The 926310-nt window shown below is 34.5% G+C and overlaps 16 protein-coding genes and 2 long non-coding RNA genes across 42 annotated transcripts; 8 read left to right on the plus strand and 10 right to left on the minus strand.

Moving 5' to 3' along the window:
* Nucleotides 1–20: 20 nt before the first annotated feature.
* LOC143145028 (cell division cycle and apoptosis regulator protein 1) lies at nt 21–10673 on the minus strand. The gene is made up of 15 exons (XM_076308013.1): nt 10535–10673; nt 9783–9910; nt 9142–9413; nt 8802–9056; nt 8397–8660; nt 8100–8325; nt 6962–7239; nt 6007–6262; nt 4960–5025; nt 4679–4882; nt 4387–4566; nt 3950–4300; nt 3491–3860; nt 3070–3413; nt 21–2989 (listed from the first exon to the last, which is right to left on the minus strand). Exons 1-15 carry the CDS (start codon nt 10590–10592, stop codon nt 2705–2707), a joined length of 3537 nt encoding a protein of 1178 aa, XP_076164128.1. The 5' UTR covers nt 10593–10673; the 3' UTR covers nt 21–2704.
* Nucleotides 10674–13129: 2456 nt separating this feature from the next.
* On the plus strand, nt 13130–16343 carry LOC143145030 (peptidyl-prolyl cis-trans isomerase). Its single transcript, XM_076308016.1, has 3 exons — nt 13130–13428; nt 14860–15213; nt 15432–16343. The coding sequence occupies exons 1-3, from the start codon at nt 13225–13227 to the stop codon at nt 15501–15503; spliced, it is 630 nt and encodes a 209-aa protein (XP_076164131.1). The 5' UTR covers nt 13130–13224; the 3' UTR covers nt 15504–16343.
* A 1235-nt stretch (nt 16344–17578) lies between these two features.
* On the plus strand, nt 17579–20526 carry Stck (LIM zinc finger domain containing stck). 2 transcript variants are annotated; one of them, XM_076308014.1, is made up of 7 exons: nt 17579–17812; nt 18487–18600; nt 18746–18858; nt 18975–19167; nt 19265–19406; nt 19500–19758; nt 20029–20526. In XM_076308014.1, the coding sequence occupies exons 1-7, from the start codon at nt 17805–17807 to the stop codon at nt 20226–20228; spliced, it is 1029 nt and encodes a 342-aa protein (XP_076164129.1). In that variant the 5' UTR covers nt 17579–17804; the 3' UTR covers nt 20229–20526. The 2 variants fall into 2 exon arrangements, with proteins under 2 accessions (XP_076164129.1, XP_076164130.1); XM_076308015.1 differs by having other exon boundaries at nt 17579–17886; nt 20029–20525.
* Nucleotides 20527–23035: 2509 nt separating this feature from the next.
* Hspc300 (haematopoietic stem/progenitor cell protein 300) lies at nt 23036–24740 on the plus strand. Of its 2 annotated transcripts, none has more exons than XM_076306449.1 (4): nt 23036–23170; nt 23978–24146; nt 24403–24485; nt 24622–24740. In XM_076306449.1, the coding sequence occupies exons 2-4, from the start codon at nt 24026–24028 to the stop codon at nt 24646–24648; spliced, it is 231 nt and encodes a 76-aa protein (XP_076162564.1). In that variant the 5' UTR covers nt 23036–23170; nt 23978–24025; the 3' UTR covers nt 24649–24740. The 2 variants fall into 2 exon arrangements, with proteins under 2 accessions (XP_076162564.1, XP_076162565.1); XM_076306450.1 differs by lacking the exon at nt 23036–23170 and adding an exon at nt 23552–23661.
* LOC143144229 (uncharacterized) lies at nt 24722–26586 on the minus strand. Of its 6 annotated transcripts, none has more exons than XM_076306444.1 (3): nt 26476–26586; nt 25481–25768; nt 24722–24987 (listed from the first exon to the last, which is right to left on the minus strand). In XM_076306444.1, the coding sequence occupies exons 2-3, from the start codon at nt 25755–25757 to the stop codon at nt 24812–24814; spliced, it is 453 nt and encodes a 150-aa protein (XP_076162559.1). In that variant the 5' UTR covers nt 25758–25768; nt 26476–26586; the 3' UTR covers nt 24722–24811. The 6 variants fall into 6 exon arrangements, with proteins under 6 accessions (XP_076162559.1, XP_076162563.1, XP_076162558.1 ...); XM_076306448.1 differs by having other exon boundaries at nt 26485–26579; XM_076306443.1 differs by having other exon boundaries at nt 26448–26577.
* A 1170-nt stretch (nt 26587–27756) lies between these two features.
* On the plus strand, nt 27757–35140 carry LOC143144713 (spermatogenesis-associated protein 20). Of its 6 annotated transcripts, none has more exons than XM_076307407.1 (13): nt 27757–27814; nt 28626–28797; nt 29266–29635; nt 30299–30442; nt 30688–30777; nt 30875–31129; nt 31276–31455; nt 31983–32192; nt 33249–33441; nt 33533–33701; nt 33770–33978; nt 34279–34478; nt 34564–35140. In XM_076307407.1, exons 2-13 carry the CDS (start codon nt 28655–28657, stop codon nt 34822–34824), a joined length of 2424 nt encoding a protein of 807 aa, XP_076163522.1. In that variant the 5' UTR covers nt 27757–27814; nt 28626–28654; the 3' UTR covers nt 34825–35140. The 6 variants fall into 6 exon arrangements, with proteins under 6 accessions (XP_076163522.1, XP_076163523.1, XP_076163524.1 ...); XM_076307408.1 differs by having other exon boundaries at nt 27769–27818; XM_076307409.1 differs by lacking the exon at nt 27757–27814 and adding an exon at nt 27948–28092.
* Nucleotides 35141–36182: 1042 nt separating this feature from the next.
* Nucleotides 36183–170713, plus strand: Ca-alpha1t (Ca[2+]-channel protein alpha[[1]] subunit T). Of its 4 annotated transcripts, none has more exons than XM_076306879.1 (35): nt 36183–37536; nt 73972–74084; nt 79701–79834; nt 82936–83033; nt 88422–88593; nt 113088–113191; nt 114376–114551; nt 115113–115205; nt 115868–116046; nt 117428–117600; nt 119575–119876; nt 120582–120803; nt 122835–122964; nt 124012–124316; nt 125649–125800; nt 126723–126926; nt 143721–143877; nt 152791–152946; nt 155383–155517; nt 156416–156706; nt 156819–156970; nt 158141–158287; nt 159014–159179; nt 160223–160569; nt 160878–161070; nt 161150–161299; nt 162011–162391; nt 163152–163344; nt 164415–164676; nt 164776–164906; nt 165050–165199; nt 166766–167058; nt 167139–167415; nt 167959–168215; nt 169594–170713. In XM_076306879.1, the coding sequence occupies exons 1-35, from the start codon at nt 37149–37151 to the stop codon at nt 170458–170460; spliced, it is 7650 nt and encodes a 2549-aa protein (XP_076162994.1). In that variant the 5' UTR covers nt 36183–37148; the 3' UTR covers nt 170461–170713. The 4 variants fall into 4 exon arrangements, with proteins under 4 accessions (XP_076162994.1, XP_076162993.1, XP_076162992.1 ...); XM_076306878.1 differs by lacking the exon at nt 143721–143877 and adding an exon at nt 132132–132252 and having other exon boundaries at nt 36184–37536; nt 119533–119876; XM_076306877.1 differs by having other exon boundaries at nt 36184–37536; nt 119533–119876.
* LOC143144671 (uncharacterized) lies at nt 49409–55958 on the minus strand. 3 transcript variants are annotated; one of them, XR_012991478.1, is made up of 7 exons: nt 55840–55958; nt 54859–54929; nt 53528–53742; nt 53205–53415; nt 49911–50190; nt 49670–49839; nt 49409–49437 (listed from the first exon to the last, which is right to left on the minus strand). It is a non-coding gene; the product is annotated as an uncharacterized LOC143144671 (long non-coding RNA). The 3 variants fall into 3 exon arrangements; XR_012991477.1 differs by having other exon boundaries at nt 49670–50190; XR_012991479.1 differs by lacking the exons at nt 49409–49437; nt 49670–49839; nt 49911–50190; nt 53528–53742 and having other exon boundaries at nt 53111–53510.
* A 795-nt stretch (nt 170714–171508) lies between the features above and the next one.
* On the minus strand, nt 171509–175153 carry LOC143143999 (uncharacterized). Its single transcript, XR_012991316.1, has 2 exons — nt 173851–175153; nt 171509–171848 (listed from the first exon to the last, which is right to left on the minus strand). It is a non-coding gene; the product is annotated as an uncharacterized LOC143143999 (long non-coding RNA).
* Nucleotides 175154–177112: 1959 nt separating this feature from the next.
* LOC143143998 (tetratricopeptide repeat protein 39C) lies at nt 177113–194910 on the minus strand. Its single transcript, XM_076305921.1, is given in 16 exon segments — nt 177113–177437; nt 177507–177599; nt 178098–178265; nt 178830–178945; nt 179028–179159; nt 179245–179365; nt 179437–179540; nt 180132–180299; nt 183485–183754; nt 183827–184025; nt 184398–184566; nt 185202–185402; nt 186519–186729; nt 192105–192306; nt 192428–192565; nt 193532–194910. Coding segments are annotated over 16 exon segments (2571 nt in total). The 5' UTR covers nt 193688–194910; the 3' UTR covers nt 177113–177314.
* On the minus strand, nt 181192–183627 carry LOC143143997 (tetratricopeptide repeat protein 39C-like). The gene is made up of 3 exons (XM_076305920.1): nt 183489–183627; nt 182558–182766; nt 181192–181944 (listed from the first exon to the last, which is right to left on the minus strand). The coding sequence occupies exons 2-3, from the start codon at nt 182735–182737 to the stop codon at nt 181831–181833; spliced, it is 294 nt and encodes a 97-aa protein (XP_076162035.1). The 5' UTR covers nt 182738–182766; nt 183489–183627; the 3' UTR covers nt 181192–181830.
* A 156-nt stretch (nt 194911–195066) lies between the features above and the next one.
* On the minus strand, nt 195067–196825 carry LOC143143996 (apyrase-like). Of its 2 annotated transcripts, XM_076305919.1 has the most exons (5): nt 195968–196825; nt 195684–195887; nt 195558–195603; nt 195446–195468; nt 195067–195348 (listed from the first exon to the last, which is right to left on the minus strand). In XM_076305919.1, the coding sequence occupies exons 1-5, from the start codon at nt 196581–196583 to the stop codon at nt 195257–195259; spliced, it is 981 nt and encodes a 326-aa protein (XP_076162034.1). In that variant the 5' UTR covers nt 196584–196825; the 3' UTR covers nt 195067–195256. The 2 variants fall into 2 exon arrangements, with proteins under 2 accessions (XP_076162034.1, XP_076162033.1); XM_076305918.1 differs by having other exon boundaries at nt 195446–195603.
* A 2191-nt stretch (nt 196826–199016) lies between these two features.
* LOC143144603 (apyrase-like) lies at nt 199017–200890 on the minus strand. The gene is made up of 5 exons (XM_076307190.1): nt 200874–200890; nt 200036–200804; nt 199752–199955; nt 199514–199671; nt 199017–199416 (listed from the first exon to the last, which is right to left on the minus strand). The coding sequence occupies exons 2-5, from the start codon at nt 200643–200645 to the stop codon at nt 199204–199206; spliced, it is 1185 nt and encodes a 394-aa protein (XP_076163305.1). The 5' UTR covers nt 200646–200804; nt 200874–200890; the 3' UTR covers nt 199017–199203.
* Nucleotides 200891–202731: 1841 nt separating this feature from the next.
* On the plus strand, nt 202732–818642 carry Stet (stem cell tumor). Its single transcript, XM_076306653.1, has 10 exons — nt 202732–202800; nt 210508–210749; nt 211230–211253; nt 211341–211505; nt 611351–611463; nt 685678–685795; nt 776684–776826; nt 793094–793206; nt 814097–814252; nt 816996–818642. The coding sequence occupies exons 2-10, from the start codon at nt 210570–210572 to the stop codon at nt 817235–817237; spliced, it is 1254 nt and encodes a 417-aa protein (XP_076162768.1). The 5' UTR covers nt 202732–202800; nt 210508–210569; the 3' UTR covers nt 817238–818642.
* On the plus strand, nt 334350–335393 carry LOC143144525 (uncharacterized). Its single transcript, XM_076307030.1, has 2 exons — nt 334350–334491; nt 334564–335393. The coding sequence occupies exons 1-2, from the start codon at nt 334350–334352 to the stop codon at nt 335244–335246; spliced, it is 825 nt and encodes a 274-aa protein (XP_076163145.1). The 3' UTR covers nt 335247–335393.
* Nucleotides 818643–843959: 25317 nt separating the features above from the next.
* Nucleotides 843960–920244, minus strand: LOC143144056 (uncharacterized). Of its 7 annotated transcripts, none has more exons than XR_012991338.1 (7): nt 920139–920243; nt 915825–916914; nt 864471–864811; nt 862997–863160; nt 853850–854034; nt 846829–849108; nt 843960–844193 (listed from the first exon to the last, which is right to left on the minus strand). XR_012991338.1 is itself a non-coding variant. In XM_076306059.1 (7 exons), the coding sequence occupies exons 3-7, from the start codon at nt 915927–915929 to the stop codon at nt 848812–848814; spliced, it is 1092 nt and encodes a 363-aa protein (XP_076162174.1). In that variant the 5' UTR covers nt 915930–916210; nt 916310–916914; nt 920139–920243; the 3' UTR covers nt 843960–848811. The 7 variants fall into 7 exon arrangements, 4 of the variants coding, with proteins under 4 accessions (XP_076162174.1, XP_076162176.1, XP_076162172.1 ...); XR_012991337.1 differs by having other exon boundaries at nt 844364–849108; XR_012991336.1 differs by having other exon boundaries at nt 844298–849108.
* LOC143144054 (uncharacterized) lies at nt 868006–872277 on the minus strand. Its single transcript, XM_076306056.1, has 2 exons — nt 870259–872277; nt 868006–869346 (listed from the first exon to the last, which is right to left on the minus strand). The coding sequence occupies exons 1-2, from the start codon at nt 871192–871194 to the stop codon at nt 869110–869112; spliced, it is 1173 nt and encodes a 390-aa protein (XP_076162171.1). The 5' UTR covers nt 871195–872277; the 3' UTR covers nt 868006–869109.
* On the plus strand, nt 868879–908770 carry LOC143144057 (uncharacterized). Its single transcript, XM_076306062.1, has 2 exons — nt 868879–869760; nt 908548–908770. Exons 1-2 carry the CDS (start codon nt 869342–869344, stop codon nt 908627–908629), a joined length of 501 nt encoding a protein of 166 aa, XP_076162177.1. The 5' UTR covers nt 868879–869341; the 3' UTR covers nt 908630–908770.
* Nucleotides 920245–926310: the final 6066 nt, after the last annotated feature.

Consider the following 926310-nt stretch of genomic DNA (forward strand, 5'->3'; position numbering starts at 1 on the left):
CGTTGAGGGGGTTCGACCATTTGTTCACGTTCCGAACCCAAGAAAGGAAGCCCTCTTCGAAAAATCTAGTCCAAACTTACTCTAATCCATCTTAAACGTATTTGAAACTGGAATTACAATATATAGTATTATAAATATTTCCGTAAGTATCTCGGAAACTGTGGTCGAGCAGCGGGTAAATGTATAGGGAAAGATTAGTCCGGTCACCCCTACTGTAAATAATTATCAATAAAATTTTTATAATAATCATAAAAAGTAAAATGGCAAACTGGAAATTTATAAAAACTTATTTGGTATATATGTTGCAGTCCTCTCCTTGGACTCTGGTAAAAGGAAATTGCATTAAATACTTGAGATATTTATAACGAAAGTAAGTCTTTTTTTTAGTAAACAAATATCACCGTTCCGCATCTTTCTGTAATAAATATATACAAAGGTAAAAACAAAAGTAGCATACACTGTTTAAAATTTATTTTGTTCGCGTATACCTCCAAAGTTTAAAGTACTGCTTGCCAAGGAAGCAATTTTACAATTTGCATCATTTTTATTTTACATACATATTGTTCATCATTTTGCATTTATAAATTTATTCTTATTAACAACTTGACAAGAATGTAATTTTCTAATCATGAACTACAAAAACGATTCTCTATAGTAGATCGTTATATACAAAATAGTGTCCTTGGCATCGTGTGCTATTTGATAACGCAACACATAAGACAACTAATGTTTCAGGAACGCGTTTTCCTATGAATCCTTTTTTATGAGTATTCAGGACATTTTATATTCACATAATGAGCAACGTGTATTCAAAATGAGGGACATCATGAGCACTCATCTTTCTATCTCTATGTTGTGTCATTATTAATATATAAATTCATGTAAAATTTATATTGAGTAATGTTAATGAAAATCATACTTGTATCTACACAAACGAAGTGGTATGTATGTACGTAATGTTTTTTTTTTACAATTTTGTAGTTACTACACTTTATACATATTAATGTATTCACTTGAAACTAAATTGTCTACAGATACTTTGGTGTTGAAATTACTCTTAGGTACCGTTTTCATAAAAGTATTTACATCAGTTATAGGAGTAGATAGAGTAGATAAAGTTTCATTTTATACGCAGCTCGAGAAAAACAATGCTAACGATATCCCTTAAATCAATTATTACTGTCTACTTTGTGATTGGTGTTATGCATATCGCATAAAAGTTTTATTTCATACTGTCTTCTGTGTACAAAACAATAAATACGTTTACAACATAATACAAACACATTGCTACTGTTAAATGTGTTAATCGATTGCTGCTTCGAGACAAAAGTACCCATGATAAATAAAATTTATCTAAGGTCACTTAATGGATTATAAACATAATGCTTACGATCCATGTACAAAAGCAACAACGATAACGTTGTAATTCTAAATACAAACTATCCAAAGAAAAAAACTGCATTGTGATAAATGTTTTCTCAATAAATCACAGTTTATCATTGAACAAAATATAGAAAGAAAGAATATTAAGTTTCAATGAATTGGCCAATGATTGGATTCATCTAAAGATACGATAAAAATTTGAATGTTTTACTGGTCAAATGATGACAATGTTCAATGTAAACTTATTTCGAGACTACCATATACAGGAGATCCTCATTATAAGATCGTCACTTGAAATCGGGCAGAACCTTGTATCGTAAATAGCGTAAGTGATTGGCACCTCGTTCGGTTCGAGCAGATATTTCGTTATGCGATATCGTTAGCGATTATCGGGTCCTTCTTGTACTTTGTTAATAGTGGCAATTGGCAGTCGGAAAAAAGCACAGCGAATGAGTGCAAATGAAAAAAAAAAAGTAAATTCGAGAAAATGAGAGCGAGCTAGATAGATTTTTCATCTATTCTACCTATTTAAAATCAGGAATTGAATGAAACTGTCAACCTTAATAACCTGGAAGTCATTCCACGTTAAACCGATCATTTTTTGAACACGGAATAAGCTCTTAAAAACAGCGATGCACCTAATTTAGGTAAACGTCTAAAATTTCTGGTATCAATGATACAAACGATTGCCAGTAATAGAGGAATGCGCAGCTGGCTTACGATATTAATTTTAAAAATTTTATCCTAAAAAAGTGATCGTTTCATATGGACTATGAAAGGTAATTTTATATTGAATGCAAAAATAATCAATTTAACGTGGTTAGTGTATTTTTATCGAATAATTCTCATGAAAATATAGATATTTAAAATATAGAAAATATAAATATTTTCATGAGAATAGAAACAAAAATTAAAAAATTTCATTTTTCATTGTGGTTGTGATTTCTAACTGCTAGCTATTAATTTCTTATAAAGTTACCAAAAAGTGTGCTGACTTGTGTTATATTTCACACTTCATTAGTTCCCAACAAACAAAATTTGATAATCTTACAAGGAGGATTTACTGTACTAGTTAAACGCGCGACCTTTCTTCGAACGTAATATGCACAGAAACAGGTTTACTACACATTGTCACTGAGTGAAAAAAGTTATAAAACAGGTTTCTTCAGAGTCCTTTACTTTCATATGGGCAAACATTATCCCATTCACCTTCTGTGCTATCGCCACTAAGCACATTTATAGTTTTCTTGTTGCTAATACAGTTAGAATTTTATATCGATGCATTTGCATCTTTTACAATAAATAAAGAATGTAATATCTGTTACTTCTTTTCTTTATCAGTTTCCGTAGCTTCTTTTTTAACTGAAACTTTATTGTCACATTTCTTGTCTTTATCTGTTTCTGCAAATTCTTTTTTTATCGCAACTTTATTATCCCCCCATCTGGTATCCGTCTTAAATTTGTTTTCAATTTCTGATCCATTTACTTCGCCAACTTTTTCATCTTGTATTTCTACAATTTCTACTTTTTTTGTGTCAGACTGCATCATTTTCGCTGCTATGTGATACATATTTTTTACTGCAGTGAGGTATGTATGGCATTCAGTCTACAAAGAAAGAGAAGAAATAAAACTTCAATGCTTTGCAATCTAAATATATTTTTTTAAAGGAAAAAATCAATACTTACCGATACTTTTTTGAGCTTTTCATCTGTACTCCTCAATTTGTCTTTGTACATCTTTAAGTCTTCAGAAAGAGCTTTAATATTATTTGTTTGTTTTGTAGATTTTTCATTTACTATCGTTAATTCATGTTGCAACTCCATCATGCGTTCTTCTGTATCCAATCGAGCTTTTTCTGATCTTTTTAATTGACTTACAAGTTTTTCTACATCTAATAAAGAACCTTTATACATGACAAAACCTTCTGATATGATTGGTTCATCAGACTGTTCTGCAGCTGTATCTTCCCTTCGTGCTCTCTTTGATGGTGGTCCACTTCCAACAAACACAGGTAACAATTTTTTATTTCCTAAACAATAAATTACAAAATATTAGTACTACATTTGTATAGTAATAATATTCAAATCGTAGAGTTTGAAAATATACCAAGTGCTAATGAACGTAGTATTTCTTCTTCACTTTCTGTCTTAGCAGATTCATCCTTATCAGTATCTTTTTCGTCTTTCTTGTCCTCTTTTGGATCATCTTCCTTGGATCTATCTGTTAGTTTACGATAATGCAAAGAATCCCTCGTTACTACCTTTTGTACTAATTTACGAACTTGAGCTCTTGATAAATTCAATCCTAAAGTATAAATAAGTTCTTCTATATCTTTGTCGAATATATATCCACAATGAGTTTGATCAAAATAAACAAAAGACAGTAGAAGGTAAGGATCGTGTGTATACAATTTCGTTTTCCTCTTCCTTCCATCCCTTTCCCTATCTTTCCTACCATCTTTAACTGAATCATCATCCTACAAAATACAACCAACATAATAAATTTCCATAAAAAATTTAAAAACATACATATGTTCACTAACATATACAAAAATATAATCATTACATCGGATTCGTCTTCTTCATCGTCATCGTCATCATCGTTCTTTTCCTTTTCTCGATCTCTATCGTCTGTTTTAATTTTTGTATCCTTCTCATCCTTCTTATCCTTACTTCCTTCCCGTTTCTTGTCATCCTTTCTTTCATCTTTTCTAATACATTTTTTCTCGTCATCTTTTCTTTTATCGTCTTTTTTTTCATCTCTCTTATCATCTTTTTTATCTTTCTTCTTATCTTCATCCTTTTCCTTAGGTTTCTCAGGAAGACTGCACAATGATCGATAAATTCGAAAACCAAAATCTCGCATTAACATCTCATTAAAAAGTTCCGCAAATAATGATACTTCAAAAGAATGTTCCTAAAAGTAAATACAATATTATTTACGTATATAATAGTATTGTCTATCTAACTTAGATTTGATCTACGCAAATATAAATGTAATACCTTTGTATCTTCTGGTCTATAATCTAAAAGAACACTTAAAGACATAACAGTACAATCAAACTTTCCACTTTTAGCCATTCTAGAAGGATGAACAATAATGTGAGACGATTCCGGTAAAGTATACCGTTTCTCAAGAGCAGCACGTTCGCGTTCACAAAGCTTTCTCCTATCTTCATCGTGCTACACATTAATTTAATATGAATTAATTTATTATGCTTAAAATATACATACCACATATGATTGGTTTTTAAATTTAATTATTGAAATATTCATAATAAATAAGAAACCTTACATCTTTATTATCTCTGAATTTTTTATCATCCTCTTCCTTTGGTGGTGGTGAAATATCTTTTTCATTTTCTTCAACATCATCTTGTCTTCCTTCCTCTTTAGCCTGTTCTGAGGTCATTGCCTTCATAAGTCTTGCAAGCAACTGAGATTTCAAGCCTTTACAATTTAAAGTACGAGCAGCTAATTCTTGACGTAGTTCGTTCACCTGTACGAAATTAATGACATATAAATACATGTAAGCAATAATAAAGCACTTCAGTATCTGTAGTAAAAAGTACTGACATTCATAGATTTTGGATCCAGCTCAGAATAATGAGTGGGGTCCTTCTTTTCGGGTACTGGATCATCCTGAAAAGAAGAAATCACACATTATGTCACAGAAGTAAAGAACAGGATAAAAAACTACAAAACAGAAGCAGCCCCTATAACGAAACGAAACCACTCCCTCTTCATTCTTTCAACACTCTCTATTTGACCACCACTCTCTCACATTGTAATGATATTATACACGGTTCTTCATTCACGATGACCTTCAAGTATGACTCAAGTAACTGCTAGATTCTCATAGTGTCCTGGCTCTGGTGTCTGTGTGGTTGATAGGTTATGGATAATATCAATAATGTTGTATATAACGATTATCAAATGAAATTTCTGAATGATTTATCAATGATGGTGAAGGTTTCAGGAAAGGGAATGGCTCAGCTGCGCTCTTCTCCGAGCTAGGCTTGCTTGCTTCTCTTGTTAATGCAATGTGACTGCCAGTGGCTAAGGGAATACTTGCAATACATTACTCATTGATCTTTCTTTATGATAGCTCAAATATTTCTTTTGACAGTTTAAAAGTCCTAAAAATATTGTAACTTACAATCTACTATTATTATATCACTTTTATATTATTAATTATCTAAAATCTCACGTGGATAGTAGCAAAGAAGTCACTGAATCATTAAAAATTTAATTTAATCATTATGTACTGTGAATGTGTGTATAAATATTTACTATATTAAAATTATAACATCATCGATTATTTTAGTGTCAATACTATCTTCTAAACTGAAATTAATTTTTACTCTGTAGCGATAAAAATGTATGTATTGAAATACAGAAACTCAGTACTTATACAATGCAATAATGTTCTCTAAGAGAAACAATTTAAATTGCCTAATTTAATTATAAATAGCCAAATGCCTAAATATAAAAAATACTTGAAGATGGGATCAATGAGTAAGTAGAGCCTATTGAAAATCCAGTTTAGTAATGGGAAAACAGTTGCACGATTATATAATGTAATAAAAAGGTAAAAGTAATATGGGATGATGTTGGCAGTGCCTTTTGATCAGCGACGGCAGCCTCATCAGTGTCATTGGCAGCATCCGATTCGTCGGGGTTAGAGACAGCACGCAGCAATTTTCGCTCCAGTTGTTTCTTATAGTTGAGTTGCAGGCCATCCCATTCCAATCTGGTAGGTACACAGCTCCAAACATCTGGGAGAAATAGTATGACGGTTTCAACGCGAGAGGGCACCACTCGCCCCGACTTGTGGGTCGTTTCTGCACGTCTGTAGTAGAGTTCCAGGAAGCGGTACCTGTGCCGCAAGGAAAAACAATACCCAAACGTCAACTCAGGTTAATCCCGCTTAGCTTTGCCTTATATGCTAAGTGTTCGCTCGTTTGTTCGTAAAGCCCACGCACTGCATACAAAGCCACACACAGCGTACAATGTAGACCATTTGATAAAGCACGACTGAGTGGGTCACAACAATAATAGAACAATAGTGATGATTTGTCTGCCACGACTGCTTGTATATCATCATCTGGGTGCTCGATACAGGATCCAGTGCAGCAATTTCCATCGGTCGGTCGTATATAGTACAAATACATACCTCCTCTGTAGAGATTGAACTACAACCTTAGTTTATCAAGTCAGAACTCGCATTAGAAGTTACTTTCTCTCACAGATGATACACCTGTTGAATGTTTCTTAACGCTATAACATCCTATTCCAAGTCTTTAACACAGTTAAGTTACATGTCGCCAAATATTATGCATACCATATATCTATACTATGTAAAATATTGAACAGAGTTCATGAGTTTAAAATTTTCGAGATGAAAATTCTTAAGTTTCGCATTGATTTTTACTGAAGTAACTTGATAATGTACTGGCGAGTAATGAAATAATAACGGGCAGAGGAATTAGCATCACGTTGCTCTTTCAATGAAGTGTTTCGAATTGTACTCTAAAAATAAAAACAAAAAGAAATGTCAACATTTGAAGAATCGTACCACTGAGTGCAGCTGGACAGATCTATCCCCGTAAGTGCTTTACAAGTCCTCACTGCAGTTCTGATCAAAACCGATGGATCCTTGTCCGGATTAGGACCATCCAAAGAAGGACTCCATGGCCCACCAATAGCCATTGTTTCATTTTTACCTCGTAAGCCTACCAAGAAATTTATTAAGCGCGTGGGATGTACATAATCGCGATCTGGATCTCTATCTTCAGAAACGCCACAACAGCGTTTATATATTTCTTCCATGGCAGGCATGGATATCAGCATTACCTACAAGATGTATATACTTTAGTAAAATTGTATAAAACTTAAGTATGATTTTTATGCTATTTTAAAAAAAAATATCTGTTTGTAAGATAATTATTAATTTTAGGTAAAGAAATCAATTTTTACAATAAAATCATATAGATCACTTGGGACTCAAGAATATGCAGCAACTTCTACACATAAAAAATGGAGCAGAAATAGTGGTACAATTAACAAGAGGGTAATTCTTTATGTAAAAATAAAGCAAAAATTTTGAATAAAATTTATTTATGTAACACTACGTTCTCAAAGAAATCAATTTTGAATAGTCATTGAGTAAGTGTATAATTAACTACCAATAACGAAGTTATTCATGTATGAATAAATGTGATTTTACATATGTAAATAAATATAATAACTGTAATAATAACTATTCTTTGACAAAATGCATTGCAGTTAACTATACGCATACTCAACAAATTTCAAAATCGAGTTTCTTAAAAACGAAGTTTTTGTAAAAAAAATTATTCTAAATTTTCAATTTATTTTTATATGTTTTTCGCCACTTACTACCAAGTTCATAAAGTACTCATGTCCAAAAACTATTGGACTTTCATACTGGAAATATGGTTGTCCCTAGTCTCTTCGCTTCCGATATTCAAATACGTTATCATATTTACAATACCTTCAAATTATCCTTATTTTTAAAGTTGTTTCCCGTTCAGTATCATGTTAAAAATATCATTTAATTTTTCTGAATGAGAGTTCTTTATATGTGTATACAAATTGCTACATACTCTTAAATCTAAAATGCCCTATAAGAAATTAACAATCTCCTCCTTCTTATCAATAATTTCAATCACTAAAGATGTAATGTGACAGACCTTTGCAGAAAAAAGATAATCAGCATCTGAAGGCTCTAGTACTGCTGTATTTTCAATACAAGGATCCACATCCTTATGCATGACATGGAAAGAACACGGTTTATTAAGAGCAAATGGCATGTGTGGTGGAAATGCATCGACCCATCGAAAATTAGTAGAAAAAAAGTCGCTAGGTATATACATATTTTGATAGCGTCGCCTTATCTCAAGTACATCTGCTTCAGGCCTAAAGTAATAAATGGCAATAAAATTATAGTATAGAAAGAGTATATCATAAAATGAAAGAAATATACTTACAAATCAAGTGCTATTTTTGGTATTTGTACCATGTAGCGTGGTACAACTCTAGTACGTCGTCGTGGTCTTGGGGATTTACTTCTTCTAGTTCTTGATGGACTACGTTCTTCTTTTTTTTCGCGTTCTCTAATTCTTTCTTCACGACGTCTCTTCCTTTCAATTTCATCTTCTTCGTTTTTTCGTTCTCGAGGAGACCTTTCTCTTACTCTTCCAACTTTGTTGCGATTACTAACAGTATTAGCACTTGTTGCACTAGTAGTAAATCTGCAAATAATTATATGCTTGTTTGATGAAATTGTATATTAAATGTGAACAATGTTCAAACCTTATATTAATTTTAATGGATATATAATGCTGACTAATATCGCTAATATTAGATGTGTAATAAAAATTCGTATTATTCACCTATTATTAGCATTTTCAGCAGGTGGAGGCACAGCATTGTATGTTCCTGAAGTTCGATTTTGTTGTGGCTGTTGTTGTTGCTGCTGCTGTCGGGCAGTTTGATTACTTTGCTGTGTATTAGTATTACTATTATTATTCCCCATAGGAAGTACTTGTATTCTAGTAGCACTCCATTTAAACGGCATAGATGGATTGTACGATGCTTCCACAAGTACACGATCACCAACAACTGGATTGGATCCCTTAACACATGCACTGAAATAAAAATAATATTACACAGTATAAATCATAAGCTATGTATATAATATACATATTAGAGATTATTACTCTATTTCATTACTTTGTTTGAAAGAATACATCTTCGTCTACAAAACCAAAGTTATCATATACTTGAGTCACTGTGCCAGTAAAAACCCTTTGCTTAGTAGATGATGAAGGTACATTTTGTTGTACTTGCTGTGGTACACCAGCCACAGAAGGTTGAAATGCATTTGTATTTAATGCTCTTGGTGTTGGATACGAAACTGTAGCAACTTGTGGATATAGTTGTCCTGCTATACCTGATGGTAAGTTAGATCCAAGTGTTGCCATTGAAGCCATGGTTATATTAGGCTATTTTATAAAACACGTATAATACAATATACATTAGCAAATACTTTAACATAAATAAATTCTTAAATATTATGTTTCAAAGATTAAATATATATTTCTAACAAACTAATAGGAAGTTATAGATTGTAACAACTAAAATAAAAATATATCATATTAATAATAACGACTAAATTAATAACTAAGGTTAAACTGAAACTGATGAATTAGACATCATTTTAGAATTACATGTCAGAGTAGTTAATATTTAAGAAAAATATTCTATCGTTAAAATTAAAAAGTGAAAATACATTAAAACATTTATTTAACATTAAAAATTTATGCTGTATTAATCCTTTACTGAATCATTAATCATTTATTTTTAATGCTGACCTGTTGTAATCCCAAACTTTGTTGATAAACTTGTTGAGTTTGTTGTTGATATTGAACCATAGGTTGTCCACCTATACTACCCATTGCCTGACCTAACATTTGCTGTTGAATATTTTGAATTCCTTGCCCTATATAGAAATAAAAATAAAATGTATGCTAAGTATACATTTAACAATTAGCTATTAATGTTTATAAAAATAAATATATTATTTAAATTATGTTACAAATCAATTGCATAATATATATATTAACTAATTACTTCATCAATGTATAATATATTTTAAGAACATTTTAAATTTATTTGTGTATATGCATGACTCAGAATATGTTTTTGCTTGAAAAAGTTGTAATTATAAAAATTTGTATAAATGAAAATACACACAGGTACTATTTTCTTCTTTTTGTATCAAGATCAACTTTTTATCACATTTATGTATAAATTTTATGTATACACAAATACATATTTTTAGTAAGATAGAGAAAAGAAAATTCATTTCTTTTAACTATGATTGCAAATAAACCTAACAATTTTGAAAGTTTTCTTCCGTGTATGAAACATATTCAAGTTCAATATTGTCGAATAGAAACAATGAATTATTTTTTAATGCTTTGACAATGTACAAAGCATTGTTAAGAATCATTTTATAAATACATTCTACTGGCTTGTGTAAATTGTAATAGAAACTTGGCAACGTTGTTGTCTTGCACACGGGACGACGATAAGACATACATTAATAATAAAATCAATTTACCTGCATTGCGAACCCATGGTGGGTTTTTACCACCTCCAAATGGTGAAAGATTACTCATTTCTTAAAAAGTACGCAATATTATTAATAATACAAGTTTAACAAGATCCTGCACACTCTTAATTGAGCGTCCTTCATTCGGGCGCCATCTTTTCAGCTGTAACTACAGAAATCAAATGTTGCCCTCTGCAGGAAGTGAATAAATTTTAAATTCCGAACGAATGTCTCTTTTAAAACTTTCCATAACGAAGAGATACTATCTTAAATTCGCCCAATAATTAATTTTTCTAATATGTTGTCAGTATACTATGAATGACATTTAAATAATTGTAAAAAGTATTGAATAAGAATTTAATTTGATTGTGTTGTATATGTCACAGACGTATATATAGAATAATTCCCTGATGTTACCTGATGGATTAAGATTTGTTAACAGCGGTAGATGAAACGTATCTTTCAAATAGTATATAGTAAATAGGTTATTGTATTTCCAAATCTGATCCATTGAAGTAAAATATTATTTTTTTACATTGTTATAAAAATAAAAATACCATTTCATTACCATACCATTTTGAATTAATTCGAAATAACATTTTAAATACATATCAAACTTATATATTAATTAAAATATTATTTCAAATATTAAACGCCAAAGTGAATGGCAATAAAGTAATATTTCAAATAAATTGCAAAAATTTAAGAAATAAAACAGTTTTATTTAAATTATTATGAAATTAAATAATATCACTTATTTTAATTTATATTTTTTAATATCTAAATAAAACATTTTATTTTCAATTTTGAAATTTTAAAAATACCTTGTGATGGTGATAATAAGATTAAAATAGATTGTGAATTAAAAAGAAATCAAATTTCTGAATAAAATAATTTTTTTCTTTTCGGATTGAATTTAAACTTGGATTTGAAACTTTGTGTTATTAGTAGGATATAAACTTATGAGATCTGTTTTGTTTTTTTACAGTGAGTTGTCAACCGCTTGATTTTATTGCATTTCAAAGTAGTAAACCTTAAGATAGTACAGTAACATGCAAAATTATCATTAGGATATATATTCTTGAATATTACTTAGACTTAAAAGAATATTAGAAGAATTAATACTACTTTGTATATTATACTTAGTCATTGATATATTACCTTTTCCTTATGTTTTCCTATTTCATTTTCACTTTTATAAAAAATTTTAAGTACCAAAATGCTGTTTTATTTACATTTACCTTGGTGTTTATTATTAATGATAGTATTTTAAATAAAACAGAATGAAATATTTTAAATATAAATTAAAAAGAAAATATTTGAAATAGCACTGAAAATGCAAACCAAAATAAAAAGTTTTCATTTTACTTTTTGACTATTCAAATAAAAATATTTTATTTTTTAGACTCATACTACATTTAAAGTACCATCTTATTTCTACCCAATTTAACATACATCATTAAATATTATACCTTAAATATAAATTTGATTCAATTCTGCTTAATAAAAGTGTACATACATACATTACTTATTCTAAATGAATACTCTATGAAAAACGAGTCTAAACACAAAATGTTTGACTGTTTAATGTAATTTAATTTAAGATAAGTCAAAATCGAATACTATGCATTTTATTCGTTGCGAGAACTATCGCAATGGTGATAACTGAACGTCATGTCCGGCGCAAATGCACAATGGAATTGAACAGAATCGTGATTGGTCCACAATCAAGATTATCAAGATCCAAGGCAATGCATGACATAACATCCTTTGGTTATGTCAAATGAGTTGCATGGGTATAATTGTATGGTTCATTTATACTATGAATTAAAATCAAATTCCTTGTGTAAGTTATTATTTAAAAGAGAATATTGAAGATTAAATTTGAAATATATATACATATAAATAGGTATTCGTAATATTGTATATAGTGTTTTAAATGGAAATAAGAAAATAGATGACCATGATTCGAGTAATTTCATAATTTTCATGCACATTTCCTACAAAATATACTTTATCTTTAAGATGTAAGAAGAACATCTTTCTAAATTGCCTACATACATACATATATGAAAATGAATATATGCACCTCCCTAAACAGTATAAGAACTCTAAAAATGTATATAAATATTGAATCGTAGAAAACTTATTATAATATGAATATGAAAAAGAAATATAAAATTTTCAAATAAAAAATTACATGTACAACAAATTTTCCTTCTTTCTGTAATAAAACTAAGAGCGCCATCATATAAAATCTGAAAATCTCATGAATTCTATAGGCATATAAATCCATTGCATCAAATTTCGAAAGCACAAAAGTATTGTTACAAAAAATTAATTTATAAATATAATCAATGTAATTTATATATTTTATGTTATTTTATGGTTTTTATTTATATCATAATTTTGTTTACAATACAATTTACGTATTTAATTTACTGGTTGAACTACGAGCGTAGCATGTGATTGGCTATTTCGCTTGAACCCAGGCAATGTACACTGATTGGTCGAAAGTAGAAAGCACGTTTGTTCGTTCAATAACCGTCAATGCCAGAATTAAAATCACTATTGCATTACATAATAATCAAACAAAATAATAGTTGATTGTTTTAAATATATATTTGAGGCTATATTGCAGTACAACGATAAAAGATTGAGTCATTTCAAATTGATTTCTGAGGCAAGAATATTTGAACATGGCGTTGAGATTGATCCGCCGGCTGTCAATTGATTCGACCTTCAGCCATTTGAGCCATTTGGGAGCCACCGCCCGCTCGAGACGATCGTCTTTTGCATTGCTCGCACGAACATTTGCTGCTATTGCCGAGAAAATGGGTTTGCCGCGCGTTTTCTTTGATATGACTGCAAACGATAAGCCTGTGGGTCGGATCGTGATGGAGGTGAGTCTGACTTTTCCCAATTAAGGAATTTTTCATTTCTTAAACGCATTGTCGCTAAAATTCCGGCATGACTGGCCATCTTGGATTTTCTTGGAAGCCGGTTATGCGATTTGATTTCCGGCTTGAATTTTTCTCAAAACCGTTTTAATACGCATTTTTTAAATTACTAGAATACATACAGAAAATAAAATATTTTTATTATATAACGAGTAAGGTTTAACAAAAACATGCGGCTGGTTAGTTTGTATCATATTATCAACGCACTTGAATTCCTACTTAATCACAAAATTTTCCATTCACCGATTGCTGCTGACATGTTTGATTACGTATCCCCTACAGGTGAAAATTAAGGATGTAATTACAATATATGGTTCCTATTAGTTTTTGTAATGCCTTCAAAAGTATTATAATAAAATAAAATAGTACTATTATATATTTTTTGTGTACTTCCATTAAAAAAAGACAAAAAATATAAGTAATCTATGAATAAGTTAGAAATAAAATGTGGTGGGAAAAACTGATATTTATTTAGGCTTGAAAAGTTAAATACTGCATAATATAAATTTAGTTATTGGTAATTTGCGTGCACGCGTGTATGTATAATTATATTTATATACATATTGTATATATATATAAAATCTCTCTCTCTCTCTCTCTCTCTCTCTCTGTCTGTCTGTGTGTGGGCGCGCGCGTGTGTTATATAAATAGTAAATTGTCTGCTTCAGTAAGCATATTATATTCACATGATATGCTTTAAAAGATTCATTGTTTAAATTATATTTGATACATTCCATTAAATCAAACTATATTACATTTGTTGTCACAAGTTAAATTTGAATAAAGCAATTTCTATTTCAAGTGTAAAATGAACATAATTGATACAATTTTTTTCAAAGTACGTCATAATTCACATAATCAAGTAAATCTGAATAAATCCAAAGTGAATTTAAATGAAATAGTCTTCGATGTATAAATATGTTCGAGAAGATTATTCATGTTGACAATCGTTGTAGCATATTTATTTAAAATTATACCCAGTTTTGGTTCAATGTTTATTTTAGCCTTATATTTATTATCACAAAATATTCTACATATTCTGAACTGGGAAAGTATAAAAAATGAAAAAATATAATAATAAATAAAGTAGTTTTGATAGTTTCAATATTCAAAGAAATTTGAATTTTATTTTTTATGTTCTTACAATATATTTGAAATAGTATTGCATTAATCTTTACTTTAGTTTTTACCATTTCAAAATGATGAAAACATTTTCACTGCAATGAAGATAAAAATATTTGATACAAAAACATTAATATTTCATTTTGATTGTGGTAGATTGATAAATGAATCTATTTATTATTTTCTATTTGAAATTTTATCTTGCACTCTGTTTTGTACAAGAACAGAAAGATATACTCATTCAATTTTTAGTTGAGAAGTGATGTTGTTCCAAAGACGGCAGAAAATTTCCGTGCTCTTTGTACTGGAGAGAGAGGATTTGGATACAAAGGAAGCAGCTTCCATAGAGTGATTCCAACTTTCATGTGCCAAGGTGGTGATTTCACCAATCATAATGGCACTGGTGGAAAATCTATTTATGGCCCAAGATTTGATGATGAAAACTTTATCTTGAAGCACACAGAACCTGGTATTCTTTCTATGGCAAATGCTGGTCCAAATACTAATGGTAGCCAGTTCTTCATTACCAGTGGCAAGACTAGTTGGCTTGATGGCAAACATGTTGTATTTGGAAAAGTTGTTGAAGGAATGGATGTGTTTAAAAAAGTATGTGATTACTGCTTCATCTCGTACTTTTTATTTGTATTTATTTTGTTAAAATTAGATTTTATTCTTATTTCTTTTTGAAATTGTAAATAATTGTAAATTCGATCATTTTTTGACTATAATAATATATGTTTTAGATAACTGAAAGTATTGATAAATTTGCATTGTACACATCCATTGTGATGAAAAATTCAATATTTGTTTATTTTTTACTCTAGTTGGAGGCAATGGGATCTGAGAGCGGGAAAACATCAAAGAAGATTGTGGTAGCTGATTCTGGAGAACTGTAGATCGTTCAACTAGATACTGTAATAACTGCATTTTTATTTAGCTGTTGCATACAACTGTTGCTGTCTTTATTGTATGACTCATTCATTCCAGTCATTATCTTTTTTCTTCAATGCTCCCAATTTAATTCTCTACATAAAGAAATATACTTTTTCAAAATGAAAACAATAAATCACCTGCATTGTACTATTTTTGATTATAGATAATTGAGGTTCAAATACACTATGAGCTAGAATTCATAATCATCTTTTTTCAGAAACGATTATTCAATTTCATTTTCATTATTACTTATCTCTAATAAGTAACAACATCTCGTATACTGAAGTAAAATATGAGACAGTTAAAAAAATGTTAGATCTCCATTCTTCCATATAATATTCTTCTTTTAATGGTATTAAGTGGTATGGCACATTAAAATGTACATATATGAAAAGTGCATTTCATAAAATAATTGTTTGTGTGTATACTATTCAAATTTTAATATCTATTAAGAATAAAACTAATAAGCATTTGTGTTTCTAAAGTCCATAAGTAGTAAGTGTTACATAATTACTATGCAATGCATTTGCTGCAAGGTTTCAATATTTTGTCTTTCTTACTGTGCTTTTATATTTAGAACCATGAAAAAAAATGCTCATTATTTAGAGCACTATTCGTTTTATATGTATACACTTTTTTTTCCTCAGGGCAGGATAATTGATAACACCTGTTTAAGTAATTTGAATTATAATATCCGATAATGCCTCTAGATTATAATTCCATCTTATACTGATGTAACACGCCAACGTTGAACGAAGAATGTAATTGCAACGGGTTTCTATGAAATAAAATTGTTTTCAGAAGTTTTGTTGTCATTTGTCATACTTTACAACCAATATACTTATTTAATACGTTAATAACATTAATGTTTTATATCTTTCATCAAATGTCAACTGCACTTTAAACTAATATATTATGATTGTTTGATAATGCATTTTAAAGAAAGTGTACATGTTTATTTTAAAAAGGAAAATATAAAAATGTAATCTAATATGTTAATTTGTATACGTCTAAAGTTCGATAAACTGCATGGAGGAGACTGTACTGAAGTGAATTTAAAAAACATATTTAATCGTAAGTTAGAGAAAATTTAATAATTATGGAAATATATTTTAACCATTTTTTATTTCATATACATAATTTCATATTTGAATTTGTTCTTTTAATTTTACGACGATAAATTGATGCATAATAAGTTAATAAAAATACGCATTAGAATTGTATTATTATATATATTACTAATATATATGTTTACTAGTTTTTAAAAAAAACTATATAAATGCAAATATGCTGTAATCGTCTTCACCAATTAGCTTGGACGTGTAGTCGCTAGTGTTTATATACATAGATAATGCTTTATTCATATACATTCGTTCAAAGATTGTGCAAACAAAGCTTACCATATAACATGATCGAAACGACAGAAAATATATTCCCTAAGAAGACAAACATAATAGAATTTATATAAATTAATATTTGTATACATATAAATAGTATTATTTTAGTTCATTTTGAAAGTTCTAGCAATTATAACATTTTTGTATCAGAAATGATATCAAAAGTTAAAAAACCGTTTTATATTAAATGTTTCGTATTTCAATTCACATATTTGATTACTCGAAATCAAGAGTTGAATGAATTGCAATATAGTATGGACAAGTACTTTTGCCTCAAGTGTAACAAATTTTATGGTTGTTTACTTTTTTGAAAAATATTTGAAAATTATCATATTTTAGAAAATGTAGAAAGTGATAATTTTTTTACAAATTCATGTTATACTAGTGAAATTAGTTGAAATAATAATAATATTAAAATAATTTGGTGAAAATATTGTAGTTTGAATATTTACTACTTTCCACTCTAAACTATTTCCTTCGTTTAAGATTAATGCTTCGCAAAAGGCAATTCTGTATTTCTATCATCTGATTGGTCGGTGCAGTTAAATGATACGGTCAGTGTAGAAAAGGCGGTGCATTATTTGATGACGTAATTTTTATTCTAAGTTTATAGCGAATCATCTTTAGTTTGACATAGAACCACACTTGTGTCAATGTGTACATCTTATACACAAAATTTCGTTTCAAATATAAAGTGAAAATAGTGTTAATGATAAATAACAGTATTCTTTAGTTTATAAAAAGACTAAGTACTTTTCTAAATAATCTCTAATGGATGAAATTGAATATTTTTAAAGTTATTAAAAGAATAAAGTAATACTAATAAGACTCGTGAGATTTAATTAGCTCTTCCTTATCATTAAAAGAATGCCAGGGTAAGCACAATTATTTCTCTTGCGAAACATACTGTTATAGGATATCTCTTCCATCGTCAAAAATTGATTTACAGGTATATAAATTTAAATCCGTTATTATGAAGATATTTAAAATTTCCTTGAAATACATAATTGATATAAATATTATATATTTAAGTAATCCTGTATAATTTAATTTAATACAAAAAGACGAAACAGAAAATTTAGAATTAATAAACATAATGTATCATAAAATTAAGTAAGCATTTATATTTATCTAAAAACAGAACATAAGAGTGCATGAAATGTGTATTATGTACATATTTGAAAATGAATTAATAAATATTTAAATAATAAATTAAATTCATTAACTTGTAATGATGCTCGACTGAAATTTATTTACAGTTATCATGTTTATGATTGGTTCATTTTTATTTTGTATTATTGAGTTTCTCTAAAATCATAAATATTATTTATCTACAAAACTAAAACATAAGGATTGTATTAATTAAAACTACTGTAAAGTACATAATATTAATTTATTCATTATATAATTTATGAAATTGTTATAAAAATAGTTTAATATTTTATGGTATTATTCGATTTTGTTTATTGACTGTTACCAAAATTTAATATACATTATGAGTTTTCTTTAAAGCTAAAAATTATTATTAACAATATGAACTTTACCAAAGTGTTACAGAAATGTCTTTGGATCATATGTTTTGTTCTCGATGCAGAGATGGTTTTGTAGCTCATGAAAAAATTCTTAATTCACATGGAGAGTTATGGCATCCTCAATGTTTTGTGTAAGAATACTTAATTATGGCTTAATTTGACGAAATATTGCATATTTTAAATAAGTTTTAATTATGAAATATTCATTTTTTTATAAACAATTTTAAATTACATTTGTTTAATAAAATTAATTATTTCAACCTCTTTTTTTATTAGATGTGCACAATGTTTTCGTCCATTTCCAGATGGAATATTTTATGAATTTGAAGGATACAAGTATTGTGAGCACGATTTTCAAGTATTGTTTGCTCCTTGCTGTGAAAAATGTGGTAAGGTACTTTTAATTTAACTAAATATGATATTATATTTTAAAATTATGATACATATTGCGATATTACAAACATCTAATTTTTTGGAAATGATATTTAAACTTTTTTGTGCATAGGAGAATTTGTTATTGGTCGTGTAATAAAAGCAATGAATGCTAATTGGCATCCAGGATGTTTCCGTTGTGAAGAATGTAGTGGTGAATTGGCAGATGCAGGATTTATTAAATGTCAGGGTAGAGCTTTATGTCATACCTGCAACGCACGTGTAAAAGCTGGAGCACTTGGAAAATATATTTGTCATCAGTGCCAGTATATATTACAATTTTATTTGTACAATAAAATTTTTTGTATAACAAAGTTGTAGTACCATGTAAGATAATTTTACATATTACATGTATGTTTTCAGTGGAGTAATTGATGATAAACCTCTACGTTTTCGTGGTGAGCTTTATCATCCGTATCATTTTAATTGTTCAGCTTGCGGAGTAGAACTTAATTCTGATGCTCGAGAAGTGAATTCTAGACCAGGATATGCTGCCAATGAAATGGTATTTATGTGTTACTCTATTCTCAACATACAAAAAGATAGTTTTATTCTTAAATATAATGTTTGAAAATACATTAGCAATTAATATTTTTAGAATGAGTTATACTGTTTGAGATGTCATGATAAAATGGGAATTCCAATTTGTGGAGCATGCCGACGTCCAATAGAAGAACGTGTAGTAACTGCTTTGGGTAAACATTGGCATGTTGAACACTTTGTTTGTGCAAAATGTGAAAAACCATTCTTAGGTCATCGGCATTATGAAAAAAAGGGGTTAGCTTATTGTGAGACGCATTACCATCAACTCTTTGGAAATCTTTGTTTTGTATGCAATCAAGTAATTTCTGGTGATGGTATGTATATTATTGTGTTTAACGTATTACATTCAGAAAATTAATTTAATATAATATTTACTTTTGAAAATTATCTTGAGTATGGAAAAATAAAATCTGCAGTTGTTAAGATAGGATATTTTTATATATACTTTTTGGTATGAAGATAATTGAATAGTTTACTATGAATCCTTTAAACTGGAAATATTGAACAGTGAAATCCTTTTTCATGTATCTTTTGCCAGATTTAAAAAGAATAATATTATATCCTGTATATATTGTATTTTTCAGTTTTTACAGCTTTAAATAAAGCATGGTGTGTTCATCACTTCGCATGTGCGTTTTGTGATCAAAAAATGAATCAAAAAACCAAGTTCTTTGAATTTGATTTAAAACCAGCCTGCAAAAAGTGTTATGACAAATTTCCACAAGAATTGAAAAAACGTATGCGTCGTATGTACGATTTAAACCCTAAAAGAATACCAGCTTAAAGATATACTATTCTTGTGTACTTATAGAGATTATTGGAAATGAAGTAAAATAATTTTCAATGCTCGAATGTTATTAGGTTATTTGTTTATTATATATGTATTGTTATCCTCGTGTATTAATTGCTAATATTGTTTTATTTTAAGTCATATTTTTATTTTCTACTTCAAACTTGGTAATTAACTCTTGAACAATAGTTCTGGTGACTATTCAGATTTATAGTATCTTTTTTTATACACTTTTCAAAATAAGTTGATGAGGTATTATATTGATTTTGTTTTGATTCCTTGACAATTTCTTTTAATGATTGTAATATGTAAGAAAATATGAAAAACAATTCTACAATATTTGGTACTACACTTTAATACAAACAGAAAAAATAGATTTATGTAGTATAAGTAAACAATATTTATTGTAGTTTCTTAAAAAATATACATAGAATACTACTGTTTTTCCATGTTTAATGTGCATTACATATGTGTTCCTAACAATAATGGAATTCTCAAAATGTATAAATCGACAAAAATCTTTTAATTCGTCATACAATATAATTGACATAATGAAGTGATTTCGAAAATGTTACATTTCTACTTTATAAATCGTATTTGCTTTTGTACAATTTTCTAAATATCTAAATCATTAACATAAGAGCAAGAAATGCATTCATTTAAATGTGGTAAATCTACTGGTTTCCATATTTTATTCATTTATATGTTGTAAAATTTTTGATATTTTGTTTTGTATATAAAATAATAACATCAGTATTGATTAATAAGCAGATGAAAATAATACTTTACTATATGATTGTCTTCAGATTTTCCATTTAACGTAGAAGGTAGTGAAACATTGCAGAGAAAATATACCTCTACATATGTTTAAAAACAATTTGGTTTCTATTATTTAGTACAATTTTCTATAGCAAATGTCATAATTCCATAATTCTTTATCTCAGGTATGGCGTTACTACATGAGATGACTTCGTTCAACCAAAATTCGTCTTTTAGATAGCTGAACATATTACTTTCATTTGTTAATTTTTCTTTCCTCTCGAATATTGTAAAGTTTATATGACTCAAACACAACTTGTGTAAATCGAATAATTATTTAGAGATCTTTTTCCATTCTGTTCCATTAGCATAAACAGAAACATCAGCTGAACCCATGTTACATCTGTGTACCCTACACAAATATTGCATGTAAAGCAAGTTTAAGTATTGTAAGAAAGTTTGCTTGTGAACAACTTTTAGTATTAAACGGTTGAACGACAGAACAAACTCATCAGCCAAAGTGTCAATTGGTTAATGTGTTCACGGGCCAAGGTTTTCTAAACACGTTATAATGTTTTATTTATAATTAATATTTTAGTCGCTCTTTGATTGCTGCAAATGGTTTATGAACGTCCGACTTTTTTGAATACTAGTAGAAGATGCATTTTTTCTTGCTTTGACATAAATAATGGTTTAAATATTGTATTCGCAAAGCAGATATCGTCGCATAGGAGTAATGTACACATGCAAATAACATTTATTCTCTACACGACCTTTAAGGTGCCTTATTATTATAAACAAATTGTTTGAATACAATTATATACATAAATATGTATTTTTATGCCAACAATGTATATATTGAAAACCAAATAACAATGGACAGTCGTATTATAAAAAGCAGAATGAGATTTTAACAAGAAACAAAAAAAAAGCTGTTAATTTAATACATTATATTTATCATTGTTTATATTAATATTGTTAATAATAACCATGAAATAATTTTATTCTGAAAAAATTTCTTGTGTTATTCTTTAAGTACATTCTTTTGCAACTTTTAGTTACACAGTTTTACGTCTTCTAGTTATATCATTAATATGTTTTTATGGTAAAGATGTATGTATGTAATAATTAATTCAGTTACATTTTATATGTAATTGCATTAATTCAATGCCGTAACTGATATATGCAATATAACATGACTTAATATTAATACTTTGTTTTTTGTTATATATTATATATCTAATATTCTTTCTCTAAAGTTTTTTAATAGATTGTACTTCAATATATCATGTAAATTGTAATGCAGATATAGTAAGAGAAATAAACTATGCAAACAATGTGAGTATATCCTTTTGTACGCTACAAAGTTATTAAAAACTTTTGATATTTATGAATAAATTTCACTAAAGTTGAAAGAATATTTATAATACTTTTAAGTTCCTATGCTTGCCACTATGGTACAGATACTGTTGATTAGGATTCGCTCTACTATTTGAGTATACTTGCTTAAGCGATTTTTTCAAACTATACATTTATTTTTTTTCATAATTAGCTAATCATCTGTAACTATAATTTTGGTTACGACTGCTATATATGTGATTTATGAATCTACTAAATGTCATTCAAATCGGTGAGGATCAGTACTAACATCCAATAATAATACGAATATAACTTTAGTGTGTTTCGATAAATTCACGCGTATAATAAAATGTAAGAGTAAATTGATGTATTATCAATAAATTCATTTCGAATAATACGAGTAGCTTTCTTCTCCTGCCTTGCAGGATTTCAGAATAGTGATCTAGGAATAGTTGAAACTTGGAACATTTTATTAAGCTGTAAAAGTAGCTGAAGCTTGAAAATATTCTTACAATTACCTAGTTTCATATTGCTAAAACATTGTATGCTCCATCTGTGGGAATAAATTGAACTTATTATTTCAATATTTTCTAAGATTGAAAGGTTCGATAAAATCTCATATGATATATAGGAATTAATTTTCTACATTTACCAACTTTACCGACTTTAGTAGTGTAATTGAAGATAGTTCCTAGAATTACCTTTCTTAAATGAAGAGGTCACTCGACGGAAAAATCCACATACACCTTTCTGGATTCACCGAAGCTAACCAAAGTGCTGTGTTCACGGACACACTGCTTGCATTAATACATGGAATGGTAAGGGAATTTTCACGATTTGTTGTAAAGCCAACATAGATGCTTTGACCACTATTGGTAGCGAAGTTGTTGGAAAAAATTGCACGCAGCAAATAGTGGGTAAAATTCGGTGACGGAAAGAGAAATAATGTGTGTTATATTATATTGTTTGAGACCTGAGGTGGATATATTGGCTCGAGTGAATTTTGTCCAATTTAGTTCTTCGTTTAATATTACATTTAAAAAAGCGTATTAAATACATACGTATGTGTATCAATCGAAATTTATTAACATGGAATTGAGATATACTCTTGAACGCATACGACTGTACAGTTTATGAGCAGCCATATTGAATTTTAGTTTAAAAAAAGTTATAGTTGTCCAGATGGCAGTTAAAACATTTCCAAAAGTTAAGTAGATCTTCTAGTCTTAGATCATATGGTCCAAGGTTGTAGCTCCCTGAATTGAAGTTTAGTGACTTTCCCCTGAATTGACCAAAATCCATTTGAACCGTATGTATTCAGAATCCTTCCGAACACTCTCGTCCATAGAATATGGTCTTTTTTAACCACAATTTATCTTAATATTAAACAGATAATTCATTCAATAAAAACAAACATTTTTGCATAATTATTTAATAATAAGCGTTGATTGGTCGCTTCAGATCGATTTGCACCGATTATGATTTTTAATTTTATGGTTTGAAGAATCTATTTATTATAAGGAATTTTTAACTAGAGAGTTCCATTCGAAGAGCGCAATGACAATTGTTTATAGATAATGCTTTTTTGCATTATTACTATTTTTACACGATACATATCTTTTCAGAATTAACAGATCATATTAGTTGCACTACGCTTAAACGTAGTATTCAAAATGGCCGCTGTACATCGAGAAGCTATTCAAAAGCAAATTCAACAGGATTGGGCAAATCGAGAATATATTGAAGTTATAACTGGCAGCATCAAAAAGATAACCGATTTTCTTAATTCCTTCGGTAATTCGATTGAATTATTAAGTGAAACTTCTACACACGTAACATGTTATTTTCGATGTAGACATTTTGAATTTTTATAGATTGTTTGATAGAATATTTAGGATTTTCCTAGTAAAGTAAAAACAAGCAAAATTAAACAAAATTTTCAAATTTTTTAAGTAAATTTAATATTTGTAAAGTGCATTCTCCAAATTAACTAGAATGTAAAAGTAATTAAACTGTTTAAAAATAATTTGTACATATTTTACTTTCTTAGATATGTCCTGTAGATCAAGGATAGCTGTTCTTAATGAAAAACTTACTACCCTTGAAAGAAGAATTGAATATCTTGAAGCATGTGTAAGTTAGAAATTATAATTTAAGAGTTTAATGTGAATATAAAATGATAAACATTCAAATAGGTAATATCAATATACCAAAATATAAATATATAATATAGTTATAATTTATATATGTACAATTACTACTTCTACAGGTCACAAAAGGAGAGACATTAACATAAATTAAATATTGGTGAAACAACTATTTTTAGTACTTTAAGATTTTTATATTTAATGGAATTATATATCAATAAATACGAATTAAGAACAATAATTGTATATTCTATATTTTAATCCAGAATTCTATAATATTTTGAATGACTTGCTATGGTGTTCCTATTTTTATTAGACACTATTCTGAGGAAGAGCAATGGGTCTGGTCTTGATACCATGCATATCTTGGAAATCTTCTCTAAAACCCTTGTTTAAAAATGCCACGGAGCCTAGTATGACTGCTATTTGCACGGTAGTATGAAAACGCAATTTAAGCCATGATCGAATTATTTGAGTAGCAGCAAGTGCTGTAAAAAAGAACATCCATCTAAGATATACTATTAGTTTACTGAAAAATTAATTACATGAAACAACAAAATAATGTGTATTACAATATATACAAATTACTTAAGTTGCATGTAAAAAAACATGACATGGAATATTTTTTAGTAATTTTATATTGTGCATTGGTTATCTATTTTAGATATTCTTAATAATTTTACACATGTTACATATTCATTGTTCCTATCTACATAAGTAAATAACATTCAAACATCTCATGAAATGATAAAATTTTCATAATAATAAATATTCTATCTCCTTTTGTAAACAATATGCTTCACTGCCCGTGCAATGTAACTACATTATTTAAATTTAATAAAACCATGAAATTAATTGTATGAGAGATAGTTCTAAATTTTGCAGACTGCCAAATCAAAAGTATTCTGACCCAAATATGGATCAATGAACAATGAACATTTTAATCATCTAATACTACGTATTAAGTATATATTTACATACCACCCATAACATGATTCAATGGGTCGTTTTTTCCTCTGATTCGTGTTGATATTAATGTAACAGTTGGAAAAATAAAACCCATACCATTAATTGGTATTGTCCAAAATAATAAACGTTTGCAAGCACTTGATAATGTTGTACATTGTGACTGTATGAATATATCATGACCAGAAACCATTATGCTAAATGGTACAGTAAATTTGAGACAACTTCCAATTTTTCCTACAGGATCCTGTCCTTCTGGTTTAGCTGTATATTTATAATTTTTTAGCCACATAGTTAACGAATCTAAAACAGACATAAGTAATAAAATTGACAAAATATATGATTGTGTGTTATCATTGATATAGAGTTGGGAAACTTTCAATAATTCATTAGAATTTGTTAAGTCAAAAAAAGAAGCATCGAAATGTTCAAACATTGAAAGATATAAAATTTATATGTAATTTTTGTTAAAATGTAAATGTTTCATTTATTGGATTTTTAAAACATTTTTAACAAAAAATCACATGTAATGTTCCAAATAAATTTTGTCAATAAAAGAATAGTACTCTGATGTAACAATATTCTGTAAATGTACTGAACATTTATTTCATTACAATACAATTTAATTAAATATGAATTAAATACGAATTAAATACGATTAAATATGAATGCAAATACAATATAATCAGTCTTTATACGAAACAAACTAAATATTGATATAAATATAATATATACTATAGATGTATAATACACAGAATTTTAAATTTGTGAAACGAAGTATTATTTGTTTGACACCTATATAACCTGAGAATACTTCACAGTTATATAACTTTAACCAATTTCACTATAGATTTGTAACTAAGTTGCCCGATTTATCCCATTTAGAACTTTGATATATTTTCCCATAAATGTACGATATAACATATCAATTAATAACAGAACAATTTTTTCATCGTTGAAAGTTCGTATTTCACACACATACAGGTATCAAATTATTCTTAAAATATTACGCTATGTACACGTAGAAAATTTTAAGTTAGAGAATCGTTTTCTACTATACGCAAATATTTTCGCCGTCAAAATCTGTCATCTACTAGCATAGCACGGAAGTTACGTTTCATCTTAGTTTTGCTAGATGTCACTTAATTGACTCACAAGGATAGGACCTAATTCTTGACGTCGATTTTTTGATCGAATTTCGTTTAGTGCTAGGATTTGAAAAACTAAATTAATATACCCAGTTTCAGAGGCAGACGGCTTATAGTTTATGAAATATTTATTTTTAAATGTAGAACTAATGTTTATTTAAAAAAATGTAAATTTAATAAAATGTAACCACACTTGTCAGAACTGAACATAGCGAAGTTGGACAATACAATGGTTGAAAGTTTGATCGTCTTGTTGAACTTTTTTTCTATAGAAATTTTTTAATCCTTTTTTCATCATACACTAATATATATGTCATACTTGACTTACCTTAAAATACATTTTTTTTAATAAAACGTAATAAAAAATTTGACACGTTGAATGAAACAATTTGGTAAATGTCATTATTATGCGTATCTAATCAAAGATCGCAATCTATATTTTATTGTGTTTCAATCATTCTACAATAGTTTCTATTAGATAAATATTAACTTTTTATTTTGTATGAATTAGTTATGTTTATTTAGTTTTTTAATTACTATGCTGTTTTTCTGAATATGTGTAAATACATTTGGACTATAGAAAATACTTATATATGTATTTGATAAGTATTGTACGAAAGTTTGACGTATAAATTACTTTGATAGACAAAAAATGATAAAAAAATTGTTTTTAATTTTTTTTAAGTACGACCCACCAAAATAAAAAATATGAACAAAGTTGAGGATGATTGTTATAGATATTTACTTTAAATGTACAATCGTAGTTTCGTGATTGCTTCAATACAAAATTCGCATTTTGTACAAATGAAATTTTTAATTTAAAAATTTGAGAAAGTTCCTTAATACGTACATTTGTAATGCTAGTAAAATGGAATTTAAGTACAAATGTTATTTTTGCCCTTTAATATTCTGTAAGTCGAGATAAGACACAGAGACTCTCCTTCTTTCTATAGAAACTGAGTATATACTTATTTCTTTAAATAAGCTAAATTTAGCAATTTGAATATATTTCTTCAATTACGTATAACAAGTTTTACAAATAAAACTGAAATACTCAGATTCTTTATATGTTAACAAAAATTCAAAATTCCGGACAAATTAGTCACGTGTTATGTAGTATTTTGCCATCTTGCGGTGAGGGAATGTCACTAAAGCCTACTTACAAGTGAATGTTTGTGCACAGGACAAATCTGTTATTTTTGTAGGTACATGTGTTTGGAATAAAGTAGATTTTTTCAACAATTGTAGTACTTTTCATACTGTTCATTTGATTTCTTAATATCATAATGACACTTATTATCTACGATTTTGAAGCAATTTACTTATATTACATAGCAAATTATTGTATATAACGATAAGGAGGGATTCGCCATTTTTACATACATACGTATTTTTAATTGCGTGTCATGTAATATCAGTTTTACACGTTTTATTTCAATTGAATATGTAAATAAATGCTTATTGATCGCGATTAACTGTGTTTGTATAAATTTATCCACTTATTACTTTAATGCACATCAAATGTAATTTGGTTATCTTAATTTTATAAATGCAAATTATTTTATTTTGAAGGAATTTTAAATAAATTCAATTAAATTTTGGTGTGATTTTATTTATCGGAGAGAAATTATTTTTGTTTTAAATTTTATTATTGATAACTGTTGTCGCAGTTTCTTATGCTGTGTCTATTGTTCCTTTATTTTTTCTTTGTACGAATAGATACAACGCAATTACTAAATAGTAGATGATTGAAAAGTTCCCACACAATGTTGGGATGGGTTTAAAGCTCGAAAATAAGTAAAATATTATGCAAGTTTTATTTATTAAAATAATTTATGTAAATGGGTAAAAAATTGACTAAATCGTTTTTTGTTAGTTTCTATTTTACAAAAATGTATGTAATGTATTATTTGGAATTTATATTCTCAAATGAACTTTTAATGGGTTTTCATACGAATAGATTTACGAGTAGTCTTTATAGTAGTAGCCACTGAAACTTAAATTTTTATCAGGTATATACCTATTCCATGCCAAGCTTGTTATGACTCTGGGAAGATGCTGTTTTTTGTCAATAGTTCGCTATACATCCGAATTATCTAAAAAACGGTGCAGTCAGAATCGTGGCGCGAAATCACATTTACTTCAAGGTGCTTCCTTATCATTTGGTGTGCATCGACCAGGCAGGTAGTGCAATCAAATATAAATTTATGTAATTTTTGTGTTAATCTATTTCATTAGAAGAGAATTCGTTGTATCTTGTTTATTTTAACGTATAACTTAATTTCTTTTAAAAAATAATATATAAAAGTGTTTTACCAGTTTAATATTTAAATACACTATTTTTCTTTATCCAACTAGTGAAATTTATTTAAGATATATGAATATTTGAGCTGTATATAGTAGATTTGTTTAAAAAGCAAGCTGGTCTTGGATATTTAATTTTTTATTTTGCATGAAAATATTTCTAAAAATATTTTCTTCCTTGTTTTGCAAAATGGTTATTATTTACTGAAATAATAATTTTAAGTTGTTATTTAATTTTACTTTAATTGGAAATCTTTTTTTATAATTTTTATATCCATCATACTTATAAAAATCCACACGAAATTCCAAAGTATGTAAACAACTGAATAAACAATTTTAATTTCATAGAATAGGTGAAAAGTCATTGACTTTTCTGTCGTTCTCAGCAAATATGGCTTCAACAAGTAATTCAAAAAACAAACAAGACGAGGTAAAGAATCGACTTGCTTTAGAAAAATCCCCTTATTTGCAAGAACATGCTACAAATCCAGTAGATTGGTATCCATGGTGCGATGAAGCCTTGAAAAGAGCAAAGAATGAGGATAAATTGATTTTTTTATCTGTTGGATACTCTACATGCCACTGGTGTCATGTTATGGAAAAAGAATCATTTAAAAATAAGGAAATTGCTGAAATAATGAATAAGAATTTTATTAACATAAAAGTAGACAGGGAAGAAAGACCAGATATTGATAGGATATATATGACTTTTATACAGGTAACTACACAATTATGCTATACTCTAAATAAATACAGTGTATGAAACCATTTTTTGGTCAAACTTTGGCAGCAAATTGTATGGTTAATATTACACTTTGAACGGTCCTTTGTAAAAAGTTTATTACAAGAATATGAAATGAAAAGGGAGCAATAATGTAGCTTGTCGATAGTAAAGTATTTAACAAGAATAGGTTGACAATATGTTTCTTATTTGTTGGTCTACATTGTATTCTCTATGTTTGAATTAATTCAGTGTTACTATTAATTATTAAATTGTAAGCAGTAATACGTAGTTGGTAATGGCTTACTTTGAGTTGCATTGTAATTATAAACTAATAATTACAAATTAGTGAAATAATTATATGTAAATTGCAACACAATATGTTATATGACAAATTCAATAATGTGCTGGTGCCACACTTGTATCTTTAAAGGCAAATAACATTTTGAAATGCAAATTAAGATACAATGTTTTCTTTGTATTTCACATTTTTTTCATAAATTTTTAACAATTTTTAGAAATATAATTATATATTTTAAATCTTATTTTTAGCTGTAAAATATGTTGTCAAAGTGTGATTGAAAAATTGTCAAACATCCTGTATTAGAGATGATAGTAATTACTAAGTAGCTACAAATTGAGAATTATTACTTAACAAAGGCAATGACTGGTCATGGTGGATGGCCAATGAGTGTATTTCTTACTCCTGATTTAAAACCTATAGTTGGAGGGACATATTTTCCTCCAGAAGACACACATAGACAAGCTGGATTTAAAACTATCTTACTCAATATTGCCCAAAAGGTACAGCCATTTTTATTTGTTGATAATAATGTAGAAAGGAATAGGAATATATAATTTAATGAGCGATTTTCATATTTCAGTTATTTCTTAAAAATAAAAAATAATAAATTGATTCCTATAAGTATATTATGTGCATATTATGTTTAAAATATATTAATTTACTTCCAACTGAAAATGTGCATATTGTAATTATATTATGATCAATATTTCATTAAGATGTAAATTTTGTGTTTTATGTTTTGTAGTGGAAACAACTTAGAACCAAAATGGTAGAATCTGGCTCTCATAATCTTGAAATGTTACAAAATATTTCTGAGATTCCATATGCAACAAAGGTGAGACAATGAATGGTAAATTTTTGAATTTTTTTAATATTTTGTTTTTTGGTAATAAAGTTATATCTATTATTGCTTGGAAATTTTTTTTATGTAGATACATGAAGTACCTTCGTTGGAGTGTAGCACTTTGTGTATTCAACAACTTACAAATGAATTTGAACCCAAATTTGGTGGATTTGGTTCAACGCATATGCAGTCCCCTAAATTTCCACGACCAGTGAATTTTAATTTTTTGTTTTATATGTATATGCGTCAACCCAATGAAGAGCTTGCTCAACATTGTTTGCATATGTGTACATATACTTTGAGAAAAATGTCCTACGGTGGCATTCATGATCACATAGGTCAGGTAAGAATTTTAATTTTAAATTGAAATATAACATTTATTTAATTAATAAAGTCCATCACTGTCTAAAAGCAGCTGTGAAAATCTTTAATTTTTAATTTTAATTTGCGACATATATAATTAATAACATAATATTCATTTTTAATTAGGGTTTTTCGAGGTATGCAACCGATGGTGAATGGCATGTTCCTCATTTTGAAAAGATGTTATATGATCAGGGTCAATTAATGCAATCCTATGCAGATGCATATCTTGCAACGAAAGATGTTCTTTTTGCTGAAATGATTGATGATATAGCTACATATGTAATAAGAGATCTACGTCACAAGGTATAATGCTTTTCTGCTTTTTAAAGATTGCAACTATTTTTGTTTGTGTATATAGTATATTATTTTCTCTTTACCAACAAACCAAAATCTGTAATACAATATGTCGTTGATCGTAGAGAGGATGAAGTAAATTGTAAGTGTATAGTTTGAAAAAGTTTATTTCAATGTCATAGAGATATATAAAATTTTCCTTGTTTCTTAATTCAAGTAAGTTTATGGTTTGTTTTAGTTTTAATCAATTTTCTATATTCCTTCTTACTATTTCCAAATTACGTGTTTTAATATATAAGTTATTAATATTATTCATATTTTCTAAGAATATATTACACAAGAAAAGTTATTATTTTATACTCTTTGTTTAATTATTAATCATAATAGATGTTTCTTTCATAATCTTAGATATTTTCTCTGAAATGGATCCACAAATAGGGTTAAAATATTGAATTATGTTATGCCCTTGGTAATCAAGCTCTCTGTCATCTACTTTCTTTCTTGTCACTGTATAATGTTCATCTTATTTATTTTAGGAAGGGGGCTTTTATAGCGCTGAGGATGCAGACTCGTACCCGACACATGATGCATGTGCAAAAAAGGAGGGTGCGTTTTACGTGTGGACTGCTACAGAAGTTAAGTCGCTTTTAGATAGAGAGATTTCTGATAAGAAAAATGTTAAATTGTCCGATATTTTTTGCCACCACTTCAACGTAAAAGAGTTGGGAAATGTAAAAAAGTATCAAGTATGTTATACACATATTTACAAAATAGCAAGATTACACAGACCATTTAAAGAAAAGGTTCAGAATTTAGAAGGTGCATATTAATCATCAAGTAAATAATATCTAATTAATATAGGTGAAAAATGAACCATATCAGAGTAGAAGTCACTTTTCAGTTTTGATAATACAAATGACTTATCTTCTTTTGTTCTTTACATGCTGTGTATAAACAAATTGTTCTTCTTTCATTTTCATACATGTTTTGCATCTTCTTATCACGGAATTGCATACTCTTCTAAAAATTCTGTTTTTGTTAAAATAAGGTATAACACATTGACTGCCATGTTATGCATATATGTATGTATGACATTAGACCTGAGAAAAGTTTATTCGAAATGAAGATAAGAAATAACTGTTTGAAATAATATTCAGTTCTTTATTTGCCACAACATTATTTAAAAATAATCAAAGTTTGGAATTATGTAAAATAGTATTTTGTATAATGTTACTTCAACAGTGCCAAGGTCTTGTGCGACATTGATGTTTCGGTTACTGTGATTTTATTTTCGAAGGCATGGTAAACAAAAACGAATAGTGCTATATAAAAATCCAACGATTGCTTGAAATAAAAGTGTTGCCTCTGCAAAATGTCTTGCTTAAATTGATAAAAATAAAGATATCGGATTACAATTATAATATATGAAGTGATTTAAAGTAGTGTTCATGGAAAGTTTTATGAGATTTGCTTAGCAATCATTGCAATATAAAACACATTACTACTAAAATACATTACACTCTAATATTACAATATAAAATTGTAATAAAATAATAATAATTATCAATTGCAATATTAATTATATTTAGTTATTTCATAATGTAACAACATTATTTTCAATGTTAAACATGCAAACAAGTTACTGACATGAAAACCATACATTATTTTGAACTTCAACAAAAATAATCGTTTAATGTACATCATAATGTTTTTTATTCAGTTTTGCAAGTATTGAAGCACTCTAAATTCTAAACCGTTTTTTTTTTAACACTACGGAAGGTGATAAATTTGTTTGCTTTTAGGATCCTCACGGAGAATTAACAGGAAAGAATGTACTGATGGTGTACAATGGAATTGAAGAAACCGCTAAACAGTTTAATTTAACTAATGAAGAAACGAAAATGTATTTGAACGAAGCACGTTCCATTTTATACAAAGCTAGGTCGGTAAGACCGCGACCTCACTTGGATGATAAAATTATTACGGCATGGAACGGTAAACGGTTATAAATAACGTTTTTTGTTACATGGCTGTATACGATTTTGAATTTTTCGAATCTTTACGTCAATAACGATCTTGTTTCTAGGTCTTATGATAAGTGGTTTGGCACGTGGAGGAGCGGCAGTTGGTAATAAGCAATATATCGAATATGCGGCAGATGCGGCGAAATTTATCGAACGTTATCTCTTCGATGAAACTAAAGATGTCCTACTTCGTAGTTGTTACCGCAGCGATAATGACGTAATTACACAAACGTGGGTATAACATTATTATTTCGAGAATTATGTAATATAACGCAACACTCTTAATATCACATTTTTAGGACCGTGCCTATATTCGGTTTTCTAGACGATTATGCGTTCGTAGTAAAAGGATTATTAGATTTGTACGAAGCTAGTTTAGAAGAACAATGGCTAGAATTTGCCGAAAAATTGCACGATATTCAAGATAAACTCTTTTGGGACAAAACGAACGGCGGATATTTTTCAACAACGTTGGAGGATCCCGCTGTAATTCTTCGACTTAAGGAGGGTATGCTTAAGTACTTTTGCGATAATTTTAGCTCGACGTTTAAAATTCTCATAGTTTTGTACGGTATATGTGATAGTTGCGGTCACGTTGAGCTATGAAATCAAGGAAACTCACATTCCGTAGTAACGTCGAGCGTGTCCAAATATTTATAGCACGGTCTGTTCAGTGTTTCATTACGTCCAGCCATTAAGTCCATCAGGCTGTGGTAGTTTTGCTCGTGGCTTTGATATTAGGTTAAAACTTGAATGAAAGAGAAAGATATGCTATGTATCTTGAGAAGATTTATAACCTTATGTGCAGCCCACGACGGAGCAGATCCATCCGGCAACTCGATTGCCGCTGAAAATCTCCTGAAACTGGCAGATTACTTGGGTCGTAGTGAACTCAAGGATAGAGCCACGCGTCTTTTCGGAGCATTTAGACATTTGCTGATACAAAGGCCCGTCGCGCATCCACAACTAGTATTGGCGCTTGTTCGCTATCACGATGATGCAACACAGGTGCGTGTGAACTTTCGAAGGCGGTAGGTATTCTCGGAAGCTTGATAAATTCAGAACACGAGCGCGTGTAAATTTTGTTTTCTAGATTTATATAACTGGAAAACGGGGCGCAAAGGGTACCGACGATCTACTTCGCGTCGTGTACGAACGTTTGATACCTGGACGGATTCTTTTCTTAGCCGATCACGATGAATCGAGTAGCGTATTATTCCGTAGAAACGAACATCTCAGCAAGATGAAGCCTTTGGATGGTCAAGCAACGGCTTATGTTTGTCGGCATCATACATGTTCTTTGCCCGTTACTGATCCTAGACGACTAGAAACGTTGCTAGATGAGCAGCAATAGAGAAACATTTTACCAAATAATAATTTAAGTTTATAGACGTTTAAACTATTCCATGACTCTTCTTATGTTTGTCGAGAAACGTCGGATGTTACGTTGCAATAGGAAAATAATATTATTGTTATGCGTTTTAGCGTGCCCCGCAGGCATTTACATGTATCGTAAAATGCAATAAATTTGACCAACTTATATGCATCCTGCATTGTACAATAAAAAATTGATCGTTATCTCAGAATCGAAGGAAGTAAATAATACTTGTTACATGCGATTGTAAATACTTGATTTTTTGTTTAATAAAGCGAAGCTGTTGAAATATGAATTATTTATTTCAAGCTGGTTATCGTAATCCAAACAAGGCGTGCAATAACGTATTATGCTCGACTGTTTTGAAAACACTTGACATTTTATTTCCGCCAACCACGCGAGTCCATTTAGGTCTATGGTAGAACACATTTATAATATCGAATAAACGCGACCGTTTTTGAATTGTGCCAGCATAATCTATCCTTGGGTATTGGTTTTTGATCATCGACAGACTTTTGTCGAGAGCGATGTAGTGCGGTGCCTACCGCAAAATCTCGTGTCGAATTCCAACCGAAAATAGACGCAGTATATAAACCACTAGAGGAAAAGAGAGGATAAAAGAGTGGGTGAGAGAAGAAAGTGGGAAGGAAGCCGGAACGAAGAACTCCCGAATCTTGGTTTTAGGAATTTTAACCTGTATACTTGTGAAATTTTTCGTAGAGTTTTAAACCGGGCAAGACATTTTCGATGTTTCTTGTTCGTAGCTGGACCTCAACGGACCGCGCGAGTGAATATAATTTGCAATCGACTGTGTCTTTGGCAGGTCGTTATATTTAACGACTGGTAAGAGCTTGAAATCACGATCGTGTCGTATACGGTATCGAATAAACCCGTCACCTTGAAAGGAGAAGATAAGAAAGCACGTCTGGCACTTTGTTGGCAATAAAAATGAAAATGACAAGATCTCGAGGAGCTCTAGAAGCAGCTTCTTGGTTGCTTGTTTTTCTTCTTGTCTGCTTGTGGTTATCTTTTCCCTTTTCCTTCGGTTCGAGCGTTACGTGTAAAGATGTGCCGAATGAACGAATGAACGAATGAACGAATGAACGAAGAATCGAACGTACGAACGAACGAACGAACGAACGAACGAATGAACGAACGAAGGGGGTAAAGTAATGAGGAGGAGGAGGAGGAAGAGGAAGAGGAAGAGGAAGAGGAAGAGGAAGAGGACGAGGAAAGTAGAGTAGGAGGATCTTCAGATCTTCTCGAGGGAGGATGCAGGAGGTCATGGAGCAGATGAGCGAGAGAGGTGTGGACGGAGGGGTCGCGCATGCGTTCAATTTTGTCGACAAGGATGTTCGACGTTTTTTTCAGTCACCGGTCGACGCTGCACCGGGCGCTGTCGACTTGTACGTTCTCGGGTAATTGATAGAGGCCGCAGTTTTTCGAGTATTTCCTACGGAAAGGAACTAATTCGAGCAGACATTGCGCACGATCGGTGCATACGAATTATAAACGAACGAAGAGATTCCTTTTCGGTGGAGGCCAGTTTCTGACACGATTCCTTGACCAACGGAGAGCCACGCGATACACCACGCGCCATTCGCACGTTTCGCTTTTTCCATCTTCCTACCAGAAGTTTCTCTCTTCCAAAGGGATCGAATTTCGTACGTTTTATACGGCAGGTGCTTCCGCCGTGTCCTTTTTTCCCCGTTACCCTCGATGTGCCCAAATATCTTAAATAACCTCTCTACCGTTCGTTCGCGTTCACGTTCCCTCCAGTGGGAGCGAACCTGGTAGCAGGTGAGCTCGAACCGACCAAGACCGAACAAGAGGGCACCGAAGGTGAGAATTGCAGGTGAGAAACTGGGCAAGCGCATACCGCGAGGCTACGCACCTGGATTTCACTGCTATCTCTCCGGTGTAAAATGCGGCCAGTGGATGTGCGACGACTCGTTCGATCTCGAGACCGTGGACAAAAGCGCGATAAATGTCTCTACCGGTAAAGCGTACAAGAAACTCGTTCGTATTGCTCGAGCTATCGGAGTGACGATCAAAAGGGTAACCGAACGACTGATCGAATTACGAGTTCTCGATGTCGGTGTTATCTTCGCGGTTGGTTTTGTCGCTTGGAGCAACGGCATCAACGTTCTCGCAACTACTCGGCCAAAATCTTCCCCGTGATAAATCTTCCAGCGTGTCTTCTCTCTGGATAGCGTCTCTCGTTCGTCGTTGAACGTTACCTGCATCTCGATATTTGGAATCCATCGCCCGATCGCGATCGGACCAATTCTCAGCCCACAAGTATGTCGTTGCACTACACTCAAGGATATCGGTACCGTTCCGCGGCTAAAGCTGCTGGAACAGGGAACGGTGAACAAGGCTCCGACAGTGACGTAGCCGAACTCAGCGATCTCGAGGACGACGAGGACGAGGACGGGGACGGCCGTTCCACTGTACGACGCGTTGTCGCTCAAGAGGACGACGACGATGATGACGACGAGGACGAGGACGACGACGACGACAAGGACGAGGACGACGACGACGACGACGAGGACGACGAGGATGAGGAGGACGAAGATGACGAGGAAGAGGGCGATGGGCTACCCTATCCTGGTTTCGTGCCGGTTGTTATGCGATACCTCGACCAGAATACACGACCGCGCAACTGGTGTCTAGCACTCATCACTAATCCATATCCTTTTGGAACGAAACGACGACTCTATCGTTCTCAAACGGTGATATAAATATTTCTATCCCGACTAACTCGTGTTTGGAGCTTCATCGCGGAGAATAGAACCGTACACGCTTACTTCTCCACGATTTATGGTTTCGCGTTAAAATTATTCCACCTCGCGCGACCGAATAGGTAAGTTTCTGGCTGGGAATGTCTGACGTAAAGTTCTCGAATATATCTCCGTTTGGAATTTATCTTCGGGTTAGCACGAATTCGAAATCGCGTGTATTCGGTAAATTACTCGTACGGATCAAATTCGTACCTCCTGTTTCTACATACCGCTTGTAAAATATTTTTACCGCGAGTTTCGAATATCATTTTCTTTCACGTTCTTGCTACTTCCTTTCGCGTTCAACCTTTTTAACTCCGAATCGGTCGAAATTACTGTGCTTTCAACTGCTTTTACAAAGAAATTTACTTTAAATTCCATAGCACATTCTCGAAAGACTTTACGATTTTTTCTATTCTGTAGATATAATCAATTTTGTAATTTTTTCAATCAACGATTTTCTCGAGACACGCACGAGGAACATTTTAACATAGCGGAATTAATCATTAATTAATCAACTGGATCGTTAAAATGATTTGTATCGATAGAATACAGGGTGTATTTTACAAGTAGATGTTAAAAACACGTTATTCAAAAGTTACGACAAATCGAGGAAAATAATTTTGTTTAATTTCTATTCAGAAATGCCGTGTACTCTTCCTTCGAGAACAATTCTGGCATTTGTTATCGGATTAGGTTCCTTTCGATACGTTTGTTGTAACTCTTTAATAAAGTACTCTTCAACCAATGTCTACTCGTTCGATACAGTTTGAACATTTAATTTTTTTTTCTTTATTACATCATCTATAATACATTGTTTCGAGTATTTATTTGTGCGCGTAATTTAATTACGTATTATCATGTATCGTAGTACTGTACCGATCTTAGAGTTGTAATGTAGGAGTAAAATTCACGGTTGATATGAACTGCCACTTCTTAAAATGATCAACGTCTCAATTGATATGCAGGGTGTTTACATTGTTGTTACCCGGTGTTCTTCTTTTAAATCAATGGCATGGAGAAGAAATTTTAGAGAGTTTCACTACTTTTACAAGGAATGTAAAATATACTATATTTATTATAGTCACTATATTTACAGTTTCACTATTTTTACAAGGAATGTAAAATATACTATATTTATTATAGTCACTATATTTACAGTTTCACTATTTTTACAAGGAATGTAAAATATACTATATTTATTATAGTCACTATATTTACAGTTTCACTACTTTTACAAGGAATGTAAAATATACTATATTTATTATAGTCACTATAGTTACAGTTTCACTATTTTTACAAGGAATGTAAGATATGCTACATTTACTACAATCACTATATTTACAGTTTCACTATTTTTACAAGGAATGTAAGATACGATGGTTCCGGACATAAATTTTTCAAATTTGCAATAAATTTCGAATCACGAAGGTGACTTCAAGTCTTTTCACTTACACGCTATAGGGTACTTTGTAATATTCGAACGTGTCGACGTACAGCGCGTCGCAATTGTCAAGGTTACACGTAGTAAAAAATAAAGGATAGTAAACGAACAAACTGCGGATGTTTATGCAGTAAAGCGTTAAATTGATAACGTTGTGTTGAACGTTTCTTATTTAGATGTTGTAATTTAAATTACACCGAGTTACGACTACTTTCCAGGTACTGCAAATTAGAAACGTTTACCCGAGAGAGATGCAATTTTATTCTTATCGAGATCACTTCTGTGATTGTGAATTGCTCTTGACACGACTTACAACTTTATTTCTTGCTTCTCTATATTCGACAGATATAGAGTACACGTACACGTGAACACGTATGCATGTACATACATACTAGGTTGTTCGATGAATTTTGTCGATAAAACTTATCGAACAATATACTATGACGTAGACATGAAAAAATTGTAGACGATTCGACTACATTGAAATTATGAAATTACCGAATCGTATGAACACATGTATGGTACTTACATATATACGTTATTATTTTTGGTAAATTTAGGCATTGCAATTTGTTCGAGACAATTTTTAAATAATACATATAGATTTCACTGAACGTACCTATGTATGTAGAAAATGTGTGAGAAACATTCTTGCATACGTTTTTCAATAAACATATAGGGTATGAAAGTTACTAATCGAGAAGATAAAAAGTACACGTACTTCTATAATTCTCGATCGTCGAAAAAGTTTTTAGTCTCGTTTCTTTCTCTATAGATAACTTTGATGAAAATATATATTTTATTACTAATAAGGATTCGACGCATATTGGAACCAGAGTCGAGCTTTATTTGATTTCCAATAATTTCTACATTCTCTTCGTCTTCAATTCTGATAGCTCGTGCGATCGCAACCACATTATTTTGTTCCACGTTCGCAAATGTTTACCCTCTAAGTATGTATAAATAAATCTGTACTATTTTGATGAGAAAAATGATTATAGTTGCCTTCGTGATTGAACGTTTATTGTAAGTATTCCGGTAAAATAAATTCTGCCAGTGTGTTTCTCCCGAAAAAATAGTGCGACTTTTTCTTCTTCGATTGTTTTCTCGTTCTATTCATTTGCGAGAGAAACTTTAGGTATCGATAACGTATACAATCCTCTCTCAACTCGAGAAGAAATCGAAAACACGATATTAAAGTGTTCTCGTACGAGTCTTCGTTCCTAAGATAATCAATATTTATAAAAATATTCCCATTTCGTATGCATCGTTCGATACAATTAATGCAAAAACTTTCAAACTCTCGTAAACGCAATTTCTAACGGTTTTACCGAACGAACGATTTTTCCCGTGTAATTGTAAAATATTTACACCGCATCTCTTTGAAAAATTGCTTTCGGTTGTAAATTATCACCATATATATATATATATATATACACACACGTTAAACGCAAAAATGGAGACCGTCGGTATTATCGAAAGCATTTTCATCGTTGGACCAATTTGGCTCCAAATACGTTTCGTGTGTGTACCGCGTGTTTGACAAAAGAAAAATCGCTTATTTCGCAAACCAAGGCAAGTAAAGTTTATTTCGTACCCGCGACTCATTTTTCGGACGAGGAATCGTCTCCTTCTCGGTTCCAGTTACCATGACGAATTGCGAGCCGAATGCTCGTTTCGAAGTGTCGGTTTCGGGATAGTATGGTAACGGTAATGGTAGATTGTGCGAGGTCGTTCCGAAGGCGCCTTAAATAGGTCATTGATTGACCTATCCCCGGGCGAGTCCTGGTGTGCTTGTAGGGACACCGACCGACACGTCCGTCTCTACGTATTTCTGTCTCCTTTTTCCACCGTTGTACCTCTGTATGCTTGTCCGTTTGTGCGCGAAATTGCGGGGTGTGCAGGACGCACGTGGCCGATGGGCAAAGTTTAGTCAGTCACCATTGGAGCAACAAGCGTTGGTAGAAAGATTCCCATTGTACCCGCGGACAATGGACCGCTGGAACTACCGCGAATGCGGGCCAAGCATTTCGCAATTCTCCGCCGCTTTTATCCCTCTCTCGTTCGCTCGTAGAAATTGAACAAATGTTCCCTGGTATCTATACCTTTCCCCTCCTACGTCTAGGTAAGAATTTCTTCGTTTTTTTTCTTTTTTCCGGCGGGTTCGTTTGCCAGCAGTTTTTCAACGACGTTTGTAAACGGTACGGCACATTCGAAAAGATCGTTGCACGGATTCGTAAGTGCACAGACAACACGCATGTGTGCACACGAACGTGAAGTTTGCTCATTACAAACGGGCAGGTATTATTTCTGATAAGCGAACGAGAACTTTTCTCTCTGGGTCCGTTCTTCGTACTTGTTCTTTTTAAAGGGGTAACGCGTTAATTGTATACGACGCGTTGATCCTTATACGATCTTGAACGATCGTAAAATGAATGCGTAAGAGAGTTACGTGTTTAGGTGCCAGTACATACGGTGGATGAAAAAAGTATTCGTACGATGTATTATAAGGAAATTTTCTTAACTTGCAAGCTCGATTTTAATGGAAGTTTGTGCGCGTGTAAAACATACCGAGCATATGGCACGATTTCTTTCTTGTCGACGTAAAATGTTCTCGAGAAGATAAAATCAAGATCCGACAATTCAACAGATTTGTGTACAGTTGAACGATCGAGTACTAAAAACTGAACATTTTTCGTAAGAAAATTTTCGCACGATTACAAAGTAATAAAGAAGATGAAAGTTGGTGCAAGCTCACCAATCGTGTGAAATCGGTTGAAATTTTACAGTGCTTTTACTTCCTTTTCGATTTTTCAAATACAATTTCGTAATGGTGCGAAAAATAGAGCAAAGCTTTTCACATGAAAAATCTTCAGCTCTTAGTGCTCTATCACTCTGTCGCAAAAAAGTCCCAAGTTTAATGCAAAAGTTGCATTAAAAGAATAAAGAAAACATTAAAATTTTCAAGACTTGATTTCACCTTCGTAAAGAAATTTCTCTATATATACACTATTATGCTTTACGTGTACAAAAATTTTCATTAAAATCAGTCTTACAGGTAAGAAGAATTTCCTTGTAATATAGCGTATAAATACTTTTTGGAGCAACTGTACATATATACTATGCGGAGATTGTAAGTTGATTCAGTTTAGTCGTCCCACCTCCAATTACACGCATTTTCGTTATTGGCTAAGGTGATCGCGTACACGTACATACTATATATATGAATCTATCGTGTAACGAAGTCACGAAAGAGAGACATCGAAACAGAATGAGACAAAGCCATAACTAGCGATGACTTTAGGATTTCTAGCTGTAAACATTAACTGAGAATATTAACTATCAACGAAACAAAAAAAATTACCATACCTTTCGTAATATAATCCAGATCAATTTTATGCGACAACAATCATTGTCAAGAACAAGTATTGTAATTAAGTAAAATTTTCTTATTTACTCGTATATTCGTCATTGTTTCTTTAATTGCTACTATCTCGTATTACTAATGATAAATTATCATTTTCGTAATAATTTTTCTCTCTTTTTCCGTACGATTATAAATGTTTTGTTACGCAAGAAAATCGTATCCGCGATTTTGTATATCTCTCGCGGATATGAAGATTCTATTACGTACAATGCAATGTAAGCACCCATGCAATAGCGATCGTTTAACACCTAAATGTGTGGAGAATCCTAGTGGTTATTGAGTGGTGCAAGGGTCTAGCCCCCTTTGCCTCACTGTAGTTCAGTCTATAGAGGCTTGGTAACTTACGATCTCTACATAGTATAATGCTCGGTAAATTTTCTCGTTCGATAAGAAATGTAGCTATTCGGTTCGTCGTTTTATTTTTCTAAAGATGTTACTACTGTTTGATGAGCATGTGTGAAGCTTCACGTAGATCTGTCGACTTATTCGTATATTTACAATTGTTCAAAATCGAAGTGTCGTAGTATTTTTCTACAAAGGCCAAAACGACATTTTTGATTTTACAATGAACGAAATGATCTCGCAATGGAAAAAACGACAAAACTTATCGAACAACCTAGTACATATATGTACCTAAAATATTTCGAACTGGGTTCAAAGTGGTTGCACATGATTAAAGATAAATGTTGACAATTCTGTCGAATCTTCTGAAATGCAAGCCTGTAAAGAATCTTTATCATCGAAACGTTTGCCCCCTCGAAAGGTACGGTTATTCATTTTTCCTTCGTTTCGTGTTTCATGGAGGAAGAAGATTCAATTTTTTCGTCGCTCTTTTGGAATAGCGACACAAATTACACATCAAATCAATGAGTTTGTCTACATACATCGGGCTCGTTATTGTCTGACATTTTCGTTTCTCTTCGGTAGATCGCAAGTAGGTGCAACGTGTCATAGTTATCAAAGAGATATTTTTCTCGTAGGAGATACATCGAGCTCGGACGATGTAGAATAAGCTTTGGACGACGCGAAGAAAGTTTTCATTGGGAACGAAAGTATTTCTTTGGAGCGAGAATATACCGCTGAAAATAATTAACAAGGAACATCACTTGAATGTAAATCGCCGATTTGAATGAAACTTATGTATAATATAGTTTTTAGAAAAATATTTGACACGTATTTTTTTTAATCTGCTATTATCCATATCTAAGGGCTGAAATTAGCCCTCAAAGTTTGGGAAGAAACACACTCGATGAAGTTCACTTTTGTGGAAATAAAACATATATATGAGGAATATTTAACAATCGTTTCGAAATATGTTTCTCTCCCCCAACTTTGAGGGTTGATTTCACCCCCTGAATATGAACAATAACAGACAAAATAATAAGTGTCAAATATTTTTCTAAACACTACATTGTACGTAAGTCTCGTTCAAATGAACGATTGACACTCAAGTGATGTCCCTTGTAAGTGATTGTCTAGCAAAATGGTTTCATCCACGATTGCACGTTGTAAGAGTTCACCAATGTTCGATCGATTCTTGCAATATTGTTCAAAAACACGATTCTTCAATTGTCTCGAACAGCGTTTGGCTAAAAGGGATTAGTACACTACGATCGAGACGATGTGCCTTCACGATCGAATTTTCGTGGAGGTTCGTACGTTATAACGTCTTAGTGTTGTCGCTCAGAATTGTCTGTTATCGATCGGTCGTACGCTGGACAGGGACCGTGTAGATCGCAAAAACGAGAAGAAGAAACGACAAGGTAATTTGATCGAGAACAGTGATGGAGTCAGAAGCGTCGTCGTTCGACGAAACAATATAGCCGTACGTAAGTAGTTTGATTCGGCGTCTGGCATCTTCCATCTTTTTCGTGCGCCTCGGTTACAAACGGGTGAAAAATAATCGAACGACTACACCGGCAACGAGGCAATCTTCGACAGCCTCGAATGCCGCCGGAAGGTACAGTCGATCGAAACAATTTGCCCAGCCGCTTAGGCCAGTTGATTGTCTATTAAGCGTCTCGTAAATGAGATTCGAAGCGCCGATGAGAAACAGAGTGACAGAAGTGGATCGTTAAATAGACGGAAGCAATCAATCTCTCAACTTTGTACTATCAAAAGTAAACTACTTTCTAAGGAAAATATCTCTGCATCGTTTGGTTGTACACAAGAAACTTGGCGCATCGTTTAGTATAGCAGCGTGTTCCGCAATAACGTGGAAAATATGTCTGGTATCGATTTATCACCCGAAAACAATCGACGAAGTTTCTACAGATGTAGAAGAAGCTTCTATTCGATTTTCTTTTCGAACTGTAGCCATTTTTCTATCTCGATACTGTAGAAGTACGGTAGAACTCCACTTATACGAACCCAACGGGAGACAAGTAGTTCACATAACCGGGTAGGTTCGAATAACCGGAATTCTCATTCGGATAAGTAGATTCGATCGTAAATTTAATTCGTGTTTCGGATCGTTGCAATGCTTCTAAAATTTCTATGAAAATTTTGTCCATTCAGTGTTACCTCAGTTTCGTACTTTGTTCATTTTTTAGATTCGTTTCGCTCAAGGTTAGATATTGTAGATTTTCCAACATAGAACACTGTAGACAAATGAATTATTATCTCGCAACCTTTCAATTCTTTCAGGATTCCAATTTTTCCTGAAATACTGAGCTGATTTCTCTCAGGTTCACGTGATCTCTTTTACGAAGCCAGATTCTCAAAATACAATTAAATATAATTGTTGGAGAATGTAATCAAAAGACGAAATATTTTTTGTCGAAAGATTGCTTCGTGACCGATGCAGATGTTCATATAACGGGAAGTTCATTAAATATAGCATCGATAAGAATTTTATTCTAATAAATCGAGTTCGTATAAATGGAAGTTCCATTGTAAATCCTAATCGCAAACCTTGTCGATTATTTTGTTCCACGAGTCGAACTATTCGAATTCGATTGTATTTGGCGATTAAATTTCATCCCCGTAAAATGGCAAATAAAAAGGGTATCTACAAAAATAGCTATAACTCAGAATACATAATACGTTTACCATAGGTACTTGTTTGTCGGTATCTAAAATATTCCCATATACTGCGGGACACCCTGTATTTAGAGCCAAAGCTTTTTCACCTCGATAGAACTATGTACTCTTTGCGAATCGTGTATGTATTTCCCTTTGAATCTTTTCTTGCGCTTTCGAAAGATTTCGTGCACGAGTTCGTCTTAGAAGAATCTCAATTCGGTCAACATCTGTTTCATTTTGTCCCGTAGCGACACCATCTGTATTCGTTGTCAAAGGGTTATCCAACCGATCCCTTCCCCGTAAGTTTACGACCCGCCATCAATTCTTATCCACGTATAGGTTGTTCAATAAGTTTTATTGTTTTTTCCATTGTAAAAAAATACTACGGCACTTTAACTTTGAACAACTGTAAATATACGAACGAGTCGACAGATCTACGTGAAACTTCACAAATGTTCATCAAACAGTAGTATCATCTTTAGAAAAACGACGAACTTAATAGCGTCATTTCTTATCGAACGATGAAACTTATCGAGCAACCTATTATATGTACAATAGATTCCATAAAATCTACACCTTAGAACCTTAAAATAAAAAAAATAATTTTTTTGCCACGAACAATATATATCTTTGACCGTGGAAAGACCGTAATCTATTCTGGCTCAGCAACATGCAAGCTAGGACTACATAATGCAACAGGAATTATTAGAATCCTGCTATCATCGATCGTCAAAAGCAGAATACTTTTTCGTGGGATACCAAAGATCTGCGACTTTCAAAACATGGTCTAGGTTAGGTAGTTTTATCAACGAATCCAATACCAGGCTCTTCCGTGTCTTTTTTAGCCTTTTATCTTCCAGCTACACTTGGTTTGGAAAAAAGATTAGAATCGGATATACCAGATTTCAGGATTACGCTTGTTAGTCGGAACTAGGGATTGTCTTTTCCTGTGTGCTCTTCAGTCTTTTATTTTCCAGCTATAGTTCGTCGGAGGAATTATTAGGATCGGATGTACCAGATTTCAGGATTACGCTTGTTAGTCGGAACTAGGGATTGTCTTCTCCTGTGCGTTCTTCGCTCTTTTATTTTTCACGTTATAATTCGTTGGAAAATCTATTTGGATCGAATACGCGAGATTTTAAGATTACGTTTGTCAGTAGGAACTAGGGAATGCGATGTCGATAAATGGTAAAGAATTTCTTCAATTTGGGATATCAATAGTAAAATGTAATGCATGTGATACACCTATTTCTCGCGTGAACGATAATTGCATCTAGACGCATAACTTTAGACACGTTGTTTATTGTTAAGTCACTTTCTCAAATGTAAGAATATTATAAGAAAATGAGATATCCTGCGAAGGATCAATTCTGATGTAAAAGGAACCGAAAATCCAATATAGGCTTTTAAACAGGAATTGACGTATTTTTGAGAAGAAAATTGAGAGGGAAATACATTCGTGTGTATATCCATCTCGGGAATTCGGTGAGGTCAAGGTCACGTATGGCATTCGGTTCGAATTTTAGTCTTTCTTTGGCACGAAATAAACCTATAGTATAGGTGACAGTTTTTATTCAAAATGATCCGCTGAACGAGTGGGTGAAGTTTGTCTAATACTAACTAGTCGACCAACATGTACGAATCCAAGAGATCTTGTTTTGGAGCTAGGTTAATTTCGACCAAACTTGGTTTGTAATTAGAGGATCATTAAGATCGTTAGTTTGTAATTAGGTTGTACTTAGAGGATTGCCTGTTTATGTTTCAAGAATAGCTAAATAAAAAATTGTTTTTGTTTTCAAAAAGAAAACATTATTCTCTGTCAATTTATTACATTTTATTATATATTACATTTGTTTGGAATCAAATTGTTCAATGAACGATGTTCGAATTCCATGCTAGAATTATGGAAGCAGAATCATGTCACTGGTAATAGTGCTCTTCGATGACCATTTTTTAAAAATTTTTCATGTACTCGATGTGTCGCGACGAAGATTACTTTTTTGTTACGTAGACGATTTATTCGATCGGCGGTAAATTCGTTAGCTTGAAATTAGCGACCGGATGCTCCAACATTTGGCCACGACACGGTCACCATTATCGTTAACTCTGCTAGATTTTTCATCCGTGGAACCAGGTCGTACGCAATAAGGTTAATAGGAAAAATAAAAGTTTCTCTTTCCACAGAAATTTTAAAATTTATCAACCCTTGTATGAAAAAATAAATGCACACATATATATATATATATATATATATATATATAACCAAAAGATTATTTTACAATGTTTTGGTTATAATTTTGGACGAAAACAAGCCGTTACAACTCCAGCATAAGTCATTACGTCCTGTTTAAATATCGTGGGTCAACGGTGACCCATATAACCGATGGAATGTGTTAAGATTAACGCGCAAAGGAGTTTTTTTTTGCGTTGTACCAGCGTTTATTTTCCAATCCAGTATTTGTGCGTTTCGATTGGGTCGATTGTGGTGAATCATTCACACAACCAAGGAAACCACGAGTGGCCCGAGGAAAGCGCAGAACGAAAGGAAATGGAAGAGAGCGAGTCGATAGAAGGGTGGATTTTCATCGAGATTTAGGTCTCCAGGCTCACCAGCTTCGTTGGATCGATCACCCATATCTTCGGTATAGTGAATCCGTAAAGGAATCTGGTCTCTGATCGACAACCCTGACACTTCCATGGCTTTTCTTGGCTATGTCTGTCCAAGGATCCTTGTCGTCTATTTCTCTAGGTTCCCTTTTATCTTGTTTTTCGTTCGAATCGACTGTGGATTCATCATTCTGCCAGCACTTTGTCCGATAACGTGTTCATCGAACCTTTGGCTTGCTTCCGCGTTTTGTCAATTAAAATATCCGTGATTATTGATCTTGATAGAGTTTGCGATTAAAATACCACGCATGCGTTGACGTACGAACAATTGCAAGTTTATGCGATTGGACGTATAGAAGAGGAGAAGTAGTTTTCATAATTGTAATAATTGATCGATTGGGCTATTTCTTTTTAAATGTCCACGCAAATACACAAATCGTCACTAGTAGTAATCTTTTTGAGTGTTCAAGTTACTAGTTTTTTCGGGAGGTTTTCATGCTACGTTACTTCAAACACCCATGAATCATTGTTTTCAAATTATTTCAACTAGTTTCGACGACAGATACAATGTGCAAAGGATGATAAAACGATGTTACATTAAGAAACATATTAACTTGACAATTACGAAGAGAACAAGTCCAAAGAAAAAAGTTCAATACTTTTCGCGTTTGTTCTAACAATAAGAAACAATTTGAACTGTGTTTTACACATATTTTTGCACCTTTAACTCCAAAAGAGATATTAAAGTGTTCCATTTTTAGCAATTCATCCAATATATTGCCATTTTTAGATACTCTCGACACTTTTCAAGATTCAAATTACCTTGTATATATCTGTATATATATATACCATACACATTCGTATTATTTCTACCAATACGGTATATGTTTTAATTTCGATACCATTATTATACTTATATTGCAAATTTTATACGTATTGTTACGATAAGAATTAGTTTTAACCGTTGTACAAGTTGTTTTATTTAAAGCGTGACAAGCTTCCTTCAGAACTATTGAAAATGGCGATAAACATTTCTTGCATATTTTTATGATTTAGTTCTTCGGTTCTGGGTTAGGTTTTCTTTCTTTGGAATTTGGACTTTTTCCCCTTTGGTAGATTTTTTCCATAATTGGTATCTTACTTGTCACATAAAAGACGCTACAGACCAATAGGAATGGCAAAAAAATTACTGGTTGTATATTCGTAATTATTATCATCTTCATTGAAACAGCGAAAACATACTTGACGTACATTAATTGTGAAAGTGTCGGGTTTTTTTTTTAGTCGTATTTATACCTCTATTATATCTATAAGTAATATCTTATATAAGTTACAAGTTCAATTTAATTTTATCCATCGTGATAAATGTTTAAATACGTTTAAATTCGATGTCACGTAAATATTTTGAAAATACATTCTAACAGTCCGATTGAGACTGTTGCTCGACCGCAACACCTTCGAATAATCTCTTTCGTATCGCATTACCAACGTGATCGAATGTAAAACTAATTAAACATTCCAACTACAAAATATACATACTTTGTACCTCGAAAACTAATTTATTTTGATATTAACATTTGGTCCACTATGACACGTTACGCGAGATTTTCCATCGCTGTCGTAGATGAAATACTGCAGAAGAACCTTTCAGCGAGGAAAGGATTGCGATAGCACGATGGTTCTCAATCTTTTCAAGCTCACTGCACTGTCTAAAAATAAATTCTTAACTGGTTACAGCTCAGGACACAATTTAGAGAAAAAAACCCGACACGCTTCTCACTCTTGAGTAATTGTAGCAACGATTTCGAGAACTGTAAAGAATTCGGAATTCGTCAAATCCGCGTGCTCTGGCATAGGTGTGGTTAAGAATCACTGCTGTAGCGGGACAATGCTTTATTCGGATAATAGAACGTTTGAATTGCAGAGCATTTAAACGGAGATACCGCTGATAACAGTAGGTGTAACGTTGTTCTATTTACCCCATCTTGTTTCTAATCGAGGACCCTTCATTCGTTTATCCATACATGCATCTTATCGGGTTGCGTATCAGCACAATCACCCTAGATAAAGACACTGCCCTGAATGTTTGCGGGTGCGAAAGATAAAAGGTATCGGTGTCGTTCTTCTCGCTAAAAGACTATAAATCCAGCGCGTTTCCCTTCTCGCGTTAACCGCTCGCAAAATGACAGAATGTGGGGATTATAGGGGAAGGGTGAAATCGTTCTTCCGTGAACGATAAACCTCTCGAAGCTGTAGTTTGCCTATCATCGTATCGAATTGAAAGTTTCTTCGGTACGCGAGCTTGCAACTAAGTTGGAATTCAGTTTGTCGAAATAAATTAACTATCATCGTTATTGCGATGGAAGAGAAACGGAAAATAAAGGGATTACGAAGCATCAGGGATTTGAATGAACGTCGAACGAGCACGCAGAATTATATTACCGGTAGTTTCGCAGGTACGAAACAAATTCTCGTAAACTTTTAGAACGAGGGTGTTATTATTCGTACGGTAGAATTAATTACCTTAATTGGATCAACGCCATTGAAACACTTTTAGTCGGTGGTTCGGAACCCGGGTAAAACTTTATACCCAGAAGGGGGGTACGAATTTGAATGATCTACATGGTATCGCATCAGAAATATAATAGAATACTCGATTATCTTCTTCTTATTTTCGGAACGGTTCCAAAGGACGAACACGACACGGTAAAAGAAAAAAGTTCTTTTCACAGTTTCTAGGTCACTGAAACTTTTTTACTCGTAAAAACATATGTATCTTTGTCTTTTGCATCTTGTTGCGCGTTATTAATATAGGGTGTCATAAAAGGTGAACAACACAGAGACGCGTATTATTCATGAAAACAGTCAAAAAGGTTTGGTAAACACGGACACAGAAATCATTGTTATTTCTTAATATTTTTTTCCTAACCCTTATTATCCAACAGTAACAATTCTATTATTTATTTTGACTGTCAAGTACTATCGAATAACGAGAGTTATCGAATAATTAATAGTCTCGTACGTGTATGTGACCATTGAAGATGTTTCATTCAAGCTTGAAACAAATGATTTATGGATTCATAGTTATTAAAAACTTATCGTCGGTTTTGATGAGTAATCCACGTTCCCGATGTTTCTAGTTTCTAGATCCAACCATTCTTTATCATTTGTAAATACGTATTATTCATGAAAACAGTCAAAAAAGTTTGGTAAACACGGACACAGAAATCATTGTTATTTCTTAATATTTTTTTCTTAACCCTTATTATCCAACAATAACAATTCTTTTATTCATTTTGACTGTCAAGTACTATCGAATAACGAGAGTTATGGAATAATTTATAGTTTTGTACGTGTATGTGACCATTGAAGATGTTTCATTCAAATTTGAAACAAATGATTCATGCATACATAGTTATTAAGAACTTATCGTCTGTTTTGATGAATAATGTTTCTAGTTTCTGGGTCCAACGACTCTTTATCATTTAAACGACAAGGGATACGTATACAAGATAGTACTAAATAATAAAAACAGCACGTAGATAGACACGTGTTCGACAACTTTGTGCTTTTCAGTTCGAAGAGATTGAACGTACATGGTACATACAAACAGAAAGCGTCTACAGAACTGAAACTTGACTTACATCACCCATCTTGCTATGCTTGCTGAGCGCCGGTATGCGCCGCATCAATATTTGTTTTGCATTGCATTCGATATCCGATTTCGATAAAAGTAGAAATACAACTACCCTTTGTGTGCACAGTAGACGTAAGAAAAAGCCAAACGTGGAAGAAGTACAAGCAATGGAGTTAAAGCAAAAAGAGGTCTGCGAGGCCTGGACAGAACTCGTATGTTTTATTACGATACTAATCTTAGAACGTTCAGTTCCACGGAAGAGTTGGTCTGTTGCGCATCCGTCATTGTGTTCACGCTATAATACAACGTTTTAAGGAATTTGACCGTGTCAATCAGACGTTGATAATTTTACACCGACCAGTCACAGTGATTGCAAACGAGCAACAGTTTCGAAGTAGTCTCTTTTCAGCCGAGACTCGTAAAAGGAATCTACCGTCTTGACAATTTTAACGAAATCGAATTTGTTTTCGAATTTTTTCGTCGGTCAAGATTCAAAGGATACTTTTCCAAAATATTTATAACGCATCCACAATATATAAATTGCGTCACGATCGATGGTAAAGCACTCGAAAATGTTTTATGTTGCTAAAAAAGAATGCATTAACCGCGTTGAAAAGTGGGTACGAGGTTACGGGAGCGTTAAGAAGAAAATGCAGGCCTAGCTGCTGAAGGAGAACTCACCGAAGTTGGGCAAACGAAAGAATCGTCTTGGATGAAGAAAAAAGTTTCAGGAGCGAGAGCCTCCAAACTCTACCTAACTTCGATCGTCTCGGTCGCCTGTAGCGAGAGGTATTCGAAATATTTTACAATTTCATGGTTCGTCGAATAGCGTTATCGTTGATTTTATCGTCAAACATTTCGTTAACAATACATATTGTTCTCACGAGTAATACGATTAGTATTATACACGTATGTATATATTTATATAGGTACATATGTGTGTGTCCTGTGATGGATTATCCCTTTTAGTAAGTTTCCTTCGGATATTTTTGAAATTATCGACGATAATGGCAAATATTTCGAGCAAAAGTTAAATGATTCGAAAGAAGATGTAATTCGACATAGTTAGTTTTTTGCAAGTGGTTAAGTAAAGGGTACGTGAAGGTTTATTTAATTTTTTTAAACGGCACATCGATCGATGCAGTTTGTCAATGCCTATGAAAGTTTTACTTTAATCGATATTTTTATTTCAATAGTACGGAATGGTTCCCGATTCAATCACTGAATAAAAATCGTTATGTTTTATTATATCTTTATGGGAATATTATCAATGAAAATGACTCTAAACATTTCGTTCGAACTAGTGTTGGAATTATTCGGATAATCTATGTAATATTCGGATATTTACATTATGTGTAAATGACATATTTACATTACGTGTTATTAAGGCGCAAAATTAATTAGGAAGTACAACGATTTGGGAAAATGGTTTATTACCGGTGCAGTAATAAAGAAGCGCCACTGCTGCACATTTAACTGGCATATTGGCTGCATCCTGAGAAATTCCCAAGTCTCTATTACTGACTGTTACCTGGACGTTCGAGTGACACACACGTTGACAGGAATCTTCTCTATGGTCGTGCAATCCCCGTTCACCCCATAACTGCCAGTCCTGTGCTATTTTTTCCTTCCACACCATTAGCCAAGACTATGAAAAAGTCAACGTGGAAGAAGACGAAATAGCAAATAGAGAGATTCAAACAGTACACATCTATTCCATTAGTCCAGTCTCTTCCTAGAAATCTAAGTATAATACGTACCAGTCCAACTTAATAAATCACTCGTACTTTAATTAGGCGTGTGAGGATGCGCAGCACTAAGATATCATTTCAAAGCTGCGCGTTGCAATAATGTGAATAATACGGATACTGTTGACGTATTTAAATATTACATCGGCCGATTATCAGGTCACGCATATGGATGAACGTTGCGGTGAGTGAAATCGATGATTCATGCATAGAAGATGATCGATAATCTGTATTTATATAAATATATAAAGGGCATATTTAGTAACTGTACTGAACTATAATTCTGTTCCTATCGAAGATAGAACAAAATTGTAGAGGAAAATTTTACATTGTTTAACAAGTTCTATGATTTCTTTCAGGAGTGCATCGGTTAGGATACAGTGACGAAACAATTAATACTCTTCAATAGATTTAACTTTATTCTTAACAACAAACGCTTCAACGTTTCACCATTACATTATAAACATTTTTTCACGTGTTCTTTTACATTTTATTACTTTGTTTAATTGTTTAGAACTCATATTTAAACAGTTTCTATTTGAAATAAAAGGTTGCGAATAAATTAATAAATTAATTCTCAAAAATTTTGGAACTCTATAAAAAAAAGTTAACGGGGTTTAAGTCGAATGATCGTGCTACGATTGTAAATACAGGATTGGGACATTCGATGCATTTTTGTTGCATGGTTTGAATATTGATCGCACATGATGAAACAATAAACAATGATGCGATTTAACGCAACTCTGAGCATTGTAATGGCTAATAACTGAATAACGTGTATGCGAGTTTGAATATCAAGCAACGTAAACAGGACATAAGAATACCAGAATTCTTTGAAATTTTAAATATCTCAGGAAATATTAATTTTTTTGACACTACTAATTTAACACTTTTTTTATTCAGTACGATCCGAGGAATCAATTCGTGCAAAACAAAAAGAAAAGGAAAACGAATTGTAAGATTCCATTTGAAAAACAATTGCACTTTGCAACTGCACCGATGCACTTCTAAAAAAGGATCTCGCGACACGACGATAGTACTTATTAAACAATGTAAAATCTTCTAGTCGAAAATACAATATCAAGTTAAAGACATTTGAAGGTCAAGTTCTGTTTTTTTAACGGAATCGTCTATGTTTTTGCAACATAATTGTAGAGAATTCGAAAACGAATCGAATGGTGTAAGATTATGAACAATACCACGTCGATAGTCCGATTCAGGGTTAATTCGATTAAGATTGGAAATTTGCCGCGGCATTTTGTGAAACTGCATAGTTGAGCCTTATTTCTTCGATACAATTTATCAGAAACATTTATCGATTTAACTAGAAGATATTGACTTACGTATATAATAGCAAATGCAGTTTCAACAAGGAACTCTTCCACATTTCTCAAAAATGTTTAAGGCCTTTAGTCTAGGAAAATAAAATGAAATGAAATTATTATACATTTATTAAAATTCTTTACGATAAATTTACGCGTAATAAGTACTGATACGCGTAACAAGTTTTTCTCAAATTTTGTATTATGATGTAACGTGTAAATTGATTATCATTCTTTAGAAAAACATTTTTATTGGTTCAATTTTGCTCTTCGTTGTACACGTATAAGGGAACTGGGTTAGGCCTGGGTAGAGTTAGGGGGAATTCGCCTATTACCGGATACATAAGGTTTTTCTAAATAAATAAGAAAAGATAACTTTATGTACCTTTTCAACCCCTTTTATCCGCACATACAGCTGTTGCGAAAAGAAATATGTAAGACTAGCATGTAAGAGTGCTCGTATGTCTTACGAAGTAAAGTACACACATAGTATGAACACCTACATATGTGGGGAGTATAAGCAGTATGGGTTGAATTGTATTTCGAAAATATTTAACGTACGTTATTTGATCGTATCGAGCAAACATTGTGTATTTAATAGTCGTTAAACGGTTGTTGAACAATTATTAAGTACACGACGTTCGTTCGATAGATCCAAATAAACTACGTCAAATTTTGTTCGCCATATCTTCTATACTTACAAGAGAAGAAAAAAGAAAATTGGAGTATTCTAATTTAAATGTATGTATTTCGTTAAGAATGTAATGTAAAATAATCTTAACTATTGTTATTTGTTTACTATCTATTTATCTATCTTGTTAAAATTTATTATCGAATTGAAAAATTGACGAGTGGATTATCGTATTCAATGCAATTGTCCTGGTAAAAACTCTATTTCTCACGTCCAATTCAGTTGGCCACAAAATGAGTTTGTCATGCATACTGCAAAAATACTAAATATCTAACACGTACCACATAAAAATTTTAATAATATAAACATACCACGCACACATTTCTACAAACACCCTCTATAAGAGATCTTCTTCGTACCACGTTTCATTCAAAGAGTTTCTTCCACAGAAACTGAAGAGCTTGTATCACATTTTCAATATCGACCCGAACATGTAGCTTTCTCTCGTGTAACTTATAGTATTATCTCAATATCATCCATTGCCAAAGAGGTCTACCAAAACCGAAACGTTGCAATAAAATTATCTATCTATATTTTGCTCGCGGTAACCAATGGTACAAACATCCGTATCTCCTTGAATAATATTTTACTCGTACGTAAACACGTTGATGCAGCGTAAACATCCACATAGATTGCGCTCAATAATTGCGCATCGTGACCTAGAAGAGACAAGAGTAGTGGCCTCGGTGCTCCAACATATATAGTACGTGGAACCTGCGTGACTAACTTTATTTTTCTTTTCGGTCCGTTACATCGAAACGTACATATTTCACCGCGTTACGCGTTTAATTGTAAATAGAGTGATCCGATACTTTCACGGGACCCTGGATCGAGAAATTTTTATCGTCGACCAGGTCGAAATTGTTCGATAGAGTTCTGTTACGGTTTCATTTTCCGGCTGTAGGGTAGCGGAAGAAGAGCGCGAGAGTTCGAAGCAACTGTTGCTCATGTTTTCATTCAGTCGTGACGTAGACGTGCGGGTATCGAGGTAGAAATATTGTAAAATGCTCGCGGTTTATCTTAAGATCGTTCGAGCCTTGTATGTGTTTTCACAAAGTGTACGGATTAAAATTCTAGACTCGAAGGACCACCTTTCCACTGGAAGGACTGAGTGAACTAAACGAGGTTACGCAAATGTATTCAACAATAAACAAATCTTCTATAGCTAGACTGTTCTCAAAACTACGTCCACGGTTACTTTGGCGAGGGTTGATTAAATAACCCAAGACGAAATGCGAACTATTGCGAGTTAAACTTTAACTCGAGTTGAATGCAAATTGAAGTCGGCTCGAAAGGCAAATTTAACAACTGAATCGAATCGATGCAAACTAAAACCTGAGTCAAATCATATCGCAAACTAATACTTGGGTCGAATCGAGATGCAAAACTGAGGGAACCCCGACGATGTCATCTCGGTCCGCTCCACCCTTTCAAATTAACACTAGAACTACCAATGGTGAACGTATCACTATTTGTATTACACTATATACATATCTTCGAAGTTAGATGGGGAAAGGACAAATTTACTAGTAATATTAGTTATCTATTTTGATAATTATTCACGAATATTCTAGGGAAAGATACCGTTAATAATTGAGTAATTTTAAAATGAACTTTGAAACAAGTCAAATTGACCCTTTTGGTAGTTCTAGTGTTAAGGGTGGGATGCAACGAGTAAATGACAAGATAGCACCTAGGGTTTGCCAAATGTCCGCTACAATTGGGCCTAGGAGGGCATGTTGCGACACTACCAGGGTGCGTAAAGTAACCTAGTCACAGTTTCACAAACCCAGTATGAAATTTCCAGCACCTGGAAACTTCTATAGTGATGCTCTCTCTAGAATCTGCATGTCCAACCGTATTAGGAGCCCACTGTAAAACTAAAGTGAAGGCTAACCAAATGTCCGTCATAATTGGGCTTAGAAGGTTATGTTGCGACGCTACAAGGGTGTCCAAGGTAACCTGGTCACAGTTTTACAGACCCAGTATGAAATTTCCAGCACCTGAAAACTTCTATAGTGATGCTCTCTCTAGAATCTGCATGTCCAACCGTATTAGGAGTCCACTGTAAAACTAAAGTGAAGGCTAACCAAATGTCCGTCATAATTGGGCTTAGGAGGTTATGTTGCGACGCTACAAGGGTGTCCAAGGTAACCTGGTCACAGTTTTACAGACCCAGTATGAAATTTCCAGCACCTGAAAACTTCTATAGTGATGCTCTCTCTAGAATCTGCATGTCCAACCGTATTAGGAGCCCACTGTAAAACTAAAGTGAAGGCTAATCAAATGTCCGCTATAATTGGGCCTAGAGATCATGTTGCGACGTTACCAGGGTGTCCAAAGTAACCTGGTTGCAGTTTCACAGACTCGGTCTAGAAATTCTAGCACCTGGAAGCTTCCACAGTGATACCCTCTCTAGGATCCGCGTGTCCATCCGCGTGACCAGGAGTCCACCGTGAAACTAAAGTGGAACGGTTTATGGCAGGGCAGTAACAAGTACGTACCATGAGCTTCGGGCTGGACAAAATTAAATTTTCTAATTATGGCTGACAGGCCCAGTCCGTAGTCGTGCAATTCTCTCTGCCAGAGAGCGTATACTTTGAGACGTCCTCGTTAATTAGCATAGTGGAAGATTTAGTCTTAAGTTCTATTAGATATTACAAATCCTACCAGCAATTGATTGCAAAAATTAAATTTCCACAAAGTAAACATAATAGATCCATTTTAAGATCGTACTTGATTTTAACAATGACTAAGCGTTATTATCCATAATTGTTTCAACTATTGTATAATTAGCTGTTTCGAAAGTTCAAAATTATAACTTTATACGCGTAAATGCCTTACAAATAAGTTCTGTTCTAAAAATCTCGTTAAACTATATGGTTCCTTTCAAATAATCGTTTCTATCATTGATAAGTAAACAAACTATTAAAAAATGTTCTCCATGTTTTATCGTAGATGTAACGCGTTTGAAAAGTAATCTCTCATAATGTTCCGTGTAAACGAAAAGTCATTTCTTACGTTCAAATATTTTATATCTGGCCACATCGGTCCATAATACTTTATCTCATAGATACGTGTATTAATCAATTTACACATTCCCTTGTCTATGAAATTATTTTTGTTTTCTCAATGGAGATACATCCTCGCAGCCCAACTGGTAAAATTATAGAGATCGGCCGATAGGCCCAGTTCGTAGCCATTCAATTCTCTCTGGCAGGCCCGAAGCACATGGGTACACCATAAAACGTCGATGCTAAGTCTCCGCAAACATGCTGCGGTGTATGTTGCTTTCTGCATTAGGAAGCGCGACTCGCGACACCCCAAGATTCGTACAGTGAAGAGAGTCTGGCGGAGGCCAGCCGTTTATTGATCGAACACGCTCCGCATGTTTGTGGAAAGTAGATAACGCAGCAGATTACTCGCGATCTGTCCAAGGAAACTTCTCTTGTCCAGTTCCGTTTTCGTCCGACCTTGCTTCAATTTGGACTTCAGGGACGAAAAGGCATTTAACAAGTTAAACGGTCGTCTCGAGATCAGATAGTGTGATACATCGTCGCCCATGAATTACCGAACACTTGGCAAACGAATAGCTAACCGACGACGGTCGTTATTACGTGAATTTATTATATACATTTATTATCTCAGATTTTTTCGGCCAAACGGTAGGAATAAGAAAAAAGATGTCATATAAATATAGGCACAAAAATGCTCTATTAAAAAATTATAAGAAAAATACGAAATAACTTTCGACTGATTTTTATTCGATGCAGAAGTATGTTAGTGGTATTTCTCTTATCTGTATTTACTTATTCAGGCTGTATAAGCTATATTTACTAATATAAGCTGTTTCAATGCGGATGGTAACAATATTAATAATGCTTAGTGACCTGTACGATATCGCATTATCAACATGCCGCGAGAGTTTTGAAATCGAGACTCATTTTAGAAGAGACTTCGAAAAATAACATATATAAGTCCGTTATTATTTTATATTAATTTTATAATTTTTTAATCAAGCAATTTCGAGCCGATGTTTATACGACAATTTTTTTTCTTATTTTAGTTTGTAGAACGTGCTGACACCATTTAGCCAAAAAACCTGTGACAGTCTTTCTGTGTGTGTGTGTGTGTTATTTACTTTGCAATATATTGGGTAAAAACCCAATTATACATGGTGAACTATATAGCTCGGCCATTTTGATTGTTTCTAGCGTTGGTGGACCGATTTAAATTTCTTTTATTTTGAGTAGCTTAGTTCAAGAGGGTGTACAAGCCGATTAAAATACATTCTTTATAAATCATTCTTTTTTCCAAGTATTTTTTCAAGGTGACCTGGTTTTTATACAAAATTCGATGAACTTAAATTAGTTTTTAATTTATTACTTGTAATTTTATGAGTGTGCGACCTCCAAAAGAAATCGTTTTACCGAAGGAAATCAAAAAACAATGGTTGAAAGCTGTGATAAACTATTTATTAATGCGACTAACAATAAATATGGAACTCGATTCGATTATAATACAAATTATCTTCCTAATTATCTCTTCTCTTTATTTTTTGGTAGATACAAATTCTGCGAGTTCATCTTCAAAATTAAACACTAAATTATACACTAGAAACAAGTATTTAAGACGAACATTATAAATCTGTATACTTTTTAGAATTCTTTTAGATCATTAATATAGTTGTTATTGCTATATAACGTGTAATCTTCGCTTATTGGAAGTTGGTGTAAAATTATGGAGATCTGTTTGAAAATTTCGTAAACCGAACAGCTACTGAAAACTATACTATAATCAGCTTGGACACTATACTGTTCACCTCGTATACATAACGTAGGTGTATATAGTATTATTCGAAACATTCGTGATATCATATTGTATGAAAATATACGATTAAGAGGATCACGAATTCAACTAGTTTTACAAGTGAGTTTCATAATTTAAAATGTTTACAGTGGTGTAGAGAAATTAACAACCTGTAACAGAGGTGAACATCCAATAATACTGTTAACGAGTTTAAAGACAAAGTTAAATTAGTTACACCGTTAACGAGTTTAAAGAGAAAAGTTAAATTAGTTACTAGTCTACGATTAGTCAATATCGTCATGCCAGACATACTGAGTATTTGGAGTATGTTCGTGATCTAAAAAGGGAGATTAGAGAACTCGGAAATTCGGTAAATTTTGAAATATTGTACAAGTAGAGTAGTTCATTCGTAACACAAAGCTATACTTTATTGATGTTATGATACGGTCTAAAACAGTTATAATAATCCTTTGAAAAATGTGCTACTTTCTCGCAAAATGCTCGCAAAATCGTGAGAAAATTGAAAAAAAGATACGAATAATTACCGAAAAATTCCATTACCAACTCTTATAATTGGAAATTGATCAATATTATTATTCGAATATTATTCGAGTATTACTATTTGAATAATGTGAGCTACTCGGATAGTGTATTTAAATATTGCAAGTTTTCGTCAATTAATTATTATGGTGAGCGAGTTCGACGATTCTTAAAAAGATGATCAATAATCTGTATCTTGTACATATAGAGTTGACACGAACGTAGATAAATAATGTAGCGGCTCATTTAGCACAATATCGCATTTGATGGTTCGAAGCTATTCAAGTATGCAACGAATAAGATTCCATTTCATTTATTTACCATTTAAGATTTATTTAAAATATATTTTCGACGAAGTAAACGTAACCGATCCATTTTAAGATCGTATTTCATTTTAACAATAACCAAGCTTTATTATTCATAATTGTTTCAACTATTGTGTAATTAACCGTTTGCTAAATATTTAGCAAATATTTAGGCTCTTAGCAGCCTAGCTGGTAAAATTGTAGAGATCTGTTTGAAAAGTTAAAGTTTGACAATTTCGTAAAATGAATAGCTATTGAAAAATATACTACAATCAGATTGTATACTATACTGTTCACCTTGTATACACAATATAGGTGTATATTATTCGAAGTATTCGTGACATCAGATTGTAATATTTTGTACCGATACGTTTATCTTGTATTTATAACTGTGTTTATTCGAACGCTTCCTAACATCGATCACTTCAAATCACTAATCATTTCAAAACATCTCTCAGGTCTTATACTTGAGTTAACAACTCCTCCTAGTTAACATCTTGCCCCTTGAACATGTTATTTGGAGTCCGTCTCTCCAAGTTAGTTAATCCCTTGTCATTCCTAAAGACATGTCTGTATGGACCATCGGTAAACACCTTGTCTATGTAGGATTAAAGTGTTTGTCCTCGGTTTGAAGGTCTACAGACACGGTCCCCTTGGGCCTGAGATTGGAATACATCCAATCAGCGTGTCTACGGAGAGTACGAACTACCAGTACGATAGTGGATAGTAAGCTCCATGTATTCACATTGATTGGTGCAAAGCTGTTCTCAGCCGTCTATGCAAGTCGATGCGCGAGTGAATTAATCGTTACTCATAGCGATATGATTGTCCCACGAATTGAAGCATGGGAGGAGCTAGGGAATGGTCAACGCTGTTAACAATTTCCAGTCGAACTATCTTGCTGTTCTTACTACTGGTCAACTGATACATCATCTCGGATATGCAGAGTTCTATTCCTAATAGCCATTAATTTCGAAAATGGTCTTATAGCACACACCATTTGGTTAATCATTTGATTGATCATATGGTTGATCATTTGGTTGATCATGTGGTTAACGGATAAAAATGGGACATGTCTATTTTTTCTGCGCGGAATCATAGAATCTTAACAGTTCCATTTTTTCGTATTGTTGACGAATTTTCCTTGTTGATGGTCCTGTGTCTGTTAACACAGTTGTTTTCGGTTGTCTTGATAATTTTTCATAGAAAAAAATGTGGAAAAGAGATTGGAAAGGAAGGAGAAGGAGAGGAAGGCGTTTTGTCCTTGGCCTGCTCGTGTACTCCTCGGTACTGCTATTTAGCAGGCTCTATCTTAGATGTCGGGTTATTCAATATATAGTCTTTTTCGACAATTTCTTCCCTTGCGTTCTCTGCGATACCTCGGGAGGTTTTGCCTATTATTTCTTTGAAAGGTTGCTTCTTAATTTCTCGTAGATTGCATCTCGCAAGTTATTTCAGAAAAAGTTTTTAAAAATCTGGTTAGTATGCAGTGTGGAAAAATAAATTAGGTTATCTATAGCTACAACTGAATGTTTATTACTAATCGGTATAATTACTTTGGATGTTCTTCATTGTTCTCTTGTTTTAAAGGGAGTGTTTCTCATATCATATCGGTTCAAGTTTCTAATTAACAAATTTAGATATATATAATACATAGAGATCTTGTTAAACATTATTTATCTACTGTTTCACTGCTTGGAGTAATATGCTTGTTGAATAGTTTCCAGATTTATTTAAAATTATTCTTAGAAATCTGTTTGGGCTTTTTTTGTATTACATCGATACGTGTTTTGGTTGTTGTGCTCTATATTTGTATAGCAGCACAATATATGTTGTTTTTTGGTTCTATTGTTACAAGGATCTATGACGTATTTGATGACAAAATATTAGACGAAGATACTACGTTGAAATCACCGCTATGAAATGGTAAGATATTTCAGTCGATCGTACGTTTATATGTTACTTGTTCTGGGAGCTTATGATGGCAATGCCACTGTTGCAAGTAGACTCTACGTTGAACGATTTTCTCTATGTCGATATCCCAATCGGAGAGTCGTACAAAGAGTGGAGTAAACGGCAGCTGAAACTGGTTCGTTCGTATCATGTCATAACAATCGTGGCCGGATTCGATGACGTTACAACAACTTTGAAGATAGAGTTCTCCAAGATGTACAATTATACACCTAGGATCAGTATGCGTAATTTAAGTTCAAATCATAATGTTAGCAGAGAAACTATTCTTCGTGTTCTACACAATAATCATATGCATTCGATACCACGCTACTCGTGTTTATAATCTTCGAGAACGTATTTACGTACCACGAATGAATATTTCACAGTGGTTACTTGAATATCATGCTGCGGATCAGCAATTCCTATCGTACATTTTATGGACCGATGAATTCAAATTTACGGGAGATAGAATTTTTAATGCAATACATGATACTCATTGGTGACATAATAAAATACATATTCCATGGATAGCTCTCTCAAGAGTACTGACAAATGATAAGAACGTAACATAAACGTCTATACTTTAGAATTGTAAGATAAATGTACACATTGGTTATATTCTTTTACTTAATCATTCGGAAAGAGTTCAGTTGTTAGGTTGTAAACAATTTAGGGTGAATATTTACGTTTAAGATTATCTTAACCTCGCATTGTTATAAGCTATTGCATTTATATCTCAAACAGCTACAAGATATGATAGGAAATACTATGTCTCGCTAAATAAGGAGAAGGAGGATACCTTGTCAACTCTTCAACTAATCTATGAAATTTATTTTTCGAAATAAATATTTTAATTTTTTGCACTTGGAGGCTTTTTCACTGTAGGAGATTAGCAACTCGACGCGTATTCGGCAGATATTTTTACTAATGACAATTAATAAATTATGAAATGAATTACACATATCAAATATGTTTTTACATATATCAAACATAATAGCTATTACGTAGTAGTTAAAGTTTATCCATAATTTTTCTTCGTTTCGTATTTTATAAAACATTCATCGAAGTGCATTCTCGATTTATTAGGATAAGTGTTAAGAAATTAAAAATATATAATCACGTTTTTTTCTTTGTTTAGTCAAAACAAATTTTGCAATCTTTCTCCGATCCAGTAAGAATTACACGAAGCTCACTTCAATCACTTACGAAAATCACTTCGTAGTTGGTCGATCGATAATTTCTGGAATTTTTAATAAAGAAGAGAATATTTCTTTTTTTGCTCTTTTACTAATTTATATAGGATATAATAAGTGATTATACATACTTCTACATTCCAAAAAACTAACATACGCTACCACTGGAGAGCTTTTCTCATGAAAGTGTATGTTGTTGCATACTGATCAGCTCGATCAATGCTGCCCACAAATTTTATATAATTTAGCACAGCATTAGGTTTCTTGACAATAATTTCAATACCACCTCGTGTAATGCTCTTCACCGTCCTAGCATCGCTGGGACCGTCCTAGCATCGTTGCTGACAATTATATTTAGAGATTCTGAAATTAATCTTTTACAGTAATTTAGTTACGAATAAATTATTTTTTTTTAATGGATGTATTCGTATGTGTATATACGAATTGCACTGTATAATATGAAATTTCGTGATTGTAGAAATTAGAATATTCGATAAGATGTAAATAAAGATTTAAAAACAAGAGGTTACACGACACTAAGCGTAGTGATGTGAAGCTTGTGTGTATCCTATAAATTAAAACTTGTTAATTACTTCTTTGGAGTTGCAGACAATTTAGAAAAACAAAGTATGTTTCCATTATCTTCAAATATCGAAAAGTATTGATACAAGTCAGATTAGTTATAAGAATTAGACATTAATAAAATTCTTAAAATAGTATCTGTAGATGTTATAAAATTGAAGCCTGTTAATAGACCTGAATAATTTCGTATTCTGAAGAGGGAGTCGAGAATGGAAAAAAAATTTAACGAAGCATTGTTACTAATGATCTTTTATAACTTTGGAATTTCGTGCGTTTACATACTTTCACATGAAGCGACGATAATGCTTTGTTTTAAGTGACCTGTAACTCATGGATGGTAACATAGGTACCTGTTTGCACGTGGCTGGTTTAGTGTCGTTGTCCAAAGTGATGGATCAATGCCACGGTTATACACACTCGTCTGTGATTAGTATCGAAGAGCGGTTGATCGTGTTCTGTATATAAATTGTGTAGGCAGTACTGCAAGTTGAAGTTAATTCAAGGTTTTAGCGATGCTAGTCCATCGGTTACCAATCTTGGAACGACTACCCTACTATACTTATCGAGCAACCTAGTACTGTTCGATAAGTTTTATCGAACGACCTGAACTTATTGAGCAACCTAGTACTGTTCAATAAGTTTTATCGAACGACAAACTTTATTGAACAATCTAGAAATACATTAGTTTCCCTTAACAAGTTGCTTTTGTTGATATTCGAGAGAGAGAAAGATGGTCAAGCGATTGAAATTTTCAGTTTGAAAAATACCTAACATAAATTGCAGGTACCATTGGCCTACGAATTATTTAGCTTCGTTCCAGATTCCGCTGGGATTTATTTCCCGAGCGGTAAAATGGATAGCTTCTCTTGCTATAACGCGTCGGGCCTAATTCATTTGATGTATGTCCATGGAAATGAAAGCCGGGAAGTTGATTTTTTTTTTAACAACAGCGAAGGCTATTAAATATTTACGTTGGGAATTCTATTGCTTTCGGAATGGTGTCAGATCTAATATTAGGGTGCACTACTAGCTGTCATAAAAATTGAAATATTTAATCTCTCAAGCGATACGTTTGTTAATATTTTACATTGAGAATCACTTTTGAGTTGCAAAATCTTTGTAAATTTTATTGTCATAGCACTTATTAACGTTCCGATTGTTTTCTATATAAAGAGTACAAAGTGTGAATCTACAAATGGTAACTGATTAAAAATTTTAAAGGAAAGAATGAAATAATAAAGTTACACGTTTAACAATGATAAGATAATCTGAGAATTAAGTATGCATTACTAGATTACTAATTAATACTTGTTCGTGGTTTCCGTAATTATGTATAGATGTCCTCTTTCTTACAAACAATAGGATATATTATTTTAAAACAGAGATTAAGATGAATAAGGATGCAAAGTAATATACATACATATGTGTATGTAAGGGTAAAATTGACGTCACATTTAAATATGTGAAATAAGATTTCGTAGCACGATACTTTTAACAATACATGGAAAAGTATGGAAGAACATAATTATGTATTCGGAAATTTTCTAATTCCAATTTTATGGACGGTATTGAACTTTTTATTACATTTAGAGATTCTGAAATTAATCTTTTACAGTAATTTAGTTACGAATAAATAATTTTTTTTTAATGGATCGTTTAACATTGCATCAGCTACTACCTTATTAGCAATGACTAATGGGGAGGCTTCAGTGTGGTGTTTCTATAGAATTTTGTTAAATAGTTTGGGTTTGAATAGTTTCAGAACTATTTAGTGAAATAGTTTTTCCACGAATGTTAGTAAGTTATAACTTTTTTCACTAACGCGTATTTCCTTCGAAATGTACTGTACAGTGGGCTATCAAATTATTATTTCAATATCGTTAAAATTATTTTGGCAATTACTATATTACGAAAAAGGTTTTTAATTCTGATATTAAAGTTTTTACTATATATTTGTAGTTATGTTCTTTCGGAAACCTGAAAAGCAATAATTTCGTTTCTTCGATATAAGTTGCCTTGAAACTACTATATTTTATTCCATATGTAATTTTACGTTGAATGTTGACATATTTTCCACAACGCTTAATTTTTTAATTACATGCTATCTTGTCTTTTCAAAAATATTCAGTAACAGCCTGTAAAGCAGCAACCACGCTACAAAATTATGCATGACTTGGCCTAATACCTCGAGCATGCATCCATACGTCTCTTCTAAACCACCTGTCTCTTCCAAACATCCAAACAGTCTCCTGCGGGATCTACGCGAAATTCTTTCGATTAATCATGTCTTTTCGCAGACTTCTGTGTAACCACCCACGAAAATTATTCTATTATTCGAAGGAAGAAATAACACATAAACATACTGACACATAGCGCGGGAATACTGTAAAATATAAATAAATGTAGAAACGAAATGAAGTCGTGTATTCGAGAAGCGTATGGTAGTCTCTTTGAAACGATAGCTCGCTGATCCGGAATGTCCAGATGTTCACAAGCGTGGGATGAAAGGGGAAAAAGAAGCAGAGTTCGTGTCAAAGCAAAAAGTCTCCAACGCTTGTGATGAAATTCGTGACAGAACAAATGTGCACTTTGCAACCAAAGGGCAAGCATGTTAATTGTTTTCGCGTTGTTTGCAGAACAACGGTGACCGAACAATTATTCTGTATGTATTGCTCGCGATAATGGAGTAATTCTCGCTTTCAAGTGACAAAATCGGGACCGTTGATTCACTTAAAAGTAGAATAGATAGCAGTTTTTATCTCGAGCCGATGTTCAGCTCTATGGCTACCATCTGACGAGGGAAATGAATAGAATATACCAAGTTATAGAGTAGATATGTGAATAGAATATACCAAGTTATAGAATAGATAGATGAATAGAATATACCAAGTTATAGAATAGATATGTGAATAGAATATATCAAGTTATAGAATAGATAGATGAATAGAATATACCAAGTTATAGAATAGATATGTGAATAGAATATACCAAGTTATAGAATATATTGATGAATAGAATATACCAAGTTATAGAATATATTGATGAATAGAATATACCAAGATATGGAATAGGTGGATAGAACACAATAGCAACAGTTTGGTTACAGAAACATCAAAGTAAGAGTATCGATGTGTCAATATTAATACAAAATAAAAATTTATAAATATATAATTTTGTATATTCTTGTATCTTTATTAAAGTATTATTAATGGGCTAGCGCAGATTTCCCGATGAAAATAAGCCCAAACAGAACCTTATTCGGACGACTTTTAATTGTATGTAATTCAAATTATTTTAAAAAAATTTTTAACTACGTATAATTGAAAATAGACTGAGTAAGTATTTAGACTTATTTTTATCCAAGAGTTCACTAATTCATTGATCATACCCCTTGTGTGTATATAACGATGAAATTCGATTCTCTGTTCACATTTTATCATCCTATTACTGTTTGTCTGGGTTCATAAGCCTTAATACGAGTCGACGAGACGCTTTGCGTCGAAGAAGTATAAACAGTTAAAGAGGATGGTGATTTTCTTAATTGAATTCTCTGTGAAAATTATCACTCGAAAGCTAGAATTTCTGTACTTGTATAGAATTAATAATGGTATGAAAATGGTATGAATTACATTTATGTTGCAACTTTCAGCAGGCATTCTGATTCGTATCTTAGCATAGTTACTTTTCAATTCCCATTATTTCACCAATTTTCTATTTGAATCTTCTAATGTCTGAAAATTTACGAAAATATGAAAAAATTGATTCTTTTCGAATTTTCAAGCTAAAAGACTCTGTCAAGAGGTCCTCCTATTCTAGAGGGTTCAAAACAATGAATTGTTTTACTATCTTAAAGTACAGAATGTAAAAAAATAATTTCAAGACATTTTGGAAGGCATCTGGGTAAAAAAAAAGAAACAATTCCTACGCCAGAAATTTATAGTTGATAAATTTTTGTTACGTATAATTTATTTAATTGAGAATTAAGTTGTTTCGGTTGATATTTATTGATTGAATTATTTACTCATTGAATATACATGGTTATTTAAAAAAAGCTTTTGGCCAGATAAATTAAATTTAAAATCTAAATAACATACTTTATAACTTTCTTAAGTAAAAATTTAATGTTGGAGACATTTAGTAAATGAGATAAGTTGTACACATCACCTCTTACAGATTATTGGTAAATAAGTACGTATACCTTTAACTTTTAAGTTATTTTTAGTACTGCAACAGGGAAGTAATAGCTACAATTGTGAATAAATATTCGTAATTAAATTTCCGAATGATATAATACGGCAACATCGTCGTAAAATTGATAGACGTTACGGATCAATAACAGTTGCAAAACGATTCATTCGCGGAGAAATTTAAACGATGCTGACAGATGTCATAAATCGTGCGATGACTATCGTGTTGAAAAGAATCTGCGTAGGGCTGTCTTTACGATGTGAAATATATCATCGTTTCAGTATTTATTTATCATCGAAAAAAAAAACTTAAATCAGGCAACGAGAAGGATAGTGTTTAGGTAGTAGTCACTTGGCAACCGTGATCGATCTGTAAGATTACAGTTATGTCTGGTCTTATCGATCGATCGTTTGAATGTTATAACGTGAGCTAAATTGGTGCGTCAGGGTGGCAATAGAATGGTCTCGAGTGTATAAATTACACTGACAGTGGCAAAGAAATAACTCGGTAGAAATACAATCAAAGTAATCGGTTGCTTTTATCGTTTTGATTGGATATAAGGGAAACGGAAACATAAACAGGCATTACACGATGAGTATATCACCACAAATGCTACGAAAGACGTTAAATGCTTTATGACTTCTGATTGGTAGAATGCACTGAATGATGCGTATTTCATTGCACGTATAATAATATGGACAAATTTTTTGCACCGGTCGAATACGATATGCAAATTATAGATACTAAATGGCTCTGGTAAGATGTTATAATAGTATTGACAAAATTGAAAAAAAGTCCTAGAACTGGTCATGGTTAAGAATATATTCTCTTAGATGACCTTTATATTCCATAATCTAATTGACCATAACCCGATTGCTTATAATTAAATTAAAGTGCTAAAAAATATTCTTCATCTTTTATATTTGAAACGACGACTTTGGGAATCAATGTATCGGTTTATTCTGTCCTTGTTCTACCTCCTCGAAAACTGTCCTGGCAATTTGTTGGCAGTGACCCAGACCTTCATACTATCAGGAGGTGGTGGTTTCTTTTCGGTGACTTTTATCTAGAAAATCAAATCTAGAGGACACTCATTCTTTTTATTCAACGACCAGTAAACATGTTGTTCAGCGTTTCTATACCCTTGTGATCATAATAGGTTTTGTAAAAGATAACGTTTAACGAGAAAAACTCACCACCCCTGACAATACGAAGGTTCGGATCACTGACAACAAGTAACCAGGGCAGCTTTCAAGGAGGTAGAACAAAGACAGAATAAATTAATGAATAAATGATGCATTGTTGTCCAAGGTCGTATTTCCAAATACAGAAGATAAAGAATATTTTCTGGACAATCAGCAAAGTTGACCTTGAAAAACCAATGTATCCTAAGTAAATAAATTTGTTTTAAAATCAGAATGAGGTACACTCGTAGTTAAACGAAAAGATCTAATAGTATTTAAAAAACGGACGAGTCACTTTGAAATCTCGGAGGCATATCCTCTTGACAATACTTATTGTTAATTAATTGTATCCATCATGAGGTAACACCCTTAAAATACAATGAAACATTTTTTTAATTAACAAATATTTCTCTACTTTTTCGTTCAGTGGATATTGTTTAGTACAGAATTTTTCTATTTAATTCGTAAACTCAGAGTACGAAATTAATCAGTAAAATCTTAAATAAGACTAATAGATTGACATATGTCACGATTCAATATTAATTTGAATGTTTGTTGATTTTAAGTAAAATAATTCGTCTCTGAGGAGGTTAATTATTTTTTATTTTTTGCAATATTTTTAGAGATTTCGGTAAAATTTTGAACCACACTACCAATAGTTTAAGCTTAGGTATTATTACTTAATTTAAAAAATTTTAAACGATCTTATTTTGATATTAGTTGCTAAACTATTTCTTCCTATCAATATTAAATATTTTATGTTTTACAGTCGTTAATCAGTTTCATCTCGTAAGTTACCCTTAAACTTACGAATGTACTTGAACGCTTATAAAAACGTTTAATTCTGAAAAAATGGAGTTATATTTAGATTTTCCAAATATTTTTATCGTAGCAGTAATATACAAATGTCAATTTTGTACATGTAAAATTTGAAAAGCTTGAAAGTTGATATAAACAATATTTACAAATCAATATTTGGGAAAATCGACTATATGAACACCACAAAATTATTCTAACGGCTAAGCAATAACATCTGTATTTATTAAATAATTAAACTTACGAAAGTATTCGAACGCTTGTGAAAATGTTTAATTTCGAAAAAATGAAGTTATATTTAGATTTTCCAAATATTTTTATCGTAGCAGTAATATACCAGTGTCAATATTGTACATGTAAAGTTCGAAAAGTTTGAAAATTGATATAAACAATATTTACAAATCAATTTTTGGAAAAATCGACTATACGAACACCACAAAATTATTCTAACGACTGAGCAATAACATCTGTATTTATTAAATAATTGAGTTTAAAATTGCGAGCACACACTACGTTTTGTAAACGTTATTACACGTTATAGATAAATTTCTCAGTTGTAGTTTGGTATATGCAATTTTAAACTTTTATGATTTTATATTTTTATTAATGTGTGTATTATGTTTTAACAAAATTCAGTCGTTTATGGTGATTCACCTTATCGGTGCATAGTTTCCTTCGAAGAACTCAACTCCAAAAATAGTTTTTTTCTGTGAATTCTTCGATACAATTGAAGTTGAACTTGTTATCCAAATCTATCAACGATAATTCCTTGAAGATGTCTATGTATACTTTTTTCTCCTTTCGTTAGTTGTAGATTTTTTAAACATTCTGAATACCACATTTTCATCTTTGCGTTTTGTTAAATTTTTCGCGATAGTAACCAATATCTTACTTTCGCGAACTTTTCTGAATTTAATTTAGAGCTGCTGAAACGCAGTATGTGAAAACAATTGCGCAGTGCAAAGGATTAGGTTAGGTACGTGCTGTTGCTAGATTTAGCATACTACGGTTCGAAGGAAGAACTCGAACAGCCTACCATTTTTTTCAAAGATATAAGCATTTAATATAAAATATTTTCAATTTTGATCATTTTCTAATATTTTCATGTTTTAAAAAATTTTACGTTTAAACGTAAAATGTACTATTATTTAAAATTCGGTTACTAATCAAATTGTCTCGTGTGTACTTTTGACATGCGTGCCATAAGTTTGTCAAACTTGGACAGATGGTAGATTTGTATCTTCCTAACATACGTACATGCGATTTCATTATAAAAGTTGTCTTTATTATGCCACTTATTCATAAATTCTTCATCATCTGTATGTGTTTTTATTTTTAGATATATTAATCATGGTAATTTCAATTTGATCAAAATTAAATGTAAATGTTTCCAAGGAAAGCATTGCAACCATTATTTACATTGATCGGAAGTTCTCCAAATTTAACATATGAAATATATACACTTGTATTGTTTGATCAAAGTATTTTCAAGATCATGATGTAACTTCATTGTTTTAAACATTAAATGTTTGATTTGAACACTTTGGCGAGCCACTATATAAATCACAGTGGATTAAATAAGTGTGCAACTTGTAAACAATCGTAATTCTACACCAACTGAATATTACTCTGAAAAAATTGAACTTGGTTCTCTTTAATATAGACCGTAAATGGTAAATGATGCTTTAGTTGCCTCTTTTAATGTTCTCATTTTAGTTTAAAATATAACGAGTAATTTCAAAATTTATGATTCCAGCTGTTTCAACCTTTTGACTGACAAACTCCGAAGTTGAACTGTTCATATCGTATAATAGTATAACTTTTGCGGTGTATATGAAGTGCCTTAGTTCATGATCGTTCGAAGTATTCTTCTGAACACACATTTGCGGATTTCCTCAAAGATCCTGTTAATTATTAACCTATCTATCGAACAACCTTTTTAATTGTAAAAGTCAGTTCGTATTGGGTTAACGTTATTTTAGACAATCCTCTAGACGTATTATTCAATTTATTTTCAAAGTACAGTGATACCATTCCAAATACTCTAGCTTTGATTCAAAATTGTCATTTTCAGTGTTCGTTCGTTCTTCATTAGTGACGCAAGATAATTGTGTTTCGTCCTAGTTTTGTTCGAAGGCTTCGAGTTTAAACGGTGCAGGTAGAGGGCATAAAATTTGTGTAAATATGTTGACTAATACAAAAAATACAAGGTGTACACTTTAACACGAGGTGTTATATTCGAGTATGTCGCAGATTAGAATGGAAAACAGTAAGAACGATTGAGATACATACTATACAAAGTAGTGGGGGAACTACTCAACAGTTACAGAGGCAGAGATCGTGACAGTTAGAGGTGTAACTTTGCAAGTATACCTGAATAACTCGCCTAGTTTTGACGATAGAGCAGTGAAAATTGGACCAATCCTGCTTGATTTCAAGGAGGACATAATCTGGTATCAATAGTTTCTTGTAAATGGTGATATAAATCGGATTTGTAGGTCAACTTCGTTTTTTCTCAATGGAATTAAGAATTCATTCCTAAAACAATGAATGCATAATATTGGGAAGGTATACATTATACATTTTGGAATATATATATATATATAATTATATGTAATTACATATGTGTATGGTATATATAAATATAAATATATACATATATAATGTGTATAAATATAATTATATATATATATGTATAATATATATATAAATATAATTGATATATATGTATAATTTTCTTCGTATAGATGTAGACAATTAGAATTTTATTGTATAATTGCTAAGAAACGAATACAGTTTTAACACAATATTTAGTTCTCGTTACAAATTTTATGTTAGAATATGGTTAGATTATATTCCTTAATACAGAATTACGTGGTTCGAAAGAGTGAGCATGATGGTAATTCTCTTGAACTGCATTACACTGGGGATGTATCAACCGTGTGTGGACGACCAGTGCGTGACAAATCGCTGTAAAATATTACAAGTACGTAGGTATATATGTATATGTATTTGTTTATGATCGAGTGTGCACACATTTCACAAGCAAATCTATTACGAGCATCGAAAAGCTTAATAATATATTAAATCACGCTTATTATCGCATATTTGTTTCCACTTGTTATAGCCTTAAATTTAGATTTTTGCAAAGTGAATATGTTACAGTTGCAATTCCATGTGTCGTAATTTAAAGCTTTTAGTGATTTTAATTGCGATATGCAGGTTGATATTATAATTCTTTGAAATAATTTTAATTAATGGTACAAATTAATTTACCAAGTCGTATAGAAATTGTATACGAGTTGCGATGTTAAATCCCAATACTAAATTTAGTGATGTGTACTTCGTATAATTGCTCACGGTTGTAGAATTATAAAGATGTCTCCGATTTTATTTTTCTGTTTACTATAAGATTTTAAACACGATGATACCTTAATTGCTTTTTTATAAATTCAAAAAGTTTTTAATGAGTAAAGTAAAACAAATATTTAAAAAAATGATAATTTGTTATTCGATAGCCAAAGATTTAGATTTTAACGAGTTCGTTAAAACTTGTACCAGCATTGAAGCAAGGAAAACTCATCTTTCTCCATAATTCATGTTTAATTTATATTTTTACATTTTCATATCTTTTAAAAATTCTTTGCAAATATTTGAATGCTGAAAATATCATGCACGATATATTATACGCAAATAATGAAATATATGTATGCATAAAATATTTCTGTAAAATTATTTTTTTTGTTAAGATACATGTAACAAAGAATAGGAGTTAGGGAAGGGGGAAGGGTAAGGGGTCGTATTCAAATTTTTCGCACAGAGCGCCATAATGGTTAATATCAACTCTGATTAATTTCTTTAATTAGGTATTCATTTTTTATCTTTAATATGGATCAATATCAGGTTATTCCATAAGTAATATGTTATATGAAAGTGTCCAATGTGTCTTTGAAGAAGCAAATTTTTCTTCAGTCTATATTAAGAAGCATAAATATTCATTTCTGAAATGTGTGAAGAGGTTAATCCGAATTAAATCGATACCTCAAAAAAAAATAACCGAAATCATGGAATAAATTTTGCTCACAAGGGCTTCATTTTCGAAAAACAAATGAGTTTAAAAATCAATTGGATGTACGTGTAGCTGTTATGATTTCCTTTGCACACAATACAAGGTCGTCATTTGTTTAGTATACTCACTGTTATAATACTGACGACAATAATTTATTGTAACTCCATCAAATGCTTTTAATGCAAGGCGTTTGTTCGTGTGCTCTTTATTATTATATTTCATCGAGGGTGAAATTTTACATCTTTTGGGGTAAAATCTCCTTTTTCTTGGTTGCACAATGCATTTTACTTTATCCTGTATATTAGGTGTTTCATTAGCAACGAATCACTTTAATATATTTACAAACATAAATAATAAAAAGATGTAGTACGTGCAAATATGATATAACTTTGAGAAAGATATAATATCATCCTAACAGATTTTTTGTGGAAAATTTAAAAGTTTCCTTTGGTCTTTTTAATGAAATATCCAATTTTTTATGATAGAATTTGACAGAGTCATGGTTGTTAGAGATAAAAGTATTATGTTACGTTTATCCTGAAGCTAAAAGTTTTTGCGAAACTCGGTTAAACAAATGTTTAGAATTATAATCTTCAAAGTTTTATGCAGCATGTAACATTGCGCACTGGACAATATAAATTCTTGTTGTTCGAGAGAAACACGGGCCACCAACCGCCATATTATTTACTTTTCTGGGTAAGTTTTTAGTTGTTGTGCGATTAAAATGCTACGTGGTATGTATTATTATGTTTTCAGAATGAATCCTGATACATGTAATTTAAATACGAGTACTCACAAAATATGATCAATACACTATCAACTGTTCTGTGATATTTAATGTTTAAATTAGGTTATCAATCCGAAGATTAAACTATTATTTACTAAATACGTATTATTGCATTCCGAAAATACATTTCGATACATCTAACCTACATACTACTACGAGCCGCATAAATGACTGTGAAATGTCAATACTCTGAAAGTTTAAAATGGGTTATCAATTCGAAGATTAAACTATTATTTAATAAATATGTATCATTGTATTTTAATATGTTTGGGTGTACATAATTTGAATAAAAACTTGGATACAATCGAATTAGGGAAGAGCGGAAAATAGTGGTCATTTTAAAGAATTACACGAAAACAGGCGGTGTCGTCAGAGATGCGTATCTCAATTTTTTTTTTGTCAGTGGAAGGCAAACTGTGTTCGTTTCTTCGTGTTAAAATACGAAATGTATCAAGGTAACTGTTTAAGAGCAATATTAGGAAATGTGAATATCAAGCTTTAATCAAAATTATCTTTTTTTTCGTGCATGTAATTTCTTTGCTTCACTTGGACTCTAGTTATATAGTAGAACAGCCAGGGATAGCCGAAGTGGCTCTTCTCTTTTCGTTTTATTCGTCTTTTTGCATTCTGGTTCTTCTTTCTGTGGAGTCACAGTTACAATTTCTGAATGTCGGTTTGCTCTGGTCTTACGTTTGGTGTCAGAAAAATTTGTAACCGGCATTTTCCCGCTGCCTTTGAGCAGGGTCACCTGACAAGCATATTGTACAAATGACCTCAATTGTACCAAAACTGTTCCACTAAAATAAGGCAGACACAGTGTAACATCTAAAGAGTAAAACCACCTTTTAGATATACGAGTATAGCAAAGCCAAAAGTAAAATAATACATCAAAGTAGTACATATATATTGCTTACTAGTAGTACTTATATATATTTATTTCGTTGACGAAATTATAACATTTAATCAATTGGTTTCAAAATAATTCACTTGATACGAAGTATGGTAAAGATTTCTCAACGATCGGTATTCCCTTACGTTTCCTTAATTCTCAAAATGTTAAGATACATGTTTGGTAAATGGTAGTCTAATTCTTGAACCTATTCTTGGTAACCTATTTAAGACTTTAAATATCGCGGGGTAAACGTCAGGGTAATGTCGTTTCATAGCGATTCGTGCAACTCGGAGAATATAGGTTAGATTTACCGGATTGTATTCCCAAATCACAATGGTACATATTTAGTACATCTTAAATTGCTAATGTATCGCAAACTTTAAATATCGTTAAACTGTTGATAGAGCATTTTTCTTATTTTATAGGTGTTTGTTAGATTGCACGTATCGTGTTCAGTGTTTCAGCCACATGGCAACAACAATAGAAACTTATTCACAAAGAGAAGGGAACGATGTTTAAGCCTTCCGTAGCCCCCTCAAATGGTAAGAGTTAATGGACTCGAGTGTACACTTGGATAGGTGTGCAGAAAATGCAGCAAGAGAGGTGATCCTCTTCTAAAGGTGCGTGTGCACATAAATATTAAAGCCGTTTAAAAGCTTCGACAGTGTGATATTTTCTACCGGTGTTTTTACGCAGTTTTATATCGTGATACGTGTTACTATAAACATGGCGTAGAGTGTTGCAACTTTGGTAGCTCTTCGCATTCTAGACGAAATTATTTATACAGAGAGAGAAAGAATTAGCGGAAAATGATGGAAAAGATTTATATACTAGATTGTTCGATAAGTTTTATCGAATGACAAAACTTATTGAATAACTTATTACAATGCATATGTACGTAGATCCAAAAATAGATTCTCGTTTGGAATTCGAGTACCATTTCTGTAAATTTTTGGAGTTCTTTAATACACCTGTGCTCAGAGTACTCGGTAAACATTATAACTACTGAAACGTACGAATGTTTTAAAAATAATTTTCTCGAAGATTCGAGGCTCGACCATCCATTTCTTAAGAAGTCTAAACGCGTTTAGAAAAGGACTTTGTTCCTTGCTGCAGTGTTTGTGCACCTGACAGAATCGTTTGAACCCAGGGTACGTTTTATCGTCTTGAGTATAAACAAACGGTGAACAATTCAAATACTGACAACTTTAAAAAATATCTCAAAAACTATTAGTTTCAAGATAAAGAAATTGTAATATTTGTTCTATTGAACTTTGTTGCAGAAACTGGATGTTCCATTTAAAAACTGTGGGTGATATTTCCTCTGTTTCCACTGATTAAGAAACAACGAGGGTCGTCTGAAAAATAATTCGCATATACGATATATCGAGAACGAGAAGAAGTTTTTAAATGCAATTCATTGGTTTTAGAATGATGCGTATGCATCATTATTCTACCGGTCGATTTTTAATCGAGTATACCACTGTCCCCTTTGCTTCATTGTCCATGGTGAAACGAATGCTTTTAAGGTCTCTCTTGATAATCTTCGACGGTCACGAAAATGGGCCGTTCATTGTGAGGTCTATCAAAAACTTCAATTTCACCGATATCAGATTCACGAAATCTTGATACTGAATGAGTTATTATATCTTCGTCGACAATTTTGTTGCTATAAACAACTTGTAAATGACAACGAACGTTGGATTAACATTTTTAGCGGTTAAAATTTCAATCGTTGCTCTTTGTTTTAACCGAAATGTTATCGTGTTCTTACTCATCTCCAATGTGAAACATACTAAACATAAACGATTAAAGTGATTAAACAATGTTTTGCACATTTGTAGAGGATGCTGGTTACTCGTGTTGCTCTCTAAATTCTTTCGTTCTTGAGTTTAACGCGAGTGAGTATTACTCTTCAGTCGACCCTCGTACATTATGCCCAATAGAAACCACACAACTTTCCTAAAAGTAATACTGCTTCCTATCATTTAATGTTGCGAGGATACTTAAGGAAGATAGAGTTATTTGGCCTTTCTCCATCGGAATCGGGACGTGGATCGATACCTAGGGATCAATTAATTAATTCCATGGTCCTCTACTGATCAGTACTTGAAATAGAACCAGACTATTACGGTTGACATCTACAGTCAACAACTTGATAGATTACGTACACCATTCCTAGAAACGTAACCATCGTTGGTTAGCCGCAGAGGGATCAGGAGATGTTAAACAGTACAATTGTTCAATATTTCTTCAATCTGATACAAACAGATACATTTTAACATTGGTTCTACGTACCGCAAAACTTTGAAATAACAAAAACTTATCCGATACAAACCGTTTGGAACTGAAGTTAAATCAATCACAGAATTCAAAGAAACAAATATTTTCGGAAGGAGAAATTCAAAACTCACCTAAGAGACATCAGACGATCACAGATTGCAACGATTAAAATATATGGTGTATTCAAAATAACAATAATTATCGTTACTTTTACGCGAAAATCTACTCACCGAAATAACATTATTTATGGAATTACCTGATACGATCATTTTACAGTTGGTTAAGTTTCTTTCGGTAGGAGGACAAATAAATCCTCGGTAGAAATTCGTGCAATACTTCGAGGTCAAATTAGACTCAAAAGCTGTGGAGCAGGGGATTGATTAATTGCTCTGTTTACCTTGCTTCTCGCTTTGGAATTTGCACGTAGCGTTGAAAACGGAGGCAAACATGAGAAACTAACATCTGGTGTCGATGAGTAATGGGATTTGCGTCGAGTATCCTTGATCAATTACGTCCGATAGAGTTAAGTGTACTGTGACCAATCAGTCTGCCGTTTCACTCTTGTTTACAGATGTTCGATGACATCATTTTCGCCTTCTTCTCCCTGGAGATGACAATCAAAATGGTTGCGATGGGTATATACGGCAAGGGTACTTACCTAGCAGACTCCTGGAATAGATTGGACTTTTTTATCGTGGCGGCTGGGTGAGTATTTCTTAAATATTTCTTCCTCTGGAATTGTCATGGGCGCGAGATACGTTTTCACTGGGGACGGTTGAGACCTTTGCATTGCAAAAATTTTGTTCTTTATTTTTTAATTATATTTTCACGAGATGTTTCCCCTTGCTTGGTTATACTACTCGTTCCAACTCAATCTGTATTGACGAATAGATAGGCAGGTAACTAATCAAATTTAAAGAGTGTTTTATTTATCTTACCCATCTTCGTATCTTTATTACTTTTGATAGTACAGAAACGATGATTTCGAAGTAACAAATACGATAAATAATTTTTTCGAGTTTCTAAGGTAATCTTCATTATTTTTCGGCAGTAATAACATTGGATTGTAGTCGATAGAAAAAAAGAATTTAACTATGTTCGACACGTTGACCTTTAAATAACCTTGAATGAAATAAATCATGATAATTTGAGGAAAATAGAAAAATGATAAATTAGTTTCATTTCCGTGGAAAATGTTTTTAACAAGGCCATAAGAGTTGGAGGTATTTGAACTCCTAAGTCTCTGCTTCGAATAATGATATAATTATTCTTGAACACTTTAATCTTTCATTAATTTCTACATGAAAAATTTGCAGGGTGGTCCACTTTCGTTTTCATGGATTCAATTTTAAATGGCGCGTAATAATTTTAAGTGACTTCCATTAACTTCATCGTATTTTCGAATTGATAATTAAAGTGTAATAACGCTCACGTAAGGTTAAATACATACATATAAGGAAAAATTTTGCGTGGATATGTGTGTATTCTAGCATTTGCTCAACAACGATCGAAAATATATCCAAGTTGATGATTATCATTTTAAACATTTTTCGGAATAAGTATTGTGCATGAAAGTATAAAAATTGTCAACATTTCTATTTTCCTCAAATTATCGTGAATTTGTTGGTTCATTCGAAGATTAACATTTCGTACATGGTTCAATTTTGTTTTTTTATTTTTATCAGTTGCAACGATGTAATAATGCAAATATGTAATTACCGCGAAAAATAATGTCGATGATTTTGAAAACTTGAAAAAAAAATTAATTTGAGAAAACAGGTCATTGATTGTATTCTGAAACAAGCAACTTTCTCCTGAGGTATTTTTGTTGTTGTACAATTGAAAGTAATGGAAATATTCAGATGGTCAAGATGTATATGAAATACCTTGTATAAAATAATACTGTGCGGTAGCGACAATGGTAACAGTAGTAATCATGATAGTGAATATTATTAATGAATATCATAAAATATTTCGAACAAGTATTCAGAAGTTAAAAATAAAATAGAGAGCGAAGATACTAGACTGTAGAACGTCCTCCAATCAAGGTCAATTTTTGTACAGATCAAAGTATAGCCGTTTACAATATAACGAAATTGGCATAAAACAAAGTAGACAGTTGAAATAAATGATAAGCATTAATACCAAAGACACATGTATAAATAAGTGACGTGGTATTAAAACATTCCTCGATCTCATTATTTTGGATGTATCCTTGCATCGTAGTTGTTAGGTGTTACGCAATTGATAAAATCCTGTCTCTCCAGTTGTAAACAGATATGGAAACGTTGATTCGCTAAAAGCAAATTGAAACGTTGTGACACGTATTCACTGCGAAACAAATGGAATGCAATCGTTCTAAAACAATTTTCAGTTTCATACATCGCTGATAAAATCGTATTTAAGTTCAGTTTAATTCCGTCGATGGTGCAACAGCCGAGGCGAAATACATTCCCGAGAAATTTTTCACGAAATAAAGCTTCATACATCGAATTCTACTTGGCAGACTAACAAAAGTTAATTATGCATGTACAAAAATATTAAAAAATTTCTAAACACCATGCAGCATAATATTTACTTAATTTTACACAACGAGCGTGAATGATATGTATATATATTAATCGCGTTTTATATTAACGTGAAACTTTCCTTTTGTTAGGGTAATCTCAGTTTAATATCTGTTAATGTTAGGACCTTTTTAATATTCATAATCATACTTACGTGTTTTGTACAAACGTGTTGCATGTATTTATATATGCGTGTGAATACTTACATGTTACAAATGATAAAGAAACCTATAAAAGAATTATTCAACGAAAACGAATTTTTACAAATTATATCCTTGATCTCATATGTTAAGTACAGTACGAGGAAATGCTCTTATTTCGAAGGTTAATAATTTATTTTATTTGAAAACTTCTTTGACAGTGGCTAGACACAATAATTGATATTTTACTTGCTCTAATTCTTAAGCTCTACTTTCAATAGAATCATGATATGCGTTATCAGTGTTGTACACAATTGTATTATTTATGTTAAACCAGATTTATCTATAGCCTCTTATCCATGCACAATGGTTATGGTTGTTGTAGATATGATTTTACTATCAAAGATTATCGAAAAAAACTTTTGGTAGTGAATTGTTTATTCTATTATGATTTGTTAATTACGTAGACAACTTAAACGTGATTTAATTGCTGAAAGTTGGAGTCAAAAAATAGTATTGCTTATATTTAGAAAACGAATTAATAATTTGGAACATTCTGACGGGATCCTGACGTATATAAAATGTGCAAAAATAATCGAAATAAATGATGCAAAAACTGTAAATGCTCATATGTCGTTTTATTTAAAAATAATACATCGCATATTATATTGTAGAAGGCCTTGATAAACTCCAAAATACCGAGAAAGAATTTTATCGCTTTTTCTAAGGACTATGAAATAAAATGAAACATTTACTATTTAAAAGTTATCTGCAAAATTGTATAATTGTTTTTTAAAAACAACATAAGCGTAAAATTGATAAAAGTCCAAAAGGATGTATACTTATATATAACTAAGGATATCTTAGATACTGTTTAACCGGTTATATTTAAAAGATATTTAAAAAAATTATTTATGTTTAAAAGTATTAACGTTTTGTTAATCCTTGTTCAAAAAGTGAGTTACGTGACTTTCTATATACTGTAGTTAATCGTATTTTGATTATACACAATTATGTGAAGTTCAGAAACAATTTCTATAAACAAAGTCAACAGATTTATGTTCAATAACAAAAGGAACTTTCCTTGATTTTATTGCAGTGCTCTGGAATACTGCTTGAACGTGGAAAACATGAATTTATCAGCGATACGAACAATAAGAGTTCTGAGACCTCTACGTGCCATCAACAGAATTCCGAGTAAGTAAAAAAATAATTATACAATCTCATTTGTTAAAAAGTGTCGACTTCTCTAGTCGCGTGATAAGTCCTTTGCATTGATTTTACAATATGTATATTCTATATATAGCAGTGTTTTTCAAAGTAAGATGCATGGGAGAAAATTTGTAACACTTTACAGGCAGGTGTCAATGTACTTTTACTCTTTTAAGAAATTGATTTTTTAATATTAAAAAAAATTTCTATAAAGTTGAAATATGTCGCTATTGTTGTCCGCATAAAATTACGAGGGAATAAATCATCACTTTACTGGTTTGGAATTTCGAAGTTTGCGATTTTTGTCTATTTTGTTGTTGGTCGAGTTTTGTTGATCAAGGTCGTGGTTGCTTTTGTTGTTGCGCTTTATATAGTAACTTAATGACCGAAGGGCGCACCCTAATCAACGATTAGCACTTTTTCAAGGAAAAGTATCTTACTCCTGAGTATTTTTCGAGACTTGCGTACGTGAAAGGCCAGGTGTGATCCTTTTTTCTTCCGATGGTCACTTTGATCATGTTTTCTTACTGTATTATTTAAAGATTCTTAGAATTTGAATAAATTGAACTATTGAAACCGTTAAAGTAAATTGCCCTTTTTTTCGTTGAACGTTTCGCTATTTCTATGAATTTTTATGTTGTTGCATCGTAACATCTCATTAACAGCTGATCAAGATATTAATTATGAAATAACCATATTACAAATTACATATTTCATAGTGGTAGCATCGAAGAATCAGATTATATTTTTTTCAATATTGCTAGCACCTTTGACTAGAAATTTGCAAAATAAGAATTAGTTTGTGATTCTTACGTTTCAAAAATGATCGTTCAATTAATTTGCAAAAAGAATCGATTTTTCTCAATGATAAAGAAGAAATTTCGAAATTTCGAAGTTAAAACTTTTTGTACTCATTCGTGTAGTCTATTTTCATGAAAAAAAAGCAAAAGTTGTAAACTTACATATCCTGTACTTTTACACAACGCGATAATTTACAACCCTCCCCATTTATATACGAACTGCAATGTATTTTAACTTGATAAAAATCCCTGAATTTGAATGAAATATGTGATCGATTTGAAATGTAATGATCAACAATTTATTAAATTAAAATAAAATTTATACATTTGATAAAGTAATTTTTAGTGTACACGATAATTTCCTGTTCTGCCTAACGTTCGCGCTCCAAAATGGTGGTTCGTAAAAGTTGTAAAAAAATATGAATAATTTAAACATCTTTTATTAATACATTGATCATCAATGCAAGAGTACATTTTTCTTGTTTCATTTTAAATCTACCATATATCTCGAGCGTAGAATTTATTTTCTTTTTCTAGAGGATTGTCTACAAAAAAGTGGTAACTACGACATTTTCAAGAATATTTTCAAAAGTATTCGTGACCTCGAAAAATGTTATTAGGCAAAATCGAAACGTTTACAAAGAGTTTACTAAATGTTTTACAATATGCGAATAGCTCATATTCAAACAAATTCAATTGACATAATCATTCAAAGCTACTCAAAGTTAAAAGTAATTAGTATCTTTTCAATCGCATTTACATGCAAAATTTTGGCGTGAGTATTTGTTTATCATTATTTAATAAAATTTACGAAGAAATTGATCATCAATTTGTAAATATTTTGTATCTGATTTTTGTTCGACAACATGCTTTTTAGATTTTAAAATATCGATTTCATTAACTGTAGTGTGCAACAATGAATAATGTTTTCCATTCAAGAAAAGTAATCAATGAAAATGTTTTCAACAAATGGAAAGCCTCCGTTAACTCTCCTTGATTATTTCCTTTGGGAATATGCCAAACGACGAGTAATGTCACCTTCCATAAAAGAATGTCACGAAAATTGGGTACGTCAATTTTGCACCGAAGGTAACGCCAGAACTTCTTAGCAGGGTGTTATTATTTCTTTGCCATTGAGTTGTGAAATGTATACAAGTTGGAGGTTAACACTCCGAACATCTCCTCGAATGATAATAAACAGAAAATATCAGAATGCTAGACACATATGCTATTGGAAAGATACAACTGCTCTTTTAAATCTGCGGCCTTGATTAACCTTGATCGACTAGAGCCATTGAATTCGTCCAATAGGGATTACATGTATGTATACTGAAACACATACAGTTTCGTTTAAAAATAGTAATCGATATTGAAATTTCATTGACACTTTCGTCTAGGAAAAAATAAATTAAGTCGAAAAGTATCACTCCAAAAATACTTCGACTTTGCATAATATCATTTTTTTATATTAACAATATTTTCAAAAATATTCAGCTGTTTTACTCGCTGTAACTCAATCTGTACAGAGTGTAAAGAAAGATTTTTCATGACTATCATCGGTATATTCTATACCTCCAGATTGGTGAAGATTGGTTAAAAAATCTTTCCGCAAAAGTGATCTTGAGAATTCTTTTTCAAGGTTAACATTTTTACGATTACACGGTATTTTACTCATAAAGAAGAATAAACTAAAGAAGAATAAAAGAATAAACAAGTTGTAAACTTTCATAGTTATTCCTACTTTCGTGTTATCTTTCTTTCCCTACTCGAGTCCAAAGAACAGATTCATTTTCGTTTAGATTCCACAGCAATCGTGCTTGTACTCCAATTTCAATATGGCCACCATTATTTTGCGAACACATTTGTAACCTGATTGTTGCGTTATTGCAGATTCTTTGACGAAGACCTGACTTATTTCGTAATCAATGAAACTTCATTCATACGTTGTTTCAATTTCGGTATAGTCCTTATTCGAGTACCCGATTTATATACTAATGCCATCACCCCAAAGGAAAAAATCAAGCGAACTTAAATCCAGTGATCGTGAAGGTCACAATTTCGATGCAGGTCTTCTACCAATCCAACGTGATCCGAATGTGCGATTTAAAAATTATCGCGCCAAAACACTAAAATGCTGGGATCTGGGGTCTATCATTCGGTATTATAAGATTATACTAATGCTTTCAACGGAACGCACCCCAAAGGAAAAAATTAACTTAGTGGACTTAAATCCGCTTTACATAGGTCTTTGACTTATCCAACGAAGCCTGATTTCCAGCGTGTCGAAGCAACGATATAAACAAACAGATCTTACTCAACTTTTCTGTTCAGGGCGATGGTCTTTCTTGTACCCCAAGTTTAGGGGCTACGTGATATACGTCACGTGTCTTGGGGATGCAAAAAGCGTGAACCGGATACACTGGCTCCCTAAGGTAGTCGCCAAACGTAAACCAGACGATGGGTCTGCATTGTGTCATACTTACGAAAAACTCGACAGTCCCATCGACTAGTCGTTTGTTGTCATACTTCAGGCGGTTACAAGCCTCCGCATACATACATACACTAGTGTTCACTAGTATCCTATATTTGTGAATGCGTGAAGTATGCTCGGTACTGGTGAATGACCTACAGAAATGTTTGAGACTGTGAGGAATAGAGCAGTGTGCATCTGTTTGGAAGGATTGGGTCAACAGTACGGGTTTCCCAAGGTATGAGAGTGCGTGTATTCGTATGGATTAGAGTTTAAGGATGAATTCAACGCAGTGTCAGAGTGTGTCAGTGTACCAAAATCAGTATCAGAGTCAGTGTCAATTTGTCAGAGTATGTATTAGTTTGTCAGAGTCGGTTTTAGTCTTGAGGTAGCAAATTGAACAGTACTGTGCTTTCGTTTACATTTCACTATGGTTCGAAAGTGCATAAATATTCGACAAATGCTTTTCGACAATTAATGAATCATTGGGTAATTACAGTTTGGTGTGTAATATCTATAGAGAGTGGATGAGACGCATTGGAAAATGTCTAAGAGAAGTTCTTGATCGAAGAGATTTTCAACGATTACATCATCGATTTGAAGATGGAGTATCAATATTGAACTTCTTCAGACGATCTGGAGAGGTCGATCGACCTCGTGTGCATTGGAGCGTAGAGGAACAAGTCATTGCACTTGCACATTCCTTTCCTACGATGGGTTTACGCAGGTTAAGGAGATAGTGTATCCCCACATTTTAGTGCATTAGTATAATCTTATAATACCGCGTGACAGACGTCATAAAAAATCTCTGCATTTTAGTGCTCCGATACGACAATTTTCAAATCGCCCGTTCGGATCACGTTGGATTGTTAAAAAACCTACACCAAAATTGTGACCTTCACGATCACTGGATTTAAGTCCGCTTGATTTTTTCCTTTGGGGTGCGGTGAAGGCATTAGTATATAAATCGGGTACTCGAATAAGGACTATACCGAAATTGAAACACCGTATAAATAAAGTTCCATCGATTACGAAATAAGCCAGGTCTTCATCAAAGAATCCGCAATAACGCAACAGTCAGGTTACAAATGTGTTCGCAAAATAATGGTGGCCATGTTGAAATTGGAGCACAAGCACGATTGCTGTGGAATCTAAACGAAGATGAATCTGTTCTTTGGACTCGAGTAGGAAAATAACACGAAAGTAAGAATAACTACCAAAGTTTACATCTTGTTATTGCATTTCACTTTTTATTTCTTTGATTATATTTTCAGCAATGTGAAGTGATAAACACTAGAAATGAAAAGGAGAACGGTTGAATTCCGATTCAAGGTTTCTTTATTCAAGTTTATTCCTCTCTATAAGTACAATACCGTGTAGTCGTAAAAAATGTTGACCTTGAAAAAAAAATTGTCAATTTTTAACATATATCTATCGTTAACGACGTTGATAAAATTATACGACAAATTTCACATGTACCGATCTATTGAGCTTTTTAATTTTCAGTTTACTTTCTTTTTCTATTTTTACTACGAACAAACCAAAACCTTTAACGATCTATTTTAATTAGAATATAGCACTACGAAAGTTGTTTGTTTCATTTTACCAGACAACATGTTTCATTTTTTTCTTTTAAGAGATTTCACAGATCCGTGAACCACATTTTGGAAAACACTTGTACAGAATCTATGCAAAATGTACCGAAGAAATGTTGTTCATTTGATTATTACAAGCCCACGTCAATATTATCAATAATTGACACGAAAATAACATTAAAAATTGTAATAACACGCAAGATTCGTTTACTCTATTCCATCTTTTTATTTATTATTTATAATTTTTCATAGAATACTCGTTAACATCGCATGGAACATACTTTGGGAAACGCTGGTCTATATACCCTATACCTTTCTTACAGTTTGCTATTAATATTAGAGCGCCACTTCCGGTTACGGCATAGGGGTGACATTATTCTTCCCTTGTGACGTAAATAGAGTAGTTCTTTATTTATCTAATTCCTTCCGGAAACTACGTCACTGTAAATTACGCAAATGTAAGATTTCGAGAGATAATTCTAGCTCCGCGGATGTTTCCTTTCAACAGGTATGAGGATACTGGTGATGCTTTTACTCGACACGCTTCCCATGCTGGGCAACGTGCTGCTGCTGTGTTTCTTCGTCTTCTTCATATTTGGTATCGTCGGCGTCCAATTGTGGGAGGGTATCTTGCGTCAACGATGCTTCCTGAAGGCTCTACCCAACGTCAAATATCCTGAGTAAGTCAGCAATGATGCACCTGGCGACATACCTTTCTACCGCATCATTTTACCGTACGTTTCTCTACGTCAGTGCGTCCATCTTGTCTGTTTATTATTACGCTTCACTTGCATAGATTCTGCATTTTCTTCGTTTCTTTCCCTTGATCTTCTTTTTACTCTTTACACAACTGTCGAGTCAACGTTAATCTATACACGCCGCATCGAGTCGGAATAAACATCGATCGTAACTCTATTTCAAGAAGATGGCGCAATACACGCGACTGGATGAGTATTAACCTCAGCCGTGAACGCGCATGCTTGCGAGTTTGAAATTTACCGAAAGGAAACAATTTCTCAATTCTGTATATTTCTAATTATTTAATCGCGGTGAATGGAATTTTTAAACACTTCCGTTAAAGTAGTTTCGCTTCGAATTATCATTCAATTGCCGAGGAATTCACGATACAAGGAAACCAGATTATTTACGTTATCTTTTCGAGTATTTTGAAATTAAAATTAAGTTTTTGTACGAAAGACAAGACCATGACAGTTGAAATGCAAACACTTTTTAAGAAAGTATTTTTCTCCGACTTGTAATGTTGCGTGTAGCTATACAATTTTTATAATCGGAGTTCTTTTTTTCAATGAATCATCAATTTTTCCGAGAAGAATTTATATTTGTGAAATTTGTTCGTTTTACCTACAGGACTTTGCATTCTTCATCGGATATATTGCATTTACAGTTTTCTTCGTTCTTTTTTCGGGGGGGGAGTTACAATTAACCAATGTTCCTTCGGCGGTTCACGTGATATTTTTCCAACCCTGAAATACAAAACGTTCTAAGGCTAAGGATTTACTTCTTTTCCAAGCGCGATGAGATACCTTGAGTATTTTTGGCTAAAGTTTAAATAGCTTCTGTATATTTTTAGCATCAGCTATATGTATCGCTGATTAAAACAATTATCAAGTATTTTCACCATTTTCTGAATTCATTATCGATTGAAATCGATTGAATTTCAGTTTCATCTAGGTCAATTAATTTTTCAGCGTTGCACACCTCTTGACATTATATACAGTGGCTCATGAAAGTTTTCTTACAGTTACAAATAAAAACGTTAATGAACAAAATGCAGTGAATGATTATATTTTTGTTATGGAAGAAGACAACATCCTTTAAACGTGAATTGAATATTTCTCGTGACTATACATTTCTTGTCATTATATTTTTATTCTACATCGTGCAAAGTTTATTTTACGATCTGAAGGTTTTTCTATTTCACTTATATTAAGTTAACTAAAGTTTTCAAAACATGTTTACGCCTGTAATAAAATACATGTATCAGGATTATATTGTTAGAACTTGAAGAAAATCTAAAAACAAATGTATTAGATACAAAATAATTTTTGCTATCTCATTGTCAATTCTACGAAGATCACAAACAGTATATGAACCATAGAAACAATTACATTTAATCGTAATTGTTCAAGTATAACAACAACGAGTCCTTAGAAATCAGGAACATTAAAAAGTAAAGTAAAATTTTATTTAATATTTAAACGATGACACGAATAAAAATAACAGCAGGTCTACAATGCATTATAGATTAAATTCTATTCTAGAATAATTAACAAAAGAATAATAATTTCATTACCAAGATTCCATCACAGTTTACGGTTAAATAATCGGTTTACCTACCTTTTTAATGAAATTCGATCGAATAAAATCTGGTAATAAAACAAAATTTGTACATTTAAAAAAATAAGGAAAATTTGATGACAGATATATCACCTTAAGCAAGTGTGCTAAAGTAAACAAGTTAGGTGTATCAAGAATTTTGGCAGAGGTTTTGTCTTTTTAGTGTTTTAGCCCTAAACGATAGAAATTTTCTACTTACAAAGATAATTCTAGTTTACACAATACAGGGATATGTACTTTGTGTACAAAGTATTAATTTATTTACTTACTTAATAAGGTTAAGTCAATCGGTTAACTACAACTTGTATAATAAATTTCTGACAGAATCAATAATATCCGATATATCGACTTGAAGCTTCTTGCGTTTAACGAAATCCTGTAGGGCATATATAAATTATTTTTTCCATTCAAAAAATTCACACGTTTTTTGAATAACGTCAGGTAAATCGGTTACTTTATAAATGTTATGAATCGTGTTAGACTTGTATCACATTCTGCCAAAAATTTGTTTTTAAATTTTCTTCAAGTTCTAACAATATAATCCTGATACATGTATTTTATTATATTTTAAAAAGTTTCGTTTAATTTGCGTATAGTGTTCAAACACTTTCGTAAGCTGCTGTATCATAAAAATCGAAATACTTGCTCATGCGAGCTGCAGACGCATAGCCAGTGATTATATTTACATACAAAAAATGTTTACGTATAGTTCGTTTATGCAGTACGCTGAAATGCATGGCGAAGTAGCTCAAACTGTCGCAAAGTATTGCTTAAAATAAATTTCATTTTCTTGCAAATTCTTCCGCTGTGTTCTTTTTGTTTAATTATTATCTATCGTTTTACAAATCTTTCTACATTTTTCTCTTAATTTTCACTCATATTTATCGTTATCTGTTCAAAGCGCATTAACGATATCAATACAAGAGGGCAACTGGTTATAGTATTTACAAACAACGCTCAAGAATTTTAATCCAAACAACTTCAACAAAATTACAGTTCACTTTACGCACGTTCTACGTAGTTATTAATTCATATATATCCATAAAAAAATAAAACGAAACTACTAAATGAAGTTTGCAGCTAAATATTTCCAATCACTTTTTCTACGTTTTATTCCCATCTTTAAATAAATTTCGTATTAAAATATTCTTTACAGCCTGCCAATGACGTTTATTTTTTGTATTCGAAGACATTCGTATCTTTCATTGAAAGTTCTGATTTTTCTTATCGATAAGAATTAAGAATGGAAAGTAAATTTGTGTACCGATAAATTCGTAAATACAGTATTTCCTTGATGAGAGCTGAATGTGGCGGGCACTCCTGGCAAGGGACGTCACTTAATTGTAAATCGTCGATTTTAACGAAACTTACATATAATACAGTTCTTTGAAAAATATTTGACACGTATTTTTTTCATCTGCTATTATCCATATCTAGAGGGTGAAATTAGCCCTCAAAGTTGGGGAAGAAAGACATTCAATAATATTTAACAATAAAGACACTCATAATATTTAACAATCGCTATAGAGAGTTTTCAAGTAGTTGTGTTTTTCAGTGTAGTTTTGGTCACATGGTTATAAAAGTCTTCTCTACTTTTTCAATCAGAAGCAATACCGCAAATCGTTTCTACCTGTGACGACAAGTTTTGACTAATTAACAATACGTGTTCATAATATAAACAACTACAATGTCATATATTTTTTACAACTGTACACTCCAAAAATTCACGTTCCCCATTGAAGCTGATTTTATTGTATTAACTGTAACTTTTATAGAAAGTATCAAACAAAAATTTTCGAATACATTTATTTTCCATACTGACAAATTTATAAAAATGCGAAGCAATGAATTGTATAAAAGAACTACAAAACGAGAAAATTTGATTCAATGCATTGCCATTATTAAACATAGAAGACGACTCAGTCATAACGACACACGTTTCGATCGTATCGATTTTAATTATTTAATCAATAAGTTTGCAGAATTGAAACGTAGACGTGAAAAGGTTAAAATAAATACTACGAAATATTTACAAAAATTAATAAATTTTGACAAAAATCGCTATCGAATCTAGTATTTTAAGAGTTTACCATCTCCCCTTTCTGCTCTTTTCCTTTATCACGAGGAGACAAAATATGATAATTTAGGATGTCAAATCCGCCAGTGGTCACGCAACATTCCTTATTCGCTTTCACTCGGCAAGAAAAATACGAGAAACAACCGTTTGGAAATTGTATTTCGTTTGCTTATGTTGTATTGCACGCGTTGGTCTCGTGCTACCTGTTCTCATCGAGGAAATACACCGTATTTGTTGCTTTAATGTTACTTCGATTCTAAGACGTAAACAGTATACACGTATACACTCACCTCACAATTACGTTCCTACAATTGCAGATACACGGGAGACGTTCTCCGCTTTCCGATTGGTAGAATGGAATTCCTATTTACCAATCGGTAGTCGGAATGCGTCCAGAGTCTTTCTGTGGCAGTATGGACAGAGTCGTCTGAGGCGAGCGTACAAGGGTTGTATAAACCTTGAACAAATTTCAAGGTTAGCTTCGTCAATTTTCGAAACTGTTAACACTTGCTGAAAATGTTAACAGAACTCTGGCTTTTCCTTCAACGTGTTCCCACAACGAGGAATTGTGAAAATCGACGAAACGTATAATAATCATGCGGTCAGCTAACCCTATGTCTTTTACTCCCTCTCTGTCCGATAAAATAACAAGCTAGAAATTAGATGTAAGTAAATGACCCTAGGGAGCAGTGACAGGCTATTGTTTCGCTGTTGCAGGTTACTCTCGGACGAGTACTCGGTTCGATCACGCATTTAGTAAGCTCTAGTAGAGAAAAATATGCTGTGCATATATCTATACACATATCTAAATCTATACGAATTATACATAGACACCTAATATGGATAGACGTGCATCCGTGTGTGCATATATGTATATACATGCATACGTCACGCGCATATGTATATGTCTGTCTCTCTGTTTGTTCTTGATCATGGTACGAGTGTACAAATGTATTTATAGTGTGTACCAACATAGAGCATGCTATCATGTTCAGAGGTGAATAAAATATTATTTCGAATAACGGAGACATTTTTCATATTTCTAACGAGAGAGCTTCGAGACGTTCAAAATGTCAAACATCACGCGGCTTTTAATCCGTGGGACTCGGAATAGCACGCGCGTACGTATTTCGAAACTGTATTTTAGTCGTCTCTGCATTTAACCTGTCGTGTACCGCCGTTTTGTATACTCGTGTTATGACCTGACGTTGCGGTTGCCGCAGTCTTCCGCGATTGTGTGCATGGGGTGTCCTGTTTCGATCGATTCACGCGGATGTCGCTGAAACCGTTAACAGTACCGGTAAATATCACGAGCGAAGGTTCAAGGATTTGGAGGATGATGTCGTGTAGTAGGTTTCTTCGTGGAATCTTGAGGATCTCGAAGTCACCGTCATTCTTTCGAACAAAGTTACGTATCGTTTTCCAATTTAGTATCGTGGTTTCAGAAATTGTTCGAGATTAAAACGAAACATGACACGTGCAGTCTTGATAAACAAGAGTACATTTATATTATGATACTCTGTTTCGGGATTATATTCAGAGTTTTACGAACGATGATTTTACTCCAGGGAAATCTTCTGAAAATCTTCTGGTTCCTTAAGGTAGTGTCAAGGATAGTGTGGGATTCCCCTGATATACCAGGTGAGGAGTCTATCCACTAAAACTCCTACATACATACATCGAGAACTGCAAACAGTATAACATCCGGTGCCCCCCACGCCCCACCCCTGGTCATGCTGCGCTGTGTCTGCGCGTACTCCGTTTTTCAGTTGAGAGGAAGACATTTACTATTGTAGCCGCACCTCCTAGATTCGCCACTAGAGAGAGTACCAACTCTGATCAACATACAGAGTGCTATCGAATGAGTGGTATTATCGGGCAGGTGGTGATTTTACGTGCGAAAATAAGTCGAAAAAAAAGGAATTACATTTGTCCCTTTGAAGCTTCGTGTTTCGTTTTCACACGGGTTCCCTTGTAGGTAGCCAAAGGCTGCACCTCCAACGAGGTGCGTAGTGTCAGTAACGATGTTAATGACGTTGGAGAGATTTTGAAGCAATACATGTAAACGAAGATGGACCAGCTAGATAAATAACTATAACTGTATTTTATCTATGGTACACGATCTTGTTGCGATCGTGATGTTAAAAAGTTGTGTAAGGCACTTTGGTACGATCTCATGCGCGATCATGCTGTTGCATTATGTTCTCATCTCGTCCGGAGGTGTACACCGTGACGAATACTCGCTCAGGGTGGAGTCATGATTTCAAAATTGTAAATTAGGCTATCACTGGTTTAGACTTCACCCTGCCCTTTCCCGAAGGCGTTATCTTTGTCACCAAGAAAATGGCAAGAGAAGTTGTTCAAGCTGGGAAAACTCGAAATTGTGTATATCCGGTGCCGATTTCGGAACTCATAAATTAGACTATGTCCCGGTCGAGGCGTCTGGATATTGTCGCGCCTAAACGCGTGCCCGAAAGCTATTTACAAGGCGCTACAATTCGGCAACCATCTGGTCGTTTCCTAACATTCACTTGCATATTCCGTTGAGGACGGAATACTTCATTTACGGGAAAATCGAGTTTAAAAACGTGCAGATAATTTAACGTTTATTATTGGATCACATTAGGTGAACTGTTGAAAGTGTCGACCTTGCTGTCGTGTACATAACCTCGCTCTTCTTATCAATGAATCATGGACTAATGCCACGTCATTCTGTTGCTTTACTTGAGGGAAAGCATTTATTATTCTTTCCTTTAGCTGTGAAAGATTCTCCTCGACAGATTAACAATAAGAGAAGCCTGTAGACGTACTGCTGAAGACAGAATGTAGACATTACAGAGAACAACGAATGTGAAAGTATAAACGAAAATGATTGTGCTGTGTGCAAACTTGTAACAATCTTCAAACTCCATTTTCTCGTAAACGAAGCCCCAAATGGAAAAATGTTATTGCTTTTTTGCGACTTATTTTCCAACCTAGAATCACCATCTGCCCGATGGTACCACTCGTCCGACAATACACTGTATAACTATGCAATCTCTTACCGACTACCTAATGTCCCAGTGTATAAAGCAGGGCCTGCTGGGATGTCTTAGTGACGAGTCCACTAGCAGGGCCACTGTGAAACGTTTTCCCTCCCTTTTTCTTTACCATCACATTTAAAAAGTCGTTACACCATCCTTCTTCCTATTTTTCGACGTCAGGATGCCCAATATCTGGTTAGGGCCACGCTACTGCTGCTACTGTGTGAGTCCCAATTTCACAATCGTATAGCATAGGGATGGAGAAGGCTGGTCGATGTCCCATCTTCTGTCCGTGTGGCCTTTATTTTATATTCGGGAGGGGGAAGGGGTAGACCCATCCCAGTAACATGTATCATTCGACTGTGAAAAGAAGGCACAGCGTGTTTACATCCTCGCTCCGCCAGTAGTCGGAGCAAGAATCGCCATTGGTCGAAGACGGTGACAAAGACCGACGACGGTGATCCCAAGTCTGAGCAAGAACGAATTCGTAGCAAGGTACATTGTCGTAATCTCCCAATAAAGCGTCAAGTATTCATAAACAGAAAAATTTGCTTATATTTTAGGTAATACCATTGATTCGATAATCTGCTCGTAATGAAAAAATGAATAGAATTTAATATTTGCGTAATAATCATTAATACTTTAAAAATTATTTACAGCGAAAAGAACTAATTCGTATTTATTAAAAATAATATAAATCCGCTTATACTTATTTCTAGCAAGATAAACTCTATGTAATTACAATTTACACAAAAACAGGTCATGCTAGTATTAAAACAAATATAACTTTTATGATTTGTAATGTAAGAATATGTAAAGGTTATGCTTGTTTTAATTTTCGTATGACTTGTTTTTGTGTAAATTGTAATTATATAGAATTTATTTAGACAGAAATGAGAATAAACGGATTTATATTATTTTTAATAAATACAAATTAGTTCTTTTCGTTATAAATAATTATCAAAATATTAATGATTGTTAGTCGTAATAAATTGTATCCACTTTTTCATTACAAGAAACTTACCGAATCAGTGATAGTATTTAAACAGAAACGAAATAATTCTGTTTCTTAGGAGCTAACATTTGATTAGAAGCCTACGTCAATGACACAGTATTCTCTTTCACTCGGTCTCGTTACGGTCGCCATTGGTCTTTGTCGCTGTTTTCGGCTAATGGCGATTCTTGCTTGCGATCGTAGAAGCTATGGGCGGAGCAAGGATGTAAATACGCTATGCCTTCTTTTCGTGGACGGATAATACTAGGTTGTTCGATAAGTTTTGTCGTTTTTTCCATTGTAAAAAAATACTATGATACTTCAACTTGGAACAACTATAAATATACGAACGAGTCGATAGATCTACATAAAACTTCACACGTGTTCATCAAACAGTAGTACCATCTTTAGAAAAATAAAACGACGAACCTAATAGCTACATTTCTTATCGAACGACAAAACTTATTTAGCAACCTATTGTAGGAGATTTCTGAACTATAGGTGTAAAATTAAATGATCAATGCAACTCATAAAAGTAAGTAAAAATGATTTTGAGATATTCAACTTCCAACTTTGCGAATAATGGCGGATCTACCGCGAATCATACGAAGTTTTAGAATAATACTCGAGACCTGAGACTAAAAACAAAACTGTAAACGATTGGGGACTCTACTGGCTTATGTACGTAATTATTTATGGAAATTAAACCTTTTTTGTAGAAAAAGAAAAGAAAAAATAAAATAAGAAATATAAGACATACATAGAAAAACAAAAGCAAGTGCAGTAACATTATGTTTATATTGCAAATGTTACTACCGTAAATCGTAACACGCATATATCGTTTTAGTTTTGTTTCTGTTCGAGTTAAATCGTTAAACGACTCTCATTGCTTCTGAAGGAGAGAATTTTTCATAAAGGAACTCGAGGAATCTTCTCAATGGAGATAAAATAAACTTTATCCTTTATCCTGTGTATAATACACATCAAGCACGCGAAATATATGTTGTTAATAAACAAATACTCGTTGTGACATTCGCAAACAATGTTTACGGAAGAGTCCTTCGAAAATACCAATTCTAAACTTTCAAAAATACGTACTTAAGTACTAATATTTCAAGAGATGAACATTTAAATTAACGGGTGGATCCTTGAAATTAATTGTACGCATGATATTTTCTTATGGATTACCTTTATTTACATTTTCAGTTTTATGTAGATTTGAAAGAAACTCGATCCGTATAGTTGTCACATTTCTAGACAGTCATAGATACGTTCGTAATGTTTCTCTTACTTGCAGTAATTTTTCATGGTTTTCACTTTGCTAATTTAAAATAACTTCCAATGAATGCAATACAAACGCGAGACATTAGCCATTCGTTGTCATTCAACGGTGACAAGAACCTGCCACTTTAATTAAAATCGTCACTGTTGTTTTCGTTGGAATCAGATATTTTGGTATACAGACGGATTTCCTACGACAAATTAATGACTGTTTCATTCGTGGAGATTGAATGGCGACACGTTGTGTATAACAAATGTAAACACACTGTCACAAATGGTAGATCTATAACAGTACAGAATTTACAACCGTGAGAAGTACGTGTTTAGCTTTGCTGTGTTTGTATTGCTAAAGCGTTTGATTAGTGGGTATGTTTTCGATGAGTGTTTAAGAGTGTTCTCGATAAACGTTTCAATGTTTCTGTTACGAAAATGGATTACGGGCTCTTTGTGAGGTGTTAATTCACTCTTAGCATTAATACGATTTTTCCTCGATTGGTAATAGTATTAGAGATATAGATGGATCGATAGGTTTTTATTCGTAGGCACAAGAAACGGAGCAGCGTTCTTCTAAGAGAGGGAAATGTTGTTATTTGTTCCTTTTGAATGTTTAAGAATTACTCGGATATTCTCAGCATCGGTAAATTCAACTGCCCACTCGAGGCCACATTTTCGACCGTGAATAATGTCTCACGCTACTTCCTCTCTTACGACATCGCTAAATATAAAAAGATACGATAGAATATTTATCTGTTAAAGCAAACTCGTTACATCCTGTACCATCCCGAAGAAAGAATATTTACGACCTTCTTGTGGTTTACATTGAGTAATAATTTTAGTGTTTGCGACGATATGTGTCGTTGACAAATACTGTGTGTTCTCAATACTTACCGATCGTATTGTAAATATTTATTGCAATGGGTTTATCTTTACGTCAATTCTTGTTCGAGCGCTTGCAGCAATCGCGTATTCAATATAACATTCGGTGCTATAGGAGTTTAGATTCTACCTAATTTTTTCATGGTTAATTCGTTATTTGTCTTAAGAAATGATCTGCATTAGTCTCCGTTATTAATGCATTTACGAAAAAATGTCGAAAGAAAAAGGTAAATGGAACTTTCTTTAAATGGAAATGCATATTTTTTTTCAGCACAGATCCATTCCACTGCCCATTCTACGTGAAAAATGGTCAAGGTATCGTGGCAAAGAAATATTAATTTTCGAGATATTTTCAAAAAATATCTTCGTTGAAGAAGATTCTCAAACGCTTCTCTACTACGTTGCAACATAAACGGTGCTCACGTTTACGACATGGTCGTGAAGCGTTTGAGAGTCCTACAGATGTAGTGCTCTTCGAGCCATTTACCTTTTTCCTTCGACATTTTCTCGTAAATGCATTAATAACGGAGTTATGATCTGAAACAATTGCGTGGACCACCCAGTCTAATACCAGCTTGTTCGATAAGTTTTATCGTTCGATTAAACTTATTGAATAGTATAGTACTAGGTTGCTCGATGAGTTCTGTCTTTCGATAAAACTTATCGAACAACCTGTTACATATATAACGCTCGATATAAGGTACTTCTACCGATAAATCCGTTGTAAGTTCTGGTAGACCACTTACTCTTTTACAGTATGGTTATGTGTTTTCATGTTTGAAAGGCAGAAAATCCGTACATGTATAAATTTGCACGAGAGGATAATATCTTTGACCAATTCGTGCAATACACACCGTGCAGATTGTCATCATACTAGATACTCGAAAGAGTATGCCCCTTTACTTTGAATACAAAGATACACTGGATATCAGAATGTTCCGTCAGCCATATCGAAACTCTTGTTAGAAATACTTTGGCATCTGTTGTGTGTTCTCCGTTACGAGTTATCAGGAGTAGTTCTTCTTGATACACTTTCGTTTTTATGTCTCGGTTCGTCTAAAGGTTAAATTCGTTGGAAATAGACACTGTGATCTCGTCCAAACCAACCAATTAGGGAACGTGTCACTTGATACGACCCCAATTCTACAATGCTAATGAGCAACATCACTGTGCTGAAACCGCACTCGTAACCCGGGTGTGTAATCAACATCTTCCTGAAATCTCAAGTAACTGGTGGTTCGAGAATATCCTGTTTATTTATAAGCGTACTAACCATTTAATCTGCCCAAAGTCTTGGAAAATTATTTATCACGGACAACACTGCGGACCTCTTTAACCGTTTGTCGCGGTATCATTTCTAGGATTTCTAAAGCAAATTAAAGACAATTAGAGAAATTCCCTCTCTTAGAAAGAGTGTTCAATTTGTTATACGCACGAGCATACAGAGTTGCCAATGAAATGCAGCGTACCACTTTTTTATTATAAAAAATCAGTCAACGAGAAGTAATTACCTATCGAAGAGAGTAGGTCTAAATCAGTTATTCGTAAATAGTCCGAGACTCTGTGACACGTCGACTACCTGCATTAATTAAGAAAGTTGAATGTATAATACATACGTCCAACCTTCTCAACTTCGTGCAAAGTTAATTAGGTGTGTGAGGTGCGCGTATGAACTTTAATTCGTGTAGAAATTGAGAGGAAATATCTATGACTATAATCTGCAGTTGTTGGTGAGTGACACTAAAGAAGTAATAAACAATGTTATATCCAGCATGGATAATTAAAAGAAATGCTGATAATAAGTCTTTAATTTAGGATCGAATAAAATACAATGTGTAGAAATAAAGAAAAGTATTCATTTATGGTGTAAACGTGAAAAACATCTATATCTTGTAATTAACCTAATCTGGAAAAGAGTACGTAAAAGAATGACGGTAGTCTGCAATACCCTACGCGGTTCCATTTATGATCTACAGTACGTGCGCGAAGAGAATGCATCTAGAATTACATTGGGTTCTATTTGTTAAGAGGTCACCTCAGAACCGAAAAACAATGCGCGTATATCCAAGGGGATGGCTCTTGAACGAACAGAACAGGTCATAACCTCAGATGTAATCTCTTCGCGCGCGTATTATATAAAAACATTGCGTCCAACGTGTAACAATGCGCTTTGACTTTCGTTCGAAACGTTTCCGACATGGTTAATAATTTCGACGATATTCGCTTGAATCGATTCGAATGGGACATCCTGTATATATATATAACGATCGTATACAACGTACGACAGGAATGCGAACGATAAGAAATTTTTCTGAAAATTATATATGTGTACTTCGCACGGTGTCGAGCTCGAATGTCTTTTTTTCGTCTTTCAGCGACATTTCAACTGTCTTTGCATCCTTTCGATGCACGAATCGATGTTTTCTATTCTATTCGTCTCGATGATCGTGATACTCTCTTCACGTTACGTCTCTCTTCACCTCTTCACTTGTCTCTTTCTTTTGATCTATCTATTTATCTGTTCGTCCATCTTTGTTTACTTCACCATTTCATCGCCTTTAATCGACACATTCTACGATCTCTGTACACAGTCTGTTGTTATTAGTTGTTTGATGAAATCTGCGGCAAGGACGCCTCAGTTACGTTTTCCCAATTTGTTATTCACTCCTCAACGACGACCAGTCGCTTTGAACGTATACCAAATCCCATTTATTTTCCCAACGCTTTGTTCTCATCGTCCTCTATTCGCGCTGGTCATTCAACCACCGAACAATAGCAAACGTTCGCGAGAGTTGGATGAAGATTATTTGAAAAGATTCAGTTCTACTCTCGTCTTCCGCGGCGTAGATGCGCGCTAACGATTCGATTCATTTCCCTGATAAACAACTGCACAAGATTCACGCTTGGCATTGATTCGAATTTTCCGTTTGATACGATCGATCACCTAAGATGGTGCTCGTGGACGAGACCGATCCTCGGGGCTAATTAAACGTACAATGATTGCACGATGGTCTGTTCCAGTTTATATTATGGTTATTTTCGACTGTTGTACTTCCGACTTCTGAAATCGGCGGTACACTTCCTCTGTTTAACAACGTTGCTCCCGCGCTGGAACTTTGCGAAGTTTACTCGTCGAGTAACCGGTGCACGTACAGTCGTGTTCCGTATCTGCAGTATGTTTCTTCGGAGTACAGGTCGATTTCATAGTCGCGTGTTTAACTCGATCAGCGCGGTCACACGGTGCCGTGGAATTCAAACGCGCGATACGACGCGTCAGATTAATTAGGTCAGAGTGGCGTGTCAATACCGATATCACGAAAGTCGACTAGCAAATGGAATTTAATTTCGCTCAAAGCGAAGAAATGCACAATCGGCCGAATTTGATTTTGTTTTATTTAATGCTCTTAAGGGGAGACATTGCTCCGAGGTGTCGAAAAATGGGTAAATCTTGCGAATTTTTTTTTTTAAGTAGTTACCGGATGAAAAACGTAGTCTTTTTTAGGGAATATAAATATAACTTTCGGCTTCGTTTTGCAATTTTGAGAAAGTAAAAATCGTACAAAATGGCGAAGTTATTCACTGTTCCCAGACCACCTTCTGGTGAAACACTGTTGTTGGTCACCACAGTTGACGAGAACTGGGAGGTTTGAAATTAAAAAATGTTGTCGATTCGTAAACCAGAGACTATTGCCTAAAATGTAGCGTACGATTTTTCGAAAATTTTAATTATTGTAGAAATGGTCGAAGTTTGAAGGAAGAACAATCATTTTTATCCAAACAAACGACTATGAACGTTTATAAGAAATTAAATAATTAACATATTTAAAAAATCGTATGCTGCATTGTAGAATATTCTATGCAGAATATTTTTATAAAATTTGAAGTAAATCGGATGTGTAGTTCCGGTAGTAACTTTGCTAAATGTTTGAACTTCGAAGTATCTTTCTGACGTAACATTCCAGACATTTTAAACTTTAAGAAAAAAAGGAATTCCATTTTTTTCACTCGTCAAGAGGGTGTTCTCCCTTAAAAGATACATTCACGATCTCAAACATTTTTAAGCTCTTCTCTTATAGGTATTGGGAACAACGAGGAGGTTTTGATCGTATGACGAATTATTTAACACTAGAATTACCAAAGGGGTCAATTTCATTTGTTCCAAACTTCTTTTCAAAGTTACTCGATTATTAACGGTGTCTTTGCCTACAATATTGGTGAACAATTATGAAAATAGACAACTAACGGTACTTAAATTAATTTACCCGTTCCCCACTTAACATCGAAGATAAGTATATGGTCTGATACAAATAATAACACGTTCACCATCGGTAGTTCCAGTGTTAACTCCATTGGGTCATTCGATAAGTTTTGTACTTACTTTTGGAAAATCATTATTTATAGGAAGTAATCATTTTTTTATAATCTGCGCTTCTCCTAAAGTAAACTCGGTCTCTAAGATGTTTACACTGCGCCGAGACGAAACGTATTGTTCGTAGAACGAAATTATTAATTTTTCAGGGATCGTTTTATTATTTCAAAGATTCTAATGCTCAATAATTATGTTTGAAGGAAAACGAACTTAATCTCGTTCTGTTGGGTGATGCAGATTGTTAATGGAACGTATCGCGATTAATTTTTAAAGGGCAATAGTAAGTTGCACGGCATATTGGACTATACGAGCGTACGACGATTGTTATACATTTTTGGAAAGTTCACACTGAAAGGTACACTTTTATTAATTCTTTTTGTTGGAAGGAATACGCCAATCCTCCATCTCTTTCATGACAAACTTCCAATTGTTGCGCGGTTAAAATGCTAAATCAGTGTTTTTCTGAAAATAATCTGAACACTAGTTTCCTTCATGAGAACGATATTCGTTACAAACAATTCAACGATATTTAAAGTTTCTGATAAATTATCGATCCAAGGACTATTATTTACTAAATATATATCATTCTACTTTAAGAATAAATTCTACTTTAAAAATAAACATGTGCACAGTGAGCTAAACGATGATCCCAGACACAAACTATTAACAAACTGAAGGTTGATACAATCGAGAAATTTCTGTTTTGTGTTCAGTAACTGTGACTATCGTTATGTATTAGGTCGTTCTATAAATTTATACCGTTTATTTTTCTACTATATAAAATTTTAATCTTACCTATGGAATTAATATACGTCCAGATTTGGTATCATTTCCACTATTTTCAAATGTCTATGTACACATGATTTTGACATGTTTAGCATTTGCAACATTTCTCACACTGACAAACTCCTCGTTTCGTTCACCAAATTACGAATTCTGTCTTCGATCATCTCGTGACTCATCTTCCGGATTAAAATTTCCCTTCAGCAATCGATCAAACTACTTTTTGCGTGAAACACGTTCCCAATAAACGTCACATATGTTATTTGTTGCACTTGTTGCAATATTCCCTTTTAGAAATTCATACAACACGAAATTACGAAAATGGACACGCGTTTCATTTATTAGTTTACCCGGTATTAACAATAAAATTCTTCCAACTTCACGATCTGTGGCTTTCGAATGCCTTCTGCAGACTAAACTGAAGCATAGCAATTTTGCCACCCGAGTCCTTCTAGCTCTGTATGTTTATAAAACCTATCACAAGAAGTATAAACGCACTGCGGTTTAACGAACTTAGAAAGGACCTAATATATTTGTATACTGTGCATTTTCGAATAATTTGGTGGAAATATTTTTAAAAGGTAAGTAAAAAAGTATTTTTTTTTAATATTACTTATAGTAGTTGGTTGCAGTATTTTCATTTTTGAAACAAAGATCTCGCAATTCACAGATTGAAATGATTTACTTTAATTTTTGTTTCTATTATTTCTTCGGTTTATTTTAATTTTGTGCAAAATCAACCGCAAAGTCCGGCAAATAATTAATATACAATACTTTCTTAGACGCCATGTTCGTATCGAGAAGAATTCCACAGTTTTGTGTTTTGTTCTGAAGAAATAAGACTTGAATGAAGAAGATCGAAAGTATCAACATGTGTGTACAGTTGTGAAAAGTTTGAACAGCAATTATCCTGATAAGTGGACAAAATGAAATTAATCGCTACAATTGTCTTTTATGCGACATAACGAATGGTTGAATAACAATGTAGCTTTTACGCTTACCACAAAAGTAAATTCGTTGCCAAAAAGGATCAACGAAGTTAACAAAGAAACGAAGAGATGGAAAACCTCAACTTTGGTTGAAAAAGGGACGTTTCTACCTCAAATAAATGGACACTGTTATAATACATTCCCCGAAGTATGCAATGAGAGTGTGACAGGGCAAACTCCAAGCTGTCACTTATTGGTGAAGGATTCGAGTCACGCTCGATTCGTCGAAGTTAAATATAGTGAGGATTGGTGAGAGTCGATGATCACCTAATCCAAACTAAGAACTTTTACTTGAAATTATTCAGAATCGAGAAATAGTGGGTTAAAACGGACAGCGTAACAACGTGGCGACAGGTAGACTTCAAAATGCAGACTGCTTTGTTCGAGAGCTTGGTGGATTTATATACATATCGATGTCTTAAGGAATGTTCTATGGAGCTATGTGAAATACAAGCTGAAAAGTTTCACACGGCTAGTTTTCGAAGCAAGTCTTATCGGGAGGGCGTTCATCGAATTCGAGCTTGGGAATCGGGATGCACTGGCAGCATTCGAGGTGATGGAGCCATTCATTAAGAAATTAAATATCGAGAGTCATTAGAAGAACGAAAAAAATTCTTGTATCATCATCGTTATCTACTCTAATTAAATATACTCCAAAAGAAGACTTACCTTTGTATGTGGATGGACATTATACAAAATTTACTTGTAATCATATTCTGTTTTATACAATAACAACAAAGAATAATTGATAATTAAATTTTGCACTTTTTATGATAGTAAACATCAATTTGTATATTAGTAAATAATAAAGGACATAAGAAGCATATACACATTAATTTGAATATTTTGAATTATTCGTCGCTGGAATGGTCCTTTGTCCCACTGTGTATATATGGTTTACAAGTCGTGCTTTAAAACAGTTTAAAATAAAGTTTAAAATAGATTATCAATCCAAGGACTAAATTATTATTTATTAAATCTGTATGTATTGCTACATTTTGAGGATAAATTCCGATGCGTGGACATAATTTGGATACCAGTGTTACGAAATAGGAACTACTGATAGCTCCACTAATTTTGTAATAAATGAATAATCTAATAAACAAATTTCTATTAAGAATATATTATAACATTCCGCGATTTAAATGCAATGACATATATTTCATAAATAACTCGTTCATTGGATCGGTAACCTATTGTATCTGGTGTTACGGTTGAATAGGAGATGGATTTGGCTTGTATTCCCCTGAAATAATAAAAATGAACGTATATTAGATGGAAATACTATTAAGAGCGAGGGAAGATAGCGAGAGCTACCTTACTCATCGTAAGAGGGCTATCCAACCAGTTCTGTTCTTCAAGTTCTTGCTCTGTTACGGATTTTTATCTTATACATAGGTATACTTGGTGGAAGGGATACAGTGAACTATTTCAGGCACATACGAGTGGTATGAAAAGCGATAACCTTAAGGCTACAAACCGCTAAATGTGTTTTTCGCCGCAAAGATCGTGCTTTCCTTCGCATACCAGTCTCTCGATATAGGGCAACTGTACTTAATATGAAATATCCGATTCTAAAAGCTTGCTAAATATAGTGAAATGGTTTTCTTTAATAAGACTAACATCAAAGCAGAACGAGATTAATAGATACGCGCCTGTAAAATAGTCAAATATATAGAAGTTTAAATGTTTTTAAATTATTATGAATAAAATAAAAAAGACACAGTCGGTGATGTGAAAAACTGGTAATTAATACGGCACACCTACGAAATTTGCGAAGAAAACTCAATTAACTTAATTTTTGCTATTAAAAATGAATATTTGTCTAAATAAAAGAGACAAAGAAACAAATATTTGTCATCTTTTTAAACAAGATCTCGTCTGTAATAATACTTATATAATATTAGCGATAATAATACAATAAAACTGGGTAATATGTTATAATATAATATACTTATAATAACAGTGAAAGAATTAACAGGTGTCTGTTCTGCTCAATTTTTCGTAGCGAACTGATTTCTGCCATATTCAGTTAATTTTTTAATTGGTCGATTCTGAACACGTGAACACCTCAAAAATGTTTACTTCTCTGGTCTATCTATTTTTTTCAGGTTTGAAAAAGATCTACGATAAAAATTCCCACGAATTAATTTATTATCGTGAATCTTTTATTTTTCTTAGTTTATATGATGCTCTTGCAAGTTTTTGGATAGAGAAAATGGCTCGTGATATCATTTGTGTTGGACAGGCTAATTTTATAGTGATTCTTGTATTGTCGCATATAACTGTTTAGGTTAGGTTTGAAGAGCTCGAGACGTTCCGTCTTGCGATTAGTGGCATAATGATTCTGCGCATCTATGTCGCGCAGCCCATGTGATATTATAGCGCCAGTCGTGGAAGAGAAGGGGTAGTGTCAAGGTGGCCATATTCCTCTAATTTGGTAGAAATTTCGATAACCTAATCTTACAACTCGTTATAAATATGTTCATTTTTATTGGATTTATTGTTCTTTCTACTTTCATTTTCTGGTTGTCTTCTATTTATGTATATTTCAGCTGCTAGTAACCTAACTTTAAGGACCGAAAATTGTAAATAACAATGTCTGCTGATAAGAGTAATTAAACGTGCAAAATTATATGTAGCAATATACGTATAATTCTAAATAAGAGTCAACTTTCGAAAGTAGTACAGATAGAAAGTAATGGAGCAAAGTTAAAAATGTAAAAAATAATGAAAATGTGTAGCAGTGGTTGTACACTTGTTTCGTCCAGTATGCTGCGTAATTTTAGGTTAACCTTCCCAGGATTTCAAGAGGGAAAAGGTTACTCGATATTGAAATGGTTAGCTCGTAAAAGTTGCAAGTGTAAAATGTAATTGTTCAATTATGACAAGCACGATTGCACGATTTCGCAAGATTCAGCACTCGCACTAGTACGCATTCGATGCAACGTCAGTCATTAGACATTCGATTAGCTGTTTTTCAAACGAGAAGCACGATCAACACACCGCAAGAGCACCCACAAGCACGTACAGTAGCCCAGACTGAACATCGTCCAGCAGTCATGCTAACGCATTGATCTGCACAAAGTACACAACGTACACATACGAGTATATAAATATATTTACTATTAATGTAGAGATATTAAATTATTATTATTACACAATGAAATACAAAAATGCAATATTTTTCAACATAATAACAAAAATACATTTGTATCCATAGATAAAAAGAATTTTATTAATAGAAACTGTCCAACTATTATATCAGAAACCCGAATACTGAGATTATAAGATATTATAAACTCGATATTCTTTATGATATATTTTATTATTTTATACTTCTCTAAACCTGTTGTTAATCGATTTTACTAAGTTTTCAGTGTATAGGATGAGTCTTTGTAAATTACTCGTACCTTAGAGTAAAGAATGTCTATTGGGTGAGGTATATTGAATAGTTGGAATTAATTAATTTATTTATTTGTACATAATTTTATAGTTGGTGTAAAAATCAATTTTAAATTAATATTCAATGATTTTCAATATGGTGTTCTTCGGGTGACCTTGAACCTAGCAATTCGCGTCTTTACAACTAAAAGTCTATGTAATAAAAAGCATGTGACTATATATACTATATTTTAGAGAATTTCACGTATTTCACAATTTTTGATCATTCTTTAGATTGGAACGGATAGTCACACGGTATAAATATTCTTACACTTAGTGATAAAAGTATCATGTCTATGCAGAGTGCTCTGTATAAAAAATGCTCTAGAATGTATAAGAAAAGTTATGCAACTGAAGAGAACAAATATAACGATGGAATAAATTTTTCTTTAACGATGTTTTTTAAGAGATTTTAAAGTCTTCGATATTTTTAAAATGGAAACACTTGTTTTATTTACGCAACACCAGAGCTGGCAACGAAACGAACTCAGCGATTTATGATAACACGACCTTGAGCACAAAAAACTTATAAATGTTGACTATCGAAGAAAATAGGAAATGTGAAAAATATTTAAGTAACATTGGTAAACTGAACATGAAAGTTTGAAGATCGAAAGGGGTTAATGCTTAATGAAATGAAGGAAACCAAAAATGTAACAAACACCCTGCATTATTGAAAGTGCTTTAAAATATATTTAGTATTATAATAGTATACGAACAAAATATAAAACTGCTTTTGTAATTAAAAGTAACAAATGTCGACTTAGAATTTTACTAGATATTCTTCGTTTTCAGCTATTAGTATACGAACGAACTTTATTTTCAACCGTGCCATACAAACTGAATCTATTTTTTCTGTTAAAAATCGTTCGATTCCTTTCATTTGTAATCTTTAACTTAATATTACTTTTTCATTAACAACAAATGACTACCGCAATTCTTTCTAACTAAAATATGGACATTTCTCGTTTTTCTTTGATAATCCACAAATGTAGAATTATTTAGGAAGTGAATGAGATTGGAATACACCAATATTGGTCCTGAAAGTAAATAAATAATCAAAGACTCATTTATTTATACTTTATAAAAATGTATCAATGATATCGAACACCTTCTAGGTTAAATTTATAAAATATTTCCAACGTAACTACGTACTTGTATTTAATTCTTCGTATCATATTTTATTAGTTTTTCAGTTTGAATTATATACAGTTCTGATACGTTAAAGTTATCACAAATTTTTGAACTCGTCTTGATACCAGATTTTATGTTACATAAAAAAAAAAACATATGACTCCATTTAAAGAGAAACGTTGTTGAACTCTAGATCTCTTAAAAAATAACGTCTAAGGAAACAATTTTTTCTATAATAATTTCCACGTGTCTACATAGATCTGTGGAAATTTTTGTTCAGGGATTTTGTTATAAAAATTACGGTAATAGGTTTTTAACGAAACGTATTTGAACGAACAACCCTATATATTATAGTTCACGAACAAAAACAAAGAGCCAAAAATGATGGACGATTTTGAGTGCGAGCTACTGTAATTACATAGTTATGCTGTATTATAGAAGCGGTCACGTCCATTAGGGGTAGCCTGATGGGTGCACGAGCGCCATTGCTGGTGCGAAATAATTCAGCGCGTTATTATGTTAGAGAAGGATCAACGCTTAAAATGCCTTAGACATTAGACTCTTGACGTTAAAATGCGACACTAAAAATTGCATGGTTTTACTTTGTGGATTAACAGGTGATTCGAATGTGACTCGCAGTATTTCTACTATACACGGTCAAATCTGGTGTTAAATATTATAATTAACTAAATCAAACATATTACCGAAGAAATATGGATTTGCGGTTTACTACTTTGTCTACGCTGGGTTTTGAGATACGAATTCCGTATCGATCTAACTCGTACGTACCAGGTGTTTAAAAAATATATTTTTACGATATCGCGTCAACATTACTATAAAATTTATACCAGGGTTAACATTAATTGTATCAGTAATAAAATGCAAAATGCGGTACATCGAGAAGGTTCAAATCCGATTAATGTCTTAACAATTATAAGCTTAGAAGTCAATTTATGTTGATTTTCGTTGCAATTTTTGTTCGGTTTGTAACATAAAGTCTTTTTCTTTTTTTTATAGTTTGAAAAGAAATGGAGATCAAAATTACACGCAGTTATTTGTAACAACAAAACTGCGAACAGAGAACATTTTTCAATTGTCAAAAGTAGATTGCATATTTTTGCAAAACATAAACATATCTGCAAGCCATCTATTTCAAACGATAATTGTAATTTTAGAAATGTATCTCTAACGTTAAATATTCAGTACAACTTTAATTTTTAAAACAATTCAACTTATTATATATATACATGTATATATACGTTACAAAGTTGATATATTTTTAGACGATAGCGTTAAGATTTTTTACGACCGACTAAATACCACGATTTATTGACAAAACAGTAAATTTCAATTCATTTGTAAAATCGATCAGAAGGTTATTCTGTAATTGATAGTACAAAATCGAATTTTAAAGTAAATTCGGAATGTACTCAAAAAATGTCGTGCTTTTACAAAAGGATGTACTTATTATGAATGTATATACAGAAGAAAAATAATGAAACAACACCATGAATTTCCTGTTGTGCGAAGTGCGTCAATAGAGGTAAAAGATATCGATAATACGCATTTAGTATCCGTGAATACTATCCAAAGAATAACAGTCAGAAGCATTTTTGTCGATGAAAAAAAATTAATGAAATCCGTCTTTGAAAAAAGGTGTCGCGACGATATAATAATTACGTTACAGTAGTTTATAGTGGCTTGCAGTAACAAGCCGTGTATAAGTACGTGGTCGTATCGGATGCATCTCTATTAAATGTTTTTGTCGAAGTAACCGACATTGTTTAGTGGTTGCGCTACATCACACGATGAGAATGAATAGCACACCGATAAGAGCAACCCTCGAAGCCGAACAAGGGCGTTTACTTTCTTGCATCCACGGGGCAACACTGCAACGGTATTCTTAAAGGGGCGTTAGCAGTTTCTTTCCTTATCGTTTGTTCTTTGATGCAACGCCAACTGCGTGCACGCAAACTCGATATTTACGTCTGTTCTTTTTTTTTTCTTTTCTTATCGCCGACTGCTGTGCACTCTACGTTACATACATAGGCATATGCATATATAAAATACCTATGTATATGTATGTATATATATATGTTCAGAGAGTTGCACATGTATTTGTATAACGTAATTGTTTCACTTTGAACGATTTGCACATTGTGAAAGAAAATATGAAGAAACTATTAAGGTGACAAAAGGATAAAAGTGTTATCCGACGAATAATATCTACTTTATTAATGAAAAATTAATACGAAGAAAATATTAAGGCGATAAAAGGGTAATGTGTTATTTGACGAGTGATATCCACTTTATTTATGGAAAATTAATGCGATTTATTGTGATTAGGATTTTTAATGTACCATATGGAGACTGTAAATATTTGATACGGTACGCAATTGATGGTTACAAAATTAATATCGTTTCCATCATTTTCTGGAAATACTCGCACGAAGCGAGTCTGCGCGTTATTAACGATTCACGTTCGATAATCAGATAATTGATAATACAGTAATTTCCGATTTCAAATAACATTTATTTCCACCCTGTACAACACAATACACGATAAAAGAAACGAGATCTATAATTTACTTCGATTGTCTACATAAGAATACATATAAATTAGTTAAGAGAAGGGTACAAGAAACGCGTAACAGTAAAATTGTATTTTGTGTTCTTCTTGCCTAGATAAAATGAAAAGGTCAGTATATTTGTAAAGATTTAGTGAGTTATTTTTAAGAAACGAAAAATGTAAAAATGTGAAATGTTTTCGTTAATGAAAATATTCGTATATTTGTGACATCTAAATCGTGCATCGGTACATAGCAAATTAATCTAAAAAGTATTTTTCATTGCATTTTAATAGTAACAGTTAAAAATTTAGCATCGTTTTAAAAGCGCGCCTCTTTCCTCCTCTCCAAAAAGTATTTTTCTTTCACAGATCTTAAATTAAATGCCACCATTCCTTTTCTTGTTTTAAATTTTTATCGTTAGACGGCTACCAGCAATTACGTTTCTCCATGCTAATTTTGGTCTAATTTTCCTAATCTTAGAAACTGGGTTATTTGAAACGATCAATCGTATCTGAAGCAAAATATGCTAAATAAACAGAACTGAAGAAATGCACTAATACTGTTTTTTTTTTTTTTACAAAAAAATTTAACTTCCTATCCGAATGAAAAATATAATTATAAAAGGAATAAGTAATATTTTAAATTACATTTAATTGAAATATGTATGTTGTACATATATATCGTATTATTTCTTAATAAAATAGCTATTGAGCGAAAAGTCAGATAATCTATACACGTATATTCCACCTTAATATTTCTATCACATTTCTTTCTACAATATACGTACTAATCATTTAAAGTGGAAAGTTCATGGAATACGCATACTTTTGTAAGTTACTCTATGTTGTATATTTTATATTATAGGTATATCACATGTAATATATATATATATATATATATATATATATATATATATATGTATGTATATTTATTTATATATATTTATATATATTTATATATATATTTATATATATTTATATATATTTATATATATTTATATATATTTATATATTTATATTTACATTTATATTTATATTTATATATATTTATTTATATATATATTTATATATATATTTATATAGTCTCTAGATATAATATATCGTCAGACACACTGCATATACACGGTGTACGCATAAATAAAGCATGTGACGAGTGCATCCATGCATAAAGCATACATACGCAACCTTTTAATTATAAGAAGCGATTCGAAAAAGAAACAGCCAGTGTGTACGGTGATATTTCATTCGATGTTAATCGTAGCCCATTGATTTTCCAGCGATCTCGAGAAGTACTTCGAATATCAAGGTCAGGACTACATTTGCTCGCGTCCCGACGACAACGGAATGCACTCTTGCAGTAACTTGCCGCCGCTCAAGTTCGGTGAGTACAACTTCGATAATTTTAACGACAGAATTTTTTGACACGCCCACGATCGGCGTGTATTCAATTTCAATGAAATATTTTCCAAAGAATGAAATCTTCCAATGAAAAAAAATAGTGCTTCTCCCACTACAATCTGTTATAACAACGACTCCGACATGTTTAATTTCTCTTCGATGTGTTTATCATCGTGACAATTTGGTCATTTTTTCTAATATGTCTAAAAAAAAAGAAAACGCGTTCTCAATGCTCATGACTCTCATTTAGATTTACCTTTCAACTGTGATTAATTATTTAGCGACATTTATCATTTTGCGTTTCTTTTCTATGTCAAATCAAAGTATCTAGTTTGCTCGAAGAACAAACCCAAAGCTAATTTTAATAAGCCTAATTATTCCTTAATAATAAATTACGTGAATTCTGGTAAACTTTAAGAATTTTGGGCTGCGTGATAAAATCATCTGTAGACCTTAAGGTTTATTCTAAAACCTTGAAGGTACTATCCTCTGTTCCAATGAAGACTGTTTTCTTACTCGAAACATTTATCATCTTTGAAATATTGCCTTCTCTATTGCTTCTTTGGAATATGTCCAACACGAATTTCCATACTATTGCATATAAATTTGAACAATTTATACCAAACACATGTCATGTACGTATATGATGCGATTCTCAGGATTCTAGGATAACTCTCTTTGATAACACTTGCATAGCATAAATTTATAACTAACTTATTGTTTGTATTTAAGGAATCGAATGATCATATTTTCAAATGTTTTAAACGTAAAACTTTTCTAGCATATTTAAACATTTTCTCTCCTTTCATTTAGTGTCACGTATTAAATTTTTCTGTAAATAATTTGTATTATTTTCTTCACTATTTTCAATTGATTTCCTTTTGTTACTATCATTTAACAAAAGATCGAGCAATGTTTTTACAAACTTCAAGGAGACAAACTTTTACGATTATAAAGTCCAGAATAATCGAATTAAAATTATTTTTTACCACATATGTATAATCGAGATTCTGTTGTACTTCTAAAACTACTCGTTAAAATGAAAAAGTGAAGATAGTTTTTTGTTTTCGAATTTTTTATATACACAAGAAACAGATTTATGGTTCCATTGTACTTGTAATTCGAATGACGACACTGTAGGAATTATTGAAGTGTTTTCGCTTTTAGGAAATGTGATCTGCAACAACACAGCATTGCCGAATAATAATACAACGTTTATCAGCAACGATACCTGTGTTAATTGGAATTACTATTATACGGAGTGCAAGGGTCAGGGTAACAATCCATTCCAAGGAACGATATCCTTTGATAATATCGGTCTTGCTTGGGTGGCAATATTTCTCGTGAGTATACTACTCTTTTTGCATTTAGAAACTAAATCTTTACGTTAGATCAATTTCTAGATTCGTTTCCATCTTTAAAACATTTCTCAAATATCGATGCATTATCACATGCTAGAGATTTGAATAAAAGTGTACGGAGAAACGTATAATGCTTACTATGATTAAAGTCTTAGTCAAGTAGATTGACCAATCATGGACAGACCTTTCCACTGACAAAGATCATAATTAAAAATTGAAAAAAAAATGTAAACATTTTTTTATTTTCTTGAAAAAAGAAAATAAAATTTTTAGAAAATTGTGAAAAATAGGTAAATTTTGAAAAATTTGTAAAAATTATCTAAAAATTAAAAAAAGATCATTCTCTTTTATTTCCTCTCTTTCGGTGTCTCGACTATTTTTTGTAGTATAATGATATAATAATTTTGATATAATAAACAGAATAATTTTCCTTTTCCTGAAATACTTAATTACAGAAAGAATATCTAATTCATTCATTACCAAATTTTCTGAATAGTACATTCAAGTTATAATATTATCAATAAGATGATATTATTATCACAGGTAATCAGTCTCGAGGGATGGACAGACATAATGTATTACGTACAGGATGCTCATTCTTTTTGGGATTGGATATACTTCGTCCTATTAATTGTGGTATGTTTATAAATCCCAGAAAAAATAATCGATGTTTGATTCTGTATTTAACGTTAAGATAATACCACAAATGTGAATCTCAGCTGGTAGTAATTCGATGTGTTACTTCTGTTAAGAAAAGCTTGAAACTATTAGTTTATCAGGTATTTTTTTTTGAAAATTCAGTAAAAGGACATTGTTATTCCTAATCTTGTTAGCAAGTAAATTAATCCAGTAAATTCTGCCTTAAATGTAATTGATTACCTAGAAGTTTGAGTTTATTGAAATTTATTTGTTTTCAGGAAAACTTTTTGTAAATTTCCTTTTAAAAGAGTAACTCGTCAAATAACCAGTTTCTAGAATTCCTATTCGTGTTATTATTGTACAATTTGTATTGTAAACTTAGTCAAATTGTCTAGATTTAAGTTTATCAAGATCATATTACTTCAAAAGTTAAAGATTCATCGGGGAACGAAACTAAAATTTCTTGAATTTTCTTAACGATGTATTTAATTGGAAATAAATAAGAAAAATTATAATTAGTGTCGAAATTAAATCAAAGTGCTTCGAAGATAGATTCTTCGACGAGTTTATAAACGATAAAATTTCTAGATAAATGATAAACCAAGATCTTTTGACACGAAGAAAGAAGTTATTAAATTGCAAACAAATTTGATTCACAGATAGGATCCTTCTTCATGATTAATCTGTGCTTAGTCGTGATAGCAACTCAATTCTCAGAAACAAAAAAACGGGAGATGGAAAGAATGCGATTAGAGCGAGCTCGTTTTCATTCCACGTCAACCCTTGCGTCGTCGACGAATACTTCGGAACCAACCACATGCTACGCAGAAATTGTTAAGTGAGTACACTATCATCGTTCTGGTTATCACATAATTATCCCCATCATTTCTTAAATCCTGTTTTTCGCTTTCATTTCTTGTATACATGTTACACTTGAAGCATGAGCTGTAATAGGTTGTTCAATAAGTTTCGTCGTTCGATAAAACTTGTCGAACGAAAAAATTTATTGAACAACCTATGAACATATGCCTCGTAACGTGGAAACTATTTAATTCTAGAACAATGTTTACTAACTCGTTTTTGTTTATTTCAGTGAGTATTATATATACTTTAGCCCATCAATTTTAACATGTATAATATAATTATTTCCGTATAATTTTCGACTTATTTTTGTATAATACAATAGTAGACTTATTTTCGTATAATATAATAATAGACTTATTTTATCTTAACATTAAAATGAATTTTCTAAAGGAATTTGAGCTATTGGTTTTTAACAACTTGTCGTATCTTTTCATGTTTTCCACTTTTGGTCAGAGATGTATCGGGCCAATTCTTTTTTTTTTTACAGTTACATGGTTTTATTTCTCTAGTCTTGGTTTCAAGAGATTCTCGTAATATTATTTTCTGTTATAGAAATAATACACCTACATATGTGCTTCCAATGTATATTTATCATCACCTTGCTATTATTTGATGCTGTCGTAAAAATAATTTTAATTTACAACTTCTATACACGGATTTTAACATATGTATTATTATGAGATCTTTAAAAAGAATGTTTTTAAAAATGAATACGTTCGTTTGGAGTTTTTGAAATTACGGCACAGTTTAGCCTCATTAACTGTCACGATTACTGCCTCATTAGCTGTCATATATTTATCCCCACCATTTATCACCATTTCATTCTCGCTCACTGTTTCTTGCTCATTAACAGTATCTCTCTCGCTCTCATTGTTTCTCACCCCTTGGTGTACTCTGAGGCTAGCGAGTCGATTAGAGATAACAACGTTACTCTCGGTGACTGTATTATTGTTCAAGTTCCATTTCTAGGGTGTCTAAGATGTGTCTTTCATTTCTGACCTGGTTGAAATGACCTGCTATCGAATTCGTCTTGCTGGTTGTTTTTATACGATAAAATAAACGAATTTTGTACAAAATAAAAATACCGAAACTTAGTACAAGGCATACGTTAAGAAGATTTACTTATTTAATTTTTCACTGGGAAATAATAACGCGAACATCCTTTATCTACGATTCGATTTATCGACAAATTTCAATGTACGGATCAACCATTTATTCAAACAAAGTTCTTATACGTGTACGTAATTAATGAAATTTAATGTTAAACGAAACAATCTAGAGGAATCTATTTAGTGCCCACTTTACGAATGAGGGCCAACGCTTGAAATTGTCTTTCACTGCTTCGTTTCATTCAGATATATCGCACACCTGTGGCGGAGGGGAAAGAGAAGACTAATGAAGAGATATCGACTGCATTTGTACAAAAAGCAGCAGAAACGTGAGCAAAATTTACTTAAGGAACAACAACAACACGGACATTCGTTCCGAAGAAGTGCAACCGGCTCTAGTCCGAATAGATTACCTGGAGGTAAGATTTTCATACTTTCTGAATAAGATTTAGTCTTTGGTAGTATATTTTCGTTAGATTAGGTATTTCAAAATAAGTGTCAGTTGAATTAACGCCTAAACTACTTACACGTATCTTATAAAATAATAGAAGAGACAACATTCTCACAATACTCCATCGGTCGATTTAAAATGATATTGCAATAATTTAACGAATTTATATTTTTCGTTGGCTAACATAATATCAAGAAAAGATGTAACGTTTCATTTGAACCGATTAAATGGACCTCGAAATTATTTTTAACGGAAGAAAATCAACGTATCATTTTCAAGTCATTTGACTTTTGTGTTAAAAACAGAAGAGTTTTATCCTGGGTTATAACTTTGTAAAGCTAGTAGTTTAAGGGGGAACACCACCCTGGTGTGTCAAAGAAATCAAATTTTTGTTTTTATTTTCTTAAAGTTTAAAGTGTGAAGAATATTATGTCAAAAAGATATTTCGAAATTCAAACATTTAGCGAAGTTGCAGCGATAAATAAACTTGTTTTACGTTTTTCTCAACAATATATTTTTCAATCTGGCCGATACGAAATCTCCGGAACTACGCATCCGTTAATTATTTCATTTTTCGTAAACGTTTAAGGTCGTTTGTTTGAATAAAAATGATTGTTCTTCCTTCAAACTTCGACCATTTCTACAATTATTAAAATTTTCGAAAAATCGTACGTTACATTTTAGGCAATAGTCTCTAGTTTACGAATCGACAACATTTTTTTATTTTACACATCCCAGTTCTTGTCAACTGTAGCGGCCAACAAACAATGTTTCACCAGAAGAAATTCTAGGAATAGCGAATAATTTCGCCATTTTGTACGATTTTTACTTTCATAAAATTGTAAAACGAAGCTGAAAGTTATATTTGTATTCTCTGAAAAAGACTACATTTTTCATTTAGTAACTGCTACTTTCTGACGTCTCAGAGTGCTGTCTCCCCTTAAGCATTATTCCAACTATCATTTATCTCACAATTGGAGTAACCCTATACAGAATGCTCCTAAATTATTCGGCCAAACTTTACTAGGAATGGAGAAATGTTGTACAAATATGGCTTCACAATTATTATACTTTCTTTTTCAGTTGTAACGATTGAAAGTTGTACTTTAGGGTGAAAATTCCAACCCTCGAATAAAGTGTCAAGCATGTTAGAATTATTTGATATTATTAAGATATGATTGGAGAAAAACAGAGTTGAAAATCGCTGAAAATATCGACATCGAACAAAATAGCCAATTCAATAAGAGGAAGATCTATTTACATAGTATATAGTAATTCCCGCTTTCAAGCGATAATATTTACCCTGAATTAAAATAATGAAATCACTCCCTATGTTTTTTCAACGTAAGAACGAATTTTATCCTGTTATGGTAATAACAATTTATGTATGTTCTACTATGCCTTCATGATAACATTATTAACGGTACAGTTTCTTTGATGAAAATGATTCCAAGTACGACTTATTCGGTCTACTTTTAATTATACATATTAGGAAGATTTTCAAAAATAATTCCAGTAACGTATAATTAAGAATAGTTCAAATTATATCATATTCAGAGTCAATTTCATCGAAAGAAGCTCATCAATACTAACAATTTTATTCCCGATAATGTTACGTGACAAGGTTATATTACGCTATTGTAAATCTTACATAACAACGTATGGCATTTAGTTTTCAGTGGTTGATTATAATTACCCTTTGTACTCAGTGAGGTACACGACTATACTTATTCTTCGAAAGGGAAAATATCGATTTTGATTATATACATAGGAAAACATGTACTTTTCCGATACGCATTTCAACCACATTTTTTCATCGTTACGATCAATATGCTGGTAAAGTTTGGCCAACCAATTTTGGAAGTTGCAAGTTATTTTCAATTTCACGATCATTTATCAGACAGAAGATTTCATCATGGAAGATGTCCCCGACTTTTGGCAGCTATCGATTACGCGGAACATCAACAGCATTCTCAACAACAAGGAATAGGCAGCGGTGGTGGATCGCTTGCAGATTTTACAGCGACTAGCCCACCAACGCAGAGTGGAATTCTCAGTACCGCCGTTGCCAATAATGGTGGAAGCAACGGAAATTTGGCAATTGCACCGCACGCGAGTCCTGAAGTTTCCGAAGCAGATGTGTCGTCGAATGTGTGCCATCGTCTGGCTCTTCATCGAACTTCCTCGGTGTCCTGTAATGGAAGCGACAACATCCTTTCTAACGCAACTGAAGCGAGTATACAGGTACCGTAGTCACGAGACAAATTGTTTAATGTACACGTTACATTTGAGGGTAATATTATTATACAGGTACCGTAGTCACGAGACAAATTATTTAATGTACACATTACATTTAAGGGTAGTATTATTATACAGGTACCGTAGTCACGAGACAAATTGTATAATGCACACGGTACATTTAAGGGTAATATTATTATACAGGTACCGTAGTCACGAGACAAATTGTTTAATGCACACGGTACATTTAAGGGTAATATTATTATACAGGTACCGTAGTCACGAGACAAATTGTTTAATGCACACGGTACATTTAAGGGTAATATTATTATACAGGTACCGTAGTCACGAGACAAATTGTTTAATGCACACGGTACATTTGAGGGTAATATTATTATACAGGTACCGTAGTCACGAGACAAATTGTTTAATGCACACGGTACATTTAAGGGTAATATTATTATACAGGTACCGTAGTCACGAGACAAATTGTTTAATGTACACGTTACATTTGAAGGTAATATTACTAATGATACAGCATAATATAACTGTAACTACGCAACAAGCGTATTTCTCATCTGAATAACTTCAAATTTTATCAAGTTTAAACTGTACCTGATTTAAACGGCTTTACGAATAGACCGATATAAAAAAAAAAACAATTTTAACGACTCGACGTTCAATTCTCGAAACTTTAATATTATTTTTCAGACAAACAACGCATTGTTAAGTCCACCTTGCACACATTATCGTAGAAGAAGTAGCGTGATGTTCAGTGATGTCGTATTACTGCACGGTAGTAACAGCGTTGGAAACGCATTGCAAGCTATTTCGACAGTATCTCCTGGTGAGCGTAACGTATGTTCGAGCGAAAAAATGACACAGACCGGTGATGGTAACGTCTGGTCGAGTCCACTGGTAGATCACACACAGGTACTTTTTATTATTAAATATAGATGGACAAGTTTGAAAAATTCCTACTATGAAAGAACTGTGATTCTTCTCCCAAGTGTTCTCATTGGCTCAGTTTCCTTCTTAATTCTTTAACAGTATTTTACCGGATCTGGGAAAGTAGTACTGGAATTGAAAAATAAAAATATTTGCACATATTATTTTACTCATTGGGTAAAATATATATAAAATATATGTACATTTATATATGTATAACATTTACGTACAAATAACCTTTTATTCTGAAATGTGTAAAAGAATGTGTGTTCAAGTAGACAAGTTAGGTATTATTTGAAAAGTCCTGACTCGAATTTTTCTACTTTTGCTACGGAGCAATTGTTCATTTCGATTAAACTTTTACAAATTTTAAACGAATGTGTACAATATATATTTCTCATTAGTATCTTCAAATAACAATTTGATACCATTGAATTGTTTAAATCGGATATAAATATAAATATCGTTTATGCGAACAAGTCAAAGAATGAATGAGTCAACATTAATAATAACACACCAGACAATTTTATATTTACACTCTTCGTAGATTATATCTTGAATTAAAATGATATAGTAACACTTTAAGTGTTACAAAGTTAAATATACTTCAAATCTTATTTTAAATAGAAATTATTGATTGTCTTTACAAAAGCATTTTCAGATAAACAAGAAATCCGTCGCTTTTTTTTTAAAGAATATACACAAATATGAGTAACATCGTTCATTTTGTGTTAAAAAATTCAGTTTCTAATACTACAGTTACTAATAGTTGGTGTACCTTATAACACAGACTTTCGACCTGAAAATGACTATACATAAAAGTTGTTATTTTTTATTCTGATATCTTAATATATCAAAATATCCGCTAGAAGGTAATATTTTGCATTTTGCAGTAAGTACTTTTTCAATGTTACGATGAAATCTTGTGAATTTAAACGAACAAATGAAACATAGAGTTACACTATACAATATGAAAACCTTTACGAGAATCGTCTGGAATTGATCGTTTCATCCCCATCACCCTCCCACACCCCTCAGGCCACTATATCAGAGAATTTTTCACACTTGTCGAGTCAAACAAAATCAACTGGCTGCTCAAGGTCGCTTCTCTAATCGTAAAACATGCTAGGCACGATTACTATTTTTATGTCATACCAGCTAGCCTCTCACTTTGACAAGGAGACCACACTTCGAACACCATAAAGTTATCCTACAAAATAATAAATACAGATCAAAATGTAAGGTTGCATAATATAATATATCTGAAAAATTTGAGTCAAATCAAAAAAATATGAAGTGAAATATAAATATATATAAAATGCAAAAAAAAATTGAAATGTAAGGTTACATAATATGACCTTGGAGGATCGTACACAGTGGTTAGCAACAGATATAATATATATATGAAGAATTTGTGACAAATCAAGAAATGTGAAACGAAATATAAATACATATAAAATGAAAACAAATAGAAAGATAAGAAAAACTGGGATCGGAAGATTGACTACTACGTACGACTAAATAAAAATCAATGAAACACAGTGTGGTGTATTATCAAAACATTTGTAAGGAATCAAAATATTGGTGCAAAGACTGCAGAACAGAGCTTTATACGATTTTATGTTTTGTGATATAACACGCGAAAGAATAAATTAGAATACGACGAATGTAATTTATTATAAAATAAAGATTCGTTGAATTCCAATAATTTTCTCGAAATAACAGTGTTTCAAAATCACAATACGGTCTTTACTATCTGATATTTTGTGAACCACTGACTACCTATGTTAGCAGAGCATAAGTCAAATGGTATTATTTTGGGTGGACTGTTTGCAAGAGACAGGTAACGTATGCTTACAGATGCGGGTGAAGGGACGAGAGATGAAATGGTGCGATTAATCAAACGGTTGGGTAGAGATAATCCTTAAATGACCTTAACCGACCGGTTGATTTTGATTCTATTTATCGCGCGTGTCTATCAAACTTGTAACTTGTCACGTGCACGTGTCACCACAGATGCAAGCAGAACTGGTGGGAAGCGAAGCTATGACCTGTCAGGAACTATTGGCGCTAAGTGGTGCTTTAAGTGCAGCATTGCCAACTGGTCAGCTGGCACTGGATTCTTTTCTGAATTCACTCACGAAAGGTATGATACAAGTTTCGTTCTCTTTCGATGAAACGAGACGGGAAACTTATAATTTCTTCTTTCCCGTAGATTGTTATTACATCTTTTACTCATTTTCTAATTAAATTTCTTTCTTTTGAGTATATTTTATACTCGTAAATAGCATAATCTGCGAGTATATTTTATGCTCATTCGATAAAATGACTAAACCTTTTGCAATTGTACTGAAATTTTTTAGTTTTGTTTTGGTTCTATCTTTTTGCATTTATCTTTTCAGTCAATAGTACTATTAGTAAATTTAAAATCTAACTATGTATTAATAAAGCGGTAATAATAATAATTATATCTTGAACGAAGACAAATACAAATCGTCTCTAATTGTCGTCGTTAATTAATTTCTATCTCAATTTTTACCATTTTTATATATTAATACTCTATTTCAATACGTATGTATTAACCCTCGCAGGACGAATATGGGTCACTCGAGACCTTACATTTTTATATTCAACAGAACGGTCGAAATATTTCAAGAATTTTTCCACACGTTTAGAATTACCAACCAACAGCTGCATAAACATGGAAGATGTTTTTCGAAAAATCGATAACAAATATACTTCTGCGTGTAAAGATTGTCAACGACACATTTGTAACGATCGTTGTATTCGCGAGAGATACAATTTTGCGTAGAAATTTTGCAGAAAATTAACAAATATTATTCATTTTCTAAATATCCTGGTTTTTTTCATCTCTCTATAATAAACCTATTTTTTCATAATAATTTACGAATTTTGTACAATAAACCTGTATTTTTATCTCTATGATAAACCTATTCATAAAATTCAAGGAAAGAATTACACTTTTGAAATCTGTTTGTGCGCGATTTTGGCATGGGTTAGAAATTACCCATATTCAGTCTCCACGAACTCCGTCCTCCGAGGGTTAATAATAAATTCGTCATCAGCATTAGAAAATGTTGCGCACTTTAAATGCAACGAATGTAACTGGAAATCACAGATGGATGAGATATTCGACGTCGTGGGTAGATATATATAGGAGTATTTATTTTAGGCATTAGGGATCGACATATTACCTTGGAGGATCGTACACAGTGGTTAGCAACAGACATTGATAATTGCTCCTGTTGCTGCGAAATGCAGGGTGGTACTGATCAATGGCCAGACGAGGGTGACAAATGGGCAAAATCGTCGCGCGCGAAAAGGTTTCTAAGATCTTGCGGATATCGCTGCGTTAGCGTGGTACGCTGTATAAGACAATCAATCAAAAAGCTGGTCGAACACAAATACTTTCAACAGGGTATTTTAGTGGCAATTTTGATCAATACTTTGAGCATGGGCATAGAATACCACAACCAGGTCAGTATTTCAGTTCACATGTACGAGATACATTTTTTATACACGGTGTTCTGGTAACCATTAGCGCTTTAATTATTCCTAAAACTATGGTAATTAAAGAGAGAGAGTTCCACAAAAGTGCATGATAAACACGGGGGTTCGCATGTAGTGATAATGGTTGTTTGTATGCAAAGGTCATTTTATCAAACACCAAAGATTTTCTGTTATTTATTTTTTTTAAAGAAATTCTATATTTATATACAGATTTTCTGATAGCAGTGGTTAAGAAGAATTTAATAATTTATAACGCGAGGTCAGTGGAAGTCAGTCATTACAATGTGAAAAGATTCGCGAAATATATAGTGCACTATGCTCCTACATAATCATTTAATTGGCGATACACTTTTCTGCAATTTCAAAATTTATTATACCATAGTAGTAATTGTTATTATTAATCAGGGAGGGGAGAAGAGAGGCAAAAAGTACTCCATTTTCAATACGTAGGTACACTTGGTATTATGGTATAAATTTCATATAAAGATGGGAAATAGTAACTAATAAATGTCGTAAATAGCGACTATTTAATATAATACAAATAACAATATACTGATGCACTCGTGTTTAGTTTTTAAATTATTTTACGTGGGAGTAACAGCTAAGAGTACAATTTTAAATATTGTTACGCGAAAGTAATCATTAAAATTGTACATAAATATTATTAAATAAATTTCCAAATAATATAATACTATAACATCATTATAAGACTGGTAGATGCTATGTGTCATTATCAATTTGAATATTTGTATATTTTAAGTAAAATAAATTCTCTTTAAAGGAGTTAAATGATGTAATAATTAAATCATTTACCATAAATTGTTTAAATAATAAATGTATTCGTCGCTTACTTTATATATTTTATTATTTTATATTTTGAGAATATATTGACGCTGAAATTACAATTATAAAAAAGAATTGACCTGAAAAATGTCTAGAGGAACTTTACACTTACATATGTGCTTCAAAATTACTTTCTGTACTTTCGTTTATGTTTTAAATATTGGTACAATATTTAGCATATATTTTAGACACTATATACCTACTAATAAAAGATGTAAGAAAAAAAGAAAATTGATTGTTTTTGTATGAAAAAAAAAAACAAATACCTTCTTAAAAGGAAAACCAACGTGACTTTCAATTAACGAATGTTTCTTTGACTACTATAGCCAAGGAAATAATCAGTGTTAATAGTTACTGGACCACTTTCTTACTAATGTTACGAGTAGACTGACAATTTCATGTTTTTTAAATACACGTATCGAATGTGGTATTTTTTTTCTGTTTGTTGGTCAACAGCCAGAGCAATTAACCATAGTGGTTGAAATAAGCAATATTGTGTTTTCGGCCGTTTTCGCCGTGGAAATGTTACTCAAGATAATAGCGGAGGGTCCATTCGGCTATATCAGCAATGGATTCAACGTCTTTGACGGGGTTGTTGTGGTACTCAGGTACGTCAGCAAAAGTATTTCTCTTTTATCAACTGTTCAACATTTCGAATACGTGTCACAATAAAGAAAAATTCTTTCTATTGAGCATTTTGGTAATTAAGAGATTGCAATATATTTCCATTAAATGTTACACTCAATGCCAATATTTGTCATTTATCACTCACAGTTTACGAAAAATCTAAACAGAATGTATTATGAATTATATGCAACTTCTTTTTGACCTAAGTGATAAATTACCATAATTTGAGGCAGACATGCCAAATACGTGACTCGATCGATTCAATTTTGCAGTGAACTTCAACTTTTCATTATTTCCTTCATTTATATTCTTTTTTTTATTATGCAAAGCTTTGTCACTTACGTAGTATCTATGTTTGGTGTACATATTTATGTGAACAGCTTTTTTCAATAATACAGGACAATAAAACACTTAAAAGAACAAGTCCAATGGATTAACACCTTTCTTCAATTTGAAAAGTAGCATTAGTTGAGAATTTTCAACTAAAGTTTTACATTTTAGTGTCTGCATAATATTGTCAAGTATCTTAAAAAAGATGAAAAATGTTACTTAACAAAAATGTTTTTCGTTTAATATACCTACGCTTTCTTTTACAACTGTCTCTTTTTGCCTATTCCCTTAGAAATTACTATATTCTCTTACACGATTTTACTTACGATGTTGATACGATTAAAAATAGTCTATATATTTGCTGTCCACAACATAGTAGCAAAGGGTAAATTAATTCACGTGTTCAAATGAATTTGACATGCCTAGACCAGTGAGTCTTAACCGTTGATGAATGAACCTAAACTGTTCCGATATTCGCCTTGACAGTTGTCCCTGGCCATGTGTTAATTATAATGATTTCGTATTGAATGTCAATTCCAAGAAACTGAATGGAATATTATTTCGAATTCTCAGCGTAGTGGAGATTTGTCAAGCCTTCGTCGAGGAGAGAAGTGGTAGTTCCGGGCTGAGCGTACTGAGGACATTTCGATTACTGAGGATTCTGAAGCTGGTGCGATTCTTGCCGAACCTGCGACGCCAGCTGTTCGTGATGTTGCGAACCATGGATAACGTTGCCGTATTCTTTTCCCTTTTAGTACTTTTCATCTTTATATTCAGGTAAGTCGCTTCCTTTTCCCATTGGGCACGGAATTACCACGGTTCTTGTCGTATCGTCGGTTCTCGTAGTCGGAAGTGCACGTTCCAGGATCGCGGTTCGCGTGGATCCAGGGATCGTATCGTGCTCGACGATAGACGCGCATTTCGTGTTCCCGGACGCGGAACTACATCGCGGGCAATCTGTATCGGATAATCACCTCATCAGCCTAACGTTTGCATGATCGCCAAATGCGGATTGAAGTCGTTGGATTATCGATGGATATTGCGGAGAGACAATTTCGAACGAAACGTTAAGTGTCAACGAGACGTAGCCTGTGTCCATCGTCCAGTGTTACGGTCATTAACTAAAATAGAATCTTTACATAGTATTTGCGGAAGTCTCATTGACATTTATATCTTGGAAAGAGCTTTTTGTTCGCTTCCGGGCTTCTACAGGAGCTGAAACTTGTGTATTATGTATCACTGCTCTTCGAACACGAAATGTACTAGGTGACTATGTCTTCCGTTTACTTTTGTCCTTTTCTGGTTTATGCGCTTTTACTTTCTCACGGCATATGGATCGTCGCGTAAATGCATCACATAGATGATCGGGTCTCGCAGCAATTCTCGTACATACTACCAATTCTGTTTATGAGCAGCGTTTTCTGACGTTGTAATGGTAATGGCGATAGGTGTTTGTTGGCACGTCTATGAGGGATGTCTTGTTGGCTCTTTCTCATGGCTTGAGGCATCGAACGTGTATTACTTTACCGTTTTATTAGAGGACACCTGTTATACATATGAATATCGATAAATATATATATATATACATACATATATATACATATATATATATACATATATATACATATATATATATATACATATATATACATACATATATATACATATATATACATATATACATATATATACATATATATACATATATATATACATACATATATATACATATATATACATATATATATACATACATATATATATACATACATATATATACATATATATACGTACATATATATATATATATATATACGTATATGAACGTATAATATTCTCATGTGTGCATGGTGCTTTTACCTAGTGACAAGTATAAGAGCTATATGTGTGTGTATATGTGTATATATACATATATATATTTATATATTTATATATACGCGCGCACACATGCATATATTATATATATGTATACTACTACCTATTGATTTTTTCGTGTATTCGTACGTCTTTCTCACTGTCGCTACGTTTCCTATTTTTCTTTCTGCTATGTACCTTAAGTGCCTACAAAGTGCGTGCGCCTCGGTGTGGTCATCGATATTAGACAGCTTGCGAATGAACGATATGTACCTTTTCCGATTCTGATCTGATTATGCTGCGTACACGGCCTCTCGCTATTCCGTGTTTTACGAAGCATTTAATGACCGTCCGACAAATTGATTGGCCGGTCGCTCGCCACAATCGCCCTTATCTTCGTTTGCTCGTTTTTTAACCACAATTACAGTCATCGGGTCGTCCCATAAGTGATATCATTTTGCAAATCAGTTTTTCGCGGCAAAACAGTGTTACCGTTACATTTAACCGATCATGTACCAATTTGTGTTTAATGACTGCCTCTTCCATTCCCTCTCTCCTCTCTGCCCCCCTCCCCCTCTTCCCACCTTCTTAAAGTCAACCGTTGATAAGGATTAGAGTACCAATTGTCGAAATTTGGATAGTTTGGAGTTAAAAACATTTTCTGTCTGATCTAAACGATATCCTGACGGGAGAAGGTAGGGTTTGTTGCTGAAATCATACAGAGTAAAGCACTAACATTCTTAAAGTCAACCATTGGTAAGGATTGGAATACCAATTGTTGAAATTTGAATAGTTTGGAGTTGAAAACATTTTCTGTTTGACAGAAACGATATCCTGACGAGAGAAAGTAGGGTTTGTTGCTGAAATTATACAGAGTAATGCACTAACAATTGTCAGCTAAACTAACTTGTTATTTAGTAATTTTGGGAAAAACTAAATGTTGATGTAACAAACGCTGACTCTCAATAGGGTAGTGCATATTTTCTCTAAAACTACCATACGCGTCCGAGAAGAATGCCTCTACGAAATATGTCAACAAATAGCACTAACATCGACTTGGTAACTAATCATACTTATTCGTTTGCACCAGGATTCGATTTCGCGACAAATTAATCACATTTCACACTTAATTCGTGTGTTTTTTATTTCTATCTACATTTGAAACCCTTTCAAACATATTATTTATAAATTTACAAACTTTACATATTCTTTACCAATTTCGTTCAATCTTGTAAATTTGTTACAAATTCATAAATATGTTATACATTCATGAATTTACACTGTATTACTACGTATCATTACATACCATATGTATCATTAGATATATAGAAAATTTGAAATTAATCGAAGATAATAGTATTCGTCGCAAAGACACCGTTAATAATCGAGTTGTGTTTAAAACAAGTCAAATTGACCCTTTTGGTAGTGTTAATACACAACTGACACAGGTACACACAGACACTATCAAAGATCGAACTAGAGGCTCGATTGTGTTTATATTATTACTGTAACCTAATGGAAAATGCATGGAATCATTTCTTTATCTTTCATGGTACCGCGTAAAGGCATTCACCATAGACGTATATGATATCTTGCGTATCAAACATCCAGAAATGAATTGACACTATTATTACAAGTATACCGATTTTTGCTTATAATAATAATTATCGAGTGAGCATTAAGTAGTATATTGTACAAAAATGCAGAGTGCTCACCAAATCTTCATAGTGCTTTCATCAAAATGATTTACGTCTCTTATCTTGTTACCTTTTTTTCTATCTTTAAAAGACACTCGTCTTCAAAAGGATAATGATGCACTAATGTTCAGTTAAAAGAACAAGTATCTGAAGCTGTGAAAATTGATCTAAATACTAAAAAACATCGTTCTCATTGTGATTAATAAAAACTCAGCACTTTACATAAGTTAATTTTTATTTACATTGCGCACGTTTTAATAACAGCGTGCATGTGTACCGCAGAGGCATTCTGGTAAACAATCGCTTCTTTCTTAACGGATTTCGTGTATCTGGAGATAGTATGAAAAGTTTTTTCCGACAAGCGTATAGTAAACACCCTCATTGTCCTGAGATAGTTATCTGTCCTCAATTTATTCCTGTACTTTCAAAATAACCAATACAACAAGAAGAAATTGTTATTACCACTTCCAAATCCATTTGTTGCCAAATAATTGGCCACTATTCGATCGATTCTTTTCCCATGAATTCTCGAACCGTGGTTGATATAATTGATAGATTATACATCTATCAATGTTCCGATGATTTTGCTAGAGACAACAGAAAATTATTATCGGATATTTTTTGTAAGAGTAAATTAATACGCGAAGTTTTTTTTCCACTATTCAGAGGAAACACGAATCCCTGAGGTCCACAGACCACAATGTGAGAAACACTGGCCTAATTTAAAGGCAGTCTTTTCAAGATGGGCAAATGAAAAAATTGACTTGGCAAAGAGGAAAAGTTTCTCTAGGGATTTCTACCTTTTACCTAGTTTTTACTGTCTTGGTGACAGTAAATCTTGGTATACCAATAACTTGGTGACAATTTTTCATTAATCTTATTATTGTCAATAATTAGAACAATTTGAGATTTCACGAAGAATAATGAAATACCAGAGACCTTTTCTACTGGAAAATCAAAATAAAAATAGTTTAGTGTATCGTCTCTTGATAGACGTTTACTTTTTTATTAATCTTTTTAGTAATATTGTTTTTCGCACTTTGCAGATGTTCCTTGTAAGTAACAAGCCCAGAAAGACACACACGATCCATTGTATCTTATTTCCACCTTTCTCAAGTGTTAGCCTTTATACCATACACTTCTAGATCAAAGAAGGAAATGATATTACTTATGGGAAATTTTGCGATATCCGATTTTAATGGCTTGACATTCATCGATACATTAACGAGGATCTAAATGCAGTTTATTTGTAAATTTTTGTTGAAAGTATTGCACTTTTCACATGGCATTTCTTCTTTCTTTTTTTCTTTCTTTTATTTGTCAAAACCGAACTATCGACGAAGCATTAAGTGACATGTACGCTATCGGTATTCAAGTTAGTTCGTTACATCTATAATTAGATGGGAATGAAATATTGGGGTCAATGGGCGTCAAAATGATGATTTAATGAAATTTAAAATATATTAAATTTTTTGCACATAAAATTTTTCTTGGAGTACGTTAAAATTTTAAATCTGTAAGAAATTACATATAACGATTCAAGGAACTGAAACATACTATCGATCGCGAAAAAATAATTCGTACAGATTTTAGTTTCCAGTTTAAATAAGTAATTATTGATCGCCTTTGTTGGTCGGATATAAATATTTAATAAATGTTTCTAAATTCGTTGATTTAATATCAAACTTTTATACAAAAACGTGACCTTACAAACCTTATATTTTAATACAAATCTATCAAGTGCGAAGATTTCGAATGTATTTAATTTCCAATTAAACTACTGCGTACTTGGTAATACAATTATACCAAAAATTGAAGGAATTCTAATTGCAATCGTTGCAATATGTTGTCAAACTTTGAAAGCCAATACTTTTTAAGTAATTTGATTTTACTTAATCGAAATAAGCTTTTTTAATTATATTCTTAAGTTTTACTCTCGTACATTCTACTTTTCTTTCCCTGTTTCTGTCTCTCTTGCGTCCATGTTCTTACTTTATTTCTTCAGGCATATATCCATGTATCCATGTATCCATGTATCCATGTATCCATGTATCCATGTATCCATGTATCCATGTATCCATGTATCCATGTATCCATGTATCCGTGTATCCATGTATCCGTGTATCCATGTATCCGTGTATCCATGTATCCGTGTATCCATGTATCCGTGTATCCATGTATCCGTGTATCCATGTATCCGTGTATCCATGTATCCGTGTATCCATGTATCCATGTATCCATGTATCCATGTATCCATGTATCCATGTATCCATGTATCCATCTATCCATGTATCCATCTATCCATGTATCCATGTATGTATCTATCCATTTACCGATCTATCCATGTATCCATCTATCGATCTACTTATCTATCTATCTATCTATATATTTACGGATAAGGAAGTACATTGCACGTTTCGTTGTGTTGTAGTATTCTCGGGATGAACCTGTTTGGTTGCAAATTCTGTGAAACGATGAAAGGCAGCTCTGACGTCGAGTGTGATAGAAAAAACTTTGACTCGTTACTCTGGGCTATTGTGACGGTGTTTCAGGTACCTACAAAGGATACTTTTTCACGTATCTCTCGAAGGCTTTTTTCCTCTATATAATAGTGTATATTATACATATATTCGTATATACATATATATTAACGCTACACACGCATCTACATATGCTAAGTACCTATATACAAGCGTACAGTATATACATATATATATATATAAATATATAAATATATATATATATAAATATACATATATATTTCATATATATTTATATTTATATATTTATATATACACAATTATTACGTTTGTCAACGTTCGAAGCTAAACTCGTACGACCGCGGACCGTACATCTGCTTTTATGATATCGCGAGGCCTAAGGTAACGTATGTATGAGAGATACATGAACACCTATGGCATGTCGCCGTATCGAGGTAGGAGGAGGCCACGGATCATTTGAACCACCGAATTTTCCTAACGTTTCTTCGCTTCTCTATTCGCAGTCTACTCGCAGTCACCGCTTAGCGAGTGCAAAAAATGTTTGAAAGCGTCCTATAACGTGTGCATACCGCCATAGGCGCGCATCGAGTTGGCCGTTGACATGCTTCTGATTTTTATACTGACTTTTCCATACTTTATGTCTGTTGTGCTTCTACTATGTATTTTCGTGAATTTCCAATTAGCCGAGCGTGCAAATTCTTCCGACTCTCTTAATTCGTAACAAATTTCGTTACTCTGTGTACGAAAGTATTCAAATGTATATTTATTGCAGAAATGAATATTTTACGAGAGACTTCACATTTTACTTTGAAACATTACGATATCTTGTTTACCATGGAATATTTACAGAAACGAATAAAAGTGAATGTAAATAGCAATCGGTTTAAGAAATTTGTGCATATCAAAGAAAAACGTATCAAAAATATATTAACACGCTAAAATCCTTAGCCTGTTTTTATTACATATACGGGATATTTCATCCTTAATTGCCCAAGCAAATTTTTGGTAAATAGTTGAAGATACGGATTTCACATTACGCATTATATATTATATACTATGCATTATATATTATATATTATGTATTACACATTATGTATTGTATATTATATATAATGTATTGTATATTATACATTATGTATTGTATATTATATACAATGTATTATATATTATACATTATATATAAAGTATTATGTATTATGTATTATCGTCAAGATACGTATATATAATTTATCAAAATAAAGTGTGAAATATTTTGTGAGATATTAACTTTTTCACAAAACATACTTTTGTATGTAACATTATTTAGTCAATTTGGTGAATATTATATGTCCTTTAAGGGTCCAACTCTCATTTCAAATACATTGGAAGGATATTCTAATAATTCATCATGGAATTTAAATAAGACATTTCGTTCAAGGTGCTCTTTTCAGCTTGGTAATTCTTAAATATCGTGTAATAGTTACAAACATTGAGTGTTTAATCGGTGTAATAAATATTACACCGTTTAAATTTTCGTTAAACTTTGCGAAGCGTAACAGACATAAGTGTGAGAATTTTACGAATCGTCCAAACAATCTGCCGATAGACGCCAAACAAGAAAGATCTTACATCACACATTTCAAAAGTACAGTAACTCTCGCCCGCAAGAAATATTTTATTAATACAATACTGATTCGTCACACTTGAGACGAACGTAACTCGAATAAAAAGTATCCCTTTTCCATTACGGTATACTTTTAGTTATCGCGCAATTGAAACACTAGGTAGCGTCATTATGACGTTACGATATTGATACGCAGAATCGTTATACCACTAATCGAGTGAGAGAACAGCTGAACTTTTTTTTACCTTATGAAAATCTTCAAAGGATACCCTATCTTTTGGGAGAACGATGGTAGTGTGAAATTCTGCGCTTCCTTCCCCTCGTTCAGCCTTATCGCACCTGTCTCTTTTTATCAGTGAGAGAACTCTGTTTCCCTTGCATCGCGTTTCTTGTCACCTGGAGGTTGAAGAGGATCACACACTACCATTGTCACCCTTCTCAAGGCTGCAAAGAGGAAGCCACGAATCCCCCAGAACAGCTGAATCTTACAAAACACCTCGATGCAATTAAGCTATGTGCAAATCACACGAATGAAATAGTATTTCTATCAACTATTCATTCATTCAAGTATTCAGTTTGTTATGAAATAGCAATGTTCTATCAACAGCCTCGCGATATATAAAGATTCATAATTTGACAATCCAGCGAAAAAACTATTCTTTAGTAAATACTTATCGTTACATTTGTTAATAAATTTAAATATGTATAATAAATTTGTGATATTTAAAATAGTCCGCCAATTGTCTTAAATTCGAGGTCAGGATGAGGATGTTTTCGAAAACAATCGAACTGAAACGGATTGCTTCAAAGGACGAATCCGCATCGGTGTGTCGATTATAATGTAATTTAAAATTTTGTATATCTGTGATCGAATTATATAATAATTCCTCGCTTAAAGATAAAATTTTTCGAATTTTTCGAAAATTCTAATAATTGTAGAAATAGTCGAAGTTTGAAGAAATTTAAATTAAAATTTTTTGATTTTTTTCAATCAAATTATTTTTATCCAAAACTTTAAACGTTTATGAAAAAATTAAAAAAAATAACATATTTAAAAAATCGTACGTTACATTGTAAAATACTCTATGAAAAATACCTTTATAAAGTTTGAAGTAAATCGGACGTATAATTCCGGAGATTTCCTATAAAAATAATCGAGTTTATTTATCGTTGCAACTTCGCTAAGTGTTTAAATTTCGAAATACCTTTTTGACGTAACATTCTGCACACTTCAAACTTTAATAAAATAAGAAAAAAAAAATTTTGATTTTTTTTACTCGTCAGGGTGTCGAGAAAACTTAATATTTCAAAATCTGTCGGTAGTTTTAATGTTAAGCGAGGAGCTACCGTATATATACAATATTCACGTCGAATTAAGGTTAAATATTTTGAGAAGTTTAGCTACTCGATTGTGCGAGTAGTGATATAATGATTCTGCGAATGCGATATAACATTTCAATCGCGCAATTAGTAGAATAGTGCCGTGAAGGAAAAGAGATATCATAAACCGAGGTATTGTCAAATCAAGTGACACGAATATATGTCAGCGGGTATATGTTCACAAATGCACGGCAAACGTAGCAGAAAAAGTTCTTACCGACCCATAAACAGTTGAGGTGTATGGAGGTTTATTTGCAGGTATAATCGGCCAGAATAGGTTAATGAGTCATTTCCACGAGAAAGACAGTTGAACTCATGGACGAACCTTTATGCGAATGGGTCGTTTTAGCGCGTTCCGACTTCTATGAGATTGGCTATGAGCAAGGTAGGTGCGCGAAAGAATTCGGAACGCGCTTAGGAAGGAACCCTTTCTCCGACTGTGTTTTTCGTGCATTTGCAGTTCATTAGGCAAAATTGTTTAAATCAGGTATTTACCGGACCGCTAGAAACACATATCTGCTGTTGCGGATGAATACAAATCGTCAGCAGAGAAGTGACTATTATCTCGAGTAAAGCGCAGGGTCGAACACAGATGCTGTCAAGTTGGTAATCTGTAACTGATCCACCAAAAAAGTCTAAACTAGAAACTTTATGCTGCAATTATTATTTGTGAACAAGAGAAATACATTGAAATTTGTAATATTACGTCAGGTTGAGCGGATCATTGTGCGAACAAGAAATACAGTGCAAATTAATAGTATAGAAACTTTTTAATAACATTGCGGTATCTTGACGTTACCAGCGTGTCCTCTGTTTCCGAAGTTACTACGAATATCAGGGTAGACCTTAGTCCGTTCACTTTCCAATATACTTTCATTTCTCTGGCATTCTGCTGTTTTTTGTTTTCTGTGTTTCATTTCCCAATTTATGTGATTCCTCGTTACTTCTCTCGAGTTGTCTTGGACGCAGGTATCTGGCGACCAGACTCGCACGAGAGTTTCCTACCTTAAAGCTTTCCTAAAATTGTCTCCACTTTCTTCTCTGGTCCTGTTTTCTATCTTTTGCTATTCTATATCTGTCGTCGTTTTTTCTTACTAGTTTTAAGAAGCAGAGATCAAACTCCAGAGTTCTGTCTATCAGTACCGTGACATCCCGCATAACCATAAGATAACCTAAGTATAGCTTACCGCTGACTTCAAGTCCCGTGGCAGGAATGCGAGAAAAGTGGAAGAGGTACACTTATTTTTAAGCACACATTCAATTATAGTTGGTTATTAGTCGCAACAGTTACAGACACATGTGGACTGACAGACGAAGAAGGTAGCGAGATAGAGAGAAATAATGAGAAACACGCGGCAGACAGAGTCCCATTGGCGTAGACGCGACATATTACTACTACACAATAGTTATAATATATCTAATACAGGACAACAATTTTTAGTTTTTTACAATACTCCAGGAAAGCATTGGTTATATAATTACCAGTAGGAGTAAGGAAAATTCTTTCCAGGAATAAAAGTGACAAAAGTAAAAACTTTTTGTTAAAAAGATGTATACTTTTCTTTAAGAAAAAACTTAATTTTTCTATTTTTATTATTCCTTTCGCTCTGTATTTCTTATATGCAATAATAGGAATGTTAAATTTCAATACCTTTGGAACATTGTTCTCTTGGGAAACATGGCTTAATACTTGTTTGTTGAAAATGACTAGAGTTAAGTCGGATTGCGTCGTACAAAATATTTGATTACTCCTCCTATGGGAAAACCGTTAATATTACATAGTATTCTATTTTATACTAAATAACACTTATGAGATAAAACATACGTTTTGTACATTAAATATAAGCATAAACTAAACCTCGGTAGTTTATAGTCTTCGTAGTCTTCAAGCTTTAAATTTGTATATATATTGAGATAGAGACGCAACTGAAATCTATTCCTACTACTATGGCAGTAGGCGTGGCTAAGGTTTAGAACGTGCGGCTCGGGTAGGGATGGGTGGTCCGATTCAACTTACACTGTTGAATAAATTGGAGCCTTTTTAAGAAGTGAAGGTACAGTCACCTTTAACAATCTCACCTTCCTCGCTTCAACATGATGACTTGGAGGTTCGAGTCGTCTTTCCCTTGTTAAAAAATGCAGCGTAAAGTAAAATCATGATGTATCGGCTACCGATTGCCTAACTGACGACGCACGTGTTCATCTTTGCGACAGTTGACGTAATAATGGATAGACAATATTCTCTTGCGCATCACGCGCTCGAGTATGTATATAATATGAACAAATTGTTTTAGTCGCTCAATATACGTTTCAACTGATTAGTCTACTCTCGGTGTAGTCTGTTCACTTTCCTCGTCAAACGGTAAGTCGTACGGATGAGGAGACGAGATCAATGGGTATCTGTGATTAGGAGATTCGTACACGCTAGCTTTATAGTTGTGCAGTGAGACCAAACAGGGTTAAAGTATTTCGTATTGGGCTGAATTAAATTAAGTTACTTAGGATATTAACTGCTTATATTAATTAGTAAAAGATTATAAAACTACTACTAATTCTGCTTGAAGATTTTATGCAATACAATACCATCAAATGGAGCTTATCATAGTATGTACTAGTTCGATGTTATGTAAATTTTTAAATGTACAAGTACTTTTCAAAAAAAGCTTCAACAAATCAGTCTATTTGTAGATTTTAAAAAATGTACCTTCGTTTCTAAATTTGCAAAATATAGATTTCTTTGCAATTGTCGCATAACGAAAATAACTACTATACATAGACGTAAAGGTTGCACCTGGGGCAGGTAAGGACACGTTAGTTGCGTTTCTGTAAGATAAGATGGCGCGATGATCAACGGATAATTCTTTAGAGAGATATCGCTTAGACGTCCGTATGGCCAAGATTATGCGAATCCGACCAATAAGATACTCACACCTTCCAGGTCTCATATTCTCATCCGTCCGTTTTACACGCAAGTCTCGACTTCAGCTTGGCCCATAAAAATGGCCGACACTTGGGAAAGAAGCGCTACGAGTATGTAAAAACCAGCGGACTCAAAATTATAATTTAAAAACGAGTGTTACTGTACTTGTTACTTTGTACCGTTGCACCGCGAAAGAAAATTAATTGGACCGAAAAATGACAAATATTGTGGTATGGACAGTAGATGAAATCTTTGTACGATCATTTTCATTCGATGAAACTGTGATATAAGTTCTTTGATGGAACGTTATATCTTGAGAATAAGCATTATTGCATCGAAGCTTCGCATTTTTCTCTAATTAGGCCTGTTACTGTATTGTTCTTGTTATCGTTGTGTGGTCGTCGCAAATGCACTATTGATATCGCCTGCTGCTATATTTTTTTCACTTCTCCTCCAAGGAAGCAACGAAACTTTTAATCTGTGTCCTGGTAGAACGTTGTTGTTGTATAAGAATTTTCGATATTGGAGTTGTCGCATCGACATAGTAGATGGAGACATTGACCTTTTTCATGTCGGCGCTTTTACAGTCTTATATCGCTTACCTCGATTGGTCGTACGCTCGAGCCGTGCATGTTAATTGTTGTTTGTACTCTATATATAAGCTTTGCATGCTGATATGCGTTTTTAGGTATTCGTTGTTGCTTCTCGTTTCAATGTGCACACATATTCTTACAATAATTACATTTGATCATACAAACTATCGTTACACTGTAAAAAAACGGCACTAAAATTACAAATAAATTTGACAGCAATTTTAGCGATTATCATGACAGGGATCTCTAACTTTCACGCTATGGTACTTGACGTTACCACGTTATCGCGAACGAGACGAAAAATTACAGTGCAAACGATGTATATTTTTACACGTTTGCTCCAAAAATGAGAATTCTGGAATATTAAATAAAATTCAGCCATTTTGATAAATAATAGCTTTGTTCGTTAAAATTTCAAAGTCGTCGGATGAACTTTGTTTTTCTTCTTCTTTAAATTATATTTTTCGATGAATAAAATAAAAATGATCTAGACATCGTTGCTTTAAGATTAATAATTAAGACAAAAATTTAGTTTTTTTTTTATCATGAAACATAAGGTGATCCAATAACACCGTCCGCTTAGAATATCGCTTTGCTATTTTAAATAATGGGAAAAGTAATGTTGGTTGTAGAAGGTGTATAGTTTTGTGGTGGATATATTATAGCAACATGGTTTTCGTGGGAACCAATTTCGTTATTTAAAATGTAATGTCTACTTTTTTTGAACAAACTGCGACAGAGTGGTAAATTTTTTAATGAAAGTACTCAGGTGTCTCTATCGTAAAATCAATTCTTTTGAACATATCCAGCCATTACAGGAATGTTTTGAGAAACCCAAAAGATAATTTTTATTCCAACAAGATGTCGGTAACTGAAACATTTTTTTTTATTAATGCAGCGATCAGTAGGAGTACATGTTTCTTAGATCGCTTTAAATTTTCCTTTTTACCGAAAACGAGAGGTGGAGGGCTTTTAAACGATTTGAAAACCACCGATACGGAGTATCGTTATTTCCTCGAAAGGCAAACGTAGAATTTGAGATTGGAATTAAAAAAAAAAAAATCCATTTATGATACTTTTGTAAGCATCGATTTTTCTATTGTTTCAAATAGGGAAGAAATTGAAGGCGGACAGAATTATTGGTTGACTCGAAGTGAATGTTGAACAGTTGGAGCTCCCTGTATTGCAGTACCAAAGAAATAATATACACGATCTATAAATAGTAAGCAACAAGAACGATTTTAACGATGATAGAATTTCTATGCGCGAACAATAAAATCACTGTTCGAATATTAACGACTCCTCGGGCTACGCCATGTAGTTTTAACAGTGTAGCACATATCTCGATTTCCGTGTCATTTTTCAATACATTCGATGTCATTGGTGTTAAAATATCTACACGTTCGTTTACCTATTTTAAGTCTACGGTTTCATTCCGTATCTTTCTTCCATCTGTTTTCTCTTTCACTTTTAATCGTCTTTCACCTTGCGTTCGAATCGTGTACGGACATTCGATGAGAGAGTAATCGTATCGTGAATAGGAACGAACGATCGATTATTGATAATCGTCACGGGACGCGTACGAAATACGAGATAAAGATTACTTTAAACGAAACAACCATTTCTCACACGTAATTGCGTACAATTAACGTGCTATTAATATACCTCTGCGTTAACCGCTGTAGATAGATATTTTTGTTCACCCGATACCTCTACCTTAGCTACTCGATTCCAGGTAGTCAATTTAGAGGCAGGTAGTCGTATAAGGTTCGTTAACAACAATATTACAGATACCGCTAATGTCGACAGTTAGTGAGTACCTGTGCAACCATTCGTTGAGAGTTCATTCAAGATTTTTAACCTTACATTTAGAAATTACATTTACGCTTCGCCGTTTTTTTTTTTTCTTTTCTTTTTTAATAAATGACCACCGTGACATTCTGCAAAGGCAGGTACACTTTGCTGCATTTGTTCTACTACTGTTAGACAGGAACTGATCCAGTTCGAATTGAAAATTACAAATTGTATATTTTTCGTTCGCCCTTCATTGTTATATAGGGTGGGTCACGCAATGGGAATAGATGTTGTTTGTTGTCTTTTGTTTGTTCGGAGGTAGAAAGAAATTTTCAATATTCTTCGTAACGAAAAATATTGAACATTAGAAGAAGATGTATCTTCTCATGATCTAAGTTTCTTCGTAAGTGAAACATAGAACTTGCAATGTGCAATTACGTTTTTCTTTATAAATGAGACTACACGTTTTCATTTAGAAAAGTATTTCACCATTTTGTAGAAAACTTATCGGGGATGGTAATTTGAAAAATTTATATCACAGGCTACTTTCTTTCAATGTTCGTAACGAGGCACATGCTTTAATAAACGCGTTTAATATCCAGCCGCCGTTTAACAAGCATTTTCAAATCTTATCTTTCATTTGAAACATTTTGGGAAGTATTCATTTTTCGAACAACGATGTCTCTTGACATTTTTATACGCTGAGTAGCTAGAAAAATAAAAAAAACAAAAGACATGTGATTTCATTTCGAAAGAAGGATAACTATATTGTACAGGTGTATTTGGTGGCATAGTTTCTTGTCAGCGAGAATTACACGATACTGCTGATTCGATGATGGAACAACTCAAACTGACAAATTTCGCATATTCGAGTATATTAAACATGTCCAAGGTATTTGTGAACGTGTCATTTACTCATAAGACAAATTGTTTGAATCTTTGATTATCGCTAAGTTATTGACAGAGCATTATTTCATAGTCTTTAATGCGACATGTTGCATATGGGTTAACTACTCGAGATTAGATGTTTCGAATTAGCTATATAATATACACTCTGTGACACATATTTATAGAAACGTTATCTAATGTCCCAATTGCGAATTAACCAGAAATATACCATAAAGGAAAAGGGATACCATGGATTATGCGAGCCATGTGCTCCTGAAGCAACACGTGAAAAATGAGGTCATTGGAAGATAAATCTTACTATACCATTTAGTTGTTTTTCTACCTCTTCTTTGTTTTTCATGAAATATACGATATGTTCCAATTGCGTGACAGTTTGACTATAGAAAATATTTTAGATAACTATACATAGTACTCGTTTTGAATATAACTTCACTTATACACTCCGTAACAATGAAATAAAACATTTGAACGTTCTAAATACTTCTTAAAATTAACGCGTTGGTTATTTATATTAAGAACTAAAAATCATTGTTAAAGATGATTAGAGAGTTGTTTTCAAAATTTCATTTTGAAAATGTAATTACGTGGTAACATATTGATCCATTTGTTATTACTATCTTATTGCTTTCTCATATTTAGTTTATTACTCCAAGTCATTCTTTTATAATTTAAATAGACATACATATACGAACCACTACGTTAAGGATATTATTAAAATTATTGGATAATACACGAGACCTTAGTTAAAATACTATGATGTTGCTAGTCTCGTAAAAGACATTATTAATGTGCTTTTTTCGTTTCATGGCTACTAAAAAAATAGATTATAAGTAATGGTCTCTACGACCGGTGATAAAAAAAAGTTAGTACGTTACGTAAATTTTAAGAAATAGAGAAAACCTTCAAATGTCCCGTTTTATTATCACGGAGTGTATTCACCAGGAATACGGTTACATAAATAACAGTTTCTTACGAACATTTCTCATCTTCGTTGATGTCAGCTACAAACGTTGATAACATGTAAAATTTCTTGTCATTTGGTGGCAACTCTACTTTTGCAATTTTAGTACCGTCGTCGTACTGTTTCTTACAGTTACACACAGCTTACGTAACATTCGCTTTATAGCAACATACGAGTATCTTATACACGTTTGCCTATTTGTTTCTTATCTGAATACAAGACATATGTATTTGTATAAGTGGACAGACACGCCGATCTTGCAGAATGTGACTGTACAAGCTTCAAGTGACAGTTGTTTTCGCTGTCCACTCGACATACCTGCTTAGTGTCTTCTGCGAAGTGTCTTCAGTCTACTGTAAAAATCTTTATTTATTACGGTGTCAATTGTTATCAGTTCGATTCGACTGCTTTACGCTAAAAAATTACCATTAGTTCTCTGTTTTAAGTTAAATTTAAGTTAAACGTCAAGTTTTTAATCCACCAATTACTTTTTAAACACTTCCCAATTTTCACTAATTATTTATAATCCTTTCCTTCCCCTGACAATTTTTAATAAAACGTGGAAAAGAGATACTAAAATGCTTTTTAATTGTAAATACTTGAAGTTTGCTTTTTTCGTTACGGGGGAATCTGAATAACCATTTGGATAGAAAATTAAATCTTAGTTTCTGAAATTAAGAAATGTTCGTCGTTTTCAAATACGATTTTATTCTTGTCTAAATATTGGGAGTTTTCGAAGAAATAAATAATATTGCAATTGCCAAGCTAGGAATTCATTTCCAGTTCAGAATTGCGACGTAAAATATTCAACGTTATATTTGAACTTCGAAAGCGTCGTTTAAAGGATTAAACATCTATGTCTAACACGAGTATGTCATTTATAAATTTACTTTGAAATCGATGACTATTTCTGGTAATATGAAAATTTCATTAGAAAAAGATTAATACGACACTATTTTGATGCGTAAAAATCTGGACGCGTTTAAAATCAATATTTTCCTTCCCTAAATTACCATTTATCAGCCCGTTTAGCGTTGCGACGTAAATTTCACACAGTATGTGGACAATTTCTTTTACAATGATAAATAAGTCAAGATATCGTTGGGAACTGATTGGAGAAAGAATCAGTTGCAATTGAAAACACCGAAACTCCTAATCGCCACAATGATTCGAAATCAGAACGAGACTGAAGACTAGATTAAGTTGAAACAATTGCACAGTGATGCTATTCGAATAATGAAATTGCACCTAAGACTGAAGACGCTTCGCAACGAGTGGTATCGGTATCCCGGTCCCTGATCCTTACCGTCGATTTGAATCGCGGTAATACTTTAGGCCGGCGGATTGTCTCGGTTGCAGCATCCTAGGGATGTACCTGTTCGGGGGTAAGTTTTGCATGTGGGCGGACCGGAGTCGGCCCTGCACCTGTGCCGAGGTGGTCTCGCGGCACCCAATGTGTCGCTGTGATCGCAAACATTTCAACGACATCGTCTGGGCACTTGTCACGGTCTTTCAGGTACCACTGTTCCTCCCTTTTACACCAAAAACACTGTGTATGCACTAAGTATTTTTAAGCACATGATATCCTCCCTCCTTCTATACTTATAACCATACCTTTAACTGTATCTATATCTATATCTATATTTATACCTATAACTGTAGTTACGTCTATATTATGATGCCTATGATTATGTCTATACTGCATCTATGCTTATATTATGATGCCTATGATTATGTCTATGCTGTATCTATGCCTATGCTTATGGCTATGGCTATGGCTATGCCTATGCCTATGCCTATGCCTATGCCTATGGTTATATTTATGTCTATTTCTATGTCTATGTTTATATCTGTGTCTATGTCTACGTCTGTGTCTATGTCTATGTCTATGTCTATGTCTATGTCTATGTCTATGTCTACGTCTATGTCTATGTCTATGTCTATGTCTATGTCTATGTCTATGTCTATGTCTATGTCTATGTCTATGTCTATGTCTATGTCTATGTCTATGTCTATGTCTATATCTATGTCTATGTCTATGTTTATGTTATATCTCTGACCCTGTCTATGTTTATGATATGTCTATGTCCACTATGTCTGTGCTGTGTCTATACCTATATTTATGTTTATATCTATGTCTATATCTATATCTATGCCTATGTCTATGTCTATATCTATGTCTATATCTATGTCTATATCTATGTCTATATCTATGTCTATATCTATGTCTATATCTACGTCTATATCTACGTCTATATCTATATCTATGTCTATGTCTATGTCTATGTCTATGTCTATGTCTATGTCTATGTCTATGTCTATGTCTATGTCTATGTCTATGTCTATGTCTATGTCTATGCCTATGCCTATGTCTACATCTACGTCTACCTCTACGTCTACGTCTACGTCTACGTCTATATCTGTGTCTGTGTCTGTGTCTGTGTCTGTGTCTGTGTCTGTGTCTGTGTCTGTGTCTGTGTCTGTGTCTGTGTCTGTGTCTGTGTCTGCGCCTGTGCCTGTGCCTGTGCCTGTGCCTGTGTCTATGTCTATGTCTATGACTATGTCTATATCTATGTCTATACCTATGACTATGTCTATGTTTATGTTATATCTCTGTCTCTATCTATGTTTATGATATGTCTATGTCCACTATGTCTGTGCTGTGTCTATGCCTATATTTATGTTTATATCTATATCTATGTCTATGTCTATGTCTATGTCTATGTCTATTTCTATTTCTATTTCTATGTTTATGTCTATGTCTATGTCTATGTCTATGTCTATGTCTATGTCTATGTCTATGTCTATGTCTACATCTACGTGTATGTCTGTCTGTGTCTATGCCTATATCTATGTTTATGCCTATGTCTATGCTATGCCTATCTATCTCTATACCGTGTCTACCGTGTCTATACCTATGTCTATGTCTATGTCTATTCCGTGTCTATACCTACGTCTATGTCTATGTCTATCTCTACATCTACGTCTACATTTACATCTATATCTACTTCTACGTCCACATCCACGTCCATGTCCAAGTCTATATCTATGTCTTTGTCCATTTCTAAATCTATACTTCTTTGTCTTTATATATATATATATATATATAATATATAATATATATATATATATATATATAATATATAATATATATATATATATATATATATATATATATATATACACATAAGTATATATGTATGTGTATGTATGTATATATATATATGTATTGTATCTATATGTATGGATCTATACCTGTGTCTATATCTGCATCTATATCTGTATCTATATCTGTATCTATATCTGTATCTATATCTGTATCTTTATCTGTATCTATATCTGTATCTATATCTATATCTATATCTATATCTATACCTATATCTGTATCTATATCTGTATCTATATCTGTATCTACATCTGTATCTATATCTGTATCTATATCTGTATCTATATCTGTATCTATATCTGTATCTATATCTGTATCTATATCTGTATGTATATTTGTATCTATATCTGTATCTATACCTGTATCTACACTTGTATCTATATCTAATTCTATATCTGTATCTATATCTGTATCTGTATCTGTATTTGTATCTGTATTTGTATCTGTATCTGTATCTGTATCTGTATCTGTATCTGTATCTGTATCTGTATCTGTATCTGTATCTGTATCTGTATCTGTATCTGTATCTGTATCTGTATCTGTATCTGTATCTGTATCTGTATCTGTATCTGTATCTGTATCTGTATCTGTATCTGTATCTGTATCTGTATCTGTATCTGTATCTGTATCTGTATCTGTATCTGTATCTATAACTATATCTATATCTATATCTATATCTATATCTATATCTATATCTATATCTATATCTATATCTATATCTATATCTATATCTATATCTTTTTCTATATGTATATCTATATCTATATCTATATCTATATCTATATCTATATCTATATCTATATCTATTTCTATATCTATTTCTATATCTATATCTATATCTATATCTATATCTATATCTCTATCTATATCTGTATCTATATCTGTATCTATATCTGTATCTATATCTGTATCTATATCTGTATCTATATCTGTATCTATATCTGTATCTATATCTGTATCTATATCTGTATCTACATCTGTATCTACATCTGTATCTATATCTGTATCTATATCTGTATCTATATCTGTATCTATATCTGTATCTATATCTGTATCTATATCTGTATCTATATCTGTATCTATATCTGTATCTATATCTGTAGCTATATCTTTATCTATGTCTTTATCTATATCTGTATCTATATCTGTATCTATATCTGTATCTATATCTGTAGCTATATCTTTATCTATATCTGGATCTATATTCATGGCTATATCTATATCCATGTCTATATCTGTATCTATATCTATATCTATATCTGAATCTATATCTGTATCTATTGCCGTATCTATATCTGTATATATATCTGTATCCATATCTGTATCCATATCTGTATCGATATCTGTATCCATATCTGTATCCATATCTGTATCCATATCTGTATCCATATCTGTATCCATATCTCAATCCATATCTGTATCCGTATCTGTATCCATACCTGTTTCCATATCTGTATCCATATCTGTACCCATATCTGTATCTATATCTGTACCCATATCTGTACCCATATCTGTACCCATATCTGTACCCATATCTGTATCTATATCTGTACCCATATCTGTATCCATACTTGTTTCCATACCTGTATCCATACCTGTATCCATACCTGTATCCATACCTGTATCCATACCTGTATCCATACCTGTATCCATACCTGTATCCATATATGTATCCATACATGTATCCATATCTGTATCCATATCTGTATCCATATCTGTATCCGTATCTGTATCCATACCTGTTTCCATATCTGTATCCATATCTGTACCCATATCTGTATCTATATCTATATCTATATCTATATCTATATCTATATCTATATCTATATCTATATCTATATCTATATCTATATCTATATCTATATCTATATCTATATCTATATCTATATCTATATCTATATCTATATCTATATCTATATATATATCTATATCTATATCTATATCTATATCTATATCTATATCTATATCTATACCTATATCTATATTCATTTCTAGATCTATGTCTATATCTATATCTATATCTATATCTATACCTATACCTACATCTTTATCTATATCTATATCTATACTATATCTATATCTGTATCTGTATTTATATTTGTGTGTATATCTATGGCTATATTTATACTTATATCTGTATCCATATTTTCATTTATGTTTGTAACTGTATAGCTACACATAAATCCGTAGCGAAAAAAGATGTTTTTTACACTCCATTTATTTGGGAGAATAAGCAACGCAGAAAATAATGACTGCAAAGTGTTTTGTTCTACTTTTAAAATAACTCATTTTATTTAAAAAATGCATATATTACGGATTACGTTACCATTCTAAAATCTACTTTTCTAGAGACTTATACACTATGGATCTTAACTTGTGGTACAAGTAGATTGAGGAAAATTCTATGATACAAAATAATTTGAAATAATATAATCACTTTTTATCGTTCGAAGCTTCATTTTTCAAAAAAGTAAATTCGAAAAGCATTTGAGTGCGATCTGGCCGATGCATAGCAAAATGAATTTTACTAAAAGCTACTACTACTTTCATTGCTTCTGTACACTGAACAATATTAGTGCTTGTTTACTGTCAATGTATCAATTTGTTCTTAAGTTTTGCGAACGAACTCTACAAACATATTAAGTAACAATAGTTTGTACATAAACCAGATACATGTAGTTAAGATATTGTTCAAAATATGCACACTGATGGTATCAAAGTATTCGTATCATGTCCCCTCACAGATAAAAAACGAAGGCCATTAGATTCAATGATAGTGCAAGCCAAAGTAAGCACTGTTCCATCACGGCCGATGCAACATTTATATTCGTTAGTTAAAAGCTGACGTGCATTTTTTATGAAGTTTTATCATGTTGGAAAGTAAAAGTTCTTCTAACAGATAATGCAAGATTTTCTAACAGAAATAGTCCGTTGGGTAAACACGCTTCGAAATGTTTCGTAAAATAAAAAGTTATTCTCTCATTTCGACTTAATTTGATTCATATAATCTCACTTACTTCCGTTAAATTACAATTTATGATTCATCGTGTATATAGAAAAAGGTGGTTGGGTGGATGCAACGAGATCATTTCAATGTCACATATTTTTAAACGGCAAATATGTAATACATTTGTTTACAAATTAATAGAGATCCAAGCAATTATCTGAATTTATTCCACTTGTATAAAATTTCATATAATTTAAATTAATTGTGGTAAAATTTTCGATTATCTTTTATTTATCGTATATAAAATATTTTACCATCCATGATTTGATCACCTAATCTGTATCCAAATTTCCACATAATTAGTCCAGGGTTCTTTGAAATAAAAACTAAAAATAATATTTTTTACATAATACGATTTCATAACGACAGTTTAAAATCAAAGTTTTGTCATCAAAAACAATTTTATTTAATCCTCTAATTGCGAACAATTTCTAAACAAAACGCATGCTGAGTGTAGAAAACCTTTTGTATTGAGTATGTATGTGCACATATGTAAATACATGCCTAACGCTTATAGGCGTTTATTGAACATGATCAACTAATCGACTGAATGCCTGTAGATGCTGATCGCAGTCAAAGGGTTAAAGAAGAAGACGTCGGTTGTTTTCATAAATCAGTAAAATTCATAGTATTTTTTGAATTCTGTAAAAAATTAAAAGTAAAAAATAATTCTTGCGAATAAATTAACTGTATTGTTGTATTAGTTTTTTATGTTTGTTGCATTAATTTAGTAATCGTGTATTATTTCTTATGTTTAAATTACACAATTCGTACTGAGATCAGATTTAAAAATTAACCGAAAAATCAACGGGAAACAAAACATAATGTTTAATTTGAACTACAATTATATAATACTTTGTTGCTACATTAAAATTTTTTTAAAATATTTCAAGGTTACTGAAAAAGAACATGTTTATTTTTGTTAGTCCGTATTATATACCCACGCAGAATGATTCAAAAGAAAAAAATTTCTCTCAAATACTATTTCTAAATATGCATTTGAAATAGAAATATTCTATTTTTAAATTATATACTTACTTTCTTGTTGTAAAGAAATTTGACTGTATTAAGTTCATACAATAAGTGAGTTAACTTCCTTAACCACGTATTTATTCATTCCAGGAAAAAGAAATGTATAAATTACAGTAAGACAAATTTGTCTTAATGTTTTCTTGCTTTTTGAAATTTTTTTACTTCAAATTATTATTGTAAAGAAGCCCCAGAACGAACACGAAACATTTGCAGATAAAATGTGAATTTTTTGCATAAACTGATTTTCATTTGAATTGATATATACAGTATAAATTCTGTTCTATCTGATAGTCCTGGCTAATGTGACTTAACACTGCTGATTTAACACATGGTTTTATTCATACACGCTTTGTAATTATAACAGAAACAAAGATTCTACTAAACGTGACTTAAAATGAAATGTTTTCAAATTCTTCACGAATATTTTCGAACGCAAATGGATTTTTTCTCTCCGAAATATATGTTTTTATTAGATAAAAAGCACTTTGCAGCAACAACTTCATATTTTCTTCAATATTATTCCGAAAAATAAGTGCGATTGTTTACTCACTGTACTATAATCTTCCAATAATTGACACGATTATTCCCTGGATAATTGAAACGAAATGTTTTTCACCACCATTTATGTTTATTCCCATGCATAAAGTTAACTTTCATCCATTAATGAAAATTGAAATTTGTGCATTTGTCATTGTATTTTTAGATATGAGAGTACATCGATGAATTAGTGAGCTTTTTCCGGTGAGAATGAAACCAAACACAAACTGAGTCAAAATATGTTTAATTATACGTTATTCGAATCACTTTTGAGAAACTTCCAATCACGCATAATTGAAATTAGTCCAAAAAAGTTCGTATCTGGACTTATTTTTACCGGAAACAGCTCATCAATTTATTGTCAGCACCCTCATGAAAATATAATGAAAAATATAGAAATTTCAGTTTTCCAGTTTTTGTTGCTTTTTATCCCGATCGTTCTCGATATGTCCCGTGTAAATATAATATGTACGCTGACAATATCTGCATAGCTCAAACATGGCACAAGATGAAAGAAATTTGACTTCTGGATACTAAATCATAATTTCGATTCAATTATCGAGAGATTATTGTACATATATAATTATATCTGCATCTATGTGTAGGGTGTTTCTAAAATAAGAAATCAAACTTTAAAAGTGCATTCTATGCAATTGCATTCATGATAGAAATGATATAAACATACTTCTATAAGTGCTTGGTTTCGAGTTTTCAACGATTCGTATTACAGGAGCATACGATAGCATAACGCAAACAACCATAAATAGGTACCAAATTACGATAAGAATGATAGTATTCAATTCTGATTAGTCTCTGTATCATGGTATGTTGTTACTCTAAGGCTGAAATTGCAGATATTTATTCCACGTATTGATGTGTGAATTCACGTATTAATGAGTGTTGCACAGAAGCCTAGAGACGAGTACATCTTAAAATTTCTATACAATATTTATTTTGAAATATAACTAATAAGTATAATATTTTTCTAAGTATTGCACATATTTTATACGTTGAACAAAATTACAAATGTACGTTGTACAAGAAAATGTATTTATTAACAATATTAGAAAATGTAGTCAAAATTCTTATATTAAAATGATAGCATCAGTTCTTACAAGTATTAAACCATTTACAACAAATTGTTCTTAAAGAAAGATGCTTATAGAATGATAAAACTTTGAATTTTGAACTCGACTAATTGAATTTTATAATTATGTCGCGCGTGTATCAGTATAGTAATCATAGCATTACTGCAAATTAAAAACTCTTATATCTCGTATTGTAGTTTCATGAGAGTATTATCAATTAACTAACGAAATTCTCTCGATGCAAATGAAACCAAAACAGGACTATATTTGGAGGATATTTATTCTTTTGTTCGTGTAGATATTCAAGATGCATGCGATTGACAAGTCAATTTCACTTATAACTTGAAAGAATCACGCACTCCAACAGTCGAAACGTTTGTTGTTAACAAATAATTTTCTTACTTCGGTTGATCAATTTCATTTAATGTATCGAGTGTGAACGAGAACGACATTTAAAGAAACCTTATACTTATTAATACAAAATAAAGATTGTATAAGAATTTCAAGGTGTACTATTATTTTGTAATCAGAGACTGTAACTAACATCTTCTCTAACACGAAACTTTGGAAAACTCCAATTCGAAAGAAGTATTTAAGATTTTAATTAGGAAGAGTATTCTAATCACTTATGTTAAGAACACCCAGTATGCCACGAATGTACACGTACGGTTTGCACGCGAGGAGATTCCATTTGAAGGTATGACAGATTCTATTCGTTCCAAGACAATCCTGTCAAGTGTGAACTCCTCGCTTGTGTACTATACGTGTTGTTATATATATAGTGTTGTGTACAGTTTTACCGCTTTCTTCACTCCTTCGCGTTCTACTCTTTTTTCTTGATATTATATGTCAAGTAGACACAGACCTTTCTCTTCCTCGCTTCGTCCATTTTCTTTACTTCCATCTATGTCCGCCCTATATACAGCTTAATGGAGCATCGTTGCAGATTATCAACGTGCTAACGAGTTTCTCTCTTTTCCCTTGTTTTCTTACACTAATTTTTGTTTCCTGCAATAAAATAATGGTGTGAGATAGCGATATGTTTGTCGCGCGATTAACACGGTACGTTGTCAACTGACGGAGTTAATCGATTACACGGAGCACACACGCGTGTTGTTATCTTGTTTTTTTTTTTTTTTTTTTTTTTTTTTTTTTTTAAATAACCGCATCTCGTTGTCATATTTGTTGCTATAAATGGAAACGTTGTGACGAAAGAATCGAAACAAAAGCACTACAGTCGAGTAACCACTTTAAGCTTTTATTGTATACTGAACACAGAGAGAAATTCGTGGTGAAATTGGTACAAATATATCTAATGATTGAAAGAAAAAAAAATACGAGACGATACTGATTGGTATTGTCTATAACTTTTTTTGTAAAGTTTCCAGTCGATAGAACTAGTTGACGAACAGATACAACTAGTTTCCTGATAGATACCAAATGAAATTTGGAGAGATAAATTATCGATAGTAATAGAAAAATTGCTTATTAAAAGTTTATCGTAAGTTAGAAGCCTTGCCTATCGTTCGTCTCGTGAATCGCGATGAATGTCATTTGCATAATGTACAGTGAGGATTTTTCGTTTTCCTTTTTATATAGATCTTGACCCAGGAGGATTGGAACGTTGTACTGTTCAACGGCATGCAGAAAACATCACATTGGGCAGCTCTTTACTTCGTTGCACTAATGACCTTTGGAAATTATGTTCTCTTCAATCTTCTCGTCGCCATTCTCGTCGAAGGATTCTCTTCGGAGGTATGTCGATTATAGTTAAATTAAATTCAATTTTACACGCAAAATCGCAAGGTATAACGATGAAGGTACTTAAAGGGTAAGATGGAGATAACTCCTCGATGAACATAAACGATCATTTCGTTTTGATACTCTTCAAGCCTGCAAATCGCAAAATTTGTCCCGTTTTTGTACAAAATTTCATTCAAAATTTGTCTACTTTTTTTCTTCATTGTTTTTTTTTTTTTTTTTTATAAAAAATGGGATTAGGGGATTCAGGTAAAGGAGATTAATGTTTCTTACTGTTTTATTTTTATTTTTAGGAGAATAATATTAATCGATTGACGAGATTTTCCTCCTGAAAATAATTCTGAACACCACTTCAATTCGAACTATTTTTAACTATAATTTATTTGAATCATTTCTTAATAATATTCTAGTTTGTTGATCATTTTCTCATTTGAATCATTTTTTAATAATATTTCTAATTTCTTAATCATATTCTCATTTGAATTATTTCTTAATAATATCCTGGTTTGTTGATAATATTCTCATTTGAATAATTTCTTAATAATATCCTAGTTTGTTGATAATATTCTCATTTGAATTATTTCTTAATAATATCCTGGCTTGTTGATAATATTCTCATTTGAATCATTTCTTAATAACATCCTAGTTTGTTGATCATTTTCTCATTTGAATCATTTTTTAATAATATTTCTAATTTCTTAATCATATTCTCATTTGAATTATTTCTTAATAATATCCTGGTTTGTTGATAATATTCTCATTTGAATAATTTCTTAATATCCTAATTTGTTGATAATATTCTCATTTGAATCATTTCTTAATAACATCCTAGTTTGTTGATAATATTCTCATTTAAATCATTTCTTAATAATATTTTAGTTTATTGATCATATGATCATGATGATACGATTGAGAAATAGAAAAGTCATCAATTTACATTAGTAGTTATCACGTCGATACGCGCGCAATATCGGTTCGAAGTTCGAATTCTTCTAATTAGTGATTAGGGTATTTCCTGATCTTGAATCCCTAACGCAGACTTGATCTAAAAGCGAGGTATGTATTATACTCTGTTCAAGCGCATCATAAATACGTGTATTTTGTAATGAACGCAAAATTGCTTTGTCTTCGATAAATTGTACTTTATCTTGTTCTGTATCATTCTTGTTACACATTTGTAACACCTTCCTTTAAATAATTGGTTCCGTGTTTTTCATCAATGTTTTTTTTTTTTTTTAAATACTTTTTGCAGTGCTTATAACATACTTCTACAATTCACCAAGTCTATTATCAATGTGCTTTTTAACAAATTCAATAGTTGGCTTTTATAAAAATATTCATCCCTTGTTCGTTTTAAAAACGTTCTAATCTGGATAAGCTGTATAAATAGAGAACATGCATATCGGGCAGTTATACCTACTAATGTATATGTATAATGTATATTTTTATACTAATAAAAGCCAACTTACACATTGATATGAATACGAATTTTCGTTTATCAGTATTCTTAGTAAATCACTATTCATTTTTAAATATCAATCTTAAAGACATATGTAAACAACAATAACTAATATTTTGGAGATATTTAAAATAAGAGGAATAACATATTTTTTTTATTATTTGGCTTAACAGAGAGACCTCAATCTTTTTAAATATTAAAGTACGAATAATTACATCATTATATGTGGTATAGGCAAATTAAATAATCGGTACAAGCATAATACAATATTAATATAAGAACGTATTAATGTTTCGACTCTGATTTTCAGACCTCCTTGATATGTAATAAATTCAAAAAATAAACTAATATAGCAAAAGATTGGTAGAAGAAAATGAACGATACCATATATTTTTAAATGAAATTACAATAAGAATCTAGATGATGACATACAAGTATATTAGTATGTCATTATGTCACAACAAAAAGTTATTTCATTATTGGTTTGATTTCGTACCACATAAATTAATGACTAACAAAAAAATGAATTTCTTTCATATCGTAAATGTCCCTCAAGGGCATTCTATACAGCTCGGTTCATTTTAGAAATCTAAAAAATTCCAATGTCCCTTGTGACTACAGTGTAAACCCCGTCACGTGTCTTTAACGTAAGCCTTAACAGTTATTATGTACCAATATGTTGAAATGATACAAGACAGACAAGAAACGAAATTTCGAGTGGAGTTTAACAAACGATATATTAGGAATAATTCACTAGTGGTTTTGTGCGATCAATTGATATTGATCTGATTATATAATAGTTTTCCCGTTCCTGATGAACCATTAATAGCTCTATTAATATTGCAATTAATTGTTACGTAAAGCAATCAATAGTAAATTAACAAGTACGAAATGAATAGTGACGTAAACGGAGCTAACTATATAGTAGTAATTTTGACTAAGAAAGTACAAAACATTTATGTATTTTTTAGAGGAATGAACGAAGAGAGCGAGAACAAAGAGAGATGGCTAGGCTTGCTGCAAAAGAAGCAGGAATGGGGAGCGATGAAGGATCATCTAGGATATCAAGGTCACATTCGATCACGGATAGTGATACTTATACTCAGGTATAGAGATGCAATTAGAGAGTTTGTTTAATATCAATTTTCTGGTAGAAGCAAACAACTTCTTTACGTATTCCTATACATTATAAACAGCTTGAGAATTTCATAAATCTTTGCGTATTTTCGTTTCGGTAAATTCAATTTCGAGAAAATATATACACATACAGAGAAACTTCACCAACCGACTAACTTATACGATTTTTTCGTGTCACGCTAAATTAATTTATCGATGCTTCCCTCGTAGAAATCAGTCAGTTAATTTTTAAAGGTTCGTTCACGTACCAGTTTCTACATTTTTAAATCGTAAAAGCCTTTTTAAAAAATTACCCCAATTTCAATATGAACGTTATTATAAATTTTATTACTACTCGTCACAGTTTGCGTCAGCTTCTCATTTATCAAATTCGAGAATAGAGAGCAGTGTTGGACAGTTAACCGATAGGACTATGTTTGTGTCTATTTACATTGAGCTAAAACTTCGCATAATTAAATACATAAAGACTTACGAAGCCATGGAACTGTTAACCACGACACTTTTTCGTACAATAGATGATTCACGTTATTCAAGGTGAGCATGTTAGGCGTCTTGCACTATAGGAATGCATACTAATATTTTTCTTTTAATCGTCCTCTCTTTTGTGACAAATTTGTTTCTATTTCCATGCAGTTGGATCTCATTTTTTGGGTTAGTTCAAAACATTATAAACCTCTCCGTTTAACAAAAGAAAACGATATATCTCTTCGCTTCGAATTAACAATAAATAAATAATAGGTTGTTCAATAAGTTTTGTCGTTCGATGAAACTTATTGAACAGTATAGTACTAGGTTGCTCGATCAATTTTGTCGTTCGATAAATCTTATTGAACAACCTATTATAGTATAAGTATTCCCAAAATGCAGGATCGAAAAAATTCCTGGCAGAGTGCGGAAGAGCTACGTAAATATAAAGACAACAACAGCAGAGAGAAGCAAAACACCGTTTGGAAGCAACAGATGGAGGAACCAAAATGTAATATACAGAAAGAAAATAAAATGATGGGAAGCACAGGACAACCGCCAATTATTACCCATACAGCGGCCACTCCTCAAGATTCACCAAATACTACCCTCGACGTTGGCTACAGAGATTTGAATTGTCAAGCTGTTTACCCAACTGCAGCGCTGTCAATCGAGTCTATCGATCGTTCGGGTGTATGTATAATATTCAAGTATTGTTTAAATCGAATGAATAGTATTAAAAGAAATTATTCAAATTCAAGACGTGGATTTATTTTGTTTTTCCACGAAAATGTTCATTTTGCAGAGCCAGTGTAGTATACCTTCGGGATTATTAAAATTGCCAGATGTGGGGAACAAAATACCAACTAAGAATCTTATTGCCGGACAATTTCCCAGACGAATAAGTCTAATCACAGCTGCTGTTAATCCTGCAACAAGGGAATCATCTAGTTCGAGGTACATCTTAATTTAAGTTCTAAATATTTAGTTTAATTTCATTTATTGCGGAGGATTCATACGCAGGTGGGAATCCTTTTATGGGGTGATTCTGCATATCAAAATAAAATGAAAATCAAAAATGACAAAATTGCGTTTGAGGTTTTGGTTTCGAGTTATTAATTGTTTTGTTCTCAAATACGTTATAGAGGATCAAAAGATACGTGTTTTTATATATCTCGTTTTCATATTGAGAGGGTGAAACCACCACTAAAGTTAATAATACGAGATACGAAAAATAGCTTAAGATTATCTCAAAGTTCATTATCTAACTTATAGTATAAATTTATTATCAATAAGTTTGCATCTTATATCGGTGGATGAATGATGCCCATACCGTCAGACACTTTTATCAGAGGGCAAATTATCTCCAATCGTTTAAATGCACATTTGAAAAACTTGAAACCTGTAAGAAGACTCACAAGATCTTTAAGAAACCTTAGGTATAATGATTGTATGACAACAGATTAATGGTTTTATGATCTTTCAATCCTTTTTGAAGTGTGAACCACCCCTTGGTCAATTACATTTGCCTTACTAGACTGATCAAATTCGAGTAAAGACTATTTCTTGGAAAGTGACATTGCATAATAGTAAATCATGAAACAGAAACTTTTAGATATTAAGATCGATAACTTTTTTTAACGTAGTTTAATAATTCTACGCTAATTTTTATTTGCGAAATTGTACCACTAATCTTTGTCGATGTAGAAGAGTCGAGAAGAAGATGAAAAAAACAGTTTCAATGTAAGAAGAGAATTTATATTAACACATTGCCAGTACCACCCCATTTCATGACACATCACTGGATGACTTAACAGAGAAACCTCCATTTACCATATTTATAGCAACCTAAAACTAAAAATAATATCAACAGATACTATTTGAGACTTGATTTTAGAAAGACATACTATATATACGAGGTGTGTGTTTTTAGTTTTTTACAATATGCTAGGAAAGCATTGGTTATATAATTACCAGTAAAAGTAAGGAAAATTCTTTTCAGGAACAAGAGTGACAACTCTTTTTTTAAATGGTGTACACTTTTCTTTACGAAAAAACTTAATTTTCTGATTTTCATTATTCTGTTCGCCGAAAATGGTTACAATTTCATTTTTTGTCTCGTTACAGTCCATCGAAAATACAAAGGGGTTACTCGTGGAAATTATCACGGCCATCCTTGAGAAGAAAACATTGGTCCCAAACGGAAGATGAACTTCCTGGAAGAACTACTGTTTTAAACAACGGTCGAAGCACTCTGCTTGGCGCCAATTCAACGTAAGATATAAATGAATTAACATTATGAAATATTTCACCGAACATTATCATTAAGGAAAAACTCTTCTTGGCTTTTGGTAATAGAAGAAAATAATTAAGATAGAAATTGTTCAATCGCAAAAGACAAATCTTATAATTAGCACTTGAAGATTTCAAGGTCATCGAGATTTTTTCAATGGAATTATATTTTTTTGTCCATTGAATTCAGTAGCAATGTGACTTTTTAAAGTACTCTATAAAAATTTGTATCAATGAAACATTAACACTGTTTTCAAGAATCCATTGAAGTTCCAAGTTATCACTTTTGACGTCTGTTATACTTATACAAATAATACATAAAAATTAGACGATTTTAAGGAAGTGACAATAGATGCCTGAATATAAATTCTTTTTAACTCGAAAAAAATGTTTTAGCTGATAGAAACTGAAATTTTTGAGCTCCATCGGCTAAAATATCGTATACACAAAGGTAAATAGTCTTATGTAACAAATAATCGATGATCTTCGAATCTTGATCTTTAATACAAATTACGAGTATATGTCGATTATATGTCATATAATATTTGTCGCTTCAAACACCAAAATTTTTCTTCTAAAGACAAAGCTACTATTTTCTCATTTTTTATAAAACTACAATATAATAATACGTTAACAATATAATTAATGAATACACGATCGTTCCAATTTCTCTTGTCTCGTCATAAACTTTGTTCAATAAATTTTCAGTTTCAATGGCGGTTATTTGCACGGTTCGATAAGAAACGATACGCAAAGCGACACACCGAATAATCGTGCCACTATCTTAATGAGTAATAATCGTAGCCTCAGTCCTAATAATTCAATTGGAAGTCGTAGCTCCTCCATACGACGCTATACAGCAACGCCCAATCAGGTAACTAGATCAGGTTCAAGAAGTTACGTATGGTATACTCGGGATACAAAAACTTCTCCATAATATCACGAATACACGAAAACTACTGGCGAAGAAGTAGTGGCCCCTTCCTAAGTGCGTGTTGAAAGCACATAAAGTTATTATAAGTCACAAGAAATTCTTTCAACAACATTTGAAGACTGCAAAAAATCAAATACAATTTGATAGATTTTATCTTCCAATTTTAACTTCCTTTTGCAAATCGATAGATTATAGATTTCTGTTGGAATGTGCAGAGATAGAATGTAAATGTAAATGTAAATATTCTGTTGGAATGTAAATAGAAATACTCGATAATTCTAGACACGATCAAGATCGATACGATTCAAATATAAAATTGTATAATTATTTTGTGTACTTTATCATACTAGAGCGAACAATCCACAGAAACGCATACTCTTCTTGAAAAGGTACAGCCAAAATTCTTTTGTTTACAAGAAAGAAATAATTTTATTTGTAAATAAAAAAGAAAAGTTATACAATCACGGTGACTTCGATGCAACATACCGACATTTATAATAGATATATAATGCAAGTAACGTTCTACATAACTTTAATTATCTGTCTTAACAGTTATCGAATGTCCTACAAAAGTACGGTAAAATTATATTTCGAATGAAAAATATAAGAAAACAGTTTACGTATTTGAACATCTTTTTGAAATATATTCAGTTTTTTAAATTTGTCCTCGAATGCGTAGAATTTATGCACAAAACGGAGAAAAGAACTGATTTATTCAAAAAGAATCATTCCGTTAAAAAAAGACTACCATACTTATTAGGCGCATTGATGCACTTATGAAACAAGTGAGAATGTAAGAACACGGATTATATTATACCATTCGACTTTTTCTTGTATGATTTTTTTTCTCTCTTGGACAGAAAACCAGTAAGTAACATCTGTCCCAATTATGCGACATACCCTGTATTTCTTCCATTAAGTATATTCGTGTCGTGTATTAAGTATATAAACGAGTCTAACGTTTATAATTAATATGTTTTAAGATGCGTTGGATCGGCGACATTTCACGTAGAAACTCGTTGCGTGGATATGAAAACGTTCAGTCGCCGACAAGGAAAACCTCACCTTTAGACGAAGTGCCTATACAATGCTCAACGGCACGTACAATCAATAATTTGTCAATGGAGACTGGTCCACTACCCAGAATCAAACAACTTCCCGATCAAGCAGATGACAATCCGCGCGCAGACGAACAGCCACCTCCTCTGAATGGCCATGGAAGTGCTAGTAGTATCGAAAGAATTAAAAAGATATTCATGTTTTTCGAACCTAAAGGTTGCCTTAAAGAGCGCGATGATTATTCGCTCTATCTTTTTCCGCTGAGTAACAGGTACGTTCTTTTCTGTAGTTTAATTTCGTTAATGATAATCATAGTTACTTTTAATAAAGTGTAGACTTATTCAAGAACAACGAGAATTGTATACTTTTCCTTTCGTGAAAACTAAAATAACCAAAACCTCGGATTAATCGCATAACACCGTCAAGATATTTCATTTACGAGTATTTGTTACTTTAATCTTTGAACTGAGCTAATCATTTAATAAAAATGTTCATTATTCGATGGGAATAGTCTACCACATTATTGCAACTGTAAATTGTATCACCATTACTGAAATCGATGTAATATTTTTGTTTCAGGTTTCGAGTACTATGTAGATGGCTGGTTGATCAAAGATGGTTCGATAATGTAGTCCTTTTTTTCATTGGTCTTAATTGCATAACCTTGGCAATGGAGCGTCCGAATATACCACCTGATAGTGGAGAAAGACTTTTTTTAGCAACCGCGAACTACATTTTTACTGGAGTATTTGCCATCGAAATGTTCATCAAAGTAGTTAACTATAATTTACAAGACAACGCTATGTTCTCTCTGGAAAATTAATTTTTACAAGGATCGTTATTTATCTTAGGTTGTTGCATCTGGCATGCTGTACGGTTCGGATGCTTACTTTACGTCTGGATGGAACATTATGGACGGCGTCCTCGTAATCATTTCCATAATCGATTTGTCAATGTCTCTACTTTCGTCAAGTAGTCCGAGAATATTTGGAATATTGAGGGTACGTCCACATTTTCAAGTTGACAGTTTTCCAATACAAAGTACTTGTGTCAGTACACCGACCTCAAGAACCTTATGCATGCAACATACTGCAGATGCACGAACGTTTCTAAGAGAGAAGTGTATATCATTAGATTTACTCAACGTTTGAAAGTGGTTACTAACGATCGATTAATAGTTTAATTGACTAACAATCTAAACTGCTCTACTAAATACTTGATACTACAACTAGTGTAGTAGTTTTCTTGTAGTAAAAAGTTAGGTGTACATAGATATCACTATGTGCCACAATCTAGACGTTGTCGTAGCAGTATCCCTATCCCTGGTAGTTCTCATAGAGCAAATTTTCCGATCCATACTATTCATTCTATATCGTACATTCAATGGAATAGTTGATAGGTGAGAAAGTTTCCACTGGTTATGCTTTCATTGAGAACCATCCTCCCTGATTTGGGTGATAGTAAGGTAAGTGAAGCTCTCCTTCCTCGATATTCTCCCATTGTAACATAATCACAGCTTGATTCGTATGAAATGCATATGAATGTTATGAATTATACAATGTTTGTTAAAATCTATATTGTAAAATATGTATCTGTACTAAAACAGATCGCTGTCTTCTAATACATTCTTTCAAAAATTATATATGAGATAAAATTCTCTTACATTTTTGCTACATTTTTATATCAATTATTTGTTAATTGTTATTTTGCAGGTTTTTAGACTTTTAAGGTCACTGAGACCATTGCGGGTTATTAATCGAGCTCCTGGTTTGAAGCTTGTTGTTCAAACATTATTATCCTCTTTACGACCTATCGGCAACATCGTTTTGATATGCTGTACTTTTTTCGTAATCTTCGGTATCTTGGGCGTGCAGCTCTTTAAGGGTGCCTTTTATTATTGCGATGGGCCTGATATAAAAAGTGTACACAATAAAACGGACTGCCTAGCTGACAAACGAAATGTTTGGCTGAATAGAAAGTATAACTTTGATGATCTCGGGAAAGCTTTGATGTCGCTATTTGTGCTCTCGTCACGGGATGGATGGGTAAACATCATGTATACTGGACTCGACGCTGTTGGTGTCGATCAGCAGGTAATGAATACGGTGCAGCTATTTTTTTTATATATTACATTACTATTTACTGAGCTATTACTACCTAAACTATTATCTAATAACAGTACTATTTAATAGTATTATACAGTTGATATTTCACCAGTATTGAAACTAGCTATATAAATAGCTATATAAAAGATCTAACAACGCACTAATGTGTATCTAACTGTTAGAATGTATTCAAAGTATATTAACCTATATTCGTGTTATAGATCTTTGATCACCACTATAGATTTTTCTGTAACGAACGCAAGATTCTATACGATGAAATCAAAAATAGCGCAGATAAAGCATATTTTTCTGGAGAATACATAGAAATAAATGAAAACACCCTGGTAACGTCATTAGAGACACGATCTTCTAATTGATCATCACCTAAAACCAACCTCTTCCTAATTTTTGAATCGATTAATTGACCAGTTAAAAATCTGTAGTTGGTGATCAATAAATTGTATCACGAATGTGTATTTTTAATAGGTGATAACTAGAAGATACACATCATCAATAGTGCTATTGAAATGTTTTTCAAATGTCGGGATACTTCTCGAAAAGGATGTTTTACATCTAGTAGTCTTGAATTAATATTTTGCTAAGGATAACTAACAATTTTGAAAGTATATTATGTTTAAAGAAAATAAAAGTATTAACTAGCCAAAGACACTCGTTCTCTTGCTAAAGAATAGAACGAAAAATCTAAATTTGTCCAAATATAAACTATTCCAGCTTCCTTCTGTTGCAGCCAATCGAGAATTATTCAGAGTGGCGACTGCTCTACTTCATAGCTTTCATCCTACTCGTCGGTTTCTTCGTGCTTAATATGTTCGTAGGCGTTGTGGTGGAAAACTTTCACAGATGTCGCGAAGAACAAGAAAAAGAGGAACGTGTGCGAAGAGCTGCCAAGCGGGCCTTACAGATGGAAAAGAAACGGCGAAGTAAGAAAATTAAAATTTCATTTATCACATACCCGAAATATCTTCATTTAGTTATTCGTAGCCGGATCAAATTCAATTGGCCATTTAAGGTTATTGCTTCCACTAGACTGGGTGGTCCACGCAACTGTTTCAGATCATAACTCCGTTATTAATGCATTTACAAAAAAATGTCAAAGGAAAAAGGTAGATGGTTGGAAGAGCACCACACCTGTAGTACCTTAAATTTTTTTCAAATTTAACAGTGCATGTACAATTAAGAATTGCATCCTTTTTTTAAATGGAAATGCATATTTTTTGTAGCACAGATTCATTCCTCTGTTTATTCTACGCGAAAAATTATTAAGATATCATGGTAAAAAAATTATTAATTTTCGAGGTATTTTCAAAAAATATCTTTATTGAAGAACGATGTTTACGTTTACATCATAGTCATGAAGCGTTTGAGCATCTTCTACAATAAAGATATTTTTTGAAAATATCTCGAAAACTAATAATTCTTTTACCACGATACCTTAATATTTTTTCACGTAAAATGGACAGGGGAATGGATCTGTGCTACAAAAAATATGCATTTCCATTTAAAGAAAGGATGCAATTCATTGCACATGCACTGTTGTATTTGAAAGAAATCAAAGGTTCTACAGATGTAGTTTTCTTCGAGCCATTTACCTTTCTTCTTTGATATTTTTTCGTAAATGAAACAATTGTAAATGAAACCCAGTATATCACAACTAATGCGACTAGTACTTTTACGTCATTCCAACTTGTGTCTGCAAATTTGCACAAAGAGAAAAGTGGTCAGGTGCATCCAAACAATGTGGTGGGGATAAGTCTCTAGTGTCCTTGAGCGGCCAATTAATTTTAGCTCGATTTAATCTTTTCCAACGGTATTACGTAGGCTCAATCCGAATTTGAAGTCTGGATCGGTTATTTGTATATGAATAATAAAAATACGAAACTTGCTTTTGAAAATGAATTTATTTTTGTCAATTGCTCTGACCGACCAATTTTTAATTACAGCCCCCCCCCTTTTTTTTTAATTATTCGCAATATTGACATTTCCTTTTTAGAAATGCACGAGCCGCCTTATTACACGAATTATTCGAAATCCAGGCTCTTCGTTCATAACGTCGTGACATCTAAGTATTTTGACCTAGCAATCGCTGCGGTAATCGGCCTGAATGTTGTTACAATGGCTATGGAGTTTTATATGATGCCGAAAGCTTTGACTTACGCCCTAAAGATATTTAATTATTTCTTTACCGCAGTCTTTATCCTCGAATCCTTTATGAAGCTTCTTGCTTTGGGTTTGCATCTTTATCTTAAAGACAAGTAAGCGATACTTCATTGTTTTGTACCTCTTCGATGATACAAAAAATGATATTTAATTTTATGCCTAGCGTGATGTTGAAAATAAATATTTCGTTTCAGATGGAATCAGTTAGACGTAGGAATCGTGATACTGTCGGTAGTTGGCATAGTTCTCGAGGAAGTTGAGTCAAAAATCATTCCGATTAATCCTACCATAATTCGTGTGATGCGAGTTTTACGAATTGCTAGAGGTATACCGAAAGAAGCATAATATGATAATTATATATCGATATAATTTGATAAATATTCTAAACAAATTAATCAAAACATATTGTCTCGAAATACTTTTATTATTTTCCTATCTACTTGGCTAACGGACATTCTTTTTGCATAGTTCTAAAGCTACTGAAAATGGCAAAGGGGATACGAGCCCTTTTAGATACGGTAATGCAGGCATTGCCGCAGGTCGGAAACTTGGGTCTACTATTCTTTCTGCTATTTTTCATATTTGCAGCTCTTGGAGTAGAACTGTTTGGTCGTTTAGGCAAGTACAGTACAGATGTTTGCATTTATTTTAAAGAATTTCATGATTCCATCATTTCTAGTGACAGTATCCTCATATTATTTTAGAGATCAATTCATAAGCATGTACTTTTTAAATGTGTATCGTTTGTTTATGGTACTATCCAGTGTGACCTCTGTTGCTAAAACTTTTTAAAAATTTATTAACTTCATATGTTTTATATGTATCCTTCGTTAATTTTGTATGAATAGGTACACGAATTCATACATTTTTAAAGCTTTTTAATTGATGAATCTCTAAACGGTTTATAAATTATTAAAAAATTTACAAATTTGATTTCTAATTTATTTATATATAAAAATATTATAAAGAATATGTAAAACAATTTAAAACGAATTTATAAAATTTATAAATTATAATATATTTTTGAAGCCTAAAAATTTATAATGAATTCAGAAGTTTACAAATTATTATGAAATATATGAAAAATTTGTATTGTTTATAATGTGCTATTTGTGTGTGTATATATATATTGGATTGTTCGGAAAGTCATTTCGTTTTTTTTTATGAAAATGAAACACGATTTTTTTAGAGTGTATAAACACTTTATTAAATTACATATTCTCCATTTTGAAAAACGAAATGACTATCCGAACAACCTAATTATATATTAAAAATTTAAAAATACACGAGCTACTACTGTATTGTTCTACTACAACACACACACACACACACACACACAAACTAAAATCGTTACAAAACCAAGTGTTCAGCATACAAGATGTCCAAAACTTTAAAACATGATTCTATATGCAAAAATAGAACGAAAATAAAAAATGACAAAATTACGTTTGAGGATTAATGTCCGAGTTATTAATTGCTGAGTATACGCATAAAAGGTGTCAGAAGTAACGTCTAGAAGGACTAATTTATTTCATAGTCGACGTAATAACTTACGATATAACGCGGTACAGCTTTATTAAAGCTTATTATGTCAAGTCAATTAAACATTTTTTAAAGGAACAATAACAGCAACGTGTAATGTCACATATAATTCAACTATGAAGTAAATAAGTCCGTTTAGATGGCTGCGTGAGTTAACTAACATTTACGCGCCAGCAGTAGTATAATAGGTTGTTCGATAAGTTTTATTAAACGACAAAACTTATTGAACAATCTAGTACCGTACTGTTGAATAAGTTTGATCGAACGACAACACTTATTGAACAACCTAGTATACCTATATAGTTCCTCATTTCTGACGTCTTTTACATGTACTTTCAGCAATTGATAAATTAAACCAAAAGTGTCAAACGTAATATCGTCATATTTAAGTTTTGTCTTATTAGACTTGTAAAATCGTCGCTTAAAGTTTTGAACACCTGTTACCGAACACTCCATACGATTATTGAAGAAGTGATAGTTTGTGACGTTATTCATACTCGCGAAAGTGGTCTTGATCAACCAACTGAATTTACGACCACTGTAGATATAAAATAAAAATGATTAATTCGTAGGATGTTTCGTCGTGTAGAAAATGTTTACACTGAATAACTGTTTTTGTTAATATGGAGTACTTCATTGTAGAATGCAACGACGATATGCCTTGTCAAGGACTTGGTGAACATGCCCACTTCAGTAATTTCGGTATGGCATTTTTAACTCTCTTTCGAGTTGCTACGGGTGACAATTGGAACGGTATCATGAAGGACACTTTAAGGGACGATTGTGACGAAGCAGCAGACTGTGTAAAAAATTGTTGCGTGAGCACTATTATCGCTCCAATTTTTTTTGTCATTTTCGTGCTGATGGCACAATTTGTTCTTGTAAATGTCGTCGTTGCTGTGCTCATGAAACACCTCGAAGAAAGTCACAAACAGGTAATGGTCCAAGGAAAAAATATTGAATCGGTTAGCTTTTGCATTTAACGTGGGACGTTGATTTAAAATTTTATTATCAGATGGAGGACGAACTTGACATGGAAACGCAACTAGAAAGAGAATTGGCCGCAGAGCAAGAGGAACTGCTGGAAGTGGAAGAAGAGGAAGATGACAATGATAACGTGAAAACAGATCGAGATGGCGATGGGGGTGTAGGAGATGACGACGAAGTTAGGGAGCACGAATCCATTTTAGTGACAAACGAAAAGATTCCAGTTACCAGGCCTGGTCTCGCTAAAGTCCGTTCTTTGCCTGCAAATTTCATTTACAATCCGCCACGAGAGAGAAATGCAGATGGTATGTTTGAGAACTGTATCGAAAGGAGTAAGATCATCGATTAAGAATCGCTCAACCCTAAGTTTAACGTTATGTATATTGGGAATGTAAGAGGAGAATAATAGATATTACAATTTATTAATACTTTATGACCGTTGAGATCAATGTGGCCACAAACACAAGAATTATAAATATTTTAAAACCAAAAATATTAATCTGGAGTAGACCAAGTTTCGACGACAAATTTAATGCAATTTAAAAAGTACACGTATTTAAAGATTGAAATGGGTCAACCTGTATATTGACAAAGTTGTAGATAAAACTGGAAGATATGTACATATGCATTAAATGTGTCTATTAGAAGTGAAAAAGATGCACATGATTCAAAGAGTCTTCAGTGGTAGGGTGTTCAATCCGGTTGATGTTTCTAAATGCATGAATGGGTTTGTAGATAAGAAGGAGAAACCATCACTCTCGGAAGAATTACAGATCAGGATCGAATTACAACAGTTTCTGCTGTTGTATGTACTGCTAAAACAATACAATGTCACAAATGTGTTTCAGATGGATCTGCTACGTCACTGTCGCGTCGCAGTTCATATCATCGTCCCAATTCGAGACCGTCCAAGTTCAAGTCAAAGCGTCGACAAACATTTCATTCGGGGCACCAACAAAGAAGATCGTTACTGCCGATGCATTTCGAAGTCGCCGAAGTTTTCGAGAAACCTGTGAGCAACTTAAGTGTGCCTCGAATTATTTCGCAACACAGCTACAGCACGATCAGTCGTGATCTCAGTCATGCACAACATCAACGGTTACAGGTAAAGTTTCCTGAATGAAAATCAAGCTAACAAATTTGTAATGCAACCTTTGAAAATGTCGATACGATAATTCCCGTTTTCAAACAATAAGTTTTTTTACCAGATTCGTAAAATATGCACGCGAAATCGACTTTTCAACTACCGAGTGCATCATAATGCATGACCTACCCCGCTTTCAGGAAATTTGGTAGTCTTAATTTTATCACTTCAACGTTGGAATTATTATAATAATATTGTTATAAAATATTGGACGTCAGGCTATTTACGACAAGATGTTGTTAAGCAGACTGAATTCGCTTCTCGTCATCGGTAATAATCTATAACAAAATATCCTTCCTTTGCTATCTATATATGAATTAATTATATTCATCTGTTTTGAATCATTTTCCATCCTGCGGTACTTTCCCCATACATAAACTTGTTCCGACATGTGTAGGTGTAACGTGCACTCCTAAGTGATTTACAAGCTGTTACAGACTCACCTGTGACGAATCTTTAGGATTAGGAAATTTGTTACGTTCTTCAGGGTATGGACATATTTATAAATATTACGCGCGAGTTTAGAACACAGGGAAGTCTACTTAACTTCCACATTTTTACATTCCAATTATACAAGTTTACTTCTTTCTTTAGATACAATTGTTGTTTCTTGGCAATATGGAGTTCCTTGTACAACTGTGAACTTTTTTCTTACATGGAGGAAATCTTCCAAAGACTTTCTCAGAGTTGAGAGTAGTATGGGATTTTCTGTATCCAGACATACCAAGTAAAGAGCCTACCCATTAAAATCCCCATGGATTTGTCCACCACACTTGCACGATTTTCAAAGAACACCAAGAACTGCAAACAGCATCATCACATTCGGTCCATCCTCTCCCTGTCTCTCACGACCCTACCATCGAGCTCATGCTCCCATCTCACGACCATATTCGTAAAAGGAGTTCATACGCAACTTTGACCCGCTTAACGAACAGTATTCTGTCTGTAAACATAATTCGGCATCAGTCTGTATTTGTGCATCAGAGTATTTCAAAATTGTACTAAAAAACAAATATTATTAGTACAACGAGAAGCTGGGATTCGATCCTACTGCCGATTTATCAAAAATTTGCTCCGTTAAAAAGACAGTAATTCACATACTATGTGCGTATTAAACTTTGAATCAAAATATTGGTATTAAACAAAGGCCGATTTTGAAGAAACTTATTCGAATTTTTCGCTACTAAGTGTGTATTCTAAGTTGCACCTACTACCGCTTCAAAAGTGACTTTCACAACCGTGAGATCTACAGACGATGATTGTGTCAATGCACACCTTTGTTATATTCACCATAAAATGAAGCTTAAGTTGACGTCTAATGGATGAATGGTATTCACAGGTAACCAACGACGGGCAAGAGAACAAGGCCCTATTGAGCACGAACAAATCACCAGCTTCCCAAATGACTCCGGCCGGATCAGTCACTGTTCCAACCTGTCCTAAATTGAGCAGCGAACGTTATCTTCTGCCAACGGCCAACATTTACCCGTCCAAGGCAACAATAAGTCGCAGGGTATCGAACGATACGCAGTTGCAATCTGACGCGTACGTCCGCGCTGGTACCGCTGTTAACGCCTCAAAATCGTCAGGTGCAGCGAATGGTTGTGTCGGAAACGACGTAGCAACGAACAATGGTAAGTCGGACGATAATACGAAGGTGAAAGACGAGAGACGGGTATCTGTTCCGCCGACGGACGATCTCGACGTGCAGTCCGTTATTAACGAAAGAAGACCGTCCAAGCTGAAAAGCGGAAGTACAGCAGTGTTAGGCGATCAATACGGTCTATCGACTCGGGCTGGCAGTTACGGACGTATTTACGCTGCTGAAGAGAGATCCGAAGAAACGTTGCCAATGTCGAGTAGCAATATGAGCGACAGCATGATCGGAAGCACAAGCAGAAACGGGAGTGGAAGCGGAAGTGGAAGCGGTAGCAGAAGCGGAAGCGGAAGCGCGGTTGTCTATGTTCCCGAGGGAGTTTGCGCCACTATCGGTTCAGACGTTAGAATATACGTCGACGATACCGATTCGACGAGTAGCAATAATCATCGTAGAAAAGTGCACAGCGACGAGACTCCGGATGCATCGACAATGATTTCCTCGGTGACCGAGATGCGCGAAGACACCGAGGAAACGGAAGCAACCGAGGAGAACAAGTTCGAGAGATTCGAGAGACCGTCCTCCGCTGGACCGTTGGATCCTTCTTAATCGATCATGCGAGAAACATCCTTTTAAACGTTTAAATGGTTCCCTGGGAAGAAAATTATAAAATTTTTATGCAACAACTGCTAGCCAACCATGGTATCCACGGCGAAGTACCATGGAGAGTGCTGCGAGGGTTCAATTGCTGGACTCTAAGAAAGACTGTAGTGCATGACAATATAGTCGTTATATTCTAGTCACTTTGTCGCCGTGAACTTGCCAAAAAGAAAAAAAAAAAGAAGGAAGAAACCGCCGAGAATTTACGAAAAATAGAGAATTTTAGGGGAGGGGGGTGGAGAAGGGCGGGGGGGGGGGGAGAGATACGTTACCAACGCACCTTTACGATCGAAAAAGCGCGCGAATACGGAAGTAATAATTAAACTATCGATAAATCGTGGGCGGCAGCTCGTAGCTCGAATACAGATCATCTAATGAAAGCGCGCTAACGATAAATGCAAGTATAACGCACTTAAAACCTATGACAATCTATTATTGCCAGCGGAACTGGTTTTACGTTCCGAAACGTTACGAAACGTCGTGGAAGTCGATTCGTAGGAAGTGGTAGAAAGAAGAACGACGTAGTCTTGCGCCGATAAAATTAGTGAATATAGTAGCTCTTAGGTAGAATATGTCGAGTCTACGCGACAATTGCAATTAATCGGACCACACTTTCTCGCCTTTCCTTTTTCTCCAGCTCGTCAAATTAACGCGTGTCGTTCGCAGGAGAATTTCGAGATCCGCGGCGGATCGTGGTAGCTCTCGACGGAGGAACGAAAGGTGCCAAAACTCGATGAAAACGGTCGTTACCGAAGTGCCAGAAAAATCTAGATAACAATTTTCGGAATAAACGTAGCGTAGTCTTCGCAACGGAAGATCTAGCTGTAAAGAAGAGAAAAAGAAAAAAAAAAATGAATCGTTGAAAACATTAGACGTAAGACGTACCTTCGTATTGAATATTTTCAGAACCAACGTACAGTCGAAGGAAAGAGGGGTGAAGGGTGGGAGGGAGGGCTGAACAAATATTGTTACGATTGGCTAAAGTAATAACAGCCAGTTCATAGTTTAGTCGATTATAATGCTATTTTTGTCTCTTTCGCTACCACTGTACATCTAGTCGAGTTCGAGGTATATGCGATTAGAACCTTAAGACTAATCCGACGTTGTGATAATCTTTAATACAAATTGAAACTCGTACAATCTTATCTTCATGTCAATTGGTTCATTCGACGTGTTTTCGTGGAAAGCTATGTCGAGCCAGGTGCCGTGTACTTCCGGATAATCCTGCGGCGACTAACGATCGTGGAATGCTCTCAGTTTCCTCTTGATTTCATTTACGCGTTCTAGAACGTTCTTCTCGTTAACATCTGTGATATACTTTAATCGTAGTGTATTTCCTATAATGGCAACAAAACATCAGTAAAATAGCAACAAGTAAACAACAACAAGGAGCTGCAACAATTAGAAATGTAGCTGATTTTTTAATAAAACGAAAACACGTGTACGCCTCTGGGTAAGAAGTAAGAAAAACACAAAATGTATAATATATTGGGTGTAAACGAACTTTGGATATAAGTTTTGGAGATTGGTAGAATTCGTTCGAAAAGAACAGGAAAGACTGTTGGTAAACACGTGTCTAGAAATAAATAATTTCATAGGTATACGACCTTTAAAATTCGCTCGTTTATAGTTTGTGATCATCGCCAAAGGGCCATCCAAACAATCCAAGTCTCTCGATACTCTACTCCTGCAATGATTACTATGTGCATTTGGCAACACAAACTTATTCGACCATTTTAGAAAACTCAGTAATGCTAACTGGCTGCACTGGTTTTTTGTAAACGTAACATAAATTGAGAGTATAATTCCGAGGATGAAGTTAGCTCATAAAAGTGATAGAGAAACGTATGTAGAAATATTTGTCCCATCCGACATCTATACACAGATTGTAACTGTTTTTAATATTTCAATAATTCTCGTTTCAAACTGAGATAGCAAAGTTAAATCTACCCAATTATTCCCGATCATGTCTCGCACATGATCTTGTTGACTGTCTGTAAACATTTTCTTAACATCTTGTGTGACAATTTACTAATAAAAACAATACAAATCAGAAATTTTTTAACAATATTCTCTTTCGAAACATATAAACTAATAGTGCTTTATAAAAATGGTAATAACTTGAAAATAAAGTAAGATGGAACAAACGTTTATACGAACATTTTTTATTATTTTTATATACTAAATTCATTCTTGATGTTGTCTCCATTTTGTGAAACATCCTGTGTGTGCATATATATATTCAGGTGATATACATAGAAGTAAGTTATAAAATACTAGAGACACGTTTAATGGATTCCTCCCTTGGTGTACCCAATGTCCTAATGTGTTAATGTACACAAAGTATACAGAAGTCGTCCCTGAAATCTTGATTTTCGACATTCAAGTATACTGTCATCTTCAACCACCACTGTTCTTCATACTTCGTTGTGATTTCCTGCCAAATCCTTTGACCAACCCCCAACTGTTCCATAACTAAAACAAAATCTCATAATAAGGCTACTAACAGACACGGTATGAAATCTACACCTTCGATCGTTCCTTTACTCTCTCGTTTATATTCACATTGAACACTTTGTTTTCAAATTATCTCACACACTAACTAAAAGAAAAAGAAAAATGATTCTAATTTACATTAACTAAAATATTCTTGATTTTTTCAATGAATTCTACCAAACTGTAATGTTCGTACCATAGTTAATTTACACCCATACTATATATACATTGTCGGTGGAAGAGATACGGTAAACTTAATCGTGGAATATTCAAGTGGCGCGTAGAGTGATAACCTGTTGGGTACAAGCGACCCAAATGTGCTTCTCAGCACTCATTACAGGGCTGCCTTAGATAAATATTTCTGTTCAAGCCCTTCGTGCCCTACATTTGGAACATTTATCAATTGTCCGTTAAGGCCATTAAGGTCACTGCTACCAAACTTGCAAGCACACGCATTCTGACCTACAGTCGAACAGGCAAGCAATTACATGGTGTAAGAGTAATGTGCAATGCCTGGCGTGCTTCATACTCGTGTTTAACAAGACTATAGTGTAGGAGAAGTATATCGAACTCGATCTTGAGCTAACTCTAGTCATTGAAGCAATCTATACGCCTCTTCCACCGGCAATAGGTATACATGTAATAGAAGCTCTATTGTACATACATACACTTACGAATATTCTACATACTCTACACTTGGTGTGGTTTATTTTGATACTACCGCATGCGGTAATATTTAACGATTGTCGGAATAAATCCAACAAAAAAAAAAAAACAAATAATAATAAAGTAAATAACTCTATGCCTTCTAACGTTGACGAACGTTGATGAACGTTGACGAACCTTCGTGCGGTGGTGGTGCCCGCGCTTCGGACGATCAATGGCAACGGGTGCCTTCTTTTCGTTGACTCGAAGTTACAGGTTGTCAAACGTTAACAAGCGCTGCGCGCCACGTGACTATTGACGATAGTCGCGACAGTAGATAGTGAGAATCGATCGATCTGTGTTCCCGTTCTAGGATCTATCATCAGCTGTCTGTATTAAATGTAACCTTGGACAGTTCGATAATCATAGCTATAATAAACTATTACTAGCTCGTAGTAATAGTTACTTTGTATAACTCATTGAATTATTGATCGAGACAGCTGGTAATCGATACCGTGGAATGGTCGATTCGTTTTAATGATCTGTTAAATTTATTTATCGCGACAAATCCATCTGACTTTCCTTTCGATTGGTCAATCGTATCGTCTCGAACACAGTGGACGGGAATAGTCGCGGTTACTCCGTTTAAAAGGTCCAACTTGTACCAAATACCATTCGAAAAATGAATAAGAATACGAGCTTTGCATCTCAAAATGAAATTTTGGTTAAATTGCTGGAGTATCGATAGAAATTTCGTACGAAAACTTTCACTCGGCGTATCCAGATTCCCCTCGGACCTTTCAATCGGATTTCTTAGACTCCAGTGTATTCGTATAATCGCATACATATACAAATATACGCATAAAGGCGCGTCTCTTTGGCACCACGACCGAATCTCGATAGCTCGATAGCGTTAGACGACTGATCTCCGAATTATAGTTTACTCTAGCCACGGAATGATCGTGTAAACGTGCGCAGAATTCGCCGATCAGCTGCACATGTATCATTAGTAAGACAAATGAACAGTATGTAAAGGAATAAGAAATTCTATTATCTATGTTCGCACCACAGCCGCGGGATACTTCTTATCCGCGAGAAGAAACTAAACAAAAGAAGAAAAAAGAAGTATATAAGAGAATCAAGGTTATACGCAACACGTCTCTGTGTTGTGTATATACATGTGCATATAGTTACGTGAATATAAGTACAAGAACATAATCAGAATTATAACGTGTTATTCAGTGTACTTGTTGCCGCGTGCCTCTCGAGTCTGTTCTTCGCCCCTAGGGAAGGCAGTGCGTAATCGTCTATTTAAAAAGAAAAAAAAACAGAGCAAAGAAAATAGAGGAAGAGAAGAAAAATGTTTAAAAGCCGACGGCTGGCTGCCTTCAGAAGTAACGTGCTATTTTAAATACAGCAGTAACTTGGTGTACCAGGCATAGTTCACACGATCGCCAAGAAGCGTCCTTTTTGTCTGCCTGATGCTACGTACGTATGCGTATACACGTTCTTGGAAAAGTCTAACCCACATGGACTCGAAGTGAGAAAGTGAGAGAGAGAGAGAGAGAGAGAGAGAGAGAGAGAGAGAGAGAGAGAGAGAAAGTACGAATGAGAAACGATTGGCGGTGGAAGAAAAGAAGAAAAAAGGTGTGTGTGTGGGTGTGTGTGTGTGGGTGGGTAGGTGAGTGGATGTATTGGGTGGGTGGGTGGGTGTGTATGTCGCGTGCGTGCGTGGGAAAGAACGAAAGAGCACGACATAGAAACGTAGAACAAGACTAAATATGTACAAATGTAATAAATTGAATGACAATTACGTTGAATTGACCTATCGATTGTTCATTTATACATTTCTTACCTCACCACTTTCACTCGTTATTCGTGATAGACGTTGGCAACAGATAATCCTTTCGTATTGGAGTAAAATTATGAAAAACGATTTAAAAAATGTCTACTTCTTTTATGCATATCTTGCCTAATTTTTCACGCCAATAAATACATCAAGTATAGTAATATACAATCCACGACAAAACCATGGCACACCTTAAGACTCTTATACAATTTTTATTTTGTAATACAATAAGTTTAATGTTTTTATAAATATTCATCACAGTTAATATGTTAAACAAAATATGTTAATCAAAATTACTAATATACGTTGTACAAGAAAATGTATTTATTAACAAAATTAATAAAAAAAGATGAATTTGGTGCAACAAACCGATAACAGACTTCCATGAATTACATTACCTGTAAAGAAATGAATGCATATGAACTTATTGTTATTTCTATAATAATTTTTCTTCTTTACTTTCTATCATTTTAATCATCCTGTTTAAACCAAATTTATAGCTTGATCTTATCATCTTTCGTAAAAATTATTCACTCTAGTTAGTACAAAGTACATTTCTCCTCATCAATAAAAATGACATTTCTCCACTTTTAACAGTGACAGTAGCGTTGCGTTGTCAACGCGCATCGGTGAGAAAATTCCAAATAGGTGTAAATAATACACGTTTCCAAATTACGATACAAATACTACGAACCGGGTTTTAGCGGCTGCGAAGTCCAGGATTTTTATTATCAGAGACTTTAGACCAATTGGTACCTAGCCAACACCAAGAACCACTGAGGTAAAATGTATAAGCTTCGTAACTTTTATAGCACGATATATTATTCTGCTGCGAAAAGAAGGCACAAGTTGTTTACATCAACGCTCCGCCCATAGTTCGTTGCCCCTCCTGCGATCATAAGCAAGACGCGCCATTGGCCGAAGACGATGACGAAGATCGGTGGCGGTGAACCTAAATTCGAGTGAGAACGAATTCATAGCAAAATACATCGGCATAGGCTCCCAATAATGCGTCAAGAATTCATAAACAGAATAATTTGCTTACGGTTTAGGTATTACCGTTGATTCAATAAGCTGTTCATAATGAAAAAATGAATATAATTTAATATGCACAATAATTATTGATATTTTGAAAATTATTTACAGCGAAAAGAACTAATTTGTATTTATTAAAAATAATATAAATCCGCTTATACTCATTGAAACTTCGAACATAACATACCCCACTCCGTGGCGTCTGCGCCTGCTCCACGTCTTTACTGAAAGGAGGGTGGTAAACGCCCCCTTCCACTCTCATTGGTATCGGGGCATGAAGGGCGATCGTGAGGGAGGAGCCAGCCATTCTCCTAAGGTAAACGACTTAGGAGAGAGGTAGCGGCAGCAAGAGTAACTTGCTAGGGAGTCTTAACCACCCCTATTGGCACGTTCGCGCCACCACCCCACAACCCTCTTCTGTGACATTATGTGAATACGTAGACCACGGTTATATAATTTCTCTCGCTGCTAAGCATGGCTCACCACGCTCAGCAGTGAGAAAAATATTAAGAGCTACGAAACTACGAAAGAAATATTTGAACGTAACATAAATAATAATGAAAAGAATAATTATATAAAAAACATGTCTTTATTTACTACTTAATAAAGTATACATAATACATACGCATGAAAATCCTATCCAAAGTAATATTATATTATTAATTACACTACGTTGATAAGTGAACTTCGAATTCTCTTGAAGACAGTCTCTTTTGTCGCAAAAATCTTGCCGAAATTTTTATTCTTAATTCAAGGTCGTTAAATCATTAAGATAGAATTATCTATTGTTTTGACGTAGTGTCCCGTGAACCCGTATTCGATAAATGCAGGTGTATTCATTGTTACCGCTATTAGAGTGAACCTTTAATTCGACTATTTCGTATGGTTTCTTCGATTCTTTCTGCAAATTACAAATGTTTACGTATTGCAGAAATGTCATACTGTATTGACCTGATGATTCTCGATATACCTGAATCTCAAAATATTGTATAGAACGACCAGTGTTATCGTACGTAAAGTCGCCAAAGAAAAATGGGTTTGTATCGTCTACGCAGTCTAATCCCTGAAAACGGGTAATACATTTTTGAAATTTACTTTACAATATAAATTGATAATTATCCGGTTGCCTCATTAATATATCAACGACGAAAAAAACCAACTTCTTAAAAATATTTTGGTAATTATTGATTGTAATTATTGTGTAATTATTAATGACAATGTGTAATATGTTTTCACTTGAAAACGGTAATTATTGTACTGTGTAAGTGAGACTTCCGATTCGATCGATTATCTCAATATTTTCAGAAAACTCTAGCCTTGTCGTCATAAAACTACTATATAAAATATTTTTATAATTTTTTCGATGATAAAACAGTTTATTTATATTACCAAAAAGTCGATTCTCAATATAACAGGTATCAGAACCATTTTGTGAAACTGAAATTTACATGAACAAAAAACACTTCAAGAAAACACATGTCATGAAAGTTACATTATCCATAATTATTGTTTTAGTAAAGTTTAAAATGTATTATAAACAAACAAATTCGCTATAATTTACCCAAAAAGAAAAATCTTTAGGGGCGGTGCTTGTTTCTCCTGTGGGTGATATCATTTCTGAAATGTGTTCAAGGCTGATGCCAGAAACATATACAAAACCAAGTAATTGTATAACAACGCTGCCAGTGCTGCCTTTGAAAGCCCAGCATTCGCCCGGAAGAACACCAGTCTGTATAATTAACAAGTATTTATAGTACAAAATCTATAGTATTACTCAACTACAATACATGGTGGACTAAAATATCTGAGCAAAGTTTGAAATGCAAAATAGGTACATAAAAATAATGAGGAGAGTTCATCCAGGCATTTGTCCTATCTGATAGTGTTTCTAAATTACAGACATTTTGTTATTTAATAATAATTCTATTTACTATAAAAGCTTTACATTTATATGTGTGTTCTGTAATAGTTTCTAGTTCAATTGGTAACAGACTACAGAAATGCAGACACGGTGGATGTCAAAAAAAATATTTTTTTGAGAACTCAACGCTAGAACAATAACATACAGAAATGCCTGTTACTCGAAAACATATATAAATGGAGTCAAATATTTGTATAAACCATTTTCAATTTTTGTATATCAAATCCATCCACTGTGATTTGACACACTTTAATATAAAAATAATGTAATCACGAATGGATAGGTATATACATAACATAGATCTTACGATTGCAGATTCATTTGTCGTATATACAAATACAAATCGTTAAAGTGGAAATGGTTTCTAGCAACCTGAATTATAGCTTGAGGTGTGTTTTGTTGTTGGCAAATAGGAATTCCAAAAAGTTTCAGTACTGGTGCTCCAGCTGAGTATGTTTCCGTATTCCTTGTGGAAAGGATTGAACCACCTAAATATCCCAAAATAAAGGAAAGAAATTTGTTGTAATTAAATGTCAAACATATGGAAGCTTAGCTTTCTCTTTGAAAAACCTGAACTTCCAAGAGCAAAATCAGTTCTTCCAGTTTTGTCAGCATCATATGTTTGCAATTCACTTTTCACCAAATCTCTCACGCTCTCTGGAGACATGGCTTTTAATAAAGCCTTCGTGTGAGTATCCATTCCTATTTCAGGTCAGTGGTCAATTATAATTATTATGATAAAAACGAAACATATAGTGTTATAACTGATACATCATATCTTTTTTACCCTCGGATACTTCGTTTCTTAAATAGAGAATGGCTTCAGACATTTTTGGAATCACGTAGCCAACTTCTTTCAACTTACTCTTTAAATCATCTCGCATTTCCATTACATTCTTTACTTCCATCTAAGTGAACATCGCTTAAAGATACAATTTGGAAAGTTTAGAAACATATTTAATAACGATATACTAATTACCGAAAGTGTATTCAAATGGGATCGGAGATTTACTAAGTCAGCTCTGATTATTTTAAAGGTCCTGCTAGCTGAATATTTGTCACAAAGATGAGACACAGACATGGCTGAAATTTTCAATGGAGGACATTTTATTTCAAATTATCTAACTCTTTTCTTTAACCTTTGAATGCATATGGTTGCAAAATGGCAACATATTTATTTTTTATTTATATAAATGTTAGTAGGTATCAACATGTTTCTCACCTACTATTATATTTATACAACATATTTTTGTCAATTTTAAATTATTTCTCAGACAATATCTACTTATTGCAATGAGTAAAATTACTTTCTTTCTATGCAATTAAGGGTTAAATTTACAATAATGTTCTCTATACACTTGTAATCTTTTATCAATAACTCTTAACCCATAATTGGGATTATTGTTACACACACGAAATACATCTAGGTTGTTCATTCAAATTTTTCTATAATATTATAATTTATAATAAATATTAAATGCATAATATTTTCTATATTCATTTAGTATACAACGAAACATGAATTATTAATCAATAGTTAGTCATAAGATGACACACAAATGTCAACATTCGTGAAAGAGTAAGCAAATATTTGTGGAAACAGTTTCCAAATGCAATGTGTTCCAATTATGAGTTACTTTACAATTGTTTATTGTTAAACGCAAAGAAACGTACCTAACAACGATGTAATGACGCAAAATACAAATGGTTTGATGAATTTACAGTACCAAGGAGATGAACGAGAGGAATTTAATATAGCTGCTGGACAGGTTCCTCCATTAGCGCAGTAGTACGTGTTTCGAGCGCTCATCGGATCGTCCTCATAATCACAGATTTGATTTTCTGAAGAACCAGAATAGACACTCTGTAGTTCGTTGATTTCTTTTAAATTTTGTCGAGGTTCTGTCAGTTTGCCTAATAAAGGTACAGCTAGTGGCTGAGTTCCGCTAAATAGGTTTCAAAAAACTTTCAAACTTCAGGCAGTTACAATACCGAGCGAAATCTTGGACGTCCGTCACTATTGTTTAATGAAAACTGACTTTCATTTTTAATGCATCTGTTTTCGAATACTAAATGCCAAGTTAAAATCAATAAATTATGTTTTCTCTTTGTTCTGCCTCATTTTAATGTAATCGAAGGAGAACGAAAATTCCTGTTCTTGTAGCTGACGAAGATACAAATTTAATTATTTATAATATATCCATCTTTGACTTTAAATAAAATTACGATAATTTGAGAAAAACAGAATTCAAAATTCATGTATTACCATTTAAAACGGCAAGTTTAAGTAAAACTTAATATTTCAACATTTTCAATAGCAGTACAATCACCAAATTTAACATTAGTAGGTTTTTTTTTATCAAAAGACTATGGCATATGATATATTTCTTTCATTTACTTATGACTTATGACGTGACGAGTCATAAGTCAAGTTAATAAGTTTTAATTAATTTGCTGATTTCTATTTTAAGTAAAAAATTAATCATGTAAATAATTAGTGACTATGTTAAGTAGCAATAGTTTTTAAAAATGACACATGTATACTTGTATGAAAAGTTATGTTTATATTTCTTTAAAAAATACATAGCTACATTTCCAAGTAATTTAAAATGTGCAAAAAGTAAATGAAAATTGTACAAAAGAATTCCTTTCAGAAATTTCTAAATGATTAAATCAGAATTATTTATTTATAGTCTAAATTAGGTGCAACTACAACTGCAAAAGAAAAATTCTACTTTCTTTTTAAATTTTAAGCGGTATATCGATGAATTCGTTTTAACGACACTTATAACATGTGAGAGTTGAAAATATATTCTTTCGTTTAAAAAAACTGTGACATTTTTGAAAATTTTGAAAAAATATGATATAATTTTGAGAAAAACATTTTGTGAGTATATTTGCACCTTTAAACAGTTCAAATGATGACTAGAACATTTGTCACACTTTCAAAATTGACACAAATATTTCAGGTGTTTTGTTTCTGGTGAACGACCTTACTGTATGTTATAATAAAGTGAATATAGGTTTATGAACATTATATATACATATACTAATAGGCTAGATACTTTTTGCTTTTATATAATTATATGCGATCAATAATTAATATTCTTACAACTTCTACATTGCGCAGATAGAACACCAGAACACACTTGGTACAGTTCTTCGTATTTTAAGAAAATGATGTGACAATATTAAGGTTTATATGTTCGCATTTAAATCATTGATGTATATTGGACGTTTTCGTTGAATCATATAGACGGAATGACACAGAACAAAATATCATAACATTAGGTATGCATACTTATCATCACGAGAATACTACAGGTACTATGTACAATAAATATAAACTTGTTTTCGAAGTTTTCATTCGTCGTCAGTTAAAATTTTTCAACGTAGCATGTATTCGCACGTTGAGTCGGCTCTCAAAATCGTAATCTCTGTATTGGTTTTGAGCTCGTAAAAGTAGTGTCTTCCCTTCCTCAATATTCTGAAACAAGGTGTGTGTATATATATAAAACTTATGTTTTGTCATAAGTTCTGTTACAAGAACAATAACTACTTTATAAAACGTGTAATGACGATGTAGAGATTTTTAATAAAGAATAATAGCGAACATAAATTCTTAGAATCAACTTCTTATATCTCAAGCTGAGACCCAGCCATGTGCAAACCATCCACGAGAAAAGTGAACAAGATACACCAAAAGTGAGTGCGGATCGATAGTCAATTGGTATCACTAGCTATTTCCTATTGATCTTTTATTTATCCTGTACTTTTTCGGCGCTATCGACTTTTATATTTTATTTTGAAGGTCACTTCGGTCATCTAGCCCCTCGATTGGAAATGATAGTACGACACATTGGACCAATTTGGGGCGATGTCTGTTTTGTCAATACTTTTCACACTGGGTTTGCTCACGGGCTCACATGCGGTTTGCTATGTAGCGAATCTCTCGCTAGTGGATTCAAAGGTAGTGCTTTTAAATTAGAAATTCCACTAATAATTGAATCACTTTTTACTTTATCGATTTGTATGAAAAGCTACACTAAAATATGATAATCATATTATATATTAGTTGTGTATCTTCTTCTTTCACTTACATTAGTGATGCAAAGTGCATTTCCAAGTTCATAAAGCGCAAATGCACTAATGTGCTGATCATATGCATCATTGGACGGATTACGTCGCCTTAGGCAATGTCGGTAACACTCGATCGATGCATCTTTGTCACCGAGATAGGAATAAGCTGCTCCTTCAATTAAATTGGTTATCCCAATCATTGGTTCATCCAAATGATTACCTTTGCATTCTAACAATAAAATCACAAAAAAATAGTGTTTATATTATCTGTTTATGAATTCTTTAGAATTGCGTCTACGTTTTTCAATGTTTGTTTTAATCAACTGTCACCTTCAGTTACTGTATACTTTCAACGTATCTAGCAGGTCATACTGAACCAAGAAAGTTATGCACACTTTTGATTTATTTTCTTTTGTTATTAAGTTACACCAAGAACAAGATACTATACCGGGGAATAGAAATTTATACGTCTCCAAAGCCAATACTCATGTTCTTCCACTATCACATATTAGCACACGACGTAAATTACTTCTATAGATAATAAGAGATATACAAATAATAGAAAAGCTGTACTTAAGATTGAAATAATTGCTATATATTTAATACGATTAGTCGTCAAATGCAGATAATTTTTGATATCGTAAAAGGGATTGAACATAAAAAATATATTGAAAATCGCCAGCTGTGGAAAGGAGACAAAATGAAGGTCTAGCTGAAAAGTTGAGGAGACTTAGAAAAGCAGTTTGATTTTGGACAAGTTTAAATTACTATTCCCTACAATACAACTACTTACAATGAAATGTCCATCCTTTTTATTTCATTTATTTTTACTTTTATTTTAAATTTTGACTTCTCATTGTAAGATCCTTTGGATTATTTTAATAAATGCATGCCTCAGTGGATGAATATCTAAACTTGTATCGTCTTCAAAAAATTATATTTCGTACCTACTTATTTCTTATTACCTAGAAGTATTCCTCGTAATGACTCCGGTGTACAAGATGGCATCGCGTTCCATAAATAAAGTAGTTCGTACACTAACAACCTGTAATACAAAATCGTATAAGGTTGTCCAGTTTCTTGATCTACCAGTTTAGGTGCCCGACGTAAAATAAATACACCGAGTTGCGTCTCTCTGCTCATCCTAGTAGCAAAATGAAGAATTTTTCCATAAGTCGCAGCCAAGGTGTCGAATTTACCAATTGCTCCACAACAAACTGAAGAACAAAGAGATTCAAAAGTAACTAATGAGAACGAATAATAAAATTGAAATAGCATATATCGTTTACCAGTTCCTAAGTAAGCGTAAAAGCTTTTCGACCATCTAGATTGTTGTCGTAATTGCGTTAAAGATCGGTAAGCCTCTTCATAACTGAGGCGAATAAGATGACACCAAGCCACTTCGTGTAAACATAACAACTTTATTTCCCTTTGGTTCGAAGCTTCAACAGCCCTTCCATATGCTTCTAGAGCACTATTCACGTTCGACTGCAATAATTAAATAATTCGTAAAGAATTTACGAAATTTGTGACAACTGAAGGATTTTATGCAGTAAAATTCATCCACCCTGGTATGACTTCTGCTGATTTTGAGAAAATGTCCCGAACAGGGCTCAAACTTACGCGAAAAAAAATAGCGGCCTACACTACGACCTCAGCTGTCAACCAAGTAGATAAACGTGCGCCGAAACTTTGATGTTAACCATTACAGGTGGAAAACTTGTATGTATACAAACAAAATAGAACAAAAGAATTAATTTTATTTTAAAAACATATTAATTAATTAAACGATTGTACATTACGAATAATGTAGGAATATGCGATGTTGGAAGTCATGCCAGAGTTAAGAGACATTTTTACCTCGAGCCTTTCTATTCGACCAGTGAAAAAGAGGAAAAGAGCCGAATTATTGAACTCCGGATGACATTCCGCGATTAATTGTTTTGCAGCATTTACACCAGCTCGCAGGTTGCTTCCATCAAGAGCGAAAAATGGGCGAACGATTGTGTGGTACCAGAGTAAAGATAAGCTACAACAGATGACAGATAATGTAGCAATGTCTTAATATCGAAAATATAAATTGGAATAATTGGAGAATAACACATGTCGCACGATACGCGCACGAAGAAATTGCGTCTAGAGTGATGGCAGGTCTTATTCGTTTAAGAACGATCTCCTCAGACGCGTATGGGACAGACATATACACATCTTGTTCGCACCTGACAAGTCCTTGAATGAATAAGACCCATCAAAACTTTAAACGCAATTTCCTCGTGCGTGTATCGCACACTTTGAGAGAAATGTATATGAAGTATTTAAAATATTGAATCTTTATAACATAACTACTAAAAAAAGTGTGTTAAACAGAAGCTGGTTGATTTTGAGAAAAATATCGCACAATGTAAATTTTCTAACTCAAAGTAGTTATATCGATGGCTGTTTAAGATTGCTACTTCGTTTGTTGCCTTGAGTTAATGAATGGAAGAAGATGGTCAATTAGCAACGAGTGAATCTAGAGGTGAAAAGAATAGATAGGAGTGACTAAAGGTGGTTGGAATATATTGTATAAGCGGGATTCTATCGTATTGAACTGGTTACCATGGCCATAATATGAATCTCGATACTTACAGGAATGTTGGCGTAACAATATCCAAAAAGACTTACGTTGCAAGAGGAGCACGCATATCTTCGCTGAGTCGTGCGTTCATCAGCGCAGTAAGCCCGGTTTCTCTGTCACCTTCGAAGCCCAAAAAGTGGATCACTTTTAGAAGAGAAGGCGGCAATAAACTGACGCATAGTTGATAAATCCCATAACCGAAGCTAACTGCTGACATCAATCGGGAGACCTCGGTAGGTTCCACAAAGCTGTAAAATATAACCTTTTCACCTTTATTAACTTTCAATGAAAAGCATGTAAACTCACTACCAACCAAAACAATAACAAATTTACAAAATAATTAGTTTATTTAGTGTGTCATCGTCGAAACTTAACACTTTGACAGTCACTGTTTATTACCACCAGTGCATTATTTCACTTTTTCGACCGAAAAGTTAATGTTCACCCAAATAATCGCACGTTTATATAAGCTTTAGATCTTATGTTATGTTTTCAGTATGTTACTTAGCTTTCTGTTTCTTTCTAATAATATTTCTACCATTTTCTAGAGTGCACCCTTTGGTATAAAAAAATATATAAGTTACATCGTAAGTGAGCAAATTTTTCATATTTTTCATTGTATCTTTATCGAAATTGGTAAGGATTTTTCAATGAAAATGGTGTCTGAACCACTTATTTGAACGCGTGCGTATTTGGGAAATTCAGAAGTGTTTTATTTCACACATGATTAAATTAGTTCGAATAAGACTGTGTTTGGACTCATTTACTTAAAAAAAAACTCACCAATCTATTGGTAACACTGTCATAAAGATCTAATGAAAAATATAAAAATGATGGATTTCTGATGGGTTAAAATTCGATGTGAGATGTGACGAAAATAGCTCTTTGCAGTCAGATGTCTTTTGCTGAAAAGACATTTAAACAAGTGCTCGGTGTTTTAGATGAGAGATTGCTCGAACTGAAGAGATATAGTGGACATGCACCACACCTTGAATCCGAGGTAAAAATTCAGTTTTGGAAGCGGATACATCCGTATCGCATATTACAATTAATCTCTATCTTTTACAACATTATTCACTGTGCATTACCTTCCGTGGAACATCTGACCACTACTATAGTGGGATTCTCGTGAAAAACGCAACAGACTGAATTTTCTACACAAAACATGTGCCTGTCAAGGTGTTAGCAATTCGAGCATAGAATGTATAATTTTCAATATTTCCGGAGAGTATAGATATGCGAGTGGCACTTAATCGTAGAAATAGAAACAATTCGCGGCAGTTTACTTTGTATAGAAGTAAAATAATGAGAAAGAATCCCATAAAGAGGAACGCGCAATGTTTATAAGAAGAAGCAACAATTACGGTGTCTGTTGTTCGGACGTGATGCCGGTGAGCGAGAAGAACATTGATAGAGAGCTTCGCAGACCTGATGAAGACGATATTGATGTTGCATTGCTTGTTGAACCATTGCAAGACGGTATAGACCATTCCGAAGAACCTGGACTCTGGAGACTTTGTAGAGAGTAGGAAGATCCGTTGCACGATGGAGTGCTGCATCTTGTATCCAATTCCACTATAAACAAAAATCAGAAAATTCACTTTATTTCGCTATTATAATAATTTATGAACATTGTTATATAGGAGTGCTTTGCATTTATTAGATTGAATCATAAGTAATTTCTAATTTGGACATCTAACGAGTGCTTCTGTCATTATTACTAAATATGATCTGAAGTATTATAATAAACACAAGTTTAATCAGCCACTTATGGCCTTTGTAGGGTAGTAGCTGTAATAGTACAGTAATTCCCACGTTCGATCAACAAAATCAGAATAGTTAATTCACTTGAAAGCGCTTGACAAATTAGTCGCACTACGTAAATATAAAAGGAGTAATTTCGTTACTCCCATATAATAATTGTCTCCAGAAAACAGGAATGATCGTTGTTGTAAATGAAACTTTGAGGCAATAGGTGCCCCTACCAAAATCCGAAGGTGACTTTTCTTAAAAAGAACATTATCCATGACATAGCTTCCGTATTTTTAATACCCTTAGGTTTTTTAGGTCCGAGTTGAATGAAATGAGGAACCTAATTACGTATGAGGAGGAAAAGTCAGGCCTAAACCTAACCCTCCTAGAGTGAGATGACATTTATGGTGTCTTTAAACATCAGTGCTTTTAACACCCTCGAAGAGTATGAAGTTCCCACATATATAAGGACAATAGTCGAGGACTACCTCCGTGGTAGATGGATAGATCTAGAGCCAGACCGGACCGAGATGGAGCGGAGAGAGTTGATTCTGGGGTTCCATAGGGGTCCATACTAGGAATCTCTGTGATTCTCGGGTATGACACCGTCCTACGAGTCGTATAACGCTGACCACGCGTTAGTCCTGTTCATCGAAAGCCGTTGTGCGGGATACGTTTGGCGAGTCGAAGACAGTGTAGAGATTGATTTAGAGATAGCGCTCCAAAAGCGCTCGTCGGAAACCGCCAACTTCCCTGATCCAGATAAGTGAAACTAGCGTCGCGGTGAAGTCCCAGATGAAATATCTGGGATCAATCAGCGGCCCACCATTAAGCTGTTTGACTAGTCCTGCTGGAGTAACCAGACAGAAGTTTTGGTAGACTCATCTACCGAATGGTGCAGGTACTGTCCGAACATGGTTGCTTCGGACGATACTTGTACAGGAAAAGAAGCGATAACGCGCTACTGGCACTGCTCCGGAGACCAGAACATAGTCCAGCATACTTTGGAGGTGTACCACGTCTGGGTGTGTGAGCACCATGTCCTGGTGGGGATAATTGGGGGATCTCTCACTGCCAAGCGCGATTAAAACCATACTTGTTAGCAAGAGAAACTGGATGACCGTAACCTCCTTCTGCGACATTACATGTTCATGAACATGTCGCAGAAAGAGACATAAGAATTAATTAATATCTTTTAAATTACGTTACTTTATACATTGATTAAACTGATAAAGATTATCTATGAATTAATTTTATAATTTAGATTAAAAAATTTATAGATGCAAAAAATATAGAAATATATTTTGAATAAAAAGTTGACAATTACTTATGGCTCAATCTAAAAATATGTACAAATATTTATTATGAATGCTTTTATCCCGAGAAAATCATGTTTTCTTTTATTACAAGGAAAATACAGTATTGTCTCGTTATACAGTGACTCATACTGAAAATCGTCCAGCATTATTTTCTTTTTAGTTTTGTTTATAGGATACTTTTTAGACACATATGATTGCTATAACTTGTACATAAATATTCTAAGTAGTTTATATAATGATTATATGTAAAAAAATATATATAGTTTTCTATGAAAAAACGAATGAAAATCCATGTCTTCAATGACATGTATAAAAAAGAGCTATTAACCCTTTGCACTCGAGGGCTCCGGAGCGGAGCCATTTAAAATTTGTCTTCAAACTCGAGGGCTCCGCTACGGAGACAATGGAAATAATTTTCAGTTTTTAACATGAGAACAAAAACAAATCGTAAAAATTAGTTATAGGATATTTCGCTGTTGGTGACAAATGACGGTCGCGGCTCGCAGATTGTTATGCTCTCGATAACAGCACACAATCGCGGTTTGAGCAACATTCCGCATTCCGCACTTGGATGCAAGTGAGTTAAGTCGTGTTATTCAGCAGTAGAGTGTATATCAGATTCTAGTTTATCTGTTGTTTTTATATTTTGAATTCATATTTATATCCCCGATATGGCAAATAAAAGAAAAATTTGTGAAAATTATAGTGATATTGAAAGTAGTAGCGACGAATTAGAATTTGAAGTTCATGGTGAACATTACAGAAATAACATAGACGCTCTTGGCCGTGATGAAGCAGACAATATTGAACTAAGCCATGAATCCGATTCTAATGATAGTGATATATTTCCTGCAGTACGACGACACATACCGAGAATTGAAAGTGATATTGAGGGATTTGAAAGTGATACAGAAGGAAATGTAGAAGACACAACAGATTCAACTGGAAATGACGAATGGATGGATGTTTCGGAAGTGGATAATATTCCATCTCCTATGGATTTCGATATTTCACCTCGAATTGCCGGACCACAAATTTCCAACGATATAAAAGAACCGTTCGATTTTTTTCAATTATATTTTACGGATACATTGATTGATTCCATAATAAAAGAGACAAATGATTACGCAAATTCAAGACTGCGTGGAAGGCAATTGTCAAGGAGATCAATATGGAATACATGGAGTGATGTTAATCGGAAAGAATTTCTGGCCTTCATCGGAGTGATCTTGAATATGGGAACCATGCCGGTTGCAAATCTCCAGGAATATTGGTGTACCAAGTTCACCAGTAAAATTCCATTCTTTTCAGACGTATTTACCCGAGATAGATTCCAGCAAATATTTTGGATGCTTCATTTACACAAAAATGCACCAGTAGGCAGAAATACGTGCTTAAGGACTCGCATTCAAAAAGCTAATAACTTTTTACAATACATCAACTCAAAATTTTCCGAACATTTTATACCGTATCAGTCGATTTGCGTTGATGAATCCGTTATAAAATTTAAGGGGAAAATATGTTTTATGACATATAATCCAGCTAAACCCACTAAATGGGGAATTAGAATTTACGTTCTGGCCGACTCAACTACCGGTTATGTTTATTCGGTTTTGCCTTATTACGGCAGTATTACTTCTGAAAATCTCATAAGACCTGATCTGCCTGTCAGTTCCAGAATTCCTTTAGACCTGTACAGAAAACTATTGGACAATGTTCCTAATGCTAAAGGTTATCGTATGTATACCGACAGGTATTATACAAGCATACCCCTTGCTGAAGAACTGCTAAAAATGAATTGTTTCCTCACCGGCACAATCAAAACAAATAGGAAATATTTACCAACGACAATAAAAAAACCGCAATTTGTAAGAGACAGGAAAACAGTGGCTTACAGAAAAGGCAAAACCCTAGTTCTCGCATGGAAGGACAAAAGGATTGTCACTTTGTTAAGTACTCGTAATGAAGCGGGTTTGACATCGGTTGATAGAAGAGTACGTGGTGGTGAATTGGTCAGAATACAAAAACCTAAAATTGTTATCGATTACACAAAAAATATGCGTGGAGTAGATCGGGCCGACCAATATGCTGCAACATATTGTTTTCTGAGAAAATCCCTGAAATGGTGGAGAAAACTATTTTTTTGGGGGATGGAAATGTGTACAGTAAATGCATATATATTGTACACTTCTGTTAAAAAAATAAATAATGAAAAACCAATGACACACTTGAAGTTTGTAAAATTGTTGGTGGACCAATTGATTGGGAATTTCCGACAAAACAGCACATCTCGAGAATACAGTTACACACCAAATACGGAGGCCAGACTCAACAACCACCTACATATTATACGTTCTGGAACCAAGAAAGATTGTGTAGTGTGTTCGAATAGAAAAATTCCAGGCGAAAGACGGCAGACCCATTATTTTTGTGATACCTGTCTAGAGAAGCCAAGATTACATATTGGCAATTGCTTCGAGAGGTATCACACTTTGGAAGATTACAAAATGTAATAATTTTATAATTTTTTTTATATATCCTAACATTTGTATCCATAAACAATTAAAAAAATAATAACATACAACGATGACTTTTCTTTCAATGCGTATATCATGAACTTACATGTGAATATGATCTTTTCACTCAAATGGCTTCGAGTTGCTGGTAATATGACTCAAAAAAAACTTCGAGTGCAAAGGGTTAAATATTATCTACATGTGATATTTTCTAAAAAATATTTTATAAACAAAACTAGAAAAAAGATGATGCTGGATAATTTTCAATGCAAACCACTGTATATATTTCAATAGATTTTTTCACGATTATGGTAGAAATAAGACATCTCTAATGTTACTTAAAGAGAAGAGAAGTTATGTTTAGTGTTACTTAAACAGTGAAGAAGAAAGGAATTTTAGCTTCGAAGCAACAATAGAAATCAAAAATTTTTTTTGTTCTACTTTGTATGGAAATGTAAACAAACCTCAAGTACACACCAGAGAAGAATAAAGTCGATATAGATATATGTCGGTAAATATGTAATACTAATACAATAGTAAAACTTTATTATTAATAATAAATTGTTTTTCAATAAAAATTTCATTCTCATATTTATGACACTTTTCTGATTAAAATAAAATAATATTTAATGATATTATTAAGATTATATTTAATTATTTAATAACTATTTTTACTAATTTAACATATAAACATAGTTCAAATTACATAATTTGGTCTTATTTTATTCAAGAAAAAGCCATTAATATGATATTAAAATTTTCGTTAAAAAGTAATGAATAATAAAAAAATTGTATAATTAAATGAGCGAGTCTCGCCGATGCACCTTTGATTTCTGCCGGCTACCTCGAACACTCGTCCTGTCTCTTTCTTTTTGCTCATTGTCCTTTTCTAGATTCAACGTTGCCAGCAAAGGAAAAAAATGCTCTCTTCTCTTCTCAATATGTAACGTTTGAGCCCCGAGACTTTACTGTACTTTGATATACATTAGGTTTTTATCTTGATTTATTAACCTATTCGTTAAAAATATCTTTAAATATTTATATGAATTTCTCTGCTACTCACGGATAAGAATATGGAATACACATTGAAAATCAATTAATTTCAAGTATTACTCTAACACCTAATGGAGACAAGAAAGAGAAAAGGAAAAATGTATAAAATTGTTTTTTTTTCTTTTTTTTTTAAATAAAAATAGTAAGGTAAAAAATGCATATTCAGATTTAAAATTAAATTACAACCATACCTTAAACAACAAATTGTTATGGTTGTGCTCTATATAATACAAAACAATTGAAGCCAACAGAGTACATTGGAGCATAGATTAATAGCATTGATAAATAACGATTAAATGAAGTTGCATACCTGACGGATTTGCCCCAAATGTGCGTTGATATAACTGCGAGATTTGCGTGTGTGCATGTTGATAAACTCGCCAGGCTTTACGTAACATCCAACCACCACGCACGTATCCAGTAAGTTCTTGTTGTAGTAATGTTAATATAGCTGAACAAACCTGTGAGTCTGCTAAAACTATTTGTCTTTCCAGTCTATTGACATAGTCTTTCTACAAGATTCATTCTTTAATCAGCATTTGTCACATTAGCTATATTTTAAGCATTTTAGTTCAAAATAGAAATAAATAAATTTTATCAGAAATACAACTTAATACAAGTAAGAGTAATTACGCCTGTTTCTTCTGCTTTGAAGACTTTACTCTTCATGGACTTCAGCCATCCTATATCGCTTGCACATTCTCTTTCCATATCTTTTAGCAACAGAATGGTTTGTTGAAGTTTGTCATCTTCAAATGTCATTAAAGCATTCTAAAAATTTATTCAAGAATATTAATTTCTATGACCACTTAAAAATCATCAGAGTATTTTTAAACTGTATGTTTATTTTGCAAGATGGGACATGTAATTTAATCTGGTCATATTTCATTTATGATTGGCCATAGGAAAAAGTAGAACAGGAACAAATTCAACAGTTTAATAATACCCAATTTCCTATAACATTACTTTTTTAAATAAAACACGTCTCTTTTTCAAGTATTTTGTAAATTTTCACTTTTCAATACCAACACCTTAATACTTTTATATGAAGAATAGCAGGATCGTTCTTTATAAAAAAATATATAGTTTTATTTAAGAAAATAGTATAATTTGACCCTGCAGGTACATCATTACATGTGTGAAAAAAGTGATGTAATACAAAGTTTTATTAAAATATTAGTAATACAAATCATTAAACCGTTTAATTTTTTCCTTTGCCATTTTCTTCCTCTATTAACCATAAAAAAGATGATTTAAGCAAACTGTGTGATTTATTATACAGTAATGAGAGACAAAGTTAGGGAAACACTTCTCTATCAGATCTGTTGTACAATTTGCTTAGCTAAAAGTTTAACAATATTTTTTAAAGAACTGTTTATTTGAAAAGTATAGAACATACATTCACCCTTTTATTGTGTTGAATGCATAGAAATAAAAAACTAATTGACAGTGAATTTCAAGGCTAAAATGAATATTGTGGCATATGTTTTAAGAAAATCTTCATTACCATTGCATATTAAAAACCATAATTACGACAAATACTTAAATAGATTTACAGTCAATATATTGTCAGTGTGTACATGATAGTACACGATGAACAATATGCGAATATGCGATTATGTGAATGTTATTCCACTACTTGCAAGATTCATTATTTAAAATAAAATTAAATATAATCAACAATTTTCTACTCTTACTTTAAAAAATTATAATAATTATAAGACGTTACTCACATACCATGAATAAAACGAAGCAGCGACCGGCCTTTATATGAAAACTATGCGGGTATCTGGTAAATAAGACTTCAGCTTCCTCAGTTTTATTATTCAAAAGAAGAGAAATTCCCAGTCTAGCGATACTCCACTCCTTCATGTCTTCAGTTTTTTTAGCCATAATTTTTTTATATATTTCGAATTTTTATCATCCAAATTGACTTTACTTGGAAAAAGCAAAGGGTATAATGGCATCTGCGACCTCAAACACGTGTGCAACAAATCTGGGTTAAGTACCGAACTCAAATAATCGAAGTGGCTTTCTTAAATTAAATAAACGGTGACAATATTTCTTTAATGTTAATCACAAATTTGGTAAATTCATAAAAAATGAAAGGATTATTAATGCGTACAGTTGCGATGCACTTTGCGTCATGGATCAGTCAAGCGCGTTTCGACTACTGTGTTATTGTGGATAAGTATACGAAACTTTTTTCTCACAATTGTATCTATTTTCCCCATTATAACGCACTGCAGAAAAGGAAAATTAAGGGTGAAAATATTCATCATAATCTGGTAAAATATTTAATTAGGAAATAGAGACTTTTCCTTTTAATACAATGCACTAGGTCTGTCATGAATAGCAAATTTCAATCACATCGAACAAGTATTAAATGCACGTTGAAATAGGAAAAGGTACATTATTTGTAGGAATTTTGTCAGAAAATACTTCCGTGTTGAAAATAAAAGACAAGTTTTTATAATAATTCGCAAATTTTGGAATATTCATTTATAAGATCAAATAAAAGGCAATCTTCGGAATATTTATTTCGATCCAAGGTCTGGAGCTTTAATTTTATTTTTACTTTAAAAATATCCTTTATAATAAAAAAATTTTTAATATAAAAATAACAAAACTTTCATATCTTTTAGTATCGCGTAAGACTGTTATGAGAAGCTGTGCATTACCATCACTATTTTAAATAAACTTAAATAACAAACGATTTTGAAAAAATTCAAGTTTAAAGTTTAATAAATGCAACATTTTCTCAACGGTGCTACGAGTTAACTAATCCCATCTGCTAGCACAATGTTACTGCTACAAACTTGCGCGGGCGTGCGCCCGTGTGTAGATGTATGTACATGTGTGTTTATTTATATATATACATTATTGATTTCACGCCATACTTATTACGGCCCTGACACCACATCACGCTATTAAAAAAAAAATGAAACTATTATGCTGCAGGTACTCTAAAGGTTAATGTATAAAATAGCACAAAAAAATTTCCAGGGCACAATTTCTAACTAACAATGGTCTCCTCTAACATAGCGAATTTTGTTTTACATATTTATAAACGATTAACTTTGTAAAACATTTATATATATTACTTGTCATCACATGATTGTTATATAAATAGGTATGTAAGTGTACTACAAAGTCTGATGAATCTTACAGCACATTTAATACTATTGTGCTTAGGCAGAACAATACTGATGTTTTAAGAGAATTGTGCAAAGTAATTTACACATTTTTTTTAGATATGTTTTATACGAATATAGAACTATAAAATCTGTATATTTATTTACATTCTTTTCAATTCAATACTAATATTCCTAGGTGGAATGTTATATAAATTCTAAACCCTCAAACTTCTTATCTACCACTTTAATTTCAGACATTAAAATCACTCCTTGAATTGTGAATGCCATAATATATGTGGCAGTCTGTCCTCGATATTCTTCAGTTTTAAGAGCAACAATAACTGAGTCTTGAGATCCTGGTATAAATTTGAAGCTCGAGAAACCTCTCATTGGAGTTAAATTTCCAATTTTGACAACCTGAAAATACTACTTTATTAATTTACTGCTACATTTTTCAAGTCAAATTAAATACAATAGAGTGTAATATGAAGATAAAGAATAGTTAGATAAGAACCTCGATATCTACAAAATTTTCGTCTGCAATTAATAAAACATTACAACTCATTAATTCATCCTTCGTTCCAATATAGCGTTCATAAGAACATCGTCTAGGTAAAAAGAACCACCTTTTGTGTATATCACTCCAGGTTCCTGATTCATGAATCATATAACCTGTAAAATCAGTAGTACATAGCAATTCATTTCTACAGTTGTATACAAGAGAAATGTGTATAAAATAAAAAATTACCCACCTGGGTACTCAATGTCAATTGCTCGCCTTAACTGTTCATAATTTGAAATCCAATTCAAAGAATGAATTTCACCACGAGGGGATATTATTTTTATCCACAATGGATTATTGTTTTTAAATTCTCCTGAATGTGTAGTCCATTCTTTGCCAGAACTACCAACATATAAATATTCATCTTTAACAGTTGCCCATTCAGACTTAAATCCTAGAAATAATTTCATATATTTAATAGCAATGCAGAATTCTTTTTATTAATAAGATTTAAAAACCATAAGTATGAATTACCTTTAGAAGTTTTGCCGTTACCATCCATTAATATGACCCAAGGATATGCTTGGTCTCTTTCAATGGAATATACTACTCCTGTGCGATCATCAAAAGACAATAAATGTCCATCAAAAGTAACTAATGCAGATAATTCCATGCCACGTCCTTCCATTGTTAAGGACGATGTTAATACCTGGTTTGTATCATCCCATACGATGGAAAGAGAATTTGTCATAGGATTCCAAATAAGAGTGCCAGTTTTCATGATACTATGCCACGCATTCTTCTTGTCTAAACTTTTAGAATCATAATCGAGATCACTTACTATTGCTATTTTATAGGTAAAACCTTTTGAAGTTCTAATTGGAGTCGATAACGGGTATGTTTTATTATATTTGTAATATTCGCACTGAGTTAAAATCTGATTTGATATTAAAGAACGTTCACTTCCACGCAACAAAGGAAATCCAAGGAAAAATAGAGGAACCGTTAAGAAAAGGAAAATTAGTGCTAAATATTGATTTTGTATTTGAAAAATATTATTAGCTATTCTGTATACATGCGGAACTAGTAATGCTTGCCTCTGGTTACGTGAATATTTCATCGCTTCTATATTACGGTTCTGCATTCCCATTCGTTTTATACCATATTACGTTTAAAAATTAACATCGAGATTATGTTTCAATTTGACAACTAAAGACTTAACCTAATATAACCTCACTTCTTTCTCCGCCATAATTAACGTCGCTAAAGTGGAAACACAGACAATTGCATCTACGCCATCTAAACAGATTAAAGAATTTATATTATGTTAAATATAAAGTTATGAAATGTAACTTTCGTAATTCTATATTTATGTATCATGTAATGTTGGTATTAAAACGCTTTATCGACTGAGAGCCTATTAATAGGCTTTTGGAAACTAACATTTATCGACTGAGAGCCTATTTATCGACTTTTCGATTGTCATGCTTATTGATCGATAGTCTCTTAATTACTTTTTAGCTGTCGATAATATCGATCGAGAGCATCTATTACTCAATCTCCTTTTTTTCATTAAATTTGTATTAAAACATTCATTTCTTAGTAATTCTACAGTAACTTTTTAATGTTCTTACAAATTTAAAAAATTGTCGCCGTACCAATGGATCAAGATAATGGAGGTGAAGAATTTTGTTTATACAATGTTAGACTATAGCACTAGTGTATTTAAAAATTGGTAGCGGTAATAGTAGTAGTAATGATAACAGTGATACTATAATTATTCGGAAACGACGTTTAGCATTGTCACTGCAATCTAATGTTTCACAAAATGATAATGCTGAAGATATTGAAGTAAATAGCAATACATGGTCAACAATAGACAAATGAATTATTTTGGAACCTTTCAAAGACAACTTCGGTATTAAAATTCTAGCAAAATTTCAAAAAAGTGTAACGAACATTATACATTTATTGGAGATGACTTTTTGGAACATATGGTTAAAGAATTCAATAGATATTACTACAAATAATAAATAAATATTAAATTGCCTTCAAGACTAAGAAATTGATGGATCATTAAGAGAATTAAACAAATTTTTGTGTATAATTATTCTAATGAGACAAATAAAAAAAGACAGATTTCACATTAATGGTCAATTGATCCCAGCATAAAAACTCCATTTTGTTTTAAACTAATGAGCAGGAATAGATTAATACAGATACTGGAGTGCTGGCATTTTTCTAATAATGATCAGGTATATTTATAATAATAGTAAGTAGTGCACTACTGAGTAGTGAGTAGTGTAAAAGCAAAATCCCCTCAAATCAATCTAGAATATACGAATCAAAAATATAAGAAGCAGAACATGCTTTGTTTGTAAATTTTGTGATATTCTGTTACATAAGGGTGGCTGTTAAAAGCACTACCACATTTTAAAGAAATATTAAACAATTTTATTATTACTTGAAGAATACTATTACGTTTAATATACAAATATTAGTTTACAAGTAGTACTATTAGATAAAATAAATATAATAATGGTTTTATGACAAGTATAAATGACAATAAATTACACTGCTTTAAAACAAAAGAAATTAGAATTATATAATGAATATTTTTAAGATATAGAGCTTTACAAATAGATACAGATGTATGCTTCTGCAATACAGCTAAAACCAAGCCTATTAGTAAATAATGTGTTGTTTCACAAATAGGATTTTTTATAAAATATTTAGTACATTAAGAAAAATATGCATCATAACTTTATTTAATGTATATGTGTAGTTGTATTATCTTATAAAAGAAAGAAAAAATACAGAGAAAAGAATATAGAACAAAATTAATGAAGGTAATTTATAGATCAATTGAATCGTATACAAAAATTTTCATTTATTTGTTATTTTAACTTTCCCTGTGATAAAATTTCTTATTATAAAGTGACCAATCCTTACGAGAGTTTGAAAAAATTCAATAAAATATAAAGCATTTTTAATACATACGATTGTTGGTGGATTTGCGTCACAGTATTGCTAAGTGTATTATGGTCGCCACATTACTCTAAAGAAGCATATGAAACACTTTTTTTACAATTGTACCTATTTTCCCCATTATAACACTCTGTAGAAAAAGAAAATTAAGAGTGAAAATATTCGTCATAATCTGGTAAAATATTTAATTAGTAAAGTTGATTCATCCTCTGCTACCACCTTGTGGGTTCGCAAAGTGTGTTATTTATATATATACATTATTGATTTTACCCATTTATATTATGAATCTGAAACCATATTACATTACTGAAAATGAATGTTCCAACATGATTTTAGAAAGTATACATTTAGGAAGAGAAATAAAATAAAATAAGTAAATCAATAAAACAATATTCTATTGCAAGTACTGTAATGATCAACATATAAAATAGCACCAAAAATTTCTATTGCACAATTTCTAACTGACAATGGTCTGCTCTAAAATAGTGATTTTTGTTTTACATAATTATAAATGATTAACTTTGTAATGCATTTATATATATTACTAGTTGTCACATGATTGTTGTATAAATAGGTATGTAAGTGTACTACAAAGTCTGATGAATGTTACAGCACATTTAATACTATTGTGCTTAGGCAGAACAATACTGATGTTTTAAGAGAATTGTGCAAAGTAATTTACACATTTTTTTTAGATATGTTTTATACGAATATAGAACTATAAAATCTGTATATTTATTTACATTCTTTTCAATTCAATACTAATATTCCTAGGTGGAATGTTATATAAATTCTAAACCCTCAAACTTCTTATCTACCACTTTAATTTCAGACATTAAAATCACTCCTTGAATTGTGAATGCCATAATATATGTGGCAGTCTGTCCTCGATATTCTTCAGTTTTAAGAGCAACAATAACTGAGTCTTGAGATCCTGGTATAAATTTGAAGCTCGAGAAACCTCTCATTGGAGTTAAATTTCCAATTTTGACAACCTGAAAATACTACTTTATTAATTTACTGCTACATTTTTCAAGTCAAATTAAATACAATAGAGTGTAATATGAAGATAAAGAATAGTTAGATAAGAACCTCGATATCTACAAAATTTTCGTCTGCAATTAATAAAACATTACAACTCATTAATTCATCCTTCGTTCCATTATAGCGTTCATAAGAACATCGTCTAGGTAAAAAGAACCACCTTTTGTGTATATCACTCCAGGTTCCTGATTCATGAATCATATAACCTGTAAAATCAGTAGTACATAGCAATTCATTTCTACAGTTGTATACAAGAGAAATGTGTATAAAATAAAAAATTACCCACCTGGGTACTCAATGTCAATTGCTCGCCTTAACTGTTCATAATTTGAAATCCAATTCAAAGAATGAATTTCACCACGAGGGGATATTATTTTTATCCACAATGGATTATTGTTTTTAAATTCTCCTGAATGTGTAGTCCATTCTTTGCCAGAACTACCAACATATAAATATTCATCTTTAACAGTTGCCCATTCAGACTTAAATCCTAGAAATAATTTCATATATTTAATAGCAATGCAGAATTCTTTTTATTAATAAGATTTAAAAACCATAAGTATGAATTACCTTTAGAAGTTTTGCCGTTACCATCCATTAATATGACCCAAGGATATGCTTGGTCTCTTTCAATGGAATATACTACTCCTGTGCGATCATCAAAAGACAATAAATGTCCATCAAAAGTAACTAATTCAGATAATTCCATGCCACGTCCTTCCATCGTTAAGGACGATGTTAATACCTGGTTTGTATCATCCCATACGATGGAAAGAAAATTTGTCACAGGATTCCAAAAGAAAGTTCCAGTTTTCATGATACTATGCCACACATTCTTCTTGTCTAAACTTTTGGAATCATAATCGAGATCACTTACTATTGCTATTTTATAGGTAAAACCTTTTGATGTTCTAATTGGAGTCGTTAAAGGGTATGTTTTATTATACTTGTAATATCGACACTGAGTTAAAATCTGATTTGATGTCAAAGAACGTACACTTCTATGCAATAAAGGAAATCCAAGTAAAAATAGAGGAACTGTTAATAATAGGAAAATTAGTGCCAAATATTGACTTTGAGTTCGAAAAATACTATTGGCAACTCTGTAGACATGCGGAGCACGTAATGTTTGCCACCGGTTACGTGAATATGATATGGCTTCTATATTATAGTTCTGCATTTTTATTCGTTTTAGATCATGTTAAGTTATAATATTAACATCAAGATTATAATGTTTCAAGTTGACAACTAAAGACTTAACCTAACATAACCTAACTTTTTTCCCTGCCATAGTTAACAGCAGTAAAAGGAAAACGTAGGCAAATGCATTCTGCGCCATCTAAAAGAAATTAAAGAATTTAAATCATGTCAAGTATAAAGTTACGAAATATCTTTCATTACTTCGTACTTGTGTAACGTGTAATGTGGAGATTGTTTCTTTAAAGGATACTTTCTAATACATTTAGTACACGAAGAGAAATATGCGTCTCAACTTTATTCAATGTACCTTTATTGTCTCGTAAAAAAAAGAAAACTACAGAGAAAAGTATATGAAACAAAGTTAGCGGAGATAATTTATGTGCGAAGCAAATCCTTCACAAAAATTGAATAGTAATGATTTTTACTTGTTATTTCATTTTTTCCTGTGAAAAAATTGCTTATCTTAAAGTGACTTATCCTTCTGCAGTAGATGTTATTACAGCTTTAGTTACATATACACAATTATTAACTCCACACCTTATCTATTTTTCTTCATTATGATAATTTACAGTTACAGCAATGTCTATTATTCTAACTTCTCTTTTCTTTCGTAATCAACTTTTTTAAAATTCTACAGTCGCAAGTCATATAATATACACGGTAATTGTTAAATAATTTCAAACATGTTTTTGTCGTAATATAATAACCAGTATTTAAAATTTATTAAGGCATTTTGTGATTCTTCACTACATTTTATAAGTAAAGTTATGAACCAGTTAGTAACAACATTAATGAGAAATAGTAACGTATGTTTGAAAGAATTGATGAAAATAGAGCCTTATCTAAATCGCTTACTTTGTATTGATAATATTACGTAATACCATTTTAAAATATAAACGATTATTTATGTCATTAATCATGACATAAGATATAAAAGTTTATGTTTAATAACGCGAATAAAAGTTAATCAAGAACATCGTGAACTTTCTTGTATTGGAAAAGTATCAATTTGTATCGTGTCAATAGCCATATAAGCATCCGCTTGCATATTCTTGGACGTTGGGGTTGAACGAACGAGTCTGGGGTGAAACGAATCGAAGGGGTAGAAAAGGGGGAGGGGAGGAAGGGGAGCCTATGAGGGTGGCAAAGTATTCGTCAGTCGTGTAACGCGATTCCCGCCGACAACATCGGTTATATTGCCAATATATTAAATCGTGATCGCATCTCCAGTTTCCACGTGTTCCTCGCGTGTATCTTATGGAATCTGATTGCTATTGGCTATCACAGTTCCGCGGCAACCTGTATTATCGATCGAACCCGTTTTGCGCACGTTGCCGCAGTTACTTGTGACACCGCACTACCATTGTATGTACAACACTAGCGTCTTGATGTGACGTATCGTCGTACACCAGGTTGACTTGATTTGCGATTTGAAATTTCGTTTTGGACAGTGCAGTTGTACCCACATTTCGAAGATAAAAATGATTAACGCCTACACACGTTGTTCCTCTGTACACGCTTGCTGTCAAAATCACCGTCCAACCGCCATGTTTCATTTCAAATTCTACGTCACGCGCATCGGTGAAAAAGTAAACTATCTGACCGTATCGAATTGTTGACATAATAAAGAAAACACGTCTTTCGTGAACAGTATGGCAAATTTGTTGATAATTTTGTGTATTGTGAGGATTGAAACGTAAGAATGTTATGGCTATTTTCATAAAATTATTTCACGTGTTTCGCGATCTTTAATCGATTTTGAAACTGCTTTATCGATGTTACGTGCTCGTAATTCCTCTACGATGTGACTCTAAAACAAGAAGAATATAGTTTTCTTATTATACCGTGAAAATTAAAAGGTTGCACAAGAAGAAATGACTCTTGTTTCCGGTAATTACGCTCAGTGTTTACGTTCGAATAATTAGTACGATTAGTGGACATTTTTTATATATAACATAAGAGTGCCTTTACTCAATTTATCGCGCGTGATTTTGTTAAAACGTATTTACTGTGAATAGAAGTTTTTGCGAGATTATGGTGTTACAGTTGACAACAAGTGATATTCTCTTTTCTCCGTTTGTGGATACACACTTATGGAAAGCTACTTCAAAATTCCCAAATTCATATTGTAAAAGGTAAACTATAATGTATTGCATCCTATCAGTATTATTATGCTTTTGCTATAATAGTTTCGATTAAATAGAATTAAATAATAAAGTAATGACGTTCTCTGATAGATCACAAAAATTACAGTTTTCTTTTTATCAACGTTGTAATCTGTACCAGTAGTCTAAGTTGCAAGAAAGTAGTTATGAAGTAATTAGTAAATAAATAGTTTAAGTAGAACCAGTGTAACATAGTTTAGCTAACACTGTGCCAGTTTCTCTCAATAACAAAGCAATTAGTTACCGTAAATTATTGCGAATTAGAATTGTGTTGTAAGCATCGAATAATTTTATGGAAAGTATAGAATATAGACGGAAGGTAGATTCACTGTGTGGTCCTTCATTATAAGGGTCCAAGGTAATCTAACGCCGTGGTAGGGTTAGTCGTAAGAAGATACCGGGGTATTACGTAGAAAGCATCGTCCATGACGTTATGTTGCCAAACGTTCTTCAAGGTCATCGACCTTATGAACGTCTCGTATAAATAGTTTGTTTGCACGAGACATAATTGTGCTTAGAAGATGACGCAGGAGCAAGACAGATAAACGAGATGGGAAAAAGTCAGAGCAAGTGTGCATCGGGGTTAGGGGCATGACTTCGTGGGGTTGGTTGGACGACAGTATAGAGGGGTAAGTTTTAGTGACGTCGTACCGAAATGGAGGGTAACGAATGAACGTTGATGGAAAGGAGTTGGAGAGGAAAGGGAAAGTGACTGTATAGAGGTGGTATGGGTAGTCACGTGGACACATTGGTTGCATTGCAGTTATATAGGTTTGTGCATTCTATTAGGTTTTATCTTATTAGACTGAAGACACATTTACCGCGATAAAATTTTATTAAGGTTATCGACTACAAAAATATATCTCGTTGAACGCCGACTGTCAAACCCAGTTCACAAAAATTTTTCTGAGTACCATTCAGGAAGTTTTTTTTCATAATATATACTTTCAAGATGGTATTTTTATTTTGACCAATTGGACCAAAAGTTTCGGTGGATGCTATACTTGCAAACGTCCATTCGACTTTTATATAGAGTTACTCGTATTTGAATCTTACACTTTAAAAAATGAAACTACAGTAACCAAAATGTTAGTGTCGTATATATGTATATATATTTTATATATATATATAGTGTTTTTTTTAACTTGAACATTTAAAACAGGACTGTCCAAGTGAGGATTCGTGAGACCTCTGGTGCTTTCGCACTTCCGCCTGAACGTGACACCATTGTGCGTAGTGTCTGTGAGCTTCTTTACGATGAAACACTGCCTTTTAGATATACAGTGTGGGGGAGATGAACAGTTAGAAGGGGAAGTAGGCATACGAGGAGCCGGTACGTTGGACGGTGCTGATTTAGAATAATATTGTTACCCGTATTCAAGTATGTTTGTAACATTACTCAAATAATCCATTGCTGAAATATTAAAAATCAAATTATCTATGTTTATAAACGAATTCGTTACTATAGATTTAGCATGACGAATGTTTTTTATACGTACTTATTTAATAATTGAATTGACAAAATAACAGTTTTGTAAAATATTTAATTCTAAATAGACAATGATTTGTATTTACTATAGTGAGATTAGAATCAATTGACTGCTTAAGACTTTTTTGATTGAGAAATACGTTAGGATCTCAGATTCCAACTTTTACTTTGCAACACTCACCTTTCTGATTGAAAGACACAAAACACGTGTATACAAGTTGCGTGACGAGACGAGAAATAGAACAGCGATTGAAGCAATACAGTGGGAATAGTCAGACACAATAGAGTGGGGATATATACACCTTCAGTAATTTTGAGCTGTCATAATTTATAATATTCGATACATTTAATGTTGTCAAGTTTCTAGAGAAGAAATTGAAAAAGTATATAAAAAGTCTCATCATTAAGTATGAAAGTTTTTATTTTTAGAGTTTTATTTAATAAATTAAAATACACGCACATAATTAATTTTTATATTAACGTTTTATATTGTAAATGTAACGAAAGGGAAAATAATGTTTTAAATCATAAGATGACAAATTTTTCCCAATCAATATAAATTTGTATTGAAGGAACAAGTTTACAAAACTATATATCTTGTGTTAGAAAAATAAATATTATCTATTAATATCTAATGAGTAACTAAATGTCTGTAGATGGCACCTAACAATCCACACCATTTACCTTTTGAAGACAATTATTTTCACGAAAGAGAGTTTTTATCATCAGTTATTTTGTTTCAATTTCTTATTTCTTTGTTGGAAGTAGTAAAAGAAAAGAATAAATTTTTCTAAAACATTTTTTTTCACGGAATAAAATTAAAATTTGTTAAATAATTCGCAATAAAACAGAATTTAGTTATGATAAATGTATAATAATTAGAATCAAGTTTTGATTTTATTAGAAACAATAATCTTTTAATGCTCTTTGTGTACAATAGCCAATGTAATGTATACTGGATGACTGGCCTGTACCCAGACCTATCGACGATGCATTACCATGGAAACGGCACCGTCGTCGCACAGCCGTATTATACTGTATACTGCATAGTTCGTTGTGTGATAGTACATATAGTCTATCCAAAGGGACGAGATGCCAATGTTTACTAGGTTTACTAGGTCTATTTTCTTAAGCTCTAGAAACGACTCATATTTAGTTACAGAAGATTGTTTCTTTCGAGCCTCTTGGCTCAATTCGAATCGTTCCGATTTTCCTTAAGTAGCCTGATTTATTCGAATGGTTCGATCTTTTTTAAACGAGCCGAACATTATTTAGAAATAGACTGTAACAAATCTTTTGTCAGTTTCTAGATTTTGATGATACAACATCATCAAATATAGGGTGTTTCACGAAATAGAAATATACTTTCAAACGCTCTGTATGGTACATACAGTTTTTAAGTTAATGAATGATTAATAATTTCTTTACCACGTCCTAAATATTTTTTCGTTTGCATTTTGATATTATTTACCAGATCAATCACTTGGTTTTCAGTAATTTTGTCTATTTCTGACACAGTGTAACTTTTATTTCTCGAATAATAAGAGAGTTCTTACAAGTAAGTATGTTTCATTAAAAAAGTTGAAATATTTATTTTTTAATTATTTAACGTTAATAGTTTTATACACAGGCTTATTCAAGAAAGAGGTTTATGTAAAAAAAATTATACACATCCATTAAAAACAATGCATCTGTACTTTACAACAGTATAAATGCACAAAAATACGTAGGAGTGATATAAAAGTGTAAAATATATTATACTATTTGAATCTGTCTATTAAAATTTGTTTTTAACCTCAACGGTTTTGAACATACGATTACGCCTAATTATGCGAAATACTCCATTATATTTTATGGTACAATTCCTTAAGGGAGTCGAAATGTTTATTTGTTATTGTTCGCACGTGTAAGATTAGAATTATTATTAATAATGAGCCGAAGAAATTAAGCAGGTTTATGGTATTACTAGATAAACATTTAATATAGTAATATGGTATTACTAGATAAACATTTAATATAGTAATATGATATTACTAGATAAACATTTAATATAGTAATGTGGTATTAATAGATAAACATTTAATATAGTAATATGGTATTACTACATAAATATAAAGTTTAAAAACTGTAAGGTATTGTAATGATAAACAAATGGGTGACCAACGTTAGATTTCTTGTTCACTGCCGCATCGATCATCGGTAACCGACAGTTGACCGACGCAAAGGTTAAGATTGAGCTTTTCAGACCTAAGCTTATCAGGTTTAACCGCAGATGAGATATAGGATAGGACATTCAATGGATCATCGAGTTTTCACGATCCAGGAGCTTATGAGTAGCGGTGGGTTCAAGATTGCATTGAATCTGTGACGACAAATTCGAATTGCTTCGAACATTATTTGATACAAGATCTTGAAAAGCTTGATAGATTGTGAAAATTTTGATTGGTCCTAAAGTCTTGATGAACCTTAAAACTTTTAACGAGTCTCCAACGTTTCAAAGCTTGAATGCTTTGGTACAAACAGTATAATTTGTTTATGTAAACTATTAGTAACTTTGTTAACATTCGACAGATTTGTAAGTAATGCATAAATTATTTATAAATCTTTTATAGACAAATAATTAACATTGCCAAGCTTCAAAAAATTTATATGTAATTTAAAGATCGGCAAAACTGCCGTTTGTATTTACAAATTTCTTAAATATTAACGAAGTTAATTATTTGTTTTTAAAAAATTATGCTCTTTTATTATACTAATTATACTCTCAGTCAGAATTCGATCAAGTTATCGTAATTACAGAGATTTCGATACAGGGGCAAAAAAACATTTTTTAAATTTTTACATGTACATGGACCTTCAAATTTTCTGCGTATGTGAATTTTAATTTATCGAAAAACCCCAAATTTATCAAATGTATCTACAATGAAGAACGTACATGTGCTGTATAACTCTAGTTAGTTGAAACTTGGGATGACACGTACGGCTACGCAACCATAACCAGTAGGTGTGACCAATTTGGCCAATAGAGGAAATACGTGTGACTTTACTCTATATGCAATTCCGTGCATTAGATTGGCTTATTTCGTTATGACCAATCTGATTTGCATTCCTTCCAGGTTCCAATTTACCAACGCTACACAATAAATAAATAAATATATATATACACATAAATATCTATCAATGGTCATTGACTGTTCGTCGTCAACCAATTAGTATCGTATCGCTTAAGGAAATAAAATGTCGGCTCTATCGTGACGTCAAAAACTCAACGAATCAGTATCAGTAGTCAGTAGAGCTGCAGTAAAGGAGGTATCAGAAATTTAGTGAAATTCAGATTTAGCCATCTGACGGTGAAACCAATATTTGTAAGAGTAACGTTAAATCAGAATTTTGGAATTTGGAAAATTATATATTTTTTGCATTCAAATCTGATTAAAATTGTTCGGATGATAACAATTTTATCGTTTTATGACCGAAAGTGAACGTACTTACACGATTAACCGAAACCTTCCCAGAACACAATTAGAACAAGACAAATCGATCTGAATCCACTTATTCGAAAATTAAATTTCATTCCATATCGTGTACTACGGCAGTGCAGAAGTAACTGATCAATTCACAAAACGTGCACGCGTTGCCGACGAATGTTTCTTCGACCTGCTCGAAATGCAAATCGTTCCGCATTGCAAGGCAGGAACTCCTTCAGAAATGTTTACAGAATCCAATTCTGGGTAGGGTTTTTGTGCTAGATAAAGATTTAGCATTTTTCGTAAAAATACGAAAATAATGCGAAGCAACTACGCACATCGACACTTTTTTAAATATTGACATTAATTTATAACTATTTAGGACCAGAAACAATTAATAAATCGTATACACTTATATTTGGGAAACTCTCCTCTATTCTTTTCAATTGAAACATTCTACTGTTTTCATTTTTCATGTAATATTTCATTTTGGTCGAAAATTCTGGGTCTTTATAAAAACTTGTTTTTTTCGAGAATTGTAGGTGATGTAGAAATTCACCTTCCAGATTCTTGTTTACAGAGCGAGGTTCTACAAGGATCACTCGGTGGTTATTGAAAGGTAAAGTTCGTGTCGGACAGTGTTCTGTTATGATTTGGGTAATTGGACGCTTCACGGCGGCCCAAATAAAAGAACTGATCCGAACTTTATTCAAACCGAACTATTTTACCTAGTAATTAGTCAACAATATTAGTTAGCAATTAGTTAACAATATTAGTTAGTAATTAGTTACCAACACTAGTTAGTAATTTGTTAACAACATTAGTAATTAGTTAACAAGATTAGTTAGTAATTAGTTAACGAGATTAGTTAGTAATTAGTTAATAACATTAGTTAGTAGTTAGTTAATAACATTAGTTAGTAGTTAGTTAATAACATTAGTTAGTAGTTTGTTAATAACATTAGTAAGACTATTCTATCTAAAAATTAGTTACTAGGTAGAATAGTTAAGGTTAAGTAAGGTTCAAATCAGTATTTTTATTAGTTAATCAAATCGTGTTTTTAAGTATATCTATTATGCGGGTCCATTGCCGATCACCTCAAAATATCTCTTTGAGCGTTGAACACTCGTGGTCAAAGAAACAGAATATATTTTTGCTAGTATAAACTCTGTTGATTGAACGTTACAAGGTGCAACTATGGTATAATTGTAATACGTTTATGTGAAATTAAATAATACAAGAGAGTTATTTTCAAGTATATATTCGTGCATAGTCCACACCGTTAGCTTTTTCTGGATGCAGATATGCATCGATAGTCTATATTGAGAGCTCTTTCTGCACCCACATATCCATAGTAGTCAAGGGCACATAGAAACTGTAGACAATAGGCGACACTACGCTTAAGTACGTATACATACGTTGCAACGGATGCGTGGCTGTAGACGATATACATTGTAGCAGTACTAGTTTTTGTAAAAATCTCAGAAACTAAAACCAAGCGGTGGTTATATGTACAGGAAAAAGGTGTTCAAAATGTTGATTTCTTCATGTTCAAAAATCGTCGAAATCAGTGAAACTCCCCCTTCCTCTTTTTTAAACAATTATCTTATCGTAAAAGCCTAACCTTGGAAAGAAATAATGTTATTGTTACACACGTTCTTTCAAATAGTGCAATTTTGTTCTGAAGAGTTTTTTCATAGAACCATAAATAACAAAGATTTTAAATGTTCCCATTTAAATGGTCCACTTTGTATATTGTTATAAAGCCCTATTAATCTTTTTAAACCTAGCAGATTTTCAGTTCAGTTCTAATAAATAAAAAGAATTGAATTTTGATCGCGTTTATGTAATTCACATTAGTGGCAGAAAATAAAGGCGACCGATAATGAGAGAGAATGAGAGAAGAGGGATTGAGAAAGATTGAGAGTTATGTACGAATATAAAGATTTGTATTCTGTACTATTTGCTAATTTCATTGATATCAGTGGTCGAGTTGAATATAGTACCCAGAATTGCCGTTTTTAAACGAAGAGGTCGCTCTGAAACTACTGATATATTACTAGGTCGGTATTTCAGATCCTGGAATACCAACTCCAGTAAGATGAAAGATTTATTCTACATCTTGTCTGTGGTAATGGGACCAATCTCAGATGAAGAATCGTAGCTGAAAAATAAGTACAAGTACAATAATGTATTGAAAGCGGACGGGTCCTAAAGTTTAACACCATTGGCCAGTACGTTTCGCATTTGTACGAACATCCGTATTTCAGACATTGTCGATCATCGTTTCGATTAAAAATTGTCCATTACTGAATATATATAATTTATGTAAGGTTACCTATCTAAGCATTAAAAACTAAGCGAATAACAGCTTATAGCTGTACTTCACTTTTGTACTGAACGTATATTTAATTTTACTTACTTTTTTTAATAATACTGTATTTTTCTTTTTCTCTTTTTAAAGTATACAATTTTCGTATAATAAAGACGTATGATTATTATTATTATTATTACTACTACTACTACTAGTACTACTACTACTACTACTACTACTACTACTACTACTACTACTACTACTACTACTACTATTATTAGTACTACTATTATTCTTCTTTTTCTTCTTCTTCTTCTTCTTCTTATTATTATTATTATTATTGCTATTGTTATTATTGTTACTATTATTATGTGTATCGGTAGCGATGCGACGCTATTGTGTTTCAGGAAACGGACGAAAGAGGGTGAAATGAGGAGATTTAAACGGTGACCTTGTGCCACGCGCGGTGATGCTACTGGCAAGCGGTATTCCGATACCGACCATTGCCGGTACCGTCGAGGAGGAGGAAGAATATGCACGTAGTGAGGCGAACAGCGTGCACTACGATGGCTATGTTACCGATCATACTGATCTCGCTTCTGAAATTGATATCGACGAATCCGAGTATAGGCGGGAACTTCTTAACGATGTACGTACTCTCGCGTATATACTTGCTACAATATTATTAATTAATTGTTACCAATGATTCTTCTATAAAGAAACTTTACAAAAAGTTAAAACTTTAGAAAATAATGCCTTTAGAATCATTAATATTTGTAATACGATTGCATCATCAAAACTCCTGTACAAAATTCCATTACTTTCTCAATTCATTATTTATTGAAGAATAAAAATGGCTTCTGATGGTTCATTACTCGACATGATTATTCGTCATAAAATGGTTATTATTGTGATGATTGGTAATTTTTAGAAAGCTATTTATAACGTTTATAAAATCCACTTATTTGCTTTTGTGAACAAGTAATGGATGGTGGTGAATTTGAAAGACTACTATTTATACGTATACAGTCAGTGTCAATTCTCGCTTAAAAGCTCAAAATTCAAATGTTGCACAGTTTGAGACATCTGAAATGATCGTCTACATTTCTTTCCTTTTATTTGATTACAGAAATGGCGGGTGCTATTTGATAAGGTACGTATACATACTTTTCGGCGTATCTATTATCAAAGTACGTTTAAACGATGCATAACTCGAGCGTGACTGATTTCGCTTCTTCAGTTTGATCCGGAGGGGTTTGGCGAGATTCCAGTGGAGGATTTTTTGTCGGCTCTGAAAAGTCCCGAATGGAAAGCCGAGATACCGCCAAATAAACGGGATATTCTCCTCACCAGGGCAAAGGAATCACGTGTTCAAGCGGTGACGTTTCAGGATTTCGTCAATGTGGTAAGCGGTCTAAAATTGAAATTTTTCTATTCCAGTATAATTCCACATTTTCAACCGCCGTAACTTTTCTGTAAAATATTTTTCGATTCGACAAATAGTTTGGGATTAATTGCGTTATGTGACTATTTAATACAGCCGGTAAACGTTTCAGTTTTTTTTTTTATTCTTCGTAAATCGATTATTAGTAAAAATAATCAAATATGTGTACCTTTGTAAGGTGAACACTTGAGACGTGTAGGGTGACATTTAGATATGATAAAAAGGAAAGGTAGAGTACAGTTAAGAAATATTTTTGTTATTATTGATATATTTGTTATCACGAGATATATACGAATGTGACTATTCAAACGAGAGACCATGACGCTTACGTTTGATAAAGATGAATTTCTATTTCATGTTCGTACAAGAAAATGAAATTGGAATTATAGATTAATGACAAATTATATATAACCCATCATTCAGAATATTGAAGTTGCGTAAATAATACATGCCATTTGTACACCGTTAAGAGCGTACATCACATTAAATAAAATTATTTCAAATATAAACTGATTCATGGCGTATGATTTTCCAATTGAATGATGGTAACAAACTTATTAATATATAATGGACAAATTATGACTTGAATTTGAGACATTTTTTACTTGTCTGTGAAATAATTATCTTTATATATAATTATATAAGACCACAAACTGAAATCACTGATATATTACTATCATGGAAAATTCCATCAGAGAGTTGTATTATAAAGTGGTGACAGGATAATAAAACTAAATTTTCCTATGTGGCAACAATGACTAAAAACTTTATAGGAATTTTGATCGCGTAAGGCTGGCACTATTGTTAACGATTGCTTCATTTATTGTAAAATAAAAGAAGTTGTTTATCATTTAGAAAAGTTGATCAAATTTTTTTCTTAGCAGCTTTTATTAAAAAGTTTACGTAGTTTATAAGTTGCAACAAATCTCATTCTTCAGAATCTGTGCGTTGGTTTGCTTCAAATTTCAAGCTCTTTGAACAATCAAATATTATGCCATCGCTAATGCATGTATCAACATACGTCCATATGTAATGTTTTACATATGTCCAAAAGATTGCCAACATATTTTCTACTCGTTACGAATGTATCCTGTGTATTGTTAGATAAGAAATCTTTGTATTTCGTTCGAATATTTCTTAAATTCTTCCCAATTTGTTAAACTATCCTACAATATAAAATTTGTGTCGAAACGTGTGCCAAAAGTAATCTGCAAACTGACGCTAGGTATTTATCGGATTTCTTCAAAAATTTGGGTCGTTGGAAGCAAACGGGGGAAGTAAAATGGAGACTAGAAAAGGTTCGTGACAGTTAAATAGACTTATTCCATTCAATGGACAAGTTTGGAACTTTTCATTGTCCGTTTATTTGTCAATTCGAAAAATGCGACCACTGTTTGGAATTTCATTTTCACGGTACCAGAACGACAGTGAGGAGACAAAGTGCATAGGGGAAGAAGGGGGACAGAATGCAACCAGAAACTGGTAGATAAATATCGGAACAATGATAATCTCGTCGTTTAAAAAGACGGTACACCGACAGGCAGCCCTTTGTTCACATTTAAGCTTGCTGACATGTTTTTGGCGGTTTTCTTCTACTCCCTCTTCCTTCGATCCTGGGGAGGTAAGCAGATCCGACATTGAGTGGCAGAAAATTGTTCGCGTGCAAATCGAAATGATTCGAGCTGCAAGTTAAACGACGTGTAAAACGAGTGCCAAGGAAACTATGTTCACTGGCATTGATATTCTGTGAAAATGATACTTTTCGTGGTGTATTCCAAAATTATCACGAGCTATTGAAATTAATTCCATCCTATACGCAAACTATGTACGCAGTATACTAGGTTGTTGAATAAGTTTTGTCGTTTTTTCCATTGTAAAAAAATACTATGGCACTTCGACTTTGAACAAGTGTAAATATACGAACGAGACTACAGATCTATACGAAACTTCACACATGTTCATCGAACAGTAGTATCATTTTTAGAAAAATAAAACAACGAAACTAATAGCGCCATTTCTCATCGAACGACAAAACTTATCGAGCAACCTATTATATTATGTTCAATATGCAAAATGCTTTAAGAAGGCTATAGCACTTTTTCATCTTGATTTAGGGTTACCATTCTTGAATCGTGAGAAGAGAAATGCATAAAATAGTTTTTAAGGGATGAGTATAATATTTTTATGCGAATAAAATGTAATGGGTATTGAACCGAATAAAAATATTCTGGAACATCATTTTTATTATCGTGGATAAAGTAGAATATTTTGATCGATTGTAAGAACAATGTGGTTTTGTTAATTATACAAAGTTTCGGTTATAATAATTACTTTTTTCCTAGCAATCCTTAAAAAATACATAGATAATTTGTAGCACAATAAAAATTAGTTTGACGATAATACTGGAAATTATTTTTGCGTTTTGCTTGATTATGTTGCTAATTTAACAATTTTTATTACGTTGCCATTTAACAAACCCATTGTTCTTACAACTAATTAAAAGATATTATTCTACCCAAGAAAATTACATTTAAAGATAAATAAAAATAATATTATTAAATTTAATGTATTATTTAATTTTTATTATTGTAAATGTACAATTTGAATTGGATGATCAGAACTTTCAAATAAGCGATAATCAAGCACATTGCAAGTATTTTTGTAATAAACGTACATTACTCGGTAATATAAATATTAAACTTAAAATAATAAGTTAAATTAGGTTATATAATCTGATTTTTTTTATTCCATCATTTAAAAAAAAATACTTACGTAGATTTGATTTCGATTAGTAAGGAGACGTTGTTTTATTATCTAAAAGAGAATCAATTGGTAATTCTATCTTGATTTATGATTTATTTATCATCACAAATCCAAATCAAGCATTGTTCTTGATCGACGATTCAGGGGCATTAATTTTAAAACGAAATAAGGTAGACCTATATATACTGTATTTAATCAGTGTTCTCGATTCGTGGTTGCTGTTTTTATACCACCTTTTTTGTTTTTTCCATAATTTTCAAGATTCGTGAATTAATTACTTATTACAAGAGAACTACAAATAATTCTTCGATCGATTTTTCGATTACAGTGACCGTCTGCTTTGAAAATTTTTCAAATTTCTTTAGCAGTTGTCTACTAGGCATTTTGTTCAGTTAACACAATTGAATACCATAGCACGAAAAAACACTTAAGAAAATCGATCTTGTGGCTTCAAAGTCGGTAAATCGTCTAGTAAAGTTAAACAGTTCTTGGATGTTTACATTTGTCAAAGGCAATAAAAAATTCTTAAAGGACTTATAGACCTCAATAAAACGTTGGAATTGCCATAACCGTTTATTCGCCAGTAAAGATATTTACCATAAAAATATACACTAATATACTGCTCTCAGGTAATGAGGTTTAGGAGTATACCTGAGTGAGGTCGAACAAACGTCGCGGTGTGTATGCTACTTCTGTTTATGTTTATAAACGATATTACTCAGGATTTGGTATAATTGTAAACAGTGCAGTAAGTTTTATTGATTTTAATAATTTACCAAATATTGAAAATGTCGCTCTCAATGTCGCAGACAAATTCTTCTGGTGATTCACACAATTAAAAATATGTGAATAGCTTTGAACGCCTGTGTGGTACAGTACTCTCTCGATGAGAGCAGACAGCAACATAGTTCAGAAAGGATACGATTCCCAAGCGGTCATTTCACATTGTATGCGAAGGATAGAATATCAGACATCCATAAGACGAAACGAGACAAAGTATCGATACTTTGATTCTATTGTAGAATTTCTCATTCGCTTTCAGCCTCTCTGATCCGTTCTCGTTTCATTTCGTTCTCACCTTCGCAGGATAGAAGTGAATCAGAAATAGTAAAGAGAGCATCGAGCAGTTATCGGGTAGGACAAATTTATCTCTAATCGAGAGAATACGCCATTGTATTTTTATTGAAGACGATTTCAATTATCTGTAACATAAATTATTGCTTTAATGTGAGACTTTGATGTTTCTTTAATGATCATGAGTGCTGTTGCCACCTTGCGATTAAATAATTTTACCGCTGCTAGAAGGATCAGAGTCTTGTATGTTTCGATCAACACTTGGAGTTTAGCATCCTGGTTGTTTGACGCTAGAGCTTTCATTATATTTAATCTCTGACAGCAATCGGCTTTAAGGTTTTTAAGAAATGGTTTCCAGGTAAGCTTCTTATCAAAGGTCAGACCAAGGATTTTTAGCGTGTCTGTTGCTTTAGTCTCTCGTGACCAAGTATAATTGTAGACGATAGTTTTTGGATGTGTTGCATTTGAGGAAATGGTTGTTGTGGTCTTAGTTCTGGAGAATTTAAAGCTAGTTTGTGATGTGAAATCTTGGAGACGGTTTAAGGTATTTTGTAGAATTTGTTGGCTGGTATTTATACCAGTTTCTGTGACAAATATTGTGCAATCATCAGCAAACAAGGAGAATTTCACAGGCTTTTTAGCGATGTCATTAATTGCTATTAAAAATAGAGCCACACTTAAGACCGACCCTTGAGGAACTCCATTTGGGATCACTGTTTTTTCTGAGAGGTGTCCACTGACCTGGAAAAAGATTGATCTGTTACTTAAAAACCCATTTATGAACTGAGACATGTTTCTACCGATGTTCTGTTGTGATAAGAGTTGAATAATTCGTTGTCTCTATATCATGTCATAAGCCTTCTCAGTGTCTAGGAATATTGTGTCGTTTTTTATGGATTGCTTTAAATGTTACCAGTTGTCCTATATGATGCATCGTGACTTATTTCTGACGAATTACAAATGTAATTAAACAAATATCAAACAATAGGTACCCGTTAGTCTTATGTCCAATATCTCTGAAATTGTTTGAAGACATTCCTTGGAATATTTGATACAAAAATATAAATTTCAAACGTATACATATTGATGGTTTCAAACACATCTGATTCGATTTCTATTCATTATACAACAAAATAGAAGAATTCTCCCTATAAGGCAGAGATGAGCAAAATTGTTATCCAGTATCAAAAATTCGAACACTGAATAAACAATAAACAATTTTTCATTCGCCATTTATTGAATGTAAATTTGAATTTGAATTATAGTATTAAATATTTCACCAGAAACAAAAAAGACGTAATTGTCCAGTTGAATAAACATCGTGAATACATCGTTATACATTGATTTTATTCGTTAACCAGTATTTGAAAAAAATTTCACTTGTAAGTCCCTTTTGTTTATAAGTCTTTGATGATCTTATTCATTTGATTTCTGAAAAACAGTTAGGTATTATTTTACTAAAACATCGTACACGGAAATTCATTAATCTGAAATTATTTATTTTTGTACGTTCTGTGATTACTAATGTATTATTTATCTAGGAACTGTACAGTCATTTACTGGTAAAGAAGATTCATTTCTTTTTAATTATTTTTAATTATTGTAAAAAATAGTCCATTACACATTGTCTAATTTAGGGAATAATATTTGACTCGCAAGAAGAATTTTGAAGAATATTTTTTACTATACAGGTAACGAATCGTGAAAATTTGTTAATACGATTCGTAATCTACCCTAGTGCATTTTTTCTTTTCTTTGAACAGACATAAATCTTTTTATCTGGTTTTCTCGGTTTACTTGGATCACTGGGATAAAATTCAGTTGAAGATCACCGATAAATCTAGGGTTTGCAAATACCTACAATAAAGGGAAAAAGAAACCTTTCTGCTATTCCTTACATGAATGTGTCCCTTGTACGAATAGATTTCATTTTATGAAAATATTTTTCAGAAACACTTGTCAGTTAAGCTTGTTATTCAAACATTGTTTCGGATTGTTTTTCCAAGGGTCTATGTTAGCTATTTTTATTGTTAAAAGTAAAAAAAATATTGAGAAACATAAAAATTATTATTTGTCAATAAATAAGTCAGTTTAAATCTTATTTATAAAGATAAAGTTAATTCCGTGACAAAAATATTGAAAATTGAAAATACGTGAAACAATTCTTATTCCTCAAATGTGGAATTAAAAAATTACGGTGTTTCATCTTAAGAAATTATGAAGTATTGTATTTATTTTGTTTGTTACTTTGATCGAAAAGATAGAAACTTGAGGTTGTAACAAATTAATAATTAGTTTTCCTATTCGCTACGAATTATGTAAAATTTAATTTGCGAATTTTTTCACCTAAATCTACTTAATCTTGTATCTTATCTATATTATAACTTGTTCAATTTTTTATTGCTGGCATTTAGAAATGTGATACGAACTAAAAATTTGTATTCGAGAAGTTATTGATTTGATCGAAATCACTAACTATATTTTCTTCAATTTACAATTTCTGTTATATTAATCGAAATAGCTACAGAAGTTATCGATAATCGTGGAAACAATAGTTTCGAAAATAAAATTGCCAATCATATTTTTGAATTGAACGTTGTGAAACATATTTTTTAAACAGTTACATTTATTAAACATTAAAAGTACTGTTTCTTAATATGTACTTTATCCAACGATGTATTCTAAAATGTTAATATATTTTCTAATCGTTTCAATGCAATTCTCATTTAAAATCCAATAGTAATTAAAATCCTAAAATACCAATTGATTGTTCGATTACTTCTAATGAATTCAATTTCGCGGTCTAAAGTAATGAAGCGAAATTTACTTACGTTTTGCATAATGAGTGCTATTTTCTGTTTAATTCGCGTTTCGAGTGTAGTTTAGTATCTTTTAACAATCTGTGGCGATTACTATCTTTTTCATGACGATCGCACTGAAAAGTGAACTGTATAGATACATTCTCGGTCTGTTTGCGTTTGTTATCAATTCATGGCTGAATACCAGGAATTTCGTTCTTTTACGGGAAGAGACGACGCAGGATGATAGGATTAAACCCGCAGGTGGTTAAAGGTAGACGCAATTATTCAGGAGCTTGGAATCGCTAGCATTCTCTGTACGGTAGTATGATTTACGGTCGACAGGATCGAACGACGAAACCAGGATTTCCATGGCATGCGCCTCTCACGCTGCACTATATACCGCTTGCATACTTATTATTTCACACGACCATGTACGAACGTGATAATCTTGTTTGTCGTGTGATCAAGACTGCACATATTTTATGCCACACAACGTTTTAACAATTATAACGCGAAAGTTCAATGTTTCTTCGAGTTATTTTTTTTTTATTGCTCGCAATTACCGTACAATCAGCCATTATACGTACTCTATTGTTTTTTACAATTATTTCCGCTTTCAACTGACAATTTTGATACCGGATTCAAGTAACGGAATCAACCACTGTTTATATTAATTTATTCAGCGCGTGTTTGGTGTTACTGTTCGAAGTAATACAAAACACAACTCGCATTATAATCTATATAATTAATAGGTAATAATAGCTATTTTCCTTTACCACGATGAAAAATTTACAAAAATATAAATGAAAAACTATTCTTAAGGAAATATATTTTTGCGGTGTTTTCATTATAATTTAAAGATTGATTAAATCAATCGTGATTCTATAACGATTAAAATTTTTAATCGACGATTGACGACTAATTTTATCAATGGATTACATTAATCGCTATTTTTGTACAATTAATTATTTTAATTGTAATTTAATCAATTGACAGGGATACAAATAGGGCGAGTCAAAAGTCATTGTTCATTTTTATTCGAATATTTCCCTACGTCAGAAGTTAACTAATCTTAGGACCTAACTAAATCCAAATCCTACTTATATCTCTTAAGAATCCATTGTTTATCCCTCAAATTTAGCTTTTTATTTTACCGTTCTTTTCATTCGCTCACTAAGTAATCCTCTTCTCGATATCATTTCATTATGTTAGATTGTACCTCGACTTACACGATCATCTCGCATCTTTATTTTTTTATTTTTATTTTCAGAATACAATGACATATTTTGAGGGGGATGCAGTTTAACAATGACGACTATATTCATACGAACATACGTACATACAAGTACATACGTTGATCGTGGATGGGCAGTTTTTTGTATCTAAAGAATCAGTATGGTACTGCAGAAGAACACAAATGCCATCAATACTAATATATATATATACATAAAGATGATTCCAATAGAAAAAATCAAAACCTAATAGACTGCAAATTTTCTTGCTTGCATGATTTTACTTGTATTTACATCCAAGAACTTGTACAAATAATTTCTCAAGTCACAACTAAGACAACAAATAACGTTAAGCACAATGACCTATGGTCCTCTTTTATCGTATTGCTGGCATTTGTGTTCTTCTACAGTACCATACTGATTCTTTAGATATAAAAAACTGCCCATATATATAAACAAAACAGTTTTAAACAAAACCATTACAAATATTAAACAATAATTAAAGAACAGAAGCTAAAAGAAAATTAAAGGAAAGTAAGAAAGGAAATTTAAAAATATAATTCAATACAGGGGAAACAGAATTAATTAATAATGAGTGTATAATTCCATAAAGGAATCAGGTAACTAATCCATTGTCGAATTTAAACAACTCTGTATTAGGGCTAATCAGGAGATCACATTTTCTTTTTTGCCTCGTTTACACTAGTATTGTTTTTTGCTGAAATTTAATATAATTCGTATGATCTGTTCCTCAATTTTTGTCGTTCGATCATTGTTATAATACACGGCTGTCGTGTATATCATTTCATTGAATAAATCGAAATTTCGAAGCGCGCAATATTTTTCGCATCGCTCTACACATCCTTAGGAGATAAAACAACACGCAGTTGTGGAGGTTTCGTTTTGACAATTTATCGCAATAGTTCTTGAAAGTGCGAACTGTCCGATCGATACGACAATAAATAACACGTGTCCAAACACGTATGGGAGTGCATGTGAACGAAGACGTACGAAAAAGAGAGATAAAGAGACGAAGGAGGATCCTTTGGTGAGCTGCGATTAGCAATTAGTTCGGATGTAGGTGGTCACTGGATGTTTGCGCAGCGCTGAACCAGCCATTAAAGAAAAAGAGGTAGAATCGGCTCTTAGCGAGAAGAGAAAGGAAAGACATAGTCGGCGCTTAGGTGGGCTTTGCCAGAGTTTCGGCAAGTCGGCGATTCTGAACACGATCTCGGTGGTCCTCCGTCCTTTTTCCTTTCGTACCGGTTACCCTACGTAAGGTAATTTTTTCCTCTTGGTCTCCACCACGTCCAAAGAGTCCTCCAGGTTCATTCTTCTCTCCTTTGCTCTTCCCGGATATCAATTATGTCCCTGTGGGCCGCGCGCATTGCCACGAAAGACCTATTGATGTGTGTCTCACCTCCACGAAGAGAGGACCCTGAGTTCGCCTCGTTATCCCTCGCCGTGGGCGTCGAAATCCCTGTGTAAGGTCTCTCAGGAGCTACAAAGTGCAATTTAAGAAAATTCTCTCCTCTCCTTTCGCCTCCACTTTTGGTTCTTTCGTCTCGTTCGTCTCGTTATAGCCTTCGCTATAGTGCTCTTTCTTATTCGTAAATCTCGACGATAAATTTTACTACTGTCACTCGTCTACGAGGAGACTTGTTTATTTAGACCTATGGAATTTTTTCACTCGCGTTCACGTCTTTCTGGAAGATTCCTGCCTCGCCGCCGTTCACACGGCAGCTGTTTTGTACCGTACAGCCAACCGAGAGAGAGTTTCATTCAATTTTCTTGCTTTCTTTGGGTTCGATTCGTAAGTCGATCACTACAGTTTGCATCAAAATGTCGTTAAATGCAATGTTTGTGTACGGTTCTGTTGCACGATAGAGCTGGGAAATGAAATACCGAACGTATGGGAATACATATAGAGAATCATTGATAAGGTAGTGAGATTTTGTTCTTCGATGCTCGATGCCAATGATGTTGTTTATTGGAGTAAGTAAGGAGTAAGTGAGCAACGATGCTGTATAATTTATTTGCGTAAATACATCGTGGTTGGACGACATTTCTGATCGTCTTATTTATGGTCCTCTTCGGGTGAAAAACATACAGAAAGATACTTAAAATTTTAAATATACAAATATTAAAAGTGTAAATTATAAATTGTAAGCAAACATGTTGAATAGCAGGAGAGGGGGAAAAAGAATAATGAAAAAGGAACTTACATATATGTAGACAATGTCTAGATAAACGTATGTAAGTGTTTACTACTATTATATAATATAAACAGGATGTATTGTCTTTAAAATTGAGTAATGTGTTAGAACTGTGAGCATAAAATAGCGTCAAAACAAATTCATATGTTAGGAAAAGATTCATCTGTAAATTAACATCTTTAGATTAAAAGAAGAGAAGTACAATAGAATTATTTTAAGCAATTTTGTCACATGTAAAACGAAACATAGTTATAATATGGATCATTTTCTTCGAATGTGTTTAATAATTTATTCAAATAATAATTGGGTCTAACATTAAGACGTTGATATACAGTCACTTATAGTGAAAATCGTATAGATTTTCGTAAGAAGTGTTTCCTTGGTACAATAACAGGATAAGGATTTTGATTGAAACAAAATTATTATTCTATAAACTAATACTCAGTAATTATTCATGGAGAAAATAAAAAATTAAACATTATTTTTTATTGAGGAAAAAAATGATAATCACATCGTTCGCTAAATCGTTCTCACATTTAAAATTGTTAGCATAGTAATATTGTACTTCTTTAAACAAATGTTACATAATGTTTCGCTCTTCATCTGTTTCTTCATTTCCTGGAGTTAGTCGAATGCCATTGTATTGGATGAATTTGTATTTTCGATTAAATAATTCAAATATGAGAAAAACGACACTAAAGGAACGTAAACTTATAATTCGTCACTATAATACTAACATATTGTATAAAAATATTGCTGAAATGTTAAATAGGAGTATTTCTACTATACGATATATGTAATAAAACGCTACAAAAGAGAAAATCGTTTAAAAAATAAAATAAGAATTAATCCAAAGAAGAAATTCACCGAAGCTGACGGGAGGTGCTGTATTGCGATTGACGCTAAACAATATCTGTAATAGAGATATTGAGTAATAGAAAACAAAGATTAGACTTCGCTAAATGGTATGTCAATAAAGACTATAGTTTTTAGAAAAACGTCGTATTTACGAACGAAAGGAAAATTAACTTGTTTGGAAATGACGATGGTAAAAAAATAAAATAAGAATAATCCAAGTGTCAGAAATAGAAAACGAAGATCAGAGTTCGCTAAAGGTTATGTCAATAAAGACTATGGTTTGTAGAAAAACCTCGTTTTTACGAACGAAAGCAAAATTAACTTGTTTGGAAATGACGATGGTAAAAAAATAAAATAAGAATAATCCAAGTGTCAGAAACAGAAAACGAAGATCAGAGTTCGCTAAAGGTTATGTCAATAAAGACTATAGTTTTTAGAAAAACCTCGTTTTTACGAATGAAAGGAAAATTAACTCGTTGAAGGAAATTACGATGGTAAAATAAAAATTTGGAGGAAATCGTATCAACAGTGGAAAATACAAAACTTGAATCCAAATATTAAGCACGGAAAAGGCAACGTTACGATGTAGGGCTGTGTTTCATTGATAAATTTAGTTGGAAGTTGGAAATTTAGAATTCATCGAAGAAAATATGAACGCTAAGTGGTATTATTTGAATATTTTGAAAACTCAGTTGAGAGAAATAGTACGCATAAATTAGGATTGTTGGATTCGTTCGTGTTTTACGTTGACAACGATCCGAAACATGAATGAAGGATCTCTCAAGAATGCTTAAACATTATTCTTTATTGAGGAAAAAATGATAACCACATCGTTCGCTAAATCGTTCTCGCATTCAAAATTGTTAGCATAGTAATATTGTACTTCTTTAAACAAATGTTACATAATGTTTCGTTCTTCATCTGTTTCTTCATTTCAAGCTGTTGTGCACTTGCACCAAAGTAATTCACACACTGGCTCAATCGCCGGACTTAAATTTAATTGAGAATATTTGGCGCGAATTGAAATTACAAGTGAACATGCGCGAAACATCGACCAAAGATCAATTAAAAGCAACAATACAAACAGCATGGGAAACTATTGATCCAAGTGTTTTAAAAAAGTTATTCCGATCTATGCTATGGTGATTGTATGCAGTTATAGATAATAATTCCTTATCCTGTTATTGTACCGAAGCAGCACTTCTCACTATACAATCTGTACGATTTTCACTGTGAGTGCCAGTGACTCGAACAAGTAGGATTGATTTAGTCGTGTTACAGTATTAATTATTGTTACCCTAGAGACAATTCTCCATACCGCAATACTTAACTTTATTCGTTATTCGAAGCTTCGACGAACGAAGTTACGTACCTAACTCAGATTATTCAACGCCTTTGAGGGTGACGATGAACGAGGTAGGGTTCTTCGGTTTTTAAACGGTTGAAAAGCACCGTGGACTTTCCTTTACGAAGCCGCCGATTATGGCTTCTAATACAGAAGCCATGTTGCTCCAGTACAACCAAATTTCAGCGTGAGTAAATTCAAATACAAAATTTGTTTATTTTAAATCAGTTACGAGCAAGAGTCGTACCAATTGGTCTATGAAATTTGGATTGTTTTTCAACCGTTAAAATTGTCAACGTGAATGCATACGTATAATACAAATACGAAACTGTATACTTTTTTAAAGTAGCAATGTAGACGATAACGTAATACAACGTATCAAGTACTTTGGTATCGGGTTGCTCGAGTACCATCGATACCTAATCGTATCGGTTCCATCGCTGGTTAAAACTCTGCTTTATGACGATAAATTAAGCGCAACTAGCGACAACGTTATTATCCATTATGAAAATTCATCCGCTTGAAAAGGGTCTGGAAACCCTTTGTTCCATTCCTGTTCCTCCGAAGGAACAGCGAAGAAGAATTCCGCGCGAGGCGGTGCCGACCTACGACCCCATTATGCACGGCCTGGACAGGGCGCGTGATTCATAATATTAGATTCGAGCCAGGGCCGAATAATGTAAATGCCACGTAGAAGGGTCGTATATACGTGAGGGATCCCCGTTGGAACAAGCGCAGGGGCGTCACGTTGGCGGCGAATGTAACGATGCGGCGACAACGATGAGGACGACGCCATCGGCAGAAACCCTGCAGCCACCCACACCCACATCGGACCCTTAAATCTCCATTCTCAGCCGCGCCTCGATCTCTTTGAGCCTCCACCGTGCCTCTCGCTGCGGTCACGTGATCCTGCCACAGACTCTCGCATGCGTCTCTGCGATACGTTCTATCCGTCGGTGATTCGAATTGTGAATACTTTTCGTTCATTTGTAAGCCTTTGTCTGTTCGACCGACACGCTCCGAAGCGTTATTAACGAAGTGTTGATTTTTCGACGAATACTGCTAACCTTGGTCCTTGGTCGTCAGCGTTATCAACGAAACAGTTGATTTTTCGACGAATACTGCTAACCTTGACCGTCAGCGTTATCAACGAATCGTTGATTTTTCGACGAATACTGCTAACCTTGACCGTCAGCGTTATCAACGAATCGTTGATTTTTCGATAAATACTGTTACCCTTGAATGAAGATTACAAAGTCGTTTACAATGGACCCTCGATAGTTTTAGAAAAACGGAGATGAAATGTGTTGCAAATTGCAAAAGATGTCGAGTAAAAATAGATACCTATTTCGATAAATTAATCTCGTCGAATAACATATTTCGGTTATTATTCACACGTGTAAAAAGTAGGAAAACATTGGTTAAGACTTTACAAAATGTTAATATTAATTATACGTTGAATTGTAGATTCGTCGTTTACGAATGTACCGAATCATTGAGAGTTACAATCGAGAAAAAGTTACAATCGATATTACCTGGCTGAAAATATTAATTTAATTTTGAAAAATGATAGCGCTAAAATTTACGTTCTTTAAATTTTGTGGTTCATTTTTGTTTCATGTTTAAACAAAACATGCATCGATTAAAAGCTCTCCTTCGTCATAATATAGTATTTTTCTATGGAAATATTTAACAGCTCTGCAGATTCAATCACTTATTGTTTAGTTTGGATATCTAGAAACTGATCGCGTTCTATAATTTTTGAAAAATAATACGAATTGTTTACAATAAAGGATTAAACTCTTCTAACAGATAATAAGCATTTCTCACTCGTTCCTTTTTTTTTTACGTCTTTTGTTTGAAATATCTTGAAAAATACATACATACAGTTTCAGTAATCTATTCATAACACTTTTATACGTGGAAAAACGAAAAGAATCGGCATATCATAATAAAGCATGGTTTCGTTTAAGAAGTGTAATGGTATATCGCAATTGTATTATTAAGATTAAAGATTTATATATAAATTTTATGTATAGGTTATTATATATAAAAATTTCAAGATATGCTATTATTTTATATATATATACAAAGAATGTATTGAATTGTATTTACACAAGTTGTACATTGAAACTGAAGGAAGGAAAAGAAATTGCCTCGTAGATTCATATAATTGCTTAGCAAACGTGCAACTCCAAACGAAGAGCCGATCGTTTGAGCACGGACAAGGTTCTCCTATTAAGGACAATTGACTCTCGGTGTCTTGGTAAAAGCATTTTTAAATACGCTACTTTATCTTTGTGGATCGAAAGCTCCGTGGTCATTGACTCTTTCTTCGTTTCTCCTTTTGACAGAGACTTTTGAACGACCACCCAGACCTTTCAACGACGCGCTACGTATAGGGATTGAAACATTTACCCCGTGTATATCCTAGGAGTGGAGTAGACCGTGAAATTAAGAAATGGTATCTCGACCATCGTCGCGTCTCCTTGTTTCATCCTATCGTTCTCTCCATCGGGTTCAGTCAAACTTCATTTGGGCCGACTTAAAACTCCAAACGACTTCTAATTAGGGGACAGTCGAAACAAACATGTCCAATTTCGTTCAGGAACGTTTAAGATAGGGGACATCGATCTGTTGAGTCGCATGCTACATAGTTCTTGAAACGAGAAACGTTCGATAAGGTAACGTTTCTTCTTGACCATTCCTTTCACTACTTTTCATTTATTTATCAACTATCGATTCTTCGGTTCCTATGGATTGTCTCAAAATACATACAAAGCGTACGTATGTAGGTGATCTCTTTCGAAAAAATATTAAATAAATGCGAAATGTAAAAAGAATTTCATTGTGGAATTTGCTGTCTTGAGTAAAGAGTGTCTCTTGAAATTTTCTGTACGTATCTTTCTTTTCCAGATAATCTATTTTGATAAATACGTAAGACAAATACGCACATTGTTAACAAACTTGTTGAAGTATGTTTCGATCAATCGAATGTCACTTAATATTTAATTTCATCTGTTCAATTAATTTGCGATCTCTTGAAAATATTGACAAGTCGACAGGTCGAACACCATTTTTCTTTTTCTTTTTTAGAGTTTTAGCATTCGTGTCGTAATCAAAATTTTTTATACGTCTTCAACTGTCGTTACTGACTCGCGAGAAATTTCTGAGAAATTTATGGGAGCAAAGAATCTGAACAACACTTATCTAAACAAACCCAACGCAAAAAGTTTACAAAAATGGTATTTTTCGATATTTCTAGTGGATTCGGCAGTACAGTTGACAGCACCTGATTTTGGAGTGAAATTAATTGCTCGAATAGTCTGTTATTTTGTAGAATTCTGAACAATGTTACCATCGAGGAAAACATCTTCACAGTAACCGTTTAATTTGTATCAACTTTAGTTTATTTTTGCCGTAAAGCAATTTCAAACGCAATACGATACACATCCACTTTCTTGGAGACTACCGCAATTTCTTCTCTTGGAACAAATTTATCGATTTCTCAAGGTTTAATAGGTTGTTCGATAAGTTTTCTCGTTCGATAAAACTTATTGAGTAATCTAGTGCTGTACTGTTCAATAAGTTTGATAGAACGACAAAACTTATCGAACAACCTGGTATATTTAAAGTTGTCCCATTGTTCCTCGAGGTAACCACCATTTGGACAAAAAGCTTCCCAAATTAAATTTGCAACATGTCTGTTATGTACGGTTTCACAGTAAAAGCAACTATAAACGAGTTACTGTATACAGGCCTGTTTGAGGGTTATGTAGCTCACACTATAAGTCGAGTTACTGTCTAGGTACCCTATGAACGTGTATCTTTAATCACGATCCGTTCCTAATAGTCTTTACGCGGCAACAAAAGCGTACATGCAATCAATTGTAAGTTTTATTTGTATATATTAAATGTACAATACAATATTTCTTTGCTTCCTTCTCCTTTCTAAATTGTTTGGAATCCGTTTGCGATCCCTTAATTATATCGAGCAGTTCGATGAAGAAAAAGGTACGACTACATACCGCGACTAAACACTTCTGATTGACTTATCTTCTTACCGACGTAGCATTCTTATTCTGACACTTTACGATACGATGCGTCGATGGAAGTATAACATGACTTTCCACCTTGCAATTCGCTTGGAACGTACGGTCAAATCGATTTTAGCCGGTCGACCGGTAATAGGAAATCGTAATAAAGTCTGTGAAGCAAGACCGAACAGGGCCATCTGTTGTCGGCGCGGCCTGTGACAAAACAAACAGCTTGCCAATTACGAAGTGATTTTGGGTCCGCTCGACATAATTTGGACCGGCGAGGAGGACAAAGGCGGCTCGTTTCTTCCACGCCTACCGTCGTTAAGCCTCACGACGAGGAGGGCACGGTCCGTAGCTACCACTTTTCTATTCTTCCCTCATTTAGTGTCTCTATTTACGCCCTCTCACCGGCTACTCCTTGGTTTCTTTTACAACCTCCAGAGATGGAACTGACTGCACCCTATTCGATGAATGACCAATAATACGTACAAGAAAATAAAGTGTTACGTGTTGATGAAAGTTTCTACGTATTGTAGATAAAATGGTTACTTTTTGGTTTCTTCTACAACCTCGAAAACGGGACTGACTGCACCCTATTCGATGAATGACCAATAATACGTACAAGAAAATAAAGTGTTACGTGTTGATGAAAGTTTCTACGTATTGTAGATAAAATGGTTACTTTTTGGTTTTTTCTACAACCTCGAAAACGGGACTGACTGCACCCTATTCGATGAATGATCAATAATGTGTACAGGAAATAAAGTGTTACGTGCTGATGAAAGTTTCTACGTATTGTAGATAAAATGGTTACTTTTTGGTTTCTTCTAGAACCTCGAAAACGGGACTGACTGCACCCTATTCGATGAATGATCAATAATGTGTACAGGAAATAAAGTGTTACGTGCTGATGAAAGTTTCTACGTATTGTAGATAAAATGGTTACTTTTTGGTTTCTTCTAGAACCTCGAAAACGGGACTGACTGCACCCCAGTCGATGAATGATCAATAATACGTACAAGAAAATAAAGTGTTACGTGCTGATGAAATTTTCTACTTATTGTAGATAGAACGCGGAGAAATATTAGATTAATGTTCAACCGTTTGCGAAACCACTGGAACGTTCACGGAATATTTAAGAACGAAGAGTCATCGATCTGTGTCTAGAGTGTAACAACTGTAGGAGTATATTTTTCTTGTATAATTTCAAATCTACCACTCATTTCGAGCGCAAAAATTTCTTTCTACTTTACAGATGGACGGGCAGGGGGGAGTGATTTTTCAAAAAATTTGGGTACCATTGAACCAAGCATACAGGTATCTGCCAGTATGTCCGATGAGGTGAACATCAAAAATAAATATTCTCTATTCCACAACCTTCGGTCATAACGAAGAGGTTGTCTATCTCCAGTACTAGGTTGTTCAATAGGTTTTATTGTTCCATAAAACTTATCGAAGTTTGGTTGTTCCATGAAACTTATCGAACAGTATAGTACTAGGTTGCTCGATAAGTTTTATCAAACGACAAAACTTATCGAACAACCCATTGCACAAGCAATTTTCGCCATAGTGGCGTCGATTCGTTGGATCGAAAACCGTTTACTAGGGTTTGTACATTTAGCTTGAAATACTGCAAAACGCACGTAAGATGATTTAAGGCCTACGACAGAGGGACAGTAGAGGCACCAGCAGCATCCATTGTGCTATTTTGTCCCGTTGTTAAGGTAGCCATATACAACGGCCGCTCTTTGGGGTAGAAAATCTGTTTAACTTATTTCCAATCACGAATCTGCCATTATGGGTTTATAGGAGAGTCCGAGTGACCGGCTAACGGAGGGACAATCGCATTTACGCGGGGGTTAGTTTGTAAATTTATGTTTTTAACGGGTCGTTGAATGGTTACGAGAGAGGATCGAATCGGCTTGACCATTGAGGAGGTCGTACACGAACCTGAAGGACTACCTACTGTCGTTTTCGGTCATTTGTGGCCCCGGCAGCCGGCCTGGATAAACCTGCAAGAACGTGTAGAAGCAAGAAAATCGAAATGCACCTGAGCCACGGGACGGGGCTAGGTGAACGCGGAAACGATTGAGAGAGAAATGGATGGGTGTGTATAAGAATGGGGCTTCGGACGACCTAAAGGCGACCAAGAAATCGTGAGAATATCTATATAGAATTCCGTGCGTGCTCGTCGCCCGCTTTCGGGGATTACCCGGGATACGACGCTGCAGGGAATCTGCAATGTATAATATATACACGCCTCTGTATAGTGAGAGCTACGGAGGTGTGAGGATGTACCTGTTCGGTATTTTCGAAAACTTTTGCATCTTTAAATTGTATACGCCACACCTTTACATTTCACTGCTCCCGCCCTTTCTATCGACTTCAAATATTTTCCGACCGTCGATTTCTCATCGAATTCTGCGTATGCAAAATAATTGCACGTGTTACGACACTTCATCCTGTCGCTCAAAATTTCTCACCTTTTTGAATAAAAATTTGATTTTTGATGGATCAGAACATTGAATTAACTTCGAATCTCGTCATACAAAAATTCTCATCATCGTACGATGTCTCCTGATCTACCATACACCTTTTGGAGACAAATTTTTGCAACCAGTTTCAAAGACACCGAACGTGCCAATTGGTTCATTCTGTGTATTAAATTACGTTTTTTCTTTTCATTTATTTCCTTTTGACAACACGATATTAACACGATCGCGTGTAAGTTTCGTCGCTGTTTCATCAAACATCGTCTCTTCTTGTTTTTTGTTTTTTTTTTCGTATTTTGGATGTATCCGGAACCGTTCGTTTAGCGGATAAAGTCGTTGGACGAACGTGGCCTGGAAAATAACTCATCGTCCTCGTGATGTGCAGCCATCGCTCTGCGCTTTCTTTACTACTCCTTCTTTCGCCCCCGTTCTCTTCGAGGAAATTGTCAGCCATCACGAAAACCCTTTTGTCGACGACGAACTGCACGCGCGATGGAGTAAACAGCTGCGAATGCCATTTCAATAACAACTAGGCGGCTAGATAGGATTTTGGACTTGGTTCGCTTTCGGGCACTCGTTTCCTTTGATCGAGCGCCGAACCCTCGAAACCACTCGAAGAATAAATTTTCCACCGGTCCTACACTCTCTCACATTCCTCGTTTCCTCTATTTCGTTGACCGCCGTTTGTACTTACAGCCTCTGCTCTGTGCAGCTGTTCCGCAAATCTGCATAAGCGTCTCTTAAGTTCCACGGCTACGGCCAATTTCACGCGTCGTTCACTGTTTATCTGTAGATTCCTCTTCGATACGCGTGCGTGTGTGTCCTTGTATAAAGGATGCTCGAAAACATGTGGGAGTAAATTTAAAGGCGAACACAATAGACTAAAATGAGAACGAAGTTCGTATAAACATATGCTCCGTACGACCTACGTTCCCAGTTTCAGGCGTTTTTGTCTTCCAGTATTTTTCACCATGAACCGAGCTCTTCCTTCAACTGTTTGCAACTTAACGTTTCGTGTTTCGTATTACGACCAGTGAATTCGAATGATACTTGGTACTTTTGAACGAATAGGGACGTCGGTAATAAGACGTTTGCAAGCTTCGTTCAAGTCGAAGGTGATCATTTTGTACAATTTGTGCGAAGGTAGTAGACCAACTGGTACTGTACAAAACAGCTGCAATTCGGATACAAGGTCATATCGAACATATGTTTACATGTTTAAAGGAACTTTTTTTTCTTATTTTAGTGTGCTGAATTTGTCTTTTAAGTTATGCCCATATGTTGTTGAACATCTTGTGTGTATGATGTATATGTATCTTCATATGTATCGAATTATATATGTGTGTATGTGTGTGTATATATATACGTGTATATATATGTATATATATATATATATATATATATATATGTATATATATGTATATGTTATATATATATATGTTATATAATATGCATATATACACACACACATACGCACAAATAAGAACCCTATCGTTCAATTTGCATTAAATATACTGTACAAGTGTATACGTATATAATACGTTATATATTGAACATATATTGAATATATACATATATTGAATCCTCCAAATGCTTCTCTCTTCTGCTATGTTGATTGTTTATTTTCCTATGATCTTGTTTTTTTCATATATGTAACGGTGCAACTGTAAAGTACAATTGTACTTTCTTTCTTATAATTAGTATGAACACGTGTTGTAAACTACAATTAGCATTATAATTATCTGAAGATAAATGCTGCTGATCACAATCACGATTGTAATTGTAATTATTAAATATTAGTGTTGATGGTTATATTATATACTATGTATTATATACTGTACTGTAATAAACTGTACATTATTTATTATATACTAAAAATATAATGTATACTATATTGTATATATTTTATATGTTTCAAATTATGTAATTGATGAAAAGATCGAAGGTTTCATCATTTGCAACTGTTTAGTACCAGCTATGATTACAATTACCATTCAATTTGTCCTGTAGTTGCAAATCAATTGCAGTTACATTTGGCAATTGAAACTATACGTCGGTCTGCAGCAATTAACACAATTACGATTAAAGCGATTGTTAATGCAACTCTGCCGTATAGTTTCTTTCTTTGTCATATGTTGCTATCTTTAACCGAATTGAGAATCTTTATTCTCAATGCTGATCACTTTATGTATAAAATTGAACACTGTATATATCACGAAACGATTGAACTATTTGGTTCATCTATTGTACATCTGGGATGATTAAATACTTCACGGTTCAATTCCTAATTTTTACGATAAAAAGTAAAAATAGAGATTTGCGATCCTTAGAAAATAGTTCTCTATTTTCATATTTTTTATATCCATAGGTATAAATTATTGAACGTAAGTTCATCTCGGAAAAAGACGAAGTTAGCTTTTTATTTAGATTTTAATGACTGTATTGTTACTTTAAAATGATTTATGACTAATTATTAATGATATGTGGAGAGAATGGAGAGGAAGAAGTGTAAAAAAAACGAAAATTGAAAATTGTAGCGAAAGAAAACAACCGATTAGAACATATTGGTCAGTGTTTTAACCAAAAACTGAAAATAATACAAAAATCAAATGTCATTCTGTGAGAATTAGGAAAACACCAAATGGATTAATTCAATATTTTAAACAATTTCTCTCCAGTAGAGAAAAATAATTTGCTTCGGAATTACTAGGACCCAGTTTTGATTAGCGATGGTTTAAATAATTTTCCAGCGACACGAGAAGGGAAATAGTCGAGAAGCGTGCATTAAGTTGTGTGTGTTGTAATGCATTCTTTGTGTTCGTAATGCATTCTTTCTACGCACGAGGCCTATGTGATCGTTGTCTATGGTAGTAGCACATGGATTCAATTCAAGAGCGTGCATTCTTCGTCTATTGGGAATCTAACGAAAAACGATGAAATTCAATGAAAGTGAACATTCTGGATGGTTTCGTGGGAGCCTCGTACGTACTTCGGATGATTCGGTGTAGGGGCGAGGGAACAGATAAAAAAGAAAAAGAGAGAAGAATCCAATCTGTCGGCACTTTTGCACCGACATTGTACCCCTGTTTATACCGGAGTAGGGAAGAAGAAAGAGCGCGCTTTATTGCCATACTGGCATATTGTCGCAAACCAGCCGTCGGACGTTTTTTTCGTCTCTTTGATTACAGGATGGATTCTATCGAACTTTTTCACGTATAGCATAGGTGCACAAAGGCCTGTACACGAGCCAATTTGGTCTTTCATCAACTTTACACGGCTCGCGAAACAACGTTAAAAACAGATCCAAAGATCTCTACAAAAAGATGGTACTTCTATTGTATTATATTTGTTTCGATAGTATTTCGAGTATTATTGGAAAATTACTAGTATCTCACATGGTTGAATCTCTTGTTTTGGGAGCTATGATACGTTATATATTGAACATATATTGAATCCTCCAAATGTTTCTCTTTTCTGCTACGTTGATTGTCTATTTTCATATGATCTCATGTTTTTCATATATGCAACTTAAAGTATAATTGTACTTTCTTTCTTATAGTTAGTACGAACACGTGTTGTAAACCACAATTGGCATTATAATTACCCGAAGATGATACTATGACGATCAAAACTCGAATATTGACCTCTTTGAAAATTTTCGACGATCTCAGAGTCAAAGATTTCGATGATCTCATCGAAATCTTGAAAATTTTGATTTCGAGAAATAAATACTATTTGAAGTAACGTCTCTTCTTTGGAATTAAAGATTTTTTTACATATATTTTCTCCTGGCATCGAAAGCAACAATGACAATTTAAGTTCTTATGTGAAATGTCTCGCCCTGTGTAGTGCCACAATGTTACCTTGCTTTAAAACAAATTAAAGTGGAAAATCCTTAAAAAATGTTATTACTTCCAGACTTCGCGTCAATGGTATTGAGAATGTAAATAATAACTTGACTCGCTACTTTTACTAACACTTATTAAATATTATTCACATATCTTTGTGTTAACGACAAGATAATCGGAACAATATTTGTATATAAATTTTCCAAGTGACAAAATTCGATAACCAATTGATATAAGTAAAGCAAATTGTCGCTGATGGTAGTTGTGCAGAGAATTTTGTGTCTTACGAGAGATTTGTCATCTCGTGTTTTCTCTTATGGTCAATTTCATTTTGAAAGGAGCCTGGAGCGTACACACGTCTTTGAGTAACGCAGAAATTTTTCATCGTCATCTTCGGGAGAAAAAACTTGTACAAAAACATCGCAAGGGGCTACTAATACGCAACCCTTTGCAGTCCAGGTGGTTTCACTCCTGTTGGTAACTAGATACTGGGGTGGATTTAAGGGGGAGTGAAAACGGCTAAGAAAGAAGGATGAGGGGAAGAAAGACGAAGCTGAAGAAGGCAGGAACGGGCCACGTAAACTGGGTGTATGCAACCTGCCTGCTCTTTGGCACCCGAGACAGATGTTTCTCTCGTTTCAGCTAAGAAGCCTGAACGGAGAAGTCTACACTTACAGAGTATCGTCAGTCTGGAACGCAGAAGGACTTTCTGTTCTACAGGGTGGGCTGGAATTCGTAGTACAACCGGACAGGGGGCAGATTCTACGTGAAAAGATAAGAAACAAAATTTAGCGCAATATTTTTTCTATCCAGGACTCTGTTTTCGAGAAAATCGACCTTAAAGTTTGCTCATCTTTGCGAACGATTTAGTTTGTCGTCTATTCTTCTATCACGGTTGCCTACGTTTGAGATAGGGTTTAGAAAGATTGTTTATGGTACAGTTAAAGCAGTTCGATGTGTTTCCACTGGTAATTAATTTTTTATTCCTTATTATTAATTTCGTGTTCGAAACTTATACTCCTTAGGGTAATTAAGGGTACATCCTCTAACAACGAAGGCACTTATGAAATACTTCAATCTTCTTGAACCATTATGAAAAATAACTTTGAGACTGGCTCTACTTTATATATATAGTCTAATTTATGCATATATCAGAAGTGATATAGTCTAATCTGTGTATATAATCGTTGATTTTTCATAATAATAAGCAAAACCCAACTATTCATTCTAATGTAAATATCTGGATAGTATTAAATATGTTTCACTCATTGTCAGTTCTATCTCTAAGGATTGCGTTCAGAACGTCTGCACGTATTTATAGTCGTTGATAGTAATTTTCTTCTAGCGTTGTTCATATAAAATGCTAAATAACACGATACAAGACATTGCGTTTTACTTCGTAACGATTCGTGCGAATTCATTCTTAGATTGCAACGATATATATTTCGTAAATAATAACCGAATTCTTGAATTTCTAAGTTATTTTAATTCCTTGTATCCCGAAGCATTCTCAATTTTTATTTCATAGTGATTCCTGCAACTTGTAACTTATTACACATACATACGTGTGTATAATACATATATGATAGGTTGCTCGATAAGTTTCGTCGTTCGATGAGAAATGGAGTTATCAGGTTCGTCGTTTTATTTTTCTGAAGATGGTACTACTGTTTGATGAACATGTGCGAAGTTTCGTGTAAATTTGTCGACTCATTGAAGTGTCAGTATTTTTTTATAATAGAAAAAACGAACAAACTTATTGAACAACCTCATCGTTAACATACCAAGGCTAATCGCAAACTGTAGTTTACTTGGTCCATACGTCTTAAGGTCTGGGCATAAATGAAAGATATTTTAAAAGTAATTAGCAACTTTCTAGTTTGTACAAAGCATTTGGGGATGCCTCGAATAAAGTTTGAAGGAAAGTTTTTGTAATTAGTTTACACCTTGCTTGCAAAGTCACGCGTAGCGTTTATACAGAGAATGGAAATTAGCCGATTAAAGAAACTCTTTTACCGAGAATGTTGTGTTAAGGGATACAGTTTTGCGAAGTTTGCGAGTTACCCATGACGCAGTTATGAGCACGAGACGTGTTTTTTGATATTATCGATACATTTACGTTTGAAATTGAAATTTTCGTATCACAACACCCTAAGCTTATTAGGGGCTTATTTCAGGCTTATTTAACATTGCAATTATCGTATCGATACCTATTAATTGTGTCAAATTTGATACCTGATTAATTTCATTTCCCATTATGGAAATAAATACATACTCGACGACCATATGTTAAATATAACTAGTAATTTTTTCAGATTAGAATCTCATTAATTGTCCAAAGTAAACAGTAACAACTACAACAGTAAGAACAATAATTGTACCAATATAATGATTAGTAAAAAAAAAAGATAATTTGACATTTTTGGAACCGATTATATAACGTAGTATGGTACGTTTCCGTGCCTAATATATTTCATATTTAATTTTTTGCTCGATTGTTTAGATTAAGATTTATATTGAAGTTATTCGAATATAAATCAGAACACTGATAGACTGGCTATATCGTTGTTATATCGAGATCTCAACGATGTTCGATGTTTTCGTTGTATCGATAGTACAAAAAATATAAAAAAATACATTTGACTAATATCAATAACATACGAACATCGATACATCTCTGATACAACAATGCTGGAGTTCTGATACATTTTAATATGAATCTATGTGATTGTCATTGGATTGGTCCTATCACTGTCTAACATTGAAGAATTTTTATTTTCGATTCTTTGTAATTTTCATAACACTTATAATGTTCAAATAAATCACGTTTAGATACTAAAGAATCAAAGTTCTCGTTTAAGTGCCATACGTGTGCAATAGTAGTGATAATTATGTCTTTGACATTGAAATTACGAAAGTTTAAATGGTTTTCATTTTCACTGAAACGATAGCTATCGAGAAATGTTACTTTTGTAATATAATTTCTCATAGTATCGTGTCTTTCGAATCGGTCATACATTTTCCATTGGCTGCTGTGTAAAGTCGACTGTCAGTTGGGTAAAGTGAACGATGTTTTGCAGCAAGGAAATCATGACGAGGGTCCTTTAAATGTTTTCAACTCCATTAAAGGTGCCAGCTGAGACACGAAGGGTCGAAGAGTTATTCCGGTGCCATTTGAACTCGGAAACCATCCAATACTCGTTGATCCTTTTCTAACAAACATATTAGCCTTTAGGTAAATCTGGAATATTTATACATTAATTTACTTTCTAGGGAATAATTAATGTTAATGTAGACTAGTGGTTCACGAATTTTCTTAGGTCTATCATACCCTTAGTTTTATAGATTGTTCTTTAATGTCCTCTATCTATTCATCTATAATACATAATATTATGTAATACACGTGTGTGAACCTAATGTAAAACATAAATTTTGTTTACTTTCCTTTATATTATATTTTTGTTAGAGTATTACCAGTCAGATTGGCGAAGTATAACCGATGAAAATAAGTCTAAACAATACATTATACGGATTATTTTTAATTATATGTTGTTCGAATTATTTTTGAAAATATAAAAAATTCAATTTTTATTTAAGAATATAAAATTCATTTTCGCTTATGTATGTAATGCTCTCGCCTAGGACGATTCGCTTCCTCTGAATAAATACTAACTATAGTAGGGATAATTTCGAAACTTTTAACAAGGAGATTCTATACTATGATATCACGTGGTGAAAGATGAGAGATTTTTAATCGAAATTGTAAGTTGATCCTTAATTTAGGGTAGGTACTACATAATCATTATTTCGGCATATTCATTATAGTCGAGTATTTTATTACAGAAAAATGAACGTTTTCGTTGTTGTTACTATTTACGAAACAAATATTAAATTGCAGTACCTTTTTAAATAATTTTCACGTGCACTTCTTGATAAGTATTTTCTCCTTCGTATTTAATTTATCGATTTATAGAATAAAAATTCACCAGTAATTGATAATTTTTTACACATTAAATTTGATTGTCGTGCAAGTTAATTTGAAATCTTTGAAAAATGTATGATTTGTGTAAATACAAAGTCAACTGAAGAACACGTAAGGGTAAAGACATGGCATTCTTGCGATTCTGCACCGGTCTACGATATATAGTATGTACGTGTATGTGAACAGGGTAAACAGGAAAGAGCAAAGAGAATATTTATCGAAGTCTTTTATCGTACTCTCTGGCAGTGTAGGTATCTAATTTGCGAATTTGGTATTGCGAAGTTCCTTTAATTCGATGAAATCGTGGTAACGTTTCATAGGATAACCTTCCATCCCGTTTAGAGGCAATCGAGCTAGTGAGCAAAGGACAATGAAGGTTGCACGCAGCATTGTCTTTCGGGCAACGAGACGGTCGAAAGCATTGCGTCGCGGAGATTTGAGATTGCGCTCGTTTGACCCGAGTCACCCCGTAGACGAACACAGCATCGAATGCTGCAGCCCGACTCGACCGAATAAAGCACTCGAACAAACAATACGGCTTCACCCCAGATGCTTCCGGTCTCTTATTTCACTGGATAGCCACGCGAACACGTGCTCCATTTCCTCCTCTTCCTTTTTCTTCCGCCCAGAGGGCGAGTTCGTTTCCTTTTTCTTTGCTGTTCCTTTAATGCATTCGATAATTTGATAGCGAAACGACAAGAAATATTCCACCGTTTTCCAACGCATCCTGTTGCATTCTTGCGGTGATTTGCTGTAAACGGTGGAAGAAACCGGTGAACTTTGCGATCTTTTGTAACAAAAAGCAATAATGAAATTGTCAGTTGATGCGTTAACGATACACGCTTTGAAGATTATATAGAAATAAAAACGTGGCAAAACGTACCTCCTTGATGAAAAAACAGGCTGGTTGATAGAATATCTCTGCAACGAGTTAAACGAAACAAAAAGATCGATTATGATTTTTAAATACAGATTTATCGGTACACTGGGTCGAATTTTAGAAACATTTTAAGATTTCGATTTTTGGCGCGAGTTTGAAGGAAAAATATCGAATTTTTTACTACGAAATTGATCACTTTTTGCGGATAAATATATACTTTTTCATTCAAAAGAAGATGGCTGGATCTATCATGGACATTGTACTTAAACGTGTAATTACAGTCGAGTTATGCAGCTAATTAGAATAAAAACATGGTTTTGTATAATTTACTGCCCTAATAACAATACCTAAATGCACGCAACGATCTAAACAAATTTAATAACTTTTTCCACCTTACGAGCGCGTACACAGAATTAACCCAGTAAGTACCGAGTTTCTTCGTTTAAAAATTGATGTCTACAATGCTTGTATAAAAATCATGGGATATTCCAAGAAATTTTAAAACAACAGTGTCACATCCTTTCCCTTTTTTCATTCAATGCCCTGTAAATAGAGCAGCACCAGTACTTACTGGATTACGTTGTACGTATTGTACAGAGAAAGATTGATTGCTCGTCGAAGTTGATCTTTAAATCGCACGTGTCTTAAATAACTTGCAAAACAGATGCAAAACCGACACCGAGTCCTTTGTTCGCGCACCATGATCGTGTACACTCCGCAACTATGCACACCGAGAAAACATTGGTCCACCTGGAGGATGTTGTCGCGTGCCATTACGAGGTCCCGTTGGCAAACGTTTAACGAAGATATCCTCGGAGCACGTGTCAGGACGTGGTTCTATATAGCAATAAAAGCCCCCTTTAGACTCTGGTCTCTTTGGAAATACTCGAGACCCTCCCCCGCTCGTGTTTATGCTAGACGCTGAAGCAACCAACGGTGCACTCTTCCTTGGTAGGATCGGGCTGCGTTTCCTGCGGGGCACGCGACTCGATGGCCAGCTGTTTCCTGTCTGCTGTTTCTCCTCCTCCTTCGCTTCCCGTTGCCTCGAATCACGCGACACTATCCTTCTCCGCCAACCGACTGTCCCCACATCTGATGGAATTTTGACGCTTTCGACATTTCTGTTCCAATCACCCGATAGGACATTACTCGATGGAATTACGTTTCATCCGACACGTGTAATTGAACGCCACTTCAAACCGATCTGACTCAACTTTCAAACGGTCTTCAACACTAGATTTACCAACTCGGTCAAACGACCAACTGCTTTCGGAATGAAACGCAGTTTAAATTCCGTAGCATGTTTTCTGGAGATATCACTTTTTCTATTCTACACGTGTGATCAATTTTGTAAGTTTTTCTTTTTTCTCGTCAGTTGGTGTTTCTTTGTTTTGAGATACATACCAGGTATAGTATAATATTTCGAAATCTGTCGGTAGTTCCAGTGTTGAGTCCTTGATCTACGATTTCAGTTTTGATAGTGCGAGTCATAATCAACAGCAAGGTCTTCGCTCTCACTGTTCCAATGAATGCTAAATTTTCCTTTTATATAGTCCACAAATATAATATACCTACATTATAATGTAAACATTCACTTTTTCATCTTTCATATAGAAGACAATATATAAGAATTTCATTCCAATATTTTTAAGAAAATATCCATCTTAGATGGAAATACTGTTCATCTACAGTTGAAATTGTTGGTATTTTCGAATCTTGTACTTCTTTTTTCTTTTTTCTTCGAACTAAAGCACTAGAGCTTTCCAAGTTCGCGTGTATTTGAACGATCACGATACGTGTGCAAGTATTATCATAAAATTCGCGAATTGTACCCTGCACAATTAATACTAGAATTATCGGCATATTGATGAAATCTAATATGAGAATTATCTACTCATTTAGTCTCTATAAGGACTAGAGTCATCGACCTTTCTCCACAAAATACTTTAATACCCATAAATGCGATCTAAAAGCTGAAGAACATTTAATAATTTCATTCGTACATTGAATTTCAATATAATACTTAAGGCTCATATTTTAGGTACTATATAGTCAGAAGATATGCAAAGAAGGAGAATCGATTTTTTTATCCAAAAAAAAATAAGTACCCCCTTAAAAGTGATTAAACCGCGGAAAGGTTGTGTCATCTTACCATTTATGTATTTTCATAATAAATGGTATATTATTTATGTATTTTCATAATAAATGGTATATTATTTATGTATTTTCATAATAAATGGTATCATATTCTGTATTTTCATAATAAATGGTATCATATTATGTATTTTCATAATAAATGGTATATTATTTATGTATTTTCATAATAAATGGTATCATATTCTGTATTTTCATAATAAATGGTATCATATTATGTATTTTCATAATAAATGGTATATTATTTATGTATTTTCATAATAAATGGTATATTATTTATGTATTTTCATAATAAATGGTATCATATTTATGTATTTTCATAATAAATGGTATATTATTTATGTATTTTCATAATAAATGGTATCATATTTATGTATTTTCATAATAAATGGTATATTATTTCTGTATTTTCATAATAAATGGTATCATATTATGTATGTATAATATTTTCACAATAAGTGAAATCATATTGTCTATTTTCTGTTATGTATTAACGGTCTGAGAATAGAATGTTTTATTTAAATGGAGATAAAAGAGGTGGAAAGTCGCAGCACTAGAGAATAGAGCAACGTATATACACGAGTAAATACACGAGTCGGTGGTGAGAGGGTGGGTAAAGAGCTCAGCGTAGGAAAGGACGCCCCAACGTAAAACCGTACAACGCGTAGAGTTGATGTTCTCTGCGGATCGCTCGTGTTGTTGGTGTTGTCTTTGGTGGGGGGTAATGTAACAACTGCCGTTATCTGCTGCCGCGGCAGGTGGCGACACAGGTACGTTTGGCACGCGCCGTCACACTTGATTATACGATCTTTCAAGGTATTCGCCAATGGCGTAGAAATTCTACTTAAAGCAAGCAACGCACTGAGAATGAGTTGCATTTAACTTTAGAGTGGTGACGTACGTTAAATTGACTTCTAACACCTAGTGGTGATGTACGTCAGATTGACTCTTTATCGCTACAGTAGTAGTGACTTGACGTCAAATTGATTCCGTATTAATAGAGGTGACTTGAAGTTAAGTTGATTCCCTATCAATAGTTGTGACGACGTCAAATTGACTCCGTATTAATAGAGGTGACTTGAAGTTGAATTGATTCTCTATCAATAATGGCGACTTAAAGTCAAATTGAGTCTGTATCAATTATTGGTGACTTGACGTCTCAAAAAATCTTGTATTAAAATGTATTGCTTTATTATCGTTAAGTGTATCGAAATAAAAGTCATTTGTTTATAAATTGTATTCAAATTATCATTTTTAGTTTCGAAAAGTTTTGTTTATTCGTTTTTATTGGAACTCATAGCGTGAAAGAAACTTCTATAACTTTTTAAGCGAAGGCTACAGAATATTAACGTTTCGTCGATGTAAACACTCGAAAATCATGACTTTGAACTTAACGTGAAAACAACTGGTTACATATGCGTTAAAAGAGGTGATTTTTAAACAATTCGTTGCAATCTACAATTATGTATCTATGTTATTTCCACCTTTGGTTTTCTTTCCCTATCCGTGACTTTAATATTGCATATGTATAGCAAATAGAAATAGAAAATCAATTATTGTCTCGAATTTGAGCTGTAATGTAGCAGACTTCTGCTTCATATAATATTGTACTCGTTATTCGACTGAAAATAACCTAAATGGAAAATCCTTCAGTGTCTCTGATCGAGTGTTCGATTGTCAATAATTGTAGACAACAAATATTTTACACTGTGCATCTATAAATTAACAAGTTATAAATTAACAAGTTGGGTTTTTCAAGACCGCGGATGAAGTTGTAATAATCCGTATATATATTCTACATTATATAACTATAGATTAACAAGTTATAAATTAATAAATTGGGTTTTTCAAGACTGCGGACGGAGCTATAATAATCCGTACGGATTATTGGATTTTCAATTTTGGAGCCCTGCCATGTTTGTGGTTTCGCAATGCTCGAAACATTTGATACGGAGGTAAAATTAACACGAGAACAGCAGCGCATTCGTGTTATTATTTATTGGTTGAAACAGTCTGCCAATAAAAATTTCAACCCCACGGTGCAAGATGACTGAACGATAATTGACATATTTTACACAAATGTTTAACTTTCGCAGAAAATCTTACAAAATACTTCTTAAACGTAACGACAAGTATACTTGCACCGTTCTCCAAAATGATCGCACTTCGAACTCCATAGTAAATATTTCATTTTTTCCTGAAAATAACCAGTTCTCTGAATTTGTCATCTAGCCTACGTTTTATCGCCCGTCGTTCCTTCCTAAGACAGAATTGCTTAAAATAACAAAAAAACAAATCAAACCCTGATTTGTCGATGAATAAAAGCAATCGTAAAAACGTGTCGTTCAACACCAGAACCAAATACGTTCGATCCAATATTTCCTAATTCTATCTATCGCAACTGTTTCTGTTGTTTCATTTAAAAAAGTAAAACAGTTACGTTCACCGTTGGAGAGCAAAATAAAAATTTGGTTAAACTTTTGCGTCTATTATTTCGGCTCATGAACCGTCCTCGTATAGGATCCGAATCTGCGAGCATCGAATTTCGATACTGTTCTCCGCAACGAGCTTTCAAACACCTCTCGTGGCTCCCGCGAGCTATTCTAATAGCTGTTCCAATGAAAATGTTAAAAATCGTCCAGCTAAGCCCTCGACGTTAGTTTTGTGGGGGAGGGAGAAACAATTTGTCGGGCATGGTCTCACCCTGCCAAGACGAAAGTTGGTCGTTCGTGTAGGTTTGATCCTCACGGAACCCGGTCGGTGTTTTTTCCGATCAGCAGCCTGACGGTGGGTACGTGGCTCGAGCCACGGAGGTAAAGCGCGTGCCAGCAGGGTGCGGGAAAACGATTAGTTTTTAATTTGGTTCGGGGCGATTCGATCGCGTGAAATTGCGGCCGGGAGGCTTGTTCGTTCTCGCCGGATTCGCTTTGGATTTTTGGCAGCTCGGCGAGACCGGGCGTTGGCTCCTTTTTTTTTCCCTCCTTTTTTTTCTTCCTTTTTTTTTTCGTTATCGACCGTTCACGTTCGACGTTTACCTGCTGGCGCTGGGATCCAGTCGATTGAAATTGCTTTCGACTCCGCGCTTTTATTCCGGCTCTTTTTATTCCTGCGTTTCGTTTCTCCGCGATCAAGTGGGTGCACCTTGTGCCGGTCGCATTATTTTCAGTCGCGGACCTTACAAGATCGATTAGTCGCGAGGTTTTACGTCCCGCTACATTGTACGGGACAGTCTAATTGAAATTCTCGCCTCTTCACCTTGACGATTATTTACACGCGTTCTTGTTCCGCGAAATTCAATAAATCTCGCACCTTTTTGTTTCGTTTATCGAAGAAATTTGGCCCGTAATTAAGCGGCAAATAACTTCCTACCTGCGCGTACAAGAACGCCGCGTGAAAAATATGTGACCCGGAGGAGGTGCGAGGCTCGTCCTCGATTCCGGCATTCGAACACGACGAAACATTCATAGGTGAAAGAGTTTCTCTTCAACGAGAGTTCTCATTTTTTCGACAAGCCCTTTGTACGAGTTCGAGTATCGATAGTCCATTGTACCGTGACGTTTATCGAAACGAGTGGTTACCAGTTTGAAGCTGGATACAATGTAGACACGATGGCTTGGAAAAGTGTTGGGAAACTATATTATAAGGAAATTTCCTTAACCTACGAGTCTGATTTTAACGAAAGTTTCGTGCGCGTATAACACAATTCTTTTGTCGACAAAAAATGTTCTCGACAGGATAGGATTGAGATTCGAAGATTCAACATTTCTTTATTTTTTTTATACAATTTCTTCGGGGGACATTTTTCACAGTTGAACGACAGAGCACTGAAAACTAAACATTTTTTGTAAACAAATTTTTGTTCTATCTTGCACGATTACGAAGTTAGAAGGAAAATGAAAGTTGTTGCAAGTTCTCCAATCGTCTGAAATCGGCTGAAATCAGTCTTTACAGTGCCACTTTTTATGAAAAATGTTCAACTCTTATTGGTTTATCATCCTATTGCAAGAAAAGTCCTTAAGAAAGTTGCATTAAAAAAGTAAAACAAAATCTCAGTAGTTTATATTCGCCAAGCTTTATATAATAGGTTGCTCGATAAGTTTTGTCGTTCGATAAGAAATGGCACTATTAGGTTCGTTGTTTTATTTTTCCAAATATAGTACTACTGTTTGATGAACATGTGTGAAGTTTCATACATATCTGTCGACTCGTTCGTATATTTACAGTTGTTCAAAGTTGAAGTGTCATAGTATTACATTTTACAATGGAAAAGATGACAAAATTGATTAAACAACCTAGTATGTATAATATATTGAGATAGGGACACAACTGAAATCTGTTCCTACTACTATGGCAGTAGGCGTGGCTAAGGTTCAGGTGGGGATGGGCGTTCCCTCTTTGCCCCCTGTGCTGTCCCATGGGACTTCAAGTCAGCAGAAGGCAATACATAACTACGTATTTACATCACGTTGCATCGAATCGCTCCACTCTTCGGATAATTAGTTTATATCGATCTCCCGTCGCTCGCTACACTCTTTGTAAAAATTATACTTTTCGTAGTTCTCGTTCGTCGTTGCGAGTATATGGGTAATGAATCGATATATTTAAACGATGAAATAATACAGCTATTGGTATGTATACATTTTGGTATATTTATTATCTTTAAAACGCGATGAGAAATCTTGCACGAGATTAGCAAAGGGTGTGATTTGTATTATGGTATCGAATAGGTGTCATCGTTGATCGTACACGAGGATGAGATAAGTGGAAGAAATCGCATGTTATGTTAATTTTAATTTTCTAATCGTAAACCTTGATACTGATACTTTACAAATATTTCTTGCATTAAATTGGCGCGTATTTGTAGATATAGGTATACCACGTAACAATTATAAAATTGGAAAGCTTTGAAGAAAATGAATATCGATAATGGCTCGAAAAAGTATACAGATATTATTTTTCCAAATATCTATAATTCCATTCGATTGGAAATGCAGATATTTATTTAAATGTAACTTCTTCAAATAACATTTTGACGATTTTGATTTCACTAATTTTTAATGATCATACTTTTCGATGTTCTAAGCAATAAATTACTCACTTTATTTTCCACGGTCTAAAGACCGTGTGGAACATTAAGCAATTTTTATAATTTGACAGTCTCCTCCTTAAGAGGGAATTTTATCCTTTGGGCACTGATCAAAATGAAATCTGTGACAGGAATCGAAAAAGTAAACGGTTGAAACTTTAACTTTCTTCCTGTTACAAGTTTCCGATGGATATTAACAAAGTTATGGAACTTCGAAATTTAACATTTTTTCAGTAGTATTCGAGTGGTCCTACAGTGGATCAAAAAAGTGTTTGTACATTATATTATGAGGAAATTCCCTTAAACTACAAGTCTGACTTTAATGAGAATTTGCGTGCGTGTAAAGTATACTGGGCCGCACGTGACATAATTTGTTTGTCGACGAGAAATATTCTCGACAAGAATATTCTAAGGGATATTGCAGGAAACGGTCGGTAGTCGGTTTTCCTCTGGTGGCGAGTACGGGAAGTAAAAGAGTATGCCGCCACAAAAGAGTATTGGCTACCGTTGTGCTTCGAATGATCGAACGAGTTATCTCACTGTTAATAGTAGAGAGGAGGAAGCTGCAACATCTTGTTGTGTTTTGAACGATCGAACGAGTCATCTCACTGCTGATAACAGAGAGGGGAAGCTGCAATGTTATGTTTCAAGAACCCAAGTATCGTCAAAGTAAACAAAAATGTGTCGTTCCTCTTACTTGATGCTACAAAGAATATTAGCTATCGTTGTGCTTTGAATGATCGAACGAGTCATCTCACTGCTGATAGGAGAAAGGGGGAGCTGCAATGTTATGTTTCAAGAACCCAAGTATCGTCAAAGTAAACAAAAATGTGTCGTTCCTCTTACTTGATGCTACAAAGAATATTAGCTATCGTTGTGCTTTGAATGATCGAACGAGTCATCTCACTGCTGATAGGAGAAAGGGGGAGCTGCAATGTTATGTTTCAAGAACCCAAGTATTGTTAAAAGTAAACAAAAATGTCGTTCCTCTTACTTGCTGCTACAAAGAATACTAACTATCGTTGTGCGTCGAATGATCGAACGAGTCATCTCACTGCTGATAGGAGAAAGGGGGAGCTGCAATGTTATGTTTCAAGAACCCAAGTATTGTTAACAGTAAACAAAAATGTCGTTCCTCTTACTTGCTGCTACAAAGAATACTAACTATCGTTGTGCGTCGAATGATCGAACGAGTCATCTCACTGCTGGTAGGAGAAAGGGAGAGCTGCAATGTTATGTTTCAAGAACCCAAGCATCATCAAACGCAAACAAAAATGTGAATGCATGGATCTCGCGAGACCCGGTGTCCGTCGGTGAAAGGTTAACAGATGTCCATCCAGTCTAGTGGTCGAACACGGTTCGAACAAGGTCGACGTTCGTGAACGTTTGCTTCTCATCTTCCGCGGGTTTTGCTCTTTGACTTCGGTTGACTGGCCTCGTGGCTCACGGCGTGCAACATGTCGCGTGCAGGCACGTGCTCCGCAATGTATAATCTGACCCATGGACGAAGGCAGCCTCCAGGGTCGATACAAACTCAAAACGCTAGAGAGTGGGATCGCTGGATAGAAAGGAAGAGAGAGAGAGAAGCCTGACGGAGAAGAGAGATAGGACTTGGGGCGAGATTGACGAGTCTTCGTTGAAAAGATACGATCTAATTCCTCGCTAGTTATAATACACGGGCATTGTTAGCTCGCAGAAAGTCGATTTTTAACGGTTCCATTGGGCAGAAAGGATGTATCGTGTCTGTCGCGTGCACTTATCGGTATATGTACATAAAGAAACTCGTCTCGAAGAATTTCCTTAATGCTGGTCTATTAAACATCGCATGGAGAAGTTGTTCTTAATAAGTAATTGCGAGTTAAGAGCCGATCGACTGTAAATTACAGCGAAGCTACGAACTTAATTTTTGTTCTTTCTCCGCACGCAACGGATGTTACGTGCTACGAGACTCTCGTAAGAGAATCGAAGTACAATTTACGTAACTTTGCAGCTACACGTTGGAATATTTATTGTCTTGGAAACGCAATGGGAAACCTCGCACGAGGTTGCCAGAGGGTAATTTCTATTACATCGACAATAATTTTTTCGAATTAATTACACGGTGTACGTCGTTTACCTCAGACCTTCGAGTACTCGTGAACTGTTCCTTTATCGAGATACGTAGGGCACTTACGGTTTTTTAGTAGAAAGAGAGTTAAGGAATCAAAGTTCAGAAATGAATACTTATTTCGAGATCGAGATATTTCTAGGCACAACAAGAATTTTCGAAGATACAACACTGAACGTAGCTTCTTTTTCTCGTAAATAGCAAAATAGTTGTCTCGAAATGATTTTGAATTGCGAAGTAAATGAAAATTCGTTTGAACGGAACTATAATTCTGTAGACCATTTAGATCAAGATATTAAATCGTGATAAAAACATAAACGAGTAGTTAAAATTAAAATATTAAACTCTTTATCGAATCCAATTACCGAAACGAGTCAGTGTTGTAAGACAATGGTGTAAAGCGATCGAAACGTTGAGAATAATAAATAAATTTAATTTTATAAAACCATTTTACTGTTGACGATCAAGTAAGGTGTTACACTTGTTCAGAAAAATTACTAGGATAATTAACCTGTTTTTTCTCAATTATTAGAAAATAAGTGTTACCCTTTATTAAGTACGTTACATATTTTCCAAACACTGTAACTCCACTGGATGAATTAGGTGTAACCGACTCTCATGAGTTACCAGCTATTTCCTTAGACAAAAATAAAGCGATGAGTTAGGTTTAAGTTCAATCGAAGAAACTGCAACAGAGCCTTTGTATCTCTGTAAGAAGAACAAATTAGTAAGAAACTAATTATTGTTTTGGACTCGATCCTCGATCTAACATAACTTTAATACGAAATAAAATATTTTTGCACATAGAACGTACGGGTAACTGTTTGCTACTTAGTTAATACACCTTGTATACATGTTGGTCTACATAAACTGTTACAAGCTGTTTTCTCCCAAATTATTAGGAATGACGTTTTGTTTAGATTCTTGTTCTTGATCTTTTTGTACGATGTATGAGGCATTGCAAGTGGGCATCTGAAGGGGACAAAGGGATGTTCGCACCAGATGTTCTTAAATGACACGACAATTTTTGCATTTCTAAATCGTTCGTCTTAAAACAAATAACATTCATTTGAAACGTTTCTTACTACAAGGGGTACATTTGAACGCGTTGATCAGAGATTAGAACATTGTACTTCGTACTAGAATTAATCGCATAAGCATTTATTTTTCCGAATGCAATATTTCTCTGACTCTTATTAACTTCTTTATCGACGTGTAAATCATGTTTTTTCCCCATAAATGGTACACGCAGACATATTTATTTAATGCGCTGAAAAAATATTTTATGAGAAATTTAATTCTGTAAAATGTATTTCCACCAAAAAAATAGGTCACTATAAAAAATGCAGTGTGGAACAAAGCACATAAATTTGTTTAATTGCTATCTATACAATAATGAATAATTACATGTAATGTTTGACTTTTTTGAAGCAAGAGATGTTCGGACAATCGCTGCAAAACGTCACTCTTTTAGTTTTTCGTCTTGTTACTTCAGTACCGAATTTTTTTACATTTTATTTACAGCAAGAAGTGCAAAGTTTTCTAACTGTCACCACTTTGTCCTCTTGTTTTTTAATTTCATACATTAATTTCAACGTGTACCTTTTCCTAATCGAAGAGTTTCGATCTGACTTTTACAATCGAACCGATCGCAGTGCCACGTGTACCATAAATTGTACACGATGTGATAATTACTCTAAACTAGCTAATTACTTATCGATCGATGATGTATGAAATATGTATAAATGGTACACGGTGTGATAATTACTCTAAACGAGCTAATTACTTATGGATCGATGATATTGTCATCGAAATATTGTGCGATATTATATCAATCTTTAGTCAAAACATCAAATGGCCTGGACGACAAGTCGGTCAAAAACGGCTTGGCACGGAACGTGTGTTAAATTCAAGTTGCTGCTTGCATTTAAAAAAAAAAAATGCATAACTATTCTTTATTTCTTGTCGTCCCACGATCCTGAAAATGTTTCGCGAATATTGAGAGTCGATGGTCCCTTTGGTAGCTTGTCGGTGGAACAATTAGTATCTCTGTGCATAAAATAAAAAATGCATAACTATTCTCTATTTCTTGTCGTCCCACGATCCTGAAAATGTTTCGCGAATATTGAGAGTCGATGGTCCCTTTGGTAGCTTGTCGGTGGAACAATTAGTATCTCTGTGCGATATCGTAATTTTAGCGACGGGTGAGATCACCGGTAGCCAATTTCCAACCGGAAGCGGGTATCGTGAAATGCAAACACGAGGCAGTGGTTCGAAATCGACAATCATCGGTTCATTCACAGCTCGCCGATGATATGGTATCGCAAAGCAAAGTCATTTACGGATTCGCGAGGCGAAGTATCACATGGCTCAGCGGTTTTCGGTTCATGATGGACTCTAGAACAGAGCATGGTAACCCTATGAGGGAAAGAAGGAAAGATTTTTAAGGTAAATACGAATATGTATCGACAATGAAGGTTAATCGTAAGAAACAAAAGCAGTAAGGAGGGTAAAAAAGAGAACGAAGACAGTCAGAGGGCTACTTTTTTATAAATGCAAATGGTGGATCGTTTGAATAAATACCTACAGTCGATAATTCAGAAGAGGCAAATGGCACCAGCACGTGCACGACCGATTCGAAAAAGAAAAGTGTACGCGTGTGTGTTTTACACGGAGATGAATAAAATATTTCAGCGATTACAGTATATTGACTGCACAAATATAGCAAAATCGGTATTATTTTAATAATTGAAGGCTTCTATGGAAGAGTAAATGAAATATAAAATTGAATTTAAAATTTAAGTAAAAGTTCTTAACTATATTTAAAGGACGAGAAGACCGTATTGAATATTTGTAAATATTTAATTATTTTGATAGAAGGACGTTTAAATGAAGTTAAATATATTTTAAATAAAGATTCAATCATTCTTATAAAAATTCAAAAAAAAATGTATTCTTTTAGAATAAATTACCTTAGAGAAAGCAGCGTAATATCTTTGGAAAGAACATATTTGTAAAGATGATTGCGATTTCGATGTTAAATTAGAATAATTTTTAAAACTTTACATGATTCGAGTAGATGAGTGTATTTTCAGGATAAGATGCAATAATCGATTCTTAGTTTCTATTATCGAAGAATTCGAATTATTTTACATACGAATTAATTATTTACATACTCTACGATATGTCTAATGTCAATTTGCACGGCACAGAGTTAACATAAATATAGAATAAAACACAAAGTTTAATCAAACACAAATGACCTTCAAAACCCAACAATACACAACCTTTGAAAGAATTTCGCATTTGTAACTTTCTTCTTTCGAGGTTTTTTCACGTTAGGTGAAAAATTTATTTACATTAGTTTGTGCTCGAAGGTACACTCCGAACACTCCTGGGACCGAACAGATTGTTTTCCAGAACCGAGGAAAGAACAACGGTACGTTTCGGGATCGAAAACAATACTCAATTTTCGTACCTTTGGATAGATACAGTTACGTGGTAGACGATGTATTTTTAGCGCGTATCGTTGGAAAGCGATTGGTGCAAACAACGATAAGATCGCGAGCCACACGGGGATAAAGATCGAGGCAGAGGTGTGTGAATAGTCGCCGGGTGCTGTGGTAGCGTGTATCTTCGTGTACTTCTAAGAAGGAACGCTTAGGAATATTACGCGATGAAAGAAGATGCTGATGGCTTCTTCCTCGAGTGAAGCTAGCACGTGACCATACTGTTCTTTTTCTCTAGTTTTTTTAAATTCCATGCAAACATTGCTGGTACGTGACCACGGTAGCCGAGCCAAACTGACCCATAAAGCAAGCATTAGCACCGATCCGTATCTCACCAGCAGCCGACGACAACAGCGTCGCGGACGAGGACACCGGGCGTCGTTCAACCTGTCTCATGAATCTCGTTTCGTCTCGTTGCACCTAGAGCTTGGCATCTTTCATGAATAATTTCTTCCATGCATTTACATGTTACGGTGGGCTACGTCTTCACCGGTTTTTCCTTTACCTCCGCGCTTCCTTTTCTCCGTTCTTTTTCGTTTCTCTCTCGTCGCTATGTTGGATGATTGGTATTCTGTTACACGTGGCCATTGAAAGGTCGAACCGATAACTTCGTTCCAACAGTTGTTCTCCAGTAGCGTTGCTCGTCACTGGTTTTAGTTTCTACTTGAACGTTTGTATTTTTGCACAGACTCTTTGGTGTACGCTTAGTAATCAAGGGTTGAGCCATCATTTTACTTTCAGTGACTATAGAAACACTCTTTATAACATTGTGAGGGCGGATAATAATGAACCACACTGATAAATAAGATGAAGAGTATAATTCGTGAACGGAATAATTAAGTTGTACGATAACACAATAGTCTACTTCTCTTATGCATAGTTTTATTGCGGACAGTAGAACAGTAAAACAGTAAAAGTTTTACTTCTCATTTTATAATACATAATAGATTGTGTTTTGTATTAATGAGTTTTCTCGTTCGATAAAACTTATTGAACAATGTAGTACTAGGTTGCTCAATAAGTTTTGTCATTCGACAAAACGACAGTAATAGTACTGTTCAATAAGTTTTATTGAACAACAAAACTTATCGAATAACCTAGTATATATCCTCTCGCTGAACACTATGTGACAAGTGACGCTACGCACATTTCTCTCATTCTGATTCTCTTCACCTATACTGTATGCAAAATATCTAGACTATATCACACTATTTCATTATCATAACATGAACTTGAAGCTAAAGTTGCTCACACAATAATTCCATATAAACTCGCCACACTTATCTTTCCATACAAACATTATTCACTTTTACATCTAAATATATCATGTTCTATGCTAACCAGTATCACAAATACTTTCCATTGATTTGGAACATTATAATTTCGTTCATTCGTGCTTCTTATTGACTTTGAATTACTAGTTGTAAAATTTTCCTTGAAAGCTGTTTCTTAGATATTATATCAGTTTAGATTATACCATATTATGTATATAAATCAAGATGATCTTCATTCGTTCTTGATATTAATATTGAAAGTAGAGAATTAGTAAAGGATAATAGAAAGTTAGGTGAATATGGATGTAGGGGGAAGTTCCTTAAGGAAAGACACCACTCTAAGGCGTCAAAAAATGGGTAAAGTTTGCGATTTTTTTTACAAGTACTTATTAAATAAAAAATGCAGTCATTTCCAGAGAACGTAAATATAACTTTCAACTTTATTTTACAATTTTACGAAAGTAAAAATCGCACAAAACGATGAAGTTATTCGCTATTCCCAAAATCCCTTCTGGTGGGAACATCGTTTGTTAACCGTCACAATTGGCAAGAACTGAGAGATCTAAACTGAAAAAATCTTGTCAATTCATAAACTAGGAACTATTACATAAAATGTAGCGTACGATTTTTCGAGAATTTTAATAATTCTTGTATCACTGATTTTTGAACGATCTACCTACCCTCTTCTACCAGGTATGGATAATTTTTTAATTTACTTCGCACAATGCATAGTTTTGAAAGGCTTTCGGGAGAGTCTTTGGAGCTAAGAGCGCGAAGCGTCTTGTAGTTTCGTACGACGTCGGGAATAATAGTATCGTTGATGAAGACACGAAACTAATTTTAGAGAGTGGCTACGAAAACGACAAGAGCGAGCGTGCGGATAATAGCCGATCACCATATGGACGCGTTGCATCGTCGAGCTGTAATTTGCATGCACACAGCTGATGTCTGCCGACTGGCCCGGTTAGTCCTCTCTAGTCGACTCGATTTTAAGAAGCAATCCGATAGCGGCAACTCCAGTCTCCCTGGTGGTAGGGGTAAGAAGAGGTAAGGCGTGTAAAGGAAAATGGCCGGTAGTTCGAATCGGCAGCTCGTTGTAACATGTGCAAGACGAGCGCACGCGAGCGCTTCGATTTTTCGATTACTGGTATTAATGCTGCTTCGCCTGGAGGTACAACTTGCGAGCCATGCATCGGCTCATTAAAATCGCCCGATTCGACGCCACCGAGACCTCGAAACGTCTCCGTGACGTATCCTCTGCCTTCGTCTACCTCTTCGTGTATAACTACTGTACTGTTGCGAGTTGACGAGAATGGTCCCGAGGGGTACCATGGGCCAAGTGGGACGCTTCTCGATTCCGTTTATGGGTGCTGCCTTATGCTCGACTGACGTAGGGAGTTTACGATGTAGAGGGGCGTTTTGTGAACAGGACCGAGCTTCACGCTACAACTACCAGATCAATTCGATTCGTTTCGAAATTCTTTTTCAAATTACTCAATTAATAATTATGTCTTTTCCAACAATATTCCTGGATAATTATCAAAATGGACAACTAATTTACTTAAAAAAAAAAAATGTTTATTTCGCAGCTGTTGCATTTTAAGGAATAATAATTCTAAATAATAGGTAATAACCTAATATTACGAATACTAAACTTAATAATATGATATTACGAATTTGGTCTTCTTTGTTTTGCTCTTCTTTTATTTAATTAACACTACGACTACCAAAGAGGTCAATTTGACTTGTTTCGAACACCTTTTTAAAGTTACTCGATTGTTAATGGTGTCTGCTTACAATATTCGTGGACAATTATCAAAATGGATAATTAATGGTACTCTTAAATTAATTCCCCATCTAACATCGAAGATACGTATGTGGTCTGATAGAAATAGTAATACGTTCATTATGGGTAGTTCTAGTGTGAAATTGTACGGATCGATGAGTATAAATAAACCGTAGAACATTAGTCGTATTTGTCATCAACCGTTTTTATATAAAATGCATTAAATATTACAATTTTAATGACCTTTATAAAAAATTCGCACTAATTACAAGAACTGCGTTTTCTGATACGCTAGCATGACTTGTAATTAAAAATCTAGCGTAATTTTTGCTGCCTATTGCGTTTATTTAATGTTTGTATCTACCGATCCTCACTTTCTGTTGTTTTGAGCGTCAGAGAGTTTCTCTGGGAAGAGAAGGCCCCGCGATAATTTTGGTAGCAAATAAAAGGTTGCATTGAATAATTCATTGAGTTCCAGTTCCATGGTACACTGTCTGTATATTCAAGTCTTTGTTTATATCACTCGGTAATTCATTCTTCATTGTTACATCAACGAGCAACTGAATCTGAAAAATTCATTCCATGAGTTTTACCCAGTTGCGAAGTAAATTTAAATCTAGAATTGCACGAAGCGTTAAAACTATTTTTTCGACAATTGAAAATCTCGATTCGATACCCTTACTTTGATCAATTTGACAAGTTTCTCCAGGGTCTATCCTCTCGAACACTCACTGTATTTTTACACGACCGTATTCGTATTTAAATGTTATACCTTCAACAATAACGGCGTAGTAACAGAAATATTAGTGTTATACCTTCAATAATAACGACGTAGTAACAGAAATATTAGCGTTCTACCTTCAACAATGGTGGTGTAGTAACAGAAATATCAGTGTTGAATGAATTATTCAGTTTAGTTCACTTTTTTATCCATTATTAACGTGTTCGATGCAAAAGATAGGAGAAATAGGAATTTAATAATATATATATATCGCTCAAATGCCTATCAGAGTTGTCTTCAGGCAAGATCCAATACCCGAAGGAAATGAAATCATTGGAATCCAAGATCGACAGATTTAAATCTGAGTCACGTGAGAATCGGTTGCCCGAAATTCGTCGATTTCGATCAAAAGCTACGATAGTCTGTTACCTTTACGCGAGGTATGATAGTTATCTCGGTGAGTTCTCTTGTTTGAGATGAAGCAGTTGCGCCCCGTGGTGCACGAGAATCGTTGAAATCGACATCAGAATGTTGCCTCCTCCTTGCGTCCTTTTGGAAATCCTCGTTGATGGGACTACCGGCATTAGGCAGGATCCGCATGGGCGTGGGCCTATTTTTATTTGACTCATTGTCAGAGCTAAGTGGTTCCTTTTTGCGTATACAATAAGCCTTATTTGTCGTCCTCCTGGATTAGAACGGTCTCGTGACCAAGCGTCCGTTTCTTGTTCAAGTTATCCTAAGTCCAAGCTAAAAGATCGGATACTTTTTAGGTCTGAGCATACACTTTACAAAATCCCATGAAAAAATTGCAGCTATCGAGTTTTATGAAAAATTCAAATTGTAACTCGATCGTCAAAGGAATGTGCTTCGTTTTCATCGATGATCTTGACCCTTAAGGTGACAATTTTTATCAACGAATCGTTTTAACTAAAAATCGCTTTTTCATACGTCATACTCTACCATCGACCCAGTATAGTACTCGAACGTTCTATTAATTGAATGTTTGTAAAAGTAACGTATAAACTATGATATACAAATTTCAACACTGCTTTTAGATTTTCCTCGATATATCGATCTAAAAACGGAAGAAACAATTACGCGTAGTAAGAGACGAACAATAAGAAACGAATACAATTTGATTACAATTAGATTGTATTTTAACTTTATACCGATAGCGTTGAATGTTTTATTTATGTAAGAAATTAGAAATTTTGTCTTCACTTTGAACTTATTACGAACTTAATCATTTGTTTCCTCGATATATCTAATTTTATTCATTTCTTTTTGTCCATATTTTACTATTACTACACTCACTATTTTACCTCCATCACTTAAACCGATGTATCGAGTAGGTACCAAGGAAACTTATTAGAAGTAGAAGTATTCTGCATTCTGGTAAGAACGTTTACACTGGACTATAATCGATAATGATATACTTTGACGACATATAACACAGATTCGATTCCCAGCTCTTATTTATCCAAAACATTCGTCTCTATTTGTCCTCCCTCGTTCCACTTTACTCTACTGTTACCTACGCTTTCGATTTTAGAGAATCTTTTTGTAGGATATCTTTTTCGATTGAAATATTTTTCTACAACGATTCAAAGTATTTCTGATCATCGATTCAACGTAAAATTCAGAATATTCGTGCTCCCGTTTAGTCAGAATCGTACAAATGACTATTTTGCGAGATAATGTTTTCCTTGCTGAAACTTCATTTCAAGCATCACAAAAAGAGAGGTGAAACATCGATTCCTTCAAAGGAAACCTTGGAAACTTGTTCCAAGATATAATACTATACATATATCCATATGAACATTCATTCAAAAATATCGTCGATCTATAAAATTCTTGTCACGCAGATGTTTTGATACTGTAAAATCCTTCAATTACAAAACTAGATTCGGTTACAAATTGTAACACTAACTTTTGAAATCGCACTGATACGCGAAATCATTTCGTGTACATGGAACAGGGTGATCGTTAGTGGATTTTCGCGTCTATATAAGAAGCAACAAAATGTGGTCTTCGCGATATGTAATTTATTATAATTGTTCTAGATTTAATTTTTGATAAACAGGTAATAAAGACGATCTGTAAGAGTAGCCGAGAATTTCAAAATCAATTTATTCCGGGGAAGAGAAACCGGCCGTAGAAAGCGAAGTAGACACGAAACGAAGCCAGACCAGACGATAGAATAAAAAGAATAAAGAGATCAAGAAGGCCTAGCCACCTAGTGTTTTTCCCGCACGACTGCACGTGATGCGGCCAGTCGGCGCTGACGCGAATATAATGAGCCACAGTGGCAATTTGGAGGTTTGCGAAAGAGCATGTCCGACACAAGCTTCAGCTGGACCACCTGATCGAGGCCTACAGGCATTTCCTTTGTCCCATGTCTTATATACGCGTTTGGCTTCCGAAAGTAACTGTAAACGTGCTCGGTTATATATTAATAATATTTTTGATTTTTTTTCTTCTCTTACTCCTTGCTTCCCTTCTTATAGATTTAGGGGACAATTCATCAATCCACGAGTGTGCGAAATTTGAAGCAAATTCGTAAAGAAGGGTGTTTTGCCACTTTTTAAGTCTCTTTTTCGTTGATATAAATAACACGCAAATGATATTGCCACTAGATCGATAAATGCGAATTTTCAATTTTTCTTCGTTTTAAGGAAAATTTATTCCTTTGCGAAGAGCTTAGGTTAAAGTTCAAATATTTTTCAATTTCGAACGATTCACGTGGATTTTTTAATCTATCAAAGATTTTTATCGAGTAATTTTGTAGATTGCGAGACAAATATTAATCATTTGAAAGCGAAGGGAATGATGCATATCTCTCCAGTGTGCATGTTTCTTATGACGTTCTAAAGTTACGACATCGTCTAATTTTTTTACTGGCACTTTTACGAAGTTTTTTCAAGTATAATCTCAATTGCATCTAGGTCGTTATTAGCGCGATGGTTAAATACTTTCAGTTTAATTATTTATTATTTTAATATTATCTTGTAGTATTGTGACTGACGTAGAAATTTTCTTTTAAGTTTATTTCGGGAATTTAGAGTATTTATTGCAGTTAAGGGTAGTTTGTTATACTGTAATAGCACTGTTGTCTTCGTTATAAATTTGGTTTGATTTGGAAGTTAAGTATAAATATGTGAGTACGGTGTACGAAACGTCTATGTACGTTTCCTCTTTCCAAGTAAATATCGCACTGGTTTTACTTTTATTTCTACCGAAACTCTTTTTCGTTTACTTTCAAAGCAAATGGGAGTGGGAAATTTTTTCATTCGTCTCTTCATTGATTCAAAAGTTGTACTTATAGTGTCTTTGGTGGTCATTGGAAGATATTAATGAAAATTAGTTCTTTAATGATAGGTTAGAGATTTCTTTTGCAACTATAAACCAGCATGCCTTTAATAAATAGAAAAGGAATAACATCTTGGTCGAATCAAATTAATTTAAGAATTATGAAACCGTATTCTGGACTTTTAAGTTGTAACTTTTGTCGCTGCAAACACAACACAGGGTCAGTGGTGTAGATTCCTGATTTTGTAACAAACAAATAAGAAACACGATGTCGGTAAATAGTGAATACGAGTAAGTCTTAGATGTATTTTGTATGAAAATTTTGTTTGCGAAACGAATATTATTTTGTATGTTCTGTTGGTTACCTATCCTTAATAATTATTAATATTATAGATTTAAAGAATTAAATTCCCTCGAAAGAGGGCCAATCGTAAATTTTAGCACGCAGAATACAGAATTAATGATTACGCTATTGCGTACGGTGATATAATTTTGACAGCTCTTCGCATTTTAGAGGAAATTATTTGCATATGGAGTAAACAAATTAACAGAAAATGGAGGAAACGTATGTAGATCCGAAAGTGGATTTAACTCGAAAATGTTTTAGAGATGTCCGTGATGCTGAGAAAGGAAGTGGTAGCGGAAAATTTGAAAAGTTTTTCAAATTAATTGTTTCGACGTGTTTTAATTTTATTAAAAGCGTACAACGTATTGTAGAATATACAATTTCGCGTACAAATCATCCAATATCACTCTGCACAGTTAGTGCACTTGGCTTGGGAATGGAAATATCCTTAAAAATTGAAGATGGATGATCTTCGGGACACTAAAGTCGCAACCATAATCGGAATGTCACGATATTATGATTTTCAATTTTCACGATGACAAATTTACCATGGTGGCAATAAAAATTGTGATTTACTGTCACTGGAACACGAACTTTTAAATTCCATAATTATATTTGGAGTCTTGTTTATGCAGAGTTTGTTTGTCCATCATGATGATGAAATAAAATTTACTTTTCATTCACTAAGGATTGTATCAACTCTGCATTGTTCCAAGCTGACATCGGTAAACTTCACCATTTATAATTTAATTAGTTTCTACGTACTACAGAATGGTTGACGATTAATCAGGATGTTCTTATTCCATCAAACAAACAAGAGAATCGTTTCGAGTTGCAAATCCTCTTTTGTTGATAGTGTTGGTTTTTTCTATTTATCCGTTTTATAATATTTCATTTTTAATATTTAATTTGAATAAAATTTAAAAGCTCCATTCTATTTATCGTGTTAGAGAAGCTTTTTCTCATATTTTAAATAAAAAAGGAGAACTTGAGGTGACCTATCGTCTTCTTTAAAAATTAGATAGCTAAATTTTTTTTTCGAGAACATTATATAAAGGTATCTTTCTAATATTTGCAAGAAAATATATTCGAACGTACGAATGTGGACAAGATTCACCCTTGGTTTTTATGTTCGGTCCGACTTTTTTATCGCTATTGGAATTTTGGGTTATGGGTGCGATTAAATAATAGCTCGGTATTTTTATTTGATCAATAAATCAAACTTCATTAATATTCCAGAAGGTATATCTTTTCTGTACGAGGTTGACTTTCAGACTAACTGTAAATCTCTGTTCGTCATGCTAACAAATAAATTCTTATTTTGTTTAATAATCACATCATTTTATTTCATCATCATGATGGATAAACAAACTCTCTATAAACAACGCTCCAAATATAATTGTGGAATTTAAAGGTTCGTGTTCCAGTGACAGTAAATCACAATTTTTATTGCCACCATGGTAAATTTGTCATCGTGAAAATTGAAAATCATAATATCGTGACATTCCGATTATGGTTGCGACTTTAGTGTCCCGAAGATCATCCATCTTCAATTTTTAAGGATATTTCCATTCCCAAGCCAAGTGCACTAACTGTGCAGAGTGATATTGGATCATTTGTTTAATAATTACATCACGTATCCGTGGACTCTTCTACGACACTCTAAAAGATTCTAGAAAGACACTCTATATATACGCATGCATATATACATACATACATTGATAAGTACACATATATACACATGTATACATGCGGCTACCAGAGATAATTGTTGTATCGTCCGTAGATGGTATTGAAAATTCAACAACCATGAGTCCCGCATGATATTGTCGACGAAAGGATTAACATGTACCTCGTATGTATTCCAGAAAAGTCCTTGTTCGTGGAAAAAGATGAATTCGCAAGATCGAATAAAAAAAGTCGTAACGTTTCCGAAAAATGTGCCACTCGAAGTAAATTACTTTATAAAAGCATTCGGAGTCATTTTTACTGGTAAGTCTAGTGTTAGAAGCGTGAAAAGGAAGCGTTCCCTTCCCGTAGGAGATTTAATTGTTCTCCTAAACGCGACTCGACGCGACTCGACGCGACTCGACGCGATGTAACGTGACGCGACGCAACGGTGGTCTTCTGTGGGCATAGGTGTGGTCGAGCAACGGCCCTGGCTTACCACCCTCGTCCCAGACACCCTCCTTTCCCTTCGAGTGCTCATTTATAACGCTCACCTGGGAAACACAAAGGAGCTTCTTTCATACTCGCGCTTTAATGTTTTCTCTCCCCGACGACTCGCGCCTCGCTGTCCTTTTTTGTCGAGTTGGTTAGTCGTCACCCGCCCTCCCTGTTGCTTATTTTTCCCCTTTATCCCGTGGCTCGGGTCTGGTATCCTCGTATCCTTATTGGGTCGCGGTCTCTCGAAGTATACACCTTTCCTCCACTGGAAGGTGTGTTCCTGACCTCGTGTACGAAAGGCACACGCGTGCGGCATAAATCCGTTCAACTCCTCGGAGCTACGACGCAATCAAAGGTGGAATTTCTCACGGGGAATTTGCGTTTCTCCGCCCCGTGCCTCCTGGCTGCCTCGACTTTCTGGGGAGCCGTGAAATTAAGAGGGACGGAAGAGAATGAAGATTTACTTTTGCTCGCGGAGTAAGCTGCCCTGGCGCATGATAAATAATGAGAGAACCCCCTTGGAAAATATAAATACCCGACAGGAGAAGAAGCCTGCATATTAAAAGATACTCTTCTGGGGATCTATTAGACCGAAGGAGGTCTCATTAAAACGCATTTTCTAAAATTCCCGAGGCAAAAGTCTTACATTTATACCGGTATTAATGAGAACTTCTCGTGTACGAGCGTCGACGATACGTACAACTGTGCTCGAACAACAAGGGTTGAATCTGCTTGTTACGGTTTTTATAGCGGGTTTTCGCTTAGAGTTTTTACAAGTGCGCTTAAAAGTATCGTTCTCCTTGGCTCTCTCTCTCACTCTCTCATACTTTCGTATCGTACTTACGTTAGGTATTAAAACTTTTCCGAACATCGTGCAAAACGTGCCACGACAACGATGCAATTGCGTTTCTCGTCTCGCTAAACAGGAACGAATAATAATGCGAGTGACACAGGCCGTGTCACTTTTAACACTCTAGCCTCTTTAGAGGTACCGATGTGCACGCATCCGTTCAGTTTGCTGAATAAATATTCATAATATGGAATAATTTATTAAATTATAAATAATTAATACTTTGACAATAGCTAGATAATGGTAAATAACTATTATACCACTCTCTACAACGCTCCACGACTCTCGACTCAACACTCAATCTTTTAGAAGGTTCTATTCTACGGATACGTGATGTTTCTTAAACAAAATAAGAATTTGTTTGTTACCATGACGAACTGCAGTTAGAATGCTGCGGAATATTAATAATAGAAATACCGAACTCATCGACAGTTTCTTAAATGGAATATCATATTATTATTCATGCAACGATGTACACAGTATTGATCGATTATCGTCTGAAAGTATCAGATCCGCTTTCGGGATAATAAAAATCAAACCATCGACTAAAAATTGAAAAGAGTCTATTTTTTTCTTGAAAGAAATACATTATCAAGGCTAGATAAAAAGCAACAACTTCTATCCATTTGTCAAAAATGATACGAAATCAATTTAGAAATTTTCCATAATCCAAAGTTCCAATAATCGAAAAGAAATCTCTTTAGTATAATTTGTTTCATTCGAAATGCAAAACAATGAAACAGATTTATTATTCGAAATATTCGAATCTTATTTTAAACAGTTCTGCCGAGTGTCCCTCTGTAATAAGGGGACGATCGCAAATATTAGAAAAAACGACGGTAACAGATTACCTTATTCCCCGAACCGTTAGTTTTCCTACTTGAAACTTCGAACGCATCGCACACTGACCGTCCTTCGATTAAGATGGATCCCTCGTGCGCGTATGCAAAGCGATGCTGTAACTCCTCCGAAGGGTCTGTCACTTTCTCCATAGAAATTACGTAAATCGTTTCCTCCGGCACTCCCTCGAAATTCGATCTTGCTCAGATAGAGCAAAAACGCGCGTGAAGTCGAACTTCACTCGCGAAGATCCTAGATCGTATCCGAATTCAGAAACCGTTCGGCGAGGGTGCTTACGCTCAACGCTCTTTCGCTTTCCGTTTAACCGAACTGCATATTTACATTTTAGAAACTGAACAGCATATTGAGTAGCGTTCCCTTCGACGGTGTGAATTTCTAGCGATGGAACAAATCCCATGAAAATGTCATTATGTAATACGAAGTGGATTATCATTGATAGAAAGTTTATAATCTTAGAAATGAAAAGTCACACTTGTACCTGATTTTGTATTAGATGCGACACTCGAGGAGGGAAATCGTGTCCCAATAAAGCAGTTATTTAAATTATATCGACAGTGGTGTGCGTTTCACACTTGTTCTAGTTTATACGTAATATGTAGTGTAAATTCTGGTGGGGTATATTTTTTACTTAGACTTTCATGTATCATGAATGTTTCATTTTGTTACACCAGTTCATATTGAGAAATCAAATTTGAGGTTAGGACGATATTAATAGGCATACGAGGGGTAATTGGTCTCACGATACAATTTGTTCAGTGTTGATTTATATACGGTATTTTATAATTTTATAAGTAAACATATTTTTATTCGAACATAAGAATACAAAATTATTGATTATAAATTAAAATATCTTGGTCTTTCCTATTACTAAATTGTACTGGTTGAGTTTGATTTCTTGCAACATTGATACATACCGAATATGAAGTTTCGTTGGGACCTGAACAAGGCAGTAATGCAATTAGTCGATTATCGAAACAAAGCACCTTTAAAAGTACTTTTTTCCATAGAAAACTGGAGTCACATTGTGTTTTTGAAATAGCAGTATATTCTTTTCATATTGTTAAACTACTTAAAAGAACCAATTTGGTAACAATGTCATACATCATTTTAATTATCTGATCCTAAAATAATATAATTTATATATGAAGTACGATCCACGAGTTGATGGCCGATGCATAATAAACTGAATAATATTATGTTTCGTAATAATAACAAAACACATCCCTTTGTTTACATTTCTGTCTGAATACGGTGCGTCAACTTTGTGTATTAGCGACCAACTCGTGGATTGTACTTCGCATATAAATTAAATTACTTTGGAATCAGATAATTAAAATAATACACGATAGTATGTTACAGAATTTGTTGTTTCGTGCAGTTTAAGAATATGAATAGCAAACTAGGTAGATATATGGTATTATTTAAAGAAAAAAGGTGACTCCTGTTTGTTATGAAAAAGGATACTTTTGAAGATTTTCTTTCATAAAAATAAATACAAGTTTTCATTGACACATATTTTTTCTATTAAATTATCAAAATCGGTACAAATATTGTTTCGAAAATAATATTCCGAAAATAATTTTAATCTTTGAAAACTGTTGTACGGTAACATACCTATTGTGTAGATTATTAACCGACTAATAAATATTTCTATTGTTTTTATAAATGTATACTTTTATATTTCTACAAATTATATTGTTGATATGGATAGTGAGTTTATCTCTGCCACTGATGATCACAAAACTATATTCTTAATTAATTCCAGTTGAACCCTTATCGTTTTACATATCTGATAATTTATTAACATGTATTTTGAATTCAATTGACGTAAAAGGAATTACTTTGAATTACTTAATAGTAACATTAAGATGGGAATAAATTTCCAATAAGTATGTATTTTTTCAATGAACTATTTAACATTTATTTTCTTCTGTTTTAGGTAGGTCTAACAGTAATAATTTCAAGCAATTGCAACTTTATTTTTATCATCAGATGTGAGTATATAAAATAATATAAATATGTAATTAAACAAAATTTTTCATTTACATCGTGTTAAGTCTAGAAAGAAGTTCAATGATTCTTAACGCTTGAATTTAGTTTCTTTTCATTAATTTAGACTTCAGTGATATTTGAAGAGAGCCTAAACTCGAAGAGTTTACAACGTTTATTGTTTATTTGTTATAACTAATAGACGCATTTTTTTTAAATCGAGCTGATCTGATTTCTCTGTATACTATCAGCAACTACCTACTGCAATTAACAAGATTTCACATAAAATATCGAGTAACTTACCAAGCTTTAATGAATTCATTATCATTTTCGTTCATCGTTCATTATATTCTCTCATAGCTTCTAGCACAGAAGCCTCAATAAGATTCCTCGATGAGAAAGTAACGAAAGTATCGTTTGGTTACTTGCGTCAAATGATGCTGTGCATATTTTCACTTGCACTTTGTATAATAACTTTCCGTTATCTGGTCTGTTATAAATTGGTAAACTTACACGAAGTTTTATCTGGTATAGATACAAGGTAGATCTATATATTATAGTAAATAATTGGACCGGACTAGAAACTTGTACCTACTGAAGTTAGGAAAAACAGTATAGTGCAATTGTTTTCTGGAGTGCATCAGTGCAGTTGCAAAGTGTAGTTGCACTTGCTTTTGAAATAAATTTCTACAATTTTTTTATACGATAATGTGTAAACATTATATATTTAAAAAAAATTGATTATAGAATAGACACGTCTCAAACTAAATACTCTGTTCGTTGTGTACTCTCTCGCACATTGTTATCAACTGTTCACTCTCTTTTCAAAACTGGTTTCTTCACATTCTAATCATAAGATTGTTCTCTCGCGTATGACATTTACAAATTAAAATAATTTGTAGTTCCTTAAAACAAAATTGCATTTAATACTTCGAAGGTGCCATTTGTTTAAATATAAGGTATTTAAATAGATAATATTGATTTTAATTATTAGTTACTACAGTTGAACTAAACTCTGTTAAAGCTGTTAAAGTATGACATATCTTAAACATTATATATCAACACATAAAATCGCTCGAGCATACGTATTCACACTCGTACTTCACCATCTCTCACCATAAAATCAATTCCACAATTTCACGCACTACATTTTCTTCTCGTTTCGTTAGATTTCTTGGTCAATCAAAATGGATGAACTATATTCCAAAGAAGTCCTTAAGCTTTGAATTTTTTTCTCTAACAGCAGAAATTGTCGTGTTTGCTTTTTTATACCAGTCGTACGATTTCACCTTATAATTTACTTTCATTGTGTCATTTATTTCTTTATAAATACTTTCATTGGAAATAATTTCAGTTTTTTTATCATTTTCACATTATCCATCATTGGAAGAATATAACATCAATCGATCGTAGCAATGTGTATATTTAACCGTACTAAACCAATTTCATGTAAATTTTGTTTTGTAATTCATCAAAAGATCGATCTATATGTTTCTATAATATTCAATATCTAAATTCAATGAATTCAATATCTAAAGTTCATTTTGTCAAAATATCACTCGTAGAACGTTCAATTCTATCGTTATTTTCATTGAACGAATGAAATGAATCAACTGGAGAAACATTTTCCACATAGATTTCTTCTCTGACTCCAGCCTAAGTGAACTGGTCTTGATCAGCTTTAACAGAGTTTAGTTCAACTGTAGTAACTAATAATTAAAATCAATATTATCTATTTAATTACCTTATATTTAAACAAATGGCACCTTCGAAGTATTAAATGCAATTTTGTTTTAAGGAACTACAAATTATTTTAATTTGTAAATGTGCTAACATATTTGGTAATTCTAAACGTACGGAAAATCTCTTGAAATACTTCGTCTGCTCTTTTGAGTGTTTGAAAAACGACTAACGTAAGGTCTCGAGTGATCCAGGTTCGTCCTGCGAGGGTCAAACGAATAGTCGTAAAATTTTAAAATTAATTTAATTATCGAAGTTATCTTGAAAACAATGAATTTTGAAAGTGCCATCACTGATCACACGAATTCGGTTGCATTCGTAATCAGTGATTGAGATAACGAAAACGCCATTGGGTACAGCTTTATGACATCGACCTCGATTCTTCGATCGTAATTCGTCTCTAAAGGCCGAGGTCTGATAGAGCCCCTATGCACTTACCCGTATAATGCATATCGGGAGAACCACGTAACTTGCCCATCCTGATTACTTTCGTTGTTAGAGGAGCGACCTAAATTTTCTTGATCTTGGATAATTTCATTTAGAGTAATTGCTATTACTCTAAGCTCGTACAGTGAATTTAAGGCATTGGCAAATAGTTAAAGTTGAAACAAAAATTTCACTTGTGTAAAGAAAGAAGAATGTATTTTCTCACGTTTGTTCTTTAACTTCGTAGTGCAAAAACTAAATTCTAGTTACAGTAACTCGTTGACAACTTACAGGTACACCTAATATAGCATGTATTTTTCTCTGCTCGAAGTTAGGTTGATCGAAGACTATCGGTGAACTCAGGTAATGTCCACAAATATTTATTTTCAAATAAACACGCTTTATTGTTAAAATTTTACTAAAAAAACAAGATAGAGATATCGATATCAAAAATATCTATACTGCACGATCTCGTTTGTCAATATGGGAAGAATTTTTATTTTTGTCCACAGTTTGAAAAGTAAAATAATGATTTCTAGCGAACAATTTTAATTTTCTTCCATTTTTAATCTTTAGATCGATAGTAATTTGCATTTAGCAAAATATAACCAGCACAATTCATTCCGATGAAAATATGATCATTTCCTACTTTTTCCTTAGATACGATCATTTCCTTTGCGTGAATTATGCCAGGTAGTCAGTGATTTCCTGCTTTTCACTATAGTATGCTGGATTACTTCTCCATGTGAGACACAAAGATCCTATGCCAAGAAGTTTACGTAAAAAGATAAGAAATAAAATGTTGAATATTGAAGTATTCGAAAGTCACTAATTGCGATATGAGAACTCTGATTATTAAAGTTAACAATTGGTATACCATGCTCGTTCTTTTTTGGAACATTCTTATCGTGTACTATGGCACGCGTATGTGTGTGCCTTGTAATTGTTAACCGTCAATAGAATTATTCTGTGAATTATACATTAAAGTATTAAACGTTCAAAGTGTGTAAATAATCAATATTGAAGATTATTAAACCGCACTCTGCAACCACAAACATTGAAAATAATAGAAATGTATATTGGGTAATATTTGGGGACAATTTGGGTGAGTTTTCGAACAATGTTTATAATTACTGTATATATACTGCAACCCAACTACATTGAGTAACCATATGTCTCGTAAGAGTTCCATGAACCTATGTTTATCGTAGAAACATATACTAGGTTGTTCAATAAGTTTTGTCGTCTTTCCATTGTAAAAAGATACTATGACACTTCAACTTTGAACAACTGTAAATATACAAACGAGTCGACAGATCTACATGAAACTTCACACATGTTTATCAAACACTAGTATCATTTTTAGAAAAATAAAACGACGAAGCTAATAGCACCATTTATTATCGAACGACAAAACTTACCGAGCAACCTAGAGTAGCGAGTTCGCTATACCTCTTGTAACCAAGCGTTTTTTTTTATATATAACACTTTCGTCTGCTCTATATGTATTTACTTCAAATACAGAGAGAAAAATTTCATTAAGCTTCTGTAGAAACATTGACCTCAAATCTAACCTTGAAATCTGTAAAAAAAGAAGATCGTGTAGAAATTGTAATGTAATCTTTACAGATTCGTGGGATCGAATTATTCAGAATGAAAGAAACTTCAATCATCGCACTAACAAGGAAAATACGATACTTATACGTTGCATAGATCACCCTGTATAGTCGATGTGATTTATAATAATCATATCAAATAATCTGTTCAGTAGAACAGGTACGAAATCTTTAAAGAATGTATTACTGTACATAAAATCATTCAATATCACCTATAATTCTCGAAATTCGAAATTATGTTTTTCTATTTGAAAACACCACAATGACTTTAACAATTGTGTAGAATATTTTTCTATACCACCAAAATTCAAAATAAAATTATATCGGCTTTCTGTTTCTTATGGACTGTTCTGTATAATGGCGAAGATAAGACAGATTCTAGTTTTTTATTAATTCAAAAATATTGTAATTCGAAATTACAAACGTAAAACATATTTAATTATGTGAACGGCCATTACGTATCGCGAACGATGCATATTACTATATGACCACAATAATGAGAAACGTGTATCCAGAATTCTCGTGCGAAAGAAAACTAGAAAGTGTACGAGGAAACATTTCGTCCACTGGTTAAATGGGACTGAAACAGAGAAATGGTAGAGAAGGGGAATAAAAGAAGCTGTCGGTAAGCAAATAATTGTTCAGACGATTATTTCGTTGGAGTAAATGGGTAATTGTGGTTTTCCAAGAAGAGGTCGCGTGCCGTTGAGAAACCACGTAGACCGGATGGAGGTCAAAGGAAAAGTCAGTGTAGGAGAAGCGATTGTGCTATGTAATAGAATAATTTGTTCGCCTCATTGGTTAATGTCCGTCGTGGCGCCAGCCTCTGATTGGCTTATATGCGCGCTTCTCGTCGCTTCTCTATAAAACTCAGGTCACAATTACACGATGGCATTGTTCTATACTCAAAGTCGTTGCATAATCCATATATATGTATGTGTATATATATATATATATATATATACACATACACACACACACACACACATGTTATTTGTAACTACATATATATTACGTAATTTATAACAACTTGAATAGCTCTATTAAAAAATGATTAAGATAACAATGTAAGTATACTAGTGCATGTATAGAGAAATTCTTTTGTACTTGGAAAATTTCTTTAAGAAGGTAAAATCAAGTCTCCAAGGTTTTAATGTTTTTTTTATTTTTTGAATGCAATTTTTCTTGGGAGTTTTTTTACAACAAAACGATAGAGCACTAAGAGCTGAATATTTCTCATATGAAAAGTTTTGCTCCATTTCATACCATTACGAAGTTGTATTTGAAAAATCGAACAGGAAGTGGCACAAGACTGATTTCAGATAATTGGAGACTTCGTAATTGTGCGAGATATTATACAACAATATTTTTCGTATAAAAAATGTTCAGTTTTTAGTGTTCTATTGTTCAATTGTGAAAAAAATCCTCCAAAAAGATTGTATTAGAAAAATAAAGAAATGTTGAATATTTGGGTCTTGATTTTATCCTCTGAAGAACATTTTTTGTCGACAAAAAAATTCTCATATGCGACTCAGTATGCTTACGTACACACAAACTTTCATTAAAATCATTATAAATTATAAATGAAATATTATAAATAATTATAAATTTTACATAGAAAATCCTTCCAATACCTAACCGCACCCATGACAGGGTCTACTAAACTTTATCGAAGAATGAACCTGATATTTTGTAAATAAAGAACGAGAGTATTTTGTTTGTGAAGATAAGTACATTTTCAACTGTTCTTACCGTCCATTTTCGAAATTAGATCAATTTTGTCTTTTTCTGTCCTTTGTCCATTATCAGCCATGTAAGAGCTAAGCATCGAAAATTTTGTCCTAGGATTAGAGTCTTTATTATAGAATTTAATAAATTGCAGGATTTCGTAGAGTGATACGAGTTTTTACAGTCGTGTTTCACCTTGGAAAAATACATCGAATGCAAAGTAAAGAGTAAAATTTTAACTTTACGGTTGACAAAACTGCTTGATTATTCGCGCGTAAAACTTTGTCTATTTCTCGGTGTCTTTGCGGACAGTGATCCTGGTCGATCTCTTGCTGATTGGCTCGATCATGGTTATACACTCTTTCGTCCTTCTCCACGTTCTGTTTCTTCGCTGACTCATTCACTCGGAGAAAATGTAATTATGATAATGAGAATCTTCGATGGGGTATTGGTGTAGCTGAGTGAAGCGCAACAGATATAATTGAAGCGCAGCGAAAGTTACGGTAAATTATAGTTAGAACTTATGAGGCGTGAAGCAAAGTTTGTTTTGTCAACCATCGAAAGAGTCGCGGATTGGAATATGTTTCTTTTGGAACTCAAAGATTTAACTTACAAATGGATAGAATTGAAATGGATGTAAGAAAGAGTTTCCACAAATTTGACACATAAGATAATTGTAACAATAATGTTCATATTCCACGACAGATACAAGAAAAAATACATAAAGATCGTAATAGACGATGTACAACTATGAAGTTATTAGAAAGCCTAATGTTAATAATATACGTAGGAAATGAATAATAATTTACACGAATGTAAATTAATATTTTTATAATACATAATTTTAGAGGCCTTGTAACAATCTTCATCCGTTTTGTAGTGTTTATTTTGAAACCATCTTCAGATTTGTTAAAAATTATTTGAACGTAAAATGTAAATTAAAGAAGTAGTACAAGAATCATAATATAAGAATGATTCATTAAAAATAAAAAAAACGAACGATATACTTACCCTGCGTAATTATAATTGCAGCGAAACAACAGTAACTTCGACCACTTTATTTTATTCTACTTTTTATTATATATCAAATTTACAAGGAATATAATATCAGTCATGGATAAGTGATTTTTCATGATGAAAATTTCATTCGATACGAAATAGACCTATATAATGTATATATGATATTTTTGTGTTTAGAATTACCCGCTGAACAGGTAACACACCTCCATTTTGTATACAATGGTTATAAATGGCAAAATATAGAGTTTGTATGCTGTATTCGCATTATTAACACAACATTATTGAACTTAAACAAAATTCATGATAAAATGATAAAGATAATTCGAAATAAACCACTAAAACCATGAAAATATGAAGAATTTACAGAGAATGTACGATTGCATGAATAATATGTGCAATTTGCTACATCGTGCAAACCTTACTCAAACAGACCGGAAGTGAACGTTACAATTAACCTATAATAGGGGCAGCAGCATGTGGTTCGCTACGAAATACGTAGCGAATTTAAACTAGAACCGTTGAACCTAATTCTAATACAAATTAAACTATGTGGCTAAATATTTCGTACCAATAACAATATAAATGCAAATGTAAAAAGCATGAGAAAGCATAAGTTACACGAATATGTATATATGTATGCATGATATTAATATATTCATTATAGAATTAATGATGAAATGTACGTGATTAAATCTTGTATATACTTAATACCACATTAACATAATAAATCTACAACGAAAAGTGCCAAATATCGATAAAAGTTTGCAAAAGACGTAGGGTTAAAATGAGATTTAGGGTTAAAATAAGCTTTATCGAATAAACTGTGTATAACATCTATTTTGTGTTGTATTGGTTGGTCAGAGTAGTGATCAATGATTACTTATTACGTGATTAATAATCGCTATATATAATTGATTATAAATTACTGATAGTAGATATACAATGTATAGTAGATCTAGAAGACATTCATATTTGTCACTGTATCCTTGTGATGTTGACAGATTGGTGATATTTTTCCGATGAAAATCAATGCATACAAGACCTTATTAGAATTATTTCTAATTACACATTCATCAATCATACATTCAATGTCTCTTCGTTAATTTCAGAAACAGTTGACTAATAAATGTCCCGACAGCACATCTATTACGAGACTCATTTACTATTGTTCTACTCGCTCACTATTGGTGCATCTATATTCGTTTTTCTCGTAGGACGGTTTCCACGTGACTGGGTTTTAGCTCGAAATAAAAATCATCACCTTCTCATCGTTCATATGAACGATAAAGCGATAAGGAGATTTTGATTTTACCACTTGAAGTGTGAATAAATATAAATATTTCATACAAGGATACTATAAATATTGATGGGATTCGAACTATCTTAGAACATCTGACGTCGTGGTGCAAAATTTGGAAAGTATCGGCCGTTTAGCAAAACTATTCTGATTATTAGCAACTTGAGAATGTTCTAAATCTTCTGCAATTTTACAAGTCTCGAATATCTTAAATATCGTTAGTATACAGAAATGATTAAAGATCTTGATAAAAAGGTAAACAAGAGTACAAAAGATTTACAAGGAATTTAAAAAGATTTTATTGATCGTAGTACATTTTAATTTATATACGGGAAATTTTTCAGTGATCGTAACAACAGTGTCAAAATTATCAAAAGTTTAAATGTACTCAAGATATTCTCGTAGAAAGTCATTCTGCTTGAAAATTTAGAAAGAAGAGGCTTGGATTAATTTCATTGCTAATTATATAATCTAAAGTGCTCTGAACCACCTGCATAGTTATTTTTAAAAGATAGCTCAGTGACGTTCGACACGATAACAATCGAATGCTGAATTCACTCTAGAAATTTGTAAGGAGAGTTTTTATAGCATTTTGCCAGGCATTGAAAAGAGGTTAGTCATACGTTGAGATCGTTAACCTTACTATAAAATTAGGTTTGTATTGGTGAATATTCTTACCCTTAACTGAATCTGTGACGATTCTGAAAGTTTGTTTAACAACGTGTTTGCGCGTAAAACAGTCATTAAGGAACCACAATGCCTACTGCATCGACCACATATATGCAGTCTAATAGCGAGGCTCCAGGTGGTAGCACGTGCGTTTGCATCGACAGGTGGCAAGCGAATCTGCATTTTGGTTCATCTTGCAAAAGGATTCTGCCTGTATCGGTCTAATCTAGCTCATTTCTCAGTAGTCGGTTGTAAACTCAATAAGTTGATGGTTATCCAAGTATTGGACATACTGTAGGATGTCTACCATTAAATAGCAACAGACCACTTCTAAAAATTTATCCTAATGTTATTATTACCGAATTGAAGTTTCTACAATCATTTTCATCGTTTTGTAAAGGATCGGTTTTCGTACAATTTGTACGAAAAGGGCACGGTCCATTATAATACTTGTTATTCCATAGCATCTGCCTTTTCGTGACGTGCACACGTGACATGAATTGAGTAAACAGCAAAAGAATGAAACTTGGTACGTTTCTGTGGTACATTTTTTTAAATTTCGACTCATTTTTTAATTGTTAAGAACATCTCCAGGTCGTGAAATTATAGATCATTGAACTCATCTCGATGCAAACAAGAATATAAATGTTAAAAATAAAAAATAAATGTTAATGTACAAGAAATGTCGATGATCTTGATAAAATCCTTAAAATGACCTTGGTAGAACGATTCTTTGTTACACATTTCGAAACTATTTAAATAACAAAACTATTTTTCATTTTTCCTACCTTTCATAATAACAGAAGTAACTTAGATGTTCGATTTAAGTGAATCATCCTCTATACGAAGTTGATATCCAATCTTCAGTCATGCTAAATTATACTTTCTTCCGTGATTTCATTCGTTGGATGTCTGTACATTTATCGTGAGTCGATTTCAAATCGTTTTCGGTTCCTTTTTTCTTGGTATTAGTTGTTTGAATCGTGGTCAGCTGGAAACATTTCTTGATCCTGTTATCCGAGTGATTAACAACTCCGCCATTAGTTATACGAGCTACTTGTAGCGAATCTCTACAACTCAGTTAGTTTTGCGCCAGTCTTAGAGAAATTTCTGTGGAAACTGAGTACCATCAATTAACATCTGGAAGTTAAATATATCGAAACTTGTTCTTGAAACTAACTTTACTTATTTAACTTTAAACTTTGTGCATTCGTTGCCCCAAAGTGCCATGTAAGTTCTTCAATAGTTACAGTACAAGGAACTGAACCTGGCTCTAGATATTGAATTTTAATCTTCCACCAACTTTTAAACAGGATTACCGTCTTGGTAATTATCGTTGACAATCAAAATCGATCAATTCTTCTATTTTCTAAATCTTTCTGTTCGAAATGTCTCAAGTACGCGAAGTAAAGGCTTTCTAGAAGAGTCACGATCATTATTTCTCTTTATGTCTCCAAAGTCCAAGATAAAATCTAGAGTAAATTCAAAGATTTGCTCTAGCTATATCGAAGCTGTATTGATTTCCGAGGGAAATGTATTCGAACCAATAGTCAACACTCTGGAATGCAAATTAAATTTTCTATAATGTTCCTTTCGTTGATACGAAAGAAAATCAAAGGAGATGACCGCGCTCCTTTCGAAGGTGCAAATATTTTAATAACCAAACCTCTTTTATTTTCCTAACTCAAGATCAATTTTGAATTTCCAATACATATAAGAATTTCTAATATATATAATGATTTTCTAGAGTCTTCTAGAAGATTCTATTCTACGGATACGTGATGTTTATTACACAAAATAAGAATTTATTTGTTACCATGATGACCTGCGATGGTCTGAAAGTCGATTTCGTAAAGAATACACGTAAAAGATGTACCTACCGGAATATTAATAAAAGTTGATTGATTGATAAAGTAGAAATACCGAGCTATTATTTAATTGTATCCATAATCCAAAATTCCAACAGTCATGCGAAATTTTGAGTTCATCGATACTTTTTTAAACGGAGTATTATTATTAATGCAATGATGTACACAGTATTGATTGATTATTGTCTGAAAGAATCAGATCCGTTTTCGAGATAACAAAAGTCAGACCATCGATTAAAAATTTAAAAAGTTAATTTTTTTTCTTCAAAGAAATATATTATTAAGACTGTATAAAGAGCAACAACTTGTATCCATTCGTTAAAAATGATATAGAATCAATTAAAAAATTTTAAATATTCGAAGCCTCATTCGGTTAAATCAACCACAATATTTGATATTCGTTATTAGATGAAATGTAAGGAAACACTTGGAGAAAGGAAGTCACGGTTTTTGAACGTCACGATCGAAAGTGCTAACGCGTTAAACCGAGACGTAATACGCCGAAAGTATTTGATGGTCGATCATTCAGAAACAAATAATCCCGTGGGGGATGCATTTATGCTCCCGTCTCCTTTCATCGTTGGTCTTCGCCGCGGTAACGGTAGCGGTCTGTGGCAGATGTTTTTAACGAGACCGCCTCCCTTATATTCGTCCGGCCCTTGAACCTCCGCAGACGGCTGGTGTTTAACCACAGTGGCGGCACAACTTTTATGCCACCTGCCGAGACATCGGCTTGGATTTTCCCTCGTGTCGATCCGGACCAGATTCGAGAACAAAGAAATCAAGGTCGATTGATTTGCTTTCGAATAAGGGCGATTCACTCTATTCGTCGAATGCTCGCTATTCGTTACTCCTCTCGAATAGTTCAAGCTGTCGCATTATTTTTCACGTTCCTCCTTTCGAACGGTTCAAGCTGTCGCATTATTTTTCACGGTAGGTTAATAATACCGCGCGGTTTTGTTTATCGGACCGATGTGAAATAATGACTGTTCCAGAATTCTTCAAGAATCGTGTTCCTATGAACTTTGCTTTTCTTTCTTCTTCCTGGTTGTAATTTATTACTTATCATCGAAACTCTATATTCAACGAAAAAAATATTAATTTATATAACGATTAAATATCTTTACTTGGTAATTATATAGAATAGGGGTCACTTCATCTATTTTCATTATCTTGAAATATATTGTCAAGGTCAATTTTCTATACATATTTTTTCCTATACATATAATTGTCGTACAGCGAGGTACTGAGATGTCGAACAGGGTATCCAAGCTGTTGAACATCGTTGGGAAAAGTACATCGATCTAGAAGGAGATTATCTAGAGAAACAAAGATATTTTTTCCCAAATTTTTTGCGTTATCTTTCTTAGGCCAGATACTTCTGGGACTGACATTTGGTGTAAGCTTAACGTAAAAAAAGAAATAGTCTCGTTTCGATACAATAAACCGTTGTTTCGCAACGCGTTGATTTTCTCGGTGTCCGTAATTTCAGTAATACTCGTGCGAGACAGGATCGCTATAAGCTCTTCCCACGGGTTCCAGGAATCCTGGGATCAGAGGGAAACGCGATATCGATTAACGTTTCGGACCGATCGCCGTTCTACGTAACGAATAGCGCGCGATTATGCATTTCAGAATGCAAGGAAGAGACGAAACGATTCCATACCTGTTCGCTGGAGGCATATATCATCTCATTCTGGAACACTCGTGGAGTTATGTGCTCGACTGAGCGGTAGGAATCTGACGCGGTTGTGCTCCTCCCGTGGGGAGCCCCCTTTGGAAACAGGGGTTGAAGGGGGTGAGGGGGAGGGGGGAGGGGGGAGGGGGGGCGTCTCGACCTCCCACGCCGCGACACCTCGATCGGCAGGTGCGGCATCTCGTTGACTTTATGTAATATCCGCAAAAGGCTCGTCAGTTCGCCTCCCTTCTGTCTCGAATATTTTTCCTTTATCGATCATCCGCTTTCGAGAGTCTACGTTATCCGTCTGCTAAATTCTCGGTAGAACGAACCGGTGCACAGTGGAATATTTGCACCTAGAAACTAAACGGAATTATTTTTCCACGCAAATCACATTTAATTGTGGTATTACTCGGTTTTGACGCAATTAATGCAAGAATACGTACCGGAGGACTTTTCGATAAGAAAGTATTTCACATTCATCGCGTTAACCCTAGATTCGTAAACACACGTCTCTCACACACCCTCGACTAAAAGAACTCGACTAGAAGAGATGCAAATACATGCGTAGTTTGTGCCCAGAATGGTCAGATTGATTTTTTCAATTTTTTCTTTCGTGTTTAAATTGTCAATGAAAGTTGTTTCTAACTAATATTTGTAGATTTCTATTAATATCTTCCGTAATACTTGAATCAGGTGACCTTAAAAGTAAGGTGTATCGGAGACATATGTTTATGAACAATGTAACCGTAAATATAGTTTATGAATCTAGGGTTCAACCATCTCTCTATAGCAAAATTCGATACCAGCTTTGATACATAGAAATATTGTAACGACAGTTAGTTCGAGTTTCATTGGTTTGGAGAAATTTCCATTTTGATGTTGTTTTCTAACAGAGTAGTGTACGTGTGTACGTGGCAAATACACGGCTCTAGATTTTTCAAGGGTGCACGGGTCCCTTTATGTTTTGGCCGTTTGCCCGGTGCTCTAACAATTCGCTATTTGGTTCACCACGGTTTATGACTCCTTGTGTAAGGACGTCTCTCCTTGTACAAGGATCCCTTGCTGATAATAAAATAATTTAACTAACTTGCTTTCCAAAGAACAGTAGCAAATTAATTCTTTCGGGGTGAGTCGTAAACAGTACTCGGTTGCAATTATACGCCAGGAACTAAGCAGTTTAGTACGGAGCAGTGTTTAATAAATAGGAAACCTTCGGCAAATACCAAAACTCGATTCGGCTGGGAAGCAAACTTCTCGCTAGAGTTTTTCTGGGGATTTGAAAGGAGTAGTGTGCGTTAATCTTTTTCGTGAACGAAGCAGAGCCATGTTGGTGCTTCGCGTCAACGAAAGAGCTCGTACCACTGTATCAACTCGACAAATTCTGAAAAGATTGTATTGGAAAACTGTTAAGCATGCATCGTACTACTTATTCATCATTTCTTTGGATCGCTCAAAGAATCATTAAGAAGAGACGTATTAAGGATACACAAACGGAAGAATCCATACGTAATTGGCTTAGTATCCTCCCTACAAGTTTTTCTAATAGAGACAAGCATTTAAAAAACTGGAAATTTGCTAACAAATGTGTATACAAATTAATGTAGACTTTGTTAGTTTGCCAAAATGTTCAGTGACTAAATTTATAGAAAAAGAGTATCGTTCATGTTTCAACCACCCCTGTATATGAATCGATATCTGAATGCTATAAGAAGAAATTATAGAAGGATTGTTGCATAATGAGTAGATTACTAAAATGTGTTGTTCCCTCTATCATGTAAATAATCACAGTTTTAGGAAGATCGTCACAAAGTTATCACAACCACTTCCTGTTACGTTTATACGTACAATGTGCAAAGTTAGACAATTATATAACATTTCGAATGATAAATTACTAGTCAATATTGCGAACGAACGTGATAGACATTTATAGTGTAATCCATTGTCGGTTTTTCTAAAAGTTATTTTTATAAAGAGAAACTTTTTACGAGATAATTTTATTCTACGCTTTCGATTTAATTTTTAGGGTTCAATCCTAATCCCGGATTAAAGTTATTCAACTTAAACACGGAGTACATGCAAATAACAGGTCGTCACGCGATTAGAATCTCATTGATCGGCACATCGCGTCGTTTGAAACATGCGTGTATTGTATCTCTGATGCACAGTATGTTGAACGAATGTGACATACGATTGAAAAATCGATGTGCAGAGTTTCCACAATAAAATTGTTGCAAATATTCGAGCGTCAGGAAAGACTAAAATATTATTATTTACATACATAAATATTGACATGTACAAATTCTATTGTCATGTGGTTTTGTTTACTTGCTTCGTTCACTGCGGTGCCTCTGTAACGAGTTCTGTATTGCATGTTTTTAAATTTTTACTTTTGCCCGTGAACCAAAGGTGACACTGTTCATACTGCGATACTACTTATATGTTTACAACTCTTACGATGAAAAATTCAAACATGCCGAAACGATAAGTATAGCATTTAGCCACGAATCAAATTATTCGAAAATAGGACGTCTATAGCGTTTGCGGATAGGAAAACGAGAATAATGTGAAACTTTTAAATAAAGTTATTTTTGTAAGCGTCGGAGTTGAACATTTTCAGAAAAATATCGATACATCGTTTTCAAATCTCTGCCATTTTGCTAAACGATTAAGAATTTTTCATTTTCCTAATTTCATTTAATTCGTACCCTAGTCATATTCATATAGATTAATAATTCCTTCGGTTTTTCTTAATCGGTTTATTGGGAGGGCCATAATTATGTTAACGGCGAGAGACATTTTTTTTTTACAAAGCACGTGCAAGCAGCGTATATCTTTAATAGTAACGTGTTCTTTCGAATGAAAAAATTCATGTCACATAACAAGATATTTATAACTTGGGAAAGAATGCAAAATTTGAAATTATTATTTCAAATAGTTTCGTTTTATAAATTTCCAAAAATGCCTTAATTTTGTTGCATTCAGACAACACAGGAATACCCCCTTAATGTAAGATATAAAAATGTCACAGTATTATGATAGTATTATTGCATTACTTTGTTGGAAAGAGACTCTTCTCATTCTCTTTAACAATGGGTATTTTTTTAAACTTCATACACGTAAAAAAGGTTAGGGAAATATCGATCATTAAAAAGATAAGAGTGTTACGTTTGATTAAATAAATAGCATGAAACCGTTCGTTATTATAAGCTTAAGGTAATATACACGAGTAAATGTTTTTAAGCTACACGTTGTCATTTCTGCAACAAAATAAAAAGCTCGAAGTATTATTTTTACTTATTATTTTCCTTTTAGCTTTATAATATATCCAAAAGGTAATTTTACTTTGTAGATTCTACACTGTTTGTACCAGTTTAGTAGAATAGTTTGGCACAATGAGGTTATTTGTGGAATGTGCTTGTCGGGTAACCCCAGTTACGGGGACTAATGGGGAAATGCTGGTTGAGTGACCACAATTTTCTTCTATTGTTACAAATTTTACTAAGACGAAACACAAGACTAGAAGAAAACAGCATTCAGAAATGTTCAGTTCGACTCTAGAGAAAGAAAAACTACAGCAAGAAGAAAAAGAATTAAACGAAGAGAAGAACTCTTATCCATGGCATTTCTACAACTAGAGTGAAAGCAAAAAAGAGAAAATTCAGGAAGTATTTATTTTCGACGCGCTAATATTAGTAAACTATCCTAATAGAATATGAGAATTCCATTATCATCACTTATTCTAATATTGCTTCGAAACGGTTAGCTTGATATATTTTATATTTTGTTACGAAGAAAGAAGACACAGTATCCTATATATAATCTAATAGTTGACAATTAACATATCCCTTAGAAAAATGTGCAAACATTTGTTGTTTCTTGTTGTGCGAAATTAGTTTGAGTTTCTTTTACATACTTTCCATTTAATTAAATAAATACTTAACGTGAAGATACTTATTAGTTACGAAGTGTTACATAAATGACAGGAAAAATGCTTGAAAAATTATTTCTTATGTAATACAAATAATACAAGTAATTATATATATATATATATTTATATATATATATATATATATATATATAAATATTTTAATAATTATTTTATTGTTAATAATATTTTACGAAATGAACTCGCTGCAATATATCGATTGTAGGAACACTTTTAATTGGTAATCGTTCAGTAAGATCATCGAAGCGTTCAGTTTCGAAACGGGCTAAAGAAAAAGAGCTAAAAAAGCGGAAGTGTTACTCTTAGTTCCCACGTTGTCGGCTTCTTTATTCCTCTTTCTTAATTTCATCTCCGTATCAGTGAGGAATTCGTTCACGCTTGACCAACTTCTGTCATCGAATCACGTTATTGCGTGGGAATTAAACGTCGTAATTAACGTCAATTCTCTCACGCTGATAGTCAACAATTTCATAAACAAATCGAGAGATACCTTTCTTTTGCGAACCAATTTTACAATTTTTTAAACTCTCTCGGTTGTGCTTAAAAAATCTTAATTAGGGACTTACTTCTGTATGGAAGAATAAACTTTCGTCATCGTTGGAAACTGCAATTGGAGAAAATTTAGAGACAGGGAACCACATTTGAATTGTACATTGTCCGGAGAACCGAACAAAATGATACGCATGAACATGGAAAAATGATATGCATGTATTTGCATTTTTCAAATGCATCGTTGCACTTGGGAGGAAAGTGAAGTCGCAGAAAAACAGACATTACTACGCATACAATTCAATTTTTTGTAATTTTATTACATCAGTATAATTGAACTATTGATCGTTTTACATTAGTGTACCATTTGTGAACACATTGAAAGAAACTATTAGAAAATATTGAAATATAATTGAAGCTACACCCTTGGGCATCTATAAGGTGCAATTGGGAGAAGTTACATTGCAAATTTGGTAAAAGATAGAAAAAAATTGTACAGGAAAATATTGAATATTATATGTAGTTGATGTCTATTTTTCTACAACTTCAAAATGCAAATAGACGCGTACCATTTTCCCATTGAACACACTTTACGTCTAAAAGATGAAAGTTCGTCGCATACAATTATGACAACTTCTTTTACGGCAAGTAGAACACGATTAAAATTTTCTTTAAATAGTTCTATGAACAAAGGAATGTACATTTACAAGTAATGAAATGTTCAATAGGCATAATGAACGCGCAGATGGCTACAGAAAACCCACGACTTCAAAGAAACAGAAATAGTCAAATACGTTTTGGTATTAAATACGCAATATATTAAATATCACTATTGTTGATCCGTATTTCTTCACAAATAACATATTAAATGGTAAAAAATATCCACACCTTTTACAATTCGTACTACCTGATTTTCTTTACGATCTTCTCTTTCAAACACGACTGAATTTGAAGTATTCTCGACCTAAATCCTGTGGACTTCTTTTAATATGGTTACTTACAAGATAGTATGCATTCTCGTCCATTTGTATCTATGGAAGACTTGAAAGAACGAACTAAACTACATTTTTCAAACATAAACCAGATTAATTTCATTATGAAAAACATAAAAAGAACTTTAATACTTTTTCACGTAGAATGTTGAAACGTTCTTTGAAAGGGACACGAATCAAAAACAAAGTATGCATACCGTAAAATAATCGATTACCGTTATTATGCTAAGTAATTCCCTGTGCATTTTTATTATTTGTATTGTTCAATACAAATTCAACCAATATAAACCCGATGAAACTTAAGTACGAGATGAGTCTTAAATGACGTTCGACGTAATACTCGATAGAAGTTATTCTGGGGTTCACAGTAGCGACTTGATTGGTAAAGTGGTATAGTAATCACTGATAAGGGAGTAAAAGAGTTAGAGACGCTTTATTCTTGGCAAGGTTACGCCGTAGTTGTCAGGGAACCGGCAGATTGCGAGGAAATCGTTTCGCTACGAAAATTAGGGTTCTTTGGAAAAATTGCCGATAGATTTTATACTCGTGAACACGACTGCTAGTCGGCACGTACACGATCAGGCGGACAGATCAACGGGGAGTACGTGACACGTGGAATTTCCAACGTTTTCGGTCCCGTTGTTCCTACACAGAGTATGCTCGCCCTTCATTTCTCATACATGGTGTGCGTGCCAATGCACCGTCGAATGTCACGCATTATTTTTAACGTTTTCGACTATGCCGGTCTCTGATATTCGATTTAAAAAATTCGCGACGACAACGTGGGTAGACTCTGATAGTTGGGTACATTGGCGAAAAATCCATGTGTCTCCTTAAGTTTAACTTACAAATTTTTTCATTTTTCTTAAATTTAACTTGCAAATTTTCCAATTTTCTAATTCTTCTTAAATGTAACTTATAAATTCTCCTAATTTTCTAATTTTTCTTAACTTCAATTTACAAATTTTTCTATTTGTCTAATTCTTCTTAAATTTAACTTACACGTTTTTCTGATTTTCTAATTCTTCTTAAATGTAACTCATAAATTCTCCTAATTTTTCTTAACTTTAATTTACAAATTTTTCTATTTGTCTAATTCTTTATAAATTTAACTTGCAAATTTTCCAATTTTCTAATTCTCCTTAAATGTAATTTATAAATTTTCCTAATTTTCTAATTTTTCTTAACTTCAATTTACAAATTTTTCTATTTGTCTAATTCTTCTTAAATTTAACTTGCAAATTTTCCAATTTTCTAATTCTCCTTAAATGTAATTTATAAATTTTCCTAATTTTCTAATTTTTCTTAACTTCAATTTACAAATTTTTCTATTTGTCTAATTCTTCTTAAATTTAACTTACACGTTTTTCTGATTTTCTAATTCTTCTTAAATGTAACTTATAAATTTTCCTAATTTTCTAATTTTTCTTAACTTCAATTTACAAATTTTTCTATTTGTCTAATTCTTCTTAAATTTAACTTGCAAATTTTCCAATTTTCTAATTCTTCTTAAGTGTAACTTATAAATTTTCGTAATTTTCTAATTTTTCTTAACTTTAATTTACAAATTTTTCTATTCGTCTAATTCTTCTTAAATTTAATTTACACGTTTTTCTGATTTTCTAATTCTTCTTAAATTTAACTTACATATTTCCCTGATTTTCTGAATTATAGAAAATAATTCTTATCTTCGTTATCTATTTCTTATCAGTTTGAAACTTTCGAAGTAGAAAATTAATTTGTCACTTCGTTACAATATACAACCAAAAGTGGAAAATAAAAAGCACATTTATTTAGTAACAGAACAAAGAAAAAGAAGCACTCGGTCCTAAATGTAAGATTCATAGTCTTTAACTTCTCTTCTTATTATCCTGAATGAATCTTTATTTAAACACAACGATAAATTTGTATTTAACCGCTATCGCGGCTGAACGACGGACCAAACAAATACATTCAAAGAAATGATTGATTTGCCAATCCTTTCTCTAAAATAAAATGAAGTATTAATGGACGAATGTATTAAAGCGAAGGAACGATGCTCTGGGCTTCATCTGTACTTGACAGATAATTCGCCATTTTGATAGCGATGAAAATGGATGAAACAACGAACAATATACGTCACCTGATATTCATCGATGAAATCATTCTCGAACATGCCTGAAATTATTTCTCCGGTTTCTCGCTTTGATGCAAGATAGCAACTACTATTTTAAAGCCCATAAATCGAGAAACATCGAGTATCTACATTCAATAATTTACATGTTCCAAAATGGACGTATACTTTACCATTGTACAAAACACGTTAAAATCGTAAAGGAAAAAATTCACAAAAAATACTTTTTCGTGTAAGTGTTATATAAATTCCTCCTTCGTGCACTATTTATTTTTGAGTTTTACATTGCATTGTATTTTTCTTTGTAGAAAAGATTATCGAGTTTCGAGTCGAAAGAATCAACATGGACGATCTCGCTATTTTCCAGTACAATTGAGGCTTATATGGCGCAGACATGGCTCCAAAAATGTTTGTGCATTGTACAAGGGAAACTTTATTAATAAATTGATAATTAGTAGGTGGTACGTCTGCTTTCGAGGGAGCTATTTTGAACACCCAGATGTTCTTCCCCGAGTAGAGAACAGTGAAACGATCCGAGAATTTGCGGAGCAAATGGGACGTCCTCAGATCATAGTTGTCTGGTAACTCGAAGCAGTGGAAGAAATTCAAAAGCTCGACATACGGACTACAGACGAACTCGACCAAAATAACAAGAATTCAAGAAGGACACTTCGTCGAACTCCACTGGACATCCAGATCGAGGAGAGTTGTGTAGTTCTCAAATTGCGTTCTCGGAAGTGGACAAATTATCTACGAATGGTACTTTTAACGGTGAACTTTTCCCCATAGGTACCACAAATATGTCGCGTCTGCGCCATTTGAGCCGCGATTAAACTAAAAAGAAAAAGTAAAGTATCAGAGACGTTTATTCCTATTGATTTGAAGCGACATAATTGTTTTTTTACAAAAAGAAAAGATATTTTATAACGCGCAATTTAAGATCAGCCGTTCAGAATAAGGAAACAACTATCTTTAAATTTAAATGCAACACTCGATCATCGAAGTTTATTTCTGATAGGACAAATTACCGTTTAACGATAAAACTACCAAGGGAGTCAATTTGATTTGTTTTAAACTTATTTTTAAAATTGCTCAATTATTAACGGTGTCTTTGCCTATAATATTTTTAAAATGTTGGTTATTTGATTCTTTGTAAACGTTTCAAGTCGCTTTTTTCGGATAAAAATTATTGTTTTTTCTTCAAACTTCGACCATTTCTACAATTATTAAAATTTTCGAAAAATCGTTCGTTACATTTTAGATAAGTGTCCCTAGTTTATGAATTAAAAACATTTTTTTATTTCAAATCTTCCACTTCTTGTCAACGGTGGCGGTTAACAAACAATATTTCACCTGAAGGGGTTTCGGGAATAGCGAATAACTTCGCCATTTTGTACGAATTTTACTTTTGCAAAATTGTAAAATGAAACTGAAAGTTATATTTGTATTCTCTGAGAAAGACTACATTCTTCATTTAATAACTATATAGAAAAAAAATTTGCAAACTTTACCCATTTTTTGACATCTCAGAGTGGTGTTCCCCTTTAAACATCGGTAACAAAACTTATGTATACCAGATATTTATATGATACCTATTTAGGAACTATACAAGTATCGAATGATTGGAAACATTGGAAAATAAAATAAACAAACACGCAGTTGGTTCTTTTTATCAAGCTCTGAGGAGTATCGTAAAGTTTGGGATTTACAAGGTATGTTATGCTCGCTAAACAAACATTGTGAACAGAGAGAAGATCGGTTAACATTAATTCGAAGAAGAAATGAATGTTGAAACTATCTACTTGAACAAGGAAAAGGCAAATTAATTTAACTAAAAACCATTACTTGTTTATTTCGATATTTGTTCACGAATATTGTAAGAAAAGACACCGTTAATAATTAAGTAATTTTAAAAACAAGTTCGAAACGGGTCAAAGTGACGTTGGGTAGTTTTAGTGTTAAGAAAGTGAAGGAAGAAATAATTTCTCTGTACAATAGAAGCTCAATGGTTTGTTCTTAGTCAGTATCGACAATCACGCAAACTTATCGTTGTAAGAAATTCAATCCTAAGTTCGAGAAATCGTGGTACCTCTTTCACCTTGAAAATTGGGAAATATTCTATCGGCGACGGAAATACACTGTGCCACATGTACGAAGCAGACGTAGGAAAAGCGTGAAACGAAAGGTAATCGTGCGATTTCATTTTGAGAATGGAGAGGACGATCGAGGAGGTTCGATCCTCCGCGACGAAAGTGACTCGTTCCAGTCGTTTCGGACCGTGACTGGAATCTTTTTCTTTCAACGGCGGATACGTTTTAGGAATCGGTGACATACAGTGGCTCCAAAAAGTATTCGTACACTATATTATAAGGAAATTCTTTTTACCTGTAAGACTGATTTTAACGAAAGTTTGCGTGCACATAATAGTGCATTGGTAGAGAAATTCTTTTGTCCTCGGGAAATTTCTTCAAGAAGGTGAAATCAACCTCGAAGGTTTCAATGTTATTTTTTTATTTTTTGAATGCAACTTTTCTTGGGACTTTTTGCAACAGAATGAGCTAGAAGAGTTGAACACTTTTTATATGGAAAGTTTTGCTTTACTTTGCACTATTACGAAGTTGCATTTGAAGAATCTACGAGAAGACTGATTTCAGACGATTGAAGTGCTCGCAACTTTTATTTCCTGTATAATTTCTACAAATAATGTTTTTAGTATTCTATCGTTCACCTGTGAAAGAGAATCCCCTCAAAAATTGTATTAAAACAATGAAGATGTTTTCATTAAAGCAATGAAACGTTGCATTCTCGAGACGTGATTTTATCCTCTCCAAAACATTCTTTGTTGATTAAAAAATTATGTTATATGCAGTCCAGTATGCTTTATTTGCACACAAACTTTCATTAAAATCGGACTTGTAAGTTAGGGGAATTTCCTTATAATATAGTGTACGAACACTTTTTTGATCCACTGTAGTAATCTAGGATCTTCTATCTCGGTGACAAGTGTGCTCAACTATGTAAGTACACAGAGTTTTGCAAGATGCAAGAATAATGGCCACCTTCATACCTTCGAAAGCTTATCAAAGCGAACGAATTTTTTTTTAAATAACCAAGAAGCCACAAAACGTGCAATAAATGATTCGCTGAAGCTACTACCATCCTCACAAACTTGCTAAAATATTGCTCGAGAAATCATCAGCCACACGTAGACTCAAACGTTTCAAACCACCAAACATAAAAAAACGACCTTAGAAAAAAAAATGTTTATCGCAATATAACGGTTTCTTCGAACTATTCAAGAAGGCGTACAAACTATTTGTTATACTCCCACAACCAGAGAAGATACTTAAGTGGACCACTTTTTACACATTATACTCATTATTACACAAATATTTACACACATACAATGTCATTGCGTTCGTACAACGAACAAATTTTTATTTTCCTATCTACGCTATAGAAATAAACTTTTATAAGAAAATAATATTCGTTTCCCAGATAAATATATGCGCACATTTAATATGTTGTTCGATAAGTTTTGTCGTTCGATAATCTAGTATATTATCTCGAGTTACATGGAAACTTATCTATATTTACTCTCGACTTCAATTTGGATCTGTACTCTCCACTCGTGTATTGCTTATGGTTTCGGACGTGAACGTCGGACACGCACGAGGGCAAAACCGTCTCCATTTACACACAGAGGGGTGAGGGGACGATATCGTTATTATAATGCGTAATTCCATTGTGTTCGTGTCGGTTTCGTTCCCGTAAAGCATTCAAAGATCGTAGCCAATGATCGTGCGTTTACTTTTGCTTTCGAAGGTGTAGGTAGATCACGTAGGCACGAGCGGAACTTTTGTCGCGTTACGTGGGACGCGTACATGTCTACAATCGTATTTTTCGGTCGAACAATAATAGCTATTGTACGGCAGCTTGTTAACGCGATACCTGAGCGAAAGAGGGTCGAAGGGGAGCGCCGTTGGCAGTGATCGTGATGGTGGTGGTGGTGGTGATGGTAATGGGGGGGCGACAACGACAACGACGACGACGACGACGACGACGACGACGACGACGACGACGACGACGACGACGACGACGACGACGACGACGACGATGATGACGACGAGGACAGAGACCAGAACGACGCCCATGGCCTATTTCATTCGCCATTCTGAATACACAGATTTTGCGCTGGAAATCAATCGACTTGCTTTCAAGTTCCTGGACCTCCATTGTTTTCACGTTAACTATAAGTAAACGACGATCGATCATTACCGACAGGTATAGTTCGTGAAAATAAAGGCAGGGATATCAAGCTGTGCCTACCGAAGCTTTTGTAGTTCTTAAAGACGACAGAAAAACTTCATTCGTGATCTTCAATACATTTTCTGAACCGTAAATATCGTGCGTATGAGTGCACTATAGAATGCACAAGTATATAGAAACAGAAGGGGGAAGTAGTTTCTGAAATTTAATATATTCCTCGTAGCTAATGTTGAATGTCAATTGGAACTTTATAGAATTTTATTAAACACGAAACGAACACATTCTGTGGCTAAAGATGTGGCGAAAGTATTGCACGTTTTGTTCAAATATTGTTTTCGTGTTGATTATAGGTATAGGTTGTGAAAATAGAGATAGGGATATCAAGCTGTGTCTGTCTGTGAATTAATACCTAAAAGTGTTTCGAGCTAAAGTTTTGAATGAATTTCGTGGGAACGTAACGAAATGCGTGTGGTCCTGAGAAAATGTGAAGTGTCTGGGATAGACGAGCGAGTGAAGTGTTTCCAAAGCGTGAAAGAAGAGTGTTTGAAAGAAACGATAGGGCGTTTGAACTTTTTTTAATTTTTATATTTCATTACAATCAATTTCCAAAGGGAATTATAAGTAATTCTAATGACGAACATGATACGAGATGTAATGTAGATTACTTCTGAAACGCTAATGAACGTTAAACCGATTGTTCAGGTTCAGGGGGTGGTGTCTTTTCAGTCTTCTGGTATGTTCAAGACTGTTGGTGAGGTAGGGTATCAGAGGGTTTGGATGGTTAGCCAACCGTGAGGTGTAGCGTTCACTGAATCTGAAGATTTTTTCTTTGATTGTTGGAATCTTCAAGTTTTGGTGAATTTTTTCGTTGAAGATTTACCATGTGGCTTTTGTGACGATTCGAAGGGGTTTTTGACTGGAATCGTTGGAGGATTTCAATATTAGAGGTACTCGCCATAATCCACAGCTGAATTCCTTGCGTCTAAATAGGTTTGAGAATATATTTATATATTGAAATTTTGCTGTTGAGATTTAGATTAGATCGGAGTAACCAATAGTATTTTTTAATTGTTTTATTTAAGGGATTTCGTTTAGATTTATCGTGGTCTTTTCATGTCGGTTTCCTGTCAAGTGTCATTCCTAGATACCTAGTTTGTTTATGCTGAACAGTATGCCGAGCAGTAGTGTTGTCAAATAAAACTGTCTGTGTGCTCAAACTTGTAGCGGTAATAATTTAGTTACCGACATCGCATCAATAACTTGGCGTTTATTGAATACGAAAATAACTTTCGTTACTTGGTTAACGAAAGGTTAGCCTATTCTAACACGTGTCAGCGCATAATCTCTTCAATCACGCGCCGAACTATTTCAGAAAAAAAGTATCTACCTTGCAAACAAAGTTTCAACTGTTTTCACAAAGAAACTTACTTTAAATTCCATAGCATATTTTCAAATGACGTTATAACTTTTTCTATACACATAATCAATTTCACAAGTTCCCCTTTTTCCTCAATTATCGATTTTCCAGATATACATACGAGGAACACCTCAATATACTGAGATCTATCGGCAGTTCTAGTGTTAAACGCGTAACTGAAGTATGTATATACGTGACTCATTCTCTTATGCAGATAATCGGTTATTCGGATTATCGGCATTTAAATAATCGACGTTCGGAAAATCGTTGGTTGAGTTAGACATTAAGGTGCTTAAGTTAGATACTAAGTTAGTTAAGTTAGATACCAAGTCATTTAAGTTAAATACCAAGTCATTTAAGTTAGATACCAAGTCATTTAAGTTAGGTATTAAGTTAGTCAAGTTAGATACTAAGCCGGTTAAGTTAGGTACCAAGTTAGCGAAGTTAGATACTAAGCCGGCTAAGTTAGATACCAAGTTAGCGAAGTTACATACTAAGCCGGTTAAGTTAGATACCAAGTTAGCGAAATTAGATACTAAGTCGGTTAAGCTAGATACTAAGTTAGCCAAGTTAGATACTAAGCCAGTTAAGTCAGATACCAAGCTAGCGAAGTTACATACTAAGTCGGTTAAGTTAGATACCAAGTTAGCGAAGTTAGATACTAAGTCGGTTAAGTTAGATACCAAGTTAGCGAAGTTAGATACTAAGCCAGTCAAGTTAAATACCAAGTCATTTAAGTTAGATACTAAACCGGTTAAAGTATAATAGATAGCAAGTCAGTGAAGTTTCTCGAGAAGTTCGAATGAAGTGACTGTCTTGGCGGGGCAAGCGGCAAATGCGGCGTAGTGTAACGTGGGAGGCGCGAGAATTTCTTGGATGACTCACGCCATGAACGGAGGAAACGCGTGGCGCGTAGGTGAAGGCGAAAGAGTTGTGAATGAACGCGAAGCGGAAGCGAACAGACACGATCGTTGCTCGGCAGGTACGCCGGTTACATACCTGCCCGTACAGACATACCAGCGCCCGTGAAAGCCTGCACGGCGAGCTGGCTACCTTTCCTGATCGGCGAGACGCGTTTTCCTGCGCCGACACCGGACGTCCGGTGCGTTCAGCGGAATAGTAATACGCGTCACGACTACTGCCGTTTCTACGCTCATTCGCGAGCACCTCTATTCACGCGTCCTTTGACCACGTTTCGATATTTCCTAGGCAGAGACGACAAACAGATTCTGAGGTGGGTTCACAGAGGTAAATTTCTTTTACCACAGTTATAAATAATACTTTTAGATCGTTTTCAAGTAGTATCCATGTCAAAGAAACTCATTAACTCGGGAGTAAATAAAAGGATACATTCGGTTTGGATACATTTACAGAAAGGCGTAGATACTTGTTTACATTTGAAAAAATCGGGAATAAGTAAAAGAATGTATTTACTTTGGATAAATTTGCAGAAAGGCGCAGATGTTTGCTTACATTTGAGAATAAGAGAGTCTCTTTTTTAAGAATAAAAGAGACAGAGATTTTTCGTCTCAATTTTCGATCAATTTTTGTTTAGGTAATATTACATATTTCGAACGCGATTCTTTCAACCACTGTAGTCGAACGTGTAGTGCATTTATATTCTCAAATTGATTTTAATTTTAGTTTGGTTCGAAAATCGAATTTATTTATTAACGACAAATGACCGGTCTGATAAAACGTCAGAAACTATAAAATTCACCGTTATTAAGAGAATGATACGAAAAAAGAAATTACAATTTTAAAGCAAGTTAAAGTACCGAAAAACTCTGGAAATAATAAATGAGTATTTATTATTTAGCGATTGGCTCTATTGCAGTTTTGTTTGTTTTTTGTAAATTTTTTGTTTATTGTGTATATACACAATTTTGTATTTCTACGGACACTACGTATATAAAAATACGATACTTTGTGATTTAAGAAAAATTTAAAAAATAGTTAAACATTATTGAAGGGAAACAAAATATTCGCAAATACATTCCGGTAAAAATATTTCAATAAAATATATTTAAACAATACTTGTTTCGCTACGTGTATCATTGTTGATTCGTCAAAATATTATTATTACTTTATTATCGTGAACCTTTCCATAATAAGTTTGTTTCCAGCAAAATTGACAAATAATACGATGAATATTACAAAAGAGGGTTGCGTACCTCGTATAGTTACGGAAATCTGCTGAAAATTGGAGGAAATTGTCAGCTGTAGGTGTTCACTCGATGGCTCGAGTGTTTTACGTTGTTTGCCGTGGTTTGGTTCGCGAGTTGTGTTCGATTAGGATTATCGATGCCCCGATTACTCAGTGTCTGAATATTTGAATATTAAATCCGACTAATATTCACAACTCAGTGCACAGGCAATGGTTATATAACACAGTAAATATTCACGTACACAACGCTTGCGATATTTTGTGTATTGTTCCATTAAATTGTGCTGTTTGGTTGCGTTTAACGGAATCGGTTTCGCTATGGAGGCAAATCGTGTCATGCTGATACATTCGATGGTAAGCCGATTTAACAGTAGATAAATTTTTTTGTAACATTGCAACGGAATAACAATCAATCTCAAAGCTTTGGAAATTTTTCAAACTAAATATTAATTAATAATGTTTGTCACGATGTGCTGCTTGTTCTTTCGATCGTAAGAAACGTTCAAGTAACGAACGTTTAAACTAACGAAATAAAGGAAAAATGAAATAGATATTTTTCTTAATAGCCTAGTGGTGATTATTCGTTATTTATTGTAACAAAGAAGAATTAAGGTAAAGAGTTTGAAGTTTGTATTTTGTACTATATTTTTGGATTTATACAAGGCATATGGAATATAATTCGATCAAAAATAGCGTAGCTTTTAACTTTAACATCGTGTTTTACTGATTGTGAGAAAATATTCTAACTGGTCGTCTACTTTTGAGCTGCATTTTTGATTTTACAAATTGATACTTATCGATGCCAGCTCACAAATTATGATACCGAATCGAATAGTATCAAAAATATCGATACGTGTTTGATACTTCACAAAAGTATTGATATCTGTTTGATACTTTATAAAAGTATAGATACCTGTTCGATACTTCACGAAAGTATCGATACTTGTTTGATACTATTCAAAAGTATCGATACTCGTTTGAGACAATCTATAGGGATTTCAAATACCCGTTTCATATGCTTCGAAATGTTCAATATCCATTTGAAATTTCACCGAAACATTTAAATTAACGGAAAATCGAATGGTCATGACGATATCTTATTATTTACATGGTGCATTTGTAAAACAAAGGATAGAATGCGAAATCGTTGCACTCATCACTGACAATACTACAAACATGACTAACAAACATGAAATACGAAAATGATTACATTAGTTTAATATTTCCTCGCTGTTATTATTTTAATAACTTTTAATATCGGAAGAACTTTCAATATCAAATAAATATAAATGTTTTAGTGAAATGTCAAATAGATATTGAACGTCACGAATGATACGAAGTAGGTATTGAAATTTTCATAGAAGTCTCAAACGGTTATCAATACTTTTGTGAAGTCGTAAACAGAAATCGATACTTTCATAGACATGTTAAATAGGTATCGATACTTCTGTAAGGTCTCAAAGAGGTATCGATACTTTCATTGAAGTATCAAATAAATATCGACTTCTGAAGTATCGTTATCTTTTGTAACAAATAATAAGTAAGTATTGTTACCGAGTACTTGAAACATTGATACATATTGATAGTTCCTACCGAGTACTTTGGTATCGAATTAATTGAATATCATTAGTGGTGTCGATATCGATTCGATCACTGTTAACGCTATGTGTACCATTGGCGTACGAGTTGTCCTGCGTCCTATAAGCTAAAACGGCGATGAAAAAAAGAGAATCGTCCACTCGCGTCGCTCTATGCAAACACATTGTCACTATTGGCTAAACTGGGCAATCGTAGAATTATACCGTTGGAAGAACACGAACCAAACAAAACCCGACAAAGTGAAATGCAAAATATATCTGATTGTGAGATTCGTTCGCGAACTCTATCGTTGCATCTCACTTTGTCGTGTTTTGTTTGGTTCGCGTTCCTCGTCACGTTATACACGTGTCCAATTTAACCAATATGTACTAACAATGTATTTGTTACAATAGGTTGTAGCGGTCACGTGTCACGTTACAAGCGATACGAATGAACGATTCCTCTTTCCTCTTTTCAGCTTATAGGATCCTGGCCAACTTCTCGCACGCCAACGGTACAAACACAATTGAAGGCAACTTTCGAAACGTAACGACAATATTGAATATTATGAATAACGCGACAACGTAGGAGAAATATTCAATATTTGACTTCAAACCGATGCAAAATATCGGCAAGAAATATTTTTTCAACAAAATTTATTTTAACAAAATTGTTCTCAATCCGTGTACTCAAAGATAGAGTCACTGAGGTAAATTATAAAATTTGTTTCCTTATTTCATACGATTCGTTATTAGATTCTTTTTTTTTTGCCAATTAAGATGGTATGTAATTAGCCACAATTTTGATATATGTATCATTAGGTTATGGATAAAGATTCATTGAAATTACAGAGTCATCCTGAAGAATGATTTCCAAATGTTACTTTAGTTTTAAACCTGGAACCTTATCGTAAGCCCTGAAGTTCGATCAGTGTTGAGGCGGAAGGGGATAGTCGTAAAACGAACAAACGCAAGTGAACTTTCCCGACACAGGTGAAACGTTGCATCGATACTGCAGGAGCGCTGATGCGGAACAGCGCGTGGATACCAGTGGAAGCAACGAAATTGTTTAATAACGGATGAAACTTCCGGGTTACGTTTATAGCGCACCGGATGATCCGTAGTAGAGTTTCCGCGCTGAGTCGGAGGGACGTACGAATGCAGGAGATCCGCTCAGCCGGCGACATTGTGTAAAATATCATTGTTTGATAGGGCTACTGGGCCAGGGGGGGACACTATCGATGACCTGACTGCTTCCGCCGCCATTGCGAAACGTTGATAATCGAGCTGGGGGTCGATCGACCGAGATAAACGAAAGTTTAAATTTCGCTGCGAGAGAGTGTTGTAGGTACCTGCAATAGCCCGAAAAAGTATTCCTGCGCTATTTTATAAAGAAATTCTTCTTATCTGTAACACTACATACATGCAAAGAAGAGTTTAGAATATTTATGCTTTCGTAAACAGTTCATGATTTGGCAATACGAATAGTTTCAACGATCTGTTTAATCGAATTACTAGGTTACTATAACTTATTATATATCGATAAACTGTTGACCAATTGGAGATTGTTCAACAAACGATTAAATAGCACCACGTCTAAGATAGTATCTATTATATAAGCCATATCGAAGAATTCAACTAACAAATCCAAAATGAAACGCTGTAATATTGTTCTTTCTACTAAAAATATTTTTTACTATGTAAAACAGAGTTTTTTTTATTAATATACCGGGAACCCCTAAAGTGTTCTACATTCCATTGTCGCAGATGTAAACAAATAGTTGACAGTGTTTTAATCTCGCGTTAGAAGCAGAGAATACATAGCTCAGAATCTATTATTAATTTTAGAATACATTTATTAATACGAGTTGTTGTTTCTTTAAAAGATGACTGGTCAATATTGTTTATACTCATTAACTTCTACACTCGAATTCTTTTTTCGATCGAAGAGTTCGTATTCAGATTGTGACCTTCTCTTGATGCAACTTGGCATAGCATGCAACTTGGCTCTCCTTACTCGTTCATTTCTTGTCACTTTGAGTACACTTGAGAAATCCGCACGTTCTCTTTCTCTCAGAGATGCAAGCAGAAATGGTGTAATAGTAGAGGTTATGAATGGTGTGATTCATGGTAAGGACAGTGATCTTTAACGTCAGTGTCGACTCGTATACTATATTTCATTTCTTTTAGGGTATCTATGGAAAAAAAGAAGTTTATCGAGCTGTTTTGCAACAAGCTGCATCACAAATACAACGAGTACTTGGTATTATACATAACCAGTAAATTCAAACGCAGCGCAAAGTATGTAATTAATCCCTCAGTATCCTATTCGTGTTTCGTTACGCTATCATTTGTAGTTGCGAGAGTTGTTCATAGAACAATAAAACATTCTGTATGTCTGTAAATAATTTACAGATTATTTTCATTATTTTAATTCAATCTAAATTATTGGTATTAGTAATGCAAGTAATTCGGTGTAAAATTACTTTTGTAACTTGAATAGCGTTGGCTGCGTGCTTTCAACAACACCGCGTCTCGAATACTATTTGCGGTTCTGGAATAATGTTACGGCCACGTATTTAACTTTACACAGGTACGCATGGTGTGCAATACACGCAATAACGATTATACAGGTAATGTACAAGACACGCGGAATAATTTTGCGAATGATGGTTAATGAAATATCGGTAGGATCGATTAATTAACTACAGAGGAATCGATGAAATTACTCTGCAGAGAATCGGTTGTTTGCATTTAATTGTGAACGTGAAAATAAATATTGATCAAATAAGTGGAGTAATCGAACGTTCAGTTCGGTACAGAGATTACTTAACAGAGTGAGGTCAAGAATTATGCTGCACAGTAAATATAATTTATCTTAACACGATTGGTCTCCACTGAAACATATCAGTGTTTCAAAGCAGAAAGATCATCGATGTTAGATGCTCAAAAATTATTTGAGCCTGAGTTGATATTTGTACATTATATAATAGAAAGTTAGAAATTTTAAAACAAACGTTGCCAGTGTGCTTGTATCTTTAGATACATTTTAGACCGACCATACCCTTTAAGTTACTTTTCATAAGATTTAGTAACTTATTTTATCTATCTCGGGAATATATTCGACTTAATTTTATTTTTTACATCTTATGTAATTTCCACATTTTATTCTAGTACATTTGTTAATTTTTAACGATTTAATTAAAGTTTCATACGTTTATACTGACAATGAGGAGAGATCTAAATACAGGTCGGAACGTTTAATAAAATAACACTTGCTTTGACTAAACACCTGAACATTTATATTAATATATGAACTGTGAGATCTTAATATAAGCTATAATTAATTTCGATAGTAGATTAATCCGTTCTCTAGAAATGGATATTCTAAATGGATGTCTAAATGTCCTACTCTGTTGGGGGCTTAGAGATTTTCTCAGAGTGGTCCCTTTCTCAAGTATAAAAGTTCTGCCGATAATTCCAGAGTTAAACTTGAGCTGAAATAGCTTGGACAGAGTTCGTCGATGCTGCAGGAACTAGAAAATAGACTCTAAGTTGGTATAATCTATTTATGACATTCGGACCCTCTTTTCTTTGCAAGGTTTGTGAGTAACAACAGCCAGGAGGAGGGGGTGAGTGAATGGTTGTCTGCTCTTTCGAGAAATTTTTCACGTAAATATTCAGTGAATAGGAGTGATCTAAAGGTATGAAAGTTTTTTAAGAGAACACTCTCCATGGTCTGGGTTAGGTCCACTTGTTGACAAATAGGAGGTGAAAAATTCAGGTGTAAAGTTAATGCAACTGAAAACAGACTGTAAACGTTTAGCACAATATTTTAATGTATATCGTAATTGTTATTTGTCAACGATAGCATTTCAAAAATTAACCAAGATAAGTAAAAATCGTTCAGAACAAATTTTAAGTCCACGCAATCTAATGACGTATTTGAACGACAAAATTTTATTTTTTGATTGTTTCAAATCGTGAAACGTTTAATTTTAACGATTTAACAAAAGTATGTGTACAGTACGTTCAATTTATAGCATAGGAATTTGTTTAATTATAGATACATGTATTAGGTTGCTGAAAACTGAAAATGCACTTTTCATGTTACTTTTCCATGTGAAACAGTAGAATTGTCAACAATTTAGGGAACACCGATTAGTATTGTCGTGACGTGCGATGCGAAAATAATAGTTGCTACTTTGCAAACCAATCAATTATTAGCATTTTTCTGCAATGAAAACTGCTTACTTTATCGGTCTTTTCCTTACTTGCTTACTTTATTATACCTGAATTACTTCGATCGACATGTTCCGGGACTGTATTGTTTTCAAAGTTTTTGTAATCTATCAAAAATGTATCATTGTCGTTATTAAGGCAATTTTCAGCGCTGAAACACTCGCTGTCTCTAAGAATCTTTTTTTCTATTGTTACGCCGTAACAATTATATATAATAAAATATCCTAGTTATGCGAGGGTTTCGTTACTTATAATAATTCCCTCTCTTAAGTGACATAATCCGAACCATCAGTTTCCATGACTGTAGAGTAGTTACCGAGTCTTATCTGGAGTAGAGGTTGAGCTACTTGTTACCATCCAACGAGGACAGAGAATGAAATTCATCGAGTGTGAACGAGATAGAGTAACAGCGAACAAGTCTTGCATCACATGCTCTTACTGGCCATAACTTCGAAACGATGTAACGTCAACCATTAGTGCAAAATACAATTTTGTACGGTTTCCATTATATGCTTATTTCAGACAAACAAATTTTCAACTATGTATAATTAAAAATAATTCGAATAAGATTAGGTTTAAACTTATTTACAGTAAGAAAAGATGATTAATTAATTGGTAATGCTCTCATGAAAAATCAAGGAAAAATATAAAAGTTTTCATTTTTATTATTAAAATTCGAACGTGAATGAGTATCGAATTCGAACGGTATATTATTTTCTTTTATCTCTAATATTACATTAATTTATAATTTTCCTTATGTTCGTTTGAATTTTTTATTTATATAAGAACGTAACATTACATGAAAAATTTTGTTTCATCAGTTTCAGCATTTACATTTTAGTAATATATTTTCTGGTTCGATGACAATCTCTTGTGAGTTCACTGTTTCTGAGCTCTTTCATTAGAAATGCTTCGTATCGTTGCATTTTATAATAACTAGATAAAGTAAGGAGGAGCAAATAACTAGCGAGAGATTTTATCACGATAAAAATGGAGAAGAAAGTTACATTCCTTTTAATCCATCTATTAATATATTAAAAGAATATCTTCTTACTGCTTACAATGAGCGAACGAGATAGAAATCTCAAGGCAACACAAAAATATGTTTGTGGTATAATTTATCAGAATGGAAAACGTATAATGAAAATATATTTAGAAATTTTATTGCAATAGAACAAATTATTGTAATTACACTCTTGACATTTTCCAAATTGACATGAGAATACTTAGGAATTAAACCATTGTAGTTGATGAGTTATAGTGAAAAAATAGGAAAAATAATTCAATTACATGTAAATGAAATATTACTGAATATTTGTAATAAATATTTACATTCATAAAAAATAATTCAAATACATCTGAATGAAATATTACTTAATATTTGTAATAAATATTTGCATCCGTGGAAAATAATTCGTATACATCTAAATTGAATATTACTTAATATTTCTAATAAATTTTCCTGTGGCACGCGGTACGTCGCTAATTCTTTTAAATCAATTTTTCACCCACGATGATAAAAAGGTTCGCCACCACGGCCCTATTGCTTCGAATAACGAAAATTTCGGTGTTTTTCGTTTACCGCTATCACTTCCATCGCGAGGACACGATGCAGCGTTACACGGAGCAATGTGCTTGTGGCCATGCGAGTGATTACGATAAAATTAGTCCGGTCAGCTGTCAGCGAGCATAAACCACTGTTCCACAATAAATCCGTTCTCTTTCGTTGCACGGCAGTTCCGCAACGTTAACGCAGCACTGTGAATGAAACGAAGAACAAAATCCTAGAAGAGAACATTTGAATCCTAAAGGATCGGCTTGTGGCTAATTAACGGACTGTAATTAGAATTCGGGATCGAGATGCATAGAATGCTCGTGGGGCGTAGCGCAAAATGCTGGAGGATGTTACACCAACCGACTCTGTTGGTTTGCTCGAAATTGGGTTTGAAATGAAATGGTCGAATGGAGAATGTATAACTCACTTTGTATTTCGGTTTCCTCGTCCGTGCTCCTATCTGCCTTCTCGTCTTTTTGATCACGAACAAGGCTGTGCATTTTGCTATTTTATGCGCCCCGAGTGTTAACCATAATTTGTTGGATACACACACATTGTTGGATAATTTCTCAACTTTCGAGGAATGCTGTGTGGTAGAGGTACAGTCGTGAAGAGAAAAATTCAATTAGCAGAGGAGTAATAGTTGAAGGAATAATAGACAAAGGAGTAATAGTCGAAGGAATAATAGTCGAAGGAATAATAGTCGAAAAGGTAACAATCGAAGGGGTAATAGTTGAAGGAATAATAGTCGAAGGAATAATAGTTGAAAAGGTAATAGTCGAAGGGGTACTTTGCTACTAAATAATGTATGCTGATACATTGTTTCGAATAATTTTCATTTCTTTGTTGGTCACGACATTGTTGAATTAATTTTATTTATCTTGATCGTTATTTCTTATTTTAGTATTTATTAAATTTAAAATAATAATCATTTTTCTGACTCCACAAAACAACATTCTAAATTAAACCATTTCAATACATTTCTTTACTCAAACTTTTGTTCTTTGTTATGATTTCTCTATGATTATTTATTCATCCTAAGTAACTAATTATATTTACGATAGTTTTTTCTATAATGAATGCAAATTATATATATATATATATTTTATTTATTTAGTTATAGTTTTATATCTTTTCCAGGCAGAATTAGTAACATATTATTATGTATCATATACATATTATTTTAAACACGTTTCGCTATTTTAATGATAAATAAATCCTTAAATGGCCAAGGTGTAATCCTGGTGTAAATTATAATCTTTAAAGAAAGTTTATCGCGTATTGTTCAATACCTACATTAAACTATATTAATACACATCCATGTGTACACACCTACATACATACACTTACTCGTTGATGGAATGCATATCTGTGCTTCGTAATAAATCAATAATAATAATTCTTAATTCTTAGTATACATTTTTCGCCTTATTAAAATCAAATTTATTCTGCTTTATATGTATATTCGATATTTAATCGATATAGAATTCAGAAACTCGTATTTCATCGCGTAGTAAATACAGTGTACCGAACACACCATTAAATATGTTCCTTTCTTTTTGAAAATATAAATGTTAAATCAATGCGCGTATAATCTCAGAATAACATCTAATTTGTAGCTAGACGCTTGAAGTTTCGTTGGGTTTCAATTTGGCGAGGGTTTTTCACGATTTCGATTTAATGGAATTTCGAGTGCTCGGTGTCGATCAATTCCCAGTCAATGTCTCCGGAATGGCAATGCTAGTTGTTTGATATCAACTGCGAGTTGGCTGGCCAGTGGCCAGTTCGGTCGATTCGACTGTATTTCTCCAACAATTTCAGTCGTTGCTCTCTAAAACTCTTAAAGCGCGAACCCGGGGAATTTCTCGTTCCAGGCGATATCACGGGCATGTCGTAATTAGCGAATCAACCGCATGGAATCGGCCGGGCATCGAATCGCCAATAAAATATCGACTGGCCACGGTATCGTAATCGCGATTACGATAACGCGGCTCGACTAACGATCGTCATTGATGCTACGTTGAACGTCTCGTTTCCCGATTATCCATGAAATTGCCCGTTTTCGAAAAGGTTCGGCCGGTCTGTTATGGCCCACTATATTCGTTGCCACAGGATGAAGGAACTCGAATTGATTACGCAATGATTTACGTCCAGGCAGGTGAAGACATCGAGAAATTCGCGTTACATCGACAGAGCTTTTATGATTTTCTTTTTTCATCGAAAACCGTAAAGTAACCGTGTGACGTGATTTCTTTGCGGAAAATATTTGAATATTTTACGTGTTCTGTACGAACTTACGTACTCGGTGATTTATTTATTTCATTTTTCTTCGAGATTTGTAATATCATGAAAATTTCTTCCGAGAGCAGAACAAACTTATATTTTTTAAATAAATAAGTTGCAGTAAACGGTAAAGTAATTGTGTTGAGCTCTGTAAGAACTTACGTACTCGGTGATTTATTTATTTCATTTTTCTTCGAGATTTATAATATCATGAAAATTTCTTCCAAGAGCAAAACAAACTTGTACCTTTTAGATAAATAAGTCATTTTAGTTTTATTTGTATCGTATAGTACGATGTACACATAAATTGTTATAAGCTGCTTCTCGCGAACAGAAGGATAAGTTTAAATGATAAAACAATAAATATGTTTCAAGGAGCACGTAGGAGAGCATTAAATAAACGGTTTTCTGTAGTTGGATTTTAATTTATTAAATGCTCAAAGTGCTGTTCATTTATCATCCAATACAGTGATAGAAGCACGAGACATCCATGGTTTCAAATTCATCTCAGCCATCGCTTTATGTTTAATAAAACTCCGCAATGAAAGTCTGCAAATGGGAGACTCGGTGTGTTTTCATCCAAGAAATAATTTTCCACAACATCGAGTAATATCAATATCAATGGCAAACTCAACTATGTCGAAAAATCATATCGATAAAAATCAGTATCGATTTCGTGTACTGGCACCTCACAGATTGGCAGGGAAAAATTTGTCAAATGAATATTGTTCGTTCAAAAATTGTTTTAATTATTTTAATCTCAAATCCAGTTTTGTTATTAATAATATTTTTGATCTTTTACCCGAAGAATTGCATTGTGCAATTAATTGCTCTCTGGAAATTATTATATATGCATTTGTGTTTTTCTTCGGTTCTTTTCTTCTTTTTAATTTCACATTTTAATTCTAAAATTAATTTCGTTACATTTGCTGGAAAGATGTTACACCTTCACCACTTATATAATGATGATTTTTCGTTCTCATATTTCGTAAGTATACGTTACGAAAATTTTAAACAGTTTGCTTATTACATTGTAAATAATAAATTTTATTTTTGTTACATTATACGCAGTATAAATATGTTCGATATGTAAGTTTTTCTTTATACATAGTTTTATATATAATATATTAAATAATTGTTCTATATATATTTCTCAATACTTCGTATTACTTTGTATAGTCGTTGTAGTTTACTATACTTTACTGTACTATAGTTTTGTATTACTTAACGTAAACGTAACACCGGAAGCCAACGGATAAAATTGAAAGTTTTGTAGACGAACCGGTGTATAGCTAATACCGGAAGCCACTAAAATGGAGTACACAGGTAGTAAGTCTCGTATCTTTATAACACGATATACTTCGAGAGGCGAAAGTAATATATCGATGCAAATCCTTTCGAGCCATCGTTCCTTGTAATTTCTTAAGGAAAAGATTACTCAAATTACTTTGATTCGTGATAATAGTAACAATATTAAATTACATCCAGTTAGACCAAGACGTTACAAATGATTCGTATCACGGTCGTTAATCAAGTGAGAAACTGCAAATGTTCGTGTTTCGATTGTTAAAAGCAAGAATCTAGTCCTTCATGGTTTTTGACGCAACGAGAATTGCGGAAGTTGCTCAACAGTGTTGTGTAGCTCGACTGTAACATACTCCACTGTACGATAATAAATAAATGCTCGACTGGAACCAGGAACTCGATTTTGCAGCGTTTCACTTTTTCGAAATTAAACTCGGAATAAACTCGTCCGTTTCTTTCGTATCAAAAAATCTCTATGAAAAGTGATAGGATAAAAGTTTGTTACTCTGGAGAAGTTATGTCATGTGTGTGCAAGAAATTCTGTTCGAAAAGGAAGTTGTAATTGTCCATAAAATTCGACGTAATAAAACTCGATTGTACTAGGTTGTTCGATAAGTTTTGTCGTTTTTTTGCATTGTAAAAAGATACTATGACACTTGAACTTTGAACAACTGTAAATATTGATAAATACATATGAAACTTCACACATGTTCATCAAACGGTAGTATCATCTTTAAAAAAATAAAACGACGAACCTAATAGTTCTGTTTCTTGTCGAACGACAGAACTTATCGAGCAACTGATTACTTACATATTAAGATGCACGCACAAAATATGCGTTCGTTTATCAACTATTTGATACAATGATATGGATATTGACACAGATGTCAACGACAGCTCTATTAATATAACCGCACAAATATTTCTCGATAATCTTTTTTACAGTATTCGAACGTCTGTAAAAAATACTGGCCAATGGTTAAGAGACGAAACCAATGGAGTGTTCTCTGAATTTCGTACTATTTATTATCGACTTCTACTCATTTTTCCTCGCGTGCGAAAAAAAAGTTCAACGTTAATCCTAGAACGAAATGGAAGAGGAGGTTTTGACTAATTTTTCAAAAACTCGCACCATGGGCTCCACGATAATCCCAAATGAAAAAGTGAAGAGCGAATTTCTCGTGACTATCGTGCAGCTGGATCAATATTATCCTTTTTGTTTAACGTATAGGGTTGATTTCTTTTTAACTTCCGCAACCATAGCTCGTCACGTTTTACCATTTATCACGCATAAAAAAAGCGAGCGAGGGTAGAAATATTGAGAAACGATAATGAGATCGTGAATGCCTTCTGGAAAATTTTAATTAAGTGTAACCACTTGATCAGAACAGTGAATTCGAAAATAATTGAACGCAACGTGTATTATGTTTTCACTATTTTGAGAAGTTATTCGAATTACATTTGAAAGTGTAGTATAAGTTTTGTTTTTAAAAAGGCATTACTTTTTGTAATAAACGTGCTGTCCCAGGTTCGTGTTAATATGTAATTCGAAGAGAAAATTAAATTTATTCGCTTTCAATTCCATTTTACCGGCTCGTACGTTCACCGATTAACAGTTTCTTCTCTATTTTTCAATTTAAGTCGCAACATTATTATACTTACACGTTAAATCGATTTTTCAAAAATATAGTTCGAAAAACCATTCGTTGAATAATAAAAAGGTTTTTTTGTTTCATTGGTTTCGTTACATGCGTTTATCGAAAAAAATTCATTGTTCAACGTTACATAATTTCATGCTGAATTTTTCATTTTGTGTATTCGGCATATCCGATCTACATTGATGTTTTGAATCGTTCGAAATTTTTCACGAAAGGGAGGTTTAATTCGTTAAACGAAATATAAAATTTGGAACTAAAATATAATTACTACCTTTGATAAAAATACAAATATAGAAATGTTGCTATTATTTGAATCTCTATGTTCTTTTCACTGAATTTCATGTACTACTCTTCATCTTTTTATTTTATTATTGCATTATGCTAATTCCTCATTTGATGGTGTTTCGTTGATAAAACATACACCAGTACCAGTTAATAACTTTAATAACGACAAAAATATTTAACAAGGAACAATAAGAGTGGGTAGTGAAATTAAGTTTCTCTAGGTTAGATAATCCTGAGATTTGGATTATTTGATCACCATTTCGAACACTTAAATTAGAACTTAATAATCATATAAAGATACAAATGTCTGAACCGTTACATTTCTCTCTGGAAACAAAACATTATACTTTGTAATTACCGTTGGGGATCCTGAGAGACTTTTGTCGTGGGATTTGTTTTTCTATGCTCTACAAGAATATTCAAAAATATAGGATACTATTTAAAAAAATATCGGTGGTCCTAAATTTTCGAAAAAAATGACTTTGGGAAAAGAATAATTCTATTGTTACGCGTGTTCTTCCGAACAGTTCAACTTTGTTCTGAAAAGTTTTTTCAAAGAACCATACTTAACAGAGATATTTAACACTAAAGCTATCGATGGTTATTTGTATCAAACTAGATACGTATTTTGGAAGTTAGTTATTTTGTACCATTAATTGTCTATTTTGATAATTGTCCATGAATATTGTAAGCAAAGACACCGTTAATAATTGTGTAATTTTAAAAAGAAGTTCGAAACAAGTCACATTGACCCCTTTGATAGTTCTAGTGTTAAGTATACTCATTTGAATGGCTCACCTGTACGTATGTATGTTATCGAAAGTGATCGATAAATTTGTTCCACAGCTTGGCATGACCAAATACTTTCTTCCGACAATGGTGGTTCCACCGTATTTAGAAAATAATAAAACGGTTTCGTATTTATATATTTATATATTGTCCTATTTACATTTCTCCGTTTATGATTACCAAACAACACGATGTTATGAAAAATAGCAACGAGAGTTTGGAAGTCTGAATAGACGATAGGGATGAGTGATGTTAAAAAGGAGCGAAGAAAAGACGGAGTATAGTCACGTGAATTCAGAATTGATAAATTTATACGGATCAAGTCTGTAAAGTCTGAAAAATAGCAGAATAAGCGAGCTGGAGGAGCCGCTTGGGCGAGTATAGGGAATATGGAAACTCTATTTTATTATATATTGATTCACGGGGAAAATTCTGTCGTAAAAGCATTCTTATGCTACTTGGATCTTTCGTGTGTTGCCACTTGGTCGAAATGTCAACGAAATTAATTGAATTCTCGCAACCGTTTGCGTTCTAGTCTTTCAATGGGGGTAGCAGTAAACTTTGAAGAGATCACTGGTCCACGTAGCGAATCTGATCCGAGATGGAAAGGTATTTTTTATATTCTGCTGTCACAGACGATCATAGGGACTGGGAACTTTGAAATCTCAACGATCCTCGTAAAGGGACAGGACGTTATTACGCAAGACTTTCCTCGTTGAATTCTCGAAATCACTTGGCGAACTCTCGATTGTAATATACAATCTCGCGATGCAGTTTAAAACTTGGTCCATCTAGGGAATGGCCCTCGTCTCCTTTGAAGAGTTACCCGCACCAAGTGACCACTCCGCGAAGGATTTATCGTTTCTAAACTACTTCTGCAATTTTGCGATACTTTAACTTTCCAAACGACGAATACTCTGTCCGTGAACGCGTCAACGTATGCGGAGGTAATATTCTTCCTAGAAGAAGATTAAATGTTCTCAAAAATTTTAAATTTCCTCCCGCTGTAACTTACGATCGAAGCGTTCTTACAATTGCGCGGATCAATTGGAACGAATACAATGGCGACTTCATAGCAATACGTACTTTGGTCACTATTTTACCGTGAACTACCGGTATTCATAAAAAAAAAATGTAAAGTTGACAATGCGATTGAATTTTAGTTAACATACAAGTACGTACACGATGATACTACCAGTGTACAATTCTAGAAGCAGAATTCTAAAGTAGAAGACGATACAAAGTTCTTCGATTTGTTTCTTGAAGTTAAATGCGTTCCTTTGTATTTGAACGATTTTGAACATCTCTCGACAACAGATCGTTCCAAACGCAAAAGGTAATTGAAATCGGTGATTAGCATGTTCTATGAATCTTCAAATACTTCTTTAAGCGACTAGGTTTAGTTCACTGGTACGTTACTTAGGCTCTCTTCATAAATTCTGGCTAAACAGCTTGAAAAATACGTTGACATCGAGAAAGTAGATACCCGATGCTCACCGGCGGGAATTCATTAAAGTCGAAAGCGAACGAAGACGGAACGAGCCACTGAGGGCTACCGCGGACAACTTGGGATTTTTAAAAACACCTGTCGAAGTGTTTCACACTCTTCCGAGTCTAGATGTACTTCCAAACATCGCTCACTTGGAAAATATCCTCATCTTTCGGAGGATTCACTCGTATTCCTGCGCGTTCGTCTTCCAACTGGTCGTGGTATAGGGGAGTGGGTGGGGGGGACTTTATGGCTTCCGTGAGAGTTACTTTCGCGATATTTTGAGCTTTGAAGGAGGCGTGGCGAGGAGACGCGAGATTCTCAGCCGTGCGGGGTACCTCGCGAGAAACTTTTTGCAAAGAACTCCATGATGCACACGACCTGATAGCGCAGGATGAAGTGCTTCGTTCATACTGTCTACCCTTTCACGCCGTATCACGAAGAGAAATGTTCGTTTCTTTGCCAGGGTGACGCCAGTTGTACCTCCTTTATCGGAGATTCCGAAAGCTTCTCTGCGCGAGCGAAGATGCCTCTGTACATTTCAACTTGTACGAGCAGCTCGCGTCGTTTACCGATGTACAATACTTGTAACGCGGTCCCGTGTCTTTTTTCCCCCATGTGACTACAAGTTCTTCGGTGGTGAGCAGATTATCGCTTCAGATTTCTCAACGGTGATTGCTGCGACGTTTACGGAATGCAATGGCAGTTGCAATCTGGAAGCTGCATGCAGCAACTTAAGTCGATGTTTTGTAGATTTAGACGAGAGAAAGAAGCGGAACAGCACTGAAAATAATACTGAATGTTGAATTTCCAATACCGTTTAAATGTACGACGCAACAAAAATCATCTTTGGTAGCCTAGTATGCATGTTTGTGTATATGCAAGTGTGTATATAGAATGTCTCTCTAGAATTTCTTTCTAGAAGCATCCGTAACCTAAAATTCTAATACTGAAAATGTACATAAAAAGCATTAGAAGCTAGAAAATTATGTCGATACATGGATGTTATTTATCTCGTGGCAAGGGCAGCGATTGACAGTGTTGACAGTGTTGCGTCGCAAACAGCGAGAGATAAAAGTTTCATTTCTAAAAATCTGGCCAGCAGCTACCTACTCGAGTTAGGCCACATCGTAAACTGACCATTCACGTGGCAATCTTGCGATACGTGATCGTTTATAGTTTAAACATTGTAGACTACCACCACCATCACCGGAAAGTCGCATAATTTCCTTTTGGCGGGTCTTAGTAAAAGTATACGCCCTCAACACCAACAGAATTAACCAGTAACAGACAATCATTGAAGACGACCGAACTTTCCTCAACGAAACCGAGTCGAGATAACAAAATCACCAAACCAACAAGAAATCTCTACGGTAAACACTTGGTCGTGATTAAACCTTCCTCTCAACTCGACTACACTTCGTTAATTCGAAGTACAGTCATCAGAGGGACACAACGCTCAGCATTTCGAGTTTTCAAGTCGAAGTAACCTTATCGCTCAACAAATAGTGACATTTAGAAGGATTTACCTCGTAGTCGAATATAGTTTTTTATAAAATTTTATAAAAGACCTGCATAGCAGCAACTTTTGTAGTAGTATTGCGTAATATCGCAAGTTAGTGCATCGACTACGAGGTAAGTGGGTCCTTGTAGGTGACTACGGCATATTGGCTACCTCCCTTGCCGCAAGACAGCAATTGTTCCTGAATTTTTTCTCCTTTTGCACGCATTGTCAATAATTAACAACTACGTTATTCTCGATTTTCGTCTCATTTTGATATGTAGAAGCACCCTTAACAGTTTCATCTAGGTACTGCAGATGATCTTAACAATAGATTTGGGCTATCTCGTAACCTTTTCTAGAGCTATTACAAAGATTTTCTTCTTGACTCTAATTTTGTTCCAAATTTTATAAAATAGAAGACTGTCCGAATAATTAATTGTAACTGAGACCAGATTTGTCGAATCAGGTCCACCAGCAATACCTGATGGGGTATTGAATCATTTTGACGAGATGTCAATTTTATTTTTATAATTTTTGCCCTGAAGAGACTGAATAATTGCTAGGTAACTGAGATACATCATAACTTTAGTTAAGGGGTTGGTAGAAAATGTTGACAAGGTTGAGTATTTCCTAGTTTCTCTCAAACTCTAGAGTTGACAGGGTACTTAGTTGGATTATTATGATGGCAACAGTTGTCTCCTATCACAGGGTACAGTTTTGGCTTGTCGAGTCGCAATTAATCAACGCATAGTCCAGGAAGAGACAGTAACGGTCTAGAAAGGCTTTTCACCGACCAATATGGATATCACCGATTTGAAATCCAATATCATACTGGAACTTCATACTACGGTGTAGATTGGCTGATTGGGTGTATCTTTATCTCGATTATTATGACCGGGCAGGAGGTATTTCCTGACGTACTCTATTTATGCCATACTGTGTTCGTATCAGCGTGTATACGTAAAGCACTGTATATACCCAATTTGTGAAGGACATATGATACATCCTGTAGATTTCATTCTTTTACTCCACAGCCTGAAAGTGACGACGAATTTCAAGCTCAAGACGAATTTTGCGACTGGTATTTCGATCAAGTTCACTGCTTCGTCCGTAAAAGCTACGGTAAAGATTTCTTTTACACTTAATGCAGAAAACCTCCAGAAGCCAGCTACATTTCTTGGTAAATCAACATAATCAGACACTTTAATTGCAACTTCGTTTCGATTCGCGGGATACAAATCCCACCGAGTCTCGGCAACAAAAAAAAAAAAGAAAAAAGAAGAAGAACCAGTTGAATCTAATTTACGAGGGGTTTGGAGTCTTGAGTGTATCGTGCATTCGACTTCCACGAGATCATTGTCGGTATCGGTGTACACAGGCCACCTCTACCAACAGACACAAAATCGTGGCTGTAATATTTCTTCGATGCGGCTTCTTTTACGATTCTTGCGGGACACCGTAAGGAACGAAGGGGGTAGCTGCACGGGTATAATAAAGCGTCGCTCACCCTCCGTTACGGCTTCCGGGTTTTCTTCCTTTCTTTCCAGCTCTGTAACTCTCACCTGAGAGATGGCCCGTGCACCTACAGACCGTACCAGTTCACCGCGAATCCAGGATAAAAATTGATGGAGCACACAATTTAACAGAAATCTCAATTTCTTTTTTTAAGGGCTCACCGGTATTCTCTACCACTTACATCACCTTTATCCTTTGCTTCTGATCGCCTGTGAAACTATTTTCGTACATGTATAATGTCTGCACCGAGGTAAGGACGAATGGTCAAGGAAAAGTCCCGAATAATATACCGATAAATTTGCATTAGATCGTAAATCTGAATCACGAGCACCGCAGTCTGCGTTGCGTATCCCTGATTTCCCCATCTTCTCATCTTCGTTGCATTCCGTGCACTCCTCCGATATTTGCAAGGCTCATCAATTTTTCATAACATTCCCTATCGTTCGTCGCCACGTCCAGTAGTATCGAGGAGACTCTTTTATGCATTCTTATTTAGAGTACGCTCTCACACGATGATTTCGATATTTTTCCAGTTTTATATTCGCTACGTTTCATAACGCGTCTTTGGGAATTATTCGATGCACTTGTACTCGTTGCTGATGTCGTTATGCCTAAATTCGTCGTTAATACCGGACAAAGAATATCTGAATTCAAGAAATGATTTTTTATGTATTCGAACAAACGGTCTCAATTGAATTATAGTGTCTCATTTGGTCTTCTTTTCATTGAAAGTTCTTATATGGAAGGTACTGTTAAGTCTTATGTATAGTGTTACAATTGCTTTAAATTCGGTTTACATGCGTTCGTTGTTTATATTTTCTTTTAATTGTGTTTTCTTTTGCGACTAACGTGTACGAATTTGTGTCCAATGAAGATGTTAAGATGTATTGTCGTCATTTTTCTTTCTTTTTTATAATGGCTTAAATTGTTATCATTATACCACAGTTGTCAAGTATCACGCAATGTTTTCTCTACTGTTCATTGTGCCAAGAAATATCTCGATATGCGATATGAGTGTAACAAATCTGCATTTATTCGGTTAAACATAGTGTACAATTGGTCTAATAAGTAACTAATAAGTGCAGTTTCCACATGTTCTCAATTTGATCTGCTATTCCTAGGTATTTCTTAAACTTTGTTGCATAAGTGCTCTATAAATTTGCGATTTAGCGTTGTTGCAATATCTATGATGTTGGTTGATTCTTTTTTGTAAAAAACAATCATATCTGGCCTGTTTACGAGTATTTCTTGTTATCATTGCACATTTCATGGTCTCAATATACTTTTTGTATTCTAATACATGTGATTCGTATTTATGATATGTTATATGTTAGTCAATAGTGTACATTCAGATATCACGTGTTTAATTATTTTTGTTACACTATTGCAACTCCATAATATTTATTATCTACTGTTTCCTTTTAAGACACGTTTCCAATAGCTTTTCGTAGCAATAACACCATCTTAGATGGCTATCGTGAAGCCTATTGTTTCAGAGTGTAGTTTACCTCTATTTAACCATAGATTCGATAGATCTTTTTCGATTTTACTTTTATCCAGTACGGTTGGGTGTTTTTTGTGTATTTGTTTTGCTTTATAATTCTTATGTTTTCCATCTACGTATATCGCATTACACTGGTATATACCGAAGATTCTTTAATTTTAGTAGGTTAAATTTTACAACAAATTGACAATTTGTGTAAAAGTACCCTAACTGTAGGTTACAGTACCTGTAACCTACTACCAACGAATACTACCTGTACGATAAAACTAATTTTCTGCACATTCGAGTAGTATTCGTATTTACGAGCGCAGACTTTAAATGTGTTAACTTATAGTTCTAACACTTTGACTGTATCTTTTTGTTTTAGACCAAATCAAATTTTGCTTTGTAATTCTATCAGAAGTTCAACAAAATAATCGTCTATTCGTTCTGTTCGAGGATTCCTATTTCATTCTGATGCAACATATTCGGTGCAGACGTTATGCGTACCTGAAAATATTAATACTGAATTTTAAGGTTTATAAATCATGGTCCTTATTAACGATTTAGTGTTTCTCTACTATAAAACGAATATGATATTTTCTCATCGTGAAGACGAAGAGACAAATGTATAAATAATAATAATAAATATAATATCGTTTCGTTTCCTCGACCAATACGAATAATCCCTTAACACGAGAATCTTCAGAAGAAGCAAGAGAAAATAGTGAAACAAGAAATGTGAAAACACAAAGAAACGACAACAAACTCAAGATACCGTAATTTTCTTGCTTTGAACACAAGGTACGTCAAAGGTTGTTGTTTATATTTTACCATTCTGCTGCCCTGTAGGAATCACGATTAGAATGAGCTCTCACAAGCCTCGGTAGAGACCGTCAAAGCTGTTTTGTTCTCATTAGACCTCTACTTTTTCGTTAATGAATCCTCTCCGTAATTAAAAGGCAACGGAACACAATCTTCGGTGACTCGTATAATTAACGACAATTACGGGGGAAGCAATTAGGAGACACTGAAGATGATGAGAGGAAACGGAGACGATGGTGAAGCTTTTTCAACGGCTCGACTGACATTCGCTTTGCGACACGAGCATCTACTTTTTCCTAATTCTTCCTCGTTTACGTCAACGAAATTGCGATCATCTTGGATATTCTAATTGCATGTGCATAACAAGCCCCTTTTGGGGATCTTGATGTTCGTTACGCCCTCTCACGATTCAGTTCACAAGATTTTATAACCGTGCAGTAAATGCACTGTGAAATGTATCAATGTTAAACGAGAAAAGTAAAAACAATAATTATCGTAATAATATTTTAATTATTACGATGAATATACATATCTACGTAAATGAAACAGTCCAGAATATAATATTTTTTAATTAATTTCAGGAACAAAGTCTCGTTAAATATGCAACGGACTACAACAATTAGCCCTTTTTTGAGATATTTGTTGGTTAAAAAATAGATTAGTCGAAGTTCGGTTTTCATAACCGCGCAGAAGGATCAAGGCTCTTCTTATACTTTCGTATGAGAGAAGCGCTACAAGTCACGTTCCTAATAACTGTGGTAATGGGTGAGAATGAAGGGATTGCGTGTGGTCCGGAGAGAATCTGAAGTGTTTGGAATAAACGAGCGAGTAAAGCGTGAAAGAAGAGCGATCGAGACAGCGCCATACTGGGAAATTTTTGGCGTACGTGACCAGACGCATGAAGCGAGAGAGATTAAGAATTAGAACGAAAGGGAATGAATGCGTGTGAGGATACAAGGTGCGGGAGAAGAGTGTTTAGGGTAGCAGTGATTGTTGGAAAATTGTCGAAGCGTGTCGCAGCGCTTGAAACAAGAATAGCGTAGTCAGCGTAGTTAGCGTAGTTATTAATTGTGCGCTTTGTTAATGTTTTGTTCTCACTACTACCTCACTCGATACACGTGTATCTTAGAACTTTATTCACCCTTATTTTCTAACCATCGGCACTAATTAAATTCCTACACGACTGTATTTTACAAATTAACGGTGAAATCAACGCTTGAACGCTTGAAAATCAAATCCACGAACCGGTTCTCTTTACCATATTATAAGGTTTACGAGATCACAATGAATGTTCGAGTGGCACTGTATTCGAACGAAGCTATATACGTATACAATTATCCTCGATAGCTTTCGTGCGATATGTGTGCAGCATTGGTTCGAAGTGCGCTGGATTGTAAAGCGTCAAGTGGAATACGATTATCTAAATTACCCAACTGTGGGGGTTTGTTATTTAAGGGTGCGAGATTAGTAGAAGCAAACACGACTTCGAATCGATGAAACGTTGCGCGCGGCGTTGTACGCGAGCGGTCCGTTTCTCTCCCGTGTTGTCCACAATTGTATACTTGATCGTATAATATGCACGCAATCAGTTGAGGACATCCGAGATTGCTGTGTGTCCGGATTTCATTATTCAAACTCTACTCTACGCATTCCCCTTGTTATACACCCTGGTCCCTCGCCGTATTTTCCCGCGGGCGTGCAAGCGTCAGAAATAATTCCGTCTCTGCATAAATCGTTGGAACAGCGTTCCATGCCGGGGTCGAATTACGGGTTAGGCCAGTTCCGCCCTAAATACGTCGGCGTGCCGCGCGCCGGACCTTTTTGTACCGCGAAAGTTCCTCTCGCTGCGCTTTTCGATATTCAATTTCAATTGTGTTTATCACCTCTCTGTCCCTCTCGTTCTCTCGATCTCCCCTCGGTTCCCCGTTCACTCTCTTCTACTTCCCTCTGGGTGTCCCTTTTTTATCCAGGGTGCAGGATACAACGTGGCCGTTCGTTCATACGGACTCCTGGCAGCGTTTCTCTCGACGTTGTTCCCCGTCCGGCCGATCGGAGGTTTATTGCCCGAGCGAGCTAAAATCCCCGTGCGAAAATTCCGCTCGGCCGTCGCTTCCGCATCCGCCACGAAATTGGACATAAATTTACAGCGTTCCACGCCCCGTTGTTCACCGCCGGCGTGTCTCCGTGTCCCTTTCTCTCCCACTCTTTCCTCTTTTTCCGCTCGCATTTCTACTCGATTCCGTTCCATACCCCCAACCTCTCTTCACAGACTTTGATTCGCGCACTAATTCCGAAACGCGCAGATAGCGACGCATCACGAGGCTAGCGCCACCGGTTGCCGCTACGAGTGATCCAAAGCGGACGAATGAGAAGATAAGATTTGGAGGTTATGCGGGCTCTATTGGTCGGAATTAGTAGTCACGTTCTCTTTGTCACGGGGAAATGATATCCCTTGAAAGCATTGCCTATCGATTGGTGTCCCATTTCATCTCGCGAACACGCACCAATACGTCGTTAATCGACCCTGTCGTCATTTTTTGTCTACGAGAGGGAAAAGAGTGTCCTGCTCAATGTTCGTTTTTCGTATCAGAAATTTGAATTGAATGCAAACTCATTTGCTGTTCGTTTTCATCGATCAAAGAAGGTAACCCTCCTTACGTGACCTAATTAATCTGTATTTTCAACATTAAATATCAGTGGGACTTTTAAGAGCCTATCCTGTCGCTATTTCTTACCCATGAGAAAGAAAAGAGTGCCCTGATCAATGTTTGTTTCCTAACTATGAGAGGAAAAGAGTGTTCTGTTCAATGTTCGTTTTTCGTAACAGAAATTTGAATTGAATGCAAACTCATTTGCTGCTTGTTTTCATCGATCAAAGAAGGTTACCCTTCTTACGTGACCTATTTAATCTCTATTTTCAGAATTAAATAACAGCAGGACTTTTAAGAGTCTACCCTGTCCAATCTCTTGCCTATGAGAGAGAAAAGACTGCCCTGATCAATGTTTGTTTCCTACATCAGAAATTTGAATTAAATGAAAACTCATTTTCCATTTGTTTTCATCGATCAAAGAAAGTAGCCTTTCTTACGTGATCCAATTAATCTGTATTTTGAAAATTAAATAACAGTGTGACTGTTAAGAGCCCAAAGGTAAGATTTCTTGCTGGGGATTAGGTGTAGTGAATAGACTACTCTCTTTGCTTTTGTGTTGTTCAGTTTATAAATACCTAGCCAACAAGTGATCTCTATCTCAGTACCTCAAACCCTCGCCCATTAGAGATCCAACTAGGAACACTTGACCAAGTACAATCATGGCTTCGTAACCCCTTAGACATCCGACTCCTAATATTCTAATTGTGGATTCTAGATACGCTAGTTTATTGTTGGGAGCATTTGGGAGCAAGATCTCTTTCTAACGAATTTGCACGAACGATTTGGTTTCAAGCAGATTGCAGGGATATTCGATCACTACTCGCAATGATGGCGTTACGTTTTTCGGCGAGTAGCTCCACCTAGTTGCATGCTCACATAGCTGCATGTTCACATAGTTGCATGCTCACATAGTTGACATAGCTTCGCGTACATACTACGCAAAATTACACAAAGTTATTCGACCAAGCCGTCGCATCTCGAGTTTATTATTACGAAGTGAACCTCTTCCGATAATATAAATTTTCGTATTTGTTGTTACTCAAACGTTAAGTTACTATAATGTGATTGCATTTGTTTCGAAAATGGTCGGTAATTCTCAAAACTCGAGCAGTATGATCTTGAGAAAACATTTCGCAACACTTGAAATCAAGTAAATGCTTCCTCGAACAGTTTTTCATATTAGAGAAAGAAATCGGTTCTTTTGCAACGATAATTCTGAAACTTTGGTAGGTTATAGTCTTTAGTGATACATCTTTAGTAATAAATCTCACAATTTAAAAACGATCGATTTTACAGTTACTTAAAATGTAGTATTAATTTTGTTCAATAAATTATAACTATTCGACTAACTTCTGGATATTAACAACAAAGACGTAATATTATCGAATAAAAATTATTCCAATTTCAAAAGAAAATATTTTAACCATTTTGTTGCGCTTGTTTTAAACAAATGCGAACAGAACTAAAGAACTGTAATAAATGAAAGTATTGTCCCATTTGATTTTTAAAACAATGCGAAAAGAGTGATTAATAAAATTTTTTAAAAACTGAAATAATTTTATTAAACACTCTTGTGTCGCACCAGCATCCGGATGTTTATTCTCATCCATTTGCTGCTTCACAGTTGGAAAATTGCCAATTTTCAAAATATCAAAAAATTCTTCGAGATTCGTTTAAATATCATTAAATACTAGAATCTAAGTTCCCGTGAAACCTGACATGTTAATTCCAAAAGTGTCGAACTTTGGTAAAACGACTCGTGGAATGGCTCAATAACAAACTCAAATCGCGTCAGATTGGGTGAATGTTGTCATATAATTGTGAGTACTATTCACTGTGTGAACTTGTGTAACATAGTGCCGTCACTGCGTTCTGTGATCGGAGTCTCTCGCGTGCTCATGTGAAAGGAGTCCCGGATTTGAACGTAAACTCTTCCCTGCGACGTGCACGCAAGCGAGTTGCATCGCTCGTGCAAGTCCGAGTGAAAGGAAATTCTATTGTTGAAGGGACGATGCAGGTTATATCGCGTGTGCGGTTTGCGCATTCTCGTATGTAACCGTCCTATGCTCGAAACGTTTGAAGTAAATAGTAACAGGACTCAACAACAACTTAACCCCATGACGTATTTGTACGTATGTGGTAATTGTGTTTCAGAAACGACGCGTAGTAAATGCGCGTCTTTGAGACAAAATAATCATCGATCGATGAATGACACTGTTTATACTCATCCTGCAGTCGCATACTTAACAAAGACGGTGTCAAATGTTCTGGCGAATAGACACTGCAGAGTCTAGTAGTCTAGTAGACATTGTCCGCCTAATTTCTTTTTTTGTCTAGAATTCTAACAATAAGTAGGGACTTATAACATGGTATAGATTGAATATGAGACAGTATTCAGAGGGCAGGAGATATTAGCTCTTAATTAACGGAGGGCAAGATTAATGTGAACGCAGTGATGAATAATGCTTGAGGAAAATAACTGGTATTGTCAAGTTATCGGTTCAATTCTCTAGGGACTCAGGAATGACAGAAGCTGGCTATCAACATGTTTTTGCAGTTGCATCAGTGTTAATCTTTCCACTTTTGATCGATTATCTTTTCAGTTAATACCGCCTACATTTCGTAAATACAGTTCACTGTAAATAAACGAGTGTTATATTATACATAATGCTCACTTTGTGCGATATCAATGACCTCAAATATAAACCGAAGAACAGAATGGAGCGTAAGCCTTTGTTCCTGTGTGCGATCCGTTTGACGTTGTAGTAATTCCATTGAGAGGTTTAATGTGTGATTGTCAGGATGAAACAATAATTGAACTATCTGTCTACTGATCTTAATCGTAATTACACAAGCTGCGTACAAATGCGCAACGATCATTGTTTGCTGTTGGCTAACTCGATGTTGATTAACCTCGAATCATTGAATGGTCCAACCGATAACTTGACTCTAGAAATTGTTTTCCTACGGTATTATCGATCAACCTTCTTACTTTCCGTTTCAAAGCCTGCATCCGCAAAAACTTTGGCGCACCAATTCAACAACAAACTATCTTACTTATCGCAGCAAGTCTAACAAATAGTATCTATAGCTGTTCATATTAATTTTCAACAAAACCGTAAACTTGATGCAATCGATTTCAATTGCAAATAATAATCGACGGTAAGTCAACTATGTTGACATATACACAAAAAACTTTAATAGATAGTTTATTGTTTCGAACAATGTGGTAGCGATACATCAATCGAGAATCCATCCAAACTTTTACACGTATCGAATAGATCGCGTTTCGTTTTATTTTCTTGCATAGAAATAAACCGGGCACTGTCACTACTCACTGTCATAAAGAATAAATTTCAAACGATCCTATCGAAAGTGTCTACATGTATATCAAAAATGTTTTCATATTTGCTTCGTGTGAAACTTTGCATTTTCGCATTTGTTGTCGTGTAAAACTTTGTTGTGAAAACGATCGTAAACCAGATATCGTAGCCATCATAGTTCGCGTCACTCACGACCCCTCCTCTCGAAAAGAAGTTTTCGATGTCACGTAGCTTAGATGTTAAATCGAATCACTACGGATTGGCTGAAAGTTTCATCGCAATTGCTCCAGTTCTTTTCTCATTGTGTTGTAAGAAAAAGATAACAAAACTGCGTTTTATTTACATAGATTGTTACGGTATAACTTGGACTGCATTTCATTTCCTCAAATTCCAACATTATGTATACGCGTGTCATGTTAAAGTGGCTCAGATGGTTAAACATACCTAGCAGGTTTTGATATACATGTAGAAAGGTTTGATATACTTTGCAAGGACATAAACATATAAACAGATCCTTAGCTCTCATGGTCTAACGATGTGGTTGCAATATCGTTCTTGGTTAGTAATTTGATAGATTATTTACCTCCTTCAGCCTTAGTTAAGATCTCATCTCGGCCGACTTCTTACGACCCAAACTCGAGTTTTGTATTCGCATAACCCAAGTATTTGCAAAGTGAAGTGAAGATCAGTTCCAGAAGGTGTTACGAGTGATATTGGGTCAGATGTTTTCTATTATTACAACGAATTGCAAAAACAGAAATATACGGTTTAGATGCGTGCGTTTCGAACAGTACTAGACTGAAATTGTAGGGACAAGTGACTATAAACAAATGGTAAAATATTAATCTTACTTGCTTTTTCGTACTCATCGATCGTTAAAATTTGAGCTCGGTGTCGTTTAAACTGTTGAATTTCCAATACCGTCTAAAGATGATACAGCAAAAATCATCTCTGATAACCATATGTATGTACCTGTGTGTATGTGTATGCACGTGTATATATAAGTGTATATACGAGTATATGCATGTATTTGTGTATACGTCTTTCTAGAAACTTCTGGAAAATTCTATTCTACCGATACGTGACGTTTATTAAACAAAATTCGTTCGTCACCATGACGAACTGCGATTTGCAGTCAGATCTCGTGAAGAACGCACGCAAAGGATATACCTTCCGGGATATTAATAAAGTTTGACTAATTGATAAAATGGAAATACCGAGCTATTATTTAATCGCATCCATAGCTCTAAATTCCAATTTAAACGAAGCTCGTTCCAATCGTATATTCCGATTGTAAGCAAAAATTGTACCGACCACATACTACTTGCTCCTAGTACCGCGTCCTCCTTAACCCGAGACCGATCATTCTTTTTCCCTAGAATACCTGTTTCGTGATATCAAAGGATGATTGGCCGTTTGTGGCAATCCCGCTGAAAGGTGTAATGTGCAGAGACCGGTAGGAGAAAATGATCCAGTCATCTATCTGCCGTTCTTAATCATAATTACGCAAGTTTGCGCGCAAGTGCGTGACAGGGGCAACGAGGCAGCAGCGTTATCGCGGCTTCACGGTCTATCGCATTGTCGGTTGTTCGCGGCTGTTCGTCTTCATCAGTGGTTTTTCGTGGAAAAAGGCACGCGATAGCGCGCAGCCTGTTACGCGCACACACGCCGGGACCGGCAGGTTGCCGGAAAAGGACGCGGGCATGCGTGAAAAATGGCCGCTCGTCGGCCGAATCAACGAGCCGATTCGAAACGGAGAGCCGTGCGCCAGACAGAATTAACGACGCCCGACGCCGTTCCTCGCCAACGAAAAACTCCGCACCTCCCCGCGATCGAGGAACGATAGCCTGTAATTAATAGAACGCCGAAAACTTTTAACGAGAAAGTATCGCTGCTCGCCCGTTTATCTCGATACCGAACAACGTCCCACCGCGATGCCCCGTCGAAATTCTACTTGCTTCGCAACACCTACCGTTCGCGCGATAATTCTATTATTTATCGATTTCGAGCATTCATCTTTCACGGTAATCTCCGGATAACAGAAACGAAATTGGTTCAGTTATCCGGGTAGGTCGACATTCTATTATGTATCAATTTCGAGAATTCATGTTCCACAGTAATCTCCAGATAACTGAAACGAAATTGGTTCAGTTATCCGGGTAGGTCGATTCTATTATTTATTGATTTCGGGTATTCATCGTTGACGGTAATCTCCGGATAACTGACACGAAATTGGTTCAGTTATCCAGGTAGGTCGACATTCTATTATTTATCGATTTCGAGCATTCATGTTCCACGGTAATCTCCGGATAACTGAAACGAAATTGGTCCAGTTATCCGGGTAGATCGACGTTCTATTATTTATCGATTTCGAGCATTCATCTTTCACGGTAATCTCCGGATAACTGAAACGAAATTGGTTCAGTTATCCGGGTAGGTCGATTCTATTATTTATCGATTTTGAGCATTCATCTTTCACGGTAATCTCCGGATAACTGAAACGAAATTGGTTCAGTTATCCGAGAAGGTCGATATTTTATTATTCATCGATTTCGAGCATTCATGTTACACGGTAATCTCCGGATAACTGAAACGAAATTGGTTCAGTTATCTGGGTAGGTCGACGTTCTATTATTTATCGATTTCGAGCATTTATGTTCCATGGTAATCTCCGGATAACTGAAACGAAATTGGTTCAGTTATCCGGGTAGGTCGACGTTCTATTATTTATCGATTTCGAGCATTCATGTTACACGGTAATCTCCGGATAACTGAAACGAAATTGGTCCAGTTATCCGGGTAGGTCGATATTCTATTATTTATCGATTTCGAGCATTCATGTTATACGGTAATCTCCGGATAACTGAAACGAAATTGGTTCAGTTATCCGGGTAGGTCGACATTCTATTATTTGTCGATTTCGAGCATTCATTTTTTACGGTAATCTCCGGATAACTGAAACGAAATTGGTCCAGTTATCCGGGTAGATCGACATTCTATTATTTATCGATTTCGAGCATTCATGTTTCACAGTAATCTCCGGATAACTGAAACGATATTGGTTCAACTATCCGGGTAGGTCGATATTTGTTCCAGGAATCGACCTCTTTTATCGCGACTGATGAAATTAAATGAAATACACTGAAATTTAAGAAGATAGAGTTTCGAGTTATTTGCGTTCGGTAGTTGAAAACTGAAAATTACGAAACTCGTGCCTAGCACGAATCATTCATTAATTCTTTAGTAGATCTTACATTTTTTAGTTTAGCCATTTAGTTAAATACGTGGTTCGATTTATTGAACTTTCTGCTTGGAAACAAATGTAATAGATATGCTTAACCATGTTCCGTATGCTGAATTTCAGTAAATTCTGCATATGCTCCAAACTTTCGATTTCCTTGAAAACCCAGGCCTGTTAAAATTATTTTATTCCGTTTCGCTTTATTGTTCGTTTAGATATTGACTTCTTCGTCTTGTAACTTTAGAAGTGGATATCTCTTAAAAGAAAGCTTTCGCGAGCATACTTCTATGGAAAGAATTTATTTGTTTTCAAAGTGATGTAAAAAAGTGTCGGTAAAATTTTTAAGTTTGACATCAATTGAGAACTATCCCAATAATTAATGTTGCCGCCACTAGTGCTTTAAACCGATTAAGAGATACCTTTATTTTGTCCAGAGCAATACGATCTTTAAGGAAAAGGTGTTTTTCATAGCATGTGTAGCAGATTCTCCTTTCTAGGTATTCTAGAAGTTTCCAGTGAAAACTTTCAAGGCCTTTGTTTCAGGCTTTCTGAGCTTCCTCGAATAATTGATCAATAAATAAGAAAACTTGCGATATGCTGACAGGCCCATGAATGAGTACTGTATGGATAGAAGCAAACTGATAAAACCACAAATAATTTTTTAGATCTAGTGTGTTTATGACCATAACCTTAAAGTCTCTCAACTACAAGAACAGGAAGTGTAGCCATATTTTACAGAGCTTTAAACTCGGGTAGTATGGTAAGTTTCTGTTAAAAATACACGGTGGAAATACACTGGAAAACAAAGTTACTTAATATGGAATCTTACTATCAACTAAATTGAAGTTTCTACTTCATGGTCTTAAATATGTTACTGACCGAATATCCAATTTCGTCAACAATAATCGGGTTTGTTTTAAGAATTTCACATTTTGGTCACGATTTGGGCATTTTGTCCCGATATGCGGATCAACGTACCCTGGTCCCTGGTTACATGAAATTGGATCAGATTTACTCGATTTCATATAACCGGGAAACGTGGTGTTTCCATTTCACGAATCGGCTTAACGCACACATATGAATCATGAGTCATCTAACGTAAATGAAAATGTTGATATTTTTCATTATATCTTTATGAAAGTATTATTAGAAAAGTATTGATATTTTCCCGAAGAAAATGTATTTAAACACGACCTTAGCCGAACTATGTTTAATTGTAATTTATGTGAAGTATTTCTGAAAAACTTTCAATTACGTGTATTTATAATTTATCGTTATAAGACTGCTTTAATTCAATTATCGATAATGGGACATATATTGATAAAGAAGAAATCGTTGAATATGTTTGTAAGAACTAGTACAAGAATTTCGTTAAAAATGTCAATTGTCATTTGAAGACTCCTGTGAATACAATTATGTACAAAGAATTTGATACTTTGTTTAATAGTCACAGAATATGCATTTCATATTTTTAATTTTATTCCACTGATTTGCAGTTCGAGAAGTAAAGATGAGCAACCATAACCTATGCGGTAGACTCTTACTGATGATATGGTTATTTTAGTGATCTAAAAGATGAAAAGTTTCAAGAGAGATGTAACAATTTGAAGCGAAGGAGGTGGCAGATTTTATCTTTCATGCAACTAAAAGTTGAAAAGATAACACACGAATCGAATCCTCGTAACTTATATGATATTTCTTCAACTTTCAGTTGCATCTATGGTCTTGTGCCACTTTTACCACGTTCATTAATAAGAGATATGTAGGTTGAACGCAAAGAACTAACGTAAGACAATGGGTGAGCATACTCGCTAAGATAAATGCAGCGAGAAGAATTTCGAAATGGCAGCCATATCTACAGAAAAACAAGCCAGGTAATACTAAATGGCTTGCGCTAAGAAAATATAGCGTAATATTAATATCTTGAAAGCTAGTTAGAGTAACATACAGTATATTGACAAATGTTGGACATATCGACGTATACAAGTAATAAGTATATTACTAAGAGTTATATGTTTTAAGTATATTGTGCTAAGCCCCTTGACTAAGCATGCTACACATGCTATGAAGAACACCTTTTCCTTAAAGATCATATTGCTCTGGACAAAATGAAGGTATCTCTTGATACTTGTATATCAAGTATTAATGCTAAGTATATCGCTTAAGTGTTATATATTTTAATTATTTCTGAACGCGTCTTAAGCTATGTCCTATGGATAAGTATAGAACGACGTTCTCAATGTTGACTGTGCAACTTTCCCCTTTGTAGGTTTCACAAGGTAGAGGTGTTCTGTATTTTCACAGACACGATAGACAGAGGTATATGATTCTAAAAAAAAAATGTTTATTTTTCCCTATCGTGTATACTTTCCAGCGTCTCGTAGAAGTTAGTCCGTGACGACTAATTATCATAATGGCCTACAGTCTGGCCCACGCACATGAGGTGTGTACGGTTGTCCAAGAGTCCAAGTTTGCGGTGTCGTTGCTAATAAAACGATCTCTGAGGCGCGAGGGTATTCTCTACTGCCTACTCTGCGCAGCGATACAAAACCTGTAAATTGTTTGAAAAGTTATAGACATCTGTCTGCGTGAGCAACATTATCTCTCGAGCAAGTTTCTTCGACCCACAGACTTCTCTTTACAAAAAAAAAAAACGTGTCGAGGAACAAGGAAATTGTTCGAAGAACAGTTCCTTGGTAAGCAAGTTAATCGAATCGAAGATGAAGCTGGTCTTTTCGGTCGACCACAATTTAATGTGCACACGGATGTACCCACGGTGTTCTTAGGGGTTGTAAGTCCACGTATCAGCCAGAACGGTTGGAAGTTTCGTGCTACAGCAGCATTACGTGACACAAAGTCCCGTTCTCGTATTACGAGCTGTGTGGAGCTAAAAGGGGGCGTGGGGGCTTATAATAGGGTACGCGTGTCCCGTCAGACCACCCGTTGCAGATTGGGCTTTCCTGCTAGCCACCTTAGACGCGGTCACGTCGGAGTTATGTAGTTTGAGTCGCGGAATAACGTCGAACAAAAGCAGCCAAGGGTAAGTTCTCCAAGTTTCCATTTGGAATTTCGCATCGCCCAGAACGACAAGTGTTTTCTGCCTCGAGATCATATCTATGGTAAGTTTATAGCAGACATTGTTTGCTTCCTTCAACGGTTGCGAAATTTAACGGAATTCTGAGCTTTAACAGAGGTCAAGGTTCAGTTCTTCCGTAAACCACTTCCATCATTTTTGATTATTCTCATCTCTTTCGTTGCTCTTGGAACACGTCAGAGAAAATTGTAGCAATGAAAGATAAATGATAAGTTTTGGCTAGACACGATTTAAAGGAAATACAAGGAAAATTAGTAATTTCCTTGATTTTATTTCCTCTGTACGTGTTAAGAAAAATAGTATTGAAATCGAAAAATATTTCGAAAAAATATTCTTTACGGAAAAACATGTTTTAAGACCGATTGATGACGTCTCAACTATTAAACAATGATATTCCTTTTCAATGTACGTATGTATCGTATGTATGCTTCTTAACACGATAACGTCTAATCGACTGAAATAATCGGTTATTTCGAATTTAGAATAATCTGAATTTCATCATGGGGCGATTTCACGATCAGGATCGATACACAACTAAATTTAATATATGCTTCAGATGATTCTTCTAATGAAAATGTTTCTTGTGAACAAGCATTAACATAAATCTTTAAAAATTGTTTGTCTTCGCAATGATTTTAATTTATAAAAGAAAAACAGCATAATCATTACGTAGTAGAAAAGATTTTTTCGCTTTTGTAGCGTTTAATTGAAAATAGTCTGAACCTATTGCTAAAATTCTCGTCAGACTTTAATCACATTTAGGTACAACGTTACTTTTACATTCTGTGTTCTTGTTGAAGCATTTAAAGAGTATTTTGGAGCACATATCATGTTCCTATTATTTATACGTCTGGAGAAGTTGCTACAAAAATCTTCCAGACACTCCAAATAGTATATTAGAATTCATTTTCTTTAAAAGAAGGAACGAAAAACATGCAAAGAAACATTTTATTCTGCTACAAGTAAAAAACTTTGCTTCACAGAGATAAAACAAATCAAATTATGGAACTTTCATTTTTATTTTATTATTTCATGGGCCTATCGTAGTATGAATATTTATAGGACGCATAACATTATTTTCCTCGTGTAAACGAGGGGTGTTGGGAAAGTAAGGGAAATTGAAAGGGAATTTCAAAGGGAAAGTAAGATGTATAGATGTGTTTAAATTGAAAGGAATCGGCCATTTGGGAAATACGAAAAAATATGGTCTTTGTGAAATCGTTCACGACGCGTTCGTTGTACGAGAACAGAGAACGAAATTATACAATAGTGCGTGCATTAACTTGCATTCGAATTTAATGTTTCTTAATTGCACAAAATATTTGTTAATAGATGTATAAGAACTCATGGTAAAATCCATTACTTCTGAATTAATTCTCTCTTCATTCGTTCAATAAAGATTCAATAAAAGGCAATTATTATTCATTTATTACTTAAAAAAACCGATATAGTTCGTCATTTGATTTAATTTTTTGTGAATTATATAACAATTACATTCCTGAAGAAAAAATGAATGAATATTTTGTTTTTGTATTTCCATTGTTTATATTCTACTACAGCCGTCGATGTTTTTTTAATTTTTTTCTACGTATTTATATAATATTTATATATATATATATATATATATATATATATATATATATATGTATGTATGTATTAGAGATAAATTTAAACAAGTTGGTATGTCATTGTTGATATTTAACTCCACGTAAAAGGAAAGTTTCAAACCGTGCATGTACGAATATTTTCATATGATCGATAATATTGATATTGATGAGTGCTCTGATAATGGACAGTGGAATTCAAATGACTCTACAAGTAAGAATTTAATGAATTTATGGAACAGTCTTTTAGCTCATGGATCGGATGTATATAGGCCATTTCTCGATTAGAAGAACATGCAATTATCGCTTCAGATGCAAATAACTATATACCTCGAACGCGTAAATATGTTATCAAACGAACAAACTGAAACAACTCGCGAAACGTTAAGAGACAATGTTCAAAATAAGGAGCATTGTTTGTAAACAATCGAATACTAGGTCGTTCAATAAGTTTTATCGAACGACGAAACTTATTGAACAATCTATTACTGTGAACACGTATAAATCGATCCACTAAATAGTAACACAGTCCTTTTGGGGGAAAAATGAATCGATTTTAATAGAATCTCCCCAGATCTCGATTGTTGGGTGGATTCTGATCAAACTGTTTAATATATGGCCCACTGTATTCTCGTGACAAGCCCAGATGAGTATCATGTCGGAGTATTTGCGTGGCGATTATCTTTTGGCACGGCTAGCTCGAGCGTAATCAGAGAACAATCACACCAGGACTGTCTACCCTTTAGGTCGATTATTTTATGTCTTAGATATTGAAGGTAACGTCTTGATTCTCGTCTTGGTCACGTGGGCCGCGATTAAACGACGTTCACGAGCTAAGGACGGGGCTCAGACGTAATTGGATGGTACGTACCGTCTCCATATTGTACGGGGAATACCCAGCGTGAGAATTAATCCGTTTCTCTCCTCGTTCTCTTTACGTGCCAATAAAGGGAAGGGTACTTTCATTAACTCTCTATATCCGAAATTGCCTCCACGGATAACAGACGAATTTCTTCTCATGCAGATGGCCTCTCGGAAGCTATCTGTGATATTAGCTGGTTCTCTTTTGCACAAACGTTAGTTTTACGAGGTTAAAATTTAACCGAGCAATTAAATGTTCAAGATAAAGGCATTTAACTGCAGACAAATTTACACCGCGAGGAAAGTAATTTACAAAGTGACACGACTAATTTTCCAAGTATAAACGGTAACTCGTGAATCGTTCGTTGTACTGAAACATTATTGAGACGAAAGTTGGTACTTTAAGGAATAAATGATATATTCGTATTGGAACAATTTGGTGAAGAGAAGTTAAAAGGAGAGAAAGAGAAAAGTTCAAATTTATCTCAGAATATCTCTAAAATATCGATGTTTATTTATGTTTAGGGAATCTACAACTGCGTAAAGTTCTTTCTATTTTTTTAAGAGGTGGGTATTTTTCGAATTATGTTAAGTCTCGAAAAATACCTACATTTCGTAAATAAAAACAACCATAGTCTTGAACACTCGCTATGACTTACGAATTAAGAAATTAACTGCCTTTAAAATTATACGCGTTCAGATATATGTTTATTAAATCATTTTATTTTCTTCGATCAATACTGTCAATTCCTACAGTTCATTTACCTTCTTAAAATTGAAATGCGATCAACAGCTATAGTTTAGAAGTAAAAAGCAGCTGGTTTGGTTTCATTGATTTCATACTAATATACTTCAATACATTTTAAAGTGATTTTCCAGAAATTGAACATTTTAAATTACAATTAATCGTAGTTGTTGCTTGTTTTGCGAAAAAAATGTACCTATAAAATTATTAAAAGGAACAAGCATTTTATTAAACAGAACTGTTTTCCATAAACAGTTTTCGGTAATCTTCAGACGTAAGAAAATATAAATTAAAATTATCCTAAACAAGTTTCATATGTTTGTTAACTCGTAAAAATCATTACTATACTTATGTGAATGTTACAAATATTTTGTCTTACGGCATGTAGGTTAGCATTAAAATTAAAAAAAAAAAACAAACTTATGTAGACCGTGATCGGTAATATTCTAAATTGTGTTAGCTTCCAAAATATACGCCATTTATAATTTATTTATATTTTGTAAAGCTGTCACAAGTACACGGAACACGCGAAAAAAATTTTCGACTAATTGAGATTCATCTTCGATTTATGATATTTCGTGCGTTTAACGTTTCCTCGATATGATTTGCAACGTGCGTTCGAAGATCTTCGTACTTGAACTTCGAGACCCAGTTCACAACACCAAACCGTTGGCGTAGAGGCGTAGGATATTGCCATAAAAGACTATTTCATAAATTTAAGCGTAATCGAGACAAGTTCAGACGGACAAGATGCGTCGAGACGAGGATGAGACCGTGGCGCGGGTGTTTCAGGGACACGTACGCGTGGGTCGGACCGGAACAGGCATGATTCATGTCGCGAAGAAGTCGTGAGACCAGCGGAATACCGGCTTTGTTCTGTGGAGCATCTTCTTACGTATACATGCGCAAAATGATAAGAAATTGGGAAAATTATAAGGCTGTAAAGTTACTCCAATGCATCAAACAACGTTACACAATAAACAGAAATATCAATTTTAAAACTTTCCAATTTGAAGAAAAATAATTCGATCTTCGTTTGACAAAATTAAGATTCTTTTTCGCTTGTGTTGCGTGCCTTTTTGTATTAATAATAAAGAACAATCATTGTACAATATTAGTAAGCATTATTTCTAAGCTTTTGTACGTACAATACTGTTCCTTGGGTTGGCTGCAAAGTTACTCCAATGCATCAAACAACGTTACACAATAAACAGAAATATCAATTTTAAAACTTTCCAATTTGAAGAAAAATAATTCGATCTATGTTTGACAAAATTAAGATTCTTTTTCGCTTGTGTTGAGTGCCTTTTTGTATTAATAATAAAGAACAATCATTGTACAATATTAGTAAGCATTATCTCTAAGCTTTTGTACGTACAATACTGTTCCTTGGGTTGGCTGCAAAGTTACTCCAATGCATCAAACAACGTTACACAATAAACAGAAATATCAATTTTAAAACTTTCCAATTTGAAGAAAAATAATTCGATCTACGTTTGACAAAATTAAGATTCTTTTTCGCTTGTGTTGAGTGCCTTTTTGTATTAATAATAAAGAACAATCATTGTACAATATTAGTAAGCATTATCTCTAAGCTTTTGTACGTACAATACTGTTCCTTGGGTTGGCTGCAAAGTTACTCCAATGCATCAAACAACGTTACACAATAAACAGAAATATCAATTTTAAAACTTTCCAATTTGAAGAAAAATAATTCGATCTACGTTTGACAAAATTAAGATTCTTTTTCGCTTGTGTTGCGTGCCTTTTTGTATTAATAATAAAGAACAATCATTGTACAATATTAGTAAGCATTATCTCTAAGCTTTTGTACGTACAATACTGTTCCTTGGGTTGGCTGCAAAGTTACTCCAATGCATCAAACAACGTTACACAATAAACAGAAATATCAATTTTAAAACTTTCCAATTTGAAGAAAAATAATTCGATCTTCGTTTGACAAAATTAAGATTCTTTTTCGCTTGTGTTGCGTGCCTTTTTGTATTAATAATAAAGAACAATCATTGTACAATATTAGTAAGCATTATTTCTAAGCTTTTGTACGTACAATACTGTTCCTTGGGTTGGCTGCAAAGTTACTCCAATGCATCAAACAACGTTACACAATAAAGAGAAATATCAATTTTAAAACTTTCCAATTTGAAGAAAAATAATTCAATCTATGTTTGACAAAATTAAGATTCTTTTTCGCTTGTATTGCGTGCCTTTTTGTATTAATAATAAAGAACGATTATTCTACAATATTAGGTAGCGTAATCTATAAGTATTGCTTTTGTATGTAGAGTACTGTTCTTCGGGTCGGTTACACATTTACTCCAATGCATCGAACAACGTTACACAATAAACAGAAATATCAATTTTAAAACTTTCCAATTTGAAGAAAAATAATTTGATCTACGTTTGACAAAATAAATATTTCTTTTCGCTTGTGTTGCGTGTTATCGCAACCGTATTTCACTTATTTACATATAAAAATCGATGAACAACGATAGAAAGGCCACTGTATTTTATAAAAATTAACGAATGCAATTTGGTACATTTATTCAGACTGCTTAACAGCTCACCATGAAATTACAATTAAGAAATATTATGATCGTTGCCCAGAAACCTCGGTTAGAAATTATCGAGCATAGGCATAAGCGAAGGCATAAGTAATTTTTGAAAATTTCTTGTCACGAACGAAACATTGTAAGGGGGGAATTTTGTCTCTTGGAAAAAGTGCAAGTATTTTGTTAATATTTCCCGAAAAGTCGTCTGTCCCGATAATTATGTTTCGCTTTCGTTGTTGAAAAATGTTCTCGTTCTGTAAGAGTTCAGCGTCGGATTTCGATATCCAGCATCGTCCTACGTATCTGCCTATCTGCTTATAATTTCAGTGAAACCTTTTCTGTCGCTGAAACGTATCCGCGAATACGTACATATCTCGTTCCCTCTTACATCAGCCAGCGTCGTCCGAAAGAGAAGACAATGGCGCGTGGGTCGAGGCAATGTATTGAGGCGTAGCCGAGTACCTACGTAGATACAGTCTTAGAGTGGCCGTAAGCTGTAACTAGCGATGGGCACTCGATGCTCGTTTCTCGAAATTCTCAATCAAGTCGTTCCTTTCGAAGAATGTTCACGCTGACGCAACGGTCTCACGGTGACGATGTTTTCAAGCTTTTTACGATCAAACCCAGAGCAACACGGTATCGCGTGATTCATAAGAATTGTACGAAAAGAATTCCAGTATTAAAATTTATTATTGGATCGGAGGAACAGAATCGGAATAACATTTCTGAATCGTCGATTCATTTCTTTCCACGTGATCGATCGGTGAAGAATAATATTCTAACGTCAAGTATAAGTTTAAAAGATATACTGTTCGAAATTTGTTCCGTTAAATGGTAATCTTTATCTAACCTCGAAATCCTTCCATTCGTGAATGAATTCTTTTTATTCGACTAACAGCGTGGTACAGTTAATTGAATAAAGGAATTCATCGGAAGAAATAAAAAGATTCGAGTAAGCAAGACTAAGGATCAGCAAGTTTTCTCAAGAGATAAGCGTGTTCAAATCTAATAGATGATCCAATCGAATACACTTAGGAATTAATTATATTTAGATCTTTGATAGTACCGTGGTTCTCCTATAATGTTGTTTTGCTAACTGTATACAGGTAATTGTAAATATTTCGTAGCATTTCTTATACTTAGAGTGATTTTTCATAGTTTCTTTTTACTGCATATGTTAATCTCAGATGCCTACCTAGACTCATTCGAAGTTTAAAGCTACTAGATGGTAACACGAACCATTCCATTTTTCTTAACTACCCTATCTTATTTTTGTTTAAGTACACTCGGTTGCACTAGTCTAGACATCTAAATACAACCCTTTAACACGACGCGAAGAATCAAATAAATTAAAAATGTACATTGTTATAAAACGATTTATAATCTCGACGAAACATCAACTGTTGATCTTCGATGTATTTGTGCATTCATCGTTTTAAATATCTAGTTTCTACCCATTTACATTTCCTTGTAAGTGTCTCGTAAACGTTGTTATTTTCCCAAAATTTGTCCAAGTTTACCCCAGTACGTAACAATTTGTAAAATAATCCTGTATCCGCAAAAAAATTCGAATACCTCCCAATCGATCAACGAATATCGGTGTATTAAAAATGGTTCGTTCGTTTCGATGAGTTCTATCGATAAATCGTGTAAATGTTCCGTTTGTAACGGGCCACGAGTATCCACGTGTCTTCCCGTGAAAAACTGGTTCCCGCGTGGTTCCGGTTCGATTGCATAATTCGTCAGAGCGGATTCGAGTCGCGTTGTTCCCATCGCTAGACAGAACGCGATCTCGGCGTGACGTAAGACGAGGACCACGGTACTTAACGATCGGTGCCATTGCACGTTAAAACGATTACTTCCGCCGCGCGTGGAGGTGGAGATACATCGCGAGGTCTAGCGGCCTCGTGAGCTTTGTCCGGTATACGTGCTTACAGGCAGTCCAAGAACATCCTGGTCTGGTGTGTCCACGCGGCGAATAAATTCGAAAGCTGCGCTCGTAATGCGAGGGAACGGCTGCTTTCGAGACCGATATACTCGTCACTGCGAACTGTACAGGGCTATTCACGCGACCTACTCCGCGTTTGTCCTTACCGTCGTGAACTCGCGCGCTCGTTAAACTTCCCTTGCCTTTCGAAGCTTTAAACTTCCGAGCTTGGAGTTACGTGAAATACGTGAAATACGACACAACGCCGTTTTCTCATAGATAATGCGTTTCCACGTTGTATTGTCGTCCCACCGAATACAGTATTGCCTCGTTGTAAGTAGTGTACTTGGGGAGGCAGGCATTACTTATAACGAAACAGTCCTCTATTTTGGAGTTCGTTTGTTCTTTGTCGCGGCAAGTGCGACAGTCTACGAATGAGCAAGATGGCACACGATGGCGAGAAATCGTAAGAAAGTTCACTCGAATCATTTGACGGTTTTAATTATTCATTTCACGGTGGATCGAAAAAGTATAATATTACACTATGTGTGGTATCGGATTTTCCGCGTCCGCTTGGACCTACTTCGAGCGCAGGCCTCAACAAGATAGCGCGTGCGGTCGGACTTGAGTTGAGCTAAACATTTGGCGTCGATCTGTCCGCTAGTTTTCCTGGAAGGCACGAGTATCCTTTACAGGGGGTCTTGCGCGACGACCGAGCGTGAGAATGCATGGGGATGAAAGGGAATATGTTTGGAAAAGACGAACGATTAGAATCGTCGAACGTGTCCGAATGTCTGAAGTGAGAGAGACTGAGGATTGGAACGAAAGAGAATGAATGGGCATGACTATATAGAGTGCGAGAAGAACGTTAAGGGACACACAGTATGACGCCGAGAGTATGTCCGGAGAGTGTCTCGCGGACAGTATGACTGAAAGGCAATAAGACGAGACAATTAAAAGACGCACCAAGCGAAACTAGCCACCGACACTAGGTCTAATACTATTATCACTGTAACTTATAATATATATATCCATAAACCACGCACGAGTACAACAGTTATTTGGGGGCTCGTACGGGGATCAATCACTCAAGATCTCTTCTCCAGTGATTCGAAGAGAGAGAAAAACAACAATTTTGGGGGCTCGTCCGGGATGAATCAGACAGGTGTCGTTATGCAGGATAGTTTAGACGTAGTTCAGTGTGAAGGTGAAACGACGAGAGTTACAAGGATGAGCTGCGAGACACGACGAAAAAGTGTCAGTGGTAAAAATATGTGCGACAATTCTGAAGTTGGTAAAATGAAGTTGGTAGAGCTTCTAACAGAATTGAAAAGACGAAAATGAATAATCACTGGAAACAAAGAAGAATTACGACGACGTTTGCAAGCTGCCTTGACGCTAGAAGAGGAAAGTGGAAACGAAGATACGAGTGATTCCGACGAGGACGACGAAGAAGATCATGTGGACAGAGTTGAAGAAGACGTTGATGACGACGATGACGACGGCGATAATGGAAGATCAGGACGCGATACATGCGGAAAGAGGAGACAGGTAAAATGTGTACCTAGTTTTAAAGATGTGGAAGAGTCGATGACAACGTTCAACGGGGACGACAAACGAAGCGTTAAACTTTGGATCAGCGATTTTGAGGAAACTGCCGATACGTGTGAATGGATTGACATTCAAATGATAATATACGCCAAAAGACTTTTACGAGGTTCGGCAAAGCTGTTTGTTAATTACGAGAAATGTGGCCGAAGCTGGAAATGTTTGAAGAGCGCTTCGAAGTCGGAATTTGGTTGTAAAACCAGTAACTACCGAACACATGAGGAGCTGACACAAAGGAGGAAGCGTAACGACGAATCGTATGAAGAATACATCTATCGGATGCTCGACATAGCCTCTCGAGTAGACGTGGAGACTGATGCTGTGGTACGATACATAATCGACGGGATTCAAGACGAAGAGTGTAACAAAGTCGTGTTGTATGGAGCCAGGAGCATTTCAGAAAAAATTCATAATCTACGAGGAAACGAAGAACAGCATTAGAACGAAGACGAAGCGCATGGAAGATGAAGTGCAGAGACTAGTGCGTGTTGGAAATGCGGGGACGAAGCGCATGGAAGATGAAGTGCAGAGATCAGTGCGTATTGTAACTGCGAAGACGAAGCGATGTTTTAGTTTTGGATTGCCAAATCGTGTGAGTGCGAATTGTCCAATGAAGGACAAAGGGATAAAATGTTTCAAGTGCAACGAACACGGGCACGTTGGGTCGAAGTGCCCGCAAAAGTTGAACGTGGAAAAGGATGTTTGTAGTGTCGCACAGCTTCCTCGAGGAAAACATCACGAGAAGGTAAAGACAACGAAGCATGACTCAGTAGCATTGATCGATACAAATAGCGATTTGTCTTTGACGCGGAAGGATGAATGTGTGAAAATGGGCGCTGTTTGCGAAGTTTACAAAATAGATGTTCCGTATACCAAAGATGTTGCATGTAGAATTACTGTAGAAAACCCTGAGAGCGTATTGAACGCCGCGAGTAAGTTTCAGTTGTCCATTAACTGGGACAAAGGTCAATTTGCGGAATCAAAGATCCAGTACGTAGGGCACATGATTAAGAATGTAGTGTGCGTCCGTCGGAACAAAAAACCGATGCCGTTGCGAGATTCTCAAAATCAGAGAGTGTTAAAGCCGTGCAGAATCTTCTGGGTTTGATTGGTTGTTTTAGAATGTTTGTAAGCCAGTACGCGATTATTGCGAGACCGTTGACGAATTTATTAAAGACGAACGTTAAATTAGAGTTTGGTTTTAAAGAGGAACAAGTACCGGTGCATTTGAGAATGGTATCGTCGAATGGACCTGTGCCGGAGATTTGTAATGCAGACGCCGATACGAAATCGAATAGAGATGCGTGCATGTGTGTGAACGAGGGTGAGCAGAGTGTGACTGCACGACTGCGCGCAGTGCAGCAAAAAGACATTGAACTGGGGAACATTGCCGAACTGGTGTGCCAAGGCAAAACGAATGATCGTTGTGTGAAGGATGGTTCGTTGTTTGAAGTGACCAGTGAGCATAGGTTGATGAAACAGGACGTTTATGTGAATTGCGTGTGGCTTTATGCCACGAAGACGATGAACGCCGCCGAAATTCTCAGTAGACTGAGAAAAAGATCGATTGCATTTGGAAACCCGAGAAGGATCATTAAGGGACACACAGTATGACGTTGAGAGTATGTCCGGAGAGCGTGTCGCGGACAGTATGACTGAAAGGCAATAAGACGAGACAATTAAAAGACGCTCCAAGCGAAACTAGTCACCGACACTACGTCTAATACTATTATCACTGTAACTTATAATATAAATATATATATATATATATATATATATATATTCATAAACCACGCACGAGTACAACAGTTATTTGGGAGCTCGTACGGGGATCAAAAATTCAAGATCTCTTCTCCAGTGATTTGAAGAGAGAGAAAAACAACATGTATTATGAGGAAGCTCTCCTAATCCACAGGTTCGATTTTAATAAAAATTTGCGTGCGTGTAAAGCATACTAGGACGCATGTGACATAATTTTTTTGTCGACAAAAAATGTTCTCGAAAGGATAAAATTAAGACCTGTAACCTTAAATGGCTGTAACTTCGTCAAAAAGTATGCTCCTTTAATGGAGTTTCGCTAATTTTTAAAGGAAACGATCATAGTTTCCGATGTTCCAAACAACAAATTACTCACTCTGTTTTCCACAGTCTGAAGATCGTATCATCAAGAAACTTTTATAATTTGTCAGCCTTCTGTTTAAGGGGGAATTTTGATCTCTTGGGTACTGATCAAAATGAAATTGGTGACAGGAATGAAAAAGTAAAAAGTACTAGGTTATTCAATAAGTTTTGTCATTTTTTCCATTGTAGAAAAATACTATGACACTCCAACTTTGAACAACTGTAAATACACGAACGATTCGACAGATCTATATGAAACTAGACACATGTTCATCAAACAGTAGTACTATCTTTAGAATAATATAACGACGAACCTAACAGTTTCATTTCTTATCGAACGACAAAACTTCTTTAACAACATTATTACATGAAGTTTTGTGGATTTGGTAAACCGTCTTTAGACGTGGTTTTTAGAACAGAGGGCAATGAGAAATCCACTTATGGATTTATTATTACAGGAGAATGCATAGGAAATAGGAAATGAAATTGAGATACTGTTTTCGTTCAATGCCAGTAGGGGCTGGTTAATGAAATTTAAAGATCATTGCAATACAAAATTCGTTATAAAGCCGTCAAACTCGAGCAAACTTTATAGTTGCAGTTTCACGTGCAGTTTGTCGCACTCGCCACAGCAATTATAAAAGCAGTGGAGGGGATGGAGAGACTACTTACAACGAAACACGAATGATGATCTATAACGAGACAATACTGTAATTTTTTCCTGCGTTTCAGGAACGTAAACTTGCTCCTCAACTGAGGAAATAATTTTCTATTTATTAAATAAACTGTTAGGCGATCCGAGCAGACAGCGGAAGAAAATTATTTCGATGTTTAGATCTATCTTCAGAACCTCTGTTAATGTTGCGAGTTCTTGGAATCCGCCATTTTATGACAGGATTAACTCGCATACTCAACTGTCGAACCGTGTCTTCGATCATCGCGCAGTTTTTAATTTTCCAAACAAGTCGTTAGGTTTGACGGTGACTATAACTTGAGGTTTTTGGACAGCTGCAAAATATCTACAAGGCAATCGAAAACCATCCTCCAAACTTTCAATTTTTATTAACAATGCTTTCCAGAACTCCATGTCAATATCAAGAAAGGAAATTTCCTACTCCAATTTTTCTCCTTCTTTTACGCAAAATTAACCCCCATAACATTGATTTTTTGGACAGCTGCAAACTATCTGTAAGGAAATGAAAAACCTTTTTGTCCAAACTTTCAATTTTTATTAACAATGCTTTCCAGAACTCCATGTCAATATCGAGAAAGAAAATTTCCCACTCCATTTTTTCTCCTTCTTTTACGCAAAATTAACCCCCATAACATTGATTTTTTGGACAGCTGCAAAATATCTGTAAGGAAATCAAAAACCTTTGTCCAAACTTTCAATTTTTATTAACAATGCTTTCCAGAACTCCATGTCAATATCGAGAAAGAAAATTTTCTATTCCATGTTTCCCTTTCTACTCAAAATTAACCCAATCACGCACAACCGTGATCACTTCTCCGACAAACTCATTTACCAATAGGAACGCTCACCAAACCCATGTAAATAGAGACGAAAAAACATTGATTCCGTGATCAAACTTCATTCCGTATCAAACATTCAGTCAACGCATCCGTGAGCTTTATTCAGTCAACAATCATTTTGTACACAACTAAGGACTCCACTTCGACAGTCAAGTGTGACCAAATACACATCTACAATCAATTCAATTTTATCATTTATATTTCCAACGATTCCGATAACATTAGTTTGTTCTTCGGGGAGCGATTATCGACGAGATGATCCAACTTTGACATTTCTCACCGACTATCGCGCAACAGTTAAAATTCATAAAAAGAATTCGGACTTATTAATCGTTTTTCAGTACGTGCGATTCAATGTGCTAAAAAGAGCGAGGAACCTTTGTGAGACTATTTCGTTTAAAACTGTATCATTACGATAAATTGATCATTTTTTCTACATAAATTCATCATGAAGGTATTATTTTTGATCCTTTCATTAGAGCAAATGGTAACATTGTACTTGTAACGAGCTTACTAACGATAATTATTTCAACGTAACAAATTTAGGTACATCTACTATATTTGTCTAGTTTGAATCATCACCATTTGACATTGAGTAACAAAGTTCGACGAACAATCTTCTTCTCACTACCGGTCAGAAATTCGTGTCACACGATCTAACGACTAACATTAATTCTTACTACTGTGAAAACGGATTTTATGAGCGACTAGACCAATAATTTCACTCACATCGTGAACATCACTTCGTGGCATTCTTCGTAGCTCCTTGCAGTAGGAAATGTCGTAAACTTCCGCTCCGCTTCTCGTATTCTGCTTATCGTTCAAAGCACGAGATTGTGCAGTGATTACACAGGTAAGAGTGGAGACTATTGTCGGGTAACTACTGTACCACCAATCGTAACATCCAACGACTTGGACGTTTGCACGGTAGGAATGTGAAGATACTCCAATCTGACAGGCACACAAGGGTAGGTCGCAAACTATCTGACGCCGATTTTGATAACACTTCGCATAAATGTTAACGTATTTCCGTTTCCGTATACTTCGACATCAATTCTTTGATGTCGGACTTCTTATCTCATACTCTCGTATTTCACACGTCGTCGAGGTCAGTTAACTCGACAATGTGACGATTTAGTTCACACAACGAAATAGTTCACAAAATGATTTAGTTTACATAACGATTTAGTTCACAAAACGATTGATCGAATCAACAAATAGTCTGCGATTAGTTGAAGGAGAATTGTTCAGTCCGTGAACTTTGAAGGGACCCCGATTTATTCTTCGCTCCCATAAACCGTTTCGTAGGAAAAAGAGAAAATAAAAAAACGGCGAGTACTTTTTAAAATCGTGCAAGTTTATACGGAGTGGGATTAAAAAGAACGGGGGCTTTCGGTCTACTTTGTTAAAATAAACGTATTGTTTCAACACAGTGTAGTGTCGTGCCTGAAAATTTCGCGGTCACTAAATGCCTCCCTGTCAAGATCCCTTGATTCCTTTGTGTCACGGCAAGATTATACGCGCAAGGTGTTCCATAAACAAAACGTGCATAAATGCATGTCGAGACCGTTCGTAGCTTCGTTACGCTGCGAAACGCTTAGACACGGAGCGGATAACCAGCGTATGCAGCCAGAGCCAAGTAACGGTGTAGGTGGGGGATTGGCGCGTGTATCCGTTATGGTATACACGTGTAGTCATTACCGAATGGTCGGTCGGTGAGCACCGGCATTCCAACTGCATTCCACGGCTTACTCGATTCCCAGTTTCTTCGCTCTCTCTGTTCTTCCTTCCTCTCTTCTTCCGTCCCTGTTCCTTTTCCCTCTGTAGGTCCTTCGTTTCTCTTTCCTCCTTGTTGCTTCCTGCGCTACCAAGACCCTCTTACGAGATCCCATTCCCGTTTCTCTCCCCATTCCCTTCCGTACCATGCTTTAACATCAACTATCTTCCTCGGTTCTGATCCTCTGAGGTATCCACGCTTGATTTTCTTTCACTTTTTCTCTCGTCTTTTCATCTCGGCCCTCTTCTCACACCTTTCTAATCTTTTTCTATCTTTAACTCTTTCTCTGGCACTTTTAGCCGCGATCACGGATCTTACACCGCCTATTTGTTGCTTTTCTCTTTCTCCGTTCAGTATTTTCAGTGATTTCTTTACAATTGTACCTTTCGAGTTTGTTGTAATCTTTCCGGATTGGTCGTGGTAAGAAAGGTCGTTTCTTGAACGTAGAACCGATGTGCACATCGATAAGATTTAATTGTTTGTTACCGTTAAACATCGTGTGGAATAATTTATCAATTATAAATAATTAGTATCTAGACAATAGCTAGATAATAGTAAATAACGAGACCAATGTTAATAAATTAAAATAACGTTAAACCAATAACGAGACTATGATACAACTCTGTACAATGCTTCACCATTCAATACTCCTTGGCTCAACATTCCTCGGCTCAACACTCCTTGGCTCAACATTCCTTGGCTCAACACTCCTTGGCTCAACACTCGAGAAGCCCTCGCTCCAACGACACACTCTTCTGCAACCGAAACCGTTGCATGCTAAATTTCCCTAACCATACATGAGCTGCTCGTTGTGAACTATCTTTTCGTTGAGTCTGGCTTTGATCCTTACCGATTCCTACTCTCTCTTTTATTTCTTTTATTGTTCTCTTAAAGCTACATTTTTCTAATCCAACACTATGCCAAAGTTACGACATCACGTGTCGTATCGTGTAAACGTGTTTAACACTAGATTTACCAACCAGTAAAAAAGACTGGCTTCAACTGCTTTACAAAGAAATTTACTTTAAATTCCAAATTTATAGTATACTTCGCTATAAATTCCATATTATATTTTCAAAAGACATTAAGATTTTTTCTATTTTATGGATACAATCAATTTCATAATTTCCTCTTTTTTCTCAATCGTCGATTTTCTTGAGAGACATAGTACGAGAAACACCTTAATATATAGAATCTATCTGTAGTTCTAGAGTTAATATTATATGATCGTGAATATTGGAACGCATGTTTCGATTCGATCGTGTATGTGTCAGTTGACGTTGTAACTATGTTGCCTGACAAATATGGGTAATAATGTACAGAAATTGTCTGTGAAACATCAAGAGCAAGCACAATACACGTGTTCGAGCTTCGACAAGCAATGTCATAATCTGTTACCTCTGAACGGTGAATTGTAGTCGATTTAAACTCAATTTGTTGCTCAAGGCCACTTCCATGATTGAGAATCACGCCAAACACTCTTACTTTTACGTCCTGCGAACTTGCTTTTCTGTTTGAGAAATAAAGGACGCGTATTTGTAGACTAGCATAAACAGAATGATAGTGCAACGAGTAGTGTAAGCAGTACGATGATTAATTAAACGACTGGTGAAATTTACACTCAGTTATTTTAAAAATACACGACTCGCAACGTTGGTAAAATCAATTCATTAGTCGTTCTAAATGTTTGCGATCAATCATATTCCAAATTGCATCTAAACAACAGAAAAATTTAAGAGTTACAAACCACGGTACAGTATACTTCTCTCATAATTTCGATCCAACTTCCATCACGTATGCACTTTTAGTAGTTGCATCGGTAACTCAATCTTTAAGGATGCAACTAGGAATTCATGACACCCTAGTTCTCAAATTTTGAACCTAAGATCTTTAATTGACCGATTGGGCACACACACAACTAGAAATCTAATCCCTGAATGTTCAACGAGGGATCTTTAACATTTAGTAATTTAATCGGGGACCTGAAATTCCATAGCTGTCCAGCCAGGTATCCATGGCAATCAAATGATTCAATTGATAACACAAAACTTTTTAGGAGTCTGACTAGTATCGATTATCAACTTCCATTGCAAGTAAATATGTAATATGTGTATCGTTGTTAGATATATCAGTATTGTAAAGGACACGATAAAAAGAGTTCATCACAGTTCAATTTTTTTCTGTAATTTGAGATAGTGTAGTTGCATTGTTACCACTATGCCATAGAATATCGTTCAGAAGCACGAGCTTCGCTATTACATCGATGCTCAACAAGTTATACGATTCCAATATAAATCCTTCTCGGATATGAAGTCGAGTGAAAGAGAATTCTTCGTCGATCTTTAGTTGGGTCGAAGAAAGAATCCACTTGGAAAACGTTCTATCGGTCATCTTGATAGGAAAAATTCTTTACCCATTCTGTTGGGCGATGATCAGTTAAACCAAGAATTGAAAACAGTTGTAATATGAATTCCGATTCTTGAAACGGTTATAAAGAACCGACAACCGGAAAAAGTATTATGGAGAACTGAACAAAATGGATAAGAGAACCGGTACATACGTGTTTGAAACGTAAGTGGAATTTATGTGCTTATCTTTTTCGGTTTACCATAATGGTATTTCGAATGTTGGTCCTTTGTAAACGTTTCGCTAAGAACCATCGTACAACTGTTTAAAAGAGTTACTTGTTGCAGAATTTTAATCTCTGAATTAAACAGTAACAGTAAACTACAGTTCATGTAGTGAGTTTATGGATGTAACGTAGACTCCAGTTTTAGGACCTGGAAAACAACGTGTGTCCAATAATTGCCATAACAATTTATAAGATATTAATTACCTGCGAAACTTTCCTATATGCAAAGTGAACAAAAGTTACAAAATGTTTGTAACATACTTATTTGCAATAATAACGTTTTGATCGATTTCAATGACCTTGAAGTATATTTGAGAGGCAAAGTATTATTGAGTATTCGTAACTCATAATCGAGGATCACCTGAGTATAGTTGTGATATTAAAAACATTAGAAGATAAAAGAAAAATAAGAAGAAATGTTAATAATTAATTTTTTTACTACCCAAGGCGTATGAGTGTGTTGATGTAAAAATAATGGTTTGGTTAATGTTTTAGAAAAGTATGATAAACAATTCGTTAAAGTATGTTTCTCTCGAACGTTGTTTTCGAAAATTTTAAATTGATCACCGCAATGATTTTCTTTTCTTTTTATTACTGTTACGTTACAACTGACGAAAGGACAAATCAATCGTGTTTAGATTGGCGTTTATCTTACGTCGAGTATAATTACTCTCTTGCAATGAAATATTCTTCCAATAATCGCCATTGCTGGTAACCATTGTTCCTTATGTTAAACGAGATCGTGAAATCGAATTATTCTTTTCGTTCGAGAAGAAACCAGCGAAAAGTCACGAAGAAAGATGATTTGTTCTGACGAGACAAAAGGGATAATTACCTATCGGAAGAAAGAAACGTTGATCCAATGTATGCTTGCAGGATCGGATCCCTTTTGAAATGATTTGAACCTCTTTCTCGGTTCCTTTCTCCGAAAGTATCGGTAAACTAACAGAGTCTTATAACGGGGATACTCGGGGACGTCTCTTTGTCCCAATCCCTTTTTATCACTCTTCGGTTTCACGGCCTCGTGCGAATCGCAAATCCCGGAATCTTTATTAAAATGCACAGAAGCTTGAAGGCCAGCCCCCTCGGCCTCTTTGTGGCCTTTTTCAAGTCATCCTGAATTCCGCGGACACATCACGCGCCTCTCGGAACTGAAACTCATTATGTGATCTTTACCGCCCTGGAACAGTGGTTTGCGATCATCGTAATTGCGATCTGCGATCACGCGAACGTTCCGGCAACTTCAACAATTCCTAAAATCGGTAGGCGTGCTTTTCTCTCTGTTTATGTTACTTCGAGTAAATATTATATCACTGATAGAACTATTCGGAGCTGAGGTAGCGTTTAAAGGACAATGCTCGGTAATTGTCATTTTCGATACTCGTCGAACAGGAGAAATTTTCACACAGCAACTGTGCGTCTGAATCGAAAGACAACGTGCGATAAGAAAGTTGGCTAATGATTAATAACGAGTAGGGAAACGAAGGGAAATCTCGGTGACGAAAATAAGATCGAAAATACTAGAATTAGAGTTTGTTTTCATATATAGAGGGCAAACTGTGTTTCTTTGTTCTTGATAAAATATGAAATGTATAAAGATAACATTTTCAAGGTAATATTAGAAAAATTGAAAATTGATCTTTGATTAGGATTCTTCTACCTTTTGAGTAATCGTGGTCAGTTCTTCCATAGATTCTAAATGGGAGAAAGAACATTGTTTCTTTTTTTAATGTTCTGACATTATTTTCTGCAATATTTTACTAACATCAGCACGAAGAAATATTTTCTGCAGGTTTCTTTTCTTTAGTTTTCTTCTGGTTATAGAAGTCCCAGAGAATTAGTCGTCATTTCTTCCTTCCTTTGCATTACGGTTTTTCTTTCTGCGAAGTAACAGATGACAATTTTAAATACTATTTTTCTTGCGTTTCTTGTTAGAAAAGTTCGTAATAGTCGAAGGAAGCCTTGGCCATTCAGCCAGTATTTCTTCGTTGCTTTTAACTTGGGACACCTGACAATTTTTGTTTTTTATTAACTCCAAGAGTCTTTACAATTTGTCCAATAAGGACATTCGATAAATTGTAATATCGAGTTTGGTTGATTAACACGTAGAAATTATCCCTGTGGATAACATCTGTTGAAGCTTGATGCCATTAGGATAGAAGATCCTTTGGATGTTTCCTATGCAGTCTGTGAGGCAGGCTAGTTTCATACAGTTTCTTTGCCAAGTCGTTGGAATAACTGTCTATTCTTTTTTTATAATTGTCAACAACTGGTGATTTCGTCAGAAACTGTTTTAATTTTGAGGTCCTTCCAGATTTCGTCATTTCGAACATACCATAGATTGATTACTGTTCTAAGAATTATAAACAGCAATGTCTCAAGTTCAGCAATGTGGTTTTTGACTACTATGCTCCATATCTCGATGCTGTACGTTCAGATAGACTGTTCGACAAGTAGATTGAACAAATGACTTTAACAGTATCAAAACTATTCTATTAGAATGGTAGGAACAGTGTAGGATCTATAGAGTAACATTGTCTCTTTAGATGTACAGTAAAAGTAAAAGCAAAATAATAAGTCGAAGTGATACTTACAGCTTCTTATTTCGTTGAAAATATTTACGTGTATTCATTAGTTAAACGCTTCGACTTACAATTATATGAATCGTTTCTAGTTCGCTCGATGAAAAGTGAAGTAATGTACCGAACAAAATGGTTTAAATATTCTTGGTTCCTGTATGGCCGGTATTCTCCCATCCTCCCCTGCAACTCGCATACTTAAATGCATTTTATGCTCGTCTCTTTCTGTTTACGGTCTGTTTCCCGAGTAATTATTCCGGAAATCGTTTAGAACAAATTATAAAACTATTGCTGCAGTGGTGCAATAACTACGTCCGCTAACAATAATTAGACATGCTTACACACTCGTACAAAGAGTAAATCACCGTATAATATGGACTCGTATTTCCATAACGCGATTCCTCGGTTTACTGTATAGACGGGTGTGAGTATTTCTAGTCATTGTGAATTTCATAAATACGTATCCTACGAAGTCAACCTATAAAGACCCAACTAAGGATCCACGTAGCCTTAATAGTCTAAATAGAGACCAAAGACACTTTAGTTGTCCAACTAAACATCGAAGTGATGTCTACTACCTTAACTAAGAACCCAATTTCTAGGTGTCGAATTAAGTATCTATGTGCCCTAATAATTTAACTGATAACCTAGCGACCTAACCAACCAGAAGCCTAGTTAAGATACAATGATCGTGTAACTGTTTGAAGTGTTTAATTGTCCCAATAGTCCTGTTGTATTTACAGAACACAGAAATGTCCGAGACTTCGAAGCAAAGTTAAATAAAACATACGTATATATTTTATTGCTATATTGGTGGTGTTCAGTGAACTTGTTACGATATATTCTACAATACGTTTCCATTTGTCAGTTTTCTCGTAGCCTAACTACACTAGAATTTATCAAGCAAGTTTTCATCGATCGAAATATATTATAGAAATTTGTTCTCGAAGAGTACCTATGGTTGCATGAGTATTACAAGTTCTCGCTCGGTAAAATCTGTCACACTCTCATTGGCTCGGGTTCAAACCCTGACAGCATGAAAGAGTTTCTGTATACATTGGGAACAAGAATGAGAACATTAAGAGCGACTAAAAGAACAGTGAAGTGGGTGGGCATTGAACGATGGCTTGCATTTTGCTGTCGCGTAGTTTATCGGGTGTCATATGATATTGTTTAAGAAGAGCAAGAGTTTGAAATGGTGGCAGGCAAGTCAAGATCGTGTTGTTTCGAATAATAAAAATATCAACAGATTCGATTACTTTGCTCTTAAAATTATTCTGTTAAATCTATTCGTTATAACAGGAACTTCTGAGTTAGTTCAATTATACGTTTTACCAAAGAAACATTAAGGAACAAACAAGCATTTAAGCACGTATATGTTTTAATATTTATTTTACAGTTCTCGTTAATCCTTGGTAATTTACATACTGCTCGTTTGACCAAAAGTCATCTAAATATAATTATGCTCGGTATCGTTTTTATTATGAGAACCTGACCGATTCGAAAGGAAAAGTTTAAAAATGATAAAGTAGAATATAAATAAATTTTACTTTTCTGCTGGAAGAAAATATTTCTTCGTGTTGATGTTAGTAAAATATTGCAGAAAATAATGTCAGAACATTAAAAAAAGAAACAATTTTCTTTCTCCCATTTAGAATCTATGGAAGAACTGACCACGATTACTCAAAAGGTAGAAGAATCTTAATTTTCTAATTTTACTTATTAGTCGTTCGAGTCACTGTCGACCACGTGTCGAAAGTTACGCCAAGTTATGTTCGTTCCCAGGCAACAGTCCCAGAGAGCAGTGGGGATAACTTTGTGACATCACGAGAGAGAAAAAGCGTATAACTTCGAAATAATTCACACTAACACCGCGTAATAAGAGCAACTATAAATTATAATATCGTCGAGAGAATAATTTTCGAGCAAACCTGTTGGAATTCGGGCAAGAAGACTGCAGAACAAAGGACCTAATCTTTAGAGAGGGACCTAATCTTTAGATGAAATTTATACGCTATATTTTAGTAGTCATTACACAATTAATTAGAACTAAAATTTCAATGGTGTAACATCAGTAGGATCCTTAAGGTGTCTTCCTTTCGGAAGGACGTCAATTTAATATACCCAATACAAAACAATGTCTATATTCAAAAACTTCATCGAAGAAGGATCACTCCCTGTAGGAAAATTGACCTTCCGGGTCAATGTTGACCCGTGGTATTTCCAGAGCGATCGTTCTTAAGACGCAACTTTGTTTCTTTTCGTCACATCGAGCTGTCTGATACGTTTCCAACGAAAAGTCGAACATCGTGTTAGATTAAAATAAAGATCGTTCGATGATTCATCGCGTACTTGCATCTTCGCTACGCGTGGCAAGACCTTAATGGTTTCGGGAGATCAGGAACAGATTCCAACAATATCGTTTCGCCGTTGGTACTTCGCTCCTTGTTCCACCTTCGAGTTTTGCGTGTGCTCTGTACGCGATCGCAAACGAGGGAGAAATAGCCGACTTTGTAACGCGATTTGATATCGAGAAAATCTCCGCAGTGAATTGGTACGTGACTGGAATCCTTTCGACCAACCACGGATGTGTTCAGAAGTTCCTGGGAATCCTGCAACGATTGGAACCTTACATACGAAATCTTTCTGAAATACAGACGTTTATGGGATCGCGATTTCTCAGGGCTCGTTGTTTCGTTTTTTGTTTCTCAGGAAATACGAGATCGATAATTCCTCATCTTCGTTCTACCAAGATCTCGTTCGACGAACGATGGTTTCTTTGAAAATTCAAGGTGCTCGATTCCTCTGCTATTACATGTTACAATGTACACGAGGCAACCTTGCGCGAGAATGGATAATAATGAATCACGCTGATAAACAAGGTGAAAAATATAATTCGTGAACAGAAAAATTAGTTTGTACGATGACACAATAGTCTACTTCTTTCACGCATGGTTCTACTGTGAACACTTACTTCTCGCTCTATAATATATCCGATAGGTTGCTCGATAAGTTTTGTCGTTCGATGAGGAATGGAGCTATTAAGTTCGTTGTTTTATTTTTTCTAAAGGTGATACTACTGTTTGACGAATATGTGTAAAGTTCATGTAGATTTATCGACTCATTCTTATATATACAGTTGTTCAAAGCTGAAGTGTTATAGTATTTTTTTACAATGGAAAGAACGACAAAACTTATCGAACAACCTAGTATGTGCCATGCACATTTCTCTCACTCTGACTCTGTTCATCCATACCATATACAAAACACCTGGACCATACCACACTACTCATTATCATAACATGAAGTTAAAGTGACTCACAAACTAATTCCATACATACTCGCCACACTCGTCCTTCTGTACAAACATTATTCACTTTTGCATCTAAATATATCATGTTCTATGCTAACCAGTATCGCACCTTGTTGATCGTAGAAATTACAAGCACCTAATTTCGTGGAACGTCTACGAGTTCGACGAAGTTGAAAATTAATCCCAGAAAAATTTCAATAAATCTCACTCCGTCAAACATTTATAATAATATCGAATAAATCGTATAAAGTGGTATTTTATATAATTGAAAAAGCATTGCTAATAATAATGTCTGATAAGAAATTAAATTACACGGATAGAAAAAGAGCATTTAATACGTTCTTGTTACCCGTTTGTTATCATTTGACAAGATGTTCGCAATGTGGACCTTTAACAGCAAATTACAAAATCGTAATCTCGATTTATCACTCGTTAATGCTTCGAATAAGTAGAATATAGTTCCGATGTACAGACTCCGTAGAATTGTCTGCTCGATCGTTTGAGAGGGTTCTGGGTGAACGAATCTTGAATGCAAAATCTTACTCCTTTCGTCGAAAATTCTTGCAATTTTCATAACGAAGTTATTTCGTCTTCTGGACTAAACTCTGGGAAAGATGGTTCGTTCGTTGCGTAAAGTTAAAGCGTGGAGGATCGTTTCGACGAAAAGTGGAACGGACAGTTATGCAAATCGTTGCTGTACCTGTACGAAAAGTGCATAACCGCGGGAACATCTCTCTGTACATCTATCGGCTAAGGTCCTCCGGGAAATTGGCGGGAATCGAGGTAAGTGAGCCCCAGGGGGGCACCAAGACGAGAAGTTGTCGCACTTCTCTTAAGCGAAATGAACCGAATTCGAATCATGCAACGATCGATACGACTACCTCGCATTCCTTGTCAAACACTTTCAACTGGATTCCAACGAACGATAATTATTGAAATGTTGGGTTACGGATGCGATTAAACGATAACTCGGTATTTCTATCTTATCAATGAATCGAACTTCATTAATATTCCGGAAGGTACATTTTTTGCGTGCGTTCTTTACGAGATCAATTTTCGGACTATCGCAGTTCGTCGTGGTAAAAAACAAATTTTTATTTTCTTTAATAAACATCACGTACCCGTAGAATAGAATCTTCGAGAAGCCTTTTCTACCAAGTGAAAATCACACTTTCGTTTGGTATGTAATTTGTTATTTTTAATAATCAGGCAAGTAAACTATAAAAATATTACTTCCAGAATGCGTCGCGAGATGGAGTAATCTTGAACAATTGTTCATTTGAAAGCATTCTACGTAACATCATCTCTTTGCATGCATCTGTACAAACGTAAATGTTATACTCTACATGTAAGTATATTATTAGTAATGAGTTTTACTTTGTCACATTATAATTAAGATATCTCTGAGACTAATCAATCGGGAAAAAATAAACTTAGACCTTTATATAGCGAATCAAGAGCTATATCGATTAATGTATTAAAAGTTGTATAACATTGTATAGAAAAATCTTCTCACAGCTATACAAGTTTTATCCGAAAACTGTATACATTTCTCGATCAACCATCGAATATTTCGCTTTCTGTACTTCAACGACGAGTCTCCTTTTCGTCTTCGTTTTCCATCTCTTTCGCATCTTGTCTTCTAACACGATAATACCATAGCAATTGGGTAACACACCGTGTATATTGTGCAAGTATGTACATAATAGGTTGCTCGCTAAGTTTTGTCGTTCGATAAGAAATGGAGTTATTAGATTCATTGTTTTATTTTTCCAAATGTAATACTACTGTTTAATGAACATGTGCGAAGTTTGATGTAAATCTGTCGATTCTTTCGTATATTTACAGTTGTTCAACGTTGAAGTGTCATAGTATTTTTCTACAATGGAAAAAATGCCAAAACTTATCGAACAACTTGGTAAGTACACAATGTCTCACGAATTGGTAGAGAAACGTCAGACAGGTGACGAGAAAAGATCCGAAACTCTCTGTTTGGATTCAAAGACGAAATGTCTATTGCAAAAGGTAAAAGTGGAGATCGTCCCAAGAGCGTTTTATCAAGCCCACCAGCGGGTAGTTCTCTCGTTATCGAGACAGTCGAGCGAGGCTAGACACACTCGCGTAATTCCCATGCGGACGATCTTATCCTTATCAAGGCATTTTCCTTTCGTCCTCATCTTTTTTCCATTTTTCGTTTCTTCCTCACCTTTCTCGGACTATTCTTTCGATTTTTCTTCCTTCCTTTCTTCCTTACTTCCTTCCTTCCTTCTTTCTATTCCGTCTGACTCCACCTCGCAAATTATACACGCGCTCGACGCAAAAGAACAATCGCCAAGAGAGAAATGGTAATCGTTTGCCATGCTTATCAGGATCTCGATAATGAGGATCTCTCTCTTCTCTCTCTCTCTCTCTCTCTCTCTCTCTCTCTCTCTCTCTCTCTCTCTCTCGATTTCGTTTGCTTTCCCTTACCACGTCGGGGGAAAAATCGTACACTTTGAACCGCGTTCTGAATTCGTTTCCACAGCGGTGGGAATAATTTGTCGGTGAGCAGAGAAGTGTAACCGAGTGTGTCGAACGATTCGATTTTCCGATTGTACTTTTAAATGTCAACAATTGTGAGTTATTACTGACCCGTTGCGATTGCGTGTATCTTCGAACCTCGAAGCGGTAAATACAGTAGGGTCCCATTTCGTTCGAATGCGAACAATTCCAGAAATATACGGAACTGACTTTTAACAAAATTCGTATTCGTAAACCTGTTACATGCTTCGAATTTGAATATCGTTATGGAAGATGAACCGGTATCGAGTCGAGGAATTTAGAGATTTTTAGAGATTTTAAAGGAATAATGAAGGAACAATAAGATGGGAGAAGATTTAGAATGTTCCGAGAAGGACATAGAGACTAGGATGACACAGGATTCGTCTGGTAGGGATGAGATGGTGTTTACAAGTGACAAGTCAAACATACATTACATTGTGTTTTAAAATCGATGACAAACACTCGACTCATCGAGCACATTTTTTTCGAAAAAAGAAGGGCAACGTATTGAAATAGAACAGGGAAATTATCCGCTTTGGTAGAAGAATTACCAGGTTGTTCAATAAGTTCGATAAGACTTATCGAACAAGCTATTGAATAATTACCGAACGTTGGAAGAACACGTTACTACAAACCATTGAAAGGAATCTGTATGGATTCAAGTTCTGGAATCGAACGATTTCAAAGAGGAAATATAGTTGTTGGTGTGTATCTTTCCAGCGTTATCCCCAAAGGATAACATCGCGGATATTGGAATACGGTGAAACTGCATTTCGTGCAGCCACGTTTCCCACGCAGACACAAAAGATTAAATATATTATTTATCTAGTGGTTATTGCATCTACCTTCGTTGACGAACGTCTACAAGAGTCCACTTTGTGGTAGATCCGTACACATCCGATAGACGTCACAGAGAGAACCATTTTCACATCTTTCGATTTCCTTTCCTCTAATTCACTCTTACAAGGAAAATGTCACGCCTGATCCTCATCGATTTTAATGACATTTGGCAGGCTTGTAGATTCACACGCACAACAATCGTAAAAGGAAGTTATAGCCATAGATGATCGGTCAGTTGAATATTTCGTGAAAAAAATAAGTGTAAAGTTTAACAAAATCGTTTAATCAGAGACACGGTAGTAATAGATAGTTTGATTCAAGAATGACTACAGCATAATGGCAAGTATAGAAAATTAGTAATATTTTCCAATAGTACGTTGCCTCGTCCACATGGAGGCGGACATATTTTTATAGCAATTTATAAACGATCGTTTTAGTTTGATACTTTTCTGAACAATTTACTGATTTTCTCTTCTTTTTCGAGGACTATCCTTAGACATCTTAACGAGTTAATCCAATGTAGCAACCAGAATTAGTTTATACATTACGAAGATAAGTACTAAAAACATTCGTGCTTCAATATCAAGCCTCTTAATATTCATACGACTTCTATAAGTGTTTTGCTACCCTGTACGTATACTTGAAGAACTCCTTTGCACTCGCTTCTAGGGTTTGTTTTTGATTACTAAAAGGAGAAGATCAACAAGAACGGAACAGTTTTCGGTAAAAGTCGTTGAAATCGATCGGATTGTTACTTATCTATACAATCATCTTGTCTATCTTCGATATTAAATCCCCTTAGGCTGTGAATGGCAACGCGCAAGAACGACGAAAGAAAGAAAAGCAGAAATGTGAAAGAGCAGGGTGTATAGAGACCGAAAAGGGCAAGACGTTACGATTGCTCCGAACCGATGCAGTTACCTAGAACCGTGGTCACGTGTACGATCAGGTTTCTATACACCTTGGCGTTTAAGGGAAACGATAAGTCATGGCTTTCTTGCAGCGATCGGCTGTAATCGGACTTCGACTCTAACGTATGAAAATCATCGGGCTTATTACGCCTCGGTATTGCTGCAGGAGGAATGAACGCAAGAAAGACAAAGGCTTCAAGAGGAGGGGAGGGTAGGGCTGGTAGAAAGAACGCAGCGTTTCCGCGGGGCGAACGATCGGCTCGATTTTAATTCCAACCTAGAGAAATGGAACCCTCGTGACGTCTGTCCCTCTCTACCTTTCCTCGTTCTCCACGTTTCCCTCCCGACCCCTCCCACCTCGCTCTCAACCCCTCTGCCTCTGCACGCGCAATAATCGTACCGTGGAACAAGATTCCATCGGCACTCGACTCCATCCTGCCTTTTATACTCATTCTACCGTATATGCCGAGAAATATTTACCGTTTCCCAATAATGCTTCTTGGTTCGCCTTTCTTCCTTCTCTATTCCTTTGGATTTCGTTCCTTCTTGAAGGCCAGACTGGTTCCAATATGTCGAGCTTAAAATTCATTCGACCGTTTTAGAGGTTGCTGGTATTATGGGCTGCATTCAGCCACCCATTTTCCAATTTTATGATCAACTCATAGCATAGGATCCAATCGAGTCAGGATATATACCTTTTTTTTTTTACTTTCCACTGTTAGCTCTCGCAATAGACAAATTTTATCGATATGTACGAAAAGTATCGTGTGATCAGGGTTAATCGATTGTGTTTCACGGTTTTCCTTATGAAGGATATCTTGATCGTGGGTGATTGGAAAGGATGGACGAAACACGATAGGCTCGTTGCTGAGAACCTTGAGTAAACAGAGCTTGATTTAGATTTATGAGTAATTTGCACTTGAGTTATTGTTTGTACAAGGTGTTGGAAAAAAGAGTCTATGGATTTGTTAGTAGAAGGTGGAGGTATAGTGAGTGAAAAATGCTTAGACAATGTGTATATGTTAAAAAGTATTATCGAAATTGAAAAATATTTATAACTTGGACGGGATCAATTTTTCGACTTTACAGGTTTGAAAATTTTAATAGCAAAGCGTCCAATTATTAATAATCAGAACAAACTATAATTTCCATTCGCTAAATTTTATCGAGTGTATCCTAATAAGAACAATGTGTCATTATTAATATTTGTCCCGACTATATTTAATCATATATAAATTTAACCGTGTAATTTTAAAAGTACTTTGTTTCTCTCCAAAAGTGACGATTCACAGACATTTTTAACTCTATTTAATGTATATTAAATATTCTTTAAGTTTTAAAAATTTGTTTTCAATCACTTGGTATACATACATGAAAAATAAATATTTAATAACAATTTTCATTCTTATCGATTAAAATGTATTTTTAATAATGTCTTAACAATTTTTTAATCTCAAAGCTTTCCAAATTAATATTGGACTAAATAATGTGGAAAACTGAGACTTTATTGTTCAACTATTTTATTACTGTGTATTTTATTTCTCTGAATAATTTTGTTACTATTCTTTTATTTGCTTTCAGGTAAGTCTTGGCAGACTACTTTGCAACATTATAAATAATTTTTTAAACAATAACTTGTATCGAGTAATGAATATTAATTTATCACTATTATTTTTTATTTGTTAAAATTGGTTTTTCAACTTTGTTTATTTGCTTAAAAATTATTGTATTGTTAAAAGTGTCGATTGTTTGAGAATCTATTGTATAATAAGCTTTATACAGACCATCCTGAAAATTCATCAGAGTTTGAACAATAATCTTTTTAATTCTCGAACGAAGCTGTAACGACTACTATTTATCATGTGTGATCATATTCGCTTACTATCTTTTGTTTTTGTAAATCTGATTGGCAGTAACAAAGAAAATACGATCTTTTTGGATAAAATCGAGATGCGAACAAGAATGTCGGTAGGATAGCATCTGTCTTCTGTTCTCATCGAAACGCATATGCTGTCGCCGTTTAGGCTCACTTTTTTTACCTTAATAATGTGAAAATTCAAATTTCGTATCGAAGATGACAAAACTGTAAAATTTTCATCAATTGGACATCAATTGTTTTCTATCATCGGTAACGAAATATAATTGACGAAAAAATGCTTTTATACATTTATTATTGGTTCTGAAATGTGTATACGTGGAAATATGTATTTATTTTTTCAAAAGCATGTTATAAAAGGGCAAATTTGAACAACATACACGTGAAATTGGCAATAACCAATTGCATTTTAACAATAACAACAAAATGTAAACGAAAGTAGTAAAACATTACAATTACAGCAATATTTTGCTAATGGACCTATGTTTAATATTTGGTTCTGCATATCTCACTGATATAATAGACTAGAAATAAAATTTATTGGCCAGGTAATTAGACAATCTTGGCAAATCATTGAGGGCAACACGCAAATAGTTTTACATATCAAACATTAAAGCTTAAGCACGTAAACTTGTTTTCGTACACACGTACTCCCCCTTTTATAATTATTCTTACACACTACCATATTTCTTCTCGTTACAGCTGCGAGAATAAATAAAATACTATACGAAAGGTACACAAGATTCAATAGTTCAAAATATATTAATGAAAATATTACATTGTTATTACTTTCTTTTATTCGGAAGAATTAACTTGACTATGGCCATATTAGGTATAGTTCTCTTACAAAGACGAAATGTCTAATATAATAACGATATAGAAATAAATTGGCAATGATTTCTGTGGAATTAGGTATTCTCATCTGTAGATGTTAGTTAGGTTTCTAAAGATTTTGGTGTAAGAATGAAGGTAGTTCAAGATTTTGGACTTGGTATTTCGGAAAATGAATTAGGGTTGGATAATTTTGGGTTTAGAGAACGTAGGATTTGACTTAGGTATGGGTTAAATCTAGTTGAAACATAAGTATTTAACTAATTATTTTGGTACCAACAAGGATAGGTTTCTAGATGAAAGTTTGACTTCTCAATGAAATTTTGCATGGTAATAGAGCAAATGATTCTAGTTTGGTGCACGTGTGGTTAATAGTTGCCTACCAAGTATAAGCACAACTTCCAAACAAAATTGTCACGTAATTGATAAGGTGCCTGTCTACTTTGCCACTACTCTTTTGGTCAAAGTTTAAACTTCTGTTGAAGTTTCTTCCGATGATAAAAACTTTTCTTTTGTTCACAATTTCTTTTTTTATTATACGGTCCTCCTTCTATTCATGTTTGAGCATTAAAAGACTTAAATTACTTTATTTTATATTTTTATATCAATTGACAGATGAATATTTTGATACACCAAGAGATACTGAAAATTAAAAGAAACCGAGAAAAGAAGTAAGATTTTATAATTGCAAATCAAAAGGAAATATTTAATTTTTCTACCGGATACAATGAGTGTTACAATTGTTGAATTACAAATCTTGACTAAAACAAACATTTATTTTACGTCGTTTTCAACTGATTAAAATATACTTCAAACTCTTCAAGAACTAGCTCTTGAATTAAAGTATTCGATGCATCCAGATCACCTCTAAAATCCATTTATAAATCCATCGTTTATGCTTTCACGTCTTTCTTATCGATATTTTTTGGAATATAGAAAAAACCAAATGTTTACAACAATATCAACATTTGTACAGACTGTAGCAGTTGACGATGTGTTGGAATCTTACGACGGTTAAGAACTGTGGGAACCCAATGATTTGCATAAGGAAACTTGTTCGATAGTCGTTTTAAACGTTAAGTAACGAATTGTAACGTTTATCTGGTACCGGGTTCGGATCCGTATCCGGTTTTAGGGGGACTCCGCCCACGCAGCAAACGGTACGTCATATTTGATCAGCATCGAAATAACCAACTCGCACGTGTGACGTTTACTCCTTGCGTCATCGATCGTTTAACTATTCGCGCGACTATACTATCGATTACACGTGCGGGGCTTAACGAGCGTCGATCTCTCTTTCGTTAGCGGACAAGCTCGTACTTCTCTTCACCATCCTGCCAGCGTTGCGTAAATCTTATAGTCCCGACCTGTAGAACCCAGGAGTAACACCTCTCGCTCGTAGGTCGAAGCGCCGGCCATAAATTTTTGAGAGTTCGAGGCGATCCTGCCCACCCGGGACGCGATCCTACCTTCTTCCCCTGTGGTAGTCTCTTGGATGTCCCTTATCCCTTTCTATATTCCCTCTCCCTCACCTCCCTCGTTGTGCCTTCGGTTCTCTCTACCCACGAGAACGTTGAGACACGCGCCCAGTCTGGACCCACGCCCACGCTTGCATACCGTACGCCCTTTAACTCTTTTTTCCTTTTCTCCTTTTCTTCGCTTCATCCTTACCACCACCTCTTTCAACGATCCCTTTTCTGTTGCTTCTTCTTTACGAATAAGCAGTTCGCGTTTCATTCCGCGGTCCAATGACACGATTAACCCTTAACAGAATTTAACTCTATACCTGTCCGATTATAATTGTAATACGCTTGATCCGATGGTGTTCGAACCATAGAAATCATTTTTATAAATAGGAGAGATGTTCTTTTCTTTACGTGTTGACATTTTTTTTATTACCATACGGATCTCGCGTATGCATTACAAGCGGACAAAATGCATTATGCATATTTACCAATCGTTTCACACCTCATTTTCTAATAAAATATCTGCTGATTTAGATGGTGCTGTTTATACAGAGTAGAGTTGCATAAAGAAAGGTGAAGATGTAGTAGTTTAATAAGTGTAACTTGTGTGCGTTATTTTTATGTTGTTTTATATTATCATAGCAGTATTTCATCATTTCCTCATCGAATATATCAATCTGTGAAATGTATCATAATATTTTGTAGAATATTTGACTATTTACTGTAATTGTAGATACATAAAAATAGTGTTACGTGTAATAAATATTTTAGCAATTATACTTAATTTAGTGAATCTTACTATCTCTTTAGTTTTTGAAACAAATAATATACCTGCTTCCAGGACACTGGTAATGCATAATGAGTCAGTTGGAAGGTATACAAAAAAAGTGCATCAGGCACTATATTTTTATTAGTTATAGATCAACGTTTATCGACCGTAGTTTGTTAGATTCAATCAGACTACACTAGGCTTAAATTTTATATAAATTTGTAACATTTATGGAAGAAAATTAGCTATAATAAATATTGGTGTATACCCGCTTATGAAAAATACAAATATAGAGAGAAGAGATTGTGTCTAGTAAAAGTGTTTAATTAATTAATATTATTCTAACAGAGTGCAAAATTCTTTTAAAACTCATGTTAAAACCAATAAAATTTATTTAAATTTAGTTTTGTGTCGTGTCAATTTAAAGTAGTATTAAATATAACATTACCTAACGAAATTGGTACTTATATTTACATTTCTTGCTTCTTTATTTTTTAACGTAATGTAATATTTAAACGTTGGTAATATACTTATAATTAAATTAAGCAAAATTAATAACTCTACGAACAAAATTATGCAATTTAAAACACACAATAGCTGTATACATTTTCTTTAGCCAAGAGTTACAAAATATTATATTTTCGTATCTACTGACTTTTATCGTCGAAACCACTATTTCTCAAAGGTACTCAAAGGAGAGTTTAAAATTGGTGTATTTTGTCGAAAACGAATAACAATATTTGCATGCAAATGTTGTACAATTTATCGCCCACCGTTGTAGCGTTTATTGACCTTTGCAAATGTATACACCTTGGACACGTAGATCGCATACGTTGATTAAAGAGAATTTTGCTTTCACAAGTACAACGCATACCTTTATATTAACGATACTATTATAGTTTTACAATAAATAATCCATAAAGTACACAATGTGTTACAATAATTATGTATTCGGCATTTACAAAAAATGATAACAAATACGTTGGAATACATTAAATGAGATTTGACTGTGCAACGAATAAGATTTCATTAAATTTTTTCTTTATTAGAGGCGATACAGAAACAGTTAACTTTTTCATGTAAAGTGTAATGTTTTCTAAGATTTAACGACATCAACGATTTTGTTTATGAATAACGAATATACGATATATTGGTATAGTCAAAAAACTGAATAAGATTTCATTAAATTTTTTCTTTATTAGAGGCGGTACAGAAACAGTTAACATTTTCATGTAAAGTGTAATGTTTTCTAAGATTTAACATCAACAATTTGGTTTATGAATAACGAATATACGATATATTGGTATAGTCAAAAAACTGAATAAGATTTCATTAAATTTTTTCTTTATTAGAGGCGATACAGAAACAGTTAACATTTTCATGTAAAGTGTAATGTTTTCTAAGATTTAACAACATCAACGATTTTGTTTACGAATAACGAATATACAATATATTGGTATAGTTTTTTCACTCACGATCCACGGACAAATTTTGCTCAAAATTGAATCAGGTCTTGAGGTGGTACTAGTTTAAGGTTAGTTTTTTCTTTCTTAGCGAAAACGTGTGATTAGAGGGTCTCGACCCTCTGCAATCCTATGTCAAGAGTGACTCGACATCACGTTTCAAATACGTTGAACCACACTTAATAGTAGTTATTAGATAGTAGTTAGTCTAAGAATATTTCCCGTAGAGTCATACTCTGATATATTTATTCGATACAGTTCGATAGAAATAGAGGTGAGACAGAGAGCGAGAGTGAGAGAAAGAACGATGAAAGATGAAGCTCATGAATCTATAAAGAGGCTAGGAACTTTAATTTCTCGAACGTTACGGTAAACGCAAAATTTCCTTTTTTCGTACAAGTCGCAACGTATTTCAGCCATGCTGGATAGATAAATACATAAAAAGAGAACGAGAGAGAAAAAGAGAGCACGGTGAAAGCTAAAACTCATGAATCCACAAAGAGGCTAGGAACCCTAATTTCTCGAGCGTTATGGTAAACGCAGGAATTTCCTCTTTTAATACGAGTCGCAACGTATCTGGTAGCCACGTAAGATAAATATCCGGATAGACAGATAGTCCGAGAGCGAGAGAGGGAAACGAGCGATGAAAGATAAAAATCATGAATCTATAAAGAGGCTAGGATACTTAATTCCTCGAGCGGTAGGGTTTGAAGGTATTTTCTGTCCTTACGCGGCTCCGTTCGTCCTTTTTTCTGGATCGTGGTCGCTTTCCTATTCGTCGTGTTGTCTGTCTCTCTGTCGTGTCCATTGATTCCGAGATTTCCCGTGGTCCTTTTGCCGTCTGCGTTCTTCGCGGTTCAGACGGTCGTTTGCTTTCCTCCCCTTCCGTTTGTCCCTCTTCGGTCGCGATTCCTCCTCCTCCTCCTCCTCGGTTCTTTCGATCGTTCGATCAGACAGCGTGTTCCGGGGGAGCCGTGCACGTAACGCCTTCATTTGGACCGTTCGAGTCCGCTGGCCAGACCGAATATCTTACTCGCCAACGCCGGACCCCGGGCGCCGGATCGTTGACGCCGAAAGGGGTAGGGAATCGACGCGAGAGCCTGGGAAAAACGCCTACGCAGCTACTTCTCGCCAGATTTTTCTCTTTACTTAGTTTTTTCCTTTTCTGTGAACCACCAACGGCGTGTACTGGCTGTCTGTATACTCGGTGGGTGACACGGATTCGTTCCATCTTATAGGGCAAATGGCTCGGTTCACGATACCCCCTCTACATCTCGGCACGCTTCTCTCTTTCGTGTCGCGAGGTGCTCGATGTCCATGCGTAACCTACACTTACGGGCAAAAGTGTAAGCAATCGACGTTACATTACCGATCAATCAAATTATACTGGTATATTTTACGTGGAATAATTCGATCAACGCAATCAAACTTGATAGTTGTAAACTATATAATTGTGTAATTTAAACAATTAACTAATTGCTTTTAACTGCACAATTGCCAATTAAAGTGTATTATACGATACTTTAATTCGAAGAGACAACAATTCGCTTTTAACTGGTAAGTTAAACTCGACGTTTCAATTTTATCTCTAATTATTAGTCTCTTTTATCAGTGACCGTAACATATAATAAATTTAAGAAAAATGAATTTGTAGATACGTTGGGCCTATAGTGATGTATAACTGTTTATGGAATACCAGCCAGTAAATAACACTCTTTCTATATTTTCGTTGATTATTTGTCAAAGAAGAAGGGTGAATAATCTGCGCAATAAGATCAATATTCTTCTCAGCATTCAGTTGTATTATATATAGATGTCATGTATCATGACTATGTTACATACTACCACTGTTTATTGCACAATTTTACTCGTACTACTTTTACTCGTACTACTACTGTTTATTGCACACTTTTACAGAATTTGGTACTGTTTCTCGCATAGTTGGAGGCAACTAAAGTGTATATATACGATACTTTAATTCGAAGTAACAACAATTCGTTTTCAACCGGTAAGTTAAACTCGACATTTGAATTTTACCTCAGAAGTCGTTGCTCGTAATATTACTTCGTTTATTACTTGGATGCATCAATGTTTACTTTTCTGGTCGATTGAGACCTTTCGAGAGACATAAAGTCGAAAGAAACGAGAACTGAAAGTTTCTCGACGTCTTACGGAAGTCTCTGCTTTAACTTTGCCACTCCCCATGGAAGGAAGGAGCTTTCACCAACCCTCGTTCGGATTTCCTTCTTTTTCCCCATTGCGACGACTAGATTTAATTTAGGAGTTCATTTGCATCGCACGAACGGTAATGTTCGTTGCCTTTCTAGACGACAGACTTTCTATTTCTCGTATTCGTTCTCGCGGGTGAACATTAAACCGTTTCCCTTTCGTATACAAATTACGAATGCCACAGGTATTTGAAACTTTTGGTAACGCGTCGTTAAAAGTACAGATTCTTACCTCGATAAGAGTTTCGGAATCATATAGTATCCACCACTTCTACTCGCGTTGGCTTGCGCAAGTAGTAGCTTTGTAAACAAACATTGATTGGCCGGAGGGACAAATTGAATTTTGATCGCTAATAAAAATTAATATTTGTACAAACACACTAATTTTGGTCAAACAAACAATCATGTATTCGTTGACCTTTCAACGAAAATATATAAATGTTTTCGACTGTTTCCAGATCATTTAAAGTTATTATATTATGTTTCACGTATCGAGTGAAGCGAATAACTTTTGAAATTTCTTAGTAAAAGTAACACTCTTGGAAAATTTGATACTAAATTGTAATTATTTTGAATAGTAATTTAATTAGATAACTAGCAACTGGTATCACATATTTGCTCAAAAACTTTTATACTAATTATCACTTTTTGTTACATTTTACTTTTGTATATTTACAAAATTTCTAAATTTTGAAAATTTGTCAAACGATTAATAGTCGATATTGAAATATAGAAACAAATTCGGTAAAAAAATTGTAACTGTTTTTGTTTATCTGTGATTATGATTGATTAGTATTAAGAAACTAAATGACCTTAGAATTTCCTTGACGCCTACAAGTACATGAAAGTAAAATTACTCGGTAATGGTGTACTCACTTCTGTATTGTCTAATAACATTTTTTGATATCAATATTTTTAGAGATATTCATTTGTCATGATTTAAGTTCGTCGTTCCGTATAAATTTAGGCTTTAGTTTCTCGTAATCGATATCATTTCGATAGATAAGGGAACTGGGAAAAATATCCGTGTAATCAAGTGTATTCTTCAAAACAAATAACAGAAACGAAAGTACAACATTTTTATGTACATGTCGAACAACCATTGAGCATCGAAACTTTATGTAACTTTCCAAACAATTTTATTCGCATTTGCAGCTGCTACGAGAAGAAATATGGTCATATCCTTTATTCGCAAACTTGGTTGTCCTTGATTGAGCGTAATTATTGAATTCGTTTAAACATAAATTATCCTTACCCATATTAAAGAACATAAAATTTGATTTGGAAAGGTATTGATCTTTAAACACTTTTGATCCTTGGCGTTTGAAAACCAAATTAAATAGAAAACTGAACCCTTTGAAACATTTCAATAATTATAAAAGTTTCAAAAAATCGAATTTTTTAATAATATTTCTTGTAGTTTCAACTGTATAAAAGGATTTATTAAAATTCAAACTCCAACGAAGTTATAACGATGAATATGCGGACGGTTGGTATTATGCAGAATCGCTTCGCGGAGCGGTTGGAATCGAGATATTACTTTAAGGGAGAAACTTCACCATTTTGTGACACTTTTACTATAAAAAATTGAAAGACAAAGCTAATAGGTACAATACTATCATCTGACAAAATCTAAACTTTTTATTCAGTAGTTACCTATGGAAAAAAATTCCTAATTTTACTCATATTTAGACTGTTTATGCAAATTAAATTTTCAGTGTAAACAGTTTACACAAATTAAATTTCGATCAGAATTGCAATTACATGCTTTTCTCTATATTTGTACAAAGTGGCAAGAATGACATGCTGAACCAATTAAAATTTGGGCATTGACCATGCTCCTTATAGTATACTAGGTTGTTCAATAACTTTTGTCGTTTTTTCCATTGTAAAAGAATACTGTGACACTTCAACTTTGAACAACTGTAAATATACGAACGAGTTGACACATCTATGTGAAACTTTACACGTATTCATCAAACAGCCAGTACCATTTTTAGAAAAATAAACCGACGAACCAATAGCTTTATTTTTTATCGAACGACAAATCTTATTGTGCAACTTATTACTTTATCAAAGCATAATATTTGTAATGTAAGAGTCAATGTATTCCGTTCTTCGTCTATGGAACAACAAAGGACAGTATGACTCAGGAACCATATCTGCCCTCAAAAGCTTAATGAAACGTATACGTAAGGAGGGAAGAAATCATTTTTACTTCTCGTTACGATCATATTTATCTATCGTTTATACGTTCGGTCTACGGCATAACAGAGAAAGCGAGGCAGTTATTGTGAAATTGATTTCGTGCAAACGACAGAACGACTGCACTTGTCTCTGACATTTCCATTACTTCGCGTCCCGCGTATCTCCTATCTGTTTAACTTCGCCGCACGACACCTGCCTTGCACTTGCTTTGTTCCCATTTCATTCTCATTTTATAGTAAAACCGCACGCCACATTGTGCAAATCGATATCCGCATCGTTTATTAATTGAATAAACGATGATCGACGAGACGCGTCTATTTGTTTCTTATTACAGATAAATTAATTTTCCTACGATTAATCAGTGTGAATGGATAATTAATTTACAGTTTAAACCCTTTGACGCGAATCGAACCGTAATGCAGTCTGGAAGTAATTGATTTCAATTTTCAATAATTAATCAACGGAACAAATATTTATACGCGAGAAACCTCGACGTGTTGCGGATCATTTTCAAGGAAATTCGAAGAACATTATTTAAACAAAGTATCGTATATCGATCTTCTCTAGAATAATTTTAATTTGGAAGAAAATTTTATCTCCTACCTACAGTATCCACTTCTTTATACTTCTTTAACAAATAAACAATTTAGAATACGGTTTCTAGATACAATGATTTCGGGTTCTCAAAATTACTTATGTACGGCAAAAGAATATTCAATATGTGTGAAACGAACCGATGATTTACCTAGTAAAAATATTTACGGTAAAATATTTAGTCATATTTACGGACTATGCAGCGATATTCAGCATCGCATAATAATTTTGAAAAAACATAAATAAATAACGAATCGATAATAATAATTATAACAAGAACAAATTCACCTATGTTACTTTCATTTTACCTGAAACAGCCTGTAATATTGTTGTGCGATCAAACAGTGGAAATTTTTAAAAAGAATAAAAAAGAGTCGAAATATATAATTATCTCACAACTTGACCACGAATTGTGTACGATTCTGTATAGTTACCAAGGGAGGATAACGATCTCTTTAAGAAATCGACCTTTCCACTCTTCGACCTATAAGGAAAAAAACTATTGTCCGTACACGTGGATGTATAGTTTGACCAAGCAAGAGTGAGGTTACTTTTTGATGGTGAACAACTGATATTTTCGCGAGCCAGAATGCTCGTTTCATCTTACGGGTAATCGACACGCAGGAGTGGTCCCAGAATGGAAAGTGGAGGGAGATGGGACTCTGCGCTGATCACACACGCATGCGCATTTAGAACCTTACTCTCACTTACAAGGGACATCACTTAAGTGTAAATCGCCGATTTTAACGAAACTTACGTACGATATAGTTCGTTGAAAAATATTTGACACTTATTATTTTGTCTGTTATTATTCATATTCAGGGGGTGAAATCGACCCTTAAAGTTGGGTTTATATATTTTTTTTATCAGTTATCATCCGTATCTAGGTGGTGAAATCGACCTTCAAAATTGAGAGCGAAAAAAACATTTTCCTCGATATTTCGAAAATGATGGAACTTAGAAAAAAGTTGTTTGAACAAAAATTGCGTACTTTTGAATAATGAATTTGATCTCCCAAACCGTTTTACAAAATATCGATTTGTTCAAATAATATGTTAAAAAATGTTCATTTTATATACTTTTCTTTATACAATTCATTGTTTCGCATCTTTATAAATTTGCCAATATAAATTATAGACCAACGTGGAATATATGTATATTTTAAAATTTTGATTGCATTCTTTCAATAAAAGTTAACGTTGGTAAAATAAAATCAACTTTATGCGGAACGCGAATTTTTGGAGCGTACGTGAACAGTTGTAAGAATATATGATATAGCACTTGTTTATATTATGGACACGTATTATTACTTAGTTCTCGGCTGTTAAAAGTTTTCGCCACAAGTAGAAACCTTCTCGTGGTATTCCTTCTGATTGAAAAGGCAACGAAGGCTTTTACAACCGTGTGACCGAAACTACACTGAAAAATACAACAGCCTGAAAACTCTCTACAACTATTGTTAAAAATTCCTTCAATTTGCTTCAGTTGAATTATTCGTGCATGTGTATACTAGCAACAAAATTACCCCACCATTGCGTAACAATAATTCCATTACTCTTTTCGTCGGCCCAGAAACAAGCGATGTGATATTGTACATCGTTAGAATCGATTTCATTTACCAGCATTTGTTATTACATCTTCACAAAAGTATTACCAACGAGCGACCAGTTGTTTCCTATATAATTAAAAGTTTTCCAGGAATGATTCGTATAACGTGCACCGTGAAACTTAATTCAGTCGATAAGTCAGTGACCACCGGTGAAGCAAATGGGAACAAGTATGAAATAGGGAAACGAAGTTAATTAAATACGTTCGGTTCGACGAAGCAAGTAAGTTCCTCGAACCAATGTTCCAGAAACTAATTGCTTTCAACGTTACCCTTCATGACTCGAGTAACCCTTTTGGCCATAAATATTTTTCCTGCAATCGGGCTCGAGAAGAAGGAAACCGTGCGATCACCTTTCACGATACACCTTATATGTACAACGTACAACGGAGCAGTTCGGGGCCTGAGAAAAGTTTTTCACTTTATACGGGCAGTCAGCCTTGAAATCGTGCCCAATGGAACGGTTCAGGGGGACGAAAGAACGCAGTCCTTCCGTGCCCGGTAGATACATTTCCTTTTTCAGGATACGTTTCTTCCATCCACCCGTGCACGCCCCACCAACGATAATAAAGAAAATAGAGGGCGAATGTAGCTCTTTATACGTCTGGCTAACTGCGCTAACTCTCTTTCGAACCCGCCGCGATATTGAATCCCATCATTTTTCAAGAAAGTCGTATCCTCCTTGTGACCACGATCGTCAGTTCGTCCCCTTCTCCGTTCATTCAATGATGCTTTCAGATTCTCTCTTCCCATCACCGTTATTATTTTTATTCGCTCAATGGCACACGTATCCTCGCACGAGGACAAGGATTTCAGTCAGGAAATATAATTGCTGAAACGTCGACGACAATATTTACTTTCAACCTTTCGTTATTGTCAAGTTATAGAATGGCCATCGAATCAGGACCTCTCGATTATTACTGAAAAAATATTAAATGTTACAAAGTGTCGTAAATCTGTTAATATCCGTCGAAATCTTGGAATTTTTCAAGCCTGTGATCGAGTTTACTTCGATTAGCGTCCAAGGGACGAAATTTCACATTAAAGAGGAAACTGAAAATTAGAAAAATTGATCAATGTTTGACGCGGCCTTTAGTTTACAAAGAATAAAGTTAGAAGTGTATTGTTTGTATTATAGAAAAGTAGGATTATTTTTTTTTGAAATTTGCGGAGCCTTGTTAAGAGAGCTTGTTTTTTGACGAAGTTACAGTCGTTTAAAGAAATGTTTGCAATTCTTAGACCACTGACAATTTTCAATATTTTCCGAGTTTTTAATTAAATTCCGAAGTGTAAGCGATTCTTAAAGGAAAAATGTATTAAATGTTATGCATTAATAAGATACATATTATTATTTTGTATTTCAACTCATACATATTAATAGTTTATATTTCTCCCTTTTATCCTAATAACAATTTGCATCCTTTCCAGCACACTCTTTATGCACTGTCTTATCATTTCCTTTATATATTCGTTATTTTTCCAAATATTCATAATTCTATTTTATTGGAAATACAGACATTTATTTAAATAGCTATAACTTCGTCAAAGAACATGTTCCTTTAATGGGGTTTCACTAATTTTTAAAGAAAATGATCATAGTTTTAGATGTCTTAAATAAGGAATTTTATCCCTTGGGTACTGATGAAAATAAAATCGGTGACAAAAATCTAAAAGTAAAAGGTTTAAGCTTCAATTTTTTTCCTGTTACAAAGTTTCCGATAAATATTAACAAAGTCATGGAACTTCGAATTTAAAAATTTTTTCAACAATACTCGAATGGTCTTATAGAAGATCAAAAAAATATTTGTACACTATATTATAAGGAAATTCCCCTAACCTACAAATCTGATTTTAACGAAAGCTTGTGTGCATATAAAGTACACTCGACAGCATAGAACATAATTTTTTTGTCGCAAAAAATATCCTCGAAAGGATAAAATCAAAACCTGAAAATTTAACATTTTTTCATTTTTTAAATATGATCTTCTGGGGGGTCTTTTTTCACGGTTAAACAATGGAGTACTAAAAATTGAACTTTTTTTACACGAAAATTTCTGTTGAACCTCGTACAATTACAAAGTTATAAAGAAAATAAACAGTGGCATTTTACAATGCCACTTTTTCTTCTCGTAATGGTGTGAAGTATAGCAAAACATTTTATGTGAAAAATGTTCCGTGTACTTCCACACAAACTTTCATTAAAATCAGTTTTACAGGTAAGAAGAATTTCCTTATAACAAAACGTGCAAATACTTTTCCTAGCCACTGTAATTCGATGACCAGGAATTGTACTTGTAACTGTATGTAAATAATGAACAATGATGAAAATCTTTACAGAAGGTGTATTTTTTTGATTTTACGAGCAAATTTCTACACAATTATTTAGTTTATTCGTTTGGGCTTTTTTCAGATATAACGAAACAATTGTAAACATAAACATAAACATAATAAAAATGTAATGGTTTCCATGTTCGTATACAGTATTAATTTGTGAGAACCTCTAGCTCAAGCCTGGCAGAAGTTCTTAACGTAGACACGTTTATCGATCGGTTGTTTCTTACTTCTCTCCTGTCAAAAAAGAGAGCAAGATGGAATGACAGCGAGACAGAGAAATTGACAGCGAGATAGAGTACGAACAGACTTGCTTTGTCTTTCGGACACCTGATATACTGTCTTTGATGTGGAATAATGCTTCGTCTATCTTGTCCGTTTTTGCAACACAACAGTGAATTACTAAGTTAAATAAAGAATTGCTCAGAAAGCTAAAGAAATCACACTTTGACGTGATTGAATCCTTTTAGCTTTTTGTCTTAGTGGTTCGATTTTCGTATGGTCAATCCAAGGTTTGAATACCCTCCAATATTTTAGTATTGCCCCCAGGTCAGGACTCGATACGTCGTATGGATTCTATTTATATACACTCTCACATATTCAGGATATATACAGAACACAAGTTTGTATAGGTTTGTGTGCACTATGAAAAGTCAAATAAGAAATTTTCAATTCGTTTCGATGTTACCGATTCAACCAATGAATCATATCAATCGCGATAGTGTAACTGATTGTTTTAAAACAGGTGACGCGAAGGTTCGTTTTAATCAAACTCAAGTAATAAGTGAAATTTACTTGTTGATTATTATCGTCAGGTGTAATCAAACTCTGTAATGTACGGTAAAGTTTCGAACGTGGAAACCAATTTACTCGATAATATGGTGAACAGTGGTAGGTTTAATGTAAACGTTGAACATATCATACAGTTAGTAGATATGAAAAATTGATAAAAACTAAAGGAATGGAAAAGAAAAGTTAATGTAGAATTTATTTCGAGTCAAAATTGTATATAATTTGAGTACGTTAATAATAATAATTGAACCAAAATAATGCAAAGGAAGAGAAATAATTGAAGGGAAATAACATAAAGATTCTGTTACGAAGAAAGATATTGCAAAGATTGTGAATTTCACGATGTAGACATTTTCTGATTCACAGCGTTTGAAAGTAAAATTATTCTCCAACTCAATTTCGACATTTTCATGAAAATATGCTGAACGTTGTCAAGAATACGTTGAAGGAAATATCCGCAAGCGAGAAGCTTTTTTATTGTACGATAGAATATTCTTTTCAATTTTGCCTTTCGTTACAAAGCACAAACTAGTATTTTAATTTCGATTTAAAACACAAATTCTTTACGATATCATATCACGTGACACTAAAACGTTCAACATTAAACTGTTAATTGATAAATTTTAGTTCTTGTTCCTCTGTGTAATTAAATTTACCATTGCTTGAAACCACGTTATGAGATAATATTGGCACGAAATGAATTATTAACAGGGTAATATTATTCGAAAGATTCTTTGATTCTTTAATTGTTTCGTACTGTAACTATATTATAAAAATAAAATGTCTGTATAATGTATATTTTAAATTTAAATCATGTTATATAATATGCAGTTGTTATAACACAGAATTTGAATCATAAGTATTTACATAATAAAGTATGTTAAAACAAAAGTGTATAAAAATTGGTAAAGGTCAATGTTCGAGTAATCGAAAAGTATTTTCTGTCGAAGGACACTTTTAATATCACTAGGGCCGCTTTAAAACAATTATTGACAAACACTATTTCGAAGTGTCTAAAGGTAGGGATTAAAAAAATAAATGCTGAAACATATCGATACTTTGCGTTTACAGGATTTTGCTTTCACAGTTCAATTTTCGTCACTTGAAACGTCACAAACACTGCTATTTGTTTGTTTACGATAGGAGAGCAGTACTTACAGTTTTATTTGCAAAAGCGATTCCAATCAGGAGTGCTTTTACAACGTTGCATAGTAGTGTTCTGCAAACGTACAATTTTTTTATATCGCGCAAAGGAAAACGTTACGAAGAAAATGAATAGAGAGAAAGAGAAGTGAGAAATATACGAGATCGGTAAATATATGAAACAATACGAAATGCAAAACAAAACCTTAATTTCGGATAATGCTTTTTGTCGTATTTATTTTTATTCTTTTCTTCCATTAATTTCCTATCTTTGTAGAAAATTTATAAATTTACGAATAAACTTTTGAATACGTTTATTGTTATCTATTATTCATCTTGAAATATAAAAGCTACATCTTAAATTTATTATATAACGGTTGTTTTTAAAATCATCGATTTTTTCCACTTCTTATTATATGAAGTTGATCAGTTTGACTTCTGAAAGAGTCACGTAATATCAGTATTGATTGTCAAAGATAAAATTTACCGCAATTTAGCAATTTTCTGTAATCATTAATTATAACTTCACATAACGTATAATTACTGAGTACTCTATTGTAATGTAACATTGTTGAGAGAACCTTCTTACTTTCTACTAACTTCGCAAGATAGTTGTTACTCGACTTGTATAAAAAAGTACAAGATTATCTATTTTAGTAAGTAGGTAAATTTATAAGTAAGTAATTATAACGATTTACATCAAGTACATATTTTCAATATTCCTTGTTCTTTTTTTCAATCTTAATTTTGGTATATTCTGTAATACTGCTTAGTGTTTCATCACAATTATTTCTTTATTTGTATATTCATTTAAAATTATTTATTACTTTTAAATATACAATCTAAAGAGGACTCAATACAGTAGATGGAAACGTCATAATATTATTACGATAATTCAAAACTGTCTACCACGTTTACATTAAACAGTAAAAAATGAGTTCTGTATTATCGTTAAAGATATTTTGGGTAATGACTTATTTGACAGAAACTCGTATTATTTATATTTGTATAACTTGATAATTTGCTGTATTAATTTAGACACCTTTGTAATAACAAGTTCTTAAAATTCCGATCGCAGTAACACGTTCCGGCCAATCACACCTTTCGTATTACCGAAAACGGAAGCTAAATATCGGTTGCAACAAACACAAACGAGCTGCGACGCGAAAGGGTTACGTCATAATATTATTACGATAATTCAAAACTGTCTACCACGTTTACATTAAACAGTAAAAAATGAGTTCTATATTATCGTTAAAGATATTTTGATAATAAGAATAAGAAACTCTTATTATTTATATTTGTATAACTTGATAATTTGCTGTATTAATTTAGACACCTTTGTAACAACAAGTTCTTGAAATTCCAATCGCAGTAACACGTTTCGGCCAATCACACCTTTCGTATTACCGAAAACGGAAGCTGAATATCGGTTGCAACAAACACAAACGAGCTGCGGCGCGAAAGGGTTAATGCTGAATCGGTAAGTGCGCGGAGCCCGTGTGCACGGTCGTTCCCTTCGGTTAATCGGACCGGCGAGGTCCGAGCAGGTCGTGAGAAGAGGCGAACGGAAGGAAGGTTCACTTGCAACGCGCGAAGCACGGAACGAAGGGACGGGATGGTGAGTGGAGGGAGAAGATGGCGCACGGCAGGCGCGTGGCTCCCACGGGTCGCCTCCAGCCTTCGTGCTCCTTCAGAGAGTGAGTGAGTAAGTGAGCGAATCAGTGAGTAAGTGACTGAGTGAGAGAGAGTAAGTAAGTAAGGGAGTGAGTGACCGAGAGAGTAAGTGAGTAAGTGAGTGAGTGAGTGAGTGAGTAAGGGAGTGAGTGAGAGAGTGAGTGAGAGAGAGAGAGAACCGAACAGCGTTCTCGAGCACGTACGCCTCGATCAAAATTCCCTTCCGAGGGAATCAATTTTTTCCCGAGTATTATTCAAACGCATCGCTTGACCGTCTGCCCGACTCGAACATCTAATCCCAGTCTGAATTCCATTTATCCTGGACGTCAATTTGGACAACTTTAAGCTACCTCGTCTATTCCTTGACGAATTTTTCTAGATCAATCTAGTCAGTGTGTTTTCGCCATCAATGAATTCTGAGACAGAAATTCATTTTCAAAAAAATACCTCAGACTGAAAATTGAACTTAAGGTTCACTCTTCGTTTCTGTACAGTTACTATCGGATCACAGAAAATGATCTCGGAGAGTGCAATAAAGTATTAAGGTGAACACTTTTCGATTTCGCGCGTGGCATGCTCTGCTATGACAATGTAATTAAATGTGCCGTATATGGAAGGTATCCAATCTCTCTTTGTTAATATATCGTATAAGAACATGCAAAGGTTACAGAAACCGGCGAAACGCAATTTATTTAATCAACGACGTTTTATTATAATTCTTATTCTAGAAACTTTCCTCGGGTATATAAGTAGCTAAAAGAAGAGAGAGTTGAACACAAGTACAAAAGTGTGATTTGTCACTATTCACAATATAAATGAGTCCAAATAATAATGTGGTGGTAGATCATGCGCGTTACAAGGGAGAGCACGAAATTTTGATCAATAGGATTCAAATTCTGTCCAGAATAATTTTCTTCTACTTCCAACAGTCTTTACAGTAATCAGTTACCAATATAAAACTTAGTTTATTGATACTTATTTGGTTAACATGTTTGCTACCACGTCGTGTGATGTCACCATTCTCACCTCGGACCAATATCACATATATGCAACAGTAATACATTTGGCATTCTACGTTAATAAATCAAATGAGATCTGAAAGTGTTGGTACATTCAGCAGAAAAAGAACTGCCATACTACAACAAAATGCAATTAGTACGCTTCGATCGTTGATTGGTAAATTGCGATTGGATGTGGAAGCTGATTGATGACGACTTTGGCGCATTTGTGGTGGTATGGATGAGTTCTTTCTCTACTGGTCGTGGAAAGAAGTATTTATTCATTTACTCGATACGTTAATATGAAATAGATGTCGATTACACAATAATTTTTGAAAGAATACTGTTGAAACGTAACACGAGAATAGATATGTAGATATTTTAAAGACAACTTCCAAATGTTAGGCTTACCGAACACCTAACTCTCAAAAGGTCATCCAAGAACTATATTACGCGCGCATGACGTGTTGTTCGGTATACTTACTTGTCTTTTGTATTACATTTTTATATCTAATTGGAAACATACACGGTATTGAATAAATTTAATTAAAATGTAGCGTGGTCTGTCACGGACAGTTTTCAAAACGCACAATGGTAGCAAACACATTGACGTCTATAGCCCTCAACGTCAATAACAGTTAGGAATTTGTCAAGTCAGTTTAGCCTTTAAATTGTATCGTACTCTGTGCTATTGCATAAATTGTTACTGAAATGTGTTATACCGTTACGCTATAACTCGATGTTCGTTCCTCTTGTCTGTATTCTAACACAAATGTAAAGTAATCTTATGCAACGTTCTCTGAGATGTTGCTTGCTCGATACTAAACCACGACAACTTCTTGAGAAGGGTAGTGAAATTTAATCGCTATTATCTTTCCGGTTCACTCGTTTTTGTTTAGAAGAACAATGAGAGCAAGAAAGATACAATGTTAATTGTATATCTCTCTCTATATATATAATATATATCTATGTCAATAGATATACATTAACGATTACTTAGGGGGAAATTACAACTTCTCAAGGAATAGTATATTTATGAATGTATTCTTAAGCCAGTGGTAGTTTCTGGTTTTGAACAATGGGTAGTGTCATCCTCGTGGTGTGTAATCTTTTATTAAGTAAAGGTATTAAATATTTTGTTGGTAAACCTATTACTCGACGCAAAATCTGTTAGTAATTAATAATATATAAAATATAATAATAAATTAAATATAATAATATATACAATAAAAATTATACATCGGTAAAGAAAGAAATCACAATTACACAGTCAATTACTCGAATAAATTAGAGAATCACATAATTCATATACACATTCACACTCAACTTAAAATATCAAAAATATTTTTCACTCGTACATTCTTTAGAAACTTTAACTGCAAAAACACTGAAAACAAGAATAGCAAAAGATGCAGAGCCAACGAAAAAAGGAAGACGCTATCAGTGTATAATGGAGACAAAAAACAAACGGATTGAGTACAATAGTTTATCGAAACCAAAACCGAAGTACCATAAATGGAAAAATCACGTATGCAGGAAATATTCGGCAAATATTGTATTATTCCGGTCATGTTTAACATCAGAAGGATCAAGCTCAGAATAACTATTGTTAGTACGCTATTTTATAATACTATTCTATTTCATAAATTAAACGTAAAATATGTATAATCATGATTAAAAAGTACAAAAGTACTCAAATATACTAAAACTTTTCAAAAGACAAATTTTTTCAGGATAAATGTGTAAAAATGAGTACAGGTTATTCCCCCCTTTGGGGAGGGGGTTAAAAAATTTTAACATTTTTTATGTTAAAATTCTGCGTAACATGAACCGAATATTTAAATCATCCCACAAATGATCCCAAACATTGCACTAAGGTCAAAGGAGCTACACCATTGTGCCCAGTGGACAAAATATTTATAGCTTACTGCGCTATACTTTCTTAAATTCGAAACATTTGCTAAATTGTATCAGATTGCAAATAAAACGGGGATAATGGTAGAAGTTGGAAGATACTTTTAACAGGATTAGAAAACGGTTACAGGTTGTATCGCATCGAAAGGAAAGTGAATTTTAATGGCAGCAAGCAACGAATCGATACGGTAGCAATGTTAGCGCGAAGCTAATTGCCAAATTGGCGAAGGTAGCGGCGAAAGAATCCGGCGGAGGAGCGAGCCAAGAGAATGGCTTTAAAGGTCGAGGCTAATTACTTTATCCGGACGTGGGGGCTAATGGTCGTACGAAAGGTTAATGATCGTCGATACCAAAACGAATGGATCCCCTCGAAAGGCCGTTTAGTCGATTCTTTCTTGGATTCGCGTGAGCGGCCGTTATTAAATATCACACGGTTGTTGGCCATAAACTTCCCTTTCTCGTTCTTTCTTGCCAAAAGAAAAGCTGCTTCCACGGCTGATTTTGCTGCTTACGCAAACCGCGAAATTGCCCGAAGAAGATCCGCTTTAGCAGTCCCGAATTTCGAGCTGATATTTTATGCACGATTTGTAATACATACGACAAAACTTGACAAATTCGTTCCAAGATTCAAAGCCAACGAGATTGTACCGTGAACGATCACGCGTTTAACTTTTCACCAGTACAGTTCACGAAGACGTTACAGGAAGAATAATTCTAGTTCCTCTTTCTTTCTGCACGCGACGAATTGCTTATTATTCTTTGTGAAAGTGAATTGGCAAATTTCTGTTGTAGATAAATATGATATGTTCTCTTCTTGATCTAGTAAAGTTGTATACAGAAACAACAATTACAACTTGTGAAATGATCAGATGTTCAAAATAAAATTGCAAGAACAACTTCTGGAGAGTTGCACAAAAGAGGTATGTGTTATTTTTATTGTCAAGTATCTTCAGAAGAGTGAAAGAAGACGATTGGAATGCGAAATACTTTCTTGATTGTATACGTATTTTGTATACGTCATTGTGTCCAAAGGATAGAAAGAATTTAAAAAAAATTGAAATATACAGGGTAATTCTAGAGTATTAATTGTACCACAGCTTCTTTCTATATAGATGATGGTAAAAGAAATTGGTGAATGGAAATAGTACATCGTATAGGAAGACTTATTTTTAAAAATACATCGTTACACCTGTCACATGCAATTGCACGTTCTTATCAATTGGAAACGTATATTTTCTCTCACAAAGGACAACACCTCTCGTTGTTCCCTGCGTAAAACAATGAGGTGTGTTTGTTGAAAAAGTCAAATTTAACAAGATATTTTGCATTTTGTTTCACAAAGAAACACGTATTCAAATTTAACGCTATTAGATTTTAAACAGTTTCTGATGTTTTTCTATTGTATTCGTAACATTATTCAGTTGCTGATTAATCATATTCAGGCGATGAGCTTCGAGCTACTTTGTTAATCCTTTAAACCAGTCCACTAACAATAAGTACATATTGAGTGTGGAAATATCGTAGTTGAATTTGTTCAGCATATTTGCCGAAGTCCATTGGTGTTTCCCTCACGGAATGAGCTGATCGAGTAAACACTTTTAAGCAGCCACAGTAACCAAACAGACAATGAGCAAGCGAAATAGTAGTTACTGTAAAAAAGAATGTATCAAGTTATGATACATTTTACTTTCGAATCAATTAATCGAATAATTTCCTTCTTGGAACATACTAAGAAATACAATCGAGAACTTGGTATTTCCTATTCTCCAGACTTGACACCTGCATAGTGTCATTTATTTCGATCGAAATATAACATTTCAGTAGACAGAAGAAATCAGAACGACAAACGAATTGAAGGAAGGCAAGAATATTTCATGGACAGGGCCAAAAGAAAAATTGTATACGGTCAGAGAAAGTAATTGTTAATGTAAAATTAATAAATATGGTATGATCTCTTCTTAATCCGGTAAAGTTACATACAGAAACAACAATTACAATTTATGAAACGGTCAGATAGGTGTTCGAAATAAAATTGCAAGTACAACTTCTGAAGAATTGCACGAAAGCTTGGATTTTCTCTGTTTATTGGCCGAGCTTGGCTATTGCAATCAAAAGTAGAACATTCCGTGAGATAGATTCGGAGAGAAGAATGAGAAAACTGAAGGATTCCTGAAGACAGCCATTTATCCGTCTTTATGAAACGCAAGGATGAAAGAAGAGGAAAAAGAGGCGTACATTGAACCCACAAAAGGGATCAAACGACGTCGATCCAGGACTTGGCTGCTACTTTTCTCTCACCTTTCATTCCTCTGTTTCTTTCGTCTGCTTCGCACCCCCTCGTTTCTTAAAGTCCAGTTCTCACCGGTTGGTTTCGACCATCTTTCAAGGCGAAAGAAAGAAGAGATAGTCGACTCGGCTGAAACAACGTGACAGATTAATTGGGAGTTGGTTCTGCCGATGGAATTTCGTTTTAACGAAGTTGAACACCCTATTGAAGTTTACTGACCGATTAAGCCAAAGTCGAGCTCGTGTTCGTTCGGGCAATATGAACGAAGCTTCAACCGCCTAACCATTCGACCGAAGTGTGGCTGACCAGGTCGCCCAATAACGCCACTGTGGAGGAACCAGTCAGGAGTCTTATGAAATTGGGAAAAATTACGACTCTACAAATGAAATCCAAAACGAGACGTTCCTGCACCAGCGATCTGATATTGTTCGGCGGCTTGAAATACGAGTTACTCTGCTATCTGCGACGCAATCCACATGTTGAAGAAGATGTCAACCTTTGGTACTCCAACTTTAAATCCTGTATACGTTCAGCTTTGAAAATATCAACGACAAAACGTTTCGGATACCTGTGTTGTCAATTGACTAGTATGCATTTTCTGGAAATTATTCTAATTCCAAATTATTAATCGAAGAATATACTGTATACACGAGATTGGTTGATACAATATCCTTTTAAAATATCAAACTATTTATCCATTAACCCAATCTCATTATATCTCGATCTATCTTAATAGAAGAATATTCACTAACTTCTTGTCAGTTTTATTCAATAGTGACACTTTGAACGTTTTCAACGGTGAATGTTATCGACAAAGAGTAAATTTTAAATATTGTTATGTATACGTTCAGCTTTGAAAATATCAACGACAAAACGTTTCGGATACCTGTGTTGTCAATTGACTAGTATGCATTTTCTGGAAATTATTCTAATTCCAAATTATTAATCGAAGAATATACTGTATACACGAGATTGGTTGATACAATATCCTTTTAAAATATCAAACTATTTATCCATTAACCCAATCTCATTATATCTCGATCTATCTTAATAGAAGAATATTCACTAACTTCTTGTCAGTTTTATTCAATAGTGACAATTTGAACGTTTTCAACGGTGAATGTTATCGACAAAGAGTAAATTTTAAATATTGTTATGTATACGTTCAGCTTTGAAAATATCAACGACAAAACGTTTCGGATACCTGTTTTGTCAATTGACTAGTATGCATTTTTTGGAAATTATTCTAATTCCAAATTATTAATCGAAGAATATACTGTATACACGAGATTGGTTGATACAATATCCTTTTAAAATATCAAACTATTTATCCATTAACCCAATCTCATTATATCTCGATCTATCTTAATAGAAGAATATTCACTAACTTCTTGTCAGTTTTATTCAATAGTGACAATTTGAACGTTTTCAACGGTAAACGTTATCGACAAAGAGTAAATTTTAAATATTTTGTATAACGGATTACCATTAATACTTTTATAATTGCAGATATAATCACTTGATTTTTATATAGTACCGCGCGGAATTGACTACTACTATTTAGAATAATTTTCAATTGATCAATTTTAAAGTGACAGCATTTTTGTACATTTTTTAATTAAGAAGGATATAAAGAGAATAAATGGGACTGCACTTTTAGAATAATTTAAGTACGAGTTACTCTGCTATCTGCGATGCAATCTACTTGTCGAAGAAGATTTAGGGGAAGAATAGTTTAATTTTAGAGTACTAATTTTTTTTGATTTTCCACTTTTGCCCTCTTATAGAAACATGGTATTTATTTTATTTCATGTTTAACCATTTGGTGTCTGTGGTTTCCATAGAAGTCTGTGTTGCATATTTCCCCATTATTCGATTTAGTTAATATCTATAAGAATTCTTTACTTATGTGTTGGAACTATTTTGGAAAATTCTATTCTTATTTTGTAGAAAAAATTCGTGAAAGAAATTTAATCGATAAGGAAGAGAGGACATTTTACAATGTAATAAAGTATCGTGACAAGTCTTTTCATTATCAAATGGAAAGAATAATTTAAACAAAAATGCAGGAAGCAAGATTTACCTTACTAAATACCTACATTTTAAGCTTACAGTTTTTGAACATTTTTAATTGTTTTAATAAGAGGAAGGTGCATAGTATAGACAAGAAGTTATATTATTAAGAAGCTGTCTTTACTATACCATTTGATTGTCCTATCACTTTGTCTCCTGATTCTACAGCGACACAAGTACTACATTGTGCCCGGCTAATTAAGGTGTGAACTAACTTTAACGTATTTTGTTTACGATCGTAAAAAATTTGTACTAACATATACTATAATATACAACTACATATACATATACATTAATTTTTCATTTATACCGTGTCGCGGTGGTAACTCGATAAAAACCGAAAAGTAAATAAAACGTAAACGAAATTATGCCTCCATTAATTTTCGTCAACGCAAATACAAGCAGGAATAACAAGTTACAGAGGTATATCATTCACGACGTAGTCAAATACACGTGTACCTCGCTAATTTTCGAATTTGATTTTCTCCAACGGAAATCTTTTCTGAAAACACATCATATTTTCAACTTGGACAATATAGGATTGACGTTCAGAGTAAATTTTGTTCACAAACCGATGCGACTGCAGAGCGTAGAAACTTGGGAAAGTACCGGGACAGATAAGCTAAACCTGAAAACGTTATAGGACGGAAGAAAAAATAACTATAGTATAGACTATATAGTATAGACGGAAGGAGAACTAGAGATATAGGCGATGGAGTGGTTAAAACCACGTGGGTGGTCAATGGACGATTCGCCACGGTCCTCGGTATGAGATCTGTGTGGTTTACGGTCGTATCCACCTATATAGTCGAATGCAATCGTACATACTTGCCTACATTCGTATACTTGTACGATGGAAAGACAAAGGTGGAAGGACGAGTAGAAAGACGAAATCAAGGTGGGCAGAGATTCTCTCAGCTGTTCGCGGGTGTATCGTTGAGTATTCGAGGATCACCTTTGACCCTTCACGTATCTCTTCCACTTTCTTTTCACTGCCATCTTCATTCGCTTTTCCGTGTTCTGTTACTCTTCCTCGTTACCCTAAACGGATACGTTTCGTCGACGATGGCACTACCGATATTAATAATTACAGTTGTGAGACTTGCGTGCACCTTTTCTTCCTCTTCGCAACTTTTCTTCCTTAATTCTCCACTGCATCCTTTTTGTATGTTCCCTGACGAGATCTTCCAAACGAATACTTAAGCTCTATACCAACGATATCGTTCTGCAGGATAGAGCGTTGTAACGCACGAATAATTCTTGATAAATATTTTTAATCGAATTTAATTTTTCTTCGCATTATTTAAATTCTTCATCCAAACACTGACTATCAAAATCTTGCAACACAGCAGTCTTCGCATCGTCAATTCTTGATTCGTATTGTAAAACACTTTTCTAAAACTTGTTTTGTTCTATTACAGTTATTTCGACTCTGATATTCTTAAACTCTGCATGCTAAAAATTTAAATCATTAGGATCATTTTCAAAAACACTATTTCCTAAAGCTTGCTATTATCTTTATTTCTTTGAACTTTCCATCCCTACAACTGTCGTATTCGAACTCTAAGACGTTAATATTTCATTTCTAAATTTAAGTTATTTTATTGGGAACTGACAGGCAAAATATTTCAAGTAAATAAACTCTTTGTTCTGTATTACCACGGAATATTTCGTGGAATTTTGCTCTTTATTTTGCATTTATTGTTTAGTATTGCTTTCAGTATCATTGTATTATTTGTATAGATGAAGAATTGTCGATTCAGGCTTAGAATGCTATAGAAAAATATCCATGTTTTGTTGTAAAATCAGGTAAAAAGTATTCAGGGCAGGTATCAGCTATAAATCGGAAGAAAACGCAGGCAAATAAATCACGAGTTCATATGAAATACTTTAGTCTCAAAATGGTAACAAATCAAGAATATGAATTATTGTATGTATAAATTGTCAGGAATTTCTACCTTTTATTGCAACATTTATTGACGTAACGGTTTTTGTATGTGAAAGAATTGAAATTTTTACTACAGTAGACATGTAACGCAGTTTCTTTACGAATTTTGTTTTCAGTTTTAGAACGTAATGTATAACAATTTTGTTACTCACCGATGTACTACTTTGCACAGTGCAATAGATTAAAGAAACCTAATAAATTAGGAAATGTTTTAATCGGGGAATTTTAAGATTTTTTTATATAGTCACGTTAACAATGTTGTAACATTTAATGATTCCGAATCTGTATCATTGAATCATTGATTCGGACCCCCAAAAAACACAAGCCACGATCTTTTAAATAATACTCGTTTACTTTAAGTCACATGGTGTTTCAAAACAAAACCGAAAAACTTTTTCAGCACCTTGAGAGATTATTCTGAACAACACGTGTTTCGTTTCATTAAAAATTTCTGTTGGTGTTAAACTATTTTTAACGAAAAACTTAATTATAGCACAATGCTCAATGTCATCCATTTCACAATAGGTAGAGAGATAGATTTCTTAAAATTAACTACTCCAATCTACACAGCAAATCAAGGTTAAACTTAAAGATTATATATAAAACAAATACAACTTTGAGACGTGTAAATAAAATTTAAACGCTATCATTATCTGTGAAGGAGAAAAAACGAACTTTTCAAAAAATTCTTGCATATAATTTTTACAGAGCCCAATATTGTTCTTATTTTCTTAGACATATAGATGTCTAAATCTTTATAAATCTGAGTATTCGAAGGCCCGAATACTCAAATGACTATTTAATATTTAATTAACATAAAAAAATTGTATAGTATTCGATGTATTCCCCGTTTTAAAGACCAGTTTTCAAGTATTGCGAAAGTACAATATACGATAACAAGAAACAATACAATAAAAGATAAATTTTCAGGACGTAAAGAAAATCAGGAATATACTGTTAATATCGTAACGTTTATTGTTCTCGGGGAATGAAAACTTTTAACGTGTTTAATCTTCGATTCTATGCATACATTCTCTTTTGGCACTTCTGCTTCCCATCGTTTCGTCTTGCAAGCTATATCTTTTCTTTGCTAAAAAGAATTTCATGTTAGACAAATTATACACTGTCTGCGCGGCTGTCTGTTTAATGAGGCAGTCACGTCGAAATTTTTTTTCGCCGTGAGAGTGTCAGTTGGTTGTTCAGGTATAATTATAGTGGCAGAGGGGAATTGTCCTCCGTTGCTAATCGTAAACGCATCGTATCCTCAATTGTATGATCCGACAAAGACGAACTCGTCTCGCGGCGCTGCCTCCGTTAATTGCAATTCGTTTGTCGCACTTAGGGGACACCTTTCTTCCTTCTTTATTTTTACTGAGCTAATTACGCTTGACATAATTGCCATGTTTAGTAGAGTCAGAGATCACTGGAATGACTAAGCAGGAAAAGCATTGTTCAATTCACGATATATTCGATTCAAGGTAGTGTTTCTATATTTTTGTTTATAAGTAAGATCGATCTCGGTGCAGTACGTCGACATTGATACAACAAGGACGCTATTCTTGTGACATTTTACGAAACAAGCACATGATAGATATGAATAAATTTATTAGATTAGGGAATTAACAGTAGGAATAAATAGTATTGTACACGTTGTACGTATTACTTTATAAAACAGTTCAATTCTTTTTAACATTTCAGTTCCAATAGCTCTCGTCGTTAAACGTACACAGAAAGATATTTATAAAGCAATATCCAGAAAGAATGAAAAGAAAATTCCGTTAAATGATATTTCCCGTGGCAAGGTTTTACCTCTTAATTAAATAAAACTGGCGAGGTACTCGATACCAAACGAAATTGAAAAAATTATTATACGTTTAATAAATATTCGAATATTGATATTCCACGATCTATTTTGATGTCATTTACACGTGTAAATATTTGTTCGGTAACGCTTTTGAATTAATTGTATGCCAGTAAGTGACAAAAATGTGGTTCGTTTAATGACACAGCCAGAGAGTCACGGGAAACACGTTTAAATCCAAGTATCATCAATCACTCAATAACGTTATCTTCTCTTCCACGGGCTACACATTTTATCGTCAAAGAATCGTTCTGCGGCTGGGATTTGCCATACCAATGTCAATCTGAAAATGAATTCTTTTTCAAAATGTTCAACTACATTTTACGGCATTCCATTGTCAGTTTTTCTTTCTTTTACGTTATCCATTATTTTTCAAAATCGATACAATTATTATAACAGTTATTTAAGTCACATCAATAGGGAATAAAAAATGATGCGAATCCAATCGAAAATTTGTAGTTCTTAACGAAGCACAAACTTAGAGGGAAACGTGTATTAAAATTAAGTACCCTAATAGACCGAATTCGTCAAATATGGAGATCTCGTATCAGGAGATGTCAAACTATTATTGCTAATGGAGAAGATTGAACTCACTATTAAAGTAGAGTGCATTAGGTTTTTGTATATATACTCGGTTTAGATAAAGTTTTCTACGAAAAAAATCATATTTTCAAAAATATCAGCAACACGCTTTTGTGGGACAGACTGTATTTGTCATAATTGCAAGGCTTAATAATGGAGAAAAATATCATAATTTTTTATTCTTCGTTTTTAATTTTTCACCTTTCTATGTACCAAAATACTAATTTTGCCTTTTTTTCGTATACTATTACAATTTAGTTAAATAAATATCTTGATTTTCCAAAATTAAACTTGTGTTATCGTCGTTCCTATACAGTGAGATCGTTATAACATTTCCTCCGCTTGTTATTTATTTATTGGTGCAAATTATAAATTTTATCATTTATCGATACTTGTACAAATTTAATAAATTATAAACATACTTTCCGAGTCATATTATTATTTGAGTTCCAGCATTACGTTTATAAGATATTCGGTTGAGTATACTTAACACTAGAACTGTGGGTCGATTTAACTTATGTAAAACTTCTTTTTAAAATTATTCAATTGTTAACGGTGACTTTGCCTACAATATTCGTGGACAATTATCAAAATAGACAACTAATGGTAGTCGTAAATTAATTTTACATCCGAGACAGTTGTAACAGTTTCTCCGCTTGCCATTTTTTATTAACGTCTAGGATATCTCTTGACGCACAGCGAAATTGCTACGGCTGAAGAATATCGAACAATCGGGTAACATTTAAAAAAAAAAATCATATTTAAAAAAATATCAGCGACATGCTTTCGTGAGACGGACTGTAAATTCAAAGATACGTATCTGGTTCGATGCAAACGGTACGTTCACTCTTGGTAGTTCCAGTGTTAAACGTATAAATCTCCGAAACTATTTTGGGGAAGAAGTCGCGCCAGTGTGATAAATTAGGTCCTATTCAAAGTCCGTAATAACAAGTTTCGAGTGATACAATCAGATTGAACGTCGCGCGAAATGTGACCGAACACAGTACTGTCCATCTATCGAACGTTAAAATTTTTTTGCGACGATGTCGAAACAGCTGGACAAGCAGTTCGTTTCCTCCACGGCATCGATCCGACTGTTCAATGTATCGCGACATCCGACACTGAAGTCTGAATAGAAGCCATTGTACCACGACATTGTAACGACTCGATCGAACCAGTATCGTAACGGTCGAACGGCTTCGCAATGCTGGCTACTACCGCGAGAAATTGTTTCGCAAAGTAGTTCGCACAGGTGGTGCCGGATGATTCGGTCTTGGTTCGAGACGTTTCTATTTTCCTTCGTCTTCCCCTCCTTCTGCTCGTGTCTTTCGTCGTTCCAGTCCCTCGGTACCCAACGATCTTCCTTGTTCTCACCATTGTTTGAGAGACACCAGTGAATCCCGATGAATCTTTCATGCAAACGCCAGAAACCTGATGGAATTTTTTATGACACTTTGAAAACAATTGCGTCCGGGTTGTTGAATTTGCGACTCATACTGAAATTCGATTCGTTGTTACGTTATTCGTTCACGAAGCTGTGTTATCAATAACGGTTAAATGATCGTCAAATGTATCATAGCTTTTCGGAACTGCGAACATCGAAAGGAGAAAAAGATTTCCATGTGTTTGTTTCTTGCAACGATGTTGTTAGGGAACAGTTTCTGGAAGTGGACAGAAAAAGCGAAAGATGCCGAGAGAGTAAGATTTTAAAATGAAATATTTATTTTTGTCATTTAAAGTGAATTTCTCTAGAGCTCTACTAGGTTGTTCGATATGTTTTTTCGTTTTTTCCATTGTAAGAAAATACTGTGACACTTGAACTTTGAACAACTGTAAATATACGAACGAGTTGATAGATCTATATGAAACTTCACGCATGTTCATCAAACAGTAGTACCATCCTTAGAAAAATAAAACGACGAATTTAGTTCTATTTCTTATCGAACGACAAAATGAATTGAACAACTGATTATTAGCGAGATAAATCACGCTAGGGTTCGAATTCAGATGTTTCGTGAACAGGAAGGCATATAAAAATTGCATAAAAATAAATAATGTATCTATTAGTATTTATAAGTTGACTCGTACGATCAAAAAATGAATTTTCATATACAATACCGGCTAAAATTACGAGAGAACTTCTTGTACTCCTTATGGCACAGCCAAACAAATGAATTTTATGATTATTGATCATACCGCTTTGAATACAACTGATTATCGATTGATTATTTATAATAAAAACACGAAAAGATACTGGGTAATATAAATGGTAACAAATATTTTAAAATTAAAATTTCAGTTCGTTGAATATTGTAATTTGGGATTATTTGTAAAAAGAAACCTATTAAAGAGATGTTTCACCTCTTAACTTGTTCATTTGCAACAGCCAAGAAGTACGTAATTAATACTCTTCGATTCTCTACAAAGGTACGCCTCTTTGAACGAGACGAGTAAATTTGTTTCAAGTATGTTATCAGGTTAGATGTCTTTCTTAAGTAATTCCGCTTCTGATGAAATCCAATACCGATACTCCACAACAATAAATTATGCAACACTGTTACGTGCGGCAGCCAAGCAAACAAGCGAATGGAGAGGAACTCGTTGAATTAACGTAATCTCGAAGTTCCTTGGAGGAAAGTATGGGAAAACATGAAATGGAACCTTACATATAGAATTAGTTACCTAAATACCTCCAGGCGTGTCTCGTACACTTTTCATTTGGCAAATAGTCGAAGAGACTCGTGCACCGCCATTAGTAAAGTTTCTTCGTCGAACAGTAAAGGTTACGATCAGATAGACGCGTAAAGAGGCAACAGATATCTCACTTGGATAAATCGAGATATCTTTGCCAAACCCGCAAAGTCGTTTGCCAGCCAAGTTTCGACAAGCAGTTACACATTGCAACCGACACACGTAGCAAAAATACAACTTCCGTGACTACATATTCGATTAAAGCTCACGGTTTAGTTACGGAGCACAGAAAGTTGGGATCGAGGAATGATCTATTAATATAATTATTCAGTTAATCGACTTTAATACCGCGTAAGTGTAATATTGCGCAAATCGAGTTATATAAGTATGTATGTAAAAACGAGAGATCAGTCCGGGGTTCAGAAGGCTAAATGAAACGTCTGAACCAATAGTTCCTTCAGATTTTCATTTTTTAACGATACAATGTATCGTAGATCTCTTTATAATTAACAATTTATAATCGAGTTATATAAGTATGTATGTAAAAACGAGAGATCAGTCCAGGGTTCAGAAGGCTAAATGAAACGTCTGAACCAATAGTTCCTTCAGATTTTGATTTTTTAACGATACAATGTATCGTAGATCTCTTTATAATTAACAATTTATCAATTTCACCGTACATCCTTTCTCCTTTACGCCATTCAACAGTTAATTCTCTTTTAGAAATTTCGGATTCCTTAGGACATTTTATTTGGTATAACATAAATGCTAGACCACTGTGATTGCTAGACTACGACTAGCACGTGTAAAAAAGGCCAACAACAATTGTTTACATTGTGTGGCTGAAAGAATTTGTCGTCATTGATCCTTCGAGTCATTTCTGTGTGTTTAAATACTATTTGTGTCTTCGGTGAAATCTACGTTCGTGAAAAACAATTCATAACCATATGTAATATATATTTCTCGATTTGTTTGGAACTATGCCTACAGAATCTAGATAATCATATCTATATACAGTGATGATAACATTTTTGTATGTACCGTATAACGTACTTATTATAACTTGGCAAGTATTTTATGGTAAGTGTTCAAATACTTTCCCGGGTCACTGTACCTTCTACCTAACGAAATTAAAAAATTCATCCTCTACCAGGATCTCACCATTGTGTTACACACAACAGTGAAAGAAGATTGGAACAAAATCTATACCACGACAAGGAAGACTACACGAGATCGTATAAGATTTCTATGGACAAATATCTACGTATAACACGACCAGAAAAGAAAAAGTGACATTAGCATGGCTAAGAGCAGATCACTGTAGAACAACACACGGACACTTACCAAAGAAAATAGAACCACAAGGCTGAAATTCGTGCAACGTAAAACCGACAATCGACCATTTCCTGTTCGAGTGCAGAAAGTTCCAAACCCCAAGTTCTGGCACGTGTACGAAGGTCGACAACGATTGTTTACATTATGTAACCCAAAGAATTTGTTGTCATTGGACTATTAAAGTTTTAAATGTCACCTGTTCAAATATTTTCGTGGTTTCAGCGAAATCTACGTTCATGAAAAACAATTCATAACCGACTCGAGACCGTCCGGTCGCATCGCTCCGGCGCGCTACCGACGACCATGTTTACGAGTACCGGCATTCCGAAATACCAACGTTTCCTTCGTTCTCGTTAGTTTCTCGGATCGAAGAATAGGGTGCAAGTCAAATAAATCGAGGAATATACGTAATATTAGATTGTTCGACCTATTATCTTTATAGAAATTAGTTTGCATTTCGTGTATTTTCTTCTTTTCGTTAAACTTCGATAAACACAATAAATAAGCTCTTATACTTCTGTCATTAACTTTATTTTTGATCATTTATAATGGAACCTTACGTGTCAACATAAATACCAATACGAGTACTATATATGTCCCAAGTAAACACGCTTAGCTTCGAATAGTCCCATCCTCAAAGGATTAAGAAATTTATCTCAGTTCGATAAATGCCTAAAAACAATTCACGCAAAACAGTATAGTACTAGGTTTCTCGATAAGTTATATTTAACAACCCAGTATTACGTATATTCCTCGATTGATTTGACTTGCGCCGTTTGTCCATCAATTGGAGAAACTAATGGTAACGAAGGAAGTGTTGGTATTTCGGAATGCTGGTACTCGTAAAGATGGTCGTCGGTAGCGCTCCGGAGCGATCGTGACCGGGCGGTCTCGAGTCGGCTTCCACGGTCCGTAATCCGCGGGGTTAATTCCTCGGCTGCCGAGCGGAATCGATGATATTTAAAGTAACTCGAAAAAGGAGGAAGCCGCGCAAAATATATACAAGCGGCTCGTCTCGATTGTTATCGAGGAAGGGTTATGCCCCCGCGTGGTCGACGTTGTGCGGTGCGGTGCGGCGCGGTGCGGCGCGGTGCGGTGCGGTGCGGTCTCGGTCTCGGTCTCGGTCTCGGCCCCGCAGCCGAAGAAGAAAAACGCGATACGATCTCGTTCCGGCCAGCAGGTCGCTCCACGCAGCCGTTCCTCTCTCGTAATTACGAAATTGCCTCTTTGAAAGATCCGCTCCGCGCTCCATTCTCTCTATTTTCTTTTCCATCGGCGTCGTTGCCCGTCGTTTCTCGCCACCCCCCGCCTCCTTCCCGCCCCACCGCCCTCTCGGCAGTTTTCTCTCTTCCTTTTTCCACGGCGTCATCGCGAAATCGGCAACGCATTATCCCATCCTCCCTCCTCGATTACCTTTCCCCCCACTCCGTCGCCGATTCTCACTCCTTCCTATTCCCTCTCGCTTCGTTGGTCGTTCCATCTCTCCCGCGTTTTTTCTCGCCGCACCGAATGTCGTTTTCCTCCTCCCTCGCTCCATCCTGTTCGTAGTCGATCCTTCTTTCGTCGCTCGGGTTACCGCGACGGGTAATTTTAACGCCCGGCCAGCCTTGCCGAACGACTTCATCCAGCGGAACAGCCGTACGCGATCTGTGTCCGGAGACTCGATCCCGTCAATCCGCGATCGTTTAGCCCTGGTCACCGATTAAAAAAGGTTCTCCTCGATTCCGATCGTTCCGTACCCATCCGACTTGCCACCGCTTTCCTCTCCTCTTTGTCGAACTCGCGCGTCACCAACTTCCTACGGCACTAGTGCCCGTGTCACGGGAAGGGTAACACGATCCTATTGGACGAAGAGGTTAATGGACTGTTTTAACGGTGACACGATCGTAGAAATAATTCTTTATTCGATGTGTGGCGTCTTGTCGTTGCAAGAGTCACAGAGGAATTACTTAGATGTTGTACAATAAGGAGATTGTCCCGGTGGGTGATCAGGATCGCCGTTATATACTCGTACAGTGGCTCGGTAAAGTATTTCTACGCAGTATTATAAGGAAATGCTTCTTATCTGTAGGATTGATTTTAACGAAAGTTTGTACGGACGTAGAGCATAATACTGTACACATAGAGACATTTTGTTGCCCGCAGGAAATTTCTTTAAGAAGGTGAAATCGAGTCTCGAAGGTTTTAATGTTTTTTTATTTTTTATTTTTTGAATGTAACTTTTCTTGGGACTTTTTTGCCACAAAATGATAGAGCACTAAGAGCTGAATATTTTTCGTATGAAAACTTTTGCTCTATTTCGCACTCTATTACTATAACGTGGTATTTGAAAAATCGAAGAGAAAGTGGACTTCGGACGATCGAAGAGCTTTCAACGACTTTTATTTTCTTTATAATTCTATAAAAAATTTGTTTAGTGCTCTATTGTTCAACTGTCAAAAAGTCCCCCCAAAAAATCATATTAAGAAAATGAAGAAACGTTGAATTTTCGAGTAGTAATTTTATCTTCTCGAGGACATTTCTTGTCGATAAAAAAATTATGTCATATGTGGCCCAGTATGGTTTACGTGCACACGAATTTTCATTAAAATTAGACTTGTAGATTAGAGAAATTTCCTTACAATATAGTGTACGAATACTTGTTTGATTCGCTGCGCGTAGTATGTAGATAATTTCGAAGAGAAGTGTAGTTTCTCTAGATGATCTGTCCATTGGTGTTACTCTCGAATGTCACCGTAAGAAATTTAGATCAGTATTGCAAGATTTATAAGTTTCCTTAAAAATGAAGTCGTAGCGCGTTTTATAATAACGAAGATAATAAGAAAGATTTACTTGGTGACGTTAACACGGAGTTCAGAGATTCGACACAGAACATGGTTAGTAATTGACTAATTGTTTTACTCGTTGTATGGTGATTTTATAAACCAATTGGTATCAAAGGTTTCTACAGAATTAGAAGTCGTTAGCTGGAACAGGGTTCTTATTTTATTGATTATCACCGGAGTTCACGATCGTGTCCTTGTCGGTAGATTTCGTCGTTCCCAGAGTTGTCGCTAATATCTGGAATTTGTCACAGTAGACCTTAGTTCTTTGCTTTCTTCTGTACTTTTACTTTGCTGTCATTCTACTATTTTGTATTTCCTGCTTTTGGTTCTTCAGTTCCGGCAATTTCTCGTCTCGATCTTCAGTGAGTCTTGAACGCAAACATTTGGCGACCAGAGGTCGAACGAGTAGTATTTCCCAGACTTTCCTATCCTGTCATTTTCTCTGCTTTCCTGTAATTATTTCCATTTTCTTTTCCGTTTTAGTTTTCCACCTTTTTCCATTCTACATCTGTCATTGCCTTTTCCCATTAGTTTTGACACTAGAAACACCAAAAGGGTCAATTTGATCTATTTCGAACTTCTTTTTAAAGTTACTTAATTATTAACGGTGTCTTTGTCTACAATATTCATACACGATTATCAAAATAAACAAGCAATGGTACTCGTAAATTAATTTGCCCTTTCCCCATTTAATTTCGAAGATACGTATGTGGTACGATACAAACAGGAATATGTTCACTATTGGTAGTTCTAGTGTTAATATCTACGATAAAGAAATAAAAATTTCACAACAAAACGTGTTTTGGCATTTTTATAGAATTTAGTACGGTATACACCGCGGTTCTATGGGAGCGAAACAAAGTATGCTGCAAATATTGTCACAAATCCATATCTGTTAATTATAGAAATTTATTTTCTAATAAGTTACTGTTCCACTTTACAAAAATCTATATAACCATAAGGCGGAGAGTAGCTGTCCGATATCTTTCCACTACGGTGATAAACGTTCTCAAAATGGTTTTGACAAAAACATTCGTAAGATTGTTCAATTAAAAGCTATAAACATAAAGTAGAAATTTCTATCCCTACGCAACCATTTGATTGTACGTGTGATGGCAGCATTAAAATATTTTTAAAAAGTTCAACGAAATTATTGGTAGAAATTGTCAAGAGATCGCGAATTAGTAACAAGAGATGATTGTTACTAATTGCACACTTTCTATGTATGATATAAATAGTTTTTCACAAACACAAAACACAAAGTAATCAATATTTGAAAAACTATTTATATCATACATAGAAAGTGTGCAATTAGTATCAAGAGATGATTGTTACTAATTGCACGCTTTCTATGTATGATATAAATAGTTTTTCACAAACACAAAACACAAAGTAATCAATATTTGAAAAACTATTTATATCATACATAGAAAGTGTGCAATTAGTATCAAGAGATGATTGTTACTAATTGCACACTTTCTATGTATGATATAAACAGTTTTTCAAATATTGATTACTTTGCGTTTTGTGTTAAGACACGTTGGGTCAGATCAGAGTTCAGGATAAAATTCAGTCCACTTCGAGTTTCAGTCCAGTTTATCAGTGTCGTGATCACGCGTGTGGAACTAAGACAAACTAGGTGTACGATTAATAAAATTCAAGTACCTTTAAGAAGAGAAGATTTGGGTTCCTTCGCGTTCCCAGCTTTCACAGTTCAGATGTTCCGGCCATGAATCTGGACCTTCGTTGGTAAATTGCGGTACATTCCTTTTTCCCTGCTCGCTGTGAAAGATACAAGGGGAGAATCGACTCAATGTGTCGACCAATATAAAGAAAAATAAATGAAAGTTTATTATACGTCGATACCGCAACATTTTTTATCATTTTCCACAACGAGTGGAAAAAACTATTTTGTACCGCATCGCCAGCTTCACGAAAGGCCCCCATAGTTTCAGTCGAAACTAATAGTCTTTCTAATAAAGGATCGTTTCTACAATCACATCATCGTTAAAGCAAGCCATTATTCCTTTGATCTAATTGCACTTCCTGAGGGGGCCCTATAATCGTAGCCGAAATGTCTAATAAAGGATCGTTTCTACAATGGCATTACCGTTAAAGCAAGCCATTATTCCTTTGATCTAATACATCTTTGGTCAAGACCGTAACGTTAAGACTAATGTAGTATATACAAACCCGATTCGATCATTACAGGAGGGGCTATGGACGCAACGATTCAATGATACAACATGCAACTATGATTGGCACGATTGTTTGAACGATAATTATAAAGTGTATGGAATTATTGTACAATCTGGTGTACGACGCAATCGTGGTGGATGGCAGTACGACATTGTTGTAAAATTTCGCACATTGTAGGCTGGAAAAGTAACGAAACATTAAACAGAAAGTTTGTAACTTTCAGAAATGATTTTTCATCGTTTTAATCCGCAGATGTAATAGCTTACTCGATGAGTTTTATCATTCGATAAGAAATGGAGTTATTAGGTTCGTCGTTTTATTTTTCCAAGTATAGTACTACTGTTTAATGAACATGTGTGAAGTTTCATGTAGATCCGTCGACTCGTTCGTATACTTACAGTTGTTCAAACTTGAAGCGTCATAGTATTCGTTTTACGATGGAAAAAACGACAAAACTTATTCAACAACCTAGTAGAGGTTTCTCCTCTAGAGAAATTCGCTTTGAAATAGAGCAGGTGACAAAAAGAATAGTAGCAGTGTGAAAATAAACGTTTCTTTTTAAAGTCTTACTTTTTCAACAACTTTTCTTTCTTCTGTCTACTTGCAAGAACTTTTTCGTAATAATATCGTTGCGAAAAACAAACATATGGAAATCTTTTTATCGTTTCGATGTTTGCAGTTTCACAAAGCTTGGTCGTAAAATCAGCTTCAAATTTATACGTATTATGTAAATTAAATTAAATATTACTATATTTATAATAACATTTATTTCGCGTCGGTAAAGTTTCATTCAAGGATTCTAAAATAGGATGCCTAAATTACCTAACTGATAATTTCATTTAAGGCAGGATTTGTTAGATAAAAGCCTTACCAACGAGTTCAACTAGCATTAGATCTGGGGCGAAACGAGAAAATCATATTTATGTTTCCATAATACTCTACGAAACCACAATTCTTCTTTTTACTTGATGTTCACCAGGAGCAATGGATTTATCAATTATTTATCACACACCTTAATATTTTTATAGCTTCACAGAGACTACTTACTACTCGTTGCTACTACCAGTTACCATAGCGAGGAAAACTATGTACGACTCATCGTATGATAAATCGGTACATTTATAATCCCATTAAAAAGAACACAGTACGATGCACGAATTTAGATTTTGCGACGAATACAAATTCTATTTGATTTTGACAAATCGAGAACGAGCTGCAACTGAACCGTCGCTAAAACAATTTAGGTACACCTAGATTTGATAGTTAATATTTCATACAAAGTATTTTAGTTAACTTGTACATTTAGAACATCCATGTTTCATTGACTATACAAAAATATATTTGAACTGAATATTACTTGCTTCGAGGGGAGAAATATTACGATTAGAAAAAGTTTTTCTCCTTTTATCTTTGAAGTGAATTGTAAATGAATTTTACGAATCTTTCAAACACTGAATCGTCGGGATTATCAAGACGAACACCATGCTCGAAGAAGCTTACCTTGAAATCAGATGGTGATTGATTGTACTTGTCACCATTACAATTTTGCATTCAATGGTCTGCTTATTGCAATGATGATGAACTGTTTTTGAAGTACTGTTCCTTCTTTAGTAATTCTTATAATTCATTTTAAAACCAGTTTCCCTTCTGTATATCGTGTTACTAGGAATTCTCTTATATCATTTGCACTAACTATTTTTGTCACATTTTTCAAGACTTTCTAAGGAAATTAGAGTATATTAAAGAAATTCAACTAATCAAAATTCAAGCGTTTCACTTAATTATTCATCGTTAAATTTTTATTATCCTCACTATCGTCGCACAATTATTCATTTACACGAATATGAAATCTCCTTGCTTTTATAATTTCTGCAGCTTAATGATTTTCCTTTTTTTTTTTTACTTAATTTGACGTATGCATCCGGTAATTACGTCTCGTTCATAAAGATCGTATCAAATAACTTCCTCGTTTTCTATTTTTGCAGTTTTTATTTCATACGATGATAAATTTTCACGGTGTGTGAAACATTGAAGTTTTCTTCTTCGCTCTACAACTTTTCCTCAGATACGTAACGTAGGTTTCGTGGAATAAAATTGGATTGTTATTTGCGAATTAAAACATTTCTAAATGGATTTTGTTCGTTGTAAATAACTTTCTCCTAAAATCAACCCGATATTTACGAAAACGTTTCCTTAGCGCTGAAAAAAGTTAGAAAATTGTTTAAATACTCCAATTCTTCCTTTGAAATGTTTACTTGTTTCGATACAAGTTATAGCTATACTTGTACAGGTGACGAATCTCTTTAATTTAAAACAACTTTCTTTTGCACGTCATACGTAACGATATAGGATTTGAAGGAAATTAATTATTTATACTGACAAAATTCTTATAGTTTATCAAAACAATAATAAATATATATGCAAAATTTGGAATTGACGTGTATGATAATTTTGTTGTTCAATTTTTAGGGTCGAAAACTAAACAGAGACTTTAAAGACGCTTTGTGTCTTTTATTTATTTTACGATTCCTTTTATCTAACATTTGTATGGTCGAAAATTTACAGTAACATTTGTTGAAAATCGTAAAAAGCGAATACCTGAAAATAAAGTACGTGCAATTGAAGTAATGTTTTGGAAAACTAACCTCGATGTTTTACGTCACGCTTATTTTCTTCGTAGCTTCCAACGTATTATATTATATATCTGGATGGAGTCCTCGATCGATTTACAGAAGCAACGACGAAACACTACAGTGGCTCCAAAAAGTATTCGTACACTAAATTATAAAGAAATTCTTCTTACCTCTAAAACTGATTTTAATGAAAGTTTGTGCGCATGTAAAGCATAATAGTGCACGTATAAAGAAATTTTTTTGTCCGCAGAAAGTTTCTTTAAGAAGATGAAATTGAGTCTCGAAGGTTTTAGTGTTTCTTTTTTATTTTTTGAATGAAACTTTTCTTGGGACTGTTTTGCAAATCATTAACAGAATGGTAGAGCACTAAAAGCTGAATATTTTTCGAATAAAAAGTTTTGCTCTATTTTGCATTATTACAGAGTCGTAAATTTGAAAAATCGAAGTGAAAATTGACTTTGTAAATGCTGACTTCAAACGATTGAACAACTTCCAACGACTTTCATTTTCTTTATAAGTTCTATGAAAAAATTTTTCCCATGCTCTATCGTGCAACTGTGAAAAAAATCCCCCCGAAAGATTATATTAAAAAAATGAAGAAACGTTGAATCTTCTGATTTTAATTTTATCCTCTCGAGGATGATGTGTTGCTCGATAAGTTTCGTCGTTCGATAAGAAATGAAGCTATTAGGTTCGTCGTTTTATTTTTCCAAATATAGTACTATTATTTGATGAACATGTGTGAAGTTTCATGTAAATCTGTCGATTCGTTCGTATATTTACAGTTGTTCAATGTTGAAGTGTCATAGTATTTTTTTTTTTGCAATGGAAAAAACGACAAAACTTATTGAACTAGTATTTTTGTCGACGAAAAAATGATATCATATGCCACACAGTATGCTTTACGTGCACACAAACTTTCATTAAAATCAGACTTGTGTGTCAGAAAAATTTCCTTAGATAACATAGTATAGAAATACTTTATTGATTCATCATACATCCTAAAAATATGCTCTTTTATCGGTCCCTGAGATTGATGCGATTACAGTTACGTTTTAAATTCACCGTTCTCGCGTGAAATCCAAACGATTCCCTCGATCTTGAAGGGCTGATAACCAAGTGGCAGTCGAGCGGATACATCATCGACTCAACCAAAGAGAACGAACGAATCAGTGTCTGTTAGTCGTAAAGGCAAATCATTAACCTCGGTGCGCGGAATTCCCTCCGGCGAACGACTCAACACCTGTTTCAAAGGCGGCCCTTCCTGCCGCTACGTAGGTCACGCTCTTTCCTCCTTCCACCTTTCCACCTTTCCACGGTCGTTCCTTCCTTTCCGCATGTCTCTTTCCCAGTCCCCCGGTCGAGCTCGAGGTCGTCTCACGTCAGTGGTAATTCAACTAATTTCGCCGGAGTTCCCAAGAAACGAACCTCGGGAACCAGCTGGAGAGGTCAGAAAAGATGAACGAGATTCGGCTGATTCGTGACGTATCAAACCGGCCGGCAGCGTTAATGTCTTCCACGGCTCGTTTTTTTTCCCCCCCCTGGCGAAACGAAGTCGAAGTATGGTCCCTCCCTTTTGAACGTCGTCGGATCTCTGCGTGACTGTTTTTGTTTGTTCGGTTGTTTGGCACCTGGTGACACAGACTTTCAAATTGAATTAATACAATAGCTCTACTTGTCTTGTCACAGTCTCGTGATCCAACCGTGACAAGTTGAGAGGCAAGTAAGTGTTTCGAGAAATCGAGCGATACGAAAGGAATGCGGGTTTTATTAGTTAATATTTTTACTACGTTTCTGTAATGTCTGTGATCAAAAAGATTGCATAAATAGTATCGTATTTATCGGTGTACGGTTTTGTTGTATACAAAACTTCTAGTCCTACTTGACACACAATTATTAACAAGCTAGACATTCACAGTTAAGTTACTGGGTGGGTGCAGCCACTGTTAATCCAGAGAGTATCCGATTTGGGATAGAGTGGCTCAATATTATCCAACAGAGTCGCTATTATATTTTATTCTAAGGAGAATATTTAAGTACTGTCGTGCAGTCTAATATTGTGTTTTTATTTTTATTTACATTCTTGTGAAAACGAAGTCCATGCTTGGAATTTAAAAGCATTAACTCCACATCTCACGGTAATACTCAAATCCATTTCTATGACACCCATCTTCTTTCAAATGGCTCGTGTACACCTGGTAGCATTAATTCATGCTGTCCTCACTCCTCCATGATATGCTTCTAAATGTCAGACACAATATTGCAGTATCACGCTGAAACTCAAGACGATGATATTACAATGTTGTGTATCATCCTAAACTCACCTAAATTCATTAGATATATAAAGTACCGGCCTTGATTAAGCCAATGTAGAAAGATCATCGATGTAACTAATTTGAAAATTGTACTACAGATATGTATGTAGATAACTGTCAACTGACACATGTAATTATTAACGATGATTTACGAAAAATTACACATGCAATTTCAACGTATTACGAATCGTATTTATCAACATTTTGAAAAATTGTCAAGCTTCTAAATGTTCACGGTGAAGATATAAAAGTACCACGTATAAACCACTTCATTTATTTTTAAATTTTCTTTAATCATTTTTTGTTGCGTTTGCTTTGATGAAATTAAGCTTTTGCAATAATGACAAAAATGAGAATATATGTATTTTCTTTATTAACAAGTTTGTAAAAATATTGACACTTTAAAGTTGACTATATGAAAATTAATTGAAGTTAACGCTGCGTGTCTGTATCTGACATAATTTTTGCATCGTAGTTTGACAAGATGTCGAATGCATTGAAGTTGCAGTGATTGCATCCTGGACTATATTTGTTTTGTCATTACGTGAATCCACTGTACAAAAATTCAATTATGTGCAAATATATTTCATTAATTTCAATTAGTTTTCACATTGTCAATTTTGTGGTCTTAATGTTCTTTAAAATTTGTTAGTAAATAAGATAAATAGAAGTATAATCTCATTTTCTATAAATGATTCATTTCATTTTTGCTATTTAAAAATTGAATTCGTTTAAAGGAATTACAAAAAATATGAAAATATTATTCGAGATACATATGTTAAAATATTGCTAATGATTGCACATATTTCAGCAGAAATCTGATACGACACTCCAGAGAGTATCCGATTTAGGATAGAGTGGCTCCATATTATCCACTAGAGTCGGTATTATATTTCATTGCAAGGAGAATATCTAAGTACTGTTATGCAGTATAATATTATGGTTTTATTTTTATGCCATTATTCCTTTAATTAGAATATATATTCAATCAAATTATTAACTTTTATTTTATCCTCTATTGCACTGTTTATATTCGCACACATTTAGAATTAACAAAACGTGCTACGTTAGCGTTGTTTGTAAGTAGGAAAAAGTAATAAATTGTATTATTATTAGCATTTGAAATTACGCCATTTAAATAGTATATTTATATTGTTTGCTGTTTAAACCCTTTTAAGTCGGTTTTCATGATCTTTAGTCATTAAACTTAAAATTAATTCTATCTTTCTTAATGGTTCTTTCATTTTTCATATAATTGCAATATGTCGTATTATTCATTTCTTTAAAACGATTATGAAATTTCTAGCAAAATGTAAAAGCTATATACAATAAATAAGTACGGATTGCCTGTTTCAAACGTTACGACATATGAAAACGATATTTTGAAACAGCGTAAAGATAAAAAGATTAGCCGTATAATTTGTTCCCGTTAATCTTCACGCTAATTAGTCGTTTAAGCACGAATATATTACACTGTTTAAATTTCGCTTATTAAGAAAATATTATGGTACACGAATGATTAAAAGGAACATTTATCACCAATGCTTCTATACTGTTAAACCGTTCGAAATAATGAATTTAATTTTTATTTTTATTTTAGGCTTCGCAGAAAAAAATGTTTTAAATTATCATCACCATTATCAAACGTGTTAATATATATCAAAGCGATCGTTGCAAATTTTAGATATATGTCGCAAAATTACGATTAAAGTACACACATCTACTTGTGAACAATATAGATAACGAATAAACAAATATAGTGAACAAAATGATTTTCAATATCATCATAAAGTATCATTATCTTACTGCTTTAAAACTGTAATTTAAATATCCTCTGTACATGTAAATACTTTTTCTTTTCTTTAATGTTTTATTTGGCCTTTTTGAATGAAATACTAATCGTTGATTACAATTTTTAATCATCTCGTTAGTGAGAATTTATAATTTAAGTTAAAGAACATGGTCGAATTTCGTCAACATCTCGTACTAGAATCGTTAAACAAAAATTAAATCCAACAGAATAGTGATGACATTACATGACAAGTACTGATTTTTCAAGAGATCTTTTTAATTTTTATGTGTTATGGTAAAGAAAAAGCTACAATGGATATGTTTATAATTGTGGTACCTTCTATAAAGGGATATATGTACAATATGTGCATAAAATGTTAATTGATTAATTACATTTTCTAAAACGCTCTCAACCTGCTTAGCAATACCAAGTGCATTTAAAGATCGTCGATTTAGGGTCAGAAACGCATAAATACACATATAAAAATTTAATATAATGCTATATATATGATAAAATGACAACTATACGAAAAATTAATCTAAGAAATAGCTATAAAAACTTTAGCTTCAAAAGTTTTATAATTTCGTTCATTTTCCCAATTTTGATGTAATATGTAACATAAATATTCCAGATTCTAGAAAAAAAAAGACGACTTCTTTTGCTCGAAAAGAACGAATATCTCCCTAACGGTTATTTAAATGTTTATAAGAGCTTCTATATATTTTGCTTTACTCCACTTTCAATCACTTTTGCCAAATCAAAGCGTTTGTCTTGAAAATACAAATAAATAATCTAAAAGAATAAGAAAAAGAATTAAAATTTTTCAATGATCAAACTTCAACGATAAAAGAGTCGCATAATACAAAAAAAAACTTGAACAAGAAAAAGTATGTATCATCGTAAAAGTCTCAACGATACTCGGAAAAGATTATCGGTATGGTATATCAAATACGCTATAGTTTCAGCTACATTGACTTCAGAATTTCAATTTGATTGATTGTGCAAAACTGATTGAAAAGTCAAAGTTTTATCTAAAGATTCTCGCTTGTAAGTACATTAGGGATGAAAATAAGAAACAGAATGTATAAGATACAGTTATATGAATCGATTAAATGGGAACACCATTTTTCTGATATGAAAAAATCGATATTAATTTTTACCTTTTCTTAAAATTCAACATTCATAGTACTCTGTCGTAAAATATTAAGACGAAGTTCGAAATATTAACGAAGATATAGTATAACCTTTTTTCGTGGAGCACCTAATGGCCAGATCACCATGTGGCACTAAAGTGTTCCAATATTTCAATATTAAACACATTTTTCTCGAAACAGACAAGACTGCCCTCTGCACTTAAAAGTGAGTGTATTGAAATGGAAGAACGACACACGTCCCTTGTAAATGCACAACGATTCGAGTCATGCTGTGCAATCTGTAAGAATTATTTATTTTCATACTCGGTTACGTCACAGCACAGTAGAGCTTGAATGAATGAAACTTTGATGATTACACGAGAACGATCCCTGAAAAGGAAAATCGTTTAGCAGCGAATGAAGTCGAAGGTGGAAGAAATGAATAATAGGTGTCATAGATAACAGAGGAATCCTAACGTTTAAGAAATACTATTTATTGGATCGATTACCTCGATACTTGCAGAAATATTCAGCCTCGTTTTTTTCATCATGTTTTACTCGGTTGAGTGAATACTACAGGTTTGCCAGAACCACCACATTCGCTAATTCTGTTGCTTGTTATTAACACTAGAACTCCTCGGTGAACTATTTGTGTCAAACCACGTACGTATTTTCAAAGTTAGATGGAGAGAGTACAAATTAATTTACAAGTACCATTAATTATCCATTTTGATAATTGTCCATGAATTTTGTAGGCAAATGCGCCGTTAATAATCGAGTAACTTTAAAAAGAAGTTCAAAACAAGTCGAATTGACCTCCTCGGTAGTTCTAGTGTTAAGTATACTCGGTGCAGTATGTCAACCGAATATCTTAGAAACGTAATGCTGGAACACAAATAATAATAATACGACTCGGAAAGCATGTTTATAATTTGTAAAATTTGTACAAGTACAAATTATAAAGTTTACAATTTATATTAATAAAAAATACCAACCGGAGAAAATGTTACAATCGTCTCGGATGTCGGGTCGGTTGTAACCCTGTCAAATCGACCCCTTTGATAGTTCTACCGTTAAATTCGAATTGCTCGCATTGATGAGCGTTAATTGAATCGAATTGTTTCATCGATCGTCGATCGGTTAATGAAATCCAAGCTTATTAATCGCCGAGCAAAATTCACGATGATTATTATCGAATGATTGCCGCGTTCGCGGCGAATGCCGTGTTTGCTGACTATTATACATACATACGTGGATACCGGGGTCAGACGGAAGGACGAGGAGAAAGAAAGGAAGTAGTCGCGTGGGCAGGTCGCCGTGGAACCCGATACTCGCGATCGATACTTCCACTGACCAGTTAAAGCTGACGATGATGAAGGGTGAACGACGAACGATACCGACAGGAGACAGCGACGCCGACTGCGTAACATGGCTTCTAGTGTCGAATATCTCGTGAGGGTTCACGCGAGTTCCTACGACTACGACGTCGGTTCCCCCGGGAGGTTTCACAACCAGTTTTGCCGTTGACCAACCTTGCCTACTGGCATCTATTTATGCGTCTACACTCCTGAACACGACAACCGGCTATTTACGTCGGATGTCACCCCGAATTTTCCGAAATGTTTGAGAAATGATTAGGTACACACGGTACACGGCGCGATTGGAATTACAGTAGAACCGCCATTATTCGAATTAAACCTTTGGCTTACAATATCGAGCGAGACTCGTGATAAGGAAATCGAGCCTTTTGAGTTTTCGATACCATCTAAAACCGTACAACAAAAATCATCTCTAGTAGTCGTATGCATGTATGGGTATATGTATGTATATATGAATGTATGTGTATATTTATATATACATGAATGTATGTGTATATGTATGTATATATGAATTTATGTGTATATGTATGTATATATGAATGTATGTGTGTGTATATGTATGTATATATGAATTTATGTGTATATGTATGTATATATGAATGTATGTGTGTGTATATGTATGCATATATGAATTTATGTGTATATGTATGTATATATGAATGTATGTGTGTGTATATGTATGTATATATGAATGTATGTGTATATGTATGTATATATGAAGGTATGTGTATATGTATGTATATATGAATGTATGTGTGTGTATATGTATGTATATATGAATGTATATGCATGTATATGTATGTCTTTCTAGAATCTTTTAGAAGATTCTATTCTACGAATACGTGATGCTTATTAGCAAAATAAGAGTTTGTTTGTTACCACGACAAACAGTGATTTACAGTTAATACGAAAGCTGATCTCGTAAAGAACACATGCAAAATATACCTTCTGGAATATTCACAAAGTTTGATTTATTGATAAAATAGAAATACCGAGCTATTATTTAATAGCAACCATAATCCAAAATTCCAATAGGGCCAAACATAATCACGGATGAGTCTTGTCCACATTCATACTTTCAAGTATATTTTCTTAAAAGTATTGGAAATAAACTCTTATATACTAGGTTGTTCAATAAATTGTGTCGTTCGATAAAACTTATCGTTGAACACGTTTACGTAGTTATTACTTTATTATGAGTTAAATATGGAATGCTCAATAGTTGCAAAACAAATTGAACGAATAGATGTACTTACTTTCAAATCAAGTGTGAGTTTCTCACGCTTTTGAATTATCTCGAACGAGTATCCAGCGAATTTTGAAGCATTGTAAGTTCCATTTGTACAAAGTGTCCTTACGCTAAGAAATTCACAGAGATGATTTTCAAAATCGAGTGAAATTTTACGAGTGATCTCTTCCAAGTGTCGATACAGTAACAATTTTGTAGACATATCTCTAAATATCTTCAAAAATAGAGATTCTACAAAAGAATGTTCCAGACAAAAATCTACGAGACATTTTGTTCCATCGACTTAAACGAGAGATCGTGTAGATATAACAGGTTGCTCGATAACTTTTGTCGTTCGATAAGAAGTGGAGGTATTATGTTCGTCGTTTTATTTTTCTAAAGATGATACTACTGTTCAATAAACATGTGCGAAGTTTTACATAAATCTGTCGACTCGTACATTTATAATTGTTCAAAGTTCAAGTGTCATAGTATTCTCTTACAATGGAAAAAACGACAAAACTGATTGAACAACCTAGTATACTATAAGGAGCATGGTTTACTAGTCAATGCCCAAATTTTAATCGGTTCAGCATATTATTCTTGCCTTTTGGTACAAATATAGACAAAAGCATGTAATTGCAATTCTGATCAAAATTTAATTTGCATAAACGGTCTAAATATGGGTAAAATTAGGAATTGTTTTCCATAGGTAACTACTAAATAAAAAGTTTAGATTTTGCCAGATGATAGTATTGTACCTATTAGCTTCGTCTTTCAAATTTTTCTAATAAAAGTGTCACAAAATGGTTGTCTATTCGTTGTCTAAATAGAAACGCGACCTTTGCCTGAATCCTCTTGGCTTTTCCACGTGGAATGAAGAAGTAACGGACCAACGCCTCGCGAGACGTTCGGGTCAAGTGGGCAATAGTCCCACGTGGGCTGGGACATCCAAGTACAAAGAGTCGAAACAGAGCGAAAGAGCGATCAAGACCGAGGAACGTTGAGGTGGAGGATGCGGTGCTCGATGCAAATACTTGCCCTCGATGTCCCGAGACGTGTTTCCATAGCTCCCAGGTGATTAATCGGCCTCACACTACCGAGTACCTTATACTTTGGCCGACTTGTATACCGGCGCGAAGAAAACAGGACCGACGGGACAGATGGGTGATTTTTTGCGAAGATCGCTCCGTCATCGTAGAAGGCGGCACCTCTGATCTGCCTCCGGTCCAGAGGCTCAGGGGCTTCCCATAATCACCTACGATCCTTTCTCGCGCCAGGGGCGATCTTACCACCATGAAAACAGAAAGAAAGGGTAGTCGAGCGAAGAAGAAAGAGGGAGAGACTTGTCTGGAATCCGCGGCCTCCGTCGTGCCCCGGCAAGGTCGCAAATTCTTTTGCTCGTTCCTCTTTGCCGCGTCCTCGATCTCTGGCTTCCTTCCTCCTCTTCGTACGTTACGAGATCGCTGCCCGTTCCCTTTCGTGCCGTCGACTTTATTGGAGCACCGCTACTTTCGGATTTATCGTGGTAATTGAATAGGAAAACTTTTTCCCCCGGCCGAATCGCGTCGCTGACATTTTATTGCGACAATAATTAGGATTATCAAGCGTGCAATAAGAGAACGTGAACAGTTTCGAGGGCTCGTCCCGTTCCTGTTACCACTGCTCGACCAATTGCGTTTGCTTATGTGTATACTCGATGAACGAGTATACCGACTGGTATGTAGGCCAAGGTAAACATCAAAATGGAGCGTCTCTTAATGCAAGATATTTGCACTTTCGAGCGAGATAATTGAAAATAGGGTCTGGGCTTCTCTTCGAGTCCCTTGTCGGTCAAACGTTGTTTGTTTACCCGAAAGTGTAATTTGATCTTGTTCTTTCGGGTACAAGGTGACAAATTCGATTAATGAACGATCACAGAAATATATTTGAACACAGAACGAATATAAAAATAGTTCATGGATTATGGACTGCACAAAAGGTTCTCTTTTTCTAGTCTCTGATGTCTCTCTTCAGTTGGTACTCTCTACTTGTTCTCTCGCTCTCTACACTCGATTGGTTTAACACTTGACTGCTGGCTCGGACAAGACTCTCTCCCATAACATTCACACCATAGACTATATAACACTGTACTAGACAAAGGACTCTCACTCGACAAATTTATCCTCACTCGCATACACGAAACCAACACTCACAGTTCTTTGTTTATTTGTTCTTGGCCTACATACTGCTATTCCTTCTTCGCGCTTTATCCACGGTATCAACAGCTATTCCTTTTTATTTTCTATACCCGTTCGTCAATAATCCTTTCTGATCGAAATCTATGCTGATCTTTTAGAAGGTCCTTTTTTTAATTTGTTTTTTTTTTTTTTGGTATAAAGTATAATCATTTGGAAAGAACCATAAATTAAGGTGAATACTGTACACGGTGTAGTGTGACGAACTGGTGCTATAGTGACGCTTCTGTTGGTGTATCGTTACTTTCAAGGGCTACATTGAGATTTGATAAAGTGGAGATAATAGTAACTACGTCGAGATTTCGTATATATTTACGACAAAGGAATAATTAAGGTATGAGATGTATTAGCTGACACGAGTAGCGAACATGTGAAATGCTGACAAATGATATGACTTGTTTGGTCTGTTCTTTACGAATGTTGGTGCTTTTCGCTTAACAATTGATGACGTTCTGCTTGTGGGGTATGAATTCACTTTAAACATTGACACGAGTTTTATTACGAGATTATATTAACTACCTTTAAGATAGGGATGACCTGTTTGTGAATGTCTCTTGGACATTTTAAATATAATTTTAACACTATCATTAGTAGGTAATGTATTACATTAATTTCATATAAGACTCTTTCATGCGATATGTACAGTTACATTAATGTTTTCGTAAGGTCATTGTAAATATCATCAGAATAAATGTTATAAAATTGTATAATATTTTTAAATGCTTATATTCTTCACATTTGAGTGATCAATATCGATTAGAGAGAGAGGAAATAATCTTTGCAAGCAGGTATGTAATATAATTAGTTTTGATGTGATTATTTTACCGAGTAAGAGCTTTGAGATTTTTACAACCTAAGTTGGATACTATCTTGGACTATTATCTAATAGTCCTTGTTTATTTTAGGTACCAATGTTCTTATCATTGATAATTGATCGACTAAACGTTTAAGAGACTGGGAAGGAAAAGAAGGAGAGACTTATTCCAGATACAGTTCAGTTAATAACTCATGTTAATCTTATTGGAATGCTTAAATTCTAGCTCTTGTTTAATTATTAGAAATTCTTTACATTTGCCGAAAAATGATCTTCAGTTCCCACAATCACCTTGGTCTTTCTTCACATTTTTCCTCAAATGTGAAGAATATAAGCATTTAAAAATATTATACAATTCTATAATATTTATTTTCATGATATTTACAATGACCTTACGAAGACATTAATGTAACTGTACATATCGCATAAAAGAGTCTTATTAAAATTAATTTACATAAATTTCTGCTATTGCTGATTGTATATAGTCCAATCCGGTGTACCTTGAGTGTTCCTTGAATTGTATGTTCGTACTCCACCTAATTTCTCCAATTTATACCTTTCCGCATGAAAAGTGTATCTTGTAGACTCTCGACGTGGAAAGCTACAGTTGTAGATTCTTGGACGAGTTAAGTAGTTGTCCAATTTGAACTTCTCCTATCTTAAGATTCTGTTAATAGTACCAGTCGTGCATTCTAATGTATATTCGAAAGAAGAAAGAGATGGATATTCGTCTTTTTTCTTTGTCCATGTTTGTATTTTTATCTTGAGCGATTAATTTTATTTATTCTATAATCTACCTTCTTTGTCGTCTTCCTATTTGCTACCGACGATTGAACCCTAGTAGACCTCTAGTTGATCTAGAATAAAGTGTACTCCTCTCCTTTTCTATCCATTTCTTTCATTATATTCATCTTTATCAGCCACCAATTCCCAAAAGTTAAATTGACGAAACAAAGCGATACAGAAACACCGTTCCTTCATCTTGGTTCGTCAATCAGAGGAACGTTTCTCGATGCAAATAATCGGTCCCATTACCAGGGTCTTTTCATTGTCACCACCAGGAGAAAGAATAATAATAAGGTGGATAGAAGTGAGCTCTCGTTCGTCGTCGAGGCAAGAAGAGTTGAGGGTCTAAGTTTGCTGTCGAGGTGTTTCGACTTTGTGGGAACGAAAAAAATGAAGGAAGATGAAAGCACCGGCGATGTAAGGTAAGTCTACGGGAGAATCGTTGCTCATGGTGGAAGGGGTTCACGTTAACGAGTGTCTCCTGAAAATAGGACCAAATGCAGTCGTGGTCCGTGGTTCGGTCGTCCTCCACGTGTAATACAAACTTTGATTGCCAATCATTTCTCACCACGGCAAGAAGGTTATTACCTATCCACTTTGGTGGAAACCCCTCTTCGTTCTTCCGCCTTTCTCTGCTTCTCCTTTTATACGCCATTCCACGGAAAAATATTGAGACTCGTTGAGAAGTTTGCAAAAATATTAGTTTGACACACTTACTTATCCCTTTCTTGATAGTTGCTTCAACACCTGCTCTACGGTTATCTCTTTGAACCTCAAACTATCTATCGAAGAATTCTTCGATCGTTACACCTGGCTTGATTGGTTGAATTCTCGATCGTCGATCAAACGAGTATTTGTACGTTGATTGAACCACAACGATACAAACCATGTACTCTCGGTCTTGTATGTTCTATAGTTGTTTAAAGTGTGTACAAGATAAAGAAGTGTTATAAGGTTTAACGATAAAGTAAATTTGTTGAGTATTAAAAAGTACAGTACAGGGAAACACTGATACGGATATTAAGAATAAGAATTCGTTTTTCTGTAGAAAGTATTAACATTTTTATCAATTAATGATTATTCGTCTGATATAACGATCACATTTAGCAACGAAATTTGCCTGAAAGTAAAGTAATCCAATATTTTTTACCATACTTTGCCGAATATAAAACAATTCGATAGTTTTTATTATATTTTACACTCTGACGAAACTTTGTATAAAACAATTGACACAAATATATTCAACACTTAGTCTTTGAGCAGCATAATTTATTTTACTATTACTGTATGAACTTAAATTTATTCCATTAAATTTCTTTTTATTATAACAATAATTGAAGAAATTTGGATCTTATTACCGTGTAAAACGTATTGTTAATTTCAACCATGTTAGTGGTCCCAAATGGTCCGATTTAAATATAGTAACAAACAATCTGAAAAAGAATGCTGAAAAAATGGGTATCTCAAACAATGATTCGCACAATGCTGTTGTTGCAAAAAGTTGACTATTGTATAACTGTCCCAAAGTTCTCCAAACACATCCCCCCCCCCCCCCATCCAACTCCGAATATTAATCTAATAAAGCATGTTCAAAATCTTTTGAAAAAAAAACATAAGGTCACACAACATTACAAATAAAGACTTTCGAAAAGTTTTACAAGAATAATGAGCAAAAGTAACACCCAATGTATGAAAATACATTATTTTCCACAAAGTATTAACTTAATAATTTATATAACAAAATATTTAAAAAATATATTTAACTTTTGATACACGATTTTTACTTACAGTTTTACCGTACTTGTATTCTTCATAAAATAAAGAAACATTAAAGTATATACAGATATGGTTGTATATATATTTCAATCATTTAGTACGATTTTCTAGTTTTATAGAGAAAATTTAGCCGAACCACTAAATGTTGTTAGTGTTTATAAAAATAATAGAAAAGCAACGGTTGCATAGTGACGTGTACGTTATTATGCATGTACACGTACAGACGAAATTCAATGCAATAATATTAACAGTTTTTGTGCAAATATCTCGAAACCCAAGATTCAACAATGATACTTTAATGTTAAAAACTACATGGTATAGAATTTAATGCCATTTGTGAAATTAAATATAATATTAGGTCTTATAATTGATCGTAGTAAATATCAATTCGTAATTTTCGAAATTAAAATATTATCGACTCGCTGAAAATAATTAATTTTATTCGCGAACAATTATCGCCGCGTATAAAGTTCGAAACTTCATTTCTCGCTGTAACAGCGGTCGATAGGTACAAATTACAGTGTGACAGTACAAAGTTCCTTTTCTGACAGCAAAATTCTCACCCCTTGTTTTTTCCAGTAAGATCACTTGCTCAGTCTCGAATCTCGAGATCCGTCAGCGGACATCAATGAATGTTAATACAAAACAAGCAATTACCCAAGTTAGCTACGTAGAAATTGGTCGAAACTTTGTCGGTTTAAAATCTAGAATGTGTATAAAAAATAACGTATATAAAGTAAGCAGTGGTGTATATAAAAAGTAAATAGTACTTATACAATATTATGGAAAGTTAAATTAATATCATTAATCGAGTATTTATTATTTAAAATAAAACTAGCCGCGTTTCACATTGAAGATAATATTATCGAATATTGAGTCAATGTTTAACAACTGTCTTCGCACGTATTTGAAGCATTTAAAATCAAAAGGCACGATGGCAACGATAAGACGAAACCGAGGACACAGAATGAACTTTCTTCTTCCGCAAGAATCCTCTTTCCCTTCTTTCCATTTCGAAAGATGGAACCTATAAAATCCAGTAGGCGCATCCTAAAGACGCCTGCAGCAATGCTATTCATTCTGTAAATCCTGGAAATGGAAACGACAAACTTTTTAATTAACGTCGTTACCTCGATGTGGAAAGATGCTATTCAGATTTTAATAGGACTACCCTCGAGGCTCAAAAAGACTGAAGATCTTCCAATTTCTTCGGTACTTACACGATTGCATTATAATTGAACAGCCGAGAATAAAAAGAGTTTCTGGACGAGGATCAAATATGTCATCTTCCATTTAACTGAGTACGATCGAACACACGCGATCAATGCATAACTCCAAATAAAACTGTGGCAATGTTTTCTGTCAGAATGTCGTAAAGTTATCTTTAGCACTTCCCGAAACTGCTGACTCAAAACAATCCTCGCTCTGGTCTGCAGCATGCGACCGAAGATGATTCAGATTACCAATAATATGATTACAAAACTACTTTAATCGTATCGATGAGATTCTTAGAACGAAAATAATATTAAACATGGTTATAGTTTAATATTTGGTTCGAATAATATTTTTTATACTCAGTTAAACTAGAGTGGTGGCCATTGCTCCAAAATGGCCATTACATTGGCAATCATTTGTGATATATACATCCTTTCAAATATTTTATTCTTTCGTCGAGTAGGATACAAACTGAACCAAACATTTCAGCCTTTAATATCATGGCCGGAGTGAATTTTCCAAAAACGTTTCATGTAATAATATTTCTTTCCTTCTTGAGTTACTCTCAAGCAGAATCGTGACGATAGTTACGTGTATGAGCTTTCAATGGATTTTGAAACAATCGAAGCTGAGGTATCCATTAAAATGCGAGGTGTCGTTGGCGAAGGGTTAAAGCGCGTATAAATGGACGAAGCCAACGTAGAAGCTCCATGTGGGTAGACTGAAAGGTAAACGAATCCCGCTGACGAGGAATTGAATTGGACATTCCCATTTTCCGTTCGAGGCCATTTCCGGCGACGGCGACGGCGCGGCCTCTACAAATTCCCGGACTTTTTACAGATGCTCGTCGGAATGAGATTTCCCTTTGCGTTGGCCGGCGCTATCTAGTCGACGGTGAGGTGGCCAGCGTGATTTTTCATTCCGACACCGTGGCCAAGCGAGCTTCTAGGAGCTGTCGAGAAGAGGGACGAAGACACACTGGTGAGAGAAGAAAGATGTCGGAACATACTGCTACGAAATCGATTTTACAGCGATGAAATACACGCTTTTAAGTTATTTCGGAGATCCGATTTTCAAAACGAAATCTATCGTCCCGTAATCTGCGCGCGCGTAACAATCGAAGAGCTCCGATAACCGTTTTTTGGAATTGTCTCAAATGCGACGAGCGCTTATCGTTAACTTCTTATCTTTTTTTCATTTCCACAGTGTCGATAAATAAACGTACACGCGATCCGAAAGATTCTATTTTTAACTGAGGTAATTACTTTTACGATAAAAATTTATTTACGTGTTCGAAATTTTTTTAACAATTGCGCAACTGTAGGGACAGTTGTCAAGCTTAAATTTAAATTGCAAAAGTGACATTTCTCTCAATGTATCATAATATACGTATATGTGTATAATAAATAACAATCGTCACAATAAGCATTCATTGTAATAAATTATACAAATATGTATTTTTAAAGAAAAAATTAAGTTTGATGTAGAAAATATATGTTTTACGTTTACTTGAAATCTTTATTCGTTTTTTGTTGCAGGTGAGTCTCGAAAAAAACGACTTCTTTATTGGATGACATACTTCTCGTAAAAAGACGTAAGTATTGTATTTTCACAAATTTTAACGTCATTGTATACGCTCTTTAAATTTACTCGTTCGTTAGTCTAAAACGTAAAAATGAATTGACCGTTATCGAGCTTTTTGTTCGATTTCACTGTGTCCGAAAATAATTCTCTTTAAACAAAAGGATATTAGTTCTGTTCGTTTGAACCAGCTGGTTGTAGCAATGAGGTATTACAAAAATGAATGTAACGAGATCAATTACGAAAACGATTGGGCTAATTAATTTCTTTATGGACGACAAATGTCGTGACAAATATTTGTTTCCTTAAATGATCGATCACTGGGACGACATTCAACAATTCGGAGTAGTATTATACCCATAGGTTTACCCAACAATCATCTTCCATTTAATTATCTTCTAATGATGTATACAAGTAAACCGTCTTGCATGTTCTTCTTTGTTTATAAAAAAAACCTATCGAGACACAGTTTGTCCAAAGAGGACGTAAATGATCCCAACCCTATAACAATCCCCAAAACATTTCACACCTACACTGATTAGAGCTAAATTTAACATCGATAAATAAATACACTTTCAAAATTTCGTCGATAAAATAATTACCACGATACTTGGTAGAGTAAATCGTGTAAGCATTTGAAACCGGTAGATTTGATAGTTATTTTTAACCATCGTCGAAATCAATTTGGAAATGCTGGTCCCTCGAGTTTCCCGATCTGACTGGAGATCCCACTCGTGAATCTTTTCGTTTTCTTAGAGATCGTGGGAGGATCGGGTCTTGACGTAGTTGGTCCTGTCGAACGGTTCGAGACGACGAGAAAGATCAAGCTGGAGTAGCAAGTGAAACCTATCGCGGAGGTAGGTCGAGGTAATCGGTACGTATCGGTGGTCTTTTATGTGGCTTGTTATTTTATCTCGAGCGTCGCGGTCGTTAATTTGTGGTCACTGCCACAAACCAGCTCAGTTCGAGTCCCGCCGCACCGCAATTTTATTCGGCGACGCTCGTCCTCGTGTTGTTTACTTTGTCCCCTTGTTTCTCCTATCGAGCGTTTCGTCCTACTCCGCTGGAGAAAATTAACCCTCGATCGAAGAGAACTTTCACCCAGGTAGAAACTCGGTTCAACCCGGCCATCGAGGTCGATGTTTTCTTCCATTTTCCATTCAGACGCGACGATTAACCGACGATGGAATTGTCCTTTTAGTTTGTACCAGGACCGTTTGTTTTTGTATCGACAACGGTATAGATATTGGGAATTTTGCTCGGTGTTCGTAGTCTTTGGTGCTTTTCTATAGGTCGCTCGATAAGTTTTGTCGTTCGATAAAACATTGAGCTATTAGGTTCGTTGTTTTATTTTTCTAAAGACGATACTACCGTTTGACAAACATGTGTGAAGTTTCATGTAGATCTGTCGATTATTTACGGTTGTTCAAAGTTGAAGTATCATAGTATTTTTTTATAATGGAAAAAACGACAAATCTTATTGAACAATCAAATGATAAGTATGATTTGGTGTTACCCAAGACACGATCTGGTCTTATATTTTTTACGAATATTTAGAATAAAGGTTTTATCATTTGGTCGTATACACCGATTAAAAAAGGCATTTTTGTTATTTAATTTCTTTAAATTATTTTAGGATAAACTTTCACTAAGTTGACCGATAAGTTTAAAGACATTAACAGAGATGTGGTTGGTAAATTTTAATATCACCGTTGTTATTAATCTTCATTAATATTTGACAGAATCGATAAAAAAAATGTTCAATTTTTGATATTAATTATTGTTTGTCGTTAGAGAACGTTTTGATCACTCTTCAATGTAGCACGTGTAAAGCACATTAATTTTTTTATTATTAATAGTATATTAATACCCAGACAATACAATAAGCAGTCTTCGAACTCCTGAAATAAGACAAATTTTATCTTAATTGTAACATTCGACGTAAGCAACTGACACGTACGTATCCAATAATTCGTGCAATAAACCATCTTAGCTGTCAAAAACAAAGAACATCGATAACGATTTATAGGATGGGATTAAAACGAGTCAACATTGTCTACCCGTTCTTCTGAAAGCAATAAAGGACCATGGTACAAACTGCAAGGAGGTATAGAGTGTATCCATAGGTAGATGCATATCGGGGAAAGGAGTTCGCACTATCCAACAAACGGGAATGCCAAGTAGAGAAGGTGGTTTGATGGTCTTTGCAGCGACGTTCTGGGATTCTACGATCCCTGCTCGTATTCCTGATATTCTACATGGTGTTTGTAACACCGTTGTGACGACGTTACAGTTATGACCGCGTAAAAGACCCTCGAATAGCGCCACGTCCTTCCTCTATGGCGGGAAAAAAAAAATAGGGGATGCAGTCTAACGACAGTGAACACTATATACTCCTCTTTCCCAACGAGCGTTGAAGCTCACGATCCCCGATGTTTTCTTCCTTAACAGAGCCATTTCTCTTCTGGCCTCTTTTGTTCCTTTCGTGTACTAGAGGCTCCGTGACTCGAAACAGTCGACACTTCGAAGGGATATACGATGTATTCACATTTTTATATACTGTAGTTACTTCGCTGCAAAATACTGTACACCTTTTACAACTGGTGATCTTGGACAGCGAAATCAATTTTTAACTATTTTCGTGGAAATTTATTTATTTACGGTATACGTATATGCTGTATGAAGATTGTTGAAGGACTATCTTTTATCCGTACCCATATGTATACAGTATACATACAGTGTACATATATAGTATAGAGTATACATATATATTTTATGAAGATTGTAGGACTATCTTGTATCAGTACCCATATATATACAGTATACATACAGTATACATATATAGTATAGTGTATACATATATGTTTTATGAAGATTGTAAGAGGACTATCTTTTATCTGTACCCATATGTATACAGTATACATACAGTGTACATATATAGTATAGAGTATACATACAGTGTACATATATAGTATAGAGTATACATACAGTGTACATATATAGTATAGAGTATACATATATGTTTTATGAAGATTGTATGAGGACTATCTTGTATCAGTACCCATATGTATACAGTATACATACAGTGTACATATATAGTACAGAGTATACATATATGTTTCATGAAGATTGTAGGAGGACTATCTTGTATCAGTACCCATATGTATACAGTATATATATAGTATACGTATATAGTATAGAGTAGACATATATACTTTATGAAGGTTGTAGGAAGACTATCTTGTGTCAGTCTCACTTTCTTCGATTTATTGCAAGAGCGTTAGATTTAGACAGATTCTAGAATAGAAAGTTGTGTTTTCCTCTGAAGGTAAACTCAGCTACGTTGAACAAAGTTATTTGAAATTAGTATAAGCAGCCTTTTATAGTGATTTTGGGATATACGAAGTCTTTTACGAATAAGTTGCACAACTACTCGGTGGAAGAGTTTGATTGTCAGGAGTTAAAATTCCAAAAACAAATTCTGTATACTTGTTAAATGCTATATAGCAGTTAAGTATTTAGAGTTTTTCAGTGATTTCCAGTACATCATATTCCCTCGCAAAATGAATATGCACAATTCGTATCTTTGTACTAATAGAGGTGAAGAGTATTGAAGACAAGAAGTGAAATTGAAAATATTCCAGGTGGCTCTTATCACAATAGTGATAACAATATGCAGATATTGGTCGCGAAATATCTAAATAAAGAGAATCTTGCGATTATATGTGAACTAAGTGGCAAACATTCATATTTATTATAATCAATTGTGTAAATTTTTTAATTTATTTAAGTTATGGATATAATTCTTGTTTTATAAATTCTTTATCGAAGTCCAACGTATATCTTTTAGCTTGCATATTTCAAAGTTGACGTAACAATCAATTGTTAAGGATAACTACAACAGCCAGATGTATATACAATGGGATAAATATAAACAGTTTACATTAACTTCAAAATAATGTGGTCCAACAGTCAAAGAAATTTAAACACACTTAGAGGACTGAATAAAGAAAGAATTTGGTTACCATATCACTGATTAGGAATAGTATCTTTTAGGGGGATACCTAACCTGTAAGTTTTGAAGGGATATCTTATACAGAGAGTGCTACACACAGTATTACAACTGAATATTTGTAAAAATGTTAGTGATATCAAAAAATATTATTAGACAAATTTGGAATGTTTTAGGTGGTACATTTTTTGGCTTAATATGCTTTTTTTTACACAAAAGTGTCAAGAAGATTTCGAGAACAATAACTTTTCACAAACAGAATTATATGATTCTCAATATGCATAAGTATAGTTCACTTTTGGATGAATTCAATGACTCTGGTTACTGAAGGTTGAATCTTTCTAATCATATTTATTTTTAAGATATAATTTTTAGATGATCCTATTTTCTACCGTAATTCGTCTACTACTCGTATATGGATTATTGTTCATAAACTCTTTCTGTATTGTTGCACGATACTCCAACTTCAGTAATTTATTATTATCTGGGACCTTGAGTAACCTTGAAAAAGTATGATAATTGGTTACTCCATATATGAACGATACGTACGCACACTGAAAAAAATACGATTCCGTTTAAAAAATAGATTGTAACCTCGTAATTTTCTTAACATCTTCATATACAAGGAAGCAAGTTGACACGAAAAGTTTGTCCATTAAAATACTTCAAGTTCATCTAATAACACTTTTCAATGTCATTAATATTTTTGAAAATCTTTAGTTGCAATACTTTACGTGGTCCACCATGTGTAGCGACTTATTCTTATTGTTAGTTTTCTGTTTATTACGTGTCATTGTTATCCCGTTTCAGATATATCGTTATTACACGTGAATACATGAATTACAAATCAAAACGAGTGGCAAAGAAACCTTACGTGGAAGGAACAAACATTTTTCTGTGCATTCAACGTTACAATTCATGAAGCACTGTACAGATTTCTACTACGGATAGAATAATAAAATTATCATACCGTTGCATTGATTCATCTCGTATTACGTTTATCCATCGTGCTTCGATTCCAGAATGCTCTGGATTCGAAGAATAAAAATCGTCGAACTCGGGAAACCGAAGTATAAGATATGATGTATCACGACCAACGTATGAAAGCGTGTTTGCACACGATTACTGGAATCGTGTACGAAGTCCAATCGATCGCTATTGTCTACCTCTGGGATTGGTTACAGAGAAAAGTGGACATAGTCTGTCGAGAATGGAAAAGGTAGCAAAAACGATAGTAAATCGCGTGAATGAATTAGAGGGAGGATAACAGAATCGGACCAATTGAGGGAACAATTTTGCATTCGGACGAAGAAAGAACGGGGAGAGCTGGCAATGATTCTCGGAATAAAGGAAGGAAGACACGGCTAGGACGAAACCGGAGGAATGGAAAGGAAGGCGAAGCCGGGGAGACTAATTACGTTATTTATAAGCAACGTAGGCGCAACTACGCGTGACTAAGCTTAGAAGCAGCGAACGATCGAGCTAAGCAAGTAGAAACGGATAGCAGCTTGGTAGTTGCGGTGCATATAAGTGGTCAGACCGGCAAAAGTTTAGTTGGTTGCACGCGGTTGAATATGCCGCTCGTGGATTATTCTTAAGACGCGCCCGAGCTACGTGTCCTCCGCCCACCTGCTTCTTACCTGTCCTTTCTTGCCAGGTTCTCGCTCCCGTACACCTAAATGACTGTGGGTCGGATAATTGCGTTTATTAAAATGTTACGCGTTCTAGTTCTCGCGTGTATCTCTATAGAAAATGCGATCACTCTACCATAAGATACCGTTAAGTCGCTATCGGGACTTTGATTCCCTCTAATTTAATTGCACCCATCGATCCTTTGACGCATTTCTCCGTACCGTTGCGACTCCTTAATTGCTTGCATCTACTTTAGTGTTACGTGGAACGAATTTATAACTTCACGTAATCCTAGCAATTTATATAGATACATATACCTTCTATAGTATTGTATACATATATATATATATATATATATATATATATATATATATATATATATATATATATCTTCTATAGTATCTATAGATTATAATTTTATTATTCTATCCGTAGTAGAAATCTATGCACTGCTTCATGAATTGTAATGTTAAATGATTACTTCTGTATTATTATATGCATCCATATATCTTCTACAATATCTTCTATAGTATTATATACAATATGTATATAGTACATAGCACTTGTACAGTATATACAATTATATACATTTAGAACACTTGTAAATATCAATTAATAATATTGATACGTGTTAATGGTTACAATACTATGTAATTATAACACATCCGTGTTAATGGTTATAATACTATGTAATTATTAACCATTAACACGTATCAATATTATTAATTGATATTTACAAGTGTTCTAAATGTATATTGTTTGTGAATTAATAACAGGTTCATTATGTACGTCTTGTCTCATTATTAGTAACTAAATTTAAAATTTATTAAAGTAATACGATATCTGATCCAGTATGGACCGTCAAAAGTCTGCTTCTACAGGCAAAGTCAGGTGGCTAAAAGAAGCCTAAAAGTTAAAACATTTTATATTTGAATCACTATTTTCTAACATGTAAACGTCTGTTTCAGCTGTATAGTTAGTGGCTTTGTTAAATTCTATAAGGGGACTACAAAAACAAAATTTGCATTTATATACAAAAACATTTTAATTACTTAGTGACGAGACTGACGTAATAGAAATGAATGATATGTTAGCAACTTGACGTTAAATTACTTAGTGGAGAAATCGTCGTGTATTAAGGTTTGTGATATAAATAGTGGTGAATATCAACGTAGTATAAATCGAGTAAGCATTGATGCTATTACAAGTGTGTCATATATGTACGTATAATAACCTAATGGATAATCTAGTCAATACGAAAACAGCAACTGTATACAGATACAATGTTAAATAAACTAAAATATTTATTTCTTATAGAAAGATATTGAATAAAGTATAAAACTTATTGCCAATGCACTTTCAGTAAGATATAAAAATGATTTTTAAAATAGTAACTATATAATGCACATTTAAAGTGTCTCAAATATTATTAACGTGTCTTACAGGTAACTAGCTCTTCTGTCGAATACTGGAATAATATGCTCGAATTAAAATTAACTGATCACTCAAAATCACTTACAAGGACTATCTCTTACATATTAGTTTCTCCATTATCCTGTCTCTCGTTTCGTGTGCAAACAGGGACTCATATTTCATATTAATACGCCGAAAATATTGGATTTATTAAAATGCATCAAAACGAACAGTTCGAATTTCCATCTGAAAGAAAATTTGAAACATTCAAGACTATAAAGTTTCGAATTGCTTCGAATTGTTATTTGAGACCAGAAGTTTCTTAAAGTCTCGACGAATCTTGAAAGTCTTGACGGTTCGTGAAAGTTTTGACGAATCTTGAATCGCTTGAAAGTGTTGATGGGTCTCGAAAGTCTTAATGAGACTTGAATGTTTTGGTTGAGCTCTGCAGATAACTCGTGCTCGATTCCGAAACGTTGTTCCCAGCGATTATCCGCAACAGCTATTCTTTTATTAAAGCGATCTAGTCTTCTATGGTTGTTTGCATTGTTTTACAAAGTAACGACATTACAATTTATTTCGACTACGTATTTTCATAATGATTATTCAAACATATTTTATAACGTTTTTTATGTTTTTTTAAAATAAAATTAATAAAATTGCATAGTTACCTATTTTTATTTATTCGAAAATATTTAATCTCTTTTACAAAATAATAAATTAGGAGTTGATAATTCTTGTACCGATAGTTTATACGTTGTTTACACTTTTGTACAGCAACTGTAAAAATATCCGATATCACCTTCCAATAATTATACTATAAAATATAGCAAAGAGTCTGGTGGTCCCAAATTTTTGACGAACATTGTACACATTTGTGAAAAGTATACTTATATCGCTTCCAGAATAAACATATATGCAATTTGATTTGACAGCTAGACTTCTAATAATTCATTCATAGAAATTGAAAGGTATTGGTTGTGAATTGTAAGAAAATAAATTGGTTGTGTCAGTTTGTAATATAAATAAGCTGTAATTTGCTTTCATTATAAAATAGACTTGGACCATTTTTAGAGAATTAACTCAATTAATACTTTTGCTTTTATGGTTTTTCATTGTTTCAAATATTTCAATACTCTTGGACCAAGATCTCCAAACAATCGAAACTTTTATGATCATTGATCATAAAATTATCTTGACGTTAATTAACGCCGTGCAAATTGATCATGATCAATAATATCATCGATATTATATTTCATATAAGATTCGAAACAATTCGCATTTGATATCATAGATTCGAAACGATTCGAAATTGACGTCACCAGATTTTATGACAAAGTGAATCTGAGTCCATTATTATCGCTGCATATTATTAAGCTATTATAAGGTGCTCAAGGCTACTGAAGTAATTCCCACCATACTTTTTCACGCTCTCTGCCATATTGTTTGGTTATCACCATCACCTAAAAAGACGTAAGTGTCCTAAACGATTAAAACAATGCAAAATGTAACGTTACTTCATGACCTCCTATCGATAGAATTTACTCGGTATTATTACTATACTAGTTCGTAGGCAATTCGGCAATATGTGATTTATTTCGTTAAAAAATAGTCATTATTCTAATAATTATAGTCGTTTTTATGACGAGCATAATTTCTCAAGAAAATTTTTCTTTTTCATTTTGAAGTCTAACTATCTGCTGATTGGAACACATTTATGATATTTAAGAATACTTTGGCAGATTTAGGTCGTGAATCTCAACGATGGCCAGGGTTTGCAGCATCACATGCGAATTTCGTGCGGCAATCCGAGAAAGAGGCCGATTGCAATTGGAAAGGCTCGAGATTTCCGATAAAAGCAGCGCCTGAAACTTTTCAAGTGTCCCTCCTCGATACGATTATTAAATATCGGATAATTACACAGTTTTCGGAAGTAGGAGTCCATTTCAACGGATGGATACATCACCCACCCGCAACTAAATGCAGGTCCTTTTAATTAAATCACGAACGTCAATCCCGATTTAATTACCATTACATCGCGCGTGTCTTAAAGTACAGGCTTCGATCTCGATGTCACCCCTTTCACTCTTCTCGATCCGAAGTCCCTTTCAAGGACGAAAATTATCTTGACGTTAATTAACGCCGTGCAAATTGAAAGCCACGAGACCTTTAAAGTGTCACTTGACATCGACATCGTAGTCCGTTATGGGAGAGAATTTACATTTGTATGCGCGGGACTACCATCGGGCTCTCCAGTCCTTCCTGTTGAGATTTGACTGAGGTTAAGTTGCCTGCAATAACAACGTTGTGGCTCCCATCTAACTTTTTATGCATTCTTACGTCACTGTTTCAAGTATGCATCTTCCTCCATACAAGATGCGGAACGAATACTGTGATACGAGTATATCACTATCATTGCCATTATTATTATCATTATTACCATTATATTAATTATCGTCATTATTATCGTTATCACCACTATTATTACCATTATCATAATTATCGTCGTCATTATCATTATCATAATTATCGTCATTATTAACATTATCATAATTATCGTCATTATTATCATTATCATAATTATCGTCATTATTATCATTATCATAATTATCGTCATTATTATCATAATCATCGTTAACATCGTCGTTATCATCATTGTTATAAGTACTATAATTATCATCATCATCGTTATAATTACTATCATTATCATCATCGTTATAATTACTATCATTATAATTACTATCCTTATCATCATCGTTATAATTACTATCATTATAATTACTATCCTTATCATCATCGTTATAATTACTATCATTATAATCATCATTACATCGTTATCATTATTATCATCATTATCATCTTCCCAATTATTATATCAATAACGATGATGATCATTAGTGTGATTTTTATTTTTGGTATTATTATTTTGCCAGCGGGTTCGATCAATTCACGAGGCAAATGAAGATCGATCGAAACTGAACAATACGGTGCAAAGAAAGTGAGTGTTTGAAAGAAGTATATTGCATCGTGATGCAGATTTTTCTGTTTTCGCTTAATTAATTGGAGCCAGATAATGAGATACCGTAGAGAACGGAGAACGGAACTGAAACCGAGACAGGAATAGAGCATAATTAGGAGTGAATTCACAGCCGGATATTTCGAAGCAATATCTGATAAAAAAAATGAGGAAGAGAAGTTCTATCAGCGACCGTATTGCAGTTTCTCGCCCATGCCGGCTAAGCATGTCGCAACTTTTTACATCACGTGTCTGCGTTCGCGTTATGCCGTTATGCTTCGTCGTTCCGCGCATATGTGCATCCACACACTGCCGAGAAGAGAAACGCACGGTATTCTCTATGAAGAATGCTCCGTACAATTGCGTGTTGTTTCAGGAACCTCTTTTTTATGAACGCCCACGTAACCCCGGTTATTTTTCCAACTGTAACTAGATTATTTTCATATTCCGACTACTTTTTGCACTTTGGCCAGAGGATTTTCTGCATTACCGTGATAATGGAATTAAACCTTCGGATATTCGTAGATTTGAGAACACTTTCGTGGTTTGGTAGTTACTTTAATAATTGTCAAATAGAATTAACCCTCTGTATTAGATTACTGTATTCTTTTATCTTATTGCGAGCAAAGTTTGGACGGAGTGAATGCAAACTATAAATATTAAAACACAATTGATCAATTTCAATACTTCGTCCTATTTAAAGAAGTAACACCTTAAATGAATCCTTGAATCCACTACTATGTAATAGTTCCATGCCATCTTGTCACGTTGATTGCTAAGCCAATTTTAGAGAACTTTTCTAGGACACTGCTCGAGTCTTTTCTATAATTTATCATTGTAACCTAACATTTTAGATTTAATTTTGTGTGTACACGTTTCGAAAATATCGTATGTATACCTTTCGAAACGTGATGCAATAAAACTGAACTCTCACCACCAAGCTCTGTTCGATCGATTCGAGCCTAATGACGGAAACAGGTGAATAAGACCCTTCGGATCCTGAAAATCAGTCAAGTGACGTTCAACGCAACGTTTGGTTTAGATTTGCTGATAGCTCTTTCGTGGAATACCTGGCCCATTTATCTACACAAGCATGCTCCTAAAGTTGCACTTAACCTTTTCAAGGGACGAACAGCTCCTTCGTAGAATAGTTGAACACTGTTACAACTACCATCCTTGTTGGAAAAAGCTGAACAGTTCATTCGTGAAAATACTGGATACCAACTCGTATATTGCAAGTATTCGATTAAAGAGCCATTGTTCAATTGTTGATTCGTGTATACAAAATGGCTTCGAATCTTAGAAGCGTGGAATCATTCACTACAAATTGTTCATATATATTCAACAGGACAATAATCATAGAATATTTAAAAATTACAACATTACAACATTATGAAATTGTTGAGACAATTGTGTAATTAGGGCTATCCTCATCATCCAGTCGACTCTTCCTTCATTTTTTATTAGAAGTTGTTTCTCCGAAGTTGATTTTCGAAAACAATCCTCGGTACGTTATTTTACATTTTTTATTTCACATTTGAATAATCGAATCTTTCGAGTAATTCTTGTTTACGGATTAAAATTAATACGATGGTGCTACAAAAGTGACAGAACAATAAATTTAACATTCAGAAACAGGTTATATTAAGTGAAAGTGTTCGACACGGATAATAAAAATTTAAAGCTTGTGGCGTGTCGATGAAAATTAATACACGAAGTAACCTGAAAGAGATGGTAAACGTTGAAATGTTTAAAGAACTATTGAAAACAGTTCACGTCAAACTACAGGAGAGACAGCCTTGCGAATGTATATTAATCATTTCATTCATGTGCACCAACCTAATACATTGAGCGTCAGAAATGTCAGTGCTGTGTTCATGTGTAGTAATATTTTACATAACACTAAATCGTTTCATACTGTTGAGCATTATTCTCCCTTATCTTGAAACGTATTTGAAACAGTTGAATATTTCATTGTCAAAAATCTTTTTCCATTTAAGATCAAATGCTTACGATAAGTAAATGAATTATTGAATCGTTTTCTCGCTCAATTTTTAACCATTTAATATCCACAATCGATTCTTATACCTTTCGAATTGATAAATTACACTAGAATGGTCAAGCATTTTTAAGTTTTATTATCTTTGTGCAATTTAAAGCTGTCTAAGATGTAGTAATTAGACACATAGATAGTTTGTTCTGTTATTTCTTCTAAAGATACACACTTCGTGTGCAGTCAACTTTCTCAACATTATAAAAAAGTGCTTAAGGGAGACCATGGCTTCTTATCCTAAATTTAAGTAAGGTTATTTCGAACAGGACTCGTTTAACTACTATAATTGAATTAGTAATTCTTTACTTACATATTTCCATTTTAATATTAATTAGTATTTAGTTCGAACGTCAAATTTATTTATTAACAATAAATGATAACATACTGCACTTGAATTTACATATAGGTCACATAAAGTAGATCAAAATGTCACAAACCAAAGAATGCATTGTTATTAAAAGGATTGTACCAAAAATAAATGGCAGTCTTAAAATAACTAAAACTATAGAAAAACGCTTAAAATACTAACTGACAATAATATTAAGCGATTACCTACGTTGTGGTTTTAACAAATACACCATGGTGCACGAGAAGTATAGAATTCGTTAGCCCACAATTTGCATTTAGTGCACCGAACACACTTTTCATTATCTATTATTTGCAAAATTTGTGTTATTTTCAAAACTGAATTGATGCAAAGCGTTCGTCACTATTCGATAATTAATAGAATAATGTGAATAATTGTTAATAATCGCTTTTTTCCACGTTTTCAATCGAATAAGAAACAGGACGATGTACCTACAAACCATGGATCAATGATATATGTACAGATCAATAAGAGCGGTAAACTTTTCAACGTTGTCTGTTAAAAATGACGATTTCTTGGCAATAATTTACAAAGAAGGTATATAATTGACAAAATATACGAAAAGACCATGGAACAATGATTTATGTACAGATCGATAAAAGCGGTAAATGTTTCAACGTTGTCTGTTAAAAATAACGATTCCTTGACAATAATTTACAAAGAAGGTATATAATTGATAAAATATACGAAAAGACCATGAAACAATGGTTTATGTACAGATCGATAAAAGCGGTAAACATTTCAACGTTGTCTGTTAAAAATGACGATTTCTTGACAATAATTTACAAAGAAGGTATATAATTGATATAATACACGAAAAGACCATGGAACAATGGTTTATGTACAGATCGATAAAAGCGGTAAACTTTTCAACGTTGTCTGTTAAAAATGACGATTTCTTGACAATAATTTACAAAGAAGGTATATAATTGATATAATACACGAAAAGACCATGGAACAATGGTTTATGTACAGATCGATAAAAGCGGTAAACTTTTTAACGTTGTCTGTTAAAAATGACGATTTCTTGACAATAATTTACAAAGAAGGTATATAATTGACAAAATATACGAAAAGACCATGGAACAATGATTTATGTACAGATCGATAAAAGCGGTAAACTTTCCAACATCGTCTGTTAAAAATGACGATTTCTTGACAATAATTTACAAAGAAGGTATATAGTATAATTGACAAAATATACGAAAAGACTGCAGATTCTCCATCCCTGTTTTAGGTCATAACGGAGTAACGCGGAAAGGACGCGGTACGAAATATAGAGGAATAAATTCGGAATAAGAGTCTAGACAAAGGACGAGAAAAAGGGCGGAGCGAAGGAGAAAAGAGAGGAGAGATTGGACTGCGTGTCTGGCAAAATCCGTGGCTATTATTTCGGCCGGAGCCCTGTGTACGTCCGCCAGAAATGAATATGCAAGAACCTACCGGCGAATATTTACGGGTGGACTGGTGTGTGGCTATATATACAACGAGTTTCAAAAGATGAAGCCGACCAGAACCGCGGTACTCTCGTTCTGCTCCGCTCCGCTTCGGCTGCTTTCGATGTCGGCTTCAACTTCAAACTCCGTTGTATCAATTTGCGAGAGATCGACGAATGATTTGGATTCGTTTCTACGGACCACCTGTAATCGATTATGTCTACGCGTTAATCGATGGTACTCTTTCGAGACATCTTTAAATCGACAAGACGAAATAAATCTTGGCAATGCGACAAACACGAGTACAAACCTCGAGATTATTCATCACGAACTATGCTATGCCTTGCTTAACAAATTTCATAAGTACTGTTATTCATAAGTAAGTACTGTAATTTCATAAGATCAATTGTAACATTATTTCTATTTTGCGATCTGCACTTATGTCAAATCACTTACGTCAACCGCGCGTGAAACGCGGTGCGAATCGAAGCTAGAACTTGTAAACCGAAATATTATTTGCTTTTAATTCGACTTGTGTCACCCAAAAGAGACTTAATTGAAGGTATAATAGAAATAGTTTTTGATTCACATTTGGAGAATGTACGAATGTAAATACAAAATTGGAAACAAATCCATAGAAAAAAAGTGGATTACATTTATTTCCTTCGAGCGGTTACCCGAAAGCGGATTTTTTTCGAAATTCTGTATATTTGTAGAGATATAAGTTACTCATCGATTCGAAGCGTAAGTTTTGTGTGGATCTTCAAGACATGGAAGGAGAGGGTCTCGAAGTACAGATTTGGCAAAATGTTTTGGAAGGTGTAAATTTTGACTAAAAAGAGATACCAACTTGATTCTCGCAGTAAACAAATTAGAAAAAAATCAGAAAAGACTCGAGCTTTGGAAACATATAACACTTTGTATTCTTTCAATTGAATTTTTACACATTTATCTAGTTTTCATGTCGACGAAAAATTCAGAAAAATTTCGATACCAAAAAAAAGTATCTTCAAATTATAACAAATATCGTTACAAGAAGCTTATTTTATACTCTCTGATAGGCCACATCTTGAGGAAACATTTTGTTTTCGATGCATCTAGTATCTTAAGCTATTTGTCCACTTAAGAGTAAAACTATCGTAAGTTGCTCCCAAAAGTGCTTCTCGCCAATGGAGACCGCGTTTGAAAACGACTGCCAAACTCTCAAACGTAGTTTCCATTGGCGAGAAACACTTTCGAGAACAACTCGCGACAGTTTCACTCTCAAGTGGACACGTAGCTTTAGATATGAAATGTTTTAATTTTTTTTTTTTTTCAAAGTGTGTATAGTTGAAGAAGAGAGCTTAATAAGAGAAATAAAGAACTTAGAAATGACATCATCACGTTACAACGATAATAGTACTTTCCAGCTTGAACATTGTAAAACCTGAAAGAATTTACTGGTACATATTAATTAAATCTTGCTAAATCATATCGCGGATCATCTGTTTGTAGAAAAATACGAATTTCTGATAATCAGAGAATACATGTACCAAATTTCGTATAATTTAATACGAACATCCAATTCCTTCTTTTAATTAAAGATTAATTACAATTAAACCACTGTGCATAAAACGTACATTCATTTTTTATTCTTATCGATACCGACATATCTGCACATGTATGCATAATATTGAGTTGTCCGGAAAGTCATTTCGTTTTTATTTGGTGAAAATGAAACACGATTTTTTTAGAATGTATAAACATTTTATTAAATTATATATTCTCCATTTTGGAAAACGAAATGACTCCGAACAACCTAATAGCTTACTATTGTCAATTTCGAAATGGAGCGAGAACTGTAGGTTATTTACCCCAAGTATTAACTATTATTTGGTATTTCAGTTTCGAAGGCTATTTGAATACACTACATTTTGAACAAACTCTTCGTTTTGGAATGTCGTCTTAATTTTTTTTTCAAAATATACCATATATAACTAAACTATTTATGATTATTATATTTGACTACATTCTATTCATAAAATACATTTCTTCAAAATTAACAACCGCGTACAATCGTGTATTTCCAATATCTTTTCATTCGATCAAACTCGTACTAAATTAATTTCAAAATTAATTTCGTGAAAATTTTATTTATACAGATCTATAAAAATTAAATAAATAAAACATCTTACAGAGTACTTTTCGAGAAAAAAAATCGAAAAGTTTACACAGTTGATATTTTCTTCGACTCGAGCAGAATAATATTATCATCCACCCTTGAGTATACTCGAGCAGTTGAAAAATTGATCGAATCGTCGCATATTTCAAAACCACGGATCTACAACGACAAAGAACCACGTATATGTTAACAGTTGCGACATATTATTATAATCTCTGTTAATACCTCACTTTTTTACAAATAGAAGGGAAACAGTGGTGCCAGAAAAGAGAGACGTTAAGGATGCATTCTCTTTAAGTTAGCGATGAATGTATTCGTAAACGAGGGTAATAAGGGACGACTAATTAGCAACTAGCCGTAGTGGCAGTCGAAGAAAGCCCTCGTGCATGGCTGCTTTTTAACAGTGCATTTCGTTTCGGTAACCGGAGCAGCCTCAACGACCATTTCGTGAAAGGACAAACGAGCAAACGTATGTAGTCGTGTTCTTTCGGTTCCTTTCGCGGCCAGGGAGAATCCGCTAAGTTTTCTCGGTGCACCAGCGTCCAGTTTGTTCATTTTCATCGTGTTTTCCCAGTAGAATGCCTCCCCCCGGGAGCCCGGACGACCATAATCGTACCAAAACTCCTAATACCGCCTCTGCTCGCAAATTCCTATTCGCCATTTAAACTCGGCTTTTCCCTCCTTCATCGCTGAATGAGAATATACGTTCGTCGTAACTGGAGTTAATGCATTTTCATCCCTCGAAACGCGCACTGACTAGCTTCCTCGGGAAAGTTTATTGCTACACTGAGACTGTTCGCCCCGGGCCCTGACGTTTGCGTTCATGCCTCACTGTTTCCGGTCGTTTCACGATCAATCGTTCCGTCCAAGAGTTACAGGAATTAATTACGTCAAAAGTAGTCTAATCGTTCTTAGCCTACGCGGCAACTTTCTCTTAAACACATCTTGTGCAAATATTGGGGTGTCAAAACTCGACAACGAAAATGGTACCGCATATGATACCTTGCCACCGTAACGAACTATCGACTGCTTTTCCAAAGAAATTTACTTAAAATTTCATAGCATACTTTCAAAAGACCTTATGATTTTTTCTATTTTATAGATATAATCGATTTTATAAATTTAGTAAGTTTTCATAAATTTCGGTGGCTCTAATGTTAAATTTGCTCACAGTGACTTTCAATGACGATAACGTATCAATTGGCAGTTACACTAATCCTCTACGTTCATTAGCTACATTTTATGTTGCCAGTCATTTACCATAATTTTGGTATTTAAGTAGCCGTTATATTGTTTATACCAAGGTGTTTGTCACTTGCTTGTAAATGCTTGTGATAATATAATACAACAACATTGTCACAAGATTTATAGATATCGATATTAGTTCGAATATTAGTTTTCTTTATAATGATAAAAATATATAAGTTGTTCAGTTGCGTAATAATACAAATCGGTGTTTAAATTATCCACATTTTTCTGTATTAAACATTTTTTTTTCGCACCCCCGTTTGTATTGTTAGCCCTCGTCTTGTTCGGGTCACCAGTTTGGAAAACACTACCTTAACCTCTATCAGAATATTCCATCACGTTAAGAAACAATAAAAAAATTGTAAATTAATATTTGGTATCTCTGGAAGATAATTTAAAAAATCCCCTACGTCGTGTAGCGTGAATATACAAATTGTTTACGGATCAAAATGTTTTTCGTGGATCAATTACACCAAACAGTCCATTTCGTTACTATTTAGAAATTGAGGTTAGGTTCAATCTTTTATACGTAAAAACGCTTCTTACATATTTGTATATATCCCTTGCTTTAAACGTACCATGTAATAAAGACGTTAAGAAAATTTCATACTATCAAGTAGAACAAATAATAACGTTGAAGAATTTTACGAAATTCCGTTCGTTCGTGTTGGAGAAATATCTATTTAAAAACTATGGGTTTCGTCATATGTACGGGCCAAGGTTGACTGCAAGAGGCGTCTACTGAAAAGGGAGAACGAAAAAACTTGAGAGGGAATGCCGCGACTACCGACCGGAAGCACACTTATTTCTGTTCTTTATGAAACCGCTATAGACGGAACAAAATCAACTGGTTCCTCAAGGCCGCTAATGTGCTATTGACTCGATATTTTTTATCTCTGTATTTCTCGTCCATGGACGGATGATCATTTTATCTATGAACAAATGTCGAATAACGAATGAAAGATAAAAAATTCTTACCCGTCATTAGTCGTATAAATAATTATTTCAATAATTAATTATGTTAATAATTACTATGGCTATTTAGGTAAACTTTCGTTCGAATTAAATTTGATTCGTTACCGATTAATGAAACATTATCCGTTAGTCTTATTCGTTATTCGTTAAACACAAATACAACTATAATATCCGTAAAACTTTCAACGAATCAGATACTCTAGAACCCAAAATTTATGTTAAATTGGTTCGTAAAAGAATTTATCAGTCGTCGGACAACAACGTTGTCTGCAGATCCTTTTCAGAACACAAAAATATAAGTATAAATGAGATAATTTCTCTTTCATCTCATTTTATCCACAAAATGGAAAAAGTGATTACATATGAAGACAAAAAGCATGAAATAATCGCGCTAAACAATTGATTCTTTAAGTGCCGAAAGAGAAATAAAAACTTATTACTATTAATTTTGATAATTCTATAGCTAATAGTTGTATAGCCCGTTGCAGGAAATATGGCAATCGGTGTCTGTATGGTGTAAAATTGTGAGACATACCTGATGTGACTTACAGTGGGAAGAGTGGCCTTCAGCGACCAGATGATTTTGACCCAACTATATCCACGAGAAAAAGAAAGAGTCAGTGTCTACGTCTCATTTACTCAGACATCTACAGTTCGAAAAGCGAGGACAAGCCTTCTAAACATAGTATAGGTTCCTTGCATTGACCTCAGGGAAGAAGACGTCGTTGTAAACGAGAACAAACGAGGGGAACAGAAATGAATAGATGACACTAGATTCTTCTTATAGACAATTCCTACGTCTGGTCGTTTACACCTATAGAAAAGAAGTAAAGCTTGAGCATGGCCCATTTATGGTTTATTCCCTTGGAACCAGAAAAAACGTTAATAATACACATCGTAATTGAGATAGACATAGTACAAGAGAAGATGTACATTTACGTGAACATTTCTCTCATTTACGCAAAGTGTGATAAAGGACCTTCGTCAAGATAATGCTGTCAGAGCTTTCGTGTAAAAAGTATTCGATGACAGGTGTACGGTTAATTGTGATCGTAAATCGGTTCAATTTAGGCATTATCTCATGTTTGATGTTTCAAAATGACAACAGTTAAGTTGCGAATGTCTCGATTTGTACGGAATGTGATTTATTCTTGTATAGAAAATCTCCACGATGGTTCTCCGTTTCAATGGATATTATTGGTTAGCTTTGTAATTGATAAATGTTTTTATACTCTCGTATCGAACCATCTATTTTATCATTACGTATTAGTTACATCAAGTTTCACACTTGTTTCATTTATATACTTAATTCGTCAAAAACAGAAAAAGCAAGTAACGAATATATAAAAGTTGATTCAATTACCAAAATTTGTTTAGTACAGTATACGTAAATCATAAAAGATTAGCGAAAGGGGCAGGTACTTAATCGGAGTAAGAGTTCATACTTAACGTATCGGTTCAAAAACCTTTAATTTTTATTTTTCGACTATAGAAATAGATTATTATAAATGTCATTCAAAAGTTTGAAACAAAATAAGTCAAAAATATTTGCAACACAGTGTCAGTCTTGTGACACATAGTAATGTTAATAATAATAAAATCTTGTCGAGTATTTCTTATTTTATTCTGCAGTATAGTTTATTTACATAAATTATATTGTAGTCTAATACAAGCTTTATTTATTGTTCCCAAATGTAAACGTCTGTGTTGTCCGGAAAAATACAGTATAGGCAGAGTGTAAGTATAAAAGTTGAAAACTGTATTATAGAAATTAAGAAACTTACGTCGTAATAATAATAACTTGTCCTTTTATATAATAAGAAAAATAGAAATTTAAAATTTTCGAAGAGGACTCATATTCAAAATCGAAACGTTAAATTTGAGTTTTCACTCCAACACTTTTTACTGTTGTTAATCTTTCGTGATTTATACATACTAGAAGAAACAAACTCAATAGCGAATCTCAAACATAATTAATAACTTTTTAAGATTAGAGTCTGACGAATTTAACCGTTGAGAGGTGTGAAATCTTACAAATTTAAAGGAAAGAACGAAATGTAATAAATATGAGAATAACAAATATTAATTAATATCTGATATTAATTAATCTGACATTAACTACTGTGTGAAAATAACTCAGAAGAAATTGAAAACCTTTATAAATGTGGCGTTTAAAGGTCAACGGTTAAACGAATGCTCGTTTGACCAAAATCATCGTCTTTATTTAACGACAATAATTGTATCGAATTGGATATTTTACAAATAAATCGCTGTAGAATATTTCCATTTTTATTATACAATGTGTTATCTTTAACTCTGTGATACTTATTAGAAAAAATAATTTTCTCCACTGCTTCATTAACATATCAAGATCATTCTTCATCAATAGCGCTACAAAATTCGGGGATAGATTTGGAAAATAAAAAATCGCACAAATTTATTGTTACAAATTATCAAATACATTTGCACAATTATCTTGATAAAGATTTATTCAATGTTATTCGAATGATCCACAGCTATGATAATGGACTAATTATTGTAGGCTGTATGATTGTCTGATTAAGGTGTCAATATTTCATATTTGTATTGTATCAAAGAAATATCAATAAGTAGATGTTGCTAACGCAAATAGTAACCTATTTCGATACCTGTTCGATACCTCGACACAATGATATTTGAGAACGATACGTATTGGTATTAATGAGTATGATTGGTCCCATCACTATTGTTGGACAAATGGATACATATTTCAATCGATTGCACCACAATTGTTTCCTTCCTGTTCATAGTTTGATGTCCGAACACGTTTGTGACTAACATAATAATAACAATAATTAGGTTCGCAGAAAAGTTTTAGAGAATCTATATATACAGTTTGGGGGAGGGATTGATAGGCCTTGCCCTCTTCCTCTATTTTATTTGCATGTTCGTGTTAGTGATCTTCTCATATACAGAGTGTCTCGCTTAAATTGAACACCTAAATTATTTCCGCTGCTATTGAAAGTAACAAAAAACAAAAAAAAATACTAAACGAATTTGCTGAAGTATAACTTACAAGGATAGTTCAACAACCCGAAAATTGAAAACAATTTCAACCGATGTTAACAACACGAGTATTTTTTATTTCGATAGTAAAATAATCTTCAGGGTGGAAACATTTCTTCGAAGAAATTTGGCGTTTTCACGTTATCGTAAATATTTACAATATTCCACAAAACTTTTAAATAAATTTTTTTCCGATATCTCTTTTAATTTGCAATTTTTTGAAGTCGTTTTCTCCTCCAGAAGCGTTTCATTGCCGAAACGAAAAATAGTTACTAACATCAATCGAGCTACACTTCTTCGAAATTTTAAATAATTTTCCATTTAAGAGTTACCAAACTCTATAAAAATTTCTTAATTTTCTCGTCACTCTGGTGGCCTCATCGAGTTATTCAGGGTGTGATAAAAATTTTCCTTCGATGACGCAAGATCGCTTTTCCTCTAACAATAGCGTCTCGTGCATGAACACAACAGCCACGATGTGTGGAATGTTGAAATACTTTTCCACTTGGCGAAGTGAAGTCACATCATAATCTCAATAGCACTTCCGCTTGAGAACTCTTACGAACGAGAGATACATCTACCTACAGTCAGGTAGGTATCTCATTAATTGCAAGCGCTATTACGCGAGATACTTCGCTTAAAAAGCTGCCGTCGCTCATCGTGCATTTTTACGCAGCTTTTAACTCGTTTCGTTTCACGATAAAACACGATGAAAACAGAGTCTCATCTCTCGTTCCAAGGAAAAAGAACGCGGTTTTAATTAGGTGGAATTTTACGCGTACCTTCACTGGATTACGTGTTTTCCTCGCTTCAGAGACACGTAAATGTGCCTGCTTGAACCTATTACTAAAGTTATTTTCCTTTTGCAACGAATTATCCTCAATGATCAAAGAATGTTCCGACCTTATTCACCCGAAGTCTATAAGTTCCAATAGCATTTCTCTGCATTCGTGCAATAAATTTCGTTCCACTTGAGCTCGACGAGCGTGGATTTAAATTGAAAGGATTAACTAAATGTTTTAATATCGGAAAGAGATGTTTAGATAATTGAACTAAGTTGGTATTTACCGTAGTGTGCAAAAGAATCGGGCAGTAACTGTTTGTAATGATTTCTAGATACGAAATTGTGCAAAAAATTGATAAACGCAAAAAATATGTAATTATAATTAATACATCAGTGTACGAGAATACAATATGTGACTTGTTAGCAACTTATTGATGATTTACTAGACTTTAAACTGCTGCACGCGGTAGTAATTAGGTTCTTCGAAAATGAAAAATCATATCGTTAAATCGTTAGTTTGTTTTCTCTAAATAAAACAACAGTCGATAACACCGTTAAGAAATTCAAATTTTAACTTGGTTTGCAAAACCTTCTGAAATGTAGGAAAAGCTCGTAAAATTACACTATGATTGGATGATCCTAAATAAAAGATCTACAGCAAACGTTTTCAAAATTGTAGTGAACATTGCCCAAATATTAAACTATAGAAACATTGTCGACTTTAGTCATAGTTGGATATATCGATATTAAAATTATTTATTAGTAAGAAAAATAAAGGTGCTAAATTAGAATTTGTTCGCAAATATGGACACTGGATTACAGAAGATTGGAAAAAAGTTTAACTTTAAGTAATGAAACAATGTATTTTGTTGTTCTGTTTTGTCTTATAGATAATGTGATACACCAAAGTTTTATTTTATAGATAATGCGATACACCAAAGTTTTATTTTATAGATAATGCGATACACCAAAGTTTTATTTTATAGATAATGTGATACACCAAAGTTTTTATTTATTTAAACTTCTTCGAACAGTTTTTATAATTTTATTTAATTTTCAGAAAGCAAGGTTAATTTTTTTTCAGTTACCCTTCTTGATAGTCCAACTGATAGTGTTACCCACATCCAGGTCTCGTGAAGTGGGAATCTTTACAAATCTGTTTCTCGCGAGAAATTTATTGCTCACGAATGGATCTACAATTATGCAGGTAGACCAACAGAAGCTAAGTTTAACACTTCGCTGGTCAAAGCTTGTCTCGAATTTATACGACCTAACTAGAAGACAAGTCACCAGACCGTTACATTTCACACATAGTACAATTATGTTGATTTAGTGTGTAGAGAAGTCGACAGCTGCAATTGTATCGTGCTGTTACAGTAATCCATTCGTAATTGTTTCTCCTTATGAAAATTGTAATAAATACATCTGATTTGTTTCTGTTTTATAGAACACAGTCAGAAGATGAAAACGAAAACACCCAAAAGACTTATTAGAACTGTGACTCTCATATGCATATCATTGAGTTTATTGTAGTACCTGTCGTTTAGAGTAACGGAAGTCAAACACTATTGACCATTATTGGAATTTTGGGTCAATTAAATAATAGTTCGATATTTCTATTTTATCAATAAATCAAACTTTATTATATTCCGGAAGGTAATATGGTAACAAACTGTTCGCCATGATAACAAACAAACTCTTATTTTGTTTAATAAACATCACGTATCCGTAAAATATAATCTTCTAAAAGATTCTAGAAAGACATTACACATACATGCATTCACATATACATATATATATACACATACATGCACACGGCTATCAAGATGAATTTTGTCTCATGATCTTTAGATGGTATTGGAAATTCAACAACTATTATACAAATATTTGTAAATATTTTTTTCTTGAAATAGACACAAATAATAAAGGGAATAATAAATCTGAATGAGCTTTGCGTAAAGTAAAATTCTAGAAGTTATCCTAATAAGTAGTCTTAGTATAGTTGCTAATTCTCTTGAGGGTACAATCGAATGGCTCCTGTTTCGTTAAGTATGACAGCCTTGCCTTAAGGATTCTTCTCAATCACTTTGAAACTTTCTGCCATAAACCATGGCGGATAAGTAAAACAATGGTTAAAAATCCATGAAAGGAGTCAGGAGAATGGAATGCTGGTTCTGTTCAAAGTACTTTGATAATAGGCCACCACGATTAATGACTGTTCTGGATATTAAAGCTTACTCGTACTGTAGGTCCTCGTATACGAGCGATGATTTTGCGATGGAACAGAGCCATTGAAATAGCTGCATTCCTTTCGATGAATTCCCCCGCCGAGGAATGCATCTGAACCACTGTGGTTATCGTAAAAATACTTTACGTGATCGCAAATCGATCGTCGAAAGCTATATTGAAACTGTTCCAAGTATTGATAGTGTATCTAACAAGAAACTGCTTCCATTATCAAATACGATGCGTTTCATTCATGACTTCTGCTTCTATAATATTATTTTACGAACGATGATGCGATAAAAATGAAATATTGTACTTGCTTATGTTGCGTGACTGCTCTAAAATAATGCTTAGCTTAAATATAGCACAAATGGATTGGGGATATATTAAAGTTTATTTACTTTCGATTTTCTTTCATAACGAGACTATTACATTAACCTGTATATTTAATGTTTCTCAACTTTTACGGCGAATCAAAATTAAATGTGTGTTGCAAATTTGTTTGACGAATCAAAATTAACGAACCGCTTAAAGCTACTAAGCTTTATAGTTAACAATATAAATAAATAGTTTAACGTTTACATTGCCAATCAGTTTAACCGAATACTTACTTTATTATATTTATGGTATATGACGTATATTTTTTTACATATCAAGAGATTACCGTTTTTAAAAATTAATAAAACTCGAAACACTGAACTAATTCATATAAAAATAATTCTAAATTTGTTATCAAAATCATTGTACAATATTATTACCCGGTTTATATTTGTAAAGAGCAATACAATAATAGTCGAACATTATATTAAATAAGAAATTATACTTAATAGGGAAATTAATAAAACGTAAGTTTTATGGTATTGAATGGTAGCCTAGATTTAATTCGGAGTTTTAATTGAAAATGCAAAACCATTGTCCATTGACTCTTAAAGCTTTGATTCTTGGAAGAATTAACTGAGAAAATCGTGTCTTTATTTTTTCATAATCCGATAAATAATCAAGAATTTTTGGAAAACCAAGTTTTTACAAAAAATATATTCTATAATTTCATTGCATCATGACACGAAAATTATCCCCTAGGTGATAGTGATACACTTACCCCATTCTCTATACTGAAATCAGTGACCAGAGAAGCACTAACGAGAACAAATTCGAATGGAATCCAATCTATTGGCGAATACAAGAAATTAGACAATAACCTTAACGATATTTGCACAATGTAAATGATATTTAAAGCGAAATTAAATCTTTAAGATTAAAATTTTTAATCTTTAATTTAATAACACTATTTTTCTACATTCGAGTATCTTTTATTTACAGAAACTCGCTCTCTGGTACATACGTTTAATTCTCGAGACAGTGGATTCGATGTAAATCTTTAAGATTTAAATCTTAAATCTTTAATTTAATAACACTATTTTTCTACATTCGAGTATCTTTTATTTACAGAAACTCGCTCTCTGGTACATACGTTTAATTCTCGAGACAGAGTATTCGATGTAAATCTTTAAGATTTAAATCTTAAATCTTTAATTTAATAACACTATTTTTCTACATTCGAGTATCTTTTATTTACAGAAACTCGCTCTCTGGTACATACGTTTAATTCTCGAGACAGAGTATTCGATGTAAATCTTTAAGATTTAAATCTTAAATCTTTAATTTAATAACACTATTTTTCTACATTCGAGTATCTTTTATTTACAGAAACTCGCTCTCTGGTACATACGTTTAATTCTCGAGACAGAGTATTCGATGTAAATCTTTAAGATTTAAATCTTAAATCTTTAATCTAATAAAACTAGTTTTGTATGTCGAGTATCTTCTATTGACAGAAACTCGCTCTCTAATACATACGTTTAATTCTCGAGACAGAGTATTCGATATAAATCTTTAAGATTTAAATCTTAAATCTTTAATTTAATAAAACTAGTTTTGTATGTCGAGTATCTTCTATTGACAGAAACTCGCTGTCTAATACATACGTTTAATTCTCGAGACAGAGGGTGCACCTTAGTCGCATACTAGTGGCGAAATACGGATAGTGAAACAGTCGAGCATGCACGAGTGCGACAGGTAGAGGGAAAAAGACAGGAAACAAGACATAAGACGATAGCATGGAAACGCAGGGGCAGCCGAGCACGTCAAACAGTAATCAGCGGAGGCAAACATGTCGCGTAAATATCACGTACCTCCTGTCTGAAACTGGAAGGTCTCGGTTTTAGTCTATCCTGCTGGCTTGGGCGTAAAAGGAGTTACACTAACGTTCAGCTATTTTGACTTCTGTTTTCTTTCCTAAATCTTGGCTTCCCTTGCAAAATATTGCTACCACAATTTGTGGTAAATAGTGTTCTCCGCTACACAGGTGGTATTTTCACAGAAAATATATATTTGAAAATATATTATTATCTTTGATGCAATTCGCAAAAAGACCAAAGCAAAGTATGACTCGATGACTGGATAGATAAAGTATATGGATTTTCTATAAATGTATCTGTTGGAACTTAGAAACTTTTGTCGTTATCGAACGACAAAGCTTATTGAGCAACCTAGTACTATAGTAACCATAATCTAGAACTGTTCAATAAGTTTTATCGAACGATACAACCCAGCATATATACTTTTGATTATGGCGTTTATTGTGTGCGAGCTAGAGAGCTCACTTATACTGTGTACCTCGTGGGAATCAAAAATACAAACAGATTAACTGAACAAAATCAACTATCGGATCTCCAGTTTATCATACATAAAACCCATCGGTATCTTATTTCAAAAATGAACAGTGGCAAAGAATCGATTGTTTCCTTTTTTTGTTATTAGACAATTGTTGAGTTGTTCGCGTCTTTGAATCTTTTAACATTGTAACAAGGTACTTGGAGAACATTTAACATAAATAATGAAGCGTTGAATCAGTGTTGTCTTTGTGTGAATTATAAATAGTAACTGTAAATATTAAGTGTATATAAATGTACATAAAAAATCATGGTGTGTTTTTCTCGTTGAAAATTAGTCTAAACACGAGCTTATTTGGATTAATTTTAATTACACGTGAAATGAAAAACTTCTGAATTTCATAGAACACTGTCTGACTGTCTGTAAACTTATTTGCTTCGAGAAAACCTCGATAATTCGTTGACAATACACTTCTAAAGATATAACGAGAAATATAAATACTTTTATTTCGCGTTACGACCACTGAGCTCGCGTAATGCGAGACTGGCTCACTCGCTGTGACTATCCTGTTTATTTTTCTTCTGAAAAGGTAGATGCAAAACTTGATCTTAATCAAAGATGGAGAGGATGGATGCTTGGAAGAACTCCCCTACGTAAGTGAACTGATTTGAAATCAAGTATCGAGATACAAATTTCAAATGTTTCATTCAACGCTATACGTATATTACATTTTCGAGATTTAACTTCTTAAAATATCCGATTTTGATTCCATTTCATACGTAATGACTATATTATCATAAGTAATATCGTATTTTACGAACCCTTTTTGTACAAGACGGTATTCCCGTATATTTATTCGTGGTATAGAGCACCAAGGGATTTACAGAAAATACAGAATTAAAAACGATTGTAATCACGCGGAACTGAGATTATGAATGTTCATCTAAACTGGCGGTGCGTTTGAATGCGCAAAAACCCCTTTCGTTGAAATGTAGACTTGAACGTTCCATGTATACGCAGATTTGGAGATCTTGGTAAAATGTTGGCGCTGAATGCTCGTGAATATGCTTCAGCTCGAGAGTGCATAAACCCCAGAGAACTACTCGAGATCCCCGTGGCCATTTGTACAAATTAAATCCGAATACGCAAAGAGATTGACGTCACGATGAAAAAGGTTCAGTCTGTCGAATAAATGAAAATAACGCTGGTTGCATGCGCCGGGAGTTCTTTCGGATATTTGGCGATCCTTGAATATTCGCGAATTTTTCAACGAGATGCCTCACACAAATACCAATGTAATTCCACAACACAACGATGCGCCTTTCTTTCGTGTATTCTTCCTACCCTTAGCACGATGTATAATTTTACGAGGATCGTTCTCTGTATGAACACTAGAACTATCAAAGGGGTCAATTTGACTTGTTTCGAACTTCTTTTTAAAGTTACTGTAAGTCTTCGCTTACAATATTCGTGGATAATTATTGAAATGGATAACTAACGATACTCGTTAATTAAGTTGCCCTTTTCTCATCTAATAATAACTCTAAATATTACGAATTTGATCTTCTTTGCTCAGTTAACACTAGCACTACCAAAGAGGTCAATTTGACTTGTTTCGAACTTCTTTTTAAAGTTACTGTAAGTCTTCGCTTACAATATTCGTGGATAATTATTGAAATGGATAACTAACGGTACCCGTTAATTAAGTTGCCCTTTTCCCATCTAATAATAACTCTAAATATTACGAATTTGATCTTCTTTGCTCAATTAACACTAGCCCTACCAAAGAGGTCAATTTGACTTGTTTCGAACTTCTTTTTAAAGTTACTGTAAGTCTTCGCTTACAATATTCGTGGATAATTATTGAAATGGATAACTAACGATACTCGTTAATTAAGTTGCCCTTTTCTCATCTAATAATAACTCTAAATATTACGAATTTGATCTTCTTTGCTCAGTTAACACTAGCACTACCAAAGAGGTCAATTTGACTTGTTTCGAACTTCTTTTTAAAGTTACTGTAAGTCTTCGCTTACAATATTCGTGGATAATTATTGAAATGGATAACTAACGATACTCGTTAATTAAGTTGCCCTTTTCTCATCTAATAATAACTCTAAATATTACGAATTTGATCTTCTTTGCTCAGTTAACACTAGCACTACCAAAGTGGTGAATTTGACTTGTTTCGAACTTCTTTTTAAAGTTAATTATGAACCGTGTCTTTGCCTACATTATTCACGGACAATTATCAAAATAGACAACTAATGGTACTTGTAAATTAATTTGCCTTTTTCTATCTAACTTCGAAGATACGTATGTGATCTAATACAAATAGTAATACGTTCGAATAGGAATATAGAGTACTATAATATAAAGATACGTCGATCAAAAATTCATTTCACTTGTACAAAAGTATCACCTTTACTCATTTTCTCGTTGTAACACCTATAAAATATTGACCAATAATAACCTAACACTCCATTCTATCAATTACATTCATTTATAATATACTTACAGCCTAAACGCAACATCTTTATAATAGTCAATTTATTATTACCATAGCGTAGACTTATTGTTATATTGTAAACTGTTAAGATTAAGCATAGAAATCGCATTGTCGATCAATTTGAAACCAAATTTTAAATAACAATGTAAAACCGTTATTTCGTTAATTTAAAATAACGAGGAGTCACAACAGCATATCAAGATCGATCCATTCTTTGAATCTGTAACATTTACCCGAAGTTCAATAATCCTACTGTCAACTTCAATCTGCCAGGTGGTTCAGCTAAGAAAGTTACGTATTGTGTTTTAATCGTGTCTCGTAAGTGGGTACACGTTAAGTTCTTATTCGTGTAAAGGTATTTTAAATTTGAAACAGAGGTATATTATACGCAACTGGTACATAGAGATACTTCTATTCCAGATTATGTTTCTAGGACTATTCACGATATAGTGAATTTTTTGCGAGAATTTAATAGCCTGCTCTGTTTTTGTACTCTACATTCCTTTTTGTAATATTTTCTTAACACGCGTTGCGGGCACAAATAGTTTCATCGAACCAATCATGGACTGTTTGCTACGAAAGCAGGTCGTACATGCGGGTACACATAAGTCTATTTTATCCACATGTTGCGGTATACAGTTATTGGCATTAACCGTGATACGCAGTCGAGAATGAGGATAAAATGGTTTTCCAACAGTAAAAGAGTTCCGCTTTCGTTGCTCGACTGTTACGAATATCAGTCGGTAATGTGAGGGTACAAAATAAAAATAACGAGGAACAGTAATTCAATGCTGATGATAAAATATAAAATGTATTTTCACACATACACTTATTCGTTTTTATCGCCGACATCGTTTGTCCAAAGGATTTTATGTGTCGTTAATTACTTATAACTGTCCCTGGTTTACACAACGGAATCATCTTAAATTAACCATTATCTTACACTAACGAGTAATTGTTTCCCACATTTGTTAAGAAAAGTATTTCACATATTTCTATTCCAACAAGGACCAATTAGAATTTCATGCTAACGGTACTCGTTTTATTAATTTTATTGTCACCTTCACACGAAACTACACGCATTTTTTACGCACAATCTTCTAATAATTAAATTTAAATTAGAATAATTAAATTAATTAACAACTAAGAAATCAAACTTTATTATTTAAATTTTAATACGAGTTTGATCGAGAGATTAGGTGATTCAAATAAATTCATGAACTCTTATGTAAGAAACTGATTTTCAAAATACTAATACTAGTTAATACATAAACGAGTTAAAGAATATGCAATTGCAAACAAATGATACAAAATATTACTGCAATTATGTACTAATGTTGACATATATGCAATGTGTAAATTTTCTACGTATAAAAAAACAGCAAGGGGTATTGTTTACGTATATTGAAATATTCTTTTGGGTACCTTAAAACTTATTCAATTTAAATGTTAACAAAGACAGATCGCAAAGCTTAAATATTTATTATAGTCGTCAGATTCATTTTATTTTATGAAGAAATAAACTGTTACAAAGACCAAGGTGTACGTTATATCTTCAAGCTATATTACCGTTATTTTCATTATAAATTACAAAACACCTGTGGGAACTCTTCGTTACAAAATACGTAGATTTAATTGTAAAAGAAAATTATAGAATAGGACTGCTCGCTGAGGTATCATTGATTCAATTATTATTATTATAGCGTCATTTGTCATAACCACTAGTTGCATTTTCATATTAAATTTATCGGCTATATTGTTGTACAAGATTCAAAGTATGTTCGTATCTGTTTGATGAACAGTATCGCTATAAATGTTAAAAAATAAAATTAAATAAAATGCATTAAGTTATTACGATACACAAAAGGTAAAATATAGTTGTGGAAAAAAATGAAAAACGATAGTCATTAAACGATAGAAATAATGTGGCTGTAGATATCAAGTACCAAGAGTCTGGAATGTAAAAAACATTCATTATCGTACAATATCTATTATAGATGAATTAATGGGGATTTCTTGATTAAAATAAATCCAAACACGACTTTATTCGAACAATTGATAATTATGCGTAGTTAAACATTTTTCACAAATAATTCGAACAACGCATCTTTAAATCCAATCTGAATAAGGTTGTCTTTGAATTAATTTTCAAACCTATGCAATTTATCGACAATATTATCATAATAAACAGTCCACTTCGAACATTTTATTTGATCTGTAACTTTGAAAGACTGTAACAAGATAGTTACATATACAATTAATATTATATATTCCTAAAGTTAAACAAGATCTTTTAAAAACATTCTATATAATCATGCGTCCGTCAAATGCACGAATCCCATTTTTACTTTCATTAAAATGATACTTTGAAGATTATTTAGTACAGTCGTCAGCATTACTTTACAGTACGTTTTGTTTCTTTCAATACGCTGTTTTTATTATACCATTTTTTGTTCCTGTGTATACATTCTTTGTTTAGGCGTTTCTATCCTTCTTGCAATTACATTGTTGTTTGTACCCTGTGGCTTCTCTTGTTCTATATACTTTACTCTTTGTCCTCCTCTTTGTAGAATTAATTGCAAAGGCTTGGGATCAAGAAAAAAACAAACAATGGTTCTCAAAAAGTGCATTCTCTCTCTCAAAGCGACTAAAAACCCAAGGTATTTCTTGCAGTTGAGTGTAAAAATTGGAGCAAGACTTAATAACAGTATTCTAATTGCAATTTGTGTTTCATGCATTTGTATGTACCGTCGTTCTAGTAATATATTTATTTACTTTTACGTGTTGCACAATGAAGAAATTATTACTGTTATTATTGAATACCAGCGGTAGTTCGTCTGCCTATTTCGCTCGATGTTTCAAAATTTGAATACTTGATGCGTTGAAAATCGTTTGTACCGGAAGATTAATCTTTCGAAGCTGTCAATAAATTCTGGAGTATTGAAAAAAAAATGGACAACAAGCGCCAAAGCATACGCACCTTGACATGTAACGGATCGTTAGAACCGATATGATGATTTATCGTGTCTTTTCATTGTTTTGCGATCAATTGATGTCAACCGTTCAAATTCGTCATTGGACTAAACAGGTAGCAATGAATATTTCAATCCTTCTTTGAGATTCAACGTTAAAAAGGCCGTTTCTACGGTCTTCTAGTTTCCCCCGTGGTGATTACATTCTCGAAGAAATGTCAGCTTTTTCATACGTAGCGAAGGAGGTTAACTCTTCAAAGGTCACACAGAAGGGCTACGGTCTCGGTAGCGATGAAAAGGAAACTAAAAAACGAGTCAGGTAGCGAGCTTATTGCAAACTCTTCTAGCGGATCGACGCACGATTCATGCGTTCCTTGTATATAACCCGAAGACGTGGTAAAAGCCCTTCAGACACATCAGCTTTTCTGCTCTTCGTCTTCAACTTCTATTTCGTTCTTCAGCCGCGGTAATCACAAAGTTCTTTCAATCTCTTCTTTTCAGAATCTCTTCTCCGCGTCTGCATATCGTATTCGAATCTGTCTGAGCTGGTATCTTGCGATCTCCAGCCACCTTTTTCTTCGTATTCTCCTTTGCGCTTTTACCTCTCCCCAGGCGATACAGTAACATGGCTCAAAGCAATCTTAATAGTTTTGGTTACAAGACCTGTAAAGATACTACCAGTTTCCGTTTCGTCGGGTATAAATGAAAATATCAGAGAACAAAATCAAATCACACGACAAACATGCTTTCAGAGTAAATAGTCATTTTCTATTTCAGTAATGTAAGGTATTTACCTAGATCTATTCGTTGCTTGCGATAGAAAAATAAAATATTACCAATCTGATATTTTATTGCTATACTGAGCAATAAATGGACACACATAGTTCAAGCCTGCGACGTTCTGAACCACCTTTCAAAGATACTGTTTGTACTCCGTGCGACAAAAACCTAATTCGTAGTTCGAATTCATAAATAATGTCTCCAACATCATTAGAAATCATTACCTTTCTATGATTTTATTCCTTCAACGCTTTTTACATCAATTCGACGCTATATCTGCCAAGTAAAATTGCATTTACTTGTGGCAAATTCTATAGAAAGTGATTCAATGATTCGATGATCTACAATGTTAATATTGGTTCAATGTAACAAAAATACAGTGGTTTACATAGAAACGAAATAGTAACTAATTCCGAGTTGGTTGAAGTTATCGACTTAAAAGTAAACTGATATGAATAAGAAATTTGATCGATTGATACAATAATGGTAATGAACTGCAAAGCAGAGACCAAACCTAACAAACATATTCAATACGAACTCGATTGCAAATTTAAAGTCAATTGTAAAAAACTATGAAAATAAGATACGAAAATCCATCATCAGGAATTATACAAATTTTGGCATAAGATCCTGTAAAAATGATAAACCGTGACAGGTCTAACAAGATTATAAATTGAGGACAAATTTTATCACAGACATTTTTATTTTATTACTCAAAGTGTAGCTAGAACATACCGTTTTGTGTAAAACAGTTTATAACTAATCAATAGCATCGATTCATTCTGATATTCTCATTACACGTTTAAACTTTTATTCGTCATTATAAATCTTCACCTTACGCTTACCTTACATCGTCTATAGAGATTACAATTTGTTTTACGCGTTTTCCATTTCCCTAGCATTTCTTTTCATACTTACGTTTCATGCAGGATTATTCATTTCTTAAATATTGTTGACTTGTACAAACTCCTGAATATTGTTCACTGAATAATACATGCTTTCAGCTGTTCCACTCTTTTCTACTCCTCTCCGGGTAACCACTCTCGTCTCGACCCCGTAAATATTTACGCACCAAGTACCTGATCGCATTTGCATGTGGAATTCACGGTGATTTCTAAACGTAGTCCGAGTGGTTATGTAGGTTATGGCAGTGCATGTACATCGAAGTGAATGATTTGTTACGGCAATGGAGGAGAAATCCTCAACGAATCGACAATATGTAACCTAAATGTGAAATTTCATATTCATTGAGCCTTTCGTTCGTTGTGTACAATATCGTTGGGTAATATCATTTTAGGTTAGGTTCAGTATGCAGCCATTAATGTCAGAAATATTAATTTCTGTTGCATTCGGAACCAGACACGAATTAAAATTTGATTCTTTGTTCCGTGACTTCCCCGCACTGATTTTTAGATGAGGTTTGAGATTGTTTACTGATCAAGTTTCGAACAAGCATTAGTTGAAATTACATTAGTCTGTGTGTAACAGATATAAGTTTATCGAAAACATTTATTCGAAGAAGAATGATCGAGAGTATTAATTATATTATCCGACTGTTTTATTATTATACTTTATAATGATAATAACAATAATAAATATATAAATAATAATCGTTTCGAGAAAATCTTATACATAGTAATTTAAAAAAAATTGAATACACTTGCAAGTGCCGTGTTTGTTGAAGCAGTTTATCATCACACCTAAGTGGAAACGCCAATTTTTATGAATTATATTTCACGAAATACACAAAGTTTCGTTAAATCGGTGGATCCACTTTTTAAAATTATTATGTTATAGATACGTTTACTACCTAATACTTAATGTTACCCAATACTTCCAGAGAAAAAGTCATACTTGTATAAATCAATACATTACTGGTCGAAGTAGTAGTTTCAACTGGATCATGAATTTATAATCATTTATCGAGTATTATTTTAAATTACCACTTATCCTTTTGCATCACCGTTTGAGAAAACTTCATACAAGTAAAAGAAAGTCATGTTCAATAACGTGTCTAACACGTCACGTTACCAAGGCGACCATTCGAATTTCCAAATTTTCTCGTTGGGCTGACCCCCTTAATTAATATGCACGCGCTTGCAGTCCAACGCTGCGCAGGAAATTGATTTGTTCGAGCGAATGTTATCCGAACGATCGTTTTCCCAGTTTACATTTCATAGAAATATACAGCCAAATCCATTGGTCTACCTCAATAGTCGAATATATGTATAAATTCGACAAATTCTGTGATTTATTTCTTTCGTTTGAAAAACAGGGAAATTTCAATTCCGCGATATTCATAAAGGAAGTTATATTTTTCCATACTATCGTTAATTTACTTTTTAAATGAAAAATTTTCACTTAAATTGCGGTACTTTTCTCATATAAAAATAAAATATGCATGTTATTCTTTTCCATTTTTTGCCCGCTGCCATTTTTCAAGTTTGTATTTTCATAGAATTGACTGCAGGTACTGTAATATTTCCTCGGAATATTTTTTTAAATGTTGCAAATGATATCACATGCCATGAAAAATGCACATTTTACCGAATCAAGGGTATTAAAACGTACTCGTATAAATTTCAAGTACGGTTTAATATATTTCGCAAAAATGAGTGAACTAGGATTATTCTGTATGTCTATATTTCTATTTGAAATACTTACGATGACTGTACTAATTAAAATATGTACAATATTGAAACTATTGATTTTCCAATACAATAACAGAGGAAATTGTATTTATTTTTTATGTGGTCGTGAAGAAATGTAATCTTCTCTTTTATCATTTATTACGAAAAACACATTACTAAAATATAAATATTAAACAAATTATTTTTACAACATATGAGAACGCGTCCTTATTTTTAATATTTTTCTGCATTATCTTGCGATATTTCGATGGTTCTCAATTTGATATACAAAAGGACAATTTGCTACGATACCTCCCCAAAAAGTTTTTGAACAATACGAGTATAGAACAATAAAATATCCAATAGACCAGAATTAACTGATCGATGCATTTTCCTAATTTTAAATATTTTATATAAAATTTTAACATTTTGGTACTTGTTTACAAAACGGTACTATGTTGAATAATATTTTCACAAAAATGAAATAATACAACTTTTTAAGACAAAGTTTTTAAATGTATCCATTTGCTTATTTCCGTGGAAACTATTGTTTTCTTTCAAATTCTACAGATGTTTACTTTTAATACGACGATGCAATTACTGGTGTTATTATCACTGAAAAATGACCATTAAATTACTTTTCACTGTTGTAAAATAATTGCAGTGGATACATAAATATAACTGCAGCCCGTAACACGGTACCTACGTATGTGCAAATTAGCTTTCGGGTCAATAGGAGTTTGACACGCCTGACATAGATACAGTCCATGATACATACTCGCGTACGTGATATGTAATTTTCTCGTTTAAATAGCAAATAAATACGTACTTGTCCATCTACAATATTCAAATAAACCTCTATTCGAATAAATTTATACGTACAACACATACAAACTTTTTTCGTACCTTCCAAATAAATTGTTATTCGTTGTTTCGATTTCTTATTGATTACTATATATACGAAAAAAATTTGCTCAACACTGATATTACTGTGTAAAACTGATTACACTCGGGATTAGATCGGGATTAAAAGGAGAATTTTTTTTTCATTTTCCATAATCTTTAATAAAACGAATTTTCTCCATTTTGCATTCTTCGTCGTTCTCCATTGCATTTATTATCGTTGCTTCGTATATTTTTTGTTCTGCTTCACTTTACTCGTCTTATCCTTTTCCCGTTCATGCACATTCATGTTCGCGTTTCGTTTTGTTATTGTACCATTCTACTTTCCCCTTCCTTCCTTCGTCTTTCCTTTTCTTCCACGCGGCTTTATCCCGAGCTTCACGGTTCAGTCATATATTTCAGTAGAAGTTGCGCCCTTTTTAAATGCAAATTTTCATGGTTGCGACGCTTTTCTTCTGCCGGCCATTTTTTTGGTACTATAATGTCATTTTTATTGTCTCGATATTATTTACGCTTTATAACCAAATGTAATTCTATATCTTGATTTATTCGCTGGTTTTTCAACGAGAGTTGAAACGAATTTCATAACATACCGTGTTTCGGTCAAGTTTGAATTTTTCATAGTGAACCAGCAATTTATTGTGCGTATTTTATCGACGCGAGTCCTAATCAAATATGCATCTGAAGGTATCGTGCACTGTTTAGTGCAGAGGAGAAGATCTGAATAAAAAATACCATTTTGTTTTTGTTACACTCGTAGAACTTTTTAATTTTCAACTTTTTCGAAAAAAAATAAAAATTCAACGATTTAAACCTTGTAATTACTAATTTCAAATTCGAGCATTGCTAATGTAAATTGTAAACTTCTTTTTTTTTTTATTTCGGATGGTTCGAAGATGCATGTCATTAGCCATAAGTTTTGGGTAATTGATAAACATTTCTGAAAGCGACGTATTTATCTTGAAACAAAATTTCTATAGCTTCTTAAAAACATTTTCAAATAGCACGATATGCTATCCAAATGATCTACTTTACACATTAAGTTTACTATTAATTACAGTTCCATGTGCTAGACTAGATTTAATAATACTTACATAGAACTATAGCATCACACTCAGTTTGCATATTGTTTTTAATTGTTTTTGATGTACGAATCACTATTGGTAAAATATCACCGTCTTTGTTACACAATACTTTATATCTTATTGCTCTTTCATATATGTTTTATTTTTTTAAATTCTAACTATGTATTTTATAGATACAATGTACTACGTTGTGTCAAGAAAATTTGACAATAGATTAGAAAATTTCTTAATCTTTTTAGCTTTTGTTACAGTTTAGAAGCAACAGCACAGTTTTTAATTATAACTGATTATAGCAACAATTTTAAAAAGTATCAAAAATAAACATTTGATTCATTTATCCTCTTTATCAGTTAATTATATCTATTTGTTACATATTGCTCAAAAGTTATTCTAATTAACATCAATGAGATATTTTAAATGTTGGGACGTATATATATGTAACAAACTCATTTCATTTCCAACGCATTGGAATTGTTCTCTCTTTCAATACCAGTAAGAGATGAAATTCCTAATTCGTATAGATCAATAGAAAATTTCATGAACATAGAACTTTTCTTCATTTATTCCCTATTGAAGTGCACTTATTCTTCCACAATCTAAATTAAAACCATTGATAAACATCATAAAGAATATCCAGTTCAAGAATTCCATTAACGTTAACATTAAATTTACCAACCAATGAAAACAATTTGTTTCAAATACTCTTACAAAGAAATTCACATTAAATTTCATAGTATGTTTTCAAAAGACGTTATGACTTTTTCTATTCCATACATATAATCAATTTCATAAGTTCCTCTTTTTCCTCAAAATCATCGATTTTCCTTAGATACGTGAAACACTTTATTCTATCGGTAGTTCAAGTGTCAATTTAGAAAATCATTGTTTGAAAGAGAAACCGTTACTGTTTGTTTCTTATTTACGCAATCGAAATGCACGATTTTCGCCATTCGTCGTGTTCGTGTACATCGATGTGCAGTGGTTAACCGACAAAGGATACAATTGACAGTCTACGCTACCCGGTGCTTACGAACGCGTAAATGTTCGGTATCGACGTTACTCTCGAGGACTTTCGTATCCGAGATACGGTAGTCCTTAGATCACCCTGTATAGCAACGTGTCAGATACGCATCCGGTAATGCATTAAAGAACAGAAGGAATCGGCCGTTTGAGACAAGAATGGTGGACGCGTGCCCCAAGATTCCGTCACCTGCACAGAACTCGCGGAATGCAGATTGCGCGCGTAGACCGACGGCCGGGAAAGAAAGACCGCGCGCCACGAAGTCGCATCAATGGGCTCTCAATGGGCGCCGGGCAATAGTTTTCCAGTCGCAGAATCGGTCGTACTCGGCGCGCGCCAACCTACGTTTCGTGCACTTCGAGTAGGTGAAGGTGCAGTCGTACGTAAGTTTAACGTAGGATAAAGGATAAACGTGCGGGGGGAGTGTGGGGAGGCTGGTGGAAGATAGGCGGAGTGAGTCACCATCGAGAAATGTGCATAATACCGCTTCGTCGTTGCTAGGTGTTAAGGACAGCGACAAAGACTGGGTTATACAATATACTTAATTCTTCCTCGGTAACTTATCACAATTGGTAAACACGTTAAAATCACCCTGTGCTTGATACTTGAATTTATAATGTTGCGAGTCGTTTATCATAATTTTAATATTTATACGATTGCATGTATAACGGTGTGTTTATCGATAGCTCAAGTGTATTGTTACATCTAGCGACATTGTTAACAAGGGTAAATAAAATAGGAGAAATATGTAGGAAGAATATTTTTCACAATTCTCGAAATTGTCTAATACAGTGGTATTTCTGGTGTTATTATTACACGAATCATTCCTCTGAAATTAATGACTATTTTCATTAATGCTGAAATATATTTCGGAAAATCTATTGTATTTTTACGAATAACCTAATAATTCCTCACAAGGGAAAAATGAAATACTACATATTAATACAATTAATGCAATTAATATGTAGTTAATTATAACTATTATATTATAATTGACTATATATATATTTGACTTTACACAAAATTAAGAATTTTAATTTTATAAATATTAAAACCGTTTCATTTTCTAAAAATGGAATTTGGTTCAAGGTTTTCTCCTATACTCATTTGGATCATGTAATCTAGTTAATCTGTTTGTAAAGTATCCAATACAAATATTAAACGCAGTTGGCAATTCATTATGAATATATACATATTAAAGACAAGATTAACGGTAGATGTTACGTTATTGTAGAAATACTCTTTGTTACGATATGTATACTTTCTTTTAATTTGCATGATACGTACGTTATAATAACAATAACAATAATAAAAATATAAATAATAATCGTTTTGAGAAAATCTCATACATAGCAATTTTTAAAAAATTGAATACACTTACAATTTTTGTGAATTACATTTCACAAAATGCACAAAGTTTCGTCAAATTAGTGGATCCACTTTTTAAAATTATTATGTTATACGATTCCTTAATACTAGGTGTTAAGAGCAGCAACAAATACTAGGGACACGATATACTTAATCCTTCCCCGATAACTTATCAATTAGCAATCCCATTAAAATCTCTCTGTGCTTGATATCTGAATTTATAATGTTGCGAGTCATTTACCATAATTTTAATATTTATACGATCGCGTGTATAACACTACGTTTATTGATAGCTCGAGTGTATTGTTACATCCAGCGACAGTGTAAATAAGTGTAAATAAAATTCTTGAAAAATATACACTTGTTTCGTTCAAATTATATGAACATTCGTACACCAATGTTACAACAATCGATGCACCTATCTCGAGCAATTAAGCTAAGCTTTCAACGCTGTCACAAATTAATATTCGAATTTGCAAATCTTTCTACAGATCTTACTTCGTAGTTTATTAACTTCGTAGTTTATTAACTATGCTATAATAACTGTAATTTATTGTTATTAAAATAAAATCATTTAAATCCTCTTATTTTACGTTGTGGAGAAGTTACATTTTATAGATTTGTGTCTAAAAACTGTATCGTTATTATAAAATTGTAAACAACTACCATAATACATTCTGAAGGGAAACATTCATAAAAAGTGAAAACATATTACTACAATTACACGAAAATTTGTATTTTTCGTCAGGGACGATATTCAATCCATCGTACAACGAATCTTGTTCTCGTGTGGTGTCTAAACAAAAACAATAGCGACGAAAAATTATTGGCACACAAACGAGGGTTACTGTACATACTAGAAGAGGTTCCCAAACATTCTGTATTCACAGCATTCGTAGTATCTCGGCAAATTTTTCACAGCGCCCCTAGGCCATGAGAACTACCTCACGGTTTAGTTTATTAACACGTCTGCTGCGGTATGGAGCATATATGCCCCGTATCGTATTTTACACGATTGTCGTGCAAAAAACTCACTCTATCGCCACATAACACCCTATCGTCAAATATTAAAATCCACAAAAAATATCACTCCAGAGATCGAGTTGATGTTATCTACTTAACCAACCTTTCCAATATACAGGGGATCAAAAAAGTATTTGTGCACTATATTATGAGGAAATTCCCCTAACCTCCAAGTTTGATTTCGATGAAAGTTTACGTGCATATATAAAGCATACTGAGCTGCATGTAACATAATTTTTTTATCGACAAAAAATATTTTCGAGAGAATAAAATCGAGGCCCGAAAATTCAACGTTTCTTTATACAATTTTTTATACAAAAATTTTGAGCGGGATTTTTTTCGCAGTTGAACGATAGAGCACTAAAAAGTGAAGATTTATTGTAAGAAAATTTTTGTTTTATCTCGCACGACTACGATGTTATAAAGAAAATGAAAATCGTTGCAAGCTCTTCAATCGTCTGAAATCATTCGTTTCACTTTCTCTTCGATTTTTCAAATATAACTTCGTAATAGTGTGAAATAGAGCAAAACTTTTTCATATAAAAATTGTTCAGCTCTTAGTGTTCTATAATTCTGTTGCAAAAAGTTTGAAGAAAAGTTGCATTAAAATAATAAAGATATGCATTAAACCTTGGAGACTTGATTTCACTTAAAATTTCTTAAAGAAAATTCTTGTGGACAAAAAAATTTCTCTATGTATTCATTATTATGTTTTATATGCATAGAAAGTTTCATTAAAATTAGTCTTACAGGTGAAAAGAATTTCCTTATAATACAGTGTGCAAATATTTTTTGGAGCCACTGTATGTTGCCATGTTTTCTTCAAAGGCGTAAAATATTGCTCGGCATTCGTATAAATTTGCCATAGCGTACAATTTGGGAACCACTGTACGAGAGTTAGTTGAAAAAAAATAATTCAAGCTTCGCTGTGATTTATCAAATGGGAAGAAAATCGAACTTTTTAGAAATGTAGATTTTCATCCTCTCGTGTTCATTTATGGAGGGAAAGTAGTGAGTTTTATTTAGTTATTAACATTTTTTATCGTAGTCCGAAAGAGTGAGTGAGGTATATACAACACCGACAAAAATGACTCCGGTTCAATTATCGAGGGAATAATTTGGTCAATTAACAAGGTAATATCGTTCGTTCTGTACGAGAGAAATTTACAGAGCTCTTTAATTTCATTAAACGTATTAAGTACATTACGTAAAATCGTTTCTTAGCATACGAGACGATTGTTCAACCAAGAAGAAACAATAAGAATTTCTTCTGAAACTATTTGTACAATCTACCATACTTCCGCAATTCAACAGCCGATCACCCTATTCGAACGCTGGCTGCGGCCACTAAATTCACGATTGTAACATACAAATCGGATCTATACATTTACGTTTATTTATACCTCGGTTTTTTCTGGTGACTCTGTTCGCGTAAGTTCTTATTGTCACGCGTACGTAGGTGTAACATGGGTGTTGGGGCGGGTCGCATATAAGATCGACTGTCGTATCGACATTCGTAAAAATTCCATGTGACCATAGATCGATAATGCTGTTGAGCAATAAAATGTCCGCCGTGAACCCACTTTGCGAGATTTCTGTCATGGTCGTTCGATTCCATTGAAGACTGTAATAGTTACTTCTGTCTACGTGTACGATTTCATTCACTTTTAATTTGCTGTAGTTTATTCGATGCTTCGAAGACTGTGAGGTGAATGCAATTTCTTATTTTACACAAAACAGTTATGTATTTTAACAAACAATGTTGTCTCTTTTTCGTTTATAATCCGGTTATAATAACGTTCGAAATCACATCATGTGTTCGATGTTCCCAATGCTTTCCAGCCAGTGTGTACTTCGCATAACTTGCACACTATTTCATATTTACATGGCTTACTTATACGCGAAAATTTGCAACATTTTACGAGACATTTTACAGTTAAGGAGAACATTTCTTTCTATTTGTAACGGTAAACTTGCAGGATTTAATTCACTTTGGTTTATATTGACGAAAATGAATTAATATTTTATGCTATTTTTAATAACTTTCTCTCGATAAAAATTAATGTAAATACGTCACGGTGCGGACATAGTAGACGAATTTAATACACATTCGCAACGAAAATTGTTGCGACAGTATAACACATCGAATAAACTATATGTGTCCAGAGTTAGACCACTCTTGTGATTTTTATTACCAAATTTATATCATGGATGTCATAATTCATGTCAGGTTTTTCAAAGTGACAAAGTTACATTTTTTTATGCGTCTTTTTCTATGAATTTTCAATATTGTTTTCTTTCATGCTTACAATTTTTAATGTAGATCTGTACAGTTTGCTCGAACATCGTTTAACAAGCATTGAAATCAAGGAAATAAAAATAGGCTGCTTGTCCAATTTTATTAAAGTGTAATTTCTTTTGTTTGTTAAGAGAAAACTTTGTTATTGTTTTTGGATACGATTACTTTATCTGGATAATACTAAGCTCGATCGATGAAACAGCAAAAAATTAATTTGTAATGGGCGAGTGTTCCACAAAAATCTTAATAGACGTAACCGGTAAATTGATCGTTTTTGGAATACACATGTATAGTTTTTTATTTTATAAGTGAAATTCCTCCAACGATTATACGTACTGTAGAATTACCGATGTCTTTGAAGTAAAATTAATTTATAGATGACTGGATAATTTTAAAGTAGATGCTCAAACTGGTTTATAAACATTCATATCAATATATGCATTGAAATCTTTTCATGCATGAACTTATGTGTTCGTAGATTGTTGGAATTCTCAGTTTCTTGAAATTGACAACTTTCAAATTTGCTTGCAGAAAATCGACACTATGGAAAGTATAAATAATAAATGAACACGATACTCGTCAAAGTTATCGATTCGACTGTATTTATAATTGTACTTCCGGTGCAAACAAACGTGCCTGTACTATCAAAAATATTCAAATATTATTTTCAAATTTTGTATTATCGATTGAGAAAATATTTCGAAAACAATTAGTTAGCGTTTATAGAGACGTTTTTCTTTCATTTTGCGAATTCTATAAACCGATTAATTTCCGACCAATGGTTTTAAAGTGCCCAATGTAATTGACGTGAGAACGACTTTGAGTCGTTTCAGATTTGAAATGCACCCTTTGGCACAAATTGGTTCAATTTTTCAAGATTTTTACATCGGGTTTCGGTACACGAATCGGAATTCAATGATCCAGAGACGAGGACAATGTACGGTTCAGATAACACAGGATTTGGATGTTGCATCGAGTGATTGTATTGAATAGAAAATATTGGTCCATAGAGATTGGTACATTGAAGAAGGATTAAACGTTCCAGATCGGTCTGTAGCGAGAAGTAGTATTGGCCATATGCCGGCCAGCAAAGTATTATATATACAGTGGATTAAAAAAGTATTCGTACACTACATTAAAAGAAAATTCCCCTAACCTACTAATGAAAGTTTGTGTGCCTGTAAAGCATACTGGTCCGCATATGACATAATTTTTTTATCGACATTTTTTTTATCGAGAGAGTAAAATCAAAGCCCTTAAATTCAACATTTTTTGATTTTTTTTTTATACAATTTTATTGGGGGACTTTTTTACAGTTGAACGATAGAGCGCTAGAAACTGAACATTTTTTTATAAGAAACATTTTTTATTACGAATTTGTAAAGAAAATGAAAATCGTTGCAAGCTCTCCAATCGTCTAAAATGAACTTAAATCAGTCTATTGCAAAAAAGACCCCAAAAAGGTTGCATTAAGAAAATAAGAAAAACATTGAAACCTTCGAGACTTGATTTCACTTTCTTAAAGAAATTTCCTATGGGAAAAAAAATTCTTTATATATATATACTATTATGCTCTACGTGCTCACAAACTTTCATTAAAATCGGTTTTACAGATACGAAGAATTTCCTTATAATAAATCGTGCAAATACATTTTGGAGCCACTGTATATACAATCGAACAAAAAGAGGCTTTAAGGTCAGAGCAGTGATTTCTGAACATTTTAAAAGATAAGTTTATCACGACACAAAAATATACACTTCTATAGTTTCTATACCCCATTTTCTATTATCCCCCGTATTTTTATCGGTACAGTTATCGTTACGAGAGTTTCGTAGGTCGCAACGTATGTAGACAGACTTTCATTAATAATCAAACTCACAGGTAAGAAGAATCTCCTTGTAACACGGTGTACGAGTTTTCGTAGCGAGTGTAAGTATTCGCACGATGACACTGTTGGTTTTCAGTGGATCGAGTTCTTCCTTCCATGGTTCAGTCACGTGGGCAAGGATACGAAGGCAGAGGCAAGAGACGAACGGTTCGACGCCGACGCCGACGCCGACGCCGACGCCTCCTCCTCCGGCTAGCCGCCACGAGTTATGGCTTGACGCTCCGTTGCGCCGACGATTTATGAAGCGAAAGATCGAGCGAGGAATCCGAGGAAGATACGGAACGATGGTCAGAGCTGAGAGCTGCCGCGAAACTTTCCCCGAGATTCGTCCGACACTCGGCCGTCCATCGATACCTCTTTCGGACTGCCCATTTTATTACCGACGGGATGAAATGTAAAAGGGAAGATCCAATTTTCCATGCGCGTAATTCCTTTTACCGTCTCTGATCGCGTACACACATCATTTGGGGGAACTTATTAAATTTATGTTTCCCAACGAAACGTCACGGGACAGACCTGTGCGCGATCTATGCTCTCCAGTGGCGCACTTGTTAATCACAAGGGAGATTACCAGAACGTTGAATACCACTTGGAAGAAAGTATACGTCATTCGAACGTGAAATCCACGATGCTTTTAATTATATGGAATCGTCGATCTCACGCTTCTTGCAGTAACTGGAAGTTAGTAGTAAATCAAGAATAATAAAAACGGACATTAGCGCCAATAAGGATTCTCGCATTGCACTATTCGAAACACATAAATTCGATTAGTGGAAGTTACTCGGTAGCAACGATTACCGAAGCATTGTGAAAATGTTCTGTACAAAGGACAACCACGTTAGATCCTTTATGGCGTTCTAGTCGATGGTATAACGAAGTTGATATTGTTCTCGATTCCATCGAGAATTTTCTTTTCAATTTTCTTTTTCCTTTTTAGATTCATACCTTATCCATCGCAATGTTTATGTATTTATATTTCTAACGTGTAATAATATCGAATCGTTTCACTCGGTCGTTAGAGACGTCGATTTTAATTTTGACTTAAAAATTTTTGAATTTTCACGAAAGAATACACTTTTGCTTAGACAGAAACACAACTAGTACATTCCACTGTTTTCGACATTTTAAAATGTTCTTTACATACAAACTGTCCACGTGCAATACATTTCTGAACACGAAGCATCTTCCTTCTCTTCTTGAAATCTCTCGTCATGTTTATATTATATTTTCCTCCCGGTTGCCTCTATTGCTTCTTTTACCGGTGGCTTACGAAATATATCAATATTGGGATCAATTGGTTGCATAGACAAATTTTGTAAAAATGTTTTCCTAGCGTTTGATTTTATTAACGAACGACTCCATGAATTTGATAGTTTTGAATTTTTATATTTGGAAAAATAGTAAAATAGTGTAAAAAATGAACAACGAAAAATTTTCTTTACTAGTTTTGTCAATAATATCAATTCTATTATAATATTCGAACACCTGGTTCTATTATGATATTCAATAATTTCTTATTTAAAAACTTCTTCCACTCCCAATAATTGCAAATTATTCGTGGTGCAATGGTGATAAGAAAATAACACATCCTTCCTTTGGCACACAAGATACTAATATTAAATTTTTAATAAATAAAATATCCGATGACGTGACATTTCTATTTTTAATTTGTAATACTGTTGAAATAATAATTATTGATAAATTATAATACTCTTACGACGTCTGCGTACAGTTCCAATTATAATTATTTTTTATTCGAGTAAATTATTTGCCAAATTTACACACGTGATAAAGTTATCAGTTGCAACGTAACAATCCGAATTTTCCTACTGAGAACAGAGACTTCTGACAATGAATTAACACTTCTGAACCTTGATTTGTTCTCCGTTCTTTAACTTTTCCTAAATAGAAGTTGCAACAATAATAATATTTGGTACCGCATACCGTCCAAATTTTAATTCCATATTTTTCCAGTTTCGAGAACGGATGTACTTGAAATAAATACCTTCCTCTAAATAGAACAAATTGCTCATCGGTAGCTCCTATCTCGTTGATCAACAAAGAACTCGTCAGTCTCCTTTCTTCGAATGTAAATTACAAAATCATTCTTTCGTCTTCTTATTTCACGAAATCTTCCAATGAGAAGCAAGACCTTAAAACTTGTTTTTTACAGATCCGTGCTTCGTAGAATTGTACAATTTCATACTTTTATTACCGTACAATTTTCAATTAGATGTAAGAAACGCATCTTCCATTATTTGAACGTTTTTACCTTTATTCGTCTACTAATTGGTTTTCCCGACTATATTTTCTAGTCTTGTTCTCGAATGACACAGATTAACATATTGCCTGTTAGGTATTTCATTCGAATCGTCTACGTTCTCACATTGAGGAATTTCTTGTGAAATTCCTTCGCGAAGTGTTTCATTAAAATCGGATTTGTAGGTTAGGAGAATTTCCTTAGAGTACTTTTTCAACCACTGTACATATATAATGTAATCTATTCGTTGCGAAGCCGACACGACAATACCCAACAGACGTAATAACGCTTCACTCATTAGGAATCAGCGATAAATCACCGTGTGGGTGATCTTTCGTTGATTGTAAGAAAAATGATCAGGGCTGGGCATCAAGCCTCGGCTCTGCGGAGGTGTATCGGTCCGTTCGCAATCTCGCGAGGTCCGTAGATCGATAAGCAAATAGAAGGTGTGTTCGCATCGCACACGAAAAGTAGCCATGGTCATAAATAACGATTAACGTGGCAGCAGGCGACCGAGAAACAACGAAATTGGTCCTTCCAACGGCACGGATAGCGAAACTCGATGTGTCTTCGTTTACTGGTAAATTGGTGGCTGCCTACCGAAGATCCCGTGTTGTTTGTCTTTCACCCCCTGTACGAAAACATTATTCCACGCCTTGTTTCACGAAGCAAAGAAGTCTGTTACTTTATGACCGACTTTCAAAGAATTGCTTCACCGTTCACCTTTGATGAACGTACAACTTAGCGCGCAAGGTCTGTCTGGTGTTTCATGGTAGTGTTCTCGATTCACGAATTGTTTGTATCGCAGCTGTTGCACTTTAGGGAATAATAACTCTAAATAATAGGTAATAACCTAATATTACGAATACTAAACTTAATAATCTAATATTACGAATTTGGTCTTCTTTGTTTTGCTCTTCTTTTATTCAATTAACATTACAACTACGTAAGAGGACAATTTGACTTGTTTCGAACTCCTTTTTAAAGTTACTCGATTGTCAATGGTGTCTGCTTACAATATTCGTGGACAATTATCAAAATGGATAATTAATGGTACTCGTAAATTAATTTGTTCTTTCCCCATCTAATTTCGAAGATACGTATGTGGTTTGATAGTAATACGTTCATCGTTGGTAGTTCTAGTGTTAAACAATATGTATTTACATATCACACCTATCTAGTACCCCTTACTTCAATGTAAGATAGAAACAGTTTCGCATCTCGTATATTATTTAATTGCTTATTTATCTAATTATTGTAATAAAATAAGTTGCTAATGCTAACAATTCTTTAAGGAAAACTAAAGTACATAAACTATTTATCATTGTTGAATCGATACACGTGACAACAACATGGAAGTGCGTGGATTTCTCATACACAAAAGTTTTACTATACTTTACTGGAGAATATCTCAATAATTGTTAATTTTTCACTGCATGTACCTTCATAATTTTTTATTCTCTATTGATATGACTAATTTCGAATGATATAACTAAATGTTGCGCATAAGTGTTAAGAAACTCAAATTTTGATGAAAAAACAAACTAGCGAGAAAGTAATTATTGCACTTTGTGCTTTTCTTTATATCGAACGACTTTCGTTCAGAACATTTTCTTATACAGTATATAGTTTACAAGTAAATTTGAATGAAAAAGTTAAATAATAATTAAATCTATGTATTGATCTTCCAATAGAAAGCTTTAAGGTGAGTACAATGATCTATAGTTAAAATATCTTTTAAATCCACTATTGAAAATAGTATTTTGTTTCAACTTCTTCTCAGAATCAACACGAACAATTTTAAATTTCTTTCGTATTTTTTTGTATATGGTATATGAAGTAGAAAACGTAAAGAAACGATTCAGAAAATTAATACTGTAATTTTCATGCATTTACAAACATTTAACGATGGAATATTCCAACATTTTGTTCAATGAAATAATTTATGGAATCATTTCAACTCTTTGATTTCTAATTTTTTATCGTTGCACTAAAGAAAAATGTAACATCATCGAAAGTTAGACAGTATGAAACTGTTCTACTTCTCTCTCTATCATTGCCTTCTATTGTCAACCATAAGATATGATCCGATCCTGTTGCACGAGTCATCCTATATAATAAACAATAACAATATAATATCCCCTTTCGGACACAGAAACAATTTCACATGATATTTATCCTTAACGGTAAAAATAGAAAAATTGATTTTTGTTCTTAATAAAATAATTGAAATGTATTCCTTAGAGTCTTTTCTTTATATACGCATCCTGTGCGTTTCATTAAGATTTTTGAATTGACCATAAAGAATCTCTTGAAATATAATATCAGTAATAGGTTGTTTAATAAGTTTTATGAAACGACAAAATGTATTAAACAACCTAGTATACTTTATTCATAATTGGCACTTTATCCTGTAGCTATTGTTCGGACGTTTCGGTAGACTGTTCATATCTTTTTATTTTTGTGGTTTAACAATAGACTGATGTGACGAAAAGGAAGTACAAAGCAGACGAAATCGGATTACAATCTAAAGAAAGAGACAGTGAAATGGATGTACTAGAGGAGAGAGGTAGAAAGAGAAACAGAACAGGCACTTTAGCTTGGCCAGCATGTTTTAATTAAACGGGATACGTTAGACGATGTAACTACCGCCACGGTATGTACGCTCCCTAACAACAAGATAAAACAAGCAATTACCGTTACAGAGGGGTCAATCCCTCGTTTTTCTCTCTTTCTCATTTTCTTGCATTTTCCACTCAGCTTTTCAAATACTTAAGTTCCGTTTCGTGAACAAAAGGCGGATCTCGGTTCCATTAGTAAAAGGAAATTGAAAACTTCCACGATAAGACCGCGTGTTTTGAATTTGCATTGTCATTTATCTCTGAACGGAAATTCTTGAACAAAAAAAAAAAATTGTAACCGGCACAATGTAATTATTTTCTCTCGTTCGTAAACGAAAAGCTGCCCGTGCTACAAACACGTACTTTATAATTCTAAATGAAATTCGTTCGATTCCTTAAGTTTCGTAAACAAATTTGGGTAAGAAGTAAAAATTTTAATGGTGACACGCACGCGAAAAATATGACTGCGATTACTGTACAAATCGGATGTTGATTCGTAGGAAGTTAGTCGGTATGTATTTTATTCGCAACAAGAACCGGAAATGCGTAGGGGTCGGACATTTCTAGAAACAACGAGGTCGTGTACGTAGAAATATTCGTATTAAAACGATCCACTGCCTCGTTTCCTGCGTTACTCATGAAACACATTAAAATTAACTTCATTAATTTGGTTAGGAAAATTATGATTGACAACTAGAACTACCAAAGTGGTTAATTTCACTTGTTTTGAACTTCTTTTTAAAATTACTTGATTATTAACAGTGTCTTTGCCTACAATTTCGTGGACAATTGTTGAAATAGACAACTAAATGGTACTCGTTAATTAAATTACCCTTCCTCTATCTAATAATAACTCTAAATATTACAAATTTGGTCTCCTTTGTTCAATTAACAGTAGAACCACCAAAGAGGTCAATTTGACTTGTTTTGAACTTCTTTTTGAAGTTACTCGACGGTGTCTTTGCTTACAATATTCGTGGACAATTATCAAAATAAACAATTGATGGTACTCGTAAATTAATTTGCTCTTTTCCTATCTAATTTCTAAGATATGTATGTGGTCTGGTACAAATAGTAATATGTTCACCATCGGTAGTTCTAGTATTAAATAAATATGTACATAATATTGCAGAATACACTAGCCTCGTTACTAGTCGGAAAAGTATTTTACATTACACTTTTGTATGAGTTATATCGTTTATCGAGCAAGAATAAATGTTTGTGAATATATATTGTTCTTACAATTATCCTCAATTTTCTTAAAATTGTTTGTTTTATTATTGTCTGATTAAAAAAATTACAAATCAACTTCTTCTTCACCTTTTGCGTAAATAATAAGTAAAGAAATTAAGTGAACCTAACCAATGAAAACTATGATATGCTGATTATATTTATAAGTACCTATAGTATTGTTTTCAGCACAATTTGAGCACAACTCCTAGAACAGAGTTAAAACTTGGTATAGATTGATTTTTCTGAATAATTCTTCATTTCATTTATTAGACGTAACCGAAGGGCGAAAAAAATTAGAAATTGTTAGTACAATCTTTTCGGAGATAGTAGCACATATATGTACATTTAATTCAGAAGTTACTTTAAATATAGCAATAAATATTCATGGTTGTTTGCATCGTACAAAATAATTCATTTCTAAAAAGAAATAATACACAACGAATAGTAATGTAATAACAAATATTAAAGAATAATTAATGAGGAAGTTAAACATCAGCCTTCTGTGAAAAAATTGTATTCCACGTTCTCGAATTCTGTCAATGAGAAAAATTACCCTCTTTTCGGTTTCAGTATACATCACACCTCATCCAGTATATGTAGATACGTGTAAACGTTGCACATCTTTTTCGCTTCATTCATCGTTCAGGGATCCCTTTCATAAATGCATCAGACGTACAGATGTAAACGCGTCGTTCAGTCACACCATGATGCTCATTCATGGCACAAACACGTGCCCAATTGCAGCTTCGTATGGTCACGTGCACCGGACGAGGATACGCTCGCCTCGAAGCTGGTCGAAAATAGCAACAGTGATCAACGAGATGCCACTATTCCCTTCCTTTTAACCATTCTATATCCCGGCGCAACAAACTTCACGATTTCTCTAAATCCTGTAACTTCTACAATTCGTTGTACCCTTAAAACGATAACTCTAAGAACTTTCACCATACTTATTTCGCTCATGATATCAATCTTCCACCTTTTAACACCAGAATCTTTCTACATTGCTATATTCTTTTCCTCCCCCGTTTTTTCAACTGGTTAAATTTAATATTACGAGAAACCAAAAAATGCTACATACTTTTACATCAATGTGATTTCTAACAAATAAAGTAACTTATGTTAGCCTCTTATCATATTGCCCCTATCTACCTTAATATTATTCACAACTATCGTGCTACTATCCACTTTAACATTATCTATATTATGCCTCTTTCCAACTTAACATTATTCACAATTTATATACGTATGAAATGGTAAATCTATCGCATAATTATGGCATTTTAATTCATCCGAATAATTTTTATTTATGATTTATTACATCTAAAAAATCTTTTCAGAGAATAGATTTAATTGTTACTGCCTGAACAATTTTAATTGATTCGTTCAATTCGAATGTTCGTTTCTTTACAAAAGTGACGTTTCATTCTAAAGTTCTTACGATTTGATTATGAATCGAATTTCCAGAAAGTTGATCTTTTCGAAGCGACTATCAATTCTTGTACATGCGATGCCAGTACGAATCAACTGTTTTAAATAATCATCGAAACCATTATTTCACACGCAGAATAATCCAATTTGATCGTAAATATATGAAAAGACGAATAAATACAAAATATAAGTGTTGGCGGTACTGTACATCAATAATATTAATGAGAACTAAACTTTAAGAAGAATATTATTAGAATGTTGCTCCGTAAATTCTCTATGTATGGACACATTTGGAATTACTTTAAACACCATCAAATTAACTCTGCATCAAATTAGAGGCACTGCAGATTTGATAGTCCTTGCATCAGTCGACGATCATAAATTAGTAGGTGACCATCCTGAAACTTTGTCTATTTTCCTTGCAATGTTTTGTGCCATTTTTTTTCATCTTCTCACTTGTAGTCCCCTTTTCTTGATATTTTTCTTCAAATGTACCTCACATTGTTCCCATAAATTCTTACCATAGTTTCAATATTTCCCTAAACTTCCAATCCTGTATTGACCACACTTAATTTTCTTCTTATTGGCTGGAAAACTACAAAAATCTAAATACTTAATATTACGATTTTTTAAACGAAAAATACTGCACACTTTTTTTCTGTTTGCAGCACGTAAGCTCAAAAATTCAATTCTTAATACAACTCTAAGTTCTACCTATCCTAGTTGCCTGGTGTGCTCTATACGAAAGTATTGTTTTATTCTAAAATAATAATTTTTTACCAAGTCTTTGTTGAATTTCCAATAGCATCCGAAGTGATACAAGAAAAATCATCTTTGATTGCCGTATGTATGTATTATATGTATGTATATATAAATGTGTATATGCACTTGTATATATAGAATGTATTTCTAGAATCGTCCAGAAGATTCTATTCTACGGATACGTGATGTTTATTAAGCGAAATAAGAGTTTGTTTGTTACCACGACGAACAGCGATTTACAGTTACTCTGAGAACCGATCTCGTAAAGAACGCACGCAAAAGATATACCTTCCGGAATATTAATAAAGTTCGATCTATCGATAGAATAGAAATACCGAGCTATTATTTAATCCCGCTCGTAATCCAAAATTTCAATAGTCTAGTTCGTCGATCACTTGTTTTCTTTTCGTAATGCCAATCTCCGAGTTACTCCATCGGTATTCTACGTTTCCGCATTGCGGTCAGGAATAGAAGCTTTCGTGGCTACCTGTCAGAAGGGCACCTTAATGAAAGAGCAGAGAGGTGTCTCTCCTTAATGGTCCCGACTTATCCTCCAGACAATCTTCTTTGGCGTCCATGGTCGTATAGTAAGAAAAGGCACGCGATTCTTTCGCAGTCGGCTCGCCCACGTAATGCCATTACACGCCGCGCGACTCTGGATGATCTAAGATCTCATTTCTGGTCCGTTTGCATCGACGGAAAATTGCTTTCGAGAAAACGCGCGAGCCAGCCGAGGATATCGTCGCGTAAAATCCAAAGTATTTTTCTCCCGTGTCCCAAATGGCCCAGTTTACTTCTTCGATCAACTTAATCCCCATGAGGGTATTACTTTCTCTATAGGAAGCACCGCTTAATTTCTACCATGAACTTTAGCGATATCGAGTAGCCGATTGACTTCGAGTATAAATGATATTGCTTCCTCCTTGGAGAAAGTAATTAACCTTTGCTGGATCGTTCGAAAAACTTACGCGAACGATCTGCACCAAATATTTTTAGACTCGCACTTTACCGTTGTAGTGTTTATAAGAGGATGATTTTTTATGGTCCGGGATGCGTGTCTTGTAGGTGTATAATTGTTACGATTTCTCTTTAAGATATTTTATTTTTATTAAAAGAAAAGAACCACCTTTGCAAGTCATAAACACAATTTGCACGTTCCACTCTTCTTACGGTGATAGAATTTCTGCATAAATTGTTTGCCATTTAAAAACAGTTTTGAAACGGGTGCTGAAGAGATCAGCTAAGATCTCTATAAGTGGATTCAAGGATAAGAAGGATTGTATACATAGCCGTATCGACTATAGGCACATTGCATACAATAATCAATCTTCAATCGTGCCAAAAATTGATAAAAACAGCTCAACATTGCACTGCGTAGCAACTATTTCGATTTTAAAAATCGACGAAGATCTACTTATCCTTTCGTACGAATATTTACAACTCTTGTTCACAACTCCCTTTTTTTAAGTATAAACCACAATTTCCGTTTCTAATATTTATTATTCATTCTTTTTCTTCCGTTAACACTTCTTTTCGTTATTAAATATAGGTTAACAAATAATTGACATATCCTTTAGTCCTACAAAATAGACTCCTTTAAATTCAAAACCATTATGATTTTAACCTTCGACGATTCGATCAACTTTAAAAATCCATTATTATCAACTCATAAAATACACGTAAACCTTCTAAGTATTTATTCACTCTTAATCTTTGATCGTTATTTACCTTTACTGTGTAAATTAAATTTTACACAGTTGTCACTAATATTCTCTATAAACAACTTGTTTATTTTCTAAAATATCCATTCCTGGAAAATCTAATCGACAAAATGGCAGAATTATTCTTATTGACCGAATAATTAAAAATCATACGATTTTTCATCGTGTAGTTTTTCTTTGTACAAATCATCGCTGTTACTACAACTATACGACGTTCTCGCGCGTACTCTAACGTATGATTATTAAGTTAACACTTAAGTTAACACTCAACACTTAAGTTAACACTAAAGTTAACACTTTATTTATTCTCCTTGTAAGTAACTTCACCTACAAATTCGTGTTACCCAGTAAAAGAAACAAACGTCTCGATGCAAGGTTCCCATTCGTTCGGTAGAAAACTGTTCGAATTCCAAGTTCTCTCACCTGTATACCGAGAATAAGGCTCACGGTTTTGATACCGCCTTGAGTAAAGACACACCAAAGTACGGAACCAGCTGGTTAACTAACTGCAAGCTGGAACCATTAGCATTTATAATGCAAAGTTGCCCGGGCGTTAAATCCACTTTACGTTTTATACGTTTTCCTCTTAGCACGCGCACTCCAATCTGTAATTACCACCTCGAAACATTTTCGAACGACTTTTGACCTGGTCGGGTTATAACTTGAACGTTAAATCGCGTTGATTAATTTTGCGGGAAAGTTCAGCATGGCGCGGCACGGTGGCGATGTTGTTACCGAGAACAGTTATTGTGTGTAACCGTAGCTGTAAGTTTGATACAACCGAATGTTTTACTAGGCGCAGTACGCATAATATACATTCTCGAAACTGTGTTAAAAGAAAACTATTGGAATTTTGGGTTAGGTCTGGGTTAGGTCTGATTTGTGATTCATAATTTTATTAATGAATCAAACTTTATTAATATTCCGGAAGGTGTATCTTTTCCTAACTCTGACCTAACCCAGGCTAACTGCAAATGGCTGATCGTCATGGTAAGAAACAAACTCTTATTTTGTTTAATAAACATCGTGTGTCTAGGAAGAATCTAGATTGTAGGAAGAAATTTTATCGAACGACAAAACTTGTCGAGCAACCTAGTATTATACTATACTGTTCAATAAGTTTTATCGAACGACGAAACTTATTGAACAACCTAGTATATATACACATATACATGCATATACTTGTACATACATTCATATGTACACGTACATACACGATAATTTTTGTTGTATCATCTTTAGACGATATTAGAAATTCAACAAAAACAATCTTCAATTTATTCAATTATTCCTTCGATTAATTTAACTTTTATAGTACATATAGAAAATAGAATTTTAAGTAGAACGTATTTAGGGCCTTTTGGACATTGCGTAGCATTATAATACGAATGTATAAATATGTTAGGAAGAAATAGAGATTTACGTAGATGGTAGTATTAAGTAGATTACTGAAAAAATTACAAAATACGGTAATAGAATCGGTATTAAAATTGGTTGCTCCGAAATTTCGTAGTTTGGAAGAGAGATTGATTACACAAGGATTTAGGGCAGGCAATAAAATAAATCGAACAGTTCTAATACTATAGAACTATTAACATGGTCGTTCGTAATTAACCACAAATTTTGAACTTCCTTTCCTGTTTTATTCGTATTGTTCTCCAGTAAGAAGAACTTCTAATATTATAGAACTATTAACATGGTCGTTAGTAATTTATACTTTAACCACAAATTTTGAACTTCCTTCCCTTTTTTATTCGTATTGTTCTCCAGTAAGGAGAACTTCTAATACTATAGAACTATTAACATGGTCGTTAGTAATTTATACTTTAACCACAAATTTTGAACTTCCTTTCCTTTTTTATTCGTATTGTTCTCCAGTAAGAAGAACTTCTAATATTATAGAACTATTAACATGGTCGTTAGTAATTTATACTTTAACCACAAATTGTGAACTTCCTTTCCTTTTTTATTCGTATTGTTCTCCAGTAATACCAATATTACTTTGCATTAATTGTTGAAATCTAACTTCGATATATTTGTTTATAATTTCTAAATCTTTTCTGCACTATTTGTCTTCTCAATTCGAATGATAACAATTTGTAATAATAATCTACAATTTGATTTAACTTAGCAATTGTAATAAATATTTACCAATATATGAAACTTCTTTACAAAATAAAGATTGTATCAGATACGTGTATTGTATCTATTACGTGATACACGTATTACGTACGTGTATGTAATAAAGATTGTTACATACACAGTGTGTGTGTAACAACACACATTTCAAGGTGTGTTGTTATATTGTCGCAAACTGTAATAAGTTCGATGAAACATTGGTTTTACACACGTGACATTCACATTATTTACTTTCAACTTATGTTGGCACGATATATATCACGATCAATTCATTTGTACTTTATACTAGAATGTTAATATACATTGAATAATCACCTGTTTGTTTTTCCACTAACTACTTTTCACTTTCTTTAAGAATTATGTTTCTACATCTTAAAAGAGAGTATACACGAGAAATCGAAACATTGATAAAAATAAATTAAACCTTTAATATCCGTTTACTCGATGTTCTTCTTACCAAACTGTAAAGGTTTGTTTCTTTGAATTATTCAAAAACTAAGAGCAAACATTCGTATAGTTTGAAACACTGAAACACAGTGAATAATTTTAAATGAAAAAATACTGATAACGAAACGTCTTCTAGTTTTTACCGTACAAATATTTACACGTAATAGATAATAGTTCGTTCAAACATTCTGAAATGATAAATAAATGTAAGAAATCTGTGTTGGATTTCTCCACAGTTTTTACTTCGAACAATAAACCACAATATTGGCCAAATCGTTATTTCGAATTCAATTTGACAGAACCGATCAAAGGCATGCAAAATGTTTACGGGCACGGTTAAAGTGAAAAATTCGTTACGGAGCTAAGACACGGCAGGATTGTATGTCTCCCGTGAGGAATTTTCATGAGTTCGCTAGCTGTCACATGGTCACTACCGCTCCTCTTTATAATTCCATTAAAAGGAAACTTGGAAATTTCCCAAGGGACTCGTCACTCCCGGTAACTTTCTGTTTCGCGGCCTTTCGCACGGGGAAACATTACATCCGAAGGGAGAGACATGACCTCGAAAAGTACGACCTCCTCGTGATGCACCCTACTTATGCCGAAACGAAATGGAGAGAAAAAGTTTCGAAACTTATTCGGTTATAGACAGGACTGGACTGTTACAGGGAATATACAGTTCGCGACAATTTAACCTTGAAATTCTGATACAATCTTTATTTTGTAAAGAAGTTTCATATTTTGGTAAATATTTATTACAATTGTCAAGTTGAATAAAATCGTAGATATTCTTCCTTGAAGAAAATATATTTGTTGCAAAATTATAAAAAATAGGGTAATATACTTGGGCCAGTTTGATACGTAATCTTTAATGCCGATGTGACTATCACTTTAAACGCATCTACAATCCTATTTAACACCAGAACTATCAAAAGGGTCAATTTGACAAGGTTACATCCTTGTAACATTTTCTCCGCTTGCTTTTTTATTGATGCAAATTATAAACTTTATAATTTATCGATAATTATAGAAATTTTATAAATTATAAACATGCTTCCCGAATCATATTATTATTTGAGTATTAATTCCAGTATTACGTTTTCAAGATATTCGGTTGACATACTGCATTCAGTATATTCAACACTAGAACTATCAAGGAGGTCAATTTAACTTGTTTTGAACTTCTTTTTAAAGTTACTCGATTATTAACGGCGTCCTTGCCTACAATATTCGTGGACAATTATCAAAATGGATAATTATTGGTACTCGTAAATTAATTTGTACTTTCCCCATTCAACTTCGAAGATACCTATGTGATCTGATACAAATAGGAATATGTTTATCGTCGGTAGTTCTAGTGTTAATTCTACAATGATAAGGAAAATACATCCATACAATTCATATTGTGCGTTAATATTACAAAAGCCTGATGTATCGGTAAAAGTATATATATAAATGTAAAATTACATAACATAAAGGACTCGGTTTTCTACATTCAAAGCTTAAAATATTCATGCACGATTGTATAATGAATATATTTAAGATCGTAAAATGGAAAGTGTGGTTATGATAAGTGAAGAATTATCAAAACTAGTATAAAAATTTGTTCAAGTTTAGCAACACCACTATAATACAGTATATCGCGTTAGCATTCTACACGATTCTAAAAATGTCACAAAACTTCTTAGAAAATACCTCAATGATATTAAACATTGGCTCGAAAAACATCATATTCACGAAAATGAAAATCTACATAACAGATATAAATACTTTACATACGTAAAGTATTATATACTTTGCATAGTAAGCATAAGTCTTTATATACAGTGTGGATATCTGAAAGCAATATTGTTGCAATATAATTTCAAAATTACCAATGGAACTATCAAGAATCTTTGCTCTATAAATTAACAGATCAAATATTAAAGAAGAGAAACCGATCGTCAAAAATGTTATGGGTGTTAAACACATAGCCCTATCTAAGACGAGTCCATCGTTGAAACTTGGACGAAACGCCAACTTAGTTTTATTTCTGTAGCTACTGTTTTATTTATGTACGTTCCAAATCCGGAATAAAGTATTTTTCCCTGGATAATCGAAATGAAATTGTTCTCACCGTTGTGTCTGTGTCTGCAACGTGAGTGGTCCGACAATTGGCAGTTGTGTAAATAAAAACCGATTAAGCGATTCATGTTGCACGCTGGATCGAATTTCATCCTCTAATGGAAACTGAAATTTGTGTATCTCTCATTGTATCTTCACGAGAGTATCATCGATAAATTAGTGAGTTTTACCCAATGAAAATGATACCAAACACAATCTTAATATACGGGTTAGAATAGGATGCATGCAACGGATTTGATCAGTTACATAATTAGGTAATATCGTTGGCGAAACCCGAATAATTTCGTACTACGGCTAATTTTGTAATAATTTGAATAAATTTGATTGATTAAATAATACCGGCGTATTTTCAAGAACCATCTTGTAGCAATTGATCAACAGAGGTACCAATTAATACCAGTGTAATTTTTCATATCAACTAGCTTCCTGCAACGTAAAATATTCGCTCTTATTTCGACAATTGATTACCTTTCGTAAAACTTCACTGTAAACGTCAAGATCAATTGCAAGAATCTGATAAAGAAAAACAAAATCAACTATATACAATTCTGTTTGTATTCGATACGAAGTGTTATATTTACGAGGATAGTCCCAGAAGTACCCGATCTAACAAAGAAAACACACAAAATTTGGGAAAGAATATTTTTATTTCTCTACACAGTCTCCTTTTAGATCGATACATTTTTTTTCTATGATGTTTAATAGCTTCGATATCCTGTTTATAATAAGAACCGTCGAACTCTGCAAAATAGTCATCAACCGTAGACTCAACCTCTTCATTGTTGGCAAATCTTTTACCACCGAGCCATTTTTTCAAATTTGGAAGCAGAAAATAATCCGAGGGAACTAAATCTGGTGAATTGGATACACGAGGAAGTAATGCGAACTTTAACTAATTATCTTGATGAAACGATTGAACGATTTATCTTGATGAAACAAAACCTATTTTTACATTTGTGTGTTAAAACACTTGGACTTGGACAACATCCACAGAAATCTGAGTGTCAATCTTGGTAGAGATGCATCACGAAACTATACACAGGCTAATTTATTCGAGTAAATGTAAGAAGAAAAATATTTACAATTCAAGTGACAGTTCGGTCGATGTACCTTCAGTTGTTCGCATGTAACGAAACTGAATATTTATTTCACTCTTCTGAGAAGAAAAAAAAAAAAGATGTTTCCCTTGTATAACATAAATCGATTATGTTGCCACGCGTCGCTGGCACAATGGATTATCTACACGCGAGGTAAGGAAACGTTTCGAAAATAACGACGAAGAATAAGCAATAAGATAGAATATAATAGATAGCCGAGAAGAATGAGAAAATCAAGAGAAACTGTCATCGTTGAAGGTTGACGCCATTGTTATGGAGAAAATCCCGAACATTTCAACTTTCGTCCTCAACTGGGTACCGGTAGGTTACGAAGAATCAAAGATCTGCAGAAAGTAATATTAATAGCTCGATATAAACGGGATAATCCACGAGGCGAGGCTCTTCCTCGGCTGGCGCTATTTATAACGATCAATACGGAACATTGTCCGATAGCTCGTTTTTCAAGTAACGGCACGGACATTTTTCGCTCGTCTAATAATCCGAGGGTGACCCATGAAAAACTGGCCGGATACCCTCTTTGATTCATTTAAAAGGGTATTCATATTGCGTCAGCCAAATCGCGCCATTTTTCATGCGCGTGAATTTCTTTTTTGGATCATGCTAAAGAGGAGCATAATTTAGAAAATACGACAACTTTTGTGCGTATATAGAAAAGGAATCGAAACATTGTTACTTTATGTACGAGAGAGAACAGATGAATGAAAATTCTTGAAAATATCATTTTTAATTTGAATGAAATTTATAAAAAATAGAAACAAATACTTGAAATTTATTAACATGGAGTGCATCTACACATTATATGAAAGATGATTGTTGTTTAAATTTACAGCTAATGATTTTAATAATTACGTTACTTGTTAGTATTTACTAGTATTATATTTCAAATAATTATTTTTCAGACATAACAATTTTAATTTTAATTCATATTCGTCGTATATAATATGTTATATATTATACAGTATTGTACACGTCTCTTATGTTATTTATTAAATTTTGTTGTATTTTGTAAGTTGAATAATATTTTGTAAATAATAAATTCTATTACATTCAAGTTCAAAATTTTATAAATACGGTCGTTATAATAAAATTCTAAAAATGGACTTTATATCGCGATTATGGCTTAAAAACAACCGAAACAATAATAAAATGAAAGGTTTCTATTAGAATATAAATTTTGAGCTTTGAAACGACTTGGTAGAATAGTTCAATTAAATTTAAAAACAAATTTTTCAAAATACCGATTAAGTATTTCGATACTTTCAACAAATCTAATAATAGAGAAGAGTATTAAAAAATGCCCTTTTTTGGCATCACCTGAAAATTAAAAATATACGTAAGTTCGATTGACATCATATTCACACTTTGAACACAGTTTTGACAAATTTCCGATTATTACTTAGAAAAGTGCATATACACTTTTAACCTACTTTTATATGAATTTTTTCGAGTAGAATTCATCATTTTTGTTGAGTTGTTTCAGCAGACAACTTTTTACCGTTGCTTTCAATAACTCGAATCCTTAATTAAATATCTGATAATTAATATTTTATGATTAATAAAATTGTACTGCGTACAGACAACAATGCGAGGATTTTTCTTATACAATCCACTTTCAAGCAACAGATATGTTCGATGCGTTCTTTTTGTCCAATGAGCAACATTTCTGGAAATGATTTCGTGCAATTGCGGCAAACGAGACAAGTCGTTAGTGCATCGATTTAGGATCAGCCGATAAAGTAAACGGACAGGCAATCAGCCTTTAATCTTTTCTTTCCTACGATGATGGCGGTTCAAATCGATTCCAGACAATCAGCATCTGATAGCCAAGAAACGCAGATGTCGAATGAGGAAAAGATATCGTCTAAGAGCATAATACATACTAGGTTGTTCGATAAGTTTTGTCGTTCGATAAAACTTATCGAACAGTATAGTATTAGCTTGCACAATACGTTTTATCGAACGACAAAACTTATTGAACAACCTATTATGTACAGTCGGTCTCATAAAAGTGTGTCGCTGATAGTTTTATGAATATGACTCTTTTCGTAAAAAAAACTTTATACAAACCGAGTATACATATAAAACACTAATGCACACTTACTTTAATAGTGAGTCCAATCTCCTCCATTAGCAATAATAGCTTGACATCTCCTTGGCATGCTTTCTATCAATTTTTCCGTCTATGATACGGGTAACGATCTCCATATTTGACGAATCCGGTCTATTAGGGTTCTTAATTTTAATATACGTTTCTCTTTAAGTTTGCGATTCGTTAAGGACCGTACATTTTCGATTGGATTTGCATCAGGGGACTGGGATGGCTAATCCAATACGGTGATACCGTTTGTTGCTTTCCATACCCCACAGATGTGTCTTCTGTGTCTTGGATCGTTATCTTCTTGAAAAATCCATATGTTTTCAGTTTGAGTGAACCAACGTTTCAACGATGTAAGAAGCCCCTTTGATACAGTTTTAATATTTACGCAACGAAAGTGTTGGATTTTTAGCAGAAAGTCTAAGGATCAGTTTATCTTCTCTGGTGGCGGTAATTCGCTTTAAACGACAATTTGGAAAATCGTCGACACTTTTCGTTTTCTTCTACCTATCTACCCACTTCTTAACAAACTGTGGTGACCTGTGCAAGTATTTTGCAGCACTTGTAAAATTAATTTTTGGCCCTTTTGGGTCATCTCGGAAAGATCTGTTCTCGACAACGTTAGAAACGAACGAGAAAGAAACTTAGCCAACGCGTATTCTAGGTATTTGTTTAGATTATCCCTGTCTCCACTTCAGTGGGTGTCAAGTTTCGAAAGTATCGCCGACACGTTTTTATGGGACAAACTGTTTACGATATTTGCGTAGTTATTTACCTTCCCAGTTTCATGTCGAATAAACCCAAGTATAAGCATGATTTTTTTATCCACAGTTAATCCGTAATATTTCTACTCGGAAATATTCTCAGAAAATATTTAACAAGTTTACACAAAACGTCTTAACGCGATGTAATTATTTACAAATGTATAAACTGTATAAATGAATTTTGATTACGGAAACTGCCAACCGTATTCAATACTTTGGTTTTCCGCGAGAAACGATCGATCTTACGAGATAAATTTTTTAAACTAGCGTAAAGAAGAGCACGGTTCTTGGCAAGAGTAGATAAGAGTTATTCGTCGTTCTTCCATCAATGTATTCGACGTTTGGTATCGTTGATCGGTGCTTAATGATATGTTTTTAAACCACAACACCGGGATAGGAACACTACGATAGATTATGATATAGCAGAGGGCAATAACAGCCGACAAACACCGTAAAACGAAGTGCCGCGTAAACGATGCGGCGCCAAGTCACGTCGGCATTTTGCCACATGGGTAATTCCCTCTGCAATGTCTTAAAGAATACACTATGCTTCCACGCTTTTTTTTAACGCCTCTTCTGTCATTTGCAGACAATTTTCTTGGTTCAGTCGATTAAATCAACGGAGTTCTCGCTGTTTTTAAGCGGTCGTTCAATATTTTTCATATTCTTCGTTCATCACAAGACAGACTCCATTTGCGTTTACATTTTTACCCGAGGTTCTTGCATAACTTCGATCGTTTCTATTTGAAAAGACTCCTATAATTTATCGAAACATAATGTACGCGTAAATTTCGAAACAAAAGTGTTCAACAGTTTTCTCGAATATAAATCCCAAATGTTATCTAATTTGTAGGATCGAGGACGAAATGAACTCAACCTCGTGAGAATAGTTCTCACAAATACAGCATAGTTTTCGAAATATTTGTGTGTATGTATGACCAAGATATTGTAATTTATTTTAACGTATACAAAATACACAAGGTGGTCCAGTTTTAATTATGATTTAATTTGAAATTTCTTATATACTTTATCTCGTTCGTAATTAGAAAATTTTGTCTTTATATTGGAACATTGACTATTATATTGGAACATGGTCGATCCATAAAAATTGTATAGTCTTGAAAAAGGACCAGAGTCCTCGTGTGCAATTAAAACTACAAATAGTGTTTTCGTAAACCATAGAAAATATTCATTCACTCGTTCCCAAGATATCCTATGTAATGGTGGGAGCAATTAAATACTCCTATTTCAAAGTTAAACGTGTCTGGCTTGCCTAGATTAATACGAACCGGATCGAAACCGAGTTTATTTAGCAAATATATATATATATATATATATATATATATATATATATATATATATATATATATATTTATATATTTATACTGACGCATGCACGTACATTATGGATACTCAAATGGCTGCCAACATTCTGAAACGTTGCCGAGTCTCGTGAAACTATTTTTCAGCCAGTTATTCAGGAACCAGATATTTAGCGAATTTATTCCCAGTGAAACTCGATTCGATTGTAATTCGATAAACAAAATTTTATAGCGTTGCTACGATAAGTTCGTGCAGCTCCTCTCCCTTTAACCTCTGTTATTTGTCTTGAAGCGACTGATCGCTTTTCATTAACGACTCTTGGACACCTACACCTCCGTTTATAAATATTAAGACACCACTAGAAATTTTTTAAATTTAGAAAATTGTAGAATTTATAGTATTTAAAAGAAAATGAATTGTTTCCATCGGTCATGTTTTGTCACGAAAGTATAGTAACCCGATGAAAGAAAAAAGATAAAGTTATCTTCCAATGACCTTTAAAAACTTTGTAAACAATCTGTTGCCTCGCATTAATGTAATTTACTATAAAAACTATAAAAAATATTTTCGATTTTTTGTTTTCATAGAGTCAACTATTTAGCAGTTATTTCAAACGACAGCGATTATAAATCTATTTAAACGTCGACGAATGCAATCAAGAAATCTTAATGATAAAAAATTACCTCACGATTCCGCTGAAACGGGAATTGTTTAAACGCAAAAGCAATGTTCCCGGTATTTTAAATCAGTACGAGCGAAAATATCGAGACACAGAGAAGACAGGATACTTTCGTAGGTTTATTTTTTCTCATGCCGGAACTGCCATTAACGCCGATCGTGAAACGACGATGGAGTAATTCGTTCGACCTTTAATCGTCCTTGAGATGGTTTATTTTACGAACGTACCGTGTAAAGAGCACGATTATACCAGAAAGCCAATTATCATTGGAACATTCCGAAAACTCAATAGAAACGATGATTTAATAGAAAGTAGATATTGCACCTAACAATGAAACTGTCTAAGCTGAAGCTAAATTACAAAAAGGAGAAAAATTGGTATTACTTTTTAAATTATCTTTGGATTCGATAAAATTCACGGTGATGTCTCTTGAATTAGAACATCCATGAATGCAATCTCGACAGTTGTTAATAAATGGAAGAAAGGTTCACTCAGCAACGAGTAAAGCTGGAAATGGAAATAATAAATAATGTAACAATAATCGTAGATTTTTATTCTGTAAGTGTATCCCTCTTATTGAATCGATTACCTCGTTTATAATATAACCCTTGAATACATAATCTAGTTATACACTTAAATTAACAAAAATGTTCAGCCCCGTTGTCTTACACTAATCAAGGTTTTACAATCTCCTTAAGTTACTTATAGTTTTTAAATACTAAATCGATGATTAAACGACGAATCCTTATTTATAAATAGAAATCACTTTTTTATTCACCACAAGTTATCAACTTTCGTTGACTAAACGTTCAACTAGTATGTCGCTGGTGCGATACTTTGTTTAACATAAATTTTGTAATAGATAGAACGTCGTACTGTGTCGTTGTAAACTTCGAACAAAAAAAGTTTCAACAAGGGGACTTCAAAGTACAACTTCGAGACAAAACCCTTCGAATGATACTCAATTTGTCAATTTCAGTGCACGTTTTTAGAACAATATAACTGTCGTGACATTTTTCACATTCTCTAAAATGTATACACATTTAAATACGAATCTCTAAAATTTGCGAATTAATTATAAAAAGTTACAATAACCCGTTTCGTTTCCCAACGAGAACGCGGGAGGCAAACTTCCAATACACTGGTCGTGCAGTCGTAGTGTGTCAAATATTTCTGAACTCACGGAGGAAAAAATATATCGTTTGTAGTAACCCAGACCTACATAGACACCGACGACGGATAAAACACGTTTGATCTCCTCGCTACCATTGAATAATAAACATCTGAGCTTGGAAGGGGAGGAGGAATGTATTCCCCTTGGAACGTGTATTTTTATTTAGAACCACTTGAAGAGCGACAAACGGACGTGCCAGGGACGTACGATACTTATTTATAACCCTTGTCGCATGAATTTCACGATATGCAGACGAAAGCACCCCAGGGAGCGGAACGTGTTTCCTTCCCGACGCCGGCCACTGAGTCGATAAATAGGATCCCGCAGAACTGTCGACGGAATCCACTGAATCGTCTTCTCCTCCTTTGTTATTATTAGCTTAGTACACGTGGAGGCATGTAAATTTTTTCAAAACTCGATCCTTAATCTAAACAATATTACCGCGACTTTTTACACCTTTACCAATGACGATCTTCATTGTTTCGATTCGATGAAAAGCAAATGTCTCGCAGGCCATGAACTCTCCGAACGTTATGTTTACAAATTCTTCGGTGTAATGTATCGATACTTCTAACCGAATATTTTCTTTCCATCTCGACCTTTCTTTACATTATTTGAACCCTGCATCCTCAAATCGTGATTCATATTTCGAATCACCTGCTGATTTGTTTTAATATTTTTTATTTCTTGGTTACTTTCACGTCTAGAGGGTGTCTCAATGATTTCTTTTTCCCTGGATGGTTAACGTTAAAGATTGCGATTTTTCGTAATGCGTTTGAATAATTTTCACGCGTACTTTCACCGTGTCACTTTTCCACGATTAATTTCCCAGCTGTTTAGATGACATATGTCAAGTTTCAGGTTAATCGTTTTGAAGTTTCGAATATAGCGGGAAATTCAAATCGACCGAGAATGATTGGGACACCTTGTACTCCAAAAAAAAATAATATTCAAACTCTAGGTTCGTATTAATTAATTTCAAAGTGGACTTTAAACCGCAGTATGTTTTCTCCTTGTAATTTAATCGTTATATTATTGGTAGATCCAGTTATAAATTTTTATCCGTTCCTAAAAGTGAAATAGAAGGAGACACTAATGTACCTTTTAAATAAGAGCTGCGAATAAGTTGAAATCATATGACGTGCTTTTAAACAATTCTCGTATTGGTTTTCATGATCGACTACAAAACCGAGCACGCATTATTCATTAATTAAAAGTATCGGAAATATCTCCGATGCTCCGGTTCCAATTTTTCGTTAAATTTAGCGCCATTTTTTAAATCCTTAATTTAAATAATTCATCATGGCAAGTACAATATTTCATTTTGCGATCCTTGCCATGTTATTTCCCGTTTGATTCGATGTTCTATCTCCTTTTAAAGTGTAATTATTAAATGTTTATTAAATTAGCTTATTTAAGACAGAATGTCGTTGGATTCTTATTCCACACTAAGGTTCCTTTAATATGTATTTATTTTTTCGCATAAATACGCATAGTTTGTACAATTACATTTTAATTACTACGGATTTAAATAGTATGAATTTCATGGAAATTCAATTTACAATATTTTTTTATCTGAAGCTTCGTTTTCGAGAAAATCGACTTTAAATTTTTACTGCGGCTCTATCCGTTCGAAATAGTGTTTACAAACATTGATAATGATGCAAATGTTCGGTATACTAGATAGTTCGGTTTATGGTACTGTGTAAGAAGGTAGTTCTTTTTATTTATCTTATCTTATTAACTTATCGTCAAGAAATGCAACGAGGACATTTTCAAAAGTACTTGTAATAGTGTACTGTATCTTAATAATAAGGATCAAAAATTAATTATAGAAATACTTTGTATTGCTTTAACAACACAATAAACAATGTTTGTAAACACTATCTCGAATGGAGACAACCAGAGTAGAAGAATAAACAATCAAATCGTTCACAAAGATGAACAAACTTTAAAGTCAATTTTCTCGAGGAACACTGGATAAACAATGTTGTACCAATTTTAAACATTTTTTTCTTTTTTGCGTAAAATGACTAAAATTAGCTTATTGCATCGTATTTAATAGTGGTAGTAGTGTTTTACGCTAACGGTCCGAAATAATCTCTATTGCTTTAGATCACTTTGGAAAATTGTTGCAGTACCTATGTACTCGTATGTATCTTGTTTATGTTGCGCATCGCCTCGGGGTGTGCAGTATCTGACTGAAAATCAAGGAACATTTTAAAATCGCCAAGGAATACAAATCAATAAGCCTTTATCCGAGGTTGTGAATTGAGCTCTCTCACTTTATATTCACGTCGTTCTCTGTATCCAAGAAAAATACGGTTAACCATTGTTGCGGCAGACTTTCGTTCTGATGCCAAAATATCGTAATTTCTTCCATTTTCGTTGAATGCATGAATCGATACCTGTCGAACGATTCGACTAAGAAACAATGATATAGGAAATACTACATAGTGCACACGATTGAAAGGAAAATGGAAAAATATAAAATTTCTCTACGTGCATCGTTTTTATCAAAGGTATCAAACTTTAGGAGTGTAGTGTATAAAATTCAAATAACAAACGAAAGATAAGTAGCTTTAGACCGTTGTTTGTTCAAGAAAAATTATAATTTAAATTGTTGAACGAATGAAAATTTAACCGATTGAGTGTTCAATGGAATAAATTATTATTCCATAGAATTTATTTTATTGTTCGAAAATTTATTATTCGAATAGAATTTTTTTCAACTCTGTTCTAATAGATACAAATATTATATAATCACAGAGGAAAAAAAATGTTTGAAAAGAAAAGAAAATTTTAACATCTTTTCCTGCTTATTGATACATCACCAGAAATAATACAACTTTTATTTGAAACATTTTTCAATGTTTTTTTATAATGTAAGAATATACATGTAGCCACGAATAAAATGGGTGAACCCAATATAAGGGATGGTTTCTTCCTTAAATTCAAGAAGAAAGAGCAACAAAATATGGCTTAATTCTTAAGTTAGGCAAATAAATATTTACACGGAGTTTCATAAAAATCTACGTTTGACAGTTTGTAAAGTTCACTTGTTCAAGGCTGCATGAATTTGTTTGAGCATGCATCTGGATGAATCATATCTCACGTGCTCGTTTAAAAACAGACTCGAATTTCAATCTCACCTATTCTTTAGTAATTGTAATCGCTCGTGTAAGCCAATCTGAAAGAAACTCAACTATTAATATCTCGATAACGAAGCTTCAGTGCAAAATGGCAAAAAATTTGCATGTTTTAGCTTCTTCTATCTGTTTGAAACACTGTATTTCTGCAAACATATGTAATTTAAATAAAAAACGTAAAATATTGATTAATTGTATCGATACTCATTTTCAAAATACAATGGTACGTGTTTAATAAATAGTAACTTCTTCGTTGAATTGATAATTTATTATAAATTTGAATAGCGCAAAATATTGTTGTTATATTATCGATTCTTGTACACGGGTTACATGTATCAGAATTAATTCTTAAAATACAATGATAAGCATTTAACGAAAAATAGTTCGTTTATTTTGAGTATTCTTAAATGTAAACTTTGTAAGCTTATATCTATAAACTATATACGTATAGAAACTTTAATGGCATACATCTCGTATGTACAAATCTAATATTGTAGATAATTTGTAGATAATTGCAAACAAATCTTATAGAACATATGCTTTGGCGGTGACTATATTTGGAGCTTGTTCATAGAAATTCAATAACGATACCAATGCTGTTACATTGAGTCCTCTATCCTGTATGGTGATATCCGTTCGAGACGTTGTAAGTTTTCTCCTATCGTATTTTTGGATCTATTATATAATAAAATGAACAACTCCAAAGTACGTGATCGAAGTCCTGTATATCGTTACCTTGTGCACTCACATTTGGTGTATTGCGTTACATTCACTTTAAAACTACTTTGTGATCGAAGAAGTGATGTGCTTCGGTAGGTGACAATTGTAGAACCAGAGCTACGCGGAGGATTCGAAGAAGCTTTTGAAATAAAAGTTTCCTTTGCGAGTAGCTAGTTACGCTACACAATGCTTTTTCTGCATTTCGCTACATTGTTTCCCTTAAGGTCGGAGTAAGAACCATGGAGGAACTGAGATTGTTCGTTTCCTGTATTTCCATGGATGTTTCGTTTGCTGCTGTGCCCATTAATTCGAAATACTCTTTGTCGTCAAAATTATCCGCTTGACGAAAGGGTCTCTAAAAGAGTACACTTAAAAAAAGGGAAACGATTGGTTATGGAATATCCCCAAAGTTCCATGCATAGCTAATTTAGCGTGTAAACCAAGAGTGACGTGCGCACGGATGGTGTTAATGGGAAACGATCTAGCGAACGTCTCATGGTGAGGAGATACACGCGTGCGCATACATACATACATACATACATACATACACACGTACACCGATACATATATACATACATAAATTCGTATATACATACATACATACATATATATATATACATACATACATACATATATTCATACATACATACATACATATATTCATACATACATACACACGTACACCGATACATATATACATACATAAATTCGTATATACATACATACATACATATATATATATACATACATACATACATATATTCATACATACATACATACATATATTCATACATACATACATTCGTATATTCATACATACATACATTCGTATATACATACATACATACGTATATACATACATACATACGTATATACATACATACATACGTATATACATACATACATACGTATATACATACATACATACGTATATACATGCATACATACGTATATACATACATACATACGTATATACATACATACATACGTATATACATACATACATACGTATATACATACATACATACGTATATACATACATACATACGTATATACATACATACGTATACACATGCATACATACGTATATACATACATACATATACACACACATACATACATACGCGCGCGCGCACACACACAAATATATATATATGATATGTTGGAATATATTGAAATTGTCACGTGACAGAGTATACACAACAGGCGGCAGAATACGCCACAGGGAGACACGTGAAACGCGGCAGAGCGTGAGTATGCGCCGCGAACGGCACAATGACAACGGCACTCGACTGACAATGAGCACGAGTGGAGATGTGCTCTCCCATTGGGCCGTCTTGACGCACTACACACCACCGACTACGAGCATTGAGTTAATGCACCATTGTCCTCTGTGCGTACCTGCCGAGGATTACACGCGCTCGCTCGCCTTACCATATTCCTGCAAGGTGCTTACATAATGCATATATACAGGTATCCCCGTCCCAACGGATCCTGCTCTACCCTTTCGTTAGACAAGTAATACTGTCTCCCAATGTTTACCGATCTTACCAACTATCCAGACATTACGGTAACAATATTGTTAAAAGTGATATCAAATTGAATTCGATCCCTGGACAACGAACAGATAATAGTAATTCCATTTACGCGTAATGGCTACCACACAAGGTCGAATGATTTGCTTCACTTGCAAAAATTAATTCTTTACGCGTGCATTTTAGATCGATGCAGTGTATTTCTGGCATTCACCAACGAACAGATAAGGTAACAATAATTACACTTACGCGTAATAGCTGCCACACAAGATCGAATGATTCGCTTCACTCGCAAATATTAATTGTTTACGCGTGCATTTTAGGCACATGCAGTGTACTTCTGGTATGCATCGTTTGCTTGGAAAGTTTCTGAACTGATTTTTTATAGGATTTTATATCGAACGACACTGGAATCGTAAAGTATTTTGTTGTACGTGTGTTGTCTTATTTATAATATTCATTATTAGGAAGCTTTTATTGCTGTTTCCTTTTATGATAGATTACATTCCAACGAAATTATAGTTTGCCGAACTAAAGACAGAAAATGTGAGCAATTATTTCTAGTTCATTGCAAAGGTACAAAAAAGTGAAATGTAGAATCATTGGGTTTACATTTAAGTGTATGAAACAAAATATGATACACTCATTTTCACGGGAGACGTTCGTATGGATGTACACTGTACAATGCGGCTATTATCCGGTGTTGTCGTACGATAGTAATGGGACAAAGTGAAGACAAGTGCTTAAGCAACGGAGCTTAGTTTGGACATGCTGGAATTAAGTGCAGTAATCCCCGCTTTCAAGTGACAATTTTTACCCCGGTTTCGAGTAATGGAATCATCCCCACGATTGTTTATGTTTTTTCAGCGTGTGCTATTCATTAACTCGCGAGTCAAGTAATCGTGTAAATAGAAGCAAACATTCTCGTGTTTCGTAATAAATTTTACTTATAATTTATATCATTATAAGAGTTCGTTTATTTATTAGAAATTGAAGATCACATGCACTTTTGAAGTTGGTAGTGACCACGTTGAAATTTGCAATAAGTCACACTAATGTCTTTCAAGAAGATGAATGCAAGTGACTCTCTTGCAGGTTTTGTGACATGTTTAAAGAATTTGGTAGCTCGAATGGATTTCTTTTGATGCAGGTCTCAAGGCAACTGATTAGAATGTGTTGAATGAAGCTTTGTATGTTATATACCTCACAGATGTTTAGATAGGTTTTGGTGATAAGAAAAAGGTATGTCTAGTTTATGTGACCAATTCTCAGTCTTATCAGTGTCACTAATTTTTTTAATTTATCTACATAGCTAGGCTAATATCTTGTGTTACTTCTGATTTTATGTATATTAAAGAATTTTGAGTTTTTCCAATTTATATTCCATGACTACTGTAGCCTTTATGAGTTACTTCTGGTGGTCCTTGTGGGGTATGGGCATATTGTCTGTTGTAAATAAACTAGAACTAGCGTGTTTTGCTGCAGGGTCCACTTCCTCGTTTCTATTTGTCCCAAAATGTGAGAACGTTCTGTTGTTTTCAGCATGTTTGAGTATAGAAACCATTTCTGTTATATTTTGAATTATTATGTAGTTGATTACTATCTATATTTTGGTACAGGAACGATTATCGATTTACGTCATTTGTTGGGAAAAATATTATTCAACCTAAAATTCTAAAAGATAGGCTAGGTTTGCTTCTGATAATTATTTGGTGAAAATGATACATTTCCAATACGAGAAAGATATGTTTCTGGTAATAGTTAATATTTTAAAGATAGATACAGAAGCTGCATGCAAATTTTTCCAACAACTGGTTTACTTTTTATTTATTATTTCCTAGCAATAGATTAACCAATCAGCTCTTTTAAACTGTTACCTATGCGCCGTGATAAGATTCGGTGTATTCTTCTCTGTTACTTTTATAAAAATTGTAAAATGGTTATATAAATGAGGGGAAACTGCAAAGTCAACAATATGTAGAATAAAGGAAGATGAGTTATTTGACGTTTGTATTGCAGAATATTTGCAACGTATCGTAATTATTGAGGTCGCCCATTGAAAGGAAAATTTAGAGAGTTGGTGAGTGAGATTTGTTAGTTCGACTTCTTGAAATTAATAATTGTTGAGAATATAAAGATTACAATTGGAAATTTCTCGTTGAGGTAATGTGGCTAAAACAACAACTGCTTCCAGATTAGTATTTAGAGGTACTTCCGTGTGCGTAATGTTTCGAGGTAAATAAATTGCGACTCCACCACTTGCAATATGAACATTTTTTATGTTTTCCAATGCGGTATCAATGTTCTTTAAATCCTGGAATATTCGGTATAAATTAACGAACAACGAGTAGAACATGGCATCTCTTTGAAATCTCGAAAACAACATCAAACAGCTCGTCAATTGATTTTTCGATAACTAACAGTTCTCCATCTCCATTCATTGGCATACTCAGTGGAACATTATTGAAACATAATAAATCAGTATAACACATAACATTATTCTTCTTCCTCTGGAAAGCGGTCGTCCTGATCCGTGGATAACACAAATATCCTTCATGAAGGAAACAAATGCAACTATCGGAAACAAAAATCTCCACAAACATATGCTCTCGATATGTCTGTTCTAGGTATTGCACACCTCGATGTTCATCCAATTAGAGTTGACCAACTTCTCATTTTGATAGACCCTCGCTCTTCCTCTCGAGTTCTGAGCACTTCTTTTCTAAAGTTTTCTCGGGCGGAACCGTGCCTTCGCTTTCCACGATGAAACGTGCCTTCTACGATGAAACGTCCTCTTCTTGAGCGAAGGCTGCCAAGTGATTTCCGCAAAAACTCGTACGGCGTCCTCCAATTTCATTAATTTTAACCTCTAGATCTTACCATTAGTTTTCCAAACCATTTTACCAAAAAACCCTCTTACCATTTTACCAAAAAACCCTCACACAGATACATCTTTAACTTGCCCTATTCCAACTCTCTAAACACAAATGCCTAGGAAAGAGGTATTTAACACAACAAGCTCAACCAAATGCAACCCTCTTGAATTTTTCTAACTATCTTCAAAATTTATCCAATTTGAAGGTTTCTCTTCTTCACTCAGTATGACACTCGATTATTTTTAGTTCGTATACTCTTGACACAGAACTTCTAGAACCTCGAATCACACCGAGCCTCTCTCGACGAACCTGTTCCGCTTGTCAGCAAATAGTTATTCTTATTCCTCCTTTCGCCTCAGTCTCCTTTTTTCTAAGACTTTGCTGTATAAAGTCCTAGCACATACTGATTCTAAGTCCTCCTTCATGGTTCCCTATCCAGATGACCTGGATACATTTGTACATAATTCATTTGATGATCGTTTATCTAAGGTTGACTCCCTGGAAGAGAACCTTAAATTCCAAACAAAAAAACTCAACCATCCCAAGTATGGTGAAGCACGACCACCTATGATCGCACTTCTCCAACGTGAGAGGATGCTGCTAGAGGTTTATACAAACCCCAGACGGTTGAGACATCAGGCTTTTTGCTCAACTTTGCACCGTCCTTTAAACACTCGTTTCAAAACTCATTTGTTTCTGTTTGTTCGTGGAACATTTCGTCAAAAACTACTCAACTCTGACTGCCTCCAGGTTTTGCCAAGAGTCACTCTAGATCGAACAAGCAACCAAAACCATCCTGATTCTGACTACTGTAGGTCTCTAATCTTGTCACAGGATCTCGTTCCGTGCAACCTTCCTCAAAGGATGCCTTCAAGAATCCCTAACCCCTATTGGAACCCTTTACCATTGCAATCATCTTGGCAGTCCAGTTGAAAGTACCTTGTGCCTTTGCATTTCCATCAATCAACAGGATTGATACAAAGGCACAATTCTCAACACACATCGTCAAAATTTTGCTAATTCTATAAACTTGACCTTGAATTTTGATTCTTCGTAGAGTTCTTCTACAACGTGAATTTTTTGACTGTAATTTAAAGTGAGACTCAAGTTTCATCCAATTATAGTTATTAATATGATATACCAGGAAATAAAAGTAGATGCACGAGGAACAGCGATGCAGAACATAAAATTATATCATCGTCCGAATATTTACTAGGTTGAGTGCCATTTGATCAAGGAATGGCAGAGTGCCGGTGTCGTTGGCCTAATTATCAGTTTCTACCCCAAACTTTACCTAGTTGCCTTCGATTATAACTTGCTTCGAAGTTGCGGAAAGTTCCTTGCCAACAAACTGATCGAGTCCTGATCATATTTGATGCAAGAAACTATGAATATACAGGGTGTACCGTGCAAATCGATCCACGTGAATATTATCGAAACAATTAATTATTAATCGCGGTGTATTCACTTTTTCTGTGATACAACATATACATAAAGCATTTTTATTCTAATAATTTATTCAGATAATTGTTATTCGTTATTCGCAGCAATCAACAGTGACAAATAAAGTTTTATTTCGATAAAATTTTCATTCGAATAGAGAACCTACGAATAAGTCGTTATTCAATATTTTCTATCTAAATCAAAATGTACCTAACTCTGATGATAAATTTACGAGAAAAAAATACTTTAAAAGCCATTATGGTTAACGTAAAAAATATGAGTTTACGTGAAATACTTATACTGAAATAAAATATTGGGTATTGATTTTCAATAATATACATAAGTAATTTATAAAAATAAAGTAACTTATAAAAATTCAACAGGATTCTATTAAAAATAAATACTCATTATTAATTTTTTAAATACACTTTACGTACCAGGTGGAGTATAATAACTAATAGACCATAGTTATTTTCGTTATCAGTGGAGCAATATAAATATCTTCTATCTTATATAATTTGGTTCAACTAACTTAGCTCCTACATGTCGATCACATTACATATTTCATTAATTACATATATTTTACGAAATGTTCAAGTCTTTGTTAATACCTTACAATCCCATAAGATTTTATACAGCACATAGTAGCATCTGCAAGATATTTTGTCATCGTCCGCAGTAAAGATTCGAGATCGAAGTTTATTTGTCTAATACTTATAAACACGGTTTTATACAAGAAAGAAATTTTCTCAAGATCCATCATTTATTGAATTCCCAAAATCATTTTCAGGAGAACAGATATTGATTTCATTTTAAATTCATTTATCAGTAACATAAAATATAATATTATTTATAACCGATTATAAATTTAATTTAATTTCGCACACAGTTAATTAAGTTCCGAAATTTGTAACCGTCGTAACTTTTACAAATTCTACTCGTAGATTCGCTTTAACTTTAATAATTGTCTCGCGCGTCTACTCTAACAAATCTGACAGTTAACAACTTCCGACATTTCTTTGCCTCGACTGCGAACACAATTTCGTCGAATGAACCGAGTTTTTCTTTCCCTCTGTCGTTGAGTCCAATGAATGGACGGACAACATTACGAGGACGTAAAACGTCAGCGACGATGAAGTTCAAGCCCTCCGTTTTGCGGTTTAAAATCCGCGACTTGGCCCGATTCGATTTCCAGCAACGAGTAGTTTCTACCATACATACTGTTATCGCAATTTTCCTTATTAAATTCTCGGATGAATTCTATACGCAACTGTACAAAATGTAACTCTTCAATTGCAACACACCCTCCAATTTACTTTTAATTCTCCTTTTCCTTGTATATATTCGAAATTATTGAAAAGATTACAAACAATAAATTAAACTTCTTGTACGAGTTTCGAAAATTGAATTTTTCATACGAAAGTTTCTAAAATATTCCATAAATATAATATTATATTATTAATTTAATTATGTAACAATACAAGAATAAAATCAACATCGTTTCACTTTCACAATTACACTGTCGTGCTACTTCTTCCCATATTTTATCTACGACAGCTTCGTTTTTATAATCTTTACAATTACCTTATAAAGAGGCCTGCATAAACTTTTGATATTAAACATTCAATAGTAATCCTTGTCTTTATTCTCACGGTTACTTATCGTTTGCTGCTTAGATACTAATTAAAATAAATAAACATCGATAAAGTTGAGTGGGAAAAAATTGTCACTCACTTTATTCTCACGGTTACTTATCGTTTGCTGCTTAGATACTAATTAAAATAAATAAACATCGATAAAGTTGAGTGGCAAAAAATTGTCCAGTTATATACAAATATATACGTTATATTCATTTTATAAGTTTTTAGTTTGCATTAGTGGCTGCCACACCGATACGCGTGCGGCATCGCCTTGAAGTTCGACCAATCGGTTTTTGTTTGCACAACTGGCGCTCGAGTTGATAGTCGTTCGAGTTGAAGAAATAGAAACAATGGCGAGGATGATTCAATTTCTTTAATCTCGTGCTACGATTTTATCTTATATTGTTGTTAACGTCCTGTACAATAACGGAGGACAAAATGAAAGAAGTAAAGTCGATTTAATTCATCACGATCTTAATTACTTTTTCCGAGAAAACGGTTCATTTGTTAGGTATGATTGCTCTTTAGTTTTCTATCTCTCGTCAAGTAAAATATGCAGAAACGTACAGTGAGCGTCGATATAAAGTTAACGCTTAAAATGTTCAAATTCGCTTTGAAATAACTTATAAGGTATGGTAGAAAACAGGAAGAAGGTGTACGATATTGAAATCAATATCAACACTTATCTAATTACGATAAGTGTGTATATACTCTATCTTTTCACAGAAAAATTGGTATTAAACTATTCAATTGGTATTAAATTTCGTATATTTTGAAACAGAGTGGAAAACAATTTTATCTGCTATTTCATGTTTTCTTACATTTTGGGCATGTATACTAATTACGATAAATGTGTGTGTATTCTACCTTTTCATAGAAAAATTGATATTAAACTATTTAATTGGTATTAAATTTCGTATGTTTTGAAACAGAATGGAAAGCAATTTTATCTGCTATTTCACAATTACACTGTCGTGTTACTAATTGAGTTAAATATGAACTCAATTTGTTTTATACAAAAAACATATATTTTTATTAGTAATAAATTAACATTAAACAAACTTATAACGCAAAGTACAAAAAAGTCCTTATTTCTTGAGTCACTGTTTAGTAATATGATCTCGAAGCATCCCTGTGATTTGTTTCCATGCCATAACATCGCAAGAGGAGATACTACGTGTGTAATTTCAAAATGGATAAGCAAACAACTATTGAAGAGTGTAAAATAATAATCAAATTGCCTAGAAATCAACAGTTCTTAAGAGAATTTGCGAAAGTTGTGAAAAGAAGTCATGTGGCTGTGAAAAAAATCATTGACAAATATAATGATCTTAGATCATTAATATTGATTATAAACGACGACCAAGAAAACTCAACGAGAGTGACAAGAGCCCAATTTACAGAGAAGTAAAGCGAAATCTTTTTTCGAGTGTTTATTATAGGACGAATAAACTTCAATCTTAAATCTTTACTGCGGACGCTGAAAAAATATCTTGCAGATGCTACTGTGTGCTGTATAAAATCTTACGTGATTGTAAGGTACTAACAAAGGCTTGAACATTTCGTAAAATATATACAATTAATGAAATATGTAATGTGATCGACATGTAGGAGCTAAGTTAGTTAAACCAAATTATACAAGATAGAAGATATTTATATCGCTCCACTGATAACGAAAATACTTATCCAATTACTTATTATCCACCACTCCACCTGGTATGTAAAGTGTATTTAAAAAATTGATAATGAGTATCTTATGAAAGAAACGGTTAGTGCAAGTATAATTCGTCGAACACTAAATAGAGCAGAGTTATTTGAAAGAATTTCGAGAAAGAAGCCAATGATTTCTGAAATCTATACGAAAGAAAGGTATCTTTCGTACCTTTTAGCTATTTCAAAGAGAATTTGAAAATTTAGAGCGTTAACTTTCTATCGACGCTCACTGTATAAAAAGTTTGATCGTTGATTTCAAGCTGACGATGAATTTTGCCGCAGGTTTCTAACAAATCTTCAACAACTACGTGACGACTATTTTTTCCACCCTTTGTACACACAAAATCGTTGTGGCGCGGTAAAATGTATCCGCGAATAGAGGAAGCGGAACAGCGGCTATTAAGTCCGCTTCACTTAATTCCAGGCCGCGAATATTCCGACGGTGTATTTGTTCCGAAGGCTGACGACGGCAGAACTGTACAAGACGAGGGAAAAAGAAAGTCCCGCTAATGAAGGAAATAATGAATAGTAATGTTGGTGAGTTTTAACACTCGGCCGGGTATTATAATTTATTTCATACTGTTTCTTATGCGCAGGTGCCAGAAGTGATCTATGAAAATTTAATTCCAGGACTGCAAATTCATTACAACGCGAGCTTAATGCAACAAATAAGTTTTTAATCTTTGTCTTCATAGTAATTTCCTTCTAGAAACTGTACAAATATTGGTATAGGAAAGTGTCTCGTAGTCCATCCCTACGTGACGAAAAAGAGTATAAATTATAATTAGATTCGATTAAATAATACTCACAATCAATGATCGGTAATCAGGTCATTGTATATTTGTAGTTTGGTTATTTTTTATGTCCTTTTGATTTAATTTATTTTTGATCGTCCTTGCGATTTTTACCTTTTTTTATACCGATGTATCTACATATGCACTGAGAATCAACATATGCATTCTCGCATACTTCTAATATCGATACTTCCGTCCGGTTTTGATAAAAGTGGAGAAATAAGAAATTCTTGAAAAAAGTGAACTCATAAATACCGAGCACTCCTTATCACCGCTATTTCGCGATATATTCACTTTAAGGTAGAATAGCTTACACAATACTCTGTAAAACTGGGTATTTATTAGCACTAGAACTACCAACCATACGTATTATCTTCGAAGTTAGACGAGGAAAGGGCAAATTAATTCACGAGTGTCATTAGTTGTCTATTTTGATAATTATCCACGAATATTTTAGGCAAAGACACCGTTAATAATCGAGCAACTTTAAAACGAAGTTCAAAACAAGTCAAGTTAACCTCTTTGGTAGTTCCAGTGTTAATTACCACCACCAAAATAGAGAATTATTTTAAATATTTATACGAGAACGACATCTTGAACTGTTTCCTTTTCATGGACCGATGCATTAGCTGATTGGTTTTATCAATGTAACGTATCCTAGTTAAATATCAATTTTTCTGTGAAAAGGTAGAGTACACACACATTTATCGTAATTAGTATACATAGCCAAAATGTAAGAAAACATGAAATAGCAGATAAAATTGCTTTCCACTCTGTTTCAAAACATACGAAATTTAATACCAATTAAATAGTTTAATATCAATTTTTCTATGAAAAGGTAGAGTACACACACATTTATCGTAATTAGTATACATACCCAAAATGTAAGAAAACATGAAATAGCAGATAACAATGCTTTCCACTCTGTTTCAAAATATACGAAATTTAATACCAATCGAATAGTTTAATATCAATTTTTCTGTGAAAAGGTAGAGTATATACACACTCATCGTAATTAGTATACATGTCTAAAATTTAATACGTTAAATTCAACACGCCATAAACAATAGGATTAAGGAGTCTCAATCCCGTGAAGGTACAAATTTATGCATACACTCACAGTCATCGTACCACCATTCCAAAGATTACACGTATTCCGTGAAACATATGCTTGTTTCTGAACGTACTGTTCGTACTCATTTTCGAAACAGTCGTACTTCTACATTTGGAAGAAAGGAACGCAGTTACACAGATAGACAGGACGAAAGGATGGAGAAACGGAAGGAAGGAAGGAAGGAAGGAAGGAAAGGAGTTCGACCATTTCAAAGGATCCCACTGTTTGCGACTCGTGGTACCATTGAACGATCTATAGCAAACGTACTTCCCTTGAAGTAATTTCAAAGGTGCTCTGCATTGATTTGATCGTGAGAATAACATCATCGTGTTTCGCGTAAAGTAACAATGCAACGATACGAACACGAATTGTCCGTGTTGCTACATCGCACACCTCTTATTTCATACGACTCTTAAAAATAACAAAAAAAAAGAAAAAGAAAGAAGGAAGACACATTTTTTGTGGAAAGTAAAAAAAAAACGTAACGTCTCGGGAAGATATTACGCAAAAAGAAAAAAGGAAGAAAGACAGAAGATACATTTTCCGTCGAAAGTAAAAAAAAAACATAAGGTTTCTAAAAGATCTTGCGCAAGGGAGACGATAAAAACCTGGTAGACAAGGTATTGAGGAAAAAAAATGATTTACTTTGATCGAGAAATACGTCATACCTTGAAATGGCTCCCCTGCTGACACACAGAAAAGAGCACCGTACGAAAAATAAGAAGGAAAAAGGGTGGCCTTGTTCTTTTTTTTCTAAGAAATCATTTCTTCTTCAACGAGAAAGAAACGAGAATGTACATACGTATAGAAGGTAGGTAGCGAAGAGCAATGTACTTTCGCCACGTGCCATCGGCTTCGTGCCGCGGCCAGACGCAATAAATAAATAAATAAATGCCCGGCGAACTTCTTTTCGCTCCGCGAGGCTACGTACTTACGTACACGGTGTTCCCCCGGCTGCCTATTTATATTCCAAAGCCCATTGATCGGCTTCTGTTTTCATCGTCTTTTCGTGGCGGCGCGGCGATGCGATGCGATGCGATGCGTTATTTCGCACCACCCTGGAAGATAAAAAAACTGACACGTAAATACGAGTTCTGTGGAACTCTGGCGAGACGAGTGTCGGCTCGTTCAAACATTCTGTGAAAACTGTTCCAATCTTACCGAGTTGCTCGCGACATTTACATAAAAACCGTGATGAAGTTAACAAAGATTACGTTCCATTGTTATATCATTGTTATATAGATTACGTTCCATTGTTATATAGATTACGTTCCATTGTTGTATCATTGTTATATAGATTACGTTCCATTGTTTTATCATTGTTATATAGATTACGTTCCATTGTTATATCATTGTTATATAGATTACGTTCCATTGTTATATAGATTACGTTCCATTGTTATATAGATTACGTTCCATTTTTATATAGATTACGTTCCATTGTTATATAGATTACGTTCCATTGTTATATAGATTACGTTCCATTGTTATATAGATTACGTTCCATTGTTATATCATTGTTATATACATTACGTTCCATTGTTATATAGATTACGTTCCATTGTTATATCATTGTTATATACATTACGTTCCATTGTTATATAGATTACGTTCCATTGTTATATAGATTACGTTCCATTGTTATATAGATTACGTTCCATTGTTATATCATTGTTATATAGATTACGTTCCATTGTTATATAGATTACGTTCCATTGTTATATAGATTACGTTCCATTGTTATATAGATTACGTTCCATTGTTATATAGATTACGTTCCATTGTTATATAGATTACGTTCCATTGTTATATCATTGTTATATAGATTACGTTCCATTGTTATATAGATTACGTTCCATTGTTATATAGATTACGTTCCATTGTTATATAGATAACGTTCCATTGTTATATCATTGTTATATAGATTACGTTCCATTGTTGTATCATTCTTATATAGATTACGTTCCATTGTTTTATCATTGTTATATAGATTACGTTCCATTGTTACATCATTATTGAGTTGTCTCAATTTCAGACATTTCTCCAGGACGATCTTACAATCGCGTTACAAATTTTTCAATTTTCTAGTTGTGTCCTAGAAAGGAAACAGAGGTCCTGTAGAACCTCACGCAACGATAAATGTTTAGTAATTTTGTTGCACGAATATTGGCAAGTCTTTTACTCTACATAATCTTCATTGAAGTTACGATCCGTCTCTACGCGATATTAGACTTTTGAATCGTCTTAGGCTATTGTAAAAAATGGAAGTCGTGGTTCATGGAGTCGTCGATATCCATTAACTGTTTTCGGGCGAAAACATGAATTTTAATTTAAAAAAATACACGTTCGTTTAAGATTACATTTGTTTGGTGCTATTTTTGAATATTCACGAACAAAACTTCTGCAACAATGGAAGTTTATAAGTTTGATAATAATGGAGCAAGTATATTTGTAACGTAAATCTTTACACAATTGATAACGTATCGTTTAAAGTGTAACCGCGAACATAGAAGATTTTATATAGTTTTTTTATTTTTTATTTAAACAACAAATTTTTAACGATTTTAGTGCATAATCTTATAGAACACAAAGAGTCAATACATTTTTATCACGATAATTTCATTGTTTTATATCTATTGTAATTTTCAAGATACATAAGGAAACATACTAATTTTAAGAAACCAGAAAGTAAGAAGAGCAAAAAATTGCCCGATACTTCTCTTTAAATTCCGTACAAACCTGTAAACTTAAAAATAAAAACGTAAATTTCGGCGTACCAAAGTTTCATTGTAAACGAGTGATTGGTAATTTTAATTTTTAAAACGACTTATCACCTTCGAAATGAATGCCCTCGTATACAATATTTTACAAATACTCGCCACAACCTGCACGATATGTTCTGCTTCGTTAAACTGGAATATCAGTGCGCTAATATAAATTTACTTTGTGTCCATCTTTAATTGGCAAATATTAACCACCGTGCATAAATTCACTTCAACGATTTCTGATCGAGTGTAAAACGTCCGTGTGTCCGGTGGGTCTATGTTTATGTACTTGAGCTAAAAATTTGCGTAATTAAATAAGCGAAAACATACGAAATTACCCGATACGTATTCCTTCTGTGAAATAAACGAGTCGCGCCAATTCCATAAATTTGATCAACCACCCGGTTAGAAGACGTGGGGAATTTCTATGTAGCAAAGTTTAACAGAAATCAGCACTCAAAAGATACGAGGTCGCGTGAGTATCGGCATTTCATTTCGTTGTGTGCGGCCACTTGAATATATTTACTACGTTGCGCCGCGGCGCGCAGCACTGCGCGCCGGTCCGATGCTAAAAGGGGATGCACGGTATCCTCGGTCATTTATAAAATGCCACGGCGTATTGATCACGTTTTACATCGTCGCAATAGACATCGTGCAACACGCTGGCAGTTTTTAATAGTTCCATGAATTTAATTCCAGATAATCATCGCGGGGAAACTTTGACGCGAACGTGTGTCAGCGAGTGCGTTTTTGCATTAAACCCTTTTTATCGCTTCCCTCGAAACTGGCTTCCCTTACACGCGCGGTGGGCACAGCCACAGTATATCCAAACCTCGTTTCGTCCACTTTTTAATTCCCTACAATTGATTGCACGTTTGTCGCTTAAAGCGCACCGTTTTACACGAAAATTTATTACAATACATTGCGATGCTCGTTGATAGTTTATTAAGACGAGTTTTCACTTCGTCGTCATGAAAAAATTTGTAAGTAGGTAATTTTTTCTAAAGAAAAGAAATGAAAATTAGTAGGTACAAAATATTTGAAACTTCGCGTACTAATTTATATCAATTTTAACAGTATGTATTAATTCTTATAAAATTTATAAATGGATATTGTATTAGTTATTGCGTGTCAAAGAAGTAATAACAAAATGGCCGGTAAATTTAAAAGGAAAAATACTAACGTAACGTTTACGTGGTGGAAATTGATGTTTAAATATTATCTTGAAAAAAAGAAACCGCTCGTATCGAGTTGAATTTGGTACAAGCAATAAAAATATGTGTTAACATACACATACACACGCGTGCGCGCGCGTGTGTATATATATATATATATATGTGTGCTTAAAAGCTTAAAATGATACCATAATTTTTCATAATTTTCAAAATATTTGTTATGCCATTTCGACTAAAGTGAATTTTTAAAAAATGCATTTAAAATTTTTGGGAAATTGTCCTATCCGTCTACTTATACTTACTTAATGTATTTTATATATTTCAAAATAATTAAATAAATATATACTTCAAGTACAAATAGACCGATAAAATGTTATACATTGAGAAGAATATCTTTAAAAATTTCCATTTCTTAGCGGGCATAGAAATGTTGAAGTAATGAATTACAAATACTTTTTAAATGTTCCAATATTTCAATTCCTCGATGAATAAATTTTCCTTTACTTAAAGTGCTTTCACTAATAAGACACATGGAAAATATTTAAAGCAACGAGCTGACGTATGTACAATATGTATATCTCAAGAGTCAGCTGAAGATAAAAGTCTGTAGTACCTACTATAATAGATACCTGGCAACAAAAAATACATATTCTTTTGCTACATCGTTTATTGATACCTACAGCAAAAAAATTAAACAGACTAATATATAATATAAATTACGTTCATCAATATTTTCGTTTCCATTTATTTAAATATGTAATGCACGTCCTTTACATCTCTTTAAAATGTATTTAATATACACTAAATACACTAATATTCTCCATTACTGTGTTATTCTTAGCTACGACCAAGAAAAGGTGAATATGCCACTGGTAACCAGAGACTTACGTCGTATGGATTAAACGTGAATTACGTCGACAATTGCCATTTTTTTTAGAGAACGCTTTGATGAAGAAACTATTTTTGCATCTCTTCAATGTCAGCACGCAGGTACATATATACATATACACACGTGTGCTTTTGCGTAAATTGTGACCACGTGGCGAGACACAGATAGCACTACTTTGCTATTATGAGCAATAATATAACGTCACTAGACCTGCATAGTTGAGCTTTTATATTATCAATCGATTGGCAAAGCACCTCCTGTTAGATTACTCAAATGTCAGTTACATTGACGTACGTAACTTCGAAAACAACGAACGTTTAAGTGAACGTTTATGCTCGTTTATTTTTACTCTGCAGCGTGGTGCAAGAATTAAAACCAGAGACTTTTATTTTATACCTACCTAATATAATACATTGACTGCCAAGTACCAGTTAATTCGTAATTAATAATCGATCGTCAAACCGGTTATGGTAACATTTTTATTATTCGATGGAGAACACGTTTTAATCTGAAAGTATTATACGATTTCTCAGTTTTCTAATCAAATAGACAAATAATCATAAATAGTAACATTTCAAAGATCTAATCGCTTAATTGTTTGGTCAACTTGTCAAAAAGCTGTGTTCTCACCGATTTCGATGATTTTTAAATACGTTACGAAAGGCGATATTTCGAATAACCTCTTTCTTTCTGTTTCTAAAATATTTGTTATAGTTTGCGAAATATTTACAAAAAATATTTCTACTACTACGTAGCATTCTGCATAAATGTGCATGTTGCGATACTCGTTTGCTATTTCTATGAACACGTTACGGTGGCCAGAAAACAGAATATGTAACGAGTGTACTAAAACATTAAACTTGAACAATTTCAATGATTTTTAATTTCGATTTGCAATGGCAGTATTCCATCGCACATCATTCAGTAGTAACTACGCACCCAACATTCCACCACACATCCCTCACTAGTAAGTAGCCACCCAACAACCATCCACACACTACACGATGGTAACCACGTACCAAACATCCACCAACGTACTACTCAGTGATAACGATCGAGAAATATTTGATCCCAATGACTGATTCGATTCAAGAACAAGGAAATGGCTGGAAAGAATCGAGTAGCACTAATGTATCGAACAGCTTGAACATCTTTCGAAAAGATCAAAATATCCAAGCTACTCAACTACTTGAGTACTTGATTATTTTGGAAATTCTTACTAAAAGATATTCATATGCGAAAAAAGTATGTTAAATATTTCTTATCTTCGCAAATTGATTCAAAAATACAGTGGAAGACAAGAAAACAATGAGACAGAAACAATGACAGAAGAAATGAGATTTATTCGACTTCTAAACTATTGTACATAGATTGTTCACAATAGTAAATAGTATATTAAGTGTTTATTATTTTCACAAAGTGTTTTGGAGTAACTTGTAATATTAATAAATAACTTACAAGTTACTCCAAATCACTTTGTGAAAATGAGAAATATTTAATATACATTTTTTTCGAATATCGCTTTGCTACAGTAAGAATTCCCGAAGTAATCGTATCCGGTGCAGTCAAGCAGTTCGATACATTCGAGCTACTCCATTCTTCCGAGCTGTTTCATTGTTTCAAGTTCTTAGATCGGATCGGAAATTGAATTTCGCCTCGATTCAAATTTTAAGCTGCTTGAATAATCGAGTATCGCAGCAGCACTACTACCCACATTTCTTCCAGTGTTACGCACGTGAACCACGTGACCCAAATAAACCCAACACACGAAACACAGACATGCAACATTAATGCTGGTAATATTTTATTCAACTTAATAGTTGATGTATGTTCTACTGATATATATACACACATTTAATAGGTGGTATATGTTGATATACATTTTCTGCATTTAATCTGAACTAAAAAATTCATCCGTTGTATACACTGCTTGCTAGCCGCCACAATGTGTTTAAAAATCTGTTATAGAAACAGTAGAGGAGCAGCGGTCACAAGCTCACGCTAAGCTACCATCGCGTGCACGTATAGACAAAATTCAACGCAATGGGAACCATAATGATTTGTAGATATTTCGGAAGTTAAAGCCAATTTTTTTTGAAAGGAAGAAGCTGTTCAAAATATTTACAATTTCTGACATTTTTCTTAATTATTTGCACCTGTTGTGTAGATTTATTATACTTTTTCTTTCACTTTCAGTCTTCTTTACCTTTTCGTGCCATTTTAGTATTATTACAGTTACTTATATTTGAATTGAGAACACTATCTATATTGACAACGCCTTCAGATATTCTGATAATAATTATGTTAACATTCCATGAATTATCTTATTCGTGCATTTTCGACCATATTTAAGACTTTTGTTAATATTTACATAGAAAATATTACAAGTGTTAAATAAAATATGTAATATTTACATAGAAAATGTAAATTTATTTCTAATGAAATTTCTTCTTGAAATTTCAAAGAATACGTAAGCATGTTTTGTTGACATTTTGTTTGTAACAAACAAAGTTTTATAAAATATCTGTTCAAATTGACTGCTGTACTTGTTACACTCATTGTATTTCAAAATCATGGAAATTGGTGGACATAGTTCTACGACAAATTTACCAATTCTTTCCGCACAGTTAATATTATACATATCGCACGCTCATGTTATACAAATAAACCAAAGAACAATTACTGTTACACGTTGTTGTCGCTTTCAGAAACAATTACATGCAGTATTCTATTACCACGAGTCCCTGGTGAGAAACAAACGATTTGCAGTCACGATACTTTTAGACCAATACGAATCTCTACTACCAAGAAAAGGTTATTCTTCTTATGTGTTCAGTACCAGTGAATCTTTAACACGAAACAAATAATAGATAATGGTGCTTGGTCCCTCGGCAATAGATCTAGCGAATTGTCTGCGTGAGCTAGGCTTTCACGTAAAAATATATAATTGCCATTAGAAGGGCAGAACTTGACTCTTGCGGTGGGCTCCAAAGACAAACGAGGAATGGTCACGAAGTTCCGGCCGAAGGGTTCCTCCGCGGAAATGAGAAAACGTCCGTCTTGGCCGCTATCCGGAATATTGCTCTCGCGAGTAGACTCTGTCTTTTTCCCTGGCTTCTACGGTCGTTTCAATCGCTTGAATTTATTTTGGGCGGTGACCCGCTACGTGAGACGAAATTTTCAATGGTGTGTGTCAACGTGAAAAATGGACGAAGCCACGGAATAGACAGTCGAAGCGCGATGGTCTGGTAAAAGTGCACGCGTTACGAGCCTCGGTTTCTTGAACTTCAGCTGCGAATCAACGGATCAGTCGCCATTTGCAAACTCTTCGAAACTTCTTCTCGAAGATATTAACGCAAAACACGTTAACAACGCAAACACGCAGAATTGTTAATCTCTCGCGTATTAGGTTTCAAATACAGAATGTGTCGTGCGATCGAACCCTAAAGTTTGAATCCTAGTTTTGTTAAAACCGGGAAAAATAATGCAGGAAAAAGTTGAATGTCAAGGTTTCTTTTTCTATCATCTCACTGTTTTCGTAGGTGCAACGTTGCACCTGTAAAGTGTTTGTATCGTAATGTATTTTGAACATTAAAACTTTGAATGCTAAGATATTTTTTTCTTCGGTTATTCACTACTTGTATCCTCGGCGGAAAACAATGTTTCTTGAATTATATTCTGGATAAAACTCAGTGGACGCTGGAAGTTATTTTTCTTAACGTGAATCGCATCTGTCGAATTTCCAATACTGTCCAAAGATGATACAACAAAAATCATCTCTAGTAAGCCGTATGCATGTGCATGTGTATACATGGAATGTTTTCCTAGAATCTTCTAAAATCTTCTGGAATCTTCTGGAACGTTCTTCTGGACGTTTATTAAACAAAACAAGAGTTTATTTGTTACCATGACGAACAACGATTCGTAGTTAGTCTGAAATAGAATAGTTCTTAGTATAGAATGCACGCAAAAGATGAACCTTCTAAAATATTAATAAAGTTTGGTTTATTGATGAAGTAGAAATACCGAGCTATTATTTAATCGCACCCACAGTCCAAAATTCCAATAACATCGAACACTAATACTTCGTTATTTCCCATTTGAAAGGCAGAGAGCATATGCCACCCTTCGGTGGAAGAAATATAGCGAGATTGTAAAACAAATAGAGGATGAAAACGATAGCACTCTTGATTGTCAGGAGTCAAGATCCTAGGGACAAATTACATATGTATATGATGTGGACATAACAAACTATATAATTGAAAGTTTGCATCGTATCAAGGGTGTAGGTAGGTATTACCCTCTATGTCGCACACATTGGCAATTTGTACCTTTAACTATAATATAGTATTTTCGATAGTAATTGTAATGATCAAGGTAACGAGTGATTCGAAAAGTAGTAGTTATACATAATATATCTTTGATACCTATGATCTTTACTTTGTTCCTTGCATTTCCAATTTTATTCGTTGCAAAGACCTTTCAACTGATGCAACTAACGAGATTCTTGTATAGTTATCGATGTTGCACTCATTGAGTTTCCATTATTTGTGCAAATTTCGTGACTCACTCGTCGTGTACTTATACAAAAATAATTTCGAGCTTGAATAAGTCAGTTAAGTCGAGAGCGAGAGCTGACAATGAGAGTGGATAACAACTATCGCTAAACTTGGAGATGGACAACCAATACCTCGAAGTAACACTTTAGACCCTTATTTTGTTTATTTATACAAATGATCGCTCTTGATTACGTGTATACCTCTTTTTATAATTGATAGAGCTCAATAAATACAAGATACTTTAAAAAATATCAAGAAACCTAAATAACAGGACAACTCAAGAATTGAAAGTTCAAGGAATATTACTGAGAATTGTGTATCGATAATGCAATATTTAATTGGTCTTCATCAATTACGAAATCGTGTAATCATATATTTACATTCGATAAACTGAGCTACATACGTACAATCGTACTCAACGAATTTTTAAAATTGATTTCGTCAGAAACGAAGCCTACTATAACAATATTTCGTTCTAACTTTTCTATTTATCGTTACATGAAACACTTTCGATCTAAGTTAGTTGTAGGTCTTAATAATAGAATTTTAAATAATTACGTAAACAATAGGTGGACTATTCGTTCAACTTCGTTTGGCTGTACTCTACCTTCTTTAGGTAAAAAAATCCAATGTCTAGAAAGTAAGTCAAAGCTCACAAAGAAGATACCACTCGATAGAAATAAAATAAAAAGTCAGATTGCAGTAGACGTGTAAGATTGTAATAAATTAAAATAATGGAAGTGCAGAAATTTCAAGTATCTCTATGCTTGTAAAATAAAGACGTTAAATAAAATATAAATGAAACGGACGAACGATGTTTCGTTAGGTTTTCAATTGAATATATTATGTTTCAATAGTGAGGATGAAAAACGAAACATGGAGGTTACAGAAGAGGGAACATTCGTATGATAGAGCCTTAAGGAAGGATTGTCGAGGGAAGCTGTCGTTTATCAGAAGCGAGCTCGATACGGTTGACAAGCTATTACTGTACGTGAGATCGACTTTGCATCGAAATTGAATAGATCGAGACTCGTGGAAAATAGGTAACGCAGGAGCAGTTCTACGAAGAAAAAAAAACGACTGCAACTGACAATGAAACATGTTAATCTCGTCGTTCTCGGATCGAGAGCATTGTACTATATTTTTTCTCAGGTAGTTTTTGTACCTCAATACAAAATCGCAGAAAATCTTACCATGATTTGCAAATAAATTCATTACAGAAAGTTCTGTCCAATCATTTCAATTACTTGTTCACTTGTGAATTCGTTTCTTCTCTTTCTTGTACGATCCTTAAATAGAGTTTCACAACGTATTACATTATCTAATCATTATCTAATATAATTTTATCATTTTCTGTGGAAACTATGAGGATAACCCTAGCAAACATCGAAAATTTTAAGGAAAAATTCTCAGTCTTCAAATTTCCAAACACCACCATTTCCTAAGAAGAGGTAATCTTAATAACTACAATTATTTTCGTTAGCTTTAAATTCAACTCGATCAATGTTCGACACGTACGATAGTATAAAATGCATCGTTGTTTTACGATGCATATTTGCGAACATACTTTCATTTATACATATAATATCGAAAAAAAAGTTTCAGTAGATCCGTGAGTGTGAAGCAGTTAAAGTAAATCCACAGAAAGATTTTTTCGATTTTGGAGAAAATCCTTTAAATAATACATTACATGAATCTCTTCCAACTTTGCAATATGAATCGAAGTGAAATGTCGCTGATATCTTAACGAAACACTTCCATTTGTGTGTTACTATTGTATACATAGAAATAGGATTGTAAATGTACTGAACGACTTGGTAATGTAATACTTGCACGATAAGTTCATCTGCATACTATGTATGTATATGGGAAAAGAAGTACTTGTTCTGGAAAGGAAATGGGTTATAATTTTTATAATAAGAAATTTGTCACGCATGCTATAGCAATTACTTATATAGTCATAATTGGTGGTGAGCAATTTGACCATAGACACGGTATGACAACTTGGTGGTTAACTCGGTTTCGAAAAACGTTTGCCCAGAGCGAAAGGCGGCTAGAACACGTAGCAACGTTTTACGAGCGGAGAGTACATCGTTTCGTGCTTTTACGGTGGTTAGTTACTCATGCATCATTATTTACTTACTCAGTCGCCGTTCACGAAACGTGCCATCGTTTCGTACAACGTGCATCATTTCTTGTCTACCTTGCTATAGTTGCTACTTAAATGCTGCTAGCTCTTCCTGACGCCTGTATGAATGTTTCAACCTTTAAACAGTTCAAGTGAAACTATTACGTGTATCGTGACGCTTATATGAATGTTTCAACCTTTAAATAGTTCAACTGAAACTATTGTATGTATCGTGACGCTTGTACGAATGTTTCAACCTTTAAATAGTCGAATTGGAAAAATGCATTGACTTAATTTATTCTAAATTTCTAAATTAATTCTTAATTGATTATTTTACACAAATTTCTCCTCGATGTTAATTTGTACTGTAATTTAAGCTGGACACTATAATATTATTATGTATTATACGACGAATTCTATTTTCGACAAATGATGGCGACATTAACAAACGATACGACCACGGTCCCCGGTGGCTTTGAGGGATCAGTGGATTTTGTGTCGTACAATAGTCAGAATTAAGAAACATCAACAAGTGCAAACAATTGAATTTTCTTGAAATTTGTTAAATCGTTAATTTCCCAGCAAGCTCCCCGATTGTGAATTTTCCGAAATATCTGTGAATATGACTTAAAAGAACAAGAGGACTCACTTATTTACATAAAAGTAGAAACGTTTACGATCGAATGAACTGTACATAAAATTACGAAAATAATTCTTCGGTAGAAATGTTACGTTTAAAAAATTCAACGAGTGTTCGCATGCAACGTTGCGTTCGTTTCTGTTTTACCTTCTGTACAATCGTCGATAAACTTAAGTGAACCTCGTCAAAGGGTTCGTGCTTAGTTTGCCAATACTAGGTTCATTATCATTTCCCTCACGACTTTCGACTTCTGTTCTTCTGTTTTTGTCCATTGTTCTCAATTATTGTTAGATCGTTCAATATAAGGGCAAGTTGCCAAAATTGCACCATTTAAGATACTTTGTCTTATATTTCCCATTTGGCACTAATTTGTACCTAAATTAATATTGGAAATTGTTACGTCATTTTTAAGATATCTCGCTTCAACGATACATGTATTAAAATTAAAACGATACAGAAAAGAATAGCAAAATATCTATTATTATATGTTGAGTAAAGTTCATTCGATATAAACCTATTTATAACATAGTAAGACAAAAGACGAGAAGTTTGATGCAAATTCGTTTAAAACGATCAAAACTGTTATAAACCATATATTACTATTGATGAACAATTGTCTCCAACAAAAGTAAGATGTATATTCACTCTGTACACGCCCAATAAACTGAACAAATTTGTTCCGGTTAACGTTATATGCAAATAGCAAATATATAATAAACGTCTTTTCGTACTTGGGAAAAGATAAAAGGAGAAAACTTTCAGTTTCGCTTGGGGAGTTTGTCACTGAAATTAGTAAAACCGTGTACAGGGTGTGGAAGAAATAACCACAGACAATTTTTTTTACAAACGTAAGAATTCTTAAAACGATAAGAATTCGTCATATAATACATAATAATATTATAGTTTCCAGCTTAAATTACAGTACAAATTAACATCGAGGAGAAATTTGTGTAAAATAGTCAATTAGGAACTAATTTAGAAATTTAGAATAACTTTAGTCGTCGATAGCAACTAAACTTTTAGCAAAGAAAACTACTGTCGTTGAAACAATTCGCGTAAATAGAAGGTAGCTACAAAAATTGGCAAAACAGAAGAAGGACAATGCGACACGTTTCTCAACAAAATTATATCGTTCGAATAATTGTACTCTGACAATTTACAAAGATAAACCAAATAAAAAAATACTGATTCTTAGTTCAAGAATCTTGGATCTTATAATAGCACCAAATTCAGTGTAGATGTGACCGATCGAATTACCAGAAAATACTTTACAGGTATTTTTCAACGTCCTCAACTTAACCAAGTTCAATGCTTGGATTTTATACAAAGAAACCACGAGAGAGGGAACTTCGGGACGAAAACTTTTATTTCAATTGGGAGAAAAACTTGCCATCGAATATTAAAAAAAAACCAACTGCTGGACAAAGAAAATCAAGCAACATCGGTCACAAATATAAGTACAGGTTCACGTGAACGAAAAACATGCCAGATAAGATATTGCAAAGACAATAAGACTAAGAAAATCTGTCTAAAATGTAAAAAATACGTATGTGGAAAATGTACAATCGAGAAGTCTATTTGTAAAAAATACGGTGAAAGCGAATAAAATATACATCATTTACTTCTAAATAACAAAGAATATATTTTTCACTGCCAAATTGGCTATTAGCTTCATCCTATATTAAGAAATATAAGTTGTTTCAAAGATCGGTCATTAGACTGGTCGCGGTAGGAATAGGTAAATTGAAATGTCGGTAGATTAAATATTAACGGCTATAGAGAATGAAAGGGGGTATCATGAACTTGGCTATTTACTCCTTAGCTGGTAAGAACTTGTATGGCCGGATGTGCTCGCGCGAACCTAACCTTACAAATTAAAATCCATCTCCGTATAAGTATACACGGTATTCACTTTTGTGCGACACCTGTTCATTACACGATCCAAAACCACACCAGACACGATTCTCGCTTTTACACCATGCCAACTTGCTTCTCTATTTGAGAGAAAATGTATGTTAGCAGGTTCACGAAAAGGGACGAGAGATAGTATTCGTGGATCTGGTGGGAATAGTGGTTTTCGACAGCCAATTGCGTTTGTTCTGTCTACGGTTAAACTTATGCCACGGAGAAGTTTAAAAAGGTACACTGAATAACGAGTAATCGGATAATTATAGAGATGCGCATTAAATGCTACTTTAAATAAATTACGAAACAGGAACTTCGAAATTGTTCATTAATTCCGTTACTAACTTGTTAGCAACTTTTAACCAGTTACCAATGACTTTATTGGTCCAATTAAACCGATCTACGTTAATGAACAATCAAATTTGAAATTCAAATAATTCAGTAACTACGTTTCCGGTCATATGCTCTCGTATTTATACGATACGAGTTTAAATTGTACAAGGTTGAATAATAAAAGGTCTTCAATCGTATAAGAATTTTGTATCAAAAGGAACGAAGCATCGAAACATAATCTAAAGATTACGTAACGTAGCGGATGCTGTGATTAAATACGGCGTAAAATAATGTAATTAAATGTACCATAAATTAATCGAATCGATTGAGCGCATTACCGACATAATAATTAAATTATTAAAATAATTCAATCGAACAAGTTACGAGAGTTTTGTTCAATTTCTAATTTTAATAAAGTGTATTTACTTAAAGATGCTATTGGAAATGTTAAATGGTCTTCCATTGTAATTTAAAGATAAATAAAAGGGCTACATAGAAACCAGGTGCATTTGATCCTATTTCATTGAATTTCGTTTCGATAGTGTCTCAAAGATGCACCGATTTCGTTACTCCGCGGTACACCCCTCATTCCAGTCTAAGTTTCGAGTAATACGAAATCACGCGGCGGAAAACATCTAACAAGATATTTTGTAAGACAAATCCTCGGCGATTTATCGTGCTCGCTCGTCTCTGAAAGGCGGGCGTATCGCGACTACGTGCCCGAGTTTTGTGCCTCCACGTACCTATGCATAGCCCGCATTCACACGTCCTGGAGAAAAACAGGCTGTATGCGGTGAGGCGTACAAGCGAATGTTCTCGCTAGAACACGTTCGTCTCCGCTTCCATGCGCGTTCCGCATATGGAGTGTATGTATGCACAGTATAGTGGGCTACATCAATGCAGCGCGAAAATAATGCGCGGACTCCGCTTTACTCCGTTGTTGTTTCTTGCGCGTAAACGACTGCTCAACGAAAGATAAAAAAAACGCTCGAATCTCCTAAAAATTTGAAGACACAATGCGAATACAGAAGAACTTGGGTAATTGCTGCGCGGATAAACATGATTTGTAAAAGGTCGATCGCAATGCGTTTAACATGCCTTCGACAAATTGTTTCGAGCTTTTTTTCATATTCGAAATTGTAATAATTAACCTAAAGTAACAACAAGTCGTAGAATATTCAGAAATTTGTATAAGTTACAATTAATGTATTGGATTTAACCAGGTGTATTTACAAGATTGTGTGTGTAATATATGTAGAAATAACGAAGAAGAATAATACAAATATGAAAATCTGGAAATATATGCAGAATGTATAGATACACGTTACAGAATAAATTGAAATAAAATCAAATTGGACTTGAGAACTAATTGTACGATTTCTGTGTTCTATATGAAACAGAGATGTTTTTAATTTGAAGTTAAGTGATATTATTTAAATACCATATAGTCGTACAAAGTGGCTAATTAATACTATATTTGTTCATCAAGGATACCGGTATTGTTGACAAAAATAGCTATTCTCCACTTTTCGTCTTTGTTCTTTAAAATTGTTCCGAATTCGAACCAACATGAATATATAAAACTATATTTTCAAACAATTTCTTTTACTAATACGAGTGTAGAATTTGAATAAACGTAAAATTGAAGTACTAGAAAAAATTATAACCGTTAAATCCAATGCCTCAAAAAGTAGTCTATTTTTCATTAATTTAATGGAAAACATTTACAAATAAAAACCATAAATGCAAACAATTAAAAATAAAAGCATTTTTGTTACTCTGTTACATTGTTTGATTTACTCCGACTTACTTTGATCAACTCTCGTGAATTTTCCCGACTGAAAGTTAAAATCGTACGTTGTTGAATGAAACGGTAACTAACAAAACGAAGTTTATGAATACCATTATTGTGGGTCACTGTACAGACTGGCAGACAATGTCTCGTGCTCGACAACGTGTCTCCTACAGATTCCGCACGGTCGAACATTCGTTTCTCCTGTGTCGATGGCTTTGCATTTTTCACACCCCTCCAAATCTTTTCCATCGTTGCGGAATACTATACGCCCGTCAGTTTCTTGGCTTCCATTCGTGTGTTCAGTCTCGTCCTCTTACGGTGAAAATCTGTAAATCGTGCGTAAGGTCGTCGTATCCATGCTCGTATATTCGCGTCGATCCAATTGATTTTTTTTTACTTTTTCAATTCTTCAAGCAAGAGAAGAATTCTTACTCAGTATTTTATAATACTTAGACAGCCATACACAGTTGATCGATGCTTTTCTACACGGATTAAAAATCGAAACCTGAAAACGGAAATAACATTTCGCGAATTAACAAATGTTAAGGTTTGGGAGACCACAAACAGTAACAATGCAGCAATAGTATTTTCTTAATAAACATATATGAGAACGATTTTATTATATCGCACATGTGAAAGTATGAAACGAGAAGTTAGTTAAATAGTACAAAATGGATAACACGGTAAATGTTTTGTAATATAGTCACTAGAGGCGCTTTGTGTACTTTGAATAGAATTAACCCTCAAAGGACGAATCTCATGGAGGCCGAAGTTAGATCATTTCTGACCCGCATAAACATATTTAAAAGTGTAATTTTGTCCTTGCATTTTATTAATAGGTTTACTATAGAGAAAAGATATATGTTTATTATATATAATTTATAAATTATTATGAAAATATAGATTTATTATAGAAAAAAGAGAAACCAGGATATTTAGAAAATAATATTTATTAATTTTCTGCACAATTTCTACACAAAATTGTATTTTTATACATACAACGATCATTACAAATATGTCACTGACGTTCTTTACACGCAGAAGTTTATTTGTTATCGTTTTTCATACAAATATAGTATCTTCCACGTTTACGCAGTTGTTGGTTGATAATTCAAAACGTACGGAAAAACTCTTGAAAAACTTTGATTGCTTTTTTGAATGTCTGAAGACTAACGTAAAGTCTCGAGTGACCTACGTTCGTCCTGCGAGTGTTAATAAACTATAATCGCTAACAACAATGTTACTGCTACTGTTCCAACAGTAGACTTGTATACTTTTTAAACCGATTTCTACATCTCAAAATCGAGAGACATGGTAAATTGAAATGAAAAAGAACTCTTTGAATAACAATATCCATACATTTAACAAAACCAAACTACAATTATAATAAACTTAGGCTCTGATATTTTGCTCTAATTCTAACTCTTCGCGTGATTCTTACTCAATGACGTTTCTAAGAAGACAATCTTTTGCAAAAACAATCTTCGCACGTATTTTAATATAAGAATTTATTTTCACACGTTCCCCTCGCTACTATAGCCTAATTACCCGCTACACTTCGCTCGTCCTATTCCAAACACGTGTCATTCGTAGCCATATCATCTCTCATACCTGCAATAATGATTTCTTTGAATTAAATAATCCTCCATAAACTTTAAATACCGTGAAATTTAAATACCATTCGAGGTTTCTGCGCACTTGTGTACGCAGTGTCTACGTCATTTTAGTATTTCACCTGCGCGACAACTATAAACGTGCTATAAAGGAGAAAGGTTAATACGAATTGAACTGATGCCTCTCAAGTGGCACGAATCATTGTCATACAGCTGCCTAGAAACTCAGTTTACGGTGTCACGTGCAATAAACCGATTTCTGAAGTGTGAAAGTCTTTGCGTCGCAACGATGCTTGCCCATGGAAACTGTTACAAGTTTGTCATACTGTTACAAGTATGTTCAATGGAGATTTGTATTTGGCGGTTTGTGTGTGAATCGTCATCTGATGGACTCCTGAACAACGATAATTTGTGCGTATAACTTGCACGAAGAAGTATGTTGTCTGGCGGATTGTGAGTATCGGAATGAGTCCACGTGTTTAAGGTTTGTAAGAGTGTTTAAATTAGATATTAAATACAGTCTGTCTCGTAAGAGCGTGTCGCTGATAGTTTTGTAAATATGATTCTCTTCGTGAAAAACTTGATACAAACCGAGTATACATATAAAACATTAATACACACTTACTTTAATAGTGAGTCCAATCTCCTCCATTAGCAATAATAGCTTGACATCTCCTTGGCATACTTTCAATCAATTTTTCTGTCTATGATACGGGTAACGATCTCCATATTTGACGAATCCGGTCTATTAGGGTTCTTAATTTTAATATACGTTTCTCTTTAAGTTTGCGCTTCGTTAAGGACCGTACATTTTCGATTGGATTTGCATCAGGGGACTGGGATGGCTAATCCAATACGGTGATACCGTTTGCTGCTTTCCATACCCCACAGATGTGTCTTCTGTGTCTTGGATCGTTATCTTCTTGAAAAATCCATGTGTTTTCAGTTTGAGTGAACCAACGTTTCAACGATGTAAGAAGCCCCTTTGATACAGTTTTAACATTTACGCAACGAAAGTGTTGGATTTTTAGCAGAAAGTCTAAGGATCAGTTTATCTTCTCCGGTGGTGGTAATTCGCTTTAAACGACAATTTGGAAAATCATCGACACTTTTCGTTTTTTACTACCTATCTACCCACTTCTTAACAAACTGTGGTGATCTGTGCAAGTATTTTGCAGCACTTGCAAAACTCATTTTTGGCCCTTTTGGGTAACTACACAGATAAACCGCCTCAAACCGTTTTGCGTACTGTTATACCAAACCGTAATCATACTACGATACCTACCGCATTGCATTCTTAGGATTATTCTCTGTTCCCATGCGAGCCAATTCATAGAAGTCAGATAACGTAAGTCAGCCAAAACACTTCTTGGATCAGCCTACGTGACTCCCCGTATGAACCTCATGCTGGGATCGAACTCTTTCTTTGTCACCGAACGATACAAAGACCCGTCGAAGACCCCTAGGGTCACTCTTCTCCAAGTCATGTCTAAGTGCTAAGTATGTCCGTGAAATTCTTGTCAGTCGGTCTATTTCAATAAAACCTCGGTAAAGTGCCAAGGGATCGTTGAATTCTACACGAGTGTTCCTTCAACCCTTCCCTCCTGCATAACAGTACACAGCACTCATCTCGGAATGATCTGTTCTCGACAACGTTAGAAACGAACGAGAAAGAAACTTAGCCAACGCGTATTCGAGAGGTATATGTTTAGATCATCCCTGTCTCCACTCGAATGGGTGTCAAGTTTCGAAGATATCATCGACACGTTCTTACGGGACACACTGTAAATAACGATTCCTATGCCCACGAGTAGAACGTTCTCCATTTAATCCCTAGAGGAACGAGTTTGGAAAAGTCGTAGTCGGGGGTTAGGTTAATCGACGAATCACGTTACGTTAATCGAGTTAGCATTGTGCACGTTCGTATGGAATTCTCGCTAGGTCGATTTCTCTATCGAAATCACGGGTCCATGTTTGATGTATGAATCCCCCGACGTCTTAAGTCTTGCGTTTAGTGCAATAACCGTGGTTAATGAGCAATCGATAGGAAGAAGGGACTCGAGACATTGCCGGGAGCGAGAAGATTTTCCGGTTTGCTACGTGCTTCGGAATTCTCGACGGAGAGGAAGTCGTCGGTTGGTGTGGCGGAAGAGGGGGGATGAGAAGGAGTAGGATGAGGAGGACGAGGAGGACGAGGTAGGGCAACGAAGCATAGTGGCTCCGCAGTGGCCAGCACGCCGCGAAATTGCGGTAATTTCGTTAGCCGCGCAAACGATGTAATGAAATAAAAGCGTCGACGTGGATACACTACTATATATTCCATAATGGTACGGTTTTAATAGTCGCCGCCCGGAAGGAAGCGGCTTTTTATCTCACCCCACGAAAGCTCATCCGGATACTCCTTCTTAGTCCTCCTCTCTTACCCCTTTCTCCTCTTACCTTGGGACCAGCCTGGACCAATCTCGTGTTCCCTCTCCTCCCTTCTACCGATTCGTTTATAGTCTGCTTTAAACTCTATTTTCGCGATTTGCAACTCCGTTTCTTTCTTTTCTCCGCCGCGGGTGCTGTTTAAAATTTATAATGCGATTCAACGGTAACGGTTACTATTATATTACGCAGCGTTATAATCGTGCATTATTAACCCTTAAATGTGTACCGTTCCCTTTTTCGCGTACCGTTGAAAGTATTTCGTGGAACAACAGAAAGGGTAATTTACATTCTTATGTGTAACGGAATGTAAATTGTGGGCTCTTGATAATTAACGTTCTTAGTGTTGAAATTGAGTTTTCCTTTTCAGCATTTTATTCACACGTGTTAGCTCTTAGTTCGTTGTACATGGTTACACGAGTTAGAACAAAGAGAAGAGAAAACAGAGCTGGAGGGGGAACACCGTTCGGTTAGAGTGAAGGAAACGAGAAACAGAGGTCTAACATCTAAAATCATAAGGGTGACGATGATCGTTGTCGTGTAAGTCATCGAGGATTTTCCATTTCTTGGGTTGGGATAGTCCTATATTATACGTTGTTAAGTTTATCGAACTAAGAGAACCGTTTAATATACCGAAGTGTGTTGACGATTTTGTGAATAGAAGTACGAGCGGAGGTAGCGTCCAAAAGTTTAACCGGTAAATTTAAATTTTGATATTAAGTTGAAATGTATCGAATCAAGATTTGTAAAAGTGTGCAAATATTTTTTTGGTATCACTGTATATAGCTCTACTTAGTTCAATCTCCACTATCTCGGGGTGCAAGACTCCTATTGTGAGGTACTCTATGAATGCAATTGCATGCACTCGTAAGCATACTCCTCCGTTATTTCTTCTCGCAATGTCACTTACTATCGATTGTGTCAGCTGCTCTTGCTCTCGAAATAAGTATCACATCTATTAGTGCTCTCGATCGTTCCTTACCTAGACACAAGATACCTACGTTATCAGAGAAACCACGTGACGTTAAAGAGGTAGCCAAAACGAGCCAACATGTTAATCGTAAGAAACCTTATAGACGCTGCTCACGATGTATGCATTAGTATCGCGTTTAGGCGGGAGTAGATGAACCTCTGAGTTTTCACGAGACCTTGCTTGAACGGTGCTAATCCATATACCGAGGAAGAGCCAAACAGATGAAACGTTTATATGTACTTTCTTGTATAAATAATTACGCTTGGTCCGACTATTTTAATTATTACTTTATTCATCGATACTAGAAACAATTATGTTGTTATTTCTAAAAATACGCTTATAAAGATGTAATGGAAAAGCATAGCAAGTTTAATTTCCATTAGTCGGTGAAATTCAATCCTATGGGTGATAAGGATCTGCTTTTTCTACTAGCGAGCAAGTACTATCAGGTTACTAGAATCGAATAGTAATGAGAAAGTAAATCTAAGGTAATCAGAAGTGTAACCTAAGGTAAATTTGGTCCGTTGCAATACCGCTAGGAATTTAGCTCCGAATAGAATAATCCTCGTTTTCGAATAAAAATTCTTCCACCGGATTCAAGTAAAGAAACTATCCTCTCGTTTAATCGTATTGGTCTCAGTTGGAGATGAAAATTTTAAACGAATTGGCAGTTTCGACTTTATCACTCGAAAACAGGAATTGCTGTATAGCTTATAACGAAATGTTTTAAACGAAAAATAGTCAGCAGTAAACACGACGAAAAAATAAAAAGAAACACACAGAAAGAAGGCAAGCGAAGATGATAAATAAGACTGCAGATATTGCAGTTTTCGGTTTTGACCTTAAGAGATGTATCTCGTATCTCTGCTGGGGAGTGTAATCCTACTTGGAGTTTCAATAACGCTCCCGGTATAAATTAAGTTTAGCATAAAGTATTCCACCACTGCCTTCTTTTGCCGCGCGTTGGTATTCCTTTTCTCCAAACGAGAAAATTCACAGAATCCCACCGGTAAATAGATTTTTGTCATCGAAAATGCACCAACTGTGCGAAGTTATGAGTAGTGTCATATACAGGCCAGCATTCTTCTTCAACTTTTACTTTGTACTTCGTTACACGGCTAACCCGTACTCGAATTTATTACACGAAGAGCCGAATATAGCAAATTTTCTCGAAACATTTGTTTCATTCTGCATATATGTTCATCAAACGATGAAATATACCAGTTGAAATCGTATCAATCATTTTATACGAAAGATAAACTTTTTCAACTGAATCGACTAGTTCAACGTGTAACAAAAAAATTAATCTTTTTGCTGCAATCTTTTTGTTTAATTTTATTTTCCTACAGGGAATAGATAATTTCTACTAATTTGTGGCAATTCATTACTTGACCAATATTAATTAAATTACATCAAATACGGTCTGTTATTAAATACAAATTGAGTCGCGCCACTTTGTTGTTGTCAAATATTTCCGAGATTTAAAATTAAAGATAAGATGTTTATTAAAGATAAATTAAAGATATTAATAAATTCTTCTCTTTGTCATAATACATTTGCGTTTGTTGCACTTCGTATCTATGTTTACTTAAAATTCTAAGACTGTTAACATTAATGATTGCTCTTGTTCATGACCCTTAGTCTTTTCTATCAAACATCGAATTCAATAACAAAAATATTCTTTCGCTACGGAGAAATTTTTATTTTTTAAATTATTAATTAACGCGTAAATATTTGACTAAAAATCAGCCAAACTTACTCGATACTCACGAATATTACACTTAGATGTCTATTTTGATAATTGTTCACAAATATTGTAAGCAAAAATACCGTTAATAATTGAGTAATCTTAAAAAGAAGTTTAAAACAAATCAAATTGACCCCCTTGGTAGTTCTAGTGTTAAGTATATTCAGTCCAGTATGTCAACCGAATATCTTAGAAACGTAATGCTGGAACTAATACTCAAATAATAATATAACTTGGAAAGCATGTTTATAATTTATAAAATGTTTATAAGTATCGATCAATTGTAAATTTTCGATAAATTATAAAATTCGTATAAGATCGATAAAGACAATTTTAAACGTTTCGATTATTGAATAATAGGTGTTACTTGTTTGTTTTTCGTGAATTTGTAATTGATCCTTCCCTTATTATCGGTGCCTACGAACCCTCGTTCGATCAGCGTACCGCGTGGAGTGAATTCCTTCGAATGTTTGCAAAAAACACTACCGTGGATAGCGTAGACCGTCATAAATTAGTTTTGCGTCAGTCTCCCGCAGCGAAAGCGTTAGCTTCCCCCTACCATTTTTTCCTATTCTCAGCCAAATGAAAAACATAATTTGTACCAGTTGCGTAGCTCTCCATCTACAAGGTAAACATAAAGCCATTTTCGCAACTCCGCGTCGTGTCCACGTCTCTTCGTATCCTGATTCATTCTGCTCGAGAATTACAAAGAAATTACGTTTCGGAAGAAAATGTTGCTCGGTTAACCCCGTTCGAATTAAATGAAAATAAAAAATCCGATTGTAAATTTTTGCTTGAATAACAACTGAACTTAATGAAAATCGAACGACGAAAATGAATCTAATTGAATTAAAATCCTTGTAAATCACAAAGAGCGTTCAAATTAAACGAAAATAAAAAATACAATTTTCTCTTACCGATCGTAAATTTTTGCTTGAGTAAGAACTGAACTTAATAAAAATCGAACGACGAAAATAAATCTAATTGAATTAAAATCCTTGTAAATCACAAAGAGCGTTCAAATTAAACGAAAATAAAAAATACAATTTTCTCTTACCGATCGTAAATTTTTGCTTGAGTAAGAACTGAACTCAATAAAAATCGAACGACGAAAATGAATCTAATTGAATTAAAATCCTTGTAAATCACAAAGAGCGTTCATTCGTCGTAAAAATTGCTCCCATTATCAAAGTGTTACACCAACGGGAATACTTAGTATGTTTATAGCCAGCTAGTGGCCAACAGGAGAGACGCGTGAACACACCTTGGCCGTAAACTCGTAATGGTGACTTGAATATGAAAGAATATAAATTATACGACGTTGGCTCCGGACACGAGAGAACGAATCGCCGAAAAGGTTTTGCTGACTCCGTACGCTCCGACAGAGCTGGTGTTTTCTGCCGGAGGGCTTTTAATACCGCATCCTGCATCTACAACCTCGCTGGGAAATTAGTTTTTCCCCAACGTTCATGCCACACCAGCCCCTTCTATCTACCTTGACATACTACCCTTCGACCTTTTGTCGCACAACCTCCTCTTTTTTCAACGACGACTACAATGAAATACCAAAGGCTACGTCTTTCACTGTTTTAGACCACTCGTCGACATTGCTTCCTTGCTACGTCACTAGAGTCTCCGGTGTTTCGCTAGAGTTTTCGGTCTCCTGGCAATTAATTTCTTCGGTTGTATCTTACTTATCGCGTCAGAGATCGCAACCAGTCCACGTTTGCGTAAAATTTTCAACATCTTCTACTAAGTTGTTCAATAAGTTTTATCGTTGTTTACATTGTAAGAAAATACTGACACTTCAATTTTGAACAATTGTAAATATACGAACGCGTCGACAGATTTACACGAAACTTCACGCATGTTCATCAAACAGTAGTACTATCTTTAGAAAAATAAAACGAAGAACCTAATTCTTATCGAACGACAAAACTTATCGAGCAACCTATTACCATACAAATTAGGCAAAAGGCCTTAAGTATCGCGAAACGTTCCTTTCAGGAGTGATCCTTTTGTTGGTAGACTTCGAAATTATATCCATTTTAAAAATTGTTCTTTCGAGTTCATTCGAGTTCTCTTAGCTTGAAATTCCTGTAGATGTACCAAAATCGTTATCCATTCGATATTTGGATATCTACTTCACAAATTAGGCAAAAGGCCTTAAGTATCACGAAACGTTCCTTTCAGGGGTTGCTCTTTTGTCGACAGACTTCGAAATTATATTCGAGTTCATTGAAGTACTCTTAGCACGAAATTCCTGTAGATGTACCAAAATTGTTACTCATCCAATATTTGGATATCTATAAGATATTTAATATCGTAGTTCATCCGTGAACAATTTGAAAGCTACAGTGTGAGTTTATTGGCGCTGCGTGAGAGCGAATACTGTGTTTTATTAACCCCACCTTCGGTTAACGTTTATCTTCGTCGTACTACATTCTTATCGTGTCTTCGGCCAGCTGCCTTGTCCTTGTTTCTTTCCTCGATCCATATATCAGCTATGTCCCATTAATTATCTCTGTCGGCGTGTCCTCGTTATTCCGTCAGCTCGTCCTCATCGTTGTGTCGATCCGATATCATAGACGTCAATGGCGTTGTTTTAATCGCGTCTCTACCGGCAGCTCCTTTCATCCCTTCGTCATCCTGTAATCCCAGTTGCGTCGTTAATTACGAAAGAACACGAACGCTTCGCGAACACAAAGTCGCATACAAAGACAAATATCCGACAGAAAATAATGAGGAGTTCGAAGATAAATATTAGACGTAGCCCGAGAAAACGTTGCTCGAAATTACGTCAAGTAGACTGAAAGACGATTATACACGGTGTCTTTTTCGACTTGGTAACTTTAAATATTTCAATATTCTCGTTATTTCGAAGGGACAAATATTACTCTTGACAACGTTGTTCGTAAAGTCGTGTTTCTAGATTTTGAACTCATCAATGTTTTTATCAAATGGAACTCTACAATTTTTATCAACTTACTACAGCATGAACTTGAAGTGACCCTAAACATAGAAAACATTGCGTTTGATACAATTTCTAGATTTCGTTCAAGACAGCAAGGAGCAAGTAATCCTATTCGAATGATTATGGAAGTTCTTAAAATCGGTCTGCTCAAAATCCTCGAACAGTCTAGTCGATTTTAATTTACATTGTGTACAATGCCAGTTAATGTGACGTATCTTCAAAGGCGGTGCAAAGGTAAATGGCATGTGACTGGTTAATTTTCGTACAATTTCTGGTTTTTCTTGAGGATGTATAGAAGCCTCGATACCAAAGAGCATCAACATAACGATAGCTAAATTATAATCTACAGTCACGTATTGTATACAGCTCGAGAGACCTGTTCTGGAAGGAGTGGAGTCAGATTGGAGTGGAATATTGGTCAGAACTAAACAGTTCTTCGTCTTCGTGATACATATGACTGAGGAAGCTTTACAAATAGCGTCATCTATCTTAAGGTTGAACTTACATTCTTAGTAAATGTATAACTACTAGTAAGCCAATAGTACATAAGGGAACACAGCTCACAGACGGAATCAAGAAGCAATCCCTTTACGTCGTGGTATACTTCGAACGTTACTTGATGAGTGTTAGAGAACCGATTAGTTAGAATAGTAGATACCTTCAGAAGATGGTAACCAGTACGACGTTGCGTTGTTAGTATCAACAGAAACGATGTGTGCCAGTTGATGTTGATGTTAAAGGATCTGAGCATGGAGTGGAGAAGATGAGAAAACCAAAGGGCAGAATTTTGATAAATACGTTTTGATATATTATAATAATAACAGTAATATGTAAACAGAGAAAAAGTAATATTAAGTGAAATTAAGTATACGTACGTTCAATACAGAAGGCGAGGTACAGCTGGAAATAGTTATTAACCTAACCTTGAAAATAATAATATAATATTATAAGAGTGCAACGAGAAGATAAAGAGTCGAGAAAAGAAGAAAGGAAAGAGAGTAGAAAATAATAATAAATATACATGTAAGACGACAATTACGGTGATAAGAAAGAGGAATAATACAAGTAAACTAAAGATGGTATTGTTTTAGAAAAATTCAGCTGAAGCGACGAACAAATGTTTCTTGAGCTATAGTAACTAGATGCTGTAGGTGAAGTACTACTAATACTAAGCGTTATCTTTAGTGTGTGAGAATAAATCAAAGTTTGCATCTACATTCCTGGTATCCTTGATTTTGTGACCTAACCCAGACCTAACCGCGGTTGTTCACAGTATGAAAAATTAACCAAAATCTGATCGTAACAATTCAAATTTGTATATATTGGCATTCGATAACTGCTGAAAGGACACAGCGACTGTTGACACCAGTAACAATATTCGATCGTTACCTCTTGAAACAAATGAAAAGACAATATCCAGATTCTCAGTTAGTTGTTTGGCAACCGTTCAGGATACTGTTGATTTCGCTTATTCGTTTCTTAAACCGTTTTAGTTGAAAATGACCCCAACGCGTAAAACTAAGAATTCTGGCAAATCAAGTATGCCAAAGAGAAGTCGTAAGGTGCTTCTCTTAAACGACAGGATGAAAGTTATAATTATAGCAAAAATGTATAGTGTACAACTATAGTACACAAAAGAATCATATACTGAATTTATCAGGATGTTGGTGAAAATGAATCTAAAATTTACGAAATTATCAAGAGAGAAACAGAAAATCGTGAACTCTATTGCGAGTGTATCTCAAGGTGCGCGATAAGTGCTTAGTAAAAGTAGAAAATGCGTTGAATTTGTGGATCGAAGATATAAATAGAAAATATGTTCCAATTGGAAGTAACGTGTTTCGACAGAAAGCAATGTCTTTGTATGAGAATTTCGGCAGAAGATCCACCGAAAGCAACACCAAGCCAATTAGTGCAAGTAGAGGATGGTTACATAGATTTAAGAATAGATTTGGACTTAAAACTATAAAACTAATTGAAGAGGCTACGTCTGCTGATGAAATAGCTGCTATATTATTTCCAGCAGAATTAAAAGAATTAATAACGGCGAAAGGATATCATCTAAAGTAAATATTCAATTACGATTAATCTGATTTATTTTGGAAAAAAATTCCAAAGAGAACTTTCAAAGCAGGCAAGAGAAGAAACGGAGCAAGCATCGTGGTATAAAGTGAACAAAGTAAAATTAACTTTAACATTGTGTTGCAATGCCGCAGGGCATATAATAAAATCAAGTGTAATTTACAAATCAGAGAATGAATGCAGGACTGTTTCATTTCAGAAGTAAACTGAGAACTTTTTTATCTCAATTTGTTTGTTAATATCTGATATTTCATTTCATGTATCGTACAATATTTTCAAGAAATACCATTCTCTGGTCTTTGAAGAAACTATTTCAGCTGAAATGAAAGTTGTCATAATTTGGAATTACTTTTCGATAAAGTTTCGATTGGACATCAAACGAGTATCGATACCTTGATAAAATATCGACCAGGTTTTGACACAATTTTGGTTCCACTGTACACTCAAAGTCTGCTAGTAGAAAATATTCCAAATTTGTGAAAAACTCGTGCTTTTAGCTTTGCGTTCCAATGAAAGAACTAAGAAAACACAAGAGTATTCAGTCGTATCTATTACAATAGCTTTAATCATAGAAAACAATGTATCACGAGAGTACGTGGAGTCAAAAGGACGCAATGAACGCAGTCTGGTTAAGGTACAAATTTATTAAATACTTGTAAAAATCGATATCGACGAAAAAAAATCTGATAACGCATAAAACCAGAGCACAGTGTACTTATCGTTGAAAAGACTTTACAAACATGAACTTTTCCAGCGGAACAATTCAACGATACGATATCTACAAATGCAGTCCGTATATACGCCGAGGAGGTTCCAAGAGGGTAAATCTTTCTTCTTACTGTTGAAGCCCGCATTCCACGGGGTTTTAATGCGAAAGAGCGATCCCTTAGCCAATGCCAACTGGCAAAAGAGGTAACCGAATAGAATGTTAGCTAGAATATGTTCGCCGATGAAAGCAGCCGACCCCAATTTCGATTCAATTCTCTGAGAGTACTCGGCGCCACATTGTCCCAGGATCTCGAGTACTCATTGTACTCGTCGATCCTCTATCGACGATGTCCTCCTGGTTCCAGTTGCTGTAATCATCCTCGTAGGTCGTACTGCTAGTCGTGCACCATCGCAATAATAACGGACAAGTTTCTGGCTTAATGTTTCGACATCGAACGCAACATTCTCTTAAAAAGTTTAAATTATTATTAGCGGAATTTTGGGTCATGGTTGCAATTAAACAATAGCTCGGTATTTCTAGTTTATCGGTAAATCAAACTTTCTTAATATTCTGGAAGGTATATCTTTTGCATATATATATATATACTGTATACACATAGTGTATACTATATGCATACGGTTACCAGAGATGATTTTTATTGTATCATCTTTGGATGGTATTGGAAATTCAACAATTATGATCAAGTTTTTTCGATTTAATTATATTTTATTGGAAATAGAGCGACTGTCTCAGAGCAATGTATGATAGCTTACTATGAAACACAAATTCGTTGCTACTGGATGTCCTTGGTGTCACTTCATTTTTATTACAATTAAATAAAGTTCTACTAAACGAAGTACATGCTGCGTTTTACTGTATATTTAATTTTCCAAAGACGAAGAAGAACACCAGTCGAATTTTTACACGTACGTGTTTGTCAACACTCGAGAAACCACATTTGAATCTTTGTATTTCTACATAATTTCTAAAGTAATAAACAATATGCTTGGAACTATTGAAACGCAGGGTGAACAATGACGTGCTGCAAAGGGTTAATTGGTGGTACACAATTTTGTTAGATCTACCATCCTACGATCTAATGGAAGACAAAACTGCACTACTAAATATTATTGAACCAGCCATATCGGTCAATTGAGAGATTATATATGGATTATGACAAATTTTTAATTCAAAAATTTCCATTTTCTTTAAATTTTTCATTTGAATTTAAAGAATTCAATTGCACGACAGTCCATATGATATATATTCACCACTTCTGGTGTATCATCTTCTACCTTTGATTGCTGAACAAAGAGTTTGTGCTCGTACGTTTGCGAGAATACACGAGAGTTAGAGTGGTGAGATAGTCAAATGTTATAGTTGGAAAAGCATCTTGATGGCCATGAGCGTGTAATTAATTTTCTTCCAACTACACTGCTAGGATAACGAACATTTCGTGAGAATGTTCAATTAATCGCTTAACATATTTTGTATTAGGATATATCGTTCTACAATGTTACAACATAGAATATCTTTATAATTATTTATGTTAAAATATAATGGAAATTGATAAAGTACGCGTACTAAACGTCCCATAATAAAATTATTAAAAGGTAGTAAAAGTAAATAACGGAAATCAATTTACAAAAATACCTAATACAAACTTCATAATAATAATTTATTCGGTTTTTAAAAGTTTCTATTCTATCGTAAAAATATTGACATCCCCCTGTTCAAACAATGCAATGAAAAATACTATTGTGCAAGTATTCAGTATCGTATACTTTTAATCGCATGATTTTATAAATTACTATCATTAATGTTGCGTTATTGTTTCACAGTGTTATTTACTCGACGAAAATACGTTCAGTTATGGTAAGTTTCATCCGTGATCACTTATAATAAGTCTGAAACATAATACCGAGTAAAATCATAATAATCTCGGTCTGACCATTTTTATAATATCGCTGAATTGAATTCACATTTTTCCGATAACCGATACGCATAAGCTGTCGCGCTTGAGATTCCGGTTCTCCGCTGTATTAACATCATAAGAATGTACATTTTAATAACATCGTCGGTGCTACAGGCGAAAGTTAATAAAATTTAATCACCGTATATATTAAATTTTAACCTCACTTCGATCTTATATCAATTTCTCTTATATGAAATGAATTTTACAAATATTTAGAAAACAAAATTATTAGATAAGGAGTATTAGCCACCCGAATGGTTAAAGAAGAGAATCGATTTTAGAAATTTTCCCTTAATAAAGTATTAAATTTTAGTTACTCGATTAATGTTTATACATATAGAGAAAAAACTGTTCGTTTCGTTCATTGGTCAAAAATCGAAATTACGAATTTTAAATCCGTGATAAGTCTCTGTTAGGAAAATCCACTATTGGAAACTCGATTTTTTATGCTTTGTTTAATTTATAGAGGATTTTCTCGTGCGTCCTGCTCTTACTATACTTTGTAGACATTCTGTTTGAACGTGTCCCGCACATTCTAGTTTCTTTATAAAAGAATTGGCACCATACTGATTCGTTTCGAGTGTTTCCTTAGCTCGATCATCGATGTACGTATCTACTTAGGTCTGTACATGGTTTACTATTCGTTCGTACGCACGCCATCTCGTTCTAAATGTTATCGACCATTGCCGATTTGGGTAATTTTCCAATATTATTATACAGTTAAATTTTACTTCGTACTTTGAAGAATGACGAGAAATAGATTCAGATTATTTTGAATCCTGTGAGGGAGAAGATCGGTTTAAATTGTCCTTTGATCGGAAAAATAGTCTGAGGGTGTCGAGGGGAGCAATTCGCGAGACAGTTGGTTCGTTCCAACGAGAACGTCCTGCACCGGAAAATCCAAAAATGACCGATCGTTGAAAGTTCGTTAATCTTTCGAGAGAGGGAAACGTAACGGCGCCCACCCTAGTGCCGCCTCGTCATTAATCACCCCTCCGCGCTTCTTATCGAGCTCACGGCTCGGATTCAATAACGCGGCGGGCGTAATTTCGCGGGGGTTATTAGGGACACAGAGAGGGCACCCCTTGAAAATCGTTAATCGAACGAACCGAAGCCTCGGAAACGTTTCAGGAGTTCCATCGCTTCTGGTCGTTGATTTTTCACCATGATCGAGCTAAAAATTACCGCTGGTTGCACTCCACTTGCCGGTGAACGATACCTACGATGCGACAAGCAAATAGAAAAAGAAGCTTCGTTGCTACGGAATTCGGAATTTCTTTAGACCTTGCTAACATACAAGGAGTACCTACCTACGAGGATCGGATAATTTTCTTTTTCGATCGATTTTTAAATCTTGCTAATTTACCAAAAGTACTTACAAGGATCGGATAATTTTCTTCTTTGATCGATTTTTAAATCTTGCTAATTTACCAAAAGTACTTACAAGGATCGGATAATTTTCTTCTTTGATCGATTTTTAAATCTTGCTAATTTACCAGAAGTACCTACGAGGATCGGATAATTTTCTTTTTCGATCGATTTTTAAATCTTGCTAATTTATAAGAAGTACCTACGAGGATCGGATAATTTTCTTTTTCGATTGATTTTTAAATCTTGCTAATTTATAAGAAGTATCTACAAGGATCGGATAATTTTCTTTTTCGATCGATTTTTAAATCTTGCTAATTTACCAAAAGTACTTACAAGGATCGGATAATTTTCTTTTTCGATCGATTTTTAACTCTTGATAATTTACCAAAAGTACCTACAAGGATCGGATAATTTTCTTCTTTGATCGATTTTTAAATCTTGCTAATTTATAAGAAGTACCTACGAGGATCGGATAATTTTCTTTTTCGATTGATTTTTAAATCTTGCTAATTTACCAAAAGTACTTACAAGGATCGGATAATTTTCTTTTTCGATCGATTTTTAACTCTTGATAATTTACCAAAAGTACCTACAAGGATCGGATAATTTTCTTCTTTGATCGATTTTTAAATCTTGCTAATTTACCAGAAGTACTTACAAGGATCGGATAATTTTCTTCTTTGATCGATTTTTAAATCTTGCTAATTTATAAGAAGTATCTACAAGGATCGGATAATTTTCTTTTTCGATCGATTTTTAACTCTTGATAATTTACCAAAAGTACCTACAAGGATCGGATAATTTTCTTTTTCGATCGATTTTTAAATCTTGCTAATTTATAAGAAGTACCTACGAGAATCGGATAATTTTCTTTTTCGATCGATTTTTAAATCTTGCTTATTTACAAGGAGTACCTATTTACGAGGATCGGATAAGTTTCTTTTTCACATCGATTTCTTATATAAAGGATCGCACAATTGATCATTTCCAATTTTTATCAAACTTGACACGATCTTTTTACAATCCTCTGTAAGAGTTTGACTTCGTAACCAAATATTCTATTATTCGAGCGTCGTTTATCCGAAAGTTTGATTATCCAAATATCGTGTAGGAAACGTTTGTAAAGGAAATTCAATTTTATACAGTTTGAACCGTGAAAAGGAGCTAAGGCAACGTCTGGAATGTAATAACATCGAGAGGGTAAGGAGCGCTGAAATTGTAGAAAAAATGATCCAACCCTGTAACAGAAGCAGAGAGAACAATGAATAAGAATAAGAAAAGTTAATTCTAAGAGAATTTATGCGTGTTTCCAAGTACGATGTACATCATTGCTTCGATAATCGGTCGAATTTTGCCGTATAATTGATATTGTACTTGAAATGAGAAATTTGAAAAATACGTAACTGAAAGAATATGCGAGTAAGAAACAAAATACTTGAGTATTAGAAAATCATCTGGAAGTAAAATATTTTGAAACGATGCTACAAATCGACCATTTATTGCATCGTTGAATTTCATAACTGAAACATTTTGGAAATAAGATGGAAGCAAATACTTAATATAAATTTTACAATTAGTTACTTAGAGTAAAAACATTCTTCGTTCACGGTTAAATATATGTATCATTGGAGAATTTACGGTGATGTCTAACTAGCGTTAAAAAAAATTCATAATAAAGCAGAATTTTTTCGATGCGTGGTTAGTCGAACAAATCTAAATAACCGAAACCATGGAAAATTTAGTGCAAAAATAAAATTTAAAAATGAAACAATCGGATAATTACATAATTTAAGGCATCGATAATAACTGGGGAAAATAAAGCATAAATAATCCTCCAATATGAACCAATATATAGTATGTCATTATTCATAACCATTGTAAATGTACGTTCTGTCATCTTATAATTTATTCAATTTACCACTACGTAAGGATTATCACGTGTTCATGGTTGCCACAAATTCTATGCGTTAAATTCGTCACTTTTGATTGTTCTTCGATTAATTTATTCTCGTATTACGTTCCCGTTATAACACTTTCTATTTTCTATTTTATATTTCAGAACCCCGTACACGTTCGTATCGATGAATTTGGTTATCGATGAAAATCGGAAATATTCAATATTCGTTGCTGATTAAATCTTCAAAAACGATGTATTTTATTTCGATATCGAGCACATTACAACGTTCACATTTTGACTCGTTCCATACAGTTTACTTTTAATTACAGTTTAATTCGATGAAATGACCACAAATTTAGCGTAGACTGCGGCTGACGGTTTTTCAAACGAACGATGAAAAGAAAGGTCTTGGTAAGAAAGCGGAAGTTAAGCGATTGCCGTTGGCAACCCTTTCTCCGTCGATTGCCACGGTGAGGGTGGTTTCCGGGCGCGAAGTTTAAAACGGCCCCACGAGAAATGCGGTCGACGATCGCGCGCGGTGTTCTGTTCTCGTGGAAAATGCGACAGGAAATAGCCGAGACGAAACTGGCCTCGGTTAGCTATGCAAAACGACAAAAACGTTCTGTATTAAACAGAGGAAGCGAGAGCCTCGTCGAGAAAAGAAGACGCTCCGCGAATGAATGAGAAAGAGAGATAGGAGGAGCTTGCAAAAGCACCGAGACGGGTCGCGACGGTACGGTACGACGGAACGGGACGGAACGGGACGGAACAGGACGGAACAGGACGGAACGGGACGGAACGGGACGGGACGGGACGGGACGAGACCAGACCAGACGAAACGAAACGAAACGAAACGAAACGAAACGAAACGAAATGAAACGACTAGCCCAGACGAGGGCCAATGCCAAGTACTCGAGATACCTCGAAACGGATGACAACTCGGTGCCAACGATGACGATGGTGGGGAGAGAAATGTTTCTCCTTCCAAGTTGCACCTTCACTTGGGGACTAGAGGCATTTTTAAAGAAATATATTTTCAGATTCAACGCTCACCGAATCAGTACTGCGATTTATTTTTAGAAATATACCGGATGTTCAATCCAACATTATCCCTTGAAATATTTTATAACTTTTCAGCACCTCGAAACAAATTTGAATACTTCTTTTTTTAAATACTTTGGAGCGTCGTGCAGAACCGAAGGTCGTCTTGTCTTTTTATTCAAATACGGTAGAATTTGCTCGATCGTATTTGACAACGGCTTGTAAGACGAGTTCAACGACCTACAACGTAAGGTTATTCAAAGTCGATAAAAGTGATGCGAAATCGAAATTTTCCATATGATTTTCAACTGTTGATGAAACGGCACTCTCTTTCCTTCCATTCGCAATTGATTTGTTCTGTAGACGATTTCTCTTCTCGAAAGTCTTTGTGTTTCTGTGATGTTGGCAACAATTTTAATTGTCCACCATTTCTTCTCGTTACCGTACTTCATTTTAATTGCATCACATTCGCAGCAATTGCATCCCAAATGTTACAGAATACCTGCCGAAGCTAGCAAACCAAAAGATATTCATAAACAATGACGATGGTTTCACTCTTACATTCGTGAAACGTGAAAAATTATATGGACAGCTTCGTTTATTTATGGCCTACGTTGATTTTGATTGATCTTGAACATTGTTCAATTGTAGCTAATTGAATTAGTTGTAGAAGCTCTTATTGAGTATTAAACAAATTGTAAGTACCGTATTGTGCAAAGAAACCAAGATAACCTTTGCTTTTCTTTGATGCCTTCACTTAGAGTCAAAATATTTTCATCGTACAATGATCATAGCGAAAGCATAAATATCGTTAAAAAAAACCCTCTTTCGATATACTAAAAATGTAGGAAATATTTCACACGACAAGGTTGAATAAAACATCTCGATATAACTGTTTAAAGAGAAAAAGAACATTTTAAATAATTGTTATCACTTGAATTATTACACATTTGTTAATTTACGAAAATATTCCCGCTGTACAAAAATAACATTTCGCTCTTTCCCTTATGGTGTGCTAAATTTAACACACGTTCATATGTTTCCAAACAGAGAAGAAAACAATTTTATCCGTTACTTCACATTTTGATACATTTCGTGCATGTGCACTAACTATGTTGAAGAATTGTCATCCATCTTCTCATAGAAAATTGGAATGAAACTGCGGTTGGACGTTTCGTTGGTAAAACCAATCAGCTAATGCAAACTGCAGTAGTGCGTTGTAAGAAAATTGCACAATTCAAAATGCCATTACTGTATACACATTTACAACTTGTTTTGTGCGATAAAAGTACCGTTTACTGTACATCTAGTTTGTCGAGTGTGAGATTTCTTACCTCAAAATCGGCACATAAATAAATTTAATGAGAAGAAGCACGATAATATGGCCTCGTATTTCTCCAAAAAATTCTTTTTCATCATTTCTGCCAACGTAAAGTGGGCGTGTTAATACTGATCGATAAAATGACCAGCAAACCACAAGGACATTCAATTGTATAATTGAAAGAAAATTAAAAAATATTTCCATCGATGAGAGCACGCAGATTATCAAGGTAAAAACCAAATTTCTCGTGTCGAGTGTAAACTGCATTTAACCTTGTACAAAAAAAATTGTTCTCCACCATAAACTGCAGCGACAATTATTCTTTGTCACTTTTAATAAATTTCTTTCGGTTATCGTTTTAGTGTTCATTATTTTAATAGAAAAAGTAATGTATTTCAACAGTTTCTAATTATATAATGGCTTTTATTAATATCATTTGTATCAAATTTGGCACGACTCGTAACTGTCGACTCAAATTGGGCAAGTAAAAATTTCAACTGAATATTAAAAAGTTTGAAATAATTTAATTTGTTCGAGTACCAAAAATAAAACCAGTAAATATATGTATATATGTTAAACATCGTTTTTAATATTATTAATCCTTTTGCTCGTGCCTTTTCATTCTTTGACGCAAAAGTCTTTTTTTAATTTGTAGTTTTATAGCGATAATGACGTAGATACATGATACTGGATAATAATTATCGTAATACACACAGATAGTATATAGGCTATCATCCTGCAAAAGCACATTATTCCCTTGTGAGTAAACAAGAACAGTGGTGGAAATAACTCCAGTTATCGGGGGATAATTCAGTTAACGAGAGAATACTATGTAATATTATATACGAGTTAGTGAAGCGACCAAACAATGTTTTCATATTTCAGACAATTACAAACTAGAACATTATACACAGAACTTTGGAAGTATACTGATTTTTAAAAGTATGTTCTGATTGCTGTAAATGTGTAGACAGACTTCGAATTTTTAATGTATAATCTGACAAGTTATTCCGAGTCAAGTGTATTACTGCATATAAACCTTTGATCGAAATAACATTAAATTTTCATTCCTTATTTCGGTTTCTTCATCCTGTCGCATCGTATAAGTAATTCAATTTACGATTGACATCGAACTTACAGTTTTTGATTCAAATCAAGAAATTCCTTTCTTCTTCGAAGAATATTTATTCATCGTTAATACATTTTCGACCTCGATTTAGTTATCTTCCATAATAACAAAAATCTATAAAATGTAAAGAAAGAGCACAAATTACCCAAATAATTCGAAAAGACATGGAATTTCAATAGGAGTAATTTAAATTCGAATTAACTTGCTAATGAAGTTGCTTCTATTTTTGTTTGAAAATCAGTAAAATATAAATTTATTTTCACACTTTAATCTATAACTGTTAGCTAAGGAGTGAAAATTGATCGTTATTTTACACTGTAAACTGCGTTGCCTAGATAACAAAGTATAATAGTTTCCTCTTTCTCAAAGTAATTTAAATTTGTACTAACTTACTAATGTTATTTTTTCTCTTGTTTAAAAATCGGTAGAATATTAATTTATTTCTTTTTCAACTATAATTTATATTATAACTAGTAGCTAAGGAATGAGAATTGGTGGTTATTTTACACTATAAACCGTTTTGCCTCGATAGTAAAATAGTTTCCTCTTTCTCAAAGTAATTTAAATTTGTACCAACTTACTAATGTTATTTTTTCTCTTGTTTAAAAATCGGTAGAATATTAATTTATTTCTTTTTCAACTATAATTTATATTATAACTAGTAGCTAAGGAATGAGAATTGGTGGTTATTTTACACTATAAACCGTTTTGCCTCGATAGTAAAATAGTTTCCTCTTTCTCAAAGTAATTTAAATTTGTACCAACTTACTAATGTTATTTTTTCTCTTGTTTAAAAATCGGTAGAATATTAATTTATTCTCCAACTATAATCTATATTATAATTACTAGCTAAGGAATGAAAAATTGTTGGTTATTTTACCCTATAAACCGTTTTGCCTCGATAGTAAAATAGTTTCCTCTTTTCCAAACTGAATAATTAAAAACTCGCGTTGCTGAAGAAGGTAGAAAAATTCGAATGTTTCGAGTTGTGTCAGCATTCTTCTTTGGAAGCGCAACACTGTCGCGGAAGACGTTCACCGGGAAACCTTGAAAGTCACGAAAGATTTCCATATGTAACTCGTCGGTAGTCTCGAAAGGGAGGAAGTAAGGAAGGGGAACGTAGAAAAATTCAAGCGCAGAAGCCACGAGACAAGACAAAACGAGACCGGAGTAGCCGAGGGCCAATGCCAAATCCCCGACACGGTTGACAACCCCGTTCCAAACGGAACACGAAGACGAAGACGAAGACGAAGACGTAGACGTGGACGAAGAGGAAGACGAAGACGAAAGAAAAAGGAGAGAGCGGGAAAGTTTTAGGCCACGTTCACTCGGAGACCCGACGGACGTTTTCCGTTGTCGAGTAAACTGCAAACGATTTCCAGGGCGGACGACGAAACAAGAAAAACCCTCTGCCGGAGAAACGACCTTCTGAAACTTTCCTGACGTTTCCCGCGATCCGTTCGAACCAGGGGAAAAAAGGAAGCGCATCCCGGTGTCTCCGCGTGGGACAGAATAGAAGAAAGCAAGAATGGCGAGAGAGAGAGAGAGAAGAAGAAAAAAAACAAAAAAAACGAGGAAGACGTTACTTCGACCATTTGGAAAATGAAATGCCACGGAATTGGAAAAGTTTAAATGCGCCGGAGAGATGCTTATGGAAATCGTCGCGAAACGTTCGTTCCAGAGGAAACAAATTTCTGAAGTGGAAGTATATTTTGACGACCTACAGATCTACGACCAATAATTCCGTCCAACGGGATAACCTTTCGCTATCGAAGATTCGAAATACGAGAGGTACGCGTTTCATTCGTATATCGTGAGAGAATCTTTCGCGATAAATTCTTTTCGTCGAAACGAAACGAAAAGTTCATTATCTTGATAGCTTTAATCGTGGAGAGAATTACTTGAATAATATTTACGTACGTTACATCGAACAATATTCCTGTACTTTGTTCCGAATCTGTGAAATTCAAGGGTAATTGTTTTTGACGCCTTTTTTCGATTGTAAGTGGAGTTAGAAAATATTTGACGATATTGTTACACGCCTCCGTATTTGAGAGACAGAGAACGTGGGTCAGCGAATTTACTAAACGAAACGAGAGACAGAGGAATATCTGGACTGTATACTCGGTAGGATTTACCTCCTCGATGGCTTTAAGCAGATAAAATATTCGGTACTAGCATTGGTCGGCCTCTTCGGTAAGGATTATCCAGCAGACCCTAACTTAAACGCGATTATTACGAAAAAGATTTCAGTGGTAACCATCTAGTGTCAAAAATTTTAAATAGAAACAAAATTAACGTACACGATATAAAAGGACCTCTACATATATGTGAATACAGAAATATTTCAAGTTCTTGTTTCAAGTAACGAAATATACATACATAATTCGTACGATACGTATGCATAATATTGAAACCAAATAATAATTTTCTAATTTCATTTTCGTTTACAAATTTCACTCCTAGGCAACACGTTAAATTGAATTTCTGCTAAAACACGGTTGGTGTTATCTAAGAGAACAATTTTTAAAAAGTTTCAAAGATTTTCCGTGGAACTAAATTAATTTTCTTCTTTACTTCTTACTCGTTAATGAAAATCAAAAATATAAGATAACGATACTCGAAAAGGTGAAATATCCGATGAAATGAAACTAAACGATAAAATTATTAACGAGCAAGTTAGTTGATATTTAGCTACCAAAACTGACAAATTTCTGCTATTGTCTAAAGAGTTTCGAATTCAATTTCTTTGAGCATTCGTACACCAGTTAATTCGGTAAATGCTTTTGAGCAAAAATTTCATTTCTCACGAAAAATAGACCACAGTAGTTGCTAAGAAATAAATACGTGACCGATAGAATACACATTCATACAGTAAACGAACAATTTAATATAAATTTATTTTTATACCATAGCAAGTGAAACGTACGTGTCCAATTGATTCGAAATTGAATTTATAATTTTATTCAAAAGCGTATATTTCTCTATTCATCGTAAACGTAGCTTAATCTAAGGTCGTTTAAAAGTGATGACGAAGGTGGTGGTTGAAGTAAGACGGTAAAAAAAAAGAAGCACGAGTTTCAAGACGGAATCCTCATGCCTGACTCAGAGTCCAAGACTAAGTCAGCAACTATAAGCACAGATTTCTATTCCTGGCGGACTCAGCCGTGGACCCCCATGGACTTTTACTTGACGCTCTCGTTATACACTCGCAGAGTCTCTTCCTCTATAGAGATCTATCTTCCTTATCTAACGAAAAATTTCTTTGCCTTCTTTATTAGAGTATTAGGCAAAATGTAATCAGCTTAACGATCGACAATTATGATTTCCAGGAAATCAAATTCAAAGCAAACAAGTACGAGCAAAAGACTAAGCGATTCGTAATTATAAGTTATTAATCACAAACTAACGAATTATTAATCACAAAATTATTAGAGTTAGAATTCTAACTGACTCGATAAATTAATGAAATGTTAATAATAACGTACAATATTTTAGTTTTAGAGATATACGTATACTTTTTCAAAGGTTTTTCAAAATATATTATAACATATTCATATATATATATATTGATTTTAAAATATGTTATAATATATTAATATGCGTTAATTTATAATGCAGTATTTAAAGAAACAGATTTTTCTGAAAGCTATTTACATGTATAGGTAAATTCATCGTACAATTGCATAGATCTTATCTATAGAGTTTATACTCCCCCTTGTCTCTGACTAATTACATATAATTCCAAATCGTTCAGACGTGATTACGTCTAATATTATTTTTATTATGAGAATCTGATCCAATTTCATAATTTAATTTCTTAAAGAGTGTAAGAACTGCTATCTGATCTACTGGTGGGAATTATTTTACTTGTAAAATACATATGTTTAGCATGTATTACATTTAGGGTTATGCGTGTTGCTGGAATGGAACAAACAAATTGGTTAAGTTTCAAACTTTATCGATTTGAAAGGAGCAAGGTTAACTTTTTATCACACTAAAAACAGAATAAATTGTTTCCACATCACAAGTAACGATTCTTATTATTCTTAAAAAAAAGAAAAAACAGTTTCGTCGTAGTTACATTAAGTTTCCTTATTCTGTTCATTAAGTCCTGACTGTTAGTGGCAGTCCGTTTCGATCAAAGCTTACGTACGGCTTAACCTCTTAACTCTCACGTTTATTTTTAACGGAAAGGTTCTTTCTTGGCTGTACGTAAGCAGCTTTTCCGGTTCTTTCGTTGATATCACGGTATCCGGATTTCGTCTTGTTTGCATCGATGCGAAATGATTCTTAATTATTTAACGAAAGCTTAAATGAACTCGAGGGGGTTAAATTTGTACGTCGAAACGCGTAGGGCGGAGTAATTAACTAAATTAACATTTAAAACTCAATTTACGTCGAGCATTTGTATTTTCAGAATATTAATAATCTTGCATTAATTTTATGATTAATCTGCGAATTTACTCAGCATTTATTACAAGCTTTACGTAATCCAGTAGAAAGGTTCTTTTTTATTATTACATATTTATGACAAAGCCAAAATTTCCAAATAATCGATGAGTGAATATTGGGGAGCGTTTGTACGTTTATTGGGATTTTTATTCAAAATAAATTAGAAAGGGAATTAATAATTGAAAAGTTCCGAAAGTTGAGAACATTTCAATACTATTGAAATTAAAACTAAACACGCTACACGTATAACCGAAATTGAGAATTACTAATTGTCAATTAGAAATGCACTAAATTTATCGGTATCTCAGCTCATATTGACTTATTGATGGTTTATTCTAAAAGCAATGAGATTATATTTATAAATTGGTTTTCTATGTTACATTTTTAAGAATCAAAATGTAGAGTTGTTTTTCCTATTCCTTGAAACAAAACTGAAAGTCTTCATCCTTAGGAGCATTTATTTGGTCAGTCATCTTTTTCAATCTTTCCAATTGTATGAAAATTACAATTTTTAAGAAAACTTTTAATGCTTTTGACTGTTGAGAAATTGTTCATAAAAAGTCTGTACCATAAGGTACAAATCAATTTTTCGTGTCCTATCCTCAGTGTCCTATCAGATATTGTTAACACGTGGTTGCTTCACTATAACACACTGCTTACACTTCATTATTTATCACAAAAGTCTTAAGATTTAGAACATAAAAGTCATCATCTTCATAGAATTGAAAGAGGACCAAGATTTCCGTCATTGGAAAAAGTTAAACAAACTTCTTTACTCTAATGAAGACAAATTTTAATAAATTTGTATTTATTGTCTACATAAATCAAGTTCTTTTCTTATCGAAAAATTATTAACTTCTTTCTAGTGTCTAATAGGAGTATAAACATCATGTTACAAACAGTGTAATTAAATTAATTGAACGTTACTCGTTTACTGGTGAATTTAACTATTTATCAGCTTTGATTTTCCCAATAAATCTATTTTGTAATTTTTCTTGTTTTTCTCCTTACTCTTTATATACCAATGTTTCATTTTTATCTAAATTAAACCGATAAGAAATTTAAAATAAATCAATATTCTTGTATGCCCAAAATCGAAGTTTTATTCCAAAAAATAAACAATCATATTACGAAAGAGTTAAAAATCTAATAATTATTCATAATTTCCTCGTAAATTGTGACATAATAGACTACTTTTAATATAATAGGTATATAACTATTAAATGGTACACCTGATTGCATTGTAATCAAATAACTGATAATGTATTGTCAATTGTAATTATTGTACAAACTGTGTATGAGACAAGATGATACTCGAGCGATTCGACGGAAGCGCAGTAACAGGGAATGTAATTTTCGGAAGTGCATACGATGATATTTTACCTTTATTTATCAATTTCGACCGAGCTAAAAGAAGAAGCAATTCCGGATTAAACTGCACGAAGGATGTGCATAATGTCAGGAGTGTTCTGCACTGGGATATTGTTTGACTAACCCAGTTTCGAATCAAAAATAGCCCTCCTTCTCGTTTATACGAACACCACCCCGATATTTTCTCTTTCCAATATTTCACGAAATTTTGTCAAATATTTCAACGATCGACGTTCGACGCCATACCACTCCACCCACGCGCAATCGAGTCCTCGCATTTTGTTACCACCCTAAAGATTTTCATTTTTCTCACGGACAGAGTTCTGCTTCGACAACGCTGCAAAGATCGATCGCTGTTAAAAATATGGAAAAAGGAAAATATTCTCTTTCGAAGGTTTCTGTTTCAACCTACATTTCTGGATAAATGATCGCGCGATAGATCCTATCCATAGAAGTTACTATCGCTTTACACCTTCATGGGGTTCAAGCGAAAATAGAATTACGGGCTATAAAGAAAAAAAGTGGAAAGAACAGATACAAATTCAATCTCATTTTACTGAAACAACGAAACAATTGAATTACAATCAGAGAAATATCTAATGAATAATCTAATATGTATTTTTATTGCTTTATTTGAAGTTTGTTCGTTAAAATTCATTTCTAGAAAGAAAAGGAATTTCTAATGTAATTTCAAAATTTGTTCGATTAATTCCATATTAAGTGCAGTTGATACCGAACAAAGTACCAATTTAAATTTTCATTTTTAGCAAAAATACGTTAATTCTACTTTAAAAACGCCTTTAAAAACTACTTTAAAAACAATGTCATTTGCGTATCTGTTAAACGATAATATACAGTTATATTTCCTTAGTAATATTTCGTTGAAATTTAAAGTTGTAAATATAGCAAAATAATTTTAAATATTTTGGTACGGTTTACCTAATATTTTGGTTCGAACAATTTATCACGAATAACGTTAAAAGAATTTACCACAAATAATTGTTTGCCCATCAATTGAATCCTCTTTTATCATTGTCTAAATGTAATTATTTTCTTTTTCGACTTTCAACTTTAACGGATTTATAATCTTTAATACCAATTAATGCATAACCATCGATTTTTGTAGCACCAAAATATTCTTTGTTACATTGAATCTGATATATTTTGACAATTACGTTAATAGAATTACAACCTGTTGCAAATTTGAATCTTTATTTCGACTTTTCTTCTAAATCTTTTTCTAAGAATTATCTTCATATATTTCTGCTGAATGCATTCTGTTCAACTGGTATTTAAGTTTAATCTCAATCTTCAATTTTTCTTTAATTTCTTGAAATATCTCGCAGTTCTCGAATAATAGCGAATCTTCGACCAACCTGTGATTCAAATACTTTCGTTGTTCAATATACTTTCGAAATGAAACTGTTGCCAAACCTAAGTACCGTAACGTTAAATGTCTCAGTTTTCGACAGGATAATTAGAAATGTATCGTTTCTAATATACATAGAATTCAGATCGACCGGTTTGTTTGCAAATGAAGCGAGGGCCAATTCAATGAATCGATTTGACGAGCAATCGCCTGAATAGCCCAAGGCAGTTCAGACACAATTTAGACTGCCGTGCTATCTCTACTGTCCCCCTCGTTCTCTCTCTCTCTCCTTCCCTTGTTTCCCTGTCATGATAGCCATATATACGTAAATGTTCTCATCAGCCTGCAGGCCGGTTATGCAGCTGCAGTTGCGTGGATGCAAGATACACGAGGTGAATACAAGTTGGCGTGTCGTCATAGCGTTGTTAATTCTCGCGTATGAAACAGTCGATCGATATAACATCGGAGCACTCGAAATCGGAGAAAGAAATTTAGTTAACGAAACGATCAAAATTTATCGTCGTTGCAACGTTACACTTGCCAAGATTTCGCTTTCAGCTCGAAAGTCGAGAAGATCATACCGCAGTACATTCGCAAAATGATCAAATGGTTCAATTCCCAACGCAACACTGCATTAACTATAACAATTGATACAGTAAGCACCATATATTTCAACAACTCAAGGTTGTTTAGGAGTAAGTTCCAATACTGCATTAGTCACAATTGATACAGTAAGCGTCATATATTTTAGCAACTCAAGACTATTTAGAGATTAGTTTCTTTATTTGTAGTAAGTCCCATTATATTGTTTAGATATTTCGTTCCTTTGTTTTTACCTCTTGTTGCAAATCTATTAGCACACGTTGGCCTTCTTTCAAATACGGAGGCGTGTAGCTATTGTAAGAGAGTAGTTAATTTATGGCATCACTCACAGTAGGGGAAATGACCTCGAACGATCAAAGTACTTGGCTTAGGCATCATCAGTCAATTACGTGCTACGGTAATGCATGAATTTGTAACTTGTTGTGTGTACGATTCACAGAAACGAGATATTAAACAAAGATCGGTAATGTCTAAATAATTTCGTTTACTCGAAGTAAACAAGAAGGTAGTCCGCGTAAAAGTTTATGCAAATACGAGCTCATTAGAATTACTATCTTTTACACACGGTCTCATCGTGACATGTGGCAATGAATGTATTCCGTGTATTAAGTTGTACAAATATTGTACGTGTAGTAAATATACGTGCATCTTGATCATTTTTGCAGTATTTATTCAGAGTATATAGCAATTCTGTGGTGCAAATGGCGCTATCGATTCGATTCATTGTATTCGTGTGTACTAATTCGAAAACGTTTGCATTACTCGATTTTATCTGGACTTCATTTTTTATTCAACGTATTTGCAAGTGTTCGCATAAGAAAGGATGCGAATAAATTACAATTACAAACTAAATCTCGTTTTTGAATTATAATTCCATACGAAATCCCGTTTAGATTTATTTTCATTGGTGAAACTTCGCGAGAAACAACAAATTTTGCGCTGAAACATTCTCCACCAAAGCTTGGCTAATGATAACTGGCAGTTTCAGTTTTTATTTTTAAGCGAGGAATTACTATAACAATATTTGATTCGTGTGTAAATATACGTTCATGCGTGAATATATACAGAGTGTTCTCTTTAACGTAAATATTTAAAATATCTTCGGTTTCTTTAAAAATGTCAATTCAAGTCAAACGAAAAAATTGTTTATATCAAAGGAGCAAATATTCTGGTAAATAAACAAATACTTCTTATGGTCGTATCTTGCCAAATTTCGGGGGCATTGGTATATTTCTTAAGTCGGCCTTAAAAACAATCTGAAGGTCGGTACATCGTACGTAGATGAATTTGTTTTTCATTATGAGCTACATTACTGCATCGATAAGAATACGTTATCTCGTTTTTAAAAATTTGAGTAACCTTTCATACATTTTCTACAAATAAAGAAATATACAAAAAGCAATTATCGTAATCCACAAAAGAATTTCGTTTAAAATCTAATAACATCTCGAGATGAAAATATGAAACTTAAATATAAAGTTAAATTAACGAAATCCATTTAATCGTTTAAATTCAATTATGTTAACAGACATAAATATAAACGCATGCGCGCGCTTAGATAAAATTTTGTTCGTAACAAAAAGCGAGTAAAAATTAAAAAAATCGACTTCTATTTTTGAAGAAAATAATTTTTTCGAAATTTCTCTCGATTACAAATGCGCAATACTTTTTAAAAATAGAATTTAACGAACGTGTCGTAGCAATCTTAGAGCAGAAACAAAGATAAGATTTTACAATCGGTAGAAATCACGATTCGATGTGATCTACGATCAAGGGTACCGTTAGTGGACAAAAGGGCGTAATTACAGCAAACGCTAATCTGGAAATTCATCCTGCAGAACCGATCGTCGCCTTGTTTACAAGCAGATGCACCACAGTGAAATCGAGCCTATACATTGCCAAAGCTGCGGGCCATTTCCAAAGCGGAGATCGACGCTTCGTTGTTGACGAAACGCTCGAACGAGCGTCGGTACGACCGGCTCGACTCTTTAGCGATGCACCGCAATGCATTGGCGTATACAGTGCATCGCGCCTGCCTGGCAATTCTCTAAAAAGTCGGCCGCGCCGGAACGCCGCACCTTCCGCGTTTGATCACGAAACCCCTCTGTTATTGTGCCTCTGTTGTCGCTACTCACTGTAATTGAAGGGACGGGCATGAAAAAATGACTTAACCAGGAAACGGTGGTTTCACGAAGAACGGGAGGAGCGTGATAAAGCGACTTTTAAGCGATTCACGCGCAATTTTTCGAATTGTTCGTTATACGTGTATTTATTGTTAGCTCTGCGTCTTCTCTGACAGTATTCAGCTTTACTCCCCCGTATAAGCAATTGCCAGCAGAATCTCTTACGAAAATGAGGATACTTAATCGTAATGTACAGATTGGGTCAAGCGTGGTCGCGGTTTGCTAACTACCGTGATTTCTGCCTATTCGTCGACTAGTTATCCCCCATCGCTTTCACTTCATCTCACTGGCTCTCACTCTGCTGTGTTCATGGCACAATTCTTATCTATATACACATTTCGAATAACGAATTAAGAATAGACAAGTTTTTTCTATTGAAAAGTACTGCTAAGTTTTTCTATTGAATTAATTCTTTAAAGTTACAGTTAATACACATTTCGAATAACAAATAAAAAGTAAACAACTGTTTTCTATTAAGAAGTACTTCTAAGTTTTCCTGTTAAACTAATTCCTCAAAGTTAGAGTTAACGCACACTTCGAATAACGAATACAAAGTAAACAACTTTTTTCTATCAGGAAGTACTTGTAAGTTTTCCTATTAAATTAATTCCTTAAAGTTACAGTTAATATACATTTCGAATAACAAATAAAAAGTAAACAACTTTTTTCTATTAAGAAGCACTAAATTTTTCTATTAAGAAATACTTCCAAGTTTTCCCGTTAAACTAATTCCTCAAAGTTAGAGTTAACACACCTTTCGAATAACGAATACAAAGTAAACAACTTTTTTCTATTAGGAAGTACTTGTAAGTTTTTCTATTAAATTAATTCCTTAAAGTTACAGTTAATACACACTTCGAATAACAAATAAAGAGTAAACAACTTTTTTCTGTCAGGAAGTACTTGTAAGTTTTTCTATTAAATTAATTTCTTAAAGTTACATTTAACACACCGATCGACGTCGAGGGTGTGTGCAGAGTAAAATAATAAACGCATCGGAACTAATACATACTTACTATCGACGAAGTCGGACTAAATCGAGGTGAATCAACGCATTCCTGCCGCGAGCTTGATTTACGACTTGCTATTAGCCGCGTGCTTTCCATGCTCACCCTTCCTACCTCTTTTCCGCCCTTCCTCTATTCCCTTTTGTGTCGACTGTATCGAAAAAGCGAGGACATTTTTCATCGCGTTCCCGTCCCTTCCGCGTTTCGGTATCGCCGGTGGAGGCCGGTTCGTAACAAACCCGCCGTGTCATCGTTTCGACCTGATAAAATGAGCACGTGGACGCCCGTGGAAGACGAGAACGAAATGCAAATACACGCCGCTGTTGCGGTGTAATGCACGGTGTAGCTACACGCTCCGAGAGCTGCACTTTCATCGTAATTCCCACGTAAACGTTTCAAAAAACGAAGGAACAATTTACTCCCCTTGAAAAGGAAATTCCGTCCGTTGCAATCGCGGAACGTGTCTCGGGACCGACGATGATTCGCGGAACGCACCGACGATCGATAAATCACAATTACTTTCTTTACACGTACGTATGAGTTTCAAATTACGAGTTCCGGTTGAATTATAAATGTGACTCGCGAACTTTCGATTTCAAGTACAAATAATTATTAAAAGTACTCGAGACGATGAGCAATAAGTATCGTGCAAGGATTACGTTATTCATCATCGTGTCGACTTAGCCCTCGATTAAACTCGAGGTGTAAAATATTTCGAACACGTGTCATATTGCGACACGACGTTCTGAAAATTTCGCGGTGATTCACGCCATAGTTTACGATGTGACAGGTGAGAGTATGGTAAAACGTGAAAACAATTAACGGCATTATACCGACACGTTCCGTTTCCTGTACCATTAATTAAAACGATCGCACTATTGTGCACTTGAGAGGGTCTTCTACTGAAAAACTTCCTTTTTTTGCTTTCTTTGCTATTTTTTTTTCACGAAGAAACTATGCAACTTTTTGCATCGACGTTTTTCATATATAATATATTTGGTACTGTTTCAATAATATTTGCAAATTTTTACAACGATAAAAGTAGTTTGTCGTTAGTCAAAATTAGTGGCAGTTCTCATGGTTGTCGCGATTTCTTAATCAGAATACATTTGTCGAGTTACTGTAGAAGATCCCTTTAAGGAAAACGTTTGGTAAAATCTGATAGAAAATGGTACCCCGTTCGAAACAAAAAGAGACGAAGGTTATGGTTGGAATACGATTGCTTTCACTGTAAACTACCTCATTTATCGACCGACAAGGACCCAAAGGGCGAAAATAGTCTATTTATACGAACACTTGGACTTCTGATGAGGGTCATAACTAATGTCCTCCATCACGGTATCTTAACGATGATATCTATTCTCTAGCATAATTGTTTTCTGGTTTAAAATTCTTCTCTACACTTTCCTTCGGTATTCGTTGTAATAAAATTTTTGTGTACATTGAGTGCAATATCACAAAGGTCGTGTCGCTAATCGACTGTCTTTGTGCACAAACGTTGTACACGACCCAAAGAATTATTTGTGCAAAATATCGGATATGATATAAAAATGTTATCAAACAGATACGGTTTACTAAATGTTACGTCGCTACGAACCGATATCGTTCTGAAAAATAATTCATCGCAGAACCGGAGTGGCTAATTTTATCGATTTGTACGAAGAGAAAAAAGGAATATCGAAATTCTGAAAATAGCAGAAAACCGTTTAATTTTTAAAGTAGAAGTTATAAAATGACAAACTCCAATTTAACTATCTATCGTATTATTTTACTTGTTTCGTTTTCAAATTGTATTATGTTATGGAGAACGAAACAATTGAAATACTCGGAATGAAACACAAATGCGATTGAAATAACAATTTCCATTTCTCTAAAATACGAACCGTCGAAACAAATTATAAAATTAATTATCTTTCGGAAACACCTCTCAATTCCACACTTCGGGGTGTCGTATAGTATAATACGTGGGATCCATTTTACGCATACATTTAGCATTTGTAAACATAAAAAATTCAGTTGCGTGTGTTGCATCGTTTTGAAGTTTCAACCAGTGAGCGAACGAAATGCAAGACTTGAACATCTGCAAAAGCATTGTAAACGTACGAATGTAAACGAAGTATGTTTACGAGATGTCCTCAACTCTGAAGTTACTGTACGTTCACATTCGATAGAGCAATCATGGCTCTTGAAAACAGTAAAATATCAATATCAGTGCAACATAGAATAAGTTTCATACGTGAACTTGGTCAAATTATAGAAAAATCTCTATTACATTAAACCTGAATTTCTCTACAATACTATATGCTATTAAAAAATACGAACAAATTAGTAACACTAAAAAAAAGGCATCTCTTGATTTAGAAATAAAAAAGTATAAAATTTGTAATAAAAATTATTCAAACAGTACCCTATCTGAAGAATGGTTAAGAATTTTATCAGAATTTACAAAAGGGTGATAGAATCCATGTTAGAAGCATAAGCAACTTATAATTATTAAAATTTGTACTTAGATATTATCAGAATCAGAAATATGGAAACGCTTAAATAGTCGTGAAATTTTGTTTGCCTACTATTATTTTTTTATAACTCTATATTAAAAACTACAAAAAAAGTCATCGCTTCTATATGTGATAAACTATTAAAGAAAACAAATGAAACCATTAATGTATTACTTATTTATCAAAAGTTATTCGTTGAAAATTGGATGTACAAATACTTTTTTAACCGCTATACTTTGTCAAAGAATTGAACAAAGATTTTAGTAAATTCGAATAACACCCAGATATGTACTTCGAAATGCTATTGTTTTGCAAACATGCATTTAGGTGAAAAATTATCATGTGGAGCATCTGTTTGCGAATGTAGATACTGGTTGATAAAAAAAAAACATTTAATAACTGGAAGCAAGATTAAGTAGGACATTCATACATTTCTAAACTTCATTGATTAATTTTCACAGTTAAATTCATCCGTCTTGAAATGTTCAGAGTTAAATTCATTTGTTTTTATGTTTTAAGTGTTAAATTTATCCTTGAAACGGGTCCCTCATAATATATTGTGAAACAGTCGAGGTACAGTAATACTAATATATCAATTTTATTAGACCACACACATGGGATAATAAATGGGTCGAAGTTTGACCATTAATTACCATTACACATTCTCAATTTATCTTTTACAAAATATCGCGTAAGTAACAGCAATAGATCCGTGAAAAACCGTATATTCGGCAAGTAATCCTGAATGCATACTATATTTGTCATTTATGTATATCTATCGCGTTGCGTCGTGTTATTCCTTGCAAGCAATTCAAGGGTTCTTTTTTGTTTAAAAATAGGACAGTCGGAAGCTTTCACGGATTTCCTTTGAACAGATTTCGCGAATCTCGGCAAGGTAAATTCAACAACGAGCGGAAAACACTTTGTCGATTTGTAAACAACCTGGAAGGAGAACTGTCGCGTTCGTCAAACGCAATTTCCTTTGCTTATTTCATAAGCGTTTGATCATCGAAGAATATTTTTCTCAAGAACGTAATTGAAGTCTGCCGTTTCTTCTCTCTCTTTCTCTTTCGAACCTTTTCCTCTCTTTTTCTATCTTCACCGAATTCACCCTCGAATATTCGATAACTCCGGAACGTGGGTTCGCAAAGTCGATCGTAGGAAAATTTCAAGCTGGTCTTTAATAACGATCGCGATAAGAGGAAGGATAATCCAAATTAATCATGTTCGAGTATCCGTCGAAGGATGGGTTTACATTATGCAACAATTAAACGTCAGATGCGTGTCAAATTTCACAAATACGAAAATGGGAAAATAAATACTTTATTAAATTTTAAACGATTTCTCCTATCAATTGGCTCGTTATTTCACTCGCGAAAGTGGATCATTGAACGTTTAAAAACGAATAAATTAAATTTATAAAGGACAAGAAGAAATCTTAATTATATTTCGAACTTTCCCAATGTTTTTAAATTACACAAATAACTACGATGTATTTTAACTACAAAATCAGATGAATTTAAATAGGAAACTTAAAAATTAATTTATTTATATAGAATATATAGTAAATGGTGTTCGTTTTACCATAATCATCTTTGTCGTAAATAGAAACGAAATATTTTTATACGTTTTAGATGATTACATTTAGATAAGAAAATATTTTTGTACGTTTTCAAAATCAAAATTTTGTCTCATATTGGAGTAACGTATCGTAAGAGTATTAATTACGAGAAATCGTAATACCTAAACCCAACAAACGACTAATTCAAATCTTATTAATAATATCGACCGAATTCACGAAATAAGGAAAGGAGAATTAATGCAAAAATTAATTGGAAATAACTAGAATATAAAATGGTCTTGTATGAGTTCTCTTATATGAGGAGAAATAGTTGTTCAAAATTGAAGTGTCATTGTATTTTCGTTACAGTAGAAAAAACGACAAAACTTATCGAGGAACCTAGTACACTTCAAGCTTTCAACGAACGTAATTATTACGAGCACTGACTCGATCGTAGGTAATTCTGAGCTTATAAGATCATACTGTATCTCCTCAACGGCTTCAAGGTGGTTATCGACCACTTAGAAAATATTCTCATTAACACCAAACTTCTGTCCCACCTTGGTATCGGCTTAATTTAAGTTTCCACATTACAAGTATAGATCGTATATTGCGATGGCATTGTATTATGGGCTATAATTAAGCTGTATAACCAAATTCAGTTAATTAAAATATTTTGAACTTAATTTACGTAACCATGCATCAATGTTAGGTAAAATGTTATCCGAATATTGATTAACAATTATGATTACCGTGTAATCGATTCAGTGATTAATGATTATAATTACTGAGTAATCAGTAGTCATGATTAGGTAATAACTATTACAAGTAATCACAGCGAATGTAATCATTGGGAATTATTAATTCATTAATAATTAATCGCGAAATAATTAAATATTTTATTCCGAGTGAATCCAAAGTTAATAATGTAACCCTAGTAATAATATTCAACACTGTTTTTAGCAAATATATATATTTATTAACTGTGCGAATGTACGAATTAATTAATTATGAAACAGATACAGATATATAAATTACTTTAAACACAAGTTATATTTCGAACATTTTATTGTGTAATTTTTGCGATTCTTGTGGAATTGCTACGAGTAGTTCACACTAGTTAAATTTGTATATACGAAGAGTGAAAAGAAGTTAATACACCTGTACTAAAAGAAACTATGTTTTTTTCGAGAAAGGTATATCTTAGACTTTATTTTACAGTAAATGTTTAGGGTCAATATTCGTTGTGATTTGACGAGGGACTAACCCGAAGTGTAAACCGCCGAATTTAACGAAACTTATTGTTAGCAGATTTGGTATGGCAATATTTAAAAATGATTAAATCGTTAAAACGTACAAAAGCTAATGAGCCAAACGAAATGCGATAGAAAGGGTCGGTAATCCACGTTTCCCCAAACATATTTGTGGCGTTCTCAGTCATTACGTGAAAGGACTAAGATTAATCGTTTAACACAGGTCACCTCGTTTATTTTCAAAGGTAGAAAAAATGTTGATAGCAGAAGTGTGATTTCAGGTAACGTTTTCTTGATTATAAGTAAAAGTGCTAAGAATATTTCAATTATTATTTTGTTTCAAACAGAACGATATTTTTTATTTATCTTCTAATAAGGGTTTCCAAGGCCAATACAATTGTCCACGGTCCAATGTTATCTAGAATCAATAGAAGGCAGTTACAAATATACAGAGTGTTATCGGATTAGTGTCCAATATCAATTCGTTTCTCGAAAACGAAGCTTCCGATGCAATTTTTTTATTCTTTATTTTCAACTTTCTTCGAACCTTAGAATCTTCTTCACCCCATTTTGTACCAAAAATTTTAGCTCACGATGTATAATACTTTGACGATCTCAGCAAACACGTATATATCAGTTTATATTATGCCCTACCATCGGGCAGATACGATTCTACATGCGAAAATAAGTCGAAAAAAAGAATAAAATTTTTCCATTTGAAGATTTGTTTACAAAGAAATCGAGTTTGAAAGTGTGTAAATAATACGTTTGTTATTATTAGGTAATACTTAGCCGCTGAGTTTGAAAATTTCTAGTTAACGCATTTTTAATTATTATCGCGTAACATTTAGGTGCTACCGCATATTACGGAGTACAACAAATACGAAAATTGATGTATTACAATTTTCAAACTCGCTTTTCTTGTAAACGAAGCTTCGAATGATACCGTTTTTCCGGTAACACCTTGTATAGATAGTGTCTTCCGTACACCTTATGTACCCATTAATAAGTAAATATTGATAGTAAACAGATGGGTAGCATTGTATTCCATACAAAAACAATCACAGTAGTGGTCTGCAATGAAATCCGTAACGCTAGTCATCAGTTAGGTGCACGCGTTTTGGAATGGTTTTCAAAAGCAGTTTTCTGGAAAACGAAGCTTCCGATGTAATTTTTTTATTCTTTGTTTTCAACTTTCTTCGAACCTTAGAATCTTCCTGGCCCCATTTGTACCACAAATTTTAGCAAACACGTATGTGTCAGTTTATAATATATTATGACTTTCCGTAGTTTTATGCAGGTTAGATTTTACATCATATATTCATAATGATGATGCGAACTTGCAATTAAATGGGTACTGAAACGCGAAGTTTGAGATTTTTTCTATAAAAATATAGTTTGTTGATTTATGAAGGTTTTTAGCACTTTTACTTTGATGATTTACTAATGCTTTACGATCATGTAATAATGACAAATTCTATCTACACAACCGTTTCAAAAGATACTTTCTTATGATTTGGCAATAAATATTTGCAATTTATATCTTTTCCTTTCAATGCAAGGAGAATAAACTTATTATATGATAACAAACACTATAGGTAAGTATAGTTTGTTTTTCCTTGCACAAATATTCCTGACACTTTCGTAGCCCTATTTTCTTCTACAAGACTCAATTAACTATACATCTATAATAAGAAAAGTGTATCGTTCCATTTGAAAGAAACAATAAATCTTCAAGTCATGTAAAAATGAATTTGTAAAACAATTTCGAAATCACCATCTGCTCAATGGTGAGCAGATCTACTCATCCAGTAACACCCTGTATGTGAATATACATATAATATGATAAAAGAAATAACGTGTAATATATAAATACAAAATGAGTATACATTACGGTACAAAGGCGAAGTATAATTGTAATTAAGTATAATAGGTTGTTCAATAAGTTTTGTCGTTCGATAAAACTTATTGTGTAACCTAATACTGTACTATTCGATAAGTTTGATCAAACGACAAAACTTATCGAACAAGCTAGTACGCATGCACTAGGAAATTCGGGGGTAAAACAAGTAGCCAAACAATTACGCAAAGATGATTATGCGAAATGGTTGTGCAGAGGGTCGATAAAAGCACAGCAGATATTGCACACAGATCGGTATTAAATAGTGTGCATAGACTATCTCGGTATAAAAGCTTTTGATCGCGGTAAATCGCACTAACTGATTTTCTAGCCTTTATTAAACCCGGTGCTTACCTGTGAAATGCGCTTGCACAAGTAAACATATTTACAGGGAAGTTTATGGATGCTCTGCGTCGACTTGCGAGCATCACACGAGAGCACGAAGTCAAGAAGCACTTCTGAATGTTTGCCAGGGGTTCGTCGTTTGAGGTGTCTGTTAATTAAATTCAGTGACGGTGGTTTATGCTTGCACTTTAAGGGTCACAGACCCCCTCACTGTAAATGGTACTTGTAATCAAAACTTCTCAGTGTCGATATACATTTAAAATATCGTAGTAACGTTCATTGGCTAGCCTTATCGATCGTCATCTACTTTAACGATACACAACTCGTAACAATTGGAACATATGTTCGTCTCTATCGTTAACGAGAGCATTCGATACTTTAAAAGTTTCAAAATGTTAGGTAAATTTCACATTCAATAAAGTTAATGCTAGACGAGGTACGTATTCGCTCGCCAACTGATAATATTTTGATCTCGATAACTGAACCAGAGTTATGTCCCTCCGCTATTAATCTTTACTTAGCTCGCGTGACCGGTGATCGCAGGTGAAAGCGATAAGGCACGAATGGGAGATCGAATTTCATCTACGAAAATTACAATTCTTATTTTCCCACTAAACCTTCGTGCAAGTATTATAAATGAATCGACAAGATCTACCGAACGAGAATGGTACCAAACATAATTTGACTCGGTTTATTTTTAACTACACATAATTGGAAGTTTCTCAACCGTGATACAATTAACGTATAATTAAAAGTATTTTAAATGAGGACGTGTTTGTCGTTTCGTTGGTAAAATCTCGCCTATTTCTGGATTATACTCACGAAGGTACAATGAAAGAAATAAAAGTAGACATTTGTTTCATGGCATTGCTAAGTGAATAGAATCAGGCTCAATTCACGATCTGCTAATTAATTTAAATTATTCAACAAGAAGAAGAATAATAGTATCTCGTGCATTCGGTAATGTGTACATTTAACAACTTAGCAAAGTTTTTGTAGCAACTTATATATTTATCGATTTTTAAAAAATAGATCGTAAAATATAGATCGAAATGGATAATAATTCTCGTCATAATGGATAATAAAGTGTCAGTATTACTATTTTTTCAAATGTATTTAACGACGTTTAACGTTACGAAGTTGATTCACAATTTTGGAAACGTTTCGTTTCCTTAAAAAGAAAATGATGGTTTGTCATTAACTTTCAAACGCTTCGTAAAATTTGTCCAGTAAACCCTGTTTAAAGTTAAGCGCACTGGGTATTCCTGGTTACGTAATTAGATCTTATGAAATTATTTATTAAGTAAAAGCAGGAATCTGGTAGACATCCACTGGAGCAAATTACTGTCAGATACAAGTTGCTTATTTTATAATTCGATTAAACAAAACTATATACATTACTTACTTACAAAGGTAAGAGCAAAGTATTTTGTATCGAAAAATGGTTATTACTCATAATTTTTTAAATAAATTGAGAATTTAACAGACTCTCGTGTACATCCTTAAAGATTAATGAATGACGAAGCAGAATTTTTAGCAAATATTCTTGGAAAATAAAAAAGAAATACGATCTTACAGTTTCCTTCATTGTGCATCATCGTATGACTTTTCAGCTTACGAAAGAATCGACAATCTTAAATAATTCGTTGGAAACACTGGAAAAGAGTTGCAAACATCAAACGAAGAATTGTTCAAACTGGAACACCCTTTCAATGTGCCACCATACGCTCCCATAAAACGGTTGAAAAATTATTTTCAACGTCATCATCGAGTATTTGAATAATTCTATTACGTATTTACCATAGATTTCTTTTCGTGTAAAATTAATTTCATGATATTTGATCGCGTGAAAATCGATTGGAAGCTGGTGTCGGCGAGCTTCCGGTAGAAAACATGTTTGCACCGACCAAGGAGGAACGTCTTCGTATATAAGAAAGACTGTCACGGCTAAGAATTGAGGTTGGCTCTCGTCCTTTATCGTGTCGCACCAGTTAGGGGTTGGACGACCTTTCTCCGGCTCCAGAAGTGCCCCGCCACGTCCTTCCTTCTCGATTTGACGGCCTGCCTAAAGTCATCCACCTTCTACCCCCTCGTCGTTCCATCAACGCCAACTCGTTTCGACCGAAGACTCTTTGTCTCCCTCTTGCGAAAACTCGGTAACGTCCTTGTTCTGTCTACCGTGAAAATTCTAATTTCCGCTTTACTCTGGAATTCTGGATTCGATTTCTTTCCTCCTCGTTAGAATATATCGAAAATTTATTTTTGGTATTTACCTCGATTCGGACTATTTTATTTTCGAAATTTCTATCGACTCGTGCTATTTCATTTTTAACATTATCAAAGTACACGAGGGCGCTTAAAATAGATCAACCGTGCTATTTCTGAAAATAGATTAAATTGTTTTGGATAGAATTTATTCGGTCCGGAGTGAAGTCACTCGAGCGATAAAATTGTTTTCCTAAATGGAAAGGATATTTCAAAGTCACCAACTGCTTTTAAAAATACATACTTTTAAGACGAGTACTGCGGGATTTAAATATTCTGTCTTTCATAAAATTCGTAAGTGCACCGTGAGAGGAGTGATGATACAATTACGTATTGATAATGACGGTATCATTTTATATGGAACAATTTTGATACTTACTCGAAAATACATACACGTAGTAATTACAACATATTGAGACTTGATCGAGATCAATACTAAAGCAATAAAAGTAGAAATTTAATCCCAATCGTGTTAAGAGAAAATATTAAAAGTTGTCGAAATCTCAAGTAGAATAAGCTCTCGATGAAACTAAACTTTAGTATCTAAACTTTTGGGTCTACCCAGAACATTGTAAGGAATTCAGTCACATGTGTACCGTTTAACGAGGAGAGTAAACCTAATACACCAAGAGTGAATGCAACAGCGAGTGCAACTTGCATCACAGGCCCTCGATCGCTACCACTGTGATACGTGATTTAAACTAACGAATCTAAGTGTTATCGATAAATTTATGGAGTTCACTTGATGAAAATGAAACATACGAAACGTTTAACAACGGATAATTGAAAATAATCTGAACACGGTCGTGTGTGATTTCATTTTCATCGAGAGAATCTCGCAAATCCATTGATAAGACTCTCATAAAGATACAACGAAAAATATAAAAGCTTCTGTTTGCATTAATCGTTGTTCCATCGAAACACGTGCAGCACTGCTTTGAAGTTCGTCCAGTTGAATTTAGAATCCAAAGCTGCCAGCCGCTTGCGTTGACAGTCCCTCGAGTTGAACAAATTGTACATAGATACATATATAGCAGTGGGGACGAGTCGGTACGTTTTATGAAGGAACGAACGCGACGTTTTATCGAGGGATTACTATATTTATATACCAATACCGTGCAATACCAAATAAACGTTAAAATAAACACCGTGTAATAACAAATTTAAGCAGTGATCAGTTACAACGATCACATTATTTTCTTAAATTAATGAATCGAGCGATAAGTTTAATTTACAAGTTACGAGCAAAATGAATGAAAATATTTGTAACGAATAATTGATATAAAACCGTCCTATGTAAGTGCAAGGAAACAAATATAATTTTAATATTTCTTACCGATTAGACTTTTCTTTATCGTTTTTTGAATATTTACAGTAGCATCGATACCTACCCGAGTTACATAATATTGATAACAATCGGTATTCACTCGAAAAACATTGATATAGAAACTCAATACGTATCGATACTTTCGTATAAGTATTAAAACGGGTTAATGTCCAGTGGTGTCGTAAATTGGCTGTTGTCGATAATATCGATAAAATTTTAATTCTCCCAATATTTGTAAATGTTTCTTCATCAACGTACGTTACGGTTAAGAGAATTTACGAGCGTTCATTATTCGAGACAAATTTTTATGCTACTTAATTCTGTCTTTATTTATTTCTTACTATATTCGTTATCAATTGTATATATCCATAAATATGCAGCTTAAAGTGAACGAAGAAAGTATCGAACAGAATGAAAATTCACCATAAAATTTCCCCCGCGTCTGTAAAATTTGATCACGTGCCATTTATTTGCCATTATTGCACGTAGGCTGCGTATCTAGGATCACGTAGCTTTCGGAACGGAAGCGAGTTTCCATTGATTCAGGAATTATCTACGAGAAAAGGAATGACGCGAACGATACCCATTTCGTCGAATCCGTCGCCTCGCTAATTTTAACGACGGTGTCGTTGGCGCGCCATGTCCCACTGAATTATCTCGATCAGTATCGTTACAGGCGTCGAAACGCCACTACAGACAAGGAACTCGAGCGTCGTACATTTCTCGACATTGCAGATACATAGTCAGACAGGCCCGCACTATTTATAGTGGCGGATTTTCGTGAGCCGGCTCGCCCATTCGAGAGGAAGAAGACACCGAAAAGAGACAAGGAGAAGGGAAGAAGAAAAGGCAGGAGCATCCACCGTTTGAATTAAGGCTAATGCACTGTCGCTGACGGAACCTTTGATCTTTCGTATCTTTAATTGAACGTTAAACGCCAAGACTCGAATGAATAACGTCTACCTAATGTAGACGTTATTTTTTATATTACCGTGGATTATCGACCGTGCACAATATTTCGCAATTTGAAAAGACAGGCAACACTCGACGAGGAAAGAAAGATTGTCCAATTTTTTGAATAATTTACTCGAATGCTTATTTTTCTCTGTCGCGATCCGAGCACGATTACTCGAGAAAGATCGATTATACCGAGTGGTACTAACGATCGTAAAGTAAGAAAAAAGTATTAAACGATAGTCATTAATAAAGATTTATAAAACGTCGAAACTTCTATCCGTAATAAATCGTTGAATTATAGGATTGGCGCGTTCTGTTCGGCTGTAATTGACTTCCGACGATAAAGACATAAAACATTTAGCATTCGATAACTAATTAGAGAATAGGATCGATTGCGAGCAGTCGTTTGCAGACTTCCGTAAACGGTCTCGATCGGTACGATATGTGCGGTGAACGCCTACGGGCGTTCAAGTCTCATTGTCAGCGGTGAAAACGCGTAGAGTGCCACGACAGATGTGAATTGTCCTTTACGAGGGGGCCATAACGTAGCAATTGCGGCGCCAAGTGACGGACCCCCGACGTCGAGTGGCGTCGCTGCCAACGACGCTGGCGCTAACCCAAATCGTGTACTTACCTATATAATCTTCTTCTTCTTCTTCTTCTTCTTCTTCTTCTTCTTCTTCCTTTCTTCCTTCCTTCCTTCCTTCCTCTCTTCCTTCCTTCGGTCTATTCGTGTTCCTTCCTCTTTCCCTCCCACCATTTCGCAATTTTTCATCTCTTTTTCGTCTTTTCGCGTCTTTTCTATGTTCGTCTCCTTCTTCTTTCATCTTTGAACGGGTTACAGACTGTTGCCGAAGACACATTGAGTTACTATATAGGGTGTATGACAATTTTCCGACTAAACTATGTTAGCGAAAAGTTACTATCAGATCGTGTTTTATGGTTGACGATAGAAAGGAACGGTAGAGAAAGAAGTTGAACAGTTTAATAGTGTCCAACTTTCGACGATGTTACATTTTGCTTTGGTGCAACGATGCAAAATTAGAAATTGAAAAGATTTCATAAATTGTTTCAGTGAACACTTGTAAACAGATGAAAATTACAGTATTAATTTTCTAAATCATTTCTTTACGTTTTCTGCTTTGTATACCATGTATATAAAAATACATATGAATTTTATTTAAAAAGACTAAAGATTATTCCGTACTACCCACCTTGTGACACTTAATGTAGATATACGATGAAAATATACATACAAAATGAGACATCTGTAACAGATTACGCGAATAACTTTTTCCTTTTCAAACGTACCGCATAAAACAATTTTTTATATTAACAACAACTAAAAGAAGTTTAAAATTGTTCGTGTTGATTCTGAGAAAGAGTTGTAATGAAATATTATCTTCAATAGTAGATTTAAAAGATATTTTAACTATAATGAGTTCTTTGTCGTTCGATAAAACTTATTGAGCAACCCAGTACTATACTGTTCGATAAGTTTTATCTAAATTGGATTGGTCGTTCTAAGAATCATAATTGCAAGGGGAAGTAAAAGCACAAATATACAACAAGACGACAGGAATTATGGAAAATACAACCGTGTAAGAATTTGTACTGCAATGGATAAAAATGAAATCCAAAATGCAATAATAACTGTTTTAAACCCTTAAATTTAAACTTGATATATAAAGATGCAAATTACTAAACCGTTGTATGTGTTTTGAAACAATATTTTTACTTTAAAGATATTGTTATACATAAGATTCTTTCTTATCTTCGAAGATAAAGCTGATTACCAAGCTGGTACGTTTTAGGTGTCACACTCTGTATAGTTAAGTATACTTTTATACTTTATACTTTTATACACGTCAATGTCTGATGATTAGTTTACGTAAGCTATTTTTTCTAATTCAATTCTATCTTCACCGTTTTATTTTGTATTTCCTAAATATTATTTATCAATTCCTTTTTATCTAATTATGTTCTCATTAATCGAATTACCTTCAATCACTGACCATAAGATGTTTCCAAACTGTTTTGTTATATTTTCGTGAAAGTCACATCAAATTTATCTTCAATCGCATACCGGTAGGGCAAATATTCAATTTTTTCTCATTACAATAACTAAATTAACATTGGAAAAAGGTTTCACCGTCCTTTCAAAACCACACTGATTCAATTTTGAGATGCATTACATTTACTTTAATTGTTTCATTTTGAAATCTTTTGAAAAGGAATGAAAATTGAGTCAATACTTAAAATGCACGTTCCATAGTAATTATACGATCATTGTGTTTAATCACAATCTGATCTGAACAGTTGACAAGGTTAACCGTGATAACAATTATTATGATAGTTTTACTCTACCATTTAAAAATCGATATCTATATCTTTGGAGTAATGAGGGTCACTAAAATACCTTTTCCACTTTAGGGAATAGAAAAAATGAATCAGAGTAACTTATTTCTTTTCTAGGTGAACCAGATCTGATTACAGTAAATTTTTCGTAAATAAAGCTATACAAAAAATCGTCTACAAAAAGGCTATTGATCTCAGATTAATCATTCCCCCCCTCTTCCTTAAACCAAGCAAGCTTAATTATAGGTATATTTTTCTAACGCTAAAAGTAGGCAAGTTATTCAGATGGTCTCTCATAAACGCCTCATCGTGTATATGTATCGTAAATTATTTGCGAGATTACATCGGAAGGAATTCGTTCGTAACAGATAAATATAAAATCAGTGTTAATAAGGTGCATTTGTTTCATGAAAATATCTCCAATACATAGATTCAAAATACAGTGTCGTCTTTGTAGATATGTTCGTAGTATAAGTTATTTTAAGTAATAGTGGCCTAATGATTTGTATATTTTCCTTAAGTTTTCGCGTAGACCGAACAGGAGAAATAAGTGGCGCCCGAGAGGATGATAATTTATCTCGACTTCCAAAAATATCGTTGTTATCTGTTTGCATTCTTTGATTTTAAAACAAAGAACAGCTGAAAATTTCGTTCTTCTGAATATAGCGTGCGAAGGATTGGGGGATGCGATGATTGAAGCCTGAATTCCAACGGAATTCCCCGAATTGTGAGAAATAAAATCGCGTCGTGCTCGTTACGACCTGTTCAAGCGCGAAGAAAATTCGTGCGAATATTATCATAAGAATGGCATAAAATCCATCACGTGGAAAACGCGGCAGGAGTAAAAATGCGCGGTTGGTCGTGAGAATTTTAAAAAATAGTACCATCCGAGACAACGAAAATACTATCGAATGTAAAAGATGAAATAACACTAAAGTATTTAGTACAAGTTATTATTACTGTAATATCTATTATTTTACGAACGAATTTACGAACGAAAATTCTTCATTTCAAACTTCCTATTAAATTTCGAGAGAAAGGCGATTTTTTGGTACAAATTTTATTGCATTCGACTTCACTGAAAAAGTATAAATGCATTTTACATTTGATATAAGAAATATGCCTTTTGCTGTTACAATCTGTATTTGCATGCATTGAAATAATTATGTGTGGAAAAGAAATGGTCGATTTAATTTTCAGAACTTATTTTTTGACACGAGCCTCCTTGTAACTGGAGTTATTTTAATTTTTATTAGTGTATGCAATTCTACTTTCGAAGACGAACGTCCTTGTACTTGTTTCGATACTTTAACTATCGGTATTATTTTATACTCCATATTAGCAAATCAAGAGAAAAAGAAATTGGAACACCTTTAAATCTCATTGCATCTGATGTAGGGTTCATAGCTTTTCATATTTTGCTCACGCGTCTTTAGAAGGTACGTTTTAATAACAAAAATTTAATCGCACCTCGTCTTTTGTATATTATCGTATTTTATATTATTCACTTTTACTTTACGCGCATACATAAATACTTGTCTCCTTGCATTAAGAGGTTACACCAGGTTGGAGATATAAAATATTCACGATTCTGTAAAAATTAATTGCAGTGAAACTACGAGTTCGAAAATGTCTATTTTCAATACACGACTGTACATTACTTGAGAGTACACAAATGTTTGTATTTTGTTACCAAAAATTGAATTTTCGTACAAAATGGTGGCCTTAACAAAAGCAATGTTTTGACGACGGTATAAATGATTTCTGTTCTTCGAATAACTAAAATTAAAACTCGAAAAATATTTTCCCGAACGAATGTACTCTTTATTTGTTCACGTGTGATTTAAAAGAAAATTGGAAAATACCAAAATAGCTATTGTTTAAATTATTTTTCGCGTTTTACTTCAAAATGGAGACTTTTCTTACGTCTCGAAAAGAAAAATAAATATTGTAATTAATTAGATACGTTTTCGTTAAATTTGATAAAAAGAAACCGTGGTAAATCGAGTAGAACGGAATTGTAATTTACAGAATTATTATTCTATCGATAGAGTCAACGACTAGTGTTGTCTTTTTCATATATGATTACAGCTTTATAATGATCTTGTTCCTTAGCAAAATTCAATGGTGAACTAATTCTCCTGTATTTTGGCTATTTCAGTCACTTTGGGTTCGGTTATCCGCGATGGAAACACGTGTTTCATTGATGTGTCAAGCAACGTCATCAGCATTGGAACCAATAATTATACCTATCCCGGTCATAATCCGTATTAGACTGCTAAAGCCTTCGTTGAAAATGTAGACAGTAATGTATGCGACGATTTTCGTGATTTTAGTCCCAGTAATTTATGTATATCTTAAAATCTATCCTTTAAACAATCGCGTCGTAAATCTCGGTATTATTTTGATGATCTAACCCAGACCTAACCCAGACCTATCGAGATAACTATTACGAATGAAAAATCACGCGAATATACTACGTGACATATGATTAAAAATATTCAAATTAGTATACAACTGGAGACTTGTTCGAATTCGTTCGAATTACAATACTATGTGAGTACTTACTCGAAGTTTATTCGAATAATGATTGAATCACAATTCTGACAGTAGATCAAGAACATCGTAATCTTGTTAAAGTCCTAACGATACTCGACGTCTGAATAATTTTAATACTTGCTCGATGTCTTAACACGATTGTAGATGAATTTTGGATTGACAAGATTCTATGATTAAGATATTGACTGAAGTGAAAAGAGTGACGTATAGCAACGCAAAGGGAGAGAAATCGGTGTCCATGAGCGGAGCTGGAAGCAAATTTCGGCTGGAAATTCGGGGAATTGCAATAAATAAAAACGACCGGGGTTGGTCGGGGACATGGATTGAATGGGAGAGTACGGCCGGTGGAAACCGCGTACCTCATGATTTTTCAACCCCGCCCCACCGTCGTTTACCAAACAATTCCCAATTGCCTTGTCAAAAAGTTCCGGCCAAAAATGGCCGCTGATTTATGGGCTTCGGATTTATCATTCGTGCCGCGGAAGCACGAAAAACAAAACAAAAAAAAAAAAAAACACAGACACACGGGAGTAGAATGGAACGCGGAGACAGAAGGAAAGAGAAAGTACTTGGCTGCGTCAGATATCAGAATTCGACTCGAAAACGTCACGAAAAGGTTGTGAAAGAAATAGGGAGATGGAAACGGAGGCTAACAGCTGAGACGCCGTGTAAATAAAGCAATGGTAAGTAATGTGTATCGTAACATTGTAACAACGATTATAACAACAAATAACGACAAAATGAAACGCACGATATTGGAAAAAATATTCCTTCTTTTGCTTCATGATGCTTCTTTCACTCTACTGAGAAGATTACAATCAGATTTTATGATACGTAGCTCAGAAATTTTAGTCTATACGTGCTATTACTAGGTTATAGTTATTACTTGTTCGATAAGTTTTGTCGTTTTTTCCATTGTAAAAAAATACTATGACACAAAGATGGTAGTAGAGCATCTTTAGAAAAATAAAACAATGAACCTAATAGTGCCATTTATTATCGAACGACAAAACTTATCGAGCAACTTATTGTTAAGTAAAGTCCTCCCAAAGATTTTCTTCGATATGTCACCTATGATTTCTCAAACTTAATTCAGGTAGATCGTCTTACCGAATTTAAAAGATAGTCTAAATTATATCAATAATTACCCTTTCTTCTTATGTATTGTATATATTTATACGATTATCATAGCATTGATGACTTATTTTACATTTAAATTACTTCTATTTTAACTTCACCGCTTTTTTAACGATTGATATAATTTGGTCTCTTTTTCAAATTTTATAGATTATTATTATAACGGAATATAATTTCAATCAAGGTAGAAATTTTATTCAAAAATTACAATAAAAGTTGTATCAAAGTCTCTCAAGCATACATTTACTCATCGACGAATAACATTTTTTTCCTGAAGACACTTTATTTTTATTTTCCTTTCTCTATTTCTTTTTTATTATACCATACGTACTACGTCTACTATATATTCAATATCGATTATCGTGCGTAACTTTAATTTAATGTTCCGTTAAATAATACAAACGTAGACGGATTGTGTACCACTAGCACCCGTTTAAGGACGTTCTTCTTAATTTGAAAATTCTTCTGTGAATTGTAGACAAATTTTTTTCAAATTTTCTAAAACTAAACATTTTTGAAACGTGATATATTTCCAATATTTCTAAAACAAACTCTTCTACCTGATATTATTTTACGAATACGTTCATAAACGAAAGACGATTGTAAGTTTTCAACTTTTTCTGGTAACTTACGACCTTGTTTTCCAATTGGAGCAACCATTACACCATACTCGATTTACAAGTATGTCGCTTGTCCAGTCGTATGGTATGAAATACTAAATTCAGGAACTAATTTTCCAATACTTTACGATTTAGACAAATATTAATGTTCGACATTTTTCATTAGCATGAAAAATATATTAATATGTTACGTATTATATTAATATTTTTATAAAATATCCTCAGTTTGCGTTTTTACTTCGCAATATCAGTACTATCAGAACTCTCAGTATTTCTTAATAATTTTATTTTTATTACCTTACCGAAGCAATGAATTTTGCAAACAGTTACCCTAAAGGCATGCAATCCACGTTACCAGAAACTATCAATGTGTTCATGACATCTACTATACTCCTATTTTGGATTTCGAATGTTCTATACTTGTATAAACTTCTTACTATTGTCCAAAAACCGATAATAAATATCCGATGCTTTGCTACGGTTCTAGAGATAAAAATACTTTATCTTTAAGGGATGGACACCCTTATAACTCTAATCATGATGAATTATTATTGACAACAAATGCGAACTAAGTCCTCTGGTGAAATTTACGGAAAACAGGAATTTTAGAGAAAATTTTACGCAAATTTAAAATTTCACAGGCTCACGAGTAACACGAAGACGACAATATAGCGCAAACGTCGCAGCATTTTCAAATACTCTAAATTCAGAACACCACACAATGAGATCCGTTCGTAAAAATACTACTTTTCAAACGCAGAAGGTTTGCCAATATATATACCTACCCATGTCACAGAAGCTTTGCTAAAGATTATAGAGAGGACCGAGTTTATGACACGGACGACATCGCGACGTTATTCTTGAGGAATCACGACCCTAGAAACCGTAAATCGAGCGAAGGACCAAATATAAGAAAAAAATAACATTGTTAGTATTTCCCGCTCATTTGAGAAAGATCAATTATTACACCAGAATGGAAACTAACGGTAATCGAGCCAGAAAGAACGTAGAATGCGGAAAAATAAAAATAATGCTATTCGTTAACTTGAAGAAAGACTTATTTTTATCGTGCGTTTTGAAAATTTTATCAAACTATAAATCTGGAAAAATAGATGAAGAATTTATTTCTCCATAATAACTTATTAAACCGTTTGAAGCTAAAATACCTTACGGGTCTCTGCTACTTTCTATTTAATTTGAAGGAAAATTTAATTTTTATTGTGCGTTTTGAAAACTTCATCGAACAATAAGTCTGGAAAAATAAATAAAGAAATTATTTCTCCATAATAACTTATTAAACCGTTTGAAGCTAAAATACCTTACGGGTCTCTGCTACTTTCTATTTAATTTGAAGGAAAATTTAATTTTTATTGTGCGTTTTGAAAACTTCATCGAACAATAAGTCTGGGAGAATAAATAAAGAATAATAAATTATCCTACTCATTTGAGAAAGATCAATTATTACATCAAAATGGAAGCAACGGTAATCGAACCAGAAATGCCATTCGTTAACTTTAAAAACGACTTATTTTTATCGCGCGTTTTGAAAATTGTATCAAATAATAAGTCTGGGAAAATAAATAAAGAATTTATATCTTCATAATGAGTTATTATAGAAGTTGAGGTCCCCGACCGAACGAGTCTCTTTACTTGCTCGATACTTAGTGCCTTAATAAGGTGTAACTCGACTGGGAAAAATGTATGCTTATTCGAGCGACGAGGAGCGTTACTCTTGTCTCTCGTCTCTGGTCTACTCTATCGTAAAACACGACGAGACTCGCGATCGCTTCGTTTCCGAGAGTATTTTAAACTCTCGTCGGTCATTAATACACATCCGTTCGGCACGACCGTGGGGTTGCGGGGCTTGGAAGGGAGGAACGAGGGTGGTATATAGCCGTGAGTACGCTTCTGCGAATGAATTATCGCGGGAACGCGTCGCGAGATCGTTTCGGCTCCCTTATATGTGTACCTGCCTACCTCGATATATTCGCATTTATGAATACGTAAGCGAACCAGGCCGATGAAAATCGTTGTAGCACTTATTCCGTACGCGTGGAAAACACGCCGGATGAATTATCACGCTCGTGTTATCGTTTTAACGCGCAACATCCTGCGTAACGCCCGCATCGTTTCCCTTCCTCTTTGCAGGTGCATCGTTAATTACAAGCCAACTCTTGATACGCAATAAAAGATTCTGCAATTTTCGTTATTACATATATATCAGCCATCCGTAAATTTCTTATAGTCAGACTGAAGAAAATGTATCGAATTTCGAACGATCTCGCCCCTCTTCTTCGTTTCTACAAGAATGCAACAATTTCTTTCATGGTGACGCAGAGAAATAAAAGTTCTATAGTTTGTTATACTTTATCGTTATAAAATTACCGTCATCGAATTGGAGAGACTCTTACGATGTAAATGACACCAAACCGGAACGTATTTGAATGATTTTAAATTATACAAGGAATACTTAGGGTGGTTCGGTAAGAATTTGCGCGTTGAATATCTTTGAATTGTTAAGAGTAAGAGAAAAATTATCGTATAAAAATTGTTTGGTACTAGAGAGGTTATTTTACGGTCACGAGGATTTTTTCGATAAATAGAATCGTTTAGAAAATACGAAAGTCATCTTTGTCTTTTTTTATTTTATATCATTCCATGTTTTTATGCTTAGCAATTGATAATAGCTTTCAAAACGAATACAAATAATTATAACGCACACGTTAGTCAATATTATGGAAGAGCTTACTTCTTTTAGATGTTATTCAATTAGATTTTGAATTCTCTTGGAATTTATCGGATTACATGTTGCAATAATTTATTGTCTAGTTTTTTCAGATGTTGTAGGTGACTCCTTGTACACCATAACCTTCGATGTTCCTCATTAAAAGAAATCTAGAAACGTAAGTTCGTAAAAGAATAGTAAATATATTATTTACTTGCTCTTGAATGTCTTACGCGAAAGAATTAGGTATGATGGGAATCGTGGTACATTATGATGTCAAGATAAACATAGTAGTATGTACAAATTGATCGTACTCGTACGTTGATATCGTTATCGTTCACTCAGAACATTAAACGAATTTAGTAAGAGCTGAAATATTTCATGTTGAACGATATTCAAATCATTCTTCGTATCGAACGTTTAAAAATGCTTCTGATATGTGCAAACGAACCGATATCTTTCCTTTTTACATAATAACGGACGTCGAAAACGAGGAATAAACAAAAACCATGAATCTCGTGTAACTTCTAAAAAAGTACTTAAAGTGTCTCGAATAAATGACGCAAAATTAGTCAAATTCGAAATTAAGTAGACAGGATATTAGTAAGATTTTTCATTGTTCCTGTACGCTGAATTTCTAAAATCCAAAATCCATTTTCGAAATACTTTATTCGTTACAAACTGTAAAATCCTCGCGTATAGAGGGTGTCCCAATCATCATCGATCGATTTACTATTTTTCTCGATTCGTTAAAGATCGCGATTTTTCGTAATACGCTTGAATAATATGCACCCGTTTTTTCATCTCGTACTTTCCCATGATTAATTTCCCATCTATCTAGATGACACGTGTCAAGTTTCAGGTGAATCGGTTTGACGTTTTAAAAATAATTCGAAATTCAAATCGACCGGTGATAATTGGGACACTCTGTAAATAGACTCATGGATACGTGGTATAATATTTATATTCGTTTCATTAAAATACGTACAATTTGTTACAAAGCGTTTTCGTTGGTACCGAGACAATCCAATAGGTGTAATTGTGTAACTCGAAAGGAACAATTTGCAATGTACACTGATTTGAGTTAGGGTAGACGGATGACAGCAGAAACTGTGGCGCGTAATTAGTTCCCGCGAAATGCGACGAAATTCGAAGTCAAACTTTCTCGATCGCCCGGGGCAGTTGGCGTTAATTTTGTTCATCTTACTCGTAGCCGAGGTTAAATTTCCGCGTACCGTTGTATCAAATAACGTTCGACCAGCACAATTCTCGATGCATATTGCACCAACGTTCTAATCCCGTTAACCCCCAGTTACGTGATATTGTCCTCTTATAGAGAAAACGATTTTCTCCGTGCTAATGGAATATATTACTTGTACCACTCATCGATTTAAGTACTCGAAAGACTTACTTAATTATTTGTTCCGTTTGCCCAATTTAAATGCACGGAGTTCAAGGACGTTATACTTTGAAAATATTTAACATTTGAATTAATCGATTTGCGACTTGAATTATTATAGAAATCTCGAATAAATTTCACGAGTAGATTTTACTAAGACAAGGTACTACGATACTACGATAAATCGTATATTTATTCTATTTAAAAATACTAGCACGTGTTTTAAATAATTATTTAATACTGGAAAGAGATGTACGGCAGTTTGAAAATTCACAAAAATTTGAAACTTCATATCCCATATTAAATTCCCTCGAGGTAATGTACTCTACAATGTTGTACGAAAATCTCAAATTATCCACGATTATGATTCTTTTGCAGAAATTCCATATAGAGATAAATAGCTTCTTTCTCTTAGAATTTCCACTAGAAAAATAAATTCGGTAATTATCAAATATATTATTCTTTTCGATAAAATGTTTAAGGAATACAAATGTGAACTTCTGTAGACATATTTGTTGACTCTTAAATGTATTGCCAGAATTTTCTTAGTACATTGTAATATAATGATAAACAAAAGTGTTTGCACTATCGACACGATAGGCATCGTTTCGCGAAGAAGAATCAAATGGAACAAAAACTCATTATCGTACGTAAATGTAGCAAATTCTTTATCAGAATAACAAATGCAAAATACAATTTAATGAAATGGAATATTTTAAAAAAGGAATTCGACATGGTTCAGTCTCTTTGAACATTGAAAGGGCTGAAAGAATAAAAGATTTAAAGGTATCTGCTTAAATCTGATAGATGTGATAAATTGGCGTGTACTTTAACATGCATAAAAAATTTCAAACCGTTCGGTTCGATAATTCTCGAGATATCGTGTCTAAAGTGCCTTGAACAATGGTTTTATGAAAATCGCGTTCAAAGTTGAGGTATTTTCAAGATAGGGCACGTCGCTCGCTTTAAGGTATTGTAGGTTCGATCATTTTTCGCATATCGATATAAAATGTACGGTACGTATTTTCAGAAAATTTAGTAGAAAAGAAAACCATTTTTATATCATCCTTAATGGACATCCTTCGTTAAGCACCGATCATTTTGTTGTGTCGAAAACTGGCAATAGTCGACTTCAACTAGAAAATGAAGTCATAAGGTAACCATAGCAATAAGAATAAAACTGGATATATATTAGAAAGGAAAACCATTTTTGTACCATCTTTAATGAGGAATCCCTCGTTAATCGTCAATTATTTTGTTGCGTCAAAAGCTGCAAATAGCTTACTTTGACAAGAAAATGATATCATAAGGTAACCATAAGAATAGAAATAAAATCAAATATAGAAAAGAAAACCATTTTTGTACCATATTTAATGAGGAATCCCTCGTTAATCGTCAATTATTTTGTTGCGTCAAAAACTGCAAATAGCCTACTTCGACAAGAAAATGAAGTCATAAGGTAACCATTACAATAAGAATAAAACTAGATATATATTAGAATAGAAAACCATTTTTGTACCATGCTTAATGGGAATCCCTCGTTAAGCATCAATGATTTTGTTTGCTCTAAAATCGCCAATAGTCAACTTCGACGAGAAAATGAAGTCATAAGGTAACCACATCAATAAGAATAAAACTAGATATATATTAGAATAGAAAACCATTTTTGTACCATGCTTAATGGGAATCCCTCGTTAAGCATCAATGATTTTGTTTGCTCTAAAATCGCCAATAGTCAACTTCGACGAGAAAATGAAGTCATAAGGTAACCACATCAATAAGAATAAAACTAGATATATATTAGAATAGAAAACCATTTTTGTACCATGCTTAATGGGAATCCCTCGTTAAGCACCAATGATTTTGTTTGCTCTAAAATCGTCAATAGTCAACTTGGACGAGAAAATGAAGTCATAAGGTAACCATAATGCTGGCATCTAGTGGGTGGCGAAAACGGCCGTGAAATCGGGGGCCAGGTTAAGAGGCAGAGAACCGAGCACAGCGAATTAGAGAGATGAGAGGATGAGGAAGAGATGCGATGTGGCAAGGGGAGCGTAGCTCAATAAATGGCAAGCAGAGTGATACAAGGGTGGAGAGGAACAAGCGGACATCTCCCGAGTGGTTCGGAACGGACAATCTCGAGGGTGTGGATAATTTATTCGCGCAATTAGGCGGTGGCGGGGGCCTGTAAATTAATTGGGAAGATGGTAGTAAAAGTTAATTTGGTAGGTAGCCAGGGTACCGGCAGTCGTTTGGCTCAGGTGGCGCGCGGAGTACCTCGGGACCTGAATTCGTGGAAGGCAAGAACCTATAAGTGAACCCACTCGAGGAACGTAGAAACGAGACGGTAAGTACGGAGAAGCGGACAGTTTTCGAAAGAACACGTAAGCTCTTAATCGGAACGCGTCGTTACCGATGTAAGGGTCTCTTCCACTCTGATCCCATTAGCCGGAATTACAAGAAATACCGTTAACTTTGAATCGAGCAACGAACTGGTTCAAATCTAGGAATTTACACATTTCGAAATTTCAGCTCGACTTTATGAAAACATTGCACGATACTATCTCGAAAATTTTCGTGTCTTTTTAACCGAATAAAATACACGATTATTCGATCATAATATTCTCGCGTGTAAACACTGTATTACCTTCCTCTACGTCATTTGTACTCTTGTAATTATTGTAAAATGCGTTTTAAGTAAACGTTACACGAATATACGTATATTATATTGTATGATAAAAGGATTACCTATCATTTCGTATTTATACGAATATTTCAATCGTAGAAATTTACTTTATTGTTGTTTTTCTTTCGCACGATAAAGATTGTAACATTTTAAAACGTTGCAGCAATTTCAAAAGTACATTCTGTTGCATTGGTGGAGTGCTGAGTTGTTCAATGAGTTCTGTCGTTCTTTCCATTGTAAAAAAATACTACAACACTTCAACTTCGAACAACTGTAAATGTACGAATGAGTCGACAGTTTCACTGCATGAAAGTTCACACATATTCATCAAACGGTAGCAACATCTTTAGAAAAATAAAACGACGAACCTAATAGCTCCATTTCTTCTCGAACGACAAAATTTATTGAGCAACATATTATACATTTATGTATTAACATACCATTTCTCAAAGTTTGTCTTTTATCCAGTATACAATTTATTGCATTGTTTACAGTTTTATTTTTATTCAGTATGATTTTTATACGTTTAAAAACTATTCTCATATTTCCTTTCGTATCATATTTCATTTATCTTCTCATATCTCATTTCTTTTCTTTGTCAGCACTCTTATTAGTATGTGTGATTGCTAATCATAAATCCTGATGAATGTTCAATGCATCGCACTAACAATTACAATATGAGATTTGGTAAAGTACGTGTAGTGTGTACACAAGTTTCGATATGTTTCGTGGTACACGTTTAGGTCAACCTTCAAGTTTGTGAGAAGAGCACATTCTCTCTATACTGCGAATCTTGCAAACCTAAACTCAAAATGAAGCTAAAAATAAGGAGATTCGATAATGTTAGCCTCTCATTAGAAAACTGCTGGAAGTATCAGGAATGTTGAAGCAATTGTGTATTATTGGTAGAAGTTTGCTTTGAAGGGAACTATCAGTGTTTAGGTTCAACTTCCAATTCTTCGACAACCAGGTATGAAGTGATTATAAATGTATATATATAAATAAATAAAAAATACGAAAGTAAATTTGTTGTACGCGTCTTTATTTTTGAGGAAATCGATTTTAAAACCTTGTTTAGTACACGTGGAATTCACCATGACTCGACTAACGTGTTTGTCCATTATCGTTAATTCTATTTGCGCTTGTATTTTCAAACTATCCGTTTCTCGTCAACTTTTCTACCTTCTAACTACACTCGCTGCTGAAAGTATATTGACAAGTCTGAAAAACGTACAAGTCCGGATAACGAAAAACTATTATGTACTAATGCACATATTATTAGCGGTTGGTAGGTTTATAATATCCACTCTGTTGTCTCTGCGTGTATTTACTTCTATTATACAAACGAAGTTCTATTCCATTAAATTGTTTTATTTGTATGCAATCGAATAAAATGAAAAACATCTATCAACTTACTTTTCGTACGAGTTGCAAATACGCAATTGATTTTTTACATATGTACATACGTCTTTGTCTGTATACTGATTTATATCAAGCAGTAACATTGTAAAACGGGCAATAAATAAGATTCTCTTGTTTTGAAAAAAAAAAGAACTGTGTTTATATCATTGTTCGCTCAAAATGCGTATTTTTCTAGCTTGTCAACATATGCTCCGTAGCAAACGTAGTTTGGAAAATATGAAAAAGGCAATAGTACACCATCGTCGATGTTTACAAACACCAACACCAGTAAAAATAACGAGTAATGGACGAACACGTTAGTTCAGCCGTACCGAATTGTACACGTACTAGATAAATTTTCAAAATCGTTTTCTCGAAAACAAAGCTTCCTGCGAAAAAATGTTATTACGCATTTTCGATTTATTTTTGCAACTAGAATTTATTCATATCTGTTCATGCTATCCGTAAACACCCTGCATTGAAGAACAACTTAATCGTAAGTAGTATATGTAAAATGTACAAAACATCACTTTATGAAGTACCTATAAACACAATGTGTTGAAAAACAACTTAATCGTAAGTAGTATATATAAAATGTACAAAACACCAGTTTATAAAGTACCTATAAACACCATGTATTGAAAAACAACTTAATCGTAAGTAATATATGTAAAATGTACAAAATACCACTTTATAAAATACTTATAAACACCATGTATTGAAAAACAGCTTAATCGTAAGTAGTATATGTAAAATGTACAAAACACCACTTTATGAAGTACCTATAAACACCATGTATTGAAAAACAACTTAATCGTAAGTAGTATATGTAAAATATACAAAACACCACTTTATGAAGTACCTATAAACACCATGTGTTGAAAAACAACTTAATCGTAAGTAGTATATGTAAAATATACAAAACACCACTTTATAAAGTACCTATAAACACCATGTATTGAAAAACAACTTAATCGTAAGTAGTATATGTAAAATGTACAAAACACCACTTTATAAAGTACCTATAAACACCATGTATTGAAAAACAACTTAATCGTAAGTAATATATGTAAAATGTACAAAATACCACTTTATAAAATACTTATAAACACCATGTATTGAAAAACAGCTTAATCGTAAGTAGTATATGTAAAATGTACAAAACACCGCTTTATAAAGTACTTATAAACACCACGTATTGAAAAACAACTTAATCGTAAGTAGTATATGTAAAATGTACAAAACACCACTTTATGAAGTACCTATAAACACCATGTATTGAAAAACAACTTAATCGTAAGTAGTATATGTAAAATGTACAAAACACCACTTTATAAAGTACCTATAAACACCATGTATTGAAAAACAACTTAATCGTGAAACACCATTTTATAAAATATCTATGTTATAAGGACGTAAGACGTAACCGATGGTGATATTTGTATTTACTAATCAAATGCGTTAAAATGAAGCGAATAAAAAATAATAAAACACGATAGACGGCTGCACACCATAGGCCAACGTACGTTCTCGAATGTACTAACTCTCACGACTCGCAAACTGACTTTCAACTCGATTAATCGATCCTCAATCTCACTGCCCTCTTAAGCTCCTCACATGTAGTGATTGCATTGATACCAAATTGCTACTTATCGATACCAGCCTACAAATTATGATACCGAATCGAATAGTATCAAAGATGTAGATATCAAAAATATCGATACCTGTTTGATACTTCACAAAAGTATCGATACTTGTTTGATTCTTTACAAAGGTATCGATACTTCTTTGATACCTTACGAAAGTATCGATATCACTTTGACACCTTACAAAAGTATCGAATAGCTTAAGTATAATAAGTTACTGTATAATAGCTTAAGTATAAATTTCTTAAGCAGTTTTCTAATAAGAGGCTAACATTATCGAATCTCCTTGTTTTTAGCTTCATTTTGAAATTAGGCCTGTCAGATTCGCAGCATAGGGAGAATGTGCTCTTCTCGCAAACTTGAAGGTTGATCTAATCAAACTACATTGAACTGTTTATCGAACGACAACATTTATTGAACAACCTATTACAGCCATTGAGCAAATAGACGTCGAGATTATCATACATTATCCATTTCTCGTCACAAGTGACTATCCGATCCAGGAATAGTTCGATAGAATAACGTTGAAACAATGAACTGTACTCTTCATTTTATTCTCGATTCTTTACAAATTTCTTTAAACTTACGAGGGATTTACTTTTCAAGCTCTTCGACTTTACCAATTCCTCTGATATATAGTATTTGGAAACTGTCACAACAAGTAAGTTATTCTCCAAATTCCCTAAAAGTTGAACGCATACTTTACACGACCAAAGTTTTCTTCCCAAGGAATTATAAGTGCTATCTAAGAACAGACATAATAATCGTGTATTACGATCTAACATTATTTGCATCAATAAAGGTAATTTGCGGTGATGCAGCGGTGAACTTCATTACATTCATTTCCGTGCTGGAATATTTTCTGGCTCGAATCTTTGTAACTGGACCTCTTAACTAAGGTAGAAATTAATGCACTGGAAGGGGATAAAAGCGTTCGATAGCGTCTTAAGATCTCGCGGCACCCTGAAGGGCTCGAAGAAAATGGGACGTAAACGTAGAGCGGATAAATTAAATTGACGTCGGGGCAAGAGAATCTTATCATCTTCCACTGGAGCTAAGAAGCGTACAAGATTCAGCATAAAGCTGAAGGAGTACTTAGTTAAACATTAATTAGATACTTGAATGATTAAACACCATCGTAATTAAAAGTTTCTCATTTAGCCATTGTCCCGAGACTTTTGGAAGACCTTTCAACGAGAATACTTAACAAAGAAATATTTCACGATGAAACTAAGAGTGTGTCCGACCGTTTCGAATCGATTCCTAAAAAAAAAAAAAAAAAAAAAAAAAAAACAGAAAAAGGAAACAAAAAGCGAAAGATGTAATAAATTCCGTTAGAATTCGCGTTTCCGTGTCCTGGTAATTTTCAGTCACGTCCAACGCTTCTTTACGATCGCCGGATATCGAATCTCCGCGAGATTTCCGGCGCAACGTTATTTCAACGATTTCGCGGTTTTCCAGCGTCGGATTTCAATGGCGGAGCTGGTCGAGCCCGTAAATTTTTTCCCCCCTCCCACGTGCCACCGTCCCTTTCTCACTTTCCACGAGCAGAATTTCGCGTTGAACTTTCTCCATTCGTTTTCAGTTCACGGCAACACGGAAGGAAGTGGTGCGTTTCAGTACCTTCGAAAGCACGTCACTTCCGCACGAAGAACCCGACGAGATTCCACGTGCACTGTTCTCTCTGTCCCCGAGGACCCTAAGGCACCAGAGAATACAAGGAAATCGATGTGTGGTTCGATTTCTCGCTTGCTATCCCAGAAAAGTTCCCCGATCTGAGAGTATTGATACCGTGAAATAAACCAGCAACACCTTCCAAATATTTACGCATTATGAATACTCGATTAGGATAACGAAAAAAGATTCAAGTTTGCTACTCTGGAACTATTATTAGGGAAGCATCGAATGGAACAGTATTAACCTTCAAACGGTGACCATTATTTTTACTGTACTATTTTTATAGTAATGCCAAATTGACTCCCTATTAGTGACTACCGGTGACTTGACGTCAAAGTGACTCTCCTCTCGGTAATGGTGACTTTATGTCAAATTGACTCTCCTCTCGGTAATGGTGACTTCATGTCAAATTGACTCCCCTCTCGGTAATGGTGACTTGATGTCAAATTGATTCCCCTCTCAATACTGGTGACTTGATGTCAAATTGATTCCCCTCTCAATACTGGTGACTTGATGTCAAATTGATTCCCCTCTCAGTACTGGTGACTTGAGGATAAACTGATTCAGTATCGTTAGTGGTAATGTGACGTCAAATTGACTCCCTCTTAATAATGGTGACTTGACGTCAAATTGACCCTCCTCTCAGTAATGGTGACTTAACGTCAAATTGACTCTGTATCGTTAATGATGACAGGACGTCAAATTGACTCTCGTCTCAGTCATGGTGACTTGACGTCCAATTGACTCTGTATCGTTAATGATGACAGGACGTCAAATTGACTCTCGTCTCAGTCATGGTGACTTGACGTCCAATTGACTCTGTATCGTTAATGGTGACAGGACGTCAAATTGACTACCTATCAGTAATGGTGACTTGAGGTCAAATTGACTCCGAATCATTAGTGGTGACATGGCGTCAATTTGACCTATTCTTAAATGGTCTACTATCAAGACGCTACTATTTGTTATTCTCCAAATAATTTTACCATATTTATAATATTTCATAAATAAAATATTTTTTTTGTGAATACAATTATAATAATGAATTTTATTTCGATACACTTGACAATAATGAAACAATACATTTTAATACAAGATTTTTTAAGACGTCAAGTCACCATTAATTGTTACGTAGTCAATTTGACTTCAAGTCACCACGATTTTGAAGAAGTCAATTTGACTTGAAGTCACCACGATTTTGAAGAAGTCAATTTGACTTCAATTCAACTTTATTGATACGGAGTCAATCTGACGTACATCGCTACTAATTTTAGGAGTCAATTCGACGTACGTCACCACTCTAAGATAAACGAGGATTAATATATATTTACCATTAGAAAAGCCAATATTCAGGCATGAATTACGTCGATTGTAATATTTGTCTATTCAGAACCAATAACTTTGCCCGAACATATGTTTTAATGCCATGTTAAGCCTGTCAAAATACACGAAACACATTGTATATTAGAATCAGGAAACTGTGATCCACATGCAGGAAAGAAACAAAATGTTATTATATTTTTTATTACTTATAAAACCCTTCTTACAGAATCAATGTCGCAACTCGTCCAAGTTGTGACGAGTATGTGTGGGTACCACGAGGTGTACAAATGTTAGTAACGTATTAAACACGCACAAATTACATGTTAATGAAAATTTTCTTCGACAACTTGTGACGACCCATTTCTTTTCTCCAAACACATTGTATTATATTTTTCAAATAAACGACAATATTTATCCCTCTGCGAATATTTCGTTAAAATAAAGTTAAAATGAACAATTTCGTTCTACTTCTTTCACTGACCGTCGTAACGTGTTCTTTCGTCTCTAATGTAAAAATAATTTCTACGGCTCTCGTGTAAATTCGTTCGATCAAAAGTTTTTTACCACGAGTTGTATCGTATTCACTCAGGAAAAATACATACATATATGGAACCATTAAACCAGTCGATTCGAAAGTTTCGGTTTATTCGGACTCTTGTCAAAAGCAAAAGTTACGTAAACCAGTCTTGGGTGACTTGTGTGCTTATACACGTGGAATTTATACGTCTGCGTCCATGTTCCGATATCAACGACGTTGAAACTCGCCTGAGTTGAACGTAGTCACGCTCGTAAAGTTTCGTGGAATCAAGGTGAAGTTTGCGGAACGGTTTACTTTGTCCGTGGCTGCGCATTTGGCACTTTCCATGTTGCCCAAACACAGCTTCAAAATGCCGCTAAACGAACTTCAACTATTTGACACAGACGCCTAGCTTGCAAGCTGTTTCTGCATAACTGGATGTACAGTATATTTCAAAAATATACGATCAAACGTCAGAAGTATATTCCACTAACCGGGAGGATGAAAAGAAACCATGACCATAGCTCAAGAAACTCCTTTTTTCCCTGGATTTACCGAAGAACTTTTCAGTACAGCAATTCTAACAGATCCTTCTCTTATGATAGGGATAAAGTATGATAGGGATTGTGCAACTCCTTTGCGTAAATCTTTTACGTGCAAATCAAAATTTTTTAACATATGTTATCTTTCTAACGATTGCATTTCCCTTGAAACATTTACTTTTATTCTTGGATTGTTACAGAAAAAACAAGTTATTTATTATCTTTCTCTTTGGCTTGCGCAACGTATCAATGACTACAATTCGATTTTAACAGTTTCGATAGTCGAGTTTGAACGTTCACTAGTCTTGAAAGTTCACATTGTATCCAGTAGTCGTATTTATCGAGTACATGCACTAAACGCACATAAACGGTCAATGTATGCACACTGTACTAATCAATTCAACGATCTCAACACCGATAGGGTTAATTGAACTCGAGACTGGAATTTAAAATTACTAGCGTGGTAGAAACCCTAATTTAAAAGAAATGGATTTGAAAAAGCGTTCGTTAACATTAATCGACATTACGTATGGTTACAATACATCGTTGCTTGATTTTGATATCAATTCCCAACTTAAGACGATCGAATGCGGATATAATTCGCATTTGCTTCGTACTGAAGCAAATAATTTACATAATTCTAGTTCTAGACGTATCATTTGTTTTCTTTTGCTTTTACTTCACAGCTGTATAGCAGTGTCGCAAACTCCAGCCTCTCGAAACTGTCGTTTCATAATTCGTTAAGTTTGAGCATTTGTTGCTCGACTATCAATTTTTCAATTTTCTACTATTCCACGTTTCGCTTCTTCTTTTTTTTTTTCAATTACGGCTCCTAATCATTCTCCACGGTCCAATTAGGAACGAGAGGCAATTTCCTATCGTAATATTTTCCTCCAATGTAGCATAATTTTATTACCAAAACATGTATCTATGTTTCTGCCCTCCCTGCACCTTCTCGATTCTACTCCCTTCGTTCCTGTTCCTGGCCCAATGAGGCGAGCCGCCAATTTTATTTCTTGGCCAAAGGTCCGCCGGTCTCAGAACCTTCTTATCGAAATTACTAATATCCGGTTACGTACACGTTGTCAGGGGTCACCTGATTGGCCAATCAATTTGCTCCGTGGCGTTATTCTTTTTTTGGATGAAAATATGTGCGCGAGTATGTCGGTTATAAACACGGGAGCAGTACCTCGTACCAAAGATGGCCAATATTCGAATTTAATATAATTTATTCGTGCAATCATCATTCGTTGTTCCCAGTATTCGTCTGTAACAAGTGAAAGTTTATGCGAATAATGTAAATAAACAAATCACCGTTTATTCTTTACTCTTTACGTAAATCATAAAACTATTTTTTATTATAGTAGGTGGTTTAGCTTAAGGGTTTAAATAAGATTCCTTGGACCGGAAACGCAGATCCCATCCCTTATTTCACTACGTTCGTGTGAACTTGATTTATCGTTGATTCTTGCCGTCTTTTTATGTTGTTACTTCTTTCAAACTTTATAAATTTAATGCAGTTTAGATATATCCAACTCAATTGAGCTCTAGCGGGTAAATATCTGCTTTATTTTTAATGCCATAAAAATATGTATGGCATATTTTAATTGGCATCGAAATTGGAATACCATAGAAAAACAATGTTTTCGTCCAGTTATTTTTTTACACCTTTTTCAAGGTCATCGTTATTTTTTACCAGGGAAACTTTTTTTTTTATTTCATCTTATAGCCGCTAAAAAAATACATTTGAATATACTTCAGTCGTGACTTTTAGCTGACCTTGAATACCAAAAATGTGATTTCACCTTTTTAAAGAAATTTCCCGTGGACAAAAGAATGTCTCTATATATTCAGTATTATGCTCTACGTGAGTACAAATTTTTATTAAAATCAGTCTTACAGGTAAGAAGAATTTCGAATACAAAAGTGTAAATGAAAATGGTCATGGTTCAATTTTCAAACTCGTTTTTCTCCGAAACGAAGCTTCGAATGAAAAAATGTTATTGTTTTTTCTCGACTTGTTTTCGCGCGGAGAATCACGACCTGCCCAATGATACTTCTCGACCGATAACACCCTGTGCAGATAATGTGTTCTGTACACCTTATGTACGCATTAATAAGTAAATATTGATAGTAAACAGATGGCTGATATTGTGTTCCATACAAAAACAATCACAGTAGTGGTCTACAGTGAAATCCGTAACACCAGTCATCAGTTAGGTGCGAGCGTCTTAGAATGATTTTCAAAAGCATTTTTCTGGAAAACGAAGCCTCCGATGCAATTTTATTATTCCCTATTTTCGACTTTCTTCGAATCTTGGAATCTTCCTGGCCCCATTTGTACCACAAATTTTAGCAAACACGTATGTGTCGGTTTATAATATATTATGACTTTCCTTAGTTTTACGCAGGTTAGATTTTACATCATATATTCATAATGATGATGCGAACTTGCAATTAAATGGGTACTGAAACGCGAAGTTTGAGATTTTTTCTATAAAAATATAGTTTGTTGATTTATGAAGGTTTTTAGCACTTTTACTTTGATGATTTACTAATGCTTTACGATCATGTAATAATGACAAATTCTATCAACACAACCGTTTCAAAAGATACTTTCTTGTGATTTGGCAATAAATATTTGCAATTTATATCTTTTCCTTACAATGCAAGCAGAATGAACTTATTATATGATAACAAACACTATAGGTAAGTATAGTTTGTTTTTCCTTGCACAAATATTCCTGGCACTTTCCTAGCCTTATTTTCTTCTACAAGACCCAATTAACTATAGATCTATAATAAGAAAAGTATATCGTTCCATTTGAAAGAAACAATGTACCTTCAAGTCATGTAAAAATGAATTTATAAAACAATTTCGCTAATAGATATATTGATTCTTTTGAATCGAAGGTCTGCCTTCCACAGCTAACAGATATATTATTGCTATTCAAAACTACAATTTATATATTTTGTCGTGCAATAATTTTCATCTTCATTTATTTATCACTGTTCTGATTCTACTACTAGCTGTCTCTACAGCCGATGCGATTTGCATACGTACATCTACATTCACAAAATACTCCATTACATTTACCCACTTAATGCATGATTTAACTGTTCTGGATAAGACGTTTGCATTAAGTTGGACGGTTCCATTTTAACTACTCTGTCCTCCAAACTGAAGCCACTCGTTTAAGAATCTTATTATACTTGTTATGCTAACGTATGTATGACACATGTTTGGTAATGTGTGTGTCCTGTATCCTAAGTTGTATTTTACAAGTTACGAGGTGTGCAGAATGTGTATGGTATACATTTCTGTTTAGGTGGCTTACGTGGCACTTGTATGGACAGTATACGCAGCCTAAAATATAGCACATACAAGCTAGCGTTAACTTATTTTGAGGATGTTTTAAAGAAAGTTAACTCGACGTAATTTCGCTTTCAAAAGGTGTATGGCTGCACCGAGAGTTGAATAGGACCTTGACATAAGTCGTGTATCCTCATGGCTGGGTGCCAAGCGATGGCTAGCGAATTGTAGTCACGCAGTTATTGGATGGAAAATGACACTGGTTAAAAAAAGCAAAAGTTTCGAAGAATAACAAGTGACTGGACATCGCGTTGCTAAATAATAGAAACTTTATTCCTAGTAAATCTGATTACGGTGTGAAAAAGGCAAGGATGAATTTTGATAAGAGGACTGTGAGGAACTCCATGAATCCAGAATGTAACATTTTCTTTTTTAAACTAAAAGTTCTATTTGACACCAACGTGACAGAAAATAATGGTAAAGAATAATCAATTTTGAGAAAAATTTGTTTAGAACCTGTATCTGCAGTATCCTGATGGGAAACTTGTACAAAATATGCATAAACTTTGCAATATCCTGATCAGTATAACACTTCTAATTAAGGTAGTACACTGACATTTTGTTCTAATGATGATCCATGTGCGAAATAATCATTAAGGAAATTGGCTTGTAAGTTCATATGTAGTAAGTAAGTGTTGAGCAAAACCATAAACCTAGTGCTACGTGGGAGTAACAACTAGGAACCCGTTTAAGGACCTTGTATTCACACACAATAGTAGACAATGCTTAATTTGAATGCTCATCAAAGACATACAAAATTACTACAGAAGATCTACGTTTATATTCGTCATGAATAAAGATGTTGACTATTTTACTATTTAATGCAAAAAAATATCATAATATACAGGTGCATTCGTTTGAAGATCTTTTGAATCTTTCGTTCTTTACACACTATTACCTACAATGTTTCTTATCATAGAATAAGTTTATTTTTCTTGCGTTGAAAGTAAAAGATATAAATTGCAAATATTTATTGCCAAATCATAAGAAAGTATCTTTTGAAACGGTTGTGTAGACAGAATCTGTCATTATTACATGATCGTAAAGCATTAGTAAATCATCAGAGTAAAAGTACTAGAAACCTTCATAAATCAACAAACTATATTTTTATAGAAAAAATCTCAAACTTCGCGTTTCAGTACCCATTTTATTGCAGTTATAAACACTGGAATTTAATCAAACATGGCAACGGTTTGCACAGATGGGTACATTGCAAATATTTAAAGTCATATTCTATCGTAGCCATAAAATGAATATTTTAATGAAATTTAACTCTTCAAAAGAAGGAATGCCAAAGATAATAATTTGTATACTAATATAAAGGAGGGAGGGGGTACATAAAATAATGTCAAACATGATTGTTATCTTCTACCAAGAATATTTGAAGAGTGTAGTGTAATCATTATAAGAAGAAGATACATATATTTTTTCAAACAAATTTTCACATGTACAGATATGTTCTTAAAACGTTCAAATGATTAAACAGATTGTTAAACAATTATTATTTATATAGGAGTAGACTCATTAATTTATCAGTATATCTCGTATACTTATAAGAGTAAAATCAAGGAAAATAAATTACACACTTTAATTTTGATACAAAAAAGAAAAGTTGACAATTTTTTAGATTTTCTATGATATTTTTATGTGGACTTCTGTAAAATCACTCTTGATATTTATAGACGTGGCTTTATAAACGAGTTTAATAGACATTGTCATTTTCCCCAAAAATTTCTAACGCTAACTAATCAACAAGTTAACATTCATAATATTTAAAAAATTCTCGTATTTCATTTTATATCGTATTAATGAAACTAACTCTTTAATAAAAAATACAAGAAATGCAAGTTGTAAGGTTAATAGGTACATACAATGCTTCTGAAAAAAATGCACAAATCTTTTATCACATTATTTCATCTTCACGAAGTCTTTATACATATAAAATTATGCCGAACTATACTTTTAATTGAAAAACGAAAGAAACAAACAAAATATCAAATCGTTAGTCAAGTCTATCGTTTTATTAGTGTTATTAATCGTGAATGAAACTACAAGATTTTATAATTATTATATGCTGTTAATAGAGGGCGATTCATTGCGAATGGGAATGAGACGAAAAGGTTCGTGTTTCACCCTCTCCATTACAGAAATATGATTTGAGAGTAGATTTAAGGGGGATAACCATGGTGCGGTGCTGAGTCGAAAAGTAATCTTACCGCTGCCATTTATTTTTGAGCTGAGTAATGTTTTTTTCTTTTTTAGTACGAGGGAGAAAGATTATAGAATATTAATTTTAATTTAAGAGTTTCTGTCCAGTTTAGCGTCCTAAAAATTGAATAATATTTAAGATTTTCTTTTGTGAAAACTATTGGATATATTAATTTCAAATCTTTTACTCATAGATATTTATTTATATTTTGCCAAACTATGGAAATCTTTTTAAGTATAAATAATTAGTTTGATACATAGTTTCACACGGTTTTTACAATATGATTATTCTTCAATTACTTTGTAATTCAAGCACTAATGAAAAGATAATGGTCAAGTTTATATTATTTTATCATTGAATATAATCACTTATTTTTTCAAACAAATGATTCTAATGTGTACATAATATCTATACTTTATTCATTACTTTGTAATTATAAATTTGTATCTAAGTTAAGTTAAGAATATTTATTTACATATCTTTGTTTAAAAATCTATTAATTTCAAATATATATAATATTTGGCAACTACTTGAAAATATTATTTCTCGGAATCGTAAAAATTTGTTATAAGCAAAATATTTTGAAAATACATTTCATCGCTTCGAGGAATATCTATTTACACATTTCATTACTTTATATACACGATCAATGTTTTCAAAATGATTATTTCGTCAAATGAAATAACATAATTGCATTTAAAAAATGAAGTAACCGTGAAATAAAGTAACATGTCATGATTGAACAATATTTCACAATTACCAAGATTTATTAATATATTTTGCATCTAAAAAAAATTATTTTAAAACCTAATGTAATAATTTGCAAACAATTATTTGGCATTTAAAATTATTCTAAATAGTTAGCTACATAATTTTATAAAATTAAATATAACACGTTAAGATTAAATGGACTTGGAAACATTTATAACATTTTAGAAAACCATTCCACACGAATAATACAGAGTAATTTGAATAAATTTAACTGAAATGTTGAAAATGTCGGTAGAACGACACCGAGTGTTATTCAGTGATATATTTGTATTTCACTGGAATTTACTGGTAACTGGATGCGAGTCCATTCGATTTAAAATAATCTTCGGCAAATGGATTCTCTATTCGACATTAATCTTTTCAGGAATTGTATCACCTATTAATCTTGTAACAATGATATCTCTTACGATTAAAAAATTTAATTATGAATATTTGTTCTCAATTCTAGCGATCTTTTAAATATTCTAATGTAAAAAATAAGTCAGGGTACGGGTATTGGCCAGTACCTGCACCGGAAGAGATAAAAAACTAGAATTTAGTGATTTTTTTCCAAGAAAGAAGAAAGAAAGGACATCGTGGAAAATAAACCTCGAAATATCGGTTTTATGTATTGTCTGATTTGAGGGGATACTTCAGCTTGCAACCGTGTTCCAGTTTCCTTGTTTCTTTCCTCACTTTCCCTCTCCGTCAAGGAGCAAAGAGTGGGAATCCCTTCTCACCTATTCCTGGTAGATGTAAATTAAGTCGTAATGAAGTACGAGGTAAAAGCTTGGCGAGTTTCTCTCTAGAGCGATTTCATCGCTTCCCTTGTTCCATCCTCACGTGCCAAAACGCCACGTACCACAATAGGAAATACTCGATGCTTATTGGTAGTGGTGAAACTGACACGTGTTTTCGTCGTATCGATTCGTATCAATTTGATACCGTTTCAATTAGAATTAATATCTCACTGTAAGTTAAACAAGTGGTGGTAACATTTGCCAATCAAGCTGAGCATCGAAAGTAAATAACAACAACGACGACGACGACAATATGAACAACCGTAACTTACAGTACAACAGTAACAACGAAGGCAATAAATGACAACATTGATATCAACGATATCGACATCAGCAACGAAAACAACATGGACAAAGACAATGGAAAGGGTGATGATAAAGACATCAACGATCGAACTATTTTTAATGTACTTGGAGGATGCAAAAGATATCGTACAAATATCACACCTGACTAAAATAGATATAGTATAAATTTGCATGTTTACGAACTACAAACGTTCCACGCCTTTCGAAAAATAGTTTTCTCGTTTACATAACGAATAAATATTGATTATACGTATAGATGAAGATTTATTCATGGTTACGGAGAGTCCTTGAATTGCACTGATATAGATAGGAAGTTATACCTTCACTTATGTTCTAATACACATTTTGTATAATGTATGTATTTAGATATTGAACAGTTTTCTTACCTTCAATTTTTCTTTTCATAAAAGAGTACGTATGGATCTGTTTAGCATTCGTTAATTTTTGAAACTTCAGATTGTATACCAAAAGTATTACAAAAGAGAAATTTTATTCAGTTCTAGAAGGAATTGCAAATGTTAGATATTTTATTCATCCTCCGTAACACCTGCGTCTAACAAACATTATTTGACACTATATTAGCTTTACTCGTGATACTGCATCATTCTTTATTATTCTATGGTACAATTCGACTTGCACGGTATTCGAATAACACGAAGGCAATGAATTACTACAATACGCGATATAAAAACTTTTCGCTGTGTATTTTTGTCTGTTTATATCGTAATAAATTCATTATTTTTCAGAGTAAATTGATAAAGGTACCAAAACCATTAATAGATCGAGGGAAAGAAAATTCCGCGTAAAACGGAAATATCTTTTAAGAGTAAGTATACGTATCTCTGTACATACACAATCCTTTAAATATTGACAAGTTGCAAACGCAAGATATTGAATAGGTAATTACTATAAAAAGAAGTATCGAACAGTTACTGTGTTGCTTTTGAAATTGTCGCGGTCTCAAGACCGAACGGAAGTCATAGTCAAAACACTTTCATACCATATTAGGTAGTTATGTAAATTTATGCGACCGTCTATACGTAGAGGATGGTCTTATTAAGGTCTGCTTCTCAATATAATCTCAATAATATCAATGAAGAATATTGTATATCTAATAATAATCCAGTTTTCATTTATCTGAGCTAGAAGATAGTTCTTTCGAGTACTAAGCAGAAACACTAATAAAAACTGATGCAAGTTTTGTTTTTGTCTTTTCTAAAGCTACAAAACTAGACAGTATGTGATTCCATTAAAGAAAAAACTATAATTACCAAATGTTGGAAAGACATCCACCTAGAAAAGAATAATGGAATAGTGGACATCTTTCAACTTTAAACTGCAAACTTTTTTTACCCAAATAACGATTTCTACAATATTAAGTACGATTAATATAAAACAGTTTGCATGTACATAAATGATAGTATACAGTACCTCTTGCTTTCGAGTAATAAAATTAGGACTGCCGATGCACTTAAGCAGGATAAGTACTATTTTTGATTTCGAAGCGGGACCAATAAGAATCGTTCTCTCTTGCGCTCGTACCACGTAAACATAAATAATCAGAGAGATAGTTCCGTTACTTGAATCCGGAGTAAAAATTGCATTTGACAGCAATGAATAGATTTTCATGGACGACTCGGTAGAATTAAGTTTATTTAAAACCAGAAAAGAAAACCGCTTAAACCACCTTTTTAATTATAAGAATCACAAATAAAAAGTGTGTAACAATATTTCTAAAAATTGTTACAGTAATATTCCTACCGAAATACAAGGGATCTATAAGTAGAATGCCGAAGCTTCGTAAATATTCACTAAACTAATATAAACATTACCGTAGATTGTAAGCGAAGAATTTGCAAATTATTTCGAGGAATTTCGTTTCCCGATAAAATCGTAATATTGGAAATATTTCGATGAAACACGTTCGGGAATCGTTTGACGTTCTATCGATCGTGCTGAACAATATTTTCAGTATTGCCCGAGAGGATTCGTCGCGACGACGCGCGACGTCGAGATGATAGCTTCGACCGTATTCCACGGTCTTGAACGTAACGATGTTTCCTGGTAGCACGTTGCCCCTTGTATTCCACGAATCTCATCCGTGACAAATCTCGATCTCGTTTTTCAACCACCTGTGGAAAGTAAAGCTTTCGTCCCCTCGAAAGATGTAGAAACGACCACTTCCGGATGATGCCAACGATTCCCCTAGCCTTTCAATTCGAACATCCTTCTAGATATCGTTTCGATTTGCTTCTTACGCAATTTCTTCAATCGTATGTATTTTAGCCTTTCGATTCGATGATTCTTTCAGATATCGTTTCTATTTGCTCTTTACTCAATTTCTTGGATTATAAGTATTTTAGCCTTTCGATTCGATAATTTTTCCAGATATCGTTTCTATTTGCTCTTTACTCAATTTCTTGGATCATAAGTATTTTAGAGGAAGAACTTAAATATTCACAAAATTAACCGTTTTCCCATGTGAATTTTGTCTTAGCAGTAAATGTATTTTTTAGTGTATTATTTTGATACTTTTAGGAATTAAATAATACTGGCCTGGAAGGTATGCGTGTGTATGCAAGTCCTATTGGTCATAATTTTAACTTCTCGAGTAATAGTAAGCGAGTAAGTTGATAATGTGTAATGTTAATATAGAAAATTAATTCTAAAAATAAATGACCCAAGAAACCCAATTTTTATTTTGAATTAATTAAACGTTTCGATTGTGTATTTGATCCTGTTCGGTATATGATTTTCAAATATGTTAAATAAGTGTAAATATAAAAAGAATTAATGTGAATATTTTCGTATAATTAAGTAATATTTTCATATAAAAGAAAGGAAATGAAATCGAACAATATTTTTTTTCCTTTCTGTAATATATTTAATTTTCTTCTTAGACTCGAGCATCACTTATATAAATTTATTTAACATCATTTGAACATCATTAATCGAAGAAGTTGAAAACTCATATGTTCGAGATGGTTAATTAGTTAAATAATTAAACTATGCCTGTTGTACTATTTATTGTTTGACCAGTGTTGTTAAAGTGGAAATGTGTTTCCCTCTCCCAACATTTAGGGCTGATTTCATCCCCTAGATGTGGACAATATCTAGCAGATAAAAATCTAACAGATAAAAAAAAATACGTGTCGAATACTTTTCTAAGAACTATATCATATGTAAGTTTCATTAAAATCGGTGATTTACATTTAAGTAATGTCCCTTGTAAGTATACAACAAGAGATGACATTCCATTCATTCGTTTAAAATAAAGGGATGTTAGCACACCAGCACGAAGATTCTTTACACGACACGTGTGTTTTGAGTGTCAATGTGTGTATATACGGTCGCACGTTCAACAGACCGAAATTTAAACTGCGCTCGACGGAAGTTATATTTCTAAATTCTAACCCGATAAAGGACATTTTGATTTATAGTATACCGACATGAAGAATTGATTCTGGAGAAAAGACACATTCGTGTTGGTTTTTCACGAAAGGTGTCCATAGATTTTCAGGTTTGTTCAGTTGTATATATCTGACTGCTGGAGGCTCAAACCGGAGCCACATTATTTAGAAAAGGAAGTAGGTCTTCCAGAAATTCAACGCTGTTTTCTATCTTTAGCCCGCTCAGCTCTGAATACGTCCGAGATAGGATGGAGAAACGATAAAAACGAGTAATACAATTAAAATGGCGACGATAACTGCGGGACTGTATTTTTTATCTAAAAATCCAGAAATAGGTACGAAGACATAGTTGTTGAAACTACGTGAATCGTTACAACGATTGAATTTATTTCAAGTTTGCATTCCCTCCAATACGCGCCATTTGTTTAACGTATCTTCCAAACCCACTAATGCCAATACGCTTATTTTAACGAAAAGTTGATCGATTCTCATCGAAGCACTTATTTCCTAATTAATTACAATTAACCAATACGACTGAAAATATAACTATATGCATTTTGCTTATTTTGTAGAAAAACGCCAAGGTCCCAAACTTAAAGATCACTATCACAATTGATTTAGCGTCTAGGGATGGTGTTTCGCGTTAAAATTAACCATACGACGAATACTTTTACCCTATACTTAAGTTACAATTAATTACAGCTGTTTTAATGTATCCCACATTGTATAAATATATAATGAGAATTGTATCAAAGTCGTTCGTTGTTTTCAGTTGTTCGAGTTATACAAAGGGCCTCACTGATGACTTTTCTGCTCTTTATTCTCATATCAACGTAGACTGTACTGCTCGTATCAACGTAAACTATATTACGTATAACGTAGATATCGTTTCAACCAAAGTTCTATATGAAATTACCAATTCATTGAATTTTATAATTAGAAAGTGTAAAAACGGTGACAGAGGAAACTACAAATATAAAAAATAGGGTATCTGATTACGTTTAAAAAAAATATCAATAATTTGAATTGCGAAGAAAAAATAATTTTGAGTGTAGACTATACTGCTCGTATCAACGTAGACTATACTGTGTATAACGTAGATTACTCGTGTTTCGAGCAAATACGTTATTATTAATAATTTTGTGAATCTTGTCTCGCGTTAACGTTTACGTTTACACGAAGGATGACAGAGTCAGTTCGAAGACTCGTTCGGAGGATCGAAAACTGTGATTCGACTGAGTTGAATTTTGTGGATGGTGCGAGGCTGTGTCTAGCGAAGGTGGTGGAAGATTTATGTTCCAAAGTGTCTGCAGAGTGTTTAGGACTAACTTGAAACGGATCTATTTTGAATTTTCTTGGATTACCGCTTTGAAGACTAGACGTCCGGCAGATCCAACATCTACGCGTAGTAGATTTCGTGAAAAAAGTTGACAAGGATGAAAAACTGTCCAGCAGGTGCAACATCCGGAACTCAGCTCGATATTGACCGAAACAATGTTACATACTGAAATTATACGATGGAATGCATTAGCTGTATTCTCATCAGATAAATCGAACAGGTCGTAGGGAAACAGTGCACCGATTAAACATACTCATCGGGACAATTACACGGAATCTTGATAGCAACTTGACGCCCGAACTACCTTAAGCTTACCGAGGTTTCAGCCACCATAATCCGTGCTAACAAAGGATTAGAATAGTTTTGAATCCTTGCAGTTTGAACATTCTCGCCTTATCCTTGACTCCTTCGCCCATTCCTTTTACACCTTCATTCTATCTTTGCTAGAATGTTGATTATATCTCGAACCCTCTTCACCTGAGAAAACGTCGATTAAATGCAAGCAGAATACTTTCAAGTAATTGGTTGTTTCGAGTATAAGTATTTTAAACGCGGACACCTGCATTTATAAGAAATATAATTTGGAAAATAATTGAATTTACAGCGAATTATCTGTTCGTAGAATATTACAAATTTGTGACAATCAGGGAATACTGTACACTTGTATTTCCGTACGTTAATTGTAATACGTTTTTAATGCAGGCTTAATATTGTAATGTATACATACGTAGTGTATACGTAGAGTGTAGTTATCTTGTTTTAAGTGTGGTTGAAACGAATTCAACGATTTGTGACAATGCAACCTTCGTAATTTCATTCAAATCGTTAGATTGTATCGACGTAAATTTTCAAACTCAAGGTCATTTGAAGGGTATGTTTCAGGTTCTTGAATTAACATAGGTAGCGCTGAAAATACCCTAGAGGAAACGTATTTCTTATTCCTGATAACTAGAAATAAAATACGTTTAGATTAGTGAAATATAAATAAGAATTAGTGAAATTAAACATAATATTCTGAGTATAAAAGTAAAAAATTGTCAACCAAAGTTCTATATGAAATTACCAATTCATTGCTAGGTACATATTTACAAGGGTACACCTAAATGAATTTGTTGCTTTACAAGACACGAAAATATTGTTAAGAAAGAGTAAAACCGGTGACCGAGGAAACTGGAAATATAAAAAATAGGGTATCTGATTACGTTTAAAAAAAATATCAATAATTTAAATTGCGAAGAAAAAATAATTTTGAGTGTATTTTTTCCCAAACTGTCATATTTGCTCCTTTCAAACATACAACTATTTCTAAACAACATAATCTGTATAACTAAAAAATAAATATGTAATACATATAATTAGTAATATTACATTGTATGTATTATAATAAAGTTTCTATAAATTTGAATAATTTTTTCAAAAACAAGCAAATATCTTTGATGTAATTTACGAGTTGTTTGTTTAAAAACGCCAGTATCTAACTTCATTATTTACCATTACTTACTATTACTTTTCACTAACTTCAAGGAAAATACGAAACTTTGAAAACTGTGGTGCTCGGTCGATAAATCGAAAAAAATATATTATTCCTTACACGGTAAGAAAACCATATCGAAGATTACTATATAGAAGGAAACCTCCGACACCCGTGACGGTGCCAGACGAAAAGAAACTCGAGGTCCGAGACGTCTCTGAACGCTTATAACCCCGAAGCTTATTTTCGCGGCAGTACGTGTTCTCCACGAATGGGTGAACACACGTAAGAACAGTTTCTAACGGTGCCATCCTGACTCTAGTCACGCATCGAGAGAAAGAGGAGCGAGAAAAAATAGAGAAAAAAGTTGCCGTTAGGAGATAGAATCTCAAGCAACTCGTAAGGCGTAAACGAACCTTTACGCGGGCTCTCGAGAGTTTCACTCTTCCTTTCCTTTTCCCTTCGCGTCTTTGTTTCCTTTTTCGCGCCGAGACTACCTAATTACTTCGCGTCCGGATAGTAACTACTTGTCTCAAATTAAATAGAACTACTCGACACCGGCAAATTTCGCGGTTCGCAATAAACTCGAATAAAAAAGCTTGCTTTTCAGACCTTTACACTGTGATCTTCCAATCTTCAGATTTGGAGTGTTACCACGCTGTCATCGAGTCATCCACGCTACTTGATTGTATCTTACTCGCTTTCATTGTTTTCCATTCTCGTGATTCGTCGCTTTCTGCAACACTTATATCCCTCGTGTCATCCAATGCAACAATTGTCATAGTTTCATCTAAAACCTACGATAATTATCAAGATAACCCTGTGCACAACAGTTTCGTTCGTTAGAAGTTCATGGAACCGATATGGAACCCATCCGAATACCAACATAGATCTGACAAAGTATCGTTATAAAATCAATATAGAATCTTTATGGAATAGTTGAAGCGTCAATATGAAACCAATACATAGATAGAAACCTTATAAAAGAACCTCACCTGCCCACAACTTTGATTCTTTGTACCTGTTTCACCAAGAACCTTCGAGAATTGTTTGATACTATTATTTTTAAATATCCTTCAATCTCTGTTTTAACACCCGCTCGAAATCGTCGATTCAGAATAATAACTAACAGCCAAAAGTTCCGGTAGCTTTGATTCGCGATTGAACATGATCGTATGCATCGTAGTCGCGAATGGACGCGTACCGTGTGTATCTCCAAAGGGATATTCGGTAAGGTAGCTGACCCGCATAGATATGTAAACGAAGGAACTAGTAACGGAAGGGCTCAGACAGCCACGAAGCGAAAGGGAAGACGTTTTGGCGACAAATTCGCAGAGGCGGGTATTTCTGTTATCTGATTTCTATGATTTGCACGGGCTACCTACGTGTGTCGATGGAGTACAAGGAGGAACCGGTAACAACACGCCGGCGCCCACGTCCGGCACTGTTGACGACCCATTCCGACCACCAACAACGACCACACGGACACTTCGACGCACTCGATTCTGATTCGCATTCTGTCGTCAGAGTCTTTCTCTTTGTAGTTTAACCTAACGAATTCGAAACTGCAACTGGAGCTTACGTCGCGAACTCGATCTAACGATGCACCTTTGAACAGACATCGCTGGATGCGATCCAGCACAACTACCGTTCACGAAAGTAGATCCACAGATCTTTCTACATCTACGTCTGATCGACTTCTGCGTTTGTTACATATATTGTCAACCAGATGACCTCTTTTATTAATCGTTAGCACGTTTCTAGGAATTTTAAACATTAAACCGATCATACAACTGCGTCTAAGTCAAGGTTTGCTGTTGCTGGTTGAAATCCGTCGAAATGCAAACTTATATTTTCGGTAGTTTATTTCAAATTTGTTTCAAACAAGAAATGGCTAATTTTTTGTCTTTTAAAATCTGCGGATCTACTCTCGTGAATTTTACTAGAAATTCAACGATGTCTGTTGATAGATACATCGTTAGATCGAGTTGATGACGTAAAAGATAAAAAATTAATCGTTACTGGTTTGAAACAAATTTAAAATAAGTTACCGAAAATATAAGTTTGTATTTCAACCGATTTCAACCAGCAAATCTTGACTTTGGTTGAATGTTTAACATTCTTAGAAATTCTAGCAGCGAGTTAAGGATGTTTAACACAGATCATCCAATGTTCAATATATGAAACAAACGAGAAAGTCGATCAAACCTACAACTGCGTCTAAGGCAAACATTATCGCTAAGGTAATCCTAATGCAAACATGCTAATGCAAACATTACCTGTTAAGGATTTTTATCTTTGAGCTGTATTCCTAGACAAACTTGATTCCCATTCTATCCCGTTTGATCTGCAACAATTGATAAACTCACCAACAATACCTGGACGAAACGTCAACTTGTATTCTCCTAATCTTTCCTAAATGTGTATTCCAAACCAGTTGATTATTATCTAGAAAAATAAAAGCAAGACAGATCCTGTAGTAGAAAAATGATTCAATCATTGTTTTTTCGTCCAGATAAATAAGTGTTTCCCTAACCAACGTAAAACACAGTACGTTAAGGTATCCAAAGATCTGATGTCACAGATTGCACAGTTTCTCCTGTTTGCATCAAATTTCGCTGACAATCGCTGCTCTAATGGATTACGTCACGCGTGGTGCCTCGTTATCACGAGCAAGCCAACATTTCTAATCTGACACTCCTGTCGCTTCCGAAAATTGGTGTGTTTCCAATTAATATTCATTCGTAATTGTTAATTGAACAGCGGATAACCAGCTGCGGGTACACCGTAACCTCGGAACTCTCTGCCGCGGTCGTTGAAGCCGCATATAACGTCACTCGACTATGTCGAGGGATTCGAGCGCTTTACAATTACAATCAACACCTCCAAACTGATCGAGCTGACTCTATACTACTCTATTTTATCATAGACGCCGTGTCTATCCGCGAAAAATTTTCCACTTGTGCGCACACGGGCTAAAATCTTTAACTGTCGAGTTAACTTGTGCCACTAGGCTCAGAATAAAACACACTCTTTTATTTCTCCTTTTTTCACCTTGCCCTCATCATCCTATACTGAAGCTTTAATTGAAGGAATTTATAAAAGTGTTTGAATTTGTCACGTTTTTTAAAAATCTATTACAAATGTTAGAAATTGTCTCGCTTGATTCGAAAAATTAATTTTGCATATGGTTTTGTACTTGATTGTTCAAAATTATATCACAATATTGTATAATCATTTTATTGTTTGCTCCTTGCAAAGAAAATAACCAGTTTATTGGATATAGACCTCGTTTTATTTGTTGCTCTTGAATATTCTTCTGTTCACTTATCGCTTTTTAAACTTGTTTAAATTTTTTTTTCTAATTCTGCTAAGGTACATTACAAGTTACTGGCATATATGTATATAGGAAGTGTTCTACGACATTTTACATCTACAATGCTACGACGTTAACTGTCGCGGTTTCTGCCATGAGTTCTCACGTTTGTGGGAAACAGGATAAATACTAACGTTCAGTTTCTGGAACACACGCTTCCCTCGTTAACTGCCTCCCTCGTAACCAAGTCTGCAACAATTAGCGGGGTAACGTTGTATATCCAGTGACAGTGATTCGAGCCGTTTGAATGACACGTGAATCAGTTCGTGCTACCCTTTCTCCTTCTCGCTACGCTTCTAGATGTAACATGACTGAAACGTTAAGTGGTGTTACTATTATACAACTATGTGACGCAATTAATATACTAAAATATGTGAAATACACGAAAATTGTACACGTTTTGTTGCAACGTTTCGCTATTTAATCACAGAGCAAAGTTATGCAGATTTAAAATTCTCGTGTGCTTCTTTACCTTGATTATTGTCAGCAATTATTCTGAAAACTTGTGATAAAATTTGTGAGATTGATGACAATTATAAAATTGTTTATTTAAATACGTATAAATTTACAAGTGACCAAAATAATTTAAAAAATAATAGAAAAACATGAAATATGAAAAGTATATAATTAAATATCATTGTTAGTTTCGATACTAAATATATAAACTTTGGTTCGATGACTAACGGTTATAATTAATTAACATTGCAATTACCATAAATAGGTGAAATGTTAAAAGAATCATTATTACTATAATCTGGTCCCACATTATTCTTTTTTTAGCTACTTTATGTGGATGTAAATGAAATACCAGGTGTACTTAATGTGTGTGAAATAATATTATCATAATCTTCTTCTGCAAGAAATGAAAATATATTTTTTTTCAGTCTCAAGATGAATGACAACAAATTTCCAATGATTTTCAATTATCGTAGCAATTTTATAACTGTGCAGGAGCAATCTGCGAAAAACATGTCGAAATAACAAAACTATCCAACAGTGGTTTGTAAATATATTAACATTAATAAAAATTCTATTAGGGCTGTTGAACTGACCATAAATAGTTTTATCAAATTTAGAATGTATTAATAAGTGATGTCAAGATGTATTTAAATATAACTTCGACAAAGTATTAGGACAGCAGGAGAAATCGTTTAAAACTTTAAACGCAAAAAGTAAATCAAAAAGTATTCTACGACCCTGTAGAGACAGTAGATTAAGACGATATAACAGAAACAAATAGTCACGATCAAAGTGAGATATTCTATAATTTGGCTTGCGGGATACTAAATGCAAAAATTTATATTGAACGTTTTCAAGTGTGGAGCAAACAAAGCGAAAATGGAGTGTCCAGACTATCGCACGATAGTTGATAAGTATTTAAGAAGTATTTAAGAAGTATTAATTAGTTCATTGAATTGATAATCTGTACTGGACATTAAATATCGAAAAATTTTCAACGCATTATTAATTTAATTCGATTCAATCGACTCATTGTATAAACGTTACCGATAAAATTAGTACATCTTTTGCATCAAGAGTAGCGAAATTGAGAGAAATTTTATTTCATAAAAAAATCTTTTTAAAATGGAATCTGATAAAAAAATGTCCCATACAAAAGTTTTTCTCGTCGCAGAATAAAAATATAGGTTTCTATTTAAAGATTTGACTTTCAAATAATCTTGAAAAAGCTTAGCAAATAAAAAATAAACAGAACAGTTGTATTTCCTCTTTGAAATCGAGAAACATTTGTATTTAACATTTTCCTGGAAAGTACTGGTGTATTCGGGTGAATTTAGATGTAAATTTTTCAAACGCACACCCTGTATAATGCACACTTTCGAAAGAGTCAGATGTCTTTGTGAAACATTGCCAATCGTTTGTTTTCAACTTTTTAGAATAAATACTCCGTTAGAAAGACACGGCAACGAAATTTAATCAAATTTATTAATTTCACCAAAGAGGAATGTAAATCAAATTTTACGGGTTAAATCTGTCGTGAGTTGTTTATGCCCGCATAAACCAGTCCAATTATCGTGAAAGCTTTAAGCGCACCGCCTAGTGGATTACTTTTGCACGTGAGCGTACTCGAAGAGCGCGGTTCTCACGTCGATATGCTGGAATCTCGCCAAATCTAATTTTGAAACTAAAAATAATCTATGCCTCCATTCAGATAATAGTTGTATATAATAAAAATATGTCTCTGAAAGTATATCGTTCTTTCGTGCAATAATCTTACGCAACGTTTCAACGATACTTTGAAATCTAGTAAAGATTCTGGTATCTTTAAGGTATCGTTAATAAGAAATAACTTTTTTTTTAATCACTTATTTACAGTCGAATCGTTCACTCGAAAGGATTATTAAAGCAACTTATTGCCGATTAAAAGTGATTACGTGTTAGAGTTTCGAGAAGACTGAAATTTTTTTAACGAATTTTAGAAGCTGCAATACTTTAGAGTGCTGCAAGGACTTTCGTGTCCATTTAAGAAGTATGAGCAAGTAAATCTTAAATGGCCAGTTCTGATTCTTCAAAGTAAAACTCTTTTAAGAAATTATTCGGAAAATTCCTGTTGCAAAATTCGTCTTTAAGTGATAGTGGACTTATCATCTTGTATGTTTAATATTACAAAGAAATCCAAAATCTGCTGGGTAGTAATAATAGATTGTTCGATAAGTTTTGTCGTTCGATAAAACTTATTGAGCAACCTAGTACTACACTGTACAGCATCGTATAAATATATGTACTGTACCTAGTACAGCAACCTAGTAGTTGTTCATGAGGTGTTACCTAGGCCAGTTCTTAATACTTCAAAGTAATATCATCGTTGATTAACGTACAGTAATAGTTAGAAAAAGTTTTACAAGTATCGATGATGACTACACACCTATATCTACAAATGTGCAGAATTTGAAGCAAACACATTACAGAGAAAGAGTTGTTTCGTTGTTTTTTAATGACCACCTTTATCGATCAGCGTTGGAAGCAATCACTCGTGAAACACTTATACGAGCAGTGTGATCGAAACACTTACGTGAATAGTGTCAAAGTGCTTGGAATTATATTACATATATTATCTGACAAAACTCGCAGACATCGCCAAATGCACTCTATTTACAATAATATCGAGTAAAGCTTTGCCACGGTCGTTGGATCAGTGGGGCATGTTCCATTGTTTCAATATGGTTGCTACTTGTACCGCCAAAGAAGAGTTACGATATCCATGGGGTCGGTCGTGTGTTCGTTTCGCCACTCGAAGGGTGCAGTAACGCATATACACGTGACTACACAGAGTGAATTTTCCGGAGCATTGTCGAGAAGCACGGCTCTATTCGATTTCGAGTCGAGTTGAACCGAGTTGAATCGAATTGAATGGGAGAGGGACGGGTTGCGCCGGATGAGCGGGAAACCGACGTTTGGGCGAGCAAGTGAATTTACCCTATTGGCCGGCCTAATGGCACGGATTTCATTATGCCGGGTTTACACGACGGCGAGCCTACATTACGCGGCAAGTCAGCCTCCCGACGATTTGGAATGCAAAACTGTTACCCGCGCAAATTTGCTCGCAGAGAATATTGGCTCGTGAAATGGTTTAATCGTGTTAACGGCCTACGGCGAAGAAGAGCTACGGGTCATCAAACATTAAAGGAATCCGCGTACCGAATGTTCTGAACCAACGTTTTCGAACAAAACTCTCCGATAGAAAAATGAACACGAGCTGCGTGACTTCTTTCATGATCGTGATCATGCAACTCGAAGTAGTCTCTCCAAAATTATATACATTATCGTCCATCGAACACATGCCTGATCGACTTGAAGAATCTTTCTTCTTGCCAAATGTTCTTTTCATTATTTGTGTCCATTTAAAGGAAAAATATTTACAAATATTTATACGATTGTCAATAGCGTTTGACTTCCGTTTCTTTGAGCGACAAGTATTAGAATAACTTGAATTCTAATATTAGGTTGTTCAGTAAATTTTGACGTTCGATAAAACTTATTGAAACGTATAGTACTAGGTTGCTCAATAAATTGATGTGAAAAATCTAAATCAAGTTATATTTACTTTCTTCAATTTATTATTTCACTATGAAATTTGGAATACATCTAGTTTAAATAAATGGGGAAGAAGTAAAATTGAACGCGTTTGTAAATTTCCGAAATAAATGCATTTTAAATGAGAGAAAAACTCGTGGAAAACTTTACAACAAGGTTAGAATTAGTTCAAAGTATAGAAAAAATTAATCGACGTATTTTGTTTTCAGCAATTGTTTTCAAATTAAACGGATACATCGATGAAAAGAAAATTTAAGATTGTTTGTTAATATTTTAATAAAAGTTTAAACATACATTATGATTCATAATACAGTTTGTATTTTGTATTTGTCAAGTATAATCAATTTACCAAAATTTGACCAGATATGTAAAATATTCTCTACCGATCCCACATCCAAAATAACTAACATTTTCGATTTTCTATCTTGAAGTGTTGAATATATCTTTTTAATAGAAGGTGTACGTATTTTTATTTTTCTACATGAAGTCTTCAAGGAGATCTCAAAGGAGCTATATTTTTTTAATAGAACTTATATACTTTTATTTTCGTACACAAAGTCTTCAAAGAGATTTCAAAGTATCTGTTTTTTTTAATAAAACTTGTACGTACCTTTCAATATTTATACATGTAATCCACGTTCAGATAAGTTACCTTTTTAGTTTTAAATTTCTGCCATTAGATGATTAATGAATGTAAAAATTTGTATATTTTGAAATTCAAAATTTGCGTAAATACAATCTTGTTTGGAATAGTTTTATTTATACTGAGTTAGAAGTTTTTCAAAAAGATTCGAACAACGAATAATTAATAATAGTTCGAATGAGCATTACTTCGGGCTGTTTAGAATGTATAATATATTATTATTTTTTACCTTTTATTCTTCTTCTCTTCTCCTTTCCATATTTTATATTATTTTATTGTATCTTTATTATATTGTATTCAAGGTTAGACTAATAACAGAATGGTATTGTATCGTTCAATTTTATATTCTGTACAACTTTGATTCAATAAAGACAAATGAAGTAATTATTAAGCGGAAACAAATCCAGCAATGGCACGTGTTGATGTCCTTGAGTCTATATGGCAAGTGTTGATATCCTTAATTAGAATCTCTGACATACGTTAAGACGTTTTTTCGTTTTATAACTAATAAAATATCTAAAATGGATGGTTTACTTGAAGGTTGAATAGTTCGATATCTCACGTGGAAATTATTTCGCGATATCTGGAATTTTCTAATTGTAAACTGAATATGGTCCAGTATCATTTTTTTGTAGAAACAGAAGAATTCTTCTTTGTTCTGTTAAGTATAATTAATAATTACAACAAATTTTTTAAATTTATTACAACAATCAGAAAAATACACACGTATATTTGGTTAAACGGATAATTTAATTTTTTTTATTCAATGTTTCGACCCATTGTTGTAAGTCCTATTCAGGGATCTGTCTTTACAAAGTAAATTCATAAAAAAAATTAATATTATTAAATAATCGAATATCGAATATTTTGTTAATAATAAACATTGCGAAATATACCACAATATTTTTGAAAAAATATGCATTCTATTAATGTTGATCATACAATTTAGGTTAAAGAGCATATATTCGAAATAAAAAAAAAGGAATATTTTAATTAGAATAAAACAACTGTATTACTATGGATAAAAAACAAATAGTATAAAACTGTATAAAAATGAAATTACAACAACAAAGATATTGTTTCACTGAATTCTAAGCAATATTAATAATATTACATTCAACTTTATTATTAAGGAAGAACTGAAAGACTTCAATTGTTTTAGAAAATCGCTTTAAACAGCAAGAAATGTAACAAACGTCTTCAACTTAATATCGTTATCCACATACTTCTGTTGCTGAAAATAGTCCTACTTATTTGTAGTCTTTTCTCTTTCCTTATGGATGAGATCCACCATCTTCTCGTGATTTCCATCGAGCAATGAGAACCTGAGAAAGGTTACAGCTACAATATGCAAATATTCGATTTCATTAATACCATTTATAGAACAAAGGATATGCGGGTTTTCCAAGTCTACCAGAGTTGAGCGACTAACAGGCCGGTGGCGCATCTATTTGAATCACCAAATACAAAGTCCATTGTCGATCTACACTCGACACATTTTAAAACTGTCGTGACCAAAAAGGTGCATTTGAAATCAGAAAGAATACGGAATATGAAAATATGCTTTTGAAAATTGTTTTCGACTTGACTCGGCAACCAACTATGAAAGTATTACAATTTTTTAAATGATTTTTACCTATACGTAACACTGGTGTCGATAAACGATAAATTAACAGAAATGGAGTTCGAGTATTTTGGATATATTATACGTAGGTATTATTATATTTTTTTACCTGTCCTTTCAGTCCTGTAAAGACTAAATACTTAGTTTGTTCACCATAATCACATTTGTTGCATTTATTTTCATAAAGGATCAATTCTCTATTTAATTTTGAGACGAGATCTTATTTGATGCTTTACAAATGGTGAGAAGAGAAAATTATGCATTTGTGACAATTTTCCTACTTTAATATCTATATCAAGATTATACGGAATTAACATGTAAACTGAAGAGCTCATAGGAGAAATAATTTTCTTTTTATATGTAATTAAAGATTCGCTATTTTTCGATTAAAAGAAGAATAAAATGTTTGTAAAGACGTACAGCTTGAATTTTCATCTCCCCGTTATAAATTAATATTGTGTTCTTTGTATTCAACTTGTAAATGTTGTCGAACGTCAAACTCTATATTTTATATAATCAATTTCCAAAAATACGTGCACCTATATTCTCCCATTTGAATCTATCTCTTGTGTTCGTAACTCAACCTCGAAAGTTGCTCGAAATATACAATAGTATACCGTCGAGCGTCAAACTCCATCTTGTATATAATCAATTTCCAAAAATACGTGCACTATATTCTCCCATTTGAATCTATCTCTTGTGTTCGTAACTCAACCTCGAAAGTTGCTCGAAATATACAATAGTACACCGTCGAGCGTCAAACTCCATCTTGTATATAATCAATTTCCAAAAATACGTGCACTATATTCTCCCATTTGAATCTATCTCTTGTGTTCGTAACTCAACCTCGAAAGTTGCTCGAAATATACAATAGTACACCGTCGAGCGTCAAACTCCATCTTCTATATAATCAATTTCCAAAAATACTTGCACTTATATTCTCCCATTTGAATCTAACTCTTGCGTTTGTAACGCAACCTCGAAAGTTGCTCGAAATATACAATAATTTGTAGAGATACATACACCTATACTCTTCCATTTAAATCTAACTCTTGCGTTCGTAACTCAACCTCGAAAGTTGCTCGAAATATAGAATAATTTGTAGAGGTACATACACCTATACTCTTCCATTTAAATCTAACTCTTGCGTTCGTAACTCAACCTCGAAAGTTGCTCGAAATATACAATAGTACACCGTCGAGCGTCAAACTCCATCTTCTATATAATCAATTTCCAAAAATACTTACTCCTATATTCTCCCATTTAAATCTAACTTTTCCATTCGTAACGCAACCTCGAAAGTTGCTCGAAATATAGAATAATGTTTAGAAATACATACACCTATACTCTTCCATTTAAATCTAACTCTTGCGTTCGTAACTCAACCTCGAAAGTTGCTCGAAATATAGAATAATTTGTAGAGATACATACACCTATACTCTTCCATTTAAATCTAACTCTTACGTTCGTAACACAACCATGGTACAAGCATCGTTTACGCGACGTTGAGAACGGTGTTGCTTCCCGTTGCGTTTCGCATTCTCTTTGCGTTTTCCCGGTTTGATTCCTCCGTAATTTCCATCGCCAGTGCGTTCATCAAGGCGTCCCACTTCGTTGACCGATCGACAGGCAGCGTTCATAGGACCGCGATTAGATTGCAAGCGCGCAAGAGCGCGAAGTCAGGGTGTGGGCAGTGGCGTAGCGAGGGGATTTCACTGTCGGCCGATCGAGCAATCCGATGATCGTGCCCTAATCGAATTAAACTGGCCGCTTGTACTCGTGTTTACGACGGCCTGACTCGTCGGTTTGGATTTGCAGCGTTCGCGCGATAATGGCTGCACACTCTGCACCCGTTCGCCACCCCTCGATGCTGCCACGAGCCGGCGAAAGGCTTCGGGCTTGGCGTTTCTCGTTGATCTCTGTTATCGTCCGATAGAAACCGCACCGCACCGCTCCGACGTTCCACGGACCCATTTACCTTGAGTAATCTCCAGATACGCCACCCAAACTATGGCGAAAACACCCTGGTATACTCACCCTTCGAGTAACAAGGTTCAATCAACTTGCGGTGAACACCGAACGGATCGAATTCACCGCGATCGAACGAAAAATTTTAATAACGATAAAACTCGAGACTTGGCTCTTCACCTCTCCTGGAAATTTGGACCCGCTTTTGATCTTGCAACAGAACGTTATGCAAAAATTAGGTTAGAGAATTTAAAGACAAGATAGCCGTGCCTCGTATGGCACGTAATATCGCCATTCGCGACATCTCTTGAAAAGTAATAACGTTTATTGCTGATAAATTAAAGCACGTGGAAGAAGACAGACTATAATTTCATTGAATCTTAATACCTGTAAATATGTATTGAATCGTAACAATTTCACAAAATTTTTAATATTCGACAAATGTATAAATTTACTCCGACAATGAGTATCTACAACACTTAAGGATGTATTCCAGCGATTTAATCGATTTCGACAATTTTCTTAAGAAAACAGTCTTTTGGCTCGGTCAGCGCCTCTCTGATATGTTTACAATATCATCTGAGTAACGAGTTCGACTTTGTACGATCAGAATGTAAACAAAATCGTTTCAAAGAATAAAATAATTTGAAATTGTATCTTTGCGTTTTTGTAACAAAGACATTGTTTTGGACGTAGTACTGGTAAAAAGTATTTGGCAAAAAGGTTTTAAAATACTCGTACGATTCTAAATGCACATATAAATGTTGTTGTACGTGTTAATAATTTATTGTGTTCTATTAATGTTCCACTAAGTATATCGGTAAATAGAGATGGACAGCTATTAGTTTTCGGCAAGATCACTAAAGTGATACTAACTTATATGTTCAATAATGTCGCACCGTAGCCGAAGTAATGGGCGTCGCGTCATGCGGTTATAATATAACTGTAAAAGCTTAACAATTTATGAATGAATCGACTCAAGTTTCTCGAATAGGCAATATTATGTACGTTTTTTCAAAGTCTCAATTTTCACGTGTTCTGCATTTTCACAATCGTGATTAAAATTCTTTAGATTTTAACAATTCTACTGTTCACGAAATATGAATAATTTCTCTTGAATCAGGGATTACTTAAATACGAAAATAATACGAATTTATTTAAAATAATATGTAATCTTCTTACTTTATGCAACTCTACTCTGTATTCGATAAATTTCTATATATGTATTTTTATTTTTTACACCTATGTATCAAGTTCCATTTATTTTATCGTGTTACGATAAAACACGATAAAACGATACAAATACGAAACGAGGTTTAAAAAGACTAGTAAATATGGGTGATGCATTTTTTCCACTTGTAGTGCATTTGTGATACCTGTAGAGTACTTAGACAATGTTAACATAGAAAGAATGTTTTGTTGAATTTCGTTACGCGTGTAAATGAACTGAGATTTGAACTATGTTTCATGGATTTATTAATATAATAATGTGTATGGATATTAACGTTACGAGTATTTGTGAGACATTAATTAGCGATGTTCACTGATTTAGGATTTAAGAACGACTGAAGATTGTTTCCGTGTTTTCACTAGGAGAAAGTTGGCTGCTTGAATTCTAGAATAGGATTTAACGAGAAAAATTTAACAAGCTATTCGATGTAATGTATCGTCACTTTACGAAGCGATACGTAATTGTTGAAGATATCTTTGACTTCGCCTCGATTGTTCGGTACAATTGGCAAGTTTGAGTCCAAGAGCCAAGGTATATGAAACTACCTGCATCGAAGTTCAGAATAATGTCCTTTTCATGTGTGTTCCAAATGAAACTACAGTGGTTCGAAAAAAATATTTCCACGCTGTATTATAAGGAAATTCTTCGTACCTGTAAGACTGATTTTAATGAGACTTTGTGTGCACGTAGAGCATAATAGTGCATACATGCAGACATTTTTTTGTCCACAAGAAATTTCTCTAAGAAGGTGAAATCAAGTCTCAAAGGTTTTACTATTTTTTTTTATTCTTTCAATGCAACTTTTCTTGGGACTTTTTTCCAATAGAATGATAGAGCAGGTAAAAAAAGTGTTGTTCCATTTCGCATTATTATGAAATTGCATTTGAGAAATTGAAGAGAAAATGGTACTGTAAAGGCTCATTTCAGACGATTGGAGAGCTTCCAACGACTTTCATGTTCTTCGTAACTTCGTAATCGTACGAGATGCGACAAAATTTTCTTCAAAAAGATGTTCACTTTTTGTCCTCTATCGTCCTCCAGCTGTGAAAAAAATTGCCCTAAAAAATTCTATCAAAAAAATAAAAAAACGTTGAAATATCAGGTCTCCATTTTATCTTCTCGAGAACATTGTTTGTCGACAAAAAAATGATGTCATAATTGTCGACAATAAAATCAGACTTGTAGGTTACAGAAATTTCCTCGTAAGATAGTGTACAAATACTTTCTTGATCCACCGTATACGAAGTCTATCTTCCATAACACTATCCATGATGTGTTAACTTTCTCAGCCATTACGGTCACGGCACGGCACTCGAGAATTAATGGATATCGATGTAAGCGAATATGTGGTCCAATTGGTTCCCATTATTAGGTATTTCTATTTTCGTCCGGCAACCCTCATCTTGTACGCTACTCGGGTTGTCCGTTTCTACGATAAGCCACGAACGATAGATTAAATTTCACGGTGGGATCCACAAGTCGCCAGCAAAAAGTATATCCGTGGTGTTTAGACGTCCCGACGACGCCTGTCTCTTCTAAATATCCTGGATACGTTGCGGCAGGACGATAAACTCCGAACAAACGATCGAGATTAATAGAACGAGCCCTTGAGCCCCTTCTGCGATACTATCGATCCAGGCCACGACGACGGGACACACGAAGCGACTCTCCCTGGGATCGTAAATTCACGTCGAAGATTTACTTACTTAGCCGGACACTGGTTGGCAACGAATCTCCTGTGCTTCATTACCAGTAAAACCTTCGCAGGTACGACGTGACCAAGGAATATTTAAAGTTAAACGCCGCCAGCCTGCTTTCTCATTAACGAGTAAACTGTCGGTGTCGCGCGTACTCCTTCGAACACCCTTCTTTTCAGGAAAATTGCAAGAGTGCACTACAAACTGCAACGTAGCATTATTAAATTAAGACTACTAAATATATTGTTATATTTACAGGCTACTAAATATATTGTTATATTTACAGGCTACTAAATAGGTTGTTCGTTCCTTTTAATGTCTCAAGGGAGTACGGTGGTCTAGAATTTTTTAAAGAATCGATTTTTTTTTTTTGTTTCATTTTCTTGAAGTGAAAATATGAATGCAAAACCATTTGTTCGATATTAAGGATCGAAGATTGAAAAAAATGTTTAATCAAAGGGTAAAGATTTCTTTCGAAGGTATAATTGAACTACGATCTTGGTCATAGTTATTCGCAAGTTTTGATTTAACCTTGAATATTAAATTTCTTACTCGGTTAGAAAACGTAACCATATTTCTTTGTCTTATTCCTGGAAGAAGTTTACATTTATATTCACGTAATGCGTTGACCACTATGGATATACAATTGGATACACATCTGTGTGGGTTTGAGAGAGTACTGCGGTCTAGAATTTCAGAAAACTTGATTTTTTTTATTTCATTTTCTTAAAATGTACGACTTTGTGGGTTTGAATATATATTAATAAGAGGAACTTTAAATGCGTTTTTCTCAAAATGTTATTTTTTCAACTAGTTTCTATGATATCTCAAGATCTAAATATATATCGTGGATATGACGATATATATCAAACATTAACATGCCTGATCTACGTCATAAATATTCGGGAAATTTTCATTACTATAGTCCCTGGTTATATGAAATCGAACGGGCCCGATTCAATTTCATTTAACAGGGGAAGATAATATTTCCATTCCACTAATTGAACTTTTTTTATTTCGAGCTGACAATGAGATGAAGCCACGCAGATATCCACCGAAAAGGAAAGTGAAAAGTCCAAAATGTTAGTTGTTTCACTAATGAGAACGAAAAATATATATTATTTTTATTATAATTTCGTGCCAATATTATCAATAAATCGATAAGATTTTCCCAACGACGGTGAGTTCAGACCAGTCTTCGAACAATTTTTACTTACTTACACGAATATAAGAAGAAAACAAAGTTTTACTTTCCGAAACAATTTTAAATTAACAAAAGGTTGTTTCGATGTTTCGATCCTTGATTTGAATTCTCATCGAGGATCAATTTTAATACAAAGAGAGTTATATGTATTATTTTTACTTTCTATTCCTCTTTCTTTTTTATAATTAAAAATTTCTCTATTATTATTTATCTCTAGCAGTGTAATGTAATATTTCCATTCAAACAGGCAGACGGTATTAATTTGTTGTAAAATATTAGATTATAATTAAAAATAGTTCAAAGGAGGTTGTGTTTCGACTCATTTTCATTTGAAAAACCTTGTTAATTCATTGATAACAATCTCGTGAAGATACAATGATAAATAGACAAATGTTTGTGTTCTCTAGTTTGATGAAATTTTGTCCTGCAAATGTGTCAGCAAATGACGAGTTGCTGTTGCTAAATAAACATAAACAATGGTCGTGATAGTATACATAATTTCATCCAGCTGGGAAAACATTATTTCAAAATTATTAATTATTAGTAATTTAATGTCTCGACGTTAAAATCCTTCAATTTATAAGTTTGATACAAAATGAAAAAATTGAACAGTAGCCAATTGATACAATGTGTTTTTTAACAACGAAAGCAAATATAAATTGTTTGGATCGTACAAAATTTGGAAAATCGTCAACAGAAAATTTCACGCCAAATTGAACATTAAAAGTAGCAACATTTCGGATTTTTTTCACATTTATATATATATTATAGTCTCTAATTATATTGGAAGTAAGACAGAGTATCTCAAAGGATTTTTTCAAATTTCCAAAATAACTGTTTAAAAAGTAGTATTATATTTTGTTTCGAAAATTAAAACTCATGAACTGACAATCGAATGAGAATAAGTTTTTGGGAACTTGTACTGAACACATTAGCTTAAAAAAATAATTTTTCCTCAATTAATACATTATGGACGCTATGTACAGTGTTAATACCTGTTTCGTTAAGAATAATATCGATATTTCGTTCATATATTGAAAAGTATCTTTAATCTTTCGTTTTACGAGTTCACTACATAACTGTTAGAGATATTATACAATTAAAACAAATAAAAGTAGTGACTTTGTTTGAAACAGTGATTTTCGATCACCAACTATCACGAATGTTTGATGATAGATCTAGTAAACTGTGGAACTTTTGTTTTTTATAGTTTTCAAAATTACTACGATTATTAGTTCTTTTTCTTTAAATTGTATCGTGAGTTCGAAAAAATGAAAAAGTACCATGAATCTAAAAAGATTAAGGAGAGGTTCCGGTCTAGAAAATTGAGAAAATCGATTCCTTTTTACATTTTTCACTTCATCAATGTTTGAAAAACGTGTACTTAAAAGGAAATTTCAAAATTCCAAAAATCGAGAAAATTAGAATCGTTTAAGTTGCAGCTGTTTCATAGATTTAAGGACCTCTGGTTTCGGCCTGAGTTAGACGAGCGTTTGTCACGCTGCATGTAGCTTGCTTCGCTTCTCTTGTCGAATGCATATAACGTTTAGCAATTGATTTTACTACACGAGTGCACGCCAGCGGCATTTGAACGACAAAACAGCAGCGCACAATACGCAGCATGACAATCGCTCGTCTAACTCGAACTTCAAAGAAATATGGCTTCCAACTTTACCATTGTTAACATTTTAACTGCGAAGCCAATTTTATAAAATTCATTTAGAGACTATAATACCCCATATTGGATTAATATCTTTATACTTTAACACGTAGAATTTATAAAAATTAAAATCGAGATATTATTCTTAAACGAATTAAGTGATGTGTTCATAACTTCAAATTTTTTTTATCATGTGCTGTGTGAAAAAAGTCCTAGTTAAAGAATAAATACGTTTTACTTTTACGTTCATTTTTATCCTTTCGACCATGCATCATTTTGAAAAACTATATACATAAATGGATTAAGTAAAAAGTTTGATCGGTGTATCAGTGACCATATTGGTGTATATTTACATAACAATGAATTTATATGTGTGCTTTACTTTGTACAAACATAAACGCTCTTTTAATATTATATAAACGGATTTATTGTACTTTATGTGTTTTCCTCTACTTTGCAACCCACGTACACATAAGGAAGGCAGGAAAGGCAAGTACTAAAATGAAAAAAAATGTCAAGGAAATTTTTTTATAGAAAAATAGGTGCTACAAGACTCTAACATTTTAACTATTAAAAACAAAATTTGTCTTCGAAGTTGTATGTATGTAAGCGTATATATCAATTAACATGATTGCACCTAAATGGTTTAATAGGTTCCGATGAAACTTTACATTTAAATTTAATAATCTCGTCTCAAGATTATGATTAAATTTTTATCAAAATCGGTCCGTGGATAGTGACGATTACCTCTTGTAGTCTTTTAGTTTTTCTGTACATTTATTATTCGTATACATAGAAAAAAAAGAATTTAAATAAATCTTAAAAGCAATTAAATTTTCAAAGTCAAATAAATTATATCTCTATTTTCTCTAACAAAGAAAAAGTAAAACGAAATACATGTTTTTCGTCGAAAGTGATTCGTCTCTTTCTATTTGAAACCTCGTTATACTTTGAAAACGCCTCTTGGGAAAGCAAAATGTCAAAAAATAATCGGCTGAATATTACAACACTTTTAGACCCTCTGAGGTACAAAGTCGTAAATTCGTTTCTTTTCATCACATTTCGGACTGGGCGGACCAATGCGTGGCGAACAAATCCACAGTGGCAGCAAATTTAATTTTCTTCTTCGGCTAGGCGGAAGTCCTTCCCTGGATTCATCGAGGCGCGCCCTTCCTGCTAGTCTTCCACCACGACCGCCTCCTTTTGGCAATCAAACGAGCAAGAAACGACGCTGTGACTTCCGGCAGCTGGTTCTTCGTGAGCGAAACTTGGTCTATCGAACTTTGTCTCGCGATACCAAGGTCCACTGTCGTAGTCTTGGATAATTCGCTGTGATTATTTCGCCAAACACAATGCCAACAACGATCACGATTATCAAGCAACGATACTATTGACTATGGTTATCGAGTAATTAATAAGTACAATTAACAAACGATAGAATGTGATCATAATCGAGTCGATAAGTTTATAAGATGTTTCGAAAATGTATGCTTTATTAGATGCAGATTATCTTGAATATACGTAATTTATAATATTATTAAAGAATTTTTTATGCAGTAATCCTTACTGATATACAAAGATGTTAATGCAACGTTATTTTGATTTTTATTCGGTTTTATTCTGTTTCTTCGATCGATAATAAAGGAATATTAAACAATAAAGCATTATGAATGAACAATTAGTCTTTCTACTGCATAATTTTCAATATAATACATAGTGATGATTGTTCGAAAATATATATGCTCTTGATGCCGAAATTTGAATACTGAATTTTAAATCCAAAATTCTAGCTTTCTTCAGTAACAATTTTTTGATAAGTGAAGAAACTCTAGTCATAAATATTTGAATAAATATGTATACATAAAATAGAACAAATTTTTTATATAATATGTCCTTCTATTATATTAATAATAGTGTCAATAAGAGTTTCTTAAATCTACTATATAAATTCAAGAAAGCGATAATTCAGTGTCTAATGTGTTGTTGCATTTTGACTCATGAGATTGTACTGATAGATTTTTACTTAATTATACCGTTTAGGATTATTGTATTAAAGGACAAATAAATTAGAGTATTATATATAATATTATTACATAAATTATTATATATAAATTCTATTATTTTATATAAACTATACTTGTACACCAACTTCTGTCTCTTGAGAGCATTTATTTCATCTTTGATAAATAAAACGATGTAATCACCACCACTGTTTTTGACTCCACGAGCAACTAAACTTATGGTTACAAAATTGCTTTATTATTTAACAGGATTTTTATAATAATATTTAATTTTCAGAATAGACTCCAGTATAAAATTATCGTGTTTCGAGGATTAATAGTTTCCATATAAATATTTTTATTAATATGAAGATAACATAAAAAATGTTGATCTTACATCTTGGTAATAATATTTTTAAAGTTGAAACTTCGAATGAGATAATAGTACACACTTCGTAATTGTGTTCAAAACACAGTGGAAAATATCAATACTCTACCTCAAAACAATTAACGCTAGAATTCAAATTAATAATAATACTACTGCGTAATTGTAGCCCTGGGGTTGTATACAATATGAATTGCATTAACACAACATAATTATACATTAACGTTAAAAAGATACAGGTTACAGCTCGTTGGCAATTTAAACTAGAAAATACCCCAATCTGGAATGAAAATCACTTTTGGTTCGCTCGCGTTCAAACTTGAACGTAAAACCGATATGTATATCGTCACGGTCGGAAATGACTACAAAATTTCAATGTGAAAAATGCAGCAAGTTTGATTTCCACGTACGATTCGCCTCGATCTGGTTCGCGTATCCGTTAAATCTGTTCGATCGGTAAACGGAGTAGTGTCAACCAGAGTCGAATTAGGTAAATGTTTTCCATACTTGCAGTTACATTTATCTCTTTAGATACGCAACGATTTCAGTGAAAAGCTCGAGTTTGCTAAATATTTGTCGACGATAATCGCCACAAAGGCCGTTTGAACGTATCCACGGCCATGCCGCATCGTAGTGAACATAATAGGGAAGGTTCCCCTGCTCGATGGATAGCAATGTAGCTGACTCTTACGCCACTGTATATACACCCTCTTCCGTCTACATTGACACAAACTGCGCGCGTAAGACGGTACTCGTGCTGGTGAATGTTTGTCTGGATCCTTGTAGCACAGACTCGTTCTATGTACAGGACTTAGCTCGAGGACTTTGCCAGCGTCCTTGCTTGCATTTGCCTAACCGCGTTAACAGATCCTGATCCAAACATCAGGTACCGTACCTCGAAGACCGTTCAACGGAGCTTTCCCGACCGAATCGTGCCAAGAACTCACCGTCGCATTTCGCGTCGTTGACTTTCGCTCGAAAGAGTCTCCGTCGTTCCGCTCGACGTACCTTTTCGAACATATTTCATAAATAATGCCGCGCAGTTGGCAGATCCCTCCACCAAAATGTAGACGACGCCATTCAAGGAAAATTTCCCGTGTCACTGGACTTTGAATAAGGCATACGGTGATACGTCTCGGTATTAGAAAATACGACAAGGTTCTTTTAAAAAGAAGTACGCGTGTACGCTAAATTACTATTATTTTATTACTATGCCTCGACGTAATCATCGTTCGAAGTAATTCAAGAGTGTGAGCACTATATTCGTTAGATTCGTGCTAAGTGGCTTATTATTTCGTATATTTACAAATAGTAATCAAAGGAATCGAACAGGTATTCGTTATTTTTTTTAATTAGTCATAGTGTTGGAAGATCGATTAGGCGACAATTGAACGCACGATTGAACGTGGGTCAATCGAGAGTTTAGTTGGTTTTCAAATATTCAACAGAACAGTCGAAGTATTTCAAGAGTTTTTGACATGGAAGATGTCATATTTGTATAAAAATTGATAATAAATATATTTCTGTATGTAAAAAATGTTATTCGGTTTCAACTTGTAGCCATACAACTTGTACAACTATAACATGTACAATAGTTTTGTTTCTTTGTTTCTCCTGGCATAGGTAGCTGCAATTCTAGTGAAACTTCCGGAATGCCTTTCGTGAAGGGCAGACCTCTTACCCAGAAACCTCAAATAGTGTCGACTGTAGTAATAACGTGTTCTTTCTTTTATCCATTAGTTGAATGTTATATTTTAGATAAGTGTTGTCTGCGGGTAGAGCCCGTTAGGCGTGTTCGTCACCCTCTAAACACCGTACTGCGTTTATATGGAGAGCACTAGAGTAACGTGACTTTTATAAAGGTTCTTTATAAATCAAAGATAGAAAAATTAGTCTTGGAAGATACCGTAAATCGTATACGGTTCATAAAACCAGCGACTAAGGAAAAATTATTCGACATTGTCCGCATCAGACTCGATATTATCCCAATATTGAATTTTTCTTACTCAACTAACTATTCTTAGTTTTTCGTTATGATAAGTGTTTATTATAAAGTTGATTGTAAGTGTTGCTCCCAGTATAAAATAAATAACAAATTCGCGTATCTAAACAAATTTATAGAATGCAAGTTTACTTCTCAATACATAAAAACACGAAGGAAGATTTTTAAGGAAAATGATGCTTTCACTATTAAAGAAAACGTGTGTTTTAACACGAGCACGTCTGAATAGTCGAATGAAATTCAATGAAACTTTATATTCATATTTTATATTCTCATTTTAAGACGTGATTCAGTTTTGAGCAAAACTCAAAGTCTGCCTCGATCCTATCATCTACCTCATAGATAACAATGGCCACCTCTTGTAATTTATTCGATTTCCAAGATATACGTACTCGTTGTTTGTCAATGTTTCAAAAACTGTTTATCATATATCTCAAAGAGGATTAAATTTTACACAAAAACTCTTTCTCCGACGAAGAAAAAATTAAACATTTTTCATCGAAAAGTATTGTAATGCATTCGTCTCTTAATTCCAATAATTATTCGAGATAGTACTTAAGTGATGTACAGATCACTCTGCACGTCGACAGTGGCGTATCAATGCACTACGAATGAAATAACAAAATACAAAAATTGGCGCTGATAATACTATTTATGTAATATATTTATTAATTTCTGTTGCAGATGAGTGGCAAACGAACCAGGAGCTTTAAGTGCGCGGTTCACCATCGTGACCGTGAGGTTTGCTCGGAAAACGATTTTCATCTACTCGTACACGAGCCTCCTCTCTTCCGCAGGTATGACTACCTACGTATATTTAAAATTTTACCAGCTTCTATAAAAATACAACAAATGCGCGAAAACAAGATTGAATGTTTCTGTAAATATCGAAGTAACCAATTCAGAAAAAAGAAGTTAACAGAATGAGGTTAACGTCTCATTAATCTCCTATGGTTATTCCTACCTGTTACTATAATCCACGTACGATTTTACCTACGAGAAGTTCATAAGTGTAGGTATGAGATAAATATCGGTTCGATTGGGTGTGAATGGAAAGTATTTGGGACAGAGCAAACGACATCGAGCGGATGTTTATAGTTTACAGTAGGATATCAGTTTTGAGAGGGTGCATGGAACGGGTCTGGAGTTTTAGGCTAGAGGAGACGAACGAGACACTCGAGGAAAGGGTTTTGTTACGTGTGAACCGGTCATGATCAGAAAGTTGAGACGTGTGGATCGTAGAGTGGGAGTTTTATGCTTAAATATACTTTACACTGTTATTATCATAGAAGAAGTGTAACGTCGTTAACCTGCCTGAACGGATAACATTCCTCCACATAAGTAAACTGATTATTTGTATCAGGTTGTGTAATAAGTCTATTCGCGTCCACGACGGTAAGCAAAATTATCGTTCATGTTAGCTGCGATGAATAAACATGTCGAATTAAAGATGGTCTTTCTTAATCCTGATCGAATAAAGTGCCTCTTATAAAGAAGAGAACAGAATATTCATTTTCTCTACTTAATGCTTTTATGTAATTCTGAAGCAAAAAAAAGTGTGAAGAAATATTAAAACTGAAATTTGTAAAGTTTATATAATATATATATATATTTAACCATATATGTGTAACCGTATATATGATTTACCGTATAATTAAACGATTTATAGCAAAAAATACTGTTCACAACTATCATTCATATCGAGCAAAATTGTTATCCACCCCGATAACGTAAAACCGAGCATGTGACTTTAATAGCGTGACAAAAATTACTGCAGTTGGGTTGGAATATGTTACCTCACCCACCATATTCACCAAACCTTTCCCATCTGATCTTTACTCATTCTAACATCACAATTAGAAACTCAAAGACAGTATTTCGAAGAAAGACTGGGGCAATTAGAAGAACATTCTGTTTTACAAACTGAAAGAAAAGTAAAGTCAAATATCGGAAGAATTTCGCCAAAGTCAAGGAACAATTATCACCATTAAATCGTGATAAGCAAAGCGTAAATAAACGATTGTAGCAAGTTAGTAATAAATTAGTGCAAGTTCAGGGGGAATTAACCGAAAAGAACAAACTAAGGAAGGCACTAAGCGACAGATAACGTAGCAGTTGTCAATGTAATAACAAAATGTAACATTTGGAATTAATATAATGAATAAAAAGCATTATTCGAGAAACCTGACGTGCATTTACCTTCGTATTTTCCCAAACGAGAAGAAAAATTGCGAACGAAATTAATTTTCAAGAAAATGTTCGCCGAGATGACACTGCGCGTCAATGGCGTCTATGGCGTTTATGGTGTCGAAGAACGAAAATAAAATGAAAATATGGCTGAGACAGGATAGAAAGGTAGACGAAACGATGTTGAAGGGAATACATGGAAGATTCCGCATTTTATTATTCCGCTGAAACATCCGACGACACTGACGACGAAGACTGCTCTTTTAGTATTTTTATTCTGCATTTTACGCTTCACGGCGTTACTCGTGCGAGAAAATCTTGCAAAAGTACCGACATTGTAGGTACATCGCACGACTTGTAGAAGCATCAATGTCTTCCTACTTCCTATTATTCTGGAACAAGTATATCATACTCATTTCGATCCAAGGGCCAATTTGTCGTTCGTCACCTTGTCGCGGGTCAAGGATTGTAAATGCACAATTATTTTACAATGGTTGGAAACATTTCACGAACAATTTCTCAGTCATGCGAAAATAAGGACAAGGGTACACCTATGCACTCATCAGAAGCACACGCGTGTACGATGGAAAAGGAAACAATAATTCTTATAGAAATAAGAAAAAGGATACGACTATTTGTAAGAAAGTGTAAATACATTCGACGAAAAATTTATATCTCATATAACATTATTTCATTCTTGTACATATAAACCGTTTTATAGATACAAGAGCATCAAAATTTGGTATAAAATCTACAACCGATATTATTTGAAAACTGACGAGTTAATCGGATAATTTTGATCTTTTAAGTGTAATATCAAAATCATGAAAAATAAAATAGCTTCTTTTCTGTTTAAAAATCAATGAAATATAAATCTTTTTCCTTGTTTTATGATATTATAAAGAGTACTCGGTAAAAATCGTATAATAGTTATTTTACGTCGAAGACTGTACTTTTTTTGTTAAGTAACCAGCTTTCACCACCTCTTACGAATTCTTCACAAAATGCACAAATATCGTTAATTGTTTCCTCATCGTAAATAACTGAATCGCTCTATTAATAATTCAGTTTCCTCTTCAGCTTCTTTTTGCCTCGCTTTTGTGTTTTAGAATTTGAACATCCAAGTTTTTCTATCAGATCCAAGTCAGAGTAAAACACTGTTAAAAGTAGTCTGGAATTATTCCTCCATTTTGTCCGATATTAGAGAGCCAAATGCAAGTTAGAAAGTAAAAACTGAAACATTTCTCTGTTTAATAAGATCGGTATTACCAATTTCCCCTGCTTAAAAATCAATCACCGTTATAAGATTATTCTCGAAGATAAACACTCACGGAATAATTTGAAATAAAGGTTGCTAAAATCGTAAGCGTAGAGACTTGTCAATACTACGATAACCAAGACGCCCACTGTGTGTATTTACTCTTGGCCTAAAATATTTATTTTCTGGCTCTTCTCAGAAAAAGTTTGATAAGCCCTGCCCTGGAAGGTTCTTTCTTCTCAGCCTCCTTCGGTCTTCTTTCATACCATTCCCTTCTATTGCACGCAGCAAACAAATGCATTTCCAGTCGTTGCTTATAGATTCGATTTCCCAATCTATGAAAAATTCGTCTTCGGTTAGTGGCAGCTACCATTCTTTCGTTGAACGTTTCTCCGAATCGAATGCAAAAATACTTTCAGGAGAGAAGGTCTCAAAGAAACAAAAAATATCAATTGTTCGTTCCAATGCAATCCTCGAGTCTGTCGATTTATTTTCCACAGCGATCGTAATTAATATTTGAAATTTGTGTAGCCTCGGATCAGTTTCCTCGCGCGAGAATGCATTAAAAAATTGGAAAATTCATAAAAATGAAAATATAGCATCTTGGAACTTGCATAATTTTTATTACAAACATTTGTTATCATGGAGGCGATCAAATTCCGAGGATTAGTAAACTCTAAAAAATAATAGCCAAACTTTCACTTTTCTATTAAACATACATGTAAGAAGTGATCGGGTACCTTTGAGCGGTAGTGTAATTTAGTTTTTTGCGCAAGAATTCCTTGCAATGATAAATGCATAGCATCACGTACCATGAAGTGAGCGGCGAAAAAGTGTTATTACGGAAGAAAACATAAAGAAGGCGGAGAAAATGGTTCTTCAAGATCGAAAAATAACTATAAAAGAAATAACAGATGCCACTGGACACAACTTAGGAACAATAGACAGTATTCTATACGATCAAAATAATGATTTAGTAGTTAATAAAATCACTGTAAGGCTGTTAGGAGTTACTAGTGTTTTGTAAAGATTGTTCAAATCGTTTTTGGACGATAGTCTTATCAACGCATGAGAAATGTCGTTTCTGAGTTTCGATCCAGAGAAAAAAGACGGTCTAAAGTGTAACTAAGAAAACATGAATATACTAGACATAAGTTTCATCGATTATTTACCAAAACGTAAGAAAATAATTGCGTCTTACTATTCGAACCTTCCAAAAAGTGTCTCGTTGTAAACACATAAATATAAACATACGGAGAAGGACCAATGGAAATCTCACACTATGGTTATTATTATCATATTAAAGTAAGAATTACACCCCCATGCATCGTATTAGTCAGATCACGCCCTCTGTGATCGTTATTTGTTTTTTGAAAACATTTTTACAAAGGAAACACTTTTAACGCTAGAACTACTAAAGAGTTCAATTTGACCTGTTTCAAACTTCTTTTTAAAATTACTTAATTATTAACGGTGTCTTTGCCTAAAACATTCGTGGACAATTACCGAAATAGACAGTTAATGGTACTTGTAAATCAATTTGTCCTTTCCCTATATAACTTCGAAGATACATAAATATATATGTGGTCTGATACAAATAGTAATACATTCACCATTGGTAGTTTTAGTATTAAAAATGTTTTGCCTTCAAAACACTCGTAAAGTATTTGCTTTAGAAAAAGAATCTATGATGGCATTAAGAAAAAAGCTTATTTGCATTTTCCGATTAATAATTGTACTTAAAAGAAATAGGAGGTTATAGAAATATAGACATTGTTATTCCATTAACCTTTTCTTTCTATCGTCAGCTGTGTAAAAGTTACACTAGGTTGTTCAATAATTTTTGTGGTTTTTTCAATTATAACTAATACGAGTACAAATGGTACTCGTAAATTAAGGGGGACACCATTCTGAGACGTCAAGAAATGGATAAATATTGCGAATTTATTTTCTAAGTAGTTACTAAATGAAAAATGTAGTCTTTTTGAGAAAATATAAGTATAACTTTCAGCTTCATTTTACAATTTTGCGAAAGTAAAAATCACACAAAATGGCGAAGTTATTCGCTATTCCCAGAACTCTTTCTGGTGAAATATTGTTTGTTGACCGCCACAGTTGACAACAACTGGGAGGTTTGAGATAAAAAAATGTTGTCGATTCATAAAGTAGAGACTGTTATCCAAAATATAGCGTACGATTCTTCGAAAATTTGAATAATTGTAAAAATGGTTGAAGTTTGAAGAAAAACGATCATTTTTATCTTAAAAGTCGACTTTAAACGTTTATAAAAAATTACATAATTAACATATTAAAAAAATCTGATGGTACGATGTAGAATAAGCTATGCAGAATATCTCGGTAAAATTTGAAGTAAATCGAATGTGTCGTTTTGAAAATTTCATGTTACGTTTTGAGAAAAACGTAAAACAAGTTTATTTATCGCTGCAACTGCGCTAAATGTTTGAATCTCGAAATCTCTTTTTGACATAACATTTTACACACTTCTATTTTAAGAAAATGAAAAAAAAAATTCGATTTCTTTAATTCTTTAGAGTGGTGTACCCCCTTAATTTGCTCTTTCACCACCTAACTTTAAAGATACCTATGTATATGGTTTGACACAAATAGAAATACGTTCATCATCGTTAGTTCTATTGTTGATAAATGGATCAACTAAATCGAAATTACTGCAACGAATCCAAGAAACACCTCAATTCCTTCAGAATTAAATATTTAATTTACAAGTGCAATAAATGCATTCAAATCTATACGAAGATCATATAAGGAAGAATGTTCTATACTTATTACTCACTGTTCAATAAGGTGTTCACCCTTTTTGTACTTCTACGTCTCACATCTCACGTATCGGTACATTTATATTATTATCGTTGTTATTATTGGCGTTATCATAGTTACGTTTCTGTTCTCTGACAATTTGTATTTAATTACACCTCAATTCCTTCAGAATTAAATATTTAATTTACAAGTGCAATAAATGCATTCAAATCTATACGAAGATCATATATGGAAGAATGTTCTATACTTATTACTCACTGTTCAATAAGGTGTTCACCCTTTTTGTACTTCTACGTCTCACATCTCACGTATCGGTACATTTATATTATTATCGTTGTTATTATTGGCGTTATCATAGTTACGTTTCTGTTCTCTGACAATTTGTATTTAATTACACCTCAATTCCTTCAAAATTAAATATTTAATTTACAAGTGCAATAAATGCATTCAAATCTATACGAAGATCATATATGGAAGAATGTTCTATACTTATTACTCACTGTTCAATAAGGTGTTCACCCTTTTTGTACTTCTACGTCTCACATCTCACGTATCGGTACATTTATATTATTATCGTTGTTATTATTGGCGTTATCATAGTTACGTTTCTGTTCTCTGACAATTTGTATTTCATTACACCTCAATTCCTTCAGAATTAAATATTTAATTTACAAGTGCAATAAATGCATTCAAATCTATACGAAGATCATATATGGAAGAATGTTCTATACTTATTACTCACTGTTCAATAAGGTGTTCACCCTTTTTGTACTTCTACGTCTCACATCTCACGTATCGGTACATTTATATTATTATCGTTGTTATTATTGGCATTATCATAGTTACGTTTCTGTTCTCTGACAATTTGTATTTAATTACGTATTTATTTCTTAATCGAGCACTCGAGGGTTCGCGTGACCGTGGAGAAATATTTTCGAATCATAACCAAAGATACTCCAATGGATAAGAGTTCCTCGAGGGTCGCAACGAAATTAATCGCTCCTTCTTACGCGAGCAACTCGATAAGATTAATAAGCATGGATATGTCTCGAACATCGGAAAGGTGCCGGGACTCTCGAGCGTGGTCAATTCGACTTGTTCCTGGGCGCCGTTCATAAATAATTCATCGTATCGTCGGCATGGGAGATCGAAAAAGAAACGAGAGAAAAACGAGAGCAGGACAAGAGAGAGAAGAAAATGGGTAACAGGGACGGGAAAAGATACGATAAACGCGCACGCGATACAAGAAGAAAGAGAGACGAAACGTGACCGGGGAAAAAGAAGCAAAGAGTACATTACGGACGAGATGAGACAGAAACCGCGAAAAACAGCGTGTATACCGAGATCAAAGGACAAAAGAATAAAGGAAAGAGACCCAAAGGAAAACAAATGATCCAACGCGTGGGCAGGAGAGTCTTTATGGATGTCTTTAAAAAAATTAACGAGCCTTGAAAATAAAATTAATATATCTACCTCTGCAAACTTGAAACCCAAGTGAGCAAATAAAAGTTTAAAAAGCACTCTTAATTTATAATACCGATTTTTGGAGAAACATTAAATACGAGAGTCTTCGATTTAGCATGTTGCACGAGAAGATATTGCACATTCGTTGCCTTTGGTATTAACGGGGAAATATATTCGCGTTTCAATTCAATTGTACGAAATGTCAATTTTTATTAATACCGTACAGTGTATTATAAATAAAGTACGCGTTCTTCGATATTTTTCTTAATCGTGTCAACTGATCTTAAACGCGAATGATTTTGTATTGCTCGAAACGGTATTAATTAACGAGGTTGAGTCTAACGTAAAAGTGATATTGTTTCTTATTTTAACGAGTGCTAAATGCTATTCTGAGACACGACTGATAAAATTAAGGTTCTTAAATTACAGATTATTAAATTTGTTTAACGAAGGAGAATCGTTTCTGCATTGACAATTAAATAAATATTTGCACTTTTCTGTCTAATTCACTCTTACCTTGCAATAGTAAAAAATATAAGATAAAAATATAAAATGCAAGAATTTTATGTATATAAATATTTTATCGATGTTCGAACATGCAAAATGTTTATTTTCAACTGTAAGTGAGTACTATCGAATAAAAATAGTGGTATTATTGATCACTAGAGTAATAAGTAATGTTCTGGATATTCGAGACTAATAGTTTAATCGAGCAAAGCTGAATTGGTATATTATTTAGTATTATAATTACAAACAATTTAAAATAGATACCATATAGATAAAAAAGAGACATAATCAAAAAGCTTTCCATTTTTAATTATTCAATAGAGTAATAAATTATATGACTACTACTTCTTTCTTCTATAATCGTATAGATGCAGAGAAGAACAAGATTCCATGAACGATCATACTGTGCAATAAATAAGTGCCGTAATGTTCAAGATTCAGCCATATTTTTATCTTTTTCTCCACTCCACATTCATACGCATACGACAATTGGATCATGTTATTAGTTTCTACACGTATTTTATCTATTATTTCCAACACATTAAATTGTCTGAATACTACAACTACTACTTTCACTTAATTCGATAATCTTTGTGATTTCGTTCAAATAATTACTACCACGTGGCGTCCTCTAAAATTATAAAATATGTTTCTTATTAAACGAAGGTGAAGAGAACATAACTACATTGCAACTATATGTAAATAATCTAAATTTAAATGAAGTTCTATCACAGCACACTTGACTCGAGCCTTAATCATTCGTTACTCGATAGATTCGTTTCCATGCGTTCACAATTTAACATAACTACGTATATATAGCTACATATTTACAAATACCTATGATACACCATATTGATATACATATTTCACAACGTAATCGATACTGTTATTCAACTATTGAACATGCAATAGTATATACGTAAATACCTATATACACTACGAGCTGACCATAAGTTCGCACAATTTTGATTGTTAATAAAAAGAAGTCCCACACCATTCGATCCAATATGTTGCTAATTTCTTTCTTTTATGTTTCAATTCGTAAACTTATGAAATTTCCAAAGAGTGCTCAGATCTGACAATAAACTAATAAATAAATAAATATATATATAAATAAAGGACTCTTTGGAAACTCTTACATATTTGTTTAAATTAATGATCAATTATGTCAAATTAACATAATCCATTCGGTATAATGATCAATAAGAACAATCAAATTTTGTTTTGAATTCATACTTGTTTCATTATTTAGATATATTAACGAAATGTTGGTCCATAAATTACAATATGGTTACCTTAATGTGTAATATTTTATTATAAGAACAAAACAATTTCAAACGTTACCCCTTTTTGGTAATTCCGTTCATTATTCGTAATCTCGACATTGTTAAAATCGAAATTTTGATCCTAACGTAAAATATATTTTGTAAACACTGTACGTTGACCGGTGAGTTTAAAACTACCTATTTTATTCCCATACGTTCATTTTCCCCATTATTGCGCGCAAAGTGTATCGAACGAACCACGTATTGAAAATGCTGAGAAAAAATCCACCTGTCGCCTGTTAAGATGACAACGACACGACGAAACGCATACCTCCGGACACGAGACAAGGAAATTTTCGCGGGACGAAGTACTGAAAATAAAAAAAGACAACGAATCACGACACGTGAACAACGACTTTCAAAATTTCATTAAAATCGTTTTGGCGGCGCTATTTTAAAGTATGAGAGGAAGGGAAAACGGAAATATAAGGAAGTGGGGATAAGCGTTTCATCCCGGGCCTGCTAGTGGACTCGTCAGTAAGGCATCCTAGCAGGCCCTGCCTTATACGCCGGGACATTGGAAGATCGGTAAGAGGTCGTATATATAGTGATCGGAGCAGGTACGGGAACTTGCGGGAAACGGTTGATGGTGAGTTTCCCTCTGGTGGCAAGCGTGGGTAGTGCCGCCACATAACCCCCTTGCCAGTGGTAAACGATACTTTGAAGTTCCGTCCTGATGTCCCAGTGGCGTAGGTATTTGTTCCGTTGTTCGGTGGCACAACAAGGCACAGGAGGAGGTTGTCTAGAGTAGTGGACGAGAGGAATGGTTCCTTTTCGTAGTAAGGCCCAGCTGCTGTCGATTACGAACTACGCATGGCGAGCCTTGTATGCTCAAGCCGCGATTTTTGCTTGTTGTCCGACGTTGATGCGTGAGCGTACCGGTACTTATGAAACGCATCCGTGTGGTCGGTGAATAATGTCGACTAAAGCTGCCTGCTGTCCTCCTGGGGTTGATCCTGATGGTTAGCCGGAAGTATAGCGTCATATCGTCGCTGGCAGGTAAAGGAGTCAACCCTCGGAGAGGGGGATTTACGAAAAATCGGCCTTTACACGTTGCGTTCCATCCATCGTCTTGTGCTGCACCTCTACTGCTGCTGTGCTGTTGTCCAGAAGGTTGCGTGTTGCTAGACGGGGTCACCACTTTGGCGGCGCTATTTTAAAGTATGAGAGGAAGGGAAAACGGAAATATAAGGAAGTGGGGATAAGCGTTTCATCCCGGGCCTGCTAGTGGACTCGTCAGTAAGGCATCCTAGCAGGCCCTGCCTTATACGCCGGGACATTGGAAGATCGGTAAGAGGTCGTATATATAGTGATCGGAGCAGGTACGGGAACTTGCGGGAAACGGTTGATGGTGAGTTTCCCTCTGGTGGCAAGCGTGGGTAGTGCCGCCACATCGTTTAAAATTCTATCTTCCCTTGTTCCAAAGAGAGCGATCGCAAAGTATCAGAATGGAAGGACGGAACTGTGACTGAGGAGGGTCGCGAATGGGAGCACAAGAAAAATGACAGAAGACACGCGGGAGAAATAAAAACGTCAACGAAATATAGGCAGGCGAGGCGAGGCGAATCAAATGTAAAAATAGAGGAAATCACAATTCGCACCCGCTCTCACGCGTACATCTACAGTCTACAGCATGAAATCTCTACACCAGCATGGAGAAATTCCTGTGCACACAAGATAAGAAGCAACGGCAACCTGCAGCCTCTTTGCAAATAAAATATCACTCGGGCGTCAAGCGGACAGAAGCGAGAAGAACGGGGATGGAAAGAAGGGGTGGGAGGGAGAGAAGGGGCAGAGAAACGGAGGGTGGCCGGGCGGAAATATAACGAGACGATATTCAAGGCAGGTAGCGCGAGCACGCTTGGAATTCGACGCGAGTAGAGCCCTTAAGTCTCGTGGCATTCCCCCTTTCTCATCGTCGCTCCTGTTCCGCGACCCGACGCGAAGCGACGCGACGCCTCGACACCTCGACACCTCGACACCTCGACACCTCTTTCGTCACCGATGGGGAAAGGACCATGCAAATTTTCGCGGCGAGTCGAGTCGAGGAAAGGTATAAAAGTGGCTGCACGACACCCTTGAGACCACAAGCCGCTTTGACATCGGAAAACTAAGAATACTTTATTGTCGGCGATACGTCTTCCTGGGAGCAATTGCGTACGCGATGAATTCCAGATAGCACGTGGCTCGCGTCACGTGACTCGAGTACACAGTTTACGCACTTTACGACACAACTGTGGACCACTGGTCAAATTTTGGGAAACTCGGTCCAAGGAAGACATTTATTTTCCATCCGTACGTGTAACATTGTCACACTACTCCCGATAGTGACATTTTCAGAGACGTGTAACTCACAACTGTGGTACCGAGTTTTAAGAACTGTACGAACATGTCGCGTTAGGTACGAGTGAACTGTACGTTGAACCAACATTTCTCGAATTATTTTTGTTCGATCATGAGTTACGTTTCGTCTGTAAAATCTAAAATCTATAATCAATGCTCAAATGTATTTTATTTATGAAAACGATTAAATTAACTCTGTGAATAAAAATTGACTTCTCCTTTAAATTTAATATATTTTTTAATAAACGTTTAACATTTTTTGCTAAATTTTAGCGTTATAATTTTTCCTTCTTAACGGATAATTGTCAATGACTTTTATACTGCGGTTTTTATGTTACAAGATCATACGTTGTATTTCCAAGAAATATTCCTTAAGATAAAAATAACAAATTGCTTGTTCGGTCTACTACAATGAGTAATATTATATTCATGAAAATAGTATTCTTTTGAAAAACAAGAGATTATCTGGTTTCGTTCGCACAATTAATATTCCATCGCATTAGCTTAATTAAGATTAATTAATTTAAATAATGAGAATGCAGATATCTAATGCTAATTGTAACTGCGCGTGTATAAGAACAATGTAAACGTGTCGAAATTTTCATCGACTATATGCAAATTTTTAGATTTTCTAAAACAGCTCTGTCATTATAAAATTTAAATCAACTAATTGTAAGTAGCAAATAACATGAAGGAAACGAGCACTCGTTAACAATATCGCTGTGGAAAGTTTTCTAGATAGTTTATCGTAAAAACTAAGAGTGCCAAAGTTTGAGATCAAAGTTTGAAACAAAAGGTGTAAATAAATTCAAAAGAATCATCGCGATAGGTAAATTATAAATGATTATTCGGTACAAGAAGTAATATATCTGTACGAAGGATTTTCAAGCGCTTTAAATTAATATAAAGGTAACAAAATGAATCCAGCACAGTAACGTAAACGAATTAAATACTTTGCAAATATAGTTAAGAGCACTTGTTTATTTTCAAATATAACAATGGTAATGTATCTTTATTGCAGCAAAATTATATACCGTATGAATTGAAAAATTAAGCTCAATGTACTTTTATATCGTTTTTCCCTTGTAAAAAAATACTACGACGCTTCGACTTTGAACAACTGTAAATATACGAACGATAGGATCTACATGAAACTTCACACGTGTTCATCGAACAGTAGTAGCATCTTTAAAAAAATAAAACGACGAACCCAATAGCTTCATTTCTTATCGAACGATAAAACTTATCGAGTCGACCTATTGGTACGACTTCGATAAATGCAACTTCGACACTTGCATGCAAATCTTGTGTTATATAGCGTTGACAAACGGACTACATAGAAACATAGAATATGAAATATATGGCATCGATAATAGGGATTTGCAATATTTTACTTTTCGATTTCTAATCGTTTCAACCGTTTCCTTTCCATTCAAAAATACACGTCTTTCCCCCGAAAAAGTATTAAGCCGAGTAATTGGAGAGCCGCGCGAAGATTCCTAGCGTTCCCAGTTCCATAATTTTAGTCTAGCCTCTATACGTCCGTTTCACCGGCACGCAAGAGACGTTTTTAATCGCAGTTTCCGTACAGAGTGCACCAAGCGGAAAATTTCTACGAGAAACACGGCTATTAACCGTAGATTCCTTTCTGTTCTTCCATCTCTCGCTTTATAAATCCCTCGTGCAGCGTGTTCTCGTTCCTAACGCGAAAGCGCCCGTTTTATACTTACCCTTGGTAGAAGAGTTGACTTCGAGCCCGGTAAAGGCCCCGGCTTTCTTCGTGGCCAGGCTCAGAGAGAGCTATCCCAGACCTAGCTGGCTGGGGATATAAAGCATCTCGGATAGATATAATCCAACGCGAAGCCACGAAACAAAGATCCGGCTCCTTTGCGATGTTAAACTTTAGTTAAGCTCTCCGAGTTAATATGACTGATTCCGTTTTCGCTCGCCGTAATTCTTGTACCAACGCCTACCCGCCACGCTGGCCAACATTTTTTTCAAGTATGAAAAAGCCACGTCCGTGGTTCGTAATAAGGGATGATTTTTGCGGTTTCCTTCCCTCGGATTAAATTCTAGCTGCACAGCGTTGCTTTACGATTAAAGTGGCGCTTATAAATAGCACTTTTTCACCACTGTGAAAGTGATTCTAAATGCACGCATAACGCGCGAACAAATTACCTTGGCATTTTAGCGAGACGTGGGAACAATTGTAACGAGTGGTTTCTTTCAGGTCACAATGATACCTACGATCGAACGTCTGTAAACTTTAAAACGTTCTGGATACGTTTCACGATCATTCTTGCTTATTCTCAAATTATGCAAAATTGTTTCAAATAATTGTCGCTAGTTTTTTAACGTTTCCTCTCGGTTCACGATGAATTGCACTCTCTATTTATGCTATTTACTTACACTTAATCCTATTCTGTTCTGTCTACCTGTAACACGTGTCACTTCCATTTTTCCCGTATGCCCCATCTGTCATCCAGAGAGATAATCTCTGTAATTTTGTCCAGCCAATCCTCTCTCTCTCTCTCTCTCTTTGTTCCTTCTCGCTACACGTTCCCACGACTATCTTTTCCCTGCAAATTCTACACATTCCTTTCTCCTTTTTTCACAATGTTACAAACGCATCGGTGGGCAAAACTCGCTCGAACCATCAATGCAAAATTACCAGAACGAGATTAACCTCTTGCCCTGGAAATTAATTGGCGAGCCCGTGACTAACTCGTCCGAAACTAGTTTTCACTTGTATTAATTTCTATCAAAGTTTTAAGTGGATCGTGTGTAAGAAATGCATATAGTCGCACTATTTAAACAAGTATAAATAAGATTTACAATGTCTTAAAGTATTTCAAGAAGCGTACAACAAGCGAGGAGCACAGTACGTCTTTCCAACGCAAGAGGTTAAGTCTCTTCCCTTCATAATTTCGTTCCCTAATCCGAATCTAACAATAATTCTCCCCTTTTGCTTTCGAATATATTCTCTCATAAATATCTTCTTACGCCATATGAGACACAACGATCCTCTAATCTTGTTCTTTATATCTTTCCCTCTTAGTTCTTTCGCAATTTCTTCCTCCATTTGTTTCCTCCTCCGCATTTCCATCGTTGAATATCCTGTTTAATAGAAAAAAAGCTCCCACAACCTTGTTTTCCATCTTGCCATTTATCTCTTCCCGACATACATTCCCTATTTGAAGTTTCTTCTCGAAACGTAACGCTCCCCTTCCCATCCTTGATTTCATCTTCTTTTCTCGCTTCGTCTTTGATCACATAACCCTCTCGTATGCTTTATACCCTACCACACTCCCCAATAACGCGTTGAATAGCTTTGTGTTGCTGTACACAAAGTAGTTCTTTGAACTTTCCCTCCTCTCTCCTCAATATCTCTATCATTACCATACTCGTCTTCTTCGTCCTTTCCTTAAAAGAAATGGGTACATGTTTATTTGCATATTATGGATAATTTCCATGTATTAAAACATTGTATACCTTTCCACATAATTCAAGAGAATATATATATACACACACGTATACACAAGCGCGCGTTTGTAATACATACGTGTATATGTAACGCATATCGAACATATATTTAACATATAATACATATAGAAATACACAGACTAGCATGTAAAAGTGTAAAGAAAAATTGTTTTTTCTTCAATTTTCTTTTTCGCAAAGGAGTACATACGGATTTGTTTATATTTGATTAACTTTCGAAACTTAGATTGTATACCAATTATTTATAGATAATTAAAATTTTATTAACTGCCACTGCATTGTCTTTTTGTAATTTGTACTTTTAAGGATACTTTTTCCTTCTCGATACCATATCTCCCATTCGGCTTCTTTTCTCTGCCTCCCTCAACTTTTCCATTTCACTCGTCCTAGCGATTTTTCCTGTTCACTTAACTACTCTTCTCATAAAGGTTTCACGAAATACGTCTTCCTCTCTTCCATCTCAATTGCCTCTTTTATTCCCTCTATTTCCCATTTTTAACTATTTATTTGTACCTCCGTCTTAGACTTTGCCTCATTTACCCCCTGTAATAGCGGCACGGACATTGGTGGCTCATTTTTGAGATCAATTTTCATCATTCGTGTTGTCTCTTAATTTTTCGCCACGCTGCGTCCACTAGAGCTTTATTAGATTGTTCAATCAATGTAATAAAACGAATGGGTCTATGTATATTACATAATGTACAATACACGTGAACACGCATACTTGTTCAACTGCTTCTCGATAAAAGTTCCCACCACACCGAAATATTCACAAATTTATTATGATTTATTTTCTATGGTTTATTATATATACTTGTAATGTGTGTGTGTGTATTTTTATTTATTGTAATTTATTTTCTTATAAAACTTTCAAGCGGACAGCTAACATTACTTTCATCTCTTTATATTCATAACTCTTCCTTTCAATTTCCAGCTGGTTCAAATATCATCTTTAAAGAATGTTTAGCTTAGATCGTTAAATTTACATTAGTGATTTTCAAAAAACTTCACGAGAAGTGCTCACTTTAAAGAAAAAGAAAAATTGTGCGTCCAAGATTTATTAAATTTCCCAATGATATGCGTTGATAATGTATATTATATAACACAACAACGGTGTCGCAGTGCTGACAAATATCATAGATCAATAGAAGTTTCGATTCCAGTTTACTTTGTATAAAGCAATTCGTATCGGAAGAAGTTAAAATAATATAGAAGAAATATTTGTTGAACTCGATGACTAATGTACTAATAGAAATAGACGATCAAGCTCTTCGCATTAGTTTAAATTACAAATTTTCTTTCGTGTACTTTGAAAATTTCGACACGATAACTTCGGAGCTGATTAATTCTAAATAAAGAAATTGTGATACAAAGCATCTAGAAACTGATTCAAATAATTTCAACGTGTATTTTGATACTACGAAGTAAGTATCGGGAAATACATACTCGGTTGTTCGATAAGTTTTATCGAACGACAAAATTTTTAACAACCTATTACATATGTATTACTTTACGTTTGCATACAAAATATTTAACACGACGAAACGAATAATAAAATTTACTTCGTACTTACTAATTATACGATGAGTTTTATTTTAAAGATAACGCATTTACTTACCAACGTCGAAAGTGTTTATTCGTCTTCTTCAATATTCGATATAGAATTCAATCTCGTTGTCTTACTATACCGTATTTTTAGCGAGGAATATATATCTCGTTGAATATCAAGCGTCTCTCAGGCATTAAAACCACTGCCAGAAAACGCGACAGACGTAAATTGACACCGGAGCGAACATAGTTTCTCGATCAATTGACATAAATTGACACCGTCGAGACTTTTATAGCAGAGGAAATTAAAAAGGAAACCGAAGAATCTCGAGAAGGGAAAGATTCAGAATTGGCACAATTCGAGATTCAAATAATTTTTATCGCGTACAAAAAAATGAATTTATTATTTATTATTGAAAAGATTGGTTTGCACGTAGGTAAGCAAGTTAAAAAAAAAAAACACTTGAGCGTATTAATGAAAACATAAAGTAAATACATATACATTTAAAGATGATTGTGACTGTTTCAAACAACATTTACGAATATCTCATATTTTCCTTGTTTATTATTCACTGAGATCAACATGGATACACTCTTTACGATTTTAATCAACACGTTCATCTACCAACCTCCTCGTGTACACTTCGCCCACTCTATTCCACAGTCTGAATTATTTAGCGTTTGTAAGAAATTATTCTATCTAACAATTAGCGTGGCAATTCTCTATTTATTCGTATGCATATGCTAGCTAACGTACAAGTAGCTTTTGCGGAAAACCGTAATCAAGGCCACGATTTCTGTATTTCCTGTCGTAATTAACCGTTGCGTAGCGCGGCAACTATCATTAAATTCGCCAAGTATGGTTTTTATATTAATCGCATCCTTCCAACAATTTCTCCCAAAGCAAAAGGAAAGCAATATGAGTTAATTAGGAACAAAGGCAAATTTCCGATAATTAACTCGCCGTTCGCTGCGCTCCGTGGAACTGAATTAATTTCACATCACGGTAATTTCGTGGTATTACGAACCTACTTCTTTCGTTTAACGTTCAAGCTGAGGAAAGAATACAATGCTTGTTCGTTTCTCTCCCCCTTTCCCTTTCCCTTTCCCTTTGCACAGGACGAAATTCCGACGAATCGCGTGCTAGAACCTCGATATTTACTGAAATACAAGGTAGAAAATTTCTGTAAATTTTGAAATTTATATCAAGAACTCGTTCTACGGTAAATCGATCACTTTTTGCAGCCGATTTTTTTAAGTCAGGTACTTTCATAAACTTGAAATACGTTGTAACGTGAATGTGAAATTATGGACGGTTTAAGTCATTATTTTATTGTTTTCAAATTTGTTTAAAAAGTACACAACGTCGAAGTTGAGGACCTTTATATATTTTTAGGAAAACTGGCAGTGATACAAATAGACTTTTATCTCGGTATGTATTAACAGAAAAAGAACAAACTCGATACGATCGTTAATTTCGATGATACGAATTTATTTTAAAGAAATTGGAGACAGGAATACGATGATTTAAATTTTCTATAATATTACATCAGCTAAATCGTTTCTAATAAAATCCCTGACATTGAGTGCAAAACATGATCAACTTAACAAAAAATCATCATAAGGTAATCCAGCTACAAAGAATTCCTCCTGTATAAAATATTGCAAATCCCTATTATCGATGGCACATATTTGATATTCTATGTTTCTATGTAGTCTATTTGTCACTGCTATATAACACAAGATTTGTATGCAAGTGTCGAAGTTACATTTATCGAAATCGTACTAATAGGTTGCTCGATAAGTTTTGTCGTTCCATAAGAAATGGAGCTATTAGGTTCGTCGTTTTATTTTTCCAAAGATGGTACCACTGTTCGATGAACATGTGTGAAGTTTCATGCAGATCTGTCGACTCGTTCGTATATTCACAGTTGTTCAAACGTTGAAGTGTCATAGTATTCTTTTACAATTGAAGAAATCACAAAACTTATTGAACAACCTAGTGTAACTTTTACACAGCTGACGATAGAAAGAAAACGTTAAAAGAAAAAGGTCAATGGAATAACAATGTCTATATTTCTATAACCTCCTATTTCTTTTAAGTACAATTATTAATCGGAAAATGCAAATAAGCTTTTTTCTTAATGCCATCATAGGTTCTTTTCCTAAAGCAAATACTTTACGAGTGTTTTGAAGGCAAAACATTTTTAATACTAAAACTACCAATGGTGAATGTATAACTATTTGTATCAGACCACATACATATATATTTATGTATCTTCGAAGTTAGATGGGGAAAGGACAAATTGATTTACAAGTATCATTAGCTGTTTATTTTGATAATTATCCACGAATATTGTAGGCAAAGACACCTTTGATAATTAAGTAATTTTAAAAAGAAGTTTGAAACAAGTCAAATTGACCCCTTTGGTAGTTCCAGTATTAAAGTTGGTAACTAATTTCGTGTTGCAACATTGTCTGTAGAGCTACGTTTCGTCTCTTGTAAGAGACCACATGAAATGAATCGATACTTTGTTTCGCTCGGTCTTTCGGACGTCTGATACTCTGTCCTTTGTGTACAATAATACTTCGTTTATCTCATACCGTTCCTCGTTCGTTTTCAATCCCTCTGACTCGCTCTCGTTTCATCTCGTTTTCGTCGTTGATGAGAAAGAAATGAAAAACAACTGCTCGGAAATCGTGTGGCAAAAATAAATGACTGATGTCGCTAAGGACTACGCGTCGAAAAACATTCAATTTTCAAGATTGTTTCACCATTACTAATCCCAAGAAACTAATTCGTACAATATTTCAGCTCGAAACTTTTTTCAAATGTTAAACGTATTTATGAAATTGACCATCACCATGTTGAATTTTGCAAGATTTTACGCAAAATGGCTCGAGAATGATCAATCTACAATTTTCGAATATTCGTACAAGTGAAATGAATTTTATCGATTTATCTTTATATTATGGTACCCTATATTCGTCCTTAACACTAGAACTACCGATGGTGAACGTATGCCTATTTGTATCAGGCCACGTATTTACATACATATCTTCGAAGTTAGTTGAGGAAAGGACAAATTAATTTACGAGTACCATTAGTTCTCTATTTCGATAATTGTCCACGAATATTGTAGGTAAAGACACCGATAATAATTAAGTAATTTTAAAAAGAATTTTAAAACAGGTCAAATTAACCCCTTTGATAGTTCTAGTGTTAATACTTTTGTACATATAAAACTTAACTGTATTTATCTTTCTTGCACTCAAAATGATCTCAGTGATACATGTATACAGTGTCCTGCTTAAATTGAAAATATATATTATTTCCGTTACTACAAAAAGTAGAAAAACATTTTAAAAAGAGTATGTGAATGATTCCAAGGCGTACATTTCACGACGATAAAAAAAGTTTCAAGGTTATCATAATTTCTTTAAATATTAACATCCGTTTTTCATAATGTTATAGTCGGGATTGGCTCAAAAAATGAGTTGAAATTGGAAGAATGTAAACATAGAGTAGTTCACGTGGATTCTTTTCTGCACACGACAAATGAATACTTAAATAGTATTTTTATGGCATCTCCGTGCTTCATGGTGTATCATACATTTCGAATTCTTTCTTTCGTATAATCTGTCGTTAAAATACTACAGGAATGGTTTTTTTGACACCAGCTTTGAGACAACTGCACAGTTCGAGATGTACGCATTATTGATATTAATGCTGGTACAAACTCAATTATTCGAGAAGTTTCAAATTTGAATCATGACGAAATTCAATTTCTAATCTGTTCCAAGAACTCGAAACAACGAAACAGCTGGGAAGAATCGAGTAGCTCGCGTTATTTCGAGCATCTCAAAAGAATCGAGTACTTCGAATGTATCGAACATCTCAAAAGAATCGAATAGTTCGAATGTATCGAATGACTTGAGGATCCGTGCAATTCGAACATCTTTCGAGCAGATCAAAATGTTCGAGTTGTTAGACTGCACCGAATACGTTTACTTGGATAATTTTTCAGCGTATTCGTGTTGAAAAAGAAAGTATACTAAATATTTACTATTGGTCTATTTATATTTACTATTATCAAAATATAAAACAAAATAGTAATTATTAATAAAATCAAAAATGAATATTGTTTATATTGAAAAATTCAGATAGAAATTTATATTGTAGATGGAAAGGCAGACTATTCTGTCCGATACGATGGTCTGTTAGGTATTTCCGTCCAAGTGTTCTTTCGCGTCATATGGTTCCATATGGTTGTGTGTCATACTTTACGTAAGAACAATTTAAAAGAAAGACGTTCCATTATTTAAGATACATTTCTTGAAAATGGTTGTAACATGTATAAATTCCAATCGATTGGAAATGGCGATTGTATTTGGAAGAAGGAAGCTTGAAACAAAGGAGGCCCGAAGAAATTTATCTTCTCGTAAAGTAATTAGAAAGCAAAAATGAATACTATTTTCAACTTTTGTTTAATAATTAATACGCTGGGCTGATAATTTATTACAAACTTTAAATATCTTGATCAAGAGTGTACCTAGGTATCTTACGTCTTTGGGATAATGGAATACATGTAGAAAGTTTTACATTATAATTGTAAAAATTGTCATCTTAAATTTTAACAGAAAAAAACTGCAACAGATAAATCTATTTTCACGATGGAATCACTCGGTCTAAACATAACTTAAGAATGAAATGTATGGATCTTGAATCTCGAGTTCTAAGAAGTGAACCGAATATATAACATTATCAAGATAAACGTACAATAATACATACGTAGGTTCGTGTAATCGTTTATCGAAGAAAATAATATTATTACACATATAACAAAATGTAAATATATACAATTAGGTATATATGAATAGCATTTCCACAATTATAAATAAAAAAGTGTTATATAAATTACATTTTTCTTGCTTCAATAGAAGCAAAACGTTTTATACTATCATATTGTAATTCTATTCTAATCGTTTTATGGTATCTATCTGTAATTTTATTTTCTACTTCGCTTTCAGTACACGATTGATTCGAGATAAGTTTTCATCAATTTTGGATCATCAAATTTTCTTTCACAAAAGATTATCGTAACTTACAAATATTTCATATGCAATTTCAATAAGTTCCGGTACGACTAGTTTGTATTCCATTTCAGAATAATATTTAATATTGCTTCCCCCTATAGGGGGCATTATTTTCGTGGTATGCTATTTAGAATTTTTGCTTTTGCTCGAAAGCTTCTGTTTATTTACACCGTTGACATATTTTATTTCAAAATCGGCCGTTAATTTCCTTTACTTTGAAGGATACCTGTAACATTGGGCCTTACTTTGGTCACGGCCCTGGTTTCGATACTGTGGGCAGTAGATCGTTACTTTAAAACGATTCGTGAGACTCATCGCAGATTGGTTAAGTAATTGTGTCGAGGTCAGATGTTTTGAAAGTTTTGAGTCAATCTCCTATTACGATTATCACACTGCGACGCGTCTAGTGACGCCATCTAGCGTTTCAATCCCTCGACAAGTGAAAACGTACCGTAAGGACGAAAGGGGTAGCACGAGTTGAGCAGTTAACCCCTCACGCGGCAGGAATCAATGTCATTGGGTGTAAATTCGATCAAAGAAAAACCCGATCACGCCATTGCAAATACACGGTCGCTGTAGACTATGCGCGTCATTACTGGCAGAGACTGTACATGTGTATGAATATAAATTGTAATCTATTCTCGTATACTCAAAGGCAAGAACAAAGCATAGAACAAAGAAGTAAACTAAAACGTTATATTAGGTTGCTCGATAAGTTTTATCGAAAGACAAAGTAAAGAAAGAACTTATTGAATAATATAGTACTAGGTTGCTCAATAAGTTTTATCGAAACGCAAAACTTATTGAACAACCTAGTTTATCGAAAGACAATACTTATTGAACAACCTAGTTTATTGAAAGACAAAACTTATTGAACAACCTAGTACTATACTATTCAATAAGTTCTTTGAGCAACCTAGTACTATACTATTCAATAAGTTCTTTGAGCAACCTGGTACTATACTATTCAATAAGTTCTTTGAGAAACCTAGTACTATACTATTCAATAAGTTCTTTCAGCAACCTGGTACTATACTATTCAATAAGTTCTTTCAGCAACCTGGTACTATACTATTCAATAAGTTCTTTGAGCAACCTGGTACTATACTATTCAATAAGTTTTATCGAACGACAAAACTTATTGAACAACCTATTATAATGTAAATTGCATATCACATGCAATTATTCCAATGATTATCATTCGGTAATACTATTTCTGCAGTGGAAAAAGTATTACTCGATTACTTCTTCTTGGAAATAATTTATCAATCCATCGCGTGAATGAAAAGGTATTTGCGGGACAGTAGCAAGAGAAAATGTTTGAATTCCAAGAGTCTCGAAAAGAATCGCGCCCACGATAACTTTGTGCTTGCTCGCCTACATCGTGTGTATCCCGTCCGTGCTTATTGTCAGTCCTCAAAGAGTCTCCTCTCTTCGTCCCTCTCGTAGTGTCAAAGATCGGCGAGAACGGGACAGAGGCAGCGGCAAATTAGAGGCCGGAGACATCAATGCGGTTTGTGCTTCTTTGTAAACGCACGTCCACATGTTTTCTCGGCACACGTTTCATCTTTTTCGTTTCTTCGATACTATTTCCGCGAAAAGCAACTAGTTCACGATAAAGAAGACTTTTGAACGCGGACTTTTGAACTGCTTTTTGCGCCTTGACTATACTGTACAGTTTTTTGCCTTATACAGTGACGCTCCGCCTACAAAACTCAAGTTTGTATTAGGGATTCGCGATCAGAAATCCCCACCACTGTTTATGTTACTTCAGCTCATAAGAACCAACTGGCTGAACTTCGAAGCAATTATGCGCGCGTACCGATCCTAAAGATCAGTACTATTTAATTTACTACTAACAGATCCTAAAGACTTTTATATTTCTCATTGTATCTTTACGAGAGTATTTACAATGGATCGACGAGATCGGTCTCGTTCGAGCTAGTTTCAATTTAGAGTAATTAAAAATTCGTTAGAAACGATTCGAATATGTAGGAATTATCTGGCGCTGGTGGTTATAAAATAAGGGTGAATAAAGTTCTAAGATATACGTGTATGGAATGAGGTAGTAGTGGGAACAAAACATTAACAAATTACACAATTAATAATTACGCTAACTACGCTGACTACGCTATTCTTATTTTACGCGCCGCGACACGCTTTGACAATTTTTCAACAATCACTGCTACCCTAAACACACTTCTTTCGCACCTTATATCCTCACACGCATTTATTCCCTTTCATTCTAATTCTTAATCTCTCTCACTCCATGCGTCTGGTCACGTACGCCAAAAATTTCTCACAATCAGTATGGCGCTATCTCAATCGCTCTTCTTTCACGTTTCACTCGCTCGTCTATTCCAAACACTTCAGATTCTCTCCGGACCACACGCAATCCCTCACGCATTACCACAAACATAATGAAAAATGAATAGGTTGCTCGATAAGTTTCGTCGTTCCATAAGAAATGGAGCTATTAAGTTCGTCGTTTTATTTTTCCAAAGATGGTACTACTGTTCGATGAACATGTGTGAAGTTTCATGCAGATCTGTCGACTCGTTCGTATATTCACAGTTGTTCAAACGTTGAAGTGTCATAGTATTCTTTTACAATTGAAGAAATCACAAAACTTATTGAACAACCTAGTGTAACTTTTACACAGCTGACGATAGAAAGAAAACGTTAAAAGAAAAAGGTTAATGGTATAACAATGTCTATATTTCTATAACCTCCTATTTCTTTTAAGTACAATTATTAATCGGAAAATGCAAGTAAGCTTTTTTCTTAATGCCATCATAGGTTCTTTTCCTAAAGCAAATACTTTACGAGTGTTTTGAAGGCAAAACATTTTTAATACTAGAACTACCAATGGTGAATGGTAGTTCTAGACTATTTGTATCAGACCACATATATATTTATGTATCTTCGAAGTTAGATGGGGAAAGGACAAATTGATTTACAAGTACCATTAGTTGTCTATTTTGATAATTATCCACGAATATTGTAGGCAAAGACACTCTTAATAATTAAGTACTTTTTAAAAAGAAGTTTGAAACGAGTCAAATTGACCCCTTTGGTAGTTCTAGTTGCTCGATAAGTTTTATCGTTCCATAAGAAATTGAGCTATTAGGTTCGTCGTTTTATTTTTCCAAAGATGGTACTACTGTTCGATGAACATGTGTGAAGTTTCATGTAAATCTGTCGACTCGTTCGTATATTTACAATTGTTCAAAGTGTCATAGTATTTTTTTGCAATGGAAAAAACGACAAGACTTATCGAAGAACCTAGTATTCGAACGAGTTTCTGTTTAGACTTATTTTCATCGAGAAACCTCCGTAAATCGACTGGTATTATTTTTATAAAGATATGAGAAATGTAACAAATTTTAATTCGTATTAGTATCGACACGTCGATATATGTACATACGACATCGCTTTGAAGCTTCGGCTGCGTAGGATGGAATTTCCAGTTATCGATGCGCGTAACGTATATACATTGTATGTATGCAAGTACTTATGTATGTACGTGCTGAGCTCGTCCGCTGTTGCTGTATCTCGCTCATCGTTGGTGTTGTACCTCATTCGCTGTCCTCTTCGAGCAGTTCGTTGGACTTCGACCAATTCCGAGAACAAATTGTGGATCGCACCTCGACGAAAAATATCTACCGATCCTGATTTTTCAATGTTAAACAAAGCATAACTATATTCGCTGTTCCTTCTAACGACGACCGAAAAAATGCATCCTTTGGCTCATTTAACGAGACGATAATCAACACTGCTGGTGATTTACTTACTTATTATTTTTTGGTCGATGATCGAAACGACTATGTTCACGATAGTTGTTGGTTTGTAAATGTTGTACGTCTTGTTCGATATTCCCAATTGTTTTTGCATTTAGACTCTATTTTTTTCAATTTTCCAGATGCTTGCGATTGATTTTTTAAATTAGACTAGAGTGTAGGAAAGTATCCAGTTTGTCTGTTACAAAAGTGATTAGTATATTATTCCTTTCGTAGGCGACTGTTCTAAGATTGTATACCTTTAACACGATGTTTATGAAGTCTGATATGGTAGTACGTAGAAATTGTGATGATCGATATCGGGTGTTTGTATGTGTGCGACGTGTGTACATTTTGTGAAATATACTTAATCTTCGCACTACTGAAGCATGGAGGTCTGTGCTGGAGCCACTTCTACCCACACTGATATTTCACTCATACTAATTCACAGTCTTCGGTCACACTCTTCACGCTCGAGTTTCTCACCGATGCTATACTAAACAGTGATGACTTCGAGCTTCTCATCGACGTTATACCGAACAGTGACGATCGCTGGAGTTTCTAATAGATTTGTAAACGTGTTTACATTTAGAAAAGAATCACAAATTATAACAAAAATGGTATTTATTTTAGTCGTTCACATTAAAAGCATTACATATAATAATTTATGTTTTTCTTGAATGTGTTTTACACACATATCTTCTACAATAATCTCATATTGAAAAATAATTGTTATTACTATTACTGCAAAAGTAGCACCTGTCACGTTTTTGACCTTTTAATTTTTGATCACCCGATAACTGATTGCAGTTATGATCGTCTTCAGCTTCAGTAAACTGAGCATGCAGAGACTGCTCGATGTTTGACACGGTGTACAACACAATAAAAAACAACACAAATAACAAATAAACAAAGATAAGAATAACAATAAAATAATAGAGGCAATCAAAGCAATAAAAACAGGCTTTTACACAAAATACTTGGCACACGTTTTACCTTCGTTAGGAGGTCGTAAGAAACTAAACAATTTGAGAAATTCAAAAACAATTGCCATCGCATCGAGAACACTATGCTGTGTACACCTGTGTAGCGGTATACATTAAAGAAACGTTTCGCTGTTGAAATAACTTATATAGAAACGCATACGACTGTCATCCGAGGACAGCGGGTCAAAAGTAACTCCGGCACCGTATACGAAGGGTTAAATCTACAAAATGGGCCAATTTGGACTAACTGATGTAAAACGCATAATAGGTTGCTCGATAAGTTTCGTGTTCGATAAGAAATGGAGCTATTAGGTTCGTCGTTTTATTTTTCCAAAGATAGTACTATTGTTTAATGAACATGTGTAAAATTTCATATAGATTTGTCGACTCGTTCGTATACTTACAGTTGTTCAAAGTTGAAGTGTCATAGTATTTTCTTAGAATGGCAAAAACGACAAAACTTATTGAAAAATCTAGTACAACTTTGATAATTTTAACCTTTTATTAGAAAAGATTAACGCTGAGTATGTAGTCATTATAAATTTTCCTAAAATTCTTTATAATCTGCAAAAAAAGAAGAGTAATAATTGAAACATGCTTAAAAAAATTTTTAGAAACAGTCGGTCAAAGTTGACCCACACTGTATTATGTATGTGATCCTTGATGAAAGGAGATGGTTAATTGTGTCGTTCCAGAGTGGAGACAATTAGCTTGCGGTTTTGGTCGCGGAACTGTGAATGCGTTAAGTGTGTTGCTCGGTCGACAGATATGTAAATCAATCCTCTTTTTCGCATCGGTACGCGTGCGGCACCGCTTTGAAGTTTCGGTCACCGAGCACATGTAATGTGAGACTCGGTCGGTGTTGTTCTATCTCGTTCGCTCGCGATGTATCGTATTCACTTTCCTCATCGGGCGGTACACGCATGCTCGTCTTCGGTTCGAAATAAAAATGGCTACCTACCGCACATTCGAGTGAATTGACGGTTTCAATAAGACCAATAAGAATCGCATTCCTTTCAGGACCATTCTCGTTCTCCAACAGTACTTCTTCCTACGTGACTGCGTACTCTCACTGTCGAAAAAACAAGAGACGCGTAAAGATCCACTTTTTCAATTGTTTCGACGCCTTGCTCGGCAGTGTGTCCGAATATTAAATATGTTTCTAATGATAAATAAATATTGAATATTTATTCATTAATAGCGATTAAAATTATTTGAATATTTATTCATTAATAGCGATTAAAATTATTTGAATATTTATTCATTAATAGCGATTAAAATTATTTGAATATTTATTCATTAATAGCGATTAAAATTATTTGAATATTTATTCGTTACCGACGACTAAACTTTGAGTTTCCGTTGTATTAGAATTTATTCCAATGAAATTTTATTTCGTGTTTGTTACAAATTAGTCCTAAATATATAAACATTATAATGCAATTGTTATGTACAGATGTGTGTTTTTAAATATTCGATATGTGTTACGAGATTTGTTGTGGAGAGTCTAGTGTACATTTCGTAGTGTGTTGTGAAGAATATAGTGTACGTTGCGTGATATGTTATAAAAAATGTATGTGTATAGTACGAAGTATGTAGCACATGTTATAAACCATGTAATGTGTATCAGAAAAAGTTTACGTGTATATAATTGAACTTGACGTTTGATTTGTAAATTCAATTACCATTTAGTTACTAATAAAATTTTACTTGACAATCGTGAGTAATATTTATTCGAATAATACTTAACTCTGTTCAGTAGTCAGTCCACCAACTTTTTCGATTTGTTGAATTTACGAGCGTTTAGTCGATTAGTGACTTGAACCAAGCGTACAAACTTTAGCACGGAAAGAATTAAATAAAAAACCATAATTATGTTACCTGTAACGATTCTTAACAACGAATCTTCCGTCAATCTTATAATCTCGGGATCGATCGAAAAAATTGTACAATAGAACGATCAAAGATAAGAAAATAATAACTGCATTTTATATTCCGTCTAAAACTCGTAAAACGGGAAATGAAAGAGCAATAAAAACCGGGAAAATGCGATCGAAAGCAATGGACCCAAGATGGACATCTTTATCTATAAGATGTGTTTCTTTCGTTAATCGGTGATTTGAAATCGGTGACCAAAAAAATACGATACGTGCAAATATTTTAGAAATTAATTCCGTTAATTTCAGCCTTCCACCGAGAACGAAGTTACACGCCCTAGATTATAATTCTTTTTGCCGTGGAATGGAATGCGTCACGCATCAAATGTACAAAATTGCATTTCGCACAACGCGAAGGATTGTAAGCAACGGGTGTGGAGGTTTGCTTTTTCGCGAATGTGACCGGAATTTTCCTAGCTTCTTTTTCATACCACGCCCTGTACTTTGTAGAAATAACGAGCTGGCCGAAGCAAGAGGGTAAAGGAAATGAAATTCAGGGCTCTTTGATACCGCGTTAGCAAAGCTCCGGGATTTATGCTGAAAGAGCTTTGCAAATGATTTCGATACCTTTCGAGCCGTTTCGTTTGGACGTCATTTATTATGCCACTCATCAAAGGTAGTCGTCGATGAATTGTATCAATTTTTATTAAAAGTACAATTTATCTCAAATTATGCTAATTACGAATCACGCACATTTTACAAACGCTGAACATGATGATTCAAAAGAAAACACTGAATAAATTTTTTCTTTTATGTTGAATTTATTTCACAGACTGAATGTGTTACCAAACAGAAACACAGTATTTGTGTTATACATACATTGGAGTTTTTTTTACAATGAAATAGTTTTTTTGATTTACTTTGCACCGTAATGCAACGTCGAAGTACACGCACGAGTGAACGATAAATATGGCGAAAAACAATTCTCGTAGCTCGCATTCAAGCTCATATACACTCCTAGTACAAGGTTACTCGTATAAACTAATTGAGTTATTTGTGAAATTTGAAGAGATACAAAAATAAAGACAATCTTTAGAAACAAGTATTTTAAAAATAATAGTTATTTCGTATAATGGTTGTCTAAAGAAAAGTATTTGTACTTGTTTTAAGATGGATTGAGAAACTAAGAACCAAGTAACTAATAAAATAATGAAACAACAGTTCTTATAGATTAATAATCTACGTGCATAACACGAATGAGAAAGATAGTAGCTTTTACGTGTTTGATCAAACATCCATGTTTATTGGGAATATTTTACATTGTTTATTATTTTCATGTGATCCGATGTGTATTTTTTTTAAATTAATATCTTTCCATAATGACTTTTTATGTATTTTAATCGTGGTTTTGTCCTATTCCATCTCATAATTATCTCTACAATATTGTTCAATAACGGACATATTATTATTTGCAATACTTCTATGTACTTGCAACCTTGGTTTAAATGAACAAAGCAGATATAGTTTTAAAGTAGTGTAATTATATACCTGCAATCGCAAAAATGTGAACGGTTTACTATAAAGTAAGACGATTATATTTAAAACGATGTGAAAAATAAACTTGATCGTTGTTTTAAAGCATATTCTTTGAAAAATCAAATTTCAAATAAATCGATCAAATATTTCTAGAGATACCGTGGTCACTGGCTTGAAAAATATGGTTTGGAGAAAACCGCAATTATAGTGTTCAAACGCTCGAAAGTTGTTACATATACCTGAAATTCCATAACATAGTCGATTACAAAGATTCCAATGTAATGCTTCAGAAACACATACGAGACGTGTATACTTTCAGAAAAGATAAAGAAACAAAAATCAGTTCTTTCAATGTGTCCAACATATCATCCGTTAAATTAAATAAAAAACTTCCGATTCATTTTCAAATAGAATGTACAAAAGTCTAAGGGGAATATTTAAACATATTAACGATAAATTATCGAAGAAGTATTATCAAGATAAATTATCAAGTAATATTTTTAGTCATTGGTAGATAAGTCACGAATCAATTAACGTTTAAAACGTTAACATTCAAAATGACGCGATTTATACAGTTATATTCGCCATATTGCGTACGGAGAAGGATGTTATTTCTAGTAGATACTGGTAAGCAGTTAATATGAAATAGAGCCAAAATTTCAGGGAATATAATAATACCAAGTAGGATTTTATATGCAAATACAATGTCATGCGTTATAAATTTCTTTCCAAGGGCTCACAGATTTAGCTCGATTTAAAGCGGTGTATAGTTGTAGTCTAACCATAACATAGGATGTCTCTTATATATAGGGTGGCTAGATATAAAAAATGATGTTGAACGCTTTCAATCTATTAAAAAAGGTAATATTAACAAAGAGATCAAATTAATGAGATGTACTCTAAATTAGAACGAACAAGTGATAAGTATAGTAAACGCAAAGTGTATACATTTTGAAAAATATAAAATTTTCATGTACATATAAATAAAACGATTATGTATAATATGTTATCGACATATTAATAATAAGACTTGATTTTTAAAATGCTAAAATGGTAAAACATACCTCGTAATATTACATTGTAAGAGGTACAAAAACATTATTCATATAGATATTTAATATTAACAAAGGATAGTTTTAACAAAAAAATATAATCGTGGAAAATTTCAGTATAAATAAATACATATCGGAATAACACCGAATGAACATTTGTTTATCTTTTATTCATTGTAGACGAACGATGCGAGTAACGAATGATGACTATTAGAAAAAAATTATATATCGTTGTTAAAACTATCTTTTACTAATATTACGTACAATTATATATATTTTATTTCTGAATAAAAATCGATTAGTTTTAGTTTCTTATTTTCGTTGTATGTTAATGTATATTTACAATGGTATCCATACTTACTTGGATTTGATACTGGTATCGAGTAATACTTGTCTCAAAAGTATTGTTTTTGAAAATCAATACTCAGTACCTAAGATTTCTATATTTCTCGATATCGTGTACCTCGATATCGAATTGCTCGAATTTCGTCGATACGTATCGCAATTAGTTTGATAATTAGGACGATGACAGTGTTTGTATACCGCGTGTCTCAAAAGAAGATCGTTTTGTTGGAATAGTTGATGTTTTCGACCACTAATGTTTTTTTCTTTCTTACAATTAAACGGTCGAGGGTTAATACACAACATTTTACTTGTGTATATATTTTTAGCAAACGTACAGTCTGAAAATTCCATGAATGACAATACAACACACATTTACTTCCTTTTTAAGCACTTTATTTAATATATTTAGAATCTCTATACAACGGTGATAATAAGTAGGTATGTGTCTTTATGTTATACGTTTAAAGTGTATAATATACTTTTTTTATTTTCTTCGGGTTTGAACTTTTGTTCGTTATTGTATCCACATCGATCGTTTCGCATAGTTTCGAAAGCTTTTAATGTATAGTATTATATATACCAGTATCTCTCAAATTATTCACTTTCTAGCCGAATGTTTTTCGCTGAATAAAGTAAAACTTTTGGCTGACCGCCAAGAGTAAAATTAAATTATTTGTTTAATATATTTTAAAAGTGTTTTCTAAAAGAAATGTAGTTGTTTTGTAAATTTCTCTTGGTATTTAATGGCTTTATATTTTGTTATTCAAACATTTTTGATTATTTACTACAATAATGCACGAAAATACATACGAACAATATTAGCGGACTCATGCTGATATATTATGGATCTATTCAATAACATTTAACAATAAATTGATCGCTTTTTTAATTTTTACTTGATTTTTAAGTGAAACCATAATCTTATTCCAAACGAGAAGTCTAGTAAAATTTGCTAGCTGTTATTACTTTTATTAGAAGCAAAATAAAAAGTAGCGGCTGCGTCGTAAGTACAAAATAATGTCGATGAAGAAACTATACAAAGAAATAGACAAAAATAAATTTAACGAGTTAATATCATCAACAGTACTTTTTACATATACAATGGGATTGTTAGGTATAACTGTAGTATATTTCACATTTATTTGTTCCTGTATTTATACAGTATTCAAAATATTTTCAAATACTGCAGGTAAGAAAAATTTCAGTTACTTCAAACTCTCTAGGTTTTTAGTTTCTAGTTTCTTTTTTGATTTTTGTTTACTAATGACGAGAGACCTTTTAATGGACGATTTTAATAAGAATAGAATATTTTGAGCAACATATTTTTTATTCTGCTAAATAATGTATTTTTTTTTTCTTCTTTAGCTCGTCTATAACATTTTGGGCAATTACAATATGCAGTAGGTTCATCAAATTCTTTCACAAATTTTGTCTACAAACAAAGCGATTTTGTCGACATAATTAATGAAAACAACCAAGCACATTTGAAACTCGTGTTATGTTACACACCAGCATTGCTAATACACGGTTTCAATGATTGCGAACATGATTTGTAGTTAATTTCTAGACAACACGATCATTTTGAATGGTTATCCGACAGATACGCTTTACGTTACACGAGTTGAGAGAAGAGTCAAGAATAGTCTCTCCGAGAATCACACAGATAGCGATGATGGCCGTGTAAATTTCCGACTTAAAAATGTTAATACACTAATAATAATATGAATGTTAAAATCACGTTTCGAATTGCATTCAAAACTGAAAGTTCTCAACTGTTTCGAAAATCTCGAGGAGTTTAAAATTTTCATACGCGATGTTATACAGATAGATGTGCAAGGATTATGTCGTAATTCGAATTAACGAATCAAGCAGAGAAGATTTTTCAAATTTTGTCGGAACTTTTCGTTTCGAAAAATATTGAAACCGATTCGAGATTTTTGTCACTTGCTAGAAATATGAAGAACAGCGCGCAAACATCTTTCGTCGTTTGGTTATTGTTTAGTCGGTTATAAAGATCTCGTTAATTTTTCGTTAAAAACGAGATAAAAGCTGGCTCTGACTCGAAATTCGAATCCGTCGAAACTGAACCCGGTCACGTAGCGTCGAATCTCGAAGTTAATAAAGGAGAATAAAGGAGTTGTTGTAAATTACTGGTTCGTAAAAAACGTTTAGGCAAACGCCAGTCGGCGGGCATTAGGGCCCTTTGTGGCGCACCTGGCCAGGTTCAGTTCGATTTGGTTCGAACGGCCATCAAAGAGGCGAGGAAATTCTCCAAGCACGTTCACAGGTACCCCCACACTATCGGCCAATTTACTTCTTCAGACGCGGTTGCTCGCCGTCTGCCAAAACCTGTCAGAACCTGACAGGATCTGTACCTGCGACACTTTCCGTCCACAAACGCCACTCTTTGCTTCTTTGCCCAGTTTTCACGTATTTTGCTACATCGTCGCTCGCAAACTGTTCGTACACTGCTATAATTTTCTTATCGACACGACGCATTCGAAAATCAATGTATGCAGTGTGTGAAAAAATCGTCAAATTTTTTAACACAATACTATACATCCTGAATTCAACAAACGTGGATCAAAAATTATTTGTTTCTGAGATTTATATATTACGTTGGTCAAATTGTCTCCACTTCCGCGATTCATTTCTACGAAAAATATTGAGAAACAGTTTTGAATTCTTTGGCGCGGTATTGGTAACGCATCACGAACGTAATTATTGAAAACAATCAAGTATGAATTACGAGTAGTCACTGTCGACGAATAGACGAGAACATTTTGTAACTTAAGAATGAATAATAGTCCGATGTGTATTTATCGTCCTTTTCGTTCCTTTCGATTAGTATTTTATGCAGATAAAATTGACGGACGTTTTTACACGTAATAAGAAACGATATAAATATACATAAATAGCGACAGAGATCGACAAATACGCGTTTAGTCAAAGCCTTTAATGCCTATTGATTCGTTGTTCATTCGATCTGGAGTATATTGATTCAATTTTTCTAAAAATTTTAATTCACCAATTTTCAGAACATCATTATTGATAAAGGTTATCAGAGATTCTTAAGTGAACAAATTTGTCGGTCACTGTCACAATGTTCTAATTTTCGAATCACGAAAGTGCACATCATCCACCGGGAGAAATTACGAGTTTGAAACAAACGTCTTTTTGATCGAACGTTTTGGATACAATTTTTTCTATGCGCTTACATTAGCGTTCCTTTGCGAAGATAATCCGACTAAATTACGTCGTACGTATTTATACATCGCTAAAAGAAAGCGATTTCACACGTCTCTCGAAGACGCGTGAAAAATAACCGAAGAATCAAATAACGCGAATTACTTCGTAAATGTACTTCTTTCTATAGGAGTTTAAGTTCTCGTTATTGATTGCTTTAAAATATCCGTATACCCGTTGCAATACACATCACTATTCTGAAAAGACACGTTGTATCGTCGCAAATTTCCGTTCTCTAGGCACTTTTCGTAACATCAACAGCACATGGACCACTTCGATTTGTGCAGTTGCAAACGATCCGTCAAAACTTGGAACACTTAAACGCACTATGAAAACGCGAGAAAAACAGCTAACGGAGCTCGTATCTCTTATCGTGATCTTCCAACGGTACCGAAATCATTCACGGAATCATCACAGATCGAACAAAACTACACGCACCGCGAGACGGTTCGCGATAGAATGCTGAGGGATCGTCGAGTAGGGTTCGCTCGGCGGTACGGTGGTGAATTGCGAGCGGCAATTGGTGAACCGGAGCCCCCCACGAGGGTCAGTCTCTGGAGCGAGCCAATGAACGCGCTCGTTGCCTCTCCTCGCAGCAAGACCGCGTGTGCACCCACGCAGAGTGGCTCGTGGCTCGTGGCTCGTGGCTCGAAGCTCGCGGCAGTCACTCAGTCAGTCAGTCAGTCACTCGGTAGGCCCGCGGTGCGCTATGAGGTGGGATCCGTGAACGAACGAGACGCGAGTTTTTATTTATACTCGTTGCTGCGGGCCTTATCTCGCGAAGAAACGGATAGTGTGCTGCCGTTCTGTTCCCCTGGTGATATTTTCCTCGCTATGCACCGGTACACTCGCACCCTTCGAGTCGATCCTTCATACCTCACCGAGTGCACACGAACTACCGCGCGCTAGGCCTCGGATATATTCGCTCGAAGATCGTATCTTCGAAGTTTTCACGTATGCTCCCTCCTCACGTGTGTGTCTCTCCCCTCGTATCGCGATCTTCGTTTTCGCGCGAGACCGACCCGTTGCTTCGTTTTCGTCGATCGTGACCGCCACTCGTTTTGTGCACGCGACGGTGCTCCTTCAAAGTGCGTGCTACCAAGGTGATCGTGATATCGCGCAAGACAATGTGCGTGACAGCCACGCCGCTTAGCGCGACCAAAATACTCAAGGACAGTGCAAGACACCCGGCAAGGACTAGCATTGTGACGAACGTACAGGTGCAAGGATTAACAGGAGGGACGAACAATGTCGGCGACACAGACAGGCCGCAACATACGTCGATCATGTAAATACGCTCTTTTGTTTATTTGCTTCTTTTAGCTTCTACGACGGTGGTAGACCAATCGAATGTAGGAGCACGAGACACGTACAAAGTTTCTATTCCACGATACATCTTATTCCATCGATCTTTCGTTTATACTTTTCATTTCGAACACGTGGCCCTCCGACATTTTTCTGCCTCTGTCGGAACGCGAATCTTGTTTCGAAGGTTCTTGAAATGCAACATCAAAAGCGCAAAGTGACAAAGTAACCATTGTTGAACGCTAGAATTAATTGTCCGAAAGTTTCACTCACGATTTTTCACTTCACGAAGACTCTACGGTTAATTGGGCGAACATTTCTTGCGATCATTTTTTTCATAATTATTTTCATTGAAATGACGATTCAGAGAAAGGTTTGATACCTATTTGTCGATACTTCGCGACCAAATTATTGAATTCGACGAAAGTTTTGAAATTGTCGATAAAAGTTTCGAAGAGGGACAGTGAACTGTGGTTACTGAAATTCTTTGCTTTGTCTTGTTCGATATGTCGATCGAGAGACGAGCTTTTTCCTCGAACAGTAGGAAAATCGAGACGCGCGAGAAAGGTGTGCGTCGACTCTTTTTTTTTTTTTTTTACATTCACGCTCTTCCGCCTCTCTGCTCGCGTTTTACGTTTTGTCGGGATCGTCCCATTAGTTTCGTGTTATGCAAACCCATCGTTCTATAAACCGAATAAACCGGCAAAAGGATCTGCCTTTGGTGACGATTGAAATCACCTTTCTATTATTTGTTGTGCGTTCAGTTTTTCGCTCAACACTCGACTTTGTTTTTGCCAGAGCCCATTCGTTGATAAAAGCCGTATTGACTAAAAGATAAAAAGTTTCGAATAACAATGAGTTACACCGTTGTCGATAAACTTCTTCTGTCGTATGTTATAGCAACTACGAAATTCACGGTTTTGCCTCCTTTTTAAAAACAAGAGCATAACCTCAATGTTCTATTAGCACGAGACTAACGGTTATGTTGGGTAGAAAAATCTCAAATGAAATTTGTACGGATAAACGAACTTCTGAAAAACAAAAAGAAATAATGAATAACAATAATAATAATAACAATAATAATAACAACAATAATTTTCTTGACGTAATGAGAGAAAATATATATAATAAGATAATTGTACACAAGAGCATAAAAAGCGATAAAGTATAGTCGTAACGTTGGCAATAAACTTAATCTGTCAAAGTTGAGTTTATTGAAATTCAAAATAACACCGAACGTTATCGATGAAATTTGTCGATTCTAGACGGAAATTTGTTTTCTATTCGTATGTCATTGATTGTTTAATACCACAATTGTATAGTATAGCATTTTAAATAAGAAGCAGAATGCGTTTGAAGAATTTTATTTCGTCCAATTGCGTATATTATAATAAAGAATTATTTGTAACGTTGTCGTTGTATACTAGTGCCAATTTAACGGAGATTCACGCAGCAACTTTGTAATCGATACTTTATCACATTTTGTAAAATCTTTATTACGCCGAATGCTATTTCATTAGTATTTGCTTAGTGGTTTACAAACGCGTGGCTACACTTCACTCGAAAGCAATACACGAGATCGTAAGTTGTACATAAAATTCATCAACGATCGACAATAGGAATATTATCGTCGTTAGTTTGTCTAGTTTACATCGCGCCACGTCGAGGCATCGCATGAAAACGTACCGATGGGTCGGTATAACGAACAACTTTTTGTCCGTTGTGTTTTTGTTTCATTTGAGACAAATAGACAGTCCTTTGTGTAAAAGGTCGTGCGAGTCCTACGTCCTGATGGTCTCGACTTTATTTATTTTTCCATTAAACAGCATTGGGGACATTAAAACTAACAAACGTTACTAACTGCATTTTCTCTGTTTCGGCATCTTATGGAAGGAAAACACGATTAGTACGCTGTGTTCTTGAGAATGTTCTTCGCAATGTGTAATACTTTGTGCATTCAAGAAACATTCTTGTGTACACTAATAATAACACTTTACTACGTCAGAATTGTACACAATATAAATTAAGAGGATTAATGAAACAAAATATAAAGAAATTTAGGCTAAATATACAATTGCCGCGCAAAGGCAATGTTACAGGTGTACTTAAACTGTGATAGATCTAATTTAGAATGTAAGAAATATGAAGAGTTAAAGATAACAGTAACAATAATAATGATAATATAATAAGAAAGTAAAAAAATGAAATATTAAAAGCTGTATAAGAGATATGTGTACTATAAGATACATGTATTAATAATAGGTATATTAAAATGGTATTCTTTTCTTTCGTAAATAATTTGTTCAACAAACGGTGAAAATCTGATAATTGATCAAATGTAACGGAAGATATAAAATATGTTACTTGAATATATACATATATAGGTGAAATCATTTTGATACATTATCATTTCCACTGCCCAAATTGGTTACATTTCATATATTTCTTTTTATTCTTCTGCCTATTACAATCTTCAACGTAAAAAGTACTAACTGTTATAATTTTGTATTGCATTATATTACTCATTAATATAACCAGTAAGTTCATATTTTTTATAAAAATTAAATCAGGATTCAGACTGTAAAATTCGTTTTAATTTAATAATCAAAATTGCCTTTACTACTATGGGATAATAATAGTCGATAAATTTATTAATTTGCAACAATATTAAATAAATTACTAATTTCTGTCTCCTTTAAGCGTTATTCAAAATGGTTTATTAGTAGACTATTAGTAAGTAAACATTTAAATTGTACAGAGTGAGAGGATTCTTCAGAATAAATTTGTGGTACCAACATAATAAGTAATGTTCGGTTTTAACAATGTGCTACATAGATGTACAAGTCTCGATTAAATTTTTTTTTATCACTACTACATATATATATAAAAAAACAATTTTTTCGCTTATTTTGTATAAAGTATGAAATATTTAAAAAATATAAGAAAACGTGTTGAGTAGCTTGCGAGCAAATTCCTTGCTTTATGGATACGATAAGGTATTGAATATTTAGCGTAATATTAGTGGTAGCAACGACAGTTGCTGACAATCGTTAGGTTCTAATAATCTATTATGTTTATGTGCGACGATTTGTCGTTTACCCACCGATCCATTTCGCGTCGGACAATACGTTGTTATCGGCACAACATGCGAAACAGGTCAGAAATTATTGCGGTCACTTACATCTATCGGTAAACCATCGACATTTCGGTCGGTATAGAATTGAGCCATGAGCGCATTGCGATATGAAATAATTATCTATGTCAATTAGAGACAAAACCTCGCGGGTTTCGCTGCAAAATTGATCATTCCAATTTTTTGGGAAATTTTCAACCATCTTTACAATTTTTATATTCTGACGTTATCGTTGCATTGTCTTTCAGAATCTACAAGTGTTTAACGATAAAAGATGGATCGATTATAATCTTACAATATGCATTTGTTAAAAAATTAATTATGAGAGTATAATGCGAAGTAAATTTATACAATTTTTTCTCTTATTTATAACTAATGTATACTTACTCGAGATTGTCTGTATTGTGTTATATTGCCACTATTATTTTTTATGTTTTTATATTTTACTTAAACGTTTCAACAACTATAACTGATAGTAATAGCATTTGATATTTTTCTTTGTTTCCGATTGTTGGAAACCATTACTTTTTAGATACATTATCGACATTTAACAACTTTCTACTATTCTAACGACAGAAAATAAGAAAAATCAAGTCTTTCGAGAATATATAATTCGATATATTATGTACACGCGTGTATCCGTAGAAACATTTGCCAGTTTTTGGACAAATGAGAGACAGGTCGATCTACTCGAAAATACCGAGTTAACGAAGAGCAGAAAAGAGGCTTAAAATATTTTCCGAGACAAAAGTGAAATATTAGAATTGCCAAACTTTTCATTCTGCAATAATTTCAGCCTCGTTACTTCGAGAACTCAACGGCGAGACATGGATTTGCAAATTGAATATACTTCAGTCGCGTATTTGCTTACTTTTGCCGGTAGTAATCTGTTGGGTATTCTATTTGGACGGGGTTCCGTTATGGGTTGTAGTCACGAAGAAAATGCGAAACTTTATTCAGAGTTGCGAGTGGGAGAGAAGGGTTAGAAAAGGTTTAGTGGCACGGGGGAAGGGGATCAAGTTTTTCATAGCATTTGAATAAATGCACAACTTGTATGTTCCTTTTTTCTTTTTCAACCGTTTCGAACTGGTTATTTTTTGACAGATTTATCGAGATACTTTGGTTATTATGCTTTTCGAATAAAAGTTTTTTCACGAATGTACGTTTTTCTTGGGAGTTTTATTCTCTCTAAGCAAGTTACGTTTCCTGTTGTTTGTTGTAGCAAGCACGTGTGCTCGACGTTCAGATTTGCAGAACTAATGCTCGGCACTTTGAAAAACAAATTTTTTAACAGAGACTGTAACTTTCTTCCAGCTGTAGACATGTAAAGAGTGATCAAAATATTTGTTAACAAATATATTTATACATTTTCATTATTACTGTATTTTCAAAACAAAATAGTAGTATGTAGTGTCTCTTTACAGTGTCACATTTTATGCATTTCAAGTTTATTTTTTTCATAGACACTAAATTGGTTTTATTATATTTTCTTTAATCGATTGTTGGTAGTGAATGTTTTCTCCCAATTTGTCAAACTCAAACGAAATTTTCGAGCTGAAGAACGTAAATAACGCTAGGGACGATTCAGTTTCTTGAATCTAAAATTGTATCTTTAAGCGAGGAATGATCGTATTTAGAAAGAGGTAATCTTAAATCCAATTGAATTAATTTAACGCTTATACGAGTTTGTAGATTTAAAAACTTTTTCGAAAAGCGTCAATTGTTAAAGAGTATGCTCGAATAATTCCGAATTAGACGTCGAAATTGTTGTGAATATACGGTTGATTAAATTTGCACTATAAATTTGTTCGATCGAGATTTTTTTTGAAATTTATTTTCTTCCGTTTTATATTTCTTTCTCGTTGTTGAAACACGCACATTCTGTTTTCGAAATTTTTTTTACTTTATCCTTGTTTGTCCATTTTTTCCAGTTTTCTTGTTCAGAGCGAACTTTTAGCTTAATTACTCGCTTCATTTGCAGATTATTTGTTGTCGCTCAATTCTGCCACTACTTTTGATGTTTCGTGTTTTCGTATAAAAAATTTGCGTAATAGTTCGAAGAATAGAGATAATTTATCGATGGTGTAGTCAATAGAAGTTGTTGTAAATTTTCTTTATTGCACAAAATTACAATAATTAATTAAAATAATAACGAATGTTAGAATAGCGAGGAACGTGTGAGTTGAAGTTAATGTATGGGATTAAACTAGATCTCTGAACTAGATGTATGAAGAAATAGAAAAGAAAAAGTAATATAAAATACAAAAGTCAAAATGTATATAAGAAATATAGGTGTCAGATTATAAAACAAAATAGTAGTCTGTAGTGTAAGTATTTATTTTATTTTTTAACACTCTTTAGATATATTTCTGGACTCTTATATTTTCTTTGTTACTTAAACATTTACCTCTTTACACGTAACAAGTTATATTAAATTAATCGCTTGTATACATCATTCACCATTTTATAATTCAATATTATCGATTCACTAATAATCATAATTGGTTAAATCTTGTTCGTAAGAATTACAATAATTGGTCGTAGACGAAATATTAAATGTGCTTTAACCTAAGTAATTTTTACAAATTACTCTCACATTTTCGTAAAATTTAAGATTCACTTTATAATCCGTTCTCTAAACGCGTCTCGCCCGACGCAAACTTTGTATTAGTTCTCTCCCTTTCTCTCGTTGGGGCCACAATTCTGTATTTTCGACTGGAAATTTGAATGCTACAGCCGCGTGTTTGCAGTACTGGTTTCGATCATCGGGTCGAGTTAATCGGCCTAATAATTTGCCTCGTTAAGCCATCCTTCTCCCCGCGTTACCTTACGCGCCGGAGTGTTAAGCCTCTCGTATTTAATTATCTATTCTAACAGGCTATGCGCGAGCGCCAACGATAAACAGGCTTTTCGTCCTCCATATCTGCAATCGTTGTTAACGTAATAATGATAAATCCGGTGACGCAATTGCAAATCTTGATACGCCGAAATATATTACAATTTGGATTTCGCGCGAAAAACACCGGACAGGAATATCACAAAATTATTTCCAGCCCTTGTAACGGTACTTACAACTTGGCTGCAACGATATTGGATGAATGTTTAAAAGTAGAAAAATTATGTGTACAAAGATAACTGCAATGTTGATACATATTTGTAAATTGTTATGCAGGATGAGGTACTCGAGATTAAGTTTGGAATAAATATAGTGTAACGCTTTCTTTTTATTCGAAATTTGGTATCTTTACAAATTTTGCCATACAAATTTGGATATCGCATTTGAAACGTTGAACGCGATTTTAAGATTCTCGCCAAAAATACCAATATGACGGAAAGAAGATCAGAAGAATATACATATGTAATCGTTAGAAATCATAAAATTTGTATGTATAAGAATTTTTTGTGATGTACATAGCGTAAAACTTATTTGAGGTGACCGTCTTGAGTTATTTATCCTGTATATTTAGCAAGAAATAGTCGGGTCGGAGAAATAATCGATTTAGGAGACCACCCATCTTGATAGGGGGATCTTTTCGCCCACTCTTTGGATAATGACTAGTGATGGGACGAAACATATCGCAAATTGTACCAATATTTCACGAAGCAATGTTTGTTCAACAATTAGTTTCTGAATGAAAAAAACGTAAATATAGCATATTATGCGATACACTATTAGCAGTAATGTATCAAATTGATTAATTCTTGATGTTTGAAATTCTTACTCTAAAATAATCGTACATTTGTAAATATAATTTGGGAAAAGATCGAAATATTATAGATTAAGAACATACTAACAAGATAGATTACTCTTTAAACGGAGCTCATATGTTTCTTAATTTAAATTAAAAGCTTATAGTAAAATAACTTTTTTAATATCATTTCAACTTTATTGTACGCGTTGTACAATTTATTTTATACTAATGAAAAATTTGTGAAATATAGAAAACACGAACAAAAAACTATACACGAGCGTTACATTGTTTCTGTGTCGCTGGATTAAATGAAAATAATATTCAACGGATCAAACAATTGTATCGGTAACGCTTAATGGTACCCTTGTTGTTTCCAATTGTTGCGTACAGTTCATTTATCGTCGCAAAGAATAATTTAAAAATTGGAGCCTTTTTGTTCCTCTAAACGTTACCTTTTCTTGCGATTACTTTCGTTCAATTAAACTTTTTACTGTTCTTTAACTTAACGCAACACCCATTCATCTATTTTCTTTATTTGCTATATCTCTGTCAAGTGACAAACAATTGCTGAGACTAACATTTACTGTGAAGTTACAGCGGTGAAGTATCGACTGCTGAATCGCTTTTTTAACGTATTTTTGAAACGTTTTTTAGCTCAGTTTTTTATACGCGTACAAAACTAAAGAAATCGTGGAATAACAAATAAAATTTATTTTCTTTATAATTTAAAACATACGGTACGAGACAAAGATTTGTATAATGTTTAAAAAAAAAAACGAATGATTACGACTCTTCCGATGGAATGAACATGACGGACTAAAACCGACGAAAAAAACGTTGCAGTGTCAATGTCAAAGAAATCAAGTAGAGAGATAGGATAAGCTAAACCACTCTAGAAGAAAATTAAGATGAGCAAGACTTACACTCAGCAAAGGAATGTAAGTGGTCGCTTATGAACCGCAAGGTAATGACCGCCTCCGGTAGTTGGAGGCAGTCTACTTATGTACACGTTCATGAAACGTAGTATGTTAATTATTATTAACTTTTCGTATAATTAGTTGAAATGAAAATCACGCTGTTTTTTATATTGTGCTCGAGGTGTTTGAACCAGTAGGAACAGGACAGAGAACTCGTACTTATGAAACGTTCCTGACCAATCAAATTGATTCTTTTTTCAGTCTATTATAAAGTTTCGCAAAGAGCTTATGTTTTCGTTTTATTATGACTTCACTAATATATATAATGTATATCACGTACTGTGTAGAAGGAAATACACATACATATTTCAAATCAGAATATATAGGGTGGCTCAATTAGTACTGTTATCTAAAATATCTTATTGTACATTGACTTGATAAAAAAATATTTCATACGATATACAATACGTTGTATTTAAAGAGGCCCATCGAGCGGATATCTTTTTAATTTTTATATCTTATAATTTCGGAGATATCAAGGTGATTTTGGGTGTTTTAAATGACACTATATACTTTTTTAAGGTAAACCCAAGGTAACTTTATCATTAACTATTGAATTTGTCTTCTTATTGGCTACAACGTTGCGCTGAAAAAATATGTAGTGTCATTCGTCTTGATGTCTCTAAAAATATACAACAAAAAATTAAAAAGACATTCGTTAGATGGACACTATTGAATGCAATTGTACGTATTTCGTGTAAAACATTTTTATACGCAACGAAATATTTGGGGTAGCAGTTCCTATTGACTTACACTGTATATTAGTTTCTATACTTACACTATTAAATACGTGAAAAGAGATTTGTAGTTCAAACTTCTATCGTCGTGATAAATAAGGGTGTGTTACGTTCAAAGTAATTAAGTAATCTTCGAAAAGAGAGTTACTAAGACTGAAAATACGAGTGACCATTACGTTGAAATGTTTTATATGGAAGACTATTTTTGTTATCAATTCCTTGCGATTATTGCGTAATTCGTAAAACGAAAACAAATTCACGTCACGATACACTGGTTTTTTCTTCGAACGAACGATGTCACGTGAAGCGTGCCGAAATCATCCCCTTTTTTCGCCGATTGGCCAATCCATCGATAAACGTTTCTTTTGAATTTTGCAAACATCGAAACGAGCCATTCTTCATCGGTCGGTTATTTAACTATTTTTCATTTGTTCCGGCGCATACAATGAACGAAAAGTGAAGGAGAAACAATAATTCAAGTTGCGAAATTTCACGTATAATACGCGTAAACAAATTATATACAGAGGAAGGCGACTCTACCTTTTTTCAAATGCTTACCATTGAATGGCAACGATGAAAGAGATATATTGTCCGCTATTATTTTAAATAAATTGGACTAAAATAAAGGAACGAACGAATTGCCTCGGTGTTCCATTATCCCACGCACGAACAACTGCTATCAATTTTAAACTTCGCACAGCAGGCAAACACGAGTAACGCACCGAATTAACGATTAATTTGTCGTGGAATAGAAAATAAATTTTATTCTCGAGTTGTCGATCGTATTTTTTTCCCGATAACACTTCGAAGATTTCGTATTTAAGTACACCAGAATTTACCTCATTTTGTTCGATCGACGAGTCCAAATAACTGAAACATGTCTAACGTTATAAATAAGTGAGCGTATATGTTGTTTAATTATTACGTGAATATTTCATGTTTTCAAGGATTAAAAAGGTTCAGGGTTGCAATATTGTATCGAAACAAGCTCCACCACAAAATTTCGAAACAAGCTTCACCACAAAATTTCGAAACATTTCCATACGTAGTTTTCAATTTTGGATTTGTCGGCCAGGCCTCGAAGAATACGAATTATTGAGCTCTGGCAGTAAACATCAATCGTTCAACTGAAAAATATTGTTGCACTGGTATAGATCTATGAAACGTGGCTGCGAAGAAGATGGTTCCTTTCTAGACTCGTAGACCGATATTTTTGAACCGCGTGTACTGTTGTATACATTAGCGTTCAACGTTGAAATAGTTAGATCACTTTAATTACAATTCGTAATTAATTGTTAATCGAAGCGTGATTGTTTCGACAAAAGAATAGAAATAATCGTTAGCGTTACCAACAGAATTTAACGTATTCTCTGGACAAACGTTTCGGTCCTTCGTTCGTTAACATTGATCGCTTTTCGATCTACACAATTATATAATAATTGTCAAGTACTGTACAAGCAAATTATTTATTAATTATTTCTTATTACAGTAAAGTAAAAAGGACATACCACAGTGCGAATGTAATACGAGTAATGCGTCGTTGTTCGTGTTAAATATTTTCTGTACATTGTTTTTTTTTTTTTTAACTATTAATAATTAACAAGTAGTTCTTGTACAACAGTTAAGAATTTTTACGTGATTCGTAAGTCGCGAACTAACAAACGTCACCGAGGATACTTTTCAATATTAATTTTAATTACCAGTAAAATTTATGAACGAATATAGTCTAAAATGACTATGAAGTGACTATGCAAAATATGCGAACTTGGGAGTTTAAAAAGATTGCGAGATTATAATAGAGGATAAAGAAAGCTGTCAAGTTATTGTTAGAAATTTTCTTTTCTTTCATTCAGAGGATATTGCGGAACGATTGTTTTTTTCTACACACTAATTGCACTAAAATATAATTATTCGATTACTTGAACTAGTTCAGATAAGTGTGATTCTACTATTCCTCGTTTAATTTTCATGCTATCGAAAATGAGCCTATATTTCGTCGTACGAAATATATAAAACGCGTTATTCGTTGCACCTCTGTGTGTGTGTATGTACGTACATGCATATGTGAAGTAAATAGTGTTTGTCAGAAACATATACAGATACGAATCTTGGCCTCTTTCTTACCTTGGATATAAAAAGAGAATATTTCAGCGTGCGTTGAAGTCACAGTAGGTTTTACAGGTTGTCATAAATGAGATACAGGACAATAAAATGTAGATACGTCTTTATAGTTGTTCGATGATATTTCTTTGGTGTATGGAACACGAGTACTCGTCGTTATGGGTTTTCCATCGGCGACAGGTGAATACGAAATTTACTTCAAGTGCATAGATGCACTCCAATTCGTAAGTGTAGTTGAATCGATCGATATCACTTTTAACAGAAGTTTCTGCCTTCGAAAGAATCGTTACTTTTCAATTTTTTTAATTTTCATTTCTCTTTCACCGAAAGTGTAAACCTTATTACGTTAGAAATGAAACCTCGTCTCGATTTAACATTCAACGTTAAAATACCGTAATATGAAATTATACACGTACCTTTTTTTTACCAGTTGCAATTTAATAGAGTAATGCACGTGCATGAATATGGAGTAGAGACGAAAAGGTTCCAGTTTTTAAAATGCTGCACGCTTTCATTCATTCGTATCAATCGAGACAACTTTTTTCAGCTTTTGACACGATAGAACGTTAATTTTCACGAAAATGGCCAAAACTCTGGACGGAAGCGCTTAGGAACACCGTTCACAACTGCAACGTAGGAACAAATGATCGTCAATTGGTCGTACATCCTTTTGTCGGTGAAAATCGTTCGTTGCGGCACCACTGTTGCTCTTCACTTTTTTTTTCTCCAACGAATCACGTCGCTTTGTTATGGAGAAAAGATCAGTCGAATGGTTATTACTTGTTGGCTGCATCGCGCGTGCAATTTATCGGATAAAGATACCTGAAACCAGGTTTGCAACAAATTGTATAAAAACTCTGTACCTGAAACGAGGACTTCCGTGAAACGAACATATACACGATCGAGGTTTTACAAGAGGTTCGTCCACAGATTCGAACGAACGTTTTTCTCACGAAAAAGACCATTGAGAAAGATGGTCGACCAAACGTGGAGGATTATTGGAGGTTCTCGCGGGCTTGGTGGATCGTCTTTTTCGTAGATCTTTTCCTCGAGAAAAACGGTTGATCAAGCTTGCGGGCAAACCTCCTGTAAATCTAGATGGTTTTTATTATTTACGCGAGAGAAGTTGCCCGCTGTTCTACGAGCTAAAACGTCACATGGAGAAAAGGAATCGTCCATTTGCATCTGTCGTAAGGCGATTGCTGTGCCCTTGTGCAGATATTAGGTTGTTCGATAGGTTTTGTCGTTTTTCCATTGTAAAGAAAATACTACGACACTTCAGCTTCGAACAACTGTAAATATACAAATAAGTCAATAGATCCACATGGAACTTTACACACGTTCATCGAACAGTAGTACCATCTTTGGAAAAAGAAAACGACGTACCTAATAGCTCCATTTCTTATCGAACGACGAAACTTATTCAGGAACCTATTATATTGTCACTATTGATTAATAAGGAGAGGTAGCACCTGTGGGGTCGTCAAGTTTTTTCAAACATTTTCCGTCGATTCTAGAGCAAAAATAAGTCGATACATACTCGAGCTTACTTGCCATTGTTCGTTATTCATAAAAATATTTAACGTTAAATTTGTCGATTTCGTCTCACTTGTAAGCGTACTTACAAATTCCTAAAAGATTTTAAATCAATATTTAATGTTTTTTCTTTACAACTTCAGGACGCAAGACACCACAAAAATTTTCTTACAAAATTGTTCAGTCTTTAGTGTTCTATGGTTCAACTGTGAAAAAAGTTCTCCAAAACAGGGGTACTAAAAAAATGAAAATATGTTGAGTTTGTAGGTTTCGATGTGATCCTATCCAGAACATTTTTGTCGACAAAAAAGTTGTGTCGTATGCGGTCCAGTATGCTTTACACGCGTATCAACTTTCATTAAAATCAAACTTGTACGAGAGGGGAATTTCCTTGTTCAGAGTAGGCCAACTTGGACTGTTATTCGAATTTTTATTTTCCCACAAAAATCTAATTCGTTAAAATTGTTCCGCTCTGTATAATTCGCAAAAAGTAATAATTAAACCCGACGAAAGTTACAAATGTTTAAAAAGAGTCGATAGAGGTCGATCCACCCTTACGAAAGAAAAGCGTGTCGCGATCAACGAACGATCGTTTCGTCTTGATCGAATCGCGGCTCGTTGGAGGAATTACCGGTCGCGCAATCCCGTGAACGTCGAGAGCATGCGGCAAAAGCGACGAAGCCCCGGGAAAGAGAGAGGAAAGAACAGCAGAGAGTGCGAAGGAGTGGTGGTTTGGTCGGTAGAAGTGGGTAAATAGTAGTAGGACTTGTCGACAAGAGGCTTTCGGTCGGGCTTTCGGGCATTGAAGCGCTTTTGAAAAACCTCTCGGCATCCTCGGTGCTGGTGGGTCCTTTCGAGTAGCGAGCCACGGGGACAGTTGACGGAAAACTGGGGATTACTGGGCGGGAAGGAGACGCTGGTACCTAACAAGTGACAATTACTGACGCTAACGAGCGTCGGGCCGCTTGCGCTTGGCGCAACCAGCTTCCTGCTCGTTGCGCTTCAACGCTTGCTCTCGAACGATCACCGATCTACAGAGTTCTGCCCTTGGCCTTTACCGATGGACGTGCATCCAACAGAGGGGGTTCGAAGGTCCGAACGGTGTCGAGCGACGTCGAGTATATACGGTACCGGACAACGTCTCTTCCCGTTTCCCTCGTCTCATCGTTGTTCCAAACCACCCACTCCCATCGCTTGCAATTTTGCTGATCGCGGAGAAAAACTGCTTTGTTGTTCGTCCTTCGATCGAGCTCCGTAACGATAACATCGGACCGGATTGGGTTTTTCCTTCACGTGGCCCTTTTCGTGTCTCGTTATCGCGAAATTACCGAATCAGCTTCGCACATACTGCTGTTCACAGACTCAGGGCAATTTCAAAACTCGGTAATCTTGCACCTTTGCTCGCGAACGAAATGTACAAATTGTATATCCTTAGAGCAACGCGTTAAGCGTCATGTTTGACAATATACTTTTCATTTGGACCGCGTTAGCTATCGGTTCAAGTGTCTTTTCATAGCATTTTTTGGATTTTTGTAACAGGTTATTATAGACGCTCATTTGATTGGGTGTATAATGCTTGTTCTGCATTATGATCCGTTACAATTTTTGGTTTCAAATAGAAATCGGATATCGCGGGCTAAACGGAAAGGAAGACCAAATAACGTGTTAATTAAAATTGACATTGTTTCTCTTTCCACGGGAAACAGCCGCTGATAATGATTATTCCGTTATACTTTGCAAGTGCATCGATGTACTTGGGAAAAGGAGCATCGCTACGTATTAACTTGTAATTCTCTCTATTTCTGCCAGTGTAAAAAACTTTTACACTCATCGTGAAATATTATGTTACATTAGAGTTAGGTCCGGGTTAGGTCTGGATTATTCCGTTAGACTTTGCAAGTGTATCTCTACTTTGCAATTCTCTCTCTTTAAATTATCTTCAAACTCATCGTGAAGTATTGTGCTACATTGAGGTTAGTGTGATGCTCATTTCGGTTTCGTTGATCATACTGTTTAGTAGAAAATTGTAATAAAAGTATTTAGAAAGGGGGCAACTTAACGATAAGTTAAGACTCTAAGTTGGTCTCTGTCTTCCTATACTGAACAAAATATGTAAAATGCCCAAACGAAAAAATTAATACTCTAGAATCAGATATTATTTTGAGACTTCAACACGTGGTATACGTGCATTGATGAAAAATGAAGAATGAATTGAAAATGAAGTTTGGCGAAGAGAACACTTAAATAATATCACTTCTCGTCGATCATCACTTTTGATAAATAATGATTCTAAACAATACGTAGGAACAAATAACGATGAAGTTCGTTGAGTCCCAAAGTGATGCTACTGCACCTAAGAATGAAGTGTAATGTTCTATGAGTACAATAAATAATATCATATTATCGTAACAGACTATAAACAGTAACGCAAGTAGAAATAATAAGTAATGGACAGACAGGTTAACCGAATTGTACTCAATCGTACGCGTACATGACCTACTTTCAAAATTGATTTTTTTTGAAGATGAAGCCTCGCATGAAAATATTTTATTCTAGATATTCAATTTATTTTTTCACGAAAAATCGTCCCCTTTTCGACTTCGTTGCGAATTTTGTTGTATCTTGAAGAACGTATTTTAAGAAAACTATAAAAACGAGGTTCCTTATGTTTTTTAATTTTTTTTAATTTCAAGTTTACGACAAGTGTTTGTTTTTGCTCTCGATTGTGGAACATTTTCTCTTGTGACAAAAATCATCGTATTGTGTGTTCTTCGTAAAATTTATGCGAGCGATACGTTGATAGCAATTGTCTATCGAAAAGGAACTTATACAACCGATTTCGAAACCAACGTTTTCGAAAAATTTCTTTCGAATATACACCGTCAATTTCCATTTCTATTTCAGTCGATTTATTTTTCGATTATCGATTTTCATACGTAACACTGAATATAATCTCTAATACTATCTGCTCATGAAAAACAAAAAAAAAAGGAAAATGTTATACGTGTACAGATGTATAAATATTTATACATTAAAGATTTATCGAGTTACAGACATAAACAAGTATTTATGATCATTCTTGTCCTACTATTTATTAATTTTAATATTATCGTATATTTACGGTTTACCCCACGTTTTCGTTAATAGCATATTCTAAATGAATTAATGTAACAATATTCTGGGCACGAATAAATATAGGAAAAATGTATGGCTCGGTGAACAACGTAAATAATATTATGTTCTCTAAATGTCTGACTACTTCCAGGAGTTACTACTGCGAATCCATTTTTAAAGTAACCATTATCCAGCTTTATTAAATTATAAGATAACTACGTTAAATTTTTCTTTGAAAATAATTTTATTACACATTTAAAAATGTTTATTTTAATTGATTAGTTTTCGTCAAATTTAAAATTTATTTTCTATTCCATTGAAATTATTACTAACTTAGAAAATTTGCTTAGTTTGGCGATATTTGTTTATGTTTTGCCAACTTATAGACATTTTTTCAACTACAAATAATTTATTTCGATACAATGCATGGTTCTACACGATGTGTACACAAAATTTTTTATCCATGTTTAGCATGATAACTCTCGTTTTAATTATCCTGAACATGAAAGTCAACAAGATTTTTATTCTGCACAAACAAGACTATCGTTTGAACCAAAAGACTGAAGAAAATGCAATCTTACAATTCTACGAACATTGTAAAAATTGCAACATCTTAACAAAAATTGATCAGTAAATTGTGTTGCTTTTTTGAGCTGTAAAAAAAAAAAAAAAATAGATATCGAATTTATTTTAATTCGAACGATAAAGGACGTTTTCTTATTATATATGTCTGTGAAATTTCATACCTATTGGTTTATTGACTTTCGAGATATCACGCTGACAAGCTTGAGAAACGTAATTTTAAGAAAAACGATTTTAAAGTGTAGCGTACAGTATGAGAGTATGAACAAAGTATATTCAATTCAGTGTCTTATAACATTGCCAGTTTTTCAACATAATATTTTTGTGGCTTGAAGCTCTAAGAAAATTTAAACGAAAATTAATCTTTTTACCTCCAAACTAGACAGATCCCTTAACACCATTCTTATGAAATTTTCGAGGGAGTCGATATTTTAGAACACGAGGTATATGAAAACTTGCTTCGTTAAAAAATGAAAAAAAAAAAAAAAAAAAATTCTTCTCGACATCCTGTTGTGGATAAGTCAGCGAAAACAATATTTACGGTCAAAATTTTGAAATCTTATTAAAGTTCGACGCTGCTCAGTTTAGTGGGAAAATAATCCGGAGGTTAGTAAAACCGATGGTGATTACTGTCTCTACGGTGTTCTTTGTCTATTCACGTGTGTGTGGAAATGCACACAATGGAACAAGCCATCATCGCATCTCGTTATCGTGATTCATGCAAATTCGGACGTTTTGCCAATCGATTCACGCGCTTTTTGCACGCTCCGATATTGTTTTCCTTTATCCATAGGGAACATGATGTCTGATTTCTGATATGCATTGAAAAGTATTGTTAGCTACTGCACGGTGACTCGTAAGGTTTTATCGTTTTTCTGTAAATAATGTGTTATCATTACGTGAAATAATTTCTACTACTTATATCAATATTTAAGAGGAACAATTCAGTAATTATTGGTACCACTAGCAATTTTATCGATTATGAACTTGTCTATCGATTTGTGAAAATATAAAACAGTAACAACGAAAGTCAATTGAACGTAATCAGTGTAATTCTATTTAATTTTCTTTCTTTGACATTTGTTACATAAATTTTTACGGGTACAAAATCTGCACGTATACGACGATAGGGTGCATCCTTTTAAATGGAAGAAAAAATTGTAACTAGATTGTCGGGAGAAACATTCCAGTGTTTATACATAATTTCTGTCACAGGACTATAATATGTATACGGTATGTAGTATGTGCATATGTATACTATACGTTAGATTATAAAATTTTTGTACATTTTACTGCCATTAATATTCAAAATAAATTTATCGAGGTGTTATTTTTAACAAACTCCCATTTTTTATCAATACCTCTTACGAAATTATTAATTATTTATTTACACCTTTGGTGTCATTATAATGTACATAATACAAAATTATGTACAATTCAGAGAATTTTTCCCGAAACTTTAGTATTCAAATTCTAAAATGTCCGGTTTCGCAAGACCAGTTGTTAAAAAAGTTCCCAATGGTAAACACATTTTTCCTGTAAAAATACAACAAGAGCAAGACGTAATTCCAAATAAAAATACAAGTTCTAACGGAATTGAAATAACCGTCTTCGATCCCCGATAAAACTCGAATTCAGAATTCACGGAGTTGTCATCGAGTTCGTTGCATTCGAATTTCAGTCGCCTGGGAAACCGTTTTAGGTGCTGGCCGGTGTGCGTACGTTTAGGACGTCGAAACGACGTCGCGGTAACGATTTCACTTGTGCGTTCGATGTATCTCGGTCTATCTCTCTTCTATCCACGAGCTTTCGTTTTTTGCCTCTCGTTGAAGAAACGAGTCGAGATTCGTCAAATTAATTAGCCACCCCCGTAAGTAATCACACGTTCGGTCTCGTAAACACATACACTCGTACATTCTCGTATAAGCTTCCGTGGTGGAAACGGAACGTCGAAGATCCCGGTGCAAGTGCGAGAGAGCGAGCTGTGATTCGAGTGGGGCGCGGCGAAAGGTGCTGGGGGCGGTGTCAGCGGGGAGGGAGGGAGGAAGCAGCAAAGTGGAAGGGGAAAGGAAGAGGAGGAAGGGACAAAACCATACGGCTGGCATGTACCAAGGATATTGGGCTATACGTCATACGTTGCATAGCTACGCGACCCCAAACGAGCTATTGTTCCTCGCGACGAAGTGTTTCTCCTCCTCCTCCTCCCCCTCCTCTCTCTCTCGCTCTCTCCCCCCTCCTCTTTTCCACCACACGTTCCCCTCTATACTATTCCACCCCACTCGACGCGAGCTATTTCGTGGCGTGTCATCCCGATAATTTTGGAAATTTCGACGGTCTACTCGCCCTACACGGTGACCGATTAATCGTTCCGTAGGATCGTACTATCGGCGTTGCTTTTAGAAGTAGAATTTTACTCGAACATTTTGGAGCTTCTTACAGAATTTATCTATTCATTACACGTTCCTTTGTATCTCTTCGATCGCGAATGTTCGAGACCTTAGTTTCTACAGGATATGCATCGGGATATTCGTTATGAATCAGTGATATCCGTTTATTTGTATATTTATCGAAAATATTGAATTATGTGTCCAGCAGCATTGTTGACACAAGTAGATTGTTTTTAAACGTTCTCGAGTACTGAATTTTTCCGATATTTGAAATACTAGGAACAATGATTAGTTCGAAAAAGTGCAACGAATTTTTCATCGACGAGGAACGGTTGATACGTGTTTACATATTAATATAATTACTAATATTACTAACTCATAGTATATTTAACATATACATGTTAATGAATATGTTCGAATAATGAAGGTTAAAATCTTAGCGAAAGTTGATAATTGGCGATGAAATAAAATTATTTAGTTATTCCTATATAAAAATAAGGATGAAGACATATTGAAATACTGTGAACAAATATGAATTTTCATCTTAACTTGTCACTTTAGAAAATTCCCCTTTTCTATCGTTAGAAGGAGAAATTAACAAGGTTAACAAAATTCGTTCGTGTTAATATCGATGAAGTATTCAATAACAGAAAATTTTAGGGAACACAATTGGAACATTTATAGTATTGTGTTTACAAATTGGTAAATGTTAAGAGTTTTTAGATACCGAATCGTTAACGTGTGATGTATTTACGAGGTCTTGACGCAATTATAAAAGAAGCAGAACAATGGGAAAGATTCAATGACATATCGGGAGACATTCAACTTTGCGAGAAATTTGAATAATTGGTGTCACGTAATGTAGTTTAGTGTACAGTGCTGCCTGTTAAGTTGCAGTGATCTCTACCAGTAAAGTTACGATAAGATTATCCCCACCAGTTCGTTCAACTACCTTGGCGTTATTTCCGACACGCGACCGGGGTCTCGGGTTACTAATGAATTCCGGAAGCAGACAAATAATATTTCTATATTTTTAACCGTATTATTGTAATGCTTTCATTGAATCGCTGAGAGTTTAACGATGAAAATCATATCAAACGCGAACATATTTGAACGATTTTAAATCGAACGAATGATATAGAGTCAGGAAAGATTAAGGAAAGGCCATAAAATAAATGTAATACGTGTGTGGTAATACGTACATGTATGCAGGTTCTGTTTTGTACTTTTGGTATATTTATTAAGATGCAACGCTACGAAAAATTTCTTATGGTTCTTCGAGATTCTACAAATTCAACCTTATCTGTACGAAGAGGTGAATTTTTTTTTTGATATAAGAAAATTTGTGGACAGACAAGGAACGTGCGGTGTAATATTTGAAAATAATTATTAATCGAGTTATTCCATTTCAAATCGGACATTGTCTGCAGTAACATTTTGGATGTGGTTAAAATTTGGTTAGCCTGTCTCCAAGGATTTTTCAGTACTGTGAAATTTGTTATTTTTTTCGTTGTTTGAATAACGATGGTACTTTTTGTTTAATAAATTGTAATTATCGAATTGGCAATTGGATGGGAATGAGTTTTTGAACGGTTTCGCCGAAAACTATCGAATTGAAATTTCTTTGGTTGAAAACAAATTTGTAAAATAATTTATTTGCAATTGTTTTAACGAAATATTCGTTTTTAACACTGGCGTTTCAAAGTTACCGCGATTCTTTAAAACGCTTACAAAACACAAACTCTAATAGTTTGTAAACTTTTGAATAGCATTACTCTTGTTAGTAATATTATAAAATAACAAGTACATCGACGAATTATCGAACAGTTCAACTTTTTATATTACGGTTCGAACGAATATCGGAGATATTCTTAAGTACAAAAAACTGATGGCGTTTAACGTGTTAATAGTTGGGGAAAATTTTGAAATCTGGAAATCAATAATTTCATTGGATGTAAGAGAAGATTTTATCACACAAACTGTGCTGTTTGGTAAACTTGAACGAAACTAGTGCACACTTTTTAGTATAGCTACGACATACCAGAGCTTTGACCAAAAAGTTTAACATTTAAAACTATCGACAGATTTCGGAATATTAAAGTATACTTCGTATGTATCTCAAAAAAGAACCAATCGACGAGAATAAAGAGGAGTTCATAAAATTGATCACATGTGTAGAATAGAAAAGTCAGTTTTCGGAAAACATGTCATGACATTTAAAGCAAATTGCATTACGAAAGCAATTGCAATCAATTATTTTGACCGGTTGGTGAATCTAGCGTTAAACTTGTTCTCCGTGCCTAAAACAATTATAGTCGAACCGTTTAAAGAACAGATGTATAGCCTTTGCGATACTAGCGAAATGGTACGTATGTTCCACAACTGATGAACATAATGGCATAGTACGACGTTTATTTTGAGACGCGCGTAACATCTATGAAAACTGTATCCTTACGAAGTATCTTTGGAGTTGTCTGTTACTTAATTATTGGCAAGACTTTTCGAAGATGCAACCTGATCTTTGAAAATTAATTATAAGATCATCGTGCTTTTATCAGATTCAACCGTGACGCTGCACTGGATCAGGACGCCATTGCAGAAATTAAAATCATTTATAGCGAATCACGTGATCCGAGTTTATATTAGAAAAGAATATAAAAATTAAATATGAAATTAAAATAATACAAACATATAATGATCAAATAATATAGTTGTACACATCTGTTTCCGAAGATATTTCCAAATATTCATTTTGTATTTTATCGTAGTTCGAAAGCTATATAAGCTGGTAAATAAAGTAAAGCATTTGAAAGTTTATTTTACAAATTTCTTCAACGGAATAAGATTTTCACGCATATATTTGTCGGTAATATTAGCCTCGAATTTTCGTACAATTAATTTCCTTTGTATGTTTTAACTTTTGTAACAGCTCCACGAATAGTAACATTGGTTTTTGTGGCGGCACTACCCACGCTTGCCACCAGAGGGAAACTCACCACCAACCGTTTCCCGCAAGTTCCCGTACCTGCTCCGATCGCTATATATACGACCTCTTACCGATCTTCCAATGTCCCGGCGTATAAGGCAGGGCCTGCTAGGATGCCTTACTGACGAGTCCACTAGCAGGCCCGGGATGAAACGCTTATCCCCACTTCCTTATATTTCCGTTCGCCCCTTCCTCACATACTTCAATTTAGCGCCGCCAAAGTGGTGACCCCGTCTAAGAACAACGCAACCTTCTGGACAACAGCACAGCAGCAGTAGAGGTGCAGCACAAGACGATGGAAGGAACGCAACGTAAAGGCCGATTTTCGTTAATCCCCCTCTCCGAGGGTTGACTCCTCAACCTGCCAGCGACGACACGGACGCTATACTCCCGGCTAACCATCAGGATCAACCCCAGGAGGACAGCAGGCAGCTTTGTCGACATTATTCACCGACCACACCGATGCGTTTCATAAATACTGGTACGCGCACGCATCAACGTCGGACAACAAGCGAAAAACGCGGCTTGAGCAAACGATGCTCGCCACGCGTATTCCGCAATCGACAGCAGCTGGGCCTTACTACGAAAAAGAAGCATTCTTCCCTTCCACCGCTCTGGACACCTCCTCCTGTGCCTGTTGTGCCACCGAACAACGGAACAAATACCTACGCCACTGGGACATCAGGACGGAACTTCAAAGTATCGTTTACCACTGGCAAGGGGGTTATGTGGCGGCACTACCCACGCTTGCCACCAGAGGGAAACTCACCACCAACCGTTTCCCGCAAGTTCCCGTACCTGCTCCGATCGCTATATATACGACCTCTTACCGATCTTCCAATGTCCCGGCGTATAAGGCAGGGCCTGCTAGGATGCCTTACTGACGAGTCCACTAGCAGGCCCGGGATGAAACGCTTATCCCCACTTCCTTATATTTCCTTCCGTTCACTCCTTCCTCACATACATCAATTTAGCGCCGCCAAAGTTTTATAATTGTTCGTCGCATTTCTTGGCAATTTAAATTCATCGTTCGTCGTATTTCTTGGCAATCCGAATTTCAACGATTCAGTTTGGAAAAAAATAGTCCTAGGCGATCAAGAATAGCAGAAATGTTTTCGAAATGGTCATTCCTGTTAGCGAAGATCATTAAATCGGTGAAAGGGAGGATAGGATGACGAGCTCTCCTGAGCAGCCTGCGTCGGCCATCAAGACGAGTAGTCTGACCGTAATACATGGTTGTGCACGACGACTTGGTCATTTGATTGATTGCATTTGATTGTGCGTTATCCAATCGCCTGTATCTATCGTAGATCGCTTATCTCCACGGTTATTGGTTGTATCGTAGCCGTGTATCATCATTCATTTACCAGCTGGGTGAACGATATTCATTTTGCGAGCAATAGAATGTTGATATTCAGTTTTTATTATTGCACTTGCGTGTGTAAGGTCCCGAAAAACTCGACGCGACGTACATACGGGTAAAAAGTTGAATACGTTGAACGTTAGGTCAGTTTTCTATTCATTTTCATTCACGTCGGGTGTCGCACAGTGAATAATAGTGATCGAGTTTGCGCCAGAACCGTTGAACTTTTCATAGAAACGAATCAGAGCGAAGAATCTTGAACGAGATTAAAGCTGTAAGGTTGCAGAATAAGAGAAGGATATATATAAAATGACACGAACAATTTTTGACCTTGAAAATCTGTGTCGAACAAAATTTTGTCAACGAAATTTTGATTCATTCATTTCCATGTGCGATTGCATCTTCTTTTTTTTTTTATAGATTTCGGCTCATTGAATTCACATCTGGTCACAAAATTTGTCCAGTATTTCAAAATTATGAGGAATAAGCGATTTAAGTGACGAAATCGATTAAAGTCAATTTTTCTCGATTAAATGATTCGATAACATCTCTGATCTCGATATGTGTATAAAACGATCGATGGTTAGGTCAGTGAAAATTGTTTAACGCGGCATAATTTTACAAGGGAAAAACGAATTCTGTATTAACACACTATTGTTTGTTGTTTCACGGTTAATCACCGCACAAGTTTTTTTTCGAAGTGTGTGCACACTTATTTTTTGTTCAATTTTCGTAAAATTAGTTTTGAAACTTCGAACGTTTACTTGATATAAATCTTTGGCTAAGTTGGTAGTCTTCTCAAGTGTTTACAATACACTGTATGAAATTAGTGCATTGTTTTCGGTTTATATAAAAATGGGAAATGTATATCTATCCAAATAGAGTTTTGCTGTATAGACTGTTATTTTTTCGGTTTCTTTTATGATTTTCCTTTTAATGATAGGCAGGCTATTTTGTACCGAGATTTTCCAGATATGTTTATCCATCTTATAAGTACATACATTATTTTTTTCATACAGAAATATTGAAAATGATTGCAGTTATAGCTTCTTGTTTAATGACTCTTTTAAAGAAGATGCTCCATTGATTCTCACGATTCTAGTCAATCCACTAATCAGAAACAGAGGATCAGAAAGTATCCTCATGAAGAAGGATATAGTTATAACAGAAATTAGGGAAAATTTAAAATCACGATAAATAAAAAAAAGGCGAAACTTTAAATTCTGAATTTATATGTGTTAGCTCTATTTTGTGTTTAGCGTATTAAAAAGAAATAGTAAATCTCAATATTTTTAAGAATCTCTTGATCCAATCGGTCAATTAGATCGTGAGATATAGAAACTAATTGAAAAAATAACGTTTTGAGAAAAAACGTATTTAAAGTTTCTCTTATCAATGTACATTCTGTATCTCTGTATCATCAAAATTTTCATGAATTGAAACAAATGGTTTTGCACATAAATTTTCAGTCATACATTTTAAGAAAATGAAATAAAAAAATTCAATTTTTCTGAAATTCTACACCGCAGCTGACTCCCTCAAATTCACACAGATGTGTATCCAATTGTATATCCATAACGCTCGACGTATTACTCGAACATAAATGTAAACCGTACTTCTTCCAGTAGTAAGACAAAGAAATATGCTTACGTTTTCTAACCGAGTAAGAAATTTAATATTCAAGGTTAAATTAAAACTCTGCGACTAACCATGGCCAAGATCGTAATTCTATCATACGTTTGAAAGAACATTGTTGTTCCAACTCTTCGAGTAAACTTTTTCTTCAATTTTCGATCTCTACCATAATATCGATTGCATCGATAAACCAAAAGTACCACAGTTAGGTCGAAATGTCTGGAATGCTCATAGTTCTATCCTTGTTCGGGACCAGCAGTGCCATGAATTCTATTTATTTCTAAGAAGATGGAAACATAACCACGGTGCGATACTTGGAAAAGAAGGCGCCATTACCAAGGCAGACGCTGGTTCAGTTAGTGCATACGTGGTTTACCGTATGGTCGTACATCATCGGCTGGTTTGCGTCGGTTTAACCACCCTCACCGCCAGTTGCGCCGGTTATCCGAGCATGGTGAGCAAGTCAGAATGATTCAAGCGCCGCGGTCGCCACACACTTACACACAGAAGTTCTCTCTGTCTCTCACCTGGTAAAGTCCTTCCCACACCGGAGTGGAAAATCGTGAACAATCTCTCACTGTTGCTAAAACTACAAAACGCGTTACTAATTTAGTCCAGTGCCATCGTTTGTTCTGCGCTCCGTTCCGATGCAAGTAGTAACAATCGAAATTGATCAGACACTTTTCGTTCTAACGAATCTTGAACAGTGTGTTTCGATATATTTATCTACATATATAAATTCGATGACTGAGAAAGTACAACGCACGTCCACGACGATGGACAGATGGTATTTAATATTCGTATTTATCGAACTCTGTTAGAAGAATATTGTTAAGTTTGCGCGAGAAAATTATCGAAGTTATTTTTACACGATCGATCAACCAAGGATTACCTAAGCTCTACAATTGAATTATCACGATGGATAAATTCTGTGTCGTGACGCTTATCGTTTGAAATATTTAAGTTCGAATCTACCAAAGAATCGACTTACTTGGTGAAAAAAGTTCCAGAAACAAGGGCCTCCATTACTTACCTAACTTCTAACCTCTTGGTTATTTACGACGAAATGTTTGAAACATTTTACAATTTCACAGTTGTCGTAAAGCGTTGACAGTTACATCGTCAATTCTTATTGATACATTATTTTTTATATAGAAATGTCAATGATTGTTTACACGAAAATGTTAAATATGTATTTAAACTTATTTATAATACAAAGTAAATACCTAAGGTCATCAAATATGCCAAATGTAATATGGCAATTAGTCTAAGGTTTCCTAAAGCTATTCTTTATCGAGTCTTAGAAAATTAATCTGTAATTTAATAATATCGTCGTGATTAGTTTCTTTCTTTTGAATCGATCAACAGTAACCAAACCGAACTAACTGTAGATAAAAATATCAATAATATTATTTATGTAAATATTGAACAATAACGGTTTAAAATGTAATCTTTGAGGGACTTCAGTTGTTTTTTTTTTGGACTTTCAGAATTTTTTGATACCTATGTAATATTCGTTATTTACTCAACGCTTTGTCGTATTTGTAGATCCACGTGGAATTTGTAATATTTCGGGGAATATTACAATAAATTTATATTTTTGTATTTTAGAAAATATGTCCAAGAATTTTCCAAATTCTCTCGTACAATTTTAAATACTGATTTAAACTTAAGATTTAAACACATTTAAAATATAATTTTTAACTAACACACCCGCTCGATACACTTCGTGATATAACATTATTGAATTTATCACAGTTTATATAGTTGACGAGTATTCCAAGGTAAAAAGAAACGATCGCTTGTTCTACCATGTTATTAAATTTATCGTTCCAGGTCACAACAATAGTAATCATTTACATCGATAAACTAAAGTCAGTCGCTCTTTCTGCAATCAGAATGGACGTAATGCAAGTAAGGGTATTGGAAATTTTCTAAATGAAAAAATTAGTTTTCATTGTTTGACAATATTTAATATCGTGTAATCATCGTGTTACAAATTAAAATAAAGTTTGATATCCTTCTATCAGAATATCTCTATTAAAGATATTTATAATTTTACAAAACGTTGTTGCATTTTATTAATACAGTGAAAGAATTCTATGTAATTTATCTCAATTTTCTAAATTTCTAAATTATCCTCTGATATCTAAAAATCATACCAGTGTATTTTTAACCTAAAAAATGGGAAAAATGTGCTCCTTGCATCGTTTAGCTTTAGTGTTTCATCTCCTCGTCTCCCAATAGTACATACAAAACCGTAGCTGTAATTTACCCTATCGATACCATAGCTGTAATTTACACCATCGATACCAGATAAACCTCAACCGAGGTTTCAATTGCTCAATAAAAAAAAAAAAAAAAAAAAAAAATGCATAAACTAGCATCTCTCCCACGTATAAGTAAATAGATACACGGTCGAACCATTGTCCAATCCAGATGTAAACCATCTATTTACGAGCCCACATAAACTCCCAAAGCGTTGGTAGCATCTTTGGTGAAATTAGACACGCGGATTAAGCGTGGAGTTTATCAGAGCTCCGACAAGTGCGAAGTGGGGTAAGCAATCGAGCCGAAAATATGCGCGAAAACGGATGAGAAGGTAAAGCATGATGCGTACGCGAGAGCTGGAACGAAAAGAACTAGACCAACCGAGCGATTGGGTACAGTAGCTTTTTTACGAGCGAGTCTTGGACACCGAACCACGTTTACGAGCTTATGGCACGACGTGCCCCGGCTCGGTCGTCTTAACAGCGCGTAGTCCGAGCACGTGTTCCTGGCTGCCAGAAGTCAATTTCCTTCTTTGAGAAAGTCCTTTCTTCGTCGGTTTACCTCTGTTCCGCAGATTTTCAACGTTTTCGTCCTCCTTCGTTTGCTATTACTCGATTCCCAACGCTCCGCCACGTACTTATTACCTTTCCCTTAATATCATCCTCCCGGATGTCGATCCGAGCACACCGAGCTCGTAACTTCCGGAGCCGCTTTGATATTTTATAACTACGAGTTTACCGAAGATATTACTAGTGATCGAGGAATCGAATTCTCGAGTGGAACCAAGCCCGCTTTCCTTTTATTTTTCGCTACGTATTCGCGGCTAAGTTCATCCGATAAGTAAACCAATGAATCCAATGTTTGAAACTAACGTACTACTGTTCGATGAACACGTGTGAAATTTCGTGTACATCTGTCGACTCGTTCGTATATTCACAGTTGTTCAAACGTTGAAGTGTCGTAGTATTTTTTTACAATGAAACAAAACGACACAACTTATCGAACAACTCAGTATTGCGATACGGAGTCAATCTGACGCAGATCATCACTAATGTTAGGAGTCAATCGAACGTACGTCACCACTCTAAGGTTAAACAAATGAGAGTCGGGGATTGGGAGAAGCGTGCGTGCACGTATGTGACGACGAGTAGTGTGTTAATCTTCGTATTAATAAACAAACGAATAGATATAAACGGAGTTCTCCCATTGTTCTACTATTCTCATTTCTCAACAGAAACAAGCAAGGTACAGTTAAGTACTGGGGCCAACTAAGCGACAAGTAACGAAACAGACATCGGGACAATTAGAGGGGCATTGGTGTTGAAACGCGTTGCTGTTTTATCGTCGGTAGATGTAGTAGATCCACGAAATGCAGGCATTAAATGACCTTACGGTCGTCTCGACGAAAATCTTGTTTCCCCAGCGGGCATAGTTGTGGTCTAGCTACGTTTGATTTATCGCGAAATATCCCCAGCTCTCCCATGGGGAATATAGCGACTCGACTTCCGGATCTATGAGCGTGTGGAGTTCTAATAATCTAATATGCCGCGACCTGAGCGCAATTTCATGCTTTCTCGGGCATGCGGCGCACCCCGCCATACTTCCCTCTGCGATCAAACGTCCTTCTGTCCCTCCGACTTTCATTCGCCTTCCCGATCTCGGCCTTTCTCTTCTTGTTCGCTTGCTTCTCAGTCCTCGAAATATTTTCGGTCGGAATTCATGAATTTTATCCCAACGGTTAACGATACATTACGCCAACGAAATTTAATCGGGTTCACTCTGGAAGAAAAAGGAACACTGGAATGATTAAATACGCTGGAAAATTGAATATTTGTTAAACCAACCCGAATACCATACATTGTGTTGTAGCGTTCTTGTAATTCCGAACTTGGAAATTTTCCGTCTTCGTCGGTGTTGGATTACTGGAGCACTCGTTGCGGCAAACCTTGAAAATTAATGAAAAAATCGTAGGTTATCGAGCGATCTTTTATATTTTCGATTCGCGGTTAGTTTTCATCTTTGTCCCGCGCGTTCCCTAAAAAAGTATCGTGATCGAGAAAAGTTGGAAACACGTTTTCAAGGCTGCATACACATAGGTACATTTGAACTAGTGAACGGATTTCAACGATGTGTGTATATATTTGATATTTATAACATTTTTTAAATATAGTTCAAATGAATCTTAAAGAGAATTACTAATAGAGAAAAATCAAACGGAGTCTTATTGCTTATTTGTTCTCAATCTTAATAGTCTGTAATTTTTAATCGGGTTTCACTCATTTTTAAAAATTTCTATCCTATAAACGTTTCAATCAATACCGTTTTCATAGAAGTATTGCGAGGTATTCGTCTCTGTTAATTTCTTTCCACATTTTTACAACGTATTCAGTTACACCAACGAAACAACGGAACGAACGGTAGAAACTCATTTCTATTTAACCGCTTCACCTCCCGTTTTTCGTTTTCATTTCCAAACTATAATAGCTTTCGTAAAGAAAAACATTATTTGTTGTAACAAGGAAAACGATAAACGTCGTTATTTTCATTCGTTATCGTCTCTCAGAATTTTGCAACGAGTGGGTGTACACTATACAACACGACTTCTTGCCAGTTAATTGCAAGAGGCAAATACCCAAGTTAACGCTCTCCATTTTCTCCTCGGTATATGTTTTGGTCTCGTGCGTTAAGGCGCTTAACGGTTGCGCGAGATAGATGCGCAGAATCACGATCCCACCGAATGCATAACGGGGCGACTTCAACGTTCCGATACACCTAACCTCGATGTGACTTAACCTATACGCAATGTGTCGTATGAACCGTACGACATTAAAATGTTTATTACGATATGTAACGTTTACAATAGGTTATCGAATCAAGGATTAGACCAGGTATACCCAACTTCGTGTCAGTACACAATCCAAAATGTCCGGATAGATAACTTTCACGGGCAGTTAACCCCTTGCTCTACGATTTAAGTTTCGATAACGCGAATTATAATCAACATCAAGGTCGGTCAGAGCTCTCACTGTTCTCGTGGATGCTAAATATTATTTTCAAAGACATTACACGAGGGTTGTTTTTTTAATATTTTCGAGGAAATATACTTGAACGTACGAATGTGGACAAGATTCACCTCTGATTCTTATATCCGGTTCGATTTCCTTAACACTCTTACGATATTGTATACGAGAGGGTTAAATCCGTTACCGTACAAACGTGCGCGTGCGCGTGTGCATACCACAGTTCTCTCGCAGCTAAATAACAACAAAATTGTTATACCGACGACGAACGAACGAACAAAAGAATAATGATTTATCTTACGAAAAGTCGACACGACGAGATGCAACGATGAATACACAGCTCAATTGTACGACAAATCGTTGCGATTGTAGTCGTTTTAAAATTGCAATGGAAAATGAAATATTTTCAAAAATTCAGTTTAAAAATTTGTGACGAATTCAGCTACTCGAGTGGCCTTTGGACAAGTCTATTTATTTAACACCTGTTACGAGTCACTTACTGGTTGTTCTTTACAATGTACGTTTAATACTATTATTTAAACGTAAATACTCCTGTAATGAGTAGCCAAATACGTCCTACGGTCGAAACGGTAAAATCACACGTATATACGTATCGTGACTGTCGAAGTATTAAACGTGGGACGTATTACGTCCCTACTACTGAAATTAATCTTCACTCGTTATTTCTTGCTGGGATTTTAAATGCCCACGGCGATTGTCCGATCTCTATGTATCCATGGGCGGCGACGCTTGCACTTGTTCGTAAGAGACTTCCGTTTCATCGTAAGAACCTCATCAGTTGGTTAAATGTTGTCTTAAAACGATAAACTGAAATGTAGAAAAGTGTTATTTTTCACGTTTCGGTGACTCATTAGTCGAGTCATCGTCGATCACGGAATATAGAGAGAACAGTTTCAGCTAGAGATTGGAATAATTTTACGACGTCATGCGAGGCAGAAATTGTAACTACACAAGATTCTTGTAAAAACCACAAAAGGAACTTGTAAAGGTCCGTAAAAATTTTATCGTTGCACCGTGGAGTGTTTCGTAAAATTGCACAACGAACCATTGAAAATGTACTATCTTATTCTCCATTTACTTTATTTATTTCTGTGCTTTTGATCGTAGGAGCATTTTCCCAAAAAGACCTTTTATGGTGCAAAATACTCCACGATCGATTGGTTCAACAAGCCGAAGAAACCATGCTCTCGTTGATCGAATATATGTACATATGCACTTCACCCTTTTGCAAATGTACCGGGTATTCCACCTGACATTCTCGTACGAATTATCTCCTCTACTTTCAATATTTAACAAAAATTGTTCCACAATGTATTGTGATTTCGTGGTGAGCAATGTCCGATAAAAATATTTGTATTTTTAACGGAGGCATAGACAAGATACAAAGGTCACCTTGGACTCTCTTTCTTCCTCTAGATAATACAATTTGCTATTTACATCAATCCTATCCGACACAGACTCTTCAGACGAGTTCAACCGTCTTCGATTGTAAAACATTTCAGGTTAACTCGTGTGTAAGGTGTTTTTTTTTCTAAATAATATTCTAAAGCGGAGGAAACATTTCGGATGTTAAAACGAGATAGAACACGCTGTGTATGCAGAATTCCGTGATCGGTATTGGTGGCTTAGATATTCTATTCGGTCAATTGGTTCGAAATCTACACACGAGTTAGACGATCGTCGAAAAATTCGATTTCCTGGGGATTCTGATCGTGGACGGATGAAATCGGATTTAAGGACTACTTACACATTTTCCTTCTACGTAGACGCGACACAAATGATCAGGAGGAAGACGATTCTTGTGGAAGTATTATTTCCCAGATGTGGTCGGAGATGCGAGATGTGTTCTCATTGGAAACGTAGCAAGGATATCAGCAATAAAAACATTCGTTTCTTTATCACTACCGCGCATTTGTTACGCTATATCGCTATTTGGTGGACAAATACAATGATGCCTTTGTAACTGTCACGGATAATAACTGTGAATTTCTATTGTTTGTTTAAAATAAAAATAAAGCGAATGGAAAGGAACTCATCGTCGCGATTACATGCCCTTCTGGACAGAGTTGTATAGTATTCGAGAACTAAAAACGTCTTTGGTAGAGTCTCGTTGACAACAGAACTTTCATTGAAGAATTGTTACAAATATTAAAGTATTCGAAGAGAACTGAAATAAGAATCGTTACAAAAGTTAGAGGATGTTAGACTGCAAGGGATACTTAAGAACAATCATCGTGCCACTCTAGGTGGATGGTTTTTAGTTTAGATTGACGATACGAGTACATATGAAACTCCACATAGAACAGTATCGTTGTTAACGTAAAAATAAAAGTTTTTTAATTTTTCTGAGAAACAGTCCATTTTTGCTAAATTAATATTCCAAAGTACATCTTTCTAGTTTCCTTTTCCATCTAATCCAAACAGTCCATTTTTGTTAAATTAATATTCCAAAGTACATCTTTCTAGTTTCCTTTTCCATTTAATCCAAACAGTCCATTTTTGTTAAATTAATATTCCAAAGTACATCTTTCTAGTTTCCTTTTCCATTTAATCGAAACAGTCCATTTTTGTTAAATTAATATTCCAAAGTACATCTTTCTAGTTCCTTTTTCCATTTAATCCGAACAGTCCATTTTTGTTAAATTAATATTCCAAAGTACATCTTTCTAGTTTCCTTTTCCATCTAATCCAAACAGTCCATTTTTGTTAAATTAATATTCCAAAGTACATCTTTCTAGTTCCTTTTTCCATTTAATCCGAACAGTCCATTTTTGTTAAATTAATATTCCAAAGTACATCTTTCTAGTTTCCTTTTCCATCTAATCCAAACAGTCCATTTTTGTTAAATTAATATTCCAAAGTACATCTTTCTAGTTCTTTTTTCTATCTAATCCAAACAGTCCATTTTTGTTAAATTAATATTCCAAAGTACATCTTTCTAGTTCCTTTTTCTATCTAATCCAAGCAGTCCATTTTTGTTAAATTAATATTCCAAAGTACATGTTTCCAGTTTCCTTTTCTATCCAATCTAACATTTAACATTACTTATCGCGGTTTCTACGCGTACAAGTGTTACTCGTGAAACCGATCCGAGAATTCAGCCATGTTAACGATCCCTCGCACATACGAGTGCAAAGTTTTCCGTACGTTAAATCGATTAGAGCGGCCGTATGATCGTTGTGACGATTAATAACGAAAGTTCGATATTGGTAGACGATGCAATTAATCAGTATCCTTCGTGCGAGTATTTCTCGCTTTCGCGTTCTCCACTGCTGTTCCATCTTGTTTCAGAGAAGCGTGGCAGACGTCGAGCGCCACGCCACCTGTGCTCACGAACAGAGAGAGAGAGCGAGAGAAGGAGAGTAGGCGACCCCTTTCTCGTTTCCTTGAACCCAGGTATATCAGTCACATCGCTAATTGGAAATCGCTCGTGCGATCTGCGGTGTCTGGAGGCGCACTGGCAATTAGGTGTGCGCCTACGGACCTGCCAGCCGCGCACCGAGCCACTATGCATTCGAGATCACCCTTTTTTCAGACCAACACCATATCTCGCGTTTCTGACCGTCTCCATTTTCACCGATTCCCCTCCTCAGACGGTTTAGTTTTCCATTTCACGGATACTTGGATCTCCGGACGCTACGAAAAACAGTTTCAATTCTTTTTACACGGTGCAACGTGGTATCGAACATTATTGATAATTGATAGATGCTCTTTCATCAGAGAGGTGTATCCTAGAGAAAACATACTCAGAGACTTGTCGAATTTTTCACAAAGTGCCTTCAAATTGACGTACATACGTGTATTATGTGCTGGTGTGTGTGTGTGTGTGTGTGTGTGTGTGTGTATGTGTGTGTTTAAAAAGGAATTTTAGGGTAATATGGTTATTCTGGGTAATACAGGCATTATTGTTCAAATGTTTTTGATATTGGAATACATCTTTCGTCGATTTTGAAAAAAATATTCGTAGAGGTGCAGGAGCACATGGTTGGTTCGTATAGCACTGCTCAAAGGCGAACGTCTTTTTTTTATGGAACTGATTTGTTTGTTTGTGGCAAAATTCGATAGAGTGTTGCGTTTTGCGCATAAAAGAATCTTAGAACGAATTATTTCCGAGATTTTCAACTACTAGGTGTTAGAATTGTCAATTTTGAAACGTGTAATGTCACTATTCGAGAAGAATACACCAATAGTTGGTGTATTGTTAATGCTAGTTTAGAAGTTTAATATCACGAAAACTATTAGGTTCAGGATGAATATACCTCGACACGTTTATAACATTGCCATAAAAAATGGGATATTCTGTCTAAGAAAATGAAACTGACCTTTGAATATTCTTGATGTCTTTACTTATGAACGAACAGTGTTCATCGCAGTGTTTGCCTTCTAGTTTCGTGTTGTCCTCTAATTTTAGAGATCAGTGCATTGGTCACTTTATACAATTACCTTAATTTAGATAAATGTGTGATAATTCACGATATACATGTCGATTAAAAGGAACCTTTTCATACTGTTAACCACAATAGTATTTGGCTTTCGAGGTAACTTTCTGACTATGTGTTTATTTAATAATAATATACACTCGAGTTAAATCGGGCAACATAATCGCCGGATAATCGAGTAAAACCATGCTTAGTGAGTAAAATAATCGAGACTAAAATGAAAGGAAGAATATCAGTTTTAAGGCAGAAACTTTATAAATATATTTTCATAAATAATACATTTAAATATTTAACCAATCGTTATGAAAGTATTACATATTTTAAATCGATTATTGTAAGAACTAGACAAAATCTGAATCGATTAAAATACGCGAGAGTCTTTTTTGTGAAATCAATGTTGCGTATGAAATTTTTCGAGGCTCGTATTTCGATTCGATATTGTTCATTATTTTAACGATCGATTTAGTCAATAATTTCTCTTGTGCCAATGTTTGTTATATGCTGATAATTTTGAGCTATTCATTTAGGCAAAAAATTAAACAAATGACTATTATACGTATATTAAGATATATTCGATTACTTTGATACATCTCTAAACTTTTCTCAATCATTTAACAACTTTTTCAAATCCTCAGGCCGTATGAAACATTACTTTACTCGATTTCAAAATTATGAACCTTACGGACATTGTATTACTCTCTGAACATGCTTCGTTACTCGGAGTTCAACATAAATTTCAGTGGATAGAAGTGATCACAGTTACAAATTCAATTTCAAATAAGTTTTATCGTTGCACTTTATAAGTGCATAGATTGATCGTTGGCGTTTTATCTTTTCAAAATTATTAACGGTCAAATACTTATCCCTTCTGTTCTAAAACTGATTACACACACTTGTATTTAAAACGTCCCAACTTTACAAACATTGACCCCGTAATATTACAGCTAACAATTCATGCAATTACATAACATTTTTCTCCAGTTCTTTGAACTCGTTGAAGCGTTCTGCCCTCTCGATTATTGTCAAACTGTGTAGTTACTATAAACATTCGTAGCACTACTACTATTACTATTACTACTATTAATAATAATATTATATGTGCTTTTTATAGATATATGAACCTAATTTAAATTATGTTGTAACAAATTGTACCCTCTTAAATAACGTTAACTCTCTTATTTTACCTCTTTTTAAGCACGTGTATGTATTTTTCTACCCACGTGTATGTAACTTCTGCTACAGTCATGTCGTTTCGTTCGATTGAAAATTCATTGTCAAGTTTTATAATTCCCTTCTCCTATTAGCATCGCTTTCCGAGCTTTTTATACTTTTTCGTGTTCCACTCTACTTCGCTGCAATTTCTCTCGTCGCTTTCTTGACTTCTGTATTACTTTGTAATAACCCTCGGTTCTCATTTCTATAATATCTGCACCCTTCAGCTTGTGTCTACCAGCCGTTTTATACGCTCTGCTCCACTTTTTCTTGCCGCCTTTTACGTTTTCCGTTAATTCTTACCCATTTTCTTACCATTCCACCTCTTACCTTTCCACCCGTTGGATTTCTCTGCTCGCTAGTTTTACATTCGTCGTTCGTCCGTCTTCGTGACTCGTATCCTTGTGAATAAGAACAGAAGAGACATATATTATAATAATGGATACAAAATAATAGATAACTCTATTGTATTTTTAATTTTCTCATCGTGCACGTAGAAACGTATAAATACGTTTAAATGATAAAAAAGAGAAGCAAAACGAATCGCTATTTCTATTAAAATTGTGCTGTACAAAATGTTTGAAAATTACTGCTTCTTCTCTTTGATAGTAATGTGTACCGTTGAAACCAATTAGGGGATTATATTTCTAAAGAACTTTGAGAACAAACTAATTACTTTATTTTACCTCACCTTCTTGATACACAATTGTGTAGTACTGATACACGATCTGAAAATAAATAAAACAAAAAGTAGGTACGTATTTACGTGCCTAAGGGGTAGTGTATAATTATTTAAATGTAATCTCAAGTACAAGGGAAACAAGAACAGATTGTTTCGTAACATGTACAAGTCAGATAAGGAATGAACCAAATCAAGTTTATCTTGATTTTTAAGTTTTACGTTGTAACGAATTGTACCCTCTTATTTTTATACGAGCTTCTCAAAACCAACCACTCTACGAATCATTCTAAGCCAGGGAACGTTTTATCATTGATCTTCTTTATCTTCTCGGTGCATCCAGTTACGCGAATTCCCTGGAAACCTTGTTCAATTTTCTGCTGGAATATTTCAATATTGTTGATGGACGATCTGTAGACAACGGATCTCGTACACTCTTGTGAGTGTAAATTCGATAAATTTAAGTCACATTCGCTGAGTTCATACATCATGTCGACCATTTCTCGATTAGATTATTCCGTCAGTACCACTTCAAACATAAAATAATGTAAAATTCTGAAACAAAACTCTAATAATAGAGTATCTCCTTACGTCCATTTGTATCGTGAATAGTAATCCACGGTATGTAAAAAAATGGAAAGAAGTGTATGTAAATAAAAATGCACAGATTTATGTACAAAGGAAAGAACTTGCTCGATTTACGAATAATTGATGTCTCTAAAAACCTATCAACGAATAAATTACACAGCAAAAAGTTATTGGTTCGTTACTTTTGAAATTTATCTGTGCACGGTTAGTTTGAAGAGTCTTAACCAATTAACAGCTATATAATTATCATACGTAGAGTATCATACGAAAACAATTGTTCAAAGATTTGAGGGAAGAGTATCGTAAAGTATTGAACGTAATTATCAATTCAAACATAAAGATCTTAACGAATTAACAGCTATATAGTTATCATACGTAAGGTATCGTACGAAAACAATTGTTCAAAGATTTAAGGGAAGAGTATCGTAAAGTATTGAACGTAATTATCAATTCAAACATAAAGATCTTCACGAATTAACAGCTATATAGTTATACGTAAAGTATCATACGTAAACAATTGTTCAAGGATTTGAGGAAAGAGTATCGTAAAGTATTGAAAGTCACGTGCATGGTAACCTGAAAAATCAGATAATTTGCAAAGGACGAACGCGATTTTTAAACACGTTCTATGTTTCGTAGAATTTGTTTGGTTGGAGGATTAATTACATACGAGGTTGAAAGACAAACGTGATTGAGTACGTATGAATGTAGAAGCGCCGGCAGATATCGACAAGTCGAGATAATGAGGAAGTACAAACGCTAGAAATCTTTTGTAATTGCACGAGAGTGTTTTTTCCTTTTTCTCGCGGTGAATCGGTAAAGTTAATTCCTCGTTATTTCGCTACCTCTGGCAACGATTAACGAGGGTGCGCAGTTATCCCTCCGCGCGAAAATCGCTGCAGGCCGACGATTAGTTCAGGGATATCCTTGGGGCACCGATAGATTAATTTCGAAATATTCTAACCGGCCCACGGAAAAGTGCATCTACTTTTATCGGGTCTCTTGATCATTCTGACCGATCTTCCGAGCGATTGGACCGAGATCGGGAAGCAAATTTTAGAAATTTCCAACACAATCGATCCAATCGTAGCGATCAATTTTATTTAATTTTATCAACATAATTAAAGATGCTTGTCGGTGTAATATAATTTAAAATATACTTAATGACGGTCTTAGACAAGTTCTTGTTTATTTCTTTCAGTCGAGTTTCGAGTCTTTTTAAGTTCAAAAAGAAAAAATACTAAATGTATAAATAGAAAATGAAAAGAAGCAAAAAGAAGTAACAGAAATTAGGAAACATTTCTAACGATAAATAATCTACATTAACAATTAGAAGGAAAGAGTTTCTTAAAGATTACTAACAAAATTTTATTTCAATTTTGTAAAATTGTTGTGTTATATTAAATGAAATTAATAGGGAATGCAAAGCATGTTTCTTATGCTAAATTTTCTTATGCTGTTCTTCTGTTATTGTCATGCATTTTATACAGCAAAATAACAACACAAAAATATATCAATTGTTGCTCAATGCAATTTTCTCTCTCTAATTGTTAACGCATATTATTTAGTTTCTTGTTTTATATTGTATATATTATAATTATTCTAATTTTCTCTTTTGTCTAATTTTTCTCAAACTTATATCTGTTTTTTTTTGTTGTTTTCTTTTCTTTTTGCTTTCACTTTCTTTTCTTATTATCGTACTGTTATGATAGGTGAATATAGAGCACACGCGTAAAAGTTATTTTAATCTCCGGGAAAGTTTGCCCTTTATTACAATAATCAAAAACATTTTAAAGACAATTTTTCACTTACATTTACATAGAGGCACATTTATAAAATATACGTACACACATATTTATAAAAAGATACAAATACACTAAAGGAAAAAAATGTCTCTCTTAAGTAACATTCTTAACACGTTTCACTTTTTTCAAGGAACAATGTTGATCGATTAATCTTGATTTTTCGAATGTTTTCTTACTCTTCGTTATTGAACAAAACTGTTCACACAAATATAAACCTACTCCAGAGTATAGTCCTCGAGCGACAAAACTTTGTGCAATAAGAAAGAAAGAATTAAACAAATACAATGTCGCGTTTAGAACCCTAAAAACGGCAAGAACTCCAGAAACAAAATTACCCACAATCCTCTTTTCTTGACAGTTATATTTATTCCTTGTTGTTTTAAACCATACTTAATTTTCACACTGTACCAGTCGACTGTTACGATTTAATTCCTAAATTACCAATCGAACACCCGTTGATTTATCTTTGTTGCTTAATACGAATTTGAAAGTAATTGTTAAAAAAAAAAAAAAAAAAAAAAAAAAACAGGGATCCAATGAAAGTCGATCTTCTGATTGCAGGATGGTCCGCATGATCGGCGATGAATTCCTTACGGAGGAAAGGGACCGCAAGTATTACGCCGATCATTACACGTGTTGCCCACCACCTCTTTTCATTATTCTCATCACCCTTGTGGAGGTAAGTGGAAATAGTTACCCTTTGTAACGTGTTATGGCTGCACGTAATTCGTGATACGCGTGCTTTGATCTCGCTGCATAAGCTCGGACTACTAAATTTTTCATGAAAATACACGACCGAAAAGTACGATATGGTTATAGGGAGGAAACGAGGAGCTAAAAATGCCTTTGACACGTGTACCTGAAACCCTCCTGTCCCCCTAATTCGAATACTGTAACGTTAGCTTTGCGCGGTGTTTCGATTAATATCGCAACGACGCTGCAGAGGGTGGCCCCGGCATTTCGACGCTGAAAAGGACCACGCCGTGCCGTTTTGTTTGCCTCGTTGTCGCTTAACCGTGTTATTAAATTCGCGAGTGTAAATTTGTTTTCCCACCGCGTGAAGAATCCGTTGTGTTAAAGTGCAGTCGTTAATTTTCGTTCGCATTGTGCGGCCAACTACCAGCCCCCGACCAGCAACTTTACGGGGGAAAGTGTAAAATGCCGCAAAAGTTCGTGTAAAATTGGAGCAACGCGCATTACGGTGAAGCATGGTGTCTGACTTCATCTTGAATTATCTCGCGGGCCCACGTACCCGGGAAAATCGTTACTTGCGCGAAACACGACGCACCGTTAATTACATACATTGTTTACGTTGGAATCAACTTCCCGGCAGATAATACCGACCGTTATACTTTTCTTTCATTTAACCAAATGTTAAACGAATCATTATACGAAAATGTAATTTATTCGTATATTCTTCGTACGTTCGTATATTATTGTACGAAATATTTACACCAACACCTGTGGCAAGTTTCCAAGTAGGAGAAGGTTCTGTAAATTGGACCACTTTCGACATTGTTTTTCAAAGTGTAGCGTGTCTAACGAACAAATGGACTTCCGTTTTTATGTTTGTAATTTTCTTGAACAAATTTTGATACGAATTTATTTCAAACGATAGAGAGTCAGTCGTTCGATCCACATTGAGAGATTGAGTGCTTAATGTGGAACATGGTTCGTACGAGTGAAATACTAAATTTCAATTTTAAATAAGTATGTTTATTTATTTATTTATTTATTTATGTATTTATGAAGGGGGTTTTTCTACTCTAGATGTTGAGAGAGAGAAATTCTTTTTATTTGCATTTTCTTGAACTTTTAGGTGTTGAAAATATATTTCTAAATTTTTTAATCGAATTTCGAAAAAATTGGAAGTCATAGAAATTAAGGGGTTATCATGTGTTCGACAAACAATAGTACCATCTTTAGAAAAATACAACGACAAAATTAATAGTTCCATTTTTTATCGAACGACGAAACTTATCGAGCAATCTATTAGTCATTGAATCTCAATAATTAAGAAATTATTACCGAAAATAATTGTTGGCTCGGATAAAAGCGTCACATATTGCGATCTTGCGATACAAGCGAGTATCTCCAAGAATTCTATTCAAAAAATTTGAAACACATCTAACAAGAATGTATCTTTATCGCCAGATCTGTTAACTATCGTTGTATTTGCAATCATTGTTTTTATATTCAAAGAATGGAACTTAAAGAAGCAGAGATACCAGTAGTGCGCTATAATGATGAGTTGAAAATAGCATAGGAGTTTGTTTCAACGAACAATTATTTGTCTTTAATTTTTGACATTAACTACTTTTCATTATTTTTTGGTTTCTACCGAATACCGATTTATTATAACCTTCCGCATAATTTTTTGAATAATTATTTTACCAATAGACCAGCATCCGAAGAAAATAAAATTGCAACTAAATGAGTTATAACCATTGTCACTGATAATTAGCTTCTCGTTCTATAAGACTAATGTTACTAATAATAATCCTTTTTCTCTCTATGTACGTTCCGAGTAACTCATTTTTCAGAATTTGTTTCCATTCTGATCAATTTTCATTTGCTTTTGGTTCCAGATAGTTAGCCTGTATTTTGTTACTATTTATGAAATTAGTGAAGTTCTATTCTTTCGCGTCCCTCGATTCTGTGTAAAATATCTTTCAACTCTAATGTTTAGTGTAAAATATCTTCCAACTCGAATCGAATCTGGGATCTACCTCTTAATCGTGGAGTTTTTACATTTTCGTAGTTTTCCTCATTGTAATTGTTTGATTTTATTGCTTGACGAGAGTTATCACTTTTATCTCTATTGTTACCTTCAAGTTCATAAATAATTTCGTCTATATTACTATTAATATAGACTTATTATTAGTATGGACTCTATATTACTATTAATATATACTTCATTAGTATTTGATATTATATCAGGATAATCGAAATTATATTAATGTAATTTTCAAGTAATTTCTTTAAGTAAGCTTTAAAAGCAATTCTAAACGACAAATGTTGTAAATTTGTCCTCTCAATATATCTTAAAACTATCCTTTTGTTCATCTTTACATAACATTTCTTACTCATATATTTCTTATGTTATGCTTTTTTGCAGATTTCAAATCTTTTTCATATGTCGAATTTTTAACAATTTTATAATAATATAATAAAACTGTTAAAACACGCCGACAAAATACATATCTTAAATCTCATTGAGACACGATTGATTCAAGAACAGAAAGAGGATGCAAAATTATTGTCTGACTTTACGATTGTTCGTTTGTTCTTGGTCGATAAATAAAAAATTGTTTTTATCCGGATCGAAATTATTTAGCCAACCTACAACATATTCGAGTCGAATGACGATTAACGTATCTTTCGTGATTCGTTACATATAAACTTTTTTCGATGCTTTCAATGGTGCAAAAAATTAATGAAATATTCTCGTTTAACAAAACTTATTTCCTTTCCTCCCATATGGAATTATTTTTGAAATAAATGTCAGGATAAAGAGTGAAGTAAGTTGTGAAAAATTATGCGCCGTTAATTTGCATTACTTTTCGACTTAATATAGGCTCCGCGTCATCAAAGGATTAGGTTAACGATGTCCAGAAGCGCCACAGTGGCCACAATACGAAGCTTGTCAACCAACCTTCCTCATTATTTTTCTTACTTTCGTGAAAGCTGCTAGCTAATGTAATTATCCTTTGCGACAAGAGTAGCCTGTTCGTGAGATAATGCACGTGTGCAACTGTGTCTCTTTGATGTCGGCCGCGTGGACGCGAAGCATGATTAATCAATTTTTAACGAGTCTAATTCTCGACGAAGAATTTCAGTCATTATACCAACATTTGTGAAAATAAATAATGCATCACCATTGACGCTTCTCTCTCCGTCCATCGACTAATTTGATATACAGAACGTCGATACGGACGTCCTGATAAATTTTTAACGAGAGTATTTTATAGCGATGTACACCAGTAAATGTCGGTTTTTAACTGAAAAAAAAAAGAAGAAAAAAATAACCAGCGTTAGTGCTTCCAGGCTGGGAGCAATACCTATTTTTTCGATAAAGCAAATATTTTTAACATTCCGAATTATTTATACAGGAATAAAAATTTGAATTTTATTATTTATTATTATGTATCTACGAGACAATTACCACTGAATTAGTGAGGTTTTCCTGATAAAGATAAGTCTAAACACGAACTCAAATATGGAGAACTTTTGGCCACCCTCTTCCCCGCAAAGTAGGATACAATTTTTTTAAATGTATTTTACAACTGATTTTTAAAGATACGCATTTATATTTTCTAAATTTGTACTTATTTTGAACGGTTTTACATTCTTTAATTTTTACTTTGATTTTCAATTACGTATTCGTGAAAGTAGTTCAGAGATTTGGAGAAAATTTCTCCAATTCAGTGATAATACTCTCATGACGGTATAATGAAAGATATAACGATTTAAATTTCAATAATATAATAGATAAAATTGGATTTTCCCGTGCGTGTTTACCGAGTAATTGGTTTACTTTCACTGAATAAAAAAACACCATGAAGGTAGCTCTATTTCAGTTCTTCGAGGTAAAATTGTTTCAGTTATTTAGATGTTTTGATGATTAGCGACAAGAGATGTCTAGTGTTACACTAATTTCTACGAGAAATTTGATTCGTATTGATTGAAAATTTCGTTAGAAAATTTATTCATACTAATCGAAAATTTCGTTCGAAAATTTATTAATGAAATAATAAAAACCTCTGACTTCTGGTTGCTAATAATTCCACATACCAGAAATATTTTGTCGATTAACTCGGAATTTCCCTGGGAAGAGATTCCGCTGAAGCATTTCTGAAAGCTTCTAAATTAATAGAATTTCATAGGCACACAACGAAATTCTACGGACCATAAAGGGTCTCAGGTGCGGCGCAGATATGTACCTACAGTATATACGCAACGCTTTCCTATCGAGGCAGCTCGTTAATTAAATCGCTAGGTACATTCCGCGGTGTAAACTGTCATCCCGGAAGTGACACGTGTAGCTACCAATCAAGACGAGTATCGTAACATCCTGTTATTGAAACATACTCTGGACGACTTACGAGGGTGGATTGTGAATGTAGAGATTCAAAACATTACGAAACATTAAGAATAGAGCAATCTCTCAAAAATAAATTTTAGAAAAAACCTTTTGGTCGTCATATTTGTTTCATTCTAAGCATGAAAATTTGTCTTTGGACATTTTCCTATCGTCGAAAGCAACAGATGTATACTTCGTATGCCGAGAGTATGCTCCTGGCGGTTGACTAATTATATTTGTCGAGACACTCTTCCTGCCCTTCAGTATGAGTAAACAATTATAGGTAGTGTACACACAGACACTACAAGACGCTGAAATAGACGTTCAGTTGTTTTTTTTTTAACGCTAAATGCATAATTTTCGACCCTTGGTCTATACTTATGAGGCTTAGGTTAGGCAAGTATAACAATGTCGAACCAAATATTCATTTTACGATTCAACGAGATCAGAGCTGAAATACAATTAAAACGTTATTCAAATTACTCCGTTTTAATATTTAATTTTGGTTTGACGAATTTATCGTTTAATTGGAGTGATTAAGTTAACTAACAATTTTACTAAACAGAATACTACTAAATATACTTTTGTTCCGAATAGTGTTTCTGTATCTGCATCATTTGTCGGTTATTATTATACATCAATTAAGTCTCGAAAACTAGCTGTGGCAATGTTGGTGCTGAAACCTCGTTATTGATTCAATTGTAACCTCGATATTAGTAAGAAGCTGTTGTACGCGTGTACAGTGTTTTCATTCATATCACAACCCTGAATATTTTTGTTGTTTTTACGCGATACAAAAAAAATGTCTGAGAAGATGTTTATTTAAAGAGGACAAGTAGTACGATTGACGCGATTTTTTTTCAAGGTCATACTTAGAAATTTCTTTGTGTATCGACTTTCTTGTTCATTTGACGCGAAGACGAATTCGACGATCTATAGATGCATCATGATTTTTAGACGACCTTGTACGGAATAAATATTCTTTGATTCAACTTTAATATTATTGCAAAGGTAGTAAGCGATAGTAATACCATCTACACGGCTTTTAGTCATAGAATCGTTAAAGTTGTTGAAACTACGATTAATTTATATTCTAAATTCTGTTGCTCATGAAGCAACATAATCCTCATTTCATTTCGTTCGAATTCAACGAACTATTTTATTTACAGACTAATTTGAATAAAATACGTTTGAAAGCAATAGCTTTTTTCATGTAAATATTTCTAAATATACATGCTAGATATGTCACTTTGTGTCGCCAACAAAAAACATATGGCGATGGTGGCCATATTGCGTCCTTTAATTCTAAATTTAATTCTAAGTTCTCCAATTTTATCGAAACAGTTGTCTACGAATTGAATCTTTTTAAAATTGATTTTTGTTTACAAACGCACCACTGTATACAAATTGTCTCTTGTTTATCACGTTGACCGTGTTAATAGTTACATTTGAGACTAGAATGACGCAGTAAAGGATAAACGTTTGTAGCTGTGCGTACACTTCATCATTAAAATCTACTTACTGTACTAACGTATTTACTTAATGTTTTCAGTGTACACTGCAGAGGAAAGACTGGGCATGACTTTGTGTTACAACGAAGTGTGACAAAATGCAACGAGGAGGAGTGCATCCTACGCAGAAAAATATTCTGGAAGTAATTACCTCTCTCGATGTAGAAATCCTTCGTGCTCAAGGTCATCCGAAAGTCATGTTCCTGGAGGTCGAAGTAGTTTTATTGACGTGAGCTACTGTGCAGTGTCAATAAAAAGCGATAGAGTCCCATGAAAAGACATGGATGACCGCAAGATCTTGAAAAATATCACATTAAAAGAAATCCACAAATCGTTCCATGTCGTTTAACATTTTCTCATTTATGGCTTTCATGCGTTTCTCGTTACATTTTGTCAACACACTCTAAACTCATACTTTCTTGATCCTTAGTCGTTTTCTTGTTTATTTATTGCGATATGGGCAATGGTTTGTCTTCCTTTACGACTATCCTTTCTCATTGAACGTATTCAAAATTCGTATCTTCGTTTTTTGTAAATTCGATCGCGTTAATGCTTCGTTCCAACGTTCGAGCTGGTTGAATGTGCAACAGAGATGAATCTTGAACATCCCTGTTATCTTGTTTGCAAGATCCTTGTCTCAAAGTTATCCATCTCTCTGTTTATTTCTAAATCTTTTTCTCTAAAGGTTCTCTCTAGATTTTTCTGTACCTTTTCACTGCACTACCGAATTTCAAGCTTCCTTATGTCTGCTTACTAGGATAACTCTCTTTTAATCGCTGCACGTTTCACAGATTCCTACATTTCTTTTAAACATGCCGCTCATTGTATTATTCTTTCCTATTTCACGTAATACAACATTAGTGTCTTTTTTTTCTATCTATAATTGGATCCTATTATATTCGTTTATATTCGTTTTATATTTAAGCTAGATTTTAAGTTTAGAATCAAGTTAGGGTAAGTTGTGAACTAGCTACATTTGCTAAACTTAGCTTCTTTAACTTGATTTTATAAAAGGCAAAGTTTCTTGCATTTATATTTTGTTTTTTTCCTTAATACAAGAAATTAAATCGTTAAATAAAAACATTCTTTTTTAAATTCAACGAATATAACTACGCTAATATCACGATACCTTGTACGTAGAGAAGAGGCAGTAATTTATTTTGAACGGTCAATACTCATTAACTACTAAATTAATGCATGATTCATGCATGCCAGGAACGGTCAAATTCGGTCCCGTTTTAATTATAATTTACGGCGTTCTATATTTTTTAAATCCCTCCTCGTTTACGCGAGCAAGAGAATCCATATTCTTGCATCCCCCCCTTATTATTTCTCTCTTGCGCCATTGCCTTTGTATTTCCTTGTTTTTCGTATTTGCACTCACCCTTTCTTTCTATTCTCATATATGTACACTCCCGAAGAATAAGGTTCAATTCTTTCTTCATTTATTATTTTCTTTTTGCACTTATTTCTCATTGAAATAGTCCTTTTTCGGTTTACGTTTTACAAAATGTCCTTTCGACGAGTACTAATCGGCAATAAATCATCACTCTATGCAAGATTCGCTGAAAAGTGTTTCGACGAATAAACACAGTGAATCAGTCTTTAGGAATACCTTCTATATTGTTTACGCAACTACACAGTTTCGCTACAAATATCTGTCTGTAATTTCATTGTCCGTAGCAAGAAAACAACAATGGATAAATCCATTCAAGTGTATAAATATATTATAAATGTAGACAAATAATGCTGCAAAGCCACACTTATTTTCATTGGACTCATGAACCATTGTTGCGCGCACAAAGTGTAAACGCTCTGGCTAGTCATTGATCGATTTACCCATAGTTTCAGAAGAAATCTCCTCTGCTGTTGACACAATGGACCTTTTCAGCGAGTCCAAACTTGAATATCGTTTCGTGAATGCCATTTCCTACAAAACGTTTTAGAATTTATCATTAAGAGGGTTAGTTCGGAGCTTCCGGAAGCTTCAACGAAGCCCAAGAGATGTTTTCCAGCCACGCCCGAGTTGTTATTGTCTTGCACGCGGCTGCTGAGTCTCCCTGAAAGATACAGGATTCACAGTTAAACAATTTTCAAGTAGACAGCTTAACGAAGGATTCGAGGATACTATTTTGATAAACTTTAACAGACTAGTTTTCACTCCAGTCTCTCAAATATGAAGAGTATCGTGATTGGACCCACTTTGCTAAAAGATGAAGGGTTCACCATTGAACAATGTTTAAATAGAGAGCTTAACGAAGGGTTCGAGGACACTATTTCGATAGACTTTAGCACTAGACTAGTTTTCACTCCAGTCTCTCAAATATGAAGAGTATCGTGATTGGACCCACTTTGCTAAAAGATGAAGGGTTCACCATTGAACAATGTTTAAATAGAGAGCTTAACGAAGGGTTCGAGGACACTATTTCGATAGACTTTAGCACTAGACTAGTTTTCACTCCAGTCTCTCAAATATGAAGAGTATCGTGATTGGACCCACTTTGCTAAAAGATGAAGGGTTCACCATTGAACAATATTTAAATAGAGAGCTTAACAGAGGGTTCGAGGACACTATTTTGATAGACTTTAGCACTAGGCTAGTTTTCACTCCAGTCTCGCTAAAATGAAAGGTACAGTGATTGGACACACCTCACTAAAGTTTTAAATCATTTCGGATGGTATGCTGAGCCCCTCTAGGTACAGCGTTCGCAACTTTTTTCGTGGCTTATCAAACGCACCATCCGATGTTTTAACGTTTTAATAGTACGAATCACAAAGCTGTAGCAAACAGTGATAGAAAAGTATGAAACATTTCGCGCATTCTCTATCCTAGAGGAAATAGAGCAATAACAGCGACGGGATTCTCGTCAGGCATGTTCAACTCGATGCCCGTACGGGTTACATTCCAGCGTGCCCGAGCAGATAGCTTCCGCGGGCAATGGAGGTGTAGTAGGCTACTCTATGGATATATAGCGCACGTGTGTGGAGATCACGGTACTCTCGCAGTTAGCAGCAGATCCAGGACAACGATAGCAAGCAAATGAATAAAACGGGCTACAGACGTAATGATTTATCGTTCGATAAATTGTATAACCATCGAAGCACCTCGCCGAATAGATTCTAGTAGCCCCAAACATTCGCAGTTTATAATTTTCCAACAAATTCAATACGTACGCTGTTCTCGGAAAAGTTTTTTTTTTGGTTAACAAAAACGTCGACTGCTGTGTCAGCTTTCCATATTTATGGCTGTTTTTCATATTTCTACAAATCTACACAGTTTACAAGTTGTAGGAGTTCATTTTTTGCAAGTGTTTTAAAGATACGTTGCTAGCTCAAAGTACCGGTTACTGGTGAGTTCTTACAGCATATGTTTAATATTATTTTTTAAACACAAACTGATTTTTCTGATAGTTGTTTACGTAACACACATGTAATGCTGCTGCCGAAATTGTGAATTTTATTGAGTTGGCCAATAAGTCATTGCATTTTTATCTTCGTAACTGGAAGACAAATTTTCCATGAAAACAAAAACTTTAATCAATATTTTCCATTTTATTCGATTACATATTGCTGTCTTTTAGGCAACTTTATGATACCGCGTTGAAAAAAGTTTTTATCTTTCTCGGTAGAAAACTGTTCCAGGAACAGTTTGACATCGTTGTCGAAAGGTTTTGCCATTTAACGCGTTTTCTAAGGAATGAAACAAATGGTAATCACATGGTGCCATGTCTGGTGAATATGGTGGATGTGATAACAAATCGAATCCAAGCTGTATCAGTTTTTCACGAGTGACCAAACTTACTTATGGTCTAGCGTTATCTTGGTGAAACACAACACCTTTGAGGTTCACCAATTTTGGACGCTTCTCTTTGATGGCATCGTTTCATTTATTCAGTTGGCCATAGTAGACAGCTGAATGAATGGTTTGGTACCCTGAAAGCAATTCAAAGTAGACAATTCCTTTGAAATCATACCAGATTGACGGTATAATCTTTTTTTGGTGAATATTCGCTATTAATATACTTTAAGCAGGTTCATTGTGCTTCCTCCATGATCTTTTCCATTCAACGTTGTTGTGAACGATCACCTGTTATCATACGTTTCAAAAATGGATCATTTTGCCCACGTTTCAACAAAGATTCGCACACGTTAACTCGCTTAACGAGGTAGATTCCTTTGAGCTCATGAGGTACCCAAATATCCATCTTACCAACGTATCCAACTCGTCTCAAATGGTTTTCAACACTTTATTTCGATATGTTAAGTCTCTCAGCAATCTCTCGTGTTGTCAAACGTCGATTTGAGTCGATGCCTGTATTTTATTTGCCATCAACTTCGATCGATCTTCCCGAGCGTGGAACACCCCTAATATCAAAATCTCTGGACCGAAATTTTGTAAACCAATTTTGACACTATCGTATTTTTAAGACGTCTCCACCGTATACATCGCACAACTTTTTGTGTGCTTGCATAGCATTTTTTTCTTTTCAGAAGTAATACAGAAAAATATAACCAAAATGCTCTTTGGGGTTATCTATACTAACGCCAATGTCGAATAAACAATTTTAAACAAAATTTCAGAAAACGTTTAAAAATAAGCTTAAACAATAACCTATCAAGATACACAGCAAATTTTCCGTTTAAAATAAAATTAGTAACATTGCAAAAGCTGTAGTGACATCGATTGGGAAAAAACGCAATGTTTTATTGACCGACCCAATATTTAAGCATTTCTTGCTACGACGTCAAATGCCAACGGTGTTTGCCTGCACTGTGCCTATGAACTATGACGCGTGTCCTTGCACCTTGTTGCACACATCTGTCGTGTACGATGCACATTGATCAAGTGATTTTTCCATTGGTAACAGTCCACTACATTGTTGTCATTGCACGTTTTCAAAGTCACCAGATATTTGAGCGCAAAATTGTGGAATTACCGAACGTTTACCGACAGAATTTATGACGAGACTAACCATTTAACTCCCTCTGGGTAGGCAAGTGTGCACGGTTACTACCATATCATTGCGAGGCAATGAGTGGCAAATTTTTATCTCGAGCGGTGTGATGCATCAACGGGTTAGCTTAGTGGTTGGCGCATGGTGCATAGCTACCACGTAGTCGTTGGTGGTCGGGTTTTTTGTCTTTGGGTGTCTTACTTTCTACAGATATACCTTTGTCTTGGTGCTCACTGTCCGTACTTGGAAGCTTCTTCATACTGGACAAGGTTCTCCATCGTTTCGCGCATTTTTGCGTCTATGGGACAATGTTGGCCACGTTGTAGAAATATTTGAAACACGATCGGTATAATGAGAGTTACTGTGGAGTCCAATTAATTGCACTTTCACCATTGTTCGGGAGTAAGTGATTGTATAATTTTTTCATCTCGTTATCTGGGAATAAAATGACATTAATTCTATTGCGATCGTACGAAATAACATAATATATATCATATACACAGGATGATACATTTATCGCGATCATGTTAGTATCTCTGGTGTTTTCACGACTAAAAAAAAATGTTAGAAAGAAGTTATTTGTTTCGAAAGTACACTTATATATTTTAAATAGCCACTACTTCTCATGGTTATTTTTCTTGAGATTCGAAGGTCATTGATAATTGTCTAATAGAGATAACATATTTTTGTCGTTATAGTGTTGTAGCTAATAAAAGTTTTATCTCGACTATGACGTGATATGTCGACCTTCGACTAACCTTCTATGATAGAATAGTTCAAGAAAGAAAGGAAAGTTAAAAAATGAAAATATTTATTTTGAAGACGTTACGTGACAATTACTACAATCTTAATAATTAACTTTCATACATGTATTATATCGTTTATTCGAAAATACATCGATGTTAATGAAAATTATTTCGAGCTTAACTTACAGTTGGAATAAATTTCTTTGCTATACATACTATGAAAATTTGTTGTCATTTATGTTTTAATGTTGCAAGGAAAAAAAATGTACACTTCATCACTAGTTTACAAGTAAATCCGTTTATAAAACATTTGCTAGCGGACCCTGTTACAGATGCTATGTTAATTATAATATTTCGATTCGCATATGTACGTAAAACGATCGTTGACCGATAACTTGGTCCTGTATTATGGTTTGTCAAGGAGGTTGTCGTAATATTGTGTAATAACGCCATCTTGCATTTGAGTCGACTAGAAGCGACCTCTGTAGGAGAGACAACATGTACGGAGGCTTTAGTCCCTCGTGTGGTACGAATCAATGTCATTGAGTGTACCGTATGGCAGTACACGTACAATGTTCTTCGCTGGTGAAACAGGTAAAAAAAAGTAGTGTTTTCTGTGCGCCAAATATCGGGCAAAGACGATTGTAAAACAATATATTTAAATTTATATAAAATAATATATACGTATTGAACGACATATCACCATTGCATTATAAAATTACGATATTCTGTACAATTTACAGTGGCTTGAAAAAGTATTCGTACGCTATATTATAAGGAAGTTCCTCTTACCTGTAAGACTGATTTTATTTAAGACCGCGGGGTGGGAAACTACGAATTTAATGACTTATTATTAACGTTGATTTGATCGTGCATGGCTGGTCGAATGTCGTGACTTACGAGCTGCAAGTTACGGAATCGAGATGCAATTCGTGACGGCTTGATTCCTAATGACTCGAGCGGAGTATGTGTACCATGTTCTTATTGCGTGCACTCTGTTGAAATGCATAGAAAATTACATTTTCGTTACAACGCGTGAATTGTTCCCGTGGATCTTCAGACGCTTGTAAAAAAAAGGAGAAGACACAGAAAAGAAACATTACGTGGCTATACGTACATGTGTAATATCGTTTCGCTGGCCCCCTCGAACCTACTTTTTCTCGTCTAACAAGTTTTTCATATTTTGTTCAAAGGTGTACGGTGTTTGTGGTATGCTCAGCAGGAGATTGCGTCTGAAATTACAGCGGATATTATTTGTTCGTGCCCGAGCATATGGCCTCTGAACAAATAGGACCCACCGTAACTTCAGATGCAATCTCCTTGCGCGCGTACTGTACATTGCGGCGACTGCACAATTTGCAACACTTCTACATTTGTAGTTCACAGCCTTAAGGGGTAGCTTGGTACGATTTACGATTATCGAAATTTGAAACAAAAGAATGAATTGTTTTTTCTATTTTCTTAAAGATTCAATTGTGATAAGCATTATCCTGAAAGTATTGTGAAATTTGAAAGCTTGGCAATATTATAAGACTTTGGACTTGATACGCGAATATGACTTAAAAGTATGCATTATCTACAGTGTTTGGTCATCGAAGGTATGTAATGCGAGACTCGTTGGTTGTTATTCAATCTCGCTCAGTTTCAGTATATCATGTTCACTTTCCTCGATGAACGCTAGAAGCAATGCTCAACCTTTCGGATAGAGGTATACGCGATCAATTACTGGTATAGAATCTTCTATATACTCGTTAAAAGTGACCGAGTTCGTGACTTTTATCGAGGTTTACTTTTATCTCCACTTACACAGATTTTGTACATATGTAGATAATTCGATATTAAATACAGTTTTCTTTTCATAAATAAGTACCAGCCGAGAAGAAGGCACAATCGTATTTATATACTTCACCGAGTTCGTGACTTTTATCGAGGTTTACTTTTATCTCCACTTACACAGATTTTGTATATATTTAGATAATTTGATATGAAATACTGTTTTCTTTTCATAAGTAAGTACCAGCCGAGAAGAAGGCATAATCGTATTTATATACTCCACCGAGTTCGTGACTTTTATCGAGGTTTACTTTTATCTCCACTTACACAGAATTCGTACATATGTAGATAATTCGATATTAAATACAGTTTTCTTTTCATAAATAAGTACCAACCGAGAAGAAGGCACAATCGTATTTATATACTCCACCGAGTTTGTGACTTTAATCGAGGTTTACTTTTATCTCCACTTACACAGATTTTGTATATATTTAGATAATTTGATACGAAATACGGTTTTCTTTTTCATAAATAAGTACCGTCCGTCTGCGAAAAGAAGGCACAATCGTGTTTATAATATGTACTCCATTGCAGTTATAGTCCCACTAGCTCTCCTAACATCACAGGCGATGCTCGCTGTTAGCCAAAGACAATGATTCAGCAGTTATTTCGAAATTGAATGAGATAGAATAATTCACAGCAGCATTAACGTAGCCTTCGAATAAAAACGTCGAAACTTACTATTTCCTTACTATTCACAGATATATTACCACTGAGTCGATAAGATTCTTCTAATGAAAAACTGCGTTTAATTTAATGCCATTAAATTCAATTATAACTAAAAGAATTAATTTGTATTTATTAAAAATAATAAAAATTAATTTAAACTCATATTTATCTAGATAAGTTCTGCATGATTATAATTAATACAAAAATAAATCGTGTTAAAATTAAAAGCCTAACTTTTATGTTTTCTTAGATTATAAATTCTCCCTCTGAGGGGCTTCAGATGACAGCAGTTCCTCGGAGAATTTGTAATTCTCGCGGACGGACGGTACATACAGACCTATCTGGCTTTAATTAACTTTTGTAAGTAAGATTGTATTCCAAAGGTACATTGCATTATATACGACTCGATTTACGTGGAAAACTTAGAAACGAATTAATCACATAAGTGGAGAATTTACCCAACGAATGTTACCGCATAAGGGCAACTATTATAATTAACAGGGAGCCATTTAAGTAGATTAGTTGAATGTTAAAATTGTGTTATTAGTGTTCAAAATCGTTAATTTGAGAGATTTTCACGAGTCTTAAAATAATTGAACGAATCACAATTAGCAAATCAATATAGGTACATGTAACGAAGATTGGTGACTCAATTAAGACATTTGTGATACGAAAAAACTCGAAGGGTAAAAATAACGATTCGATACGATTGACTTCTGTTATTATATAAAGTGACTGATTTATTTATGACATTTAGTTATTATTTTTTCTTTTTTGTTGTTGCAATAAGTTGTATTCGCTGTACTGTACGAATACTATAATAAATGTAACACGATTATCAAAATTTTCACCCTTTTGTAAAGCACGTTTCAGTAAGAGGCGGTTTTATAAAAGTTTAAGCGAGGGGGGTTCATACCTTCGCGGTGGTAGTGAATGTTAACATAAACTGTACGAAAACACCCAGAAAAAAGATTATGCCATCATGATTTTAAAACGTCGCGACATTAATGTCACGTATAATATTATACATACCTTAAGAGACGAGATGAGAGTACCAATAGAAAGTCAAACGATTCCCTCGCATTTCCTTATCTCCGTTACGTATACGAGCGGCAATTCGCGAGCGTTATCATTTTTCGATAGCTAAACAAAACTCGATATCGAGAGGTTGGCCAGGTCCGCCGTTGTTACGACACTTTTATGAAAATATTCCATTCCCAGGGAAAGCGGATGCGTGGCGTATATCGACATCCTGGAAGGTCTTATACATAGAGGACCTTTCAAAATTCAATTCCGCGACTTCAGCTGCTCTCCTTGGTCCCGAGATACCGGGCTGCCTTCGGGAATTAAATTTCCATCTGCCTCGATCGCTGCGAGGGGTTTGATAGAATATTTTTCGTAGATTTGTGTCCGCGTGCTGCATCCTTATATGTATTTATGTACGAATGTATGTATGTACGAATGTTTGTATGTACGAATGTATGTATGTACGAATGTATGTATGTACGAATGTATGTATGTACGAATGTATGTATGTACGAATGTATGTATGTACGAATGTTTGTATGTACGAATGTATGTATGTACGAATGTATGTATGTACGAATGTTTGTATGTACGAATGTTTGTATGTACGAATGTTTGTATGTACGAATGTATGTATGTACGAATGTATGTGCATACGAATGTATAAATTTGTGTATGTGTGTGTGTGTGTAAAATGTATGTATGTATGTTTGCATGTATGTATGTATGAATGTACGTACGTTTGTATGTTTGTATGTATGTATGTACGTACGTTTGTATGTTTGTATGTATGTATGTATGAATGTACGTACGTTTGTATGTTTGTATGTATGTATGTATGTATGAATGTACGTACGTTTGTATGTTTGTATGTATGTATGTATGAATGTACGTACGTTTGTATGTTTGTATGTTTGTATGTTTGTATGTTTGTATGTTCATATGCATGTACATACGTTTGTATGTTTGTATGTTTGTATGATCCACATAATAATTTATATATCCAGATAAATAATTTGCTCATCATCAGTATTGGCGATGTTATTGCCAAAGAACAGTTATTATTGAGAACGCATTCATAAAAGTATGAAAGTTACTAAAAATATTTATCAAGGAGTAAAGTAGCTCTTTATGAATGTTGTTTCTAAATGATTTTTAGTAAAATTTTATATATACTCACTCGGTACATTGAAAACGTTCGAAACTGGTCTCACATTGCGATTGGGGATGAAATACAGTTGAAAATTTTGAAATTTATTAGGGTGATCTAGAAAATATTGTACGTTTTTCTTCTTTTCGATTTTCTACCATCGTTCCGATACTAATTGTATTCGTTTGCAATACCATGCTGGTTATTTGCATACAAAAAACTCCGTTCATCCACGTTTGATATTGTCATTGGTATCGAACTACCTCCACTTTAAAAAGGCTTGACTTCTCGAAAGAGGTGATAGTTGAACGCAGTAAATTTTGAACCTAAACCGAGTGAATTATGATTTTTATTATAGGATTCTAGTTTTGTTCCTCGCAATTACACAAAAACATCAGTATTTGGATTTTTCTCGCAACAGAATCTGAAAATAAACGAAACGAAGAATGAGAATGCGAAACACTTTAAAAATAATAGAAAGTAAAATGACTAAAACTGCGCAATATTTTCTAAGACATTAAAATCTGTATTATAATTCGAACGAGGTTTGGACTAATTTTACATGAAAAAAAAAAAACCTAGTCAATTCGTTGAAAATATTCCGAGGAAAATATAATGAAAAATATAAAAAATTGTATTTTTCACAAGTGGTTGGCACACAGTACGCGTGCAGTATGGCTTTGAACTCTCAGCCACTGTGCGCACGTAATGTGAGAATGGCTCAATGTTGCTCTATCTCGCTTGCTCATTGGTGTTTCCATTCTTCGTCGGACGATGCACGTAACGGCTCCTTCTCAGCTCGGGATAAAAATCGCTACCTACTTCGCTTTCAACCAATTTTCTCACTTGAAAGCGGGAATTACTGTAGCAAGGTTATATTTAACCGACAACTAACATCTACAAAATGTTTGGCGTTAATTTCGATGAAACTACGGATTTCTAGCGCGGTAAAGATAAGAAAAAAGTTTTTAGCGCAATAACCCTCGCACAGAGGATGAAACTACCCTTCCAAGAATTCGCTCCCTTATCGTTACTTTCTTTTTTTCATCGAGAACCATAAGGAATTTGTTTAAAAAACTTCGATATAGTATGTCTTCAAGAATTTCCAAGCAGCACCACTAGAGTGCTGACATATTTATTGGATTTTTACAATTTAATCTTTGCAATCGAAAAAACAAGTGTTTTATTTTTGGCTGTTCTACAAATTTGCAAAGTTTTATTGAAAATTCTTCGATGGTTCTTTATAAGCAAATGAAAATAGTTTTAGGTATCACTGAAAATTTATAAAATGTACTCGCTGCCAGTGGAAAACAATTAAAGTAATAGCTGAGCGTGTTCTGTAGGTAAAACCACACCAGATTTTGTCGCAGTATCAAAATTTAATAGTATTCTAAACGGTACTGTTGAAACGATCTATTGAAGGATCAACGTGTAACACTGGTATAAATAACTATATATACATATGTGTCGAAGTTGCTTTCAAAAATTTGCTAAATATGACTTTAACCTTCTTGATACACCCCAAAGTGGAATTTAACAAAAAAAAAAAATACCTTGAGTCGTTCTTCTAAATAAAAAAAATAATAAAAAAAAAAAAACCCACGATTCATTGAAGTTTTGAAAATAACATGGTATTTTGTTGTAGATAAAAACGGTATCATATTATTGATTCAAAAATGAAAGCTTTCTGGACAAACTTCTCTATATATTTCGTTTCAAATATACAATTATTAAATGAAAAATCTTAATCAATACATCGACAGAGACGTATAAGTAAAATTTTTAAGATGTTTCGACTCAAATGTGCATATTTTATAGGGTATTTAGGCCAAATTAGTGATTTCTAGAATTTTTGTCTGTTCTCCCTTTCGTTGTTTATTACTCTGGACTAATACACATTTAGCGAACCGATTCTGCTTAGAACTTCACTTTTCTATTTCGTGCGTATCGAAGAATAGGATAAATTGTTTATTATCGCAACCGTATTCATAAGAGGTGAGTACTAAAATATTATGTAAATAAAATTCAGTTGTGCCTGTTTGTTACCGCAACGTGGGAAAACGGTTAGAGGGGTGCAATAAAATTTCAAACGTATCCATACAGAGTAGCCCACCTTGAAATATAAATTACATAACATCGTAAAATTCTTTTTGGGAGGTGGGGTTGTTAAATAAAACTGCTGCGTATGCTATCTCGCATGCTTGACTTTGCTTTTGCAGTAAAAATATACGCGATAAAAGTTGTTGCAAATTACTATCGAAACCTTTCTGTTTTATAGAAATGTTCAATCGAATCGATACCGAGATAAAAACAAATCGTGCTTTTGTCGAAATATTGATACCGGATTACGAGAACAGTCTGCAGTAGCTGCGATTAAATTCGAAGCACATTTATAGAGTATCTCGAATTAAAATATAAACTCGTTACGTAATAAAATTCCTGTCTAGAGGGTGGTTGCGAAGATCTCGCAGAAAAGGTCGTGTAACATATCATTCTCTTCAGAGCCAAGAAATATACAATTAAGGCTATTGCAAATTAAATTTAGAAACATTTATATTCTACACATATTTTCGATAAAATCGATCGAAACCGAGATATCGACCTGATCCTTCCTACCTTTAATATAACCCTAAAAAATGTTCAAATTTATCGTCAAGTTCGGTAACTCCTGTGACGTAAACAATTCAATAAAATTCATTGTAGAATAGAATTCTAATATTTATATTGCACGTATTATATATTCGATATATATTTGACACGTATCGTGTACATTTTTATGTTATAATTTTACAATAATTCGTAGCCAATTTATTAAAATCCGACGATAGCCTTTTCTTTTTGTAGAAATAACTCGAACGACGGTTATTCCGCGAACGACGTCCGGATCTACATACGTAAGTGGGTATTTATTCGCGAACGCGTAACGGTGCTGCCAGCAAGCGTGTAAGCGTGCACCGCTTTTACAATGCACTCGTTAGTCTCGCCATTTCACTCCGGGTAAATCGTTCGTAGCATTGGAATATGTATTTGGAGTTTTCTTGTGTCCTTTCTATTATATTATATTTGTTTCACTCGATCGTTATTTCGACGAAACGCGTCTCAATAACCCAACGGTGAATATCGGATTGATCGGGGATGATCATTTTTTAAAAATTACAACAAGGCGGGTTTCCAACACGATTCGTGTTTCGACGAGTTGTTCGCACCCCTGTCGTATTATGAATCAACGAGTCGTTTTGTTTCAGCAGTTTTGAGCTGCTGTATGATAAAACCTTACAACCGTTCACTTTCCCCTAAATTCGTTAAATTACTTGACGTATAAGGGAAACGTAGTCCGAGTAATAGTACGTAATAATGATTTGAAAGTTTGAAAAAGAACGTATTTCGCTTTTCTTGTAGAGAGTATGAGAAAAATATTTGTTGCAACTATTTCAAGTGATCCTACGGATATGGATCGGTGGAGTATTTACCTTTACCTTGGAATTGAAAGTTAAATTTTATATGGTTTGATGTATTCTACTCGATAAGAGGATAGAATGTTTGAAAAAAAGTCAAGTATTGCGAATAAATCGTTTATCGGCACAAAGTTGCGAAGGTTTTGGCTAATTGGGCTGTGTAGAGTAGTTCTTAAGAGTAAGGTGCTTGACCTACCTTACCTACTATTGTACAAGGTGCGTCACGCAACTGGTTCGAGTTCTAACTCCTGTTTCGTTGAAAATAAAAAAGAGTGATAAACTTTTGTATGTTTTTTTTCACAATTGCAACGATGTGCAAGATATTACTGCATTTTCATTATTTGTACGTACGAACGAAAAGTAATAGGTGGTCGAGAAATGAATACATACATACTTGATGAATTATACAGGATTTTCCGAATCCACGTCGAGTAGAAAGAATAGAAAAATATTACATCATCGTTTATACTTTATTAAAGAAATATGACAAAATATGAAATATAAACGAAGCAATGACAAACATGATTTTATTCTTTGCGAGGAATTAATTTTCATAAATACAAGCTGTTTGTACGCAGTATTAATATTGCATTTATTAAAATGGAATAATAATAGTAACATATTCAATTTTTGAACGATGTTAGTTTTTTATTGACAAGCACGACGAATATTTTGGGATGAAAATTAAAAATGAGTAATTAATCAAAGTTAAATTGATCACGCTCGGTAATTTCAAGTATAATAGGAAATACAGCTCGTATAAATAAATTAAATAAATATCTTCGACTTACTTTCAAACTTTTACTGTAACAATATTAACTAAGTGACCGTTACAATTTTTCATAAAGCATCTACAGTAAGCTTCTTTTTTAATATTATATTGTTTTTATTTTGTTGCAACATTTTGGGGCACTCTATAGATACGAGTAACTTATCTATCGGGGAATCGAGTGAATAGCTGTGAAATAACAATGCCTTGTTAATAACTCTGGGACATTTAAAGTTAAAAATAGAATGTCAACGTAAGAAGAACGTACGACCTTATTTATTAAATATGTTTCACTGTCTTTGGGATTGATTTCCAATTCATGTAGTTCTACACACGACAAGTGTCTGTCAAATAAAAACAATGATATCTCACTCGTTTCACGACACAAGTTGTAATATAGATTATCAAGTTTCGAATAAATTTATTATTTATTGAGTGCATACGATTGCGTGTGTACAACCATTCCAATGCATTTTACCTTCATTTTGTATATTTCATTTAAGTTGTTACTTTAGATTTACATATATTGTAAATTTAAAATATTACATTGAAAATGTGTATTATAGATATTATTCAATGCATATTTAATTAATAATAATTTGAACGTTGGATAATCTTTTATAAACTTTAAATATTGCAGAGTTGTTCAAAGAATAAGGAAAATTGCTGAAAATGTAAGGATACATATTTGGTAAGTTAAAAATTTGAATGTGGTAAATCTGTTAACACTGTATTATCATTTAGAAATGATTTATACGACTTGTTGGACACAGATTGGTTGTATCGAGATTAGATGTTGAAGATGGTTTCAGCTGGTTTGTCATAAGATTAGCGACACAATGATTGTGCGCACTTACTACATCATAACGTTGTAGTTATGAGCACTTTAATCGCGCGATAACTAGAAACGTATCATGAAGAAGACGCATAACTAGGAATTGTAACCAGGGATTTCAACCAATGCTTAATCTCCGGAAAACCGGGTTACAAACGTGAGGTTAGTCTAACCTTCCGTAACCACAAAACGGCATTGTTAAATAGTAGAAATAGCAGGTTAACTCAAAACGGGATATAAGTAATTTAAACTACAGACCTCGATGCAAATGCGTCTTTTAATAGAACAAAATTAGAATAATGGCACGTTGGTAGAAATTTGTTTCGCCTTTTAAGAATTTTAACAACTTATATCACATTTGGCGTATCTGCATACATGCATATTTTGCATACATACGCAACATGTAACTCATGCATGTTTGTATTATACATACTTTGCATACTTTATTTAAATTATATATAAGTAAATACATGAGAATATAGTGGACAATTTGTGGTATTTCTTTATCAGTAGCATCTCATAACGTATAGCGATTCATTTCTGTTGCTTTATTTAAGTTTCGATGCATTCCATGTAAAATATAATTATAAACTGCAATTGAACTTCTAGTTTTTATTCAACTTTCAGTTGAATAAAAAACACACACTAGTAAGATATAATAGTGTAAAGTAAGTAAACTTACTAGATTATCAGCAAGATTTACCATACACACTAGTAAGATATAGTAGTGTAAAGTAAGTAAACTTACTAGATTACTAGTAAGACATAACATACACACTAATAAGATATAATAGTGTAAAGTAAGTAAACTTACTAGATTACTAGTAAGATATAACATACACACTAGTAAGATATAATAGTGTAAAGTAAGTAAACTTATTAGATTACTAGTAAGATATAACATACACACTAGTAAGGTATAATAGTGTAAAGTAAGTAAACTTACTAGATTACTAGTAAGATATAACATACACACTAGTAAGATATAATAGTGTAAAGTAAGTAAACTTACTAGATTACTAGTAAGACATAACATACACACTAGTAAGGTATAATAGTGTAAAGTAAGTAAACTTACTAGATTACTAGTAAGATATAACATAATGATAAATGTTTTAAACGGGTTAATCGGGTTACTAGGTGTCATGTAAGAATAACCAGTTAATATGGGTTACCGTATATCGCATATTACTAAGAGATGATTCGCGTCTGGGTCATGGTTACAATGCCTGGTATAAATTGAGTCGTTACCCGAGTGTAACATTCGGTGGATGATACAGATTTGTGCCGCACAAGGGGAATGTCACCAGTGCCGATTACCCCCTCTCCTTCGTAGCACGCACAGTCTTATGTAACACGGCGTCTAACGGATGCGCAATGTGAATGCGCAAAAGCATTATATCGCTGACGATGCAACAGAACAACTTTGATCTTCCGAAAGACCTAACCCCGATTTGATTAATCTGTGTGCAAGTAGAATAAATTGCTATAAAATAACTATGATCTGTAGCTACCTTATGATTTGTAAAAATGGAAATAGTTTATCGATTCAAAGATATTGCTTTTATTTATTAAATATATCGCATTACTTTTTAAGAATCAATTTTAATGCAATTTCGATACAATCAATGTCTAACATTGCTACACATTTTAGTTAAATGACGTATATAGGTACATAAACATCGTACACTTAACATTTGTGGTACAATGTACCGCGCCGTGTCTATGATGTCTTCGCACTGAAAAATTGGATCGGTTTTGCATATTATTTTTCTTTTTCTTTCTTACTTTATTCGTTTTATGTTTCATGTATATTATATGAAAATCCCATATGTGTGTTGGTTATCATTTTATATCAATGTAGATACATAAAATGTAGAAAATACATTAGAAGTTTAAAATATGCAAAAACCATCGATAACCATTAACACGTGAAGAAAATATAGTATACATTAAAATACTTGAAAATGTAACAATCGTACAACATTTTTACTAATATTTATCTACTATAAGTACATACTATGACTACATACTTACGTTATAGTACCAAGTACTATAAGTAATTGCTACAAAATAACAACTCATTGATATCGGTTCAAAAATTAAACTAAGCACTATAAGTAGTAGTTTAATTTTTGGACTGATATCGATGAGTTGTTACATTGTAGCAATTCATGCGACACGTCGTGCATAGATTAAACGTTTTGAAAGGTTAATGTGACGTCATCAAGTATGACAGATAAGATCCAACTGCGTGCCGTGGAGAAGGGATAACCGGAGCTGGTGACTTTCCCCTTGGACTGTAACAATTCGTTTAACCCAATGTAAGCTTGTGGGCAATGATTCATGCCACGAGGATGGGGAATCACCAGCTCCTGTACCAATCAAAGCACGTCTTTCTTCACAGCTGTTGTTTTGATTTCAGGTGTTGGTAATTTTCTCCTCTCACAGCCCTAATCAATATTTCTGAGTGTACACGAGGTTTCATTAGCACGTTTTTCTTCATGGCAGTTGTTTCGACTTCATGTGTTGGTAATTTTCTCCTTTTATAGCCCTAATCAATATTTCTGAGTGTACACAAGGTTTTGTTAATTCTTACCGTATCTAGGAAGAAGTCATCGGCTATGGCTACTTCTTTGATCAAACGTTTTGATTTGTACCAAATTTGGTAACTTTCTCATTGCGCATCAAGAATTAATGAACCCTGAAGTACATATTGAATTATAATAGGCGAATACAAGTCGCTTGCAAATTTTAATAAGCGATTGGGTGGACAAAAATGAATGTACGTTTAGTGGTCAAAGTGTCGGGGAACAAATTGGTCAATGGTGACCTTATCTAACTTAAGGGGTGTTCAAAGTCGCATATTTCGAAAACTACAAGTAGAATACTATAAGAAATGAATTGTTTACTAATGTTGAGTGAAACGTGTGTTATCAATTTCGCTTTAGTAGTCTAGGGGAGAGTGGGATAATTGCGAATACCTAAGGAAGAATTTAAATGAAACGAAAACCAAGTACGAAACAAGTTTATTTATTGTTTATAATTATACTTAAGGTACTCGTTTTAAACTATAGTAATTAATATTGACCAAATTTTTAAATGAAATATACTTTTTATAGGGTAATCACGAATACTGTATGGAGTAATCTCGAACATGTGGATACTCAAACCTATTTATCGCAGAACTCGCATAAAAAGCCTGTAGATGTGCTTTCACCACTAGTGCAGTTTTCTAGTACTCAGTTTCCTATCTTCTGCTTGTTCTTCAGCACTGAACGCGTTCAGATCTGTCGATTATCATTCGGACATATCTGCTTTCCATTTTGAACAAATTGAGTAGCTGTGTTCGCGATTGCGCCACTCTGCTCTACGTGTTTGAAGAAATAATTGATTTCGCGAAGTATAGTGACGGAAAAACAAACGAATTTCTGACCAATGGGCGTGTACTCGGTGACGTACCGAAACGTCCAACATGTGGCGAAAGTTCCTAGCGTCACCCTGATCCTACGTGTATGTCATAGCCACTTGAGTAAACATCAATTTAATATCGCTGGTATATTGTGTCATTTGTGTGTTCGCCTCTGCCGTGGCGTCATAACGTACATAAATGTCTAGCCGTAGGGGGTTTTACACCTGTACACCCCCCGTCCCTCTCCCTCTTCCACTTATTTCTTCGCTTTGCACTACTCACTTTGCCATGGGCAGTGCAACGGGACAAATTTCTAGTCATTGGACTAATAGTTTCTTTAGAAGTACGGAGAAATAAAGAATTCACGAGGAAATAGTCGAATGCACGATAGGTATCGACGACACGAAATTAAGAATACATCGTAATCGATCACGATTTATATTTCGAGAACCTTTTTTCAAAATTTATTCTCAAATACTACGAAGAAAGTATAATAGCTATACTTTATCGACGTGGATTTTCGTTTAACATTTGTCGATTAATTCTTTTCTTCGTTTTATATACATAAATACTTTATCGATTGTACGATATATTTCTCTTTATTGTAGTTTCTGAAAAGAAAGGAATTTTTGAGACGATTTGGTCAAAATGTAAATCGTGAGATTATTTCATTCGGTAAACGATCTGTCGTTTTCATCGAGCAAATGTTCGTCAGACGCACGAGTGTTACTAATACATATATAATCGCAGAATGATTTGTTCAGAACTCGATAAATCTGATTGAAATCTGTTTATAATTAAACATCTATCGGTTTGATGTACATCGAAGCGTGCACGTGTACTCACCTGTACGCATGTGCACCTGCGTAATTTGTGTCCAACATCTTGGACTATGCACACTAAACAACGATATTGGGTAAATAGATTTCGCGTAATTATTGTCAGGATTAGTTAACGGTGTTATGGTCAATGGGTACCGATGAAACTGATTTAAACGTTAAAAATAAATCCGATGAAAGATAAGAAATCGATATCAATAACCATCTACATTCTAAATATAAATTTTGCTTTTACACTAAAAATTACACATTCAAATGATCGAAATGGCGCGACCAAAACTAACCGTTATTTTTAAATCCTTTCTTATTTTGTTCAGTTCCTTTTCGTTCATTTCTTATTATTATTTCTTTCACACTATGCGATATACGAATATCTTTAATAACAGTTAGCGTTTATTTATTAATTTTTTATAAGATGTCAATATTAAAAAATTTATATATATTTACATTGATTAATTACATCCCTTAATTCGGGATGTATAAGTAAATTCATTGCAAGTTTTAATCGATTTGAACAAAATTATCGTTTCGTCTGTATTAAGGCAATTAGGATTTGTAGGAGAAAATTAAAAAATTGTTTCACAAGAATTAGTTTTTCATACTCCAAAAGAAGATGCGGTATTCTATAAAAAAACGTTAAAGTAACCTTGGAATTATTTTGAACTCTCGAGAGGTAGGCGATTCAATGTGGAAATATAATTCACATATGTAGAGTGAAATTGTTTCGTGCGTGGTTTTAGTTTCGATAAATACGACGGTGATGCGTGATACGCTTCCTCCGCGAGTTCAGACTCGAAAAAGGAAGACGCAGTCGCGTCGTCTATGTATTTTGAAAATGAATTTTTGGATTATTTTTATACGTAGAAGCGCCTGACTCGTTTACAGAGCTACTTCGTATACGTAGTAAACCGAGTCATACTTATACACAGTGTTAGAATAAAAAATGTCGCATACATTGTAGGTCTATTTCGTTTTATCGTCAAGATAAATACTAGGTTGTTCAATAAGTATTGTCGTTCGATAAAATTTATTGAATAAACTCTTGTAGTGTATGTTGGTACGAATACCAGGGGATAAATGGTTTTTAATGATAAAGGCAAAATTTTTATATGGTACACTGTCCACGTGAGTATAGTTTACTTGATACTTCGCTGTACACACTGTATACGGTGTTCCATTTATTGTAACAAACGTTAACATTTCCGCTGTTTTCGACGAGACGAAAAAATATCTAATAAGATATTGTTACTAGTTGAAAGTTTCATTAACGATATGCTTCGACTGATTAAACGTACGTCGAGAATGGCAATTTCTTCTAAGATATGTTCTTGAATACAATGCACATGTTACGTTCGCTTCACCGTAACACAAAATCATTCGTAATCATTTTAAAAGTTAATAACTGCTCTGCATTGTTTCGCGGATTGTGTTTACAAATGAGAAATAGTCTTTGAAAAAGAATAGATAACTGGTCGGTACTATTGAAATGGGTATAACTTATTTGATAGATTACAAGTTCGAATTCTTTTTTGTCGATTGCAACATCGTGGAAATGAATACGTGTCATTTGATATAAAAGATTGTCAATGAAGTTGAAAACGATGACTCGGAGAAAGAGTGTATTTGTTTGTCGCAATATCTGGCCATTCGAAACAACTATTATATACAGTGGCTCCAAAAAGGATCCGTACACTATACTGTACTATAACACTATATATAAATGAAAGTTTGTATGCATGTAGAGCACAATAGTGCATACATAGAGAAACTGTTTTGTTCACAGAAATTTTTTTTAAGAAGGTGAATCAAGAAATTTTTAACGTTCTTTTATTTTTTTAATGCAATTTTTTGGGAACTTTTTGCAGCAGAATGATAGAGCGCTAAAAAAATTTTGCTATATTTCTCACTATCACGAAGTTGTATTTGAAAATTTGAAAAAGAAATGGCACTGTAAAGACTGATTCAATCGATTTCGGACCATTGGAGAGCTTCCAACGACTTTCATTTTCTTTGTAACTTCGTAACCGTGCGAGATACAACGAAAAAATTATATTAAAAACATTAAGAAATGTTGAATTTTCGAGTCTTGATTTTATCCTCTGGAGAATATTTTTTGACGACAAAAATATTATGTCGTATACGACCTACTATGCTTTACATGTGCACAAACTTTCATTAAAATAAGATGTTTAGGTTTGGGGAATTTCCTTATAATATAGTGTACGAATGTTTTTTTGATTCACTGTACGCAGTACATTAGCGCAAAACAACACGTACGGAGGAAAAATTCTTGTGAATTATCCTTAACGTAATAATAGGTTGTTCAATAAGTTGTATTTATCCAACGATAAAACTTATTGAGCAACTTAGTACTATACTGTTCAATAAGTATTATCGAACGACAAAACCAATTGAACACCTTAGTATATCGCCTAATGTACTGTTCGCCCATGTTTCGTCAACAGATACAATAAATATCATAAATAAGTATAATAAAATATTCGATTATCCGTTCCGAAGAAAATAAAACATCCCCATGTTTCATCAACTGACACAATAAATATCAGAAATAGGTAAAATATTCGATTATCCGTTCCCAAGAAAATTAAACATCCCCGTAAAATTAGAATATTATCACCGAAGAAATCTTCCTGCGACGTAAAGCAATTAAAACAGTCATATTTTTCTATCGAATCGAAACGATGGAAACATTTAGGATCGTCACGATAAATGAGACACCCCGTGCATTATACATGCAACTCCTCGGCATTGTGCGTTAGTAATAGGATAGAAGCGTCGTATCGCGTTCGATTTAAACATTACTCAATTGGTAATAAATCGTCAGGGACAAATTACAGAGGCGTTCGATACAGCCGGCCCCTGAAATAGGAATTACAAGGAGAACAGAGGGCAGGCGGATCCAAAACACAATATGACGGTCGTATCTCTTTGGCAAATATCACGCGTATGCGAATAGGGACACAGGGTGCGTAAAAAACCGTACTGGCAAGCGAGACGTAAACATCGCGAGCCTTTTGGCGTCTTTCCAATTCCGATAATCTCATCCGCGCTATCATTATTATGCCCATTATTGGCCTTGTTATTTAGTAGCCGGTAAATCCCAGGGAATCGTATCCATTGGACCATTCATGGATATCGAATAGAAGGGGTGAAACCAGTTTATCGTTCGCGGGTATAGTAATATATTTTCCAAACGAGAAGAGTGGCAAAGTATCGTTCGTACCTTTCGTTTTCAACTCTTTTTTTTTTTTTTTTTTTCACCCGCGCCACCACGCGAAACGGATTCATAACCTTTCGATACATAACCTTTTGTTTTACGTTTCGCGTTATCCTCGATCGGACTCGAAAAGAGTGCTCAATGCTTTTATCATTTCCCAGAGATTACAACTGTTGCGAAAGGTGAACAAATTTGATCACGATGCTCGTTCGAATCTTCAAATAAATGAATAGTTTTGTCTACCGGGTAGTCGGTTACTTCGTCGACAATGAATATTGTAATACGGTGAACATTTTCTACCGTGAATTATTCCAATTGTTTGAGAAGAAGTAATGTAATTTTGTATCATAAACATAATCAGAATATGAACGATATAAATTGTTCGTAATTTATGGACAATTTTATCAATTTCCTTTATTTGCTAATAAAATAAGAGCATTGGGGGACGATGTATCGTGAGACGTGTGAGTTCAATTTTAACAAATTTTTTTATAAATTTAGTGTTTTATAATCAAAACGGGAAGTAAGGGTTTGATACTAAAACGCAATTTGAAATTAAAATTGAATATTTTTAATATATTGTTATATCGACATAAGTGTGTAGAATGTAAATTGTGTCGGGCAACCATCAGCCCGAAATTTTCATATCTTTCTTATTGTTAAAAGTTTCGTGCTGTGAGAAAGTAGTAGGTTTCAGTACCATTTTAACTGCTTTTTACTTTTTACAAAATTATGCATATACTTAATTTTTGTTTCAATTGTTTTTATACTATCCCCCCGTATCCTTACTTTTGCGTAGTAAAAACGTAAAATAAATAAGTTGATAGAGAAAAAGTAAAATTGTGCTTCTATAACAAAATGTACATTATTGTTGTAATATTAAGAAGTTTTACCGTGTCAACGAGCATTACGATTGAAATGAAAAAAATCTTATTTCAAACCGAATAGGTATACGGAGAACACTATCGAAAAGGTACCGCGTGTAAAGTATTATAGAAAATATTTTAACACACAACATTTCTAAATGAAAAAACGAGAAGTTAAAAGGCTTGAAATTTCACATTTCTCGCACATTTTAAGTCCACAGAAAAGTCTGTGCAAAGAAAAGAAAAGAAAAAAAAAAAAGAACGGAATGCTATTTAATAAATAATTAATCGCGAAAAAATCTCTGGTAGATACTGGAGACTCGAACTCCGGATAACCGAGAGGAATATTACGGGGAAACGCGGCCGAGATTTTTCTGAGACGAGAGAGCCCAACGAAGCTCGTGAAAAATTCAAGAGAAGCATTTCGTAGTCGCGCTTTCTGTTACTCTTTTTCTACGAGGACTTCCATTCCTTTTTCATCGAGCTCCACAGACACATTCGCGATCGTCTCCGATGGAGTGCTCGATCGGTTCTCTTTAATCTAACGCATACGTTTCGTTTTATACTGTATTTGCAGTTTAATGTCACCAACGGAATCGGAATACAGTATTACCTCGCTAACTGATCGTGAATCTGATTTGCTCCTGTTCAGTTACCAAGAGAAGGTAGCGATCTCTTTCCGGGAATTGACCTTTTTTTAATCTCGAGCTGAGATCGATTTTCCTACGTACCGCCTACTAGAAAAGTGAATACGGTGTATTGTACCAATAGTGCGAACGACACAGAACAACATTGGCAGGGATTATTCGACCTTGCGAAACAAGTCCGTCAACGTAATTATTTTATTTTTTTCGCAAGAAAATAGTCATTGAGATGAAAACACACCGTCAAGAAAATTGTGAATTGTTATATTACCACGAATACGTAACGAATAATATTTTATCTAGACATAATTTTATTTGCGAGGAACGAATAAAGCTTCTTCGAAATAAAAGTTTACTTGGGGTAAATGTTTATCTAGATAACTTTTATAGAGAAATTTTATATACAAAATCGTATCAGAAACTATGTTTCGAGAGAAACTTATATTTTGTATTTATGATAAGAAAGTACTAGAGGTATCAAATTTTGCTGTATAATGTAATTGCATTTGCATCAAATTTATATTAGTGGGGAAAGTATTTTATACCTATGATATCTAAATAACTTTCGTCACAGCCATGTCAACATTCTGCCAGCAATTGTACGTTTATTTCAAATACTGTAAATGTTTATCTAGGTAACTTTTATAGAGTAATTTTATATACAAATGTGAATTAGAAACTACATTTCAGAAGAAACTTATATTTTGCATTTATGATAAGAAAGTACCAGAGGTGTCAAATTTATCTATGTAATATAATTACGTTTGCAGCAAATTTATATTAGCAGAAAAAGTGTTAAGACCATGATATGTAAACAACTTTCGTTGCAGCCATGTCAACATTCTGCCAGCAATTGTACGTTCATTTCAAATATTGTAAATGTTTATCTAGGTAACTTTTATAGAGTAATTTTATATAGAAAAGTGAATTAGAAACTACATTTCAGAAGAAACTTATATTTTGCATTTATGATAAGAAAGTACCAGAGGTGTCAAATTTATCTATGTAATATAATTACGTTTGCACCAAATTTATATTAGCAGGAAAATTGTCAAGGCTATGATATGTAAACAACTTTCGTTACAGCTATGCCAACTTTCTGCCAGCGGTTGTATGCTCACTTCAAATACTATGATGCGATTTAATTTCATCGCGTAGCTGCATAAGTTATTATCACAGATAGGGGCAATCCAATGGAAGGTCGCTCGCAAATCATCCTTATCGGTTTTGAATAAGGTGGGCAAGAAAGATGCGCCGTTAAACCATCGAGATAAACGCGGAACTGATAAGGTTGTAAGGTGTTGAGGGCACGTGGCTCCTCACTTGCCACCGATGGATTCCTTTTACGTCTTCCCCGCTGCCTCCAGATAAAAAATTAGCCCCTTCGTTCTTCTCTTCGAGCAGGAATGCCGGTGCCGCGCTTTCTTACTTCTTCTTCTTCTGTTTTCTTCTCTTCTCTTCACCCTCTGTCTTCCTCTCGCACACGCTACACGCACGGTTAATCTGTTTACACTCATGCAGACACGCTTTCCATTTCCATTTTGGAGAAAAGTGCTAAATCAAATGTAATTTCTAATTTGTGAAAGTTAACAAATATCTATAAAACATAAATATACATACCTGTTGCATATTTACGTTTCTATTCCCTGTTTTGGGTTCAACTTCACATTTCTATGAATAGTAACTGAAGAACAAATTGAACAAATTGTGATATATTTGAGCAAAAAAAACAACAGTGTATTACAATTTGTTCGATTTCTTCCTTAATTTTTGCTCCTCAATTATTGTTCATAGATTTCCAAAGACGATCCCAAAACAGAGGAAATGTAAATATGCGCTTGTTTAACACTGTATTTGACTTGTTTTATTGCGTTTTACAATACAAGGGGAAGGAAAATATTTAGTATAGAAATATGCTTTTAATTTAAACATCTTTTTCTATTAATACCATTAATCGTTCAAGTTTCACAACGGTAGAAATATACATATATTGCATGCACTGTTTTTTAGGTTTGTGGCTTCCAAAAAGTTTAAAAGTCACAACCGTAGATGCAGAGGTTTACGCAGGTTAAATCGATTGTCTTCTCACGGGGAAAAGAAAAGAAGGAAGAAACGATGAGAAAGACGTTCGCCCAAACACGCAGGTATACTTGTTATAATACCCTGTGTCTATAGATCCTTAACCCTTTGAGTGTTGAATATTTGCGGTCAAAGCAATCCGCATGGATGGCGCGCATCCAGTGGTTTGGGGACGGAATATTTTTTTTTTTTAGCGCAAATTTTCTCCATTGAACGTACAAGGGGCAACTAAGTTATTAATATTTATAATTAATAAAGCACAAGTTTATTTATCTAAAAAGTGTCATATGGGATAATTCAGACTTAAAAAGTAAATACAACAATTCCTTTGTCCAATAAGAAACAAATTGTGTGTAAATTGAAATTAGGTGAGAATGAATATAAGTGTAAATTTAAGAAACGAGAAACATTATACTAGGTTCATAAAATTAATAGCGATGGAAGAAAGTTGTAGAACATGTAATGTGAAATTGAAAAGAAACATGGTGGTAAGGTTTATATATTAATTATAATAATTAACAGTTAACGCTAAAAGTAAATTATAAATTGTTTCTTGCTTGTAAAATTGGTTTTTCAATTTTGTCAGTTGTACAATATGTATAACGTAATGACATATGATTATAATTGTAATTAATATTTATGTTTCGATTTTTATTTCTCTTTAAATGATGAAATCATTCGTATATTATAACTAGTCAACGATTCATTACTTGCAACGTTTTCGTGAATTACGTAAACAAATAATCTGTAAACTTCGGCATATGAGAAACTGCGATCGTATACTTTGTAATTATGTCGTTAACCTCTTGCATTTATTCGACGATTATAATTTAACGTAAATTGTAATTTAATTTGCAAAAGTCAAAAGCGTAATATATTTTGAATTTGTGCACGCGGCTTATTTGTTGAAAACTCATAGTCAGAATTTCAATAGAATTTCATTTCATTTGTTCGAAATGGTTTCGTGCACAGGAGCAATGGTAATTAGAGTTCTGAAACGTGTGCACGTAACTTAAATATTCACGAAAATCTAATTAGAGCTGAAAAGTTCACTGAGAGCAAGTTTCGCAAGGTTTTCGATATAATGAACGTTAGGGGAATACATTTAAATATTTATCGAAAATGACACAATTTTACCGGTATACAACACGGGTTTAACAATTGTGACGTCTTCGTAGTTTCCAATAATTATTTTTTCCACTTGAGGCCGTTGTACTCTCGTTCGTAATTCATTCGTTATCGTTTGCTTTAATCCATAACAGCGTTGAAATTTGACGACAAAATTGATCGCAAAATATACGTAAATATGCACGAAGAGAAAATTAATTTCACCACCATTGTTTATTTCCTAATTTGACACGCGTGTCATCGACCATTACGATCGACATTGGACGATTTTGATCCCTTCTGAGATATTTTACAACGACACAATAATTAATAATAGTATTTCGCGTTGTCAAAGTTTCATTATACATCAACATCGATAATCTAATTAATAGTATAATATCAAATTAATAGTAAAACTTAACAGTAAAAATTAATAGTAAATAATACCAATTATAATGTAAGAATGTGATTAATATCAAATAATAGTATACTGATTAAACTTGCAAGATTATGAACTGTCGCATGTCAGTTTTGTTAAATCTGTATATCGTTGCTTTTACTTTTCACTCTAAAGAAGAAACCATTCTTTATTCAGAGCCATCCATTTCATTCGTGGCTATATAACTCTTAAATTGCAAAAATATTGACAAATTTTTCAAATAAAAGTTGTACGTTTCTGGAAACCTGTACATTAACGAGAAAAATTATACGAAAAAGAAAAATGTTTTACGATCATTTGACAGACTTTCAAAGAGGGTATGACTTTTATTTTAAAAAATCAACAAACTCTTACACGAAGGTTAGCAACCGCTAGACCAAAGTTAACTGTAATTAATTTCTAAATTGTCATCCGATTACTGCACCATTTCTAGTTCCAGTTGCAAATTCCAATCTAAACTCGTTAGGTCCACAGACTTAACGATTCATAATACGAATATTCACTTACGGATTTATTATTATAGAAAAAAAAAAACATTGGAAATAGGAAATGAAATTTAAATAACTGTCTTCATTCGATGCCAGGGACTGATTAACGAAATTCAAAGATCGACACAATATAAAATTAGTTATTAAAGTCGTCGAAGACTCGAGTGACACTTTATAGTTTGCCGCCATTATGTCCCCTCGCTTACTCGCCGCGGTAAAGAACAGAACTGCGAAATGGAGGACTGTTGCGTTATAAGTGCCTGTTCTCGAGTGGACGACTTCTTATGAGACAATATTATATTTGCTAAATGTCTGTATTAGGTATTGTTATGCATATGGGAGAAAAGTGTACAGCATGTAAACAGAGTAATTGACCAATCGCGGAAAAGCGAACCAATGGTCCTTTCAAACATAACCTCTATTTCAAATTCGTATACTTGGGTTTCGGTAAACGTTTGTCGACGAATCGGTAGTTCCAACCTTGTGTTCATTACACCATTATTATTCAATCGAGACGCATTAATACTAAATTTACCAACAAAATGACTAGATGCAACTGCTTTTACAAAGAAATTTACTTTAAATTCCATAGCATTTTTGCAGGAAAGTTTATGACTTTTTCTGTTCTATACAATCAATTTCATGAGAAACTTTCCCGCTAACGTCCATTTTGAATTCCATAGCATCTTTTCAGAAAACGTTATGATTTTTTCTATTCTATACAATTAATTTCATAAGAAACTTTCCCGCTAACGTTCATCTTCAATTCTATAGCATCTTTTCAAAAAAACGTTATGATTTTTTCTATTCTATACGATCAATTTCATAAGTTCCTCCTTTTCCTTCCTGAGATACATATGAGAAACACTTTAATATACTGGAATCTATCGTTTAGTATCAACGAGTATTCAAATGGATGCGAAGATATTTAGTGTCGTTGGAGGGAAAGCCACTTTCCCGTTAACGTCCATTTTGAACGTTTCGATCTGTTCCTTTCTGAATTCGTAACATATCGGAGGGTCCGCTTTTAGAAACGTAGAATATCCGGCAGGGTCCAGATGGCCTTCGCCTCCTCCCGTGAAAAACCATTCGATGCCTCCCCCGCGATTTCTGAGTGCTTCTACGAGTGGAGCTCGTTAACGAGTCCGCGCTCGATGTACACCCGTATGCGCGTGCGTCCACGAGGACCTTTATACACGCTGCCACGTCTGGAACACGATAGGGCGATACGTTTGTGGCGAGTGACAGAAGCAGACGCTGTTGGCGCGTGGACAGGCGCCGAACTGGTTTGCCCTCTCGGCCTTTTCTTTACCTCCACTCTACCCCCATCCTCTCCCACTGAATATGCCTGCGTGCGTGCGTGCGTGCGTGCGTGCGTGCGTACGTGCGTGCGTATTTCCCGTTGGCTTGTCCCATATATCTTGTTATTACGCATGATAGTACTCTATAGGGTGTTTCTGAAATAACCGAGCAAAGTTTACAAGCATTGTCTATTTGTAAGAATGAAAAAGAGAAAGGAAACTTCCCTCGAAAAGGAAAATCTTCCTTTCCAAAGTGCTACCACGGTTTGTAGAGATTAACGAAACGATTAATCTTAGGGTGCGTGTTACATCACAGTTGCATTTTCGTAGCATTGCACGAGGAGACGAATATGTTGCTATATCGTGAAAACACTTGGGTTTTCGACTTGATCTGGTGCAGATTTAAAGAGTTTTTCGCTATTGTGCGTCGCCATATTTGATAGCACCGTATTTAAAATTTGTATTTATCATTTGGTCTCCAATCTCTACTGAATACAAATTGCTTTGCACGGGATACAAGATTAATTCTCGAGGGTTCTGGTGTGTAAAATGAATCGTCCCCTACTGGCTCTAATTATGATCCAATATTAGGGAAACTTAAATTAACAACCCCGGAAGAGACTTGTCCACGCATCAATTTAGTTTTGTAAAGATCTTATTCCACTTAGTGTGAAAAGATCTTGTTCCACGTATTTTATTTAGTTCTACACGTAGAATTACCTGTTACTGGCTCCGATTATGATCCAATATTAGGGAAACTTAAATTAACAACCCCGGAAGAGACTTGTCCACGCATCAATTTAGTTTTGAAACGATCTTATTCCACGTATTTTATTTAATTCTACACGTAGAATTACCTGTTACTCGTTGAACCACACTCCCCAGAACACCGTGTACGCAAATTATTAACGAATCGGAAACTTGCGAGAAAGGAAGCATCGGGTAGGATGATCCTTTAATGATAAATATGTTAGGTAACGCTATAACTGTATTTATTAGGAGCATCCTAATGTGTGCTCGTTAGTTCGAACGTGTTGCCAGAGAAGCCTCGATGGTTTGCGTAATAATAACATTTATCCAAACGTATCGAAAACTTCTATCGAAATCGCGCGTTCTGGTGTACTCTGTAATCCACGTGTTCCGATAAAAGCAAGGAATGCAAGGAAAATAGCAATACGGAAGCCACCAATTTTTTCCACGACATCGCAATATCTCGCACGTGACGAAAACTCGACGTGTTTTGCGTTTGCCTCTGTTGAATTTCCAATACCATTTGAAGAAAAAGAAAAAAGTATGAACACAAAAGAAAGTTTAAAGTTGGCATTTATACATACATCTGTAACTTTTATACTAGACATTTTACATCATGTTGGTAACACTCATCTATTCTGGAGTTTCCCCTAGAACATAGCTATTCTTTTGTTTATACGACTATATTCACATGGTAAGTAAATAATCCATTTTGTGCAACACGTGCATTGGAGAAAAGTAAGTTTAAAATCGTTTACATAGTAATAATGTTTTAAATTAACAAACATATGTCGACTATTCTTTTTATTTCTGTATATACATTCATTTTAATAACTACTTGTGTCTTTATTTACATAGGTGAACGAGAATAGTAGAAAATCTATGGATATTAGACAATTAATAGTTAGAGGTAGAAATAACGGTTTAAAATTTAAGGATATTACAAACAGTGCGAAATTTCAATTATGGGAGCGAAGAAAATATGTGACAAATATAAAACTGTGGTACGGTAAATAATTTAACCAAATCTGACAGATCAAGAAAAACTTCAAGAAGAGGCTGCAAGCTGCGATACAATATATTAGGAACAGAAACATATAATTAAACTTACTTTTGTCCACCTCGATTTTTCACTTGTTTCGTTGTTTTAAACGAACCGCATAGTTTCATTCTTACGCGTAATTCTGTTGTTTTTATTATTTCGTATGATGAAAAATTCATGAAAAATGGATCACTGTTATAAAATATAATTAATTTTTGTAAAATTATGATGTTTCTTCGTACTGCCTGACACCTTAAACTTTCTTTTGTCCACCACTGTATATGTGTCTATAAATGTATGTATGTGTAATATGTTGTTCAATAAGTTTTGTCGAACAACCTAGTACATGCATATGTATATATAGAATGTCCATCTAGAATCTTCTAGAAAATTCTATTCGTGATGTTTATTAAACAAAATAAGAGTTTGTTTGTTACCACGATGAACTGCGATTCGTCTTTTCGATCTCGTAAAGAACGCACGTAAAAGGTATACCTCCCGGAATATTAATAAAGTTGATAAAATAGAAACACCGAGCTATTATTTAATCGCACCCATAACCGAATATTCCAATAGCCTCGCCGCCATATTTTTCCTCGTTCCGCGTAAAAGGAATCGATGCCGTTTTTGTCGAGTGACATTCCAGATGAGGTCGAAGGAAGAGAGAATAGGCAGGGAAGTTTTCTCCAAGTTTTTTACTCTCCACGGTTTTCTCCGTCTGTCCGTCGTTTGTCTAATTAAGGTCTCTAGGTTACTACCTTACGGAGCTTGATTCTTCTACATTGCAACCCTTTGTTCCCTCGACAAATCGTCACTCTCCTTCTTTTACTTTCTCTTCTCCGAATCTACTTTTCTCTGTTCGATGCATTCTGCTCTCCGACACGTTGCAATTGCACGCATAATGAAAGTAAAACTTCTTACAATGTTAACACTCTCTTCACGAAAAATAGTAATCTAAATAGTATTAGAAATTAATTGTACGTGATTAATAGTTACAAAACCAATGTCGAAACACGACGAAAGCGATGTATATTCGTATGTAAATATCATAGTTAAACGTGTAAAAGTTTAAACGTTTTAAGATTATAAAAAAACAACTTCAGAATTTCGAAGAAATACCTAATATGGAACACACAGGAAATTTGTAAAGAAATACAAGAAAGACAAAACATTTAAACGAAAGAGGTAATAGAATTTCTAAGAAGAAAATAAATTTAAAAATAGATTACTATTGGACAGTAAATAAAAATACCATTTCTAATGATAAATCTTGCAAATGTAATTGGTATTACATCTTAAAATAATCATGACACGTACTATGTATATTCATACATGTTTATATCTTTTAATAAAATATAGGTAACTTTTATTTAGAACTTCTGTTCACAGCATTGTCATAAAGACGAGATTGTATTTGTTGAAATAATTTTTCTTTTTATGTATCACGAATTCTACTTTGCGTTCTACTTCGTTATCAGTTTTGGTAGTTTTATTTACTCGTATTTGCCAAACTTCGATAGTGATTCATCAATACGTTAAGAATAAATTTATATACATTTCATGGATATTCCCTCAAATTTTTACACTTGATCTCAATTTGAAAAACCGTTTGTATATCGGTTAATTTCACTTAGGACAATATAAATGTTGTTTATCAAGAAAGCGAATTTATCATTTCTGTGTATTAAAAATATCTGTATTTGCTCACCCTGTAACACAAACTCGCTTCACACAGCCTCCTATTTCTCTTCTTATCTGCGTTGTTTCCTCCCACCAGACTATTTGTAAACTACGTAATATAAATGAGCTTTCGTAACCCGCAAACTGCCATCCCTCTTGTTAAATACTACGAATAACAGCTTTCGATGTTACCTCTTTGCATAAATACAGAAGATGAATGCAAAAATAAGTCTCTGTATTCTTTTTACGCATAGATGCAATAAATTGTAGTATGTGTACAGGTAGATGATTAAAACGGATCGTACCTTGTGTACCATAAAAGATAGAAAAACGTGACAGATTTCAACGAGTACTATTGGTTACGAAAAAAGGAAGAAAAGAATTTTATACGAAAATAGAAAGAAATTTATACAAGAAATCGATCGTATCTGATAAAATTTGCACCCTTCGATTCCTTCCCGCCAGAAAAGTTTCAACTCGCTAATCCGAAAATGATTCATCGTATTATTTTTTACATACAGCATAGATAAATTTGTTGAAAGTTTCTGCGAGATAATTGAATCGCAAATAGTTAATTATTTCGAGCTTCGAGGAACTTTTGAAATTAAAATATTTGAATATTGAAAACACAATTTTAACTTTTAATAAAAGTATTTGAATATTTAAAATACAATTTTAACTTTCAACTATCGATCTTAATGCCACCCTGTTGATTAGTCGAGTTTGTAGATACCAATTTAATACAATTAAAAATATTTATTGCACGAAAAAGTGTATTTCAATACGTAAAAAATGCATAAAATGTATTTAAACTTTCTTGCGTAACAGACGTTTATAATTTATATGTTTGGCAGAAGTTAGGTATCATTCGAAAGGTGTCGTCTTGAAATTATGCCTCTAGGCTTTCCAAAGTTTCTTTGCTTCCGGTTCAGAAGTTACCGATCATTGACTGTTAAAATTTTCTGCATTCTTCCATAACGACGAGAATTTACAGAAACATTGAACTTATCGCGTTACAAAATCAAGATTCTACGAGAATTCGAAGGTATTCTGTCATCCTGTCGTAGATTCTGATGCATTTTCCTATTACATCAAACCGCGAAGACATTAAAATAGTCCGTATTTAATACTAGATTTATCAACCGGTCAAAATAACTGCTTTCGTAATGAAATTTGCTTTAAAATCCATAGCATGTTCTTCGAAGGCATTATAACTTTTTCTAATTTACACATATGGTCAATTTAAAAAATTCCTCTTCTTCCTCATCGATTGGTTTTCATTTTGGATGCATACAGGGTATACTTTAATATTCCGAAATCCATGAGTAATTCTAGTGTTTATTGGATCGATACCCTGAACGAGTACACAGGGTTTTTATCGACGAATTTACGAATAAACATCGAGTGAGCGATTATCGCGAAGAAGCGTAGATTCGACGAGTCGTAAATTGGTAATGCGAAATAACATACCGGTAATATTAGATAAGCATAATTAAACGTGTAAGCGTAATTGAAGTAGAGGCGCTCTGTTATTCGACGCATCCGCGAGGAGGAAAGTACTCGACGTCGAAGAGAGTAAGTATCTAACGTTCCTTCTTCGTATCTCGTTCTGTCGCTTCCTGCCTCCCGCAGTGCAAACTACGTGGCTCCAATAAGCTTCCGGAAACCGGTGAGCGCCGAACCGTGGCTCGATATATCCTGGTGTACCTCGTTTGATCTTACGATACCCTCGTTCCAAGATCATGGACCAACCACAGAGAGAATATCGGATAACGCCAGCCACGTTTTGCCACCCTTACCGTGATCGCCGCCACCGCGAGAATACCAACTGTCGGCGGGGAGGGAGGGTACGAACTAACACTGGGTATCAGAGTGGGAGCTGAGAAGAGAAGGTAGGAAAGGCAGCGGTAGTACGCGTAGATAGTGAAGTTCGTGCCCCGGGGAAGAAGGGCTCCTTGAAAGTTTCGCCAATTAAGGTGGGCCGTTAGCGACGAATAACGATAATATTTACCAACGACGAAATGATTTTCTTCAGTTTTACGCTTCGTACTTACGTTCGTTTTCGAGGGCTCTTACCCGGGTAACAAACGCGAATGTGTAGAATAAAACAACACTAAATTCATTTATACCTGTCTGGGTTGGATCATCCAAGTAGTGTCGATGAAAGTTAGTAAGTTTCCTGTAGATCGAGTATTTTGTCATAAAAGTGATTTAATACCAAATTTCGATTTTCGATCAAATTGAACGGAACATTGTTCCACAATTATCGGGGTATTACTGTATTCGAAATTGTAATGTTGATCGCGACGTTTCTGTGGATTGATTTGTCGTATTAACGAAACATGGTAAGTAATTTCTTGCAAGAAATTTACCTGTAAATATACAGGTAATAACGTAAATATACAGTTAACAAAGTTAGTAAATATACAGTTAACAAAGTTAATAAATATACAGTCGACAAAGTTAATAAATATACAGTTAGCAAAGTTAATAAATATACAGTTAACAAAGTTAATAAATGTACAGTTGACAAAGTTAATAAATATACAGTTAGCAAAGTTAATAAATATACAGTTAACAAAGTTATTAAATATACAGTTAACAAAGTTAATAAATATACAGTTGACAAAGTTAATAAATATACAGTTAACAAAGTTAATAAATATACAGGTAATGGCAATCATGTACAAGGATCAATGTGCTGGTTCCATTTTCTTTACAATTATTGAAGTTTTACCGTATTCGAAATTGCAATGCTGATCGCGACGTTCCTGTGGATTAATTTGTCATATTAACGAAACATGGTAACTAATTTCTTCGAAAAAAATTTACTTGTAAGTTCAGTTCGGCCGAAGAGGAAATTACGCTGGATTATTCTTCTTGCCAGCGTCACCGCAGTCAGAAGTAGCGTTTCTACATGGTAAACGTCGGAGATAGTGGCACGTTCTTGCCTCACAGGAGGAACGGATCCTTGAAAGTTTTGCCAATTAAGCACGGTCATTAAGTCGAAGTCTCGCTTCATTAGTGAGAACATCCGGACAATTATTGATACCGAGAATGAAACGTGGTTCCTTGTTCCTTGTGTCATCCGAAAACTGACGAGCCTGTTGTACATTTAGCAAATGAAAATTAAGAAGTTCTTGTATCGCTTCTATCGATATCGTGAAATACCGATATTGGAAGTCAATTCAATTCGGAAGAATTTCAAAGAATTTGTTTCAAAATTGCATATTCGACAATTGCGTATGCTTCCATATATTCTAAATATATTCTGTACGATAACAGTCTCGATAATAATATAACTTGCGTAAATTGTAAATCTTTTACCAATGTTATCCGAATTATTTTCAAAGTATTGTAATCGACAAAATACAAAAATGATATTGCAATAAAATTATAGTAGAATGAAAACTCTTTATTTCCTTGTAATCCAAGTACGGATAAAAGTTGAATGGAAAGAAGATTATACAAGTTGGAGAACCGTTGTAAAAAGTTCATAAGATTACCTTCGTTATTTTCAGAGCAATAGTAATATTAGTTTTAAATATTTCACAGAAACTTTATTTAAACTAATATACTTTTGGTTTTTCTTTCTCCGGTAAGAGAAGTATCCCATGATATAAATATGATTGGCAAAAATAAAAGAGCATTGAAAATAAATAAAAAATTCTATTTACAATTCTAATCGAATTGAAAGGAAAGTTTTATTTCCATTTTCTGGCTTTATGTATGTAAAACAGATCGAAGAAACCATTATTATGTACGTTTAGAATATTTGATAATCCTTGAATAGTGTGCAGCTTAACGAAAAGATTTTTTCGTTCTCGATTCAGGTTACGTGTACAATAAATATTATTCTGCGAATATTGCTGTTTGAAAGTATAAATGTTATCGAGGCTAACGCGTGGAAAATAGATAATATTTGCATACATTGAATTTCGTTATTTTGTACATTTACACAGAGATCTAAAATATTTTAATGTATTTTCTTTTCTTATGTTTGCTCGAAAATTTATGTATTTTTCGCAATGAATATATTTCGTGTGTCATCTTACAAATTATTTACAAAATATATCGATTTATTTTTATACAAGCACGTTTATTGCAACACTTTCGATTTTCTTCGACATGTATAAGAATTCAAACAACTAAAATATAAAATCTAGTTGTGTGCGAAAGTAATGGAGTTATAACGATAAAACTGAGAAGTACAAAATCAGTTCTTTTTGAAATACATTTGTTGCTGAGCACTATAGTTTGCCGCGAATCCTCGTTAACATTCCGTTACTTCCGTTCCTGATGAGTCGACCGATTGCTCTTTTCTGCTTTCTGTGTTCCAAACCAGTCTTCGTTTAGATCCAGTTGTTCGCTTTACATATTTCAATGTTTAACGTTTTAAACGTGTGGGTCGTTTCGTTCGTTTTACACACTTACAAACAAACACGCCGAGAGCGCAGTTTTGTTTCCTCGAATCAGCAGAAATTGTATCAATAATATAGAGCATTGGAATAAAATAAACATGTAAATATTTTTGTTTGTTTTCGTTAATAACAAAATTCTCGTCAAACTTTATCGAACGAAATAATTTAAATTAGGACTAGTCTAAAGTTATTTATCAAATCTCTCGACAAAAATGGATAAATTTCAATTTCAACCATTTTTACTCCAATTGTTACGTATACGTTGTATGTAATATGGTAGCTCGTTAATATATTAAAAGTACATCATACATTAAAAAACGACACCTTAATCATTTTAATTTTGTATATATGAAAATGTGATCTATAAGTCTGATCCATTTTATGAAGCAATTGTGTAAGTATCCAAATAATTTTTCCTTATATTCTTTTTTTCTTGTTAGATAGTCGGAAGGTTACACTCATTTTTTTATTTATCGTATGTTATATATGATGTTACGACAAATTTACGGTCGTACTATGTCATATCCCTACGAATATTTTAAAATGACGTTAAACTTGAAAATTCAACAATAAAGTTTAACCTATATAGGTAAAGATTGTAAAATTAGCTTATTTCTTTTAATAAACATTAAAATAAATATGCTTGGTATAATAATCGATTCATAAGTAATATTATTGCCAGAAAATTAGTGACATTGCATTAAAAATTGTATTAATTAACCATTTTATAATATTTATATATGTATAATATGCGTTAGCGATAAATAATAATTGGATCGAACCAAATTTTTTTAAATATACAGGGTGTGTCTGTTCTAACAGTTTAACGATAAAGTATCATCAAACAAGAATTGATTGGTGCAAATAAAAAATGCATTGGTCTAAAAAAAACTTTAGATCAGTTAACTACAGTGATGTACAAAAGTATTGGCACAGAATGTATTTCTATATAATATATTACACAATTCTGAAAAAGAACGCAATTTCTTCTTAATTTTTGTTCGATATATAAGTTTTGAGTCCAAAGTTTCAATATATCACAAACCATATCAACTAAGTAGACAAGTAATAAAGAGAAACAATAAGGACCACATAATAATCCGTTTTCAGCGAAACAAAAAGTATCGATACACTACAAATGTAATGTTCACTTTGAAATAAATATTTACAATCTTAACACTATTGTCATATTCGGGGAAGTCTCGTGATTCAATTTGATGCTTATTCGTTATAAATTGTTTTCGTATTCGTGAAGGTTCTCAATGCAATCAATATGTATTATCTCCATGGAAAAAGAGGTTTTTATAAATAATTCACCAAGGTATTTTCATAAGTTTCAAGAATCCGTTAACCAAACAGAGATTTTTACATCTACCACTAGTCGTAATAACGACTTTAAATTTTAACGATTTTACGTTTTTACGTAGAAAAGCCTCTGCGAAGCAATAGCCGAGTTACCGATTAACCTTTTAAATGTCGCGCAGTCGCCTCGGTTAGGATTTACGGTGGTCGCCATTGACGTTTTTGCGTCGAACGAGGCCGCCGTGGATAGCGTGAATTGGCGTAAATTTTCATCTGTGGCGCTGCTACAAATTTCGTTGCTGGTGGTATATAATCGATTGTCGAGGATCGTGCTATCCCCTGAAAGCCTCGCGAATCGCGCTCGTCCTCACCCTCTCCGACCCTGGGCTTAACTGCACGCATTCGAAGAAATATGCACCGGGCATGACGCAGCTACAGCCGGATATGGTACAACGACGAACCAATGGATTGAATTTTGTTCGATCCTTCCTGGCTAAATTTACAAACGTATTCGATGAATCGTTTCGCACAGTTCACCTGCGTCCTTAACACTAGAAACGTATCACTAATAGGTTGTTCGATAAGTTTTGTCGTTCGATAAAACTTACTGCACGGTACTGTTCGATGTAGTACTGTTCAGTCAGTTTTATCGAACGACGAAACTTATCGAACAACCTAGTATTTGTATCAGAACTCATACTTATTTACGAAGTTGGATGGGGAAAGGGAAATTAATTCACGAGTACAATTAGTTGTCTATTTTAATAATTGTTTATGAATATTGTGGGCAAAGACACCCTTAACAATCGAGTAACTTTCAAAAGAAGTTTGAAACAAATCCAATTGACCCCTTTGGTATATCTTGTGTTAATTTCTAATCACTTTAACACTGGAACTACCCCATAGATTTTGGGGTATAGTAAGATGTTCCTCGTACGTGTCTGAGGGAAATCGATGATTGAGGAAAAAGAGGAACTCGTGAAATTGATTTTATCTATAGTATAGAAGAAAGAATAACGTCTTCTGAAAATATGCTATGGAAGCAAATTTCTTTGTAAAAATAGTTGAAATTTAAAGTCACTTTGACTGGTTGGTAAATCTTGTGAAATTGATTATACTAGGTTGTTCGATAAGTTTTTTCGTTTTTTCCATTGTTAAAAAATACCGACGAGTCGACAGATCTACATGAAACTTCACACATGCTCATCAAACAGTACTGCTATCTTTAGCTATCAATAGTTCGATTTCTTATCGAATGACAAAGCTTATTGAGCAACCTATTATCTATAGAATAGAAAAAGTTATAACCTGTTTGAAAAATATGCTATGAAATTTCACGTAAATTTCTTTGTAAAAACAGTTGAAACCAGCCAGTTGGACTGGTCAATGACGTTTTTAATCGCGTTTCCATGTTTGTAACCTGCGACGATGAAAATTCTCATGCGTGTTAAGAGAGAATACCGCTCAGTCCTTCAAGTTATGGGGTAGTTTTCTTCGCCTGTTTGATTATACTACACTCTTGTCTCAGACGTACGTCCGTTTCGTGTTACACGAGGTAGGTACAACTCAGTTCGTGCTACCCCTTCTCTTTTACGGTACGATTCTAATTTTCACGCGACTGAAACACTAGATGTCGTTAGTGTAACAGTATAACGTAGATGCGCAAACCATATTTAACCCTCCAGTATTGTCGTCTAATTTGAAACACGAGCGTCGTCGCTGGGTGTGTTATATCCAATGTTACCATTCGGCGGTTTATTAACCATCGATACAATTTCCCTACATATTTTATAAAATTTATCAATATTTAACAAAAAAAAAAAAAACAAAATGTAGCAGGATTAGAATTGTAACTTCATCTACTTCTAGAAAACAAGATATTACAAGAGAAAAATGGTTCGATACAGTTGACAATGAAAATTACAAATTAATTACATATCGAATGAAGTTTTCGATCAAATTTCTGTATTTTTCATGCACGATATATAACAGTTATTTTTATTTCATTTTTCGGTCTTCATCGTCATATTCCACTTATTTTCTCTATTTTCAACTCATCGTGACAGTTTCTCAGTTGCAGTTATCGTTTCACATGGTCTTTCCCCAATATAAATATGGCCTTCCTCTCTAATGAGAGGAATTGTAACATAATTGTTACAGTGCAGTTTCGAGTCAATGACCTGAACGTATTTGCAAAATAAACGTCTCTCCTTTGTACAGGAATACAATTTCAGGATAAAAGATCAAAAGTCTACTCCGTGGAATAGAATTCGAGCGTGTTGTTGTATATTGTTCAATATGCAGTGGATATTATGAAGAAATTTCCTTAACCTACAGTTCTGATTTTAATGAAAGTTTCTCGCTTCGTGGATAAATAATTTATGCATCTCGGGTTCCTTAGGACTTACAGAAACATATTTTACAAGAAGCGAGCAAATATTTTTATTGTTGTCAATTTCATTATTTTTTAATGTGTTCAACTTTCTTTTCATTCGCATAACAAAGACGTTAGATAGTTGTTTACAATAGTGCCGATCTCGCCGATTGCAACGCCCTTGAAATATATATGTTTCAGGTATGTTCCTAAACGTTCTGATTTGAAAGATAATTGTTGTTTCCTCTTTGTTTTCAAGATACAATTTTTAGAAACATTGAGCCGAGGTACACTTTAACGAGCGCGAGATCATAACTTGCGCGACTATTACTTATTAAAAGGGGTGTTTCAATTAGTAAAATATAAAAAGACAAATAGTAAGCGATTACAATTTATTTCGACCTTAGAATTGTTTGTTGGTCTTTATTGCGCAATAAATGGAATCAGATCAGACTAAACTGTCACAAGGCAACTAGTAACATTCTGGGTTGATTTGGTTCCGTTTGCAAGCCAGTAACAACTAGTAAAAAATTCTAAGTTGAAAAATTGAGATTACTTATCATTTTTCCAGTTGTGCTTCTAGTTGAAGCACCCCTTACAACAGGCAACCCAATGTTCGCGCGAGTTGCAACCTCGTGTCCGCGGGCTATGAAATTGCGCTATAATTCAAGATTTGTAATATCAAGTGAACGACAAATATTTGTTTCACCGGAACACTCGGGAACATACCTTCGCTGAGGTAGCCAAAATTTGCGCTATTGTAAACAATTGTCAAACGTTATAATAATTATAATAACCCAGTGAGAGAAATAACTCGAGCAAATGTCTTTTTTTTCTTATTTGATACTACTTTCTTCTTATTATTTCTTATTTGATACTATTTTTTTCTTATTATTTCTTATTTGATACTACTTTCTTCTTCTTATTTCTTATTTTATACTACTTTCTTCTTCTTATTTCTTATTTGATACTACTTTTTTCTTATTTTCTTATTATTTCTTATTTGATACTACTTTTTCCTTATTATTTCTTATTTTATACTACTTTCTTCTTATTATTTCTTATTTGATACTACTTTTTTCTTATTATTTCTTATTTTATACTACTTTCTTCTTCTTATTTCTTATTTTATACTACTTTCTTCTCCTTATTTCTTATTTGATACTACTTTTTTCTTATTTTCTTATTATTTCTTATTTGACACTACTTTTTTCTTATTATTTCTTATTTGATACTACTTTTTTCTTATTATTTCTTATTTGATACTACGTTTTTCTTATTATTTCTTATTTGATACTACTTTTTTCGACTCTGGCACGAGCATGTTCCTCGCGGTGCTATTCCAGACGAAAAATCGAAGTTAATGGGAAACGAGGGAGAAAAAAATCGGTGTAGCTCGATGTTGATCTACGATCGAGAAAGACGAAGTCCGAAGGAAATGGAAAGTAGCGGCGCAAGGATGAAAAAGGAAAGCAGCGGTCGGGAGGAAGTAAAAAGTTTCGACGTGAAAACTCGGAAGCTCAATTCTTCTCTTTACAGAGGCCGATATTTTCCTCGATTAAGAAGGAAACTGCAGGACTGCCAATCGTCTAAAATCTCGGTAAAGTAGTCAATTTCGCCCGCAGCTATTCCGACTTTATTTCCTCAACGAATTAAAACTACGACTCTCTTAACCTTTTCCCTAACCTTCGACCCTCTACCCTCTCGAAAACGTTTCTGCTGCCTCTCGTTCTCACACTTTGTTTCCGGTTCTTCCTACGTTCTTTCAGCTGGAAGAATTTTTTTTACGAAATCAAGCAACTTCGTCACGTAAGACACTAATGCACCTACGACGAGATCAGCTTGCACAATCGTGATATATTTTACTCGAATCTCGAATCTCGAAGCTATCCGTTACCATTCGGTTAAAATTATATTTGGAAAGAAATTTTCTCGATTGTCGATTTCCAAACAACAGGGTTTCGTAAATTATCGGAATATTTTTGTATCGTTCAATTCCCCGTTTAAAATCGATTTTACCTCTAAATCGTATCGTGGTTGAAAGAGTCTTTAAAACTGTGGCACTTTGCCACAGTCTTGTTGGTAGGTTTCGTCGTTCTCAGAGTTGTCGCGAATATTTGGAATATGTCAAAGCAGACCTTAGTTCCTTTGCTTTCTTCTATACTTTCACTTTTCTGTCATTCTGCTTTTTGTTTTCCAGTTTCAGCGATTGCTCGTCTCAGCGATTGAACGGTCTTGGAGGCAAACGTGTGCCGACTAGACTTGAGCAAGAGCAAACGAGTGCCATTTTCCAGACTTTTCTACACTCTCGCTTTCTCTATTTTCCTGCGATTCTCTCCATTCTCTTTTCCGTTTCTGGTTTCTATCTTTCTCTACCCTATATCTGTTTTTGTCTTTTTCTACTAATTTTAAGGACGTGTCTCAGTGCCGAGGATCAGATCAGAGCTCAGCACAGTTCAGTCCAATTAGAGTTTCAGTTCAGTTTCTCAATGTTGTGATCACGTGTATAATAGGTTGTTCCATAAGTTTCACGTTTGATAAAACTTATTGAATAGTACTGTTAAATGTAGTACTGCTCCATAAGTTTCACGTTTGATAAAACTTATTGAATAGTACTGTTAAATGTAGTACTGTTCCATAAGTTTCACGTTTGATCAAACTTATTGAATAGTACTGTTAAATGTAGTACTGTTCCATAAGTTTCACGTGTGATAAAACTTATTGAATAGTACTGTTAAATGTAGTACTGTTGAATAAGTTTTGTCGTTCGACAAAACTTATCGAACAACCTAGTAGAATTAATAACACATTAGGTGTGTGATTAATAAAATTGAAGTACTTTTAAGAACAGAAGGTTTGATTCCTTTGGCGTTTCCACTTCAAAACAAAGAGTCTTTCTGCATAATTGTAGTTTTTTGAGAATTGGATCGAAAATGTCGTGCGATTGATCAGACGACGAATCGGAGATTTGTTTAAGGGGAACACCACTCTAAGACGTCAAAAAATGGGTAAATTTTGCAAATTTTTTCCCCCAAGTTACTAAGTGAAAAATGTAGTCTTTTTCAGAGAATATAAATATAATTTTCAGTTTCATTTTACAAAACGAAAGTAAAAATCGTACAAAATGGGGAAGTTATTAGTTCCAGAACCCCTTCTGGTGAAACATTGTTTATTTTTCGTCACAGTTGAGAAGAACTTTGAGGTTTGAAATAAAAAAATGTCGTTGATCGATAAACTAAGAGACTATTGTCTAAAACGTAGCGTACGATTTCTCGAAAATTTTAATAATTGTAGAAACGTTCGAAGTTTGAAGAAAAAACAATCATTTTTGTAAAAAAGAAAAAAGAAAAAGAAATGGCTTTAAACGTTTATAAAAAATTAAATAATTAACATATTAAAAAAATCTTATGCTACATTGTAGCGTATTTCGGAGAACAGTATCATAATATCTTTACGATGTAACATTGTACACATTTGAAACTTTAAGAATATAAGAAAAAGAATTCAATCTTTTTGACTCGTCAGGGTAGTGTCCCCCTTTAATGTCATCGAGATACAAACGTTAGATTAAAAATACGTTATACAAGAACGAATGAAGCGCAGATACGAGACGAGATGCAACTAAAATGCTGTTATTGAAGTCTACCGGTTCAACTCAGTTTTACGAGGAGGCATTAAAATAAGTTGAAACGACCGAATGGAGTTTACTCGTACGATAGAGCTTGTTGCGCCACGCTTTGTAGAAACGAACGTGTACAAGAGAAATGATTGGAACGGTTTTCTTGAAAATGGAATCTCGAGGAAACAAAATTTCTTCGAATTTTCAACGTCTCCACCGGTTCGAAATTCGAATTAGATTAAAATTGGAACGAGTATTGGAACTACCATTCTCGTTCTCTCTCTTCGTCTCGCGCTCGGTTAGGTCTCGAGAACCCCGTTAAATCTTCCGTGGATTATTCGACAGTTTTTGGATTTTTACAAAGATCGCGCGATAAAACTCTTACGTAACGAAACTTGCTACGTAATTCCAAAGTCCGATAGTCGAATAATTCTCGAGAAGAATCACCGTTTCCATTCTCATAGGAAGACAATTTTTCATGCGAAGAGCTAGGATTGGACCGGGCAGACTTTACGGTTTCCCGCGGAAGCCTCGCGCAAATCTGATATCACGAGATGAACGGAAGTCTGAAGCCGGGGTAAGATAAGGTTGGAATAACAGAGGGTAACCGCGAGGTCCTCGCTTGCCTCCTGAATTATGCAAAATCAACGAGTCAGACCCGTGTCAGCGAGAACAGTGCAGTCTCGAACTGTGGCACTCTCCTACTTTCTCGGCTCCATGACCGGAAGGTCCGTGCGATTCGCGTTCTGGCTTGAAATTCAACCGGAAGTCCGCCACGCGCACTGGTAAATACAGTAGAACCTCCATTAGCCGAACTACACTAATTCTTCTTTTCGAATCACAATTTTTACACCGGATTTCGACTAACCAGTTGAATTTTTACCGAATGAGAATTTTATCCAATAATGGAAATTAAAAATTGTACGTTTTTTATTTACAGATTATATTCACAGGTCAGTCGGGTTTTTTCATTGAAAATGAACCCAATCGAGCGATAGAGAGTAATATTTATTAAAATAAACGAAAGTTTGCGGGATGGTTTGCGAATAACGATCAAAATGATCTTTCTAATACGGTATATTTGGTTTATTTAATCTCTGGTAATCGTAATCGAAAGTGACAAACGAGTGGAAAGAAAAATTATATTTAAAGAACATTAGGACTTGATTGATCAAGTTTCTTCAAGAGTCTTGGAGAGATTAGTTCATCAGCGTCGATTTTCACATCGGTTAGATTTCATTTGACAGTTAAAAATCTGATACTTTCGGTGTAAGTGTGTGTCACATGTTAATTGAAAAAAGAAACAAACGTTGCTGATTTATTCCTCTATTCTTGATAAAAACAAACACAAAAGCGTAATTGTTGATCCGATCAGATTATTTTTACGGGCATTTTTTACGTTTGAAAGACATTTTTTCAGGGGAAAAGATAATATTCGCGATAAAATGGCGTCTTGTTCTAGGTTGCTAACTCGATCAACAAATTTGTGTTAAATAACATTTGCACTTTGAATTGACTCCTGCGTTTTGGAATCGTTTGCAGTAATTCTCAATCGCCACGCTGGAAAAAAGTCCAATTTTTTCAATGTTAAGAAAAGAATTTTTTAATACAGTTTCATAGTAGAATAGTTGACGTACGAAAACCAATAAAAATTTTTGAAAAATGTCATAGTTTATGAGAAATATATTGTCAAAATTCGAATACAGAATAGATGCTACTTTCAGCGGAAGACTTAATGTTAAGATTACAACTGACAATATTTAATGAAAAAAAGGTTTAATAATTTAATTACATACATCGAAATGATATATGTAACATACATCAAATCAACAATTTTGTTATTGTTTTCGGTAGAACACAAATTTCACAAGAAGTGAATTTTTATTTGACTTTAATTGGATATAACATTCTAGCGTCAGCAATACGATAAATTTTCCAGAATAATGTCAGAATCTACGCTTCAATAGTTAAATGTTTAAACAAATGAATATTTTTTTCTCGGAAATAATTACTCTTAATGTTTCGTTAGTCTACCCTAAACTTCTTAAAACTCTCAATTGATTAATTCAAACTCTTATTTAGTTTTGGATCTGCCATTTTGTTTTTATTTGTATATTTATTATCTTTATGAATTCAAACTACTAATTCCTAATAAATAAATTTGATATCTTCTGAATACTACGGTAAATGTAACAAGAAAATATGAAAATATGACAATTATTTAAAATATGCATTCAACAAACTGGGTCTACCATTTTGTTTTGCGTAATTTTCATTTCAGATTCGTCAACGACCTCGAAAATATTCAGATAACAATTTTGGTGTAAATCAGTGCTTCCACATTGATGTTCTATCATTTTTTCCAGATTTCAACTGTTTCGAATTACAGTACGTTGTGAAATTGGTTGCTATGTGCTGCAAATGTTTGGCTACGTGTCTAATAGATTTTTATTTTGTATAATTTTTGCAATTATTACCGTACTAGTTTCTTTTTTTTAACATAGAGCCTAAAATCGTCAACAATCGTTCGAATTTTATCGGGAACTTAAAAAAATGAAGAACCATTGGCTCGATGAACCAACGGGGACAAGTTCAAGTAAACAATCATCTGCCATCCGAAGGCTTATGAATTGTGCAGCTCACAATTTTATTTTATCGAAAAAGGAAGAGTCGATAAGATTTATACACGAGTAAAGAATGTTCCAATCGTACCAGAAAACTCAATGTTAGAATCGAAGAGGGCCATTTTGCTTTTTTTTCAAACAATCGAGCTCGTTCTCCAAAGTTTCCTTAAAACCGAAACTCTTCGTTCGTAAGATCTCTGTTTATACAAACCAGACCATTTTAATTTATTACTTCGAAGGATAAGTTGCACGGTTCGTGCATAAAATGAAGGATTTTCCAAAACGAATGTCTCGTAATTCTGCACGCTTTACAGCCCGCTTGCACTTTCCAATCTCTTTTCGATCTCTGTTTATACGAACTAAATTATTTTAATTTATTACTCGGAAGGATAAGTTACGTGGCTGGTGCATAAAATGAAGGATTTTCCGAAACAAATGTCCCATAATTCTGCACGTTTTACAGACCGCTTGCACTTTCCAATCTCTTTTGGACGAACACGCGCGAGTACCTACATTCTTCCTTACTTTTCTTATTTTCTTCTCCCTTTTTTTCTCTCTCTCTCTCTCTCTCTCTCTCTCTCTCTCTCTCTCACTCTCTCTCTCGTGTATATTCGTGAAACAAATGTAGCGAAAACAATCGTCTTCCTTTCCCTGGTGCTTTTCTTTTTCCTAACTAAAAGCGCAAGGTTCTCGGAACTTTCTGCTTTAAACTCGCATAAAACTTAGCCGGTCCTGGTCCGCAGATACCTCCTGCGGGATGCGATTTAGTAAATTCAAGTAAAACTAAGATCCGTGTAAACCTAATCTCCTTAAACGGAGGCCAGATCGTAAAGACGTGGAACACTATCCTTGGCCAAGTGGCTGGGGGAAAAAAAGTGGAGCGGCGAACACCGGTGACGTTGTCCTAAGACCTTAAGGGAAATTTCGCTCTATCGAGTCTTGTCGACGTTTATGTACAATGCGTGATCAAAAAGTTCGAGGACTTGTCAGAAAACGTCACCGTAACTTTTTTTCTGCAAGTATACATTAAAATAGAAGCAATTTGAGAACTGATTAACCGATTGTTTCGATTTTTGGTATATACTTTGTAGAAGAATGAAATGTGGTATGATAACAGATTGTATTGGAATATGTGATATGAAGTGTGGCGCGAATGTGAGTGATATTTTCATGGAAGAACAATGTGTGACGAGTGTGTAGGAAAAATATTCTCTCGACGAACAAGGATTAATGTTCTTGGTATTGAGATGGGTGTTCATGTAATCACTGTTTCTAGGTAATATGCGTATGCTATGATTTGGGAGAGTGAACGAGGACACAGAGGAAGTTATGCCAACAATTCTCACCTGTGTAAGAAAGAGAGTAAGTACAGAAATCGAGTTACAAGGAAAGAGTGATCAACTCAGTGAGAAGAGAATTCTATCTTTGTACAATTGTATTTTATCATCATCTAAATGTATATTAATCCACTACATAAATACTCACATGAAACACGATAACTTCAAAATCCTGTATGTTTATGTCGTCTCTAAAGTCGTTTGAAATGGTCTTGCAGAAATCCTTGAACTTTTTGATCACAGCCTGTAATAGGTTGCTCGATAAATTTTATCATTCAATAAGAAACGAAGCTATTCGTCGTTTTATTTTTCTAAAGATGTGTTTATAAAAAGATGTGTTTATAAAGATGTGTTATAAAGATCGTTCGTATATTTACAGTTGTTCAAAGTTGAAGTGTCATAGTATTTTTTTAAAACTAAAACCTAATACATCGGTACACGCTATTATGTTCCAAATGATCGTTGATATTAATCCCACGATTAACACTTTTCTTCTTTATCCTTTTTCAATTCGATAGTCACTTAACAATAATAATATCATTATAGAGCCTGTGATTGAAATGATTTTGTTTCGAATAACGAAATTGAATCATACCTTTTGGAAACAAATGTTTGCCGAACGAACTTCTAAACGTTGAAACAGTCACTAATGCAAACTAAAAACTTTCATATTTTTGGTACGTTCCAGAGGTACGATCAATGAATTTGTGAGCTTCTCTCGATGAAAATGAAACCAAACACGTCATTGGGATATATTTTTACTGGGAAAACTCCATCGATCCATTGATAATACTCTCGTGCAGATACACAGCTGTATAAATACACAGATCCGAGAAAAAAATTTGTTTTAATACTCAAACGTACCTAATCAAGAGGTCTTGATAAATTTTTACGTTTTTCGGAAACAAATGTGGAAATCACCTTGGTTTCTGTATCACTATAGAGAGTAACTGAATCACTGTTCTTATTCCTCGCGCGTTAAACGAAGAATTGTATCGTCGTTTTGTCTGCTTTCTTTCCTGTGTGCTGCACTAACCACTGGTGTTTCTCTCGTTTATTCGACTGCAATACACGTTGCGAAACAAACACCTTTCTTGTCGTTTTTACACAGTGCGTCGAGCGCGTACTCTGTGTTAGGAAGTGATCGAACGTGTAAAAATAATTGATAAATGCGTAATAAAATTGTTTCGGACGAGCCTTCGATTTTAAAAATGTGTCTAGTACGCGTACGATTGGATAAACCTGATTTTTGCATTTGTATAAAATGATAACGAAGTGACACTACAGATAAAACCAATAATTGTAGTTATATATATATAAACCACCGTCATTGTTCACAAACACTGATACAATTAGATACAATTAAACACGTTGAGTAATGGACAGAACAATTAACTAAGTCGTTCTCAATGATGCACATGCCCGATGAATTTTCAAAATCGAATTTCTTTTAAAGAAAATCACTTATAAAGAAATTTGATCCTACATTTTCGTTTAATCTTTTCCCCCCCAAAGAATTGTGTTGTCTCTTCGATACTATTGCGAAGATAGACTCCATTGCGTTCAATCGTGTTAAAAGTAAAATAAAATATGCAATCCTGTATCCCGAACTGATTAATTTCGCGTAAAAAAGAAGTAAGTTGGAGGAAAAATGAAATCGTAGCCAGCGAGCGACCATAGAAAGTAATGGCACGGAATTTGAATTTAACGGATTCGTTTCGGCAATTTACGGGCCGGTGAATTTTCGGCGAATTCGGGTTTCACGTTCAACGGCCATTATCTAAGCTGTAAAATAAAGTTGAAAAAAGTAAGATGGTCCAAGTAATTTAATCCGCGTGGATCTAGGAATTCAGCTCGGACGCAACGACCGCGGAGCGTCTCATTTAACCAGAGAAACGATAATAATTTCCTAAGTCCGTAGAAGGTATTAAGGTATTTCCATGTTGTCCCCCTTTTTCCAGATAACACAAATACGGGTTTTCTTCCTTCTGGCTTCCACCGGCTGTTCCACACCCCCTGCACCCTTCCCCTCGTCTCGAGATAACACGAATACGGGCTTTCCTCCCCCTTTCATCCCCGCCGACCCCGTCCGCTCTTTTTCGCCTTTTTTGCTCCCTTCCCAAAACAAATGCTGCCAGATAACCATCTCCATCCCTTCCCCTTCTTATCCTCTCTATCTCCATCTCTTCCTCCATCAAATCTCCCACCTTCCTTCTCTTTGGCTAATTCCACCCTAAAATCCTTGGAAGGTCGATGACCTTCCAGAAACTCACCTTCGAGATTTTCGACGCTCTTATTTAATCTTCTCTCTCTCTCTCTCGTTTTCTTCTTCACTTCTTTCTTTCTTTCTCTTCTTCTCTTTCTTTCTTTATCTTTGCTAATGGACGAGTTCGTAGTAATGGAAGGATTACTGATTTTCTTTATGCTTTTCATGCGGTGCGCCTTTAGGTTTAACTTCGGCGAGTAACGTTACGCGTAAGTAAAAACGATAAATTAATTTTGAATTAATTAATTACTTTTTGAGATTCGTATTGAGTGTTCTCGAGCAGGCGTTGTTACGAAAAACGAGTCAAAGTTACTGGTGTGAGTACTTTACAACGATCGCGGAATTATTTTCTTTTGTGTTTTACGTTTTTATTCCACGAATGTAATTTACTTTATAATGTAAGTATAAGAAGTCGTGTCGATAATAATAACCGAAATAAATATAAATGTTATAATTATTATTGTTATTATAATTGACACCTGCGATTTAAATATTTACAATGGGACGATAATTGCAAGCACAGTACTATTTGAAAATTATTTCCAACGTACTGAAATTTACTATGGCGATGAAAGCTGTAAATATTTGGTATTGAAATATTTAAGTAGTTTGAATATAATTTAAGGGTGTTTAAGGGAAAGAACGTGGTAGTTTTAAAAATTGGATCATTTTTTTTTTTTAATAACGATTCCGAAGTAATTTCCACGAAACATTTATTATAGAAATTCTAAAAATTACGAACCAGTACGGTGTCATAGAAATATAGTATTTAGGGTTTCTAACTGTAACCATAAGGAACAATCTTAAAATGATAATTGATTTTTGTACAAAATAGTTCTTATAGAAATCGTCGACAGTTGTTTTTCCCAACAATTGCCCACATTAAAAGCAAACAACGTGCAAGTGGTGTGTCTTTACTTTTAAATTAAGAGCAAATTCAGAATTGTATTTATCAACGGAAAATTTAGTTTGTTATCGTATTTCCGTTTCCCTTCGCGTTGGCCTTCCTCGATCAAAGTTCTCTTCTTGTTCCACTCCACCACTTTCAGTTTCGTTTCCCAGGTAAAAGTTTACTTTTTTCTTCAAAACACGTCGACGTAGTTTTCCTTGAAAATACACGCAAACGAAGCAATTTTAATCATTCTTCTAGTACAATTTCTTGCTCTCAGATTTCTTTAACCGTATCTTCATTTCCACAGAATTTCCATTCAGTTTTTAGACTTTTCTGTTATCGTAACACTTTTATCGAAAGTAATTCGGCAGTTTTCTGAAAGAGGAGTGAAAAGTTCTCTCGGGACGAAAGGTCACGGTGAAAGTTCTTTTCAGCCATGTCTACGTTCTTCGTTCGATTTCTTTTTAGTTTTTCTTCGTCGATTTTTCCAGGCATCACGTTCGAATCTTTTTCTTCATTGTTTCCACCGTACTCGTTGCTAGAATTTTTTATTTTTACGGTCATCTGGTGCGATGTTTTTCAAAGTAGACGATTTTATTTCCCGAGTAAGGGAGAGCGAATCAAATTTTTTAATATTTTTCTTTCAATATGTATTCGGTTTATGTCGATACAGTAGTGTCTTTTCAATGCTGAGAATCAATTTATAAAATTTTAGGGTTGCGTATAGTGAAGGTAGAGAAGAGACGCAAAAAGAAAACAAAAGGAAAAGAAGAGTGAGTTTCATCTTGGATCATTTAGTGGATTCGTCGGTAATGTTTCCTGTTTAGTAGACTTTTGGACGTTTAAATGTTCGAATCATTCGACGTTAGGTCGAGGAATGTGTATACAGAAGCTTTCAAGTGGTAAAATTGGGCTCGTCGAAAGTTTTCTTGTAACCGGGGTAGGTAGCGATTTTGATCTTAAACCGAGGCTAAGTGTCGCGTATACATTTCGATGAATAAAGTAAAATAGAGGATAGATATGTCAATCACTACTGCGAAATAAAATTTGTTATATTTTTTAACGAATCTTTATGAGAGTCTTATCCATGGATCGGCGAATATGAAATTGAGTCCAAACATAGTTCTCCCATTGTTCATCCTAAAATGCATTTTAGATAAATGTTCATTTTCTGATATTTAATTTATGATATTTTGGAAGCTTCGTTCAACGCGAAAAATATCACTAACTTCGCACTGACTCCGCATATCATCTATCTAAAAAAGTTTGTTCAGTATCGACATATTGTTTTTATTTTTTATTACGACCATCATGGGTGTAATACAACAATTAAGTTCTCATGTTTATATCCGCTGTATGTTATAGTTCTTTTCATTATAAACTTTTTGTAAAAAAAAATGTATTTTATCTGATGCGGATATTGCTGTTTGGCAATTTCAGTTTGATGACTAATTAATTTTCCAAGATCGCGTAATAGAGGAAACTGTAGTGAACGAAATTCTTTTAAAAAACATTTTCTAATGACTTGACAATAAGTACTTATTGAGGGTTTTTCAATTTTTCATTGATTCGCTTACTCTTCAAACGTGTAGCCGTGCCATAGATGCGACAGATAAATATCTGACGCTAAATCCTTGTTTCGAATCGGTGGAACACGTTGTAGTATTTTTGAAACGTTCAAAAAGAGAACATTTTTAAACCCGATTTCAAATGTAAGCTGATCTGTCATTTTAGAAACAAAATGTAGCAGTTGGTTTCGTTCTATTATGTTCTGTTAAAATAATATCTTTAAATTAGTATCTCTAAATTAAATTTAATTGAACACTCATTCCATTCACTATGAACACTTTGGGAACTTCAAGTAATCAATCTTTTCGTACACCTAAGGTACAAGCACATCCACCATAAGATATGAAAATACTTTTCTGTAAATATATATTTTAAGATATTTCATTTTTGATAATCTTCTTAAAATTCGTGTTTAGTTTTTTTTTAAGACTTTTCCGAGGGGATTGTTTTCAGGACACATTTTTGTCTCGAAACGTTTCGTTGTTTTAGTATTTGGAAATAGTTTCTTACTTCGTGTCATTTTTAAAAGCTTTGAAATATAAAGAAAGTACTTTTCCTGATGATTGTCTGTATACAGATATGAAATGTTTCATTTTGAAATTCTTATCGCGTCTCAAAAATAGGTACATTCGACTCGAATCTTCAGATTCTCGTCTTAGAAGCTTTCAGCATAAAACTTGCCATGTTTTTCTTCCATTTTGCCAGGTTTTGGTCGACAAGAAGAAAACATACTTTTGCTCGTTTTTTGATAGCATACATACGTCTTACGACCTTTCTATCTACGCAGACATTTCGCTTTGGAACCGACCTTTTTCCTTTTCTCTCTTTGCAGGGCAGAATTTAATTTTTAACCATTGTATTTATATTATTTAATTTTCAAAACTTACGATTCCAGTTTTTTTTTGTTACATTAATAAAAGTATAGCAATGCCGTGCTATTATTGAAAAACAACGGATACTGTTAGAAGCTCTAGAGATCTTGTATTATTCTATTGTTATACTGTTTGTACCTGAACAACATTACTGCATAAATTACATTATTTATTACATTTTAAGTTTAAAACAAAGAAAAAAATCCAACACGTTAAAATACTCAGTACTTTTTGTTTGAACGAAAAATTTAATGTTTATTTTTCTTTTTGTATATTTAACGCCAAATTGAATTATTTTGCGTACCTGATTGGAGACGGTTAGAAAAAGGTACTTTATGGAAACCTTTCTCAACCCTGACTATAATTTACGTGTTCTTAATTGTCATTACATGCTTTATTGTTAGTACAGTAGCCAAACTAAAAAAATGTCGATTAAACTCTATTCAATATCACGAATTGCTTTTTTTTAATCTCTCGCACATATTGACTGAATTTCCTCTTATATTCTTTTAAAGTTACAATGGCCAGTATCAAAATTTTCATTTTCATTTACGAACAATATTCGATCCAAAGTATTTATCTTAACGAGTAGAACGATTCTATTTTATTCAGCTACGAAATAGTTATTTTGTATAACCGAGGATTATCTTAGATGTGTATTAGAATTTTAAATTGAACACTAAACAATAAATGGCACTTCTTACCTTAACAGTAGAATAAAAAATATTTTGAATCGGTAAGTAGAGTATTAAAAATGGCTTAGTTGTTAAAAGTTGTACACCACAGTGTCTTCGAAAAGGTTTGCAGATTCTTTTTCCGGATATTCGTTCGCTGATGTATTTAAAAGTTCTCCCTTGTTAAAACATTTCTGTTGAAATACAGTTTACACTCGAGTATAATGAGATGTTATTTTATATTTTCTTTTCTGGTTTGCTTATGCCGTCAATAATAAAAACAAAGAAGAAGAAGTGTAAGTAGAACCGTTAAATAATTCATGTAATTAACGTTTAAAAATTTCGATTTTAATCACAATATTTTTAAATTTATACGTTGAATTCATTTTTACAGAACAAAGTATAATATATTAAAGGTTCACCAACTGATGCATGTATGTAGCAAGATATGGTATTTATTTTACTGTGATCGGCTGTGTTATTAACATGGTTTTTTTATATTATGCAGAAACATTCCAAGAATAGTATTTTTCTTCGCCAACGATTTACACATTTTTAAAGCCAAAGTTATGGTCCGAAGTTACACCATGTTTCGTTACTTTGGTCGCCAGTTTTGTTCGATTTTACAATTTTTTTCAATTCTAGTTTTTAATTGCCTTCGAGTTCGTTCTAGGTAAAATTTTTCGGTTTCCATCAAATAGGAAAACAAAGTGACGCATTTGTTTTATTTAATTGGTGTATTCCAACGTTTTCAATAGACAAAGCAAAGTTTTCATCACCGAGTATAATTTTATTAGTTATCCCGAGAGAAAAAAAAAAATATACATATGTTTTTACAAATTATCGTAATTTTCACGTTAAAATAGGCACAAAATATAAAGGTTACGTAATACGTTTTGCATTGCGTGCATTAGATTTGCACAAGTACGACAGGAGGGAAGTTACAGTCGTGAAACCGAGCGAATTACCACAGCTAGCAATGTAATCCATTAACGCTATTGGCCATTGAACGGGCTGGGCCGCGAATTATCAAATTATGTCGCATTCGGTGCAATAACGTTATTACTCTCCACAGATGTATATTTTCCCTACACCATTGTCGTGGACTTGGATAGATCGAAATCGCGGCGCCGATCGAATGATTGTTTAGTCGTATCGCGTACATTAACGGTAATAATGTAATAATAGGAAACTATGAACAACGAAGCCATAAAGGGAATGCGTTCTATCGGTTTTTCATTCGATCAGAGATTCGAAGAATTTCCAAGTGTCGAAACTTTTTAGAAACCTTGTTTCTCTTATTATATTATAATTAGTCTACCACGCAAGAACGTATTTATAAGCGAGTTTAAAAAAATTGTTAATATTTTAGTCTACACTGTATACAAACACATGAAAAATTATTAATACTTTAGTCTATACTGTATACAAATACATGAAAATAAAATAGTAACTTTAGGCTTAAATGTATAACTTGTAGGATGGTTGGACCAAATTGATCATTCTTAGAATGTTTGTCCGCGTGTCTATCTGTTTGTTTGTACGTACCAGGTTAATTAAAAATCTATCGAATCGGCGTCGATTCAATCATTTACTTTGCAACTGAATTTAATTTGAAAAAAGTTTCTTATACATTTATCGATTAATTTTGTTTTCTTGTATTTAATTATGTGAATTTTTACACTACATAGGACGATTTGTTCGATACGATCATTATTGTTTTTTCTTCTAATACAATATAACTTGTTTGATTTATTCATTAATATTTATACTTGGATTATTGTTTATAGAATTCCGAAAATGATTCCAAAGCAGAAAATCGAAACGTAATTTAACCCTTTCGTTGTGATATTCTACTATAGTCGAACGTTGCTAAATTCTCATTGATTGCGAATTTCGATTTCACTCTACGCATAGTTAAAATGTAGATATTCTCCGATACTATGGTGCTCGAGAATGTTCTTGGATATATCCGATCGACTGTTTATTTGTTGAATTCCGTTCTCTCACTTTGTCATCAGTGTGAGTAAATGAACTTCAAGGCGTATAAAACTAAAAAGAAAAAGAAACGAAACAAAGCAATACGATATTGATAAATGTAAAATTACTACAATTTGCCTAATTTCTAATCGATTTATGACAGAATTAAGAATTTGATTCTTTCAGGCCGATTATCGAATCGGAAAATACAAATTTGCCTCCCAATGAAATCGAACAATCGACTGTACTCCACTGCACTAATTTTACGATACCGCGCGAGGACAAAATTCGATCGAGTCTAGAACTGGAGAAAACACACGGTAGATATTGTTTGCAGTAGTAGCAACAGGGTAAAGCCTATCTATGCCTCTGGAGACGAGAAAAACCATTTGGTTGTCCATCCGGGACAACGTACGATACACCTGAGGTCGAGACTCTTTCTTCATGCAGATCTACCCCGTTCGATTGCTCCTTATTGAAGGGGTGCCTTTACCTTTTTCTTTCGGAAAGAAAGAAATAAAGCAAGCCGATCGTAACTCGTTTTTATATCGACAGTATTCTTCCCCCGAGTTCGGATAACATTCGGTTTCCGGTTGTTTTATATTTCTCGGAACGTGCCGTAATTCTTACGTCGTCTCGCCTTTAGATCGTTATCGATTTTTGTTTATTTATTATCATTGAATATACGAGTCAGCAGAGAACTGTCTTGACTAAGAGTGGAACTGTGTCATTTTTTTGTCGAGTTTTAGTTCACGGAATATTGAAAATTGTCCTAAATTTTCGAATGGTGTTCAAACATCTGCATTTTAGATTCGGTTGAACTTGTTACATTTTAGCCAGAATGTTAGCGAGGCGAGGACATGGATTTTGGTATAAAATAATGTTATTCCGAAGAAACTAAATAGGAATTGATTTTTTTTTATATATTCTATTCATAAAATCACAGAAAAGAAAGGAAATTACTTGAACACAATAGTAATACATAGTCGTACATTTAACATAACAAAAGAGTGTTTTTTTCGCAAACGGTAAGTATTTGAAAGAAATGAAAGAGGGAAAAGTTTTGGTATTTTTTATACACAATACGTTGACTAACATCAATATTTTATGAATGCAATACTTTTCGGAAAACGAAGATGATTTCCAATTTTCTAAATGAAACGTAAAATACATATTTTTTGTATTATATAAATATGTATGTATTGAAACGAATTCATTCGTATGCTACATAACGACATTCAAGGACATAGAAGGGCAGAAATAAAAGAATTGAGTATTTTATAGATTATGATCGTAAAAATTCTTCATTAAGAAGACTACTCAATGATAAATGACGATAAAACAATCAGTCACGTTTGACGAGCTAAGACAAATTAAGAATAAACATTAATAGGTATAATGTTAAGAAACGTTCGAAATATTTCTTTCATTTCTGACCTTGTCGGATCTTGGAGGTCATTGTATAGCACGTGGATGAATTCTGTTCGACGCATGTATTCATATGGGACCAAAAGAACTGTACCGCGTTCCATTTAAAAAATTGAAGGTTCTTTCTCGTCACTTTCGTTTCTCGGCAAATATCACACGTATAAAAAGATTGGTGTCCGCCATCGTATCGCGTATAAAAAATATTCAAACTTCCCTCTCTTCGTTTGGTCCAAATACTTACCATTAGCAAAAGACTCGTAAACGTCAATGTAGTGACAAAGCACAGGCAGCAGATTACAAACTTCGACCAATTATTACCAAAACCGGTTAGAAATTCGCTAGAAAGGTAAAGATATTCACCCTGCGTAACTTTCGCAACTCGTTCGCGCGCGATGAACATCGGGCAGACGATTTCTGCGTTCGTCGCATATTTCCAGGCATTTAAGGGTGTTCTTGCTTTATCCAGGGAAAGTCTCGCGCGGACTGAAGGCAAGATGTCGAGAAAAAGTTTGTTTCCGCTTTGCACGGAATCACCGTTATCCTCGTGGTCACCACAGTAGAAGCGTTTCTACCGCAACATTGTGCGCAAGACTCTCGCGTCGTCTGTATTCCACTCTACCGCGCAACACAGGTGAACGGGTAAACACGCCGGTATACACGCGGCCAGGGTATGTTCGCCCAAGACGAACGATGAAACCGACGAAAAACGTCGGATGGAAAATTGACGAAGAGGAGAAAGGACCGCCGAGGAGAAACGGAATTAACACCCGGCTGGGACACCATAGAAACTTGCTCGCATACAAATTTCCACGGGATCGCGTTAAACCGTTTCAACTCACTCACTTACCCCCTCTCTCTCTCTCTCTCTCTCTCTCTCTCTCTCTCTCTCTCTCTCTCTCTCACACACACACACATACAAACACACACCTCTCTCTCTCTCACACACACACACACTCTCACTCTCGCTCTCTTTCTCACACACACTCTCACTCTCGCTCTCTTTCTCACACACACACACACCTACCGACCCTCTCCCTCTTTCTTTCTTTTCTCTCACCTCTCTGTTTCCACTCATTCTCTAATCTCGAGTCGGACAAATCCCACAGTTTGTGCGCTGGAGAATTTTGCGGTCGGTCCGGGTCGAAGTGTACGCATACCCTGCCGGTAAATACAGCCTAGCGATCGTTTAAACCTCCGCGAACGAACGAGCAGGAAAATTTAATTAATCGAGATACCAGGTTCGCCTGTCCTCTTCTTGTAAGGTACACCTTGCGGTTGCTTTCGTCTAGCGTTCCTGCGCGTGGAATGCTTTACGCGCACCTGTACTTCACTTTCAACGAGAACAACCGTTCAAGTTTCCCGATTTCTATCGCGCGTAAAGAAACGCGAGCTTACCGCGAGCCGTACCAAGGTAACTTTTCACACAATACACGCATATCAATGCGTAATTCTTATGCGACACTTCAACTCGTTACGCGTTCATAGACGTACAATAGAAAGTGAAATTATAAGATTCCCTTATTGATTACTATCGCTCTGTCTACAACTATCTACCGGTAGTTATTTACGATAGTCACGATCTCACGAATTTCTGGGATCTCGAAGCATACTCGAGCGAAAACTAATAGCTGCTCCCTCGTAATTGTCACGATACAAATTATAAAGAGTTTTTCATACTGTTACGAGTTCTAACCTAGATTCAATCCAACCGTAACATTCTCGAACCTTGTTCAATAACAATGATGTAAATAATTATTTACGAGAGACGATGGTTTGGATTAGGTCTGGATTCAAGATAGTAATCGGGAATAAACAGTTCTGGCTTCAAAATATATTGCAATTATCTATTATTTTGCAATATCGAGCGACAACAGGTGGTCTTTCGGTCACTCGTGAGGAAAGTGTAAAGCTTCTATAAAAGAAATACAATAAATATTAAGAATTATAGAAAATAAATCTAAAAAAACGTGAATAAGAATGAACAATGATTTACGATCCGATACTTTTAACGGATCGGAAAATTGACGACTTACTTTCTTAAGACAGAATGTAAAGTCCATATACGAAGAGTTTATAAATTAAATGTAATAAAGCGTTAATTGGTCTGTAAGAGAACACGTGGTAGAATATGTCATACACTGCGCGATAAGTTACAAAACAGAGAGAAACGTAAGAAAATTAAAGCCAATATATATTATAATACGTGCAACTTCGTCGTGGTCAGAAATAAAGATTACAAATTCGTTTATACTTTTTGAAAAGACGTGGGATAAAAATTTCGACATTTTCAATGGTCGATATTTCGGTTAATCGACATTTTTGTGATGGAAGTCCCATTGTAGCTTTTAATAATGTCCGTAACTCGAAGATCAGAGGCGAGCCATAAATCGTAACGATGTTAAAACTGATTTGCCCAAACTGACAAGGAAAAGTACTGAGATTAAATATTTAATTTATGAAATTTTTATCCACACTGTGCGAAACGGGGACGTAATATCAGGTAAAAAGGTGTTCTTCAAGGTCATTTTTTTCTAAGATTCTAAAATCAACGGTAACTTTTCTTTTTAACGAAACCGTATTTTCTGAACAAGTTGATCCTTTTCATCGTTATGAAAATGACAAGAGGCACTAGAGAAAGATGTACTTTGCAATATATTTTGAAAAAAAAAAACGCTTCGTTCCAAGCATTCTCTAAATTATTCTTTTATGCTTTTCCTTTGAAACATTTCGCAAAGTATTTATTTTCCAAAACATTTAACATTTTTACTCGTCAATTGGGGCAAAAGGTTCGTCCTGTTTAAAGCAAAATGCATTGTTACATTCAAGGTAACATCAAAGATTTTGAATACCCCTTCGAACAGGTATATCTCGTCATAAATTTATATTTGATAAGCACTTGCCATCAAATTTGTGCAACACAATTTATAGAGAAAAATTAATTTTTTAGATCGAGTTTTCATGATGCGAACATTACTAATTATTTAGTACCACACAGACGTATCTTATCGATCGAGCAACATATTCGTTGTATAATTATTAAAGTGAGAATCGAAGCAATCGGAAACGTCTATCGGATATTTCTATTAATGGGTATTTACAATGGTATCTGTGCTGTGATCAGGCTTGTTAAATCGACTTGCAGTAATCGTTATATACACTCTCGTTCGATGTTACGAGCGCATTCAATGAGTATTAAGTAATCTGTGTATGCATAGATTCTACAAGAATACTCATTGGCCAATTGTACGATACATCCAATCGAACTAACACTTCGATGTAAGTATTGTACGAGCAAGTGAGAATATTATTTTTCTTTTTTCATATTTATAGTATTGTTGCATAAACAAATATTGAGTTCAATTTATTATAGAACTTGTTAAGATTGTTCGCCAGTTTGGAGAAAGTCCTTCTATCCAATTTGGATAAAAATAGAATTATTTCAATATCTACAAAGTGTCAGTATCAAATTGCAGCGATAAAATTAAAATGGTGAATAGTTGAAAAGTGATATTTATTTATTCGAATAAGTGATGATAATAATATTAGTGATACAATAATTATACGTGGTCCGTGGAATCCTGTAGTTATCAAAAAAATAATTTATAAAATAAATGATAGAAATTGTTAAGTAATTATCATTTCTACAAAATAAGTAAGAATACTCGAAGACTGCATTCGCGAGTTTTTTGTGACTAAATATGTTGTATCATTTAAGAGCTACACTAAAATGGCTCCAAATCGTGTAATAAGGTATTAATAACATCTTCTATATCCCTAATTAAAATGATATATTATGATTCAGTAAAGGTTTGTAACGTTAAGAGTAACTTGTAAGTGTTTAATATAAACTATAATCTTATCCGTTAACTATAATCCGTCCAACTCAAAAGACCCTTTTTACCCTTTTCGTACGAAATGTTTTCCGATGAATCAGTAATTAAATGGTACCTGTACTGTAGTTATTTGCATTAGTTACTGTCTGTTAACCTTGTTTGTTCATCTACAGGTTGGGAAATTTGAAAATATACATTTGAATATTTAAAGTGAAATAGTGAATATACAATTATGAATAAATAACACGTACAATTACACGTTAAAATTTACTAGTTTGAAAGTGATGGTAAGGTAAAAGTGCTTAAAATGGAATCGTATAGATCTTAAGTAAATTTTCTGATTGGGAACCGTCAAAAGAGGCAGTTTTTCATGTATTTTACTTTGAAACACCATTGGTAAAATAGTTTTTTTTTAAACTTTGCACGTTTCTTTCAAAGAAACATATTTTTTTTCGCGTGGAAATATCAATTTAACAAAGAAATAACAAACCAAAAGGTTTAGGTGGAAAGTAATCACACGCTTCGGATGTCTCTAATTTTTTAAATCTACCCATCCGAAAAAAAGGAATTATTTCGCGTTCAATTTGAATATAGCCGTAGTCGGGAGCACAACGAAAAATGGAATATTGAACATTTTTGAAACAACACTTTAAAGAAAAATAGCGAAATTGTACAGGTGGAAAAAACACGAAATGCGTTTCTTAAGTAGGAAAAAAATTATTGCAGATATTAAGCTGGTTTCAGTTTCAATGACATACATTTATCTTATATGTATGCCAAATTTCGTAAAGAATGCTTCATTAGTGTTAGAGTTTTAGACATACCAATTCGAAAGAGGTAGTTTCGAGAAAAATGGCGTTAATGACGATTCCATTCATTCAAGTAATTAATTTCTTCTTCAAAGCGTGGTATATGTGTGTACATAGGTAAATATCTGAGACGAGTAAAATTTGACTCGAATAATAGATAACGAATAGAAACACCTTATAACTATTTATTCGCAACGTTTATTTTATTTGTCCATTGTGAGACAGAGTTTCGTTTCATAATTGATATTGTAATTTTTATTTAACGAACAACAAAGTAAATATTGTTTATCTTTTATTCGTTATTCGAATTTTTTATCGAGATAAGAATTTTGCAAAAACGTATATTATAAATACAATACTACTACGGTATAAAATACATATATTGTTTCGTGTGATTTTTGGGGAATTTTTATATCAGCTGAAATAATAAATTTTGATTAACTATGCAAGAGACGTTATTGTTTTCCCCTCTCTATTAACTTTACGTTGAAACCGGGTACACTTGACTTTGTCCAATTGGGCAACAAATTGGTCGTGTTTAATTTAAATATTTACTTTTTACAATTTACATTTTATTCATCTATTCTCGAGCACGGAAGAGAAATCGTAACAAAAATCTCTACGAATTGATTCATTACATGGCACACGAGGCCATTTGCATCGAAGAGCCCTGGTAAATAATACATATTCTTCGTCACTAAAATTCGTAAATTAATTGATTCGATCTTAGACATTTTTATGTAATAGAATAACTCTGATTCGAAACATTTTCTTTCGCTTCTCGTAAATTCGAAAAGTCTGCTAAAAATAATGATTCAAAATACAGTGAAAATATTTACGACTCAGAAACGTGTACTCAGAAACGTAAGAGCTCCCTTTCTTAAGACAGAATGTAAAGTCAATATACGAAGAGTTTATAAATATAAAAATATAACGTAATATTTATTTCGATAGGTATCTTCACCAGCTTTTCGAATTGCATCCCAACCTAGTACATTGACCGAATTTTATGCATCGAAACTATAATTAACACGTTTCTCTACATATGTATCGATAAGGAAGTTAAAGAGTAAGTTGAGAAAGTTCAAGATTTTGGATAATAGATTCTGGAAAAGAACAGTTTTGGTAAAATGATTGCGATCGTTAATATTAAACGAATGAGAGACAAATTGTACAAAGACTCATCGTTGCGTAGTGCTATTGTCTCGAAGCTTCTACGCGTACTTAAAATCCTCAGCGATGGCGTTTCGAGCATGGTCGAAAGCTCCCGAATCGGCTGTCATTCAAACCTGGATGAAACTTCGTTCTGTACCTTTTCCATTTCTTCTTACACCGGTACCCCGACTCTGCAACCGCCCCTCCTTTTTTTAAGCTCGCTGGAACTCGCGGAAGTTCGTCAGGGCCTTTGAATGGTTTAATTTGCATACCTAACAATATTACGTTGCGCACTTGACGATAGCTTTCCAGCTCCCTTCGTACAATTTTCCAGGGCTGAAACTTGAATTTTAAGGGCGGTCGGACCGTAGAAAAAGAGGGCGCAACGTCGCTTGTGAAAATAAAACATTTCCAACGGAAGGGGCCGATGTCTCGGAGTTTCCGCTCTTCGTCGACGCCCCCCTGCGTTGATTATCCCCGATTTGTTCCGTGGATGGAAAATATTAGGTGGACCGGAAAGTAATGTCGTTTCTGCGCATGTCACTATTTGATTGTCATTTGTCAGCTCATTGTGTACATTAAAGTCGTAGCAAAGACATTCTGAGGTTATAGTGACTTGTTTAGTTGTAAATAATTAAATTTAAAATTTTTCTTTACAATTTTGGGTGAAATGGCCAGCCAAATACCAGAAGAGGTACATATCCGGCATTGCATGCTTTTTGAGTTTCGCAAGGGTAGTAACGCAACAGTTGCTACCAAAAACATTTGCGATGTTTATCCAAATGCATTAGACGTTCGTAAATGCCAAAGGTGGTTTTCCAAGTTCAAATCCGGTAATTTTGATCTTTCCGACTCGTATCGATCAGGAAGACCAACAACGTTAGACAATGACGTGTTAAGTGCGGAAGTGGAAGCAAATCCGTGTCAGACAATCGAGGAATTGTCAAACAGTCTTAACCAACCTTGGTCGACCATCCAAGAACATTTGCAGCAGATTGGGAAAGTAAGCAGAGCAGGTGTTTGGGTCCCGCATAATCTGTCCGAAGAGAACAAGGCTAACCGATCCACCACATGCAACTTATTGCTTCAACGGCACAATACAGAAGCGTTTTTTGATCGCTTCATCACCGGAGATGAAAAGTGGGTTCTTTATGATAATCCAAAACGCAAAAGGCAGTGGCTCTCTCCAAATGAATCGCCACAAAGTACTGCTAAGCCAGGTTTACACCCCAAAAAGGCCCTTTTGTGTGTTTGGTGGAGTATTCGCGGCGTTGTTCATTTTGAAGTGCTGAAACCTGGACAGACTGTGAATGCAGACCTTTACTGTGAACAATTAGATCGTGTAAATAAATCTTTAATTGAAAAGTGGCCAGCGATTGTCAACAGAAAAGGCGTTATTCTGCAAGACGATAATGCAAGACCGCACTGCGCAAGACGAACCTTGGCAAAAATTAATGAATTGGGGTGGGAGGTACTGCCTCACCCACCATACTCGCCCGATGTTGCACCATCGGATTTCCATTTATTCCGATCGCTTCAACACTTTCTAAGTGGCAAAAGATTTGCAAATTTGGATGATATTCAAAATGCCATCTCTGTATATTTTGCTCAAAAACCAATTGATTTTTATCGATCCGGCATTGAAAATTTGCACACTAGATGGCAAAAGGTTGTTGATAATGAGGGTGATTATATCATTGATTAAAAATAAAAACTCGTTAAAAATTTATGTATTTGAATTTAATGTCGGGAAACGACATTACTTTCCGGTCCCCCTAATATTTGTCGAATGCGAGCGCCGTGAGGAATAATGTCAACGAAAGCGTAGATTCGTAAACAATGGATCCTCGTTTTCCCTCGCGATCGTCGTTTCTCTTGTTTTGAATTGCCTCAAAGGTAAACATTTTCATCCTAGGAAGCAAGGATCAAGTGGCTCTCGTGTCTTTGAAAATTTCGTTTCGATCACGGTGATTAACTATTCTATCGCGTCGACACGTAGAAGAGATTGTCACTTACGAGGAGAACACAAGACCTTCGTTGCACCGATCTGTTGTACTACATATTTTATCGAACGACGAAAGTTATCGAGCAAACTAGTAGACGAGGCTTTGTATACTTGTACATTTATTTACAATAAATGTATAGATTTATTATGTATAACATTATAAGAGCAGATACTCGAGAGTTTTCTAATTATTTATAGTTAAAGTTTCATCGTTGTATATAATTGTCGAGTAGTTATAGTAGTTTTTAAGTTGAATGGTTACGCAAGGGTAAGGTGTCATTTCTCGGCCAGCAGACCCGATTTCGATTCCCAACACTTCTTAATATATTTTTTCTTTTCATTTATTCTATTTAATTAGATCTTCATTAAAATAATTTTATTTTTTACATAAAATATCATACTTATGGTTGTATGTACAGAAAAATTCAAATCTTACTAGTAACAAAATTAAACAAAAAATTAAAAATGTATTTCAAAAAAAAAAAAAAAAAAAAAAAAATACATTTAATTGCATAATATACCGAATTAATTATCCAGTCATGCCTGAAAACAAAACAAAAATAAATGTAAAAACTATTTATTACACGATATCAAATAAATATATAAGTAAAAACGTTTACAATTTATGTACAACAATAATATTTACTTTTGTATATGAACGATAAATACACAATGATGAAACTTTATACAAATAATTAGAAGACTATCGAGTATCTGCTCTTGCAATGCAATACACACTAAATTACACTTGTCTACACGATTGAATGAACTTCAATGAAACTGTACATGTACATTTCAGATTCTCATCTCCAATCGCGATTCAATTTTGAACAATATCGATCCATTGATAATTACGGTTACATGATACGTCACGATGGAATTAATTTTTCCATAGTTTCGACGAATCTCTCCGATGAAGAAAAGATTAATTGAATCTTACGGTCGTTGCACGATCGAATGAAATTGATTTTATTAGAAAGTGTCGCGACGCATTCGTCACTCTTGATACCGTTTCGTAGCTCAATCGCTGCATAAATGAAATAAATAGGTATTATTGGTTCAACAAAGGATCGCGAGCGGTTTTTCTGGTTATTCACGAGCAGCTTCGGAAGTTCTCGCATTATCGAACTTCATCCGTTTTCCCAATGACTAGTTCGCAAAAAGCAGCTAAGCCGAGAAAGATGGCGCGGGATCCTGGAGCGTGAAAGAGGCTTTTTGCCACCGACAACTAACGACGACACCGGCGCGACGATGACGTTCACACTCGACGAGATGAATCGGAGTTAGACTCGCGAGTGAAAATTTACGAGTGGACGTAGTTCGATGCTCGGAATTCACCATTCTTTTACTCAATTTTGCAAACGTTTCCCTCCGTGTATGACAGAAAGATGTAACACCGTACAAAAGCAAGAAGAAATGGAATCGAACGGACGAGAAATGAACGCATCACTTGGAACTGAAATCGTATCGGATTTTACGATACAATTATTATTATTAATTATTATTATTATTATTATTATTATTATTAAATTATTATTATTCAAAACTTTGTTGCATCTCCGGTACTTTGTAACAGCATTCTACCGACAACGATTCATATTCGATAATTTCAGCTGTAAAACGCTCCGTCAGAATCATACGCACTTCACTCTTTGCTTTGGAAACCTTTATCAGGTACCTAGCTAGTAAGTTCGAAAGTGTCTTTGCTTTCGGAAACTTTATTAGGTATGTAGTTAGTAAGCTCAAAAATATCTTTGCTTTTGGAAACTCTTGTCGTGTACCTAGGTACCAAGTTCGAAAGAGTCTTTACTTTCGAAGACTTTATCAGATAGGTAGCTAGTAAGTTTGCAAAAGTAAAGGAAGTGTTTATTTCTCATCGATTTCGTTTTACGGTTTGAAATGGAAATAGGTATTCGCTTGGCGAGAGTCTCACCTGCTATCGAAACAGGTAGATCGAAAGATAAAAGGTTGCTCGATGAAGCAGCTCGTCGAGTGTCGCGTTCACGCTGGACGATGATTCTCCACTTTCGAGCAATTTGTATATTATTTCCATGGCGGAGTCTGCTCGCATTAATCAGCTGGCGAAGGTAGACGCGTACGCTTGGCAGTGACGTGACCGGTCATAAATCGTCGGTTCGAGTGCAAACGCGATTACACGACGACAATTATCGGGAGAATCCCGGGAACCCCGACATACTCCTCAGCTGCATCCATCGCTACCGCGATCCTATAAATGCATAAATCCTGCTAACACCCCACATCCGCGCAACGATCCACGCCGACGAAGGAGAAATCCCAACCGACGAAGCAAAATATATCGTCGAAATCGACGGGAACGAGAATATCATTCCATCGCGATGGGATTTTCCATCGCGTTTTCTTCCTCTACCACTTAAGCTCGCGTGTGCCAGATTCACCACAACGGGCTCATCCGTCTCGAACGAGACACTCGATCGTAACATCGCAACCCAGAAACTTCTTTTTCCCTCGAAAGGGATCTCCTTACGTTTAATCTACCGAATGTCACATTTGTACTACCGTCTGTGAATCACCTAACACGTTTTTGCTGTAACTCGATGCCAAAGATTCGATTGTAGCCACAAAAGCTCAATCACAATACATTTAATCCATCTACATTTCACATTTTTACTATGGTTTGTGAATCACCTGACTCATTTTTCACGTAACACGATGCCAAAGATTCAAATCTAGTCTCAAAAGGTCAATTACAATACATTTAATCCATCTACATTTCACATTTTTACTATGGTTTGTGAATCACCTAACTCATTTTTGCTGTAACTCGATGCCAAAGATTCGATTGTAGCCACAAAAGCTCAATCACAATACATTTAATCCATCTACATTTCACATTTTTACTATGGTTTGTGAATCACCTAACTCATTTTTGCTGTAACTCGATGCCAAAGATTCGATTGTAGCCACAAAAGCTCAATCACAATACATTTAATCCATCTACATTTCACATTTTTACAATGGTCTGTGAATCACCTGACTCATTTTTGCTGTAACTCGATGCCAAAGATTCGATTGTAGCCACAAAAGCTCAATCACAATACATTTAATCAATCTACATTTCACATTTTTACTATGGTTTATGAATCACCTGACTCATTTTTCATGTAACTCGATGCCAAAGATTCAAATCTAGTCTCAAAAGGTCAATTACAATACATTTAATCCACCTAAATTTAACATTCACGCTATCGTCTGCAAGTCACCTAACTCATTTTGGCGTAATTCGATGCCAAAGATACAAATTCAGCCGCAAAAATTCAAATGTAAATTTAAAAACATTGCATATCGTAGCAAAATCTCCGACTTAAGTAAGATATTTTTGGGTAAACTCAAACTCTGTTCGTGAATTTTGTCATTCTTTTTTATTTATTAAGGACACTGCAAGCTCATTACGAGCCTATGACAATTTACTGTAGAAAAATGAAGTTAACATTTCGTATACGTTGCACTTAAAGAGAAATGCATAGTTCTCTCCAAGTTTATTGGTATTGCTTTTTTACAACCATAATCTTCAGAAAGTAACGCAAACAATGGTCTTTGGAGCTAAGACAGAAATCACATTGTTCAATAGTGACGGTGCGACCAAGTTCGGCCAATTGTATTATAGTTCTCTTTAGGTAAACCTCGAATATTGCACGATGCGTTAATAACATATAAATTACGATATAACAAATAACGAAAAGTATTGCAGTTCAACGAACACGAGTAAAATAACGAACGTTGCAATCTGTATATGGGTCATATTCGTTTACACATTGTTGTTATTTTTAACGGTGCTTGTAACGAGAAAAAACCACATATATTTGTAACCGTCCGTATCCAAGTTCTAATAACATGTGGTTTTTCTTCGGTACAATCGCCGTTAAAAATAACGAGGATGTGTAAACAAATTCAACTCACGTACAGATTGCACCGATCGTTATTTTACTCGTGTTCGTCCTAACGCAATACTTTTCATTATTTGTTATATACATCATAATTTATATACTATTAACGCATTGTGCAATATTCAAGATTTAATCCAATAACTATGTACATAAATATTGCTTTTTACTTATTGGTTTCTAGTCATTGGTCAGTATTGATTTGTAAACTGTATATAAAATTACCTTACTGTTTCGATTCTTTATCTTCTTTGAAGTTGGGTATTAATAAAATGATAAAAAAAGTATGTAAAATATACGACAAAGATGGCCATCGTTTTATATTTTCAAAATATAAAAAAGTTCGTATCGAAATATTTATCATGCGTTTCAGAAATTTTTATACATCTTATTTGGTATACATCTTAGGTTGGGCTGCCATTATACAGTCCATAGTTGACGTTGATCAAATTTTCGTGCTATCGTTTAACAGGAAATCGATAATTAAGGTTATATCGAATCTTTGTAGAAATAGATTTATATTATGAACGATAGCACTAATTCGTCCATCGGTTCTTTTTTTCTGGTGTATTTTCAGTTTTCCAGGTTTCGTGAAATAGGATGGAGTTTCAACAAACGTAATCGAGGTTCTGCACAACGAAACCACATTTTCGTTTGGAATTACATCCAATCTGGTAAAAAAAAAAAACGTGAAATTTGTAGTTACAGTCTCTGTACCTACTTATTCAGAACGTATCGCGTTTTGGAACGATTCGATTACGAGACTGACTTTCTAGAGAATAGGTATTACTCTTTAGTAAGTAAGCTATTCCTTTGCACGTTAAGCCATGCTTTTCCTTCTCCGTACCATATAGTATCCTTTAAACCCTGTGCGAGATCCGAGAAGGAGATGCGACTATTGCTGTTTCCTGTTCTCGTTGTTGCTTATTTTGCTTCGTTCGTTTTTTTCAATACCATAATGTACTGGAATTCAAATTAAGTTTACCTTATATCCTCCTGGAATTTTTTGTTCGCGAGCTCCGAGTCCTTCTTTTATTTCCATGCGATTATTTGCTTTTTCTTTTTTGTTGAATGTCTTTTCATCTATTGCTCGAAGGACACTGTAAGTTCAACTATGAATATGGAGGTATTTATATTTACACCGATGCTTTTTGTTCAATTCATTTACGGACAAATGCACGAGTCTCTTGCAGGTACGGAATTTTTCTTTTTTGGGGCCGTTTGTATATATGGGGATGATTTTTGAATATTGCGATGCGATCGTTGTTGCAAATTCCAGACACTTGACTCCTAAAGTGTATATCTTGTTGCGAGGTTCGTGTTGACTGTTTCTAGATGGGTAGATTAATCAACAAGATGATCCGGTACTCTTGTATAAATTACTATCTAATTTCACTGTAACAAACTTGGATAAGTTTGTTCCTGTATCTAGTCTATGTCGATCTACAGTCTGAGGTGTTATGGTCTTCGTTAAAAACGGTTTTTCTTTCGGCAGTGGGATCGAATAGGTGTGTTTGTAAAATGCACTTCAATCCAAATGTTTACAGCTCAATTAATCCAGATACTTTGAAATTTTAATACCAAGTGTTTGCAGAATGCATTTCAATTCCAAGGTTTGTAGATCAATTAATCCAGATACTTTGAAATTTTAATATCAAGTGTTTGCAGAATGCATTTCAATTCCAAGGTTTGTAGCTCAATTAATCTAGATACTTTGAAATTTGAACACCAAGTGCCAATTTGATCGCTATTCTTTCGCCTTGATCACCAGCTTCCATATTCTAGTCTTGATCTCTCCACACGTATGCAAATATTTCGGTATAATGTCGCGCAGTTATGGTAACGCCATCTGGCGTCTCAGACGCGGGACTATTGGAAGCGTACCATGATTCAAAAGGAACTGCGTTCAGCGTGATATGTTCATGCGTCATCTAAACTCTTCATCGCGCTTTAAATCGTAATCACTTTGTTTCAATATCGATATTCGATCACCGAATCTTGATTAGTTCGCTCTGTATGAATCTATAGTTGGTACCATTGGGTATTTGATGACCTCGTGCAGCTGTTTGATGACCTCTCCGTTTGCTAGGCAATGCTATACTATCCACTTTCATTTCTCTGCCCAGTACAACTATTAATGTTATTTAATGCAACGATACTCGTCGCTGTCCACGCAAAACAGTAACGGGTCATAAATGACCCACGCGGGCGATCCCACTCGAACTAAAGGTTAACGTCTTACTTTGTATTCGTTCGTCGAATCACTGTCGGTGCATTTCATCGCAAACATTTATGTGTATATAGAGTTACAGCGCACTTAGACGAACGCGAAGGCAAAAACAAATAGGCAACAATGTAACGAAACATCCCCGTTATTTCCATACTAATGAGTATAATATCCCCGGTAGCGTTGCAATTTTCTCGCTGATTCGGTTGCAAGTCTGCGAACGTTCTGCGAGATCTGACAAGCGAGAGAAACGAATGGTAAAGATAGAACTAGTGTATTACCAACCGTGCGGAAATTGAATGAAACGAAACGAAGCAGACAGGAGATCATCCGTACTAAAAAGAAGAAACAAAAGTGCCGTTTGTGCGATAATGACGGAAACGAGAGAGAGAGAGAGAGAGAGGGAAAATGGAGAAAATTAATTAATTACGAAGCTCGTGCGGCCCATGGTGGACCGAGAAAGAAGCAACGACCAGGATTAACGTTGGAACTCGAAAATCACAAAGAGAAAAAAGTTCCCAAAGTTCGGCCGTCGTTGCTACGGTACCGCAATATTACGAATTGTAGTTCTCTCGTGAAATGAAAAATTTAGCAGAATTTTAAAGGAAATGTAAACGGGATCGAATTATCAAAATTCAATGCTCGACGACATTGTGGTGCAATTTCTTTCTTCGTATCGGATTTACAGATATATCACGTACGAGTATTGCATTTCAACAGCTGTTACAAATATTTCATAAACGAGTTAATACGTATTTTATACCGTGTACACCGACGAGAGTTTCGTACCATTACGACAATTGAAAATTTTGAATTTTGCTCCGTGTTAAGATATTTACAGACGTTTATTTCAATGTTTTTAGGATGGGTCACAAGAGAATGTGATTACTTTTTTCCAAGCTCTTAAGGGGGCATTCTGAGACGTTCAAAATTGGGTAAATTTTGCGAATTTTGTTACTAAATGAGAAATGTAGTCTTCTTCGGAGAATATAAATGTAACTTTCAGCTTCATTTTACAATTTTGCGAAAGTAAAAATCGTACAAAATGGCGAAGTTATTCACTATTTCTAGAACCCTTTCCGGTGAAACATTGTTTGTTGGCTGCCACAGTTAACAAGAATTGGGAGGTTTGAAATAAAAATATCATTGATTCATAAACAAAAGACTATTATCTAAAATGTAGCATACGATTTTTCGAAAATTGTAATAATTGTAGAAATGGTCGAAGTTTGAAAAAAAAAAAAAGAAAAACAAATTTAAACGTTTATAAAACATTAAATAATTAACATAAAAAAAATCGTACGCCACATTGTAGAATACCCTATGCAGTATATCTCTGTAAAGTTTGAATAAAGTATAGTTTTGAAAAGAATGTAAAACAAGTTTATTTATCGCTGCAACTTCGCTAAACGTTTGAATTTCGAAATATCTTTTTGACATAACAATCTACACGGTTTAAACTTTAAGAAAGTAAGAAAAAAGAAATTCGATTTCTTTTACTACTACAAGAGAAAAATACACCAAATGTATCAACGAAACACATGTTGGAACACCATGTGCCCTCCATTATGTTTCTGGCAGACATTTAGATAATTCACATTCATATAGATAATATAGTAGTACCTTCGTATAAGTGAAAAAGGACTACACCTTTTAAACAAAACGTAAAAATTATTCTACGAAGAGGTTACACGGGTTCGATCGAAATAAAGTGAGATTGCTTCAAAAATTAAAAACAAAGCCAATTAACGAGTTAAGAATAACTTTCGTTCTCCCTTAACTCGAAGTTCTCCAAATCCCCTAACTCGAATTAATTTTCCAAGATTGAAATCTTCCACGGTAAATTCCGATTGCAAATTATCAGGGCGAGTTTTCAAAGTTCAACAATTCTTTTACCGATTGAATTCCTTTCCGTATCAACGTCCCTAATTGTGATTGAAATAATTGGTTAAATAACCGTACGCCCGATAAGTTTCTCGTCTCGGAAAATGGACGACTTGAAAATTCCGAGAAAAAGGAAGGGGTTGAAGTACTCGCGCAAGAAAAGTAGAAAAAGGTCTCGCGAGAATGTGAGTAGCGCCCCTTATTAAGCTCCATTAGCCAGTGTTTTGTATAATTGCTTCATTTTTTCCCCGGTCCAAGGCAACCAACCCCTCTTAGGAGCACTTCAGAATTTCAGAATTGAACAGCGTGGGCGGGCAACCAGATTCTGGAACGGCACACCGCTCGTAAAACTCGTTCCTTTTTTTCTCACGGTGAACAATGATGGTGTAACGACGCTGCAATGCGCTCTCGGATTATACTCGGTTCTTCTGTAGCAAGGATGCGCGCGCGGATGCATACGCATACGTGATTCTGGAAAAATGGGTGTCCTGGAGACTTGAATGCCATGCTGCACGATAGTCTCTAGTTTTTTTCGCAGCGTTGGCTGAATTACATTAAGTAAAGGACAGCGAGGATTTCGTTTTTAAGCTTCCTGTGTTTCTGCGAAGAGAGAAGGAACGTATAACCAGAGGCAACAAATTACCCTGGTGTCATTATCTACGCAGAAAATAAGCATCGGTTGTGATACTAGTTTGAATAGGTGTCGTTTACGATGAAAGTTTTCGAAAATAAAGAGTTTGATTTTTTAGACAATTTTTTAGAGAAGAGTCACTACATACGTGTAATAACGCTTTTTTTAATATAAACTTTATAATATGTAACTCGTTGCACGGAATTTCGACTGCACAAGTCCTGAAGTATCTGTATTAAAGGAACTTTTTTATTTTTTGAAACGTTCCTAATGGTAAAAGTGTTTATTCATGGAAATGTCACAAAAAAGATATTCTTTCTCTTTGTAGGATAATTGTTTCCCTCAATCTTTCGCTATTGTAATATAAAGAGCGTGTATTATTTACCTTACGAGATTCGAGCATTTATTTCTCTCGATATATTTTTCATATTTAAATTGTACATAGCGTGTCAATTGATAATTTATGCGTTTATACTACTAGTTTTAGTGTACATAGTTGAGAGTTGCTCAGAAATGAGAATATTCGAACAACGCGTAATTAAAAATAGTCCCAATCGGATCGTATTTGGACTCCGATGCTTTTATAAAGATACAATACAGAATGTAATAAATTTTACTGTGCATTAGCGAAGATAATGCGAAACTCGATTGTTGTTACTCTATCTCGTTTAATTTTGGTACATTCCATTCACTATCCTCATTGGATAATACACGTACGGAGTTGAGATTTTGAATCGAGATAAAAATCATTATCTACATGGTTTGTGAATGGATTTGCGGCTCTGATTTTGTTACTCGAAAGAGGAAATTATTGCAATAGTTAAAATTGATATTGGCTGTGCCTCGAAGTAACTAGGACCTATAATTGAACATCTTTCGATACCTAAGTACGATACAATTAAAATCGATCGCAGCGATAAGAATATAAAGAAACCATTGTCCTTTTCGTCTCGAAGAGTTAAATAATGCTATTTGTAGTTTATAATTTAATCTATAATTAGAAGAACAATTTTAATTTTGTAGTAAAAAGTGATTGGGTTAAGTATTCGACAACACGAAGGACAATTCTGTAAATGGTACTAAATTACACTAAACTTGCAATACACGAGTAAGTGTGCATTGAGCCAAACGATGATTCGTTCCAAATATTTCGAAAGAACACGTCTTTTCATTTTTCCCTAAGAAACGAGTACTTCGCATGTTGCAACTCCGTATATATTTATCTCTTATAAAATATAAATTGGTACGACCATATTACGAGACATCGATGTAAATTGTATGAAAAAAGAGATTGAATTACAGATTGTCGAATGTTCGTGGTCTATTGGATAATCGTAAATAGATAGTTGAAAAATCTAGTAATGATAAAGTACTGTATTTGTAACAGTTTGTAGTGTAATTTTGCACTTCGTGATAGTATCGATATGGAGTGTCATCGATGGCAGCTAATTTTTCAAAAATTCAAATGCATCGAACTATCGTGCACCATAGAGACATATTACTTACTACCGCGAATACAGATGTTTACCAGTTCTTTGAACGATTATCCTCGAATGTTCTTACAGCCAGTTCTCCTACATAATACATGGCTCTTTCATTCAATAGCCTTTCTACATCGTGTCTAACATTCTTCGGAGCATCGTGCATCGATGTACTTTGGACGGGTGCACGGTACACGTGCACATACGTGTACTTTCCCAGGAAACTCGAACCATCTCGTCCTGCTCCACCTCCTCTTCCTTTTCCTCTTCCTCTTCCTCTTCCTCTTCCTCTTTCACCGAAGCACGAATCCCGTGTCGTTTTCCCTCTTTCTTTTCCCTTTCTTTTCCCTTTCTTTTTGCATATTAAATCAGACGCAATCGTTTGCATTTGTCTGCGTTTCCAACGATCTTGTCCCACAGACCTCGACTACACAGACTCGGGACAATCGCTTCCTTTTTTCATCCTTTCTCCGTTTTTCCCCTTTATTTCCCCATTACGTTCGTTCCGTTTATCTTTCATCTTTCTCCTCGTCTTTCAATCGTCTACAATTATTTTCTCTTTCCTTTCGCTGCTCCTTGCTCTGTATTGTACGCATCGCTTCGTTAAATTACTAAATTCTTTCCGCATCCTTCGTCCTCTTTCAGTCACTTGTCTCTATCAAAAATGTTCCCTTTGTATCTTTCATCTCTCTTTAAATTTTCGTTTCCCTTACGATCGTCGTTCGATTCTTCTCTCTTTTGTTTATCCTCGACTCTATTTTTCATTTCTAGCCACCTAACCTCGCGTCCCTCAACCGTCGTTCCTTTCTGTCCTTTTTCGTTTTCTTTTTTAAACTCGATGAAAGACGTTTCTATTCTCAGCCACCGCGTTCCAAGGCTTTTCCAGCTGCTCGACCGGGGCACAGTTTCCATTCTCAGGTGTGTTCTCGCGAATTTCTCTGTTCCATTAGCACAAAGGAACGCGCGACAGTCACGCGCTTCTCGAGCATCGGAATTAAAGGACTTCGGTTGGTTTAGGACCGCACTTACAATTAAAGGAGCCTAATTGAAAGATGTAACGCGAACTAGGAGAAACGCAATTACAGATAATAAAGAAACGTTGGTGATGAATTAGGCGACGTTGGTTTCTCAATGGTATCTCCTAGTGTCTATGACAGAGATGTAAATCAGTCGAGGATTAATTGGTTAAAAAAAATTATCTCGACGAAAAATCGAATAATGGTAACTCGAGCCCGAAGTTTCGAATCATTTCCGGTTAACATTATTCGACGAATAAAAGTGCACGCCGGAATCTGATTACATTGGAACAACATTGTAACCGACGACTGACTTCGTAAAGGTTTAAGGGGGAACATCATTTCGAGACGTCAAAAAATGGGTAAATTTTGCGAATTTTTTTACTAAACGAACAATGTAGCCTTTTTCAGAGAATATAAATGTAACTTTCAGATTCATTTTACAATTTCGCGAAAGTAAAAATTGTACAAAATAGCGAAGTTTTTCGCTAGTCCCAGAACTTCTTCTGGTGAAACATTGTTTGTTGGCCGCCACAGTTGACAAGAACTGGGAGGTTTGAAATAAAAATGTTATCGATTCATAAACCAGAGACTATTATCTAAAATGTAGCATACAATTTTTCGAAAATTTTAACAATTGTAGAAATGGTCTAAATTTGGAAAAAAAAAAAACAAATTTAAACGTTTATAGAATAGTAAATAATTAACATATTAAAAAAATCGTAGGCCACATTGTGGAATACCCCATGCAGAATAACTCTATAACATTTGAAGTAAATCGGACGTGTAGTTCCGGAGATTTGGTGTTAGCCAGGTTGAAAAATTAAGTTTTGAGAAAAACGTGAAACAAGTTTATTTATCGCTGCAACTTCGCTAAATGTTTGAATTTCGAAATATCATTTTGACATAAAATTCTACACACTTTAAACTTTAAGATAATAAAAAAAAAGTTTAATTTTTTTGACTCGTCAGGGTGCTGTTCCCCCTTAAAAGCTAGAGAACTTAGCTCTGATAATCGCCACTCTTGAAATCTCGAAATGACTTTCTGAACAAATTTTTATACGAATTGATCGTATTTAATATTACAAAAATCTTAATTAGCTGTTTCGCTTATCACGCATGTTCACTCTTTATACTTTCTCGATAAGACACATTGTAACCAATTTTTCAAATTCATACCTTCTATACCCTCACTTCCTATCATCCATTACACATGGCCACACTCATTTTTCATACACAATAAAATCAACAACACAAATGTTGTATCGATTAATATTAACCGAGATTATTCGATTCTTTACTCGATCGAATCATTAAAAAGTACTTGCACGAAAGAAAGAACATAATAAAACCCTATATTCACTTTAGAGTTTGCTCGAAATACGTTAAATAATAATCGATCGGTTCGATCACTAGGATTTGAACATATTATACGCGCTGTATGTAAGAATCTTGTGGACTGTTTATTAAGTATAATCCTCGAACGTCCATAGCCAAGAATCGACCGACAATGAGCACTTATGAGCGTTCCCAGTACCGAAAAGATTAAAAATCGTGGTAGACGCGAACAACCTCGAGATTTGTCCATTTTACGGTAATAAAATAGAGTTCTTTATTTCGAACGTCTTTCGCATTAAACGACTTCCTGCGACGGAACAATGGAAGATCCTTCAACCGACAAGCAGCTATGTTGCTCGAGTATCGCGAAATCGTCTCTCACACCTATGCGTTCCTAATGTAAACGAAACCCGTTAAACAGTTAAATAAGAAACACGTAGAACGATTCAAAGTTAACTTCGACGTTTTTTGGTCATTTCGTACAATGTAACTAAGCTCAATAGTTCCAAATATCGCATTGTTCGAATTTACTCTTTCATCTCCGGAAAATGCGAACGACGAGTGCGATGTTTGAAATAAAAATAGAAATATCCAATCTATCAAAAATAATACAGACACTTTTTTACCGAAACTTGGATCTGTTGTCAGTTTTTAGCGATGACATTTAAATCTATTTCCATTATTAATTTATATAATTTTTCAAAAAATAATTTTACAACTGCTCGAAGAGTAGTATTAACTTTTTTCAATGAATTATTATCGTTGAACTGGGGATCAAATGAGATCGAGTTTCTGAGTGTGTACATGGAAGAAACGAGAATACCTATGTATAAAATTATTTCATTTTAAATAAATATTCATCGACATTGCATTCTCACATTGCATTTCAAAAAATGGAAAAATTTGATATCGAAAATTTATTCTTTCACTATGAATGACAAACATTTTATTATAAGTTATTATTTTATGACAAACCACTATCGGACGATGATCCACTTCCGTAGATTACTATACGACAAAAATTGTTCTCTCGGATGCTTCTAGTGGTCAAAAACTCAATAACCACGAAACAAATTTTTTCGGCACGTCAGTTTCTACAACGGAGTGCTTAAAATTAAATTAATACATATTTCAATATTACACGTTTTATTTTACGACACCCATTGGTTTATATAAAATTTAAAGTTTAAATATAAAAATATATTTGCGATAGCTGTATATCAGAATACGAAGAGCAATAAAAATAATAAGTTGTTCAATAAATTTTGCCGTTCGACAAAACGACGAACAGTGCTGTTCAATAAGTTTTATCGAACGACAAAATTTATTGAACAACTTATTATTTTTATTGCTCTTCGTATTCTGATATACAGCTATCGTAAATATATTTTTATATTTAAACTTTAAATTTTATGTAAACCAAACTTATTGAACAACCTGGTATAATAAAAAGAAAAGATGTACGTACGGTACAGGAAGAGTGCAATGTACGACTAAAACTCACGGCGCTAATTATTTGAGATAGAGGACAAAGCGTTTGAACGAGTTTACTGAACTCGGTAAGAAGTCCCTCGAGATAGGATCGGGCGTCAGAAAGATCCGTTTTAAAGCGACGAATTCCAAACAGAGGCATACGGACTGAACATCCGCGGTAGACATTGAAATTAACAGGTCTTCGAATAGCAAGGGCACTGACTAAAACAGCCCTTACGCGTTACGATGTATCGTACTATCTGTTTGATACGACTGTTCGAACGATAAATCGTATCGTGTGTGGGCTCTCGTACGACTTGGTTTCATTGGTCCTACGACAAGTCGATACCACCGTCGATGCAGATCGTGTACGGACCATTTAATTCTGAAACGATAGACCGTATCGACGAATAATACGTGTACCTGCAAGGTATCTGAATTAAAACGATTTAAAATTAAATTGTAATCGTGGTCCCGTTTGTCCATTAAAAACTCCATTAAAAACTCCAATAAAAGTACGAGAACACACGGGAGCAATTAGAATTGATAAAGAACGCGAACGTTAAAACTTAACAAGGCGTTCAAGAATTTCAAAGGCTCGATGTTTACATAGTAGGTTGTTCGATAAGTTTTCTCGTATTTTGAATTGTACAAAAATACTACGACACTTTAACTTTGAACAATTGTAAATATACGAACGAGTCGATTGATCTACGTGAAATTTCACACATGTTCGTCGAACAGTAGTACCATCTTTGGAAAAATAAAACGACGAAACTAATACAGTCATTTTTTATCAAAACTTATTAAGCAATCTATCATTTCCGTAATAGGTTTGTAGGGACAGGAAAAATGTAAAGCTCCTCGGATTATCGCAGGTTAGGATCGAACCGGGACAACCTAGAAGACAGGTGGGTGTTTCAGAATCTGAAACGTTACATACACCCGGCTCGTTCATCTTTGTGTACACTATAAGCGGGATGCAATGAGACAAAGACGACTCGTGTATGCAATTCGAAAAGCTGGTGAAGATAACTATCTTCACTGTGTTTTGAAATTATACGTAGTTACGTAGTTACGCGACGACTCGAAGGACAAAAATCGTGACCACGCGAAGAATAGAAATTGTGAGAACCGAAAGGACAATACCATGGCGGAGATTCGATCGATGTTGCGATCGGAGAATTCGAATACGTGCTATTGGAAAATAGATGAAACACTACCCACGAGCTAAAAGGGCAAGGGGAATCGATTGCTTGTTTCACCGATTTTCTCCACTTTTTAGATTCTTCGCGATCGGACTGCATAGTAGTAAGATTTTCAGATATCAGAGAGGATAATTTAGAAATTCAGAAAATAGAGGAAATCGTAGACATAAGTAAGATTGTCTCGCTACATTAATAAAATGTAACGATGTTTAACAACTTAACAATTTAATTTAGAAATTTAGAAAATACAGAAAATTATAGACATAAGATTGCTGCAACAATGTAAAAATATAACAATGTTTAACAAAATTAGAAATATCTTTAACACTAGAACTATTCACGGTGAACGCATTACTATTCGTATGGGACCACATACGTATCTTGGAAGTTAGATCGGGAAGAGAAAATTAATTTACGAGTATCGATAGTTGTCTATTTTGATAATCGTCGATAAACATTTTAGAAAAAGATAATAATTGAGCAATTTTAAAAAGAAGTTTGAAACAAGTCAAATTGATCCCTTTGGTAGTTCTAATGTTAATGCAAAGATTCGGATAGAATGATACATAGATAAGTCACGGTGCGTATATAAGTGTGATTTTACCATTTGCTACTTATTACGCGAGAATTTACTTTTAAATAAAATTATTAAATGTACATTGTAAAGAACAACCAGTAACGGACTCGTAACGGGTGTTATATAAATAAATTTTTCCAAAGGCCACTCGAGTAGCTGAATTCGTTGCGAACTTTTAAACTGAATTTTTGAGAATATTTGATTTTTCATTGCATTTTAAAAAGGACTACAATCGCAACGATTTATCGTACAATTGAGCCGTGTTTTTATCGTTGTATCTCGTCGTGTCGACTTTTCGTAAGATAAATCGTTATCCTTTTATTCGTTTGTTCGTCATCGGTATCCCATTTTTCTTCTTATTTAGCTGCAAGAGAACCGTGGTCTGCGCACGCGCACGCGCATGCGCACTGCATTCACAGTGTACCCCATTATGCTAACGGATTTAACCCTTTTGCCTACAATATTGTGCGAGACTCGTGGTAAGGAAGTCGTACCGAACATAAGAACCAGGCTCGAATCTTGTCCACGTTGAAATATATTTTCTTAAAAATATTAGAAAGAATCCTTTTTTAATGTTCTCGGGAAGAAAATTTAACGTTCACGAGGACAGCGAGAGTCGTGACCTTGCTGTTAATTACTGACACGCGTTACTCAAATCGTAAGGGAAGAGGTTAGGAATTCAATAATCCCCGTATCTGTAAACGATGGTATATTAGCACCGGTAATGCTACATTTTTCTTTGGTTTTCAGAAACAGCATAAGCGTCGCTGCGACACTGTCGTCGACTCGACACCAACACGATATTACAAACCCTGATTTATATGGACCATTCACGCTCAACCACTGCTGTAATACTGCACGCACAACCAGCCCTCCTCCATCCTCCCCCCATCGTTTACATTCACTCGGAAACCCAACAGGCCGGATCATTATGACGTAATAAACGTCCTTACCATGCCCTGTGTCACTCGCGTCCCTTATTACATTCGCGTGTGTCGCATGTCGCCTCGATTCTAAAATTGTACGTAACGATAGATTATACCCGGTTCTTTCAACTTTTGCGTCAGTCGTGAAATATACAGGGTGGTTCGTGTATTACGATCGCTTGAAATATTACCTCGAATAAATATTCGTTCAAAACACGTTTTGGTATTTGTCAGATCGACGAACATCATTTGGGCGTTGATTTTTTTACGATTTTTTGTTGTCGATTAGATTTTTCTCTCGCATTTTTATCGTCAATTTTTATCGTGAACTGCGCAAGGAGTACAATGATTTGTTCATTGTGCGACCTTACGAGAAACAATTACGTATTAATTGAATACAACATACGAGTCGTGCAGAATGTTATTTTTTCGATGGAATTAGTGATTTTGCAAAAGTTGACGTTTTAAATGTAACGTTTTATCGAGCACTACGCGTTTTTTTGCACTGTAGTAAGTTTAAGGTCGAGAAGCATAGTCGACCTTATGTGTTTGTTTTTAATACGGCAAGTAATCGACTGCACGATTAAACTTGCTTAAAAACAATAGAAAAAGAATAATGATTGTTTGAAAAACTTTCTTGTAACATTTATAAATATCTCCATTTCCGTGACTATAACTTGATCGTTTTCGATAGCTGACATCATTATATCGCATGAAAGCTATCTATGAATAAAAATGTAATTTTTCTATTTTTCAATATATCTCAGTTTCCGCGTAGATACAATGATTGTATCACGAGCAACGTGCACCAAATACATAGATGATATAGTTAAAACTAATCCGGATTAGGTCGTATGAAAACATATTTTCATCGGAAAAACATTGTTAATCCATCGATATTACTTCTACGTAGATATAAGGAACAGTAGACAAATTAAAAAATTTATCAATAAATGTAATTAGAGCTTGCGTGTGTGCATTATTTCAATCGTTATCCATACGAGTCGGCGTATCGTTGCCAGTTTATTTAATTAATGTCTGGAAATTATAGATATAAAAAAGTCGTTACCTATGTATTTATTATGTTTACCAAAATAGAGTCCTGAAATTATTCTACGAACTTCGTATAAAACAAGACAGTATATCTTTTCCATATTCGGTTGTTGAATATTAATAGATTATGTTACAAACGTTTTCACATTGTAACATTATTTCTAGTTTCTCAATCAAAATTAAAAGAGTGAGTTTTTCTTTAACTGTTAATATGAATATTTCCTGGTTAAGTGAATCGAAATAATGTAATCTTTTGCTACTTCTTTTAGTAAAAGTCTCATTATAATTCAAACGCTAAAAAGTTATCGATTTAGTTTCATTTTTGCCAAGGGACACAAATGTATACACACGATGGATTAAAAAAGTATAATAATATCTCGTGGAAGTGCTTTTCTTTGTTTATTATACGAATACTTGAATTGTATCGCAGTATGTTTCGTTACAGCTGTGCGTTGACCGTCTGGTTTAAAAATGTTAATTAATTAGTAGTATTAACGGTATTATTCTTACAATTGGTGCCTCTGCAACTATTGCATATTCCACTTATTCTCATCTCTAAGGTACTCAGAGTCTAGTAGGTTGGAGATAACGATGGTCAATTCTTGTAGTACCCACCTCCCTCTGTAACTGTCACAGGTACGAACAGCAACAGTTGAAAAGGCATCGGTGTAATTGTAAACAACTGAAAAACTTGGACCGTTTTCTACGCGAATAATGTTTTTATCTATAATTTCCATTGGTTTCTCTTTGCAGCTGGGTTTCTTCACATATTATACGGTAGCGATGGGAGAGGTGAATCCTTCGGGTCCGGTACCAATCGATAGTGTCTTCATTTATAGACCGGACAAACGTCTCGAACTCTGGAGGTTCGCATTCTACATGTTCCTTCATGCGGGGTGAGTATTGCCAACTTCACAAAACAGATCGAACGATCTTTCGTTCAGCGTTCTTCGATCTTAACGCTAGAACCAAAGAGGTCAATTTGACTGGTTTCCACTATTTTTACAAAGAAATTTACTTTAAATTCCATAGCATATTTTCAAAAGACTAGTGTTACAGACAGTTCTAGTGTTAAAGTGATTAGAAATTATCACAAGAACTACCAAAGGGGTCAATTGGACTTGTTTCAAACTTCTTTTTAAAGTTTATTCGATTATTAAGTTTCGATTATTAACGGTGTCTTTATCTACAATATTCATGGATAATTATCAAAATAGACAACTAATGGTACTCGATGGTACTCAATGGTACTCAATGGTACTCAATGGTACTCAATGGTACTCAATGGTACTCGATGGTACTCGATGGTACTCAATGGTACTCGATGGTACTCGATGGTACTCAATGGTACTCAATGGTACTCAATGGTACAAATTAATTTGCCCTTTCCCTATCTAACATCGAAAATAGGTATTTAATGATACAAATAATAATACGTTCATTGTTAGTAATTCTACTGTTAAAATATTGCACGCTGGCCAAACATCAGTTGCTGAAAGCCTGAATGTCGGCCTCATTTGTTTGCCTCTGAAGAATGAACAATTAAGGACAATATTAAAAAATTTATACATTTTTGTAAAGAAGTATATTTTGTTTGAATATTCATTATATAAATTGTAACTAAAACTAAGATACAACAATCTCTGTAACTGTCTTCAACTTGTATATCGGAATCTTCAAAGTGCATCGAATAATCCGATAAAGGATCAAGGATACGTAAATAATAATTCTGATTTTTCATCACCTTCCAAAAATTGAACTATTGAATCCAGTCATAAATAATTGCTGGTTCAAACAGTGGATCGTGGTCTTTTTAGAAAATTGCAAATAACTTGTAGATTCTTTTCATCCATGCGCTCATTCTAAGATTCAGAAGAATCAACGGTCTAGAAAAACAACAGTCAATATATACTGACGCGTAAAACACTGGTACAATTTTTCGTGCAAGGTAAACGAAGAAGTAAAAGCACATTCGTTTGTGAAAAAATCACGGATACGCAACACGACGAAGAAAGTTCCTGTAATTGATATTCAAGCTGTGTCCCGTAAAAAATGTCACGCCTGACAAATTGTACATTTCGCTGACCACTTTTCTCGATTGGTCAGCCTTGGTCGTGAATGCACCCGGTGCAACACTCGCGTTAATCCTTGACGCTAATTTCGCTTTCCACCAGCCTAGAATCACGTTGCAATCTCGCTTTGCTCGACGCGAATCGAATTCAACCATCGTCCCACGACTCGAACCGAATTACGTAAATGTCCTGGCACGCGCCAGGTACCATGCTGGAAAATACGTTTTCTTCTACCTAGCCAACAGCACCCTCGTCCCCACCCAGTGGCTGGCTATTTCTCTAAAGAACAGTCTCGCTGAACTTTTTCCCCTTTCCTTTCCCCCTTTCGTTTTATCCCCCTTTCCATCCCGCTTCTTGTTTTATCTCCCTTACCTTCCAATGCCGGAATAGTGGAAACGTCGAAAGCTATTGAAATTTATTTGATTATATTACGAATTTAGAGTACGCCTGGAAACTCATGCTGCTGTGTATGCAGTATCGCGGCAACATGTACACGCATTCGCTGTTGTAAATAATAAAGAACGTGATACGAACGAAATTATTAATACCGATGTTTTTGTACAGTTTCACCTACCTCGAAATCAAGCCGTACCATGTTCGTAGAAATCGATTCGTGTTCGAAACTCGCATAGCGTCATTTTTAATGTATCGCGTATTTCTGAGAAATAACATCGCACGATCGATAATTGATCGATTAATTGAGTAGATATCGTTTCTTAATTAAAATATCTTCTAAATTAATGTTTTTGGACGTAAATACCCGAACGATTCGTTTACAAGGAACGGTTAATTGCATCGGTCAATGCATTAAAACAATTATGGTACGTGTATCTATTCGCAAAAATATTGCAATGGAATCATATCCTCCTTAAAATCACTTAACTTTCGTTCTAAACATTTATCGCTATAGTCGTCAGTTTCGAAGATATTCGAAAAGAACTGTTATTGAAATACTCTGTATATCTGGTGACTATGGCGGCCATTTTACTCAGGCCGAGATACACTTATCGCAGAGAGCTCGCGCCATTTTGATTTGTGACGTTCAAGCCGTTTTCGCTCGACTGTAATGAATAACATTTAACTGTATCTCCAACGACAGCTAAAGAGCAGCAAATTCGTTGTTCAAATACACAGCCATTGTTGATCGCAGTGTCAATGATCGTTTTCTGGGTGGTTTTTCTCACTTGTTTCGGAATTAAGTAATACTCTATTCCGATCTGACTCGACGAGAACCAGCTTTCGTGACTCTTTTTCCGATTTTCTTTTCACGTTGCAGCAACCACTACCTTCTCCTCGGGTTGTCTCTGTTCCACTCGACGATAGCTCGAGAGAGCGCGGAGAGTAACGCGGGAAGAAAGCCTGAAACGATAGAACCAGGCCTGTAGAGAAGTTTTCAGCAGCGAAGCTCTCTAAATTATTCATGGAAACGCGAGATAAGGCGACCATTTTCCGTACGTGCGTATGGAAACGGCGATAAGAGTGACCCAACGTTTTCCCATAGACCGTGCGCCCTCCGCCACGTCTCCCTTTCTTCTTTCTCTTTGTTCCTTCACTTGGTCCGAAGAGCACTATCGGTTTACCTTGAAAGTACCATTCTTGTTGCTGAAAGGATACTGCGATACGGTGGTTATTAATGTGAAAAGTCTTTTCCTTGATCTTTTCAAACTTTTATGCACACGTTCGATACATTTCCGGCAAGTTTTCAACGAAATACTACCGCAAGAAGTAATTGCGTCGATACTCGAGAGATATCGATCATTTGGATAAATAGCAGTGATCATAGGATGGGAAAATCATAGAGAGTAATTAATTTTACGAACCTTTAACCGTCTGGCGGCTAGCTGGATTTATCAGAACACTGTTGCCGTTCCGCTTGCTGGGCGAGTTGCACTCGACAAACTCGTAAACTACGTTTTATACACATTAGAAACTCGATACGATGCTTCGTCGATACGAAACGTATTCTCGACCGTTTATTTTAGATATATTAGGTTGTTTAATAACTTCTCTCGTTTTTCCATTGCAAACAAAAATACTGTGACACTTCAACTTTGAACAATTGTAGATATACGAACGAGTCGACAGATCTACGTGAAACTTCACGTATGTTCATCAAACAGTAGTACCATCTTTAGAAAAATAAAACTACGTACCTAATAGCCATTTCTTATCGAACGACAAAACTCATCGAGCAATCTATTAAAGCACGAGGAGAAAGAAAGAGTTTAATTTCAATATTAGAGTTATCTGGTTTTTCACGTTTACTTGTGTACTACTATATTAATAAATATATTTGAAAAACATATATCTTGTTGAGGGAATCGATCTGTTCTGCGGTAGAAGTCTCGTTTTTTCCCCAAGGGGCGGCAAGTTTTGCGGTAAAGAAAATCGAAATCGCGGCGAGGAATCGGGAACAGGGTCTCGATTTAAATAACGACGTCCATCTTTCTCGACCGACGAATCGCACACACGGATCACCAATGCGGACATTTTATGCATGCTCGACGAGCAAAACCATTACGCGTGGCTCGTCTAATGTCGTATAAATGCAGAAAAGAAGGCCTCATCCTTAATACCCTCGACCCTGTCGTTACTCCTTGCGTCACGACGCGTCACGTGCAAACGGGAACTTTTGCTTCATTTCTGTCGTGGAAAATTTTCAAGCGGGCCTCTGGGAACAAACTGCGCGAGAATTGCATTTTACACGGAACATTTCGTGAATTAAGGCCGTAGTGAGTATTATAGTCGATCGTGTCTTTTGCCTGTTGATTTACAGTGGATCGGAAGAGTATTCGTACACTAAGTTAGAAAGAAATTCACCTAACCCGGAAGTCTGATTTTAATGTTTGCAGGATGAACGTGGGTCACTCGAGACCCACATTTTACGATGATTAAAATTTCTGCCTGGCGAAACATTTGTGCCATTTGAGCCTCCAAGTCGGTGAAAATTTATGACCATTCGGAGTAGGTATCATTTGTTTGTTAGGTGTTAGCTGTTTTGCCGATCTTACGTTAGTCTTTCAGAGATTCGACAGAGCAGTCGAAGTATTTCAAGTGTTTAGAATACGGTCGAACATTCGAATAACGATTATTTTGGGTAGAAATTGTGTAAAAATTGTGCAGAAATTGTGCAGAGAATTAATAGGGAAAATATGGAGTAGAAAGTTTTCCTTCTCGATATTGACTTGGAGTTCTTGAAAATATTAATAAAAATTCAAAGTTTGGAGAAAGGTTCTCAATTGCCTCGCAGATATTTCGCAGCTGTCCGAAAACCCTAAGTTATGGTCACTGTCGACCGTAACGTCCAGTTTGGGATATCAAACTCGCGTGTCGATCGGAGTTTTCGCATAATTAACCCTTTACACCTCTGATTATTCCGAGTAAAACCGTAAAATAGTTACAAAGTGTAGTATGGAAAATTACACGTAATGCGAAGAGGTACAAGAAAAAAAAGACTGTGTAGTGTGTTCAAAAGGGAAAAGTAATTCCGGAAGACGTGAAACAACTAATATTGTGATACGTGTCCAAATAAACAACAAATGTATACAGAAGATTGTTCCTACAGATATCGCACTAAGTTGAACTACAAAATTAAAATTTCAAATTCCATTTCTTTTATCAGAATCTATATTAATTAAATAAATGAATCAATAATAACATTAAGATCGTTCTTTTTAGTAAGACAGTTCGTTTTTCAGACGCTCGAAAGTAAAAATATCTGAAAGTTTCTGCACTCTTAAGTAAAAACAACACTTGGAATGCAAAGGGTTAAAGTTGAAGTTTAACTTAGAATAGTTTCGAGGAGCAATCGAATGTTCGTAAGGAATTAATGCTACGGTTAAATGACGAAAAGTTTTCCTAAGCTTGTTCATACGTAGGTGAGACAGTAACGACTCGTTTTCTGCGCGCGAACGCGAATGCCACTGTAACATCTTTTCGACGATACTTACTCTCCTATTTTCGCCAAGTCTGCGATACCATTGTCCGATCCAACGATGTGCCGCGTTCACTTCCTGCAATTACCCCGATTGTCTCGATTTTTCTCGACATCTACGTTTCTCACGGCGCGGTGTCCCTCTCACCTCCGTGAACTCGAGATACGAGCCCAAAAAGCCGAAACCTCGTACTTTTCACAGTGACGAGAGAAACCGAGTGTATCGGGAACGACAAAAGCTTTTTCACCATTCGATAAAAATATATTTAATCATCGAATTCGCGATCGGAACGATCGTGTATCTCGATTCTCGACTCGAAACAATCTCTGTTCTTTCATCGTTTATTCACATCTCGGTTCTCGAGGAAGTTCGTCGACACTATATACTACTCTACACTACTGTATACTACTGTATACTACTGTACATTACTGTATACTACCGTAAACTACCGTATGCTACCGTATACTACCGTATACTACCGTATACTACCGTATACTACCGGATACTACCGGATACTACCGTATACTACCGTTTACTACCGTTTACTACCGTTTCTACCGTTTACTACCGTTTGCTACCGTTTGCTACTGTTTGCTACTGTTTGCTACTGTTTGCTACTGTATACTACTGTATACTACTGTATACTACTGTATACAGTACTGTGTACTGTGTACTACTGTGTACTACTGTGTACTACTGTGTACTACTGTGTACTACTGTGTACTACTGTGTACTACTGTGTACTACTGTGTACTACTGTGTACTACTGTGTACTACTGTGTACTACTGTGTACTACTGTGTACTACTGTGTACTACTGTTTACTACTGTTTACTACTGTTTACTACTGTTTACTACTGTTTACTACTGTTTACTACTGTTTACTACTGTTTACTACTGTTTACTACTGCTTACTACTGTTTACTACTGTTTACTACTGTTTACTACTGTTTACTACTGTTTACTACTGTTTACTACTGTTTACTACTGCTTACTACTGTTTACTACTGTTTACTACTGTTTACTACTGTTTACTACTGTTTACTACTGTTTACTACTGTTTACTACTGTTTACTACTGTTTACTACTGTTTACTACTGTTTACTACTGTTTACTACTGTTTACTACTGTTTACTACTGTTTACTACTGTTCACTACTGTGTACTACTGTGTACTACTGTGTACTACTGAATACTACTGAATACTACTGAATACTACTGAATACTACTGAATGCTACTGTATATTACTAGTGTACAGTGTCTACATTTAGTACATCTTAGATAGAATTTTATCGTTGAAAAACGTTCGTAACACGCGTTGCCGTACGCATACATCCTTTCTGTGCTAAAAGATTAAAAAGTTACATTTATTCGATCTATTTATCTGATTTCAACGAACTCTTATTGTTGCTCTACCATGATATTTTTTGCCTAAATTACTGTATATTATCGTTGAAACTTTCCAACGACAACGATTTTTTAACTTTTTTGGAAGAAGACGACTTAAAAATGCTACAGACACATCCTTGTTCGTAAATTAAGAGAACTACACCAGTTCCTCGATTTACGCGAATATTCGTTCCACGTGGATTTGATTTACGCGAATAAGAATCGTGTAAATTGAATCTGTCAATATAAAAGGAAAAAGATTGCAAATAAAAACTAACAAAAGTTTTAGAAATACACACCAAATTTCGACTATCACCTTTCGCTGACTTGAAGTCTCACTGGACGATTTTAATTAAAACGAATAGATTTTAATTGCGTCCCTATCTCAATATGTATCTAAACGTAAAGCTTAGATATTATAAACTACTAAGGTTTCGTTTACGCTTATATTTAATACATAAAACGTCCGTCTTATCTCGTAAAAGTTACTTAATATAAAAAAGAACATTACGTAATATTAACAGTTTTCCTACAGGTGGAGCAATAAAGATGACTTTGAAATATAATTAATTTTCCTTAATGGAAAATAATTCTAGCCATTTTCCACAAAAAAGTATTAAGCCATGTTTCCCAAAAGAACAATGGTATTTTACGAGGTGAAAAGAATAATGAAAATTAGAAAATTAACTTTTTCCTTAAAGAAAAGTATACATTTTTTTATTTTGTTCGTATATCGATACACGAAAACTATTATAATATTTACGAAGAAAAATTTTTTTATATCTAAATTTGTAGCTGACCAGATTCAGACTTGTCTGAAATATTTGTTCATCGGACCATGTGCCCTCGAGAGCATGCGGTTCTCAATGCGTTAATAGTCGTCGGTAACGGAAAACTGGGCGTCGAAAAGGTTCGCGCCACATTGGCTCGTTATTGGAATCACGAAACGCTGAGACATCAGACTCGACGAACTCGTCCACGGTTCGACGATAAGTAAGAAGTTTTCGGGGTGTAATTAACTACTAGAAAGTAGTTAGACCGGCTGACGACCTTACTCGCGTCTGCGGAACATTAAAGTCAACTCGCTGAAACTACACGTTCCTCGGCAAGTTTTCGTTCAAATCGATTACGATCGATAATGCCTGCGAATTAATTATCTCGATCGTCGCGTAACACCTAACCCCTCCGTGTAACGCAATAGGAGTAGGAGTAACGATATTGTATGTTTAAATATATCTTTATTCGTCAATTTTATTCTAGAAAAGAAAATCTAGAATTGAATAAACGATTGGAGAAGATAATAACAAAAGTGATTCCGGGGAGACTGGTTCACTATTCAGCTAAAAGATTCTATATGAAATTACATTTAAAAAGATTTTATATTCTACTATTAATTTTATATTAATGATAAGTAAATAATTAATGATAAATGGCAATGATAAATTGTATTACCGATGATTCGATATGGATAAGATTGAGTCCAGACACCTCACGATTATATTATTTTTAATAACACGCAGTTGGGAGTTACAATACGGTACAACTTGTGTTATAATTAGAAAAACCACGCTGTCCATCAATAATGGTCTCATAATCGGTAAAAAAAAATGTATAAAAGAATTTATTTATCGTTAGCGTGATTCAAAGTTTCTGCCAGTGAGCGCACGTAATGCGAACTTTGTTCACCTTTCATGGTACCTCGTCCAATTCGTCGACTCGAGATAAAGATCGTTGACTATATTTTTGTCGTTGGAAAGCGGGAATTCTCTTCGAAAAGAAATCCGTACGATCGATTTTCAAACTCCGCGCGCGTTCCTACGATGGATATTCGAGTCACGAGGCGAGAGTCTTCAGAACGGCGAAGACAGAGGAAAGCTAGAAGGGGGCAGCAGTTTCGGTTAATTGGATAGCAATTAGACCAATCCTTCAGCATTGTCTCCACGAGCGAATTACACCGGATTCTCGGCTTCTAGTTCTCTCGAAGGATGATCCAGTCGGATCGAAATTTCGATCCGCGAATACGAATGACAGATAGCGGAGAGCGGTCTTTCCTTGCCCTTACAAAGAGGATATCCATTCTCTTGTATTATCGTTTTGTCCCACCTGGCTTCCGGTCGGAGAAACCTCGGGTGGGAAGAACCTTCGGAGTTCCTTTTTGCACGCTCCATTTCGAGGATTGCGTACTTCGGAGGAATCGATGCTTGTACATCCTTCCATCTTTGCATTTGCCAAATTGTTCCAGACTAGAATCCCGCGTTCTTCGTAATCCGTAACGTTTTTTGGTCCTCCATCGTCAAAGAATACGCGATAAAATTTCCAGCACTTTGAACGATGGGATGAAATTTAATTAGCTAACGTTTATTACTTCGAGCCATTTTTCCGCGATACCGATCGTGAGTATGATTTTTTATCTTACGTTTTGGAATGGAAACTTATTAAAAAATTCATCATTTTTCGTATTTTTTTTTTTTTTTTCGTTGAAGCTTCGAAGTATGTGGTCTCGAAAAGTTTTCTCGAAATTCGTAAAAATGATCTAGTCGCAAACGTTTCGTCGCGCTGATGTCGAGTATAGTATTTGACTTTTCAAGCTTTTCAAGAAACACAGTTGTGCACACTTTTCGTTGCACTAATAAACGTTATCAAAGTTGAAAATAAAAAATTAAAATATTATTTTTATAGACCGATAAAGTAGAAATTTGAATACAAAAATTCTTTTGTAAAATCTCTTCCGATTTGATTTTAAAACTATCGCATAACAGTTTAGACGCGTTTCGCAAATAATTTTCACATACGATCGAGGAGCGCGAAAAAGTGAAAATTAAAGGTTTGAACTCGACGAAAGACAGTATTGGAAAAAGAAGTATATACAAGAACGCGTTGATAGCGACGTAAATGCTATACTGGAAAGGAAAAATTTAATTTTTATCAGAGAAGCTCGTTTATGGTAATTACGTCGACACTGTCGATGAAACGAAAACGCTTAAAAAATACGAAACGCTTGTTTACTATAATCGTACGTATCGTCAATTGACAGGACAGTGACAAAAAATAGAAGATGAATAACCGAGACAATTGTAAAAAGATATTCGATGCTTCGTCGGAATAGACACGCAATTGTAATTGTGTACAACATCGATAGGATTAGTAATTTACCGAAAATTGATCCTCCCGATCGAATAATATTAGCAATAATAGACAATGGAAAAGTACAGTCGTACGAAAAGACCGAATCGAAAGATGTAACATCTGGATAGATTAATCGATAACTTTCTTACTCACCAAGATCAATATTTACTCTCAAAACTGTTACATTACTATTATGTAATGTATCACTATTTTAAACTATATTTGCGTATTCGTTGTTCCTTTTGTACTGCTCACAAATTCGTATTCCACTTACGAGTCTCGTTGAAAATTTAAATATAAAAAAGTAATCTATATCTTTCTTACGCACGAAGGTTAATATTTACTCTCAAGACTGACTATACTATGTACCACTATTTTAAACTATATTTGTATTCGTTGTTCCTTTTGTACTGCTCATAAATTCGTATTCCACTTACGAGTCTCGTTGAAAATTTAAATATAAAAAAGTAATCTATATCTTTCTTACGCACGAAGGTTAATATTTACTCTCAAGACTGACTATACTATGTACCACTATTTTAAACTATATTTGTATTCGTTGTACCTTTTGTACTGCTCATAAATTCGTATTCCACTTACGAGTCTCGTTGAAAATTTAAATATAAATAAGTAATCTATATCTTTCTTACGCACGAAGGTTAATATTTACTCTCAAGACTGACTATACTATGTACCACTATTTTAAACTATATTTGTATTCGTTGTTCCTTTTGTACTGCTCACAAATTCGTATTCCACTTACGAGTCTCGTTGAAAATTTAAATATAAAGAAGTAATCTATATCTTTCTTACGCACGAAGGTTAATATTTACTCTCAAGACTGTCTATACTATGTACCACTACTTTAAACCGTATTTGTATTCGTTGTTCCTTTTGTACTGCTCACAAGTTCGTATTCCACTCACGAGTCTTTCGTTCTGCTTACAAGTTCGTATTTACTATATAAATATCCCTGCTGGCCGATTATCGCGATTCGAATATTGCCCGATCGGTTTTCGATCCAAAAAGCTTACGCGGTTTTCCCTCCTCTCTGTTCAACGAACACCATCGAACAGAACCGTTGGAATTCCAATGGACGATTTCACGTCGTGCTAATCGCAGGGGCTCTTTGACTCGATTTGTGGTATTCGTTTCAGACCGAAGAGACGACAAGAACGACAACGACGCCCGTGAACTTCTTCGAGCGTCTCGGTGCCTTCTCGACAGCCGATCGGATTCTTCGGTGCGTCGACCGCATTGTAACTAGACGCGATGGTGCTCAGACTCGTCGAGGATGCAAATTGTGCGCTTAATAGGCTCACGTTTTACTCGAGCGACTCAGCTTGCATGTCAGGCAGTTGAACCCCGTTCTGGAATTCCTTGCTCGGAGCAGCTTTTTCTCCTTAGTAAAGTGCGAGAACTTTCTTTCGAGTTTTCGACGGAAATAACTTGATCCTCCTATGGATCGTGTTCTTTCTCGATAATATTTTCATCGTCGTTGTGTAATATCAGCGAAGCAACTTTCTGATTGCAACCTTCTCGTTAACGGAAAGTGCTCGGTGTATATACAAATTAATTCTCGCACTTTTTAAAATCAATTTATTGGAATCACTTTCTGATTACAATCTTTTCGTTAACAGAAAGTGCTCGGTGTATATACAAATTAATTCTCGCACTTTTTAAAATCAATTTATTGGAATCACTTTCTGATTACAATCTTTTCGTTAACAGAAAGTGCTCGGTGTATATACAAATTAATTCTCGCACTTTTTAAAATCAATTTATTGGAATCACTTTCTGATTACAACCTTTTCGTTAACAGGAAGTGCTCGGTGTATATACAAATTAATTCTCGCACTTTTTAAAATCAATTTATTGGAATCACTTACTGATTACAATCTTTTCGTTAACAGGAAGTGTTCGATGTATATGCAAATTAATTCTCGCACTTTTTAAAATAAATTTATTGCAATTTATTGGAATCACTTTCTGATTACAACCTTTTCGTTAACAGGAAGTGCTCGGTGTATAAGCAAATTAATTCTCGCACTTTTTAAAATCAATTTATTGGAATCACTTTCTGATTACAACCTTTTCGTTAACAGGAAGTGCTTAGTGTATATGCAAATTAATTCTAACACTTCTTAAAATAAATTTATTGGAATTTATTCGAATCACTTTCCGATTACAACCTTTTCGTTAACGAAAAGTGTTCGGTGTATATACAAATTAATTCTCGCACTTTTTAAAATCAATTTATTGGAATCACTTACTGATTACAATCTTTTCGTTAACAGAAAGTGTTCGATGTATATGCAAATTAATTCTCGCACTTTTTAAAATAAATTTATTGCAATTTATTGGAATCACTTTCTGATTACAATCTTTTCGTTAACAGGAAGTGCTCGGTGTATAAGCAAATTAATTCTCGCACTTTTTAAAATCAATTTATTGGAATCACTTTCTGATTACAACCTTTTCGTTAACAGGAAGTGCTCGGTGTATATACAAATTAATTCTCGCACTATTTAAATTAAATTTCTTTGGAATTTCGAATCGTGGATACGATTAAGTAACAGCTCCTTTCAAGATTCCATTTTGCGAAGGTCTACTATCCATCGATTCTGTCATCCCTAGTATCGTTACAAATAAATTTAAAAATCTTTCCCGGTACCTAAATCCCAAAGCTGCTGTGCTTTTATTTCTCGATCATAACTTAACGGTTGAGAGACGATCGTGCATTTTTGGTTGGAGATTTACAAGTTCTGAAGAGATAAATGTTTAACGAAATAATGAAATAAAAAAGAAATGAATGTTTTTACTATGATCGAAGTGGGCTTCGGTTCGTAGAAATGAAAGAAAACTTTAGACACGTGAAAGGACTCTTACGATGGAGAACGTTTCTGCGCTGTCGAGCGCAGCAGATAAGCTTGATCATTTTCGTTTCTGCGAGAAAGTTTCACCGGTGTCGACGAGATAAAATTCATAATTGTTGAAATTTCACCGTTCATGGTTGCGATAGCGGCGAATCGTCGAGTCAAATTTTCTTCAATGTATCGCTCATGACGTCGTTTTTCCACTCGTTTCTCAACACATTGAGAACTGAAGACTTAGACACCAATTGGCGTTTTTCAGTTTGCAACCGTTGATAACGAAAGACTGTACGTTCGTTGTATTTTATAAAAGATATTAATTACTATAGGATACAGGACTAGTACATAAGATTTCGACGGTTCGTGTTGTCAACGCATTTGATAAACATATTGAAATGGTACCATAAAAACAAAGCCTCCTTGTATCGACAAATGTAATACTTTGACGAAGGGAGTGGATAGATCAATATTTGTTCTACTATTAATACTTCGTGAAACAATCAAATGATCGAAGAAAGTGGCGTTTTGGATAATTATGTATCGTTCAATTCATTCGTGGTATGTGAAAAGTTGAATACTACGAACAAAAATAAAGTATAAAGATTTTTTACTTCGGTTGACCAAAAATTGGGCATTCTGAAGCAGAAGAAGAAAATGTAGTTCAAATTGCACAACATGGAACGTCTGCGTGTACCAAACTTGCTCCTTGTGGCGATCCAGCAAGAAGATTGTTTGGAAACACGCGGCAGCATATTGTGAAAGAAATTATTAGCACTAAAAAATAAAAATATGCAAAGAAAAACTACCGTCTACGTACTGCAAGCAAAAGGGATGTGACACACGATGTATTTGTAAATTTTGCTTATTACCACTCCATTGAGATTTTTAATAAAATATTTTACTCGTTAAATACTATACACTCTTTCGAACGTTATCGATGATTTATTAAATAATTTAAAAAATACGTGGGAATTCAGACTATGTGCTCGTCGAAGCATACTGTTATCAATGCGTTAACATTACAACCCTTCGATAAAAAAAGTCAATAATTTGATATTTTAATTTGATCATTTCATTTTCATAAAACGTATAATATTTTATGTTAAAAACTTATGATTTATTATTTCAGAAACTCGCGATCTTCACTTTGTTAACTTTGATCTTTTCTCAAATGTTCAATCGCACCGTTGTTCGATTAGGGTTTGCTTTAATTCGCGCTCGACGATTTACGACGCCGTTTCGTCGCATAAAATATGGGTCGCTAAGATCGATTATTTGTTTCTTATACCGTCTTAAGAATCGTAGATTAAAGCTGCCAAGAGATTACCTTAGTTTCTCGGCGAATTTCTCCATATTCTAGATCAAACGATGAAAGCTTTAAGCAAAGTCTTTTCCGATAAAAAGCACGCTGGCTATCCCTTCTTTTGCAGACAGACTATACTCGATGATCGAATGCATTGCGTAGCTACCAAGCGTTTTCTATGGTTTTTCTTTTTATTTTGTCGTTTTAAAAGCTGCAGTGAAGTTTAAATCGGAATATTTCCTTTTAAATCGATTTCGAACTACCCCAAGCAAACGTAAAACAGAAACGAACCTTGAAAGGACTTTTTTCATCAGGCATATACTACCGTGATTAATATAATATTAAATAATATTACTGTACTCGCAGGAAAGATTCGTTTACTAGTCGCAAACGAAATATAATTTCTGTTGCTCGCCAGATTGAACGATACTTATCGATAAACAGATTATAAGAGGAATTCGTACTTACTATGATTTTTAGGTGATCCTTCGTCAACGGAGAGTTCAATATGTTCTTTTATGTTTATTCTCGTTGCTATCTTCTTTGAAATTACAGGTCAATTTACTAGATTCTTCGATAAGTTCTGTCGTTCGATACAATTTATCGAAGAGTATAGTACCAGGTAGAAACGCAAGTTTCTGAAATAATAAATCGTAAGTTTTTAACATAAAATATTATACGTTTTGTAAAAATGAAATTATCAAATTAAAATATCAAATTATTGAATTTTTTATCGAAGGGTTATAACGTTAACGCATTGATAACAGTATGCTTTGACGAGCACATAGTCTGAATTCCCACGTATTTTTTAAATTATTTAACAAATCATTGATGACGTTTTTATCGTATGACAAAACTTATTGAACAACATTATGTAATTATATATAAATATTATATACATATTAATTATATGCTTATTTTATCGAAGGACAAAACTTATTAAACAATCTATTGAATAACATTATATCATTAACGCGACTGTTTGTCTTCTTTGACTCGAGCGGCTAGAGATTAAAAAATCGATCGATCGAACTTCAAAGCGACACACAGCTCGTAAATCAGCGTGTCAGCTACTAGAAATGTAAACTAAAAACTTTTATATTTCTCGTTGTATCTTCGTGAGAACATATTATCGATAGATTGACGATATAAAAATGAGACCAAACGCGACTTCGTCGATAGAAGTTGTTAGTTGCATTAATTTGTCACATCGAAATAAAAGGTCGCAATTTGTCATAAGATACGAAATTTTAGAAACGAATGTTCGATTTTACGAACAAATTCGCTACTGTCCCTCTTTAAAGCGATTCACACGGGTTTGAAAATCTACAAAAATATAATTTGCTTTAAAATGCAATTTTCAAGTTAACACTACACAGGATGGACCATTTATATATATATATATTTATTAACGCTCTTTATTCCACATCGTCTGTGACAATACGAATATAAAATTATATATAGGAAACGTGAAAATACGAGTAGTATTGTATGCATAAAAGGTGTGGTACAGCCAAAGTGCTGTTTTATACACAATCTCGAATAAACTTAAATAAGAGTAACAAATATCTCTGCTGCTTATGGATTTATGAACGAATTATTCGTAACAAGGTGAAACTGTTCAAAGAGTCGAACATAGCGATGAAAAATAAATTTTCTTCAAAACTATTCTTTCTTTTTTCCTTTCGAAATTTCAAGGTCACCGAGATTTTTCTAAGGAAATCACATACGTATCTTTTTTGAATAGATAGATTCTGCTCGTTATTTTATTGTAAATCTAAGAAGACTACATGACAAGTGTTTCGTACTGAAAATAGTGCAACGTATGTAGATTTTTCTGAAATACGATGCATATCTATAACTACAACCTTGTCATAGTAAGAAATATAACCTTGTTCAAATCTTGTAAGTCTGCTTTCGGTCTACTATTTATTTATGGGATAATTAATGAGCTTATAGTCAGCATTCCTGTTCCGCTGGGACCTTCTAGAGTAGCACAAACTTTTTAAACAATCTTTTACTGATCTGGTTTCAAACATTATGATTTGCTAAACGAGTACACAACGTAGCCAACGAAATTCACTCGAACGCTTCGAGTTATATTTAAACCTACAGAATTACAACACCACTTTTTTTTATACACTATGAAACAATTTACATCCTATTTTATGGAATAAAGAAATAAAAATAAGATCCATCTTCGTCGCGAAACAGCTACAAAGATGAAAATGAATCGTGAAGCTTGTTATAAAAATTGATTTCACGCGACGCTTAAATTATCCAGGAAAAATAACTGGCTATAAAAAATAGTACTGAGAAGAAACGCGTGTTTGAATTACTTTTTAGAAAAACTGTACAAATCCTGTTGTTACCTTTCGTTAACTTGCACCGTTCCGTTACTCGTGTATTCTATTCGTTTGAACAAACGGCGGGACTTTCTTAGAAATGGCTGTGCTTACATTTCAGGTGGCTTCACCTGCTGTTTAACCTAGGAGTGCAAGTGGTCGTGGGACTTCCCTTGGAAATGGTTCATGGAAGCCTGAGGATCGCGGCGGTTTATATGGCTGGAGTCCTTGCTGGTAAGTAACGAATTGCCAATTTCTAAATTTTATTTACACGAATTGCGTTACCGTTCAAAAATATAAATATCAAAACTCAGCGTACTGAGTATTCGAACATTTTTCAAAACCTACTTAGTTTAGACATCTGGAGAATTGAAAGCCAATAGCAAGTTCTTCCACGTTCACTCGAACTCGATCGCACTGAGGAATTATGAAACGAATTAGACAAAAGAGGGTGCAATTACACACGCAACGTTGCAAATTTTACGAGTTGGTCCAAGCCACCATTGCTTTATTACGTACAGAACGAGAAACAATTTTAGATATCTTTAAGGAAGAAACATTTGTTTCGATAAAGAAAAAATATACATCGTGTAGGATTCACGATTTTTCGATCTAGAGATTAGAAATTCTTTTCTAGAGAATTTAAAATAGAATTATTTTTTCATTTGGAAAGCAAATATTTACTTATATTTCCACGACACCAGGAGACATACGTACAGAAAAAATTTCAGATGGAAGTCTTTTTATCTAGTCACAATCAATTAAAAGTATAAAATATTATACATTTGCAGCGTTTGAAAAAGAGAGACATGGATAAAAATGTTTATTATTACGTAAGATATTATTTTCATTGGAAAACATTTACCCGAATTTGCTATACGTCACGATTCTTGTACACGGTTTACTGTTTAACCACTTTGTCTACAGTTTAGTGTGAGACTCGTGGTAAGGAAATTGAGCCAAACATGAGCACCGCGAGTGAATATTGTTCACATTCGTACGTTCGAATATATTTTCTTAAAAATACTGGACTGAAACTCTTGTATAATGTCTTCAAAAAGAACATTTAGCGTTTACGAGTATCGCGAGGAAAATGTTTGGGAAAAAGATTATAAAAAGCAGAATGAGAATGATATTTATAAAATTCAGAAAAAAAAACATACTACGAAATAAAGAAAGAATAAATGAATATCAATTATATTTCAATATTTGTTGAAAATTATACGAATAACATAAATAGAAAACATTATGAAAAACATAAAAATTAATTTCTCTTTTACAAACAATATCTGCATATGAGAAAAATCATCGTTTGATCATACCTTTATATAGACCACGTAGTGTCGAGTATCGATATTGCATTTTCGATCATTTGTAACAAAATAATTGATATCGGACCATAAAACTAAAGGATAAGTCCATGATGCACGTTAGAAGAATTATTCGCTACAAAACAAATGATCGGTGTATAACTAATATAACGTTACTGAAACAAAATGTTTCATATATGATAAACATTTATACTTTGAAGAAACTGGCTACTGAAAATGTGTAATATTTACTTATTTATTAATATTTACTCAAGAAAATGCTCCGTGTCGAGTATTTATTGTATCGCTCTAGTGTATACGCGATATCGACACTAATTAGCCTAGAATATAACAAAAAGTTAAATCCATACACAATTGTTTCAATTGTTCTGCAATGAAATTAAACCATGTATAACGTTTTATAAATTTCTTTTGAAATAGAGTTCTCTCACGATGCGAATAGTAAGGTGTCACCGTATACGGAACAATATATCGTCGTTGGCACTTTTCGCAAGTATTGTGATGATATATCGTCGTTTGGCACTAAAAGGGTTAAAACGCACTATGTTATTACATAGTACAATGTAGTTCTTTACTGTCAAAGTTTTTGAAGCGAGTTACCTGACTCCGCGGAAAAATAAACCGAAGACACCGTTTGAATTATTCTTCGATGTAAAACCGAAATAAATTACTTACGAGTTTTATTTTTTTTTGTGTAACGTATAATTATATTCCAAAAGAAAAAGAAAATAAATTAAATCTATCGAGCAGAATAGGTGTTTTTGTGGACTGCTCTCATAAAAGACACGGATATAGAATATACGATCTGGATAGAAATGTTAGAAAAAAAAAACTCGGTTAAATTCAATGAAAAAGAATCGAGAAAGGAACTCCTTGAAAATAATAACAATTGCAAAGAAATATGTGATTTCGATTATATATATTTGCTTTTCAAATGAAAAAAGAATCTTTTTGTTCAAATTCTCTAGAAAAGAATTTCTAATCTTTAGATCGAAAAATCGTGAATCGTACACAATGTATATTTTTTTTTAATCGAAACAAACGTTTCTTCCTTAAAAATATCTAAAATTGTTGCTCGTTCTATACGTAATAAATATAATGTATATAATTTATGCCATAATGTACACGCTGATAGCGTTCCATATTTATCGTTTAAAATATTGCCCCATTATTATACAAGACTCCATAATTGTACGATGTAATAACTGTCTCATTAGTGGACAGAATTCTATATTATACATCGTTTATTGCATTCCATCGTTGATTAGTGTATCCATTAATTGTTGAAAAATTGTGACATTAACGAATTACACATATTTTTATTGTAATTGCACGAGCAGTCGGTAGTTTCTCAGATAATATATATCAGTAGTATTGATTTATTTACATTTACGATAATAGTTCTTAGTTATTGATCTCGATGTAAAATATATCTAATAATAATCTAATGAATAAAAATTATAGCTTACAAGATAATGTCGACAATTTATTTTCTTATACAGAATACGAATAATTCGCGATAGTATTGTATTTTTTTTTATTACTTATTTGAACACGATTACGTAAACATTAAATTGAATTAGTAGTATTATTTACACACATTCCTTGAGACCTTTACAAAAATTATTTTTCTTAAGTTTTAACAAAACAGTAAAAACCGTTAAGCACGCTGGCAACGATTAACAAAACGTAACATATATGCTGGAATAATTACTTCCTTAGAAATAAAGTTTATAGAGAAGAATCATTTCAAACGTAGATATTAAATACTATCTTTGATTCTTGTTGTGGATCCTTATTGGAAATAATGTTGATGTACTAAAAATCAAATCAAATATAAGTGAAGTAAATGAAGTGAAAATTAATAATTGACTTTTATTCTAGTACTTACAAAACATAAGTTCAGTATCTAAAATTAAAAAAAGGTTTAGTGTTACGAAATAACCCTCGTAGATATCTGCGATACATACGTATAATTGATAAAATCGATCGTTTTAACGTGGTACTCCAACTTGTACGAGAAAAAATGTAACAATTAATTCGCAAAGAAAAGGAAAATCATCGAGAAGCAAGAACGATATTAAGACCAAGATAAACGGAACATCTTGTACAATAAAATGAATCGATGAGCGTTATGTACCGCGATTTAGCAAATGCTTTGTCCAAGTGTATTTAATGCGTTTGCAGCAGGGCTTGTCGATAGCTCCGCGTGTGATTATGCACCGGCATGTAATACGCTAATGCACGAATGCTCGCGACAATATTCGTAAATTTAAATCACTCTGCGATTCTCACCCGCATAAATGCTCCCCGGTGCAGCTGCAGTTACCAGACCACGACTCTATTTCTTCTCTGTAACACAATTTGTACCTATTTCCATTTACCGTGTTTCGGGATTTTCCAGCATGGAACGTGTTTTTACTCTCTCTCCACTTCATCCTCTATCCTCGCACACCCCCATCCCGGTCGCATCGGTAACTCTTTCCTTTTCTTATCTTTCGTCCTTGATCGTTCTCTCTCTACCATTTTCGTTCGTCCCTCTCGCGTAAACCGAGAACGTAGATACAGAGCCACGAGCGTGTTTGTGTATATCTGTATAAATGCGCGTACTAAGGTCGGTGTACTAGGTAAGTATATACATACAGTGCCTCCAAAAAGTATTCGTACACCATATTGCAAGGAAATTCTTCTTACCTGTAAGACTGATTTTCATGAAAGTTTGTACGCATAATAATAGTGCATATACAGAGAAATTTTTTTGTCCATAGAAAATTCCTTTAACAAGGTAAAATCAAGTCTCGTAGGTTATAATTTCTTTTTTTTTTTTTTTTTAATTTTTTTAATCCAATTTTTCTATGGACATTTTTGCAACCGACTTAAAAAAAGTTTGTTCTATATTGTATTATTACGAAGTTTTGTTTGAAAAATCGAAGAGAAACGGGCAAATTTTCTTATAAAAATGTTCAGTTTTTAGAGCTCTATCGTTCAACTGTGAAACGAGTCTCCCCAAAAGAAATCTATTGCAAAAGTGAAGAAAATTTGAATTTTCAGATCTTGATTTTATCTTCTCGAGAACATTTTCTGACGATAAGAAAACTATGTCACATACGGCCCAGTATGTTTTACACGCATACAAACTTTCATTAAAATCTGACTCGTAGGTTAGAGGAATTTCCTTCTAATGTAGTGTAGGAATACTTTTTTGATTCACTGTACGTATCATGATGGATCGAGTCGTATCATCGATGGATGCGCGCGCGCGTGCGCATTTGTGTAAACCTAATTGCCATTTGCATAAATTCGATTAGACGCAGATCCCGAGTTATTAGCAGTCATGAAAGTAAAACGTTGCAGAATAGGACGTATGAATAATAAACTCCTTCAGGGAGAGTTGAGCTATATCGAACGATGTGCCGTAAATGCGTGGAAACGTAACGAAACGTGACGAAAAACCACTAGAGAAACTGACGAAAATTGATTTCGAGAGAAAAAACCATGCGTTCGTGAAGAAATTTTGAATTTCGTTCTACGATAACGAAACAAAGGGTCGAAAGGTTCTTGCCCTGGTAAACGATCATTGGTGATAAAATGACACGCTGTCGACAGGTGAGGTACAGTCAGCCATATTATACAAAGTTGTGTATATGCTGTAAAGTTGCCATAGTATAAATGTTACAAAAGTTTTGATAACTTTGTACTTATATGTTATATCGTTTGTCACTTTAAGTGGGAAAAGTGTCGAAGAAGTGATATTCGTTTAGCTAATGTACAAGGAAAGGTTCATAAATAGGAAACACAGTTACAAAGAAATGTGCAGACAAATAATACTTTATTCCTTGTATTGATCGTTTATTTGTAACTTTATATATTATGTATTGTGATTGTGGAAGATCTATATTATCAAGGGATTATAAACGAATTTGTGTAACGTACACTGTTTATGTGTTTATGAAGATAGTAATAAGGTTGGGTACCATCGAAGGCTCTTGCAATCATTTTTTCGCATCGATTCGTATTTCGATTCACTGTGCATATGTATAATATATATTATATATATTAATAGTGCATATGTATAATACATATTACATATATTATATAATGCATATATAATACACACACACAAACGAATGCGAAAAAAGTACTTAACCAAATTACTATTTTCATAAACACATAAACAGTACGTTGCATAAATTCTATAGTAGTCCCTTGATAATATGGGTGTTTCACAATCATATAGTCACAATCATATTCCACAATCTTCACTCGCAAAAGCTTGACTATATCACCCACGACGAGTCGCATAAATAATTATGAAATAAAAGCGCTCCGTTAATAGCTCTGCAATATATAAAGTTAGAAATAAATGATCAATATAAGAAATAAAGCATTGTTTGTCTGTAGATTTTTGATATATATACCAGATTAGAACGACGTGCCATTGCAACGGACCAATGGGACTCCGATCGGGTGACGTTCTGTTGTTTACATCCACTTCTTCTTGAACACTTGACATCCGCTGTCGTGTATACACTACGCTCAGACAGCGATTATCAGTCGGTGTCATGTGTACGCAACATTCGTCGGTCAACGAATATTAGTCAAATATTTCCCAAAATACAAAGGCTAAAAACACAAAATGAGTAAAAAAAAAAGACTATCGTTTACAATTAAAATAAACATAACCACCGTCTACAATTTGAAACGCTTCTTAATACCTTATGTAACGCGAGAATTATTGTTTTATTTACAGGTATAATTAAAATGGGTGACTTTGACACAAATTGTTCTTAGGCTGAACTAGCGAAACTATTTGCAAAGTTTACCATAATTGGCGTCCAACGATTCACAGTCTTCCTTTGTCAGGCATACATTTTATACACTTTCAATAATTTCATCACAAATTTCAATTTTCGCGTTAAGAATGTTAAAGTTTATAAACGTAAAATGCTTAGTATAATTTTTGCCGAAATACATATTAGAGTAAAATAAAAATCATATTTTTATACGTTTCGCATTAGTAAATTATTTTCGACTATAGCTTCTACCGATTTCACTTAATAATATACAAATTTCGAATATACGGCGTACTTTAAAATCGAAAACATCAGAGGAACGATTTTATTGTTTAAAAAGTACAATTGGTAAAGTGATAAATAGGTACATTCGTTCGAAATGATTTTTGAATATAAATCATTTGTATCGTTCAACTACCAAAAATATAATACATGGTTTTGTCGCACGAGTCGAGATCAATCAGTGCCGCAGCAGCATTATCGTAAACGTACAAAAGTAATGTTTGTAAAGCAGAGAACCAAGTTCACCGTGAACACTGGAATGCAAAACAGTTTTATCTTCCCGTACTACTTTTGCGTTTCTTATTAAAATCCTACTATACTATTTTTCCCTTACAAGTACATTGTTCTCCGCGTTTAAGCTCGATACGTTCCAATCGAACTTTACGATCAATCCGTAATTACTAAATCAAACGAGTAACACGATCTTGGAAATGAACGAAATTTCTAAAAGATATTTTCGTACTACGATTCAAACGCAAATACGGCAATCGGAGTTTTACTTCGACAAGTCCGTAGAATTCGCGACACGCTTAACTACGTTCCAGTTACGATACGATCGGCCAGAAATTTGATTCGATCGCTGATTGTAAACTCGCGGAGATCGATGACTCAAAGAAGTGTAATTGGAATTTCGACGAAGGAAGTCTTCGATATTTAAATACATCCTTACGGCTTTCTAGCCATCCGTTATGTCTTCGCGAGCTTCGACGATGGTGCAAAAAAAAAAAAAATTCAATCGCAATAAACAGAGACGAGGAGCCGAATTTTTACTTCGTTACGGCGTAGCGCTCTGTCATTAAATCATCAAAGACGGGAGGAAGTCTCGGAATATTGATTCGAGTCTTGTAATGAGAATAAAACGCCTTTTCTTCACCTCTCCACCTTTATATATATATATATATATATAAGTCTTGGAAGTCGATATCAACGGTGGTCGCACATATCTTTTTTCTCACTGTTAGTAAAATCCAACTTTCTTTTATTTAGTGAAATACAATCAATTCTTCAAAGTCTTAGTTTTCGTGCTTGAGTCACGATGCGGAAATTGCTACCGAATGATGAAACGTTTACTCGTGCAAATCAGTTTCTGTTACGACAATGTCGAAACGGTGTTTACATTTACAACACAGTCATGAAGCGTTTAAGCATTTTCTTCGGTAGACATTTCTTGAAAATATCTCGAAAATGAATCATTTTTTCGTCACGATACCTTAATCATTTTTCACGTAGAATGAACAGGGGAATAAATCTGTGCTACGAAAAGTATGCATCTCCGTTTAAAGAAAGGATGCAATTCTTAATTGCACATGCACCGTTGAATTTGAAAAAATCTAAGCTCCTACAGACGTAGTGCTCTTCGAGCCATTTACATTTTTCCTTTGACATTTTTTCGTCAATGAAAAAGTTGCGTGGACTACCCATTATACATAATAATTTGTTCGATAAGTTTCGTCGTTCGATAAAATTGATCGAGCAACCTAGTACTATACTGTCCGATAAGTTTTGTCGAATGACAAAATGATACCAATTTATTTGGTATAATTTTATCATTATTGTATACCAATTTTATTACAGTACGGCTTATATTCGAAATTTGTATACAGTGTACAATAATGCACAAATTTCGAATACATGCCATACTGTAAAATCGAAAACATCGGAGGAACGATTCTGTTGTATAAAAATACAAATAGTTTTCGAGATGCGAAAGAAGAGTGCCTGAACAGATTTAAAAAGTGTCCCAATTGATGTGTAAAAGACGAGCAATTGAGATGGCGCCGGACCGAGGAATTTTAAGTAAACGCGATCAGATGCACGGAGTGAGAAAAGTTAAGGATTAGAATAGAAAAGAACAAATGTATATGAGAACACAAGGTGCGAGAGAAGCACTAGTGGAACACTTGTTGGAGATTTGTCGAAGTGAGTCAAAGTCGAAGAAAGTCCAACGAAAAAGTTAAACAAACATAGTAGCAATATTCAAGGAGTTTCTTTACTTTTCAAACCTCTAAACCTTAACCACGTGGGATTTACTTTAATAAAAAAGGAATTCGTCCGGGCACCTGCTCGATTAAAATTCAAAACACTTTAGTCAAATCGAGTTCCCAGGTTACATTTTTAGGAATTATCTTCGACTATCAGTTTAAATTCAATGATCACATCGAATACATCCGCAACAAGTGTTTTAACAGGCTCAACGTTCTAAAATTTATAAGCGGGATAAGGTGGGGGGCCGACCCATCCACGCTGATCATTTTGTACGAAAACCTTATTCGCTCTATCCTTGATTATAGCCTATTTGTATACTTTCCCAAATCCGAGACCTTAATGATCAAAATTGAGAGAATCCAGTACGCTGCCTTGCGAATTGCATTGGGATACAGAATCAGTACTCCCACCAATATTATATCGAGTGAGTCCAAATTGTGTAAATTGCAATACAGAGCCGAATATTTGTGTAATAAGTTTGTAATGAAAAATCTTTCTAACAGTGGAACCACCTTATATAATTGGATCGATAGACTCCACAACTCTTCTATCTGGAATGATTTACTGTTTAAATCGTATACCATACTTCCCCGGCAAATTGACGCTATTCTTTACTACAGAGAGATTCTCAGAATAGAAAATAACTATCCCCCTTACCTAACTAAATATAAATTGTTCCATTCTAAAATTTTGATTGACACTGAACTGGGATTTCTCCTCAAAAATGCTAGAGATCCTAATTCCCTCTTCCTCGATCATCTACGTAACAGACCCACTGATTCCATCTCCTTTTTTACCGACGGTAGTAAGGATGAAGAATCTGGCAGAGTAGGTGCAGCATGTTTCTCCCCAGACCTTGACACTTCTTCACAATTAGGCTTACATAAATATTTTTCCATTTTTTCAGCGGAATGTATTGCATTAAAAAATGCTATTGAAATAGCTTCTGTTGCCCCCAGTAACAATGTTTTTATATACTCGGACAGTCTTTCTGCCTTGCAAGCCTTAAACAAATGCCCATGTAACGTTAATACTAATACCATCATCCTTGATATTCGTAATCTTATAAATACCTTCTCCACGGACAATAAGAAATTCTCCTTCTTCTGGATTCCCTCTCATATTGGTATTACCTTTAACGAAAAAGTGGACACCTTAGCAAAAGAAGCATCCCTTTCCAATGTGTCTTTCAATATTCTAGTTCCGTATTGCGATTTTTCCGATATTTTTAAAAAACAGGCCAATATAGCGTCAGAAAGGAGGATTATTGCGGAAGCCGAATTTAAAGGTAAACATTTTTTTGATCATTATCATCTCTCTTCATCCTACCCATGGTTCTCACGCAAGAATCTTACTAGAGAGTTTATTTGCTGGACGAACAGGGTTCGGGCTAACCACTTCCAGTTAGCTGCGTCCCTGTTTAGAATCAACCTCGCTCCGGACACAAAGTGCCAGTGTGGATGGCCAGTCCAGGATCCCAACCATGTGATATGGCAATGCCCCATCCTTAACAGTAACAGGTATATTTTATTAAACCGACTACGTAACATGGGCTACCACCCGCCCTACTCAATTAAGTTCTTCACAAGTAAACTGCATATTCCTCCTCTACTGTGCATTCACAAATTTCTGAAAGACCATGGCGTAAATCTCTGACTTCCAGTGAGGTCTGTCTGTCTGTTTGATACTGATCCAAAAAATTATGAATTTATTTATATAAAGTATACCATATTTATAAACCGCTACAAGTTATAAGCATCTAGTAATAAGTATTATATATTGCCCGTAGTTATAAGTATGTAACTATAAGCACTAAGTACAATCACTAGTAATAAGCGTTTATTTATGTATAACGATACATAACGATGTATCTTCGGGTAATCTTAACTTATGTATTCCATTCTTGTTTTGTACTGTTAGTATGCACATCGATGTGCATGCTGCTAATAACCCTGTACTGGGTTCATAGCGTAAATAAAAAAAAAAAAAAACCACGTGGGATTTAATAAAGATAATCCTTACGTATACGTAACTCTGTCTGTCTCGCACACTCTCACTCGTACTCTTACTTTTACTCTCCCCTCTTCCCCCTCGATCGTTTCCTCCTCCTTTCCTCCTCCTTTCCTCCTCGTTTCCTCCTCCTTTCCCTGTACGTTTCTTTTCTTGCTCAAGCACACGCTCTCCTGCCCCATTCCATTCCGTGAGAATGCGAGGTGGCGACAGCTTGTCTGAGAGGATCGCGACAGGATTACTTCGTATGCATCGCGGCTGCGACGATGTAATGTGATTGTAACTACGCAAGTGCAACGGCACCTATCTCATGACACCTTTCCCTCTCCGTTCAACTTGCTCTTTTTCACGTTTAATCGTTCTCTGCGTCACTTTTCGTTCCTCGTTACGTCTCCGCTTGCGCGTTTCTCTCATCTTTCATCGTTTCTTCTAACTACGGCACGAATTTTGTATACCCGAGCTGCCGTCGCAAGATGAACAGCGAATTAACGTCACCGAATCGTTCACACAAATACCTGTTAATATTTTACACGCTGCAGAAAAATCCAATTGCATTTCACGAGGTATTAAAAGTCTTAGCCACCGGTGAACGAAAGAATGTCCCGTCTCCGAGCGAAAAATATTTATTATTCACGATGGCGTTTAATTTGTAACGATTCGAGTACTATCGCAGGCTGTGAGCTATTTAAACGTCACTTGTATAGTAATTCTTGGAAACAGATTTTAGCAACGGAGAAATGCGAGTAAAATCGTATAGTAAACAATATTATCATTTTTACGCTTCGATTATGATGATGTCGATTTTTCTCGAGTAACGGTTTACTTTTAGTTTCGAAAGTAGGTACATTCGAAAATCTGAGCTATTCTTCGTTGCTTTTTGTTTCGGAATATTCGCGAATTTGGTTTGTAAGCAATAATTATTACTTACTTACTAAATAAAAAGTAAAGAAAATTTATTCATTCCGTTAAGATCACCGAGATAAACGTTTGTAAGTGGAATAAATTATAAGGGAAGGTTCTGTAAATATGTATCATTTATCGGTTCTGGGGTGGAATTATTCTTTAATAATTATTTACGTTAGTAACGACCTCGTTGAAATTGACGAACTTAAAATATATTAAAAGAGAAGAAGTTCGGATTTAGGTCTGGGTTCGAGAAAATAACGACGAATAAATAACTCTGATTTAAAAATAATTTGTAATTAATTTTCTCCGGTAACTATAACGTCGAAGCTAGGGACGAGCGATCCTTCAAAGGGCTGGTAATTAATTTCGGATTTAAAAATCAATTTCTTTTTCTTCGCATTTTCTTAAAGTAAATGCACGGTCTTTAAAATATACGTTGCGTATTTTATTGCACAATTTGAAAAATTAACCATTTCACAGCACCTACACTCGAAAGAGTCGGGAGCATTCGTTCAATACATACACGTGTACGCAAATACAGCAGATGCAGCTGGAACTCGTCCAAATTTCGAAGTTAATCCTCCTCTGATCCCAAAAGTGCAAAAAGCCGTGAAATTCATTTACGAAGATCTTACAGCGAATGATTTACTCAAAAGATGTCTCGACGGATTTCCTCGAAATAACACCGAAAGTTTAAAGGCAATGATTGGGCCATTCACTCCGCGACATGCATAATTTCTGAAATAATTGCAATCGCGAATAATTCTCTACCCACCCTCGATTTAAGATATTTGGCGAATCCAATTTTCAAAAAAAGTAATAATAAAAATCTTAAGACACGTCCCAAAGCAGCTAAAGCTTGGTCAACATTGAAATCATAATTCTTACACATGTTCCAACATTCGTAAAGCCTGAAAACACGAAAACAAGAACACAGCAGGTCGACTACCGATTGAAAATATTAATTTTCTCTTTTTTTCTCATTTTCTATTATACCTGTACGAGAGATTTATATAAAAAGAAACATTTTCATTTTCTATTATATCTATACGAGAGATTTACATAATAAGAAACAATTAATGTTTTCAACTATCGGACGAAGGAAAGTCGTTTTGTTGTAAATTGTGTCACACATTTGCACGTAATCTTAGGTAGAAATTCTACGAAAAATTATACCAAAAAAGCGATAACGTTCTCCGATAACCAGATTTTTGTTCACCACGTTTTAATAAAACGCACTGCACAATACCGTGTAATTTAAATACGATGTCTACAAAAATATCTAAGTATTATTTCGATCCATTACCCTAAATTAGTCCGTCATTTATGAGAGTATTAGTAACGGACTGGTAAGTTTCACGCGATACGAAAATGAGCCTAAACGCGATCTCATTTGGACTATTTTTAATCAAACGGTTGAAACAATTTTTGAAAAAATTCCACCTACGTATAATTAAAAATAACTCGAGCGAGGTTGCGTGTAGGTTCGTTTTCACCTTCGCCAAACCGTTAAAGACACTTTCGTAAAAACACATTGAAAAATACAAGAATTTTTATCTTATTGGTGGATGAAATTTATTTCGACCCGCGATAAGGATCGCTCGTGGCACGTAAATATAAACGGTGGTCGATTCCGGTTACTTGAATCCGGTGTGAAAATCGTCGCTCGAAAGCGGGAATATAAATAAGTAGTTTGAAAATGATGGATCGCGGAGGAATGCGAGTAATTCGCAGCTGGTAAAACGTAGAGAAAAGAATTGTCGAGGGTAATTTTTTCTCGACGGGGTGGCTTAATTTCTGTGTAATTTCATTCATTCCTGGGACGGCGTCGCTTTCGTGTTTTCATTGGAGGGGAGCACTTCGTGTCGCAGATTCACCAACATCGTGCCGATTGCGTGACGTGGACGATTATACGACGGTATCTGCATATCGCCGCGCGCGAACGTTTCTATGTTCGTGATGCATTTTGCATGTGCAATCGGAAGAACGGTACCCTTGATGCTAGACGGTCGTCTGGTGTATGACGCCTTCTTCGAAATTCTTTATTGCCGTTACTTAACCGCAGGCCTCCCTCTTCGCTAGTTTTCACCCTTGCTCTGATTACTGAACATTTTCCTGGTGTTTCTTCCGATTACTGAAACTTTCATGGTGTTTCTTCCGAATACTGTAAATTTTCGTGGTGTTTCTTCCAAATACTGTAAATTTTCGTGATGTTTCTTTCGATTACTGAAAATTTGTGTTGTATTTCTTCCGATTACTGAAACTTTCATGGTGTTTCTTCCGAATACTGTAAATTTTCGTGGTGTTTCTTCCGAATACTGTAAATTTTCGTGATGTGTCTTTCGATTACTGACAATTTTTGTGGTATTTCTTCCGATTACTGAAAATTTTCATGGTGTTTCTTCCGAATACTCTAAATTTTCGTGATGTCTCTTCCGATTACTAAACATTTTTGTGGTGTTTTTTTTTATTACTAAAAATTTTCGTGGTGTTTCTTCTGATTACTGAAACTTTCATGTTGTTTCTTCCGAATACTCTAAATTTTCGTGGTGTTTCTTCCGAATACTGTAAATTTTCGTGGTGTTGTTTCTTTCGATTACTGAAAATTTTTGTCGTGTCTCTTCCGATTACTGAAAATTTTCGTGGTGTTTCTTCCAAATACTGTAAATTTTCGTGATGTTTCTTCCGATTACAGAACATTTTTGTGGTGTTTTTTTTTTTAATACTAAAAATTTTCGTGGTGTTTCTTCCGAATACTGTAAATTTTCGTGGTGTTTCTTCCGAATACTGTAAATTTTCGTGGTGTTTCTTCCGATTACTGAAAATTTTCGTGGTGTTTCTTCCGATTACTGAAAATTTTTGTGGTGTTCTTTTTTTATTACTAAAAATTTTCGTGGTGTTTCTTCCGATTACTGTAAATTTTCGTGATGTGTCTTTCGATTACTGAAAATTTTTGTGGTATTTCTTCCGATTACTGAAAATTTTCATGGTGTTTCTTCCGATTACTGAAAATTTTTGTGGTGTTTCTTCCGATTACTGAAAATTTTCGTGGTGTTTCTTCCAAATACTGTAAATTTTCGTGATGTTTCTTACGATTACAGAACCTTTTTGTGGTGTTTTTTTTTTTTAATACTAAAAATTTTCGTGGTGTTTCTTCCGAATACTGTAAATTTTCGTGGTGTTTCTTCCGAATACTGTAAATTTTCGTGGTGTTTCTTCCGATTACTGAAAATTTTTGTGGTGTTCTTTTTTTATTACTAAAAATTTTCGTGGTGTTTCTTCCGATTACTGTAAATTTTCGTGATGTGTCTTTCGATTACTGAAAATTTTTGTGGTATTTCTTCCGATTACTGAAAATTTTCATGGTGTTTCTTCCGATTACTGAAAATTTTTGTGGTGTTTCTTCCGATTACTGAAAATTTTCGTGGAGTTTCTTCGAGGCACATTTTTCCTTGCTTACCTACCGTCGATGAATTGTAAAATTTTAACCTCGTTTCCAAATTATAGACGCAATACGTTTATCGAGAAAATTTCCAATTCATTTTCCGTTATCTACGAGTTTGCGTAAAACACTGACAGAATTATTCGTATTTGCCCAGCATCGAGGCAAAATATAACGGGATTTTACCCTGTACGATGAAACAGAGAGGTAGAAACCAACGACAGTTATAAAGTCACCACTGTACTCTAGAGCAACGGTACTAAAATTATGTGCCGCGTGGAATAAAAATAATGTCATTTAGAATGCAGTTTACCTGTAACTATTTGTACAGTGGATCAAAAAAGTATTTGTACAGTATATTATAAGCAAATTCCCCTAAGTCTGATTTTAACGAAAGTCAGTGTCCATGTAAAGCAACTAGGCTGCACATGACAATTTTTTTATTCACAAAAAATGTTCTCGAGAAGATAAAATCAAGATCTGCAAATTGAACATTTCTTCATTTTTTTAATACAATTTTTTTGGCAGATTTTGATCACAATTAAATGATAGGGCACGAAAACAGAACATTTTATATTAGGAAATTTATAAGAAAAATTATAAGAAATCGTTTGAAATGAACCTATAGAGTGCCATTTTTTCTTCGATTTTCAAAACTCTCGAAACTATTTAATAAGAAAATGTTATTTCCAGTCGAACACAACCGAGACTTTTATTTCATCGTCTTATAGTGTTCCTTTTTGGAGTTTGTATTTCAGCATATTTTCAAAATTAAGCAATTTCAAAGTGTAAAAGATATATTCTATAGCCTTGTATAAACATTATATAAACCATTAAGATTACTTTCGAATATTGAATCGATATCAATCATAACCGACCTCATCAAATTTTCTTTTTCTCTTCGTATAGTTAGTTTCTTTATCGTCTAAGTTAGCTTCTCATTCAGCACTCTCTATGTTTATATAAGAACAGAGAAGGAAGGAAGAAGAAAATTAAATTGAAAATGGTTGCGAGATACCACATTTTTTCGCTTGGAAAGTCAAGTCGGACACGACGCTCGTTCATCGCGTGTCTAACCATAGAATGCAAAGTGAATAGTGAAAAAGAATGTAGATAACTATCGATAATTACGAATAGGAAAACGAACTCGAAGGAATATTGAAATATTGACAGTACCGGTACAAAAAATAAAAGGAACATAACGAGGGGTGAGAGATGTATTTTTGTATAGAAATGTGTACACACAAAGTATTTGCGAAGACTATAAGACAGAGTCGACATTATTAAAATAAATGATTAAAAAATTATTAAAATAAAGAAAAAAGTAATTATATCTTTTGTTCGTATCCTTTTTTTTCTTCGAAACTCTTGTATATGTAACAAAATATTTTTGAAGCGTGTTTTCTATTAAATTGTAGCATCGAAGTTAGGTTTATTAATAGTACTTTAGCTACACCACTACTCTTACACGTTTATATGCCCCTTGTTGTATTCGTTTTTATAGCACGAATGGGTATCTCAGATTTTGCATAACGAAATCGTTATATAAAGGAATAAAAAGTAAGATAAGATTTGTTCTGCTATAAACTACGATATTGTTCTAAAAAAAAATCAACCCTTACTTTTTATTACCGATTCTGTGTTTACGATTAAAATAATTACATATAAATTCTTATAAAATAATTACATACAAATGCTTGTAAAATATTTACATACAGATGCCGATACAATGTACAATTATCTTAATTCTTTTTTTAAGATTTTTCATTTTTATGTAAAAGAGGAACAACTATTATCAATCGTCGATACGATTTGTACATTTCACCTTGTTTGTCACTCTGAAATGTAATATTAAACTCTTTATATATTTTTTTAACAAAATTTATTTCACGAAACTAGGCTAGGAAGAATGGAATACATAATCGTACAGACTGTATACAAAGTATTTGTTTTATCTTCACACAATAGAATACTTCATGAAAAACGAAAGGCGTTCTTAAAATTTTATCCATTACTCCACCTGTGGAAAAATCATTTGTACCTTATAAAGTTCCTCTCCGTACCAAAAGGTTTTCGTAAAAATATTCTTTCGACACCTCCTTCTTAGTTTCTTGTGTCACGAGACATTAGCCAGTGTCCAGATAAAACATCCTGTATATAACCGATACATAAATCAGTCTTATAGTATAACCTATGACTATGTTGAAATCATCGATGACACATGATCGACCATATACCAGGAACCTCGATATAGAAAATTAAGGAACAATATTAACAAAAGGAAACTTATTCTGAAAACTCTTAACAACACAATCTACCTTTGTTTGGACCCATTCGTATATTATCTACCTACGTATTGGCTTCTTCCGTTTCTCACAATATTCTTCGTTTCCATTGCATACTTTGTGTTTCTCGATTCGACGAGGTACATGCAATAACGACAATATGGAAATATACTGAGGCAGTTTGGTAACGGAATCAGAGTATTAAAAACCGATATATCGTTCGTATATATTGCAATAAAATCAATACTTCCTTAAATTTCTTCTTTTCAATCATATGCGTTCTCATGCGACCTTAAAATATCGCGCTCTTCCTCGTCCTCGTTCCAGGATCTCCACCAACCGTTCCATTATCTCTGCGTTCCTCCTTACGAATGCATCGACGTGCCTGCACTCGCCTTTTAAATGCAATCTCTATTTTCTCACCTCGGTCAATACGAAACTCATCGCCCATCCGTGCAAAGCTCTCTTTCCACTTGGTTCGTTTCCTCCTTCCTCTATATTTGTCCTTACCCCATTTTTGTACCTACATTACGACTCTGTTCACTGTACTGTTACGTTCGAATATTTTCTATCGTGACTTTGTAGCATTTTCTTGAAGTTGGAATGCTCGGGTTTAGTTTAAGAAGTTGCTAACTCGTAATTGTCGAAAGTTCTTTGCTCCACTAATTTTCATGCAAATCTTGGGAAGATTTATGCTAGCAGTTGCATTTGTGTTTGCACAGCCGAAATCAAACGTCGTAAGCTTACGACAACTGAATGCGAAATTTGAGGTTGCGTTAAAACTCTAGTTAACTCTCTCAAGAAAATATTCTTATATTTATACTTTTCAGATGCAGTTTCTTTCAGTAGCAAAATAATGCGTTTCATGTACGAATGTTCAGGTTGGTTAAACGAACGAACTGATACTAAATTTGTGGTAAATGATTCGCAACATTATAAAATACAGTTACCAAATGCACAGTGTGAGTAAAATTGCAAATCGATAAATTAATTTACATTTAAGATTGCTATAGGTGCACTACACCAAGGCGATAGTACCGGAGAGTTAAACATAATCGGACTTGTCGCGTATTAATGCTACAATTTAAATTAATGTACATTTTTGAGTCGACCATGAATTTTCTTTTGAATATTTATTTATTTATTTATTTATTTATTTATTTGTTTACCTTCGAAATGCGAGGGTATATAGATACGTGATATAAAAACAAGTCAAATGAAAAGTATAAGTGCACGAAAGATAAGATGTACAAAAAATGTTGTTACGAAAGTCTAATTTTAAGAATGTACGAATAATAGTAGAAATTGTATTTGTGAAGGGACACTCCATAGGTAAATAGAAGAGACTATTCAGTCTCTTTAAGTTATTCACTTTCTTTCTCCTCTAACTTAAGCTCCAAAACCCATGCTGTTTGTTGCTTTACTAGTACATATAAACATTTTAACCTACATAGGTACGCTACAGTATGGTGACATTTTTTAAGGTTTTAAAAACATAAGTTCTCCATTGCTACATACGATTAGTAATCTCCATGTAACGAATGTTTACTTTTATAAATACACGAATGTAATTTTCTTCTAGAATTTTGAAGAAACAAAGAATGTTAGGTTCGTTCGTTTGAAAAAATTGCGTACTAATGTTCTGTAACCTCTTTCCTTTTATATGGAAATAAAATAATCAAACACACTTGCACTGGACGTTAAATCTTACGTAAAGCTCATTTGAACATATTTCCTGAAAATTTATAACGAATTCTGAAAATGTAAAACTCATTTATCCGTATAATATCGAACACGATATAACAATTTTAAAAATCAATCGTTATCAGACCCGTAACTGGTTTTAATATTATATTGATTATATCATAATCGTATTATACATTTTAGCTTCGCTCCATTATTCGTTTTTAGATAACAAAGAAAGTAGTCGATCCTCTTAGTTTTGCGATCAAATTTTCTTACAATGTTCAGGAGTTAATACTTGATAAAATGTACAAAGTAACGCGATACGACTTCTCTCCATTTTTAAATTAAAAAATATTAAAATTTTACGATTGTCATCGACACAGTATTTACCATAAACGTTCACTCATAAATTCGAAAGCTCTTTGACGGACTGAGTGTAAGCTGTGAAAACTCTCTTTTGTGCAAACTTGGCCCAAGTTCTAGTCTCAATAATTTTCTTGTCACTTTTCTTTCTGGTTTATTCCTTTCGCGACAATTTAACATTAGATTTACCCACCGGTCAAAATGACTAGTTGCGACTACTTTTCTAATAAAATTTACTTTAAATTCCATAGCATATTTTCAAAAGACGTACTTTTCTTTCTATCCTACACATATAATCAATTTCATAAATTCCTCCTTTTCCTCAATCATCGATTTTCCTGGAAGACATACGAAGAACACCTTGATACACTGAAATCTGTCAATAGTTCTAGTGTTAAGAATACCTTTTAATGGAGCCGTTAAAATATGATATTTATTACCTTTGGAACGCTTTCGAATATTTTACAGTTACATACGTTTCACTTCCCATGATGGTTCCTTTTTCTTTACCTACCTTATATCTGTCAATTCTTTCTTGGGTTCTTGACATGCCTGGAGTTCCCCGTCATACGGTTGGAAGGTGAAAATAGTAGCGGGTTTTACAGAGTGAGACTTATAGATTGTGAATTATATAGTGTATTTTAAACGATTCGCCTTAAATATTGTAGAAAGGATATACCAGAAAAGAAAGAGTTGCGGACAGCCACTCGAACCGTGTTCAGCTAAAAGAGAATAGTTTCCTTTTAACTTAACACTTTACTCACTCTTCTAAAGTGCTTTCAACGTTATGAGTCAATATACAATACATGGTAGATACCGCGTCGATTAAAACTGCAACACTATTGTATATTTTATTTAAAAATGAAGACAAGTCCAACTACTTCGTAACTTCGTTAAAGATTATCTTCGAAACATTTCAAAGAAAATTTTACGGAAATTTAATTTCGATAGAATCCACAACAAATTGTTTCATAAACGATGGGCCATATTTGATCAGTGTTGGATTAAATGATACCGATGAAATTTAAATCGATGAAATAAGTTTGTGCAAATACAAACTAGCATGTGCTTTCTTTTGTTGGACACTTCCGCAAGAATAATAATAGTTCGTTGTTATTGTTCTCTTTTCACTTGTTGACAATTGAATTTCACGATTAACACAAAGCACTGACCGTTGCGTCTTCGTGTAGTTTTCCCTATCATTTCCTCGCAATTGTTTTTCCTCGTCCATGACACATTTAAAAGCGAGTGAACTCTAGACGCATAACATCGCTCTATTCTTGGAAAAACCTACCTGTCCCTCAAATTACGAGCTTGTGACAATCTGAGAAGCAATCCTGTGATCAAACTTTTTATTAAAAAATTTAGAAATTGAATATCGTTATACGAACTCGAATGCAGAACTAATTTTCATTACTTTTGCGAATCTAGTTCCTATCGAATTTTAATTTTATAATTAAATAACTCGTGAATTACCGATTTTATTGAATTATCGACGTAGTTAGTCGATTAAAGTTTTTTATTTTTTTCGTGCGACGTTTATCTACTTTTTCTGTTAATTTTTCTAAATGTTAAATGTCGTACTTTTAACCAATCGTATCCGTTTTATATCGAATCCACAAAGCAAAACAGCTCAGCTATTCAAAATGTTCACTTATACTTTTACAATATATTATACATTATTATATATTACGATGAAATCTGTTAGAATTACCATTGATTATCATTGAAATACCATTGAAAAAATTCAAAAAGCCAATAAATGAGATCTGACCCTCCTTTAGTGTACAAAAACAATGCTCAGAGTTTTACCAATGGCTCCATTTCTTATCGAACGACAAAACTTATCGAACAACCTATCACTATTCTCTCGTAAATTGATTACGAATAAAAGGAAAGATTGGTTCAATATTTAAAGAATATCGTTTCATTGTGTGCTTTTCATAGTTGAATCGATATTTGTTTTTCTAAATGTCAAACATTGTCGAAGTTCTTCGAGATATAATTTAAACAATGTTTGTTTTCTTGTTACATTTACAGGTTCCCTAGGTACATCGGTGTTTGACACGGACGTGTACCTCGTTGGTGCAAGTGGAGGTGTTTACGCTCTGCTCGCAGCTCATCTGGCCAACGTCCTTCTCAACTACAACAACATGGAATTCGGCATAGTACGGTTAATAGGGATCTTCGTAATCGGTAAGATTTAGATCGATGCTCTCTCGATGCGTAAGAGCGTACCCATGATATCTACAACAGTCTATGTTACATAAAGACGACACTCTGTAATTACATAAAGTTACATAAAGATGATACTCTTTCTCCTTCGGCATACGCTTCTAATCCAGATAGCGTGACCGGGTACGCAGAATCATTGTGTCATCGAACGCGTAACCTCGATGGAACTTACCTGTCTACAACGAATCGTATAAATTACTACGAAGTAACAATGTTCTGCCAACTACTTTGCGACATTTAAAGATTCGAATAATTTGGGAATCGAATGATCGATGAATTCTTTACTAAATACTTCGTTCAGCGACACTTATGGCTCAGCAATATTTAACAGTTCAATTCATCGATCGAACGAACGATTCTTAGGAATTTTTTTATTTCGAGAACGAATTACGATACATTTAAATAATTTTGAGCATATTTGTTCAAATACATACATGCGGTATACCATAAAGCAATAAAATATGCAGAATATGGAATGTGTGCAATGATACTTATTCGATGAAGAATTAATCGTTCATTGAATCGATAACTTATTATAAACCTTAGTGTCGCACAACTGTTGACAGAATACTGTTCTTAGATGTATATCGTAGACACGTTCCTACTCATATATGAGTTATACGTGTTAAAATTCGTTCTGAAAATGTGTCGATACATATTTAATAAAGAATTCATCGAATATTCGATCGATGAATCGTTCGAATCTCTAAACATTGCCCAACCATTGTTAGAATATCATTTTGTTAAGTTACTTTATAGCGATTCGAACAAAAATTGCAATCGTTGCACATGGGTCAGTTGCATCGAGGTCAGGTATTTTTGAAGGCTTTAGGACCGAATACGTCATCGGATCGTTGCAGTAATATATCTCTTGCGTATATATACACAGTGGTCTATTGATTCTTTTGTTTAGGAGAAATTCACCAGTTCTGGCTACCCGTTCTCGCGTCAGAGCTGGTGACTTTCTCTCTGGACTGGAAGAATTAATGGATCCCGGTGATACGGATTCGTGTCACGCGAGAGGAAAGTCACTAGCTCAACTAAGACCCGTCTTTCATCTTCACTGGCCTGGGTATACACTGGACCGCACGAACTTGTCCACACTACCACAAATGTACGAAAATCGCCAGGGGAGAATCCTCGCAGAAAATAGACGGGTAGAAGATTATTCAACGTCGACTGCTGCACCGTGCAGTTCACAAGGGCAGCGCGTGCATTGCCAAATGCATAATTGGATACGCCAAGATTTTGGTTTATGCTGCGTTCGTAATTTTTCAATTAGAAAAATGCACCGCAGGACGTAATATAGAGTCGCTAACTGTTGATACTTTGTATATTTTAAATGGATGCGAACGAATGGGTACGAGTATGTGTATATGTGTGCGTAGAGAAAAAACGAAGACATTAAAGGGGAAACCACCTTGACCAGTCAAAAAAATCGAGTTTCTTTTCTGATTTTCTTAAAGTTTAAAGTACGTAGAAGGCTGGGTAAATTGAAATCCTAATGTATCCAATTACCTAACTTGGCAACGCACGTGTCACCTATACGATGCAACAGTCAACGAATAGCATCGTTCGAAACATCTATCAGCGAAAACATCTTCATCGTTAGTTGTTTTCGTGCATTTGCATAGAATAGATAAATTACACATGTATCGTTTAACGTACTAGGTTGCTTAATAAGTTTTGTCGTTCGATAAGAAATGAAGCTATTAGATTCGTTGTTTTATTTGTCTAAAGATGGTACTACCGTTTGATAAACATGTGTGAAGTTTCATGTATATCCGTCGACTCATTTGTATATTTATAGTTGTTCAAAGTTGAAGTGTCATAGTATTGTTTTACAATGGAAGAAACGACAAAACTTATCGAACAACCTAGTATACTTGGTGGGACGAATGTAGTAAAATGACAAGTCGTGAATGGTCCGTCTCTTTTGAGTGCTAGAACATTAAGGACTCAAGGCGAGTAGACGTCGTGGTTAACAAACGGTACTTAGAAACTCGATTTGGTTGTTTGTAGCTGAAAGGGAGATAGCTACATTCTTTTCCACCAACTATATGTACCAGTTATATAGTATTGTCTCGTTATATATCGTCATTCGTGTTTCGTTGTTACGAAACGACATGTTTGTCGTGTTCTCTCTATTCTCTCCACTGCTTCTGCAGTTACCCCGGTGAGTGCGACAGATTGCGAGTGAACGAGTAGGCACATGACAGCAGCAAACCATAAGTCTTTGACAGCTTTGATGACTAATCTTATATTGTGAGGATCTTTAAATTTTATTTTCTATTTCAAATGCTTTCTCCTATAATAATAAATCCATGAGTAGATTTCTCTTTGTCCACTGTTCCAAAAACCACGTCCAAAGGCAGCTCTCCAAACCTTCGAAACTGCATGTCGTTTTGTTTTTAATTTTAATTTATGGATTCCTTTAGCTGTATAATTTCTCAATCTACTTTCCTCGTGTCTCGCTCACTAGCAATCTGTTGCACTCGCCGCGGTAAAGAATAGAAAACTGCAAAACAGAGGACTGATTCGTTGTAAGTAGTGTATATCTCCCAAGTGGACGACCTATAACGAGACAATACTGTATATCGCCTATTATCGTCGGGCATATCTTGGTAGAGTTGCGAGGGTACGTTCGCGCGTAACAGTGTCGCGATTCTGTACCTATCTAACGGAAAAATCGTTTGATTCGCAGCGAGCGCCGACGTGGGATTCGCCATCTACGATAGGTACGCGGCCGAGCAAATGGGTCTGCCGGTCTCGTACGTAGCACACCTAACCGGCGCGTTAGCTGGCCTGACGATCGGCCTTCTGGTGCTGAAGAACTTCGAGCAACGACTTCACGAACAGCTGCTTTGGTGGGTGGCGTTAGGCGTGTACGCGGCTTGCACGATCTTCGCGATCATGTACAATCTGATGCATCCGGACTATCCATGACGTGAGGTCAGCTTCGCGTACGGACAACCGCGAAACACGTAACGCGAAGCTGAACAACCAACAACCATGAAGAAACAAAAGGGAAGAACTATCGTCGGAAGAGGAGGATGAAGCGGAGAACGCGATCTTCGAGAGAAATCCTGGTGAAAGTTCGCAAAACGGTCGATGCAGTTGCGTTTTTGACCGCCTTTGGACGTATATATTTCCGAGGGAAGTAAAACGGAAGGGAAAAACACGCGGATCGAAGCGAAACCGTGAGATGGCGCCACGACGAAGCGGTAAATAGTTTCGGTTAGCTTTTGTGCTCGCGAGCGAAGAGGCCGCGTTATTGAAGAAATTAACAAACGAGACGAAGGGAACAGTGAACAGTTCGATATTCGTGATGTGGACGCGCGAGAACACATCTATGCTGCGCGAGGTAATTCCAGATAACACGGCGGATGTCTCGAAATGAATTATCGAAGGAACGAGTTTCGAACGAAATAGAGTTGGAAATGATCTTGACGGTAATAAAGGGCCGATTACTTTTTTTCTAAATCGATATCAAGTATCAACGTACTCAAGTATCATCGATATCAAGTATACAAACGTATCGAATGCAAAATGAATAGAAAGAATTGCCTAAAGTACCATGAAAAGGAATTCCGAGGTACAATCGTCCGCCATCGCGGAAGGATAAAGTTGGTAGCGTTTCGATTCAAAAGAAATAAAGGAGAAGCAAACGTAAGGGAAATAAAGCTGAAGAACGAAAAAGTGGAAACGAGGAATTTCTTCCTTGCGGAAGTCTACTTCTCGATGGTACAGCACGCAGAGTCGATTCAACGACCGATCGAGGTGCTGCGGTCGATAAGACGAATAATCCAACGTTGGAACGCGTTCAAGTGGCATTTGTTAAAATCTTAATGGCAAGGAGCAACGAACGAGAAGCGAGAAACGTAAGAGGAACGACGAGAAAGTGTCCGGACCGTGGAAATTCTATTCTAAAAGTCGGTCCCTTCTCTTCGATTACTAGCAGTTTTCTACTTTCCCGATGAAAAACCAAAGATTTGAGATACCTCTGGGAGTCCATTTTCGGGGCCCCGCGTTATTCGAGGTGAGAGTCGCGGCGAAACGCAAGAAAACGCCGGGCACGTCTCTGATTCGAGGACGACCATGGCCGTGACTCCTTTTTCCGACGAATTTCATCGTTCATCGGTCGCCTCGAGGTACGCAGAAACCAAAGAAACGTACGGAACGATGTCCTCCTTTGTTACTTCGAACACGCGACCATGGTGGAAGGTGACACTTAGGAGACGGGGTCCTTGTCCAAGATCCGAGAATTGGTTTCTGAAAAGGGCGTGGAAAGGATCGGCGAATTAGACGGACAAATGAAGAAATCAACGATCCAGTTTCGAGGAATGTGATCCTTGCCCATATCCAAGATCCGCTCCGCCAGCTACAGAGTGGGTTAGGTTGGACCGACTATTGCAAAGTACATACTACTTTTGTAATTGTAATCTTAACACTAGAACTACCAAAAGGATCAATCTGACTTGGTTCAAACTTTTTAAAATTACTCAATTATTAACCGTGTTATTGTCTACAATACTCCTGGTCATCGAAATAGACCACTAATGGCACTCGTAAATTAATTTGTCCTTTCCCCATCTAACTTCAAAGATACGTATGTGCTCTGACACAAATAGTAGTTCACGTCGTCGGTAGTTCTAGTGTTGATTACAGTCTACCATAATTAAACTCTACAAAAGGTTAGAAATTTTTAAAAACAGTCGATCGAAGTTGGCCCACTCTGTGGAGTCACGTCGCGTCGCATGCTTTGGAAACGTCCGGCTGGCCCTTGGAAACTAGAAAGCGTCGTTTGTCGTTATTAGACGGTGCACGGCCGACCATCGACGTCGACTTCCGCCCACGCAACGGAAAACAACGAAGCGACGTCGATCGGAGACACCTTGTGGACATTCGGCCAACTATTGCGGAACGCATCGTTGCGAATCTTCTCGAAGGAGTTTCTCTGGTCCGCGGCTAACCTGTATACCACTGAACTGTAAATACTATTGTACATAGTCGAGACGCCGGACGCGCGCGCGCGCGCCCGTGGGTATGCGTATGAATGTGTATGCGCGCATGTGAACGATGGGTGACGTGCGAGCGAATATAATAACGACGTGGAACCGAAGGAAATCGGTCATCCACGCGATCTAGTCCGATGATCGCAAAATTGTGCGACTTTCTTCCAAAAGTTCCGATCGAAAGAACGCGAGAGAGTGAAACTAGCGTGTAACGTTTCGACCTTCGATCTTGATTCATAGTTATCGCGGGTAATTGGAACTTAGGTGTCTCCAAAGTCAATCCAAACCATGTACTTCACAGTCAGAGACTCTTTGACTGTTCGAGGCACAGTTGTCAACCGTGTGAAATGATAAAAAATAACTAAAACTAAAAAATAGATTAATTATATATTTGATTATGAGATGTAATATGAACAGTCTCTCCGTGCAACTTGTACGGAGTTTAATTTTTCATGGTGGATTGAAAAGTATCCCATTGTGCGTATCAGGGTATTAAAGAGATACGCACAATGGCATATTAATTCACTGTGCCCCAAATAGTTAAACGTTGACTCTTGCAACATATAAGGTGCTCTTTTATTAGCAGAAATATACTTTAGAATAGAGTTGAGCGATCAAATGTAATGAAAAAGTTCATGGGTATACATAACTTATCCGACTTACTTCAAAATTGTACCCATTTTGGTGTTTAACCAGGTTGTTCATAGTGGTTCTAACTGGTGTCTCGCTTGAAACATGAAATTATTTTCGAGTAATCGGCAAGAATATACACAAAATTATACGAGTTATATAACATCAATTATAGAGACTTGGTTTGCAAAAAGGTATATGAAATTGTTACAGCTCAAAAACGATGTCAAACAAAGTATAGGTTTGTAGAAATTTTTGTTATTTCTACCATTAAATTCGACTTTAAAAGGGATTTCGTCGATAAAAGAACACTTTATAAATTGTCAAATAATTACTGAATTGCTTTAATAATTTAAAAATTCTCTGCTTATTTTGATCTATTTTTCACTATACATGTATTAACACGTTGAGAACCTAAGTTCAGTATTTTGCCTTGAGTTTAATGAAACGTAATACGTTGATAAAGAACACGAGTATATTTTAATTTTGCAGAACATTTGGTACGATTACCGGGAAATCACGGTCGCGGTATTCTATTTGACATAACTAAGATCTAACCTGCTTTCAAATTACGTACCAGCCAACGTGATAATTTATCTACCGTAATTAATTCCATCTAGAAGCAGAAATTATTTACTTTTCTCGAAAGGTTCTGTTTTGTTTTTATATAAGATTCTTTGCCTAACGCAAAATTATCGTTTGTACAAGAGTAACGATTCAGAGCATTATTACGTTCAAAGTATTTTTAGTACGTTTAAACAAAATCGGAACATAGATTATAACACGGTATCGTATGACCACAAAAAGCCAATTAAATAATTGTTGCAAGAAGAGCTAATCAACCTTGGAGACACCGAAATAGTTGCTCACGGTAATCCTTGGAACTATCGCGTGGTTTGTTGAAAGGAGCATCAGAAACAAATATATATTTTCCTTCGTTCGTGGCGATTACTCGTAATCTTCGCGGAACATCTTGATTCAGAAGCCCTGTTTGTAATCGAATCGCGTCTCTCGAGTATGTTTCGGTGTGTTTGTAGAATGATTGCGATGATTTTCGGCGATTGGCGCGGCTGCTTCGATTGGACGCGCGCGCGCTATTTTCCCATGTGTTATTAATTTATTTGCGACTGGTATTCTTTGTCGCGCCTGTTCCTAGCGACGCGGGGTAAAAGCTTGCTATATTTATTAATAGTTTCCGTTCGGTGAACATGCCGACGGCGATTTAGTCGCGTCCTCGATCTCCTCGAGCTTACTCTGCTCGGCGCTTCCGTCTTCTTTTTCTTTCCTTTCTTAACACGTTAAACGCCATGTCAGTCACCGGTGACTGACACTATACTTTTCGTTCGGGCCGTGTAAGACATCGGTGACTGACGGTATACTTTTCGTTCGAGCCGCATCTTTTCATACCATTTTATGGATCATCGTAACGGATTATTATAGACACTCATTTGATCGGATATATCAGCTGCTTTCTTGCATTATAATTCTCTACAATCGAATAACACGGGCTAAACGGAAAGAAAGACAAAACAGATGTGGCGATTAACGTGTTAAGCGGCCAGATTGCGCAAAGATTTATCAAAAGTTTTCCCGCGGCTTTGGTCGATCGTGCTTGTCGCTGATCATTTTCGCGAGAAAGACGCTCGATTGAGTCCACCGGTAAACTTCTGGTAAACTTGGACCGCGTATCGACCGTTTTACATACCAACCGGGAGAAAAGTTTTCGATCGATCGTCTCGCTTGTCACGTGTACACCAGGCGAGGTACGAAACTCATTCCGATGATCTGGAAAACCACCTGCCGCCGGTTGAGAACAGGCACTACGCAGGTGAAACCGCACCGTGTGGCAGTTTGCGACGAATAGTCTCCCGCGCATCTAGTTCGCGCAGCATGTGACGCCTGTTCTCAACCGACGGCACCGTGAGACAAGTTTTGCGCCGCGTGGTGCGCAGGTCAGTTGCGTGAAACCGCAGTCAACGACGAATAGTCTCCCGCGCATCTAGCTTGCGCAGCACGTGACGTCTGTTCTCAACCGACGGTCCCGTGTTTCCTAAATCGTCGGGGCCAGTTCTGCGCCGCCTGATGTACAAGTCCGCGGTGGTTGTAGAAATTTAATCGAAAGGCCAGTTGACTGTAACGCCGATAGCAGATTATTTTTCGTTGCGTTTTCGTTGTTCGATCTCCGATAGCGTACTCTTCTTCCGATTTCGCGCAGTGCGTCGTTGAACGATTCGAGCGCTTGGAGATCGCGAATCGCCTTGATTCTCTTCCTATTCCCCAGGCGATAGCGTTACGTTCAATGCCCGATGCAAAATCCGCGTAATATTCCGAAAGAAATAGATTCCTCGAGAACTGTTCTCCAACGGTGGAAAGTTTCCCTCGGTTCGTGAAAGGTAATCGTTTTCTTCGACTTTCGCGAGGGAAGGGCCACACTGAACAATTAACGAGAGGAAGCGAGATTTAGGAAGAAAGAAAGAGGAGGAAATCTGTACCAAAGAGTCAAAGGCGAAAGAGCGATCGAGTTCAAACCGAGAGTGATTAACGATGCTAGTCAATTAGTAATGGCAGGGGAGAGCCGAAACATTAAGATATTGCCGAAGAACACATTTTTTTTTTTTCTTTTAAAGAGCGAGAAACAGCTCGGACGTTCTCTCGAGAACCAAACAGGTTGATTCGGTTTATCGTTGCGAGATCTCTGTTGAGTTTTGTTTCGAACGATCGGCTACGTTACGTGTTGCGGGGAATGTTCAACTTTCTTTGGGATTACGCCTGTCGCGTGGACTGGCTCTGACTAGCGAAACGACACTGTTACGAGAGATCAGCGTTCGGTAGTGTCCATCGTGATCGTCGACGATCGAATTTCAACCGGGTTTCCTTTTTCTTCGTTTTTGCGATCGCGTTACGAGATTCGTCGAGGCAGAGTCCGAAAATCGACTCCGAAATACAAATCGAGGAACAAAAACATTTCGTTCTTCTGCGTGACAAGGCGAAACTTCGGTGTCAATTATTTCGACCTTTCTGTGAAAAAAAAAAACACTTGCGCTCGAACCATCGACGTTGATTCGTTCAACGAGAAGTTAGATTCACAAACATCGGCCATTCAGTAGCGTTGGTAGCATAGTAGATACGTTTAGAGCTATGGCTTTCGTGTTGAGTTTCGAAGCTTCCCCAGATCTGCCTCCTGTTACTATACAAGGTGTATCAAGAAGTAACAGATTAATTTCACTACTGACAGTTACACTGTTTAGAAAATCTCGATTGTTTCCATCAATTTCAGTTACTTTGTCCAGTAAAATAACCGTTACAGTTATACATTTGATTCTATGGAATCGTTTTCTCAGTTTTCAATGTTTCTAATGTAAAATACTTACACGAATAACGAGACGACTAATTGTTTAACGTTACAGACATATTTTTATGTTCGAAGTACTCCAAGACAAACTGCAGGGCATTTCAGAGGTCTCCATAGGTTGGAAAAAGTGGTGTCTTTGTTATATCTTCTACATAGTTATGATATTTACGTTTTTGAGGTATCTACGGTACATCGATTACCTTTGGGTATAAACATTTTTCGATTACTTTTCGTATGTTCTTAACTGTACTAAAAATGTACCATACAGCACTATACATCGCTGTATTCAACAGTAAATACACGTCAAGGTATCGAAGAACTTCCAACCTATTAAGATCGTTTAAGACTCTCAAATTGAACAATTTGGAATAATTTCATCAGCAGATTGCATTAGTTCAGACTACAGTGTTAAGAAACAGAGTTCAGGCTTACTGGGGATATAGTACTACACCTATTGAGCATGCTTTATCAACATAGATTGGAAACATTATCAAGGAAACTTAACTTAACACTGTCGAAGAAAAAATTTATTTTGAGTTTTGCCTAGTTTTGTCTATCCTTTTGTACTATTCTTGCTTCCATGTTTACGAAAGTTAATCCAAATGTTTCCCTTTCATTTCCACGCATCTTCGTACCACCGAATTGTATATTTTTCTTTAAAAATTCTGATTCGTTTGGCACATTCTACTTTTCGAAGCAAGAATGTATCGATCTCCACGACATCGAACAATGAAAATATAATAATAATTATTTTTAGTACCAATTAAGTACAATCGGTACATTGACTCAATATTTTTTTATTCAGTTTTGCGAGCATTGCGGTAGAATCTTGATAAATGCCACCTTGATTATCACGTGGGAACATTGTTCGTTATATCGTGCTGATAAGTGAAAGGGATGATTACACTTAAACAAATGACGTTATAGATGAAGTAGTAGGTATTGATAATCGTAGGTACTCAAGGGACTCCTTTTGCCAGATTCGTTGTATTTGTTTCATGCACAAATACAGGTACAATTCTTTTAATTTTCTTTTCGTTCAATTTTGTTGTTTTTATCATCGACGCTCCAATTACAGAACACGATCTATCAGAAAATTTCGTAAGTCTTTGTTTTCATGCGTACACGCAAAATTAATTATTCACAAAGTGATTATCTTCAACGATTCGTTTATTTCCGAATGAAAAAATCACTCAGAGTACGCGAAACTTTTGAAGTTGCCCTGATCTTAGGTTCCTCGTACTTCGAGAAGTTTTCAATACATTAAATGTCAAGTTTTCGAAACAGAATGATTTCTTAAATTTAACATTTAATATTTGAAAACGGTTTGAGCTGCATGGCTGATGATTTGCAGGAATTGGTTCATCGATATTACCTCCAAGTGTATTGTACGTTCAAAAATTTAAGGACATATGGAATTGTAAAATTTGATACGATTGAAAGTGAACTGTTTCTCGTCTTCGTTATTCACTTCGCCAGGCTTAAGCTATCAGGTGTCTTTGTTACGTTGTCGAACTATACTATACTGACAGAGATAGAGTGTGGGAAGCTCCCTAGCCTCAGGAACCCATGTTACCACTGTTTCGAAATTTTCGTTTCGTTTCTGATACATTTATGCGACTTCGAACTATCTAGCTCGCTATTTGCCACAGTGTTACGCGCAGTATTATAAATTATTGTGTTTCATTTTAAATTCCTGTTATCGCGTTGGACATTGTTTTGAATTCTGATTTTAAGCGATCCGTTTGACCGTGCTTCTTACGGTTTCCGCGACATTCGTAATTAGAAGACTATACCTCGAAGAAACAGTTAGCGATGTTGTGCTCGATTAACGAAAAAAAAATGGAATTCGAATTTAAAATTCAGTTTTTACATCAGTTGTACGTTTCGGCGAACAATCGGTTTTAACCTTCCGTAAATGTTTTTCGTTTCTAATCGTGTTTTAAACGAAATTTTAACAGAAGTGCAATAATCTCTACATTACTGCAAAAGTGGCGATGGACGTTAGGCGTATTCCATCTTCCGATCGGATAAATGTGCATCAACAATATTGTTCCAACGATCGGAAGTACGAATCGCGTTTAGTACCTCTCTTGCGAAGAATTTGTCTCTGCGAACATACGAAAGAAAATGCGCGGGAATTTCAATTCCGCGTTGGTACCAAATCGATGGCCGATAGAAGGAGATTACACGGTCGAATTAAACATTTATTTGCGTAGCCGTAAATTTCAAAGCCGTTCGAACGTGTTGCATGAAAGAAGAGAAACATACGAAGACAAGTACCGAGTAAATCGATCCGATTCCCGAGCACCGGGGTTTCCCACACGTTGTAAATAATTTTAAAGGTAAACTTCTTTTTTTTTTTTTTAATGCAATTTACGCTTCGTCGTGTAGCGAAATTCGATTTCACGAAAACAATTCGTTCGGGAGACGAGAAATATTCATTTTCGAAAAAACAGACCATAAGTTTTCATTCCTACGAGCTCTTGCAACGAAGAGGTATATTTACAATGTCGCGCATGCGCGGCGCGTAATACGAAACGCAAAACGACTCTCCGAACGTGTTTTCGAGAAGTTGATACGTTGATGTTGGTGTTCTCTACGTTCTGTCGTATCGCGTGGAAAAAAGAAAAGAAAAAAGAAAGAACTTTTCGCGACGCCTTTCGAATATCCAAAAGTATCCCGAGACGATCGACAAAGGGATTGCTTCTGACGTTCGTTTATAGGTGTCGCGGTGATCGTGATTGTCGGTCGGCAAATGGCGGCGCAACCAAATATTTCCTTGGGTTTGTTTGTTGAACACGCGGATTCGCTGATTCATAGACTGGACCACTTTTTTCCTTTCATCCACTCGGGCCAGGGAAGGTTCCTCGCGAGATTAAATAAACCGTAGTCATAATTTTTAATGGAAAGAAAGGAATAATTTAGCGAATTCCACCTCGAACGATAAACGAACTCGTCTTTCGTTTAGACGTAAAACGATAATCGAGGCTCTCGGAGTGAATTCGCCGAAATGAACATCATTATTTCGTAATCAATCGATGAATATCTGTCTCGTTTATTTATTTATTTATACTACTTACGGTCAGTCGTAAACGTTCACAAGCCAAAGAGGCGGAGCTAGTGAAAGAAGAAAACGCGGAAGGTTTTTTTCGGAGCGATTAATGATATTATCGTTACTGTAGTTGTTACCTATTATTATCTACTTACGTAGTAAATTATTCTTATCGTCGTCATCGTTTATCGACCTCGCCACTGTCATTCTCGTCAAGCATCTTCGTTATTTAGTTCTCTCAGTCGCAATTATTCGTTCATTGATAGTTTCATTAAGGTGTGTAACGATTAATTTGTTGGAACACGTAGGATCTGCCGAAGAAAAAATATGAGAAACGAAGAATCTTTTGTAAATTGTATAAAACGTAGCAAAAGTTGTAAAAGGAACGCGAGATATGTTCGAAAATAAAATTTTTGTGAAGAAATTTCAGCGTTACTTCTTTTCCTCGAAAAACACCACCATTCAAGGATACATCGACAACCGGAAACCAAACGCATATTTGTTCGTTACGTCATGCAAAAGTAATAGGTTGCTCGATAAGTTTTGTCGTTCGATAAGAAACGGAGCTACTAGGTTCGTCGTTTTATTTTTATAAAAATGGTACTACTGTTTGACGAACATGTGCAAAATTTTATGTAGTTCTGTCGACTCATTCGTATATTTACAGTTGTTCAAAGTTGAAGTGTCGTAGTATTTTTTTTTTACAATGTTTATTGAACAACCAATTGAAAAATTTGTTTATACATTTTTGAAAAAACCAATACCTTCGGTTGAGAAACTAAATGCACAAGACCGATTACTTTATGTTGCTCAAAAAATTATTAGTGACACAATGTAGAGGTAAGAGAGACACAATGTTCCCACACTAAGTGTGCGAATAAATTTAAGATTCATTTATAAAAGTTTTATTTTTATTAAAAATTTCTTACTGAAAAATAATTTTTACTCGTTAAGGGGACTCTACTTGGAATCAGTGATTAATGAGACAATATTTCTGGAGTATTTTTCAATATGGCCGCCGTCAGCGTCTACCACCTATTGTACATTAAAAGGCCTTGAGTTTTACTTCTTGCAATCAAATGTGTCAATTAAAAAATTATTCTAGAATAATTAATGAACGAATTTCAAGTCGAATTCGATCAATTTTAAATTATAAATCAATTAAAACGGTTGCTTAATTCGAGCGAAGTTGTGTGAAATTAGATTAGCGCATGCTCGGGATTTTAAACTATAAAGTTGAATTGTCCAATTAAAGTTAAGGACAATGTTCACGCCCCTTTGAGACACAATTGGAAAGGACAACGATATAAATACATATATACCACCTGTTTGAAGGTATGGTAAGCGAACATATTTCTACAGAATGAAACTACAATGACATTTACAGTTTACCTTCGTTAATTTAAATAAAGAATCATCGGTTAGTTACATCATTCTTGGTACGTGTAAGTGAAACTATAATTTAAAAATACACAATATTTACAAACGCTATATTAAATTAATTAGTAATAGATGTAATAATATACGGGATGTTCCTAAATTATTTTTTAACAAGAACTCACGGTTAACAAGTATCAGTCTACTTTCTATCGTTAAATGTGTAGAATTTAAAGTTCCATTCTTTACAAATACAAAATACTGAGTTTATTACTGTAAACGTATGAAAATGTCGGATTATGTGGAAAATCGGGTACGTCAGATAAATATATTTGTTCTCTTAAATATACAAATTGTTCTACAATAATATCAAGGAACAATATACTCATTCGATCGATGACTCTCAGTTTTAGTTCATCTATTTCGCATATCACGAATCAGTGCGAGTTTGGTTAAGGCTAGTAATGGGATCGATCGCATTCTGAGTTGCATTTTAAAAAAATGATAGAAGTACTTGTAAGTTTAATCGAATCCGTGTCAAACGTGTTCGAACATTGAAAACACGTTACAATATTGATAATTTAAAAAATACTTCAAACGAAAGTCCGAAATAATTCGCATTGCATACAGTTGGTAACATTGCTCTAACAATTACTTGACACTCGTACTTCTCTACGAATAATATTTTATCTAAGATCTTGATTTTCCGTGTATTAATTACCGTCACTTATGATATTTCTTGCTTTTGAAAATACTTTCTCTGGGTGTACAAATATTCTCACGGTACAATAACAATCACGTGGAATATTCGATAAAGTGTTGTTTTAAATTTATGGGATATGGAAATATTTTTTAGTTTCATACAGAGGAAAAGATTACAATAATTCTCTGTTACGTACATATGTACCTATATCGCGAACCATACATCTTAAGCATATTTATGTCGCAGATTAGAAATTGAAACACTAGTAACGATAGATCAATGGCTGATATTCGATATAAATCGATAACTTTTTACTTGTAATTCAAAACCTCGAACTATAGACACTTTATAAAAATTATTACATACATTTGATAAGGTCCGAATATTACTTTCAAGAGGCTCTATGCTATCCAAGTTTCATGAATTTCTAGAAGTTTTGACATCGGTCAAACAACACCAAATATTTCTCAAGTACTAACCTGTTCTATACATAAGAATACTTAGGTACTGAATGTATCGATATTCGTGAGTATATATTAAACTCGATCCCATTGCTAATTAAGGCCGCCTTTTGAAATTCTCGCACCAAACTATATACCATTCATACGTTCATATTTACTGATAAATCTGTCGGAGTTGTACATACAGTAATCGATGATAGTTCAAATATACAATAATCTAAATATTACACATATAAAGAAAAATAATACTTCTACTGTCAGTTTCACACCAAATAGGAGTTTTAATTTTATTAATGCTTAAACGCATACGAAATATATCGCCGTAATGTTTTTTTGTTTCACATTCATGTATCGACCGAGTAATAATCGTTAGCAAGCGATACAAAGTATGTATACCGAACAATAAATATTGTTAATATTGCTCAATTTTTGGGACTTAACAGTTGTGAAGGATAAGAGTTCAGCGAATGTGTGAAAATAAATTCATTATAAATAGATGTACGTATACAATTGCTGTCGAAGGAAATAAGAAAACAAACTTGCTATTTACTGCTTATTGGAACTTATTTAACACTAAAACGTATTACTATTTGTAATAGGTAATACGTAATATCTTGGAAGTTTGATGGGGAAAGGGCAAATTAATTTACGAGTACCATTAGTTGTCTATTTTTATAATTGTCCACGAATATCGTAGGCAAAGATACCGTTAGTAATTGAGTAATTTTAAAACGAAGTTTGAAACAAATGAAATTGACTCCTTTGGTAGTTCCAGTTACAATACCCATTTTACAGTTTATTTTTTAACGACTAAATCCCATTTCTATCCGTTTCATCGTGACATTACGTTCGAATGATAACGATCGAACTTGTGATGTTATTCAATGAATAACCGAGAAATATACCAAATGATTCACCTAACGTAACTGTTCAACTATTTACTTGTAAGGTATTTGTTCTATGAAACAATTTCAAGAACCGTGGCGAGCGAGACGTGTACCGAGTCTAGGTACAACGTGAAAGTTGCTAAAAAAATTGAATTCTTATTTTTTGTATATATAAATTCTGGTGGATAGACTTAAACTTAAATTTCGGTATTGATGGTCAACTATTACCGATTATTTTACGGTTATTTTGAATTTTTCGAAAGTTGTTAATGCGTAAAAATACAATAATCTAGATATTACACATATAAAGAAAAATAATACTTCTACTGTCAGTTTTACAATAGATACATATCTATTTTCATGATTGATACGCAACTACATGCATTGCTCTATAAAAATGGAACAGGCCTATGAGACGTAAACATGAGCTCAAATCTCATCGATCAATTTCACTCAAAAATACTACTTAAAAATAAACAGTTACAACGTATACACAATGAATCATCCCAGCAGAAAAGCACACAGAGGCACAGCAATAATAATAAAATCTAGCCCATGTAATCACGAACTGACAGCTTATAATCATGATTACCTCCAAATTACGAATCTAATGATACAAACCACCTACAATCTCATCACCTTATCGACTATGTATATACTGCCCTCCTAAACATAATATTACAAACGAAGATTTTGATACATTCTTCCTAAACCTGGGGACCAAGAATAACAACAATAAGATGCAGAGAACTCCTGAAAAATATGCAAGCACATAATTCGAAACACATTAGCACTGGAGAAGCTATCTACTGGCTAACTTAAATAATGTAACTGATCTGCTGGGTATCTATATCGCCAGTGGTATACTATATCACTACTTAAGAGTTGACTCATTCTTCGATCTCTCTTCAGACTATTTTCTAGTAATTGCGACCCTACATACCTCCATAATGGAAAAACGCTCACATCGTTCAATCTGCAATAAAAACACAAACTGGACACTCTTTCGTGAACTCCTTCAACATCAAATCTGCCATTAAATTCTAAGGAAGACATCGAAGAGATAATAAAATATTTCACTCGTCGTAGCATCGAAGCAATCAAAACCCCAACTCCTATTGTATACGCCAATAGCGACACGTTTCTTGATTATATCATCAAACTGATTACTGAGAAAAGAAAGCTGAAAAGAACACGATAAAGCTACAGATGCTCTGAATGCAAATGTTCCTCAAGACAGTATTCTGGAACCATGCTTGTACAACGTATATATGGCGGAAACCCCACTCTCGATCGGGAACAACATACACACTTACGCAGATGACACAATAATTATGTACTCTAGGTCGTATGAAGAAACTTCAAGGGACATACAAATTGCAATTTAACTCCTCACCGATTGTACAACGGAAAAAGGCATTAAAATCAACATAAGTAAAAGTAAGCACGCACAGTTCACATTAAATAGAACATCACCAACACCAATTACAATTGGGTCAGAAACCATCGCATATAGTAACGAAGTGACATATCTAGGTATGATGCTAGAACACCACCAAGATCAATTACAATTGGATCGGATAAAAAATTAACGTGGAAACCACGCTCGATAAAAGTTGGGTCTGGAATCACGCAAATTGTAAAAAAGAATTGGTGTCTCATTAAAAGTCCTTTCTAAGTCTAAACAATCGCACATTAATTTACAACACAACGATTAAACCCATTTGGACTTACTGAATCATATTATCAATAATCAAAGGCATACAAACGAGAGCATTGAGAAACATCTTAGATGCACACTGGTATAAACACGAAATATTATACTAGACCCAAAGATACTGAACCAAGCTAGGAAAACATCCATATCCCACCATATTGGAATGCTTCGAAGAACTTCCTAAAAATAAGAGAGTTATCATAAGACACTCACTGGACTATTGACACCCTACAGTTAGCATCATCGCTAATATTGCTTCGTTTTTGCAACCTTGACCGCTGGTCATAAGATACGCAAGACGAGAAACGCTCAACAATAAAGCAAAGCAGCATCTAACGTTATTGAACTCACAATATGATAAATGGAGAAATCTTTAGCTTAAGATTGGCACGAATAAAGGTATAATTTTAAAAAATCTGATACTCTGCGAAATATATTCAACGCTCTGTGATACGTCTCAAACGAAATAATTTATTAAGACCTATTAATGCCTCCAGTTAAACACGAAATACCACAATTTAGCCACCGACACATAAAGCAATTATCGTATCACAAAAGCCCTCTGGCTGCTAATCTAATTCATCCAACTTATTTTTCCCGATTAAACAGATTCACTCCTCTAAATCATACGAGCAGATTTACTACCTAATTTCAACCAATATTATCATACATTATATGTTTAAACAATTACAATTGTAACTTTTAAGGTTATACCCACATTAATTGTTAACGCCAACGCTTTTGCTCCTAATTCCCTTCGAGGAATTGATTGTAAAGTATTTTAAGTTAATGAAAAGAAAAGAAATTAAATCTCAACGCTCGTGTTTATTTAATATTTGATACCTTATGTCAAAGTTAGTACTTTAATTTCTTGTGTAGTCATTTTCCGCGTATATGTACAAATTAATGTTCATTTTAAAAAATCTTGAGGTGCCTTATAATTTTGTCCACCAGTGCGTGAAAAAGTTTTGCACGGACGACATTTACTGCTACTATGTAAATTTGCCACATATATTTGACATCAGAGTCGTCTATAATTAAACGATTGACCCATTTGCATTATTAGCGTATATATACGCTATTAAAATTTTCCTGGTCACTGTCACCAAAGTGTATATATACGCGTATTAACATTTTGAATGAATAATGGGAATCGAGAACAGGATAACACGGTTGAATTGGATTTTTTTTATTTGCCATTCCATATATAGGGAATTCCCTTGATTTGTTGCTAAAATACACGAACCATATTTTCTAACAAAAAGAGTACAAAAAATATATACAATATAATACATATGAACGTTTTTTTTTTATTTTCAAATACTTTCTTTATTTTCTTTATTGTAATAGTTCTTCGTTTATACTTCGATTTAATAAAAAAAAAAATGATGATAATATCTTAACGATGAGAGCATATTTTTCATTCTTTCGTATAATGCAAATGAGTTAATATTTCGCGTAAATTGTATTTTTCTTTCACTTACTATAACTATAGTGAGAAACAATGCATATTTGTTCGTTAAGTTGGGTGAATCATCCTGTATATCGAAATTAATATTTATATTTATAACGAGGAATAAATATTATCACTAACTGTTGTCACATTAATCGTATCTTGATTTCCTCGACACCCTGTCGAATTCATATTTTTTTATACGACATCGTGTTAATTTTCGGGAGATTGATAAATTTTTGTTATTTTCTACGATAACTTCTCCAATAAATTTCATCGGTTATTCTATAAGGTAAAAGTTAACGATAAACATACTTTTTGTTAAAAGAAAAAAAAAAAACTAAGGGCTATGACACTGTAAGTTAAAGAGAAGATTTTTATTATTGTATATCAAAACTGACAGTACTTTTAACCGTTAATAATATGTAGTTACAAAAATAGGTATACTTATATTATATGCAACTCACAAGATTTACATTTCTTTTTCGACTTTCCGCGATGAATAGTCGTCAAAGCATGTCGTCGTAATGAAGCGAGTAGTAAACATTATTGTACGGCGTTAAAGCTTTCGGTAGCATTTTTATACTTAAAGCTGCATCATTCGTATACGCGACGTCATCTTTTACGGTAATCCGATAAGTTTGCGCAGCTTTAAGTGTTTCGTTAACTCAATTACTCGTAGACTATGACTTGGAAAATACACCGATATCGAAACCATCGAAACGATCTTTCGAATTTCGTAATTATTTTCAAACCATTCTCGAATACATCACGGTCTGTAGAAGTAATCACGAACGATAATATTTTTCATCGATAATTGTAAAAACATTCAAAACATGACAAATACGTTTATTAAATTTCTTTCGAATATTCGACTTCTCCGTTTTCATCAAGCGACGCACGAGTAATTGTCACAAGAGGAAGACAAAGAGTTCCTACCGGCGCATAGTACACATTATTGACGCGTTTCGCCTCGTGCACCATTTCATAACACCCATAACTTGATTCACACGAGTATTTTACAAATTACAAATCGGAAGTACAATACTGCAGCAAAACATTAACATCGGTATTTATAGAACGATAATCGAAGAAATATTCACTATTTTCCCAGTAATCTCGATTTAATGAGAAACATGTGAAACATGAATATCGGATCGACACAATTCGCAATTTGAACCATCGAGGATATTTACACAGGGTGTTTTAAAAGTATAGGAACAAACTTAACCAGCGTAGCGATCTGGAGATTAGTATGTATGTGCTATATTGTCGCAAGCGGAGTTCTCAGCCCTGATGAGAAAGCGTACGAGTATGCCAGAGAATAGAGTCGATAGAGTCAAGATTAGGTACAGTGACTCCGAAAAGTATTCGTACGCTATTTACATCGTAAGAAAATTGTTCTCACCTCGTAAAACTGATTTTAACGAAAGTTTGTCCACATGTAGACCATAATAGTACATATATAGAGAAATTTTTTTGGCCACAAAAAATTTCTTTAAGAAGGTGAAATCAAGTCTCGAAGGTTTTACTGTTATTTTTATTTTTTTTAATGCAACTTTCCTTAGGATTGTTTTGCAATGGAACGATAGAGCACTAAAAACAGTTTTACTCTATTTCGCATTATTATAAAGTTGCATTTGAAAAATCGAATGGAAAATGGCACTGTAAAGGCTCGTTTCAACCGATTTCAAACGATTGGAGAACTCGCAATGATTTTCATTTTCTTTACAACTGTGTAATCGTGTGAGATGCAACGAAACTTTTCTTACGCAAAATGTTCGATTTTTAATGCTCTGTCGTTCAACTGTGAAAAAGTACTCCAAAAAAATTGTATCAAAGAAACGAAGAAATGTTCAATTTTCAGATCTTCATTTTATCTTCTCGAGAACATTTTTTATCGACAAAAAAAATTATGTCATATATAGCCCAGTACGCTTTACGTGCACACAAACTTTCATTAAAATCAGAATGGTAGGTTAGGAGAATTTCATCATAATATAGTGTACGAATACTTTTTCGACCCACTGTGTGTATTATACGTTGCTGGAGAAATGATTATCAGGGCGGTACAGAGGTAAGAGGGGATACGACTCCGCCTACCCCCCACCTTTAACTCTCTCGTAGCCCCCACTATCGCTAACTCGCTCTGTCCCGACGCGTTTCTCCCCTCCTCTTTTTTAGGCATCGCGATTAGCGAGAACTATTTCGACCAATGATACACTACGACTAGGATTATGTATGTGTACGAGTGTGGCTAATCCACTATGGTCAAATGTAAGCGCGTTTCTTCCATTCATCATCTTTTCCAGCAACGTACAGTACTAGGTTGTTCAATGAGTACACGAACAGTATAATACTAGGTTGTTCAATGAGTACATGAACAGTATAATACTAGGTTGTTCAATGAGTTTTGTCGTTCGATGAAACTTATCGAACAGTACTGTTCAATGTAATACGAGCTGTTGGACCACGTCTATCAGAACGAAAAATTTTCAGAGAGGTAAGTCAGTACTTTATGGCTGCGATAGTGTACGTGTGACCAGATTACTAACCAATAACACGTACTAACCAGTGACACGTGTTGCAGCCACCAAAGTTCAAGCGTACAACGCTACATCCCCGGTACATACTTCTCTACCGGTATAGTTAATCCCTACTCGTCGTATCTTCTTACTTGCGTTTAGTCTCGCCTGCTCTTACATGCTATAGACAAGCTGTACATGCTTGGTCCGGAAAAAAAAAGACAAAAAAACAACGAAACAAGCGGGAGACGCAACAAAGAATAATCTAATAAAGCTAATTATCGAGAACACCCTGAGCACCCTCCATATCCCGTACTAATTAACTCATGGAAATAAATAAAGGGGTATTGATATTGTAATTATAGTCATTCGTTGAAAACGCTACACCTTATAATTTTGTTGTCGGTTTATGTATACGATTAATCACAAATGTCTACATACATTCTGTAAGTTTCAATATTATGGACGAGTTTTTCAAGTCTTACGGGTAATTATTGCAATTGAACAAAAAAACCAGTTAGAAGATAACTTGTTATTAATTTGAGCGGTTTCTTAATTTGGTAGTTAATATATTAAAAATCAACGAAAAACATGTTTTAATACAATGTGATACGTTACGTGCAATAGTTCAATATATTATAAATAGATACATGTTTGAGACAGTTTAAATACACCTCTTAGATCGTCGAATATGAATCCGATTGAACATTTGTTGGTTGAGATAGGAAAAAGGGTAAGAAGATACATCGTTAAAAATAAGAAACAACTGAAGAATGTGATTAGTTTAGTGTGGAATCCCATTGGCTCAGAAGTAACAAAACATGAGGTGAAGGGATGAAAGATAGAATTTTAGGAATCATATGGATAAAGGGAGATCATACCAGTCATTAAAAATCAAACAAATGAATTAGTTGTAGTTAATTATGTGTTAAGTTATTTAGTCAGTCACATGTTGACACCTCTAGTAATAAGACATCTGTTCTGCGAGTAATGATACACTGGTTGTGATGCTTATGGTGTTCAAGTCGTAATTCAATTCATTGGGTACGATAAACCCATAGCTTTACAATTTATTCAATATTTGAAATATTTGAGATACAATTTTTGAGCACAGAAATTTCTCCACTTAAATATGCAAAACAATAAAGGAAACGTTTTAATAGAATTTTAGATCTTGTATTTTCTACACTTAAGAAGCTAGCTATCCTTCCAGCCACTGATGCACCGATTCCATCTATCATCCTTTGCAATTATGTTCCATTTCGCTTAACGCAACCCAAAGAAATACCCCACGTGTTACCATAAAGAAATTTTTCTTCAAGGTGGACTATTCAGCCATTAATAATTACACACGTTCCTTTCATTGGGATAGCTCAATTTTTCGAACCATGTATAGATGACTCAGTAGAATTTCTCTGTACAGTTTTGAACGACTGTACAAATCGATTTGTCTCTACAATTCAAACTCGAAGGACACAACCTCCTTCTTGATTTTGAAATGAATTTATTCACACGACTAGAGCTAAGAAACGAGCTCTCAGACAGAATAAACAATATCAGATTACCCAATCTTTAGCAAACTTCGATCTGAGTGGAATAAATTGTCACAAAATTGTTGGAAAAAATAAGTCTATGCAATAGAAAATAATATCCTGTCTAATATTAGGTAATTCTGGTCTTATACACATTCCTTAAATAAAGCAAATTCACGGCCAGCGTTTGTGCAATTAGGAGATGACACTCTTAGTGACGACACTGCGATTGACCCAGGCATATTTCAATTAAACAAGCGTTGAATATAAGTAATCTTAGTATAGATATAAGTGACGTTTGTAATAGTGTTCTTAGCTTAAATGTTAATTCAAATTCGGCCAACAACGGAATGCATCCTCTTTTATTTAAGTCGTGCAGTTTTGTATCATCCCGTGTATTATGGATCATTTTTAATAAGTCATTAACGACTGGTATCTTTCCACGAAAGTGGAAGGTATATACTATATGTCCAATATTTAAAAATGATGATTAATCCAATATCTTAAATTATAGACCATTTAATCTTTATAGATTAAATTATATTTCAGTTTGAAAAATGTTATGCCAAAGATATTGAATAGCATTGTGGCTTGCAAACTATCTCTTATACGTAAAGATATCATTACAAGTAAGCAACACGGATTTATATCGGAGAGATCCATCATTACTAATCTTCTTTTGTATCAACATTACTTGCTTAATGGTATAAAAAAGGGCTATCACGTAGACGCTATATACACAGACTTCAAAAAAGCATTCGATTCAGTCTCTTACTCTATCCTGTTATCTAAATTGAAAGCGCATAACTTTCCTGGATCTATTTTGTCATAGATGGGTAGTTTTTTATCTGATAGATCACAAGTAGTAAAATATAACTCATACTTTTCGTAAACCTCGCAGTTAATTCAGGGATATTAGTTCCCTGTTATTTAATTTATTCATTAACGATATATGCTCTGGTTTTCACCATTGCGAATTTTTCTTGTTTGCTGACCAATTGAAACTTTTCCACATCTTAGACAGTCCTGCAAGTTCAACGCTAATTCAAAAAAATTGAACTGGATTTGAATCTTGGAGTAAAAAAAAGAATTATCTAGTCTTAAACCAAAGCAAATATTACGTTATACGATTCAATCGCAAGTGATCTATACTATGTTTCAACTATACCATCGACAACTTTGCGTTAAATCCTGTGAACTGCATACGTGTGATTGGCATAATCTTTTCTTCAGACCTGTCTTCTGTTGACCACAGTAATAATATAATTAGCATTGCGTTAAAGACTCTTGGTTTTATAAACAGAGTGGCAACCCACTTTAAAAACGTCAATACTCCAAAATATCTATAATGCACTCTTGTCCGTTCCAAACTGGAGTATTGTTCAGTAGTATGGTCATCATATTAGTCTTACCAAATCTATACCATCGAAAAAGTAAAAAAAAGATTCTTAAAGATCGCTGCACGTCATATGGGCACCCTATTGACAATTTCGGAGGATAATTATTCACAATTACAACAGAAACTTAAACCGATGTCATTGAAGCATCGTAGAGACCAGATGGAGCTTTCTTTTGCTCATGATGCAATAAATGATTCGGTTAGATTCACGAAAATCTATTCACTATTCATCAAACACGGTCATGAGATTGCTACGAGAAATTGTCTTCTTCTTCATCAACAGCTTCACTTTTCTCTCTACGCTAAGTTAATTAGTATAAATTGTGTCATAAGTAATGCGAATAATTATTGCATCCGTCTATATTTTTTAACTTCGTATGAAAACTTCACGGAACACTTACTTCATCTTCTTAACTCAAACGAACTTTAATTATTTAATTAGTTTAAGTATTTGTACGTATTTTGTGTATCAAAGGGATTTCACTCGTTTAATAAATAAATAATAATAATAATAATAATATACGAAATAAACCCATGTGAATAACAGACCCGGGTACCAAGATCCATAAGATATTATAATCAAAATTTTTATCATTTTTTGTATTATACTGCATCTACCTATGATTAGACGTTAAGAAGTATGCAAAATTGTAGCTCCAGTTTCATTAAATCGCGAATCATTTGCATATATCCAGGTGGTCGGAAACTTTCCGTCAGCAGTGTAGCTTCTACTTCAATTTTTGTTAAATTTTGGCTTTTTTCAATAGCATATTAAATTTGTCTTTGTAGCTTCGTAACTGCCATTTTTTAATATGTAGTCTACAACTTGTGTGTAATATGTATTCTAATCTTCTTATCCAACAGTGTGACGGTATTATGTCGGAACCATAATTATCGGTATTATTATTACTCTTAGTAGGTTGATCATTTAATTTTTTTTACGTACTACATATTTTTGTAGTTCCAAATTACCTTTATTTGTAACGTTACAACTCATCATGAAAGCTCTCCTCACTTTCGTCTGAAGTGATGATGAGACAGCCCTCAATGAGTGGTAGTGGAAATGACATTCGATCTGTAAATCGATGGTATTTTATTTTTACCGATTTAAGTGAAAGTATAGCTTGAAATTGAACCTAATTTATTTTGTGATTTCTTCAATATTTTCAGCTACGAAAAATCGACAAGGAGAATAGACAATTCCAAGACACAATGTCTTGTACGTGCAAGAATATTATCAGTAATAAAATGTGATAAGTTACATATTATTATTGAGTAATTATCATTGAATTAGAAAATAATATTTTTAACATAACGTATGTATCTACACCTGCACAAACTATCACTAAAAAATGTTTTAACGACGACCTATTAAGTAAACAATGTGCAATGCAAATGGCATGAACTTTTGGATATCGTACAGTTGTTTCGGATTTCAAATCCATATCTTTATATTGTACAACTGTGTTGAAGATATATCACTGTACTTCGAAGGTAAATTGCATAAAATTATTTCTGAACGACACTTTTATTCCCTATGTATCAACGAAAGTACTGATCGCTCGGATGTGTCTCACTTATTACTTTTCATCCGCAGATTTAATGATAATTATAAAATCCACGAGTAACCTCTTGGTATTTCTTTTTTGCACGGTTTGACCAAGGACGTGGATACATTCAAAGCTTTGAAAAATCATGTAAAAAAAATTGGCTAATTTGATAAATGCGTATCAATCGTGATCGATGGAACACCAGTTATGATGACAGATATTGATCAGGGCTTGTAAGCCAACTGAAACAAAATAATGTTCATTGTTTAACATTTCACTCCACCATACCTCAGCAAGTACTCAGCACTAAAATATTAGAATTGAGTACAACGATGAAATTAATGACGAAGGTTACAAACCTTATTTGGGGACGCAACCGATTCTTGACGCATATGAAATTCCAGGATTTTCATGGTGAGGTAAATGCATGGTGACTTGAATCTTCATACTGATATCCGTTTAAGTGCAAAGAAATGTCTGCAATGGTTTTTTTTTCACTTCGAAAAGGAATTCTGCTATTTTTGGAGGAAAACATATCTGACACTGATGGTATACAAGAAAGTTTACAATCTTTCGATTTTCTACAAAATTTGGCACAATTAACTCATCACTCGAAAGAACTTGCAATACAAAAATGCAAGGTAAATTACGAAATTATAATAAAATTCATAATTCTTTATTATAAATTCGTAAAAAAAGTATTGGACGATAAATACGTACTAGAAAATATTTACAGTAACTTCGTACCCGCAACTGTTAATTAAATATAACGATTTATTGTGCGATGAATTGTATTGGTAATACTTATGTACAGAATTTGCTTTCCTCTGACCCATATTTTCTTTATAATGGATAAACTCTAAACTAATTTATACCAATGAATTAACTAAATTAAACTGTAATGGTGTAACAACAGGAAAATTCATAGAAATAGCGGAACGATCGACAAAGAAAAGCTTCGATAATTCTATTCAGTCAAATTTTAAAAACTCTAAGAAAATATGTAATCATCAAGTAAAAAGAATTCCATCTTATTATCCACGGGATTCGTCAACTACAACCAACGATTCAAGCCTTTTTCATTAGAGAAAAATGTTAATTGCTGATCGGTGCACCCTTTGGCCACCAATTTACAATAATAGGTTGTTCAATAAGCAGTGTCGTTCGATAAAACTTAATGAACAGTATAATACTAGGTTGGTCGATAAGTTGTGTCGTTCGATGAAACATATTAAACAGTATAGTACTAGGTTGCTCAGTAAGTTTTGTCGTTCGATAAAATTTATTGAACAGTGCTACATTGAACAGTGCTTTTATCGAACAAAACTTATTGAACAACCTATTATATAAAGTGGAACAGAAAAAATGTCTGCTAGAAATCGTATAAACTGGACCCAAAACTAATAGGTTAAAATCATTTTCACCAATCAATCGAAGTTTAATCTCTTCAGTTGGAAAAGAAGAACTTACATTTGTCGTTGAATAGACGAAGAATTTAATGAAAACTGCTTAATACCAACTGTCAAAGAAAGGGGTGGTTCTGTTACGTACGGGTTGGAATGACTGTGAAGGGATGTGGTCCGATTTGCCATATTAATGAAACTATAAAGTCTTACGTTGACATATTGAACACATATTTACTGCCATTAGCTAATAATAATTTATCAAAAGATTGGTTATTTTAAGAAGACAACGACCTGAAACACACGTTGAGTCGTACAAAATAATTTTTGACCAATCATAACATCAAACCTAAATCCAATTATGAAATAAGTATTATGGAATAATGTAAGAAAAATAACTAAGAAAAAAAGACGTTTAATTTAAATAAATTATACGAAGTTGTCCAAAATACATAGATTACAATTTCTATTAGACGTTTAATTGATTCTATACCTCGTAAGTGTGTCAAAATAATAAATAATAAAGATGGACCGATGAAATATTAAGTATAATTAAAGTTTTTGTAAATTTAAGTATTCTGCTATATGTTAATATTAAATTGTTCTACTGCATACAATTTTCATCGTTATATGAATCTAATTATGTATTATAAATAAAATGTTTTAGTCCGTTAATGTTTATAATTTCTTAAATTAAATGTACTTTCAAGTGCTATATTACATGAAAAAGTAGAAACATAATATGCAAAGATACATCCAAATGAAATTAGAGGCAGGTATTTCATTATTTATATATTTACTACTGTAACTACGTACAAAATTATATAAAAAATATATAACTAAATTTGAATTTATGTACACTTCAATATGTACAAAAGGATAAAAATTTTGGAATGCTAGAGATATTTCGCCTGATCGCTCAGTAAAAGACTAATGCAACGAGGTAGAAATATACTACGAGAGGTCAAATGTTTAGTGAAATTAATATATACTAATGATAAATAAGATTCACTGGATGAAAACACTTCAGACCTCGAGTGGCTGTTCAAAAGGCTGCAGTTGCAAGCGAATGCATTTAGAACGACAAAATACTGCAGGCGACTAAGTGTTAAAATTGGTGCGGAGTTAAAAATGGCAGGAGGTGGCAGCTTAAATTTATATACTCTTCTTAGTAATGTCTAAACTTTCTTATGAAAAAATCCGGTGTCTTAAATAAAAAAAAAATTTTTTTTTGAACCAAAACTTCTCCAAGTTTCAATTCTTATAAACTTTACGTTGGTTATGTATGGCTTTAATAATGCTTACAATTCAATTAAACACCTGAAATGTATGTAAGCGCTCACATACATGACAACATTGCACAAACTTTCCTTTTGATACTGTATAACGAATAATTAAGACAATTACTTTTAACACTTTATCTACGGGTTATAGAATATTCCGAGTTTCGAAGTATTATTCTGTTATTAATAACAACCTTAGCAAATGATTCAGGAATGTAAACAGAAGGGGCAGTTAAAACGAGATTATTAACCGTAGTACACGTATAAGTTTTACTGTAACAATTACGTGTATATTAACTTTCTCCAATAAACTTGTTAAATGCGTATTATTAAATATCTTTGTGCTTTTCAAACTAAATTTTGTGTTATCCCTCCTTAAATAAGTTCATCAAGTATTTGCAGATAAATTATCAAATTTTTTAGATAGTAATGATGATATTACAAATTTTCATGCTAAAAATGATTTTTTAAAATTTTCAATTTTGTGCCATTATATTACTAACTATTGTTAGTAATTCAGACACAAAGATGGATAATAATGATTCATAAATTGAAAATGTTACTTTGTGGTGTAAAATTGATAGTCCTCCAATTGTAAAAAAAACTTTTGGATAAACTTGATATTAAAATATGTTTTTAAAAACTTATATTGTATGACTACATGTGTACAATCTATCAAATCAGTGGCTAACGAAAGTATTCGAACGCTTACATTAATGATCGCTAGTACACCAAATATGTATGTTAAACAGAAATTTTTAAAACAATTTGTCTACAGTAAGGAAGTTTAGAAATTGTATTAATATAATCATAGAATAATTCAATCATATAACTAAACTTTCCACTTGCTGCAGACGCTAAATTGTTTAAAAAAATTCGACTTAACGTAAATATTTATTGTACAAAAGATCATAAGGGTAAGAGTTGGAATACTTTTGTTCGCCACTGTATGTAAGAGGGAAAGGGTAATTGGAAGTCATCGTAAAGTTGTATGGCAAGCAGTAAGCAAGTACATAATAATAATAATAATGATGATGATGATGGATGATGATGATAATAATAATAATAATAATACAATAACCTACTTTTTATATGACGATACCAATAACTAGCTTTTACTGTATTTATTGGATATTGGCATTTGAATATACCGCAGTCGGTGCCGAGTGTGCTGCCACCTAATGTGATCGGGCACGTGTGATGTCGAATCGTGTTGATCGTCGTTTGTGTAAGAAGGGAGCTAGCCACGTGTTAGAAAAGGTTAAGATAAATTATATATTTTCTGTAATTGAGTTGTAAATAGTGTAAAATAAAGACTATAAAGTATCAAAGGACTGAGTTTATTAACAATATTATTAAGAACAAATACACTCGTTTCGTTAACATCCAATACGTACTAGAAGATATACGATATTACTTACATACAGTGAGTGTTTAAGTTATCCTGCTATGTTGGAAACAACTGCCAGCAGTCAGCGATGTGCGCAATACCCGTAGATAAAGTGTTAATTTTAATTTCATAAACTTATCTTTACAATGTATCATTGGTCATAGAGTTATCTGAAAAATCCAATATTTAGATTTCGAAGTTCCAAGGGATTGTCACTACATAGAAATGAAAGTGTATTACAAAGATGAGAGTTAAGAAATTAACTTTTGCTCACAAATGATCGTTCTTTGGAACATTATGCGTGCATTTGTGCATAGAGAGAGTCACTGTTCCAACTCACTATTATTCGTTGTACCCAAGAACAGTACAAGACACCTTGAGCCGTACGTGAAAAAAAATTGATTTCGTTGTGACATGTTCCTCGCAAAACGACAATATTGTTTAGAGAAATTGAGAAATTTTATTCGTACATCTTGTCAGGTTTACAAGGCACCGTTTAATAAAACTGTAAAAAAAATAATGAACAATCACTACGATGAATAACATTCGACTCGTCACGTTGTTTCTTAAATTTTTAGCGTGCCAAGAACAATCCTCGCTATCGAGTTTGTCACCTAGATCGCATCTACAGCCTGGTGTTAACACTAATTCGCGTAAATATGGCACACTAAAATGCCCCGGAGATTTTTTTACTAGATTTAAATCCAGTAGACATGCCGATCAATTCACTACCGTAATTTCATTAAACCAAAAGCACTCGCGAACACTTCTGTGAACACTGGTATTATAGTGTTGCAAAATAGACGATGAAATTCATAGAGATACGAAACAAAGAGATTAGAGTTGATTTGTTGAAATTCTATTAGTTAGATGAGTCGCTTTGAGAAATGCCTCGGTTCTTTTCTCAAGTGACACCAATAACCGCCATTTACATTGATCGAGTCTCACTATCATCATAAAGGCCATACTGCTTCTGCAATGGCGATAGTTGGTGCGTTCTTGTAGGTACGGTGAAACGTTTCTTTGATGGAAATCTCTACACAGATATACAGAACACGATGTTCTCGATGCAATGGCAATTGTTCTTAAATTTCTGGAACTGTTTAATTTCTTACGAACTTCTAGCGAAGAAAAACGTGTGCGAAGTATTTTCTGTAAAAGTCTATTCTTATTGCCTTTGTTGTCTCTGTTATTTTATCGTTATTATTATCTTTGTTCATTTATTGTTCGTGTTATATACCACGTCAAGCAACGAGCAATTTCTATATGCTCAGTGATTGGATGGAGTACAGCATCCAGTAATAATGTCGAGCCAGTGATGGAAGATTCTGAAATCGAAATGAATGTTCTAGAAGACATGGACAATATAGATTCAGAACATAAAATTGTATCCGGACGTAAATGGCAACACGTGCCAGATGCTGCTTCTGTACGAGTAATAATAACAAATATTCTTCAATGTGTGATTATTGTAGAAGATGTGTGCGTAAAGCACATTCAAGACAAACACAAACCATTATACCAATGTAATGCTTATAATGTGAATGACTAAAACAAATAACATTTTTGTTATAATAAACACGATTGTAAATCTACTAGGAACTCGAGTGATCGTCATTGTATTAGTCTGGCGTCATTGTACTTCGATTTTCGAACAATTGTCACTGTGTTAGTACAACATCGATGAGGAACTCAAGTATGAAGAGTACGAATGAAGACTATAGGAATTAGTATAAGTGAAATATTGGTGTCAGAAGTGGCACAGACCTCCATGTTTCAGTAATGTGAAGGTTAAACTCTTTCTCATGACTGAAGATCATCTCTCTTGCATGAAATTGACAAATGTAAGAACGAATAAACAAATGATCGGTATTGTAGTATTGTATACATATGTCATGGTATTTTAGCATGGCTCATGGAATTAATAATGCAAGATTCAAATCGCCTTGGATAACACCTCTTATTTTTCAACAAGTCAATGCTAGTTGTGAACAAAAGTAACAATACACGCAAATGTCTTCAGCATAATGAAGTCATGCCGTATTTACCCGAATCAGCACCAATCCCAGATCGTGGGATCATGATGACGCTCATGATGACGATACTCGATGCAGGACATGAATTGTCCTTGGACATGCTTGAAAACCTGGTAAACAGTATAGCAAATCGAATTTGCACTATCACTCATTGTACTAGTTATTTATTATTTTTCACGCGTTTATTGGTTGTTAATTGTCGCGTAAATGTGATAGACAATTAAATAAATTACTTTAAAAATCCACCGAGATCTAATAGCACGTATATAATGTAATTTTGTTTTGGGAAAAACAGATTATTTTGATCGATTGTTCAAGAAATTGGTGATTTCGGCTAATAAAAATAAATGGAAGGTCGTAGACATGCGAAATACAGGTCGCATAAACCTAATCAGCATCGTAGAATACTGTTACTCCGTCGAAAACGAATCAAGATGCAATATTTGCAATGGCGTTGCGTCAATTAAATGCGGCTGGTATGAAAAATCTTTTATGTCCAAATAATTCTTCGACGAGTACAACTATTGTCGAGACTGCTCAAAGTGTCCCGCAATTCATGATACAAATTCTATTGTTTGGAATAAGATGAAAATCAAAAGTAACGAAATTACGTGGGAGGTTTCTTTTTCGAGAGAAAGTGCATTTGAAAAACAATATAGTACACGTGCACCTAAGTGATGACTGGCGTTACGAATTTTACTACAAACGACTGCTGTAATTGTTTTTGTATAGGATACTATGTTAGGCACGGTTCACTATCGATACTAACCTATTAATGTGTTCCTAAGGTCTGCAGAAGACATCTTAAACATCTGTAATGCAATCGGTGAGTAACCAGTTGTCGGTTAAGTACATGCATACTTAAGTACATATTAGATTAGTTTTCAAATGCATTTTTCTCAAAAACGAAGTTTTCCATATAATTATATTATTTTATATTTCCAGCTTATTTCAAGCCATAGGATCTCTCTGACCTAATTTGTACTATGAATTTCGGGATATCTTGTATAGTGTAATTATACAGTAATAATTTGTCGCGCCGGTTATGACGCGATTACCACAAATTACTGGAATAAGAAATGAAATTTTTGTATTAATTGTAGAATACTATACGTATATAAATATGGCTGACATAATTCTTTTGTACATTTGCGAAAACCTTTTATTTTTTCTAATTTGACGAAAACCATTCAATTTTTGTTAAAACGTTCGTTTTCTATCTCTAATCGTTTTTCGAACTAGCATTTTAGGAATCGAACTTTGGAGATTGGTCTCATCTCTTAAGCATGAGTTATTAGACAAAAAAAAAAAAAATACGTACCTGTTACCTTTGGTTGTTTTATCAATCTATAAAGTTTTATCCAAGTTGAAACTGGATCGTTTGCAACTCTTTCTTGTTAATCCATATGTTAAATTGAAGTGGTATTTTATATATTGCCGATGGTTTCGTATAAACTAGTTTAATAAGAATTATTTGTTTTAAAAATATTTCTAATCGTAACCGACAAACAATTTAATACCAGTAGGTTTATCGAAACTTTTCAATCGTCTTTAATATTACACTTTATAGAATGTATGTAGACATTTATGGCTAATTGTACGTTTTATTTTAAACGTGTAACAACAATTTTTCATTTGTCTTCGGGGGTTCTATTAACCAGTTAAGTTTGTATCTACAGTCTTGGAGCACCCTGTACACCCAAACTTCCATATGATCGCAAAAATATTAACGTCATGGAATATAATATTTGGAAACCCTTTGATCTCGAGTATTATCTTACTTTATCACCAGTTGCGAAAATATTTTCTTACAATTAAACGGTTCTGCATTTACTCTTGCACGTACTTGTGTTTCTCTCTATTAGTACCGCGTTCTATTCTCGTCACTATTATCACAAAGCGAAAGTGATTAAAAGATTCGAAGGTAAATCTTCAACGCCGTAGAAAAGAAACTTTAGTAAGCACGGTCTCGTATTATACACCTGTCGGTTCTACGGCTACAAATTAGCTAATTTTACCCATGACCACAATTATCACGGTTTTCTTGGGATGCTTAACTCGTCTGACCGGATATGGCGCCGATTTCCCAACGCCTGCATAATGGCACGAGTCTAACGTCAGCCACGAGGTGCAGAAGCACTTGGAAAACAACGGTCGAAACGACTCACCTGCTCGTTGAATACTTAAAGGAAATCTATTTCTTCGAAAAGGTTACTCGATTAACGCGTCAAATGCCGCGAGGTCACCGGTGATAGGCAGCGAACTTTCCGATTAGGCTACGTCGATCACCGATGCCCGACACATTGAACTTACAACGCTTCCTTAATACGCTTACCATAAATAAACCGTTAATACTTGCAAAACTTCCGATCGACGTAAATGTCAATTGAAATACTGTCAAATATTCGGTACACCGTCCAAGTAGTAAATGTTTCTATTTTGTACGCAATAATTTGAACAAATGTTGAAGACAGTACCGTCCCTGGTACATAGAAAACTTGCTCGGCGCTCAACGCGTTAACATTGATCGTCTCGGTGACGTCCCCTAAGAATTGTCCGATTTTGAAACAATCGAAACTAGCATTCGGTTACAGCGTACCGAGGAAGCGATGAAACAAATTCAAACGATACGATTCGATTACCCGGTAGATAATACCTTTCGCGAGATACGCGAATTGAAATCTCCTCGAACGATCGACAGCCTGTTTATGCGACAACGATGAAAGATACGGCTATTACAACGGAATAATAATCAGAGATGCGCGAGTACCTCGACGGCGGTAACCGGAGGCGTTTGATCCCCGCTCAAAATGACGGGTTCCGATTCAGTCTGAACGATCCTGACCAAGTTCGCGTCCTTCTTCGAAGGCGCGGCATTCGTATTCGAAGCAACGTTCGATCTGGCACAGTAGCTCGGTGGTCTGCTTTCTCTAGTCGTGCCAGGAGTCACGATACTTCCAGCGTTCGACCTGTATGTTGGTGGCGGCGAGGACGTTGGTTGCAAGCGATCCAAAAGCAGCAGTCGAAGCCTGTACTCCTGCATACTCGCCTAAAATCAAATCGGTTATATTGAGACTTCTACGTTGATACGTTTCATCGAGCAACAGCTACGTACAGATTACACAATGCGACAAATCGCAACTTTCCTTCGGTTTTGCAACACCCACTGGATGATTTTTACACTATTTATATTCTTATTTTATATTTATATTCTACCCGGGAGCAGAATTGCTTTATTTACTTTTCTTGAATAATATGGAGCGTTGTCCATAACAATCGCTGCATTTCTACTATATCTAAAACTTTTGAAAACCGTTCTTCAAATGATATTTAATTCATCCCTTCGTGATAATTTCCGGTTTTCTTCGATTCGAAAGCCCATAACGCATCATTGATGAAGCTCTTGTTACTACCAATGTGCGCCATTGTTAAATTTTCATCGTCCTCGGTTTTCGAAACACACACGTTTTTTTTTTTTTTTTTTTTTTTTTTTTTTTTTTTTTTTTTTTTTGTAAAAATCCAGGATTCTCGACAAGAACGAGGTATTGCGTGATAATTAAAAACGATAGGGACTTCGATTTGGTCTTAAACGATAGAGGAGAGTGTTACGAATCTAATGGTACAGGAGTTATTAATTTTTGCTGGTTCTGACCAGGTATAAATGATCGTCAAAGTTTAAAAAACCGATGTACGTAGTCCTTAGAAATTATTTTTGCGTATTTACCAAAAGTTCTTTATCTAGCGCGAAAGCTGTACACAGGATTAGATTTTGTAGACGGTGTAGAAGTGTCGAAACGATTTTCAATTCGGGCATAGCGTTTTGCCGCCATACGATGCGTAATTTATGCCGATAGGGATCGGTTTTTTATGGACACCAATTTCTACTGTAACTTATTAGTTTGGAAATTAATTCCAAACACATTTGTCCACTCACTTTTGGCTGTGATCCTTTTGATATGAAATTTAAGTAAAACCAAAATTCTTGGCAAGCTACACGTTCCAATTATATCTTACAATTACAGCAATTGCCAGAGTGTGCAACACTTACAGACCTGATGCAGGTGATATAAAAAATCACAATATCTACCGAAGATCAATAAGCAACCACATTAATCCAAAGCTCTACTCATTTTATTACATTTTATTGTAGAAATCGATGTACAAAAGCTATGTATGTATTTAAAATTATCTACAAAATAGCGATTGAAATTTTGCATTTCATGGATTTGTTCCGAAGCTATAATCGTTTGAAATTAGCAATTTCAAGTTCGCTTTGTTTTGTGTTTTTATTACTGCATCTACTTTTTTAATAACTTAAATCCATCATATTTGCATTAAATAATTGTCGGTTTACAATTACTTAAAACTTGTGGAACGATTACTTATTAATATTTAAAATTTTCTACACTTTTTAACATTCTCTTCTACAGTGTGCTATATTTTTGTTCATATCTGTATTATTATAAATATACAATTTTATAAATGTACATGGAGAATTTTGTTATGCGATAAAATCTCCATATCCGCGGTTATGCATATTTTCCGCGGATACGGAGATTCTGCTCCTATACAATGTAATTGTTTAGCAATTAAGTATGAGAATTGATTAGAGCAAGTGCCTATACTCGAGGCAAGAAAACGAGTCAATAAACGTAACTCTGTGCGTATTAGAAAATTAGGATTTGTCAATAATAATAAAATTACAAAAGAAGTTATAAACGATTAATATTTTCTTATTTCGAATTTAATTCGCTATCAATGCTTAAGTTCGAACTGCTAGTGCTGGTTCTAAATAGTTATACACGACAGTTGGAATCATTTACATTTATAACGAAAGATTCAATAGCATTTCCAATTGTGCAATCTAACTGCAAAAATTTATCTTCAACTTTCATTACATGTTGAATACATTTCTCTCAATCATCTGCCATAATTTTACTTGCTTCTTCGTAGAATAAATTCTTCGTGTCGCCAAACTTGCACGTGGTACTTTTTCTCGCAAAATAATTTTTTATTTAAGTTCATATCAATTCGAGAGTTCATCAACTGCATACGAATGGGTTACTCCTTGCTGTCTTGTTAAATGCAACAATTCAGTTTTCATCTTATCCTGAGTGAAAGATACATTTTTACCATTCAGCCAATTTTGCACATCGGCTGTTTTCTATTCACTGTTGGATACTTTATTTATTTTTCTTGAAAAATATGGAGCATTGTCCATAACAATCATTGCATTTGCTTCTACTTTATCTAAAACTTTTGAAAACCATTGTTCAAATGATACTGAATTCATCTCCTCGTGATAATTTCCGGTTTTCTTTGATTCGAAAGCCCATAACGCATCATTGACGAAGCTCTTGTTACTACCAATGTGTGCAATTATTAAATTTTCTCTTATTTGTTGAATTTTTAAGTAAAGAGCCTGTTGTAAAGCCACTTAAAAAAGCACTTCGAGAAGTTATATTCATGTCCTATCAAACTTTATTTTTTCTGTGTCCTGAATCAATCCATGTTTTATCTAAATAATATATCGGTCAATTAGACTTTCTAAATTGCATTCATTTTGTTAAATAATTTCTTCGCCATACAACAATTTCATTTTCATCTTTTAAAAAGCTGTTACGTCCTTGGGGAACAAATTTAAACTTCATACTTTTTATAATATATTTTTTAAATGAGCTGTTTCTAAAATTTGGCAAAGTAGTGTCAGCATTAACCTCTTGTAAGACTTTTTTTATCGTTGAAAACAATAAAAAAGCTCCTGACACGTTTTCTTTACGTATACAATATATTGGTCGAAAAACTTCCCAAAATTAAGCAATAAAGTTGAATACTTGAATGCCTGAATACCTAACTTTAATATCACAAGATTATTCAATTTACCTTTTAGAAACGTCTGCAATACGAGCTGTTTCCTTCACGATATCACGAGTAAATTTTCCTGGATTGGTCTTCACCTCTTTTTCATATATATTTAAAATACTGTTTTTTTTTTCTTATTTGCACTAAGATATATTCGCTTAATACGTTTTTAACAGGTGATAATGTTCAAATATTTTCCCGTTCAAAATCAGAACTCAACAGCAGAGGCAAAAAGGCTCGTTTCAGTAGCTCATGAAGAACTGACCGTTTTTTAAGCATTTTTCCTGCTCTCTCAATTTTCAAAGTGAAAAAAGAGAAAACACATTTGAAAAATATTAAAATTTCTATTTGACCTTGCATACGATGACGGTCTTCTGCAGAGATGAATGATACTCGTAAGTGTCGTTTGGCAGCCAATGATTGCAACTGCACCATCAGACTGCACTGCAGCTGCACTCAGAACACTGTTTTTCTTCGCTGACTCGTCTCGTTGGCTCGAGTATAGTTTCCTTGTTCCTCTGTCATTTAATTTAAAGGTTCACAGTCGAACCCGCATGGAATTTTTTACTAACATTGTCCTCTACGACTTTTTTTCGTTTAAAAAATGATAATTTGCCAATATAATTATTCTAAACACGGTCAACGTGATTCTTTATATTAAATTACAAATTGATTAACATTTTAATAGAAGCTTGCATACTAAGCAACTGCGTCCAACTAGCGATGAGTTCGTGTTATTCTAATAGAAACTGTGCCCATTATATCGATAAATATACACGACTATAATACAAGGGAAAATAAAATGAGAGTAAGAAACTATTTATACTTAGTAAAGAGAGAGACATACTTGAGCTCTATGAATAAATAAAAAGTAAATTAAAATAGACGAAATATTTTGAATATAAGCCCAAGTAATTTCAGTATACATCGAATAAAGTGACATTTTAAATATTTAATTTACTTTAAAAACATTTCCCCAGAAATAAATTATTTTATTTTCAAACGTACTCGTACGATTTGAATTGAAATAGACTATTTATTATGTGCCATTTTAAATAATATTTGTACTCAACTCTGAAAAGTGTTACCAAGGATTAACTGTACGAAGATGTGTAGCATGCCATCAATTGGATGATTTTCAATTGTTGCACAACTATACTATCAATTTCGCTGCCCGAGTTTAGACCGATTTATTTTCAAAGTACATACGTCCTAGATACATACGAAGGCAGTTGAGTAATGTAACTCTTTCTGTTTGTTAAAGAATACCGTACATATATGGTATACATACATGATATATGTTTCAATACTAATGTGCTATTGTGAAGCACAGAAGGGGTTTCACAATGTTGGTATACCATAAAGAGGAAGGTCGACATCCTACAAATTACCTTTAAATTAGTTTTATAAAGTTATTGAAACCCGACCGATTACGAAAAACAAGTTTGTAAAATAAAAAAAGGGAAAATTACAAACAAATCGTAAAAGGATGCGAACTCGATACTTCACGTTGAACTGTGCAGCATATCTTTAAACATAGACCTAATATTGAGAAACAAAAGTTGAGTTTCACGTCTATTTAAACTTTTAGCACAATTTATTCCTAGATTCATTGTTTCTCATAGCTTTTCAGCTTACACGATTGCTTTCTTAGCATACTTGTACAATAGCATTTTCACAATTTGGATAGTATTAGGATTATGTACTCAATACTAGAGTTATGGAACATTTAATTAATACTGGCATATACTACGTTGTTCGACAAGTTTTATCGAACGACAAAACTTATTGGACAATCTAGTAACACATTCTTAGGGATGGTTTATAATACTTAACATTATCCTTTGTAAGAAGAAAGCAAGAAATCGGTAAAGATGGAACCGTATAGTAAGACGAAGAAACGTTAAAAGGAATTTTTGGGGTGTCACCTGATAACTTGGTGGTGGAGTTCTAAACTGAAATTCCGGATAAATCATAGCAGCATATGGATGAATTGGTCTCGCTGGTGGAATCCTTCCCGAGATCCCCGTGAAACCAAAGAAACTACCGCAATTTTCTCGACTGGTCACTCGCCACGCTACAGCGCTCACAGTTACCAGAACCACTCCTATACCTGCAACAGAACATGTCTAATCAGAAAGTATGCAAACTGATTCCGAAAATCGAATGTAATGAACAAATTGATCGCGTAAACGATGAACGAGATTCGATTTTTACTATCTTTGTACTGTACTGCTTACTATATTTCTTAGGAAGACTGCAATTAAATAAACTTCTTTTTTTAATCAATGAATTCATAAATATAAAAAAATATAAATATACTTATTGCAAATGTTTCTTTTATGACAGTATGTCTGCGTACTATGGCAATCGTATCTCTAAATATCTATGTTTTGTCGTTGAGAGTAAAGTAATGAGAAATAATCATTGTTTATAACCAACAGCTTGGGAATTTTTTCTCGTTTCTTTATTTTTCATCGAAATTCAATAACTGTACTAGAAAATTATATCGTGTTCGATCGAATAAATTATACGTTTTATTTCACGTTAATTTTGTCGATATTTCGATATTCGATAAACATGACTAAACTTTCGATAACTTTCGATAAACTTTGGACTTCCACACATATTTAAAATAATTGAAGTATTCAGAATTTAGGGGCAGACAAATTTGAATAATGAAACTAACAATAAATAATTAGACTTTCGAGAACAAGTTAACCTCGTTCTCTGGGCTCTCATCGGGAAATTTTACAAGTTCTGTGACTAACATTTATGGAAAAATTGAATAGCAGTTTCCTGATAAAAACACTAAAAAAAAGAGACATCGAAACATTGAATAATAAAAAAAAAAACATGTGCGAATTCTTAAAAGAGTTCAAGCAAAAAAAATATAATCTAAGATAATAATTTAAAAAACTTTTCGATACATTTAAATTCCACTTTTAGCCAATTTTTTGTAAATAACATATAGTATTTACCATCAAGAAAAAATTTATATTTATTTCCACTGTTTGTTAAAATGGTTCGTGAATTAAATATTGAATTTTCACCGTGTACTTTTGGTATTTTGTTCTCGGCCGTAGCTTGAAAAATTTTTTTCAAAAAAGAAGAAAAAGAATGTGTGCGCTTAATATTTTTCAACAAAAAATTATTTCAGCATTTATCAGATTGATTATTTATAGAAATCTGAACATGATCTTAAAACAGAGAATCAAAATATAATTTCAAATGTACGCTTGTGTAAGACTACACTCGACTCTTGTATTTTATTCTATCGATAGATTGATTTAGATTGAATTATTAAGATAGTTAGAACGTAGAAATAATGGGGCGTTTTCAATGCTTGTTTTCTGAATGATGTGACCGAGCCGTGTGAAATATCACGTTGAATTCATCGGTTAGCTCAAAATGACGGTAACGTTAAGCATTGTCACGTGTTCTCACGAAAGTCAGCATGTGAGAATAGTGAGAGCTGAGAAAACATTCTCTCCGTGGAAACGTAATTATCTAAATTTTTGCAGTTATGTATTATACATGCTCGTCTGCGCGACTCTCTCATAGTCCTGCACAAATTCTTTCACATTTCCATCTCAATCTTAAGAATTTCTTAGCAGAATGCAACCAAGTTTCCATCTTGCTCGACTTATATTCGACCACATTATTCCTCGTATTTGTATTTCAAATTCTATTTTATGTGTTATATACTAGGTTGTTCAATAAGTTTTATCGTTGCATAAAATTTATTGAACTGTATAGTACTAGGTCACTCGATAAGTTTTATCGAACGACAAAATTTATCGAACAACCTATTACAGGCTGTAAATAAAAATGTGAGATCTTTTTTCAGTATTATACAATCATTTTTCGAGTTAGTGTAAATCGATAAGTTCTGTGCCACTTTACAAGCTGGGATTACGTTATCGAGGTAAACGGTTCAAGTTTATAAATGTAACTTTTGGCGCGCGTTGTTTAATAAACACATTGAGTGCTGAGTAAATGTATCGTAACTTTCCTTAGTTATTGCTCCACGTAAACATTAAAAAAAAACATTGTGCGTCAAAGTGTCGATCACTGGCGATTGTCGTAGCCTAAGCGGACATACTAATGGCATTCGACGTATTAAGGGGTCCTTTTACTTTATTTCTTTAAAAAAGTGTATTGTTGTTCCTTGTATTTTTTTGAAAGTTCTAGACATTACAAACATGTTTGCAAATTAGTAGACACAAATTTGAAAAATTAACAAAACGATGAGGATTAAAAACAAATACGGGCCGAAAATTGTTCCGATATTTTTTTTATTCCAATTTTTATTTATCAAAACATGTTTCGAGAATAACACATTTAAGAGTGTTATCGTTGCTCCACGCAAAACGCATCTTCGATAATATTTCAAATTTCATATGAATATTTTAAGACAGTTAAAATATTATATTTTAAGAAAATGGAACAACAAAAAATATCGATTTTTTCATTATAAAGTTCACGTTGCCTCTTAGCTGTTTAAAGTAAAACTGACTCGTGTCAGTTTATTTGGCGATGTTTCATTATTCATATTTAGCGAAGAACATGATGCGATTAAAAATCTCAATCACCATTTCAGTTTCTATTTTTGAATAGCCTAAGAAACATCGGGTGAGAGTGCCTACATAATAAATATTATTGAAGAAATAATATCGAAAGACGATTGCACAGACTGCTCAATATCATAGAGATGATATTTCTAATTTCTCTCTTCAGTTTGCCATGAACATTCTTCTAGATTATATAGTGTTTTTCAATATAAGTGGCACTAACTCAAGACTCTGTGTGTATATAGAAATTTTCTCCTTTATGTAAAGGGGACCTTTGAAAAGGATTTCTAATTTCTCTCCTCAGTTTGTCGTGAACATTCTTACATCTACATAGATTGTGTAGTGTTTTTCAATACAAGTGGCACTAATTCAAAACTTTGTATATGTATAAAAAATTTCTCCTTCGTTTAAAGGGGGACTTTGAAACCGTTTGAAGATCACCAACCGAATCTACAAACTATTGAACGAACTTCAAGAACATCGTCAAAAGAGGAAGAACAATGTCATAGTGAAAGAAAGTACGAATGAATAGCAGGGAGAGGAGTTTGAACTTTAAACGAGGTGATGTAGTGAGGAATGGGAGAAATCTTTAGTACGGTATAAGTCGATAACATAGAACACTCAATTGTTAAAACAGGCGGTTCTGCCGGTAATGTAGAATTCTCTGTTGGTAATATTTGCATCTAATTAAGATTCTGACTCACACTGAACAAATTTTAAGTCATGGGATGTGCTGCTATTTCTGTAAAAAATTTATGGAACGACATTCTCTACTATTCAAGTTTAATCGTTAAATGACTCTTGTTCATTGGATTGGACTGTTTATGCTTACTATCATTCGTGTTTTGCTGAAATTACAGAAGAATTTCATTCGTTTTAGACTTCACTAATTATATGCAGGTATATATTTGTATTTTAGTGGGTGTATCGATATAAGTACAGGCAAGTATAATTTCAGAGTTGAATTTAGTACGTGAGAATAATAGAAAACATTCTTGTAGTTATTTTGTACTGCTTGACTCTGTTTCCGAAATAGAATCTCCATAATTGCAGAAAAAAAATTTTGGAAATTTCAACAAGTATCGAGATTCATACAATGAATCTCCAAGAAGAAGAAGCTCCATTTACGGAATATATCTCTGCTATCTATGATTATTATTATGTTCAGTAACCACTCGATGCAAAAAAATCTTCAATACCTCTATGAAAGATATTGAATCATCCCCATCTCTGATTATGTTCTTCAGTTTGAGAAACTGTCATCTCGAGCAGTCAACAGTTGTAGATTTAAAAATTGACTAGCCGAACTTCCAAGTGCATGGATGTGATAGTTACAAATTTAAACTAAAGGTTTTTATATTTCTCATTCTAGCTTCATCGGAGTATTATCAATTGATTAACCCCTTGTTAATTAATTAACCAAATTTTTCCGTTAAAATTGAAATCAAACGCAATTTTATTCGAACTATTTTTAATTATACGTAGCTGAAAGTTTTTCGGAAATGATTTGTATAAAGAAAATTCAAATACAGTCGTGTTTGATCTTATTGTGTGATTATTATAATCGATAAAATAAATCTTCAAAAAAATCTCAACAATCCATTGACAATACTTTCAAGAAGATGCAATGAAAAATATGCAAGTTTTGATTGCATTGGTGTCTATCAAATTGATACGTATGTGGTGACATTTTGAAGTTTGGCAACTGAATGCCTATACTAGAAGATTTGTTCACTATTGTGCTCATTCTTGGCTGGATTTCAGTCCGAGAAGGTCAATTACAGGAACAGATTCACTACCATCTCCCCTTAAAACATTTTACGTGGACCCAAAAGTACATGTGTTACACCAAGGTATTTCTGTACTTGTTCCCTTCATCTTCAACTTTGGTAATTTGTTAAGTGACCACCTCTTCCACTTGTCAAAGCAATGCAACAAGCGTGGTTCTTACACAATCATTTAGATTACACTGGCTTTATTGTAGTTACAATTATAGTACCAATACATGGACAGAAATTGTTCATGACAGTGTAATGGAAGCTTATATCATGCTTCCAGAAATAATAGGTAAATATTGTTCCAATTTTTTGGAATGAAATGAAGCAAAGTGAATTTAGCTTTTACTAATAGTTACCTCTTCTGAAGTTTTACAATTATTTTGTTTCGTGTGTCGGTCTTTCATAACTTTTACGTAATTACATATTAATCTAAAAATAAAAATGTTCGAATATGTGTCCTCTTCGAACAAGAAAAATAATAAATAATTTCCTGGAAATAAGTGCTCCATTGTACCAATAAAACATATACCAAATTTTAATTCCGGGGTAGCTCTAATCAACTTCATAACCAACGATTCTCAAATAACGTCTAAACATGATTACTATATCTTCCATACTACTAGCGTAAATCGTTATAATAAACGATACATTCATAAACGTTTACGTATAGTTGGGCATACTTCGTTGCATTACTTAATACAATATATATTCCATTACAGTATATTCTTTTTATGCATCATAATCGAGTTATTTCAAATTGAATAAATTTAATTTTTTTATATATTAATTTGAAATTGTGGCGAAATTCGCTTTTCTAGGAAGCAGCCTTGCATACGTTACAATAATGTAAGCACACGTCGCTCCTGTACATCAAACCATGATTTTATAATAGCTCTTCAAAAGGTTATCGAAGAGCCAATATATTACGCATGGCTGAATTCTTCTTCCAATCGGCTACAATGCTACAATGATGAAAGCATGTCGATTTATACAGCAAAATGTCGGCGACTAAGACTTCGAAAAATACGATATTGAGAAAAGAAATATTCTTTATTATATCGTTTGCTTCTCCAAAACAATGATTTTTCTCCACAGACATTTTCTCTTATCATTATTTTAGGAAATGTGTCAGACTCGTTGTATATATTGTATACAATATAATATGTACGAATGCGTAAATTGTTTGAATATAGAGCAACATAAAATTTTACAAAATATCAATGAAGGATTCAATAACAGATATTATGGAATCGTTGCACTACCAGGATAATTTTAGGAAAAATATTTAACAGTAAAAAAAACCGTTTACAGTAAAATCCATTTACAAAATTTGAAAACTGCCTTGTTTAAATTAAGTATATTCAATTATTTTTTCATATTTTTTGTTTGCTACGCTATCGCATTAATTCATTTTCCAATAAAATACGTAATGAAATGAAACAAAGTATTACATACAATGGAATTATAGTTACTATTAATTTTTCATGGACAATGTTTAACAGCAAGGCGAGAATAATGGAAATTAGTAAAAGAGAATTTGTAAAATGAAATATGAAGTCTACATTATTTAAGTAAATGCGAATAATTTTTATTGCGAGATTTATTTTATGTGAAAGCACCTTTTATTACAATTTTGCATTGTACTTTATATTCCATAATTATGTAAAAATATGGTAATGCAGGTGAGATTTATTTACGAATATAATGAATTTTATAGAGACTCGATAAATAAGCGAGAATGGTGAACGATTTTCAATGTGAACAACTGTACATAATAAATTTTTCTTTTTTCGTTTTTTGAAATAATAATATATTTGATACACAAGCATGTTGAATTATTTCAAATATTTTGACGACGTATTGTAGTATCTGCGATACTACCATTTGATAACTATAGTTGTGCCGAATTTAACATATTATGAGCAACTATGTAGAAACTTTTGAAATACATTAATTTTTCATTGAAATAATAAAGATTACTGCAATTACTTTAAATTTGATAAAAAAAATTGATATTTAACTTTTAAATTTAGCTTTCATAATATGAAAATTTGTATCCGTAAAAACAGTTCTTCTGGTCTATAGAGAGAAAATAGTCCATGTAATCGAACTTTTTTTCCGATGCTACACTTCCTTCAAGCTAAATTTTCTCGATATTTTATCTGCCAGTGTTCTCGAAAGAGACAAAAATTATTCGTAAAAAAGTACTCTTTATGAGACAAGAAATCTCGCACAATACTTGAAGAAGAGAATGTCTAGCAATTACATTATCAAAATTAACTTTTTATTTTTATATACAGAGAAAAAAGAATTTTAATGTTCATACGGTAATGACAGCATAAATTGCATCCTTTTCGTAAGCCGATGTCTTAATTAATTGGTCGTATCAACTGAACGTAAAATTAGTTCGATTTCAATATTTCGTTAACAATAACGAGTAAAATTGTTTTCCCGTTTCTGTTTCAAAACAAACGAAATTCAATGTGTTACATTTAGCACGCAGTGTGTAAAAGGATTAATCGGTATTTTTCGATAAGAATAACGAGTAAAATTGTTTTCAATTCTGTTTTGAAACAAACGAAATTCAATGTGTTACGCCGTGAGTGAAAGGATCAATCGGTACAATTTTCACGGTGAGAAATTTCAAGCTTCGAGTATTCCGAGCTCGCCGATCAATTACTCATAGTTCGATATATAGAAATTTCTGTGTTGCATTTGTTTGTCCACTTATTTGTTGAACATCTTTGTTCAATATTTTTTGATACCTCTCTCTCACGGTCTTTCCACATGTAGGCGTACAACGTCGATCTCTGTAGGTTAGAGCTTTCTCCCATTGTGAGAGCCATTCTATGCAGGTCGCAGGTTACATGCCCACGTTTAGAAAGTAACTGTTGCGAACACGATTCCCCTTCTTTCGTTATGCCACGACAGGCCAATCTAACCAGCAGACCTCTTGCGGTTTCCTACTGCCTCTGCTCCGTATTTCATAACTCCTTGTATCAGAATTCAGTAATTTCAGTCTGTTCAAATTTTTAATGGATAATTTTCTTTCGATTCATAAGGTGATATACTAATCTAGTATGTTGAAATAATCGATTTTATTTTGCATATCGTTGCAGTTCAGAGCAGGTCTTCCCAACCAGTACCGGTACCACTGCGCAAGTACCAAACTAAAGATACAAGAATTCTTCCAAAAAGTGAAAAACAAAAATTATTCGAAATGCGGTTCAATCTGTAAATAAATACAGAAACTCGATGGATACTGCACCGGATGTAATCGAGCCAGATATTCAAGTATCTCGTTAAAGTTTGCGTGCAATTCTTATTTTCTCTCTCTGTCTGTTGTATACACGTATTTCAATAATATTTTTATGAATCTATTTGCTTTGAATTCTAATAACTATATAAATTCTAGATGTAGCTTTAATAAGTCAGTATGATACACCACATTTTCATCGATTCGTATAATTTGTATTTAAGTTCAGTTCATTTTTGCTACTTAGTGTTAGTCTAATGTTGAAGGTTGAGAATCCCTGATTTAAAGTTTCGAAAATATGCCCCTAAAAGATGTTATTAACATTCGTAAAAGTGACGAGATTACGAGTATTTTACCGTACAGTTATTAAGTATATTGCGTTCATTGAAGATGACGACAATGAGACGTTTCAAGCTTCGTTGCAACTAATGACAGATACTGAATACATAATTGTTACGTAAAACGAGTGTACAGAGTACATTGCAAAAATGAATGGATGAAGGTTCCGAAATGCAAAAGCAAATCACAAAATTGTGGATAAATTTATTTATGATCCCACCTGAGACGATTTACTATAAATAACGAATATTCAACGAAGGTTTTAATGCAGAAGACGATACGAATATGAGATAGGTTACTAACACAAGATATCAATCCTATGACATATCCGATCTCGTGACTAAGTATGATTATACATTTGAGTCCCAAAAACTAATGACAAAACAATATCGAAAAAGAAACAAATCGATAACACTTTTCTTAACTTTTGGTATATTTTTATACCCGGTGACTATAGTCACCCGTCATGTGCGGGTGTCGTTTTGTTGGCGGTGACTATAAGCTACTACGGATTACTATAATCACCCGTCACAAAATAACACGTGCACACAACGGACGACTATAATCACTCACCACAAAACTGTTGTTAAGGAAGAAATGGCATCGTTCTCCTTTTTGGTTTTGATGGACAAAAATACTGCAAAAACCAACGCTCAAAGAACAATACAAACAAATCCATTTCGAATTTGACAAGCAGACATGTCCTGGACAAAGGATTGCGATCGTGTTATTTTTTCTAACGAAGAAAAGTTTAATTTAGGTGGGCTAGATTGTTACAAATGCTACCGGCACGATTTAAGAAAAGAAATTTTAGCGATGTCTCGTCTAATGACCTAGGCTGTATTTAAAGCAAATGCAACAAACAGTATAATCTGTAGTACTAACCGTTAGATAAGTTCGACACAATATACAGAATTGTTGTAGATGATCTTAGTACCATTTACCGAAGAAATTGAAGATGATTCGTTATTCTTATTCGTTACGTAGATGAAAATGTGTCCAACACCAATTTATACGTGTCTCTATAGAATCTGTGTCGATAAACGCGATACAATTGGTAAGATGGAGATTCTGCGGCTGAAAATAAGCGGAAAGTAAATTGTCACATATACTGAACATAGTTCTTACCGATCATGAGAAGTGCCACTGCAATGTGATCCCGACCCGAAGCCCTAAGAGCCCCCAGCAGAGCGCCAGCACCCGCGCACACGAGACCCACTACGCCGACGCCCAATATGGACCAACGAACAGGTGGCGAGCCAAGACCGCAACACTGCTTCGGTACAGCGTCTCTGTAAGACAAGAACGAACAGTTACAGTGATCCATTGACACATTCCTGTAATTTGGTAAATCACTTGAACTCGCTTTACTTGGAGAGAATCTGAAATACCAAAACTGGCGTGTTGACCCCCTTAAAATTAGAAGAAACACTCTTAGCATCGCCCAGGTCATACAAACCGCGACCAACCTCCCAGAAATTAACGTACAACAACACATTCTCAAACCGGATCATATCTATATTTGACAAAAAATATTACCCAAGACTATCCAACAGAGAATTCACGAATTGGAACAACTTGATATGAAAATCACACCTACGAGTCCAAGAAGAAACTTAAAAATTCCCCTATGGACGATCCACTTCCCTATTGAAATAGAATCACAACTACTTGTACATAAAAAGGACGATACTCATCCAGAAGTTCTTGAGAATTTAATCATTGAAATTCTTTATTGCTGTAAGGAGTACATACGAATTTACACCAATGGATCAAAATCTGCACAAGGGACAGAATATGTTACAACAACCCCCTGTTCTACAATAAGCTATAAATTATACAATAACGTATAAATATTTACTGTCGAACTCATGGCCATTTAGCATGCGATTGAAGAAGCATATAAAAATTCCTATAAAATTCCTACAAATACCGCATCAAGTGATGTTCAAGTTATTCTAAAAATCTTGGAAACTCGCCACAAAATTATCGACAGAGGCAACAAAGTGATTCTTATTTGAATACCTGGAGCATATTGGGCTGCCAAACAAGCGGCAAACTCCAAGCCTACGACCAACCTAATCTAAAATCTCTTGATAGAGAATCTGATTAAGAAGCTCAAGAAAGGCACAATGCACCAATGGAATCTAGAATGGAAACTCTCAGTGCCCAACCACGTGCAAAGCATCTGTAATTCATTTCTAATAAAAGACAAAATGATTTATAGTCTACCAAAAGACCAGGTCATTACGATCCGAATTAAAATAGGTCACACCAAGGAAATGCACTCCTTTTTACTGGCAAAAGAACCAGCCCCAAAGTGCGGAACATGCAATTCACCACTCTCAATCGAACACTTTATTCTAAATACACTCCACATAGAATATTGGTATTGATAAAATAATTTTTTTATTCTACCTGTTAGCCTAACGTTCCACAATAATAAGACTAATCTAAATATCTTCTTGAAACAAACGTACAAGAAAAGAAACATCCACTAATATTATACACAGATGTGAATACGCAAGCATTTTATGCATTGTAATGTATAATAGTATTTCTCAAAAGACGTATTTCATATTAATCCAATATTTATAATTACCTGCCAAAAGCCGAGACGCTAGTTGAGACTGGAAAGGGTAGACCAAGACTAAGTCCCCTAAGACCTAAATGAGGCGGTGGAGGATGCAAAAATCCCCTTGGAGGGGTTACCAATGGTACTCCCGGTGCGGTAGAAGGCTGACATCCCGGTGATGCACCAGGATACGATGGTGGTAGTGAACACGATCTCAAAGCACGACGGTGTTGTCTACGCATCCGTCTTTCTCTTCTACGGGCACCTCGAACACCATCTAATTCCTGCAGCGCCTCTGGACCACTCTGGAGAGCCAATTCAGTCTGCGCCTCCGTCGAAGTGAAAGACCGTGCATTGGCTCGTGACTCCTGAAATGGTGTATCGAAATTAACCATTTTGAAAATATATTGCGTTGTTTTTATATAGGGTGTACTAAAATCGTGAGATAAATCGGAGATAAATTGGAGATAAATTGGAGATAAATTGGAGATAATCTTACAAACTTTTGAAATGCATTATGCGATTTAGAAACCGTTATCAGCTGTTGCTGCTACGGTTTCCAAGAAACATAACACTTTATCGACCGCTGGACTACTAATCGGCTTTTCGATTGCCAACGCTCATCGACCGATAGCCTATTAATCGGCTTTTAGCTATCGACGGTTTTCGTCCAGTGGGATTTACCGTTTTGTTAGTAGCTGTATACCAACCTCTTCATATCCTTATAAATTATAATGTCTTTTACCGTTTACGATGGATAAAGATCGTGCAGATGAAGAGTTTTGCTTAGATACTTTGTCAGGCCATAACAGTTATTCAGAAAGTGACAGTGATGGTGATAGCAGTGATTCTTCTATTAACATTCGGAAGCCGCGCAAATTATTGCCACTGCAATCCATCGATTCAAAAAGTGATAATGATGACACCGCTGAAGTAAACATCGATACATGATCGACAAATGACAAATCAATTATTTTGGAACCTTTCGAAGGCAGCCCAGGTATAAAAATTCTACCAAAATCTGAAGAAAGTGTAATGGACATTGTAAATTTATTTATTGGAGATGACTTTTTGGAATATTTGGTTAAAGAATCGACTAGATATCACTATCGAGTAATCGACAAACATAAAAATATCTCAAGGACGAAGAAATGGACGGATATTACATTGCCAGAAATGACAACATTTTTAGGTCTAATTGTTCTAATGGGACAAGTAAAAAAGACACACTTCACGATTACTGGACAACTGAGCCAAGCATCAAAACTACGTTTTTTTTTTCTTTTTTTTTCCGAAAGTAATGAGCAGAAGCAGATTTATGCAGATACTGCAGAGCTGGCACTTTTGTAAAAATGAAGATATACCCACAAATTCAGACAGACTTGTAAAACTTCAGCCAGTTATAAATTATTTAAAGAATAGATTTATTGCTGTATATAAACCTTGTCAACATTTATCGTTAGATGAATGTATTACTATATTCCGTGGCGGGGAAGACTCTCGTTCAGAACCTACAATCCCGCGAAAATGATAAAGCACACTTGTGAGAGCAGTCTGTGAAGCTCACACGGGATACATTTGTAATTTTGAAGTGTATGCTTGCCAAGGAATGAAATTGGAAAACACTATTCTAGAAGTTATTGATCCCTATAAAAATATTTGGCATCACATTTATCAGGACAATTATTATATAACAGTGTCCAAATGGTTGAAGTTCTCTTGCAAAATAAAGTACGGGAAGAACCATTCGAAAAAATAGAGGTCTTCCTCAATGTCTCCAAAAAATAACCCTTTCGAATGGTCAAGCTACATTTCGTAGAAAACACGATATTCTGTTACAAATATGGAATAACAATAAACGAAACATAAACATGACATCGACGATACATTCGGCGCGAATAATGCAATCCGGAAGTGTAAATAGAAGATCGCATATATCGATTCAAAAGCCTGAATCGATAATTGATTACAAGTATACGAAGGGGGTAGATCGCGCAGATCAATATCTGTCGTACTACTCTATTTTTAGAAAAACGAAGAAGTGGACCAAACGAATCATAATGTTTTTAATCAATTGTGCGCTTCTTAATTTATTTAAAACATACACAAAGAAAGAAATTGACGTATAAGAAATTCTTACACAAAGCGGCAATTTTCGTGGATATCTGATTTATCATCAACAGATTCTCTAAGTGACGACACAGCAGACTCAACTAACAAAACAAATATTTCAGAGCCTACGAGAAAAGCACGAAGATCGGATCATCCAGAAAGATTATCACGCATAAAGGAGTATAAACTTATAAGAATAGTGATAAGTGGTAAAAGCAAAACACCCCAAAAACAATGTAGAGTATGTGCATCGAAAAAGATAAGAAATAGAACATGTTTCGTATGTAAATTTTGTAATGTTCCGTTACATAAGGGTGACTGTTACGAGCGATATCACACTCTACTCTAAAGAATTATTAAAAAATTGAATTACTATTACCTTGAATATATTTTTTGAATATTAGTTTATAAAGTCCTTTATTATATAAAGTAAATGCAAAATAAAGTATAAATATCAATCAAATTACATTCTTTTGAAACAAAAGGAATAAGCCGGTGCTTACTGAGTGGCAGTGGAGACCACGACCGGTCGATAAAGTGTTAAGTTATAAGTGATATGATCTTGTAACTTCTGTACGATTCTATCAAAGAAATATGTTCCTTTAAAACGAAGTGACTATTCGGTGAAAGCTTAAAGAACAAGATTAACCATTTGCGCTATAAAGACGTGCTACGCACGTCGAAATACTTTTGTTCCAAAACCGCCAGCGACGTCTATACCAAGTCGATAGGCATTTGTCGCAGAAACAAAAACGACGTGTTCGTCTCGTCGGCTAACAGTTAGATCGTTCATTATTCGAGTTACAGTTCCAGAGTGCACGGCATTACGTATCGTCATCGATATCTTAGAAATATTTCAGGATCAATGCTTGGCATCCTGTATGTAGCAATCTTCTACGCTCGTGTTTTATAAGTAGGTGCGTTAATTTGTGTTTGGGTAAAATTATTGGATGTTTTTCATCGTATGGGACGTGCGCGTCGCGCAACCTACCGCCCACGCGTAATAATCCCTCGGGGTCCAGAAATGGGCTTAGTTGGTTGAGTGCGCTGTTTTCTGGTATCTGCCTTCCTCGTCGTAAGTCGGAGATCTCCTTGGCAAATGCGGTTGCTTGCGCCTCCCTTATGAGTAGGTCTGCGGCGTTCTGAAGCTCGGTACATTTTAAGGGAGCAGTTTGTTTCAGTGGTTGCTTGTCCTTGCCCTCGCTGAGTCTATCGTTTGCCGTTTTTTGCAATACAGACTTCCTGCAGTTCCTTATGAATCTCAGGATGTAAGTGACTGTGCGAACCAATTTTGTGTACGCTGAGAACCTTTCGAAAAGGTTAAGTTCTTGGAGTGTGCCACCAGGGTTTTCTCCTTCTGGAAGCCTTTCCTTGCTGATTTGCTGAATTATTAGACTGCTTGAGTTTCCCATTGGCTGACATTGTTCGTCATTATCCATGTCTATGGGGTTCGTTCATCTAATCTCTTCGTTACATAACCAATGTGGTCCCTTCCACCACAAATCGCTTTGTTGCAATTCCGTCGCGCTCATTCCTCTTGATAGCAAGTCTGCCGGGTTCATCGCGGTCTCCACGTGTTCCCAATTAGTGTTCGTCAGCTCCTGTATTTCGGCAACCCGATTGGCGACGAATGTTTTCCATTTATTCGAGGGGGCCCTTATCCATGCTAAGACCACGGTGGAGTCTGTCCAATAATGAAAGTTCTTCTTCTCTATGTTGCAGGCGGTGGCCACCTTGTGCGCCAGCCGGACTAGCAATAATGCTCCCAGGAGCTCTAGCCGTAGAATGGAGGTTGCCTTTAAAGGCGCAACCCTCGATTTTGCGCATAATAGATGCGTTGTTCTTTTGCTCCATTTGCTTTTGGTGCATACATAAATGCACGCTTCATACGCACTCTCAGAGGCGTCACAAAATCTATGCAATTCGAACTATTCATGATTGCTGGTGAAGGCTTGTCTGTTGATCACATACCGATTGATAGCGGTAAGATCTGCATAGATTTTGAGCCATTGGGTGTGCAGCTCCTGCGGCAGCGATTCATCCCACTCCAATTTCAGGCTCCACAATTTCTGCATCATTATCTTGGCCGGGACTATTGCCGGGCCAACGAGGCCCAGGGGATCAAAGATCTGTACAATCATGGACAGAATTGTTCTCTTCGTAACTTTGGGCCTTTCCACATAATTCACTTTATATTTCAGGCAGTTGGTGGCGGGATCCCACCATAGTCCCAATGTCTTGCGATTCTTGTCTCCCTGGATGGCGATCGCCTCATTCCTTGAGCCGTCGCGCTCCCGCAGAACAAGCGGCTCGATGGCGGCGAGCTGTGCGGACGCGTTGCAAGCTGCTTTATGAAGATCAGAGTTTTTAAAGCTGAAACGGTGACTCAAAGTGCGTTTGCGGGTGCTCCGCTTGGAGAGCTAAACGAGAGAAACGTTTTGTGATAATAACTGCAGTGCTTAGTGCAAAAAAGGACAGTGTTTTGTGTATCGAAAGCCTTCGGGGAGAGACCTAACCCCAAAGCGTGGCACGCTGCAGATATCGCGGTACGAGGCTAGCGCCGCATCCCATTGGCCAGCGGTAGTGGTATAGAGGCGCCCTGATTGGTCGGCGGTAGTGGCGTAGCAGCGCCCTGATTGGTCAGCGGTAGTGGCATAGCGGCGCCCCTGATTGGTCGGCGGTGGTGGCATAGCGGCGCCCTGATTCGTCGGCACGGGCGACCAACCCCCGCTCTACTAGGTGGCGTGCGCGGCGTAAGCTTGGAGCCGATTGGCTGCCGAACAGCCATGAGCTGCAAAAACGAAGAGATAGGCGATGCTATGCCAATGGCAAGCACGCGGAAGAGGAAAGAGGAGACGGACAGCAACTCCGACTCGGACTGCAAAAAACCCGTAGGAAGGAGGAGGAGGCGGATTGCGAGTAGCAGTCCCGAAAGAGAAGAAGTGGAGAGTAAATGCAAAGCCAAACCCGGCACAACACCTGCAGAGGAGCTACTAGTCTTCTGCAAAAGTCTGTCCGGAACGGCCACCGCTGGGGACTTAAAGTACATAAAAAGAAAAGCCAAGGAGTGCCAAAAAGTCATCAGCGGTCTGGAGCAAGAGAACGAGAGCCTAAAAAGTAGGCTCCAGAAGAGCGAGGACCTGGGGACCCAGATAATGAAGCTCTCTGAAACCATCACAGGAGCGGTGGGAAAAATCGCCGAGCGGTAAGAGCGAGAGAGATTGAGTGCCTGTCTTACTGCCTAAGATGCGTGCCTGTAAGTTACGCGGGCGTAGTGAAGAAGAAGGGTATGGGTGAAAGAATGAATGTGTGAGCGAGGAAGTAAAAGAAAAGGTAATAAAAGGAATGAGTGACTTCGTGAACGTGAGAGTGAAAGCAGTGCGGCAAGACTAAAAACAATGGAATCGTGATTGAAACTGTTAACGAGCAAGAGAGGGATGCAATAAAGGAATGCACGAAGCTGGGCGAGTTAGGGCTGCAAGCCAACCTGCCAGGCAGAATAAGCCCCAAGGTAATTCTGTACGATGTGCCGAATGAGATGAAGAATGAGACTATTCTGGAGCAAATGTTTGAAAAGAACCTGAAGGAATGTATGACGCAGGACGAGTTCAATAAAAGGGTGAAAATAATAAATAGGTTGAGTAATAATAGGCCATCTCTTCGGAGTTGCCCAATTTCGCCAAGTACGAAACGGAATGCTTACTACAAAGCGTCCGTCCTCGTCGCGTTCCGTGGTGGCACGAAAATGCTGCTCACTGTGGTCGTTTTTTAGAATATTCTCAGATTTTGGTTCACCAAAGCCGTGCTCTATTTCCCAAAATCGTTCCAGTTGCTGACTCAATTCCACATTTTTAATCAGGTGGCATGCCGCCCTTGGTTGCTGGGTTCGCGAATGCAGTTCACCTGTCACGATCCAGCCAAGGAGGGTCTTTTGGAAAATTGGTTGATTGTGCTTCAACCTGATTTGGCCGACGCATAACAGTCGGTAAAAGAGTCCCGCTCCAATTAGCAAGTCAACAGGGCGAGAGCGATCATAGTGAGGATCGGCTAATTCGATCCTTTTGGGCACCCTGATTTCTGACAAGCATGCGTGTGCGCTTGGCAGATTATCACTTATCTTGTCCAAAATTATGCACGTTATTTTTTCTGCAAAATCGGTGATGCGCGAGCGCAATTCGACAGTGGTTTGATAAGACATTGGTTGCGCTCCTTGCTCAATACCCATGAGCGTGACCTTTGATTTTGTACGAGGGAGGCCCAAGCGCCGACATAAATTGTGCGTCATTATGTGCGGCTGCGAGCATGAATCCAAGAGTGCTCGGCATTCAGGCTGCTTGCCCTTTTTGTCGAGCAGGTAAACCGTGGCCGTGCCCAGTAGCACGTAAACCGAATTAGAACAGGAGGCGCGTGGGACCAGGTAGTTACTCTGTGTAATTTGTGCTGGTCCGGATCCATTGTTTCTTGAAGCGCTGTCGCCTCCAATTTCTGTGTGATCCTGCGCTGTTGAGCTCCGTGGTCGCGGCATAGCCGCGTCCATGTGTAAAAGTGTATTATGTCTTCGACCGCACTTCCGGCACGAGCCGAAGTTGCAATCGCTGCTGCGATGACCGCCGGACCAGCAATTGAAACAGATACCCATGTCGCGCACTATGCGGATTCACGTGGGGGCCGGTAGTCGCTTAAACTGTTGTAAGCTCCAAACTTGAGAAAGTCACTCGCCGGGCAGAAATTTGAGTCGAATAAGGAGACGGGTTAAAGAAGTTGGAGCATCGCTGGGTCAAGTATATCGAGCTGAAAGGAGACTATATAGAGAAATAAATCGCTACTTTTCTCGTAAAAGCTTACGTCGCGGGCTTCGTGTACTTCGTTACAAAGGCAGTGCACCTCGAGTTGGTCGGCGATATCTCACCACGAGCGCATTTCTCGCGGCGCTCAAATGATTTTTCGCGAGACGAGAAAAATCGTCTGATATTTATTCGGACAACGCAAAGAACTTCGTAGGCGCTGATCGAGAATTGCGCGATATACATGCTTCATCATTCAATGCATTATGCAGTAAACAACAACGTTGTTTGGCATTTCATTCCCCCGCGCGCACCCAATTTCGGAGAGTTATGGGGACGCAGCTGTCAAATCAGTAAAACGTCACTTAATTCGCACTTACGGTAGAACGTTATTAACATGCGAAGCCATGATAACCTATCTGACCGAAGTCGAAGCCATTTTAAACTCCCGTCCACTGATTCCCCTGTCCTTCGATCCTAACGACTTCAGCTCTTACACCTGGTCACTTCCTAATCGGCGACTTGATTAACAAACAATGTGGCAGCATGTCCTAAAAATGCGGGAGCATTTTTGGACCTGCTGGCACAAGGACTACCTGCACGAGTTGACAGTTTGCAGAAAATTAGACTTTTGAACGAATAACAATGTTGCTCGGCCGAGATGTTTTGATAATTCTTCTCACAGGGTGTATGAAGTCCCCATATGGTCAAGGGCCAATTTCACTATATGTTAAATATGAATTAATATTAATACCTTGCACTTATGTGGGATCAAAAATGGACAGGCAGGTGTATCGTGGTATTAAAAATAAATTCGCTCGTGTCTAGAGTCTATTGATCCTTTGCGGTCCGCGCAAATTTCGTAATTTCATTCCAGATGGTCTGCACTCGCAGTTTCACCTAACCAGCCAGTTCACGATGATTTCGTCAGGAGCTGATCCGCTTACAATTAATATCGTTTACTTTGTGAAATACTTATGGCCTTACTAACGTAACAATATACTTACGAATATAGTTTATAGAGAAAACAAATCAAAATTCAATTTCTTATTAAAACAGTTTTAGTTGTACGTAATAATGTTAACCATGATTATAGTATAATGTACAAAATATTTCATTTTGTACACAATGTGATTGAAATAATATTTCTCAGTACACATAATAAGAATAAAAATACTCGATATAATTTTTTTAAATATTTAAACGTAAATAAATAATAATGATAAAATGATTGAAACAATTAAACACAAGAAAAGTCAATGTTTTAAACAATTTGTAGTCATTATTATTCATTGCGTACGTTTTCATCGCTAATAATCAAATCTGAATACACTTTTTAAAATTTTCAAAATTATTAACATTCCTTTACATACAGAACGTTGTGTAACAACCAATGTGATGCTCATTGATGGTATAATTGGTCCCTGATGTATCGACAGAATAAAGGAGTGAACTTTGAGAAAAGTTACGAAGTGCTTGGAAAGATAATAGGTTGCTTAAATGTAAAAAAATGCGTTAAAATGTAAAAACAATATACGCTCCAACCGTGATCGTAGAAGTGGTAGAAGTATACTGCAATACCGCCACACGTACAGTCCGACCATACGTCCCAAAACTCTGTCGTCGGCAAATTTTCAACAGCCTACATTGTTTATTACACCCTGGAACAACAGCTTCAAAAAAATTCATTACAGACCGTTTTGTGTAGCCAGGTATAAATAAAAATTGTACCCAATAGACCAGACAATGCCAATGATGGAAAATTACACGGCACACAAAGTCCCCGACAGACACTTTTGAATCTCCAAACTCCAGATTCAAACAGATGCACATCGACGTAGTAAGTACCATTATCGATCTCCCAAGGTTTCCGTTACTGCCTTAGCTGTGTTGATCGCTTTACCCGTTGCCCAGAGGCGATACCAACGGAAAAGATAACCACGGAAACAGTAGCAAGGTCCTTACTACATGGATGAATCGGGCGCTTTGGAGTACTGACAAGAACAACAACCAACCAGGACAGACAGTTCGAGTCCCAACTCTTCGGAGAGTTAACCCGACTCTTGTATACCTTAGGTCGGGTACTTCCGAGACTTCCTGGAAATGGGTACGATGTAACTACAAGACACTCAACATCAGTAATACAAACACCATAGTCAGACCCTTGCTAAATTCATCGCAACAAATAATTTTATCCAACGTTTCTCCCACAATACCTCACAAATGTATATTGAAAAATTCTTAATGAACAGAAACATAAATACAAGAACCCTTCTGACAAACAGTACTAAATACTACCTTGATCAAAAAGTTTTTGGACTTTATTCATAAAATCAAAAATACAAATTTATTCGTCCAAATCGATATGGTCCCCTTCAAAGTAGTCCCCATTGACTGCAATGCACTTGCGCCAGCGCTTGATCCAATCCTCGAAACACCGCTGGTACTCAATTTTCGGTATGTCCATCAGAGCCGTCTTCGATTTTGTCATGACCTTCTCTCGGGTACTGTAACGCGTTCCGCGAAGCGGTTTTTTAATTCGGTTGAACAGAAAAAAGTCGCAGGGAGCCAGATCTGGTGAATTTGAAGGCTGCTGGATAGTGTTCGTGTTGTTTTTCGTCAAAAACTCGCGGATAAGGATCGCATTGTGCGCCGGTGCGTTATCGTGGTGCAAAATCCACGAGTTGTTTGCCCACAAATCTGGCCTTTTTTGACGAATTGCTTCGCGCAAACGTCTCAAAACGCCCAAATAATATTCTTTGTTGACTGTCTGTTTTTCTGGCAAGAATTCTTGATGCACAACACCATTGTAATCCATGAAAACCGTGAGCATCGCCTTCTTTCTTGACTGAAAACGACGTGGTTTTTTCAGTCTCGGCTCTTCCGGTGCACGCCATTCACTCGCTTGATGTCTGGATTGTGTGTCATACTCATAAATCCACGTCTCATCTCCAGTGATGATACGTTTAATAAATGTTAGGTCGGATTCGGCCTTGGAAATCATGTCTTTCGCGATTTCAACGCGGTCCTTTTTTTGCATGAAATTGAGGTCTTTCGGCACCAGTTTTGCAGCGACACGTCTGAGGCCCAAATCACTAACCCAAACGTCTTGAACGGATCCATAAGCAATGTTCAAGTCCTCTGCCAGCTCTCTGATGGTCAATTTGCGGTTTTCGGACAACATTTCTTGAATTTTATCGATGTTTTCATCGGTTTTCGACGTTGTCGGCCTGCCACTGCGTTTGTCATCCTCGACCGACTCACGACCACTTCTGAAGCGTTCGTGCCATCGAAAAACATTTGATCTCGAAAGAGTATCGTTGCCGAAACACTTCTCCAACATATCCAAGGTCTGCGGACCGTTAAATCCGTTTTTTACACAAAATTTAATGCAAACTCGTTGATGCTCAAATGATGCCATTTTCAAAATCGAAGACACGAACAAAGGAGATGTGCTCAGTACAACGTAACTTTTACAAATATCAAGCTATGATGCTGAAATTGGAAGGAAGTGTTAATGACAGATATGGTAACCTAACAAAAAAAAAAAAGAAACAATCGGGTGATTGACAGCGACACACGGGGGACAGTCCTAGAACTTTTTGATCAAGGTAGTATTTGTTTCCAACGACAAAATCAATTGTTTTTTGCCCAAACGAATGGGACATATTGCAAGAAAAATGTGCCTCACACATCCAATCAACAATGACCAATGATAAAGAATGATAAAGAAATCAGCAACAATGACACACCAAGAGAAATGTATCAAACAACATATTCCAATAGTACGCAAGAAACCATAAATACACCACACGAAAACCTATCCAAAACAGAAAACCAAAAAGGGAACTGTCACTGACCTATCTACAATCAACTTCAACAATACACCCAGCGTCACACCACAAAATACAGAAATCTTTTGATTTCCTACTACCCATAAAAGACCGCTATCAACCTCAATTAAAAATCAATCAGACAACGGACGCAACCAAAAAATGACACCCAGCAACAAATACTCAAATTCGAACAATAATCCAACAGTTACAAACATAAAAAAAGAAACCCGAACGTAATCAATCGCTAACTAGAATTATAGAACAAATGGATAATTTACTTAAACCAGTCAAAGAAACCCAAGAAGACTCCACTAATAACCTTGCCCTCAACTATACCCAACTTAAAAGCTTTCTATCCATTAATGCTATAATTCATAGCTTAAGTTAATCCATCCTTCACTACGAGACACAAGTATAAAAAATCCATTGCACCACCTCGTTAAAAAATTAGAAACGAACCTTACCACAAATTTATCCTCACAATCTATCCTTCTACAAAATCAGCACTCTCATCATTATCCTTGCAGCATCTTGACATTGCCAGCGTGTCCCTTGTTCGTCGTTTCCGAAGGTATCACAAATATCTGGAATATATCACAGTGGACTTTAGTTCCTTCGCTTTCTCCTAGACTTTTACTTGTTTGACATTCTACTATTTTATGTTTCCCGTTTTTTTTTTTTTGTTTTCCACTTTCTGTCGCTTTGTCCTGCGATTTTCTCCACTTTCCTTTTCAGTCCTGTTTTCTATCTTCTTCTATCCTACATCTGCCTTCATCCTTTCCTACGAGGTAAAGTGTTAAAACAAATTATCTACGAAATAATATTGAAGTTTTTAAACTTACTAAAGGCCATCCATTCCAGGTCCATAAAACATATCCTTTGTAGAAAAATCATCATTTCCTTCATATCTCTTTTATATCTCCTTTCTTCTTTAACCGAGAAGTAATGTGTTGGTACTTTGTGTTTTCGCTCAGCAACGGAAACGCAAAGCGTGACCTGTTTGTACCGGTATACGTCTACCTGTGGTTCAATTTTAATACTGTGGACTTCCATTATTTATAATAATCCTAAATAACCGTCGTTAAATTGGATTACGACTAAATAAGTTGCCAGGATCGCTTAAGCTTCGCTTGATGTTGTCGTTTTTAATACGAAATTGATTTCATTCCTTTGTTAATCAAAGATGGAAAAGTCGAGCCAGATGGCTAATAAAGTAACCGTTCCTGCTTGAATACCACGGATGAACCGGAACCAGAGGCGTATGGCTGACTTTGATCAACGAAAGTATGAACAAGATCCTTTACCAGAGATTGTGCCTGCTGAACCACCGAAACCAAGGACCCAAAACACAAGGCAGAAGGCCAGAGCCTAAAGCTGGAAAAAGGGGTTAAATAAGAAACCCCTCAGCAGCCCAAGGAAATCCGGGACACTGCTGAAATAACACCTGGAGATGTAAAAGCTTCCAAGGAGACGTTGATGAATGAACCACTTTGACAGGAAGAAGTCTATTCTATGACATACCCCGTTCGTAGAATTTACAGCCAGAATGCTGACTTCTCTACCTTTCTTCTGTTGTGCAAGAGTGTTGTATATTCTTGAGCCTATCTTAGAATATTTCAAATCGATCGCTGACACTACGATACCCTAAGGTGATCTAGTGAAGCTGAACATACCGAGTTGTTCCCTTCCGAATGGGTTTATAGATGGTGTGGAACATATTCCCGAGCAAATCCAGGCTGGTGGATTTGGCGTTTGTGGATCAATCAACCACGTCTATGAATGTTATGTGTCACCCTTCGTAACATCTCGTCTTGTGGAGGAAACTGTGCAGTAGAACGAGAAACATGACTTTGGATCCTGGTATCCGCTGCCTGATAACATGACCCCACCGAATGGAATTCCAACTATGAACCCTCTCGGCTATAGGATCAAAATAGAGAGGCTTAATCAAGAGGTACATGGTACAGACATGAGGTCACATCTGCGTTGAAGCGGTGAACTAGCCACTCTGCCATTATGGAGTTTCTGGGGCACTCCATAATTTAGAAAACCGCTACAGAATGAGAATAGGTAAACCCCAGCACAGGGTGGATACACCTATTCTGGGATGGCTAAAAGTGGAGATGACAAACGGTAGTGTCGTTCAACAGAATAAGGATAGACTCTCTCTGGTTATGGGAACGATGGAGTCCTCTGTTGCTATGGAAAGTGGAAGGAATTTAAGTACAATAATAGGTTCAATATTTTATCGAACGACAAAACTTATCCAACAACCTAGTATACCGCTGCTTAATCACCGCAATAAAATGGTGTTGCGGAGCGAAAAAACAGACTCCTATTAGACGTGGCAAGATGCACGTTGATAAACACGGACTTAGCGAAAAAGTATTGAAAAGAGGCGACAAAACCCGCAAATTGTTTTCAGAATAGTCTACCAACAAAAGCCACAGGAAAAAACCCGTACGAGCTATGGTATTCAAGAAAATCGAACGTTGGACAGTTACATGTATTTGGATGCGATGCATACATCCAATGTTCATAAGGAACAGCGAAAGAACCTGGACAACAGAGCTAAAAAGTACAGTTTTGTTGATTATTCGGACAAGTCAGAAGCTTATAGATTATTGGATACGAAAACAAATAAAATTAAAATTAGCCGTGACGTAATATTTTTGGACAAAATAGATGAAAATAAATCAATTCGTGTTTCGAGTCTTCCGAAGATTTCCCTCGTGTGAAAAAAAGGGGACTCTAGTGTGATCTCACACTAGGAATTTCCAGGCGTTGTGAAATTTTAGGTCACATCGGTGAAATTTGGATACCCTGTCCAAATGTCGCGAGTTTCTACTTTCAAATGCAAAAGGAATTATTCGAATTCGTCAATAATTTCGCGAGATATACGAGTTTGAAGCGAAGGGAAAGTTGCGACCGCAACAAATTTTTCCCACTTCTGATGCTCTAAAGGAATATCTATAATGGCCCGTGTCGGGACACCCCCCACCTAAGCCCCGACACGGTGGGCATTTCTTCGGGCACTTCTGACCTCTGAGCCGCCGTAATTGGTCAGTCGCACGTTGCCCCCCACCCTTAACTCCGAAGGGATGGGACGGAACAAGGTGACATCTGCACTGATCCACGATCCTTTTGGTTTAGTTTTTTTTTTCCATTGGCATTGAAATCTCCCCGAGTCGGTCTTAGCTTAACTGTTCAAGTAGATAAAATATTCGTAGCAATTCGCTTAAGTCCACTTCGCTAAAGAGACCGTGAACTAGCATTGCATGTACGACTTTATACGAGCCTAAGTTCCTGTTAAATATACATTGTTAATTCAATTAGTAGAGTGGTCCTTCGAGTACGCTTATTAGTCGACACACCGACGTGCAAACACATACTAAGCTCAAAAGATCTCCGCGATCTATCGCGAACATCAACAAATGTTAAACCGAATACCCCAATAAAAGTATACGAAGACAACACAGGTGCCACTGTTCTTGCAAAGAATGGCGAATTCTCTAAAAAATTCCAAACACATAGACGTAAGTTACCATTAGATGGATGACTACTATAAGAAAGGGGTGACAGATATTGTTAAAATAAATACAGAGTACCAGTTAGTAGATATTCTAACAAAAGCGTTAAAGAAATCGAAATTTACAAGATTAAGAGATTGGTTAAACCTTCGGTAGCACAACATTATGGAACCGCGAATTGGAATCAAGGACGTGTGTTAAGTTTATGACTTAAATTTGACTGACTGGGCAGATGTGAAGTGAATCCTAGGTTTATGTTGCGTCGCAAGTGGCCAAGGGTACGTTGGAGGTGGCCGTCGTAAATAAAACCCTCGGGTCGCCCTGCCGATTTCCGGCAGGCGCCGCCATAAAAGACCATACGCGCGACCACCCTGTGAGGCACAGAGTTCGTTGATTTATTAGTAAATGTTGCATGCCATCTCCAGCGGACTCTTGCAAAATTGTCTATTGGTTGGGCTTAGACGAAAAATACGCCCTCCGCGCCTGGCCAGCACGGCGTCAACGAATCACCGACGAGCATGGACCCAGCCAAGGCCTTCCTCGGCGCAACTGACCTTAGGCAGGTCAGTCACAACTGATTGTCATAACATCAAGCTGCAGCGTCGCACTAGACTTCACAAACTCTAAGTTCGGCCTATGCCCGTCGGTTGTGATTCAAAACCATTCAAATAGGCTGCACTCCGTTAAGTTCGAAGTGCGGCCACGAAGAGCGAAACGACGCTCAACATTTTGGTCCTTCGAGCCGGATCCAGCGCCAGGGTCGACGCCAGGATCCAAAGACTTTCATCAACAGGGTCGACGCAAGGTCGACGCCAGGATCCAACGGCATTCAGCACCAGCGTCGACGCAAGGTCGACGCCAGGATCCAGCAGCAGGGTCGACGCCACGATTCAACGACAGAATTCTACACCGGATCCAACGAAGGGATCCAGCACCAGGGTCGACGCAAGGTCGACGCCAGAATCCAGTACCAGGGTCGACGTAAGGTCGACGCCAGGATCCAGCAGCAGGGTCGACGCCAGGGTCCACGCCACAATTCAACGACAGAATTCTACACCGGATCCAACGAAGGGATCCAGCACCAGGGTCGACGCATGGTCGACGCCAGGATCCAGCACCAGGGTCGACGCCAGGATCCAACGACATTCAGCACCAGCAGTCAGCGCTGAACACCCCGTCGCCCGTGGGGTCGCAGAGGGTCGTGAGTAGAATATTTGTTAAAGTGTCGCTACACCCGACAATTCCGTCCCTCTATCCACTCGATAAAACTACTCGCGACGAATAATGGCATACGAGAGCGGCGCAGCCGAGATGCGTGGTCTTGTACGAAGGCGCGGCGCGATCAAAGCAAAATTGACACTGTTCGAACGGTTCCTCGAGTCGTACGAACAGACGGGTGACACAGACATTGCGACAGTGCAGCACAGGGTTGCGCAATTAGAAAAGGAGTTTGAGCCCTTTGAAAAGATTCAAGGGGGCCTAGAAATGGTCTGTTCGGACGACGAGTTTGAACAGCGTATAGAGGAACGGATGGAAATAGAGGGCTGCTACCACGATAGCGTAGGGAGAGCGAGGTCGCTCATAGGCACGCAGGGCAAGCAGGGTGTAGCAGGGTCGGCGGAAATTGCGCAAGTTAGGTTAAATACGATCGGACTGACCGACATAGTAAGCGACGGGCAATCTCGGCAACCAATCGCGAACGCGGACAGGGTCCTAGCTTCACAGTCGCCTACCTCCTTGAGTGCCGAAGCTCAAATAAAACTGCCGACGATGCCATTGCCCCAATTCGGGGGTTCGTGCGCGGCCTGGCCCGGTTTTTGCGACGCGTTCAGAGCCGCCGTGCATGAAAATGCCGCGTTTCGCGATACGCAGAAATTAATCTATTTAAAATCATGTCTAACCGGTAGGGCCGCCGAGAAAATAGAATCGTTAGAGACCACCGCGGCGACTTATTCAGTGGCGTGGGGTATATTAGAAAAGAACTACGACGATCCCAAAGCAATTATAAACAGCCGTATACAGGCATTTTTCGAATTACCGCATTGCGTACGCGCTAACACGCAGTCGTTTAGCGACCTTGTAGATCAAGTTACAAAGCATTACAGAGCATTAGAAGCATTGAGAACACCGTTCTTAGAGGCGTTCCCGATATACGCGATAACCTCCAGGTTGGATGAGCAGTCGCGATTGCGTTGGAAGGAGGAGACGCAGGGTTCTGCTCTACCGACCATGGAGCAGTTACTTGGGTTCCTGCACAACAGACAAAAACTGTTGGATTCAGAAACTCCGGAGAGATCGCACAGGGGGGCGGCTTATACAGGCCCGAGGTCGGAATTCAGAACGAAATACCTGATCAGGGCAAATCAAGCGTCGACTTTGGCACATGCGGTGACGGCCGTGTGGTGCCAAATCTGTAAGGAAAGGCACTTTACGACAGCGTGTCCGAAACTAAACAATGCGCAGGTAGAGCAGAGGATGGAAATGGTAAGGCGCGCGAAACTGTGTACAAAATGTTTGCGGCCGAACCATTTCGCGAGACACTGCGCTGCTGGCGGGTGTCGACAGTGTAAGGGAAATCACCATACATTGTTGCACCCTAGTCAAGTGATGGAACAGCAGACAGCGGTGCAGGCCAATGTGTCCACGCTGTACGTTAGCGTGCGACCGGAGACGCTACTAACCACCGCGGTTATACATGTGTTGGATAGCAGGGGACAGCCGCGACCGGTTCGCGTATTGCTAGACTCGGGTTCGCAGTCGCATTTTCTAACGGAAGCGGTAGCGAAGAAATTGGGTTTAGTGCGTCGGAGGATTGAGGTACCGGTGGTAGGGATCAACCAAACCAGCACGGGTGTAACAAGTTCGACTACGGCCAAAATACAATCGCGCATCAACGGGTTTCAGGCAAATATCAATTTCTTAATAATACCGCGCATTACGGAAAAGCTACCATCACGGGTAATAGGGAGAACCGCAATTAAGATTCCTGGCAACATAACGCTCGCGGATCCGAACTTCAACACTCCATCGGAGATAGAGGGGTTGATCGGTGCGGAGTGGTTTTTGCAGCTCTTATGTGTGGGGCAAATCTCCCTCGAGAACGGGGCGGTTACGCTGCAAAAGACAAAATTCGGCTGGGTCTTAGGAGGTAAACTGTGGGGTAGTGTGGCAGCAGGTAGCAGCCGTTGCAATTTGGCGCGCGAGGCGCTACAGCAACAGTTGGGGAAATTCTGGGAACTGGAGAAAACGCCGGAAAAAACGCCGGTGTCGGCCGAGGAGCGGGCATGCGAAGCGCATTTTCTGAGTAATACAACGCGGGACCCAGTATCGGGCCGGTATATGGTTTGGATTCCATTTAGGGAAGGAGGGCGAGCCTTAGGAGAGTCGTACTCGGTAGCACTCAAGCGATGGTACGCGTTAGAGCGACGTATGTCGAAGGACGCGGGGTTGAAGGAGGAATATTTGAAATTCTTGAGGGATTATAGGGACCTGGGGCACATGACCAGAATCGAGTCACCGGCAAGCGAAACGGGGTACTACTTGCCACACCAAACCGTAGTTAAACCGTCGAGCCGTACAACTAAGTTCAGGGTAGAATTCGACGCGTCGTCTAGAACATCAACGGGTGTCTCGCTAAACGATACGATGCTAGTAGGGCCGACAATTCAGGACGACTTATACTCCTTGCTGGTTCGGTTTAGATCACATTCGTATGTGCTCACCGCAGACATAGAAAAGATGTATCGGCAGGTGCTGATGCATCCCGCCGATCGTGTGTATCAAAAAATTCTATGGCGCTCGGAACCATGGAAGCCGCTAGAAACATATGCCTTAAACACTTTGACATACGAGACTGCGGCCGCGTCATTTCTCGCGACGCGAACGCTCCGACAACTCGCGAATGACGAGAGCAATGAGCTAGTCCGTGCTACAAAGGTGCTACGCGAGGACTTCTATATGGACGACCTGTTAACAGGCGCTCAAGCGCGGGAGGAAGCCGTGGTAATACGGGACGAACTGATTGAACTATGCAGGAGGGGAGGTTTCCATATTCGTCAATGGACGGCAAATCACGAAGCGCTCATTGAAGGCCTGAAGGATAAGGCCTGTGATAAGCACTTTAGAATCGATCTCGGTGAGGAAGTGAAAACATTGGGCTTATGCTGGAATCCGAAACACGATACGATCTCGTATAGTGTAGAGGATATCCAGCCGGCCAAGCGCGTTACGAAGCGAGCAATGTTATCACGAATCGCGACGTTGTTTGATCCCCTGGGGTTGCTCGGACCGATAATTACACGCTTGAAAATATTAATGCAGGATCTATGGAAATTAAAGGCGGATTGGGACGAATCCGTCCCAATGGACATACACTCTAGGTGGGTCGCGTATTGCCAGGAGTTAAATCTATTATGGGAAGTCTCGATAGCTAGGCAGGTGACATCGAAGGGCTATGTAAGCCTGCAATTACATGGCTTTTGTGACGCGAGCGTGCAGGCGTACGGCGCGTTCATCTACCTGCGGGTGACCGAGCAAAACGGCAACCATTCGACCAGCCTCGTGGCCTCGAAGTCTCGAGTCGCACCCTTGAAGACAATAACGCTGCCACGATTAGAACTCTGCGCGGCGCGATTGTTGGTAAAATTATTCAAAAGCACGCGAGGCGCGTTGCGCAGATTAGAATTTGAGAAGGTCATTTTCTGGTCTGACTTGACAATAGCGCTGTGTTGGATTGCGACACCGCCTCACGCGTTAAAAACATTCGTGTCGCACCGAGTCGCGGACATACAGGTAATATCAGAGGCACATGAGTGGCGGCATGTGCGTTCGTCGGATAACCCTGCGGACATGATATTGCGCGGGCTCGTGGCTAAGGAATTCATTAGGAACGAGCAATGGCAGCAGGGACCCGCGTGGCTAAAGCAACCCGAGACGCAATGGCCCAAGCTTGAGTTGGAGAAGAAGGAGATTCCCGAATTGCGACCGCTCGTAGTGCTAGTTAGCAAAGTATCGGATTGGGACACGTTGGAAAGATTTTCATCTTACGATAAATTAAAACGGGTTATAGCGCATTGCTTACGGTTCATACACAATGCTTTTCACAAGGAAAGAGATAGCGCCGCGCTATCGGTAACTGAGCTGCGTGGAGCGGAGCGATGCATAATTCGAAGAATGCAAGGACAATCTTATAGCGACGAGCTCCACGCACTGAAGACTTCGGCGCGGGTCACAGGTAGGCTCGCGCCACTGAGCCCCTTTGTTGACGCGAACGGGCTACTACGGGTAGGCGGTCGGCTATCGAGATCGCGGTTGCCATACGGGGCGAAGCACCCGATTATATTGCCGGAACGTCATAAAGTAACCGAGAATACGTGCGCGACCATCATGTAAAACACTTTCATGCGGGAGCGCAAGCCACGTTGTACGCGACCCGCCAAAGATTTTGGGTACCCGGCGGGAAGGGGTTGGTGCGTAGGATTGTACGATCGTGCATTACGTGCTACCGTGCGAAGCCACCAACGCCGACATATCAGATGAACGATTTGCCATCAACTCGCGTAGTGCAGTCGAGGCCATTTTTGCGAGTAGGGGTCGACTTCTGCGGCCCGATATTAATAAAAGAAAAGGCGCACCGAAATCGAGGCAAGGTCAAGGTATATGTCGCGATATTCGTGTGCTTTGCCACCAAGGCAACGCACATAGAGATAGTGAGCGATCTAACGACTCAGGCGTTCCTAGCGGCGCTCCGCAGGTTCTTTTCCCGTAGAGGACGGCCAGCGGATATATACTCGGACAGTGCGACGAATTTCGTAGGTGCAAGGCGCGAGGTCAAGGAGTTGTTCGCGTTTATCAAGTCTCAGGCGCATAACGAAGCAATAGCAGTCGAGTTGGCGAGCAAGAATGTCAACTGGCATCTAATACCTCCGAGGGCCCCGCACTTTGGCGGCCTATGGGAGGCGGCCATGCGGGCCACAAAGCACCATCTCGTACGGGTGATTGGCGAAACTTTGTTGTCCTATGAGGCGTTGTTGACGTACGTCATTCAGATCGAAACGATCCTGAACTCCCGACCTATCACAACCCTATCTCCCGATCCAAATGACCTGCAGGCGTTGACCCCCGCCCATTTCCTTATCGGCGGCACTTTGACAAGTATACCGGATTATGACTATTCTGGGATTCCACTAGGGCGACTGTCGTCCTGGGCGCACATCCAGCAGATGCGTAGACATTTTTGGAATAGGTGGAGCAAGGAGTATTTGCAGGAGCAGACAATCCGCAAAAAGTGGCACTCGGGAATGATGCAGAACATCCGTGTAGGATCACTGGTGATAGTGAGGGAGGACCACACGCCATCCCTGACCTGGCCCTTAGGGAGGATTGTCGCCATACACCCCGGTGAAGATGGGGTTACAAGAGTGGTGACCGTCAAGACGGCGTACGGCGAATACAAGCGCTGCGTGAAGCGCATCGCCCCGCTACCGCTGGACTCTTAGTGAAAGGCGCGATATTGTAACTTGCCAAGAGTACCCTAGCTGGATAGGATTAGACTAGGTAAAATTGTAATCAATTAGTTAGACCGATAGTCCTCATGCAGAATAATAGCTGTTGAACCAAATGGTTCAAGGGGGGCGGTATGTTGCGTCGCAAGTGGCCAAGGGTACGTTGGAGGTGGCCGTCGTAAATAAAACCCTCGGGTCGAGCATTTGGCGACCAGGCGCCTGCCGATTTCCGGCAGGCGCTGCCATAAAAGACCATACGCGCGACCACCCTGTGAGGCACCGAGTTCGTTGATTTATTAGTAAATGTTGCATGCCACCTCCAGCGGACTCTTGCAAAATTGTCTTTTGGTTAGGCTTAGACGAAAAATACGCCCTCCGCGCCTGGCAAGCAACAATGTCAAAGAATCACCGATGAGCACGGGCCCAGCCGAGCCTTCCTCGGCGCAACTGACCTTAGACAGGTCAGTCACAATTGATTGTCATAACATCAAGCTGCAGCGTCGCACTAGACTTCAATAACTCTAAGTTCGACCTGTGCCCGTCGGTTGTGATTCAAAACCATTTCAAATAGGCTGCACTCCGTTAAGTTCGAAGTGCGGCCACGAAGAGCGAAACGACGCTCAACATATGAAATGCGCTTTTTGCTATATAATATTGTTAATAAACTCCATAAATAATTTTGATGCTTGTTACTGCAGATACGATTAACCGCTCGCGGTGATACGGGTCAGTCGTCAGTTAAACGTCGCTAATATTTGAACGCGACAGCTTAAGTAGAGCGATGATGCAAATGGGTTAAAACTTCCGCCAACATTACACAACAAATACACCAGTGTGAATAGCAATCGATCAGACTTATCTTTTAATTCCAACGATCTCGATACCCGTAAAAAATTGTCGAGAAGCGCCGTCGACTAGACACTTTAAATCAACACTTCCTGTCGCCCAACGCGCAACGCGTAACATTAGAAAAAATTTATCGAAAGGCTAGTGTACAGGCTAGCAGCTGTGTTTTATGGCGAATCCATGTGCTTTGGGTTCTCTAGCAATTCGTAGAAATGGCTACGGACCGGGCCTGTCGGCGACCATAGAATTTCTCGATGTGCATCACTGGACACTGGACAGCTGTTGGCTATTTCCCGTCATAAACGCTGCTCCGCGAGGGACACGGGTGATCCTGGCACGGCCCGGCACGTACGGTCCTTGAAAGGCCCCGCGGTGGGGTCTCCACGTGTTGGGAAATTCCAGCCCGGGTCTGTGTGATTTGGACACCCTGTCCGGCGTCGCGACGCTTCCCACCTTCGAACTCTGGTAGCGGGCGTCACCAGCCCCTGTGAGGCCTTGGGCCCGTCACGATTGGTCAGTGGTGCGTTGCCTCCCACCCTTGACTCGGAGTAGTAAGGTGTACCGAGGTGACGTGTGCACTGAGTGACGGCCCTTGAGTTTAGTTCCTTCGATCGCTACATCTACGAATCATCAACGGTTTCGTAGTTCTTCACTAGCATTGAGAACTCCTCGAATCGGACAGGGTCCTTCGAGTAATATCTTTACGGACAACTCCAGTTGTATATTGGGTCCTTCCATTGGGGAAGGTGGTCCTTCGAGAAGGGTAATAGACGGCACACCATCGTGCAAACACATCCAATGCTTGAACGATCAATATAAGATCGACCACGAGCCGAAAAGCTGGTATTGCAGTGCAAATATCGAAGGTCAATTTATTATTGCTCCTCGTAAAGGCGAAAAACTTTGTTTCGAAAAATTTAACGAACAACCGCCTGCCAAAGGTCATAAACCAACGATGCATCACGCTTGATCTCTTTGTAGGTCAAATGTTGCATACTATCATTACTGGAAAATCACATATTCGTCCTATTAGCGAACTCTATTAAAAATATCCAACCTACACACCACAACCACCATAAAATTAACCAATGACAAACCAGCACTGACACGACAGAACTTGCCTCGACGATAGCTACTTGAGACTAGAGCAGTCACTACAAACACACTGAACATTAAAGATTCAAAGATACCCTCAACCGTAATCATTCAATCATTCAGTCTCTTATTAAAAACGCAACATAGTGTGCAGCTCCGTAGAAGTCTCAATGGCGAAGCAACTGCAAGAAACCTGAAATTCATAAGAAGAAAAGCCATGGAATGCTGCAAGCTTATTCGAAAAGTGCAAGAGGAGAACACCCTGAGGATAAAGTTAGAAAAAAAGGACCAAAATCGCCGAACGCGACTTCCACCCTCCAAAACCTTCAGTCACCTACGCAGGAAAAGCAAAAATGCGCTCAAACCTTGTCCAGCAACAAACCACGAGATCTCCGAAGCACGTTTTAACCGTTATTTCCGTAGGAGAAGAGGAAAGTTCAAAACAGCGACGAAACCAAAAAAAAAAAAAACAATAATTCCAAATGTCACACCGGCAAGAGATAAACTTAAAATATGGAACATTGGAAAAATAAACAACAATGATATACTCATTGAAACAGAGACAAAAGAAGACACGCGAGACCTACTCAAAAGCGACAAACTAGGAAAAGCCGGACTGTCAGTTGGGCAATCTGCAAAAAGGAAACCAAGAATGGCGATATACAATGTACCAAAGGAGTTATCAGAAAAGGAAATATTAGCAGCAATTTGGATAGCATACCGAAATCTAAATTCGCGGAAGGATTCAAATTACTATTTAGAACGTGCAATAGAGCAAAGGAAATCGTAAGCTGGATCGTCGAGGTCACACCCGAAATACGAAACGTGTTGAAAAAACAGTCGCGAATATTCATAGGGTGAACCATCTGCTAGATCCAGGATTACATCGCGGTTAGCAGGTCAGTACGACACTACAAGCAGGGAGTAGTACCTACCCGGCTTGTACATCCAGTAAGGCGCTGTGTGTGAGGACAACGCTCACCACCCCCCTGGACATGACAGTAGCAAGCGACGGGCACCTTCGAGGGTTGCTACACCCAAAACTTGGGCCACAGCGAAGAGGAGACAACCGAAGGGGGCAACATCCAAGACGGCATCAGCCCTAGGACCCGGACAGCACGAATAACGACCATTCTGCAGAACGGTCTACGGAAGCTGCCTGAAGCCGCCAATCCACTCCTATTGTCCGTGAGTCATTTATTGTTTCAATCTGTGTGTTGATCGTGTTAAGATGGAGTCCGTAAAATCACTTGTTCTCGAACGAAGGCATGTGAAGGCTAGGTTGACCAGCTCTGGGAAGTTTGTCGAGTCAGCAGACGTCCGCGCAAATTTAATCACTTTCGAAAAACGCGTTCAGTCGAATCAGTGCCTTCTCGAGAAATTTGAATCCATACAATCGCAGATAGATACGTCCTTAATGGACACTCCGCACGCGGAAGCACAGGTAGACGAGCGCAACCAGTTTGAGGAAAAATACTTTAATATTATGGCCGTTACCGAAACGCGAATAATAGAGGCTCGCGGTCAAGCCGCGCCTAGCACGGCGTCGGCCACCTCCGACAGACAGGTACCGTCCGATCTTCATCCGGCAGCGCGGTTACCGGTCATACAATTGCCACTCTTTACCGGAGATTGTGGGCAATGGATTCGTTTTCGGGACACCTTTCTGTCATTAGTCCACAGTTCGGACAAGTTGTCCGCTGTTGACCGTTTCAACTACCTGACGACTTCGTTATCGGGCGCTGCGGCACGAACAATTGAATCATTTAGCGTGTCAGCAGCCAATTATGAATTAGCTTGGGCGCGGCTTAGGGAAAAATATGACGACCCTAGGCTATTAGTGAACCATCATGTTCAGTCCCTCCTAGAGATCGAACCGACTAGGCGACATGATAGTAAATCACTCAGTGAGTTCGCGGATAGGGCAGTTAACAACATGCGCGCTCTCGAGTCACTGTTGGAGCCCGCGGGCCACCTTGATGCTGTTGTTAATGCGGTACTAGCAAAAAGGTTAGATGTAGCTTCCCGCGATGAATGGGAGAGGCGAGCCATGGAATCGAAGACGATGCCCACGTTTCACGAGTTCGTTCGATTCATTGAGCAACGGTCTCAATACCTTGCTCGTAAGGATGCGAGCAACGTTCCAAATTCCATACCGAGCGCGAAGACAGTGATTAAGAAATCGCGTGAAGTAGTGGATAGAACGTTCTCCCCAGTGTCGCACGTCGCTAGCAAGACTAGAAAATGCGTGGTATACACTGGTGATCATTCGTTGAACAATTGTCGAAAGTGGAAGGCCATGCCCGTTTCTGAACGGCATGCAGTAGCAAAACAGGCGCGGGTGTGTTACAACTGTTTGGCTCCCGGTCATGGAGTCAAAACGTGCACACGAAGAACGTGCCTAAGGTGCGATGGCAAGCACCACACCTTATTACATAAGGAGGAGTCGGATCCCGAGGAACGCGAGGTAGAATCGGGTCCTCCCACCGTGTCATTCCACATCTCAAGCGCGGCACAACCCAAAACCCAGTACACCGTCCTTTCCACGGCGGTCGTGGTCGTCATAGGGAAGGGAGGGAAGAGGTACAAATGTCGCGCTTTGTTAGATTCGGGTTCGCAAGCAAATTTCGTAAGTAAGGAGTTTTGCAAGCGGGTCGGCCTGTCGTGTCGGGCGTTCGAATATACGATGGGCGCTCTGGGGCGCGTCAAAAGCACCATCCGCTCAGCTACCCAGGTACGGTTAGAATCCGGTAACGGAAACTTCAAGGCAAACCTGGGGTGCCTGGTGATGGAATCAATCATCGAGAGGCTCCCCAACATGCCGTTGGAAAAGGCCAACATTCCTATACCTTCCGGAATAACGCCCGCTGACCCAGAGTTCGGAGTCCCGGGAAACATAGATATACTTATAGGCGCCGGCCTATTCTGGGAGCTCCTGTGTGTCGGCCAGGTAAGGGTGGGAACCAGCCACCTTCTGTGGCAAAAGACACGACTCGGGTGGGTATTAGGTGGGAGCCTACAGTGGCCCGCTCTGAAGGGCAAGGTCAAGTTTGCTTCCGGATTTCACGCAAGTACGAATGCGAGATTAGAAGCAGCGGTCTCGCGTTTCTGGGAGGTGGAGGAGGTCGGCAACGTCGGGCGCGCGAACGACAGAGATCCGTGCGAGAAGCATTTTCAGGAGAACGCAACGCGCGATAAAAATAGCCGGTTCGTGGTCGCGATACCATTTAATGAACGAGTCGGGGAGCTTGGTGGGTCTCGTGCTCAGGCAGAACGACGATTTCTGAATCTGGAAAGGCGATTCAGGAAAAATCCCGAGTTAGGAAGGGAATACAAGGGTTTCATGCGCGAGTACGTAGAATTAGGGCACATGTCGAAGCTGGACGCGAAACTCGCGAACGAACGCGAAGCAAGTTTCTATTTGCCCCACCACGCGGTACTGAAGGGCGCCAGTTCGAGCACAAAACTCCGCGTCGTATTCGATGGGTCCGCAAAGACCACCACCGGCGTATCACTGAACGATGCTCAATTTGTGGGGCCGCAGGTGCAGGACGATCTGTTTGGGATTTTGATTCGGTTCCGCAAGCATCCAATCGTCCTCTCGGCAGACATCGCCAAGATGTACCGGCAAATCGCGATTCGGGAAGAGGACCGACGTTACCAAAGAATCCTCTGGCGGTTCAGCGAGGACGAGGGCATCGGCACGTACGCGTTAAACACAGTTACGTATGGTACCGCCTCCGCTTCGTACTTAGCAACCCGTGTCCTACAGCAGGTAGGCAGGGAGTGCGCGCGGTCATTCCCCTCAGTCAGCGAGGCGATCCTGCACGATTTTTATGTTGATGACCTGCTGACCGGGTGCGAGACGGTGCAGCAGGCCGCGGAGCTACGCGAATCCCTGACAAGGGTCTTGGCTAGTGCCGGTTTCCCGTTCCGGAAATGGGCAAGCAACGACCCCAGAGCAATAAGCCACCACTGTGGTGGAACAGATCAGCTAGAATTTAGGTCGGTTGATATGGAACCGAAGACTTTGGGTTTGCTATGGTCCATAGCCACTGACGAGCTAGGATATAGCAGCAACTATCAAGTATTCCCTCGAATCACAAAACGCCACGTCCTCGCGGAACTTGCCCAGATTTTTGACCCGTTAGGACTCGTCGGATCCTTGATAGTTAGGGCAAAAATATTTATGCAGGGACTCTGGGCGGCCAAGGTAGGATGGGACGAAAGCCTCCCACAAGAGCTTCAATCCCAATGGAGCCAGTTCCGAGAAGAGATACGGGAAATCTCCGCGTTGCGTGTCCCGCGGCGCGTGCCGTCTTCCAGCCTGGGCGTCGAGTTGCACGGGTTCTCCGACGCGTCGGAACGGGCATACGGCGCGGCCATCTACCTGCGTTCGCGAACGCAACAGGGACGGTGGGTCTCTCGCTTGGTGTGCGCGAAGTCACGGGTAGCTCCCTTAAGAACAATAAGCCTGCCGAGGCTTGAACTGTGCGGTGCCGTATTGCTAGCGCGGCTATTAGCAAAGGTTAGGGAGGCCCTACGCCTAAAATCGTGCCGCGACTATTGTTGGACCGATAGCCAGATCGTCTTGGCATGGATTCGCGAGAGATCAAGGCGATGGAAAACATTCGTAACTAATCGTGTATCGGAAATACAGGAGTTAACCGGACCAGAAGTATGATCACATGTCGCATCCGGCGACAACCCGGCAGACATCTTATCACGCGGTGCAGACTCAGCCGTTCTCAAGAGCGACCAATTGTGGTGGCACGGCCCATCATGGCTATCGTTGGACAACGCAAAATGGCCACGTTGTGATCTACCCGTGATAGAGGTTCCGGAGGCAAGGGCACCGCAGATCTTGCAATTAGCGGCGACGGTCGATTGCGAATCCGTGGTGCTAGGGCTAGCTGCGCGCTACTCGTGCCTCGACAAGCTCTGTCGGGTCCTAGCATACGTTCTTAGATTTTGTAAGGGTGCGCGACGCCAACGCGACACCGGCAAATCAGGAAGTCTTCCGTGCCCTCTTGCTGTGGACGAACTTGTAGCGGCTGAGCGCCGAATTATCCTCGCCACGCAGGAGCGATATTTCGGCACGGAAAAGGAGCAATTGGTGAGCGGGGAGCCGTTGGGAAGGAACAGCTCTATCATCTCCCTAAATCCTTTTATCGATGAACACGGGCTCATCGGGGTGAGCGGCCGTCTTCAGAACGCTTCAATGGAATACACTCGGAAATATCCGCTCGTAATTCCGAGCTCGGGCCCGTTGGCTACATTGTTAATTCGACGCGAGCATGTACGACTGTTGCATGCCGGATGTCAACAGACTCTCGTGTCCATTACAGAAAAATATTGGATTACATCCGGTAGACGCGCAACTCGGAAGGTGCTGCGCGATTGTGTCACTTGCTTCAAGGCAAATCCTACCAGCGAACAGCCTCAAATGGGGATTCTGCCTGCCGCACGGGTGACCCCTGCTCGTGCTTTCGCTACCTGCGGCGTGGACTATGCCGGTCCCTTTCTGGTCATTGACCGCGGACGTTCCCGTACCTCGGGAAAGGCCTATCTGTGCCTGTTTATATGTTTCGCTACTAAGGCGGTGCATCTGGAGTTATGCGCCAACCTGACAACGGACGCATTCCTCAGTTGCCTGCGCAGGTTCGTTGCGCGTCGCGGTGTGTGTCGTGCCATCTACTCAGACAATGGCACGAATTTCATTGGCGCGCGAAACGAATTGAGGGAGCTGGGGGCATTGTTGACGTCTCGCGCGCACCAGGACCGGATCACGAGCGCGCTGGCTCAAGGCCACATCGAATGGCATCTAATTCCACCCCGCGCTTCGCACTTCGGAGGGTTGTAGAAGCGGGGTGTTCGATCAGTAAAGACCCATCTAAAACGCATAGTGGGCAACCATAGACTAACATTTGAAGAACTCTACACGATCCTCACGCAGATTGAGGCATGTCTTAACTCCCGTCCTCTCCATCCTTTATCAACCGATCCGTCGGACTTGTATCCCTTGACTCCTGGGCACTTCTTGATTGGAGAGGCACTGATGGCGTTGCCCGAGGCTGATCTGTCGCATGATCAGCTTAATCGACTAAGTAGATTTCAGCTGTTGCAGCAAATGCTCCGCCATTTTTAGAAGCGATGGCAGCAGGAGTATGTACATGGATTGCAGCAGCGGCAGAAATGGCAGCTTGGAACACGCAACCACCCGAGGGTTGGGACGATGGTCTGTGGCGGCGCTACCCACGCTTGCCACCAGAGGGAAACTCACCACCAACCGTTTCCCGCAAATTCCCGTACCTGCTCCGATCGGTATATATACGATCCTTTACCGATCTTCCAATGTCCCGGCGTATAAGGCAGGGTCTGCTAGGATGCCTTACTGACGAGTCCACTAGCAGGCCCGGGATGGAACGCTCTCCCCACTCCTATTCCTTCCTCATACATTCAAACCTACGCCGCCAAAGTCCTGATTAAGGAAGACAACCTGCCTGCAATGAAGTGGGCTCTGGGGCGCATCTCAAAGCTGCATCCCGGCTAGGATGGCGTCACTCGAGTGGTCTCTCTTCGGACGGCCAGTGGAACATTGAAGAGACCAGTCACGAGGCTTTGCGTGCTGCCTAGCGCGCAGGAAGACTAAACTTGTTTAGCAACAATAATCAATAAGCGATGTAGCGTAAGGCGCATTAGGTTATTTGGATTTAGTTGAACTCGAGTAGTTCAAGGTGGGCGGTATGTAGAGGCGTGCAACTGCGTTTTGTGGCGGGTCCGTGCTTCGGGTTTGTTAGAGAAATTGTCCACATGGCTACGGCAAGGGCCTGTCACCGAGGGTTAGGTTTATTTGTTTTTCAACCCGAGGCACGGAGTAAGTGATGGCTATATTTCCCGTCATAAAACACTGCAAGCACTTGGACAGGGACCCTCTGCACAGTCTGGCACGCGAAGCCCTAGTGCGGCCTTGTTGCGTCATTTCTAGATGCTGGAAAATTTCAGCCCAGGCCTGCAGGGGTTTGGACACCCTGTCTACGTCGCGACGCCCCCACCTAAGCCCCATAGCGATGGGCATGTCTTAGATTCGGCGGGACTAGGACCCGCCGTAATTGGTCAGTCATTCGTCGCCACCCACACTTAATTTAAGGGAGTAGGGCAAACCGAGGTTACGTTTGCACTGACCCGAAAGGTTTAGATCAGTGTACAGCTAAGAGACCACGGCTAGAGTTTTGGCCTGAACGCACGGATTGAAGTGTGCAGCTTCCTGCGTTAGTTCTCATCAAGAACTTGCACTCTTCGAGGGAATTATCAGCAATTCCTCGAGCTTCAACGTAATCTTGGACCTTCGGCAGCCGGCTTGTGCATCCAGTGAGGCGCCGTGTGTGAAAACAACGCTCAACACCACCCTGGACATGATAGCAGCACGCGGCGGAGACCTCGAAGGCGGCATTACAATCTACATTGGTCCAGCCCATTGGACAACGATCAACCACAGTTAGTCCTTCCAACGGGAAGGTGGTCCTTCGAGCAACTTATAGTCGACACCATCGTGCAAACACACTCAATGCTCGAAAGATCTTCGAGATCTACCACGATCCATTTACCACTTTCCCAACTCATCGTTCGTCCTAATTAATTTTGCGACTTAGTAATCGCTTACCAATGAAGGCAACAAAAAATATCACGATAAGCTATGGTGTTCGAGAAAATTTGATGTTGGAAACCTGAATATTGTTGATTGCGATGCACATATCCATGTTCATAAGCAACAATGAAGAAATGTGGATAACAAAGACAAAAAGTACACTTTTGTCGGTTATTCAAACGAATCGAAAGGACAAGGATAAGAAAACTACCCTTATTTTTGGATAAGAAAACTATTCTTGGATAAGGAAAGAAGTAGAATAAAAATTAGCCGTGATATCATTTTTTATGGACAAAATAGATGAGAAACAATCGATTCATACAACGAATAATGAAGTCACTTTTTCGATGAAAATAAATCATGACGGAGATAATGGAAAAACTCAGAAAGTGAAGAATCTGAAGAAGAGTCATTATCGAAAGAACATAACACGGAAGTTTTCTAAAGTAGATGATGCGCATAAAAACCAACAAATAGAGATCATGTACAATGTAGACGATTAAAGAGGTCGAACCGTGCTGTGTCAATCACAATGGGAAAATTCATCAAATTCATGACCAAAAATTCGGCATTTAATAAGTTGTTCGATAAGTTTTGTCGTTCGATGAAACAGTATATGATCTTACATTTATTTATATAATGGTAAAGAAATAATGAAGTTTGTACAGAAATAAAATGAAAACGCATTGCACGTTTACAAACGGAAAGAATCTTTTTTCAATATTTACATTCAAAAATGATACATACATGTAAATGTATTATATTACTTTATACAACTATTAGATTACTTATACAGGGTATCCCAATCATCACCGGTCGATTTCAATTTCGCGCTATTTTTAAAGCGTCAAACCGATTTACTTTAAACTTGACATATGTCATCTAGACAGATGGGAAATTAATCATGGAACAGTCCACGATGAAAGAACGCGTGCAAATTATTCAGGCGTATTATCCTTAGCGACGAGGCGCATTTTCACCTCGGTGGCTAGGTGAATAAACAAAATTGTCGCATAAGGGGTTCGGAAAATTCATGACAGGTTGAACAATTGTCAATGCATCCGAAGCAAGTCACCGTTTGGTGCGGTTTTTGATGAAAAGGGGCGATTGAGCCATTTTTCTTCGAAAATGATGATGATGATGATGATCATTCTCTCTTATAAAATCCACTTTCTGTTCAACAATTTTGGCTTACTTTGAAACCTCATTCAAATTACCACACAAAAGTACTTTATTCACATTCTTTGAGATTCCAATCCCTTCCAGTACATTACTCATCCAAACTGTGTCTTTCACCACCTCTAACATCAATTCTACTTCGCTCTTTGTCGAATATAGAGCTACTCTAGATTGTTTCCTACTTCTCCAATAGACCAGATTGTCGTTACAGTTTACTAATGTCCCACTGAATGATTTTGAATCTTCAATGAGATCCCATGAAGCTTGCTTCTGTTAGAGCTAATATCCTCCTTTTAAATTTTGTATTCCTATATTCAATGAAGTGATCCATTATCCCTTTTAAATATCGGAATACCCTTTTAAATGCTTTCGTGTGAATTGTTCTTGTTGTATTTATTGAACTGAGATCAATTTCTTAACCCTTTGAGGACAGGACTATTCGAAACTAAGCGTGCTTACGTGAGACGCATATAGTCTACACTCGTAACGGTATTTATGTCAACACGTAAGGTTCTATTATAAATGATCAAAAATAAAGTTAATGACATAAGTGCAAAAGCTTACTTACTGTGTAGATGTGTTTATTGAAGTTATTGAAGAACAAAAAGAAGAAAATACACGAAATGCAAACTAATTTCTATAGAAATAGGTTGAGCAACCTAGTACTATACTGTTCAATAAGTTTTACCGAACGACAAAACTTATTGAACAACCTAGTACAAAATAACGCAAAGAAGTAAATTGTTTAGTATAACTGAAGACGGAAAATATGTTGACATTGTAATTTAATGCACATTTTACGTTATTGTAATTTCTTTAATATAAAGTTTGATATCCTTTGGCTCTTATTATTTCTAAAAGACAACTTGGCATACTTCTAATTAATTTTTTCAGCGTAGTGGAGCTTAATTAATTCTATCTTTTTTTCAACACTTATATAAATTTTGATTTTCTGTATCTTCCAGTTGCAGTTATTCGACGATCTAATTTTTCCTACAAATGCTCGATCGGATTCAAATTTGATCTTTGAGGTGGCCATGGAAGCAAATTTATTTTGTTGGTTTCATAAAATTATTTTGCAACTCTTGAGGTGTGCTTTGGATCGTTGTCTTGCTGAAAAACGAGCGACCTATTTCTTTCAAATTTTTGCATCGATGAAAAACAAATTCTCCTTTAATAATTCGACATATCCGGAGCCGGTCAGGTTCCCTTCAATTATTGCTAAATTTTCAATTTGATCGTTGTTAAAACAGCTCTATATCATAACGAAGCAACCTCCATGTTTCACGGTTGAAGTCACAAGAAATGGTTTAAATGCATTTCTTACTTTCCTCCATACACGTTGTCTTTTTTTACTTGACTTCATTTCAAAGTTCGATTTATCACTCCAAATAACTGTTTCCCAGAATGAAATTGATTTTTTACAATACTCCTGAACAAATCTTGAACGCTTCGTAGCACTCACTTTCGAAATATATGGCCTTTTTCGTAATATACGACCATACAAATTGCTTTCTTTTATACAAGATTTTATTTGTATAATTCCAATGGGCAAAAATAAATTTTCTTTCAATTCTTTGGCATTAAGAAATGGGTTTTTTTAACTTCTCGAACTATTTGTCTGTCTTGACGAACGGTTGTCTTCCACCTTCTTCCAGTTCTAATTAAATTTTCTGGTCTTCCAAAAACATTTATGTTTTGAAATATTTTCCTTACACCTTCTCGTGAAATGCTGAAGTCCATGGAAATTTTTTTCAAAGATTCGCCGTTTGCTCGACGATTGTAAATTTCTTCTCGTTTTGGTCCACTTAATTCTAAAACTTTTCACATTTTGTAACAAAATTGCCTATTATAATATATAGAATATACACACAAAATATATCATTTAAACTTCTTTAGATATAAAAACATGTGAATAGCTAACTACAAACCTAATACGCTAATCAAAAAATAAAACTGAATACATGTCAACTTACTTTCCAATGGCACAACAGTTCAAGAATTACACTTTTAATTGAAAAGTCTGAAGTAATATTAACAATTCTGCTTCTCCTTTGACACTGATACAATGTCGATGTGGAGGAAACAATAAACGACAAGAGACAAACGCCAAATTTCAAACAAAAAACGCGAGTGTTTTCACCAAACGCATCTACAAGTTCCTCGGCCAAATTTATGGTTTATGCAGAATGTACATATGCAGCGGTAGTTCACAATGAGTTAAGGTAAACGACAAGTTTGACCTCATTGGTGAACTCAGATATATCAAACGACCCAACAGATTCTTTTATCCAATTGGATCACACGCATTGCTTACTTAATTGTCTCCTATCTTTTGTTTAACATCCATTGACGCGCTGATCGGATTACAATCTTCCATCCTATAGTCTACTAGTATATTTTTAATATAATTTCTTTGGTGTATAGCAATCCCCTCTTCTTTCTACTCCAACTCAATTTCTAATACAATATTTACACGTTCAAGCTCCTTTATATCTATACACTGTTTTAACTTGTTCATATACTCTCAAATTCATCTGAACTCGATAGGTATATCATCTCTACACGTAGCCCACATAACAAAAATTCATCGTTTCTCTTTGCATAAAGAGCTGTTTGAAATGGATCTTCTTTGGATTGGCTGAATTCCTCTTTCTTTATTATTTTTATTAAATGTTCGTTCTAGCAGCGGTTGGCCTACTTCAAATTTTATATGCCCCGTTTCAGCTTACAAACTTTGGTACAACAGTACACAGTTGGTACTTTTGTGAATATTTCCCTGTTGGATGATCCATGCAGAAATGCAGTCTTCACATCGTTTATCTTTTCTTGTTTCTCTGCACCTATGCTTATCAACAATCTGTCTCCATACTCACTGTTGGAGCGAATGTCTTTTGATAATCGTAACCTGGTCTATCCACAACCCAATGCTACGATTCCAGTTTTATACTTCTTTTGCAATGTCAACAGATCTTTCTTCAAGCTGTAAATCCATTTACTCTTAACGACCCTTTTATTCTCAGGTCGAGTTACCAAGTCCCAGACATCGTGAGATCTCACAGAATTCATTTCCTCATCCATGGTATTTTTCCAGCAATCCCTCTTACTCGATTACATTGCCCCATCGAATGATCTTGGAATTGTTTATCGGTAATTCTAAGTGCTCGTTGATTTCTTATTCGTGATGATCTTCTTACTCCCATCTGAACATTTCTTTGTTCTTCTTCTTCTTCACATTCGATAAGTCTTTGGACTCGTCTTATTTCACTGTCTGTTGTTATCTGGATCTTTGTGAACAATCGTAACATATTCATCATTAAATGTTACATTATAACCATGGTCAGTCATCCTTGCAACCGACAACAGATTAGTATTTAATTCAGATACGCATCAAACATTCTTTGACCTTATATTACTCTCACTTAAAGTACTTATTTGACTACATCTCCTATACCCACCGACATTAACTTTTTACCTTCTGTTACCTGCCTCTTATCGTGAATTACTCCTTCAAATATTTACTTCTCATAATTTCTATGACTCGTTGAGCCAGAGTCTAGTAACTACTCGTAAATCCAAGCCCTACTATAGTCTTTGACATCTGTTCTTTCTTCACCCACTGCAAACATTATTTATTTACACTCTTCATCTTCAGGTGACGACTCTTTTCTGACGACAGTCCTGAGTTAGGCTGTTGCCCTCTCCGAAATTATGACTACGTCCTTCTTCCTTGAGTATAATTTTCATTTTGTTTTCTACAGTCGGTAGCTATATGATCATATCTCCAGCAATTGTAACAATACTTCTCTTTATCGCGCTCGTTAACTGTGTCCCTTTGTCCCTCGGAAAATTCACAACAGATTGAACAATTGTCAATGCATCCGAAGCGAGTCACATTTGGTGCGATTTTTGATCAAAAGGCGCGATCGAGCCATTTTTCTTCGAAAACGATGATGATGAAGTAGTTACTCCGAATGGGAAACGATATCGCGACACGTTGACTGGCTATTTCTACCATCAACTGATAGGTCTTGACTTGGCTGATATTTGGTTTCGGCAAGATGGTGCTCCTTGCCACACAGCGAACGAAACAATGGCACTTTTGCAAACAAAATTTCCGCAACGCGTAATTTCTCGAAGAGGTGATGTCAATTGGCCACCAAAATCATGCGATTTGACACCTTTGGACTTTTTTCTGTGGGGTCGCGTCAAAGGTGAGGTTTACGCCGACGATCCAGAGACAATTCCAGAGCCGATGGACAACATCGAACGTGTCATTGGTGAAATTGATCCGAGTTCGTGAGAAAAAGTCGTGAAAAATTTTAAGAAAAGATTGGTAGTCCGTGAAAAAAGCCATGGCTGCCATTTGGAAGATATCTTGTTCCGTTATTGGGACACTTTGTATTCATAGTTTCATTTTTCCTTCGTATTATTCATTTTCATTCTCCTCGGGCTTTATTACTAGTTTCACACCAATTACTTTCTTCACTCTCCATTTTCTCATTCCACGAGAAATAATTTCCATCGTTAAGTGACGGTATTCGAAACGTTCCACGTATTCCGTCATTTCTTTACACCCGCATCGTACAATTCACACAATGTTACATCTTAACCACTTGCTTTTACATTCAGCTTATAACCACGTTCTGCTACCAATTGTTGAAGTTGAAACGATCAATGTATACCTGTTTTATTTTAACACTTAACTGTACACGTCTTCGGCGGAAATATAACATGACGCACGTGGGCACACATTCGCATGAAACTCGCACGTAGAATGATCATTCGTCTTGCTCGCATTCTTACCAATCTCGTTTCTCAACATTCTCCACTCGCGGTTCTTCATTCATGCCAGTGTACAATATACGGATAAATAATCTCGCATAACCATTGGCTACAACAATCAAGAGTGAAATCTTTATTTATACGATACCTACATTAGTTCTTTACTCGACAGTCTCATTTGATTTGGTTTCCCACTGAATTTTCATTTATCAAAATTAAAGGTTTCAATTTTTTGGTTTTGGCCATGAAATCACAAATTTTTCCCACTGTGACATCAGATAGATACACGACTCCTCTGAATAGGGTTACAATCGAAGAAAATGAGCCAAAGAATGTGAAACAGGCATTATCAGGACCGGACAAGGACCAATGGAAGAAAACTATGGACGAAATTATTTTGAAAGAAAATAATGCATGGAATATAGAGGAGAAGATAGGATTATCAGATAAAGTAAAAATATGAAAACGAAGTATTAAAATGATAGTAACATCGTCCAATGACAACCGTCATCATTTATAGCTATTCCATTGTTTAACATGTGCTTATTGTTTCTCATGGTGTTTAAGTGGAATTTTCTGTTATTTTGTGATTTTAAAGAAATGTAGAAAGCTAAGCTATTCTACAATAATCGCATTTTTATTATATTAATGAGATTTTAAAGTTCTTGTGTATTTAATTATAACATAATGAGAAAAAAGTAATATCAAGTGATTTTTCTCTCGTGATTACTTTCTCGAGGAAAAATTAAAACAAGTTACTTATGAATGGAACATTGTGCAGATCAATCGGTGCATATCATCGAACCAGATTCAAGCATCACTTTTTATAAAATGGTTCCAACGTTACATTAATTTCTCAAAACCTTGAAAAGAAAGTCCAACCTTGTTAATGTTGGATGGACACGCTATAACCACACAATGTTGATGAAATTGAATTATCAGATAGAGTAGAAATATGAAAACGAAGTATCAAGATAGAGTGTAAAGAAACAGTCTGTGTCAATTGTATTCTTATCACCGTATTTAACACACAAACTTCAACCTCCTGACAAAACTTGATGGGACCATTGAAAAATTATTACAGCTAAGAGGTGTAGAGGTGACAAAGGGTGAGTAATTTATTTAATTACAATAATCTGCATTGAACTTGCAAATAAATTGACAAATAAAGGACGAACTTGGTTTGTCGATAACTTTTACACGAGCTATGAATTAGCAGTGAAATTTTAAAATCCTAAGACGCATGTCGTTGGGACTGTGCGGTACAACAAAAAATTTATGCCACGTTTTCTAATATCGTACACATTGAAGAAAGGTGAAATGATAGCAAGAGAGGATGACAATATGTATTGTGGTGCTAAAATGGAGGTATGTTCGCGATGTTGGGATGTTGTCAACAAAACATGCACCTATTATGACATCAACCTTGGATGGATTCTACCCATCGCGAAGAAAAAAATAGAAATAAGAAAATTTGGAAAACTTCCCGTTGCCGAATAGTTGTCCTCGGAAAATGATACGCTCGACAATAATAGAAATAAAACAAGAAATGTGTCCCATAATTTAGAGATTCGAAAGAATCAACAGGGCAAGCCTATAAGAAGGATGTGCGCCCTGTGTTACCAGAAGAGGAGGCAAACCAAGAAACCCGAGAAGCCAGGAAAAATGTAAAAAAAAACCACGACCTATTGTTCCAATTGTCCAAAATCACCTCAAATGTGTTTAAAATGTTTCGACGAACACCATGCGACATAGCATAATGTAATATGTTATCCGAAATATAAATTGGTAAAAAGTTTATATTTTTAGTATTTTTATATTGCATATTCTACGTTTATATTTCAGTGCTAATTCCATGAAATTCCTTTTAAAAATCCAACTGAAAATCCTATTAACTTGAATAAGAGGAACGTCACCCATATTTGAGTGACGGGTCCCCCACGGTAGCATACCCCGTCACCCAGATCTGGGTGACATCGTGACGACGAACATGTGAAAACTACAAAGAGCTGAAATAGTTGTAAACGAGTTCCGAATGACTGGAACATTTCCATTGAATAGAGACATTTTTTCTTCTCAAGGGAAGGGTAATAGACGGCACACCGTCGTGCAAACGCATCCAATGCTCGACCGATCAATGTGAGATCGACCACGAGCCGTAACAGAAGGTATGGAGATAACAGTCGCGAAATTGCAGAGGTCACGTCCGAAAAACTGAAGTAAGAACGGGACTCGCTACCGCTCAAGATCTAGGAGCGCGAGTGCGAAGAGATGCTCCTCGAGGAATGGATACTGCTGGTATCATGAGACATATGGCGACAAAGCTCACAAGTGCCACCAACCATGCCGTTATGTTTCGGGAAACGAGTAAGCACGTGATTGGATGCGGCGCGCAATGACTGCCCCAGGACGAGCCGCCTTTTTGTCTTCGACAAATCCACGAAGACGGAGTACCTAATCGATACAGGCTCGAACCTTCGCGTATACTACCTTGATCAAAAAGTTCTAGGACTGTCCCCCGTGTGTCGCTGTCAGTTACCCGATTGTTTCTTTTTTTTTTTTTTGTTAGGTTACCATATCTGTCATTAACACTTCCTTCCAATTTCAGCATCATAGCTTGATATTTGTAAAAGTTACGTTGTACTGAGCACATCTCCTTTGTTCGTGTCTTCGATTTTGAAAATGGCATCATTTGAGCATCAACGAGTTTGCATTAAATTTTGTGTAAAAAACGGATTTAACGGTCCGCAGACCTTGGATATGTTGGAGAAGTGTTTCGGCAACGATACTCTTTCGAGATCAAATGTTTTTCGATGGCACGAACGCTTCAGAAGTGGTCGTGAGTCGGTCGAGGATGACAAACGCAGTGGCAGGCCGACAACGTCGAAAACCGATGAAAACATCGATAAAATTCAAGAAATGTTGTCCGAAAACCGCAAATTGACCATCAGAGAGCTGGCAGAGGACTTGAACATTGCTTATGGATCCGTTCAAGACGTTTGGGTTAGTGATTTGGGCCTCAGACGTGTCGCTGCAAAACTGGTGCCGAAAGACCTCAATTTCATGCAAAAAAAGGACCGCGTTGAAATCGCGAAAGACATGATTTCCAAGGCCGAATCCGACCTAACATTTATTAAACGTATCATCACTGGAGATGAGACGTGGATTTATGAGTATGACACACAATCCAGACATCAAGCGAGTGAATGGCGTGCACCGGAAGAGCCGAGACTGAAAAAACCACGTCGTTTTCAGTCAAGAAAGAAGGCGATGCTCACGGTTTTCATGGATTACAATGGTGTTGTGCATCAAGAATTCTTGCCAGAAAAACAGACAGTCAACAAAGAATATTATTTGGGCGTTTTGAGACGTTTGCGCGAAGCAATTCGTCAAAAAAGGCCAGATTTGTGGGCAAACAACTCGTGGATTTTGCACCACGATAACGCACCGGCGCACAATGCGATCCTTATCCGCGAGTTTTTGACGAAAAACAACACGAACACTATCCAGCAGCCTTCAAATTCACCAGATCTGGCTCCCTGCGACTTTTTTCTGTTCAACCGAATTAAAAAACCGCTTCGCGGAACGCGTTACAGTACCCGAGAGGAGGTCATGACAAAATCGAAGACGGCTCTGATGGACATACCGAAAATTGAGTACCAGCGGTGTTTCGAGGATTGGATCAAGCGCTGGCGCAAGTGCATTGCAGTCAATGGGGACTACTTTGAAGGGGACCATATCGATTTGGACGAATAAATTTGTATTTTTGATTTTATGAATAAAGTCCAAAAACTTTTTGATCAAGGTAGTAGATTTGCGATGCCCAATATTTGACCACGTTCGGTCGTAATAATGGATAATGATAACAAGATCCTCGTATCTATTTATTTCGCAGTATCGGATACTTCTTTTAGCATGCTCGGTTATTTTCTCTGCTATTATCATGCGGAGCAATCGTTGAGGTTCCTGGTAATTAGTTCTGGCTATCTTAACGAGCCGAATAAATTCCTCCACTTCCATGTCGCCTTTACCGCGTAGTGTCTCTATGATTCGGATTACATCACTTGCCTTTGCGATTGCTGGGGTGTTTGACCGTCCTTCGGCACTTATCTGTGCATCCTTGTCGGCTAAGTCAGCCTCCACGTCTTCCGAAAAATATCGGTTTCGTCCTCCTCCGCTGTTGTCGTCTCGGTCCTTGCGATGACTCGTCCTCCGTGATGGCTTGAATGTTTATCGCTTTGGTCTTCGAGTCTCTGGTCCTCTTGCTGTTCTCGTCGTCCAATTTATTCATACTTATTGTTAGTTCGTTCATTCGTTGTCTCTGCTGGTTCATTTCTTGCAACAGCATATCAATTTTTGTCGAAATGTCCCGAGGAAGAGGCGAGTTGGTTCCAGATGATCGACTCATTTTTGGATCGAAATATTTCTGTTTGTTCGTCCGAAAAGATAACAGGGAAGAGATTTCTATAACTGAGAAAATCTCCTTTACCTGTGGTTCTTTGATCCGTGGCTGTCGATCGATGGGTGCGGCACACCAGTCCCTCAGGTTGAAAGATCCGCAGAATTTCCTGGCAAGATCGCGAAAAATGTGACGGGAGAAACTCCAATTTGTAACTTATTGGCGAAGGATTCGAGTGTGACTCGAATCCTGATTCGTCGAAGTTAAATATAGTGAGGATTGATGAGAGTCGCGACGATCACCTAATCCAAACTAAGAACTTTTACATCAAATTATTCGGAATCGAGAAACGGTGGATTGAAACCGACAGCGTAACGACATGGCGACAGGTAGACTTCAAAATGCAGACTGCTTTACTCGAGAGCTTGGTTTATATATATATATATTGTTACTTTAAGGAATGTTCTATGGCGCTATGTGAAGTACGAACTGAAAAGTTTTACACGACTAGTTTTCGAATTCGAGCTTGCACAATCGGGATGCACTGGCAACGTTCCGGGTGGTACGAGATGATGAAGCCATTCGTTGAAATGAAATATCGAGAGTCGTCACGTTTTCATTGTTTGGGTTCGGTGCCTTTCGAAATTTCCTCGTCGTAATCTACAATTTGAAGCGACAACGAAGTCGATCCAATGACACTTTAAAATATTAATATTTATAGTGTTTTCTTACAAAAATGGCTGACCATTAACCGCTAATAATTTAGGCTTTGTTTATACACTTCAGCCCCTACATTTTATGCTCGGTTTCGTCCAAAAAGCGCTCATCCCAAACTTCCCCTTATGAAATCCAGCCACGCATGAACCATTAGACAAGAGCGAATGAAATCCACCAGAAACAAGCGCAACAGTGAACGCATCTCGTATTATAGATCCCTGCATAGGCGTGATAGTCGCTACATTTGCAATCTATAAATTTGTGTGTTTTTCATTCTATCTCCGTGAGAATCGATTGGACAGATTCTCGCGAAAAAAAGATTGATCTAACTAGCGTACAATTAATATGGTAAAACATTCAAGAGTACATGGTATTTTTAACAACGCCTGGAAAAATAGTATAATTAACAGCGATCACGTTTATCCATCTTACAACAACGATAACTACAGGAAACATCGAATTGATGAATTAATTTAAAATTTAATCATCACGGATTTTCGGCCATTCTCGATAATTTAAGATAAACGTTTCAGACGATTAATGAAGTATCTCGATCCTAAATACGTTTTACCTTGTCCAAAAACTTAAAAAATAGCTCTTGAATGAAAAATTTGAGAAACAAAAGATGGAAGTGAAGAAAGAATTATTAAAAGTAAAGATGTAGGCATAGCTACGAACACTTGAACGAGCATAAACACTGACACCTTTTCCACAATTACTTGTCATTTGGTTAATCCAAATTTCGAACTGAAATCGTGTACAATTGAAACATCTAAAATAGCAGATAATCGAACAATTGTAACGATTCCTAACTATTTACAAGGAGTATTTGTGAAGTGGAGTATAGAAGACAAGGTTGTTGCAGTCACTACTGACAATGCTGCAAATGTGATTTCCGGTGTGAAACGTCTTCAAAAACTCACTGTCAACATACGTTTAAATCTTTAAAAAATAATAATCCTGACATACCCATCTACGTGAAAAACGCCAACGCGTGGTAACATATTTTAAATTAAGTTCCATAACAAGAGACAAACTAATCGAAGTACAAAATATTTTAAATTCACCGTGCCATAAATTAAAAATGAAAGTACAAAATTGTACAAAAACAACGATTTTTCATTGTGGAGGACAATTTTATATACAGACGAGAGTAAATTTAACATTTTTCGATCCGATCTCTTATGTTTTGAGAAAACCTAATGAGTAGTACAAGGAAAATAATTTACGACCTACTTTTAAACATGGGGGAGGTTAAATAATGACTTGAGGATGCATGTCAGCTGTTGGACCAGAAAATCTTCACATTATTGATGGGATCATGAATCTGTAAAAATATCTGCAGATTTTGAAGGACAATTTAACGGATAGTGTTGGAAAATTAGGTATTGCCGATTGTTATAATTTCTACCAGAACAATGATCCTAAGCATTGAGCTTATGATGTTCGTTTATGGTTACTTTATAATTGCCCACGTGTAATCGAAATTCTCGCTCAATCACCTGATTTAAATGTAATCGAACATCTATAAGCGTACTTAGAAGAAAAATTGGAAAGCCACGTTATTTCTAATGCTAAAGATTTAGAGAAAGCATTGAAAGAATGTAATCGAACATCTATGGGCGTACTTGGAAGAAAAAATTGAAAAGCCACGTTATTTCTAATAATTAAAAGGGGAATGGGCAAATATTGATCCTTCGTATTGCGAGAAACTAATACGATCCATGTCGAATCGATTAAAAGCTGTAAGAGTAAACAAAGGACTACCAATAAAATGTTAACATATGTATCTTTGTATGAAAATTTCCTACTGTCCGAATTTTACTTTGAGATCAAATTCCATTACTTTTTAAACATCGTTTGTTTTTATGACTTAATGTAAATAAATTTTGTATTTTTGTACTTGGTTTTAGTGAATTTATATGACCTTCTATTTTTCTCGAATAAAGAAAACAGGAAAAAAAATTGTAATTTATTGCACTGTGTAATCGAACTTTACATTTCGGAGTTTTTTTTTCAGATATAGAATTGTCCTTGAAATATTTAACGACTTTTAATACATCCTTTGTGCTGTACATCAACATTTATTTTTGCTAATAGGACCTTGTTCCAAATTATCTTTGCTAACCAATCGAAAATCTTAAAGATAACCCCTACCTTAGTATTTTCCTACTATAGTAGGATTTCCTAGTATAGTATGTGTATTTTTTAAAAACCACCATCGCGAGGAGATTGGTATCAACAATTTTCAACTAAATTATTGACAGTCAACGAGTATCTATCGTACTCGTAACTTTGTACTCTGAATTGTATTTGGAAATAAACCAAGCGTTACATAATTAATTAAACAAGTATCGAAGTTGTAATTAAAGTTGTATCGAAGAAATACAACATTTGATTACTTCGATAATATATTGATTTATTATTTAAATTTGTGCTCTATACATACATATATATATATATATATATATATATATATATATATATATATATATATATATATATATATATATACTTGGAAACCATTAACAGTTGAACAAGTTAATTAAACGAAATTCTTTATAAAATATAATAATATATAAATTATTATATATATATATATAATACATAAACATATTAATACATAAACATAATATTGTACGAAATTATTACTAATTTGTGTCATTTTAGGGGGTGTACAAAGACTTTCGTGACTGACTGTATGTACATTTGTATTGGTACAGGCGAGTGGCTCCATCCTACGTGTGCTTAGGCTAATTAAAATATTGTATATAAGACGGACTGAAGGACAAAAGAAGAGAGTCAAATGAGTGAAAGAGAGTAAACAACACAAAGATCTAAAAAGAGAGAGAACGACCACGTGGAAGTGAACGTAATTTATATATTAAGTATAACTGTCTAATAAACAATATATTTCAACATAAACTGTGTATAGTGATTTCTACAAATACAAACGCAAAGGTGACAAAACCTGAAAAATCATTTCCTTAGAAAAAATTAATAAGTAGTGTGTAATATTTAAATTTTTTTCACGATCAATTATGCTAACAGATTTATAGAAAATCCGTCGAGACAAGACGTTACTGTTGGTGGTATAACTGGACCCTGACGTATCGACAGAACAAAGGAGTAGTTTAGGAAAAGAATTATAGGCGTGTGGTATAATAAGTACCAAAAACTGGTGTGTGAAATAAAGAAGTGTCAGTTTTGTTTCTTTTTTTTTGTTTTATTAAGTAATAACTAGATGATTAGCAATACGAATAAAATGAGTCTAACAGAGTAGAACTTAATTTAATTAAATAAGAAGCATATCTTAAAATATATAAAATTATCAGTTACTGATATAAACTGTATTTTATGGTATTTACAGTGAACCAAAGATTGAGAAATTCGATACTTAAAAATAGACACAATCGAAAAAGATTAATTGATTGAATAGTGCGATTAGGATTTTGATGGTGATACCTTTACACAAAAAAGCACAAGATAGATAATTTTTTATGGAAATGGTCCAACAAATTGGTGCTCACGTAGACAACCCATAGTATCGCTATCTACCACATAAACTGAATATAATAACAGCTGCAGAGTGTTTCAGGGAACTTGTGTATTTGAAAAACATTCTAGAAACTCTAACCAATAAGGAGATAGAAACAAGACTTTTGATCGACAACCAAAGCACGATCAGTCTGATTAAAAACGGTATGCTCAACAAAAGAACATAGACATTAAATTTCATTTTGCACACGAAAAATACAGCGAAGCTATTGTGAGTATAGAATATTGTCCCACAAATGAGCAAACGACATATCTATTAACAAAACCATTTCGTGTTATAAAATTTAAAGAGAGATAATACACGAACCACAAATTTAACATAGATGTACAGTTAAAAAAATATGCCAAAAAATAAGTAGAAATAATTAGCTGCAAATCGGTAACATCCCGATCTAGAATATCGACGAGGTACTTGTGTGGGCATGTGTGTGTGTTAAATGGTAAACCAAAGTTACCTTGTGAACAATTATACATACACTCTCGTCCATAAGTCACCGGACACTTGCTTATTTTGAACAAAATGATTATTAGAACACAGATACGCTTCTCTGGATTAATTTTATTGTAGAATTTTGTTACGTGTACTTACTTTACAATAATAAAATCAAAATTAATATCTCACGTGTACAGTCTGAATAAATGTTTTCAAAAAAAAGACTGCATGCACTTAATATCGTATCCAACTCGACAGAACGAAATTTGATAAGCCCTTTCTTTTTCGTTTGGAATTTCGAAATTATTCGAAGACTATATTCGTACCATCTTTGAATATTTATAAACTCTCTTAAGAGGTTTCTGACTCAACAAAGATAAGAAATGAAACCGTTAAGACTCAGTCGACCCTTTTTCGTCATATTTAGTTGGACAGTGCACATGACCAGAATGAATAGTCCCAGAAAAGAGTTGTTTGTGCAAAAACGTTTGATTATCGTTACTCTTGCAAAAAAAGGGTATTCTGTTTGAGAAATTGCGTCGAAATATAACATTCTGAAATCTACAATAAACAATACAATCAGGAAGTGATTCTAACGATTTTGTCCACAAAAGAAAAACTGGATACCCCAAAAAAAAAAAAAAAAAAAAAAAAAAAAAAAATGAGAATCGGTGCATACAAACATTTAGCAAACGCAGTAGAAGACTGAGAGCAGCAGAAATTAGCGGAAAAGTTGACAAAGACCGAGAGGATCCAATTGGGACGACAATGATCAAACAGCGTTTTTTACAGTGAGGTAAAATTCGCGGCTGTGTTGTAATTAAAAAACAACACTTAAGGACAGAAAATAAGAAAAAAACGGCTACAGTGGGCAAAAACGTACAAAGATTGAAATGTTAACGACTGAGATAAAGCATTATGGACCAATGAATGGAAATTTGAAGTTTTTGGTACAAAGCGACGAGTTTTTGTGCGAAGAAAATCGAATGAAAAATTTATACCCCATTGTGTTGTTCCTACTATAAGACAGATGGTTAAACAGAGTGGTATGAAACTGATGGTCAGTCTGTAATGCTATGACGGTGCTTCGATGCAAATCTATCTGGTGAATTAGTAGAAATTCAAGGAATATTGAAGAAGAAACGATATTCGAACATTGTTCGTAATCACGCAGTGCCGTCTGGAAGAAGATTAACACGTTGACTGTCGCGTCATCCATATTCGGATGACACAAAAATTTCTCGTCGGGTCGCGTCACCCACATCCGGGTGATCGGTCTGTTCGACGTCTTTCATTTGCATAAAAAAATTTGCATACGCGTCTAATGCTTCATTGGAATCGTGTGTTTTATCGATAAAATTTTCACGCTTGGTGCAGTGGCACTCGTGGCCTGACGGAGATTTCATTGGAAATGAAATTCATGGCACGCGCCAGTCAACGTGTTAATAGGACGAAACTTTGTATTTATGCGGGATACACAAATACACTTCGAAAATTTGTAAAGGCTATTTAAAGGAGTTAGAAGACAATGAATTACAAATTATGATCTAGCCTCGACCCGATCTCAACACGATTGAGAAATTATGGGATAAATTAAACAAAAGTGTTAGAAAAACGTGACCAAAATCAAAGAAAGACTTATGGAAGAAGTTAGAAGAGGCTTGAACAGAAGTTCAGCCTGAAACATTGATAAAAGCAAATGAAAGTATGCCACTATTAGTGCAGTCTATCATATCAGTGAAAATGAAATATAAGATTAATAATATACTTTTTGGTAAGATTTTTTACATATAATTTTTATGATATATTTTAGACATTATTCGTATGTAATGCATAGTAATTTTATTTCGTAATGTAGGTCATTTCACAGAATAAAATTGCCCATATTTTAATTCGTCGTAGTGTCCTGTGACTTATGGATAGTAGTGTACGTGGGCATGTGTCTGTGTTATATAGTAAACACGGACGAAAGTTACCTTGTGAACAATAATATGTATATTGTTGGCTTCAAATCTTTTAATTTATGTGTGTGTATATATATATCATATATTTTGCTTTTTACGTAAAAAACTATTTATATTTAGTAAATAAAATGTATGTTTCCGTTAAACTACAATAAGTGTTTTAATATATTCAAAAACAATGTATTCAATGAAGTTATTATGTTTACACGCGCACAGTGACTCGAATTAATATTCGGACACTACGATTTCCGAACATTATTGCTCTACATATTTGTTTATAATAAATTTATTGAATAGATTGTTCTTTGAATATATTAAAAGACTTACTGTAGTTAACAGAAACATACATTTTATTACTATACTATACTAAATATAAATAGTTTTTTTTTCGTAAAAAGCGATAAACGAAATAATTTTGAAATTTGAGCTCGAAAAAGTATTCGGACACAATGTGTAGCTTACTCTCGGTAACGAATTGTTATATTTGGTCTATCATTTCGCTTGTTTACATTCTTTTGTTACCATAACAACTGAATACTTTACATTCTTTTGTTACCATAACAACTGAATACTTTACATTCTTGTTACCATAACTACTGATTTTGTTGATAATAGACGTAACAATGGGACGATAAGGCAAAACTACGACTTTTAAAATTTATCAAATTTATCATCACGGACTCGGAAAATCATATCGACAAATAGCCGAATTGCTAAAAATAAGTAAAAGTACAGTTGAAGATATTGCGAAGAGATACAAGTGTGAAGATCGAATCGAGTTAATTACACAAAAAGGTCGACCAAAGATATCAGATGATCGTGAAGAACCCAAGATTCGTAGAAAAATAAAAATCCTAAGAAAAGCGCCACAAAATTAACTGCAGAATTATTTGAAGAATCTGGCAAAATAATTCCTCCAGGTACAGTGCGTAATTAAAAAGGAATGATTACAACAGTAGGGTCCCCAGAAGGAAACCATATTGTAGTAATGCGAGAGGATGCAAGAGATTGCACGTTGTCCGGAGAGAATCCGAAGTGTTTTTATAGACGAGCGAGTGAAGAGTGAAAGAAGAGCGATTGAGATAGCACCGTACTAGGAAATTTTCGGCGTACGTGAGCAGACGCATTGAGCGAGAGAGATTGAGAATTAGAATGAAAGGGAATAAATGCGTGTGAGAATATAAGGTGTGAAAGAAGAGCGTTTGGACAGTCGAGTTTTCAGTCTTTGAGGACAGTCGTTGAGAGTCCTTGGAAAAGCGTGTTGCGTCACGTAAAGAAGGAACAACGTAGTCAACGTAGTCATTAATTGTGTGATTTGTTGATAATATTTTGTTCCTGCTACTACATCATTCGATACACGTGTATCCTAGAACTGTATTTACACTTATATTACAATTATCGCTAACTTATTAAATAAAATTCCTACAGTATGTTAATGACGTAAAATCGTAAAAAAAGATAGATAGACTTCGCTAAAGATTATATCGCAAAAGACAAAACGTGGTGAAATAATGTTATATTCGCAGATGAAAACAAATTCAATCTTTTTGGATCGGATGAACGTAGAACAATATGGCGTAAGGTGAACGAGCAATTTAAATTAAAAGAAATTTAATCATATTTTATTGAAGGAATTTTAGATAAACGTAAATATCAGGACTTTCTAAAACAAAATTTGGTTAAAAGTGCTAATAATATGAATATTCGTGATAGTTTTAAGTACTATGAAGACGACGATCTAAAGTATAAATCGAGAGTAATATAAGAATATTTACTGTATAATTGTCCTAAAGTCTTGCACCCACATCTCAATTCCCAGATTTAAATCCAATTGAAAACTTGTGTGATTAACTCGATCGAAATATTTGAAAAACGCCTGTTACAACAATAATGAAATTGAAAAAAAAACGATTATTAGACGAATGGAAATGTGTATCAGAAGAATATTTAAAAAAATTATACATGGCATACCAAACCGTTCACATGAAGTCATAAGACAGAAGAGACAACCAACTAGATATTAGTACTATAATAATATTGTGAAAAATATATATATTTTACCATATATATAGGGCCACTTTTCAAACATCTATAAAATCAGTAGTATTCAAATTTTTGTAAAATTATTCAAGATACGTTAAAATGTTAAAGACTACAACGTATTCAAATTTGTGCATAACTGGATATGTTGCTCTAAAAATGACCAATTTGAAAGTATTGCGTTCCGTTAGGAAAAAAATAATACGACCTTGAAATCTTCTTTACACCAACACTCATTAAAAGACTACAGTAACCCCGCTTATATGTTTTCGAACACGTCTATTCCTTACTCGCTTAACGATAGGCTTTTGAATCTATATTTTTCAAGAAATTTGAAACTCTCAGTTCCTTCCGTGTGAAAAAATACGACTGTAAGTCGGTAACATCCTTGCCTAATATATCGACTTATCACGTATGGAAGTATGAGTGTTGTTGTGTGTAAGGATGAGCGATGCGTGAACTTGCGGCGTGGGGCATTGTCTTTAGACTCCAAGAATATTCAAAACAAGAAACACGTGTACGTACCAAATATATTAAAACAATACCTTGAATCAATTCTCATTTATTCTAAATTCCTCGCTAAAACTTCTCATTCCGTAAAAATTCGAATCGCTTCGATTTAATACGAAAAGTTCTCGAAAATCTTGATGAATCTTGAAACTTTTGACGAAACTTGATCGCTTCGTAGCTCGAATATGCTTTGATACAAACGGAATAATTTTTAATAAACAAATAATCAACTTTATCAGTTTTCAAAACATTTCCAAACACTTTACGGACTTACGAGTAACGCATAAATAATTTATAATCTTTTTTGATAATAAACGAATAATCACTTTTGTCAAGTTTACAAAATTAAACGGTGATACTTGCAAATATTTTTTAAAATTGATAATTAATAAAATCATTTGTTTACAAGAAATTATTATATAATTTATAAATAATTTACTATGAATAATTTATAAATAATTCATTATTACAAATTATTCGTGCCAAAATGTTCGAGTCTCGTTAAGAGTTTCCAGACCGACCAAGATTTTCACATCGTACATAATATATCGAATAACGTTCGAAACAATTCGAAACTAACGTTACGGATCCGAAACGATTTGATCCAGTCACGAGCTCACCACTATTGGCATGTACATAAATACCATCGAGCAAAAACAGTAAACACGATACACCGAGAAAGAGCGAGACAGAACAGCGAGTAACCGAAATTTCAAAGCGATACCTCGCGTGTGCCGGTGTATCGATCACTGATGCGAAATAATTTAAAAATGTTCCATTACGAAATAAAGCAGAGTTCGTTGCCTTATTCGGGCTATTTTTAATAACATGTTATTCGAATCGTGTCTAGGAAAAAAGATCGTTTCAATTACAGTAAAAGTTGAATAATTGCAAGAAACAATCCCCACCACTGAAGGGGACTCTCCTTGACATATCCAAACACAACCGGACGTAACCCGATCGGAACTCAAATACCGATGTGGTAACAATAAACACGAAAATTGAAATTTTTCACCGGTAAAATTCAATCTCACGTGGCTTCTAATCTGTGTCCACCCACCCACACGAGTCAATGTGTCGCTCGCGCTAAACAAATAACAGTAACAGAGATAACAAATATTTCTAACACAAAATCACTACACTTGCACCTCATAATGTCCCTCTCCCAAATGAAACAACTCTTTGTATCGCCAATAACCCACGAAATATTCCCGCATAATCGGTTACATAAAACATACGAGTATTACGGTTTAATCGTAGATCGAGACATTTCTTTCTTCAATTTAATTTTAATTTCGGGTCAATTATAACGATTATTTAAACAATACGTAATCGATATGTACACAACGGGTCTACGAGTTTCTCGACCCGGACTAATTTTTATAGAAAAATTAAAACGACGAAAAAACAAATAACGTGTAACGTAATACAGAAAACGATACCTGCGGTCTGTTGAGGTGATTGTTCCTAGTGTTATCGACGGTTGCACCGCCTACTGTGACGACACTGACAGGTCTTGGAGCATTCTCGGACAGAGCCCCGGCCATCGTACGTCTCTGAACATCGAACTCCAGGGTAATTCACCTTCCCTTTTGCTTTCACAACTTCGCTCGCTATCGCGCTTATCCTAAACTCCAGTTTTCCACGGTCCGCTCTTATTCCCCCTCTCTTCTGCTCTCCTCCTCTCCTCCGCCATCCAATCGGTATTACTGTCCTTCTCCCGACACAATCCTCTCACTTTTTCCCGTTTCGATCGAGTACTACTTCAATCCAACATCGCTTTCCTATCTTTCACGTTGTCTTTATTCCGTTCATTTTCATATTTTCTCTGCGAACCGTAATCCGTTATGCCACTACTCGCTCTTTCTCTAGTTTCCGCTCAACACCTTGCACTATACGTATGTATACTTTCTGGCTTTGCTCCTACCTTTATTTTTGCTTTACAGACATCTCACCTCTTCCGTCATTCTCTGCTTTTGGTCTCCTCTGTTTTTCGTTTCCCATTTGCGCCGTACTTTCCCGCCGTTTTGACTGCCGACGCCTCTTTTGTCCACACAAAGCGCGAATCGTATGCTTTAATCTTTCGTTTCACCACTAGGTATCGCCCCTTCCTTTACTTTCCCCAAATACGTTTGAGCTGTCCGTTTGCGATCTGAAACGTTCTCGACAGTTTCCTTTTTGCCAGTTCGCGACTCCAGCGCCTTTGGTCGGCAACGAAGGGAAAACGTCTAATTCTTAACCTCGAGTCGCGTCGTAACGAGCGAATCACAACAGAATGGTTCTCGATGACTTTCGTATTCGTGGTAAACAACAAGTACACGCGACAAACGTCCGTTTCACCCTTAATCGAGGTTCACTTTGAATTTTGCGATCGAACGAATAAAATTACGAGAACAATGATTTCCGTTGGTTTTTATCAAGTCGAAAGGAGGATAAGAAATCATAGAATCTTAATGCACGATTCAATAGTTCGCTACGACCTCTATATCAGTCTGTCCTTTTCTCTCGTGCCATGAATTTGTTATTGAAAATCTGGAATTAAAAAGTGCCCTGTAACGGAAATACTTGCTTAGGATCGAGCCACTTAAATCCACACTTCCGCTTGGAAAATAGCAATGTAAACCATTTCTGTGGTTTTTCGTCGGTACAAACTCAATCGTACAAAACTACATTCCTAATTGCGCATCCATTCTTTTAATGTTAATACAAACTCGAACGTATAGTCGACCGACAACCTATTAGGTTTCAAACAAAACAATATAATATTTTTATAATACGAAATTGATCGAAATGTTCGATTCGATCACAAATTTAAGAGTAACTTAATGCATGGAAATATGTCGATCATTCGTTTTTATCTTCTATTGAATGTGACAAACTTTATAAAAGAAAAGGACTACAAATATTTTATCTATTATTTTATTCATTGTTCAATGTATCAACAAATTTGTTAATGATTTCAACAAATATTATTCCGAGATTATTCGATAACGCAAGAGTAGATAGATATACCTAAACTTTGCTGATAGATACCCGTACACTTTTCCGAATTATTGAACTTAGTACAAAAAGTTTATCAGACTGTGAAGTAACTCGTCGAATTTAATAATAAAGGTACAGTTAACAATTAACTAAAAAAAGAAATGTCTATTTGTATTATAAGAATTAAAAAATATAAGAAACCTGAGGTCTAATATAATTTTAAATACAATTTTATTGTAAAACCTTGCGTTAAATTTAAAAATGTAATTATCTTTTTCTTATCATCGAACCTTCTCTATCGCGCCCCCTCGTGACCGATTTTTCGATACGAAGCGATACAGAATGCAGAATCCAGTCTATGGCGATGAAAATCCATAGGAACGCTTGGATGCAAGTGAGAGGCACGCGAGGAAGTGATTTTAGTTAGATACACGGTTCAGCTCGTGTCTAGACCGAAACTCGTGCTTCTTTGCATTCCTTTTCTGTACGTTCTTCAGAACAAACTAACAGAAAATATTTGCCAAGTATTTATTTGAAATGTATCGTTTCACAAGATCACGCTCGACAATCGAACATTAATATTTATCGAGTTTGCCTCGACTCGACGTAAACGACATCTCGACTGCCGAAAGATAATCGAAAGATTTACTTCGACTTTTTCGTGTCGAATCAACTTTACCGTTAACGCGCACGCGAGCTATTTTGGAAAATACTAACCATAAACGATAATTTTGACTGTTGACAAAAGAGTGAACATAAAACCTACTTGTTATTTAAAACTATCGAACGAAACAGCTGAGAATGATTAAAGATCTATCCTTTCGACTAATTTTTTGTGATATGAACTGCCTTACTATTAATCGAAAGGTAATAAACAACGGGAAAATATATGTAAAACAAATTGTAGTCCACACACTACTATAATTGCTATCAATTGCAAATATAAAAAGTTATAAACATTTACATAATTAACCATACTTCGTCGCATGTAATGTGTTAAAGTTTACTGTTTTGATAATCTACAAGAGTACGTGTGTATTTATCTCGTGCAACGACTTTCTTAATATATCATATCGCAACGATCTGGGTCAGCTTTATAACAGTATATAACTCTACTTTGCACTTGTACTTTAATTGGAAATTTACCTAATCTTTTGAATCTATTTACCTTATTGATTCGTATACAATTCTAGCGCGGTAAAATACGTTATCGATTATTACAAAAATTTTTTTTACAAGCCGCGAAAAAGATTATTTCAGCTACACAGCTGATGAAAAGTACTCTAGTGTCTACTGATTTGCCTACCAGACTGACGAATTCGCTATGCACTCATTTTCTACTCGTCCACCGTGCAACAACGAATCGACCTCGATACTTTTAACGCTGTACGCAGGGACGAATCTACCATGAAACTAATGAAGCTTCAGCTTCGGGTCCCCATGTAGAAGGGGTTTACAAGAGCTTCGTATTTGTTGATATTTTAATCGAACCACTATTCAAAAGCATAGAAGAAATATTTTTTCTTGTTCTTTAAAAATGGTGTTCTTTGTATAAATAATTTGTTAATTTTGTTCTAATTTTATTTAAAATGACATATATCTGCAAACTTATCATAAACAATATAGACGCATTTGCCTGATTGAGTGAAAAGGCGGAAGTTTCTACCAAACGCGAGAGCAGAGAAAATTATTTTCATAATAAATCAGAAAAAGAAAGGACCTCTCGAAGTAATTGGCTTCAGATCTCGATAAGTTTATATACGCTACTGACAGTACGAGCATCAATTTTCTGTAATACAATTTAGTATTTTCTCCGCGACGAACATCGACGATACAACTCGTAACTGACCTGAAACTAACTGTATGGTGACGTTTACGTTGCAAATTATCGTCGCATTCGCGACCGACCGTTTTGACAAACGGTACTTTTCGCGCTTATGTGTTTCTACGTCTCTACGCGTTGATTCAGCAATTCGATTATATAGTACAATTTTAAATCGAAATTACTCCCTGCCCGTGTAAATGGCAAACCTTTGTCAAATACGCGCGACATTCTTGCTTAACTAATTATTCTTAGTTGCTCGTAAAAAAAAACGAAAATTATCAAAAAGAAAATCTATTTTGCAAACAAGTTTCAAAGAACATATTACAGATCCTATACCCTATGGTATATACGTTCATATTTTTCTTTATCGGGACAATTCTATACTTTTATCATATAAAAACAATAAAATATAGAATACTAAAAACAAAACCTTGTAAAAAAAAAACAATTTTTGTAAAATATAAAATGATTCGACGCTTTAAATTATTGCGACTGTCGATTATCACTAAAAATACACGTTTCGGATTCTTTTTCACAATTATTTGCACCTTTAACTATTATAATACAAATATTGCACAGAATAGTAGATAGCCACTCGATCCCAAGTATTGAAAAATTATTGACAAAAATGGTATACACGCATGCATGCTTTTCAAAGTAACGCGACATTGCATTCAAAAGACACCTTAAACACTTTCACGTTGAAGATAAAAGATGTGAAATAATATTCTAATCCGGTTCTAAAATCACTGGGGATTTTGATGATCTATTTAAAAAAAGAGATATCCGCACGATACGTTCTTGTAGCAGCTAGTATGGAAGACAGTTGAGTATGAAGAAGCCATCCTTTGCCGCGAAATCACGCGTAGCACACATCTTGTAATGATTAATTTGTCTTTTGAACCAACATGTCGCGTTTATTAGATTCATTGTTTGTCGTTTTTCACACCTTGGCACAAACTTCCACTAATATCCGTGAAAATAGGTCGATCCGCGTTACCCCCGTTTCGAGATGAACACCATCGAAAACAACACAGCTCGAACCCAGATAGCGGCTGGCACTGGCGCACAAAGTCTAGAACGTGCGGCGTCAAGTGCAAAACTCCCAAGAGCGTACTCATGCGGCTGAGAATAAAACTCAACCGAGAAAAAGCACCAATCGTTTCTCGGTTCGATTGGAAAGCGAGGAAGCATGAATTCATTGCGTATTGGATCGAGACGAATTACTGAAAATGTAAAAATATTTGTCTTTTAATAAATATAAAAATCTATATTAAATATAAAACCATTTTTTCTATTTTTAAAAAACAATTTTTGTATTATCTTAAACACTGTGATAAAATAAACTTAAAAAAGATTACAAAGTGCAATTGTTTATTATCACTGACCCTACATTGCACAATCAATAATGTTATCGTCCCTGCAAAATACCATTTATAATATCTAACTTAGAATGAAGAATAATATAAAAAAAAAATGCTTTTCTCGTTTAAAGATTGAATGCTTTCATTCAAAGAGTAATTTACTTCTATTCTTAAAATGTAATGAAAAAAATTAGTTATTTTTTATTTTGATAGTTTTTATCATTCAAATAGTTTACAATATTTGATTATATTTATGTAGTAGTTACTTTATTATTATGTAAATCTTTGAAGTTGTCGGTATTGAAAATTTATACTCTTTCCATAATTTTAATCCTTGTGCTCTATCAACGAACTCTGCTTAATTTGAATAAACATTTAATTTTAGTCTCACGTTATAATATTACAAGTTCTGGCCATTATAAGCATTGTTACATATTCCTTTCTAAATAAAATATAATAAAATTTTTGCATATTTTCATTATATGTGCAACTTTAATATGCTATTTGATATTGTCTCGTGTACTGTTTACATATAACAATTGTTTCATTCATATTTCATCTACTGTGACCAAAACTTGAGATTGAGAATAAGTCATTACTAATTGTATTAAACTACCTGCATTTAGAATATTATATTCAGCTTTAGTTTTTCCTTATATTGTACTTTATCTCTCCAAACGAGTTGAAGAGCCCTATTGAATTAAAATCAGACAGTTGTCAAAAAATTCATTACTAGTTTCTACAACATGTTCATAAAGTTGATCTCACTATGAATGAAATTTCTTCTAATAGGTATGCTGAAAAAGAAGGGTAATTTTCTATGCACCTATTCTTTAGTTATCAAATTATGACCAAATATCCATGATATTAAAATAAATACATCTTAATATTCCAATAGAAGTAGTTGAGAAATTTAATTTTTTTCAAACTCAAACTGTACATTGACTATAACATTGACTTAATAATTAAAATGTGTAATTTTGCAAAATTATATTGTTTAATTGTTTTCAATATTGGTACATCAAACTGATGCTAATTAAATTACTAATTAATCTAGAAAATAAATAAAAATTGTGTACAAAGTTTTAATTTGATTTCTGTACAAACAGGATTAAAATTAAATGAATATTGTTCAAGAACATTATAATGTTATTTTCTAGATGTTCTCTGTTTATAAAATTTGGCATATTAAATAGGTCTTTACATAAAGCATTCCAAAAATTTTATTGTAGCATAAATTTATTGTAAATAATTTTATTTTACAAAGGCTTGAAATGTTTCGCAATTAGAAATATTTACTCGCATCTATAAATTTTTTTAACATTTTTTACCAAAATGTTTTGTGAAAAAAGCAAATTTGGTTTAAATTTCGATTTTTCTATTATTGGCATACGTGTAAAATATACTTAAATTTATATAAATAATGAAATGTAACAATATATAAAACAAAAGTGTGTATACTTTGCAAATTAATATACAAGTCATATGCGTGTTTACTCGATCATAGTCTTATCAAAATCTTGTATGTTATACAAATGTGAAAATATTTATAAAAGATATTCTGAGAACTATAGATGAATACAATTCACTTCTTAACCTTGAAGAACTGTCTCGAAAACACAAATTCATTAACACCGATAAAATCTAGAAACAATATATAAATTAAGAAAATAGATATTGCACAAATTGTCTAAAGAAAACCGCCAAAGAATAAACATATACATCCTTAATCTCTTACCTACAGTAAAAATTATTTTTATAAAACATTGTAACAGAAAACTAAAAATAGATATTAATTATCAGTGTAAAATATTGAAGACAATGATTAAGTCCAGGAAAACCCTCCACAAAAGAAATTATGTAAGGAGGTATATGTCCTGTACTATTACTATAGATCTGTTGTAAACTGGATCGATTAAAATTATTGCATCAATTGTACATAATTTGCATATTCTGTGTTTAATACCTAGTCATTAGTTTATTATTCTAATCAGTATCTATTTATTACACTTATGCTGTAACTTATGTTGTATACTTATGTTATAAACATTCCTTTTTTGGGACTCTTGTATAATAGAATTCGTATAATTCATATTGATCCTAGTTGTGTATTGTAATATTCTGTATTAGTATTGCAAAACACTATTCTTAATTTATTGTGTTTAAAAGTGTATCCATTCTCCGTGCAATTTAGTATAAATAATGTTTGTATCACAATGGTGTAGTAGTATAATCAGGGCTATGATAAAGCAGAGGCAGAATCAGCACATGCTTCTGAGCCCTATATTATGAAAAAAATTGATGTACTTTAATATTTTAGTATCTGCATAATTTGTGTAAAAACATTTTTACACCAACAATGTAAAACACCCTTAGAATATAGATTGTGTTTTTACCTGAATGAACTAAGGGTATCTAATTCCATTATTGCTCCAAGCATTGAATATCTAAACATGACTCTGGGTACAACAATTATCTCTATTTTGCAATATTATGCTTTAAAATATATGAGAATTCCTTATTTAAGGTTTAATTAAGAAACAAAGTAGAATGTTATTTTATTTTCACATAAAACAATTATGACTTAAATATTTCAAAGTAATACATTGCTTAATAATGATGTTAATTGTCTAAAAATTGATGAATGTACTTTAATAGTTACTATTGCTTATTGATTGTACATTAAAAGTAATGTAATTTATACCAATGTATCAGTAACATCTGAAAATAAAAAAGGCAATGTAACAACATTGTACAAATTTCTTTATCCTCGCTTGTAAATAGTAATTATTTTATAGTAATCATTGTATTGCAATTTATGTTACTTAAAATGAACTGTCTTACAGTAAAGTTATTTCTCAAGTTATGATATTACAATGAAACATTATTTATTTCTGAGTAAAAACTTAATCAACAATACAAGAGTATAGGAAAAGTCAAACATGTTTGTTATTATTTTTCTTTTGTTATTTAATTATACTAAAAAGATACGAGAGCAATACTTCCTTTTTACATTATGTTTCTTATTTGTGCAACATATGTTTAGATGTAAAATTTTACTTAATAAAAATTAATAATAAATCAATTCAGGTATGCACTAAAAAACATTAAAAACTAGGTTTATCAATTAGTTTTATTTAAAGATCTATGATGAAGGCATCATAATTGGTAAACCAAATAATACATTTAAACAAACATAGAAATTAGGAGGGGCCTGTAGGAATTATAAAATGCAGTTAGGCGGGTATTAAGTTCGCTGAAAAAAACTACAGCGACGCATACGTTTGTACAAAAACTATGACTAATTTAATACAAATATGAATATAAATATTCATATCTATATTTATATTTATTATTTATATTCATATAATATTTATATATGTGTAATATGTATACACCATGTAGAAGCAATGCGCTTTTAGGAATTTTGAATTAGCTGCCTAGAAACCAGCTATAATTGTTTTTACATTATCATTCATTATTGACTATTTGTATAAAAGGAAAGGCAGTGAATTAAAAACAGTAGAAGGTATAAATTTCTGTGATTAGGAGAATCGTGCTATAAATAACTCTGACGTTTTAATACATAGTTTTATTAATTAAAGGAATGTATTATTTTAAGTAAATGAATTAATATGCATTTTAAATGCAATTAATAAACGCATTTCACTTGTAAACTCCTCTTTATTAAAAAATAATAATTACTTTTTTAAGCATTCCTAATAATATTTTATTGTAATATAAATATTACTATTTATATGTTAATGTGTCATTTCCTGATGAAACGTATTTCATACAGTATTTTTTATTATATCGTGACCTCTTCACAAGTAAAGTATTTTTTTTATCTATCTGTTACTAACAGTTGTATTTTTTTTTATCTAACTGTTACTAAACTAAGTGTTTACTTAGTTTACTTAAAATAATACTTCCAAATGCCAATAAAATTATTTTTCATATCTTCAGTGCACACTTCAGAATCGAAATATGTTTAAAGAAGTATCAAATCTAATAGTGGGAATTACGCACATTTAATACTTTGTGTGACCTCTATTACAAGTACATCTCATTTTGTAAAGTATTTAGAATTCTTGATATTTGTATTTATCTTGCCATATCGTGATAACATGAAACTACAATATAAAAAACGGCAGTGTGCGTTACCTTCTGTTGTGTTTATCAGTTATACACTATGAAAACAAATATTATTATTCGATCACATGGTGTTAGTATAAAATGTTTCATTTCCTGCTAATATTTATTAATTATCTACTTCTTCGTTATTCGCCACATTAGCGTTAATACTATTTCAATATTTGCGTCACCATAATCTTTTACTTTTTACTGTTAATTATTTCTGTATAAAATACATTATATTCTAAACATAAATGAATGATTCGTACACTTTCATTTTGAATGGTTATCTTTATAGGATACTCATGTTCTTGCATTCAATTTATCGCCCGAACATTAATAACAATTCTAATTTTTTGAATGTCTAAAATTTAAATAATTATATACCATAAATATAAAAACAGATTTTTACTTATTAATCTTTGGAGGATTCAATAATTTCTTTTATTCGAATGCATTGTTTAAATGTAAAGAGTAACATAAATTAACTGTTATAATTTTTTTAAAAAACAAAGACATTTCAAGCACTTATATTCGTCGAAAACAAGTCGAATGTTGTAAAACTTATGTATATGTATAAAAAGTTTGCGCCGCCTATCATTATTCATTCATAATTCAGAAAAATTTGCCACTGAGTAATGTAACAATATACAATAATAATCAAAAGTAAAAGTGGATAATTGTAAATTTATAAATTTGCAGCACCGCAGAACATTTTCCCTAAGTACACTGCTTAAACTGATATATTATATATATACATATACATATGCATATACATATACATATACATATACATATACATATACATATACATATACATATACATATACATATACATATACATATACATATACCTACTATATACCTATAATAGTTAACAAGTCTGCAGGCCACAGTAGTGCAGCCCTGATGTTTAATTGATTAACCTAAGTTTTAAGTTTATTTCAGAATCTTGTATATATTCTACCACATGTTCTCTTCTCATTATGATATAGTATAATTGGATTCGAATATGAATAACGACCCATATTTTAAGATTAAAAATAAAATGTATTAAAGGAATGATAATATAATTCAGTTCGCCGCAATTCATTCGTTTATGTTTTAATTATGAAACTGATTCGTACAGAGACAACAACAAGTTTATACTACTTAAAGAATGTAAAACATCTAATTACTATTAATGTCCCATTGTAACACTATATACATTTATATATGCAGATTCGATGTTGCATATACGAACTGAAATGTGAAATATTTTGATTTTAGTAAAAAATACAGTATGTTTTTAAGAATGTGCTATACAGACCTTGTATTATGTTGTCAACAAAATACAATACAGGTAAAAGAAGTTTTACAGGAATTAATGAATGTTGCAGATTCCAAAATATGAAACCTTAAAATACATTCACATACAGTAACATCTGAAATCGTCATATAGAAATGTGTGTATGGAAATATACAAAGTGCTTCACTCAACATAGGCCTTGTAATCATCTTTTTCAGTTGTGATGATACAAAGAAGTGTTTTATACAGATTTTGAATTATTTTAAAGAGTAAATATGTTGCAGGAAAATTTTTTCATTGTTATTAGAATTTTTAAAGTCCCAGAGTTTTTTAAG

Source organism: Ptiloglossa arizonensis, chromosome 3 (genome assembly GCF_051014685.1).
Source record: "Ptiloglossa arizonensis isolate GNS036 chromosome 3, iyPtiAriz1_principal, whole genome shotgun sequence".
Taxonomy (NCBI): domain Eukaryota; kingdom Metazoa; phylum Arthropoda; class Insecta; order Hymenoptera; family Colletidae; genus Ptiloglossa; species Ptiloglossa arizonensis.

What these genes read in the sequence shown, in the direction of transcription:
- LOC143145028 (XM_076308013.1), bottom strand. Translation starts at nt 10,592, where the DNA reads ATGAGTAATCTTTCACCATTTGGAGGTGGTAAAAACCCACCATGGGTT. An exon ending in AAAGTTTGGGATTACAACAG is followed by an intron (nt 9,414 to 9,782) that starts GTCAGCATTAAA and finishes TTTATAAAATAG; the next exon opens with CCTAATATAACCATGGCTTC. An exon ending in CTGTCCAGCTGCACTCAGTG is followed by an intron (nt 6,263 to 6,961) that starts GTACGATTCTTC and finishes CTTGCGGCACAG; the next exon opens with GTACCGCTTCCTGGAACTCT.
- LOC143145030 (XM_076308016.1), top strand. Translation starts at nt 13,225, where the DNA reads ATGGCGTTGAGATTGATCCGCCGGCTGTCAATTGATTCGACCTTCAGC. An exon ending in TGGGTCGGATCGTGATGGAG is followed by an intron (nt 13,429 to 14,859) that starts GTGAGTCTGACT and finishes TTCAATTTTTAG; the next exon opens with TTGAGAAGTGATGTTGTTCC. An exon ending in GAATGGATGTGTTTAAAAAA is followed by an intron (nt 15,214 to 15,431) that starts GTATGTGATTAC and finishes TTTTTACTCTAG; the next exon opens with TTGGAGGCAATGGGATCTGA.
- Stck (XM_076308014.1), top strand. An exon ending in TGGCATCCTCAATGTTTTGT is followed by an intron (nt 18,601 to 18,745) that starts GTAAGAATACTT and finishes TTTTTTTATTAG; the next exon opens with ATGTGCACAATGTTTTCGTC. An exon ending in TCCTTGCTGTGAAAAATGTG is followed by an intron (nt 18,859 to 18,974) that starts GTAAGGTACTTT and finishes TTTTGTGCATAG; the next exon opens with GAGAATTTGTTATTGGTCGT.
- Hspc300 (XM_076306449.1), top strand. Translation starts at nt 24,026, where the DNA reads ATGGCCGCTGTACATCGAGAAGCTATTCAAAAGCAAATTCAACAGGAT. An exon ending in CGATTTTCTTAATTCCTTCG is followed by an intron (nt 24,147 to 24,402) that starts GTAATTCGATTG and finishes TTACTTTCTTAG; the next exon opens with ATATGTCCTGTAGATCAAGG. An exon ending in TTGAATATCTTGAAGCATGT is followed by an intron (nt 24,486 to 24,621) that starts GTAAGTTAGAAA and finishes CTACTTCTACAG; the next exon opens with GTCACAAAAGGAGAGACATT.
- LOC143144229 (XM_076306444.1), bottom strand. Translation starts at nt 25,757, where the DNA reads ATGTGGCTAAAAAATTATAAATATACAGCTAAACCAGAAGGACAGGAT. An exon ending in ATTGAATCATGTTATGGGTG is followed by an intron (nt 24,988 to 25,480) that starts GTATGTAAATAT and finishes TCTTTTTTACAG; the next exon opens with CACTTGCTGCTACTCAAATA.
- LOC143144713 (XM_076307404.1), top strand. An exon ending in AGATTCCATATGCAACAAAG is followed by an intron (nt 30,778 to 30,874) that starts GTGAGACAATGA and finishes TTTTTTATGTAG; the next exon opens with ATACATGAAGTACCTTCGTT. An exon ending in AATTATTACGGCATGGAACG is followed by an intron (nt 33,442 to 33,532) that starts GTAAACGGTTAT and finishes TCTTGTTTCTAG; the next exon opens with GTCTTATGATAAGTGGTTTG.
- Ca-alpha1t (XM_076306877.1), top strand. Translation starts at nt 37,149, where the DNA reads ATGTCGTTGCACTACACTCAAGGATATCGGTACCGTTCCGCGGCTAAA. An exon ending in CCCAACGTCAAATATCCTGA is followed by an intron (nt 88,594 to 113,087) that starts GTAAGTCAGCAA and finishes TTGATTTTCCAG; the next exon opens with CGATCTCGAGAAGTACTTCG. An exon ending in CAACTGAAGCGAGTATACAG is followed by an intron (nt 119,877 to 120,581) that starts GTACCGTAGTCA and finishes ATTATTTTTCAG; the next exon opens with ACAAACAACGCATTGTTAAG.
- LOC143143997 (XM_076305920.1), bottom strand. Translation starts at nt 182,737, where the DNA reads ATGATTGGGATAACCAATTTAATTGAAGGAGCAGCTTATTCCTATCTC. An exon ending in ATGCACTTTGCATCACTAAT is followed by an intron (nt 181,945 to 182,557) that starts GTAAGTGAAAGA and finishes ACCTTGTTTCAG; the next exon opens with AATATTGAGGAAGGGAAGAC.
- LOC143143996 (XM_076305918.1), bottom strand. Translation starts at nt 196,583, where the DNA reads ATGGGAATGCAGAACCGTAATATAGAAGCGATGAAATATTCACGTAAC. An exon ending in TAACGGCAAAACTTCTAAAG is followed by an intron (nt 195,888 to 195,967) that starts GTAATTCATACT and finishes AATTATTTCTAG; the next exon opens with GATTTAAGTCTGAATGGGCA. An exon ending in AAAATTTTGTAGATATCGAG is followed by an intron (nt 195,349 to 195,445) that starts GTTCTTATCTAA and finishes TAGTATTTTCAG; the next exon opens with GTTGTCAAAATTGGAAATTT.
- LOC143144603 (XM_076307190.1), bottom strand. Translation starts at nt 200,645, where the DNA reads ATGCAGAACTATAATATAGAAGCCATATCATATTCACGTAACCGGTGG. An exon ending in TAACGGCAAAACTTCTAAAG is followed by an intron (nt 199,956 to 200,035) that starts GTAATTCATACT and finishes AATTATTTCTAG; the next exon opens with GATTTAAGTCTGAATGGGCA. An exon ending in AATTGACATTGAGTACCCAG is followed by an intron (nt 199,672 to 199,751) that starts GTGGGTAATTTT and finishes CTGATTTTACAG; the next exon opens with GTTATATGATTCATGAATCA.
- Stet (XM_076306653.1), top strand. Translation starts at nt 210,570, where the DNA reads ATGCTACTGGCAAGCGGTATTCCGATACCGACCATTGCCGGTACCGTC. An exon ending in GGCGGGAACTTCTTAACGAT is followed by an intron (nt 210,750 to 211,229) that starts GTACGTACTCTC and finishes ATTTGATTACAG; the next exon opens with AAATGGCGGGTGCTATTTGA. An exon ending in GGCGGGTGCTATTTGATAAG is followed by an intron (nt 211,254 to 211,340) that starts GTACGTATACAT and finishes TCGCTTCTTCAG; the next exon opens with TTTGATCCGGAGGGGTTTGG.
- LOC143144525 (XM_076307030.1), top strand. Translation starts at nt 334,350, where the DNA reads ATGAATCAGACAGGTGTCGTTATGCAGGATAGTTTAGACGTAGTTCAG. An exon ending in GTGCGACAATTCTGAAGTTG is followed by an intron (nt 334,492 to 334,563) that starts GTAAAATGAAGT and finishes GAAACAAAGAAG; the next exon opens with AATTACGACGACGTTTGCAA.
- LOC143144057 (XM_076306062.1), top strand. Translation starts at nt 869,342, where the DNA reads ATGAGCTGCAAAAACGAAGAGATAGGCGATGCTATGCCAATGGCAAGC. An exon ending in GTGGGAAAAATCGCCGAGCG is followed by an intron (nt 869,761 to 908,547) that starts GTAAGAGCGAGA and finishes GTGTCATTTTAG; the next exon opens with GGGGTGTACAAAGACTTTCG.
- LOC143144054 (XM_076306056.1), bottom strand. Translation starts at nt 871,194, where the DNA reads ATGGGTATCTGTTTCAATTGCTGGTCCGGCGGTCATCGCAGCAGCGAT. An exon ending in ACGAGGACGGACGCTTTGTA is followed by an intron (nt 869,347 to 870,258) that starts GTAAGCATTCCG and finishes TCGTTTTTGCAG; the next exon opens with CTCATGGCTGTTCGGCAGCC.
- LOC143144056 (XM_076306057.1), bottom strand. Translation starts at nt 915,929, where the DNA reads ATGGCCGGGGCTCTGTCCGAGAATGCTCCAAGACCTGTCAGTGTCGTC. An exon ending in AGTGGCACTTCTCATGATCG is followed by an intron (nt 854,035 to 862,996) that starts GTAAGAACTATG and finishes GTTCTGTTGCAG; the next exon opens with GTATAGGAGTGGTTCTGGTA. An exon ending in CTCCACCACCAAGTTATCAG is followed by an intron (nt 849,109 to 853,849) that starts GTGACACCCCAA and finishes ATTTGATTTTAG; the next exon opens with GCGAGTATGCAGGAGTACAG.